The sequence below is a fragment of the Typopeltis vanoorti genome, chromosome 5, assembly GCF_054136105.1.
Source record: "Typopeltis vanoorti isolate ZY-2024b chromosome 5, IOZ_Tvanoo_1.0, whole genome shotgun sequence".
Lineage (NCBI taxonomy): Eukaryota > Metazoa > Arthropoda > Arachnida > Uropygi > Thelyphonidae > Typopeltis > Typopeltis vanoorti.
This window is the reverse complement of record NC_143553.1, coordinates 99,494,104-100,625,990: the sequence shown is the minus strand read 5'-3', so window position 1 is coordinate 100,625,990 and position 1,131,887 is coordinate 99,494,104. Positions and strand designations below refer to the sequence as shown.

The 1,131,887-nt window shown below is 35.9% G+C and overlaps 3 protein-coding genes across 7 annotated transcripts; 2 read left to right on the top strand and 1 right to left on the bottom strand.

The window, feature by feature from the left end:
- Positions 1-2,973: 2,973 nt before the first annotated feature.
- On the bottom strand, positions 2,974-145,587 carry mRpL22 (mitochondrial ribosomal protein L22). Of its 2 annotated transcripts, none has more exons than XM_090392644.1 (6): positions 145,450-145,587; positions 91,475-91,695; positions 74,079-74,144; positions 30,839-30,916; positions 20,300-20,369; positions 2,974-3,285 (listed from the first exon to the last, which is right to left on the bottom strand). In XM_090392644.1, the coding sequence occupies exons 1-6, from the start codon at positions 145,475-145,477 to the stop codon at positions 3,068-3,070; spliced, it is 681 nt and encodes a 226-aa protein (XP_090248770.1). In that variant the 5' UTR covers positions 145,478-145,587; the 3' UTR covers positions 2,974-3,067. The 2 variants fall into 2 exon arrangements, with proteins under 2 accessions (XP_090248770.1, XP_090248771.1); XM_090392645.1 differs by having other exon boundaries at positions 91,475-91,692.
- Positions 145,588-189,801: 44,214 nt separating this feature from the next.
- LOC150106689 (gem-associated protein 5-like) lies at positions 189,802-750,203 on the top strand. Its single transcript, XM_090392643.1, has 26 exons — positions 189,802-190,193; positions 216,197-216,378; positions 238,803-238,920; positions 259,499-259,698; positions 281,210-281,363; positions 304,416-304,512; positions 333,494-333,597; positions 361,959-362,044; positions 389,428-389,504; positions 420,487-420,694; positions 445,762-445,955; positions 449,093-449,238; positions 479,806-479,980; positions 512,718-512,860; positions 549,743-549,782; positions 574,692-574,847; positions 580,336-580,569; positions 590,821-590,958; positions 608,188-608,335; positions 618,817-618,936; positions 624,735-624,945; positions 658,263-658,335; positions 699,778-699,989; positions 726,362-726,521; positions 739,443-740,629; positions 749,763-750,203. Exons 1-26 carry the CDS (start codon positions 189,903-189,905, stop codon positions 749,991-749,993), a joined length of 5,085 nt encoding a protein of 1,694 aa, XP_090248769.1. The 5' UTR covers positions 189,802-189,902; the 3' UTR covers positions 749,994-750,203.
- A 33,721-nt stretch (positions 750,204-783,924) lies between these two features.
- On the top strand, positions 783,925-1,105,191 carry LOC150106688 (methylcrotonoyl-CoA carboxylase beta chain, mitochondrial-like). 4 transcript variants are annotated; one of them, XM_090392642.1, is made up of 13 exons: positions 783,925-784,120; positions 796,363-796,456; positions 813,193-813,469; positions 823,714-823,892; positions 862,412-862,492; positions 919,574-919,752; positions 948,935-949,133; positions 980,281-980,372; positions 1,019,376-1,019,533; positions 1,031,493-1,031,599; positions 1,085,385-1,085,465; positions 1,092,490-1,092,634; positions 1,104,909-1,105,191. In XM_090392642.1, the coding sequence occupies exons 2-13, from the start codon at positions 796,376-796,378 to the stop codon at positions 1,104,947-1,104,949; spliced, it is 1,620 nt and encodes a 539-aa protein (XP_090248768.1). In that variant the 5' UTR covers positions 783,925-784,120; positions 796,363-796,375; the 3' UTR covers positions 1,104,950-1,105,191. The 4 variants fall into 4 exon arrangements, with proteins under 4 accessions (XP_090248768.1, XP_090248764.1, XP_090248766.1 ...); XM_090392638.1 differs by having other exon boundaries at positions 783,926-784,120; positions 1,092,490-1,092,630; XM_090392640.1 differs by lacking the exon at positions 783,925-784,120 and adding an exon at positions 784,304-784,425 and having other exon boundaries at positions 1,092,490-1,092,630.
- Positions 1,105,192-1,131,887: the final 26,696 nt, after the last annotated feature.

Sequence of the window (1,131,887 nt, the reverse complement as noted above, 5' to 3'; positions counted from 1 at the left end):
TCTGTAATTCTCACATTCGGTTTTATTTCCCTTTTTATATATGGGTACTATGTGAGCTCTACTCCAGTCATCGGGAATTCGTCCCTCTGTCCAGGCTTTCTGAGGCATTTCTGGTTGAATATCATCTATTCCTGCTGCATTTCCACATTTCAAGCCATTGATGGCTTTTTCTACTTCAAGTATGGATATGTATTCCTGACCCTATGCCTGTTGAGTGATTTTTACCACTGTGCTATCACTGTTTGTTTCATTTAGCAATTTTTCAAAGTAATTACTCCATACTTCAAGGATATCTTTTTCTCCTGTTTTCATGTAATCTTTATCATCTCTAACTCCTTTTACAGCACTCTTTCCTCCATTTCTAAGCTTCTTCAACAACCTCTAGAATATCTTACCACCTTCTTGATATTCATTTTCTATGTTCTTGCCAAAGTTCTCCCATGACTTTTGTTTAGCTAGTTTTGCACAGTGTTTAGCTTTCTTACATTTGTCTGTGTATTCTCTAAGAGCAAAAGCTGACTTATTTGCCAGGAACTTTTGATATGATTCCTTCTTTTCCTTCACTGTCTCTTTAACTTCCTATCTCCACCATGGAATCCTGATTTTTCCATCTTTGCAGACAACCTCACCACTTGCCTCTCTGGCTGAATCAATCAGGGTTTTCTTCAAGGCTTGCCAGTGAATTTCGAAGGTTTGGTTCCTGTTCTCAAACTCTTTCATTTCTTCTTCAATAATCTTTGTGTATTTTAGTCTACAGTTCACATATGAGAGTTGCTCAACTTTTATTCGCTTTAAAACTTTCTTACATGTTATTCTTTTCAATATGAAATTCAATTTTATCCTGCTCAAGACTAAATAGTGATCGCTTCCAATTTCAAATCCTCTGTACACTCTGGTGTCCTGCACCAGGGAGAAAACATCACTATCAACAATAACATAGTCAATGAGACCTTTCTTATTCCTTGCCTCTTCTCTCCATGTGAATTTGTGCACAATTTTATGTTGGAACATGGTGTTAGTAATAACCAGTCCATGTCCTGAGCAGAAATCCAACAGATATTTGCCATTATTATTAGCTTTGCTCTTTTCTCCAAATTTTCCCAAAATATTTTTGTATGTCTGACAATCATTTCCTACTCTGCTATTCAGATCCCCAACAAGGACCAACTTTTCCTTTTTCATTGTGTCAGTTGCTTTTTCTAAAGCATCAAAAAATTCCTCCACTTCTACCTTAGTAGAACCTTCTGTGGGACCATAGGCACAAATAAGTCTCATTGTCCAGTTCCTCATTCTCATATTTGCCCACATCACTCTATTTGAGACAGCCTGCAATTCAAAAAGATTAGCTTCGTATTTTGTGTTGAATACTATGGCTACTCCTTCTTTTCCTTGATTGTCATTGCCTGAATATAACATTTTGTATTCATTGCGCAGAAAGATCTCACCAGTTTTTGTCTTTTTTGTTTCAGTCACTCCTATTATGTCGATCTGGTACTTATCTAATTCCTCAGCTAGCTCATTTCTTTGCCATTCAGGCTTCTTATGTTGATAGTACCAATCTTTAACTCTGGTGATGTTGAGTTGGGGGTGTGTTTTCAGATTTGTTCATCCTGGTTCCTTGGCGAAAACAACGGGGACCTTGTTTAATCGGGCGATGCCCCAGGCGGCATGACATTTTGTCATGTTGTACCATCATTTTTTATTTTGGTTTAACCAATAAGAATACAATTTGGTCAGCTAAATCCCAAATTGCCAGCCCATACTCGTTCATTCAGTATCCAGGTAGATACCCAACAGGGTGCACCACGAGAAGGTGAGGATTGGACATTAGGTCAGAAGCCTGGTTGGTTCTCTGCATTGTATAAATTAGGATTACTTTCTTGGAAATACAACCCTGTAACATAATATAGTATAAACTTTTGGTGTATTCTTTAAGATAGTGCTTATTATAGAATAGGAAAAGTGAAATCTGAGCATGTTCCATCAATTTTAGATTCCTGAGAATTTCCTGCTTCTGTTCTAATGTTACTTCTTTCTGTTTCTTTAAGAATTTTGTATTCTCAAATTCACTTTTCTTCTTTCTGTGCTGCACTGTAAATAATTTTAAACTAAACTGACAGTAAATGAAGAACAGGGCAAATTACTTTTAGCAGTAAGCTTCCCTTCCGAACTTGTGAAGCAATCTGGACACAGTGACAGGTTTTTTTTAAACTACAAATATGTATGCAATATTTTGTGACCTAAAAAAATAAATCATACTGATTCAGTTATTAGAAATCATTCATACTAATTAAAATGTTTTATTTTTGGGTGTACACTGTGATCTCACTTAGTCAGCTGTGGTAGAAGAATATGCATCCCAATTGTCCTGTTTCTATGGTTCAGTATTTCATGGTTATTAAAGAAAATTTTTAATCATCATAAAAGGGGAGGCGGTGTTGTAACACAAGTAGTCTAAAGGAAGGATCTACTTCTTCCTTTAGACTACTTGTTTTACTTCCTTTAGATTACTGCTTTCTGATACACAGTAGATCCTATCAGAAAGCAGTAAAGTGAAAGAATATTTAAGGCCTGGTTGGTCAAGTGTAACCAACAGACTGCAGGTTCAAATGCCACTATAGATATTTGTGATTGTCTCTAAGTAGGAGATGAATTTCATTGCCAAGTGCAAGACCAATACCCTGCTCATTGGAGGCCTGAAGTGGCTTGAAATAGTTCTAGGCATGGTCTCCAGGGCAAGTAGTTTCTGGATTATGCAAAAAATAATATAATAATATAAAAATATATAAAATTAATAAAAAACAAGTAAAAAAAAAAACTTAATCTATCATTGGTGCTAATGTACAAAAGGTTTACAACCTTTCATGGGTGGGATTCACACAAAATAATAAAAAATAACACTCAAAATTCATGGGCAGTACTACAAGGATTAACATTTCTATTAAGATTATGGATGATTAATACACACAAACAGCAAAATGATTATTTTAATATTATTGTAATATACATTTTATACATTTTTTTTTTGTGAAAATAATAAGAGAGGATTAATGAGCATGAAAACATACTACAAACTATTTACAATAGTTCGAGCTCTTAAATTATCTATATAATCCTTTAATTTTTCATAACCTGACATTTCTTGTGGGTAATAATGTTCAGGTGGTGGTCCTTCTACCAGACGAACAAAATAATGACAATGTTTGTAATGAACTTTTCCAAACCGCATGCGAGCATGCTTCCTGACTCCTTTTATATATATTCCTTTGCCAACAAATGATTCTCCTGGAAATGATGTGGTACTTTTAAAAACACATAATTAAACAAAACATTTACAAAATTATAATTCTTATATACTAACACCAATTTTATAATGTTTTGTGTGATAATCGCAGGTCTCAACAAATTGTGTAAAATACTACTTGCATGATAACAATGTACCCAAAATCCCCTCCCCCCATTTTTTTTTTTAGAATAATAATATCCCATTATGTCAAGAGAAGTGATTAATGGTTCAATATCATTATTTGGAGAACATTTCTGTTGTGTGAGAACTATTCCAAATCAATAAATAACAATAGGAAAGAACAGTAAAAAAAAAAAAAAAAATCTGATTTGTTACTAGAATGACCATTTATATCACACATTCTTCTGTGTTTTCTTAAAGTTAAAAATATGTTATTTAGAAAATTATTTTTTTTATTAAGTAAAAAAACTTTCTGTTCTGTTTAGTCTTCTGCTTCTCACCAGCCAGCAAAATCTACTTGCTACAGGTGAGTGCATTTGTTGGGTTCTGGATAACTGTATTCCTTATCTCCTCTCTCTCTCACCCCCCCGTTCAATATTCACCTACTAACAAGATAAACAAGATGTGAAACTAAGTAAACTACATTTATTAAAATAAAGAGCCAAAAGGCTTCACTTTGGCGATTCAAATTTATAAAAAGTAAGTGAATATTAAATCTAGCATTATTACAAAGCCGAATACAGAAACTATAAAAGTTTCGTATGAAATTTGACCAGAGAACTTACGGGAATACACTCGCTGATATTTATGAGTTGCCCTAGCCGGACCTTATATTCCCCTCCTATTGGTCCATTTTGAAAAGGTTTCACTGGCCTGACAGCTGTTTCAAACTGGTTGGTTATTGTCAGAGACCAAGTAGAAACCTTAAGAGAGCAAAAACTCTCAGTACTAAGGAACTTGAAACATCCGAGAGGTGTACTTTTCGTAAGTGAACTCTCGGTCGGCATATAAAAGTATTTACTAAAATAAAGAGCCTAAAAAGGGCTTACGAAAAATACACCTCTCCGATGTTTCCAGTTTCTTAGTACTGAGAGGTTTTGCTCTCTTAAGGTTTCTGCCTGGTCTCTGACGAGAACCAACCAGTTTGAAAACAGTTGTCAGGCTAGTGAAGTCTTTTCAAAATGGACCAATAGGAGGGGAATATATGGATGCTTGGGCACAGCGATCATCTCTCCTATAAGGTCTGGCTAGGGCAACTCGTAAATATCGGCGAGTGTATTCCTGTGAGCTCTCTGGTCAAATTTCATACGAAACTTTTATAGCTTCTATATTTGGCTTTGAAATAATGCGACCAAGTAGATAATGGATTTAATATCCACTTAATTTTTAAGTAAACTACAATTTACAGAAAATATATTAAAAGTTAGTTAAGGAAATAAATGCAAAATGTAAACATAAAACTATGAAATACCTTGTAGTCAGGTTTAGGTGTATATATATATATATATATATATATATATACCTAAAAAAAAAAAATATATATATATATATGTATATTTTTTTTTTTTTTTGCATGGTTGTAATACTATGAAAAAGAGATGAATGGCACTAGCATACTAAGATTTGTGACCTCATGCATAGAAGCGTACAGCATATATTATGATCAGTGAAATGCCAGTCATACCTTGATTTTTTTTTTAAATATGAGAGGTCACAAAACCCAATATGATAAGAGTGCCATGTATATGTGTAAAGGAATAAAAAGAAAGAAGCTGTTATATTTCCTGAAAACCCAGAGGTAGGGTTCCAGAAATTTAACTTAAATATGAATTGTAGTAAAAGGTCTGTGTGTGTGTGTATGCATTTTATTATTGTTGACAGAGATCTCCAAGGAGTCACGAACTCATCAAGGGAAGCCGCATATTACACATATCAGCTATCATATTTATTTTTGGATTCATTCACATTGCTTTCACTCACAACATTCAATGGCATTCCATTCCAATCATGTACCACCCTATGAGAGAAAAATCTAGCCCTCACCCTCTTCTTGGCGGCATTCATTCTCAGCTTTCAAGGATGCCCTCTTGTCCTTTCCCCACCCTCTATAAATTGAACTCCTGTATCACCCTTTCAGAAGTTTGTAAGTATCAATCATATCACTTCCCTTTATCCTGTTTGCTAGTCTGCAATCTACAAATTCTCAATCTGATTTCATAATCAGTATTCCACAATCGTGATATCATTTTTAACACTTGCCTTTGTACTCTCTCTAGTACATTAGAATCACATCGGAAACCAGGAGACCAGACCTGTGCACAACAGTCCAAGTGAGGTCTTATCAAGGCCTTGTAAAGAGGCAAAATAACATCCTTATCTTTTCATGTGAACATTCGTTTGAGCATTGCAATTATCTTTTGAGTTGTATTTGCAGTCTTTGCCACATGGCCCCTGAACTTCAACTTCCTATCTACTAACACTCCAAGATCCATAGCCTCATCAGGATGCTTCTAGCATAATCCCACTAATATAATACGATGTTGAATATCTAATCATGCCAAAGTGAACGACTTTACATTTACTGACATTGAACTGACATCCATTTTCCCATTCCCACTACTCCAGCCTATTCAAATCATTCTGCAAGTACTGCATATCTGCAGCATTCCTGATTACCCTACCTATCTTGGCATCATCAGCAAACAGCTGTATGTTGCTTGTCAAATCCTTCCCAATATCATTAATGTACAGATTGAATAAGAGTGGACCAAGCACTGATCCTTGTGGTACACCACTGGTTACCTTAAATCTTGCAGATTCACATCCCCCCACCCCCGTACACCACTTTTTGATATCTGTCAGTCAGCCATCCTCTTATCCACGCTAATATTCTATAATCAAAACCCATATTCTTAAATTTATGCAAATCTACCATGCTGTCTTCTGTCAAAAGCCTTAGCAAAATCAAAAAGTATCATGGTGTATCCATTCCCCTTGTCTAGTTCAATGGAAACATTGTTATAGAATGTGAGCAAGTTGCTAAAACATGACCTTCTCTTAGTAAACCCATGTTGTTCATTACAAAGTAGAGATTCACTGTCAACCTATTTCTGAATGTGAGCCCTAACCAATTTTTTTAAAATCTTCACCACCACTCCTGAAATACTAAGTGGTTGACAGTTGGATACATCGGTCTTTGCAATTTAATTATCATACATTCTTTCCATTCCTGTAGAATCTTCCCTATTCTCATATTAAAAAGACTGGTCAAAGAAATAGCCAGAAATAGTGTGCTAAAAGAATGTTCAGCTGAATGTTGCGTACACCAGGTTGATAGCTTTAACAAAATGGGCACTCATTAATTGTACTTCTTCTGCATCTGTTACCCTCACGCCATCAGCATTTGAAATAGTTATTCTTTCATATTCATTCTTTCTTTTACTTGCAGCATATCAATAAAATTCTTGCGGGTTGACTTTATCATGCAAAGCCAGTTTCTTTTCATACTCTGCTTTCTGTACAACAGTTGTGACTCTTCTAGCCTGCTGCTTATAAGTTTCATAACAGACATCATCCTTATACACATGGTATTACTTCCACATCATCCTTTTCTTACAAATCTCTTGCTTAATAACATTACACATCCATTTGACTCCTACTCTATTTATTCTTCGAACTCTCAGGACAAATTCTGATATCGCATCATTTAAGTATTGTTTAAATGCTTCCCATGCACTGAACTCAAAATACTCCTCAGCTGGTCATAATTTCCTGCTTTGTAATTCAGCATGTAACCTTTTCTGAATGGAACATTCAGAAAAGGTTACATGCTGAATTACAAACTACCAACCAATCCACTAGGTCAGTAACAACACCACTATGTAATTGATCTTGTTAGATTCCACCTCCACAAGATGGATTCAAACTGACTGTCACAAGAAATACTGTTAGTAGTAGTACTACAATCATAAGTCTCAACTCTAACTGGATTCAAGTCATCCGCAGAATGCCCTCTCCTCTTCTTTCCTCTATCCTTCCTAAAAATACTGTACCCTTTACACTCCATAATAGTAAGTGTGATTTTGATAGGCATGTCTCACTAATGCCTACAATCTGAGGTCCCAACATATTTAAAGGCAACGAACTCTACCCCTTTGTTTCTGATACTCCTAACATTCGTATTTTCTTTTCCACTATGCCTTATCCCATGTTAAACGGGGTCGGCGCACCGGTCTTTAACCTTCCTCTTCCAAGTTCTCCAGTCCAGGGCGTCCTTCGGACTCCATCCTTTCTCCCTAAGATCCTCTGTCACCTTATCCCTCCACCTGAGCTTGGGCCTGCCTCTTTTCCTCCTTCCCTCCAACTCCATATACTCCACTCGTTTACCAACATACTCCTCACCCTTCCTCTCTACATGTCCGAACCACCTCAGCCTACTTTCTTGTATCTTCTTGCCAACTGTTCCCACCTTAACCATCCCTCTGATGTAGTCATTCCTTATCCTGTCCTTTGTCACACCACTCATCCATCTCATAATCTGCATCTCCGCTACCTCCATCTTCCTCTCCTGTGCCTTTGTTATAGGCTACGTCTCCATGCCATGGAGCATCGCCGGCCTCACCACCATCTTATACAGCTTCCCTTTCCTTTTACAACTCACTCTCGTGTCGCACAGAACCCCGCTCATCTTCCTCCAATTCATCCGCATGTTATTCGGTGCTGTATTTCCTCATCCAAGTCACCATTCCTCTCGACAACCAACCCAAGGTACTTGAATTTCTTCCCTGAAATTAGCCTTTCACCCTAGAGTCATATGGCCATATATCCTTGTCACTCCCCGTTGACATATGTTCAGTCTTCACCCGGTTAATTCTCATGCCTCTCTCCACTCTTCCAGGGTATTTTCAAGCTTCTCTCAGGATGATTCGCATAGAACAATGTCGTCGGCAAACAGCATGCTCCATGGTGCCTCCTTTTTGACATCCTCCACTAGTACATCCATGACCAGGTCAAAGAGGGTAGCGGCTCAGGGTTGACCCTTGGTGGAGCCCTACGACAATGGGGAACCCTTCTGTCATGTCGACACTAGACCTGACCTGAGTTTCTGTTCCCTTATACATCTCCTTCACCAACCTCACATACTTCTCCGACACCCCCCTTCTTCCTCATACACCTCCATACCTCCTGCCTGGCCACTCTGTCATATGCCTTCTCCAGGTCTATAAACACCATGTGCAGATCCACTTGCATCTCTCTATATTTCTCCATCAATCGCCTTAGCGCAAATACCGCATCCGTTGTCCCTCTTCCTGGCATAAATCCAAACTGCTCCTCACCAATTTTCGTTTCCTGCCGTATCCTTCCTTCAATTACTCTTTCCCATATCTTCAATGTGTGTGACATCAGCTTGATTCCTCTATAGTTGCCACAGTCTTCAACATCTCCTCTTCCTTTGTAGATTGGGACGAGAATACTTTTCCTCCATTCCTCTGGTGTTGGGCTATTTTCCTCATCAGATCCCATAACATATCAACACTCTCACTGCCCAAACTTTTCCACACTTCCCCAGGTATCTGGTCTGCCCCCACAGCCTTTCCATTCTTCATTTTTCATAGTACCCAATCCACTTCCTCTCTGCTTATGTCTTGCACCGGTCTCTCATTTGCCTCTCCATCCTCACACCTCTCTCTCGGATTCTCTTCATTTAGTAGTTTACGGAAATACTCCTAACATTCGTATACAGACACAATAATCTACCTGCATGTTCTTTTGTATACTCTTGTCTGCATGACATAGTTGGGCAACTTGCAGATCTCTATTCTTCTCTAGTGCGTCATACATGTAGACATTTTTGCATGTGTTTGATGGGTCTGAACTGGACGAACACAAAATCAAAATTGTTCTCTCCTTGTCAACATTTCCATGATAAAGCCCATTCCCATCATTAACACAGTTATATAACATTGTCGCCCTTAACTCACATTCTCACCATTACTCCCTTTATAATTTAGTTTCCATGACTCTCTGTTAGGTCTCATACCAGCCTCTCATACTACTGATACCAAATGCATTCAGGTGTAGGCCGTCCCTTTTATACAAATCCAAGCTTCTCTCAAATCCCTCCACACATCCAAAAACTCTCATCCATTCCTTCCACACAGCCTACGCATCGAATCGTTTGCCATCATAGCCCTTCTTCTTAATTAATTTTTATCATATTGAGGTAATATACTGACGATTTTCACTTTCTCCCTCTTCACTCTTCTCGCCTCTTATCTGAACTTATCGCTAGTTAAGTCATTAGTAGTACTACAATCACAATCTCGTTTATTTTTCGTTTCTGTTTTTGAATTGCTTCCTTTATATTCTGAATTTTCGCTCTGGGAAAAGTAATAAGTCGCTCATCAATAGCATGTTTTATTATAGAGTCACCATACCAAATAACATCCATCTTTTTTTACAAACAACATTACTTACCTGATTTCCATTAATTTCTGTCTTTCCTGATTCTGTTACTTTCTGACTTACCTGTTTCTATGCTTTACTTTCTTATTTTGTGCTTAATTTTCTTTTTCTGTCTATGTTCATTTAAATGCCTCTCGATTTTTTGTAATTTCCTTGTCGTCTCTCTGATGATCTGCTTTAATTTTGCTATTTTGGAGGTTAATTCAATTTCAATAACCTCCTCAATATCTCCAATAACCTCATTAGCAGGACTAGCCTTCTTGTTCTCAACTGCGCTGCTCTTCTTAGCATTACGTTTCTTGTGTATTTTTGGTGCCATTTTAAACTTATAGATGTTATTGAAATATCTTAATATTTATGTTATAAAACACTAAAATCTATACTAATATACTATAAAACAATAGTATAGTAGTATATACTAATATACTATAAAACAATATACTATTGTTTTATAGTATATTAGTATATACTACTATACTATTGTTTTATAGTATATTAGTATATACTAATATACTATAAAACAATAAAATCTACATGAATATACTATAAAACACTAAAATCTACACTAATATACTATAATATATTATATAGATTTTTTTTGGAGGTTAATTCAGTTTCAATAACCTCCTCCATATCTCCAATAATAACAGGACTAGCCTTCTTATAAAATATGTTATAAAACACTAAAATCTATACTAACATACTATAAAACAATAAAATCTACACGAATATACTAAAAAACACTAAAATCTACACTAATATACTATCAAACATTAATTTTCTAAGAGAAAAACACCAAAAAGCACCAATTTTACATGAGTGTTAGATTTGCCAACCAACCACAATGTACCTTCGCAATGCACACGCACAAGAGAATAGATATATATTTACCACCATTTTAATTTTAGCAACAAAGAGAACATTCTTAATAATGAAATTTAAAACAGACAAATTCAAATTATGTGCAACAATTTGTAAGAACTAACTAGCATGTCTCTTTAATTCTGCCACTGGTCCATTGCTTCTTGCCCAGCATATTACATGCTACTTCTCTTCCACTGCCTGCTAACCAATTACTAGTCTTCCATGACCAGAAAACCAGTTAATTTCACTCTCTCATCTATCAAAGTACACTGTAGCTGAGTTTTGGAGAGAAATTATGTTAATAAATGCTTCTTCCATTTTTATGTATGCATCTAATGGGATGCTACAGTTTCTATATGCTAGAAGCATCAGGAATAAGAGGGAGGCATTTTTGGCACTGATTGGTTCAATCTCGCCAATAGTATAGCCATTAGTGAGACTTGGCTAACAGCAGATGATGCAGTTATAGGGATAGAATGCGATATATTTAGTATTTTCATTGAGATAGAGTAGACAGGATATAGGGTGGAGGTACTGTTAATAACAGCAGATGAATTGTAGCCAACAAGAATAGGAGTCAGTTGGGCAGATGTCAGTTGCTTTTGAGTCAATATGACGTGAGATTGAGGACAAAAAGACAAACTGTAAAACTGCTTGCTGCTGTAAGCCAGGAGTTGCAAGGAGTAATTATTATGGAAGACTTCAACTTTGCAGACATAGACTGGAAAGAGGAAAGATCACATGGCAGAAAGGAAATGGAATTTATACAGCTACTGAGAGATAATTACTTGAAGCAGAATGTAAAAGAGTGGATTCAGGGTATGAGATTGTTGGATCTTGTTATAGTATCAGAAGACTTGTCCATAACTAAGGTGGCTACATTGTCTCCAACTGGGGAAAGTAATCATGTGATCTTGATTGTGGAAATTCCAGTTAAGAAGGATTATATGTAGAACTAAAAGGCTTATCACTATGATATACTTAGGAGGCAACTTGAAGCAGTCACTGGTACGGATCTGCATGGGAAGGATATCCCTTCACTATTCACAGATCTCCCCTCGACTATCACAGTGAGGGACAGTTGAGGGGGATATCTGGAGGAAGCAATAATCACACTGTATACCAAAGGTCAGGAGGGTAAATTTGGTAGGAGATAAATGGATGAGTAATATCATTAGGAAAGAGTTGAAAACAAATAGAATTGTGGAGGGTACATAAGGAGAAAAGTGACTAGCTAACTCATTAACCATACCAGGAAACAGGCAAGAAAGGTGACCAGCAAGGTAAGAAACAAATTCTGATTACAAGAAGTAGTTAGTTCAGAAGGCAAAAGAAATTTTCATTATGTGGCAAGTAGGAGGAAGAATGGCTATGGAAGGATAACTTTAATGAGAGCAGATGGCAGAGATGTAACAGAAGCAGATGAAACTGTTGAGATATTGAGTGATCCTTTTATGAGGGTTTATCATCCAAGTGAAGATACTGTTACGATAGAGGAGACAGGAACTGATGTGAGAAAAGAGGTTGATGAATTGGAAATACTCAGGATATTGCAGAATCTGAATGTAAATACAGATGTGGGATTGGATGGGATATCGGCTTGCATTTTATGACAATGTGTAGAGCAGGGGTGGCCCACCTATGGCGCATGCGACAAAAGTGGCGCACTGAACCCCAGAGAAAAATTTTTAAAAATGTTGTATACGATTTATATATATATATATATATAAACACACAATTAACCTACTACTGAATTCTAGAGTGCACACTTATTATACTTGTTTGATCTTGAAGCAACAGGCACCAGCAAATGCTGACATGCGTCACTAGTTACTCAATCAGTTTACAGCTGACTCTCGTCATAATGTTCGATGAACTTCTGATTCGATGTGAGTGAACAATTCTGTGTTTTCGAACATATATGTTTTTATTAACAGTTCTTTAAGTTTAAGATAAGATTTCTGTTTTCATGAAGGCTTAATATAGTTCTGTAAATTTAAAAATAATTTTTTTTTCATTTTGAACGCGTATGTCAAGTTCTTGCCCGCTCCCCTAATTTGTTGATACTGAAACCTGCAATTATTCAGTGTATTTGTATGTGTGTGTGTTTTTATGTTTTTTTTATACAATATCTTTCCTTTTTATTTACGTATAGTAGATTTATTCCTAAAATTTAACTGATCATCAGCAAAGCTTTCGTAATGAGGATGTTTGGGTTGTGTGCGTGATTGCCAGCTGATCGACTGTTTTATGGAAGGAAGCGATCTCGTATTTCATTGGACATAATATATTACAAGAGAGAGAGACGAAAACACTCTATGAAAAAATATATATATAATATTTTTAAACTTATAGAACTGCATTAGGCCTTCATGAAAAGAGGAATCTTATCTTAAATTTGTAGAACTGTTTTTGAATGTTCATAATGTTTAAAACCATAAAATAATTTAAATAAATTATTTAATAATAAGCATTACTTTTTTGAAATAATTTTTTTTACAGTCAGTTACTGATTACTTTGCAAAAAAAAAAAAAATGAACAGAAGAAAAGCAGAAGGTGATAGCAAAACCAGTTTAATGAATTGTGGGAAAATTAGTTCTTATTTATTGCGGGTCCTTCAGGAAACCTGTTGTACATTGTTTGTGAAAGCACTCTCTCAGATAATAGAAGACATGATCTTAACAGACACTATAGAAAACATCAAGCTGAATTAGAAGAAAAACTGAAGTTAGTTCCTGGGTCTGAGTTGTGGAAAGAATAGGTGGTTAAGAAAAAGGAAGAAATAAAAAAGAGAGAAAATATATTTCTGAAATGAAGTTGTGAAAGTGTGGCAATGCTGAAGGCATCTTATGAAATTGCCTTTGTGTTGGCTAAAAAAACACAAGCCTTTCTTTGATGGAGAGGAAGTTGTTAAGCCCTGTCCCAAAAAATTTGCAAAATGTCTTGGTGATAAGAATGTTGTAAGAAAAGTAAACCAAATTGCCTCTGTCCAAGCAAACAATTACAAGATGCATCGAAGAATTTTCCCATGATGATGTTACTGAGCAATTAAAAGACCATGTTCATGCTTGTTCTTTTTCTTTAGCCTTGGACGAATCCGCTGACATATGTGATGTAGCCCAATTAAGCATTTTTATAAGAGGAATTGATGGTAATTTTAACATCTTTGAAGAACTTATCGGTCTTGAATCACTTCATGGAGGAAAAACCAGAGGGTCAGACATATTTGACAAAGTAAAGTCGTGTCTAGAAAATCAACAACTAGATTCTAGTAAGCTCATCAGTGTTTGTACTGATGGAGCACCGTCAATGATAGGTAGAGTTTCTGGGACTGTAACTTTACTTGAAAGGTTTTTAGGTCGTTCTCTACTAAAGTATCACTGTATTATATATGAAGAATCTCTGTGTGGAAAAACTCAAAATTTGAAGCATGTTATGATACCAGTTGTAAAGTGTGTGAATAAAATTAGAGCAAGAGGGTTAAACAGAAGAGAATTCAGAGAATATTGTGACCTGCTAGATATGGAATATAGTGATCTCATCCTTCACTGTGAGGTGCACTGGCTTTCTAAAGGAAGTTCTCAGTAGATTTTGGAAGCTGAAAGTAAGTGTTCGTAATTTTCTGGAAGAGAAGGACGAGTTGCATGAGGAAAAAGCCCTATTGTGTGATGAGAAATGGCTATTTGATTTAGCATTTTTAGTTAATGTTACCAGTCACCTCAATGATCTAAATTTGAAACTGCAGGGCAAGAACAAATTGCTTCCCAGCTTAGTAAATAACATCAGTGCATTCAAAATGAAATTAAAACTGTTCATCTCCCAAGACGCATCAAAGAACTTTCCCATGATGTTACTGAGCAATTAAAATACCATGTTCATGCTTGTTTTTTCTTTTCCGTTTGAATCCGTTGAAAATAGTGACAACTTTACAGAATATACTGAGAAACTCAGATTATTGCAAGAGTTCTTTAATATTCGTTTTAGTGACTTTGCCGAAGAAGAAGACTGCATACTTGCATTATAAATCCCTTTTCACTCTGAACTTGACGATGCCTAGTAACATACAAATGGAACTTATTGATCTCAGAACCAATTCTTTATTGAAAATGAAATTTAATGAACTTCTATCACTCCCAGATGCTTCTGATATAATTAATTTCTGGCGATCATTGCCCTATGAACATTTTCCAGAACTGAGAAAATTTGCTCAGAGTTATATCTGTCATTTTGGAACTACGGTCGCAACTGACTGATTCAAATTTGAAAATCTATTTGATGTTTTCTGTAACTGATTTAACTCCAAACATTACAAGCTTAGCAAAAGCAAAGCAATTTCATAAGTCAATAAAATAATTAATGTTTATCTTGTCTTTATATGAAATCCTTTTATTTAAAACTGCTGAAAGTGTCTATATTACCATATATATAATAAATCATTTTACATAATTGTTAAATATATCCATATTACATATTTTAAGAGTGCTGAAAAGTGGTATAAGTTTGTATGGCGCATCTTAACTAAAAAATGAAAAAATTGACGCATGAACTATGAAAGGTTGGCCACCCCTGGTGTAGAGGAACTAGCAATGCCTTTGACTAGGCTGTTTAAGTCTAGTCAAAGTCCCAAGGAAGTGGAAGGAGAGAAAGTAATTCCTTTGCATAAAGAAGGATCTAAGTCTGTGGCAGCAAATTATGGATTGATCAGTATCTCAGGATTGGTGGTAAAGTATGAAGAGTTGGTCAAAAAGAGAAGTCAGGAATGAGTGGATAAGAATATGTTACTCTCACATGATACAATTTAATGGGATAATTACAGCTTGTTTGCTTATACTTGGATAAAGGATTAAACCAAGAATATAATTTCTTGTCAACTTTAATTTATAGTATCCAAATGTATTTTTCGCAGTCCAAAATGACTTGTAACTATTTTTCACTCCCCCCCCCCTTACATAATATAATTTCTTGTCAGAGACTATTTAAACAATTCAACAAGTTTTCTCACATGACATACTGAAGAGGAAATATCATCCTGTACAGCATATTCCACATGATCAAAATCTAATTGGGTGTTTATTCATCATTGTATTCACAGAACAGTATTCATTGCAACTTTCACTACTATCACTGCAATTGCTGTTTTTCAATTTTTTTGACATAAAACATTTTATCACAGCAAGATGAAGTGCATGGTTGTAAGAAAAGTGCAAGACTAGCAATTACATATGTTTCAAAAGAAATCTTGAAAGATTCCAATCATACTTTGGCTAAAGAATAGGTCTCTGCTACAGAATAAGCAACATAATAATGATCAAATTCCAGACATATACCCTCAGGATATGCAGGTGTACAAGATCTTATGATAGTACTACATGAACAGTTACATCATTACTAACTTCCTATCAGCAATTTTCTTCCAGATTAGCCTGTTATCTGTCAACATTCCAATATTATAAGAGCTTATATTTCTGTCTTCTAAGGCACTTTTTACTGTATCAATCCACTTCCATCTTGGTCTTTTCCCTGCCAACCTGGCAAACAACACTTGTTTAGCTAATCTTTTTAATATAAAATAAAAATTATTTTTATTTTTCAACATAATCTCCCTTAAGAATAATACATTTATTCCAGTGATGCTCCAGCACCATTATCTCATCCCTGTAGTGTTCTCAGTAAGATCTGCAAAATATCCCTCTACAGCTGCAATCACCTCTTGATATGAAGAAACTTGCTGACCAGTGAAGAAGAGTTTTAGTTTTGGGAAGAGATAGAAGTCAGAGGGAGTCAAATCTGGGGAATAGAGTGGATGTTCCAACAATTCATAGTGTAGATCCCTTAATTTTCCCATTGCCAAAACACCTTTGTGGGCAGGTGCATTGTCCTGATGAAAGATGATTTTTTCTTCTGCAAACCGGGTCTTTTCTCACGAATTTTTTGACTAGTCTGGTTAAAAGATCAGAATAATATTCACCAGTTATTGTTTTACCCTTTTCAAGATAATTAATAAACAAAATGCCTTTAGCATCCCAAAATACTGATGCCATGACCTTTCCTGCTGATGGAGCCGACTTTGTCTTCTTTGGTGCTGAGCAACTAGTTCTGTCCACTGTTCTGACTGCTGTTTGGATTCTGACGTGTAATGGTGAATCCAAGTCTCATCCATAGTAATAAATCGATGCACAAAATCAGTTTTATTCTTGTTATAATAATGCTCCAATCACTGTACAGAGATTTTCATGTGAGTGTGTTTTTGATCTGCTGTGAGCAAGCACAGCACCCATTTTGAACAAAGCTTTTTCATATGCAATTCTTCATGCAAAATATATCCTACATGTTCTTTTGAAATGCCTATAGTCTCAGCAATTTCACACACTTGGACTCACCAGTCATCCAATACCATATCAATACCAAAGAAATCATTAATCACTTGATTAATGATTTCTGGTGTTGTTAAACTTTTTTGGATGTCCTTCACATGGATCACCTTCAAGGCTGGTACAGCCATGTTTAAACTCAGCAGCCCATTTCTTAATTGTCGAAAATGAAGGAGAAGAGTGCCCACAAACTTTTATAAACTTTGAATGAATTTCTTTTGGCGTTAAACCTTATTTTACAAAGAAGGTTTAACGCCAAAAGAAATCCACACGATACTCAATTTTATCCATTTCGAGGGATACAGAGAACGCTTTTGCTTCAGACAGCTGTATAAAACAAACTACTGGATAGAATGACTTGGAATTTCACATGGATGCTTATGACAGATGTACCAACATAGAAAAAAAATCTTGCCGATAGTGTTGCCATCTATGTCAAGGCCGGGGAACTTTCAGACCACCCTTGTATATTCTTGTGTCCTGAACCATCAATGATTCAGGAAAAACATCACCGTTTTTCAATGGCACTTTTCATATTCCTTGCCTCTTCTCTCCATGTGAATGCGTGCACATTTTTATGTTGGAACATGGAATTAGCAATAACTAGTCCATGTCCTGAGCAGAAATGTAGCAGGAACTTACCATTATTATTAGTTTTGCTCTTTTCTCCAAATTTTCCCAAAACATTCTTATATGTCTGGTAATCATTTCTTACTCTGCTGTTTAGATCTCCGTTAATGCCTCAAAAAATTCCTCCACTTCTTATTAGAACTTTTCTGTGGGACTATAAGCACAAATAAGCCTCATTCGCCAGTTCTGTTTCAATTCTGATATTAGCCCACGTCACTACTTAATACTGCCTGCCATCAAAATTTATCCTCATATTTAGTGTTTAATATTATAGCTACTCCTTTTCCCTGACTGTTATTTCCTGACTATAAGTTTTTGTATTTGTTGCTTAGAAAGATCTCATGTGTTTTTGTCTTTTTTTGTTTCAGTAACACCTATGTCCATCTGGTACTTATCCAATTCTTCTGCTAGTTACATTTCTTTTCCGTTGATGCTTCTATGTTGCATTCTTAATCTTGATCTCTGCTATATTGAGTTGGAGTTTGTTCCAGTAGCTGATTTTTCACAGTTTTGGCAGGTTCCCTGCCAAAAACAACACGTCCTTGTTTAACCAGGCAATGCCCCAGAAATTTCATCATGTTATACCATGATTTTGAGTTATGGTTTAAGTCAATAGGAATACAATTTGGTCAGCTAAATCTCAAATTACCAGCCCAATCCTTGTTCATTCAGCATCAAGATACCCAACAGGGTGCAACATGAGAAGGTGAGGATTAGACATCAGGTTAGAAGCCCTGGTTAGGTTAGAATCTTACCATCATCCTTGTTGGTAACTGTAGACCTCTCTAAGATAACCATTCTCTAATAAAATCACTCTTTGCAGTAGTATTGAGAAATTTCATCTAATTCTATCACGTGTTATGTGACAAATGGAAACTTTTTTTACTTCTTGTTTTGAGGTGGATAGTGTTTGACCATCATCATCATCACTGCTTCTCTTTTTTTTCATGCTACTGATATGTTCAAGATGGTGATGAAATCCACTTTTTTGATGACAAAGAGCTGTCTGATTTTTACCTTTTTTTTTTATTTTTAAATACTGTAAGCATTCCTTGTACTAATTATTAGGGGTAACTACAATAAAATAAGAGAAATTAATGTTTATTCAAAAATAATGAAATATTTATAATCATTTTACTAGCCTCGATTTCACACTGCACATGTGGAGGACACATGCATGGACTGGGATTGCAGTGTACTTGTGAAATATCACAATTATTTCTTACACAGAGAGAACAGAAAATTTCAGACTGGAAAATATGATTAAAAATCTTGAATTTTTCCCAGGAAATTCAGAAAGAAAAGTTATTTATTTTTAAGGAGTGAGAAGGGAATTCTTTTCTCTAAATTCCTCAGTATAGTGAACCACTTGATATAATAAACTATTTTCCTAGTCCTATGGATATGCTACTAGAGTGAATATCTACTATACCTTATGAAATTGTAGTAAAACAGTTTCACAGAAGTAAAAAAACCACATACATACGAAGGTTGTTTGAAAAGTTTGTAAATTTCCAATAGACGGCGACACAATTCGTTCATTCATACCAGTATAGGCACATATCATCTTTTTCATGACCTCTGCAAAATTTTAGCCACGTGCAACGCATAGTTCTCATTTGGCAAACATTTAAAATGACCATGTTCACATTTTTCATAAAAACGGAGGAAAAAGAGTTTCATGCAGTGATAAAACACTTTTATTTGAAAAAGTGGACAGCTTCGCAGATCAAAGCCAAGTTAGATGCAGTTCATGGGGGACTTTGCACCAGCATTAAAGACTATTTATTTTTGGATAAATGAGTTTAAACGTGGTCGTAAGTCCATAGAAGATGAAGCGCACTCTGAAAGCCCAACTGAGGTCACTACGAAGAAAATGACCTCAGTTGGGCATTCGGAGTGTGCTTATGATGTTGTTTAATTGTAATTTGCAGGATTTTCGCGTTGATTCATGACTGTAAACAAAACTTGGATCCACCACTACATAACTCAGTCCAAGCAGCAGTCAAAACAGTGGACGATGCATGGTGAAAGAGCAGCAAAATAAGCGAAGACCGTTTTGTCAGCTGGTAAGGTGATGGCCACTGTTTTTTGAGATTCCCAAGGAATTATCATGATAGGGTATTTGGAAAAGGGTAAGACAATAACAGGAGTCTATTATGTGTCATTGTTGGACCGTTTAAAAGAACTGAAGAAAAAATAGTCAAGATTGGCGCACAAAAAATTACTCTTTCATCAAGACAATGCACAGTCCCAAACATCGACCATTGTAATGGCAAAATTGCACAAATTGAGGTTCGAATTGGTTCCACATCCACCGGACTTGGCCCCATGCGACTTCTTCCTGTTCCCAAACTTAAAATGGCTCGGTGGGAAAAAATTTTCTTCAAATGAGGATGTTCAAGGCTGTCAATGACTATTTTGCACAATTTGAGAAATCCTACTTTTTAGATGGGATGAAAAAATTGGAAACTCGCTGGAGACCAAGTTGAGAAATAAAGGTGATTTTTTTCCAAAAATATGTGTTTAACTTACTTTTTTACCAAAATTTTTAAACAACCCTCATAGTGTACATTTAAACTCTGCAGGTACACACACACACACACACACACACACACACACACACACACACACACACACACACACACACACACACACACAAACTTTCACCATTTCTAAAATCAAATCTTATGATAAAGGTTAAGAATTATGCATACTTACCAACCCACAAATTTGACTTGAATTCAACATTATGTTCTCTGACAGCTAGTTCTTGTGCTTCTAATAAGATCTATTATTTTTAAAAAAATAATAATAAATAAAATAAAAAAATGTATAAACTAAACACTATTTATCATTATAAATGTGCCAGACACATCAAAACTATTTCAAAGAACAGGAGTGTTAAAAATGTTATGCTGTTTCAGTTTTACAACTTCATGTATTATTATCAGTCTTCTGCTAAGAGATATGTTCATCAAGCATAGTAATGGCATGAACTCCATAAAATACCAAATTCATATTTATACCAAGAGCTATATGAACAGTTGAGTAAACTTGATGTTAATAAATCTGTATAGTTTAATAATATATTACCACATGTTTAGATGGAATATTCCAGGGAGTTAACAGTTTTAACTTTTTATTTTATTATCATGAGTCATTGGGCCAAGTTCCAAAGGAGTGGAAAGAGTACAAAATTATTCTGCTTCATAAGGGAGGTGATAGGACTGAGGATTCAAATAATAGGCCAACCTGTTTGTCTGGAGTTGTGGTTAAAGTATTAGAGAGGTTAATGAGAACCAAGATTTTGAACTGGATTGAAAACAGTAGCATTTTCTTTGATGGGCACAGCATGAGCTTGCTAAAGGAAAATTGTAATTTAGCAATCTACTTCTTATAACAATGTAACAAATGCAATGAATAAGGGAGATGCATACAAAGTGTTGTATTTAGATTTTGCAAATGCCTTGAACAGACTGCCACATAACAAGCTGATAATTCGAACAGATGGGATTGGATAGTAGAATATAATGTGCTAGATTAGAGACTGGTTGTCTGACAGTTATCAACAAGTTCTGTATGGGGGGGGGGGTGATGACATCCCAGAAAAAGAGTAATTAAATGGTGCACTGCAAGGGTCTATTTTAGGAGCCATTTGCTGTTTAATTTGTATGTAAATGATATTGGGAAAGGCTTGAATGGTGATGTGTAGTTGTTTTCAGATGATGCAAAGTTGAGAAGAATGAGGAGTAGAACAGATGTTGTAGCTGTGCAAAAAAAAAAGATGAACAGACAGTATGAAATAGAAAGTTAATTGTTGCTGAGTGTGAGGGATGATGGTGATATCTTAGAGGAGCTGGGAATGATGATGGATAGGGATCTGAAATTTCAGGAAACATTGCGACAGAATTGTGGGCACAGCATAGCAGATTATGGCAATGCTGTAGAGATCACTGAATTTAAAAGTAGTGATGTTATGATTCCCTTGTATAAGGTTTTTATCAGCCAGCATATGGATTACTATGCACAGATTTGGTCATCTGGTTTTCTAAAGAATGAAGAGATATTGAAAAGGATCCAAAGGTTATTGACCAAGGTGATTTCTGGCTTCTGGAATAGTGAAGGAATGTAAATTGCAGAATTAAGGAATAGAGAGAGAGAGAGGGGGGGGGGATTAGAAGTTTATTAGTACAAAGACAGTGAAGGTCATACTGCACAAACCAGAGGTTACCGCTGTACTCAAGTAATAATAAGGAATAATAAACAGATAAAATAGTAAATAACAAATTTTAAAAACTCGAGTAAAGCAAAGCAGAATCTACATATAAATAGAATTTATAATCAAATGTGTTTGTATAAATCAATTATTTTTTAAAAAGCTAAAAACTTCATGCAATTTATCTGAGTCTGATAATATCTGCCAGAGTGTATATGGCTCAGCCAGTGTAGAAAAAAAATTCATTCGTTTCACGAGTGAAGTGCTGGCACTCCATCAGAATGTAAAAAATGGTGAGAGTTGCACTGTTAGGTGGGTCATCAGTCCTCAGTAAATAAGAATGTGCAAAATGACTGCGATCTATGTGGAGCCTAGCAAGAACAATTTCCTCTCTTCTGTTTCTACGTCGACTTGCCTGCCAGTGCTCAATTTCAGGCTTAATCTTCTGCAATTTATCTGTCAGTGATTCCTGCCATGATGACTGTCATTGGGTTATTAGTTTTGATATAATTATACACTACCAAAATTACACACCTTGGTGTACAATTTTTTAGTGGTTTTCTTTCATAGGCACAAGTACAAGCTGTGCAACTCTGCAATCGAGTGGGATCTGATCAGATATGATAAAGTCAAGAAATACAGCAGCCCAATTAACAGAGATTTTAAATAGTGAACAATCAGTATAGTTGGGGAGAAAATCAGCATTCTGCTCTGTGTACATTAAATAACTGCATGTAGATGAACGATGGTATCAGACTTCCTTAGTTGAAATAGTGAGAGGTTGTATGATGGAATGCAAACTTGCCATGGATGAATGCTGTTATATTCAGTGCAGGTAATGTCAAGATTCATGCTAATTGCTTGCACAATAACATGCACACCAAAAGGATGTATTGTAGTCTGATGTGCATGATAGCCTCCTAAAGTAGAGAAAAGATACTATTCCATGTATGATATTATGTAAAAGACTATTTTTAAGGCATAGTTAAGAGACAACTGTTTCCATCTAATTGACAGAACAGAACTTCATTCACCTCAACATAAGGACTGAATAGGTGATGTGTGGAAAGCACCAATGAGGACAGGATCCAATCGCCAGCTACTCTGTCTTGTAGATCTGTAGCTTTTAATGTAGGAGTGCACAATAAAGGTGAAGCAATTAAGATCAATCCACACTTCATTCAGTAGAAAACAGAGTGTGAAGGAGATTCAATGCTTTCTTGCACTTTACCCTAAGTTCATGAATGTGTGCAACAAATGTGAGTTTTCTGTTCTTAGGAGTTGTCAAGACAACTCCTAAGAACTTGGCTTCTGCTGGTACTGGAATGATACTTTGTCTGATTTTTAACTCAGGATCTGGGTGAAGAATGCATTTTCAGCAGAAGTGTACACAGACACTTTTCTGATAAAAACTTGAACCCATAAGGAGCCATCATCAATCAACTGATTGTTGAAATGTCTTTCAATTAACTCATGTTACAAGGGTGACAGTAAAGAGTGAAATCATCAAAATAAAGAGGACTGCCTGGAGTGGGAGGAAGCTATTCAGTGATTGAATCAACTCTGACAGTAAAGAGTGTCACACTTAAGAACATCGTCTTCTTGATGATATGGCCACGTGTACTACCCGCTTGGATTTGGAAGCTCAGCTAGACAAATTTTTTAATAAATATAGGAAGGTGACTTCTTAAAGACCTAGGTTATAGAGGTCTTTTAATATGCCACATCTCCAAGCTGTGTCATAAGCACTTTCCATGTCAAAGAACACGGGAAAACAGATATTCTTATTTCAGGACTGAAATAAGAGAATACATGTTTCTAAACAGACAAAATGGTTCAATGTCTATGAAAGCCACATTGTTTGTTGGAGAAAAGATCATTGCTTTCTAAATACCAGAGAAGTCTGGCATCAGCCATTTATTCCAATGTCTTACACAAACAGCTCGTCAAAGCAATAGGTTGGTAACTTTGCTTGTGTTGGATTCTTTCTTGGTTTTGGAATGGTAATGATAATTGACTTAGCACTGAAGATGATGGAAAATGTTTTATTTCATCGTGAATGTCATCAGGACCTACAGAACTGAGTGTAGAAGAGCTCTTTTTAATTCCTCCTTAATGAATGGCTGATTATACACCTCTAGTCTATTGGAAGAAAAGTTTACACACTGTTTCTCTCATTGCTCTTTCAATATTTAGGAGGAGGAGGATATGAAGCTGTTGTTGAGATTCCAGCAACAACACATCCATTATGTTCCAAGGCAGATGAATGGTGCATTCTATATCCACTTTCATTTTCTGATTTTATCCCATACAATTTTTGCACTGGTTGTTCGATTAATCAATAATGTAAACTGGATCCAAGATTGTTTTTGACTCCTGTCTCATAACATGTTTTATCCTGAGCACTTTTAAAAGCTATTAGATTTGATGTGGTAGAGTATTGACAAAATATAGCCCCATGTTCTGTCTTGATCTTTTTTTGGCTGCTTGGCAATCTAGCTTCCACCCAGGTTTTGGATAAAGGGGAAACTTTGATGTTTTTGGGAATTGGGACTTGCTGCCTGGACAACACAATCTGTTACATACTTCACAGCTTTGCTGACAGGCGTCTGACTGACTGCTTGGACATTGAATTTTTCAAGATGGGAAAAAGTAAGTACTCCAGTCAGCCTGATCCATTTCCCCTATGGACATCTATGCAGGGAAACATGGCTCTTGTGAAGACATAGTGCAAATATCAGGAAAACAATTGCTTCAATATCCCAAATGAGGAATGAAAAAATAGCTGGGGTGCAGACTGTAAGATCTATTGCAGAATATGAGTGAGTAGGATATATGGAAGAAGGTATCAACTCTATTATTAAGAATGGATGTTGGAAGTTTTTCCACTTGGTTATACTATAAATAAAAGATACCAACAAATTATATACTTCGTTTAATCCTTTATTCAAGTGTAAGCAAACAAGTTTGAACCCGAACTATTTTCAGGACTGGGGCAACTCGTATATAGATGCTAAGACTTCACATCACTTGCCTTAGTATCCCATAATGCAAAGCACATCTCCTTGCAGACATGTATGATGCTATGCATTATGGAAAGGGGTCTAGCTCCCACTGTATGAGACCTCATACAGTGGGAGCTAGATCAGAGGTGATACAAGATTTAAGTAATGCAAAAATCATATTTTCATATACAAGTAGCCAAAAGGTGTCACACCTTATTATAAAAATACTCTGGATTAGAGAAAGTTGTTGGAAGTTTTTCCACTTGGTTATACTATATATTAAGATACCAACAAATTATATACTTGGTTTAATCCTTGATCCACATGTTAAGCAAACAAGTTTGCATCTGAACTATTTTCAGGACTGGAGCAACTAGGGTAGTGACCCTTCCCATGATGCATAGCATTATACATGTCTGCAAGGAGATGTGCTTTGCATTATGGGATACTAAGGCAAGTGATATGAAGCCTTAGCTTCTATATACAAGTTGCCTATTTGCTGAACAACTGAAAATTGACACAAAAGGTTCTACAATTTTTAAGGTTGTTAAAGACTTTTTAATGCTAAAAACATTCCTCACGCAAATATTATTGCTTGTGCATCTGATGGAGCACCAGCTATGATTGGTCGTCACCATGGATTTATAGCACATTTAAAAGAAGCAGTTCCAAATATCTTTACAATTCACTGTATTTTTCATAGATAGCACTTAGCTGTAAAACATCTTAGCAGTAGACTACATGACTTTGGATGATGTTATTAAAGCAGTGAATAAAATAAAAGCCAAGTCAATCAATACCCGTATTTTTTGGGAACTATGCCATGAAAATGAAGAAGAATTTGAGTCTTTTGCTTCACACTTAAGTTAGATGGCTCTTAAATGGAAATTGTCTGTGACGCTTTAATGATCTCTACGATACTGTTTTGGAATTTAGTTCAAGTGATGAGAACATGTGTAATGGTCTAAAAAAAGGCTAACATCATATATCTTTCCGATATTTTCATCAAATTAAATGAGGTTAACATCAAATTGCAAGGAGCAACATGAATCTTATTAAAGCAAGTGGAATTATAAATGCTTTTATCAGCAAATTAACATTCTACAAGAAGAGCATTGCAAGATGAGATTTTCTGCAGTTCCCAAGTCTACAAATAATAGATGATAAATTAATATTAGATAAAGATTTGGATTGTTATTCTTCCCATCTTCTAACACTGAAAGAAAACTTGATGAGCTTAAAATACCCAATCAGGTCATAAATCCATTTCTTTCTGATGCCACTTCTGTTCATCCAAATTTGTGTGAAGAATTTATTGATTTAAAAAACGATTTTTGAAGCTCAAGTGCTGCAATTTCAACAGCATGGGTATGAAAGATTCTGGCCAAACATGCAATGCAAGTATACTCAACTTTGGCAAGAAATAAAATTACTGCTCATTGCTTTTCCCTTCTTCACTTAGTCGAGAAAGGATTCAGTGTTGTGTTGCAATTGTTAGCTAAGAAGCAAAATAGATTGCAAATAAGTGAAAGAGGAGACTTCGCTTGTCGAACATTGATCCTGATACTGAAAAATCAGCAGGATCTCATCAGGCTCAGGGTAGCCATTAATGATTGGCTCATTAAATATAGCAAGTTTACATTTTTTTTGAGCAAAAATTAATTTGTATCAAATTCATTAATTTTTAATTGACTATCAGTTCAAATATGTTGATGGTAATTTAGGTTTACTTAATAATGTATTATAATTATCTTACTGAGTCATTAACCTAGTGTAAAATTGAGCAAGGGGCACCAGGCCATACAAATGGGAAAAAAAAGGCTAAGAACCACTGATCTAGAGGAAACCATATTAAATTTTATACCTAAGGTAAGGGAGGGGTAATCAAGTAGGAGTTAGATGGATGAGTAATATAATTAAACATGAGCTTCAGAAAAAGAAAAAGCTGTGCATATGTGGAAGGGGGGTACATAATATGTATCTCCCCTTCCACAGAACCAGAAATAGAGAGGAAGTCAAGAAAATACAGTAGCAAGAGATAGAGATATGAAAGGAAGGCTGATAAGTGAGAGAATAAGGATGGAATGTATCAGAGAGAGAGAGAGAGAGAGAGAGAGAGAGAGAGATTTAGGGATGCAGGTGCGAGACTGAATGTTAGTGTTGTTGGGAGAAATGATAGGGTGTGACTTATGGCAATGAAGTGAGATGAGAATGTGGATGAGATGATAGTGATTGCTGGTACAAATAACTTCAAATGCAATGTGAATCGGGTGGCAAGTGATCTGAGGCTAATGTTAGAGATTATGTAGCAGAAAAGTGTGAGAGGAAACAGAGTGCACGTACTGTCCAGAAGAGGAAGAGCAGTGATATGAATGATATGATAGTGAGAATGTATTGAAAGAGAGTGCATCATGAAAATTATGGAAACAATAACCATGTTAGAGTAAAACTTTAGTTTAATATAAGCTAAAATAGACACTTGACGTTTCGACCTTCACATTAAGGTCATCATCTGGAGTATATACATATATACAAAGAAACAAGCTGCATAACAATCTACATGGTATGCTAATGTTACTGATCAACCATTAAAACTATTGGTCTGACCTCTGGTGTTAAAAAAAAATTACACCAAAGCTAGAGTCCTGTTATTATTATTATTAGTTTATAAAATTATACCAAGCTGGAGAGCAACATGTTCACACCAAAAAAATCGCTTATATAAGTATACATATAAATTACAACAAACCAGTATGGATATTGGCCAGTAAAAGCTGAAAATTGCTTAGAGTCCTAAAGTCAGACAACTAAGTTTGCTGGAAAACTAAGTGGACTGAATGTATGCCATCCCAATTTTGGGGATTTTCATGCCTCCATTTTGTTAAGATTGAGGTGGTTAATCAAATTTTCACATGCTTCTTTAAATTTCCGTTCATACCAGGTTTTTGTATAATATAAAGAACAAGTACTTTTCCAATAAATTTGGTGTATTTGGTGTAGGGTGTTAAGAGTATGATCTGAGAGGCCTGCTTCTCCAAAATTGTTAAATTTAATGTGCTGCTTGTGTTCTTTTTTATGGAGGGATTGTACATCCAGTTTCTCCAATATAAGGTAAGTTACAGGTGAAATAGATGCAATAAACTCCAGGGTGTGCCAAAGAGGAGAGAGGATCCATAGAGGAGTTGAACATGTTTTTTAATTAAAAAAAAAAAAAAATCTTGAGGGACTTAGAATAGCTTTGCAGAAGCAATGGTTGTTATTATCAACTAAGCTGCTGGACACCATTATAAACAGTATGAAACATCGTCATAAGCCGCTGGATTGCTGTGAGGGAGTGACTACATTCCTTACTGAGTCACTTTGACAATCTCATTTTTGACGTATGTCCATTTGTTTACTGAATTGAACCATTTATTTACAACTCCTGTGAGTGATTCTTAAAAAAAAAAAAATCAGCTAACGCCTTTTTATTCCCGTATACGGGGAGTAGGCGAGGCCATTTAGCCTTATCTAACTTTTGGAGACTGAGTGGGCAGTTCAATCTCCACTGGTACCAATCAGAGATAGATGGCCCAAGGCTATCACTAATTAAGCGGTACACAGTGAAGACAGACGGCTCAAATGTGCCGCCATCTCGTGGTCCCTAACACAATATATTTAATGTCTGAAATAATGTGGTTCTACGGTCGATTTTCTTGAGTTTACAGGACAAAAAAACCCGAGTTTCCAGGAGGAAAACCCGCTTGCCCGTGCCAGAGATCGACTAACTCGGGAACCAGTCGAAAAAAGGCTTAGAAAAATTTCCTCTAGTCGCCGACTAGACTCGAAACCAAGACTTCCTTCGTGCAGCCAAGCACCATGGTGTGCAAACGCCACATTTTTAATTTTAAAGGTGGTTTAAAAGTGCCATTAAGATTATAATAGTGTAGAATTCTATTAATTTTTTCTGGTAACCCTTTAATGTATGGAATAGCTACTGTAATCTATATTATTTTTTGATGAAGTTTTATGAAGAACTTTATTAATAGTGTTTTTGCTATAGCCATTATTTATAAATGTATTGCTAATAATTTTTAATTCTTGTTTAAGATCTTGTTCATTAGAGAAAATTGTTATAGCTCTGTTTTTGAGGGTGTTAATGACTCCAAGTTTTTGCAAAGGGTGGTGATATGAGTTGAAAGAGAGGTCAGGAATATGTGGCTGCTTGGAGTGCATTTAATGACAGGAAAGAGCAGTATGTGAGAGTGTAACTCCTGAATAGGACAAAATGGCAGCACCTGGAGAGATGGTAATTTTTTGTCACTTGGGAGATTTTATGCAGAATCGCAGGATGAAACGAAGTCTAGAGGAATAATAAGAGATATAGGAATACTGACAATGCATGTTTTTTTTTTCTTCTTTTTAATTTCAGGAGGAATATTAGGAATAAAGGCAACGAATTTGTGCACTGTTAGACAGGGGGGGGGGATAAACTAGGGTTGTAGAGCGTTGCTTATGTTAAATGATGAGTTGTGTCCTCTTGGAGTGGAGAATATGGAGAGAAATGGCACTAATGCCTTTGAGATTATATGGTACAAACTGAAGGCAGGCAGAACAGGATATTAAATGTGATGTTGCTATATGCTGAGGAACACAGAGGATGAGGTTTAGGGATTTTAGTTTAGCAAATGCAAAATGAGTGATCAACAAGAGAAATTTTGATTACAGCACTATAATGTGGGAAGAGAAAACAGTGTACAGTAAAAGAAAATGAGGTTCAAGAATTCAGGATTTGGCCCCAGCATCAGAGGATCTGATTGTAACTAATATGTCAGCCTTGTCCTTAGTTGATAAGAGTGAGAATTTATGTAGAATAATAAGGCAGGTGATTAATAATCTTAACAATCTACTTGTAATGTTTCCATGGATGGAAGAACTGGAAAGGAGGGATATCACCCTTGCATGGGAATTTGGATGGCTAACGAAATCAAACAAAAAACTGCAGATAAAAAAGTGGTTACGGATAAAACAGAGAGGTAGAGAACAGTTGTGTCAAGAATATAAAACTCGAGCCAGGAAAGTGAAAGTCAAGGAAAAGATTGGTTAGATGGAAATGGGGGTTGAATGACCAATGCAGATGACAGAGGAGTTGTTAAAATATCACTCTATCGGGGGGTATTTCATCCTAGAAAACCAGGTTTCATTACTAGAGGGATGGGGAAGGTTTAAAGTGTATGAGGAGAATGTGTTTGAAATAATAAGTACTTGGAAAGTCAATAAGGCAGTGGAGGATTTCACCATGTGTTTTAAAAGAATATGCTAGGAAAAATAACAGCTCCATAATGAAGTAGCCCATATTGCATAGCATTATACATGTCTGTAAGGATATGTGCTTTGCATTATGGGATACTAAGGCAATTAATGTGGAGTCATTAACCTCTATATACAAGAAGTCCAGTTGTGATGTTACATCACACGCAAATTTTTATTTGCTTACACTTGGATAAAGGAATAAACCAAGAATATAATTTCTTGGCATCTTTAATTTATAATATAACCAAGTGAAAAAAACTTTCAAACATCTTTTTCTAATTATGAATTTGCTGAAGTGAGAGTAACTGCACCATGCTCATTAATCATTACATTAAGTGCATGCTCATATAATGTACCTTATCTTTCCTTCTACATTCTTTTTCTCACCAGATACCTATCTTTTCTATATTTTATACCATCTTTTCTGAGTTATTACCAATCTTGCTGAAATTCAACTCTGATTTACACGCTTATGATTTAGAATAAACACTTTCAGTCTTATGATTTAATGAACAATTTCATACAACAGAAAATCCCCTTTTATGTTAAGTAATAAGTCAAACATATTCTTCTTGATTGAATGTACATACCTCTGAGCAAGATGCTCCTAATGTAAAGGTTTGAGGTTTGTTATGAGACAAATTTCTTTTATGAAATTTGCCTCATAACAATTAAAAGGTAGAAATATCAAAATTACATTATTTGAGAAAAAAAAAAAATCTAAATGAAAGAAAGATATCTTACCTCTTTCATTATTTGTGCTCCTTTTTTTGGAATAAAAGATAGCTGTTTAATGGCTTCATCAACTGACATACCTCGAATCTAAAAATAAAAAAAAATTAATGAAAAAATTATAAAAAAATACACTTTCTCTTCCAAAGGATGTTGAGATATATTCAAGCTCACAAATGCATTAATTTTTAAAGTAAAGTAAATTAAATTTAACAGTATACATATCCCATAGTAGGTGGTTGAGTGATAACTGGAACAGATGTCCTGAGATGAATCAAGGAGATCTTATGCCAACTTGCACTATAATAATATTAGAGGTAGAAGGAATATAGTTATTTATAATGGTCTTAGAATAAAAAAGGAGCATCATAAAGAGCACCCCCCCCCCCATGCAACTGACTTTCCAAAATCAATACCATTAGAAGAATAAGAATTCAGTTGAGCAAGTATGATTTTCTCCGCACTCCCTTTCCCCAAGAATTGTGCATTCAAGGTAGGCACCTTGAATGCACAGTAAGTCCGACTTTTAGCAAACACACTCAAACCTGCACTGGTGTTAGTACATGAAGTATTTTAAAATTTCAATATGTAAGGGCTAAACTAAAATCCTTTAATTAGATCAATTTGGAGAATGGATTTTAAAGTAAAATTAGATAAATTATTCTACCCCCACCCTCATACTTCATTTACAGTAATGTAATGTCATTTTTTTTAAATACCATGTTGTGAAATTTAATTTATCATTACAATTCACTTGTCCAACCGCCAAAAAGAAAATAAAAAAAATTGATAGTCATTTAATAAGATTTAAAGTTATTAAAACAGTTGGCAATTTAAGTTTATGTTATTAAGGATTGCTAAAGTACAGCGATGTTTCATAATGGCTACAAAGATTCCTAATGCATGGAGTTTGAGTTTAAATTTTAAGAACTATGCTTTTTTTTTTTTGTCAGCATATATCAAAAAATTGTTATATTTTACTTTAATACACTGAAACTATATAATATCAATAAAAGTGTCTTTTCTTACTTGAAAATTTATTCACATGTTTGTCTTATCTGTAGCAACAACTGTAAAGTTTTATTATTTATTTATTAATTATTATTATTAATTTTTTTGTGGAAACTGGAATGAATTATGGTTTTGAGAAAGTCAAGATTAACATTAAGGAGTGGACACAAAAATGAACAGATTTATCTGGAAAAGTTTCAGTTGGTGAACAGAAGATAGAAATATAAATAAGGCCTCTCAACTATTGTTTTTAAAGGATAGACTAAGGTACAGGTTGGAGAATGTTATTTCATTCAGCAATTGGACTACTACTACTGCCTAAGTTTCTTAGTACATATTTGAATAAAGATAAAACAATATAAACTGTTTTAAGGAGAAAATTTATAATCTTCTATATAGTTTTCTTAATATGATATCTGCACAATTTTAAGATTTTCTGAGTTAACTTTCATTGCCAGATGTGAGAACCGTTGCTCCATTAATATCTAAGGCCTAAAGAAGTTACATGCTTGGTCTTCTAGAGCAGGGTTTCTGGACTAGGTAAAAATTGATTAAAAATACGTCAAGTACAGTATAATGGAGACAAGGAAGAAACAGCAGGAGGCAAGTTTTTGTATTTAGCATTCATGAGGCTTGCCTTGAATAATCTGTTATGGTCTATAATGTGGGCTGAGTGAGAAGCTGAGGTTTTTACTTTAGCCACTGAATGCATGCTGAGTTTTATCATGGAATATTTTCATGCACCCGTCAAACTAGGGAGGAGGGATTTATGACCCTTATTCCAGCAAGGGTTATTTCAGATATTTGGTTAGGACAGGTGTTTGGATTGGAAAAGTAGAAAGTAATTAGGCCATGACCAGGGGGTGCAAGTTCTTCAGTAATAAGAGCGACATATAAAACATTTTGAATGTTCAAGAGCCACAGAAAATATTATTTTAAAATTGTATTTATAAATAATAAAAAATACAACTATATAGTAGTCCTACTCACCAAAGAAGAATATGTTTAATCTCTACTTGTTGAAGGCTTTGAACGATTCTTCATTTGTGCAGTTAATAGTTTAAAATCTGGCTGGTAGGATGTCAACGCTGTTCTAAGAAGCTCGGTGAGGTGGCTGTTAGTGAGGATAGCATGATGTTTTGACTTGACAAATTTCATTACAGAGAAGAGAGATTCACAGCAGTAAGCTGTCCCAAAAACAGAGAGCAGTCGGAAGCCAGTTTTCTGAAGATTGGGATACTTTGCTTCTGGAATTTGTTTCCAAAAGTCAGTTACAGATGAGCTTTTATGTACTAGCTTCAAACTCACATCTTCCCACAGCTCAATAACCTCTGTCTCTATTGAAGCAACATCTGTGGTAAAAGGTGCAACAACAAGACATCCATCATTGATGACATCAATCACAAAAGAATTCACAAGAAATTCAAAACATGGCTTTAACTTTTTTTAGTTTCTCAAACCATTATAAAAATCATTATCGTTATAAAGTGTTTCTAAGTTTCCTTTGCATTGTTTCAGTTAAAATCGTCCTCCCATTGTTGGTTAAACACTCTCATTTCTTGTTCGTATTTCTGTTTTATACTCTTCTGTTGCTCAGTCATTTTAAACAGGGGTTTTATAACTTTCACTAAAATTCACTAGTTATGTTCCACTATCACCACAAGCACTTAACTTGTGTGTACCGCATGAAGAGTGATGACGCAGAGTCCAGGCAACAGATGCAGTGGGTAATGCAGCGATCATAGTAATCACTTTTGGAACTAATTTTGGATGGAGCGACAGAGGCCATAAAATGTCGAAACACTTTTTTATCAACCAAATACAATAATAAAATCCACATTAACAACCCTTTTGGCTGGTACCATTTAAAAGCTAAAAATGTAGTTTCCAAATATGTTTTTTACTTATCTTTAAAGCATTTACGAAATAAAATATTCTGATATTGGTACATACTATACTATACTATACTATTATAGATTATTAATATAAAAGTTTAAAAAAAAATGGCAATGAAAACCAGTATTGTCTCGGAAGCTGCACAGAGTATCTTTGGAAGCTGTATGCGGCTTGTGAGCCGCAGTTTGCCCACCCCAGGTCTGTAATGGGGGCTGAGTGAGAAGCTGAGGTTTTTACTTTAGCCACTGAATGCATGCTGAGTTTTATCATGGAATGTTTTCTTGAGCTTGTCAAACTAGGGACTAGGGAGGAGGGGATTTATGGACCTCATTCCAGCAAGGGTTATTTCAGATATTTGGTTAGGACAGGTGTTTGGATTGGAAAAGTAGAACATAATTAGGCCATGAAAAAAGAGCACAAAAATATCAAGGTCATCCCTATTAACACCACTGTAGTTTCATAGAATTTGAGGCTGAGAGACAGTCAATCTCTAGCAAAGGAAATATGGACAAGGTTATAACTGGGGTTGCCATAAGAAGAGCTAACATCTATAGTGTATTTGTCCGGAGAACCATTTAAGAAAAGGTCCACAGCGTTGGGAAAATAATGAATATTATCTAGTATTCTGGTAGGCAGGTTAGGTGATTAAAAAAAGGTCCAGGATGTTTGGAAGACTAATGAGCATTATCTAGTATCATGGTAAACAATTTGTGTCTGATCATTATTGATAGCAAATAGTTTGACTTTCCTTCAGTTTGATCTCACTACTTGGGTAAATGACTAAGAAAGCAACCTCCAAAAATAAGTAATCCAAACAGTCAGCACGGTATTATGTTATCTTTCATGGTTGGTGTAATGCTGGAAACAAACAAAGCAGGGATTTAAAGGTCTTGTGGACAGTCCCACACAGGGAGTGTCCGGACTCTATTCCAAGCATGGCCTTGAGCATAGGATATCTGTTATTTAGCGATATCAGATTATCTTATATTATTATTTTTTTTTTTTAGCAGCAGCTGATTTTGAATTAATAAATAAAAAGGAAAGGAAACAACAGTTTTATATATAAACATTTCCCAAATGTATAACAAAAATGCATTACTTCTTGTAATCAGAAATTTCTTTATTAATTTTACATATAAGAAAAATCTTTGTATAGTTATTGCCTGGAGCAAATTGTTTAATCGTGGTCTTTATTTGTAAAAAGGACTGACCTCTAATTTAGTTTATTTCTACAACATAACCCTGAGAGAAGAATATATTGAACTTTCATTTGTTTTCACACCATTAAAGAACTGCAGTCTTGTTCACAACAAGTGACTTTCGTGTCACTGCCATGTTACTTGTCACACAAGGTAGTGGTGAGATTGCTGGAAGTTTGTACTTCCAAAAAAGGAAGTTGATATTAGTGAGAGAGAGAAGAACAGAACAGCTATTGCATGGATCAGAACATAGAAGATGTTCTGAAAAGTTGGAAGTTTAGGGGAGAAATATAGTTTAAAGGCATTCTTAAGCCAAAAAGGTGGAAAAGAATGAAAAAGAGCATGGGAAATGAGAGAAAGAAACAGTTATCCCAAAATTAACAGATGAATTTCTTTTAAATGAAGCTGAGTTGTGTCATAGAAGTGACACATAGTTTCTCCCAAAGCAAGGATAGTTTCTTTTGACACGTTATGAAGCAAACATATTCTAGTTAAGTACTGTAAACTGGAAAACGATAAATTCTTTTCGTGTTCAAGGATAAGGAGGAAGTTTTCACAAGGAAAAAGGGGAACTTTAAAATTATCTTTGTATTTCAAGGAAACAGAAAAGGAACTGATATTGTAAAGAAGATAAGAAAGAAGCAATATTCTTTCTCAAGAAAAGTTGCACACAAATTATCTTTTTGCTTTCAAATAAAACAGATATAAGCTAATTCAATTTCAATGGCTAATGTTTAGAGTGGAAGAAACTGTGCCTTATAAGTTTGTACATTCTCATCAATTGTGATCTTGAAGAGAAAACAAGAAATCTTGTGTGGTGTTTATGTTCTTTAACTCTGCTGTTAAGTTTGTGAACCTTTTCTCTTTAGGAGATAAGTTTTTTTTTATTTACAATGCAAATTTGTATATAGTGCTTGTAAAACAAACATTTTACATTAATATTAACTGTTTGTAAATAAAGATATTATTTTTGTATTTTCTTTGTCTCTCACTCAGTCTTTTAAGTATAACTTACAATAATAATATCCTGGGATCTGAATCTGTGATATTAACTAAAAAGTTAATGAACCACTCAGGCATACTCTCTGATATATAATGAAAACCAGATACAAGACATACAAATGACACAGTCAGCATATTATAATTTTGCATAAAAAACCGAGTGAGAAAAGTTAAGAAACCTTTTTTTTTATTTTTGTTGTTTATATATATATATATATATATTTAATATCAGGATCAGTCCTGTATACTACCTAACAGCCAGGGCTGTAGAACAAAATGGCTGTACCCTTGAATGGAGAAGGTGTTGGCTCTTTAGTTAATTATAGTATGTTGAGCATAGCTAACAAAATAATCACCTGCAGTACATGTGTGAAGAAAGAGAAAAAACCAGAGATTATACTCTGGAGATGAAGCATGGCAATAGCCATTTCATGCTTCCAGTAAGCACAGCAGCAGCAGCAGCAGTTTCACCAAGCGATTAAAATCATTTGGATCCACTCGTAAAACTTTAAGGTGTATGTTTTAATATATTGATGGTGATTGTCATCCAGTGATTGTGCAGGGAAGTCATGATCTTGAAGCATATTTTTAAGTAAAATAATGCAATAGGAATTTCAGGGGCAAGACAACACTTCCAGTTCAGGGTATGCTGAAGAATTATAGTACTCAAATTATAGAATTATAGTTCTGATGTGATATTTCTGACCAAGCAATCCTTCATTTTTAAATTTAGCAATAGTCTCTCTCTCTCATCCCCCCCTTCCCCACCTCGCATATGCGCACACTCTGTTTATTTGCAAAGGCATTCAAGACACGTTTTGCCTTGTATTCTGCTGTATATTCTTAAGCATTATTTGATAGTCTTTAGTATTCCTGTGCTATGTTGATAATGTCACTGGAGGATTATTCAAGAAAATGGGTGAACTGAGAGAAAAGATTTAATGTATGAGTGATTATGCATACTTGTTCAATTGTTTGGTTACTTATTTAGTAACTACAAGTAATTCTGAGTGCATATCATACTGAAGCACCAAAAGTTGAATGGGTTTTTGATTACTGGAATTTGATAACAAAACATTTTCGTGAATTCATCTATAAATAGTCTCTTCGAATAGGCCCATAGTTTAATTTATTTGAAATTTTGTCAATAAAAAACTTGAGTAAATTGTTTGATCTCCTAAATTCATCTCCTAAAAAATATGTTTGCCATTATTAAATAACATCAAAACAAAGTTACTTTTAAAAATTCCCTCTATCACCACATCTTAAGTATCAATCTTATTTTTCAACTCCCATATAGAAACAGAAAAGAAAATTTCATCCCACTGTACCATGAACTGTTCACAGCAAATCACTTCTGATCTATCTCCAGAAGAACATTAGAAAATTCCTCAACAGTCTTGATACTATTGTCCCTTGGGTTCAGATGGTATCCCTCTGATAGTGTTCAAAAATTGTACTCCAAAACTAACATCCTGTATTGCCCAACAAGCTGTCCACTCAAACATCCACCTAACAGCATGGAAATAATCTTTTAACCAACCTATTCCTAAAAAAGAAGAGATACAAAGTAAGCCATTACACTACAATCCCACTGCCTTCACAATACTTGCAAAAGTAATAGAGAAGGTCATTAATAATCAAATTTTTCACTATATGGACACCCACCAATTCACTGGTGATCACCAATATGGATTCTGCCATTTTCAATCAATGATAGATTCTATAGCTAACCTTTACCTACCTTTAGATACAAGCCCATAAAATGGTCAGAGAATTGCAGCAAACTTTTATTAAAAATTCCAAGGCATTTGAGCTCTCCTTACCAAACTACCATGTTATGGTTTTCTTCTACACTTTTTGATTGACTTGCCGGTTTTTTGCCTGATTATTCATATCATATTATAGTGGACTACTTACTCTTGTAAGATTTCTCTATAAATGCTAAAGTATTCCAGGCTATGTTTAGGCAATTCTTTTTTTGTCCTATATATAAATAACATTTTCTCGCTAAGCCTCAAATACTATCCATAGTTTTTTATGATGACAGTACACTTTTTTCTTCTTGTTCATTTGACAAACTTAGTAGTGCTCAAATAATTCAAGCTTCAGGGCCCTCTATAACCAAATGCCATAAAAACTGATTGCCTCAACATTGTTAAGTAAGATAAAGATAATCTATCATCATCATCAAATTCCAGATATATGTACCCTCAAGGGGTGTACAGGATATGATAATGCTACATGGAAAATTACATCATTGCTAATTTCTTATCTAAAATTTTCTTCCAAATCAGTCTGTTACCTGTCAAGATTCCAACATTATCAGATCTTATATTTCTATCTTCTAAGGCACTTTTTACCCATCAGTTTTCAGACATCAGTTTACTCAACTACATAATATTAATATAATAATATACATTCGTAAACATCAAGCTAATTCTTAGCTTCTCAATATAAGAAGTAAATCATATTTGCAAATTTCGTATCTAAGAAAGAAAGAATCTAGACAATTTTGTGAAATAAGGATCTAAAAGAAATACAAATAAAATAAAGCAAATCATAATTTCTCATAGACTCATCATCATCAAATTCCTGACAAGTACCCTCAAGGGGCGTACAGGATATGATAGTACTACATGAAAAATTTACACCATTACTAACTTCCTATCTACAATTTTCATCCAAATCAGTCTATTACTTGTCAAGACTCCAATATTATCATTATGATATTTCTATCGTCTAAGGCACATTGTACCGTATCAATCCACCTATATCTTGGTCTTCCTCTGGGTCATTTTCCTGCCAACCTGGCAGAGAACACTTGTTTTGCTAATCTTTCCTCGCCCATTCTGTTTAAGTGACCATACCACCTGAGATTAGCTCTGCTAATGCATTCCTAGATGTTGACAATGTCAAGTTCTTTACTAATATCCTCATTTTTAATATGATATTGCCATTGATGCCATCTGTTCGTGCCATTAATCTTTCTCAGGACTCTCATATCTTGATATCTGCGGTCTTTAGTCTTTGGTCAAGTGTTTTACTTCTGACCCAGTTCTCAGATCAATAAGATAAAATTGGCTTGAATACTGTCTTGTATACAGCTAATTTAGTGTTTTGGTTAATTTTTCTCTTATTCCATATAAATTTATTCAGTTAACTTCCTACCATACCAACTTTGTTGATTCTGTTATCTATTTCCATATTTATTTTACCATCTTCACTAAAAATCATGCCTAAGTAGCTGAAATGTTTTACTTGTTCCACAGGTTCTCCGTTCAAAACGCAGTTGACATTTTCAATGATTCTGCCTATTTTAATTTCTTTGTCTTTTTAATGCTGACCTTCATACCATATGTATTACAACAGTTATTCACTTTAGTCAGGGAATCTTGTAGCAGATTTATTTAGAAGTATAACATCATCCACATAAAGCAAACAGCTGAGATTAACACCTCCAATTTAGATACCAGGTTTAATACCACTTTCCTTCATAATATGATCCATATAGATAATGAATAACAGATGGGATAAAGTACATCCTTGTCTGACACGAGATTTAACATGAACCCACCTTCCTGTACTTCCTTCAATTCTAACTGCTGACTTACAACTCAAATAAAGACTTAAGTATTGTTTGATATAATGCCCCATTGACACCATATAACTGTAGCGTTTTGAATAGCTTCTCTCTTGGCACTTTGTCATATGCCTTTTCCAGATCTACAAAACTTAAATACTGATCTTTGTTATATTCTGATGATGTCTCAACTATCTGTCGTAAAGTGAAAATCTGATCCTGACAGCCTCTATTTGGCCTGAATCCAGCTTGTTCTTCACTAAGCTTCTCTTCCACAATCCTTCTCAACTGTTTCTCAATTATACTTACATATATCTTACCAGAAACACTCAGAAGATAATCTAGTGAATTTCAATTCCATTACAACACAGTTGTCATTTTTTGGAAAAAAGATCTTACTCCACTCTCTCTTACTTTTGCTAATATTCTGATCACAAATCAAAATCAGTTTTCTCTTCTTGAATTGATTTTCATATGTAGCCTTTCCTCTCATAAACATTTAACATCCATAAACTCTTCAGCCTCCAAAAAAATCAGTATTCTTTTTGTTAAAACCAACTACACTCCTGAACAACTAACACTTCAAAAATTCCAAATCTACCTAACCTTACTGTTCTCATATTTAGGATGGTGCACCCAAAACCCTCCTAAGAATGCTCAGTTATTTCCAGAATAGAGTAAGTAAGCTGCTAAATAGATGATTTTTGCTCTCTCTCACACAGTTTCTCTCTCAGTGCTTCCTTGTATGTTTCTGCATCATGTCTGTTTCATAGGAAATTTCATAGATGCCATTTCCACCAAACTAGCTGCCAGCATTCCTTCACTTTTTTCTGACTATGTAAGAACACAATCAGCTGCTGGCTGACATTCATCAGTTCAAATTAAACTTGCCAAGAAATTATTTTCTTTATCCAAGGGTAGGAAAACAAAGGTTGCAAGTGAAGTGTCTTCACATTAATTGCCTTAATATCCCATAATGAAAAGCACACATCCTTTCAGACATGTATAATGCTATGCATTATGGGGAGGGCCACTACCCAGACTGTTTTTGACCTTTAATGAAGGATTTTTAAGATATAGGGATACCTCTCTAAAAACTCTGTGTGATCTACATGATCACTATAAATCTCACTGAATGACCCTAAAGGATCACAACACCAAACTCTTCATTCCAGGACAGAAAACTCAGCAGTGTGTTTGCTCACTGACAGACAAAAACTCATTACCAAGCAGAGCTACTCTACTTTCCAGGAAGCAACTCCAAAGATGAACATTATTAAATGTCATCAGTGGAAGCCAGATGCAGAAGTGATGCCAAAGTTGAAGTAATGCAGAAGTCATATTTCCCATATATAAGTGAAAAGGTGTATCACTTATCATTAAAATACTTTAGATTAGAACTAGTGGTAGAATGATTTTTCATTTGGTTACAATTTAAATTAAACTTGTCAAGAAATTTTTTCAATAACAAAGGATTGATCAAGAATATAATTTCTTGGCAAGTTTAATTTAAATTGTAACCAAGGGAAAATACTTTCTATAATAATCTCTAATTCAGAGTGTTTTAATAATACAATGATACAACTTTTTTGCTATTCATATATGGGGAAATATATGACTTCTGCATTACTCCCACCCAGGAATCTCTTCTGGGTGTGGCTCCCACTGATGAGACTTCAATAACAGTTTGAATAACTGGTCTAGGTAGTGGCCCTTACTATAGTGCATAGCATTATACATGTCTGAAAGGATGGGTGCTTTATATTATGGGATACAAAGGCAATTAATGTGAAATCATTGGACTCTATATAGCAAGAGACCAGTTGTGAAGATACTTCAAATGCAAACTTTGTTTGCTTACCCTTGGATAAAGGATTAAACAAGAATATAATTTCTTGGCAAGATTAATTTAAATTGTAACTAAATAAAAAAGTTATCTACATCCATTAATTCAGCTCCAAACTTTTCAAATGAACTTCTTATCTCCTTCCTTCATTCCATCTGCCTGTTCTTTGGAACAGCCTTCCCATATTATTTATCCAATGAATACCACCCCAGCTCATTAACAAATTAACAGTTTCCTTCTTTCTTGTTAATCACACAACCACACATAACACTGTTATGTTATAGGTTTTTGGTTTGTGACTTCTTGTTTATGTGGTTGATAAATACAATGTACAATATTACGAAATGAATTGGTTACATAAAAAAAAATACTTTATAAATGAATATTAATAAAGTATTTTCATTAAAACAATATTATTGCTGATTTTAATGTATATATAGCACTTGATATATTTCCTGATATTTTGTTGGAATACTGTCACAATATTAAAGTAGTACCATAAAATGCCACCAAAATCTCATAAGAACAATAGAGAAACAACATAAAGCAAGAAGAATGATAGTAAAATGAACAGAATCATGCCATTTGGGCATCTAACAAGGATATCAAGTACGAATTAATTTTGGAAATATCTAGACTAAAGCAAATTAAGATACCAACTAATGGGGTGCCCTCCGCAATCCTTAAAAGGCAGCATGGAGGTCTCTTTCGAGCTTTGATTCTTAAGAATTAAGAATCAAATTTTTTCTTAAAACCCAATTAAGAAAAAATGTGGAAGGAAAGTGTGGAGAAGAACAAGCTGAGTTCAGACCAAATAGAGGTTACCAAGATCAGATTTTCACTTTAAAGCAAATATGGGGAAATCATAGAAATATAACAATGATCTGTATTTAAGTTTTGTAAATTGGAAAAGGCACAATGACAAGTTGCAAATAGAAAATCTATTTAAAACACTATATTTACAATGGCAAACAAATGAATCCAAACAAGCCAAATTTTCATCGTTTTTGGTTAGTTTCATTAACAATAATTTTGGTTTGCTATTTTTGGTTTTGGTTTTAGTTAACTGTTTTGATTGAATGCTGCATGTTTCAACTGTCTCTACAATGTTTATTCATAGTGTAAAGAAGTTGACATTCATACTTTTTTTATTTATTCTGTGTAGCTATAAAATGGACACATCTCAAAGAAATCATTCAAAATTATGTACTCTTCCTCAACAGACATCCATGATTCAAAGACAAATTGCCAATGATTGTAGTATTGGTTTGGGTTACTGTTAATGTGATTTTAAAGAGGTTTAGGGAGACAGGTACCTTTTCTCCTGACAGAAAAGGAAAATGTGAGCGAAAAAGGAAAATTACACTTACTCAAGATTGTTTACTAGTTAGGAAAAGCAAAATGAATAGAAAATTGTCAGCTGTAGACTTAAATTAAGACTTTGCAGCTAGTAGGATTAATGTTTCTGACATGCCAGTCCATCGAAGATTGCTGGAAGCAAGGAGGATTGCCCACGACCAAAAAATAAACAACTGTTGACTAAGGCTATGCAGAAAAAGAGGCTCCAGCGGGCAAAAGTATACAAAGATTGGCCTGTTGAGAAGTGGAAGGTCATATTCTCAAATGAGAGCCCTTTTACTTCTTCAAGGAGAGCAAGTATCCTATATTCACAAATCAGCAGCTGAGAAGACTTCTCCTGCTTACCTTCAACAAGCTCCTATACACCCAGCTAAAAAGATGTTCTGGGGTTGTTTTACACATGGTAGTCCACGATCACTCTTGTGCCCGTTGACAATATGGTGAAAAGTGACCAATATATAAAAATATTCGAGAACAGAGTGGTCCCACAGATCCAGAAAGACAAATAACTCATCTTCCAACAGAATCTCACTCCATGCCACACTTTAAAAAAGTGAAGAAGTTCTTCAAAAATCTCGGCATCCAATTGCTTTAGTGACAGGATAACTCTCCTGACATTAACCCAATAGAAAATTTGTGAGCCATAGTGAAAAAGAGACTTGGAAAATTAAATTGTGATACAAAGGATAACTTAATATAATCCATTATAAAAGTATGGTTTTCAGCTGCAGAAATAAGAAAAATGTGTTCTATGTTAGTAGAATCCATGCCTAAGCAAATTAATGAACTTATTAGGAACAAAGGAGCACATATAAATTATTAGGTAAAATTGGAGTTTCGTTTTTGTACTTATCATCTTGCAAATTAAAATTTTTCTTTAAAATGTTATGTTATATTGGGTAATACATAGTCATGTCAGAGTTGTGAGCAGTTAGAATTGCATGAGGTAGGATGGTCTCATGTAAAAGCAAGTGTGAGACAATGATGCACATTATCTCCACTGTTATTCATTATCTATATGAATTGCATTATAAAGGAAAGTGATAGTAAACCAGATATCAAAATTGGAGATGTAAATTCAGCTCTTTACTTCATACAGATAATGTTGTTATTCGTCTTCAACTCATCCATCCCTTAGGGCAGGTAGAGTCTCCTGATTAGGGGACACAAAGAATTAATTCAGCTGGCACATCACTCCTCTACTGCATCCCCTAAAGGCAAGTATTTATGCCTGTAGATCTGATAGTTCATGATACCGGTTAGCCTGTTTTGAGGGAGAAAAAACCCTTTATCTCCATATCAGACCAGCCAAATTACCATTTGATTGAAAAGACATGATAAAGGTTTTTGCATGTCAGAGACCATATTCAAATGCTGATCTTTCCTACCAAAGGGCTCATCTACACCAAATAATCTCCAGAGACTACAGATGAGGTTATACTCTTAAATAAATCCAGTATAAGACAGTACAATTAACTGAATAAATTTGGGATTAATTCAAAATGATCTTGATTGAGAGTGCCTTTTAAATTATTTTCAAGTTTCAGAAGCTGAGCATAAATTAATCATATTAAGTTTTTAATTATTAAGTGAATCTGCATAATAAACATGTGTTTCTTTAACGTTATCACACTGCTGATATTCCTAATTTTGTTATGATTAAAGAAACTATCCAGTCATGTTCTACATGGAAAATACAAGGGTGGACTGAAAAGTTCTCAGCCTAACAATGAAAAAATGAATTTATAATTTCAAAATTATTTTTATTTTACAACATAATCTCCCCTAGACTAATACATTTATTCCCGATGCTCCAGCACCATTATCCCGTCCCGGTAGTGGTTCTCAGTAAGATCTGCAAAATACCCCTGTACAGTTTCAATCACCTCTTGATCCAAAGAAAAATGCTGACCACCGAGGAAGAGTTTTAGTTTTGGGAAGAGACAGGCATCAGAGGGAGCCAAATCTAGGGAATAGTATGGATGTTCCAACAATTTCCAGCAAAATTGTCCTGGTGAGAGATGATTTTTTTCTTCTGCAAACCAGGTCTTTTCTCACAAACTTTTTCGTCTAGTCTGGTTAAAAGATCGGAATAATATTCCCCGGTTATTGTTTAACCTTTTCAAGTTAATTAATAAACAAAATGTCTTTAGCATCCCAAAACATGACCTTTCCTGCTGATTGAACCAACTTTGTTTTCTTTGGCACTGAACAACTGACTTCTGTCCACTTACCTGAAACACTTAGTAAAGAAATTCCTCTGTAATTCTCACATTCAACTTTATTCCCTTTTATGTAGATGGGAACTATGAGAGCTCTACTCCTATCATCTGGAATTCGACCTTCTGAAGAGGTACTCTGAATGAAGCAATGTAGCAACTGCAAAACTTTCATACTTTCATATTTGAGCATTTCTGGTCAAATATTATCTACTTCAACTGCCTTCCCACATTTGAAGTTTTTAATGGTTTTTTCTTCCTCAACTGAAGTATACTCCTGTTTGCATTTTTCTTGACAATTTTCTATTATGGTTCTGTCACTTCTTGTTTCATTTAACAGTCTTTCAAAGTAATTACTTCAAACATCGAGGATATCCTTATCTTCAGTTTTCAAGTCCCATTTATCATCTTAAATTCCCTTTACGGTATTCTATCCTCCATTTCTAAGTTTTTTCAATAGCATCCAGAATATTTTATCATCTTCCTGATATTTATCTTCTATATTCTTACCAAAGTCTTCTCATGACTTTTGATTAGCTACTTTCGCACATACCTTAGCTCTTAATTTTACTCTGTATTCTGTTTAGTACATCTGCCAACTTATTTGCCAGAACTTTCAGTATGCTTGCTTCTTTTCCAGGACTATTTCTTTCAGTTCTTGTGTTCACCATCGTGCTCTTATTTTTCTATCCTTGCACACAATTTCACCACATCTCTCTCTCTCTCTCTAGCTGAATCAGTTAATGTTTCTTTATTTTGTCACTGAGACTCCAAAATTTGGTTTTTGTTTGCAAACTGTTTCATTCTTTCTTCAATAATGTTTATAGTTGACTCTACAGTTTACCTGTAAAGGCTGCATAACTTTATAAATTAACAATGCCAAGAAATTATATTCTCGGTTTCATCCTTTATCCAAGCGTAAGCAAACAAAGTTTATGCCTGAAGTCAAGTAACCCAGTGTATGTCACGCCTGTAACATAGACTGGGTTACTTGTATATGGAGGCTAATAACTTCACATCAACTGCCTTAGTATCCCATAACGCAATGCAAATATCCTTACAGACATCTACAATGCCATGCATTATGGGAAGGGCCACTGCCCTTCCCATAATGCATATTTCCATATACACCCAATTCTCCATTTACACGGTAAATTGGTTCCAGAAAAAACCGTGTAAACGAAAACTGTGTAAAAAAAGAATGCAGTGCATATGATAAAATGGAAGAATGGTCCAGATGTGAAAACCTGATACAAATAATAAGTTATTTTCAAACAGAACATATGAAAATCATTGAATAAAACTAATTAATTTTATTGGAATATTTTTTAATTTAAATACTTATTTAAAGTATATACATATCTTTCTTAAAGAAAATAGTGTGCCACTAATAAAACAGAAATTCAAAAAGGCCCAAATACACCCACGCATATGGTTATTAGTTAAGTTTTATTCACTGTCATCACTTTCTGACAGCAGCCACATTCTTTTGTGTGAGGCTGAAATTAAATCACTTCCATCACTTGAAACACTTTGGCCATCCTGTTCATACTGCAATGGCAAAACATTTTCTTCAATAAAAGGAACTAAATTAGCACTAATTTTCAATACTTCTGAAGGCTGATTTTTTTTTTTTTTTTTTTTAACCACAAACTCTGTAATTAGTGAGATCCTGTTTTGACTAGATCTTTGTATAATTCTTCATATCGCAACATACATGACTTCAGTTCAAGTTTAAACTGTTCAACTCGTTCAACATTTGAATCGTGTAAGAAAATGACCTTTGCAATTTACTAGCCATTCGAAGCCCTTCCTTTAATAAATCATGCAGTGAGCAGAATCTCTTCATCATCATTATCATCACTTTTTCTTTTTTTTTCATCTAAATTCTCAAGGGCAGCTTCTATTATTTTGTCATCACTAACAGCCTTGTCAACCGTCAATTCTTCAATATCTGCAGAGGAAAAATCATCAAATCCTTCTCTGCCAACTGCATGTGCTAATCTGATGATATTGGGATATTCAGTTGTATCCAAAGGTACAGGGGTTTTCCTTTTTCACACATTCTGGCCAAGTAGCTTTCCAGCATGCATTTAAAGTTGATGGTTTCAATTCTGATACAATGACTACTTAACACCTAATTTTGTTCCATAAAGAACAAATTTTCTAACGGCCTCTGCATTTTTCTTATTCATTCTCATGGTAGCTTCATTCAATCCAAAATATTTCCCTAAGGATGTTGAATCTTCTCCAGCTGCTAAACAATCTAAAATTGGGATCTTAGTTTCTAAAGAAATAGCTTTACTTTTGTTCTACTGTCTATGTGAATTATCTGATATTGATTAATGGGGTGATGTTATAAAAATATCTGAAAATAATCCATAATTAATTTTACTAATTTGATATTATATGTGCAAAACTTCAAAATTTAATAGATACCTGTATAACTCTATTGCGAAATTTAAGTACATATACTATTCTGGGTACATACACTTAGGATAATTATAATGGAAATACTCTTTTTAACAGAACTGAATTCAAACAAATTTTAAAAACAAGTACCATTTGAACTGTATTAAATCAAAATAGAACTGCTTTTGTTTTCTAAGCTGTGTTATTTTGAAATCGAGTGAAAAAAAAACTTTCAACATCTCTAATCCAGAGTATTTTACTAAAAAGGTGTGACACCTTTTGGCTACTCGTATATGGAAATATGACTTCTGCATCTTGGCATCACTTCAGGATGATACCAAGATGAGGTCTCATCAGTGGGAGCCACTGATGAGACCTCAATAAAGTCGAAACTGGTCTGGGTAGTGGCCCTTCCCATAATGCATAGCATTATACATGTCTGTAAGGATATGTGCATTGCATTATGAGATACTAAGGCAATTGATGTGAAGTGACTTCACACACAAACTTTGTTTGCTTACACTTGGATAAAGGAGTGAACCAAGAATATAACTTTTTGGCATCTTTAATTTATAGTATAACCAAGTGAAAAAACTTTCTGTGTAACTTTCTTTTTAGAACTTTTTTACACACTGTTTTCTTTTCATTGTGATATTCAGTTTCAATCTACTTAAAGGAAAGCGATGGTCACTTACAATTTCAAATCCTCTATACACTCCTGTATCCTGAACCAGCATGAAGATATCACCATTAACAATAATATAGTTGACGAGGCTTTTATTTTTTTATGTTTTCTCTCGATGTGAAATTTGTGCATATTGGAACATGGTGTTAGTACTTACTAGTCCATATTCTCAGCAGAAATCCAGCAGATATTTACCATTATTATTAGATTTGCTCTTTTCTCCAAATTTTACCAAAATATTTCTATATGACTGGTCAGATTCAATGCCCACTATGCTGATTAGATCTTCAACAAGTACCACATTTTCTTTATGTCAGCTACTTGTTCTAGTGAATTGAAAAATTCCTCCACTTCTTCCTTAGAAGAATGTTCTGCTGGACCAGTGGCAAAAATAAGTTTCAACATCCATTTTCTCATTTTGAAGTCTGCTCACATAACTCAACCAGTTTCTGCTCAGGACATGAAACTGCCTTCCAATCAAGAAGTTAACCTTCATGTTTGGAGATGACATTGCTACTCCTTCCTTTTTTTGATCATTATTGCCTGAATATAACATCCTATACTTATTTAAGAAGAACTCACCTGTTTTAGCCTTGTTTATGTCATTGATGCCAATTATGTCCATGTGGTGCTTTTTCTGTTTTTCCGTAAGCTCGACTTCTTTTTCATTAATACTCCTTATAATGACAGTTGCTATCTAGAGTTCTGATTTTGGGTTAGTTCTTCTTCTACATGTTGAGCTTGAGTCTGTTCCAGTAGCTGATTATTCACTGCTCACCGTTTCCCTGTCGAAAACAGTGGAGGAGGGCTCCTGTTTAACGAGGCGACACCCCAGTTCAGCATTAAATCTGATGTTGCACATCATACTGTTTGTAGTTTAAGCCAATAGAGAGTACAGTTTGGAACTCTGTATTGGATTAGTCCCCAATTGCCATCTCAGTTGATAATCAGCTAAGTTCCCAATTGCCATCCCATTCTCATTCGTTTAGTATCCAGTGGATACCTAATAATGGGGTACACCTTTGCGGTGCACCACGAGAAGATGAGATTGCACATTAAGTCAGAAGTCCAGGTTAGTTCTCTGCATTCCTTAAAGGTAACGTGGAGGTCTCCTCCCATTTATTTTGCTTTAACTTTTACAAGGATCTGAGAACTATTCAGCTGTTTGCTGAATTGCAAAATTCGGTAGAGCAATAGTCATTAAAGATATTAAAATCTTCCAGGATGATTCAGATATACTGGCAGTATGGGCAAAGGAGAATGGATGTCAGTTGATGAAGGAGGGATTTGGAGGTGTTAGTGGATAAAGAATTAAAGTTCAGAAGGCATATTACAAAAGTGAGGGTTGCCTAAGGGTCAAAGAGGAGACCTCGACATAGCCTTTAAAGGAATGCGGAGAACTGACCAGGGCTTCTAACCTAATGTCCAATCCTCACCTTCTCGTGGTGCACTCTGTTAGGTATCTAGCTGCATACTGAACAAATGAGGATGGGCTAGCAATTGGGATTAAGCCAACCAAATTGTATTCATATTAGCTTAAACCACAAATAAAATGATGGCACAACATGAAAGAATTTCATGCTGGCTGGGGCATCGCCCAGTTAAACAAGCCAACATTGTTTTTGCCAGGGAACTAGAGAGATTGTGAAAAGTCAGTTACTAGAACAAATCCTGAAACACATCCTAACTCAACATCATCAGTTGTTCACGATTAGCATTATCAACATAAGAAGAATGAATGGAAAAGAAATGGAGCTAGCTGAGGAATTGGATAAGTACCAGATCAACATAATAGGGGTAACTGAAACAAAGAAGACAAAAACCGGTGAGAACTTTCTGAGCAATAAATACAAATTGATATATTCAGGCAATGAAAATCAAGGAAAAGAAGTAGCCATAGTATTCAACACTAAATACAAGGCTAATTTTCTTGAATGGCAGGCGGTTTCAAGTAGAGTAATGTGGGCAAATATTAGAATGGGGAACTGGACAATGGGACTTATTTGTGCCTATAGTCCCACAGAAGGTCCTACTCAGGTAGAAATGGAGGAATTTTTTTGAAGCTTTAGCGAAAGCAACTGACAATGAAAATGGAAAAGTTGGTCCATGTTGAGGATCTAAATAGCAGCACAGGAAATGATCGTCAGACAAACAGAAATATTTTGGGAATATCTGGAGAAAACAACAAAGCAAATAATAATGGCAAGTACCCCTATATATTTCTGCTCAGGACATGGACTGGGTATTATTAACATAATGTTCCAACATAAAAATATGCACAAATTCACATGGAAAGAGGCAAGGAATAGGAAAAGTCACATTCACAATGCTATTGTCGATAGAGATGTTTCTCCCTAGTGCAGGACGCTATAGTGTATAGAGAATTTGAAACTGGAAGTGAAGTGATCACTATTTGGTCCTGAACAGGATAAAATTGAATTTTATATTGAAAAGAAGAACACGTAAGAAAGTTTTAAAGCGAATAAAAGTTGACCAGCTCTCCGATGAGAACTATAGACTAAAATACACAAATATTATTCAAAATTAAAAAAAAAAAGAAGAAAAAAAAAAGAGTTTGAGAACAGGAACCAAACCTTAGAAATTCAGCGGCAGGCCCTGAAGAAAACATTGACTGATTCAGCCACAGAGGCGTGTGGTGAGGTTGTCTGCAAGGATAAAAAATGAAAACCCCATGGTGGACACAGGAAGTTAATGATGCAGTGAAGGAAAAGTATATAGAAAGTTCCTGCCAAATAAGTCAGCTTGTGCTCTCAGAGAATACAGAGAAAATAAAGTTCTGAGCTTTTTTCAATATTCTGGAGGCTAGTGAAAAAAGCTCAGAAATGGAGGAAAGTGCTGTAAAAGGAATTACAGATGATAAAGGTGATGTGAAAACTGGAGAAAAAGATATTTTTGAAGTATGGAGTAATTACTTTGAAAAATTGCTAAATGAAACAATCAGTGACAGCACAGAGGTAAAAAACACTCAACAGACATCCAATCAGGAATACCTAATTATACTTGAAGTAGAAAAATCCATCAAAAGCCTGAAATGTGGAAAGGCAGCAGGAGTAGATGATATATGACCAGAAATGCTCAAGTATGGAGGTATAAAATTATATAGAACTGCATAATTCAAAACTCCTGGACAGAGGGATGAATTCCAGATGATTGGAGAGCTTTCATAGTACCCATATATAAAAAAGGGAAATAAAACTGAATGTGAGAATTACAGAGGTATTTCCCTACTGAGCATTCCTGGTATCATTTATGCAAGTATCCTTCACTTCCACAGGCCTTAGAAGGCCTGTGGAAGGGAATTGTGGTGAAGAACATGCTGGATTTAGGACACAGAGTTTGTCAGGATCAAATTTTCACTTTACAACAAATAGCTGAGAAATCGTGCGAATATAACAAAGACCTGTAGACCTGCAAAAGGCATATGACAAGGTGCCAAGAGAAATGCCATTCAAAATGCTACAGTTATATGATACATTATATCAAGCAATACTTAAAATAACTTAACACAATAACCACATTAATTGACTTTAATGAAATAAAGGTACAAATATTTCGTACTGAAATTAACAATACATCATCAGTTATATCAGTATGAAAATTTGTACCTTTATGTCATTAAAGTCAATTACTGTGGTTATTGTGTTAAGTTATTTTACAGTTATGCCACGGGTACCTTTAAAGATTAAGCAATACTTAGTCTTTATTTGAGTTGTAAGTCTGCAGTTAGAATTGAAAGAAGTACAGGAAGATGGTTTGTTATTAAATCTGGTGTCAAACAAGAATGTACATTATCCCCTCTGTTATTCATTATCTATATGGATCACATTATAAAGGAAAGTGGTATTAAACCTGATATCAAAATTGGAGATGTTAATATCAGCTCTTTGCTTTATGCGGATGCTGTTATACTTCTAAATAAATCCACCGCAAGTCTGCAAGATTCCCTGACTAAATTGAATAACTGTTGTAATAGATATGGTATGAAGGTCAGCAATAACAAGACAAAGACAATGAAAATAGGCAGAAGCATTGAAAATGTCAACTGCATTGTGAATGGAGAACCTATAGAACAAGTGAAACATTTCACTTAGGCATGATTTTTAGTGAAGATGGTAAATTAAATATGGAAATAGACAACAGAATCAACAAAGCTGGTATGGTAGGGTAGGAAGTCAACTGAATAAATTTATGTGGAATAAGAGAGAAATTAGTCAAAACACTAAATTATTAAGAAAGAACTTGACATTGTTAGCATCTAGGAATGTGTTAGCTGAACTAATCTCTGGTGGTATGGTCATTTAAACAGAATGGGAGAGGAAGATTAGCAAAACAAGTATTCTCTGCCAGGTTGGTAGGAAAAGACCCAGAGTTAGACCATGATATAGGTAGATTGATAAGTAAAAAGTGCCTTAGAGCAGTGCTTCCCAAATTTATGGATGTAAAGGCGCTCCTTGGAAAAATTAAAATATATGACCCCCATAGAAAAAAATATCGTAATATATTATTATAATATTTATTGTATTTATATTCAATACAAAACATACACAGTGAATATTGTAAAAATCAAATGCAAATATTACATTTTTAGCATCTTACATACACGTTTGACATGGCACACACTTAGTCTTAAAACATTTTAAATTTGTTTTCATTATTTCACGGCACCCAAGGGGGCTGTGGCCCACAGTTTGGGAAGCGCCGCCTTAGAAGATAGAAAGATAAGATCTGATAATGTTGGAGTCTTGAAAGGTAACAAATTGATTTGGAAGGAAAATTGTAGATAGGAAGTTAGTAATGATGTAAATTTTTCATGTAGTAATATCACATCCTGCACACCCCTTGAGGGTACATGTCAGGAATTTGATGATGGTGAGGAACAATTCATCGCAAATGGAACTGATTGAAAAAACAATTCACCTCATCAAAATAATTTTTTGATGACTTCTTTCATAATTCATTGAAAAAGAAATTTTCTTGCTAATTATTGTATAAAAGTGTTCCGTAACAATACCAAATGTTACTCATGACGCATACAACATATGTAAGTAGTCATGTGTTGTATGCCTACTTACATATTATATCATTGAGATGCAATAATTATTTATGTTGTATTTTAGAACAAATTTTCTGTAAGTGTACATGCTGGTTCATTGTGTTCATAATGATTTATCTCTAGGCAACAAATTTCATTCTACCTAATTTTTTCACAAGAACGGTCAGATTGAAATGAACTGACAAATTTTAATATAGATCTTAATTATAAAATTTCCTTAAATTTCATCCGGCCAGGGCAGAATTATTAATGTAATTTCAAAATTTTTTTACAAAAATGTTATAATAAAAGTGATCCAGTTGGAACTAAAACTGAACTGTGTGGACAACTTCTTCAAATTCCACTAAGTCAGAAAGTTACTGTAATATATAATTTCAACTCCTTATCCGTAGCCTGAATATAGTTGAATGGCAAAATGGAACGGTTCAACAAATTTTTGTAAAAATTTCAAATACCAAATTTTTTGTGGAAGTGCAAAGTCACACACTAATACTACTACTAGTAATAATAATGAAGCCTCTGTAGTTCTGTCAGTATAAACATATCCCTTTAGTTCAACGTCCTCTTCAACTGAAGAGGACTTTGAACGAATGAGTTCTCTTCAACTGAAGGCGATGTTAGATCTTGAATGAGGACTCTTTCAACAAAAGAGTCATTCATTCAAGATTTAACAAGAAACACAATTCTGAGCTAGAAATACTTGTACTATTAGTTAAAAAAGCAAAATATAAAAGAAAACCTGTTGCAATTACCTTAGAAAGAAGTAAAGTTGAGGAGAAAATTGTATGTCTAAGTAGAATTATATTGTTAAAGTTATTGATGTCAAAATTATACTCTGTGTAAGAATATAAATCTAAGTGCAAACAAAGGTTCAAAAGGTTACTAGCTTGCTGCCTACGATGACGTAACGCCCACAACGGAAGCATTCATGGAAGGCAAGCTGAACTCGCATTCGGCAAAACGAGTGCTCTTCAAGGAGCAGGAGTGTGAGGCAATCGCGTAGGGGCGAATAGGAGAGCACAATGAGAGATCCTCCAATACGAAAAGAGGGCGCTACAAAGAAGAATAAAAAGCGAGTTCACTCGGGTTTGAGTCCCCTGTTTTTTTCTGTTCTTGTTTTCTCATGTGGTCAAGCAGTACTGACCGATCGACAGCGCTGAAAGTAATCTCCTTCCCGGCTGCTATCTGAAGGAGTCGGGCATGCTATACGTGAGCTGACGGCAGACAACAACTAGGGCCATCAGTAAAAGTTTACCGATGCGAGACAGCAGAAAAGTTCCCCGATGGCCGAGATGACAATATCGATCCGGTAGACGAGCGTTTGTGCGGCAAAGTGCAAGGAATGTCGATCAGCGTAACCTCCACGTGGACGCGACTTGATAAAGCAGAAAGACATCTGACTACAAAGGACGGGACGAAAGAAGCGCGATATCCTCACAATTAGTATTGGGGCAAAGAGAGAAGAACAGATTTCTAATTGAGAAGAAAGAGAACTTTTAAGTGACTTTTGTGTTCAGTAACATGTTAATCATATTGGACTAGTAGTCTGAAAGCCTGAGAGTATGCAATACTTAGTTGAATGTGAATTGATCTTTGTTAGCAAGTTTTACTTAGAATTTTGAACTAGTGTTTTATGATGAATGTGTACTTATTTAACCTGGAGATGTAAATAGAGTATTTGATAATTAGAATGTTCCCTATTGCTTTAGCTAGTGAATTAGAATTTTGATATGACATACCTTTGATGTGTGGAAGTTTATTGTATGTAATTTGATAATTAATAAACATGTTTTTTCTATGTAAGTCTGAGTTTGTCTGAGATGAGACTGATTTTACCACTCGCTAAAGTTCAAACCTGTGAATAAGGGGAAATTAAAGAAAGTTATAGGACATGACTGCAATGTTGAAGTTTCTATAGGCACATAATACTTTAACAAGATTAGTATTACTTGAACTCTGGGAAGGTTTCTTTGTACAAGAATTCTTCTGTACTAGGACTCTGGCTGGCGCAGCTATATCAAACAAATTATGTCAGAGTTCCGAAAGGAGAAGTGGCCCTAGAGAGATAGGTTAGAGATTTCAGGTTTAGTAGGTACGACAGGGATTTAGGATAGAGAAATAACAGAAAAGTGCCACCATAACAATGGCGCAGACAAAAATATATAACAGCGAGTTAGCAGGCCCCCATACACAGATGGCATGGTTTTTCTTCTGGAAACAGGCAAACAAGGGGCATGAACATACATATTTATAAACAGAAAACACTTATCAGACAAGAAAGACAATAGGAAACCATATTGTTCTATAATTATTCCCTAGTAATATAGCACTGCTATCTCACCAACCATTAGGTTGATGAGAGGATGATGAGGGGAATAATAATAATAATAACCATTATTAATATTACTACTACTAACTACTACTAATTTTAATACTTAAAAAAAATAATAAAAATAAAGTGATAAAATTCCTGCACAAACTCAAATGCTGGTTTTCATGCCAAGAATTATGCTCAACCGAATACCTAATGATAATCGGTGATATAAACATAAATATAGCAAATAAAAACCATAATAACACTGTACAATATCTAGATACACTATCCATATATAACCTAATATCAACCATATCATCATATACTAGAGAAGAAATAGTCAGAAATACTCACTGCTTACTGCCTAGATCATATAAACATTCGGACACCACCAAATAGTTACACTGAAGCAGTCATAAAGTGCAAAGTAGCAGACCAAATCTTGGAATTCACTTCGATGCAGATATGAACTGGAATAGCCATATAAACCATCTACAAAACAAACTCCGAATAATACCTGGCAAACTCTACAGGTTAAAAGACATAGTTCCCACACGCCAAAATATACTAAGATATGCTATAACAACGTATGCATTCTGTGCACACTACAAACCAAATAGATTAATATCATTATGGTACAAAATGATACAACATATCTTTCGGGAGCAAAAAGGCAATACTGGCTTTATATACACTGCAATGTCAGAACACAAAATACTAACAGCGAAACATTCATGTCACTATGCAGCCATGGTAAAATATTATTTCAATACCAACTATAGGACAGCCAGAAATACATACCATATAACAAGACCTCAGGCGACTAATATCACATATAAATAAAATAAATCACTATGGAAAGGCCACTCGAAGCTTCTACATCCCAGACATGTTAAATAAACTACCTTTTGAATACAGGAACCTTACAAACTATGATAGCCTGAAAAGAGTCTTAAGGATATACTATGAACAAGAAATATGCACCCTACACACCTTACAAACTTAATGAAACACAATATATTAGTTCAGGCTTTCCAGTTCATTAATGTGTCATGACATTCCAAAGTATTGGGTGTGTGTGTGTGTGTGTGTGTGTCCCTCCATATGTATGTGAATGAATTTCTCATCCTAAGGTAATAGCGAACATCAGACCTATCAAACATCAGTCTAAGTCCATCATAACAATCAAACCAATAAACAACAGGTGTCATCCTCAGATAAGCTTGCTAAAAAGCTTCGAAGATGCAAGCTGAGACATTACATCTCAATCGAAATCAACACAAAAAAAACAAAACATTTATTACATTTAAGTGCTGTAGTTATAGCGCTTAAATACATTAAAGCAAAAATTGTAAATATATATATATTATTATTATTGTATAAATACTGTAAAAATGTAATCTTATTCAACCGGAAAATTTGCATGAATTTCATTGCTAGAAAAAAAAACAGAACAATGTTTTGTAAACATATAATATATAATCATAAATTTAATATGTAATTGGAAAATGAACCATAACCTGCAGCTCTTAGTTGAGTACTTTGTAAAATAACATGCTGGAATGTCACGTAAGACGATTATTGCATATATGTAAATATTTTGAGATAAAAAAAAAAACAATACTGCACCTACTATTAATAGTAATAATTAGTAATAGTAGTAATAGATTCCTTCAATTAGGAACATAAGGATTTCATACAATAAAGTATCCTTGATGATATAGTTTTTTTTACATAAAATTTTCCAGATTCTGTAAAACATAAAATACACGAAACTCGTATATTGACTGAAATGAACATCTGTCCAAAAAATAAATAGAAAGAAACATTAATATACACATCTAATATATATAAAAGGAATATCATGCTGAACTTCAACGACATCACAAGTTAACTCAATAAAAACTATAGTTCTGTTTGTTAAATACACTTTACATCTTATAATTCATTTTTTGATGAACTATTTATTCAATGATATGTAGTTTCAATGAACTGTTGGTTTTTGACAAATTGCCTTTCAATAAATTGCATTTTCAATTAATTGCTGTTTGATGAATTGGTTTTTCGAGGAACTGAATTTCAATTAATTGCTTTTTTTGATGAACTATTGTTTCATGAACTGCCTTTCAATTTATAGTTTACTCGATTAATTGTTTTTTTCAATGAATTATATTTTGGTAAATTGTCATATGATAAATTTTCTGGCTACCTAATTTGTCAGAATCAAATGGAAAGTCATGTGTACCTCTATTAGTATTGATTAAAAAGCAAGCATGTGGCATTTGAGGACTGGCATAGTGTAAGGTCCTCTTGATTTTATGGTGTGATCTGTGAGGAACCAACCAAAAATGTTAACTACAGATTTTTAATGACACGTGCAAGAGGATTATATGGTTAACTTTTAAGCAGTCTCAAATTTTAGGATCATTTTCTTTTTTAAAAGTTGAAAAGTTATTTCAGATTTGTGATAGTTTATTGCTTGGCTCAAAATGAAGAGTATTCTTTCTATGTAATATAGAGTTTTGTTCACTGAGATCTTTTTTTCTACGTGACTACTACCTACAAAATATTATAAACCTGCAGTACATTAGAAATGTAGGTGACTAAGGATTTTTCTGTTTTTTAAGTAATTTTATATATATATATTTTTATTAATTTTTTAGATAACCTGGAAATCTTTTCCTACAAATCAAACATGGATTTACTATTATACTGATGAATCTCCTGGGCTACTTTAAATTTGTCTTTAATCTTGAAACAGACAGGAAAGTATCAACATCTGTACTCTTTAATGGTTTTCATACAGTTAATCTGGTGTAAAGGCAATCAAATGTGCTGAAAAATTAAGAACTGATTAACTGGAGAGAAGACATGAATAATATTAGTTTCTAACAACTTAAATATGCTAATGTTTCACTTATTGCCTTGACAAGCCTTACCAGAACAAACAGGATATAGTAGCTATTAAAGTCAATTAAAAAGAAATTAATTCATTTTAGAAATTATGACTTCACAACAGTGTTATAAATAACTATTTTAATTTCCCAATGTTTCGAACTTCATACTAAGGTCATCATCTGGAGTATATACAAATATACAAGAACAAGCTGAGTTACATTTCACATAGTAAGCTAAAGAAACAATAATTTGATCACAAGTTTTTTTTTTGTTTTTTTTTCACTAGAGGTCATGCCAGTAGAAATAACCTGTAGTGAAAAAAAAATAATAATAAATTTAAAATTAAAAAATTATTAATTATTTAGAAACTACATCAAAGCTAAATTCTATTTAAGATAACATGAGAGAAACATTCTTTCTTATAAATAGTTTTCTTACAGTAACAATGATATCTTATTTTTAACATTAAAATTGTAATATTATATTTAAGATTCTGGATTATCTATAGTCCTGTTTATAGTTAATTCTTGGGGAGAAAGGTTCCGTGGGTAGAATATGTGCCTTCCATATGCTTGGGATTTTTAGGCCATCATTATTGTTCAGATTGGGGTGGTTGATAAGAATCTCACAGGCTTCCTTAAATTTGCATTCATACCTCATACCATGTTTTGGTGTGATGTAAACAACTGGTGCTTTTCCAGTCATTTAGAATTGAGATTCTTATCAATCACCCCAATCTGAACAATAATGATGGCCTAAAAATCTCAAGCATATGGAAGGCACATATTCTACACATGGAACCTTTCTCCCCAAGAGTTAACTATAAACAGGACTGTATATAATCCAGAATCCTAAATCTAATATAACAATTGTAATGTTAAAAATAAGACATTGTTAATGTAAGAAAACTATATATAAGAAAGAATGTTTCTATCATGTTATCTTAAATAGAATTTAGCTTTGATGTAGTTCTAAATATGTATTTTTATTTATTTATTATTTCACTAGAGGTCATGCCAGTAGAATAACCGGTGATCAAATCATTGTTTCTTCAGCTTACTGTGTGAAATGTAACTCAGCTTGTCCTTGTATATACTCCAGATGATGATCTTAATATGAAGGTCAAAACATAGTGAAATTAAAATAGTTATTTATAACACAGTTGTAAAGTCCATAATTTCTAAAATGAATGCTGATCATCGTGCGACACTAAAAGAAAGGTTTCAAATTTTTGCATTAGGTGCTATAGTTCATCTTCAGTATTAGCTAATATTGCTCGATCATCTGCGAATCTAATATTTTGTATTGTTCTTCCTTCAATAGTTATTCCTCTTTTCTCTTCATCAGATGCTTCTTTTATCATTTCTTCTGCAAATGTATTGAACAGCGTCAGTGACAGGCAGCATCCCTATCTTACACCTCTGCCAATGACACATTTTTTTTTTTAGTTTTTTCTACTTTTGTCTTTATTATTAGCAGTCTGGTTCATATATAATTCAGCTATTAACCTTTGGTCTCTCCAATCTAAACCTATTTTGCATAACACTTCCATAAGATTTTCCCATTTCACCATGTCAAATGCTTTTTCAAGGTCAATGAAGCACATATAAACGTCTTTATTTATTACTATTATTACGGGCAACTCCAGGGAGTCATTGGACTCATCGAGGGAGGCCCCAAATCAAATTCATCACAACTATTTGACATTCATACAGTATCTATCATACCTCGCCTTAAACTCATTCACTGTCACAGCATCCACCACAGACTCAGGGAGCGCATTCCACTCATTCACTACTCTAAAAGTAAAGAACCCAGCTCTAACACCTTTACTAACCACACTTTTGCCCAGTTTCCATGGATGTCCCCTAGTCCTCCCACAACCAGCCCTGTACTCAAAAATATCTACTGAATTAATTTTATAGAAACCCTTCAGTAATTTGAATGTCTCAATCATATCTCCCCTCCTCCGCCTATCAACCAATTTTTGTAACCCACAAATCCTCAACCTGTTCTCATACGGTTCATTCCACAGACCTGCTATCATCTTGGTCACTTGCCTCTGGATCCTCTCCACCTCCTCCCCATCAAGAAGAAACCTAGGTGACCAAATCTGAGCACAGTAGTCTAGATGGGGTCTTATCAAGGCTCGATACAGAGGAACAATAACCTGCTTGTCTCTGCTTGTCATCGTATTCTTCAGCAACCAAGTGATTTGATGAGCTGTTTTGGTCACTTTTGCAATGTGTCCCCTAAATTTCAATTCCTTATCTACCAACACTCCTAAATCTCGTGCCTCATCAATTTCCTGGAGCACGGTTCCACCAATGCAGTAAACTGCCGCCAATCTTTTCACCCCAAAATGCATAACCTTACATTTTGCCACATTAAACTGACATCCATTCTCCTTAGCCCAGACCTCCAATCTATCCAAATCATCCTGCAAAATTTTGACGTCATCTGCATTCACTATTGCCCTACCCAACTTCGCATCATCCGCAAACAAATGAACTGTTCCTCTCAGATCATTTCCTATATCATTTATGAACAAATTAAACAGCAGTGGTCCAAGAACAGATCCTTGTGGCACACCACTAGTCACAGGCCGTCTTGTGGACTCTACTCCCGAGTAAACCACTCTCTGATATCTCTCCATCAACCACCTTCCTATCCATCTCACCAACCCTATGTCCATTCCCATATGCTGCAATTTACTGATTAGAATTCCATGTGGAATCCTGTCAAAGGCCTTGGCAAGGTCCAGTAGAATCACCGTAAACCCATTACCCTTATCCAGTTCAGCAGTCACTGTGTTATAATACGTGAGCAAGTTACTGAGGCATGACCTACCCTTCACAAAACCATGCTGTCCCCGATACAGTATCCCATTTTCTTCTATCCAATCTTGTATTTTCCTCTTGACTATTTTCTCTAAGACCTTGACAATGATTCCTGATATGCTAATCGGTCGGTAATTTACTACAGCAGTCTTGAAACCACCTTTATGCAGTGGAACTATTTTCCCCTCTTTCCACCCGCTCGGGACTAACCCAGACCCGAGACTCAAATTAAACAAAATGGTCAAGGGTACCGACAATTCTTTAGCTGCTTCTCGTACAACACGAGCTGGTATACCATCCAATCCCACAGATGTATTGACATTGAGGTTATGCAATAGACTACTCACCTCCACTTCATTAACCACAATTCCCGTATAATCTACTGGTTTATTCGTTTCTGCAATGTCACCACCTGGATGATATACTTTTGCAAAGTGCTCACTCAGTAACTCAACTATCTCAACTGATTCAGTTACCTCCCTACCATCGGCATTCTTTAAAATCAATCTGCCATGTACATTTTTCCTTTTACTTGCTACATATCTAAAAAACTGTTTAGGATTCTCTTTAGCCTGCATGGCCAATGTTCTTTCGTAATCCTTTTTTGCTTTTCTTACCACACTCGTCACCCTTCTGGCCTGTGCTTTATACCGTTCATGTGCCTGCCGGTCACCCTTCTCCTTAAATTCCCTCCATAGTTGTTTCTTTTTTTGCAACTCAAGCTTAATGGTGTTATTCATCCATTTAACCCCTACTTGATTTATTATTCGGACTCTAGGTATACAGTCAGCCATTGCTTCATGCAAGCACTTCTTAACTACCTCCCATGCACTATCAACTTCTAGTCCTTGCAGTTGTACATGCCATGGCACTGAACCAATCAAACTCCTAAGCTTGTCATACTTTCCAGCCCGATAATTCCACATGTACCCTGTCTTAATTGAAAATTCTACACCTTTAGCCACCTCCCAAGTTAAGACCCTATGATCACTCTCACCGATTGGTGGCAATGTGGTCATATTTGTTACAGCCAAATCCTCAGATGTAATTACTAGGTCAAGCACTCTCTGACCCCTAGTATTTTCCATTACATGCTGTCGCAGATAGTTATCCCTTAATAACCGCATAAAATCCAGTTCCTTCCTTCCGTGTGTCCTCTCCTCACTCCAATCAATGCGACCATAGTTGAAATCTCCCATAATAATCACCCTCCTTCCACCCATTTCTTCTATTTGCTTGTGCATACTGTCACCACCATCTTTTCCATCACCTGGTCTATAGCAGCACCCAATTGTATATTTAGTTCTGCTAGCCACAATCTCACACCAAATGGCCTCAAATGTGCTCTTTTCTCTATCCTGCAATTCAACTTCTATTCTCCTTGGCTGGAGCTCATCAGCTATCATCAACAATACTCCTCCCCCCATTTTATTCTCTCTGTCATTCCTGAACACACTATACCCATCACATTCAATCCCACTAGTTATATCATCTACAGTCAGCCATGTTTCACTAATACCTATAACCTGTGGTCTGGAAGTTTACTTCTATATTCCTTTCGCATAAGGTCCTCATTATTTCAATTGCATTTCTAGTTCCTCTGTCTTTTCTAAATCCAAACTGATCATCCCCCTAGAAAATACTCCACTCTATAATCCAATTGTCAATTTAATATTCTTAGCAACGAGAGTATGCTTATAGTTCTGTAGTCACTGCACTTAGTAGGACTGCATTTCTTTTCAATTGGTATAAGAATACTCTCTGTGAAATCTTTAGGCCATTCTCCTGTTTTGTTAATGAGGTTGCATAGTTTCCATGTTTCTGTTATAACTTTGTCCTCCAGTTGTTTTAGGATTTCACTAGGTATTCCATCCACTCCTTCATCTTTCCACTTTTTAATTCCTTAGTTGCTGTTTCTACTTCTCTTCAGGACCTCTTTTTTTCTGTTGAGATTTCATTGTGCTCTTCTAATTCAATTTTCGTTGGTCTTCATTGTTTGCATAAAGTTCTTCGATGCATTCCTTCTATCTTTCGCCTTGTATTTCAATATCATAAAGTAATTTTCTTGCTTATCTTCTAATGGCAGATTTCTTATGTTTTTAATATTTGTAAGTTCGTTTGCTTTTTTCAAACATTTTATCACATCGCCCCCTTTTATCCATTTCTTCAATTACTTTACATTCTGATTTTAACCATTCCTCTCTTGCTTTATCAGTTTCTCTTCTCAGTTCATTAATTAACACTTTGCATTTTCTTCTTCAGTGTTTACATTTTTCCATCTTCTTTCCTCCATTTTGATAAAGTATCCATTACAATAAGTGGTCACACAGATAGTATTACGATAGTAGTCACACAGAAGAAAAGATCTCATTTAGTGGACAAAACTCTGTATTACAAAGAAAGAATACTCTTTGTATTGAGCTAAGAAAATAAGCTGTTCGAACTCAGTCACAAACTATCAAAAATCTGTACAAAGAACTTTTTAACTTTCAAAAATGAGGCTACTTACAAGTTAACCAGAAGAGTATAATCCTCTTCCTTGTGTCATTAAAAATCTATAGTTAACATATCTAATCCTCACAGATCACAGCATAAAATCAAGAGGACTTTACACTATGCCACAATTCCAAAATGCCACATGTCCTTCCATTTGATTCTGACAAATTATGGCCTTGAAACTGAACATCATTTGTTCTTTTAAGTCTTGCCAAAAACAGGAACCCAGTAATCATAAGAGCAGACAAGGGATGAGCAACTATAATTATGAAATGCTTTTAATTAGAACAGAAAAAATGCTGTTACTTTTATGTTTAATAAATTGATATATAATCAACAGATTCTTTTTCAAGTTAATGAAAACAATTTTAATGGCTTAACAAAAAAAAACAGGTAAAAAATTATTAAATATTGTAATCCAATATTCTGCCTACAGTTTCATGGTTATGATAAGCCATTAAAATTGTTTTTACTGATATATATATATATATATATATATATATATATATATATATATAACCAAACAAGTTAAAATATTCATTTTTAATAAGTTGTCTGGTATTACCAAGAATATCATGAATTTCATTTTCGAGTTAATCAATTTTCCATTGGTATATCTAATAGTGGTAGATTATTTGTAATACTCAGTGTGAGACCACTACCCTTTTACCAGAGGACTGAAGTGACTAAAATTAGTCTTTTTTCCATGTCAGGTTTCCTGCATTATCTAACCTTTCATCAATCCATGGAGTGTATGGGGTATATGAAGAGTATCGATGCCAGCTGCTGATCTTGGGGGGGGGGGGGGTCAAGATATCAGGATCTGTTCTTGCAAAAGTTGGTAGTGCACACCAGAAGCCACATCCTGATAAACCTCTTGGCTGGTGGGCTAAACTAAGTGAGGGTATCAGCAATATAGAATGCTGTAAATAGAGAATGTCAACTTATGCACATAAAGTTGTGAGTTATAGAAGAACAGCAAGATGTGCAGCACATTGAGGGCACACTACTGACAGTTAAGGGACTTGTGGCCAGCAGTCATGGAAGTCTCACCATGTATTTATCCATAGTCAACCATGAAACACACCATGTTACAATATGAAGTTAGAGATGTGGTTGAGTACCCTGCAACCATCAGCTCTCATAGCTAAAAGGAAGAAGAGCTTGAAACTGGGAATTACAAGACAAGAACTACTAAGGTAGTGTATGAAGATGATATTCCAAACTTTCTGGGGAGGATATTCTCAGATGTCCCTTGTCTGAAAACCAGGAGCAATCTCTTGAAATTAGTGGCATGGAACGTCAGGAGACTCTATGAGGTGAGCAAATTAGACAACTTAATCTAGGCATTAGAAGTGACAAGGCAGATATTGCAGGTAACAGTGAAGGGAGGTGGACAGATACAGGCATAATAAGAAGAAAAAAATCATATTATATACTACTCTGGCAGTGATTTACACCTTAACGGAGTAGTACTTGTTCTAAGTCAGTGTTTCTCAAAGTGTGGTATGCGTAACCCTGGGGGTACATGGCAATTTTCGGCTATGCATCATCATTAATACATGGAATAATTATTAAGAAAAAATAATTATTATAATTATTTTAAAATAATTATTTTTAAAAAGTATATATTTCTCAATAAATTATATATTATGTATGAATTCTCCTACTCAAATTGCGAGTTACTATCACCATGATGTTCACATTCTGGAGATATTAACTCACTTCCTATGGTAAACAACATGCCCTCCCCAAAAGTATCACTATACTTGAAGACGCAAGAAAGACAAGTAGTTTTATGGTATCACTGAATAAGGTACAGAGACATTTACAGTCTGTGCAATATATTTCTCAACAAATAGTGCAATTAGAGACAACTGGGATAAAAACGGCACTAACTAATGAATCACATCGCTCCTCCAACAGAAACTGCTGTATAGACTCAAGCAAAACCATATGTTGCAGGTGCAAAATATGGTTTTGCTTGACACCACCCTGTCGTGAACATGTTAAAACTAAGAAATACATAGTGAATGTATTTCAGATATTATCGAATTCGGTTGAAGAGAATTAGCATTTCAACTCAACTAAAACCCACCAATCATATACACTTCTTTATAGCTGCTCTATCTCTACTGGTCTATCATTGCTGTCTGTTTCGCGCTCTGCTTTTACTTCTCATTAGTCATTTGTGGAAGACTGTTCATTAGGTGTCTCAAGTCTTATAAATGACTGGTAATTTTTGCTTGAAATAATGGGAAAGAAGATGAAGCTATTTGGGTAGATGACGATGCACATAACGAAACCGTTCTCAATGCCAAAAGTAGCAATAGTGAATAGGAGCTTCTTGCTAAATCACACCGTTTTCAGTTTTTTTCTGAAAACTTTAGTTTCTGAAAATCCCCGCATACATCTCGCACCATGATTTTTAAGCTTTAATTTTGGAAAAAAGTGCAAGTTATATTCGAGTAAATACGGTAATTTTTTTAGATTTCAAATTCTTAAGTATGGATCATTGGTTAAAGACTGGATGTATAAAACACACAAAAGAGAGCAATATAGCAAATATAAGTAGCTGTAAGCAACAAGAGAACGTTCATATTGTATCTGGATCAAATGAAATTGATAATGGTGTGTCATCAGACATCTCTAAAGAACCAACTAGGAAGAAGATGAAAAATCTTCATATGATACGAATTACTTGAAATGTGAATTTTCATGGACGGGAAATGAAGACAATGAAATATACATTATTTATTATTATTTCGATAATGGGGTACTTGGTAATAATGAAAATTTAAGAAGGGGTATGCAGATATCTGAAGTTAGAGAAACACTGTTCTAAGTAATAGAAATGCAAAATCTCTACATGGATATTGGTCTATAAATGACAGAATCATAACAGCCAAAATAGCTGCACAACTATTTAACTTGTATATTATCCAAGTGTATGCACCAACTGAAGATCACCCAGAAGAAGAGTTGGAACAGTTTTATGAAAAGATCCAAATTGCAATCTCTAGTGCTAAGTCAGTTGATATTATTATAACAATGGGCAACCTAAATGCAAAAGTGGGTTCAAAAAAATTCTCATTTTGCATGGGAAACCAAGGGCTTGGAATTAGAAATGAAAGAGTGATTCAATTCTATGAAACCAATGACCTAATAATTGCAAACACACTATTTAAACATTCTCCCAGAAGACTATATACATGGAAAAGCCCTGGGCTTTTCCATGTATCTATAGAAACAAAATTGACTATATAATAATAAGCAAAAGATTCCAAAATGCAATAATACAAACAAAACCTATCCTGGAGCAGACATAGGATCGGACCATAACCCACTGATTGCAAAAATCAAAGTAAAACTTAAGATACCAAGCCAACCATTCACAAGAGAAACTTATAAATTGGACTCACTTAACACAGAGAAGTTAAGGACTGCTTTATAAAAGAATTTACAAAATCCCTTAACAAGTCTGACACTGCAACTCACACAGAAAATAGAAAACCAATTGATGAAATTAACATGACTAGCAAACATTCAAAAATAGCATCAATGAAGCAGCCAAAAATACGCTCCCACAATTAAAAAGGAAAAGGAATAAATCTTGGATATATAAATAATATTAAAAATATTAATATAAATTTTTAATATTATTAAAAATTTCTATTAATATTTTTAATATTATTTAACGAATATAAAAGCATGACTAAAGAAATAAAAAAAGAATGCAGAAAAGCCAAAGAGGAATGGATTAGGAATAAATGCACAGATGCAGCCTTGATAGAAAGTACAGAAGCAGAGAAATACACGAAAAGATCAGAGAAATGACAAGCAGGACAAATACAATAAATCAAGTGTCATTAGAGACTCAAGAGATCATATTCTAATGGATAAAAAAGAAATCATGGAAAGATGGATTGAATACCCAAGGAAATTATACAAGCAACAAAGAAATAATATTCCCAAATAGACAGATTCAGAAGGATCATCCATTTTACTTGTAAAGTTGAAAACGGCACGTCAGAAAACTAAAACCATGTAAAGCTGCAGGAATAGATAATATCTCGGCAGAGTAGTTGAGGGCTCTAGATAAAGGAGAACTGAAATTCCTAACAAAATTATGCAATAAGATATACGAGACTGGATTTCTATCCAAAGAGATATTAATCACTCAATTTTCATTCCAATTCCCCCCCCCCCCCCCCAAAAAAAACAAAAAAACTACAAGATATGAAGAGTTCAGGACAATCAGCCTCATCAGTCAAGTATCAAAAGTTACTCTTATACATTATTCTTGAAAGAAATAAAAGAAAATATAAACATAGAAATAAATGATACACAAAGTGGCTCCAAGGAAAATTTAGGTACAATTTTTTCAACATCAGAACTATCACAGAAAGATCTAGAAAAACAAAAAGATGCGTTACCTCTGCTTCACAGATTACAAAATGGCATTTGATAATGTTCAACATGAGCAATTAATTTAAATCTTTTCAAAAATAGGCATGGACAGAAAAGACATTAAGCTAATAACGAATCTTTACCAGGAACAGACTGCATCTTTGAGAATAAATGGAGAGACCTCAGAAAAATTCCCAGTTCAGAAAGGTGTGAGACAAGGCTATATCTTGTCTCCAATTCTCTTTAACCTATACACAGAAGACATTTAATAAAAATAGAACCTCAAAGGAATCACTATAGGGGGCAGAAATATTAATAATCTAAGATAATGCAGATGATACGGTTCCTCTAGATGAAAACAAATATGACCTCAAGATTCTTATAGATGAAACCCTCAAGTGCAGCGAACAGTATGGCCTCAATTTCAACTTTAAAAAGACAAAAATCATGTTAATTTCAAGAGAAAAGGAAATACCAAAAATATACATCAATATAAAAGGAAATAAATTAGAACAAGTGCAAACGTACATATCACTCAGACACTTGATCGGCCGAGAATGAAATTAGGATTGAAATTGCAAGGTTCAACTTTCAATAATATGAAAAATCTACTGACATCTACAGAATTAAATCTGAAAACAAGACTAAGAATCTCTAAATGTTACATATGGTCCACATTATTATATGGAGTAGAGACATGGACACTCTCTAATCTGAGTGTGAAAAAACTGGAGGCCTTTGAAATGTGGATACTGCAAAGAATTATGAGGATCATGGAAAGACAAAAAGACAAACCAAGAGGTACTAAAGATGAAAGGCAAAAACAGAAGCCTGATAAAAGACATTAAAAAGGGAAAAGTCAGCTATTTTGAACATATTCTTAGACATAATTTTATTTAGATTGGTGTCGAGGCTAGCTGGTGAACGGACGTGCTATCGGAGAGCTCCTGAGAGATTTGTGATTTTTGTTGATTTATTGATGTTTTGGATTCAATGTAATGGACTTAAGTGTGTAATTTTGGTATATTATTGGAGCTTTATTAGCGTGGTTAGTGTACTAAAGTGTTTTATAACGTAATCTATGTCGGGAAGTCGCCGCTAGATGAATTCGTAATGTGTAGTGTTCGTGCAAGCTCCAGATAAGATAAGTATCATTTTCAGTTATCGATACAAATTACTTAATATTGTGTAGTTTTGTTTTGTTTGCCTTGCGTATTTTAGTGCATCTGTTTTTGGTGTCTTATAACGTATAATTTGACAAAACACGTTGCATATAAGTATGGCACCCGTGCGAAGGAAAATGGCGGCCAGTAATGAAGGTTCACCATCCTTATCAAAGAACGGTAGTATAAAAGAAATGAGTCAGTGTACTAGCTGTGAAATGTACGCTTTGCGGAGTGCGGTCGGAGTGTGGTTAGATGATAATAAAGGATTGAATGTGTGTAGAAAATGTAGGGAGAATGAGGAATTGAAGTGTATTTCGGATCATGAGTGTGATATTTTTGTCAACCTTCAGAATGAAGGAAATAGGGATATGACAAGAAACGGCAAGGTTGTACATGAAAATTGTGAGAGTGTGAATGTAGAAAGTGTGAATGATAGTATAAATGGTTTCTCAGAGAATAAAAATGATGAGATAGATGCATTGAGTGAGATCGCGTTGTTGAATAGTGCGATAGAAAGAGCAAAACAGCAGCTAGAGTGCATGAACAAAAGTAGACTGAATGAACCAACCAATAATAAAAGGTATGACAGGAAAAATAGACGTATGAATGTGAACATGCACAAAATGAAGGACAGAGTGCTGTATGGAGACTCGTTAGTACGAGGTGTGTTAGTAGAGGATTTGACAAAATCGTAATAACCTGGTGCGACCATAAAGGACGTAACTGAGTCTATTAGAGAGCAAAAGGAAAGGGTGAAAGAAATGATTGTTGTGGCAGGTACAAATGATTTGAAAGGAGATAAAATGGAAATGATAGAAGACCTGAATGAATTGTTTGAGGTAGCACAAGAAAAGAGTGAGAGAGTTAGAATGATTAGTCTTTTGCCACGGTATGACAGTGAAATGTTTAAAAGGAGGGCCATAATTGCGAATGACTTTATGCGTGGGTTATGTATGACGAGTGGTGTGGAATTTGTGGATGTGTGGAGTGAGTTTGATGGGCGAAAGGATCTATATAAGATGGATGGCTTGCATTTGAATGGTTACGGTGTAAGAAGACTTGAGAAAGTGTTACTGAATGTAGTGGATGTGCAAATTCAGGGAAACTAGATTTGTTAAGGGGGGGGGGGGAGTAGATATACAGTCCTTATGGAGGCAGTTGAATGCAAGAATGAATATAATATGCCAGAGCAAATAAGGACAACAAATCTGAGTGGGATAGTTAATATAAGGCATCAAGGTAGGGTTGGGGCTAATGGGGGTCTTAAATTCATGTACACTAATACTAGGAGTATTAGGAACAAGAAGGAAGAGTTTTTGGCCATGGTTGGCACTTCCAGACCACAGGTTATAGGTATTAGTGAAACATGGCTGACTGTAGATGATATAACTAGTGGGATTGAATGTGATGGGTATAGTGTGTTCAGGAATGACAGAGAGAATAAAATGGGGGGAGGAGTATTGTTGATGATAGCTGATGAGCTCCAGCCAAGGAGAATAGAAGTTGAATTGCAGGATAGAGAAAAGAGCACATTTGAGGCCATTTGGTGTGAGATTGTGGCTAGCAGAACTAAATATACAATTGGGTGCTGCTATAGACCAGGTGATGGAAAAGATGGTGGTGACAGTATGCACAAGCAAATAGAAGAAATGGGTGGAAGGAGAGTGATTATTATGGGAGATTTCAACTATGGTCGCATTGATTGGAGTGAGGAGAGGACACACGGAAGGAAGGAAGGAACTGGATTTTATGCGGTTATTAAGGGATAACTATCTGCGACAGCATGTAATGGAAAATACTAGGAGTCAGAGAGTGCTTGACCTAGTAATTACATCTGAGGATTTGGCTGTAACAAATATGACCACATTTCCACCAATCGGTGAGAGTGATCATAGGGTCTTAACTTGGGAGGTGGCTAAAGGTGTAGAATTTTCAATTAAGACAGGGTACATGTGGAATTATCGGGCTGGAAAGTATGACAAGCTTAGGAGTTTGATTGGTTCAGTGCCATGGCATGTACAACTGCAAGGACTAGAAGTTGATAGTGCATGGGAGGTAGTTAAGAAGTGCTTGCATGAAGCAATGGCTGACTGTATACCTAGAGTCCGAATAATAAATCAAGTAGGGGTTAAATGGATGAATAACACCATTAAGCTTGAGCTGCAAAAAAAGAAACAACTATGGAGAGAATTTAAGGAGAAGGGTGACCGACAGGCACATGAACGGTATAAAGCGCAGGCCAGAAGGGTGACGAGTGTGGTAAGAAAAGCAAAAAAGATTACGAAAGAACATTGGCCATGCAGGCTAAAGAGAATCCTAAACAGTTTTTTAGATATGTAGCAAGTAAAAGGAAAAATGTGCATGGCAGATTGATTTTAAAGAATGCCGATGGTAGGGAGGTAACTGAATCAGTTGAGATAGTTGAGTTACTGAGTGAGCACTTTGTAAGAGTATATCATCCAGGTGGTGACATTGCAGAAACGAATAAACCAGTAGATTATACGGGAATTGTGGTTAATGAAGTGGAGGTGAGTAGTCTATTGCATAACCTCAATGTCAATACATCTGTGGGATTGGATGGTATACCAGCTCGTGTTGTACGAGAAGCAGCTAAAGAATTGTCAGTACCCTTCACCATTTTGTTTAATTTGGGTCTCGGGTCTGGGTTAGTCCCGAGCGGGTGGAAAGAGGGGAAAATAGTTCCACTGCATAAAGGTGGTTCCAAGACTGCTGTTGTAAATTACCGACCGATTAGCACATCAGGAATCATTGTCAAGGTCTTAGAGAAATTAGTCAAGAAAAGAATACAGGATTGGATAGATGAAAATGGGATATTGTATGGGAGACAACATGGTTTTGTGAAGGGTAGATCATGCCTCAGTAACTTGCTCACGTTTTATAACACAGTGACGGCTGAACTGGATAGGGGTAATGGGTTTACAGTGATACTACTGGACCTTGCCAAGGCCTTTGATAGGATACCACATGGAACCCTAATCAGTAAACTGGAGCAGATGGGTATAGATATAGGGTTGGTGAGATGGATAGGAGGGTGGTTGAAGGAGAGATATCAAGTAGTGGTTTATTCAGGAGTGGAGTCTAAAAGACGTCTTGTGACTAGTGGAGTGCCATAGGGCTCTGTTCTTGGACCACTGCTTTTCAATTTGTTCATCAATGATATTGGAAAGGATCTGAGAGGAAGTGTTCACTTGTTTGCTGATGATGCAAAGTTGGGTAGAGCAATTGTCAGTGCACAGGATGTCAAAATTTTACAAGATGATTTGGATAGTTTGGAGGATTGGGCTAGGAAAAATGGATGTCAATTTAATGTGGCAAAATGTAAGGTTATGCACTTTGGGGTGAAAAGAATAGCAGCAGTATATCGCATTGGTGGAACCATACTCCAGGAGATTGATGAGGCCAGGGATTTGGGAGTGTTGGTGGATAGGGAGTTGAAGTTTAGGGGGCACATTGCAAAAGTAACTAAAACAGCTCACCAAATCACTTGGCTTCTGAAAAATACTTTAACATGCAGAGACGAACAAGTTGTTGTTCCTCTGTATCGAGCCTTGATAAGACCCCATCTGGACTTCTGTGCCCAGTTATGGGCACCAGGGTTTCTTCGTGATGGGGAGGAAGTGGAGAGGGTCCAGAGACGAGTGACCAAGATGATAGCAGGTCTGTGGAATGAACCTTATGAGAATAGGTTGAAGATTTGTGGGTTGCAGAAATTGGACAATAGACGAAGGAGGGGTGATATGATTGAGACATTCAAATTACTGAAGGGTTTTTATAAGATTGATCCAGAAGATATTTTTGAAAATATGACTGGTGGTGGGAGGACTAGGGGCCATGCATGGAAGCTGGGCAAGAGCGTGGTTGACAAGGGTGTTAGAGCTAGGTTCTTTACTTGGAGAGTGGTAAATGAGTGGAATAAGCTTCCAGAGTCTGTTGTGGGTGCTACGACCGTGAATGAGTTCAAGGCAAGGTATGATAGATACTGTGTGAATGTTGAATAGTTGTTCTTGACATGATGTTAGGGCCTCCCTCGATGAGTCTGTTGACTCCTTGGAGTTTCCCGGAACAATAATAATAATAACTTCCTACAAAGGACACTTCTCAAAGGAACTGTTGAGGGAAAGAGAAGGAGAGGAAGACAAAGACTAGAGTGAATGAAAAATATAGAAGCCTGGACCTATCTCTCATATGAGGAATGCAGCAGAGAGGCGCAGAACAGGACATGGTGGAAACACATGGTAGTCAATCTCCTGGAGGGAGAAGACACCTGACAGGATAGTGAATCCACAAAATTTTTTTTGGCTTTGCTTTGGAAAGCAGTCACATGGCATTAAATCTCAACTGATAGAACACTCTTGACAACCAATCCATCACTTAGTACAACAATTATCAAGCTAAGCATGAATAGATATACAAAAAACAAAAATCTAGTGTTAGCATCACTTCTACACAAAAATAATTCTTTACGATTTTTCCTGCAAGGCTTTCATGAGTGTGCCATGGAAATGCCTCATGAAACTTCTCTGGATGGTCTCCCAGAGAAGTTTCAAGTCTCTTGTCTCAGGTCAAGGAATGAATTCTGCTAGTGTGACACTTCACTTGGTACTTGATTTATATTACATTGCAATTTTTGGATATTCTACTATGCTTATGTTTATACTCCAGAAGAAAGGTAAAATATCTATTGAGTTTAGAAGCAACAACACTTTGAAAACAAGAATGACTTATCAGAAACTGTGCATGTGTACAGGTTATATAATTGCTGTATATATATATATACACTTATATCTACAAATAAAGATGAAGATTAGAAAATGTTCTTACCAAACATGCTATATACCACATTTTTTGTGGTGAGTATTTGATATTTGTTCTCATGTGGCAAATCCACTGGTTAAAAGAAAAAATAATAAATATTTATTTATTTAATAAATAATAATGATGATGATAATAATAATATAATAATAAGCATCCAAATATATTAAAACATTTTAAGTCATTTATTTCTTAATAAATAAGAAGTGAATGAACATTAAAAAAAAAAAAAAAAAGCTTTTAAATGCATTCTTTACTACATACTGCAGATTTTCATATATTTTGGATTTTATAGCTTATTTCATTCCAAGACAACATAAAATGGCAATTTTCACTCACATAACAGTGGGTATTCATATTGCTACATACCTTTTAGTTACACATAAATGATTTTTTTTTCTTTTTTTTTTCCAATGTCTAACTATGCAGGAGCCTTTCAAAGTTAATAATGAGTGAATGTTTTTAATTATGTGGCATAACTAAGCATTTATTTTATAATTATATATTGACAGTGTGCATGGCATAACAACAGAAGCCCCTCAGCAGAGAACTGACTGGGACTTCTGACTCAATGTTCAATCCTCACCTTCTCATGGTACATCATGTTAGGTATCTATCCAGATACTGAGTGAACAAGGATAGGCTGACAATTTGGAATTTAGCTGACCAAATTGTATTCTTATTGACTTAACTCACAATGTGAAATGATGGAACAACATGACAGAATTTCATGCTGGCTGGAGCATTGCCCAGTTAAACAAGACCCCCCCCCCCTTGTTGTTTTTGTCAAGGAACCAGGATGAACAACGAAAAGTCAGATATTGAAACAAGTCCCAGTTCGAGATTGGTACTATCAACATAAGAAGCATCGATGGAAAAGAAATGGAACTAGCAGAAGAATTGGATAAGTATCAGATCAACATAATAGGTGTGACTGAAACAAAGGACAGAAAAGCAGGTGAGATCTTTTTTAGCAACAAATACAAAATGTTATATTCAGGCAATAACAATCAGGAAAAAGAGGGAGTAGTTACAGTATTCAACCACTAAATATGAGGCTAATCTTCTTGAATGGCAGGCAATATTAAGTTGAGTGATGTGGGCAAATATCAGAATGGGGGGGGAAAACTGGATAATGAGACTTATTTGTCCATATAGTCCCACAGAAGGTTCTACCAAGAAAGAAATGGAGGAATTTTTTTGAGGCATTAGAGAAGGCTGCTGGCTCAATGATAAAGGAAAAGCTGATCCTTGTTGGAGATCTAAACACCAGAGCAGGAAATGATTACCAGACATATAGAAATGTTTGGAGAAAATTTAGAGAAAAGCACAAAGCTAATAGTAATGGCAAATGCCTGCTGGTTTTCTGTTCAGGACATGGAGAGATGGATGAAGATGCAAAAAATAAGAAAAGTCTCATTGACTATTCTACAGTTGACAGTGACATTTTCCCACTGGTTCAGGACTCAAGAATAAACAGAGGATTTGAAATAGGAAGTGATGATTGAGCAGCATAAAACTGAACTTCATATTGAAAAGAAGAGTGTGTAAGAAAGTTTTAAAATGAATCAAGGTTGAGCAGCTTTCAGAGGTGAACTGCAGGCTCAAATACGCAAACATCATTGAAGAAAAAATGAAAGAGTGTGAAAACAAGAACCAAACCTTGGGGATTCAATGACAAACCCTGAAGAAAACATTAATTCAGCCAGAGAGTCATGCAGCAAGGTTGTCTGTATGGATAGAAAAATCAGAACTCCATGGTAGACCTCAGGAAAAATGAAAGAGTTTGAGAACAGGAATCAAACCTTGGAGATTCAGTTGCAAACTGTGAAGAAAACATTGATTAATTCTGCCAGAGAGGCATGTGGTGAGGTTGTCTGCAAGGATAAAAAAAATCAGAACTCCCTGGTGGACACAGGAAGTTAAAGAGGCAGTGAAGGAAAAGAAGAAAGCACGTCAAAAGTTCCTGGGAAGTAAGTCAGCTTATGCTCTTACAGAATACAGAGAAAAATGTAAGAAAGCAAAACAATGTGTAAAACTAGCTAAACAAATGTCCTGAGAAGACTTTGGTAAGAACATAGGAAATAAACATAAGGAAGGTGGCAAAATATTCTGGAGGCAATTGAAAAAGCTTAGAAATGGAGGTAATATGAAACCTGATGATAATGATATTCTAGATGTCTGGAGTAATTAATTTGAAAGACTGCTAAATGAAACAAGCAGTGTCTGCATGATGGTAGAAAATTTTCAAGAGGAATGCAAACAGAAATACATATCAATACTTGAGGTAGAAAAAGCTGTCAAAAGCTTGAAATATGGAAAGGCATCTTATCTTGAATAGACGATATTTGATTAGAAATGCTTAAGTATGCAGGTATAAAAGTCTTGCAGTGGCTACACTGCTTAATTCATAGAGCCTGGTCAGACAGTCGAATTCCCAATGATTGGAGCAGAGTTCTCATAGTATCCATCTATAAAAAGGAAGATAAGACTGAATGCAAGAATTACAGAGGAATTTCCCTACTGAGTGTTCCTGATAGGAAGGGAAGTCTGGTGAAGAACAAGCGGAATTCAGATCAAATTTTCATTTTAAGACAAATAGTCGAGAAATCTTGGGAATATAACAAGGATTTATATTTAACTTCTGTTCTTTGTATTTAAATGCTCTTCATAATGCTACAGTTATATGGTATGTAAGTGGAACATCATATCAAGCAATGCATAGTCTGTAAGCTATTAGTCAGAAGTTAGAATTGAAGGAGGTACACGAAGATGGTTTGAGGTAAAGTCAGGTGTGCAACAATGGTGCATATTATCTCCACTATTATTTATTATCTATTCCCATTTATGTGTCGTCTCCTATCTAGAAGGTTGACTGCCAAGATGTGACTCATGGTTGACTATGGGTGTAATGACATGCTGTGAGGACCCTATCTCTTCCACACATTGTCATAAGTATTCATGGCTGTAAATAAATGTGTGTTCACAGGGCCAGTTCGCCTGTGCTGAAGGACAAAAAACCCAAATTTCTAGGTTAAAAAAAAATCTACCTCTGTATGAGATTGGCTAACTCACCTTTACTTGAAAGAGATCAGATAAAGGTTCCTCACATCATAGACGGGAATCAAACCCAGGTTTTTCCGAACAAAGGGCTTCGTCTATACCAACTGAGCTACAGAGTCCTATTCATTATCTACAGAGATCACATTATGATGGAAAGTAGAATTAAATCTGGTGTCAAAACGGATGTTAATCTTAGCTCTTTACTTTATAATATAATATTATAAATCCAGTACAAGTCTGCAAGGTTCCCTGACTCTGAATAACTGTTGTAATAAATTTGATATGAACATCAGCATTAAAAAGATAAAGACAATGAAAATAGGTAGACACATTGAAAACATCAACTGCATACTGAATGGAGAACCTATAGAACAAGTAAATATTTCAGCTATTTAGGCACAATATTTAATGAAGATGGCAAATTAAATTTTGAGACAGACAGCAGAATTAGCAAAGCTAGTATAGTAAGAAGTCATTTGAATTTATATGCAATAAGAGAGAGAATAGTCAAAACACTAAACTAGCTGTATACAAGTGTTTAAACCAATTTTAACTTTGTAATAATATAACAAAACACTTGAGCAAAGACTGAGAGTTCTGAGAAAGATAAGCGGAGTGAACAGATGGCATTAATGGCAGTATCACATTAAAAATGAGGATATTAAGAAACATCTCATCGTTAGCATTCGGGAATGTGTTAGTAGAGCTAATCTCAGGTGGTACGGTTACTTAAACAGAATGGAAGAGGAAAAATTAGCAAATTAGCAACCTGGTAAACAAAAGAGGTTTTGTTTACCAGGTTGATAGGAAAAAGACTCAGAGGAAGACAAGATGTAGATACTGATACAGTAAAAAGAGCCTTAAAACACAGAAATATAAGATCTGATAATATTGGAATCCTTTCTTTTAGGGTTACACGGTGATCAGCATTCATTTTAAAATTTTTTATGGAATTTACAACCGTGTTAAAAAAACTTTTTTTATTATCCCGACGTTTCAATCTTCACATCAAGATCATCATCTGGAGCGTACATAAGTACACAGAACAAGCTGAGTTACATCATTAACTGTAAGCTAGAGAAACAATGATTTGATCACATGTTATTCTACTGGCGTGACCTCTGGTGAAAAAAAATAATAATAAAATAAAATAAAATAAAATAAAAAATAAATTTTTACATCAAGCTAAATTCTATTTTTACAATGACAGGAATAAACATTCTTTTAGATGGTTTTCTTTCAGAAACAATTGGTGTCCGATTTTTAGTATTACAATTTTTATTTTTGATTTACAATACTGGATTTTCTATATTTGTTTATAGTTGTTCTTGGTGAGGAAGGTCGAATATATACCTTCCAAATGTTTGGGATTTTTAAACCATCATTGTTGTTCAGATTGGGGTGGTTGCTGATAATCTCACAGGCTTCCCTGAATTTCTGCTCATGCCATATTCTAGCATGACGTAGACAGCTGGTGGTTTTCCAGTCAATTCTGTGTAAGGTATTCAGGGCATGATCAGAAAGGCCAGCTTCACCATAATTATTATATTTAATGTGTCGTTTATGTTCTTTTTGTCTAATGGGAATAGTGCATCCTGTTTGACTGGCCTCCCACAAACAGGACGCACTATTCCTATAAATTTATCAGCAACTACCCCAATCTGAACAACAATGATGGTTTAAAAATCCCAAACATTTGGAAGGTATATATTCGACCTTCCTCACCAAGAACAACTATAAACAGGACTGTAAAAAATCCAGTATTGTAAATCAAAAATAAGAATTATAATACTAAAAATAGGACACCAATTGTTTCTGAAAGAAAACCATCTAAAAGAATGTTTATTCCTGTCATTGTAAAAATAGAATTTAGCTTGATGTAAAAATTTATTTTTTATTTTATTTTATTTTATTTTTATATATATATATATTTTTTATTTTATTTTATTATTATTATTTTTTCACCAGAGGTCACGGCAGTAGAATAACATTGTTTCTCTAGCTTACAGTTAATGATGTAACTCAGCTTGTTCTGTGTACTTATGTATGCTCCAGATGATGATCTTGATGTGAAGATCGAAACGTCGGGATAATAAAAAAGGTTTTTTAACACAATTGTAAATTCCATAAAAATTTTTAAAATGACTGATAATATTGGAGTCTTGACAGATAACAGATTAATTTTGAAGAAAATTATTGATTGAAAATTAGTAATGGTGTAACTTTTTCATATAGTACTATCATAATTATCCTGTACAATCCTTGATGGCACATATTCCATCAAGGATTATACAGGAAATTGATGATGATGAAATTTCATTTGATGTAGCATGTCTGGAATATATTATTTTTGCCAGCATTCTCAAGGAATGAACGGCTCATTGTGGGAGGCCAGTCAAACAATTATTTATACAATAACTATCATCATCAAATTTCTGCCATGTACCCTCAAGGGTTGTACAGGATATGATAGTACTACATGAAAATTTACATCATTACCAACTTCCTATCTACAATTTTCCTCCAAATCAGTCTGTTACTTGTCAAGACTCCAACATTATCAGATCTTATATTTCTATCGTCTAAGGCACTTAGTACTGTATCAATCCATCTATATCTTGGTCTTCCTCTGGGTCATTTTCCTCCAAACCTGGCGGAGAACACTTGTTTTGCTAATCTTTCCTCACCCACCTGAGAATAGCTCTGCTAATGCATTCCTGGATGCTGACAATGTCAAGTTCTTTCCTAATATCCTTGTTTTTAATACGATATTGCCAATGATGCCACCTGTTCATGCCTCTAATCTTTCTCAGGACTCTCATATCTGCAGTCTCTAGTCTTTGGTTAAATGCTTTACTTCTGACCCAGTTCTCAGACCCATAAGTTAAAACCGGTTTGAACACTGTCTTGTATACAGCTAATTTAGTGTTCTGACTAATTTCTCTCTTATTCCATATGAATTTATTCAATTGACTTCCTACCATACAGCTTTGTTGATTCTGTTGTCTATTTCCATAGTTAATTTACGATCGTCACTAAAAATCGTGCCTAAGTAGGTACAGGTTCTCCATTCACAATGATTCTGCATATTTTCATTGTCTTTGTCTTTTTATTGCTGACCTTCATACCATATCAATTACAACAGTTATTCAATTTGGTCAAGGAATCTTGCAGACAGCTTTATTTAGAAGTATAACATCATCTGCATAAAGCAAAAAGCTAACATTAACATCTCCAATTTTGATATCAGGTTTAATACCACTTTCCTTCATAATATGATCCATATAGATAATGAATAACAGAGGGGATAATGTACATCCTTGTCTCACACCAGATTTAACATTAAACCATCTTCCTGTACTTCCTTCAATTCTAACTGCTGACTTACAACTCAAATAAAACCTACAGTATTGCTTGATATAATGCCCAATTGACACCATATAACTGTAGCGTATTGAATAGCTTCTCTCTTGGCACCTTGTCATATGCCTTTTCCAAATCGACAAAACTTAAATACAGATCTTTGTTATATTCCCATACTTTCTCAACTATTTGTTGTAAAGTGAAGATCTGATCCTGACAGCCTCTATTTGGCCTGAATCCAGCTTGTTCTTCACCAAGCTTTTCTTCCACAATTCTTCTCAACCGTTTCTCAAGAATACTTGCATAGATCTTGCCAGGAACACTCAGTAGGGAAATACCTCTGTAATTCTCACATTCAGTTTTATTTCCCTTTTTATATATGGGTACTATGAGAGCTCTACTCCGATCATCGGGAATTCGTCCCTCTGTCCATGTCTTCTGAACTATGCAGTGCAGCGACTGTAAGCCTTTTATACCACCATACTTAAGCATTTCTGGTCGAATATCATCTACTCCTGCTGCCTTTCTACATTTCAACCCTTTATTACTATTATTATTATTGGCTACTCTATAGAGTCTTTAGCCTCATTATGGAAGGCCCTAAAATGCCAAGCACTATTCCACATTTTTGCAGTATCTATCATACTTTGCTCTGAACTTATTCACAGTCATTGAATCTACAATAGCCTCTGGCAATGTATTCCGCTCATTTACCACTCTCTGAGAAAAAAAAAAAAAAAAAAATATATATATATATATATATATATATACAGGGTGTTCGGGATAAATTTGACATATTTATAATTAATTATATTTTTCCGTAAGTTACATGTATTAACACACACTTCTCTTCATTTAAAAGTTTGGACCCTTCTTCATTCATATACAAGATGTCAGAAAGGATGGATAGCTGGAACCCACCTGAATCATGGAAGAGAATAACTTGTATCATGATGATTCGTGCCCGCCATCAAAATAAGGATATTACGACTGCTGCCCAATGCTCCCTGAATACAGTAAAAACAATCAGGCATGAACTAGAGACTTGCAATGGTGACTACGAGGATGTAGCAAGAAGAAAGATCCCTAGCAGACGATCTGATTGCGTTCGTACAGCAGAATTCCTCGCAAATCTGCAGGAACAGGTGTTGAAGAACCCTGGCATTGGAATTCGGGCTTTGTTCGTGGAGTTGCTAACTGTAGTCAAGCCCTGGATAACAAGGGTAGCCAATGGTAGGCCGTATGTATGGCAGCAGGATTCGGCCCCTTGCCACACCTCTGGGAAAAGTCAAAAATGGTTGTCTGAAAATTTCTACGACTTCACCAGTCCAAATGTTTGGCCTCCAAACTCCCCAGACCTTAACCCCATGGATTATTTTGTATGGGGCGCAGTTGAAAAAGACACCAATCGCACTTCCAGTAATACAAAAGCCCAGTTAATGGATAAAATTAAAACAGTTTTTGCGGCCCTTCCCAGGGAGACTGTAGCATCAGCTTGTTCGAGATTCCGAAGCAGAATTGAAGCTGTGATCGATGCTAATGGTGGTTATTTTGAGTAAATCTTGTTGATAGTATTGTAATTAACTCTGCCTGTAATGTTTTTTTGTCAATTCATTAAATTTAATAGATACAAGGAAGATTTTCTTTTTCCTTACGAAACTGTCAAATTTATCCCGAACACCCTGTATATATATAGTCCTGAAATCCCTGCTAACTACACTCTTGCTCAGTTTCCAAGAATGTCCCTTAGTTCTCCAACCACCAAACCTCTTCTGAAAAATTTCCTCTGTATTCATCTTGTAAAAACCCTTCAGCAATTTGTATATCTCAATCATTACTAACCCCAACCAATTTCTTTAACAAACAAATCTTCATCCTGGCCTCATAAGGACATACTTATACACACATACTTCTCCTTGTACTTCCCCTTGCTAACCACACTCTTTGTAACCCAGAGATTTTCATCTATCCTCACAGGGAGGATTCCACAGTCGCAATCTTGGACAATCATCTCTGGATCCTCTCCATCACCTGTTTCTCAAATATAGTATAGTAATTGATACAGTATTATACATGTCCATACACATGTGCTTTGCATTATGTGATACTAAGGCAAGTGATGCGAGGTCATTAGCTTCTTTATATGAGTTGCCCAGTCCTGAAAATAGTTCAGGTGCAAACTTTGCTTGCTTATACTTGGATAAAGGATTAAACCAAGAATATAATTTCTTGGCATCTTTAATTTATAATATAACCAAGTGGAAAAACTTACAACAATGAATACTTTCTAATTATGTAAACCCTATAACATTATGAGTGGTTTTGTCATTTTTGTGATATTTTATGCTAGCCTGGTTAGCTGAGTGGATATCACTCTCTCTCTAATAAGTCAAGGATGCTTCTGAATATCATTATGATGTGAGGCTTAAATGGCTGTTTTTTTTTGGGGGGGGAAGCATAAAGATTTCTGAAAAAATATGTCTATTCTCTAGAGCAGGGATCGGCAACCTATGACCTGAGGATCACTGAGTGACCTGCCAAAAGTTTGTATTTGAAAACTAATAATTAAATTTTTAAAAATAAAAAAGCAAATAAGTTAATTTCTTTTTGTGTTTTTATTTATATTTAATACAGATATATTTTGCCCTTGCAGCTTGAACTATGCTTATCTCACATGACAATTTATTTACTCTCCTTGTCGACACATGGGCATACTCCAGTAGACTGCGCTAAGGGCCTTTTTAAAGATTTTAAGAATCAAAGTGATATAACTTAAGAGAAATAAAGAAATACCTTTATCAGCTCATACTATTCAATGTACAGTCAAACGATATATCAAAAAAAAAAAAAATATATATATATATATATTATAGAGCAAATGAAAAATGATATATTGTCATGTGACATTTTTGGTATTGTGTGGAAAAACTTACAACGATGAATACTTTCTACTTATGTAAACCAGTTTCTTTTTCATCAATTGCTCTTGATGAAAGTACTTATATTAATAATACTGCTAGGTTGGCAATAGTAGCTCATTTTGGCCAAATTAAATCACAACAAATCAAAGAAGAATCATGCACATTAACATCAATGTTTGGTACAACTAAAGGATCAAACATTTTTAAAAATTTTACGGATTTTACAGATTTTGGTGAAGGAAGAAGATTAAACTTAAGAAAACTCTTGTTGGTAGTGACTGACAGTGCCCCAGTCATATGCAGCAACAATAATGGAATTTATAAAACTTTTAGAAAATGAAATTTGTTGTCAAATTTTATTATTTTATTGTATTATTCACGAAGAAAGCATGTGCTAAAGCATCTGCAAAACGATTAAATGAAGTTATAAATAAAACTTTGTTATATCAAATCCAGTAACAAAAAATATACAGTTTGTTGTTGATTGAGGTGGTGTATTGTGTGTGTATTCTTATAGAGAGTATTCTTACACCAATTGTAAAGAAAAGCAATCCTACTAAGTGCAGTGACTAAGAAATGTAAGCATACTCTAACATGCCTCTAAAGTACTACTAAGAATACTAAATCGATGATTGGATAATAGAGTGGAGTATTGTCTGGGAGATGATCAGTTCGGATTTAGATAAAAAAAAGAGGAATTAGTGATGCAATTGGAATATGAGGACCATATGCAAAAAGAAATATTAGAAGTTTATATATGTTTCATCGACCTTGAAAATATGTTTGACATGGTGAAATGGGAAAATCTGATGGAAGTGTTATGCAAAATAGGTTTAGATTGGAGAAACCAAAGGTTAATAGATGAATTATATATGAACCAGACTGTCATAATAAAGACAAAAGTAGGAAAAACTAAAAAATGTGTGATTGGCAGAGGTTTAAGACAGGGATGCTGCCTCTCACCAATGCTCTTCAATATATTTGTAGAAGAAATGATAAAAGAAGCATTTGATGAAGAGAAAAGAGGAATCACTATTGGAGGAAGAACAATGCAAAATATTAGATTTGCAGATGATCAAGCAATATTAGCTAATACTGAAGATGAACTACAGTACCTAATGCAAAAATTTGAAAGTATATGCAAGAAATAGATATGAAAATTAACACAAAGAAAACAAAAGTGATGAGAGTCTCCAGGAAACAGGAAGTGCCAAGGTGATGATGAATGGAGTAAGTGCAGAGCAAGTGAGACAATACAAATATCTTGGTAGTATAATATAAGAAAATGTGACATGGAAATAAAAGAAGGAATTAACAAAGGAAAATATGCATTTTATAGCAAGAAAAATTTTTTATTAATAAAATGAATAAAAATTTAAAGAAAGGCTTATTAAGTGTTATATTTTGAGTATGATATTATATGGGTCAGAAACATGGACAATTGAGAAGAAAGAAGCTAAAATGTTGGAGGCATTTGAAATGTGGTTATGGAGAAGAATGGAGAAAATAAAGTGGACTGAAAAAATTACCAATAAAGAAGTATTACAAAGAGTTGAAGAAGAAAAGAATTTACTAATGATCATAAGACAAAGAAAGCATAACTGGATAGGACATGTATTAAGAAGACACAGCCTACTGAAAACAATGATAGAAGGGGAAACTGAAGGAAAGCGACCAAGAGGAAGGAGACGACTAATGATGTCTGATGATATAATGAGCACAAGAGGATATCAAGAAATGAAGGAGGAAGCAAGAGACAGAGGAAATTTGAGGAAGAAAATTTGCTGAGATATACCATTGGACCTGTCAGGAGACAAAACACTAATGATGATGATTGTGAGTGTAGAATGAACTTAACGCTCCTGAAGGATAAGTAACTTTTTTTGGTATTTTGTTTGAAAATATTAGGTTAAGTTATTGTAGTTTTTGTTTTAAGTGAATGTGTGATTGAATGAGCTACTTAGTTTCTAAGTAAACCTAGTATTTTTTTGTTTAAATAAGATATTTGTATACACCAGTGCATAGTAGAGCAATGGTGGAAAAACAGCACGCTGTTCGGTGATTTCATTTTGTGGGATTTTGTGCAGTATGTGTGAAATGTCTTCATCAAGAAAATCGAAGAATATGTGAAAGGAAATTGAAACTGGAGAGAGAGAGAGAGAAGAGTGTATTAAATATTTTAAAAGTGAGTGCCTATTAGGTGACGAGAAGACAGCAAATGTTAGTAGAGGGGACAGTGCCAATGGTAGGATAGAAAATGATGTTATTAATGCCGAACATGCAGCCATGAAAATAGAGGAGAACAAAATAAACATTAATAATGAAATAGCACATTTGAATGTCATCCTACACAGAAGGATGAAACTGAAAAATTGTGGAAGTGGCAAGAGATTAGCATGGCTGAAAAGAGAAGGAAGCAAGTGGTCCGAAATAACAATAAAGACCAAGCAAACAAATAAGAAACACAAGTTAAGGAAAAAATTACATATGGTGACTCAATGATCAGGGGACCTAATCACCAGAGAAACATGACAAAATCATGTTTCTCTGGTGCAAAATTTCACAATATAAGTCACACTATCTGGATGCAAAAAGTAAGTCAAAGGAAATGATTGTCATGGCTGGCACAAATGATTTGAGAGGCTAGAAGTATCCTATGAGGGAGGATGTAAAGGAGTTATCATAAGAGGCAAAACTGAAAAGCATGAAGGTGAAGACGAAGTTTCCTGTGATACTATGATAGAGGAAAAAATGAAGAGGTGAGCACTGATAGCTAATGAATCAATACATAGATTGTGCAGAAGGAATGATGTAGGATTTGTGGATCTGTGGTCTTGTATGATAGAAAGAAAGATTTCTACAATGCTGATGGATTGCATATAAATGGTTTTGGTGTTAAGCGTCTGGAGAGAGAGCTTTGTTCACTGGGCATGCTGAAGAGCAAATTCAGGAAAACTTAACCAATTAGGGTGAAAGCAGGTGAATTTGTGTGAAGGCACCCATGAGGTTAGTGAGTGTGAGCATGACCAAGTACAGAATCTAGTTTCTCGAGTAAAAACATTGAACAGGGTGGTCAATTCATGAAGTAAAGGTGGGAGGGGATCTAAAGGGTTGCTGCAGTTTCTATATACTAATTCCAGAAGGATCATGAACAACAGAGAGGAGTTTTGGGCACAGGAAGAAGCTTAAATTTGTGCCACAGCATAAAACACTGCAGGGTAAGGATGTCAGTAGTGCATGGAAGATAGATAAGGGTAATCTAGAAGAGGCAATATTAAATTGTATACCTAAGGTATACAATTTAACATTGCATGGCAGTGTACTCCTTGTACTGTTCATGAGTTAGATGAATGATAATATCATTAAGAATGAACTGCAGAAGAAGAAAATGCTGTGGAGGGTATATAAAGAGAAAGGTGACCAGCAAACTCATGAACAATGAACAGTACACGGCTCAAGCAAGAAAGGTAACCAGCATGGCAAGGAAGTCAAAATCAGATTATGAGAAGAAACTAGCCAAGTAGGCCAAAGGAAATCCCAAAGAATTCTTTCATTATATAGCAAGTAAGAGGAAGAATGACTATGGAAGATTAACCTTAATGAGTGATGATGGTCACGAAGTGACAGAAGCAGACAAAATAGTCAAGTTAATGAGCGACCACTTTGCAAGGGTATATCATCCTAACAAATTGGAGGTCCATATGATGTTGAAAGTTTATATGATATTGCAGAATATCAATGTAAATACAGCTGTGGGATTAGATGGGATATCAGCTTGGGTTTTGAGAGAGAGAGAATGTGGGAACTTCTAGGCTTAGACTAAGTCTCAGCTTAGAGTTCCAATAGAGCAGAAAGAGGACAAAATAATTCCCTTGCATAATAAGGGAGGTTCTAAGACTGCAGTAGCAAATTAATCAAAAAGAGAATTCAAGAATAGGTGGTTACTGTATGAGGAGCAACATGGCTTTGTGAAGAGTCAGTCATGGCTTAGTAATTTGCTGTCTTTTCATAATAGAGTAACAGCAGAGTTGTGTAATATCTTCTGCTTGCTGCGCCATTGTAAATGTATATTATTTTTGACTATATGTAATATCTTTACAGCTTTATCCTAATGCGCTTTTTCTCTCTTAATTTTTCTCATTTACTCTACTGCGTTCTATGATTATCCACCTTCCGTATTTACTAGTTGAATGCCTATGAATACTGGAAATTTATTTGTCAGACTGCACCACCAATATATCATTTAATTGGCATAAGACTAAATAAAACTTCCGGTAGATTTCCCTCTCTCTCTCACGAGCGAAGTTTCTTTTATCAATGTTTACTTTAACAATCGTGGTTCATAAGTAACTGAACTGCGTTTTTATTGCCTTAAATTATTTCCCGCTCACAAGTACGATTTATTTAAGAACAGTGCAGTTGTAAAATAAAAGATCAGGCAGCACTCTTTTAACAAATAATTAAAACACATTTATTTACAAATTATACATGAATTAAACAATAGGGAGATTGCTTTCTCTATCCATTTATAAAATCTTTAGCATAAATTAGAACCCTTTTACTTTAACACTAATTAACTTCTTTAACTCACAATCTTATTTACTCTCCGCTTACAAATTCAACTTATTAAACTTCTAGTTTACTTGCAAAGAGGTTAGCTAACTCTCTGTCAAGTTATCTTTATAATTTTTATATCAACTTCCAATATGCCAATCGATTCTCTAAATGACACTTCTTATTACTATTGAACAATCTCTTAAAAGTCCATCTACAACCTACTATGAGAGGGAATATACAAAAGATTTGAACTTACAAAAGACTCTGCATCGCACATTCAGTCAAAAGTCTTTCACTACAGTCTTATGGCATTTCTTCGTCTCAGATCTTCAGCTTCCTCAGGAATGTCTGGCTTCAGTAATATCTCATCGGGAAAATAGTGGGCTGCGACTGGCAAAAGATTGTTCTCCGACGGTGAAAAGAAAAACTTCCGAGTGAGGCTGCCTCGGGTAATTTACATCGCCTTTTCTCCTCTGCTTTGGCTCATCAAAAATGCCTGGATGACTGCCGCCAACTCTCAACCAGGATCCCTCTCTCTGGCGTCTGAAAGCCTTTCCTTCTTCAGCAATGTCTGGAAGCCCTCTCTCTGGCCTGGAAGTCCTATCTCTCTGGCCTAGAAGCTCCTCTTTCTGGCGACAACTGGAACCGGGAAGCCTCTTATGCTCCATTCTGTCTCCTTTTATTTTGCGAACTTGTGACCTTGCACTAAGGTTAGTAAACCCCGAAGAATTCAGCACGACTCTTTCATTTTCTTTTAAGTTTGACCTGATCTTTGTTTTTCTCCATGCATTCTTTTGATCGTATTTTGCCGGGCAGCGAACACTTGTCTATAAAACTAGCGAACCTCTTTGATGCTTTGCTTGTCCTTTCGGGCCCGCGGAAACTTCACTAAACCTAGCAGCACTCTTGAAAACTAGCTTTAAAGGTGTTAGCAGAGAGCATGTAAGCCTTTCCTATACACAAAACTAATAAACAACCTTCTTGCATAATTATATAAAAACAAAGTTCCGATGGCAAAGCATTGCCTTTGTTTTCGACGTTAAAACAGTAAATACATTCACTTCCCATAGGGTTAACTACAACAATATTTTGCAAAATATACATAGAAACAAACAGGGTTATTTACAGTTCTCATAGGACTTGACCTATGAAAAGAAATCGATGTAATGTGCTTTGGAATTTTTTAAGCTACATCGAGATTTTACAGTTGGATAAAGGAAATGGCTACACAACGATTCTTCTGGATTTCGCAAAGACATTTGACAGAATATCACATGGAACTCTATTATGTAAATCGGAACAAATGGGGATGAATATGAAGCTGATTAAGTGGATAAGAGGGTGGCTGCTGGACAGATATGAAAAGTGGTATGTGGAGGGGCAGAATCGAGGCAAAAACAGGTGACTAGTGGTGTGCCACAAGGTTTGGTGCTGGGACCATTGCTGTTTAATTTGTACATAAATGATATAGGAAATAACCTGAAAGGAAATATCCAGTTGTGTGTGCTGATGACATAAAATTAGACAAAGTAATAGTTAATCAAAGCAATGTGAGAGTTTGCAGGATGATTTAAATAGACTGTCAGTATAATGTGGATAAATGTAAAGTTAAGCATTTTGGGATAAAAAAATTACAAGCTGTGAATCACTTTGATGGCAGTGTACTCCAGGAAACAAATGAAGGTAGAGTTTTAGGGGTGGTGGTAGACAGAAAGGTAAGCTTAGAGGACATATTGCCAAGGTAGCCTATCAGATTACTTGGCTAGTGAAGACCACATTAACAAGTAGAAATAAGGAAGTTGTAATTCCTCTTTATAAGGCCTTGATACTTCCACATCTCTATTACTGTGCTCAAGTGTAGTCTCCTGGGTTTCTTGGGGATGAGGAAGTGGTGGAGAAGATTCAGAGGCACGTGACCAAGATGGTGAGTGGTCTGTGGAATGTTCCCTATGAAAATGGATTGAGGGTGTGTGGATTGCAGAAGTTGGTTAATAGGAGAAAAAGAGGGGATATAATAGAAACATCTAGGTTGCTTAAAGTTTTATAGGACTGATGCAGGGGAAATATTTCCACACTTGGCTGGAGGGGCCAGAATGAGGGGTCATCCCTGGAAGTTAAATAAAGGTGTGGTTAGTAAGAGTGTGAGGACTAGATTTTTTGCTTGGAGAGTTGTGAATGAGTGAAATGGGTTGCCAGAGTCAGTTGTGAATGCTTTATCTGTTAATGGGTTCAAGGAGAGATTGTGTGGGTAGTTTGGGTCTCCCGTGATGAGTCTTCGAATTCCATGGATGTGTTCATACAATAATAATAATATTGTGGTAAAAATAATAAATTTAATCAAAGCATGTTCATTCCTAAGACCATCTACACTGCTCATGTACAACAGGTGAAACAAAAGTAATGCTTTTTGTTTTCTCTCAGAAAAGAATTTATTAACAATGGCTTTTACATGTATTAATTTTTCTTTTTTTTTTTTTGTATATCTGTCATTTTTCAACAGTCTCCACCATTTAAATACTTTTGCCATCACTGAGTGAGACACTACGCTGATCTCATAAATCTTTACACTAACATCAGGACTTTTTGATGAACAGTTTATTTAAGCTCCTTATCATCTGCAAAATGGCATCATCCTCAGAGTGCATTCTTTGGAGGATCAAACAGGTGGTAGTAAGAGGATACAAGATCCAGGTTATGGGGTCAGATGGGGAAGATCAATCCAACCAAATCGTCGAAGAAAATTTAAACTGAAATGGTGCGAAGTCAGGCATTATCATGGAGAAGAACCTCATTCGTCTTTTTATGGGGCCAAACTCTATGGATGCATCTAAGGGTATAAGATCTAAGTTATGGGATGGGGAAGATCAGTCCAACAAAATGTTGTAACTACATCCTTTGTAAATGAGATGGTGTGAGGTCAGGCATTATCATTGAGAAAGAGAACCCCATTCATATTTTCATCATTCATGATAGGACCAAGACTACTACTGTCCACTCAAGTGACATATAAAGTTTTTTGCCACACTCAGAGAGAAAGGGAGGGAAGAAAAACAGTCATTACTTTCATCCCATCCCCTCATACTACAGGTTTACAACTTCAATGGTTGGATTTACATAAATTTTTTATTACTATTTTTAATTTAGTTTATAAACACAATGTTTAAAAGGAACATTTGTTCTAAGCCATCGGAATCTTATAAGCTAAGAAGATAACTATGGAGCAACCTCTTCTTGGTTATTATAGATAACTAAAAAAAATTACCCCTCTTTAGTTGCAAGTTGTTGTTTTTTAGATAAAATCTCTTCACTAAATAAAGTCTCCTTTGAGTTACCCTGCTTTAACCTTTAAATGATGCAAGTTCTTAATTAACTTAGATCATTGTATTAAATTACAATCTTAAAACCAAAAGAGAAACTTTATAAGCTGCAAGTTACAGGAGCATGCAAATGTTTAGTAATTATTAAAAATTACAACAACTATGATAAAAGAAAATTACATACAGCAGGTCTTCTTGGTTCATGAGGTAACTGTGGAGGAAACACTTCTGTATTTTTGGCTGGCCATTTCTTGGGATAATTATGTCCTTCATAACAACTGTGAAATACACTAGTAATGATGCTTCTTGTTCCCAAAACATTTACTGAATTATTTAAAGAACTGCGGCACAAACTGATTTTGTGTGTTACTTGAGGTATAGAACCAAGAAATTTTGAAGAAACTGCTATTTAAAAAAAAAAAAGCTCTTGTAATATACCAACTAATCACATGACCTATACACATAATCATATATCTAATAATTAATATAAACATTCTTGCATGAAGTTACTTCACAACTTTTTTTTTTTTTTTGCATTGTGAGAGCAGCTGACATCATTCAAACTCCATATTCTATTCATTGTCCAAACTGATGTTTGGGCAATGGAATATGCTGGACTTCACTTAAGTCCAGCATACTAGAATTGGTCAGTAGCAACCAAATCCTCTCTGCCTTTGCATTAGTGGGCTTGTCATTAGTCCTAAATATACCCCCAAGCCAACAGGCATTCAACCAAGAGAGAATTAAAGTAGGCAGGTGGAGTGAGGTGCAGCATCCACATGTCTCAAAGGAAAGACTAAAGCCAATGTAGTATGAGACACCACTTATTATTATTATTATGTGACACCTCCAGGGGGTCCAAAGAATCATTGAGGGAGGGCACCTACTCTATAACTCTGTCTCCACCACTCACTACACCAATGCCATCTACCGTCCATCGCCACCACCACTACTATTTTCACAATCACAAATATCCATGCCTACAGCGTGATTCGAACCTGCAGCCTTTTGGCTGGAGAGCGGATAGGCTAACCAATCGGCCAGCCAGGCCGGCAGTTAAAGCACTTTCCAAAACTATTTATGAAATAAGACTTAATGGTAACTTCAATGGTGCACTAATACACCATTACAAGATACTTTTGAAATAATACATATTTCATACAGAAAAAGGAAGCAAGTCAAAAGAATAGCAATTCGATTCGATTAACTTAAAAAATATGAACCTTATTCAAGTATAAAGAGCTAATAAGCTTCATTTAAGCTAATTTAAGTAATGAATCTTATTCATTATAACTAAAATGCTTCCGCAATACAATTGGAAGAACAATGGCATATGTGCCCTTGAATGGAAAAGATCTGAGTTTGATTATCATCATGATGAGAGAAATCCTTATATCGGCTTTTTAAACTGAAGGTCAGTTAGCCATTCTCATACAGTGTTCTTTCCACAAAAGTTTTTTTCTTTTTTGTCCTGCATAACAAACAAATCAGCCAGAGGACACGTGATTAACAGACAGAAATAATATAACAAGTAGTAGATGGAATCATAAAGACAATGGATCATGCAGTGTAGATAGTGGTTCATGTAGCATGGATAGTGAATCTTGTGGTGGTGTAGTGTTAAGTGAACTTTTGCAATGAGGCCATGGAAGTGTCATGTAGTAGTAGTAATAATAATAATAATAAAATCCACTATTGCTTTTTATTCCAATATAGGGAGTAGGTGAGGTTGTTTTAGCCCTATCTATCTTTTGTAGACTCAGTTGCTGTTTGTAAATTTTCCCCCAAAATTCCTGTTTGTTATCATTTTGTTCATGTTACTGTTTAGAATTACAGTCAAAGCAGTATTCTGTCTGTTAACTGTATGTGTTCTTCTGGCCAGTTTGCGTGTTTTGTATAATGAAAAAACATGTTTTCAGGAGAGAAAACCCTGTTACCTGTTAATGACATTTTTCTATCTGGTCTACCTCAGAAAATAAACATCATATCTTCCTAAGTAGGATAAACAATATGTATTGTTGCATCAAACTTACTGTGGGGAAAACGAAAAAAAGACAACTCCTTACTTTTTCTGGACTGCCTCATACAGTTTTCTTAATAGATCATTCAGTTCTTCCATTTGCAGAAAGTATACTTTTACTGGAACACACAGACTCTCTTCCATCATCCATCCAATTGGAAATCTGGCATTATTAAAACCATTGTCTATCAAGTCCATGATGCTTGCTCAAATGAAGATCTCATAAATATGAATACTTCAGAAGTGATCTTTCTTCAAATGGCTACAATCTATACATCAGTGGTTCTTAACCGGTGTTCCCCGAAACACTGGTGTTCAGTGGAAGGTGAATAAGCGTTCCGCGAGAAGTTCTGGAATTTGTCATTTTTAAATTAATTTTTCAGCACAAATTAATTTAATGATGCTTTAATTTATGTTTAATTAATTATTAATCAATAATTAATTATCACTTATTGATTAATAATAAAAAATCAGCTAATTATCAATTAATTATTAATTTATACATTACAAAATAACCAAGGTGTTCCGTCAAAATTTCAGGATTTGTGAAGTGTTCTGTAGTTGAAAAAAGTTTGAGAAACACTGCTATACATCATTAACAAAATGCTAAATAACTACACACATTTCTGGGAATAGAATCATGTAGCTATTCCATATATCAACAGTTTTTGAAAGAATTGGTCATATTCTAAAAAATTTAATTTTTTCACTTCCTTCTCTCCTATTTTCAGAAACTAGCTTCCTTCTTTCCTTCCATACCCCCCCCCATCTCGTTCATAAATACCTAACCAATTACAAATCCTTATATCTAAAATATTACTTTAGGATTAGTAATAAATTGAATGTCACTTGGAAGAAGTATCAAGTTTCCCAATAATGATAGCAGAAATTTTCCTGCTAGTCATGTTATCATTATATCTGCAAGTTGAACAAGAGAAAATACTCCTCAAGAAGAGTGCAAATGCATCACAGAACAAAATTTCACTTCACCATTACCTTAATAAACTAAAGGAACAGAAAGTCACTACATCAATGAATGGATGTTTTAAAAGTATTTTTTAATTAATTTATTTACTTTTTATCAACCCCCCCCCCACACACACACACAAGAAGCCACAATAACACAAAAACATGTGTGCATATATGAGTGGTTAATAAGAAAAAAGAAACATGCTGATATGTTTCTTGGGAAAATGGTGTGAGGAAGGCTGTTCCAAGTAGCTCAGCTTCAAACTGAATTTACTTGTCCTCTTCTTTCAGTAGACAGAATGAAAGTGGAGGAGAACTTAAGTTTGATGCTGATTAGCGGTTACCAAAGCTTTTACTAGAGGAAAGTGGAATGTAATTTGGGTGTTAAGTAATCTAAACAGCCAGCTAAGTGTACTTAGTGATGTTGCTGCCTCTCCATAACATAAAAGAGTAAATGAAGGAACCCAAGACTCCTGGATGGGACAAGAGAAAAGGCTGGTCTTTCAGCTTTCAGACAACACAAGAAAGTTATTGGTCTACTCACTGATAAACCTTTTAATTGGAATGAAATCAAAATAAAAACCCTAAGAATTCTCTTGAGGATGAAAACTAGTTTACGAGTTTAAAGCAATAGCAATTAGAGAAAAATGTGGATTTAATATGTTTAATTCTTGTGTAAAAGAACTTTCATAGAAAAGAAGTGTGCTCAAGATAGTGGGGATTTTGAGGAGCTAAAGAGACTGTGCCTGACTTTGGAGAAGAATGATGACAGGATATAACACCAATGCACAGCTTCTCTTGTTGATCAACTGAAAAAAAAAAAAAAAAAAACACCTTCATTGAGAAGAATTTATAGAGATCAAAACACACATTGTTGGAGTATTACTTTTCTTCGAATTATGAAAATAACACTCGACATTTCGACCTCTGTATCGAGGTCATCATCAGGACAACATACATATATGAAGGACACAAGTTATATGATACTACACAAAAGCAAGATAAATTTGAATGCTTTGTTAATCATTTACCCTAGCCTGACCTCTGGTGAAAAAAATAAATAAATAAAATAAATTTAAAAAAAAATTATACATAAATATAAATTAACAAAATTAAATAATTTTTATGCATATAAATATAATGATATACAGATGATAAAAAAACTAAATAAATAAATAATAAAGTTTTATAGTGGAACTACATTAAACACATCTCTGCAGATGGATCCTCCAGATTCTTAGAATTACTAATCCATCATTCTTGTTTAGATTCGAATGATGGTTCAGCATCTCACAAGCTTCCTTAAATTTTCTTTAAAACAAATAAATACAATACCATAAATACAACATTAAAGCAACCTTCAATCCTACTGCAAAATTAAAAAGTATACTCAACTCACCCCCAAAAAATTAAAATTAAATTTATTTAAATAAATAAATGAGAAGCATTATATTTAAAAAAAAATTAATAATTAAAGTGGAGAGAACACACCATTGCTTGCCATTTACAAAGATGAGACCTTTCCAAATCTTGGCCATGGATAGACAATCGCTCTAATTTAAGTTTGAGCAGTTAAAAGTACTTCAGCACTCTTTTTAAATAACTGCTCGAACCTGAACACCTCCACCAATGTAAAAGGCGAGTGTTGGCCTATCGTGGTCAGTGTCCACTCCATACTGAGAAAGGCCAGATTATTCAGTTTTATTGTTGTTAATATAAACTTGGTGTTCTTATAGTACAATTTTACCATAAATACTGTTAACAACTTCTGCACACAGAATTGCAAGAGCTCAGTTCCGTTAGTGGCACTGTACACAGCCAACATTCACATGTTCATCAGTAGAGAGAGAGAGAGTTATTTAAATGTAATGAAGTAATGGTTAACATGCAGTGGGGAAATTATGAGAACTGTACAGCTGTAATAGCACTTCACAAGGTTGGAATGCAGCTATCTGTTATTTTCAACACACACACTTGGGATCAGTAGGATGTTCGTGTATCGGATTATTGACTGTTATAACAATAAAGAAGACGTATCTGACCCCCAAAGAACAGGTTGACCATGCTGCATTAGGACACAACAGCTTGTGAGGGCACACCTTCGAGGCAATCTTGTGAGAACACAGAAAGTGATGTCACAAGAGATGAATGTTTCGCAGAGGACAATGTCATGTGTACTAACTGATGACCTGGGATGAGAACCTATCGTTGTTTTATTGGACACGTCATAATACTGCAACTTATGTGGCAGAGCATGATAATATCAAAAGGCACTTCTCCAGCAGTGCACAAACAACACACAGAGATATCCTCTTCACAGATGAGAAGATTTTTATCCACTGAAGAGTTGTTTAACCACCAAAACGATCAGGTACATGTTCCAGTTGGTTGCACGGAGCATACCACAGCACTCCCGATTCAGAGAGAGATCATCACCTTGTGTCAGTGATGTTTTTTTTTTTTTTTTTTGGGGGGGGGGGGGGGGTTGATGATGTATTGGGAGCATCCAAGTTGCATTTCTGCAAGAAAAGGGTCAAAACCTCAAAGAGTATCAAAACACTATGCTGGCACCTGTGGCATTGACCCTGAACAATACTTTGTTTCTTGGTTGGCAAAAGACCTTTCAACAGAACTCAGCCTCTTCACACAAATTGAGGACCACACAACAGTGGTTGGAGGCAAATGTGCCCAACCATATATCACCATCTGATTGGCCTAACCTACACCCATGCATCAACTTCACTATGGAAAAAGAAAAGGATGGAAAATTACCCTTCCTGGGTGTCCTCCTTTCCCGTACACCTTCTGGAACACTTGTTACATCAGTTCACCGTAAACCATCTTCACATGCTGCTACACACAGCAAAATTCAGCACATCATCCATCTCAAAAAACAGGCATCTTCAAATCTTTACTCAACAGAGCATATGTTATCTGCTTCAATTCCCAATCTTTCCAACAAGAATTAAGCACCTTACAAAATGGTTTCACCTCAAGGAAGTTCAAATGCATCTTGGACTTTTACAGACCCACCAAAAACCCAAGACCTGTACAGTGAGTTATTATCTCATATATCGCAGGCATCTCTCTGACATGATTGCCAAGATCCTGAAAAGATACAATTTAGTCCCCACTTTTTTCTCTATGAACAAAATCTCCTCCTGGTTACCATCCACTAAACATCTTTCTCTCCCCCCTTTTATTTACCAAGTTCAGTGTGAGTGCCTCCATTCTTACTTTGAACAAACAGGACGTTCTGTTGAAAAACTACTACAAGAACACCAATCTTATATTAACAACAATAAACCTGAAAAATCTGGCCTTGCTCAGCATGGAGTGGGTACTGATCATGATATCCTATGGTCCAACACTCATTTTTAAATTGGTGCAGGTGCTTAGGTTTGAGCATTTATTTAAAAGAGTGCTGGAGCACTTTTATACTTCCCAAACTTAAATTGGAGTGTTTATTCCATTGCCAAGATTTGAGAAAGCCTCATCTTCATAAATGCAAGCAATAGTGTGTTCTCCCTGTTCTAATTATTATTTTTTTAAAAATATAATACTTGTTATTTCTTTATTTATTGAAATAAATTTAAATATTATTTTTCAGAAATTTTTTCATGTTTCTCCTCTAAATTGATACCAATACTTATAGCTTATTTTGCCTATTTTCTAAAGGAGCACCCCTTAAGGGGTGCTCCTTTAGAAAATGGGCAAAATAAGCTATAAGTATTGAAATAAATTTCATTTTAATTCAAATCACTTAATCTAAATTTGGCTGTAATTGTAATCTTATTCTATTGTAACCATCCATGTGCCAGATGCCAGTAGCATCCGGCATGTAGCTCAGCTCAGAAAATAGGATTAACATTCTTTGTCCTAGCTTCACCTCGTGATTATGCACTGACAATGCCTAGTTGATTTCTGTTTGAAATATTTGGAGTAATAACATTTTTATATATTCTTGTGAATAGGTGTGTTTGATAAACCATTTTTATTATGCCATAAGTGCCACTAAAATTTCATCTGGTTCAAGCTTTTTCAACAAGAAGTTTCTAAATCTACATTTTCTTTCCAAGCCTTATTCTCTTTAACCTTTCCAATTTTTATGTCCCAATTTTATCAAAAGAATTGTCCAGGCCTCTACATACTGTAAATCTACGCTTCCTTTCAGCTAAAAGCTAGAGATCTTTTACTTTGTCATATTCAGCAGTCTATCAAGTGATCTTTCCTATTACAGACAGATATTCTTACTGATCTTCCTATCAGCAAATATATACTTAGAACATTAAGCCTGTATAAGTATAATATAGTAGAAGCCAGATATATCTGGTTCTCGTGGAAAGGCTTAGACGTTGGTTATACATTCTTACTAAATAGCTTAAGGAAATTACAACGTACAATAGAATATACATTAAAATAAATTTTAATACACTTCCAATATTTCGGCAGCGTCACGTTGCTATTATCACAGGAACTTAAATACAAGACACATGCACGCAAACACAATACACAGTAAACGAGAAACAAAGCAGGAAGCTATTCTTTCTCCTAAAAGTCCTGATGGTAACCCCTAGCAGCCAATGTTGGTATTCTTGACCGATTGGGCTGAAGGTCTTCTGATGTAGGTTTCCCAAATTTCGGGCAGTCTAATGCAACCAAATTTGTCTAGGTTTGGATTGTTTCTTAGGGCTGAAGCTGATTCCATAAATAGCCTTTCGTATTTCAATTTACTACGGTGTATTATTATTATTATTGTTATTGTTCCGGGAAACTCCAACGAGTCGACAGACTCATCGAGGGAGGCCCTAACATCATGTCAAGAACAACTATTCAACATTCACACAGTATCTATCATACCTTGCCTTGAACTCATTCACGGTCGTAGCACCCACAACAGACTCTGGAAGCTTATTCCACTCATTTACCACTCTCCAAGTAAAGAACCTAGCTCTAACACCCTTGTCAACCACGCTCTTGCCCAGCTTCCATGCATGGCCCCTAGTCCTCCCACCACCAGTCATATTTTCAAAAATATCTTCTGGATCAATCTTATAAAAACCCTTCAGTAATTTGAATGTCTCAATCGTATCACCCCCTCCTTCGCCTATCGTCCAATCTCTGCAACCCACAAATCTTCAACCTATTCTCATAAGGTTCATTCCACAGACCTGCTATAATCTTGGTCACTCGTCTCTGGACCCTCTCCACTTCCTCCCCATCACGAAGAAACCCTGGTGCCCATAACTGGGCACAGAAGTCCAGATGGGGTCTTATCAAGACTCGATACAGAGGAACAACAACTTGTTCGTCTCTGCATGTTAAAGTATTTTTCATAAGCCAAGTGATTTGGTGAGCTGTTTTAGTTACTTTTGCAATGTGCCCCCTAAACTTCAACTCCCTATCCACCAACACTCCCAAATCCCTGGCCTCATCAATCTCCTGGAGTATGGTTCCACCAATGCAATATACTGCTGCTATTCTTTTCACCCCAAAGTGCATAACCTTACACTTTGCCACATTAAATTGACATCCATTTTTCCTAGCCCAGTCCTCCAAACTATCCAAATCATCCTGTAAAATTTTGACATCCTGTGCACTCACAATTGCTCTACCCAACTTTGCATCATCAGCAAACAAGTGAACACTTCCTCTCAGATCCTTTCCAATATCATTGATGAACAAATTGAAAAGCAGTGGTCCAAGAACAGAGCCCTGTGGCACTCCACTAGTCACAAGACGTCTTTTAGACTCCACTCCTGAATAAACCACTCTTTGATATCTCTCCTTCAACCACCCTCTTATCCATCTCACCAACCCTATATCTATACCCATCTGCTCCAGTTTACTGATTAGGGTTCCATGGGGTATCCTATCAAAGGCCTTTGCAAGGTCCAGTAGTATCACTGTAAACCCATTACCCCTATCCAGTTCAGCCGTCACTGTGTTATAAAACGTGAGCAAGTTACTAAGGCATGATCCACCCTTCACAAAACCATGTTGTCCCCCATACAATAACCCATTTTCATCTATCCAATCCTGTATTCTTTTCTTGACTAATTTCTCTAAGACCTTGACAATGATTCCTGATATGCTAATCAGTCGGTAATTTACAACAGCAGTCTTGGAACCACCTTTATGCAGTGGAACTATTTTCCCCTCTTTCCACCCGCTCGGGACTAACCCAGACCCGAGACTCAAATTAAACAAAATGGTCAAGGGTACTGACAATTCTTTAGCTGCTTCTCGTACAACACGAGATGGTATACCATCCAATCCCACAGATGTATTGACATTGAGGTGATGCAATAGACTACTCACCTCCACTTCATTAACCACAATTCCCGTAAAATCTACTGGTTTATTCGTTTCTGCAATGTCACCACCTGGATGATATACTTTTGCAAAGTGCTCACTCAGTAACTCAACTATCTCAACTGATTCAGTTACCTCCCTACCATCGGCATTCTTTAAAATCAATCTGCCATGTACATTTTTCCTTTTACTTGCTACATATCTAAAAAACTGTTTAGGATTCTCTTTAGCCTGCATGGCCAATGTTCTTTCGTAATCCTTTTTTGCTTTTCTTACCACACTCGTCACCCTTCTGGCCTGCGCTTTATACCGTTCCTGTGCCTGCCGGTCACCCTTCTCCTTAAATTCCCTCCATAGTTGTTTCTTTTTTTGCAACTCAAGCTTAATGGTGTTATTCATCCATTTAACCCCTACTTGATTTATTATTCGGACTCTAGGTATACAGTCAGCCATTGCTTCATGCAAGCACTTCTTAACTACCTCCCATGCACTATCAACTTCTAGTCCTTGCAGTTGTACATGCCATGGCACTGAACCAATCAAACTCCTAAGCTTGTCATACTTTCCAGCCCGATAATTCCACATGTACCCTGTCTTAATTGAAAATGCTACACCTTTAGCCACTTATCGTGGCTTTCTTCCACCGTATTCTATGGCGGGAATCCAGCGCATGGTCTGCAAGACCAGAGTGGCTGTATTGGTGAAACCAGATGTACTCCTTGTGTTCTGAAATTCTGATATTAGCTGTCCTGCCTGTTTGGCCAAAGCAGGACTGCAAAGGACTTGGTATACACCAGGTAGGTCTAGGGGGGGGGGGTTGTCTTTAGTGGGGCAGGTAAGGGATGCCAACTTTTTATAAGGTCTGTAAGAAGAAGTTAAGTCATATTTTTTTAGGATTTTTGTAATTTTTTCAAGGTGCCTCGGATATAGGGAATGGTGATGGATTTAGAGTAATCCTTGTTAGGAAGGGGGGGGGGGGGGTTGTGGTTCATTGGTTTCAATATGTTTTGGAATTTTTTGAAGGGATAGCCATTCACTTTCTTAGCCAATGGCTATCCCTTCAAAATGGGGGGGGGGGTGGGGGGGGGGGGGGGTGGGGGGGGGGGGGGGTGGGGGGGGGGGGGGGTGGGGGGGGGGGGGGGTGGGGGGGGGGGGGGGTGGGGGGGGGGGGGGGTGGGGGGGGGGGGGGGTGGGGGGGGGGGGGGGTGGGGGGGGGGGGGGGTGGGGGGGGGGGGGGGTGGGGGGGGGGGGGGGTGGGGGGGGGGGGGGGTGGGGGGGGGGGGGGGTGGGGGGGGGGGGGGGTGGGGGGGGGGGGGGGTGGGGGGGGGGGGGGGTGGGGGGGGGGGGGGGTGGGGGGGGGGGGGGGTGGGGGGGGGGGGGGGTGGGGGGGGGGGGGGGTGGGGGGGGGGGGGGGTGGGGGGGGGGGGGGGTGGGGGGGGGGGGGGGTGGGGGGGGGGGGGGGTGGGGGGGGGGGGGGGTGGGGGGGGGGGGGGGTGGGGGGGGGGGGGGGTGGGGGGGGGGGGGGGTGGGGGGGGGGGGGGGTGGGGGGGGGGGGGGGTGGGGGGGATCCTCCGATGAGATGACCAAATCCAAGACCCTTAATCCTCTTGTGCCCTCTGTTACATACTGTCTGAGGTAGTTATCCCTCAAAAACTCAAGAAACTCATTTTCTTTACTTCCAGTTGCTATCTCTTCATTCCAGTCTATATTGCCATAATTAAAATCATCCATAATGATCACCCTTCTCTTATTTGCTTGGCTTATTTGACTATACATTTCACTATCACCACCATCCACATTACCAGGTCTATAACAACATCCCACCAAGTATTTGATTCTATTCACCTCTATCTCACACCATACTGCCTCAAAACCACTGGCCCCATTTCCCTCTTGCATTTCTACCTTGTATGGACATAACTCTTTCTCTATCATCAATAGCACTCCCCCTCCCTTTTTACCCCTTCTATCCTCACGAAACACATCATACCTTTCCATCTCTATTCCTGTCAGGATGTCATCCTCATCTAACCATGTCTCACTTATTCCGACAATCTCTGGGTGCACAGACGCAATTAGTGCAACGATTTCATCCGCCTTGTTTCTTATAATGAAATACGCCAAGAATTATCAGAATCAAGGAATCACCAACAAGTGTAGATGTAAATTTTTACGATTGTATTTGGTCAGCAAATTTAGTGCTCCTGTAAAATTGGTGATTTTTGTCTGTTTTTATTGGGTTTTCCCTTAGAAAATTAGTGTTTTGTAGTATACTAATGTTGATTTTTTTTAGTGTATTTAGTATTTTATCACATATTTTTATTAAGATATTTCAATATTTAGTATATGTTTAAAATGGCACCAAAAAAGGGCAAGAAATTTAAAGCTAAAAAAAAAAAGTGGCACAGGCAAGAACAAGAATTAGCCTCATTAATGAGGTAATTAGTGATGTGGAAGAGGTTAATGAAAATAAATTAATCTCCAAAATAGCGAAGTTGAATCAGATCATCAGAGAGAGACGACGCGAGAATTGCAAAAAATTGAGTGGCGTTTAAATGAACAGAGGGAGAAAAAGAAAAATAAACAGGAAAATGAGAAACAAGTGAGTCAGGAGATAACGGAAATCAGGTAAGTGATGTTGTTAGTAAAAAAAAGAAGTTATTTGGAATGGTGACTCTACAAATAAAAAATGCTATAGATGAGCAAGTTATAACTCGAATTTTTGTGGAGCAAAAATTAAGAATATAAAAGAAGCAATTCTAAAACAGAAAAGAAAAGTGAATGAAATCGTAGCTGTAGTAGGTACTAACGACTTAATTGATGATAAGTTCGGTATGAGAGAGGACATGAAAGGGTTGATGGAAGAGGCGAGAGTGAGAAAGTGAAAATCGTCAGTATTTTACCTCGCTACGATAAAAATGAATTAAGAAGGGATATGATGGCAAATGATTCGATGCATAAGCTATGTAGAAGGAATGGATGCGAGTTTTTGGATGTGTGGAGTGAGTATGAGGAAAGATTGGATTTGTATAAGAGGGATGGCCTACAGCTGAATAAGTTTGGTATCAGGAGTCTAGAAAAACTAGTAACTGGTAGACACTTAACACAGACTCAGGGAAACTAAAATATAAAGAGAAGAATAGTGTGAATGTGAGTGTAAGAGCAACAATGTTATATAACTGTGTTAATGACAGGAATGGGCTTTGTCATGGAAATATTGATGAGGAGAGAATGATTTCGGGTTTGTGTTCATCCGGTTTGGGCCCATCAAATGCGTGCAAAGATGTCTACATGTGTAAGGCATTAGAGAAGAATAGAGATCTACAAGTTGTCCAACTATGTCAGGCAGACTGCAAACAAGACAATATAAAATAACAAACAGTAGATTATTATGTCTGTACACGAATGCTAGGAGTATCAGAAACAAAGGGATAGAGTTTGTTCTTTAGTCAATATGTTGCGACCTCAGATTGTAGGTATTAATGAGACCTGGCTGTCAGAATCAGACCTACTAAATGATATGAAGTGTCAAGGGTATAGTATTTTTAGGCAGGATAGAGAGGATAGGAGAGGAGGGGATGTGCTGCTAATGATATCAGATGACTTGAATCTAATTAGAGTTGAGACCTATGACTGTAGTAGTACTACTACTAACAATATTTCATGTGGCAATGAGTTTGAAGCCATCTGGTGTGAGGTGGAATCAAACAAGATCAATTACATAGTGGATGTTGTTACAGACTGGGTGAATCAGTTGCTAGTGATGAAGAAATGCATCACCAAAGAGAAAAGATGAGTGCACTATGGGAGACTTTAATTATCCTAATATTGATTGGGTAGCAGTAGAATCTTGTGAGAAGAATGAAAATGCATTTATTGAGCTGTTGCAGGACAACTTCCTCAAGCAGCATGTGACAGAAGGAACTTGAGGGAAAAAGAGTGTAAGATTTGATTAGTGTCAGAGAGCGTTTCAGTTAAAGACGTAACTATTCTGCCTCTGGTTGGTGACAGTGATCATGCAGTACTGACTTGGGAAGTGACTAAGTTTATGAATGTTGCATGTAGAAAAGGTTATATGCTGAACTACAAAGTAGGAAATTATGGCCAACTGAGGAGTATACTGAGATCAGTGGAATGGGATCCGTTGCTGAATGAAAAGAATATTGACAGTGCATGAGAAGCATTTAAACAATACTTAAATGATGCGATATCCAAATGTGTCCCTAGAGTTCGAAGAATAAATAGAGTAGGAGTCAAATGGATGAGTAATCTTCTTAAGAGATTCGGAAGAAAAGGACGATGTGGAAAGAATACCGTGTGCATAAGGGTGACGTCCATTATGAACGTTATAAGCAGCAGGCAAAAATAGTCCCAACTGTTGTGCGGAAAGCAAAGTCTGAGTATGAAAAGAAACTTGCTCTGCGAGCTAAAGACAACCCACAAGAATTCTATCGATATGCTGCAAGTAAAAGAAAGAATGAATATGAAAGAATGACTCTTCTAAATCCAGATGCAAAAGAGGTTTCAGTTAATGGAGTGCCGATTTTGTCAAAAGCTATCAACATTGAGTTCACTGTTATCTCTTCACTAGATGAAGAAATGCAGGTGTATGAGGATGATTTTTTTTTTTTTTTTTGGCTCCTTAGTACCTCTGTTTTCCGTTTACTGGTTATTTTGCACAAAAAAACTTGCAAATACGATAAAATTTGAGAGCACAAGTTTAACAAAACTTATTCACAGGCGCTGCCTCAAGGTGATACATTGGGGTATTTGAGCTGTTGCACAAATTGAATAAGAATTCAGCAATAGGGACTGATGGGATATCAGCACATTCGCTAAAAGAGTGTTCAGTTGAACATGTTAAACAGCCTGGTCAGGGTTTGACCAGGCTGTTTAACATAAGTCTAAGAACAGGAAAGATTCCAAAGGAATAGAAGGAATGTATAGTAATTCCATTGCACAAGGGTGGTGAAAAGACCGATGTATCCTAATATCAAAACAATTAGTATCTCAGGAGTGGTTGTGAAGATTTTGGAAAAACTGGTTAGGTTGACAGTGAATCTCTACTTTGTAATGAACAACATGGGTTCATTACAAAGGTTTTTGGATTTTACTAAGGGAAGGTCATGTTTTAGCAACTTGCTCACATTCTATAACAATGTTACCATTGAACTAGACAAGGGGAATGGATACACCATGATACTTTAGGATTCTGCTAAGGCTTTTGACAGAATACAGCATGGTAGACTGTTGCATCAATTGGAGAAAATGGGTTTGGTTTATAGAATAATTGCATGGATAAGAGGATGGCTCACTGACATATCAAAAAGTGGTATACAGGGAATGTGAGTCTGCAAGATTTAAGGCAACAAGTGGTGTACCACAAGGATCAGTCCTTGATCCACTGTTATTCAATCTGTACATTAACGATATTGGGAAGGATTTGACAAGCAACATACAGCTATTTGCTGATAATGCAAAGATAAGTGGAATAATCAGGAATGCTGCTGATATGCAGTACTTGCAGAATGATTTGAATAGGCTGGAATTGTGGGTATGGGAAAATTACTGTCAGTTCAATGTCAGTAAATGTAAAGTCATTCACTTCGGCATGATTAGATATCCAATGTCATATTATATTAATGGGATTAGACTAGAAGAAACTGATGAGGCTAGGAATCTTGGAGTGTTAGTAGATAGGAGTTGAAGTTCAGGGGTCATGTGGCAAAGATTGCAAATACAACTCAAAAGATAGTTGCAATGCTGAAACGAATGTTCACATGTAATATAAGGATGTTATTTTGCCTCTTTAACAAGACGTCGATAAGACTTCACTCGGACTATTGTGTGCAGGTCTGGTCTCCTGGTTTCCATTGTGATACTGATATTTTGGAGAGAGTACAAAGGAGAGTGTTAAAAATTATATCAGGACTGTGGAATGCTAATTATGAAGACAGACTGAGAATTTGTAGACTGTAGCTAGACACTAGCTAACAGGAGAAAGAGGGGTGATATGATTGAGACTTACAAACTTCTGAAAGGGTCATACAGGATTTCAATTGATGGAAGGTGGGGAAAGGATGAGAGGGAAATCCTTGGAAGCTGAGAATGAAGGCCGCTAAGAGGGGGGGGGTGAGGGCTAGATTTTTCTCTCAGAGGATAGTGCATGATTGGAATGGATTGCCATTGGATGTTGTGAGTGCAAGCAATGTAAATGAATTCAAGAATAAGTATGATAGCTGGTGTGTGTAGTATGTGGCCTCCCTCGATGAGTCTCTGACTCTCTGGCGGTGTCTCTTAATAATAATAATAAATGATTAAGCAAGTGTGTGTCATCTCTGGCACCCCATTAAAATAGTTGGGTGATCATGGGAATTCCAAGTGTGCTCTTGTAATTTTTTCTGAATTAAAGAGAAGTTGGACTATCTGTTGCCAGAAAATCAGTGGTGTACTTGTATTAATGAAGCTGTCGAGATGCAATTGATTGTTTTAGCTGACAATGATGACTTGAAAGGTGAAAAATGTTATCAGAATATGAAAGAACTACTTGAAGAGACAAAAAGAAGAGTAAGAGAGTGAAAGTTGCAAGTCTACTGCCACTTATGATAGAAGCAAAATGAAGAAGAGAGCAGCAATTGCAAATGTATCAATATGCAGATTGTGCACAACAAATGATGTGGTAGACTATAGAGTAAGTTTGATAAGTGGAAGGACTTGTATAATGCTGATAGACTGCACTTATTGATGTTCATTAATTCTTTGTTCCACAATTAATGAACATCAATATTATATCAAATAATACATGAAACCTCAAAAGTCTGGTCTGGCACAACGTAGTATTGACACTAAACACAGTATCCAGTGGGATGAAGCTTGTCTTCTTCCTAGAAGCAGGTTTAAACATGAATTCCTTTTCAAAGAAAGTTGCGAAGCCCTTTTACATCGGTCAAATCTGAATCAGAATGATTGTCTCTCTCTCTCTCTCTCAAAAGTTTGGGAGATTCTTATTTTATGTAACCATCAAAAATAGTTTTTAATAATATTATATATTAATATTAATTTCTAGCATGCGACAGCAGTTTTTAATTGGCAAACCACAGACTGCTGTATGTACCTTGTATTCATGTTTCTTTGATATGCTTGTTTCTATGCACTGATGACATACTATTATTTTCAGTACGAAATAGCTGTACTTTCATTTCATCAAACTTAATTACTGTGGTTATCGTGTAATTTATTGTTTATAGTCATGCCACAAGTACCTTTAAAGATTAAAAAAGAATTAGGAAAACAGAAATGTGGATGGTAGCTCATTTGAAGTAATCAATCTGGAGGAAGATGCCAATGGGAATAAAATATACACTGGTTACCAGAGGGTGCAAGGGATGACGTGGAAGACTTCCACCAACAAATTAGCAGAATTAGTGCACACCAAGTATAATTATTATGGAAGAATTCAACTACAGAGATATAGATTAGGAGGAGGAAAAATCACATCGCAGGAAGGAAATGGAATTTGTATACTATATTTATATACCGCAAGATCCTCTAGTCAGCACTGTTCAAAGAAGACAAATAAAATGCCTCGGCCACCAACTCAGACATCCACCCTCTGCACATTTTGATTCTCTGGTCCTCCGAACTCAAATACATCAGCAATATTCTCCCCATTTCCCACCAACTCTCCACATCAGAGATCCGTCAATAAGCATATGGCAGAGAAGTCTGGTTTTCCTTCGTCATAAGAACATCCAAGTCCTATCTTAGTGTATGCACACTACTTATTTGTTTTGATTGGTTTCCCCTATTCATAATTGTAAATGTATAAATTTTATAATTTTACAATTATAAATATTATTACAATTTTATAAATTAGGAATGTGTCCTATAAGCCAAATGCATCTTATAAACCGGTGCATCATTGCCTGTCATTAATACATGATTGTTTGAATAGTTGCATGATCGTTAATGGTCATGCATTTAAATTAGTAATCGAAACATTATTATATTTACATTTTTTATAACCCATGGATTCTACGAAACAAAGACATAACTTTTTGATTGTGTTTAAGCGTAGTATGATTGAGTAAGCAAAAAAAAAAACGGCAGTAGGGCATCAGAGCAGCACTTTTGGCCTCTGCTTACAGAAATATGGTACAAACTTGGAAGAAACAAGAGCAGCAATTAATAGAAATTCTAAAAAACATAATCTCCGAAGAAAAGTGGCAAATGGCCAGAAATTGAAAATGAATTAAAAACTTAGATAATGGATCAAAGATGTTTGGTTGCATCATCACCATCAAATTTCTGCCATGTACCCTCAAGGGGTGTACAGGATAGTACTACATGAAAAAAATTACATCATTACTAACGTCCTATCTACAATTTTCCTCCAAATCAGTCTGTTACTTATCAAGACTCCAACATTATTAGATCTTATATTTCTATAGTCTAAGGCACTTTGGACCGTATCAATCCACCTATATCTTGGCCTTCCTCTGGGTCGTTTTGCTAACAACCTGGCAGAGAACACTTGTTTTGCTAATCTTCTTAACCCATTCTGTTTAAGTGACCATACCACCTGAGATTAGCTCTGTTAACACATTCCTGGATGCTGACAATGTCAAGTTCTTTCCTAATATCCTCGTTTTTAATATGATATTGCCATTGATGCCATCTGTTCACACCTATAATCTTTCTCAGGACTCTCATATCTGCGGTCTCTAGTCTTTGGTCAAGTGTTTTACTTCTGACCCAGCTCTCAGATCCATAAGTTAAAACTGGTTTGAACACTGTCTTGTATACAGCTAATTTAGTGTTCCAACTAATTTCTCTCTTATTCCATATGAATTTATTCAATTGACTTCCTACCATAACAGCTTTGCTGATTCTGTTGTCTATTTCCATATTTAATTTACCATCTTCAGTAAAAATCGTGCCTAAGTAACTGAAATGTTTCACTTGTTCCACAGGTTCTCCATTCACAACACAGTTGACATTTTCAATGATTCTGCCTATTTTAATTGTTTTTGTCATTTTATTGCTGACCTTCATACCTTATCTATTACAACAGTTATTCAATTTAGTCAGAGAATCTTGCAGACGTGTAGCGGAAGTATAACATCGTCCGCATAAAGCAAAGAGCTGACATTAACATCTCCAATTCTGATATCATGTTTAATACCGCTTTCCTTCATAATGTGATCCATATAGATAATGAATAACAGAGGGGATAATGTACATCCTTGTCTCACACCAGATTTAACATTAAACCATCTTCCTGTACGTCCTTCAATTCTAACTGCTGACTTACAACTCAAATAAAACCTACAGTATTGCTTGATATAATGCCCAATTGACACCATATAACTATAGCGTATTGAATAGCTTCTCTCTTGGCACCTTGTCATATGCCTTTTCCAGATCGACAAAACTTAAATACAGATCTTTGTTATATTCCCATGATGTCTCAACTATTTGTCATAAAGTGAAAATCTGATCCTGACAGCCTCTATTTGGCCTGAATCCAGCTTGTTCTTCACCAAGCTTTTCTTCCACAATTCTTCTCAACCGTTTCTCAAGAATACTTGCATAGATCTTGCCAGGAACACTCAGTAGGGAAATACCTCTGTAATTCTCACATTCAGTTTTATTTTCCTTTTTATATATGGGTACTATGACCTCTATTCCAATCATCAGGAATTCGTCCCTCTGTCCAGGCTTTCTGAACTATGCAGTGCAGCCACTGTAAGACTCTTATACCACACTCCAGCATTTCTGGTCGAATATCATCTACTCCTGCTGCCTTTCCACATTTCAAGCCTTTGATGGCTTTTTCTACTTCAAGTATGGATATGTATTCCTGACTGCATGCCTGGTCAGTGTTTTTTTATCACTGTGCTGTCATCACTGCTTGTTTCATTTAGCAGTTTTTCAAAGTAATTACTCCATAGTTCAAGGATATCTTTTTCTCTCGTTTTCATGTCACCTTTATCATCTCTAACTCCTTTTACAGCACTCTTTCCTCCATTCCTAAGCTTCTTCAACAACCTCCAGAATAGTTTGCCACCTTCTTGATATTTATTTTCTATATTCTTGCCAAAGTCCTCCCATGACTTTTGTTTAGCTAGTTTTACACAGTGTTTAGCATTCTTGCATTTGTCTCTGTATTCTCTAAGAGAACAAGCTGACTTATTTGACAGAAACTTTTGATATGCTTTCTTCTTTTCCTTCACTGCCTCTTTAACTTCCTGTGTCCACCAGGGAGTTCTGATTTTTTTTATCCTTGCAGACAACCTCACCACATCTCTCTAGCAGAATCAATGTTTTCTTCAGAGTTTGCCACTGAATCTCCAAGGCTTGATTCCTGTTCTCAAACTCTTTCATTTTTTCTTCAATAATCTTTGTGTAATTCAGTCTACAGTTCACATCTGAGAGCTGCTCAACTTTTATTCGCTTTAAAACTTTCTTACATGTTATTCTTTTCAATATGAAATTCAATTTTATCCTGCTCAAGACTAAATAGTGATCACTTCCAATTTCAAATCCTCTGTACACTCTGGTGTCCTGCACCAGGGAGAAAACATCACTATCAACAATAACATAGTCAATGAGACTTTATTTATTTCTTGTCTCTTCTCTCCATGTGAATTTCTGCCCATTTTTATGTTTGGTTGCAATGAGCAAAATTATTGCCAACAGAAAGAAATATCATTGATTTTTACTGGATTGCCATCATGTTGCTTTAGATTTATGAAGAGAAATGATTTATCCATGCATGCAAAAACAAAAATATCACAAAAATGCCAAACGAATTTGAAAATAAAATTATTGAGTTTCACAGAAAGCTAGAAAACAAGACAATTTTGAACTTTCACAGATAGCTAATATGGATGAAGTGCCTGGCTTTTGATGTGCCCTTGAACAAGACTGTTGACTCCAAAGGTAAAAAAAAACATTATTTTTTAAATAATTTTTTTTACTTTTTTTCTAACAATAATAATATTATTGTTAGATTTTTAAATGATTTGATGATTTTTTTATCTAATAAATGGATAATACATATATTAAAATTTTAAATAAAATAATTAATATTTACATGAAAAATTTGATGCATAATTCATGCATCTTATACTGCGAAGAATATTTTTTCCCCAAAAAATTTGACGTGAAAAATATGATGTATCCAATACAACAGTGCATCTTATAAGGTGGAAAATAGAGTAATTACTTGAAACAACATGTGAAGGAGGGGATTCAGAGTATGCAAGTGCTGGATCTGGTCATAAGATCAGATCTGACTATAAACAAGGTGGCCACATTGCCTCCAACTGGAGAGTGTGATCATGTAGTCTTGAATTGGTAAGTCAAGAAGCATGGAATTTTCAGTGAAGGGATATATGTTGTAGAACTGCAAGACAGATAATTACAACAAGCTTAGAAGGCAGTTTGAAGCAGTGCCAACTGCATAAGTATCCAAGGGATGAATGTTAACAGCACATGGGAGATAGTCAAGGGGTATTGGTAAGAAGCAATATCAGATGGCATACTCAAAGTCAGGAGAATATCAGGCAGCAGTTAAATGGATGAATAGTATCATTAAGCAGGAGCTACAAAAATAAAAAAAATATATTGTGCAGTGTACATATGAGGAGAAAGGTCATTAGCACGCTGATGTAAGAAAGGTAATCGAAATGGTAAGGAAGGCAAAATCATGTCATGGGAAGAAATCAGCCAAACAGGCTAAAGGAAATCCCAAACAGCTCTTTCATTATAAGTAAGAGGAAGAATGACCACAGAAGGATAACTGACGAGTGCTGATGGTAGAAAGATGACAGAAGCAGATGAAATAGTTGAGCTACTGAGTGACCACTCTGCAGGGGGGGGGGGGGGCTATCATAAGTGAGGATATTGCTCTGAGATGTAACAGGAAAATTACGTCAGAATAGAGGTTGATGAACTGGAAGTACTTAAGATATTGCAGAATCTCATTGTAAATATGGCTGTAGGATTAGACAGGATATCAGTTTGTGCATTATGAGAATTTGCAAAGCAATTGGCAGTTCTTGACTAAGCTGTTTAATTTAAACTTCACCTTTGGTAAAGTCTAAAGTCCAAAGGAAGTGGAAGGAAGGCAAAAATAATTTCTTTGCATAAAGTAGGCTCCAAGACTGCTGTAGCAAATGATAGACTAATCAGTATTTCAGAAGTGGTGTTAAAAGAATTGGAAAAGTTGGTCAAAGACAAAAGAAATGAGTAGATCAAAATAAGATATTCTATGGGGGGGGGTGGGGGTGAACAGTCAGTCATTCCTTGGTAAATTTAAATTTAATAGCTTTTTATAATATAGAGACAGCTGAGTTGGATAAAGGAAATGGCTCCAATATTGATGGATTTTGGAAAAGTATTTGATTGGATACCAAACAGAACTCATCAATCAATCCCCTAATCCCTCAGTAGATTTACATTTACTAACTTTTTATAACAGAATGACAGCTGAGTTGGATAACAGGAATGAACTCATAATATTGCTGGATTTTGTCATAGTAGCCTGCACCCTCAAGAGGTGTGCAGGCTACTAAGACAGCACAACATGATAAAGTTTACATTATTATTAATCTAATATCAACAATTTCCTTCAAAATTAGTCTATTACTTATTAGCACTCCAGTATTATCGTATTTATCTTTTCAGTATTTTAATACAATTCTGACTGAATCAATTCTCCTAAATTGTGGTCTTCCTCTGGAGACCAGGCACTGTGGCTGCATGGGGGAACTGTCAAGACCATGTATGGAGGGGAGACTGAGTTCCCTATGTGTAGGCGGTATGTTTGCGAGTCTGTCACCTCTCAATGCATGCCCTACTTTCTCTTCATCTCTTCGTAATCAAATATAATGGACCACAATCCAAAGAAATGTGATATAACTGCAGATCACAAAAATTCTCCTACAAAAAATGGTTAAAAAAAAACCTAAAAAAAAATCCAATCTACCAAAAGAATCATAAAAATCAACAGAAATCCAATCAAACAACCCATCAATATTAATTCTTACCAAAAAAGTTTCCGCATCCACTTCACCAACATCCATGGCCTTAACAGCAATATAAACAATGTGTACCACCACCTACAGTCATCTAAACCAGAAGTACTATTCCTCTCAGAACCCCCCAACTAGCAACCTCAACAACCATTGTCCACCTCTCGCAATGTCATGCCAGACACTACAAACCTTTGAATCTCCAATGTTTGATTTATTTTGGCTCTACCAAACCCACCTATCCTTTTCGTATGCTCCCTCTATTGCTCTCTCCAAACTCTGTCAACCATTCAGACTTCTTCAACTATCTTCTAAAGCTGGACTTTTGTAGTTGAAATACCCAATAGTGAAGTCATCATTCTTGAGGACTTCAATGTCCACAACTCACATTGGCTCCCCTTCTCCAGTTTCACTGATCAAGCAGGCAGAGATGCTGAGTTGTTTGCTATTGGCAATGACCTTTCTCAGCTCATCAATCTTCCGACCAGAATACCTGACAGCCTCTTCAAATTGCAATGCACACTTGACCTTCCTAACAAGCTCTCCTTTCCAGGTATACTGTAGTTATCAGTTCTCCTCTCATTAACTTGGACCACAATCTCATTCTTTTGCCACAGAACCACCTTCATCCTACAAGGGCTGGGAGGATGACTTCTATTCTTCATTCCCATGGTCAGACTACTGCTTCATCTCTCCTGATCCAAACAACTGCTCAGACTGAATAACAGAAATCATCCTCACATAAATGAAGGCTCTCATCTCTCATTCCACTCCAAACTGTCAGCCATCATCCAAAGCCTTGGTTCTCAAAAAAAAAAAAAGTGTGCCAATGCTATAAAAGGGAAAAACCTTTGCTTACCATGAATGGCTCAATCCAAAACTCCAGCTTTCCACTCCGCCTACAGTGCAGCTCGCAACAGTTGTAAAAGAATCATCAACAAGTCCAAGTCAGACTTTGAAAGGGCCAAATGCCACAAACTTGCCTCTTACCAAAATGACAGTCGCTCCTTCTGGTCCCTTTCCAAGGCCAATGGATGTAACGTCTGTCCACTGAGGTTTCCAACATTCTCATATTCAGATGGTACTGTAGTTACCTCACCTAAAGATAAGGCCAACTTACTGGCATCACTTTTCTCTTCTAATTTTTGCATTGAAGATCTGGGCAAAGCCCCCCTCCACACTAGTGTTATATCTTCCTCTTTATCGTGTTCCTTGTTTGTTATTATCATTAACTTTATCTCGTCCTTGTGTTAATCGATTTACTTTAATTCTGACTTAGACCGACTACCTTCAAAATCCTATCTTAACACAAGCTATGGTGCTAGACTCAGAAGGCTATCTAACAACTTGGCAGAATACTTAGAGTAACCACGTGTATTGAACTGTCAGATAAAGGGCCTATCTCTTTGTTGGAGGGTCTATCCTTTGTATTAACTGTCTGGAGTTGTTTCCTGTCAGATACTGGCAAATTTATTTGTTCCGCTGCGCCAGCCAATATCCTTAGGTTAGGAGGAATCCTTAACCAGGGAACTTCTCTCAGAAATTACACAGAAGTGATTATCCTAACACTTATCCTTCAGCACCTAATTATCTAAACTAATGACACTCGATGATGCTTGCAATCGTGGCCTATATATTCAATTATACCCCGCATTAGGTTCCGAATTTTATGAGCCATGAGTTGAATTCAGGCACAAGCTATTTTTAGGTTAAAATATAAAGCACATTTTATTAAGATTATTATTATTATTATTACGGGCAACTCCAGAGAGTCCTTAGACTCATCGAGGGAGGCCCAAATCATGTTCATCACAACTATTCGACATTCACACAGTATCTATCATACCTTGCCTTAAACTCATTCACTGTCATAGCACTCACAACAGACTCTGGCAGCTTATTCCACTCATTCAGCACTCTAAAAGTAAAGAACCCAGCTCTAACACCCTTACTAACCACACTCTTGCCCAGCTTCCATGGATGTCCCCTAGTCCTCCCACCACTAGCCCTGTTCTCAAAAATATCTTCGGAATTAATCTTATAGAAACCCTTCAGTAATTTGAATGTCTCAATCCTATCTCCCCCTCCTCCACCTATCAACCAATTTCTGCAACCCACAAATCCTCAACCTGTTCTCATAAGGTTCATTCACAGACCTGCTATCATCTTGGTCACTCGCCTCTGGATCCTCTCAACCTCCGCCCCATCAAGAAGAAACCTAGGTGACCAAATCTGGGCACAGCAGTCGAGATGGGGTCTTATCAAGGCTATTGTTCCTCGATACAGAGGAACAATAGCATGCTTGTCTCTGTTCGTCAAAGTATTCTTCAGCAACCAAGTGATTTGATGAGCTGATTTGGCCACTTTTGCAATGTGCCCCCTAAACTTCAACTCCTTATCCACCAACACTTCTAAATCTCTCGCCTCATCAATTTCCTGGAGTACAGTTCCACCAATGTAGTAAACTGCTGCTAATCTTTGCACCCCAAAATGTATAACCTTACATTTTGTCACATTAAATTGACATCCATTCTCCTTAGCCCAGACCACCAATCTATCCAAATCATCCTGCAAAATTTTGACATCATCTGCATTCACTATTGCCCTACCCAACTTTGCATCATCTGCGAACAAATGAACTGTTCCTCTCAGATCCTTTCCTATATCATTAATGAACAAATTAAACAGCAGTGGTCCAAGAACAGATCCTTGTGGCACACCACTAGTCACAGGCCATCTTTTGGACTCTACTCCTGAATAAACCACTCTCTGATATCTCTCCGTCAACCACCCTCCTATATCATTCAGTCTTATGTCACAAGTATCCTTAAAACAGCAAATTCTTACCACCCTCCTATCCATCTCACCAATCCTATATCCATCCCCATATGCTGCATTTTACTGATTAGAATTCCATGTGGTATTCTGTCAAAGGCCTTAGTAAGGTCCAGTAGAATCACTGTAAACCCATTACCCTTATCCAGTTCAGCCGTCACTGTGTTATAATACGTGAGCAAGTTACTGAGGCATGACCTACCCTTCACAAAACCATGCTGTCCCCAATACAGTATCCCATTTTCATCTATCTAATCTTGTATTTTCCTCTTGACTATTTTCTCCAGGACCTTGATAACGATTCCTGTTATGCTGATTGGCCGGTTTTCAACAGCAGCCTTGGAACCACCTTTATGCAGCAGAACTATTTTCCCCACTTTCCACCCCCTTGGACTGACCCAGACCCGAGTCTCAAATTAAACAAAAAGGTCAAGGGCACTGACAATTCTTTAGCTGCTTCACGTATGATTCGAGCTGGTATACCATCCAATCCCACAGATGTATTGACATTGAGTGTAATAGACTATTTACCTCTACTTCATTCATCACAATTCCAGTATAAGCTGTTGGTTCTTCCATTCCTGCAATGTCACCACCTGGATGATATACTCTTGCAAAGTGCTCGCTCAGTAATTCCACTATATCGACTGATTCTGTTACCTCCCTGCCCTCAGCATTTTTTAAAATCATTCTGCCATGAACATTTTCCCTTTTACTTGCAACACATTGAAAAAACTGTTTGGGATTCTCTTTAGCCTGCATGGCCAATATTCTTTCATAATCTGCTTTTGCTTTTCTTACCACCCTTGTTAACTTTCTGGCCCGAGCTTTATACAAGATCACTGACTTGTACATAGTTGCATTCATTCTCACTATTAGATTAAAGTCATACTCAGGTGAGGAGCTATTATTGATATTTAGAACTTAATTGGAAATCTAACATAGGCAACTTCGCAATTTCACTCAACTGACTGTACACAATACATTTATCAAATTCTAATCTTCACAATTTATCCTATCAAGCTATGTCAAAAGTTACAAATCATGATTATCACACTCTACCTGATTCACAATCTGAGAGAAAGTTACCGATAGAGCTAAACCTTTGCAATTAACGCTAATCACCTAAAGTTCCTTACTAGAACATTCACAATTAATACTTAACTGCAATTCACACTTATTTCACAGCATGCTTCTCTATTAACATAAAGGAGAATAAAACAGTACTTTACCAAGATAGTCAACATTCTGCATTCAGTGCTAGGTTCTCCTTCCTTGAAAACGGGTCAGGAACATCGTAGAATTACCTTTACACGTGTGGTCATACATGCCATTCGTCTCGTCTGCCCCTTCAGTACGGCTGGTGATCTGTCCACACTGGTCTGGTTCCATTGCTGGTTGTTCTATTCCACGTCACTGTCTCAGTGGTCACATACACAGGAACTTCAGCTGCTGATATTGAACATCTACGGGCTATCCTGTATCCATCACAAGGCAAGATGGAACCGCTCGTCCGCGAAGAGCAGGTCAAAAGCCAAACGGTCAAGACACGAGCAAAGGCAAAAAATGACAATCAAAAAAGCCAAAAAATCCTCTGCAAGGGAAACAAACTCTTTTATTTCGCACCCACTTTTCTTTTACAAATCTTTGCCCGACACTCATCTTCCTTTCCCGCTAGTCCATCCGGGTCACCGTGTCTCCTTAGGTTTGACTCTTCTGCGAAATTGAGCGCGAGATGCTTTCCGATAATTTACACTGCTCCAAGCAACGCTTGCCCAAGCATCATGAACTGTAGATTACATATGTTTCACATAGAACATTATAACTTACTAAAACATAATTCTTTACACAGAAAAACTTGACATAATGGATTTACGTTTTGTATGTTTATATAAAATATTCGTTCTATATACTCTTTTCACAATCAGTATCTATACTAAAGCTCAAGTATCTCTTAATTGTTTTCTAATTCTTGTTGAATCCTGAATAAAAATCAAAAATTGATAGAATTTCCCATTGAAGATTCAACACTATCAAGAACAGCTTCCTTCGTGTCACCCATAGTCTTCCGACAAAAAGAAATCTGAAGAATCCTAAATAACCTGGGCACAAACAAGGCATTCGGTCTTGATGGTATCTCACTTATTGTGCTAAAAAATTGTGCCCAAGAACTAACACCTATCCTGTATTACCTCTTCATCCTATTCTATTCAACTGGCATCTACCCTACAACATGGAAACAGGTTCACATTCAATCCATCCCAAAGAAAAGTGATAAAAGTCAACCAACAAACTACTGTCCAATTGCTCTCACTTCTATTCTCTCTAAAGCTATGGAATAGGTTATCAACAACCAACTAATCAGTGACCAACCATATGGATTCCACCACTCACAATCTACAGCTGATCTTCTTGCTTTTGTTGTGTCCCATTCTTGTTTAAAATATTTTCCTTATATACTTTACTTTCCTTTATATATCTTATCCCTTTTCTCCACGTATCGTCACTTCCGTACTAGAAATCAAAGTTCTTGCTCCTCTTAGTATCCTAAAACATTTATTTTTTAAAGCTGCACCATTTAGGACATTTAGTTTATAAAGAAATTTAAAACAAGAAGCAATTCCTAAATAAGTCTAGAAGTGAAATAATCATGCAGTCGTAACCTTGATCTCATAACTTAACTTCTTTCCCCCCCCCCCCGCACCTAGGTTCGTACGTTATTACAAGCGATGCATTGAATAGCAATCTCAGACAACTGAATATTTGATAAGCAAAAGTTTATTAAATTCATAAATACAATACATTAAAATCTAAAAAACTACAATTCCTTACTAAGATGATACAATGTTAATAAAACTGGCAAAATACTAACATTGAAAATTTTACACTAACACGTGGGAAAAACTGTTATGCCTCCACAAAGGGCTCTACACACGCAAGATAAAATGGCTTTCCCATCAATAATTAAGTAGGCTTAAATCTTTCACTCTCTCTTAAGCACAATAATATGACACAATAATTCAAGTAGACACAATTGGATTACACACATTGATTTACAAGAGTTTTGTGGGCTTAGCAATTCCGTTGCTATAATGAATGCCGCATTCAATTCTCTTTGACCTTTCTCAGTTAAGGGTAAATTACATATACTAGTATCTATACACACTATCGCTCTTTCAGTAATACTGATAAACTAGTTCCCTCTTTCTCTATACTATTAAGTGAGCTACTAAAGTCCTAGTTCAACTCTCATTCAAGTCCTTCAATTGCTTAGTAATACGAACTACAATTACAGCCATATCAAATTAACGGAATTAACATAAAATCTTTCACAATACCGTTTGATGAAGCTCTTCTACTAGACGTTACTTGTCTGCGATTCCTGAAGAAATATTCCTTCTGTAGTGGGACATATTTGGGGTACTTCGAATCATGAGGGCCACCTCGGTTACACCATATCAGGCTTCTTCTAAGGAAACACGATCTATCTGCTGTTCTACAGTCATCAGATTCGTCATGAGGATATCCACAATTTCTATTGATAATCTCCTTCCTTTAGACCAGGGTTGGCTTAGTATACAGTAAATACCTTTCTTCCCGACCATGTGGCGTCCTTTGTTCTCAATGGTAGGAAAACGGGACCTAAATCCCACTTACTAATATTTCATGTCGTGGAGGACGGAGGGGGGGGGACTCCTGACCGTCACTCAGGAAACTGCATAAGGTAACCTCCAAACGAAAACTGGCCAAAGACCTCGTGTGTGTGTGTGGGGGGGGGGGGTCCTAACCCTTTTATATCTTGACCCTACCGGCACCTTCTGCAATTAATTTTCTTCCCCCGCGATATCATGATACATTTCTCGTAACCTGTTAGGGCGGCGTCCCCTGCTGAAACTTCTACCTTTGGTGGGTCGTGTGCACGCAACTGACTCGAGGAAGTGTCTAAATTGGGGACCATGACCTTGGGCTTTACTTTGGTTCTAGTTAATCCTATGAGTCAGCTTTATCAAACTCTCAGCTCACCCAATTTTTCTAAGAATTAGCATAACTTACAATCTCTTGTTTCAAGTGTATAACAAGCAAGCCTTTTACATGCAAAATTCTTATAACTAAATACTGTAAATTAATTATCTAATTTTTCTAATATTATACAATCAATGTTCTTATACTAGTTAATAATTATTCTTTTCAATATATTTATTTCATTTATACTTAGATGCAAGCACGATTTTCTTATTAAAGTTTCTACTTGTTAAATTGTGATCAAATAAATTCTCTTATGAAGTTTACAAGGATCACAAATTTAACACTTTCACCACCCACCTCTGAAATCAGGCCATGGAGAAATTTGGAGAAACTCATGTGGTCACCTTCGACATTTCAAAGGCATTTGATCAGGTTTGGCAAAGGGGCCTACTTAACAAACTGCCATCCTATGGCCTGCCTTCCTCACTCTGCAACTCGATCACCAACTTTCTCACTGATCACTCACTACATGTCACAGTGGATAGTTTACTCTCCTCCGATTTCCCCACCAAATGACCTGTTCTCTTTCAGAATTCCAATCCTATCCATAGTTTTGCTGATGACAGTACACTCCAGTCCTTTTTATCGACAAACCTTGTAGTGCTCGAATATTAGAATCCTCAAGATCTACCATGACAGCAACCTGAACTCAGATCACCTAGTTATATCTCAGTGGAGCAAGGACAGCCTTGTAAACTTCAATGCCACCAAAATGCAGTCCCGTCTCATCACTCACAAGAAAGAGCTCACAAGCCTCCCCCTTAACTTCAGTAATACTGAGATATCCAGGCATTATCAGATTTCTCTTCTTGGAAACTTGCACCTCAGATCTTTTCTGACACAACTACATTTCAACTATAGTTCTGCAGCTGCCAATAAACTTGGTGTACTTTAAAAAAATACCAAGAAATTATATACTTGGTTTTAATCCTTTACCCAAGGAAACAAAAAACAATGTTTTGCACGTCTAAGCTACTTGTATATAGAGGTTAATGGCTTCACATTAAAAACCAAGTATATAATTTCTTGGTGTCTTTAATGTATAATAGAACCAAGGTAAAAAAATTTCAACATTGGAGTACTTTTTTGCACAAGACACTACTTCACAGCTCTAACTCTATTATAAAGTTCAAAGCTGCCCAGCTATAGAGTATTGTTCCCATATTTGGAGTGGTGTACCAAAATCCTCTCAAAGGTTGCTCAATTCTGTCCAGAAGAGGACAGTCCAGCTAATTAATGACCCTGCTCTCACAGATGTTCAGTTTCTGCCTTGTGCCTTTTCTACAAATACTTTTGTGGACAGTGCTCTGCTGAACTGGCCATTATTATTTCTCCCCACTCTCCTCCAAAATCATTAAAACAAGAGCCACTGCTAACCAACACCTTTTACAGTCCATCTTGCAACTCACTGAACCAACTTCACTGCCTCCTCTTTCCCATTTATTTCTGTCCTTTGAAATAGTCTCTCCCTAATCTGCCTTCCCCAAAGATTACAACCCTCTGCTGTAGAACCAAAATGTGAACAGATTCCTCCTTTCTTCTATTCCTCTTGCCCCCCCCCCCCAGCATCATTGTTATGTGGCTTTTTGTGTCTGGACCAGATATATATTTAAAAAAAAGGATGTTTGCATAAATCTTAACTGAAACATGTAGGAGAGAAATTAAATTTCCTCTGTAATTCTCACAACATTCAATTTCCCTTTTAATAGACAGGGGACTACTCCAATCATCTGGAATTCAATCTTCTGATGAGGCAGAAGGTCATGAATGATGCAGTTCAGACACTGCAAAACTTTTTTGCATTGGCTGCACTGCATTTACGCATTTTTTTTTTTAAAGTAGATGGTTAATATCATCTACTCTAGCTGCCATTCCGTATTTCAAGTTTTTGATGTCTTTTCTCCTACATCAAGTATCCATACATGGTCCTGTTTGCATTCCTGTTTGAATAGTTTCTGCTACTGTTCTGTTACTGCTTGTTTTGCTCAAGTCTTTAAAAGAAGGTAAGTTACAGGTGCAATAGATGAATAAACTCCAGGGTGTGCCAATGGGGGAAGAGGATCCTTAGAAAAGTTGAATATGATTTTTAATTTTAAAGGCGGGTTAAAAGTGGCATTAATATTATAATGGTGTATGATTCTATTGATTTTTTTCTGATAACACTTTAATGTATGGGATAACTATGGTTTTACTGTAATCTATATTATTTTTTGATGAAGTTTTATAAAGAACTTTATTAATAGTATTTTTGCTATATCCGTTATTTATAAATGTATTGCTAATAATTTTTAATTCTTGTTTAAGAGCTTGTTCATTAGAGCAAATTGTTATAGCTCTGTTTTTGAGAGTGTAATAACTCCAAATTTTTGCGAGGGGTGGTGATGAGTTAGCATGCACTTATTGGCTGGTATGTGTAGGTTTATTATTATTATTATTATGTGACACCTCCAGGGAGTCCAAAGACTCATTGAGGGAGAATGTGCCAACACCATCGAACGATTGGTCCCCTTCTAACTACTAACCTGAGGGAAGACGTGTAAACAGTGTATCCAGGAAAGGGGGAGAGTTCTGATTTTCAATTATGTCATGACCTCATTACTTCTTCACTATTAAATGTACAAGGTGTACCAAAAGTTAGGTCCCATAGGCAAATCACAATATATTTTACTATTTTTCAGATTGTCGTACCATGGAACCTAAATTAATGAAAGAACAGGATAGCCCTTATGATCACTTATGAATTAAATTTCAAGCATCCTGAGAGGCCTATAATTGCTCACAGAACTATTGGTAAATTAGTTGTTCATTTCGTATTTCTTTCTCAACACTGTAATAGTGAATGATACCTGAAATTGGATAAGATCCCAATGGAAGAATGTGTAGCTATGCTGTTTCAGCAAGATGGAGCTCTACCACATTTTACTTAATATCCAGAATATTTTGCAACAGACATTTTCAAGGAAATGGATTGGATGATGTGGGCTCATTGAATGGCCACTGAGGTCTCCAGAGCTAATTCCTTAAGAATATTTCTTATGCAGCCACCTCAAATCAGTGGTTTTTGATTTGATCTTTGTCTATCCAATCTAAAGGAGACCATCATCAAATTCCTGATATATACCCTCAGTTGGTATACAGGATATTATGATAGTATTACATGAAAAAAGTTACATCATTACTAACTTCTTATTGACAACTTTCCTTCAAATTAATCTGTTATCGATCAAGACTCCAATATTATCATATCTTTCTGTCTTTCTAAGACAGAAAGTTTTTACTGTATTAATCCACCTTGATCTTTGTCTTCCTCTGGGGTCTCTTTCATCCCATCTTGGTGAACACCTGTTTTGATTATCTTTCCTCTCCAATTCTGTTTAAGTGGCCATGATACGAGATTAGCTCTGCTAATTTATTTCTAATAATGCTAACAATGTCAAGTTCCTTCCTAATGCCCTTGTTTTTAATATGAAACTTCCATTGATGTCATCTGTACATTCTCCTAACCTTCCTCAGAACTCTTATCTCTGTGGTCTCCAGTCTTTGATAAAGTGTTTCATTTATTATTATTTTCCTGACCTCCATGGAGTCACAAGACTCACCATGGGAGTTCAACACTAGTCAACACAACGTCCACCATACCAATCCTTAAATTCATCCACAGTTTGCAAGATCACCACCTTCTCAGGCAATACATTCCACGCTCCTACCACTCTCCATGGAAAAAACCTTTTTTTTTTTTTTTTTGCCCTTTTACTCACCACCTTCTTTTGCAACTTCCAAAGATGGCCCCTTGTTCTTGCTCCTTTCTCTTGAGCTACCATATGAAAAATCTCCTCAGTGGTAATATGATAATAACCCTTCAACAGTTTAAATGTCTGAATCATAAACCCCTTTGCCTTTTATCAGCCAAACTCCGCAACCTGCATGCCCTCAGTCAGTCCTATAATCAACGTCATATAGTCCTGATGTCATTTTTGTTATCTATCTCTGCATCTCCAAGGTTACTTCATCCACTTCACATCCCAGTGACCAGATCTGATCACAGAAATCCTGAAGCGGTCCAGCACACTTATCTCTCATGGTCAATGTTCTCCTCAACATTATTATTACAAGACACCTCCAGGGAGTTCAAAGACTCATCGAGGGAGGGCACCCACTCTATAACCCTGGCTCCACCATTCAATCCACCAACTACAACTAACTGCAACTACACCAATTCCATCTACCGCTCACCACCACCACCAGTATTTCCACAGACGATCACAAACATCCATGCCCATGGCAGGATTCAAACCCACAGTCTTTTGGCTGGAGAGCGGATACGCTAACCACTCAGCCAACCAGGCCAGTAGCTGCTCTCTGAGATATCTTTACAACCTGTGCAATATGTCCTCAGAACTTAAAATCTCTATCCACAATCACCCCAAGATCCCTTGCTTCCTCCACTCCCTCCAGTATAAATCCACCAATGGAGTATGAAACATCCCATCTGTGAATCCCAAATTTTAAACCCTTACACTTAGTTACATTAAACTGACATTTCCATTTGTTTGCCCACCTTTCCAGCCTATTCAAAACCTCTTGAAGAGCCAAAACATTGGTACCATTACTAATAACCCTCCCAAGCTTTGCATCATCTGCAAACAAACTGAACATCTCTCTCTCTCCTGTGCCAATACCATTGACATAAAGATTGAACAGTAATGGTCCCAGGACTGAACCCTGTTGAACTCTACTTGTAACCTTCCTACTCCCAGATACTTTTCTGCCATATACAACTCTGATATGTTAAATATATGTTATGTTCTGATATGTTAAATATGTTAAATGCATTGGGAAACACCAAAAAAATGACAGCATATGCCTTACCCTCATCACTGCTCTTGTTACTCTATTGTAAAAGGTAACCAGCTTACTTAAGCAAGAGCACCCATTAACAAATCCATGATGATCTGCATACTGCATAAATATAACCCTCATCTGCCCAATTCAGTATACGAGTTCTTACCAATTTCTCTAAAATCTTAACTACAAAAGAAGAAGAAATACAAACATCTATAGCTTGATATCTCCATTCTACCACCACCCTTATGTAATGGTACTATCATACCCTCCTTCCACTCTCCAGGAACCTGTCCCATTGCTAGACGTTCATTAAACAGCCAAATTAATGGCACAGTCAGGTCTATAGCACACTCCTTTAAATCACATGGTAAAATTCCATCTAGTTCCTCTGCCTTATTTACATTTAGTGTACTCAATATTTGGAAAACATCCTCTTCATTTACTTCTAACACCTCACAACTCATTGTACTTCTAGGAATAAAGCCTGTAGTACAAGGATGGAACACTAATAATGTAATCATTAAACAGCTCAACCGTGTCATCTGCTATGGTCACCTGATTCCCATCTCCATCCAGCAAGATAATCCCACTCTATCATTTATCCCCTTACTTGCCACATTGTGAAAATACTCTTTGGGATTCTCCTTGGATTGCAGTGCCAATCTCCTCTCATATTCTAATTTTTCTCACTTTACAATATTAGTCACTTTTCTAGCCTGAGTCTTACATTCCTCATGCAACTGTTTTCCACCTCTCTTTATACACCTTGAATAATCTCTTTTTCTTCAGTAATTCCCCTTTTATTTCTCTTGTCATCTATTTAACTCCAAATTCCTTTATTTTCTTAACTCAAGGTATGCAATGTATCATTGCTGTCAACAATTTTTTCTTAAGTATCTACCATGCACTTGTGACCCCCTCTTCCTTTAAATTCTTTCATCGATTGTACTGCTGCAAGCTGGTTTCTAAGTCTATGATAGTTGCCTTCCTTATAATTCCACATAAATTCTTTCTGTCTTGATACCTCCACATGCCTATTCATCCTCCAAGTCAGGACCACATGACCCACTTTGGTGATGGTCACCATCACTAAAGTGGGCAAGTATGTCATCTAAGTATGACCAAATTCAAAACTCTTGATCCTCATGTTCTCTCCACCATATGCTCCAAATCCAAAAATTCAGTGCCCTTATTACAGCATGCTGTCTACTCTGCCCAGTTTATATCACTATAGTTGAGGTCTCCGATGATGATCACTCAATTTGCATTTCCAAACTCATTTGCCTAAGCATTTCCTGCTCATCACCATCTATATTCCCTAGTCTATAAGCAATATCCCTAAATAACTTGTCTTATAAATATCTATCTCCCGCTTATAACTTATTTTAACTATTAACAACAAATAAACTGTTTCATAAAAAAAAGATGTTTATTAACTGGCTTATATTACGCTGGATTTCAAACTAACAGCTTCAGAGGAACGCAAAGCAGCATGTTATAATTCACACACTACGAGTAAGTGAAGCAATTCAAATTATAATAGACAAAAGATCTGAAGTCCTAATTAAGTGTGCCCTCTAATGTTGCAAAAAAAAAAAAAAGATAAATAAGTAGTAGTATTACAATTATGTAAGAGTTGATCTTAAGAAAAGTTCTTTCTTAAAGAAGTTCTGGTTACATTAATTTTGGCAAATTAATGTAACCAGACAGAAAATCCATCTCTGTCTGCTAAAAAAATAAATTCATGTATAAGACTAACATTCTTTCCACCCTCCAACACACTACTGGTATCCACAAACTGAAAAACCATCCATTTTTGAAGCACTATCTTCATCGCCACTAAATCCTGAGATTGAGACTCAAGTCTTCCAGAACCTCCCAATCTCTACATTTCATGCACAACCCATCTTGCACCTGCCACATTTTTAAACAACCATGTTGAATACAACTGATACATATAGAGACAATAGTGAGACAGTAAAATCCTAACTAAATAACATACAATCATACAAAAAAAAAAAAAAAAATCAACTTGAATAGTGCAGATTGAAAAACCAGTATCATCACAAAATAAATACAATAATATCTTTCCTTGCTACTAATATTTATCTTTTTTTTAATTGCTCACTTTATGAGTTACATCCATCTTCGTGCACTTTCTAACCCAGTTTTCAGATTCATTAGTTAAAATTAGTTTGAACACTGTCTTGTATATAGGTGGTTTAGTGACTTCCTACAGTTGACTTCCTGCCATACCAGCTCTGCAAATTCTGATGTCTATTTCCATATTTAATTTGCCATCTTCATTAAAAAAATTGTACCTAAATAACTGTAATGTTTTACTTGTTCTATAGGTTGTGGTTTTACTTGTTCTTTTTATTGCTGATTTTTATACCAAATTGATTACAGCTGTTATTCAGGTTAGTTAGAGAATCCTGGAGAATTGCACTGGATTTGTTTAGAATATAACATCACCTGCATAAAGCAAAGAGCTAAATTTGACATCTGATTTTAATATCAAGTTTACTATTACTTTCCTTCATGTGATCCATATTGATGACGAATAACAGTGGAGATAATATACACTCGTCTCACACCCGATTTAACCTCAAACAATCTTTCTGTCCTCCCTTCAATTCCAACTCAAATACAGACCAAGTATTGCTTGATATAATGTCCCATTTACACCACATAACTGGAGTGTTTGGGGCAGCTTTTCTCTTGGCACCTTGTCATATGCCTTTACAGATCTACAAAACTACATATCCCTGTTATGTTCCCATGATTTCTCAAGTGTTTATCTTAAAGTGAAAATCTGATAATGGCATCCCTCTATTTGGCCTGAATCCAGTTTGGTCCTCTCCAATAATTTTCTTTCTACAATTTTTCTCAACTTTTTTCAAGTATACTTGCATAAATCTTAGAAGGAATGCTCAGCAAGGAAATTCCTCTATAATTCTCACATTCAGTTTTATTTCACTTTTTTTTATACACGTAGATTGGTAGTATGAGAGCTCTACTCCAATCATCAGGAATTTGACTCTCTGACCAGGCATTCTGGATTATGCAGTGTAGCCAGTAAAACTTTTATACCACCATATTGGAGCATTTCTGGTTGAATATCATCTACTTCAGCTGCCTTCCCACATTTCAGATTCTTAATAGCTTGCTATTTCAAGTACTGATATATATTCCTGATTCATTCCTCCTGAATATTTTCTACCACCATTCTGTCAGTTCTTGTTTCATTTAGCAATCCTTCAAAATAATTACTCCAGGCATCTAGAATATCTTTATCTTCAGTTTTCGTGTTACCTTGATCATCTGATTTGTTTTATAGTACTCTTTCCTTGATTTCTAAGCTTTTGGCTCCAGATTTTACCATCTTCCTGATATTTATCTTCTATGTTCTTGCCAAAGTCTTACCATGACTTTTGTTTAGCTATTTTTTTTTAGTTTTACACAGATCTTTGTTTTCTTAGATTTTTTTTTAATTCTCCAAGGGCAAAAGCTGACTTACTTGTCAGAAAAGAAGAAAACATAATTTTCAATAGGTTTCTTCTTTTCCTTCACTGCCTCTAACTTCGTAAGTCCATTATGGCATCTGATTTTTCTATCTTTACAGGTTTCACCAGATGCCTCTCTAGATGGATCAATCAATGTCTTCTTCAGGGTCTGCCACCAAATGTTTGGTTGTGTTCAAGCTTTCATTTTTTCTTGAATAATGTTTGTATAATTGAGTCTCTACAGTCACTGAGACTTATTTCTTGCATCTTCTCTCCATGTGAAGTTGTGCACATTTTCATGTTGGAGCATTGTGTTAGTAATAATTAGTCCATGTCTTGAACAGAAATCTAGCATGTACTTGCCATTATTATTAGCTTTGCTCTTTTCTCCATATTTTGCCAAAATTTTTTTGTCTGGTAATCATTTTGCAATCTGTTGTTTAGAACTTCAACTTTTTTTTGTTGTTGTGTCAGCTGCCTTGTCTAATGTCTCGAAAATTCTTCCATTTCTTCATTAGTAGAACCTTCTGTGAAACCATAGTCACGAATAAGTCTCATTATCCGGTTCTCCATTCTACTTGATATTACTGACTACTAAAGGAGCTCTTTAGTAGTCATAGTAATGTCAATACCATCACATTAGAATTTGCAAATGTCAGAGAAAATATTACTGTACTTAGCAATATTCAAAAGTCATACATCAAACAAGTAAAGAAATGTTTAGAAGAAAATGGCAACAATCTGAACATTTAATATAATTCATATAATAAACGACGGTGCATTGCAACCTTCGATTGGAAAAGATTTAAGTTCAATTCTTGTCATGATGAGAGGAATCTTTATATAGTTTTTTTTCGATTAAAGTTGAATTAGCAAATCTCATATGGAGGTAGCAGGGTTTAGCCTTGAGAACACATGCAATTTACAGACAAAAAAGAAAAAAAAATGCTAACGCTAGCAGATGGCACGATGTGTTGGTAATGGCATTCCATGTAATTGGTGGATTAAATTGTAGAGACAGAGTTGTAGAGTAATATGGAAAGTCATTGGGTGTGTGTGGGGGGGGAAGCATTATCTCGAAAGTCACTAGCAGTGTGCCGCAAGGGTCAGTTTTGGGATGATTGTTATTTAATTTGTATGTTAATGAATAATGGGATAAATTTAAATGGTGACATACAACTATTTGCAGATGATGCAAACTGGAAAGAGTAATGAAGTATCGGGCACATATTGTGGCCTTACATGACTTGAATTGATTGTATGAGTGGACAACAATATGGAACTGCCAATTCAATGTTGCAAAGTGTAAAGTTCTGAAATTTGGCAGGCAACAATGGGATGCAAAGTATACGCTTCGCAGGGATATTTTGGAGACAGTTGAAGAAATAAGAGACCTTAGAGTAGCGGCAGACAAGGATTTGAAGATCAGAGATTATAGTGCACAAACTGTGAAGACATCACATCAGATTATAGCAATGATGCAGAGTACCTTAACATGTAGAAATAAAGTTCTGGTTCAATTCTATGAGGCGCTTTGGTCAGGCCTCGTGGATTATTGTGCACAGATTTGGTCCCCTGGTTTTCATGGAAATAGCCCAGAGAAGACTGTCATAACTGGTCTTTGGGATGTAGGATATGAGGACAGAATGCCATTTGCAAAGTCCTGTGATAGGAGGAAGAGAGGGGATATGACTGACACATTTAAGTTAATAAAGGGTTGTTACCAGGTTAATGTAGAAGAAATTTGTTGTAGAATGGAAGAAGGGAATAGAACAAGGGGACATACCTGGAAGCTGTATAAGGAGGGTGCAAGCAGCACCGAGTCAAAAGACTCAATGAGTCTTTTGATTCGATGGTGGTGTGGTGTTAATAATAATAATTATGATTATTATGAATGCTTATGGAGACTCTACCATATTAAAGAACTTACTTTCATTAAAATTAAAATATGATTTCAACTGATGTTTCAACCTTTATATCAAGGTCATCTCCAGGAATATAACACACACACACACACACACACACACACACACACACACACACACAAAAGATCATATGCTATGTTGGTGCAAACTACAGGGGGCTGAGGATAAGTGCTTGATCATCCACTGACCATAGCCTGCCCTCTGATGAAAATAAATAAAATTAAAATAAAAAATAATAATATAAACTATGATAAAATATAATTATCTTAGTAAAAATTACATCAGCATTTATTTCTTTCCTAAAGTTCTGTTACTTTTAATTTCTGTTAGCCACCTGAGAGTTGCTGTGTTGTTACCCAATTAACTTTCTTTTCTATTGGTCTTATACTGTTGGGTAATTCTTTGTTCAACTCATATGGGTTGCAAATGAGCCATCCTTGGGAGTTTCAGGGATCATCATTTTTGTTGATATTTAGTTAGATGATCAAAATTTCACAGACTTACTTGATCTTATGGTCATACCAGATTTTGGTATGATGCAAGGACTGGGTGCCTTAAGGATGGCACACAGTTCATTTTATTTATTTTTATCAACCAAGTATATAATTTCTTGGTATCTTTAATTTATAGTACAACCAACTGGAAAAACTTCCATCAACAACTATCTCTAATCCAGAGTATTTTAATAACAAGGTGTGACACCTTTTGGTGACTTGTATATGAAAATATAACCTCTGCATTACTTCAACCTTGATATCACCTCTGGGTCTGGCTCCCACTGATGAGATTCAATAAAGGTCAAAACCAGTCTAGGTAGTGACTCTTTTCATAATGCATAGCATTATACATACCCATAAGGATATGTGCTTTGCATTATGGGATACCAAGGCAAGTGATGTGAAGTCATATCACCTTTACCATGAGTTTCCCCAGTCCTGAAAATACTTCAGGTGCAAACTTTGTTTGCTTACACTTGGATAAAGGATTAAACCAAGTATATAATTTCTTGGTATCTTGAATTTAAGGTAAGTTCTTAAAAAAAGTAATGTCTCCATAATTATTCATAATGTTTGCCTTTTGAGGATATACTACTTGTTTTGGTCATCCTTAATTACATAGCTACTTATAGTGCATCCAAGGTTAAATGTACCTACTCTCCAACTAACAAGCACTGGGGTGAAATTCCACCTTGGCATGATGTCTGTAATTCTCTTTAAGTGAAAGATGAATTTCATCACCTGATACGAGACCACCACCCTGTTTACTGAAAATCTGAAGTAGCTTAAAAGTTCCATGTGTAGTCTCTAGAGCAGGATTTTCCAGAGTATGTAAAAAAAAAAAATCAGTAAAAAGTACAAAATAATAAAATAAAGATAAAAAATAAAAAAGACAGTACTGAGTCACTCTAGGTTTACAACCCTTTCATGGGTGGGAGACAAAAAATAATAAATAACTAAATGCCTATTTAAAAATTCAGCTCTTTCTGCCAGTAGTGCTAGGCAAAAAGAAAATCATCAGAACTAACCTATAAGGACACACTTTTAAATAATGTCAAATATAAACTTGTAATTTAAAATAAATGCAAAAAAAAAAAAAAAAATCCTGAACATGTACTTTAGAAAATGTGTTTGACAATCAAGAATCACCAGGGAGACTTCAAGCTGAGTACTACAGAAAATCAGTGACTGCTCATTACAAGCATCATTAGAGTCAGAATTGATGAGAACTCAAAAGGATACAACCTGCAAAAGGACAAGTCACTGTTCGGCTAATTTTGACCAAACCTGAAACACAATCGTTTCGTGAATTATTATTATTATATTACATAAAACCTCCAGGGAGTCCTAAGACTCATCGAGGGAAGGCACCTACAATTCTCTGTCTCCACCACCGCTACCTTCATCATCTACACCAATGCCATCTATCGCTGACCACCACCACTAGTATTTTCACGGATAATCACAAACATCCATGCCCACGGCAGGATTCGAACCCACAGCCTTTTGGCTGGAGAGCGGATATGCTTACCACTTGGCCAATCAGGCCGGCATGAACAACTTGAACAGTGTATGAACTTTAATCTATCAGTAAATCATTTATAGCTTTCAGTACATGCAAACCACATGTATAAAATGCATATAGCAGCACTCAATGTTTGAAATGTGCCTCTTTTGCCATCACACATGCCAAGAAGTCACATATTGATGGTGGCATGCACAATATCCAATGGAAATACTGCCACTGTTGGCTCCAAATCCAACTTCAGGCTAGCAATGCTGGGGTGTCGTTTCTTGCAGGCTACTCTCTCAAGCTCTGACCACAATTTCAAGACCAATGAATTCATATCAGGACTTCTAGGCAGCCAATCAGATGGCAATATGTGGTCGGGCACATTCGCCTCCAACCACTGTTGTGTAGTCTTCACTTTGTCTACAGGCACTGAGTCTTGCTGGAAGGTCCACTTCCTATCATGAAACGAGGTGTTGTTGAGATGTACAACATTTGAACCTGTGGCATGTTGTTTATACCACAAGTTCCAGCAGTGGCAGAAGTTTTGATCCCTTTCTAGCAGAAATGCAACTTGGTACTTTAATACCCCCCCCCCCCCCGACATAGGATCTCTCTCTCTGAATCCTGGGTGCTATGGCATGTGTTGTGTGACCATCCAGGGCATATACTTGATCATTTTGGCAATTAAATGACTCTTCAGTAGTGAAAATCTTCTCATCTGTGAAGAAGATATCTGTGTCTGTTGTTTGTGTACTGCCAGAGAAGTGTTTTTGATTTTATCACCCTCTGCCGTTGTGGTTAGGAAGTGTCCAGTAGAATGACACTCTCAATCCCAGGTCATCAGTTAGTACATATGATATCATTCTCTGCGAAATGTTCATCTCTTGTTATATCACTTTCTGCATTCTCACAGGATTATGGCAGAGGCATGACTTCACAGCTCTCACAAACTATTGTGTCCTAATGCAGTGTGGACCTTTCTTTTGCAGTCAGATACATCTTCTTTATCATTATAACAGTTAATAGTCTAATACATAAGCATCCTACTGATCTCAAATGTTTTTAGCATGTTGAAAATAACTGGTGGCTGCATTCCAACTTCTTACAGCTAGACAATTCTCTCTACTGATAAATATGCGAATATTGGCTGTGCACAGGCCACCAATGGAACTGGGCTCATGTAATTCTGTGGTCAGTGCAGTAGTGTGTAGAAGTTGTAAGAATATTTATGACAAGACTGTGTATAGTGCCCAAACAATTTTGATATAAAATGCTACATTCAGAAACAACCTCTTAGATGCTCACAATAAAACATCTTTAATCCAATATATTTTGGACTTGTTTAGACATCTCTAAAAATATCAGAAGCAGTCAGTGTGATCAATACACAGTATTATCAATATTTACACAAATAAAATTAGCAAAACAGACATAAAATGAATATGACAAGTATAATGTGTATAGTAATACAAACATTTAATATATAAACCATTTGAATGTACAAATTGATGTTCTTCATACTGCTTTTGGTTTCTGAATTGACATGTTCCTAATAAAGTTCTTGGAAAATCCATTGTTATTTCAAAATGAAAAATCATTAGATGAGAGTATGACACATGAATGACCAAGGAAATACTTCTCGACCATATTGAAATGAATGTGGTCTAGCTTATTTCTACTGAGGAACTGAAACAGCTCTGCTGCTAGCTGAAATGGCACTCCAAACACGAAAATGCTATAGTAGAAAAATTACTGTTGTTCAATGTCAGGTCATCACCAGCACAAAATACTTGAAATGCATGCTTCAATCTTTCAAATTTACTAAGATCTGTTCTTAAGAGATATAACCCAGCAAATAAAATCTTTAAATCTATTTTAGCTTTCTTCTCACCTGGTCAATAATGTCAAAGAATTCTCTTAGAGCATCACAACCTTGAATTTGGAGGAATTTGGCAAACTGATTATATGTACAGTACACAGCCTCTGAATTACATTTTTTTGTTAGAAATGGTAAGTGAACTTGCATATTTTCAAATGCTTGTTTATACTTGGACTGTTGCTCAAGCTTGGAAGTTGCTCAAGATCTCCCAAGAAATATGACTGAATAGGACTGGGGGAGAAGGGGGGGGGGTTTCTTCCATAACTACAAGTTGCATCGTACAGCCAATTTGAAATACAGCTGTCTCTTACATTGCTAAAGGATCTTCTGAGAAATTTAGTCAAATCAGACTAAAATTGCAGAATGTGTGCACTTGGGGAAAAGGAAGGAGGGATTTCATTCTTTGCACACAACTTTACAGGCTGCATTATTATGTCTACTCCATTTTCAAAAATGTAGTATATCTCGTTAAAAAAAGTGACCCAAGTACTGAATAAAATGGAGGGTGGACACATTTCAGAAATGGCTACTTGGATGACATTATTTTAATTGTTCAGAATGTAAATTTCTTCTCAATTTGAGCAATATCATAATAGTGCAATAACAATATAGATAATTATTAATAATAAATTTTAATATATGAGAAACAGACAAATGAGATTGAAAAAATAATAAAACGATAAATAGTATTAATATTATCAATAAATTAGTCATTTCTTAAGTGCAGTTAACCTGCTTCCTTCATATTTGATTCACATTTTTTACTTTTATCACTTTTTTTTTTTTTTTTTTGAAATATATAAAATAACATGGAGAACAGATGCATAAAGAATATAAGACTTAGGCCATGAGAGTGACTAGTATGGTGAGGAAGGCAAAACTGGAATAAGAGAAGAGATTGGCACTGAGATACAAAGAAAATCCTAGGGAATGTTTCAGCTATGTAGCCAGTAGGAGGAGAAATGATTGTGGAAGAATGACATTGTGGGATAAAAATGAGAATAGAGTGACTGATGCAGAGGACATAGTGGGGTTGTTCAATGAATACTTTATTGGAGTATTTCATCCTGGAGAAGTAAGTTTTAATACTAGAATGATAGGGCAGGTTTGAGGTTTAGAGGTGCAAGAGGAGAGTGTGTTCCAAATACTAGGTACTCTGGATGTCAGTAAAGCTGTGGGGCTGGATGGTATTTCACCACCGGTTTTGAGAGAATGTGCTAAAGAACTAACAGCTCTGTTGACATGGCTTTTCAATGAAAGTTTGGCTACAGAAAAGGTACCCAAGGAATGGAAGGAAGGTAAGATAGTGCTATTGTATAAGGACAGTAGAAGACTAGATGTGTCTAATTATAGGCCAGTTTATGTTTCATCAGTAGTTGTTAAGATCTTGAAGAAATTAGTGAGGAACTGTATACAGTGTTGGACAGATGAAGGTGATGTTATCTGTGAGAGTCAACATGGATTTGTTAAGGGGTGCTCTTGCTTTAGTAATATGACTGCCTTTTATAATAAAGTGACAAGAGCAGTTGATGAGGGAAACGCATATACCACCATTTTTTTGGATTTTGCAAAGGCATTTGGCAGGGTGCCACATGATAAGCTAATATTCAAGTTGCAGCACATGGGTTTAGCTGTCTGATAGGTATCAGAGAGTTGTGTATGGTGAGGTGATATCAAGGAGGCAGAAGGTTACAAGTGGGGTCCTGCAGGGTTCAGTACTGGGACCTGTATTGTTTAACCTTTATATCAATGACATTGTCAATGGATTGCAGGGAGATAATCACTTGTTTGCAGATGTGAAACTGGAAATGGTCGTTAGTAATAGTGCAGATGTGGCAGCCATGCAAGAGGATTTGAATAAACTAGACGGATGGGCAAATGAATGGGGGTATTGGTTTAATGCAGCAAAATGTAAAGTCTTGAAGTTTGGAATACATCGAGGGACTGGGGAGGCTGCATACTCGATTGGAGGAGCTGTACTGGAGGAAGTAGGGGAAACGAGATTTGTGGGTGATGAATGATAAAAAAACTGAAATTCAGGAAACATATTGCAAAGGTGTTCAGGTAACCCAGAGGACTGCTGCAATACTGAGAAGGACACTGACCTGCAGAGATAAAAGAGTTATCATTCTGTTGTATAAAACTCTGATCAGACCACACTTAGACTATTGTTCTCAAATTTGGTCCTCAGGATTTGAAGGGGATAAATTAACTGTGGAAAGGGTACAGAGGTGGATAACAAAGATGGTTTCAGGACTGTACAGTGTTAGTTATGAGGATCGGCTGAGGGAATGTGGAGTTTGGCAGAAAGAAGGAGAGGTGATATGATTGAGTCTTTTAAACTATTCAGAGGTAGTTACAGAGTTGACACTGGGGAGTTCTTTTGCTTAGTGGAACAGCAGGAAGGAGTGATGACAAGAGGCTATTCCCTAGAAGTTACGAAAGGAAGCTATGAGGTTGAGGTGGAGGAGTGGTTTCTTTGCACAGAGGGTGGTTGAACCGCAGAATGCATTGCCTGAATGCATTCTGCGAGAATGGTCAATAAACTTTGTGTTTCCTAGGAAGAACCTCCCACAATGAGACTTTTGACTCCATGGAGGCCTGAATAATAATAATAAAATTATGTGATCACGGACTAAAAGAAAAATGACAAGCTGGCTAGTATTTTCCCCTCACAGCTATAAATAAGTAATACTGGTAGTTTTGTAAGGAATAAAATGAAAAAGGAAATGTAAAATATATACTAATTAGAACAATTTACTTAATATTTCTGATATTTTGCAAAGTCAAATTGCCACCATCAGGGTACAACATAGAAACCGATATGTGCTTGCAGATATTACAATGGGTAAGTGACAGTGAAGCAGGGCAAGGCAACAACCAAGGTGTGTTTCAAAGTTGTAAACAATGTCATCTAGTGGACTGGATTGATTTAAAGTTGTAAGGATAAGTGCTTCCCAAATTTCAGGCAGTTTCATGCACTCAAACTAGATGAGGTTTGAATACTTTCTTAATGCTGCAGGAGATTCCGAGAAAAGTCTCTCACATTTGTTATGGTAGAGTACATGGCTTTTTTTCCAGTATAATCTGTAGTGGACAGAGCCATTTTTCCTGACGCAGGCAGGTCCAAAGGCGCTAGAGTGCTCCGGGGCACTCTCTCATTGTTTGGGGCCCTTAAATTGGTCCTAATTTTTTGGGAGCCCAGACAGGGCCTCGTGTGCCTGTGCACAAGTACGGCCCTAGTGGTGGTGGGTGTCCAAAGCGTGATCCACAAGTTGTGAGTGGCTGTAGGGATGGAACCAGATGTATTCCTTGGGCTCACCAATTCTAATGTTGGCTGTTTGGCCATAGTAGGACAGCTTACAGCTAAGTTACATGGTAAACAAATGGCAGGTCTGGGAGCTCAGGATGATCCTGGGAAAGCAGATAAAGGATGCTAATTCTTTCATATTAAAAAAAAATGCATGTGGCTTCCACTCATGAACTTTTTTTTTGTAAACTTATAGTACTTTCATACCATGGGTGAGGCTAAGTGCATATATTCACTCCGATATAACATGCCAGAGCATTCAATTTGGAATCTCCTAATTTTGACCTCCTTTGGCTTAAAATCACTCTACTTTGTTTTACCAAATTCCTCTACAGTTCTAATGCCAACAACTATACCATACTCTCAACTATTCACCTTGCCTATCCTTAAATCTTAATCTCTTAAATCTGACTCTCCAAACAACAAAGTTATTTTCCTAAGAGGCTTCACTGTTCACAACGCCAGCTGGTTGCTCTCTTTATACTACACAATCAAGCAAGAAGAGAGGTTGAGACATTTGCAATCACACAGTCTCAAAAGAATTGTCCACATGTTGGAAGTTTTTTTTCCATTTGGTTAAACTATAATAAATTTAGTTTAATCCTTTATCCAAGTGTAAGCAAAGAAAGTTCACGCCTGAAGTATCTTCAGGACTGAGGCAACTCATGGTAAAGGTGAACTAAGATCTCATCACTTGTCTTAGTATCTCACATAATGCAAAGCACATATCCTTGCAGACATGTATAATGCTATGCATTAAGGGAAGGGCCACTATCCAGACTGGTTTCGACCTTTATTGAGGTCTCATCAGTGGGAGCCAGACCCAGAGGTGGTGATACTAAGGTGAAAGTAATGGAGAAGTCATATTTACCTATACGAATTGCCAAAAGGTGTCTCACCGTATTATTAACCCTTTCTGCCCTAGTGATTCCAATTGGAATCACTAACTTTCTTGGCCTTCATAGCTCATATTACGTGGTGAATGATTCCAATCCTAAAATGATTCATTGAAAATGAAATTTCCATGAATCATTGAAGAAAATACATTTTCATTTTCTGAAAAATGAAAATGTATTTTTCAGAAGAATACTTGATACCCTTGCTTTTTTAGACCTAAAGACAAAATAAATAGAAAGAAAAATTTTTTTCACTTGGAAAAAAAAATTCAGGTCAGAAAGGGTTAAATTACTCTGAATTAGAGAAAGACCCAGACTTCGCTCCCACTGATGAGACCTCAATAAAGGTCAAAACCAGTCTGGATAGTGGCCCTTCCCTTAATGCATAGCATTATACATGTCTGCAAGGAGATGTGCTTTGCATTATGGGAGATACTAAGACAAGTGATGAGCGCTTAGTGCACCTTTACCAGGAGTTGCCTCAGTCCTGAAGATACTTCAGGTGCAAACTTTGTTTGCTTACACTTGGATAAAGGATTAAACTAAATTTATTAATTGTCCACATGCTCACCAGAATAGCAGACAACCCCAAACACCCTGGATCTCCTCCCCACTAGTGACCCATCTAAGTACACTATGAATGTTGTCTGCCCTCTAGGTGATTCAGACTACAATCTAGTGCTTATCTCTTCCCCATGGAGCAACACATACACAATCACTCACATCCACACACACTGTATGACATTAAAAGAAGACAAACTGGGATGATATTCACAAATTCTATACCTCACTTTCTTGATCAGATTACTGTTCCAGCTAACTGAGCCAAACCTATGCACAGAACAAATCACAAAATAATTTTCACTGGCATGGAAACAGTTATTCTTTGCTCCACACTAAATTCCCATCCCCTATCTAAGCCTTAGTTCTCCAAAGGATGTGTCAAGGCTGTACAAAACAAGAGTTAGGCATATCGCAACTGGATTGAATCCAAAACCACATCTTCCTATGTGCCTGCACCAAAGCCTGGAACAGCTATAAGAAAATTATCATCACACTGAAAACTGATTTTGAAAGAGCTAAAAGCAGGAAACTTGCATTCTGCCCAAAATGACAGCCATGCTTTCTGACTCTAGCCAAAACTATTGGCCTTAACTTCTGCCCAACACTACTCCCACCACTATTACACCCAGATGGTGCTATTGCATCATCAACCACACAAAATGCCAACCTCCTAGCATCCTACTTCTTCTCCATTGCACAGATTATCATGTCCTGCAACCATTCAACAACACTGCATTTAATCTTTTGCCAGAAAGAGATCAGAAAAATTCTGCTCAAATTGGATAACAAAAAGTCTGCTGCCCCTGATGGCAGGAATTCCTCCAATTTTTCTAATGGTCTGTGATTTAGAGTTGATTCCCACTTTATGCTGCCTATATGCACTTGCTTATTCCACTGGTATCTATCCTGCAGTCTGAAAATTAGCTCATATACAACCTCTTCCTAAAAAAAAAGGGGCAACAAATCCTTACCTTCAAATTACCATCCAATTGTACTCCCTCGATTTCTTTTAAGGTAATGGAAAGAACTATTAACACCCAACTCCAATGCTATCTTGAAAACTCATCTAATATGCATTCCATCCCTGCTGACTAACAGAAGATCTGCCATCCATCTCTGGAAAGGGTTGCTGAATCTCAAGTGGTTGCCCTTAATATCGCCAAGGCTTTTAACCAAGTTTGGCACAAAGGCCCATTAAGTAAACCCCCATCATCATCATTTCATCTACCCAGGTTTCTGCCACTGGGTAGCCAACTTTTTGAGTGGATGCTCACTTTTAGTGATGACGCCTTATATTTTAGGTGTATAGATAGAAGGCTCAGTTCTTTCACCCAACCTCTTTCTTCTATCTGCAAATGATCTAATTCAGCTGACTGCCAATCTGGTAAACAGTTTTGCTTATGACAGCACACTGCACTCCTTTTCATTTGCCAAATCTTGCAAAGCACAAATCACCAAAAGCTAAAGAACTCAAACACTGCCTTAAATTCCGATCTTCAAACCAATCGTCAATGGGATTTGGATAGCCCTGTTGCTAGCAAAACATAGCTCTGCATTATTTCCCCACAATAAAGAACCCTTTTCTTCCAGTCCTACTCTTGACAATACCCAAATCTCTATTCAAGATGATTTATCTTCTTGGGATAACTTCAAATCTCTCTTGGAATAAACATATTACATATTCTTCATCCAAAAAAATAGGCTCACGTCTGCTCAAAGATTTACTTTAACTCCTAAAATCCTACATAAATAACAAATCTGCCCAACCATGGAATACTACTCTGACATCTGATGTGGTATCCCTAAGAACGCCTTAAAAATATTGGACTCTATACAGAAAAAGAGCAGTTAAATTGATTGACAATCCCTCTCTCACTAATGCACTCCACCCACTTTTGCACAGGCATTCAGTCTCTGCAGCCAACATCTTCTATAAATACTTCTATGGCTGCTGTTCATCATAAATGGCATCAATATTACAAATCCATCCAAATATGCACAGCAGCCAACCAACATCTTCTCACAGTATAAGTCTAAACCGACAGAACAAATTTCTCATTCTCTTCATTCGTCCCTTCCACCACTATCCTCTGGAACAGTTTCTCACCACGTGTTTCTGAAGGAAAACAATCCACAGCTTCCCGAGTCAAATGTGAACAAGTTCCTTCTTCCCTATCCACAGTACTAGTGTACTATAAGTTGACCAATCTCTTGTCAATGGGTTCTTGATATTAAAAAATAAATAAACAGTTTTTCTCATTTTTGTATTAATTTACATATATAAACAACAATGTGTGTGTGTATTTGTATATAACTGGAAACCCTGTGCACAAACATGGAATTGTTTCAAGCCACTTCAGACTTAAGCAGGACAGCAGTCTCACATAAATTTCATGACAACCCAAAGCCAATCATAACGCCTGCTGGCTGAATGGTAGATATGGCAACCAGTTAGCCAGCCAGTCCATTAATATGATCTATTAGTACAAAGTTATATTTTGGATAGTTTTTTGGAATGTGCCCATATATATGATGGTGATAAACATGTTTCAGATGAGAAAGGAGGTGGACAGTTTTGCAATTTTAATATTTTTTAGATTTGTTGGGGATTGTAAGCATTGGCTAGGAAAGTGTTGTGAATGTGGTCAGATTCTGTGGTGGTAGCATTGTTATTAGAACAAATAATATTGCCCCGTTATACAAGGTTTTTATGATCCTGTACTGCTGGGGGGGGGGGGTCTGTAACCTGAGTCCAAGGATTTAATAGGTCAATGGGTATTTAGGCTTAGGTGCTGATTTACACTCATAATTACATTTAATGGAATGAATAAATACAACAGGAACATCCTCATTACTACATTCATTTGTTCCAACAAGTTTGGGGTGAATAAACTCAACCAACGAAATATTTTTATCTTTCTTATTTGTAAAAAAAAAAAAAAACTTCCACATTTGACATCCATAGACACCATATGGTCACTCCTGTACCTCACCAGGTTTTGGGAGTGAAGTCTTCTACTAGAATAAATGGTAGAGTTGCAGATTTCCTTTTCAGAGAGAGTTTGTAGGACAATCACAAACATCCATGCCCATGGCAGGATTCGAACCTGCAGCCTCTTGGCTGGAGAGTGACACACTAACCACTTGGCCAGCCTTATTTCTCATGCTCCTGGCATTTGCAAATAAAAAAAAAAGAAAAAAAAAAAGGGAATAGCTTTGTAAATAAACAAAGCTATACCCTTTTAGATCTACAGCCAGCCTACTCAGGCATGCTGGTGCTATAATTTCCCCACACTGGTCCATACCCAATATCTTTTATCACCACTTACCCACATATCTCTTCAGACTCAGTTATCCTCCCCTCACAGTGCAGACAGTGGTCTGCACTGTGAGGGGAGGATAACTGATCATCCCAATGCTGATCATCCCCATATACACATTCACTACTTTCAACGTCCACTATCCTTATGCTGTCTTCCCCCTATCCACAACAGCTCCCTCCTCCCATTTTTCTGTACCTCTGGCATTCCCATTCTGTCATCAGCTTTGATATTACTATTTCAATTAACAAGCACTTCAGTTTCATCCATTCCACTCTGATCTTTCATTTCACCTCTTACCACCTTTGATCTCTTGCTTGCATCTCACAAAGACTCCTCTCCAGATGACTCACACCAAGCCTTTTATTTTTTTATTAAGTTTATTTGTACCGACTTCTGTTTTTATTTTTTATGTGATTTTTAAAATCCATGTTGTGTGTGTGTTATTTTATGTGTGTTGGGGTGTGGGGAGGGGAAATGAAATGGTCTATGAGAGAACTTTTGGTAATGTCAACCAGATTGATGTTGGATGTTATGGTTTTTGAACTCTTTCACTTTTTTTTGAAGTGTGGCATGGAGTGAGATCCTGTTGGAAGATGAGTTCTTTGTCTCTCTCTGGATCTGTGGGACTGCTGTTTTCTCCAATATTTTTATGTACTATTCACTTTTCATCATACCATCAATAGGCACAAGTGATCCTGGACCATCCTGTGTAAAACAACCCCAGAACATCTTTTAACTGGGTTTAAGAGCTTGTTGAAGGTAAGCAGAAGAAGTCTTCTCAGCCATTGATTTGCAAACATATGATACTCGCTCTCCTTAGACAAGGAAATGGCTCTCATTTGAGAATATGACCTTCTTCCACTTCTCAACAATCCAATCTTTGTACGCTTTTGCCCACTGGAGCCTCTTTTTCTGCATAGCCTTCATCAATGTTGTTTCTTTTTTTTGGTCTGTGGGCAGTCCTCCCTGCTTCCAAAAATCTTTGATGGACTGTAATGTCATAAACATTAATCCTACTAGCTGCCAAGTTTCTATTTATGTCTACAGCAGAATCTTCGATTCATTTTGCTTTTCCTAACTAGTAAATGATCTTGAGCAAGTGTAATTTCCCTTTTTCACCCACATTTTCCTTTTCTGTCAGGAGAAGAGGTACTGTCTCCCTAAACCTTATTAAAATCACATTAACAGTACCCAAATCAACACCACACATTCAATAGCAATTTGTATTTGAGTCATGAATGTGTGCTGAGAAAAAGTGCACATTTTTTAACAATTTCTTGAAGATGTATCCACTTTATAGCTAAACAAAATGAATTAACTCCTATGAAGGTCAACTTGTTTACACTATTAAAAAACATCATAGAGACAGTTAAAACATGCAGTACTCAACCAAAATAGTAAACCAAAATTAAAACCAATAATCTGAGGAAAATTTGGCTCATGGCTCATTCAGATTAATCTGTTCACTACTGTATGTGATTTTGACATAACACATATAATGACAACACATTCAATAACATCAATAACATGATATTAAATCATATTTGACAAGAAATTATAACGTTTAATCTTTTAAGCAAACACAGTGCAATGTGAAGTGTCTTCATCACTAGGCTACTTGTATATAGAGGCAGTTAATCTCCCTCAGTTTCCTTAGTCTCCCATAATGCAAAAACATTATGGGAAGGCCAACCAGCCACATTGGTTTTGACCTTTATTAAAGTATATACAAGCAGCCTAATCATAAAGATTTCACATGCAACTTTTTTTGCATACATTTTGGGAGGATTAAACAAGAATATAATTTCTTGTCAAACATAAGAGTTATAAAGATTATATCTGGATTATGGGATTTTGATTATGAGGACAGATTGCAAGTATGTCGATTACAGACTGGTTAACAGGAGAAAGAGGGGTGATATGATACAGGTCTATAAACTTTTGAATGGATGTTATAGCATTTCAAATGAGGAAATTTTTCGTTATATGGAAGGTGGGGAGAGAACACGGGGGCATCCATGGAAGTTACGGTTCTTCTCAGTCAAGAAAGGGTTAAGGGCTAGGTTTTTCTCCCAGAGAGCAGTGAGTGAGTGGAATAATTTGCCATTAAGGGTAGTGAGTGCATCTAGTGTAAATGAATTTAAGTGAAGGTATGATAGCTGGGTTGGGTAATTTACAGCCTCCCTCGATAAGTTCTTGACTCCCTGGAGGTCTCAGATAATAAAATAATAATAATTTGCCTTGTAACCAAGTAAAAAAAAAATTTCTACAATCCGATTTGCCCTTAGCGAATTCGTACTTATCACCCCCCCCCCCTTTTATTTTTCAGTGTGATAATCTCGATAAATGGTAAAATATTCAATCATTGGCGCCCTTAGCAACCACTCCAATGACAGCATTCCTACTCTGTTGCTACAATTAATATGTAATAACGTTTGTTTGTTTTTCAATACTGGGTATTAAATACGTATATTAGGTTAAATAATATATTCATTTCAATAAGAGATGCAACTCAATAAATACTTTAAAAAAATAAAATTTTAATTTTTTAATTAAAAAAAAATCTCTGAACGGCAGGTTTCTTTTCACCGTGTGATGTTGATACACATATGAGCACGAGTAATGGAGCAGAGATAAAAATAAAACATTCGAGCTGCATAAAAAAACTAGTAAGAATACTACGGAAAAACACACACCTAAATTTCTTGTCACTGATGATATCATTTTCTATGTGAATATGTATGTATGGCTATAAATAAATATATATGTATATGCCTACAGAACAACCACGATGACAATAAAACAACTATTTCTGGCTCTCAAATATCACAAAAATCCTGAACTCCACCTCGTGTTTACGAATATCAAATACCATGCATATCAAGGATTTAGGCCTAGCGTGCCCTGTTCCGGTTCAACGATGATTTCCCTAAGAAGTCATCGTTGAATCGTTTACGAGGACGTCCTCGTTTTCTTTTTCCTAATGGCTTGTACTTTAAGACTTGTTTTAGTAATCTTTCTATTTTCATCTTTGAACGTGGTCCATCCATTTACGTTTGTATTTTTTAATTTTTTCTATTACTGCTTCTTGGTTTAATTCTTTCATAATTTCTTCGTTTTTTTTTTTTTTTGTGATCAAATAGAGTATAGCTTGCAGTTTTTCTCATAGAATCTCTTCATTTCTGCTGTTATTAATCTTTGTTTGTTTCGTTTTATTGTCCACACAGAACCCAGAACGTTGCTGATTTGTTGGGTGAAGCATAAATGCTTTTCATATTCCCCTTTGTCTGAGGGAGAGTTCTTTGAGTGGAGAGTTATTGAGCGTTAAGCCCGCCCAGGAAGGGCAGTGAGATTAGCTGTGGTCAGCTGAGCATAAAATTGACTTGGGTCTTTTGTATTTGTAGGATTCTGTTTCATTGTAGTCCAAAGCTTGCTTGATCAGCAGGTTTGTATGATTGTTTGTCTTGGTGAAGAACTTTGCTGCTAGATCATGAAGGAGGGATGCAGGGAATGTTGATTTCTCTGTGAATCTGGGAGTTTCTGATAAACCATGGGGCATCCAGAATCATTCTCAGGCATTTGTTCTGTAACCTCTGCAGTTTTTGAATATTTGTATTCGACGTGTGGCTCCATGCAGAGATACTTAAATGATGACTGGGCATGTTACCATCTTGTATATGAGTAGTTTGTTCTGGATATCCAGTTGACTTCTTTTGTTGATCATGGAGTAGAGCTGGGTGATCGCTTTGAATGTCTTCAAGCTTATGCGTTTTATATGTTGGTGAATTGGAGTTTTTTGTCAAGCATGACACCGAGGTATTTGACTTCATTCTGCCATGGGATCTTGACACCTAGCAGGTGTATATTTTCCTTGATCTTTCTTTTTAGTGAACAGAATGGCTGAACTCTTCAGTGGGTTTGTTTGGAACCTCCAGTCCATCAGCCATTTCTCCAATGTGTGAATACTGTTTTGGAGTCTTTTGATAGCTACTTTGGGACTGAGAGATCTTGCTAATAAAGCAGTATCATCCGCATATAATGCTGTGATTGTTGAACCTGGATTTTGTGTAATATCAGCTATGTAGATAGAAAATAGCAGGGATAGAAAACAACCAGAAGAGAACCCTGCGGCACACCTGCTGGGATCTTGCATCTGGTTGATATAGTTTCATTAATTTTTATTTGCATGAATCTGTCTTTAAGGTAACTATCTATGATTTTTATTAGATTAGTTGGCATGTTAAAATTGATGAGTTTGTAGAGAAGACCCTGGTGCCACATCTTGTCAAAAGCCTTCACAGCATCTATAAGGACTGCAGCAGTGTGGAGGTTCCAGTTGAAACCTGTGGTGATAAATTCAACCATTTGGTATATCTGATATGTGGTGCTGTGGTTTTTTCTGAATCCGCACTGCTCATTAGGGATAATACCTATTTATCTGTTGCTGATTGAAGCCTTGTAAGGATGACTTTTTTTGCAACCTTACCTAGGCTGGAGTAGGCTGATAGGTCTGTAGCTTTCAGGGAGTGAGGGTTTTTCCAATCTCTTTGATTGGTGTGATGTCAGCCGTTTTACATGCTAAGGGAAAATATTTGACTTTGACGATAGCATTGATAATATTGACTAGGTGCACAATGGCTTTTCTGGAGAGTAATTTGATTATTCTGTTTGTGATTCTGTTTGGAACTGCAGCCTTGTTGTTTTTCAAATGGGTTATAATATTTATAACTATAACTTCTTCTGGAGAGGTGTGTGTGATGGGTTCTGCCGCCTCCTTTTGTTCTATTATAACCTACCTGACTCTGCGGTGAATCTTGTAGATTAGATTGGTGTTTAAATTCTCATAAGAGGGGTTACACTGAGTTTCCAAATTATCAACCAAAGCTTCTGCTTTTTATTGGTCTGAACTGGGGGTATGAGTTGCCTTTTAGTGAGAAAGGTTCTCAAGAATTTCCAGATGAAGTTATCCTCAGGGTTCAGTTAGTAAAGTAAAGTTAGTGCTTTTTTTAATTTGGTAAGTGAGGTTATTGACATCTATATCTATCTCCTCTTTGTCATGGATAATGGGTGCTGGGCCAATGTGGTTTTGGCCCACATTGGCCCAGCAGTTTTGGAGAGCATTTCCCATTATATAAAGGAGTGTAGAGGAGAGAATTGTTCTTGTGTACCGAGCTTGAGCAGAATGGGGTTGTGATCACATGATAATTCGTTTAGCGTTTCCAGTTGGTATTGGTAGCTGATGTTTCTGAGGGCAATGTCCAGTATGTCTGAGCATCTATTTGGACTCTGATGAGTGGACTCCGTAGGTCCTGCTATAACAATACAATTTTGCGTTGAGTAATGGTTTAGGGTGCGGCCTTTGTCATTGATTGTAGGGCTATACCATGCTGTATGCTTGGCATTGAAATATCCAATCATGATGATGGAGTCTGTGGAGCCGAGAATGGAGTCCAAATCAGATACCAGTAATGGAATGGCTGTGCCTCCTCCACGGGCAGTGAGTCTGTCTGTTTTGTAGATTTCGTAGTTCCGTAATTTAGGTTTATTAGCTGGCCTGAGATGTGTTTCATTTACTAGAATTATATCAGGAGTGTATCTGTGAGCGAACTCTTGTAGTTCAAGCATTTTTTTGTTCAATCCATTTGCATTCCATGCAGTTATGGTAAGGGAGTTAGGCTTATATTTCCTATTGTTCATGATTGCGGGCTGTCAGAATGGAATGGGTACCTTGAAGAAATTTCTTCGTGGAGGATGGTGTAGGATTTGTTTTGCTGAATTCCTGAAGCATGGTAATTAGTGAGGCAGTTAGAACTGATGTAAGATTGGAGCTTGTAAATTCGTTGGAGAAAGTATTCTTGGATCGTGCAGCCTCGGCGTAAGTTTTGGTCCTGGTTTCAGGTTGATTTCGCAATGTGACCTGCTAAAAATTGATCAAACTGACTTATGAGCTCAAGCAGCCTTAAAAAGTTCCCATTTTGCAATGATCCAAATGTTTCTTCTGTTCCTCGAAAAGCCAAGCAACATTCAGCTAACGTGCGAATAATAGCTATGACACGCCTCAGGACATGTTCCCAGTAATCACACTTTTCCTGAGTTTGTTTTTCCAACTGTTGTCCCAAACTTACACCTTGTCTGCGAGTTAAGTATGTTAGCATATTGTCTCGGTGAGTGGTGCTTTTTCATGTTGATCAATTACAATAGTATTTCGCCAGTCCCTGAACCCTTCTTTTGTAACAAAATGTGAGAAATTTTTAGGAGCAAACAGTTTACAAACAAAACAATAAACTGATCCCGTTGATGAAGAATACAAGAACCACTCTCTCTCTCTCTCTCTCTCTCTCTTATATTCCTCATCACTGTCTTTTGTCCCAGGTTTCTACGAACAGTATCTTACTAGGTTGCCACTACGGAAATGTAGGTAAGACTTGTCAAATGGCCCATTGTGGTGTTATCGGGCACTGGGTCCACAAGCAGTCCAATAAGCCCATCAGCAGAGAAATCAAGTCACAATCCTGGATCTTTTGCTATATTTACTTCATTTTTTGCAGACTGAATCATTTCACAACCATCACCATGGCCAACTAAACTTTCATTTTCTGCAATTATTTCAATCTCAAAATGTTTTGTAAAGCAACTTGCATCAGCATTTGTAGTAGAGATATCAAGAGAATTTACAGACAAAGTCAGGTCAGTAGTGAAACGTGCTAGATGAACCTGCTTGTGGCACCTTGATGATTCCAACATCATCATATTTTGATTTTGAAGTGATCAGTGGTATTTGTGTCCACTTCTGATGATGGGGATTGGCTCTGATCAGCAATTGGTATATAATGTTGTGGAACTTGTGTAAAGAAATCAGTCAGCTTTGCAGTCTTGGAATCTAATTCCAAAGTCTACTCTTGTTTCTTTATTGATAGTTTTCGCTTTTCTGCACCACTTAACTGAACACGTTTCATCTTGGTTCTTGGGATCTGTTAAATACAGAAATAAAAAGATTATTTTGTTGAATATTAGGTGGCAATCAGTTACACATATCACAGGAAAATTCATACGAACAATTTAATTTTCGGCTTACAGCTGAATCTTGTGCTTTCTTGCTTTAATTAACTCTTATTTTACCGGAGTCGCACATCTGCGAAAGCTAGACCTTTTACCGGTGGCGCGTTTCTGAGACAACCACGTGATTTGTTTTATATTTGCTTCTGGAGCCTTTTATAAGACATAATTTATTAAAACAAGACCTAAAACAGACAGGAAAATAAAAAATAAAATGGTTACGTTAATTATAACAAATTACCTCATTTGACGCAATGGTAGTGCCAGAAAACGTCGTGAGCGATAATACGGTGTAAACGAACCGTCATGCACGTGGTTAGAGTTTTATTAGGCCTTCTACACGGCATTATTTATTGAAACAAAGTAAGTAACAGTAAGGAAAGATAAAAACAATGAAAAAATAATTAAAAGTTAATTTAAACTAAATTCGTCGCCTAACTAAAGCAGAAATTCTGTGGTGCCCCTTCCCTTTCCATGATGCCCTAAGCAGTGCTTATTTTGCTTAATGGTTAATTCAGCCCTGCCTGCGGCTCTTTGGGTGTGCTATGCATCCTTTATAGTTGGCGGGGTGAGGACCTCCGCAGTTTGCGCACTTAACTGGCATAGATCTTGGCTTGGTGCATATGATGGTTTGGTGGTCTTCCCCACATTTTAAGCACCTGTCGTTTGCCCGGCATAGCTTTTGGACGTGCCCAAACCGCTGACATCTGTGGCACTGTCCTGCTGACGCTATATTTCTTAAAGGTTCTGTAGTAATTCTGAGGCCGCATACAGAAGTCAGCTCATATATTTTCTTCTGGGTGTTATCGATCTCCACGAGTACTAAAGGCATTGGCCTTTTATTAGACCTGAGCATCCTGCTTACTTTGATTGGCCTCAGGCTCTGGTTGCTTAAATCAGATGAGATTTCTTCTGGAGTGATTCCTTCTGTGACTCCACGTATTACCCCTTAAGGTTCTTTTCACTCGGTAAAGTGAATGTATGGTAAGGGAGAATTTTGGTGTCCAGTAGCCTTGTCATCTGTCTGTAGTCAGTGATGGGTGGCTGGCTGGATTTTGACTCCCTCATCTGAGGTTTTTGCCCAGGAGTATGTGATGTTTTGCTCCCTGAGGGATGATGTTAGAGAAATCCATTTCTCCTTGTCCCGTAGACTAACTCGGGGAACTTCTCAGAGTTTTTCGTAGGGTTCTGTGTGGGTGAGTCATTATCCATAAGATCGTCTGCTGTTCTTCTTTGTTTGTTTGCATGCTCTTCTTGTGAGTTGTTATGACGGGAGGTTTTAGATGGTGGAACAGTTATGAATTCACCTTGGGATTCTCCATCCTCTACTTCTGGATCATTTGTTTGGGCATACAGGTTTAAATAACCCGGCCAGTCAGTCTCAAACTTTGCCATGATAAGCTTTAAAACTTCTAATGACTCCTCCTTGTTTAGAGTCTTAATCTGTTCCTTGATGTCTTCCATACCAATAGGGAGTCTCCTGGAGTTATGTAATTGCTACAAAAAACCCCTTCAACAGAAGTAGGGCAGTGAGCCTATGATTCAGTTGCTTTTAGTAATTAATCAACAATGAGATTCCAAAGGCGGTTAGGCCTATTGAATAGCCCAATTACAGTCCACTTACCTGTGTTGTTAACTTGCTGTTCTTGTATATAATTTAAAAACTCTAATCGCGTCTCTACTAGTTAATCTAGTAGCTACACTACAAAACCAGAGTTTTACATAGTTTATTAACACGTTACACAATCCTTAAAATTGATTGAAACACTTGATGCATCAGACCTAAAACTATAATTTTAACGCATTCCATCATCAGTTGTTTTATTGTCCAGATTTCACTTCCACACTATAAGACTCGTAGGGCTATTGTATTATATACTTTTAGTCTGGTTTATTTTTGAACTAGGTTTGGTTTTAATATAGAGTTAATTACACCTGTTTTTAAATATTTTGCAATTTTTACGTGTATATCTTTTTCATTTTCATATGTGATCATGCATCCTAGGTAGTTAAATCAATTCACCTGTTCTAAGATCTTGCTATTACTATCCTAGTGCATGCTAAATCTTGTCCTTTAAAGGCCATAGCTTTTGATTTTTCTGTTGATATTATCATACCATAATCTTTGGCTATCTCATTTAGATCTAAAATAGCTTTCTGTAGGTTATCTTCAGAATTTATAATTATTATTTGGTCGTCGGTCAAAAAGAAGAGTGTTTAAATTCACAGTAGGAGAAAGTTTAATACCTTGATGGAAATGTTTATTCCATTTTATTAAAATTTCGTTTAGGTAAATATTAAAAAGAGTTGCTGAGAGGGGACATCCCTGTCGGACCACTTAGATTATCTCTCTCGTATACGATAGCTCATGATTTAATCTTATTTGCATTTGATTATTTCATACTTATGATAACTTTTAGGATATTATTTGGTATTCGTATTTCTTTTAATAAGATAAATAAAATGCTTCTTTTAACTTTGTCAAATGCTTTTTCAAATTCAGTAAAAGCAACATGTGTTTCTAAATTGTATTCTCTTCTTTTCTCAATTATGAATTTTAGGCAAAAGGCCGGGTCTGTACATGATTGTCCTTTCCTTAATGGATTCTGTACTTATAAAAAAAAGTTTCCGGATTTCGGGATATTTTATTAGTTTGTTGTTATTTAAAATTCTGCTATATATTTTGTAACAGGAATTTCGTATACTTATACCTCTAAATATATACCTATAAATTAATTATTTACTTTTATTTACTAATAAAAGTTTCGTATCAATAGCAATGACAAGTGCAAACGAATATCGGCATTTGATTGCAGTGTATTTGTTTCGTGCAACAATAATTGAAAAAATATAATTCTTTTCATATTTTCAACAGTGATGCACGTCATAATTCAGCCTTTTCTTCTTCTTCTTCTTTTTGTACAGCTTCTCCCACTTAAGTGGGGTCACTGTTTCTTATGAGTCCCCTCCACACCTTCCTGTCTTGGGCTGTCACCACATCCAAGTTCTTCATCTTCAAGTCCTCTTCTACCAGCTCCCTCCATCTCTTCTTTGGCCGCCCACGCTTCCGCCTTCCTTGCACATCCATCTGCATGACCCTTCTTCCCACATATTCGTCTCCCTCCTCATCACATGACCAAACCATCTCAACCTTGCCTCCTGTATTTTCGCTCCTAAGTTCGTAACTTTCACTGTTCCCCCTGACATAGTCATTTCTCAGATGATCCTTTCTGGTCACACCGCACATCCACCTAAGCATTCTCATCTCTGCTACTTCCATCCTGCTGATGTTATTTTTCCTCAGGGCCACAGTTTCTATAGCATATGTCATATCTGGCCTCACTACTGTCCTATAAATTTTGCCTTTCAGATTGATCGGCACCTTCTTATCGCATAACACTCTAGCCATCTCCCTCCAGTTCCTCCAACCCGCTTGTATCCTGCAGCCCACTACCTTCTCAGCTCCTCCATCTTCTTCCACTGTTGAGACCTAAGTATCTAAAGTCTCTCACCTCACTGATGACATTTCCTTCCTGCTCCAGATCTGCCTCCTGGCCACCGCCCACTGTGCAACACATATACTCTGTCTTACTTCTGCTCAATCTCATACCTCTCTCTTCCAGTACTTTTCTCCATCTTTCCAGTTTAGTTTCCGCTTCTTCTCTTGAATCTACACACAGCAAGATGTCATCTGCATACAACATTGTCCAAGGTGCATCTTCTCTCACCTCCTCTGTTACCACCTCCATCACAATATTAAACAGAAACGGACTTAATGCTGACCATTGATGTAAGCCAACTGTTACTTGAAAACTTTCTGTCTGTCCCAAACAGGTCCGACCACTTGTCTTCACATTTCTGTACATTTCCCGCACCAACCTGACATATTTCTCCGGCAACTTCTTCTCCCTCAGACACCTCCAGACTTCTTGCCTTGGCACTCTATCGTATGCTTTCTCCAGATCAATAAATACCAGATGTAGCTCCCTTTGTTTCTCTCGATATTTTTCCATCATCTGTTGTAACCCAAAGATAGCATCTGTTGTTGATCTACCAGGCATGAAGCCAAATTGTTCCTTTGCAATCTCCACCTCCTCCCTCAATCTACCATCAAGAACCCTTTCTAGGATCTTCATTGTGTGGGACATCAACTTTATTCCTCTGTAATTTTTACAGTCTTGTGCATCCCCTTTACCCTTGTAGATGGGAACAAGAGTACTCTCCCTCCATTCCTCGGGTATATTTTCCTGTTGGCAAACTTTCATGAACAGGTCCCACATCAGGTCAATTCCCTCTTCCCCCAGTGCCTTCCATGCCTCCACTGGAATTCTGTCGGGGCCCACTGCTTTTCCATTCCTCATCCTCTTCATGGCCTCCGTCACTTCCATTCTACTGATGTTCTGCACCATCCCCTCAGAAGGCTGCCCATCTCCTCTGTGAGTCCTTGCATTTTCCTCATTCAAAAGTCCCTCAAAGTATATTTTCCATCTGTGTCTTATGTCCACATCCCTCCGTAATACTCTTCCTTCAGCATCTTTGATCTGCCTCACATGTAAGATGTCCTTAGCTGCTTTATTTCTACATTTCGGTAGTTGGTAAATTTTTCTCTGTCCTTCCTTTGTTTCTAATTGATCATACAGATCTTGATATGCCATGGCCTTTGCCTGTGCCACAACTCTCTTGGCTTCTTGCTTTTTCAGCCTTTTATCTATAATAAATAAATAATTATATGTTATGTTAACAAACTAAAATAAGATTTACAAAAAAATAGTTCACCAATAAAGTTTCATATCTCACAGAAATAACGAGCACAGGCATAAGATACACTGCCGCTTGGGCAGTGTATCTTATGCCTGCGGCAGTGTATTTTCAATAGTGACACTCGTCAAAATTCAGCCTTGTATCTATAATAAATAAAAATAATTATATGTTATTTTAACAAAATAAAATATGATTTACAAAAAATAGTTCACTAGGCACACGCACCTATAATAAAAATAATAAACGTTTCATATCTCACAGAAATAAGGCGCGTAAGCATACTAAAAATACACTGGTGTTTGAGCGGTTACAGTTGGGAATGACGTAACGTGCAGTGACAAGAGCAAACGAATATCGGCGTTAGATCGCAGTGCATTTATTTCGTAATCTAAAGCGTTAATCGAACAGTTACAATTATTAACTATTCAGTGAATGTCAAAACATAAGCTGTAACCTTTAACATGTTGTCTGCATTTATATAATGTTGTAATAATTGTTATTATTTATAAACACAAACAAAATTTATTTTTTTCATTTTTTCCTTAGGGGTGCTGCAGTGTCGCAGTGCTTATGTACAGGCCGCCACTGCTATTACTGGTATTTAAAGTTTCTAAACATATATTCTGAAAGTATTGACGAGTCGACTGGTGTAAGCTTTGTCAAATGATTAAGAAGGCATATCAAAGCAAACATGTGTACAAAAATTACCTGGTCTAAGACGAAAAAAAATCAAACACGGCTCAATATATACCCACATTAAATTTATTGTACTTGCTAATTATTTTCTTCATTTCAGCAGTCTACTGTTTCGTTTTCCACGATTTCTAACTCAGAGAAAAAAAATTATCTCAGTTTTCGAAAAATGTGAACTCGCTCTGACTAAGCATTTCAAAGCAAATATGTGTACAAAAATTACATACTTTGAGCTGAAAAAGAAAATGAAACTGGAGTGGATATACACTCACATTAAATTTCTTAAACTTGCTAGTTATTTTCTCCTTTTCAAAAAAATCTATTGTGAGGAAAATTCTCTGAAACAGTTCAATTGCATTGAATCCCCCCACACACACACGCACGCACGCACGCACGCACGCACGCACGCACGCACACACACACACACACACACACACACACACACACACACACACACACACACACACACACACACACACACACACACACACACACACACACACACACACACACACACACACACACACACACACACACACACACACACACACAAATGGATACAATAAAAATAACTATTTATCATATCTGATTCAAATCGTAAACTCTCTGACCTGAAATAAGAGAAATAAGGAAACTGAGACCCCCTAGCTAGCTTACCGCAAATGCTTTCAAGAGAACTGACCTATCTGAGAGCTCCCTAATGAACGTGGGAACTGGTTGTGACAGCCTGTTTTCATGTAAACAAGTAAAAAGAAGATCATTCTTACAAAAATATACCTCCCTTTCCAGACTATACACAAAACAAGCTTTTTAAGAGACCTAAAGAAAACTGATAATGGATCATGACCTCATCCTAAAAAAATGCTTTCAAGTTAATGAACGTTCATCCTCCTCTCCCTATTTTTATAAGTGAAATAACGGCACATGCCTCCTCGTAAAGTACGGTGAAATCTTTCTACTAATCTTTCTACTTTTTTCTACTTCAGAAAAAAATGTGTCCCTCGTTTTCTAAGTAAAGCATGCACATGTTTATTCCAAAAATCTTTTCCTCTGTATGTTAACCTTCTAAACCCCCATTGGTTTTGAGAGGGTGCATACAAACCATTGTTAAGTCTAGCAATAGCACTTAGTAGTAGTGTAGTCACTTCTGACTAGATCAAGATCAAGATAAGATAAGGAATTGTGACATGGATGTGTGATTTTTTCAGATGTAGATAAGTGACATCATTTGTTAGTTGTAAATAAGTGATGTTGTTTTGAATGGAAAAGGGTGATGACCAGATCAAGATCAAGATAAGACAAGCAATCGTGACGAGATTGGTTGTTCATTTGATGACGTCATTGTGTGTATGTGTGTGTGACGTCATGGGTTTGTAATGTTTGGAATTTCCCTGGGGACATGTGTGTCAAATGGCTTCACTTCTTGAGTTTTGGTTCGCGTATGGAATTATGGTGATAGTAGAGATAAGGATTCACGTTGTGATTAGTGGGGCACTTCTGACCAGATCGAGATCAACATAAGATAAGGAATCGTGACGTGGTTGTGTGTTGTTTTCAGATGTAGATAAGTCATGTCATTTGTTAGTTGTCATTAAGTGACGTAATTTGTTAGATGTAAATAAGTGACGTTGTTGTTTTGAATGGAAAAGGAAGATATATTAGTCGATAAGGAATCGTGTCGTGATTGGTGGGACACTTCTGACCAAATCAAGATCAAGATAAGATAAAGAATCGTGACTTGGATGTGTAGTTGTAGATAAGTAAATGATATGCGTATGGCATTATGGGTGATGGATGGTGATAGGATAAATTTTGGAATGTTTGGAATTTCGCTGGGCCCCTCTTCTGTCAGGGACATCATGTAGTGTGTTGGGTTCGCGTAATGTATTGTGGGTTTTATTTAGAGATAACCAATTGTGACGTTATGTTTTTGGAAATTTCTGGGGAACATATGTCTCTCTGTGATATCACAGGGTGTTTTGGTTTGCTTATGGAATTGTGGGCGATATTTTTGAGATAAGATATCTTGGAATTTTCCGAGGTTGACAAACATCTGTCATTATCGTCATGTTTTGTCTTTGGTTGTCTATAGATGAATGTATTAATTTTCCAATACAGTTTGGGGTATTTCTTTCCCTAAATGGGAATTCTTAGAATACAGTCGTGATGGCGGCAGTGATTAGGCTTTTCTGAATAATTTAATTATATGCTGGTGTCCCTCAAACACACACACTCACGCACACATTAGACATGAAAAGTCGCTAATGTATCCATGTTGATACTCTAATATGCACCCTATGATAATTCTTATGAAAAAAACTATTCAGTATTAGAATTATGCTTACCAATACATACGAGCAGTGATTATTGAAATTACAATTATCAGTTGTTATGTTTAAGTTAAAAATAAATAAATTATATATCTTTCCAGAATGGGAACATCTTGGTACTATCTAGGTTTTCTGAATATTCCAAATTGTTGATTTTTAACATATATTCACAGAACAGAACACAAACACAAATCTGAAAATGCAGTTTACTTTTTCATTATAGGTTACTGGGGCTAATATATACTCACAGCACAAAACATAGTAGTTGAAAGATATTTCTGTAAATAACCATAAAATATAGTTGATACATCGTTTAGATTACCACCCGTTTCGTTCTCTTAGTTTTCTTGGAGATAACTCATTAATTTACGGTCTCAGTTTTCAGTTCTCTTTTCAGACTATGGAACTATAGTTACTCATTCTGTATACAATTAATCACATCCTGTATTAGATGCGTTCAAAAAAGTATAATTTCCCACGTTTTTTTCCCGCGATTCAGGAGCTTCTCTGATTACCGACATCGTGGAAGAAAAGTAAACTCAGTGCTTGCCTTTCTGTTAATCTCATTTATTTCCGGTATAAGTCTGTAGTTTAGTCTGTTTGTATTAATCACAGCCTGTAATATATGTGTTGCGGTATTGTTCAAAAGGTATCATTTTCCCACGGTTGGATGTTTCTCAAACACTTACATATGACTAAGTGATTAGATTCACATGATTGTGATGACACATTCCTAAACTTCTTCATTCCTGATTAAGGATTTTATACACATCGTTTTCAAGTAGATGGCTTGTGTGTTTGTTTACATTTTGTGTAGCTAGAAAACTGGAATTTATTTCAAATGAATATTAGCTCTGCAATATATACTTTGTTAATTTCTATGTTACCGTTTATCTGACTGTAATATTATTAACAAATTGTATTTAATAAATCTAACATTTAGAAATTAAATAAAATGAAAAAGACAGTATTTTTTTCTTATTCTTCTGATTTAACATTTGCACTGATGTTCATAGTGTATGATTTCAAAGTGGTGCTTACATATAATTCACATGATTTTTTCCATGTGACATTTCAAAACATGTTGAACTATGGTATTTACATAGTTCAACTATGTATATATATATATATATATATATATATATATATATATATATATTAGGAGAATTCATTTTTACTCGGTAGGAATATTATAAAATAAGTTTAATGACTATTACCGAGAGAAATGATGGCAAGAAATATTTAACAAGATACTACTAGTTTACTAGTTTCGTTACAAGAACATTATCAGGTATCATACTCAAAGAAATATATAAAAAATTACAGATACTTAAAATTGTATTAACAGAACAAGTGAAAAACAGTAGCATGTTTGCAAAAATGCAAGTATGAGTTCCATACAAACGAATACTACGCGCTGACGCGAGTGCGCCAGTACTGAACAGAAGCAACGTGTGCGTCCGAGCGATTGTAACTCAGGCTGTTGTTGATATGAGAGGAATCTAGAGAAATTTCTCTTGATTCAACAATCTTTCTTTCGAGTTCATCGTAGCACACATGGATATTAGCAGTTTGAGTCCAGTTTACAATGTGCTGGCGGCCTTCGTCTGAGTTAGCAGAAAAGAGAACGTGGCTAGAGAGAGCGATAGCTCTAGTCCTGTTATAGGAGATATCTCTACGGTGTTCATCCAAACGTAGAAGGATGGATTTGGCAGTCTGTCCATAATAAGGCTTTCCACAATCACACAAAATCTTGTAGACTCCTGGAAACTGAGTAGGAAGATGTTTCTGTTTATGTTTGCAAAGTAATGAACGAAGTTTTGGAAGCGTAGTGTAGCACGTTTTGAAGTTAAATTTCTTGAGAATCTTTGCCAGTTTTGGTGAAAGAGAGATGATGTAAGGCAAGGAGATGAAGGCTCTTGGGGGAGGGGGATCTTCAGCAGTAGTTGAGTGCCTGGGGGAAAGAAATTTGTCAATCTTCTTTGGAGAGAAGCCATTAATAATAAACGTTTTTTTAAGAAAACTGAGTTCATTTATAATTTCAGTTTCTTCGGTAAGTAATGATTTGGCACGGTGGGCTAAAGTGGAAATCATACCACATTTTTGTGGAGGATAATGATATATTTCTCAACGAATTTGAAGGAAACGCTATTAACTCCTTTCACTTTAAACCAAAAGTTTGGAACCGATATATTGATGATATTTTCCAAATCTGGGAAGACGGCGTTAATAACCTCTATTTATTTTTAGACCACCTAAACAAGTGCCACGAAAAAATCTCTTTCACCCTCGAACTGGAATCGGATGACTGTCTTCCCTTTTTAGACCTCAAACTTACCAGATGTGCTGAGAACATTAAAATCTCAATTTTTAGAAAGCCTACTCATACTGACAGATACCTTCTTGCTTCCTCCCATCATTATCCTCCACAAAAATGTGGTATTATTTCCACTTTAGCCCACCGAGACAAATCTTTCAAGAAGGATAATGTAAAGGAGATGATTGAGTATACTATCTGCGAAATATACGCTTTACGGAGTGCAGTCAGAGTGTGGTTCGATGATAATAAAGGAGTGAATGTGTGTAGAAAATGTAGGGATAATGAGGAATTGAAGTGCATTTCAGATCGTGAGTGTGATATTTTTGTCAAACTTCAGAATGAAGAAAATAGGGATATGAGAAGACTCTGCGAGGTTGTACCAAAGAATTGTGAGAGTGTGAATGTAGAAAGTGTGAATGATAGTATTAATGGTTTTATAGAGAATAAAAAAAGATGAAATAGATGCAAGGAGTGAGATCGCGTTGTTGAATGGTGCGATACAAAGGGCAAAACAACAGCTAGAGCATATGAGCAAAAGTCGAATGTATGAACCAGCCAGTAATAAAAAGTATGACAGGAAAAATAGGCGTATGAGTGTGAACATGAACAAAATGAAGGATAGAGTGCTGTATGGAGACTCGTTAGTAGAGGATTTGACAAAATCGTACCAACCTGGTGCAACCATAAAGGATGTAACTGAGTCTATTAGAGAGCAAAAGGAAAGGGTGAAAGAAATGATTGTTGTGGCAGGTACGAATGAATTGAAAGGAGATAAAAGTGAAATGATAGAAGACCTGAATGAATTGTTTGAGGTAGCAAAGAAAATAGTGAGAGAGTTATAATGATTAGTCTTTTGCCACAGCATGACAGTGAAATGTTTAAAAGGAGGGCCATAATTGCGAATGACTTTATGCGTGGGTTATGTATGACGAGTGGTGTGGAATTTGTGGATGTGTGGAGTGAGTTTGATGGGAGAAAGGATCTATATAAGGTGGATGGCTTGCATTTGAATGGTTACGGTGTAACGAGACTTGAGAAAGGGTTGCTGAATGTAATGGATGTGAAAATTCAGGGAAAGTAGATTTATTAAGGGGGGGTAGATAAACAGTCCTTAGGGAGGCAGTTGAATGTATGAATGAATATAATATGCCCGAGCGAATAAGGACAACAAATCAGAGTGGGATAGTTAATATAAGGCATCAAGGTAGGGTTGGGGCTAATGGGGGTCTTAAATTCATGTACACTAATGCTAGGAGTATTAGGAACAAGAAGGAAGAGTTTTTGGCCATGGTTGGCACTTCCAGACCACAGGTTATAGGTATTAGTGAAACATGGCTGACTGTAGATGATATAACTAGTGGGATTGAATGTGATGGGTATAGTGTGTTCAGGAATGACAGAGAGAATAAAATGGGGGGAGGAGTATTGTTGATGATAGCTGATGAGCTCCAGCCAAGGAGAATAGAAGTTGAATTGCAGGATAGAGAAAAGATTTGAGGCCGTTTGGTGTGAGATTGTGGGTAGCAGAACAAAATATACAATTGAATGATGCTATAGACCAGGTGATGGAAAAGATGGTGGTGATCGTATGCACAAGCAAATAGAAGAAATGAGGGGAAGGAGGGTAATTATTATGGGAGATTTCGACTATGGTCGCATTGATTGGAGTGAGGAGAGGACACACAGGAGGTAGGAATTGGATTTTATGCGGTTATTAAGGGATAACTATCTGCGACAGCATGTAATGGAAAATACTAGGGGTCAGAGAGTGCTTGACCTAGTAATTGCATCTGAGGATTTGGCTGTAACAAATATGACCACATTGCCACCAATTGGTGAGAGTGATCATTGGGTCTTGACTTGGGAGGTGGCTAATGGTGTGAAATTTTCAATTAAGACAGGGTACATATGAAATTATCGGGCTGGTAAGTATGACAAGCTTAAGAGTTTGATTGGTTCAGTGCCATGGCATGTACAACTGCAAGGGCTAGAAGTTGATAGTGCATGGGAGGCAGTTAAAAAGTGTTTGCATGAAGCAATGGCTGACTGTATACCTAGAGTTCGAATAATAAATCAAGTAGGGGTTAAATGGATGAATAACACCACCAAACTTGAGCTGCAAAAAAAGAAACAACTATGGAGGGAATTTAAGGAGAAAGGTGACCGGCAGGCACATGAACGGTATAAAGCGCAGACCAGAAGGGTAACGAGGGTGGTAAGAAAAGCAAAAAAGGATTACGAAAGAACATTGGCCATGCAAGCTAAAGAGAATCCTAAACAGTTTTTTAGATATGTAGCAAGTCAAAGGAAAAATGTACATGGCAGAATGATTTTAAAGAATGTCGATGGTAGGGAGGTAACTGAGTCAGTTGATATAGTTGAGTTACTGAGTGAGCAGTTCGCAAGAATATATCATCCAGGTGGTGACATTGCAGAAATGAATGAACTCATAGCTTATATGGGAATTGTGGTGAATGGTAGGGAGGTAACTGAATCAGTTGATATGGTTGAGTTACTGAGTGAGCACTTCGAAAGAATATATCATCCAGGTGGTGACATTGCAGAAATGAATGAACCCATAGCTTATATGCGAATTTTGGTGAATGAAATGGAGGTGAGTAGTCTATTGCCTAACCTCAATGTCAATACACCTGTGGGATTGGATGGTATACCAGCGCATGTCGTACATGAAGCAGCTAAAGAATGGTCAGTGCCCTTGATCATTTTGTTTAATTTGAGTCTCGGGTCTGGGTTAGTCCCAAGGGTGGTGGAAAGAGGGGAAAATAGTTCCACTGCATAAAGGTGGTTCGTTCCAAGACTGCTGTTGTAAATTACCGACCGATTAGCATATCAGGAATCATTGTCAAGGTCTTAGAGAAATTAGTGAAGAAAAGACTACAGGATTGGATAGATGAAAATGGGATATTGTATTGGGGACAATATGGTTTTGTGAAGGGTAGATCATGCCTCAGTAACTTGCTCATGTTTAACAACACAGTGATGGCTGAACTGGAGAGGGGTAATGGGTTTACAGTGATACTACTGGACCTTTCGAAGGCCTTTGGCAGGATACCACAGTTCCATGTGGTATCCTGCCGAAGCCCTTGACAGGATACCACATGGAACTCTAATCAGTAAACTGGAGCAGATAGATATAGGGTTGGTGAGATGGATAGGAGGGTGGTTGAATGAGAGATACTAGAGAGGGGTTTATTCAGGAATGGAGTCTAAAAGACGGCTTGTGACTTGTGGTGTGCCACAGGGCTCTGTTCTTGGACCACTGCTTTTCAATTTGTTCATCAATGATATAGGAAAGGACTTGAGAGGAAGTGTTCACTTGTTTGCTGATGATGCAAAGTTGGGTAGAGCAATTGTGAGTGCACAGGATGACAAAATTTTACAGGATGATTTGGATAGTTTGGAAGACTGGGCTAGGAAAAATGGATGTCAATTTAATGTGGCAAAGTGTAAGGTTATTCACTTTGGGGTGAAAAGAATAGCAGCAGTATATTGCATTGGTGGAACCGTACTCCAGGAGATTGATGAGGCCAGGGATTTGGAAGTGTTGGTGGAGAGGGAATTGAAGTTTAGGGGGAACATTGCAAAAGTGACTAAATGAGCTCATCAAATAACTTGGCTTCTGAAAAATACTTTAACATGCAGAGACGAACAAGTTGTTGTTCCTCTGTATCGAGCCTTGATAAGACCCCATCTGGACTTCTGTGCCTAGTTATGGGCACCTGGGTTTTTTGTGATGGGGAGGAAGTGGAGAGGGTCCAGAGAAGAGTGACCAAGATGATAGAATGTCTGTGGAATGAATCTTATGAGAATAGGTTGAAGATTTGTGGGTTGCAGAGATTGGATGATAGGCGAAGGAGGGGTGATATGATTGACACATTCAAATTACTGAAGGGTTTCTATAAGATTGATACAGAAGATATTTTTGAAAATATGACTGGTGGTGGGAGGACTAGGGGCCATGCATGGAAGCTGGGCAAGAGCATGGTTGACAAGGGTGTTAGAGCTGGGTTTTTTACTTGGAGAGTGGTGAATGAGTGGAATAAGCTTCCAGAGTCTGTTGTGGGGGCTATGACCATGAATGAGTTTATGGCAAGGTATGATAGATACTGTGTCAATGTCAAATAGTTGTTCTTGACATGATTTTAGGGCCTCCCTTGATGAGTCTGTCGACTCCTTGGAGTTGCCCGGAACAATAATAATAATATATGCATGGTGATTTACTTGATTTTATTTGCACAATACAATGCCTTTTTTCTATAGCAATCGTTTTAAGAGTTTATTTTTAGTAACGTGTTGGTTTAAAATATATAAAGTCTCTCTGTAAAATAACCAAATTCTAACAGTATTGTGACTTTTCAGGTGAACCCTTCTGCACTAAAATTCTCGCTATTAATTTAATACCCAATTCCTTCTGCTTTCAAGAGTTGACAGTTTCTTGAAATATTTCAGGGGAAAAAATGTTATGGTCTTACTTAAATTTTTATAACATTAAGTTTGTGCATTTAAATTTAAAGATTTTATTTGAGTGAAATATTATTTACAAATTGTGTTTACTGAATCTAACATACAGAAAATAAATGAAGTGAAAAATACAATCTATTTTTTTGTTCCTTAATCTTCTTATTGTTAAATTTGCACTGTTGTTGAAAGGTTTTTCCCATGCTTGTGGAATTTCTATCATGTGGTTTTTGACAATGTGACTCTCATCTGAAAGTTAATTTTCATTTGGTGATCATTGGGACTTTATTACTATAGTAAAATTAAGGGTTGCATATTCATTTTTTGAAACCAATACATATATTTCTGAGCATTATTAAAAGCAAAGAATATTTCATTATGTTTCCAAAAGCATTTTAAAGTGCACATAATGTTTTCACGTTTTGGACATCCAATATCATTTAAATCAAGGACAGGCTTCCCTATTAATCTCGTTAATGTTTTTGATTTTTCTCTTCATATGGCGGGTAATATTTGGTATTTGCATGTTGATTCTATCATCTAATTTCTTAGTTTGTCCAGAGACAGTGAACTAATTTCCCACTTCAGCTGATGGTTATATTTTATTAACCAAGAATTCTGTATTTTAACTCTTTCAGGTAATTTTTTCCAACTGCAAGGTGATTTTATCAATGCATATCTTACAATAATTCCAGCAGAAATAAAATTTTTTTTAGGAAATAAATTTGAAGTCTTATTCAAAAGAAATTGTACATCAATTAACCAATGATAACAGAAAATTCGCATTTTTCACCCACTGTAGATTTTGCATATTCATTTTGCTTCATTCTTCTTCTTACATTACTTCATTTTGGCACCACAAATAAATAGTTATTTATTATAAGTATTATGATTATTTCACTGATTATTAGCCCTGATCTTATATTTTATGTTAACTTTCTGTTACAAAATTCTGAACAATTAGAACTTTTCACAAAGAAACTTTAAGAATTTTGTGGCTCACCCATTATTTTTACATTACCGAACACAAAACACCACAACACAATACAGCAGCTGCAGTGAATGAACGATTATCTCAAGTCCAAAGTCACTCGACCCTATGGTTTTTTCTTGTAGTACTGTTTACCCTTACTATGCCCTACTCTGACCATTCCTTCAAAAATGAACCTTTTGCACAAATGACTCAACGACATTTTTTTGCATGCTGTTGGATATACTCTTGGTGTGTTTTTATCTTACTTTGTGTGGGGAAAGGTAAAATTTGTATTTGTGTTATCTGCAGAGTACAAACATTTTTTTTCTATAACAAACTTTAAGAGTTTAAGTCATGTTTTTTGGGTTAAAATATTTGCAGTCTCTGAAAACAATCAAATTCTAACAGTTCAGATTTTCGATTATGTGAACGAATTGTTTTCAGATAACTCAAACAATGTCATAGGTAGCATTAGACAATTTCTAAAATAATCAATTACAGGGGTATCAGTTTTTTTTCTGTTCCTGGCATTAATTTCAGTAGTGATTTTTTTTCAATAATTAAACAGAATTGCATTAAGATATAAAGTTGTGGACTTAAATATCAATTTCTAATCAGAATAACTGAGTAAAAAATTCACTCTGGAAAAACACAACAAAAGCACACATCTCAACAAAATCAAATGCATATTTAATTTTGCTGAAATACTATTTACAAGTATATTCGCATTGATTTGAAAACATTGATTTGAAAAATTTGAAACATGTAATTACCTAAAAACATTTGACAATATTTAGTTTACACTCTTAACATTTTCCAAAGAGTTCAATGAATAAAATTTTTGTTACTCACTGTTTCTTTGTTACATTACATCAAAATAGCTGGTCACACAAAGAGTCTTTAAAACAGATACCATGGTAAGTACAGCTCCATACATTTGATGTTGTGTCAGTCTGGAAATGGCACCATGCCTCCCTAAACATTTTGTGTCTTCTTTTGTCACCAAATATACACAAACAGTTTTTTGTAAGATGTTCGTAAATGTCCCAAAATAAAGAATCTTTATCGAATTGGATGAAATCTTGAAAGTCTAATTTTACCATTCATGAATTGAAATGATTAGCGATAATTTTCCCCATGATACGAATAGCTGGTAATTCAGTTTCCAAAAATAGTAAATGATTATCAATGTCGTACATTTATGTTGAAAATCTCTCAGCTTCTTCACAACTAATAGAAAAAAATCAATGTTATACGCGAACCCAACACACCACATGATGTCTCTGACAAGAGGGGGCTCCCCCCAGAGAAATTCCAAACATTCCAAAATTTATCTTATCACTAATCATCACCCATAATGCCATATGCAAACCATTTACTTATCTACAACTCATAACAATATACATCCAAGACACTGATGTCGCTCCCCCCATTCACCCTACTGCTATTTTGTTCATAGTATCCCACTAATCACGACATGAATGCTTATCCACTAATATTTTCCTTTTTCATTCAAAACAATAATGTCACTTATTTACAGATAACAATTTACATCACCTATATTCATCTGATAACAACACATCCGCGTCACGATTGCTTATCTTATCTTGATCTTGATCTGGTCAGAAGTGTCCCACCAATCATGACATGATTCCTTATCTACTAATATATCTCCCTTTTCCATTCAAAACAACAACGTCACTTATTTACAACTAACAAATTATGTCACTTATTGAATACAAACAAATGACGTCACTTACCTACATTTGAAAACAACACACAACATGTCACAATTCCTTATCTTACCTTGATCTTGATCTGGTCAGAAGTATCCCACCAATCACAACACAAATCTTTATCTCTACCATCACCCATAATTCCATACACAAACTAAAACACAAGAACTGAAGCCGTTGACACATATGTTCCCAGGGAAATTCAAACATTCTAAACCCATGACGTCATCAAATGAACAACCAATCACGTAACGATTCCTTATCTTATCTTATCTTGATCTTGATCTGGTCAGAAGTGACTACACTGCTACTACTGCACTTAAATCCATCAAATCATATTTATGCTGGTGAGCAATTTTCCAGCTACCATTGTTTCACACAGAATCTCCTTTTAATTATCTTCTATCTTTCAAAATTCTACTGCAAAGCCTGACCATTTTTATTTGTTATTATTTCAACCATCAGGAGTTCCAAATCCATCAATAAAAAATAACTTACATTTAAAAAATTCAAAAAAACATCAGTGTTTAAATTTTTAAAAAAATGTTTTGCAGGTCTGTCACTTATCTAAAGAAATTTGAATAGAAAATCGGAATACCACTTTATTATTACAGAATGAAGAGGACCCTATGCAGATACAGGTTGACAGAGGAAAAGAATTTTGGAAGAAAACATGTGCACGCTTTACTTGAAAACTGTTGTTGAGATACTTTCTTTTATAAAAAAAAATTTTACTACCCCTGAATCAGATATGATGGAAATAGTTATTTTTTATTGATGGATTTGGATCTCCTGATGCATGAAATAATAACAAATGAAAATGCTCACTCTTTCCAGTAGAATTCTAAAAACAATGTATCCATACCTGTTTGATTTTATTTTTTGCATCTAAACTTGGCAATTTTTGTGTCATGTTTGTGCTGATATACCACATTTGAATCAGATATGATGGAAATAGTTATTTTTTATTGTATTCATTTTGTGTGTGTGTGTGTGTGTGTGTGTGCGTGCGTGCGTGCGTGTGTGTGTACAAATACACAGTACAAATAGGTACTGTCAAAAAAATTTACAGAATTGTTTTTACATTTGGAAATGTGGACTGCACACCCCGAATTAATAACTTGTACATGTTAACAGGATCGGTGATATTTTCTCCTTTTATGAATTCAATGAAATGAAGAATTTCATCTTTGAAATATTTAATGTCAATTATAAAGAATTTTAAATATTATTTATTACTTAGGATATTTTCTCACGATTGAAACGGAAATTTTATTGGCCAGTTATTAAGTAGTCAAAACTTTTGGTACACCGTTTGTCGTTAGACGAACGGCAAATTGTCTAGATGAAGATGGTATCTGTGCCTCAGGTTCGCAGAATGTATCTGTCCGGAGGCCCCAAGAGACGCTTCTTGCGCCTGTACGATGGTCCACACTGCACACAAGAATCAATTGTTTTAGATCTGATCATTTCATCAGAGGGCGTGATTGTAAGTGGTGTTGCGCCTTTCCTTCCCGTTGGTGAGAGCGATCATGAAGTAATCACATGGGTTATGTCTAGCCATATGAAGACTTCTGTGAGCAAAGAATACATGTAAAATTAAATGCTGGTGATTATCAAAAGCTTAAGAGACAGCTTGAAGTTACAGCATGGAATGAGGTGTTACGTGGGAGAAAGATAAATCTGTGTGGGAAAACAAAAAAAATTTAATAACATCGCTGCGCGAATGTGTTTCGATGATTAAAAAAATGAATAAAGTAGATGTCAAATGGATGTATAAAGGGATTAAGCATGACATTTGGAAGAAGAGGAAACTGTGGTCGCAGCAGAAAATGAAGGATGGTAGATCAAATACATGAACAGTATGAAGGGTAGGCCAGGAAGGTGACTCAGGCTGGTAAAAAGTACTGTATGAATAGAAATTAGCGAATCAGGTGAAGAAAAAATTTCGACAGTTTTTCAGATGTGTCAGGTAGAAGGAAGAATGATCACAGTAACATGAAGTTTATGGATGAAACTACTGCAGAAGTATTCAGTGAACAATTCATAATGGTGTTTCAACTCTTCAGAATGAACGTATGGACAACTGAAGTGTAGAGAATACAAGAGGGGATGTCTTAATTGTGAGTGAGCAGGAGTTATATGAGGAAATAAATTAATGTCAATAATGGGATAGGTTTTGATGACATATCACGACATGCCTTAAGGCATTGTTTCTCAACCGGTGGTCCGCGACGATGGGACAGGTGGTCCGCAAGCAGACTTAAATTAATTAAATAAATATATATTTTTTAATTATCCAAACAAAACAAATTAAAATTGAATAAGTAAGTAAAAATTATTGAAATCAAATGGAGTCTTCAAAAATCCAACAAATAGCGTCAGAATGTTCAAAGGGAAGCAATAAAATAAGAGTGTTAAAGTGGAAAACAATATAGTTTTATTGCTTCCGCCTTCCCTTGCTGTTTTGTCAGATTTGAAGTGAACATGTGTTATCAACATTTCAACCAATTGCTTGTTGTGTATAGATTTTTATTATTGAAGGTTTCCTTCAACCAAGGCTCAATATATCTTCAGAAGTGCTAAGTGATACTTGAACAAAGTGTGTTGTTGTGAGTTAATCCCAGTATTTATATATTTTTCGGAAACGTTTTTTAATAATGGAAAAGTGGCTTAGAACTAGGACTTTGAAAAGAAGAGCAAATGGAATAGGTAATGCTAACCCTAATTGTAATACACGTATTGTAACAGCCTGTAAATCTGATACTATTAAAGTAGAAGAAATAAGCAGTTCAAAGAAAAAATACAGTAGGAAAAAGTAGAAAAAATACAGTAGGAAATATAACAGTTCATATTTGGAATTCGGGTTTACTTGGTGTGGAGAAGATGAAAGTGAACAGAAACCTCAATGTGTTTTGTGTTATGAAGTGTTGTCGAACGCGTGCATGAAACCTGAGAAACTCCGACGACATTTAGAAACCAAACATTGTGATGTGAAAAATAAGCCAATTGAATTTTTTCAGCGACGCTTAGGGACATTAAAATCATGGGAAAGATATAGTTTCGGCCATGGGTTCCATTAATAGCAAAGCATTGGAAGCATCCTATCTCTTAAGTTTGCGGGCGGAGGGGGGAGAATCCCCCCTCCTCCTCCTCCCCCAGCTACGCCTCTATAACTTAGTGGTCCGCAGAATTGTTTTAGGCATTTTACTGGTCCTTCGCCTTAGAAAGTTTGAGAAACGCTGCCTTAAAGGAATGTTCAGGGAATTGGTCGTAGCATTAGCATGTCTGTTTAATAAGAGTCTAACAACAGTACAGGTTCCAAAGGAGGTGAAAGAAGGTAAAATTGTTCCACTGCATAAAGGAGGTGATATGGGTGCAGCTACAGATTGTAGGGAGATCTGTATATCTGGAGTTGTGGTGAAGGTACGAGAGAGGTGGATGAGAATTAGGATACAGAAATGGTATACAACGATATTCTCTGTGATAGTCAGAATGGACTTGTGAAAAGGAGACAGTGTTTCACTAACCTATGCATTAGAACAAAGTTCTTGGAGAAGAGGATGCATATACTTAGAGTTTGCAAAACCTTTTGATAGATTATCACACATCAAGCCGTTAAATAAATTGAACCGGATGCAATTATATAATAGACTAGTGCGTTTGATCGGTAACTAGCGTTCAGATATGAGTATTTTTCCTAATTAACATGTAGAAACGAATACACGCTCCGACTGCCAACCGCCCCAACTGCACTCCTTAACTTTTCGAAAGACGGCGGGAATAGACAGCGTGTGTTTGTGTCCTTGTTTTGGTGATTGAGAGAACTTCGTTATGTTTTTTTTTTTTTTATTTAATTTTTTTGAGTAAATTCCCTCTGAATTTATATATTCCTATATTTTCTATGTGACACCCTTTAAGCTGTCTGCAGTAAAGTGTCATTCGTTTCTCCTATCGAGTGGCAAGTATGTAGTTCCGGATGGCTTTTCCGTAGCGTTTATTATAATTATATGTTATGTTATGTAGTTTTTGACTGTTGTCTTGTTACCAGATAGGTTGTTCTCGTTATTCTGTAATTTGGAACGAAGTAGTGTTTTAGCATAACTGTGTAGTAGTATTAGTGTTTTACTGTAATATTTTGGGCTCTGTCATTGTAGGCCGTATGACAGCGCGATCTTATCTTTGTTCCCAAAATATAGGTTTTGCCATTTTATTATGCAACGACAGTTTTCCATTAAGTCTGCAGAATGCATATGACGTAATTGCATATCTTGAAATATTTTTACATATTTATTTTATTATGTGAAATATTTCACATATATTATGTGAAATATTTTACATATTTTTACATGTTTTATATATATATATATTATATATATATATATATTATATATATTATATATATATATATATTATATATATCATAGAAAAAAATCGTTATAACGATTAAAAGGCATGCATGTCATTAGAAATGTATTTTAATCGGCATAGTTTGCTTGCGATTACATGGAGTTTCTGTCGTAGATAATTTTTATGGCTGTTCTCAGCTATATCAGCATTGAAGTGAAGTTCGAGAAAACGTGTTGTTTTTGTCTGTATGATGGTTGTGTTTTTTTTTTAAATCAGTGCTCGAGTATAGAAGGATGGATGTCAAATAATGACCAGTGGCGTATTTAGGTATAGGCAGTGGTGAGCTATGGAAATTTTAACAAAGGGCTCGCATCGTCTAGAAAAAAAAAAAAAAAAAAAAAAAAACTGCATTTCACACAGAAACTTTTATTATTACAGCTTGTGTACAAATTTCAATCAAAAGTATGAGAGGACAATCAACCTCTAAAGGCTATCATTTTTAAACAATTTCATGATCTAAACCTGAAATATTTGCACACATTCAACTGTGTTAATTTATCTTACATAAAAAAAATTTTTTTTTAACTATCAAAATATAATAAGAATGAAATCTTTTATAATCTTTTATAAAACATTTCATTGGCTATTGGTTTTACCATACGATTTGCTACCAGAAGGGAAAAGGTTAAAGATAGCGCATGCGCTTATTTTATCAATCTTGGGCGCATTGGTTATAGAGGGGTCGAAACAATAATTCCAAATAATCTATACACTGCAGAATAGACTAATTTTTGTTAGGTTACCGTACGAGTTTGTCGCTTAATATGTTTCAAAAAAAAAAATTTTTTTTTGAAAAAATAAAAAAAGTAAACAAGAACAAGGGGCTCGCAAATTTGAGAAAAATTTAACAAAGGGCTCGCGCGAGCCCCTTATAGCTCATCACTGGGTATAGGCCGTATAGGTCCAGAGCCTATACGGCCCCTCAAATTTTGCCGCTCTAGACAAATTTTGAGGTGCAGCGGAAATTTCCAGGCTCTCATTTTTGTAATTATAACATGTTTCTTATATGCTGCATCTACTCACAAGTAGAGAAATATTTTCTTTTCCTCATTGTAAATTTATTCTGCAGGCATATTGGCAGGTAATCAGATTCTGCATAACCATACAGACCGAGACACATGCACGGAAAGCTACTGTACTGTTGTCGGTAACTTGACACAAAGGCAATAGGGATCGCGGTCGGGAGAGATTGATGCTAATTAATTTTGTGTCGGTATTATTCTTACTAACTGTAACAACTTTTCTTTCTTTATTATTTTGAATCGAATTAAGATTGTTAATTGTTACCCTTACGTCAACTCTTTAGTTCAGCATCCTGATATCTTTGTGGCAGTTAAGACGTGCCAAAACTGAAATTATTTTTTAGTTTTCAATGCTCTTGTCATATGTTGTCATCAGAGTGGAGATAATACTGTTTTATTGTTTTGCTTTTAAAAAGTTATAAATTGTGTAAATCATTCCGATACTTCCCGCGTGTTTTAAATTACTATTTAAATTTTAAAACATGAGTGACGGTAGAAAGTGATTTAGTGTTAGTGAATATAAGAAGAGGAGAAAAGAAAAGGAAGCGAAAATTAACAGTGTAGTATCAAAGACAAGAAAACTGTACAGTTTTTTTTCTTCGTCAGTATCTGCTAATAGTAATTGTGATTTGGAAAAAGAACAAGAAGTGGTTGAGGAGACAGAAACCGAATCTGTTTTAAATGCCGTGCCTACAACAAATCCCAACAATTTGGCAGCACAGGAGATAGTGAGTAATGACCCAGCTGAGTGCATTCTAAATGACGTAATAACACGCGAGTAAATCGTATTTAACGGGTTTTCCCAAAATTTAGACAGTGATCTTTCAAAATCACAAAGAGCTTATCCTGACAAAGTAAGGCATGTTTCTAAGAAACTCATTGAGATGAATCTGATTAATGGCAAAAAAATAATAAGAGATTTTCTTATTTACTCTCCTAGTACCAGAAAGATCTTCTGCGCGCCTTGTCGCCTTTTTTGGTGGAGAGAGAGCTGGCGATAGTCACTTTGTCAGTGGATTTCATGACTGGAAAAATGCAAAAGCACGAGTGAGTCATCACGAGAAAGCAACTAGTCATATGAACTGTCTGATAGCTCTGAAACAAAGAGCAAATCTTGCAGGGAGAATTGACTTACAAATAACTCAGCAACTGGAAGAAGAAATTAAGTACTGGAATGCGATGTTAAAACGAGTAGTTGCAGTTGTAAAAACATTGACCAGCAGAAGACTTGCTTTGAGGGGAAAGGATGACATTTTTGGTTGTGTGCATAATGGAAATGTAACGATGCCTCTAGAGTTAATTAATGAATTTGATCACTTTCTTACTGAGCACATTGCCAAAAATGGGAAAATAGGAAAAGGTTTCGTTTCCTATCTTTCCTTTGCCATGTATGAGGAATTTATTAAAATAATGGGCGAGAAAGTAGTCAAATTTATTGTGGAAGAACTTAAAATAGCTAAGTTCTATTCCATAAGTGTTGGCTCAACACCAGAACATGGAACTCCTGTGTTTCTTGCGTTTCATTCCTAACGTAAGTCACAAATCTGAAGAGTTACAAGAGGCGGTTTTGACTTCACTAAACAAGCTTGGAATTGATGTAGCAAATTGCAGAGGGCAGATATATGATAATGCTAGTAACATGTCAGTCAAGTACACAGGACTGCAAGCAAGAATTCTTGAAATAAATCCATTGGCAGAAATTCACACCGTGTGCTGGACATTCTCTGTCTCTAATTGCTACTTGCGCTGCCGAGTCCTGTCGGTGCTTTTTCGCATTTTTTGATGTCCTTCAGAAACTGTACGTATTTTTCACATCTTAAACACATCGGTGGAGTGTTCTAACAAAGCATCTGGAAACGTCTGCAAAAGTAATCAAACGTCCTTGCCCTAGTCAGTTCGCGATGATGCCTATCGGAATCTTCGTGAGGGATGGAAGGAAATAATTTCCACTTTGTCCTAAATTGAAAATGACACCACCCAGAAGAAAGTTACGCGATGTGAAGCAAGTGGGATTCTACGGCAACTTCACTCACTCGAGGTTGGGATCGTGACCTGCCTATGGGATGATATTGTCGCAAGAATGACTGCCTTAAGCAAGAAATTACAAAGTGTAAATATTGATATAGGAACTGTGTATGAACTGCACTACGGGTCCCTCGAAGAATATTTCAAAGAACTAGAGTTACTCTATAAATCCTATGAAGAACAGGGGAAGAAACTTAGTGGAGTTGACTTGTATGAGGAAGAGAAAAAGAGGAAGAAAAATACCACCACGATTTTTGATGACAGCACAGATGAAAGTAACAAAAATGAAGACGAGTATAATCCATCAGTCAGTTTCAAAACTGATACTTATGACACAGTTTTGCACAGTTTCTCATTTGAAATGAATCGAAGAAAAGTGTCTTTTGAAAATCTCTCAACAGAGTTCCAGTTTCTCACAACAATGCGTGTGATATGTGTAAAGTACGTCATAAAAGGGACAAAAAACTTCAAGATCACTCTTCAACTGATATTGAACCTGAATTTGTAAACAAATGTCTACACTTCAGAGCGCATCTGAGATCAAGCGGCCTAGAAATAAATACATTCCTAAAACTTTCACAGAAAACATCAAGCCCTATAGTCTATATCTCCCAATCTGGACACTGTTGTTACAATTTTTCTGTGTAAGATGGCAACAAATTGCTCAGCTGAACGATGTTTTCCGCCCTCAAAAGGTTGAAGGACTACCGTAGAACAACTACGACAGAAGAAAGGCTCAGCAACTTGGCAGTTCTAGAAATTGAGAGCGATATTACAAGGGCACTGGATTACGAGGACGTGATAAATATCTTCCGCCAAGCCAGCTGAAACCTGAAATGTGCAAATCAGATTTTTTTACTGTATAATGCTACTTGCTGTATATTTTCCTAATATTATTGGAGAAAATAGTTATGAAAGACCTCGATAGAGAATGGCAACTATTGAAGACTGTAGAAGCATTGGAAAAAGGTCAAGAATTCATGGTTTATTGGATTAATGTTTTTGAAATGAAAGATGCGGTAGAGGTAAAATGTTTCCAAATTTTTTAGGGGGACTGGTGTCCACGCTAGCTGGTGAAAGGATGTACTGTTGGAGAGCTCCTAAAAGATTTGTGATTTTTGTTGATTTATTAATATTTTGTTATATTTAATTGTGTAATTTTAGTATATTATTGTAGTTTTATTAGTATAGCTAGTGTATTAAAGTGTTTTATAACATAATCTATGTCGGGAAGTCGCCGCTAGAGGGATTCGTAGTTCGTGAAAGCTCCAGATAAGATAAGCGTTATTTTCAGTTATCGTTGATAAATTTATTTTAATATTGTGTAGTTTTGTTTGCCTTGCGTATCTTAGTGCGTCTGTTTGTGTGTTTTTGGTGTTTATAATTTATAATTTGATAAAATACGTTACTAGTAAGTATGGCTCCAGTACGAAGGAAAACGGCGGCGAGTAATGATGGTTCGCCATCTTCTTTCAAGAACGGTAATGTAAAGGAGATGATTCAGTGTACTATCTGCAAAATGTACACTTTGCGGAGTGCTGTCAGAGTGTGGTTAGATGATAATAAAGGAGTGAATGTGTGTAGAAAATGTAGGGAGAATGAGGAATTGAAGTGTAATTCGGATCGTGAGTGTGATATTTTTGTCAAACATCAGAATGAAGAAAATACGGATATGACAAGAAACGGCGAGGTTGTACCAGATAATTGTGAGAGTGGGAATGTAGAAAGTGTGAATGATTGTATTAATGGTTTCACAGATAATAAAAAAGCTGAGATAGATGCAATGAGTGAGATCGCGTTGTTGAATGGTACGATACAAAGGGCAAAACAGCAGCTTTTATGAGCAAAAGTCAACTGAATGAACCAACCAATAATAAAAAGTATGACAGGAAAAATAGGCGTATGAGTGTAAACATGAACAAAATGAAGGATAGAGCTGTATGGAGACTCGTTAGAACGAGGTGTGTTAGTAGAGGATTTGACAAAATCGTACCAACCTGGTGCGACCATAAAGGATATAACTGTGTCTATTAGAGAGCAAAAGGAAAGGGTGAAAGAAATGATTGTTGTGGCAGGTACGAATGATTTGAAAGGAGATAAAATGGAAATGATAGAAGACCTGAATGAATTGTTTGAGGTAGCAAAAGAAAAGATTGAGAGAGTTAGAATGATTAGTCTTTTGCCACGGTATGACAGTGAAATGTTTAAAAGGAGGGCCATAATTGCGAATGACTTTATGCGTGGGTTATGTATGACGAGTGGTGTGGAATTTTTGGATGTGTGGAGTGAGTTTGATAGGAGAAAAGATCTATATAAGATGGATGGCTTGCATTTGAATGGATTTTGTGTAAGGAGACTTGAGAAAGTGTTTCTGAATGTTATAGATGTGCAAATTCAGGGAAACTAGATTTATTAAAGGGGGGGGTAGATATAGTCCTTAGGGAGGCAGTTGAATGTATGAATGAGTATAATATGCCCGAGCGAATAAGGACAACAAATCAGAGTGGGATAGTTAATATAAGGCATCAAGGTAGGGTTGGGGCTAATGGTGGTCTTAAATTCATGTACACTAATGCTAGGAGTATTAGGAACAAGAAGGAAGAGTTTTTGGCCATGGTTGGCACTTCCAGACCACAGGTTATTGGGATTAGTGAATCATGGCTGACTGTAGATGATATATCTAGTGGGATTGAATGTGATGGGTATAGTGTGTTCAGGAATGACAGGGAGAATAAAATGGTGGGGAGGAGTATTGTTGATGATAGCTGATGAGCTACAGCCAAGTAGATTAGAAGTTGAATTGCAGGATAGAGAAAAGAGCACATTTGAGGCCATTTGGTGTGAGAGTTTGGCTAGCAGAGCTAAATATACAATTGGGTGCTGCTATAGACCAGGTGATGGAAAAGATGGTTGTGATAGTATGCACAAGCAAATAGAAGAAATGAGTGGAAGGAGAGTAATTATTATGGGAGATTCAACTATGGTCGCATTGATTGGAGTGAGGAGAGGAAGGAATTGGATTTTATGCGGCTATTAAGGGATAACTATCTGCGACAGCATGTAATGGAAAATACTTGGGTTCAGAGAGTGCTTGACCTAGTAATTACATCTGAGGATTTGGCTGTAACAAATATGACCACATTGCCACTAATTGGTGAGAGTGATCATAGGGTCTTGACTTGGGAGGTGGCTAAAGGTGTGGAATTTTCAATTAAGACAGGGTATATGTGGAATTATCGGGCTGGAAAGTATGACAAGCTTAGGAGTTTGATTGGTTCAGTGCCATGGCATGTACAACTGCAAGGACTAGAGGTTGATAGTGCATGGGCGGCAGTTAAGAAGTGTTTGCATGAAGCAATGGCTGACTGTATACCTAGAGTCCAAATAATAAATCAAGTAGGGGTTAAATGGATGAATAACACCATTAAGCTTGAGCTGCAAAAAAGAAACAACTATGGATGGAATTTAAGGAGAAAGGTGACCGTCAGGCACATGAGCGGTATGAAGCAGGCCAGAAGGGTAACGAGTGGGTAAGAAAAGTAAAAAAGGATTACGAAAGAACATTGGACATTCAGGCTATAGAGAATCCTAAACAGTTTTTTAGATATGTAGCAATTAAAAGAATAATGTACATGGCAGAATGATTTTAAAGAATGCCGATGGTAGGGAGGTAACTGAATCAGTTGATATAGTTGAGTTACTGAGTGAGCACTTTGCAAGTATATATCATCCAGTTGACATTGCAGAAACGAATTAACCAGTAGATTATAGGCTTCTGAAAAATACTTTAACATGAGAGATAAACAAGTTATTGTTCCTCTGTATCGAGCCTTGATAAGACCCCATCTGGACTACTGTGCCCAGTTATGGGCACCAGGGTTTCTTCGTGATGTGGAGGAAGTGGACAGGATCCAGAGACGAGTGACCAAGATGATAGAAGGTCTGTGGAATGAACCTTATGAGAATAGGTTGAAGATTTGTGGGTTGCAGAGATTGGACACGATAGGCGAAGGAGGGGTGATATGATTGAGACATTCAAATTACTGAAAGGTTTGTATAAGATTGATCCAGAAGATATTTTTGAAAATATGACTGGTGGTGGGAGGACTAGGGCCATGCATGGAAGCTGGGCAAGAGCGTGGTTGACAAGGGAGTTAGAGCTAGGTTTTTTACTTGGAGAGTTGTGAATGAGTGGAATAAGCTTCCAGAGTCTGTTGTGTGTGCTACGACTGTGAATGAGTTCAAGGCAAGGTGTGATAGATACTTTGTCAATGTCGAATAGTTGTTCTTGACATGATGTTAGGGCCTCCCTCGATGAGTCTCTCGACTCCTTGGATTTGCCGGAACAATCATAATAATAACAATTTAACAACATTAGTTAAAGCTGTACTGTGCCTCCCTCATTCATCAGCAGCAAATGAAAGAATATTTTCAGCAGTGAAAATAAATAAAAATAAAATCAGAAATCAACTACAAACTTCCTTGATGAATGGAATCCTTTTGACAAAAGAAAAATTGCGACATTCATCAGCTACAGTCTACTATTTCTCAAGAGTTAATTAATTTAGCAAAATCTGTTTAAAATAATGAATGAATGCTTCCAGTGTTTTTCTTGTGAGTTGTAATCCCTGTTTATATATGAACAGCATATTAAATAATAGAGAATTTAATGTTCACTGATTGTTAAGAGCCTGTGTACCTCAGTGGATGTGGCGTTTGCACACCATGCCCTTGACCGCACGAATGAAGACTTGGTGTTTCGAATCTAGTCGGCGACTAGAGGAAATTTTTCTAAGCCTCTTTTCGACCAGTTACTGAGTTAGTCGATCTCTGGCACCGTTGTTTTCTCTCGTAAACTCGGGTTTTTCGTCCCGGAAACTCAAGAAAATCGACTGTAGAAACCACACTATATTCAGACAATAAATATATTGTGTTAGAGTTAGGGATCACGAGATGGCGGCACTTGTTGAGTCTCCTCTTCACTGCATGCCACTTAATTAGTGACAGCCTTGGACCAGCTACCTCTGAATGTGGGTACCAATGGAGATTGAACTACCTACTCAGTCTCCAAAAGTTAGATAAGGCTAAACGGGCTCGCCTACTACCTATACTGGAATAAAAAGGCGTTAGCTGATTTTTGCAAATTTAATGTTACATCATTTACATAAAATTTTACATATAAAAATTTAGCACTTTTTTTTGTCAGATTTAGTACTTTTTCCTGTATAAGTTGGTATAAATATTTTTTGCTGGGTGGTCACCCTGAATATCAATCTCCTGCAGTACATGGTGGTATCAAGGAGGAAGCGAAAAGCTGCTGTGTTGTTGATTTGAATTTGGTGATTTTATGATTCTTCTGGGAAAGGTTAGTATAGTTTTATATACTGTTATACCTTGTAGATGAAGTGTGAATATTTAATTTGCTCATGTTTATTACTATATTCATAAAACGAACTTGAAAACAACCTGTCCTTATGTGAGGACAATATTTTTGTAAGGTAATCTATGTGACAAATAGTTTGAGGTTAGAAAGTTCTTGTACAATATTTTTATAATTTTATTTATTTTATTTTTGCAAACATAACTGAATAGCAAGTGTGTTAATTGGAATTATCATCTCTTTTACAGATGGATAACCAAAAGCCAGGTCCATCAGGCATAAAAAAAAGGCCTATTACTACAAGGGATTTACTGAAGAGGAGATGAAAAACTGTTGGAGATTATTTGGAGCTGAGTGATTCTGATGATGATCCTACAGAGAGCGACAGTTCAAATGAAGATAGTGATGTTTAGTGTCCTTCCCCTTTTGGTCAGACTCATAACGTTTCAAAGTCCAGCTAGTGTGCAAAATACAGTACCTTGGAATTGTACTTATCATGACATACAGAAAATACCCACGTGTAAGGCAGTATTGGTCTTTTGAACAGAAAGCTGAATCCTAACGCCATCGTCAGTATTTTTGGCCGAGATATACTGTATCTGAAGGTTTGACATGATGGATCTCAGTTGTGTCCATTTCCTTTTTTCACGTAGGACAATCGGAGGTACCCTCTCTTTGAGGGAGGCAGTGTGATCAAGGTTGTGGGTGATCTCTTCCATACCTAAATCCATGAGAGGTTCAGAGTCAGAGGTTTTACGTTTCTTACGAGCCCGAGTATTACGGAAAATCACTAAATTGAGTTTCGCCTCAGCCTGGGAACTATCTTCACACTCTTCAATTTCATTTGGCAAGGAGTAGAAATTAAGAGTGCTTGCCCAATCATTTTCAACTTTTTTTTAGTACCTTTTTGAGAATGTTAATTAAACGTCCTTTGGTGCTGAGTGAGTTAATATAAGCATCATCGTCCTCTTGCTCACACATTGCGAGATATTTAGAACGATAAATAAACAATGTGGGTTAGGCCTAGCGATTTGGCCTTTATATAAATGGGGAATCACTTACCTCTGAGTGATTATGGTAACCACAGGTACTTCCACAGCACACACACACAGACTTGCCTGGAAATTCTTACCAAATATCAGATGTTCACAGACATTATTCGTGCTATTATCACTGTTTTATGGATAAGCATAAGATCCGCGTAAGCTCACTATCAAAATCATTGAATCTAAAAACCAACAACAAAGAACTGGAAAAAATGAATAAATATCGAGATCTGGCAATCGAAGTTGGCCGACTGTAACTTAAATACACTAAAGTCATCCCAATAGTTATCGGTGCACTTGGTGCAACTTCAAAGAAGCTATCCAACTATTTACAGCAATTAAACATCAACGAAGTGACCCAATATGACCTACAAAAACAGCATTACTTGGAACAGTCCATATTTTACGACGCTACCTGACGGACTATTCTTAGATTCCTGGGTAGAATGTGAATTGTTGCGTATCACCAGTCAAATTTTTGTTTATGTGATATCTTGTTTTGAATGTGTATAAGTTATGTGAATAAAATAATAATAATAATAATAATAATAATAATAAATTAATATAAAAATTCATGCATGAGCAGGTTAACAATTACTTTTTTCTTAACATGCAATAGATAATGCTAAATACATTCATTTCACTTTTCTCAATAATAATTAAAATAAAAAAAATCGACAGCAACAATGAACCAATGAAACTTTATAATTTTACAACTTTAGAATTCCGTACTAACCATCTGTACAATTTGGTACATCATTTTACTTTCACTTATCATTACCCCCTCAGAGAATGACATATATTTTATGATATTTAGGTAACTGTGCTGTAATTTCATACGTTACACTTTTCACTCTTAAGATCTATCTATCTATCTATCTATCTATATATATATATATATATATATATATATATATATATATATATATAGCTAGATATATATATATATATATATATATATATATATATACATTTTTTATTTTTTTGTTTTGAAATGTGATAACATTTTATTTATCATCATACAGAGTATTTACATATATACTGTAAAGCTCTATTACATTTTCTGTGTAATACAAAATGAAGAGTAGTGCTTTTTTTAAATATAAATGTACATAATTTTTTTTCAATATCAGTATTCTAGCTTATTATTATATAGCCTATTTACATATACACAATTTTTTTATATCAATATCTGCATTATTATTATATACTGTACTGACTGTTTTGTTACATCATTTGCAATCTTTGATTATGAGGATTACGTGTAGATGAATGAGGCGGTTTAATCCCACCTACTTCGAAACTTGGGTTAGCTTTTATGAACAGAGTAATAGATGCCTGTGTAGCCCTGTGTAAGTGACGTTTACATCCATAGCTCTAGGTTTCACAAAGAAAGATCATTCTAAGTTTCATTCCAGTCGATGAATAGGAGAACTTTTACATAGCCATTGTTCGACCAGTTCTCGAGTAAGCTGATATCTATTATGTGAATGCCAGATCTATCGCCCAGAAACTCAGGTTTTTCCTATAACTTCATGAAATCTGACCATAGAACCCACACTATTTCGGGCAAATTATATTCGGTCAGGGGAAGAGACCAGAGATAGTAATAACTATCTTTCTTTACAGGATGCCATTTATAATTAGTGATATTATTGGGCTAGCTACAAATACCATTGGATTAGAAATCTTTTTGCAGTTGTCTTTAAACTTACGGAGCGTATAAAAATACTTATTCACGTGCATAACATTTCTTGGCTCTATTTAAGAATGCTATTAGGCAGTAATCATCAACAGTGATGATTACTTACCAATGGTGAACTTCAGGTTTTTTTCGGGGTTCGATAAAGGGCTTATTGTGCTACTCGTCTGGTTAGAGACATGATTTTGATAACAGCAGAGTTGACTGGTTTCTCAAAAGACGAGATATCGCGGTAGTTTAATCAGTAGAAAAATAGCCGCATTATTTGTCTGTGGTGTTAAGACAGTCTGTTATGAAAGCGGTCGACGTCTTCTATGAAGGCTTGTATTGACAGAATTTCCTGTGTGCAGCAATTGACAGAAGCATTTAATGAAGGCAGTTCGCGACTCATATCTCACTGAACTACGCACATAGAATAATTAAAGAAGATAAGTATTGACAGCCGGATGTCAATATGACTGTCAATACAGAAACCAGCATTTCGCTATAGTGACATATACGGAAATTCTGGTTTCTGCGAAAGCTGAAAAGATGTTTGGACACTGCAAGACTCTAAAAATTCATGTGGATCGAAGAGTCACGGAAAATACCTTATTCTGTATTGACCATAGGCCGATAGGTGTGGTGGGAGACAAATAAATCAATGAATCAAGCTTTCGTTGGAAACACAACTCAAGATTCCGGATGTGGTGTCATTGTGTGAGGAATATTCTGTTGATACAGAATGTGTGTCCTGATATTGCTGGAAGGTTGGGTGTCTTCCAAGAAATATATGCACATTGTTGCTGGACGACAATAGTTCAATAAGCATGAAAGCGACTTCCACTATATTTCCTGGCTACAACAAATACTGAATCTGAACCTCATTGAGAATGTATGCAACATGTTTGAAAAATTGATACGGGATCAAAGTCTTCTTCCGTCATATCTGAGTCAGTTACAAGATTGTCTGGTGAAGGTCTCGTATAATGAATGCAATTTAATACTTTGTGGAATCGATGCCAACCAAGCCACATATGGAATGCAATTCGAGCTAAAGGAGGTCCAACATGGTATTTAATAAACGTGTCGAATTCAGTGACTGGTGTGTGTGTCTCTTAGAATGGTGAAAGACCTAACATTCCAAGAGTTAGATAGGACTTCTTCGGATGGTACTTGAAATCATTGATAATTCCTTTGTCCAGCTGTCTGTGACTGCTAAGGAAATAGTTAAGTTATTCCGTAAATTTCCACAAGTGTAGGCTTTAGGTCCGTATCTATCCACTTTCCGAAATAAATGGAGTTATCTGATTTTTTTTAAAATTATAACATTTTTTGCTTGATTGTATTGAATTATTCACTTGTAAGAGCGAGCCGCTTGTTTATTTATGGTATTAAGAGCAACATAGGTTTGTTTTAATTACACCGTATACCATTGCAGGACACCGTTGCTTATTAAAATAAAATGCGATTTCGTTAAAGGTGATTTTGTTCCTTCTAGAGTGAATACATTTCACTTTTGAAGGAACAAAGGTATGAAATAGAAGCGAAAGATTGGATAATGCGCGTGCAGGAAAAAGCAGAGCGTGATATAGTAGAACAGGGGAATGACGATGGACATTTGGGAATTCGTGATATCATGATAATTTTATGATAACAAGAGGAATGTATGTTTTCCTAGGGCCAAGAATATGGGAGTTAGCGCAGATGCGAGATGATTATCTTGGTCAGTATTAACTTTAGTGGATAATTAACATAAGGTGTAATGGAGGTTGTTTAATGAAGGCGGTTTGCAGTTTATGTAAATAATTCTAATTATTTACATATTCTCGTAGACAAGCTTATACGTTGGTTATGCATTATTAAAACACTTAAGGAATTGAACAGCGTAGTTAAGGATATAAATTAAATTAAACGTTAATAAATATTTTCCGATATTTCGCAACGTCACGTTGCCATCTTCTAAAGGAACTTACAAAAAAAAGTTACGTGCACGTAGGCACTACAACACAGAAACTGGGAATGAAGAGATGAAGCTATTGTTCTCCTAATAGTCCTGATGGTGCCCTCTAGCGGGCTATGTAGGTGTTCTTGGCCGTTGGGCTGAAGGTCTGCTGATGTAGGCCTCCCAAATTTGGGGCAGTCGCATACAACCGAATTTGTTGAGGTTAGGAGAATTTCTTAGGGCTGAGGCTGATTCCATTAAGAGTCTTTCAAATTTGTATTTGCTACGGTGTATCACTGTAGCTTTCTTCCACCGTATTCTGTGGCGTGTTCGTTCAGCGATTCGTTCAGAGATTCGTTCAGCGAAAGGTAAGGTTTCGCTCTTAATTTTTAGTCTTAGTAATTGATCCCCCCCCCATCAAAACTTACTAGACATAATTATGACCGAAATAGACACCGGCGCCCTGATAGAAGCACTAGACAAAGGACTGGTGCTAAGCCTACTGAAAAATTACTAAAAATTTGAAGTTGAATGGCCAGGCTACTTGAAACAGTACTCCACAACGAGGGACGATGAGGAAAATGAAGATACTGCTAATACAGAGGAAAAACTGGATTTGGTGATCTCCAATTCCCCCCCCACACACACACACCAGAAACAAGGAGAGACCCACATGCAGAAAAACGCAAAACACAAACGAATAAACTACCAACGGATGACGGTATGGAGAAGCCGGACCCAACTCTGACCCCCCCTTCCTCCACTGAAGAGAAATTGCCCCCAATTTTCTTAAGAGAAAAGAACAGGTGGACGGAACTCAGGGCCACTATGACTAGTCTACAGATAGCATACACAACAGCAAAGAATTTAGACGATGGCATCAAATTCAATCTGCCACTATAATGGACTACCACAGACTTAACACTTAATGAAGGTGTACAATACCACACCTTCACCCTCGACTCCGAGAGGAGCCCGAAGGTGGTACTCCATGGAGTATCAGAGCACATACATACATATAGAAGATGTAGCCGCCGATCTCTGCTACCAAGACCTACCACCCATCAAGGTCGGCAGAATGACCAGAGCAGACAAAAGTCCGATGTAACTCGTCTTAGTAGAGATCTGTCAGGCATATAAAAACATATATGACCTAACATCAATTTGCAGGCTAAAAATCAGCCCAGAACCACTAAAAAAAAGGACCTCATCAGGACAGTACCACAGGTGCCAAAAGTATGGTCATGCCCAGAGATTATGTAAAGCTGAATACAAGTGCTTAAAATGTAGTGAGAGCCATCCCACAACACCAAGCCAAAATCTACCCCGGCTATATGTGCAAACTGATGGGGCCTGCATCCAGCAAACTACAAAGGATGTATATAACACCCAAAAAACAGACGATTGGAACCAGCACACTGGAGCAGTTTTCTTCGACAAAGCAAAAGCTTTTGATAAGATATGGCACTTCGGATTACTACACAACCTCATCTCAGCAGGCATACCTTCAAGAACCGTCCACCTAATTAAAACTTACCTCCAGGACAGACACATAAAAGTCAAAATAAACGGAACAGTTTCAAGTCAGCGACGGATCTCTGCGGGAGTTCCCCCCAAGGTTCCCTACTGGCAACGATTTCATTCTCGATATATATGGCAGACATCCCACACAACGCAATGTCATCCATCTTAGCACTCTATGCGGATGACACAGCAGTACTTGCCAGATCTCTACAACCACATCTCGTCACTAAAAAACTGCAAGAAAACCTACTAAAACTAAAACAATGGTTATCCAAATGGAGATTACAAGTGAATCCCCAAAAGAGTAATGCGATACTTTTCACCAGAATATTGGCAACTCCCAAGGGGCACCTTTATCTATTCAACACCAAAATCCCCTGGCAAACAAAAACAAAATAACTTGAGGTAATACTAGACAAAAGATTAACGTTCAACCCACACATCGAAGCATTATGCAAGAAAGCATCTAAAGCCATCGCACAACTTTACTCTCTAATAAACAGAAAAGGCAAGCTAAATACCAGAATCAAAGTACTCCTCTGCCTGCTGACGATCCGCCCCATAGTGACATATGCATCTCCAGCCTGGAGCCACACATCCAACACCAACATCCTCAGGCTACAGAGAGTGCATAACAAGTGTTTGCGCATGATCCTGGATGCACCGTGGTTTGTAAGAAACGTCCGACTGCATAGGGATACAAACCTCCCTTACATCCACTCCTTCCTACAAACTACAGCAGAAAAATTATTCTCGAAGATCTCTACACACCCCAACGATCTAGTGAAACAGGCAGCAAACTATTAGGAAACTGACCTCTTCAAATACAAGAGGCCAAAAGCCATTCTAAATACTAGCAACAACGATTAATCTCCGTGCCCCCCCCCCCTCCATCCTAGAGCGAGCTCACAGCTCATAAATCTTTCCTCTTCAATTCTGGCCAGTGATGTTATGTTATGTTATTAAAATGAATAACAAGCACGGATAAAAGTAGATATAATTAAAATGCGAGATTTTTGATGAAAAAGACTAAATTTGATACAGAATGATGCATAGTTTTTGTTGCATAGAAAAGAAATGCATAGAATTTGTGATGTTGACTTAAATTCAATGACAAAAGTAATGTTCATTAGAATTTATTTATTTAATTTTTTTTTTTTTTTTTAGAATGCGGAATTGACCTCGTGTGTTGTGTGGAAATCTAAATCAGATTTATATTATTTATTTTTTTGTTTGTTCTCAACATCCCTAAAATGGCATGCGGATCTGTTCCTAACGTCCGTTTGAACCATCAGACTAGTATCGCTAGAACATGAATTTTGCAGAACCCCCATTTCTTGAATCGCGGGTGAGGCGATTTCGGTGGCTGCAAGGATTTGGAGATCTTGCATAGCTAAGTAAAATAACTTTTATAGCAATTTTGTGTAGAAAATTACAGATCCATGGAAAGATGACAGCACTTTTGAAGTCATTTTTGTTTCTTTATGTTTTGAACGAGGTTCATAAAATTTCATTGACTGTCTTCTACCATAATTTCTATTAAGGGAAAGAGTTTGGGAGAAATAATTAAGTCCTTTATTTAATTTTATTTTTTAATGATGTTAAGGTACTATAGGATCTGTCCCTTATTGTTTTGATTATGCCTATCTTATCTGAAGGGTTTGTGGTACAAACTTTTCATCATGGAGGAATATACAGTCTTACGATCTTTGGTTTGTTTTCTGTACACTGAACAAGTGAGTCTTTTATCTTCAAAGACTGCACGAGAATATCCATTAAAGGTAATGTCTTACAATTTTGAGAAGTAAACTTTATATTGTGGCTTTGGTCCTTAAGATAGGTGTTGAAATCCTCTAGTTCTTTATTGGAAACCTTTTAGACGATCGAATAATCAACCATATCGTAGCTAAATAATCATCATCATTATTATTATTATTATTACGGCATCTTTCTGCTCAAAGGATTCTTAAAATAATTAGGCAGAATTACATATTGGGAACAACACATAGCAATGGACATGTCAAAGAATTTTTTTTATTCCTGTTCTTCTGAAAACTCGTTTTTCGTTTAAACCTAAGAAAATCGACCTGTGGAATCCACACTGTTTCAGACATTAATCTATTGAGTTTACGACAATATGAAGACATTCCCTCCATCTCTTCATCCGATGGTGCTTAAAATTAGTGATACTCTTTAGGTTGTTGTTGATATTATGTTACATCTAGTCGTTATGGACTCCTGGTGATTCTATGAACATACGCTCTCCATTCAGATCTATCGCTGGCTATATATTTCAGAATTTTCATGTGCATTCCAGTTTATTCTGTAACTCCAAACACCCATCCAATTCTTGGTCTTCCTCTTCTCCTACTTCCATCAACTTTAGCAAGCATCGTCATCATTTTCTCCAGACTGTCATTTGCTTGCATAATATGTCCAAAATATGACCTTTTTGCTTGACGATTACGGCTTCGAGGGAGCAATCTGGCTTTATTCTGTCTATCAGTGATTTATTGGTTTGCTTTCAAGTCCATGGAATTCTTAGTAAACGTCTCCAAACCCATAATTCAAATACATCTATCTTCTTTCTTTCACTCTTTCTCAGTGTGAAACTTTCACATCCATACAGTACCACAGGGAATACCATTGCTTTCAAGATTCTGATTTTTGTTGCGAGGCTAATATCTTTATCTTTAAAGATCTTGCTTAATTTGTCATTGCTTTCTTTCTGAGTAATAATCTTCTTCTAACTTCTTCAGTATACTACCCATCTTTATCAATTCGAGATCTTAGGAGCACAAAATTGTTAACTACTTCCATTTCCTCCCCATCTACTTCAAAATCATTAAGTTCACATGTTGCCATGACTTTTGTCTATATTGAGATTAAGTTTAACGCCATATTTAGCACGTTCTTCTTTAACTTTAATAATAAGTTAATCCAAATCTTTGCATTCTGCTAGCAAGGTGGTATCATCTTCATATCTCAAATTATTAATATTTCTTCCACCAATTTTTATTCCAACCGAAGACTCCTCCAGCCCTGCCATTCTTAAAATGTAATCGCCGTACAAGTTAAACATGTATGGAGATAAAATACATCCTTGTCGCACCCCTTTACCTATTGTAAATGTTCAGTTTCTCCAAGATCTGTTCAGACAGTAGCTTCTTGTTCATAATAAAGATTCCTCAGAAGGATAATGAAATGCTCTGGTACTTCCATTGTTCTTAACACATTCCGCAGTTTCCCATGATCTACAGAGTCAAAAGCCTCCCTATTGTCAAGTAAACAAAGGTAGACATTCTTTTGATATTCCTGTGCTCTTTCTATTATCCATCTCACATCGGCGATCTGATCTCTTGTTCCTTTGCTAATCGGCTGCCGGGGATTCAATTGCCTACTCTGTTTCCAATAGCTAGATAAGAACTCTCTTACTTCCTATAAGAGAATAAGACCTTAAAATATTTAATTTTTTACCTCATTCTTTTTCTCCTTATATATATATATATATATATATATATATATATATATATATATATATATATATATATATATATATATATATATATATATATATATATATGTTGTTTTTAAATTCACTATTGAAAAAGAGAGGGCGTATCAATAAGTTTAGCATGTTTGTTTTCGAAAGTACGGCGTGGTGAATCATGATAGCACGTGTGTTTGATCGTGATATATGTTATATATAGTTCGTTATCTGCTTTGCTTCATTGTTGCAATTAAATATAGGATACTTTAAAAGTAATCATGAGTTGCATTTGTTTAGGACCTTCCCCAAATAATTATCAAACCAGGGTTAGCCATTATAATAGCAACGGTGTGTTTTGTTATGGAGCTCGAAATGCTGTTGTATTAGTTGATGCTCTTTCCAGTCCTCCTGTTTATTTGGGCATTTTGGTTGCTCATAGAGAAAGAGTTTCAGGAGTTGCTTTTTGTATCCGTAATCCATATTTATTGGCCTCTGGCTCAGAAGATGGATGTGTTAAGGTGTGGAATATCATTTCAAAGATGTGTACACATGAGATTAATTTTCAGAAGGTAAGGAATTAAAGACACGTGTTAGACAAATACCAGTGAGATAATTAAATGTTTTGAATTTCTCGTAGAGCAGAAATGTTGCTTTGCACTATTAAAAAAAAGAAGAAGAAAAATGCGTTGTAACCAATATTATTTTCAAATTTTGAAAGCCTCTTTCAGTACATAAGTGCTGAAACCAGTTTTGACGTATGAATCTACATATTAGTATGAATTTACAACGTTAATCAAATCCTGGAGAAATATTAGTAAAGTTAGCACATCCGATCAATAGCAGGAACATTAAAAATGCTGGAACGGAATCTAGAAGAATGAGGGTGACTAGTGGATATTCTTTGGAATATCTTGTAGAGCAGAAATATTGCCTCAAACTAATAAAAAATGTTTGCATTGCAATCAGTATTTTTTTCAAATTTTGGAGGAGGAGATGGGTTTGTAGGCCTGTAGCAGTAAATAAGATGGTACTGAAACCAGCTTTAACATATGGATCTGAGAGTTTGGTTACAAATAGTTGATCAAATTCTGAAGAAATATTAGTAAATTCAGCACATCCTTTCAATAGCAGAATCATTAAGAATTGGTGACTAGTGGAGTGCCTCAGGATTCTGTACTAGGGCCACTACTATTTAATTTGTGTATAAATGATATAGGGAGAGATTTAAGGGGGGTAGTATTCAGTTGTTTACTGATGATGGAAAACTGGAAAGGGCAATACTTGATAAAGGTGATGCTGATGTCTTGCAGGAATATTTAAATAAATTGGCATGTGGACGAAGGATAATGATTGTCAATTTAATGTTGCAAAATATAAGATTATGCACTTCAGTTTGAAAAGGTTACATGCTGTGTAACACATTGATGTGGCTAGGAATTCGGGAGTAATGATGAACAGAGGTTGGAAGGTTAGAAGGCATATCACAAAAGCTGGTAGAATAGCTCCAAGGATTACTTGGATGTTGAAAAATACACTAACAATAAAGATAGGGAAGTTGTTATTCATTTTTATAATTATAGGCTTTGATTTGCCAGAATCTTTATAACTATGTCCAGATTTGGTCACTTGGGTTTCTTCAGGATCAGGAGTTGAAGAAGATTCACATACGAGTTACCAAGCTGGTACTGAGGATAGGCTGGCATCATGTGGGTTGAAAAGTGTAGTTGATAGGCAGAAAAGAGGGGATTATAACAGAAACTTATAAGTTATTAAAGGGGTTCTATAAGATTGACATAGGAAATTTTTCAATACATGATGAAGAGAGTGAGAACTAGAGGTCACCCCTGGAAATTGTATAAGAGTGTGGTTAGTAAGGGTGTGGAGACTATGATTTTTTGCTTGGAGAGTGGTGAGTGAGTTGATGGTTTGCCAGAATTAGTTGTGTGTGTGTGTGTGTGTCTTGACAGTGAAAGAGTTTAGAGTTGAAGTTTAGAGAGCATATCGCACAAGTTAGTAAAATAGCTCAAAGAATTACTTGAACGTTTAAAAAAACACACTAACAATAAACATAATATATAACACTAATATTTTTCACATATATATATATATATATATTGTATGTATAAAGGCTAGTGTGGGTTTCCAATGATGAGTACTGACTCCATAGAGATACCCATATAAAAATAATAATGACGATATTAGGAAGGAACTTGATGTTAGCATTCAAGAATGCTTCAGCAGAGCTACTTTTATGGTCACTTATACAGAATGTGACATGCAAAGTAGCAAGAATATGATTGGCATGTATGGCAGCAAGAAAGTAATTGAAGAAATGAATGTGATTGGCAAAGATGAGACAAGAGAGATTATATGAGGTATGAATTGAGGATAATTACAGATATGCATGGAAGTGTGAGGAAGAATGAGTTAAAAGATAGCCTTTGAAAGGAGATATTGTATGATTTGAGAGTAGCCCTGTATGGAGATTCAGTGAATAGAAGTGTAGTGAGTGAAAAGGTGCAAGGTTTGTTTTCTGGAAGATAGAATGAGTAGAGTGATTTAAGCATTGGATAAGTGGAGTGTGCGAGCAAAAAGAGTTGTAGTTAGCACAAATGACTTGACTGGTAACAAGGAGAATGCAAGGATGGATGTCTGCATATTGTTAAGGAGGAGATTGAAAGATAACAGTGTTGTAGGTAAGATGAGAAGGCAAGCAAAGCTCGCCTTCTCATCCCCCAGGTATGATAATGATGAGTTGAGAAGGCGAGCGAAGATTATGAATGGAATGTTAGCAGAGTTACGTGAGGAGAAACAAATTCATTTTTGTAATATAGTGGGCGATAGATAGCTTTGGTGAAAACAGAGAGTTGTAGAGTAGGTGAGTTATTATGTTACACCTCCAATGAGTCTTTGGACTCCCTGGAGGTGTAACATAATAATAATAACGTGTGGGATGAATTTGAGGAATAGATGGAGCTCCCATACACAATTTGCAGATACCTATCAGACAGCCAATCTCCAATCCATTGCACTAATCTACTATCAAACGCTATCTGTTCCAATTTAGCTACTAGTTTGTCATGTTGCAGTCTATTGAAAGCCTTTGTAAAATCTAAATATACTACTTTATATGCATCCCCCCCCTTGTCAAATGTATCTGTCACTTGTTAAGTAAGCAAGCAGATTGAAAAACAATCTTCCTTTAGCAAATCCATGCTGTCCATTAAAGGGAATTCTACTGTTGTCTACCTAGTTCTGAATCCTTGTCACCACTAGCTTCTCCAAAACCTTCACTACTTGCTTCACTCTAAGCAAGCAGATTATTTGCCCCCCCCCTCCCCTTTATGAAGTGGAACAATTTTGCCATTTTTCCATTCCTTTGGAACCTGGGCTAATTACAGGAGACTGGAATTATAAAAGTTTTATGCTGGCATATTCATACTATTTGCTTTACACATCAACTATTACAGCAGGAATTAAACATGAAACAATATATGAAAATCAATGGCTTCTCAGAAAGGACCAGCCAGCAGCTTTTTAATTCCTATAATCCTAGCTCAAATAACAAGAAAACTGTATGTTGACTTCCAATTCCATACATTTCTGGCATCTCAGAACCCATTTCTAGAATTCTTAAGAAATACAATTTAGTGACCACTTTTGTTAACATCAACAAATTATCAGCATGGATTCCATGTTCAAAACATAATTTGTCTTCTCCTGTAGCTCTCCCTGGTGTCTACCAAGTTCTTTGTGACTGGCATCATTATTGCTTTGGACAAACTGGATGCCATGTAGAAAACAGTATAAGAACACCAATCTTATATTAGCAAATTCTTACTTTGTCTAAGTCGGTATAAATTTGAACGCTTGTCTGAAGAAAGTGCTGAGGCCTTACTTCACCATCTGAACTTCTGCCTCTCTCTATCTAAGATATGGGAAAGTCTTATTTTAATCGTACATCAATAATTTTTTTATTTTATTTTAAATAGCTAATGAATAATTAATATTGTAATATTTCCTCAATTATATCTTTGTGTTGTTTTATGTATAACGTCTTGCGGCTCTTACTTTTTCAAATCAATCTATTGTTTGCATTCCTCTTTGTAACTAACATAACCACTGATTATGGCCTGTAGTATTCAGGCTGAAATATATGGCCTTAATAAATAGTATTACTTATTCCTTGTGTTTATAGTGTTAGTTTAAAGAAACTTCTCATGGCACAAGAATCTTAAACAACAAGTCCTTGATACAGCTTTGCCTAGAGCTATTGTGCAGATCTGGTCCCCTGGTTTTCAAGGTAATGCAGTTATAGTTGAGAGGACATGAAGGAGGGTAGTAAAGATGATATTAGGATTGTGTATATTAAGGTAGAGTAAGAATGTGTGAACTGTAGACACTAGGAGAAAGAGGGTGATATGATAGGGATCTACAAACTTCTGAAAGGGATATATAGCATACCAGTAGTTGGAAGTTTGCATTGTATAGAAGGTAGGGAGAGAACAAGATGGTATCCTTGGACATTGATGATGAGTGTGGTCAGGAAAGGGATGAGAGCTTAGATTTTTCTTTCATAGAGTAGTGTATGGTTGGAATGTCTTAGCTTTCAAGGTGGTGAGTGGAAGTAGTGTGAATGAATTCAAGAAAAGATATAACAGCTGGGTATATGGCTTCCCTTGATGAGTCCGTGACTCCCTGGAGGTCTCTACTAATAATAATGAACTTTTTTTATTATTAGATTTACGATTTCTTAGATTTAGATTTTATTACGTTTATTATAGTTCACTGTGTGCTTATTCTCAAGCCATCAAATGCAGGTATTGATTAAGAATAGTTTGAGGGACATGGGATTAAATCAGTATGTAACCCTATATATGTTAAAGTTTGCCAAGAAGTGTCTAAATGCCTTACTAGAATATTGGAAATATAAACTAGGAAAGATGGGGGAGGGTGAAAAGGAAGGGCAAATTTGGATTTGGGACAGTGTAAATAGAAATCAGAAATATGAAGGTGATACCCAGGTGTGTGTGTGGGGGGGGGGGAAGACTAACCAGAGGATTACTCCAGAACCAGTGCTTTCCCCTGCCAGCCACAGTCTTAGTATTTAGTACTGATGTAACCCAAACAATAAGGCAACTTGAATACATTATTGAATATATATATTATAGGCTGCAGGTTTGAATTCTGTCATAAGCATGGATGTTTGTGATTGTCTGTGAAAATACTAGCGGTGGTGATGGGCTGTAGATGGCATTGTAGTTGGTGGATTGAGACAGAGAATTGTAGAGTAGGTTCCCTCCCTCGATGAGTCTTTGGACTCCCTGGAGGTGTCACATAATAATAATATACCATCAAGTCCCATGGCCTTGTTGACATCAAGTGTACTCAATTCTTCATATACCTCCTGCTTACTCACCATCAGTGGTTCTTCTTCCATTCCCACTGCTCTCAAATTCTGCTTTATGTTGCAATCACAAGGATGGAATACGTCAATGAACTGCTCATTAAACACATTACTATATCCTCCTCGATGTTTATCATTCTCCCATTAAAACTGACTTAAATTATCTTCCCATAATCATTCTTCCTTCTACTGGCCACTTATCGGAAAAAATTCCCTAGGATTTCTTTTGGTGCTGTTTGTTAACTGTTGCTCATATGCATTTTTGCTATGCTTACCTGTGCTACCTCCACAATGCCTTTTATTTCTGGATTACATGCTTCACCTCTTAAGTCATCCATTTTACATCTACCTTATTTAATCTCCTGACCTTCGGAATACACTCACGCATTGCCTCTGCCAGATACTTTCCAAGTAAAGACCAAGCACATTGATTTCCTTCCCATGCAGTTCCTCATTCCATATCACTATAAACTGCCTCCTGAGTTTGCCATAATCACCTGTCTTAGTTCTGCATACATGTAGAACTAAGTTAGGTGATTATGGCTTATTTTGTGAGAATGGGTTATAACACATTCTCACAAAAGTCCTGATATGGCTGAACATCACCCAAGTGATCACTTCATGGTCACTTTTTCACCAACTGGAGGAAGATATAATACTTTATTTACAACAATATATCTTCTAATGAGATAATCAAATCCAAAACTTCTCGATCCATGTGTGGCCTCTGTTATGTGCTGCTTAAGGTAGTTATCCCTTGAAAACTCGAGAAATTCATTCTGTTTGGTTAACTGATTCCGTGTCTTCATTCCAGTCTATATTACTATAATAGAAATTGCCCATAATGATCAACCTTTTCTTATTACCCAGACCAGTTTGTCTAAACATTTCCTTCTCAATGTCTTCCACATTACCTAAACATTTCATCCTGTATTTCCTCCTTGCATCTGCACCATAGATGGATCCAACTACTCTGCCCTCATCAATAACACTCCTTTTGCTTTGTCTGTCTTCACAAAAAAGACTATATATTTATACCAACAATTTTTGGGCAAATGAACTCTATTTATGCTACAATTTCATTCTCCTTGTTTCGAATACTTCTAGCATTTATAAACATACGCATTAGCTCATTTCTGTTTCTATAACAAGTCCCACTAACCCCATCCTCGTACATGACTCCTCTACACTTTCCGTTGTTTATTCCTATCTGTCATCACTGATGTTACACCCCTCCCCAGATCTAAATGTCATCCCCACATCCTTGACTAACTTAATCTTTTCTTGCATACTCGTCCATCTACTTTTGAAACCATCACCTACCCTGTTCTCTTCCACAACATCTCTTGCTTTTTCAGGTGGAATACTTAAATTAGAGAGAGGAATGGCCTTAGTGGATATGAAGGAATCATTCGAGAAGTGGGGGGGGGGGGTCAGTGGGACTTATAGAACTAGAAATGAACTAGTGTGTATAATTAGAAATTCCAGAAGTATTCAAAATAAGGGAATTGAAATTGTAGTGTTGATAAAGTATGTGGATGAGGTTGACATTCTGACAAGAATAGAGATGGAGGGATATGTAGTGTTTCATGAAGACAGACAGGGTAGAATGGGAGGAGGAGTGTTGTAAATGATAGTAGAAGAGTTATGTCCATCTAAGGTGGAGATGTAAGGAGTAAATAGTGGCAGTAGTTTTGAAGCAGTATGGTGGATTTTGTGGAGGCAGACAGGACGAAATGTATGGTGGAGTGTTGCTATAGACCTGTTAATGTGGAGGGCAGTGAGAAGGAAATGTATAGGCAAATTGGGCTGGCTAATAAGAAAAGGGTGATCATTATGGGCAATTTCAATTATGTTAATATAGATTGGATCAGAGAGACAGCATCTGGAACCAAGAATGAATTTCTTGAGTTTTTGAGGGATAACTGTCTTAGACAGCATGTAACTGAGGGTATATGAAGGTCTTGTATTTAATTACTTCATCAGTGGATGTTATTGTAAATGAGTTGTCAAATGTTGATAGGTAAATTTGATGAGAAGAAACCATCCACCATGACACATGGATGGCCAGTGAGGAAGCTGGCAGTCGAATCACAGAGTGTAGAAGGGAGGCCATATGATGGCAATTTTGTTCAGGAGGGCTTGGTACCAGACATGATTAAATTCCTTAGAAATATGTAGAGTGATAAAATGAGTTTCTCCAAATTTTTCCATCCTTGAGTTCAAAGGTAGGTGATATTAGCTAGGAGGTTAGATGTAGAATGACGGAATCCATATTGGGGATTGCTGATTAACTGATGAGTCTCCAGGTAATGAAGAAGCTGGTTCCTGAAAACTTTCTCCATCACTTTTGAAAGTACTGAGGTGAGAGCAATGGGACAATAGATAGTTGACTTTTGTCTCCCCTTTTAGGATACAGGCTGGATGTGCGCTTGCTTCCATTCTGTTGGATAGATGACAGTAAAATATAAAAGTTTATATATAGATGATAGAGGATGGGGGTCAGATGATATTCTTCCAATTGTGCTCAACTGGAAGAATACCATCTGGACTAGGAACCTTATTGGAGTAGGAGGAAAAAACTGTTGCCAAGAGGTCTGCCACAGTGAGGTTACCACAGTGCCATCAGGATGCAAGAGAGGTGGCAATGTGGAAGGACAGAATTACGCCCAACAGCCTTAACAAGTGACCAGAAGGCTTGACTGCCAGTTGAGCAGGAGGCAAGTTTATTGCATATCATTCTTATGAAGTCTGTTTTGGAATTGTTGATAACTTTTTTACACGTGTTTCTAGCTGTTATGAAAGCTGAATGAAAAGCCACAGTTTTTAATTTAAGCTATTAAACATAGTTGCATTATCATGGATGGCAGAGGCACATTTTTTTGAGAACTAGGGCTCTGATACACGTCATGGGTTTGCAGTGGAGTAGGGAATGAAACTTCTCATTCCAGTGAGGATTATTTTGGTTAGCAGTTCAGTGCAGGTATTTGGATCTTGGAGCAAAAGCAGTAATCTGGCCAAGGAAAGGCAGCATAAAAATTCCAGAGGTCATCCAAGTTGGCACAATTATAATACCATTGGGTATGAGATCAAGATTGGCTGGGAGGAGGACAAACTGTAGAGAAGGAGACTTGAATAAGATTGTGGTTAGAGTTGCCAAGGAGAGAGCAGACATCGATGGTATATTTGGAGGGAGAGTTTTAAGAAAAGGTCAAGAACATTGGTAGAATGATGAGGATTGTCTGGTACTCTGGTTGGTAGATTGACTATTTGTGTTAGGTCATGACTGATGGCAAATGATTTAGCTTCCCTATCAGCTTGATCTCTGAAGTTGGAGTAGGGAGCCAGTTAGTGTTATGGATGTTAAAATTTGGGTAATTAGTTTGTAAGAAATTAAATTTTAGTGATAGGTAGTCAAAAAGGGCAGCAGAGTTGTCAAAGTTGAAATTCTAAGTTGAATGGCCTTTGACAGGGATATCAGATAGAAGCGCATTTTCTTCTCTGTTTTGGTGGAATGCATAGTGCAGGATGTAACTGGGATGGTTGAGGTGGACTGTGGTTGTGGAGGATGCCAACTGAGGTTCTGTTAGGAAAAACAGATCAGTTTTGATGTCTGTAAAGGTGATGTATACACTGATGTTTGTATTAATGCCTCGAATGTTGGTGAAATGAATATTATTATTATTATTATTATTTCGGGCAACTCCAAGGAGTCGACAGACTCATCGAGGGCGGCCCTAACATCATGTCAAGAACAACTATTCGACATCCACACAGTGTCTATCATACCTCGCCTTGAACTCATTCATGGTCATAGCACTTACAGCAAACTCTGGCAGCTTATTCCACTCATTTACCACTCTCCAAGTAAAAAACCTAGCTCTAACACCCTTGTTAACCACATTCTTGTCCAGTTTCCATGTATGGCCCTAGTCCTGCCACCACCAGTCCTATTCTCAAAAATATCTTCTGGATTAATCTTATAGAAACCCTTCAGTACTTTGAATGTCTCAATTATATTACCCCTTTTCCACCTATCAACCAATTTTTGCAACCCACAAATCTTCAATCTGTTCTCATAAAGTTCATTCCACAGACCTGCCACCATCTTGGTTACTCATCTCTGGATCCTCTCCACCTCCTCCCCATCAAGAAGAAACCCTGGTGCCCATATCTGGGCACATTAGTCTAGATGGGGTCTTATCACGGCTCGATATAGAGGAACAATAACTTGTTTGTCTGTGCTTGTCAAAGTATTTTTCAGTAACCAAGTGATTTGATGAGCTAATTTAGCCACTTTTGCAATGTGCCCCTTAAACTTCAACTCCCTATCCAGCAACACTCCCAAATCCCTGGCCTCATCAATCTCCTGGAGTACAGTTCCACCAATGTGATGTACTGCTGCTAATCTTTTCACTCCAAAATGCATAACCTTACACTTTGCCACATTAAATTGACATCCATTTTCCCTAGCCCAGTCCTCCAAACTATCCAAATCATCCTGTAGAATTTTGACATCCTGTGCACTCACAATTGCTCTACCCAACTTTGCATCATCAGCAAACAAGTGAACACTTCCTCTCAGATCCTTTCCTATATCGTTAATGAACAAATTGAAAAGTAGTGGTGTAAGAACAGAACCCTGCGGCACACCATTAGTCACAAGCTGTCTTTTGGACTCCACTCCTGAATAAACCACTCTCTGGTATATCTCCACAACCACCCTCCTATCCATCTCACCAACTCTATATCCATCCCCATTTGCTCCAGCCAGTTTACTGAGTAGAGTTCCATGTGGCATCCTGTCAGAGGCCTTGGCAAGGTCCAGTAGAATCACTGTAAACCCATTACCCTTATCCAGTTCAGCCGTCACTGTGTTATAAAACGTGAGCAAGTTATTGAGGCATGATCTACCCTTCACAAAACCATGTTGCCCCCCCCCCCCCCTACAGTATCCCATTTTTATCTATCCAATCCTGTATTCTTCTCTTGACTATGATTCCTGATATGCTTTTCGGTCGGTAATTTACAACAGCAGTCTTGGAACCTCCTTTATGCAGTGGAACTATTTTCCCCTCTTTCCACCCCCTTGGGACTAACACAGACCCGAGACTCAGATTAAACAAAATGGTCAAGGGTACTGACAATTCTTTAGCTGCTTCACATACGACACGAGCTGGTATACCATCCAATCCCACAGATGTATTGACATTGAGGTTTTGCAATAGACTACTCACCTCCACCTCATTCACCACAATTCCTTTATAATCTATTGGTTCATTCATTTCTGCAATGTCACCACCTGGATGATATACTCTTGCAAAGTGCTCGCTCAGTAATTCAACTATATCAACTGATTCGGTTACCTCCCTACCATCGGCATTGTTTACAATCATTCTGCCTTATACATTTTTTCATTTACTTGCAACATATCGAAAAAACTGTTTAGGATTCTCTTTAGCCTGCATGGCCAATGTTCTTTCATAATCCTTTTTTTTCTTTTCTTACCACACTCGTTACCCTTTTGGCCTGGGCTTTATACTGTTCATGTGCCTGCCGGTTATCTTTCTCCTTAAATTCCCGCCATAGTTGTTTCTTATGTTGAATTTTTTCTTGACAATTATTCATAAGACTATTACACTTTTTTATAAAATCTTTATCAAGTAGCTTTATTTTTATCCTCCTACATGTTTCGCCAATCTGTTTCTATTGGCATCCTTAGGGAATACAAATCAGTAAGCACAAAATGAAGGTTACAGACTAGGTTATAACCGATGGTTCTAAATCATACAAAAATTGGTATTGTGCGTGATAATGTGCGTGTCTCGTTAACGTGATTTATTCGTGATGACTCATGACGTAATTGTTATGAAAGTTCATTTCTTTGATATTTAATGATCTGATAAAAGTTTTCCAAATTTCTGGTAAAATTAGACCTTGATTCTTGTTTAGGTTTTCAGTTTTACGGACGACTGTAGCTGCTTCTTTAAAGGTTCTTGAATGGTAGTTATCTTCTATGTATGGCATAAGGCTCTTATCCCACTCAATGTGATGGTTAGTAGAGGCAAAGTGGCATGAAAGGCCTGAAATGTCTTGTCTGTTATTTCTGACATATCCTATGTGTTCTTTCTTTCTCGTTTCGAAGCTTCTAGATGTCTGACCTACGTAACTAATACCACATGAGCAAGGAATATTATATACTCCAGAGTATTTGTAGAATGGATGAGGATCTTTTGGTGATCTTAAAAATTTCCGAATAGTATTGATTGGTTTGAATGCCACTCTGATCTTGTATGGTTTTAAAAGGTTAGCTAATTTTTTGGAAAGGTTGTTGACAAAAGGAATTGTAATTGTACTGATGTATTGGACGTCATCACGTTGTCGATGTGGTATATCAGTAAATAGAATCTTTTTATGGAGTCTTTTAGGGTAACCATTTAAAGAAAGTTCTCTGGATATTGTGGTTAATTCCGTTAGTAGGTCATCCTTGTCTGTCGTATACTGTATAGCTCTTTTCTTGAGACTATGGATAATGCTAAGTTTCTCAGCTATGTGATGAGCTGAGTTGAAATGGAGGTAACGTCCAGTATTTGTAGGTTTTCTGTATACAGATAGGTTGATACTATTATTGGATTGTTTCTTTATTAAAATGTCAAGGAATGGCAGTTTTTTATCTTTTTCCATTTCTAATGTGAATTTGATGGTATTGTGGAAACTATTGATTTGGTTGAGGTAATTCATTAGTTCTTCTTTTGTATGATCCCAAATGATAAAGATGTCATCTACATATCTGTACCAAATTTTAGGTTTTGGAAAGATCTGGGTTAAGATTTTTTTCTCTAGATGAATAAGTCAGCACAAGGAGGTGAGAGGGGGCTACCCATAGCTAATCCAGTGAGTTGTTTGTAGATCGTTTCTTGCCAAATGAAATAGAAGTTAAACAGTGATTGAACAAAGTAGTGATGTTTCTTGGGAACAATTTGTCTAAGATGTTGATGACTTCAACCACTGGAATGTTAGTAAACAGAGATGTGATGTCCAGGCTTGCTAGTATATCCTCTTCAAAAATAGGGATGTTGTTTATTTTATCTATAAAATGTTTTGAGTTTTTAATATAAGTATCCGAGACGTGAATGTGTTGTTGTAAAATCTTCGCAAGATACTTGGATAGTTGGTAAGTGGGAGAATAGATTCCATCAACTATTGGACGTAATGGTATACCTTCTTTGTGAATTTTTGGAAGGCCATACAATCTAGGAGTAAGTGGGTGCATAGATTTTAATTTTTTTATAATTTCTATAGGCCAATTATTCATTCCACGTAATAATTCATTGGTGTCATTATGATTTTTAGTGGTAGGATCTCTACTGAGAACTTCATATACAGACCTGTCAGATAATAGATTTTTAATTTTTTCTTTATAATCTGAAGTATTTAATATAACTGTATTATTACCTTTGTCGGCTTTGAGTATGATGATATCTTTATTATTCCTTAATTTGAGAAGCGTTCTTCTTTCCATTTGGTTAGAGTTGGTGTTAGGAGATCTTGACTGAGCTGAAAGGATTATGCTGCTTTTTAATCGCAAGTCATTAGCTGTTGGAGCTGGTAGTAATAAGAAGGCTTTTTCTAAGTTGCAGATGAACTCTATTTTAGGAATGACAGTGGGTTTTAAAGCAAAGTTGAAACCTTTTTTGAGGATAGAGATCTCAGGTTTACTTAAAACGTGTTTAGATAGGTTAATTATCACTTGCTTATCTGGTAGAGAAGGTTTGCAGTTGTTATGATTATCATACAGTAAATTGAATTTATCAATTTGTGTCTTTTTGCTGTGATTAATTATTACAACTATTACACTTTTATAAAAAAGTGTAATAGTTGTTTCTTTTTTTGCAGCTCAAGCTTAATGGTGTTATTCATCCATTTAACTCCTACTTGATTTATTATTCGGACTCTAGGTATACAGTCAGTCATTGCTTCATGTAAACACTTTTTAACTGCCTCCCATGCACTGTCATCTTCTAGCCCTTGCAGTTATACATGCCATGGCACTGTACCAATCAATCTCCTAAGCTTGTTATACTTACCAGCCCGATAATTCCACATGTACCCTGTCTTAAATGTAAATTCCACACCTTTAGCCACCTCCCAAGTCAAGACCCAATGATTACTCTCACCAATTGGTGGCAACGTGGTCTTATTCGTTACAGCCAAATTCTCAGATGCAATTACCAGGTCAAGCACTCTCTGACCCCTAGTATTTTCCATTACATGCTGTAGCAGATAGTTATTCCTTAATAACTGCATAACATCCAATTCCTTCCTCCCATTTGTGCTCTCCTCCTTCCAATCAATGTTACCATATTTGAAATCTCCCATAATAATTACCCTCCTTCCACTGATTTCTTTTATTTGCTTATGCATACTATCTTCACCATCTATTCCATGACCTAGTCTATAGCAGCACCCAACTGTATATATATATTGTTCTGCTAGTTTCAATCTCATACCAAATAGCCTCAAATGTGCTCTTTTCTCTATCCTGCAGTTCCACTTCTATTCTCCTTGGCTGTAGCTCATCCACTATCATCAATAACACACCTTCCCTCCCCCCCATTTTATTCTCCCTGTCTCTCCTGAACACGCCACACCCCTCACATTCAATCACATTAGCTGTGTCATCTTCTGTCAGCCATTATACCACGTTTCACTAATGCCAATAACCTGTGGTCTGGAAGTGCCAACCAAGGCCAAACATTCTTCCCTCTTGTTCCTAATACTTCTGGCATTTGTATACATGAATTGCAGAAACCGATTTGTCTCATCCCTATTTTGATGCCTTATATTAACTATCCCATTCTGATTCGTGGTCTTTCCTACTCGCTTGGGCATATTACACACATTCACACACTCAACTGTCTCCCTAAAATCTGCGTATCTGCCCCCCCCCCAATAACTCTAGTTCCCTGGTTGTGTACATTCACTTCCACTACATTCGACAACACCTTTTCAAGTCTCTATACACCAAATCCATTCAAATGCAAACCATCCATTTTATGTAACTCCTTTCGCCCATCGAACTCATTCCACACATCCACAAATTCCACACCACTCATCAAACATAATTCACGCATAAAGTCATTGGCAATTATGGTCTTCCTATATTCTTCACTGTTATACCACGGCAACAGACTCACCATCCTAACTCTCTCACTCTTTTCTTTTGCCACCTCAAGCAATTCCTTCACATCCACACATATGGAAGTGTTTCTTATTGGAAAAAGTTTTGGTATTATTTTGGTTACTGATGATGATGTAAAGTTGGGTTAGGGAATAATTAATCAAGATGATGTAGTGAGCTTGCAAGATGATTTAAATAGACTTACAGTATGGGCAAAACATAATGGATGTCAATTTAATGTGGAAAAATGTAAAGTTATGCATTTTGGGATAAAGATTACAAGCTGTGTACCCCATTGTTGTGTCCCAATTTACGATTTCTACTCTAATCTTACAAATTCCTTTTATCTATATTCTTCTAACTTCTATGCCCAAGATTTTACCAAAACTTATACCAATATCTAAGTTATTGCTCCCCGTAGTACCCCTAATATTTGTATTTATACTGCGCCTTTTGGGATATTTAGTTTAGGATATTACATACATAAACAAAGAGAAAGAACTCAAATATATCTGAAAGTGTAACTATTGCAGTCGTGACACTTAACTCGATTCTCTACTTAAATTATCCGCGTGACTAAGTACAATATTTTCAAGTGGCTATCAACTGCACCATTTATGTTGTCATAAATGGGGAGAAAGTCAATCTCGAATATATCTCTTAGTATTTAAATATTATTGCAGTCGTGACTCTTAATCTCTTTCCTCAACATTAAATTTCCCGTGTGATTAGGTACGATGATTTTTAAGCGGTGCATTGGATTAGCAACATCAGACAACTCTTTTATCATTGAACAAAAGGTTTATTAAGTTTCTAAACATAGTACAATTCAAATACTAAACTAAAATACTTATAGACTAACATTAAATCATTACAAGCAATATGACTATTTGTGATTATGCTGCCATACACATTAATTCATAAATTCACCTGATGTGAACAAATTAGATCAATTCACACTATCTGATTATTCATACTGAAGTAGATTAACAAATCATTCACTGTTAACACATACTTGTGACATTTCAATTATTGTATACATTACATTAGGCATTCAATTCTTAGGATACATAATTACTTAATTCAGACTATTCCGTTATACCGTTATTTGCACTAACAAACAATTATGTCATTTAAATATCTTGTGCAATATAATAGACATGCAAAATATCTTAGGACTCTTAATCATTCACAAATCTTTAACACTAGTCAATCTACACATAACACATTCTATCATATACTAAAGTCCTACTATAACTTCAACAGTTCTGTATTGGAACCACGATACTTTTTACAGACAAATTTCTAGCTAACATAGGTTATGATTTACAGTACCTTTCTTGAGCTCTTCGTATGGGCCTTTATTCTTTTCCAAACGAACCTCTGGTATAACTTCTCGTAACTCTGGAATACTTTAACACACACATATTTGCTCTACTATCAGCAACGAGGACATCGATCTCTTTACAGTTTTCTGCTTAGCGTAGTTATCACAAGCGTCGAAACGAAGAAGATCCCTCCTTTTCTAGGACTCTATGGCAATTTTTCCTTTGCTTCCTACTCGGGAAAACGGGAATCGAAATCCCGCTCACTTTCGTTTCCGTATTGTGACGAGGAGATATCACCCCTGTCGCCACTCAGGAAAACCCCGTGAACTCCACCGGAACCAAAACCAAACTCCAAGGTCAAAAGCGACTATCCAAAAAGAGTCTTAAGGGTCTCTCTCCAGGGAGTTACCAACCCTTTTTATAGCTGCTTCCCTAACGGCACCCTTTCTTACTTCCTTTCTCCTCCTTCTACTTGTTTTTCTAATCATCGACCAATTAGGGTGGCATTTTCTCGCCAAACGTCATTTGATCGGCAAGCCCGTTCTCAATGTTTCAATCCGGGGATCGGTCCTAAGTGATAGCTTTGCTTTTCTTGTGCTAGCCTGACTTAATCCCCTTTCAAACTTTTTCTATGAATTCTACTTAATAACTTAATCTCTGACGTAACGTATTTCATGACTCACCCATTTCTACTTATTTACTTAACTCTCTCATTTTTAATCGTATTACAATATTAATCTATACTTTCCTTTGTTAGCTACTTATTTAGTTAGAATTCCTTATTTTAAGTCATATTACAATATTAATACATTCCTTCCTTTATCAGCTACTTTAACAACAACCATTACATTTTATACATATTACTGGATGCAAGAAATTTTCCATTAAATAATTCATTTTTTTATGCAGGGGTTTTAATTTATGATATTTATTCTTCATGTTACACCATGATAGCTGAGAATACTATATTCCCAAGATATCAGGTGTAACACCATTGAGGCAATTGTACTCCAGGAAATTTATGAAGCTAGGGATTTGGGGATAATATTAGAAAGTTAAAGTTTAGAGAGCATATTGCTAAGCTGGTGTACAGGATTACTTGGTTATTGAAGAACACAATAACAACCAGATGAGGGAGGTATCATTCCTCTTTATAAAGCTTTGTTACAACCACCATTTGGATTACTAGCCAAGTGCTCAAGTCTAGTCACTTGGGTTTCTTGTGGATGAGTACAGTAGAGAGGATTTAGAGGCAAGTGACCATGATGGTGAGTGGGCTGTGGAATGCTTCTTGTGAGGATAGATTTGTGGATTGCAAAAGTTGGTTGATATGCAAAATGGGGAAGGGGGATATGAGAGAAATCTTTAAATTACATAAAATATTTTATAAGATTAATACAAAGAAAAAACTTCAGTACTTGGCTAGAGGTGGGCAGGATAAGAGGCCATCCCTAGAAATTGGGTAAGAGTTTGGTTGGCAAGGGTGTGAAAACTAATTTTTTTTTGTTTGGAGAGTGGTGAATAAATGGAATGGGTTGCCAGAGTCAGTTGTGAGTGCTTTGTCTGTTAATGGTTTCAAGGAGAGGCATGATAGATATTTATGTGGATAGTTTGGGTCTTCCATGATGAATCTTAGGACTCCATGGAGATGCCCATGCAATACTAATAATAATAGCTAACATAGTAGAAAGTACAGTAATGGAGGAACCTCTTATAAATATGGATTTAAATATTTCACTAGAACTAATATCTGAAAATGAAATAATAAATGTATTCTAGGTGGTAAAGAGTGCAGAGTCATTTGGCAATGATAATATAGCAATACACATGTTTAAGGAACTCAAGAAATTGCTGTTGATAAATTGCAGGTGATCTTTAACCACCCAAATGACCACATGGATGAAATATATCAATTAATTTATACTTCGTGTCAATGTTATTTCAATAATATCCAAATGCTATTTCAATTTCCAAGGGCACATTGCATTCATGTAATTATTTGACATGTAAATGTATCAAGGGCATTGTGGGAGGCGGGGGGTGGTATTAATAATATGCTAGAGAATGAAAAAATATCCAGACAGTGGAAGGAAGCAGTGGCAACTATAATTCCAAAGAAAGGTGATCTCACTAAATGTGAAAGTTGGAGGAGAATGAGTCTACTGTCAGTACCTGCAATTTTTTTTTGTAAAATTTAATTGATTATATTAAAAGTGAAATAGAAAAGATATCAAGACATGAACAGGTTGATGTTAGAATAGGTGAAGTACTGTTGAAAGTTCTTCCACTTATACTATCATTTAAAGATGCCAAAAAATTATATTCTTGGTTTAATTTTTTATCCAAGTGTAAGCAAAGTTTGCACATGAAGTAACTTCACGACTGGGCAACTCGTATATATAAAGGCTAATGACTCACATCACTTGCCTTAGTATCTCATAATGCAAAGCACTTACCTTCACAGACATGTATAATACTATGCATTATGGAAAGGGTCACTATCTAGATTGGTTTTGACCTTTATTGAGGTCTCATCAGTTGGAGCCAGACTTTGTATCACTTCCCTTGAAGTAATTTAGAAGTAATATTTCCATACACAAGTAGCCAAAAGTTGTCATACCTTATTACTAAAATACTCTGGATTAGAGATAGATGTTGAAAGTTTTTCCTCTTGATTATATTATAAATTAAAGATTCCAAGAAATTATATTCTTGATTTAATCCTTTATCCAAGTGTAAGCAAACAAAGTTTGTGTGTGAAGTAGATTCATGACTGGGCAACTCTCTTGTATATAGAGACCAATGATATATCTCTTGTATATAGAGACCAATGACTTCACATCACTTGCTTTAGTATCCCATAATGCAAATCACATATCCTCACAGGCATTATGAGAAGGGTCACTATCCAGACTGGTTTTGACCTTTATTGAGATCTCATCAGTGGGAACCAGACCCAGAAGTAATACTAAGGTTGAGGTAATGCAGAACTGCATTACTTTAACAAGACTTCTGCATTATTTCCATGTGATATCATCCATGAGCTTTGCTGGATAGAGGATGAGCAAAGCGAAGAATTAAGGATCATGTGGAGCAGATCTGGGATGCTCTAGGTGCATATGTTGTTACTCCTACCCTCTCTCCCCCACCTCTCCTAAACCTTGAGAGACTATAAGAGTTTTGCAGGAGTTATGATTGTTGTTACCAGCTGAGCTCCTGGCAAACCATTACAAAGACTGAAACATTGTGTGTTTGTTGAAAGTTTATTTTTCACTTGGTTAGAGTATAATAAAATTAGTTTAATCCTTTATCCAAGTGTGAGCAAAAAAAGTTTGCGCCTGAAAGTATCTTCAGGACTGGGGTAAGGTGGTACAACAGCAGGCAACTCCTTGCAAAGGTGGAGCAAGCTACCAACATTCCTATCTCAATATCTCCTATAATGCAAAACACATCTCCTTGCGGATATGTCTGATGTTATGCATTAAGGGAAGGGCCACTACCCAGACTAGTTTCGACCTTTATTGAGGTCTCTTCAGTGGGAGCCGGGCCCAAGTAGAGATACCAGGCAGAAGCATTAGCAGGTCATCTCTACCTATAGGAGTTGCCAAATGGTGTGCCACCCTTTTTTATAATAAATTACTCTGGATTTAGAGAAAGATGTTGAAAGTTTATTTTTCACTTGGTTAGAGTATAATAAAATTAGTTTAATCCTTTATCCAAGGTCCCTTAATGCATAACATTAGACATATCCGCAAGGAGATGTGTTTTGCATTATAGGAGATACTGAGATAGGAGTGTTGGTATTTTGCTCCACCTTTGCAACGAGTTGCCCTGGTGTTGTACCACCTTAACCCAGTCCTGAAGATACTTTCAGGCACAAACTTTGTTTGCTCACACTTGGATAAAGGATTAAACTAATTTTATTATACTCTAACCAAGTGAAAAATAAATTTTCAACATCTTTCTCTAAATCCAGAGTTATTTATTAAAAAAAGGGTGGCACACCATTTGGCAACTCCTATAGGTAGAGATGACCTGCTAATGCTTCTGCCATGGTATCTCTACTTGGGCCTGGCTCCCACTGAAGAGACCTCAAGGCTAGGTTCAAGGTCAAGTATAGCAGAAGAGATGCTTTGTAGTTGCACTACCTGTAAGGATCACCGTGACAACAGCAGAAAGCAGCAGATTCCAGCTGGAGGCAAAAGTAGTATCATAGTAGCCGGAGATTGGAATTGTGTGGAAGACACGCGTTTAGACAAAGTGGGCGGGAATGCAAATACCGGAACTGGCGGCATTACCGCCTTAAAATGATGTTGTGTAAACTTTGATCTCGTCGATGTCTGGAGGCAGAATAATCCATCCAAAGTAGAGACAACGTGGTGCTGCGGCCAGATTTCGACGAGACTAGACAGGGTGTACGTATCTCAAAACTTGGAACAACATGTTCAGAGGATACGTCACACCGCAGTACACAACATGTCAACAGACCACAAAATGGTCATATTCAAAATCACACTCCCAGAGGTCCTTGGAGGCTCCCTCCTACCTTTCCCAGTCTTTTTAGCGACCAGCTACAGAACCTTTGTGACAGATGGACAAACACCAACTGGGACTGGGAAAACTGGCTGTGCTTCAAGTGGCAGACTAAGGAACTGTTTCAAAACTGTGGACGCGAAAAGGCCTACCAACAACGTAAACGGCTGAGGGAACTCTTCTGGTACCGGATAAACGAACGGAGCAGAGCGGAGTTCCCTGCGGAGATCTTATCAGACAAGTAGAAATAGAGCTGCGGCAGAGTAGAGTCGAGGACCTCGACTTTCGAACGAGACTCTATCTCAGAAATTTGGAAACGCCTTCTGCCGCATTCTACAATCAACAACGGGTAACGGCAAATGACGAGAGAATGATTTACCAGATCGAAGAGAGGGGCCAGACTCTAAACTCAACCCATGAAATACTCCGTCATTTTCATCAGCAGTATCTTGGCATCTTCTCTGACCAGCAGGGCACAGATGACTTCAGCGAGTGGGATGTCAAACGTTTTCCCGATCATCTTAGTGCCCTGCATGACAGGCCGATAACTGTGGCGGAAATAAAGGCAACGTGCAAAACAATGAAGGCAAAAAAGACCCCAGGGATAGACGGACTAGGGATAGAATTCTATAGATCTATCTGGGATTTTGCACTGCCAGCATTAGTAAACATCTTCAACGAATTCCTCACTTCGAGGAATTCGTTAAGAGCTATACAATCTTTATCCCCAAGAAAGACTGAGATCGGACTTTGTCAAATAACTGGTGTCCGATCTCCTTAACCAACTTAGACTACAAGATTTTCACAAAAATTATCTGCACGCGCATTAAGGGCGGAATAGAAAATATAATAACAAGCTCACAGGTCTACGGAATCCCAGGTAGATCTATGGAATTTAATCTCTTGTTAAGAGACCTAATCAGACTGGCCAAGAAAAAAAAATACCCCCTGGCACTTCTCTCCACAGACCTGGAAAAAGCGTTTGACAGCGTCAACCACATGTACTTGCAGGACACCCTCAAAAAAATAGGTGTGGGCCTGAGACTTCGGCGTACAATTAAAAATATGTACACGGAGGCCTCGACACAACTGTCTATTAATGGGTTTCTGACAGAACCGATCCGCATAAAGAGAGGGGTTAGGCAAGGCTGCTTGCTAAGCCCCCCTCCTCTTTTCTCTAGCATTAGAACCCTCATCAACAGAATTGAGAACACCCCTGCAATTAACGGTATTCCACTGCCCCACGTCTCCAGACAATGCAAAATAGTGGCATATGCAGATGATGTAGTGGCTACACTCAGAGATTTTGAGTCCATCTGCATCTATCTTGACATACTGCAAAACTTCAGCATAGTCAGTGGTCTCCGAGTTAATGCACAAATAACTAAAATCAAAAGTTTTGGAAATTTCCATAACACTGGACTTCCCTATGGTTTAACGCTGCATACGCAGCCCCTAACAATACTAGGTGTTCCGTTTTCTGAGACCCTAGCATTACCAACTCAAAAATTACAGGAAACAAGCACGGAAAGGATAAAGCTGTTCAAACCAACCTTTTTCTCCTTTTATGGCAGAGCCACAGTAATAAGAACAATCATTACCCCAATGCTGATGCACATAGTCAACATCACAGGCATCACACTGCTACAAGAAAATCAATTATCAAAAAAACTCATAGACTTCTTCTGGAATGAGAAAAAACACGAGGTAAAAAAAGAAGACCTACAACTAAAACATGAAGAAGGGGGGTACGCTCTGCCCGATCACAAAAGCCTGTTCCATGCAAACACATTCAAAACCGTACGGAAGGCCTTAAACTCAAACCATACTTCAGGCCTCCTCATTAGATATTTTATAGGATTTTTCCTCCCCCTCTTTGGGATCACGGACTATGCTGGACCCCGCGCAAGGGTTGTGCCCAAGTGGTACCGCACACTAGTGAAATCGCTCACAACACTCAGAGACAAAGGAACAGAAATCCTCGCACACAAACCCAAAGCAGTATACTGAGATTTCTTCCAACTCTTCAGGCATGATACACCACATCTCAGGACCAACAACGAAATTCTTTTTAGAAACATTAAAAATAGCTGGGGACAGCCTTTTCATCGGGATCTCGCCTGGTGAATAGCCTACGGGCGGCTCCTGGTGAAACAGGTTAAATCCATGTATGTACCCAGTCCGTGCGACCCCTTCTGTGATGTCTGCTGAGGCGTGGAAACGGTGGAGCATTTTTTTTATTTTTGCCCACCATCCCAACGCATCTGGCAAAGACTGAGCACAGCATTGGGAATCCCGATGCTGTCACTAGAAGAGGTCGTACGTCTACAATTCCCTCCACCGGTCAACAAGACCCAAAAGTTCACTATCTTCTTAATTAACGTCTTAAAGTATCACATCTGGAAGGTACGGAAAAAATCCCAGGTACAGGACGCAAATTTAATGTATGCAAGAATAAGGAAAGGTTTTTTTTTCTATCTACCTAAATTTCTTGCGCAAGAGAGACATTTACTAGGAGACTTTAAATTTGTGAACAAATACTGCAAACCACCGAAAATATGCTTTCTCATACAGGGACGCATCAAGCCCTGTATATATCTTTAGAATCTACAAAACCCCACCTAACTCTCCCTAGGAAAAGTAATAACTATTCTGTCCTTCCTCGCCACAAAGCTTTCGCTGGCACGGATTCTCTTACTCCAAATAAGGGAGGTAGATCTGAGAACCTGGGCTGCGAAAGCTTACAGCGAGGTGGTGCCGCTCCCTGTGAGCGGCATCTCCCGGGCCAGATTCTACCCCATTTTAAGGCCCAATGGTACCAGGTCTGCAAGTTCTTCAAAACATTCTTATTCATTTCAACTTACCGGACCTTAAGACTTATAAAAAAAAAAAAAATCTAGTTCGGACCCTTAAGTTCGGGGGGGGGGGGATCTAGTCCAGACCTTAAGTTCAAAAAAAAAAAAAATTATGGTAAATTTATATATCCAGTTTGGACCATAAGTCCTTAGATTTTCAACAACAGCAGTAAATTTTAATTACCCGGAATACAAATAAGGATATTATACTTAGTAGCAAAAATTACGAACAAACATTTAAACTATAAAATACTGTTCCAAAAAGGGTCAACGGATATCCTCCATAGACACCTGATTAAATCATTAAATTGGATAAATTTATATGCGAACTTTAGACAAAATTTTATGGTTAATCTTTTTTTTGAACAGATAAATTGAGATTGTGTTACAGACCAATTAGCCTAAAATGGCTAAACAGGTTGACTGAGGCTTTTACCTCCTACTATCCTACTCTGTCTTGCATTATCCTCCTCTCTTACTGTCTGCTGATCCTCAGCATGCTTTATTCTTCAAAGGCCAATGATGAGAGACATGAACTCCCATTCTACCTCAATAAAGGTCAAAACTAGTCTGGGTAGTGGCCCTTCCCTTAATGTATAACATTAGATATATCCGCAAGGAGATGTGTTTTGCATTATAGGAGATACTGAGATAGGAGTGTTGGTAGCTTGCTCCACCTTTGCAACGAGTTGCCCTGGTGTTGTACCACCTTAACCCAGTCCTGAAGATACTTTCAGGCGCAAACTTTGTTTGCTCACACTTGGATAAAGGATTAAACTACTTTCATTATATTGTGTGTGTGGGGGAGGACCACATTCCTTATTGAGGCATTTGACAATCTCATTTTGACCTCTTGTTTTGACCATTGTCTTTATGCAGTTGTTACTGAATGTAACGCTTTTTTTTTTTTTTGCAATTTTTGTGGGTGTTTCTTTTACATCTCACGTCATACTGACTTTCGATGAATTGCATAAAAAATCATCATATAGTTTTTGATTTATGTTTTTTTCTCTTTGTTCCTTAATTATGAAAACTAGTATATTTTGGTCATAATACAATGCAAAATCTGCTGCAAAAAAGTATCACTAGTCAAATAAAATGCAGATAGGAATTGATTGGACTTTTACTTAGAATAGATAGAATGGAAATTCCAAATGTTTGATATGGGTCCCAGAAGGTAAATCCTAAACTGTCTTGGCAGAGAACAACAGGAAAAGAAAGATTGCTGGTTGGGAACGTTGGAGAGAAGCAGAATTAGTTGCAAAAGTTTGCAGTAACTGGAATGAATCAGTCTCAGCTTTATATGACATGGCATGAAGATGATAAGTAGGTTGGTAGGGGTAGTGTTAAAACTACTAGATTATGTAAAGTAATTGCACTGAAATGCAGAACATTATCAGTATTGTTGAGTTCACATGTTAAACCTACCTCGACACTTCCGGAGCCAGCTAAACAGATTTAGAACTATGCGAGGCTGCTGTACGCACTTATTACATTTGTGAGGCATTTCATAGTCATCCTTTTGTATATGTGGTACTGTGCAAACTATGCATCGTATCACTGATGATAGCACCATATACTCCTCCTCTGGAGGCCTCAGGAAGTTGCATTTACTCCCAGATAGTGCCATCAATTTGTTAACCAAACCAACAGTCTATATTTAGTTTTGCTTGTTAATTTCTTGTATTTGTCCTCATATGCTAAATAAATAATATGTTAGAAAGTAAGAATCATTTCCACTAAGAAATTGGCTCATTTATACGTATCAGTTCCTTAATAGAAATATTAGTGCTTTGAATTAGTGTATGCATATACACTGCTCAGAAAGAAGTCAGCAGACACCATAGTGTGAGAGCAATCAGTCTTGGCACTCACCTTAATAATATGTAGGACCTCCTTTTGCTGTGATGACTGCAGAAATCCTACAGGGCACACTTTCCACAAGCATATGATTGTTATCAATGGGAATTTTGGACCATTCTTCCCTTAGGCATGTAATGAGGTCCTGGACTGTTGTGAGGTGGATGTTCGGTAGGGTTGAGATCAGGGCTATGTTAAAGCCAGTCAAGTGTGGTGACATTCATGTCCACAAAGCACACAGTTGCAGCAGCAGCCTTATGACACAGTGCATTGTCTTCTGAAAGAAACAATGGTCATTTCCATAGAAACACCACAAAGCAGAAAGCATTGCATTGTCCAGAATGTTCAGATATCTCTCAGAGTTCAGCATTCTATAGCAACACAAACTGAGATCTGAGGAGAAACCAGGAAAAACAGGACCATATCATCATACCTTCACCTCTGAATTTCATAGTTGGAGTTATGCACTCTGGTAAGAGACATTCACTGGGCATCTACGACACCCTTCCACCTTCTTGGTACTATGATTCGTTACTCAATAAGACAGCTTTTCAAGCTTCCATGTCCCATTCTACGCAATCTTTGCTCCACTGAAAACAATGCTGCATGTTCGGGTTATGTGGGACTTGCATATTGCAGTCCTACCTTGGAAGCCCATGTTGTGAGCCTCATTTCTGAGTGTTTTTGTGCAGATTCTTGATCCAGTCGATGCCCAGAATTTTGCATTCAACATATCAGCTGGTGAATGGCAGTTTTTTTTTTTACTTATTAGCCTTTGTAGCACCCTACACTCATGTTCAGTGAGTGTGGTGGGTTTCCACTGTAGATAGCACTTGTAGTTGACTTCCTGCACTTCATTCTCAGTATAGTATGACTGATTGTTGACTTGGATTGGCCCAATTTGTCAATAATTTGCTGAACAGATAAGCTTGCAACATGGCATTCTTTCACAACACCACTTTCAAACTCTATCAGTTTCTTTCTCACAGCCATTTCACCTGAACATAGTTGCACTGACTTGGAAGCATCATATTCCTCCAGTTTATACCAACTACAAACACGTGACTCTTACACGATACACCTTGCCTATGGGGATGACTTCTTTCCAAGCAGTGTATCTGGTTATGCCATGTCCCATTCTCTCACATATGGATGGAAAAAAATTAATTGGACAGGATATTGATTAATGTCTAGACTGTAGTTAAACAAAGACCGAGGAAAATTTTCTCTCTCATGTTGTTAATTTTAAAACCTTGTAATAATAAAAACAAAGGGACTTAAAAATTCAGTATTTAAAAAAAAAAAATTTAAAGAACAATAGTTTTCTACTTTAATTTTGAAATAATAGTGTATTTGGTATATTTCTAAATATGAATTTCTTTCTTTCTTTTTTTTTTTCTTTTAATAGAAAATTACGTGTCTTGATTGGCCAGTAGACTCAGACCAAATTATATTTGCTTCAGATGACCAAGGAGGTCTTTTTTGTTGGGAATTTGAGCAAAATTCAGTTTCACCTATAAAATGTGGAACCAGAAATCCAGTGCTTATTCTGTCATCTTGCACTGCCAAACCCTATCTTCTTGCCCTTGGGTATGTTTACTTTATTAAAGATTTCATTTTTATTATATGGCACTTCCAGGGAGTTCGAGTACTCAGTATGGCAGTTGACTTGACTACACATTGTTTAGTACAGGCATTCCCAACCCTATGCCTGCGGGCACAATGGTGCCCATCGACCAATTTGTGTGTGCCCGCCACTGTTCAACCGTGTGCGTATAGTTTGAAATAATCACATGCACATCATGTAACAATTCATGGCATGCTATATAACGTGTGCGTTAATGACACATGACTAGTATTAAACGCATACAATATAAAGTAGATGCACATTCGAAGTTGTTCATTACCTGTTGCTAATTATATGTGCATAATTTTAACGGTGTATTGTACTTAAATTTTTGAAATATTTTGATTTTTAATCCTAAAATGAGTGAATCAAGTAAAAGACAACGAACCTATAATTTTAACACTGACTGAGAGGAAACATATTGGTTTGTTAATTTTAAAGATAATTGTGTTTGTTGTGCAACAGTAGCATTGCAATTCTGAAAAAACATAATGTTGAATGTCACTTCCAGACAATGCATGCCACTTTTAATACGAATTATCCACTTAAATCTGAAATAAGAACGAAAAAAATAAATCAACTAAAATTGAACCTGTTCTGCCCAACAGTTGGAAATATGTAACTGGTTCTCTTTACAATGTGTGAGTCAACAGATGTATCAGACACAGCACAGTTAGCATGGTGATATGGTGAGAATGTTAAAAGAAGATCTACTGAAAATATTACCCATGAAAGGACGAACAGTGGGTGAATATATTTATAATACATTCAGAATATACGACAAGTCAATAGATATGCCTTTGCACTAGCAATGGTTGGCAATATCAATGGATTTATTGCACTCTGCAAGAAAGATCATTCATTTCCAAACTTTATGTCCCACCACTGTATTATCCACCAGGAAGCTTTGTGCAGTAAAATACTGCCCTTTGTACATGTTATGAAAGTTGTTACAAAAATAATCTGCTCCATTCGAGCAGCCCTTTTGCAGCACCGACTTTTCAAGGCTCTATTGCAAGACATTGAAGATAAAGAACCTGATCTCATCCTGCATACTGAAGTACGTTGGCTCAGTAAAGGTAAAGTCCTTACAAGATTTTTAAGCTTAATTGAAGAAATAAAAAAATATCTTCACGTCAGAAATGAAAACTTTGATGAACTAAATGACTTGTTGGATTTATGTTTTCTCACAGACATCATGGAAAAATTGAATTCTTTAAATTTGGAGTTGCAAGGAAAAGATAGACATGTTGCTAAAATGATAGGCTCTGTAAACTCATTTAAAGCAAAACTGGATTTGTGGATATCGCATCTGCAGATGGGAACTCCCATTCATTTCCTAAATATGAAAAAAATGGTAGGCAATAGTGAATTTAACTTGTCACCATTTGTTAAACATCTTCAAGTGCTTAAAGAACAGTTTGAAAAGAGATTTCAGGAATTTACTATCATCGAGCCAATGATCTCCTTTTTTATCAATCCTTTTACTTGCCAAGTAAATATAATGGAAATAGCTGCATGCATTGCGAAGCTTGTTCAAGTAAATGCTGAAGAACTAGAGCTAGAAATTTTGGATCTTCAGAATGACATTATGCTAAAATCCCATATGACAGATGAAAACTTCTGGAATCTAGTGGATAGAAAAAAAGTTTCCATTCTTTTATTCTTAAAAAGAGCAGCATACAAGATAAAATCGTTTTTCGGTTCCACATACCTTTGTGAATAATTGTTTTCAACCATGAATATCATAAAATCAAAATATAGATCACGACTCACTGATGAGCACCTTGATAATTGTTTAAGAACTGGAATATCATAATATTCTCCTAATTATGAAGCACTGGCCAATGAAATGCAAAGCCAAAGACCACACTAACTTACATATACAGGGTGTTCGGGATAAATTTGACATATTTATAATTAATTATATTTTTCCGTAAGTTACATGTATTAACACACACTTCTCTTCATTTAAAAGTTTGGACCCTTCTTCATTCATATACAAGATGTCAGAAAGGATGGATAGCTGGAACCCACCTGAATCATGGAAGATAATAACTTGTATCATGATGATTCCTGCCCACCATCAAAATAAGGATATTACGACTGCTGCCCAATGCTCCCTGAATACAGTAAAAACAATCAGGCATGAACTAGAGACTTGCAATGGTGACTACGAGGATGTAGCAAGAAGAAAGATCCCTAGCAGACGATCTGATTGCGTTCGTACAGCAGAATTCCTCGCAAATCTGCAGGAACAGGTGTTGAAGAACCCTGGCATTGGAATTCGGGCTTTGTTCGTGGAGTTGCTAACTGTAGTCAAGCCCTGGATAACAAGGGTAGCCAATGGTAGGCCGTATGTATGGCAGCAGGATTCGGTCCCTTGCCACACCTCTGGGAAAAGTCAAAAATGGTTGTCTGAAAATTTCTACGACTTCACCAGTCCAAATGTTTGGCCTCCAAACTCCCCAGACCTTAACCCCATGGATTATTTTGTATGGGGCGCAGTTGAAAAAGACACCAATCGCACTTCCAGTAATACAAAAGCCCAGTTAATGGATAAAATTAAAACAGTTTTTGCGGCCCTTCCCAGGGAGACTGTAGCATCAGCTTGTTCGAGGTTCCGAAGCAGAATTGAAGCTGTGATCGATGCTAATGGTGGTTATTTTGAGTAAATCTTGTTGATAGTATTGTAATTAACTCTGCCTGTAATGTTTTTTTGTCAATTCATTAAATTTAATAGATACAAAGAAGATTTTCTTTTTCCTTACGAAACTGTCAAATTTATCCCGAACACCCTGTATATATATATTTAAATTTTTATATAATGTAAACTTTTAAGTAATAAAACATTTGATTATAATGTAAACTTTGTATGTATTCATTTAACAAAAGAATTCAAAAAATTTGCTTGAAAAAATAGATGGTGCCTATCACCCTACCGGTATTTTAGAATGTGCTCTAGGAAACAAAAAGGTTTGATCCCTGGTTTAGTAGGTAATGCATTCAACACTCCTCCTCTCAAGTTGTTCCCCTCACCACTTGCCTAGAGAAAAATCTAACTACATTCCTACTCTATTTTCTGAGATGATGTCTTGTCACATATTGTATACTGAAAGATTTCACTTACCTTTATCCTATCAAGTTCTTCTACCAGCTGTGTGTGTGTTCTTCTTTTTCCTTTTTCCCTCTTTTACCTTGCAGTGTCGAGGATTTTCTATTCATTTAACTGCAACTGTACACAAGGATAAGGTGGTTAGCCTTATGCCTCCTGGTGTATTCTATGTCTGTAGAAACGTTGGGTTCTCAAGGCTGGTTTGCATGCTTGTAGGATGAACCCCCCCCTCCCCCCAGATAAACTGGGGAGAAAAACCCTGCAGTCCACACCCAAGACTGGCTAACTTGGCTATGTCTGAGAAAGATCTTAAGCTCCTCAATTCAGCAATAGGAATCAAACCCAAGACACTCCTTTCCCCAGACATATGGTTGCGAAGCACATGTCCACTCGGCTAACTGTGCAGAAACACACACATATATGCATAGGGTGGTCTGAAAAGTTCTTGGCCTGACAATGAAAAAACGAATCTATAATTTCAAAATTATTTTTATTTTTCAACATAATCTCTTAAGACCAATACATTTATTCCAGTGATGCTCCAGCGCCATTATCATAACCCTGTGGTGGTTCTCAGTAAGATCAGCAAAATACCCCTCTATTGCTGCAATCACCTCTTGATTCAAAGAAAAATGCTGACCAGCGAGGAAGAGTTTTAGTTTTGGGAAGAGACAGAACTCAGAGAAACCAAATCCAGGGAATAGGGTGGATGTTCCAACAATTCATAGTGCAGATTCCTTAATTTTCCCATTGCCAAGACATCTTTGTGGGCAGATGCATTGTTCTGATGAAATATGATTTTTTTTCTACTGCAAATCGGATCTTTTCTCACGAATTTTTTCATTTAGTCTGGTTAAAAGATCGAAATAATATTCCCCGGTTATTGTTTTACCCTTTTCAGGATAATTAATAAACAAAATGCCTTTAGCATCCCAAAACACCGATGCCATGACCTTTCCTTGCTGATGGTACCGACTTTGTCTTCTTTGGCACTGAACAACCGGCTTCTGTCTACTGTTTTGACTGCTGTTTGGATTCTGGTGAGTAATGGTGAATCCAAGTCTCATCCATAGTAATATAAACACTATCAGAACTTGTTAAAACGCTCCAATCACTGTTCAGAGATTTTCGTACAAGTGTTTTTGATCTGCTGTGAGCAAGTGCAGCACCCATCTTGCACAAAGCTTTTTCATTTTCAATTCTTCATGCAAAATATATCCTACATGTTCTTTTGAAATGCCTATAGTCTCAGCAGTTTCACGTACTTTGACTCTCTCATCATTCAATACCATATCGTGCACTCAATCAGTGATTTCTGGTCTTGTTACACTTTTTGGACGTCCTTCACATAGATCATCTTCAAGGCTGTTATGGCCACATTTAAACTTGGCAGCCCATTTCTTTATTGTCGAAAACGAAGGAGAAGAGTGACCATAAACCTTTATGAACTTCTAATGAATTTCTTTTGGCATTAGACCTTCTTTTACAAAGATTTTTATAACTGCGTGATACTCAATTTTATCCATTTTAAGGGATACAGACAACACTTTTGCCTCAGACAGCTGTATAAAACAAACTACTTGATAGAATGACTTGCAATTTCACATGGATGCTTATGATAGATGTACTAACTTAGAAAAGAAAATTCTTGCCGATAGTGTTGCCATCTATGGTCTAGGATGAGAACTTTTTAGGCCACCCTCGTAGATGTAGCACTTCCCTGCCTGTTTGCCAGTGTTTAAATTGCACTCATTTTGGATTTTGGTCTCTCATCTTTGTATTTTCTTTTCTACTTTTCTTTTTCCATTCCCTTAGAATCCCCATCCAGATCTGTTATAAGGGATATCTGGTTGTTATTGGAGACCTAAGCAGCAGTGCAGCATTAAATTCTGCTGCGTGAATCACAGAGATAAAATTTGAAGAAAAGGACAGGGATTATTATAATGGCAAGTACTTTTCTGGATTTCTGTTCAGGACTTTGACTGATCACTACTGGTTCCGAATTTCAGTATGGAAATGCTTATAAATTCACTTGTGCAGAACACAAAATAAAACAGAATATTATCAGGAAGCATACATTCACTGCCTCATACATACATAACATACATATGGTGAATTTTGTAAAAACAAAAACAAAAAAACTTTCCATGTTGGATACAGGAAATTAAAAGTTAAAAGAAGCAGTCCATGAAATGAAGAAATCATATGATATGGGAAGATTCCTGTCTAGTAGGTCAGCATGTGATTATGAAGAATATAAAGAAAAATGTAGGAAAGTATTACATTTCACATGTTACATGTGAAATTGATAAACAAGTAGTCAGAGGAAGATCCAGAACAGAATTCAGAAGCTATCGTAAAATGTGGCCACATATTTTGAAGACTGTTAGGAAAACTTAGAAATGTTGGAAAGAGTAGTTATAAACAGAATCAAAGATCATAAAGGTGATACCTGCAAAGGGGGGTGCATAATATCTAAGGGGGGAAGAAAGTGGAAATCAAAGGAAAAACTGTTTGAAAAACTACTTTTTTGAAACAAAAGCATTTAATGAAACTATTTATTTACACAAAAACAATATAAAAACAAAGACATAAAATACATCTGAAAATAAAATAATAAAATGTATAAAATCAGCTGTATTGAATAAACTAGTTATGCTTACGGGAACATATCAATATTGCAAAATATACCGAGCAGCTAATTAAAACTAAACAATAACATTGAATCTAAAAATTAATGGCTTCCTTTGGCCTGTGTTGTGGACCAAAACTTTTCATATGATGATAATATATTGGAAATTGACAATCTTAGTTCTCTTTCTATATTTTGTTTTTAAGGCAGCCACTACAGAAAACCCAATTTCACAAAGATAAGATGTTGGAAATGGCAAAAGTCCATGAAAAGCTCTTGACTTTAGTGCAGGAAAATTAATCATCAACACCATCACAAAATTCAAACAGTGATTTAGATGCAAATTGTCTTTTGATTTCTCAGTTTGATGTGAAGTCTATAAATTGTTCTTCTTCAATTGAGAAACCTTCAGGAGTAATTTCAAATTTTACATTGCCATTATGTTGTTATCAGTTATAAAATAGTTTCTAAAATTCTTCATTAACATTGTTAAATGATTTTCAATAGTTGCAAATAAAACTTTCATGTGTTGCTCTTCTGCCTTGTAGGTTTTGATAAATTCATCCACATTTACAAACATTTCTAATTTTTGTTGCTTTACCTTTTTCCATAACTCTAGTATTTTACAAAAAGCATTAACTTTGTCACTCATCTCTAAGATATGTGTATTTTTACCTTGGAGTTGCATGTTTAATGTATTTAGTTTCTTGAATATGTCCACTCTTCTTCTTCTTATTGTGCTATCTTCTATCGATGGTCAGAGACCATCTTGGCAAACAAACTGCGCTCTTGTGCTAATCTGAGCAGTTGTGCACTGCTCTTTCCTGTCCACGTCTTGATGTTGTCAAACCATGATATTCTTTTTCTTCCTCTAGTTCCTTTGCCACCAATTCTTCCTATCAAAATAGTTTGTAGAAGTTGGTATTTGCTGTTTCTCGTGATGTGGCCAAAATATGATGTTTTTCGTTTCTTGATTATTTGTACAAGATGTTTAGCTTTGCCAATGGATTTTAAGACATCTTCTTGGTAATTTTTTCTGTCCATGATATCTTTAGCAAGCCACATCTCAAAGGTTTCGATTTTCTTGATGGTTGTCGCCTTCAATGTCCATGTTTCAACTCCATAGAGCAGAATAGACCACACACGTAGCATTTCAGCATTCGGCATCTGACTTCCTTGTTTAGGTCTTTATTGCAGAATAGTGTTCTCATTTTCATGAAGGACTGCCGTGCAACTTCAATCCTTGTCTTTATATCTATTAAGCCAGCAACCAAGATATTTATATCTTGACACTTGATCAATATTTTTCCCATTGAGTGTCAGTTTCATTGATGAGGCTGGATGTTTGTTGATGATCATGTATTTTGTCTTGTTGATGTTTATATTTATTCCCATTCTTTGGCTTTCTATGTATACTTTCAATGAGTTTTTGGAGATCCATAATATTATCTGCAATTAGCACGGTGTCATCTGCATATCGAAGGTTGTTAACAATCTTTCCACTTATTGTGATTCCCTCTGAACATTCTTCCAATGCTTTTTTAAAGATTACCTCTGCATATATGTTGAACAGGAGTGGTGAGAGCACACATCCTTGTCTCACTCCTCTTTTGATGTTAATATCACTGGTGGTAATGTTGTCTAATTGAACGGTAGCTGACTGATTCCAATACAGATTTGTTATTAGTCATGTCTTGTTCGTCTAGCCTTATTTGTTGAAGGACTTGTTAGTGTGTCTAACTTTGTCGAATGCTTTTTCAAAATCTATGAAACACATAAAGACAGATTTCTGTTTTTCTATGCATTTTTGTATCAATATTTGGGTACAGAAAAGGGCCTCTCTAGTACCAAAACCATTCCGAAAGCCGAATTGTGTTTCACTTAGAGTTTCTTCACTTTTTCTATAAATACGATTCTGAATTACTTTCGAAAAATTTTTAATGTTTGGCTCATTAGACTAATAAGTCGGAAGTCACCACAGGAATTTGCTTTGGGTTTCTTTGGGACAGTGATAATTGTAGATTTGAGGCAATCTGATGGAAATTCATCACTTTCATATATTTTATTAAATAGTTTTTCAAGAAGTTTGATGTTATCTGGTTCTATTAATTTTAAAAATTCTGTTTGCACACCATCTGGTCCACTGGCTTTTCCTGTTTTACTTGTTCGTATAGCATTCTCTATTTCGCATTTCGTGATTGCTATTCCTTGAATGTTATCTTTTATATTTATAGGCTTCTGTCTAGTATCATTGAAAAGTTCTGTTACATATTTTATCCAAATCTGTGCTTTATTCTCTTCTTCTAGAACTAATTTTCCATTTTCGTCTCTTAGAGACACTATTTGCTTTTTCCTCAGTTTTCCAGAAATTTGTTTCGTTGATTTTCTTATACAGATTGAAATTATCATGTTTCTTCTGAAGCAGTTCAATTTCAGTACATAAATTTTTCATCCAATTTTCCTTGGCTTCTTTTATTTTTTTCTTGATGATGTTATGTGTTTCTGTATACCTGGCAAGGTCTTTGTTTTTGTACATTCTTCTTGTATCAATAAGAGAAAGAATCTCATCTGTCATCCATGTTGTTTTATATTATTCACATAACCTACTTCTTCAATACTTGTTGTTACGATGGCATTCTTTAAGCTATTCCAAAGAGAGATTCCACACTTTTATTTTCTTCTATGTTAATCTGTTGTAATCGCAGGTTAAGCTGTGTCTTGGCACTTTTATTTATGTTCGGGTCTTTCAGTTTTTCTACATCAATTTTCTTTTTCTTCTTTTGTGATTTTTTAGCTGATTTTAATCTAAGACGTCCTTCTGCAACTATGGGATTATGGTCTGATGAGATATCTGCTCCAGGATAAGTCTTTGCACTCTTTATACTACTGTGAAATCTTTTATTTATCAGTATATCAATTTGATTTCTGACAATGTTATGTTGGTTATCTTGAGGCGATTTCCAAGTGTACAGTCTTCTAGGTGGAAGTTTAAACCAGGTATTTGCTATTGTTAGATCTTCTTCCTGACAGAACTGGACTAGGCGATCTCCTCTGTCATTTCTGGTGCCTAAGCCATGTTCGCCAACAATTTCTCCATCACCCCTCTTCCCACTTTTGCATTGAAGTCACCCATCACTATGTTTATATCATGTTTCTTTGTTAGGTTTTTAATCTCTTTTAGGTGTTCATAAAACTCTTCAACATCATCTTCACTTTTGTCAGCTGTGGGTGCATAAGCTTGGATGATATTTATGTTAATGGGGTTTCCCTTAAGTTGTAACAACATTATCCTTTCAGAAAATGGAATCCAATTTATTACTGATTTATTGATTTCTTCATCTACTATTACAGCTACACCATGTCGATGTTTGTTCTCATCATTCCCAGAGTAATACATTGTCGTATTATCTTGTTGACACTTTCCAGATCCTGGCCATCTTGTCTCGCAAATTCCCAAAATCCGGATGCCCAGCCTCTTCATTTCTCTTGTGGCATTTCTTAATTTGCCAGCTTCATACAGAGTTCTGACATTCCAAGTTGCAATTTTAAAAGTGGACACCATTTTGAGCCCGGAGATTCTTCGCACCCCTGTCCCATTTAAGGGACGCCGGGAACTTGGGGCCAATTGTAAGTGTTTGCTTGCCATGGTGGTTGTTCTGGAGATAAGGTAGAGCAGTAGTTTCTCCGTTTGCTTTCTGCTCTGCAGTATTACAGACGTACACAATATAATCATATTGCCATCTGCAAATCTCTGATCACAAGCTTTTCCGTCATCATTTGGCTTCAACCTTGTGTCAGTACTGACAATGCTGCTTCCCAATGTCAGGGGCAGTGACCCCAGCAGGTGCTTATTTAATGGCGGCACTACTCGCCATGTCAACGAGTTGTCATTGGGCTTTGTAAGGTTTTAAGTGAAACAGAGTTGCCACTTCTGCTCCCCCACGCCCTGATAGCTCAGTCGCTGTTGGTCCACGGCTGCTTATTCGCCAGATTGCTCTGCTTATATCGCAGCTAGCCTCCATATCTGAAGGCTGTTCCCCGATCCGCCACCTGGGGACGCACCCGGTAGTAGTCAGCTCTGCCCCGGGAATATATCCACTAAGTAGCTCAATTTCATCACAAATAAGTGCTTTCCATGCTTCTCTGCTTTTTCATGATTTTCCTCTTCCAGGATGATTGCTATTTCTTCTCTTAATTCATAAACACATTGTAAACATTTTCCCTGTGATAACCATTTTGTCTCGTAGTAAAATAGTAGTACTGAATGTTCTGCTCCAGCCATGTCTTTACAAAGTTCAGAAAACAGTCTTGATTTTAAGGGTGTCATTTTTATATAATTCACCATGGTTATAATTGTTGTTAACACAATGTTTAGACCAGGACTCATTTCCTTTGCAGCAAGAGCTTCTCTATGAATCATGCAATGTGTCTAAATACTTTGTGGGGATTTTTCCCTCACAAGGGCACGTAAACTTCCAGACACAACTTGAGCACCATCAGTGCAAATTCCAACACAAATTTCCCACTATATCTTTGCCTTGTATATAAATCATCCAATATTTTGAACAATTCGGGTGCTGTGGCTCTTCTTTTTATTGGTTTACAAAACAACTATTCAACAGCTGATAATCCATCAAAATATCAAACATAAGCAATTAAATAACAATCCTTGTTGTTGTCTGTTTCCTCGTCAAGCTGAATTGAGAATAATTGGTCACAAAGCTTCAACAAAAGTTGTTACTGTATATCTTCACATATATCACCAATTCATCGAGCAGCAGTATCATTCGATAAAGGTATGCACTGTAGTTGTTTCAGTTTGGCAGCAAAGACCTCTCGAGGTTTGTTAACATATTCCTTATGAAGCATTTCCAAATGTCTTTTAAGTTTATTCGGTTTCATGCTATGCCAAAATTTTAGAACAAGTAACACACATGGGTCTTTCTTCATCATTTACTTCAGCCTTTGTAAAACCGAAATCTAAATATTCTGCTGCATACTTTCAGATGCCTGCTTATAAAAAAAATCACTGGTTTAGTGATGCCAGATCTATACAATTTTCGAAAGATTTGATGACGTATTTAAATTTGTATGAATATTTAAAAAAAAATTAATTCCTAGTTTTTTTTTTTTTTTTGCTAACTTTTATGGCTTTTGTCAGTGTCTCAACACAAGATTTGCAAGGGGGGAAGGTGGGGGTGGTGCCACAAAAACTAATATTCAAAAATGGGGCACACATTTTTTAATATTAGTTTTACACTGCCATACAGAAAATGGACGAAGCTGACTGGAACACTTCTAGTAAAATTTAATTCTTTATAGTCAATCAAATACTTATCATTGAAGAAATTACAAACTGCGTTGTCCAGGCAGCAACAATCTCCATTCCAAGCACATAATCTCAATTTCAACTCCATCCAAAGCCTTGGTGGAACCCAGAATGACAAGCAGCCAAAAAAAGATAGGACAGAGCATGGGGTATATTTTGTAAATATCCCATATCAAACTTAAAAGCTTTTAAGTATGCTCGGGCCAGAGCACATTATGTGAGATCCTAGAGTCAAAAACAATCTTGGATCCAATTTACCTCAGTAATTAATTAAGCAATCAGTGCAAAAATTTTATGGGATAAAAATCTAGAAATTGAGAGGTAGATATAGAACACACCATTTGTCTACTTTAGACACATAATGGACATGTTGTTGTTGTTGCTGATCCCAAAGTTATTGCAGACACTTTAGGAGAACATTTTGCTAGAATGGCAGCAACAGCTTCATATCCTCCTGAATTTTTAATATTGAAAGAGCAGTAAGAGAAACAGCAGTTAATTTTTTTACCAATGGGCTTTGCATAAGAGAAGCAGGAACATCTAGTTTCAGTTTTCTTTGACATGGAAAAGCTTGTGATGCAGCCTGGAGATGTGCATATTAAAAGAGCTCTATAACCATATAATCAGCCATTTGTTAAGGCTCCACTAGAAAGAGCTCTTTTACTGTCTCATCGTCATGCTTGTGGACATCCATTATGAAATGGTAAAACATTCATTGTCATCTTTTGTGGATCTCCTTCTCTTAATATACAACAGAATACTTGCAGAGGTAGAGTTTCCAGATTCTTGGCATAAATCAATTGCTATTGCCATCCCAAAACTAGGAAAGGATCCGTCACAAGGATATAATTATCGACCTGTTGCTCTGACCAGCTGTCTTTATAAGATATTAGAAAAAATGGTTAATGCCAGACTTCTCTGGTATTTAGAAACAGTGATCTTCTCTCCAGTACACAATTTGGCTTCCATGTACATTGTTCAACTTTAAACCATTTGGTCCTTTTAGAAACTTGTATAAGAGATGCATTCTGAAGCAGGAACATCTGGTTTCAGTTTTCTTTGACATGGAAAAAGCTTATGACATCCTGGAGATATGGCATATTAAAAAACCTCTATAACCAAGGTCTCAGGGACTCCTTCTTGTATTTATTAAAAACTTTCTGTCCAGATGAGTTTTCCAAGTTAGAGGTGGTAAGTGTGCTATCTCAGCCATATCATCAAGAACAGGATGTTCCCCAAGGCTCCGTTTTTGCTCTTAAAAATTAGCTCAATCACTGAACAGGTTCTTCCCACTGTAGACAATGCTCTATATTTTGATGACTTCGTATTTTACTGTCACTCTCATAACATGAGAGTAATTGAAAGACAACTTCAGCAAGCAAGCAATCGTGTTTCTGCATGCGCTGTTAGTAATCGGTTCAGGTTTTCAGCAGAAAACAGAGTCTGTGTACACTTCTTTCGAAAACACACTCTTTCACCTAGCTCCTCAGTTAAGCATGAGACACTGTTATTACAGTAGCACCAGAATCCAAGTTCATGGGACTCATCTTTGACAGAAAACTTACATTCTTGCACACATCTGTCAACTAAGAGAAAAGTGCAAGAGAGCATTGAATCTCCTTCGTACTCTATCCTCTACTGAATCAGGTGCTGATCGATCTTCATTGCTTTGTCTTTATTATGTGTTTATATGTTCAAAGCTGGATTATGAGTCTCTAGTATATGATTCTGCAAGGCAGAATAACTTGCGATGGTTGAATTCCATTCATTATCAAGGTATGCAGATAGCTACTAGTGCCTTTTGCACATCACCTCACTCAAAGTCTTTATGCTGAAGCAAATGAACACCGGCTCTATCATTTACACAGTTGTCTCTTAATTATGCCCTAAAGATAAAGTCTCTTCCAGATCATCTTACATGGACTAGTCTCTTTTCTCTGCATTGTGAAGCTCATATATCCTTTTCTGGACTGTTTTATAGCCAAATATAGAAAGAAACTTTAAAAATGTTTTGAAATTTACCAGAGAGCTTATGAGAATATAACCTTCGGCTTCAGATTGCCATAGTTTGCCCTACTTAAAAGACACAAACTTTGCCTTTTATTAGTACTTAGATTAGGTTTCAATGCACACAGTTCTTTCAGGCAGTTCCTTACACAGCTCTTTCAGGCATGTTAAAGAGACTATGAATGACTGGTGATTGTACGAACTGAGATTCCATCTTCAGCATTCAATTTTGATATAACCTCACTTAATTTTTTTGTTTTTACACAAGTTTAAAATTGACTAATACGAAATTGATCTTTGAGCTATTTGAAAGTTTTGTATTTTCCTCAGCCCTTGTTTTAAAATGTGATTCATGCATACGTTCTAAATGTCTTATCAGTCCTTATATATATTCGTTTTCTTATATATGAAATCTGTTTTGGACAATAACTGCACTGAACTGCTTCTTCATTTTTAGATTTCTTAGTGTTTCCAAACTTTGGATTCATTTATTTTCATTTCAAAGCTAAAGTAAAAGTTTTATAATTACGTAAGTATAGAGCCAAAAAAGCTTCAATTTGGAAGAAGTAAGATGTAAAAATGGAGGCTGTTATGGATTCATACGTAATTTATAGCCAAATATAGAAAGAAACTTTTAAAAATGTTTTGAAATTTACCAGAGAGCTTATGAGAATATAACCTTTGGCTTCAGGTTGCCTTAGTTTGCCCTACTTAAAAGACACAAACTTTGCCCAGGAACCCATTATGTTTGCCTTTTATTAGTAATTAGATTAGGTTTCAATACACACAGTTCTTTCAGACAGTTCCTTATACAGCTGTTTCAGGCGGTTAGTTCTCATCAGGACCAGAGAAAGAGAGAGAGAGAGAGAGAGCCCCCCGTCCCCTCTCAATAGCAATCCTGTCAGAAAGTTAAAGCCTTTGGACTCTATACTACAGTAACTATTTATGCACTTTTTATGAACTTACTGAGAGTTCATTTATGATGAACTTAACTTTTTGACACAGGACTGCTACAGTATTTAGAGGATTTTTGCTGTTTCTTTCTCTCTCTCTGCCTGGTCTCATGAGAGCCAACTGTTCAAAACAGCTGTCAGGCCAGCAAAACCTAATTGAAGCACTAATAAAAGGTGAACATATGGGTTCCTTGATCATTTCTTGTGTCTTTTGAGTAGTGCGAACCAAGAAAACTCCTATGCCACTGGTTCTATAAGATCTTGTAGAACCTTTGGTAAATTTCAAAACTTTTTTGAAGTTTCTTTCTATATCTGGCAATAAAATATGGTTGTATCTGTATCTTCCATTTTAGCATATTAAATGATAAAAATGACAAATATTAAAATTACAAAATAATAATTCTTATATTACCAATACATTAATCAAATGTGATCAAAATTTTAAATGAAAAATAATAACTTCTTGGTACATTACAGGATGAAAGTCTGTTGACTACAGGTAGTGATTTTTTTACCCCTCGTTTAACTAATGGACTACCTGATAAGAGGAATAATTCTGTGAATGAACTGACTTGGAGCAGCCAAGTGTAACAGATAAGTCTGTTATTACATGTAGCTGTTTCATTCATCCCCACACTCAGAAAGGAACAAGCACTATACCTGCAAGACCTACCAGGGAAAGGAAGCTTGAAAAATCAACTACTCTATCTACTAATTGAAATTAAATATCACATTTGGAAAATCAGGAATATTGTAACATATGAAAAACAAAAGAAAACAATAGAGGATATTAAAAGAAGTTCAAGAGCCTCAATCAAAAACTACCTGAGACTACAGTTAGCAGAACTGGGACCAAATCTTTTCAGGAAAAGATGGAGTTCCCCACATGCATTATGCTACCTATCTGAAGGCAACATCATTCTGAAACTCCCATGATCAATTCCAAAAAAGTAAACAAAATGGCCACAACAACCCTCTTTTTTTTATTTATTTGTTTATTTTTTTAATTTATTTTATTTTTATTTTATTTTATTTTTTTTATTCCCAAAAATTCTCACTTTTACAATTGATTATAATTTAATCCTAAATAGATCTTTATGTCCCCCCCCCCCCATGCTCAGGTTTAATCAACCTTTTAGGTTCTTTTATTTTATTTTTTTTATTCCCAAAAATTCTCACTTTTACAATTGATTATAATTTAATCCTAAATAGATCTTTATGTCCCCCCCCCCCATGCTCAGGTTTAATCAACCTTTTAGGTTCTTTATTTACTTAAAGCCTATGGTACTATACTCTTAAATAATGCTACCAGAGCATATGTTAACCAGGCTAATAAGCACACTAATATCTCTATCTCTTTCAGAGAAGTGTTCTCCCCAAGCCTCTGACATACACCTAGTTACCAATGTGAATGCAGAGGTATGGGAATGAAAATAACTATTCAAAATTCCCAAATAACCAAAACCTGAGCACCTCTTTGGATGCAGAGAAGAAAAGCTAGTTATCATTATCCCTTAACCAAAAAATAATAATTAAATAATTATTAAATGAATAATTAAATAAAAATAAAAAATAAAAATAAAAAATAAATATAAAAGAAAATAACTTAAAATAAAATTATATAACATAGGAAAAAACACTAACAGTAAAGAAAAACACCAAACAAATTATAAAAGACAATACTGTCTAGTCCATTGAGTTGCCAGAATCCACTTTTGGGAAACTGTCCCCCAAAACTGGAGAGAGTCCTTTAAAAGTAAAATTAAATAGGAAACTACTATATGATCTATAATTATTCAACCCCCCATCTCCTTCAGGACAGACCACTCACTTCATCTTTCCTGTCTTCTTCTCTCTTAAGGCCATAGCTTCATAAGAGATTGTCAACCCTGTCACAGGAGCAAAAGACCTGTTCCTGTAAGAGTTGATTACAACCTGAAAAATATGCAGACAATGTTAGTACTCAAGAAACAAGATGGCAAGCAACTAAGGTACCAGTGATAGACAGAGTGGTGGAAAGTTGCTGAAACCATTCTACTTATGACTTTGTAATGAATGCAACCTTCTCTGGTTTTGGTGGATGAAAATCCAATACCACTAACAAGAAGGCACTAATTATGTAATTAGTAAAACAGAGATCTGGTATTCAAACAAGCTGTTTCATTGCACTTGATTTATAGTCACATTAATCATATAATGGTATTATTGTATTATATATAATGAATAACATTATATTTATTCTGGTCATTGAATAGTTTCATTAATTTGTAATACACAAATATAGTGAGTGTACTGGAGAAAGTGTTGCGTGATGGAAGCACAGTGTGTGTGTGTGTGTGATGCATGAAAGAAATCAGAAGAAAGAGATGAAAGGAAAAATAAGGAGAGTGATATTGAAGAGACAGAAGAAGTGTTTGACAGTGGAAATAGTAGTAGTGTGAGATGAGAGATGAAGAGAAAATGGGAATGCAAAAGGAACAGGGAAATGGGGAGAGACCGGGTGGGCAGGGGGACATGGCATAGGAAGAGTGGATGTGGAAAGTGACGGTGAATGTGTGTGTGTATATGAAGATGGAGTATATTGCAATGTGGGTGGAGAAGTTGAGACTGAGCAGATGTATATGGTAATTGGTAATAAAGGTGATTGGGCAGGTGTGGTAGGTAAATCACAACCAACAAGTGGCTTGGATAGGATCGGTTATAGACATAAAAATGAATTATTGTGTTTACAAATTCCAGAAGTATCAGAAATAAGAGAGATAAAATGGTTTCACTGATTGAGTTTATTTGCCCCAAAATCATTGGAATAAGTGAAACATGGTTGAATGAAGATGATATTCTAACAGGAATAGAAATGGAAGGATACAGTATTTTTTGCAAGGATAGAAAGGACAAGAAGGGAGGGGAAGTGCTACTGATAGCAGGGGAATTATGTCCACATAAGGTAGACATGAAAGAGGGGAAATAGTGGCAATGGTTATGAGGCAGTGTGGTGTAATGTGGAGGTTGACAGGAAGATATATTTAGTTGGATTTTTTTATATTATTATTATTATTATATCACACCTCCAGGGAGTCCAAAGACTCATCGAGGGAGGGCATCAACTCTACAACTCTTCGTCTCACTACTTCACCAACCTTCATCATCTAACACCAATGGCATCTACCGCTGACTACCACCACTAGTGCTTTCGCAGACATCCATGCCCACGGCGGGATTCGAACCCACAGCCTTTTGGCTGGAGAGCGGGTACGCTAACCATTTGGCCAACCAGGCCATCAATGGAAAGTGCTATAGGCCTAGGAATATGGAGGGTGGTGATGAAGAAATGTATAAACAACTTGGATTAGTGAACAAAGGAAGGGTAATTATTATGGGTGATTTTAATTATGGCAGTATAGATTGGAATGAAGAGAGAGAGAGAGAGAGAGCATTTGATAATAAGAAAAATGAATTTCTTCAGAAATAACTATCTCAGGCAGCATGTGCAGAGGACATGCGAGGATCGAGAGTTCTAGATCTGATTATTTCATCAGAGGATGTAATTGTGATGCATTTCACACTTTCCTCCAGTTGGTGAGAGTGATCATGAAGTGATCACCTAGGTTGTGACTAGCCATATGCAGATTCTTATGAGGAAAGCATATATGTGGAATTATAATGTTGGTGATTATAACAAGCTTAGGTGCAGCTTGGCGCTATAACATGGAACAAGGAGTTGAGTAGTAAGGAAATAAATGCTGCATGGGAACTGACAAAGAAATACATAACAGCATCAATGTGTAAATGTATTCTGAAGGCCAAAAGCTGAATTAGGTAGAAATTGATGAATGTGGAGCTTAAGCATGAAATCTGGAAAAAGAGGGTACTTTGGAAGAAGTACAAGATGAATAATAGTAATAATCATTTACATGAAGAGTATAAAGAACAAGTCAGGAGAGTGACTCAGTTAGTAAGGAAAACAAAAGCAATATGAGCAGAAGTTGGCAAATCAGGAAAAACCCTACAGAGTTTTTTAGATATGTGTCAAGTAGAAGAAAGAATGATTATGGTAAGATGATGTTAATGGATGAAAGTGGTAGAATGGTAACTGCTCCAGAAGACATTGCTGAGGTATTTAGCGATCAATTTATAAGGGTTTCATCCTGGTCAAAGTGGAATCATGAGGAACTTAAGTGCAAAGGACATAGGAGAGGATGGCTTAATTGTGAGTGAGCAGGAGGTATTGGAGGAAATAAACTTGATGTCAATAAGGTAATAGCGTTTGATGACATATCACCATGCTACTTAAGGGAATGTTCCAGGTGCATTGGTATGCCTGTTTAATAAGAGTCTTGCAACAGCATAGGTTCCAAGGGAGTGGAAGGAGGGTAAAATTGTTTCACTGCATAAAGATGGTAATAAGGCTGTAGCTTAAAATTATAGGCCGGTCTGTATATCTGGAGTTGTGAAGGTACTGGAGAGATTGGTGAGAAGTAGGACACAGAAATGGGTTGATAACAGCAGTATTCTCTGTGGTTATCAGCATGAGTTTGCTAGTAGGAGATCATGTGTCACTAACTTATGTACTCTAACAAGGTGACAAATACATTGGACAGGGGAGATGCATATACAGTGGTGTACTTAGATTTTGCAAAGGCTTTGGACTTCTACACAACAAGCTCTTAAATAAATTGAAACAGATTTGATTTTATAACAGACTTCTTCTATTGGATCAGTGACTGGCTGTTGGATAGGTATCAGAAAGTTGTATATAGGGTGCTGTATCTCATAAGAGGAAGGCCACTAGTGGTGTACTGCAGGGGTCAGTTTTGGGGCAGTTGTTGTTCAATTTGTATATTAATGATATTGGGATGGGTTTAACTAGTGATATGCAGCTGTTTGTAGACGATGCAAAACTGTGGAGGACAATGCTGAGTCAAGTAGATGTTATGGCCTTACAAGAGGACTTGAATAGATTGCATGAATGGACAGGTAGGTGGAACTGTCAGTTCAATGTTGCAAAGTGTAAGTTTATGAGATTTGGTAAGCAATGATGGAATGGAAAGTATACACTTGGTGGGGAAACTTTAAAGGAAGTAAAGGAGTTGAGAGATCTAGGTGGACAAGGAACTGAAATTTTGTGGCCACATTGCACAAGTTTTGAAGACGTCACATCAGATAATGACAATGATGCAGAGGACCCTGACATGCAGAAATAGAGAGGTTATGATGGCATTTTATAAGGCCTTGATCAGGCTCATATGGATTATCGGGTTTTCATGGTGATGAGGATACGTTGGAAAGGGTCCAAGAAGATTCATAAAGGTGGTCAGTAGTCTTTGGATGTGGAGTGCGAGGACAGATTGAGAGAATGTAAGTTGCAAAGCCTCGTGAATAGGAGGAAGAGTGGGGATATGATGGAGACATATAAGCTAGTCAGGGGTTGTTATCAGGTTGACATGGAAGAGATTTTTCATAGAATGTGAGGAAGTGGGGGGGGGGTAGAAGAAGAAGAAGAGACCATCACTGGAAACTCTATAAAGAGGTTTTGAGAGAGGAGTGAGGAGCAGGTTCTTTGCATGGAGCATGGTTGGTGAGTGGAATGCATTGTCCGAGTGTGTTGTGAACAGACACATTGAATCAGTTTAACCCCCCCCCCCAACTGGCTAGAACGTCTATAGACGTCCAGCTAAATCTGGATATGATTCTGCAACACCTATTGAATAACATGGATAAGAAGTGCAATTTGGTCTCACTATTTCATCCACATCAGCTGGTAGAGGTTAAAGCACAGTTGGATGAGTATTGTGTGCAATAGTGCATACCTCCCATGGATGTCAAATGTTATTAATAATAATATGATAGGATACTCATTTTACTGAAATTAAAAATTAGATTAAATTAAACAACAAACTACATGAATAATTTGCCACTTGCTAATTTAACATGAAAGGGGATGTGATTATAAAGTATTTATTTATTGTTATAGAATGCTGTGCATATCTGCATTTGTATGATAACTTTATATGGGAATAATAATTTATGGCTCAGTTAATAATACAAAAAAGAAAATTTTAGCTGTTACTTAAAACAAAAAATTGCCTACAAATTTTTATTGATCTCATCCACTCGCAAAAGGCTATAGTACATTGGTGTAGTATTAATATAGTGCTGTTCGTGAGTTATAAAGGTTAGATAATCCGGAACCCTTCTCTAAAGCTAAACATGACTTTTTTTTTAAGCTAGTTCAGATGTTGGGTAAACATGGTGGTGATCCCACATGGACATAAAGTCTTTAGGTGAAATTATCACCTAAGGGCTTCAAAAAATTCATGCCCATGGTGGGATTATTTATTTATTTTTATTTTTTAAATTTTTATAACCTACAGTCTGTTTGAAGGGCAGATATGCTGATCACTTGGCCATCATATGCCTATTATGTCTAGTATGCTGTTCTTAAATTCTTCATGTTCATTAAAGTATTGTGTCAATTAATTGAAGGTTTGTTAGTCTTGCTGTATTTTTTTGCATTCATGTACATTATTGATTTTATGCTAGTATTGTTGTTATCTTATTTCACTATAAGAGTATTTTTAATGTGCCATCATATTTCAGTGAAAAGGCATTCTAATACAATATCAACAGTGACTTCTCACAAATATATATATATATATATTCATTTTTAATATTAACTGACTTAAAACCCGAGAATTATAACAAAATGAGATTTATTTGAAAACGCAACATGTTTCGTCGAGATTGACTTCATCAGGCATTAAGAACATAGAAAGATATTAAAAGACACTGAAAATAACATTGAGACACTCTAAAGCTATACAATTATAAAGTTATAATATTCGACTGTGAATTACAGTTATTATGAACTTGAGCTATAGTCCGTGTTAAAGTTCTATTGTTGTACACTTGTACGTGTGTGGAACCACGCGCTCTCCAGTATCTGATAGTAGAGCTGAAAGAGTCAGGCAAATTATAGCTGAGATTATTGTTCATATGAAGCGGGTCCAAGGTGATTTCTTTTGACTCCACAATGCTGCATTCCACCTCATCATGGCAAATGTGTAGGTTTGAAGTTGATGTCCAATTTATCTCATGTTGGTGGCTTTCGTTGTTCGTGTTTATTGAAAACAGGACATTGCCCGACAGAGCAGTTGCTCTGGTTCTCTTATAAGCAATGTCTCTCTGGTGCTCCTCGAGATGCAGTAGGATAGATTTCTCCGTTTGCCCATAGTAAGGCTTTCCGCACTCACATGTGACCTTGTATACACCTGGGAATTGTAGAAGGTTGTGAGATTGTTTATAGTTGTTGAAACGTGATCTTATTTTTGGCAGAGTCGAGAAGCACGTTTATGTTAAACTTCTTTAGGATTCTACTCAGCTTTTTGGATAGTGTGCTGATATATGGCAAGATGATATGACCTTCGGAGTCGTCCTGTGTCTCTACGTTGCTACGTTGACGGTGGGATAATTGGTTGTTAATACTTTTAAAAGAGTAGCCATTGTTTTTAAAAGTCCATTTAAGATGTTGTACTTCTTTTTTTAGTTCTTCATCTGACAGTACAGATCTTGCACGATTCGCAAGAGTTGATATAATACCCAACTTTTGCGCTGGATGGTGATGTGAGGACGCTGGCAAATATCTGTCCATGTGTGTTGACTTTCTAAATATAGAGACTTTTATTGATTCAGGCATCTTGGTGAGTTTAACATCTAGGAAACAGATGGAACTATTTTCTTCAATCTCCATGGTCAATTTTATATCCTGATGGAGGTTGTTTAAGTGGTTGAGAAACCTGTGAAGATTCTCAATACCATGCTCCCATATGAGGAAAATATCGTCCACATATCTAAGCCAAATTCTTGGTTTTAAACTAAAAGGGGAGATTGCCTTTTGTTCAAAATCCTCGAAAAAAATGTTAGCTAATACAGGAGAGAGGGGGCTTCGCATAGCTAATCCTTTGACCTGTTTATATAGTTTACCTTCGAATTAACTTGAACATGGACTATAGCTCAAGTTCATAATAACTGTAATTCACAGTCGAATATTATAACTTTATAATTGTATAGCTTTAGAGTGTCTCAATGTTATTTTCAGTGTCTTTTAATATCTTTCTATGTTCTTAACGCCTGATGAAGTCTATCTCGACGAAACATGTTGCGTTTTCAAATAAATCTCATTTTGTTATAATTCTCGGGTTTTAAGTCAGTTAATATTAAAAATGAACATATCCCAACCCCGAGTTAATGGTAGTAGTATCATATATATATATATATATATATATATATATATATATATATATATATATATATATATATGTATATTTAATATCTTTATGAATATTTTATTATAGCCATAAGGGTGGTCTGATTACTATACTAGATATTTTGAAGCATCGCATTGTTTGCAAGCTAAAGGGACATGAAGAAGATGTCATATCTTTATCATGGTGTCCTGATTCTGATGAACAGGTAATATATTTTGTTATTACAACTGGTTTATAAAAGTTCTTTTTAATACCTGATTTTCATTAGATAATATTCATTTAAACCTACAATTGTCTGCTCGGTTAGCCTAGTGGCTATGCTCTTCACAATCATATGCCTGGGGAAGGAGTGTCCTAGGTTCGATTCCTGTTAACGACGTGAAGAGTTGAAGGATCTTCCTCAGCCATAGCCAAGTTAGCCAGTCTTGGGTGTGGACACAGGGTTTTTTACACCAGTTTATCTGGTGTAAAAAAACTGGGGTTTTTCATCCTGCAAGCAGGCAAACCTTTCCTGTGAACACATAGGCTACAGTCATAGGATATAGTATGCAAGGAAGGCATCCGGAAACCACCTTGCTCATAATCATTTCATATGGCTGAGAGAATAGAATAATAATAAACCTACAATTAATTTTACATTAGAACCCCAAAAGGATGGTAAATTCCTATTCATAGTTGTCCTCCTCATAAAGAAACCTGATAGTGATGTTGCTCTGGAGGTATATTGTAAGCCTGTTTACATGGGACACTATCTTCATGCTTCATCCCTTCACCATTCTTCTCAAAAACTAAGTATTATCTACACCCTCAGGAATTGGGGTTGTTTGATTTTACTAAATGATCATCATCTTAAGACCGACCTTTCGGCCCTTTCCCATTTATTTGTTCTAAATGGTTATACTGTTGGATTCTGAATATATAGAGATTTAAGTAATTATTATTTGATTCAGAATCCAACATGATTTTCCATCACATAGGCTAGACTTGTAAATATTATTTAATGTAATTCGTTTATTTATAATTTAATATTCATATAACTACCTTTAATTTTATCTAATATTTAATTATTTAATCAAAGATATATGTATTAATAATGAAAAGACTGTATTAAATATTATTAAGCTATTTTAATTATTACTATGTTAATATTATAAGAACTTGTATTTGATAATTTAACTGCGCATTAATTGAAATGTAAATATTCTCTATTTATTCCTATTTGTAGAAGTTTAATGTTATGCAATAGCTCACTTTTATTATGTTTTGTTTTGTTGTCATGGAGACGTATGTAAGTGAGCGAGCACAAGTTTGGAACAGCATGTGAGGAGAATGTTGAAAATTATTGAAAAGAGTTTTAGCCAAGGAAATCACGAGAACAATTTAGGCAAGAAGAACGCATATATAAAGGAGGAATGCTGAAAATAAAGATAGAGAGGAAACAGAGAGAGAGAGAGAGGATTGGCATTGGGTTGGAATTGGAGCATTGGGCATTCGGGAATCAGAATGTAATAATAGCGAGTCGGCGAGTTACTCAAGCAGCTAATTTAAGTCTACTAGTCGAGAAGCAGTTAGCTAATAAGTTGTAGAATAACAATTATAGCTACGGAAAACACCTGAGAGACTATTAAATAGACTAGCGATACTTGAATTGAGATTTAATTTCAGCGCCGACCTTTCAAGGACATACGGAACCTTGAAGTATAGTACGGGGTTACTAGAGAATAAGTAGAGGCTGTGAAGTTGAGGCTTAACGATAGTTGTGTTTAGAATTGTGGTGCCTAAGGAATTAATTGAATGCCGGAGGAATGAACAACTGTGCATATAAAATCTCAAGTTAAAGAATTATTGTGTATTGCTTTAACTCATGAGTGATCAGTAGTACTTCAAGCAAGAACGTTTGTTTATGTGTATTGTAACTGTTGATTAATTCAGTTATTGCTTAGAAGATTTATTTTAATGAGTGCCGTATACTGCTCAAAGTGTTTACAGTTATAAAAAATGTTTGTGTGTAAGTTTATGAAGAAAGAAGATTATCGGTAAGATTATTCCAGCCATTAATATTCCTTTGCAGAGAAGCGTGTGAGTTTCATCCTAGAATTTCCTTATACTAACAGTAACTATTGCGGAAATTAGCTGAAGTGTAAATTTAAAAGTGTTTGTTTGTGAAGAGGTGTTACTGCAATTTTTGTTGTATTTGGAACTTAAGGAACTGTAAGAAGACTGTATTATAGAGATGACAGATTTACCATGGTCTGAGTTTGTATGATTGAATTTATCAGAGAAGTTAAAATGTTTGTGATATCTTAATAACTGATTTGAATTTAAGTGTAAAATTTGTGATTCTAAAATTAAATGTTCGTTTTTGTTAATCAAAAGATGTATTTTGCCTGAATCTCTTTTACTGCACCATTCATAAAATATTCGAACCAAAGCGGGTAAATTAAGTAAGTTAAATATTCTCGGCCAGTATATATAATAACAACATATAAGAGAAGGGTAGTTGAGAGTTGGTTTATCTTCAATTCTTGAACTAATTCAGATATAAAGTGGCGCAGTCTTTAAATATAAATTTTCTTTATATTTGAATTAGAAATCAACTTATCAATTAGTTAAGAACATCGTAATAGTAATCAAGTCGGATCCAAAGTATAGATTCAGACGAAATAGGATCCAACAATACCAAAAACCAGTTGACAAGATTTTATTTTCAAACTATCCCTCTCTCTCTATAATCAGAACATCCGGTACAGAGATTTCATCACCATTCCATATGTTGGCAATCTTTCGTAATATCAGAGTGACTTTCAAATTGATTCAAACCATTTGCAGCCTTCTCAGGTATCCTGAGTACAGTACTCCCTTTTACAAAGACCTGTGAATCTAGAATATCATGCTAATGTGGTATAGCCTACACAGGGCAGACAAGGCATGGATTTGAGGTGGGAAAGAAAGAGTATATTGGCAATGTTGAGCATAAAAGAAAAGATAGGTCTAGTCTGGCCCACCATACCTTATTTACTAACAATGCAGTAGATTGGGCTATTTCCACCATGCCATATTTAGAAGATTACTTTTATTCCAAACATTTAAGGGAATCTGTAACAGTTATCCATTTACATGAATCTCTCAAAAGATAAAATGTATGAAAGCAAAGCATGTATAAAAGTAGCTGAACAAAAGTCTTGAGAAGACTGGTAAAATTTAGAAGATAAATTGGCAGAATGTTCTGAAGGTCTTATATTAAATGATATCTGGAAATCTCTTTCATTAAATCTTATAACATTTCAGATTTTAATTTTGCTAACCATCATCTCCTGATGATAACTAACACGTGCCATGTAACTTTGCATTCTTGTTTAAAGATGAATTTATTTTCTTTAGTAATGATTTTTCAAACATTTAGACAACTCTGTTGTTATCTATTTTAATACTCTTTTTTGTGCTAATTATAAACCCTGATGAAGCCAATTTTTTATATTTTTATTTTATTTTATTTTGCATGTGTATGAAACTAGTTGGCACAAGTGTCAAATTAATGAGTAATAAATAATTCTTATTCAAATTCAGTGAAATACAACTTATGTGATCTACATTTGTGAAGCCCGAGTTGTTTTTCTATCTTGCAATAAACTCAATCATTCTTCAGCGATGAACTATACAGATTTCAGATATACAAATAACAATGCAGTAGATATGAGAGTTCAGAGAAAAGAATCAAACCTTGGAGAATCAGGGAAAAACTCTGAAGAAAGCATTTGATTGATTGAAAGAATCAGTGAAATCCTCATTGAAAGAATCAGTTGTCTGCAAAGCTAGAATAATTAGAATTCCATGAAGGTAAAGAGGCAGTCATGGAAAAGAAGAAAGCATATTAAAAGTTTCTAGCAATTAATTTATTAGTGCCCTGAGAGAATACCCCCCCCCTTCAAAAAAAATTGCACAAAAGCAACGCAGTGTATAGAAGTAGCTAAACAAAAGTTATAGGAATACTGGTAAGCATATAGAAGATAAATTGGCAAAATGTTCTGGAGGCTCTTGAGAGAAAAGAGTAATATGAAAGGAATCAGAGATGTTAAAAGTAACATGAACTGAAGATAAAGATAAATTAAAGATGCAAAGAACTTATATTCTTGGTTTAATCCTTTATCCAAGTATAAGCAAACAAAGTTTGCATGCTAAATACTTCACATCACTTTCTTCAGTATCTTATAATGCAAAGCACATATCCTTATAAACAAGTTACTTGTCTGTTACTTCTCCATGAGGATATATGTTATATATCCTCATTGACAAGTGAGGCAAGTGATGTGAAGTCATTAGCCTCTATATACATTCCAGTCATTCTGATAAGCACGAAAGGTGCATTCTTTTACAATATGTTCCATTTATAGAGAGTATCTCCACATAGGCCATGGTTTATCCGAATCTTGTTTAGTACTGTCCAGGTTTTGCGAGGTAGGTCTGATCCTGTAATGATTTGATCACCTTTAAAGATGTTATGCAAATGTTCTTTCATATTTTCCTTCCATGTTTCCTCCCACTTTGTTAAAGGATTAAAATTATTTAACACTAGTTCTTCTGCTGCTCATAGTGATGGATGGTGAGATTTCAATCTATTGACATTAAGAGTTGAGAGATCCTGACGAATAGGTAGGTTCGGATGCATTTTTTGAAATTCACGGACTAAAGAATTCAATCTACGTAGGAATAATGACTGCTAATAGAGGTAACCAATAAGTTGGAGTCGATCTAATAGAGCCTGTAATTAATCTTAAGGTATTATTCAATTGAGAATCGATAATCCTTGTGTGACAGTTGTTTAGCCACACAGGAACACAATATTCAGTGCTTGAGAATACCAAAGCAAGGGCTGTTTTCCGAAGAGTAGACTCTTGAACCCCAGGTAGTGCCACAGAGTCTCTGCAGGATATTATTACGTGTCCTTAGTTTGTATGCCAAGTTTGAAAGATGTTGCCTGAAAGTGAGAGAAGGGTCAAGTGTAACTCCCAAATACTTGGGGAATTTATTATATGGAAGTATAGTGTTGTTCAATTCAATTTTTAGTTTCACATTTCCCAGGTTATTATTTAGATGAAAACAAGATATTACTGTTTTGCTCCTATTTAAACAGTCTCCATCTTTTAAAATATTCATCCAGAATAGTTAAGTCAGCTTTTAGAATTTCTTTTAAAAGCTGACTTAATTTATGCTGTGTAGTTATTGCTATATCGTCGGCTTAACAAAATTTCCTTGATGTAGTGATGGGAAGATCTCTCTCTCTCTCTCTCTCTCTCACACACACACACACACACACACACACATTCAATAATAACAGAGATAAAACAGATCCCTGTGGCAATCCATTATTTAACTTCCTTTCGCTGCTAGTTTCATTACCTATAGCCACTATAAATCTTCTATCTCTTAGCATATTGTTAATAATATGGACTATTGTTTTACATGGGATAATTTTATATAATTTATATTAGAAGGCCTTGTCTCCAAACTGTGTCGAAGGCTGTTGACAAATCAGTAAATGCTGCTGATGTTTTTAAACCTTTTTGAAAACCAGCTTCTATGTGAGTTACTAAAGAGAGAACCTGATCACAACATCCACGATTTGGTTTGAAGCCAGCTTGTTCTATTGGGACATATTTAAAAATTGTGGAGCTTATTCTATTATAAATAAGTCTTTCAAAGAATTTATAACAACTGAGGAGAGTAATAAGTCGGTAACTTTCCAGTTTATGATTAGGCTTACTTTAAAATTGAAAGTATTTTTGCTTTTTTAAAAATAGTGCGAAAGTGTGATTTTCTTTACTTGACTACTTGTATAATAAACTATAACACTTTTTATGAATGTTAGTCAAGTGAGTTTTAATTTTTCGTCCTATTAGTTTCACCGATTTTTGCTATCGGCATCATCAGGGATACAATTGGTAAGTGATATGAAGGTAACAGACTAGGTTTTAACTGACAGTTCTAATTCATACAAAATTAGTATTGTGTGAGACAATGCGCGTGTCTCAGGAACATGATGTTAGAGACATAATGTAATTGGCATGAAAGTTCATTTCTTTGATGTTTAGTGATCTAATTAAAGTTTTCCAAATTTCCAGTAGGATTAGACCTTGATTCTTATTTAGGTTTCCTGTTGAACAGGTGACCATAGCAGCATCCCTGAAGGTTCTGGAATGGTAGTTCTCTTCTATATAGGGCATATGACTCTTATCCCACTCAATAAGATGGTTGGTAGAGGCAAAGTGGGAAGAAAGGCCTGAAATATCTTGCCTGTTGTTTCTAACAGCCTATGTGCTCCTGTCTCATTTCTTTACAAGTACTTTGGAGTGTATAATATACCTTGCTCCTGTGGTGTTAGTTACGTTGGTCAGAGTCTAGAAGCTTCGAAACGAGACAGAGTTATTATTTTAACTGACAGTTCTAAATTTTATATGAATTAGAACTGTCAGTTAAAACCTGGTCTGTTACCTTCATATCGCTTACCAATTGTATCCCTGAAGATGCCGATAGCAAAAATCGGTGAAACTAGTAGGACGAAAAATTAAAACTGACTTGACTAACATTCATAAAAAGTGTTATAGTTTATTATAGTGAGAAAGTATTTTTGCTTTTTTAAAAATATTGGGAAGTTTACCGGTTATAAGAATGTCAGTATAGAACTTAGTTAACCATAATCTTGCATTTCTTCCCAGATTAATCAAAAATTCTGGATGAATGTTATCAAAACCAGGAGCCTTACCAGGCTTTAATTTCTTTAAGACTGCTTCAGCTTCTTGCTGTGTAAAAGGGCATGCAAAATTTGAAGTTATAGGTGAAGACTTGCTAAATTCTTTTAATTTTCTCTTAATATATCTTGTATGCTTTTTTATTGATTGGGATACGTGATATATTAACAATATGTTTAGCTATCCAGATCTATAAAGCATATAAATAGTTTCTTATTGTATTCTATTGTTTTCTCTATCAATTGTCTGATAGAGAATATTGCATCTGTACATGATCTGCCTTCTCTGAAGCCTTGTTGTTCATCTGATAGATTAATTTCCTTTATTTTATTATTTAGGATTCTTGTTAGTACTTTTAATGATGTATTTAATAAATTTATTCCTCTATAATTTTTTATTTTTTTAAAATCTATTTTTTAAATATTGGTATTATTATACTTTTTTCCCATTCTACTGGAATCTTTTTTGTATTTATTATTTGGTTGTATAATATATATAAACTCTGAATTGATTATTTCTTTACCATTTTTTAGTAATTCATTATTGATATTATCTAGACTTGGTGATTTCCTATTTTTCAATTTTTTAATTGCATTTTCAGTTTCTGTTATTTTAATTTTTGTTTCTGTTGTATTTATTTCTTCTTCTTGATTTGTTTGTTTACCGTTCTACTTTTATTTCAATCTCATATTAATAGCGGTGATAACAGAGAACAGTATAAAAATGTTACTAAGATTATTAAAAAAGAAATCAAACATGCTAGAAACTTATGGATATGAGATAAATGCAAAAATATAGAAGAGGACTTAAATAAAAATAATTCTAAAAGTGCTTTTCAAATTATCAATAAGTTAACCAAACTACTGCAATTAATTGGAGCATAGAAGAGGAAGATGGAACTCCTATTACGGATAACCAGAAAATAGTTGATAGAGGAAATGTTACGCAATCAAGCTTTTTCAAAAAGACCTTCAACTAACTGATGATATTTTGGACGGAATTTTGCCAGGAGGTTCAGAGGAAGGAGATTACCCGATATTAAAAGAAGAAGCCATTGCAGCAGTTAGCTCCTCAAAAATAGGAAAATCACTGGGAATCAATGGTGTTACAATGGAACTGATATGCAAAGGAGTTGACATCATCATAGACACCTTGCTAAATTTATTCCAGGACATATATAATACAGAGACTTGACCGTCTGATTGGCAGACTTCTGTTCTTGTACCTATTCCTAAAAAGGGAAACAGCAATTAATGTAGCAACCATAGAACAATAATGTTCAATATGCAATGGAATTCCATGTGGAAACCTGTCAAATGCCTTTATAATATCCAGATGTATCACTGTGTAACCATTACCTTTATCTATCTCACTGTCACTTCATTATAAAAATTAAGTTACTGAGGCATAAACTGCTCTTTGCAAAACTATGCTATTTCCCTCCTTTGTATAGTATCCCTTCCTATCCACCCATTCCTGGATTTTACACTTAGGAATCACAGTTACCGCTCACAAAACTTTGAACTTCTCTCAAGGAATAATATTGGAGTGGAATCTTCTTGATGATCCTGATGAACAGATCTCCAAAATGAAAGAACAAGGAATGATAGTCACAAGGAGAATACTCATATGTATGGATGATCATCTGGCTTCCACCAGGAATATCATCCTTACTTCCAACACATCTATACCACCACCATCAGTGAAAGCAGGATATCTCAATTGTCCAGTTAAGCTCTATATCCCAAAATATTTTGTGCTGCTTTAAATGTCATAGGCATGGTCATTCTCCAACTGTGTTGTGGCTCTGCTATCTGTGACCAGTGTAACAGTAAAGGCTATGAGAACAAAAACTGTAAGAGCAAAACACTGAGATGACCTAATTATGAGGGAGATTACACACACTCCCAAATATACCAAAGGTGGAAGAATGAAAAGGAGATCCAAAAATTAAAAATTGAGTAGAGCATCTCATACTACACATACCAGCCACTGAATTAGAAACTTTTTTTAATACCATGTTGGGCCTCCTTTAGCAACTGCCAATACCGATCCTCTTCAATTTCTTGTGCATAGTTCATTGAAATATGAACTATGCACAGGAAATGGTTTGGTCAATTTCTACACACAGGAAGTTCTCTACAATCCCTACCACAATTACACCTCTTAGACAAGCAATGTGGATTATTTTCCCAGTGATTAAACATCTGAGATATCTCACCTTTTGAGAAAATAGTCAGCTCTGCTGTTTTCAGAATTGTGGGTTCCAGCAAGAGAAGCACCTACTGCCCTTTATTGAACTCTGAAAGATCATTTGTTTTTCTCATTGAGATCAACATTGTTGACAATTACTGACCAGCAGAATTCTTAAATAGTTGCCAAGAGCATGTGGTGAAGCATGTGACCAAGTATTTTGCATATACATTGCATAAGTGAAGTTTATGCACCTCTGCATAAAAGTTTCTAATTTAGTGACTGGTATGTGTAGGAGACAAAGAAGCAATGTACCACAAAAGTAGCAGCATCTTTTGGTAAACCCTCTTATAATAAGAAGGCAGTTGTAAAGAAAGTGTCAATAGGGATGTTAATGCATATGTCGATTCTGCCCTCTCATAACTACAGCATTCCTGAGAGTATATGATTTGCTTGCTATCTCTATACAGCACATCAGAGAGAAAAATCAATGTGTTCAATCCTTAGAATACCAGAAATAGCCCCACTACATGAAAATCCACTAGTGAAGAAAATAATAGAATGTGTGCTGCAGAAAATCAAGGAGACCAAGCTTCCAGACTCATTGATAGATGAGATGGATATTTCCATTCCCCACAAGAAGATAAAACAATTAATATACTTTGTTCCTTAGAGGAAGTCCAGTTTGACATTGCCTTGGATTTTTCTCACTCTTAGAGTAATTAGGCTGTATGTGATCAACTTGCAAAGATAGATAGTCAAATAGGTCACTGAAGTCATCAGAATTAGGAAAATGATAGATGTAGCAAATGAAGGCAACAAGTGAGGTTATGTGAAGAAATCTTGGAGCCCAAGCAGATCATATAAAGGGAATTCCAGGTGTGATAACCTTTGGCATGGATATCAGACCTGACAAATGCACAAATTTTATGAAAGACTTCATGGAAGATGTAACTGGCCTCAACTTTCCTCAACAGAAGAAAATTGAGGCCAGATGTTGTTTAGTGATGAATATAACCAGTTTGTAAATAGTGAGGTTGTAGTTTTAATATTAATAAGTGAAAGGTGTTGCATTTTGAAATGCAGACAAAGCCTGTGTACTATATCGGTGGAACTGTGCTTCAGGATGTGAATGCGACATGCAGTCATTGCAAGTATTGCATTGACTGCATGTTGCATTGCTTCTATGATAAGGAGTACACCCACATGTAGGGATAAGGAGATAGTCGTGCCACTGTATAAAGCACTAGTCAGACCAGATTTGGTCACCTAGTTTTCATTGTGGAAACATTGGAGAAAATCCAGAGTTGAGTAACTAAGGCATTATCAGGACTCAGGAATGTTAGTTATGAAGCAAAATTAAAGGAATGCAAATGACAGAGTTTGGTAAATAGGAGGAAAAGAAGTGATATGATAGAGATGTTTAAGTTAGTGAGTAGATTTTTATCAGATTAATACAGAAGGGATTATAAAAAGAGTAGAAGGTGAGAAGGGAAGAACAAAAGGTCATCCCTAGAAGTTGTGTGAGGCTGTGAGGAGTAGATTTTTTTATGTAAAGAATTATGGGTGAATGGAACACATTACCAGCTTGCATTGTGAATGCAGAGATTGTTAATAACTTTAAATTTCAGTATGATAAATATGTTGTTAGCTGAGTGAACCAGCTGCCCACAATGAGTCTGCTGCCTCCATGGAGGTTGTTTTGATAATATATGACCCCCATACATAAGAGGTTCCAAAGCCCAACAGATATCACTATTCAAGTGTTCGAAGGAAGGAAGGAACCTATGGATATTTTTTTTTTTTTTTTTTTTTTTTTTTTTGAATTGTTAGAAGGTGCAGTCTTGGCAAAGAAGACAATTCCAAAACATGGATATAGATGGAATGAAAGAGATGGGGGAGGATACGAAGTTGATTCAGTATGTTTGAATCTGGACATAAATGGATGTTAACCAGTAGTTGCATGTGTGTTTACAGGCTTTGAGAGAAAGAAAGTGACTGCAGTGAGTCTGAGAGAGAGAGAGGGGGGGGTGTTACTAGTTTACTGTATTACCCTTTCCAGGATAGCATCAACCATCTGTCATTTGAGCAGTAGGCAAATTTTTGCATTTGTTGATTATATTTTTTACAGTTTCTGTGGGATGTAGTATAGTCTGAATGAGAAGTTGAAGTTGCATGCCATATTGCATGTACACTGAATTATTATTATTATCATTATCATTGGTTGCCGCTAGAGGGATTCGTAGTCTGTATTGTTTGTTGAGCGCTCTTGATAAGATAAGTGTTATTTTAAGTTATCATTGACAAATTTACTTGAATATTACGTAGTTTTGTTTGCTTTGCTTATCTTAGTCTGTCTGTTTTCGTGTTTTTGGTGTTTCAATTATTAATTTGATAAAATACGATAGAAGTGAGTATGGCTCCCGTAAGAAGGAAAATGGCGGCTAGTAATAATGGTTCGCCATCTTTATTCAATAACTGTAATATAAAGGAGATTATCAGTATACTATCTGCGAAATGTACGTTTTGCAGAGTGCGGTTGGAGTATGGTTAGAGTATGGATAATAAAGGAGTGAATGTGTGTAGAAAATGTAAGGAAAATGAGGAATTAAAGTGTGTTTCAGGTCGTGAATGTCATATTTTTGTCAAACTTCAGAATGAAGAAAATAGTGATATGACAAGAAATGGCGAGGTTGTACCAGAGACCTGTGAGGGCATGAACATAGAAAGTGTGAATGAATGGTATTAATACAGAACAAATTAATGGTTTAACAGAAAATAAAAAAGATGAGATAGATGCAACAAGTGAGATCGCGTTGTTGAATAGTGCGATAGAAAGAGCAAAACAGCAGCTAGAGTGCATGAACAAAAGTAGACTGAATGAACCAACCAATAATAAAAGGTATGACAGGAAAAATAGACGTATGAATGTGAACATGCACAAAATGAAGGACAGAGTGCTGTATGGAGACTCGTTAGTACGAGGTGTGTTAGTAGAGGATTTGACAAAATCGTAATAACCTGGTGCGACCATAAAGGACGTAACTGAGTCTATTAGAGAGCAAAAGGAAAGGGTGAAAGAAATGATTGTTGTGGCAGGTACAAATGATTTGAAAGGAGATAAAATGGAAATGATAGAGGAAGGACCTGAATGAATTGTTTGAGTTAGCAAAAGAAAAGAGTGAGAGAGCTAGAATGATTAGTTCATATTGGAGGCTTAATGGATTTTTTTACAACACTCAAAACGAATTAAAATAGAATTTAATACTTCCCATATTTCGTCCTAGTCACTAGGACATCTACGGGGATTACAAAAACAATTAATGTAACATGCACACACAAACCTTACAATACTAAGCCCAACCACGTGGGTGACACTAAAGTCCTATCTAGGTGGAGCGCCCTCTAAGGGCGGTAGTAGGTGGCCTGGAATGTAAGGTGGGACCTCTGGTGATGAGGGTTTCCCAAATCTTCGGAAGCTTAATGCAACCGTATTTATTAAGATTTGGTTGGTTTCTGAGAGCTGCTACTGCTTCTAAGAAAAGTCTCTCTTTCTTGAATTTGCTGTGGTGGAGCATGGTGGTTTTCTTCCATGATACTCTGTGGGTGGTGTCCAAAACATGGTCAGCCAAGCCTGAATGGCCATAGTTATGTTTACATATGTAAGACTTGTGTTCCTCCAGGCAGATGTATGCTGATCTGCCTGTCTGTCCAAAGTATGCCAGCTTACAGGAACAGGGTACTTTGTAAACTCCAGGCAGCGAGAGAGGAGGGAGTTGATCTTTCGTAGAACTGATAAGGATAGCAAGTTTGCGGTAGGGCTTATATGCTGTGTGTAGGTTGTACTTTTTTAGAATCTTGGCTATTTGCCACGAATGTAGGGTATGGTGATGGCATTTTTAAAATCTTGTTGAGGAGAAGGATGGGGAATGGGGGAGGAACTGATTATTTTTTTGATACTGTGTTTGCTGTAGCCATTGGAGAGGAAAGTGTTGTGTATGTGGTTAAGCTTAGTAGTAAGGGCGGTTCCACTGGAACAAAGATTGTGGGCTCTCTTAGTAAGAGTTTTGATGATGCCATATTATCAAAAATCCACAAACCACATCCGTTCTACGAAAGATCAACTCCCTCCTCTCTCGCTGCCTGGAGTTTACAAAGTACCCTGTTCCTGTAAGCTGGCGTACTTTGGACAGACAGGCAGATCAGCATACATCCGCCTGGAGGAACACAAGTCTTACATATGTAAACATAACTATGGCCATTCAGGCTTGGCTGACCATGTTTTGGACACCACCCACAGAGTATCATGGAAGAAAACCACCATGCTCCACCACAGCAAATTCAAGAAAGAGAGACTTTTCTTAGAAGCAGTAGCAGCTCTCAGAAACCAACCAAATCTTAATAAATACGGTTGCATTAAGCTTCCGAAGATTTGGGAAACCCTCATCACCAGAGGTCCCACCTTACATTCCAGGCCACCTACTACCGCCCTTAGAGGGCGCTCCACCTAGATAGGACTTTAGTGTCACCCACGTGGTTGGGCTTAGTATTGTAAGATTTGTGTGTGCATGTTACATTAATTGTTTTTGTAATCCCCGTAGATGTCCTAGTGACTAGGATGAAATATGGGAAGTATTAAATTCTATTTTAATTCGTTTTGAGTGTTGTAAAAAAATCCATTAAGCCTCCAACATGATGTCCTCACAGCACTTAAGCTTCTACACAAGGATGATTATTCTTTTGCCACGGTATGACAGTGAAGTGTTTAAAAGGAGGGCCATAATTGCAAATGACTTTATGCTTGGGTTATGTATCACGAGTAGTGTGGAATTTGTGGACGTGTGGAGTTAGTTCGATGGGTGAAAGGATCTATATAAGATGGATGGCTTGCATTTGAATGGATTTTGTGTAAGGAGACTTGAAAAAGTGTTGTTGAATGAAGAGAATGTACAGAATCAGGGAAACTAGATTTATTAAGGAGAGGGGGGAGTAGATATGCAGACCTTAGGGAGGCAGTTGAGTGTATGAATGATTATAATATGCCCGAGCGAATAAGGACAACAAATCAGAATGGGATAGTTAGTATAAGGCATCAAGGTAGGGATTTAACTAATGGGAGGTCTTAAATTCATGTACACTAATGCTAGGAGTATTAGGAACAAGAAGGAAGAATTTTTGGCCATGGTTGGCACTTCCAGACCACAGGTTATTGGTATTAGTGAATCATGGCTGACTGTAGATGATATAGCTAGTGCGATTGAATGTGATGGGTATAGTGTGTTCAGGAATGACAGGGGGAATAAAATGGGGGGAGGAGTATTGTTGATGATAGCTGATGAGCTACAGCCAAGGAGAATAGAAGTTGAATTGCAGGATAGAGAAAAGAGCACATTTGAGGCCATTTGGTGTGAGAGTGCGGCTAGCAGAACTAAATATACAATTGGGTGCTGCTATAGACCAGGTGATGGAAAAGATGGTGGTGACAGTATGCACAAGCAAATAGAAGAAATGAGTGGAAGGAGGGTAATTATTATGGGAGATTTAGACTATGGTCGCATTGATTGGAGTGAGGAGAGGACACACAGGAGGTAGGAATTGGATTTTATGCGGTTATTAAGGGATAACTATCTGCGACAGCATGTAATGGAAAATACTAGGGGTCAGAGAGTGCTTGACCTAGTAATTCATCTGAGGATTTGGCTGTAACAAATATGACCACATTGCCACCAATTGGTGAGAGTGATCATTGGGTCTTGACTTGGGAGGTGGCTAAAGGTGTGGAATTTACAATTAAGACAGGGTACATATGAAATTATCGGGCTGGTAAGTATGACAAGCTTAAGAGTTTGATTGGTTCAGTGCCATGGCATGTACAACTGCAAGGGCTAGAAGTTGATAGTGCATGGGAGGCAGTTAAAAAGTGTTTGCATGAAGCAATGGCTGACTGTATACCTAGAGTCCAAATAATAAATCAAGTAGAGGTTAAATGGATGAATAACACCATTAAGCTTGAGCTGCAAAAAATGAAACAACTGTGGAGGGAATTTAAGGAGAAAGGTGACCGGCAGGCACATGAACGGTATAAAGCACAGGCCAGAAGGGTAACGAGTGGTAAGAAAAGAAAAAAAAAGGATTACGAAAGAACATTGGCCATGCAGGCTAAAGAGAATCTTAAACAGTTTTTTCAATATATTGCAAGTAAAAGAAAAAATGTATATGACAGAATGATTTTAAGGAATGCTGATGGTAGGGAGGTAACTGAATCAGTTGATATAGTTGAGTTACTTAGTGAGCACTTTGCAAGAATATATCATCCAGGTGGTGACATTGCAGAAATGAATGAACCAATAGATTATACGGGAATTGTGGTGAATGAAGTGGACGTGAGTAGTCTATTGCGTAACCTCAATGTCAATACATCTGTGGGATTGAATGGTATACCAGCTCGTGTTGTACATGAAGCGGCTAAAGAATTGTCAGTAACCTTGACCATTTTGTTTAATTTGAGTCTCGGGTCTGGGATAGTCCCAAGGGGGTGGAAAGATGGGGAAAATAGTTCCACTGCATAAAGGAGGTTCCAAGACTTCTGTTGTAAATTACCGACCAATTAGCATATCAGGAATCGTTGTCAAGGTCTTGGAGAAATTAGTCAAGAAAAGAATACAGGATTGGATACATGAAAATGGGATATTGTATGGGGGACAACATGGTTTTATGAAGGGTAGATCATGCTTTAGTAACTTGCTCACGTTTTATACATAGTGACGTACATGAACTGGATAAGGGTAATGGGTTTACAGTGATTCTACTGGACCTTGCCAAGGCCTTTGACGGGATACCACAGTTCCATGTGGTATCCTGCCAAAGCCCTTGACAGGATACCACATGGAACTCTAATCAGTAAACTGGAGCAGATGGGGATGGATATAGGGTTGGTGAGATGGATGGGAGGGTGGTTGATGGAGAGATACCAGAGAGTAGTTTATTCAGGAGTTGAATCCAAAAGACGGCTTGTGACTAGTGGTGTGCCACATGACTCTGTTCTTGGACCACTACTTTTCATTTTGTTCATCAATGATATAGGAAAGGATCTGAGAGGAAGTGTTCACTTGTTTGCTGATGATGCAAAGTTGGGTAGAGCAATTGTGAGTGCACAGGATGTCAAAATTCTACAGGATGATTTGGATAGTTTGGAGGACTGGGCTAGGGAAAATGGATGTCAATTTAATGTGGCGAAGTGTAAGGTTATGCATTTTGGGGTGAAAAGAATAGCAGCAGTATATCACATTGGTGGAACCGTACCCCAGGAGATTGATGAGGCCAGGGATTTGGGAGTGTTGGTGGATAGGGAATTGAAGTTTAAGGGGCATATTGCAAAAGTGGCTAAATCAGGTCATCAAATCACTTGGCTTCTGAACAATACTTTAACAATCAGAGGCAAACAATTTATTGTTCCTCTGTATCGAGCCTTGATAAGAACCCATCTAGACTACTGTGCCCAGATATGGGTGCCAGGGTTTCTTCTTGATGGGGAGGAGGTGGATAGGATCCAGAGATGAGTGACCAAGATGATAGCAGGTCTGTGGAATGAACCCTTATGAGAACAGGTTGAGATTTGTGGGTTGCAGAGATTGGACGATAGGCGAAGGAGGGGTGATATGATTGAGACATTCAAATTACTGAAGGGTTTCTAAGATTAATCCAGAAGATATTTTTGAGAATAGGACTGGTGGTGGGAGGACCAGGGGGCCATACATGGAAGCTGGGTAAGAATGTGGTTACATTCCCTTCCATTCCTGTGCTATTATTCCTGATCTGAAACTCAAGTTATACAAACATGTTGTACTGCCTTGGCACACTTGTCAAACCAAGTCATGGAAAAGGGTTGGATGCTTTGAGTGGAATGAGAAATTTAGGCCCTCATTTTAGCAAGGATTATTTCAGTTATTTTATCAGGTATTTGGATGGGAAGTGGAAATGGCAATCAGACCATGCAAAAGAGGCATAGAAATGGAGGTTATCCCATTTGGAATTGCTATTGTTGTGTCATTCATAACACACAGTTGAGATTGCTGAGGGATGGTTGATCTGTTAAAAAAGAAAATGTGAGCAAGGTTATATTGGAGTTGTGAAGAGGAGATCTGAGGTAGATGGAGGTAGAGCTAGTTAAGCAAAGGTCCAGGGTGTTGGGAGAATGATGAACAATATCCAGTATTCAGTTAGGTAAGTGAACATTTTTATCTCATTACTGACAACAATTAGTTTATCTTCTTTTCCTTAAACTTGTGAAGTTAAATGAAGAGAAGCCAGTTTAAAAATTACAAACATTAGACTATATGAATTCCACTTTCAGCAGTCAATATCAGAATTCAACATTTTCATCTTCATTTGGAAAGTGGTAAAGACAATAAATGAAGGCCACAAAGTGTGGCAAGGAACTCTTGAGCCAGAGTAGGTTATATAGAAGAGATTAAGTTTATTTAGTGACCTTTTGCGTGGTATATCAGATCTGACAAAAGCACATGTTCTGCATACTGAAGGGATGCACAATGTGTTTAATTAGGGTGGTTGAGGTGAATGTGCTGTAGTATAGAGGATGCCATTTAAGTGTTTGGAAAGAATACTGATTTTAATTTCTATAAATGCTAGTGCTCATCATTAATGTTTGTATTGAGGCCCTGGGTATTGGTTAAGTTGACATGGCAATGTTTTTCTGGTTGTTTTTTCTTTGGGGAAGGGTTTATTTTATTTATTTATTATTATTATTATTATTTTTTTGTTTTCGATATTTATGGTATTTATCAAATAAATATCAAAAACATCAACTCATTTGAATGGTTTTTGGAGACTAGTGAGGAGAACCTAACTTAACTCCTTTTCAGAAATGCTTTGGAAAGGAGTTAAGGTAGGTGATAGTGCAGGATACAGCCAAGAAGTATCTTGACTCGGTAAAAAGACCAAGAGACCCATGGATTTCAGATTCAACATGGGAACCAAACAAAAGATGTTGGTTGGAAAAACAGAGATTCACAGAGACTGAAGAATATAAAAGATTACACAGAGAATTCAGAAGAGCCATCAAGCAGGACAAGGAAAAGTTTTTATATTAATAAATGCAGAGAGAATTCCAGATCAGGAGGCACAGTTATAAAAGGATGTTTCATTTAGTTCGTGACCTAAAGCACAAGTTTAAGTCCAAATTGAATATCATCAAAGACAGGAATGGAGCACTACTAACAGAAGAATTTGAAATCAAAAACACATGGAAAGAATAATATCAGAGTGGATAAAGAAAATTTGGGTGAACCCTCTTTGGAGAAACTAGGAAAATTTCAATTTGGAACCTCTCCACTTATGCATGAAGTTGAAAGAGCAGTTAAACAGCTTAACAGCAATAAGCCCAAGTACAGATGGAATCCCAGCAGAGTTAATTAAGGCCACAGACGGATGGAGGGATGAGAGTGTTTTATAGATTGATCACGAGGATATGGGAGACAGGATCATGGCCTAGAGACTGGAAGAAGTCAGTTTTCATACCACTACTTAAGAAGGGAGATATGAAGGATTGCAAAAACTGTAGCACTATTAGTTTAATATCTCATTCAAGCAAGATCATTCTAAATAGGATTGAGGCCAAAGTTGAGGCAGAGATGTCTGAGAAACAAGCAGGTTTTAGGAAAGGTAAGGGTAGAGATCAGATCCTTTGCCTTAGACAGATCATGGAAAAGTATGAAGAATTTAGACTCCCTATGGTAATGTGTTTCTTAGACTACTCTAATGCTTTTGACTGTTCAGCATGTGAAACTATGGGAAGTAATGAAAATAATTGGTTTTCTTCAACACACTATCAGGCTGATAGCTAACTTGTACAGGGAGCAAGAAGCTATGGTTAGACCAGGTTGGATTGACTGATTGGTTTTAGGTTGGAAAGGGAGTTAGGCAAGGATGTCTATTTTCTCCTCACTTGTTTAGTATCTATGCTGAGGACATAATGCATGAAGCATTGGATTAGCTCAAGACAGGAATTAGGATAGGTGGTAGATTGATCAGTAATCTGAGGTATGCTGATGATACCATACTCCTGTGTAATGACAAGGAAGAACTAGGACAAATTCTTGACAAGTTAATGAGATCAGTAATGATAGAGGACTTCAGTTCAATCCTCACAAGACAAAGATTGTGATTCTCAAAGGAAATACAGACTTGGAAGCTCCTCATAAACAAGCGTACCTTAATGGAGGAAGAATTGAGGAAGTCAGCAAGTTCGAGTACCTGGGGATCCATTATTAATGTGAAGAATTGCTGTTCAGAAGAAAATTAGAAAGCTAAAACAACAGAGACTTGTCTAAAATCTGGAAGGATTGAACTATCTCCACGGGAACAAAGCTGAGGATTTTGGATGCAGTTTTCCAACAGTGACTTATGAATGTGAGACTTGGAAACTAAAGAAGTCAGATAAGAAAAGGTAGTTGCTTCTCAGATGTGGTGTTACAGAAGGCTGTTGAGGATTCATATACTGAAAGGCATACAAATGAATGGGTGTTAGAAATGATCAGTAGAACTTTAAAAAGATATTGACAGAACAAAGCTAAAATATTTTGGACACATTGAAAGCATGGAAAGAGGACTTCTCAGAACAATAATAGGAGGTAAAGTTACTGGAATAAAAGGAAGGGGTAGACTGTCAATGAGATGGATGGATGGATGGTGTGTGTGTGTGGAGTGACTGATCTTCAGAGAGTTGAAGCCTCCAGAAAAGCATACAACAGGACCATATGACGAGGACTGGTGTGACACATCACTGAGCATTAGAGTGACCATACAGCATCTGTGGATATTCAGTGAACAGAAGAAGAAGATATTTATTAATTTTGATAAGTTACTTCTGCAACCTATACAGTTTGTATATAAGAACACTATATTCTTATTATTAAAATATACTGGCTACCCTATCTTCATTGGAGAATTTTTCTTTCTTTCTTTTTTTTCTTCTTCCAAAAGTGTGTTTGAAATTATTCACTACAACAGTATATATTTGTGTTTCTAATGTTGGTACTATAATAATACCCAATATCATTCATTGCTGCAACCTACCAGATCTCTTTCCCTTGCTTGTGACTCCTGCAGATCAGTAGTCATAGGTAAGGAAGTGATTGAAGTATTATCAGGTATTATTATTGTAGCACCAGTCACACGTCTATGGAACAGCATGTGACTACTGTGTTGTTAAGAATAGAGATTAATATTGAAAGGCTGCCTTTGTAGATTTACTTTAAAGTGCACTACATCCTCAAAATTCCATTAAGCATATTAATAAGATTTTTTTTTCCTTGAATGCACCTTTTACTGGGATCCAGAGTGCTTTTTTTATCTTGTTTTTTTTCATTGTTTTTTGTGTGTTTAGATTACTAAAGTGTATTTCCACTTTTTACTATAGGTAACAATTCATTTAATAAAATGCTCATCCTGAGGATTGGCAAGCAATTCTCTTTTTTGTAGCACATTTTGACAGTGCCATTTTCCCTTTCCAAGCTGGTTAAGTGATATTTGTATGGTTCTCTTGAGACACTGAGTTTGGCTAATGGAAAACTACTGCAGGATGCCAGATCAGCTTTGATAGTTTGCCTCAGTATCCCAGAACAGTTGAAAGCAATGTCAGCAAGTTTAATTCAACTAAACCACCAAATATAGTGTATTTCTTTTTTAGAACATTCTGGTCTTTTGCTCTAAAATTTGAAATTTAAAAAAAAAAATTTCAAATTTCAAATTTTTCAAAAGACATATTCCAAATGAATATTGCTACTGGTTGTAATTTTTAATTTGTTTGTATTGTTCTGAAATTAGGATATGAAATTAGCATCTACAAGCCGTGATAGATATTTGCGAATATGGGATGTTCTAAATGAAAAAAGCATCTTCAGTCATCGTATGTCACAACCACCTAGGTTACGTGGTGGCAGAACAGATGAAAATAAAGTACGATCTTGGACAACAACATTTTGGCCTCCAGGATCACCCAGTTATTTGGTATCTAGTTCTTTTAGGTATGAATTATTTTTTATTTAAATTCATTTTTATTACAATTTATCAGTAGTTCTTATACTGATAAATTGTAATAAAATTGTTTATTTGCTTAAACACTTATATAAGCAGGACTTGAAAAATGTGCTTGTCTGTGACAAGTGAGAATTTTTAATTAATGAATTACAGAAAAAAAAATCAGAAAAAGAGTTTCTTTAATTATTACTTTAGTTTACACAATGCTGATTTTTTTAATGCAGTAAGTAGTTTATTTGTATGATTCTCTTATTAATGCATATATTGGAGAATGCTGATAATTTCAAATGACTGGTTTGTCAATTATCACTAATTTTTTCATAATGGAATAAGACCAGTGAGATGATAGAATACATACTTATCATTTTATCTTTATAGAATGCTCAGTCATACCATGGGATAACAAATTAATCATGACAAGGCAAGCTAAAATAGATATGCAGTAGTGGACAGCAGAAATTAGATTATTTTTTACTTCATGATGGAATATGCAGAATTTCACTGTTAATAGTGGATATTAAAACTTGGAAAGTTGAGAAAGAAGTATTTATTTTCCAAAAATATTTCTTTATATTGGTTATAATCTAAATATTTTAAATTGTTTTCTGAGTTGCTGTCGTGTCATATGGCATTGCTAGCCCTGTCAATCTGCTATTTTGAAGCTAATCATAATTCAGAAATGCACTAATGTAGTTTTATGTGTTGGCCTAAGGATTTTATTTTATTGAGAGTTTTTATTATGCTGAATGTTTTCAGTGTTTATTTACTCTGGCAGAAAGGAATTGTTTAATATTTTTCATAAAAGTGATTCACCACACATTATAGGTGTTTGAATCAGCAACATGGTGAAAAATTAAATAAATAAATGGTCTTGTCTTCTTCTTCTTCTTCTCCCTTCTACGTGTTAGGCCTACTGGCCTGTTACAGAGCTATCTTAAGCCCTTCTAAGTTGTACCCATCCTGAGGATAAGGTGACTAGCTCTATGCCTCCCGGTATATTCTATGGCTGCATGTGTTCATGGGCCAGTCTGCCTGCTTGCAGAAGGAAAAACCCCAGATAAACTGGTGAGAAAAACTCTGCTGTCCACTCCCAAGACCGGCTAACTTGGCTATGTCTCTGAGAAAGATCCTTAAGTTTCTCAGGTGGGCATTGGGAATCGAACCCCAGGACACTCCTTTCCCAGGCATGTGGTTGCAAAGTGCATAGCCACTAGGCTAACCACGTGGACTAAATGGTCTTGTATCACTTATAAAATGCATGATTTTTTCTTCATAGACTGTTAAACATACAATATCATCATCATCAAATTCCTGCCATGTACCCTCAAGGGGTGTACAGGATATGATAGTACTATATGAAAAAAATTACATCATTATTAATTTCCTATCTACAATTTTCCTCCAAATCAGTCTGTTACTTGTCAAGACTCCAACATTATCAGATCTTATATTTCTGTCGTCTAAAGCATTTTGTACCGTATCAATCCACCTATATCTTGGTCTTCCTCTGGGTCGTTTTGCTGCCAACCTGGCAGAGAACACTTGTTTTGCTAATCTTTCCTCGCCCATTCTGTTTAAGTGACCATACCACCTAAGATTAGCTCTGCTAACGCATTCCTGGATGCTGACAACGTCAAGTTCTTTCCTAATATCCTCGTTTTTAATATGATATTGCCATTGATGCCATCTGTTCATGCCTATAATCTTTCTCAGGACTCTCATATCTGGAGTCTGTAGTCTTTGATCAAGTGTTTTACTTCTGACTCAGCTCTCAGATCCATAAGTTAAAACTGGTTTGAACACTGTCTTGTACACAGCTAATTTAGTGTTTCGACTGATTTCTCTCTTATTCCATATGAATTTATTCAATTGACTTCCCACCATACCAGCTTTGCTGATTCTGTTGTCTATTTCTATATTTAATTTACCATCTTCAGTAAAAATCGTGCCTAAATAGCTGAAATGTTTTACTTGTTCCACAGGTTCTCCATTCACAGCACAGTTGACATTTTCAATGATTCTGCCTATTTTCATTGTCTTTGTCTTTTTATTGCTGACCTTCATACCATATCTATTACAACAGCTGAAATATAGAATATAGAAAAATATAGAATATAGAACATACAATATGTAAGTAGTAATTAACATATTTGCTTCAATGCTTGTAGTTATTATACAGGGTAAAAATTAATCACAGCATTAAGAAAAGCTTATAATTTGGCTAGATTTGGGATTAAATAGCTGACTGATATATTAGGCGACCATAGCTGAGTATACCCAGGCTGATATCTGATTGGTGAGATATTTGTCTGACTGGTGAGCACAAATTTTTCAAGCCCTATATATAAGTGATGCAGAAATAATGTAAAATTGCTTCCCAAATGTTTTGGGCGTGCATGCACACACACACACACACACACACACACAGAAAGGAAGATAATTTATATGTATATGATGATGATGATCATCATCATATACATATAAATTGTATATGATCTCATCCAAGTTTCATCTCTGGTGGAACATCATTCACCCATTCACAACTCTTGTACTCTGGCATTACAACAATACCAAGTGGGAAAGGATTACTTGACTTTTACTCCTTCTTTCCATGGTCAGCCTACTCTTTTTATTATTCAGATTGTGATTTTGTGAAATAATCCATATTGGAATGGAAGTGTTCATTCATCACTCTGTTCAAAATGATATTTGAAATGAAATACATTTGACTCTCAATACAGCAAACTTATAGGGACTGTGCAGATAGTCCCTTTAGAACAGCATTGTGGCTACTATTGTGGCCTGTGACTTTTTTTAGTTGTTTAATACAATAAATGAGTTTGTTCTGATGATGCTTGCTTTGTTTAGCTCACTGTAATTTTCTTCTAAAGACTTACGTGTGAATGCTTATAAGTACAGTGAAGTCATCTTTCTTGGTAATTTCAGTGTCCACTGTTCTAATTGGCTTCCTTTTTTGAATTTCATTAACCAAGTGGGAAGAGAGGCAGAAATTTTTGCTGTAAGTAATGACTGAAAACAGATCATTCATCTTCCTATCAGACCCAGCGACCCTTTCCACCCAACCAACACTCTTGGGTGAGTGGAAAGGGTTGGAGCTCTTCTTGACTAGTTCTCCTTTCAGGTACTCTGTTCAGGTGACTGTTCTGATTGTAATTCATCCAAGTTTCATCTCTGGTGGAACATCATTCACTGATTCACAACTTCTTGTACTCTGGCATTGCAACAATGCCAAGTGGGAAAGGATTACTTGACTTTTACTCCTTCTTTCCATGGTCAGCATACTCTGTTTATTATTCAGATCCAGATACTTGTTGTGATTTTGTGACAGAAATAATTGAAGCGTTCATTTATCACTGTTAAAAATTTCCACGCTGTATCTAAATCATGGTTCTCCAAGTGCCTATCACAAGCAGCTTGTGACTAAACACCAACTTCCTTCACAGATTACAGTTACCCACAGTACTTGTGAAACCATCGTTAAAAGGACTAAGTCTAATTTCAACTGTAGAAATGCAGTCAAACGTAGAAAACTCTGCCACAGCTGCCATCAGCAATCATACCTTCTGGTTCCTTGCCAAAGTTGTTGGTGCAACTTTTATCCTTCTCTGCTACTTCCTCTTTCTCACTCTAACTGCACCATTGTATCATCACCTAAAGACAAAACTGACATCCTAGCTTCATTTTTCTCTTCCAACTCCTCCTCCATAGATGACCATGGCAAATTACCTTTTCTTTGTCTAGAAAATTGCATCTAATGCCTGTGACCACCAGAAAGACATCAGAAGAAACTTGAAAAGCTTGGATACCACAAAGGCAGCCAATCCAGATGCACTCCTGAACAAACGGCTGTTCTTTATCATCTATACACTAAACTGTACTCAGCTGGCATCCACTTGACAGCATGGAAGCCCACACACAGCCCCCCCCCTCCCTAACACCAAAAGCAATAAATGTCTACCATCAAGCTAGCGACCTATTGTTCTCACCTCAGTTTTGTCCAAAGTAATGGAAAAGGTTATCAACAGTCAACTTCTTCAACACCTGGACTGGACAACTGCCATCTAATTAGTGACTACCAGTATGAATTTCTCCAATTTAGATCCACAGGAGATCTCTTGACCATGTCATGAATCTCTGGACTCACTCCATAAAAAGGTTTGGAGAAACCTATGCCATTGCATAGGTTTCTCCAAATCAAGCACTTCTCAATAAATTATCATTATATGGACTGCCTTTGCCCTTGTGTAATTGGATTGCCTGTGGTTTCTCTCAGATCAATCCCTGTAAATAATGGTGTTCTCTCTTCCAGTTTTCCTATTAATGTAGGTTTCCCTCAGGGCTCTGTCATTTCATCTACCCCTCCTTGATTTATATTAAATGATCTGCTCTCATTGACTGCAAATCTTATTCATAGTGTTGCTGATGATAGCGCACTCCACTCATGTGATGTCTTGCAACACTCAAACATCTCAAGCTTCGAGATCATCTGTAATAAGTGCTTTGAATTCTGATCTCCACAGTATCCTTGCTGTGGTGAAAACAACATAATCCTCAATGCTTCCAAAACAGTTTTGCTTGTTTTTTCATAAGAAAGACCTGAGATCATCTCTGCATACTTTAGATAATGCTCAGCTCAACAGTCAAAACCAAATCTCTCTCTCTCTCTTCTCCATCTGACTCTTACTCGAAACCTTTCATGGCATAATTATATCACTTTTGTAGCATCATCACTTCTGAATAACTTGCCACCCTTTTCTGCTCAAATGGTACTTCTCTTCTGATCAGTTATTTACTCTGTTTAAATCTCAAAAAATGGAATTGTGGATGCTGTTCAGAAAAGAACACTTTGGTTGATTAATGACACATCTCTTACAGAATCTCTTCAGCCAATTTTTTGTAGAGGATCAGCTTCTGCATTTTGTTCAGCTACAGATATTTCCATGGCCACTGTTCAGCAGAACTAGCATCCATAATCCCTCTCATTTCTGTGAGATCTATAGGAGCTTGAGCAACAGCTGCTCAACATCCAAAACAGAATTTGTACGGGCCGAAAGCAGGAAGCTTGCAGCCTGTCCAAATGGCAGTCGTGTTTTGTTCTCTTGCCAAGGCAATTGGCTGTAACTTTTGCCCTACACTATTCCCACTTCTATCATACCAAGATGGCTCAATAGCAACATTACCCATAGAAAGAGCTAATCTCCTGTCATCACACTTTGCCTCCAATGCACACATAACAGACAATGGCAAAATCCCCCCCCCCTCAGTCATTCCAACTGCCCAACACGCAATGCCTCCTGTATCCTTTTGCCAAAAAGACATCACAAACCTGTTGTCTAAATTAGACACAAAAAACGTCTCCTGGCCCTGACGGCATTCCCCCAGTTATCCCGAAGGTATGTGCATCGGAACTGACTCCTATCCTGTGTCACCTGTACACACTCTTACTCCACCGGTATATATATTCCAAAACCTGGAAACTGGCCTATATTCAACCCATTCCTAAAAAGGGTGACAAATCACTACCATCTAACTACTGCCCTATGTCACTCACTTCAGTCCTATCTAAAGTAATGGAGAAAATCATCAACTCTCAACTCCTGATCTACCTTGAAGGTACACGGCTATTAAGCGACCACCAATACGGATTCCGTCAAAACCGTTCAACAGGAAATCTACTCTCATACATCACCCATCACTGGACAAACGCCATGGAAAAATTCAGTGAATCCCAAGTAGTTGCACTCGATATCTCCAAAGTCTTTGACTGAGTCTGGTACAAAGGCTTACTAAGCAAACTCTCATCATTTGGACTGCCTCAGGACTTCTGCAGATGGATTGCCAGCTTCCTGTCTGGATGCACACACTGTGTGATGGTAGACAGCTCTCTATCCTCTCACCATCCAACAAATGCTGGGGTCCCACATGACTCAGTTCTCTCACCGACCCTCTTACTTCTATATATCAATGACCTATGTCAGTTGACCTCAAACCCAATACACAGCTTTGCAGATAACAGCACATTACATTCCTCCCTTTCATTTGACAAACCCTACTCTACACAACTCACCTCAACCAAGAGAACATCAACCACCACTGCTCTTAATTCTGACCTCCAAACAATCCGCCAGTGGGGCTCAGATAACCTCGTCAACTTCAATGCTAGTAAAACCCAGTTCTGTCTTATTTCTCACAAAAAAGAACATTTTCCCCCAGCATTGTTTTCAATAACACTCAAATTCTCAGACAACATGAAATTTCTCTTCTCAGAATTACCTTGACATCAAGCCTCTCCTGACATAAACACATCACAACCATTGCATCCTCAGCTTCCAAAAAACTAGGCTTCCTCTTTTGCTCAAGATTCTATTTCACCTCTAAACAGCTGTTAATACTATACAAGTCACAAATCCGCCCAGCTCCCGAATGCTGCTTTCACATCTGGAGTGGGGCTCCAAAAAACTCCCTCAAAATGCTCGACTCAATACAGGGGAGAGCAATTAGACTAATAAATGACCCATCTCTCACCAACTCACTCCCTCCACTTTCACATAGACGCCTGGTCTCCGCAATCTGTATATTCTATAAATATTTTCATGGGAAATGTTCATCTGAAACAGCATCAATAATTCCACCACCCACTAAGCCCATTGGAACACGTACAGCTGCTGCCCAACATCCCTTCACAGTACACCTCGTAACCCACAGAACAAATTTCTTTTCCTTCTCATTCATCCCTGCTACTGCAGTATTGTGGAACAGTCTTCCCCCAGACGTATTTCCCAAGAAATACAACATGCAGGCGTTCAAATATCTAATGTAAACAAATTTCTCCTTTCGCAACCCACCACCCATATATGGTTCTAACATACTACAGGTTTACCAGCCAACCTCCTGTATATGGGTCCAACATAAAAAAAAAAAAAAAAAAAGAAACATCCCTTTACAATCGAACTGCATACTCACTGAACCTGCTACTTCCAGTTATCTTTTATTCCAACCACCTCACTTTTTGCAGAACAGCCTTGTCCATGAAGATTTACAAAGGACTACAACCTCTAGCAGTTTAAGAAGATTCTCAACAGATTGCTCTGCTCCTGACCCCACACACACAGCATTTATTTGCTATAAGCTATTCTGCTTTTTGTATGTGGGAGTAATATATATATATATAAAGCTATAGTTTTATTAGCATAATATTTTTAATTCTTGTTTACTTTAGATTGAGTTTATTCTTTCTAATAAATAGAGATTGTTTAGCACAATTATGATAATAATTGTGCTAAACAACATTGTTTTTATGCTAATAAGCATTGGATGTTTCAACAATTAAGGAAGTAGGAATTTATACAAAGTTTTATCTTTGCTTGTTTCAGTAATATGCTGTTTCATTAGAAGAAAAAAAAAATGTAACCATTATGGATACAAAAAGAAAAAGTCATATAGTCCTGATAGTTTTAGGAAGTAGATCAGGTTGGAAGAAAATTGTTCATAGAACAATGGTAATGAAACAGCAATTTTGTTGAACTATCATGTCATCTGGTACACTTCTTATGGGATTATGCCAATAAATTATGACTTATCCTCTTCTCCAGTTGTGCATAATCTATGCTCTAGAACTAACCTTCTGTCTTGGTGGTGATTTATACTCCTTTTCTGTTGTTACTTTATAAATCAGGTTATATATGTCACATTCATTTTACATGATATCAGTGTCATTTCATTTGTTTGCAGTTTAGAAGCATCTGTTGTTATAGAAAAATTCCAAACAGCTAACTTCTTTATTATCTGAAAGCTCATCATTTTATTGACAATCACCAGTATTGATTCTGTCACAGATGAACCACTTGAATTGACTATGCCATGTACCCAGGGGCGTGCCAGCAATATGTGCAATGTGTGCAACACACACAGACTCCAGGATAGTAAAGGCGTCAAAGAGGAGGAAATACTTATAAAAAACGTTTTTTTAAAGTGATTTTTTTATTGGAGGGGGGGGGAGATAGGGGCGGTAACTAAAGTTTTGCACACAGGCACCGGACACTACTGGCGCCCCTGCATGTACCACAAAGAGGATCAAAGAAACCATGTTGATTTTTAGAAGTCACACTGGTATGGCATGCAGAGTTGCATATAATGTGTCCATCTGATGTTTGCAAGTATTATGTATGAAATTATATTCACATCAGTTGTAAAGTTTTTTTGTTTCATCTTTCAAGTAATTCCTTATGACAGTCATTATCAAATATTCCCAGTTATCAAAATTAGGTTCATATCTGGTTCTGGAAGTGCATAAGCAATAAAAAAAAAAAAATCAGCTAACGCCTTTTATTCCCTTATAGGGAGTAGGCGAGGCCTTTATACCCTATTTTGGAGACTGAGTGGGCAGTTCAATCTCCATCAGTAGCCAATCAGAAATAGCTGGCCCATGTCTATCACTAATTATAGCAGCCACCGATGAAGAGGCTGGCAAACAAGTGCTGCCATCTCTTAGTACTTAACCCTAACAAGATATGCTACTGTCTGAAATAATGTGGGTACTACGGTCGATTTTCTTGAGTTTACGGGATAAAAAACCCAAGTTTCCGGGAGGAAAAACCCGCTTGCCCATGCCAGAGATCGACTAACTCGGGAATCGGTCGAAGAAAGGCTTAGAAAAAGTTCCTCCAGTCAGTGACTAGACTTGAACTTAAGTCTGACTTCAAGCAACCAAGCGCAGAGGACGCAAGCGCCACTTCCACTGAGCTACACAGGCCTGGGAATCGAACCTAGGACACTCCTTCCGCAGGCATATGGTTGCGAAGCGCAAAGCCGCTAAGCTAACCGCGCGGACTGTGCATAAGCAATTTAACAAAAAATTAATAGTGTTCTGACTATTTGAATGAAGAAAAATATATAAATCTTTATTTGCAAAATAATGAATAATTATCAAATGATAAAATTTCCATCTATTGAGTCATTCTCTCACTTTCACTTTATTATAATTGAATAAATATTCCTAAAAAATGATGAATATAGTTTCATAAATTCAACTGTTAACAAGAGGTGACTACAGTTTTAAGATATTGAATCATACTTCTTCATATAAAGAAGTATGATTCAATCTGATACTGAAGTATGTATAATAATATTGCCTGCCTGGTTGGCCCAGTGGTTATCGTATCAGCTCTCCAGCCAAAAGGCTGTGGGTTCAAATCCCACTGTGGGCATGGATGTTTGTGAAAATGGTAGTGGTTGGCTGTAGATGCCGTTGGTGTAGTTGCAGTTCATTGTAGTTGGTAGAGACAGAGAGTTGTAGAGTGGGTGCCCTCCCTCGATGAGTCCTTGGACTCCCTGGGGGTGTCAGATAATAATAATAATAATTTTGTAGTGCATAATGCTGTCATATTTCTCCAATCCCTCCTAAGCATGCATATCTATGTTTGGAAAGAATATCGTGAGCATAAGAATGAAAAGTTATGAATTATATAAAGCTTACCAGAAAAGTTACTAGTACAGTACATAAAGTTAAGTTGGAGTATGAAATGAAATTGGCTGCACAGGCTGAAGGCAACCCAAAAGATTTTTATTATTATGCTGCAATTAAGGAGGTTCCAGTCCCTCCTAAGCATGCATATCTATGTTTGGAAAGAATGTGAGCATAAGAATGAGAAGAGTTATCAATTATATAAAGCTCACCAGAAAAGTTACTAGTACAGTACATAAAGTTAAGTTGGAGTATGAAATGAAATTGGCTGCACAGGCTAAAGACAACCCAAAAGAATTTTATTATTATGCTGCAAGTAAGAGAAAGAATGACTGTGGAAGAATAACTTTACTGAATGTGTACAGTACCCTTGTATCAGAAGCAGATGAGGTAGTTGAAATGAGTGCTCACTTCACCAAGATCTATCAGCCTAGTGTATGCAACATTGCGCACAGTGCTACCATTACATTGGATGAAGAGATAGAGGTGCATGAGAAGGAGGTTCTAGAGCTGTTGCATAACCTGAATAAGAATTTGGCAATTGGGACAGATGGGATATCAGCATGTATGCTGAAGGAATGTCAGCCAAACTGGCATGTTTGTATAATTTGAATCTTAGCTCAGGAAAGATCTCACAGGAATGGAAAGAATGTATGATAATCCCATTGCACAAGTGTGGTGAAAAAACTGATGTTTCTAACTATCAACCTATCAGTATCTCTTGAGTAATTGTAAAGATTTTAGAGAATTTGAAAGGACTTGTATAAAGAAATTGGTGGACAAATAAGCTATACTTTGCAAGGAACAGCATGGGTTTACCAAAGGGAGGTCATGTTTGAGCAATTTGCTCATATTTTATAATAATGGTTGATTTGGATAAAGGGAATGGATGCATGTGATACTGTTCGACTTTATTATTATTATTATTATTATTACATGACACCTCCATGGATTCCAAAGATTCATTGAGGGAGGGCGCTTACTCTACAACTCTCTGCCTCCACCAACCACAACTACCATCATCATCTACACCAACGGCATCTACTGCCTACAATCACCACTAAATTTTCTCAGACGATCAAAAACATTCATGCCCATGGCTGGATTCAAACCCGCAGCCCTTTGGCTGGAGAGCAGATATGCTACCCACTCGACCAACCAGGCCAGCTAAAGCATCTGAGAGGATACCACATGAAAGGCCGTTGCATAAACCAGAGAATTTTTTAATTGGAATATAAACTATTATCCTTGATAAGTGAGTGACTGATGGACAGTTACCAGAAAATTGTGTATGGGGGAATGTGAATTTGCCAGATTTAAGGTGACCAATGGTGTGCGCCCAGGGATCAGTCCTTGGACTATTGTTGTTTAATCTATACATTAATGATGGAAATGGACTGAGAGGAGATCTTCATTTGTTTGCTGATGATGCAAAAACGAGCAGGGCTCTCGGAGATGTTACCAATATACCACATTTACAGGGTGATTTGAATAGGCTTGAAATGATAATGGTTGTCATGATAATGATGGCAGAAAGGATAATGGTTGTCATTTCGGTGTTAGTAAATATAAAGTTATGCACTTTGGTATGATGCAACATCCAACAGTATGTTTTATTGGTCGGATTATGCTTGGAGTAACTGACTAGATCTTGGAGTTATGGTTGATAGAAAGTTGAAGTTCAAAGGTTACATAACAAAAATTGCAAGTACAACTTGGAGGATAATTGCAACGTTGAAGCAAATATTGACATGTAAGGATATGAAAATCATTTTGCTTCTTTACGAGGATTTGATGTGACCTCACCTGAATTACTGTGCGAGCCAGTTTGGGGTCCTGGGTTCCAACATGATAAAGAAGTTGTGGAAAGGCTGTAAAGAAAAATTACAAAGATGATATTGGGATTACGGAATATAGATTGTGAGGCTAGATTGAGAGCATGTGAACTGCAGCCACTGGTAGAGAGAAGAAAGAGGGATAATATGATAGAGGTCTATAAACTTGTGAGAGGTGATTATGAGATATCGGTTGGTAACATTTTTTTTTTTTTTTTGTTATATGGAAGGTGCAGTGAGGACTGGGGGCATCTGCAGAAGTTTTTAACTTTTCATATAGTTAAGAAAGGGGTGAGAGCTAGATTTTTCTCTCATAGAACTGTGAGTGAGTGGAACAGTTCGCCTGTTGAAGTAGGAAATGCATCTAATGTGAATGAGTTTAAGAGAAAGTATGACAGCTGGTGTGGGTGATGTATGGCCTACCTGGAAGGCTAATAATAATAATAAAAATATATATGAGAAGCCATGTGCTGATAAGTTTTCTTCAAAAACATTCCTTTGCAAATGAATTAAAAAAAAAAAAAGAAGCACAAAAGGTTTGACATACCATAATAGTAAAACAAATTTTTCTTAACATTTATTTGTTTTAATACATTTAAGTGTTAAAATACAAAATTCTTGTAAATATATCTGAATAAATGAAATAATTTTACAATGATGCACCCTGAAGAGGAAAAAAAAAAAAGTTATTTAATGTTTAATTTTATTAAAAATAAGGGCACTTTTATACAGGAAGTTTTTGGTATTGAGACCATGTTATGATGTAAATAAAGAGTTTAATAAAAATAAGCAATTAAGACCTGAAAAAGTTTGTAAATCATAAGACTTACATAATCAAGGGGGTACTAGTACAAAATGTTTTATGCAACAAAAGCTTATTTACAATTAATTACACATATTAGATGTTATGATAACTTCACAACTCTTACATATAATTGATATACCAGAATACAAATGGTAAATTCATTATTGTATGCATGTTGAAGCATTGCTAGTTTCTGTCGTGTTATGTGGTATCACACGTGTTATATCCTAGGTCTGTGGCAGTTAAATTTTTAATGAAAGCAGACCATACCTGGTGTAAGATTAATTAAGCCTTGATTTTTAATGAATTGTGTAGGGAACCTAAGCATTTGTGATGCTTCTTTAAATTTTATTGTACAGCAGTTACAATCAATATGTACAATTTTTGTTTGTTTCCTCAGTACTTGATTGCCTGCAGTAGTTGTGTGGAATGCTAGGCCTGATTTATGGTCTCTTCTTTTTTCGACGTATGTTATGTTTTCAGACATGTAGATCTCTCCCTACCTTCCTGTCTGGCCTATATACAAATGCCACAAGAGCAATGAATCCCATAAATGCCTTGTTTTTTCATGGAGTGATGTGGAGGTTTTGGTGGATGTAAGAATCTTGAGATTTTTCGTAAAGGTAAAGAAAGCCACTTTTTATTTATGTATTTATTTACATCATAATGTGGTGTCAGTACCGAAAACTTCCCACAGATCTGCTAAACCACAGAAACTTAAGTTTGCATGGAATTTTAGTTTTGTACAAGAGTGATAGTAAGTCCTATTCTATTTGGCTGAATGCAAAATATCAGTAATGATATTTTATTTTTCATACAGCATCCTTTTGAAAACTGAGAGGCATATCATCACTTTTCCTATTACTGTAAATAAGTTTAGAACCAATGTGATTACTATATAACAGTTCAGAGTGTTGTGCATCAACATATGTTGAAAGTTCAGTATACTATAAATTAAAGATGCTAAGAAATTATATTCTTGGTTTAATCCTTTATCCAAGTGTAAGCAAACAAAGTTGTCCAGTTGTGAAGTAACTTCCAACTGGGAAACTCGTATATAAAGGCTAATGATATAAAGCTATAAAGGCTAATAACTTCACTTGCCTTAATATCCCATAATGCAAAGCACATATCCTTACGGACATGTATAATGCTATGCACCCAGAGTATTTCAGGAATTTGGTGTGACACCTTTAGGGTACTCGTATATGGAAATATGACTTCTGCATTACTTCAACCTTGGTATCACTTCTGGGTCTGGCTCCATTGATGAGACCTCAATACAGGTCGAAACCGGTTTAGGTAGTGACCCTTCCCATAATGCATAGCATTATACATGTCCATAAGGACATGTATAATGTCCTTATGGACATGTATGGACACTTATGGACACATGTCCATATGTGCTTTGCATTATGGGATACTAAGGCAAGAGATGCGAAGTAATTAGCCTCTGTATACGAGCTGCCCAGTTGTGAAGTTACTTCACATGCAAACTTTGTTTGCTTACACTTGGATAAAGGATTAAACCAAGAATATAATTTTTTGGCATCTTTAATTTACATCAACATATGGTTCATTGAAAGAATGATCAGCATTAGTTATATTCCTACTCCTGCATTTAAAAGTTATACTTTTAGTTATTTTTAAGAGAAATATCTGAATCAGAATTGGACATTTCTTCAACATTGTTTTTATGCTAATTTTAGAATCTGTTTAAGGATTCTTAGAGTTTAGGAAAATAATTTAGACCTCTTATTAGATTTTGACTGTTCAATAACAAAAAAAAATAGAGTTAAGAGAAACAATTATTTTTAGAGGGAACCCACTATTTGGATCCCTTAGGCAAATAAGGGAGCATAGTTTTAATATTGGTTTATGGGAAGTATGTAACTGGTATTTACGAAGTGCTTTTTTATTTTTTTAAGATACTCCCTCCTTTCATATAAGGAACTACTACAGTTTTGGAATGATTTAATAGCTCTCTGTTGGTTTGTTTCATATTAAAAGTGGGGCTATTATTAATTACAATTTCTTTCATATTAAGATTGCAACTATTATTAATGAAATTATTGGAAATGTATTTTAATTCTAAAAATCTAGTCTTATATAGGAACATCAGTGCAAAAGGATAATGATTGCCAATAATTATATATTTATAAGTGTAAAAAGTAAGGGTCAAAGCCAAATAACTGGGAGGAGACCTCCACATCTCCTTTCAGGAATGCAAAGAACTGACTGGACTTTTGGAAAATTTGGAAAAAAGGACAAAGCTAACAATAACGATAAGTATTTATCGGACTTCTGCTTGGGACACAGAATATTCATTAGTAACACCATGTTTCAACATAAAGATGTGCAGAAGTTCCCATGGAGAGACACAAGAAATAAGAAAACCCTCATTGACTGTGTCATTGTTGATAGTGATATCTTCATGGTCATTCAGGATATGAGAGGTACAGAGGAGAAGACAACATCACCACATACCTGCCTAGCTGAATCAATCAATATCTTCTTCACAGTCTCAATGACAAACTGTGAAGAAGATATTGATTGATTCAGCTAGGCAGGTATGTGGTGAAGTTGTCTGCAAGGATAAAAAATAAGAACACCATGGTGGACACGAGAAGTTAAAGAAGCAGTCCTGGAAAAGAAGAAAGCACACCAAATGTTCATTGCAAATAAGCTGGCAGGAATACAGAGAAAAGAATACAGAGAAAAATGTAAGAGAGTTAGGCTGTGTGTAAAAGTAGCTAAACAAAAGTCATGGAAAGACTTTGGTAAGAGTATAGAAAATAAATATCAGGAATGTGGCAACATGTTCTGGATGCTATTGAAGAAGCTAAGAAATGGAGGAAAGAGTACTGTATAAGGAATCAAAGATGATAAATGTGACATGAAAACTGATGATAAGGATATTGTAGATGTCTGGAGTAATTACTTTGAAAGACTGTTAAACAAACCAAGCAGTGACAGAACCATACTAAAAAATTTTCAAGAAGAATGCAAACAGGAGTACACATCGATACTTCAGGTAGAAAAAACTGTCAAAAATAAACTTGAAATGTGGAAAGGCATCTTGAGTAGATGATATTTGACCAGAAATGCTTAAGTATACAGGTATACTTAAGCATTTCTGTAGTCTTGCAGTGACTACACTGCTTAATTCATAGAGCCTGGTCAGACAGTCGAATTCCCAATGATTGGAGTAGAATTCTCATAGTACCCATCTACAATAAAAGGAAATAAAACTGAATGTGAGGATTACAGAGGAATTTCTCTACTAAGTGTTCCAGGTAAGATTTATGCAAGCATACTTGAAAAGAGGTTGAGAAAGATTGTGGAAGAGAAACTTGGAGAAGAAGAAGCAGGGTTCAGGGAAAATAGAGGTTGCAAAGATCAGATTTTCACTTTACAACAAATTGTTGAAAAATCGTAGGAATATGACAAAGATCTGTACTTAAGTTTTGCAGATCTGGAAAAGGCATATGACAAGGTGCCCAGAAAAAAAAAGCTTTTCAAAAAACTACAATTATATTGGGTGAATGAAATATTATACACAGCAATATGTAGTATATATTTAAGTTGTCAGTCAGCAGTTAGAATTGAAGGAAATACGGGAAGATATTCTGATGTAAAATCAGGGGTAAGACAAGGAATCGCATCTCCACTCCTATTCACCATCTATATGGATCACATTATGAAAGAAAGTGGCATTAAGCCTGATGTTGATGTTGGAGATATAAAACCTAGCTCTTTGCTTTATGCCAGTGGAACCTTTTTAGTATCAAGGGCAAAAATTGCTAATTTATAAACTTCCACGGGTGACTGGAAAATTTTAACTCTTATATAGTGCATGTAGTGTGCAGTATATATCTCAATAAGTAAATGTGCAACATTTTCATCTGATATGGTATCTTTTAATTACAATTGTGTAGACATATAATTATAACAATCAAGCATATAATTATAACAATCTTAAACTTTTTAGTGAGAAGGCTGAAACTGCTTTTTTTTGTGCTTAGAAATATTAGCACACTTGATGAGACGGCTACTTGTAGTTCATTGCCGAGATTTCCGTCAGTGAGTTGTACGAAGGCAATTTTTTGTCAGACTTAATTTTGAAAAAAATTGCTCGCATTGATAAGCAGTAGAAAGCTGAGAAGCTATTTTCAAGGCGTTATTTTTTAAAGAAGGGAATTTCTCAGAATCAATAGATTTGTAAAAGCCCAATATAGGCAGATTACTATATTTTGATCTCAAAGTGTTATCACACTGCAAATTAATCAACTCTAATTGCAAGAAATTGGAAGCTTCCTCAGGGCGTATATCAAAAGGTGTTTCAAATATTTGTAATTCAATTCTTTGAATTTTTATATCTTCAAATCTCCTTTGAAATTGATTCAAAACTTTTGACACTCATCAACGTACTCACTTGTTGATTTTGGATTGTGTTCTCTTAATTTTGGAAAATGTGTAATAATAAATTTAAATTATTATCAAATTTTATTTACATGTACATACGAGTACATCGGCAAAGGGGCGAATTGAAATAGATGCCTGGGCGAAATTTCGCCCGCGGGCGAGGTGTTCCTCACCCTGCTTTATGCAGATGATGTAAACTCATCTAGTGCAAGTCTCCAGGATTCACTAACTGAATTGAATAACAGCTGTAATATATTTGGCATGAAAATCAGCAATAAAAAGACCAAAACTATGAAAATAGGCAGTAGCATAGCAGCTGCATTCTGAATGGCAATCCTATAGAACAAGTGAAAGATTTCAGTTATTTAGCACAGTTTTTAGTGAAGATGGCAGGTTAAATCTAGCTGAGTAAATTTATATGGAATAAGAGAGAAATTAGCCAAAACATCATACTAGCAGTGTACAAGACGGTTTTTAAACCAGTTTTAATTATGAATCTGTGAGTTGGGTTAGAAATGAAACAATTGATCAAAGACTAGAGACCACATATTTGATAGTTTTGAGAAAAATTAATAGAGTTAACCAGTGGCTGCAATGGTGGAATCATATTAAAAATGAAGATATTAGAAAGGAACTTGACATTATTAGCATTAAGAATGTGTCAGCAGAGCTAATCTAAGGTGGTATGGGCACTTAAATAGAATGGGTGACAAAAGTTTAGCAAAATAGGTGTTTGATGCCAAGATGGCTGGAATGAGATCCAGAGGAAGAGCAACGTCTGTGGATTGATTTGGTCAGAAGTGTCTTAGAAGCACTTAATGTTAGATATGAATATTGCAGCCCTCACAAGTAATAGACTGACTTAGAGGAAAATTGTTGATAGGAGATTATTAATGTAAACTTAATCATGTAGTGCTGTCAAGGGCATTCAGTAACCTGAATGTTCCTTGGGAATACATATCAAGAAATTGATGATGGTGATATGAGAGAGGACTTGAAAGAATTACCAGAGATAGCAAAAGAAAAGAGTGAGGGAGTTAAGATAGTGAGTCTGTTGCCGTGGTATTACAGAGTGGAGCTGAGGAGGGGGGGGGGGGGCTATAATTATGAGTGACTATACACTTTTGCCCGTCAAACTCACTCCATAGAGTAAGTTTGATGGGTGAAAGGACTTATACAAGAAGGATGGTTTGCATCTGAATGGATTTTGTGTTCAGAGACTGGAAAAATTTTTGCTGAATGAAGTGAAAGTGGATGTGCAGAATTAGGGAAACTAGAGCTTTTAGGGGAGTGTGTGTGTGGGGGGGGAAGCTGTTGAGTGGATATGCAGACATCAGTGAGGCAGTTAAGTGTAAGAATGTGTATAATATGCCTGAGTTAGTACGAAGGATCACAAACCAGAATGGGATAGTTAGTATAAGGTGTCTTGAATTGAATAACAGCTGTTATTCAATTCAAGACAAGATAAGGATGGGACTAGGTGACTTTTGCACTTTATGCATACTAATACTAGGAGTATTAAAAACAAGGAGGAATCTTTGGCCTTGGCTCTTCCTGGCCAGAGGTTATAGTTAGTGAGATAGAATGCAAAGAGTATAGTGTGTTCAGGAATGACAGAGAGAAAAGAATGTAGGGGGGGGAGTGTTATTGATGATAGCTGATGAACTGCAGGATAGTGAAAATAGTACATTTGGAGCTATGTGGTGTGTGAGATTGCGGCCAGCAGAACAAAATATACAGTTGGGTGATGGAGTAGATGATGGAGATAGTATGCACAGGCAAATAGACTCAATGAGTGGAGAAGAGGTAATTATTATGGGGGATTTCAACTATTATAACGTTAATTGGAAGGAGGAAAGGACACATGGGAGGAAGGAAATGGATTTTATGCAGTTACTAAAGGATAACTACCTGAGAAAGCATGTAATGGAATAAAAACTAGGGGTTCGAGAGTACTCGATCTAGTAATTACATCTGAGACTTTGACTATAACGAACATGACCATGTTGCCACAATTGGTGAGAGTGATCATAAGGTCTTGTGTATGAACAGATAAGACAGGGTGCATGTGGATTTACCAGGCTGGTAAGTATGACAAGCTTAGGAGATTGCTTGGATCAGTGCCATGCCATGTAAAACTGCAAGGGCTGGATGTTGATAGTGCATGGGAAGTGGTAAAGGAGCATTTGAAAGAGGCAGTGGCTAACTGCATATCTAGAGTCCGGAGAGTAAATCAGGTGGGAGTTAAATAGATGAATAACACCATTAAGCTTGAGCTGCAAAAAAAAAAAAAGAAACAATTGTGGAGGGAATTTAAGGAGAAAGGTGACCTGCAAGCACATGAACAGTACAAAGCACAGGCCAGAAGAGTAACTAGTGTAGTAAGAAAAGCAAAAGTAGATTATGAAAGGGAATTAGCCATGCAAGCTAAAGAGAATCCCAAACAGTTCTTTCGATATTATTATTATTATTACCCCCTCATGGAGTCAAAGACTCATCTGGGAGGTCCCTTTATCACACACACATCTCATCATACCGTGTCTTAAACACACTCAAACTCCTTGCAGACACCACACTCTCAGGTAAGGCATTCAAATCATTCACAACTCTGCATGAAATAACATGCCTCTCACTCCCCTAGTCACACTCTCTTTATACAGTTTCCAGGGATGACCTCTGGTTCTCTCCTGATTTCCCACTATTCTCTGTGGGACTTCTCCACCATTGATCTTATAACAACCCCTTACCAACTTGTAGGTCTCTATCATATCTCCCCTCTTCCTCCTCTCCACCAGACTCTGCAAATTACATCTCAATCTTTCCTCATACTCAACATTCCAGAGGTCAGAAACCACCTTAGTCAGCCTTTGGACTCTTTCCAACATCTCTTCATCCTGCAACTAAAAGAAAAATGTATAGGGCAGAATGATTTTAAGGAATTCCGATGTTCCTGGATGGTAGGAAGGTAACTGAATCAATCAGAATAGTAGAATTATTAAGTGAACACTTTGCAAGAGTACATAATCCAGGTGGTGATATTGCAGGAATGAGGTAACTAATGGCTTATACAGGAATTGAGGTGAATGAAATGGAGGTGAATAGTATATTACAGAACCTTAATGTAAATTCATCTTTGGGATTGGATGGTATACCAGCTCGAGTCTTACGTAAAGCGGCAAAGGAATTGGCAGTACCCTTGACCATATTGTTTAATTTAAGTCTCAGCTCTGGGTTAGTCCTGAGGGGGTGGAAAGAGGGGAAAATAGTTCCATTGCATAAAGTAGGCTCCAAGACTGCTGTTGCAATCCGATCGATCAGCATATTAGGAATCATCAAGGTTTTGGAGAAATTAGTCAAGAGCAAAATACAGGAATGGATAGATGGAAATGGGATACTGTATGGTGGTGGTGGGGGCAGCATGGTTTTGTGAAGGGTAGATCATGCCTCAGTAACTTGCTCACGTTTTATAATACAGTGACAGCTGAACTGGATAAGAGTAATGGGTTTACAGTGATACTGCTGGACTTTGCTAAGACCTTTGACAGGATACCACACGGAATTCTAATCAGTAAACTGCAGTACTTGGGTATGGATGTAGGGTTGGTGAGATGGATAATAGAGGGGTTGATGGAGAGTTATCAGAGAGTACTTTATGCAGGAGTAGAATCCAAAAGAAGGCTTGTGACTAGTGGTGTGCCACAGGGTTCTGTACTTGGACCACTGCTATTTAATTCATTCATTAATGATATAGGAAAGGATCTGAGAGGAACTGTTCATTTATTTGCCAATGATGCAAAGTTGAGTAGAGCAATAGTGAACACACACGATGTCAAAATTTTGCAGGATGGTTTGGATAGATTGACAGACTGGACTAAGGAGAATGGATGTCAGTTTAATGTGGCTAAGTATAAGGTTATGTATTTTTGGGTGAAAAGATTAACAGCAGTATACCACATTCGTGGAACCGTACTCCGGGAAATTGACGAAACCAGAGATTTGGGAGTGTTGGTGGATATGGAGTTGAAGTTTAAGGGGCGCATAGCAAAAGTGGCTAAATCAGTTTATCAGATCACTTGGTTAATGAAGAATACTTTGACTAGCAGAGATAAGCAGGTTATTGTTCCTCTCTTATCGAACCTTGATAAGACCCCGTCTTGACTACTGTGCTCAGATCTGGGTGCCAGGGTTTCTCCTTGATGGGGAGGAGGTAGAAAGGATCCAGAGGCTGGTGACCAAGATGATAGCTGGTCTATTGAATGAACCTTATGAGAACAGGTTGAAGATATGTTACAGAAATTGATTGATAGGCAGAAAAGGGGTGATATGATTGAGGCATTCAAATTACTGAGGAGTTTTTACAGGATTAACTCAGAGGAAATTTTTCAGAACAGGACTGGTGGTGGGAGAACTAGGCGCCATCCATGGAAATTGAGCAAGAGTGTAATTAGCAAGTATGTTAGAACTAGGTTTTTTACTTGTAGAGTGGTGAATGAGTGGAATAAGCCGCTAGAGTCTGTTGTGGGTGCCATGATTTTGAATGAGTTCAAAGCAAAGTATGAATGCTGAATAGTTCTTGACATAATGTTTAGGGCCCTCCCTTGATGAGTCTAAAGACTCCTTGGAGTTGCCCATAATAATGATGCTGATTATATGTACAAAAAAACAAAAACAAAACAAGGAATTGTATGGCATTGCTTTGCAAAGTTCTGAAATTAATTACTGTGGAATTGTTTTATGTGCTAGAAAGATCCCTCCCCCATTAATTGCTGATTTTACATTATTGGATCCACATACTTTGTATATGATAATTATCACATACAGAAACTAATAATTTTAATTTTTGGCTTATTTTAGTACTTCTCTGAAAAACTTGGGATTTTATGGGTTATTTTTTTTTCTGCTTTTAATTTGTATATTAGTTTTGATTATTATGTTTTTATTGTTTTAAGTGGAGACCTCATTTTATGGAACCTGAGTGGAGATACATTGCAGAAGGAAATGTTAGAAAGTAAAGATATGGGTGGTCACAACAGGTGCATTTTCAATATAACAAATCCTGGAAATGATGGGAAAATACTTTGCACAATCTCATTGGATCGCCAAGTAATATATTTTTGATTCTTTCTTTATTTGCTAAGAATTATTATCATTATTTTAAGTCAATTTCAGAAATGGTCCATGTACTCTGTTTTCACAGCAGAGATTATATAGATACAAATGTTTCTAATTAATATGTGAAGTACTTATTGCAGTTTTCCCTATACATGGTTACTCTAGACCAGGCTTGCACAAATTGATTGTCTTTGAGGGCCAAACCCAACTTGGACCACCTGACTAAGGGCCTGATCACTTCAGACCTAGAATCTTAGACCAGTCCACTGCAGCTAAACTCAAGTAAATTTGTTAGTAGGTCTACAGTAAATACTAATTAATATGCATATTTAAATTTTTTAGTTACAATTAAAACTATAATCAAAATTATTTACAAACAGATATAGCTGCAAAATTTCTTAATGAAAACCACTTAAACATAAACACAAAGTTTACTAATAATTTCACTGAGAATATCACACTTATTCTCAGTGAAATATCAGTGACTGAATGTCACAATGTGACACATTGCATTTCTTTGTTGCCACTATTTTATCAAAGTTTGGTGTCATGTTTGAAGTGACCGTTCTTGATATGGCCTCTAAATTGATATCACTTAAAGAGATGAACGTTGTTTGGTTTTGTTCACGTTCATGACTGAAAATATTTGTTCGCAAGTATTGTTACACCCTGATACCTTCACTATGTGGAATTTTCAGTTATCATGGTGTAACATGAAGAGAAAATAAAGTAAAACCCCTGTATAAGAGCTAATACATAAATTATTTAAAGAAAGAAATATATTCTTGCATCCAAGTAAAATATATAACAAAAAAGTGTTTGTTGAACTAAATAATAAAAGAAGAAATATATTACAGTTGTGATATGAAAAAAAATTAGCTAAGTAAGACAGAAAAGATTAGTCATAAGAAATTGTATGTGAGAGGCTAGTTTTAACACCTGAAATGAGAGATTAAAATATTAAGTAAATTCTTAGAGAAAATTTTGAAAGGGGGATTAATTTGAGGCTAGCAAAAAAAGCAAAGGACTATCGCTCAGGGTCAATTCCCAAATTGAGACGTCGTCACGTGTGAGTCGCGTGCTCGCCGACCGCAGGATGTTTGGCAGAAAAACGGCACCCTAATTGGTCAGTGAAGTCGAATCCAGTAAGGGGCGGAGAAAAGAAATTAAAGAAGGTGCCGGTAGGGGCCAAGGTATAAAAGGGTTAGAAACTCCCCCCACGAGGCTTTTTCCCGGATAGTTTCTTCATGAGCTTTTTCGTATAGGTTTTTCACGCGGTTTTCCTGAGTGGCGGGGTTGGAGTTAATCTCCGTCCGACACAACAAGGGAACAAAAGTGAGCAGGATTTCGATTCCATATTCCTATGGTAAGAAACGAGGAATGCCATTTAGCTAAAGGAAAGAAGGTATTGTCTCAATGTTTCATCTTTCTGTGACAACAACGAGAGATAGAAGTCTGTAAAGAAGTCAGTGCCCACGTGGTGAGTTTCACAGCCATTGTATAGATGATTCTAAGTGCATCCTTAATTCAAGTACAAAAAGTTAAGATCGCAAAAGCCCAGTTTAATGCCAAAAGAACTTAGGAGTGACAGATTATAGAGGAGTTCATCCCAGGATAGTACAATCGGAAAAACGGTAGAGGCCAATATAGAAAACCCAAGTCAAAAGATACTGTAAAAATCTCATGTTAATTGAAATCATAGGTAATTGCAATCATTGTTCTATTACTGAACAGTTGAAGAGACTAAGGAAAATTATACTAGGACTATAGTACATGAGATTGTAATGAGAGTATGCTTGTTAATATTAATTACATAACTATTCAAGTGTCCCGAGATTTATGCATGTGTATTGTAACTTATAGGAAAGTTTTAAAGGTCAAAGTTATGTGTTAGCACAGTGAAAGGATAGTTTAATCTACATAATTTTAGATAGTTAAATAGAGTGAGTTGATCACATATGTCCATGTGCTACAGCATATAGCATATTCAGACTAATATAGGGTTAACTAAAGTGTTAATTAGATCTGGGATTATACATATGATTGTATGTGTTGAATTTGTTATGGTGGCATGATCGCAATACCCATATAGGATTTTAGCCAAATACTTGTGATTAGCTAATGTTATTTTGTAAATATTTTCTTAGTATTGAATTGAGTTATATATATTAGGAATTGAATTGTACCATGCTAATGAGTTTAATAAACCTTTGTTCATTGATAATTCAGTTGTCTGAAATTGCTCTGCCCAATGCACCACTTGAAAATGTACGAACCTAATCATGCGGGAGGGGAGAATATTTAGATGAGTTACGAGATAAAGTGTCACGACTGCAATATTGTCTCACATTCAGACATGTTTTGGTAATTGCTCCTTGTTTTTGTATTTAATATCTCAAACTAAATGTCCTAAAAGGCGCAGTATAATAGAAATATTAGGAATACTAAGGGGAGAAATAGCTTAAATATTTGTATTTTGGGTAATATCTCGTACATAGATGAAAGTTGGATAACGATAAGTAGAATTTCACTTGTAAGGATAATTGTTAGAATAATAATCATAAATTGGGACACAACAGTATATGTGTTCCCAAACATACAAAATACCTGTTAGGCAGTATCCAACAAACCTTTAAATTTGTCCTGATCCAGAATAGAATAAAACTCTTGTAAAATACTCTTCCTTTGCTTGACCCGATAGTTTTCAGAACACTGGAGATCAATAACTTCCATCTGGAGTTCGACAGGTAGATTTCCTGCTTCGACAGAAAATGGATCCTCAGTTACTCTTATGCAGACTTCGTTTTCATTACTCAATGGCATTTTTTTCCTTAAACAACATAAAAAAATATTTGTTTGTCCACTCAGGATTAAATGCTCGATGTTCCAAATCTATTTCACGCTTTTTACTTAAGTTCATTGTGTCGAGATTGAACAACATTAATTACAAAAAACTAATGAAGAAAAACTCGCAATAATGCAGGTTATGACAACAGTTATGTAATGTATTGCTCCAGCTACCACCAACCACTACACTGCCAAAGCCAGTCAAGGCACGGGCAACTTTGTGTAATATGATTTGTTCTCGTTCGTAGACACTGTCATTATCACGGAGATGTTACGTTGAATTTCCCTGCAGCGACACTAGCACTAACAAAACCTCGAAGCGATTGTAATAATTTGTTATTAAATACGATAGTGGGAATAACTTCAAATGCAATTTATTGTCGAGTCGAAAGAAACATGATTGTGACATTAATCGCATTAACTTAAACATGCAGAGGCCTAGTAAAAATTTAATTCAAAGCTAGGAAAAAATTGGCTAATTTCATATTCCCCCATATGATTAAATAATTCAATCAGGCAGACGGGCCAAAATAAATAGCACTGTGGGCAGCCTGCGGGCCGTATGTTGTGCAGGCCTTCCCTAGACTTTTTACATTTCCAATTCCTCTCTGTAGCATGTTTATCACTGTCAGGGAACTCGCAACTAATTCTAGTAATCCATTCCACTCATTTATCTACTAGTCACCCTCATTTTCCTAGATTCCACTCCACCATATACTACTCTCTGGTATTGGTCTGTCTGTCTGTCAGTCATCCTCCCTATCCATGTTACTAGCTTCATATCCATTTGCTTCAACTTTTGTAATAGTTTTTCCATGTGGTATTCTTTCAAATGCCTTCCCAAGTGCAGTAGTGTATCATGGTGTAGCCATTTCCTTTATCCAATCCCATTGTCACTTTATTATAAAATGTGAATAAATTACTAAGACAAGACAAATAGGAAGATTTATAAGTAAATGCATCGCTGAACACCAAGACCACATCCGTCTGATCAAGCTGCACAAATCTGGCCTTGCTCAACATGCAGTTGAAAAACCCTAACCATAGGATCTAGTGAAAAAATATCAAGCTGCTACATAGATCCTTATATAAACATGAGTGTTTATATAAAGAAAGTGCTGAAGCCTTACATCACAGACCCAATCTTAAGCGTAATGACTGTCTCACTATCCCAAAGGTCTGGGAAATTATAATCCCCAACTGTATAAAATAAATTTATCAGATATATTTTATTTAATCTTAATTTACAGCCAAATATTTTAGTCCTCAAACATGCTACTGTATGTATAGAGGGATTCCAATGTAAGCATCTGCACTAACTGTTCCTTTGAATGTAATTCCTAGCATTGTTTGTAATAACTGTGTTGATGATGTCTTAAGATAAAGACGAAATATCTATATATTATTAAAATTTAATTACTGTGGTATACGTCTGAATTTTTAGTTATGAATACTCTGCAAGTTTCACCATATAATATAATTTGGCAGGACTTATCCTTGACAAAGCCATGCTGCCCACTATAGAATATCACATCCCTATCCATCCACTGTTGGATTTTACATCTTTTCAAACTTTTTAATAACCACTCCTGATATATTAATTGGTCTGTTAGTTTGCTACCTGTGTCTTAGAGACAACTTTATGCAATGGAATTATCTTGCTCTCTTTCCACTCCTCTAGAACTCTGCCTGAGCTGAGACTTAGACTGAACAACTTCATCATGTTTGTCTTTTTTGCTTAAAATTATTAGTCCTAATGCTTGTTTTTAATGTTGATAAAATTTAGAAGTTAAAAAAAAATATATATATACACCTAAACCTCTTTTTACGTGATAGATACGTTTCTAAAAATTACATGTAAATAGAATTCGCGTAAAAAGAACTACTGACTCCATAGAAAAAGTGAAGATTGGTTCCAAACCTGAAATATAAGCACAATAATGAAAAAAACAAACATTAAATTTGTTAGGATCATAAGATTTGTATTTACATTTCATGGAGAACACACATATATATAATGAATTTTAATAACTTAAAAAAAAAACATATTCATTTCAGTTGTTTGCTAAGGATTCTATAAAAAAAATTATGTTATTCGCTATCAGTTTCTGACAATAAACGCAAAAGCTTTCGTTTTCGTGAGACTGTAATAGTAATGGTATTATCGACATCGACTTCTGCCTCAACTTGTGGAATTATTCTTGTCATGTCGTGAACAAAAGTACCACTGGTTGTTTCAGTAGTTTTAGGCATGAACTCAGTTATTAATCACTGTATTGATGCTTTATATAAGTCGCGATATAATTCTCTCTATGAAGACATTAACAACTTAAGCTCACGTGAAAACTTTCGAGCACGTTCTTCATTTGGATCATGTCGGGCAAAATAATTGCCTAAATTACTGGCCAGTTTAAGACCTTTTGTAATTATATCAGCAGTAAAAGTAGGATTATCTTGATCATTATTATTAGCTTCTTCTCTTTCAGGAGTCTTAGAAACAATCTTCACTATTTCGTCTTCGCTAAGAGGTTTATCAATTAACAATTCTTCTATATCTGCCGACGTAAGATCATCGAATCCTTCTCTGCCAATTTCACATGCCAAACTTATTATATTGGGGAATTCTGCAGTATGATTGAGGGGAACAGGAGCATTCTCTTTAACACATGTGGGCCAAATAGCTTTCCAGCATGCATTCATAGTTTCTGATCTCAATTCAGATAACGATAATCGAATCACATCCATAACTGACAGTGTTTCATCATCATTTAGCTTGTTCAAAACGTACAAATGTTCGTCTGACATAATGTTTTAAAAGTCACAATTATACCCTGATCTAGAGGTTGTAGCAATGATGTGGTATTGGGCGGCAGAAAAAAAAAAATTGCACATTTGGGTGTTCTATGGCAGGATGACTGGGTGCATTATCAAGAATCAAAAGCAATTTAAATTCGAGACCCTTGTCATTCAAATAGTGTCTAACTTCTGGCACAAAATGTTTGTGGAACCATTCACTGAAAATATCAGTGGTCACCCAAGCTTTTTTGTTGGCCATCCAATGAACTAGCAATTTTTGAAAATCTGCACCTTTCATTGGCCGTGGTCTTAATGATCGATTTATGAGCAGTGGTTTTAACATCCGATCTCCTAAAGTGTTCGAACAAAATAGGAGTGTTATGCGATCCTTTGCTGTTTTGAACTCACCAACCGTTTTTTGCATTTTTACATAAGTTTGGCATTCTTTTCCAGAAAAGGCCGGTTTCATCCATATTCCAAACTTGTTGACGAGTGCAACCTCCATCTTCAATTATTTTAGCAAGTTTTTGTGGAAATGCTTTAGCAGCTGTTTCATCAGCAGAAGCCGTTTCACCTTTAATTTTTATATTATGAAGAGCATGTCTTTTAATAAACTTAGCCAGCCAACTATTGCTTGCATGAAATTCATATTTTTTCCTCGATTGAGATGAAGTATCTGGCTGCAGTTTTTTAATCTGTTCATAAAATCTCAATGCTGACTGATTGCTTGATTGAATTTCCATCAAGCAATCAACAACTGGCATTCTTTTTTGTACATTATCTTCTATCCACATCACTAAAGCTTTTTCAGCCTTTTCTAGAACAACATTTCTTGTGTATAATGATAATTTTGTACCAGAACATACCGCTTTTCTAATAGCCTCTTCATTTTTCTTTATAGATCTGACAGTTGATTCACGGACTCCAAAATGCTTACCCACAGCCGTCCCATCTTCCCCAATTTGAAGACGATCTAAAATTTGAATTTTTATATCCAAGGAAACGGCTTTCCTTTTTTTTTTTTTTTTTGGTTATCGGCAACATCGTGTGAGGGCTGGATTAAAATCTTCAGTTAATGAAATGAAAGTTTGAAAATTACATATAGCTTATCATTTATTATTTCTTGGCAAAATTATTAATTTTATAATGCAATTTTTATTTTGATTTTGCAAAAAATGTGGTAACTGTGTTGTCTACTCAAACACTAAATTCAAACTACTAAGAACTGCTTTATTATGCGCATTCAGTTATGTAATTCGGGGCATTCCCAATAAATGAAATTCGTAAGAATTTAGAATTTTCTTAATTGAAATAAGAATGCAATTCTACAAAATTCTCAGAATTTTCTTGAATTACGGATTTTTTCCTAACTTAGACTTTAGGTAAATCGCGTAAAAAAAAAAAAAAAAAAAAAAAAAAAAAAAAAAAAAAAAAAAATTTGATATCCCAATTCGCGTAACTCCGAACTCATGTAAAAAAAAATTTGCATTAAAAGAAGTTTAGGTGTATATATATTTTCTGAACATTCATTTTTGCTCGGTAGAAAATATTATAAATTATTTTAAATGACTGATACTGAGAGATAAAGAGATGACATGGTTTATTTAAAAAGATACTACTAGTTTCGTTGAATGGATCAACTTCTTCAGGTATCACAATCAAAGAAATATACAAAAAAACAACAGAGATTTAAAAATTGCATTAACAGTACTAGTCCAAAAAACAGTAGTACATTTTGAAAACAGTAATGCGAGCTTGAGTTCCAAATAAAAGTTGACTACGTGCTGTGTATATATATATATATATATATATATATATATATATATTCAGAAATATTTTCAGAAAAACGGATATCAGGTTATTATCTTTTACAAGTTAACTTGGAGATTATACGCATTATATTCAGAAACACAAATTCCTAACACATGGAGATATGCAGAAGATCAATTTTTAATGTGATCTAAATATTTATCATTTCAATTTAGTTTTTCTGCAAAATGCACACTACGCTGTGTATGCATTTTGGTTAAAAATTAATTTAATCATTGCACTAAAATAAAGGACATTTAAAGTTGGTTAAAGTATTGCAATTTTTTTACAACTATTTACAATTTAATTAGTAACTGCCTCATTGCTAATCTGATCAGACAAGTATTTCAAAAGCTCATCCTGAGACAAATTTTAATTGAATGATGTAGAACAGGTCCCATCAGCACGCTGTTTTACGGTAGCAAAGTCAGTCAGTAGTTGACAAACGTAATTAAATAAGTAACATCACTTTATCCATATTTATTGATTATTTTGATGACTTGCCTGTTTCTCTCTCTCTCTCTCTCTCTCTCCACCCCACACAGGTTTTAGCTTCTGTTAGGAAGTACAAGGTTACCCAGATTGGCAACAGAAATCACAACTCAACATGGACTCGCTAACATCACCGAGTTCCCCTTACCCACTCATCTAATGCAGAATCACCATTTTGTAATGGTTAACTAGAATGTCTTGAAACATGATGCAATATATTTATTCTCTATAACTCCTCTTGACTACATTATCAATTCATAACTCACACTTTTACCACACCTGTAACATTAAATTAAAAACTCACACAAGGCCACTCAGTTTTGTGATTTTTTAATACCATTTTCTGTCCTTTCATTTCCAGTGCCAAGCATTATGATATGTAAAAATACAAGTAAAAATACAAATGATATGTAAAAATCATTCTCAAAAGTAAGCTAAACCATGTAATTTAATTAAAATTTGGATTTTATTTTCATCACATTTCTGATACATACCCTTAAGGGGGTGTACAGTCACTATGTGATTAAGTTTATATTATTATTAGCTTCATATCACGTTTTCTTCCAAATTAATATGTTATTTGTCAAGACTCCAATATTGACTGTCTAAGGCATTTCTTACTTCATCAATCCACTTCAATATTGGTCATCACCTTAATTTTTATCCTGCCTCCTTAGCACTTGTTTCACTAGCTTTTTCTTTTCCATTCTGTTTAAGAGACCAATACTACCTTAGATTAGCCTGCTCACACATATTCTTGAATGCTAACAGTGTCAAGTTCCTTAATAATCTTCATTTTTAATATGATTCTGTCACTCATGCCTGTTTACTTCCCGTAATTTTTCTCAGAGCTCTTGTCTCTGTGGTCTGTAGACTTTATTGGTTTCCTTTCTAACCCATTGCTTAGTTCAAAAAATTAAGATTGGCTTGATCTTTGTCTTGTTGAGTGTTTTGGCCAGTTTTTCTCTTTTTCCACATAAAATTATTTTATTGGCTTCTTATCATACCAGCTTTGTTTATCCTATTTCCATATTAATTTATCATCTTTGCTAAAACTTGTATTTAAGTAAGGTTTCCCTTTGAAATGAAGTTGTTTTCCAGTGCTTTCCATGTTCCTAGTTTCATCTTCTCACGAAAGTTGCTTATGAGTCAAAGCCAATAACTGGGACTAGACCTCCATATCATCTTTAAGGAATATGGAGAACCGACTGGACTTCTGACCTAATATCTAATCCTCACCTTCACATGGTGAACTATATTAGCAGGTATCCACTGGGTACTGAATGAATGAGGATGGGCTGGCAATTTGAGACTTTTACTAAATTGTACTCTTTATTGGCTTAAAAAACAAATACCTATGACGGTACAAATACCTAGGACTGTATGACAGTACATGATGAGATTTTATGCTGCCTGCATAAACCAAGCCCCCCCCCTCCCCCCACTGTTTTCGACAGGGAAACAGGACAAGCAATAAAAAGTCAGCTACTGGAACATGAATACGCTAAAAAACAGAGCTCTGAAGATCTGCTCTAGTGAACAGACACTGAAAGACGAATTTAAAGTTATCAGCAATACTTTTCTAAAAAATGGTTATTACAGTCAAAACACTATTAACAAAATTCTGTACAAGACCTCAATAAAAAACAAAGATAAACCAGACTACAATAAAACTATATCCATTCCTTACATTAAAGGGACATCAGATAAAATAAACAGAATACTACAAAAATACAACCTCAAAGCCACCTTTAAACCTCCTGTAAAATTAAAAAGCTTACTCAACTCATCCAAAGACCCACTCCTTCCACTGGCCCACCCTGGAGTATATATATCATTGCATATTTATTGCACCTGTAACATACCATATATAGGAGAAACAGGATGCACAATTCCATTCCTATCAGACAAAAAAAACATAAGCGACACATAATAATTATGGTGAAGCTGGCCTTTCTGATCATGCTCTTGAACACCTTACATAGAATTGACTGGAAAAGCACTAGTTGTCTACATCAGTGCTTCCCAAACTTCTGGATGTCAGGGCCCCCTTTGCAAAAATTAAAATATTTCACGCCCCCCCCCCCCTCGAAAAAGAATCGTAATAGAGAGATATATTATTATTATATTTATTGTAATTATATTCAATACAAAACATACACAGCGAATATTGCAAAAATCAAATGCATATATTACATTTTTGCCTCTTACCGTTTGGTTCTGAAGACGATGCAGGCTGTTCTGGTAAAATATGAAATACTGTCCTTTTTTTGAGTCTGTTTCTGCTTCTTCTGATTGTTCGCGAGATTTTTTTTATATTTTTATCAGCCACTTATCCATCTCAGGGTTAAATTTTTTAACGTAGAATAGATCAAATAATATCACCACTTATCGATACTGGCACACCACAGAACTGATAACATGAAATTAGTGAATATTACCTGAATAAGGGAATCCCTGGACAAGGAACATTTTTCTCTTTTGTGACTTTTCTCCCTTTACGGTAATTAAGCCTAATGCGAAACAGACAGCAAAGGCAGGTTATTAAAACGTGCATGTGATTGGTGCGGTATTAACAAAAGATCACGCAACCGAAAGATAAAAGCATATCTGACAATCGAGTTGAAATGCTAACTCTCTTCAACCGAATTCCATATGTGAAACTGCCATAACATTCATTATATATATATATATATATTACTCAGTTTTAACACTTTTACGAATTTTAACACATTCCGTTGAATTTTATTGCTGCCTTGGGAAATCGAACTCACACATATCTAATTAATAACAATAGTTTTTAGTTAGATACTGTGTTTGCCCATGCAACATATGGTTTTGTTTCTGTATGAGAGGATGTGTGATTCATTAATTAGTGTGTTTTAATCCCAGTTGTCTCTAATTACACAATTTGTTGAGAAATATATTACATAGACTCCTCATACCTTATTCACTGGCATAATAAAAGTACTTGTTTTTATTGCCTCTGCAGTATAGTGGCTGTTAGGGAGGGCGTGTTGTTTACCACTGCAAGCAGTTACTATCTCCCCACATGAACTTTTTTAAGCTTTTTTTCATGTGTGAAGTATATGCGAAACTTTTATTGGTAACAGAAAACTAGCTCGGATGACAGTGATAATATAAAACGAGTTTTGATATGTATATAAAGTCAATATCAACAGTTCCTGATTAGGAATGCGGGATGAAAGGGACAGGAAGATTTGGAGCTTTCCTGGAGAGCATTCGAAGTAAATACAATTAACCACTACTTTGAAATGAAACATATGAATAAGCAATATTTACTAATATTCATTAAGCGCCGAAATATGCAGGAAGCAAAGTTTGTGAACCAACACCATTGTGTGAATTTTTCCATTAAAATATAAAAAATAACAAAAAAAAGAAATAATAAATAAAAGTTAAGTACGTTTCTTTTAAAATAAAAAAAATCTACTTAGTCTTAAAACATTTAAAATTTGTTTACATTATTTCATGCCCCCCCCCCCTCAACAAAACCTACGGTCCCCAAGGGGGCCATGGCCCACAGTTTGGGAAGCGCTGGTCTACATCACACCAAACACATGGTATGAACGCAAATTTAAGGAAGCCTGTGAGATTATTACTAACCACCCCAATCTGAACAATAATGATGGTTTAAAAATCCCAAACATATGTAAGGTACATATTCTACCCACAGAACCTTTCTCTCTAAGAGCAACTATGAACAGGACTGTAGAAAATCCAGGATCCTAAATCAAAAATAACAATTGTAATGCTAAAAATAGGACAGCATTGTTACTGAAAGAAAACTATCTGTAAGAAAGAATGCTTATTCATGTTATCATAAATAGAATTTAGCTTGATGTAGTTTATAAATAATTAATTTTTTTTCCTACTAGAATGCATGCCAGTAGAATAACTTGTGATCAATTCATTGTTTCTCTAGCTTACTATATGTAATGTAACTTAGCTTGTCCTATATATTTGTATGTGCCCCAGATGATGATCTTAATATGAAGATCGAAACGTCAGGATATTAAAAGAGTTATTTATAACACGGTTGTAAAGTCCATAATTTCTAAAATGAATTTTAAATAGCAGCCTTGTCATTAGATAGTATTCAAGTGTTTAATTATACTAAGTTAATTCATGTTATCAAATTATGAAAATAAGCTTAGGATAATACTGTATTAGAATTTTGCACCTAGATATACTAAGTATTTAATTAAATTGTGCCAGTTTTAACTTTTGTGTTTATAATTTCAGGTTTATTATATTAATTAAATTACACAGTGAGAAAAGCACATTTTTTTATAATTATTATTACATATTGCATTGAAGTTCAGGGGATATATCGCAGAAGTGGCTAAAACAGATTATAGTATTTTTGATTACCTGATTTATTAAGAACACCCTGACATGCAGAGGTAAGAAGGTTATTATTCCACTTTATAAGGCTTTGATAAGGCCTCATCTGGATTATTGTGCACAGATCTGGTCGTTTGGGTTTCTTGGAGATGTGGATGAGGTGAAGCTGATTCAGAGGAGAGTAGCTAAGATGGTGGCAGTACTGCATAATGCATATGAGGAGAGAGAGAGAGAGAGAGATTAAAGATTTGTTGGTTACAGAAGCTGGTTGTGCAGCAGATAAGGAGGGGGAGAGATATGATAGAGACACATAAATTGCTTAGGGGAGGTTTATAGGATTGATGCACAGGAAATATTTCACTACATGAATAATGTGAGGAAAACTAGTGGTCATCCATGGAAACTGAGTAAGGGAATGAGTTGTAGAGTTTTTTTGCTTGAAGAGTGGTGAATAAGTGGAATTGTTTGCCAGAGTCAGTTGTGTGTGCTTTGTCAGAATGATTTCAGGGCAAAATATGACAGATATTGTACAGGTATTATAATTGTTGATCAATATTTTTTTTAAGTTTATCTCCTGCGATGAGTCTCCAGACTGCATGGAGGTGCCTGTATAATAACAACAATAATTACATATGTCGTGCATACTGGATAAATAAATTAAATAAATTGAACTTAATTAATGCATTGATATGATTATAAAATTTATATATTATAAATGATAACTATAATTTAATTAAACTGAATTCATGATATGAAAAACATACTTGTTTTGCTTGAAGTGTGTGAGATTTACTGTTTTCAAGTAAGGTGCTTTAACGACATAGCATAATGGTGGCTTATTTTTACCTCTTCATGACTGAAATGAAAAACGGAAGTATGATGCATAAGGAGCATGCATGGAGAAGATGAGCTCTGTATGATACAGCTGGGAGAGAAATGAGGGGATTTTTGGAACTCAATAGTAGATATTATGAAGTCTTTCATATAGAAAGAAAAACTGTTTAAACGTTATCAATTGTTGTGTTACGACGATGATGACAGGACAGCTATTAGGGGAAGAAGTACAGGTTGAGATTTTAATGACTGTTCATTTTATTAATAAAATAAAGATGTTGTTTCCTAGTTGGAAATAAAACTTCTTTAATAAATTTGTTGGCAGCAGTCTGTGATCAAATAACTTGACACTGAATGACATGATGTTCTAAAATTTAAAAAAAAAAAAGTGTAAATTATGAGAAGAATAAAATATTTTTAATACATTTAGAATAATGCTGAAAATTCACTTGCTACTTGTCTCTGATTACTCGCCAGTGACGAGTGGATTTTTGGAGCCTATCATCATCAATATCCTAATATGTATCTTCTAGGGATGTTCAGGCTACTATGACAGTGCTACATGATTAAGTTTACATTATTATTAATCTCTTATCAACAATTCTCCTCCAAATTAGTGTGTTACTTGTAAGCACTCCAGTATTTCATATCTAGCATTTTGTGCTTCTAAGGCACTTCTGACTGAATCAATCAATCCAACTAGATTTTGGTATTCTTCTTTGATTAAAAATGACCCTCACTTTTGATGACAATCAACATCCCACACCCATGATGTGTGTGACTTGTGTTTATAAAAAGTCAACAATCACCAAATTACTATTTGAGAGTTAGTCCGTAAAACACAGATCTCAGTTGGATTCTGCCACTAAATCTGATTCCGACAGAAGATTTGGCAGTTAGGAGAATTGCTGCAAAGTTTGTGCCAAGACTAAGGACTAAATAGGATCTCAAAAATCATGTTGCTCAGGATCTAGATTTCATTGGGAGTATCATCACAGGTAATGAGACATGACTGCTATGACCCAGAGATGAAGGCTCAATTATCTCATTCTGTCAACTAATTCAGCTCCTTCAACTTGGCAAGTTTCTGGCTCAAAAGAACATCACAGTCATACTCCATCCACATTCACTAGATTTGGCTTCCTGCATCTTCTTTTATTCCCCTAAGCTAAAATATATTATTATTATTATTCAGGCCTCCATGGAGTCAAAAGACTCATCGTGGGAGGTCCTTCCTAAGAACATAAAGTCTGTCAAGACTCATCAAGGGGAGGTTCCCCCTAAGAAACACAAAATCTATCATACCACTCCTTAAACTCATTGACCATTCTCGCCCTCACCACTCCATCAGGCAATGCATTCCACGGCTCAACCACCCTCCATGCAAAGAAACCACTCCTCACCCTCTTGCTCTCAGTTTCCTTTCTTAACTTCCAGGGATGGCCTCTTGTCATCACTCCTTCCCGCTGTTCAACCAAGTGAAAGAACTCCCCAGTGTCAACCCTGTAACCACCTCTCAACAGTTTAAAAGTCTCAATCATATCACCTCTCCTTCTTCTATCCGCCAAACTCTGCAGTCCACATTCCCTCAGCCGATTCTCATAACTATCCTTGTACAGTCCTGAGACCATTTGTCATCCGTCTTTGTATCTTTTCCACAGTTAATTTATCCCCTTCAAATATACTTAAAGGATGAAGATTTCAAGACTTAAATGAAAGTAAACAATTCAACAGCAATTTAAAGCCTGCTTTCAAAAGTGGGAAAAATGTTGGGAACACTGTATTGAGACAGGAGGAGAATATTTTGAAATGGATATGTTCCTATAGCTCATATTCTTTTGTATATATTTTTTAATAAATTATATTCCAGAACTTATTTAAGCATATAAATGAGTTAATGTATTGTAACAGGGCACTGTTATTGGTTCCACTTTCCCATTTTGCCAAATTGTAAAAATGGTTGGTTCAGTTTGAAATGAACTGAGTGTAGTATAAGCATACAGAAATGAATCTTCTCTCATTAAAAGTCAGAGAGTGATTTTGTCATCTCTCTTAGATTTAGAATTTTTTTCAACTTCTGAGTAATAAAAAAAAAAGCAGATAATTTTCAATACTCCAATTTCCTAAAGGATCTGCTAGCACAGGTTGGTCGATTGGTAGAGCCTCTGCTACTAATGGCTCATGCAAAAAGTTAAGCAAGTTTGAGCTCGGTTAGTAGTTGGACAGGGTTCAATCGTTCGATGCTGTTGGCACACTCTCCCTCGATTAGTCTTTGGACTCCCTGGAGGTGTCACATAATAATAATAATAATAATAATAATAATCTATCCAATGAAATCCTCAAACATGTCGTGACCTTATGTAAAGGTCAAATAGATGAACTAGTGAATATCAGGACCCATCTCTACATGTGGAATATGTGTAAAGTCAAAGAGACTATTAAAGAGTACTTTTCTAGTTGGAGGAAATGGCAACTAGGTGTTAAGATTACCTTCATTGCCTGGACAAAACACTACTTCTTTACTTATTGAGGACCTGAAATGGTTGATGCTATGTTTGTTTTTTTAGAGCAAAATTCTGGCTTCTTTATCCCAACCACTCCTCAATCATGCAGTGCTATCAAAAGGTATTTTTCTGGTTGGAGAACGTGCCAACTAATCAGTAGATGACCTTCATTTCTTGGGGACCTTAAGTAGCTGATGTTGTGTTTGTCTTCTCCTGCTCTGAGAAGACAAAGCATGATGGCAGTATGTTTTATAGGCTTCTCAAATCATGCATAAACCCATTGCTACCTGCACTCCCAGATTGTGCCTGGATACCTTTCAAAGACCAAACATATTGTGGAGATCCAGAGTCTCCCTTATCTTTGAGGGTAACTGCAATAAAACTTCCACAAGGTGACTACCATATAGTGTATAGGAACAAACAGGATGGCAGTATGTTTTATAGGCTTCTCAAATCATGCATAAACCCATTGCTATCTGCACTCCCAGATTGTGCCTGGATGGGAGGATCCAGGTAGTGGTATGAAGGGACAATGCTGAAACCACATTATATCATGGTGACTGGATGATCTCTGTATGGATTACGTATGTATCTCCTCTCACTGCATGTCTTTCCTCCTCCCTCCCAATTCTTTTTCTCTTTACCTCTGAAACATTAGCATGATAATAAACTTAAATAGAGCAGGGATGGCCAACCTATGGTGCATTGGATGATTAGAAGTGGCTCATTGGGCCCCAGTGATAAAGATAAAAAAAGTATTAACCAAAAGCCAATTTGTAGAAAAAAAAGCTAAAACTTAGTAATTATTTTTAGCAATTTTATTGTTTTGTGCACATCTTTTGTACATTCACTTGTTTGATCCTGAGGTGCCAAGCATTAACAACATTGGTGTGTCACACGTTTTTGTTAGTCAGTTTACAATTGACACTTGTGCACTATGGAGTTGTGCTTTATTCATCCCATGTGAAAATTTGCAGTCTTGTACTTTTTTAAAAATTAAGCCTTGTTTTTATTTTCACATTCAGTTACTCTTCACAGTGCAAAAGTTAAACAGAAAGTGATAGTAAGTGTGAATTCAATGAACAGTGGGAAAATGAATTCTTATTTGTACAGGATCTTCTGGAAAACCATTATGCATTGTTTGTAAAAACTTTCTCATATAATAAAAGACATGATCTTAATAGACCTGAGATCTGAGAGCTGGGTTAGAAATAAAATAAAACTCTTGATCAAAGACTGAAGACCATAGATATGAGAGTCCTGAGAAAGATTAGGTACCGAACAGATGGAATCAATGGCAGTATCATATTAAAAACAAAGATATTAGAAAAGAATATGACATTGTTAACATTCAGGAATGCATTAGCTGAGCTAATCTCAGGTGGCATGGTCACTTAAACAGAATGGGAGAGGAAATGTTAGTTAAACAAGTGTTGTTTGTCAGAATGGCAGGAAAAAGACCCAGAAGAAGACCAAAATATCGATGGAATTGATTCAGTAAAAAGTGCCTTAGAAGATAGAAATATAAGATCTGATAATATTGGAATATTGAGAGATAAACTGGAGGATCTGGAGGAAAATTGTTGATAGGAAGTTAGTAATGATGCAACTTTTCATGTACTACTATCATAAAATCCTGTGCACTCCCCTGAGGATATATGTCAGGAATTTGTTATCTTTATTAAGTTTTCCATTCTTCTTTATCTTCATTGATTTTTGCTTCTTTTAAGTAATCTGTTAATCATGAATGATATAGCATTCTTCTTCTTCTTGTAATAGATCTTAATTGTCCAAACTATACTTTGCACCACAAAAATGATATGTGTACTTTTATGCAGTCTTCTATACTTGACAGAGAATGCCAAATCTTGAATCTTAAACCATGGTTTAAGATTTCCTTGATTCTATTATGTATCATTGATCTACCGTCTCTACTACTTCCCCATTTCTGAAAATCATTCTGACTTTGACTTCTTATCCTTGAAACTTGATTTTCTGCATTTGAACTATTCTAACAGTGAAGGCATCTTCATTAGTGACTTCAATGTTTACAATTCCGCCTGGTTCCTTTTTTTTTTTTTTTGCCAGTTCTGACAAAGCTGGAAGAACAATCAAAAATATTTGCTGTATGTGTAATGGCTTAAAGCAAATTGCTCATCTACCAACCAGAATACCCAGCCATTAACTCGCTAGATCTTTTCTTATCAATTCTCCTTTCATATACACTGTAAAGGTGACCTAACTAATTGGTAATTCACTTCTCATACAGGTTTCATCTCTAATTGGATGCCTTCCCTAAAGCTATTCACAATCTTGTATCTTTTGATACTACAGCAACAACAATAACACCAGATGGGAAGTTCTCCGAGTATAATGTTTTAAATAATGGCTTCACAAATGTACAAGAAAATTAAACAGAATTTATTATTCTTATATATTTCACTCAATATGTCATGAGTTTCATTCAATGAGAAAGTAGCATGGGTAACATCATTTAAATTCTAACTGCAAGAACAGTAGAACAATAGGAGGAAACACTGTTAGAGTTCAGGGACATGGGTGTATAATTAATTAATTTAAAAAAAAAGCAATTAACAGCAGAGAGATAGGCATGCACTCTGTCCGATTAAGATCAGGATGGTGGCATAGAGCTTCACATGATTCAAAAAATAGATGATCAAATTTGTACCTATTATAGTGTAGCATCTTGGTATGGTTCCACTGAACTCTATCTCTAGTGTCAATGGCATGAGAAGCAAGGTCTGAGCCATAAAATCTAATTTTGGGATACTGAAATTAAACTTAATTTCTGTTATGTTAATCATAAGAATGTAAATATCCGTATTTTGTGTTTTGTAAAGTCTGATTTGCCAGCTGCTCTGTATGACATAAGTTGATTGACCTTGCTGAGAAGCAGATCTACAAATGAAAAATGAGATAGAGAAAGCATGGATGTGTATGTTTGGTGATTTGAAGTAATTTTTATTCTTGGTAATGTAGAATATAAAATCAAGGTTCATTGTGGTATATGGATGATTAAATAACTTTGCATTAAAGCTATAAAGACAGACATATATTACAATGTGGTCTCGATATTGAGACCACATTGTAATATAAATAAGGAGCTTATTAAAAACCCGACAAGTTTTGTGCATCATAAGACTTGCATTATCAGGGGTAGTGGTATATAAAAGTTTTACACAACAAAAGCCTGCTAACAATTAATTACACTTATTAGATGTTTTTTGATAACTTCACAACTGTTAAATATAATTGATAAACCAGAATACAAATGATAAATTTGTCTGCATGTTGGAACATTGCTAGTTGTTGCTATCACATGTGTTATATCCTAGGTTTGTGGCAGTTAAATTTTTGATGAAAGCAGACCATACTTGATGTAAAATTAAGCCTTGATTTTTATTGCTTTGTGTAGGGATCCTAAGCATTTTTGAGACTTCTTTAAAATTTTCTTGCAAAACAGTTATCAATATATGACATTTTTGTTTATTGCCAGAATATTTGGTGGCCAGTGGTGGTTGTGTGGTAGTGTTTCAGGTAATGCAGTTCTTAATGCCTTTTCATTGACATGCTTGATATATTGTAAGATCTGTCTTGTAAAGTTTTAATTATGCCTATCTTTTGCAATGGATGGTGGTGTAAAGCGGCATTTAATAATCTTCCCAACACACAAAACAAAAAAACAGCACAAAAAAAATTACCTTTCCTTGATATACTTGTTGAAGTAAATGAAGAGGAAAAAAGATTATCCTTCTCTGTATACAGAAAACCTACAACAATGGGAAGATTTTTAAATGCCACTGCACACCACCACCATCCATTGCAAATGATAGGCATAATTAATGCTTTACGAGACAGAGCATACAATATATCAAGCACATCAATTAAAAGGAATGAAAGCAATGACACTACCTGAAACAGAGCCTCTCACTTAATGGTTTTGAACCCAAGACAATCAGAAAAATTCTTAATACATCTCCTGCAACTCCCTTACTTAAACAAGATTTCAAGAATGCAATCACGCTGCCTTACATCAAGAATGTCACAGATAAAGTGGCTGCATTGCTCCACGAGTATAACATAAAAGTTTTTTTTTTTTTTTTTTTGCCTTTACAAGAAATATCACGATTCCTATAATTCACCAAAACCTCCACATCACCCAATGAAAAAACCAGGCATCTATGAGATTCATTACGCTTGTGTCATTTGTTATGTAGCCAGACAGGAAGGTTGTGAGAGATCCACATGTCTGAACACATAAAAGACATCGAAAAAAAGAAGAGAGGATAAATCAGGCCTGGCATTCTACATAACCACTACTGTCCATCTGGCAATAAACAGAAATGCCATATATTGATAACTGTTTTGCAAGAAAATTGAAAGAAGCCTCACAAATGCTTAGGATCCCTACACAATGCAATACAAGGCATAATTTTACATCAAGTATAGTCTGCTTTCATCAAAAATTTAACTGCCATGGACCTAGGATATAACATGTGTGATACCACAGAACGTGATAGCAACAACTAGCTCAGCAGACAGTGATAAATTTATCATTTGTATTCTGTTTTATCAGTTATTTTAAACAGTTAAGTTATTAAAAACATCTAATGTGTGTAATTAATTGTTAATAGGCTTTTGTTGTGTAAAACTAATGTACCACTACCCCCTGATGATTGTAAGTCTTAAGAAACATGAAACTTGGGTTTTAATTGCTTATTTTTTAATAAACTCCTTATTTATATTACAGTGTGATCTCGAAAACTTCCCACAGAACTGCTTACCCACAGAAACCTACATGTACATCTTGCTTTATGTGTATTTAAAGAAAAGAGAAATAAAGGAATTGAGATTGAACTGTTTATTGTGAATTGAGATATGAATTTCTTTTTTCAAGTAGTTTACAGTTATCCAAATCCACCATACTTTATGAAAAGAATTCATCATAAATAATAAATAAGAAAGCCAGAAGATAAACTCATTCTTACTCTAAAAATGAGCTTATCTTTTGAAAGAAATAGTCTGTATGATAGACTGTGAATTACTTTTTAGTACATTATTAATACAGTATTTTTTTTTCTCTTCTTTTTTTGTGGATATATGTCTGTCAACAGTATCATTTGAGATACTGTGCTCTCTTGAGAAGAACAGCTTTCAGATACACATCATTGTTCATTGGTTGCATATCTGATAGCTAACAATTTCATATAGGAAATTGAGTAATTTTATCATGAGGAAATGTGATAAAGAAGATTGGTAATCATAAACTCTCTCTCCTTTTTTTTTTTTTTAAATAAAGGAAACCTATAATCTAAGCATTTATTGGAAGTTTAACACATATGCCAGAACTGCTCTGTCCAGACAGCAGTTTGAACTGTACAAGCTGTCATGTTCTGTTTATGTTGCCTGCAGCAGATGTTGTTCCAAGCTGTTTTTGCTTTCTTTACAAGTCACGTTTTTTTGTTATGCTTGAAATCAGAATGTTGCTGTAGGGTGTTAATTCTGAGAGAGAGAGAGAGAGAGAGAGATCATCAGCTTTTATTAGTTATTGTTTTTTCTGATAGTTGCCTTTTAATGATGAGATTCATAATACATACTTGGCTATAAAGAGGTGTTTTATTTTATTTATTTTTTGTAGAAGTTGTTATTAAATGCTTGCTTTACTCTTGCTGCTGATGTTTTTTAGCCCCCCCTTTGATAGTTTTCACAGAAATAGATTTGCGAAATTGAGGAATACGTCTTCTATCAAACTGTTTCTGAAGAAATTAATACAATTTTTTTGCATGGAAAAAGTTCAGTAACATTATTATTATGGGCAACTCCAAGGAGTCCTTAGACTCATCAAGGGAGGCCCTAAACATTATGTTAAGAACTATTCAGCATTTGCACAGTATCTATCATACTTTGCTTTAAACTCACTGACAGTCGTGGCACCCACAACAGACTCTGGCAACCTATTCCATTCATTCACCACTCTCCAAGCAAAAAAAAACTTGGGTCTAACATCCTTGCTAACTACACACTTACTCAGTTTCCAAGGGTGGCCTCTAGTTTTCCCACCACCACACCTGTTCTGAAAAATTTCCTCAGAATTAATCTTGTAAAAACCCTTCAGTAATTTGTATGTCTCAATATCACCCCTTTTCTGCCTATCAACCAGTTTCTATAACCCACAAATCTTTAACCTGTTCTCGTAAGGTTCATTCCATAGACCTGCTACCATCTTGGTGACTGACGTCTGGATCCTCTCCACCTCTTCCCCATCACCTTGGTGCCCAGATCTGCATGCAGTAGTTAGGCTTTATAAAGGCTCGATAAAGAAGAACAATAACCTGCTTATCTCTGCTAGTCAAAGTATTCTTCAGTAATCTAGTGATCTAATGAGCTGCTTTAGCCACTTTTGCTATGTACCCCCTAAACTTTAACTCCCTCTACACTAACACTCCCAAGTCTCTGGCTTCATCAATTTCCTAGAGTGCATTTCCACCAATGTTGTATACTGCTGATAATTTTTTCACCCCAAAATGCATAACCTTACACTTTGCCACATTAAAATGACATTCATTCTCCTTTGCCCAGGCTGCCAATCTATCCAAATCATCCTGCAAAATTTTGATATCATTTTGATGGAGGAGGAGGGGTGATATTATAGAGACCTACAAGTTATTAAGCGGTTGTTATAAGGTTAATGTTGGATAGGTTTTAAAGCAAACAGTGGAAGATCAGGGAGGAGAATCAGAGGACATCCTTGGAAGCTGTATAAGGTGGATGTAAGCAGGGGAGTGAGACTCGGGTTTTTTTGCATGCAGAGTTGCGAATGATTGGAATGCCTTGCCTGAGAGTATAGTGTCTTCAGAGAATTTGAGTGTGTTTAAGGCTTGGTATGATGATCTGTGTGTATAACAAAAGGACCTCCTAGATGAATCTTTGACTCCATGGAGTCTTGGGATAATAATAATAATAAAAGATATGTAAACATGGCTGAGTAGATATTTAGAAGATGCTTTAGGATTGTCACAAGAAAAACAAACTATGGACTCACTGTGAAAAATTGAACATATACTTATGAAATGGATATAAAAGAATTTGATAAGGATGGAAAAATGAGTAATGTTAGCATTTTGCATTTGTATTAGATTTTGCTAAGTAGCTTTTTTTATTGTAGTATCATGATATTATTTACTTTTGTAATAGAATTTGCTAAGTAGCTTTTAATAGTAGTGTCAAGATATTGCTTACTTTTGTATTAGATAAGCTAAATAATTTTTTTTAAAATTTAAGTTCATGATAGTGTTACTTTTAATATAATATCAAATAGTATTGCAGACAAATATAAAGAGTTGTATAAAGAAGTTTTTTCTTTCAAAATTAGATTATTCTCTGGAATCTTGACCTGAAAAAGTCCATTCATGTTCTCCCAACATTAGGTGGGTTTGTCTACTCACTGTCATTTTCTCCTCATGATATTGGTAAGTTTTTTTTGTGATAGAAAATTTTTTAAAATTATTTTTTATCCATTATCATTTCCTGGAATGAAAATGTTTTCAGAAGTGTACAGAATATAATGTTAGCCATCACAATAAAGACGTCATTTATGCTTTCCATATATTTAATTTTTCTCCCCCAAGACCTCAATATTGTTCCATGCATCTTCTCCTCTCCACTGTGTTATTTACACATAAGTAAATGGTTTGTAGTGCCAAACATAATTCTGAAAGGAATGGACATCCCTTTTCTTCTAAATGAGAAAAAGTTTCAATGATCTTGCCTCACTCTACTCAGAAATATTTTCTCCTTCAATTCATTTGACCATTTCTTATTGTTTAGAGTGAACAGATCTGCATTATTAGATTAAAATTTTATTGTTTACAGACTTGCTTATCATATGATTAAATGGCTTCTGTGATTTAATAAAGAAAGTTATAACTTATTATTAACATTCATATTTAGAGTGCTTTTTTGGGGGGGGGGGAAAGTATGCAATGGTACATCATACAGCCACCTTTATTATCAGTGGCATGTGACATATGGATGTAATATATTTAGAAATTTGTAATATTCATTAATTTTTTACACATCTACACACTTATATAAGCTTAATGAAAATAAGCTTAGATATTTAATGAAATTTACATTTCTCACTATATCTGTTGTTAAGACATTTGCTATATAAAACTTTTTTATACATGCTATATAAAATTTTTATTAAAATTATGATATACTTTTTACTTGTTTTTTGCATATTAGTAAATAAATTTATGATTAATGAACTGTGTGTTATATACTTAATTTGTTGTTCTTATTCCAAAAATATTATCAAAAATATTATAAAATATATAAAAAAAAACAGTATGAAATAAACATGTCAGTAAAATAATTTTGTTTTCTTTTCATCTGCTTTTAATATTTAATTTTTTCAGCTAACAAAGAATGAGTGTCAGCTCCTCATGCTGCTCAAAAAGCATATTATCGAATATTATTTCTGAATAAAATATATTTGTTAAAGCAAAAAAGGTTTACCCAAAAAATAGTGCATGTGATGTTTTGATGTTCAAAAATTAGATTCAGCTTGCACTTCCTATTCTCATTTTCTCCTTTTACTGTTGGTCATATATTGCATTTTTATAATTCTTAACTTTCCTAATTTTTTTTTTTTTTTTCCAAAATCTTTCATCTTTAATTCTGCTTCTGGTTAGATGACACCCATATATTTTTAGTTCAGTTTTGTCACTGATCATCAGCATAGTTTATTCATTGCCAATAGGTATAAATAGGGAAGAAGCCATATCCAAGGAATATCATTCTTTAAGAAAGCCAACTAACATAATTCAGAAAAAGTAAGCTCAGATGGTTGGAGAACCAACTTCGATATGCATCTTCACATGACATTACCGAATTGATTTTTTGCTTTGCTTATGAACATGGTTCCTGCCACATATATCCTAAAATTGATTGAAGACATATTGTCCAAAATTTGTTGTTGATATCAGTTGCATATTGAGTAGCAATGTTTCATATCTAAGAACCATATGTAATTATGGTCTGACTGCTAGTTTTATAAGAGAAATTTTGTTTACAGTGATGAGTGTGACCTTCCAGATCTTATTTAGGCTTTTGTGAAAATGATGAACTTTGTGCTTCCTGTTTACAATATCAGGGTCAAATTGTTATTAATGCCATCAGTTTAATTTAATAATTTTGAATTAATTTCCTCAGTTAGTAGTTTTAATCTTTATGTACGTTTTTTCACTTGGCTATGCTACTAATTATATATTTGGTTTAATCCTTTATCCAAGTGTAAGCAAATAAAGTTTCCGCCTGAAGTTTCCTCATCACTTGCCTTAGTATCCCATTACTTGCCTTAGTATCTCCTTGCAGACATGTATAATGCTATGCATTAAGAGAAGGGTCACTACCCAGACCGGTTTTGACCTTTATTGAGGTCTCATCAGTGGGACTTATCTCTAATCCAGAGAACTTTAATAATGGGGTGTGACACACTTTGGCAACTCATATAGGTAAATATGACTTCTCCATTAGTTCCACCTTAGTATCACCATCTCTGAGTCTGGCTCCCACTGATAAGAAGGCATACCAGTTTTGACCTCAATAAAGGTCAAAACTATTCTGGATAGTGGCCCTTCCCTTAATGCATAGCATTATAATGTATGCAAGGAGATGCACTTTGCATTATGGGATACTAAGGCAAGTGATGACAACTTATAACACCTTTACCATCAGTTGCCCCAGTTCTGAAAATACTTCAGGCAAAAACTTTGTTTGCTTACACTTGGATAAAGGATAAAACCAAATATATAATTAGTATCATAGCCAAGTGAAAAAAACTTCCATAAAGTTATTACATTTTGAAAAATTATGGAGACAACTACAGTGTTAAGAGTAAAACTTTAGTTTAATATAAACCAAAATCTGGTTTATATTATGGTACAACATGACAAAATTTCATGCCAGCTGGGGCGTCGCCCGGTTAAACAAGGCCCCCGTTGTTTTCACCAGGGATCCAGGGCGAACAGCAAAAAGTCAGCTACTGGAACAAATCTGAAAGCACACCCCAACTCAACATCACCAGAGTTAAAGATCGGTACTATCAACATAAGAAGCCTGAATGCCAAAGAAATGGAGTTAGCTGAAGAATTAGATAAGTACCAGATCGACATAATAGGGGTGACTGAAACAAAAAAAACAAAAACTGGTGAGATCTTTCTGAGCAATAAATACAAAATGTTATATTCAGGAAATGACAATCAAGGAAAAGAAGGAGTAGCCATAGTATTAAACACAAAATATGAGGCTAATTTTCTTGAATGGCAGGCAGTCTCAAGTAGAATGATGTGGGCAAATATGAGAATTGGGAATTGGACAATGAGACTTATTTATGCCTATGGTCCCACAGAAGGTTCTACTAAGGAAGAAGTGGAGGAATTTTTTGATGCTTTAGAAAAAGCAACTGACACAATGAAAAAGGAAAAGTTAGTCCTTTTCGGGGATCTAAATAGCAGAGTAGGAAATGATTGTGAGACATACAAAAATATTTTGGGAAAATTTGGAGAAAACAGCAAAGCTAATAATAATGGCAAATACCTGTTGGATTTCTGCTCAGGACATGAACTGGTTATTACTAACACCATGTTCCAACATAAAAATGTGCACAAATTCACATGGAGAGAAGAAGCAAGGAATAAGAGAGGTCTCATTGACTATGTTATTATAGATAGTGATGTTTTCTCACTGGTGCAGGACACCAGAATGTACAGAGGATTTGAAATTGGAAGTGATCACTATTTAGTATTGACCAGGATGAAATTGAATTTTATATTGAAAAGAATAACATGTAACAAAGTTTTAAAGCAAATAAAAGTTGAGCAGCTCTCAGATGTGAACTGTAGACTAAAATACACAAAGATTATTGAAGAAAAACTGAAAGAGTTTGAGAACAGGAACCAAACCTTGGAGATTCAGTGGCAAGCCTTGAAGAAAACCCTAATTGATTCAGCTAGAGAGGCATGTGGTGAGGTTGTCTGCAAGGATAGAAAAATCAGAACTCCATAGTGGACACAGGAAGTTAAAGAGGCAGTGAAGGAAAAGAAGAAAGCATATCAAAAGTTCCTGGCAAATAAGTCAGCTTTTGCTTTTAGAGAATAAAGAGACAAATGTAAGAAAGCGAAACACTGTGTAAAACTAGCTAAACAAAAGTCATGGGAGGACTTTGGCAAGAACATAGAAAATAAATATCAAGAAGGTGGTAAGATATTCTGGAGGTTGTTGAAGAAGATTAGGAATGGAGGAAAGAGTGCTATAAAAGGAGTTAGAGATGATAAAGGTGACATGAAAAACGGAGAAAAAGATATCCTTGAAGTATGGAGTAATTACTTTGAAAAACTGCTAAATGAAACAAGCAGTGATGACAGCACAGTGATAAAAAACAGTGACCAGGCATGCAGTCAGGAATACATATCCATACTTGGAGTAGAAAAAGCCATCAAAGGCTTGAAAAGTGGAAAGGAAGCAGGGGTAGATGATATTTAACCAGAAATGCTGAAGTATGGTGGTATAAAAGTCTTACAGTGGCTGCACTGCATAGTTCAGAAAAGCCTGGACAGAGGGACGAATTCCCGATGATTGGAGTAGAGCTTTAATAGTACCCATATATAAAAAGGAGAAATAAAACTGAATGTGAGAATTACAGAGGTATTTCCCTACTCGGTGTTCCTGACAAGATATATGCAAGTATACTTGACAAAAGGTTGAGAAGAATTGTGTAAGAAAGATTGGTGAAGAACAAGCTGGATTCAGGCCAAATAGAGGCTGTCTTCTCTTTGGCCTGAATCCAGCTTGTATTCTTCACTTTATGACAAATAGTGGAGAAATCACAAGAATATAACAAAGATCTATATTTAAGTTTTGTCGATCTGGAAAAGGCATATGACAAGGTGCCAAGAGAGAAGCTATTCAACACACTACAGTTATATAATGTCAATGGGGCATTATATCAAGCAATACTTAGTCTTTATTTGAGTTGTAATTCAGCAGTTAGAATTGAAGGAAGTACAGGAAGATGGTTTAATGTTAAATCTGGTGTGAGACAAGGATGTACATTATCCCCTCTGTTATTCATTATCTATATGGATCACGTTATGAAGGAAAGTGGTATTAAACCTGATATCAAAATTGAAGACGTTAATGTCAGCTCTCTGCTTTATGCAGACGATGTTATACTTCTAAATAAATCCGCTACAAGTCTGCAAGATTCCCTGACTAAATTGAATAACTGTTGTAATAAATATGGAATGAAGGTCAGCAATAAAAAGACAAAGACAATGAAAATAGGCAGAATCATTGAAAATGTCAACTGCATTGTGAATGAAGAACCTGTGGAATAAGTAAGACGTTTCAGCTACTTAGGCACGATTTTTAGTAAAGATGGCAAATTAAATATGGAAATAGACAAAAGAATCAACAAAGCTGGTATGGTAGGAAGTCAATTGAATAAATTCATATGGAATAAGAGAGAAATTAGTCAGAACACTAAATTAGCTGTATACAAGACGGTGTTCAAACCAGTTTTAACTTATGAATCTGAGAGCTGAGTCAGAAGTAAAACACTTGATCAAAGACTACAGACTCCAGATATGAGAGTCCTGAGAAAGATTAGAGGCTTGAACAGATGTCATCAATGGCAATATCATATTAAGAACTAGGATATTAGGAAAGAACTTGACGTTGTCAGCATGCAGGAATGCATTAGCAGAGCTAATGTCAGGTGGTATGGTCACTTAAACAGAACGGGAGAGGAAAGATTAGCAAAACAAGTGTTCTCTGCCTGGTTGGCAGGAAAACGACCCAGAGGAAGACCAAGATATAGGTGGATTGATACGGTACAAAGTGCCTTAGACGATAGAAATATAAGATCTAATAATGTTGGAGTCTTGACAAGTAACAGACTGATTTGGAGGAAAATTGTAGATAGGAAGTTAGTAATGATGTAAATTTTTCATGTAGTACTATCATATCCTGTACACCCCTTGAGGGTAAATGTTATGAATTTGATGATGATGATGATGATGATAAACCAAAATCAACACTCGAAGTTTCGACCTTCATATATCCAGCAGGGGTTGGTCGATTGGTAGAGCCTCAGCTACTAATGGCTCATGCAAAAAGTTAAGCAAGCTTGAGTGCGGTTAGTAGTTGGAAGGGAACAAATTATTCGATGCTGTTGCCACACTATCCCTCGATGAGTCTTTGGACTCCCTGGAGGTGTCAAATAATAATGATAATAATATCATCAAAACAAAATATATAGATAAATATATTTTGTTTTGTTTACTTGCTTGATTTCATATTTCTTGTATCAAATTTCTTATAGCTGTTATTTAATTTGGTCAAAGTCTTCAGTCTGTTACAATCTTGAAGTCTTTTTACCCAAACAGTCTCCATAATTGATTCATTTAACACACAGGGGTTCTCAACCTTTTCCAGTGGCTCACCACTGTATTTAATTCAGGATATTAGATGTACCAGTAAGCAAATTTATTCTGGAAAAGCATGATTTGTTGCTCCCAGGGGTAAAATAAGCATTTATCTACAATGCTAGTGATTTATTTATTATTTTATACAGATATTTATTGGGAAACAGATACTCTTTGAATCTATTCAATGGATTATTCTGTAAAATGTGCAATTTTTAAAAATTAAAATAATAATGAGTGAATACATAAACAAATTTTGACAAACACATATTCCTGATAATGGTAGTCCAGTTCTCAAATAAACTTACAATCAGTACAAGCTATAAATGTAACATATTTTTAATTGCAGAACTCACATTCTTGTTTCAGTGTGAAGTTTGTGCTTGTTTAGCTAGACAGCTTCTTAATGTCTGGTTTCAATTGACTTAATTTGAGTCTTAAATCGGGTTCAACTTATTCCTGTACTTGTTTTTGATATAAATGAAAGAAGAAAACCCACATTCACAATGGTAAGTAGTTGCATACAACAAAAGAAATTTTATAGCTTTTTCTGAGATCATTGGATATTCATTTCTTCTTGCCAACCAGAAGTCTGTTAAATCCATCCTCTTGATTGTTTGCCTGAGACTTCCGTCACAGGAGAGCTCAATCAGTTCATCTTTCTCAGAAGGAGTTAACATTTCTGGTAAGTGTCATCAATGGAAAATGGCTCTCTAATCCAAAATTCTGAAGCTAGGTTTTCAGGGAAGTATTCTTTGAAATCTGTGATTAGATTCCCAAGATGCTTCTTTATATTCACTGCCAGTTCACTATGAAGAAGAATTTCATTCTCAGTTAAGAAAGCATCTAACAATGGAAAGGAACATGTCTTTCCAGTATTGATTTATTTAATGACGAAGCCAAGTTTTTTCCTAAGAGCCCCAGTTTTATCCTGTACCAAGAATAAGGAAGTACCGCACACCCTGCAAGCTCATGTTCAGCTGGTTGAGGTGGCAAAATAAATCTGCCAGGTAAGCCAACTGGGCAAGCTACAGTTCATCGGTGAAATAATTCAAGTCTGAGGATTTGTCAGAGAGAAAAATCTGCACTTCTGAACGAAGTTCAAACAGGCGGCTCAATACATTTCCTCTCGACAGCCACCTAACTTCGGTGTGAAGTAAAAGAGAATCATGTTCAGCACCCATTTCATTACACAAAATGGAAAATAGTCGTGAATTCATAGCTCTGGACTTAATGAAGTTAACATTCTCACACTTTCATGCATATTTCTTCTGGCTAAAACCTCGCAATGAATGCTACAATGTACAAATTTTGCTTGGAGCTACTCCTTTAATTATTGCAATAATGCCACTGTGTTTCCCAACCATTGCATGTGCTCCATCAGAACAAACACCAATGCATTTATTCCATTCTATATCATTCATTTTCATAAATTGGTCTCATTTTGAAAATATTTCATTTGAGGTTGTTTGAGCAGGCAGTGGTTCACAAAACAAGAACTCTTCCTTCACTGTTTTTCCATCTATAAATCTTATATACGTAAGAAGATGGGTCATGCTGGTAATGTCAGTAGTTTCATCCAATTGTATGGGAAAATGTTTACTAGCCTGAAATTTTTCTGTTAACTGCTTCTTAACATTTGAAGAAAAATCTGAAATTCTTTGTGATATGGTGTCATTGGTGATAATGGAATCATTTCAAGTTGTTTTGCTGCCTTTTCCCCCAAAATTATTCAAACCATATCTGTAGCTGCTGGTAATATTAATGACTCTCTGATCGTGTGAGGTTTTCCTGCCTTAGCTATTCTTAAACTGACTTCATAAGATGCCTCCAGAGCTTTCATGTTAAATCCTGAAAATGAGGATATTTATTTTTTCCTTGCTGACAAATCAGACAGTTTTCTCTGGAAATATTACAAAGGTTTGTTTTTTAAATTGCCATGCTTGGTCTCAAAATGATGTTTAAGAAGGGAAGGCTTTAGTGAATGTTTTGATAGCGTTTCATAACAAATCACACACTGGGGAACAGGTGCAGTTTCTTCTGCAATATATGTGAAACCATATGATAAATAACTAAGATTATATTTACGTTGTACTGTATGGGGCTTTTTTGTTTCATTTTTGTACAATGATGTCCTCCATCAGTTGGTTAGGATTCGAAGTAGTGGCTTCTGGCAGAGAAGAATTGTTTCCCCTGCTTATACTCATTTCTCCCTTCAATCTTTTTTGAGGACCTGCTCGTTAACCACTATTTATTCATGTTCTGGTTTCTATCCTCTGGCACAAACTACACATGAATATAACAATTTCACAAATAAAATCTCACACTCAAAGATATTAATCTAATAATCTAACACCACTACTTTCTTAACTGTAACTGCAGCTCGCGGCTAAACAAAGACAACAGACAAACTGTTTCCCATTGTTGTCCGATGAAATATATATTCAAATTGCTTTCTGTCATTGTCATTTGATTGATTTGTTTATTCGTATGGAGTTTCCTCCCCTTCCCCCCCCGTCCCTATTGGGGCGAGTTGAGCCCCCCCTCATGGGGGGGTTAAGTATTTATGGCTGTAGATCCGTGTGTTCACGGGGCTAGTTTGCCTGCTTGCAGGATGAAAAATGCCAGATAAACTGGTGGGAAAAACTCTACTGCCTGTGCTGAAGACTGGCTAACTTGGCTATGGCTGAGGAAGATCCTCAAATTCCTCACGTCTTCTACGGGAATAGAACCTGGGACACTCCTTCCCCAGTCATATGGTTGCGAAGCGCACAGCCACTAGGCTAACCGTGCGGACGTCATTTGATTAGTACTTATTAAATTCAAATTAAACTTCCATATTATTTTTGTATATTATTATACAAAAGTTTTTAATGGTAATGTAAAATCTAATTGTTTTCATTTAGTTGCATGAACTATTTTAAGTAGAACTGTTAAATATTTGTGCATACGTTTTTAATTCTCAACTCATGTTGCAGGTAAAAAAATATGTTAATTTACCCTTTTATTTTACCCTCTGTTTTTGTACCACCCGGCAGTGCTGCACGTACCACCAGTGGTATGCGTACCATAGGTTGAGAATCACTGATTTAACAGATACCATCATTATTATAACACTATTATGATAACAATTCCCTCTGGTTACATATTCTTAAATGTTAATGATGCCAAGTTTCTTTCTAATATCTTCATTTCTAATATGATTCTTCTCATAATGCCATCTGTGGTCGCCAGTCTTTCATCCATTTTATTTCTAAACTAGCTCTCAGATCCCTAAGTTAAAATTGGCTTCAACCGTGCATTGTATATAGCTAGTTTAGTTTTTTGGCTAATATCTCTCTTATTCATTTTAGAAATTATGGACTTTACAACCGTGTTATAAATAACTATTTTAATTTCCTGACATTTCAACCTTCATATTAAGATCATCATCTGGAGTATATACAAATATACAAGGACAAGCTGAGTTATATTTCACACAGTAAGCTAAAGAAACAATGATTTGATCACCGGTTATTCTACTGACATGACCTCTAGCGAAAAAAAAAAAAAATACAGATAAAATTACAAATTAATTAATGATTTATAAACTACATCAATGCTAAATTCTATTTAAGATAACACGAGAGAAACATTCTTTCTTATAGGTAGTTTTCTTACAGTAACAATGATGTTCCTATTTTTAACATTCCAGTTGTTATATTAGATTTAGGATTCTGGATTATCTATAGTTATAGTTAATTCGTGGGGAGAAAGGTTCTGTGGGTAGAATATGTGCCCTCCATATGCTTGGGATTTTTAGACCATCATTATTGTTTAGATTTGGGTGGTTGATAAGAATCTCACAGGCTTCCTTAAATTTCCATTCATATGTTTTGGTGTGATGTAAACAACTGGTGCTTTTCCAGTCAGTTCTATGTAAAGTGTTTAGGGCATGTTCAGAAAGGCTAGATTCACCATAGTTATTATATTTAATGTGTCTTTTATATTCCTTTTGTCTGTAAGGAATTGTGCTTCCTATTTTCCCTATATATGGTAGATTACAGGTGCAATAAATACGGTATACTCCAGGGTGGGCCAGCGAAGGGAGTGGGTCATTGGATGAGTTGAGTAAGCTTTTTAATGTTGTAGGAGGTTTAAAGGTGGCTTTGAGGTTATATTTCTGTAGTATTCTGTTTATTTTATCTGATGTCCCTTTAATGTAAGGAATTGTTATAGTTTTATTGTAGTCTGGTTTATCTTTGTTTCTTATTGAGGTCTTGTAGAGAATTTTGTTAATAGTGTTTTGGCTGTAACCATTTTTTAGAAAAGTATTGCTGATAACTTTAAATTCGTCTTTCAGCGCTTGTTCATTGGAGCAGATCTTCAAAGCTCTATTTTTTAGAGTATTAATGACACCTAGTTTTTGTATTGGGTGGTGGTAGGAGTTTATGTGTATTTATTGACCAGTATGCGTCAGTTCCTGGTAAACAGTGAAGGAAAGACTGCCAGAAAGAAGATGTGTGACAGGTGTATCTAGAAACGGAAGCGTGTTTTGTTTTTCAATCTCAGTTGTGAACTATATGCATTTGTGTTGTTTGTTTAGGTGGCTAAGGAAAGTGTCTAGTATCTGGTGGCCATGGGGTGAGATCGTGAAAACATCATCAACGTATGTAAGCCAGACTTTGGATTTTAAAGGAGAGGAAAATCTAGAGCATGTTGCTCAAAATGTTCCATATAAAAGTTAGCAATGGGGGGTGGGGGATAATGGCAACCCCATGGCTGTGCCTTCTTTTTGTAGATAGAAAGCATTTTGCCATACAAATAACCAGAACGTAATACATGTGCAAAGAGCGTTGTGATATCTGGAGGGAATTTGTTCTGTAAAAGAAGGATTGTTATTGATTGGGACATCATAAAGAGGGCAGAGATGTCAGAATTGACTAATAAATCATCTTTTTCTAATGTAATGTCTGTGATTATGTTTATGAAGTGTTGTGTGTTTCTGATATAGGAGGGCGAATGACCTACCAACTCCTTGAGTGTTGCTGCTAATTTCTTGGCTAGGTGATAATTCAGGCTGTCTATACCTTCGACTATCAGCCGGAGTGGGGTGTTTTGTTTGTGTATCTTTGATAGACCATAAATTCTCGGGGGAATGAACGTAGTGCGTAAGTAATTTTTTTGACTGTATCTTCAGGCCATTTAGTAATTGATTTAAATAGTTTCTCTGTTTTCTTTCTTATTCTGTTGGTCAGGTCGTAGTTAACAAGTTGGTATGTACTATTGTCTGAGACAGAAGATTCATTTTTTCTAAATAAGTGGTTTGGTTTAGAATAACGGTGGAACTTCCTTTATCGGCTCTAGTTATTACGATCTTCAGATTTGATTTTAATGATTTCACCGCTGTTAATTCGTGTTTCGTTAGGTTGCTTGTTTTTGTTTTTTTATGATTTATATTTAAAATGTTAGCGGTTTCTAAACGTATTTTATCTGCTATGTTATTTGGGATGAATCTTATGCCTCTTTCAATATTACAAATAAAATCCAGTTTGTTCATCGATCTGGGTGCTACTGCAAAATTTAGATTTGCTGAGTACCTAGAGTTTATCTTTGTTTAAGGCGTGGTAGGATAGGTTAACTACATTACTATTACCTGCAGGCAATTGGTGGCTCTTCTTCTTTCTTGCTTCTGGTTGGTTGTTAACATTCACTGTGAAGAAATTCGAATATGTCTGTTGGTTTTGTCGATCTTTTAGTCTATGAAATTTGGATATGAGATTTTCTTTCTTAGTTTGAAGGACTCACCGTGTTGTCCATAATCTTTTTGAGGATAATCCAAATATCTGCGTTCAAGTAACTTGAAAGTTCAGATTTTACATTTTGTACCTGGTTTTGAGTAATGGCCAAGTTTTTTCTCATAGTTTGGATCTGTTCTCTGAGTAACGCTTTCTCCATGCAGTGGTATATTCATTGCACCTTTGTTGAGGTAAATTTTCTCTTTAGTTAGATGCAATTCGGAATGATATTGCTGTCCCTACAACCGAGTATACCGTATTTATTGCACCTGTAATCTAACATATATAAGGGAAACAGGATGCACAATTCCTATCAGACAAAAGGAACATAAACGACACATTAAATATAATAACTATGGTGAAGCTGGCCTTTCTGATCATGCTCTGAACACTTTACATAGAATTGACTGGAAAATCACCAGTTGTTTACATCACACCAAAACATGGCATGATTGCAAATTTAAATTTAAGGAAGCCTGTGAGATTCTTATCAACCACCTTAATCTGAACAATAATGATGGTCTAAAAATCCCAAGCATATGGAGGGCACATATTCTACAAAAAGAGAGCCTTTCTCCCTAATAGCTATAAACAGGACTGCAGGTAATCCAGAATCCTAAATCTAATATAACAATTGTAATGTTAAAAATACGACACCATTGTTACTGTAAGAAAACCATCTATTAGAAAGAATGTTTCTCTCATGTTATCTTAAATAGAATTTAGCTGTGATGTAGTTTCTAAATAATTAATTAATTTGTAATTTTATGTTTTGTTTTTTTTTAACTAGAGGTCATGCCAGTAGAATAACCGATGATCAAATCATTGTTTCTTTAGCTTACTGTGTGAAATTATTATTTAATACTTAAGGAATTGACATAACACACAGTAAATGAGGAATCTCGTTTCTCATTTGCTGTGTAGTGCCTGCGTGCACATGTCTTTATTTTAAGTTCCCATGAAGATGGCAATGTGACGTTGCCGAAATATTGGAAGTATATATTAAAGTTTGATTTAATTTATATTCTAGTATACTCTGTCAATTCCTTAAGTATTTAATAATCATGTTTAACCAGCTTATAAGCCTATCTACAAGAATTACTGTGAAATGTAACTCAGCTTGTCCTTGTATATTTGTATATACTCCAGATGATGACCTTCATATGAAGGTTGAAACGTTGGGAAATTAAAATAGTTATTTATAACCTGGTTGTAAAGTCCATAATTTCTAAAAGTATTGCTGATCACCGTACAACACTAAAAGAAAGGACCTCTCTTATTCACTTGACTTACTGCCATATCAGCTTTGCTTACTCTGTTTTCCATCTCCATACGTAATTGCTATTTATTGCTAATTGCTTTCAGCATGGATTGTTTTTTCTTGCTAATTTTCATACCAAATTTATTATAGATGCTATTCAGTTTAGCTAAAAATCCTGAGACTTTGATTAAATTTGTTTACAACATCAGTTTAACTTTGATATCTCCAATTCTGATATCAATGTTAATGCCACTTTATTTCATGTGATCCATATAGATCAGGGCTGTCCAAAGCACTCACCCCCCCCCCACCTCCCCAGGTCGCATGCAGCCCGCAGTGCGATTTTGTGCGGCCTGCCTGTGGGTTTTGATTTTCATGAGTGAAAAAAATAAAATAACAATTTCAATTGAATGCATATTAAATATTTTAATTCTATCACTAATCGATAATAGTGATGTTGGTAATTTTATTTGATGTTTTTACATCACTATATACCCACGTGTTTTTCAAATATTAGATGTGTCAAAGAAGTGGTCTTATACTGTTTTGTTCCAACACGCATTCTCTGGGTGCTCACGGGGAACGTGAGCATGCGATTATTGTTGTTCATTTGTTCAGCTATCGAGGTTGTGTTGCTGCTGCTCACCAAATTACTAGATATGCATTGTGATGCGGTCCTCGGATAAATCTTTTTTTTTTTAATGTGGCCCTTGGATTACCTAAGATTGGACAGCCCTGATATAGATGATGAATAAGAATAAAGAGAAAAAAATGAAACACTGAAAGAGTTTGAAGACAATAATCAAACCTTTTTATTATTTGAATCATCCAAGGATGTGGTGAATCTGCAAGGACAGAAAAATAATAACCTCTATGGTGGACTCACATTCAAGAGTTAAAGGGATAATCAAGAAAAAGAAGAGAACTTATTGATTCCTAGAAAGTAAGTCAGAATGTGCACTGAAACAGAACACATTCTCAATTTTTGGTAAGAATATAGAAACTAAATATCTGGAAGTGGCATATTACTCCAGAGGCTATTGATAAAATTAGAAATGGAGAAAAAAAAGTACTGTGAAATCATTCAAAGATGATGAAGGTGATAGGAAGATAAATATATTCTAGTTGTCTAGAGTAATTACTTAGAAAGATTGTTAAAAAGAAACAAGCAAAATTGAAGATGTTGATTATGCAGATGATATTGTTATACTCTTAAATAATTCTTTTTCAAGTCTTCAGGCCTTAATGACTGAGCATGCTATAAAATATTCAAGAGGAATTCAGTCAGATGCACTTAGTACGAGGTGAAAAAGCCATCAAAACCCGAACTGTGGAAAGATGTTGAAGTAGATGAGAAATGCTGAAATATGGACGTATAATTTGCAGTGGTTACACTGTGTAATTCAAAGTGCTTGCTCACAAAGTTGAATTCTAGATAATTGGAGATGAGTCATATTACCCATCTGTAAAAATAAAAGTGAATGTGAAACACAGTATTAATCTTACTGAGTGCTTCAGGTAATATTTATTCAAACGTACTTTAGAAGATGTTAAGAAAGTTGTGGAAGGGAAACGTGGAGAAGAACAAGCTTCTTCAAGGCTAAGTAGTGGTCGGAATGAGATGTTCACTATAGTACAGATATGTGAGAAATCTGAAGAATGTAACAAGCATCTGTATCTAAGTTTTGTAAATCTGAAAAGATACATGACAAGAGATAAGTGGTTCACAATGCTGTGTGGTATAAACACTATATTGAGCATTACCTAGTCTCTATTTTGAGTTGTTAGGAGTTAGAATTGAAGTACAGAAGGATGGTTTGATGTAATATAAGGTGTGAGACAAAGATACATGCAGGGCTGCATTTACCATTAGGCGCATGAGGCGCAAGCTGGGGGGGGCCTTGCTCTCTATGGGGGCCACATTTTAAAACCTTACTCCTCACAAAGAACAATAAAAAAACAGCATAGTTATAGTTGCAAAATAAAATAATTATTTTTAAATATTAAATTCATAATATAAAAACTAGAGGCCACTAAAAAATTTGTGACGTCTCCTGCTTCCATTTGAAATACATTGTTCATTCCTTAGAATATAAAACTAACAGGAACTCCTGTATTCCATAAAATTCATGTATGTAAGCATACCATTTCTTTCTCAGCATACCATTTTTATTCAGCAAACCTGGATAATGTTCTGTCCACCTGCTGAAAGAACATGGATAAGAAGTGCAGTTTGACCGTCATGTCCATTACATTAGAAGGGGCAATAATCCTTCATGCTGAAAATAACATTTAACTAGATTACCTGGTGTACGTAGTAGTTAGGTTCAGTTGCCTACAGCAAGAAACGCAGTTGCTTGCCATTTGCTTGATAAGCGGAATCTAAGTTATATAAGACTAAATACCTATGAGTTATCTTCATTTTTGCTGCTTGTTTTTATCGTATAATTATAGTTTTTAATGCCAGTATAAAATAAGAAATTCTTTCCTACTTTCTTCACTTCATATTGTATCACTTTGGAAGATCAATATCAGTATCAATTTTTTTGCTAATTATTTTAATCGCCAATACATGTTAAAATTCTCCCAGAACTTGATTGAAGATAATTATTTTTGTCAAACAATTATTTTATAAATTCACAAAAATCCGAATCTAAAAATGAATACAGCCTCCATCTGTTCCAAATTAAGTTGTCTTTTTTATTCATAATCTTAGTTCGAAGGTTAGTTCACAGATTGCACGAAGGTTTGCACTTTTAAATTTTGCTTTATAGAGAATCATATCATTTAATGCATAATTTTTATAACTTAATTTGTAGATTTTTGCATTTCAACTTTCTTGAAATTTTATTTCCAAAATTTTCATAACAGAATTAATTCGCCTTTAATGGCTAACTCCCCCTCTCCCAAAATTATCACCCCCTCCTCTCACACGCAAAATACTGCTAGATAACATATGTGCACTTTCTTTTTGTTTGAATTCGTTATTTTTCCTAAGTAATTGTACCAGAGAACTTTTAATATTCCGATACCAAAATTAAATTGTGATTATTATTAATTAGCAAATTTTGTATATTTTTCCATTTATATTATTTCCTGATAAGTATAAATCATTAAATTATGTAATATCGGAGAAATTAATGTTTAAAAAACAGTTTCATCCTACAATAGCAATATCAGAATAAAATGTTTTGAACATCTGTAAAGCAATCAGAAAGATGAGAAATATAATATTTTTATAAACAAAAAGTAATTTTTGTTTATAAAATTACTTTTTGTATTATAAAATTATTATAAATATTTTTGTTTATAAAATTACTTTTTATATATATAAACAAAAATTACTTTTATTTTAATATAAAAAGAAATATTATATAACAGATAATTTGGAGATATGCTCTTAACTATATAACAATTAGGATAAATGTAGATGTATTTTACATATTTATCTGTGTTGCTTTAGCCGCCACAAAATTTTTAATAACATCTTTAATGTCTAATGAATCCATAATATTATTTTCAATTGATATAATTGATAAATCCATTAGACGCTCTCCAGACATTGTTGCCCCCAAATAATTTTTTATTAGTTTCAGTTTTGAAAAACTTCTTTCTCCTGATGCTACGGATATTGGTAATGTTAAATAAATACGCATCCCATTCACAGTATTCTTAAACGTGTCGGTTAATTTATTTTCGTATATATAATTTAAAACATCCTGAGGAGCCGACTCTTTTTTTAATAAAGCATTGCAAAGTTTTTAATTCCTCAAATAAAGTCATACCATCAATATTGTGATTGTCGGAATCTTTATTGTCGCTCAGTTTTAAGAGCAAATCTTTACAATGTTTCATTAAATCTTCATCGTTCCAATATTTTAATTTGCTAATGTCTCTTATAACGTTAAAGTCCTCGCTATGTTGTTTTAAGAGTATGAATCTTTCCGTGACTGAAGTTATTGTCGTGTCTAAAATCGCAAAGAAAAAATTTATTTTAAAATTTTGTTTAGGATCATGCTTTGTCTCATCTGATGCTTCGTAAGCAAACATTTTTGTTTTTGTTCTTTTGCAGTTCTAATAATATTTTCAAAATATTGGTCTGTTCACGAGTATTTAATTCTTGTATAACATAATCAAGATTTTCTGTAATTTCTCCTATATCAAATGTCGGATTCTGCATTATTTTGCTTGCAACATTTACAAGACTTAAGATTTCGTACCAAACATGAACAGAGCAAATAAATTTAAATGAATGAATCTTTGAAATTAAGTTGTCTACTCTAGAATCGATATCTTTAGTTTCATCTTCCGTAATATCAAAAAGAGCCTGAAAATTTCCTTGATATTATTTTTAAGTGACTTTATTGCTTCTGCTCTACTTTCCCACCTCGTAGCAGAAAGTGGTTTGAAATTTAAAACACAAATATGTTTTTTTATTATAGCTCAACGCTTCACAGATATTGAAAAATAATTATATAATTCCTGTATTACCCCCAAAAAATTTAGTTTTGCAGGATATCTTAGCTGCATCATTAACTACCAAATTTAAAGAATGAGCAGACACAGAATAAAAAAAGCCCTTGAATTTATTTCAAGGATTTTTTTCTGCTGTCCATCATGTTTGCATCGCATATTTGAACCGTTATCATAAGGTTGGCCACGTAAATCCGAAATGTTAATATTCAATAATTTTAAATAATTTTTTATAAATTGAAATAGTCCTTGCCCAGTGGTATCTTTTACAGATTGAAAATCCAAAAAAGTTCATGAATTTCTGCTATATTTGTATCTTTCTTTTGATTAACAAATCTAATAACAATAGATAATTGTTCTGTGTGGCTTATATCTGGAGTAGTGTCAAGAATTAATGAATAATATTTCGCTGCTTTAACCATTTCTAAAATTTTTTGTTTTATACCTCCAGAAATTATATGGATGATTTCATTTTGTATTTTATCACCTAAATAATGAGCAGTGTTCCTTTTTTTGTGATGTTTGGATACGATGCTAGTGTTCTGCCATTATCGAATCAAATTTAGTGACAGTTTCTACTAACTTTAAAAAATTGCCGTTATCATTTTCAAAAAGTTTTTGTGAAGAACCTCTAAAAGCTATACACTGTCTTGATAAATATTGTATTATGTAGATTAATTGTTCTATAACAGATTGCCAATATTTTTCCTCAGTTTTGTATAATCTTTGTTGTGTGCAATCAATAATGCATTTCTTAATCAATGACATTTTAAGTTTGCTGTATTTTGAACAGTTTTTAATGTGCGTGGGACTTGTCTCATGTATTTTTAATATATGACTCAAATGTTGCCAATCGTTACAACCGTATTCGTTAGTAAGTTGGGAATTTTGACTACCAAATATTTTGCAATAATAACAGAAAACCAAATTTTGCGATTCTGAATTAACTAAATAACTTCGTAAAAGTTTTTCTCCATTTGCTAAAGTTCGATAATAGTATGAATCGGAAAACTTGCGGCCAGATATATCTTTGGGAGATTCTTTATTAACTACTTGATGCAGGCAATGCTCAGCTAAACAATCTCTAACTTTGGTAGTTATATGATTCGGCCAAGTACCTGGATCATTAACATTAAAATTTAAAGTAAAATTTGAAGTTTCATGTTTCGCTGAATTGGAATTCAATATTTCTTCTGCTGTAACTTCTGTAGACAGTCCAGTCAAGCCAGTTTCATTTTCGCATGTAACATTTGTTTCTTCATAGTTATCTTGTATCATCTATTTTTCTGTAGTAGAGCTACACGGAGTACTTGTTTCGTCAGAACTTTCTGTTCTTCATTTTTTATGTGGTCCTAAAGTTAAAAATTTATTCAACGATTCAGCCAATTTATATTCCAGTTGTACTCATTGCAATTGTCTTTTCCTGTTTTGTGCAACAGATAACTTCTTTGGCTTTTTTCTGACATCTAGGGATTAACACACTTGGTCAGACTTAAGTTGTCCACCAAAATATATAATAATTTCTGAAATTTTCCCTTAAACATTTATTTTTAACCCCTTAACCGACTATTATTTTTAAGGTGAATTGCCCAAGACTGACTTTTTTTTTTTATTATTTTTTTTTATTACAGAATTTGATTTTTCAGATGTTTTGAATAATAAATATGCTTACATTTTAGGTATTTCTTGAAAATTAACATGTAGAGATATTAGCCACTGATTGATTTCTCAGTGATATTTATTTAATAATTTTTGCATTCTGGTAATTGTTTAATAATTAAGAAATTTCTAGAATATTAAAATTATTTATTAAAGAAATTAGTAAAAGAACCCCAACCCCAATGTCTTCCAACCAGAACAAGAACAAATATATAAACAAATCTCTTATTGAAAATTATTATTTTCTAGATGTCTACCCAACATAACATAAAAATCTTTTGTTTTTAAAATAAGATAATTAACTAAAATGAAACAATTTAACTGATTTTCAAACTTAGCAAAAATATAATAGAAGCACTTTACATGAATAATAATCCAAATTCACAAAAAATTTACTAAACAACAATAAATATATTTTATAAAACAAAAGGCATCTGCACAGTAACACTGTTACTGTAACGCACAAAATGAAATGATGCAAAAATACACCAAAAAAGTATCAAGAAAGGGCCAATTGCAGTATATGTAAACAAACTTAGATCATCTAAAGAGTTTTGTCAAAAATTGTCCAAAGTCACTTGAACACAGAATGCACAATACACTCAATATGTTTCACATTCAAAATTGAAATGATGCTGAAAAAAAAATGTAAGAAGTGCATATTTGGATAGACGCTATTTCATATATCCAAATTCAAAGCAGAATTTAAAAAAACGAACATGTTTCAGACTAAATATTTTTGCATAGATCAGTATTTCTGAAACTTCAGATATCAGTGTACCCTCCTTAATTTTCATTATTACCAAGTACCTTTTCAAAATACCCTTATCAAAATAATAATAATAATAATAATAATAATAAATAAAAATATATTTCATTGTAAATGTCTGTTTTGAATTTAGATGTACATTTAAACAAAAAAAATGATTTATTTTTAATAGAACAAAATTTATAAAGATACTATACATTTTTACTTAATATATATAAATTTATCATCAACGAGAGGAGTGAAATTGCTTATTTCTATAACTGCTGTATAGCTCTCTTTTGTGCGTTTTATAAATCCAGTCTTTAACCAATGATCCATACTTAACAATTTGAAAGCTAAAAAAATTACCATATTTACTCGACTATAACTTGCACTTTTTTCCCAAAATTAAAGCTAAAAAATCGTGCTGTGAGATATATGCGGAGATTTTCGGAAACTAAAGTTTTCAGAAAAAAAAACTGAAAATGGGTATGACTTACCAAGAAGCTTCTATTCTCCATCACTTCTTCTGTCCTCGAGAGCGGTTTCCTTGTGTGCAATCAAAGTTATTTTACCAAATAGAGTCATCTTCTTTCCTATTATATCAAGCAAAAATTACCAGTAATTTAAGACTTGAGATACGTAATGAACAATTGTTGACAAATTACTAATGAGAAGTGAAAGATGTGTGTGATTGTAGGCCAGTAGAGAAAAAGCAACCATTGAGAAGTGCATATGATTGGTGCAATATTAACAAAAGATCGCGCAACCAAAACAAAGCAAGCTGACAATTGAATTGAAATGCTAATTCTCTTAAACCGATTTCCATTATATCTGAAATGCATTCACTATATATTTCTTAGTTTTAACACGTTCATGATGGCGGGGGGTAGTGTCAAGCAACACCATATGTTGCACCTGCAACATGTGGTTTGCTTGAGTGTATATAGCAGTTTCTGTTGGAGGGAAGATGTGATTTATTAGTTAGTGTTTATATTCCCAGTTGTCTGTGATTGCACTATTTGTTGAGAAATATATTACACAGTCTGCAAATGTCTGTGAACCTTATTCAGTGACATGATAAAACTAATTGGTTTTCGTGTTTCTGCAGTATAATGGTTGGGGATGGCGTATTGTTTACTGCAGAGAGCGAGTTATCGCTCCAATGTGAAATTTGGGGCAATATAGACTCGCAATTTGAGTAGGAGAATTCATGCATAATATAATTTAATATATATATATATATATGTTAAAGATAGCAAGCTATTTTAAACCTGGTTTTACTCCATATCCCAATTAAGCAAACAGACAAGTAAGTCAAGTTTGCGCCTGCAAGTATTGCAAGTCTGGGTGACCCCACACGTAGTGCAACTCATAAAGGTGGATAAGCTCTGATTACTATTCTTAATATTTACCCTTAATGCAAAGCACATCTCTTTGAGGAGATGTATGGTGCTATGTATTAAAGGCAAGGGGCCACTACCCAGACTGGTTTCGACCTTTACTGAGGTCTCATCAGTGGGAGCCAGGCTAGAAATACCAAGATTTTAGTAATACAGAGCTTATAAGTATTTTACCAGAACAAGTTACCATAAGGTGTTTTGACCTTATTAAATAAAAATCTCAGGATGAGAGATAGATGTAGAAAGTATTTTTACCTTGGGTGTAATAAATATATTATTATACCCAAGGTAAAAATACTTTCTACACACACATATATATATATATAGATATATAGATTATAAAAGTTTATGAAATTCACATCATATGATACTTTATGGATTGTTTTCTTAAGTATCTAATAAGTGGGTTCTAAAATGTTTAGTTTTAGTATGTATAATTATAATTTTTTTATTAATAAAATATAATAAGCACATATTTAACTGTCAATGGGAAATGGTGCCATTTTTGTTTGGTAAACTAAACGCTGTATTTTTGTAAAATATCTTGTTGCTGTAATACGGCTCAACAAGCGTCCTTATTAAGCAGTGCCGTGAGGCAGGCTGCCTCTATGCTACATCCTGTCGATGGACTGGGCAAAGTACAGCGTAAGATGAATTCACGGTCTGTCTTAAACTAACAATTCCACTAAAAATATAATAAACAATCGAGAATATTTATAAAATGTTCGCTGAGTTGATGCTTACTCTGTGAAATAAAATCTGTGGTAATATTGATAACGTTTCACTTCAAACAAATTATAATAAAACTGGTGATGTATTAAGTTAAAAATGTTGTTAGATTATTAAGAATTCATAATAATTTGACTGATTTAAAATTTCATTTTTATTGCATTAACTATAATTTGTAATTGTGTAATTTATATAGTAATATAATTCAAGAATAAGAAAATTTATATATATTTTTTATTATTTCCCGTGGTGAAATGGCGCCCTTGTGCGGCTCACAATCTGCACAACCACACGGCGCGGCCTTGGTGACCTGTCGTTATTATGCATTGAATCAGATGTAATAGACTCAATTAATTATGATATCATTTTAGATATATTTGCTAAAACCAAAGCCAGAAAAAAACTTTTAGTTATTATTTTTTCTTTTTTTAATTTAAATTTGAACTGATTTATATATATATTTAAAAAATAGATTTAATGACTTAAACCGAGATAACTTATAAAGTTTAATGAGAATAATACAACTAGTTTTGGCTTATAACAGCCTTCATCAGGCTGTTATAAGTTTGAATAGTAATAAATCACAGTTTATTACTATTCAAACAGAATAGTAATAAACATTGAAGTATCTGAAAAACTGGGAATTACAAGTAAAAATTGCAACACATAATTGAAACAAAAAAACGTATTTTTTAAGTTGTTCTAACTGGCGCACTATTGTTTATTGCATGTGTGCATGCAATCTCTTGTGAACGCCAATATTGAATAACTGCAGTATGGCTATCTGGGATGTTATAACTTAAATTGCTGTTTAAGTGTTCAGGATTTAGGATGATTTCCCTGGATTCTACAATTTTTCTTTCGAACTCATCACCACAGCGAAAAATATTTTCTGATTTATTCCAGCAAACAGAGTGACTTTTGAGATCATTAGGATTGTTTGAAAAAAGAACATGACTGGATTGTGCAGTTGCACGTGATCTTTTATAGGAGATATTTCTCTTATGCTCCTGGATCCGTTGTTCAATAGATTTGTTGGTTTGTCCAAAATAAGGGATATTGCAATCACACCATAATTTATATACGCCTGGATATTTTAGGTTGTGAAGAATAGGTTTTTGATGGCTGATAAGAGAAAGGATTTTTGGAAGTGCGATGAAGAACGTCCTGATGTTGTATTTTTTAAGGACCTTAGCGAATTTGTTAGAGACTGTGCTAATGTATGGGGTGGAGATGCTACCTTTAAAATTATTATTAGTTTCTGTGGTGCACTGCCTAGGAGGATCCAGAAGAAATTTCTTAATCGTTTTTTCGGAGTATCCATTTTGTTTAAAGATAAGAGAGAGGTGATTTTTGGAGTTCATCTGGTTCATTCAAAAGAGAGCGTGCTCTATGTCTTAAGGTAGATATAGTTCCAAGCTTCTGTTGTGGGAAATGATGAGAATGACTATGTCGATATCTATTGGTATGAGTAGGTTTCCTGTATATAGAGATTTTTAATCTTTCAGAACATTGAGTAATCATTACATCCAGGAATGGTAAGGAGTTATTTTGTTCTAGATCAGCAGTAAATTTTATATTAGGATGTTGGTTGTTAAGATGATGAAGAAAATCTATGAGAGATGTGCGTCTGTGACTCCATATAATGAAAATATCATCAACATATATATATATATACAGGGTGTTCGGGATAAATTTGACAGTTTCGTAAGGAAAAAGAAAATCTTCTTTGTATCTATTAAATTTAATGAATTGACAAAAAACATTACAGGCAGAGTTAATTACAATACTATCAACAAGATTTACTCAAAATAACCACCATTAGCATCGATCACAGCTTCAATCCTGCTTCGGAACCTCGAATAAGCTGATGCTACAGTCTCCCTGGGAAGGGCCGCAAAAACTGTTTTAATTTTATCCATTAACTGGGCTTTTGTATTACTGGAAGTGCGATTGGTGTCTTTTTCAACTGCGCCCCATACAAAATAATCCATGGGGTTAAGGTCTGGGGAGTTTGGAGGCCAAACATTTGGACTGGTGAAGTCGTAGAAATTTTCAGACAACCATTTTTGACTTTTCCCAGAAGTGTGGCAAGGGGCCGAATCCTGCTGCCATACATACGGCCTACCATTGGCTACCCTTGTTATCCAGGGCTTGACTACAGTGTTTAGCAACTCCACGTAGCCATCTGAAGTCAACCTGAGGCCCTCTTGGAAAAAATGCGGAGGCATCACATTGCCTTCAGAGGATACACATCCGAAAACCATCACAGTTTGGGGAAATTTAGTCTGCATTACACGAGGAATGTCCTTTGTACTGTATGCAAGCTATCTGTTATTCTGCGTGTTGTGTTTTTGATCCTGGCAAAAGTTTTTCTCATCGGAAAAGAACCAGATTGTTTGTGGTTCCGCAGGATGTTTCACTTTGCTTAGAAGTTTCTTCGCGTTTATCAAACGTTTTTCACGGGCCTTTTCTGTAAGCAGCTGACCTTTGCGGCGCTTGTATGAGTAGTAGCGGAGGTCTTCATTGAGTGCAAGCTTCATAGTAGAGGCTGCAACATTCATTTCACGTGACAAAGCCCGAATTCCAATGCCAGGGATCTTCAACACCTGTTCCTGCAGATTTGCGAGGAATTCTGCTGTACGAACGCAATCAGATCGTCTGCTAGGGATCTTTCTTCTTGCTACATCCTCGTAGTCACCATTGCAAGTCTCTAGTTCATGCCTGATTGTTTTTACTGTATTCAGGGAGCATTGGGCAGCAGTCGAAATATCCTTATTTTGATGGCCGGCACGAATCATCATGATACAAGTTATTCTCTTCCATGATTCAGGTGGGTTCCAGCTATCCATCCTTTCTGACATCTTGTATATGAATGAAGAAGGGTCCAACCTTTTAAATGAAGAGAAGTGTGTGTGTTAATACATGTAACTTACGGAAAAATATAATTAATTATAAATATGTCAAATTTATCCCGAACACCCTGTATATATATGTTAAAGATACCAAGTAATTTTATAACCTTGGTTTTAATCCTTTTTCTCAAGTTTTAATCCTTTTTCTCAAACAGACAAGTAAGTCAAGTTTGCGCCTGAACGTGGTTCAAGACTTATGGTGGTGGTACAACACCAAGGCAACTCTTGGTGGCGCAACACCAAGGCAACTCGTGGTAAAGATGGATTAAGTTCTGATCACTTTCCTTAGTATTTCCCATTAATGTAAAACACATCTCCTAGGAGATGTATGATGTTATATGTTATGAGTGGGGTCACTACCCAGACTGGTTTCAACCTTTATTGAGGTCTCATCAGTGAGTAGGCAGACCCTGAAATGCCAAGGTTTAAGTAATACAGAGCTTATCAGTTCTACCTATGCAAGTTGCCACAAAGTGCTTTGACCTTATTAATGTATATATATGATGAATAACAGTGCTATCTGCACTGTTATTCAATATCTCTGTGGATTGCATTATGATGGAAAGTGACATTAGGCCTGATATCAAAATTATAGATGACATTATACTTTTAAATAATTCTTTTTCAAGTCTTCAGGACTCCTTAATTAGATTAAATAGCAAAAGACCTTCTCTTTTCAATTTGTTTTATTTTGTATTAATTGTTTTGTGATATCAGGTGTTGGCCATTCGGTTTACATGTTCTATCCAATTTTGTTTAGTTTGGTTTATTTGTTTAGTTTTTCTTCCATTGATTTTTTTTTTTTTTTTATTTCTTTTAAGATATCTTCATTCCTTTTTTTGGTGTAATAATGTATATTTTGCAGTTCTTCTCATTTATATTATGGCTGTATAGATTGGAATGAAGAGATAGCATTTGAGAAGGAAAATTAATTTCTTTAGTTCTTGAGAGAAAGCTATCTTGGGCCATTTCATGAGAGAGAACCTCCATAGCTCAGTCAGTATAGACAAAACCCTTTGTTTGGAAAGACCTGGGTTTGATTCCCATCTGTGAAGTGAGGAACCTTTATCTGGTCTCTTTCGACTAAAGGTGAGTTAGCCTGTCTCATACAGAAGTAGAGGGTTTTTCATCCTGAAACTCTGTTTTTTTGCCCCTAAGAACAGGCAAACCAGCCCGTGAACACATAGAGATCTACAGTCATAAAATACATACTCAATCCCTGATTAGAAGTGCTCAACCAGTCCTAAGAGATGGTCAAGGAAATGATTGTGGGTGGGTTTTCGCACTTCCTTCCTGTTGGTGAGAGCAATTATGAAGTGATCACCTGGTTGTGATTAGCCATATGAAGATTTTTTTTAAAGAAAGGATACATGTGAAATGTATCCTTTCTTTAAAGGCTGGTGATTATGAAAAGCTTAGGAGACAGCTCGAACTATAGCATGAAATGAGGTGTTAAGTAGGAGGGAGATAAATGCTACCTGGAAACTGACCAAAAGATATTGTTGTTAAATATCTTTTGGTTCTTTCTCAAATGTATTCTAAAGGTCAAAAGACTGAATTCATTAAGTGTCAAATGGATGAATAAAGGGATTAAGCATGGAATTTGGAAGAAGAGGATACTGCAGAGGTAGCACAAGATGATAATTGTAGTGGTCAATTCCAATTACAGTATGAAATTGAAATTAGCAAATCAAGCCAAGAAAAACAGAGTTTTTCAGATATATGGCAAGTAGAAGGCAAAATGATGTTTATGGATGAAAATTTGGAGAATTGGTACTGCTTTTTTTTTTTTTTAGATATCTGATCCACACACTAAAGGCCACAAGACCTATAACACATTAGTGCTCCCTGTTTAGAAGAGAAACAGAAGAAAGGAGGAATCTGTTCACATTTTGCTTGTGAACAGCTTGAGAGTTGTAATTTTTGGGGGAGACTGTTCCAAAGGACAGCAGTAGATGGAATAAAAGAGAAGGTACTGAAGTTGGTTCATTGAGTTTCAAGATGGACTGTAAAAGGGTTGGTTAAAATGGTGACATGATTTTGGAGGAATAATAGTGGCCAATTCACCAGAGCACTGTCCATAAAAATATCTGTAGAAGAGACACAAGAAAGAAACTGAACATCTATAGAGGGATTGAAGTGGGTATGTGAGAGAGGGATAATTAGTCGGATTGCCCTCTTCTGGATAGGATCAAGTAATCTTAGAGAGAGGATTTTGGTGCTGCACCCCAAATATGGGAATAGTATTCCATGGCTGGGCAGATTTGGGTTTTGTATAGAGTTAGCAGCTATGAAGGTGTGAAGTGATGTCTTGTGCAAAAAAGTACAAGTTTTTTGGCAGCTGCAGAAACAATAGCTGAAATGTGGTTGCCAGGAAAGATCAGAAGTGCATGTCAGTCCAAGAAAAAAAAAAATCTGATTTTGTTTGGATATCTCAGTATTATTAAAAGTAAGGGGGAAGGATGCGAGCTTTTTCTTGCCAGAGATCGGACAGGACCGAGTTTTGGTGGTATTGAAGTTTACGAGGTTGTCCTTTTCCCACTGGGATATAGCTAGGAGATCTGAGTTCAGGTCACTGGTCATGGAAGATCTTGAGAATTCTAATACTTGAGCACTACAAGGTTTGTCGAATGAAAAGGAGTGGGGAAATCTAAGGAGAATAAACCATCCACCATGATATGTAGTGAGCAACCAGTGAGAAAGTTGGCGATCCATTTGCAGAGTGAGGAAGGCACACCATAGGATGGCAGTTTGTTAAGTAGGCCTCTGTGCCAAACTCGATCAAAATGCCTTTGAATTATTCAGGACAACCACGTGAGTTTCTCCAAATTTCTCCGTGACTTGAGTCTAGAGGTGAAAGCAGAAAGAACAGCTGTAGATTGTAAGTGGTGGAATTCATACTGCTGGTCACTGATTAGTTGGTATGACTTTACATGGTTCAAGAGTTGGTTGTTGATGATCTCCATAATTTTAGAGAGAACAGAAGTGAGAGCAATTGGATGATAGTTTATTGGTTGACTTTTATAACCTTTCTTTGGAATGTGCTGGATATAGACCTGTTTCCATGTTGTAGGGGTAGATGCCAAATGGATAGGATGGATTTAAGAGGCAACATAGGATAGGTGTTAGTTCTGGGGCACAATTTTTTTAACACAATAGGTGGGATACCATCAAGAGATGCCTTGTTTGTGTTCAGGTTATTTGAGGATTCTTCGGTTTTCTTTTTGTAGGAAAACTATGGGCGACATGAAGGGAGCTATTCTTGGTAGTGTGGAGGGAGCTTTGCCTGGGTCATCAGTGCAGGAATGTGAAAAGAAGACTGATGCCAGTAAGTTGGCCTTGTCTTTGGGAGAGGTAACTACAGTACCATTCAGATGTGAGAGTTGTGGAAACCTGGGTGGGCAGATGTACCCAATAGCCATGGCAAGGAACCAGAAGGAGCGACTGCCATTTGGGCAGTAGGCAAGTTTGCAGCATTTGGCCCTTTCAAAATCTGACTTGGACTTGGTAATGATTCTTCTACAATGGTTGCTGCTGTATTGTAGGCAGAGTGGGCAGTTGGAGTTTTGGTCTTGAGCTATTTGTGGTAAAAATAGGTTTTTTTTAATTTATTTTTTTATAGCATTGGCATATGAGAACGAAGGCTTGGATGGTGGTGGAGAATTTGGCATGGAATGAGAGATGAAAGGTAAATTACAGAAATCATCCTGTGAGGATGATATCTGTTATTTACTGAACTGGTGGGTGAAAGCTGTTTGGTGGCAAAAGAGACTTGTATGAGGATTGCCCTGAATTAATATTTCTAGTGAGTAATAATGATGTTTTACAGAGTTTTGCATAGTACAGAACTTTTTTGCCACTTATTAACCCTGATATGCAAGGTATTACTGTATTTAAAAAATTATATTTCTGTTATTTTTTCATTTGAATTTATTTATGAATTGTGTTATATATTTTGAAATTAGTATTGTTATTATTATTTGTGATGTTTTTAGGTAGACTTGCAATTGGAGTGGGTGACATGACTATACGTATATGGAATGTATCTACTACTTCTGTTGTTTCTTTGTGGCAGAATATTAAAGGAAAAGTAACAGCTGTAAGTCTTTTGTTTTTTCATAATAACATTATGACTTTAATTTTCTCATTAATAACCGTGTTTCAAATTAAGAAGTTAAAACCGCCACTTTTGAATGCAGTGCATTCTTGGGAATCAACTATTTTTTAGTTAGTTCCCAAAATTTCATACAGATATTTCAAGAAATTGAAGAGTGAAGTTATATCTTCCACAGGTTATTTTCAGTTTCACTTTTTTGATCATGAAAGACAAAGATATGTTTGCTACAAATGTAGACTTTGTTCAACGATTTTCATTATGTTTGTGTTGAAGACACCACTAATTTCTAATTCTCCTAGAGAAGGTACAGACACATCCCATAAGTATTATCCAAAACAATGTTGATATTTGTTACAATCATTTTTCTATTATAACTTTTTTCCTTCAGGAAGTGTTGACCATTTTTTCACCTTATTTTTATTCATTTTGTATCAGCTTTAATGCATATTCACTGCTTCTATAAATATCATTCTCCAGTTAGCTGGATGGTTTAACTATAATGTGATAGGTCGTTTTAAGATCTGTGTGTCTCTGAGACAGAAGTGTCAAATGCAGGTTTTGAGACTTATTATGAGGTGCTTTCCTTTAATGTTTACAAGGTGATCAGCATTCATTTCAGTAAATTATATATATTATATATAGATAGATAGATCTATCTATCTATCTATCTATCTATATATATATATAGATTTATATTTTAATTTTAAATATAATATATATATAGGTAGTCCTGCCATAAATGCTGTTACAAATTGAACTGTTCATAAACCTTTAATATATCAGTAAATCAATTACAGCTTTCAATACATATAAACCACATGTATCACATGCACATAGCAGCACTCACTGTTTGAAATGTCCCCTTTTGCCTTCATGCACACCAAAGTCTTTAAGTCCATATATTGACTGCATGCACAACATCCAATGGAAATGCTGCCACTGCTTGCTCCAAATCCACCTTCAAGCTGGTGATGCTAAGGTGTTGTTTCTTGCAGGCTACTCTCTCAAGCTCTGAACACAATTTGAAGTTCATCGGATTCAGATTAGAAGTTCCAGGTGGCCAATCAGATGCTGATATGTGGTCAGGCACATTCGCTTCCAAACACTGTTGCAGAGGTTGAGTTCTGTTGGAAGGTCTACTACCTACCATGAAACAAGGTATTGTTCAGGGACCATACCACGGGTTCCAGCACAGTGGCTTGATACACTTTGGGGAAGTTTTGATCCCTTTCTCACAGAAATGCAATTTAGATATTCCCACATCACTGATGCAGAGTGATGACCTCTCTGAATCTTAGGTACTGTGACATGTGCTGTGCAACCATCTGAGGCATATACATAATCATTTTGGTGGTTAAATGACTCTTCAATGAAAATCTTCTCATCTGTGAAGAAGATATCTCTGTGTCTGTTGTTTGTGTACTGCCGGAGAAGGGCCTTTCATTTTATCACACCCTCTGCCAAATAACTTGTGATGTTATGAAGTGTCCAATAGAACAATGATAGGTTCTCGTCCTCAGGTCACCTGTTAATACACATGATATCATTCTCTGCTAAGTGTTCATCTTTCGTGATATCACTTTCTGTGTTCTCACAGGATTATGGCAGAGGTGTGTCTTCACAGCCCTCACAAGCTGTTGCATCTTAACTCAGCATGGTCGTCCTGTTCTTTGGTGGTCACATATGTCTTCTGTTTTTTATAAATGTCAATAGTCTGATACAGAAAGATCCTACTGATCCCAAGTGTTTTTAGCATGTTGGAAATAACAGGTGACTGCATTCAAACCTTGTGATGTGTAATTACAGCTACACGATTCTCATAATCTCCCCCACTGCATGTTAACCAGTACAGCTAGACAGCTGTTTCTCTCTACTGATAAACATGTGAATGTTGGCTGTGCACAGCACCACTAACGAAACTGGACTTGCACAATTCTGTGACAGTGCAGGGAGGTGGTGGAAGTTGTAACAGTATTTATAGTAAGATTCTGTATATGTGTGTATACTCTAGACAACCTTAATATCAAGGTTGAAACATTGGGAAATTAATTATTCTTAACACAGTTGTAGGCTTTATAATTTACTGAAATCAAAGTATTATGAAGTGCATTAATATTATTATTATTTTTTTATTAGATAACTAAGTACTTAAGGTATTGCAGCGTACATTAGAAATATAAATTAAATCAACTTTAATATATACTTTCCAATATTTCAGCAATGTCACGTTGCCGTCTTCATGGGAACTTAAGATAAAGACATGTGCATGCAAGTACTACATAACAGCAAACGAAGCGAGGAAGCTATCGTTTTCCTAAAGTCCTGATGGTGCCCCCTGGCAGGCTGTATTAGATGTTCTTGGCCTTTGGGCTGAAGTTCTTCTGATATATGTTTCCCAAATTTGGGGCAGTCTCATGCATCCAAATTTGTTAAGGTTTGGCATGTTCCTAAGGCATGAGGCTGATTCCATGAATAGTCTTACATATTTGAACTTGCTGCAGTGTATTACTATGGCTTTCTTTCACCTTATTCTGTGATGAGTATCCAGAGCTTGGTCTGCAAGCCCAGAGTGGCTGTACTGGTGAAATCGGATGTAGTCCTTGTGTTCTGAGATTCTGATATTTGCTGTCCTGCCTGTTTGGCCACAGTAGGACAATTTACAGCTGCAAGGGACCTGGCATACACCAAGTAGGTGTAGGGGAAGTGGTTGGTCTTTAATGAAGCAGATAAGGGATGCCAATTTTCTATATGGTCTGTAACAAGAGGTCAAGTCATGTTTTTTTAGGATTTTGTTGATTTTTTTCTGAGGTGCCTCGGATGCAGGGAATGGTGATGAGTTTAGAATAATCTTTTTTTTTTGTGAGGGGGAGGGTGGGTTGTGGATAACTGGTTTTAGTATTTTTGGGGGGGGGCGTAGCCATTGGCTGAGAAAGTGTTAAGGATGTGATTTAGTTCAGTAGTTAGGGCTTGGTCATTTGAACAGATTAGTTTTGCCCAGTTGAATAGCGTCTTAATAACTTCGTATTATTATGAAGGGAGTGGTGGGATTGTTGGTGAATGTATCTGCCTGTATGGGTGGGTTTTCTATAAACTGAGAAAGCCAAGGTTTCATCAGGTTGGCAGGTGACTAGTGTGTCTAGGAAGGGGAGGCTATTGTTTTTCTCTTTTTCCAGGGTGAACTTGATTCTAGGGTGTTGGTTGTTTAAGTGTGTTAAGAAGGAGAGGAGGGTATCCGTGCCATGTGGCCAAATAGCGAACACATCATCAACGTAGCGAAGCCATATGGTAGGTTTTTGTGGGGCAGAGTTTAAGGCTTTCTCTTCAAAAATCTCCATAAAGAAGTTGGCCAAGGGTGGAGAAAGTGGTGAACCCATGGCTGTCCCCTCTATCTGTTTGTAGAATTTTTCCTGCCAAACGAAATAACCTGAGTTCATTGTGAACTGAAATAGGGCTGAGATATCGAGAGGAAATTTAGCTTGGATTAGCTCTAAGGTTTCTTTGAGGGGGACATTTGTGAATAAGGAGGAGACGTCAAAACTGACCATTATGTCATTATGTTGGAGTGTAAGGTTTTCTATACTGGCTTTGAAGTGGGCTGAGTTTTTTTGTGTGTGATGGTGTGTTGCCAGTATAGTGTGAGAGTGCTTTGGCTAAATATTTAGCTAGTTTGTAAGTGGGGGAATCAATGCCATTCACTATGGGACGTAATGGCACTGGGAGCCCATATATACGAGGGGGGGGGGGTTCTAGAGTTATATGGTTTTAGTCTGTTAGTAATTTCCACAGGCCAAGAAGTGACCTTCTTAAGGAGCCTATGGAGTTTTCTAATTTGTGAGTTGGTGGGATTGTATTGAATGGGGGAGATTAGTAGCTCGATCTAATAGTAAAGCCTTAAGCTTACCCGTGTAGTCATTATGATTGAGTACCACAGTGGCGTTCCCCTTATCCACTTTGGTAATAACTATTTCTTTGTTTTTCTTCAATTCCTGTAGAAACTTGTATTCACTAATGGATATGTTGGTTTTTGGTGGTTTTGCTTTTGTGATAACACAGGCTACATCCAATCTAATATCGTTGGCGATGTGGTTTGGAAGGTGGTGAATGCCACCTTCAATCTGGATCATTAATTCCTCAGCCGGTAATTTCCTAGGAGCAATGGCAAAGTTGTGATAACGTGACAGAGTGTTGAGTGCTTCAGGCTTCAAGATGACTGAAGAAAGGTTAACTACAGTGTTGGTTTGTAGTTTTGGTTTGGATGTCGAGTTCTTTAATTTATCAAACTTGTTGATATGTCGACTCTGTATTCGTTCAAATTCTTTGTTTGCCACAGTGCACGAGACGTCATGTAGAATTGACCAAAGTTCGTGATTTAGCGTATTTGAAAGCTCATTCTCCAATTGTCCTACTTTGGCCAAACAGGCAGGACAGCAAATATCAGAATCTCAGAACACAAGGACTACATCCGATTTCACCAGTACAGCCACTCTGGGCTTGCAGACCATGCTATACTCGCCACAGAATAAGGTGGAAGAAAGCCACAGTAATACACTGCAGCAAGTTCAAATATGAAAGACTATTCATGGAATCAGCCTCATCCCTTAGGAACATCATGCCAAACCTTAAGAAATTTGGATGCATGAGACTGCCCCAAATTTGGGAAACATATATCAGAAGAACTTCAGCCCAAAGGCCAAGAACACCTAATACATCCCACCAGGGGGGGGGGGGGGGCACCATCAGGACTTTAGGAAAACGGTAGCTTCCTCGCTTCGTTTCTCATTTGCTGTTATAGTACTTGCATGCACATGTCTTTATCTTAAGTTCCCATGAAGGTGACAACATGACGTTTCTAAAATATCGGAAAGTATATATTAAAGTTGATTTAATTTATATTTCTAGTGTACGCTGTCAATACCTTAAGTTGTGGATCATTAATTTAGTTATCATGTATAACCAGTGTGTAAGCCTTTCTACAAGAATTTTTTATTAGAATTAGACATTAAAAAAAAAATGTGCTTCTGCAGAATTTTAAGAAACAGTTCAGAGAATCATTTCTTGATACTGGTGAAAAAAATGAGTTTAATAATTTAAAACTCAGATATTTTAAGAACTATTGAATGAAGTTTTATGAAGAACAATTGAAGTCTGGTGAAAAAGGAGATCCATGAAAAACAGAAGTCTCCAAAATTTTATCCACAAAACTTGAAAGATTCATTATCCATCTTTGTGGAATGTGCAAAGAATCATTTGTACTAAAGAAACTGGCACTACAAAAAATAAAAATAAATAAAAAAAATAAAATAAAACCTTTGTGCTAAAACAACTTGCACTATGTGAAGCGCTGTTTTCCACAATTGATATTAAAGGAGCCCTGAGTGGCTATATTTTAGAGATAAGTTGATAATAACTTTTATCAACTTATTATTATTATTATTATTACTACCACCCCAAGACCTCATGGAGTTAAAGACTCATCTGGGAGGTCCTTTTATCACACACACAGCTCATCATACCGTGTTTTAAACACATTCAAACTCTTTGCAGGCAAGGCATTCCAATCATTCACAACTCTGCACGAAAAAACCTGCTTCTCACTCCCCTACTCACACCCTCTTTATACAGTTTTCAGGGATGACCTCTGGTTCTCCCCTGATCTCCCACTATTCTTTGTAAAACTTCTCCAGCATTGATCCTATAACAACCTCTTACCAACTTGTAAGTCTCTATCATATCCCCCCTCTTCCTTCTGTCCACCAGACTCTGCAATTTACATCTTCTCAATCTTTCCTCATATTCGACATTCCAGAGATCAGAAACAACCTTAGTCAGTCTCCTTTGGACCCTTTCCAACATCTCTCCATCCGTCTGAAAACCCGGTGACCAAATCTGGGCATAATAGTCCATGTGTGGCCTAATCAAAGCCTCATACAACAGAACGAGAATCTCCCTACTTCTACATGTCAGTGTCCTCCGCATCATTCCCAGAAGCCTTTGTGTTGTCTTCACAATTTTGGCGGTGCGTCGCCTAAATTTTAGATCCTTATCCATCCCCAGATCTCTTATTTCCTCTACTTATAACAATATATTTTCACCAAGCATAAATTGTGCATCCCATCTTTGTTTTCCAAATTTTAAAACCTTACATTTTGCAACATTGAATTCACATCCCCATTTCTGTGCCCAATCACTCAATCTATTCAAGTCTTCCTGTAAGGCCACAACATCTTCATTACACTTCATGGTTCGTCCCAACTTTGCATCATCTGCAAACAACTGAATATCTCCTTTCGATTCTTCACCTATATCATTAATATACAAGTTAAACAGTAATGGACCTAAAACAGACCCCTGAGGCACTCCACTAGTGACTTTCCTTTTCCTGGATATCGCTCCCCCATACACAACTTGTTGATACCTATCAGATAGCCAGTCTCCAATCCAATGCACCAATCTAATATCCAACCCCATCTGCTCTAGTTTGACTGTCAACCTATCATGAGGTACTCTATCAAAAGCCTTTGCAAAATCCAAGTATATTACTATGTATCCTTTTCCTCTGTCCAAGGAAGCAGTCACTTTATTGTAATAGGTAAGTAGATTACTAAAACATGACCTTCCTTTACCAAATCCATGCTGTCCATCAAAGATAATACCATTGTTATCAACCCAACTATGGATCCTAGTTCTCACAAGCTTCTCCAACAACTTAACCACAACACCTGACACAGAGATAGGCCTATAGTTCTATGCTTGAGTTCAATCACCTCCTTTATGAAGTGGCACAATCTTGCCCTCCTTTCACTCCTTAGGGACTTGACCGAGTGCAAGACTCATATTAAAAAAATATATCAAGGCAGGTGTCAACTCCCTGGCCCATTCTTTCAGAATACGTGGTGATATATTATCAAATCCCACAGCCTTATTAACATTTAGTTTACTCAACTCCCCATACACCTCTTGCTCACTTAAAGTCAGTCTCTCCTCCCCATCATCAACTGCTCTCAATCTCTCCATGAAGTTACATTCACAAGATTGAAAGATCTTTATGAACTGTTCATTAAGCTCCACCACACCTTCTGCAACAGCTGTCTTTATACCATTTTCTCCAATCAGTGTCATCCTTCCATAATTATTCTTTCTTTTGCTGGCTACATATCGAAAGAATTCCTTAGGATTCTTTTTTACCCCTTCTGTCCTCACGAAACACATCATACCCTTCCATCTCTATTCCTGTCAGGATGTCATCCTCTTCCAACCATGTCTCACTTATTCCAACAATTTTTGGGTGAACAGACACAATTAGTGCAACCACTTCATTAGCCAACTGCTGTTCATACCTCTCTTTAGCTACCCTCACCAACCAAGTCACCCTCCTTGCTTGGTCTTTGTAGACCTCATGGAATTGGTTATTTCCACTTCTCTTATGCTGCCTCCACAATGCCCTTTTTCTCTGTATCGCATGCTTAATCTCTTTATTCATCCATCTCACACTTACCTTATTTAACCTTCTCACCCTTGGAATACATTTAGACATTGCATCTACGAAAAGTTTTTGAAAATCCCCCAAGCTGCATTGATCTCTTTTCCAGCTAACTCCTCATTCCACGCTACACCTGCAAGCCGTCTCCTGAGCTCTTCATAATCATCCCCCTTGTAGTTTCACATATACTCTTTTCTCACAGAGGTCCTCACACTGCTGGCAACCACCCAGGTAATCACCTTATGGTCACTCTCACCAATTGGTGGATGATTTGACACCTCATTTATAATTACATCCTCTGATGAGATGACGAAATCCAAGACCCTCAATGCTCGTGCCCTCTGTTACATACTGTCCGAGGTAATTATCCCTCAAGAAACTCATTTTCTTTACTTCCAGTTGCTATCGCATCATTCCAGCCTATATTGCCATAATTTAAATCACCCATAATGATTACCCTTTTCTTATTTACTTGGCTAATTTGATTGTACATTTCATTATCACCACCATCCACATTACCTGGTCTATAACAATATCCCACCAAGTATTTGATTCCATTAACCTCTATCTCACACCATACTGCCTCAAAACCACTGGCACTATTTCCCTCTTGCATCTCTACTTTATATGGACATAACTCTTTCTCTATCATCAATAGCACTCTCCCTCCCTTTTTACCCCTTCTGTCCTCACGAAACACATCATACCCTTCCATCTCTATTCCTGTCAGGATGTCATCCTCTTCCAACCATGTCTCACTTATTCCGACAATTTTTGGGTGAACAGACGCAATTAGTGCAACCATTTCATCTGCCTTGTTTCTTATACTTCTAGCATTTGTATATAAACACAACAGCTCATTTCTGGATCTACAGCTAGTTCCACTGATACCACTCACTCGATGTGATCTCTCCATACTCAACTGGAGCCATTTCCCTTTCTGCTTTTTCAATTCCAACTGTTTCCTCTTGATCCCTGGTCATCCCATTTCTTTCCTGCCTACACATACTCACCTCCTCTTGGAGCATCCACCTTTCTCATGCTGTGTGCCCCTGTCCACCCTGAGTCTCCCCTTTTCCCTGCTCCTCTTGCACACTCATTCTCTCATTTTCTATATTCATACCACTCACTTCCCCATTCATAACCACCTCTTCAGTCTCTCCTGTCTTACTCTCCTGCTCTTCCACATCACTTTTCACTCGATCGGATTCATTCTCTCTCTTCACTTCTCTACTCTCCAAGCAACTCACACCATAACCACTCAAATGCAGTCCATCACTCCCATATAGCCCACTTCGTCCCTCAAACTCATTCCACACATTAACAAACTGTACTCCTGTCTCCTCACACATTTCAGCCAGCATATCATTTATAATCCTTGCTCTCTGCCTCATTTCACCACAGTCATACCTAGGCAACATGCTTAACTACCCTTCCTGTTACACTATTCTCTTTAACCTTCTAATCAGGAATACTCTATAAAATTTCTTATTTAGTGAAATTTCAAGAGTAATAACAAATAGAGCTGCATATAGTTTACTTATCACAGAAATGAATGTAAAAAAGTAAATAAAAATACAAAAAATATATATAAAATTAATTAAAATAAAAAAAAAATCCTTAAACCACTCACAATACTAATGTACTGTAAGTCTACAGCATTTCCTGGATCACATTAAATTAAAAAAAAAAAAAATAGTGCTAGTGCTTTCAATTTAAATAAAATCTGTAAGTGTTTACTTTATGTCCCCCAGGTTTGAAATAGGGTCAACCAATGTGGAAGCTGTACACCAAATTTGGTTAATTTTGCTCTTCGCTAGTAGTGCAACAAATTTGGTTGACCTATCTCTTTTTGTTTAGATACAATTTTAGCAAAAGTTTTGTTTTATCCCTTCCTCATTAAGGAGAATAAGAGAAACAAAATCTTTATATGCTTTAAGAATGCTTTAAGAATCTGTATATCAAATTTGGAGAGGAATTTTTTTTTTTTTACTTTTTTTTTTTATGTGCCTCCCACCCATGAAAGGTTTATTCATAAATATACATGACATTCATACCATGGGCAGGGTTCTAGAGCACTCTAGAGCAGGGTTCAAAAACCCTGCTCTAGAGACAAAACATGGAACTTTTTTATTTCAGGCTTTCTATAAGCAGGGCAGTGGTCTCTCACCTGGAAATGAAAGTCAGCTCCCACCTAAAGGCAATCGCAAACCAAATCAAATCAACAATCAAAATCCATCTGACATCAACAGCCTTGTATATAAGTATACCAGTTGCGAAGATACTTCATTCGAAAACTTTGTTTGCTTATGCTTAGGTAAAGGATTAAAACAGATACAATTTCTTGTTTGTTATAATTTACTTTTTACCGTGAGGACGTTATTAGACCTTGTGTATTTGAATACAAATCTCAGTTAATCTGTCATTGTTTCCTCAACTATGGTCAGTCAAAAAATAAAAACATGTAAAAAAGTTTTAAAAAGAATCATAGTTAAGCAGCTTTCAGAGGTAAACTGTATACTTAAATATACAAATGTTATACAAGAAAAAATGAATGAGGTTGAAAACAAAAACCACATCTTGGCATCAGCAGCATTATCTGAAAAGAGAGAAAGAGATTCGTGCAAAGTGGTATTTGTGCATTTCAAGCTTTGGCAGAGATAGGAAAATCATAACTTCATAGTTGATTCAAGAATTAGAGACAATCCAGGAAAATAAATCATATCTGACGTACCTAGCAAGTGGGTCAGCAGGTGGCTTAAAAGAAAGATGTAAGAAAGTACTTCCTTCCCCCCCTCTCTATTATCATCTCTTTATCACAGATGATGAAGGTGACATATAAATTGCAGATATAAACGTGATAAATGTCTGAAATAATTTAAGATTTTTAAATGGGATGCTCAGTGGCAGAACAGAATGCAGAATATTCAAGAGAAATGCAATCTGGAGATAATAAGCATCAGTTGAGATAGATAGTTATCAGGAACCTATATTGTGGAAAGGCAACTGGAGTCGATGATATATGCAACAAGAAATGCTCAAAGGTTTAGAAATTTTATGGTTATTACATTACATAATCAAGAGGCTCTGGTCAGATTAAATTCTGTATGGTTAGAATAGATTAGGATTAAAAAAATTTAATGAGAATCACCAACAAATTTTCCTACTATTTTTATTTTATTTTATTTTTTTTAATTTTTGCAGGCATACTTTAGGAGAGATTAGAAAATTTGGATGTGAAATTCTTTGATGTAGAGATAACTGTGAATTCCTAATAGAAACATAAAATATGTGTACACAGTGGAATGATATTTAATTAATTGTAATTAATTATACAAACATTTTTGTTTGTTTCTTAATGCATTCATGCCAAGTACTATACAAATTGTATTGTTTGGTACACAATAAATCTTGTATTTCCGGTTTGCCATCTGTTGGGAACATGTGATTTCTAGAGAAACCTAGAGAAAATTCCATGAAAAAAAAATTTTAATTTTTGTATCGTGCATATATATTATTATTATTTCATGACACCTCCAGGGAGTCCAAGGACTCATCAAGGGAGGGCACCTACTCTACAACTCTGTCTCCAATGATGCCAATGCCCTCTACCACCTATTACCACCACTGCTATTTTCATAATCACAAACATCCATGCCCACAGCGGGATTCAAACCCACATCTGTTTGGCTGGAGAGCAAATACGCTAACCACTCAGCCAGCCAGGCTAGCAAGGTTTCCAGGTTTCCCAAATCTGGGTAATATATATATAAATATATCTATATTTTTTTAATTTTTTTGATACATGTAAAAATGTGCCTGTGTCCAAATCAGAAGGAATATGCTACAGGAAGCTACTACCAGATGCACAACACATGTGAAACATAGCACTATAGGAATGTATTAAACATTACCATTGATCAGAATTGGAAATTCAACAACAGTGTAGTCACATGTAGAATGATTAGTGTGCAGTTATGAGAAAGTCAGGCATATATAATACTAGTTACAATCTGAAATAGGTGTGTGTGTGTGCGTGCGCAACCATTTTAAAACACTAAGAAATGCAATTACTGGTAAAGTTACCCAGATTTGGGAAACTTTAAAATAAAAAATAATAAGAACAGTGGATAATATTTTCAGTTATCATTCACAAGTCAGTGGCTTTGTTGACCTAACATAATGCTTTTGTTTCCATAATGGTTTGCTTCCAGAAGAATGTCCATTATATGTTAGAGTCTAGTCACTGATTATAGGAATATTTTTTTTTTTTTTCCCCAGATAGTGTCCAGTTAATTGATCTCTCTTATCTATGTAGTTAGCTTGGTTGGCTGAGTAGTAAGTTTAACTACGCCAGAAATCACTGCTCTCCAATAAACAGGCTGCTGCTGTTTCAGATCTTGATACGGGCATGATGTTTCTGATTCTCTTTATGTAGGAAATGCATTTTGTAATTGGTTGTGAAAATCAGCCTCATTTATTGGAAGTCTGAAGTGGCTTGAAACATTCTATGTTTGATCTGGAATTGGGTTTTCAGTCTATGAAAAAAATCAAAAAAAAAAAAAAAAATCAGCTAACGCCTTTTTTTTTATTCCCGTATACGGGAGTAGGCGAGGCCATTTAGCCCTATCTAACTTTTGGAGACTGAGTGGGCAGTTCAATCTCCACTGGTACCCAATCAGAGACAGATGGCCCAAGGCTATCACTAATTAAGCGGTACACAGTGAAGAGAGACGGCTCAAATGTGCCGCCATCTCGTGGTCCCTAATCCTACCACAATATATTTAATGTCTGAAATAATGTGGGTTCTACGGTCGATTTTCTTGAGTTTACAGGACGAAAAACCCGAGTTTCCGGGAGGAAAAACCTGCTTGCCCGTGCCAGAGATCGACTAACTCGGGAACCGGTCGAAAAAAGGCTTAGAAAAATTTTCTCTAGTCGCCGACTAGACTCGAAACCAAGCCTTCCTTCGTGCGGCCAAGCGCGGTGGTGTACAAACGCCACATCCATTGAGCTACACAGGCTCCTAAAAAATATGAAAAAAATAAGTAAAATATATTAAAAAAATAAAAATTCCCAACATGGCCACTCTACTATAGTTTCCCCACTATAGCAAATACTATTATAACAAACTTACATTACACCTGAACAAAGCCTTGTGAGTACAATGCCATGCTGAGGAAAATTCAGTTTAGCAGACATTTTATTTGAAGTTCATAAAAGTTTATGGGCACTCTTCTCCTTTGTTTTCGAGAATTAAGAAATGGGTTGCTGAGTTTAAACATGGCCGTACCAGCCTTGAAGGTGATCCACATGAAGGATGTTCAAAGAGTGTAACTACACCAGAAATCATTGATCAAGTGCACGATATGATATTGGATGACCGGTGAGTGAAAGTGCATGAAATTGCTGAGACTATAGGCATTTTTTGCATGAAGAATTGAAAATGAAAAAGCTTTGTGCAAGATGGGTGACACTCTTGCTCATGGCAGATCAAAAACGCACTCGCATGAAACTCTCTGAACGGTGCTTGGAGCATTCTAATAAGAATAAAACTGATTTTGTGCAACTTTAATTGAAACAGTTATTATTACACCTTTTAGTTTATTATCATTATTATTATTATTATATGTAGCAGCAAGGAAGGCAATGAGGAAACTACCTTGCATCACTATCTCCCTACTAATCAGCTGCAACTCTCTCAAAGAGAGGAAGCCACAGGATCAGATCAGATTATATGTAGGCACCTTCAGGGAGTTAGGAACTCATTGAGGGTAGGTCCTGGAAGATGTAATTTCTTGGTACCGCTCCTTAAAAACATTCATTGAAAATTAAGTGTCTACTGGCAGCTTATTTCATTCACGTGCTACATTATCTGAAAAGAATCTGGACCTCACATTTTTCCTTGATGATACTCTCATTTACCTTACAGGGATGATCCTAAGTTCTCCCTCACCTGCCATGAGCTGCAAAATTTCCTCTATCTATACTTTGAAAACACCATACTAGCTTGTATGTTTCTATCATGTCTCTTCTTTCCCTTCTATTTCTCAAACTCTGAAAGCCACACTCCTTCACTCTATCTTCATAGGCAAATACATTGCTTGGAAAGAAGTCAATGGCTGTTTGTATTCACGAATGTATGAGGAACAAACAGCCACCATAATAAGATGTGGGACATCCTTTCACTATGATGACTTCAGAAATCCTACAGGGCATACTTTCAACAAGCGTGTGATAGCGATCAGTGGGAATTTTGAATTATTGCATGTAATGAGGTCTTGGACTGTTGTGGAGGGCAGATGTTTCTTAACCTCACCCGATTCTCCAGTTCATTCTGCAAATGTTCAAATAAGGTCAAGAACACGGCTCTGTGGAGTCCAGGCAAGTGTGGTGACATTCATGTCCACGATCCACATAGTTATAACAGAAGCCTTATGTCATGGTACATTGTCTTGCTGAAAGAAATAATGGTCAGTTTCATAGAAACACCACAAAGTAGGAAGCATTGCATTTTCCAGAATGTTCAGATACCTCTCATATGAGTTCAGTGTTTATGGCACCACAAAGAGAGATTCAAGGCCAAACCAGGAAAAACCGGACCATATCATCACACTACCACCTCCGAATTTCATAGTTGGGGTTGCACATGCTGGTAAGAGACATTCACTGGGCATCCGCCACACCTCCATCTGCTGTTTAGAGGGTGTAGCATGATTCGTGGCTCCACAACACATCTTTCCAATCTTCCACATACCACTGAAGACGACACTGCATGTTGGATTGGGTAATGTGGACTTGCATATTGTGGTCCTACCATGGAAACTCATGTTGTAAGCCTAGGATCTGAATGTTTTCGTGCAGATTCATGTTCCAGTTGATGCTCAGAACATCATGTCAGCCAACGAATAGTGGTTTTTACATGTTTGGTGGATCCACTGTGGTTAGCGCTTGCAGTTGACTCCCTGTGCTTTCATCTCAGTATGGTATCATTGATTATTGACCTGGGATGGCCCAATTCATCAACAGTTTGCCGAACAGATACGCTTGCAACATGATATCCTATCACAATACCTCTTTCAAGCTCTGTCAGTTCCCTTTTCACTGCCGTTTCATCCTGACACAGTTACACTGACTTGAGATCATCAATCTCATAGACAAGCTTAGGTGTTGAACATTATTCATAACTTACTTTAATTGTGTTAACAACACCAAACAGACTTTTATATTAAAAAAATATGTGTATTAATTGGCTTATATTTCACTGGATTTCAAACCAGCAGCTTCAGAGCACAAACCAGCATGTTATAGTTTACACTTGACAACGAGTAAGTGAAACTATTCGAATTGTGCTCTGAAAAAATTCACAGTAGATTGAAAGGTCTAATTTGGAGCCCTGTAATGCTGTAAAAAAAGAAGTTTTACATCTGTGTATCTTAAGATAACAGTCTCCTACATTTTTGGCAAATTAATGTAACCATACTTATTCAGGTTAGGAGAATTCTTTAAAGCCATGGCTGACTTTAAAAATAATCTTTCTGATCTGTAATGACTTATAAATAGCAAACTGGTTTTCTTCCATCTAATCCTGTATGAAGGGGCGTCCAAAGTGTGCTCTGCCAGTCCTAACTAACTGATAAATGTAGAACCGGTCATCTACAATCGTCCACCTTCAATGGCTAATAATGTGCATTTAGACATAGCAAGCATCCTAAATAAGGCTAAACCATCAATAAGTAATATACCCCAGAATGAAATAGCTATCTTAAAACATCGTTAAGAATAAAAATATTGTTATTACTAAAGCTGATAAGGGTAATTGCAACAGTTACCATGAATCAAGAGCAGTGGTGCATTCAGGGTTTAATCTTAGAGGGGGCCGAGCACTCAAGATTTAATCTTGGGGGGGGGGGGGCGAGTTGAGTAGACAATTGGAAAATACACATTGCATATGAGCTATGACTGAGCATCTGCAGTGATCGCCAATACATGATACTCGTGATCTCCTCTGGCCCAGCTCGAGCAAACGAAGTAGCGCCCGAGCACTATTTCATTTGCTTTGCATTCACAGTGGTCAGGATTCCCAAGTACTATAGGGTATTCCCACCTTATGTGATCGTTAATTCATAAGTAGCATAGAAATAGAAGACAACATAAATTTTAAAAAATAATAATTTTAATTAGGAAAATATTTTTGGAAATTTTTCTAGTGTTTTTTTTTTTCCCTTTTTCTTTTGGGGGGACCAGGGGCCCCTTGCCCCCCCCTCTCCCTGGGTGCGCCAATGATCAAGAGGATTACAACAACAACAAAAAAAAATTTCAAGATCTTCTACTTGACTGTTCTACTTACCAAATTGTAGATTGAGACCAAGTGACTTCTTGGTCCAAAGAAATCATCAACTTAATAAAACTGGCTCATGTTAAATTGCCCTGTATGAATGTAGTACCTAAAATCCACAAATCTAATATTCCCCTACACCCTATAGTTGATGGCATAGATAGTCCTACTTATATAAACTTGCCCAAGAGTTAGCCATCTCTTACACTACTTAATGACAACTCCTTTACTTTTGTAAAAAAATTCAGTCCATTTCAAATCATTAGTTAAAAATCGTATCCTTAAAAATTCAGACATGATGGTTATTTTTGATGTCACTTCCTTATTTACTAACTGTACCACTAATTGACATTCTTAATTTAATAAAGTCTAAATTTCCCTCTTTACTTTTGTAAAAAAATTCAGTCCATTTCAAATCATTAGTTAAAAATCGTATCCTTAAAAATTCAGACATGATGGTTATTTTTGATGTCACTTCCTTATTTACTAATTGTACCACTAATTGACATTCTTAATTTAACAAAGTCTAAATTCCCCCCTGATATCTTTGAATTATTCAAATTTACGACATATGCTGGTTACGTTACATCATCATCAAATTCCTGACAATACTCTCAAGGGGTGTACAGATTATTATTTTAGTACTGCATGAAACACATCATTACTAACTTCCTATCAACAATTTTCCTCCAAATCAATCTGTTATCTGTCAAGACTTCAACATTATCTTATATTTCTGTCTTCTAAGGCACTTTTTACTTCATCAATCCACCTATATCTTGGTCTTCCTCCATGTCATGTCTTTTTTCTTTTTCTTTTTTTGATAATCTGGCAGAGAACACTTGTTTTGCTCATCTTTCTCTCCCATTCTGTTTAAGTGACCATACCACCTGCTGACACATTCCTGGATGTTAACAATGTCAAGTTCTTTCCTAATATCATCATTTTAAATATGATATTGCCATTGATGCCATCTGTTCAGTACCCAAAACCTTTTGAGGACTCTCATATCTGTGGACTCCAGTCTTTGATCAAGAGTTTTATTTTATTTCTAATCCAGCTATCAGATCCATAAGTTAAAAATTGGTTTTTATACAGCTAGTTTAGTGTTTTGAATAATCTCTTTCTTATTTCATATAAATTTATTCATTTGACTTCCTACCATACCAGCTTTGTTGATTTTGTTGTCTATTTTCATATTTAATTTACCATCTTCACTAAAAATCATACCTAAGTAGCTGAAATGTTTTACTTGTTCTATAGGTTCTCCATTCATGACAGTTGACATTTTCAATGTGTCTGCCTATTTTCGTTGTCTTTGTCTTGCTGTTGTTGACCTTCATACCAAATTTATTACAACAGTTATTCAATTTAGTTAGAAATCTTACAGATTTGTTGTATTGGATTTATTTAAAAAAAAAGGATAACATCATCTGCATAAAGTAAAGAGCTGAGATTAACATCTCCAATTTTGATATCAGGTTTAATACTGCCTTTCTTCATATTGTGATCCATATAGATAATGAATAACAGAGAGGATAATGTATATCCTTGTCTTCATACTGGATTTAACACCAAACCATCTTCCTGTACTTCAATTCTAATTGCTCACAACTCAAATAAAGACTAAGTATTGCTTGATATAACACCCCATTGACACAATATGACTGTAGTGTTTTGAATAGCTTTTCTCTTGGCACCTTGCCATATGCCTTTTGCAGGTCTACAAAACTTAAATACAGATCTTTGTTCTATTCCCACGATTTCTTAACTATTTGTCATAAAGTGAAATTCTGATCCTGACACCTCTATTTGCCCTGAATCCAGCTTATTCTTCACCAAGCTTCCCCTGCCACAATCCTTCTTAATCGTTCTCAAGTATACTTGCATAAACCTTAACAGGAACACTCAGTAGATATGGTATCACTCTGTAATTCTTATATTAGTTTTATTTCTCTATTTGTATATGGGTACTATGAGAGCTCTACTCCAATCATCTGGAATTCATCCCTCTGTTTAGGCCTTCTGAACTATGCTGTGCAGCCACTGCAAGACTTTTATGTTCTATGTTTCTTACCAAAGTCTTCCCATGACTTTTGTTTAGCTAGTTTTACACAGTATTTAGCTTTCTTACATTTGTCTCTGAATTCTCTAAGAGCATAAGCTGCCAGGAACTTTTGATATGCTTTCTTCTTTTCTTTCACTGCCTCTTTAACTTCCTGTGTCCACCAAGGAGTTCTGATTTTTCTATCCTTGCAGACAACCTCACCACATGTCTCTCTGGCTGAATCAATCAGGGTTTTCTTCAAGGCTTGCCACTGAATCTCCAAGGTTTGGTTCCTGTTCTCAAACTCTTTCATTATTTCTAGAATAATGTTTGTGTATTTTTGTCTACAGTTCATATCTGAGACTTGCTCAAGTTTTATTAGCCTTAAGACTTTCTTACGTGTGCTTCTTTTCAGTTTTATTCAGCTTAAGACTAAATGGTGATCACTTCCAATTTCAAATTCTCTGTACACTCTAGTGTCCTGCACCAGTGAGAAATCATCACTATCAACAATAACATAGTCAATGAAAATTTTATTATTCCTTGCTTGTTCTCTCCATGTGAATTGTGCACATTTTTATGTGGGAACATTGTGTTAGTAATAACCAGTTTATGTCCTGAGCAGAAATCCAACAGGTATTTGCCATTATTATTAGCTTTGCTCTTTACTCCAAATTTTCCCAGAATATTTTTGTATGTCTGACAATAATTTCCATCTCATGAGACAATAATTTCCTACTCTGCTATTTAGATCCCCAACAAGGACCAACTTTTCCTTTTTCATTGCGTCAGTTGCTTTCTCTAAAGCCTCAAAAAATTCCTCCACTTCTACCTTAGTAGAACCTTCTGTAGGACCATAGGCACAAATAAGTCTCATTGTCGAGTTCACCATTCTGATATCTGCCCACATCACTCTACTTGAGACTGCCAGCCATTGAAGAATATTAGCCTTGTATTTAGTGTTGAATACTATGGCTACTCCTTCTTTTCCTTGATTGTCATTGCCTGAATATAGCATTTTGTATATGTTCACCTCCAGACTTTGCCCACTTTCAATAACGACACTGGGGAAAGTCTGGTGAGTACTGGGTATTACCCTTCATGGCACTCTACTGCAGGTAGAACTTGCTATTGACTCCCTTTGATTCACTGTCAAGTATGGAATCACTCACTATTGACCTAAGATGGCCCAATTTGTCAACAGTTTGCCAAACAGATAGGCCTGCAACTTGCCATCCTAATGCTCTGGATAGTGCTGGGTACTACAGAACCCTATACTACCCCACTACCTCATTCTCTTAGATTCAGCTCATCTATATATTACTCTTTGATATCCTATCAGGTAACTATGCTCCAGTATATGCCACAAGCCTATTTTGCATGCCTATTCCTTTGATTTTTTTCTCCAGACTATACCTGTTGTTATTAATATTCAAGTTCTGTCCATGGAGTGGGCCATGGACAAAACCATGTAATACTCACCACCTCATTCTCTTAGATTCAGCTCTTCCATACATTACTCTTTGATACTTATCAGGTAACCACACTCCATTGCATGCCACAACAAGCCTATTTTGCATACCCATTCCTTTGATTTTATATAATAACCTCATGTAGAATTTTGTCCTGGGAAAATCTATTCACCTTATTCATCTCCTTTGTCACTTTATTGGGAAATGTGAGTTGATTGGTAAATTAAAACCTGCCATTAACAAAGCCATGCTGTCCTATACAAATGATCAAAGTGTTATCTGCTCACCTGTGGATATAATTTCAAATACATTAATGATAGAGATAATAGTAGCCCCAACTTTTTATAGTGGAATCATCTTGCCCTCCTTTCACTCATTAGGAATCATGTTTGTTGAGATCACTGTCGGTGCCAGGTTATTTTGTGCCCTAGGCAAAGTTTACAAGTGCATCCCTTATTTCATAAACTAAAATGTTTCTAATTGACATTAAGCAAAATAAAATTGTCTTTCAGGTTAAATTAATAGATAAATTAATAGGGCTTTTTTTATTTTATTTTTTTAATTAATTTGAAAATTCTCTGTTATAATTCATTTAAAAAAAAGTTATAAAATACCGAAATTTAATATTTTAAAATGTTAACATTTTAAACTTTATTTTAATTGAATTTTAAATAGCGGTAAGTTCAAATCATTTAGGTAAGGAACAAAAAAGAACCAGGAGTTAAATAGTAAAATTGTGTGATGTGTGTGGGATAAGGAAAAAGAATCGATACCTAAATCATATATCATTATTTAATTTTGATATTTTAGTAAAGTATGAATGAAGCATAGCTTGAAGTTTTGCACCCCTTCATGACTTGCTCCCTAGGCAGTTGCCTAGTCTGCCTAAATGATAGCGCTGGCCCTGGTTGAGATGCAGGTTAAACATCTAAGTTAGGGGGCATAGATAATTCTCTAGCACATTCTTTTTTAACACACATGCTGATATCTTATCCAAACTATAGGCCTGTTTGTATTTCTTCTATAGTTAAGATTTTAGAGAAATTGGTAAGAACTCATATACTGAATTGGGCAAGATAATGGTAATATTTATGAAGGCCAGAATGGATTTCTTAAAGGGTGCTCGTTTTAGTAAGCTGATTGCCTTTTACAATAGAATAACAAGAGCAGTGGATGAGGGTAAGGCATAATGCTGTCTTTTTGAGTTTTCCACTGCATTTGATACTATATGACAAGTTGAATTTTAAGTTGCATTATATGGATTGGTGATTGGCTCTTTGAGAGATATCAGAGTTTTATGTGTGTGTGTGGGGGGGGGGCAGTAACAGGGAGTAGGAAGGTTACAAGTGAAGTTCAGCAGGGTTTAGTCCTCCTGGGACCATTACTGCCTCCCATCATTGACACAAAGCTTGATCAGTAATGATCAAGCTTTGTGTCAATGATGTTGGCACAGAACTACAGGGGGATGTTCAGTTGTTTGCAAATAATGTGAAGCATGGGAGGGTTATTAGCAAAACATCAGTGCTAATAACTAAAACACTTTTTTTGAATGTTAGTCAAGTGGGTTTTAATTTATTGTCCTACATGTTTTGCCACTTTTTGCTATCGGCATCTTCAGGGAATACAATTGGTAAAATATATGAAGGTAACAGACTAGGTTTTAACTGACAGTTCTAATTCATACAAAATTAGTATTGTGCGAGACAATGGGCGTGTCTCGGGAACATGATTTATTTGTTATGAGATAATGTAATTTGGCATGAAAGTTCATTTCTTTGATGTTTAGTGATCTGATTAAAGCTTTCCAAATTTCCGGTAGGATTAGACCTTGATTCTTATTTAAGTTTCCTGTTGAACGGGCGACCGTAGCAGCCTTCTTGTAGGTTCTGGAATGATAGTTCTCTTCTATATAGGGCATATGACTTATCCCACTCAGTGAGATGGTTGGTAGAGGCAAAGTGGCAAGAAAGGCCTGAAATATCTTGTCTGTTGTTTCTGACATATCCTATGTGTTCTTTCTGTCTCATTTCGAAGCTTCTAGAGGTCTGACCAATGTAACTAACACCACAGGCGCAAGGTATGTTATATACTCCAGAGTACTTATAGAATGGATGAGGGTCTTTCGGTGATCTTAAAAATTTCCGAATAGTATTGACTGGCTTGAATGCTACTCTAATATGTGGTTTTAAAAGGATAGCCAATTTTTTGGAAATACTGCTGACGAATGGAATAGTTATAGTACTGATGTATAGGGTGTCATCATGTTGTGTTTGTGGTATATCCGAAAAGAGGATATTGTTGCAAAGTCTTTTAGGATAACCATTTAAGGATAGCTCTCTGGATATTGTAGTTAATTCTTTTTGTAAGTCATCTTGGTCTGTTGTGTAATGTATAGCTCTTTTCTTAAGCATATGGATAATGCTAAGTTTCCGGGATATATGATGACACGAGTTGAAATGGAGGTAATGTCCAGTATTCATAGGTTTTCTATACACAGACAGGTTGATACTGTTATTGGTTTGTTTTTTTATTAGGATGTCTAGAAATGGAAGTTTTTTCATCTTTTTCAATTTCTAATGTGAATTTGATGGTATGGTGGAAACTATTGATTTGGCTGAGATAATCCATTAGTTCTTCTTTTGTATGATTCCAAATGATAAAGATGTCATCAACATATCTGTACCAAGTTTTCGGTTTTGGAGTAATTTGGGATAAGATTTTATCCTCTAGGTCTTCCATGAATAAGTCAGCAGAAGAAGAAGGAGAGAGGGGCTACCTATGGCTAATCCAGTGAGTTGTTTGTAGACTGTTTTTTGCCAAATGAAATAGTTCGAAGTTAAACAATGATTGAACAAAGTAGTGATGTTTCTTTCATATTTCATATTAGATATTTCAGGCCTTTCTTGCCACTTTGCCTTTACCAACCATCTCATTGAGTGAGATAAGAGTCATATGCCCTATATAGAAGAGAACTACCATTCCAGAACCTTCAAGGAGGCTGCTACAGTCGCCCGTTCAACAGGAAACCTAAATAAGAATCAAGGTCTAATCCTACTGGAAATTTGGAAAGCTTTAATCAGATCACTAAACATCAAAGAAATGAACTTTCACGCCAATTACATTATGTCTCGTAACAAATAAATCATGTTCCCGAGACGCGCATTGTCTTGCACAATACTAATTTTGTATGAATTAGAACTGTCAGTTAAAACCTAGTCTGTTACCTTCATATAGCGTACCAATTGTATTAGCAACTAAATGTATGGTTTTAAAATTTGGGATCCACAGATGGAATTTTTCATACTCAATTGGTGGGGTTATAGTGGAGGGAGCAAGGGATCTTGGGATGATTGTGGATAGAGATTTGAAGTTCTGAGGGCATATTGCAAAAGTTGTGAAGGCACCTTAGAAAGTTGCGGCAATGTTAAGGAGAACATCAACCATGAGAGATAAAAGTGTGCTGGTCCCATTGTATAAAGCTTTGATCAGACCACATACGGATTTCTGTGCCCAGATCTAGTCACAGAGATTTGAACAGGGATGAACTAACCATGGAAAGGGTGCAGGGAGAGATAACAAAAATAATATCAGGACAATTATGAGGATAGACTGAGGGTAGTATGCAGACTTCAGAGTTTTGTGGATAGAAGGCAAAGAGGAATATGATCATTTAAGCTGTTGAAGGGTTATTATCTTATTGACACTGAGATTTTTCATATGATAGAACCAAGAACAAAGACAAGATGCCATCCCTGGAACTGCAAAAGGAGGTGGTGAGTAAAGGATAATTTTTTAAAATTTTTTATTTGATTTTTTATGGTGCAAAGACATCAAGGGTCATACTGTGCCAGGACACAAGTCACAGCAGTACATATGGTAATTGGTTAGTAGGACAATTACAAACATCCATGCCCTTGATGGGATTCGAACCTGCAGCCTCTTGGCTGGAAAGTGGATGCACTAACCATTTGACCAGTCAGGTCAGCAAAAGGGGTAAGAAGTCATTTTTGCATGGAGAATGATACGAGCATGGAATGCATTGCTTGAGAGGATGGTGAATGGACAGTGGATGATTTTAAGGAGCAGTATGATAGACTTTGTGTTCACTAGTGTTGGCCTCCCATGATGAGTTGTGATTCCATTGGAAGGGGGGGGGGGTCAGGAAAATAATAATAATATTGCTGCATACATCAAGCTCTTACAATGTTTTAACACTTCTGCTCTTCCACCACTATCCTTTCATCCATATCCATTGTTGCAGAGGTTCTTTATTATTATTTTATTATTACTAGTGTTGCAAATATCAATTCTATCGTCATGTATGTCTCTATGTTGAATAGACTTGTGTTGTTGTTATGCGTTCCACATTAGTAATAACAAACTAAGCCTTATATCGTGTTTTCTTTTATGATTTTCTTACTTAGCTTAACCTTTAGGGCCACCAGAAAATTACCCATTCCTGAATCCTATATATTATCCTTATTACTCAAACAAATTTATTTTTTACTGCGCCAGCTTGAGCATTAAAGTTAGGGATAGACTCTAGCTTTAGGTTAACTATAGAATTTCAGGTGTTACTAGCAATATAATTAAATTCCTAGAAACTTGGAATCTCTGGCATAATCTTATTCTTGTTTGCAGTCGTGCCCTTACTTTCACTTGGAGTATTCCCCCCGCACACTCACACATACTCAGGTTCGAATTTTATGAAGGGTCAGAGTCAGTCAACATGATCCGATACACATACATTTAAAGAATCAAACATTAATTAAATCCAATTGATGATACTACACAAATTAAATTGATTATCAAATTCTAAAGAAAAATCATTACCTCTCATTCAATCTCTCTGTCATTAATCAATTTCAGTATTCTACCTTAAAGTATCAGCAATTCTATGTCTCAATATCTCAGTACATAATACACTTACGATTACAATTCGTTATTAGCACTAAGTTCAGAATATAAGCAAAATTTCAATATCTCAATGACTCAGAACATGTCACACTTAAAGTTTACAATTTACTTTATACATTAAATTCAGATTATCAGCAAAACTCAATACCTCATTAACTCAGTGTACGTTACAATTAAAATTACAATTCATTTTTCTCATTAAGGCACTTCAACAAACAGTCTTCGAATTCTCTCAGAACAATCAATACAGAATCTTTATCGGGTTGAAAGTTGCAAAAGTTCGTCTCAAGAAAACGTAATCATTTATATTCAGATCTAAACTTTTCACTTTTTCCTGTAATACAATCTTAAATCCCACTCTCTTAAATATAAGTCAATCTCAAAAAAGGCTAGAATAAGTGAGAGTACTTATCTAATTTTGTCTTCGGTTTTCTTGCCATCCTTCGTCCTTTGTTTTCGAATCTGGATTTCTCAATATCAATGCCATGTGGTTCACACGTGCTCGTTGTGCTGGACGCTAGTCTTCTGCCTAGATTTTACGTAGTTGGACTTCTACTATGGTCTGCAATTTTATCTTGCCGACTCTACTACGGTGACACACTGAACTCTGTCGTAAGTCAGCCCTCAAATATGAGAGCTGAGCCGCGAAGATTTCTCGAAGCACTCGGAGAGAAATTGTGCTTTCTAAGATATAGTGCCCTCAAGTATTTTTCTGACCTTACTGCATTTAGGGTGATCTTTGCCCTATGTCATCGAATAGTTCGCATTCTTTCTTTGCATTATTTTATTAATAATTCTCTCTTATTCTGCCCTTTTCTCTGACCTATATTTATTCTAGACACTCAGGTATAAGTTTCAAAATTCACAAAATTATTATACAGAAAGTAGTTACAAGCAAAAAACACATTTTTTCTGCTAAAGGATAAGTATACAAATTTTGATTTTATGTAAATTGTTAGATTCTGAAATGGTGACGTCAGAAAATTCTGAAGGTGCCGATTTCAGATCTAACACCATCTTAGTTTCTGGAGAACTAATGGGTGAGTCATTGCATACCTTACCAAAATTATTATTTAATATCTCAACTATTTCCAGTGTATTTGCTGACTACTTCCCATTCACTACTGATTCTTTACCATGCTGATTCTTATACAACAACAACACAGCTGCAAGTGCTTTTGCAGTATCTTAATCACCTTCTTGATAGTTCCACATAAATCCCTTCTTAGTGAATGCTTTTGCATGTATTGTCACTTTCCTAAACAAAACTGTGATTTGCTTTCACCATTTGGAGGCAAACTAGGCACCTTGTTTATGGTCAGATTCTCAAAGGTTATTACCAGATCTAATATTCTTATACCATGAGTCCTTTCCATAATAATTTCCTAAAGAAGTTGTCCCTCAATAATTCTACATATTCTCTTTTCCTCCTCTTGCATGCTTTCTCATCCCTCCTCTATATTTGCATAGTTAAAATTGCTCATAGTAATAGCCCTTCCTGTAACCACAAAACTTATGCTATCTTAATCATTTCCAGCTCTCATTGGTTGCAGTTCATCTATAACCATTAGGATTAATCCTCTTCTTCTTATTCTGCCTGTCTTCCTTGAATATGTTGTAGCTGTTGAAATCTGTTCCTGCATGCATGTCCTCTTCTGTCAACCAAGTCTCATTAATGCCAATTCTGGTAGATAGGCTTATGCATTGGTTACTCATAACTATTATTTTTCAGGAAATGATAACATATACTAAAATATTAATTATAAAAACTTTAATTAATACTGTCCTATATTTTAGCAGTGTTACATTGCCATTCTGCCATGGACATGGATATTTTGATTGTCTGTGGAAATACAAGTGGTGGTCAGGGGTAGATGGTATTGGTGTAATTGCGGTCAATTGGTGATTGAATGGTGAAGACAGAGTTGTAGAGCAGATGCCTTCCCTCGACGAGTACTTGGACTCCCTGTAAGTGTCAAATAATAATAAAATCATCAGGGATCACAAAAACAATGATATGTGCACGCAGACACTAACACTGATTGAGGCTGAAGAAAGGCAACTAAAGTTGGGCCTAGAGTCCTGAACAGTATCCCTAGTGGGCTGAAGTATGTATGATGTATGCTTCCCAAATTTGGGGCAGTCTCATGCACTCAAATTTATTGAGGTTTGGAAAGTTTTTCTGGGCTGAGGTAGATTTGAGGAATAGCCTTTCATATTTCATATTTGCTGCGATGTAATCGAGTGGCCTTCTCCCATCATATCCTGTGGTAGGTGTCCAAATGGTCAGCAAGTCCTGAATGGCTGTATTGGTGGAACTGGGTGTAGTCCCTGTGTTGAGAAATTCTGATATTGGCTGTCCTGCCTGTTTGGCTGTAGTATGACAGTTTGCAACTGCCCTACCAAGTGTTTGCCAGGGACCTGGTAAACACTTGGTAGGTCTAGGAAATGTGGCTGGTTCCTTGGCGGAGTGGATAAGAGATGCCAATTTCTTGTGTGGTCTGTAAGTGGTTGTAAGGTTATATTTTCTTAGGATTTTTTGTCAGTTTTTCAGATCTGCCCCAGATATATGGAACGATGATAGATCTTGAGTAATCTCTACTCTGAAGGGGGAGAGGGGTTGTGATTAGTGTTTTAATATTTTAAATATGGTCAACTTCAGAAGTTAGGGCACTGTTATCAGAAATTATTAATTTTTCCCTGTTATATAGGGTTTTTATAATCCCATATAAGGTTCCAGAGCCTTGCTGGATGGGTGGGAGGGGGGGGGGGTTGACTACTGGTGAATGTACCAGTCAATGAAATTCATTTCTTACCTAAAGGCCATCACAAACATTAATGGCCATTATAGGATTTGGATCTGCTGCCTGTTGGAGAGCAGATAGCTAACCACTCATCCAACCAGGCTGGAATACGCATATTAGAAATATGCTGTGCTGCTCTGTTTGTTATTACTACATATAGTGAAATCTATAAAACAGGTACACCACTGTACCTGTTTTATCGATTCCATCAACCTTGGTTCCAGAGCCTTGCTGGATTAGTAATTTTACTGGGTTAACGGAAGTCGCATAATGATTCATCATTACACTCTGATCCACTAAATTCACCTCTCCCCTGTCTTCTAAAGCACCACTGACCACTGGAAATTGAAATATTATATGTAAATTAAGTAATTAAATGAAATACATTAGCATAGATAATACAGGTATCATTATATATATAAGTGGATTAGTGCAAGTGAATATGGACTTGAGCTTATGCTCGAGACCACCACCACTGTGAAATTGATCTTGCTTAGAAGCCCTAGCTAGGGTTAATGACAAAATAAGCTAAGAATTACTCAGAATCAAGGGATCCAATGCACATAGATGTAAATAATTAAATAAAGGCATTACGTGTGGTCCACAATTAATACCATCTCTCGTGCCTCAGTGAATATATGCTGGTTGGTTTGGGAATTTCAAGTGCACCCTCATAATTTGTTCAGATTATAGCTGCCAAACCATTTGTTGCTGGAAAATTGGTGATGTACCTATACTATGTTGTCATCGATTACAATAATAAATATGAGATATTAAAATTTGACTTACTTGTATTAGAGGGCTAACATATTTCTTCATAAGTATAAAAATCTGAAAATTTCTTAAAAGCTTGGGTTGTTCAAGACAGAGGAAGAGTTAAATAAAGGTTCCTTTTTAAGACTAGGTAATTAACTAGGGGAGATGCCAGAAATAACCTGTAAAATAGGAAAGGAATAATCTGCATTCATGAAGAACATTAAGGAATGGGAAATAAAAAATAAATAATAGTAATAGATGAAAACAACTAAGGAATAAAAATCATTCAGGAATAAAAGCCAATAAGAATCCATTTATCCATTTGCCCATGTAGTGGCAATGGAACACTGAATTTTAAATTGATGTATTATATCCTTTTTATCTTTCATGCATCATGATAAATTAAAATTATTATGCTACTTGAGATAACAGATCTTTTCAATATAATCATTGTGGTAGAATTTTGTTATTTGAAGGGTAAAGCTTTATAATTCTTTACTTAAATACTTAATTCCATTATTTATTTTAGCTGGCTTGGCATCCAGAAAAAGAAAACTTATTAGCCTTTGGGACTGATGAAGGAAAAGTTGGAATTTTTGATGTTTTATCTAACAAGTAAATAATTCATCTTTTATTATTATTATTTTATTTATTATAAACCAGTAAAATAATTATTTATAACCTGAAGATATCACAAATTAAATTTAATGAATAAAGCAATGAACTGATAGCAGATACATGTAGTTTTAGGAACTGGGAACTTTAAGGAAAAAAGTTACACATTTCTATGGTAACCTACATATCTATCTTTGTGGTGTATAAGCCCAAGATCCATCTTTTCCAGTTAGCCCTTTCTTTGGTAACTAATTCTCTCTCCAGCTTTTCTGTCTAGCCATCTTTCTTTCTTTTACTCTCATTTTTTGCCTTCTTAGCTTAGGCTTTCCTCTTTATCTTTTCAGAATTCATATCAAAACTACCCTTGAAATTTCTCCTTTGTCTATTCTTACATGGGCAATACACTTCTATCTAACCATTTTATTTCATAGCTATACTTTTTTCTTTCCTTGGTCTTTTTTTACATTTTTACAAAAATATTTTTAATATTCTACACAAATACTCTGTTGAAAACCGTTATTTGGCTTTCTATTTCATTGTCAATTTCCATGTCTCTCCATATATTATAAATTAAAGATATCAAGAAATTATATACTTTGTTCATTCCTTTATTCAAGTGTTAAGCAAACAAGTTTGCACCTGAACTGTTTTCAGGTGCTGTATTTCAGGTATATGGGTAAACTCTTATGTAGAAGCTTATGACTTCACATCACTTGCCTTAGTATCCCATAATGCAAAGCACATATCCTTACAGGGTATGTATAATGCTATGTTATGGGAAGAGTCACTACCCAGACCAGTTTCTACCTTTATTGTGGTCTCATCAGTGGGAGCCAGACCCAGAGGTGAAACCAATGTTGAAGTAATGCAGAAGTCTCTCCATATGATAACCTTGTTTTCACATCGCTCTTGAAGATTTTGGTTTTATTATGTTATAAGGTTGATTTCCATTATTCACTTTTCTGAAAGCAGTATTTTCTTTTGTCAATCTGTGATTAATATCAATTAGCTTTGAATTATGTAAAATTATTAACTTCTTTTGTTGTCCTTTTTGTCAGTTGTAATTTCTTTCTGTAATTTGATATTCAGTTTTAAGAAATTTTGTGTTGTTCATAATTAAATCCAGTTGTCTCAGCTGTCTTATACAGTACTTTTGATGAAGTTAAAACTATGTTACCTGCATAGTCTAGATCTTCCAAATGTGTTGTGAGATTCTATTTTATTCCTCTCCTTATACTTGTAACCCTCATAATCTAATCAGTGACTATATCAAAATTCAGTCTAGACATTATTCAACACTGTTTCACATGTACTTATTTCAGACCATTCCAGTGTTGTTTTTTATGCAGTAACAGCTTTTCCTTTATACATTTCTTTTATTATTCTCACATATAACTAATTTCATAGCTTTAATAATTATCTATAATATAACTCCTTCAAAAGCTCTGGCAAAATCTACATAATTTAAAGGATGTTCTAAACTCCATACTGTTCAGCTATATTTTTAAAATAGAAATATGATGTATAGTAGTTCCACTCTGTTTCATCAAAATTTTGATAAATGGTATCGCTAGTAGGTAGTTCCTCTTCAATTTCCACATTTTGTGAAATCTCATTCCTTTATAATTATGGTTATCAATGCTTCTTTTCATTCTCCACCACTTGATTAAAGATCACCTCAAGTTTATCAGAATCAGTTTTTTTAGTGTCCAATGACAGTATAACAATAGATATACTGTCATTGTTGCATGCCATTGTTCTTCATCTTCTTGGTTGATTCTTGCTGTAGTAAACTCATAAGATATTATGAATAGTTTGCTATAGTGATTTTTTTATTATTTTTTATTTAAATAATTGCAATGTGTCTGTAGGTGTTTGAGACTTTTTGGTATTTGTTGTAGTGAATGAACTTGTAATGGTGTGTGCTATAGTGAGAGTTGATTGTACATTATTTCATTTTATGATATTGGTTCTAATATAATATTTAACTCCATAACTTATAGTGTATCCTTTCATTATTGTATGTATTGTATCAAGTATATTATTTACTGCATTTGGAATCTTATTAAAGTAAATTTCTTAAATATTTTTGAGACTTAGTATTTTCAAACACTGTTTTAATTTTACCCAGAGAGTCTCTTGCAAGCTCATTGTATAAATTTTCCTGTTTCCTTTTTTATCTTGTCTTCCTGGTTTCCTTCTTTTCTGCTCTTTAGTTTTCTCATTCTCCAAAATTTGAAATCATTCTTTTATCATAACAGAAAATTTTTTCTTCATTTCTTTCATTTTCATCTTAGACATGTCATATCTTATTCCTCCTGGGTCTGGGTTGTGGCCCTTCCCCTAATGCATAACATTAGACATATCCGCAAGGAGATGTTTTGCATTATGGGAGATACTGAGATAGGAGTGTTGGTAGCTTGCTCCACCTTTGCAAGGAGTGCCCTGGTGTTGTACCACCTTACCCCAGTTCTGAAGATACTTTCAGGTGCAAACTTTGTTTGCTCACACTTGGATAAAGGATTAAACTAAATTTATTATACTCTAACCAAGTGAAAAATAAACTTTCAACTTATTCCTCTTGTTTTAATTTTTAGTTTTCTTATCTTTAATTTTTTTAGAAAATTGTTTATCCAACACATCTTAGTTTATGTTTAGCTTTCACTAAGCACTCAGATCCTACTTCAGTCACCTTGACTCATCTTGACATGTAAAGGTGAAACTACTCTTGCTATGTTATGATGTGATCAATCTAGCTTTTGATATCTATAATATGTTCTGTTTATCCGAGGGAATGCTGTTTTCAGGCATCTTCGAAAGGCACACTCCAATAAATGGTGACAAGTATCTTATACAGGTATCCTTACACAGGCCATATGTACAGCTACTCTGATAATCAAAGATTTTGTTACTAGTTTCCTCTCAGTAGTTTTCTTTCAAATTGGCCTTTTATATGTTACCCCCCCCCCACTCCCCCTTCTGTAATTACGTTTGGCTGTTAAATTTCTCTTTTATGGCACTCTAGATTATCACTTCATTTGCATCGTGGTATTCTTTAGTCTTTTCCTGAGAATTTTGCTTTAAAACGTTCTACTAATTTTTATAATATATTCTGTTTAAATGACCAAGACCAATATAGGTTAATTCTGGTTGCTCATTCATGAATAATAATAATGTCAAACTTTCTTTCTAATATATATATATATATATTTAAAGAAGAGTGAAGAGATTTCTTCTTCCATTAAAGAAATCTCTGTTTTATTTTAAAAGAAGTCTCTTATGTATTTATCTCCAGTTGTTGATGAACACTTAGTTTCTAATTTGGGTCTTTCAAATCTGTATATTAAAGTTGATTTTGTCATTATTTTATATACTTTTAAGTTTGTTTTTTTTTGGAAGGGGGGGGGGGTTGATTTTTCTATTATTGCATATGTATTTATTCACATAGCACTGTGTATTATCAGTCTTGATTATTCTTTCTTTCTATATTTGATTATGCCAAAGTAGCTAAAATGTTTAACTTGTTATGTAAATGTGAATTTTGCTATTGAAAAAATATAATTTAAATGAAAGTTAGTTTCTGCCTATTTGCATAGCTTTGGTTGTTTATTTCTGATTTTTATACCATCTTTTTTAGTAATTTTATTAAAAACACTATTCCAGCTATATTGTACTGGGTGGTCATAAAGTCAAAATTTAAAACCTGCACTGGTTTTAAATTTTTAATAACTAAAGATACAGTACAAGCAATGGAACTATTTAGTAAAAATTATATGAAAGTTCAAGTTTTAAAGTTTTATTCTTAATGCAGTTTTTAATCATCACACTTCAACATGGCCATCATCGTTGTTGATACATCTTTCAAGCTAATTGAAACTCCATGAATACATTGCCTAACTGATGCATCGATAAACTTGCATTGCATTTGTTATTCTGACTTTCAGTTCATCCAAAGAATGAAGTTAGATCAGGCAAACACGGTGGCCAAGCAATTGAGCTGCCTCTACCAATCCTTTTGTTCAGGAAGGCATTATGTAAAAACTGTTGCACATGACAATGCATATGCATAATGACAAGGTGTTCGATCTGGCTGGAATTTGTGGATGAAAAAATTCTGCAAAATGGCAAGATAACTTTCTCCATTAACCACTGATTCTTCAAATAAGAAAAGGCCTATAATGTGAAACTGTAATATGAGAAATTCATAAAATAGAAAACATAAATACAAAAAAGAAAAATCAGAGTTACATGGATGAAATTATTACATTAAATTTTTTTTTATTTTTTTTATTAAAAAACTTATCCTTAAGAACTCTAGTAAAGTCACATAGGTGACTTATGAACTAGAGTTCATAAGGACAAGTTGATAGCTTATTTAAGAGGAGATGGGGAAATGATGTACATTTTTACCTCCCTATGGTGCACCCTGGGGTGTTGGGAATCCTATCCATTATTGGACCTGGACCCAACACCACTAACAGAGCTCTGGCGAACACTTCAGAACCCTGGTCAGGAGATATATATATGCGACCACAGCAAAGATGCCACTACAATAACAGAAACGGCCCCTGAGTCCTGCACGGCCCACACTCACCTTTCTACAGCAGCGGTAAGGCACCGAGTGACACCGGGGATGCTAAGAATCTCGCAGATGAAAACAAGCCGCCTCTTAAATCTATGAAAATGGCAATCGGTATCCTCAATACTCGAACTTTGCCAAGAGACTACAGATTAGATTTATTAATCAAAGAACTAACCAATATCGAATTGGATATCCTGCTAGTGAATGAAACCAAAAGATTGAAAGAACTGACAGCAAGATGGTACAGTGTACCATCTTGCTGTCAGTTCAGTACAGAGCATCCTCAAACAATGGCAAACAAGGCGGAGTGGGCTTCCTTGTTAAATCTAAACTCATCAAGTCAGTCCTTTCTTGTAACATCGTATCTGAAAGAATAGGTGTACTTGTAATTGGAATAGAGAACAATATAACAAAATTAATATCCTGCTATGCTCCAACATCTGTAGCTGATAATCAAGAAATAGAAAATTTTTACATGAATCTTGAACAGGCATTAATTTACAAGTCAAAATACACATTCATTGGTGGTGACTTTAATGCCAAAATAGGATGTGGAAAAGAAAACGAAAAGTTTATAGGACCATATGGCCTGGGAGAAAGAAATAGAAGAGGAGAGAGAGATTAGCTGAATTTGCTGCAGCTGAACAACTCTTTATCATGAACACTTTTTTTCAACAAACACCCAGGAAGAAGATAGACTTGGCAATCACCGAACGAAAACACAAAAAATGAAATTGACTACATTTTAACAGACTGTAAAAGGCTGGTACAAAATGTTGGTACAATAGGCAAACACATACTTCAACATAGATTCTGACCACAGACTCTTCAGAGCCATTATAAGAATAGACCACAAAAAAGAACAACATATCAGGGCAACATCAAACCACAAAAGACAACCCAAACAAATAGACTACCACAAGTTCGGGAAGTACATGGAAGAGACCGAATGGACTATTATGAACTGTTACATAAATGATGACTATATTGACTTTATTAATAAATTCAACGAGTGCAAGAAAAAATCAGAAATTCCTCTGGAACAGTAGAAAAAAGAACAACTCTGACCTCAAACCATAGAATTATGAAAAAGAGAAAAGAACTGAAGAAAATTTTCTAGAATACAAAATTATCTTTAAGTTACTAAGGAAAAGAATTCCAGAAGACTACAAAGCTTTCAGGGTACAAAAACCAAGAGAAGCAGTGCAGGAAAAAACCAGCATGAAAAAAAAAATAGAGAAAGACTTAAATTTTAACCAGTCAATTCCATCTGCTTTACAGGATCAAAATGGAGAAAAACATACTAATAGAAAAAAAGATAGAAGAAATTGTGCAGAATTTTTATAATGATCTCTATGCAATTAGATGCCAAGTTTCAGAACCTATCATTCCAAAACCAAGCAGTATACCAGATGTACTTCCAGAAGAAATAGAACATGCACTTAAGAAAATGAGTAAAAGTAAAGCCTCAAGACTTGATCATGTTAAGGCTGAAGAAATCCAACAAGTGGACCAATTGTTTTCAAAGTGTTGGCTGCCAGATTCACGTGGTACTTCAAAGAAAGAAAGAAAGATTCCAGAGGAATGAAAGACCTCAAAAACCATACTTCTATTCAAAAAAGGGAACAAGAAAGACAAAAAAACTATCATCCAATCTGTCTACTCTCTCACATATATAAAATCATGAATAGAGTAATACTGAACAGAATCCAAAAACTCTCGAAGACAACTCCAGTAGAGCGCAGGCAGGATTCAGAAGAGACTTTTCCACAATAGATCATATCTAGCTCATTTCACAACTAACAGAAAAATGTAGCAAATACCGAATCCCTCTATGTTTCCTCTTTATTGATTTTAAAAAAACCTTTTGATACCATAACACAATGCAGTCATCAGTGCCTTACTGGAAATAAATGTGGACCCTACTTACATCCACATGATAAACGAAATTAACAAAAATCAGACCACACAAATAACCCTATTTGATCAACCTATAAATATAGATATAAAGAGAGGGGTCTGCCAAGGTGATGTGATCTCCCCAAATCTATTTACCAGCACTTTAGAAATCATTCTGAAAAAAATAGACCTAAATGGAGGAATAAGCATAGATGGTGAGAAACTACAAATCCTTATGTTTGCTGATGATTTAGTACTGATATCCCACAACCTAAAAGACCTAGTAGAAATAGGTGAAAAAATATACACAAACAGCAGTAAGATAGGCTTAGAAATGAATCTAGAAAAAACAAAATGGATCAAAAACATCTACAAAAGTGACAGTCACCTATGTATTGATAACATCCCTATAGAACAAGTTGACTCTTACAATTACTTAGGACAAACAATAAAAATGAATAACGATTTATCTGAAGAACTAGCAAAAAGAAAGAAAGCTGCATGGCTATCATTCAACAGACTAAAAGAAACACTTACTGATCCAAATCTTGTCATCTCTGTGAAGGCAAAACTATTTAATAGACATTCTTCCATCACTCACATAATGGATCAGAAACATGGAACACAACAAGAAAAGAAGAGGAGACTCTCAGAATAACTCGCCGTGCAATAGAATGCAGGATTTGTAACATCAGCAAAATGGGACATGTTAGAAACACAGAACTAAGAAAGAGATCAGGCATAAAAGATGTGGTAACTGCAGTATATGAAAGCAAGATGAGATGGGCAGGCCACATAGCCAGAATCAGGGATAACAGATGGACATATAGAATACTCAACTAGCAACCAAGAATAAAGAGAAAACCAGGAAGACCACCTACAAAATGGGAAGATCCACTAGTGAAATCTATGGGTATAACATGGAAGAGAGAGACTCAAGATCGAGATCGATGAAGGCATCTTTGTGACCTGCACTCATGGAGAAATCCTGAGTGAAACACAGGTCCATCAAGGTAATCTACTGTCTTCCATCTTATATATAAATTACACATTGTTCTGTGTTAGTTCTGTTTATGCTGCATAGGTTTAGCATTATGAATGTTATTTCTCCATCCTTATCATAAATCTTCTTCTTCTGCAGCTTCTCCCACTTAAGTGGGGTCACTGTTTGTTATGAGTCTCATCCACACCTTCCTGTCTTGGGCTGTCACCACGTCCAAGTTCTTCATATTCAAGTCCTCTTCTACCAGCTCCCTCCATCTCTTCTTTGGCCGCCCACGCTTCCGCTTTCCTTGCACATCCATCTGCATGACCCTTCTTCCCACATATTCGTCCTCCCTCCTCATCACATGACCAAACCATCTCAACCTTGCCTCCTGTATTTTCGCTCCGAAGTTCGTAACTTTCACTGTTCCCCTGACATAGTCATTTCTCAGATGATCCTTTCTGGTCACACCGCACATCCACCTAAGCATTCTCATCTCTGCTACTTCCATCCTGCTAATGTTATTTTTCCTCAGGGCCACAGTTTCTATAGCATATGTCATAGCTGGCCTCACTACTGTCCTATAAATTTTGCCTTTCAGATTGATCGGCACCCTCTTATCGCATAACACTCCAGCCATCTCCCTCCAGTTCCTCCAACCTGCTTGTATCCTGCATCCCACTTCCTTCTCAGCTTCTCCATCTTCTTCCACTGTTGAACCTAAGTATCTAAAGTCTCTCACCTTCCTGATGACATTTCCTTCCAGCTCCAGATCTGTCTCCTGGCCACCGCCCACCCTGCAACACATATACTCTGTCTTACTTCTGCTCAGTCTCATACCTCTCTCTTCCAGTACTTTTCTCCATCTTTCCAGTTTAGTTTCCGCTTCTTCTCTTGAATCTACACACAGCAAGATGTCATCTGCATACAACATTGTCCAAGGTGCATCTTCTCTCACCTCCTCTGTTACCACCTCCATCACAATATTAAACAGAAACGGACTTAATGCTGACCCTTGATGCAAGCCAACTGTTACTTGAAAACTTTCTGTCTGTCCCAAACAGGTCCGACCACTTGTCTTCACATTTCTGTACATTTCCCGCACCAACCTGACATATTTCTCCGGCACCTTCTTCTCCCTCAGACACCTCCAGACTTCTTGCCTTGGCACTCTATCGTATGCTTTCTCCAGATCAATAAATACCAGATGTAGCTTCCTTTGTTTCTCTCGATATTTTTCCATCATCTGTCGTAATCCAAAGATAGCATCTGTTGTTGATCTACCAGGCATGAAGCCAAATTGTTCCTTTGCAATCTCCACCTCCTCCCTCAATCTACCATCAAGAACACTTTCTAGGATCTTCATTGTGTGGGACATCAACTTTATTCCTCTGTAATTTTTACAGTCTTGTGCATCCCCTTTACCCTTGTAGATGGGAACAAGAGTACTCTCCCTCCATTCCTCGGGTATATTTTCCTGTTGGCAAACTTTCATGAACAGGTTCCACAGTCAATTCCCTCTTCCCCCAGTGCCTTCCATGCCTCCACTGGAATTCTATCGGGGCCCACCGATTTTCCATTCTTCATCCTCTTCATGGCCTCCGTCACTTCCATTCTACTGATGTTCTGCACCATCCCCTCAGAAGGCTGCCCATCTCCTCTGTGAGTCCTTGCATTTTCCTCATTCAAAAGTCCCTCAAAGTATATTTTCCATCTGTTTCTTATGTCCACATCCCTCCATAATACTCTTCCTTCAGCATCTTTGATCTGCCTCACATGTAAGATGTCCTTAGCTGCTTTATTTCTACATTTCGCTAGTTGGTAAATTTTTCTCTGTCCTTCCTTTGTTTCTAATTGATCATACAGATCTTGATATGCCATGGCCTTCGCCTGTGCCACAACTCTCTTGGCTTCTTGCTTTCTCTCTTTGTACACCTCTCTGTCCTCTTCCACTCTTGACTCATCCCACTTCTGCTTTGCCTTCCTCTTAGCTGTCACTGCCACTTGTACATCATTATTCCACCACCAACCCTTCTTCTGCTCTCTAATCTTTCCAGATGTCTCACCAAGCACCTCGATTGCACAGCTCAGGATTACTTTTGAATTATGTTTCCACCAATCTTGTACACTTTCCAGTCCATCCGAAATCCTCTCTAACACTCTCCTCTTTTAAGCGAAACCACTTAATTTTCTTCATCCCATGGCAACCAGAAGTTCTTATCTTCAATCTTATTTAAAATATGCGCACAGCAGTCGGTGTTGTTGTGCTACTTGATCTGTTGGAATTACTTTACAATTTGTCACAACCTTAAGATGTTTTCTTCTAGTCAAAATGTAGTCAATTTGTGAGCTGTTGTTACCACTTCTAAATGTTATCAAATGTTCTTCCCTCTTGAAGAAAAACGAGTTCACAATTGCCGGATCAAATGCTACTGCAAAGTTCACAACCCTCTCTCCTTCCTGGTTCATCATTCCCACTCCGTGGCCACCATGCACCCTTTCAAAGTCTCTATTCTGTCTTCCTATGTGCCCATTCAAGTCTCCTCCGACAATCACCATCTCATTTTCTTCCAATTCCCTCATTTCTTCATCTAACACGTTCCAGAACTCAACTTTTTCCTCTGCTGTACAACCAACTTGCAGGGCATATACACATAATACGACCACCCGCTCTCTCCAAGACCCAATTCCATTCGCATGATCCCGTCGTTCCTTCTACCCACGTCCAGTATTTCACCCTTCATTCTGCCATACACTACAATTCCTACGCCATTTCTTCCCTCGTTATTCGCTCCAGAGTAGAACAATTTATATCCATCTCCCAGTTCCTTTGCCTTTCCCCCTTTCCACCTTGTCTCCTACACACATAAAATGTCCAACTTCCTCTTCCTCATCATGTCTGCCACCTCTCTTCCCCTTCCAGTCATGCTTCCAACATTCAGTGTTCCCACTCGCAACATCCTCTTTACCTGCTGGGCTCGCTTCTTTAACTGCACCCGCCCTTGATGCGGTAGCCCTCGTCCACTTCTCACAGCTCTAGGGCGATGTGGCTGCCCGTCGCTTAAGGGGTATGCCCTAGCCCTTATATCATTTGCTCTTCGACTCATAATCATAGTTTGAGTTGGCACTGAAGTTTTCTGACCGGACGCCCTCCCTGACATCAACCCTCGCATTTATCCGGGCTTGGGACCGGCACCTATTGAGGCTAGCTTGCCTCCTTCGGTGGCTGCATAAAACGAAATGACTTAGCAAGATAGGAAAGACTCACCCCTAGCCCTCGAATACTCTAATAGCATCAGGGGGAAGGAGCAAGGAGAGGAGAAAGAAGCAAAGAAAGAAGAAGAGGGACCAGTCTACAGAATAATATAACAGATATATATTACATGAAGTAAGGCATGGTCCAGCATCAGGTACCTCGGGTTTGCCATGCCCATACTCACTAAAGTGAGCCCTTGAGTGTTTTCAGATTCAGTGTTTTTTTTTTTTTTTTTTTACCCTTAGCATTTTTCAAACATTTTCATAGTAAGTAGAAACACTATTCAGGTATCTACAACTATGTCAATCTCTCACTTTTCCATCAAATAACTGGAACCTCACTTAACTGACTTTTGAATTGACAAGCACACTTGACATCTAGAACACTGAATCTAACCATATATTCCTATTCTAAACCAGGTATTTTAATTTTCTAATTTGGGTATCGATCTAAGGAACCATAACTGATTTAATGAGCCATTTGCGGTTTCACCTTGCTTAGGCATGTACTTAGACATGCATGGCTTAATCTTTGAGACAAGCATATTGCTGGGAGTGGGTAATTTGCGCGCTTGCTGCCATCCTTGGATGTGGTAGCCGTTTCTCAGGCTCCCTCTCCGGAATCAAACCCTGATTCCCCGTTACGACCATGGTAGGCGCATAACCTACCATCGACAGTTGATAAGGCAGACACTTGAAAGATGCGTCGCCGGTACGAGACCGTGCGTTCTGCTCAAAGTTATGCAGAGTCACCATTAGTTTCGGACCGAAGCCCGATTGGTCTTGGTCTAATAAAAGCGCTCATCCCTGAAGGTTGGGGCTCTGCTGCATGTATTAGCAGAATTTGGGTATCTGTGCATATACTGAACTGTTCAAATTCTGAAACCAGTTTCTCAATGCTACAGATAGTTGAATGATTGCTACACTTAAAAAAAGCAAGTGAGACATGAATAAGTTGAATAACTGTTAATTTAATATATAACACACTAAAATATTGCTTGGAATTTCATAGTTAATATTTTAAGGGTTCTTGTCCACTAGAAATGCAGTAGTACAGTCACTGCTACCACTTCTTCTTATAATGATAATATCAGTTATTGAACACATAAATTCATGTTGTGCTGTGTTGATTGTCTTCCTTATTTGTAGCAACCTTGGTTGTTAACACAGAGTGCTTTTAATATATCTGTATTTTCCTGTTGCTCTCCATATGATTAAGTTGGTGTGCATTCCATTGCTGGGGAAAAAAAAAACACACTTTCAATTTGAAAGTTTTACCTCTTTAGTAGTTTCATGCTTTAACATTTGATTGAATGAACCTCTGTTATTGCATTTGATGGAAGGGTGGACTTTAATAAAGGATTACAGAGCTGTGTGTGGTCTGACCTTTTTTATTTTCATTGTTGTAAATGTATTGAGATATTTCCATTTGATTCTGTATACTTGAAAGGAATTTCAAGTATACAGAATTAAAAACTTCCAACCAAATCCCTTAGCAGTGCTATCTGAAAGAAAATTGATGAAAGAACAATTGATCAGAAAATTTAGATTCCAACAAAATATAAATAAAGTGAAAAAGCAAATTAAAGAAATACAAGAAAATAAATTTAAGGTTGCATTATTACAAGAAGTCAGTATGAGAATACTCTACCAAAATAGACTAAAAGAGCAATTCCAAAAAATGTTATCAATAATGAAGATGTAGGTTCTCATTGGAAAAATTCAAAATGAACAATAAACTAGTAGTATATGGAGCACCGGGACAGAAAAAATGAGAAAATATAAAACAAGATGGACTGCCTGGTATATTGAAGAAATAAAAGCACTATCTTCTTCTTATTATTGTGCTATCTTCTATCGAAGGTCAGCGACCATCTTGGCAAACAAACTGCGCTCTTGTGCTAATCTGAGCAGTTGTACACTGCTCTTTCCTGTCCACGTCTTGATGTTGTCAAACCATGATATTCTTTTTCTTCCTCTAGTTCCTTTGCCACCAATTCTTCCTATCAAAATAGTTTGTAGAAGTTGGTATTTGCTGTTTCTCATGATGTGGCCAAGATATGATGTTTTTCGTTTCTTGATTATTTGTACAAGATGTTTAGCTTTGCCAATGGATTTTGAGACATCTTCTTGGTAATTTTTTCTGTCCATGATATCTTTAGCATTCTCCTGTATAGCCACATCTCAAAGGCTTTGATTTTCTTGATGGTTGTCGCCTTTAATGTCCATGCTTCAACTCCATAGAGCAGAATAGACCACACGTAGCATTTCAGCATTCGGCATCTGACTTCCATGTTTAGGTCTTTATTGCAGAATAGTGTTCTCATTTTCATGAAGGACTGCCATGCAACTTCAATCCTTGTCTTTATATCTATTTCTGGATCCCACCGTTCATTAAGCCAGCAACCAAGATATTTATATCTTGACACTTGATCAATATTTTTCCCATTGAGTGTCAGTTTCATTGATGAGGCTGGATGTTTGCTGATGATCGTGTATTTTGTCTTGTTGATGTTTATATTTATTCCCATTCTTTGGCTTTCTATGTATACTCTGTCAATGAGTTTTTGGAGATCCATAACATTATCTGCAATTAGCACAGTGTCATCTGCATATCGAAGGTTGTTAACAATCTTTCCATTTATTGTGATTCCCTCTGAACATTCTTACAATGCTTTTTTAAAGATTACCTCTGCATATATGTTGAACAGGAGTGGTGAGAGCACACATCCTTGTCTCACTCCTCTTTTGATGTTAATATCACTGGTGGTAATGTTGTCTAATTGAACGGTAGCTGACTGATTCCAATACAGATTTGTTATTAGTCTTATGTCTTGTTCGTCTAGCCTTATTTGTTGAAGGATTCTATTAAGTTAGTGTGTCTGATTTTGTCGAATGCTTTTTCAAAATCTGTGAAACACATAAAGACAGATTTCTGTTTTTCTATGCATTTTTGTATCAATATCTGGGTACAGAAAAGGGCCTCTCTAGTACCAAAACCATTCTGAAAGCCGATTTGTGTTTCACTTAGAGTTTCTTCACTTTTTCTATAAATACGATTCTGAATTACTTTCAAAAATATTTTTAATGTTTGGCTCATTAGACTAATAAGTCGGAAGTCACCACAGGAATTTGCTTTGGGTTTCTTTGGGACAGTGATAAATGTAGATTTCAGCCAATCTGATGGAAATTCATCACTTTCATATATTTTATTAAATAGTTTTTCAAGAAGTTTGACGTTATCTGGTTCTATTAATTTTAAAAATTCTGTTTGCACACCATCTGGTCCACTGGCTTTTCCTGTTTTACTTGTTCGTATAGCATTCTCTATTTCGCATTTCATGATTGCTGGTCCTTGAATGTTATCTTTTATATTTATAGGCTTCTGTCTAGTATCATTGAAAAGTTCTGTTACATATTTTATCCAAATCTGTGCTTTATTCTCTTCTTCTAGAACTATTTTTCCATTTTCGTCTCTTAGAGACACTATTTGCTTTTTCCTCAGTTTTTCAGAAATTTCGTTGATTTTCTTATATAGATTGAAATTATCATGTTTCTTCTGAAGCAGTTCAATTTCAGTACATAAATTTTTCATCCAATTTTCCTTGGCTTCTTTTATTTTTTTCTTGATGATGTTATGTGTTTCTGTATACCTGGCAAGGTCTTTGTTTTTGTACATTCTTCTTGTATCAATAAGAGAAAGAATCTCATCTGTCATCCATTCCTGTTGTTTTATATTATTCACATAACCTACTTCTTCAATACTTGTTGTTACGATGGCATTCTTTAAGCTATTCCAAAAAGATTCCACACTTTTATTTTCTTCTATGTTAATCTGTTGTAATCGCAGGTTAAGCTGTGTCTTGGCACTTTTATTTGTGTTCGGGTCTTTCAGTTTTTCTACATCAATTTTCTTTTTCTTCTTTTGTGATTTTTAGCTGATTTTAATCTAAGACGTACTTCTGCAACTATGGGATTGTGGTCTGATGAGATATCTGCTCCAGGATAAGTCTTTGCACTCTTTATACTACTGTGAAATCTTTTATTTATCAGTATATAATCAATTTGATTTCTGACAATGTTATGTTGGTTATGTTGAGGCGATTTCCAAGTGTACAGTCTTCTAGGTGGAAGTTTAAACCAGGTATTTGCTATTGTTAGATCTTCTTCCTGACAGAACTGGACTAGGCGATCTCCTCTGTCGTTTCTGGTGCCTAAGCCATGTTCGCCAACAATTCTCCATCACCCCCTCTTCCCACTTTTGCATTGAAGTCACCCATCACTATGTTTATATCATGTTTCTTTGTTAGGTTTTTAATCTCTTTTAGGTGTTCATAAAACTCTTCAACATCATCTTCACTTTTGTCAGCTGTGGGTGCATAAGCTTGGATGATATTTATGTTAATGGGGTTTCCCTTAAGTTGTAACAACATTATCCTTTCAGAAAATGGAATCCAATTTATTACTGATTTATTGATTTCTTCATCTACTATCACAACTACACCATGTCGATGTTTGTTCTCATCATTCCCAGAGTACTACATTGTCGTATTATCTTGTTGACACTTTCCAGATCCTGGCCATCTTGTCTCACAGATTCCCAAAATCCGGATGCCCAGCCTCTTCATTTCTCTTGTGGCATTTCTTAATTTGCCAGCTTCATACAGAGTTCTGACATTCCAAGTTGCAATTTTAAAAGTGGACACCATTTTGAGCACTATCAGAAACCAAAAAAACTACATTTAATAAACATTTACATTATAAAACTAGTATAGCCAAATATGAAAAATATTAAAAAAAAAGAAATGAAATAAATAACAAATCAGAACAGATTTCAGGATGTCCTGATAGATGTCCTGATTTCAGATGTCAGGATGTCCTGACAGATTGTAAACAACTGGAATATGATTTTTATGGAACACAAAAACAAGCATGGCCAAATGATCTAAAATCAAAGAAAAGCAGTCGTGAATACATAAATATACCAATCATAGAAAGAGAACAATGGGAAAACTACTTTACCAACTTATATGAAGGTGAAGAAGAAATAATGTCATAAATACCACAGTCAGAAAATAGAGATGAAATTGAAATAAATGATAATTCAATAGAATCGGTCATCTCAAAATTGCAAAATAGGAAATTATAAATAACATCAGTTCCATATAATGAAATGATAAAATATGGGCATGAAGAAATAATGAAAAATTTAATTCAACATATCTTCAAGGAAAGACAGATTCCCAATCAATGGAGAATGCATATTACAATACCATTTAAAAAGGGAACAAAATCTGATTCCCAAAACTATTAAGCAGTAAATTTACAGTGCACCATTCTAAAAATATGTACAAGAATTATCAAAGAAGAATAAGAATCAAGATTAAATTATGATGATGATTAACAAGAATTCCATAAGGAAAGATCATCATGTACTATATTTGCTATAAAGAAAATAACAGAAAAAGCACTAGAATTTAACATACCAATATTTATCTGCTTCATTGACTTAGAGGAGGATTTTGACAGAATCAGATTACAGGATGTCCTGACAGAATCAGATTACAGGAGTTCCTGAAAGTACTAGCATTAAGAAAGATTCCACTGCAAATTATTGAAAAGATCAGACACACACACACACCAAAATGGATGTGTAATTAGATATCAGAACACAAATACAAAAAAAATCCCTATAAGGAAAGGGATCAGTCAAGGTGATTCTTTTAAATCCATGTTTATTTAACATAATCATGAATGAAATAATAACAGAATTTAAGAAGCAGAAATTAAATGGAATAAAAATTAAAAAATAAACTTTAAATTTGGTTGGATATGCAGGTGATATAGTATTACTTACAAAAATGAAGATCTCCAAAAGCAGTTATTTAAATTCCAAAAGAGAAATTAGAAACAATGGTAATTGCAAAACAACTAATCAGATGTAAATTAGAATTAAAGAAAAATACTGGAACAAGTAATGAAATTTAAATACCTAGGAATAACTGTGAACAGTGAAAGAAGTAAAAGAAGAATTGCTGAAGGTTAATAAAATATCAAGATGTCTAAACCCAACTATATGGAAATATAAAGATGTGACAAAATTAAGAATATATAAATCAGTAGTCCAACAAATATTGATGTATGCATGTGAAACATTGAATAGAACTGAGAGAAGACCACCACATAGCCTTTAAAGGAATGCGGAAAACCGGCCAGGGCTTCTGACCTAATGTCCAGTCCTCACCTTCTCGTGGTGCACCCTGTTAGGTATCTACCTGGATACTGAACAAACAAGGATGGGCTGGCAATTTGGGATTTAGCCGACCAAATTGTATACTTATTGGCTTAAACCAAAATTTCAAATGATGGTACAACATGACAGAATTTCATGCCGGCTGGGAAGTTGCCTGGGTAAACAAGGCCCCCGTTGTTTTCCCCAGGGAACCAGGGCAAACAGCGAAAAGTCAGCTACTGGAACAAATCTGAAAACACACCCCAACTCAATATCACCAGATGTTGTTTATTGTTTTAACTGTATAATAGAACACAGAAACTAAGTAAATAATTAATTTATTAACTTGATGCTGATATTTCGCTGGTGAAGATGCTGGTTATAACACCAGCGAAATATCAGCATCAAGTTAATAAATTAATTATTTACTTAGTTTCTGTGTTCTATTATACCGTTAAAACAATAAACAACATATTCGACGAACACATAAGTCTGTCTACACGTTCAATATCACCAGAGTTAAAGATTGGTACTATCAACATAAGAAGCCCCAATGGCAAAGAAATGGAGCTAGCTGAGGAATTAGATAAGTACCAGATCAACATAATAGGGGTGACTGAAACAAAAAAGACAAAAATTGGTGAGATCTTTCTGAGCAATAAACACAACGTTATATTCAGGCAATGTCACTCAAGGAAAAGGAGTAGCCATAGTATTCAACACTAAATACAAGGCTAATCTTCAATGGCTGGCAGTCTCAAGTAGAGTGATGTGGACAGATATCAGAATGGTGAACTTGACAATGGGACTTTTTTGTGTCTATGGTCCCACAGAAGGTTCTACTAAGGTAGAAGTGGAGGAATTTTTTGAGGATTTAGAGAAAGCAACTGACACAATGAAAAAGGAAAAGTTGGTCCTTGTTGGGGATCTAAATAGCAGAGTAGGAAATGATTGTGGGACATACAAAAATATTTTGGAAAAATTTGGAGAAAACAGCAAAGCAAATAATAATGGCAAATACCTGTTGGATTTCTGCTCAGGACATGAACTGGTTATTACTAACACCATGTTCCAACATAAAAATGTGCACAAATTCACATGGAGAAAAGAAGCAAGGAATAAGAGAGGTCTCATTGACTATGTTATTATTGATAGTGATGTTTTCTCACTGGTGCAGGACACCAGAATGTACAGAGGATTTAAAATTGGAAGTGATCACTATTTAGTCTTGAGTAGGATAAAATTGAATTTTATATTGAAAAGAATAACATGTAAGAAAGTTTTAAAGTGAATAAAAGTTGACCAGCTCTCAGATGTGAACTGTAGACTAAAATACACAAATATTATTCAAGAAAAAAGAAAGAGTGAGAGTAGGAACCAAACTTGGAGATTCAGTGGCACACCCTAAAGAAAACACTGATTGATTCAGCCAGTGAGGCATGGGGTGAGGTTGTTTGCAAGGATAGAAAAATCAGAACTCCATGGTGGACACAGAAAGTTAAAGAGGCAGTGAAGGAAAAGAAGAAAGCATATCAAAAGTTTCTGGCAAATAAGTCCACTTGTGCTCTTGGAGAATATAGAGACAAATGTAAAAAAGCTAAACACTGTTTAAAACTGACTAAACAAAAGTCATGGGAGGACTTTGGCAAGAACATAGAAAATAAATATCAAGAAGGTGGTGGCAAAATATTCTGGAGGTTGTTGTTGAAGAAGCTTAGAAATGGAGGAAAGAGTGCTGTAAAAGGACTTAGATATGATAAAGATGACATGAAAACGGGAGAAAAAGATATCCTTGAAGTATGGAGTAATTACTTCGAAAAATTGCTAAATGAAACAAGCAGTGATAAAAAAAAAAAAGCACTCAACAGGCATACAGTCAGGAATACATATCCATACTTGAAGTAGAAAAAGCTATCAAAGGCTTGAAATGTGGAAAGGCAGCAGAAGTAGATGATATTCAACCAGAAATGCTGAAGTATGGTGGTATATAAGTCTTACAGTGGCTGCACTGCATAGTTCAGAAGTCTTGGACAGAGGGATGAATTCCCGATGATTGGATTAGAGCTCCTCATAGTACCCATATATAAAAAGGGAAATAAAACTGATGTGAGAATTACAGAGGTATTTCCCTACTGAGTGTGCCTGGTAAGGTTTATGCAAGTATGCTGGAGAAACGGTTGAGAGGAATTGTGGAAAAAAAGCTTGGTGAAGAACAAGCTGGATTCAGGCCAGATAGAGGCTGTCAGGATCAAATCTTCACTTTATGACAAATAGTTGAAAAATCATGAGAATATAACAAAAAAATCTGTATTTAAGTTTTGTCGATTTAGAAAAGGCATATGATATGGTTCCAAGGGAGAAGCTATTCAATACGCTACGGTTAAATGGTGTCAATGGAGCATTATATCAAGCAATACTTAATCTTTATTTAAGTTGTAAGTCATCAGTTAGAATTGAAGGAAGTTAAATCTGGTGTGAGACAAGGATGTGCATTATCCCCTTTGTTATTCATTATCTATATGGATCACATTATGACGGAAAGTGGTATTTAACCTGATATCAAAATTGGAGATGTTAATGTCAGCTCTTTGCTTTATGGGTGATGTTATACTGCTAAATAAATCCACCACAAGTCTGCAAGATTCCCTGACTAAATTGAATAACTGTTGTAATAGATATGGTATGAAGGTCAGCATTAAAAAGACAAAGACAATGAAAATAGGCAGAATCATTGAAAATGTCAGCTTTGTTGTGAATGGAGACCCTGTGGAACAAGTGAAACATTTCAGCTACTTAGGCACGATTTTTACTGAAGATGGTAAATTAAATATAGAAATAGACAACAGAATCAACAAAGCTGGTATGGTAGGAAGTCAATTGAATAAATTCATATGGAATAAGAGAGAAATTAGTCGGAACACTAAATTAACTGTTATACAAGACGGTGTTCAAACCAGTTTTAACTTATGGAGCTGAGAGCTGGGTCAGAAGTAAAAAAACACTTGACCATAGACTAGAGACCGCATATGTGACAGTCCTGAGAAAGATTAGAGGCGTGAACAGGTGGCATCAATGGCAATATTATATTAAAAATGTGGATATTAGGAAAGAACTTGACATTGTCAGAGTCCAGGGATGTGTTAGCAGAGCTAATATCAGGTGGTATGGTCACTGTTAAATCTTGAATGAAAGGTTTAAATTGTCATAAAACATTTCATTCAGGATTTTACTAGGATACAAATGAGTTTTCCTTAAGAAGTTCTTGTATATAAGTATAAATGAAATTGTAAATAACGTATTAGTACTTTGATTTGTAAATTCCTCTCTTTTGCTATATTGTTAACTGTCCTATGTATAACCGTAAGGAATCGGATATTTGTGAGAATTATATTAGAACAGGAAAGGCTAGATCGAAGTTTACATTAAAATAATTGGTAAAGGACACAACCTGAAGCAGTCGCAATGCCCAAGGTGCACGCGAGACATCTATGTGGAGAAGATAGTACCGAGTGCAAGGGACTTAAGTGTCAAGCAGAATCAGTGACATAGGGAGAGCACAGAAACTTGGAGGTATAAGAAGCTTGGCGGGGTGGACTCGAGGCTCTTTTTTTCTCTTCATCTCCCTTTGGCTTTTGGGTACCGATAGAATTGGCACGAGTGGTCGGGAAGGACGATGGTCAGCGGTGGTTATGCGACAAGCAGCGGTCCAGTCCAGGCATATCTACAGTACAGCTAGACAGTCAGCGAGAATCGAAGGTTCATGTCGAATCATGAGGACCTGTCCAGGCAGAGCAGTCTTGCCCACATCGGAAAGAGGATGATTCGTGAACGTAGTCACTAGAGGGTCATATCCGAAGACAACAGGTCGTAGAATGAGGTAACAAGCTACGTATTCACAAAGGACTGATCGGAAGAAGATACCAGCACGAACCACATGGTTGGAAATGTAAAATCTTTCTAGTTCCATTGTATTCTGAACTAAGCTGAAGTGCAGAAAAGTGCTGATATATTATGTGATGGGACTTGATAATTAGCAACAGGACTCTAGTATACTTAACCTATCGATAAATTACTGTAACTCTAAAAGTGCATAGCAGTAGAGTTTGACATTGAATTGTTGAGGTATGCCATTGTCTGTTAGCCTTAGATGAATGAGATAATCGCTAGCTTAATTGTGTTGTAAGCAGAAGTAGGGCAACTTAATTTTGATATTGTCTCATAATGTGATGTATTGATTGTAGTTCTATTTTGTCTAGTTATTCATTGTTACGTGCAAGTGCAATTCAGTTTAGTTAAGAAAACTTTTGATATATGTATATCGATCTAAAGAATGAATAAACATTCATGTTTTCTTTACCTTATAAAGCTGCCTGATCTCTAAAATCAATGCACCACTCACTAAAATCAGAACTTGTACAAATTCAAGCACGGGAGATTGGCTATGACTGCATGTAGAATAAGTTTGTTAAGGATTTGTAATTGGAATTGCTGTTTGCTAGATTCTAGAATCATAAAACAATCTGTGTGTTAACTCCATGACAAGGAGATCTCTCTTGTATAGGAAATAAGATGGCATAGCATTATCAAACAAATTTTTCTTAATTCTGAAAGGGAGTTAATTCCAGATTTTGCATTCAAAGAGACTTGACTGTGGCCCGAGACAGACTCTTTGTATGCTGAGATTTGCACTCATAACCAATCGAAGGAGCAGCCACCGAAGGGATAGGATTTAGCTAAAGCAGATTATAGTAGCAAAGGGATCAAGGATAGATAAATTACTATATTTGCAGGTACATCTAACAATTTTCTTATGGAGTTGAGTAAGGATAAGAGAGGAATTCTAGCATACCATGAAACACTAAAATGTAGGAAAACAATCAATAATAGCAGAAAACTAACAGTCACTTAAACAGAATGGGCGAGGAAAGATTAGCAAAACAAGTGTTCTCTGCCAGGTTGGCAGGAAAACAACCCAGAAGAAGACCAAGATATAGGTGGATTGATACAGTACAAAGTGCCTTAGACGATAGAAATATAAGATCTGATAATGTTGGAATCTTGACAAGTAACAGGCTGATTTGGAGGAAAATTGTAGATAGAAAGTTAGTAATGATGTAAATTTTTCATATAGTACTATCATATCCTGTACGCCCCTTGAGGGTACATGGCAGGAATTTGATGATGATAATGATAATGATGAATAGTCACACAAATATAGTAAGTTAATTGAATGTGTAAAAGTTTTTACAAGAGTTTTTGTGGGCCTGGTTTGGCCAAGTGGTTATTGTATCCACTCTCTGGCCAGCAGGCTACAGATTTGAATTCCACCCTGGGTATGGATGTTTGTGATTATCTTTAAGTAAGTTAGAGATACGTTATAGTGCCCAGTGAAAGGCAATAATAATAGAAGAAATGAAGGAATAGCAATAGCATTCAATACCAAACTTGAAGATAAATCTCTTAATTGGAAGGCAGTTTCAAGTAGAATTATGTGGGCAGACTTCAAAATGGAGAAATGGACAGTGAAACGTATTTGTGCCTATGGTCTCACAGGAGTTCTCATAAGGAAGAGTGGAGCAATTTTATGAGACGTTAGAGCAGCTGACATAAAGAAAATGGATAAAGTGGTTCTTGTTGGAGATCTAAACAGCAGAGTATGAAGTGTATCTCACTTGTCATATAGAAACATTTTGAGAAAAGGGGAAGGTTAATAATAATAAGTATCTGCTAAATTTTCGCTCAGTATGTGGACTAGTCATTACAAAAAACATGATTCAACATAAAGCTGTGCACAAGGTCATATAGAGAGAAAACACAAAAAATAAGAAAAGCCTCATTTAGTATGTTATTATTGATAGTGATATTGTCACACTAGTTCAGGATACAAGGGCATACAGAGGACTTGAAATTGGAAGTGACTATTGCTTGGTGCTAAGCAGGATAAAAATGAATATTACATTGAAAAGAACAGTATGTAAGAAAGTTTTAAAAAGAATTAAAGTCAGCAGCTTTTTCAGGTAAACTGTAGATAGACTCAACTATACAAACAACATTGAAGAAAGAATGAAACAGCTTGAAAACAAGAACCAATCCTTGGAGTCTCAGTGGCAAACTCTGAAGAAAACATTGATTGACTCAGCTAGGGAGGCATGTGGCAAAGTTGTCTGTACAGATAAAAAAATTAAGAACACCATGGTGGACACAAGAAGTTAAAGAAGCAGTCCAAAAAAAGAAGAAAGCATACCAAAAGTTCTTAGCAAATAAGTTGGCAGATGCCTAAAAATAATGCAGAGAAAAATGTAAGAGAGCTAAGCTGTGTGTGAAAGTAGCTGCACAAAAATCATGGGCGTTAGTAAGAGTATGAAAAATAAATATCAGGAAGCTGGCAAAATGTTCTGGATGTTACTGAAAAAGTTTAGAAACAGAAGAAAGAGTACTGTAGGAGGAATCAAAGATGATAAAGGTCACAGTCTCTTATTGCTCTTATATTTCTGATCTTGAGTTTTTTAAAATGTTTCAAGACTTTTTCCAACTCCCTTGTCGATTATCTAATAAAAGCGGAAAAGTACATATATGAAATTATCTTTGTTTGATCATTAATATTGGTGTTGGGATGTTTTTTTTTTCAGAAAGGCAAAGGTTGTTATCTGTATCTACCTTTGCTTTTGATGCTGCTTTATTTCTCTGATTGATATCATTTTTGAGGACTCTCATAAATTAGCAGTATATCTATAAAAAATTAATAAATACAGGTAACCCTCGTATAATGCGGTTTCAATATAATGCGGTCTGCAAATTGTAGTAACCCTTGTTTAACGCTTTTCTTATACAACACGGTCTACAAATTGTAGTAACCCTTTATATTTTCATATATTTTTCACCGTGCGACTTAAAAATCAAATTTTAACTTCGTTAAATTTTTGTCTGCCCGTATTGCGCATGTAGTTATAAGTAGTGAATCTATATTAGGGAATTTATATTTGTTTTAAGTGTTTTTTACCCGATATAGAAAGTTACACAAAGAAAAAGAATATCGATTTCAAAATTCTACTAATTTTAGATAATGCACCAGGCCACCTAACAAATTTAAGCCATCCGAATATTAAAATAAGTTTTTTGCCACCTAGTACTACTTCACATATTCAACCACTCGACCAAGGAATAATATCAACATTCCAGTTAGGTTTGGAAAAAATGGAATCTAATCCAAACATAGCACTGCTTCAAGCTGGAAAAAGTTTTCAATATTAAATTGTGTGAAAATTATTTCTTTGCCATTAAGGAATTACAACCCTCTACACTGAATGCCTGCTGGAAAAAAATATGGTCTGAAGTCTTTCTGGAACAAAATTTCGTACCTCTAGCAGATGAAGAGCTAAGTCGCATAATAAATGTCACACACATTTTTGGTGGAGAAGACTTTTGAAAACGAAATTAGTGAATTAATCGATAGGGAAACAGATTTAGATGAGTGGGAATTGGTACAATTAATAGATGACGTCGAACCAAATGGTGTGGGAAGTTCTGCCGAAGATTCCGATTGTGATGAATCAGTAAAGAATTCGGTTCAAAAGAAATTAGCGGAAGGATTGGACTTGGCAAGAAAGTTAGAAAGTTATTTTATGGATAATGATCCCTCAGTGGAGCGCTCTGAAAAATTCACGAGACAATTGGATATTTATTTAGCTCCATATTATGAACTTAATAAAAAAATTGCAGCATAGTGGTAAGCAAGGTCCTATTATTGACTTCTTGATAACTAAACCAGCCAAAGTATGCAATGAGAATTATACAAATGATGTCCAGGAGATTTCAAGTGACGATGACGTCTGGCCACTCGTAAATAAAGAATATCTACGAAATGTTAGTTTTGAAGACAGTGATAACAATTAAAATATGCACTTTATTTTATTTTGCCTAAAACATTTATTTCATTATGTGCAATGAAGTTTACGTACAATTTGTCATTTTTATAATTTTATACTATGTATTTGTTTCATAGTTTATATGTTTTCTTAATTTACATGAATTACCTGAATTAAATAAAAATATTTTTTTGTTGGTCATGTCATTGTTGTTTATATAATTAAAAAAAAAAACAATTTTGGAACATAAGCCTACTTTTTCTATGTGATCTGAGTCTCGCATAATGCGATTTATATAACGCAGCATTTCTATGGAACCTAATATCTGTGTTATATGAGGGGATGTACACTAAATACAATAATCCAGTAAAAGCCACAATAACGTACTAAAAGTATACTAATTAATTTAATAAAACACCCAATAAATAAAAAATCACCTATCTTACTGGAGCTTGAAATAAATCTTCCTCCTATAGTTTTTTGACAAAAGGTCATCAGTAAATTACTAAATAACTTTGATGCTAAAAGGTCTTCGGGTCCTGATGGCATCTCCCCCAATTGTTCCCATACATTGTGCTCCAGAGCTAACACCTGTCCTGCATTGTATCTATAATTTATTATACATATCTGGTACTTTAATCCAATGCATGGAAGCAATCTCATATACATCCTATTCCAAAAAAGTGATAGAAGTCTACTGTAAAACTACCAACCAGTTTCCATCACCTCTGTCCTCTCCAGAATAATGCAGAAAGTCATCAGTAGCCAACTCCTCCACTACATAGAGGCTCACATTTCTACTTGTTGAAGGTCAGCCAGATTGTGGTTGGTCTTCAACTGACATGTCCCCATTTTGGAAATGGGAAAACCACTTGTAGACCTGCATTTTACCTAAAGCATCCTTCTAAAGGATGCTTTAGGTAAAATGATGAAAGACCCTGCTCAAACATAACAATAGTTTCAGCTGCAGTTTTACACACAAGAAAACAAAATTTCACTTGCATACTCTGTTCCTCGTTCCTTGTAGTCAGCCTTCACAAAATTGCCTAACTTGCTTGTAAGCATTAACAAAAAAGCAGCCAGAATAATGTACCAGTTCACAGAGGATGACAAGACTGGTGCGGAAATCTGCACACTCACGATGCCTAGTGGCATCATTCGTAACTAGAAAATGCTCGTGCACCAAGTTCTGGTTGTTTTTGGGTACCCCCCCCCCCCCCCGTACTAGATAAGAAATTATAGTCTTGTTTTCATCCTTATTATACCCAAACATGAGTGAAACAAAAATTTGCATTAGAAGCAATTAACTTTACATCAGATTTGCTCTGTTATCCCAGAAAGTACAGTACAAGGGTGGTCTGAAACGTTTTCTGCCTAACAATGAAAGAACGAAATTATAATTTCAAATTTTTTTTTTTTTTTTTTTCAACATAATCTCCCTTAAGACTAATATATTTATTCCTGCAATGCTCCAGTGCCGTTATCCCATCCCAGTAGTGGTTCAGTGAGATCTGCAAAATACCCCTCTACAGCTGCAATCACCTCTTGATTCGAAGAAAAACGCTGACCAGCGAGGAAGAATTTTAGTTTTGGGAAGAGATAGAAGTCAGAGGGAGCCAAATCTGGGGAATACTGTGGATGTTCCAACAATTCATAGTGCAGATCTCTTAATTTTCCCATTGCCAAAACACTTTTGTGGGCAGGTCATTTTTCATCATTGTCCTGATGAAAGATGATTTTGTTCTTCTGCAAACCGGGTCTCTTCCCACGAATTTTTTCATCTAGTCTGGTTAAAAGATTGGAATAATATTTTTTGGTTATTGTTTTGCCTTTTGCAAGATAATTAATAAACAAAATGCCTTTAGCATACCAAAACACTGATACCATGACCTTTCTTGCTGATGGGACCGACTTTGTCTTCTTTGGCGCTGAACAACCGGCTTTTGTCAACTATTTTGACTGCTGTTTGGATTCTGGTGTGTAATGGTGAATCCAGGTCTCATCCATTGTAATAAATCGATGCACAAAATCAGTTTTATTCTTGTTAAAACAGCTCCAGCCGCTGTTCAGAGATTTTCATGCGAGTGCGTTTTTGATTTACTGTGAGTAAGCGCAGTGTAGTTGCAGCTCGTTGTAGTTGGTGGATTGAGTAGCGGAGAATACTACTAGTGTTAGAGGCATTAGATGGCATTGGTGTAGATGATGATGATGGTAGTCGCAATTCATTGTAATTGATGGATTTGAGTGGTGGAAACAGAGTTGTAGAGTAGGTGGCCTCCCTCGATGAGTCTTTGAACTCCTTGGAGGTGTCAAGTCATAATAATAATAATATCAGTTGCTTTATTATTATTTCTGTTCTAGATGTTTATCAGAACTTTCCAGCCCCTCCCCCCCCTCCTCATATATTGAATATTAGTCTTATGTTATTCCTACCCATTCTTCTTTTTATTAATGTTTCTATTAATTTTTTATGGTAAACATTATCGTATATGTATATATATAAAACTGCATCTTTTGGTGCAGATCAAACTGAAATTGTATTTATGTATATTTTTCATATTTTAGAGCACCTTCTATTTCTGGTACTTATCATAAACAAACTGTGTATACGGTGACGTGGGGTCCTGTTCCATCATGTAGTGGTGAGTAAAGTAAAGTAAATTCAGTTAACTGTAAATTGAGACTGAATTTGTGAAAAATTCATGTAATCTGAGTTTGTTCATCTTAAAAATATGTTTTTTACATAAATGCATATTGGCATTTGTCTATTCATGTACCAGCACTTCTTTGATGATAGAAGCACCATAATACTGTTTGGGATGTTACTTAAAAATTCTACTGTTTATTTTGTATAAATTGTAGGGGGGTGGGGGAGAATGAAAAGAAAAATTGCCCAGAATTATGTCTAGTGAAGAGAAAGGTGTTGTTAATGGGAAAACTGCACTGGCATTGTTGATGTTGATACAAAAACATATGTATGTCTTTGTAGTTGTCTAATATTTAAAAGTATGAGGGCCAAAACCCTCTTAAGCGTAACAGTCATCTCATGTTGGAAAGTTATATTTTTCATAAGTGAACTCTCAGCAGGTGTGTAATAAATTACTAGTGAAGCACTGACACCTAATAGTTTTCCTGGGGTCAAAGTTACATTATTCAGTGAGCTTGGAAATGTGGTCATTTGATATCGCATCTGTTTCTGAATGTAAATTCAAGATGGTAGCATTATACTTTTTTTATTTTATGCCTCAGTCATATCTTGAATGACAAGGCAATGAGTTGCAAAGCTTGCTGGCGTTAGATATGTTATCATTGAGGCAGTGATCAAGTAATCAATTTGAATTTTCTTTCTGTGATGTTTGATTTTCTGGGAGAAAATTTTGTCAAGCATGATAAGGTGTTGTTCCAGGCTGACCCATGAATTTTTGAGGTTCAGAGAGGAAGCACATAAGAGAGAATGACTGAAGATCCTCAGAAGTTTGAGCTGATTTGTCATTTCTGGCACAGTTGGCATAAGTCCACTGGCAACAAAAATCACATAACATACTCTTTTTTGTGTAGTAATGTCCAGCTTACAGCATCAGCAGTTCAGAGCTTTGAGTAGTTTGTCTGCAGTAGTGAGACTTGAGGCATTTGCCATCTTTTGTTTAACTCAGCTTTGTGGCCACCATTTTTGCTTCATACTGCAAGCATGGCTATACTCTCTGCACTTGGCCTTGCTACAACCGATATTAGAATAGAGGAAATGTTTTTTGAAATGCTCAGGGTACTTTCAGTTGATATATCATTCTTCAGTTCCTTGAAAACTATTGTGGCACTTTCTGGAATAGAAGGTTGGGTGAAATTAATTTTAAAAAGCATGAAATAAGAGAGCACCAACTTAAATGAGTAAAAGAATATTTTTTGGGAAGGGGAAAAATTTGTATAAGAATTCTTTTACTTATTATTTTCTGCTTGACTGAAAAGAATACAATACTTTCTCATGGAAAGGCTTAGACGTCGGTTATGCATTTTTTACTAAGTAATTTAAGAAAATTACAACGTCAACTAGGATATACATTAAAATAAATTTTAATATACTTCAATATTTTGGCAACGTCACGTTGACATTTTCAAGAAACTTAAGAACAAGACACGTGCATGCAGGCACAACAAACAGTAAATGAAGAAGAAGCAGGAAACTATTATTTCTCCTAAAGTCCTGATGGTACCCCTTAGCTGGCAATGTTGATATTCTTGGGCTATTGGGCTGAAGGTCTTCTGATGTATGTTTCCCAAATTTGAAGCAGTCTCATGCAGCCAAATTTGTTGAGGTTTGGATTGTTTCTTAGGGCTGAAGCTGATTCAATGAAAAGCCTTTCATATTTGTATTTACTACGGTGTACTATCGTGGCTTTCTTCCACCGTATTCTATGGCAGGTATCCAACGCAAGGTCAACAAGACCAGAGTAGCTGTATTGGTGAAACCAGATGTAGTCCTTGTGTTCTGAAATTCTGATATTGGCTGTCCTGCCTGTTTAGCCAAAGTAGGACAGTTATGGCTTCAAGGGACCTGGTATACAACAGGTAGGTCTGGGGGGGGGGGGTTGGTCTTTAGTAGTAGACAGCTAATTGATGCCAATTTTTTATGTGGTCTGTAACAAGAAGTTAAGTCATGTTTTTTTAGGATTTTTGTAATTTTTTCTGAGGTGCCTCGGATATAGGGTATGGTGATGGATTTAGAGTAATCCTTGTTGTGTGTGTGTGTGTGGGGGGGGGGGGGTTACTGGTTTCAATATTTTTTTTTGGGGGGGGGGAGTAGCCATTGGTTGAGAAAGTGTTGAGAATGTGGTTTAGTTCTGTGGTTAGGGCATTGTCATTTGAACAGATTTAGCCCTGTTGTGTAGTGTCTTAATGACTTCATATTGTTGCGAGGAGGAGTGGTGGGATTGTTGGTGAATGTATCTGCCTGTATGGATGGGTTTTCTATAGACTGAGAAAACCAAGGTTCCATCAGGCTGGCGGGTGACTAGTATGTCTAAGAAAGGAAGGCAGTTGTTTTTTTCCTCTTCCAGGGTGAATTTGATTCTGGGGTGTTGGTTGTTTATGTGTGTTAGAAAAGAGAGGAGTGCATCGGAGCCATGTGGCCAAATAGCGAACACATCATCAACATAGCAAAGCCAAATGGTTGGTTTTTGTGGGGCAGAGTTTAAGGCTTTCTCTTCAAAAGTCTCCATATAAAAGTTGGCCAAGGGTGGAGAGAGAGTGGAGAACCCAATGGCTGGTCCTTCTATTTGTTTGTAGAATTTTCCTTGCCAAACAAAATAGCCTGAGTTCATTGAGAACAAAAAGGGCTATGATATCGTGTGAGGAAATTTAGCTTGGATTATCTCTAAGGATTCTTTGAGTGGGACATTTGTGAATAAGGAGGAGACATCAAAACTGACCATTATGTCAGTGTGTTTGAGTGTAAGGCTATGCTGGCTTTGAAGTGGGCTGAGTTTTTTATGTGTGAAGGTGTGTTGCCAGTATAGTGTGAGAGAGCTTTGGCCAAACATTTAGCTAGTTTGTATGTGGGGGAATCAATGCCATCCACTATGGGACGTAATGGCACATTTTCCTTATGTATTTTTGGGAGTCCATAAATATGGGGGGTATGGAGTTAAATGGTTTTAATTTGTTAGTGATTTCCACATGCCAAGAAGTGACCTTCTTAAGGAGCCTGTGGATTTTTCTAATTTGTGAGTTGGTGGGATTGTACTCGATAGGGAGGTAAGTAGCCCGATCTAACAATAAAGCTTTCAGCTTATCTGTGTAATCCTTTTGGTTAAGCAATACTGTGGCGTTCCCTTTATCAGCTTTGGTGATTATTATTTTCTTGTTTTTCTTTAATTCCAGTAGAGAATTAATTTCCTTACTGGGCATGTTGGCTTTTGGTGGTTTAGCTTTGGTCAGAACACAAGCTATATCCAGTCTAATATCGTTGGTGATGTGGTTTGGAAGGTGTCGTATCCCACATTCAATTCTTATCATAATATCTTCAGCAGGTATTCTTCTGGGGGCGCGATGGTGAAGTTGTGGCCACGTGCGAGGGCTTCAAGTGCTTCAGGTTTTACACTAAATGCGAAAGATTTGGTAGGAAGTTGTGGTTTCGAGATCGAGTTCTTTTTTAAATTTTCAAATTTTTTGATGTGTTGATCTTGTACTTTTTTAAATTCTTTCTCCGCTGCAGTGCACGAGATGTCATATAAAATAGACCAAATTTTTGATAAGAATTGAACGCGGGATCCGACACCTTCCAAACCACGTCACCAACGATATTAGACTGGATGTAGCTTGTGTTCTGACCAAAGCTAAACCACCAAAAGCCACCGTTCCCAGTAAGGAAATTGAATCTCTACTGGAATTAAAGAAAAACAAGAATTTCATCTCTAGCTGACTCGAGTGTGTCAGGCTGCTTTGATATCTGGGCGAGCACCAAAGCAATGGCAGATAGACATAATAATACCAGTCTTCAAGAAGGGAGACCAGAAGGATTGCAGTAACTATCGTGACATCTCTCTGCTCAGCCTGCCTGGGAAAATGTATGCTAGGTTCTTGGAACGATGGTGCAGGAGCATAGTTGAGTCAAAGTTCCAGGAAGAACAATATGGCTTTCGTGCTGGTAGAAGCACAAATGATTAAATCTTCACTTTAAGGCAAGTCTTTGAGAAATCTTGGGAATATGCCAAGAATGTCTTGGCATATTCCCAAGTCTCATTCCCAAGTCTTGGCATATTCCCAAGTGTTTTGTGGACTTGGAGAAGGCATATGACCGGGTTCCTCGGGATAAGCTTTGGCAAGTAGTACAGGAGTATGGAGTGGATGGTCAACTATTAGCTGCCATCAAGTCCCTGTATGAATGCCCAGAGTTTTGTGTCAGGGTAAACAGCACAAAGTCTGAACCTTTCACAGTCTCCGTTGGCCTCTGCCAAGGATGTGTTCTGTCACCCCTCCTTTTCATAATATTTATGGACTGGATTGATAGGCACAGCCGAGACAGTGAGTGTGTCAGAATTGGAAGATGTAGCATTGGACGTCTGCTATTTGCAGATGACCTACTTCTGCTTAGCTCTTCCATAGATAAACTCCAGCGGACCCTGGATAGGTTTGTAGCTGTTTGTGGAGATGCCGGAATGAAGGTCAGTGTGGCTAAAACTGAAACATTTGTGGTCTCAAGACAACCATCCCAGTGTACTCTACATGTAAGTGGAGTCCCAATGAGGCAGGTGGCGAAGTTTAACCCCTTAACATACAAAGACGTCTGTGATACATCTTTTGTTTATTGCACCAAAATTGATTTTGAATTTTGGTTTCACATATAAATACAACCAAATATAGATGCTAGACAACCTTGTGCCTAATTCCTTTCAGCTGAGAAAAGTTGCCAATGGCATGTATCGGCTATTTCATTTGCGTTTGCACAAATTCATCATTATTTTTCAAATAACGATGAATTTGTTATTTGATCCAGAAAATCCAGAAAATCACCCTCACCCAAAAAATTGTCAAAAACAGACCACTTTCTGATTTTTAATTTGTACGTTAAGGGGTTAAATACCTTGGGTCCATATTCATGAATGATGGAAAATGGGACGTAGAGCTAGATATTCGAATTGGCTTAGCAAGCTCAATATTGTGGGAGCTTGGCCGTTCGGTAGTATTGAAGCGGGAGTTAAGCCAGAAGGCAAAGCTGTCTGTCTTCAATACAGTCTATGTCTCCATCCTCACCTATGGTCATGAGAGTTGGGTAATGACTGAAAGAATGCAGACACGAATCCAAGCGACTGAAATAAGGTTCCTTTGAGGGGTTGCAGGGCTGACAAGACTCGAAAGAGTCAGAAGCTCTGCAATTTGGGAACCCCTCAATACTCAACCGCTACTTCTCCTTGTTGAGAGATCACAGTTACGTTGGTACAGGCACCTGGTCAGAATGTCACAAGAGAGGCTCTCTCAGCAGGTCCTCTTTGCCAAGCCAGAAGGTGAGAGGCCAAGGACTCGCTGGATAGATTATATCCAAAACCTTGGGTGGACACATTTGGGAATCCCACCAGAAGCTTGGTGGCAGAAGATCATGACCATTGGAAGTTCCTCTTGCAGCTTTACTACCATGCTATCATTTCTTGTTCCATATAACAATCTTTCAAAGTAATTACCTCCAGACAATCTAGAATATCTTTTTCTTCAGTTTTCATGTCACCTTCATTATCTCTGATTCCTTTTATTGTACTTTTCCACTATTTTAAAAATTATTCAATAGCCTCCAGAATATTTTGCCACATTCCTAATATTTATATTCTGTATTCTTATGAAAGTGTCAAAGTCATCCCATGACTTGTTTAGCTACTATTGCACATGCTTTGCTTTCTTACAATTTTTAAGTCTTCTTTCAGAGCAGAAAGCTAACTTACTTTCGAGAAACTTTCAATATGCTTTTTTCTTTTCTCATCTTTGCTGATACACACGTGCCTCTCTGGCTAAATCAGTCGATGTTTTCTTCAGGGTGTGGTACTGCATCTCGAAAGTTTGGTTCTAGTTTTCACTTTTTTTTTTTAAATAGTATTTATGTATCTGAGTCTACAGTTCACTCCTGAAAGCTCCTCAAATTTGATTTATTTCAAAACTTTCATGCACATTTTTCTTTTCAATGTAATATTCAATTTTATACTGCACAGTACTAAATGGTGATCACTTCTTATTTCCTATACTCTGCATACTCTTGTATCCTGAACCATGTGAGGATATCATTATCAACAATAACATAGTCTGTGAGACTTATTTATTGGATCTTCTCTCATGTGATTTTGTGCAAATCCTGGGGTTAGCAATAACCAGTTGATGTCTTGGAACAGAAATCCAGTAGGTACAGGGTGATTAAAATTAAAGTATCCCTGTTTAAGGAGTAGTGGAGGTCCATCCATTGGTATAAATGCTGCGAAACTTTGCAGAAACACATTGTGAATCATGTGCAAGTGATATCTGAGAGAAAGAGAAAGAAAGGCAGTTCCAAAATTCACCACCAGGGGTGTTGTAAACACCAAATGCATGGAATTTGCGTAACACACACCTCCGCACATGCCAGAAGGATTTCAAAAAATGGATGTGGGATTTTTCTCTTCATTCTGGTTGTTAATACTGCTTACACTAACCTTACCCCACTGTATTTTGCCCACAAAGCTGTACTACCTAAACAATTGCAATACTGTTTCTTCAATCCACGAATTTCATCTCCTGAACAAATGTCAACGAGGTCCACTATCTCCACATGCTCTGTGACGAATAAGTAGTTGTTTTGAAGAAGTGGGACCGTTGGAAGTTAGACCTGTCAGAGGTTGCAAACCAATCAGTTCACAACAATTGAATGAAGTTGCTACTGCTGTTGTGGAGCAGGCAGTACCATCGACAGGGTGTAGCATAGAGGCAGCATGCCTCAGTGCAGCTTAATAAGGGCACTCATTCAACCATATTGTGGTAGGCAGCGTCAATACGCTAACAGGAATTGTTAACGTAGCAAGTGTGGAAAGAAGTTTTTCAAGATTCGCGAACAGCAATGGCCCAAGAAAGATTGGTCGGTCTAACAACTATATTGATAGAGGCAGACATAGCTTATAATTTAAAACACAACAGTTTTATTGTGCGATATCCCTGTAAAGCAAGCATTTAATTAAAATTATTATGTAATCGTTTTGCATTAACGTTTCTCTTGTAATAAAAACAAAATAGCAATTGGAGATTTTCTTATATTTTTGTCTTATAATCCATCAGGGGCGATATTTAATTGTTTGCTTCAGGGTGTGATCTAATCTGGTGGCAGCCTTGGGAGCAGGCCACGAATAACAACATTGGTTCCTGCAGTGCACATACTGTATCAAGACACATGGTCTTGATACAGTTTTGTGTAGCCCAAGGCACACATGGATGTGCCTTGGGCTACACAAAACACACATGCAATCCAACAAATTCTTTTGCATTCACCCAAAGTTTTTCTGGTGCAGATTTACAGCTCCTTTATTATTGATTTCATTTTATCATTTCCCACTGCATGGCCACATCATTGACCTGATCTGACCTACTGTGACTTCTTGCTCTGGTTTCTAAGACAGGGTTCATAGTGATCATTCTGATAACTTGCCAGTGGTGTTGAAAGGCAACATAATGCAGCATGTGTGCAACATCAGCCCCTACTTTCTGCTATTGAACACACTGTGTAAGGGATGCAGCATGAAGCATGCTGGGAAGGGCAGCACATTGAACAGTACAGCCTATGAATGCATAATGGTGTAAAATCTCTCACGATAAATTAATTTAATTAATTTTTTCAAGTTCGATTTTACATAGGTTTCCAAACATATAAAATGGAATTTATGTTATAATAAAATAAATGTTATAATTTTGCTGTAAAAATGCATAATTTAATGCCTATTAAGCTGTATGTAAAACAAAAAGAGTGGATTAACCCAGATTAGAATGATGACTAAGCAAAAACAAAAGTTTGCAAGGTCTTGCGAGCATAAAAATATGCCCCCACGAATGGAAGGAGCCAAAATGACATCATCATGCTGGCGGGTAATCCTGGAAACTACATCGTAGTAACAAAAGATTACAGAAAATATAAAAGAGGACCGAGAAGGACCAGCAAGGTTCTCGAATTTTAGATTCCAAGTTTTGCCCTTTCCCAGAGAATGGAGGTTCCAGGTGTGGAGGTGAGGCCGTTATTCGATAGAACTCCTGCTAGGATGCATGGACGGTTAGGGAAGTTAGACTATCCACAGACACAACGGAAATTTCAGCAGATCCTTTCCAATTTCCGATGGGAGATCAAAATTACAGTACAGATGGAAGAATTACCCTGACCTTACCAACAAACTCCAGAGCGAGAACTGCTACTCATCCAGGAAGTGATCGTAACATATGGGGAAAATGTACTGAGGTATTGTGAAATTGACTGAAATGTGTATGTAAAAGGCTATCGTAAGTAAGTACAAATTTTGTTAACGCTTTATAAAGGTGAAATTGGAATTATTGTATGTATTGAGGGTACTTACATTTGTTAGTAAGATGTTAAATAATGAGTTATGGTTACAAAATGGTAGATTGATTGTAAAGTTGTACTTATAATGGAAGAAAATAAGCTAATTGTGTAACTTAGGAAATAGCTACATGCTTAATTTAGATTAATTATCAGTGTGAAGGGATTAAGTAAGTTGCATGTAATATAGTCAGTTATATGTTGCACCTATTGTATTTAGATAGGCTGAGAGAAAGAGAGATCATTTCCTCTTTGATGTGTATATTGTACATTATTTCTAGGTTTAAATAAAATGTTTTGTTTGTTTAACAAGGTGGTGAAGTGCAATACGTTACCTCTTCCACTGAAATGTCAACCTCACATTCTTATGGCCATCCTGTTCTAAAAGTACAAATGAGGCACTGGCAACCGAGTATGGGCAGTATAACTCTAACAGAGTAAATGCTATAATAAATTTAGTTTAATCCTTTATCCAAGTGTAGGCAAACAAAGTTTGCTCCTGAAGTAGTTCAGGACTGAGGCAACACGTAGTAAAGGGGGACCACGCTCTCATCACTCCTTGTCTCAGTATCTACCCTAATGCAAAGCACATCCTGCAGACAAATATAAAGCTATGCATTAAGAGAAGAGCCGCTACCCAGACCGGTTTCAACCTTTATTGAAGTCTCGTCAGTGGGAGGCTGACCTAGAAGTGGTGATACTAAGGCAGAAGCAATGGAGAGGTCATATTTACTTGTACGAGTTGCCAAAAGGTCATCATCATCAAATTCCTGCCATGTACCCTCAAGGGGATGTATACAGGATATGGATAGTACATGAAAAATTTACATAATTACTAACTTCCTATCTACAATTTTCCTCCAAATCAGTCTGTTACTTGTCAAGACGCCAACATTATCAGATCTTATATTTCTATCATCTAAGGCACATTGTACCGTATCAATCCACCTATATCTTGGTCTTCCTCTGGGTCGTTTTCCTGCCAACCTGGCAGAGAACACATGTCTTGCTAATCTTTCCTTTCCCATTCTGTTTAAGTGACCATACCACCTAAGATTAGCTCTGCTAACACATTCCTAGATGCTGACAATATCAAGTTTTTTCCTAATATCCTCGTTTTTAATATGATATTGCTATTGATGCCATCTGTTCATGCCTCTAATCTTTCTCAGGACTCTCATATCTGCAGTCTCTAGTCTTTAGTCAAGTGTTATACACTTCTGACCCAGCTCTCAGATCAAAAGTTAAAATTGGCTTGAATACTGTCTTGTATAGCTAATTTAGTGTTCCGACTAATTTCTCTCTTATTCCATAAGAATTTATTCAGTTGACTTCCCACCATACCAGCTTTGTTGATTCTGTTGTCTATTTCCATATTTAATTTACCATCTTCACTAAAAATCGTGCCTGATAGCTGAAATGTTTTACTTGTTCCACAGGTTCTCCGTTCACAATGCAGTTGACATTTTTAACGATTCTGCCTATTTTCATTGTCTTTATCTTTTTATTGCTGACCTCCATACCATATCTATTACAACAGTTATTCAATTTAGTCGGGGAATCTTGTAGCGGATTTATTTAGAAGTATAACAATGTCCACATGAAGCAAAGAGCTAACATTAACATCTCCAATTTTGATATCATGTTTAATACCACTTTCCTTCATAATGTGATCCATATAGATAATGAATAACAGAGGGGATAACGTACATCCTTGTCTCACTCCAGATTTAGCATTAAACCATCTTCCTTTACTTCCTTCAATTCTAACTGCTGACTTACAACTCAAATATTGACTAAATATTGCTTGATATAATGCCCCATTGAGAGCATATAACTTTAGCATATTCAATAGCTTCTCTCTTGGCACCTTATCATATGCTTTTTCCAGATCGACAAAACTTAAATACAGATCTTTGTTATATTCCCATGATTTCTTCACTATTTGTCGTAAAGTGAAGATCTGATCCTGACAGCCTCTATTTGGCCTGAATCCAGCTTGTTCGTCACCAAGCTTTTTTTCCACAATTCTTCTCAACCGTTTCTCAAGTATACTGGCATAAATTTTACCAGCAACACTCAGTAGGGAAATACCTCTGTAATTCTCACATTCAATTTTCTTTTCTTTTTTATATATGGGTACTATGAGAGCTCTAATCCAATCGTCAGGAATTTGCCCCTCTGTCCAGGCATTCTGAACTATGCAGTGCAGTCACTGTAAGACTTTTATACCACCATACTTCAACATTTCTGGTCGAATAGCAGGAGTAGATGATGCTGCCTTTCCACATTTCAAGCCTTTGATGGCTTTTTCTACTTCAAGTATGGATATCTTTTCTGACTGTATGCCTGTTGAGTGTTTTTTACCACTTTACTATCACTGCTTGTTTCATTTAACAATTTTTTGAAGTAATTACTCCATACTTCAAGGATATCTTTTTCTTTGTTTTTCATGTCACCTTTATCATCTCAGCACTCTTTCCTCCATTTCTAAGCTTCTTGAACAACCTCCAGAATATTTTGCACCCTTCTTGATATTTATTTTCTATGTTCTTGCCAAAGTCCTCCCATGACTTTTGTTTAGCTAGTTTTACAAAGTATTTAACTTTCTTACATTTGTCTCTGTATTCTCTAAGAGCACAAGCTGATTTATTTGCCAGGAACTTTTGATATGCTTTCTTCTTTTGCTTCATCACCTCTTTAACTTCCTGTGTCCACCATGGAGTTCTGATTTTTCTTTCCTTGCAGACAACCTCACCACATGCCTCTCTAGCTGAATCAATCATGGTTGTCTTCAAGGCTTGCCATTGTATCTCAAAGGTTTTGTTACTGTTCTCAAACTCTTTCATTTTTTCGTCAATAATCTTTGTGTATTTTAGTCTACAGTTCACATCTGAGAGCTGCTCAACTTTTATTCACTTTAAAACTTTCTTACATGTCATTCTTTTCATTATGAAATTCTATTTTATCCTACTCAAGACTAAATAGTGATCACTTCCAATTTCAAATCCTGTGTACACTCTGCTGTCCTGCACCAGGGGGAAACATCACTATCGACAATAACATAGTCAATGAGACTTTTCTTATTCCTTGCCTCTTCTCTCCAAGTGAATTTGTGCAAATTTTTATGTTGGAACATGGTGTTAGTAATAACCAGTTCATGTCCTGAGCAGAAATCCAACAGGTATTTGCCATTATTATTAGCTTTGCTGTTTTCTCCAAATTTTCCCAAAATATTTTTGTATGACTCACAATCATTTCCTACTCTGCTATTTAGATCCCCCCCCCACAAGTTCCAACTTTTCCTTTTTCATTGTGTCAGTTGCATTCTCTAAATCCTCAAAAAATTCCTCCCCTTCTACCCTAGTAGAACCTTCTGGGACCATAGGCACAAATAAGTCTCATTGTTCAGTTCCCCATTCTGATATTTGCCCACATCACTCTACTTGAGACTGCCTGCCATTCAAGAAGATTAGCTCATATTTTGTGTTGAATACTATCGCTACTCCTTCTTTTCCTTCATTGTCATTGCCTGAATAACATTTTGTATTTATTCCTCAGAAACATCTCACCAGATTTTGTCTTTTTTGTTTCAGTCACCCCTATTATGTCGATCTGGTACTTATCTAATTCCTCAGCTAGCTCAATTTCTTTTCTATTCGGGCTTTTTATGTTGATAGTATCGATCTTTAACTCTGGTGATGTTGAGTTGGGGTGTTTTTTGAGATTTGTTCCAGTAGCTGACTTTTCGCTATTCACCCTGGTTCCCTGGCGACAACAACGGGGGTCTTGTTTAACCGGGTGACGCCCCAGCTGGCATGAAATTCTGTCATGTTGTACCATCATTTTGTAATTTGGTTTAAGCCAATAAGAATTACAATTTGGTTGGTTAAATCCCAAATTGCCAGCCCATCCTCGTTCGTTCAGTATCCAAGTAGATACCCAACAGGGTGCACCATGAGAGGGGTAAGGATTGGACATTAGGTTAGAAGCTCTGGGCGGTTCTCTGCATTCATTTAAGGGCTATGTGGAGGTCTCCTCTCAGTTATACAGCTTTGACCCTTTGACCCTGAACAAGTACCCCATTGTCAAAAGGTGTACCACCTTATTATTAATTTACTCTGGATTTAGAGAAAGATGTTGGAAGTTTATTTTCCACTTGGTTAGATTATAATAAATTTAGTTTAATCCTTTACGCAGGTGTTGGCAAACAAAGTTTTCACCTTAAGTAGTTCAGGAAAGGTATTGGCCCTTACCTTAATGCATAGCTTTCAGGGGGCGATTGCTGGTCTTGAAATTCACACTTGCTCTTGTTATCATTCAGGGAGTGAGAGGTGTGTTTGAAATCTGATTATCGGAATAATGAATTACAGGTAACCCTCGTATAATGCAGATGTTAGGTTCCATAGAAATGCTGCGTTATATAAATCCCGTTATGCGAGCCTCGGATCACATACAAAAAGTAGGGTTATGTTCCGAAATCGTTTTTTTTTTTTTTTAATTATATAAACAGCAATGACATATCCAACAAAAATATGTTTTTATTTAATTCAGTTAATTCATGTAAGTTAAGGAAACATATAAACTATGACACAAATACATAGCATAAAATTATAAAAATTACAAATTGTAATTAAGCTTCATTGCATGTAATGCATAAATGTTTTAGGCAAAATAAAAATAAGTGCATATTTTTATCTTTCATAGCACAAGGGTTTGAGGATCGGTTAATAAACATTAGTTTATTAACCGATCCTCAATGTGATCTGAGTCTCGCATAACGTGGTTTATATAACGCGGAATTTCTATGGAACCTAACATCCGCATTATACGAAGGTTACCTGTAATTCATTATTCCGATAATCAGATTTCAATCACACCTCTCACTCCCTGAAGATAACAAATGATGATAACAATTAGTTTATTAACCTGTTAATATAAAACAGTAGAGTAATTCTGTCTTTCGAAACTTTGAATTCAGGAGCTGATCTTTCATTTTTCAAAATATAGGTGCGTTTTGACATTTTTTTCCAATATAACCCGGATTCATCAGCATTGAATACCTGGTCTGCATTATAAACGTTTATAAACTTTGAGAGTTTTTTGTTTAATAAGATTTCCATCCAAAGGAATTTTCTTTTGAGTGCATCTTCTTTCCAAATCATTAGACATTTCTTCATTTTTCTCTTAGAAAATTGCGTACACGAGCAACGAGCTTTGCACTTACCGTTGACCTAGCAATAAATACCTTCTCGGATTTTATGTTCATTGTATTTGATTGTTTGAACTGTTGATTCATTTAAATTCAAAGTCCTTACAACAACTGTTTTTTCTCCATTTATCAACCGATTTATGATTTTAATTTTTTTTCTTCGAGATGAATTTTCTTTTTAATATTAATTTTTTCCCTTTCAATGCACTTTGTGGCCATTACTATAAAAATAATTTTTTTTACATAAAAAAGCATTACATATTAATTATGTATGTAACTCACCAGAAAATAAAGTGCTCAGCTTGAGATAACACACTTATGATTTTTAATGCGCTTTCCTGGCAGAAAACGAAGACAATTTTCAACAATAAAAACTTTATACGGTATAAAATTGATGTACATGCGTGCTAAAGGGTGTTTCCCCTAATATAAATTCGCTACTTATAACTACCTGTGCGATACGGGCAGACACAAATTTAACGAAGATAAAATTTGATTTTTAAGTCACGCGGTGAACAATTTCTAGACTCTTTTTTTGTCAAAACCACGTTGAACAAGGGTTACTACAATTTGTAGACCGCGTTGTATAAGTACCGCATTATACGAGGATTACCTGTGCCGACCATTTAAAACTATATATTTAGAAATTTATGTACATTTAATCATACAAATACAACATTTATTTTACAAATGATATTCTATATTTTTCAATTTAGCTACTTGAATACAAATTCTACCCTACGTTCTTCTTTATGAACTGGTCAATAACATCGTCATAAAAAGTTGGTTGTAACTTAATTTTTCCAAGCAACGCGGACACTTGTAAAGGCTGCTGAAGCTCACTGGCTAGAGCTGCCTTGACTGCGTATGGCCTGTGGTTTAAGCAACAGAGTGAGACGACGTGAAATGGCTATGCACACACATGAAATCACAGTGCTGCTGTGAGGACCTGTAAACTCCTACAACAGAGCAAGCCAAGGTAGCTTTGACTAGACGAGCAAGCATCAGCCTTCGATACACAACACAAAGCTCAATTATTGCCACACAAGCTTAAGACGGCATCTCTCTACAAAAATAAAAGCCTAAATGGAATGCTTATAAATGCATGCGTTTATTAACAAATAAATAGTACTTCTTTCTCAATTAATGAGCTTGTAGCAAGCATTGAGAATTCGCCACTGATAGCTTTATACATGTCTGCAAGGAAATGTGCTTTGCATTATGGGAGATACTGAGACAAGGGGTGATGAGAACTTGGTCCACCTTTACTACGAGTTGCCTCAGTCCTGAACTACTTCAGGCACAAACTTTTTTTGCCTACACTTAGGTAAAGGATTAAACTAAATTTATCATATTGAAAGTTTATTTTTCACTTGGTTAGAATATAATAAATTTAGTTTAATCCTTTATCCAAGTGTGAGCAAACAAAGTTTGCACCTGAAAGTATCTCCAGGACTGGGGTAAGGTGGTACAACACTAGGGCGACTCCTTGCAAAGGTGGAGCAAGCTACGGAGATAGGAGTGTTGGTAGCTTGCTCCACCTTTGCAAGGAGTCGCCCTGGTGTTGTACCACCTTACCCCAGTCCTGGAGATACTTTCAGGCACAAACTTTGTTTGCTCACACTTGGATAAAGGATTAAACTAAATTTATTATAGTCTAACCAAATGGAAAATAAACTTCCAATAGAATAAATGCTGGTTGATCTGTCTGTCCAGAGGTGTTAGGTAGCAGCCCCACCACTGAACTTACCCAGCAACAGGTTAGTAAGCTGCCCTGGGGAAATTCAAAATACTTTCACGTCTCATTCAAAGAAATGCCAGACGGACTATCAGGGAAAAGACCACAATTCAGGAAATGGTAAACAAAATTGGAAAAAGGAACACATAATGAAGATTGAACATGGAATGTGAGAAGCATTGCACACAAAAAAAAACTTGATAAACAATTAAACCAAGCTAACATAAAGATATGTATAGTAACTGAAACAAAGAAAAAACAAAAAGGTACGAAAGAAACAAACAACTATATACAAATCTACAGTGGGGTAAAAAAAGAGGAAAGAGCAAAAGCAGGTATAATCAATGCTTTTTTCTGGAAAAAAAGGTGCCGGTACTCACCATGAAGATGCTATTACAGCAACTTCCACATTTTTAACATATCCTCCGATATACCCTCATCATCTCTAGATCACTTCTTGCTTTTGGTATCAACTGCAGAATGAAGACCTCGGAGCAGCCATGAGTTCACATATTGCTAGGGTTGAACTGAGTGAGAGGAGGTCCTACTATCCTGATGAACATCAGTACAGAAGTTGTCCGTACAAGCAGAGATGACCTAGATGAAGTTAGTATAAAATTCATCTGGAGAAACCCCCTTCACATTCACTGGAAGATATTGCAATTGTGCCCAAAGTGTGCTTTAGAGGAAGTAGTATGTCTGGGACTTTATTTTCTTGAAGATATTCACAGAAACCACAAACTACTTCTCTTTCATTTAAGCGAAATTTGCATGCTAACTTTTTAATTTCAACTTCACTAAATGTCAGATGCTTCCTAGGATTTTCTGGCCAATACTTGGAATCTAAAATATTAGCACATTCAGGCAAATCAGTATCATCTCCTTCAAGCAGATGCTTTCTTTCAGACTTTTATAGAAAGCAGATGAACTTATTGCAGGACTACGTCTTTCATTTTTGTGGAGCTCAATCCCTTTGAACTTCATGTTCTTCTGACTTTGAAGAGAAATACTGTAGTATGAACCAGGATTTTCAATTGTTTCTTCAAAAAGTTGAATTGCATTCTTTATTCTATCTGCTTTGTACAAGTCAATATTTCTCTCTCTCTTGTAATTCTAGACTTAGTTCCCTAAGTTCTTGGAGAGCATCACACATAAGGCCCAAATCAAGAACAAACTCGCATAACGTTATTTTTCTTAAAATGCCCTCATAAAGAAAACGATCTGTTTTGCTTCTTCTGCTGTCTTCTTTTGCCTCCAGAAAGTGATGGACGAGGGCCTCAAAGTCTTGCCACACTGCAGAAACACTGCGTAAGCTAGCTGCACATTCCTGTAGTTCCCTAGCATTCTTATGTGAAGCATGATAAGTCACATAAAGTTTGTCCATGAAACTCTTAAAGCGATTCACTCCTGCCAGATTGTTCACTGTGTCACTAGCAGACAATTCAAGGTGATGGCTAGTGCAATGCCAGAAAATAACACTAGGAAACTTCTCTTACATTAGCCTCCTTCCACCATTACGCACACCAAACAACACGACTGCACATCACAAGTTACAGACAATAAATTCTCCTTTAAGCAATCTTCAGATAATCCTAAACACTCAAGATGACTAATTAAAGAGTTTAGAATTCCTCTAGCCGTTACATCTGATAATTCGATCAAATGTAGGAAAAGACTGACAGGAGCAGAAAGTTCAGGAAGAACTATACGAACAATAACAATAGACGTTGTTGTGTTACTCACAGCTGTTGATTCATCAATAAGTAACAATATTGATAAATATAGTGAACTCCAAGAATTTTGTTCTTGGAGCTCACTATATTGTCTATTAATGTGTTTCTCATTTCATTTACGATATGGCTCACAATGTTAATGCAAGCATTTGCAGAATAACGAATATATCCCATGTCTAGGCCATTAGGTTCTTGTAAATTTATTTCGTCTTCAAAGTTGTTAAATGATTGATTTCTCCTCACAACTTTGTAAACGGTTCAAAACACGTTTTCCTGTTATGTCTTTATTATGAGACAAAGCATTAACTGTTGTTTGTGAGATTCTCCAAAATGACTGATTTTTCCATTTGCCCACTCCGCTGAAAATTTCATTCCCATGTGTTTATTGATGGCAAGATTTCCGACATCACAACACACTTTACAGCCCAAAATTTTATTCGTGACATACAGCCACTCGTTTCTCTCGCAGAAGTCATTTTTCTGCAAAAGTGTCCAACATTCAGGCCAATCATTATCAGAATCTGCTTCCTTTCGACCATGTGGATCTTTAGTCTTGGTTTCATGATCCTCTTCAAGTGTATTTTCAGTCTGTTTTACTGGATCACAAGTAGATTCAACAATTTTTGCTTCTTCAGTTTTCCTATTTTTACTCATTGGCATAAAGTAACTACATAATAAATTTAGTTTAATCCTTTATCCAAGTGTGAGCAAACAAGTTTGCGCCTGAAAGTATCTTCAGGACTGGGGTAAGGTGGCGCAACACTCCTTGCAAAGGTGGAGCAAGAGACTATCACTTCTATCTCAGTATCTCCCACAATGCAAAACACATCTCCTTGCGAATATGTCTAATGTTATGCATTAACCAACTCTATCCATCTTTATCCAAGTGTGAGCAAACTTTGTTTGCTCACACTTGGATAAAGGATGAAACTAAATTTATATTCTAACCAAGTGAAAAATAAACTTTCAACATAAAGTAACTAATTATTTTACTCATTTTGAACAATGATTGCACTGATCTAACTTAGATTAATTCAAAACTCACGCGAACACCTGCCTGTTGCAGAGTGAATCTAGAACTGATAAACTGATATCGTAAGCAATCGGAAGTGAACACAACTTCCTGTTTCCGGTTGCGTATGAAGCAGGAAAGCAGGGTACTAACTTATGAGTAATCAAAACTGAAAATTCAATTTGTGAACACAGTACTATCTACCGGAATATTTATAATACATTTTGCTGTCAATAAATCACAAATTTTTAAAAAATTAAGAAGAAAGGTGCCGTTACTGCATACCGTTGCTTACCACCAGAAAAAAAGCACTGGGTATAATGATTATGGTACATAAATCCCTAAAGAACAATATTGTATATTACACTATTTGAATGAAAGACTAGTAGAAATTAGACTCAAGACATTAAGAGAGCCAAGTAACAATAATTGGTGCATATGCACCAGAAGAGGAAAAAGAAGACAGTAATATATTTTATAAAGAATTACACGGAGTTTATTTTAGATTTAAGAGCATAGAGGTTTTGAAGTAAACTTTGATAATTATATGGTATCAGCAAAAATTCGATTTAAACCAAATTGGCTAAAAACACATAAAATTGGAAATTCTTTCCACCCAAGCTACAAAATTTCTTTATTGCAGGATCCCCTCAGTTAGACAACAATATCAAAAATGCACAAACTTAAAAATAGAAACCACACATGAATCAAGTGACATAGAAGATGAATGGGAAAATTTGAACCAAATTCTCACAAAAGCAGCAACAGAAAGCTTAGGAATAAAGCACAACTGGATTAAAAAGAGGACTGTGATACTGGAACAAAGAAATAGAAAATATAATAAAAACAATAAAGGACAGTTACCAGAAATGGCTAAATTCCAAAACAATAGAAGCATAAATTAGAGTATAAAAGAAACAGTGCAATTGCAAAACAAGAAGTAAGGGAAAAAACACAGAGAGAGAGATGGAACAATTTTGTAACAGAACTAGAAAGGGATTTATTTAAGCCACAACCCAAAACCTATAAAATAATAAAATACATGAATAAAGGAGATGAAAAATTGGAAAACACCAGGAGAAGACAATATAAATATAGAACTATACAAAAATGCAGGCAAAAAATCTAATGAAAGACTTCTGAAAATTTTTAATGTGATTTGGATGTCTGGAAAAACTAGCTCTTGGAAAACAGCACTGGTTATCCCAATCTATAGAAAAGGAAATAAAGAAGATTGCAATAATTATAGGGGGAATTAGACTGCTGAATATAGGATATAAAATATATGCAGGAATATTAAAAAAGAAGCTAAGCAGTATTGTAGAGGAGAAACTACTAGAAGAACAAAATGGTTTCCGAAAAGGCCAATCCTGCATAGATCCAATTTTTACTCTAAAATTATTAATAGAAAAGAGAAGAGAATTTCAAAAAGAAACACATGGCCTTTATTGATTATGAAAAAGCCTTTGAAATTCATAGACAAAAATTGTTTAAAATACTAACCAATTTAAACATACCAAACCAACTTTTACAATCCATTTAAGAAATATATAAGAAATAAAATAGCAGTTAAATTAGAACACATCTCAGAATGGAAGATATATCAAGAGGAGTACAACAAGGATGTACCCTCTCACCTCTGCTTTTCAATATATATATATAAATAAAATTATAACAATCTAGAAACAGTATAACCCATTTGGTATACAAATAACCCCACAAATGAAGATAGATGCACTGCTATTTGCAGAAGATCAAATCATCTGATGATCATTTTCTGATGAGTTACATCAGAAGATGATTTACAAAGATCATTAAAATCATTAAACGATATCTCAAAACAATATAATATGACAATATTTAAGAAAAAACAAAAATAATGACATTCAAAGGAGATAACCTAATAAGAAGTAAAATAGTGATAGATAATAAAATATTAGAACAAGTAAATACTTTCAGATATTTGGGATTTGATTTATCATATGAAGAAGAAAAAGACATAGACATCAAAATATCAAACTTAGTAAATGGCATAATAAGTAATATATTTAAGCCATCCCTAGTACAAAAACACACTAGAATCAAACTATATAATATCTTGGCAAAACCAACTCTACTATACGGAAGCGATACATAGACCATAAAAAGGAAAGATGAAAAACGAATTCAAACAGCAGAAATGAAGTTTCTCAGAAAAACAGCTGGATATACCAAGTGGGACCATAAAACAAATGAAGAAATTCTACAATCCCTGAAAATAAAACCAATTAATTACTACATAAGACAGCATAAACAAAAGTGGATAGAACATTTAAATCGAATGGACAACAGCAGACTGCCAAAAATATTATACAGATACAAAATAAGTTGGAAAAGAAGAGTCGGAAGACCAAGAAAGAGATGGCATGAAACAGGAACAGGCCACTTGGCCTAAAATCTATGTCAGGAAGAAGAAGTTTAACTATCTTGCCTGATCAATTGCCAATGCACTATCTCTAAAAAACTAGCAAACATTCATGCTCTATTTATTAAGAATTGCCACGACTTGCTATAGAAAAATATGTGTGTTAACTAAGATCTTGCCTGTATTCCTTATCTTAATTCTCAAACTATCATCATCATCAAATTCCTGCCATGTACCCACAAGGGGTGTACAGGATATGATAGTACTACATGAAAAAATTATATCATTACTAACTTCCTATCTACAATTTTCCTCCAAATCAGTCTGTTACTTGTCAAGACTCCAACATTATCAGATCTTATATTTCTATCGTCTAAGGCACTTTATACCATATCAATCCGCCTATATCTTGGTCTTCTCTCGGTCGTTTTGCTGCCAACCTGGCAGAGAACATTTGTTTTGCTAATCTTTCCTCACCCATTCTGTTTAGGTGACCATACCACCTGAGATTAGCTCTGCTAACACACTCCTGGATGCTGACAATGTCAAGTTCTTTCCTAATATCCTCGTTTTTAATATGATATTGCCATTGATGCCATCTGTTCACGCCTATAATCTTTCTCAGAACTCTCATATCTGCGGTCTCTAGTCTTTGGTCAAGTGTTTTACTTCTGACCTAGCTCTCAGATCCATAAGTTAAAACTGGTTTGAACACTGTCTTGTATACAGCTAATTTAGTGTTTCGACTAATTTCTCTCTTATTCCATATGAATTTATTCAATTGACTTCCCACCATACCAGCTTTGCTGATTCTGTTGTCTATTTCTATATTTAATTTACCACCTTAACTAAAAATCGTGCCTAAGTAGCTGAAATGTTTTACTTGTTCCACAGGTTCTCCATTCACAACACAGTTGACATTTTCAATGATTCTGCCTATTTTCATTGTCTTTGTCTTTTTATTGCTGATCTTCATACCATATCTATTATAACAGCTATTCAATTTAGTTAGAGAATCTTGCAGACTTGTAGCGGATTTATTTAGAAGTATAACATCATCCGCATAAAGCAAAGAGCTGACATTAACATCTCCAATTTTGATATCATGTTTAATACCACTTTCCTTCATAATGTGATCCATATAGATAATGAATAACAGAGGGGATAATGTACATCCATGTCTCACTCCAGATTTAGCATTAAACCATCTTCCTGTACTTCCTTCAATTCTAACTGCTGACTTACAACTCAAATAAAGACTGAGTATTGCTTTATATAATGCCCCATTGACACCATATAACTGCAGCGTATTGAATAGCTTCTCTCTTGGCACCTTATCATATGCCTTTTCCAAATCGACAAAACTTAAATACAGATCTTTGTTATATTCCCATGCGTTCTCGACTATTTGTCGTAAAGTGAAGATCTGTTTGGCCTGAATTCAGCTTGTTCTTCACCAAGCTTTTCTTCCACAATTCTTCTCAACCGTTTCTCAAGTATACTTGCATAGATCTTGCCAGGAACACTCAGTAGGGAAATACCTCTGTAATTCTCACATTCAGTTTTATTTTCCTTTTTATATATGGGTACTATGAGAGCTCTACTCCAATCATCGGGAATTCGTCCCTCTGTCCAGGCTTTCTGAACTATGCAGTGCAGCCACTATAAGACTCTTATACCACCATACTTCAGCATTTCTGGTCGAATATCATCTACTCCAGCTGCCTTTCCACATTTCAAGCCTTCGATGGCTTTTTCTACTTCAAGTATGGATATGTATTCCTGCCTGCATGCCTGGTCAGTGTTTTTTACCACTGTGCTGTCATCACTGCTTGTTTCATTTAGCAGTTTTTCAAAGTAATTACTCCATACTTCAAGGATATCTTTTTCTCCAGTTTTCATGTCACCTTTATCATCTCTAACTCCTTTTACAGCACTCTTTCCTCCATTCCTAAGCTTCTTCAACAACCTCCAGAATATTTTGCCACCTTCTTGATATTTATTTTCTATATTCTTGCCAAAGTCCTTCCATGACTTTTGTTTAGCTAGTTTTACACAGTGTTTAGCATTCTTGCATTTGTCTCTATATTCTCTAAGAGCACAAGTGGACTTATTTGCCAGAAACTTTTGATATGCTTTCTTCTTTTCCTTCACTGCCTCTTTAACTTTCTGTGTCCACCATGGAGTTCTGATTTTTCTATCCTTGCAAACAACCTCACCCCATGCCTCACTGGCTGAATCAATCAGTGTTTTCTTCAGGGTGTGCCACTGAATCTCCAAGTTTGGTTCCTACTCTCACTCTTTCTTTTTTCTTGAATAATATTTGTGTATTTTAGTCTACAGTTCATATCTGAGAGCTGCTCAACTTTTATTCGCTTTAAAACTTTTTTACATGTTATTCTTTTCAATATGAAATTCAATTTTATCCTGCTCAAGACTAAATAGTGATCACTTCCAATTTCAAATCCTCTATACACTCTGGTGTCCTGCACCAGGGAGAAAACATCACTATCAACAATAACATAGTCAATGAGAATTTTCTTATTCCTAGCCTCTTCTCTCCATGTGAATTTGTGCACATTTTTATGTTGGAACATGGTGTTAGTAATAACCAGTCCATGTCCTGAGCAGAAATCCAACAGATATTTGCCATTATTATTAGCTTTGCTCTTTTCTCCAAATTTTCCCAAAATATTTCTGTATGTCTCACAATCATTTCCTACTCTGCTATTTAGATCCCCAACAAGGACCAACTTTTCCTTTTTCATTGTGTCAGTTGCTTTTTCTAAAGCCTCAAAAAATTCCTCCACTTCTACCTTAGTAGAACCTTCTGTGGGAGCATAGGCACAAATAAGTCTCATTGTCCAGTTCCCCATTCTCATATTTGCCCACATTACTCTACTTGAGACTGACTGCCATTCAAGAAGATTAGCCTCGTATTTTGTGTTGAATACTATGGGTACTCCTTCTTTTCCTTGATTGTCATTGCCTGAATATATTCTCAAACTACATTAGTTCAATTAGAACGGTGCAGTTGTTAAAAAAAATAAATTTTCCTGATTGATTAGCTGAAGTAAACTTTACATAAAGTAAAGAGCTGCAATTAATATCTTCAATTTTGATATCAGGTTTAATGACACTGTCCTTCATAACGTGACCCTTAGAGGATGAATAGCAGTGGAGATAATGTGCACCTTGTCTCACATGATCCTGATAGACTGTGTATATTGCTTGGTACAGTGACTCGTTTACATCATATAATTATAGTGATTTGAACAGCTTTTCGCTTGGATCCTTGGATTCCGGTCTACAAAACTTAAATACAGGTCCTTGTTATATTCTCATGATTTCTCATATGTCTGTTTTAAATTGAAAATTGGATCCCAATAACCAATTTTTGAATTGAATCCAGTTTGTTCTTCAGTTTTCTCTGACAATTACAGTGAAATTCCTCTGTAATTCTCACATTCAGTTTTATTCCTCGTTTTATAGATGGGTACTATGAGAGCTCTACTCCAATAATGTAGCATTTGATCCTTTAACGAATCATTCTGATTTACGCAACTGTAGCCAAGTAAAACTTTTAGACTTCCATATTCGAGCATTTCATACAACATCTGTTACACCTGCCTTTCTGTGTTTTAGGTTTTTGCTGGCCTTTCTTACCTGTAGTATTAATGTGTACTCCTTATTGCATTCCTCTTGAATACTTTCTACCACTGTTCTCTAACTGCATGTTTCATTAACAGTCTTTCAAATTAATTATTCCAGATATCTACAATATCTTTACTTTCAGTTTTCATGTCCCTTTTATTATCTCTGATTCTCTTTACACTACTCTTTAATCCATTTCTAAGCTTTCTCAATAGCCTCCAGAACATTTTTCACCCTTAAGATGTTTATCTTCTATCTTCTTACCAAAGCCTTTTCAAAATTTATCTTCTTTTACACACTACCTTACTTTCTAATATTTTTCTCTGTATTCGTTCAGAGCATATGCTGACTTGCTTGGAAGGAATTTTTTATAGTCTTTTTTCTTTTTTTATGATTGCATCTTTAACTTCCTGAGTTCACCATGGAGTTCTTATTTTCTGTCCTTGCAGATTACTATACCACATGCCTCTCTGATGAATCTGTCCTTGTTTTCTGCAGTCTACTGCGTGTGTCTACAAGATTTGGTTATTGTTTTCAAACACCTTCATTTTTCTTCCTGTAATATTTGTACAGTATTTGTATTTTTATTTGATTTGTAATATTTGTATCAAATACAGTAGGTCAGTGGAAGTGGCATTTGCTTCATAGTGCTAGGCTGACAGAAGAAAGACCTAATGTTCGATTCTTGTGATTGTCTGTGAAAATACTGGTGGGTAGTAGATGGTGTTGGTGTAGATGATGTAGCTCGCTGGTATAGTTGGTGGATTTGAGTGTTGAAGACCAGGGAACTGTAAGGAAGGTGCCCTCCCTCGATGAGTCTTTGAACTCCTTGGAGGTGTCATGTAATAATAATAATAATAATTTGTATTGTTATACTCTGATAAGTTAAGAATGTTAAAATTCCACTTATCTTTCTTTTAGTTGTACTGAACCCAATGGTTAGCATTTTGCATTATCGGTTTCTAGTGACCTGCATTGACTGTGCTGGGTGCAAAAAGAGTGATGTGTGCAAAAGAGAGCTTTATCTGGAATCTTGGGACTAACAAAGGATTTTCATACCAGATCCTAAAGTGTTCAAAACCCTGTAAAATAATTATTGTAAACATGCTTGTTTCTAAGTAGGTATCATTGCGAACTTTAGAAAATATTGAATACATTGATTTAAGAAGAAAGAAATAATTAATTAGCTCAAGGAGAATTTTATCATGTTTAAAAAAAAAAAAAAAAAAAAAAAAAAAAAAAAAAAAAAAAAAAAGGAATTTAGATAAATATATATAAAGGAAAGTTGCCTGAGCCAAAATGTAAATTAAGAGAGTTATGGTTTTGTGTTGATATTAAATTCGATGTAAGATTAACTTGTAAAAGAAACACCAGAATGTATTCTGTGTGAAAGATAGTCCAAGGACACGCTGACGATTGCCCCCCGGCGGTCATGTGCTTGGTAAGTGAGTGAACAAGCACGGAGAAAATTGATGTCGTGAAGTCATGTGGCATAGGAAATCGAGGTGCCAGATGAACAGTGCAGTGTTGTTTTTTTTACCGATAGGGTGAACGTATAAAAGGGTTAGGACCTCCCCTCGTTCTCTTGGTCTTTCGTCGTGTGGAGTTCTCACATTTCCTCGAGTAGTGAAGGGTTAGTCTGGTGCTGGTTCAGGGATGGCTGAACAATACCTCTAGACTAGGACGATGTTACAGCAGGTAACCCTGTCCTAGATTCCCAGAAAGTAGCAGCAGACCATGCTGTTGAAAGGTCAGCAGATGCACGCGCCCTGAAGTCTAAGCTGGTAATTACTATGAGGTCTTGACCCAAGGTAGATTGAAGGAAACAAAGAAATGTCCTAATGAAACAGAGGATAGACTAAAGCAGAAGCAGACGAATAGAGGTACCATCGAGTGGAGATAAGTAAAGTTTGTTATTTATATGAATGTAATCTGAATATGTATTAATATGTGAAGCTTTATTAGTGAAGGACTCAGATACAAGTATAGGTCAGGACTGTATCGCTTGTGTTTTATAGAAAGTCATGAGTAAATGGTTATTAACTGAAACTGAATCTATGTATGTTGAAGAATGGTTAATGTTACCAGTAGTTAGTATAGAAATTTAATGCTGGAATCTAGTAGTAATCTAGATGATATAGAATTACTTACTTTTGTGTGAATTACTTGAGAAAAAAATGTGTTCAGAGATCATATCTGATGAAGTCAAGCTAATTAATTGATTTAGATTAGAATGTGTTTTATTTAGAGTGATGATTGTTCTTGTATGTTAAACTATAATCTTAGAAACAAATAAACCTTGCTTGATTTTAACTAAATATATGAATCTGTGTATAGAATTCGATGCACCACTTGTAAAATTCATTATGGATCTGAGCGGGAGTTTAATTGAATAAAGTTCAGGACATGATTGCAACCCTAGGTCACATGAGTATATCTTCTAACTTACTTCTTGATTGAGTTATATCTTTAATCTAATAATTCTAAGTGGCGCAGTCTAAAATATAAATTTCCCTGGATTTTAAGAGAAGTAAGGTTTGAGGACTCTGCCACATTGAATTATGGCTCTACCCTGAGGCTATTTCTTTATGTGATAGGGATACCCTGTGACCCATGTAGAAAAGACTTCACTTTTAGCAGCTTGATATAGAGATACAAGGAATAATGTTGAAAGTGGACACAACAGTATACATTCATGTGAAAGCTGCTCAACATTGATTCTTTTTAAAATTTTCTTATGTATTTTTCTTTTCAATGATATTCAATATTATACTACTCTAAACTAAATGCTGATCACTTCCTATTTCAAATGACCTGTATATTCTAGTTTCTGAAGATATTGTTATGCACAGTAATATATAGTCAATGAGACCTGCTTATTCCATGTACACTATCTACCAATAATTGTCCAGACACCACATCCCTGTTATTTGAAGTTTTGGAACATTCCAGGTTTGTTAATAACATAAAAACTGGTGTACAAATAGTAGGAAGCAGTATTTCATCACAGCAGCTGAATATAGGGGATATGGCAACACAACGTGAACTCAGTGATTTTGAGAGAGGTGTCATTGTGGGCTGTCATATTGGTGGCACGTCCATATGTTTTATTGCTGCTCAACTGGAGCAGCAATGGTTGGCGATGTGATCAAGAAATGGAGACATTCTGGCATCACTAGTGCATATTATAATAACAGAAATAAATATCAGCTCTGCACCATATCTAAACCATGTGTCAAATTGGCAACTCTCATCCATTCACCTAACGGTCTTCTTTATCACATCCAGGAGTTTATAAAGTGCCATGTTCTTCTTGTGACCTGGCTTACTATGGACAGAGAGGAAGGACTGTTGACATCCGTCTTGGAGGGTCATAAAAAATGCATTCATCACTAGCATTATGGCAAGTTATGCCTCACACACCATCCCTTGGATACCCTTTCACACAGGATCAAATGGAAGAAAAGAAAAGTGCCACACAGAAATCATATGTCAGAGAAATTGTTTTTGGAATCAACAGCAGGCTTTAAAGCACACTCCAAACCTCAATAAGTAAGGCTCTATAAATTTACCAAAATCAAGCACTAATGGTCCTAATTATTGTACTGTCTCTTAAATTTTTTTTTTAAAAGTAGTCCCACTGTTATACAAAATTGTTGTTTCTTGTATATGTATATAACTGCTCTTGTGCTCTGAAAATGCTGGATATAATACCATTGAAATATTGACTAATAAGTTAATAAATATTATTATTTTCTTATCATTCTGTGTTGTAATCAATAATACAGTGAAAATAAATTAACATGTACTGCCAACACATAAGCCTTTCCACTTGTTTGAGAAGACTCACAAAATCTGAAAATTAACAATGAAACTTATTTGTGCCTATGGTTCCACAGGAGGTTCTACTAAGGTAGAAGTCGAAGAATTTTTGGACATCATTAGAACAAGTAGCTGACATAAAGAAAATGGAAAAAGTGGTCTTGTTGGAGATCTAAACAGCATATAGGAATTTGGGGGAAAATTTGAAGAAAAGGACAAAACTAATAATAATGGTAAGTATTTGCTGGATTTCTGCTCAGGACATGGACCATTCATTCAATCTGTAAGGATGGAAAAATGAGAACTACCATCGTGGACACAAAGAAGTTAAAGAAACACTCCTGAAAAAGAAGAAAGCATACTGAAACAACATGTTCCAACATAAAGGTGTGCATGAGTTCACATAGAGAGAAGACACAAGAAATAAAAAGAGCCTCATCGATAACTATTATTGATAATGATATTGTCATACTAGTTCAGGATACAGGAGTGTACAGAGGATTTGAAATTGGAAGTGGCATTACTTAGTGCTAAGCAGGATAAAACTAAATATTACATTGAAAAGAACAGTATGTAAGAAAGTTTTATAAAGAATTAAAGTCGGCAGCTTTTTCAGATAAACTGTTTTCAGGGAAAAGCTTTTCAAAACACTACAATTATATTAGGTAAATGGAACATTAAATACAGCAATACATAGTCTATTTTTAAGTTGTCAGTCAGCAGCTCATCATCTATATGGATCATTATGAAAGAAAGTGGCATCAAACCTAATGTTAGATTGGGAGACGTCAAACTTAGCTCTTTGCATTATGAAAATGACGTACTTCTAAACACATCTAGTGCAGGGCTCCAAGATTATTTTAACTAAATTGAATAACAGCTGTGACAAATTTGGCATGAAAATTAGCAAAAAAAAAAGTTGAAACTATGAATATAGATAGGAACATAGAAAACTTCAGCTGCATTTTTAGTGGAGATCCTATAGAACAAGTAAAATATTTCAGCCATTTAGTCACAGTTTTTAGTGAAGATGGCAAGTTAAATCTGGAAATAGACAACAGAATAAGCAAAACTGGTATAGTCAGGAGCCAGTTGAATAAATTTATATGGAATAAGAGAGAAATTAGCTGAAACTCTAAATTACCAGAATACCAAACAGTGTTGAAATGAGATTTAAGTTATCAATCTGAGTGTTGGGTTAGAAATAAAGCATATTAAACATTAGAGACCACAGATATGAGAGTACGTAGAAAAATTAAAGGCCTGAAGAGATGGCATCGTTGGCAGAATCATATATTAGGAATGAGGACATTAGGAAGGAGAATGACATTGCATTGAATCATGTGAGCAGGATTAATCTAAGGTGATGTGGTCACTTAAATGGAATGGAAGAGGTAAGGTTAGCAAAACAGGTGTTTGAAGCCAAGATGGCAGGAAAAAAACTCAGAGGAAGATCAAGGTATAGGATTTCCTCAGTGAGAAGTGTCTGGAAGAATGAAATGTTAGATATGACAATACCAGAGTGCTGACAAGTAATAGACTAATTTGGTGGAAAAAATTATTGATAGGAAATTAATAATAAAGTAGACTTAATCATGTATTGCTTTTATAAAAAGCACTACATGATTAGATACACATCACGAAATTGATGATGATGATGATTTATTATCAAAAAAAATTAAAAGAATAGAAAAACTTCAGCCTCAATTTTAAGATGTAATTGCAATAGAAAAGGCTTTTAATAATTAATTGAGTAGTTTATATATAAATGTTATTCTCACTCTCATTGATGAGTAATGTTTTTGACAATGATGAGCTTATGAACTATGAAGACTAATAATAAAAATAGTTTATTCATCCAGTGTCCTACACTCTATTGCATACTTCATCATCATTATGTTTTTGGAATTGGTTTGTTAATACAAGTTTTTTTCAAATGCTTATTTTATCCTGATGATGTATGTCACAGGGCATAGGAAATTAGTTGAAATTAGTCTTTTCTCTTTGTGGTTCATACTAGATATATGAGCCTGGAAACTTATTGTCACTTACTGTTAAATGACGTTTCTCTTAAGTTTGTTGATTTCACCTATATTCTTCTGGAAGTAGTGGAATTTTTATTCATGATCCTTCTGATATGGAAGCAGATGTTCAGCAATTTGATGATTTAATCAGTCTTCAGAGTGAAAGAAATAATCAGAAACCTCCAGAAAGTTTTTTGTCATTTCATAGCAGGTTTGTCACTAAGTGAGATTTAAGTTACTAAAATATGTGATCCCCAGTCCTAAAATGTAATTGTACTTTGTCAGTTATGGATCAACAGTACACCATTGATTACACACATTCTAACATATAAGTGATGACCATCTGAAAACTACTATTCATTACTGAGATGTGTCACCACAGATAAATTAACTTCATGTAGTGGGTCACAACCTGATTATCTTTAGTGCTCTTCTGTTAACTTTTTTGCAGTATTACCTTATTATATTATAATAAATACAGTATTATAATAAATTATTATAATTTATTAAATTCTGTAATAAATTATAATAATCATCAGCTTCATAAGTTATATTTATTTTGTCATTACATAATGTAAGTTTATAATGTAAAAACTCATATCAATAATAGCCAATACAAGTGGATAAAGAGCTATTGTTACATATTATTCCTTATGGGAAATAAAGTGTTGTCCATGTATTATGCAAACCTTAAATGGTATGGGAACAAAAAGTTCAGTCTGTTCTTCTTCTTGGATATTTTAACATAATTTTTTTGCACCATATTATAATAAAATATCAAAGAAAACAAATATTTTTTCTGATATGGTTTGATGCCAATTAATTTGCAGAATTATTTAATTTGTGTTACTTCCTGATTTTCTGAATTTTAAATAAAAGAATAAAAATTATGTGTTTGCAGCTTGCCATGGAAAACTACATTAGTATTTATTGCTTGAGTTTGTATTTTTTAAAGTTTTATTTTTTTTCTTTTCACTGCAGCATCAGAAGGAAAAATATCTTTTCACCTATATTCTTCTGGAAGTAGTGAAATTTTTATTCATGATCCTTCTGATATGGAAGCAGATGTTCAGCGATTTGATGATTTAATCAGTCTTCAGAGTGAAAGAAATAATCAGAAACCTCCAGAAAGAACAGAGATAGTATGGAAACCTGATTTTTCAATACTTGCTATTGGAAATGATGATGGGTAAGAGTAACAGCTCACACAATTGATGACTATTGATATTTGATTAATATAATGTGTATGCTACATCTAACACTTAGGTGTTAGTGTAGCATACGCATTGTCAAGTTTTAAATGTTGGCAGCTTACAGTTACAGATACATGTATTTTAAGCTTTGAATAGGCTAAATAATTAAGTTAGATAGTTTGCCCTATTTATTTCATATTTAATTTAATAATTAGTTCATTTCACATATAATTTTACACTTAGTATAATTTTAGTAAAAAAAAAAATAAAAAAATATATAAATATTCATATAACTGATATTTGTGTTGAACTATTTGGTCAACAGAAATATAAATGTAATTTATATTGTGAATCAGTTTTAAGACATGTAGGGATCTGTCATAATTTTCATAATTATAACAACAACAGAGAAAAATGAGGTATAAGTAATGCATGATATATGAGTATGCTCACTAGCTCATAGAATTCAGTGCAATGAAATTATTTCACAGTACACACTAGTGCTTAAAGAAAAGAGCTAAAGAAAAAGGGTAATAAATGAATGACTAATTGATATTTTATAGCAAAGGAGACAGAGTCCAAGACAATTGCCTCCTACTTGTGAGTGAATATTAAAAGAGTGTAAAAAATTGGGGTATGGTGAAACTGTATGCCAAGAATGTAAACAAAGATAGAAAGCCATATATTGAGAAAAAAAAGAGAGAGAAAAAAATGGCAAAATTGTACATAAACATCAGCATAAAAAGAACATAAAGTGTAAAATGTAAAAATGAATAAATTCAAATAGTAATTGAAGAAGGAGAAGAAATTAGAGAACTGTACCAGTATGAGATTATAAACATCAAAGATTCAAGAGAGAATTAACATTTAATCGAATCATTCCAGTTTTGTGACCACATTTTTATTAAAAAAAGACTGTTTTTTTAAAACTAAATAAGTACTTAAAAACAAACCTGACAAGTTTCGTTAGTCGTCAGACTAACATCTTCAGGGGTAAAGAATAACTAACAGTTTAAAGCACAAACTATAAGAAATTACGAAAAAACAAGTTCATGTATTGGTATTATGAACATCAAAAAAAAAGTTCGTTAAAAAACCGAATAACAGATCTATTTAACATTTAATCTATCTAATTAACATTTAAGTTTTAAAATGTCTTGACAGTTTAAATTAATATTGCTTTACCTGAAATCATAAAGTTCACAATTGAAGTTCATTTTAAACTGAAAAGAATGTTTCTTTTTTTTTTTTTCCAACCTATCTAGTTGGAAAAAACAAAGTCGACTTGAAATTATATTCCACCTTATAAGATATCAGTGTAGAAGAAAATAAACCAATAGAAAATCCTATCCTATAAAGCCACCCGATGATTTACACAGTAAGTAATTGGTAGTCTTGATCATGCTTGAGTAGAGTACAAGTGATGCACAGCTGGCATGCATAGCATTGGCTGTCATACAGTAGAGGGACACATGTGATAAGCAGATTGGTGGCCTTGATCATGCAGAGGAGAATGCAGGTGATGGCAACTATCTGGAATAGCGGATAATCTTAAATAGCCCCAGACAAACAGGTTGGGGGAAACAAAATAGTAGACCAACATTATTCCTTTATATGATCCATCATAAACATGTTCCCAACCATATTGCATCAACAAGGAATAAAAATGGTTTCTCTGTGATAAACAAGATCTAGGTCTTTTTCACCCACCTAACTTCCCCATTTTATCTTTAATAATAAGGAGATATAATGTTTGACATTTTTGTGGATAGCCTTAGAAATGAGCCAGCTCTTTTTTGTGTTTGACTAGTTAAGCTGTGCATTTGAGGCATTTATTCATGCAAAATGTACATATATATTGTATTATTAAATAGTGATAACATAAAAAGTGACCAAAAATTAAATTAAAATATTTAAAGTAATGTACGAGACTGATGTTTGTGCTTACTATTTCTAACATTGTTCACAGAGTGATTCCAAAACTGAAAATAAATTCCATTATTGCATGAAGGATTTCAGATGCAAGGTTCAGGAAAATATTCAAAAAACTTTTAAAAATGATAATGTTTTAGTTACAATATAAGAAATTGTTTATCTCTAGCAAAGGAATATGTTGACAGTGATGTTAGCATGTTGTGGAGCAAGAACTGTCACTATTCAGATGTTAGTCAACATAGTTAACTAGTAATAAGAACTAATAACAGCTGGTAGAGGTCAGAGAGAAAAGGGAAATTTTCAAACATATTGACATTTTCCATAAAATTAGTTAAAGAATAAAATGGAACTTTTGTTAAGACATTCATTGACATGCAATATGTTAAAGACAGTATAGCATGCTGCTATTTTCACAGTATTTCTCAAAGGATCTTTTTTTTCAACAGTTACTTTGCTTTTTTAAGAAAATGGTAAACATTAACATGTTTACCATTCTTAATGATTGGAACAGAAGAAACTATTGTAATATGCATTTGGTATCAGGAATCTTGAAAAACTAATAACTAGTATGAGACCTAACATAGAGAGTCAGGGAAACTAAATTATAATGAGTGGAATGGTAAGAACATGAGTGTAAGAGCGACAATGTTATATAATTATGCTAATGACAGGAATGGACATTATCATGGAAATGATTATGAGGAGAGAACAGTTTCGATTTTGTATTTGTCTGGTTCTGACCCCCATCAAACGTGCAAAGATGTCTACTTGTATAAGTCACTAGAGAAGAATAGAGATCTTGTTGTCCAACTCTGTCATGCAGACCGCAGCCAAGAGTATACCAAAGAACATTTACATAGTTTATTATGTCTATATATGAATTCTAGAAATATTCGAAACAAAGGCATAGAGTTTGTTGCCTTGGTCAATATGTTGGAACCTCAGATTGTAAGTTTTAGTGAGACTTGGCTATCAGAATCAGATGTACTAACTTGTATCGAGTGTAAAACAGAATAGTATTTTTAGGAAGGATAGACAGGAGAGGGTGTGCTGCTAATGATGTCGGATGACTTGAATCCAGTTAGCGCAGTGTTGAGAACTATGATTATAATATTAGTAACAGTATTTCAGGTGGCAGTGAATTTGAAGTCATCTGGTGTGAGGTGGAATCTAACGAGATTAATTACATAGTGGGGTGTTGTTACAAAACCTGATGGATCGGTTGGTGGTATTGAAGATATGCATCACCAAATACAAAAAATGGGTACGAAAAAGTAATCAATGGGAGACTTTAATTATCCAAATATTGATTGGGTAGCAGTAAAATCTCATGAAAAGAATGAAACGGAATTTATTGAGCTGTTATGGTACAACTTCCTCAAGCAGCATGTGACAGAAGAAACTCGATATCAGAAAGTCAGAGGGTGTTTCAGTTAATGTTACAGATGTAATTATTCTGCCTCCAGTTGATGACAGTGATCATGCAGTACTCACTTGGGAAGTGACAAAGTTTTTGAATGTTCCATTCAGCAGGAATTATGACCAACTGAGGAGTATACTGAGTTTAATGGAATGGTATTGGTTGCTGAATGGGAAGAATATTGACAGTGCATGGGAAGCATTTAAAAAATAGCAATATCAGAATGTGTCCGAGAGTTCAAAGAATAAATAGGGTAGGAGTAAAAAGGACAATGTGGAAGGAATACCATCTGCATAAGGATGATGTCTGTTATGAAAATTATAAGCAGTAAGCCAGAAGAGTCGCAACTGTTGTATGGAACGCTATGTCTGAGTATGAAAAGAAACTGGTTCTACAATCTAAAGACAACCCACGAGAATTCTATCAATATGCTGCAAATAAAAGAAAGAATGAATATGAAAGAAAAACTCTTCTGAATGTAGATGGTGTGAGGGTGTTTAACAAATGAGTGCCCATTTTGCTAAAAGCTATCAACCTGATGTGTGCGACATCGAGTTTACTGCTACTTCTTCACTGAATGTAGAAACCCAGGTGAATGAAGAGGAGGTATTAGAGCTGTTGCACAAACTGAATGAGAATTCAGCAATAGAGACTGATGGGATATCAGCACAGATGCTAAAAGAGTGTTCAGCTGAACTGGCTATTCCTTTCACCAGGCTATATAATTTGAGTCTCAGAACAGGGAAGATTCTGCAGGAATGGAAAGAATGTATGGTAATTCCATTGCACAAGGGTGGTGCAAAGGACGATGTATCCAACTATTGACCAATCAGTATCTCAGGAGTGCTGGTAAAGATTTTGGAAATATTGGTAAGGGCTCGCATGCCAAAATGCTTTAACAGTGAATCACTACTTTGCACTAAACAACACAGATTTACTAAGGGAAGATCGTGTTTTAGCAATTTGCTCACATTCTATAATGTTACCATTGAACTAGACAAGGGGAATGGATACACCATGATACTTTTGGATTTTGATAAGGCTTTTGACAGAATACAGCATCGATTCGTCCACGACTTCACTCATCGACTACAGACAAGTTAAATTGGTGCAAAAACCAAGTGATACCACTAGCAGCCATCATGGAGACCAGTATGCAGGCACTGCATAGGAAATGTGCAAGACCTTTGCAGTGAAACATATGACTCACAAAACCTTACATATCCACTTCACCAACATCCGTGGCCTAAACTCCAACCTTAATAGTGTCTCCACTACCATAGCTTCAGTCTACCAAACCTACCTACTCTTTTTGGCCTAAATTCAAATCTCACCTCTCCCCAGCACTATTTATCTCATCTCAACTTTCCAAACTACTCACTCTTTAACAACTTTTGCACATCATCAGAGTGGATGTATGCGCAGACATCTACTCTGACATATGTTACCAGAGAGCACTCAACCTAGAATCACCCAACTTTAACCTTTGGTTGAAAATATCACTTTCCCACTCAGTCAAATTCATTTACTTTCTCTATTGTTCTCCCAATTCAACCAACCACTCTGAGCTCTTTAATTTCCTCTCCTTAAAAATTGATTTTCTCCAATCCCACTTTCCCAACAGCGAAATTATCCTCCTAAGAGATTTTAATGTCCATAACACCAGCTGGCTTTCCTCTTCCAGTTGTATAGATCTTGCAGGCAGAGATGCTGAAACATTTGCCATCACTAACAACCTTACACAACTTGTTCAGATGCCAACCAGAATACCACATAACCCAAACCACTCCCCAAACACTCCTAGATCTCTTCCTCACCAATACCCCCCCCCCCAATACACAGTGAAAGTAGTGAGCCCCTAGGTAATTCTGACCACAATCTAGTGCTCATCTCCTCCCCATACAAGAGTAGTTTGGCATTATAACTGTGCCAAGTGGGACAGCCTCTGTAACTTCTATGCCACATTCCCTTGGACTATTGCTTCCGGCCTTCCAACCCAAACATATGCACCGAACTTATTACCAAAGTAATCCTCACTGGTATGGAAACATACATTCCACACACACTACTCTGAACTGCCATTCCCTAACTAAACCCAGGTTCTCCAAAAGATGTGCCAAGGTTGGACAGATGAAACACCAGACATAACATAACTGACTGAAATCAAGAACCTCATCCTCCTTTAGAGCTTATACCGAAGCCTGAAGTAGATGCAAAAAGAAACAATCAATGCTTCCAAAACAGAGTTTGAAAGAGCAAAAAAGCAGGAAACTAGCAGCCTGTCCAAACCGTAGCAGCCTTTTGGTCTCTCGCCAAAGATTGCCCGTAACATCTGCCTAACACTATTCCTTCCCTTAAACCTAGATGGCTCCATTGGATCATCACCCACAGAAAAAACCAATCTTCCAGCTTCACACTTTGCTTCCAATGCATGCATAACTGACAATAGCAAATGTCCCCCAACGATTCCAGACACCCAACACACAATGCCCCTATATCCTTTTGCCAGGATGAGATCAGAAAAATACTGTCCAGATTAGACACACAAAAAAAAGTCTCCTGGACCTGATGGCATTCCCCCAAATTGTCCTGAAAGTTTGCACGCCTGAACTGACTCCTATCCTATGTTGCCTATATATACTCTCTTACTCCACTGGAATCTATCCTACAAAATGGAAATCGGCCTATATTCAACCCATTCCCAAGAAGGGTGACAAGTCACTGCCATCCAACTACTGCCCAATCTTACTTACCTTAGTCCTGTCTAAAGTAATGGAAAAAATCATCCATTCCCAACTCCTACACTACCTTGAAGACCCCACCTAATAAACGACCACCAGTATGGATTCCGTCGCTGCCAATCAACAGGAGATCTGCTCACATATATCACGCATCTCTGGACAAATGCCATGGAGAAATTTGGCGAATCTCAAGTGGTTGCACTTGATATCTGCAAAGCCGTTGACCTGGTCTAGCACAAAGGCTTACTAAGCAAACTACCATCATTTGGTCTGACCCAGGACTTCTGTAGTAGGATTGCCAGCTTTCTCTCTGGATGCACACTGTGTATGATGGTGGATGGCTCCTCCCTATTCTCTCACTATTCAATTAATGCTGGGGTTCCACAAGGTTTTGTCCTCTCACCAACCCTCTTCCTGCTATATATCAACAACCTACTTCAGTTGACCTCCAACCCAATACACAGTTTTGCAGACGACAGCACATTACACTCTTTGCTTTCTTTTGATTAACCTTACTCTACACAACTCACCTCAACCCATAGAACATCACCCACCACCACTCTCAATTCTGATCTCAAAGCCATCCTATAATAGGGTTCTGATAACCTCATCAATTTCAATGCTAATAAAACCAATTCTGTCCTGTTTCCCATAAAAAAAAAACATTTTCATCAAGTATCCTTTTTGATGATGCCGAAATTTCCAGACAGTTTGAGCTCTCTCTTCTTGGAATTACCCTCACATCACAACCATTGCATCCTTAGCTTCAAAAAAACTAAGATTTTTCTTTCACTCAAGATGTTACTTTACCCCTTAACAGCTGTTAACATTATACAAATCACAAATCCACCCAGTATTGAATGCTCATCTGAAATAACATCAATAATTCCTCCACTTAGTACTTAGCTCATTGGAACACTTGCAGCTGCTGCTCAGTATCCTTTCACGGTATACCTAGAAACAAACAGAACAAGTTTCTTTTCCTCCTCCCTACTGTTCTATTCCTTTCCCAAGGAATACAATTTACAGTCATTTAAATCAAATGTAAACATGTTCCTCCTTTCCCAACCCATACATGGTACTAATGTACTATAGGTTCATCAACCAACCTCTTGTGTATGGGCACAACATAAAAAAAAAAAAAGCATGGAAGGCTGTTGCATAAATTGGACAATATGGGTTTGGATTATAAACTATTGGCATGAATAAGAGGATGGCTAACTGACAGATATCAAAAAAGTGGTATACAGTGATGCAAGTCTGCAAGATTTAAGATAACTAGTGGTGTATTACAAGGAGCAGTTCTTTGTCCACTGTTATTCTTTCTGTATATTAGCCACCCAACCAGCCATGATGTGTATATACATCAAGGTTACCATGGATGCGAAATGCATATTAAAATTGGAATACCATTGATATTAAATTGAAATATATGATGGACACGAAGTGCATGAGGAGTGACGTATTTTATCCATGTTGATGGCAATGTGGTTAATGATATTGGGAAGGATTTGATAGGCAACATACAGGTCATGATGCAAAGATAGGTAGGGTAATCAGGAATGCTACTGATATGCAGTACTTGCAGAATGATTTGAATAGGCTGGAATTGTGGTCATGGGAAAATGGATGTCAGTTCAATGTTAGTAAATGCAAAGTCATTCACTTTGGCATGATTAGATATCCAATGTCGTATCATATTGGTGGGAGCTTAGAGTGTTAGTAGATAGCAAGTTGAAGTTCAGGTGCTATGTAGCAAAGATTTCAAATGCAACTCAAAAGATAATTGCAATGCTGAAACGAATGTTCACATGTAAAAATAAGGATGTCGTTTTGCCTCTTTAAAAGGCTTTGATAAGGCCTCACTTGGACTATTGTGTGTGGGTCTGGTCTCCTGGTTTCCATTGTGATTCTGCAGTATACAGTGGAGAGATTGCCAAAGAGAGAGTGTTAAAAATTATATCGGGATTGCGGAATACTAATTATGAAGACAGATTGACAATTTGTATACTGCAGACTCTAGTAAACAGGAGAAAGAGGGGACATATTGAGACATACTAACTTCTGAAAGGGTCATATAGGAGGTTCATATTATGGAGGGTGGAGAAAGGACAAGAGGGCTTCCTTGAAAGCTGAGAATGAATTCCACTAAAAAGGGGTGAGGGCTAAATTTTTCTCTTATAGGATGGTGTGTGATTGGAATGGATTGCCATTGGATGTTGTGTGTACAATCAGTGTGAATGAATTCAAGAACACATATGATAGTGGTTGCATATAGTATGTGGCCTCCCTCGTTGAATCTCTGACTCCCTGGAGGTCTCTCTAATAATAATAATATATGACTTGTTTGACTTTGAAAAGTATGGCTGATGTTTTGATGCAAATTAAATCTGAGGCATTGTTTCCTAATTTCCTTAGTCCATCTGTATGTTCATACACAACGTTACCTCAGATTTAATTTGCATCAAAACATCAGCCATACTTTTCAAAGCCAAACAGCCATGCAGATATATCATAAAAAGAATGGTAGGCACTTCAGAAAATACCACATGACAAGAACATTGTAGGATTACATTTATTGGCAAAATGAACTTACTCAATGACACTAACACCTACGACCAACTGAATAACGACTCCCACCTGTCATGCCCACAACATAATCAGTAATTTCCTTAAAGATGTTGTAAACTAGCTTGTAGAAACCAAGAAATCTTGCTTCTTGATATTTGTTTGTTCCCAGAATTTACAGAGCTCCAAAGATACGTAAGTAGAATATACTACTACAGCAGCCCATAGTGGATGTCAGGTGTTCACCCACCTCTCTTCTCTTTAAATATCTCGCACAGCTAGTAGCCCCCCTATATGCAAGAAAGAGATACCTATATATATAATTAAAAAAAAAAACAAGGAACACACGCAAGCTGTCTTTATATCTACAATGCATTTTTCCAGTTCTAAGACAAAGCAGAAAGAATGCCAAGTATTGGACTCATCAGTATCTCAATTTAGTATAGCCAACCTGTTTATGGAATCATTTGGGGGAAAAAAAAAAAAAAAAGGAAAAAAAAAACATGGAGACTTACAAATTATAACCTAAACTTTAGATGTAAATGTGTATTCATCATTTGGACTGACTTGGCCAAATGATTACAAGACACTTTGTGAGTCATCCTAACATCATTCATCCCAGCATCAAGTTCACTATAAAATTAGAAAAGAATGGATTATAAAGACATTTTCTCGTGTAGGTCTTCAAACAGAATAAACTTAGCTATTCAGTCTGCAGAAATAACCAATACACACACACAGAAAGATGACACCATTTGTCACAAAGAATCGATATTATAAAAAATCTACAAGACAGGGCATGTAACATTTCCAGCAGTATAGAGAACAGAAGATAACTTGCACTTCATCAAAGTAGACATATTTTCCTACAAATTAATTTGTTAACTGTCAATAATCCAACATTATCAGATCTTATATTTCTGTCTACTAAGGCACTTTTCGGTCTCTAAAGTGCATCAGTTCACCTAAATCTTGGTATTCCTCTGGGTGTTTCCTCTAGATGACCATAGCACCTGAGATTAGCTTTGCTAACAATGCCAAGTTCTTTCCTAATATTCTCATTTTTAATATGATGCTGCCATTGATGTCGTCTGTTCATTCCCCCTAATCTATCTCAGTGCTCGCTTAGCTATGGTCTGTGATCAAGTCTTTTATTTGTTATCCATCTCTTAGATCCATAAGTTAAAAAAAGGTTTGAACACTGTCTTGTATCCAGCTAGTTGAGTGTTTTCAGTTATTTCTGTTGATCCCATATAAATTTGTTCAGCCGACTTCTTACATACCAGGTTTGTTAATTTTGTTCTCTATTTCCATATTCAGTTGCCATCCTTATTAAAAATTGTACTTAAATTGTTAACTGTTTTACTCATTCTATAGATGTTCTATTCAGAGTGCCTCTCATGTTTTCTATGTTCCTGCCTATTTTCATAGGCAGGAAGATAGAAAATGTCTTTGTCATTATTCTTGAATGATTTTCATATCAAATTTGTGCAGTAGTTAATCCTCCAAACTTCTGCTGGATTTATTTAAAAGTATAACATTATCTGCAAAATGTAGAAAGCTGAGATTAACATCCTTGAATTTGATATCAGACTTAATACCATTTTATTTCATAATGTGATAAGTGGAGATAATGTGCACCCTTGTATCACACCTGATTTAACATCAAACCATCTACCTGTATCTCTTTCAATTCTAACTGTTGATTTACAAATGAAATGTAGACTATGAATTGCTTTGATATAATGGCCCGTTTACACTGCATAATTAGCATTTTGAACAGGTTTTCTGTTGGCACCCTTGTTTGCCTTTTGTAGACTTACAAAACTTAAATATGGATCCTTGTTATATTCCCACGATTTCTCAACTATTTGTATTAAAATAAAAATTTGATCCTGACAGCCTCTGTTTGGTCAGAACAAAGCTTATTCTTCTCTAAGCTTCCCTTTCCTAATTTTTCTTAGCCATTTCTCAAAGCATTCTTGCATAAATCTTAACTGAGAAATTTCTCTATAATTGTCACACTGTTTTATTTCCATTATACAGATGGATATAGTTCGCCCACCATTTCAAGATCCCTTCTTGGCTTGGTGCCAAGAATAGTCGATTCATGCTGAAGGGGAGAAAGAAATGAAGGATGTACGAATTGGTCGCCAACATGCGAAATCACGTGCTTTCTTGTCTGTCGCTGTACTAGTACTAGCTTGAATTTTGTTGTCGCTTTTTTGCATTATTTTTTATTATTAATTTGTATGATGGATCCAGTACAGCCAACAAGTTCTATTGTTATATGTTTCAGTAGCTCTTGCAAAAGAATATTGAATAATGTGCTGACATTCTGCGAAAAAGAATCGTCAGAAGGCCGTCTTCTTGTTCCCCTTTCTCAAGTCATAAAATGTGCAAGTGCAATTGCGGGCATATCGGGGTCGACTGTTAAAAGAATTCGTAGGGAATCAAAAGGTGAAGGTAAGCCAAAATTTAAATCTCCTAAAAAAAAGCGCCAGAGAAAGAAAACCATCGAAACCGTAGCTTTGAGTGATTTTGATGTAGACGTTATAAGAAGAGCTATTCAAGATTTTTACGTGGTCGAGAAAAGAGTGCCAACTGTTCCGAAATTGATTCCTGTGCTTAAAGAAAAAATTAATTTTCCTTGGAAAAGAGAAACTTTAAGGAAAATACTTCATGAAATTGGATTTTGTTTAAAAAAGTCCCAGAATAAAAGGAAACTTATCATGGAGCGAAGTGACATTGTTTTATGTAGAACGCAGTATTTGCACGTATTAACACTCTACGTAGATTTTTCCAACTGTTATACAAGCAAAATAGTTACACTTTAAAAACAGCAATGTTCGTAAAAGAAAAGCTAAATTTTCCGAACTGTAATAATAAACAAACTCAGTTTGTTTATTATTACATCCCAGAAGACAGACTGATTACCCTATTATCGGAATGGATTCTCCTTTTTCTGACATGCGCAGAAGTGTCGAGGGACCTCAAATCGGTGGGCGAACTATACTATGAGAACTCTATTCCAATCATCTGGAATTCAACCATCTAACCAGGCCTTTTGAATTATGCATTGTAAAGACTAAAACTATTATGCCTCCATATTGTGCACTAAAAGCTGTGTAGAGGTTGTACTTTTTTCTGGTCAGATATCATCTATTCCAATTGTCTTTTCACATTTCAGGTTTTTGAAGGCTTTTTCTATTCCAGGCATTGATATGTATTCCTGATTGCATTCCTGTTGAATGTGTTCTGTCGCTGTGCTGTTGCTGCTTATTTCATTTAGCAACCTTTCAAAGTAATTACTCTTGACATCTAGAATATCTTTATCATCGATTTTTATTTCACCTTTATCATCTCTGATTCACTTTACAGTACTCTTTCCTCCCATCGTAATATTTAATTTGTAATTTGTAATATGTAATTTGTAATTAATTTATAATATGTAATTCATCACTGTAATAACAGTTTTTTATTTCACTCTCCTGAAGAGACACCCATAACATACACAAAATTTTGGCAAATATTGTAAACATTAACTTTTAACATGAAGTCCCACAGAGTCCCCATAACACTGCAATGCCTTTCTTGGTCTTATTATATCCTAATGCATATCCATATATTAGAATATATCCATGCATTGAGATTTATCCTTGCATTAGGATGCTTCAGGCAATGTCTAATGCATTGGTATATACAAATGAGTATGTGCCAATGTTATTAGAACTTCACAGTTGTGCCAGTTGTGAAGTTCTAATAACATCTACTATGTGTAATTAATTGTTTCTGTTTTTTTTGGGGGGGGGTTAACTTTTGCTACTAAACCTGATGATGTAATTCCAATGGCTTATGAAACTTGAAAGGTTACATTTGTTTATTTTATTAAACTCAATCTGTCTAAAAGCTGGTCTCAATAACAGAAATTTTCATATGCTTTTTTTTAATCTTGGAATTTTAACTGCTGATTTATACCTTAAGTTTTGCTCTATGTAATGCTACATTTATACCATATTTAATATTCTGAACAGGCTTTTCCCTTATGTGAAAAACTTAGTCCTTATTCTGTTTCCATTTATCAATTGTTTGTTGTAAAGTAAAACTCTAGTTATCATAATCCACTTTATATTAATCCAAGTTTCATGAAAGTTCATCAGATAAACAGTTCATTGTAAAACAGTTATCAAAAAAAAGCAACAATTCCACCAATACTTTCTTGCTGAATGTTGTTTTAACGAGTTCAACATTACTTAAGAGGTGGATAATATAAGTAGACTATATCAATCATTGTTTTGTTGTATTTTAGAACATTGTTTTATAATATTTACATACTACTTCATAGCTTAGTGATGCATTTGTGTGAAACACTGCCTTGTTTTTGGTTATACACTTTACACATAAAGATTTGTTGTTGTTTTTTAAATTTTTCCTGAATAGATGATCTTATCAAAAGCCAATTTTTTTATTTTTATTTATTTTTTTTAAACAAAGGTCAGCTATAATTCATTACGTCTGGACAGAGTTATTTCAATGCATATTTTTAACATATCCTGTTGCAGAAAATAGATTGAAAATCGGAATGCATCAACAATTTTTTATAACATTTCAAATACAATATCTGATTAGGATCAAAGCCAAATTATTGAAAAGATACTTGTGCATTGCCATTAAAGAATGTGGATAACTGACTGGGGATTCTGACATAATGTCCAATGTTCACCTTCATGTCTCAGTAGTAGGTATCCACTAGATATATAATGACTGAGGATAGGCTGGCAATTTGGACTTAGACAACCAAACTCTTTATTGGCTCAAACCACAAATAATAGCTGCAGCATGATGGGATTTCATGCCGGCTAGGACATCACCCAGGTAAACAAGACCCTAATGATTTTGTCAGCATTTTTTGGGAAGTTTTATGCATCTGTATTTGTTTACATTAGGTTGATTTCTGAGTGCCACTGCAGATGTCTTTCCTTTTTAAATTTACTATGGTGGAGCATGGTGGTTTTCTTCCAGAGGATCCTGTGAGTTGTGTCCAATACATCGCTTGCAAGGCCAGATTGACCATAGTCGCGATTGCAGATGTAAGATTTGTGTTCATCTAAATGGATAGTTTTTTTTTATATTTTTTTAAATTTATTTTTATTTTTTTATATAACGAAACGTGGTGAATTTATCACTAAAAACACACGTAATAACCACAGTAATGACTATTTGATTCATAAATATTTCATCCCAAGTATCTTGGGACATCATCAGTACAGTAGTTTAAAGAATACTAGGAATAACATACAGTTAGGGTGCATAATTACAATGGAATCTCAATATACGTGTAGTAATGTGTTATAGAAGTAAATTAAATTTAACTGGGAAAAAAAAAAAAAAAAAAAATATATATATATATATAAAGATTATTTTACACAATTTTGTATGCCAATTTCACATACTTTAGGAATAGTAAGAACATCGTTGCGGTTTAAATTTGGTCTGTGTAGTAGGGCCTCAGCACTTTCTTTATACAAACGTTCATATTTAAATAAAGATCTGTGTAAAAGTTTCAACTTCTCCCAATGGATCTATGGTTTGGATTTTCAACTCCGTGTTGGGAAAGACCAAATTTCTGCGGTTTGAAAAGACGAATGTGGTCTTGATGTTCCGAGATGCGTTTCTGAACAGACCTACCTGTCTGACCAAAGTAAGACAATTTGCAGGAGCATGGGATCTCATAAATGCCAGGTAACATCAGAGGAGAGAGTTTGTCCTTAGGAGACGGTAACAAGTTATAGATTTGGTTGATAGGTTTGTAAGTAGTGGCAAAAAGTAATCTACGATGTCAAACCTTCGGACTTAAATATCCCACCATCAGAATTGAAAGCTCTTACATCCTTAAAATGGAAAAAAAATAACAGAAAAATGGGTAGTCAATTTATCTAACTGTCCACTAACAACAGACGAATTAAATGTTCTAGCAAGAGGTCATAAATTTGCAATTTCACCCAGTGTTTCCCATATCTAGATTTCATACATAACATAGAGAGAAACATCTGCCATCTTTCCAGTATTGAAGCCAACAGACTTCATTTCGCAGTAGCAAAAGTAATCTACAATGCCAAACCTTCAGACTTAAATATCCCACCATCAGAATTGAAAGCGCTTACATCCTTAAAACGGAATAAAAATATAATCATTACCAAAGCTGACAAAGGGAATACCACTTCATATGACCAAAAAATGAATTTATTACTCCGAGATCATAATACTTACGCCAAACTGGATTATGATCCTACCAAACATCAACTCAGAAAATTAAACAAGTTGCTTGATGTAACCCCCTGCTTAGATGAAGAAACAATTAAAAAACTGAAGACATACCATGCAAGACCTCCCAGAATTTATGGCTTACCTAAGCTTCATAAAATTAATGTTCCTCTCAGACCAGTCGTAGATTCTATTAGCAGTCCAACTTACAAGTTATCAAGATTCTTATCTAATCTTCTCCGTCCTCATATAGGCCACTCAGCCTCTTCAGTAAAAAATTCCACCAAGTTTCATGCAAAAATAAAAGACATTCAATTGTTAAAAACTGATTTGTTAATTAGCTTCGACATTGTCTCCCTCTTCACGAACATTCCCCACAAAGAAACAGTAGAATTGTTAATTCAAAAATTTCCTTCTGATATAGTTGAATTATTCAAATTTGTTATTACATCTGGTTACTTCATCTGGAAAGGTCAAACTTACAAACAAGAAGAAGGAACAGCAATGGGATCTCCTTTATCACCAAACTTAGCAAACCTGCTTCTAGAACACCTTGAAGAAAAAATATTCACTTTTGAACCCAAACCAAAAATTTGGTTATGATGTGTCGACGACATATTTACAGTCTGGGATCATCCCGAACAGGAATTACAACTGTTTCTAGATAAAATAAACCTTCTTCATCCTCGCATTAACTTTACACTAGAAAAAGAATCTCCACAGGGTATCTCTTTTCTGGATTTACACATTCAAAGAAAAGAAGACGGTTCCATCGCCACGTCTGTCTATCACAAGCCTACATTTTCAGGTCGCTACATTCACAATTCTTCCACTCATCGTCCATCTCAGAAATTTGGCATCATTAAATCACTAGTTTCCTGAGCACACAAATTCTGCTCCTCTAAGATTCTCTAAACCAAGAACTAGAAATAATCAAAAATACAGCTATACTAAATGGATATAATCTTAAAACAACTCAAAAAATCATCAGTCACCTTCCCACACATCAAACCAGACATAAGGTATGGGAATCCTATAGACAGGAAGAAGTCTATAGGATTCCCATACCTTATGTCAAAGGCATCTCCGAACGTCTTTCAAAAATTATGAAGAAATACAATTTTGCCACTACTTACAAAAACCTATCAGCCAAATCTATAACTTGTTACCTTCTCCTAAGGGCAAACTCTCACCTCTGATGTTACCTGGTGTTTATGAGATCCCATGCTCCTGCAAATTGTCTTACTTTGGTCAGACAGGTAGGTCTGTTCAGAAACGCATCTCGGAACATCAAGACCACATACGTCTTTTCAAACCGCAGAAATCTGGTCTCTCCCAACGCAGAGTTGAAAATCCAAACCATAGGATCCATTGGGAGAAGTTGAAGCTTTTACACAGATCTTTATTTAAATATGGCCATTTATATAAAGAAAGTGCTGAAGCCCTACTACACAGACCAAATTTAAACCGCAACGATGTTCTTACTATTCCTAAAGTATGGGAAATTGTCATACAAAATTGTGTAAAATAATCTTTATATATATATATTTTTTTCTATCCCCCCCCCAGTTATATTTAATTTACTTCTATAACACGTTACTGCACTCATATTGAGATTCCATTGTAATCATGTGCCCTAACTGTATGTTATTCCAGTATTGCTTAAACTACTGTACTGATGATGTCCCAAGATACTTGGGATGAAATATTAACGAATTAAATAGTCATTACTGTGGTTATTACATGTGTTTTTAGTGATAAATGGATAGTGACCGATCTACCGTCTGTCCAAAGTAAGCTAACTTTCAGGAACAGGGTACTTTATATACTCCAGGCAATGAGAGAAAAAGGAGCTGATCTTTGGTAGAACAGATAAGGGTAGCAAGTTTCTGGTGGGACTTAAAGGCTGTATAGTGGTTGTACTTTTTTAAAGACCTGACTATTTTTTCTAGTGTGCCACAGATGTGGGGAATGGTGATGGCATTTCTGAAATCCTTCTGAAGATATGGCTGAGGAATGGGGGAAGAACTCATAATTTTTTAAAATTCTAATCACTGTAGCCATTGGATAGGAAGGTGTTGTCTATATGGTTGAGGTCAGTTGAAAGAGAGGTTCCACTTTACTAAAGATTATAGGCTCTGTTTGAGTTTTAATGATGCCATTTTGTTGAGAGAGGTGGTGGTAGGAAAGTTTGTGAATGTGTTTTCTATATACAATGAAGGAGAGGTTACCATTAGGAAGTCATGTTACTAAGTTGTCTTGGAAGGGTGAACAATTGTTATTTTCCTTTTCCATCATAATGTAGATTCTTGGATGTAGACTATTCAGGTCACTGAGGAAGGAGTCGAATGTGTCTGGACCGTGAGGCCAAACATCATCCACATATCTTAGCCAGATAAAAGCTTTGAAAGGGCTGAGTCTGTGACTTGTTTTTCAAAATTTTCCATGTAAAATTTGGCAGGTGGGGGGGGGGGGTTAAGAGGGGAGAATTCATTGGGATTCCCTCTGTCTGTCTGTAAATTTTGTTCTTCCAAGAAAAATAACCAGAATTGATTACAAAGGAAAAGAGATCTAAGATATCAGAGGGAAAAACGTTTTTTAAGAGTGTTGGGGTGTCATATAAGGGAATATTGGTAATCAGTGAGGTGATGTCGAAGCCAGCCAGTATATCTGTTGTTGTTTAGATTAACTCAAATCTTATATCTGCAATCACAACTGTGGTCAATCTGGCCTTGCAGACTATGCATTGAATACAAACCACAGGATCGTCTGGAAGAAACCACCAAGGTATCTGCTAAATGCTGCTGTATTATTTTAAAATTTCTTTCTTCCACTTGTTTCTGCCTTTCCACATCTATCTTTATGTTGATGTTTCTAATAATATTATTGCATTCTATACCATTGTGTTGGTTTGCTATGAAACCTCTCTCTTTATACAGGTCTTTTAAATTTTATTCTATTTTACTGCTTGTTTGAATTTTAACCACATTTCTCAGTTCCAGATAACATTATTCCAGTTTGAACAGAGAGAGAGAGAGAGAGAGAGAGGGTTTGATGTTTGGTTGAAAAGATCAGTGGGAAATTTGGTGGAAGTCTCCATGGTTTGGAACTGATCTCTTGTTCCATGCAGTGGAATTTAAGTGCAACTGGATTATGAGCTGATGTTGATGTCAAGATGTTTTATCTGAATTACCCTATTTACAAGGGAAGAAGAAATATAAATTTGACTAAGGCAGGTACCAATACCTTGATTCATGTACATGTAAGCATGGAGATTAGAATTGTGAATCTTCATATGTCTTCTAGTTGAGCATTGTCAAGACATATTTTTAACTATGCATATCCCACTTTTCTACTTCTGGGACTTGATGAGAGATGAAAAGCAGCCAGCACCTTTTGCTGCAATTTTAATGTGGTTCAACTGCCATAATAGTTGCTATGCATCCCACAATTTCAACATGACTGGCAAGGATGCAAATCACATTGCCACTGAAGAATTTCATGAATTTCTCTTCAAAGCAGAGATATAGAACATAGGTTCCTAAACTTTTTCAGGCCACCGCCCACTTTGCAAGACATAAATTTTGTAACACCCCCATTATAACAGTTTTCCGCATTTTGCCATTTGATATTTTTGACGTAAATAGCAACTAATGATACATTACTGCTTGTGCCTTTAAATTTTTAAAAAGAAGTGGCCAATATGTGCTTCATCTTGAACACAGTTATTGCTATACCGATTTTGGTGAAACGTAGCTCATATGTAAAGATTGTAAAATGTACGCTCGAATAACATTATGCACAGTTTCATACAATGGCTTAAATATGAAAATGTGGAATACAATTAAGAGATTCCATTGCATTAGTAAGAATCTTATTGTAATAATTAAAACACCATTAAATATATTACAAAATTGTTTATTTCTAACTTATAAAGTAAAAATACAAAGCAAAAATAACAAATTAATGTGAAGTTTCATACAATGGTTTAAATATGAAAATTCGGAATACATATTAAGAAATTGCAATTGCATTACATTAGTAAGAATCTTATTGTAATGATTAAAACAGCATCAAATGTATTAGATGGTTTATTTCAAACTTACAAAGTAAAAATACAAAGAAAAAATAACAAATTAATGTGAAGGATGAGCCTGGTGCATTTTTAAAAATTTGTTAATGTCGGGTTCAACTTTCGTTAAAAACAGTCGTAAATCGCCATGCTCAGTTATATGCAATCGGTTCCTTTTCTTAGATAGTAAATTCACTACAGCACTAAACCCACGCTCAGCCAAATAAGAAGATGGAAATGCAATTAAAAATTTCTGCCCTATTTCCCATAATCCAGGGTACAGTGTCAATATTGATTTTTGAAGCCAGAACTCTTGGTATCCAGTTTTGAATTTTATTTTTAGTTCTTCATTTGTTGTGAGTTCTATGAGTTCCACTTCTAAATTTGATGATCCTGCTGTGCTTACATGTGAGAAAGGATCTAGAACCCAATTTGGTATATTCATAACTAAGATGAAAAGCCAAACGTATAGTGAATTCGTATAGTGACGGTATGTAAGTTCTTTTCACTAAGCTTTGATATCTTCCAGGTCTACCTACTCACTGATGAGACCTCAAAAAAGGTTGAAACCGGTCTGGGTAGTGACCTCTCCTCATAATGTAATGACAGTATTACATCTCCTAGGAGCTGTGTTTTACATTGCTCCTAAGAGATGATATCTCCTAGGAGCAATGAGAGAATATCAAGAATAGTGAGGGATCTTGCTCCACCTTTGCTTCGAATTACCTTCGATAGTTTTTCGGCATTGAAACTCATAGATCGTAGTTCTTGATCTTGAGTTTCACTTACTGGCTATATAACAACATAGGATTTTTATCCCTTTTATATTTATTGGTATATTCATGTTTAGAATATCCTTGAATCGCTCATTGAAAGCAGCATGGAGACCCTCCAAGTGTTGGCAGTATGTAAATAAATCTTCCTTTTTGAGAGACACTGCTGATAAATTTGAAAAGTGGCTATATTCCCCTTGGCCCATATTCTGCTTGAACAGAAGAAGTTTCCCTACAAAAGCGGCAATAACGTTTTTTGTTTTAATTCAACTCAATTCATCACCTTGTAGTTGTAGATTGACTTCATTAAATATTTTATAGAGTGTCAAATAAGCGATGTCATTTTTGGATATAATCCGGTTTGCCCGCAATCCGTCGTCTCTGTTTTCTAGGAACTCTAGTACTGAATCAAACAAATTGTATAATTGATTCAGACAAATACCTTTTGAAAGCCAGCGAACTTCTGTGTGAAGCAGCAAACGATTGAAATCTTCATCCTTTGCACTACAAAGTTGGCTAAACAATCTGTCACTTAATGAATTGCTTCTAATCTCGTTGACTACTTGAATAACGTAATGGAGCGATGTGTGCAGGCGTTCACTTAAATTTTTCGTAACCAAATGTTGACGATGAAGAACACAATGTATAGGAGTACATTTAGTACTGCTTGTTTCAAATGCACTATGAAACAAATGCAGCAATGACAGGGTGCCCTTGTGGCACCCTGTCATTGCTGGAGCACTATCAGTAGCAGCAGACAAAATATTACGAATAGGAATGTTCTCTCTTGAAAAAACTTATTCATGATATTAAACATAGATTCTCCTTTTGTATCCACTTCCAAGTTTCTTAGCAAATAATAATTCTTGACAAACTTCTTCTTTTATGAATCATACGTATGATAAGAGTAGTGGTTCATTATTTGGGAGAGTTGATTCATCGAGTTGAATGGAAAATTGGCATGTCTTCAAATAATCGCACAATGCTTTTTCAACGTCTTCAGCCATTTCATCGATTCTTCTTTGCACTGAATTATTGCTCAAAGGAATTTTCCTGATGATATCTGATGCTGGCTTATGAAGCAAAGTGTTTATTACTTCTTTTACTGCCGGCAAGATTAATTCCTCACCAATTGTGTGTGGTTTTCCCGCTTTTGCGATTAATAATGAAATATTATAAGAGGCTTGTAATCCGTCATTATTCTTGTTTAGTGGACGACGTAAAAAGTTTTGATATAGTTAGATGCTTAAAATATTTTTCTTCTAGTACTTGAAAATAGGACAAATCTTTATCCTTTTTGTCAGCATGCATTTTAGTCAAATGCTCTTGTAGCCTAGAAGGCTTCATTTGAAAACACATTTTGGCAAATCAAGCACATGGGTAATAATTGGTTCGTAGGAGACTGAATAAAACCATATTTCAAATACTCAATACTGTACTGTCGACATTTCTTCTTATATTCAGACATAATGAAGTAATAAAATTTGTAAAAATATTCACAAAATAAAAGATTTAATTTACACTTTGTATGACTCCACTTATCTATCACACTTTCGACTGATGATTGTGGCAAAGCACACAAGAAATAATGAAACTTATTCCTAAACCACTGATATTTATAGATTTGAAATCTAGCCCGAATCGACTTGCATGCATTGACTTGTTTGCGATACCATCGTACTCGTGCTTTGAACAAACGTGTGGACAGACTTATGTGTTCGTCGAACATGTTTTTTATTATTTTAACGGTATATATTAGAACACAGAAACTAAGTAAATAATTAATTTATTATAGCAGCAATAATATCAGCAATAAGTTAATAAATTAATTATTTACTTAGTTTCTGTGTTCTAATATATACCATTAAAATAATAAACAACATGCTTTGAACAAGTCACTGCAAGCACCCATATTCTTGTCAAAACATGCTGAATTGAGTGAATTACCTACGTAATAGTTGACCGACATACTACTAGTTAAGACTCGTTTGCTACATGGATAGACTAAAGCTTGTATGGCACGATCAATTTTTACAATAGCAAAAAATGAATAAATTTTTAAGTATATAAAAAATAGAAGTTAAAATATCCTGTATGACACGTTCAATTTTTTATTTTGCACGCAAGCGCATTTTGTTCGTCCGACCACGACATTGTCCGAATAATTATAAATAATAATTAATAAATAAAATAATTACATAAGATATAAACAACAAACCTACAAAACATAACCATAGAAAACAGTATAATAAGTTTCGAATAATATTTGCTTTGTTTTTTCCCTCTAGTTAGCAATATAAGTTAGTACTAACTAGGCTAACTAAAATTTATGATTTTATTTCTTTCTTGCCATTATTATTTTTACTCGTAATATTAAATTATATAAAATTGGGTTTATTTTTGTACAAATCAATTAGAAAAGTGGTTTTATATATTTTATATATATTTTGAAATGAAATATAACGAATATATTTGCTATTGTAAACATAATCTATTATACACACATATATACATGCTCTATTTTCTCATTGACATAAAAAATTGATATCTATTTCTATTTAACATGGTAAATTTTCAAATGATTAAATAATTGAAATAGAAAATTGATAAAAAAAATTGATCACGTAAGATGGGCATAAGATGAATTAAAATGCAATATTTAAATTTTAAATGATTATCTAATCACAAAATCACGAAAATAATTAATTTTTAAATATATATTATTAATTTCTTCTATAAAGAGCCACCAACCCCTAGACCGCCTGAACGCCCCCCCCCGAATGCTTCTGATCCCACTATAGCCCCCCCCCCCCCAGAAGGCTTCAGCGCCCACGGGGGGGGGGGGGTACCACCCACTTTGGGAACCTATGATATAGAAGGAGGAGGTTATACATTGAGAAGTTGCAATACGAAGTTGAAAATTACAAGTCAGGTTTCCATTGAAGGATTATTGAAAAAACAGCCTTCATTCTCCTATGAGTCTTCAACTTTCAACATGCCAGCCAAAGATGTGGTTACGATGTATTAATCGTGAAAATAAAGAACTACTTTAATAATTTTTTGTTTTATGCATACTAGATATTTTATTTACTACATTTATGTTTTACTATGTATGACAAATAGGCGCATTTTCTATTAAACTCATTTTCAAAGAATGGAATCTCACTCGTTTGGAATCACAACCCCTATTATCCCATGTTATAAGTCTCCCATTTTATGTAATTTCAACATACGTGATGATTCTCAAGAATGCAACCCCTGCAGCTAAGGAGAGTTACCTGTACAACAGAAAATTCACACTTTAAACCAAGACTTTAAAATCAAAAGAGAGAGAGAGGGGTACAGATTACTTCAAACCGAAAGATCAAATTGGATGTTGGAATGTGAGGACTATGTATGAAACATCAAAAGCAGCCAGTATAGCCAAAGAAATGAAAGACTACAAAATTTAAATATTAGGAATAAGTGAGACAAGATGGAATGGACAAGGATTGATCCAGTTGAGTTCAGGAGAAGCAAAGTGAACATGTGAAAGGAATGGCAGTAATGATGCCCAGTAAAGCAAGAGCAGCAATAATGGAATGAGAACAGTTGTAATTGCAGAAAGATGCATAAGAGCAAGATTTAACTCAAGATTCTATAAAGTGACAATTATAAATGCATTTGCATCAACTAATAATGTATATGAAAAAGAAAAATATGAATTTTGTGATATATTACGAAAAACGATATATGACACAAATCCTAGAGATTTAATTATAGTAGGGATCTAAATAAGAGATAATCATACAGTTAGAGAAATGTTAATGGGAAAGAGGGTTAAAGAAATATATATAATAGGATATAACATATAATTATATATATATTATAATATATATACGTGGGCTATTCAATAAGTAATAAGACTAATTTTACTGTGGCGAAACCACTCATCACAATATTAATTTCTGTGGAATAAAGAAATGTTGCTGTCTGTATTAACAAAAGAGGTTGATAGATGGCGTACACGGGCTGATGTGCCAGAGTGTCACGTGACTAAATGCAAGCTTGTTTCATGTGCCTATGAGGCGCGACCAGCCTTCGAAATTGAAGCATCCTTGGAACAGCATTATGCGATTAAATTTTGTGTGCGTTTGCAAAAATCGCCATCGGACACTTTTAACATGATACGCGAAGCTCTCCACGATGAAGCAATGTCAACGGCAAGTGTTTTTCGCTGACATAAAACTTTTAAGGAAGGATGGCAAAATGTGGAAGATCTTGAACGTGAGGGAAGACCTTCAACGTCCATCACAGAGACAATGATCAACACAACAGCGATCATCATCAAGCACGTCAAAAGGAAGCATCCACAGCTGAAGAATGGCTTCTTATTGCACCACGATAATGCAAGGCCACATATTGCTGGTTGTGTAGTGGACGTTTTGCAGAAGAACAACACAGATATCCTACCACACCCTCCATACAGTCCTGATCTCACACCGTGTGATTTCTGGCTGTTTCCTCAGCTCAAGAAACCACTAAGAGGCTGCCATTTCGAAAGCAACAAAGCATGTGTAAAAGCTACGGAGGTGGTTTTGAAAGAACTCTCAAAAGACGGACTTTCACATGTGTTTAAGAAGTGGATGCAACGTTGGGACAAATGCATCGCGTCTCACAGTAGTTACTTCGAAAATGACCATGTAAATGATGACGATTAAAGGTAATCTGTTTTCTGCATAAATATAGTCTTATTACTTATTGAACAGCCTACGTATATAGGAGATGTTACTGGATTTCTGCATGGCAAACGAATTAGTAAAAGGAGGATCCATCTTGAAGGCTGGTGTAAGACTACTTCCTTACTTATGGGAGTTGTAATGTGACTTGAAAAAGGTATATGTTGTTCTGTAGAACTGGTTTTTGAATTATGTAAAAAATTAAAAAATAAATAAAAATGCAAAAAAAAAAAAAAAAAACTCAGCCCACTCACAGTACTTATGCACTTTTGCCCTTTCATTGGTCATGAAAGCAATCAGGGTATTATACATAAACATCTTGAATGTTATTGATTTTTTTTTATTTAATTTGTCATTCTTCATTATTTTTTAAATAAAATTACACTTATATAATGTGGAAAATATTTGTTTACTGTGTTATTAGAAAATTTAATAAATTTTCAAGTAAAATAAGTTTGTTAAGTCATGTGAAAAAATAAAGAACAAAGATTCTAATTGTATAAATAATGCTACTGAGTTATATATATATATATATATATATATATTTTTTTTTTTTTTTTAATTTTCTCTAGATCTGTTGAAATTTATAATGGAAACACCTTTACTCTACTAGCAAAATTGCAGGCTCAAGCAAAAATAGTTTTATGCCTTCGTTGGCATCCTCTGTATACATCCGTTTCTTCTGCAAGATCTTCATTGCATACTTGGCTGGCTTGTTCATCCAGTGAAGCATCTATTCATGTTTTTGATTTGAAAGATGTGATAGGTAGTATTTGTCTCTTATATATTGTTTATAAATTCAACCCTTTTATCTGAACTTATAGTCACCATTAAATCAAGTGTCATTGCAGATTTGCATTTTTTTTTAAAAAAATTCAACAATTAAGTTTCATTAACAATTTAAAATATTTTGGATCTCCATGGAGTCATAAGACTTATTCCAAGGATGGTCCCATGTTCTTGTTCCTTCTCATTCTACCATATGAAAAATTTCCCCAGTATCAGTCTGGTAAATACCTCTCAACAACTTAAATATTTCACTCATAAATCCCCCCCCCCCAAAAAAAAAACTGCTATTCAAAACTGTATTTGCATCCCCTCAGACTGTTCTCATAACCAACATGCTATAATCCTGATATCATTTTAGTTCCTAAAAATTGTGCATTTTTGTCAAGTTGCTTTATTATGCTGTTTTTTCACAACAGCAGTCAAGATGAGGCTCATTTTGTAATGTTACAATCAATGCCACTGTTACAAGTATATTATATTCGATAAGAAACTATATATTCCGTTATTTTACCAGGCATATGGAAACTGGCATTTGTGTATGAAATATGTATGTTTATAATTAGTCTACTTTGAACCTAAAAGCTGGCTGAAAGTGTTCTTCTAAAACTAAGGTTAAAACCTCAGAAGTGTAAAACACTGATGGAACCGATAGTCTCTTTTGTCAGACCTTGGTATAGGTTACCACAATGAGGAGTTAGCCAAACTACAGCTTTATCAACCAGATTCCTGCCCGTATCTTTACGTTGATGGATCTATTAGTAGCCGTGTGTGTGTATGTGTGCGTGCGCTTCCTCATCCATCAAGTATTAAACTGTCACACTGCAATTAACTGTCTCAGACTAGAATTGAGGTATGGTATCCAGATCCCTCATGAAAACCTCCGTAGTACTAGGTATCACTAGTTGGTAAATGAGTTTCGTTGCTCAGTGTGATATTACCACTGAGCATATTAGAAACTTGAAGCAACAAGAAACCATGTTTGGATTCCGTAGCAAAGATCCAGTTTACCTCCCTGTGGGACACCTATTCTTAGTGGAAGGGATCTCTTGGTAATGGTACTGGTCCTTTTCATTATTCTTCTTTTCTTTGCTTTTCTTCCCGTATTCTTCACTCTGCTTCTCTTGAGTCTTTTTTTACTATCCTGTTTACCAGACCACCATCACTGGGATCCAACACCCTGCCACTGTGCTTGCCATGCAGTGCAACCCATGGACATCTGAAAGTGGGCAGTACTGGTAGTCTTGCATTACTTTGTTTCCTGCCCCTGGAGGGCCTGGCCAGGATCATTTGGCTAGTGGGCTTGCCTACAAGAGATGAGGCTTTTGCTGCTATAGTGTTTGGGGTAATTTTGGCATTCCACTCCTGAGCACAGTCATTGCTTGCCAGTCAGTGGGTGTCCATGCGTGGTGAGTGAGTAGCTCTGGCACTGAACAAAAAATGTCTTGAGCATGAATCCTTCATCCTCAAATATTTCTTTCAATAATGAAATACTATGAGTTGGCATATTGGAAAGAATTATAAAACTGGAAGAAAACTCACGTAAAAAACTTTATTAGTATAGAATTTTCTCGTAAGTATCTATAACTATATAAGGTCAATAATGTCCTAACTTATTTAAAAAAGAATTATATATATTTAGACAAAATATAGTTAGGAAAGATTAGTTGATTAAATATGATAAATAGTTATCTTACATTAGCTACTTAGGTGGTGACTTTTAGAATTGTTTGTTAATGGTTAATTGCATTCTGTGATCTTGTATTGATGATGCTTAGGTGAAAATTCTATGCTAATAAAGTTTTTTTTTGTGAGTTTTCCTCCAGTTTTATAATTCTCAAATATTTCAGGGTCTCTAACATGGTCCCAACCAAGTACTAATACTGTAGATACATCGTTTGATAATAGAAATAAGAAACAAAAGGTGTGATACTAGTATAAATCATCCGTGCAATAGGTGAAAAGCCAATAGGGAAAATGTCACCCTTCTTTATTCGAATTGCCTGGCAGGCTCTCCCAAAATAGTCAAAAAACTTCCCTTGGGTGATATCCTTGTGGAAACATATAGTCAGAAACACTCAGAAAAATTACTAAAGGCTACAACAGTGGATGGAATGCCAATTACAGTGACACCTCATAAAGCACTAAACTCTTCTACAGGAGTGATATCAGAATGGGATCTACTTGATGTTCCACATGAGGAGATATGTTCAGACCTTAAAAATCACGGAGTGACAGATATGAGGCGCATCCTGATACATAGGGATAGTCACTTGGTTTTGACCAGAAATATCATCCGTACTTTTGATACGCCTAATAATTGTGATACGTTATGTACATAATGTTTATTTTCGACTGTAGATGAGGGAAATAAAAACAAAACTACTGCTCAATTTAGTATTAGTATTCAGCACCAGCATATAAAATTACAAGTCCACTGAATCAATTGATGGTTTAGAACCTTTTTTCTCTTGTTACTTTTGTAGATGATGCAGTTTTCCCTAAATCATGAAATCCGTATTTTGCTTGCTATATGTATGTTGTTTACTAAGCACACAGAATTCAACCTGTTTTTGTAATATATAATATTTTAAAACATGAATCCTCAGTTTTTATTTATTTATTTTAAACCACAAAATAGCATTACTTTTTTGATTTTCTGTGCCATCAAAAAGTTCCCAGGTTCAAGTTTTACACAAAAATTCTACTGAAAAAATTATAACTGCATTCATTGAATTCACTGAATGTCTAAAAATGTGTCTGCATGATGAAAGAAGTAATTTAATTCTGTCATTGAGTTCCCATCTGATGGACAGTATGTCTATCAAATGGGAGACATATGCCCTAGTATGAATGCATTAATTATTTAGATACTGCAAATCATTTTATATAGCCACTATATCTATCTGGAAAATTGGTTATTACCTATATGACCAGTCACATTGATAATAGGTCAGAAACTGATGTGGCATTGAATAAAATGTGACTTACTGTATAATGTTTCTTTTCTATCTTATTTTCAACCTTTTCACTTTTTTTTTTCTCTTTATGAATAATTATTTTATTATATGATTGAATACTGACATCAGAATTAAAATTTGGCATTTTTTCATTCAGATAATGCAGATGATAATTGTCCAGTTACCATCATTACACAGTCAATGAGGCATTTGGTTGGTCACCATTATCGAGTAGTTTCCCTTGTTTGGTGTCCCCATCTAGAGGGCAGGCTGGCATCTGCTTCTTATGATAATTCAGTGCAGGTATGCATTCTGATAAGCATTACTTGTATTTCAATATTCGTTCATAATAAGCAAAGCGAAAAAATGTGGCTACTTATATGTAAATATTTCTTTTTATTTGAATATTCTTTCATAATGAGCAAATGAGAAAAATTTTATTATAGAATGGTAAATATTTATACTGTGCAGATAACTGAATATGCAAACAGCACAAAGCTGGTCTGGTTTCAACATCTTTATTTCTTTCCAAATATTTTTTTTTTTTTTTTTTGCAAATTAATTTTAAAATTGGCAAGCTGTTCTTTTGAATTCTGAATTCCTTTTAACTTCAGTGGATAAGTTATCTTTGGCAAATTTTGACAAGCTTAGCATGAGCATTGTCAATCTGTTCATGAATTAATGCTGAGCTTGCCCATATATAGATATTTTTGACTTTAGTAGAATGAAACTTCTGTTTGAATTTTAGACAGTTGATGTGGTATTTATGTCATGGCATCGGCATTGGGTTTACCAAAACCAAAACTGCTATCACTTTGTTACAAGAAGAACTATCTAAAATACTAAATCCAGAACTGTGGATGATCCTGTACACCATCTTTGAAATTGTATCGGCAAATATTAGTGTCATCAATAATCAATACTAAGATATTGACTTTTGACAAAAACAGTCAAAAACCAAAGTCCTCCAATAGTGTCGCACATACCAGCCAAAATAATGAGATGAATTTGTCATTACCACCACTTATAGCTCACTCATACCTTCATTTGGGATCATAATTTTCATCACTCCTAAATGGGTAGCTGTTTCAGAAATCATGACCATCACTGCACAAAATACATGCCATCTACCATCTGTTTCCTGCAGTGACTAACAATATATGTTTGGGGGGGACTGCATTTGAATAAAATCCAGACTTCCAAGAGCAACATACCCTAAAGAAATCTTAGATGAAAAAAAAACAAAAATCATTAAAATCAAACTGGAGCAGGTTAGGGTAATGCAACTGCCATTATGGGTGTATAGAACATCTGTATTAAAATTCTGAAATCCCACAAGATTTAAAAAAAAAAAAAAAAAAATGAATTGAATTTAAAATTAAGTTAATTATGTGGTATTATTTTATAAAGTTGTTAATTAAAGTTGTGTTTCCTTTTGTATGTCTTGAGCATGATATTTTCAGATGTAATTTTTATCTTTAAGCAATGTCTTGCTTAACTATAAAATAAATTTATTTAGATCAGGAAATAATTATGATAATTGTATTAATATAATTCATTATTGAAATTGTAATACTGTATGCCATTATGAGAAGCAACAAATTGTCATCATGTTCACATTACGGAAATGATTAACTGAACTTACCTCTGCATTTAATAATATGAAAGGAAGAATTGTTATAATTTCTCTTATTTTTATTTCAAAATTATAAATAAATAGCTTCTCTGCACTGTGAAATGGAACTATATTACCATTTCAAGCCAAACACTGAAATCAATGGCAGTGCACAATGGTAAACTGAAGCAGAAGTTGAATTTCTGTATTTCCAAGCCTGTGTGGAAATGAAAAGAATATTTAACAGATATCATTCAGCATTAGCTGTTTCAAGGAGAAGAAAAGACCACAAAAGATGGAGAAATGTGAAAAATGGACAATTTAAAGGAAATCCTTGAAAAAAGGGTGTGTGAAGTTTACTGTAGTCATTAATCTATGTAGGCTTTAATCAGCTAAAACACTGAAACAAACATTTCTTTTCTCTTCATATAGAAATGGGCAAGTAAAATTCATTTCTGAATCATAACGTCCTGTTTTATTTAAGAAACTCCATCAGCAAAGTGATTTGAAATTTTGGTGTGGTTTTAGTTATTTCTTCAATGAAGGTTTCCTGAAACATTCATATAGAAATTAAATTCACTCTAAAATGATTAAACTTGATATGATTTAGTAATTTATTATTATTATCCCAAGACCCCATGGAGTCATAGACTCATCTAGGAGGTCCTTTTGTCATACAGACAGCTCATCATAATGCACCTTAAACACACTCAAATTCTCTGTAGATACTACTGTCTTGAGGCAAAGCATTCCAATCATTCACAGCTATGCATGCAAAAAATCTACTTCTCTTATAAAACCTCTCCAAATTGATCTTATAACAACTGCTTACTAACTTGTAGAGCTCTATCATATCACCCCTCTTCCTCCTATCCACTAGACTGTAAATTGCATCTTCTCAACATTTCCTCATATTCAGCATTCCAGAGATCAGAAACTACCTTAGTCAGTCACCTGTGGACCCTTTCCAACATCTCTTCATCCTTTTGAAAACCAGGTGATCAAATTTGGGCACAGTAGTTCATGTATGGCCTAATCAAAGGCTTATACAATGGAACAACAATCTCCTTACTTCTTCGAGTCAGTGTCCTCTACATCATTCCCAGAATTCTTTGTGTTGTCCTCAAAATTTTGGCAAAGTGTCCCCCTAAATTTCAGATCCTTATCCATTATCACCCCAAGATCCCTTATTTCATCACCTCCAACAATATATCCCAACAAGCATAAATACTACATCCCATCTTTGTTTCCCAAATTTTAAAACCTTAATTTTGCAACATTGAACTTGCATTCCCATTTCTGTGTTCATTCACTCAATTTATTCAAATCTTCTTGTAAGGCAATGACACCTTTACTCGTCATGGTTTGTCTCAACTTTGTATCATCTGCAAACTGAATATCCCCATCCATATCTTTGCGAATATCATTAACAAATAAGTTAACCAGCAATGGCCCTAAAACAGATCCCTGAGGCACACCACTAGTGACTTTTCTCTTCCTGGATATTGCTTCCCCATACACAACTTGTTGATACCTATCAGATAGCCAGTCTCCAATCCAATGCACTAGTCTAATATCCAACCCTATCTGCTCTAGTTTGACTGTCAACTTATCATGAGGTACTCTATCAAAAGCCTTTGCGAAATCCAAGTATATTACTGTGTATCCTTCTCTTCTGTCCAAGGAAGCAGTCACTTTATTGTAATAAGTAAGTAGATTACTAAAACATGACCTCCCTTTACCAAATACATGCTGTCCATCAAAGATAATACCATTGTTGTCAACCCAACTCTGGATCCTAGTTCTCACAAGCTTCTCCAACAACTTAACCACAACACCTGACACACAGATAGGCCTATATTTTGATGCTCCTTTATGAAATGGCACAATCTTGCCCTCCTTTCACTCCTTAGGAACTTGGCCGAGTGCAAGACTCGTATTAAAAAAAATATGTCAAGGAAGGTGTCAACTCCCTGGCACATTCTTTCAGAATACGTGGTGATATATTATCAAGTTCCACAGCTTTATTAACATCTAATTTACTCAACTCCCCATACACCTCTTGCTCACTTAAAGTCAGTCTCTCCTCCCCATCATCAACTGCTCTCAATCTCTCCATGAAGTCACATTCACAAGATTGAAAAACCTTTATGAACTGCTCATTAAAGTATCTCCACCCCACATTCCTCAACAGCTGTCTTTATACCATTTTCTGATTGTCCCTCAAAAACTCAAGGAACTCATTTTCTTTACTTCTAGTTGCTATCTTATCCATAGTTTAACCATAGTTAAAATCACCCATAATAATCACCTTTTTCCCATTTGCTTGGCTAATTTGATTATACATTTCATAGTCACTACCATCCACATTACCAGATCTATAACACCATCCAACTAAGTATTTCATTCTATTCACCTCTATCTCACACCATACTGCCTCAAAACCACTGGCACTGTTTCCCTCTTGCATCTCTACTTTGTATGGACATAACTCTTTCTCTATCGCCAATAGCACTCCTCGTCCCCTTTTTACCTTTTCTATCCTCACGAAACCCATCATACCCTTCCATCTCTATTCCTGTCAGGATATCATCCTCTTCCAACCATGTCTCACTTATTCCAACAATTTTTTGGTGAACAGACTCAATTAATGCAACCATTTCCCTTGACTTGTTTCTTACACTTCTAGCATTTGTATATAAACACAGCAGCTTATTCCTGGATCTATAGCTTATTCCACTGACACCACTTATTTGATGTGGCTTCTCGGTGCTTACTCGAGCATTTTGTTTTTTCCGTATTCATCTTCAAACCTTCTTCCAATCCAACTGTTTTCCCTTGATCCCAGGTCATCCACTTCCCTTTTTGTCTACACATGCATTCACATCCTCTTGGAGCATCTATCTTTCTCACGCTGTGTTCCTCTGTCCATCCTGAGCCTTCCTGTTTCCCTGTCTGTCTTGCACACCTGTTCTCCCATTCTCTATACTCATGCCACTCACTTCATACATAACCACCTCTTCAGTCTCTCCTGTCTTACTCTCCCATTCTTCCACATCGCTTACCACCACTTGATTAGATTCATTCTCTGCACTCGCTTCTCTACCTTCCAGCAGCACTCTCCAAGCGGCTCACACCAAAACCACTCAAATGAAGTCCATCACTCCTATACAGTTCACTTCGTCCTTTAAACTCATTCCACACATTAACAAACTGCACTTCTTTCTCCTCACACATTTCTGCTAACATATCATTCATAATCCTTTCTCTTTGCTCATCTCACCGTCATACCTGGGCAACATGCTTACTACCTTTCCCATCACACTATTCTCTCCCACTATTCTCTTTTATCCATCTCAACAACCTCCTGATATCCAATGTGATGATTTCTTTGTTTGCAGTCAAGTCATTTGTACTTATCACAACTACCAACTCTTTTGCTTGCTTACTTCTCATATCTAATGCCTTAATCACTCTACTCATTCTAACTCCAGTAAAACATAATTTATGCATCCTCTCATCTAGCACACCTTTACTAATTGAATTATCATACAATGTCACTCACGAGTATTTCGTTAACTCTTTTATGTCAACATTATTTGTTTTCATAATTTTCACTCTTCCATACATATCTCGAATTCTCTTAACTTCATTCCACATCCATTTCATGTCTTGCCTCATCTTACCCAACTCAACTTTTGAATCTTGCATCACATTTTCATTGCACTTTCACTGTCATGCATTCGTTTGAATTTTTGAACTTTCAAACCATGAGTCCTTCACCAGTCTTTATTCAGTGAAGCTTGTTGTTACTTTCATATTAAACGTAGTTCTAAAATGTAAACTGCTAATATGTTTTTAGTGATTTATTCAGTAGGCTTGCTATGACTTTTATATGGAAATTGAATCATGTTGTTGAAATTTCAGATAAACATAAGATATAATGTGTTCAGTATTTGGGGATTTATGATGCAAAAAAATTTAACTGACTTATTTGCTTGCTGTTATACAAGTAGGAGCAGTTTCCCTAGTAATATCTTCCTTCTCTATGAATCCAAGAGAATTAAAGTTCTGCTAGAACAGCAGACTAAAATTCCAGAAGTTAGTCCATTAAAAAAAAAAAAAAACCTCTTATCGCAGAGGAACTGGTTTTTCATGTAGCTGACATTATGATTTGAAGTATATGTTGGTGCTTGCATAATGTTCTATATATTTGTCTATATTTGTAATATATAAATATATTTTTCTTTTTGGTATAAAGGTGTTAGATTAAATCTCTTAATTAGTTAAATAGTTTACTCATTAATAGATTTAATCTTTAATTAGGTTTTAGGTTAATTTAGAACACAAGTAGTAAGTTAATTTTGTGGTTTAGTTTCATGTGTCCAAACGAAGAAGGCAAACAAATTTTGCACACGAGTATTTTCATGACTGATTGACTGACTTGTATATACAAGCTAATGACTTCACATCAATTGCCTTAGTGTCCCATAATGCAAAGCACAATTCCTTTTGAAAGTGTGCTTCAAAAGGAATGGATATTCATCACAGTCCTAGAATAATTAGCATAGGGGTGCAAGAGAGCCTGATAGGTATCAAGTGAAAGAAAAGACAGATAATATAAGAGATAGAAAAAACTCCTCAGCTATTTTATATCATCATGTTGCCAAAGGCTATCGTGTTTTCTTTTCACCAGTCTCTAATGCAGCTGAACAACAAAAACCATTTGAAATTAAAATCCAGAGGTAACTGGTACTTGGTTATCTAAATTAACCCAGGTAGCTTGCTTATCTAAATTAACCGCCCTTGAGCTGGCTTTCTCTGTCTGAGATTGCTCTCCAGTCATCTCTGCAGTTGATCATATGACCACAGTGAACTAACAGGATGGAACCTATTAAAAAACCTCTCATGATTAAAATTGATGGAATTTTATCTTCTGTGAATATTGCATAATGTGGGTACCTAGCCAAAAATTTGGTATCTTCTAGAATGCTTCTGTCTGAACACAAAAATCGTGTGCTTCTGACTGAACAATTAAATTTCCAAAATCCAACGAAGTCCATCACTCCTATACAATTCACTTCGTCCTTCAAACTCATTCCATACATTAACAAACTGCACTCCTTTCTCCTGCTAACATATCATTTATATGTCATATTCCTGGTTTTAAAATCCATGTCATTTTTCCTAATTTCCATAAATTATATTTTAACTCAATCATTATATGAGCCTGTGTAGTTCAGCGGATGTGGAGTTTGCACACCATGGAGCTTGACTGCACGAAGGAAGACTTGATTTCGAGTGTAGTCGGCGACTAGAGGAAATTGTTGTAAGGCTTTTTTTGACTGGTTCCTGAGTTAGTTGATCTCTGGCACAGGTAAGCGGGTTTTTTTTTCTCATGGAAACTCGGGTTTTTTTTTCTCATGGAAACTCGGGTTTTTTTGTCCCGGAAAACTCAAGAAAATCGACTGTAGAACCCACATTATTTCAGACATTAAATACGAGTGTTAGGGACCACGAGATGGCAGCACTTGTTGAACTGTCACTCTTCACTTCACTGCACAAAGTTAAATAGGGCTAAAAAAAATGGCCTCACCTACTTCCTATATGTACAGTAATAAAAAGGCGTTAGCTGATTTTTTTAGCTAGCCTAATCATTATATAAATCAAATTTCTTTTCCCATTTGCTGACAGGTGGAGAGTATTTGCAAAAAAAAAAAAAAAAAACTGTTGTAACTAATGAATGCCCAACACATTACATAATCTGTTCCAAATATGCAGGGCAAAAGAGCAACTGTAGATTCGTGTTCTACTGTTTCCAGTCTGTAATGGATCTCTGTTTCATAGCATTTATTGTAAGTGACCATATGCAATTCTTCAAACGAGATTCCTCCTGTTAGGGAATCAATGAATATCAGTGAGTTATTAAACAAAGTGTTATTGTTAATACCCAAATGTGGAAGTTTGTGGAGGAAGAGGTTAAAGATTTCCTTATAGAAAGTTTGGCTATTAATGAAGATAATATCAATTCTGGAATGTTATAAGATGCTTAAGACAGTTAAGTGTAGAATGTATTATGCAATCTCACCTCTTGAACCACTATAATTTTTTATTCCAAATAGGTGGTAAATGAAAACCCGTGAATTACCGGAGAAGGTCTGCGCACCTGTGATTGGTCTGCAATTATTTACGGATTTTAGAGCTCATTATCATCATAACGCTAATTATGGGTGTAGACAGTGTTGGTCTGTTCTGGTCTCATTATCCATCTAATAACCTTTTATGAGATCTATCCAGCCTTCTTTTTCTAGTTGGTTTATATTTTATTATTTATTTAGGAAATTAAAAGTTTTTTTAGAAAAAAAAAATTTATTTAGGACATAAAATTAAAAGTTTTTAATTTTATGTCTTTTTCTCCTTCATATGATATTTCACATTCAAGATAACTGAAAGTATTTATCTGTTCTATTATTTTATTATTAATAACTATTTTACTTCTAACTGGAGTTTGTTCACAAAATGCCATTATTTTAGTTTTATCTATGGATATTTTCATTCCAAACTGTTCTACTCTCTCTCTCTCTCTCTCTCTCTTTTCAGTCCACTGATGGGTGATGGCCTCCTCCATTTCTTTCTATTTTTCTCTATTCCTGGCAATGGATGACCACTCATTTTCCACAAATTTTGACAGTTCGTCACTCCATCTTTTTTTAGGACATTCTCGGCCTCATTTTCCTCCCTTTGGAATCCACTTCGTTAGTATGGTGGTCCATCGCTCATCTTCTCTTCTGGATAGATGTCCTGTCCATTTTTATTTTAATTGTTAGTGGTAAAGAATAATGTCTGTGATACCGGGTCTGACCTCTTATCCAGGTGTTCCATTTCTTATCTTTTAATGTAATGCCTAGCATCAGTCTCTCAATTTTTCGGAGATGTTACTAGTTTATTACTATTCTACTATAATGTTTAAATTATATGTTGCTCTTTGTAAATTGTCTTCCTTATCTGATATTATTACGTGATGACCTGCAAATAATATTATTTATTTTGTTCCGGGAAATTTCTATACCTGATCGTTTAAGTGTTCCACTGTATTAATACAGATATTTTCTTTTCACACAGCTTATTTTTACATGATTTTGAAATAACACTGTTTAGAAAACAAAAGCAATTCTGTTTTTACACTGTATATTTTGATTTAACATGGCTCAAATGATGCTTATTTTTAAAATTTCTGTTCGAATTCAGTTCTGTTAAAAAGGGTATTTCCATTATAATTATCATTTCCTAGAACAGTACATATGTACTTAAACATGAATTTTGGGGAACCCCCCTCGGTATTTTAAATGTCTGTGATTACTCTACGCTACAGAATGTATACAATTGTGGCGACATAAAAAAAAATCAATTTTTGTAATTACGATTCATCAAAATTAAGCTGACAGATGATCCATTATATTCACTTGCCATTGATTCCTGGAAGCAGAAGAGTGTTATGCTGATTCCTCGAAGTTAAGTTGGTCCGTCATGGGAGGCCCACCTATATAAAATTGCCTAGAAGAAGTTAAGCTGTTTGCTAAACAATAATTTCTTATTTACAATTTGAAATGTATACACGTCTTGTGTTTGGTTCATGAAAGTTTTGTTCATGCAATAGAGTTATACAGGTATGTACAATGGTGGTCTGAAAAGTTATCGGCCTAACAATAAAAAAAGGAATTTATAATTTCAAAATTATTTTTCACCATAATCTCCCTTATGACTAATACATTTATTCCAGCAATGCCCAAGCACCATTATCCTGTCCCTGGTGGTTCTCAGTAAGATCTGCAAAATACTACTCTACAGCTGCAATCACCTTGTTATGTCGTTGGTTTTCTGTAAATTTGCTACTATTATCTTTCCTGTGCCTACTAAGAATAAATTTCTAAACTATCTCTCTGGGACCCATTTCCATTTTCAAGCTCTGGTGATATTTGTTTGTTTTAGCTGTACCAGTCAGAGCTTTAAGACAGAAAATTCTTCTCCAAAGAAACCTTCCCAGAGGTCAAACGTTACCTAACCTTATTAAAAGAATTAAATACCTTAAAGTAATCTTAGCATACAGTCATGGCCCAAATTGCTCTTAATTTCCTTTATATTCCCCTTATGCATAGGTCAGTGGTTTTATGAGTGGTAAAATCAGTCTCATGCTCAGATTAAACTCAGGTTCATAGAAAAACATGTTTATTAAGTGGTCAAAGAGATTATAATTAAGTTAACATGTCAAAGGCTAATCACATTTTTATCATTACTAAATCACTAGTTAAGCAAGTAAGAAATGTTCAAACTGACAAGTATGCTATTCACATTCCATGGGTAAATTAAATTCACACATAGCACAAAACATAAGTCAACTTCTAAACTAAATTTTCTATCATTTCCCCCTTCACATTAGATTAGGAACCACACAATCTTAATTCTCAGACTACCAGTCCAATACAGTCAATAAATCATTGCACATGGTTACTATAAAGTTCTCTTTCCTCCTGGTTAAAGTTCTTGTTCCTTCTTTCATCTATAACTAATTATTACATGGGTAAAAGAAAAGGTTCAGTACTTTAGATATCATGATTCTTTTGTCCGTCCTTTGTGTGGGGATATCTTTCTGCTACGGTAGGTTGCCACCATGCGGAAGTGTCACGTGCTAGTCACAAATGGGGTATTTTTCTTTGCTGGACACACGCTCATCTCATGATTTGCTATCATTAGCTCGACCATCATCAAAGGGGGGATCCTTTGCTATCTCACATTGGTAAAACATTTACCGATGGCCGGAATTGGAAAACTGCCATCATCTCGTGTATATCCTTGTCCGACTCGCATCAGTCAGCAACGGGGAAAGGTTGCAGCTCGTCATTGTCAAGCTTCCTTTTGATCATCAGCATCGCTAGCATGTCTAAACATAAACATATATTTATGTTTAGACATGCAATTTTTCTAATTTTCATTTTCTGGAGAAAATGTGACATGTTCTCTCATATAATATGCTTACTTTACCAACAGTACAAGTATTTTCTTACTTAGTATTGTGTTTTAGTTAAATCTTGAATGAATGATTCTTTTCTTGAAAGAGTCCTCATTCAAGATCTAACAACCTCTTGATTCGAAGAAAAATGCTGACCAGCTGGGAAGAGATAGAAGTCAGAGGGAGCCAAATCTGGGCAATAGGGTGGATGTTCGAACAATTCGTAGTGCAGATCCTTTAATTTTCTCATTGCCAAAACACTTTTGTTTGCAGGTTCATTTTCCTGTATTGTTTCTTTTCTTCTTCAAACCGGGTCTTTTGTCATGTTTTTCATCTAGTCTGGTTAAAAGATCAGAATAATATTCCCTGGTTATTGTTTTACCCTTTTCAAAATAATTAATAAACAAAATGCCTTTAGCATTCCAAAACGCTGATGGAACCGACTTTGTCTTTGGCACTGAACAACTAGCTACTGTTCACTGTTTTAACTGCTGTTTAGATTCTGGTTTGTAATGGTGAATCCAATTCTCATCCATAGTAATAAATCGATGCACAAAATCAGTTTTATTCTTGTTAAAACACTCCAAGCACTGTTCAGAGATTTTCAGAGATTGCATTTTTGATCTGCTGTGAGCAAGCTCTTGTGCAAAGCTTTTTCATATGTAATTCTTAATGCAAAATATATCCTACAAGTTCCTTTGAAATGCCTATAGTTTCAGCAATTTCACGCACTTTGACTCGCTGGTCATCCAGTACCATGTTGTGCTCTTGATCAACGATTTCTGGTGTTGTTACATTTTTTTTGGACGTCCTTCACGTGGATCATCTTTAAGGCTGGTATTGCCGTGTTTAAGCCCGGCAGCCCCTTTCTTGTCGTAAACGAAGGAGAAGAGTGTCCATAAACTTTTATGAACTTCAAATGAATTTCTTTTGCTGTTAAATCTTCTTTTACAAAGAATTTTATAACCGCATGATACTCAATTTTATCCATTTCAAGTGATACAGACAACACTTTTTCTTCTGACAGCTGTATAGAACAAACTACTTGATAGAATGACTTGCAGTTTCACATGGATGCTTATGACAGATGTACCAACTTAGAAAAAAAAATCTTGCCAATAGTGTTGCAATCTATGGTCGAAGATTGAAGTTTTATACGTGTAATATCAAATTAGTGAAATTAATTATTGATTATTTTCAGATATTTTCGACATTACCCCATTAATCACAGTGTCAGATAATTCAGTTAGACAGAAGACGAGAAGAAAAGCTATTTCTTTAGAAACTAAGATCCAAATTTTAAATCGTTTAGCAGCTGGAGAAGGTTCAACATCCTTAGGGAAATATTTTGGATTGAACAAATCTACCATGAGAACGATTAAGAAAATTGAAGAGACCATTAGAAAATCTGCTCTTTATGGAACAAAATCAGGTACCAAGTCATCATTGTATGTGTGAGATTTTATAAAAGTGAAGATGGAAAATGCCCTAGTGGTGTGGATAGAAGATTGCATACAAAAAGGAATGCCTTTAGATGGAAATGTCATCAAACAGAAAAACATTTCGGTTTTACAGATAGATTCAGGAAAAGAATCCAACAAAATCAAACAACAATTGTGATTTTTCTGCAAGCACAGGTTGGCTTACAAAATTTTATAAAAGATACATACTTTATAATGTAAAAATAAAAGGAGGAGCCATATCTGCAGATGAGACGGCAGGTAGGGAATTTCTTTCAAAACTGTCCAAAATTATTGAAAATGGTGGCCACACTCCTGATCAAGTTTTGAGCGCAGATGAGACCGGCCGTTTTTGGGGAAAAATGCCAAATAGAACTTATATAGCCAAATCACAAAAAAGTGTTGGTTGGTGGCATTAAAGCAGCTAAGGATCATGTGAATCTATTATTTTGCAGCAATGCTTCAGGAGATCGTATGTTAAAACCATCATCATCATCATCATCAAATTCCTGCCATGTACCCTGAACGGGTGTACAGGATATGATAGTACTACATGAAAAATTTACATCATTATTAACTTCCTATCTACAATTTTCCTCCAGATCAGTCTGTTACTTGTCAAGACTCCAATATTATCAAATTTTATATTTCTATCGTATATTTTTGTACCGCATCAATCCACCTATATCTTGGTCTTCCTCTGGGTTGTTTTGCTAATCTTTCCTTTCCCATTCTGTTAGTGACCATACCACCTGAGATTAGCTCTGCTAACACATTCCTGGATGCTGACAATATCAAGTTCTTTCCTAATATCTTCGTTTTTAATATGATATTGCCATTGATGCCATCTGTTTATGCCTCTAATTTTTCTCAGGACTCTCATATCTGCAGTCTCTAGTCTTTAGTCAAGTGTTATACTTCTGACCCATCTCTCAGATCCATAAGTTAAAATGGCTTGAATACTGTCTTGTATAGCTAATTTAGTGTTCCGACTAATTTCTCTCATATTCCATATGAATTTATTCAATTGAATTCCTACCATACCAGCTTTGTTGATTCTGTTGTCTATTTCTATATTTAATTTACCATCTTCACCAAAAATCATGCCTAAGTAGCTGAAATGTTTTACTTGTTCCACAGGTTCTCCGTTCACAATGCAGTTGACATTTTTAACGATTCTGCCTATTTTCATTGTCTTTGTCTTTTTATTACTAACCTCCATACCATATATATTACAACAGTTATTCAATTTAGTCAGGGAATCTTGCAGACTCTTAGTGGATTTATTGATAAGTATAACATCATCAGCAATAAAGCAAAGAGCTGACATTAACATCTCCAATTTTGACACTATGTTTAATACCACTTTCCTTCATAATGTGATCCATATAGATAATGAATAACAGCGGGGATAATGTACATCCTTGTCTCACACCAGATTTAACATTAAACCATCTTCCTATACTTCCATCAATTCTAACTGCTGACTTACAACTCAAATAAAGACTATGTATTGCTTTGTATAATGCCCAATTGACACCATATAACTGCAACGTATTGAATAGCTTCTCTCTTGGCACCTTATCATATGCCTTTTCCAGATCTACAAAACTCAAATACAGATCTTTTGTTATATTCCTATGATTTCTCCACTATTTGTTGTAAAGTGAAGATCTGATCCTGACAACCTTTATTTGGCCTGAATCCAGCTTGTCCTTCACCAAGCTTTTCTTCTGCAATTCTTCTCAACCGTTTCTCAATTATACTTGCATATATATTACCAGGAACACTCAGTAGGGAAATTCCCAGTGGTGAGCTATAAGTGGCTCGCGCAAGCCCTTTGTTAAAATTTTCTCAAATTTGCAAACCCCTTGTTCTTCTTGTTTACTTTTTTATTTTTTCAAAAAAAAAAAAATTTTTTTTTTGAAACATATCAAGCGACAAACTCAAACAGTAACCTAACAAAAATTATTCTATTCGGCAGTGTTTAGATTATTTGGAATTATTGTTTCAACTCCTCTATAATGAATACGCTCAAGTTTGAAAATAAAATGAGCGCATCTGCTATCTTTACCCTTCTGGTAGCCAATCGTATGGTAAAACCAGTTGCCAATCAAATGTTTTATAAAAGGTTATAAAAGATTTCATTCTTATTATATTTTGATAGTTAAAAAATGTTTTTCTTATGTAAGATAAATTAGCACAGTTGATTGTGTGCAAACATTTCATGTTTAGATCATGAAATATTGGTTTAAAAATGATAGCCTTTAGAGGTTGATTGTCCCCTCACACTTTTTAATTGGAATTTGTACACAAGCTGTATTAATAAAAGTTTTTGTGTGAAATACGGCTTTTTTTTCCCTCGACGATGCGAGCCTTTTGTTCAAATTTCCATAGCTTACCACTGGAAATACCTCTGTAATTCTCACATTCAGTTTTATTTCTCTTTTTATATATGGGTACTATGAGAGCTCTACTCCAATCATCGGGAATTTGTCCCTCTGTCCAGGCCTTCTGAACTATGCAGTGCAGCCACTGTAAGACTTTTATACCACCATAAATTCAGCATTTCTGGTCGAATATCATCTGCTCCTGCTGCCTTTCCTCATTTCAAGCCTATGATGGCTTTTTCTACTTCAAGTATGGATATGTATTCCTGACTACATGCCTGGTCAGTGTTTTTTACTACTGTGCTGTCCTCACTGCTTCATTTAGCAGTTTTTCAAAGTAATTACTCCATACTTCAAGGGTATCTTTTTCTCCAGTTTTCATGTCACCTTTATCATCTCTAACTCCTTTAACAGCACTCTTTCCTCCATTCCTAAGCTTCTTCAACAACCTCCAGAATATTTTTCCACCTTCTTGATATTTATTTTCTATGTTCTTGCCGAAGTCCTCCCATGACTTTTGTTTAGCTAGTTTTACACAGTGTTTAGCTTTCTTACATTTGTCTCTGTATTCTCTAAGAGCACAAGCTGACTTATTTGACAGGAACTTTTGATATGCTTTCTTCTTTTCCTTCACTGCCTCTTTAACTTCCTGTGTCCACCAGGGAGTTTTGATTTTTCTATCCTTGCAGACAACCTCACCACATGCCTCTCTGGCTGAATCAGTCAAGGTTTTCTTCAAGGCTTGCCACTGAATCTCTAAAGTTTGGTTCCTGTTCTCAAACTCTTTCATTTTATCTTCAATAATCTTTGTGTATTTTAGTCTACAGTTCACATCTGAGAGCTGCTCAACTTTAATTCGCTTTGAAACTTTCTTACATGTTATTCTTTTCAATATGAAATTCAATTTTATCCTGCTCAAGACTAAATAGTGATCACTTCCAATTTCAAATCCTGTATACACTCTGGTGTCCTGCACAAGAGAAGAAAACATCACTATCAACAATAACATAATCAATGAGACTTTTCTTATTTCTTGCCTCTTCTCTCCATGTGAATTTGTGCACATTTTTATGTTGGAACATGGTGTTAGTAATAACTAGTCCATGTCCTGAGCAGAAATCCAACAAATATTTGCCATTATTATTAGCTTTGCTCTTTTCTCCAAATTTTCCCAAAATATTTTTGTATGTCTGACAATCATTCCCTACTCTGCTATTCAGATCCCCAACAAAGACCAACTTTTCCTTTTTCATTGTGTTAGTTGCTTTTTCTAAAGCATGAAAAAATTCCTCCCCTTCTACCTTAGTAGAACCTTCTGTGGGACGATAGGCACAAATAAGTCTCAATGTCCAGTTCCCCATTCTGATATTTGCCCACATTACTCTACTTGAGACTGCCTGCCATTCAAGAAGATTAGCCTCGTATTTAGTCTTGAATACTATGGCTACTCCTTCTTTTCCTTCATTGTCATTGCCTGAATATAACATTTTGTATTTATTGCTCAGAAAGATCTTACCAGTTTTTGTCTTTTTTGTTTCAGTCACCCCTGTTATGTCGATCTGGTACTTATCTAATTCCTCAGCTAGCTCAATTTCTTTTCCATTTGGACTTTTTATGTTGATAGTACCGATCTTTAACTCTGGTGATGTTGAGTTGGGGTGTTTTTTCAGATTTGTTCCAGTAGCTGACTTTTCGCTGTTCACCCTGGTTCCCTGGCAAAAACAACGGGGGCCTTGTTTAAACGGGCGATGCCCCAGCTGGCATAAAATTTTGTCATGTTGTACCATCATTTTATAATTTGGTTTAAGCCAATAAGAATTACAATTTGGTTGGTTAAATCCCAAATTGCCAGCCCATCCTCGTTCATTCAGTATCCACGTAGATACCCAACAAGGTGCACCACGAGAAGGTGAGGATTGGACAATAGGTCAGAAGCCCTGGTCGGTTCTCTACATTCCTTTAAAGGCTATATGGATATCTCCTCTCAGTTATACAATGTTGGCCCTTTGACCCTAATATTAAAACCTTGACTCATTAATTAATCCCTATGACTGCAGGTAATGAAAGATGTGGATTTTAACATGTTACCAGTGCACTGGAAGGCAAACAAAAAAGGTTTGATTACAAAAGAAATTTTTAATGAATGTTTCCATTGATGTTTTGTTCCAGAAATTAAATGCTATTTGATGAAAAAAAATCTAAGCTTTAAAGTGTTATTGATTATAGACAATGCACTTGGCCATCCTGTTTTAGAACACCCAAATGTGGAATTTTATTTTGTTTCACCTAATACATCTTTAATACAACCACTAGACCAGGGTGTGATCACTACCTTCAAAACTTGCTACATAAGAAGAAAATTCCAATACATTTTGGATAAACTAAATAAGGATAATTTACTGACAGTTATTGATATATGGAAGAAATTTGCTATTTTGGATTCTGGTTTGCAATTCTGATAACACCAACTTGCTAAGTTGGTGTTATCAGAATTGAAACCATCAACTTTGGTTGATGATTTGGTTGATTGAAACCATCAACTATTAAAGTTTTGTAAAAAATAATTTGACTAGAGAGTTTACGGGAATACACTTACCAGCATTCACAAGATGCCTTAGCACAGAGACTACTAAGAAAACGTAAACGCTGCCCAAGTGTTTCTATGTCCGCTTTCTATTAGTCCATTTTGATAAGGTTTCACTGGCCTGACAGCTCGTGAATGCCAGCAAGTGTATTCCTGAAAGCTCTCTGGTCAACTTATTTTTATTAAAATAAATTATATATTTAGCTTAATCCTTTATCCAAGTGCAAGCAAACAAAGTTTGGACCTGAAGTATCTTCAGGATTGGGGCAACTCATGGCAAATGGACTGACTTCACATTATTTGCCTTAGTAAATTATTTTTACGAAACTTTCATAGTTTCTACATTCAGCGTTGAAATAATTTGGATCTAATATCCACTTTACTTGTATAATTTTGCATCGCTGAGCTTAAGCCTTTTGGCTCTTTATTTTAATAAATACTTTTACGCGCCAACTGAGAGTTACCTTACAAAAAATACACCTCTCCAACATTTTAAGTTCCTTAGTACTGAATGAGAATTTTTACTCTCTTAAGTTTTCTTCCAAGCCTGGTTCCTGCTGAGCAGGGGGGGGGGGGGGGTTCTTAAGATTTCAGGGTGTGTGTTTGCCTTGAGAAAGCAATTTGAGTCTTTGGGGATTGGCATTTTCTGGCAGGGTTCTATCAGGACCGTGTGGATGGGTGCTTTTCCCTGGAATATGGGCCCTTCTACTCAGTGCTAGGGTCAGTGAGTGGAACCAATGCTGAGTTGGACGATCTTTTGGTCACTTGTAATGAGTGATCTGGGGGATCGCCTAATTTTAAGAGAGGTGCTTTACAATGCCTGATCTTCTCTGAGGAGAACCAACCAGTTTGAAAAAGCTGGCAGGCCAGTGAAACTTTATCAAAGTAGACTAATAGAAAACAAATATATAGATGCTGGGCAGCATTTATGTTTTCTAGGTAGTTCGCGCTAAGGCAACTCATGAATACTGGCGAGTGTATTCTTGTAAGCTCTCTGGTCAACTTAATTTTACGAAACTTTCATAGTTTCTGTATTCGGCTTTGAAATAATGTTGGATCTAATATCCACTTTACTTATATAATATTCATATTTATTTACAGGTATAAGGATTCATGCATTGATTATACAAAAAAGCAGCAATATAATTACTTTATGGTAGACTAGTGTAATCAATATAATTGCTTTGCGATAGCCTAGCCTATATACTAATGAATGAATTGTTATAAAAATTTTATTTTATGCTAATTAATTCATTTAACTAATTAATAACATAATTTTATGCGGTTATGATTTAACACTGCATCTTTATGTTTGTTTACATTTCTCTTAACTGCAAATGGCCGTGTATGGTCTGTAAGCGTTTGTGAATAAGTTTTGATAAATTTTAACTTCACTGTGAATATTGACCACCATGTAACCTTAAAAGAAAGAACTATTAACTAGTATTAACTGTCATCCATCATTAAAGGAGCTTATTGGCATAAGCTCCTTTAATGATGGATGACAATCTTTTGCCAACACCAATTTCCTGGAGGATGTGGAGCACAATCTAGATCCCCTGAGAGTACTGCCATTGGCTGTTTTTTTCACATTAATTAGAAGGAGTAGATTGCATAGCAAAAACAAATTAAATTCTACTGCTTGGCCTAGAACTCCATACACTTAATGTAGTATTAATTATGTATGTTATTCCTACTTTGAGCCTGTTATTAGTCATGTGGAAAAATATCTTGTAGTCAGTATTAGATAGAGAAATAGGCCTCTGGCTGTTGATTAAGGTATTATCTTTATTAGGTTTTGGAATGAGGATGGTACAGTTTGCTACAAGTTCACTTAGTATGTGTCCTGTAGAGAAAAAATAATTAAACAGTGTAATTAGAATGGGAAGAATAAAATCAGGCCTTGTGGTAAAGTTCTCTCCCTAGGCCATCAGGTCCCATGCTTGTCTGGCATTCTTTTAGGCTGTCGTAACTTCAGCTTCTGTAATGGGTCTGTCAAGCCCATCTTGGATATGAACAGGAAAAGCAAACTAGACTATAAAAATCTGTATTCAAACAGATTTTTATAATATTTTTAAATGGATTCAAGATATCTTGTGTGGTAGACTTGCCTTCACCATCCATGCAGATTTGGATGATAGTCCTTTCTTTGTAGAATTTGATGAACTGTCTACTGAAGAATGCAGCTTAAGGACTATGTGCTAAGTGCTTATTCTTATTTTAAAATTTCTTTCTTCCACTTCTTTCTCCCTTTCCAGTTCTATCTCTGTGTCGTTGTTTCTAATGATGTTGCTGCATTCTGTACCATTGTAATGGTTTGCTGTGAACTAGCTTTCTCTCTTTATGCAAGTCTTTGACTTTTTTTTTTTTTCTTTTGAGGAAAGCCTGTTCCTTTTGAAATTCCATCATATTCTGTTTCACTGCTTATTTGAATTTTAGCCATGAATTTGAATTTCAACATTTCGGAGGGGGTTGATTCTCCTCAGCTAAACCAGTCTAAAACAGCTGTCAAGCCAGTGAAACCTTAATTAAAATGCACTAATAAAAGACAACTATAGAGACACTGGGGCAGCACTCAACACATGGCCCGCAGAGTTCTTTTCCGTGGTCCTCCGGCCATTTTGAAAAAATAACTACTTAACATTAAAATGCAATTAAATAAAAAATAATTTCAATGAAGCCTGCGGGCCACTAAGCTATACTGCAGTATTTAGAACTGTAAAAATGCTTTCCAGATTCACAAGGAACACTGTGCATTTGATACTTTACATTAAATCCTATAAAAATAAATATTCAATTTACATGCCTCTTCAGCCATCTACCAGTGCCAAGCGGTATTTAAGTACTAGTACTAATGTCGCAGGTAGATGGCTGAAGCAGTAGTTCTTTCGAGTGCGATGTCTGGTGCCTTCCAGATACATCTCGAAGGTTCTCGATACTTTGTTATTTTCATATAAATACAAAAGGATCTCATCCACAGTCAGTCAGTTATTCGTGTATAAGCACACACAAATTCGTTGTGTCAGCCATAACTTGTTGTGGTTTTATATTGCCAGACTTTTTTCATTAGTGTGAGACATATTCAGTGGATAATGGATCATGTTTTAGGTTCACCTTCCATCACTATGGCATCTATGAGTAAAAAGTGTAAATCAAGTGAGTCTTGTCAGGTTTTTAATGAAACGTGGACCAATTTGTACTTTTTTGTACCGATCGATGATAAGCCAGAGTGTTTAATTTGTCGTGAGTCAGTGTCAGTATCAAAAGAATATAATATAAAACAACACTATGAGGCAAAGCATGCATCCAATTTCGATCATCTTCAAGGGCGGCTTTATGTGCATAAAGTAAACCGTCTCCAAATTGATTTAAAATGCCAGCACGGTACGTTTAAAAGGCAGAGCGAAACGTGCGGCAAAGTAAATTATGTAATAGGCGAAAAAATTGCTAAAAAATCCAAAGCCGTCTTGGACGGCGAGTTTGTGAAAGAGTGTCTCATCGCTGCTGGGGATATCCTGTGCCCAAATAATAAGGAAGTGTTTAAAACACTGAGTTTGTCTGAGATAACTGTAGCACAACATGTTGAAGAGCTTGCCAATGACATTGAAGGAACTTTTTAAAAAAAACGGTCGACTGAATTTATGTCATATTCACTTGCTTTAGATGAGAGTACAGATGTGAAGGATATGGTACAACTGGCTATCTTTGTCCGTGGCATTGATCAACAATTCAGTGTGACAGAAGAACTGCTTGCACTTGTATCTGTGAAGGGAACAACAAAAGGCACTAATATTCTTGAAGCTGCCAAGAAAACACTCCAGCGTTTCGACCTCAGCTTAACCAACCTCGAGGATGTGGTAACTGATGGTGCCCCTGCTATGGTAGGAAAGAACGTAGGGTTTGTTGCGCTGCTACGGAAAGAACCGGAACTAGAAGGAAAAGATTTCGTCCATTACCACTGTTTAATCCACCAGGAGAATTTGTGTGCGAAAACTATTGGATTTGAGAATGTCATGAAAGTTATTGTGACTGTCGTCAACATTATTAGGGCAGGAGGATTGAATTATCGTCAATTCCAAGAGTTTTTGACCCAAGAGTGCGAAACGGATCATGGTGATGTGGTTTATTATAGTGATGTGTGTTGATTGAGCAGAGGGAAGATTCTTAAAGGAGTCTTTGACTTAAGGAGCGAAATACAATAGTTCATGCAAACCAAGGGGAATCCGATTGCGGAATTTAATGATCTGAAGTGGATGACAGACTTTGCCTTTATGACCGACATCTCGTTGCATATGAATGATTTGAATATGCGGCTACAATCCAAAGATTAAACAGAATGTGCATCAACTGGTGCACACTCGGTTTAATCACATCAAAGCTTTTTGTGGCCAAGCTCAAACTTTGGGAGGTACAACTCGCAAAAAAAAAGACTTAACTCATTTTCAGCTTCTCGCTGAGTCCAACTGTTTGTTTTGTCTCTTGATGAATACGCTACAAAATTAGCCGTGTTGCGAAGTGAGTTTGAAGAGAGATTTAGTGATTTTCATAACCAACAGTCTTCTTTAGATTTATTTTCCATGCCATTCAGTGTCAATGCTGCCAAAATGCCCAGCTCAGTACAAATGGAGCTGCTTGAACTCCACAACAACTCTTCTTTGAGAGAAAAATTATTCAATGTGACTGCTTACATTTTACAAAGACACTTCTGAGGATGCATTCCCTAATCTTCGCCGGCATGCTTTGAAGATGTGCGCATTTTGTTAGGAAGCACATACTTATGTGAGCAGTTCTTCTCCAGAATGCAGCATGTGAAGTCCAAGACAACAACTCAGATTACGGACCAACATCTCAAGAATACTCTGTGCATAGTGACTTCCAACATTGATGCCAACATCGACAAGCTGGTCAAGGAAAACATTGCCAAGTTGCACATTGATATCGTAAAAAATGAATGTTTTCTTCATTAAATTATCTTTTTTCAAGTATTGATTGTATTTACTTATCAGGAACCCAACTCCTACCTATGCTCTTAAAGCTGAGTTTGTTTATTTTTATAGGATTTTATGTAAAGTATCAAATGCACAGTGTTCCTTGTGAATCTAGAAAGCATCTTACAATTCTATTGTAAATACCGCAGTATAGCTTAGTGGCCTGCGGGCTTCATTGAAATTTTTAATGTGACCCCCCCACTGTCTGAAAAGTTGAAGACCCATGAAGTAAAGCAAGTTAAAGCACTCCTATGCCGAGAATTATATTCTCGTAAACTCTCTAGTTAAAATTTAAAAACTTCTGAAGTTTCTACTTATATTTGTCTTCAAAATAATATTGGATGTTTAATATCCAGTATTTCTATATAAATATTAAATATTGTTACAATCCATGAATGTTGCAATTAGTTTTGACATTCGATTATTATTTGTAAATGTTTGCTCCTGAAATTTTAATGATCTTTAATTTGTTTGTCACGTACCCTGAATACTTTAGTTGGAAAAGCCAAAATCCAGATATACAGACATTGGAAATCCCCTCTTGCCTACCATGGCTAGTTATTATTTAGATATGTGATTCTCAAACTTTCTACTAGCAATCTACTTTTCACATATTCCTCATCCCAGGAGGATAATCATAATAAAGACAAAATTCTGTTTAATGTAAATGAAACATAGTTTATATTTAATTCAAATGAAATGTATGCAGCATAATTGCATACAGATATTATGTAATAAACACAAAGTGAAAAATGTAAATATATCATTTGCATTTGAAACAAAAGTTTTTAATCATTTTTCCAAATTCAGATTTAGTCTTCTTCTAATGTAGCTCTTGAAATTCAGAGAATCACTAGGAGGTTAAAGGAACCTGCAAAATCATTTTTTGGGAGGGGGGGGGTTAAGTGAATTTGGAATTGTGGCCGTTAAGGTTGCCTATGAAGGTAACCTTGCTATTTGGATAGCCTGATTGCAAGTGGTTGGTCTTCATGCAGAGGAAGTGAAGAGGTCAGAGTAGTTTTCAGAGTTTGAAGACTAGTAAAATGCATGAGATGAATGTTAGTAACTGGAGCAAAGAAACCTTTTGCCAGCATTGGTCAGAAGAAGGGAATCTAAATTAGTCATTCTCTGACAGCAATATCAGATCTCACATCAGCACTTATAACACATTTGCTTATTTTCTAAAGGGACACTCCTAGTATTAAACCATTGGATTTTTACTGTGGTTAAAATTAAGACATGAATAATATACGTTTAAACATATATTGAAAAAGAAATTATATGAAAAAAGTAATTTTTGACATACCTTTGGAAGATCCTTGTGTTTACTTTAAAATTCTTGATGAAACAAGATTGAGAAATATAAAATCAGTAAAAATATTAACCAAACTTGGAAACCCATCATGTGCTATAAAAAGAGTTAAAGACCATCAATTAGATTAAAAATGTGTTCCCTTCTGGAACTTTTTCAGAAGGGAACAGAGTTAAAATAAAAAATATGGAAATTAAAACAGGAATACACACAGTGGTGAAATGGTGGGCTCACATGAAGGATGAATGACTAAAAATTAAAAGCAAAGATAAAAATAAAAACGTGCCTTTTATGGTGTGTGTGTGTGTGTGTGTGTGTGTGTGAGAGAGAGAGAGAGCCATTTCGACAGGTGCATCATCTTCAGAGCTCAAGGGAATAAAAGTAAGGTCTATACCATGTTGGCTATTTTATGGTTGCATCAGATTTTCTGGGTTATTGCTTATTCGTGAAATCTCAGATTAATTTGCTTGTGGTGGAGCTTCCAAATTTCTGAACTCACTTTGGGACAGTGAACATTTATGGAATTCCTTTTACACTTTATATAAAGCTATGGTTTCTGAAATTCTTAACATTGCCTTGTTGTTTTGTATGTCAATTATGATAGCTTTTTTCAATCTCTGGAGTGTGATTCTGTTCAAATGCATGGATCACAAATTTAGTTTTTCTATCATTTGATTTCTTATTCTTGTTTTATTTAGATCTCACAAATTCACAGGTGCTATGATTGTGTCAAAAAGAATCATGAAGTATGTAATTCAGACATTGAAGGTGGAATCGTTGTGGACGTGCCTGCAATTTGGATTTTGTAAAATTAAAATGGTCTGGATGACTATGGTGAACTATGGTAAGCAGTGGTGAACATCATTTATGTTGGTGTTTATGCAATGGATTTTAATAAAGTAGATGCGAAAGTGAATTTGTGTAATACACTATTTGTTGGGATTAGGTTTTTTGGGGGGGGGGATTTGTTTTTGCCATAGTGTCACTCTCAGTGTGATTTATAATGTGAATCACACCACTTCTCAGACATAGCCTGGCAGAGTATTTTCTATTTGACCGGGGAAGCCTCCTCGCTCATTACTGACAGGTTCAGGCCCATTCACTATCTGTTGGCTAGTTAGCAGTATCATTGTTTTTACTGATGTATCCTCAAAAATGGATGAGCTTTTGAGTCTCTAAGTATGTTTGATTTATCACTCACACTTCATGGAGAAGAGAGAGGTGGACAGAAACTAGAACCCCCCCCCCATGTTGTGGAGACCAAATGTGGCATTCACTAGTTCGTACCTTCAGTAAGCTGGATGGTGGTATTTCACTGGGAAGTGAAGCTCCACTTAGTGTGTTTAGTTGGTATTTTCTCCAACTAGGAAGGTATCCTTTTGTAGTGGACACACTTGACCGAGAACAGTCAGAAAGATAGCAAAATAATTGTGAATCCCTCAAAAAATAATGGAAAGGTCATCCACTTCATCATCTAGATGCCTACTGATTAATCACTGACTACAATATGGATTCCACCATCCTCTCTTTTTCTCCCTCTCCATCTATAACAGATTTTCTTGTCCTCACTCACATTTGAACAGAAGCTACAGAACAATTGAGAGAATCTCCTGTGATTGCTCTTTGACATTTCAGGGACCTTTCATAAGGTCTGGCACAAGCATTCTTACCAGAATATCACTACTCATTTTTAAGTGAAGTGGCATATACTTTCTCATCATTCACTGTATAGCATGGCAGATATCTTTCTTCCATGTTATCTGTCACTGATGAAGTACCCCAGGTTCTTCACCTTCATCCACTCTCTCTCTCTCTCTCTCTCTCTCTCATATTCATAAATGACCTTTACACCAACCTTAAATCCAATCCATAGTTTTGCTGATGGCAGTACCCTCCATGCCTCCTATTGGATTCGCCTTGCAGTGCTAAACTTTCCAAGCTACAAGATCCTCCATAAGCAATACATTATACACTTATCTCCTTGATATGTTTTAGTAGGTTTAAGTCAACCTCGTCTTCATCTGCCATTGCCTTTGATAACACCTTGATCTTCAGACAAGGGAGAGAGAAAAAGAGAGAGAGACAGCTTTTTTTCTTTTTTCTTTTTTTTTTTTTTTCTTTTTTTTTTTTTTTTTTTTTTTGGACTTCATTACATCTCTGACCTTTATCGGCATACGCATCCTTTTCCATTAAAGACTGCTTTTCACCTGTTCATTTTATAACACTATATGAATACTAAATCTTCTTTCCTTAAGAAGTTACTGGGCTACTTAGAAGTCACTGAAGCCATCACATACCATTCCAGTAAGGATATCCTCTTTTGTTAGCCTGGTCTCACAGTTGGAAGTAGTTTTTAGTTTTGCCACACCTGCCTGTGCTAAGAACTTTTTGCCTTTATTCCTGTTGCTTCTGGCATTACTATACAAACATCATATCCATGTTTTAAGATGCTGGAAGAACATCATATTGGAGGTTTAATGGATGGAGTATTGACAGCACTAGGAAAGGATTAAAAATTAATTTTAATACTTCCAATATTGCGTTTCAGTACCTGAGACATCTTCAGGAAGTTCAACTGACACTTGCAACACACACACACACAAAGACAACAAAATACTTATTGAAACATATGTGGTGACTCTAAAGTCCTATCTAGTTTGCAGCCTAGGATCTAAACTGGGACCTCTGATGATTATTGTTTCCCAAATTTTGGGAAGTTTTGTACAACTGTATTTGTTTAAATTACGTTGATTTCTGAGTGTCTACAGATTCCAAAAACAATCTTTCCTTTTTAAATTTACTATGGTGGAGATGGTAATTTTCTTCCAGAATATCCTGTGAGTTGTGTCCAATACATGGTCTGCAAGGCCAGATTGACCATAGTTGTGATTTAAGATGTAAGATTTGTGTACATCTAAACGGATAGTAGATGATCTACCTATCTGCCCAAAGTAAGCAGACTTGCAGGAACAGGGTACTTTATATACTCCAGGCACTGAAAGAGAAGGGAGCTGATATCTGGTAGAGTGAATAAAGATAGCAAGTTTCCAGTGGGGGCTTACAAACAGTGTAGAGGTTGTACTTTTTTAAAGACCTGACTATTTTTTCCATTGTGTCACAGATGTAGGGGATGGTGATGGCATTTCTGAAATTCTTTTGAAGAGATGGCCAAGGAACTGATAATTTTTTTTAAATTCTGTGATCACCATAGCCATTAGATAGGAAGATGTTGTGTAATATGGTGAGTTCAGTTGAAAGACACATTCCACTGCAACAAAATTATAGGCTCTATTAACTAGAGTTTTAATGATGTCATATTGTTGAGAGAGGTGGTGGTGGGAAAGTTTGTAAATGTATCTGCCTGTGTGAATGGGTTTTCTATATAAAATGAAGAAGATGTTGCCACTAGGAAGTCGTATTACTAAGTTGTCTAGGAAGGGTAAACTATTGTTATTTCCTTTTCCATCATAAACTAAATTCATTGATGTAGACTATTGAGGTGACTGAGGAAGGATTCGAATGTGTCTTGGCTATGAGGCCAAATAAAGAACACATCATCTAACGTATCTTTGCCAGATAAAAGGTTTCAGAGGGCTGAGTCTATGGATTGTTTTTCAACATTTTCCATGTAAAATTTGGCAATTGGAGTGAGAGGAGAGAATTCGTAACAGTTCACTCTATCTCTTTGTAAATTTGTTCTTCCAAGAAAAATAACCAGAATTGATGGCAAAATTAAAAAGAGCTCTAAGATATCAGAAGGAAAAACGTTTTTTGAGTGTAAGGTTTCATTTAAGGGAATGTTGATGTCCACAAAAAAAAAAAAAGAAAAAAAAAGTGAGGTGATGTCAAAGTTTAGCAATATATTTGTATTATTTAAAGTTAGATTTTCCAACAAGGTTTTAAAATGGGTAGAGTTTTTTTTATATAGGATGTAAGTCCAGTGAAGGGGGGGGGGGTAAGAGAGTTTGCCAGCTCTTCTGACAACTTGTAGCATGGAACATCTACTATAGGTCTTAGGGAAGAATTAGGTTTGTGGATTTTAGGTAAACCATATATATGTGGGAGGACAAAAACGGAAAGTGTTGAGTTTTTTTGTAATGTCCAGTGGCAAGAAGATACTTTTTTAAGTAAGTTTTTTAATTTTTTAACTTGCTTTTTTGCGAGATAATGATATAGTGGGATGTGGGTAGCACGATCTTTGAGAATAATATCCATTTTTTTTTATTATATTCAGTGGCATTACCCTTATCCACTCAGGTGATGACATACTTTTATCTTTCCATAACTTACTGAGAGCAGCGAGTTGACCAAAGATAGATTACTTTTATCAGGCAACAGCTGGAAGAAGATATTGGCAATGCCAAATCTGTTGTTGTTGACTATTTCCAGAGCTAAGTAACAGATTCCACGTTCTATGTTGAACATTAGTCTATGTCTGTGGCACGATCTTTGAAATCAGTGTCTGTGGTGCATCAGAAAAAATAGCCAGGTGTTTAATAAAGTACAACCTCTACACAGCCTTTAAGCTCCACCAGAAACTTGCTACTTTTATCCATTCTACGAAAGATCAGCTCCCTTCTCTTTCAGTGCCTGGATTATATAAAGTACCCTGTTCCTGAAAGTTGGCTTACTTTGGGCAGACAGGTAGATCAGCAACTATCCATTTAGATGAACACAAATCTTGCATCTGCAATCATGACTGTGGTCAATCTGGCTGTGTGGACCATGTATTGGATACAACTCACAGGATCTTCTGGAAAAAAAAATGCCATTCTCCACCATAGTAAATTTAAAAAAGTAAGACTATATTTGGAATTTGCAGCAGCACTCAGAAATCAATCTAATTTAAACAAATATGAATGCATAAAACTTTCCAAAATTTGGGAAACAATAATTGTCAGAGGTCCCATTCTACATCCTAGGTATCTAGAAATGCTAATAGAAGGCACACTACCTAGATAGGACTTTATAGTCACCTACATGTTTCATTAAGTATTTTGTTGTCTTTGTGTGTTACAAGTATTATTTCTACTCCCTGAAAATGTCTCAGTGACTGAGACAAAATATTGGAAGCATTAAAAATTAGTTTTTAATCCTTTCCTAGTGCTGTCAATACTCCATTAGACCTCCAACATGATAGTTGTCCCCTTAGCTGATGAATGTTCAGGTAACTCTTAAAGTATGACCTGTTAGATAGGAAGCTGACATTGATTCCTTAGCCTAACCAAACTCCACCATATTTCCACAGCTTTCACTTTTCTTTCTTGACAAAACTGGTCTCACCAATTTTGGAAAATCATCCCTTACAATCATTTTCTCTCTCTCTCTCTCTCCTCCCCTTCCCATTTTCTTTATCATCATACTCACAATTTTGACCACTTATCTTATGAGATGATTTCACACAACCTCCCAGATACATTTTCCTGAACAGCAATTTCTTCAAGCACTTAATACCATAAGTCATTCATGTGCACTCTACTCTGAAAGTGATGACCAGGACTCAAATCCTTGCAACTGTCAAAATCATCCTGCACATCAATATATATATATATATACTTTCGTTATTTCTCCTACACAGTCTACTCACTAAATAGACTTAGTGAGTGTAGGCTATGCTCCGGATACTCCTTCATATAAGATCAGATGAAGGAAAACGTCTTTATTACATAGATGTGGTTATAGATCTGAGAGACTATTTTTTAGAATCAGCATCAACTATGAAACACTCTTCCAACCTCAACAAGTATGGTTGCATTTTATCAAAGATCTGGGAGGCTATTCTTTTAAGACCCAGTAGCCTGACTTCTCTAAATTAACTTTATGGTTATCTGACCCATAGAAGGTTCCATGCAAGGACATTAGTTTTGTTGTCAGTTACAATTTAAATTGTTTTTCTCAATTAGGTAGTTTAGTTCAATGTGCCTGTTTCAGTTATAATTGTGCTCTGATGATGCCTGTTAGAAAATCAGCAGAATATTAGTGAGTTTAATAAATATATTTTTACCCTCACTTGGTATTGTTTATACTGTTAAATATTATTATGAGTCATCAATGACACCTAAGCCTTTCTATGTATGTGTAGGAGAAATCAGTAATTAGAAATTACTCTTTTTTTCCCTTGCTTATTGGATCTTTCATAGCTTCTCTCACATGACATTTATCTTTGAAATCATTTGTTTTGAACAACACAGTCATATGTTCTACTCATTCAACTTGTTTATATATAGCCTCAGTTATGTCATGAATCTTAACTGAGGCTATATATAACTGGGGTGTGCTGGATGATCGAGAAAGGAAAGTAAACACACTTTCCTTTCTCGATCATCCAGCACACCCCAAATTGTGGCATCAGCATTCACTACCATATCTTTTTTTTCCCTTTTATTTGTGTTCTTGTATCATCCTTTACTTCATTAGGAAACAACTTGACATTGTTAGCCTTCGGGAAGGTGTTAGCAGCTAATCTCAGGTGGTATGGTCACTTAAACAGATTGGGAGAGGGAAGTTTAGCAAAACAAGTATTCTTTGCCTTGATGACATGAAAAAGTCCCAGGGGAAGACCAGAATCCAGGTTGATTGATACAGTAAGAAGTGCCTTAAGACAGAAATATAAGATCCAATAATATTTGAGTCTTGGCAAATAACAGATTAATTTGGAGGAGAATTGTTGATAGGAAGTTAGTAATAATGTAACTTTTTCATGTTAGCACTAACATAAAATCCTGTACACTCCCAAATCAGTCATTTGATACTGTTGATGACTATCATTTAGATCTAACAAAATTTATCTGATAAAGAAGTTTCAAGCAGATGAGAAACCTCCTTTAGAACATGCTTGCACTGGGAATATCATGGATAGATAAAAACAATGCATACACCCTTTTGCCTTCTCAGTGTACTACCAGAAAATGAACCACATTGCTGTGTTTCATTTTCTGGTAGTACACTGACTTACTCATTAAACTAGAGGAAATTAAAATTGCATTTTGTTAATATCTAACAATTCAAAAATTACCATGATTTGGTCTGAATTTGGATTTCATGATATTCTTCTGAAGCCACGGTAAGGTTGTGTCTCAAATGCTGCACAATTATTGCATCATTTTGATATCACAAGAACACTCCTTTGAATATGATGGAGGCTTACCACATTATTCCATTCCTATGAAAGTTTTCTGTTTGAGCAGGTTTTATCCCACTAATTTCTTTTTGTTGTAGTGCTTATAAGGTATTTTTACCAAATATGGATAAAAAAATGATGTGGCTGCACTGTATATGGTGTTATCACTAAAATTTAGTGAGATTTTTCATGTGTGACTGAAAAACTGTGTAATTCTAATTCTGTTGGTATATGAAATATATCATTTTGTTACTGGGCATTCTGCTATATATATATATATATGTTATCTATATCTAATAGTGACGAAAATATATGTGTGATCTCATTGTATGCAGAGAAATAAATGATAAATAGTTACAACCATATACTTACTTTGATGAATGTAATCTTTCAGATATGGGATGTGATATCTGGAACTGCACTGGTTAACTATCAGGGTCATCATTCACGGCTTTTTGCTGTGGAATGGAGCCTATTAGATCCAGATGTTCTTTTCAGTGGAGGTGAAGATAGTACTCTTCAAAGATGGAGAGTGTCTGAGCAAGCAAATACAGTACCACCCTGTAAAAGTAAGTGCACTCCATAATTACTGATTACATTTATTTTTAATTTCAAATTAAATTTCTGAAAAGCTTGCAGTTATAGAAATACTAATGGACATTAATTACCAGTACTAAAGAAATGGAATTCATCAGTCAGTTCATTATTAGTTTATGAATACACGCACACCACACCACACACAGAGAGAGAGGGAGTATATCCAAATACATGTAGAATACTTGAGGTTCTTAGTTTTGAATGTTCATGTAAGGAAGAAATGTGTGTGTGTGTGAGAAGTAAAGAATAATATTGAAAATTATTAAGCCCCCCAAAGAAAAAGAATAGTTCCTGCGGCACAACAGAAATGCTGCTGAGAAACACAAACATCATATTTACCACAAAGGTACAGAATTAATACTTAATGAAACTCACATTTGTAAATGGTTGTGATGCTAAATACACACTTTCTGAAATATGGTATTAGATATATACTGAAGTTATATTGGATGTCAAAAAAATTTGCTTGTAATCAGAAATTTGAACATGTATATTGCAAAATAGACATATTTACTTCAGTTAAAAAATTCATTTGAAGGTGAGTTACTCAGTTCTCATGGGAGTGGCAGGGTTTTCCTCCCAAAAAACGTGGGATTTTCATCCTTCGATTTTTATTCACCAATCCGCCAGTCAGAAAATTATCAATAGATATCATTCCTCAACCATACTACAATCTGATGTAAAAGGGGTTATGGAAACTCTTTTTTGTGCTCTTTATGCTATTTGTTCTGAAAGGAATTTCGGAACAAATAGCACTGGTTTTTCATAAGCATAATCTATGCACTACCTTCAGACCAGCTGAAAAGCTGCTTTATTTTCTGCCATCCACCAAGGATGAATCACCATCCTTTTCCTGGTGTTTATCAAGAACTATGTTCATGCCATCTTTGTTGTTTTGCTTAGATGCAACATTCTGCTAAGATTATTATTCAGGAACATGAGGACTACATCAAATTCCTGGAATCATAAGTTTTTACATTGACTTCCGATGCCATTTAATACTAGACGCAGAATTCTTTGGAATTAAACCAGGATTCTGTGCTACAGTTTGATTAAATCTGTTCCTTGAAATCATCCAGCATCACTCTAATCTTAACATTTCTGATTGTATGCCTGTCTCCAAGTTTTGGAAAGTAATCACAATTAACTGTTCTTAATTTTTATCTTTTTTCATTAAGTATCTTATTGAGTAAGTATATAACCTTGTATTTGATTTACAAAAGCATACCATTCTTTCCATTTGAACTCTAATATTCTCCTGTTTACCCAGCTGTGGCCAAGACATAAGCAAGTAAACATGTGCTTCATGACTCATGCCTTATGTTTCGAATGTTGTCAACTGGTCTTCTTCCATGATGATGTCCGTGTAACAGGGATAAAATATATAGGAATTAATGAATTCTATTTTGTTACACATGTTCATTTAAAATATCTAGCACAATTTTCAGATTTATTGTTTAGAGAAACTTTTCCATTATTACTACTTGATCTTGTGTGTTTTTGACATCAACAATGCATAAATATAGATTTGTTATGGCAACTTCTGTTTGCTTCTAAATCTGGCTGCTTCAAGTTTCATTTCAGCAATTTTTAGTGTTTTCCCAGGTATTCTTGAATTAATGTTTCCTGGATATCCACAAAGAATATCCTTTCACATTACATTTACATCATTTTTTTTATGAATTGGTATGATGAGAACTTTACTTCATTTATCTTGTATTCAACCTTGTGACTTCTGGATCATCCACTGTAACCATGGCAAAACTTTTATACCATCACATTTCAGTATTATTTTTGGTAGAATATCATCTACTTCTGCTGCTTTTTTTTTTTTTTTTTTTTTTTTTTTTTTTGCATGTTGGGTTTTCGATGAGCTTCTTCTAAATGCATTTAGGTGCATAGCTTAGCTTTCTTAGTAGTTTTGAAAACATTTTCCATTCTTTCATGATATATTTATTTCATTTTTTTTATGCCCAAAAAGTTTCTCTTGTCTTTTATTTAGTAACTTTTACATATTAGTTTTCCTGCATTTCTCTCTGTATTTTCTGTTAGCACTTGCTAACTTAACTATCCAAGATCTTTTCATGTAATTTCTTCTTTTCATGGACTACATTTTTAATTTATTATGTCCTCCATGGAGTTGTTATTTTCCTATCTGTGCTCACAACTTCACCATTTTCTTCCCTAGCTGAGTCATTCAACATTTTTTTCAGATTTTGCCACTCATTCTCTAAGGTTTGATTCACCCAAAGTACTATTGTGCTATAGGTTTACAACTTTTTTTTTTTTGTGAGTGGGATTTGCATTAAAAAAAGTCTTGTATTACTAGTCTTAATTTTCTCTAAATTTTCCCAAAATATTTCTGTTATGGCTGTGATTAGTTTCCTACTGTGCTGTTTAATATCCAACATGAATCAGCTTTTTCTTTGTATCAGTTGCTTTCTCTGATTATTTTCTGATTATAGGAAATGTAAATCTCCTTAACCAGTTTCTTTTTGAAATTAGAACGATTTACATTTAAGAAATTTATCTTCATGTATAATAGTGAATAATATAGATATTCCCTTCTTTTCTGATCTCTGGTGGCTACATAAATCAATCAATTATTATTTCAAGGTATCTTGCCTGTTTTTGTCTTGTGAGGCTGGGTAATATCAATTACATTTACACGACCAAAAAGTAGTGCTTACTCCACTTCTTTTTCATTATACTTTTTACATTGATGTGCCAATTTTAAGTCTTGCCATGGTGGACATCGTTCATGAAGCTGTGTTTCATTGTTTGCATTGATGAAGCTGGATATGATAGGTCACAGAGAAGGAGCATTGCATAACCTGTCATTGATCTCTGTTACTGTGATTTAGTTGTACATTCCACTTGCATAAGATTGAGCCAGAAGTCTCAGTTGGTTTTCCAGATTCCTTATTGCCAAATTTGACCTATAAGTAATCCCCCCCTCCCTTACAGAAAGGTATATTGATTTGAATTTACAGTACTTGTTCCTTGTAGTTAGGGCTTTTCGATTGTGAACTGGAGAGCATGCATTTACTTCTAGTTTAAACATGAAGGCATATCTTTTTGAAAATAAAAAAGAAAAGGAATCTTTGGACTATATTACTTTTGTGACTTGAGGTGTGCATTATTTTTATTTGCTGGCTGAGTGAATTACGATCTTTGCTACATATGATGAATAGAAAAAGGAATTTTTGAACTGTCTCCGTTTAGTCTTTCTGTTCATTATGAGTGCAGCATTCCAATTTTCTTCCTTCCTATTAATATAAAATGGATCTGATCTTGTAGAACAGATAATTATATATACATGATATCAGTCATTCCATGTGAAATCAACAAATTAAAAATTAACTTGAAGCAGTATAATTTTGGATTTTCATGGAAGTGAATGATTTGGTTACACCCTATTCTTTTAGAATCAAGATTTTTTTTTTTTTTTTTTTGAAATTATTTTACATCTTATTACTTATGGCAGTTAATTTACGGAATTAACAACGCATATGAAGTATTTAATTAAAGATAACTTTAATGAATCACTTCTATATTTCGGCAATGTCACATTGCCATCTTCAGGAACATAAAGATATGGTATGCGCACTAAGGAACTAACAAAGCAAATGAGGAAGAAAGTAAGAAACTAATTTTGTTCCTAAAGTCCTAATGGTGCCCTCTTGCGGGCTAATGGACAATAAAGACTACACCAAGTCTATCACTATCCCCTACATCCAGGGCACCTCTGAAAAAATAACTAATATCCTCAAAAAATATGACCTTACTTCCTGTTACAGACCATATAAAAAGTTGGCATCCCTTATCCGCTCCACCAAAGACCAACCACTTCCCCTAGACCTACCTGGTGTATACCAGGTAGGTCTAGGGGAAGTGGTTGGTCTTTGGTGGAGCTGCAGCTGCAAATTGTCCTACTTTGGCCAAACAGGCAGAACAACAAATATCAGGATTTCAGAACACCAAGACTACATCCGGTTTCACCAGTACAGCCGCTCTGGGTTGGCAGACCATGCCTTAGATACCCACCATAAAATTCGTTGGAAGAAAACAAAAATAATCCATCGCAGCAAGTTTAAATACGAAAGATTATTCAAAGAATCTTCAGCAGTTCTAAAAAACGTTCCTAACCTCAACAAATTTGGGTGCATGAAACTGCCCCAAATTTGGGAGACTTTCATTATGAGAACTTCAGCCCAACTGCCAAGACTACCAAATTAGCCCGCAAGAGGGCACCATTAGGACTTTAGGAACAAAATTAGTTTCTTACTTTCTTCCTCATTTGCTTTGTTAGTTCCTTAGTGCGCATACCATATCTTTATGTTCCTGAAGATGGCAATGTGACATTGCCGAAATATAGAAGTGATTCATTAAAGTTATCTTTAATTAAATACTTCATATGCGTTGTTAATTCCGTAAATTAATTACCAGTTATTACTTATGGCAGTAATTTTTATTTGGCAGATCCAGAAAATTTTTCCAACTTTAGAGGGTTTTAAAATTAATTACTGCTTATTTTCATTTTATCCAGTTTCTGATCTTTTATATATATATATATATATATATATATATATATATATTATTGTTCATCTTTCCTTGGTAGAAAATATTATAAAAAATTAGTTAGTTTGAATGACTATATACCGAGAATGAAAAAACAACAAGGTTTAATATTGAGATACCACTAGTTTCGTTGAATAATTCAACTTCTTCAGGTAAGCAAATTTATTAGTGAGATTTATTATAGAGAATATTATCATAATATTAATCCTACCAGCTGCGCCATTGTTAATAGTTATGGGATTATTAATTATTTTATCTCTTTATTTCTAGAGATGATCTCTGTTTCTAGCAATTATTTTTTTTTATTTCTGAGTGCCTTTATTTATTTATTGCACAAGGGTTCACTCCGATTGGTGCAATGACTTTAACTCTTTTTTACTATTGCTTTCAGAATCCAAATAAATCACTGACTCAAGACCGAAATACAAAATAAACACATTTAATAAAAGAAAACAATATATATACACTTCAAACAAATTTATAAAACTATAACTAACTACAGAATTAATTGGATCCAAGGCCTTTTAAAAAAAACTTACACTTAAGACTAGACTAAACACTTTGTTTGCACAATGACAAAATGATCATAACCAGTTTCGTTCTCTGTCAATGCCCTTTTCTGAAGATATATGACTTTATTCTTCATTTTCACAGGATCCTTTTTCTTCACTCATGTAGCACACATTAATTCTTCCAGACTCAATTCTGTCTTCTCTTCAGTAGAAATAATAGTTAGATCCGGTGTCCTTAAGACAGATGAAACTTCCTAATTAGAGTTTTCTCAAACATTCCTTTAGAATGTAAATAGCAATTTCTTCTTTTATTCACTAATGCTTATTGACAGTCTTAACTCTTCCACTTTAAAAAACTTACAGTTCCACGATTCCCTTTTCGGAATCTACTATAAATCTTCCAATTTGCGTTTCCTCCAATATTCCTTTTAAAACGTCTATAGCAATATTTCCCTTTTAATTACCAATACTTATTCCACTTTAAACTTCATAGTTCCACGATTCCTTTTTAGGAATATACTATTAATTTTCTTCTGACTGTCACATAAAAAAAACTCAGTTTCCTCCAAATCTAAATGTCTGCCAGCCTGTGTTCTAATTTCTTCCCGAACGCTATCTTGTTTACTCTCCGTTACCACAATACTGAACTCAACTCTTTCTGTCAGCTGTGAATCACACATCAAGCTTCTCGACGAGCATGCACACTCCATTAAACTGACAAGCCAGAAGTTAAGTATAATGGCTGATACGTTACCTGAAGAAGTTGAATCATTCAACGAAACTAGTTGTATCTTAATGAGAAATTAAATTCACTTACCTGAAGAAGTTGAATCATTCAACGAAACTAGTTGTATCTTAATGAGGAATTAAATTCACTTACCTGAAGAAGTTGAATCATTCAACGAAACTAGTTGTATCTTAATATTAAATCTTGTTGTTTTTTCATTCTTGGTATATAGTCATTCAAACTATATACCAATATAGTTTGAATTTGAAGTTACAATATTTCAAACAATAAGTCCCTGAATACAAGTTACAAAATAATATATATATTGTAACTTGTATACAGGGTGTCCCTGAATTCATGGCCCAAACGTGAGGGGATGGTAGTACACGCCAAAACCACCAATATTCATCATAGAATATGCGGCCGCAAATGCAGCCTGGTGCTGGTGGGGGGGGCACAGACGAGGCGACACGGCTTAAAAGCGCTGGATCGACCATTCTCAGCATCGATGGACATGCGATGAAGCAGTTTACGAACGCAGAGAAAGCCGATATGCACCTGATGTACGGCGTAGCCGAGTGCAATGGTAGAGAGGCGCAAAGACTGTACTGTGAGCGATATCCTATGCGCCGTGCTCCCGATCATAAAATGTTTGCACGACTGCACTGTCAGCTGTGTGGGGCAGGTACCTTCCACGTCAGTCGACATGATGTCGGACAAGCACGGACAGTCAGAACAGCAGCTATGAGTGAGGACATCTTGTGTATGGTGATAGATAACTCAGGTACAAGCATGCAATCTGCCATCCGGAGCCTGGATGTGCATCAGAACAGTGTCTGGCAAGTACTGCATGAAGAAGGGCTATACCCCTATCACTTGCAGCGAGTGCAGGCATTGACAGCTGTTGATTATCCCCTGTGCATGGATTTCGCCCAGTGGTTCCTGCAGCAAAGTGTCATAGAGCCCGATTTCCCCGCTCATGTGCTCTTTACGGATGAATCAACTTTCTCACATGAAGGAGTAGTCAATGTCCATAATGCACATTTGTGGGTGGCCCAGAACCCCATGGTACAAGTCCACAGTTGAACCAGCAACGGTTCGCCATCAATGTCTGGGCTGGGATCGTGCATGACTACTTAATCGGACCCTACTTACTGCCGGACCGCCTCAATGGGCGAACATACTATATTTTTCTGCAACAGGTTTTGCCGGAATTGCTTCAGGATGTTCAAGTCGCCACCTGCTCCTGTATGTGGTTCCAGCATGATGGGGCACCCACCCATTTCAGCATGGATGTGCGTCAGCATCTTAATGCCACATTTGGGAACCGATGGATTGGGCGCGGTTGTCCCATCCCGTGGTCCTCCATATCGCCCGATCTTTCTTGTCTTGATTTCTTTCTGTGGAGACATTTGAAGAGTGTTGTGTACGAGACGCCCGTGCAGTCCATGGAGGATCTGGTAGCCAGACTGTCCGTCGCAGCTGGCGATGTGCTCAACAAGCCCAGTGTTTAGGACCGGGTACGTCAATCACTACTCCACCGTTGTGCCGTGTATATCAACGTTGGTGAGCGAACTTTTGAGCATTTGTTGTAATGATCTCCAATAAATGTCACTCTGGAAACCTGCGTCTCTCCTTCATTTCTGACTCCTCACTGCATTTGCGGTCGCATATTCTGTGACGAATATTGGTGGTTTCGGTGTGTACCATTACCGTCCCCTCACATTTGGGCCATGAATTCAGGGACACTCTGTGTGTGTGTATATATATATATATATATATGTATGTGTGTATACACACACACACACACACACACACACACACACTGCCATTGAATGTGCTCAAAATATTATGTGTTCTATTGTTTGCATTTTCAGACAAACAAATTTTTTCAAGATGTGGCCACTGCTTTAGGTATTATGAGTACTCTTTTTCCCTATTTACTCTATTCTGCAAGCACTAAATTGAATTCACAAGTGTGATTTTTTTTTTTTTGTGGGTGTGTTCCAATTACACATTTAATGGCATAGATAAATCCAAAATCAATTTGATTCAAGCTTTCTTCTATGAAAACATTGCTGCAATCTTTGCAAAAAATTAACAAATGCTAACTTTAAAGCATAAAAAAGTTCCGAGGGTGGTCTGAAAAGTTCTTCACCTCGACCATAGATGGCAACGCTATCGGCAAGATATTTTTTTTCTAAGTTGGCACATCTGTCATAAGCATCTATGTGAAATTGCAAGTCATTCTATCAAATAGCTTGTTTTACACAGCTGTCTGAATCAAAAGCGTTGTCTGTATCCCTTGAAATGGATAAAATTGAGTATCGTGCGGTCATATAATTCTTTGTAAAAGAAGGTTTAATGGCAAAAGAAATTCATTTGAAGTTCATAAAAGTTTATGGGCACTTTTCTCCTTCGTTTACGACAAGTAAGAAAGGGAGCTGCCGAGCTTAAACGTGGCAGTACCAGCCTTAAAAAAGATGATCCACGTGAAGGATGTCCAAAAAAGTGTAACAACACCAGAAATCATTGATCAAGAGCACAACATGGTACTGGATGACCAGCGAGTCAAAGTGCGTGAAATTGCTGAAACTATAGGCATTTCAAAGGAACTTGTAGGATATATTTTGCATTAAGAATTACATATGAAAAAGCTTTGCACAATATGGGTGCCACGCTTACTCACAGCAGATCAAAAACGCACTCGCATGAAAATCTCTGAACAGTGCTTGGAGCGTTTTAACAAGAATAAAACTGATTTTGTGCATTGATTTATTACTATTGATGAGACTTGGATTCACAGAAGCTGGTTGTTTAGTGCCAAACAAGCCAAAGTCGGTTCCATCAGCAAGAAAGGTCATGGCATCGGTGTTTTGGCATGCTAAAGGCATTTTTGTTATTAATTATCTTGAAAAGGGTAAAACAATAACCGGGGAATATTTTTCCGATCTTTTAACCAGACTAGATGAAAAAATTCATGAGAAAAAACCCGGTTTGCAGAAGAAAAAATCATCTTTAATCAGGACAGTGCACCTGTCCACAAAAGTGTTTTGGCAATGGGAAAATTAAAGGATCTGCACTATGAATTGTTCGAACATCCACCTTATTTCCGAGATTTGGCTCCCTCTAACTTCTATCTCTTCCCAGAGAAAAGAGCTCTTGGAACACCTAAAGCAGATGACTTCCATCTTTAAAAAAATTAGTTTGTCTGTAAATTCAACTAAGAAATAAAAAGCACTCACCTTGAGCAGTAAAGCAGCAGCAGTAAAAGAATTTAAAATATTCAAGAATCTGGAAAATAAGCAGCGATTAATTTTAAAATCTTTCAAAATTGTGAAAATTTTGTAGTGCACCAAATAAAAATGATTGCCATAATTAACATTTTCTAATAATTAAATATTTTCTTCCATCTATCATAATTCACTTTCCTCAAAATCAAAAATTATGTAGCTTCATCTCTCTGATAAATTTCACTTGGAATCCACACAAGAGATGGCAAAACCCGCAGTGCATTTGTGCTGTGTGTGTAGGTGGTGACAAATATTATTAAAAAAGGAACATGTTGAAATTTTCTTGAAAAGCTGGAGATTGTAGTTGTTATGGAATGCTTTGTCAGAAAGTCTCTTCCAGAAAACAGAGGGAAGTTGTATGAATAAGTCTGAAGAGAGAGAGCACAGTTGGACTGTAAAATAGATGTTGATTATCTACTGCTTGTATTTTAATGACATAATGGAAAGTGGAAGAATGACAGATACCAGTGCTGTGGAGCAGCATCCATGGAGGTACCTTACAAAAACATGGGCTTTCAAAGGTTTTTGAGATCTTAGAGGACTATGGTTGTGAGATGTTTGTGCTGCATGTGAATGTGGGATGGAAATGTATATATTTTTACTTACTTCCCTTACTTACACATTCCAAATGGCTAAAACTCTTAAATTCAAAATAAAAAGAAAACACTGAAACTAAACTCTTAAATCTAGCTTGCACATAGATTTATATGCAAGATTTATATATATATTTAGATATGAATATATCTATTTATGAGAAATTTATATAAATTATTTATTTATATATATTTACATAGATGGTTAGTGGTTATATATATATTTACAAGTGGTTAGTGTATCTGCTCTCTAACCATAAGGCTGCGGGTTCGAATCCCGCCGTGGCATGGATGTTTGTCTGTGAAAATACTAGTGGTGGTGGTTGGCAGTAGATGGCATTAGTGTAGATAATGAAGGTAGTTGCAGTTGGTGGAGATGGAGAGTTGTAGAGTAGGTCCCCTCCCTCTAAGAGTCTTTGGACTCCCTGGAGGTGTCACATAATAATAATATCCCAGGATGTGTGATTTGTAACTTAAGCTCTTAAATTCCTATTTAACTCACTAAATCCATTAAGAGATTGAGTCTTCAAACACTTTTGTAACCAAAATAAAAATCTTTAATTTACAAATAACATAAATATATACAGCATCAAATCAACTACTTAACTACTACTATGCAAATACCAGTGTATTTTCTTCAAATCACAAGAAAAATGTTACAACTACACAACTTCTTTATGATCACATAAACCAAACCGATATTGTTCTATATGGACAAATCTCCTGTAAAGTTAGTCTCTTGCCACCTACAGAACTTTTATTCACACGGGAGAAAGGTTAACACAAAACAAAGCTGCTCTCTGTATGGCTGCAACACATGACAAGCAAATTCTTCTGGCATTCTAAATCACAGAGTACTGAAGAAAACATGTCTTCATCCAAAACACTTCTGTAACTTCACTTTCTGTATGAAAGTAACAGCAAGCTCCATTGAAACTACTATTAAAACCATGGTATCACTATAAAAATCAAGTGGATATTAGATCCATCATTATTTCAAACTGAATGTAGAAACTATGAAAGTTTCATAAAAATAAGTTACCAGAGAGCTTACAGGAATACATCCGCCGGCATTTACGAGTTGCCCTAGCATGGACCATTTAGAAAACATGAGCGCTGCCCAGGCATCCATATATTCACTTTTTAATTAGTCCATATTTGATAAGATTTCACTGGCCTGACATTTGTTTCAAACTGGTTGATTCTCCTCAGGGAGACCAGGCAGAAACCTTAAGAGAGCAAAAACTGTCTTTCAATACTAAGGAACTGGAAACGTTGGAAAGGTGTATTTTTTTGTAAGCGAACTCTCAGTCGGTGCATAAAGGTATTTACTAAAATAAAGAGCCAAAAGGCTTAATTTCAGCAATGCAAAATTATAAAAATCAAGTGAATATTAGTGTATTTGATTAGTGGGATGGAAGTATGTCAGGTTAAGTAAAGTTTCATAAAAATAAGTTGATAGCCCGTAATCTCTCTGGTCAACTTATTTTTACGAAACTTTCATAGATCCTACATTCGGCTTTGAAATAATACAGGATCTAATATCCACTTGATTTTTATAATTTTGCATTGCCAAAATGACGCCTTTTGGTTCTTTATTTTTGCAAATACCATAGCATCACATTAGAATGAATTAACCTTCTACATGAAAGTCTCAACATGCTTCTTAAAAGTTTATCTACAGTTTTAACACTTCATAACAACTCTGCCTTCTCTATGAAAGCTTCTGAAGAAATAACTAAAATCATATCCACAGTTAGAAATCACTTAACAGATTGAGAATCCTAAATTAAATCAATAAAGTTCCTTTCAATTTCATCTGAAATAAATCCTGTGTGAATTAATGACTACAAAAACTTCACACTTATCTCGTTATAACAAGAATCCTCTCTCAGTCTTCTATTTCTAACTTTTCTTCTTATTCCTGTTCGATCTTCATATATTGAAGACGCAGAAAGCACCACGGTTTTTTCTTTCTGTGTTCCTTTTCTACTCCCTGGGCAGCTGAACACTTAGCAGCATTCTATAATGTCCTTTTCACTTCTGCGCATGCTCAGGAATGCAACTCAGAAACTTCCGCTCAAGTCCACCATTGCATGGCACCATTACTGCTTTCCATATTGAAAGTTCTTTGTTCACAGTGCAGAAAGCAGAAAAGTTTATTTAATTACAATTTCATAATGAAATACTGGAAATTACTGACAGTTCTTCACTTTACAATCTTCTCACACTGAGGTTACCTTGATGGACCTGTGGTTTCAGTCCGGATTTCTCCATGACTGCAGGTCGTTAAGAGTTCAGCTATTCCTGTCTTGGGCCTTTCTTCTCCATTTTCTTCAAACTTTCTTAATCATTGGATCTTCCCACCTTAAGGCTGGTCTTCCAGGTTTCCTTTTGGTATCTCTCGGATAACCAGTTTGTAACTCTGACTGTCCATCTGTTGTCTCTCATTCTAGCGAGATGTCCTGCCCATCTTCCTTTGCTGTTGTAGATTGTTTTTATTATATCTGTGAGTCCAGACTTCTTCCAGATTTCTGTGTCTCTTACATGGTCTATTTTGTTTATATTGCATATTCTTCTTTCTATTGCACGTTGAGTTGTTATTTAATTATTGAGGTAAGCTCATTTAATTATTTTCATGATGTGAATTACAGCAGTGACTTTCACTTCCCTCTTCATCGACAACATTTCAAAAACAACTTTTGTTTACATACAAATCATTACAAAACCCTTCACAGTTCATACAAAATCATGATTAAGCTCTAATAACTAATTTTTTTAATAATTTTTTTTCACATCTAAGCAAGACCAGTAGCCAAAGATAAAAAAATAACATCTCAGAACATCTTGCTCACGACATACAATAACAAAAAAATAGTACCACATTACTACTTTCTTAACTTAGATTCTTTTTATATACAGTCATACCCCGACTTACGCGAATCCGGAGTTACGTGGTTTCATATATGTACGTATTCCCGTCCCGCTTCACGCCTCATCACTAGTCGTATCTTTCCGCCGCCGGCCGCATTCGCCAGTGTCGCACATGCTGTGAACAAGCACTGACATGTTTCGCACAGTCTCCATTCATACACGATTTTTATAGTCTACAAACCTTGTGATTGTTTAATGTTATGTTCTTGATAAAAATTTTATCACAAAAAATAATGTCGTCCAAAGGAAGCCAGTCTGATTCTTCTACAGCTAGCAAGAAAAGAAAAACATTGACTTTGGAAACAAAACTCAACATTATTAAGGAGTTTGAAGGCAGAATGAAAATTTGTGAGCTAGCAAAGAAGTTCGATCTACAGGAATCCACAGTAAGAACAATCATAAAAGAAAGGTTTATAGATTTTGGAGGACATAGATTCTAATGAGGAACAAATTGTAGCCACAAAATAAGGAATAAAAAAAATCATTGAAAAGCTTGCTATGAAGAAATTTTGCATGACAAGAAAAAGACATTATGCAGTCAAACAAATCTATTAGATTTTATGAAACCATTGACATCGAAATAACTTTTTTTTTTATGTACGAAAAACTACAATTATGATTATATTTCTTAAAAAATATAGGTGTTTTTGTAAACCTTTGGTCCCAATTAACTAATATTTTGTATGTTTGTATGCAAAATTATACCCCGAGTTACGCGAATTTGACTTACGTGCTTTTTGTTGGTCCCACCTACCACGTAACTTTGGGGTATGACTGTATTTTAAACTTATGGATATCTGAATTTAATACAGATATCCTACTTGCCAGGAAGTAAAAAAGATCTGGCTTCCTGGCACAATGAAGGGAAGTGAAACTTTTCCTATGAGAAATAAGATAGTACTGAGTTTTGATATTGTTGAAATATTCACTAAATTCTTTACCCCTCTAAAGAACGATAAGGAGATTACTCCTTATCGTTCTAATAATTTGAAGTTTGAATCATTTGAACACTACCAGATTTCTCAAAAAAAAAAAAAAAATGGAGTATGCTGTCAGCGGCAAAACTAGAAAGGTTTTGGAAAGGAGGACCCTCATGAGGTTCATGAGTCTTCCTACCCTGACTGGTAAATTGGGATAACTATGGAATGAAATTCCATATCCAACAAACCTCATATAATGTTCTTCATTTATAATTAGTCTGTCAGCAATACTTCTGTCATAATATTTAACAAATTAACATCATAACATAAGGAAATGAGTGATTATATATTTAATAGCCAAATATTTTAACCTAAAAATTACTAATCACCATTAGTGATATTAGGCAGTTGAATATAAATTATAAGACAAGAACATAACGGACAGCACAAATAATGCATTAATAGTAAGTGCCATGTGATGTTATACATAGAACAAAGCAAATGAATAACAGAGGAAATATTGTATTATTATTATTAAAAAAAAAAAATTTAATGGTGTTTGATTAGAATAAGAATTGTCGCTGTGAGATGCAGTCATTCCAGTACAGTTTTGCACAGTGGAGCAAGGCTTTGGCTCTTTCTTTAAACAAACATTTGAACTTATTGCTGCAATGATAGAGTAAATCTGTTTCAGACCATAGGATACTGTGGCCAATATCAATTCCATGTTGTTCTAGGCCAGATTTCTCAGATTTTTTATTGGTGACATAAGATGGGTGTTCTTGCTCTCTTTTCTCCACTGAACATAAAATTTGTCCAAGATAAGAAAGGTGACAATCACACAGAGAAATTAATAAATGCCAAGAAGAGTCAGAGAGAATAATTTATCTTTAGAAGATAGGAACTGATGATAGTTTGTTGAAAGGAATTAATGTAGCCATTAGACTATAGATTTTAGAGATTGGTTCCGAGATACCATAAATGTATGGGATAGGAATCAGAAATATGTTCTGTAGTCTATTCTGAGAAGCCATTGAGATGCATATAACATTTGATGTCCAGAATATTAATTATTATTCTTGCTCTAGTCTTAATTATTATTTGCTCTAGCTGTTAAGGTTTAGAGCATATAATATGAGCATGATGTAACAGAGTTTTTATAATTCCAGTCTTTTGATAAGGATGTTGAATATAGCATCTAGTAAAGGTTGGTTTTCATTAAATAGAAGTATTAGTTTACCTGATAAGGAGTGAGAGAGTAAGATGTCTAGGAAAGCTAGTTTGTTTTCTTTTTCTATTTCCATTATTAAATTAATTTATGAACGTAGATTGTTTATTTTTGCTAGAAAGCAGGTAATGTATGTTCATTGAGACCAGATGACAAAGATAAGATGTCATCTGGTCAGTTTTCAAATCTGTGTAATGTTCTCAAAATGAAGGCTGAGGTTTTATAAATGAGAAAGGGATTTCTTCTAGATGTTCTAGATAAAAGTTGGTAAGAGTGTGTGTGTGTGTGTGTGTGTGTGTGTTGGGGGGGGGATTCCCTATAGCAGTTCTTTCAACATGTCTATAAATTCTTTTCTAACAAATAAAATAACCTGAATGGATGACAAATTGAATAATTTGTATTTGTTTTGTCTCGGGTGGAAAGGCTTTGATCACAGATGAAGGGAATCTTTTAGAGGCACATTAGTGAATAGGGATTCAATGTCGAAGGTGACCATTAAGTCATTAAGTTGAAGGGAAGGCTTTATCAAAGAGATCAGAAGGATTTTTTATGAAAGGAGTTGCCAATTTGAAACTTTAATAAATGAGCTAAAAACTTAGCTATGTGATATGTAGGAGAATCTATACAAACCGCAATAGGACAAAGAGCAACAGCTTCCTTGTGGATCTTGGACAAACCATAGAAGTGCAGGGCTCTCGCAAATAAGTTTTAAACTTCATAGTATCTCCATCAAAACTGGTGACTTTGTCAAGTTGTGAGTTTAGTTTTCTGAATTGGCTGTTGATGGGATTGTGGTCAAGTTCCTGGTAAGTGGATCTGGCCCATAGCAAGAGAGATGTTTTCCTTTTGTGTTTTGCGGAGGCTATAACAAGAGTGGCTTTCCCTTTGTCTGCTTTTGTAATATTGAGATGATTGTTGTGGCCTAGCAATTGTAGAGCTTTAATTTCTGATAAAGAAGTATTTGAAGGAGGAAGGTTGACTTTCAATAATATAGAAGAGACTTCCAGATGGAATTTATTGGCATCCTTGCTGGAGAGGGTAGATACATTATATGCAGTGTTATGGAAGAAACCAAATTTTAGTATATTCTTCAGAACTATAGCAAATTCATATCCCTTGAGAGAATAAGAATTTCATTTTCAGTTAAAGAGCATCCATCCTGAGATGTTTACCATCCATTTATCTGGTACAGTTTGAGGATGATTTTGCTTAGCAACAAGAATGTTCAATTTGTCTGGCAATCTTGGTATTTTTAAAGGCTAGGGGGAGATTTAGAAATGTGTGTAGTTAGTATCTGTATAAATAAAAAACAGAATCTTAGCAGAAAAGGGACATAAGGTTTTTTGGAGGCTAAGGAAGAGGTGGATGTCATATTTGTTCCATTGATTTAAAAAAAAAAAAAAAAAAGAAGAAGTAAATGACATTTATTTCTAGCTTTTGGGGGGAGAGGGGGAACTAACAGTCCAAAAAAGAAGTTGCCAGTCTGACAGTCAAATAAGTGAGGAAATGAAGTGAGGTCTTTCTTCCAAGAAATAATACAGATTGTGCTTTGGTAGCATTGATTAATATTGGCAAGGAGTTGATTCTTGAAGCTTGAATTGTTTGAACACTGCAAAGTTTATGAATGTAGAAATGAGACATTTTATCAGCAAAACTAAGGATAGGAAAAAGAGCACGGATAATAAAAGTTAAAAAAGGCAAAAAAATTAAGCCTTGGGATGGTGTATCATTTGTGGAGAAATTCTAACTTTGGAAACCCTTTCACCATCACACACAGCAAGCATTAGGAATCTGCCTATCTAAGTAAAGGGATATATGCCATGAAAAATTTGCAATTTTTTCAAATTTTTCATGGCATATATCCAGAGTCAGAAGATATAATATAATAATATAATATAATTCCTCAACAATATTCACTCCCAACTGTTGAAGAGGATCTGGCCTACTGGGGATACTTTAGTTATTGGCCCCTTCACCTGTTTGGGCTATCAGAAACCCACCCACCCATACACAGAGAGAGAGAGAGAGAGATACATGCCTCTTCACATCACCATCGTCTTCAAAAAATTGGAATATTCGAAAAATTGGAAACTTCTACCCCCCCCCCCCCCCCCCAACAACTTGATTATATATACACCATATCCTTACCTTATATACAAGAGATCAGAATCGCTCCTGAAACAGTATAAAATCAGAACAGTTTTCCAATCTTTGGACAAAGTCTGCAATTTCTTCAGACAAATTAAGGACCACCAGGATCCTCTCTCTCTTCAGGTGTATACAGTCTCCCCTGTCAATATGGGATTGAATATTTTGGACAAACAGGATGAACCACCATTAACAGAAGAAAAATACATACAAAATATATTCAGTATGGACAAAAAAATATTCATTTTCCCCTTTCCATTTATTAATGTTATTGCAATCTGACAGAAAATCAAATGTTTACTTTTTACTTTCATGCTCTAGAACATGAGTGTTGGAGCCCTGAGGAAATGGTGTTTGCTCCATAGTGCTAGAAAGAAAGTTCTAGTCTGCAAAGAAAGATCATAAATTTTATTCTATGGCAGGCCAGAGAACCTTTTTTTTAGGCCTTTTTGAGCCAGTTTCCAGGTTAGTCAATCCTTGGCAAGTAAAAAGTGCACTTTTTTTATCCACCAGAAATTTACGTTCAAAAGTCCACAATTCAAAAATCAACCATACAATTCACACTGTGGCAAACAATATTACTAGTCTTAGAATTTAGGGCTAAGAGAAGGTAGCGGTTGTCTGTCTTACTTTCTTTTCTGAAACCCTTTGTTCATTGACAGCTTGAACTCACTAACAGTGAAGACTGAAGGAGACTGCTACATACCTTCCTTCAAAAAGTTAATATAAAAAGTGTTAGAGGATTTTGTTTTTAGGGGCTCCAGAACATGTAAACCTAGATAAACAGTTAGATCTGATAATTTTTCAAATTTTTGACAATACAGTCAGCAACTCTGTAGCAAATATTGTTATTACAGACCCACTGACTGGCAAGCATTGTAATAGCAAAGATTATTATACCTTACTCATTGGCTATAGCAAACCACATTATAACAGATTCACTCATTTCAATACAACAGACTATCAAAAAGTTATAGTTTATTTCTCTGATTTCTTATTGCATAAACAATAATGGCAAACAATAGCAAATCAAATAAGGAAAGTTCATTTGATGTTTTTGGTATGCACCAAAACATGATTTTTTCCTTTATATATATATATACTCAATGAACAAAACATTAGAGATAAGGGTGATGGGAAGTTGACACTGGCATCCACCTACACAGTGAAATGTACTCAAGCTGAATGCAGATGGTAAATAGGCAGACATCGGAGCTTCCCAAGAGAGTATTGCAATTAACAAATATGGGTAAATGTGGTGATCTTAGTGACTTTGATCATGGATGTATTATTGGTGCAAAACAAATGGCCATTCTATCGCCAAAGTGGTAAGAACTCTAGGGTTCTCGAGGGCAACCAAATCAAGGGGTCTACCACGAGAATACCATCAAAAGATGTAACAGCATTCAGCAAGCAAGTGGTAGCTGACCACATGTCATTGATGACCAGGGTCAACATAGGCCTGTCCAGGCTCTTACAGACCAACCATAGGGCAGCAGTTGCACAAATCACATCCAGTTGCATGTCAATGATTGAAGAGTATGGCATGCCTTAATTGTGTACCACTGTTGACAGCTCCTCATCAGGCATTGCACCTTCCTTGGTGTTGGGACTATCAAAACTGGACCTCTGCAGAGTGGAATAGAGTTGTGCATTCTGATAAATCCTGTTATCAGTTGTACTGAGCTGATGGGAGGGTATGGTTGTGGCATTAACAGCATGAGGCCATAGCCCTGTCGTACCAGGTTGGCTCTGTGATGGTTTGGGAACCCTTCTCATGTGACAAATTAGGTCCCTTAGTGTGTCTGGAGAGGTCCTTAAACTCTGCAAGCTACCAGAATATACTGGCTTATCACCTACATACTTTCATGGCCTTCTTGCAGCCGATGGTCTGTTTCAGCAGGACAGTGTGCTACCCCCCACCAGGTCGCAACCATCCAGGCATGGCCTGAGGAACACTCATCTGAGTTTGGGGCCATCCAGTGGCCCCATGGTCCCCCAGATTTAAATATAATCAAATCAATCCGGAATGCCATAGAGCGAGACATCAGATCCATATATCTGGGACTGATATTTAAGGCACAGTTGTGGACAATGCTGCAACAGGCATCTGGTGGAGTCAGTACCTCGGAGTGTACAGGCTATGGTTCACACTAGAGGAGGATTGACACTATTAGGTAGGTATCTCTAATGCTTTGTCCATTGTGTGTGTGTGTGTGTGTGTGTCTGTCTGTCTGTCTTATTTTTGACAGAAGAAGGATTTAAAATGATGGACATGGAATCATTCCCTTCATACTGGTTGTTAATATTGTTAATGTTAGTGCCACAGTGATAGCACACTAACCTTGCCCCAGCATGGTTTGCTCATGAAGCTGTACTCCCTAAACAATTGCAATGCTCTTTGCTGCACTACTGCATACTTTGTCTCCTGCAAATTGTCAATGAGCTCCATGTACTCTGCAATGAATGATTAGTCATTTTGAAGAAATGGGATTGTTAGGAATCAGACCTGGCAGAGGGAGGTTGCAAACCAATTCACAATAAGCGAAGTTGCTACTGCTGTTGTGGAGTAGGCCATGAATAATAGCATTGGTATGCTTTACCAAGACATATAGATGTATACCTTACACAACTGACTGAAAAATTCTACAATGAATGAATTGTGAATGAAGTTGCTACTGCTGTTGTGGAGCAGGCCCATGAATAATAGCGTTGGTGTGCTGTATCAAGACACATAGATGTGCTTTACACAACTGTCTGAAAAATTCTATGGAAGATTCTGCATTTCTACCCATTCAAGATAACCATAACAGGAGTTGCACCTGCAGGACTTTGAACATCAACTAACATTGCTTTAATATGCCTTGCTCCAGTGGAGTTGGATGCTGCATAGCCATGGATAATTTTGTGGGAGAGGTGAGGCTCACTTTTACTTAAATAGAGTGTGAATACTCACAATTGCCAAGTATTTGCTGATCAAAACCTGCATGCAATCCAACAAATTCCTTTGCATTTAACATTACTTTCTGGAGCAAGTTTACAGCTTGTTTATTATTGGACCATTCTTCTTTGAAGACATTCACCAGTTGGATCCTGTGACCAGCTCGGTTATTGCCGAGAGGTATCGTGATATGATAACAATTTTATTGTGCCAATCTATACAGGAGGTTCTTTGAGAACATTTTTGATTCATGTTTCAATGTAGTTAACAGTCTGTCTCCCTGATGATGTTCATGTAATGTTGGACAAAATATATTGGAATTGTTGAATAAAATTTATATATATTTTGTTACATGTATAAGTGGTGACGTTTTTTAAATATGTCTAGTAAATATGTTTCATTAAAGCTAGTTATTTAGGCATAACTTTTTTATTAATCTGTTCTCCATTCATAACCACCATCTAATTTTTACAAGTATATAAATTTACTGCTTCTATAATCAATTACTTTAAGTTCATTAAAAATGAACATGATGAGAAGGAGGAGAGGACACAAGGGATGAAAGAAATGGAATTTATGCAGTTACTAAGGAATAATTACCTGAGACAGCATATGATGGAATATACTAGGGGTTCAAGAATGCTTGATCTAGTAATTGCATCTAAGAATTTGTTTATAACCAATATGACCATGATGACACCAATTAAAGAGAAACTGGGTAGGTCACAGGATCCAACTCTTGACCAGGTAGGTGGCTAAATGTGTGAAATTTTCAGTTAAGAGGGGTATATGTGGAATTATAGGGCTCGTAAGTGTGACAAGCTTAGGAGATTGCTTGGATCAGTGCCATGGCATGTGAAACTGCAGGGGCTGGATGTTGCTAGTGCATGGGAAGGTAAAGGAGTGTTTGATGGAAGTAATGGCAGATTGCATACCTAGAGTCAAGAGAGTAAATCAAATGGGAGTTAAATGGATGAATATCACCATGAAGCTGGAGCTGCAAAAAAAAAGAAAAAAATTGTGGAGGCAATTCAAGGAGCAAGGTGACCAGCAGGCACATGAGCATTACAAAGAACAGGCTAGAAGGGTAACCAGTGTTGGTAAGAAAAGCAAAAACAGAGTATAATAGGAAATTAGCAGTGCAGGCCAAAGATAATCCCAAACATTTCTTTTGATATGCTGCAAGTAAAAGAAAGAATGTTTATGCTAGAATAATTTTAATAAATGCTGATGGTAGAGAGGTAACTGAATCGTTCAAAATAGTAGAATTACTAAGTGAACACTTTTGCAAGAGTATATCATCCAAATGGAGATATTGCAGTAACGAGAGATGCAAAGGTTTATGTAGGAACCGAGAAGTGCATAGCTTCCTACAGACCTTGATGTGAATACAGCTATGGGATTTGATGATATACCAGCTCAAGTTTTATATGAAGGTACTAGGGAATTGTCGGTGCTCTTGACCACATTGTGTAATCTAAATCTCAGCTCTGGGTTAGTCCCAATGAGGTGGAAGGAGAAGAAAATAGTTCCATTGCATAAAGGGGCCTCCAAGACTAATGTAATAAATTACTGACTGTCTGCTTATCAGGTGTTGTCGTTGGGGGGGAGGGGGTACTGGAGAAGTTGGTCAAGAGCAAAATTCAAGAACAGATAGATGGAAATGGGATACTGTATGGAGGGAAACATGGTTTAGTGGAGTGTAGGTCATGCCTCAATAACTTGTTCACATTTCATAATACAGTGTCAGCTGAGATGGATAAAGGTAATTGATTTAGAGGTGATGCTGCTAGACTTTGCAAAAACCTTTGACAGGATACCACTTGGAATTCTGATCAGTAAACTGCAGCACATGGGGATGGATATAGCAGTGGTGAAGTGGGTTTTTGATTTTTTTTTATGGTGTAAAGATATCAAGGGCCATACTGTGCCAGGACACAGGTCACAGCATTACATATGGTAATTGGTTAGTTGGGCAATTGCAAACATCCATGCCCTTGGTGGAATTTGAACTTTCAGCCTCTTTGCTGGAGAATGGATACACTAACTGCTTAGCCAACCAGGCTGGCAGGTGAAGTGGATAAGAGGGTGGTTGATGGAGAGATATCAGAGAATAATTTATTCAGGAGTAGAATCCAGGAAAAGCCTATAACTAATGGCATGCCACAGGCATCTGTTCTTAGACTGCTACTATTTAATTTGTACATTAATGATATAGGAAAGGATCTGAGAAGGAACTGTTCAGTTGTTTGTCAGTGATGCATAGTTGGGTAGAACAATAGTTAATTATAGACGATGTTAAAATTTTGCAGGATAATTTGGATAGACTGGCAGACTAGACAAAGGAGAATTGATGTCAGTTTAATGTGGCAAAGTGTAAGGTTATGCATTTTGGAGTGAAAAGATTGCCAGCTGTATAAGACATCAGTGGAATTGTACTCCAGAAAATTGATGATGCCAGAGATTTGGGAGTGTTAGTGGATAGGGAGTTAAAGTTTAGAGGGCACATAGCAAAAATAGCTAAAGCACTCATCAGATTATTTGGTTACTAAAGAATACTTTGATGAGAAGAGACAAGCAGGTTATCATATCTCTTTATTGAGCCTTGACGAGGTCCCAATTTGAGTACTGCGCACAGATCTGGTCACCAAGATTTCTCCGTGATGAGGAAGAGGGTGAGAAAATCCAGAGGCAAGTGACAAAGCTTTTAGCTGGCCTATTTATTGAACCTTATGAGAACAGGTTGAAGATTTGTGGGTTACAGAAACTGGTTGACAGGTGGAAATGGAGCGATATGATTGAGACATTCAAATTACTGAAGGGTTTTTACAAAAAAAAAAAAAAAAAAAAGGAAAGAGAATGATGCCATTAAATGAAGTTCTTTTCTCCCTTTCATTTATAGTAATTTAATACCGTTTTTTTTTAACTTCTCTTGTAATATTTAATTTATTATTATGACTAATTCAGATGAAATTTTTCAGAACAGGTGTGGTGGTGGGAGAACTAGCATGATCTTTGGAAACTGAGTAAGAGCATAGTTAGCAAGGGTGTTAGAACTAGGTTTTTTGCTTGGAAAGTGGTGAATGAATGGAATTGGTTACCAGAGTCTGTTGTAGGTGATATGACTATGAATGAGTTCAAAGCAAAGTGTGATAAATTCTATGCAAATGTTGGATAGTGCTTGACATGATGTTTAGGGCCTCTCTCTCGATGAGTCTGAGGACTCCATGGAGTAGACTGTGCTAATAATAATATTTTCAACCAAAACAGTGCAAAGTGCAAACTTTATATATTTTTTGTAATGCTTTTGTGTCTGATGACTTTCATTCAGATACACCACATTTTATGTTTAATAAATTTTGCTGACTTATGTTTCAAGTAATGCTACCTTAAAAAAAAAAAAAAAAAAAAAAAAAAAAAAAAAAAGGGAAAATGATTGAGGCCATTAAATGAAGTTCTTTTCGCCCTTCCATTTATAGTACTGTGATACGTTTGTTTTTTGAATTTTCTCTTGTAATATTTAATTTATTATGATTAAATTCATTTGTCTTCATCTCCACAAAGACAATAAAACATTTGTTAATAAATCATTTTATAAAATTTTGAACAGTTTATAACTTTACATTACAAAATATTACTAAACTTTGGCAATATTTCATAATGGTAATGGAGATAATGCTTGGAAGAGTTGACAGTTTTCAAGTTCAGGAACTGTACTTAATTTCAGCCAACATATATCAAGAAATTATCATTCTAATGCTTAAATAGATTAAAACTGTTTTTCTCACCTCAAAGTTTATTTTACACATTGTTCTGTCCTATCCATACAAGGAGACTGCTATTGAGTTTAACTGGCAGTTTGTGTGAGTGTACATGTGCAGAAATTAAGGAAACAGCACAACTAGTTGGCGATAGCTGTTGGGTTGTTATGGAGATTGTCATGAGAATGTGGTTCTTTTTAAAAAGAGTAAAACATTAAAGAATGGATCAGATACCTATAGATTTATCTGAAAGTGTTTTTCTTTCATATGGTGAACAACCACTAGAAAATAAAAATCTAGAAGAAAGCCTCTAATATTGTGTTCGTCTTTTGTTTTATTGTACCCTGTATTTGTTCCAGTAATTAGAGAAATTTGAAGATACAACATTTATTTGTCAAGACAGAAAGTTGAATTTTCTTCCAATACTGCAAACAAGAATAAAACTATTCAGACAGTAAAAAGAACTGATATGAGTTGAAAGAATTGTTTAGATAACTATCATGGCAGCTGTTTATTCAAAGTGTTTACTCTTTATAGGTAATTTTCTGAAACAGGGTAAATTTTTCTGATAAGATGTTTATGCTGAAGTCTACTGGGCTCAAATAAGAGTGTTTCTTTCTTTCACTTTAAGGAAAGATAATTGTTTGAGAAGAAATTTATTGTTTGTTTTGAGTTCAGAGCAAGACATTTTGGATGTGATGGTATTAAATGTATTAGAAAGCCAAACTTGTTATTTCTTGAAAGAATTAAAAAATGAATTTTTCCTTCTTGTTAGAAAACTTTTTATTTCTGAAATTAAATTTGGATGTGTGTGAGAGAGAAAAAGTGTATTTCTTATGAAATCCTTTTAAATAAATTTTATGTAAATAATTATATTTGTGTATGTTTTACGTTAATTAAACTTATTTTTTTCATTACATTTCTCTGATTGATGAGACTTGACAATTGACAATGTTTGCATCCAAATTATCTTCACAACTAGGCTGCTTGTTGTGACACTTGAATAAAGGATTAACCAAGAATATAATGTCTTGGCAAGTTTAATTTACTTTCTAACCAAGTGAAAAAAAAAAAAAAAAAAAACTTTCCAGAACTTTTTTTAGATATAGAAAAACACATAAGAGCTACTATAGAGCCTAGTTCATCTGGATGGAGCAAACTTCTACTGTCTTATGTATATCCTGAACCACAATTAAATCTTTTCTATATGTTAAATTCATCAGATTACAACTAACCGATTCATATAACTACCATGATAATCCTTTCACACACGTAGTGAATATTTTGTGAATACTTTCTGTTCTATTGACATTCACAGTTTACGTATATACTATTATATACGTAGACTGTTTACATTATTCAAAAATTGATTCTCATTCCTTTCAAGGAATGGAATTCAAGTTACTATCCACTATTTTGTTTGCCTTTTTTAAAAATCAGTAACAGTTGCTTGAATAAAGTTAAATAATCTATGAGAAAATCGATTCTTATGGCAAATGACCAAGTCTCTCTTTAGAAGCATTTTGATGTTGTTGTAACATCAAAAAGCTAGATATACAAAAATGCTTTGGAAAATTTGGAGAAAAGAACAAAGTTAATAATTAATAATGGTAGAGCCCATTGGATATCTCTTCAGTGTGTGAACTTCTCATTATCAGTACCATATTCCCACATAAAGATGCACACAAATCCATATTGAGAGAAGGCACAAGAATAAGAAACTCATTCACTATGTTGATAATGAAATTTTCATGCTGATTCAGGACACAAGTGGATACAGGGGATTTGATATAGGAAGTAATTACCATTTAGTTTTGAGCAGGATAAAAGTGACATCATGTTGGGGGGGGGGGGGGAGTGTTCAAGAAAGTTCTAAAGAGAATTGGAGATGAGCTGCTTTCAAGGTGAACTGTAGACAAGCATACAAATATTATTCAAAAAAAATGAAAGGGTTTGACATCGAGAATCAAACCGTGTAAGCTCATTTTAAAATGCTGAAGAAAACATTAATTCATCCAGAGAAGCATATTGTCAAGTTGTCTGCAAGGATAGAAAAATCAGAACTCCATGGTGGACTCAGGAAGTTTGAAGAAGGCATATCAGAAGTTCCTAGAAAGTAAATCAGCATGGACTCTGAGAGAAGACAGAAAAAGTTTAAGAAATCAAAGCAATGTTTAAAAGCAGCTAAACAAAAGTCACGAAAAGAATTTAATAAGATATAGAAGTATCAGAAAGATAGAATAATGTTTTCAAGGTTATTGAAAAAGCTTAGAAATAGAGGAAAGAATGCTTTACAAGGAGTCAGAGATGGTGAAACTGACATGAAACCAAAGGAAAATGTTTTCATACGGAGGTAGCAGGGTTTTTTTCTCCTGCAAACTCGGGTTTTTCATCCCACATACAGACAAATCAGCCCTTCAGAACACACACAATTTACAGACAAAAAATACTAGCTGTGGTGGTGGTGGTGGCAGTAGGCAGTAGATGGCGTTGATGTAGATGATTGGTAGTAGTGGATCGGTGTAGTGGTGGAGACGGAGAGTTGTACAATAGGTGTCCTCCCGCGATGAGTCTTCGGACTCCTTGGAGGTGTCACGAATAATAATAATAAAAGATATTCTTTCTTTCTTTTTTTTTTTTTTTTTTTTTTTTTTTTTATTAATCACTCCTATGCACCATGGGCTGCAAGGCCTATATCAAATAATTGCTGTCTGGGCTGAGGTCAAGAGCAAAGTGATCTGTTGATATTCTTCTTAAAAAGCTGGAGGTTATAGTTCTTGGAGAAGGCTCTTCCACAGAACTTAGGTAGAAATGCAACTGAGAGTAGCAGGTTTGGTGAATCTGCATTTCAGTTGTAAAACTACTGTTGAAACAGCTGTTTCACACATTCTTCTATTTAGTAGAAATTGGGGAGCATAATGGATGGTAGTTCTACTGAACCATGTCCATGGAAATATCTGTAGAAAAGACACAATGTGGAAACTGACTATATATGAGATAGTGGCTGAATAGAATCTTTGAGAGAGTGGTCCTCAGTCAACCAAACCACTTGCTACAGAATTGTGTCAAGATTTTTAGAGAATCTTACATGTGCTACCCAAAATGTGAGAATCAACTGGTCAGAAGAGAATTAACATTTTGAACAAAAAATGATGTCAAGTATCCTGGAAGCTAAAGATGCCATAAAAGCAATATGATTATGCCAAGCTAGACTAGAGGTAAGAGCCAGTCCATGAAGAGAGATCTGGACTTGACTGTTAAGTTAAGCATTAGCAAAAGTAAGTGGAGAAGAACTAAAATCTGGTTTGTGAGAAAACAGGCAAAACTGTGGTTTGTAAGCACTGATAGTGACAAAGTTGTTGTTCCATTGTAGGATGGCATGGAGTTAGTGTTTATTGAACTTATTGTAGATGATCATGAAGCTTGAGATGTTTGAGCACTTCAAGATTTGTCATATGAGTATGATGAGTAGAGAGTGCTGTCATTAGCAGAACTGTGAATAGCATTTGTGGTCAAGTATATAAGAACAGCATGGGTTTAAATTAAAGAGCGCTGATAAATACTTGCATTACATAGGAAAATCTGAAGTGAAAATTCCACCATTATATGCATCGAATGACCTTAGAGAAAACTGGCAACTTAGTTACAAAGCACAGAAGACAGACAACATGATGACTTGCTGAGAAGCTCTATGCTAGACTCTACAAAATGCCTTAGAAATGTCAAGTATAATAGGCAGGTTTCTTTGAATTTTTCCATGTCATGTCCAGGTGTGAATGATGTATGTCAGAAGATCTGCTGTGGATCTTAATTGGCTAAGGCCATATTGATGGTCATTGTTTAGTTGGCACCTCTCCAGATGTCAAAGAAGTTAACCGTTGATGACCTTCTCCATGATGAAAGAAACCACTCCTCACCCTCTTTCTCACAGTTTTCTTTCGTAACTTCCAGGGATGGTCCCTTGTCATGAGTCCTTCTCGCTGTTCAACCAAGCTAAAGAACTCCCTAGTGTCAACCCTGTAACCACCTCTCAACAGTTTAAAAGTCTCAATCATATCATTTCCTTCTTTTATCCACCAAACTCTGCAGTCCACACTCCCTCAGCCGACCCTCATAACTAACATTGTACAGTTCTGACACCATCTTTGTTATACTAAGTTAATTTATCCCCTTCAAATCCTGGGGACCAGATCTGAGAACAATAGTCTAAGTGTGGTCCGATCAGAGTCTTATACAACGGAATGATAACCATTTTATCTCTGCAGGTCAGTGTCCTTCTCATTAGTGCAGCAATCTGCTGTGTTACCTTCACTACCTTTGCAATATGTCGCCTAAATTTCAGGTTTCTATCAATCATCAATCCCAGATCTCTTGTCTTCCCTACTTCCTCCAGTTTAACTCCTCCCATAGAGTATGCAGCGTCCCAAACCTCAAGACCTTACATTTTGCTGCATTAAACTGACACCCCATTCATTTGCCCATCTATCTAGCTTATTCAAATCCTCTTCACTATTACTAATAACCCTTCCCACCTTCGCATCATCCACAAACAACTGAATATCCCCTTGCAATCCACTGACAATGTCATTGATATAAAGGTTAAACAATGTAGGTCCCAGTACTGAGCCCTGTGGAACCCCACTTGTAACCTTCTGCCTCTTTGATATTGCTCCACCATACACAACTCTCTGATACCTATCGAATAGCCAATCCTGAATCCAGTTGACCAATCTGACATCCAGACCCATGTGCTGCAACTTGAATATCAGCTTATCATGTGGCACCGTGTCAATTGCTTTTGCTAATTATTTTAGTTAAGGGATATTACATCCCATATTGTTTCATAACCGAATATAGAAACTATATAAAGTTTGGCGAGTCCAAGCATAAACAAATACCTGGATAGTGCAACACATAGTCCATCTGGTAGTGCAACACTGAGGTAACTCATAGTAAGGGTGGAGCAAGCTCCAATCACTGTTCTTGGTATTTACCCATAATGTGAAACCGAGCTCCTAGGAGCTGTATTACTGTTCTGCATTATGAGAGAAGGTCACTACCCAGACTGGTTTCAACCTTTATTGAGGTCTCATCAGCGAGTAGGTAGACCTAGATAATACCAAGTCTGTAGCGAACAGAACTTACATACCCTACTATAAGAATTGCCAAGAAGGTGTCCTAATAAATTACTAATTATATGAAGAGCCAAAGGCTTCAATTCGGCAAAGTGAAATTATTTAAGTTAAGGGATATCACATCCCATATTGTTTCATCGCTGAATAAGAAACTCAAAGAGTTTCTTATTCGGTTTCAAACAGTTTCTTATTCCTAAATAATTTCATGTCACTGAATTGAAGCCTTGGGCTCTTCATATAATTAGTGCTTTTGCTAAGTCTAGGAAAATGGCAGTATATGCCTTTCCCTCATCTGATGCTCTTGTAATTGTATCATAAAAGGCTAGCATATTGCTAAAACAAGAGCACCCCTTCACAAATCCATGTTGACTCTCACAGATAACATTACCCTCATCTACCCAATGTTGTATATGATCCACACACTCCAAGATCTTACTAACTACTGATGACATACAAACTGGCCTATAATTAGACTTCCAGTCTGCTACCGCCCTTATGCAATGGCACTGTCGTACCTTCCTTCCATTCCATGGGCACCTATCCCGCAGCTAAACTTTCATTGAAAAGCCGGGTCAAAGGCACTGTCAGTTCCTTAACACATTCTCTCAAAACTCGTGGTGAAATACCGTCCAGTCCCACAGCTTTACTAACATCCAGAGTACTCAGTATGTGGAACACACACTCCTCCTGCACCTCTAAACCTCAAACCTGCCCTATCCCTCTAGTATTCAAATTGACTTCTCCAGGATGAAATATTCCAATAAAGTGTTCATTGAACAATTCCACTATGTCCTCTGCATCAGTCACTGTATTCCCATTTTTATCCCACAATGTAATTCTTCCACAGTCATTTCTCCTCCTATTGGCCACATAGCTAAAAAATTCCCTAGGATTTTCCTTGGATCTAAGGGCCAATCTTTTCTCACATTCCAGTTTTGCCTTCCTTACCATACTAGTCACTCTCTTGGCCTGTGTCTTATATTCTTCATGCATCTTCTCCACTTGTCTCCATAGCCTCTTTTTTGCATGCAGTTCCTGTTTAATATTGTTTGTTTGTCATCCACTTGACTCAAAATTGTGTCCTCTTCTTCACTCATGGAATACAGCTTACCATTGCTGCTAACAACTATTCCTTCACAATTTCCCAAGTACTAATGATATCCAGGCCTTCCAATTCCTCCCTCCACGAAACTTCCCCAAGTTGACGTCTAAGACTACTATAATCACCTGCTTTATAATTCCACATACGTTTCCGTCTCTTTGATACTCCTGCATGTCTATTCATTTTCCAAGTCAAAACCATATGGTCACTCTCTCCAACTGGTGGGAGAGATGTCATCTCAGTTATTATCAACTCTTCTGATGGTATAACCAAATCCAAAACTCTTGAACCTCTTGTTCCCTCTGTTACATGTTACCTAAGACATTTGTTCCTCAAGAATTCTAGAAATTCTGTACCCTTATTGTTACATGCATGTTCCTCTCTCTAATTTATACTGCAGTAGTTAAAATCTCCCATGACAATCATTCTTCTTGCACTTGCCACGCTCAACTGTCTCAACATCTCCTGGTCCCCACCCTCTGTGCTCCTTGGGCTGTAGCAACACCCCACTAAATATCCTGTCTTGCCCACCTCCACCTCACAGCATATGCTTTCAAAATCATTAGTGTCACAGCCTTCCAATGCCTCCACTCTTAGAGGACATAACATAGGTCATCACTTATCATAAGCAGTACTCCACCACCACACTTTCCCTTCCTATCCTGCTGAAAAATGCTGTACCCAGCAACTTCTATTCCTGTTATTATATCCTCTTCTGTCAACCACCTCTCAGTGATCCCAATAATCTTTGGCCAGGCTGATGCTATCAGGGCCACCAATTCCTCTCCCTTATTCCAAATACCTCCTGGCATTAGTATAAAGCATAAAAAATTGTTTCTATACTCAGCATTATCCCTTCTAGACTCCACTAGGCTTAGTGTTACTTGATGTCATCCCCCTTTCTCCCAAGTATCCATTCCCACAAGAGGCTACTTCTGCTACCATCTACACTGGGACACACTGACTCGTTCAGAACAACAATCTCTCCAGATGCCTACGTCCTTCCTCATTCAAATGCAAGCAGTCTCTCGCATACAATTCCTCTCTGCTCTCAAATGCACTCCAAGCATCCACATATTCCAATCCTCTGTTCTGACACATTCTCGCTATTATGTCATTCAATATCAGTAGTGACGAGCTGAGCTTTTCTGCTCGCTCATCACTATCATCCCTAGGCAAAACACACTATCTTTCCTCTATGTGTCTTCTTTTGTACGACCTCAAGCATGAATCTCATATCTCTCGCTGCCTGATTTACACCACCACTCAAGTCATTTGTTCCCACCATCACAATCATCTCATCCACCCTTTCACCTCTCTTAACTGCCATAGCCACACTTTCTATCGTTCCTCTTGGCAAACACTCCTCACGCATCCTGTCTTGAACACCACGGATCATTGAGTCCCCATACATTACACCTCTTACCACCCTATTCCTTGATTGCTCACATGCATCCCTCACTCTCTTTCTCTCTCTCTCCTGTAACAGTTTCTCTCTGTGCTCCCTATTTACCTGCCTTCCTGACATCACTCTATCCCTAGTCCCTGTGCTCCCTTGCATTCCTATCATTCCCTCTCTCTCTCTCTCTTCCACTTATCCTATTCTCACCTCTTTTATCATTTATACAACTCTCTCTCATTCCCCTTTCTTCTACTGTTCCCATTCTCTCCTCTATCACTCCCATGACTTTCTCTCATTCTCTCTCTTATACTGTTCCTATTCTCTCTTTTTCTACCATTCCCATAACTCTCTCATTCCCTCTCCTTCTGCTATTGTTCCTATTCTCTCCTCTTCTCTCATTCCCATAACTCTCTCTCACTCCTCTGATTCACCTTGCATTCGTCTCTTCCATTCTCCTAATCTCATCTTTCACACTTCTCATCTCATTCCCCAGACATTCCACCTGCTCTTTCAGCTCATCTCTCTCTCTCTCTCTCTCTGTAAATCAGCCACTCTTGTTTGCCATTCATCCTCCCAATTGAGACTATCTCCTAAAACTTCAGAATCATTCAACCTTTCCATACTCCCCACTCTTATTATTTTATTCATACTTCTCTCACCCTCTATCATACCAGTCATCTCTCTATGTGGAGAATCTCCCGTCTCTGACTCAACGAGGTCAGTTATGGTCATTTCTAAATCACCAAGTTCCTCCCATTGCCTGCATTTTGCACACATATGTTTTCTCTCCTTCTCTCTCCTACCACATATACAATAGTCAGTACGCATACATTCCGCAAGTCTCGCATGCTACAAAATCCTGTATTATATCGCGCAAAATGGAGTCCTTAAATGGGGGGGACTTGGCGATACGCCATTTGCAATTTTAACTGCCGCTGTTGCCATTATTCAAAATAGTGTCACTAATTAGTGTCAAAAAATAAACTCTAATAAGTATTAGGAAGTATAACTATAAGAAAAAGTACAAACAGTTACAAACAGAACATTTAAGTACACTAGATATAAATAAATAAAATGAAATAACTAAATAATGAAAACTTATCCTTCGTCTTGTCTTCCACCGGTATGCATTCGATTCTGACCCAGTCTTCTCGGTAACCATAATGCATGATATCGCGACAACAACTAACTTCAAAAAATAACCACTGAAGGACACTCGTATTCCAGAAACAACTTAGCACTACAAAAATGTAGAAAAACCAAATAGCAAACTTTAATCCTATTCTTAAAATTTAATCTTTGAATCTCTTAATTGATATCTCACCAGTGATGTTTATTAAATATATTATCTTATTTTTACTCTGTTTCTATTTAAAACAGTTGTTCAGTAATACTATTTTTATTTCTTATTCTAATTCATGCTTATTTATAGGGGAAAGAACTAAAAGAAGGAAAAAGCTTGCCATCCAGAGAGAATGTTTTGAAGATAATAATCAAACAGTTAATCTGTTAAGAAATGGGGACCATGTTGAGGAAGAGAAAAAACTTGGAATTTTGAAATCACAAAACAGTCAGGTGAGATGTTGAATACAACCAGATTTAGCTTGGTTTCTGTAAGGTCTGCATTTCAGTGTATGTTTTTTCTTGCAACTAAATTTTGGTATGGTGGTACTTTTGGTCTGGTGGCAGTTCACCCTCTTGATGAATGAACACCAGAGCAAAACTCACAAAAACTTTAGTTAAATTCATTTTATGATTAACCAGTACGGGTCTTACGTGAAGCGGCTAAAGAATTATCAGTGCCCTTGACTATGTTGTTTAAACTGAGTCTCGGGTCTGGTTTAGTCCCGAAGGTGTGGAAAGAGAGGAAAATAGTTCCACTGCATAAAGGAGGATCCAAGACTACTATTGCAAATTACCAACCAATCAGCATAATCAGGAGTCATTGTCAAGGTCTTGGAGAAAGTAGTCAAGGTAAAAATACAGGAATGGATTGATGAAAATGAGATACTGTATGGGGGACAGCATGGCTTTGTGAAGGGTAGATCATGCCCCAGTGACTTGCTCAAGTTTTATAACACAGTGACTGCTGAACTGGATAAGAGTAATGGGTTTACAGTGATACTGCTGGACCTGGCTAAGGCCTTTGACAGGATACCACATGAAATTCTAATCCATAAACTGCAACATATGGGAATGGATAAAGGGTTGGTTAGGTGGATAGGAGGGTGGTTGATGGAGAGATATCAGAGAGTAGTTTATTCAGGAGTAGAGTCCAAAAGACGGCCTGTGACTAGTGGTGTGCCGCAGGGTTCTGTTCTTGGACCACTGCTTAATTTTTTCATCAGCAATATAGGGAAGGATCTAAGAGGAACGGGTCTTTTGTTCGCTGATGATGCAAAGTTGGGTAGGACAATAGTGAATGCAGAAGATGTCAGAATCTTGCAGGATGATTTGGATAGATTGGAAGTCTGGGCTAAGGAGAATGGATGTCAGTTTAATGTGACAAAATGTAAGGTTATACATTTTGGGGTGAAAAGATTAGCAGCAGTATACCACATTGGTGGAACTGTACTCCAGGAGATTGATGAGGCCAGGGACTTGGGACTGTTGGTGGATAGGGAGATGAAGTTTAGGGGCACATTGCAAGAGTGGCTAAATCAGCTCATCAAATCACTTGGTTGCTGAAGAATACTTTGACGAGCAGAGATAAGCAAGTTATTGTTCCTCTATACTGAGCCTTGATAAGAACTCATCTCGACTACTGCCCAGATTTGGTTACCTAGGTTTCTTCTTAATGGGGAGGAGGTTGAGAGGATCCAGAGGCGAGTGACCAAGATGATAGCAGGTCTATGGAATGAACCTTATGAGAACAGGTTGAAGATTTGTGGGTTGCAGAAATTGGTTGATAAGCAGAAAAGAGAAGATATGATTGAGACATTGAAATTGCTGAAGGGTTTCTATAGGATTAATTCAGAGGGTATTTTTGAGATCAGGACTGGTGGTGGGAGGACTAGGAGACACCTATGGAAGCTGGGCAAGAGTGTGGTTTGTAAGGATGTTAGAGCTTGGTTCTTTACTTTTAGAGTGGTAAATGAGTGGAATAAGCTGCCAGAGTCTGTTGTGGGTGCTATGACAGTGAATGAGTTCAAGGCTAGGTATGATAGATACTTTGAGAATGTCGAATAGTTGTATGGACATGATAGGGCCTCCCTCGAGGAGTCTAAGGACTCCTTGGTGTCGCCCATAGTAATAATAATAATAATAATGATTAAGCTAAAAAAAGAAATTAATTTAACATGGTACAACCATTTTAAAGGTGCTATAATTTTTTTTAAGAATCTACCCTTTTTCTTTTCAACACTAAAGTTGAAGAGAGAGTGTGAGAATGTTTAAAATAGCAAAACAATGTAAAAAAAAATATTTGAATGGCATCAATTTCAAATAAAATATTTTTGTTACTTTGTTTTTGTATTTACTGTATTATATAGGTTAAATTAATATTGTGTCTGTGATGTAATTTGAAGGAAAATTGTTGATAGGAAGTTTATATTATTAACTTTTCATGTTGGAATATCATCGCATCCTGTATGGAAGCTATGATATCCATGGAAACACCTAATATGCACCTCTTGAGAGGTGCATATTAGGTGATTTAATGATGGTGATAAATAATGGCAACATATGGTATTTTTAACACTAGTATGTCATATTAAAAGGTGGGGGGGGGGTATTGAAACTAAAAATGTTGAGACCCCACTGGTCTACATAAAAATACAACAAAAATTCCATTTAGAACAACTTCACATATCCAATTTTGTTGGCTTTAAGTATTTTCTGAAAATGTTGTTTTGTTACAAGAAATGAGTGGTTAAATATCACCACCACTCCTGACTCATCTATCTTGCAGCACATATTATATGATAATAAGCTGCTAATATGACTTACATTAGGTAAGTTGAAGATTATTAAGAGCACTAAAGTTTGGATATAGTCACTGTGGTCTCTAACTCTCTGATTGCTACTGAAAATCTGATTTGCCTGAATGTACATGTAAGTCAGTATATTATTATTATTGTTTTTTTTTTTTTTTAACCTTGACTATTGACAGAAGATTACATATATGCATTGATGCATTTAACATCAGCATGACTACACTCACACCTCCATACAGTATAGAAGGAATGCTGGATACAAAATATGTTAATAATAATAATAATTCATTATAATAGAGTGGTGGAACAGCTAATATTTTTAATAAACTTTTAATATGGTCATCATCTCGACTATATAGCTTGTTTATTTTTTTATGGAGAGCCCATCCATAAGAGGCTGTTCAACCTATAGTATGTTAATACCGTGGATGGGCAATGACAAATTTATTCATATTTCATATGAAAACCTGTAGATTGTATTCCTTGGGAAACACATGTAGTGGAAGAGTATTCCAAAAGGCAGTAGTGGAAGGGTTAATTGAAGACGAGAGGGAATTTGTTCTGTGGATTTGCAGTTGAACTGGGAGAGGATGCTGGTTAGCTGCTGCACACATTTGGATGGATTTCCAAGAGGATGGGGAATTATTGATGCCAATTCTGATGAACAGTGGCCATAGAAATATTTATAGAAGATGCAGGCTGAGGAGACTGAATGCCTGTGTGAAAGTAAGTGGAGTTTTTTAATGTGAGAGAGAGAGGGGGTCGTTAATCAATTTAACTACTCTTTTCTGTATAGAATCCAGTATTTTCATGAAGCCCTTAGGAGCACCACCCCAGATATGAGAGCAGTATTCAATGGTCAGGCAGATTTGTGATTTGTATAGGATTATAAGCTGTTTTGAGTTAAAGTAAGGAACACCTCGAGTGAAAGAGAGAGCCTAATTTTTTGGATGCGGAGGAGGCAATAGTTGTAATATGCTTGTGCCAAGAGAGATTAAAGTTATTCTGAGAAGGTGAATCTCATCTTAAATAGAGATTTGAGTATTGTCAAGAGTAAGATTGGAAGAAAAGGGTTCTTTTTTGTGAGAAATAATGCCGAGCTGTGTTTTGCTGGCATTGAAGTTGATAATGTTATCCAAATCCCATTGATGAATGCTTTCAAGATTGAATTTTAAGGTAGCAGAGGTTAAGTTTCTAGAGGTTGTGGTGATTTATGCTTTGCAGGGGTTGTCAAAAGAAAAGGAGTGTAATGTGCTGTCATCTGCAAAACTGTGTACTGGATTGGCAGCCAGCTAGAGTAGATTATTTATGTTTAGAAGGAAGAGAGCCTTGTGGTTCTCCAACATTAGTTATATAGATAGATAGAAGATAAGAAGCCATCCACTATCACTTGAAGTTAGCATCCAGATAGAAAGTTGGCTAGCCAATTGCAGAAGTCAGGGGGCAGACCAAATAATGGGAGTTTTCCTAATAGACCTTTGTACTAAGCTCAGTAAGAAGCCTTAGTGATATCAAGAGCAACCATTTGATTTGTCAAATCTTTCCAAGGTGTTTGTCCAGAGATGGGTGTGTAGGTTAGTAGATCCCTTGTTGAGCGACAGTGACAGAATCCATGTCAGTCATTTATTAGATGAGAGGCTTCAAGGTAGTGTAGGAGTTGGCCATTGATAGTTCTTTCCATTACTTTAGAAAGAATTGAAGTTAGAAAAATTGGTTGGTAATTTTAAGGTGAGGATTTGTCGCAGTTCTTAGGGATAGGTTTTATATGGGCTAGTTTCAAGACTGCAGGATAGATACCGGTGGAATAAGAAAGTGTAAATAGGAGAGTCAACTCTGGGGCAGAACTTTAGGACAACTTTAGGGATGCCATCAGATTTTTTGGTATCCAGTTTGAAACAAAAATTTTTCTGATCTCTTTCTGGCAAATGCGTGCTGTGTGTTTGGAATGGTTAGGGGACATTTACCATTCCAAACATACCAGTCTCCACCTGCTTGATCTGTGCAGTTGGAAGCAGATATCCAGCTAATGTTGTGGACACTGAAGTACCCAAAAAGATGACTTCACTGTTTAGAGAATTGGATCAGAGAAAATCTGCATTTAAGGAAAGGTGACTGAAGAGTTCAGGGTTGTTGTTGGCATTAGGAGAGTGGTTTTGAAAGCATATGAATTTGGTAGAATGGGAAATTGTGATTTTTAGCCGGAGGAGGTCAAAATTTGGAGATTCCAGCATATGGATCTGGAATGTTCTGTGCAGCTTGTTTTTGACTGCATGGGTCCCATACATTTCCTATGCAGTGTTTGGGATCAGGTTTTCACACTGGTTGTTTACAGAGAGTGATTTTCCTCATTACTATTCCTTCTTTGTAGATTGGCCATGTTTCTTCTCCACTTTGACATTCCTTCCAGTTCTTTTCTTAATAGGCACTTTTTTTTGTGTGTTGTACATAAGTCAGATCTGGCTGGGCTCATACACATGATGCAGGACTGGTATCTTCTGACTTGCTGTTCATGGCCAATATGAATGCCAGTAGCTTTGTCACAGTATCACAAGTCTTATTAAGTGCAGGAAGTTTGTTCCCTCTCTTTGTGTGATCATTGAACCAAATGGTGACACCTGACAATTTTCATGGGATCAAAACTGCATTGTTCAGCGAGCTTGCAAATGTCCTCATTTAGCGTTGGTTTCAGAATGGAAATTCAGCATGATGGTATTATAATTTTTGTTTTCCCATGTCTTGAACTGATGAGGAAATGAGATCATGAAGCTTGCTGGTGTTGTCTGTAGTAGGCATGTTGGCAGCATCATCTCCCAAAGAAAAATCAGACCTCTTGGCATCATTTTTTCTCCTCCAACTGTCGCATAGATGACCAAGGCAGAATTCCTCCAAGGTTTTCCATACTATCCACAGTGCGCCTCCTTTGAAATTTGACCAGAAAAACGTGAATGAATTGCCAGCTTCCTCTCTGGCCATTTGCTGTGTTATGGTAATGGCTTCCTTTCATCAGATTTCTTGATTAAAGCTGATGTACCCTATGGCTCACGCCCTTCCTTTTATGCATTAATGATTTTCTCTCCTTGACATCCAATCCTATTCATAGCTTTATAGATGATAGTTCTCTCCATTCTTCTTTTTCATTTTCAAGATCTTTTAGTACTCGTGATGGCATAATTTTTGTTTTCCCATGTCTCGAACTGATGAGGAAATGAGATCATGAAGCTTGCTGGTGTTGGCAGCAGCATCTCCCAAAGAAAAAGCAGACCTTTTTCAACATGTAATTCGCACTTCACAATCTTCTTTAAGCAATCTCCTAAACACTGATCTCCTTCCATTCTTAAGTTGAATTTGAATAACCTGTTGAATTTTAATGCCAGCAAAATGCAGTCCTGTCTCATTTCTGACACTTCTGACAGTATTCCTCTTGCCAACCAGAACCAGTTTTATTCCCTTGGAACTCTCACATCCAGTCTATCCTGGCATGAATACATCATTTCCTAAGCTTCTTCAGTCTCTAAAAAGCATGGTATTCTTTTACTTTCCAAAAGCCCAAATCTGTCCACACCTAGAATACTGTTTCCACATTTGGGGTGGTGCACCTAAAACTTTCATCTGAATATATGATTATATACAGAAACTAGAAATTCACTTGATTGCTGACCTCTCTCTCTCTCTCTCTCTAGTCACTTTCCTATAGATGTTTGTTCTGTTGTTGCATTATGTTTCTTGTATTGGTATTTTCATGGACACTGCTCCTCTGAACTGGCCACTAGTATCCTCCACTTTCCTGTACTCATATACACACATAAACTGCTTCCAGTCAAAACCCATTTACAGTCCAACTTTAAACTCATTGAACCAACTTCTTATCCTCTGCCTTTGTTTCCTACCCCTCTACCATTTGGAAGAGTTTTCCCCATTCTGTCTTCCCCAATGACTACAACCTTCAGGTTTTCAAACAACACATGAAGAAATTCCTCTCTTCCACCCACAAATGGCTCTGTCATGTTATAGGTCTTGGGACCAAGACCTATAACAGCTAATAAAATAAAAAAGATTTTTGTTATATTATCATGATCTCTCAGTCATCTTAAACTGAAAATCTGGTCTTGGCAGTTTCTATTTTCAGGCAAGTTCAGCTTGTTGAAGGTTTTTCCTTCTGCAATTTTTCTAATTCTCAAGTATGCTTGCAATAAAGCTTCTCTGGAATATCCACTAGAAAAATTCATCTATATTCTTCATTATTATTCTTATAATAAATTTTTCCTTATAATTCTTATAAAATTTCTTAAAACGTTTCTTAAAAAATTCTTATAATAAAAATTTCCTTTTTTTATAGATGAGTGCTATTAAGTTCCCTTTTTATACATAGCACCTTATATATATATATATATATATATATATATATATATATATCCAAAAGTATGTTTGCATTGTATTATGAGATACTAAGGCAATTATTGTGAAGTCATTAGCTCATGTATGCAAATTGCCTAGTCATGAAGGTAATTTTTATGCAAATATTGTTTGCTTACAAGAATATAATTTCTTGGTATCTTTATTTTAATTGATAACCAGTGAAAAACTTTCATCAGCATGAATAGCATTTAACATTAGGGAAAGCCATTGATCAAAAAAGAAAGAGCATAGGTGAGAGTATAGAACCGTGGGGATGCCGTAGCATTGATAAAGAAATCTAATTATAGGAAGCCATCCACCATAACACTCACTAACCAAAGCAGCTGGTAATCCAGTCACAAAGATCAAGAGAGAGAGAGAGACCCTTGAGTGATAGCTTGTTGAGAAGGCCTTGAAGCCAGACATGACCAAATGCCTTAGAAATATCAAGAGTGATTACATTCTTCAAATCTTTCCATGGCCTGTGTTGAAAATTGCTTAAGGTTAGCAACAATGCCTGCAGTAAAACCAGAATGGCAGAGTTGTGCTTAAACTTGTACTCCTGAACTAACACCAATCCTTTATTTGTTCATAATCTTTATATTCATCCAGTTTCCCCTCTTCAGTAGGGAAACTGGCTTGTATCCAACCAGTCTCTAAGAAAAGTGATAAAAGCTAGCATCCAAGTATCATCCCATTGCACTCACCTCCATTCCATACAAAATAATCATGAAAATCATCAACTATCAACTCCTTCACCCTAGAAGCCCATTGTTCATCAGTAACCAGTGATTACTGGATTCTGATATGGATTCTGCCACTCTCGTTCCATGACAGATCTCCTTGTCATTGTCACATGGATCCAGGTTGTGGAAATGCTAAGTGAAACCCTTCTGGTCACTTTTAATATTTTCAAGACTTTTGATTGCGTCTGGTACAAAGACCTGTTAATTAAATTACCATTGTATGGTCTAGTCTACCATCCTCCATTTGTAACTGGATTGCCAGCTTCCTCTATAATTGTTTATTGTATTTTCACCCATGCTTTTTCTCCTATTCATTAATGATCTTCTTTCACTAATCTCAAATCCTGTTGATTAAATTTAACGGTAAAGATGAGAACACAGACTGATAAGAAAATAACTATTTATTAACTTATTGTTGACATTTTGCTGGTATTTTCCAGCATCTTCAGAGAACAAAGACAGTTTGTCACAGTACGCATGACAACAACAATGCAGTATAACAATGGGACTGGTTTGAACATTTGTAATGTACAGGCGCCATCTACGTTGAGAGAAATAAGCAGAGAGAAAAAGCAGGTATTAATTAGGTCTTAAGATGACTGTCTCCTAAATCTTTGGCAAATTTATACAGCCATACTTCTTGAGGTTTGGAGTATGTTACAAGGCTTCTGTTATCCAAGAACAATATCTCTCTCTGACTCATAAAAGCTTCTGTGCAGCACTTTTTTTTCAATTAATCCTGTGTGCAGGCGTATCCAAAGCATGGTCTGCTAGACCTGACTTGCCATAGCGATAGTGCCTGATGTATTTTTTATGTTCACTTAGCTTCCTGTCCGTCCATAATAAGCTTGATCACACGAACAGGGCACTTCATAGACTCCTGAATGTGATAAAGAAGAGATTCTGCCCTGGATGAATGGATGAGAGTTGTCAATTTGACATATGGTTTAAATACAGTGCATAGTTGATGTTGATTAAATACTCTAGATATCTTTTCAAATGTATCCTCAATGTTTTAATGTGGAAAGGCTTGAGTTTGTTAACTGTTTCTTTAGGCCAGGAAGTGACTTTTTTAAAAATTTGAAAATTATTGAAAAAGGTCACTTATTCTTTTCTGAGTTGGTGGGATCCTGATCTATAATTTGGTATGTTGACTGATCTTGTAGAAGTCTGTGAATTTTGTTTCATATTCTGTTGAATCCATCACCACAGTTGCATTCCCTTTGTCTGCTTTGGTTATGATAATGTGGTTATTATTGTGTAACTCTTTTTAGAGCAATGATTTCCTTATGCGGGATATTATTTTTGGGAGGCTTAGAATGGATTAGGATGTTGGCCACATCTAAACGAATGTTATTGGCTGTTGCTGGAGGCAGGTCATATATTCCCTGTTCAACAGAATATGAAAGCAAAATGCATACACACTTCTACAAGATCACTCAACATACTAAATTATAGATCGGGATCCCACCAACTCGCAAAAGAATAAGGTGTGCAAATTATTGAAAAAAGTCACTTCCTGACCTAAAGAAAGAGTTAACCAACTCAAGCCCTTCCATGTTAAAACATCTAGGATATGGAGCACCAAAAATTCACAAACAAGGTACATCCTTACACCCTATTGTGGTTAGTATAAACAGTCCCATATACAAACTTGCTAGACATTTAGCTAAGCTAGTAGCAACTCTCACAAACAATTCTCCCTCCTTTTTAAAAATTCTGCCCACCTAAAAAGCATTTTCAAAAACCATACCTTAAATACTTCAGACATAATGTTGAGTTTTGATATCATTGCACTATTCACAAATGTACATTAATTGAAATCCTTAATTTATTAAAGTCACACTTTCCCCTTGATATATTTGAACTATTTAAATTCATAGTACATGCAGATTATTTTACATGGAAAGGGAAAATATATAAACAATTAGATGAGACAGCAGTGGGCTCCCCCCCCCTTAGCCAACTTCTGTATAGAACACTTGGAAAATCTAGCTATCAATACAGCCACTCTCAGACCAAGGATTTGGTTGCACTAGGATGATGTGCTTGCTATTTGGCCACACAGCCCAGACACATTGGATACATTCTTAGCATATTTAAATAGCCAACACCCAAAAAATCCACTTTACAATGGAACTGGAAGCTAACGACTGTCTGTCCTTCCTGGATATCCTACTTGCACGTCTTATGGATGGTTCCTAATCATTCTCAGTTTATAGAAAACCCACACATACAGGAAGATGTTTACACAAACAATCACACCATCGCCCATCTCACCAGTATGGTATCCTAAAAACACTAACCCACAGAGCTAGAGCGATTTGTTCCACTGACAATGCTCTCACTGCTGAACTCACTCACTTACGTCACACCTTATAATCCTCCATAGGATAGAAAAAATACTAAATGCTCCTTAGAAATCTCCCCCCCCCCCCCACTGCCTGTCACGCAAGACTACAGAAAACTGTTAGCCATCCCATACATTCAAGGTACATCTGAAAAGATCTAGAATGCTTAATAAATATCAGCTACACACCATATTTAAACCTTATGTCAAATTGGAAACTTATCTGTTCACCCATGGACAGAATCTCTTCTTTATCACATCCAGGAATCTTTGAAGTACCCTGTTCATGTGATTGAGCTTACTATGGACATCTGGCGCAGTGAACATAAAAAATACATCCAACATGGCAAGTCAGATCTAGCAAACCATGCTTTGGATACCCTGGCACACAGGATCAATTGAAAAAAAAAAGCAAAAGTGCTGCACAGAAGTCAGAGAGATTGTTCTTGGAATCAACAGAAGCCTTGAAGCATACTTCAAACTTCAAGAAGTATGGCTGTATAAATTTGCCAAATATTTGGTAGACAGTCATCTTAAGACCTAATTAATACCTGCTTTTTCTCTGTGTTTTTTTTTTATCCCTCAATGTACATGCCGCTTAATTAGGACTTTAGTCTGTTTTGTACGTTGCAGTTGTTCAAAGTAGTCCTGTTGTTATACCAGATTGTTCTCTCATATACTGTGACAAACTGCTTTTGTGCTCTGGACAAAATAGAGGAACAACAGCAATGGTGCCCACCTTAATGAGATGTAAACCTTCCTTTCAGTGCAATGACTGTTGCAATCATACAGGACACTTTCCACAAGTATACAGTAGTGATCAATGGGAATTTTTGACCATTCTTTCTGTAGGCATGTAATGAGGTCCTGGACTGTTGTGGGGGTGGCCACCACTTAACCTCACCCAATGCTCCAGTTCACCCCCATAGATGCCCAGTAGGATTGAGATTAGGGCTCAGTGGAGGCCAGTCAAGTGGGGTGACGTTCATGGCCACAAACCATGCAGTTACAGCAGCCCTATGATATGACTCATTGTTTTGCTGAAAGAGACAGTGGTCACTTCTGTAGAATGCCACAAATTAAGAAGCATGGCATTGTCCAGAATGTTCACATACCTCTCGGAGTTCAACGTTCATGTCACCACAACAGAGGTCCAAAGACAAACCAGGAAAAACAGGACCCTGCCATCTCCGAATTTGATAGTTGGGGTTACACACTCTGATAAGAGATGTCCCCAAGCATCTGCCACATCCACACTTATCCATCTGCTCAATAGAGGGTGTTGCATGATTTATCATTCCATAACACAGCTTTCCAAACTTCCACTTCCCACTATACACTTTCTCTTTGCATCACTGAAGATGGCATTCCATGTTGGTTCAAGTAATGTGGGACTTGTATATTATGGTCCTACCATGGAAACCTATGTTATGAGCCTTGGTTCTGAATGGTTTTGTGCAGATTCGTGTTCCAGTCAGTGCCCAGAACTCCACGTTCAACGTGTCAGCCGACGAACTGCAGTTTTAACATATTATCCTTCATAAGCACCCTACGTCACGTTTTTTGAGTATGGTGGGTCTTATTGGAAGATGTGTTAATGGGGATTTGTAGTTGAATGCAGATGCTGCAAAGTTTTGGGTGAACTATGAGGGGTCGAGCAGATGTTGTGGCTTTGCAGAAGGAATTGGATAAGCTATGTGAGAGGACAAGTATGTTTCCCATTGCAAGTGTAAGATTTAAAAATTTGTTAAGCAAATATGAGATACAGGAGTATATAATTGGTGGGTAAATTTTGAAGGAGTTAGTGATTAAAGAGTGTCTTGGGGTTGATAGTTAGTAGGTCCTAAAATTTTTCACAGGACATGTGTTAAACTGTGAGGAGCTCACAGTGCATTATTTCACTGTAATGCAGAGGATGTTGGCACATAAAAGTAAAGAGATTATTGTTCCCTTGTATAAGGCCTTGATCAGGCCATGCAGGATTATTGCATGCAGTTTGGTCATCTGGTATTCAAGGTAATGAGGATTTCAAAGGGACCCAGATAAAATTGACCAAGGTGGTTTCCAATCTCAGGATATGAAGAAAGATAGAAGGAAATGTAATTTACAGAGCCTCACAGATAGGAGAAAATGATTTAAGCACATAACTTTGTAAGGAGTTGTTACTGAATTAATGTGAAAGAAATTTTTCACAGACTTATGATGTCCTGGAAACAGTATAAACAGGACATGAGCAGAGGAATGAGCACAAGCTTTTTGTTCAGTAAATTGCCTGAGTGCAGAGTGTGCAAAAACTGTCAGTGATAGTCACACGTCTCATAATGTGTCTTTTGATTCTGGAGGTTTGATGATGATGGTAATAATAGTAATAATGTAAAGATTTCAGTTGTTGAAATGGGTACATAACTTGTCTATGAACAGGTTTTATCATTCATTAACTATTCATTTGGAATAGGAAGAACTCTGTATAAAGATCATTATGCTTATTACAGTTTTGAACTGTCGTGTCAGAATGATATTTGATTTATTGTTGTAAGCAAAAACACCAGTACTTTTCATTTCTTTATCAGCAGAAAACTTAGAAGGTCATCAATCATAACCATGCCTTAAAGTGGTGAGTGCTTAGTTTGCAGATTTCAAGGAAAATCAGCAAAGTGTACCCTTATTGCATCATTAGAATTCAAAATACTTCTACATATTTTCTGAAATGATATTAAAATCATTAAGTTAATTAGAAGCATCATTCTGAATGTGTCAGTTAAGCATACATTTTCTGCCATGAATGCACTATTCGTGTCAGAGGATGTGTACTTCATTGCGTTGTCATATGGCATAGTCTGAATATTAGGTGATAGCACAAAGAGAGAGAATCATGTTTAGATATGAAAAGAATAGCTGATGAACAAGACTCCGTAGCTCAGTCGGTATAGACAGAGCCCGTTGGTCAGAAATAACTGGGTTTGATTCCCATCATGATGTGAGGAATCTTTATCTGGTCTCTTTCAACGAAAGGTGAGTTAGCCAGCATCATACTGGGGGTTAGGGTTTTTTTTTTCCTGAACAGGCAAACCAGCCCCGTGAATGCACGCACACACACAGATTACAGTCAGGAGTACTTAAGACCCAGCCATAGGCCTGATTCATCAACTATGCTGGTCCTGAGCCTGAATAATTTGGGGGGGGGGGGGGGAATTGAGATGATGACCTGTCTGGCTGAACTGTATCTTTCCATAAAAGGGACTCACAGCAGTTGTATCATCATACGAAATAAATAAAAAATTTTATTACTGCAAATTTTTCAACCAGAAACAAACTGATCGTCAACAGTGCATCAGAATAATCATAAGGTGAATCTAGAACAGAGAATGTTAATCATATTTACAGAGCTGAGCCACGTGACAGATATCACCGAGTGGATGACTGTTACAATAGAATAACAATTAAGCCCAAATTTAAAATTAAGTGATTTGAAATAAAATTTAAATAGATAATGAAATGACACAGCATTATATTAACTTTTAAAAAAATTAATATATTAGAGGGGAGAATTCTTGACGTTTATTACATACACCGAATATACTTTCATATGGGATATATTTTAAAGGTTTCCTGTCTGGCTGAACTGATAATAAAATATTATTGATGAAACTATGTTATAAGGTGGTTTTTTAAGCTGACCCAGGAATTTATTTTAGTATGGATATTTTGCTTCCTTGTATAACCTTCCGTAAGTACACATGCAGCTACTTCTTTCTTTTCTTCTACGGGAATTATAATAAATTAGGTTGCTTAAGATGATTACAGAGAATGGAAATATATGTATATTTCCAATGGTTGGAAAGAAGTCAATGGACACTATACTGTGAGGAATAAACAACTACGGTGCCCACTGTAATAAGATATAGGACCTCCTTTCGCTGCAATAACTGCAGCAATCCTATGGGGCCTAATTTGCACAAGTATATGATAGCAATCAATGGGGATTTTTGACCCTTCTTCCTGAAAGCATGCAATGAGGTCCTGGACTATTGTGGGGCAGACATCACTTGACCTTACCCAACACTCCAGTTCATCAAACAGATGTTCAGTAGGATTGAGATCAGGGCTCCATGGAGGCCAGTCAAGTGTGGTGATGCTCGTGTTCACGAACCACACAGTTACAGCAGCATTATGATACAGCGCATTGTTTTGCTGAAAGACACAGTAGTCAGTTCTGTAGAAACATCACAAAGGAGAAAGTATTGCATTGTCCAGAATGTTCAGATACCTCTCGGAGTTCAACGTTCATGTCACTGCAAACAGATGTATGAAGACAAACTAGGAAAAACAGGACCATACCATCACACTGCCACCTCTGAATTTAATAGGTGGGATTACACACTCTGGTAAGAGACGTTCACTGGGTATCTGCCACATCCACACCTGTCCATCTACTTGGTAGAAGGTGTAGCATGATTCATTGCTGCATAACACAGCTTTTCAAGCTTCCACATCCCACTCTACCTGCTTTTTGCACCACTGAAGAAGACACTGCATTTTGGTTCAGGTAATATAGGGCTTGTACATTGTGGTCTTACCAATGCAACCTAAAACCAATGAATGGCAGTTTTTACACATTATCCATTTTAGCACCCTGCGGTCATGTTGAGTGAGTGTGATGGGTCATCCACTGTAAGTAGCACTTGCAGTTGACTTGAGATGGTTCAATTTGCTGAACAAATAGGCTTGTAGTATGGCCTATCAGAATGCCTTTTTCAAATTCCATCAGTTCCCTTCTCACAGCCATTTCACAGTTGCACTGACTTGCGAGCATCATATTCTTCCAATTTATGCTAGTACAAGTACAAATACGTGACTCATTACATGGCACAATGCACATTGCCCATGCGGGTCTGTTGACTTCTTTCCCAGCAGTATATTTGCTTATGAATTAATGGTGGTTCTTTTTATTTTCATATTTTCAAATGTTTACATGGCTAGGTGAAGTATTATTGCACATTTTTAATCCTTCTTCATTCTGCAATTTGGCCAAAGCATGCTGAATTAAATTTTATAAAAAAAAGTATACATTTTTATGTCTAAATTGTAAAAATTGATAAAGATGTTCATCTTGTATACGTTTTTATCAGTTTTTAATGAGTGTTTATTTTGTTTTGTTTTTTCCAAAACATTTGCTTATAATATTTAATTCAGCATGCTTCAGTCAAATATTTGGTTATTTTTCCAAATCATGGTTCAGTGCATTCCTACTCATAATCCCTTCTTAGCAGGGCGGCTCGTGCATAGACACTGCAGAACTGCAGCACCCCCAATTTTTCTTGATATATAAATATATTTATTAATTTATTTGTATTTGCTTGTAACATTTACTTTTATCATCAACAATCCTATACAATTCTCTTATTTTGTAAAAAAAATAATAATAAAAATCCATCTTGTAGCACTTAGGAGGGCGAAGGACGCTAGCAGCACTGTGTTTACCACAGTGTCATATTGCTACGTGCACAAACATGTGCATATCATAATGAGATGCGAGCTATTAGCGTAATGCAGCACTGTCTATTGTGCAGTTTCACTGTTGTTTATATGCAGTTTGCACCAGTAGTAGGGTGATCGTAGTGCTTATCGTGTTTACTCCATCTCTTTAAATATTTGGACATTACAATTAAATCCTTTAATTGTGATGTCCAAAAATTGTAAATCCATTCCTTTAATTGTAATTAAAGGAATGGATTTTATTTTTAAGTAATTTTGAATTATACCAAACTGTATAATTTTATCGATAATAAACAATATTTTTTCATGTTTAATTTTTTTTTTTTAATTTTTACCATATATTTGATATTTTATCCAAACACATATACACTGTACTTACAGTGCATATGTGTTTGTATGTATATTTCGAAAGTTGCAGCACCCCCACAATTTCAAGCCATGAGCCGCCACTGCTTTTTAGTATACTGCAGATTTAATTTTCCTCCTCTAGACAGAGATTATCAAACTAGATGGAGGGCAACAGATAGCATTATCAGAAATTAAATGGACGATATTAATAAGATGTCAGATTACTGAGCGCTTAATTCAGTTAATTCTCCACATGTGTATTCCTATTGTTATTATTTTTTATGTTGTGTGTTCTAATTGTTAATAATCAAATAAAATTATATCATGCTAAATTTGTGAATTCTGCTATGCAGAATTGGAGAATTCATAGTAGAATGCAGAAATAACTTGTTGATAATTGGTGAACAATTTATATCTGGGTGTTCATTATTAAGTTCAATGGGATTAATACAGTACAGAGAAACAGGTCTAATGAATCCTGTATTTCATCTCAGTTACAGGGACATCATCAGGGATGCAATCTTAAAATTGTGAAATTACACACGCACAAATTAAAAAATATTAGACTAAATACCTAAATATGTAAAGGATGCACTTCATAGAAGTGCATCCTTTATGGGTGCTGTTGGCTAGCTTTGGTTGTTGGGCGTGTGGCCAAAGAATTAAATTTTCCCAAATCTTGGGAGGAAGTTTGATATAGCCATATTTATTAAGATTAAGTTGGTTTTTCAAATTTGCTGCTGATTTTAAAAAAAAAAAAGTTTTCAAGTTTATACTTGTGGTGAAGCATAATTTTCTGTGCAAGGTATACAAAGGCATATTCAGAAGACTTTCTGACCATAGTTATGTTGGCAGATCTCTTAATTTGACCATAATATGATAATTTGCAAGAACAAGAAACATTGTAAACATAAGGAACAGAGAGAAAAAGGAGTAGATCCTTGGAAGAGTAGCGAGTTTCAGATAGGGTTTGAAACCACTGGAAAGATTATATTTCTATATAGTTCTGGCTATTTTTTCTGAGTTGTCACTAACTATTGGACATGAAGGTCAGGAAAATAAAAAAGAGTTCATTTGTGAGAAAAACCTAGTTGAAACAGAGGTTGGAGGCTCTGCTGATAAGGGTTTTGATAACACTGTATTGTTAAGAAGGCGGGGGGAGACAATGGGAAAGTTTATGCATGTTTCTGTAACGTGGGAAAGAAAAAGAGGCTTTGGAAAGATGTTATTAGAGTATCTTGAAATGGCAAGCTATTATTATTATTTTCTTTTTTTATAGTAAAATATCTGTTCTTGGGCCCCTGCTGTTTAACTTGTTTGTAAATGATATATCATGTGGACTGACTGGGGATCTTCAATTATTTGCTGATGATGCAAAGTTGGGAAGAATTATAAGTAGCACTGCTGATGTTAATTCCCTTCAGGAAGATTTGAATAGACTTTTTACTTAAACAAGAGTGGGGTTGTAGTTTTAATATCAATAAGTGCAAGGTGTTTCATTTTGGAGTGCAGAAATATAAGACTGTGTACTATATCGACGGTGCTGTACTGCAGGAAGTGGATGAGATTAGAGATTTGGGAGCGATGGTTGACAGTAGTCTGAAGTTATTGCTAGTGTTACAAAGGTTGCACATCATAGTGCTGCTATGATAAGAAGTACTATAACATGCAAGGATAAGGAAGTGGTTGTACCACTGAATAAGGCACTGGTCAGACCACACTTGGACTATTGTGCTCAGATCTGATCACCTGGTTTTCAATGGGATGTGGAGACATTGGAGAGGGTCCAGAGATGAGTGACTAAGACATTATCAGGAGTTTGGAATGCTGGCTGTGGAGAGGGGTTGAAGAGATGTGGATTGCAGAGTTTGGTAGATAGGAGGAAGAGAGGTGATATTTTAGTTAGTGAGAAGATTTTATCACGTTAATCCAGAGGGGATTATAAAAAAGAGTAGAAGGTGAGAGGGGAAGAACCAGAGGTCATTCTTGGAAGTTATGTAAAAGTGTGGTGAAGAAGAGTGTGAGGAGTTGATTTTTTACATGAAGAATTGTCAGTGAATGGAATGCATTGCCAGAATGTGTTGTTAATGCAAGGAGTGTTAAGGACTTGAAGATTTTATATGATAAATATGTTGTCAGTTGAATGAACCTTTCATGAAGAGGCTGTCAACTCCATGGAGGATGTAATAATAATAGTAAACTGGGTTCTGGGATGCTAGACATTTAGGTACAGGAGGATGGAGTCTGGTGTGGCTAAGCCATTTGATAAATAGAGAACATGTCATCAATATATTTTGTAAAGCATGTAATGGCAGCATCCATGACATGCTTTTTAAAATGTTCTATAGAAAAATTGGCTGGAGAAGAAAAGAAGTGTGAGCCCATCTCGGTTTTGATGTCTTTGAAGTAGCCCGTATGGATGGCAAAACTGAAAAGATCAACGTTATTGTGGGAAAAACATTTTCAGTAAATGCTAAATGTCAGAAAGGGGGATATTATAAATAAAAAGGGTAACATCAAAGCTCACTATAATATCATTATTTGAAACTAAATTTTGGATTAAAGATTTGAAATTATTGGAATTTTTCATATAAGATGAAGTATGACTAATGAGTAGGATTAAAGATTTAACTGCTAACTTAAAAAGAGAAGAAGTCAGGAGCATTCGCTATCGGAGAAAGGGTTGTTAATATTATGAATTTTAGGCAATCTTATATCTGTAGTGAGGGTACTAGACAGTTTAATTTTTTTCTTAACTATGAGGCCATGATGTGATATCTTTTAGAAGCTTTTTCATGTTTTCTTCTGTGTGAAATCGTAATCTAGCAGTTTATAAAAATTAAGGTTTCTGAGCAAGACATTCATTTTCCTTATAATCACTAACATCAATGACCACAGTAGCTTTATCCTTATCGTCTCTAATAAATGTTACATCTTGGCTTCCTGAAACCTAACAACCCTCTCCATCCCACTGCGGATGCTACTGACTCTCCCTCTTTTAAGTTAGCCAAACAGTTTGCTAAATCTTTATGCCACTTACTGTTCTTACTTCATCTTATATTAAAATTCCACTAATTTTGAGTTTTTGATCCAAAATTTAGTTTTTAATAATAGTAATATCACAGCGAGCTTTGATGTCACCTCTGTATTTATCGATATCTGTCTTTCTGACTCAAATGAGGATGGCAGGGTTTTCCTCCTATAAACTTGGGTTTTTCATCCCCAAAAACTGTCAGACTGGCCTCATAGCCTAAGTTGTTGTTTTGACTGTAAATACAAATCAATCAACAAATGCTTTCTGACCCTTAAGCTTTACTAAAAAATATTTTTCCCCCTGATATCATTGATCTTTTCAATTTTTACTGGCTACTTCACTTGGAAGGATACTACATATAAACATACAGAGGGGGGGAACACTCATAGGTTCTCCTCTCTTCATTCCACCTCTCAAAGATATGGTGCCATCAAGACCCTTGTCAACGGAGCCTCCAACCTCTGTTCCGACCAGATTTCCCTTAGAGCTGAACTCTCCTTTCTTTTAGTGTTACTAGTGATCAGCATTCATTTTAGTAAAATTATGGAGAGCACAACCATGTTAGGAATAATTCCTTTAATTTCCCAAACTTTGCGCGCGCACACGCACACACACGCACGCGCACACACACACACACACACACACACACACACACACACACACACACACACACACACACACACACACACACACACACACACACAGGCAGACAGAAAAAAAGAAAGACAAGCTACCATACATTTCTAACAGTAAGCCAGAGTGACAATGATTTGATCAATTGTTACTCTACTGGCCTGACCTCTAGTGAAAAAAAAACATCAAATCTATATTCTACTTATATCATCATCAGAGAACAAATTCATATAGATAGTTTTAATACAGCAAAGTGGTGGCTTAATCCATAATTTAACAAGAGTGTTATATTAGAGTTATGATCCTGGATTGCTTACAATCCTAATTATAATCAATTCTTAGACCTAAAGGCTAAGTGGGTAGAATATATGCCATCCACATTCTTGGGATTTTCAGACTACCATTATTTGTTAAGATTAGGATGGCTGATAAGAATTTCACAACCAACAAAAATTAAGTGCCGCCAACTGCCTTCCATGAACAGTCATGTGATTAACCTTTCTAGCCACGTCCTGAACAATAATGAACTTTTGCTACCAAGTAAAGGCTTAAACTTTTTTGTGGCACCCAGGACAGTTAACAAATTGGGTTTTATATATCGTATTGAAAGAAGAATAAGAGATCTCCCAACCACCATAGCTGATAAAATACAATTAGAAACCTCTAGCATTTTAACTAGCAACCTAATTAAATCTGAATTGGCAGCTGTGAAATCTTTAAAAGCAAATCAGAACATCTTAATCACTAGAGCTGATAAAGGCAGTGACAGTGTTATTTTAAACTGAACTTACCTAGAAAAAATGAATTATTTAGTCTCAGACAACAGCACCTGTACTATAACCCAACTAATCCGATTAAAAGTATAACAGAAAAATTACTTAAATCAGTCACATCCTGGCCTGCAGACACAGTTAAAAAAAAAAAAAAAAAAAAAAAAAAAAAAAGCTGCTTCTGCAGTATGCTTGTTCCCTGAGAATTTATGATTCATAAACAGAACATACCGCTTTGGCCAATAGTTGAAGGTAGAGATAGCTCCGATTATCACCTAGCCAAGAAACTAGCGTCAACGCTCAAGGAGTTGGTAGGTCATTCCCCCTCCTTTATTAAAAACACACACAACATTTTGTAAACAAAATTAAAGACATCAAACTAGAAAAAGTAATTATTAGTCAGTTTTGACGTCTCTGCCATTTTCACGAATGTCCCAATCGGTGATATGTCTTCTTTTACAGGACAAATTCCTTTCCGATATCATGGACGCTCTTTGCCCATGTGCTACATTCTGGCTATTTTGTGTGGCAAAATACTTTTTTTTACCTACAAAAGGAGGCACAGCCACGGGCTCACCGCAATCCCCCCCCCCCCCACACACACCAATTGCTAACTTTTATATGGAAGCTTTTGTGCAATGTACTCTAGATTCCTCTACTTTAAAACCCAAAGTGTGGCTTAGATACTTTGACAAAATTTTCGTTATCTGATCCCATGGCTGCCAGACATTACACTTTCCTCAGCCACCTAAACAAAGAACACAAATGCATACAATTCACAGCTGAAATTGAAACTCAGAACACACTCCCTTTCTAGATAAACTTGTCACAGTTCTTCCTTCTGACAACCTTTCTTCACTGTTTGACTGTAAGTTTACATATACTGGCCAATATATACAAATAAACTCCTACCACCACCCAACACAAAAACTAGGTGTCATTAACACACACTAAAAAATGGGGCTTTGAAGATTTGCTCCAGTGAACAAGCACTTAAACATGAATTAAAAGTTACCAACAATACTTTATTGAAAAAAGCTACAGCCAAAATACTATCAACAGAATTCTTCACAAGACTACTTAAAAACAAAAATTAACTAGGTTACAATAAAACTGTAGCCATTCCATACGTTAACGGTTTATCAGATAAAATAAACAGAATACTAGACAAATACAACCTTAACGCTACCTTTAAACCTCCTGCAAAATTAAAAAACGTATTCAACTCATCCAAGGTTTCACTTCCTCCATTGACCTACCCTGGAGTATACTGTATTCATTGCACCTGTAATTGGCCCTATATAAGTAAAATGAATATGGTATATGGTGCACAATTCCTTTCAGAAAAAAAGAACATAAATGGCATATTAAATTTAATATGGTAAATCTAGCCTTTCTGATCATGCCCTGAATACTCTACATAGAATTTATTGGAACAGGCACCACCTGTTGTTTACATCACACCAAAACATGGTATGAGCGTAAATTTAAGGAAACTTCTGAAATTCTTATCAACCACCCTAACAAAAATACTGGTCTAAAAATCCCAAGAATCAGAATGGCACATATTCTACCCAGAGGAAGTTTTTGAACTTGATTATACTATAAATTAGTAAACATAAGCATGCTTACACTTGGATAAAGGATTAAACCAAGAATATAATTTCTTGCCATCTTTAACTCTTGCTAAATTATAGATTAGGTCACCACTTTACTGTATTAAAACTATCTATATGAATTTTTTCTCTGATGATGTTATAAACAGAATATTGCTTTGATGTTTTTTTTTTTATCATTAGAGGTCAGGCCAGTAGAACAATTGATCAAGTCATTGTCTCTTTGGCTTACTGTTACAAATGAAATATAGCTTGTCTTTGTGTATGTGTGTGTGTGTGTGTGTGTGTGTGTGTGTGTGTGTGTGTGTGTGTGTGTGTGTGTGTGTGTGTGTGTGTACTCCAGATGATGACCTTAATGTGAAGGTCAGAATATCAGGAAATTAAAGTAATTTCATGACATGGTTGTAGTTTCCATAGTTTTACTAAAATGAACTCTCCTTTATTTGACAGTAACAACCCTTCCTGTCCAATGGTTACAATGGCAAAAAGGTCAACAAATTAATTGTTTCTTCCTCTCTCAGCATATATACTACTGTAATGTATTACTATTAATATCATTACTAATATAATCTGTGCACTACTTTCAAACCTCATCTAAAGCTGGCTTCCCTTATCTGCTTTCCCAAGGATTCACTCCTTTCACTCCCTGTTCCTGGTTTTTTTTACAAGGTTCTTTGTTTTTAAGTTATCATATTGTGTATTATAGTCAAACTGGGAATCTACCAACATTTGACAACATAACTATTTGTCAGCCAGGTCTAGCTGACCTTGCATTTGGATACCTTGCACAGAATCAAACTGGAAAAAAATAAATTGTGTTTCACCACAACAGGTATAAACTTCTGGAAATTTTTTTAGAATTAGCAGCAGAATTGAAAAATCAACCTAATCTTAATAAATATGATTGTGTTAAACTTCCCAATATTTTGAAACTAATTCTTTGGCTTCCTGCTTAACAGCTAAGGCTAGCCAACTGCACCCATAGTGTGTGTGTGTGTGGGGGGGGGGGGGGTTTGTCCTTCATAGGATTTTAGGCTTTTAGTCTAATTTTCTGCTTATTGGTTTTGTGTATGTGCTTTTACAATTTTAAGATTGTATCCTTTATGATGTCTCTGTGACAGATGAAATATAGGATCCATTAAACATGATTATTTGATCCTATATTTAGCGAAATCAGGTGTATTGCCATATTTTTAAAGTATTTTGCCATCTTTTTCATGGTTTCCCTTTTGTTTAAAGGAGGCTCCTGGACTGAATGTAGCAAATTACCAACTGCTCAGCATATCAGAAGTTGTCAAGGTACTGGCAAAGTCAGTCAAAGAACAAAATACAGGAATGGATAAATGGAAATGGGATACTGTATGGGGGGAGGGGCAACATGGATTTGTGTCGAGTAGGTCATGCCACAGCAACTTGCTGATGTTTTATAACATTAACAGTGATACTGTTGGACTTTGCAAAAGTTTCTGACAGGATACCACCTGGTATTCTAATCTTGGAAACTGAGTAAGAGTGTAGTTAGCATGGGTGTTAGAACTAGGTTTTTTACTTGGAGACTGGTGAATGAGTGGAATAGGTTGCCAGAGTCTGTTGTGGGTGCCATGACCGTGAATGAGTTCAAAGCAAAGTGTGATAGATACTGCGCAAATGTTGGATAGTGCTTGACATGATGTTTGGGGCCTCCTTCAATGAGGCTAAGAATTTCATGGAGTAGCCTATAATGATAATAATAATATTGTGCCTAATGTTTAATTTTTTTTCTCTTTGCTGTCTTCATACCATTAAACCAATAATGAGTTTAAACCAGTACATCAGCTTAAAAAACTCATCTATAGCTGGATGGATGCTTCATTAAAAATGTATCAGTTAATGAAAAGTATTCATAAAGGGCCACTGAAATTTTTTTTCTTCCACTTCTTGCAGTTGAAGTGAATCATATATCTAGTGATGAAGCAGAAGATTATGGTAATTCATCTTTTGAATTTATTCAGGTTATTTAGAATAGGCTGTCATTTGGACAATATATATATATATATACCAAGAAGTGCTCTGCATCATGAGAATGGTCACCACCAGACCAGTTTCAATCTTTACTGAGATCTCCTCAATGAGAGTCTAGACTTAGGAAAGTACTGAGGTTAAATTAATTCAGTCACATATTTCTGATATACAAGTGGCAAAATCAGGTACAGGTATCCCTTGATTAATGCGGTTAATTACTCATCTTGATGAGTAATTAACCGCATTAATCACATTATACACATCCATGATGTTACCACTTATATCAAAATTGCATTAATCAAATCTAATAATCAATGGTAAAAATTACAATTCATTCATGATCGATTACTGTATTAATAATTCGTTTTATATGGTACTCTTTTAGGAAAGATAAAAAAATAAATGCAAAGTAAATGCTTAATAAATACTTGTACCTACATTATTTACTGCAATTTTTTTTATCAAAAGAAGTTATCAAGAATTGTTTGAACAGTTTTAGTTTTTTTTTCCTATTGGCATAAATTCTACGATAACAAGCAAAATGGCTCTCCAGACCTCGGCAAACAAGCAATAAAACATAAAGAAAAGACACTGCAAATATAATATATGATGGTACACATTAAGTGGATATTGAATCCAACATTATTTCATAGCTGAATATAGAAACTACAAGAGTTTCGTGCCGAATATATAGAAACCAAAAGTTTTGGCGGATGCAAGCATAAGCCACCTTATGGGTAACTTGTAGTAAGCTCCAGATCACTTTCCTTAGTATTTTCCATAATGTAAAGCACATCTCCTATAGGACACGTATGATAAATAACCCTTTGGCTCTCTATTTCAGTAATACATGATGGTTTATTTATTTTCAGTTACAATCTAGAAATTATTGATATAAAAATTATTAATATTAAAAAACAACAACTAAACCATACTATACTGACATCAGAAGTCGCGGAATCTCTCAGATACAATTTACTGTCAAATATCACAAACCTTTACATAACATGTGTTAAACCAAACCGACAGCAAAAAACAGTTTGGAATATCACTCTTAACTTATGAATGCACAGCTACTCTTGACGTCCAAGCTATACACTGAATTGTGTAAGAATATTTATATTAAATATTTTGCATGTATCTGTCAGATCAGCTGCGAGCTCTGCTGAGTTAAATGCACGTTAATCAAAACTCTCGCTGAGTTAAATGCACGTTAATCAAAACTCTCGCCGCATATATTAAGGGATTGCTACAATTAATTTTGCTGGTTTAAGCAAAACCACGTTAAGCAAGGGATACTTGAATATTACCATATTTTAAAAATATTTTGCCATCTTTTCTATGGTTTCCCTTTTGGCCATTGCTCTCATTCTATATTTCAATACATTTTTCTTAGGATTCTTTATACACATCCATACAGGAATTCAAACAACTTGACAACGGAGTTTTTCAACACTTTTTTAGTCCTAATACATTCCTTATGTCCATATTTCTTATTTTGTCTTCCCTCATTTTTGCCAGTATTATTCTTAAAGCTTTCATTTCCATTGCCTCAGTATTCTACTTAAATTTCTATTTGTCTAGTTCTTTGCTATCCTAAAATAGACTACTATGCTTTGGGCCAAATCATAATGGTAGGCTATAATTTCATTAGGCCAAAGAAACTTGGACTCAATGAAATTTCCTTGATATCTCCTGATCTAAAGTAACTCATAGGTAACTTTTCCATATTTCTGTTCCAGAGTTTATTCTGTTGCTCTCCTTCTCAATCCTCCAAAATCACCATCCGAAGTCATCTTTTTCTTTTTTCTTCTTTCTGGTTATTAACATTATCTAGGATATTGTTCATTACTACAATAAACAGCAACGTAGATGAGTTTAGCAGTTCTGTAGATACCTTCTGGTATTGAGACCACATGTGGATGAGGTCTGCAGAGTTTCATGGAAGATGGCATATTCCCTTTTCAATGTTCTCTATAATGTCCACTTCTGGAATGTTCTGTGGGGATAAAAGTGGATATTATTGTGCACATTAAAAAGGTAATATGCCATCTTCCAAGAGACTCTGCAGACTTCATCTGCATTCAAACTTCAGTTTTATTATTCAAAACTAAATTACCACCTAGAAACATACTGAAATTGAAATTAACAGCTCTTTAAGAATTATGACACAATAAAAACAAAATGGTTATGAACACAGGTGAATATGCAAGAAAAATTAACATCCTATTTGAAGATTCTAACACTTACTTATCCTTAGACAGGGATCCTACATATTATTCACATGTAGGTAACTTTTTGAATTGAACAAAAAGTTACCTAACTGGCCAGAAGAATTCAAAAAATCTTTATTATCAAAACATCCATTAGTCCCAAGAATTTATGGAGTACCAAAAATACGCCAAAAAGATATTCTGTTATGGCCAATTGTAGATGGGAGAGATTTCCCGACCTCAAAGTTGGTAAGGTGTCTGTTGAGACTGGTAGCCCCATTTTGTAGGAAAGACAGAATCATATGTGGAGAATAGCCTTACATTTTATTGAAAAGGTAAAGGACTTAAATATAGAGCCTTCTGACATCCTAGCAAGTTTAGATGTTGTCAGTCTTTTCTCCAGTGTACCTAGAAGATGATACAGTGGATCTGCTTGTAAACTTTTCCCACCAGACATGGTAAGACTATTTAAACACTGTATGAACAACACTTTTTTCATATTTCAGGACAAATATTGGCAACAGAAAGGACTTGCCATGCCCGAATCTCAAATCTTGGCCAACCTCCTTATGGAAAACTAAAATGAGTGCTATTAAAAACCAATACAAGAAACCAAAAGCTCGGTTATATTACATTGATGATATTTTCGTTATTTGGTCAGGAACTTCTTATTTGAATGCCATCTCCTATCGGAGGTTGGCAACCACCTTGGCAAATTTTGAGCGACTTCGAAATTTGCCAAAGCACTCTGAACAGTTCCTCAGAGCTCATGCCAGTTCACTGTCTGATGTCTGCCAGCCAAGATTTTCTTCATCTTCCTTTTATCTTCCCTTTTATAATCAATTGAAGTATCTTATATTTTTCATTACAAAGTAGATGACCAAGATATGCAGTTTTCCTTCTTTTTAGGTATGTAAAAGTTCATGTGATTTCCCCATTTCTTCCAGTACTTCTTGATTAGACGTTTTTGCTGTCCATGGAATTTTTAACATATGTCTGTATAACCACATCTCAAAGGCTTCAAGATATTTTATTGATGTTGTCTTTTACGCATGTTTATATATGTACTCTGAGCTCTAAATTTAAATTGCAGTTGCATGGTGTTGATTTCATCAGGAGAAAATTTTTTCTTGCCATTACAATTCTAACTTTTATTTCCATTTCTGGATTGCAATCTTCATTTAACCAACATCTGAGATATTTAAACTTTGTCACTCTTTCTATTGGTTTCCTGTTAAAGAAAGTGCTGAATTAAGAATTGGTTTCTTGCTTATGACCATGAATTTAGTTATTCTTAATCCCATTTTTTCTCTCTCATCATTCACTAGTTCCAGAAGATTTTGAAGATCCTGAATATTGTCAGCCAGGAGAGCTATGTCATCAGCATGTTGGATGTTACTGATGACTTCACTATTTACATTAATCCTTTCCTCTCTTCCTTTTGAAGATTTTTTGAAATATGGCTTCTGAGTATATGTTAAAAAGAAAAGATGACAGCACACATTCTTTCCTTACTCCTCATTTGATGTTAATGGAGTCTGTAATAATGTCATCAACTTGAACAGGTCCGTTTGGTTCCAGTAAAGTTGATGAAGCAAATGAATACTTTCTTGTTTTGGTCACTACATTTTTGGAATAAGATTTGAGAACAGAAAAGAGCCTCTGTCATTTCTAAAACTATTTCTAAAACCGAATTTGGTATCACTGATGGTGTCTTCATATTTTCTGTATATTCTGTTTTGAATTATTTTCAGAAACATTTTGAGAACACGACTCATTAGACTGATCATTTTTTGTCATTACAAGTTTTTGCATTTTGCTTTTTTAGGAGTGTGATGAAAGTCAACTGTAACCAGTCTTGAGGGATTATGCCTGTATCGTAGATCTTATCAAATAGCTTTACTAATATAGTAATGTTGTCGCCTTCTAATAACTTTACTATTTCTGTTGGTATTCTATCAGGGCCTAAGGCTTTATCATTTTTAGCTGAGTTCAGCACACATTCTACCTCTGATCTTAGAATACATGGACCTTCCATCTATTCATAAGTATATTTTGGGTTTTGTCTGTTATCAGTAAAGAGTTATACATATTTCACTCATTCTTGTATTTGGTCATCCTTTTCAGATATTATTTCTCCCTTTTTGTTTCGAAGGATACATAGTTGTTTTTTCTTAAATATACCTGAGGTTTCTTTCAGCCCTTTGTGTAAATTAAAGCTATCATGCTTTTCCTGTGGAATTTCTATTTCTTTACATTTTTCATTCATCCAGAATTTTTTGCTTCTTTGAGCTTGTCTTTAATAATTTTCTGAACCTCTTTATATTTTGTTGGACTATGATTTTTATGTGTCTGTGCAGTTAGCCTAGTGGCTTTGCGCTTTGCTTCACAACCATATGACTGGGAAAGGAGCGTCCTAGGTTCGATTCTTATCATGATGTGAGGAGCTGAAGGATCTTCCTCAGCCATAGTCAAGTTAGCCGGTCTTGGGCGTGGACAGCAGGGTTTTTTCTGATGTTTTTCATCCTGCAAGCAGGCAAACTGTCCACCATGAGCTCACAGGGATACAGTGAGGAATACTTCGAGGCATAGGGATGACCATTCTATCCTCGTATTTTGGTTACGAAATCCAAGCATGCTTGGAGGGTTGTGGGCCTTAAAGGCCTGTTAAAGCCATTGAGATAGAGATGATTTTTATATGATCTGCGTTGATCCATGAGAGAAAGAATTTTATCAGTTATCCAATCTTTCTGTTTTACTGCTCTATCAGAACACAAGATGTTGGTACATTTCTCTATGAAGACAGATTTTAATTTGTCCCATGATTCATCAGCCCTCATGATATCATCATTCTTGATAAGTGCTATCTCTTGATTCGGACTCTTTTTTTTAACTTTCCTAGATCAAACCTTTTTGTTTATGTTTCCAACTCTGTTGCCAGTAGATTATGATCAGAAGCAATATCCACTTTAGGATAGGTTTTTGTACTCTTTATGTAACTTCGAAATAGTTGATTATTTAGCAATCAATCAATTTAGTTTCTGACTATATTTGCATTATTATCCTGTGATGATCACCTAGTATATATGTACATAATAAACTGTATTGCCACCTTCTATTTTCTAATCACAAGCTTTACCATCATCATTTAGAAAGCCTTCAGGATGGGAGCTTAAACCATGTGTTTGTGATTATCTCATTTCTTGTTCCCATTCCATGTTCACCAACTATATCTCCACTTCTGCCTTTCCCAACTTTAGCATTGAAATCACCCATGACGATGTTAATATCATTTCTTTGTGTTTTTCATTAGGTCTTTTAATTGATCATAAAATTCTTCGATCTCGGTATCATTCTTGTCAGCAGTAAGGGCATAGGCCTGTATAAGATTAATATGTAGTAGTTGACCTTTCAGTTTTAATAACATTATTCTATCTGAGTAGGGGGGATGAAGCTCAACAGTGACTTATTGGCATCTTTGTTTAATGTTATTCCAACTCCGTTTTGATGATTATTTTTACTACTTCCAGAGTGGTACATTGTCAAGTCATTAACTTGAGTTTTGCCTGATCCTGGCCACCTAACTCACTCATTCCTAAAATTCCAATTCCAAGTCTCTTCGTTTCCTGGATAGCCTTTCTTAGCTTACCTGCTTCATACAGGTTCCTAGTTTTAGTGGACACACCATTTTGAGTCTGGAGATTCTTTGCACCCCTGTTCCATTTAAGGAAGAACACCAAGAACTTGGGTCCATTTGTGTAGATTTGCTTGCTATGGCGTTTATTCTGGAGAGAGAGAGAGAATAGAGCAGTGGTTTCTCCATTTGCTTTCTGCTCTGTAATGTTACAGACGTACATAATAAACTGTATTGCCATCTGCAATTTTCTAATCACAAGCTTTACCGTCGACGATCAACCTGGAAGTCAGGAGCTCAGCTTGCACCCCAATATAAAATTCACTCTTGAACTGGAAGATCACAAAAAAAGTACTGTTCCTTGATATCTTTGTTGAAATAAATGGAAAAAGAAAAAAAAAACATGTTATCCTTTTCAGTATACAGACCTACCACAACTGGAATATTTTTACATGCCGCTTCACACCATCATCCATTACCAAAGATATGACATTATGAGATGGAGCATGCAAGATATCCAATATGTTAATTAATGGGAACGTAGAACTACGCTACCTGTATCATAACCTCGCACCCTCAATGGTTACGAACCCAACGTGATCAACAAAATTCTTAATACATCTCCTACAACTCTTAAACGAGATTTTAAGAATGCACTCAAGCTACCTTAAATCAAGAATGTTACAGATGAAGCATCAAAGTTGCTCCATGAGTACAATATTAAAGTGACTTTTTTATTATTGCATAAAATGTCCAGATTCGTACATCCACCAAAATCTCCACATCATCCCATGAAAAAATCAGGTATTTATGAGAGTCATTTCTATGTTGGCCAAATGGAAGGTCTCGGGAGATCCATATGTCTGAACATGTAACAGACATTGAAAAAAGAAGAAAGCATAAATCAGGTTTAGCATTCCATTCAACTACCACAAGCATTAAGTAGCTTGGCAAAAAAAAAATGCTTTATATTGATCATAACTGTTTTACAAGAAAGTTCAAGAAAGCATCTTAAATGCTGCAATCCCTACACAGTGTAACAAATATCAAGGCTTAATCCTAAAGCAAGCTTAGTCTGCTTTCATTAAACATCTAACTGCTGCAGATCTTGGATACTGTAAAAATAATCACAATTTAAAATTATGAATATTTTTACAAATTGTTTATGTTAGTATATTATTAGTTTTGGTTTCATAACACGTACATTGGCACTTACGATGTGCCCGTTATTGATATTATTATTCTCAAAATGAAATGTAAAGTATTTGAAATCTTAATGTACTTACCAGATTTTGATAGCTATGTTACTGTCAATCTTTTTTATTGTAATTTAAAATGATTAAGTGTTGTGTTTTGAAAAGACATTCTTGTTATGCCAACGGAGACGAGTAAGCCATGATACGTATTTTCTTGCTTGCCACTTACTTGGAGTGCGCATGCTTGCCGAGGAGTTTGATGTGTGATTGACAGCTGACAGAGAGAGCGTTTGGTATCGAAGTAACGAGAAAAACAAGGGAGAGCTAATGGAAGTTTAAGAATGCAAACCAGAGAATTTTGTTCTTAGAAGTTATTTTTGGTTTTATGTTACAGTCGGTAGAATATTAATACAAGATTCTGAAAAGAAATTGTAGAACTGTGAGTCTTTAAACTGGAGGAGTTGAGACTGTTGTCAGTAAGTAGTTAGTGAATAAAAGAAGATATTGCAGTTAATGTTCTAATTGAATGTTCGAGGAAAAAATGCTGAATGGAAATTTCATCTGTCTTAAAGACGCCGGATCTATCTGTTATTTCTACTGGAAAAGACGACGGAATTATCTCAACTTACATATGTTGTTTATGAAGTAGTAGAAGAAACTTTTTTTTTTTTTTCTGGTACAGTAAATTGTGCGTCAAATAGAACCTCAAGCGGTAAGAAGTATTTATACTTGTGAGTCAGTGAGGAATAATATTATATACTACATAAAGGTCATAAGAAAGGATCCTATGGAAAGGAAGAGGAAAATGTTTATATTTTCGGAAGATGCCCTAACAAAGAAACTGACTATGAACATTGTTTATATGTTAAACAATCCAGTAATAGAATGGATCAGAGAATGGGTGATTTTAATATTTTTGGATAAGAAAATCTCTAAAGTGTAGATTTATTTTAGAAGGCCTTGGATCCAGTTAATTTTGTAGTTATTTATGTAATTTTGTTTAAAGTGTATATATATATTGTTTTCATTTTATTAAATGTGTGTATTTTTGTATTTGGTCTTGAGTCAGTAATTTTCCGGATTCTAAAAGAAACAGGTAAAAGTCATTGCACCAATCGGAATTGAACCATTGTGTAATAATAATCACTTGGAGTATAAAAAATCTTTATAGAGATAATCTCTAATCTCATTACATGTGCGATGCTACAGAATGTGACATCTAGCATTGTTCTAACACATATGCAGTAATCAATTTAATGTTTTTATTCTGGTTATTTATATATGTGTATGAATTATGAATTTCTGATATGTGTACTTTTTGTTTTTCATCTGTTTCTGTACAACTTTTGCTAATATCCCTAATGATGTACATCTGACTACTTCTGACTACTTACAAATATAGGGTTATATTTTATTAAACTCTATCTTAAAACATGTGGTCTCAATACCAGAAGCTATCTATGAGGTCTGAAAAGTTCACAGCCTCGACCATAGATGGCAACACACTATTGGCAAGTGATTTTTTTTGTCTAAGTTGATACATCTTTCATAAGCATCCATGTGAAATTGCAAGTCATTCTATCAAGTAATTTGTTTTATACAGCTGTCTGAAGCAAAAGTGTTGTCTATATCCCTTGAAATGGATAAAATTGAGTATTGTGCAGTTATAAAATTCTTTGTAAAAGAAGGTTTAACCCCAAAAGAAATTCATTCGAAGTTCATAAAATTTTATGGACACCCTTCTCCTTCATTTTCGACAATTAAGAAATGGGCTGCCGAGTTTAAAGGTGGCTGTACCAGCCTTGAAAATGATCCATGTGGAGGACGTCCAAAAAGTGCAACAACACCAGAAATTATTGATCAAGTGCATGATATTGGTATTGGATGACCGGCAAGTCAAAGTGCATGAAATTGCTGAGACTATATGCATTTCAAATGAATGTGTACGATATATTTTGCATGAAGAATTGCATATGAAAAAAGCTTTATGCAAGATGGGTGCCATGCTTGCTCACAGCAGATCAAAAACGCACTCGCATGAAAATCTCTGAACAGTGCTTGAAGCATTTCAACAAGAATAAAACTAATTTTGTGCATCGATTTATTACTATGGATGAGACTTGGATTCACCATTACACACCAGAATCCAAACAGTAGTCAAAACAGTGGAAGTTTAAGAATGCATACTGGAGAATTTTGTTCTTAGAAGTTATTTTTCGTTTTATGTTACAGTCGGAAGAATATTAAAACAAGATTCCAAAAAGAAATTGTTGAGCTGTGAGTCTTTAAACTTGAGAAAAGATCATGGCATCGGTGTTTTGGGATACTAAAGGCATTTTGTTTATTGATTATCTTGGAAAGGGTAAAACGATAACTGGGGAATATTGTTCTGATCTTTTAACCAGACTAAAAGAAAAAATTCATGAGAAAAGACCCGGTTTGCAGAAGAAAAATCATCTTTCATCAGGACAATTCACCTGCTACAAAAGTGTTTGTTCAATGGGAAAATTAAGGGATCTGCACTATGAATTGTTGGAACATCTACCCTATTCCCCAGATTTGGCTCTCCCTCTGACTTCTATCTCTTCACCCCATTATCTTTACAACAGTTTTTTTATTTTTTATTTTTTTTTTTTATTTATTGTTGTTGCTGCTCTTTTTGTTTTTAGCTCATATTTTTAAATTTCATAATTTAAATTAATTTTTTTAGAAATTTTGTTTATTACAATTTGCCCCTAAATATCCCCATCATCTGATCTTTATATATATTATCAGATATGTCTGCTTTATTACTCTTTCTAATTCAAAAACTGTGAATAATTAATAATGCATTAATCTTAAGCCTGGTAATAAAAAGGGATACCATTACCATAAAGCTTAGTTTTTTTTTGTTTGTTATCTTACTCAGGAACTGTGTGAAACCTGTTTGACAATTTCCTTATAGCAAGAATCAAATATGCATTTGCTCTCTCTTTCTTAACCAAATTGCTCTTCTCTTTGACCCTCCACCTAATACCTTATTTTTGTCATTATCCGTTCATAAATATTTGCCCGTTGGCACATTTATTACGATTAATAACGATACAGGAATAATGTTATTCCTGTATCGTTATTACACTAATTTCTTCAGCCTCTTTTTTGTATTGAGACCATAATTAATATCTCCAATCATCAGATTAGTCTAAAAATATCATCTAACCATTTCATTTCTGAACAGCCAGAAGCTCTGATCAATTCAACAGGCAAATGTCTCTTGGGGGATTTTCCAGAGACCTGTTTCCATAATACCCATAGTCATCTATATTCATTCTGGTTTGTTTTGCACTTGTTTTCATCTTAGTTTAACATAAATATATTTGCTAATAACTTTTATTCACTATAGGGACTAGGCAAAGCCATTTTGGCTTAACTTTTTTTTATGAAGACTGAAGCACAGTCTTCAAAATAGGCTGTCAGTGATTTTATTATGTATCTGTGCAGGAGAGTGCAGCAAATAGATGCCATCTCATGGTCCCTAAACCTGATACTCAAGTGGAAATTGGTCCTCTTTGCCCACATACTCCGCTCTGGGTATTTTGTGTGGCAAAACAATTTTTACCTTCAAAAAGAAGGTATGACCTTGGGTTCACCCCCCCCCCCCCTTCTCAGTAGCTAACTTTTACATGGAAGACTTTGAGCAACGAGCTCTAGATTCGGCCAGCCTAAAGCCCAAAGTCTGACTCAGATATGTCAATATTTTTGCCACTTGGCTCCATGGCCGCGAAACATTAAATACATTCCTTAGCCACCTGAACAAATAACACAACTGTATCCAATCCACCATTGAAATCAAAAACAACAACTCTCTTCCTTTTCTAGACACACTCGTCACAAGTCTTCCCTCAAGCAGTCTCTTCTTCTCGGTGTACTGCAAACCTATACACACACGGACCAGTACATACACAAAAAATTCATACCACCACCCAACACAGAAACTAGGAGTCATACACACTCTCAAACACAGCACTAACTATTTGCTCAAATGAACACGCTCTAAACCAAGAATTCGAAATCATTAACCAGACATTTGTAAAAAATGGCTATAATAAAAAAACAGTTCACAAGATCCTTCATGAAAATACCACTAAAAACAAAAAAGATTATAAGAATGCCATAGTCATATCATATGTTAGAGGCATTTCAGAAAAAATAGACAGAACACTACATAAATACAACATCAGAACTACCTTCAAACCCCCAACAAAATTAAGAAATTTACTCGGTTCTTCCAAAGATCTTCCACACCTGACCCACCCAGGGGTTTACAAAATCCAATGTACATGTACCCTACATAGGGGAATCAGGACGCGCTATCCTAATCAGAAAAGACTAACACAAACGACACGTTAAATACCTCCATTATGGAAAAACAGACCTATCAGACCACACACTCCAAACATACCACAGAATTGACTGGAAAGGAACCAAGTCCCTACACCACACCAAAATCTGGTTTGAGAGAAAATTTAAAGAAGTCTATGAAATGCTAAAACACAATCCAAACCTGAACAAAAATGATGGACTAATCATTCCAAGAATGTGGAGGACCCATCTGCAACCCTTCTAGCAGCCGGAACAAGCCCAGAAGGAAATCTCAATGCGAGAGGACTTTGGAAATGTTTAATGTAGTTTTTTTTTTTTTAACTTTATTATATTTTATTTATTATTATTTTTTTTTCTTTTCCCACTAGAGGTCAGGCTAGGTAAAAGATTAATAAGCAGCTTGGATTCATTTTATCTTTTTATAAAGTGCAGGAGCATGTAGCTTGTTTCTTATGCATGTGTATTTTTCTGATGATAACCTTAATACAAAGGTTGAAACGTCAAGTGTTACTTTCCTAATATTAAGTAAAGTAATTATTTAACATGTGTTGTGTCTCCCTAAATTCTTAACGTGAATGCTGACCACCATGTAACCTTAAAAGAAAGAATTCTTCTCTTTAAGTAATTATATTCAGTGTCTGTGCCTTACATTTCAATATTTCTTCCATTTATTCCCTTTGTCACTTTTATTTAATTAATAAATTCAGCCTTCCAATATTTGAACAAGGAATCACATATTTTTAAAACCAAAATACATAATATGTAGCATAATTTCACAAGCACCAAATAAATTTATATGACATGTGACTCTGTGAAGACTAGACACAACAGAATATTTACATTTATTAAACTGAATCATCATCATCACCACACACACACACACACACACACACAGAGAGAGTTCTTCTCTGGTATCATATTCACTAACAATTATATAAGTTGATCTTAATCAATATTTATGCATGATGTTGGTTATTAAAAATGAAATTACATTATAAATATTTTAATGTATTGTTATACATAATACGGACAAAAAAAAAAACATGTTTCAGTTAAAATCTTATAAAATAACATCAAATACAATAAGAAAACAGTCAATAGTTAGTATCAAAAAAGAAAATGTTAACTTCCTGTTAAATGCCTAAAATGTTTTTCATTCTCCCACAATTATAAAATGGTGGCAATATATATATAGTTGTACATGCACTGACATACTGGAATTTGCACAACCACTTTATTCATCTCTTTCAGTTACTATAAGAAGTTTGATTCTTAAACTTATTTCTAGGATTTTCTCGATAAACTGTTGATATTTCCATATGCATTGATCATCTAAGCATAACATACATGGCAACTTGTAATGATCTAAATCAGGCTCACTAATTAATTTGACATAATTTATTTTACAGGTTCTTTTCTCCCTTCCCCCCATTCCAAGTGATATTAAAGTACTTTAAGTCAATATTTTGAAACAGTTGTTAAAATACTGTATTATTCTGTTTAAAATTTTATTATTCTGAAGTGCATTTTACTTTCATGTGCTCAGGTAATGATACTGAAAATATTGTGTATATTAAGTCAGTTAAAAATATAATAATTACAGTAATCAAGTTAGAAAATAAGAAGCCATTTCTGTGTGAATATATTGTGTGTTTAATCTTAATTTTTTGTGTTGCTTATAATGTAAAAGTTAATTCAGCATTCTTTATGTACTTTAAATTCTTACAGCTATTAAATGAGGAAAACCAAGCAGTTTCATTCATTTTAGGTTAGTACAGCATGCTTTTAATATAAGTATTATTTGTTAGTAATAAGATTAAGGTATATCTTGATATTGTGCTGCTTCTAATTTGTTGTGTCTCTGCATGAAAATTTCTTCATTGGTCCTAACATCAGTTTTGCAGATTGCATGTCATAGTAGAATAACTTGCCCCTTTCCTTTTTAGTTTGGATCAATACCACACTAAACAAGTGTAGAATGTTGTTTACAGTGTTCAAAACTTGGTTACAAACATACATGTAAATGATTTTGTAAACAAATCTCTAGTGCTGTGTGGAGTATTGTCCCATTGTAAGCACACCTTGGTGTGAGAAAACCAGCTAGATCTCTTGATGGAGATAACTTTCATTGCCTAGTGAAACTCCATCCTGCGTAATGGAAACCTGAAATGGCCATTGCCATGTTTTGTTTCTGGAGTAGGGTCTCTAGTTTCCTCTCTCTCTTTCATACAATGCTTGATACCCTTTATGGTATACCTCAATACTGTAATTAACTAAGGAGCCAATACTTCTTCCTCTATACACTGATACAACAATAATAATGCAGTTCTGCAGACCAGTTGCTAAATAGTAAACAGGAGTAAACCTGATAGTGATGCAACACACTATTTTTCCTACAAACTGGGATAATCCTACTGTTATTCTTACTACTATTTATTCTTCAAGACTGTCTGAAAGGACTTCAAGTATAGAAGGATTCAGCAAACACTGTTGAGGCCACACCTGGACTTGACCACAGTACCATATATTCCTAAGTTCTCTGTCATAACTAACCATGAAAAATATACCACAAAATCAACAAATACACACACACAGAAAATTTCGTGCAGAAAAAAAAAAAAATCATTATCACTGTTATTGTATGGGCACCTCCATGGAGGCCAAAGTCTCGTCACCGGAGACCCAAACTATCTACACAATACCTATCATTCCTCTCCTGAACCCCGTTAACAGATCGAGCACTCACGGCTGACTCTAGCATTCCATTCCATTCATTCACCACTCTCCAAACAAAAAATCGAGTCCTCACACCCCCTACTAACCACACTCTTATTCAAATTCCAGGGATGACCTCTGGTTCTGTCTCCCTCTAGCCAAGGGCTGAAACGTTTCCCCCTATATCAATCCTATAAAACCCTTTAAGTAACTTAAATGTTTCTGTCATATCCCCTCCTTTTTGACTGTCAATAAACTTCTACAACCCCAAATCTTCAATCTGTCCTCATAGGGAGCATTTCATAGAATTTTCGCCATTTGGCCACTCACTTCTGAATCCTCTCCACCACTTCCCCAAGAAACCTGTGTGTCCAACCCTGAGCAGTAATCCAGATATCGCTGTATCAAGGCTTTATAAAGAGGAATGATAACTCCCTTATCTTTGCTTGTTAGTGTGTTATTCAATAACCAAGTAATCCCATGAGCTAGCCTGATACTTTAGCAATATTCCCGCTCAACATCAACTCTCTATCTACTACTACCCCTAAATCCCTGGCTTCATAAATTTCCTGCATATTTCCCTCATTCTGGTACACAGTTTATAAACTTTGTATCCCGAAAGGCATAAGTTTACATATTATAATTAAATTGAAATATATATTGATCTTTAATTGACCATGATTTATAAACATCTAATGCCAGCAAGTTTCGCTGATGGGGCTGTCCGGCTTCTTCAGGGCTTATAACGATAAGAGAGAAAAAAACATATGGAGTGTGTAATGTTACGCTTTAAACTAAATGGCTTAACTACGGGCAGTCCCCTTTCGCTGCCCTGTGCAGATCTGTTCATGGCAAAGCTAGAAACAGACATCCTCTCAAAATTAGACCCAAAACCTTTAGTGTTGTGGAGATATGTAGATGATGCCTTCATAATTTGGAGGGACACAAAAACAGCTCTTTTGGACTTTTTAACCAAAACGAATTCTTTTCATCAAAAAATACAATTCACTTTGGAACTGGAAAAAGATAATCATTTTTGGACATCCTAAGACTAGCAGATGGACATATCAAAATAACAGTCTACCGCAAACCAACACGCACTTGACACTACCTTCATTTCAAGTCAACTCATCATATTTCCCAGAAGCTCAGCATAATACACATGCTCAAAAATAGAGCTACGAACATCATCTCAGAAGAAAAATAACTCTATGATGAAATTACTCGTATATCAGAGACATTAATAAAAAATGGCTATCCAAAGAATCTAATCAACAAGATTCTTCATAGAAACCCCCACAACAGCAACCTACCATCACTCAGTACAGTTCATCCTTAGTTATTCCTTATGCAGGTACAGTGTCCGAGAAGATCGGAAAACCTTTTAAACCTTTCAACATCAGAGTTGTGTTCAAACCGGTCATGACTGTCCATCATGTTTTAAGATCGCCAAAAGACATTAATCCTTTTTTCAAACACACTGGGGTGTTGGAGTGTACAACATCCCATGTGCTTGTGGTCTAAACTATATAGGACAGATGTCAAGAAGCCTCGAAATCCGTAAAAAAGAACACATAGGAGATGTTAATAACAACAGAACAGACAACTCAGGTCTAGCCCATCATTTTGCGAGTACTAACCATACCATTGATTGGGATATCAGCTCCATGCCTTACCTAGAAGAAGATTTTCGTTGTAGACATTTCAAAGAGCCCATTGTAGTCCTCCGTTCTGGAGAAAATCTTAACAGAAACCAGGAAATGATAATAGCTGACATATGGAAAACCTTAATGAAATCACTTAGTCTGCCAGAGTTTAAATTCGCTCAAAACTATAGAACGTGCTCTCATAACAGTGACTAACACAACATGCTCCATGCGTGTAATGTTATGCATTCTGTTTTAATGTTTAATTTATACAATAGTGTTACTCCATTTTCTCTGTACTAGCCACTTTGAGTTTTTTCTCTTACCTTTATACGCCCTGAAGAAGCCGGACAGCCACGTCTGCGAAACTTGTTGGTATTATATGTTTATAAATCATGGTCAATTAAAGATCAATACATATTTCAATTTAATTATATGTTTGAATGACCATACTCTCGGCCTATTGAACTCATCCGTATGCTCTCCATGTTGTCTTGATTAACTGTTACTCTATCCAGTTTTGCATCATCAGCAAACAACAGAATATTTCCCTTCAGATTATTTCCTATGCCACATATCTACAAACTAAACAGCAGCAATCCAACTAGAGCTCTGCAGAACACCACTAGTCACCTGCTTTCTTCTGAATTATGTTTCTCCATTTACCACGTTTGGTATCTGTCCATTAGCTACCCTCATAATCACATAACAGTGTCATAGCCATCCCATTTGTTCTAATTTGCATAACAGCGTTCCTTGTAGTATTCTGTCAAGTGCCTTGCAAAATCTAGCAGAATCATCGTGTAGCCATTTCCTTTATCCAACCCAGCTGTCACCTTATTACAAAAAGTTAGTAAATTACTAAGGCAGACGAACCCTTCACAGCGCCATGTTGCCTCTCATAGAATATCATATTCTTATGCACCCATTCTTGAATCCACTTTTCCAGTACTTTTGCAGCCACCCCTTAGATATTGATTGGTCTATAATTTTCTGCTGCAGTCCACAGCATTCTCTGTTACATGCAGAGAAATTCTTTTGCCCTCTTTCCACTGCCTTGGAACTCTGCCAGATCTCAGACTTATATTAAAGAGTAGTCAGAGGCATTGCCATTTCCCTTGTACTTTCTCAAATAATGTGAACTGATATGCCATCTAATCCTACAGCCATATTTGCACTGAGATTCTGCACTATCCTTGGAACCTCCAGTCAGTATCCATCTCTGTTCCCACATCATTCTCTGTTACATGTCACAGCAATAACCTCACTTGGATAATATACCCTTGAAAAGTGGTCACTCAGTAACTTAACTATTTTATCTGCTTTTGTCACCTCATCACCATCAACACTCATTAAGGTTATCCCTCTATAGTTATTCTTCTTACTTGTCACATAATGAAAGAACTTTGGCCTTCTTGGCTAGCTTTTTCTTGTAATCTAATCTGATTTTGCCTTCCTGATGATGCTGGTCACCTTTCTTGCCTGATCCTTGTACTGTTCGTGAGTTCTTGTCACCTTTCTCCTTATATATATATATATATATATATATATATATATATATACCCTCCACAACATTTATTTATTTATTTATTTATTTTTCAGAATAATGCTTAAGGATTCTACTCATCCATCCAACTCCTACCTGATGAACTCTCCTGACTTTGGGTATACAATTTTATTTTGCTTCCTCCAGGTGCTCCTTAACCTTTTCGTATGCACTGCCAGCATCCTTCCCTTCCAGGATTTTATGCCATGGCACAGCTTCAAGTTTCCTCTTAAACTTGTCATAATTACTTGCCTTGTAGTTCCACAGCTATCCCTTCTTGACAGGATATTCCTTCTGTCTTACAATCTCTCAGGTCAAGACTGCATGGTTGCTCTCCCCAGTGGATAGCTCTCCTGATCTTATCACCAGGTCCAGTACTCGCATGCTGAGTCCCCTCCATCATGTGCTGCCTGAAGTAATTATCTCTCAGCTCAGCAGGTATAAAAATCCCATTTTGTTCCTACTGTGTTATCTTTCAAGTAATTATTATGAGGAACTTCATTCTATATCATCATAGTTGAAGTCCCTTGTAATGATTACTCAACCTACACTCATTGTATTAATTTGCTGATGCATGTCTTCCAAATCATCCCTGAGACCCCCTTGGTCTAAAGCAGCAACCAATCGATTTTTTGTCTTATTAGCCTTGATTTCACACCAGACTGCTTTAAATGAACATCAACCCTTCTGCCTGTCTCCTGTTCTGTTTGGCTGCAATTCATCTGTGATCATCAGCAGCACATCTCTATCCCTATCTTTCTTGAAAATACTAAACACTTCACATTCTATCCCTGTAGCTACATCATCCACTGTTACCCAAGTCTCACTAATGCTTATAACATTTGGCATGCTTGCACTAACCAATGCCAAAAAATTCCTCCCTCTTGTTCCTGATAATTCTGGTATTAGTAAATAGAAACTGTAGCATCCCTTTATGGTACCTAACCACCTTTACTTCCTCGGTTGATTACTTTACTCACTATTCTTACATTCTCACACTCACTCCCCTTGTGGGTGATTCACACACACTCACCAGTATCCACCCTAAATTCAAGTTTTCTTGAATCTCTTTAGATGCCTAAATCAAAACCGTTTAATGATGCAGTCTGTCCTCAATGTAAAAATCCTTCTTTCTGTCAAACTCAAACCATAGGTCCACAAACCCTACATCATTCCTTCTGCGCAATCTGTATTTATTTGTTTGCTGTCATCGCCCTCCTCCTCTCTTCACATGTATCATAGCTTGGCAGAGACTTACAATCTTCACTTTCTTGCTTTTCTGTTTCACTTCATCCAACAACAACTTCACATCCTCCCTCATAGAGTACTTCTCACTTCTTAGATCATTAGTGACAACCAGGACAACTATCTCTTTCACCTTATCTTTCTGCATCTGGATTGCATCACAAATTTTGCACCAGGGAAACAAGGTCTTGTTATACTTTCATGAAGTACTTCTCTGATCATAGTCTCCGTACAAAAATTTCTCCTTATCTTGTTTCTTCTTTCTTTCTTTCTTTCTTAATCTTTTCCTCTTTTATCTTTTCAGTGTTGAGGGTTTCTATTCCTTATAACCCCAATCATTATACGAGGATAAGGTGGTTGGCCCTATGCCTCCTGGTGTATCCTATGTCTGTAGAAGCATTATGTTCTCAAGGCTGGTTTGGCTGCTTGCAAGAGGAAAAAACCCCCATATAAACTGGAGAGAAAAACCCTACAGCCCACGCCTAAGACCATCTAACTTGGCTATGTCTGAGAAAGATCCTAAGCTCCTCATGACGGGAATCGAACCCAAGACACCACTTTCCCAGACATATGGTTGTGAAGTGCATAGCCACTCAGCTAACCGTGTGGACTCCTTATCTTGTTTCTCTTGTTTATTCATATGATCTCAATTCTTACCTTGGGCCTCCTGCTTCTTTCTCTTCTCAGCCATGCTAATCTCTTGTTTCTGTAGTTTTTTACTTTCACACTTTGTCCTGTGAAAAATAACATTGAAGCATGCTATTTCCTTATTAAAGTCTACTTTTTCTTCTCATCTTCTACCACTGCATGTTCAACATTAATTCTGACGTTAACATTTTCCAGTGTACTATTGATTCTGTCTACTCTGTTAACACTTTCTTCATTCTCACCATCCAACTGGTACTCACTCTCAAACCACTTACTACACACTTTCTTGCCAGTTTAGCTCTCCTTCAATAAATCCTTTAATTTTTGCAATAAATACACTTTGCATACACACTGCATTGTACAAAAATCATTCGTTGACATCTTTGTCATCATTGCTTTTCCATGCATTGCCACCATACAGACAATATTGAATTCAAACAAAAATAAAAAGTTTGCTTAAAAACTAAATATACTCACTCTCTCACATACCTGTATAAATCAAAAACTACAATGAAAACCTTTTCATTGTTTTCAATGAACTCCCTTTTCAATATTAAATGACTATACAAAATATTTACTCTGTTACTTCTCTGCTTAAGAAAACAAAATTGCCGAGACTAATTTAGTCATAAAGAGATTAACTAGCTATGGCAAGTTATCTTACAATTTATATTCCAGTTAACAACAAATCAGAGGACTCGCTTAGAGATATTTCTTATCAGTCCATCTATGACATATCTCCTAGATTACAAAAAGAATGTACATTAAAGGGTTGGAACACACTTACGGAGTCTCTTTGTCACGACACCTTCCAAAGGTCTTACATCAAAGTCTCTATGGTTCTTCTTCCATCTTAGACCTTGCTTCAGGGGGCTTTTTGTTGGAGTATTAGCGGTCTTGGACTGCAATCTTTCTGGTGCTCAAAAGCTCAGGCAAGAAGTTTCAGCATACAGGCTTGAGGATCATTCTGCAGCTTTTGGCTTCGGTTGACTTCCCAATTTTTTCCTCTGGCGTGGGTTCGCCGTAAAGTCTGTTTCTCTGGGTCAGTATGCTTCTGGTTCTCCGCCGAATGCCTCTGTCTCTCTTCGGTATCAGTGCTTCGCCTCTCTTGCTTCGGTAACTGGACCTCGCGTCCTCTCAACTGCCTCTGGTTCTCTGCCGGAAACTGCCCACTGATGTTTGGCTCAGTCATCTTTTATTTTCGCCTTCTCCAGACCTTGCATCAAGGGTTGTAAACCCCAAAGAAATCGGCAGTTCTCCTTGATCCCTTTGTTAAGGCCAGCCCGTTCTTTTTTCTTTGTCTTGTCGGGCAGCGGATATCTTTGATACTAGCTTTGAAGGTGTTCATGCGCAGAGCTTACAAACAACTTTCTCCCACAATCAATCGTAAACAATTTTCTTGTGCTCTTATACATAGTTATTATACATTATACAAAGTTCCGATGGCAATGCATTGCCTTTGTTTTTGACATTCTAGAAACTTTAGTTAAAACAGTAAATACAATCAATTCCCAAAGGGTTATTTACATTAATATTTAACATAAAATACATAAAGACAAACAAGGTTATTTTTGTAACAATTCTCAAGAGACTTGACCTTAGTAAAAATTGACGTAAAGCACTTTGTTATTTCTAAGCTACATTGAGTTTTACAATGCTTATTCCACCGGTATCCACTCCACAACTTGGAAATTTGCCTCTATTCATCCCATTCCCAAGAAGAGTGACAAATCCTTAGAATTAGCCTATCACCAACCTCTGTCTCATGTCAGTTCTCTCCAACATAATGGAGAGAATTATCAACCTTCTATGCTACTTTGAAGGCACCTAATTAATAAATGACTGCCGATATGTGTGTGCCACTGTTGATCAGTAGATCTTACTTACACATCACTGTCTTGCGACAGATACCATGGAAAAGTTTGGTGAATCACTTAAAGGTTGCACTTAATGCTTCCAAGGTTTTCAACCAGGTGTGTCACAGTCTTATTGAGTATTCTCTCATCATTTGGTCTGTCTCCTGATATCTGCAACTCGGTTGCCAGCTTTCTGATTGGATCCACACTACTTGTGATGGGGATGGTTCCTCTAACTATGCAACTAATGCTGGGATTCCACAAGGTTCTCTTCTCTCACCTGTTATCTTCCGTCTGTATATCAACAGCGTACTCCAGTTGGCCATCAAACCCAGCGTGCTGTTTCACTGATAATAGCAGAGTGCATTTTTTTTCATTTGACGAGACCTTGCACTACACAAATCACAACTTATAAATCTTGACTACCCTCAGTTCTGATCTTCAAGCCATTCGTTAGTGAATTTCAGATAACCGTGTCAATTTCAGTGGTAGCAAAACAGAGTTTTGCCTTATACCTCACAAAAAAGAACTGTTTTCTTCCAGTATTACCTTTGACCAAATCTCTAGACAAGATGAGATTTCTTTTTAGAATTACCATGACATCAAGCCTCTCGTACCATGGACACATTACGACTATTTCCTCCTCGTCGATGAGCAGCTATTAACCTATTAGAAATCATAAATCTGCCAGACTGTTTAATGTTGCTCTCACATTTGTGGTGCTCCCTAAAAATACCTGACTTATTCTCAAAAGGGCTGTTGTATTGATTAATGATATATCTCTTACCATTTCACTCCATGCATTTTCACATAGATGTTTAGTTTCTTCAGCATGCATCCTCTATAAATCTATTAAAATGCATGTAGCTGCCACCCAACATCCTGTACAGTTCAAGTCCAAACTCACAAAAGAAGTTTCTTTCATTCCTTCTACTGCTGTATTCTTTCCCCTCATATGTGTATCCCAAGGAATACAAAGGATACAGTACACAGGTCTTCAAATCAAATGAGTAGAAATTGAAAAACAATCACTACATATAATTTCTAGATATTTTGATTACTGTGCTCCCAGGCAGCTTTCTTACTTATGTTATCTGCAGAAAATCTACTTCTACTAATGGATACATAAATATTTACATCATACACAGAAATATGGGGGGGGGGGGGGTAACACAAATCTTCAGTCATTTGCTCCAGTGGCATCATAGCAAAATGAATTAGAATGCATCTTAAATAATTTTACTAGTAATGGATAAAATCGTACAATATTATGTTTACAAAAAAAAATTGAAATTAAGCATTCAGGGTAAGTGTAAACTGGTGTGTGTGGGGGGGGGGAATTCTCTTAAAATTTTTAAACATATCATGTCAAACCACTTGTAAATTAGTATTCAAGCTATCCACATATGCTCTCATAAAGATAAAATCCACCCTTTATCAGTACTGAAATTGTAGAAAGTTTTTTCACTTGGTTATAATTTAAATTAAACTTGGCAAGAAATTAGATTATTTTTTAATCCCTTATCCTAATGTAAGCAAATAAAGCTTATGTGTAAAGTATCTTCATGGCTAGATTACTTGTATATAGAGGCTAATGATTTCATATCAGTTGTCTTAGAATCCCATAATGTAAAACACATACCCTTTCAGACAATGTATAATTCTATGCAATGCATTATGGAAAGATCCATATCCAGACCAGTTTCAAACTTTATTGTGGTCTCTCATCAGTGGGAACCAGACCTAAAAGAGAAACTAAGGTTGAATTAATGCAGAAGTCATATATTTCCCTTATCAGAAGTGGTGAAAAGATGTATCACCTTATTATTAACATGTTCACATTGGGGCGATTGTAACTCTCTCACTCAAACCTAACCATCTGGTGAAGTAAGCGGAATTACTAGCAATTTCATTCCTGCGTGTAGTCGGACACAGCACTTTTCATGATGGTCTCTTTTATTGTAACTAATCCCACATAGCAGATGATGGGGTTAGGTGAAAGGGAATTTTCTTTTCAGAATATATTAAAAAGCAATGATTAAAGAGAATAATATATTTGATTATTAGTTATACTTGATTTACTAAAAGATGTAAAGAATAGCAAATATAAGGAAGAGCAAGAATAGGCGTGAATAAAAAATACTTTAAGTACTGTAAAATTGATTATGAATAATTTACATCTGTGATATTATATGGATACTTGTATTATAAGTATCTGGGGGGGGAGTGAAGAACGCATGATCCTATAAACTTTAGGCTTTCATATTTCATTTATGATGGGCATCTTCTTCTTCTTCTTCTGCAGCTTCTCCCACTTAAGTGGGGTCACTGTTGATAATGAGTCTCCTCCACACCTTCCTTCTTGGGCTGTCACCACATCCAAGTTCTTCATCCTTAAGTCCTCTTCTACCAACTCCCTCCATCTCTTCTTTGGCCGCCCATGCTTCCGCCTTCCTTGCACATCCATCTACATGACCCTTCTTCCCACATATTCGTCCTCCCTCCTCAACACATGACCAAACCATCTCAACCTTGCCTCCTGTATTTTCGCTCCTAAGTTTGTAACTTTCACTGTTCCCCTGACATAGTCATTTCTCAAACGATCCTTTCTGGTCACACTGCACATCCACCTAAGCATTCTCATCTCTGCTACTTCCATCCTGCTGATGTTATTTCTCCTCAGGGCCACAGTTTCTATAGCATATGTCATAGCTGGCCTCATATGTCATAGATTTTGCCTTTCAGATTGATCGGCACCCTCTTATCGCATAACACTCCAGCCATCTCCCTCCAGTTCCTCCAACCTGCTTGTATCCTGCATCCCACTTCCTTCTCAGCTCCTCCATCTTCTTCTTCCACTGTTGAACCTAAGTATCTAAAGTCTCTCACCTTCCTGATGACATTCCTTCCAGCTCCAGATCTGTCTCCTGTCCACCTCCCACTGTGCAACACATATACTCTGTCTTACTTCTGCTCAGTCTCATACCTCTCTCTCTCTTCCAGTACTTTTTTCCATCTTTCCAGTTTAGTTCCTGCTTCTTCTTGAATCTGCACACAGCAAGATGTCATCTGCATACAGCATTTTCCAAGGCGCATCTTCTCTCACCTCCTCTGTTACCACCTCCATCACAATATTAAACAGAAACTGACTTAATGCTGACCCTTGATGCAAGCCAACTGTTACTTGAAAACTTTCTGTCTGTCCGAGACAGGTCCGAACACTTGCCTTCACATTTCTGTACATTTCCCGCACCAACTTGACATATTTCTCCAGAACCTTCTTCTCCCTCAGACACCTTCAGTCTTCTTGCCTTGGCACTCTATCGTATGCTTTCTCCAGATCAATAAATGCCAGATGTAGCTCCCTTTGTTTCTCTCGATACTTTTCCATCATCTGCCGTAACCCAAAGATAGCATCTGTTGTTGATCTACCAGGCATGAAGCCAAATTGTTCCTTTGCAATCTCCACCTCCTTCCTCAATCTACCATCAAGAACCCTTTCTAGGATTTTCATTGTGTGGGACATCAACTTTATTCCTCTGTAATTTTTACAGTCTTGTGCATCTCCTTTACCCTTGTAGATGGGGACAAGAGTATTCTCCCTCCATTCCTCGGGTATATTTTCCTGTTGGCAAACTTTCATGAACAGGTCCCACAGCAGGTCAATTCTCTCTTCCCCCAAGTGCCTTCCATGCCTCCACTGGAATTCTGTCGGGCCCACTGATTTTCCATTCCTCATCCTCTTCATGGCCTCCGTCACTTCCACTCTACTGATGTTCTGCACCATCCCCTCAGAAGGCTGCCCATCATCTCTGTGAGGCCTTGCATTTTCCTCATTCAAAAGTCCTTCAAAGTATATTTTCCATCTGTTTCTTATGTCCACATCCCTCCATAATATTCTTCCTTCAGTGTCTTTGATCTGCCTCACATATAAAATGTCCTTTGCTGCTTTATTTCTACATTTTGCTAGTTGATAAATTTTTCTCTGTCCTTCCTTTGTTTCTAATTGATCATACAGATCTTGATATGCCATGGCTTTCGCCTGTGCCACAATGACTCATCCCACTTCTGCTTTGACTTCCTCTTAGCTGTCACTGCCACTTATACATTATTATTCCACCACCAACCCTTCTTCTGCTCTCTAATCTTTCCAGATGTCTCACCAAGCACCTCGATTGCACAGCTCAGGATTACTTTTGAATTATGTTTCCACCAATCTTGTACACTTTCCAGTCCATCTGGAATCCTCTCTAACACCCTCTCCCTAAAACGATTCCTCACACTCTCTTCTTTTAAGCGAAACCACTTAATTGTCTTCATCCCATGGCTTCCAGAGATTCTTATCTTTGATCTTATTTTAAAGTCTGTGCACAGCAGTCGGTGTTGCTGTGCTACCTGATCTTTTGGAATTACTTTACAATTTGTCACAACCTTAAGATGTTTTCTTCTAGTCAAAATGTAGTCAATTTGTGAACTGTTGTTACCATTCCTAAATGTTATCAAATATTCTTCCCTCTTGTAGAAAAATTAGTTCACAATTGCCAGATCAAAACGCTACTGCAAAGTCCACAACCCTCTCTCCTTCCTGGTTCATCATTCCCACTCCGTGGCCACCATGTACCCTTTCACAATCTCTATTCTGTCTCCCTATGTGTCTGTTCAGGTCTCCTCCAACAATCACCGTCTCATTTTCTTCTAGTTCCCTCATTTCTTCATCTAACACGTTCCAGAACTCATCTTTCTCCTCTGCTGTACAACCAACTTGCGGGGCATGTACACATAATACTACCACCCGCTCTTCTCCAAGACCCAATTTCATTTGCATGATCCTGTCGTTCCTTCTACCCACTTCCAGTTCTTCACCCTTCATTCTGCCACACACACAATTCCTACACCATTTCTTCCCTCGTTATTCACTCCAGAGTAGAACAATTTATATTCTTCCACCTTATCTACTGCACACATAAAATGTCCAACTTCCTCTTCCTCATCATGTCTGCCACCTCTCTTCCCCTTCCAGTCATGCTTCCAACATTCAGTGTTCCCACTTGTAACATCCTCTCCACCTGCTGGGCTCACTTCTTTAACTGCACCCGCCCTTGATGCGGTTGCCCTCGTCCACGTCTTGCAGCTGTCGGGTGATGTGGCTGCGCATCGCTTAAGGGGTACGCCCTAGCCCTTATATCATTTTCTCTTTGACTCATATCATAGTTTGAGCTGGCATTGAAGTTTTACGACCGGATGCCCTTCCTGACATCAACCCTCGCCATTTATCTGGGCTTGGGACTGGCACCTATTGAGGCTAGCTTGCCTCCTTCGGTGGCTGCATAAAACGAAATGACTTAGCAAGATAGGAAAGACTCACCCCTAGCCCTCGAATACTCTAATAGCATTAGGGGGAAGGAGCAAGGAGAGGAGAATGAAGCAAAGAAAGAAGAGGAGGGACCAGTCTACAGAATAATATAACAGATGTATATTACATGAAGTAAGGCATGGTCCAGCATCTGGTACCTCAGGTTTGCCATGCCCGTACTCACTAAAGTGGGCCCTTGAATGAACCCCTTCGTTTATGATGGGCATAATTAATAAATAAATAAATATAAACTTACGAAGAGGGATTTGCTTGCAACATATAAATCATTAACCAATAAGAAACAGAAACTGTATACATTGCTAGCTCAGTAAATAACTATAGGGATGGGCTTATCCTATGATGTAATAATGCTGATCAGGTGATTCTTGTGGCATTTCTTGGAATTCACTTGTCCCTGGAGTTTCACAATTTTGAGTTGTAGATATGACAGATATCTACATGACATATATACTTAAGTATATATGAAAGAAAAAAAAATCAGCTAACTCCTATTTGTTCCCATATAGGGAGTAGGCAGGGCTGTTTACCCTATCTAACTTTTGGAGACTGAGTGGGCAGATCAATCTCCACTTATAACCAATCAGAGAGATAGCTGGCCCAAGGCTATCACTGATTCATCAGTATGCAGTCCATTAGGTCATCATTAGTTAGAAACGTAGATTTATTTATTTAGCGTCTGGCTCACACATGAAAAGTTAATTACAATAATCTTTAATATATATAAACATTTAGTGTAAAATAGACAAAATGCTGAAACATCATATAAAATAGTCATAAAAGAGACACTCAAGAAAAAACTACACAACTGTATGTCTAAGCAGATTATCCAATCAACTGCACTTGTAGCATGGATAAAATATGACAGGTTTCCATTTTATGCACATTGGGCACATTCTACTACCCTGCAAGACAGTCATGATATGACTAATTGTCTGGCAGGGGTAATCAGCAGTCTCACCTGGGTGAGGCAGTCATGTTCTTTGTAAAGGTGGTCTGCACATCTGCCATGATTGGTATGGATTCTGTTAAGGGTAGTCCAAGTTTTCTGAGGTAGGTCAAAACCTAAAGGCATCTCTGTTGGGTCCACTAATGTAATGAAGTAGACCATCATTTCTTTGCTAACCTGGTTATTATTCAGGTGAAAGCATGAAACGTCTGTTTTGCTGGGATTTGGACATAATCTCTATTTGCAGAAGTACGTATCTAGGACTGCAAGGTCATTTGTTAGTATATCTTCCATTGTAGTAAAGTTAGTGTATCTGGTGGCTAGAACAATGTCATCAGCATAACAAAACTTCTTGGAGGCTGTCGTATGCCATTCTGCTATTTATAAATTAAAAAGGAGGGGAGCCAGAAGTGACCCTTGTGGTAATCCATTATCCAGTGTTTTTTGTTTACTTTTGTTCTCGTCCATAACCACTTGGAACAGGCAGTTGCTTAGCATGTTTTCAATTATAATAAATTTAGTTTAATCCTTTATCCAAGTGTGAGCAAACAAAGTTTTCACCTGAAAGTATCTTCAGGACTGGGATAAGGTGGTACAACACCAGGACGACTCCTTGCAAAGGTGGAGCAAGCCACCAACACTCTTATCTCAGTATCTCTCATAATGCAAAACACATCTCCTTGCGGATATGGCTAATATTATGCATTAAGAGAAGGGCCACTACCCAGACTAGTTTCGACCTTTATTGAGGTCTCTTCAGTGGGAGCCAGGCCCAAGTGGAGATACCAGGCAGAAGCATTAGCAGGTCATCTCTACCGATAGGAGTTGCCAATTGGTGTGCCACCTTTTTGATAAATTACTCTGGATTTAGAGAAAGATGTTGAAAGTTTATTTTTCACTTGGTTAGAATATAATAAATTTAGTTTAATCCTTTATCCAAGTGTGAGCAAGCAAAGTTTGCGCCTGAAAGTATCTTCAGGACTGGGGTAAGGTGGTACAACACCAGGACAACTCCTTGCAAAGGTGGAGCAAGCTACCAACACTCCTATCTCAGTATCTCTCATAATGCAAAACACATCTCCTTGCGGATATGGCTGATGTTATGCATTAAGGGAAGGGCCACTACTCAGACTAGTTTCGACCTTTATTGAGGTCTCTTCAGTGGGAGCCTTTTGCATTATGAGAGATACTGAGATAGGAGTGTTGGTAGCTTGCTCCACCTTTGCAAGGAGTCGTCCTGGTGTTGTACCACCTTACCCCAGTCCTGAAGATACTTTCAGGTGCAAACTTTGTTTGCTCACACTTGGATAAAGGATTAAACTAAATTTATTATATTCTATCCAAGTGAAAAATTATTAATTAATTTTATTAAAAATTATGTTGAAAAATAAACTTTCAACATCTTTCTCTAAATCCAGAGTAATTTATCAAAAAGGTGGCACACCAATTGGCAACTCCTATCGGTAGAGATGACCTGCTAATGCTTCTGGCTGGTATCTCCACTTGGGCCTGGCTCCCACTGAAGAGACCTCAATAAAGGTCGAAACTAGTCTGGGTAGTGGCCCTTCCCTTAATGCATAACATTAGCCATATCCGCAAGGAGATGTGTTTTGCATTATGAGAGATACTGAGATAGGAGTGTTGGTGGCTTGCTCCACCTTTGCAAGGAGTCGTCCTGGTGTTGTACCACTTTACCCCAGTCCTGAAGATACTTTCAGGCGCAAACTTTGTTTGCTCACACTTGGATAAAGTATTAAACTAAATTTATTATATTCTAACCAAGTGAAAAATAAACTTTCAACGTGTTTTCAATTAGTTTGACTACTGTTCTGCATGGGGCCGCATGGACGACTAACTTGCAGATTGCTCCTTGCCTCCAGACTGTATCGTAAGCTGCAGCAAGGTCTACAAAAGCTAGTTCTGCCTCTGTATGTGTGGTAAGTGATTCTCTCTCTGGTGAGTTATTGCTTGTTGGAGGACATATTTTCAAGATAGGCAACAAATGTGTCCCAATCGACTTTCTGGAAGTTCCAGTGGGGATGTTGGATGGATCTGACAGGAGTGTTAAATCGATGTTTCTCTATACTTATGATCTATTTTATGCTTAATTATTCGTTTACTTAAATCTATCCTTTCTTACCTAAAACCTTATTCAAGCAAAATCCTACCGGCTGCTCTATTGTTATATATTTACCTTTTGTGATTTATTCACTTACTTTAATCTTATTCTTATATCTAGGATTGTTTCCTCTTCGGATACTGGCAAATTTATATTTTGCTGCACTAGCCAGTATCCTATAGTAGAAAAGAACCTTACTCAGGGAGACAATACTAGATTCTTAGCTTTCTTACACAATATCTTACTTAAACTGCCGTATATATTTAGATTATTGCAGTCGTGAATGAAATCTATTATTATATTCACTCTCTAAATCCTTCCCGCCAAAATAAGCTCTATTTTTATAAGTGGTAAGTTGGAATCGTAATCAGGCATGACTCAGGTTCAGGTAAATATGACATGTTTTTTAGAAGTAACTGCATATTGGGATAGATAGCAAATGATATGAAGTTAAGCTAAATACCTTTCAGTAGTATTACTCGCAAGAGAAAACTAACAAACATTCTAATGTTACTGAGATACTAAATTCTACTATTCTTATCACATCAAGTTAATCCTATCACATACAAAATTACAAAAGATCTCTTCCAAAACAATTCTTCTTACTCTCAAAGGAGGTTAACTTTCTAAATAGAGACTGTCCACAGAGTTCTTTAGAATTCAGTCCTTAATTTCATATTCGTAAACAATCTCTCTTCTAATGAACTTTCACACAAAATTAGAGTAATTGCACCTTACCGAGCTTTTTCCGTGTCATTCTGCACCATGTGTATGTCTGGATACTTCTCATCTATTGGCTGTCCATATGCCAACGTAGGGGTTACGCTATCTTCATTCCTTCTGCCGAAAACGAACTCAAATCTTTGCGTTTCAGGAACAACTCGATGGGACTTTTCAGCGACGGCTTGATTCTGCCAGGACTGGAATTTTTACCTTCAGCTTTGCATAGAATCCTACTTCATTTTAAGAACACTTGCAGTCCGACATCTTATCACACACTTTACCCCCTCCCCCCCCCCTACGCAAAACTGCCTGCTAACTTCTGAACCACCAAAACAAGAAAACGTTACGACCAGAGAGAGTCTGTCGATACGGGCTCAACCCCTTATAACCTTCTATAGAGTGCCCTCTTTTCTCACTCCCCTTTTTGTACACGGCCCTATCTTTTTCACCCCTTTGGGTTCATCCTTCGCTTTTACGATGCTGTTATACTTGGATTCACAGAATACATGTCATCATAATTTTATGAGTGAGCTATAGCCGCTAGCATTACGCTGTACACGTGTAGCTTTATGCCTTCCAGGAATTATTACTTAGCAACTTTTTAGATGACTCACAGTAAATTTTACATAGCTTAAGTGAGGCTTAAATTTAAATCAGATTATCTCTCTTTTTAGACATACTTAAAAATGAAATCTTAATATAATCACATCAGCTTAAATATAAGACTCTTGAAATAAAGAATACAAATTTTACATAAAGTGAAGAAGTTTTACTTTTAATTACAGCTGATATGCAGGTATTTCTCTTTGTCAGCAAGTTTTATATGTTAGATTCCAAATGAATGATTTCTTTCCAAGATTTCTTCATTTAGGATCTAACAGGGGTACCTGCAGGCCTACCTCTAATATAATTGGACTATGTTGGCTTCGCAGAAAGTTGGAGAGAACTCTTCTTGATGTAGGTAATAGTCTCTCATTGTTGTCTTGAGTGACAAAGCAGAGATTGGGATTATATTTCCTTTTCCAAGCTGCTAACCTGAAGAAATATCTGTCTTTTGCGTCGAAAATTAGGTACATGTTGTCAATTTTTGTCCATTCAGTCAAAGTGTCTCCACATTCATTGTTGGAAGCATATTTCCATGGTGCGTGTGTGTGGTGTTGAAGTCTCCTATAAGCATTTCAGGGTGGTTGTCTACTGGTAAAACTTGCAGAAGCCACAAGAGGACTAGGAGTTTTTATGAGGGTATATGTAGAGCAAAACCTTAATTTAGAAAATCTGGACAACAGGTCCAATATTTCTAGTCATCTTGCCCTTAAGAGAGCTAATTCATGTGTTTGAGTTCATGTGTGCAGTAACCAGGAAATTGAGAAGATGGTTTGGTTGCTCTTTATTGTTATCCAGGGTGTACCACGAGGAAGCAAGCTAGAATTGCATCCTAGAAACGTAGAATATACTGCAGATGGATTTTCTGCATCAAGTGTCAAAAGTATCTCATCTTCTCTTCTGTTCTCTTGAACCAGTACTGCCACGTTACATACCAGATTCCATGTGTTCGAAACTGAAAATTCAGACACTTTATGAAATATCTTCCTCGTCAGATGAGAAACTGCTCTGTAAATACAATACCCAATTGAAATCATCATCTGAATTATTCACTATATCTTCAGAAATTCAAACTTCATCAGATATGTTTTTTTTTTTCTTTTTGACAGCAGCTCAGGAAACTCATCACTAGAACATGTGGATTTCCCAATATGTTTCTGGTTTGTTGGCTTTCATTGGATGCATTCTTTTTCTTCTTCTTATAGAAGGATTCATTTTCAGTTAGGAATAGATAAATTTTTACTCCCTGCATGTATACTGTCTAAAGACTGGAAGCAGCTGTCATTATATAGTGAACATGTCCCCAACAGCCACTATACTGCAAATGCAAGAAAAACAAATAGTTTATTTGTATCACTGAATTAGGTACAGAGACATTTGTAGCCTGTGTAATATATTTGTCAATGAATAGTACAATTGGAGACAACTGGGATAAAAGCGGCAGTACCTAATGAAACACACATCCCCTCCCACAGAAACCATGTTGCATAGACTCAAGCAAAACCATTTGTTGTACTGCCAAATGCAGTATCTAACTAAAAACAATTGTCCTAATATTTGTTCAAATTTTCAATTATATGAAATAAGTGTTTGTTTGATTGCATTTGAAATTTTCAATGTCATTAAGACAGATCACAAATGCTAACTTCAAATAAATTTCTTCCAAAAGAGTTGCAACTAACATGCCGAGAAGATAGTCTGGAACACCAAAGTTCTGCATATCACTATTCGGTTGATAAAGTTTGTGTCAATAATCCTGCCCACCCGATGTGTAAGCAGCACACAAATGGTAATGAGAAGTCCTGTGGCTACAATAAATGTGCAAAACACTTCCCAACATGAATGTGTTAAAATACTCTTTATCAAGGATTATGGGATACTAATGCAGTTTATGTGAAGTCATTAGCTTCTATATAAAAGTAGCCTAATCAATAGCCTAAAAGTAGTCTGAACCAGAGCAGAGGCGGCAGAGAACGAGGACATGCAAGACCCCAGTTACTAAAGAGGAGAGCCGAGAGAGCAAAAGGCAAAGTACTGTTACCAAAGAGAATCAGATCAGTCATTGGCGATCAGTAGCAGAAGTGGCAGCAATTAGAAGCAAAAGTTCCCGAAGTAAGGATCCAGAGGAGAATTTGCCCGTATGCTGAAACCTCTTGTATATGTGCTATTCGAGTACCGCAGATTGCAGTAAAAATGCCTGCTAATATCCCGAAGTGATACCGCTGTAGCAAGATACTCCTAAAGGAAGCCTAAAACTCGAGATGAAAGAAAAGCCATAAAGACTTTAGTAAAAGACTTGACTGAATGTACGATACAGAGCCTCTGTAAGTTACTTCCCTTTGTATATGTATATTTTCTCTTATAATCTAGGAGATATGTTGTACACTAGTGACCAAAATTGTGGAAACCTTTTGGAAAAAGTGTATTTCTGAGGTTCGATGGCTCATAACACCACTTTTTTTCCCCTTTTGTATATGTATATTTTCTCTTATAATCTAGGAGATATGTTGTACACTAGTGGCCAAAATTGTGGAAACCTTTTGGAAAAAGTGTATTTCTGAGGTTTAATGGCTCGTAACACCACTTTTTTTTTAAGTAATACCATAAAATTATATATCAATGGAAAGATAATTTAATCAAGAATGTAATGCAATAACTTTTATGAAGGATTTTTTATTAGAACAGCAGTTATAAAGAAGAAAAGTGAAACATAGAAAAAATGAGATACAAAAATTCTCCCAATGTGAGTTAATACTTATTTGGGTAACCTTATATTACAGCCTTGCAACACCTTCCCATGGAGTGAACCAAGTTTTTTAGTTCTGCAGCTGTTATAATGTGAAACCAAGATTGAATTATTGCTTCTATTAATTGGGTTTTATTGCTGGGTTGCTTCTGACTAGCAAGTTTCTTTAGTCGGCTCCATAGATTTTCGATTGGGTTAAGGTCTGGGCTATTCCCAGGCCATTCCAGCAGTGGAATATGATTATCTTGAAACCACTTTTTTGCACACAGCAGCAACATGACATGGAGCTGAATCCTGTTGAAATATAAATGCTTCATTATCTTGGAAAATATCACGTGCGGAAGGCTTCAGTTTGGGTTTAAGTATTTCATTTATGTATTTTTGGGCATTTATATTCCCATTAATCACACAAATTCTGCCCACACCTTTTGATTTCATACAACCCCAGATCATAACACTAAGTGGGTGTTTCACGGTAGGTGAAATGCAATCAGGATGCAAATCTTCTCCGATTCTTCTCCTTACGTATTTTATGCCATCACTACCAAACAGGGATATTTTGGTCTCATCACTCCAAATAACACTGTCCCATTGTTCCGCTATTCAGTTAACATGGGTTTTAACCCCATTTAATCTTTTCAACCTTTGTTTGAGAGATAAAAATGGCTTTTTTCGTTGAATTCTAGCATTTAGACCAAATTCTTGTGGTCTGCGCCGAACAGCCCTTGCACTCAACTTCACATTGTATTGCGCCATTTCATCTTGTATACACCCAGATGATTTTCTTCTGTCATGTAGGCACAATCTCTCAATTCTTTTATCATCACTTGCTGTTGTGCACCTTTTCCTGCCTTTACCAGTCTGGTTTTGTAGTGACTGAGTCTCCTTATACCTCTTCAAAAATTTAGAAATGCCACCTATGGTTAAGTTTCCACCAATTTTTCTTCTAATTTCTTCATAACTGTAGCCTTGCTCACTTAATAGTACTATTTTACATCGCTTTCTAGGTGACCAGTCAACTCTTTGCACCATTTCTTTAATTTTATTACGTTTTACAAGCTTCTCACTTAAAAAAAAAAAAAAAAAAAAACTTGATAGCAATCACATAACACACTGACAAATGTCCTCCTCTCAGCTCCAATACATGACATCAATAGCTGAATCCTACTGTGACCTTATTGGCTCATTGCCAAAACAAGATAACACCTGATTGGCTCTCTAAACACTCATGCTCATTGGCTACATTCAAATGAAGGAAAGCTACTTCATATCAACCTAAGCAATTTATGCTTCTTTTTTTGGTTATTTGGCTATAACTTTTCATAGAATACAGATAATTGAACAAACATTGTTGCATTACATTCTTGATTGCATTATCTTTCCATTAATATATAATTTTATGGTATTACACCAAAAAAATGTGGTGTTATGAGCCATCAAACCTCAAAAATACATTCCCTATTATTTTTTCCAAAATGCTTCTGCAATTTTGGTCACCAGTGTATATGGACTGTTAAGAATTAACTTAATAGTAATAAGAAGTGTCCATAAGAGAGTCATTTGGCATGTTAGAAGTTGATATCTAATTTGTAAAAATAACCTTTTTGCGAGTAAACTAGAAGTTTAATAAGTTGAATTTGTAAGCAGAGGGTTAATAAGTGTTTAAGTTAAATTGAATATTTAGTCTTGAAGTAAAAGGGTTCTAATTTTATGCTAAAGAATTTTTTAGATGGGTAGAGAATGCAATCTCACTGTCATTTGATTCATGTATATTTCATATTAATGTAAATAAATGTGTTTTATTTATTTGTTGAAAGAGTGCTGCCTGATTCTTTATTTTTACAACTGCACTGTTCCTAAATAAAATCGGACTTGTGAGCAGGAAACAACTAAGACATTAAGAGCACAGTTTAGTTACGAACCACGACTGTTTATGTAAACTTTGTTGAAGGGATTTACGCTAGTAAGAGAGAGAGAGAGATCTACCCGATGTTTTATTGAGTCTTATGCCGAATATTGATATATTGGATGATGCAGTCTAACAAATTAATTTTCCAGTGTTCATTGACATACAACTAATAAATACAGATGGTGGATAAACATAATAAGCAGTAGAGTAAGTGAGAAAGGTTGCGAGAGAGAAAGCGTGCACTGCTAATTAGAATAATGGTATATAAAGTATAGAGTAAAAGACCGTATATAAATAGAAACAAAACACCATAATATTACAATACACCTTTTCACAACTTGTTTATGGAAAATATATGACTTCTGCATTAATTCAACATTAATATATCTCTTAGTCTGATTCCTACTGATGGTAGCTTGCTTCTAGGGGACTAGAGAGGTTCTTTTCAATGGCTAATTTTTGCCTGTTACTGATTGGAACCACTTCTGAGTTTCCTGTCCTGGATTGATTCAGATCAGGAGTGATAAGTGCAGGGATACCTCTCCTGTACTCTAAAATACCTTAGTAAAGGTTGAAATCATTCTGGGTAGTGGCTTCCCTATAATGCATAGCATTATACATGTCCAAAAGACTGTGTGCTTTGCATTATGGAATACTAGGGCAATTGATCTGAAGTCATTATCCTCTATATACAAGTAGCATAGTCGTGAAGATACTTCATGCACAAACTTTGTTTGCTTACGCTTGGACAAAGGATTAAACAACAATATGAGTTCTTTGCAAGTTTCATTTAAACAGTACCAGAAGTGTATAGGTTTCACTGCCAGTGTAAACTCCTGTTGTTACTGGTAGATGCTGCAGCTAAAAGAAGAGTAATATCTAATAGAACATTGATGAAGAGGGGAAACAGTACCAATGTTCTGCGTATCACTATTCAATTGGTCTACTATACTTTTCCTAGTACTTTTCAAGGTAATCTGTGCAAGCAGGTAGGAAGTTGTGCCATGGGTCCTCTCCCAGTCATAATTTTTATCAAATTATTTTATAGAATACTTGAAAGAATGTCCCTTTACTACTATCACTCCTTATCCCTCCACTTGGATTCATTATGTTGATGATTTGTTCCCAATTGACCATGCACAAATGGAGAATTAGACAGTTTCTTAAGTAAAATTAACAACCTTTTCCATAGAATAAAATTTATTAGAAAAAGAAAATAATGGAATCCTTCCTTTCTTGGATTTACTGGGAAAGAGAGAGAAGTGGATGACACTCTCTCTCGGTTTTTCCATTCATAAGACTGTGACATTTGCCAAAAAGATACATTCTTCATGACTGTGTGCCACCACCCTTCATCCAAACTTGTAATTGCGAAGAGTCGTGGCAATTCCGAGAGATTGAAATTCTGATACCAAGAGAATTTCCATTCTTTACATAAAAAGCATTTATGAATGCATCTCAAAAGTTTTTGAAAAATTGAATTCCTGACAATCTTCAAGCCACTTAAGATTTCCACAATCCTGTCTTCTGCTAAAGACAAACTTCCTCACATGGCTCACCCTGATGTGTACCAGATTCCATGTTTCAGCAGTCTTTCCCATTTTGTCCAGACTAGTCATCCTGTAGACATTTGATGATCACAACATATGGATTACATTTGCTTTCTGCAATCTGAGAAATGTGGTCTTGTAGAATATGGCATTTCTCCTAGCCACAGGATCCTATGGAACACAAAAATTTTTCACGCACGTCCTTTCAAATTTAATAGCTTCTTCAAAGAATGTTATGAATCTCATCACAATCAATCCATTCTTAATGGAAATGATTGGCTAAAAATTTCTAAATTTTGGAAAATAGTGACTTTTAACTTTCACCAATAATCCAGTGTTCAGCTGTAATATGTACTGGCACTGCTTTACACAAATACGTTTTTATTTATTTATTATTTTATTTTATTTTATTTTTATTTTTAGTATGTGTGTGTTTACATATATAGCCTTATTTATAATCTTAATTTTTGTCAATTTATTCATGTGTATGTAGTTATATATATATATATATATATATATATATATATATATATACACATACTTTTTTTTGTATTTATACTTTATCATTATGCACACATTCTCGAGTTCACTTGTTTGACATGTATACATACACTTTCTATTCACTGTACACTAATAATTATTTTGTATATGTGTCTATATGCAAATCCCATAGTTTAATTTTAGTTTCACTTTTAATTTAGTAAATTTTGTTATTAAACTTGCTATGGTATAATTGTGTTAATGACTGTATTCTCAGTTCCCATGGGTACCTAATAGTAGCACATGATTGGCCAGAGATCAGCAGAACAGAAGCACTCTGTAACTGTTGTTCATTTCTTTCTTGCTTGATATAGCAGCTGTTCTCTTTGTGTGTATTTGCTCTGATGATGTTATGAGATACTCCATACAAAGTACTATTGGTTTATATTAAATTCCCTATTTTCCTTACATGTTACATAAATAGAAATGTATATTTCAAATAGCAAACCTAATAAATTTTTTATTATGTTTTAATGCAGATAACTAATCTCTTTTACATTTATTTATACAGATAATCCTTGCCCTGAAACAAACAATATTAAAGATGAAAATGAAGATGCTGCTAGTTGCAAATCACAAGACTCTGAAGAAAGTTCATATCCACAAGGAATAATTTCAAAAGTTAAAGCAACACAGTTTATTCCTATACAGAAAGGAGAGAAATTAGGTATGTGTGTATATATATATATATATATATATATATATATATTCATGCATACATACAGAGAGAGAGGAGAAGAAGCCTGTGATTTCAAAAAAATAAAAAAATAAGTGATTTTTAGTGAATTTTCAAAAATATCTGCCAAAATTGCTGTATTTAACTGAGAATGTGTTTAAATCCTTTTTTTAAAAAGAAATTCTGTTTTTAGTTTGCATAAAATGTGCATAGAGGATGGTGCAAAAATATCACCAAAAATTAAATTAAGATAATTAACTATTGTAATCATGTGATGAACTTTGTACCACTCTAGCATGCAGGAAAATTATTTATATCATAATATAGACATTACTTTTAACATGTAGCAGCTGATCAATGAAAGCAGTTTGAAACGCAAAGTATACAAATAACTTGTTTGGCAGTATGCTGAAACTATTAGCTTTGTGGATAGTATCTCTTCTCCATGTCTGTGTGAGATTCAAACACACAACAAGTTTCATGTTTGAATCATACAATTACATGGATGCATGTTAATGTTGATTCCTAGAAAACTCAGATAAACATAAAGAAACAGATTTCAACATCAGGGGGAAAAAAAAATGTACAGGCACCCAGAAGTAGATAGAAAAGATGAAAAATACACTGAAAAACAGAGATAAGTTATCTCTCTTTATGAAGCTTTGATATGACTACATCTGGACTATTTTTTGTCCACAGATTTGGATGTGGAATTGTGGAGAGGATTCAGAGATAAATGGGCAAAATGGTGACTGTCTTTGTAGTGCTGTCCTAATGAAAATAAGCTGAAGATATAGCCAAAGGTTTATGAAGTTTGGCTGACAGGCAAAGAAATGGAATATGATAGAAACAAGTTACTATAACAGTTTTATAGGGCTGATGAAATTTTGTGGAACATGATGAGACAGAAGGATACACTCAATGACCCCTGGAGGTTGTATGAAAGGAGGAGTACAGTAGTCATTATGGTTAGTGTTGAAGTTCAACAATGAGTATTTGGAACTTAGCAGCTATATCTGCGTAATAATCATATTTTTATTGTAAAAAAATAAATAAACTTCTGGAACAAACAGCTGATTTTGAGTGTTTGGTCATTAGGGTAATAAAACAACTTTTTTTTTACAAGGAAAGATAGAAATAGTATAAGATGTTGGAATTTAAGTAAGAGCATCTATATCTCTGAAAGGAATATATCAGAGAAAACATTTTGACCATACCTATTTTGAGTAAAGATTGGATTTGTAATGAATTAAAGTTGTTGATTCTCTATGAAAATAAATCCTTGATTTTGTATTTAGTGGTTTTCTTCAAGTAAAAAGGTAAGAAAACTTTAAGTCTGTAGAAAGATATACTTTTATTTATTAAGTCATTGGCTCATTTTCTGGTTCTAAACACCATTTCAAGAACTGTCCAACATTTGCACAGTATCCATCATACTTTGCTTTGAACTCATTCACAGTCATGGTATCCACAACAGACTCTGGCAACATATTCCACTCATTTACTATCCTCCAAGCAAAAACCTAGTTCTGACACCCTTGCTAACTACACTCTTACTCAGTTTCCATGGATGGCCCCTAGTTCTCCCACCACCAGACCTGTTCTGAAAAATTTCCTCTGAATTAATCTTGTAGAAACCCTTCAGTAATTTGTATGTCTCAATCATATCACCCCTTCTGCCTATCGACCAGTTTCTGTAACTGTTCATAAGTTTCAATCAGTAAATCTGCTACCTTGGTCACTTACCTCTGGATCTTCTCCACCTCCTCATCACCAAGAATCCCTGGTGCCCTGATCTGTGTGCAGTAGTCGAGATGGGGTCTTATCAAGGCTCGATAAAGAGGAAAATAAGCTGCTTGTCTCTGCTCATCAAAGTATTCTTCAGTAACCAAGTGATCTGCTTTAGCCACTTTTGCTATTTGCCCCCTTAACTTCAACTCCCCATTCACTAACACTCCCTGGCTTTGTCAATTTCCTGGAGTATAGTTCCACCAATGTGGTATATAGCTGGTGATCTTTTCACCCCAAAATCCATAACCTTACACTTTGCAACATTAAACTGACATCCATTCTCCTCTGCCCAATCCACCAATCTATCCAAATTATCTTGCACAATTTTGACATCATCTGTATTAATTATTTCTCTACCCAACTTTGCTATTATTGGCAAATAACTGAACTGTTCCTCTCAGATCCTTTTCTATATTATTAATGAAAAATTAAACAGTAGCAGTCCAAGAACAAAACTCTAAATATGCTGTATCCTTCACATTTTATCCCACTAACTATATCATCTTCTTTTAGGTTATTTTGGTCTTATTGGCATTGACTAAAGCCAATAACCTTTGACTAGGGTGACCAATGCCAAAAATTCCTCCTGCTTGTTCTGAATACTCCTGGCATTAGTGTACATGATGTGCAAAAGCCCCTTAGGCCTACCGCTAACCTAACGCTTTATATGCTAACTATCCCATTCTGGTTTGTTACCAATGGTACTAACTCAGGCATTTTATACACATTCTTACACTCAACTGCCTCACTGATATCTGCATATCCATTCCACAGCCCCCCCCCCCCCCTCCAAAAAAAAAGGCCCTAGTTTCTCTGATTCTGCATATCCACTTTCACTTCATTCAGCAATACTTTTTTGCAGTCTCTGAACACTAAATCCATTCAGATGCAAACCATCCTTCTTGTATAAGTCCATTTACCTGTCAAACTCACTTTACAGATCAACAAACTCTACACCACTCCTCCTGCATAACGTACACATTGAGCCATTTGCTATTATGGCCCTCCTCCTCAGCTCTACTCTGTCATACCACAGCAACTGACTGACTCACTATCTTAACTCTCTCACTCTTTTCTTTTGCAAAAATTTTCTTTTTTTCTCCTAAGGATTCACAAAGATTTTTTTTTTAAATGCTTTCAGGAGACATTAGTGTCTCCATTTAAAAGAAAAAAAAAGCAGGGGTAGAGAAATTCAGAAACATCTTTGCAAATGTAAGGAGTACAAATGTAAGAGTAAAAAGATAGGTTCTAATTTGGTTATTAATTAGGATTATTGTGTAATGTATGTTAGATTTTATTTATAACAGTTTTAATTCATTGTGCAGAGTTTGTTTTAGTTGTGCATGTTTTTGCTAGCTTTATGAAGTACAGTACTATATAATGTTATATAGTATTATATGGCAGGCAGTTGGTGCCAAAGTGCTGCAGGTCAAGATGTTAATAATTTTGGCTGGAACAAAAGTTAAAGCTTTGAACTTTAAACTTGAAGAGAATGTAATGCAAGAAGATATGAGAAAGTAACTGAAAGAAATGAAAAATAAGTGTGAGAGAGAGAGAGAGAGAGAAGTTTGTAAGTCTGTTTCCAAGGGACTGAATTGAGAACAACCACGTTTACAGATTAGTCCATTTATAGATTGTGTAGGAGGAATGTTGTGTATTTTTTAGGTGTTTAGAGTGAATTTGATCCCTGGAAGAGCTTGTACTTGACTAGACTTGGAGGTGTATCTGGACCAATTGCTATTCTCTAAGAGACTGAAAGTATAAAATCAGAAACCATTATGAGGGATATATGTGGACAAAGGCATCCCTGAGGTGAATGAGTGTGAAAATGAGGTAAATCAAAGAATGCTGCATGCAGTTTCTCAGGTTTCTAAACTGAATGAGATACTTTCTTAAAAGCTGCAATGGTACATGTAAGCCCAAATGGATATGACACTGCATATATACTAATGTATACTCTTCAACTTTGTTTCTGATGTCAGATGCATCAGCAACAAGGTTGAGGAGTTTTTGGTATTAGTCAGATTCGTTTGCCCAAAAGTTACAGACATTAATTAGACTTGGTTGAAAGAGGAAGATACTGTCACTGGAAAAGAGAGTAAGTGGTCTTATATTTTTAGGAGGATAGAGAGCACAGGATGGGTAATATTGCTAATAGGATAATGCACTTGAAGCTATTTGGTGTGAGATGTAAGCCAATGTGGCAAAATATATGGGTTCTGTAAGCCTGGGACAAAGGAAATCTAAATGATATGCATCAGCAAATTAGATCAATGAGCACAGGGAAAGTAATCATTATAGGGACATAGATTAGAAGGAGGAAACTTCTTGACATCATATGAAGAGAACAAAATGGAATTTATGCAACTGTTAGGAAATAATTATCTAAAATAACATATGATAGTAGGGGGGGTTCCAGGTTTGAGAGTAGATCTGGTGATAGTATCAGAAAATTTGCTGATAAAATTAACACCATTTTCCCTCTAATTTGGCAAAGTGATCTGAATCGTTCATCCATTTTTGAACAATGCAATAATGTTTCTCAACTTCCTGCAAAAAACCTGCCCTTACATATGTAGCAAACTTCATGTGTGGAGTGACAGTATTCTCCACAAGCCACAGATCATTCCGATTTTCATAGTAATTCATGTATTTCTTATATTCCTGGCAGCAGATAGCTATTGATTCCTGGATTGACCAGAATATGACAAAACATGGGTTCATGTTAATTTTATAAACATGAGGAAATACCAATGGTAGATATCAGATCGCCATTGATCTGAAAACATTCAGATCTCTCGGACATTGAGGATAGCTATAGAGATAATCACTTATTTCTCTGTATTTTTTAAGATGGAGTAGACCTGTGTTTATGGCATTATTACATCATTCAAATCTAAACAGATCTGATAGACTACTTTTATCCCCTTAGTAGGAAATAATATTTAACATACTTCATTAAGGGTATTTTTTTCTGCATATGTGCATGTGTATCTTTTTTTTTTTTTTTTGCAAGGACTGTGATTAAAATTAGACAGAGCTGCTCTGTCTAAACAAATGGGACATATCTATATTGGTAATCCTTCTGTCATTACTTGTGCCCTTGTTCTATCTTTTAAATTGATCAGTCTAAAAACATTCACATATATTGAACAGACATTCTATGCATAAAGAAAATATTTTTTAAATAATACATGTTTAATTTGTATTATAGTGTCATCTGACATCTTAATTACGAGATTATGGTTTTTATTTTAAAATATATTTAATTTTGTGTGAATTCCTTATAAGTTAAGGAATGGTTTGAGATATTAACCCTTTAACTGCTGATTTTATATTCTACTGACATTGTCCCATGTGCTGAATTAATTTTGGAAAAAAATTATAAATAAAATCAATTAAAATTCTTACAAGTAAGAAGTCCAGACAGCATCATACATTCTTGATATACACTTGTTCACTCACAAAATTGGCAATAATAGTGTTTTATAAAATTTGCATAATCTGCAAGGGGTGTCCACTTGAGGGAACCATTTTTTTCCACGCTCAAGTTAACTCGACTGTAGCAGTTAAAGGGTTAAAGAAATCGCTCGTTATCCTGTAAACTACTTATTTTATTATTATTATTTTATTTTTTTTGCAAACATCATAAATAAGCAAAGTTTGTTATTTCTATTATGTATTTTAGCTAACATCTCCAAAAGAAGAAAAAGTAAAAAATCTCTCTTCCCTCTTTTGGGAACTTGTGACTCTCGGGGGAAAATTTTTACTCAGGAGGACTGTAGATACCTTGCAGATCAACTGTCTTTAAAAAGTGATGTGCCAGGGTATAATAATTCTACTAGAGAGGAAGAGAATAAATGGCAGCATTTAGGCTTATTCGTTGGGCAAGAAGCTACATTAAAACTTTTAGATTTCGAAGGTAATTTATAAATTAATAGCAGAACAGTTTTCAGAATGAATGTGATTTATGTTTTCCTATGCTTCTCTTGGAATTTGTTGAATGAATACAGCTCAAGAATTTTATTTTCTTGAAGCTTAACTGAAAATGTGCTACTTAAAAATTTCACATAAATATGGTTCACTATAATAAGCAGACAAAGTTTGCTCGTGAAGTCACTTCACAACTGGTTTGCTTACACTTCGATAAAGGATGAAACCAAGAATATAATTTTTGGCATCTTTAATTTATAGTATATCCAAGTGAAAAAACTTTCAACATATATCTGTAATCCAGAATATTTAAGTAATAAGGTGTGACATCTTTTGACTACTTGTATATGGAAATATGACTTCTACATTACTTCAAGCTTGGTATAACTTCTGGGTCTGGCTCCCACTAACGAGCCTCAATAAAGGTTGAAACTGGTTTAGGTCGTGGTCCTTCCCATAATTCATAGCGTTATACATATCAAAAAGAATATGTGCATTGCATTATGGAATACTGAGATAATTGATGTGAAGTAATTAGCCTCTATATACAAGTAGCTCAGTCGTGAAGTGACTTCATGCCAAACTTTGTTTGCTTACACTTGGATAAAGGATGAAATCAAGAATATAATTTCCTGGCATCTTTCATGTTAGAAATTATGGACTTTACAACCGTGTTATAAATAACTCTTTTAATTTCCCAATCTATTTCAATTTAATTTCGATCTTCATATTAAGATCATCATCTGGAGTATATACAAATATACAAGGACAAGCTGAGCTACATTGCACACAATAAGCTAGAGAAATGATGATTTGATCACCAGTTATTCTACTAGCATGACCTCTAGTGAAAAAAAAAAATTACAAATTAATTAATTATTTAGAAACTACATCAAAGCTAAATTCTATTTAAAGTAACATGAGAAAAACCATTCTTTCTTATAGATAGTCTTCTTTCAGTAACAACGATGTTCCTATTTTTAACATTACAATTGTTATATTAGATTTAGGATTCTGGATTATCTACAGTCCTGTTTATAGTTAACTCTTAGAGAGAAAGGTTGAATATGTGCCTTCCATATGTATGGGATTTTTTAGACTATCATGGTCGTTTAGATTGGGGATGGTTCATAAGAATCTCACAGGCTTCCTTAAATTTGCATTCATACCATGATTTGGTGTGATGTAAACAACTGGTGCTTCTTTTCCTGTCAATTCTATGTGGAGTGTTCAAGGCATGATCCGAAAGGCCAGCTTCACCATAGTTATTATATTTAACATGTCTTTTATGTTCCTTTTGTCTGATAGGAATTGTGCATCCTGTTTCCCCTATATACGGTATATTACAGGTGCAATAAATACGGTATACTCCATGGTGGGCCAGCAGAGAGAGTGGGTATTTGGATGAGTTGAGTAAGCTTTTTAATGTTTTAGGAGGTTTAAGGTGGCTTTGAGGTTGTATTTCTGTAGTAGTCTGTTTATTTTATCTGATGTCCCTTTAATGTAAGGAATGGTTATAGTTTTATTGTAGTCTGATTTATCTTTGTTTTTTTTATTGAAGTCTTGTAGAGAATTTTTTCAATAGTGTTTTAGTTGTAACATTTTTTTTAGAAAAGTATTGCTGATAACTTTAAATTCGTCTTTCAGAGTCTTTCACTGGAGCAGATCTTCAAAGACCTGTTTTTTAGAGTATTAATGACACCTAGTTTTTGTGTTGGGTGGTGGTAAGAGTTTATGTGTTGGCTTCCAGTACACAGTGAAGGAAAGACTGCCAGAAGGAGGGCATGTGACAAGTGTATCTAGAAACGGAAGTATGTTCTGTTTTTCAATCTCAGTTGAGAACTATATGCCTTTGTGTTGTTTGTTTAGGTGGCTAAGGAAAGTGTCTAATGTCTGACGGCCATGGGACCAGATCGCGAAAACATCGTCAACATATCTAAGCCAGACTTTGGGTTTTAAAGGAGACGAATCTAGAGCATGATAACTAATAATTAAGGAATTGACAGCGTACACTAGAAATATAAATTAAATAAACTTTAATATATACTTTCCAATACTTCAGCAAACATCACGTTGCCATCTTCTTAGGAACTTAATACAAAGACACGTGCACACAAGTACTACATAACAGCAAATGAGAACTGAAGCTAGGAGGCTAACGTTTTCCTGAAGTGGTTGGTCTTTAGTGGAGCGGATAAGGGATGCCAATTTTCTCTGTGGTCTGTAACAACATGACTTGACCACTTATTACAGACCACACAGAAAATTGGCATCCCTTATCCGCTCCACTAAAGACCAACCCCTTCCCCTAGACCTACCTGGTGTATACCAGGTCCCTTGCAGCTGTAAATTGTCCTACTTTGGCCAAACAGGCAGGACAGCAAACATCAGAATCTCAGAACACAAGGATTACATCCGATTTCACCAGTACAGCCACTCTGGGCTTGCAGACTATGCTCTGGATACTCGCCACAGAATAAGATGGAAGAAAGCCACAATAATACACCGCAGCAAGTTCAAATATGAAAGACTATTCATGGAATCAGCCTCAGCCCTTAGGAACATGCCACACCTCAACAAATTTGGATGCATGAGACTGCCCCAAATTTGGGAAACATTTATCAGAAGAACTTCGGCCCAAAGGCCAAGAACATCTAATACAGCCCGCCAGGGGGCACCATCAGGACTTTAGGAAAACGTTAGCTTCCTAGCTTCGGTTCTCATTTGCTGTTACATGGTATTTGTGTGCACGTGTCTTTTGTATTAAGTTCCCAAGAAGATGGCAACGTGACGTTTGCCGAAATATCGGAAAGTATATATTAAAGTTTATTTAATTTATATTTCTAGTGTACGCTGTCAATTCCTTAATTATTAGTTATCATGTTTAACCAGCGTATAAGCCTTGCTACAAGAATCTAGAGCATGTTGCTTAAAATGTTCCATATAAAAGTTAGCAATAGTGGGGGATAATGGCGAGCCCATAGCTGTGCCTTCTTTTTGTAGGTAGAAAGCGTTTTGCCAAACAAAATAACCAGAACATAATACATGTGCAAAGAGCGCCGTGATATCTGGAGGGAATTTGTTCTGTAAAAGAAGTATTGGTCATTGATTGGGACATTCGTAAAGAGGGCAGAGACGTCAAAACTGACTAATAAATCATCTTTTTCTAAATGTGTGTCTTTGATTATGTTTATGAAGTGTTGTGTGTTTCATCATTTATAACACGTTGTAAAGTCCATAATTTCTAAAATGAATGCTGATCACCTTGCAACACTAAAAGAAAGGATTTTGGCATCTTTAATTTATACTGATAATTATAGTTGAAATTCGATAAATTGAAGGTCTCAAGTTACTGATGGTTTCATCACAAATCCAGGGGAAAAAACCTGTAATTTTACACCAAATAGCTTTAGCATGCTACTTTAACTTTAATACTTGACATACACTAAAAGTATTTAAATGAAACTAAGATGATTAGTTAAGGCATTTCAGTTACTTGGAGGACACTTGGTAGAGCAAAATGAATGAGAAAAATGTTTAGATCAGTCGAAAATAATTTGTTACTTAATTACCCTCCCTTCAAATCTGATTGCCTGAATAGATATTTTCTCTGCAGTCCATCTCTAACATAGACATGAATAATGTCTGGTCAATGAGAACATTACTACTGAGTATTTCTTAATGATACCTGAAGTGGCTTGAAAAATGTGCTGTGTTTAATCTCTTGAACAGTGTTCTCAAATTATCTAATCCCTATCCCCCCCCCCCACTGTGCTACTTAAGTAGTATTATACGTTTACAATCTCTGGTGGGTGGAATGCCATTTAAAAAAAAAGGAGCAGTGTAGAATTAGTCACTAGTATATGTCTTTGATGAAATGCGATTCAAAAATTTTTATAAATGATTTTCCCAAGGAATATTTATATTTCAGTGAAAATACTGAAAATAATCTTCCACCATGATTCATGTATAGTTAAATAACTGAGAAGAGACCTCTGCATATCATTTTGGAGAAATATGGTCTTAATAATCGCATGTTTAGGCTCTAAGTTTAATTGCTGAGTAGAATCCATGATATAAGATTAATGGAGAATACTACTGGAAAAGTATTAAACCCCTTTTTAACCTCTCAACTAGCCGAAGTGGATGCAAGGATGAAATACTCTGACCTTGACCACCGTAGGATTTTTCATGGATAATAACATGTTCGGCAATTCTACCTTTTATCATGTAATTACTCTCTGCTGTTAATCTGTTAATGGCATATTTAATCCGGAGTATTTTAGTAATAAGGTTCACCTTTTGGCTACTTATGTGTGAAATATGCATTACTTCAACCTTGGTACCACTTCTGGGTCTGGCTCCACTGATGAGACCTCAATAAAGGTCGAAACCAATCTGGGTAGTAGCCCTTCCATAAAGCAGAGCATTATACATGTCTTTAAGGATATGTGTATTGCATTATGGGATAATGAGGCAATTGATGTGAAGTCATTAGTTTCTATATAAAAGTAGCCCAGTCATGATGTGACTTCACGTGCAAACTTTGTTTGCTTACACTTGGATAAAGAATGAAACCAAGAATATAATTTCTTGGCATCTCTAATTTATAATTGTAGAGCCATTAGTGGATTAACTCTAATTTAGCGACTTTTGTGTCACTCAACTTTAAGTGTACTGCTTTATTTGGAAGTTCATTCATTGCCCTTTGATATTTTTTGTTCTTCAATTTTTGCTCCTCAATTTTTTTATTGTCTGCTCCCAAAGATAAAAATGAATTTCAGATGTGTGAAAATAAATAATTTATTCTGAAATGTAACAAGAGATCACCTTAGCAATGGATTTATTTAGTAATAGTAAATTTGCCATCTTTTATTCTTTAAATATATTAGAGCAAGACAGTTTGTGTTTTTTCATTTTAATTTTAATTTACGGATTTAGACCGTATTGGTCTATATCCATAAATTATCTAATGTTCTGGTCTCATTATCCATTTAATATCCTCTTGCCTCCTCATTTTTGTCCTCTTGCACTTTTGTCCTTTTTTTTCATTCCTATTCTGGCATTAAGATCTTTGGCTATAATTTTATTGTCTGTTTTATTTAATGTTTAATGTATTCCTTGCAACTGTTTGTAAAAGTAATCATTTGTTCTTCTTTTCCTTCTTCAGGGGCATAATTCCAACAACTATTAAATTTGCTTTAATTGATTTATGGGTCCAAATCATTACACCAGCTTTTGCACATATTTGTTTGTCCACTCCGCTATATGTAATATGATTAGTTGTTTATTTTATTCCTTTAAGTTTTTTTTTTGTTTCTGTAAAACTGCAATTTCCATATTTTTTCTTCATTTAAAATTTTATCTAATTCTTCTTTATGTACTATACTTCTGATATTCCATGTAGCATATTTCACCACATTTTTCTTTTTCCGAAGTGTCTTAACCTTTTTCAATTTGCAGTCTTTTCCCATGTTTTCTGTCTGTTTGGATTTTGTTGGGGGCTTGAAAGTAATATGTGTTTCCCTATGTCAAGTTACTAGCTTGATGATAAGTATCCTAGTGGTGGGCTGCCACCTTAAGGCAACTAATCTTGCCTTTTTTTTTAGTAGATAGTGGAAACTACAGTTTAGGATAAAAGAGTCACCCCCTCACCTTGAATTGCTCTAATAGCACTTGGGGGGGTAAGAAGAAAGAGGAGAGGAAAGAAGAGTATTAGACCAGTCTATAGATATACCAAGTGTATATCGTTGGAAGGAAGATCAGATCTATTTCGGGTTTGCCATACCTGTACTCAGCAATATTTGTACTCATATATTGCTGAGTACAAAATACCTGTACTCAGCAAAGGTTAAATATTTCTAAATAACAGTGTTTTTAAATAGCATTTGTTGAAATAAATATAAACTTTTGTTTTCTTTCCTTGCAAAATACCATTATATGGATTGTTACGGTTCAATTTTAAAAACAAGTTTTTCTGTTTTAATGAACAACAAATGACGTTAAATTGCGTTACTTGCTTTCTGATTGTGAGACTTTTTTTTTAGTATCAGAATTTATATCTAGTGATATTTCAGTAGAAAGTCAGTTGCCATTCCCTTTTGCTTAAAATTGCAACAAATGATTTTTATTATTTTTGATGTGTTTTTTGGATGCACATTCCTGTACGATATGGTGAAAACATATGAAATATATCCTGTACAGACAGATTCAAAATTTATGCTAATTTTGAAAAGTTCTAATTGTACCTCCCCCCCCTCCCCCCTCCCCCCCCCATCCCTCTTCATTCCCAGAACTGAAATAAATAACTAATCTGTCTAATTTTTTACTGGTTCAAAAGGTTTTCACAGAAAGTATTCAAAATTTATTACTTCATTTTATTATTTTGACAAAAGAAATAAGGCAGTAATATTGTGCTGAAGCAGGTACTTCTAATACTAGACTATTTCATTGCAATTTCCAATAATTTGTTCAGCTATTTGCTGAAATCATTCTAATTTTTTTTTTTTTTTTTTTTAATTCCAAATATTACTACTTTTATTACTGCTGGTTATAAAAGTAATAAAATAAACTGTCTTAGAAATACTAGATAATAATCCTCTCAGCTCAAGAAAAAGGGTAAGGGTTAGATTATTCTCATTGCTATTAAGAAAGAACACTTTCCCAGAAGTCACACAAGCAGTAGCAGAGTATTCATTAGCAATGTCTTGTTTCATTTTCCATTGTTTGATTGATTAACTGACATCCTAAATAGAAATGCGAATATTTTTTACATAATGATACAGTATTTATATCAAAATAGTTTCTTAATTTATGATAATCAGAGTTTCAGTTTTGTTTATTGAAAAATTATAAATTATGTGATGTAATTATCTTGGAAAGAAAGGATTTGTATAAAATAAAATGTGCATATGTGTTACATAGGCATTCATCCTTTTTTTTTTTTTTTTTTTTTTTTTTTTTTTTTTTTTTTTTGGTGGTGGGGAGTTTACCCACCTATTCAACCTACAGATATTTCAAATTATAATTTATTTTCATGCTATTCACACAAGACAATTGAAAATGTAAATCACTTAGGAAGTCGACATACCCTCAGTCTGTCCTTGTGATCTGTTTTCTATAATCTGTGTCATCTTCATTATGCTTCTTTTTTTTTTCCATCCCTTCCACAGCTTCTTTATCTAAACCAAATCTGTGCACCACAGATGCCTAGTCATATCAAGGTCTTGTAAACAGGCAAATGACTTCCTCATCATTACATGTCATTGTTCATTTCAACATTGCAATGATCTTTCGAGTGATATGACTTTTGAATTTCAAATTCCTATTCACCATAACTCCAAGATACTTAGCTGCATCAATTTCTCTTAGCATAATAATATGCTATTGAATATCTCATCTTGCTAGAGTGCATAACTTTACACTTACTCATATTGAATTGATGGCCATTATCATTTACTCATCTTACAGCCTATTCGTATAATTTTGAGTGCTGTATATTAGTAGCATTCCTAACTGTTCCTGCCTATTTTAGCATCATCTGTAAACAATTGAACATCTCCTGTGAGGTCCTTCCCACTAACATTAATGTATAGACTGAACAGCAATGGTCCAAGAGCTGATACCTGGGATGGGAGGGGGTACTTCTCAGGCACCTTAAATCTGGCAGATTTGCATGCGCGCGCACACACACATACACACACTCACTTCCCCCCCGTATGCCACATTCTAATACCTGTCCATCAGCCATAGTTGTTTATATTCCAAACCCATATTCTCCAGTATATGCAACAGACTTTCATGTGGTATCTTATCATATGCCTTGGCAAAGTCCAACAGTATTATCATAGTGTATCCATTCCTTTTCCAACTTATCCATAACATTAGTATAAAATATGAACAAATTTCTCAGACCTTCCTTTATTAAACCCTTTTTTTTTCTTTTTTTAGCAAAGTATAACCTAATTCTGTGTGCAAGTTCTTATCAACTTCTCTGAAACTTCACCAGCATTCTAAACATACTGTTTACTAGGTCAGTAGTTAGACATATTGATTTTTCCGCTATCTTTGGACAATGGAACTACTATATATTCTTTCCATTCCTTTGGGATCCTTCCTGAGCTGAGACTCAAGTTATGCAAACAAGGGACTAGCCATTTCAGCTTATTCCTTTTGTGTACATGCTGATATCCTATCTGTCCATCAAGAATCTAATCCAGATCATACAACAGCTCTTGAACCTCTTCCTTCCTCATGATTGGGAGCCCCTATTGACCATGTTGCATACACCAGGTTAATATATCTTAGAAAAATAAGTATTCATTATTTGAAGTCTTATTTGCTTTTGACATCAGGGTACCATTGCATTCTTCCAGATTCAAGTTTTCTTTTACTTTTAGCACAACAATAAAATTCTTTGGGTTGCCTTTAGCCTGCACAGTGAATTTCTTTTCATACTCTGATTTAGCTTTCTGTACAATACTCATATCTTTTCTAGCCTGCACTTTATATACTTCATAACTCCTCTCACTCCTATTCTCATGATATTCCTTCTGCATAATCTTAGTAAAACCAAGAGATTCATAAGATGATGGTAATAAGGTTTTACATCCATTCCATCTTTTTATAGCTTGAACTCTATGAATTCAGTTACAGCCTCATTTAAGCACCTTTCCAAAGCTGTCCATGCATTGCTGATATCCTTTTCATTCAGTAACTGATACCATGTGACTAAATATAGTATTCTCCTGAGTTTGTCATAATTTCTAGCTTTATAGTTCAGCATGTAACCTGACCTAATTGCCAGCTTGTGACAGTTAGGTCATCCCCCCCCCCCCCTTCTGATGCTATGATCAAATGTAACACCCTTTGACTTCAAGTTCTTCCTGAAAAAATTCCTGCTTGAAAAAAAAAAAAGTTGTCTCACAACAGCCCAGTAAGTTTTCCTTCATTCTTATCATGAGATTTCTCTGTTGCCCAGTCAACGTTCTGATGATGTAAGCTATCTGTAATGATTTTGCATTAGAAATTGAATTTAACAATATTTCTCTAGCATTCTTATTCTAAGAGGCAACATAGATATCAACTTCATTTCTCAGTATATGTAGAAAGAAGACCTACATCTATATGCCAGTTTTGATAATTGTCATTCTGATTTTTTAACTAGAATGATGATTATGAAAAAGAAATTGATTATGAAAAGTCACGTACTATTAACACCTTGATCAACTGAACTTATGGTTGTGTTCCATGGATATCTTGTTGCAAAGGTATTCATAGAACACACAGCTTTTATCACATCCATCTTCAACTCATTGAGAAGATGGTTTTAGATTTACTGTTGTTATATTTATTATATTCAAGGCACTTTAGAAAAATTTGCCATTCTTCTGCATTTGATAGATGTTTCAATCACATTTCATTCACATTCTGTGAATATAAGCTAGTTGACTTTCTTATGAATGATTTTCATACATTGCTGGATGCAGAAGTTTACAAAGTGCTGTATCCATGTAGTCTTTATTAATTGGCCAACAGGAAATCAGCATGGGTTCACTAATAACTTTAAGGATATCAATAATATTGTCAATTCAAGGTATCTGATGTTGTCTTGTTGAACAGGTAATCCCTTCCAGTCACAGAATCCATTGAAATAATTCAACAGTTCTTTTTTATGAAGGACCGTTGAATTATTTCAATGATTATTGTTAGGAAAATACATATTTCTAACAAAAAATATGTATTTTTTTGTTAGAGCGACTATATGAAGAAAGCTGTGGTGTTCTTAGCCATAGACTAAATTATAACAGTAATGACAATCTCAAAATATGCCAGTTTTGTGAAGTAATTTTATTAAATGTACTACGTTACTTTTTTTGTCATCCTCCCCATAATATAATTATCATTTCCTAGCTCCAGTCACAAACTCAGTGACAGTTCATGCAAACCTTGCAGTTTAACTCATTACATTGTATTAAGTTGACTTATGATTCTGTTCTCTTTGTCTGTTAACCTTACTTACCTAGATATTATTGCCTGGGCCACCAAAGAAGGGCATGAAACTGGGCTGAAAATTATGCTTTGAATATAAATTGTGTATATTTAATCCATAATATAGTTATTGATTAGTTTATATTATTTATTATATTCTCTTACATATTTATTTTCTAGACATTTTGATTTCATGATATACTTTGATAACATTACACAAATTTTAAAATCAATTTGTTACTTTTAATAGCAAAACATCATGAAGAAACTGGAAACTTTGATTATGCACAGCAATTAGAGGTGTGGAAAGGCAATATAGGTGGTGCTCTGAGGGAGGCTAGTAATAAGGAAACTCTAACTGAGTGGCTTGTATCACTCGCACCATTAGGTAAGGGTTTTTCCAGATTTATGTTAAGAGAAAATCCATAATGTTAGGAAAACATAAGTTTTATAATTGAATCAAAATGTATATTTCATTAGTCTCTGATATAAACAAAAATTTAGTAAGAAATTAAAATAATTACTTGTCTCTTTGTTTTTTAGCTATAATGACAACTCCTAATTCATATGCTCTCTTCATTATAGTTGTCATGCTTTCATTCCTTTTTTTTTTTTTTTTTTAATCTTGGAGAATAAAAAAGATATCTCTCTCTCTTGGATCTCCTCATGTCTGAGGACTCGTGACCTTCCTGATGATGCATTGCCATTTCTTTCTCTCCTGCTTCTCTTATATTCAGTTCTTCTAGGATACTTTTATTTGTTTGCTTTTCTGTCCAAGACACTCAACAATCTTCTCCAGCACCAGAGCTTGAACACCTCAAGTCTTCTTTTTTTTTTCCCATAGTCCAAGACTCAGAGAAAGCATAGAGAAAGATCGAAAAAACTAAGGTTTTTAGTTTTTTTATTTTAGAATTTTAATTAAAGTTTTTTTTTTAGTTTTAGAATAAAATATATATATATATATATATATATTTTTTATTGTTTATTTTTTATGTAAATACATTTGATTTTGAAACAAGCATAATTTTAAAAGTGTGGTACAACCTAGATGCTGGAACTTGAAATATTTCTGTAATTTATTTCCCCCATTGAAATATAGATTTCCTAAAGTGTTTATGCAGATATGCTTAGAACTTATTGTGTGTGTACGTGCAAATGCACACACACAGTATACATATCATAATATTGTCCTGGTGTGTGAAGTGAAGCACTTTGGTTTTTGTAGCATTTAGTGCTACAAAAGTCTGTACTGTGCTGTTTCTATTACTGTAACAATATCTTTTCTGTTAAGCCATATCTGTCCTGAGTTTCTTACAATATAATCTACTAGCATTTTCGACAATTACAATGGAACTGATATATATATATACACACACCTTATTTTTATTCCTGTTTCATCCCTTCTATTTTGCATCAACAGCTTGATTTCATACAAAGTAATATCATTTGCTTGATAGTTTTTTAATTAAATATGCATGATTACATTATAAACAACTAAAATAGACAAAATGTTAACATTAAACTTTATTGACACTTGAAATTCAGGTGATGATTGTGCATGTTTAACTCATCATCATCAAATTCCTGACATGTATCCTCAAGGGCTGTACAGGATATGATAGTACGACATGAAAAATTTACATCATTACTAACTTCCTATCTACAATTTTCCTCCAAATCAATCTGTTACCTGTCGAGACTCCAACATTATCAGATCTTATATTTCTGTCTTCTAAGGCACTTTTTATTACATCAAATCCATCTATATATTAGTCTTCCTCTGGGTCTTTTTTTTTTTCCTACCAACCTGGCAGGGAACACTTGTTTTGCTAATCTTTCCTCACCCATTCTGTTTAAGTGATCATACCACCTGAGATTAGCTCTGATAACACATTCTTGAATGCTAACAATGTCAAGTTCTTTCTTAATATCTTCATCTTTAATATGACACTGCCACTGATGCCATCTGTTCACCCCTCTAATCTTTCTCAGGACTCTCGTATCTGCGATCTCTAGTCTTTGGTCAAGTGTTTTACTTCTTACCCAGCTCTCAGATCCATAAATTGAACACTGTGCTGTATACAGCTAATTTAGTGTTTTGACTAATTTCTCATTCCATATAAATTTATTCAGTTGACTTCCTACCATACCAGCTTTGTTGATTGTGTTGTCTCTTTCCATATTTAACTTACCATCTTCACTAAAGATCATGCCTAAGTAGCTGAAATGTTTTACTTGTTCTATAAGTTCTCCATTCACAATGCAGTTGATATTTTCAATGTTTCTGCCTATTTTCATTGTCTTTGTCTTTTTAATGCTGACTTTCATAATATATCTATTACAACAGTTATTCAATTTAGTCAGAGAATCTTGCAGGCTTGTTACAGATTTATTTAGAAGTATAACATCGACCGCATAAAGCAAAGAGCTGACATTAACATCTCCAATTTTGATATCATGTTTAATACCACTTTCCTTCATAATGTGATCCATATAAATAATGAATAACAGAGGGGATAATATACATCTTCTCACACCGAATTTAACATTAAACCATCTTCCTGTACTTCAATTCTAACCACTGACTTACAACTCAAATAAAGACTCAGTATCACTTGATATCATTGATCACCATATAACTGTAGCATTTTGAATAGCTTCTCTCTCTCTCTCTTTTGCACCTTGTTTTGTTCCTTTTCCAGATCTCATCATCATCATCATCATCAAATTCCTGCCGTGTACCCTCAAGGGGTGTACAGGATATGACAGTACTACATGAAAAAATTACATCATTACTAACTTCCTATCTACAATTTTCCTCCAAATCAGTCTGTTACTTGTCAAGACTCCAACATTATCAGATCTTATATTTCTATCGTCTAAGGCACTTTGTACCGTATCAATCCACCTATATCTTGGTCTTCCTCTGGGTCGTTTTCCTGCCAAACTGGCAGAGAACACTTGTTTTGCTAATCTTTCCTCTCCCATTCTATTTAAGTGACCATACCATCTGAGATTAGCTCTGCTAACGCATTCCTGGATGCTGACAATGTCAAGTTCTTTCCTAATATCCTCATTTTTAATATGATATTGCCATTGATGCCATCTGTTCACGCCTCTAATCTTTCTCAGGACTCTCATATCTGCGGTCTCTAGTCTTTGGTCAAGTGTTTTACTTCTGACCCAACTCTCAGATCCATAAGTTAAAATTGGTTTGAACACAGTTTTGTATACAGCTAATTTAGTGTTCCGACTAATTTCTTTCTTATTCCATACGAATTTATTCAATTGACTTCCCACGATACCAGCTTTGCTGATTCTGTTGTCTATTTCTATATTTAGTTTACCATCTTCAGTAAAAATTGTGCCCAAGTAGCTAAAATGTTTTACTTGTTCCACAGGTTCTCCATTCACAACACAGTTGACATTTTCAATGATTCTGCCTATTTTCATTGTCTTTGTCTTTTTATTGCTAACCTTCATACCATATCTATTACAACAGCTATTCAATTTAGTCAGAGAATCTTGCAGACTTGTAGCGGATTTATTTAGAAGTATAACATCATCCGCATAAAGCAAAGAGCTGACATTAACATCTCCAATTTTGATATCAGGTTTAATACCACATTCCTTCATAATGTGATCCATATAGATAATGAATAACAGAGGGGATAATGTACATCCTTGTCTCACACCAGATTTAACATTAAACCATCTTCCTGTACTTCCTTCAATTCTAACTGCTGACTCACAACTCAAATACAGACTAAGTATTGCTTGATATAATGCCCCATTGACACCATATAACTGCAGCGTATTGAATAGCTTCTCTCTTGGCACCTTGTCATATGCCTTTTCCAAATCAACAAAACTTAAATACAGATCTTTGTTATATTCCCATGCTTTCTCGACTATTTGTCGTAAAGTGAAGATCTGATCCTGACAGCCTCTATATGGCCTGAATCCAGCTTGTTCTTCACCAAGCTTTTCTTCCACAATTCTTTTCAACCGTTTCTCAAGTATACTTGCATAGATCTTGCCAGGAACACTCAGTAGGGAAATACCTCTGTAATTCTCACATTCAGTTTTATTTCTCTTTTTATATATGGGTACTATGAGAGCTCTACTCCAATCATCAGGAATTCGTCCCTCTGTCCAGGCTTTCTGAACTATGCAGTGCAGCCACTGTAAGACTCTTATACCACCATACTTCAGCATTTCTGGTCGAATATCATCTACTCCTGCTGCCTTTCCACATTTCAAGCCTTTGATGGCTTTTTCTACTTCAAGTATGGATATGTATTCCTGACTGCATGCCTGGTCAGTGTTTTTTATCACTGTGCTGTCATCACTGCTTGTTTCATTTAGCAGTTTTTCAAAGTAATTACTCCATACTTCAAGGATATCTTTTTCTCCTGTTTTCATTTCACCTTTATCATCTCTAATTCCTTTTACAGCACTCTTTCCTCCATTCCTAAGCTTCTTCAACAACCTCCAGAATATTTTGCCACCTTCTTGATATTTATTTTCTATATTCTTGCCAAAGTCCTCCCATGACTTTTGTTTAGCTAGTTTTACACACTGTTTAGCTTTCTTACATTTGTCTCTGTATTCTGTAAGAGTAAAAGCTGACTTATTTGCCAGGAACTTTTGATATGCTTTCTTCTTTTCCTTCACTGCCTCTTTAACTTCCTGTGTCCACCAGGGAGTTCTGATTTTTTTATCTTTGCACACAACCTCACCACATGCCTCTCTGGCAGAATCAATCAATGTTTCCTTCAGAGTTTGCCACTGAATCTCCAAGGTTTGATTCCTGTTCTCAAACTCTTTCATTTTCTTTTCAATAATATTTCTGTATTTTAGTCTACAGTTTACATCTGAGAGCTGCTCAACTTTTATTCGCTTTAAAACTTTCTTACATGTTATTCTTTTCAATATGAAATTCAATTTTATCCTGCTCAAGACTAAATAGTGATCACTTCCAATTTCAAATCCTCTGTACACTCTGGTGTCCTGCACCAGGGAGAAAACATCACTATCAACAATAACATAGTCAATGAGACTTTTCTTATTCCTAGCCTCTTCTCTACATGTGAATTTGTGCACATTTTTATGTTGGAACATGGTGTTAGTAATAACCAGTCCATGTCCTGAGCAGAAATCCAACAGATATTTGCCATTATTATTAGCTTTGCTCTTTTCTCCAAATTTTCCCAAAATATTTTTGTATGTCTCACAATCATTTCCTACTCTACTATTTAGATCCCCAACAAGGACCAACTTTTCCTTTTTCATTGTGTCAGTTGCTTTTTCTAAAGCCTCAAAAAATTCCTCCACGTCTACCTTAGTAGAGCCTTCTGTGGGACCATAGGCACAAATAAGTCTCATTGTCCAGTTCCCCATTCGGATATTTGCCCACATTACTCTACTTGAGACTGACTGCCATTCAAGAAGATTAGCCTCGTATTTTGTGTTGAATACTATGGCTACTCCTTCTTTTCCTTGATTGTTATTGCCTGAATATAACATTTTGTATTTATTGCTCAGAAAGATCTCACCAGTTTTGGTCTTTTTTGTTTCAATCACCCCTATTATGTCGATCTGGTACTTATCTAATTCCTCAGCTAACTCCATTTCTTTGCCATTCAGGCTTCTTACATTGATAGTACCGATCTTTAACTCTGGTGATGTTGAGTTGGGGTTTGTTTTCAGATTTGTTCCAGTAGCTGACTTTTCGCTGTTCGCCCTGGTTCCCTGGCAAAAACAACAGGGGCCTTGTTTAACCGGGCGACGCCCCAGCCGGCATGAAATTTTGTCATGTTGTACCATCATTTTTTATTTTGGTTTAACCAATAAGAATACAATTTGGTCGGCTAAATCCCAAATTGCCAGCCCATCCTCGTTCGTTCAGTATCAAAGTAGATACCCAACAGGGTGCACCACGAGAAGGTGAGGATTGGACATTAGGTCAGAAGCCCTGGTCGGTTCTCCGCATTCCTTTAAAGGCGATGTGGAGGTCTCCTCTCAGTTATACAGCTTTGACCCTTAAGCACCCCCTTTTTTTCCAGATCTACAAAACTTAAATACAAATCTTTGTTATATTCCCATGCTTTCTCAACTATTTGTCGTAAAGTGAAAATCTGATCCTGACAGCCTCTATTTGGCCTAAATCCAGCTTGTTCTTCACCAAGCTTCCACAATCCTCCTCAACCGTTTCTCAAGTATACTTGCATAATTCTTACCAGGAACACTTAGTAGAGAAATACCTCTGTACGAAGGTTGTTTGGAAAGTTTGGTAAATTTCCAATAGATGGCGAAACAGTTTGTACATTCATACCAGTGTCAGTGTGTATCATCTTTTTCATGACTTCTGGCAAAATTTTAGCCACATGTGACGCACACTTCTCGTTTGGCAAACATTTAAAATGGCCGTGTTCGCATTGGCAATGGCCGAGTGAAAGTGCTGGAGATTGTGCAGATTGTAGGAATCTCAAGTGAACAGGTATATCCTGCAGAAAAATTGCACATGAAAAAGCTGTATGCATTATGGGTGCCGCGATTGTTGACTGTCGATCAAAAACGCATGTGAAAAGACATTTCAACACAGTGTTTGGCGATGTTTAATCACAATTCGCAGGATTTTTTGCATCAATTCATGACTGTAGATGAAACCTGGATTCACCGCTACGCACCTGAGTCCAAGCAGCAGTCAAAACTGTGGACAATGCATGGTGAAAGAGCACCAAAAAAAGCAAAGACTTTTGTCAGCTGGGAAGGAGATGGCCACTATTTTTTGGGATTCCCAAGGAATTATCATGATAGACTATTTGGAAAAGGGTAAGACAATAACATGAGTCTGTTATGTGTCATTGTTGGACCCTTTAAAAGAAGAACTGAAGAAAAAACGTCCATGATTGGCTCACAAAAAAGTGCTCTTTCATCAAGACAGTGTACCGTCCCACACATCGGCCACCGCAATGGCAAAATTACACAAATTGAGGTTCTAAGTGAGGTTCCACGTCCACCGTATTCTCTGGACTTGGACTTGTGTGACTTCTTCTTGTTTCCAAACTTAAAAATTTGGCTCGGTAGGAAAAAATTTTCTTTGAACAAGGATGTCATCAAGGCTATCAATGACTATTTTGCACAATTGGATAAATCCTACCTTTTAGATGAGATGAAAAAATTGGAAACTCGCTGGACGAAATGTGTAGACCTCGATGGAGACTATGTTAAGAAATAAAGGTGATTTTTTCCAAAAAAAAAAAAAAAATGTGTTTAACTTATTTTTTTACCAAACTTTTCAAACAAGCCTCTTACTTATGATTCTTCCCAATTTTGCATCATCAGCAAACAACTGGAAATCCCCAATCAGTTTTGCATGATATATCATTTACAAACAACTTAACACGTCCACTGTCACGCTCCTTGGGCATAGTTTGTTCCCGCATGCCAAGCGCTTTCGCATCTTCAAGGTCGCTACGAGTAATCTCGTGGCCAGCTTATCAGATAGAATTTGTTTCATACACCAACTACGAGTAATCTCGTATCATCCCCACCTGTATATTACATGCACTGACGAATGTGTTTATTGTGTCTAGTCTCTAAAAACCTTCAGTTTTGCCATGACCAGTAAAAGAAAACTTACTGATAAAGAATTAGAAGTTTGCACTAATATGAGTGATGATGAATTTAATGAATTCATCATCGCAAATGGAAGGATAAGAGGGAAGTTCTTTCCATTTCAAATATGCACAAATTTTAAATGGTTGAAGCAAAAAATCGGAATGGTAAAATTCAATTAGAACCAAATATCATTAGGAACTATAATTTGGGTATGTCAGGCATCGATCTTTCTGATCAAATGCTTTCTTACTATTCCCCCTTACGAAAGACAATTAGATGGCCAAACAAATTGGCAATACGCATTTTACATATATACATTCAAAATGCACATAAATTTTATAATATAATTACCGGAAATGCAATGACTGCGTTAAAATTTAGAGATCAATTTATCTCAGTTTTTGTTGGAATGGATGAACTTACAGCATCACAGATTATCAGCAGGATTCGGGATCTTCATTATTTGGAAATTTTACCACCTACAGAAAAAAATATTCGCCGACAAAGCCATGCTGAGTATGTACATGAAACAAACAATGACGCGAAACACGTTATTATTGTTCTGTTTGCCAGGAAAAACCATCATTGTGTGGGGAAAATTGTTTTAAAGTGTATCATTTGTAATTTTAATAAATTGGTTTTTATTTTATTGATTTCATTTTATTATTTTTATTGATTTTTATCAGTTTTAAATTAATTTACAAATTACATGTTATACTACGGATTAGCTCGCGCTTGGCATAGGAGGTTGATAATCGACATACGAGTATATTTGTAGTTGGCTTCTGAGGCACATACATAATATACTATATTTTAGTTGAAATTATTTCCCTTCTATCAAGCCCCCAGACATGCTCTCCATTTTATTCAGGATCCAAGGGTTCAAATTAAGGTAATTATACTAAGGGTTAACTCATGTTTGGCATAGGAGGTCGGTAAATCAACATATGAGTATATTCGTAGTTGGCTTGTGAAGCTCATATACGAACTACGAGTATACTCGTAGTTGGCAGCGAACGTGTGCAGGTGGCCCAAGAACAGAATCCTAGGACACGTTACTGGTTACCCTCCTGTTTTGAGACACTGTTCCATCATACACAACTTGCTGATATCGTTCAGAGAGACAGTCTCCAATCTGTCTAACCAATATACTATCTATTCCCGTCATCTGCAGCTTCTTCACCAACTTATCCTGTGGCAGTCTATTAAACTCCTTTGCAAAGTAAAAGAATATCACTGTATACGGCTCCCCTTTATCCAGCACACTCGTCATCTTGTCATAAAATGCAAGTAAATGGTGAAAACAAGACCTTCCCTTTTACAGATCCATGCTGAGCATCATAAAAGAATACTATGTTCATTAACCCAATCTCTCCAACACCTTGACTACAACTGCAGTTATACAGACTGGTCTATAATTGGAAACCTCTATCCTAGAACCATGAAAGAAGACAAAATAGTACCACTATTTTGTCTTCTTTCCACTGCCGAGGAACTTTGCTAGCGGTTTTCACATGTCAGACACTGCCTGGTGATATATCATGCAGATTCTGTGTCGAGCCATCACAAAGCTTATACCATATTAGTTCCAACTTTTTTGGTAGAATTTTATTTGTAAAATTAGAATTTGTGAAGTGTGTGTGCAGACTGTACCATTAGAATCAAAAATTTAGATCTAGTGATTACCCACACAAACTTCATAATTTTTAATTAAAGTTTGAATTGAAGAAATGCTATTTATTGTGCCATATTTTTTAAGTTCTAAGAAAAAACATTATTCATTTATTGTCACCTATCCATCATTTTGTCTATGGACAGTTAAGAAGCTGACTTGTTCTTACCAGCTGTGCCAATGCTTCTGTCCCCTTCTCTTAAACTGACTAATGTTCTTCACTTGTGTTCCCTTTTTTGTAATTGGAGGTGACTAATAATAAAGTTTACTAGCTGTTGATATTTTCAGGTTATTTTTTAATTTTATTGTTATGTACTGCACACATTTAGTTTATTATGAAGATTATTTAGATTATTATTATTATTATGTGATCCCTCCAGGGAGAGCGTGCCAACAGTATCGAACGATTGATCCATTTCCAACTACTAACTGCGCTCAAACTTGCTTAACTTTTTGCGTGAGCCATTAGTAGCAGAGGCTCTACCAATCGACCAACCTTTGCTGGCAGATAAGATTTCAGATAGGTGATATTAATTTAATCATGGCATAATATTTTGTCATCAGTTTATGATTTCCCATAATTTCCTTTCTTATTTCGATAGGTTTCATTTATTGTTTCCCATTTATTTCCTTTGATTCATGGGCGTAGCATGAGGCACATCAGTCTTTTTACTTCTAATTCAGTATAGCAAACTTTGCACTATAACTATTTCTCTAGTCCCTAGGGGTTTGCTACAGCAGTCGACCTCAAATGGTCTTTGTGAAATACTGAACAAGTCAATAAAGTAGATCCTCTCAAACTTATCTCATGAAAGAATAAAAGATAGGGATGTGTATCTTCCACAGACTTTATTTGCTTACCACATTGCTGTTCATTCCAGTATCAAACAAACTATTATTTTTATGGCTATATAGCCTACTTTCATTTAGGAGTGCCCGTTTTTTACAATGTCATTGGCTCTTTACTCAAATCTTCGGGCATTACTGATGTGTTATAAAAACCAATATATGAAGAATAATTATGAATAATTGAAGAATATGAAGAAAGACAAAATGATGGATAGGTGACAATAAATGAATAATGTTTTTTCTTAGAACTTAAAAAATATGGCACAATAAATAGCATTTCTTCAATTCAAACTTTAATTAAAAATTATGAAGTTTGTGTGGGTAATCACTAGATCTAAATTTTTGATTCTAATGGTACAGTCTGCACACACACTTCACAAATTCTAATTTTACAAATAAAATTCTACCAAAAAAGTTGGAACTAATATGGTATAATTTGTAGTTACTTGGAGGAAAATTTGGACATACCTTTTTTGGATGTTGTTGACTGTCTCCTTATCCTGGCGAGATGCATTCATCTGCTGTTAAAGGAAGGAGGTTTGGGAAAAGTGGGGGTAAATCAATGTGGGGAAATTATTTGAACAAACCTGGTTTTTTATATGTATATTATTATTATTATTGGTTTCGAATCTAGGTCGGCAACTAGAGGAAATTTTTCTAAGCCTTTTATCGACTGGTTCCCGAGTTAGTCGAAATCTGGCACAGGCAAGCAGGTTTTTCTCCCAGAAACTCGGGTTTTTCGTCCCATAAACTCAAGAAAATCGACTGTAGAACCCACACTATTTCACACATTAAATATATTGTGTTGGGGACCACAATATGGTGGCATTTGTTGAGCCGTCTCTTCACTGCATGCTGCTTAATTAGTGATAGCCTTGGATAGCAGTGGAGATTGAACTGCCCACTCAGTCTCCAAAAAGTTAAGACTAAAATGGCCTCGCCTACTCCCTGTACAAGAATAAAAGGCATTAGCTGATTTTTTTATATATATATATTATTATTATTGTATGGATACAGAGCACTTTGGGGGGGGGATGAGAGAAGGATCTGAAAATAGAAACTATTTTTTGGGGAAGAGGAATAATTTATGGGAAAATTTTGGGGTAGCAGTAACGGAGTCTGAGCTGTTTTGACAGTGCGTCATCTTCAGAATTCGTGGGGGGAAGTGGAGGCTATGTCAAGTCGGCTTGGTGTTTCTGTCTTTGGTGTGCTTGTGTTATCTCCTATTGGTCGGAGTCATGACCTAATTTTTATGTTATGGAGCTTCCAACTCTCAGAGATTATGTATGGTCAGTGGACGTTTATTGAGTTTTCGTCACATTTTATGGCTGTTGTTTCCGATATTCTAAGCATTGTTTCATTATCTTGTATGGCTAATATTATGACCTTGTTGATTTGCGGGGTATGTTTCTGTTCAATGGCGTGGGCTGCTATTTCTATTTTCCCTGTACTTTGTATTCTGTTTTTCTTTTGTTGTTGTGTTTTTTATTGTTGAAATGTTCTAGAATAGGGATTACAGTCACAGAAGTGTTTTTGTAGTCTTGCCCATGAAGAAAAGACCTGATAGTAGAACCTGTGTAGGTGACATCACAGTCTTTTTGGCAAGGAAATTTGTAAACTATGTTATGGTGTTCTAATATTTCTTTATGCATGTGAGATTTTGTAGGTTTTAGAAGTGTTGCCAATTTTTTTTTCGTGGTGAACACCAGCTTACAGTCAGTGTGCTTGAAAATGTATTTGTAGGCTTTGTATGTGTTCTGGATGTATGGCAGTCTGATAATTTTTTGTGTTGGGAAGTTTGTTTTGGTTGTTGGGTTGTTTTGCCTTGCTTCTGCTGATTTTTTGGCATAATTTATTAGTTAAGTAATTCCAATTTTGAAAAATTTGTGTTAACTTTTTTATTTCTGTGTTGAGATAATTACTTTAGTTGAAAACTTGTATGCATTTATGAATTGTGTTAGGATGACTGATTTTTTTAATCAAATAATGATGGTATGATTTAAAATGGAGGTGTTTCTGATATGTGTGCGTTTGTGGAATATTTTTGTGGCTATTTGTAGTTTGTTCTGACTAATGTCCGATTTAGGAAATTGATGGATTTGTCCTGTTCGGTTTCTATGATGAATTTTAGTCTGTTGCTGTACTTGTTAAGGGACATTTGTAAGGAGCCCAGAAATATCTGAGCTCCACCTAAGGATGGAACCAAGACATCCAAAAATAGGAAAGATTGCAGGGAGGAACAAGACATTTGATATAATCCAGAATGTACTAAGAGAGAAAATGTAGGAAGGGATGATAAAAGAAATTTTTTGTGTGTCTTGTAAGTTATCTGGACTTTAGTTTTTTTTTGGATCCTTAGATATCCATTCCAAGATAAATTATGGATTAGATATGTTCTTGATATCAGATGAAGTGCTTTATAATGCATAATTATCAAGAATAATACTGGGTATCACATTATCCTTAATATTTATCTGTTGTCTTTACTGCTCTTTCCAACTCCTGATCAACAACCACTTACTGACCACATAGAAAAATTGGCATCCCTTTTTTTGCTTCACCAAAGACCAGCCACATTCCCCAAGCCTATCAGGTGTCTACCAGGTCTCTTACAGTTGCAAACTGTCCAACTACAGCCAAGCAGCAAGAACAGCCAATATCAGAATTTCTGAACACAAGGACTTACTGACCATATGGGACTCTAGGCCTGACTTTGGCTGCCTTTTTTCAGCCTCAGTTTACACAGTGCCTGCATGCACATCTTATTTTTTTTTTGTGATCCCTGAGAATGGCAATGTAACGTGGCCAAAATATAGGAAAATATTAATTAAAGTTTTTATAATTAATATTTTAGTATACTTTGTGTTATTTCATAAAAAAATAATAGTTACGAGTAACCAACATTTATGACTATCTGCCAGAAGTATAGGCTCTATTGGTTAGTGTTTTCATGATACCAGATTGTTAAGTGGGGGCAGGAGAGTGATGAGAAAGTTTGTGAAAGCGTCTGTCTGTGTGAGTGTTTCCATTAGAAAGGCTAGCCTATTATTAGTTTCCTTCTCCATAGTAAATTTGATTCTAGAGTGAAGACTATTGAGGTGAAAAAGAAAAGAGTAATATGTCTGGTCCATAAGGCCAAATAGAGAACACATTATCCACATATCTTAACCAGATAGGTTTGAGAGGGCTCATTCAAGAGCCTGGTTTTCAAAATATTCCATAAAAAAATTGGCAAGGGGAGTGAGAGGAGAAAATCCATATAGCTACCCCTGTTTTTTAATTTTATTTTTCCAAGAGAAATATTGATAATAGATTAAGCAAAGGAAAATAGATCTGTGATGTCAGGAGGAAAAACTTTTTTATAAGTGATAAAGTGATGTCATTTAAAGGAGTTCCCTCTTTCTACAAGTTGTCCTAGTATGGACAGACAAGAAGATCACCACCATCACCTAGAAAAACAAAAAATACATCTGCAGTCATAGCTGTAGTCAATCGGACATTGCAGACTGTGTTTTGGATATGGCTCATATATCAATTGGAAAAAGATCACTATGCACCATTGCCGTAAATTTAAAAGAGGAAGGCTGTTTTTAGAATCTGTAGCTGCTCTCAAAAATCAGCCCAATTTGAATAAATATATATGCATGAAACTACCCAAAATATGGGTAGTTTCATGCATATGAAACTACCCATATTTTGGGTAGTTTCATATGCACTAATACTTTGAGATCCCAGTTTACATCCTAGGCAGCCAGCAGGGGGGCCCACAGAAGGGTGCTCCACGTAGTTAGGATTCTAATCTTTCATCCATGTGTTTCGATTAGTTTTCTGTTACTTTTGTGTGTTACAAGTCTCATTTTGTACTCCCTGACAATGTCTCAGTGACTGAGATGAAATATTGGAAGAAATAAATATTATTTTTAATCCTTTCTCAGTGCTGTTTCACTTCATTAAGCCTCTAACATGGATTGATATAGGTTGGATTCTCTACAGTATGGGTTTCTGCAGGGCAGATCTTGCAAAAGCAAGATCTGCCCTGCAGAAACCCATACTGTCTACTTGTATTCTATGATAGTACATCAGTCTACTTGTATTTTATGATAGGCAAATGTGTTGGGTAAGTGAGACTAATCTACGTGATATTCTGTCTTTCCAAAGGCATTTCATAGGTTGCCATATGACAAGGTGGAGATGGATCTTAGATTGTTCACAAGTAGAGGATATCAGCTCTTTGAATGATACCAGCAAGTTGGTTATCATGGGGTAGTTTCAGGAAATAACAGTGATCAGCAATGTATGCAGGTTTTTTTTTTTGGGGGGGGGGGGGGCTCTCAGTTTATTTTTTACTTTATTTATTTACTTTGATGGACCTGTGATGTCAGTCAGGATTTCTCCATGACTGCAGGTCGTAAAGAGTCCAGCTGTTCCTGTCTTGGGTCTTTCTTCTCCATTTTCTTCTAACTTTATTTATTCTATTATTATTATTTTTATTTTTATTTTTTTTGCTAATTATTTTTCTTGCATTGATGGAGAATATTCAGTTTGTTGATAATGCAAAGTAGAAAGAGACGGTGTTATGCTGATATAATTTTTCCTCCTGGAAGATTTAAATCTACTTTAAGCTTGTATAAATGAGTGAGGTTGCAGTTGTAATGTTTATAAGTGCAAAGGCTGTCTATCGTTTTGGTGGAACTGTGCTTCAAATGGTGGATGAGATTCAGAATCTGGGGAGGGTGATGGTTGATAGTGACCAAACGTTCAGAGGCCACACTGCAAGTATTACAAAAGCTATGCAACACATTGTTGCATTAATAATGAACATGTTAATGACAATGATAAGGAGAGTAGCTATGTAATGTCTTGGTCAAATTACATGTGGATTGTTATGCTCAGATTTGGTCACCTGCTTTCCATTGTGATATGGTTGAGGTAGTGCAGAAATGAGTAACTAAGTAACTGCTTTGTGGACTCTGGAATATGGGTTTGATCGAGGAAATGTAAATGAGAGTTTGGTGGCTTTTGGGGTGGGGGGGGAGGTGATATGATAGAGATGTTTAAGTTAGTTAGGGAATTTTACTGGTTTAAGTTGTGCAATCGACCATATTTTTACAATATACATACTAGGTGAAAAATACATAGAACATAACAAAATAATCTGTCACAACTTTTTAGACTTTCAAAAAGCTTTTGACTCAATAGGGCATGAGGCATTATGGAAAATTTTAGAACATTATGGTATTTACAACAAAATCATTAGGATTATTAAATCTCTTTATTCCTCATCTGATATGAGAATTGAAATTAAGAATTACAGCAGTGAACCGTTCCAGGCAGAACAGGGGAGTAAGACAGAGATGCATGTTGTCCTCTCTTCTTTTTAATTGTTTTCGGGAATATGTCATAGATGAAGCTCTTCATGATTATGACACTGGAATAGTAGTTGGCAGACTAAGAATAAATAACTTACGTTTTGCAGACGATATTGATCTTCTGGCAGAAAGTGAAGAAGAATTACAAGAGATAACCAGCCGAGTTTTCAGAACATTAAAAAAATATGGATTATACATAAACATACAAAAAACAAAAACAATGATAACTTCAAAATCAGACATTGAATACTTAAAGATACAAATTGACAATAAACAAATCGAGAATGTAAACAAGTTCACTTATCTAGGAAGCACGTTGAGTCAAGATGGTCGTTCAAAAACCGACATTAAATACCGAATTGCTAAGGCAGCCGTGGCCCTACACGGCTGCCTTAGCAATTCGGTATTTAATGTCGGTTAAATATCTCCCCACAACAGTTAAAACCATTGTGGGGATAGCAATCACAACCAGACTAAGACTAATTGACACCTTGGTGAATTCTGTCCTCTTGTATGGTTGTGAGGCCTGGACTTTATTGAGGGAAGATGAGAGGAGACTCCTGTCTTTTGAAATAAAAACTTACAGAAGACTTTTGAGAATTCCCTATACCACTCACAAAACCAATGAAAATGTCCAAAAACTGATTGATTCAATAGACGGGAGAAGAAGGGAAAACATTCTGACAGTCATCAGAAGAAGACATGAAATGGTTCGGACATGTGGAGAGGGCTAATGGCATTCCAAAGCAAGCACTAGAAGGAATTGTTCTGGGACCAAGGGTTAGGACCCGACCTCGATTAAAATGGACTGATAACATCAAAAAATGGACAAATTTCTCCCTTTCTCAACTGACATCAAGAACAAGAGGCCGAGATGATTAAAGGAGGCTAACAAAGAATATCACCTACCAGCAATGAATGACCGAACAGTCTATTTAGGACTACGGGAGAGAAGAAGTTGTGCAAAGGTGTATTAAAGAAGGGAGATTTTTGCTTAGAAAATGGTTAGTCATACATGTCAGAATGTATTATGAAGGCTACAGGTATGAAAGACTTTCAGATAAATACAATAGATACATTGCTTTCTGCATGGGACCTCCTATGATGAGTCTATTAATTCCATAGAAGGTGTTATAGTAATAATAATAACATTTATTTTCATTTTCATCCTTGCTTCATGTAAGTCAATTTACATGACGCAAGTTATGTATCTAATCGATGTATGTTCTCTGATCATAATGTGAGGATATACATTATCATAAACTTTTGTCTGTATCAAAGAGTATATATTTTTCTTACATTGTGGAGAGGGCTAATGGAGAGACATGTGGAGAGGGCTAATGGCATTCCAAAGCAAGCACTAGAAGGAATTGTTCTGGGACCAAGGGTTAGGACCCGACCTCGATTAAAATGGACTGATAACATCAAAAAATGGACAAATTTCTCCCTTTCTCAACTGACATCAAGAACAAGAGGCCGAGATGATTAAAGGAGGCTAACAAAGAATATCACCTACCAGCAATGAATGACCGAACAGTCTATTTAGGACTACGGGAGAGAAGAAGTTGTGCAAAGGTGTATTAAAGAAGGGAGATTTTTGCTTAGAAAATGGTTAGTCATACATGTCAGAATGTATTATGAAGGCTACAGGTATGAAAGACTTTCAGATAAATACAATAGATACATTGCTTTCTGCATGGGACCTCCTATGATGAGTCTATTAATTCCATAGAAGGTGTTATAGTAATAATAATAACATTTATTTTCATTTTCATCCTTGCTTCATGTAAGTCAATTTACATGACGCAAGTTATGTATCTAATCGATGTATGTTCTCTGATCATAATGTGAGGATATACATTATCATCAACGTTTGTCTGTATCAAAGAGTATATATTTTTCTTACATGTATGAATTAGTTTGCATTTACTGAAATTGAAATATATGTTTTTCTCTTGAATTATTATTTTTTTAAATTAATATTTCAGTGATAAAGAATTTAATATCTTGATGTAAAAATTTATGTAAAGATGAGGTTATAAATATTTTTTGCATAATTTTTATTTGCCTGGTTTTATATTAAAAAAGATTTGTCTTTCAGCATCACAAAGTTTATGGTTAGAAATGTGTGAAAAATTTGCTAATCAGCTTGTAAAAGAAGGCCACTACCACAAAGCTGTACTCTACTTTCTAGTATGTCACAAAGTATACGAAGCTATAGATGTTCTTAAGGAAAATGTGTCATACAGGTAGAAATTTCGCAAAGAAAATTGAAAGTTTATATTTATCTTGAAATTTGTTAGAATGTTATCAAAAAATATGTACAATTGTTTAATAAGTTTATTTTTAAGTTTAATTAATATGAGATTATATCAGAATCTCTCTAGTACCCCAACTAAAATGTATCGAGGTATAGTTCAGAATATACTAAGAAAATAATTTCAAACATAGGTGTTATATATTGCTCCTTTATGCATTGATACTGTATAACACTAGTATCAATGCATAAAGGAGCAATGTCTGCAAAGATAACACTGTTGAGAAAATTTGACTTAAGTGAATTTGTAAGCTGTATTCATTACTTAGAGTGAAAGATTTGTTGAAAAGAAAGAATGGAGAGAAAGAGAGAGATATAGTGTGTGTCTTTCAGAAGTGTTTTGAAAGTGAAACCAAAACTGTGGGAAATGTTATTAATGAAAAGAGCAAAAGTGAATGAAACAATGATAACATGAAACAAGTGGTGAAAAATCCGGAGATTGGTCAACAAAAGAGAAATTCTGCATTTAATCCTCCAGTTGCTGAGAGTGATCACCTGAGTTGTGGCTAGCCATATGCAGACTTTTGTGAGGATAGAATATATGTGGAATTATGAGGCTGGTGATTATGACAAGCATAGGAGACAGCTTGGAGCTATAGCATGGAACAAAGAGTTGAGCAGTAAGGAAATAAATCCTGCTTGGGAACTGACAAAGAAATACATAACAGCATCAATGTGCGAATGTATTCTGAAGGCCAAAAGGCTGAATAAGATAGGTGTAAAATGTGAATGAAGATCTTAAGCATGAAATCTGGAAGAAGAAGGTACTTTGGAAGAAGTACAAGATGAATAATGGTAATAATCAGTTACATGAAGAGTACAAAGAACAAGCCAGGAGAGTGACTCAGTAATGAAAACAAAAGTTCAGTATGAGGAGAAATTGACAAATCAGGGTGATAATAAACCCTAGAGAGTTTTTAGATATGTGGCAAGTAAAAGGAAGAATGATCTTTGTAAGATTATGTTAATTGATTATAGTGATTGAGTGGTAACTGCTGCAGAAGACATTGTTGAAGTATTCAGTGATCAATCAATAAAGGTGTTTTATCCTCATCATGGTGGAATCATGACGAACTTAAGTGTTGAGGACATAGGAGAGGGTGGCTTAATTGTGAGTGAGCAGGTGGTATTGGAGGAAATAAATAACCTTGATGTCAATAAGGTGATAGGATTTGATGGTATATCACCGCACATCTTAAGGGAATGTTCCAGGGAATTGGCAGTAGCATTGGTATGCCTGTTTAATAAGAGTCTTACAACAGTACAGGTTTCAATGGAGTGGAAGGAGTGTAAAATTGTTCCACTGCATAAAGATGATGATAAGGCTGTAGTTTCAAATTATAGGCCAATCTGGAGTTGTGATGAGGTACTGGAGAGATTGGTGAGAAGTAGGATACAGAAATGGGTTGATAACAGCAGTATTCTCTGTTGTTATCAGCATGGGTTTGTGGAAGGGAGATCATGTTTTATTAACTTACTTATGTACTATAACAAGGTGACAAATACCATGGACAGAGGAGATGCATATAGTACTGTATTTGAATTTTGCAAAAGCTTTTCATAGACTGTCGCACCACAAACTGTTAAATAAATTAAAACAGATGGGATTGAATCACAGACTTCTGAGTTGCATGAATGACTGGCTGTCAAATAGGTATCCGAAAGTTGTACATGGGGGTGCAGTATCCCAAAAGAAGAAGGCCACTAGTCGTATACCACAGGCAGTACCATAACAAGGGCGTGGCAAAAGAGGCGCAAAATGTAAAAAATAAAAATAAATAAATTGATATAGAATTCTGCTATTTTATATTGTTTTAAATTTTAGCAATAGGCCGCTTTAGACACAAATTCTGCAAGACACTGCAACTCATTTTGATGGGGTTAATAGTAAGTATTTAACATCTTGCATTTAGTAAAATTTAACTTGTTACATTTAAATATTTCAAAAGTTTTATCATTTTTGGGTTAGGGGGCGCAAGTTAGAAACTTGCCACAGGCGCTTCATGCTCTCGTTACTGTACCGACCACAGGGGTGAGTTTTAGGACCATTGTTATTCAATTTGTATGTTAATGATATTGGAATGGGTTTAACTAGTGATATGCAGCTGTTTGCAGATGTTATGACTTTACAGGAGGACTTGAATAGATTGCATGAATGGGCAGCTAAGTGGAGCTTTCAGTTCACTGTTGCAAAGTGTAAGGTTTGAGATTTGGTAAGCAATAATGGGATGCAAAGTATACAGTTGGTGGGGGAAACTTTAAAGGAAGTGGAGGAATGAGAGATCTAGTAGTGATGGTGGAAAAGTACCTGAAATTCAGGGTCATCACATTTCACAAGTTGTGAAGACATCACATCTGATAATGGCAATGATGCAGAGGACCCTGACATACAGAAATAAAGAGGTTATGATGCCATTGTGTAAGGCCTTGAACAGGCCTCATATTGATTATTGTGCACAAATTTGGTCACTGTGTTCATGGTGACAAGGATATGGTGGTAAGAATTCAGAGAAGATTCACAAAGATGGGCAGTGGTCTTTGGAATGTGGAATACGAGGACTGAATGAGAGAATGTTAGCTGCAAAGCCTCATGAATAGAAGGGAGGGGGGGGGGAGTATGATTGAGACATATAAGCTAGTCAGGGGATGTCATTAATTGGACATGGAAGAGAGGTGCTTAAGGGTCAAAGCTGTATAACTGAGTGGAGACCTCCAAATAGCCTTTAAAGCAATGCAGAGAACCGACCAGGACTTCTGACCTAATGTACAGTCCTCACCTTCTCGTGGAGCACCCTGTTAGGTATTTACCTGGATACTGAACGAACAACGATGGGCTGACAATTTGTGATTTAGTCGAACAAATTGTATTCTTATTGGCTTAGACCAAAATACAAAATGATGGTACAACATGACAGAATTCCATGCCGGCTGGGGTGTCACCCGGTTAAACAAAGCCCGTGTTGTTTTTGACGGGGAATCAGGGCAAATAGCGAAAAGTCAACTGCTGGAACAAATCTGAAAACACACCCCCAACTCAACATCACCAAAGTTCAAAATCGGTACTATCAACATAAGAAGCCTGAATGGCAGAGAAATGTTGCTAGCTGAGGAATTTGGTAAGTACCAGATCAACATAATAGGGGTGACCGAAACAAAAAAGACAAAAACTGGTGAGATCTTTCTGAGCAATAAATACAAAATGTTATATTCAGGCAATGACACTCAAGGAAAAGGAGTAGCCTTAGTATTCAACACTAAATACAAGGCTAATCTTCTTCAACTGCTGGCAGTCTCAAGTAGAGTGATGTGGGTAGATATCAGAAGGGTGAACTTGACAATGAGACTTATTTGTGTCTATGGTCCGACAGAGGGTTCTACTCAGGTGGAAGTGGAGGAATTTTTTGAGGCTTTAGAGTAAGCAACAGACACAATGAAAAAGGAAAAGTTGGTCCTTGTTGGGGATCTAAATAGCAGAGTTGGAAATGATTGTCAGACATACTAAAATATTTTCCGAAAATTTGGAGAAAAGAGCAAAGCAAATAATAATGGCAAAAACCTGTTGGATTTCTGCTCAGGACATGGACTGGTTATTACTAATGTTCCAACATAAAAATGTGCACAAATTCACATGGTGAGAAGAGGCAAGGAATGAGAAATGTCTCATTGACTATGTTATTGTTGGTAGTGATATTTTCTCCCTGGTGCAGGACACCAGAGTGTACAGAGGATTTGAAATTGGAAGTGATCACTATTTAGTCTTGAGGAGGATGAAATTGAATTTCATTTTGAAAAGCAGAACATTTAAGAAAGTATTAAAGTAAATGAAAGTTGAGCAGCTCTCAGATGTGAACTGTAGACTAAAATACAAAGATTATAGAAGAAAAAATGAAAGTGTTTCAGAATAGGAACCAAACCTTGGAGATTTAGTGGCAAGCATTGAAGAAAACATTGATTGATTCAGACAGAGAGGCATGTGGTGAGGTTGTCTGCAAGGATAGAGTAATCAGAACTCCATGGTGGACACAGGAAGTTAAAGAGGCAGTGAAGGAAAAGAAGAACGCATATATATATCAAAAGTTCCTGGCAAATAAGTCTAGCTTGTGCTCTTAGAGAATACAGAGACAAATGTAAGAAAGCTAAACACAATGTAAAATTAGCTAAATAAAAGTCATGGGAAGATATTCTGGAGGTTGTTGAAGAAGAAGAAGCTCAGAAATGAAGGAAAGAATGTTGTAAAAGGAATTAGAGATGATGAAGGTGACATGAAAACTGGAGAAAAAGATATCCTCGAAGTATGGAGTAATTACTTCGAAAAATTGCTAAATGAAACAAGCAGTGATAGCACTGTGGTAAAAAACACTCAACAGGCATACAGTCAGGAATACATATCCATACTTCAAGTAAAAAAGCCATCAAATGCTTGAAATATGGAAAGGTAGCAGGAATAGATGATATTAGTCCAGAAATGCTGAAGTATGGAGGTAAAAAAGTCTTACAGTGGCTGCACTGCTTAGTTCAGAAGGCCTGGACAGAGGGATGAATTCCTAATGATAGGAGTAGAGCTCTCATACTACCCATATATAAAAAGGGAAATAAAACTGAATGTGAGAATTACAGAGGTATTTCCTTACTAAGCGTTCTGGGTAAGATTTATGCAAGTATACTTGAGAAACGGTTGAGAAGAATTGTGGAAGAAAAGCTTGGTGAAGAACAAACTGGAGTCAGGTCAAATAGAGGCTGTCATAATCAGATCTTCACTTTACGACAAATAGTTAAGAAATCATGGGAATATAACAAAGATCTGTATTTAAGTTTTGTCGATCTGGAAAAGGCATATGACAAGGTGCCAAGAGAGAAGCTATTCAATACGCTACAGTTATATGGTGTCAATGGGGCATTATATCAAGCAATATTTAGTCTTTATTTGGGTTGAAAGTCAGCAGTTAGAATTGAACCAAGTACAGGAAGCTGGTTTAATGTTATATCTGGTGTGAGACAAGGATGTTCATTATCCCCTCTGTTATTCATTATTTTCTATATGGATCACATTATGAAGGAAAGTGGTATTAAACCTGATATCAAAATTGGAGATGCTAATGTCATCTCTTTGCTTTATGCAGAACGATGTTATACTTCTAAGTAAATCCATTATAAGTATCCCTGACTAAATTGAATAACTGTTTTAATAGATATGGTATGAAGGTTAGCAATAACAAGACAAAGATAATGAAAATAAGCAGAAGCATTGAAAATGTCAACTGCATTGTGAATGGAGAACCTGTGGAACAAGTAAAACATTTCAGCTATTTAGGCATAATTTTTAGTGAAGGTGGTAAATTAAATATGGAAATGGACAACAGAATCAACAAAGCTTTATCCTCTTAAAGAGGATTTAAGCAGATATAAGTAAAAAGCTAAAGTATTTTAGTACTTTAGTTTTTTAAGAAATATCAATGAGAATGGAGAATGGATTAGATGAAAATTTGAAGAACATGTGACAAGGGTGTTTAATTTGAAGTCTCGACATTGGCAGAATTTTAGTAGAGGAGAAAGAAGACAAAATAGTTCTGTCCTCTTTCCTGTCCATCAGGACATAAAGGAAGCTTCCAGAACAGACAAATGATATGCCGATCACTTTTTGCAGGAGTGGTGGGTAAGATACTGTTGAAGTTGGTTAAGGGGCAGAATTAAGGAATGGGTGGATAAGAATATATTCTATGGGGACAGCATGGCCTTGTGAAGGATCAGCCTTGCTTGAGACCTATTGCTCACAAACTCATGCTGTTCCCATATATTTAAGTATTATATTGCTTATCGCCTTTCTTCAATAAAGTGACAGCTGTGTTGTGAATTTGACAATATATTATGTGGAACTCTATTACATGAAGTTGAGCAAACGGGGAAGGATGTGATAGCTGTGTCTTGCATTACTGGAATTGGTTTTTTAGATTTGGGAATGGGGGGGGGTAAACAGGCAGTTGAATTTCAGAGAATATAATGCAGAAAGTGCAAAAGAGCTCAAAGAATTGGTTGGATGTTGAAGAACTCTCTGACAAGTAAAGATAGATGTTCTTGTACTTCATAAGACTTTGATACAGCCATATCTGGACCATGGAATCAAATCTGCTAACAGATTTAGTTGTCTGGATTTCTTGGAAATGAAAAGGTTGTGGAGATGATCCATAAATGAGTAACCAAAATGATTATTAGTCTGTGAAATGTTCTCAATGAGGAAAGATTGTTTCGTATGTTAAAGAATTTAATTTGGTGAGCAGAAAAGAGGGGATATGGTAGAAACATATGAGTTACTACATGGTTTTATAAAGTAGATCCATAAAAAATCTTTCAGTGCATGGCAGTATGTAAGTAACAAGGAGGAAATTATTGTTGCAAGTGAAGTTTAAACCCCCCCCCCTCATGTTGCTTACATCTTGTCAAGAAAGTAAGGACTAGATTTTTTTTTTCTTTGTGAGTGGGAAATAAATGTAATGGATTAGAGATGGTTGTGAGTGATTTGTCAATTATTGAAAGTATTACAGTAGGTACTGTGTGAATAATGGTTTGTATGAGCATCCCCCCCCCCCGATAGATCTTTTGAATCTGTGGGATGGGGGGGGAGGATATTTTAATAATAATAATAATAATGATTGAAGGCAAACTTTGCAAAAAGAAGCTGAGATTGAAGACTAGATTTTTGCATTAAGACAGATGGAAATTTAACAGTGAGTCCTATTTAAAATTAGTTGATCTTGAGAATTTAGTCTACTTCCTTTTCAGAAGCTTCTAATAAGGAAGAAGTAGAGGAATTTTTGAGTCATTCGAACAAGCAGCTAACATAAAGAAAAAGCTTGTCCTAGTTAAAGATTTTAACTGCAGAGAAGGAAATGAATACCAGATGTACAGAAAGAAATATTTTAGGGAAAATTTGGAGCAAGAGCAGTGCTAAAACAAAGGCAATTAAAATGTTATTAAATTGTTTAAACAGGTATAACTTAAAGGAGCTACCTACCTTCCTTTGGAAATAAAAAGCATTATAGGACTTATTTTATTTAAGATAATTTAAAATTTTAGTATTCTTATTATCTACAGATTCATGATGAAGGATTCCAAAAATGTGGAAAAAGCTATGTGAATGAATTTTTTGGTTTACAGATTTGCACTTCAAAATACGGTGACTCTTCTGTTTATGCAATATAAGTTCATGCCATCATGTAAATCAAAATTAAGTAAATAGAACTTGATTTCCATACTGAAATACATGTAAAGCAGCAGGAATGTTTTCCACCACTATGGAAAAATCTGTAAATGATACTTAACATATTAATAATATAATAAAAATTTTATTAATATTAATAAAATAATAATATTATTTAATATTATTAATATAAATTATTAATATATATTAATATTAATATAAAATATTAATAAAATATTTTTTTAATATTTTAATTATATTACAATGTTTTGTAAACATTTTTAATCTGTATGCTTTCACAGCAGTGTATCATCACATTTAGCTTTTGTTCCAATGTTTCTGGAATTTCTACACTCCTATAGCCAGGGCTCCAGAAATACAACTTAAATCTACTGGTTGCAAAAAAATTTGACTCATCCATAGTATGAATTGTGGTAAAAGATGTGTGTGTGTGTTTTACTGTTTCAATTTTAGCAACAAAGCAAACATCTTTAATAAGGGAATTTAAAGCAGCTAAATTCAAATTATGTGCCAAACCAACTCAACACCTTTACTGAACACCTCATCCTTCTCAGAAAAAAGGCCATTATATGCTTTTCAGTAGTATACTGAACACACTCCTAGAATCACTCAGAATGGCTTAAGCCCAAAGAAATCCAGTGCATGATAGATACTTATGAACCTGTACAGAGAGTGCCTGTCCCTTATTTCAGTGAAATTTCTCATCTGCTTGCAAGGATAAAAACACGGTGTTTACTTCCTTTCCTGTCACTAAATTCTCTTCCATGTTGGCTTCCATTAAGGATAAGTGGCCTACTCTCAGTTGTTTACTAGAATATTGCAGTTTTCTCTCATATTTTGGACAAACAGAATATTCTGTTCAAAAGAGACTACAGAAACATCAGTCCTGCATCCTCTATGAAAAAAGCCTATAAGTCTGATCTAGAGCAGCACAGAGTCAACACTGACCACAGAATCTTGTAGTCATTATTATTATTATGTGAGTCCGAGGACTTATCGAGGGAGGGCACCTACTCTACAACTCTGTCTCCACCACTGAATCCACCAACTACATCAATGCCATCTACCACCCACCACCGTTAGTATTTTCGCAGACAGTCACAAACATCCAGACCCACAGCCTTTTGGCTGGAGAGTGGATATGCTAACCACTTGGCCAACCAGGCCATCTTGTGGTCATGGTTATTTACCTTCCAAAAAATTGGGAAAGCCTTCTCCTTTGTAAATGATGCATGTGAAAAAAGACTGAAAATAAGGAGACACATTGAAAACTTCAGTTGCATCCTGTATGAGGAACCTGTAGAACAAGTAAAACATTTCAGGTGTTTAGGCACTATTTTTAGTGGAGATGGTAAACTAAATATGGAAATAGACAACATAATACGCAAAGCTGGTATGGTAGGAAGTCAACTGAATAAATTTATATGGAATAAGAGAGAAATTAGTCAAAACACTGTCTTGTTTGAACAAGACGGTGTTCAAACAAACCAATTTAAATTATGGATCTGAGAGCTGGATTAGAAATAAAACACCTGACCAGAGACCACAGATATGAAAGTTTTATGAAAAATTAGGGGAGTGAACTGTTGACACTAATAGGAACTTGATGTTGTTAGCATTCCAGAATGTGTGAGCAATAATTTTAGGTTGTGAATGGAAAAGGAGAAGTTAGCAAAACAGATGTTTGAAGCCAGTATGGGAGGAAAATAACTCAGTGAAACCAAGATCTAGATGAATTGATGCACTTAGGAGTAGCTTAGAAAACTGAAATATAAAATTTGACAATATTGAAGTCTTGACAGATAACAGACTAATTTGGAGGAAAATTGTCAATTGGAAGTTTGTAGTAATGTGAACTTTTGGTGTTGCAATGTCTTAGTATCTTTACATTCCTTGAAGTTACATATCAAGAATTTGATGGTGTGATGACTTTTGTAAAATTCAAAAAGGGAAAAAAATCATCTGACACTTTTTATTCATTTATGGGGAGTAGGTGAAGCCCATTCATCCCTATCTTTTGGAGATGTGGGGGGGGTTCAAACTTCACCAGTAATACCATACCCATATATGGTACTAAAGGTTGATCAGTCAACCTCTTGTATATGGGGCCCAACATAAAAAAAAAAAAAAAACCGGACACAGCTTGTCCAAAACTATCACCAATTATAAGCAGCATCCAATGAAAAGACAACTGACAAGAGTCTTTTCATTGTGCTAGGGATCCCTGGCACAGTATGTTGTTGTCTGCAATAACATGAGTTCTGTGGTCAAGTGTTGAATTTACAAGGCAAAAAAACCCAAGTTTCTGGGAGAAAAAATCCACTTGTTTATGCCAGAGATTGACTAACTCGGGGGACTAGTCGAAGAAAGGCTTAGAAAAAGTTCCTGTAGTCAGCAACTAGAACTCATTTGTTTGGGTGGCCAAGTGCAGAGGATGCAAATGTCACTTCCACTGGGCTACACAGGTGCTAACTCAAAAAAGAAAAGAAAAATTCGTATACTTTAGCTCTATAAATTAGAGCTGTTGAAATTTTTTCTTTGTTCTTCACCAGATGCTATCTCGCAGGATTTCAGTAGCATGGCACCATGTTGGTAAATGTGGTCTGTCAGCCAGCCAGTCATTTGAGCATCATGCATATGCACTTGTGTATGTGTTTTTTTGCTATTTATGAAATTTTAGTTTTCTTTTCTTGCCCAAAACATAACACAAGTATTGATAGAAAATGTCATCTTTGTGTAACATTTTATATATATACTAGTCCTGCCTACCTTATACTAGTCCTGCCAAGTAAAATAATGTGTTTTATTAATGGCAGACTCTTGAAAAAAATAATAAATCTACACTGGTCATTTGGGCAGTGAGGGAAAGAATATAGACTTAAGTCTGCCACTTTGATTATTGGAAGCAATTATAGAGTTTTGTTTTTTTTAATAGAAATTTAATTTTCATTAAGTATTAGGTGTTATCATATCATAGAAGTCTTACATATGATGTTTTTGAGTTATTTATATTAGAGTTTATTAGAATGAGAAACATTAATATAGATTATTTATGTAATCTGAATTTAGTTTATAGTCTGATAAATAGTAATTTTATTAGTTTCTTTTGTGTATTTTATTTTATTATTTAAGTAATTAATTAATTTTATTTATTTATTTTTTTTATTTTTTATTATTTTTTTTTATTTTTTGGACAGAGATGCACTTATTCTGGCTAGAACTCGCCTTCCACCTTCAGATCCAAAATTACAGAAATTGCTAAGTGAATGGGCTTCAAAAGCAGATAAAGATGCTAGTTATGAAATTGCTGCAAAATGGTAAAAATCAGGCTTTGCTGAAATTGACTTTTTTGTTGTGTAAACTATTGTGCTTGATGTTATGTATCAATGTCTTTATGGTATTTTGCTTGATTAAAAAGAACAAGTGGGTGTTTTACTTGATTAGGCTTGGTTAATAAAAGTGAATTATACTTGACAAGAAATTATATTCTTCTTTCTTTTCTGTATCCTCTTATGAGCAAACAAAATTTTCCAAAGATATTTTGCTCACAAACTTTTGTTTTCTCACTTTGGTTACCATGTAATTTCTTATCAAGTATAATTTATTTTGTTCAGATGATGAAAAACACTTGGTCATCCTAGTAAATGAATCTAGTATGGGCACATATAATCAGAAGTGCATTTTATTCTACTAGTTTCATATGCTTTATGACATTCTTCCTCAGGAATATGAAGTTTTTAACAAATTGAATACATATATAAAGAGAGTACATCTTGAAATATAATCCAGTGTTAATGGAATTGCATTTAAAAATGATATTTGATATCTGGCTGACATGTATATATCATTTATTGGCATAACATTTATTACAACTTAGTTCTGCAAATTTCGAGTCTTTTTTATCAAAGCTGGTTTAGGTACAGCAGTTTTGTTAGTTCCCAGATCATGTGTTGTTGTTCATTTGTAATGATATATGCCAAGCCTGATTTGTATGGTCTCTCTTTCTCCTCATCCTTGACATGCTCTTTCTTATACATACTTTTCCCAAACAGCTTGCCAATCCAACAGAATGTGTGCCTTATCTAGTGATAACAGCAGAAAAGAATGGGAAATGTCTTACCTAACACAGATTCATACAAAAATGGATGCAGTCTTGAAACCGTCAGTAGCAAAAAGCATCTGATTCTTGAGATGGCCAGGGCAATAAAAACTGCAAAGGTACAGCCACTTTACCATACATCAAAAATATCACTGTTTCAAAGTAGCTTTAATTCCTATGGAAAAATTCCTCAGTGCTCCTGCTGCAACCTCATCTGCCTACTAAGAAGCCGTGGATATATAAAATTTTCTGCTCATGTGGCACATATTGTCAGGCAAGCTATTCAAGAGAGATATATATACATGAAGGATAATGAATGATTGTACAAATGAGGTATTGCCTATCATGCCGCAAATAAGAAACATCATGTGATCTGAGAATTGCCAGAAATGTAGTATATTAAGTTTAAATGTTATATTTATTCATTGTTTTAAAGAAACTTCAGAGAAAACATTGTCCATCTTAGTGCAACAAAAATTACAGAACTTCATCAGAAAACAGGTTTAGTCCACTTCCATAAAAGATCTGAAATTCATAGGACTGGGTTTTGCTGGGCATAACCTATTTTACAGGTTTTCGGTTTGTTAAAGTTTATTAAAAAAAAGCTTGATCATATGTGAGTCATACCAGATTTATTTAATTGGATGAACTTGCAACCATAGAAGCATATTGTCTTCAAAACTTTGGCATATTCATGTTTAGTTATTTGTATTAATAATGTGTAAATAGTATTACATAAATAATAATATTCTAGTAAGAGAACAAGAAGAATTAAACTGTTTTAACAGTAAAACTGTAATATTGTTTTGTATTAACTTTATTTCAAGATGAAAGCCAATGAATAATACATTACAATTTTCTAATGTTATTCTTAATTTTATAGACATGTGACTGAGGCATAACCTGATTTGAACACAATAAAAAAAAAAGATTAATACTAATTATAAAACAATTAAAATATTTTGAAGTGTTTTTTTTTTATCTCATCAACATAAATGAGAACGTGTTGAAATCAAAAGAAATGTATCCATAACAATAATTCGCCAGTTCCATAGCAATCGGCCTAGCTTGCCAAGTGGTTAACATGTTGTCCACTCTCCAACCAACAGGCTGCAGGTTTGAATCCTGCTGTGGACATCAATGTTTATGATTGGAAAACCATGATTGTCTTCAGGTGTGAGATGAATTTCTTCATCCTGGTGTGAGACCACCACCCTATTTATTACAGGCTTAAAATGGCTTGAATAAGTTCTTTGATCTCTAGAGCAGGATTTCCTGACCATGTAAAAATAAATTTAAAAAAAAAAAAAAAAAAATCCATATCCCATCCACAGTACAAATGTGCTGTAGGTGTTCATAAAAAAATAAAATAAAAAACTTCATTCTGGAGTGAAATTTATAATTATTAGAATTTTATAAAAATTATTTTGCATCAGATTAGGATAATAATTTTCCAGACTTGGAAAATGCTTTCAACATCATGGCAACTAAGGTTAGGCCAACATAAGAACAATTTGGAATTTTATTTCTGCAACATTTCATATTTGTAAATGCTTTTATGTAACAGTTTTTTGCTTTTCTAAAAGATTCTGTGATTAGTGTTCACCCCATACTGTGCTAGCCTAAATTGGAATGTCTGGATTTTATAACATCCTTCTGGCATTCTTTGATCTGTAATTAAAAGCGTATTGTTATATATATAATTCTTCTGTTTACTTTTAAATTTAACCGCTTAATTTAATTTTCACTGATAATGTTATAAGGTTCTTCTAGGAATATTTAAGGTTATTTATTATATTTTTTTTTCCTCTGAATCCTAACCCTGAAAGGCTCCAATGGACAGGAGAATGGTTAGAAAATGTGGAAACTCTGCTCTAGAGACCAAACACTAAACTTTTTCCAAGCCAAATCTCTCTCAGGCCTTCAATAAACATGATGGTCTTGCACTGGGCAATGAAATCCATTTGCCACCTAAAGACATTCACATCCATTTATGCCAATAGAATTTAAACCTATTACTAGTTGAAGAGTGAAAGTGTTATCCATTCTCCCAACTAAGCTAGCAAATAATTATATTACACTATTTTTTTTATTTCATACTGTGCACACTTAATATTACCAAGTTGGTAATATCATTATCATATTAAAAATATAAATTAACAAATTATAAACAAAATTCTCTTATTTAGTTTTTGACCTTTGCACAGCTTTTAATTCTTTGTTTTCTTTAATTCATTTGATTAAATTTTTGCTTTTCAGTTCTGTTAAATAACAGGTATAATTATTTCATGAATGGTTCTGATTTCCATATCTTTTGTTAAGTTGATCATTACACTGGCTGTCACATAATCAAAAAAAGGCTGAATTTCTACAAAAGTCAGCAGTGCTGGTTCTAATGCAGTGCTGGTTCTAATGCACTGCTCTTGGGTCTTTATGCATCTACCCAACCTTCTCTTTCCAGTCGGTTTATACTTATTAATTGTTTAGGATATCATGTGTTGACTATGAAGTTTACATGTTCTGTCCATTGTATTTGTTTAGTTTTTCTTCTATTGATTTTATTTTTAGTTATTTTAAAATATCTTTGTTCCTCTTTTTTTTTTTTTTTGTCTAATGTGTATTTTTCAGTTCCTCTCATTCTATTCTTTCTTGTATTTATTTTATCTTCTGTTTTCTTTGTGTCTTCTTTAATATTTTTTTCTGCTTGTTTAATGTGTATTTTTCAGTTCTCATTTTATCATCTGTTTTCTTTGTATGCTCTTTAATATTTTTTCTGATTGTTTTATTTATTCCTATAGGTTCTACTGTATTTCTTTTTCCTTCACTGATTACTTTTCTTCTTATCTCCAATAGGTTTTTGTTTCATATGAGAGGTTTTTATTTTTGACCTTTTTATCTTTTGCAGTCTTATGTGTGCTTTCTGTAATAATTAAAGATTTTCTTGTATATTATCCATTTGTAGATTTCTGTTTTTATTCATTTTATTTCTTTGATTGTATAATTTTTTTGCAATTTCTGTTTGATATAATTTTTTGTTGGCTAGTAATGTCCATAATTTATCTTTGTATATTTGTTTGATTCTGTTTCATCCTATAATTTTTACTTTTATTCTTATTTTCCTTCTAAATAATCTTTGTTCACATCCTATGCCTATATGATTGATAACTAAAACATCTTTAAATATTCTTACATGAAAGTAAAATATAATCTATTTCACTTTTTATTTGTCCATTTGGACTAATCCATGTCGATTTTCAGTTTGGTCTTTGGTCTTGTAAAATGTATTCATAGCATTCAACTGATCCCTCATTATAAAGTTTAATTTTGTTCTCTTATGCCATTTTTTCTCAGTCGTGTATTAGTCTTCCAACACTATTGTACAGAAAATAATTATAAAAATGGAGGAAAACTCGCATAAAAAACTTTATTAGCATAGAATTTTTGACCTTCATCATTGGTGTTCGCAGAAAACAATACATTGTTTTGTTTTCAAAACATCTCCAGCATCAAATACACTGGGATTTAACAACCAATGTTTGCAGATGTTATGGTGAACTAGAGAGACAAATTCTGGAATCAAAAGAAATAGTTCTTGACTCCTCCTAGATGAATAGCAACCTAAGTTACAGTTTGTCAGACTCTCACAGTTCTGCCATTCAATATTGGTGCACATGTGATTTCACACGCACACATGTGAGTGACTCTTCAAATAGAACTCGGTCTACCATTTAAACTTTATTTTCAGTTAATTGTCATGTTCCGTTGTATTAGAAATGCAGTGTTTATGGTCTTTCTGTTTTTATTGTCACAACTAGTTTTGTCAGCTTTCCGACGAAACTAGTTGTGTGATCTATTAAAGTTTTGATTTTAAATCCTCTCCGTTCAGTCATTAAATATTTAACAATATGATAACAAACCGAGTAAATATATATATATATATATTATATATATAATTAAAATGAAATATATATTGATCTTTAATTGACCATGATTTATAAACATCTAATACCAACAAGTTTCGATTAAAGATTAATATATATTTCATTTTAATTATATGCTTGAATGACCAAATATAATCTAAACAATGAACAGTTTAGATTTCTTCTGTACCCTGAAGATGCCAACAGCTTAAATTGGTGAAACTAGTTGGTATTAAAATAATTTTTTTTTCTCAGATCTGGCAATGCTTTGGAGGAAATCTCCCTGTTACACAGAAACATGCAATTCTGAAAGATTTTTCCCAGAATTATCCACTAGACTACAGCACTTTTAAATTAAAATAAATATAGCTAGCCTACCTTACTCAAATTCTAGAAGATCATCATCTTGAAACCAGCAGAACGAAATATCCCATTATATTTCATTATTGCACCCGTAGTGAGTGCTGGTTAGGACTTCAAGATCTTGCTTTTTCCCACTCAGTCTTACCAGCATGCACAGGTACAGTGTATATCTTTGTTCATGTTCCTTGGTGACTATGATAAAACATTGATCTAATTAATAAAAGTTATCACTAGATACGTGTTTTTTCCCTCTGTACACTAACATTGCAGATTAGCAATTATGCTGATCATTTGATGAACAATTGTTTTAAAGCAATACTATGAAATTGTTAAAGGATTCCAAAAGAAATGTTGGAATCCTTCAACATTTTCTTGATAGCCTCTATATCCCTAAAGGGCCCCTCCTTCCTCTTTATTCACGCTTCGTGTTAATGGAAGAGATGGGGGGGGGGGGTTCCTAAGGAATTCTGTCATAATTTATCACAAAGCAAATAATTTTATTGAACTAAGCAATTCAGTGAATTAGGTGTAATGAAATAGTTTTAGCTGTAGAAAAATAGCTTTTTTTTTTTGAACCCATACTAATTCATTCCTTATTTCTTACTACATTTATTATTTCAAGTTGACTTAAGTTATTACTTTTAAAATCTTTGATTTTTATGTCGCTTTAATGATATTAGTGAAAAATAAGCTTTGAAAATTTGACTTTTTTTCTTTTCTTGTTTTTAAACAGCTACTTAGCCCTTAATCAGTCACAAAGTGCAGCAAAAGTTCTCTCTAAACAGTCACAGCCCACTTCATTAAGAACAGCTGCTTACATTTGTGCAAGGATTCAACAGAAAGAAGAAACTGAAGGTTATATTGTTGGATGCCTGAAAGAATCTCTTTATCAAAATGAATGGACATTGGCAAGAAATGCAATTGCTGAACATCCAAACATGGAGGTATAATTTAATTGATCATTGTATTGCATTTATGAAAAGATATTCATTAAATAAACTGCTTAACAAATATATATAAATTGTGTATTAGTTATGAAGTGATCTATATTTCCTTATCATTTTTTAGTATTATTATAATGGGAAGAGCTTCCGTAGCTCATTCGATATAGCCAAAGCCTTTGGTTGGAAAGACCTGGGTTCGGTTCCCATCCATTACGTGAAAAACCTTTATCTGGTCTCTTTTGTCGAAAGGTGAGTTAGCCGGTCTCATACAGAGGTAGAGGGTTTTCCCACCCAGAAACTCAGGTGTTTCATCCCCAGAACAGGCAAACCGGCCCCGTGAACACACACGGATCTACAGTCATAAATATACTTAACTCGCCCCAATAGGGACGGGGAAGAAAAAGGGAGGAAACTCTATACAAATAGATAAATAAATTATAATGAGCATCGCCATGGAGTCCAAAGTCCCATTTTCAGAAGGCTCAAACTAACTATTATTCACCCAATACATACATACACACACTATGTTGAAAGTATATATGGACACCTTAGGTGCCATGTAAATTTTGGATCCTACCATATGCAACTATTTAATAAGCGCCTGCATGTTTTGTACCATACTCGATGTCAAGATGCCACATTCAGTTGAATTGACAGACTTCCAACATGGGATGGTAGTTGGGTGTCACATCAATTGTTTTTCTCTCTATGGCATTGCTGCCCATTTCAGTATATCGAAATATCTATCGATGTGTATGTCATTCGTAGATGGAAAGTTGATCATGCTACCACACCAGGAAAATGCCATGGGAGGCCACCGACACTCACTGACCAAGATCAACAAGCTCCGTCTCAGAATCTGATCATCCCACACATCATCAGCTGCAGATGTCGCAGTCAACTTGGAAAATGCTACATGGACATTTGTCAGCAATAGAACTGTCTGCAGAAAGTTACATGCCTTAAGTTGCCATGGCAAAGCTGCTGCCACAAGCCAATGACATTTGGATTGGCGTCTTTCACACTGTTCCTTTATCATAGATGATTGGAAAAGGGTTCAGTGCAGTGACGAATTATGCCTTCAAATATTTCACTCTATTAGTCATGTTTGTATCCAGAGATTATTACCTGGATAATGGTTCCAGCAGGACTGCATCATTCCATCCGTCAAGTTTGGTGGAGGCTCAGTAATGGTATGGGGCACAGCTCATTTGGGTTGTTGAAAGTTTATTTTTCACTTGGTTAGAGTATAATAAATTTAGTTTAATCCTTTATCCAAGTGTGAGCAAACAAAGTTTGCGCCTGAAAGTATCTTCAGGACTGGGTAGCTAGCTCCACCTTTGAAACGAGTTGCCCTGGTGTTGTACCACCTTAACCCAGTCCTGAAGATACTTCCAGGCGCAAACTTTGTTTGCTCACACTTGGATAAAGGATTAAACTAAATTTATTATATCATTTGGGTTGGGCTTGGTCCATTGGTGGATGTACTCAAAATCATGACTTTTGATGGCTAACTGGATATCCTGGACAACTTCATGCTTCCCGTGCTGTGGAAGTACTTTGACTGTGATCCATTGCATGTTTCAGCACGAAAATGCTCCATGACATACTGCACTGTGTATCTGAGACTGCTTTCCACAAAACATTTAAGTGTTGGACTGCTCAGCTAAGGGTCTAGACCTCAACCTCCTTGAATATCTTTGGGATGAAACAGACTGCCGAATTCTGATTCCATCATCAGCAATGGGGGGATAGCTTTGCATGAGGAATGGAAGAATATTCCTGTTACAATATATAAAAATTGGTTGAATACATGCCTCGAAGGGTAGTTACTGTCATTCAGGCCAAAGGTGATTTCTCTCGCTACTAGAAATGTAATTAAAACACTTTTTTTTTTACCCCAACTAGGTATCCAAATACTTTTGTCAGCATAGTGTATACCTTTATTTAAACTCATTCATTGACAAAGCACTTATCCCTCCATTCCACTTTTCAAGCAAAAGCTCTAATCCTCAAGTTCTTGCTAATCACACTCTTGCATAGTTGTCAGGAATGAACCCTTGTTTTCTTCCCCTTAGTCATCACTGATGGTTGAGTTCATGGCCTGCCAGTGACCTTGAAGATTTCATTGAGAGTATGGCAGGCATCTGCCACCATCATAGTATCCTAAACTATGAGCAGTATTATTGTGTTAAAATAGTGTGTGTTTTGCTGTTGAACCGCAATGTTAAAAACCTGAATTTCTGGGAGAAAATTGCTACAAATCAGTTAACTTGTAAACAGTTGGGGGGGGGGGGATAGAAAAGTTCCTCTGGTTGTGGAATTAAACCCTATAACTTCTTTCTCGTAGTCTAGCACTATGAAACAAGAGATGTTGCTACAATGCTATACAGGCAACATCAGCCAAATTTTCTCACTCACAAACCTTCAATCTATTCTCATAGGAAGCATTAAAGGTTTACATTTTATAATTTTTGAGTATAGTTAGAATTAGGAACATGATTATTATCAGAACAGAAGATGCTGCTGTCTAAGCTGTTCAAGATTCATCTGATGATTAAAGATACGTTTCTGGTGAAATACTAGTGGTGGAATGCAGTGTACCATTTTTTGTATAGATGTACGAGTACATGAATTTCCTGAGCCAATGATAGTGAACCTTTTCTAGCTAATATGCCAAAATCATAAAAATAAGAGAATTTTTTTCATGTTGTGCACCAAGCAAAAGATACGTGTAAAATATCTTTCAAATAGAGAGAACCTCCAGATAGCCTGTAAGGAACAAAGAGAACTGACCAGGTCATCTGGCTCCATCCCTCAGCTTCTCATGGTGCACTCTGTCATTACTTCTCTCATTCTTCAGTAGCTAGGTCTTCACCTAGCTACTGAAGAAAGAAGAATAAGCTGGCATTTTGGACTGATCATTTTCTATTCTGCATAATATGATGGGAATATTGTGTTGACTGCAGCATACCCATTTTAGTGCTGCTCACAATGTTGTTGTTGTCAGGGAAACTGGGCAAACATTGGAAAGGTAGTTACTAGAGCAACCTCAGACTCAACAGGATGAAAGATTGGCACCATCAGCATAGTGAAAAATGCTGATGAATCTTACTAAAACGGACAATAAAACAGATGCAATCGTCCTGAATAATAGAATGATTTAGCCAGGAGCTGGAGATCAGGGAAAGAATAGAGTAATTATACCATTCAACACAAAGAACTTCTTGAATGGCAGACTTTTTCAAGTGTTATGATGTAGGCATACTTCAAAGTGTGTAATTGGACAAAAATACCTGTGGTTCCCACAGAAGATTCTAGTAAAGAAGAATTAGGTGGATTTTTATAATCATTACCGATGGCTAATGCAGGCAGTGAAAAGCTGTCTCTTGGAGACCTTATACAGCAAGGAAGAAAATGAATTCCAAACATGTAAATATGTTTTGGAAAATTGGTTACTGTTTACTATTTGACTGATCATCTGATATTTAAGATGTGCATAAACCCACATTGAGAGCACATAGAAGAAATAAGAAATGCATTATTGTGTTATCATTGATATTTTCAAACAGAAGATTTGAAATAGGAAGTGATCACTGTTTAGTTTTGAGCAGGATAAAATGAATATCACATTTCAAGAAAAATATTTATAAGTTTTAATAAAGAAACAAAGTCAGGATGCATTCAGATGGAACTGTAGCCTAAATATACAAATATTACTGGATAAAAAGTGAAGGAATTTGAAGCAAAAACCAATCCTTAGAAACTAAGTGTGATGTCTGAAGACATTTTGATTCAGTGAGAGAAGCATGTGGGGAAATTATCTGCAAAGATAAAAAAGTCAGACCGTCGTGGTAAACTCAAGTTAAAAAAGTATTTCTAGAAATAAGAAGTCATGGAAAATAAATTAGTATAAGTTTTTTGGGAATACAAAGAAAAATGTGAGCAAATTACATTTGACCTTGAGCAACTTGGGGGTTAGGGATGCCTAACCTAACCAACAGTAGGCTATTAACTACTAATAGCCTACTGTTGAACAGAAAGCCTTACCGATAACATAAACAGTCGATTAACACATTTTGTATGTTATTATGTATTAGATACTGTATTCTTATAATAAGTAAATCAGAGAAAAGAAAATGTTATTAATGCATTTTTGGAAATTATGGAGGCAACTACCGTGTTTGAATAAAAACTTTAGTTTACTATTACTAAAATTTTACAATTCCATTGTAAAATTTTAGTTACAATTACAATGAAACAAGAACTAAAAATCATTAGTGACACATTCATAAACAATGGCTATAACAAAAATACTGTCAATAAAATACTCTATAAAACCACAACAAAAATGAATCTAGACTACAGTAAAACCATAGCCATCCCATACATTAAAGGGTTATCAGAAAAAATCAACAGAATCCTACAACACTATAACCTTAATGCCACCTTTAAACCACCCACTAAACTTAAAACCATATTCAGCTCCTCTAAGGACCCTCTCCTCCCATTAGCACATCCTGGAGTCTATTGCATCCGCTGCACCTGTAACTTACCGTACATTGGTGAAACAGGACGGACAATCCCTATACGCAAAAAAGAACACATTAGACACATTAAATATAACCATTATGGTGAAGCAGGCCTCTCAGACCACGCACTCAACACCTTACACCAAATCAACTGGAAAAGCACCTGCTCCTTACACCGCACAAAAACATGGTACGAAAGAAAATTTAAAGAATCCTGCGAAATCCTGATAAACCACCCAAATATCAACAATAAAGATGGTATGAAAATTCCAAGGATCTGGATGGCACACATTCAGCCAACCTAATTTGAAAGATTCAACACAAGTCAGGACTCTAGCCAATCTGCTATTATTAGAAACCATTCCACTCCAACAGGCTGGAATGATGTTAATATAATGTTAATATATGTATATAGTAGACATCACAAATAATAGGACTTTAGCGTTGATGTATAATTTTTTTTTTTTTTTTTTTTTTTTTTTTTTTTTTTTCCACCAGAGGTCAGGCCAACAATTGTGGTAGCGGTTAGTCAGTGTCTTTAACGAACCAGTATGATTGTAGTATAGCTTGTTTCCTGTGTATATTTGTACGCTCCAGAAGATGACCTTGACATAAAGGTCGAAACGTCGAATTGTAAAATTTTAGTAATAGTAAACTAAAGTTTTTATTCAAACACGGTAGTTGCCTCCATAATTTCCAAAAATGCATTCGGATCACCGTGCAAGCCTAAAAGAAAGGAAAAAAATGTTATTAAGAAAATAATAAGGAAGAGAAAATACATTTACAGTACTGTACTGTATTTATCGATACCATAAGTTTACATCGTCTGTATACGAGATGAATTGTCTGTCAGTACCTACATCAGTACTGTCTTATATGATAAAAAACCCTGTACATGTTATAAAATCTAACACTAGACATCAAAAATGAAAAGATAACGTGAAAAAGAAATTCATATTTATTTACAGGTATAATGATTCATTCATTGATAATGAAGCAGCAATATGATGGCTTTATGGCAGCCTAGCCTATATACTAATGACCGAATCATTATCATCATCATCAAATTCCTGACATGCACCCTCAAGGGGTGTACGGGATATGATAGTACTATATGAAAAACTTACATCATTACTAACTTCCTATCTACAATTTTCCTCCAAATCAATCTGTTACCTGTCAAGACTCCAACATTATCAGATCTTATATTTCTATCTTCTAAGGCACTTTTTACTATCAGTCCACCTATATCTTGGTCTTCCTGTGGGTTGTTTTGCTGCCAACCTGGCAGGGAACACTTATTTTGCTAATCACCATACCACCTGAGATTAGCTCAGCTAACACATTCCTGAATGCTAATAGTGTCAAGATCTTTCCTAATATTCTTCTTTTAAATTTGATATTGCCATTAATGCCATCTGTTCACCCCCCCCCCCCTAATCTTTCTCAGGACTTTCATGTCCTCAGTCTCTGGTCTTTGGTCATGTCTTTTATTTCTAACCCAGCTCTCAGATCCATAAGTTAAAATTGGTTTCAACACTGTCTTGTGTACAGCTAATATAGTGTTTTGACTAATTTCTCTCTTATTCCATATAAATTTATTCATTTGACTTCCTACCATACCAGCTTTGTTGATTCTTTTTCCATATTTAATTTACCATCTTCATTAAAAATCGTGCCTAAGTAGCTGAAATGTTTTACTTGTTCTATAGGTTCTCCATTCAAAATGCAGTTGATATTTTCAAATTCTTCTGCTTATTTTCATTGTCTCTTTGTCTTGTTATTGCTGACCTTCATACCAAATCTGTTACAAGAGTTATTTAAATTAGTCAGGGAATCTTGCAGACTTGTAGCAGATTTATTTAGAACTATAACATCATCTGCATAGAGTAAAGAGCTGACATTAACATATCCAATTTTGATATCCGGTTTAATACCACGTTCCTTCATAATGTGATCCATATAGATAATGAATAAGAGAGGGGGATAATGTACATCCTTCTGACACCAGATTTAACATAAAACCATCTTCCTCTACTTCCTTCAATTCTAACTGCTGACTTACAACTCAAATAAAGACTAATTATTGCTTGATATAATGTCCCATTGACGCCATATAACTATAGCATTTTGAATAGCTTGTCTCTTGGCACCTTATCATATGCCTTTTCCAGATCTACAAAACTTAAATACGGATCTTTGTTGTATTCCTATTCCCGCGATTTCTCAACAATTTATCATTAAGTGAAAATCTGATCCTGACAGTTATTTGGTCTGAATCCAGCTTGTTCTTCACCAAGCTTCCCTTCCACAGTCCTCAACTGTTTCTCAAGTATACTTGCATATATCTTACCAGGAAGACTCAGTGGGGAAATACCTCTGTAATTCTTACAGTCGGTTTTATTTCCCTTTTTATATATGGGTACTATGAGAGCTCTACTCCGATCATCGGGAATTCGTCCCGCTGTCCATGCCTTCTGAACTATGCAGTGCAGCCACTGTAAGAGTTTTATACCTCCATACTTTAGCATTTCTGGTCGAATATCATCTACTCCTGCTGCCTTTCCACATTTCAGGCTTATGATGGAATTTTCTGCTTCAAGTATGGGTATGTATTCCTAATTGCATGCCTGGTCAGTGTTTCTTACCACTGTGCTGTCACTGATTGTTTCATTTAGCAATTTTTCAAAGTAATTACTCCATACATCAAGGATATCCTTTTGACTAGTTTTTCATATCACCCTTATCATCTCTAATTTCTTTTACAGTACTCTTTCCTCCATTTCTCAGCTTCTGCAAGAATCTTTAGAATATCTTGCCACCTTCCTGGTATTTATTTTCTATTTTCTTACCAAAGCCTTCCCTTGACTTTTTTTTAGCTACTCTTACACAGTGTTTAACTTTCTTACATTTGTCTGTATTGTCTAAGAGTAGCAGCTGACTTACATGGCAGGAATGTTCGATATGCTTTCTTCTTTTCTTTCACTGCCTCATTAACTTCCTGTCCACCACGGAGTTCTGATTTTTCTATCCTTGCAGACAAGCTTATCACATGCCTCTCTGGCTGTATCAGTCAATGTTTTCTTCAGGGCTTGCCACCGAATCTCCAAAGTTGGGTTTCTGTTCTCAAACTCTTTTCATTTTTTTCTTGAATAATGTTTGTGTATTTTAGTCTACAATTCACATCTGAGAGCTGCTCAACTTTTATTTGCTTTAAAACTTCCTTACATGTTCTTCATTTCATTATGAAATTCAATTTTATCCTGCCCAAGACTAAATGATGATCACTTCTAATTTCAAATCCTCTGTACACTTCAGTGTCCTGCACAGGAAGAAAACATCACTATCAACAATAAATAGTCAATGAGACTTTCCTTATTCCTTACCTCTTCTCTCCATGTGAATTTGTGCACATTTTTATGTTAGAACATTGTGTTAGTAATAAGCAGACCTTTTCCTGAGCAGACATCCAACAGGTATTTGCCATTATTATTATTAGCTTTGCTCTTTTCTCCAAATTTTCCTAAAATATTTTTGTATGCCTGACAATCATTTCCTACTCTGCTATTTAGATCCCCAACAAGGACCAACTTCTCATTTTTCATTGTGTCTGCTGCTTTCTCTAAAGCCTCAAAAAATTCGTCCACTTCTACCTTAGTAGAACTTTTTGTGGGCCATAGGCACAAATAAGTCTCATTGTTCAGTTCCTCATTCTGATATTGCCTGCCATTCAAGAAGATTAGCCTCGTATTTTGTGTTGAATACTATGGCTACTCCTTCTTTTCCTTCATTATCATTGCCTGAATATAACATTTTGTAGTTTATTGCTTAGAAAGATCTCACCAGTTTTTGTCTTTTTTGTTTCAGTCACCCCTGTTTTGTCGATCTAGTACTTATCCAATTCCTCAGCCAGTTCCATTTCTTTGCCATTCATTCTTCTGAATGCCAATCTTGAACAACTCTGATGATGTTAAGTTAGGATGTGTTCCAGGATTTCTTCCAGTAGTTGAGGTTTTGCTGTTCGCCCTAGTTCCATGGCAAAAACAACATTGGCCTTGTTTAACTGGCGACTCCCCAACCGGCATAAATTCTGTCATGTTGTACCATCATTTTATATTGTGATTTAAGCTAATAAGAATACAATTTGTTCAGCTAAATCTCAAATTGCCAGCCCATCCTTGTTTGTTCAGTATCCAGATAGATACCTAACAAGGTGCACCACGAGAAGGTGAGGATTGGACATTAGGTCAGAAGCCTGGTCGGTTCTCTGCATTCCTTTAAAGGATATGTGGAGGTCTCCTCTCATTTATACAGCTTTGATCCTTAAGCACTCCTGAATCGTTATAAAATGTTAATTTTATTCTGATTAATTAATAACAGTTAATTTTATACAGTTGTGATTCGATACTCCATCTTTATGTTTACATTTCTCTCGACTGAATGGTGCCATGAACAGTCTGTAAGTGTTTGTGTGCATAACTTTTGGTAAATCTTAACTCTATATAATAGATCTGTGTATATTTTATGCATTCATGACATACCTACTTTTTTCAATATTTTAAGCTATGCGAGTCTTGTCTGTGATTTTTTTTTCAAATTGTTTCAAATCTCAAAAAAATCTTCTAATATATTTATTGGAATGGTCCACTTATACATGGAATAAAAAAATCCATGTATGAGTGGACCTGTGCAGTTCAAATCCATATTGTTCAAGGGTCAACTGTAATTAATCTTTAAGAAGTAGCTCAACAGAAATCATAAGAAGGATATAGAAGATAAATATCTTGTGAATGGGACAGAATATTATGTATGATATTGAAAAACTCAAAAATTGAGGAAAAATTAGTATAAAATCAATCAGAGAAGTAAAAGGCGACATAAAACTGATAAGAATTTGTTGAATGTGTAAAGTAATTATTGAAAAAAATATTATATAGAGTATCAACCACTAGAAAAATGGAAGAAATATCCAAAAAGAATGCAGTCTCATGGGTTTATTTTGATATTATTGGTAGAGAAGTCTGTCAACATCTCCAGGGAGTCCAAAGACTCATCAAGGGAGAGTGTGCCAACAGCATCGAACGATTGACCACCATCCAACTACTAACAGTGCTCAAACTTGCGTAACTTTTTGCAAGCCATTAGTAGCAGAGGCTTTACCAATTGACCAACCTTTGCTGGATATTTGTGCAGAAGGCCTGTTGAGAAGGTCAAGTTCCAAATCATTTTAGTAGACTTTGCATATAGTACCTATCTGTAAAAAGTGACTTAAAACTGAATGTGAGAATTTCAGGAGAATTTCCCTACTTGAGTGTATCAGATTTATGCATACCCGGAAGGAAGAAGCCAAAATAATAAAATAATATAAAACAAAATAAATAATACGAGGAGAAACTTGGCAAAGAGCAAGTTCATTCCAAATAAAGGATGGTTGGGGTCATATTTTTACATTAACTCAAATAATCCAGAATACATGGAAACACAACAGGGATCTGCATTTTAATTTTCAAGATCTGTAAAAGGCAAATAATAATACAATAAATAATAATACAATAAATAAATAAATAAATAAATAAACTGCTAAATGAAAGGTGATGACAGCACAGTGATAAAAAACACTGACCAGGCATGCAGTCAGGAATACATATCCATACTTGAAGTAGAAAAAGCCATCAAAGGCTTGAAATGTGGAAAGGCAGCAGGAGTAGATGATATTCGACCAGAAATGCTGAAGTATGGTGGTATAAAAGTCTTACAGTGGCTGCACTGCATAGTTCAGAAAGCCTGGACTGAGGGACGAATTCCCAATGATTGGAGTAGAGCTCTCATAGTACCCATATATAAAAAGGGAAATAAAACTGAATGTGAGAATTACAGAGGTATTTCCCTACTGAGTGTTCCTGGCAAGATCTATGCAAGTATACTTGAGAAACGGTTGAGAAGAATTGTGGAAGAAAAGCTTGGTGAAGAACAAGCTTCATTCGGGTCAAATAGAGGCTGTCAGGATCAGATCTTCACTTTATGACAAATAGTCGAGAAAGCATGGGAATATAACAAAGATCTGTATTTAAGTTTTGTCGATTTGGAAAAGGCATATGACAAGGTGCCAAGAGAGAAGCTATTCAATACGCTGCAGTTATATAGTGTCAATGGGGCATTATATCAAGCAATACTTAGTCTTTATTTGATATGTAAGTCAGCAGTTAGAATTGAAGGAAGTACAGGAAGATGGTTTAATGTTAAATCTGTTGTGAGACAAGGATGTACATTATCCCCTCTGTTATTCATTATCTACATGGATCACATTATGAAGGAAAGTGGTATTAAACCTGATATCAAAATTGGAGATGTTAATGTCAGCTCTTTGCTTTATGCAGATGATGTTATACTTCTAAATAAATCCACTACAAGTCTGCAAGATTCTCTGACTAAATTGAATAGCTGTTGTAATAGATATGGTATGAAGGTCAGCAATAAAAAGACAAAGACAATGAAAATAAGCAGAATCATTGAAAATGTCAACTGTGTTGTGAATGGAGAACCTGTGGAACAAGTAAAACATTTCAGTTACTTAGGCACAATTTTTACTGAAGATGGTAAATTAAATATAGAAATAGACAACAGAATCAGCAAAGCTGGTATGGTGGGAAGTCAATTGAATAAATTCATATGGAATAAGAGAGAAATTAGTCAGAACACTAAATTAGCTGTATACAAGACAGTGTTCAAACCAGTTTTAACTTATGGATCTGAGAGCTGGGTCAGAAGTAAAACATTTGACCAAAGACTAGAGACCGCAGATATGAGAGTCCTGAGAAAGATTAGAGGCATGAACAGATGGCATCAATGGCAATATCATATTAAAAATGAGGATATTAGGAAAGAACTTGACATTGTCAGCATCCAGGAATGCGTCAGCAGAGCTAATCTCAGGTATGGTCACTTAAATAGAATGGGAGAGGAAAGATTATCAAAATAAGTGTTCTCTGCCAGGCTGGCAGGAAAACGACCCAGAGGAAGACCAAGATATAGGTGGATTGATACGGTACAAAGTGCCTTAGACCAGCGCTTCCCAAACTGTGGGCCGCGGCCCCCTTGGGGGCCGTAGGTTTTGTTGAGGGGGCCGTGAAATAATGAAAACAAATTTAAAATGTTTTAAGACTAAGTAGATTTTTTTTATTTTAAAAGAAACGTATTTAACTTTTATTATTTCTTTTTTGTTTTTTTTTTATATTTTAATGGAAAAATTCACACATTGGTGTTGATTCACAAACTTTGCTTCCTGCGTATTTCGGCGCTTAATGAATATTAGTAAATATTGCTTATTCATATGTTTCATTTCAAAGCAGTGAATTCAAAACAGTTAATTGTATTTACTTCGAATGCTCTCCAGGGAAGCTCCAAATCTTCCTGTCCCTTTCATCACGCGTTCGTAATCAGGGACTGTTGATATTGACTATATACATATCAAAACTCGTTTTATATTATCACTGTCATCCGAGCTAGTTTTCGGTTACCAATAAAAGTTTCGCATATACTTCACACATGAAAAAAGGCTTAAACAAGTTCGTGTGGGGAGATAGTAACTCACTTGCAGTGGTAAACAACACCCCTCCCTAACAGCCACTATATTGCAGAGGCAATCAAAACAAGTACTTTTATTAAGCCAGTGAATAAGGTATGAGGAGTCTGTGATATATTTCTCAACAAATAGTGCAATTAGAGACAACTGGGATTAAAACACACTAATTAATGAATCACATGTCCCCTCATACAGAAACAAAACCATATGTTGCATGGGCAAACACAGTATCTAACCAAAAAACTATTGTTATTAATTAGATGTGTGTGAGTTCGATTTCCCAAGGCAGCAATAAAATTCAACCGAATGTGTTAAAATTCGTAAAAGTGTTAAAACTAAGTAATATATATATATATATATATATATATATATATATATAATGAATGTTATGGCAGTTTCACATATGGAATTTGGTTGAAGAGAGTTAGCATTTCAACTCAATTGTCAGTTATGCTTTTATATTTCGGTTGTGCGACTTTTGTTAATACTGCACCAATCATATGCACGTTTTAATAACCTGCCTTTGCTGTCTATTTCGCGTTAGGCTTAATTACCTTAAAGGGAGAAAAGTCATGAAAGAGAAAAATTTTCCTGGTCTGGGGATTCCCTTATTCAGGTAATATTCACTAATTTCATGTTACCAATCTGTGGTGTGCCAGTATCGGTAAGTGGTGATATTATTTGATCTATTTTACGTTAAAAAATTTAACCCTGAGATGGATAAGTGGCTGATAAAAAAATTTTTTAAAAAAATCCCGCGAACAATCAGAAACAGACTAAAAAAAAAAAAGGACAGTATTTCATATTTTACCAGAACAGCCCGCATCGTCTTCAGAACCAAACGGTAAGAGGCAAAAAATGTAATATATGCATTTGATTTTTGCAATATTCGCTGTGTATGTTTTGTATTGAATATAATAATATATCTCTCTATTACGATTTTTTTTCAAGGGGGGGGGGGATGCGTGAAATATTTTAATTTTTGCAAAGGGGGCCCCTGACATCCAGAAGTTTGGGAAGCACTGCCTTAGACGATAGATAAGATCTGATAATGTTGGCGTCTTGACAAGTAACAGACTGATTTGGAGGAAAATTGTAGATAGGAAGTTAGTAATGATGTAAATTTTTCATGTAGTACTATCATATCCTGTACATCCCTTGAGGGTACATGGCAGGAATTTGATGATGATGATGATAAATAAGTGGTGAAAGTATGCAAGCAAGTGGTTGTAGATTAGCATTTTTTTTTTTTTTCTATTATTCTGAATTGTTAACTGTTATTGTTCTAACTGTTCAGCAGGGCTAAGTTTTACAGTAACATAGAAGTGTCAGTAGCAAATAAAATTACTTAGATGTAAATAGAAATTTTGTTCTTGAAGTTTATTAAATGATGATGATGATGATAAATAAGTGGTGAAAGTATGCAAGCAAGTGGTTGTAGATTAGCATTTTTTTTTTTTTCTATTATTCCGAATTGTTAACTGTTATTGTTCTAACTGTTCAGCAGGGCTAAGTTTTACAGTAACATAGAAGTGTCAGTAGCAAATAAAATTACTTAGATGTAAATAGAAATTTTGTTCTTGAAGTTTATTAAATATGGGTAGAAACAAGTCAATTAGATCTAAAGATTGTGAAGAAGGGAAATCATTAGTAGAAGGAACTGGTGAGCCTGATCTTAAAAGAAACATTCATGAGAAGACAGAATTTTGCAAGACTCCTTAGTTTGAAGAAGAAAATTCTGCTAATAATTCTGACTTTATAATAGCTGGATTTTTAATATTGAAACTGGGGTGAAACACAATAGCTTAATAGAATCATTTTCTAATGATGCATATTTTAGTGTTTATGTTAATAGCATTAACAGAATCCAAAACACTCTAGAAGACAACTCCACCAGAGAGCAGGCAGGATTCAGAAGAGGCTTTTCCACAATAGATCATATCCAGGTCATTTCACAACTAACAGAAAAATGCAGAGAATACCAAATTCCTCTATGTTTTTCCTCTTTATTGATTTTAAAAAAGCACTTGATACCATAGAACACAATGCAGTCATCAGCACCTTACTGGAAATAAATGTGGACCCTACTTATATCCACATGATAAACAAAATTAACAAAAATCAGACCACACAAATAACCCTATTTGATCAACCTATAAATATAGATATAAAGAGAGGGGTCTGCCAAGGCGATGTGATCTCCCCAAATCTATTTACCAGCACTTTAGAATACATTCTGAAAAAAATAGACCTAAACGGTGGAATAAGCATAGATGGTGAAAAGCTACAAATTCTTATGTTTGCCGATGATCTAGTACTGATATCCCACAACCCAAAAGACCTAGAAGAAATGGGTGAAAAAGTATACACAAACAGCAGTAAGATAGGCTTAGAAATGAATCTAGGGAAAAAAAAAAATGGATCAAAAACATCTACACAAGTAACAGTCACCTGTGTATTGATAACATCCCTATAGAATAAGTTGATTCATACAAGTACTTAGGACAAACAATAAAAATGAATAACGATTTATCTGAAGAACTAGCAAAAAGAAAGAAAGCTGCATGGCTATCATTCAACAGACTAAAAGAAACACTTACTGATCCAAATCTTGATATCTCTCCGAAGGCAAAATTATTTAATAGTGATATTCTACCATCACTTACATGTGGATCAGGGAACATGGAACACGACAAGAAAAGAAGAAGAGACTCTCAGAATAACTCGGCGTGCAATAGAACGCAGGATTTGTAACATCAGCAGAATGGAACATGTTAGAAACACGGAACTAAGAAAGAGATCAGGCATAAAAGATGTGGTAACTGCAGTATATGAAAGCAAGATGAGATGGGCAGGTCACATAGCCAGACTCAGGGATAACAGATGGACATATAGAATACTCAACTAGCAACCAAGAATAAAGAGAAAACTAGGAAGATCATCTACAAGATGGGAAGATCCACTAGTGAAATCTATGGGTATAACATGGAAGAGAGAGGATCGACATCGTTGGAGGCATCTTTGTGACCTGCACTCATGGAGAAATCCTGAGTGAAACACGGGTCCATCAAGGTAATGTTAATAGCATGATAAATATCACAGCAGTCAGAACCATTGCAGTTATAGTTATTCCATGGTATGGAGAACTGGAAATATGTTAAGCAGAAATGATAAGAAGAGATTTGCTTGTGTACTTGGCCTGAAAGTCTGAAGAATGCTATCAATAAGGATAATGAAAGAAAATCTAAAGTATTCATATTAGTTAGAGCAGTTGACTTAAAATTGGATTATTTAGAAAAACTGGCAAATTTTTAAAGTTCATTATAGCTAAAAAATCTAGAGTTAATGAAGTCACTTTAAGTGTTATGCTTTTATTTGATAATGACAAATGTGCAGTCATTGCAATTACAGCAGATTGATTATTGAGTAGATTGGGTATATACCAGGCATGATTGTAAATTCCTTAATGTGTGACATCATTATAGAATAGGAGCTGGTTTTTGTAAGATGGCATACATCTGAGTGTTGATGATTTCACTGATGTGGCCTCGTGAGGTCACAAATGTGAAATACATGAGAAATCATCTAGAAGAGAAATCTAAGGAAGTTGCATAACTGACTAGAAAGGTGTGAAAGCTATAAAATAAGACTTTAAATTATTAACTAATGATACTTAACTACACATCAAGTAATAGTTACTGGAAATTGGCTTAATGATGAAGAATTACATGTTGGAAATTCTAATGTTGTGTGAAGAGACCAAGTAGTAAAAAAAAAAAGAGAGAGAGAGGTGAGTTTTTACTTATAAGGACAAATTTTGATATTGACAACTCATTAAAAATAGTAAGACAAATAGAATGGAAGTTAATGTAATTACTGCTTTGGTAAGATTTTGAAAGACCTTGCTGAGGTTGCAGAGGAGTTTAATGAGTATTTTTTGATTATTTCATGAGTATTTATGTAGAAAGCAGATTGAAGAATAGATGATACTAATTGAGAAGGTAAATGTATCCATAGATGTAATATAATACAGAATAAAGAACTTGCTGATATTTTAATATCTGGTAAATTATAAGGCTGGAATAGAAATGACTTGCCACTCTTAGTAGTAAATAAATATATCTTAGAGATAAATAATCTGCTTATGATTATTTTCCATGACTAATCTTAAGAATTCTATCTGATTGATTGGAAATTTGCTAGGATAATGCCATTTCATAAGAGGGAGATTCATTGTATAAAGTTGGAAACTACAGGCCAGTTAGTCTCATAGGAGTATTGACAGAAAAATGGAATGAACTTTATCAGTTTCATCCTTGAGAGAGATCACTCATTGAGTGGCACACATCATAGTTTCATAAAGTGTTTGTCAATCTTGGCAATCTCTTAACTTTTTATGAAGAAGTTACAAAGAAGCTAGATAGTGGCTGTAATGTGATTTATTTGGATTTCAGCAAAGCTTTTGATAGTGTACCATATATGCACCTCTCGTAAAGATGTGTCAGTTAGTATTGTCGATTATTTAGTTAGGTACATAAATAATTGATTAATAGCTAAGTTGAAACGGTAAGCTTCCAAGAGTCGTGTTGTTAGGAATAGAGGCTTTGGGACTTACATTTCAATATTTATAAGTGATTTTCTCCTTCTTCATCCCATAGAGTTGATGTTAGGAAATGTTCCTACAGAAATCTTCCACTCATTCCTTCATTGACACTTTGCTTTCGGCTAGTAAAATTTCTCTCTTTTTCTGATGATGTAAAATTAGGTAGAGAAATAAATTATCCAGATCACCTCTGTAAGTGAAGTACCAGTTCAACTTTTTGTATTGTCTATCCAGTTTATTCTAGGTCTGCCTCTTTTTCAAGATTCTGGAATAAGTCCTTCAAAAACTTGCATAGACCATTTGATTTACTGATATCGATGATTTAGGTTCATGTATTAATAGTAAAATTTCTTTCCTTTACTGGTGTTATAAAATTTTTGATCACTTAAAAAGTGGATATAGTGATTTTTGAGTCTAATGGAAAGTTACCTGTTGCCTTAATGTTCCTGATGATTATCAGCTGACTTTTTAACTGACAGTACTTCATTTCTGCTACAGATTCCAAATTGTGAACCATTGTCAAATGGAGGAAAGAATACTGTGAAAGTAATCAAAGGTGATGAACATGACATGAAAACTGAAGATAAGGATAAATTAGTTGTCTGCAGTAATTTGAAAGACTGTTAAATAAAACAATCAGTGACAGAACAGTAGTAGAAAATATTATTATTATTATTTATCACTTCCAGGTGAGTCCAAAGACTCATCGAGGGAGGGAGGGCATCTACTCTACAGCTAAGTCTCCAGACTCGCAATCCTCCAACTGACCGCCACTACATCCACGCCATCTATCGCCAACTCACTACCACTAGTATTTCCACAGACAATCACCAACATCCATGCCCACAGCGGGATTCGAACCCACAGCCTTTTGGCTGGGGAGTAGATAAGCTAACCACTCGGCCAGCCTGGCTGGCCAAGTGGTTAGCATATATATATAACAGGAATGCAAAGAGAAGTATATATGAAAAACTTGAGATAAAAAAAAAAAGAAATTTATTAAAATGCAATGTGGAATTACAGCTACATGGAGTAGATGATATTTGAAGAGAATGCTCAGATATGGAGGTTTAAGATTTTGCATTGGCTGCAGTACATAATTCAGAGAGCATAGTCAGAAAGTCAAATTCCAGATGATTGGAGTAGAGCTCTCATAGTTCCCATCTATAAAAAAGTGCAATAAATCTGAATGTGAGAATTATTGAGGAATTTCTCTATTAGTGTGCCAGATATGATTTATTCAAGAATACTTGAGAAGAGAGAAAAATTGTGGAAGAACAAGCTGAGTTCATGCCAAACAAAAGTTGTGAAGATCTGATTTTCACTTTACAACAAATCTGAGAAATCACAGGAATATAACAAGGATTTGTACTTAAGTTTTGTAGATCTGGAAAAGGCATATGACAAAGTTCCCAGAAAGAAAGCTTTTCAAAATGCTACAGATTTATATGGGATAAATGGAACATGATATAGAGTAATGTGTAGTCTGTCCTTAAATTGTATTCACCAGTTAAGTATGGTTTGCTGTAAAATCAAGTGTAAGACAAGGGTGCACACTATTTCTACTATTATTCATCATCTATATGGATATCATCATGAAAGAAAGTGACATTAAACCTGATATTAGAATTAGAGATATTAAACTTAGGTCTTGCTTTATACAGGCGAGTTGAATTCCTAAACACATCCAGTGCAAGTCTCCAGGACTAAATTGAAAAACAGCTATAACAAATTTGGTATAAAAATTAGCAATAAAAAAAAACTATGAAAATAGGCAGAATATAAAAATACTTCAGTGCATTCTCAATAGAAAACCTATAGAACTAATAAAATATTTCTGCTGTTTATGTACAGCAGAGGCATGTGGTGAGGTTGTGTGCAAAGATAAAAAAATCAGAACTCCCTGGTGGACACAGGAAGTTAAAGAGGCAGTGAAGGAAAAGAAGAAAGCATATCAAAAGTTCCTGGCAAATAAGTCAGCTTTTACTCTTACAGAATACAGAGACAAATGTAAGAAAGCTAAACAGTGTGTAAAACTAGCTAAACAAAAGTCATGGGAGGACTTTGGCAAGAATATAGAAAATAAATATCAAGGTGGCAAAATATTCTGGAGGTTGTTGAAGAAGCTTAGGAATGGAGGAAAGAGTGCTGTAAAAGGAATTAGAGATGATAAAGGTGAAATGAAAACAGGAGAAAAAGATATCCTTGAAGTATGGAGTAATTACTTTGAAAAACTGCTAAATGAAACAAGCAGTGATGACAGCACAGTGATAAAAAACACTGACCAGGCATGCAGTCAGGAATACATATCCATACTTGAAGTAGAAAAAGCCATCAAAGGCTTGAAATGTGGAAAGGCAGCAGGAGTAGATGATATTCGACCAGAAATGCTGAAGTATGGTGGTATAAGAGTCTTACAGTGGCTGCACTGCATAGTTCAGAAAGCCTGGACAGAGGGACGAATTCCTGATGATTGGAGTAGAGCTCTCATAGTACCCATATATAAAAAGAGAAATAAAACTGAATGTGAGAATTACAGAGGTATTTCCCTACTGAGTGTTCCTGGCAAGATCTATGCAAGTATACTTGAGAAACGGTTGAGAAGAATTGTGGAAGAAAAGCTTGGTGAAGAACAAGCTGGATTCAGGCCAAATAGAGGCTGTCAGGATCAGATCTTCACTTTACGACAAATAGTCGAGAAAGCATGGGAATATAACAAAGATCTGTATTTAAGTTTTGTCGATTTGGAAAAGGCATATGACAAGGTGCCAAGAGAGAAGCTATTCAATACGCTGCAGTTATATGGTGTCAATGGGGCATTATATCAAGCAATACTTAGTCTTTATTTGAGTTGTGAGTCTGCAGTTAGAATTGAAGGAAGTACAGGAAGATGGTTTAATGTTAAATCTGGTGTGAGACAAGGATGTACGTTATCCCCTCTGTTATTCATTATCTATATGGATCACATTATGAAGGAATGTGGTATTAAACCTGATATCAAAATTGGAGATGTTAATGTCAGCTCTTTGCTTTATGCGGATGATGTTATACTTCTAAATAAATCCGCTACAAGTCTGCAAGATTCTCTGACTAAATTGAATAGCTGTTGTAATAGATATGGTATGAAGGTCAGCAATAAAAAGACAAAGACAATGAAAATAGGCAGAATCATTGAAAATGTCAACTGTGTTGTGAATGGAAAACCTGTGGAACAAGTAAAACATTTCAGCTACTTAGGCACAATTTTTACTGAAGATGGTAAACTAAATATAGAAATAGACAACAGAATCAGCAAAGCTGGTATCGTGGGAAGTCAATTGAATAAATTCATATGGAATAAGAAAGAAATTAGTCGGAACACTAAATTAGCTGTATACAAGACTGTGTTCAAACCAATTTTAACTTATGGATCTGAGAGCTTGGTCAGAAGTAAAACACTTGACCAAAGACTAGAGACCGCAGATATGAGAGTCCTGAGAAAGATTAGAGGCGTGAACAGATGGCATCAATGGCAATATCATATTAAAAATGAGGATATTAGGAAAGAACTTGACATTGTCAGCATCCAGGAATGCGTTAGCAGAGCTAATCTCAGATGGTATGGTCACTTAAATAGAATGGGAGAGGAAAGATTAGCAAAACAAGTGTTCTCTGCCAGGTTGGCAGGAAAACGACCCAGAGGAAGACCAAGATATAGGTGGATTGATACGGTAAAAAGTGCCTTAGACGATAGAAATATAAGATCTGATAATGTTGGAGTCTTGACAAGTAACAGACTGATTTGGAGGAAAATTGTAGATAGGAAGTTAGTAATGATGTAATTTTTTCATGTAGTACTGTCATATCCTGTACACCCCTTGAGGGTACATGGCAGGAATTTGACGATGATGATGATGTACAGCTTTTAGTGAATATAGCAAATTAAATTTGGAAATAAACAGCAGAATAAGCAAAGCTGTTATGGTAGGGAGCCAGTTGAATAAATTTATATGAAATAAGAGAGAAATTAGATAAAACACCAAACTAGCAGTATACATGACATGCGTTCAAGTCAGTTCTAAATTATGGAGCTGAGAATTGAACTAATGCACTTCAACAATTAGAGACCACAGTATGGAAGTTCTGAGAAAAAATTAAGAGCTGAACAGATTGCATCAATGGCAAAATCATATTAAAAATGAAGATATCAGGAAGGAACTTGACATTATCAGAATATAAAAATGGGGAGCAGTGCTAAAAAGTTTAAGAATTTGCTTTAAACTTAAATATAATGAGAGAAGAGATGTTAGGCAAAAGAGGTATTTGATTCCAAGATGGCAGGGAAAAGACCCAAATGCAGACCAAGTTCTAGATGGATTGATTCAGTCAGAAATGTTAGATACAAGAATATTGGAGTTTTCTGACATGTAGTAGATTAATTTTTTTGAAGAAAATTGTTGATAAAACATTAATCATAGTTTACACTTAATCATGGAGTGCTAGCATTGTAACCTGGACACTCCATGAAGATACATATCAGGAAATTGATTATGATGATGCTATGTTCTACTCAACAAGCGAATCTCTGTTCATGATTGCTAATTAATTTTTTTGTTACTTTGTCTGTAATTCTCCACTGTATGAGATAAACTACTCATATGAGGAATAACCTTTGCATTTCAGTAAGAAGATAATATTCTTTATCTCAAGAACGAATTGCCAAGAGCAAGAATAGTACCATACATGTATTGATTAATTCTGACACACCTGTTTACCACCAAAGTAGATTATGCATATTTCACATCTTATCAATTGCCATGTGATTTAAAATTTCACAGTGGCCTCCTCCTGTATTAGATCATTAGATATATCTTGTCATTTAAGCAGTATGTCTTCTGAATATTGTTCATATATTGTAAAATTTAACACTTAAATTCTTCTGCAGCTCCAGCTAGATCATTCACAATCATTCCCAAGGAGCTGCTTATGCTTAACTTGATTCTTTAATCTTTTTATATATCTATTAAATGCTAACTATAATTCAAATTTTGCTTTACAATTTTTAATTAATAATTTAAATTATAATTGACAGGAAATTGTATTCTTGTTTTACTCCTAACCAAAGAACCTTTGTGCACGAAGTATCTTCATGGATAGACTGCTGACTTTGCATCATTTGTCTCAGTAGCCCCTAATTCAAAACTATTATGTGAAGGATCATTATCCAGACCAGATTTGACTTTTATTGAGGTCTCGTCAGTGGAAGCCAGATCCAGAAAGATATTAACATTATATCAATGCAGAAGTCACGTATTTTCTATATACAAGTACTAAAATGGCATGTCACCATTTTATTAAATACTATGGATCAGGAATCTCAATAAAAGTTGAAAACAGTCTGGGTAGTGACTCTTTCCACAATGGTTTTTGCATTATAGGATACTGAGGCAATTGATGTGAAGTCAACATCCTCTATATGAAAGTAGACTAGTTGTGAAATACTTCACACTCTGGTAAAGGATTAAAGCAAGAATATAATTTTTTGTCGAGTATAATATACTGTATAACCCAGCAATGAAACATTCTGCAGGTATCTCTGATCTGGCATATTTCATAATATGGTGATACTATTTTACTAATTGTGTGTAGAAAATATATTATTATTATTATTATTGTACAAGCACCTCCATGGAGTTTAAAGACTCATTGCAGGAGATCCAATTTATCTACACAATCTATCCCATGCATCAATCCTATAAAACCCTTTAAGTAACTTAAATGTTTTTATCATCTCTCCCTCTTTTTTGCCTATCAATCAACCAACTTCTGCAGTCCACACCCCAGTGGAGTTGCTAGAGCTTTTGCCATCCCTCTCAATACACACCAAAAATGCTACAAAAAGTCAAAACGGCGTGTAGGGTAAGGTTAACAGTGCTGCCTGGAGTGGACCCCCCCCCTTCCCAAGCTACGCCACTGCCACACCCTCGATCGATTCTCATTGAGAACGTTCCACAGACAACTCGCATGCTTGCTCACCTCTGAGTCCTTTCCAGCACTTCCTCATCCCCAAGAGATCAGACCTGAGCATAGTAATCCAGATTTGGGTGTATCAAGGCCTTATAAAGAGGAATTAATCTCCTTATCTCTACTTGTTAATGTGTGTTCTTCAATAGCCAAGTAATCTTATAGGCTACCTTAGCAATATGTCCTCTAAACTTCAACTCGCTGTCTTTCACCATCCCTGAATCTCTCGCTTCATCTATTTCCTGGAGTACAGTTCTATGTGTGTGGTATGCAGCTTAATCTATTTTACCCCAAATGCATAACTTTTACATTTCTCTACATTAAACTGACACCTGGAGTGGACCCCCCCCCCATACTGACATGTATGGGGGGGGGGGTCCACTGACAGCCTATTTAAATCATCCTGCAATCTCTCTACATCCACTTGATTCACTATTATCAGCAAACAACTAAATATTTCCTTTCAGGTTATTTCCTATATCATTTATGTACAAATTAAACAGTAGTGGTCCTAGCACTGGACCTTGCAGCACACTACTAATCACCAACTTTTGCCTGGATTCTGTATACCACTTTCTGATAGCTGGTCAGCAACCACTCTCTTATATCCACATAACCAATGTCATATCCATCTCCATTTGTTCTGATTTGCGTAACAGAGTTCCATGTGATATTTGGTAGTCAAATGTCTTTGCAAAATCCAGCAATGCTACCATTTCCCTTATCCAACTCAGCTGTCACTCCATTATGGAAAGTAAATTACTAAGGCATGGCCAACCCTTCACAAAGTCATGTTGCCCCTCATAAAGTTTCATATCCTGTCCACCCATTGGAAATTCTGCATTGATTATCTTTTGTATCTTCCAGGGTCTGGTGCATAGTGATGGGACTTCAATAAAGGTCAAAACCTGCCTGGGTAGTGGCCCTTCCTAGGATGTTTTTTCATTATAAGATATGAGGTGATTGATGTAAATTCAGTAGCCTCTATGCAAGTAGACTAGTTGTGGAGATACTTCACATTCAAACTTAGTTTGCTTATGCTTGTGTAAAGGATTAAAACAGAAATTTAATTTCTTGCCATATAATATACATTGTAACCCAGCAATAAAACTAGCAACAGTTTAGTTAATGGCTGATTTATCAGATCAGCACTCTTGTCATAGTTTTTTCTTGTGTGATATTTTTGTAAAGAACTTGAGTATTCATCCCGTTCACTTCGAGTTTATTACAAAATTTACTTATAGCTTAAAAGTAAATCATTAAATTATTAAATGTCCCTTAATATACCATCATCATAACACTAATTACGGGTATAGATATTGGTCTGTTCCGGGTCTCATTATTATCCATCCTTTTTTTGAGGTCTACCCTGCCTTCTCTTTCCAATTGGCTTATATTTTAGTATTTGTTTACGATATCGGGTGTTGGCTATTCGGTTTACATGTTCTATCCATTTTTGTTTTTAGTTCTTTTAAAATGTCTTTGTTCCTTTTTTGGTCTAATATCATGTATTTTGCAGTTCTCATAAATCTCATTTCACTTGTTTTTATTCTTTGTTTATTTATTGCCCAAATTTCACTGCCATATAATAATGTGGGCACTGCTAAAGTATTGTATATTTTCAAGCGTGTTTCTTTTTGTACTATATTTGGATTGAGTGTTCTATTTATCAGGCCTATAATCTAAAAATTTCGAAGTTTTTAATTTTATGTCTTTTTCCCCTTCATATGATATTTCACATCCAAGATAACTGAAAGTATTTATCTGTTCTATTATTTTATTATTAATAACTATTTTGCTTCTAACTGGAGTTTGTCCACAAAATGCCATTGTTTTAGTTTTATCTATGGAAATTTTCATTCCAAACTGTTCTACTATAATGTTTAAATTATATATTGCTCTTTGTAAATTGTCTTCCTTATCTCATATTATTACCTGATCATCTGCAAATAATAGCGTATTATTTATTTTGCTATTCCAGGAAATTTCTATACCCTGATTGTTTAAGGTGTTCCACTATATTCATATTTCATTAATGTAATTATTGAAAAGTGTTGGAGACAGAGGACATCCCTGTCTTACTCCTTGGTTTATAGATTGTTTTTCAGACAGCTTTTCATTTATTTTTATTTCATTATCTTTGTATATATTCAATATTGCATGTAGTGAAATATTAGGTATATTTATTCTTTGTAATATATCAAACAGTATATATCTTCTTACTTTGTCAAAATGCTTTTTTGTAATCTATAAACAAAAGATGAGTTTCCAAATTAAATTCACTTCTTTTTTCTATAAGTAGTTTTAAACAGAAAGCTGCATCCATTGTAGAGTGTCCTTTTCTAAATCCATTTTGACATTCTAATAATATTTGCTCACTGTATATTTTTAGTTTTTCATTAAGTATTCTGCTATATATTTTATAGCATGTATTCAATTAACTAATACCTCTAGTTAGCAGGGTTTTTTAATCCCCTTTTAAATATGGGTATTTCTATGCTTGTATTCCATTCTATTGGTATTTGTTCATTTGTCATCATCATCATCAAATTCCTGACATGTACCCTCAAGGGGTGTACAGGATATGAATAGTACTACATGAAAAATTTACATAATTACTAACTTCCTATCTACAATTTTCCTCCAAATCAGTCTATTACTTGTCAAGACTCCAATATTATCATTATCAGATCTTATATTTCTATCGTCTAAGGCAGCGCTTCCCAAACTGTGGGCTGCGGCTCCCCTTGGGGGCTGTAGGTTTTGTTGAGGGGGTCCTTGAAATAATGAAAACAAATTTAAAATGTTTTAAGACTAAGTAGATTTTTATCTTAAAAGAAACATATTTAATTTTTTTTATTATTTCATTTTTTATATTTTAATGGGAAAAAATCACAAATTTTGCTTCCTGCCTATTTTGGCGCTTAATGAATATTAGTAAATGAATATGAATATGCTAAATGAATATGCTTATTCATATAAGTTTCATTTCAAAGCAGAAATCTAAGAATTGCAGTTTCAAATATTTCACCTACATTGACTTTTTTTGTATAGCAGTATTGAAACACATCCATCACATTAAATTGTTATTAAACTTCTTTTATGTTTTTAATTCTTTCTTTATTACTAATCGCTTTACATTTCATGTGCTTGTACTGAAAATGTACAATAACAAGATATCTATCTAGATAAAAAGATGAGATAATGTGCCCTGTCAGATGTGTATGTAAGATGCTAAAAATGTAATATTCGCATTTGATTTTCACAATATTCGCTGTGTATGTTTTGTATTGAATATAAATACAATAAATATTATAATACTATATGTCTATAATACGATTTTTTTTCGAGGGGGGGGAGCCATGAAATATTTTAATTTTTCCAAAGGGGGCCGTGGTATCCACAAGTTTGGGAAGCACTGGTCTTAGGCACATTGTACCGTATCAATCCACCTATATCTTGGTCTTCCTCTTGGTCGTTTTCCTGCCAACCTGGCAGAGAACACTTGTTTTGCTAATCTTTCCTCGCCCATTCTGTTTAAGTGATCATACCACCTGAGATTAGCTCTGCTAATGCATTCCTGGATGCTGACAATGTCAAGTTCTTTCCTAATATCCTCGTTTTTAATACCATACCAGCTTTGTTGATTCTGTTGTCTATTTCCATATTTAATTTACCATCTTCACTAAAAATCGTGCCTAAGTAGCTGAAATGTTTTACTATTTCCACAGGTTCCCCGTTCACAACACAGTTGACATTTTCAACAGTTCTGCCTATTTTCATTGTCTTTGTCTTTTTAATGCTGACCTTCATACCATATCTATACAACAGTTATTCAATTTAGTCAGGGAATCTTACAAACTTGTAGCAGATTTATTCAGAAGTATAACATCGTCCGCATAAAGCAAAGAGCTGACATTAACATCTCCAATTCTTTTAAAAGAGGTAAACCATGAATAGACATAACTATACATAATAAATAACGGAAAAACTCACGTAGAAATATTATTTAATAGTATAATTTTCGCCTGTGTGTCACAGGCATCTTCAGTACAATTAAGCTCAAAATTAAACACTAACTGACAATTCCAAAAAGCGCCACCTAAGTAGCTGGTGTAAGATAACTAAAAAGGTCAATAACTTTCCTTAAAAAAAAAAAAAAAAAAAAAAAAAAAAAATTAATACAATAAAAAGTTAGGAAAGATTAGCTGATTTGTAAAGTACTATCTCCCATAAAGGGGATAGACGTTAGACGTAAGCCGTCGGATCTGTTTAAGTTAGGAGAATGAAGTAGAGTTTCACATGCTTCTTTATAAAGGCATTCCATGAGAAACTGACTTTTGTGAAGAACTCTTGTCTTTCTCCAATGAACTCTGTGTCTAGTGAAGATGGCATGTTCTGCAAGTCCAGACTTTTCAGGTTTAAAGTATTCAATATAAGATTGGTGTTCTTCTAGCCGAATAGAGGCAGATCTTCCCGCTTGTCCGAAATAGCATAATCCACAAGAGCACGGAATCTGGTAGACACCTGGATGATTAAGATGTGGAAGCTTGTCCTTTGGAGAAGCGAGAAAGGTGGAGATTTTTCTAAACGGTCGAAAGGCAACAAAAATATTCAGTGGTTTTAAAATTTTTGCTATACGTTCACTGATGCCTTGTACATAAGGGATAGTAATGCGCGTTATTTCCTCTGTGTTTGAAGAGGGAGACATATTAAATCTACTCAAAGTTCTTTTAATGAAGCAATTCTTATAGCCATTAGATAGAAAGGAAGAAGTTATATATCGTATTTCTTTCTGTAAAAGATCGTCTGTAGAACAAAAGGAGTGGGCCCGATGAACCAGTGTTTTAATAGTTCCTGCCTTTTGACTTGGATGGTGATGAGATTCCGCATGGATATAATGGCCTGTATGAGTCTTCTTTCTATAAACTGAGAAATGTAGGTTACCATCTGGTTGGCGAAGAATTAGAAGATCTAAAAAGGCTAACTGCTTATTTGATTCTACTTCTAGGGTAAACTTGATCCTAGGATGAAATGCGTTTAACTTATTGAGAAATTGTTGAAGTTCATCAGAAGAGCCATTCCATACAGCAAAAATGTCATCGACATATCTGAACCAATGAGTAGGTCTGGGAGAAATGTTGTCAAAGATACGTTGTTCAAAATGTTCCGTAAAGAAATTGGAGATAGCAGGAGAGAGAGGATTACCCATTGCTGTTCCTTCAATTTGTTGATACAACTTATTTTTAAAAGAAAAATAACCAGAATTTATTACAAAATCAAATAAGTTTACAATGTCTGAAGGAAATTCCTGTTGTAGTAATTCAATACTTTCCGAAAGAGGCACATTTGTAAATAAAGAAACAACATCTAAACTGATCATGATATCAGAAACGTCCAAATGAAGATCTGAAATTTTATTTTTGAAATCCAAAGTATTTTTTTATATAAGTATCAGTTCTTCTAGTTGAAGAGGAGAGTAAATTAGATAAAAATTTTGAGATTTTGTAAGTGGGGCAACCTATACAATCTACGACTGGTCTTAACGGAATGCCTGGTTTATGAACTTTTGAAAGACCATACAATCTAGGTGGACGACCGAAGAAGGTTTTAAGTTTTTTCTTTTGATCTTCATTCCATGTAGATACATTATATATAAGAGAATTAAGTCTCTTCAATTGACTCCGGGTAGGATCCGATGTAAGAGGCCTATAAGTTGAATAGTCGCGAAGTAAAAGAGACATTTTTCTCTCATATTCCTTCCTATCTTGAATCACTACAGCCTTCCCCTTATCAGCTTTCGTAATTATTAAATTATTGTTATTCTTCAGTGATTTCAATGCTTTAAATTCAGAGTAAGAAAGATTAGGACGAGGAGGCTTGGCATGAAAAAGAATTTGTGCACATTCAAAACGTAATCTGTTGGCTGTTTTTTGGGATAAGGATCGAATACCCCTGTCTATGTTATGAAAAAAATCCATAATTGGCACCTTATTCGGCGTAACAGCGAAATCATATCCTTTTGATAAAACAAAACGTTCACAGTCTGTTAGTGGACGTCCGGAAACATTTATGACTACTTCATCTATATCAATAGTATTATTACTGGTATTAATTATATTATTTTGATATAGATAAAGTAGTCATAAATGATTCCGGACGTCCACTAACAGACTGTGAACGTTTTGTTTTATCAAAAGGATATGATTTCGCTGTTACGCCGAATAAGGTGCCAATTATGGATTTTTTTCATAACATAGACAGGGGTATTCGATCCTTATCCCAAAAAACAGCCAACAGATTACGTTTTGAATGTGCACAAATTCTTTTTCATGCCAAGCCTCCTCGTCCTAATCTTTCTTACTCTGAATTTAAAGCATTGAAATCACTGAAGAATAACAATAATTTAATAATTACGAAAGCTGATAAGGGGAAGGCTGTAGTGATTCAAGATAGGAAGGAATATGAGAGAAAAATGTCTCTTTTACTTCGCGACTATTCAACTTATAGGCCTCTTACATCGGATCCTACCCGGAGTCAATTGAAGAGACTTAATTCTCTTATAGATAATGTATCTACATGGAATGAAGATCAAAAGAAAAAACTTGAAACCTTCTTCGGTCGTCCACCTAGATTGTATGGTCTTTCAAAAGTTCATAAACCAGGCATTCCGTTAAGACCAGTCGTAGATTGTATAGGTTGCCCCACTTACAAAATCTCAAAATTTTTATCTAATTTACTCTCCTCTTCAACTAGAAGAACTGATACTTATATAAAAAAATACTTTGAATTTCAAAAATAAAATTTCAGATCTTCATTTGGACGTTTCTGATATCATGATCAGTTTAGATGTTGTTTCTTTATTTACAAATGTGCCTCTTTCGGAAAGTATTGAATTACTACAACAGGAATTTCCTTCAGACATTGTAAACTTATTTGATTTTGTAATAAATTCTGGTTATTTTTCTTTTAAAAATAAGTTGTATCAACAAATTGAAGGAACAGCAATGGGTAATCCTCTCTCTCCTGCTATCTCCAATTTCTTTACGGAACATTTTGAACAACGTATCTTTGACAACATTTCTCCCAGACCTACTCATTGGTTCAGATATGTCGATGACATTTTTGCTGTATGGAATGGCTCTTCTGATGAACTTCAACAATTTCTCAATAAGTTAAATGCATTTCATCCTAGGATCAAGTTTACCCTAGAAGTAGAATCAAATAAGCAGTTAGCCTTTTTAGATCTTCTAATTCTTCGCCAACCAGATGGTAACCTACATTTCTCAGTTTATAGAAAGAAGACTCATACAGGCCATTATATCCATGCGGAATCTCATCACCATCCAAGTCAAAAGGCAGGAACTATTAAAACACTGGTTCATCGGGCCCACTCCTTTTGTTCTACAGACGATCTTTTACAGAAAGAAATACGATATATAACTTCTTCCTTTCTATCTAATGGCTATAAGAATTGCTTCATTAAAAGAACTTTGAGTAGATTTAATATGTCTCCCTCTTCAAACACAGAGGAAATAACGCGCATTACTATCCCTTATGTACAAGGCATCAGTGAACGTATAGCAAAAATTTTAAAACCACTGAATATTTTTGTTGCCTTTCGACCGTTTAGAAAAATCTCCACCTTTCTCGCTTCTCCAAAGGACAAGCTTCCACATCTTAATCATCCAGGTGTCTACCAGATTCCGTGCTCTTGTGGATTATGCTATTTCGGACAAACGGGAAGATCTGCCTCCATTCGGCTAGAAGAACACCAATCTTATATTGAATACTTTAAACCTGAAAAGTCTGGACTTGCAGAACATGCCATCTTCACTAGACACAGAGTTCATTGGAGAAAGACAAGAGTTCTTCACAAAAGTCAGTTTCTCATGGAACGCCTTTATAAAGAAGCATGTGAAACTCTACTTCATTCTCCTAACTTAAACAGATCCGACGGCTTACGTCTATCCCCTTTATGGGAGATAGTACTTTACAAATCAGCTAATCTTTCCTAACTTTTTATTGTATTAATTTTTTTTTTTTTTTTTTTTTTTTTTTTTTTTTTTTTTAGGAAAGTTATTGACCTTTTTAGTTATCTTACACCAGCTACTTAGGTGGCGCTTTTTGGAATTGTCAGTTAGTGTTTAATTTTGAGCTTAATTGTACTGAAGATGCCTGTGACACACAGGCGAAAATTATACTATTAAATAATATTTCTACGTGAGTTTTTCCGTTATTTATTATGTATAGTTATCTCCAATTCTGATATCATGTTTAATGATATCAGAATTGGAGAAAATAAAAAATGATGGTACAACATGACAGATTGTCCATTTGTATATATTTTATTTAAAAATTTTAGTAATTTTTGATGAAATTTTTTCCAGCAAATTTATACAGTTCAGAGTTTATCCCATCTTCTCATGTTGATTTGTCATTTTTTTATTTTATTTAGGTTGTCCTTTAATTCTTTCATTGTTATCATATCATTTAAGGTATTTTGTAAGTTTCTGGTGTAATTATTTTTGATGCTTGTATTATCCGTCCAAAGATCTGTAAAGTAATCCAAGAATTCTTTTACATCTATTTCACAGTTTATATTTGCATTTCTTTTATATCTGCATTCATGTGTTTTAGTATTTTGTACGCACTGGATCTTATTTTGTATATGTCATTTTCATATGATACAAATTTTTCCCAGAAAGAGACACAGATTTCTCTGTTTCTTTTATATCATAAAAATAAAAAATGTAATTTTTTATTTTTATGATATTTTGTGTGTTCCTAGACACATGTGTTGTTGATGTGATAATTTCTTTTATATTATTCCATTCTTTCTCAATGTCTTCATTTTCTTGTATTTTTCTAAGTAGTTATTAATCCTCTGTTGGTATAAATTTCTTATACTTGAATCATTTAATAGTCTTACTTTGTAATTAGATTTTGTTTCTCTAGTTTGTTTATTTTTTTTTTTGTATTTTTTGTAGCCAGTTTGTTGGAAATCTTAGTTTTGCCTGTACTAAATTGTGATCTGTGTCAATTTCTAGCCCTCTTCTATTATTGATTTTTGTCTTCTTGCACACCATGTATATTTATATACATGGTGTGCAAGAAGTATATTTATATATATTTTTATGTTTGTAAAATGTATTCATTATTTTTAAATTATTATATAGTATATAATCAGTGAGTCACTTTCCATTTTGTTTACTGCATTTTACTGTATACGAAATTTTTGTATATTATTGTTAATTTTTTTCATTCTTATTCTGGCAGTAAGATCTCAGCTACAATTATATGGTCTGTTTTGTTTAGTTTTTCATATATATTACTTGTAAGTTTTTGTAAAAGTAATAATTTTAATCGCACTTTGAATATTCTTTCATTCCGGTATGTATAATGAGTTATTTTTGCTTTAATTGATTTATGGATCCAAATCATTACACCAGCTTTTGCATGTATTTGTTTGTCCACCCCACTATATATGATATTGTAATTAGCTGTTTCTTTTTTGTTTCTGTAAGAACTGCAATTTCTATATTTTTGTCATTTAAAATTTTATCTAATTCTTCTTCTTTATCTGCTATGCTTCTAATGTTCCATGTAGCATATTTCACCATGTTTTCCTTTTTTTCCAGAGTTTCTTAACCTTTTCCTGAATTGCATTCTTTTTCCATGTTTTCTGTCCACTTTGGATTTTGTTGAGACTTGAAAGTAACATGTGTTTCCCTGTGTCAAGTGACTAGCATGACAATAGGTATCCTAGTGGTGGTGGTGGGGCTCCACCTAAGACAACTAGGCTTACCTCTTTTTAGTAGATAGTGGAAACTACAGTTTGAGAGGAAAGAGTCGTCCCTCACCCGTGTATTGCTCTGATAGAACTAGTGGGGGGGGGGGGGTAAGAAGTAAGAGAGAGTAGATGAAAGAAGTGTAGAGGACCCAGTCTACAGATATGATATACCAAGTGTATATTGTGGGAAGTAAGATCAGATCTAGCTTGGGTATCTTGGGTTTGCCATGCCCGTACTCACCAATGTGAGCCCCCTGAGTCTATGAATTACCTTGGTGACCTATGCAGTATGCCTCCCTCTGAACTTAATGTCTCTTAATATACCAACACCCCATATCCCTAACTTCATTGATTTCCTGAAGTACACATCTTTTGACAGTTACACAGTTTGTAATATTTTCATCCCAAAATGCATAACTTTATGCTTTTCCACATTAACCTGGCACCTGTTTTTTTTACACACACACCCCCTTTAAATCATCCTGCAATCTTTCTACATCACCTTGATTAACTATTATACTTCCCAATTTTGCAATATTCTCTTCAGTTCATTCCCAATATCATTTTTGTAAATGAAACAGTAGTAGTAATCTAAGCACATAACTTAATCTTGTGGCTAGTCAGCTTTCTCTGGATTCTGCTTCTCCACATTCTACTTTTTTGGTATCTGCCAATCAGCTACCCTATATCCATATCACCAGAATTTAATTATCACTGATTGATCATCAGAATTCATAATGAATACTTTTCATTAATATTAACTTATTCTTAGTAATTAATATGCTGAAATTCTTATAATTTTAGGCACTAAAATTTATCATCACTGTACATGAAGCTTTAGTTTCAGAAGATCGGAAGTTGTCAGATGGACATCATGGTAAGAAATTTTGGTAAAATTAAATACTCTGTTATGTATTATTCAAATCATACTTTTCAAATTTCTGGATGCCATCATTTTTTATTTTTATTTTTTTTTTAAGGAGATAAAGTGAAAAAAAAAAAACTTTTGAAAGTATTACACTGTGGTAATATTTGAAATATCAAAATATAAAAAATATTTATTAAATAATTTTTATGGAAGGCTTATAATTGTTCCATTATCTGTAATTCTTCAGTTACTAGGAATCAAACCCAGGTCTTTCCAACCAAAGGCTTCGTCTATACTGACTGAGCTATGGAGGCTCCTTTAAAATATTCTATCCATCCTGAATTCTCTCAGGACAAAATGAGCAGATGAAGTTGCACCTGACAGAAGACTGACCTGTATCAACCTCCCTGACACTTCGGAAAAGGACTCTATTAAATAGAGTCCTTCGCAAAGGCGACAATCTTATTGCTTGAGATCGTCCAGTTCATTAATTTCTTAAATATGATGAAAGACTGTATCTTAGTATGGAATATTAAGATAAAGTCTTACATATAATTACCTAGTACATATAATTAAATTATTAATTATATGTACTAGGTACATATGATTAATAATTAATTTTCATGTTCTGTTAAAATATCCACTATGGCTAGTTTATTATGTACACCTAGCTTGGCAAATGATTTAAATAGGCCGACAAGCTGGGAAAAAAATAACGGGCACAAATTTAATGTAGAAAATTTTAAAGTTATGCATTTTACAATGAAAAGATTACAAACTGTGTAATCTTTTCATTGTTTTGTTTGAAACAAGAGTACTTCAGGAAATCAGTGAAGTTGCACCATTTTATGAAAGCTAGGGATTTGGGGTGTTGGCAAGTGCTTTGGTATGAAAAGATTATAAGCTATGTATTGCATTGAAGTTATGGAAGTTATTTCATGTGATTGTTTAGTTAATGAAGAACTCACTAAAAATCAGATATAGAAGTTATTATCTCTCTTAATAAGAGTTTGATGTACCCACATGTGAATTACTGTGTGCATATTTCATCACCAGAGTTTCTTGGGATGAAGGTGCAGAAAAAAGGGAATGTAATAGAAATAAGTTACTAAAAGTGTTTTATTGGATTGATGCAAAGGAAATTGTTTAAGTGTTTGACTAGGATGAATAAGGATCATTCCTAGGAAATTATCAAGAAAAATGGGTTGCTAGAGTCTGTTGTGAGTGTTTTGTAAGTGGTGGAAGAGCCCTACTCCCAGACCAAATATGACATACTTTTTTATTTTAGTCTAAAATAAATTTTAGGAAGTCTAAAATACAAACTATTTTAGACTTCCAGAAAACAGGATAATGATCTCTCACCAGCAACACAAATTGCCTGAAGTCTAAAGACTTTCACAAAAACTATGCCACCGTGAGATTTTAGCAGATCGCGGACTAACATCATCCTCCTATAATCATTCTTCCTTCTACTGGCTTCATTTCGAAGAAACTCCCTAAGATTTCTGTTAGCCTCATTTGCTAACTGTTGCTCATTCTGCAGTTTTGTTATCATTACCAAGCGAGTCATTTTCCTTGCTTGCTTTTTTGTACTCCTCATGCAACTGATTATCTCCACTCATCTTTTGTTGCCTCTTGTCTTCCAGATTACATGCCTCACCTTTCAGTCATCCATTTTACACCTACCTTATTTAATTTTCTGACCTTTGGAATACACTCAGTTATTGTTTCTGCCAGATATTTCCTGAGTAGAGACCAATCAGCATTGATTTCTTTCCCATGCATTTCCTTATTTCATAATACTGCTGCAAGCCATCTCCTAAATTTGCCATAATCACCTGCCTTATAGTTCCACATATAACCTTTTCTCACAAAAGTCGTGAGATGGAAAACATTCTTACCAACGGAACACTCCAAGTTATTATGGAAAATTCTACCAGCAAGCAAAAAAAGATAAACGATGGCCCACCATAAGGCTCAGTGCTAGGTCTGCTATTATTCTCCTTATATGTGGTCAGTATGCCCAATACATCATCATCATCAAATTACTGCCATGTACCCTCAAGGGGTGTACAGAATATGATAGTACTACATGAAAAATTTACATCATTACTAACTTCCTATCTACAATTTTCCTCCAAATCAGTCTGTTACTCGTCAAGACTTAAACATTATCAGATCTTACATTTCTATTGTTTAAGGCACTTTGTACCGTATCAATCCACCTATATCTTGGTCTTTCTCTGGGTCGTTTTCCTGCCAACCTGGCAGAGAACACTTGTTTTGCTAATCTTTCCTCGCCCATTCTGTTTAAGTGACCATACCACCTGAGATTAGTTCTGCTAACACATTCCTGGATGCTGACAATATCAAGTTGAAAGTTTATTTTTCACTTGGTTAGACTATAATAAATTTAGTTTAATCCTTTATCCAAGTGTGAGCAAACAAAGTTTGCACCTAAAAGTATCTTTAGGTGGTACAACGCCGGGCAACTCGTTACAAAGATGGAGCAAGCTAACATCACTCCTATCTCAGTATCTCTCATAATGCAAAACACATCTCCTTGCGGATATGTATAATGTTATGCATTAAGGGAAGGGCCACTACCCAGACTAGTTTCGACCTTTATTGAGGTCCCTTCAGTGGGAGCCAGGCCCAAGTGGAGATACCAGGCCGAAGCATTAGCAAGGTCATCTCTACCTATAGGAGTTGCCAAACGGTGTGCCACCTTTTTATTAATTACTCTGGATTTAGAGAAAGATGTTGAAAGTTTATGGGAGATAGGAGTGATTTTAGCTTGCTCCACCTTTGCAATGAGTTGCTCGGTGTTGTACCACCTTACCCCAGTCCTGAAGATACTGAAGACATGAAGTGAAAAATAAACTTTCAATATCTTTCTCTAAATCCAGAGTAATTTAATAAAAAGGTGGCACACTGTTTGGCAACTGCTATAGGTAGAGATGACCTTGCTAATGCTTCTGCCTGGTATCTCCACTTGGCCCCTGGCTCCCACTGAAGAGATCTCAATAAAGGTCGAAACTAGTCTGGGTAGTGGCCCTTCCCTTAATGCATAACATTATACATATCCGCAAGGAAATGTGTTTTGCATTATGGAAGATACTGAGATAGGAGTGATGTTAGCTTGCTCCACCTTTGCAACGAGTTGCCCGGTGTTGTACCACCTTACCCCAGTCCTGAAGATACTTTCAGGTACAAACTTTGTTTGCTCACACTTGGATAAAGGATTAAACTAAATTTATTACAATATCAAGTTCTTTCCTAATATCCTCATTTTTAATATGATATTGTCATTGATGCCATCTGATCACACCTATAATCTTTCTCAGTACTCTCATATCTGCGGTCTCTAGTCTTTGGTCAAGTGTTTTACTTCTGACCCAGCTCTCGGATCCATAAGTTAAAACTGGCTTGAACATTGTCTTGTATACAAGACAATGTTCAAGTTCAAATTCAATGCTAATTTAGTGTTTCAACTAATTTCTCTCTTATTCCATATGAATTTATTCAATAGACTTCTACCATACCAGCTTTGTTGATTCTGGTGTCTATTTCTATATTTAATTTACCATCTTCACTACAAATCGTGCCTGTAAAAGTAGTTGAAATGTTTTACTTGTTCCACAGGTTCTCCATTCATAACACAGTTGACATTTTCAATGATTCTGCCTATATTCATTGTCTTTGTCTTTTTATTGCTGACCTTCATATAGTATCTATTACAACAGTTATTCAATTTAGTCAGTAAATCTTGCAGACCAGTAGCGGATTTATTTAGAAGTATAACATCATCCGCATAAAGCAAAGAGCTGACATTAAGATCTCCAATTTTGATATCATGTTTAATACCACTTTCCTTCATAATGTGATCCATATAGATAATAAATAACAGAGGGGATAATGTACATCCATGTCTCACACCAGATTTAACATTCAGCCATCTTACTGTACATCCTTCAATACTAACTGCCGACTTACAACTCAAATACAGACTAAATATTGCTTGATATAATGCCCCATTGACACCAAAGAACTGTAGCGTATTGAATAGCTTCTCTCTTGGCACCATGTCATATGCCTTTTCCAAATCGACAAAACTTAAATACAGATCTTTGTTATATTCCCATGATTTTTCCACTATTTGTCGTAAACTGGAAATCTGATCCTGACACCTCTATTTGACCTGAATCCAGCTTGTTCTTCACCAAGCTTTTCTCCCACAATTCTTCTTAGTCATTTCTCAAGTATACTTGCATATATCTTACCAGGAACACTCAATAGGGAAATACCTCTGTAATTCTCACATTCAGTTTTATTTTCCTTTTTATATGTGGGTACTCTGAGAGCTCTACTCCAATCATCGGAAATTCGTTCCTCTGTCCAGGCCTTCTGAACTATGCAGTGCAGCCACTGTAAGACTTTTATACCACCATACTTCAGCATTTCTGGTCGAATATCATCTGCTCCTGCTGCCTTTCCTCATTTCAAGCCTATGATGGCTTTTTCTACTTCAAGTATGGATATGTATTCCTGACTTCATGCCTGGTCAGTGTTTTTTACTACTGTGCATTCCTCACTGCTTACTTCATTTAGCAGTTTTTCAAAGTAATTACTCCATACTTCAAGGGTATCTTTTTCTCCAGTTTTCATGTCACCTTTATCATCTCTAACTCCTTTAACAGCACTCTTTCCTCCATTCCTAAGCTTCTTCAACAACCTCCAGAATATTTTTCCACCTTCTTGATATTTATTTTCTATGTTCTTGCCGAAGTCCTCCTATGACTTTTGTTTAGCAAGTTTTCCTAAGCTTCTTCAACAACCTCCAAAATATTTTTTCACCTTCTTGATATTTATTTTCTATGTTCTTGCCGAAGTCCTCCTATGACTTTTGTTTAGCTAGTTTTACACAGTGTTTAGCTTTCTTACATTTGTCTCTGTATTTTCTAAGAGCACAAGCTGACTTATTTGCCAGGAACTTTTGATATGCTTTCTTCTTTTTCTTCACTGCCTCTTTAACTTTCTGTGTCCACCATGGTGTTCTAATTTTTCTATCCTTGTACACAACCTCACCACATGCTTCTCTGGTGAATCAGTCAGTGTTTTCTTCAGGGCTTGCCACTGAATCTCCAAGGTTTGGTTCCTGCTCTCAAACTCTTTCATTTTTTCTTCAATAATCTTTGTGTATTTTAGTCTACAGTTCACATCTGAAAGTTGCTCAACTTTTATTCGCTTTAAAACTTTCTTACATGTTATTCTTTCCAATATGAAATTCAATTTTATCCTGCTCAAGACTAAATAGTGATCGCTTCCAATTTCAAATCCTCTGTACAGTCTGGTGTCCTGCACCAGGGAGAACATATCCCCATCAACAATAACATAGTTAATGAGACTTTTCTTATTCCTTGCCTCTTCTCTCCATGTGAATACGTGCACATTTTTATTTTGGAACATGGTGTTAGTAATAACCAGTCCATGTCCTGAGCAGAAATCCAACAGATATTTGCCATTATTATTAGCTTTGCTCTTTTCTCCAAATTTTCCGAAAATATTTTTGTATGTCTCACAATCATTTCCTACTCTGCTATTTAGATCCCCAACAAGGACCAACTTTTCCTTTTTCATTGTGTCAGTTGCTTTTTCTGAAGCCTCAAAAAATTCCTCCACTTATACCTTAGTAGAACCTTCTGTAGGACCATAGGCATAAATAAGTCTCATTGTCCAGTTCCCCATTCTCATATTTGCCCACATTACTCTACTTGAGACTGACTGCCATTCAAGAAGATTAGCCTCGTATTTTGTGTTGAATACTATGGCTACTCCTTTTCATTGTCATTGCCTGAATATAACATTTTGTATTTATTGCTCAGAATGATCTCACCAGTTTTTGTCTTTTTTTGTTTCAGTCACCCCTATTATGTTGATCTGGTACTTATCTAATTCCTCAGCTAGCTCCATTTCTTTAGCATTCAAGCTTCTTATGTTGATAGTACCGATCTTTAACTCTGGTGATGTGGAGATGTGATCTGGTGATGTGGGTTTGTTTTCAGATTTGTTCCAGTAGCTGACTTTTCGCTGTTCGCCCTGGTTCCCTGACGAAAACAACGGGGACCTTGTTTAACTAGGCGATGTACCAGCCGGAATGAAATTTTTTAATGTTGTACCATCATTTTGTATTTTGGTTTAACCAGTAAGAATGCAATTTGGTCAATTAAATCCCAGATTGCCAGCCCATCCTCGTTCGTTCAGTATTCAGGTAAATACCCAACAGGGTGCACCAGGAGAAGGTGAGGATTGGACATTAGGTCAGAAGCCCTGATCGGTTCTCCGCATTCCTTTGAAGACTATGTGGAGGTCTCCTCTCAGTTATACAACTTTGATCCTTAAGCAACCTATGCCCAATACATGCTCCAAAAAGTCCAGGTATGCTGATGGCTGAGCTATAGTAGCTAGACATAAATCTATCGAAATGATGGAAGAAATCCTAACTACTGACGTGAACTCCCTTGGAAAATATTTTTGCAAATGGAGACCCATACCTAGTGTAACCAAAACAGGAACCTCATGCAACAACACCTTAATAACAAATTGGCAAATAGACCTTTAGAAGTATCTTGAAGATAACCTTCTTCCATACAAGCAACACCCTAAATACCTTGGAGTCATCCTTGACAGGATGTTATCATTCAAACTCACTTGTCTAAAACAGCTGAAAAACTGAAAATCAGAAATAATATAATACAAAAACTCTGCAGCACCTCTTGGGATGCTGCAGTTAACACATTGAGGTACTCAGCCCTATACCTTGTCTACTCTGCCACAGAACTGTGCTCCAGTTTGGATGAATACTGCCCATGTGTAACTTGTAGATGCACAGCTGAATAACACCATGTGCCTGATCTCAGGTACCATTAAATCAACTCCTATTTATTGGCTGCCAGTTCTGAGCCATATTGCACCACCAAACCTATGCAGATCAAATGCACTTGTTAGAATATCAACAGACTTCATTCTAGAAAATCTCCACTAAGAACCGCAGATGTGCTTCTGGCAAACAACTTCTGCATGAATGATGCCTGGTCAGCAAGGTGGTTTGAAAAATCGCCAACAGAATGCCACACTATGCCATGTATCATGGAGAACCCTTCTGGAAAAAATGGTTCTCCTTGATATTAATTTGAATTACTGTTTAGAATCTGGTCATCCCGCAACAGAATCAGAACACAACATGGTAGATGTTGATGCTTTTCACCAATGGGACAGTGCAGTTCCCCAAACTGCAATTGTGGTGCTGAGAAGCAATCGGTGTGACATCTTATACAAAGGAAATTTGAGTGGCTTCCTGTTTGCAACCAAAGAATCAATTGATTTTATTTGTAATCTAGATGTTATCTTGTAAATTTTTATTGTTTGTGATAAATTTTATACTTTGCAATGTGTAATATGTCATATGCTTAATAAATCCTTCTCTCTTACTCTCTTCACTCATACCACGTACCTCTCCATTCACAAACTTGCCTTCCTTACTCTCCTGCTTTTCCACAACATCACTTGCTTCATCAGGTTCTTATTTCAGTCATTCTCTCTTGCAGCAACAGTTTTCCAGCTGTCTCACACCAAATTCATTAAAATGTAGCCCACCTCTTTTATTCAGCCCTATCTTCCCCTTGAACTCATCTCACACATTCACAAAATGTACAGCTGCTTTCTCCTAACACAACTCTGGTTAGCATACCATTCATAATCTTCACTCGCCTTCTCTACTCATCATTATCATATCTGGCAAAACGCTGACTACCCTACTTATTACACTGTTATCTTTCTCTCTCTCCTTAACAGCCTCATGACATTCCTCCTTACATTCTTCTTGTTACCAGTCAGATCATTCATGCCAATTGCTGCTATCAACTATTTTGCTCATGTACTCCTCTTACCCAATGCTTCAACCACCCTGCTCATTCTTCCTCCCAGAAAACAGACCTTTTGCACGTTTATATATATATATATATATATATAATGTAATCTTCAAAATTCTCATTGATCTTATGAAATGAGTTCATCTGAATAATGTCATTGAAGATCGTAAGCCTCCTACCATGCTATGATAAGAGGCAAACTGAAGAGGGCGTTTTGAGAGCCAGTGAGTCTATATGTAGATTGTTCAAAAGGAATGATATAGAATTTGTGGATCTGTGATCTCTGCTTGATGAAAAGAAGGATTTGTACAGTGCAGATGAACTGCATCTGAATGGTTTTGGTATTAAGGGTCTGGATAGAGCTTTGTTCACTGAGCATGATGATGTGTAAATTCATGGAAACTTAAGCAATTAGGGTGGAAGCAAGTGAGTGTGAAAATGACTATCTGAAGAATCTAGTCTCTCAAACTAAAATATTGAATAGGTTAGTCGATTCAGAAAGTAAAGGTGGGTGGAGGAATAAAAAGATGTTGCCATTTCTATATACTAATGCAAGAAGTATTAGGAACAAGAGAGAGGAATTTTTGGCATTGATTAGTGCAACCTCTCAAAAGGTTATAGGCATTAGTGAGGCTTAGCTAACAGCAGATTATGTAGTTACAGGGATTGAATGTGAAGGGTTTAGTATTTTCAGGGAAAATAGAGAAGATGGGATGGGGGGGGGGAGTACTGCTGATGATAGCAGATGAATTGCAACCAAAAAGATTAAGAGACAGGTAGGAGGGTGGCTCTTCATTTGAAGCAATCTGGTGTGAGATTAAGAACCAGTGAGACAAAATATACATCATCCTAATAATATACAAAATATTATTGCTATATGCCAGGGAGTTCCACAGACGATCTGGAAGACAAGCATTGCCAAATTAGTACAATGAGCACAGGTCAAGTGATTATTATAGGGGACTTCAAACTATGGAGATATAGACTGGAAGGAAGAAAAATAACATGGCAGAAAGGAAATGGAATTTATACACCTGTTGAGAGATAATTACTTAGGGCAGCTTGTAACAGAGGAGACTAGGGGTGGGAGAGTATTGGACCTGGTCATAGGATCTGAAGAGCTATCCATAACCAACTTGACAACATTGCCTCCAATTGGTGAATGTGACCGTGCAGTCTTTACTTAGGAAATTGTAAAACATGAGGAATATTCTATCAAAAAGAGATATTTGTGGAACTAAAGGCAGGTGATTATGACATGCTTAGGAAGAAGCTTAAATCTGTACCATGGCATAAAACACTGTAGGGTAAGGATGCTAGTAGTGCATGTGATATAGTTAAGGGTCATCTAGAGGAAACAGTATTAAATTTTATACCTAGGGTAAGGAGGGTTAATTGGCTAGGAGTTAGATGGATGAGTAATATCATTAAGCACAAGCTGCAGAGGATGAAAATGCTGTGGGAGGTATAAAGAGAAAGGTAACCAGCAAACTCATGAACAGTACAAGGCTCAGGCAAGAAAGGTGACCAGCATGGCAAGGAAGGCAAAATCAGATTATGATAAGAATTTAACTGAACAGACCAAACGAAATCCCAAAGAGTTCTTTCATTATGTGGCAAGTAAGAGGAAGAATGACTATGGAAGATTAACCTTAATGAGTGATAACGGTCATGAGGAGACAGAAGCAGATAAAATAGTTGAGTTACTGAGTGACCACTTCGCAAGCATATATCTTCCTAGTGAGGTTATTGCTTTAACCTATGTGACAGACACTAATGCAGGAATAGAGGTAGATGAATTGGAGGTTCTTATGATATTGCAGAATCTCAATGTAAATACAGCTGTGGGATTAGATGGGATATCATCTAGGATTTTGTGAGAATATGCAAGAGAACTGGCAATGTCTTTGACTAAGCTGTTTAATTTAAGTCTCAGTCAATTTAAGTAGAGTTGTTCCAAGGGAGTGGAAACAGGGCAAAATTATTCCTTTGCATAAGGGAGGTTCTAAGACTGCATAAGCAAATAATAGACCAATCACTATTTCAGGAGTGGTGGTACTTTTGGAAAAATTGGTGAAAAAGAGAATTCAAGAATGGATAGATAAAAATATGGTACTGTATAAGGGTCAACATGGCTTGGTGAAAGGTCAGTCATGCCTTAGTAATTGACTAACTTTTTATAATAGAGCTGAGTTGGATAAGGAAATAGCTACACAATGCATTTGCAGGATTTTGCAAAGGCATTTGACAGAATATCACATGGAGCAGTGTTACTCAAATTTGAACAAATGAGGATGGATATGAAACTAGTTAAGTGGATAAGAGGAAGGCTGTTGGACAGATATCAAAATGTGGTATATAGAGATACAGAATCAATGCAAAAACAGGTGATTAGAGGTATGCCACAAGGTTCAGTGCTGGGACCATTGCTGTTTAATTTGTACATGAAAGGAAATATTCAGCTGATAATGCAAAATTAGGTAACAAGTAATAGTTAATCAAGGTGATGTGGAGAGCTTGCAGGACAGCTTAAATAGGCTGTCAATATGGGCAGAAGTTAATGGATGTCAGTTTAATGTTGAGAAATGTAAAGTTATGCACTTTAGGATAAATAGATTACAAGCAGTTTGTCACATTGATGGCACTGTACTCCAGGAAACAGATGAAACTAGAGATTTAGGGATGGTGGCAGACAGAGTTAAAGTTTAGAGGACATATTGCTAAGGTAGCACATAAGATTACTTGGCTAGTGAAGAACACATTAACAAGTAGAGATAAGGAAATTGTAATTCCTCTTTATAAGGCCTTGATACACCCATATCTGGATTACTATGCTCAAGTCTGGTCCCCTGGGTTTCTTAGGGATGAGGAAGTGGTGGGGAGGATTCAGAGGTGAGTGGCCTGTGGAATGTGCTCTGTGAGGATAGATTGAAGGTGTGTGGATTGCAAAAGTTGGTTGATCGGAGAAAAAGAGGGGATATGATAGAAACATTTATGTTGCTTAAAGGGTTTTATAGGATAGATGCAGGGGAAATCCTTCAGCACTTGGCTAGAGGGACCAGAACAAGGGATCATCCCTGGAAGTTGAATAAAGGTGTAGTCAGTAGGGGTGTGAGGACTAGATCTTTTACTTGGAGAGTGGTGAATGAGTGGAATGGGTAGCCACAATCAGTTGTGAGTGTGTTTTTCTGTTAATGGGTTCAAGGAGAGGTATGATAGATTGTGTGGACAGATTTGATCTCCTGTCATGGAGTCTTCAGACTCCATGGAGGTGCCCGTATAATAATAATAATAAAGATGCAGTTTGACATTATCTTGATTTTTGATGTTGGAATTCTAGCTTTTTGAGTTTTGGAGATACTTATTCGCTGAACATTTTTTCAGTATCATTGGCATAACACCATGTTTATTCCAAGTTCTGTCAGCATATAAGATATCTGAAGTTAAAAAAAAATTACTGAGACATGTTTTACTCTAGTTATAAAATCTGAAATTTGAATTTGTGGAAAACATTGGCAAGTGATCATCTAGCTCCCACAGTAAGGTACAGCATTATGCAAGGTGCATCTACTGAGTTCTAATAAGCTTTTGCTTTTATATTATGTTAATTAGCATGTTAATATACTGATGTATTGGTATATTAATACAATTTATATGTGAATATTTGTATTCACCTAGGTAAAGCATTCAGTTTTTTTATTCAAGTCCTAATGAAACCTTACTGGCATTGATCACATGCACTGCAGTGTACATTCAAGTGCATTGTAGGGTCACTATTAAACATATAAGGAATTCAAAGGAAGCAACGTATACACATGAAAAAACAACCTCATCATCATCAAATTCCTGATATATACTCTCAATAGGTGAACAGGATATGATAGTACTACATGAAAAATTTGCAAGTCCGCGCGGTTAGCCTAGTGGCTATGCGCTTCGCAACCATATGCCTGGGGAAGGAGTGTCCTAGGTTCGATTCCCATCGGAGACGTGAGGAGCTGAAGGATCTTCCTCAGCCACAGCCAAGTTAGCCAGTCTTGGGCGTGGACAGCAGGGTTTTTCATCCCGCAAAGCAGGCAAACTGGCCTTGAGAACTTAACACTATAGGCCATAGGATATACCAGGGCATAAGGCTGACCACCTTATCCTGTAAACGGATTGAGGTCCGATGATCAATGGATCCTCGACACCGCAAGGTAAAAGAGGGTATAAAGAAGAAGAAGAAAAATTTGCATCTTTACTAACTTCCTATCTACAATTTTCCTCCAAATCAGTCTGTTAAATGTCAAGACTCCAATATTATCAGGTCTTATATTTCTATCTTCTAAGGCACTTTTTACTGTATCAATCCACCTATATCTTGGTCTTCCTCTGAGTCTTTTCCCTGCCAAACTGGTCGAGAACACTTGTTTTGCTAATCTTTCCTCTCTCATTCTGCTTAAGCGACCATACCACCTGTGATTAGCTCTGCTAATGCATAACTAGATGCTGACAATATCAAATTCTTTCCTAATATTCTCATTTTTAATATGATATTGCCATTGATGCCATCTGATCATGACCCCTAATCTTTCTCAGGACTTTCATATCTGCGGTCTCTAGTCTTTGGTCAAATGTTTTACTTCTAATCCAGCTCTCAGATCCATAAGTTAAAATTGGTTTAAACACTGTCTTGTATACAGCTAATTTAGTGTTTTGGCTAATTTCTCTCTTATTCCATATAAATTTATTCAGTTGACTTCTTACCATACAAGCTTTGTTGATTCTGTTGTCTATTTCCATATTTAACTTACCATCTTCACTAAAGATCATGCCTAAGTAGCTGAAATGTTTTACTTGTTCCACAAGTTCTCCATTCACAATGCAGTTGATATTTTCAATGTTTCTGTCTATTTTTGTTATCTTTGTCTTTTTAATACTGACCTTCATACCATATCTATTACAACAGTTATTCAATTTAGTCAGAGAATCTTGCAGACATGTAGCGGATTTATTTAGAAGTATAACATTATTTGCATAAAGCAAAGAGCTGAGATTAACACCTTTAATTATGATATCAGGTTTAATACCACTTTCATTCATAATGTGATCCATGTAGATAATGAATAAGAGAGGAGATAATGTACATCCTTGTCTCACACCAGATCTAACATTAAACCATCTTCCTGTACTTCCTCCAATTCTAACTGCTGACTTACAACTCATTGCTTGATATAATGTCCCATCGACGCCATATAACTGTAGCGTTTTGAATAGCTTCTCTTTTGGCACCTTGTCATATGCCTTTTCCAGATCGACAAAACTTAAATATAGATCTTTGTTATATTCCCATGATTTCTCCACTATTTGTCGTAAAGTGAAGATCTGATTGTGACAGCTTCTATTTGGCCTGAATCCAGCTTGTTCTTCACCAAGCTTTTCTTCCACAATTCTTCTCAACCGTTTCTCAAGTACACTTGCATAAATCTTATCAGGAACACTCAGTAGGGAAATACCACTGTAATTCTCACATTCAGTTTCATTTCCCTTTTTATATATATGGGTACTATGAGAGCTCTACTCCAATCATCGGGAATTTGTCCCTCTGTCCAGGCCTTCTGAATTATGCAAGTGCAGCCACTATAAGACTTTTATACCTCCATACGTCAGCATTTCTGGTCTAATATCATCTATTCCTGCTGCCTTTCCACATTTCCAGCCTTTGATGACTTTTTCTACTTCAAGTGTGGATATGTGTTCCTGACTGTATGCCTGTTGAGTGTTTTTTACCACTGTGCCATCACTGCTTGTTTTGTTTAGCAATTTTTCGAAGTAATTACTCCATACTTCAACGATATCTTTTTCTCCAGTTTTCATGTCACCTTTATCATCTCTAATTCCTTTTACAACAGTCTTTCCTGCATTTCTCAGTTTCTTCAGCATCCTCCAGAATATCTTGCCACCTTCTTGATATTTATTTTCTATGTTCTTGCCAAAGTTCTCCCATGACTTTTGTTTAGCTAGTTTTACACAGTGTTTAGCTTTCTTACATTTGTCTCTGTATTCTCTAAGAGCACAAGCTGACTTATTTGCCAAGAACATTTGACATGCTTTCTTCTTTTCTTTCATTGCCTCTTTAACTTCCTGTGTCCACCATGGAGTTCTGATTTTTCTATCCTTGCACACAGCCTCACCACATGCTTCTCTGGTGAATCAGTCAGTGTTTTCTTCAGGGCTTGCCACTGAATCTCCAAGGTTTGGTTCCTGCTCTCAAACTCTTTCATTTTTTTCTTGAATAATATTTGTGTATTTTAGTCTACAGTTCACATTTGAGAGCTGCTCAACTTTTGTTTGCTTTAAAACTTTCTTACATGTTATTCTTTTCAATATGAAATTCAGTTTTATCCTGTTCAAGACTAAATAGTGATCACGTCCAATTTCAAATCTTTTGTACACTATGTCCTGCACCATGGACCAGGACATCACTATCAACAACAATAACATAGTCAAGGAGACTTTACTTATTCCTTGCCTCTTCTCTCACATTTTTTATGTTGGAACATTGTGTTAGTAATAACCAGTCCATATCCTGAGCAGAAATCCCACAGGTATTTGCCATTATTATTAGCTTTGCTCTTTTCTCCAGATTTTCCCAAAATATTTTTGTATACCTGACAATTATTTCCTACTCTGCTATTTAGATCCCCAACAAAGACCAACTTTTCCTTTTTCACTGTATCAGTTGCTTTCTCTAAAGCCTCAAAAAAATTCCTGCACTTCAACCTTAGTAGAACTTTCTGTGGGACCATAAACACAAATAAGTCTCATTGTCGAGTTCACCATTCTGATATCTGCCCGCATCACTCTACTTGAGACTGCCAGCCATTGAAGAAGATTAGCCTTGTATTTAGTGTTGAATACTATGGCTACTCCTTCTTTTCCTTGATTGTCATAATAATCAAGGAAAAGAAGGAGTGAGCTGAATATAACATTTTGCATTTATTGCTCAGAAAGATCTCAAGTTTTTGTCTTTTTTTTGTTTCAGTCACCCCTATTATGTCGATCTTGTACTTATCCAGTTCCTCAGCTAGCTCCATTTCTTTGCCATTCAGGCTTTTTATGTTGATAGTACCGATCTTGAACTCTGATGATGTTGAGTTGGGGTAAGTTTTAGGATTTGTTAGAGTAGCTGTCTTTTCACTGGTTCCCTGGCGAAAATAACGGCGGCCTTGTTTAGCCAGGCAACTTCCCAGCTGGCATGAAATTCTGTCATGTTGTACCATCATTTGAAATTTTGGTTTAAGCCAATGAGTATACAATTTGATCAGCTAAATCCCAAAATGCCAGCCCATCCTTGTTTGTTCAGTATCCAGGTAGATACCTAACAGGGTGCACCACGAGAAGGTGAGGATTGGACATTAGTTCAGAAGCCCTGGTCAATTCTCCGCATTCCTTTGAAGTCTGTGTGGAGGTCTCCTCCCAGTTATATAACTTTGACCCTTAAGCACCCTCTCCCTTTAAGAACATAAACATAAAAAATAATGTTACCAATCCTGTCATAGGTGAAAACATCATTCATACATTACAGTAAAGAAAATACCTGAGAAGATTGCTCTGCTTACATTTTATGAAAGTAACAGTGTGTATAAGAAGCAGTTGTCTGTAAGTGTAAAATTTGTGGATTCTTACGTGATGAGCATAACGCAAAATAAATAGTTTTGAAAAGAAATTTGGAGAGTTGTCTTATATGCCCAGTTGCCTTTTATGCTGGTATGGAGTCACTTAACGATCAGAGCTAGATAAATAACAGGAAACATCCACATAGTCTTTTAAGGAATGTGAAGAACCGAGGACCTCTGACCTAATGTCCAATCCTCATCTTTTCATGTACACCCTGTTAGCAAGTATCTATCTGTATACTTAATAAATTAGGATGGGATGACAATTTCAGATTAGGTCAACTAAATTGTATTCTTACTGGAATAAACCAAAATACAAAATGATGGCACAACGTGGAATTTCATGACGACATCTGGATCATCACCCAGTTTATACAAGCTCCACTGTTTTTGTCAGGGTAAACAGTAAATTGTCAGCTACTGCAACAAATCCCACTGACTCCAAATCCCCATCAGCAGAATTCAAGATTAGCACCATCAACATAAAAGGCATCAGTAGAAAAGAAGTGTAACCAGCAGAAGATAGAACTACCATGTCAGTATAACTGGTGTTACCAAAATGGGTGGGAGGTGTAAAAAAAAAGGTTTTGGGGAAATTTGAAGAAAATAGCAAAGCTAATAGTAATTTTTTTTTTTCCCCATTTTGGTAACACCAGTTATACTGATGTGGTAGTTTCTATTTTCTATATTTGGAGAATAATGGTTATAGTAAGGAAGAAGTAGCTATAGTATTCAACATTATACATAAGGATATACTTCTTGAATGGCGGACAGTATTAATCAGAGTGATGTGGGTAAACATCAAAATTTAGAATATGATAATGAGACTTATTTGCAGCAGTGATCACAGAGAAAATTCAACTAAGGAGTAGATACCTAACAGGTATGACTGCTAAGTGGAGGAATTCCTCAAGTCGTTGGAGATGGCAACTCACACAAACAAAAAGTTCTTCCTTGTTGGAGATCTTAACAGCAGAGTAAGAAATGAATTCTAAAAAAAAAAAAAAAATGTTTTGAGAAAATCTGAAGAAAAGAGCAAAGCTAATAATAGTAAGTACTTGCTGGATTTCTCTTCAGGTCTTCCAGCATAAAAATGTGCAGAAATTTACATGGAGAGAAGACACAAGAAATAAGAAAAGTCTCATTAACTAGATTATTATTGATGATAATATCTTCACACTGATTTGGGACACAAGAATATACAGAAAATTTGAAATAGGAAGTGATCACTATTTAGCTTTGAGCAGGATAATGAATATCATATTTTAAAAAAAAAGTAAGGTGATGATTATGTAGATTTTTCGACGAAAAAAACAAATGTGACAAATGATAACTGAGGAAATGATCTTCTGTTTAAGGAGGATAAAAAGAAGAGAGAAGGATTGAGTGCTACTTACAATAACATTTTTCTAGCCTCCAGTGGGATGCCCTCTATCTCCTCCATGTGATGACTTATTCATGGAAACTTTGAAACAAATTTTCTGCTATCTACAAATCCAAAACTCTCACTTTAGTGGAAATACATAGATGAAATGTTTATAATCTGGAAACTGTGGCTGAGTCATACGATTTTTATTTCATCTATTAACTCCTTTCATCATAAAATTAAATTCACTTTCGAACTTGAAAATGAAAGAAAATTACCTTTCCTAGATGTTTTAATTATGAAAAAAGCAGGAGGAGGCTTCTTTCTTAGCATATACCATAAGCCTACTCATACAGGTCGTTACCTGCATTTCTCTTCATTCCACCATATATCACAAAAATTAGCTATTATATGTACGCTGAAAAGAAAGCAATCTTTATTACAGGAAATGAAGAAATAGTAAAAAAATAATTAATTCTCTTCTCCAATTATTGGCGAACAATGGATATTCTAAGAAAATTGTACAAAGAATTCTATTCTCTTCTCCGGCTGCACAACAAATTCTTGTCATTCGTTACAGATCTTTGGTTTGCATCCCATGTATTGGTAGACTTTCTCTCAAATTCACCAATATCCTGAAGTCTCGTGATGTAAGGGTTTTCAAACCCATTGTGACTATATGAACTCAGTTACATTCACCTAAGAACCACAACCCTTTAACTAAACATCCTGGAGTTAACATTCCATGTCCTTGTAGCCTTGCTTACATAGGGCAAACCTCTATAAGTTTGAAAATTAGACAAAAAGAACATTTTGGAGACATTAATAACAACAGAGAAGACACAATCAGGCTTAGCTTTCCACTTCCTCCACACTCACCACAATATTGAACGAAAAGTTTCATACCTTACGTAGAAGACAGCTTCGGTGCCGCAATGTCAAAGAGTCTTCAATGATTATCCAATCACAAGGCACACTCAGTAGAGACCAGAGAACGATTTGATGTGATATTTGGAACTCAAGAACGCTAGTCTCATTATACCTAAGTGCACAAATTTGCACTTACTGATATTGACCAAATAGGCATTGTCATTTGTCCAAATTTCCATCCTATTCAAATCATTCTGTAAGTGCTGGATATCAGTAGCATCCCTAAATCCCCTACCTGGCTTTGTTTGATGCAAACATCTCCTGTTAGATCTTTCCTAATATCATTAATGCATAAATTTAACAACAGTGGCCCAAGGACTGAACCCTATGCTACACCACTAGTCTCCTTCAATCTGACCGATTCACACTTACCATATACCATGTTTATATTCAGGAAATAACAATCAGGGAAAAGAAGAAGTAGCTATTCGACATGAAATGCAAGGTTAATCTTCTTGAATGCAGGCAGTATCAAGTAGAGTGATTTGGGCATATACCAGAATGGAAAATGAGACTGATTTGTTCCTGTGATTGATCCCACAGAAGGTTCCACTAATGTAGAAGTGGAGGAATTTTTTGAGTCATTAGAGAAAGAAAGCAACTCACACAATGAAAAAGGAAAAAGTTGGTCCTTGTTGGAGATCTAAATAGTAGAGTAAGTAATGATTGTGAGACATACAAAAATATTTTGGGAAAATTTGGAGAAAAGAGCAAAGCTAATAATAATGGCAAATTCTGTTGGATTTCTGCTCAGGACATGGACTCGTTATTTCTAACACAATGTTTCAAAATAAAATGTGCACAAATTCACATGGAGAGAAGATGCAAGGAATAAGAAAAGTCTTATTGTCTATGTTATTGTTGATAGTGATGTTTTCTCACTGGTGCATGACAGTAGAGCGTACAGAGGATTTGAAATTGAAGTGATCACCATTTAGTCTTGAACTGTATAAAATTGAATTTCATGTTGAAAAGAAGAACATGTAGGAAAGCAAATAAAAGTTGAGCAGCTCTCAGCCATGAACTGTAGACTAAAATACACAAATTATCTATTTGGTTGAATCCTTTATCCCAGTGTAAAAAAACAATGTTTGCACCTGAAGTATTTTCAGGACTGGGGCAACTCGTGGCAAAGGTAGTATAACTTCTCATCACTTGCCTTAGTATCCAGCTCTACAAAACTATAATGCAAAGATAATCTTTATCTTTGCATTATAGTTGCAAAGCACATCTCCTTGGGGACATGGATAATATTATGCATTAAGGGTATATGGAAATATGACTTCTTCTTACACTTGAATAAAGGATTAAACTAAATATATAATTGGTGGCATAGTCAAGTGAAAAAACTTCCATCAACTTAAAAAAAACAAACGTTATTCAAGAAAAAATGAAAGAGTTTGACAACAAGAACCCAACTGGGGAGACTCAGTGAGAAGTCCTGAAGAAAACATTGATTCAGCTAGAGAGGCTTATGGTCAGGTTGTCTGCAAGTATAAAAAAATCAGAACTCCATGGTAGACACAGGAAATTAAAGAGGCAGTGAAGGAAAAGAAGAAAGCATATTGAAAGTTCCTGGCAAATAAGTCCATGTTTTCTTCAGAACTTGCCACCGAGTCTCCAAGGTTGGGTTCTTGTTTCTAACAGAATATAGAGACAAATGTAAGAAAGCTAAACACTGTAACTACTTTTGTATAGCTAAAACTAGCTATACAAAAGCTATGGGAAGACTTTGGTAAGGACACAGGAAGATGGCAAAATATTCTGGAGGCTGTTGAAAAGCTCAGGAATGGAGGAAAGAATGCTGTCAAAGAAATTATAGATGATAAAGGTGAAATGAAAACTGGAGAAAAAGATATCCTTTATGTATGGAGTAATTACTTCAAAATATTGCTAAATAAAATAATCAGTGATAACAAAGCGGTTAAAAACGCTCAACAGGCATGCAATCAAGAATATATATCCATACTTCTTCTTCTGCCTATCATGGAATATAGGCCATGTGGCCTGTTCCGGTCTCATGCCATCTCTTTCTTGGTCTTCCGATTCTTCTTTTCCCACTTATTTTGTATCTGTATACTATTTTTGGTAGTCTGCTGTTGTCCATTCGATTTAAATGTTCTAGCCATTTTTGTTTATACTGTCTTATGTAGTAATTAATTGGTTTGATTTTTAGGGATTGTAAGATTTCTTCATTTGTTTTGTGGTCCCACTTGGTATATCCAGCTGTTTTCTGAGGAACTTCATTTCTGCTGTTTGAATTCGTTTTTCATCTTTCCTTTTCATGGTCTATGTTTCGCTTCCGTATAGTAGAGTTGGTTTTGACAAGACATTATATAGTCTGATTCTAGTGTGTTTTTGTACCAGGGATGGCTTAAATATATTATTTATTATCCCATTTACTTTGACAAAGTTTGATATTTTAGTGTCTACGTCTTTTTCTTCTTCGTATGATAGATCACATCCCAAGTATCTGAAAGTGTTTACTTGTTCTAGTATTTTATTATCTATCACTATTTTACTTCTTATTGGGTTTTCTCCTTTGAATGCCATTATTTTTGTTTTTTCTTTGGATATTGTCATATTATATTGCTTTCAGATATCATTTAATGATTTTAATGATCTTTGTAAGTCATCTTCTGATGTAGCTAATACTATTTGATCATCTGCAAATAGTAGTGTATCTATCTTCATTTGCGGGGTCATTTGTATACCAAATGGGTTATGCTGTTTCCAGATTGTTAATATTTCATTTATATATATATTGAAAAGCAGAGGTGAGAGGGTACATCCTTGTCGTACTCCTCTTGATATATCCTTCCATTTTGAGGTGTGTTCTAATTTAACTGCTATTTTATTTCCTGTATATATTTCTTGAATAGATTGTAAAAGTTGGTTTGGTATGTTTAAATTGGTTAATATTTTAAACAATTTTTGTCGACTAATTTTGTCAAACGCTTTTTCATAATCAATAAATGCCACATGTGTTTCTTTTTGAAATTCTCTTCTCTTTTCTATTAATAATTTTAAAGTAAAAATTGGATCTATGCAGGATCGGCCTTTTCGGAAACCGTTTTGTTCTTCTAGTAATTTGTTTTCTACAATGCTGCTTAGTTTCTCTTTTAATATTCCTGCATATATTTTATATCCTGTATTCAGCAGGCTAATTCCCCTATAATTATTGCAATTGTCTTTATTTCCTTTTTTATAGATTGGGATGACCAGTGCTTTTTTCCAAGAGTTAGGGGTTTTTCCAGACATCCAAACCATATTAAAAAATTTCAAAAGTCTTTCATTAAATTTTTCACCTGCATTTTTGTATAGTTCTATATTTATATTGTCTTCTCCTGGCGTTTTCCTATTTTTGATCTTCTTTATTATATTTTTCAGTTCTAACATTGTGATATTTTCTATTAGGTCATTCTTTGTCTTATAGAATTTTAATTCATTGTTCTCATCTGTCCAGAGATTTTGGAAATAGATCACCCATGTTTCTAAATCTATTGTTTGTATTTTCATCTTTTCTTTTATTTCTTTATTCATGTATTTTATTACTTTATAGGTTTTGGGTTGTGGCTTAAATAAATCCTTTTCTAGTTCTGTTACGAAAATGTTCCATCTTTCTCTATGTTTTTTCCTTACTTCTCGTTTTGCAATTGCACTATTTCTTTTATACTCTATTTCTGCTTCTATTGTTTTGGAATTTAGCCATTTCTGGTAACTGTCCTTTTTGGTTTTTATTATATTTTCTATTTCTTTGTTCCAGTCTCGTAGTCCTCTTTTCTAATCCATTTGTGCTTTATTCCTAAGGTTTCTGTTGCTGCTTTTGTGAGAATTTGTTTCAAATTTTCCCATTCATCTTCTATGTCACTTGATTCATGTGTGGTTTCTGTTTTTAAGTTTGTGCATTTTTGATATTGTAGTCTAACTTGAGGATCCTGTAATGAAGAAATTTTGTAGCTCGGCTGGTAAGAATTTTCAATTCTATGTGTTTTTAGCCACTTTGGTTTAAAACGAATTTTTGCTGATACCATATAATGATCAGAGTTTAATTCAAAGCCTCAATATGCTCTTACTTCTAAAATTAACTCTGCTAATTTAAAATTTGTGATAACGTAGTCAATTACTGATTTGTATCCTCTGGCTGACCAAGTATATTTATGTATTTCCTTGTGTTTAAACATTGAATTCATTATTCTCATATTATTATAAATGACAAAATCGCGTAATATGCGACCATTTTGATTACATGTATCTTCGCCAAATTTACCTATGTTTGTTTTGTATTTTTTGTTTCCTATTCTGGCATTTAAATCTCCTGCTAGCAGTAAATAGTCAGTTTTGTTTGTTTTATCTATGGCTTTCTGTAATTCTTTATAAAATATATTACTGTCTTCTTCTTTTCCCTCTTCTGGTGCATATGCACCAATTATTGTTATGTGGCCTCTTAATGTCTTGAGTCGAATTTCTATTAGTCTTTCATTCAAATAGTTGTAATATACAATATTGTTCTTTAGGGATTTATGTACCATAATCATTATACCTGCTTTTTCTCTTTCTTCTTTTTTTACCTCACTGTAGATTTGTATATAGTTGTTTGTTTCTTTTGTACCTTTTTGTTTTTTCTTTGTTTCTGTTACTATACATATCTTTATGTTAGCTTGGTTTAGTTGTTTATCAAGTTCTTCTTCTTTGTGTGCAATGCTTCTCACATTCCATGTTGCAATCTTCATTATGTGTTCCTTTTTCCAATTTCGTTTACCGTTTCCTGGGTTGTGGTCTTTTCCCTGACAGTCCGTCCGGCTTTTCTTTGCATGAAACTTGAAAGTATTTTGAATTTCCCCAGGACAGGTTACTAACCTGTCGCTGGGTAAGTCCAGTGGTAGGGCTGCTACCTAACGCCTCTGGACAGGCAGATCTAACAGCATTTACTCTGTTAGGGTGTTAAGGTTATACCGCCCATACTCGGTCGCCAGTGCCTCGTTTGTACTTTTAGAACAGGATTGACCACGGGAAGGTGAGGTTGACATTTGAGTGGGAGAGGCTATGTATTGCGCTTCACCACCCCTTCCATCCCTATATCCATACTTAAAGTAGAAAAAGCCATCAAAAGCCTGAAATATGGAAGAGCAGCAGGAGTAGATGATATTTGGCTAGAAATGTTCAATTATGGGGGTATAAAAGTCTTGCAGTGGCTGTACTGCACACTTCAGAAGGCCTGGATAGTGGGATGGATTCCAAATGATTGGAGTAGATCAATCATAGTATCCATATATAACAAGGGAAATAAAACTGAATGTGAGAATTGCATAAGCATTTCCCTACTGAGTGTTCCTGGTAAAATTTATGCAAGTATACTTGAGAAACAGTTGAGAAGGATTGTGGAAAGGAATCTTGGTGAAGAACAATCTGGATTCAGGCCAAGTAGAGGCTTCAGGCTTCATTTTCACTTTAAACAAATAGTTGAGAAATTGTGGGAATATAACAGAGATCTGTATTGAGTTTTGTAGATCTGGAAAAGGCATATGACAAGGTGCCAAGAGAAAAGCTATTCAAAATGCTACAGGTGTATGGTGTCAATGGAGCATTATATGAAGCAACACTAAGACTTTAGTTCAGTTGAATGTCAGCATTTAGAATTGAAGGAAGTACAGTAAGATGGTTTGATGTGAAATTCAGTGTCAGACAAGTATGTACATTATCCCTTTAGTATAGATTGTATTATGAAGGAAAGCAGTATTAAACCTGGTATGAAAATTGGAGATGCTAATCTTTGTTTTATGCAGATTATGTTATACTTTTAAATAAGTCCAGTGCAAGTCTGTTGGATTCTCTGACTAAATTGAATAACTATTGTAATAAGTTTGGTATCAAAATAGGTAGAAACCTTGAAAATATCAGTTACATCATAAATGAGAACCTGTTGAACAATTAAAACCTTTCAGCTACTTAGCACAATTTTTAGTGAAGATGTTAAATTAAATATGGAAATAGGCAACAGAATCAACAAAGCCAGTATGGTAGGAAGTCAACTGAATAAATTTATATGGATAAGAGAGAAATTTGTCAAAACACTAAATTAACTGTATACTAGACAATGTTCAAATCAGTTTTAACTTATGGATCTGAGAGCTGGGTTAGAAATAAAATGCTTGACGAAAGACTATAGGCCACATATATGAGAGTCCTGGGAAAAATTAAAGGCATTAACAGATGGCATCAATGTCAATATCATATTAAAAACAAAGATATTAGGAAAAAACTTGACATTGTTAGCATCCAGGAATGTGTTAACAAAGCTAATCTCAGGTGGTATGGTCACTTAAAGAGAATTGAGAGGAAAGATTATTATTATTACTTGATACTCCCAGGGAGTCCAAAGACTCGTCGAGGGAGGGGCACCCACTCCACAACTGTCCATCTCCACCACTCAATCCACCAACTATATAGTGAACAACTACCATCAATGTCTACTGCCCACTACCACCACTAGTATTTTCACAGCCAATCACAAACATCCATTCCCATGGTGGAATTCGAACCTGCAGCCTTTTGCCTGGAAAGTGGATATGCTAACCACTCGGCCAACAAAGCCAGCAATTTTCCATTAGCAAAACAAGTGTTCTCTGCCAGGTTGGCATGAAAAAGACCCAGAGGAAGACCAAGGTATAGGTGGATTGATACATTAAAAAGTGCCTTAGAAGACAGAAATATTAGATCTGATGATAATATTAGAGATGATGGTAATGTAAGGTTTTCATGCAGCACTGCCATACTATCCTGTATACCCCTTGAGGGTGCATTTCAAGAATTTGATGATGGTGATGATGATGTATACCACTTTTTTTTTATATCTGTCAACTCCATTTATCGAGGTCAGAAGTTTATATTCAAATCCCATAGTCTCCAGTTTATGCAACAGCCTTTCATGTGGCACATCAGTTTTTTTCACGACCTTGTGCAATAGAACTATTATACATTCTGTCCACTCCTGTAGAAACTTTCTGGAACCTAGACTCGAGTTATACCAAAATATTGAAGATTGTAGCCTTTTCACCTGAACGTTTTTTTATCATATGTGCTGATATAACAATTAGCCTAACCAATTTACTAATACTAACGTACTATAAAGTTGTTGGTTGTAATCAATATGCAAGTTGTGAGTACTAAGCAACTGCTTGCTACCTTACATCATGAGAAACTACTTACTATACTGAAAACCAAGACCTGGCACATTCACTCTAGGAAGAATTCTACAGAACATTTAGAGTGTATGTTGTCAGTAAAGTTATATGGACTTATTAAATGTAGGACTCTCACGAGCTGAGTTCAAGATACCGTCTTTGCTTGCCTTGCAGCAAACACTGGCGGCATGGAGGACTTACCAGAGAATGACTTCTCAGATATCTCCAGATCTGCATTTGGGTAGCTCAGGATATTGTTGAAGACTTAAGCCTCTTCTGGCCCTGCATGTGAAATCGTAGTAACACTGTTTTAGTGTGAAGTTAAGAAGATACAAATTTTAAATCTTAGAGTGGGATGCACATTGCAGTGGGGGGGGGGGGGGGACCCACACAGTATAGAAATTGGTACACTTTATTAATTGCATAAAATTTAGGCAATGGTACTACCTTTTGTTATAAGTAGTTCAGGATGGATTATAATTAATATCATTGTGATTAGTTGTACATTTCACAATTACATTTATTTTTATTTTTTTGTTGTTCTTCCTAATATACTATAGGGAATGTATACTTTCATTTTTAGAGTAACATTTTAATGTTTAATAATAATTCCTTTTTAATGATTGCAAAATATGTTTATTTCATTCCTACAGTTGTAAGCCATATCTATAGTAATAATTCCACATATACCCTTTTCTCTGTAAGAAAAAGGTATATGTGGAACTACAATGGTGGGGGGGTGATTATGAAGAGCTCAGGAGACAGCTTGTAGGTGTAGCATGGAATGAGGAGTTAGCTGGAAAAGAGATCAATGCAGCTTAGGGGAATTTCAAAAACTATCTAGTAGATGCAATGTCTAAATGTATTCCAAGGGTGAGAAGGTTAAATAAGGTAGGTGTGAGATGGATGAATAAAGAGATTAAGCATGCGATACAGAGAAAAAGGGCATTGTGGAGGCAGCATAAGAGAAGTGGAAATAACCAATTCCATGAGGTCTACAAAGACCAGGCAAGGAGGGTGACTTGGTTCGTGAGGGTAGCTAAAGGGAGGTATGAACAGCAGTTAGCAAATGATGCCAAAAAGAATCCTAAGGAGTTCTTTCGATACGTAGCCAGCAAAAGAAAGAATGATTATGGAAGGATGACATTGATTGGAGAAAATGGTATAAAGACAGCTGTTGCGGAATGTGGGGTGGAGATACTTTAATGAGCAGTTCATAAAGGTTTTTCAATCTTGTGAATGTGACTTCATGGAGAGATTGAGAGCAGTTGATGATGGGGAGGAGAGACTGACTTTAAGTGAGCAAGAGGTGTATGGGGAGTTGAGTAAATTAGATGTTAATAAAGCTGTGGAACTTGATAATATATCACCACGTATTCTGAAGGAATGTGCCAGGGAGTTGACACCTTTCTTGACATATTTTTTTTAATATGAGTCTTGCACTCGGCCAAGTTCCAAAGGAGGGCAAGATTGTGCCATTTCATAAAGGAGGTGATTCATAAAGGAGTATCAAAATATAGGCCTATCTGTGTGTCAGGTGTTGTGGTTAAATTGTTGGAGAAGCTTGTGAGAACTAGGATCCAGAGTTGGGTTGACAACAATGGTATTATCGTTGATGGACAGCATGGATTTGGTAAAGGGAGGTCATGTTTTAGTGATCTACTTACTTATTACAATAAAGTGACTGCTTCCTTGGACAGAGGAGAAGGATACACAGTAATATACTTGGATTTCGCAAAGGCTTTTGATAGAGTAACTCATGATAAGTTGACAGTCAAACTAGAGCAGATAGGGTTGGATATTAGACTAGTGCATTGGATTGGAGACTGGCTATCTGATAGGTATCAACAAGTTGTGTATGGGGGAGCTATATCCAGGAAAAGAAAAGTCACCAGTGGAGTGCCTCAGGGGTCTGTTTTAGGGCCATTACTGTTTAACTTGTATATTAATGATACTGGTGAAGATTTGGATGGAGATATTCAGTTGTTTGCAGATGATGCAAAGTTGAGACGAACCATAAAGAGTAGTGAAGATGTTGTGGCCTTACAAGAAGACTTGAATAAATTGAGTGATTGGGCACGGAAATGGTGATGCGAGTTCAATGTTGCAAGATGTAAGGTATTAAAATTTGGAAAACAAAGATGGGATGCAGAATTTATGCTTGGTGAGGATGTTGGAGATGGAGGAAATAAGAAATCTGGGGGTGATAGTGGATAAGGATCTGAAATTTAGGGGACATATAACCAAAATTGTGAAGACAACACAAAGACTTCTGTGAATGATGAAGAGGACACTGACGTGTAGAAGTAGGGAGATTCTTGTTCCGTTGTATAAGGCTTTGATTAGGCCACACAGAGAGAGAGGACTATTGTGCCCAGATTTGGTCACCTGGTTTTCAGAAGGATGAAGAGATGTTGGAAAGGGTCCAAAGGGGACTGACTAAGGTAGTTTCTGATCTCTGGAATGTTGAGTATGAGGAAAGATTGAGAAGATGTAATTTGCAGAGTCTGGTGGACAGGAGGAAGAGGGGAGATATGATAGAGACCTACAAGTTGGTAAGGAGTTGTTATAGGATAAATGCTGGAGAAGTTCTACATAAAGTAGGGGGAGAACCAGAGGTCATACCTGGAAACTGTATAAAGAGGGTGTGAGTAGGGGGAGTGAAGGCAGATTTTTTTCATGCAGAGTTGTGAATGATTGGAATGCCTTGCCTTGCCTGAGAGTGTGGTGTCTGCAAGGAGTTTGAGTGCGTTTAAGACACGGTGTGACGGTGTGTGTGTGTGTGTGTGTGTGTGTGTGTGTGTGTGTGTGTGTGTGTGTGTGTGAGAGAGAGAGAAAGAGAGAGAGAGAGAGATAAAAGGACCTCCCAGATTAGTCTTGGGGTAGTAATAATAATAATAATAAAAATGTAGCTCATAAAAGATAAGAAGAGGGCGTTGCGCATGCTCGCGTGTGTGTGTGTGTGTGTGTGTGTGTGTGTGTGAGAAAAAGAAAATCATAATTAAGAAGAGAACCAAAAGGTTAAAAGAAAGTATGCATGAAATAAAAGAGACAATAGAGACATGAAATGAAGTAACTGAATTAGTAATAAATAATAGCAAATTTAAAATAGACAAGATCAGATTTTCGCTTTACGACAGATAGTTGAGAAATCATGGGAATATAACAAAGATATGTATTTAAGTTTTGTAGATATGGAAAAGGCATATGACAAGGTGCCAAGTGAGAAGCTATTCAAAACGATACAGTTATATGGTATCAATGCGGCATTATATCAAGTAATACTTAGTCTTTATTTGAGTTGTAAGTCAGCAGTTAGAATTGCAGGAAGTACATTAAGATGGTTTAATGTTAAATCTGGTGTGAGACAAGGATGTACATTATCCCCTCTGTTATTCATTATCTATATGGATCACATTATGAAGGAAAGTGGTATTAAACATGATATCAAAATTGGAGATGTTAATGTCAGCTCTTTGCTTTATGCGGATGATGTTAATAAATCCGCTACAAGTCTGCAAGATTCCCTGACTAAATTGAATAACTGTTGTAATAGATATGTTATGAAGGTCAGCAATAAAAAGACAAAGACAATGAAAATAGGCAGAATCGTTGAAAATATTGTTCCACAGGTTCTCCGGTGAACAGAGAACCTGTGGAACAAGTTAAACATTTCCGCTATTAGGCACAATTTTTAGTGAAGATAGTAAATTAAATATGGAAATAGACAACAGAACAACAAAGCTGGTATGGTAGGAAGTCAATTGAAAAAATGACTATGAACTGGATACGAATCGGAACATTAAACATGATGCATCAATCACAAGATCGAGGAAATACAAAAAACTTTAATAGAAATGAAAATAGAAATAGCAGTAATTTCAGAAACAAAGAAAAATTCAAAGGTTCTACAGAATTTCAGGACTACAGTTTAATATGCAGCGGAGCACCCAGTAAAAAAGGAGCAGCTGCAGGTATAGCCATCATGATCAGCAATAAATGGAAAGACAAAATTGAATCATAAAAATTGGATCTCTGAAAGAATAATAACGACTAGACTTAAATTAAATAAGAAATTGATTACAATCATGGAATATATGCACTTGAAGTAGGAAAAAAATCTGAAACAGAGAAATTCTATAAAAACCTCTAAAACGTAATTCAGAACACAAATAAACAAGATTGCTTAATCATTGGAGGCGATTTCATTGCTAGAATTGGATCAGTACATTTAAAGATTTAATAGGTAAGGAGAAAATGCCATAAGTAGCAATGGAAGATACCTCAGAGAATTTGTGGCCTATAATAGTTTGAAAATTGCCAACAGCTTCTTTAAACATAAAGATATACATAAATATACATGGGAAGTCAGAGGATATAAGAGGACTATATAATAGTGGGTGAAAAACCAAAGAAGTTGGGAAGAAACTACAGAGGATGCAATATTGACTCAGAAAAATTTATTTATTAATCAGTACTATTAAGATCCCAAACCAGAGAAATAGAAACAATACAAGAACACAAAAACAAAAGCAGGAGCAATTTAAGATATAACTGTTACAGCAAGATAGTATCAGAGAACTATATCAAAGAAGACTTACAAATCATACAAAGAAAATAAATGAAAATACAGGTATAGAAAATGAATGGCAAAACATTAAATAAATAGTAAAAAAATAAGCAGCATATGAAGCCATAGGAACAAAACTGCATAGAAAAAGGAAAGGACTAAGAATCTGGAACCCAGAAATAGAATCTTTAATAAGAAAGAAAGAAAAAAGAAATCTATCTGAAATGGTTTAGCAACAGAACCATAGGAAATGAAATAGAATATAAAAGAATCATAGCAATAACAAGAAGAGAAATCAGAAGACAAGCTGGGAAAAATTTGTATCAAGATTAGAGCATGACATGAATGGACATCAACTAAAGAGCTATAAAATCATATAAAAAATGAATCAAGAAACCAAGGATAATCTACAATTAGAAGGTCCCACCACAAAAAAAATGGACTAATCACTACACCCAGCTTCTAAACAATAATAATCAAATTGAAATAAAACAAGTAATAAGTCAAGAATCAAATGAAGAACCAATACAGTTAAACGATCTAAAAAAAATTGGAAAAACTAAAAAATAGAAAATCTATAGGAGAAGATGAAATAAATTCAGAACTATACAAATACAGCTCTAAACCATTTCAATTATGATTAATTAAATTTCTAAACAGAATATGTGAAAAAAGGAAACATTCCACAAGAATGGAAGACAGTAGTCATAAACATATTCAAAAAAGGAAACAGAAAGGTTTTGGAAACTACAGAGGAATATCCTTATTAAATACATGCTATAAAATATATCTAGAGATAATTAAAAGTAAATTAACATCATGGGCCAAGGAAATTATTGGAGAAGAACAATGCGGCTTTAGGAAAGGAAGATCCCACATTATTATTATTATGTGACACTTCCAGGGAGTCCAAAGACTCATCAAGAGGAGAGTGTGCAAATGGCATCGAATGATTGATCAATTCCCTTCCAACTACTAGCCGCGCTCGAAACTTGCTTAACTTTTTGCATGAGCCATTAGTAGCAGAGGCTCTACCAATCGACCATTACACTAAAACAAATTATAGAAAAAAGAATAGAATTTGATTTGCCAACATATATGGCCTTCCGAGATTAGGAGAAAGCATATGATCAAATCAACAGAACAAAATTAATCAATACACTGTATGAATTGAAAGCTCCACCTCAAACCACAAAAGCAATAGCAAATATAATGGAAGAAAGCTATATTGAAATTAAAATTAATAATGAAACAACCGAAAAAATTAAAACCAATACAGGTCTCTTTCAAGGAAGTGGATTATCACCAATACTCATCATCAAATTCCTGCCATGTACCCTCAAGGGGATTTCATGTAGTACTATCATACAGGATATGATAGTACTACATGAAAAAATTTACATCATTACTAACTTCCGATCTACAATTTTCCTCCAAATCAGTCTGTTACTTGTCAAGACTCCAACATTATCAGATCTTATATTTTTATCGTCTAAGGCACATTGTACTGTATTAATCCACCTATATCTTGGATATCCTCTGGGCCGTTTTCCTGCCAACCTAGCAGAGAACACTTGTTTTGCTAATTTCTCCTCGCCCATTCTGTTTAAGTGACCATACCACCTGAGACCACCTCCTGCTAGCACGTTCCTGGATGCTTACAATGTCAAGTTCTTTCCTAATATTCTCATTTTTAATATAATATTGCCATTGATGCCATCTGTTCACGCCTCTAATCTTTCTCAGGACCCTCATATCTGCGGTCTCTAGTCTTTGGTCAAGTGTTTTACTTCTCACCCAGCTCTCAGAACCATAAGTTAAAATTGGTTTGAACACTGTCTTGTATACAGATAATTTAGTGTTCTGACTACTTTCTCCCTTATTCCATATGAATTTATTCAATTGACTTCTGACCATACCAGCTTTGTTGATTCTGTTGTCTATTTTCATATTTAATTTACCATCTTCACTAAAAATCGTGCCTAAGTAGGTGAAATGTTTTACTTGTTCCACAGGTTCTCCATTCACAATGCAGACGACATTTTCAACGATTCTGCCTATTTTCATTGTCTTTGTCTTTTTATTGCTGACCTTCATACCATATCTCTTACAACAGTTATTCAATTTAGTCAGGGAATCTTGCACACTTGTAGTGGATTTATTTAGAAGTATAACATCATCCGCATAAAGCAAAGAGCTGACATTAACATCTCCAATTTTGATATATATTTAATAACACTTTCCTTCATAATGTAATCCATATAGATAATGAATAACAGAGGGGATAATGTACATCCTTGTCTCACACCAGATTTAACGTTAAACCTTCTTCCTGTACTTCAATTCTAACTGTTGACTTAAAAACTCAAATAAAGACTAAGTATTGCTTGATATAATGCCCCATTGACACCATATAACTGTAGCGTATTGAATAGCTTCTCTCTTGGCACCTTGTCATATGCCTTTACCAGATCGACAAAACTTAAATACAGATCTCTGTTATATTCCCATGCTTTCTCCACTATTTGTCGTAAAGTGAAGATCTGATCCTGACAGCGTTTATTTGGCCTGAATCCAGCTTGTTCTTCACCAAGCTTTTTGTCCACAATTCTTCTCAACCGTTTTTCTCAAGTATACTGGCATAAATCTTACCAGGAACACTCAGTTGGGAAATACCTCTGTAATTCTCACATTCAGTTTTGTTTCCCTTTTTATATATTGGTACTATGAGAGCTCTACTCCAATCGTCTGGAATTTATCCATGTGTCCAGGCCTGCTGAACTATACAGTGCAGCCACTGGAAGACTTTTATGCCACCATACTTCAGCATTTCTGGTCAAATATCATCTACTTCTGCTGCCTTTCCACATTTCAAGCCTTTGATTGCTTTTTCTACTTCAAGTATGGATATGTATTCCTGACTGTATGCCTGTTGAGTGTTTTTTACCACTGTGCTATCACTGCTTGTTTCATTTAGTAAGCATCCTTTCCTGCATTTCTAAGCTTTTTCAACAACCTCCAGAGTATTTTGCCACCTTCTTGATATTTATTTTCTATGTTCTTGCCAAAGTCCTTCCATGACTTTTGTTTAGCTAGTTTTACAAAGGTTTTAGCTTTCTTAAATTTGTCTCTGTATTCTCTAAGAGCACAAGCTGATTTATTTGCGAGGAACTTTTGATATGCTTTCTTCTTTTCTTTCACTGCCTCTTTAACTTCCTGTGTTCACCATGGAGTTCTGATTTTTCTATCCTTGCAGACCCTCACCATCTCTAGCTGAAACAATCAGGGTTTTCTTCAAGGCTTGCCACTGAATCTCCAAGGTTTGGTTCCTGTTCTCAAACTCTTTCATTTTTTCTTCAATAATCTTTGTGTATTTTAGTCTACAGCTCGCATCTGAGAGCTGCTGAATTTTTATTCGCTTCATAGGAATTAAAATTGGAAATAAAGAATTAACCTGCCTTTTATATGCTGACAATCAAGTTATTTTTGCTAAAAACGAAGAACAATTACAGAAAAATATGCATGTATTGAAAAAAACAATAGAACAGTATGACATGAAAATCTGAATAAATAAAATGAAATCAGTAGCATTTCAAAGTAAAGAAATTGAAAGATGCAAACTAGTCATCTACAACAAAGTAATAGAATAAGTGAGCAAATTTAAATATCTAGGAAATTACATAAGTCCCCAATGGAGAAATCAACATTGCACATAAAAAGCAAAAGTTCCTAGCAGTCATACTTTGAATAGACACTTCAGTAAACAGATGTCTAGAACAGTGATTTTCAACCACTGTGCCGCGGCACTTTGGTGTGCCGCAAGATTTTTTTTAAGTGTGTTGCCACTGCGAATACCCATACATAAGCGGCGTCAGACAAGTGGTTCAATCAGTTCTACCTTCCTAGCGGGGACTGGCTGAACCAATGTGCATGGCTATTATAGTTCTGGCTACTGGCTAACAAAGCTACATATTAGTTTAGTCTACTAGTCGCCCGCTTGATGTGTGCATATGGTTAATTACAACTTATATATTCGTTTTTGTACGTGCAATACCACAATATTGTGTAGTCAAACTTAATTAAAATAGATTCAAAGGCAATATACAATATGTCGTTTTTAATAATTTTTTGACAAAATTATTTTTATTTTCAATGAACCCCCTAAAATGGATAAATGGATAAAAAAAAAAGAAAGCTTAATGACGATAATGATGATTCTAATGAGCCAAAAAATGTAATGTTCAAAAGTATAATGATGATTTCTTAAAATTTGGATTTACATCTACAATGGAAAATGATAAAACTGTTCCCGAGTGTGTGGTATGTGATTGTAAATTATCCAACAGTGCTATGGTTTCGAGCAAGCTCCAACGTCATCTGCTTGCTAATCATCCTTCGCTAGCATCAAAAGACAAAGCTTACTTTCAAAATTTATTATCTGCAAGATCCAAACAATTAAAGATTTTTAAAAAGCAAATTAGTGTGTCTGAAAAAGCTCAGATAGCTTCTTATGAAGTGGCTGAATTAATTGCTCTCAAATTAAAATCTCATAATTTGGCTGAAGAAATTATATTACCTGCTTTTCGTAAAATTATAAAAAGAATGATCAGCGAATCAGCAGAAATTGATGTTTGTAAAATACCACTTTCAAATGACACAATTCATCGCAGAATTATAGACCTGTCCCGAAATATTGAAGAAAATACTGCTAAAACTCTTGCAAATTCAAATTTTGCTTTACAAATTGACAGAACAACTGATATTACGGGAAAAGCACACTTAATTACATTCGTTCGATTCATTCATGAAAATGATATAATTAATCAATTTTTATGTTGTCATGAATTATCTGATTTCACAACAGGAAAACATATTTTCGATGAAATTGATTCTTATTTACAAATAATTAAAATTTCGTGGGATTTGTGCATTGGCATTTGTACAGATGGTGCTCCGGCTATGACAGGATCTATAAAAGGATTTGTAGTACATGTAAGAGAACATAATGCAGATATATTAGTTACCCATTGTTTTTTGCATCGGGAAACACTCATTACAAATCATTTACCATCAGAATTGAAAGTTGTGCTGGAACAATGTGTTAAAATGATTAATTATATAAAATCAAGACCATTAAAATGTCGTCATTGTTACTACACACGGAAGGCAGGTGGTTATCCAGAGGGAAAGTTTTGTCTCGTGTGCTTGAATTAAAAAATGAGATAAAGATATTTTTTGAACAAGATAATGATTTTGTTAGTTTGTTGGATGACAAAATATGGTGTGCTGAGCTGGCTTACTTATCTGATATTTTTTGTTATTTTTAATAACATAAATATGAGTTTGCAAGGACCGAAAGAAAATATTTTAAACTCAACCGATAAATTGTTCAGATTTCAAAAAAAAATTACTTTAATTTTTTTTTAAAATCCCAGAAATCCAAAATTTTTTGGAACTGTAATTTAAAAATTACAGTTCCAAAAGATTGTTATAAAATAATTCATAAAATAGTTATTGATCATTTGATAATACTAGAGCAAAAAATTGTTCATTACTTTCTAAATTTAGAAATAAAAAAAATTGATTGGATTAGGAATCCATTTGTGATAAACGACACATCGGTGTATGAACTAACTTTGAAAGAAGAAGAAGAACTGATTTCTGTGTGTAATAACCGAGATTTAATTTCAAAACATTCAGAAGAATCAATTAATTCGTTCTGGATTAATTTTAGATACAATTATCCAACAATATCACAAAAAGTTTTAAGTGTGTTATTACAATTTTCCACATCTTATTTGTGCAAATTCGGATTTTCGGCTTTGACCAATATAAAAACGAAAAAAAAAGATCCAGACTTTTAAATCTGGATCACGAAGTGAGAGTAGCATTATCATTTATATGCCCAAATATAAATGAAGTTATCAAAAAAAAAAAAATATGCTCAAATTTCGCATTAAATGTAATTTATCATTAAATAAACATTTTGTTTACTTTGTAATGCAATTTCATTTTATATTTTATTGCAAATTATTACTGTATGCTATTTTTACAAAATATATTATAGGTACATGAATTAATTAACCAAGTAAAATTCTTTTAAATTTATCTTATTGTTAGTGTGCCGCCAAATTTCAAAATTATTAAAAGTGTACTGTGACGAAAAAAAGGTTGAGAATCACTGGTCTAGAACAACCCAAATAAAACTATATAAAATAATAGCCAAACCAATTCTGAAATATGGCAGTAAAACATGGACTTGGAGAGAATGAGATAAAAGACAAGTGGAAGCTGCAGAAATGAAGTTCCTAAGGCCACTCTCAGGCTTTAAAAGAATAGACAAAATAAGAAATGAAGATGTAAGAAAACAGTTATCCATAATTAGCATAATAACAGAAGACATCACAAACTATAGGCAGAACTGGAAAAACCACACAGAAAACATGAATGATGAAAGATGGCCAAATATTGCTTGGAAATATAAACCAAAGGGATACTGATCAAGAGGAAGACCCAGGAGGAGATGGGCAGAAGACTTTCTAAACTCTTGAAAACAGTTGCCTAATACAGGGAGCCAAGAAGAAGAAGAAGAAGCATTTTGCTTTATGCAGATGATGTTATACTTCTAAATAACTCCAGTACAAGGTCTGCAAGATTCCCTGACTAAATTGAATAACTGTTGTAACAGATATGGTATGCATGTCAGCAATAACAAGACAAAGACAATGAAAATAGGCAGAAGCATTGAAAATATCAGCTGCATTTTGAATGGAGAACCTATAGAACAAGTAAAACATTTCAGCTTCTTAGACATGATTTTTAGTGAAGATGGTAAGTTAAATATGGAAATACACAACAGAATCAACAAAGCTGGTGTGTGTGGGGGGTCAACTGAATAAATTTATATGGAATAAGAGAGAATTAGTCAAAACACTGAATTAGCTGTATACAATACAGTGTTCAAACCAATTTTAACCTATAGATCTGAGAGCTGTAAAACACTTGACCAAAGACTAGAGGCCGCTGATATGAGAATCCTGAGAAAAATTAGGCACATGAACAGATGGCATCAATCGCAATATCATATTAAAAATGAGGATATTAGGAAAGAACTTGACATTGTCAGCATCCAGGAATGAGTTAGCAGGGCTAATCTCAGGTGGTATGGTCACTTAAACAGAATGGTTAGGAAAGATTAGCAAAACAAGTGTTCTCTGCCAGGTTGGCAGGAAAAAGACCCAGAGGAAGACCAAGATATAGGTGGATTGATAGGGTAAAAAAAATGCCTTAGAAGATAGAAATATAAGATCTGATAATGTTGGAGTCTTGACAGGTAACAGACCGATTTTGAGGAAATTTGTAATGATGTAAATTTTTCATTTAGTACTATCATAATATCCTCAACACCTCTTGAGGGTATATGTCAGGAATTTGATGATGATGAAGTACACTAAGACAAGTAAGACAAAATGATGACATAATATACACAAAGAGAGTGTTGTATTATATATAACCAGGAATGAATTTGTTATGGTAATAAGTAAAACCATAGTTATTATTAACACCACACCTCCATGGAAGCAAAAGACTCATCACATTAGGTATATGCTGTTACACACATAGATCATCAAACCATGCTTTAAACTCATTCAGTGTATATGCATTTATGTACATTGTCAGGCAATGATTCCACTCATAGCTGCCCTCCTTATACTCCTGCTCACACCCTCTTTATAGTTTCCAGGGTTAACCATTTTCTCTCTGAAAATTTCCTTCCACATTAACTTAATAACCCCTTAACAACTTTAATCTATCATATCTCCCTTTTCTACTCTTATTCATGAGGCTTTTGCAAATTCCATTTCCCTTAGTCTCTCTTCATATTCCTCACTCCAAAGACCAGTTATCACCTTATCCTGGCTTTTCAGGATCCTTTCCAGCATATCCTCATCACCATGAAAACCAGGGGACCAAATCTGTGCTCAGTAATCCATGTAAGGCTTGATCTAGGCTTTATATAAAGATCTGAACATGATGATGGACATGGATCTGAAGTTCAGATCCATGTGCATCAACCACTTTAAGGCCTCTTATTTCCTCATTCCTCTGTAAAGTCTCCCCACAAAGTGTATACTTTGATACCCATTGTTACCTACCAAATTTGACATCCTTACACTTTGACATTGAACTTACAGTTTCCATACACTTGCCCACTCATACAATCTACTGGATTCCTCATAATTCTCCCCAGTTTTGCATTATCTGCAAACAGTTGTATATCTCCAGTTATGGCAATCTCAATATCATTAATATGCAAGTTAAATAACAATGGCCCCCAAAACAGACAGACATCTGTATCTCATCATTAGTGATCTGGAATACTGCATCCCTATAAACAACTTTCTGATACCTATTTGAGAGCAATTTGCCTAGCAAACTCACCAAGCTATTATCCAATCCCATCTGCTCCAATTTAGTTGCCAGTTTGTGTGGCAATCTATCAAAAGCCTTTGCAAAATCTAAGTATACCACTGTATATGCCTCTCTCTCTCTTGTCCAATACATTCTTTACCTTGTCAATCTTTCCAATACTTTAACTTCAGTTCCAGATAGGCAAATTATAGGCAGATCAGCCTATAATTTGTACCCTGGCTTATTACCACCTTTGTAAAATAGTTTTACTTTCTTCCACTCCTTCAGGTGTGCTGTTGCGAGACTTGTTTAACAGATTCCATTCCATTCATGTGTCGTCTCCTATCTATGAGGTTGACTACCATGATGTGAATCATGGTTAACTATGGGCATAACAGCATGTGGTGAGAACCCTATCTCTTCCACATGTTGGCCGAGGCTAATGCTAATTTCTTGGAATAATCCCTTGAGACGTGGGGAGTTTTATTGCCTTATTTTCCTCTTCCATTTCATTCTCTACACTTGAGCTTCTGATTTCACACTGAGGATGAAACATCCTAATGAATTGTTCACTGAATACCTCTATTCTCTACATCAGTTACCAATCTACTGCCACTTTCATCCATTAACATCATCTTGCCATAAACAGTTTTCTTTATTCTTGCCACCTACTGAAAAAACTCCCTCTGGTTTTTCTTTGCACTTTTGCTATCCTTGCCAACTGAGTCACCTTCCTGGCCATCCCTTTATGCATTTCAAACAACTGATTAATGCCATCGTTCATCTTGTACTGCCTCAAAAGGGCCTTTTTCTTCAAGGGCAATAAAGCATGAAATTTTACGATTTGATGTTGGAATTTTTTTTTTTTCCCCTACTTGGTTAGACTATAACAAATTTGGTTTAATCCGTTATCCAAGTGTAAGCAAACAAAGTTTGTGCCTGAAGTCTCTTCAGGACTGAGGCAACTCATGGTAAAGGTGGACTGAGTTCACATCGCCATATACCAGTTGCCAAAAGATGTCAACACCTTAGTATCACCACCTCTGTGTCTGGCTCCCACTGATGAGACCTCAATAAAGGTCGAAAGCGGTCTGGGTAGTGGCCCTTCCCTTAATGCATAGCATTATACATGTACAAAAGGAGATGTGCTTTGCATTATGGGAGATACTAAGGCAAGTGATCAGAACTTATTCCACCTTTACCACAAGTTGCCCCAGTCCTGAAAATACTTCAGGTGCAAACTTTGTTTGTTTGCTTGCCTACACTTGGATAAAGGATTAAACCAAATAGGTAGAACAAGCTGGTTAAAAAAAAATATCAAGGTGTTGGGAAGGTGGAGACTATTTGTTCAGTGGACAGTTTATATTAGAACAATTTGTTAGATCCTGAATGGAGAGCTTTACAAGTAAATTCTTTATTCAGGATTTAACATGATAACTACTACTAATTAAGGAGATATCTGCATATCAGCTAATAATTATGAAGTATTGTTTTATGTTTTGTAATAACGTGTAGTCCATGTGTGCCATATAGTGAGAGTTATTGTTAAGTTATTTGTAATTCCCAAGTAAGCTGTCTAGTACATTGCGAAATTCTGAGAAAAATTATAAGTAGTAATCCGGAATAATCGCGTATAATCTGTACAGGTCGAGCGTAGCGATGAAGGCTATACCTACGTGAGAAAATGACGTCAGAGCGGCTACCTGGAATAATGTAACCTGACAGGTTAGGGAGAGTGTAGGATCACCCAAGGGGCATGAACGATGGGGTTCGTGGGTGAAAGCCACATCGAATAGGGGCGCCCAAATAGGGTGAATAAAAGACGAAGCACGCCGTTTTAGGGGGCTTTTTGACCTTTTGATCTTCGGTTGCTGGATTCAAGTTTTAGGGGGAGTTGGTCGGAGGATTCATGAAAGAGCGGTGGGCCAACTACGGTAATCACGGACGGCAGGTTCTTTTCTTGAGAATGTTTGAAGATTTTCAAGCAGAGCTGATCGTGATACGATGGCCTATGTGGAATTGAGCCTCAGCAGAATGGCCCATTGGAGAAAGTTTCCTGTGGAGCGGTAGACAGCACGCAATAGTCAGAAACGATTAGAAGAAAAAGTGTAGTACATCACCAGGCGCAAAGATGGCCGAAGAATAGGCAGTAAGGTAATCCAGACCTACATGAGATGGCGGCATGAAATCTGAAAAGATCCAGTAATGTAAGAGTTTTCGTTCTATGTTAAAATTTGTTTAGAAGAACAAGAAATTGTAACTGAAGGACACTAGTAGAGAACTTTTAGTGAGAATTTGACTGAATTAATTAAGCCCTTGTGCAACAAAGAAGAGTTGTTAATAGGCAGTAATTTGTGAATGGCTAGGCTTGCTTAAATGAAATTTAGAATTAAGATAATTATTGATAGAATATTAATGAAAGTGTTCAATGCGTATTCCGTGAATAACTTGTGAAAGGAATTATATAGTAGTAGTATTATGCTTAAACCTAATCTTATCCTTTCATAATTGAAGGATTTAACTTGCTCTGATTCATTGTGATTTAGTGTAACCCTTAACTTAGAGTGAATTTTGATCCATTGAGTATTTTAACTTGCATAGCTGTAAATGTTTTGTTTTTCCAATAAACATGTTTTGTACCTAATACCTGAGTTTATGCCTGATTACGAATTCAAACCACCACTTATGAAATAGAACCTTTTGGTGGGAAGGAATTTAGATATAATTGCTTAAGTGAGAATCGGTCTACGACTGCTAACTGAATCTGCACAGTGCTAGCGTGAGATAAAAGGAACTGTGTGTATCCCTTTAGAATTTAGAAATATTTCCCTGAACAAGAGTCTCTTCTGTTATAGGATATTGGCTGGCACAGCAAAATATAAATTTTGCCAATATCCGAAGAGGAGATAGATCTGAATTAATATCTTAAGGGCACGACAGTAGATTAGAAGGAGGGTTATTATAGAGGTAGAACAAGATATAATATAGAGAAAGCAGCGACATAACAATAGAGTAGCCGGTAGGATTTTGATTGTATAAGGTTTTAAGTAAGCAAAAGGATAGATTCAAGGAAGGAACAGTAAATTAATGTATAATAAGAATAAACTGACGATATAACAAAAGATATTACAATTTAACAAATTAAATTTTATGTATCTCAGGTTTTTTTGTTTGTTTTGTGTATGTGTCATAAGTGCTACTAAAGGTGCAGGCTCATCAGTAATCATCCATAATGATGTTGTGTTGCTTTGCTGAAAACCTGGCATATGTGTATCTGAAAGTTTATTGACCCCTAATGCTAGAAATTCAAAGAGAGAGAGAGAGAGTGAGTGAGTGTGTGCCTGCATGATGATATTATTTATTTTTATTTATTTTATTTTATTATTTTTTGTAAATTTAGGTCTTGCAATGGCCATTGTCCCAGATGATTCTGTATGTGATCAGCTGCTCTTCTGGAAAGGGCATCTCATTAATAACCAATTTTTTTTGTCTCATGTGATTCATCTTCTTCAGTGTGAAGGACTTCCAGCTGACAAAGATGAGCTTGAAAAAACTCTCCCTCTAATCAGTTCACTGATGGAAAGTTACCACTCGCCAAAAGGTGCAAAAGAAGTAAGAAATGCTATATTTTAAATCACATGTAATCTACTTTTGTTATTAGCAACAGAAAGTGTGTAAAGCAATACTTGTTTATTTTTTTTAGCTTTTAAAAAAAAAGAAAAAAAGTTTAAAAAAATTATCACTGATTTCTTTAGAAAGAAAGAAAAAATAATAATCTATGAGGTTTTTGAACGAAAAAATTTTATTCTTTTGCTTCCCTTGGAATGATAAAAATTGTTATTGTTGAAATAGCAGAAACAAAATAAATTTGTATTTCACTTAGTAAACAGACCCAGCACCTCTGTGTGTGTCAGTCAGAAGAATTAACTATGCATTTGGTTTAGTTGGAAAGCCTGATTTTAAATCTTGTCCAAAGTGCAAGAAACATTTATGAGAATTCATAATAGCTCTTCATGGCATAAACAACAATAAGAGAGGAACAACAAAATTTATTGAACTTATTAATATTTCACTGCTTTTCTACCCAACATCTTTGGAGCATAAATTATAAGTGACGTGCTCAAGCACTCGATTAAATCATTACAGACAATTCCAATTGTAAATGAAACAGAACAGATGTCCTATCATGGCACTCTCTATGGGCCAGATAACCGTAAAGTTAATCTGGAGTAGTCAGGCTGTCCTCTACAGAATAACTGTCTCCCAGATCCTTGGCAAATTAATGCAACCATGCCTGTTGAGATTGGAGGAGTGCTAAATAGCCAATGCGCATTCTAAAAATAGTCTCTCAAACCTATAGACTTCTATGTAACATCAATGTCTTCTTCCATTTAATCTTATGTGAAGAGTATGGTCTGCCAACTTGCCATGCAAACATCATTTTTGTGTTCTTCAAGACAGATTTTAACAGATCTACCAGTCTCTCCAAAGTAGGCTAAGCTGCTGCAGGCTCAAGAAACTTTATACACCTCAAAATATGTAAGAGGATGAAGCTGTTTTAGGAGAATGGATGAAAATAGCTAGCTGCTAACTCAATAAGGTGTTTGAAAATGGCAGAGAGATCAATATTAAGAGGAAATAGTTTTGCTGTGAATCCTGTGTTCGTTAGAGGAGGAATGAGTGGATGTATGCAGTATTTTATCTATTTTATACAGGTTATAGCCATTGGTTAAAAAGGTGTGGCAAAGATTTCTCAGCTTAGTTTTAAGGGTTGTGTCATTTGAACAAATAGCCCTGGCTCAGTTAGTGTTTTGAAGATGCCATACTGTTGGAATGGATGGTGGTTGTGTGATTACTTATGTAAGTACCTTCTTATATGTGTTTTTTGTAATGGAAAAGGATTATGAGCCATTAAGAAGTTATGCCACTAGTTTATCTATAAAAAGGGGAGACAATTTCTATCATGAAGATTTTATTTTAGGATGTTGACTGTTAAGATGCACTCAAAATGTATCTAATTTGTCTGGATCTCGAGGCCAAATAGCAGACACATCATCAACATAGTGCAGCGAGACAATTGGTTTAAGTGTAGATGTTTTATTTCAAGTGCTTAGTTTTTAAGATGTTCCTTGTAGAAGTTGACTAATGCAGTGAGGTGGGGGAAAGAGAGAAACCCATTGTAGTCCCATCCAGCTAATTGTATATTTTTCCTTTCCATATGCAACAGATGTCTTCTTCTAAATGGAAGAAGACATAGGTGTTGAAAATCACTATAAGTATGCGAGACTATTTTTAGAATTAGCATCGGCTATGAAGCACCCAACCTCAACAAGTATGCATTAATTTGCCAAAAACCTGAAACATAGTCATTCTGAGGCTATATAACCTGACTTCTCCAAATTAACTTTATAGTTATATGGCTCATAGAGGGTGTCATATTAGGACACTAGTTCTGCTTCATTTATAATTTGAATTGTTTCTGATGGCTTAGTTGAGTGCCTGTTCTTGTCACAATTATAATTTGTTCTCTGAAGCTCCTGTGTAGAAAACTAACAAAATATTAGTAAATTCATTAAGTTCATTTATTTTTTCCATTTTTTTAGTATTGTTTTTACCATGAAGCGCTATTATGAATAATCAACAACAACTAAGCTTTTCTATGCATTTATGGGTATATTTTACTTATAGAAGGCAGGAAAACAGTTGGAATATACATGTATTTAACAGACATTATATAGCTTGTAGTATTAGTTGTCTTAAACATGATTATGGTAGGATAACTTTAATGAATCTTGATGACAGGGCAGTGATAGAAACAGAAGAAATATTTGAGTTGTTGAGTGTTCACTTGTGACTGTGTATTATCCAGGTGAAGATAGTAATTGATGCAACAGATGAAGGTGAGAATAGAGATAAATGAATTGGGGATGTTTAGTAAATTGCAGAATCTCAATGTGAATATAGCCATAGGATCAGCCTGTGTGTTATTGGAATATGGCAGTTACCCTGACTAGATAGTATAAGGTGGAAAGAGGACAAAATAGTTTCCTTATATAAAGGAAGCCTTAAGACTGAGTAAGCAATTATAGACCAATTAGTAACTCATTAGTGAAGGTTAAGGTACGGGAAAAGTTTGTTAAGGACAGAATTAGGGAATGTGCAGATATGAAATACTATGGGAAACAGCTTAGCTTTGTGAAGAGAAGGTTCTGTCTTAGTAATTTACAGTAAAGTGATAGTTAACTTGGATATGGGAAATAGCTACACCAAGATTTTACAAAGGCATCTGACAGGATACTACATGGAAACTTCTATAAATTGCATTAGGGATGAGCATAAAGCTGATGACATGAGTAAGAGGTTGGCTAATGGACAGACATTGTAGGACGTCATAGGACATTGCACTTGGGCTGCTGTTAAGTTTCTATATTGATATTGGGAATGATATAGGGCGGGTGATATTCAATTGTTTGCTGATATGATACAAGTGAGGGGACAGTAATGAAGTGGATCAGGGGCATGCCAACCATATGTGCAATGTGTGTGACACGCACAGGTGCCAGGATAGTAGTAAAGGCGCCAAAGAGAAGGAAATACTTTTTTAAAAAAAACGTTTTTTAAAGCGTTTTTTTTTATTGGAGGGGGGGGGGGATAGGGATGCCAACTAAAGCTTTGCACACAACCGCCGGACTCTATTGGCATGCCCCTGAAGTGGATATCGTGACCCTGCAGATGATTAAAATAGACTGGTAGTTTGAGCAAAGGATAACGTCTGCCAGACATTATCCTTTAATGTGGCATTGTTGCTGATGTGTATTATATTGATGGGATTGCACCACAGGAAATTGATGAGAGTAGGAATTGATGGGTGATGGTGGATATGTAGTTGAGGTTCAGAATATGTTGTAAAAGCTCCTTTTGAAATGTATCCTCTACTTCAGCAAGGATCATGTTGGTGTTAAGAAATACATTAACAAGCGGAGATAAGGAGATTTTTGTCCCTCTTTATAAGGCTTTGATATTAAAATGCCAGACAATGGCATTTTAATATCAAAGGGTCAAATTTAAGGGTCAAAGCTGTATAACTGAGAGGAGACCTCCACATAGCCTTTAAAGCAATGCAGAGAACTGACTGGTACTTCTGACCTAATGTCCAATCCTCACCTCATGGTGCACCCTGATAGGTATCTACCTGGATACTGAATGAATGAGGATGGGGTGGCAATTTGGGATTTAGCTGACCAAATTGTATTCTTATTGGATTAAACCAAAATATAAAATGATGGTACGACATAAGAGAATTGCATGCTGGCTGCAGTGTTGCCCAGTTAAACAAGGCCCCCTTTGTTTTCCCTGGCGAACGGTTTCACTGTTTGCCAGGGAACCAGGGCAAACAGTGAAAGTCAGCTACTGGTACAAATCCTGATACACACCCTAATTCAATATCAATATAAGAAGATTGAATGGCAAAGAAATGGAGCTAGCTGAGGAATTGGATGAGCACCAGATCGACATAATAAGGCTGACAGAAACAAAAAAGACAAAAACTGGTGAGATTTTTCTGAGCAATAAATACAAAATGTTATATTCAGGCAATGACAATCGAGGAAAAGAAGGTGTAGCTATAGTATTGAACACAAAATATAAGACTAATCTTCTTCAATAGCAAGCAATATCTAGTAGAGTGATGTGGGCAAATAGCAGAATGGAGAACTGGACAATGAAACCTATGTGTGCATATGGTCCTACAGAAGGTTCTACTAAGAAGAGGAGGAATTTTTTGAGGCTTTAGAGAAAGCAACTGACACAATGAAATAGGAAAAGTTGGTCCTTGTTGGGGATCTAAATAGCAGATAAGAAATGATTGTCAGACTTACAAAAATATTTTGGGAAAATTTGGAGAAAAGAGCAAATCTCATAATAATGGCAAATACCTATTCGATTTCTGCTCAGGACATGGACTAACACAAAAAACATTATAGGAATAGTCACTACTCAGACTGCTTTCGACCTTTATTGAGGTCTCTTCAGTGGGAGAAGGGTAGTGACATTTCCCATAATGCATAGCATTATACATGTCTGCAAGGAGATGTGCTTTGCATTATGGGATACTAAGGCAAGTGATGTGATGCTTTGTCCACCTTTGCTAAGAGTTGCCCCAGTCCTGAAGATACTTCAAGTGCAAACTTTGTTTGCTTACAGTTGGATAAAGGATTAAGCTAAACATATAATTTATAGTTTAACCAAGTGGGGAAAAGACTTCCAACATCTTTCTCTAATCCAGAGTAATTTAATAATAAGGTGTGACACCTTTTGGCAACTCGTATAGGTAAATATGACTTCTGCATTGCTTCAACCTTGGTATCACCTCTGGGTCTGGCTCCCACTGAATAGACCTCAATAAAGGTCGAAACCAGTCTGGATAGTGACCCTTCCCATAATACATAGCATTATACATGTCTGCAAGGAGAAGTGCTTTGCATTATAGGATACTAAAGAAAGTGATGAGAACTTAGTCCACCTTTGCCACAAGTTGCCCCAGTCCTGAAGATACTTCAGGCGCAAACTTTGGTTGCTTACACTTGGATAAAGGATTAAACTAAATATATAATTTAGATTATTAATAATAGTATAATACTATTATTAATAAAAATAATATGGAATTATTATTATTATTACAGCAACTCCAAGGAGTTCTTAGACTCATCAAGGGAGGCCCTAAACATCATGTCAAGAACTATTAAACATTCGCACAGTATCTATCGTACTTTGCCTTGAACTCATTCATGGTCACAACCCCCAACAGATTCTGGCAGCTTATTCCACTCATTCATCACTCTCCAAGCAAAAAAAACTAGTTCTAACACTCTTGCTAACTACACTCTTGCTCAGTTTCCATGGATTGCCCCTAGTTCTCCCATCACCAGACCTGTTCTGAAAAATTTCCTTTGAATTAATCTTGTAAAAATCCCATCCCTCAGTAATTTGAATGTTTCAATCATATCACTCCTTTTCCACCTATCAACCAATTTCTGTAACCCACAAATCTTCAACCTGCTGTCGTAATGGTTCATTCCATAGACCAGCTATCTTGGTCACTCGCCTCTGGATCCTCTCTGCCTCCTTCCCATCACCAAGAAACCCTGGCACCCAGATCTGTGCACAGTAGTCAAGTTGGGGTCTTATCAAGGCTCGATAAAGAGGAACAATGACCTGCTTGTCTCTGTGCTCATCAAAGTATTTTTCAGTAACCAAGTGATTTCATGAGCTGATTTAGCCACTTTTGCTATGTGTCCCCCAAACTTCAACTCCTTATTCACGAACACTCCCAAGTCTCTGGCTTCATCAGTTTCCTGGAGTATGGTTCCACCCATGTGGTATACTGCTGATATTCTTTTCACCCCAAAATGCATAACCCTACAGTTTGCCACATTAACTGACATCCATTCTCCTTAACCCAGTCTACCAATCTATCCAAATCATCCTGCAAAATTTTTATATCATGTATATTCACTATTACTCTACCCAACTTTGCATCATAATTGCAAATAAATGAATAGTTCCCTGCATCACACTACTAGTCACACCTTCTTTTGGACTCTACTCCTGAATAAACTACTCTCTGATATCCCTCCATCAACCCCCCCCCCATCCATCTCACCAACCCTTTATTCCATCCTCATGTGCTGCGGTTTACTGATTACGAGTGTGGTCTGAAAAGTTCTCGGCCTAGATGGCAGGGATTACTCTACACTACAGAATGTATACAATTGTGGCGACAACAAAAAAAAATCAATTTTTGTAATTACGATTCGTCAAAGCTAAGCTGACAGATAATCCATTATATTCACTTGCCATTGGTTCCTGGAAGCAGAAGAGTGCTATGCTGATTCCTCGAAGTTAAGTTGGTCTGTTATGTAAGGGCCGCCTATATACAGCTGCATAGAAGGAGTTAAGCTGTTTGCTAAACAATTATTTCTTGTTTACAATTCGAAATGTTTACACATCTTGTGTTTTGTTAATGAAAGTTTTGTTCGTGCAATAGAGTTATACAGGTATGTACAAGGGTAGTCTGAAAAGTTCTCGGCCTAACAATGAAAAAAAATTATAATTTCAAATTTATTTTTATTTTACAACATAATCTCCCTTAAGACTAATACATTTATTCCAGCAATGCCCCAGCACCATTATCCTGTCCCTGTAGTGGTTCTCAGTAAGATCTGCAAAATTCCCCTCTACAGCTGCAATCGCATCTTGATTTGAAGAAAAATGCTGACCAGCAGGGAAGAGTTTTGGGAAGAGATAGAGGTCAGAGGGAGCCAAATCTGGGGAATAGGGTGGATGTTCCAACAATTCATAGCGCAGATCCCTTAATTTTCCCATTGCCAAAACACTTTTGTGAGCAGGTACATTGTCCTGGTGAAAGATGATTTTTTTTCTTCTGCAAACCAGGTCTTTTCTCACAAATTTTTTCATCTAGTCTGGTTAAAAGATCAGAATAATATTCCCCAGTTATTGTTTTACCCTCTTCAAGATAATTAATAAACAAAATGCCTTTAGCATCCTAAAACATCGATGCCATGACCTTTCCTGCTGATGGTACCGACTTTGTCTTCTATGGTGCTGAACAACCGGCTTCTGTCCATTGTTTTGACTGTTGATTGGATTCTGGTATGTAATGGTGAATCCAAGTCTCATTCATAGTAATAAATTGACTCGCAAAATCAGTTTTATTCTTGTAAAAATGCTCCAAGCACTGTTCAGAGATTTTCATGTGAGTATGTTTTTGATCTACTGTGAGCAAGCACAGCATCCATCTTGTGCAAAGCTTTTTCACATGCAATTCTTCGTGCAAAATATATCCTACACTTTCTTTTGAAATGCCTATAGTCTCAGCAATTTCATGAGCTCCACTGAACTGGCAACCATCATTCTTCCACTTTCTGTTGCAGTTGTTAATACAAGAGCAACAGCTGCCTAGCTCTCCCATTACTGCAAACACACCAAACCTGCTTTTCTTCTTCCTCTTTTATTCCATCTGCCTCCATTCTGTAGAACCCTACCCAATAAGTATTTCTAAACAGCTACAACTAAACCTACAACTGTTCAAAAAATCATCAATAAACTCCTATCCTGACTGTTCACCTACACCCTAGACACAAGCACTGGTGTGCTCGTAGGTCCTTTGACCTATTGCACATGGAATCAGTATAAAAATAATAATAATCCTTGCAGTCCCTTAACCTATCATAGCAACTAACTGTATATTTTGTATTATTGGCCTCAGTCTGGACAGTCTCAAAAGAACTGCTTTTTGGCTGCAGTTTATCTGCTATGATCAACAGTACTCATCCCTTCATCCTGTCTTCTCTATCTTCCCTGAAAGTATTAAACCCTTCACATTTATCTTTCTAATTACATCATCTGCTGTTATCCAAGTCTCACTAATGCATATAACTTTTGATGAGGTGGTACTAACAATGCCTAAAACTCCTCCCTCTTGTTCCTGATACTTCTGACAATAGTATGTAGAAACTTTAGCATCCCTTTGTACTCCCAACCACCTATACTTCCTGAATTGACTACCCTCTTCAATATTGTTGTTTGAGAGACTAGATTCTGCATTTATTCATTTTCACACTCATTCACTTCATCGGTGCATTCACACATACTTACCTGCATCCAGCCCTATTGCTTTTCCTGACTTTGCACTTCTGCACTCTCAGTGAATAAAACTCTCACTAGACAACTAAGACTGAAGTCACTTAAGTGCAGTTGGTCAGCATTATACAAATCTTTCTGCACACCTGCACATTGATTTATTTGCTGTCAGTGCCCTCATCCTTAGTTTGCCTCTATCATAGCATGGTAGGAGATTTACAGTCTTCACCTTCTCACTCTCCCCCCCCCCCCTTCCCACTTCATCAAACAGTTTCTTAACATTTTTCTTCATAAAATGCTTCTCACCTTCCAGGTCAGTAGTGTCAACCAAAACAATTAATTCTTTCACCTTACCATCCTGATAGCATCATTGATATTATTCATTTTTGAACCAGGTAAACTGTTACGTTTTCCTTAAGTACTCCTCTGATCATAGAATATCCATACAAAATTGTTTCTCTCATTTATTCATATAATCATGATTTTTGCCTGAAACCTCCTAATCTGTTGACATTTCTACAGATTAGGAGATTGAGGTCCACTTTGTTCACCTGAACTTCTGCAACCACACATTCAACATTAATTCTGACACTAACATTTTCTAGTCTACTGTCAATATCTTCTACTCTACTAACACATGCTTTGTTCTCTATGTCCAATTGGCACTTACTCCACACTGGCTCACCAGTTTCACTGTCCTTCCATAAATCCTTCAGCTTGTACAATGAATATATCTCCTACACACACACACACACACACACACACTGTGCTGAACAAAATCATGCAAATTCAATTATCCAACAAGGCCATCCTGCCTGCCATTGTTCTAACAATCATCAGCACCATACCAACAGCATTGAATTTAAACAAAAATGCAAGGTTTACTTAAAACTAAATAACTCGTTAAACTAAATTTTTACATAAAAACTAAATAACCCATTCCCATACAAAACAAAAACCTACAATGAATTAACTTATTATTATTAACCAAATTATGAAAAAATGACTTATGTTTCATCATTGCTGATCAACAACTTATCAATTTAATATGGCATTGCTTTATTTTTTAAAAAATATTTTGTACATAACACGTTATTTACTAATTTATCTGCTTTTGTTATTTTTTTTTAACCTTTGGAATGGCATAGTATGATGTTTATTGTCCTTTTTCCAATAAACCACAAATTTACCAATCATTCATTTAATGGAAAACCCTAGTACTTTCTTTTCAAAGATATATCATTAAAACTCTTATTCTGTAGACCATCTACTAGATAGTACTTACTGAAGTGAAATACTCTGCCATATTATTTTGCCAGATCTACTCAGATGTGGTATGAGTGGTGATATGAGGCATCATTTAGGCCACCCACATGTGAAATAATTATGTGTATGTCAAGTAATCTATTAATACATATTCCTTAACACACACACACACACACACACACACACACACACACACACTTTCACTTTGCCTTAAACAATCATGAAGAGGTAAGCAAAATAAATAATTACCTGCAGAAATAAGCAAACCTCCTAAAACTATTCAGATTTGTTTCACAAATGTATGTCTTATTTTCACTCTCACCAATATTCTTTTCCATGAGATGGAAAAGAATATTGGTGAGAATGGATGTGTATTCTGTAATCATGATTCCACCTGTAGTTTCAACTGCTTTAAAGCAACAATCATGAAAACTGAAGTAAAGATAAATAGATTGTGCATAGAAACTGGCATACCTCCTAAAACTATATCCACTTCACAAATATCCTCATCATCATCATAGGGTCAACTACTCAACATCAGGACCTAAACTACTGTTTAGGTCCTGATATTCTTTAGAAACTTTTGGCAGTCTTCCTTGTTATTATTGTTAAAATATTATTACATTTCAACAAACACTAATCAACATTTGCACAGTTCCTGTCATACTTTGCTTTAAGATTGTTCACTGACAAGGCACTCACATCACACTCTGGCAACCTAATCTACTCCTCATTCACTGCTCTCCAAGCAGAAAGCATAGTTTGTTCTCACATTTGCTAACCACACTTTTGTGCTAAATTTCCAGAAATCACTCCTAGTTCTTCCTCCACCAGCCATCTACTGAAAAATTTTCTGTGTATCAATCCTATAAAAACCTTTAAGTAACCTATATTCAGGGCTTGAAAAATTTTGGACCTAATACGGAAAATTAGGGGAACTAGATCATGACGAGAGGAATTGTGAGAATCTATGCTTAAGAGGAGCCAATGTATGCAACTCTGTTAATGATACGAGTGTACATTATCATAGAAGTGATTATGAGGAAAGGATGATTGTGTGCTCATCTGGTTCGGACATATTGAGTGCATGCAAAAATACCTATATAAGTGAAGCATTAAATGTGAACTGGGATCTGAAAGTTGTCCAACTGGGTTATTCATGTACAAAAGCATGAAGGTAACTTATTATGTCTATACATGAATGCCAGTACTATCATGAACGAAGGAATACATTTGGCCTCAGATTGTAGGCATTAATGACACTTGGCTCTCAGAGAAAGATTACCAACTGGTATTGAGTGTAAAGGGTAAGTATTTTTTGGAACGATAGACAAGATAGGAGAAGTATGCTGTTAATGATATTGGATGATATGAGTCTCATTAGGGTAGAACACTATTATGACTGCAGTACTAGTAATGATTTTCAATGTAGTTGGGAGTTTTGAAGCTATCTGGTGTGAAGTGGATTCTAGCAAGATCAAATACATAGTGAGATGTTATAACAGACCTAGTAGATTGGTTGCTGGTGACAGCAAAATGCATCACTAAATCAACCTAATGGGTGCTACCCAATCAATGTTTGAATAATTAGTCACCCACGATGCATTTCATGGGTTGCATTATAAATGACTAATTATCCAAACATTGACTAGGTTGTGAAATCCCATCAGAAGAATTAAACCAAATTTATTGAACTGTTGTGAGACAACTTCTTCAAGCAGCATATGACAGAAGAAACTCGAGGGTAGAGAGTGTGATATCTCATTATAGTGTCGGAAGAGATGTTTCCGTTAAAAATGATACTGTTCTACCTTTGTTTGATAACAGTGGTCATGCTATACTGACCTGAAAAGTGATTATGTTGATGTAGGACTTGAAAGTATTGTTAAAGGTAGCGAAAGAAAAGAGTGACAGAGTTAAAATGGTGAGCCTGTTGCCGCAGTATGACAGAGAGGAGTTTAGAAGGAGGGCCATAATCGCAAATGGCATTATGTGCAGATTATGACGGTGTGGTGTGGAATTCGTGCACGTGTGGAATGAGTTTGATGGGCGAAAGGACTTATACAAGATGGATGGCCTGCATTTGAATGGACTTGGCGTGCGGAGACTGGAAAAAGTGTTGCTGAATGAAGTGAAAATGGATGTGCAGAACCAGGGAAACTAGAACTACCAAGGAGGGGGGGGGGGGAGTGGATATGCAAACTTCAGTGAGACAGTTGAGTGTAAAAATGTATATAATGTACCCGAGCCAGCACTAAGGACAAAAAATGGGAATGGGACATTTAGAATAACGCATCAAGATAGGGGTAGGACAAAGGGATCACTGCATTTCATGTATACTAATGCCAGGAGTATTAGGAACAAGAAGGAAGGATTTTTGGCCTTGATTGGCTCTTCTTGGCCACAGGTTATTGGCATTAGTGAAACATGGCTGATGGAAGATGATATAGTTAGTGGGATAGAGTGTGTAGGTTATAGTGTGTTTAGGAGGGACAGAGAGAATAAAATGGGGGGGGGGGGGTATTGATGATAGCTGATGAACTGCAGCCAAGGAGAATTGAAGTTGTATTGCAAGATAGTGAAAGGAGCTCATTTGAGGCTATTTGGTGTGAGATTGAGACTGGCAGAATAAAATATACAGTTGGGGTGCTGCTATAGACCAAGTGATGGAATAGATGGTGGAGATAGTATGCATAAACAAATTGATGAAATGAGTGGAAGGAGGGTAATTATTATGGGGGATTTCAACTATGGTAACATTGATTGGAAGGAGGAGAGGACACATGTGAGGAAAGAAATGGATTTTATTCACTTATTAAGGGATAACTATCTGAGACAGCATGTAATTGAAAATACTAGGGGTGTGAGAGTGCTTGACCTGGTAATAGCATCTCACAATTTGACTGTAATGAATATGACTATGTTGCCACCTATTGGTGAGCGTGATCATAAGGTCTTGACCTGGGAGGTGGCTAAATGTGTGGAATTTTTGATTAAGACAGGGTATATGTGGAATTACCGTGCTGGCAAGTTTGACAAGCTTAGGAGATTACTTGGATCAGTGCCATGGCATGTACAACTGCAAGGGCTGGACGTCGATAGAGCATGGGAAGTGGTCAAGGAGCATTTACAGGAGGTTATGGCTGATTGTATACCTAGGGTCCGAATAGTAAAACAAGTAGGGGTTAAATGGATGAATAACGCCATTAAGCTTGAGCTGCAAAAAAAGAAACAACTGTGGAGGGAATTTAAAGAAAGGGGTGACCTGCAGGCACACGAACAGTATAAAGTGCAGGCCAGAAGGATAACGAGTGGTAAAAACAGCAAAAGCCGATTATAAAAGGAAACTAGCTATGCAAGCAAAAGAGAATCCCAAACAGTGTTCTTTCAATATGCTGCAAGCAAGAAAAAAACTGTACGTGGCAAAATGATTTTAGGGAATGATGATGGTAAGGAGGTCGCTGAACCAGTCGATATAGTGGAGTTACTGAGCACGCACTTTGCAAAAGTATATCATCCAGGTGGTGACATTGAAAAAATGAAGGAACCATTAGTTTATACGAGAATTGTGATGAATGAAGTGGAGGTGAATAGTCTATTACAGAACCTTAATGTGAATACATCTGTGGGATTGGATGATATACCGGCACGGGTCTTGCGTGAAGCAGCTAAGGAATTATCAGTGCCCTTGACCATGTTGTTTAATCTGAGTCTCGGGTCTGGTTTAGTCCCGAAGGCGTGGAAAGAGGAGAAAATAGTTTCACTGCATAAAGGAGGATCCAAGACTATGGTGGCAAATTACCCACCGATCAGCATATCAGGAGTCGTTGTCAAGGTCTTGGAGAAAGTAGTCAAGGGAAAAATACAGGAATGGATTGATGAAAATGAGATACTGTACAGGGAACAGCATGGCTTTGTGAAGGGTAGATCATGCCTCAGTAACTTGCTCAAGTTTTATAACAAGGTGACGGCAGAACTGGATAAGGGAAATGTGTTTACAGTGATACTGCTGGACTTGGCAAAAGCGTTTGACAGGATACCACATGGAATTCTAATCCGTAAACTACAACATATGGGAATGGATATAGGGTTGGTGAGATAGATAGGTGGGTGGTTGATGGAGAGATATCAAAGAGTAGTTTATTCAGGAGTAGAGTCCAAAAGACGGCCTGTGACTAGTGGTGTGCTGCAGGGTTCTGTTCTTGGACCACTGCTGTTTAATCTGTTCATTAATGATATAGGGAAGGATCTAAGTGGAACAGTTCATTTGTTCGCTGATGATGCAAAGTTGGGTAGGGCGATAGTGAATGCAGAAGATGTCAAAGTCTTGCAGGACGACTTAGATAGATTGGAGTTCTGGGCTAAGGAGAATGGATGTCAATTTAATGTGACAAAATGTAAGGTTATGCATTTTGGGGTGAAAAGATGAGCAGCAGTATACCACATTGGTGGAACTGTACTCCAAGAGATTGATGAGGCCAGGGACTTGGGAGTGTTGGTGGATAGGGAGATGAAGTTTAGGGGGCATTGCAAAAGTAGCTAAATCAGCTCATCAACTCACTTGGTTGTTGAAAAATACCTTGACGAGCAGAGACAAGCAAGTTATTGTACCTCTGTACCAAGCCCTGATAAGACCTCATCTTGACTATTGTGCCCAGATTTAGTAACCTCGGTTCCTTCTTGATGGGGAGGAGGTGGAGAGGATCCAGAGGCGAGTGACTAAGATGATAGCAGGTCTATGGAATGAACCATATGAGAACAGGTTGAAGATTTGTGGGTTGCAGAAACAGGTTGATAGGCAGAAAAGGGGAGATATGATTGAGACATTCAAATTGCTAAAAGGATTCTATAGGATTAATTCAGAGGATATTTTTGAGACCAGGACTGGTGGTGGTAGAACTAGGGGGACACCTATGGAAGCTGGGCAAGAGTGTGGTTAGCAGGGGTGTTAGAGCTGGGTTCTTTACTTTTAGAGTGGTAAATGAGTGGAATAAGCTGCCAGAGTCTGTTGTGGGTGCTATGACAGTGAGCGAGTTCAAGGCAAGGTATGATAGATACTGTGAGAATGTCGAATAGTTGTGTGGACATGATGTTTAGGGCCTCCCTCGATGAGTGTAAGGACTCCCTGGAGTAGCCCGAAATAATAATAATAATAATAGTTTCATTCAGAAAAGGTTATATAAATTAAAGATGCCAAAATATTATATTCTTGGTTTAATCCTTTATCCAGGTATAAGCAAACAAAGTTTGCATGTGAAGTAACTTCGTAACTGGGCATCTTGTATATAGAGGTTAATGACTTCACATCACTTGCCTTAGTATCCCATAATGCAAAGCACATATCCTTATGAACATGTATAATGCTGTACATTATGGATACGGTCACTACCCAAACCAATTTTGACCTTTATTGAGGTCTCATCAGTGGGTACCAGATCAAAAGTGATACCAAGTAATGCAAAAGTCATATTTCCATATGTAGCCAAAAAATGTCACCTTATTTTATTAAAGTACTCTGGATTAGAGATAGATGTTGAAAGTTGAAAAGTCTCGGTAGTGACCCTTCCCTTTATGCATAGTATTATACATGTCCATAAGGATATGTGCTTTGCATTATGGGATACTAAAACAAGTGATGGGAAGTCATTAGCCTCTATATATATATATGAGTTGCCCAGTCAGGAAGTTACTTCATGCGCAAACTTTGTTTGCTTACACTTGGATAAAGGATTAAACCAATAATATAATTTTTTGGCATCTTTAATTTATGGTATAACCAAGTGGAAAAACTTTCAACAGCAGAAAAGGTTATACTGAACTACAAAGCAGGAAATTATGACCAGCTGAGGAGAATAATAAGTTCTGTCCCATGGTATCAATTGCTAGATGGGAAAGATATCAGCGGTGCATGGGATGCATTTAAAAAATATTTAAATGATCCAGTTTCAGAAAATGGGGTGAGGGGCATCCACAGGAAGTTGGTCAATCTATAGTACACGTGGATAGGCAAGAAGAAACGTGTTCATATTTATCATGAAGAGCTGTGGATTGTATTCCTGGGAACCACAAGACAATAGACTATTCCAGGGGGCAGCACTGGAAGGGATGAATAAAGAGGAGAAGAAATTTGTTCTGCAAATTTGAAGATGCACTGAGAGAGAGATGGTGTGTTGATTAGTTGCTGAACGAATTGACTAATCTAATTAATCAAAAATTAATCTACATGTTGAACTGATTTGACCGAAAGTAGGGATATTATTGATGCTAATTCTGATGAACTGTGGCCATACAAGTATTTGTTGCAGGTGCAAGCAACAGAAACTGACTGCCTGTGTGAAAGTGATTGAAGTGTATTAGTGAGCAAGCGATCATTGGTGAGTCTGACTTTTCTGTGCAGAGCCTGGTATCTTTTGGGAGCTTTTTAATAAATTTCTCTAAATCCAGAGTAATTTATTAAAAGGGTTGCACACCGTTTGGCAACTCCTATAGGTAGAGATGACCTTGCTAATGCTTCTGCCTGGTATCTCCACTTGGGCCTGGCTCCCACTGAATAGACCTCAATAAAGGTCAAACTAGTCTGGGTAGTAGCCCTTCCCTTAATGCATAACATTAGACATATCTGCAAGGAGATGTGTTTTGTATTATGGGAGATACTGAGATAGGAGTGATGTTAGCTTGCTCCACCTTTGTAATGAGTTGCCTGGTGTTGTACCACCTTACTCCAGTCCTGAAGATACTTTCAGGTGCAAACTTTGTTTGCTCACACTTGGATAAAGGATTAAATTAAATTTATTATATCTAGTAGAAGCAATGTCTAAATGTGTTTCAAAGGTCAGAAGGTTAAATAAGGTAGTTGTGAAATGGATGAATGAAAAGATTAAACATGCAACACAGAAAAAAGGTATTATGGGGGCAACATACGAGGAGTGGTAATAATCCACTCACTGTGAGTGAGTAGTTGGTAAGAATATCAAAAGTTCAGTATGAGCAGCAGTTAACCAATAAAGCCAAAAAAAAAAAAAAATCCTAGAGAGTTCTTTCAATATTTAGGTAGCAAAAATAAGAACAATTATGGTAGGATGACATTGATTGAAGGTAATGGTACAAAGACAACTGCTACGGAGGATATAGTTGAGATATTTAATGAGCAGTTCATAAAGGTCTTTCATCCTTGTAAATGGGACATCATGGAGAGTGTGAGAGCAGTGGATGATGAGGAGGAGAGACTGACTGTGAGTGAGGAAGTGGTATATGGGGAATTAAACAACTTGATATTAATAAGACTGTTGGACTCGATGACATATCACTGCATATTTTAAAGGAATGTGCAAAGGAGTTGACATCTGCCTTGACATATTTGTTTAATATGAATCTTACATTGGGTCAAGTTGCAAAGGAGTGGAAGGAAGGAAGGCAAGATTGTACTGCTTCATAAAGGGGATGACATAATTCAAGCATCAAATTATAGGCCAATCTATATGTCAGGTGTTGTGGTTAAAGTGTTGAAAAGATTGGTAATAACAGTCATGTTGGTCATGTTTTAGTAATCTGCTTACATTACAATAAGATGATGGCTTCATTGGACAAAGGAGATGGATACACAATAGTATACTTAGATTTTGCAAAGGCTTTTGATAGAATACTGCATGATAAGTTGATAGTGATAAGTTTATGTGGATGGGGTTAGATATTAGACTAGTGCATTGGATTGGAGATTGGCTGTCTGATAGGCATTTACAAGTTGTGTACGGAAGAGCAATATCCCAGAAGAGGAAAGTCACTAATGGTGTGCCTCAGGAGTCTGTTTTAGGGCCATTGCTGTTTAACCTGTATGTTAGTGATATTGAGGAGGATTTGAATGGTGATATTCAGTTGCTTGTAAATTATGCAAAGTTGGGATGAACTATTGTTGGATTCTGATTATGTAGAGATTAGAGTAATTATTATTTGCTTCAGAATCCAACATGATCTTCCATCACATAGGCTAGACTTGTAAATATTATTTAATATAATTCACTTGTTTATAATTTAATATTCATATAACTACCTTTAACCTTATTTAATATTTAATTATTTAATCGAGGATATATGTATTAATAATGAAAAGACTGTATTAAATATTATTAAGCTATTTTATTTATTACTATGTTAATATTATAAGAATTTGTATTTGATAATTTAATCGCATTAATTGAAATGTAAATATTCTCTATTTATTCTTGTTGGTAGAAGTTTAACATTATGCAATAGCTCAGTTTTATTATGTTTTGTTTTGTTGTCATGGAGACTTATGTAAGTGAGTGAGCACGCTTTGGAACACCATGTGAGGAGAAGGTTTATTGAAAAGGGTTTTAGAAAGAAAACACGAGAATAATTTAGGCATGAAGAACAGATATATAAGCGATGAATGCTGGAAATTATTATTATTAGGAGATTAGATTATTAAGAGAGAGAGAGAAAGGAGAGGATTGGCATTAGGTTGGAATCGGAGCATTCGGCATTCGGGAAGCACAGTGCGATAATAGCGAGTCGGCAAGTCACTCAAGCAGCTAAATAAAGTCTACTAGTCGAGAGGCGGTTAGCTAATAAGTTGTAGAATAACAATTATAGCTATGGAAGACAGCTGTGAGACTATTAATTAGACTAGCGATACTTGAATTGAGATATAATTTCAGGGCCGACCTGTCAGGGACACACAGAATCTTGAAATAAAGCATCGAGTTATTAGAGAAAAGTAGAGGCTGTAAAATTGAAGTTTACTGATAGCTGTGTTTGGAATTGTAGTGTCTAAAGAATTAATTAAATGCCGGAAGAGTGAACAACTGTGCATATAAAACCTCAAGTTAAGGAATTATTGTGTGTTGCCTTATTTCATGAGTGATCAGTAGTACTTTATGCAACAACGTTTGTTTGTGTGTATTGTGACCGATGATTAATTCAGTTATTGCTTAGAAGAATTATTTTAATGAGTGCCGTATACTGTTTAAGTGTTTACAGTTATAAAAAGTGTTTACGTATTAGTAGATGAAGAAAAAAGATTATCGGTGAGATTATTCCAACCATTAATATTCCTATACAGAAAAGTGTGAGAGTTTCATCCTAGAATTTCCTTATATTAACAGTAACTATTGGTGAGAATTAACTGAAGTGTAAAATTAAGTGTTTGTTTGTGAAGAGGTGTGTTACTGAAAATTTTATTGTATTTGAAACTTAAGGAACTGTGAGAAAACTGTAATAAAGATAGCAGAATTACCATTGTCTGAGTTTGTATGACTGTATTGTCAGGAAGGCTGAAGTGTTTCTAATAACTTAATTAGTGATTTGAAGTTAAGTGTAAAATTTGTGATTTTAAAATTAAATGTTTGTTTTTATTAATCAAAAGTTATTTTGCCTGAATCTCTTTTACTGCACCATTCATAAAATATTCGAACCAAAGCGGGAGTGATAAATAAGTTAAATATGCTCGGCCAGTATAAATATTAAGGAGAAATAGTTGAGGGTTGATTTATCTTCAGTTCTTGAACTAATTTAGATATAGAGTGGTGCAGTCTATAAATATAAATTTTCTCTATATTTGTATTAGAAATCAACTAGCAACTATTTTTTAGGTTAAGAACATCGTAATAACTAAATGTCGGATCCAAAGTATAGATTGACAAGAAGTAGGATCCAACACTATGAATAGTACTTACAAGAAGACTTGAATAGACTGAGTGAATGGGTATGGGAGTGGGGATTCCAGTTCAGTGTTGCAAAATGTAAGGTTTTAAAATTTGGAAAACAAAAATGGGATGTAGAATTTACTCTTGGTGGGGATTTATTGTTGGAGGTGGAGGAAATAAGTGACTTTGGCATGATGGTGGATAAGGATCTAAAATTTAGAGGACATATTACCAAAATTGTGAAGACAAAAATGAATTCTGGCAATGATGCAAAAGACACTGATTTGTAGAAGTAAGGAGATTCTGGTTCCATTGCATATGACTCTGATTAGGCCACATATGGACTACTGTGCACAGATTTGGTACCATGGCTTTCAAAAGGATGAAAAGAAGTTGGAGAGGATCCAGAGGCGAATGACCAAAATAGTTTCTGATCACTGGAATGTTGAATATGAAGAAAGGTTGAGAAAGTGCAATTTGCGAAGTCTGGTGGATAGGAGGATGAGAGATGATATGATGGAGACATACAATATAAAGTTGTTAGGGGTTGTTATAAGATTAACGTTGAAGAGATTTTTCATAAAATGGTGGGAGAACCAGAGGTCATTCCTGAATAAGGAGGATGTGAGAAGCAGATTTATTGCATGGAGAGTTGTGAATGAATGGAATTTATTGCCTGAGAGCTTGGTGTCTGCAGATAGTTTGAATGTGTTTATGGCACAGTATGATGAGCTGTGTGTGTATGATAAAAGGAACCTCCTAGATGAGTCTGTAACTCCATGGGGTCTTGGGATAATAATAATAAGAAAAAGAAATTCACTAGGGACTGATGGGATAGCAGCTTGTACTAGAATTACAAGTATTGTAAAAGTATGTTCAGCTGAACTGGCTATGCCTTTGACTAGGCTGTATAATTTTTCTCAAAACAGAGAAGATCCCACAGGAGTGGAAAAATGTATGATAATTCCATTGCTCAAGGGTATTACAAAGACTGATTTGTTGAACTGGCAAGCTATCACTATCTCTGGAGTGGTGCTTACGAGGTGAAAATTTTGGAAAAGTTGATAAGAATTCACATACAAAAATAGGGCAACATTTAATCTATATTTTGCAAAAGACATTCCACTTATCTAACCATTGAGTTAGACAAATGGAATGGATACACCATGATACTTTTGACCTTTGCTAAAGCTTTTGACAGGATTCAGCATGAAAGGCTGTTGCCTAAGTTGGAGGATATGAGATTGGATTATAAATTATAAATTTGGATAAGAGAATGGCTTACTGAGAGATATCAAAAAGTTCTGTATGAAGGATGTGAGTTCAAGATTTAAAGTGATCAGTGGTGTACCCCAGGGATCAGTTCTTGATCCATTGGGAAGGATTTAACAGGAGACATACAGCTATTGCAGATGATATAGAGATAGGCAAAGTAATCAGGAATGCAACTGAACCTGCAGAATGATTTAGATGAGCTGGAATTGTCTGCATGCAAAAATGGCAGTCATTTCACTGTTATTTAATGTAAAATTATGCACTTTTGGTGAAATGAGAAATCCAGTGCCATATTATACACAGTCTTGCCATAAATACTGTCACAACTTCTGCACACTCCCATGCTGCCCAGAGAATTGTGCAAGCCTTCTGTTAGTGGTACTGTGTGCACCCAACATACCCAAGTTTATCAGTAGGAAGAGACTTCTCTAGCCGTACTGTTTAACATGCAGTGTAGAAATTATAAGAACCATGTAGCTGTAATAGCACTTCACAAGGTTGGAATGCAGCCACCTGCTGTTTACAACACACTAAAAACACTCGGGAGTGTAGGATGTTTGTGTATCGGACTCTTACCATTATAACATGACAGAAGACATATCTGACTGCCAAAGAACAGGGATCTCGATCTCCTTGATGTTCCAGATGTGGAGATAGTTCAAAGCTTTTTATGTAGAAACTATGAAAGTTTCATAATTTTGACCATAGTGCTTATGAGAATACATTCCTCAACATTGGAGTTGCCTTAGCTTGCTCTACTTAAAAGAACATGAAAGCTGGCCAGTTCATACATTCACCTTTTATTAGTGCGTTTGATAAAGGTTTTACTGGCTTAACAACTGTTTCGAACTGGTTGGTACTCTTCAAGGACCATTCAATACTAAAGCTATTCAGTGTTTCTCTGACACTGAATGGCTTTATTTGATAGTGGAAGTGATTGTTTGCACTATATACGTGCACAAATAGTGCTCTGCTATATGAACTCCTACACAGAAAATTGACCAGGCTGACTGGAATACATTTTCCTATCTTGCAAAATTGTAATATCTAGGTGATAACTGCAATTCCAAAATGATCATCTTCAATTTCATAATATCCATTGTTTCCTGCATAAGCAGGCACTTGAATATATTGCAGCAAGGCATAACTGATGGAACAGGTAATGACTATTATTTGTTATGGACTGTTTGTTGTGATTTGTGCAAAAACATTGCTGCTGTTTTCTGTCTCTCTCTCTCTCTCTTGGGAAACCTCTAGAAATAGTTAAGAGTGGTATCCTTCATAAATGTTTCAATTTGTGGGCTAATAGAAATGCATCCTGTCTTTTTTTTGTCAAGGTTACATGGTGATCAGCATTCATTGTGTGGAATTTATGGAGACAAATAACACTCGACGTTTTAACCTCTATATATTCAGATCATCATCAGAAAAACGTGTGTATGTACAGGACACAAGCTACATGACACTACACATAAGCAATGTAAATCTAAATGCTTTTGTTAATCATTTACACTAGTTATTTATACATCTGACCTCTGGTGAAAAAAAAATTTAAATATATATAAAAAAACAAATAAATAAAAAATTAATTAACATAAAATAATTTTAATATACATAATACCATCATCATTGCCTATATCTGTTTCACCATTTTTTCATATCATCTACTTACTCTCACCTTGGCTGTTCTCTTCTATTTATGCCATCCATTGTACCAAGCATCAAAGTTTTGATATTTCTACTGTTATCCATTCTTCAGATATGTCCAAAAATTTATTTTCCTTCAAATTATTTTCTGCATTGGATTTTCTTTGCAGCTTACTTTGTGATACAGTTCTTCATTTGTTACCTTTTATATTCATGCAGTTCAAAGAATCTTTCTTTAACATGTTCTTTTAAAAGCAAATATTTGTCTAACAGAGTCTTTGACCCATGACTCACAGTCATAGAGAGCACTTGTAATTATGCATGTTTCCAGCAATCTCAGCTTTATGGAAAGGCTCACTGATTTACTTTTCCATATCTTGTCCATTGCCTGTAGATTTACTTTAGCTTTTGTCAACTGGGATCTTATTTCTTTCTTATAGTCTGAATCTTGCGTTATTTTGCTCCATAGATATTGTACCAAGCATCAAAGTTTTGATATTTCTACTGTTATCCATTCTTCAGATATGTCCAAAAATTTATTTTCCTTCAAATTATTTTCTGCATTGGATTTTCTTTGCAGCTTACTTTGTGATACAGTTCTTCATTTGTTACCTTTTATATTCATGCAGTTCAAAGAATCTTTCTTTAACATGTTCTTTTAAAAGCAAATATTTGTCTAACAGAGTCTTTGACCCATGACTCACAGTCATAGAGAGCACTTGTAATTATGCATGTTTCCAGCAATCTCAGCTTTATGGAAAGGCTCACTGATTTACTTTTCCATATCTTGTCCATTGCCTGTAGATTTACTTTAGCTTTTGTCAACTGGGATCTTATTTCTTTCTTATAGTCTGAATCTTGCGTTATTTTGCTCCATAGATATGTTTTGTCCATTGACCTTTAATTGCTTTTTTCATCCTCTTCTCTCCAAATATCATTGTTTTTGTTTTATCAGTGTTCATTATCAGCCCATATCTTTTTTCCCTCTTCACTTAACTTCATCACTGTTCTTTCTAGTTCCTCTCTTCATCTTCTTCAATAATGACTGTCATCTGCAAATCACAAGTTGTTTATCTTAGTACCTTGAATTGAAATTCCCTTTATATTATCCTTTATGACATCAATTGTTCTTTCTAAAAGCAGGATAAAGATGCTTGATGAGATCTTTACAATTAATCTCAACTACCTTACCGGCCATTATGGATCAAATACGCATCCTCATACGCTTCGTATCCATCATATATTTCAATGTAATTCAATGGTATTAAAATTTTAATATGCACTTCGCATCCATGATAACCTTGACGTCTATAAACGTCTTGGCCGGTAGCGAGGTTAACATTAGTATTTGGCACACAGTACTGTTTCTTCTAAATCCTGCTTGCTCATCTTCCAATTTTTTTTTCTCTTAGTTTCCTTGTTCTTTCTGTTAATATCACATGATTTGTTAGAGCTACCTGTTCTGTAATTTTTGCAGTCCATTTTACTTTCTTTTTTTTTTTTTCTATGAATAGGTATTTGGATTGATCTTGTCCATTCTTTTGGTGTTTTGCCTTCCTCCTATGCCATGTTACATAACTGGTGCAGCACAGTATGTCTATTATAACCTTGCCACTATGTTTCAACATCTCTCTCTTTCCAGTAATCTCTTCATTCTAAGGGCTTTTATAATATTTTACTGTCTTTACAACCTCATTCCTCAGTATATCTGTTTCTCCATCTGTCCCTGGTGATGATATTTCCCTCAATTCATCAATTAACTTTTATCTCAGGATCTCCCTGTGTCTTATATTACTCTGAGCAGTATCTTGTCCATCTCTCCTTATATCTTCTGTATTCATCAAGATTTGACCATTTTCATTATTTATGGCTCTCTGCTTTTGACTCTATTTCTTGTTGATATTTCTGATCATTTTATATACTTGTTCTGTATTCACCAAAGTATTTATTGATATCCTCACACTGTTCCTTTAGCAATTTTAATTTGTCTCTCCTAACCACCTTCTTCACTTCATTGCATTTTGCTCTACACTGTTCTTCCATTTCTACAGAGATCACTCTCCTAATCTTTAATGCTCTTTTTTTTTTTTCTTGAATTATCTTTAATTTCTTCTGTGAGTTCCACCTTTTCTTTGGCTTTTTCTGTCTCTGGGACTGTTTGTTCCACTGTTTTCTTGATTTCAGATACCACTTTGTTGTTTCTATCCTCCAGTTCCTTTTCCATAGTGGATTTCAGTTCTTTCTCGAGCACTTTCCTATACTCTTTCCCTATAAATTCCTCACTTGAGATTAGAATGTTGTTTCTGCATCTCACAAGCTTCCTTGAATTTTCTTTCAAACTAGGTTTTGGTACAATGTAGGGACTTTGTGCATTTCCAGTTGATTCTGTGACATGTTTGAAATGCATAGTCTGACAGGTTTGTTTTACCATAGTGAAGGAATTTAATATGGCATTTTTGTTCATCATTGTTTAGTGTCATGTAGCTTGTGTCCTGTGCATGTGTATGTTTTTTCCTGATGATCACCTCAATATAGAAGTCAAAACATTGAATGCTATTTGCTTCTCTGTAAGTAAAGTAATTACTCCAACATGAGTATTTTTATCTCCATGAATTCTACATAATGAATTCTGTCTTACTTAATAATTTTCATCAAGCTCAATTGAAGCGGTTGCAAGAAATTTTTGTTTTTGGATTTACTAGAAGTTCTTTCAGAACATGCTTCTATCTTGAAACAAATTCTGCTAGTTATTTAATCTTCACAAATATAATGACTGTCTGCATTAAAAATGTTTCATATAATATGAATAATTTTCATAATTAATTAAGAATACCGGCAGAATGGAAAACTTTTAGTCAATATAGAAATCTGTTTTGATGTCCAAACTGTTTAATAAGAAAGAAAGATTTACCATAACTGTATATTCTCAACAATGACATATAGGAAACTGGAGAGCCTTACTAAAATAACAATTGGAGAGATGAAAACTGAGAACATGAAAAGAGCCCTTCTAGGAATAAATGGTTATTCCCAGAATTAGTAAGCAAAATTTGTAAATTCTTGTCAAGAATTCAACACTTAGTATTTGCTCTGTACATAGTTTTGTTGACTTTATTAAGGGACTATTTTTACTGGTTGCCTGGTTTTATCTACCACTTAGTGATTTAAGACAAAGAAATAACACTTTGAATCAGTGGCATAGCTAGGGGGGTGCAGAGGAGGCAGTCTGCCCCAGGCGACACTTTGAACCTTTTTGAACTTTTGCAGTTAATTCTAAAATACAATCTCGAGAACTCGGTTTCAAATATTGTAATACTACTGCGAATTTTTCTCACAATTGCTGTAAGTGTTGCTAGTTGTGAGAGGAGTTTTTTAAAATAAAATTTGATTAAGAATTACCTACATTTAGACTTCGCCAATGTCATTGACGATTTTGCTAACAGAAAAGCAAGAAAAATAACATTTTAGAATGTTGAAATTAAAGTTTTACTTCAAAAATAAACATAGTGTTTTAATTTATTTCCCTATATGTCGTTTTGACTTTTTGTAGTATTTTTGGTGTGTATTGAGAGGGGCAGCAACTGCTCTAGCTACGCCACTGCTCTGAATTCAACATGATATGCATTTAGAATGTCTTACAAGAATCTGCCTAATTCATCTCATCTTAATCTGCTGTTATTTTTCCTGCCTCATTAGGAAACATACTGATGGTTTTGAAATTAGCAAGTATTCTTGCTAAACCAATCAATAAATATGCTCCCCACTTGCCTGTGGCAAGTAGCTGCAGAGTAGAAAAATATGCTTTTATTTAATAAACAATTTTCTAAACAAAATATTTTTAACTTGAAGAAAACACAGATGAGTATGCTTAATATAAAGGGCTATTTTAGTAATGAAGATTAATATAACAGATTAATGTCGTCTCTACTGTTCTTCCTATTCTTTATTGACTTCTCCTTCTTGGAATTGTTCTCCAAACAACAAAACAGCTCCACTAATCACTTTATGCAACTCCTATTGAGTTATTGGAATTAAAAAATGGGGAGGGGTCCTTGGGGAAGTACTTTTTGTGGTGAGTAGGGTTTTGCATAATTTGTTGGGCCCTTTGCATAGTAATAATAAAACTTCAAATATTAATAGTAATTTTTGAAGGTGGCAAATTGAAAAATTGAACATGAAGGGGGAAAAATAGCAGTTAAAAGCACGACAAAAATATGTCGTGCAAAAATTGCACAACATATTTTTCCTTAATCAGCCAATGGTTTCTGTTAAATTCTTCTGGTTTATGCAAAATTAATAACTCTTTTAATAATCAGGAGAGCATGTTTTGAAAGAAAAAGGGAAAAAGGCAGTTATTCATTGTCATTTTATGTTACTACTATCATTTTTATTACCTCAGCAATTATATTATTATTTATCATGTATATTATGCTATTATAAATTTATTAACCCAGCTGAGCTCCTCTTTTCCAGGTAATGTTTAGTGCTGCACTTCATCTTACCCTGCTGTTATTTTCCTGCCTCATTGGGAAACATGCTGATGGTTTGAATTTAGCAAGTATTCTTTCTCTTTGTTACTATAGTAACTGTTTTTCTGTTCTGAATACAGTTCTGATATTGTATGGCCCAAAAGGTATGTATTACAAATAATACTCTAAATATTTTAATGTTTATTAATTTATTATTAATAGGAATTTTTGAGGGTGATAGATTGAAATGACCATCATAACAGATGTATATTAATAAAGTACAAATGCTATTCATTTTGTTTTATTTTTTGAAGGGTTAAAAAATAGCATTGAAAAGTAATTCAGACTTGCATGTTGATATCTTTTCTTATTCACCATTCATTCTTCTAAATTATTTTGGTTTATGAATAGTTAATATACAACTCTTTTTTTAATTATCCTATTAATGTTTTAAGTAAAAACTCTTAATAATCAGCATGGTTTAGAAGACTAGTAAGAAAGGCAGTTATTGTCATTTTATGCCACTGCTGTTATTATTTTATTATCTCAGCTTCCATGCCATTCTTGGAAGATGTTTTTGCTAGGATGTTTAAGCAGTTCTTCTGAAGTGATTCATTCATACACACACCTTAAACAGAAACCAGCCTTCTACTTTATGACATCTGAAAGTTTTTATTAATTCGTGTAACATATGAGACCTCTGCTGTGACAATAACCACCTACAGACTTTACACAACAATACACATTAACTGCATATGATGTATCTAAAGACACACTTGACTAGCTATTATGATATCAGTGGCTTTCATTTATAATTTAAAATTCATTTAATTTATTTTAAAGTTGTTCAAGTATTCAGATCTTATTTTATGTCTGTACTGCTTTTCCTGATAATGCTGTCAGCTAATTGATAACAAAACATGTTGAAGTTTGTCTGATTGTTTTCAATAAATCTATGAGCCTTATCCCACATTATTTAATATTTGTCTTGTATTTATCACATCAAGATAAAAACTTAATAGGAGTGAAGACCAAAACTGGTGAGATCTTTCTGAGCAATAAATACAAAATGTTATATTCAGGCAATGACAATCAAGGAAAAGAAGGAGTAGCCATAGTATTCAACACAAAATACGAGGCTAATCTTCTTGAATGGCAGTCAATCTCAAGTAGAGTAATGTGGGCAAATATGAGAATGGGGAACTGGACAATGAGACTTATTTGTGCCTATGGTCCCACAGAAGGTTCTACTAAGGTAGAAGTGGAGGAATTTTTTGACGCTTTAGAAAAGCAACTGACACAATGAAAAAGGAAAAGTTGGTCCTTGTTGGGGATTTAAATAGCAGAGTAGGAAATGATTGTGAGACATACAAAAATATTTTGGGAAAATTTGGAGAAAAGAGCAAAGCTAATAATAATGGCAAATATCTGTTGGATTTTGCTCAGGATATGGACTGGTTATTACTAACACCATGTTCCAACTTAAAAATGTGCACAAATTCACATGGAGAGAAGAGGCTAGGAATAAGAAAAGTCTCATTGACTATGTTATTGTTGATAGTGATGTTTTCTCCCTGGTGCAGGACACCAGAGTGTACAGAGGATTTGAAATTGGAAGTGATCACTATTTAGTCTTGAGCAGAATAAAATTGAATTTCATATTGAAAAGAATAACATTCAAGAAAGTTTTAAAGCGAATAAAAGTTGAGCAGCTCTCAGATGTGAACTGTAGACTAAAATACAGAAAGATTATTGAAAAGAAAATGAAAGAGTTTGAGAACAGGAATCAAACCTTGGAGATTCATTGGCAAACTCTGAAGAAAACATTGATTGATTCTGCCAGAGAGGCATGTGGTGAGGTTGTGTGCAAGGATAAAAAAATCAGAACTCCCTGGTGGACACAGGAAGTTAAAGAGGCAGTGAAGGAAAAGAAGAAAGCATATCAAAAGTTCCTGGCAAATAAGTCAGCTTTTACTCTTACAGAATACAGAGACAAATGTAAGAAAGCTAAACAGTGTGTAAAACTAGCTAAACAAAAGTCATGGGAGGACTTTGGCAAGAATATAGAAAATAAATATCAAGAAGGTGGCAAAATATTCTGGAGGTTGTTGAAGAAGCTTAGGAATGGAGGAAAGAGTGCTGTAAAAGGAGTTAGAGATGATAAAGGTAACATGAAAACAGGAGAAAAAGATACCCTTGAAGTATGGAGTAATTACTTTGAAAAACTGCTAAATGAAACAAGCAGTGATGACAGCACAGTGATAAAAAACACTGACCAGGCATGCAGTCAGGAATACATATCCATACTTGAAGTAGAAAAAGCCATCGAAGGCTTGAAATGTGGAAAGGCAGCAGGAGTAGATGATATTCGACCAGAAATGCTGAAGTATGGTGGTATAAAAGTCTTACAGTGGCTGCACTGCATAGTTCAGAAAGCCTGGACAGAGGGACGAATTCCCAATGATTGGAGTAGAGCTCTTATAGTACCCATATATAAAAAGGGAAATAAAACTGAATGTGAGAATTACAGAGGTATTTCCCTACTGAGTGTTCCTGGCAAGATCTATGCAAGTATACTTGAGAAACAGTCGAGAAGAATTGTGGAAGAAAAGCTTGGTGAAGAACAAGCTGGATTCAGGCCAAATAGAGGATCAGATCTTCACTTTACGACAAATAGTCGAGAAAGCATGGGAATATAACAAAGATCTGTATTTAAGTTTTGTCGATTTGGAAAAGGCATATGACAAGGTGCCAAGAGAGAAGCTATTCAATACGCTGCAGTTATATTGGTGTCAATGGGGCATTATATCAAGCAATACTTAATCTTTATTTGAGTTGTAAGTCAGCAGTTAGAATTGAAGGAAGTACAGGAAGATCGTTTAATGTTAAATCTGGTGTGAGACAAGGATGTACCTTATCCCCTCTGTTATTCATTATCTATATGGATCACATTATGAAGGAATGTGGTATGAAACCTGATATCAAAATTGGAGATGTTAATGTCAGCTCTTTGCTTTATGCGGATGATGTTATACTTCTAAATAAATCCGCTACAAGTCTGCAGGATTCTCTGACTAAATTGAATAGCTGTTGTAATAGACATGGTATGAAGGTCAGCAATAAAAAGACAAAGACAATGAAAATAGGTAGAATCATTGAAAATGTCAACTGTGTTGTGAATGGAGAACCTGTGGAACAAGTGAAACATTTCAGCTACTTAGGCACGATTTTTACTGAAGATGGTAAATTAAATATAGAAATAGACAACAGAATCAGCAAAGCTGGTATGGTGGGAAGTCAATTGAATAAATTCATATGGAATAAGAGAGAAATTAGTCAGAACACTAAATTAGCTGTATACAAGAATACAAGACAGTGTTCAAACCAGTTTTAACTTATGGATCTGAGAGCTGGGTCAGAAGTAAAACACTTGACCAAAGACTAGAGACTGCAGATATGAGAGTCCTGAGAAAGATTAGAGGCGTGAACAGATGGCATCAATGGCAATATCATATTAAAAATGAGGATATTAGGAAATAACTTGACATTGTCAGCATCCAGGAATGCATTAGCAGAGCTAATCTCAGGTGGTATGGTCACTTAAATAGAATGGGAGAGGAAAGATTAGCAAAACAAGTGTTCTCTGCCAAGTTGGCAGGAAAACGACCCAGAGGAAGACCAAGATATAGGTGGATTGATACGGTACAAAGTGCCTTAGACGATAGAAATATAAGATCTGATAATGTTGGAGTCTTGACAAGTAATAGACTGATTTGGAGGAATATCGTAGATAGGAAGTTAGTAATGATGTAAATTTTTCATGTATTACTGTCATATCCTGTACACCCCTTGAGGGTACATGGCAGGAATTTGATGATGATGATGATGAGATAAAAACTATGAAAATAGGGCTGTCAATAGAAAACATTAACTGTTTATTCTTAGTGGAAAATGCAGAATAATTCAGTAATTTAGGTCATAAATTTTAGGGATGATAGCAAATTAAATTTGGAAATAGATAATAGAATAAACAAGCAATCTGATATGGTAACAACTACCTGGTCATCAAGCATTGACATTATGATCCTCTTCAGGAATGGCTTCACAAAGAAATAACATTCATACAACATGTGAGCTCTATTTGCTGTAGCAGTTTAACTATTTTAAATGCTAGTGAATTATTATCTGAAGAATGAGACACAGTAGCTCCCCATATTGACCTGAGTGACATTATTGATGACATCCCACTTGAAATTCACAGCAGAATATATATGCAAATCTCACTGTGGCATGAATATTTGAAAATCTTATTTCTTGCTTATTCAATTTATTTAAGTTAGATATGTTAATATAGTGTTTGATTGTGAATTAGGTGTCACATCTGCCTTTAGCTAGCAAGAGTAACCATGAGGTAATCACCTCATGGTTACTCTTATGGAACTACAAGGCCAGTGGTTATGAAAAGTTTAGAAACAGCCTAAAATTATAATATGGAATGAGAATTTAAGCAGAAATACAGAATTGAGCTTAGTACATCTGCAGTGGAAGAAAGTCCATTTAAAAATGGAATTAAAGAAAAAATATCTTGTGTCTTCAGCATGTGATAACCAAGTAAAACCACTTATTCTTTCAGGAACTGACTCTAAAGCAGATACTCACAAATCAAAGGAATATATGAACAAATCAGTTAAATCCTGAAAGCTAAGTTGTTTGTTTTAAAAAAATTAGCAATATTAGTTTGAAATTGAATTAGAAGTATATTTATTTATCGTATGGCTTGTACACATGGTTAAAAGACAATAAGATATAATACACATAAGTATAGATAAGATACACATATAAAAAAAAAAGTCTTCATTCAGGCAAATACAAATATGAAATTTATGACAAGCATCAGACAGAAGATTAGTCATATTTTAACATTTAGGTTTTTGATCCAGTTGATCACCTCTGGAGATCGGTCAAAAATATCCTTAAAGTCACCTGGATATGCTGTCAGCTCGCATTCCTGTACTATATGGTAAATGGTTTGGGTCTCAGCTCCACAGGGATAGTGGGGATTTGGTATCTTACCCCACTTTGAAAGTAAGTCTCCACATACACCATGGCCTGTACAAATCCTGTGTAGAAGTATAATAACTATATCATCATCATCATTTCTGATATACACCCCCGTGGGGGGGGGGGTTCAGGTTACTATGGCAGCACTACATGATAATAATAACGTTTACGTTATTATTAATCTCCTATCCACAATTTTCCTCCAAATTAGTCTATTACTTGTAAACACTCCAAGATTGTCATATCTAACATTTTGTTCTTCTATGGTGGTACTGACTGAATCGATCCACTTAGACCTTGGGCTTCCTCTGGGTCTCTTTCCTGCCATCTTGGCATCAAACAACCTGTTTGCTAACTAACCCTTCCTCACCATTCTATTTAAGTGATCATATCACTTTAGATTAGCTCTTCTGACACAATTCTTGAATGACTTCCTGAATGCTAATAATGTCAAGTTCTTTCTAATGTCTTTATTTTTAATATGATTCTGCCATTGATGCCATCAATTCACTCTCCTGAACATTTTAGTCTTTTATCCAGCACTTTATTTCTAACCCATCTCTCAGATCCATAATTTAAAACTGGTTTGAACACAGTCTTGTATACTGCTAGTTTTGTGTTTTGGCTAATTTCTCTCTTATTCCATATAAATTTATTCAGAATAAGCTTTGCTTATTCTGTTGTCTATTTCCAGATTTAACCTGCGATCTTCACTAAAAAACTGTGCCTAAATAGCTGAAATATTTTACTTGTTCTGTAGGATCTCCATTCAGAATGCAGCTGAAGTTTTCTGTGTTCCTGTCTAATTTCTTAGTTTTGGTCTTTCTATTGCTGATCTTCATCCAAATTTGTTACAGCTGTTATTAATATAGTTAGTGAATACTGGAACTTCCAATAGGTGTGTTTAGGAGTGCAACATCATTTGTACTCAAACATAGCTCATTTGCATAAAGCAAAGAGCTATGTTTGACATCTCCAATCCTAATATCAAGTTTAATGCCACTTTCTTTCATATTGTGATCCATGTAGATGATGAATTGTAGTGGAGATAATGTGCATCCTTGTCTTACATCAAACCATTTTCCTGTATTTCCTTCAATTCTAACTGCTGAATGACAACTTAAATATAGACTATGGCTTGCTCTGTATAATGTTCCATTCACCCCATATAATTGTTGTGTATTGAAAAACTTTTCTCTGGGCACCTTGTCATATTCCCACAGTTTCTCAACTATTTGTCTTAAAGTGAAAATCTGATCTTGACAACCTCTATTTGCCCTGAACACTGCTTGTTCTTCTCCAGATTTCTCTTCCATAATCTTTCTCAACATCTTTTCAAGTATGCTTGCATAAATATTACCTGGAACATTTAGTAAAGAAATTCCTCCGAAATTCTCACATTCACTTTTATTCCCTTTTTTATAGATAGGTACAATGAGAGCTGTACTCCAATTATCAGGAATTTCACCCTCTGACCAGGCCCTCTGAATTATGCAGTGTAGCCGTTCTGTATAAAAGTTCAGCTGTGTAGCCACAGCAGCACTTTTATACCTCCATACTTAAGCATTTCTGGCTGACTATCATCTACTCCAGCTGCCTTTCCACATTTCAAGTTGTTAACGGCTTTTTCTACCTTAAGTATTGCTAGGTACTCCTCTTTGCATTCCTCTTGAAATTTTTTAGTATGGTTCTGTCACTTCTTGGTTCATTTAACAATCTTTCAAAATAATTACTCCAGACATCTAGGATTTTCTTATCTCCAGTTTTCATGTCACTTTTTATCATCTTTGATTCCTTTTACAGTACTCTTTCCTCCATTTCTAAGCTTCTTCAATAGTCTCCAGAACATTTTGCCACCTTCCTGATTTTATTTTCCATATTCTTACCAGTCTTCCCATGACTATGTTTAGCTACTTTTACACATAGCTTAGCTCGCTTATGTTTCTCTGTATTCTTTTAGGGCATCTGCTGACTTATTTGCTAGAAACTTTTGATATGCTTTCTTTTTTTTCCAGACTGCTTCTTTAACTTCTTGTGTCCACCATGATGTTCTTATTTTTCTATCCTTGCAGACAACTTCACCGCATGCCTTTCTAGCTGAATCAATCAATGTCTTCTTCAGAATTTTCCACTGAGACTCCAAAGTTTGGTTCTTGTTTCCAGACTGCTACAATTTTTTTTCAATAATGTTTGCATAGTTGAGTCTACAATTTACCTGTGAAAACTGCTCAACTTTAATTCTTTTTAAAACTTTTTTACATACTGTTCTTTTCAATGTTTTATCCATTTTTATACTGCTTAGTACAGTAATGATCACTTCCAGTTTTGAATCCTCTGTACACTCTCTTATCCTGTATCTTGTAATGACTATATTTTGCTTTTAATTACACACTCTTGCCATACATACTGTTGCAACTTCCACAGACCTCTGTGCTGCCCCACAGAATTGCATGAGCCCAGTTCCTTTAGTGGTGCTGTGTGCACTCAACATACCCAAGTTTATCAGTAGAGAGAGAGAGTTGTCTAGCTGTATGGGTTGACATGCAGTGGGGAGATTATGAAAAACATATTGCTGTAATAGCACTTCACAAGGTTGGAATACAGCCATGTGTTATTTTCAACATGCTAAAAACATTCCAGATTAGTAAGATGTTTCTGTATCAGACTATTAACCATTATAATGATACAGAAGACTTACCTGACCACCAAAGAACAGATGACCATGCTGCATCAGGATGCAACATCAGGACTACACAACAGTGGTTCGGAGGCAAATGTGCCTGGCCACATATTACCATCTGATTGGCCATCTGGAAGTCCAGATCTGAATCCATTGGAATTGATATTGTCGTCAGAGGTTCAGAAAGTGGCCTGCAAGAAATAACACCCTAGCATCACCACCCTGAAGGTTGATATGGAGTGAGCAGTGGCATCATTTCCATTGGATGTTGTTTTGTGTGTGTGTGTGCTGCCATCAATATGTGGCCTCACAGACTTCGGGCATGTGTTGGGGGGGGGGGGGGCATTTCGAACATTGAGTGCTTTATATGCACATTATACATGTAGTTTGTATCTGCTTAAAGCTGTAAATGATCTACTGATAAAGGTTTATGCACTGTTCAAGTTGTAACAGTGCATAAACCTTTATCAGTAGATCATTTACAGTTAGGTTAATTTAATTGTCTTTAAATATAAGTTATTTTGTATGGTTCAGCATGTTACATAGTGTGGTGCATGGGCACCAATGCAAAGTAGAATAATAATGTCCAAAGTGCATCCTTTTTCAAGGAATATGACCAACAGGATTTTGTGCAGTCCTCTGTCTGGCTGACAAATTTCCATGAGGGAAATCATGCAGTACAATATCTGCGAAGTGTTTGCGCTCTTTACTGAAAGTGAATTGGACTTTGTTTTCAAAGCAAGAGCATGCTGAAAACTATGAAAGTGAGCATCAGAAGTGCAGGTTTGGTCAAGAGATTGAAGCAGTAGGCATAACATGGAATATTCATGAAAATGTGTGCAGTAGAGTAGCAAAAGATAGGATTTGGGGTGGGGGAGCATAAAGTGACTTTCAAAAGATAGCAAATAAATGTGAATAATAAAGAGTTGGTCATGGTGAGGGAGATTGGTGCTTGTTGTAGGCTCCTTCACTGGATGAAGTGTTAGCTTCAGTGAATGCAGAAACATCTGGCAAGTAGTACAGCTGAGAGAGCAGAAAGAAAGAAGAGATGCAAGAAAAGAGGCTCAACTAAGTGAAAAAGGAAAAGTAAGAGAGGAGAGAAAGGGAATATTGTATGGTGATTCCATGATAAGAGGTGTGCTTGACAAGAGAATGACAAAATCATTCTTCCCAGATGCAAAGATTAATGATGTTAGTGAGGTTGTTAGAATGCAGAAGGGCAATATGAAAGAGTTGATTGTTGTGGCAGGAAAAACAAGTATGGTATGAGGAGGACGTGAAAGAGCTGCTGAACATAGCAAAAGCAAAGAGTGAGAGAGCTAACGTAGTGAGTCTGTTGCCATGATATGACATGCTGAGTTAAGGAGGGCCATGATAACGAATGAGTCAAATGCATAGGCTATGCAAGAGGAATGATGTGGAGTGAGTTTGATGGACTAGATCAGTGCTTCCTAAACTTATGGATGTCAAGGCCCCCTTTGGAAAAATTAAAATATTTCATGGCCCCCATCGAGGAAAAAAAAAAAAATCATAATATAGACATATTATTATTATAATTTATATTCAAGATTTTGCGTTTGTAATCTTTTTTGTGTTTCTTATCGATACCTTTGAAATGAAACTTATATGAATAAGCATGTATTTATTAATATTCATTAATCGCCGAAATACGCAAGAAACAAAATTTATGAACCAACACCAATGTGTGGTTTTTTCCATTAAAATATAAAAAAGAAATAATAAAAATTAAATACATTTCTTTTAAGATTAAAAAAAAAATCTACCTAGTCTTAGAACATTTAAATTTGTTTTCATTATTTCACGGCCCCCCATTACAAAACGTATGGCCCCCAAGGGGGCTGTGGCCCACAGTTTGGGAAGCGCTGGACTAGATTACTTATACAAAGTGGATAGTTTTCAACTTGAATGGATTTGGTGTTCAGAGTTTGGAAAAAGTGTTGTTGAATAAAGTGAGATTGGTGGTGCAAAATCAGGAATTGGGAGGTGTTGAGTGAGTCCACAGATACCCTAGGGGACTATTGCACTTTATGTATGCTAATGGCAGGAGCATTTGGAGCAGAGGGTGGTGAGCTTTTGACATTGGTTAGGTCCTCTTGGTCAAAAGTTATTGGTATTAGTGAGGCATGCCTGACAGCAGATGATATACTTCAGTGATGGCGAACCTTTTTACCCAGGTGTGTCAAACTTTTTTTTTTTTTAAATATTGACGTTGTTGATGTGCCACTTGCATACATGCATTATAAATGTAACTACATAATCATAGATGGTGACTTATACATATCATATTATACAATTAATTTAATAAACTGAAATTACAAACTTACATTACATTTAATGACTTTTCTGTTGCTGACTACTGGTAGAAAGTTCTTTCAATGAACAAACCTACCTTCGCCTTAACTGAGAGTGATCTTACACGATTTATTGCACTTTTTTCATCAGAATACCAATATTTTTCAACATCCAAGGTGTGTCACCTGAAACCCTTAAGTGTGTCAGTGCTGACATGCGTGTCATAGGTTCGCCATCACTGATATAGTTAGTGAGACAGAATGTGAAATATTTTCAGGGAGGATAGAGAAAAAAAAAAAAATGAGGGATGGCTATTGTTGATAACAGCTGATGAACTACAGCCAAAAAGAGTAGGAATTCAGCTGGAGATCAGTGCAGATAGGGCATTCGAGGCCAAGAGGACAAAACATACAATTGCTTGCTGCTATGGACTAGGGAATGGAAAGATGATCTGGATTATAAAGAATGCTAGATCCAGTAATTTTATTTTATTTATATTTTTTTGTGGCTCCCACTGACGAAACGTTATATTAAGCCTTTTTTCATCCGGTTCCCGAGTTAGTCAATCTCTGGCAAGAGCAGGCGGGTTTTTTCTCCCGGAAACTCAGGTTTTTCGTCCCGTAAACTCAAGAAAATCGATCATAGAACCCACACTATTTTCAGACATTAAATATATTGTGTTAGGGTTAGTATGGACCACGATATGGCGGCACTTGTTGAGCCGTCTCTCTTCACTGAATGCTGCTTATTTAGTGATAGTCTTGGGCCAGCTGTCTCTGATTGGATACCAGTGGAGATTGAACTGCCCTCTCAGTCTCCAAAAGTTAGATAGGGCTAAAATGGCCTTGCCTACTCATTATATGGTGGGAATAAAGGGTGTTAGCTAGTGTTTTGTTTTGTTTTTTTATGTGGCCCAGAAACCCTGCTCAAAAAAGTTTGAGACGTGAAACTTTTTCAAGCTTCAGGCCTCCAATAAGCAGGATGGTGGTCTCACAACAAGCAATGAAATTCATCTCCCACCTAAAGACAATCATAAACATCCATGCCCACAGCAGATTCAAACCTGCAGCCTGTTGGTTAGAGAGCAGATACATTAACTACTTGGCCAACCAGGCCAGCAACAGATGATTTCTGTAACCAGTATGATCACCTTACCACCAGTTGGTGAGAATGATTATGCGATCTTGATCTGGGAAGTGGCTAAATGTGTGGAGTTTTCAGTGAGGAGATATATGTGGAATTTTAGGGTTGGTGAGTATGACAAATCAGGAGATTGCTTGGTGTAATGCCATGGCATGAGAAACTGCAAGGGTTGAATGGGAAATGATAAAGAGTGTTTGAGGGAAGTAAGCAGCTGCTTACGTAGAGTCAGGAGGATAAATCAAGTGGGAGCTAAATGAATGAATGAATAGCATCACTAAACAGGAGCTAAAAAATAATAATTATTATTTTTTTTTTATATAATTGAGGTATTCAGTGAGTACTTCAGGATGTTTCTTCCTTGTAACATCATGGAAAGGATGTTTAACAGATGTACTTGTTTAACAAAAGGTTTGTAACAGAATGAGTCTCAAAAGAGTAGAAAGAGGTTAAAATTGTTAGACTGAGGCTAACAAATTATAAGACAATCTGTGTGTCTGCATTTGTGATTAAGGTGTTGGTGAAGTTGGCAAGAGTTGAATAGCTCTCACCAAGTTGTGTATTGGGAAACAATGTCCCTAAAGAGGAAAGTCATTAGTATCATGTTGCAGGGTGTTTTGAGGCCATTACTGTTTAACTCATATATTAATTAAATTGGGACATGTTTAACTGTAGATATACAGCTCTTTGCTGATAATGCAATCTTGGATGAAAACACTGAGTAATCAAGCAGATTGTAGCCTTACAGGAGAATCTGGATAGACTATATAAGCGGACAAGTGAGTTGCCTACCAAATTTCTGAATGGTAGGCAATAATGGGATGTAAAGTATACAGCTAGTTAGGAAAAATTTTGAAGGAGGTGAAAGGGATTAAAAATCTTGGAGTAGTTGTGGACAGGGACCTGAAGCTTAAGGATGACATTGTCCAATTTGTGAGGTCATCACATCAGATTATGCCAGTGATAAGAAGGCCCTTAACATGAAGAAGTGAAGAGGTTTTATATCGATTATTGTTTGTAGATTTGGTTTTCATTGGATGACAGTATGTTAGAAAGGGTCCAACAATAATTAACTAATGTAGTTTCTAATCTGTGGAATGTGGAGTATGAAGAAGTTCAAGGAGATGCCATTTGCAGGAGGAAGAGAGGATATGATTTAGACATACAGATTGGTAAGGTGGTTGTCATCAGTTAATGTGGAAGAAATTTTTCATAGAATCTCTTCCACATTAATCTGGAAGAAGGATATGAGCAAGAGTTGATGAGCAGATTCTATGCATTGAGAATGGTTGGTGAGTGCAAAAATGTTAATTGGGTAAATTTTAAGGCACAGTTCAATAATAATCATAATTTTACCACCGACTCACTCTGTTACTAATGTGTTATAGGTTTCTGCCATCTGGCAGCTAAAAAATAAATAATTGTACCATCTTCCTTTTGCCCTCTTTCATAAGAAATCTTTTTGAGTATTGAATTTCTGCTCCTTTAAACTCTAAAATCTGATTCCAGTTTATTTGTTAATAATGATTTAGCTACATAATCCAGATCATAAAAAACAGTTTTGTTCCTCCCCTTTCAAAAAAATGAAAACTGCACTTAAATACAAAATTTTAATCCTCCTACCCTGGTAGAATAGTAAAAAAAAAAGAGAGAGATTAGTAGAAGCCCAAAGAAATTTAAGCTGTGGACTATCCTTCTCCTCCTGATATAAATAAATAAATAAATAAACTAAAACTAATGCCTAGACACAGCCAAAAACTTACAATTGAAAATTCTCCTCTTTCCTTTTTCTTTGCTTTCATAGGTGAATAATGCTAAAATGTTATTAAAAAGGTGCATTAAATATGAATTTATTTTTAAACTTTTAATAGGCTGTATTGAACTTTTGCAGATATCATGTGGAATGCATCCGGCGAGGTGTATGTTAGCATACCAGAAATGCCACAGAATATCAGTGTTGGTACTGTTCTCTCTTTTGCACTTGATCAAGGTTTTAACCAGATGCTAGGTGAGAACTTTAATAAGTTATTGTGGAATATGGAAAGAACCAGTGCAATTATTTCAGGAGATTCTTTTGTTAGTTGTCTTCCTCGGGTGTTTAAGTATATTGAAGAAGTTCCAGTTGTTGATGATGTGCATTTCTTAATTTTAATGGCATACTTTTCTGTAAATCTCCTTGAATCTCTTTGCAGCCAAAATGATGGTTTGAAAACTAAACTGATTTGTGCAGCTTCAATTGCCAATCAAAAAAATGACAAGCCAATTGTTGATATTACTGCTAATGAAGAATCCAAAATGGTCTGTGAAGAACTTCATTCCCCAATATGTGGAAGTATTGATTTTTCATCTGAGTCAGAAATAAATTCAACAGAGACAAATTTGAATATTAACAGATGCCTTAAAATATCCTCAGAAGTTAGTGATGATTCTCTATTCAAGATCACAGAAAATGTTAAAGAAAAATTAGCTGAAAGCAGTTGCCATACAGCTGAATTGTGTTCTGAAACAATGCTAAATCAAGATTCCAATCTCAAAGAAAACTCTGAAAATTATCTTAATAATGCTATGTCATTTACTACTTATACAAACACTGCCATAATAAATCGTGGACAAAAAAACGAATGTCAGTTTTTGAACTACTCTTCTATAAAAGACCAAGCATCCAATGTGCATTCATGTGGTATTAACCAAAACAGTATTCCTCTGGTTCCTGAAGTTAATCATAATGAATGTTTGCAGAGATGCAGATTTTTATTTTATTTGCTGAATAAATTATCAAATATTCTTCTATGTGACCTATATGCTGTTTATTTTTCTTTGAAGCACAGACTTATTTGTGTTGAAAATGCTTTAGCTCTTCAGATTGCTATACAGAAGAGTAAGGAAACCCTTCCAGAAAATAAAGTTGTAGATTCCAGTATCACTAATAACGGTGATGAAATAACCATTATTGGTGCTGATTATGAAAAACAGAATGAAGATCTCTGCTTAAAAAGTGATTCTGATGCCCTCTCTGTCTTACGAGATGAACAAAAGTGTCTTTTTGAGTATTTGAAGAGGATAGAAGAAAAAACAAAGGTAAATATTATTTTTTTTTCAAGAATTACATTTAAATCATAAAAGCACAAACTATTTACAAAACAATTGCTTTCTGAGTTAAGCTATTGTGTTATAAACAAATTTGTGCTTCTGTTAGCTTTTCATAGGCCCATACTATGAGAAGAACACAGTCTTTTACTAAGCAAACAAAGCTTGCATGCCAGCAGTAAAACTTTCTATAGCTCTCTCTGATTCAGAGTATTTAATAATATGGTGATACACCATTTTACAACTTGTATATAGAAATTATATGACTTTTGGATGATTTAACTTTAGTATCTTCCTTGGTAGTGGCCCAGATTATGGCCCTTCCCCTAATCTTTTTTTTTGTATTATGGGATACTGAGACAATTGATGTGAAGTCACAACCTCTGCTTGTTGACTTCTCCTTGTATAAAATTTAGTCACTAAAATACTTCACTTCTAGACTTTATTTGCTAACACTTGAGTAAAAGATTAATCACTTAACAAATTTAAGTCACAAGATGTTAAAACAATTTCCCCAAGTTTGCTTGTGTGTCTTGTATTTTTTCATCATTTTAAAAATATACATGAAAATACTGATATGGCTGCTTCCCATTTGTTTATTTTATATTTTGGGTGCGGCTGAAGGTTGAATTTAGATTCTTATTGATGGGATGATTATGGATGAACATGGGTGTGAAGCTATTCAATATTTGTCTCTTGACATATAGACAGAGAGACAGTTTGTAATTATAGTTACATATAGTTTTCCTTGTGATTTGAAATGAAATGGAAAGATAAACACAGTGTGACCTCTACTTTCAGCAGTTCATTCATTTCAGATGAAGGAATGTCAATGTAAGAACAAAACTGTTGTCATCCTCCACATTGTAGCTGATTATAATAACAAGAAATAATAATAATAAATGTTACAAGAAACTATATTTTTCCATTTTTGGGAAATTCGTAGATTCTATATGGAAAATATAGAATCTACTGTGTGGAATTCATAGATTCTATATGGAAAAGCAGGCCAATCAAAGAAATCCATTAATTTCAGAATGGACCTTCTTTGTTGGAAAATACAAATCATTTGTGAATACTTGTGGTCATCCTGGAGCCAGTCCAACTCCTTTTAGGAGGATCAGCATCTCAAAAATGGATGCTTACTGCCTGTCATTTTTCAGGTACTGCTCCTTCTAAAGAAAAATGATGCAAAGAGGAAAAGAAAAGTTTTTCTTAACCTTTCTTGAAGGAATTGTCACTTCTAAAATGAAAAATAAATTGGACTGCATTTCATTTTTGCACTTTCTTAAGCAATTTATTATAGAAGTATTCATTTATAAATACATTAAAAAAATTACTAATAGAAGTTTGATTTTCTAAGCAAGCATTGTTAAAGCAGAATAGAAAGCAAATAAATAAATAAAATTAGGCATTTGTATAGTCAACTTCATCTCAGAAAATTAATTAAGAAGTTAAAACAAGAATGTAATTTCTTGTCTATATATATAGAAAGTTTTATACCTTGGGTATACTATACATTAAAGATACCAAGCAATTTTATAAAGTTGGTTTTAATCCTTTTTCCCAAGTAAGCAAACAAGCAGGTAAATCAAGTTTGCGCCTGAAGTATTTTCAGGTCTGAGGCAACTCGTGGTAAAGGTGGAGTAAGCTGTGATCACTTTAGTATCTCCCATAATGCAAAGCACATCTCCTTGCAGACATGTAAGGAGATGTGCTTTGCTCGTGGTAAAGGTGGAGTAAGCTGTGATCACTTTAGTATCTCCCATAATGCAAAGCACATTTCCTTGCAGACATGTAAGGAGAATGCATTAAGGGAAGGGCCACTACCCAGACTGGTTTTGACCTTTATTGCAGTCTCGTCAGTGGGAGCCAGACCCCTGCATACTAAGTTATACTTCTTTATCCTTCTGAAGAAACTTGACAAAAAAATTGTATTCTCTCTAGAATTACAAATAGCAATTAATAAATCTATTACTATGTATAAATCTACCATTTAAATTCTTACTCATTACAAACATAGTTATATGACCATAATAACAGTACAAGCTCAAAGAAGGGCAGGAGAAGGAAATCTCTCATTCTTTGTCATAGTTAATTTCATCTGTGAGAGTTGATATCAAACAGTAGCACATACAGTTGCTATCATAATCATTGTCCTCTTTCTTTTTCTGCCCAGTTCATTCATTTAGTCATTCTTACCTTTCAGATCATTCCTTAGATCTTTCTTGCTTGCCCTCCAGCTATCTTTCTTTCTCTGCAAATCACTTTATCATTTTAAGCTGCTTCTTTTCCTTTTACCTTACAGATCCATCACAAAGCTGTCCTTGGAATTTCTTTCTTGTTCATTCATGCTCAGCAGACGAATGAACTTTTAACTTAATTTTTTTTTTTCACTGGCAATATTTGATTGCTTTTTCTATCTATATATCTCATCATTTGTTATATGTTGTGGCCAGAGTATTTTTACTATTTTATGTAAACACTTTGTTTGAAAAACCATTCAATATGGCCTTTGGTTTTCCAATTTCATAGTTTAGTCTTTGTATTATTGCTGATTTTCATACCAGATGTGTTACTTTTAACCTCTGCCATTATTTCATCAGTTGTCATTATTTAATACATTTGCTAGGCTGTTTGGCCAAGGTGGGCAGCATCTTCACTCCTTAGCTGACAGGATATAGGTTTAAATCCCACTGTGGCTTGGATGTTTGTAAAGGCTTTATATGGCAAATAATTTTCATCAATCAATTAAAGTGAAACTATCAACCTCTAATCAGAGAAACTTAAAAAAAATTCCATATTTAGTCTCTCAAGCAAGAGAAGAAACCAGATTATCTAACCACCAATACAAAATGTATGATTAGTTTACAGCCTTTCATGGGTGAGATTCACCTTAAAAAGGGGAGAAAAAACCTACATTCACAACATTAATTGCAAAATATGAGTCACATAGCATACTTACTAGCTCTTGTCCCAGTCACATCTGAGTTGACACAAAAATGCATTATTATTTAAAGCAACAGGTTGGATAGTTTCTATGACTAAACATTAAATAACCTAAACTATATTTTAAAAAATATATATATCAGTTTCCTGATATATATCCTCAAGGGATGCTCAGGTTACTCTGACAGCACAACATGATTAAGTTTACATTATTATTAATGTTTTCTCCTGGAAACTCAAGTTTTTAATTCCATGTACAGGCAAATCAGCCTTAAGAACACGTGCAAGTTACATACAAAAGATATTAGTGGTGAGCAGTAGATGCCAATTATTATTATTAATCTTCTATCAACAATTTTCCTCCAGATTATTCTATTACTTGTCAGCACTCCAATTGTTGTGTCTAACATTTCGTTCCTCTAAAGCACTTCTAACTAAATCAAGTCACCTAGACCTTGGCCTTCCTCTGGTCATGCATCTTGTCATCAAACATTTGTTTTGCTAACCTTCCCCCCCCCCCTCCCATTCTATTTAAGTATCCATACCAACTTAAATTAGCCTGGCTTACACATTCTTGAATGCAAACAATGTCAAGGTTCCTTCCTAATTTCTTTATTTTTAATATGATTCTGCCATTAATGTCATCTATTCAGGCTAATTTTTCTCAGTCATTTATTTCATTATATATTTTGTGTACTGATAATTTGCTAGTTTGGCTTATTTCTCTCTTACTCCATATAAATTTATTTAACTAGCACCCCACCATGCCAACTTTACTTATTCTGTTGTCTATTTTCAAATTTAATTTGTCATCTTCATTCATTTTTGCCTAAATAGCTGAAATATTTTATTTATTCTAGAGGTTCTCCACTGAGAATGCAGCTAAGTTTTTTTTCTGTTTCTGCCTATTTAATAGTTTTGGTCTTTTCATTGCTGATTTTCATGCTAAATTTGTTACAGCTGTAATTCAATTTAGTTAGAGAATCCTGGAGATTTACACTAGATGTTTTCAGGAGTGCATTATCATCTGCATAATGCAGAGAGCTAAGGTTTATATCTTCTGATTCTCATATCAGGTTTAATGCCACTTTCTTTCATAATATAATCTATATGGATGATGAATAAGAGCGAAGATAGTATGCAGCCTTACCCTACCTCTGATTTTACATCAAACCATCTTCCTGTATTTTCTTCAATTCTAACTGCTGACTTACAACTTAAATGTAGACTATAACTAAAAATTCACATGTATGCCACGGTAATTAACTTTTTAATAGTATATAAATATTTCATCTTAAGTATCATAAGACATCATCAGTACAGTTATTAAACAACAATGAGAAATACTGAAATAAGAGAGCCAAAAGGCTTCACTTCGGTGATGCACAATTATTCAAATTAAGTGGATATTGAATCCAACATTATTTCAAAGCCGAACAGAGAAACTACAAGAGTCTCGTGCCAAATATAGAAACTATGAAATAAAAGTTTTAGCGGATCCAAGCATAAGCCAACCTTTTATGGCAGGGGCAACTCGTAGTAAAAGTGGAGCAATCTCCGATCACTATCCTTAGTATTTCCCATAATGTATAATGTTATACATTATGGGTGTGTGGGGGGGGGGGGTCACTACCCAGACCAGTTTCGACCTTTTTTGAGTCTCGTCAGTAGGAGCCAGACCCAGATGTAAATACTCAGATTGTAGTGATGCAGAACTTATATACTTTACCATATGAGTTGCCAAAAGGGTATTACATCACAAAAGTCACCAAGAATTACAGAAATAAGAGAGCCAAAAGGCTTCACTACCCCTGTCATACTGTGGATCCAAGCATAAACCAACCTTTCGTGACCAGAGCTTGCCCCACCTTTACTATGAGTTGCCCCTGTCATGAAAGGTTGGCTTATGCTTGGATCCACCGAAACTTTTATTTTATAGTTTCTATATTTGGCATGAGACTCTTGTAGTTTCTCTATTCGGCTTTGAAATAATGTTGGATTCAATATCCACTTAATTTGAATAATTGTGCATCGCGAAGTGAAGCCTTTTGTGATGTGACACATTTTTGGCAACTCATATGGTAAAGTATGTAAGTTCTGCATCACTACAACCTGAGTATTTACATTTACATCTAGGTCTGGCTCCCACTGACGAGACCTCAAAAAAGGTCAAAACTGGTCTGGGGTAGTGACCCCCCCCCCCCCAATGTAATTCCTGTTGCTGTTTAATAACTGTACTGATGATGTCTTATGATACTTAAGATGACATATTTACATATGATTAAAAAGTCAATTACTGTGGCATACGTGTGAATTTTTAGTTATGAATACTCCACAGGATTCACTATATAGGATAGACTATTTATTGCTCTGTATAATGTCCATTTTCCCCCATATAACTGTACGGTTTTGAAAAGCTTTTCCCTGGGCAACTTATCATATGCTTTTTTTTCAGATCTACAAAACTAAAGTACAGATCCATGATTTTTTAACTGTTTGTTGTGAAATGAAAATCTGATCTTGACAACCTTCACTTGGCTTGTTTTTCTCCAAGTTTCACATCAATTTTCTTAGCCTCTTCTCAAGTATTCCTGCTCACAACATTTAGTAGAGAAATTCCCGTTTTATTCCCTTTTTTTTAATAGTTGGCAACTGTGAGAGCTCCACTCCAATCATATGGAATTTGACCTTCTGTATTATGCAGTGTAGCCAATGCAAAACTTTTAGACATCCATATTGGAGCATTTCTGGTCATATATCATCTCCTCCAGCTGCCTTCCACATTTCAAGTTTTTGCTAGCTTTTTCTACCTCAAGTATTGATATATATATATATATCCACATTTGCATTCATTTTGAATTTTTTCTACTACTGTTCTGTCACTTCTTGTTTCATTTAACAGTCTTTCAAAGTATTAAATCAGACATGTAGGATATTCTTATCTTCAATTTTCATGTCACATTATGCAGTGCAGCCAATGCAAAACTTTTAGACATCCATATTGGAGTGTTTCTGGTCATATATCATCTCCTCCAACTGCCTTTCACATTTCAAGTTTTTGCTGGCTTTTTTGATTCCTTTTATGGTACTCTTTCCTCCATTTCTAAGCTTTTTCGATAGCCTCCAGAACATTTTGCCACCTTTCTGATATTTATTTTCCATACTCTTACCAGTCTTCCCATGACTTTTGTTTAGCCTTTTACATATAGCTTAGCTCTCTTACATTTTTTTCTATATTTATTTAGGGCATCTGCTAACATATTGTATTTGCTAGAAACTTTCAGTATGCTTTCTTCTTTTCCAGGACTGCTTCTTTAACTTCTTGTGTCCACCATGGTGTTCTTATTTTTCCATCCTTGCAGACAACTTCACCACATTCCTCACTAGCCGAATCCATTAGTGTTTATTCGGAGCAAATTTTTTCTTTAATAATGCTTGTATAGTTGAGTCTCCAGCTTATCTGTAAAAGCTGATCATCTTCAATTCTTTTTCAAACTTACATACTGTTCTATTCAATATGTTATATTGATTTTTACCCTACTTAAAAATAAGTGATGGTCACTTCCAGTTTGAAATCCTCTGTAAACTATTGTGTCCTAACCAGCATGAAGATATCACTGTCAGCAATAACATAATCAATGAGGCTTTTCTTATTTCTTGTATATTCTCTCCATGTGAACATCTTTATATTGAAATATGGTGTTAGTAATGGCTAGTCTGTATCCTGAGCAGAAATCGAGCAGATTCTTACCATTATTCATTTCATAGATTCATGTTCTGCTCTACTGTTTAAATCTCCAACAAGGACCACTTCTTCCTTCAATAATGACTCAAAAAAACTGTTTCACTTCTTCCTTAGGAGAACCTTCTATGGCATCATAGGCACAAATAAGTTTCTTTTTCAAAAAAAATATAAATGAACACTTAATGACACTGACTGCTCAGAAATCTGAAATACAATCAGAGCAGTTAAAGTTCAGATGATATTATAAGTTTTTGCATGTTTTAAGGAACAAACGATCAAATTTGAATCTGCTGGAGTGAAGAATTTTAGTCTGGTTCCAAAGAAGCCTGGATTAGTGGCATGGGAAGCAAGGTCAGAATTACTCACATTCTCTAAATGCAATCTGTTCCTGATATTTTTCGATTCTTATCTTAGTAGAATGGCCAGTCTGTCAAAAGTAGCCAACATGAATGGGGCACTTGACAGACATCTGACAAGGGGAGAGAGATAATAATAGCTTCTAAGCTAGTTTGAAGGAGATGTATAGTTGTATACTTGTGAAGAAAACATGCTATTTTGTAGACATTCCTTTAAGGTAGAGGATTGAAATTCTTTTTGCATCGGATTGTAGTCTGACTGAGGGATGATTATTGTCGCTAATTTTCTTGATGGTAGTTCCATTATAACCATTAGTCACCAGAGTGATTTTTTGTTTTATTTAAATTGCCTAACAGAAAGGAATCAGAAAAGTAGATTCCAAGAATTCTTTGTGCAAGACCTGATAATATCTGTCTTCCGTGATGTATGATGGTACAAGATGAATGAATGAATGGAGTGTCTGCCACTAAAGGAAGATTCAATACTAAGGTTACAGATTATTAAGGTATCCTAAAAGCACAGATGTTGTTGGAGTCATAGTGAATTTGATATAGTACAAGGAGTTATTTTTATCTAGAAATTGTAGTAATTCTGTCACTAGGTGAAACTAGACTGCAAAGATATCATCTACTAATCAGCTATACCCTACCTTAAAAGAAATGCCTGTACAAATATAGGTGAATTCTAAGAAACGGTATAGTTGTAGTTTGTAAGCTGTCATCTTTTCTGCCATCCATCAAGGATAAATTACCATCTCTTTCCTTATTAGGTACCTTATCAAGTGTCTTATTCATGTTGACTTTTCTACTTTGTATAGACTAGATGTTCTACAAAGATTAGAATCCAAAAATATCAAAACTACATTGCATTTTGAGAATCTGACAAGTCTGGCCTTGCTTTCCATGTCATTGACACAGACATCTTGAACCACACCAAGATCTTCATTCCAGCAGATTCAAATTTGATCTTCTGTTCCTTGAAACATGAAACCTTATGGCATCATCTGAACAACTGCTCTGATTGTGTGCAAATTTCAGATTTCTGAGAAGTGAGTGCCATTACCTCTTCATATGTATTTTTTTTAAGGTATTGATTAGGTTATTTAATTTTTAGTTACAGAAAGTATTCAACCTGTTCCTTTGAATAGCGGTGCATGTGAATGAGACATGACCTAGTAAGCACATGCTATGTGTCTCATATCTTGCGATTCATGTTTTGAATGCAGTTAACTGGTCTGCTCTTCTCTCCCTGATGATACACATTGGATAAAATATATTAGAGTTCTTAATAAGGTCTATATTTTTCTACACATGTGTTAGCCATCTAAAAGTTTAACAATATGTCTAGTACACATGTTACTTTAAAACTTCTATTTATTTATTTTAGTATTATGCCACTCACCATCTAATGCTCTTATTGTCATACATTCAACCTGTTGTGCTTACTTGGTACTCTGGATACTTTTGATGTAAATTACATCTCTAATAAACATCAGTCAGTATTTAATTGTTTGACACAGTCACTCATTTAACAAATGTTACTAAGTTTGTCTTATCAACAGAGGGCAATTTTCATCTCTTTAGATTTTTATTTTTATTTTTATTTTTTTATTTTTGCATCATTAGCAAGCAACTGAATATAACATCCCCTTTAAATATACCGTATATCGCTAATATAAAAATTAAAGAATAACGGCCCTGGTGCAGAGCCTCTAGCAGTCTATTAATCATTCTCCTATATTCCACTCTGCCATATACTATTCTGTGGTGTTTTTCCTAAATTAAGATTATTATGTTAGCTATTCTTATTCATTGTTGTAGATAGGATAGTAGTAGTAAGATTTGCAGTTAACTTACTGCTGATCTTACTACTATCAAATAAAATTTAAGTGATAATATTCTGGAATTAGTGATTCACACAGGGTATTTATTCTGCACTAGTTATTCTCTTTGATATATTATGTTAATATTTTATTTTATGATTTACTTAATATAATTTTGAATTAATATATATTTATTAAAAATCATTTTGAAGTATGTTGTAGTATCAAGCTTGGTATTTTCTTTTCTTTAGGATATTTCATTTCCTAATCCTATTAAGGCAGCAGTTAAAATCGCTACATTTTGCCAGGATCTTCTAAAAGAATGTAACTGTAATGAAGTAGCAGACAAACTACAAAATCATGCAACAAATGTAGCACAGTGGGCACTGAAGTTTATAATGTCAAATGATGATGAAGTTGCACTAAGATCTTGTATTTTTCAGCAGCTAGGAGCTATTGGTGATAGTACTTTTTGTTTGTAGTAATTTCATAAATTCCTGTAAAATTTAATATCAAACTAAACAAGAAAAATGTTTTTTTCCGGCATAATGGCAAAAAAATTATTCAAAATTAATCATTCTTTATTGCAGGCATTTATTTGTATTTTTATTACATATTAAAATTGCTGTATGTAAGTTAGTTTTATTTATAATTTTTTTTAATCTAGAAGTCAGATATTTATTTTATTATTATCTTTGACCAATGTTAATATTTTTAATTTTTTTTTTTTTTGAAAAAAAAAAAAAAATGAAACCTTAATTGCATTTTTAGTCATTTTTTGCTTTACTCAACATCCTCATGTGTGCACCCACCCATGCATACACGCACGCACACAGACTGTATTGCCCCAGTATACCATCTCGTTATGATAAAATCACAATGTTCTTAGCATTACTTCCTATGGAATTATTTTTATTTTATTTTTTATATGTTTCTTAAAATTTTAACTTATATTTCATTATATTGTCCTCACGTTATTCTAAGATAAATTTTTTGCATATGAAATATCCTATCATGGTCAGGAAGCTACAACTCCAAGAGTTAAAATAACCTTAAGTTTAGAAGATTTTAATGATTTTAAAATGAAGTATATGGTTCCATTTTGATAACCAGGCACTTTTTTCCATAAAATAAAATAAATCTGTGTTCAAATGCATGAACTAATTACAAATCACTACTTGGGTATGTGAATGAGCAGGATTATTACCATCTTGCTGCAGTCACACATCTCCTATCTTATGTTCTCAGTATTAAGCTAGAGAACAAATTACTTGCTTAACATGTTAGATATATGTGTGCTGATTTACTAGGCACAAAGAAAAAATGTCTTAACAATACTACCAAGATATAGTGCCAGGAATGCTTCAGTGTACACAGTTAACTAATGCATAACAAAGATATTCAGGATCCATCATCTTTTTTATAGCCAAATAAAATGAAACTTAAACATTTTGAATTTTACCAGAGAGCTTATGAGAATATAATCTTTGGCATAAGATTTGCCTTGGCTTACACTATTTAAAAGATTTGGACTCTGCCCAGAAGCACATTTATTCACTTTTATTAGTGCATTGATTAGGTTTCACTGGTCTGACTTAAATTGTCGATTCTCCTTGGAGGCCAGGTAAAAACCTAGCAGGACAAAATTGTCTATTCCTTACTATAGAAGTCCATATCATAGAGTTATATTCTTCATACGTGTACTCTCAGTTGCACAAATCATCTCGCCACATTCTGTATTCAGTCTCCTCAACATAATGTGGATTATCTTTGGTCTAGAACATAGGTGACCAACAGCAGGGCTGCATGCGACCCGTAACATGATTTTGTGCGGCCCACGGCAGGATAAAAACTATATTAAATTATATGTATTATCAATTTAGCTATTAGTTTTGACTGCAGATTTTCTGATTGATATACCAGTTATATTCATTATTTCTGATAACTGAAACAATTTATATTCTCAACACGGAATCAAAATTGCTTTAAAATGATTACTCAATTTAAAATCTACTGCCTCTCTGTAGAGTGGTAGATTTCTATGCGCTCCAAAGTAACGCATCATTGAAAGTCACTTGCTCTGCTCTGCTTACAGTGATCAGTTTCATAGACTCAGTTCCAAGTATTTTATATTGTTCTCTCAAGAAGTAGTAAAATGATTTAACAAATATAGTAATTCAATACATATAACTATTGCCTTGAAAAAATGCAGTTTATTTTTATTTAAGTTCTGTCTAAAAAGTGTGCGGCCCGTGACACTACCACTCATCATATATTGGCCCTCGTATAGAATGAAGTTCGCCACTCCTGGTATAGAAGATTGCATTTCATAGAAAGAGTTGCTGCAGTTTATTACACCCTCATTACTGAATTACCAGTACTTTTAATGACCAGATGGTACATTGGGGACTTGTTAAGCATTTTCTTTCTGCATCTTCTTCTGACATCTCTTTGCTTTGCAAGTTCTTTGATTTTTGCATAATCGTCTTATCAATTTGATAAAACTTGTGACAAAACTCCCATAATTAGCACATGGAAGTTTATATTGCTGAAGCTACAGGTATTTTAGGTGAGCAGGTATTGATTCTTTAACATTACAGTGAACACCATGTTGTCTGTTCCTCTTCTGCAACATGGTGTGCTGCAGATGAACAGCTTTTCCACTCCATCTCAGCATTGTTGCTTTTGTTTGTGGCTTACTCCCTACAATTTCTGAAGTTATTCCATATTGTTAAAGCTTGTTTCTCAGCTACAAATTCGCTGGAATGACTCATTCTAGTGAATATTCTACCATATCTTGTGGTGAAAGAGATTCTTGCAATCTTATGTCAAGATTATAGGACTTCTGACATACCATTTACATTCTGATTCCTCACGAGACAACATTTTTGTATAAATTGATGTCTGCACTTAGTATCCCACTTGCCCCTGCCATAGTTATGTTTCTGAAATCATTATTCTTCTCACTTCTGCTGCAAAACTGTACCATCTTGTGCAGTTTGTTTAGCAAGAGGAAACATCTCTACTGGTCATTCATATGCTTATAACTTGGTGATTATTGGCCACTTGCTCGTGATAGAGTTTATCATAACTTTTTTATCCAAGGAATATTATTATGTATATATCTTACTTTTACTCTTACAGAATACAGAGACAAATGTAAGAAAGCTAAACAGTGTGTAAAACTAGCTAAACAAAAGTCATGGGAGGACTTTGGCAAGAATATAGAAAATAAATATCAAGAAGGTGGCAAAATATTCTGGAGGTTGTTGAAGAAGCTTAGGAATGGAGGAAAGAGTGCTGTAAAAGGAATTAGAGATGATAAAGGTGAAATGAAAACAGGAGAAAAAGATATCCTTGAAGTATGGAGTAATTACTTTGAAAAACTGCTAAATGAAACGAGCAGTGATGACAGCACAGTGATAAAAAACACTGACCAGACATGCAGTCAGGAATACATATCCATACTTGAAGTAGAAAAAGCCATCAAAGGCTTGAAATGTGGAAAGGCAGCAGGAGTAGATGATATTCGACCAGAAATGCTGAAGTATGGTGGTATAAGAGAGTCTTACAGTGGCTGCACTGCATAGTTCAGAAAGCCTGGACAGAGGGACGAATTCCCGATGATTGGAGTAGAGCTCTCATAGTACCCATATATAAAAAGGGAAATAAAACTGAATGTGAGAATTACAGAGGTATTTCCCTACTGAGTGTTCCTGGCAAGATCTATGCAAGTATACTTGAGAAACGGTTGAGAAGAATTGTGGAAGAAAAGCTTGGTGAAGAACAAGCTGGATTCAGGCCAAATAGAGGCTGTCAGGATCAGATCTTCACATTACGACAAATAGTCGAGAAAGCATGGGAATATAACAAAGATCTGTATTTAAGTTTTGTCGATTTGGAAAAGGCATATGACAAGAGAGAAGCTATTCAATACGCTGCAGTTATATGGTGTCAATGGGGCATTATATAAAGCAATACTTAGTCTTTATTTGAGTTGTGAGTCAGCAGTTAGAATTGAAGGAAGTACAGGAAGATGGTTTAATGTTAAATCTGGTGTGAGACAAGGATGTACATTATCCCCTCTGTTATTCATTATCTATATGGATCACATTATGAAGGAATGTGGTATTAAACCTGATATCAAAATTGGAGATGTTAATGTCAGCTCTTTGCTTTATGCGGATGATGTTATACTTCTAAATAAATCCGCTACTAGTCTGCAAGATTCTCTGACTAAATTGAATAGCTGTTGTAATAGATATGGTATGAAGGTCAGCAATAAAAAGACAAAGACAATGAAAATAGGCAGAATCATTGAAAATGTCAATTGTGTTGTGAATGGAGAACCTGTGGAACAAGTAAAACATTTCAGCTACTTAGGCACAATTTTTACTGAAGATGGTAAACTAAATATAGAAATAGACAACAGAATCAGCAAAGCTGGTATCGTGGGAAGTCAATTGAATAAATTCATATGGAATAAGAAAGAAATTAGTCGGAACACTAAATTAGCTGTATACAAGACTGTGTTCAAACCAATTTTGACTTATGGATCTGAGAGCTGGGTCAGAAGTAAAACACTTGACCAAAGACTAGAGACCGCAGATATGAGAGTCCTGAGAAAGATTAGAGGCGTGAACAGATGGCATCAATGGCAATATTATATTAAAAATGAGGATATTAGGAAAGAACTTGACATTGTCAGCATCCAGGAATGCATTAGCAGAGCTAATCTCAGATGGTATGGTCACTTAAATAGAATGAGAGAGGAAAGATTAGCAAAACAAGTGTTCTCTGCCAGTTTGGCAGGAAAACGACCCAGAGGAAGACCAAGATATAGGTGGATTGATACGGTACAAAGTGCCTTAGACGATAGAAATGTAAGATCTGATAATGTTGGAGTCTTGACAAGTAACAGACTGATTTGGAGGAAAATTGTAGATAGGAAGTTAGTAATGATGTAATTTTTTCATGTAGTACTGTCATATCCTGTACACCCCTTGAGGGTACATGGCAGGAATCTGATGATGATGATGATATATGTGCCAGAAGCAGAGAATTAAGAATATGGCAGGTAGGCTACCCATTGAAAACTACAAGACACTCTATAACAGTAACATAACATAATAATTATACAACCAATTCCTTCTCATTTGAAATCTCTGCTCTTTTCAGCTTTTGCATAGTCATAGCCTTTTTCATTCTTATTAGTAATGGTTATCTTTTCTTTCCTAATTTTCTTTTCCCTCATCATTATCATTCAATTTTACTTCCTTATTCTCATAACATCCCCTTTTGGGATCCTGCCATTTTGTTGAATATAGCATGCAACAGTTTATCTATAAAGAGGAATCTTGGTGCCATGTTTACACTGTGTAATCACATTCTTTTGCAACATGCACAGCTCATGGACTACTAATATATAGTGTCAAGGATTTGCCTTTGACACTGAGATTTGTAGCAGTCAGTTTTGTTTCTCCTTGTCAGGGGAAAGGGTAACATATTCTGTAGATGTGGTATGATGTTCAAGATAGCGACATTCCACTTTTGGGGGATGTAAGTTACTTGCTAATCCTGACAGTGAGAATCTGTGGTGAATCTGAAGTTTTGCACTTCAGATCAGACTTAAGTTCAAGTCTAGTCACCAACTAGAGGAACTTTTTCCAACCATTTCTTTGGCTGGTTTCCTGAGTAAGTCAGTCTTTGGCAGTGGTATGTGGGTTTTCTTTCTCCGGTAAACTCGGGTTTTTCCTCACACAATAACATATCCTGTTAGGATTAGGAACTATGAAATGACAGCACTTGTTTGCGCTTTTAATTAGTGATAGTCTTGGTCCAGTTATTTCTGATTGGTTACCACTGCAGATTGAACTGCCCACTCAGTCTCCAAAGGTTAGACTAGACTAATCCCTGTAAGGAAATAAAAGGCATTAGCTAATTTACACACACACACACACACTAACATTTCTAAATGAGGTCTTCGTGAAATGTCGAAGTCAAACAACAGCAGGACCAGATGGAGTGGAGAAGTGATGGTGCATAGTGCATCTTGAATATTCATTTTGCACATTCTAATGATATTCAGTATTTTTCTCTGAAGAATTATCATACCATTTAAAGAAAATCTATGGCAGAGTCTACCATTTTCTCTTCCCCAGATATAAAATACAATTACTCATAGTCTTGGGCCCGATATCATAAATGGCTAAAGGTGGAGTATCTGTTCGGCAAACTGTTGACAAATTGGACATTCCCAGGTTGATAATCAGTGATACCATACTGATAATAATAATAAATTTAGTTTAATCCTTTATCCAAGTGTGAGCAAACAAAGTTTGCACCTGAAAGTATCTTCAGGACTGGGGTAAGGTAGTACAACAATGGGCCCGATATCATAAATGGCTAAAGGTGGAGTATCTGTTCGGCAAACTGTTGACAAATTGGACATTCCCAGGTTGATAATCAGTGATACCATACTGATAATAATAATAAATTTAGTTTAATCCTTTATCCAAGTGTGAGCAAACAAAGTTTGCACCTGAAAGTATCTTCAGGACTGGGGTAAGGTAGTACAACACCGGGAAACTCGTTGCAAAGGTGGAGCAAGTTAACATCACTCCTATCTCAGTATCTCCCATAATGCAAAACACATCTCTTTGCAGATATGTATAATGTTATGCATTAAGGGAAGGGCCACTACCCTGACTAGTTTCGACCTTTATTGAGGTCTCCTCAGTGGCAGCCAGGCCCAAGTGGAGATACCAGAAGCATTAGCAAGGTCACCTCTACCTATAGGAGTTGCCAAACGGTGTGCCACCTTTTTATGAAATTACTCTGGATTTAGAGAAAGATGTTGAAAGTTTATTTTTCATTTGATTAGACTATAATAAATTTAGTTTAATCCTTTATGTATAATGTTATGCATTAAGGTAAGGGCCAGATAGGAGTGATGTTAGCTTGCTCCACCTTTGTAACGAGTTGCCTGGTGTTGTACTACCTTACCCCAGTCCTGAAGATAGTTTCAGGTGCAAGCTTTGTTTGCTCACACTTGGATAAAGGATTAAACTAAATTTATTATAGTCTAACCAAGTGAAAAATAAACTTTCGATACCATACTGAGATGGAAGCACAGGGAGTCCACTGCAAGTGCTACACGCAATCGACGACCACCACACTCACTCAACATAGGGTGCTACAAAGGATAATATGTAAAAACTGCCATTCATCAGCTGATACATTGAATGCAAAGTTTCGGGAATTGACTGAAACACAAATCTGCACAAAAACATTTAGAACCGAGGTTCAGAACATGGGTTTCCATAGTAGGATAGCAATATGTAAACTCCACATTTACCAAAACATGTAGTGTCATCCTCAGTGGTGCAAAGAGCAGTGTGATGTGGGAGCTTGAAAAGCTGTGTTTATGGAGCGACGAATTGCACTACACCCTTCATAGAGCGGATGGATGAGTGTGGTGAATTCCTAGTGAACATGACAGTGTGATGGTATGGTCTTGTTTTTCCTGGTTTGGTCTCGAACCTCTGTGGTGCCACGAACGTTGAGCTCCAGGAGGTATCTTAACATTCTGAACAATACAATACTTCCTACTTTGGGATGTTTCTACACAAATGACCATCATTTCTTTCAGCAAGATAATGCACTCTGTCAATAAGACTGCTGCTGTAACTGCATGGTGTGTGGACATAAACATCACCATACTTGTCTGGCTTCCACAGAGCCCTGATCTTAACCATATTGAACATCTTTAGGATGAACAGGAGCATCGCATGATGTCAAGAGACATCTGCCCAACAACAATCCAGGACCTCGTTACATACCTACAGGAAGAATGGTCCAAAATTCCAATTGCGTACAATAGTGAGCAATGGAGTCCTCCTACATCTTACTAATATTAGTGCCATTGCTGTTTATTCCTCACCCTATGGTGTCCATTGACATTTTTCCAAGCAGTATATATAACAAAAGGTACTAGCACTGACATCGTATTCGGGAATCTGGAAAAATCATTAATATATCCAGCATAATGGGCTTAGATTTGAGAATGGCATATGGCTCCCAGTCGGTGTGACAAAATGGAGATGATTCCACATAGGAGATTGAGTCTGTGTCATCTGTCAGAACATGCCTTTTAAAGCTATCCTCTTGCAAGGAAAATCTGGACTAGACTAGAAATTTATGAAAATTGTCCCCATTAATACCAGATCAAGTACTCTTCTTGCATACTCTCTACCACTAAGTCAACAAAAAGTAGAATGCATATAATTAAAATATTTCAAATATATATGGAAAGTTAGAAAAATATATACTATGACAATCCTGATCTAGACATTACAACACAGCTGTACAACATAGTTGTAAAATTCTATTGCTCAATAAGGTGATTTATCACGAAATATTAGGACATACTAATTTTCATCAGAAATAATGCCAGCCTCCAGTCTTGTATGCTGTTCTGAAAAGAGATCAGATTTTCTCTTCTTGATTAAAAATTTTTCCCTCTGCTTTAGAAAGTTATCTCAATGACTGATAGGATATTTGGGAGAACAAAACACAGGCTGCTACTCAACACGACATGTTTTCAGAACGGACCGATTACCTGTGCCATGAATCCTTGAGTTTCAGAACAAACGCATTTCTGAGAATTGCTGCTTAAGAAGCAGGGAAAGAAAGCAGTGGGAGGAAGGTGACAGTGAAAATATTTTTTGCATATGAGATGAATAAAATCTACTGTATGTATGTATTCTCATACTACAGTGTTCTCTTGCTCCTGTCTATATAAGTTACTTTAGGCCTGTGAGGATCATCTCACCTCACTTTCTGTCCCATGGCCTCATAGACTTAGTTGCTCGGTCTCGGCCAAAATTTCACAAGCCAACCGGAAGTATCATCTTTAAGTTTAATATCAGCAAATTTCCAACCACAGGTATTCTGAACTGTGCATTAAGATTATACTCCAAAGTATTTCAAGTGTCAAAACTATGGCCATTCTCAATTGCTGTGTTATGCTGTTTGTATAAAATATTGTGATAAAGTCCTCTGGAACAAACACTATGGAAATAAAGAAACATTCTATCTTTAGAAGAAACCATTCAGCATACTCCAAGCTTGCAAGCAGTGGAATAAATAAAGAAAAGTTATTAAAAGTATCACAGTAGACTGCCGTATATCATAACAGCATAAAAAGGGGAAGCTTTGCACAGATTATTCTAGAAGTAAGTCCCCTTATACCGAGAGGAGAGGGATAAAGAAAGCATCAAGGAATACTCGCGTATCGGTTTTGAAAAATCTGGCAGCCCTATACATCAGCCTATGACTACATTGTTTAGAATTCTTCAAAAGCGATCCTTCTGAAATCATTGGTGACATTATGCAAACAAAAAAAAAGGGAGACAGATATTCCTTACTTTCCTAGATCAAGTGAAAAACAGAAGATCGACAAATGTAAGCTCTTAAAATCACTATTTTTCGGTATAGTGTTGCTTTGGCATCACATACAACAGATAGAAGACATTTATTGGATGGCAACGAATTGAAATGCCTTTCATTGGTTACCACTTTTACTCAAGAGCATTCGAAATAGCTGAAATGATGAAATATTCTCTACAGTGTAATAAAAAATGAGTGATGATTTTAGATCAAACCTGGTTCTTAATCCATCACAATACACTTGTATCTACTAGCAGCATACTGCAACCCACGAGCCAGCATAACAGGGAATGCATGCTAACCATTGTTTAAACGTTTTCAAATCAAATATTCTAAATGAGAAATGTCAACTGTTATTACTTTCCTTTCAGTTTTTTAATTTATTCGTGCTATTTCCTATGAAGTGAAATGACGTTTTTTCACAAATGAGTTGAATTAAAACATAATTTCTTTTTGACTTCTTTGTGAGTGGTTTAATACCGGAAAATAGTGATTCTAATGTCCTTTCTCCCACAGACATCAATACAGTGTAAACACATAAATTCTTAGGGATCATATAAATCTGAAGCGAGAACCACAGCAATATTCTTATGAAGAAGCTGTAATGAGGCTGCCAAAAATTGATAAAATCAAAGACCTTCTGTAAAATACTTGTTTAATTTTTTTATAGGGAATATATCTGAAACCTATTGACACTCCACCTTGTGACATTTACTGTCTGACCACAGATGCTTGCCTCCTAGCTGGCAATGTGCCAAGAGGAGTCAATTCATGTTGAAGGGAGAATGGAATAAAGCGATATACGAATTCGTTACCAACACGCGAAATCACATGTTTTATACTTAAATTTTCCAATGTATAATAAACATTCATCCCACAAAATGCATTGATTACCCTATTATCAGAATGGATTCGCTTTCTGTCATGTGCAGATGTGTCGAGGGGTATTGCATCTGTGATCGCACATAATTTTATTTTCTCACAATTACAAGAACTTATGGCAAAACTGCCTATGGAGATGATTGGGAGGTTTTAGAGATTACAGTATAGTTAATCTTATATCTGAAATTTCTTATTGTAATGTGTTCCATAGACTTGCTACCAACTTCTGAATTCATTCAGAGAGATTCATAATATTGCAGTATAACTGCCTTGCCATCTCCATACTTATGAGAGAATTTAATGGATATAATTATCTGTAGTGTAACATGACACCAAAATAAAAGCATTGAACAAATAGATCCACCAGCAAAGCCTGGTCGATTGGTGGAGCCTCTGCTACTAATGGCTCTCAAGAAGTTAAGCAAATTTGAGTGCAGTTAATAGTTGGAAGGAGATCAATCGTTTGATGCTGTTGGCACACTCTCCCTCGATGAGTCTTTGGACTCCTTGGAGGTGTCACATAATAATAACAAATAACCTCTATTTTCTTAAATAATGGAAATCTATCTCCCTTGCATATTCAGTAACAGATCTTTCAGTTGTTCAGTGGCATTTTTTGACTTTATGAAGGAAGTGAAAGAGTATAAGGAAGCAACAATTTTCGTATGCTGTTTACATTTTCCTCTGTATATCAGAATGTCCCCATAGTGTAGATGAGAGGACAGCACAACATTTGTCCTTTAGCCAGATAGACTTCAAAAAGAGGCAAGTAAGCAAATAATTCTCACCACCATCCCCCAAAACGTTGCTTTGGCCGTTATTAAAACGAAAGCATCCAGAGATTGGGGATGAATATATTTTCAAATCTTTCAGGATTTAGTTCTAGTGCGGTCAGCTAAACACTTATCTATGAATCAAGGAGAACCATATATAGTAGACTATTATCCAGGTGAACAGCTCAGCTAATGCCTTTTTATTCCCGTATATAGGGAGTAGGCAAGGCCATTTCAACCCTAAGTTTTTGGAGCTACTACCTGGGACTATCACTAATATGGCATCCGGTGAAGAGATGTGACTGACAAGTGCTGCCATCTTGTGGTTCCTAACACTATGTTTACTGTCTGAAAATAGTGTGTGGTTTTACAGTCGGTTTTCTTGAGTTTACGGAGAAAAAAACCACTTCCCTGTGCCAGAGATCGGCTAACTTGGGAATCGGTCGAAAAAAGGCTTAGTAAAAGTTCCTCTAGTCGGCGACTAGATTGAACTTACGCGGCTCTGTTTTCGGATGATTTAACGCCGTGGTCATCCAGGTGGTTTCAAATGTAATTCTGAAAACAAAAAAAATATTAGTAACTATTGACATGAAATAATGTTTTCTGGATAACATGAGATTGTAGATTGAGAATTGGAAAATACTTTATATGTTACTTAGATATGAAAACACGGAATTAAGAAAGCTTATTATAGCAATATTCGATGAGAAGGCTGTGTAGAAAGAATGGTTGTCAGTTTTTAGATGTGTGCAGCGAGTTTGAAGAAAGAGTGGATTTATATCAGAGCAACGGCCTGCGTTTGAATGTGTTTGGTATCAGAGTCTCTAGAAATTATTTATTGGTATGAAACCTAATACAGAGAAAGTAGATTATGAGGAATTTGTGAGTGTGTGAAAGCGACCAAAATATTCACCTATATTTGAAAGTTGTCCAACTGGATACAGATCATGCCGACTATAGAGAGTATATATAAAAAGCATGGTGGTAACTTATTATTTCTCTGCACAAATGTCAAGAGTATGAGAACAAAGGGATAAAGTTTCTTGCATTCTTGAACACTGAACTCATATCAGTGGTGCACCCAAGGAGGGGGGGGTACCTCCCCCCAATATAAAGGAAATAAACTAGAAAATTTTCCAAACATTTTTTCCTAATTAAAATTCATTTTTTTATGTTATGTCTTCTATTTCTATACTACTTATCATGTATTAGCGATCACTGCAGATGCTCAGTCATAGGTCGTATGCAATGCGTAGTGTGTATTTGTAAATCATCTACTCAACTCAGTCCTACCCCCAAGCACCATTGGCTCATTGTCATTAGTGAAATGTTGCTCTTAAAGACATACTCTAAATGGTATTGAGAGTATAGATTACGATATTTCGTAAAAATATTGTACCATTTACATTCAATATAGGCAAAGTAGGAGATGAGGTAGAGTGATATTACTGATATCAGATTATTTGAGTCCAGTTAACCCCTGCCCTAGTGATTCCAATTGGAATCACTGACTTTCTTGGCTTTCATAGCCCATATTACATGGCAAATGATTCCAATTCTGAAATGATTTCAGAATCCCTAACCTGAAATATATTTTTCAGAAAAATACTTGATACTCTTGCTTTTTTAGACCTAAAGACAAAATAAATAGAAAGAAAAATTTTCTTCACTTGGAAAAAAAAATTCAGGTCAGAAAGAGTTTTAAGGAAGATAGCTCTGACTGCAATATTAATAACACCTTTCAAGGTAGCAGTGAGTTTGAAGCTATTTGGTATGAACTGGTGTCTAACAATATATGGAGTGCTGTTGCTATAGGCTTAGTTGATCAGCTGCTTGTGATGATGAAATGTATTGACAAGTAAAACTAATGGATATTAATTATTAATAATTACGAACATTGATTGGGTAGCAGTGTAATGAAAAGAGAAGCAGAATTTATTGAGCTGTTGCATGATATTTCTTAAGCATCATATAGAAGTCTAGTTCAAAGAATATTAGAACGGGTTATATATATTTTTAGAGGAAGTTGCAGTAAAAGGCAGTAGTGTTTTAGCTCTGGTTGGTGAGAGTGATCATGTTGAACCGAAGTGGGGAATGATCAAGTATATGTGTGTTCCAATTATTATTACGTGACATCTCCAGGGAGTCCAAACACTCATCGAGGGGGGGGGGAACCTCTATCTCTCCACCACAAAATTCGCCAACTACACCAACGCCATCACTACCACCACTATGAATTCAATCACTAACTTCTATGCCCATGGCAGGATTTTCAAACCTGCAGCCTTTTGGCTGGAGAGCGGATACACTAACCACTCAGCCAATAAGACCAGCTAAAAATTTAGAAAATGCTTACCTTCAAAGGAGGAAATGGAAGGTAGGCATTTTCTAAATTTTTAGCTGACAATGACAATGTTTGCTCTCATATCGGCTGCCAGATGGAAAGGTATTACCAATGCATGGGAAGTTTTCAAAATATATATTGTAATGCATCTCGCGAGAATAGGTCGAGCGGGAGTGAAATGGAAATGTATTATTAATGAAGAGATTCTTAAGAAAAATTATGTAGGAAGAATACCATATACATATGGATGATGTCAGTCATGAAAATTATAAGGCTCAGGCCAAAACAGTTACAACTATGGTATAGAGTACTGAGTATGATTAAGATAAGAAACTAGTTCTGCAAGCTAAAGAATCACCCAAAAAATTCCATTGTTATGTTGCAAGTAAATGAGAGAATTGATATGAAAGAACTCAATGAAGATGGCATACAGTAATCAGATGCAGAAGATATTGTTCAACTAATGGTGGTTTATTTTGCTAAGAGAGATGTTAACATATGGGAGTGTCCAGGATATCAGTATTGTGTATGATGGATTTACTAATAAAGGTTCCTAACGTAGTCAGCTATCGAGCATATAGCTTCCCCAATCGACTGAGCTACAGAGACTCTAGCTAAAATCTAACTGGATACCAGTTCTATACTGGAGTAAGAAGGTCAAGTGTAAGAGGAGGACCTACTGGAGTTATGTAACAAATATGAATTTACTGGCTGATTATCCCATTACACAAGAGTGGTGCAAAGACTAATATAGCTAATCATTGAGCTTGGATTCATGAGTATGCCCAAACAGTTGAAGATTTTGGAAAAATTTTGTAAGAGATTGCATATAGAAATGGGTCCACAGGGTATCTATAATTTGCAAGTAACAGTGTGGGTTTACCTAGTCAAGGTCATGTTAGTGTAACTTTTTCATATTTTATAATAAGGTCACAGTTAATTAAACTAGGAGAATGAACCTACCATGATGCCTTTGCACTTTACTTACAGCTTTTTGACAGGATTTAGCATGGAAGGCTGTTGCATAATTTGAAGGATTCTGGCACGAGCAAGCGGGTTTTTCCTCCCAGAAACTTGGGTTTTTGTCTCTTAAATTCAAGAAAAATGAGCGTAGTACCCACGTTATTTCAGACAATAACATATCCTGTTAGGGTTAGGCACCAAGAGATGGCAGCACTTGTTTGCTAGTTGCCTCATCAGTAACCGCCTATAATTTGTGATAGACATGGGCCAGCTATCTCTGATTGGCTACTGAGGGAGATTGAACTGTCCACTCTGTCTCCAAAAGCTAATAGGGTATAAAGGTCTCACCTTCTCCCTATTAGGGAATACGTGGCATTGGCTGATTTTTTTATTTTATGGGGCTGGATCATAAATTAATAGTTTTGATAAAAGGATGAATGTGACAGATAACAAAATAGTTTAATGGGGATGTGAGGCTTCAAGAAATAAGATCACCTGTGGTATACTCCAGAGATCAGTCCTTGATTCACTTATTCAACCTTTACGTTAATGACCGGATAATAATTCAATGATCAATGGGATTCTTATTCATTTAATTATTGCGTTTTATTGATTTAAATGGCAGTCATTTTAAAATCAAAAATAATCATAAATTTTAATTACTGATGATGCAAGCAGCCTAGTGCATAGGATTCTCTGGCATGGGCAAGCGATTTTATCTCCTGGAAACTAAGAAAATCGAACGTATAACCCACATTCTTTTAGCCAATAATATATTCTGTTAGGTTTAGGAACCAAGAGATTGCAGCACTTGTTTTCCCTTCTCTTCATCGGTGCTGCCTGAAAATAGTGATTGACATGGGTTACTTATCTGATTGGCTACCAGTATAGATTGAACTGCCCACTCAGTGTCCAAAAGCTAGATAGTGTTTAAATGTCAAGCCCAATCCCTATAAGGGAATAAAAGGCAGCTGATTTTTTTTTACAAATATAGACAAGGTATTTAGGAATCTAATTGACATGCACTACTTGCAGATTGATTTGAATATGTTGGAACTGTGGGCATATAACAATGGCTGTCCCTTCAACGTTAGTAAAGTTATTCACTTTGGCGTATTATATTATATTGATAGGATTATGCAAAACAAACTGACAATGCCAGGAATCCTGGAGCTTAGTAGATAGAAATTTGAACCTCAGGGGTAATATAGTAAAAAGTACGAATACAACTCAAGGAATAATCGTAATGCTGAAATAAAGATTCGTATGTATGAAAAAGGAAGTCAATTTATCCTTTTACATTGTTTTGCTGCGATCTCATTTGGACTATCATGCGCAGATCAGATCTGGTTTCTGACTTGATGAACATACAGTGGAGATGGTGCGAAGAGGAATGTTAAAGTTTATTTATATCAGTATTGTGGAATGTAGATTTTGAGAAGAGACTGAGAATTTGTGGAGTGCAGACGCTACCAGACATGAGAAAGAGGTGAGATATGATAAAAACACAGCATTTTGAAAGTAGCGAATACTGACAGTGGTTTTAAAGCAGTATGGTGTGAAATGGAACTGGACACATGAAATGTTTAGTAGGATCAAATGTTGACTTTGTAATGTGGCAGTCAGTCAGAAGGAAATGTTTAGGCAAATTGGTCTGGCTAATAAAAAAAATAAAAATTATGATAATGATCATTTTTTTTGGGGGGGGGAGAAACATCAGACACTTAAGAGAATGAATTTCATGCAGTTTTAAGTGGCAATTACCTTAAGTAGTACCACAGAGGACAGATCTAAGATCAGGTATTTGATTATCTATGATACACCTTCCAGTTGGTGAAAGTGACCATGAAGTGATCACTCGGGTGAGACTATTCTGAGAAAGGTTGATTATGGCAAAGTCAGAAATTCAGAATGTGTTATAGCTGCAGAATTTTCTTTTATGGACAGCATGGATTTGCTAAAGGGCGATCGTGTTTTAGCAATCTGCTTAATTATTGTAAGGTGATGAATGCATTTGACAAGGAGGATCTATATACAGTAATATATATTTATTTAGACTTTGCAAAGGCTTTCGATAGATTACCAGATGACAATCCAGTAGCTACATTCGAACAGATGGGGGTGGGGTTGTATAGTAGATTAGTGTGTTGGATTGGAGATTGGCTGTCTGATAATTATCAGACAGCAAAAGAGGAAAGTGTCAGCAGTGTGCTCGAGGGGAATGTTTTGGGGCATTGTTTAATTGTATGTAAATGGCTTAAATGGTAATATACAGTTATTTACAGATGACATAACGTTCATGAGAGTTATGAGAAGTAGAGGAGATGTAGCTTTGCAAGAATCCCTAAATAGACTATTTGAATGGGAGAATGTATGGGGATGTCAGTTTAATAGAGCAATGTGTAAGGTATTAAAATTTGGGATGCAGAGTATAGAAATGGCAGGGATAGTTTAAGGCAAGGAATAGGAGCTGAAAACTATGGGTGATGAGGGATAGAGATTTGAAATTTCGTGTATATATATATATATATATTGGTAAAATTATGTGAACACAGCACATTATGGGAATGGTGTGGAGAATACTGTAGAAATAAGGATATTTTTAAATTAATTTAATAATTCCATTATACAATGCTTTGACCAGGTCGCATATAGATTACTGTGCACAGATTTGATTGCCTAGTTTTGAAAAAGATGATTGACTGAGTTGGTTTCTGGTTTCTCGAATGTGGAACATGACATATTTAGAGAATGCAAATACAAAGTCTAAATGATAGAAGGAAAGGGGAGACATGATAAGTCGGTAACGGATATTACCAGATTAAAGTGGATGAGTTTTTAATAAAATACTGAGAGAATAGGGTGGGAACAAGCGGTCATACGTTGTAGACAGATATATAAAGAGGGCGTGAGCAATGTGATAAGAAGGTTTTTTGCATCGAGATTTTTGGGTGATTGGAATACATTGCCTGCGATTGTAGTGAGTGCAGGGACAGTGAATGCATTGAAGTCAAGTTATGATGAGCTGTGCATGTAAGAATGGGACCTTTGCCATTGAGTCTCTTGATTCCACCTAGGCGTGTTAATAATAATAATAATAATATTATTATTACTACATAATATACCCACACATCGGATTTTAATATTTTGGAGGGCTGGAAGTTGAGAATTAATACACTCAAGAGAAGGGTGAGAGGGAGATTTTTCTCTCAAAAGCATGCTTGATTGCAAATGGCTTGCCTTTGGAGTTTTGGGGTGCAAATATAATGAATGAATTGAATATAGAGCATATGAAATGCAGTGTGATCAGTACCACAGCTGACAAATAAGGGGCTTTATGCAAAGAGTTTTTTTGGTGCCTCCTGAATATATTTTTCCGCCCCTTGATAAAAATGCACAAATGGTTTTTAAACAAATATATGTTAAAATAAATTTATTATTATTATTTGGAAAGTCCTGTTAGGATTAGATACGAAGAGATGGCAGCATTTGTTTGCCAGTCTCTTCATCGCTGGCTGCATACAGTGATAGACATGGACCAGTTATCTCTGATTGACTACCGGTGGAGGTTGATCTGCCCACTTAGTTTCCATAAGCTAGATAGGGTTTAGAAGCCTCACCTACTCATTATAATGGAATAAAAGGCATTTATTGACTTCCAGGGATTCACGGACTCAACGAAGGAGGCCACATACTACACACACCCACTATTATGCGTGTTCTTGAATTCATTCACACTGGACACACAACAGCCAATGGCAATCCATTCCAATGACGCACCACTCTATGAGAGAAAAATCTAGATATCACCTTCTTAGTGGTATTCATTCTCACATTTCCCCACTCTCCATGATATGAAATACAGTAAAACCCCGAAGTTAAGCGGGACTAGCAAAAAGCGCGTAAATCGAATTTGCGTAACTCGGTATAATTTTGCATGTAATTTATATATACAAACATACAATTGGGACCAAAGGTTTACAAAAACACCTATATTTTTTAAGAAATATAATCATAATTGTAGTTTTTCGTACAAAAAAAAAAATAAAGTTATTTCGATGTTGATGGTTTCATAAAATCTAATAGATTCGTCTGATGGCATAATGTCTTTTTCTTGTCATGCAAAATTTCTTCATAGCAAGCTAATGATTTTTTTATTCCTTGCCTTGTGGCTACAATTTGTTCCTCATTAGAATCTATGTACTCCATAATCTGTAAACCTTTCTTTTATGATTGTTATTACTGTGGATTCCTGTAGATCGAACTAGCTCACAAATTTTCATTCTGCCTTCAAACTCCTTAATAATGTTGAGTTTTGTTTCCAAAGTCAATGTTTTTCTTTTCTTGCTAGCTGTGGAAGAATCAGACTTGCTTCTTTTGGATGACATTATTATTTTTTATGTGATAAAATTTTATCAAGAACATAACATAACATTAAACAATCGCAAGGTTTGTAGACTATGAAAATCGTGTATGAATGGAGACCGCGCAAAACACGTCAATGCTTGTTCACAGTATGTGCGACACTGGCGAACGCGGCCGGCATCTGAAAGATACGACTAGTGAAGCAGAACGGGAATGCGTACATACAGGGTGTTCGGGATAAATTTGACAGTTTCGTAAGGAAAAAGAAAATCTTCTTTGTATCTATTAAATTTAATGAATTGACAAAAAAACATTACAGGCAGAGTTAATTACAATACTATCAACAAGATTTACTCAAAATAACCACCATTAGCATCGATCACAGCTTCAATTCTGCTTCGGAACCTCGAACAAGCTGATGCTACAGTCTCCCTGGGAAGGGCCGCAAAAACTGTTTTAATTTTATCCATTAACTGGGCTTTTGTATTACTGGAAGTGCGATTGGTGTCTTTTTCAACTGCGCCCCATACAAAATAATCCATGGGGTTAAGGTCTGGGGAGTTTGGAGGCCAAACATTTGGACTGGTGAAGTCGTAGAAATTTTCAGACAACCATTTTTGATTTTTCCCAGAGGTGTGGCAAGGGGCCGAATCCTGCTGCCATACATACGGCCTACCATTGGCTACCCTTGTTATCCAGGGCTTGACTACAGTTAGCAACTCCACGAACAAAGCCCGAATTCCAATGCCAGGGTTCTTCAACACCTGTTCCTGCAGATTTGCGAGGAATTCTGCTGTACGAACGCAATCAGATCGTCTGCTAGGGATCTTTCTTCTTGCTACATCCTCGTAGTCACCATTGCAAGTCTCTAGTTCATGCCTGATCGTTTTTACTGTATTCAGGGAGCATTGGGCAGCAGTCGTAATATCCTTATTTTGATGGCGGGCACGAATCATCATGATACAAGTTATTCTCTTCCATGATTCAGGTGGGTTCCAGCTATCCATCCTTTCTGACATCTTGTATATGAATGAAGAAGGGTCCAAACTTTTAAATGAAGAGAAGTGTGTGTTAATACATGTAACTTACGGAAAAATATAATTAATTATAAATATGTCAAATTTATCCCGAACACCCTGTATAAGAAACCGCGTAACTTCGGATTCGCGTAAGTCGGGATATCACTGTATTTCAACTGAAATTCTGTATGATTCTTTCATAAGTCTTCAAGTCTCAATCATATCCTTCTTTCTCCAGTTTGTTAGTATCTACAGTCTAAAATTCTCAATCTGTCTTCATAATCAATATTCCATAACCCTGATATCATTTTTATTTAAGGATTATACTCTTCTTTCCACTCTATTAAAATCACAACAGAAACCAGGAGAGTAGCCTTGTTTACAATAGTTACATGTCCAGGATCGTTTGAGCATTGCAATTATCTTTTGAGTTGTATTTGTAATATTTGCTACATGAGCCCTGATCTTTAACTTCCTATCTAATAACACTGCAGGATCCCCTAGCCTGATCAATTTCTTCTAGCATAATCCCACTAATATAATACGACGTTCAATATCTAATCATGCCAAATTGCAGGACTTTACATTTTCTGACAATGCACTGCCATGCATTTTCCCATGCCAACAATTCAAGTCGTTTTTGGTTTTGCGAGTATAAGCCACATTCCTGATTACCATAACTAACTTTATGTCATTAGAAAATAGCTGTATGTTGCCTGCAAAATCCTTATGGATGTTATTAATGTACAAATTGAATAATTGGACAAAGGACTGATCTTTGTAGCATACTACTGGTTACCTTAAATCTTGCAGTCTGTCACATCTCCGTATATAACACTTTTTGATGCCTGTCAGTTAGACATCCTCTTATCCACGCTGATATTTTATAATCCAATTTCATATTCTCCAAACAAAAACCTTAGCAAAATCCAAAAGTATCCTTTTGTATCTATTCTCTTTGTCTTGCTCAAAGGTATCATTTTTATAGAATGTATATGCAAATTGCTGAATCATGACTATCCCTTGGTAAAGCCATACTGTTCATTGCAATGTAGAGATTCTCTGTCAACCCATTTCTGAATGAGAGCCGTAATCAACTTTTCCAAAATCTTCACCACTACTCTGGATACTGATTGGTCGATGGTTGAATACGTCGATCTTTGCACTACCTTGTGCAATGGGATTACCATACATTCTTTCTACTCCTACGAAATCTTCCCTGTTTTGAGACTCAAATTATACAGAATCTTTAAATGGTATTGCTACTTCAGCTTAATACTCTTTTAGCATTTGTGCTGATATCTCGTCAGCCCCTCTTATGCTGAATTCTTTTTCAGTTGGTGCAACACATGTAGTACCTCCTCCTCATATATCGGTGTTTCTTGATCGATTGAAGAGGTAGCATTGAGCATACATGTTCATAATCCAGATTCATAGCATTTACCAAAATGGGTACTCGTTAGTTGATCAAACTCTTCTGCATCTGTCACTATCACGCCATCTACATTCAAAAGAGTTATTATTTTATTTAGGGCATATCGATACAATTCTTTGGGGTTGTCTTAACTTACTGAGTCAGTTTCTTTTCATACTTAGACCTAGCTTTCATTACAACAGATGTGACTTTTCCTGGACTGCTGCTTCTAATTTTCTTAATGGACATCTTCCTTATGCACATGGTATTCCTTCTGCATCATCATGCTTTTCTTACGAATCTCTTTCTTGATAAGATTATACATCCATTTGTCTCCTACGCTGTTTATTCTTTGAATTCTCAGGACACATTCTGATATTGCATCACTCAATTATTTTTGAAATGATTTCCATGCACTTTCGATATTCTCACCATCCAGCAAATGATACCACGATTGCGCTGAGACCAGTATACTCATTAGTTCGTCATAATTGACTTCTTTGTAGTTCAGCATGTAACCTCTTCTGAATGGAACATTCATAAACTTAGCTACTTCCCAAGTAATTACTGCATAATCACGATTGCCTGCTACCACCAACCGGAGGCAAGGAGCAGTCATTTCATTTCTTTCATATGTGTTCTCTTTTACTCCCTTCAAAAGAAGTCGAACTGTGTCGCGGAAACAAATTATGAGATCTGTTGCTGAATATGTAAGGGTGCAGATATCCCACTACTTGAAACTCATGCTCTTTAAACTTGCTCCAAGAAAAGTACTGCACTTTAGAGTTCACAGCAAAAATGAATTATGAATATTGTTTATATCAGTGGCACACTCTCTGAGTGAGCCACATTTTTCTTTTTTTTCCTTTTAGAGGGAAACTCCCCCCCCCCTAAGGAAAAAAAACGCTAGAAACGTTTTCAGAAATCTTTTCCTAATTAATAAAATTTATTTTTTTAAAATGTAATGTGTATCTTGTCTTCTATTTCTATACTCCTTATGAATTAGCGATCATTGCATATACTCAGTCATAGGTCATATGCAATGCGTAGTGTGTATTGTCAACTCAACTCGGGCACCCTCTAACCGGAATGTCCAGCCAAATGATATAAACAAGTAGCGCAATCAGGGTTTAGAGTAGGGTATCTGCCTTACTCGTGAGATCAAATTTCACGATAGATGGATGACTAAGTAGCTGATGGTTTTCCTTTTCTGGTATGGGGACTATCACCCAACTTATTGGAGGTTTGAAGTCTGAAGCAGAATGTAAAAGTACTGCTTCTGACCACAAACCTCCAATAAATTGGAGAATTAGGGTCTAGCTTTCTAGCTTAAAAGTATGGTTTCGGAATTATCTATATCTCAATTGACCATTAGGTTTATAGCCATTCGTAGGCGGGTCACATACCATGTTAAAAAAAAAAAAAAATCAGCTAATGCCTTTATATTCCCGTATACGGGAGTAGGCGAGACCATTTAGCCCTATCTAACTTTTGGAGACTGAGTGGGCAGTTCAATCTCCACTGGTACCAATCAGAGATAGATGGCCCAAGGCTATCACTAATTAAGCGGTACACAGTGAAGAGAGACGGCTGAAATGTGCTGCCATCTCGTGGTCCCTAACACAACATATTTAATGCCTGAAATAATGTGGGTTCTAAGGAAAAACCCGCTTGCCTGTGCCAGAGATCGACTAACTCGGAAGCCGGTCGAAAAAATGCTTAGAAAAATTTCCTCTAGTCGCCGACTAGACTCGACACCAAGTCGTCATTCGTCTTCCCACGGCGGCCAAGCGCCGTGGTATGCAAACGCCACATCCACTGAGTATATTTTTATTAACACTAAAGCATCTATGTACAATCAAAATAAATATATATACAACTATTTACAATATATACATTTGTACATAGAATGCTTATTCTAATTGACATTTTGATTTACATTTCTTGAGGCTACTTCTATTGAGGTTATTTGTGTCAACAAAAGCAGCTGTGTACATTTAAAAATAAATATATATATACAGCTATTTACAATTTTTACATAGGCTGCTAATTCTATTAGGCATTTTCATTTACTCGTTACAATATACTTATGACACCTGTTTTACAATGACTGTTTAAATAAGATACAACATCACATGCTCAATTTCTATTTTCCTTATTGTCCTATTGAATTGCTTGAGCTGTTATTTTTGTTGGTATATGTTACATAGTGATTTCAGTCTATAAGTTCCATTATCAGATCAGTCTATTCTCGTTTATATATATATATACATACATACACACATACATACATATATACATACATATACACCCACACACATATGCATACATATATATGTTAGCATTGACATTTTCCATATGTACAATTCGTTTTACATATATCTTCATTTTATATCTTTGTTCACATATTTTGGAAGACTATTTTATTAACTTAATTTAAATGCACATCTTATTCTTAAAATACATACATTGCTTATGTTTTTATTTACATTTATATATGCATATATTTTGGTAGTATCTCTGTATCTCATGCAGATTTTATTTTTTTGTAGGCACTCTTATTTTTACAAAAAGAATTCCATCTTGCTTTAACATTATACAGTATTGTTTGCTTAACTTAAGAGGTAAATCTGTAGTTTCTTATATACAAAGTTTTCTGAATTGCAGAATTAGTTACAGGTCTATAAATGGATAATATATCCTATTAACATTTTGGGTTATTATCATGTTATGAACTTATGTTATCTGCATTTCTTACAATTGACATTTCTACCGTGCTTGTGTCTGTATATACAAGAACATATACATATGTCTGGTAGTATATCTTAATCTACATATTTATTACTAGAGTAGTACTCACTTATCTTAAGGAGTAATTTGCATACAAATCGGCCCTTTAGAACACACGCAATTTACAGACAAAAATTACTAGTTGTGGTGGTGTTGGAGGTGGGCGGCAGATGGCGTTGATAGAGATGATTCGTAGTAGAGGTTAGGTGCAGAGACAGTTGTAGATGTCCTCCCACGATGAGTCTTCGGACTCCTTGGAGGTATCAGGAATAATAATAATAATAATAATATATATATACATATATATATATATATATATATATATAACATTCTTATCCCTTATATATAGGCGTACCTATATATTATTATTAATATTTTTATTATTTTTTTAAACTTTTACTTATTTATTTATTTTAATTATTTTATATACATATATACTTTTTTTTAAATATTTTTATTTAATTTTTTTTATTAGATTTGATATCTTGTTGTCATTATTCCTCTCGTTGTGGCGAATGAGCCTACGTTAACAGCACCTTTGTCTGGGATTATGCTTTTTGTTCAGATAGTGGGTTATCATTATTGTCTACCACTAACTATGGGGGTTCCATTATCGACATAAGTTTTATTTTCCCTTCTTCTTCTCCTTCTTCAATTAGGCCGAGTTTCCTCCATTGCTGTGTTGTTATGCTTTTGGTTTGTGTAGTGTTTATGATAATTTCCTTTAAATAATTGTTAATTTTTGCTAGTATGTCTGGTCTGGTGTCTCTTCCGTGTATTTTGTCACATCTGTGGGACCATATTGCATACATTGTTATTATTATGATTATTAGTTCTGTTTTTTTCATTTTTTGGTCTTCCAACCAAAATAATGTGTTTTCAAAGAATGGTTGTGTCTTATGTAGGAATTTCTGTATGGTGTTCCATACTGTGGACGTTTTGCTACAGAACATCATAATATGATATATTGTTATCCACTGAGCTACACAGGCTCTTCACATACCATGTTTACTCGAATATGACTAGCTCTCGCGCATATCTCGCACCCCTGATTTTCTTTTCGAAAAAATAAATGTAAACTTGTTTAAGTTAAGGGATATTACATCCCATATAGTTTCTTAGCCGAATAAGAAACTCAAAGAGTTTCATGCTCTCATGAAACTCTCATAATTTGAACAAAAACACAGTTCCTAGGAGCTAAGTTCACATTATGGGCAAATATCAAGAATAGTGATCGGAGCTCGCTCCACTTCTACCACGAGTTGTCCCAGCCTGCACTACCCTTTGGGATCAGTGCTGCAGTATCCAGGTATTTGCTTACGCTTGGAATCGCCGAACTTTATATAGTTTCTACTATATTCGGCATGAAACTCTTTGAGTTTCTTATTCGGCTAAGAAACTATATGGGATGTAATATCCCTTAACTTAAACAAGTTATATGTCGCCGAATTGAAGCCTTTGGCTCTTCACATATCTAATAAATGTAAACGTTTCGCAGATAGTTGGCACACGAAAAAAAGTTTAAAACTAAGAAAGTGATAATGAATGCTGTTATGGTGCTTTCAGATTTTTTGGAATTCGGTTGAAGAGAATCAGCATTTCAACTCAACATTCGTCGGCTTGACTTTGTCGTTGATTCGTGCGATCTTTTGTTATTACCACACCAATGATATGCATAGAGATGGAAGAAACAATTAGATGAAATATGGGAGTGAGCGCATTAACGTTTTTCTTGATCTTGAATTGTGTGGGTTGAGAGACCATCATTAGAACTGCTGTGCAACTGGATTTTGAAAGCTTGGGACATGATTTCGGCAGAAATAAATAATTTAATTACAGAAGCATTATCGCTGAAAGATTCAAATATCATGAAGGTGAGAGGCTGATCTCATAAATAACGTTGATAACTAACATTTAATGCATACATTTTATAAATAATGTGGGCAATTATAAATTATAATGAATACAGGATTTAATTATAAACGCCAATTTAGTGTTTTGCTGTAAAAATGTCAGCTCAGCTAAAAAAAAAAAAAAAATCAGCTAACGCGTCTTTTTTTTATTCCCCTATATACATGGAGTAGGCGATGCATGACGTTTTTAGTCCTATCAAATTTTTGGAGACAGAGCAGGAAGTCAGTCACCACTGGTACCCAATCAGAGATAGCTAGCCCAAGGCTATCACTAATTAAGCAGCATGCAGTGAAGAGAGAGAGACGGCTGTGCAAATGCCGCCATCTCGTGGTCCCTAACCCTCGACTCATATTTAATATCTGAAATACGTGCATTCTACGGTCGATTTTCTTGAGTTTACGAGACGAAAAACACGTGTTTCCGGGAGAAAAACCCACTTACCCGTGCCAGAGATAGACTAACTCGGGAACCGGTCGAAAAAAAAAAGGCTTAGAAAAATTTCCTCAAATAGTCGCCTGTTACTTTGTTGTTTTCTTTATATTATACCTCTAAATAGCCCTCTTTCTAATCTACTGTTTTGCCTTGAAAATATTAATTCAGATCTATTTCCTCTTCGGATATTGGCAAAATTTTTATTATACTGCGCCAGCCAATATCCTATAACAGAAAAGACTCTTGTTCAGGGAACCAATTCTAAATTCAAAAGGGATACACACAATAATTAATCTTACGCTAGCGCTGTTCAGATACAGTTAGCAGTCGTGATCTGAATCTCACTTAAGCAATAATATCTAGTTCCTTCCCGCCAAAAGGTTTTATTTCATAAGTGGTGGTTTGAATTCGTAATCAGGCATAAACTCGGTATAAGGTACAAAACATTTACAGTTACGAAAATTCAAATACTCAATGGAACAAAACTCATTCTAAGTTAAGGTTCACACTAAATCACAACAATGAATTTGAGTAAGCTAAATCCTTCAATTACAAAAAGGATAAGATTAAGTGCAAGCATAACACTACTAGGATATAATCCATTTCACAAGTTATTCACAGTACACGCACTGAACACTTTCATTAATACTCTATCAATAACTATCTTAATTCTGAATTTCATTAGTCTGTGTAGCTCAGTGGATGTGGCGTTTGCACACCACGGCGCTTGGCCGCACGAAGGAAGACTTGGTTTCGAGTCTAGTCGCGACTAGAGGAAATTTTTCTAAGTCTTTTTTCGACCGGTTCCCTAGTTAGTCGATCTCTGGCACGGGCAAGAAGGTTTTCCTCCCGGAAACTAAGGTTTTTCGTCCTGTAAACTCAAGAAAATCGACCGTAGAACCCAGATTATTTCAGACATTAAATATATTGTGTTAGGGTTGGGACCACGAGATGGCGGCACATTTGAGCCGTCTCTCTTCACTGTGTACCGATTAATTAGTGATAGCCTTGGCCCATCTATCTCTGATTGGTACCAGTGGAGATCGAACTGCCCACTCAGTCTCCAAAAGTTAGATAGGGCTAAATGGCCTCGCCTACTTCACGTATATGGAAATAAAAAGGCATTAGCTGATTTTTTTTTTTTTTTGAAGTCTAGCCATTCTCAATCAAAATACTGCCTATCACCAATTCTTTGTTCCACGTGGTCTTAACTAATCCAATCAAATTCTCACTTAAAAGTTCTCTATTAGTGTCCTCCTTTAGTTAACAGTATACACAATTTTCTTATTCTTCTAAGCGATATTTAACATAGAATGAAAATCTTTACATTACCGTAAATCTTTACTTTACATAGAATGAAAATGTTTACATTACCGTATTCTTTCAGATTTCCTGCCGCCATCTCATGTAGATATGGATTACCTTACTGTATATTTATCGGCCGTCTTTGCGCCTGGCGATGCACAACGCATTTCTTTGAATCTCTTCCGGACTGTGGCGTGCTGCCTACCACTCCGCAGAAAATTTTCTCCGTTCTCTCCGATGGGACATTCTACTAAGGCTCGATTCTGCATTAGGCCGTCATATCGCGATCAGCTCCGCTTGGATATCTTCAAGCATTCTCAAGAAAAGAACCCGTCGTCCGTCATCGCTGTAGTCGACCCACCGTTCTCTCACGAATATACCGACAATCCTTCTAAAACTGGAATCCAGCTACCGAAGAAGAATAAGCCCGTAATATCGCGCGCATCGTCTTTTATTCACCCTATCGGGCGCCCTCTATTCGATGTGTTTTTTTACCCACGAACCCCCATCGTTCATGCCCCTTGGGTAATCCTATACTCTCCATAATCTGTTAGGTTAGCCTATTCCAGGTAGTCGTTCTGGCGTCACTTTCCGCTTAGGTACAGCTTCCATTGCTACGCTCGATTTGTACAGATTATACTCGATTATTCCGGATTACTACTTATTATCTTTCTGGAAATTTCTTAATGTACCAGACAGCTTAATAGGATTTACAAATAACTTAACAATTCCCTTACATAATTCTTACTTTTCTAACACAAAATTCTCTGCTTCTTATTTCAGTTATACAGGAATAAATTTCAATATATGGCATATATGGACTACACATTATCACATAGCATAAAGAAATTTTTCATAATTATTAGCTGATGTGCAGATTTCTCCTTAATTAGTAATATTTATCATGTTAAATCCTGAATAAGGAGGTAGCAGGGTTTTTTCTCCCAGAAACTCGGGTTTTTCATTCCGCATACAGACAAATTGGCCCTCCAGAACACACGCAATTTACAGACAAAAAATACTAGTTGTTGTGGTGGTGGAGGTGTGTGGTAGATGGTGTTGATGGAGATGATTTGTAGTAGAGGTTCGGTGTAGTGGTTGAGACAGTTGTAGGTGTCCTTCCGCGATGAGTGTTCAGACTCCTTCGAGGTATTATCAGGAATAATAATGATAATAATAAAAAATTTCCTTGTAAAGTTCTCCATTCAGGATATAATACGCCGATTAGACTCGAAACCAAATCTTCCTTCATGCGGTCAAGCGCCGTAGTGTGGAAACGCCATATCCACTGAGCTACACAGTCTTCCTGAAAAAATTTTGATTCCGAAAATCCCTTGATATATCTCGCACCACAATTTTTAACTTTCATTCTAGGGGAAAAAAGTACGAGTTATATTCGAGGAAATACGATATTTGCATGATCGTTAACTCCAACCATCACTCGATGGTGATTTGACATAAAATGCGGAAAATATAAAGCGATATGAAATTACTATTTTTTATTTGAAACATAGAGCCTGTGTAGCTCAGTGGATGTAGTGTTTGCACAACACGGCGCTTGACTACACGAAGGAAGGCTTCTTGGTTTCGAATCTAGTCGAAATTTTTCTAAGCCCTTTTTCGAACGGTTCCCGAGTCAGTCGATCTCTCGCATGGGCAAGTGGGTTTTTGCTCCCGTAAACTCAAGAAAACCGACCATAGAACCTACACTATTTCAGACATTAAAAATATACTGTGTTACGATTAGGGACCACGAGATGGCGGAATTTGTTGAGCGGTTTCTCTTCACTGCGTGCCACTTAATTAGTGATAGCCTTGAACCAGCTATCTCTGATTGGGTACCAGTGGAGATTGAACTGCCCACTCAGTCTCCAAAAGTTAGATAGAGCTAAAAAATGGCCTCTCCTACTCCTTATAAGGGAATAAAAGGTGTTAGCTGATTTTTTTAATTTTTTTTATTGGAAACATATGTATGGATGTGAAATAGAAATATTGGGAATTTCTGATTTTAAAGTAATACAAGAGAAACATATGGCACTTCCATGGATTTCAAGGATTCATCTCAAGATGCCATTCCATGCTGAATGCAATCTACACAGCCACATTTCATTATTTAAATGTATTTTCCCGTTAAATAAATGTGTTTACCATGTCATTTACCTATTTTGTGAGAGGAGAAACCCCAAATTTCCTGATGGGAAATGCATTACCTTGTATTTGATGGGCTAACTCAGATTCAGCAGAAAACATTTTTATAAATATTCCTCTCGTCATGAGAGAGAAATTTATTGCTTCCACTTGCATAAGAGTGCTACAGTAAGTTGTTATGAACAAAAATGAGAGACGAGAGAAGACATCTGACCATCTACTTTGCATCTCAGTGTAAGCTAGGTAGTGTTTACCAACAAAAGTTAGCTTTTGTGTAATGTCGTCAAACACTGTTTAATTAATGTGAATAGGTGTTGGTGAGGAATTAATAACGTTTAAAATATACAGGTAATGGACAAAAACATTGAAGCAGTGACACGTTTAGATTAATATGGCGTTAGACCGCTGTGGGTATCTATTACTGCCTGAATTCTTCGATCAATTTGCCTTTGTTCTTTTGGAGGTGGGAAACGTTGCTTGAGAGGTTCCTCCATAAATGTCTTTAAATGTTCAATAGCAGCGTTTCTCAAACCTTCTAAGCCCAAGGACCAGTAAAATGCCTAAAACAATTCTGCGGACCACTAGGTTACAGAGGAGTAGCTGAATGGGGGCGGGGGTGGTACGTCCGGGGCGGCACGTTTTTGGCGTTTATGAAATCTTGCTTTACTATCTATAAAATATAAAGTTCTATAATAAAGTAACAGTGGAGTTGGATAAAGGAAATCCTTACTTAGTAATACTGTTTGACTTTGCAAAGGCTTTTGACAGGCTTCCACATGGAACTCTGTTACATAAATTAGAGCAAATGGGTTTGGATCCGAAGATGGTGATTTGGATTAAAGGATGGCTGGCGGACAGATATCAAAGAGTGGTTTACGGAGGAGCTGAGTCCAGGAAAAGGCAAGTGACTAGTGGTGTACCTCAGGGCTCAGTTCTTGGTCCTCTATTGTTTAATTTGTACATCAACGATATTGGAAATACCTTGAATGGAAATATCCACTTGTTTGCCTATGATGCAAAATTGGGAAGAGCGATAATCAATTCAAATGATGTGGATATTTTACAGGATGACTTAAATAGGCTGATGCTATGGACTGAGGTAATTGGCTGTCAGTTCAACGTTGCTAAGTGTAAGGTGATGCACTTCGGGAGGATGACATCGCATGCTGTTTACTATATTAACGGAACTGAACTACAGGAAGTTGATGAGACAAGAGACTTGGGAGTTATTGTGGACAGAGAACTTAAGTTTAAAGGGCATATTACTAAGATTGCCAAAACATCACATCAAATTACATGGTTGTTGAGGAACACACTAACAAGCAGGGATAGGGAAGTTATTATTCCACTCTATAAGGCATTAATAAGGCTGCATTTGGACTATTGTGCACAGATCTGGTCGCCAGGATTTCTTGGTGATGCGGAAGTGGTAGAGAGGATTCAGAGGTGGGTTACAAAGATTGTTGCAGGTTTGTGGAATGTTCCCTATGAGGATAGATTGATGATCTGTGGGCTCCAAAAACTAGCTGATAGACGTAGGAGAGGAGATATGATAGAGGTATTTAAACTGTTAAAGGGATTTTACAGGACTGATACTGATGATATTCTTAAGACCAATGCAGGATGTGAGAGAACGAGGGGCCATCCCTGGAGATTGTGTAAGAGTGTAGTTAACAAGGGTGTTAGGACTAGATTTTTTACTTGGAGGGTTGTGAATGGGTGGAATGCTTTGCCAGAACTGGTTGTGAATGCTTCAGCTGTGAATGAATTTAAGGAGAGGTATGACAGGTATTGCGTAAATAATGGTTAGTGTGTCAATGTCGGGTCTCCCGCGATGAGTCTTTTGACTCCATGGAGACACCGTTAAAATAATAATAATAATAATAATAATAATAATAATAATAATAATAATAATAATAAAACAGCAACTGAGTGATGAAATAAACTTTGACAATGTGACCGACAATTTTGCCAACAGAAAAGCAAGAAAAAATTTTAAAATGTTGGAATTAAAGTTTTACTTCAAAAATAAACATACTATTTTTTTTAAATTTTTTTTCCTTATATGTGGTTTTGATTTTTTGTATTTTATTTAAAGACCTATGTAGGAATTACCAACATTTCGGAAAAACTGTGCCATTTATAACATAATAAATCTAAAAGCATGTTTTGAAAGATATGGCAACATAATTAAATTGGAAGTAAATGATTAGAAATGTATCATCATTGAACAAAGTTTTAATTTTTATTAAACAAATAAATAAGATGATATAATTATGTTACCACTTACTTTTAATAAGATGTTTGGGCTTCAAATCAACATCTTTCTGTAACTTGCTGCCAAACATTGTTTTTACCACAACTTTTATAGCTGGAAGTAGTAAATTTTCCCCGATAGAATGAGGTTTCCCTGTTTACTTAAGAGATAGGATGCTTCCAGTGCTTTGCTATCAATGGAACCCATGGCTGAAACTATATTTTTCCCTTGATTTAATGTCCCTAAGCATCGCTGAAAAAATTCAATTGGCTTATTTTTCACATCGCAATGTTTAGTTTCTAAATGTCATCGGAGTTTCGCAGGTTTCATGCACTCGTTCGACAACACTTCATAACACAAAACACATTGAAGTTTCTGTTCACTTTCATCTCCACACCAAGTAAACCCGAATTCCAAATATGAACTGTTATATTTCCTACTGTATTTTTTCTTTGAACTGCTTATTTCTTCTACTTTAATAATATCAGATTTACTGGCGGTTACAACACGTGTATTACAATTAGGGTTAACATTACCTGTTCCATTTGCTTTTCTTTTCAAAGTCCTAGTTCTAAGCCACTTTTGCATTATTAAAAAAAACGTTTCCGAAAAATATATAAATATTGTTTTTAACTCACGTCACACTTTGTTCAAGTATCACTTAGCACTTCTGAAGATATATTTATTGAGCCTTGGTTGAAGGAAACCTTCAATAATAAAAATCTACACACAACAAGCAATTGGTTGAAATGTTGATGACACATGTTCACTTCAAATCTGACAAAACAGCACGGGAAGGCGGAAGCAATAAAACTATATTGTTTTTCACTTTACCTCTCTTTTATTATTCATCATTCTGCAACTACAATTTAGCGGCAGAATGACGAATAATAAAAGAAGGGTGAAGTGAAAAACAATAGTTTTATTGCTTCTGCCTTTGAATATTCTGACGCTATTTGTTGGATTTTTGAAGGTTCCATTTGATATCAATAATTTTTACTTACTTATTCAATTTTAATTTGTTTGGTTTGGATAATTAAAAAAATATATATATTTATATAATTAAATATATATTTTTAAGGCAGACTTAAATATAATTTAAGTCTGCCTGCAGACCGCTGGTTGAGAAACACTGTTCTATAGGATTTAAGTCTGGAGATTGGGATGGTATGGTAGACAGGTCACCTCACCGTCATGTTCCGCAAACCACTGGGTGACCACATTTGCTCGATGAATGGGAGTATTATCCTGTCGAAAGTGACTGGCTGCAGAGGAGAAAAGTGTGTGAACATGGAATAAAGATGATCACTTATGATTGAAAAATGACTTACAGAATCCACTTGCCTTCCTATATAATAAGTGGACCCAAACCATGTCATGAGAATGTGCACCAGACTGTAATAGTAAAACGTTTCACAATTGGAAACAAGCTCTCTGGCTGGTAAGTTTCCTTCGGCTGACACACACACTTATTCGTCTGTTTGCAACATAAAGTATGAACGTGGATTCATCGGACTATATGACATCCCTCCACTGTTGTGTCGTCCACTGCCTGTGATCTTTGCACCATTGGACGCGTTGATGGGAGTGATCAAAGACTTGTGTAAGGCAACCCGACCATGATATCCAACTCTGTAGAGTCCTGGCCAGAGTTTTTGTTGAAATGGGGTTCTCACCACCTGTTTGAATCTTTCACACAATTGTTCACCGGTAGCCTGTAATTTTTCGTGGTATAGCCCGCTAATGCTAGAACGTCCCTCTCTTGCAGTAAGCCCTTTCGTTCACTATCTCATTTCACTGATGATGTTTGTCCCGTCGACTGCCATACTTATATAACCTCGGAGGCTGTTCCTTGACTAACACGTGCAATTTCAACTGTTTTGGTCAGGCACAGATCCACCTGCCAGCCTGGCTCCAACGATCACGCTCCTTTCACAGACACTGAGGTCCTCTCTGAATTCCATTCTAACATGCAATAAATGGAGGCAGGACTCCGTTTGCCTTTAGCACCCGTCCCTAGGAATGTCGGGAGGACATTTGCATATCGACTGCATTTGTGTTTGGTATGTCTTAGACACTGCATTGTAACTACCGATAACGCAACCCCGATAGCTCAGTGTTTCCATTTTTCTGTCCATTACCTGTATTCTGTCAGGAAGAAATCGTTTTCCCCAGTTTTGCTATTGCGTAGTAGTCTATTATTTCCTGTTGACCTGTTAAGGTCAACAGTTAGGGAAAAAATTAAACCTTGCTTCCCTCTTTTTGGGGTTCAGAAATATTGCTTTCAAATAAGAGGAGGGGGAATTCATGACAATTTGGCTCTCTGGTTAGAGGATTTGCAATGCTAGAGACAAGAGCGATAAGCTAAGTTCAGAGTTCAGCTTAGTAATTTCCAAGATCCACGATACTAATCCCGGGAGGGCACTATTAAATTGTTCACATTTTACTTTAATCTTAATCACGCGGAATGATCGAAGAACTTCGGGTTTCTTAGCGAAGAGACTTCAGGAAAATGAAACAGACTTTTGATTTTCTAATTTCGCCATACTCATGGTATAGCTTATAAATGATATAACGTGGTATTATATATTATATAAAGTATATAGACCTTTTATTATATTTGGAACATCTTATAGGGGGATAGTTTATATAAGTTTTATCTAAATAGTGGTAACAGTGCATGCGTTAACTCATGTTTCATTTTTTTTTTTTTTGCTTTAATCTTAATAATAACTTTGTAACAGACGGTTTTGTGTAAATATCATAGATTATCAGGCTGTCGTCATCTTCTGAGAGAACAAAAAGCATACTAATCATAATAATAATATCCGATGACCATGCAATCACCATTCATTCAGGTTAGGTTAATTGAACGAGGCTACTATTAAAGAGAGTATTATTATTATTATATGATCTTCATGGAGACCAAGGATGAGGATTTTGCAGGAGGCCACTTCGTAGTACATGATAATGCACGATCCATGGTGTGCTAGATAGAGCATTTTTGATTTCCTTTCTTCTCAAGAAGGTCCCTTATCCTTGGTTTATAAGTGTATACAGGTGACAAATTTTGAAAGAAATTATACCATTACACAAAGTGTAAATTTTAATACTTTTGATCATAGATGTGAATGGAATGGAATGAAAAGGAAAGAAGTGCAAGAGACAAGAAAGTGAGAAGAGGAATGCACAGTTGGATAGTGAAGGAATGGAGGTCAGGTTGGACAGGGAGACAGTGTGAATTGGAACCAATAATGAATGCATATATAGGATGTTCAGTATAGAAATAGGTTGGTTTAGAATGCATAAGAAGTTGAGTCTGGGGAGATATATGGGGTAAAGGATTATGAAGGATGGGATGGGAGCAGTTGTGGAGAAATGACAGCTGAGTTGTGACATGGGTGAGAGTGTTTATATATCAATACAAAATGTATTGCTATGCTTATTTATGAATGCCAAGAGTATCAGAACTAAAGGAAATGAAATTGTTGGATTAATTGAGTTTATTTGCCAAAAAATAAAGAAACATGGCTGAATGTTATCCTGATGGGAATAGAAATTGAAGAGTTACATGTTTTTTGTGACTGAGCAGGAGGCATTTGAGGAATTAAGTAAACTTGATGTTAATAGGCAGTAGAACTTCATACCACATCACCGCATATCTTTAAGGAATGATCGAGGGGAATTAACAGCACCCATGGCATTGCTGTTAAATATGAGTCTTGCAACAGGACAAGGCCCTGAGCAGTGGAAAGAGTGTAATTCTCAGGCTACAAATTAATGCCCACGTGTGTGTGTGTGTGTGTGTGTGTGTCTGGGGGGTTGTGGTTCAGGTTTTGGAAAAGTTGGTGAGAGTTACAGATTTAGAATTAGATTGATAATAGCAGTATTCTTTGTTATGATCAGCATGTGTTTTATAGATCTGCTTATGTGCCACAACAAGTTGACAAATTCACTGGATAAGGGATATACATATATAGTGGCATGCTTGGATTTTAAAGGCATTTGAAAGATTGCCATATGGCAAGCTTGTATCTAAATTGGAACAGATGTGATTGGATGATAGGCTGGTGAGTTGGACAGATAATAGTCATCAGATAAATAGCAGGTTGGATATGGGATGAGTGTTATCCCAAAAGAGGAAGGTCACTAACAGTTTGTCATGGGGATCTGTTTTGAAACCATTATTTCTACACCATTCATGTGGAGAAATTTTTTGTTGAGTAGACTGAGACAAGGGTGAAACAACAGGCTGCCCCGAAAGAAGCTGTAAATGAAGGGTGTGAGCAAGGGAGTGAGGAGCAGGTTCTTTGCATGGAGAATGGTTAGTGATGGAGTGCTTTTCTCAAGAGTGTAGTGAGTGCAGGAACTATGAAATAGATTTAAGGGTTGGTCAGATAATTGTTTTGTGTGGACCTCCCGAGATGAGTTTTGACTACATGGTGGTCTGATGATGATGATGATAATAATAATAGTAATTCATATATAATTATAAAATATCTCTAAGGGCAGAATTTTTTTATTGATTAGTATGCATAGGACCAAATAAAGAATTGCTTCAAAATATCCATTATAAAAAAAGAAATATTGCTTGTGGCATTTTAAGAATATTTTCAAAACATTTCCTGAAAATGAGGAATTAGGTAATCTTGATTAAGGTAGACGGATGACTTGACAACATATCATTGCGTCTTGGTATAATGATCCAGGGAGGGTTTGTCAGAACCCATGGCATAACTGTTACCATATTTTATCTGAAATAAGAAATTCCAAGAATATGACAGTAACAGAAGGATTATGAAATTAATTTACTTGGTTTTAAATAAAATATTAACATTTGTTTGTATTTGAAGATGAATTACCTTATAATACTTTTTTTATATTTTATACTATTGTGCACTCGTGTGTTATTCTTTTTCCTGGTTCAAAGTATTTTTTTATTATTATTAGTTATTATGATTGTCATCATCATCTTGAAATCTATATACTCAAAAGACATGGAAAAGCCTATATTTGCTTCATTTGTCACACTCTTAGGCAATGCATTCTACTGTTGAATTACTCTCCAAGAAAAAAACTGCTCCTTACTCTTCTCACATCCTCCTTATACAACTTCTAGGTATAGCTTCTTATTCTGACCTAGTCTTCCTCCATTCTAAAATTTCTTCTTCCATCATGTGACGTAATGAAGGATCTGTTTTTTTTTTGGGGGGGGGAGGGTTTTTTTTGTTTAAGTTATATGATATTAGGAAAATTTATTATCATTGTCATCAGACTGAGCAATTAGAGCATTGTGGGAGGTTCTCATTTTCATACACCATACTCATCAGACCATGTCTTAAACTCAGTCGTTATTTCTGCATCACCTCACTCACAGGCAGTGCATTCTGCTTACCATGCTCTTTGGCACATTCCACATACCAGTTACACTCCGTTTTTTGAAATTTCACCATATTTCAGATTTACATACAGATATGTACTTGTTTGGAAAAGATACAAAGTTAGGTAGAGCTATGAGAAGTGAAGCATCTGTTATGATAAATTTAGTTTAATCCTTTATCCAAGTGTAAGCAAATGGAGTTTGCGCCTGAAAATATCTTCAGACTGAGGTAAGATGGTGCAACACCAGGCAACTCTGAGCAAAAGGTGAACCAAGCTCTCATCACTCCTTGTCTCAGTATCTCCCATAATGCAAAGCACATCTCCTTTCAGACATGTATACTGCTATGCATTAAGGGAAGAGCCACTACCCAGACCAGTTTCGACCTTTATTGAAGTCTCGTCAGTGGGAGGCAGACCCAAACGTGGAGATATTGAATTACTCTGGATTTAGAGAAAGATGTTGGAAGTTTATTTTGCACTTGGTTAGACTATAATAAATTTAGTTTAATCCTTTATCCAAGTGTAAGCAAACAAAGTTTGCACCTGAAAATATCTTCAGGACTGAGGTAAGGTAGATATTTTCAGGCACAAACTTTGTTTGCTTACACTTGGATAAAGGATTAAACTAAATTTATTATAGTCTAACCAAGTGTAAAATAAACTTCCAACATCAGTTATGACTCTGCATGAGTGTTTGAATAAACTGGCTGTGTGAGCATGAGTAGCACCACCAGTTTACCAGCAAGCATAAGATGCAGTGAATGCAATTGGAATGAATATCGTAAAGGAGGCAGAGATTATAAATGACTTTAAGCTGCTGGTAGAAGGATTTGAAATTTAGGGGCAGTGAGAAATAATATATGTCAGTGATTAGGGAAAACACACAGCATATTTTCCTACAAGGCTCAATTAATCCAAATATGGATTATGCTATGCATATTTGTTCACTTAGTTTTCAAGGGGATGAAGACATTTTGAAAAACGTCCAGGGAAGAATAAGTAAAAGTTATGTTGGGTCTCTGGAATGTTGAATATGAAAAGTTGAGTGAGTCCCATTTGTAGAGCATGAGGGATAGGAGGAAGAAGGGATTATATAATGATGTGACTTTAAATTTTTCAGGAAATGACAACGTATACTAAAATATCATTTGCTCGTTGTTAGTGCCTGCATGCACATATCATAGTTTTATGTTCCCAGAAGATGGCAGCGTAACATTGCAGAAATATAGGAAGGTATTAATTAAAGTTTTTTGATTAATATTTTAGTATATGTTGTCATTTCCTCAAAAATTTAAAGTCGCATGTAATCAACGTATAATTTATCTACAAGAATAATGATGTGATTGAGTCATATAAGTTGATAAAAGGGGGGGGGATCTTATCTAAGAATTTTTCATAGAGTACAGGGAAATCGATAGAACAAGAAGTCATATGAGCGAAGAGTAGATTTTACATATAATAACTTCAGTGGTGAGCTATGGAAATTTTAACAAAGGGCTCACATCGTTGAGCAAAAAGAGCCGTATTTCACACAAAAATGTTTATTAATACAGCTTGTGTACAAATGTCAATCAAAAAGTATGATGGGACAATCAACAAAAGTGAACAAATAAAATTTGTTCACTGATGGTGAACAAATTTTGACAGCACTGTAAAAGGCTATCATTTTTAAACAAATCTTTCATGATCTAAACATGAAATATTTGCACACAATCATCTGTGTTACATAAGATCTTACATAAGAAAAACATTTTTTAACTATCAAAATATAATAAGAATAAATCTTTTATAATCGCACATATGAAATAGTCCACATTTTGTATAAAGAAAATAAATTTCTTTTGTTTGCGATAGAAGTTTTTATGACAAACAATCTATAAATAATAAATAAATATTATCTAAACACAATAATATTGAAATACGTTATATTTCTCTTTTGTTTTTATACTTCAAGTGATAATCAACTGTACCAATCACGGGGCATTATTTTATAGTCCTATTTATTTATATGCGATTACCAAAAGTGAATTCTTATTTGTAAAATGGTAGTAACAGTGACTATAATATTTTATTTAATAAAATCACTTTGCTAGGTTACCGTATGAGTTTTTCGCTTAATATATTTCAAAAAATAATGTTTTTTTCTTCTTCTTTTTTTTTTTTTTGAAAAAATAAAAAAGTAAACAAGAACAAGGGGCTCGCAAATTTGAGAAAAAATTAACAAAGGGCTTGGACAAGCCCCCACGAGCCCCTTATAACTCACCACTGAATAATTTCTTAACTTCATTCACACTAGATGCACTCACTACCCCCTAAAGGCAAACTGTTCCACTCACTCGCTGCTCTCTGGGAGAAAAACCTAGCTTTTACCCCTTTCTTGACTGTGAACAAACTTAACTTCCATGGATGCCCCTGTGTTCTCTCCCCACCTTCCATATAACGAAAAATTTCATCAGATGATATCCTATAACACCCATTCAACAGTTAATAAACCTCTATCATATCACCCTTCTTTCTCCTGTTAGCCAGAGTCTGCAATCCACTCAACTCACAATCTGTCCTCATAATCTGAGAGGATCATAATCTGGATATGATCTGTGTAACTCTTCTTTGCACCCTTTCCACAGTTTCTTTATCCCCTTGGAACCCAGGAAACCAAATCTGTGTACAATAATCCATGTGTGGTCTTATCAAAGTCTTATAAAGAGGCAAAATGACATCCTTATCTTTACATGTCGAGGTTCGCTTCAACATTGCAATTATCCTCTGAGTTTTATTTGCAAATTTTGCTATGTGACCTTTGAACTTCAAATTCCTATCCACCAATATTCCAAGATCCCTTGCCCCCCTTCAGTTTCTTGTAGCATAACCCCGCTAATATAATATGCCTCTGGAAATCTCATCACACCAAAGTGCATAACTTTATGCTTACTAACATTAAACTGACAGCCATTTTTTTTACTCAAATTTCCAGCCTATTCAAATAATTTTGTAAGTGCTGAATATTCAGTAGCATCCCTGATTGCCCTACCTTTCTTTGCATCATTGGCAAACAATTGCACATCTGATGTTAGACCAACCCTGCCTTATGTCACTAATGTATAAATTGAACAATAATAGCCCAAGGACTGAACTCTGAGGTACCCCACTGGGCACATTAAATCTGGCAGATTCACACCCACTGTATACCACTTTTTGATATCTGTCTGTCTACCATCCCCTGATCCAAGTCAAGAGTTTATGTTCCAAACCCATATTCTCCAGTTTATGTAACAGTCTTTCGTGTGATATCCTATCAAATGCTTTAAAAAAATCTAATATTATCATAGTGTGTCCATTTGTTATAAAATGTGATCAAATTGCTCAGACACGACCTCCCTTTAGTTAACCCATGCTGCTTTTTGCAAAGTGTAGTATGTTTGTCTACCCATTTCTGTATGCAAATTCTTACCAACTTTTATAAAATCTTCATTACCACACCAGAAATACTGATAGGTTGGTAGTTAGACACATCAGTTTTTGCACGACTCTTGTACAATGGAACTATCATACATTCCTTCCATTCCTGGGATATCATTCCTGAGCTTAGACTCAAGTTATACAAACATGTGAAAGCCCTAGCCAATTCAGCTGAACATTCCTGTAAGCAAATAGGCTGATATTCATCTGTTCCTAAATTCTTATCCAGGTTATGCAACAGGATTTTCAACTTCTAAATTGGTGATGCATTTTTTTGGTCCTGCAACTGAGCTGCCAGGTCTATAGGAACACCCCCCCCCCCATATATTTCATTCTGTTAACCTCCACTTCACACCAGATAGATTCAAACTCACCACTACATGGGATGTTGTTACCATCATTGTTTTCTTCTGTTTCTACCCTAACTGGACTTAAATCAGCTGATATCGTTAGTACTACTCTTCCTCTTCTCCTATCTCTTCTGTCATTCCTAAAAATAGTATACCCATTACACTTGATCCCACTTACCATATCTGATTCCGATAGCCAGGTTTCACTAATGCTAACAATCTTAGGCCACATTGTATTCAATAAAGCAACGAACTCAACCCCCTTTGTTTCTGATTCTCCTGGCATTTGTGTATAGACAAATTACCACCTAACCTAGTCTTATAATTAGATGTGCAATCTATTTGGTCTTGTTCTAGAATTTTCTCCCTCCTTCCCCTGCAAGATATACTTAAAAGGTCTGAACCCAAAGCATATTTTTCCACCCCTTCACCACATACATAACCATGTTCGAAGACATTCATATTTTTATCACGTCTGCATACCATAGCTGAACTTTCACACACATTTTCACATTCCTCCCCTCATGATCTAGTTTCCCAGATCTCATACGAAGAAGTAATTTCTCCAGGCTCCTGATGCCAAATGAATTTAAGTATAATAATAATTGTTAATGTGGCAAACCCCTCAGTATATTTATCTGCATCATACGATACCTCATGTAGTTATCTATATCAGTGACGTGACACATGATATTTCTCCAATATGTTCTCATACCCAGCATTTCGGAACACTCATTACCTTAACTGTTCTTGTCTGGACCTTTTGCCAAGATTTCTTAATATTCTTGAAAAATCAAAAGACCAAATCTGTGTAGTCCAAATGCAGCCTGATCAAGGACTTACATAGTGAAGCATAACAGATATGATATGCTGGTCTCAGTTATTCCAACTGTAATTCCCAAGAACATATAAAGAAAAACAAATTTTCTGTGCTTGGAAGATTTTTTCACTTGGTTAGACTATAAATTATATATTTAGTTTATTCCTTTATCCAAGTGTAAGCAAACAAAGTTTGCACCTGAAGTATCTTCAGGACTAGGGCAACTCCTGGCAAAGGTGGACTGAGTTCACATCACTTTCCTTAGTATCCCATAATGCAAAGCACATCTCCTTGTGGACATGTATAATGCTATGCATTATAGGAAGGGGTCACTACCCATACCGGTTTGGACCATTATTGAAGTCTCTTCAGTAGGAGCCAGACCCAGAGGTGATACCAAGGTTGAAGCAATGCAGAAGTCATATTTCCTGGCATATTTCCATATGCCAGTTGCCAAAAGGTCTCACACCTTATTAAATTACTCTGGATTAGAGAAAGATGTTGGAAGTTTTATTCACTTGGTTAGACTATAAATTATATATTTAGTTTAATCCTTGGAAATATGACTTATGCATTGCTTCAACCTTGGTATCACCTCTGGGTCTGGCTCCCACTGAAGATACCTCAATTAAGGTTCAAACCGATCTGGGTAGTGACCCTTCCCATAATGCATAGCATTATACATGTCTGCAAGATGTGCTTTGCATTATGGGATACTAAGGAAAGTGATGTGAACTCAGTCCACCTCTGCCACCAGTTGTCCCAGTCCTGAAGATACTAAAGGTGCAAACTTTGTTTGCTTAAACTTGGATAAAGGATTAAACTAAATATATCATCATCATCATCATCATCAAATTCCTATCAAATTACTAACTTCCTATCTACAATTTTCCTCCAAATCAGTCTGTTACTTGTCAAGACTCCAACATTATCAGATCTTATATTTCTATCGTCTAAGGCACTTTGCACCGTATCAATCCACCTATATCTTGGTCTTGCTCTGGGTCGTTTTGCTGCCAACCTGGCAGAGAACACTTGTTTTGCTAATGTTTCCTTGCCCATTCTGTTTAGGTGACCATACCACCTGAGATTAGCTCTGCTAATGCATTCCTGGATGCTGACAATGTCAAGTTCTTTCCTAATATCCTCGTTTTTAATATGATATTGCCATTGATGCCATCTGTTCACGCCTCTAATCTTTCTCAGGACTCTCATATCTGCGGTCTCTAGTCTTTGGTCAAGTGTTTTACTTCTGACCCAGCTCTCAGATCCATAAGTCAAAACTGGTTTGAACACTGTCTTGTATACAGCTAATTTAGTGTTCCAACTAATTTCTCTCTTATTCCATATGAATTTATTCAATTGACTTCCCACCATACCAGCATTGCTGATTCTGTTGTCTATTTCTATATTTAATTTACCATCTTCAATAAAAATCATGCTTAAGTAACTGAAATGTTTTACTTGTTCCACAGGTTCTGTATTCACAACACAGTTGACATTTTCAATTATTCTGCCTATTTTCATTGTCTTTGTCTTTTTATTGCTGACCTTCATACCATATCTATTACAACAGCTATTCAATTTAGTCAGAGAATCTAGCAGACTTGTAGCGGATTTATTTAGAAGTATAACATCATCCGCATAAAGCAAAGAGCTGAGATTAACATTTCCAATTTTGATATCATGTTTAATACCACTTTCCTTCATAATGTGATCCATATAGATAATGAATAACACAGGGGATAATGTACATCCTTGTCTCACACCAGATTTAACATTAAACCATCTTCCTGTACTTTGTTCAATTCTAACCGCTGACTTACAACTGAAATAAAGACTAAGTATTGCTTGATATAATGCCCCATTGACACCATATAACTGCATCGTATTGAATAGCTTCTCTCTTGGCACCTTATCATATGCCTTTTCCAAATCGACAAAACTTAAATACAGATCTTTGTTATATTCCCACGCTTTCTCGACTATATGTCGTAAAGTGAAGATCTGATCCTGACAGCCTCTGTTTGGCCTAAATCCAGCTTGTTCTTCACCAAGCTTTACTTCCACAATTCTTCTCAACCGTTTCTCAAGCATACTTGCATAGATCTTGCCAGGAACACTCAGTAGGGAAATACCTCTGTAATTCTCACGTTCAGTTTTATTTCCCTTTTTATATATGGGTACTATGAGGGCTCTACTCCAATCATTGGGAATTCGTCCCTCTGTTCAGGCTCTTTGAACTATGCAGTGCAGCCACTGTAAGACTCTTATACCACCATACTTCAGCATTTCTAGTCGAATATCATCTACTCCTGCTGCCTTTCCACATTTCAAGCCTTTGATGGCTTTTTCTACTTCCAGTATGGATATGTATTCTTGCCTGCATGCCTGGTCAGTGTTTTTTACCACTGTGCTGTCATCACTGCTTGTTTCATTTAGCAATTTTTTAAAGTAATTACTCCATACTTCAAGGATATCTTTTTCTCCAGTTTTCATGTCACTTTTATCATCTCTAACTAAATATATATATAATTTAAAATCTTCTGTGCATTCTCTCTCTCCCCCAACAGTAATCACTATAGATGTTGAATACCAAATTCATAAATTGCATACTTTTTTTGCCCCCCCCCCACACCCAGCCATGATGCCATTCATCATTTCTGATCATTTTTCCTCAGTGTTGTCTATACCTGTACATCAACATCAACCCTGCCAACACCTATGTTAATCTGCCACAACAACTTTCCAACTCTCTTTCAACATCCCTTTTATCATCCTTCAAATCAACTCTGCCCACAGTAACCACAGTTAACTCATATTCCCAGTCATCCCTTTCACAAATAGTCTCCGTTATTCATCTCTTAATATCACCTTGAAAACATATTTTATGAAATCACAGCTCTAATTATTGATTCTCCATACAAGGTCACCTAATTTTTTGATACACTTCATTTTCCATACCATTTCCCTCTCTCTCTCTCTCTCTCTCTCTCTCTATTTCATTTACCATAGAAAATTGCATTTTCAGACACAGTATCATTTTCATATTCTTCATTTCACTTATTACCTCTTGCCTAAGTTCTTCAAAGCATTATTTACCACCACCATTTTCACTTCTTTTTTGTTCACTCTTGGCAACATTGTTTTCATTTTTCTTACATGTAATCATCTCTCTCTCTCTCACACACACATGCACACTCCTTGCTTAATAATCCCCTCTTAATAATATAATTCATAACATAAACTGAAAGCCTTATTTACCACCACCATTTTCACTTCTTTTTTGTTCACTCTTGGCAACATTGTTTTCATTTTTCTTACATGTAATCATCTCTCTCTCTCTCACACACACATGCACACTCCTTGCTTAATAATCCCCTCTTAATAATATAATTCATAACATAAACTGAAAGCCAAACGGCTATTTTTCTGGCATCCTTAATAATAATTAAGGGGATACAAATCCTTTGTTGTTCAACTACCAGTAAGCAAAACTCTAAGATCGAGAACTACGAATCTATGAGTTTCATACTTACTGAAAAACTATCTTCAAGGCAACTCGAATCAAAGGTGGAGCAAGCTCCCTCACTATCCTTGATATTTTCTCATAATGTAAAAACACAGCCCCTAGGGGATGTAATACTGTAATTACATTATGAGGAGAGGTCACTACCCAGACTGGTTTCAACCTTTTTTGAGGTCTCATCAGTGAGTAGGTAGACCTGGAAGATAACAAGGTTTAAGTGAAAAGAACTTACATATCTTTACTATACGAATGCCATAAATTGAATGCCAAACGGCTTTTTTCTGGCATCCTTAATAATAATTAAGGGGATACAAATCCCTTGTTGTTCGGTATATATGAAAGTCATAGATTCGTAGTTCTCGATCTTAGAGTTTTGCTTACTGGCAGTTGAACAACAAGAGATTTGTATCCCCTTAATTATTATTAAGGATGTTTACTTAATAATAATAATTAAGTATACACATGGTGGGTATACACGAATTATACACCACTCCCAGATCTCTCATCTCCTCTACTTCTGGGAGTGGTGGTGAACAAGGACCTGAAATTCAGGGACCACATTGCACAAGTTGTGAAGACATCACATTGGATAATGACAATGATGCAGAGAACCCTGACATGCAGAAAAAAGAGGTTATGATACCATTGTATAAGGCCTTGATCAGCCTCATATGCATTATTGTTCACAGATTTGGTTGCCTGATTTTTCATGGTGACGAGGATATGTTGGAAAAGGGTCCAGAGAAGATTCACAAAGTTGGTCAGTGGAGTACGAGGACAGATTGAGAGAATGTAAGTTGCAAAGCCTTATGAATAGGAGGAAAGGGGGGGGAGGATATGATTGAGACATATAAGCTGGAAGAGATGTTTCATAGAATGGGAGAGGAAAGTAAAACAAGAGGCTTTTACTGGAAACTGTATAAAGAAGATGTGAGCAGAGGAGTGAGGCAAAGGTTCTTTGCATGGAGAGTGGTTAGTGAATCAGTTTAAGGCATGGTTGGATGAGCATTGTGTGCAATAGTGTGTACCTCCCACGATGAGTCTCTGACTCTATGGAGGTTAAATGTTAATGATAATATTTAGAGATAATCAAAATTTTACTTATTCTTTTGAAATACACCCGTTGGTTTAATTTCAGTATTGCATATTATAATTAGGTTCATTGAAAAACTGTAAAATAAACTTCTTCTGACGTCACTTTATCATTAATTCTAGAAACAGAAAATACTTCTCTTTTTTTCTCCCTCTCTTTTAGACCAACTGCAAAAATGCTTACAGCAAGAATTATTTGGATTCAAAGTAAGAAGAATTTGATGAGATGGTTCAGCTCAAAAATAAACAATTGGAAAGTAAGTTTTGAGCATTGGAGTTAACTGCACTGAGCAATAAATTGAAAAGTTTTGTTTTGCCTTGGGGTTTCAGTATGCTGAAATTTCATGATCTTAAAATTGTGCTTTCGCTCACAAGTTTCTCATTATTCAAAATTATGTCACAGCATACTGATTGCATTTCATATGAATATGTTGTATACATATATATGAGAATATACTTAACAACATTAATTGTTAAGTAAATTAGCAATGTTAATTTATGTTAACAAAATTATATGCTCGTGATTCTTCACATTCAAAAGATCGTATAAATATCTCTCATCGACAACAAGCAAATTGCTGGAACATGCAAAATAGATTTGCTAATAATTCTGGGTGATTTTAATGCCAAAATTGGATAATATTCGGATGACATGCTTGATGTAATGAGTAAATTTGGAATAGATAAAAGAAATGAGAAAGGAGAGTGTCTCTTTGATTTCTGTAGAGAAAATGATCTAATAGTTGCAAACATCATGTTTTACCATAGACTTACCTTCAAATACACCTAGACTTCACCAGATTCAAATACTAAAAACTGCATCGATTACTTCCTAATTCTCACAACTATGAAAGCCTTTGTTTTGAATGTCAAAATTCATAGTACTGAAATTGACAATCATGAACTTCTCCTGGCCAAGGTTCAATTAAAATTTCACGAAAAAAGAAATTTCAAAAAAATATAACCAGCTCAGCTGACAGATTTTTAAAAAAACAGTAAAACCGGATAATCCCTGAGTTAATGACATTATGGAAGCTAAAAAGATAGGCTAAAGAATATCTGAATAAACTATATGACTGAAACAGAGTATATTACAGAAGCCTACAAAGCCAGCTAGACAGTATGTGCAGAAATGAAAACTGTATTGGCTGAATGATAAAGCAGACAAATGTACAGAAGCCTATTTATGTCACATCACTCGAAATTTCTTTACTCTTTAGTCAAAGAGATTACCAAAGACTACAGTCCTTTATCACTCACTAAAACATTCTCTAAACAAGGTAACTGGAAATATTAGAGAAATAGAACACATCTGATATAATTACTTTAATATTTTTAAAGAAAAAAAGCTTTCACCTACCAGTGAGAAAGCTATAGTTCTAATCCTAGAGGAAGAAGTAATCTTTCACTTAATCATGAAATAATTAAAATTGCACATGGAATTGATGAAATATGCACCGATTTCTACAACAATGCTGGACCTAATCTAATTAAACAACTAACAAAACTTTTATAATATTCTTTTCACCAGGACTATCCTAAATGACTGGAAAATAGGAAAAATCTTGCCTATACATAAAAAAAAAAAAAAAAATGGTGATGTTCAAAAATGTAATAATTATAGACGATTCTGTAAAAATAGTAAAGAATTATCCAATAACATTTATGAACAGCTAATAGAAGAAGAAGAAGAACAAGATCACTTTATCAAAAACAGCCATATTAATTGGCTGTGTCTTCCTAGTGTGGCTCAAATCACAATGGGACAAAGGGAGAGACCCTATTTCTGTTTTGTGTATTTTAAGTAAGCATTTCATTCTGTCAGTAGAGAAAATTTATTAATAGATATTAACAAAGAGAAACAGAATTTGAAATACTAAGATTCATTTCGAATACAAATGAATCTTATCAAATGAATCAGAATAGAAGCAATAGTTCAATTTAAAAATATTGTAACTAAAAAATTTGAAATCAAACCAGGAGTTATGCAAATATATCCACTTTCCCCGTGCCTTTTTAACAGTTTTATCCAAGAACTTATTAAAGCTGCATTGTCCCCAACAAAAGAAATAAAACTCAATGATAGACCAATCACACACATATGTACATGTAGATGATGTAGTAATTATAACAAATAACATAACATTTGATTAATTTGTTATAATTACTACATCATCTGCATATGCATATGTGTGTGATTGGTCTACCATTGAGTTTTACTTCTTTTGTTGGGGACAATGCTTCTTTAATAAGTTCTTGGATAAAACTTTAAAAGGCATGGGAAGAGTGAACATATTTGCGTAACTCCTGGTTTGATTTCAAATTTTTTAGTTATGACATTTTTAAGTAAGAAATAAAAAACAAGGCTGTGGCTTATCCCCAATTCTATTCACCATTTATATAAACAGAATCCTAAAAGTATGGAAAACAACTGTCAAAGATGGGATTAAACTAACAAATAATATACAGCTAAATATAATACTTTATGCAGATAACCAAGTACTAATTTCAAATTCAGAAGATAAATTCCAAATGGCAACTAACCATCTAAATGAAATAGCAAAAAAAATTTTAAATGAAAATCTCTGAAACAGCCTTTGTGGTTAGCCTAGTGGTCATGTGCTTTGCAACTATATGCCTGGGAAAGGAGTGTCCTGGGTTTGATTCCCATCGCCGACGGGAGGAGCTTAAGGATCTTTCTCAGACATAGACAAGTTAGCTGGTTTTGGGCGTGGACAGCAGGATTTTCCTCCCCAGTTTATCTGGGTTTTTTTCCTCCTGTCAGCAGGCAAACTGGCCCTGTGAACATGCAGCTACAGCCATAGAATATACTGGGAGGCATAGGGCTAGTCACCTTATCCTCAGGACAGATACAACTTGGAATGGCTTAAGATAGCACTGTAACAGGCCAGTAGGCCTAACACGTAGAAGAGAGAAGAAGATCGCTGAAACAAAAACAAAGCTATGGCAATGTGTGGAAACACCATTCAAAAAAGTCCAAATTATGCTTAACAATAAAATAATAGAACAAGTTACAGAAATCAGTTACCTAGGAAATATGATCTCGCAATACAATACTGATTCCCAATTGGAAGTAAGACTACAAATTTACAATAGAATGAATGGCATAATTAGAAGAAATTTTGGAAAACACATGACTAAAGAAACTCAATTAAGATTACATAATATGACCTCTTAAACATCTCTCAAATTTGGAAATGAAACTTGGATTCTAAAACAAAGAAACAAACAAAGACTGGAAGCAGCATAGATGAAGTTTCTAAGACTTCTCCTGGGACTCACTAGATTAGATAAAAAGAAAAACACAGAAATAAGAGAATGATTAGATACAAAAAACATCATACAAAAAATAGAAGAATACCGGTAAAATTGGCTACACCACTGAATAACAATAGGATTCCTAAACTAGCACTAGAATATAAACCCACAGGAAGAAGAGACCGTGGACATCCAAGATTAAGATGGAAAGATCAGCCTCATCTGCAGAGCAGGAACAGGACATAAAAAGCCTATACCTAAACTTGTTCAGATGATGACGATGAACAAATCAAATCTCCAATACCAGCTTGCAAGACTCGCACAATGAGTCTGCCAACTCCATGGAGAGTGCAATAATAATAAAAATTACAAGAAACCTGTTGAAATTGTAATATGTATATTCAAATAAAACAAAAATAATGAAAATTGGAAGACAGAAGATATACAGATAATTCTTAATCATCAAATCATAGAACAAGTCAATGGTTTTAATTACCTTAATAACAATCCTTACTTGACTTCAAATTTAAATGACATAGCAACAATAAAACATAGACTCTCCATAGCACAGTCAATGATGAATAAACTTAAAATTTGGGAAAAAACAGCAAAATTTCTACAACTCTAATTATACAGTTATAAAAAAAAAAAGTATAATACTACCAACAGCTCTCTACAGGGCAGAAACCTAGACCTTGAAAAAAAAAAAAAAAAAGCAGAGATGAAACCATTGGCTTTTGAAATTAAATGCTTCAGGAAAAATAAATAAAACTCATTGAGTAGAGCATAAGACTAATGCACAAGCATTGCAAGATTTAAATATTCCTAATTAACAATTCTTAAAACAGTTAAAAAGCATAAACTCTGCTAGTCTGGTTACATTGTGCAAATGAAACCAGAAAGACTTCCTTGCCTTGTGTTCGAGGGAACTCAACCCAGGAGGAAGCCTGGAATTGACAGAAATCCTTTAGAACTGCATTGGGCTTTCATAGCTGTTGCATATGAATGTCTATTATCCATGAGGAATTCAACCCATCTTGAGGATGGAGGAGAAGAGCATTTCATTGCTTTTTATGCCACTAGATGTATTCTATAAGATGTTTGTAATAGACCAACAACAACAAAAACAAACAAACAAACAAAAAAAATATATATATATATATATATATACAGTCATACCCCGACTTAGGCGAATCCGGAGTTACGTGGTTTCTTATATTTACGTATTCCCGTCCCACTTCACGCCTCGCCACTAGTCGTATCTTTCAGGCACTGACTGCATTCGCCAGTGTCGCACATACTGTGAACAAGCACTGACATGTTTCGCACGGTCTCCATTCATACACGATTTTTATAGTCTACAAACCTTGTGATTGTTTAATGTTACGTTCTTGATAAAAATTTTATTACATAAAAAATAATAATGCCATCCAAAAGAAGCAAGTCCAATTCTTCTACAGCTAGCAAGAAAAGAAAAACATTGACTTTGGAAACAAAACTCAACATTATTAAGGATTTTGAAGGCAGAATGAAAATTTGTGAGCTGGCAAAGAAGTTCGATCTACAGGAATCCACAGTAAGAACAATCATAAAAGAAAGGTTTACTGATTATGGAGGACAGATTCTAACGAGGAACGAATTGTAGCCACAGGGCAAGGAATAAAAAATTCATTAGCTTGCTATGAAGAAATTTTCGTGACAAGAAAAAGACATTATGCCATCAGACGAATCTATTAGATTTTATGAAACCATCAACATCGAAATAACTTTATTTTTTTTTGTACGAAAAACTACAATTATGATTATATTTCTTAAAAAATATAGGTGTTTTTTAAACCTTTGGTCCCAATTGTATGTTTGTATATATAAATTACATGCAAAATTATACTCCGAGTTACGCGAATTCGACTTACGTGCTTTTTGTTAGTCCCACCTACCGCGTAACTTCAGGGTTTTACTTTGAAAGCATTCTATGATTCTTCCCCACATCCCTACGATTTAAATATCAGCCTTAATAATTGTATACATTTGTGAACAAATATAAATTCTTATCCTTTGAATGCTGAGAACTGTCGCCACTCTCATTTAAAGTCTAAATGAAATTTTTCATAAAATCGAGCTTGCTGTTGTGGGCTGACAAGAGAACTTTTTTAGGCTTGATAATTATGAGAAGGATATGAAACACTTTTCTTCCCTGTTCTAAATTCTCTCATACTGGTGACTTTTTTTAACCTCATAATAATGATTTTCTGTTCCACTTGCATGAAAAAGCAACAATCTCTCATGAAGCTTAATGCCATGTTCGTTGAAAGTGCTATCGCATGCAGTTCTCAACTTATCTGAGAATTATGTTCTGCAACTTTATGTAACATAAATTTTATGCAAGTTGGATTTAGCCTCTACTACCCATTAATCACATCCTATTGTAGGCCACTAGAGGGCTACATGGTGTGTAGTGTTTATAGAGAGTTCCTGAAAAGATAAGTGTTATTTTGAGTAAAAATTTGCAATATTGCTTGAATCAAAAAAATGAAGAGTTAGTTTCAATGAGTGAGATCGCATGGTCCATGCGGTTAGCCGAGTAGCTTTGCGCTTCGCAACCATATGCCTGGGGAAGGGGTGTCCTAGGTTCACAGACACACAAGTTACCAAAATTACTTTTGGTAACTTGTGTGTCTGTGTGATTTTTGTGTGTTTTCAGCATTATTTAATTAGTATTTTGATAAGATACGATAGATGGCGTGCACATGGCAGGATGGGACTAAGCGACTTTTGCACTTTATGCACACTAATGCCAGGAGTATTAAAAACGAGGAGGAATTTTTGGCCTTGGTTGGCTCTTCCTTGCCACAGGTTATAGTTAGTGAGATAGAATGCAAAGAGTATAGTGTGTTCAGGAATGACAGAAAGAAAAGAATGTTGGGGGGGGGGAGTGTTATTGATGATAGCTGATGAACTGCAGCCAAAGAAAATAGAAGTTGAACTGCAGGATAGTGAAAATAGCACATTTGAAGCTATCTGGTGTGAGATTGTGGCCAGTAGAATAAAATATGCAGTTGGGTGATGGAGTAGATGATGGAGATAGTATGCACAGGCAAATAGACTCAATGAGTGGAGAACAGGTAATTATTGTGGGGGATTTCAACTATGATAACATTGATTGGAAGGAGGAGAGGACACATGGGAGGAAGGAAATGGATTTTATACAGATACTAAGGGATAACTACCTGAGAAAGCATGTAATGGAATAAAAACTAGGGGTTCGAGAGTGCTCGATCTAGTAATTACATCTGAGAATTTGACTTCAACGAACATGACCATGTTGCCACAATTGGTGAGAGTGATCATAAGGTCTTGACCTGGGAGGTGGCTAAGTGTATGAAATTTTCAAATAAGACAGGGTATATATGGATTTACCAGGCTGGTAAGTATGACAAGCTTAGGAGATTGCTTGGATCAGTGCCATGGCATGTATAACTGCAAGGGCTGGATGTTGATAGTGCATGGGAGGTGGTTAAGGAGTGTTTGCAGGAGGCAATGGCTGACTGAGCTGTGGAGGGAATTTAAGGAGAAAGGTGACTGCAGGCACATGAACGGTATAAAGTGCAGGCCAAAAGGGTAACGAGCGTGGTAAGAAAAACAAAAGCGGATTATGAAAGAAAATTAGCCATGCGGGCTAAAGAGAATCCCAAACAGTTTTTTTGATATGTTGCAAGTAAAAGTATGATAGATACTGTGTGAATGTTGAATAGTTGTTCTTGACATGATGTTAGGGCCTCCCTTGATGAGTCTAAGAACTCCTTGGAGTTGCCTAATAATAATATTTCTTACATGTTTATAATGCATGTATACAGTAGTACATTAACATACTTTAAAGGTCATTTCTCTTAGTTTCATTCACAGGATGCATGCACAAATTAGATTTAAATATAATGTTGTTAGCATATAGTAGTATTCAGGATACTAGTAATGGCATTTGTATCTGAGAGAATGAAAAAAAATGGTTGGGGTGGGGGAAGAGTTTAATTTGGCTGTTTGACCTTCCTTATGAAATTATCAAGAGATGATTGAACAGGGAACCAACCATTACCTTTATTTCATAAAGGATTGAGAACCATCTGGATATTTTGATTTTGTCTTCGAAAAGGCTATTTATACTTGCCTTTATTTGAATCATCATTAAGCTTATGGGAACATAATTTTGGATGTAATCTTCACTCCATACATAGTTAACAATTTTTCAGTCGTAAATAGCACCAGAATGCTTTCATTTTTTTAAAAGTCATTATTGTTGATTTTAAAGAGGTAGATCCTTTCAAATGTTTCTTTATATGGGCAGCATTCTTTTCAGTCGATGATGGTTTTATTGCTGATGGTGAAAGACAAACACATCCTATGGTTGCTTCCCTGGTACAAAAATTAATGATATTAGTCATGCCATCTGGATGTAAAAAGGTGAGGCAAAATAACTGTCTTGGTTGGCACTAATGATTTGAGAGGTGAGAAGTATTTTATGAGGGAGGATGTGGAGGAATTGTTGAACAAAGCAGAAGTGAAGATCGAGAAGGTGAAGATTGTAAATCTCCTGCCATTCTATGATGAATTTAAGAAGATGATGGTGATAGCAAACAAATCAATATGCAGATTGTGCAGAAGGAATGATGTAGAGTTTGTGGACCTGTGACCCCTGTTTGATGAAAGATAGAGTTGTATAATGCTGATGGACATCTAAATAGTTTTGGTGTTAGGTACCTAGAGAGCTTTGTTCACCGAGTATGCTGAAGTGCAAATTCAGGAAAATTTACGCAATTAAAGTGAATGTATGTGAAGGCACTTGTGAGTGTCAGAATGACCAACAAGTGTGGAATTTAGTTTCTTAAACAAAAACATTAAGGTAGTCATTTCAGAAACAAAGGTGGTTGGAGGCTTAAAGGGATGCTGCAATTTCTATATATTAATGCCAGAAGTATTAGGAACAAGAGTGAGGAGTTTTTGGCATTGGTTATTGCAACCTTGCCAAAAGTTATAGCTATTAGTGAGACTTGGCTAACAGCAGATGATGTAGTTACAGGGATAGAATGAGAAGGGTTCAGTATTTTCTGGGAAGATAGGATGAGGGAGAGGTACCTGCTGATGATAACAGATGAATTGCAGCCAAAAAAAGAATAGGAGATAGGCAGGAGAGTGGCTGTTCATTTGAAGCAGTCTGATGTGAAATCAAGGTCAATAAGACAAAGTATATGGTTGGTTGCTGCTATAGGCCAGGTGGTTCCAGGGATGATCTGAAAGACATGCATCAGCAAATTAGTACAACGAATGCAGATCAAGTGATTATTATGGGGGAACTTCAACTATGGAGGTATAGAATTAGAAGGGAGAGAGAGATCACGCAAGAATGAAATTGAATTTATACACCTACTGAGAGAGAATTATTTCAGGCAGCAAGTGATGGAGGGGATTCTAGGTTTGAACCTGGTCATAGGATCTGAAAAGCTGTCTGTAACTAAGGTGGCTATGTTGCCTCCAAGTGGGGAAAGTGACTATGCAGGCTTGACTTTGAAGACTGTAAAACATGAGGAATATTCTACCAAGAAGGGTATATGTGGAACTACAAGGCAGTTGATTATGACAAGCTTAGGAGGAAGCTCGAAGCTATGCCATGGCATAAAACATGCAAGGACCTAAGGATGTTAATAGTGCATGGGAGATAGTCAGTGGTCATCTGAAGGAAGCTATCTTAAATTGTATACTTAAAGTAAGAAGGAATAATCAGGTAGGAGTTAGATGGATAACTAGTATCATTAATCACAAGTTGCAGAAGAAGAAAATGCTGTGGAGGGTATATAAAGAGAAAGGTGACCAGCAAACTCATGGAGATTACAAAGGTCAGGCAAGAAAAGTGACTAGTATGACTAGCCGAGCAGTCTAAAGGAGATACCAAAGAGTTCTTTTGTTATGTGGCAAGTAAGAGGAAGAATGACTATGGAAGAATAACCTTAATGAGTGCTGATATTCAGGATGTGACAGAAGCAGATAAAATAGTTGAGTTACGAGTAACCACTTTGCAAAGGTATATCATACAAGTTATTAATGCCATGACATATATGACAGAGACTTATGTAGTAACAGAGGCAGATGAATTGGAGGTTCTTATCATATTGCAGAATCTCACTGTAAATACAGCTGTGGGATTAGATGGGATATCAGCTCCCGTTTTGCGGGAACGTGAAAGGGAACTGGCAATGCCTCTGACTAGCCTCTTTAATTTAAGTCTTAGCTCTGGTCCAAGGGAGTGAAAAGCGGACAAAATAATTCCCTTGCATAAGGAAGGTTCTAACACTTCAGTAGCAAATTACAGACTAATCAGTATCTCAGGAGTGGTGGCAAAAGTACTAGAAAAATTGGTAAAAAAGAGAATTCAAGAATGGGCGGATAAGAATGATACTCTATTAGGGACATGATTTTGTGAAAGGGCAGTCATGCCTTAGTAGTTTACTGACTTTTTATAATAGAGTGGCAGCTGAGTTTGATAAAGGAAATGGCTACACAATGATTCTGCCTGATTTTGCAAATGTATTTGACCAAATACCACATGGAACTCTGTTATGCAAATTAGAACAAATGTTAAGGGGGGGGGGGACTGCTGGACAGACATCAGAAAGTTGTATACAAAGGAGTAGAATCCAGGTGAACGCTGGTGACTAGTGGTGTGCCAGAAGGTTTAGTGCTAGGATCAAGTGCACCTATATGTTATTATATGCACAAGGGTTCACTCCAATTGGTGCAATGATCTTAACTCTTTCTTTCAGAATCCAAATAATCACTGACTCAAGACCAAAATACAAAATAAACACATTTAATATAACAAAAACAATATATATATATACACTTCAAACAAATATTACATAACTAACTACAAATTAATTGGATCCAAGGCCTTTTAAAAATAAACTTACACTTAAGACTAGACTAAACACTTTGTTTGCACAATCACAAAATGTTCATAGCCAGTTTCTTTCTCTGTCAAGGCCCTTTTCAATAGATATATGACTCTATTCTCCATTTTTACAGGATCCTTTCTCATCACTTATGTAACACACATTAATTCTTCCTGACTTAATTCTTTCTCTTTTCTTCAGTAGAAATAATAGTCAGATCTGGCGTCCTTAATACAGATGACACTTCCTAATCAGAGTTTTCTCGAACATTCCTTTAGAACGTAAATAGAAAATTCTTATTTTATTCACTAAATGCTTATTGACAGTCTTAACTCTTCCAATAAAAAAAACTTGCAGTTCTACGATTCCCTTTTCGGAATCTACTATTAATCTTTCAATTAGTGTTTTCTCCAAATATTCCGTTTAAAATGCATATAGCAATATTTCCCTTTTATTCATCAATACTTATTCCACTTTGAAGCTTAATAGTTCCATGATTCTTTTTTCGGAATATACTGTTAATTTTCTTCCGACTGCCACTTAAAAAACTTAAGTTCCTTCCAAACCTAAATATCTGCCGGCCTGTGTTCTAAAATCCTTCCGAACGCTCTCTTGTTTACAGGCGTTACTCAGATACCAAATGCTTTCTTGTCAACTATCAATCACTCTTCAAACTTCTCGGCGAGCATGCGCACTCCACGAAAGTGGCAAGCGAGAAAGTTAGATATAAATAATGGCTGACATGTTGTCTCCGTTAGCGACAAGAGAATGTCTTCATAAAACACAACCTTTGATAATTTTAAATTACAATAAAAATTATTTTAAGTAATACAAATATCAAATCTGGAAAGTACATTAAATTTTTAACTGCTTTACATATCACTTTTAACAAAACAATTTCCATAACGGGCGCATCGCAAGTGCCGACAATGCATGTTATGAAAACAAAACTAATAAACATACTAACATAAACAATACGTAAAAATATTCAGAATTTTAATTATGATTATTTTTACATGGTTATGTGATGGAGAGATTGGTAAGGGCTAGCATGCAGAATTGGATAAAACAGTATTCTCTGTGATTGCACAAATGCATTGGATGTTCACATTTTGAAAGGCTGCAAATGAGTAACTACTCAGCAGAACAATTTATTATTTAACATGATAATGTATGTGGCAATTGAATTTTCATTTGCACAATGTTAATTCTAAAAGTTGTCACTAGGGTGATGCATGGCACTGCAATATATGTAAATTATATTGCAGTGCCATGATACTCCTGGTATGCAGTGAAATGCTGTGACCGTACCATTTATGCAAATTCAAATGTCCCCAATGATGTATGCTTCAAAAGAATGTTCTATGAAAGCAGGTAGTTGTGGAATGCATCAGTCCATTGCCTGTGAGCAGACAACATGTCAAAGCACAATGTCACTATTATCGAAGGATTGCACGCTTCTCGCGAAGTTGTTTTACCAAAATTACAGCTGTGCTTTCACAGCATTGCAAAAGTTCAGAACATTAAAGGGATTAAAAACAGGTTCTATGACTGCAAATGGTTTACACAAAATGATCCAGAAATTTGAAGAGACAGGTTCCTTAGGTGTCAAACCTGGCAGAGGATGGAAGCCCATCAAATGGCAGACAGTGAAGAAAGTCTTTAGACAAACCCATAAGCAAGCATAGTTCACAAGGTCGTAAGGCAAATTCTGTGCTTTATCCTTACAAGATTTCCCACATTCAGCAATTGCTTAATCATGACTGGGGTGCACGAGAAACATTTTCTGGACTGACAAAGCTCACTTCCATCTGGACAGTGCTGTGAATATGCACAACTGCCAAATTTAGACAACTGCAAACCCACATGTTGCGCAACAGATTCCGCTTCGTTCTCTGAAGGTCACCATTTGGTGCAGTTTTACAACAGAATTCATTATCGGAATTTTCTTTTGCAGGGAGCTCGATCTTACTGGTCTCATTATCTGCATTGTTAATGGCAGTGATATGCATCTCTCTTAGCTAATCAGGTGATTTCAACACTTCAACCATCAGTGCCTGGATTTAACAGTTTTTATGCAGAATGGTGCTTCTCCTCACATCGCCACCCCTGTCAAGCGGTTGCTTCAGATACATTTTACCAAGGACAGAATCATCAACCACTATTTTCGTACAATGTGGCCAGCACACTTGCTAGATCTGAACTGCAACTTTTGGCTGTGGGAACATCTCAAAGACATTGTCATGGACAAAGTGGATCTCAAGACCAGCATTATATGCCATATCCATAATATTTCGAGTGAAATTCTACATTCTGTGGTTGAGCATGCAATTTTGCGATTTCAGCACATTGCCAACAACAGAGGATAGCATAACGAACATGTTGTTGTTGTTGTTGTGCAACCACACAACACACTGTAAAAATAATCATATTAAAAATTCTGAATATTTTTACGTATTAATTATGCTTGTTAGTTTTGTTTTCACACACGCAGTGTCTGCACTTGTGATGTGCTCGTTATGAAAATGTTATATTAGAAGTAACATGTAAAGAAGTAAAAATATTGAAGTACTTACTAAACTGATTATTTGTGTTACTTATAAGAAAGTTTGTTGTATTTTAAAATGTTGAATTTTGTGTTTGTGAAAGACTTTCTTTTAGCGCTGATGGATACAGCGAGTCAGCCATTTTATTGCAGTGCGTAGTTTTTGACTTTTGTGAAGTGCGCATGCTCCCGGAGAGAACTTGATGTGTGATTGACAGCTGACAAGGAAAGCGTTGCGTATCCAAGTTACAGTTGTAAACAAGAGAGCGTTCGAAAAGTTTTTAGAACACTGGCCGAGATATATTCAAGTTGGGAGGAACTTGATTTTTTTGTGCGGCAGTCAGAAGGAAATTTCATAATGTATTCCGAAAAGGGAATAGTGAAAATAATAGGTTTCAAGCAGGAATAAGTAAAGAATAAAAAGGAAATCTTGAAACTGTAAGTTTTTATAAATTGGCCGGTAAATATTCAAGTTAGAAGGAACTTGATATTTTTTTGTGTGTGGCAGTCGGAAGATATTTTATAGTGTATTCCAAAAAGGGAATAGTGGAAATATTAGGTTTCAAGGAGAAATAAGTAATGAATAAAAGGAAATCTTGAAACTGTAAGTTTTTAAGGTGGAATAAGTTAAGACTGTCAATTCAGTATTGTGAATGAAAGGAGAACTTGTTGCTTACATTCTAAAGTGAATGTTTTTCTTAGAGAAAATATTGATAAGGAAGTTTTATAAGTATTAAGAATGCCTGAAAGTGAAAGTTTAGAAAATATATTGAATTAAGAAGATTTTTAGGTATTAAAGGTGCCTGATCTGATGAGTATTACTACTAAAAGGAAAACAGGATATAGTCAAGAAGACTTTATGTGTGTTATATTGATTGATGAAAAGGATCCTGATAATGAAGTACAGAACCTTGTAACTTCTGGAAAAGAGCCTTAACAGAAAGAGAAAAAGACTATGAACATTTTTTTTGTGATTGTGAAAGAAAAAGTGTTTAGTCTTAAGAGTAAGTTTATGTTTTTTAATAAGGCCTTGGATCCATATAATCTGTAGTTATAGTTATGTATTATTACTAGAAATGTATATATATTGTTTTAGTTTTATTAAATGTGTTTATTTTGTACTTGGTATTGAGTCAATGATTAGTTGGATTCTGAAAGAGTGAGTTAAAGTCATTGCACCAATTGGAGTGAACTCTTTGTGCAAATATAATAACATATAGGGACACTCGGAGTCAAAATAAAAATAATTGTTAGTAAAAGAGATTTATATAATAAATCACCTCATAAGTATATAGAGAGAATAATAATATACATAAAGAAGGAAATATATATAAAATATAAAATTAGAAATAACAACACCATGTGTACCCTACGTTTTGTGACGTTTTGAATTATCCAATAGGATATTACAGCTTTATGTATCACCCTAGTGATACATAAAGCTGTAATAGAACTAACTTTTAGAACTAACATTGGTTTTTGCACAAAATAAAATTCCATTGATGCACACATCATCATGTTAAATATTAAATCGTTCTGCTAAGTAGCTACCTGGTTACAGCCTTTGAAATGTGAACTTTAATTACATTCATCCTGTATATATATTTTTATAAGAGTTTATGAGCCCAGAAAAATGGAATAAGATGGTAACAGTTATTTTAATTAAAAACACATTGCTTCATCCTAATTTACAGAGGATTTCTTCAGGTCGAAACACACAAACTGGTAAACAAACTGTAACGCTTAACAAAGATAATGACAACTACTATGTAGTTACAGAACTATATAGTGGTTGTCACCTTTGTTAGTCTTTATTGTTGTTTATAAGATATGTATGTAAATATGAAAATATTTGCATTTGAACTTCTCTCAGTTTTCGGTTTGACATATTTCTGCAAGCAAATATTTTCAACCATGAGCTATATTAAAAATAAATCAAGAAACCATCCAAAGAAGGTGATTCTCTCAGCATTTTTAAAAATGAAATTTAAACATCTTCATCTTCCTCAACATCAAGTATACTCATTTGATGTTGCTCGAGAAGTTTAGCAGAAAAAAGTCGCATTAATTTGAAGTTCGAAGACTCATCGCAGGTGTCCTCCCGCAATGAGTCTTCGAACTCCTTGAGGGTGTCACGAATAATAATAATAATAATAATTTGTACCTAACTGAGTGTTTGTTATGTTTTTTTAGTATTAATAAATAATATTTCAAAAAAATATATTCATTCATATTCAAAAAACACCTTCCCATTCTATTCCATTTTTAAAAATCCTCCCCTTCCCTCCCAGCTTAATCTGATGTACAACTCTTCTGATTTTTTTTTTTTAATTAGATTAAAAATGGCTCTCAAAAAAAGGTTGCCAAACCCCTTGTTATAGAGATTCTTACTGTTTCAACCCCCATTCTTACCAATCTTTCTAACACCTTAACCACAACTCAGGATAAATTGAATTGGTACCTCAGTCTTGATACATCCTCTTAGTAGTGGAACAGATTTTTACCTTCTAGCAATATAGTTTTGTTAGACAATGTCAAAGGCATTGATATGGTTGTTTAACAGAATGTCAAATCCCAAAATCTTTCATGTCAAATCTGACTTGGGAAATTTCTTTGTAGTTCTGAAATTTAGTTTTATTTCATTTTTTTTTAATAGATGGGTACTATGGAAGCTTTACTTCAATCAGCTGGAACTCGATTCTTTGACAGGCCTTCTGAATTATGCAGTGTAGGTGCTTGTAAAACTTATACAACTTCCATATGTGAGCATTTCTGGCAAAATATTATCTTCTCCAGATCCCTTTTCACATTTTAGTTTTTGATGGTTTTTCAAAGTATTGATATATACTGGGTATTGCATTTTTCTTGATAGTTTCTACCACTTCTATGTTACTGGAAGTGCCATTTAACTCTCTTTCAGAGTAATTATCCTACGCATCCAGGATATCTTTGTCCTCAGTATTTTGTCACCTTTTTCATCAGTGATGAAAAGGTGACATCATTTTCATCAATAACTATCTGAAACATTTTACTACCTTCTTGGTATTTATCTTCTATATTCTTACTGAAGTGACAGTAGGTGGTTAGATTTCTTATGTTTTTTCTCTGTAGTCTCTCAGGAAATCTGCTGATTTACTTGCTAGGAACTTTTGATATATGCTTTCTTCTTCTTGAGTCAATCATGCAGTTTGGATTTTTCTATCCTTTGAAACAGCTCTGCCACATATCTTTCTGGCTGAATCATTCAATGCCTTCAACTATACCACTTTTAATTTTTAAGCTGTCATTTTTTCTTGAATAATAATTGTATATTGAGTGTACTGTTAACCTCAGGAAGTTGCTCAACTTTGATTCCTTTTAAAATTTTAACATAGTTTTCTTTTTTCAATATTGCATTCAGTTTCATTCTGCTTAAAACTAAATAGTAATTACTTCCTGTATTATTTCTTTTATACCTTGTATCCTGAACAAGTATGAAAACATCTCTGTCAACTGTAATGCATTTGTAAGGATTTTCTTATTTCTTGTTTTTTTTCTCAATGTGAATTTTGCACACACTTTATGTTAAAACATTGTATTAGTAATGACCATATCCTGAATAGAAATCCAGCATGCACTTAACATTTATTATTAGCTTTACTCTTTTCTCCAGATTTTCCTAAACATTTTTTGTGTTTCTGGTATTTATTTTCTATTCTGGTGTTTATATTTCCAAGACCAGTTTTCATTTTTTTCTTTCTCTCTCTCTCTAGTTCGATAGATGTTTGTCTACATCATCTATTTAAAATTGCTTGCAATTCAAGAAGGCTGTAATAATATCAGTGACTATAACATAATAAATATTTTATTATCTATTTATAGCATTTTGGTTAATATGTTGTTCTCTTCATAGATACATTACTGGTATTTTTTTATATTTTTTATTCACTTATTCATTCTGTTCGTTTGCTTATTTACATCATTATAGGATATCTATCCAAAAATTATTTATTTTTATAAATATAAAAAAAAAATAATTCAAAGTTTAAGTGCTTGCTTATGTTTTATTCAACAATAACATGATCTGAAATAACAACCGTGATTATACTAGCTTTGAAAAATTATCGAAAAATTATTGCATATGGAAAGACTGTAATTGTATCATGAAGATTATTTTTTGTGTGTAGGGGAGATGTGTGTAAAAAGTGAGAGCAAAGGAAAATAAGTGATATTTATCTTTTATTTTATTTAGGTCCTGGATGGTAATATCGATACTCATTTTTCTGACTTTCAAGCAAGTGTGAAAAAATCAAAAACAGTGGAAGCTGCATTGAATGCTATGTTAGATATCATTAAAGCAGGTGGTGGAGAAAAGGCTGTTCATAGGCACACAGTCATAAGAAAAAAATTGCTTGCAAGAGAAAGATTAAAGCTGCTGTTTGACAAAGGTTCTCCTATATTAGAAATTGGTCCACTTGCTGGCTTTACTTCAGATTATGGGACCATTCCTGCAGCTGGTGGGGTTATAGGTAAGAAATATATCTATGAGTTGGTGATATTTTTATTTTGTCATTTTAATTTATTCACTGCAACTTAATTGTGTATATATAATTTTGAATATCTGCAACAACGTAGGTTCTCTCCCCCCCCTAAATAAATACTTCCTGAAATATGGTCTTTGATGGACCACATATAGCTTTTCCCAGCCAAGCTATTCCTGCCCTTCCCATATTGTGGCATGTTCATGAATGGAGTTCTGAAGAATATTCCTTTCCCTATTTAGAAGAAATGCCAACTAGACTACTAGTTGGAATTTCATAAATTTCATCACCCAGTGAAACACTTCCACTTTGCTTTTTATAGACCTGAAGAGTGGTGGTTGCTATGTTTAGTTCTCAGAGTAAGGATTCTGGTATCTTTCCCCCCCCTTCTTACATGTGGTGTGGATAACAGCTTCACTGGCATTCTGAGTGTACTGTAGGGACTCTGTAGGCTAGCTGCTACACTGGACTGACTCCAATGCTAAATGCAGCAGGAGCCTTTCAACTAGTAAATAATCCTATTGCCAGTTACTCTGTTAGGTCATGCATGGAGGGAGTTCAACTCCATATAGTCAGAGAAACTGACTATAGAAGAAGCCATCCTTGTTTATCCAGAGGTATTAGTGATGTAGCTAGAACTGTAACAACAATGCAACCCACCCAAGTCAGTGTTGAAAGACTGAAAATAGTCAAATCAGATTTAAGGGCTTCCATGAGGGAGGATCTGACAGAAAAAATTCTGTTTCTAAGAACAATATGTTAGTAAATTTTGGATTTTAGTTTTGATTTAACCCTATTCTGCAGCTAGATACTAAGTTTCTTTAAAAATTTTGTAGGAATCAATTTTTCAATCTTCTATAATATAATTTTTATTTCATTTAATATAATGTTTCATGTCCATTCAATTAAATTTTATATCCGAACAATACTTTAATCTCGACAAGGAAGGGGACGGATAGAGAAAGATGTTCCTTATTTTCTGTTATAGTTTCTTTGTTTTATATCCTATATTCCTATTACTTTATTATTTATAGCCTTTTGATAAAAATATAATCTCAGTTGACCAATGTTTCAATTTTCTAAGTTTTGTTGTTGCTTTAAAATTTAAGGTTACTGAATGTTTGTAATTTCTTTTATAAATAGAAAAAAAAAAGCCATAATGGCATAGCTATAGCCTTTAGGCCCAAACTTTAATAGGTTAGAGTTCTAAAAGTAGCCTGATGATTCACATTGGCAGTGATGAAATACCTTGTATGTTGAGTACCTTCAATCGATATAGGATATAAATAATTAGTATATTTATTATTTATTTCCTACATTGATATATAAATAAAGGGGTCGCAGTGGAACGTACTATAAATTAAGGAATTAGAATCAGAGTTGAAGGTTTTATGTATCGACTCCACAGCCCATCATTATACAGTACATTACATAAATGTACGTTTATAGAAATTGGCTAATGATGGTGATGTGGGAAGAACCCATATCAGTAAATAACTGATACATGTTTTTTCCCAATTCAAAAACGTTAGAATCTAAGTGGGACTTTATCATCATCATCAAATTCCTGACACGGGGGTGTACAGTATATGATAATACTATACAAAAAACTTACATCAGCACTAACTTCCTATCTACAATTTTCCTCCAAATCAATCTGTTACCTGTCATGACTCCAACATTATCAGATCTTATATTTCTCTTCTAAGGTACTTTTTATCGTATCAATCCACCTATATTTTGGTCTTCCTCTGGGTCTTTTTCCTACCAAGCTGGCAGAGAACACATGTTCTAATCTTTCCTCTCCATTCTGTTTAAGTGACCATAGCAGATTGGCACTGTTAATACATTCCTGGATGCTAACAATCAAGTTCTTTCCTAATATCTTCATTTTTAATATGATATTGCCATTGATGCCATCTGTTCATGCCCCTAATCTTTCTCAGGACCCTCATATCTGTAGTCTCTAGTCTTTGGTCAAGTATTTTATTTCTAACCCACCTGTCAGATCCATAAGTTAAAATTGGCTTGAACTATATTGTATACAGCTAATTTAGTGTTTTTGCCAATTTCTCTCTAATTCCATATAAATTTATTCAGTTGACTTAGAACTGAAAAATATAATAAAGAAGATGAAAAATAGGAAAACTCCAGGAGAAGACAATATAAATATAGAACTATACAAAAATGCAGGTGAAAAATTTAATGAAAGACTTCCAAACCATATTAAAAAATTTCAGATGTCTGGAAAAACCCCTAACTCTTGGAAAAAAGCACTGATTATCCCAATGTATAAAAAAGGAAATAAAGACAATTGCAATAATTATAGGGGAATTAGCCTGCTCAATAAAAGATATAAAATATATGCAGGAATATTAAAAGAGAAACTAAGCAGCATTGTAGACAACAAATTACTAGAAGAACAAAACGGTTTCCGAAAAGGCCGATCCTGCATAGATCCAATTTTTACTTTAAAATTATTAATAGAAAAGAGAAGAGAATTTCAAAAAGAAACACATGTGGCGTTTATTGATTATGAAAAAGCCTTTGACAAAATTAGCAGACAAAAATTGTTTAAAATATTAACCGATTTAAACATACCAAACCAACTTTTACAATCTATTCAAGAAATATATACAGGAAATAAAATAGCAGTTAAATTAGAACACACCTCAAAATGGAAAGATATATCAAGAGGGGTACGACAAGGATGTACCCTCTCACCTCTGCTTTTCAATATATATATAAATGAAATAATAACAATCTGGAAACAGCATAACCCATTTGGTATACAAATGACCCCGCAAATGAAGATAGATACACTACTATTTGCAGATGATCAAATAGTATTAACTACATCAGAAGATGACTTACAAAGATCATTAAAATCACTAAATGATATCTCAAAGCAATATAATATGACAATATCCAAAGAAAAAACAAAAATAATGGCATTCAAAGGAGAAAACCCAATAAGAAGTAAAATAGTGATAGATAATAAAATACTAGAACAAGTAAACACTTTCAGATACTTGGGATGTGATCTATCATATGAAGAAGAAAAAGACATAGACACTAAAATATCAAACTTTGTCAAAGTAAATGGCATAATAAATAGTATATTTAAGCCATCCCTGGCACAAAAACACACTAGAATCAGACTATATAATGTCTTGTCAAAACCAACTCTACTATACGGAAGCAAAACATGGACCATGAAAAGGAAAGATGAAAAACGAATTCAAACAGCAGAAATGAAGTTCCTCAGAAAAACAGCTGGATATACCAAGTAGGACCACAAAACAAATGAAGAAATCTTACAATCTCTGAAAATAAAACCAATTAATCACTACATAAGACAGTGTAAACAAAAATGGCTAGAACATTTAAATCGAATGGACAACAGCAGACTACCAAAAATATTATACAGATACAAAATAAGTGGAAAAAGAAGAATCGGAAGACCAAGAAAGAGATGGCATGAGACCGGAACAGGCCACATGGCCTAAATTCCATGTTAGGAAGAAGAAGAAGAAGACTTCCAACCATACCAGCTTTGTTGATTCTGTTTCTATTTTTATATTTAATTTACCATCTTCACTAAAAATCGTGCCTAAGTAGCTGAAATGTTTTACTTGTGCTATAGATTCTCCATTCACACCACAGTCAGTATTTTCAATGTTTCTGCCAATTTTCATTTTCTTTGTCTTGTTATTGCTGATTTTCATACCAAGTGGGACTTTATTATTGTTATTATTATTATCATACCAAGACCCCATGGAATCAAAGACTCATCTAGAAGGTCCTTTTGTTCATACACACACAGTTCATTATACTGTGCCTTAAACACTCAAATTCTCTGTAGACACCACTCTCAGGCAAGGCATCCCAATCATTCACAACTCTGCATGTAAAAAACCTGATTCTCACTCCCCTGCTCACACCCTCCTTATACAATTTCCAGGAATCACCTCTGGTTGTTCTCCCCAGATCTTCCACTGTTTTCTGTAGAACCTCTCCAACATTGATCCCATAACAACCTCTTATTAACTTGTAGGTTTCTATCATATCACCCCTCATCCTCCTATCCACTAGACTCTGTAAATTGCATCTTCACAACCTTCCTTCATATTCGACATTTCAGAGATCAGAAACTCCTTACTCAACCCTCTGAACCCTTTTCAACATCAAATCAACAAAAAAAGAGTAATTGTTTTCCATCAGATTTTTTTTTTTTTTTTTTTGCATTGCCATTTTAAGCTGAAGGTTTTAGCAAATTTAATAAAATTATAATATAATATAAATTATATTATAATTTAATAAAAATATAGTTAAAGGAAGGGTCATCTAGAGGAAGCAGTATTAAATTATATGCTTAGGGTAAGGAGAGTTAATTGAGTAGGAGTTAGATGGATGAGTAATATCATGAAGCATGAGCTGGAGAGGAAGAACATGTTGTGTAGGGTATATAAAGAGAAAGGTGACCAGCAAACTCATGAACAGTACAAGGCTCAAGAAAGTTAACCATCATGGCAAGGAAAGCAAAATCAGATTATGAGAAGAATCTAGCCGAAATCCCAAAGAGTTCTTTCATTATGTGGCAAGTAAGAAGAAGAATGACTATGGAAGATTAACCTTAATGAGTGATAATGGTCACAAAGAGACAGAAGCAGATAAAATAGTTGAGTTATGGAGTGACAACTTGGAAGGATATATCATCCTAGTGAGGTTACTGTTTTAACCTATGTGACTGACACTAATGTGAGAACAGAGGTGGATGAATTAGAAGTTCTTAAGATATTGCAGAATCTCAGTGTAAATACAGCTGTGGGATTATATGGGATATCAGCTAGGGTTTTGCAAGAATGGCAAGGGAACTGGCAATGCCTTTGACTAGGCTCTTTAATTTAAGTTCTCAGCTCTGGTAGTTCCAAGGGAGTAGAAAGAGAGCAAAATAATTCCCTTGCACAAGGGAGACTCTAAGACTTCTTCTTCTGCAGCTTCTCCCACTTAAGTGGGGTTACTGTTGATGATGAGTCTCCTCCACATCCTCCTGTCTTGGACTGTCACCACATCCAAGTTCTTCATCCTCAAGTCTTCTACCAGCTCCCTCCATCTCTTCTTTGGCCGCCCACGCTTCCTCCTTCCTTGCACATCCATCTGCATGACCCTTCTTCCCACATATTCGTCCTCCCTCCTCGTCATCACATGACCAAACCATCTCAACCTTGCCTCCTGTATCTTCGCTCCTAAGTTCATAACTTTCACCGTTCCCCCTTACATAGTCATTTCTCAGATGATCCTTTCTGGTCACACTGCACATCCACCTAAGCATTCTCATCTCTGCTACTTCCATCCTGCTGATGTTATTTTTCCTCAGGGCCACAGTTTCTATAGCATACATCATAGCTGGCCTCACTACTGTCCTATAGATTTTGCCTTTCAGATTGATTGGCACCCTCTTATCACATAACACTCCAGCCATCTTCCTCCAGTTCCTCCAACCCGCTTGTATCCTGCATCCCACTTCCTTCTCAGCTCCTCCATCTTCTTTCACTGTTGAACCTAAGTATCTAAAGTCCCTCACCTTCCTGATGACATTTCCTTCCAGCTCCGTCTCCTGGCTGCCACCCACTGTGCAACACATATACTCTGTCTTCTGCTTAGTCTCATACCTCTCTCTCTTCAGTACTTTTCTCCATCTTTCCAGTTTAGTTTCTGCTTCTTCTCTTGAATCTGCATACAACATTGTCCAAGGCGCATCTTCTCTCACCTCCTCCGTCACCACCTCCATCACAATGTTAAACAGAAACGGACTTAATGCTGACTCTTGATGCAAGCCAACTGTTACTTGAAAACTTTCTGTCTGTCCCAGACAGGTCTGAACACTTGTCTTCACATTTCTGTACATCTCCCGCACCAACCTGACATATTTTTCTGGAACCTTCTTCTCCCTCAGACACCTCCAGACTTCTTGCCTTGGCACTGTATCGTATGCTTACTCCAGATCAATAAATGCCAGATGTAGCTCCCTTTGTTTCTCTTGGAACTTTTCCCAAAGATAGCATCTGTTGTTGATCTACCATGAAGCCAGATTGTTCCTTTGCAATCTCCACCTCCTTCCTGAATCTTCCATCAAGAACCCTTTCTAGGATTTTCATTGTGTGGGACATCAACTTAATCCTCTGTAATTTTTACAGTCTTGTGCATCCCCTTTACCCTGGTAGATGGGGACAAGAGTACTCTCCCCCCATTCCTCGGGTATATTTTCCTGTTGGCAAACTTTCATGAACAGGTCCCACAACAGGTCAATTTCCTCCCCCCCCCAGTGTCTTCCATGCCTCCACTGGAATCCTGTCGATGCCCACCGATTTTCCATTCCTCATCCTCTTCATGGCCTCTGTCACTTCCACTCTACTGATGTTCTGCACCATCCCCCCAGAAGGCTGCCCGTCTTCTCTGTGAGTCCTTGCATTTTCCTCATTGAAAAGTCCCTCAAAGTATATTTTCCATCTGTTTCTTATGTCCACATCCCTCCATAATACTCTTCCTTCAGCGTCTTTGATCTGACTCGCATGTAAGATGTCCTTTGCTGCTTTATTTCTACATTTCGCTAGTTAGTAAATTTTTCCCTGTCCTTCCTTTGTTTCTAATCGATCATACAGATCTTGATATGCCATGGCCTTCACCTGTACCACAACTCTCTTGGCTTCTTGCTTTCTCTCTCTGTACACTCTCTGTCCTCTTCCACTCTTGACTCATCCCACTTCTGCTTTCCCTTCCTCTTAGCTGTCACTGCCACTTGTACATTATTATTCCACCACCAACCCTCCTCTTGCTCTCTAATCTTTCCAGATGTCTCACCAAGCACCTCGATTGCACAGCTCAGGATTACTTTTGAATTATGTTTCCACCAATCTTGTACACTTTCCAGTCCATCCGAAATCCTTTCTAACACCCTCTCCCTAAAACAATTCCTCACACTCTCTTCTTTTAAGCGAAACCATTTAATTGTCTTCATCCCATGGCTTCCAGAGATTCTTATCTTTGATCTTATTTTAAAGTCTGCGCACAGCAGTCGGTGTTGCTGTGCCACTTGATCTGTTGGAATTACTTTACAATTTGTCACAACCTTAAGATGTTTTCTTCTAGTTGTCAAAATGTAGCCAATTTGTGAACTGTTGTTACCACTCCTATAAATGTTATCAAATGTTCTTCCCTCTTGTAGAAAAACGAGTTCACAGTTGACAGATCAAACGCTACTGCAAAGTCCACAACCCTCTCTCCTTCCTGGTTCATCATTCCCACTCCGTGGCCACTATGCAACCTTTCACAGTCTCTATTCTGTCTCCCTATGTGTCTGTTCAAATCTCTTCCGACAATCACCATCTCGTTTTCTTCTAGTTCCCTCATTTCTTCATCTAACACGTTCCAGAACTCATCTTTCTCCTCTGCTGTACAGCCAACTTGCGGGGCATATACACATAATACGACCACCTGCTCTTCTCCAAGACCCAATTTCATTCGCATGATCCTGTCGTTCCTTCTACCCACTTCCAGTTCTTCGCCCTTCATTCTGCCACATGCCACAATTCCTACACCATTTCTTCCCTCGTTATTCACTCCAGAGTAGAACAATTTATATCCATCTCCCAGTTCCTTTGCCTCCCCCCCCTCCACCTTGTCTCCTGCACACATAAAATGTCCAACTTCCTCTTCCTCATCATGCCTGCTACCTCTCTATCCCTTTCAGTCATGTTTCCAACATTCAGTGTTCCCACTCGCAACATCCTCTCCACCTGCTGGGCTCGCTTCTCTAACCACACCCGCCCTTAATGCAGTAGCCTTCGTCCACTTCTCGCAGCTATAGGGCAATGTGGCTGCATGCTGCTTAAGGGGTACCTTAAGAACCCCAGCCCTTATATCATTTTCTGTTTGACTCATATCATAGCTAGAGCTGGCAGTGAAGTTTTATGACCGGATTCCCTTCCTGACATGAACCCTCGTCATTTATCTGGGCTTGGGACTGGCACCTCAATAGGTGCCAGTCCCGAGGTGTACAGGTGTGTACAGAGAGGTGGAGAGGATGTTGCGAGTGGGAACACTGAATGTTGGAAGCATGACTGGAAGGGGAAGAGAGGTGGCAGACATGATGAGGAAGAGGAAGTTGGACGTTTTATGTGTGCAGGAAACAAGGTGGAAGGGGGGGAAAGACAATATTACATGAATTCCAGTAATTACTCTTTATAAAACTTTATGTGCTCACATCTGGATTACTGTGCTCAAGTCTGGTCCCATGGATTTCTTGGGGATGAGAAGGAAGTGGAGAGGATTCAGAGGTGAGTGACTAATATGGTGAGTAGCCTGTGGAATGTTTCCTATGAGGAGAGATTGAAGGTGTGTGGATTGCAGAAATTTGTTGATAGGAAAAAAAAAAAGAGGGAGTATGTTAGAAACATTTAAGTTGCTTAAAGGGTTTTATAGGATAGATGCAGGGGAAATGTTTCAGCACTTGACTAGAGGGACCAGAACAAGGGATCATCCCTGGAAGTTGAATAAAGTAGAGGTGAATCAAGTGCTTTTAGTAGGGGTATGAGGACTAGCCTTTTTGCTTGGAGAGTTAAACAATAGGCCCCCCCCCCCCCATTTAACCAGGTGACTCTCCAGCCAGAATGAAATTCTGTTATGTTGCACCATCATTTTACATTATGGGTTAAGCCAGCAAGAATACAATTTGGTCAGCTAAATTCCAAATTGCCAGCCCATTTCATTTGTTCAGTATCCAGGTAGATACCCAACAGGATGTACCATGAGAAGGTAAGAACTGGACATTAGGTCAAAAGCCCTGGTTGTTTTTCTGCACGGAGGGTCTCCCTTTATACAGCTTTGACCCTTAAGCACTCCATAATTTTAATCTTAACATGTAATTCAACAGATTTATTATTATTATTACACCCTCTGTGGAGTTGACAGACTCATCGTTATGCATCTTCTTCTTTTCAGTGGAAGCAAAGCATTCTTACTTGGAATTTTGTCTGCCATTATTAGCAACAATAAAATGAAATAATAGTTTTAAACAATTTATTATTCACAATTATTATTATTATTATTGCATTGGCACCTTCATGGAATCCTAAGACTCATCTTGGGACTCCCAAATGATCAACACAGTATCTATCATATTATAATTTCAGCACTTAAGCCTAAACACATGCAAAGCTGCTTAATTATAAACTTGACTTGGTCCTTATAGTTTATTTCATTCCTGCCAAGAAACTAATTATAGATTGTTACTGTGATGACAATAGGTTTTTTTTTTATCACATCATTTTTATTGAAATTTGTTGAGTCTTTGATTTGGCATATTTGACATAAATCACTCTATCTTTAGTGGCAAAAAGTTATTGCTATCATGTGATAGCTTCAAGCACTCATTGCAGGAGGATAATCCACTCTGTACTACTTTAAACCTCCATCTACACAGTGTCACTATCACTATGCCTCAATCCATCGACTATACAATGCTATTGCCACTAATGGTGTTTTTTTTTGTATATAAATTGCTTGTGTACTAGTTGATTTGCCTTGGTTTCTGGTAGAAAAATCCTACTTCCATATGAGATGGTTAACTCACCTTTCAGTTGAAAAAGCCCATATAAAGATTCCTCTCATCATGTTGAGAATTGAACTCGTCTTTTCCATCTGAATGGTGCAGTGTTCCATTGTTCTTCCAGTGCACCATGAAAGTGTCTATGTTGAACAATTTGAAATCGAAAAATTATAAATAAAAAATAATATAAAAATGGAAAAAATTGCAGATGTAAATATACTGTCTAAATTTTAAGCAAACAGTACATTTCAGGATCATTTTTGAACATTATTAACACTCACATGAAAAGAGTTGTAGTGGGCTTTGAGGTTATTGTCTTCATATTCCAGTGTACCTAGTTATACTTTACTTCTACAGTATGAAGTATTATCCAGTTCAGTTAACATTGATGCTTATGTGTTTTCTACATAAGCCAAAAATAGCCTCTAACTTCAGTTTATTGTAATGAATAATGTTCAAGATGCTATTGCAAAATGCACCCTTTACTGACTGTCTCAAATCATTTCCATACTTCTGTTGCCAAGAAATAAATTTTTACATAATGAAATATAAAAATAGAGAATGCTGTTTTATTTAATACAGTTTAATGCATAAAAGTGTACTTATTCACTCATCTTTATAGAAATTGGAAAAATTCATGGACATTATTGCATTATATCTTCCAATGATGCAACTGTTAAAGGAGGCACAGTATTTCCCATTGGTGTAACCAAACAGTTGAGGGCACAGCAGTTGGCATTTCTGAACAAACTTCCATGTATCTATTTAGTAGACAGTGGAGGAGCTTTTCTGCCTTTACAGGTTTGTATTTATTGGCTACAAGTTTAATTTCTTATTTTATGAATTGTATTTTTTCCTGTTACTCTATATATTGTAGAACCGTCATCACATTCACTATAATGAATAATAATAAATTGCAAAATATTCATCTAAGTATGCTGTAGTCTGTGTTTTCAGATATTTACAGCTACAAGTTTGGAGTCATGTTTTAGGTTAATTTAATAGAGCTAAGAATTAGTCTCTTCATTTGCTGTGTGTGTTAGTATCCAGCTGAAAGATTTCTTGTGATATTTATAAGACAAATATGAATGTAGAATGGTTGAATAGAGATCGGAATGGTTCAAATATATATGCTGTCCATATATATTTTTGATATTTTTAAGTATTTTAGTCAGAGTAACCATTGATAAATAGTGGCTTAGCTCCTTTTTCGTATGTATCATTTCTTTTCTAAAGCACAAATAAATGTTTGTTATTATCGAAAGTTGTGTATTCAGTCTTTTACAGGTGTGGTAGAGAGAGAGAGAGAAGAAGAATTTTTTTTTTTTTTTTTTTTTGAAGGAGGAGGGGTGGGGCGTAGATAAACCCACAATAACAATAATTATCAATTAAGTAATTGGTATATATCAGTGATATTCGTGAGATTCTTAGTTAATTATATTTCTATTTGAAATTAAATTTTACAACTACAAGTTTAGATAAAATATCTCGGTTTAATGTTTGTTAGTATTATGTACAAGCTTATTATTCACTGACTAATTTCATGCACAACAACCAGTGGTTTCTTCAGGGTGGTAGATTAAGAAAGGACTACAAATTATATTATCAACAAAATTCAGAAAAATCATTAGAATAGCAACAATTAAAATACAAAAATGATGTGTGGCATACTTCAGCTGTCTCTCTCTCTTATTTGATTGATGGGAAAAGTTGACTATCTGCATGTTGATAGATCTGATTAATGATTTCCAGACATCATTTAAGATGAGACCCCAGTTTCTATTGAGGGAGCCATTAGTGAATTAACATAATGAATTCCTTGATTTGACAGTAAAGGAATTTATCCTCTAGATAGGGCATGGTAGTTGTATCTCAATTAATGGTATGATTTGTGGTAGATAAGTGATGTGCTAGCTAATATGCTATGTATTTCTTCACTTTTGTATTCCATCTCACTGAAATATCCCTTTATTTTCTTTCTTCTTTTTTTTTTTTTTTCTTATATCACTCCTACACACAAGAGGCTATGAGGCCTATAGCAGCAAATAAGTGCCATGTGTGGGCTGGGGTCAAGAGCAAAGTGATCTGTTGATATTCTGCTTAAAGAGTTGGATGGATGATTTGTGCAAGGAAAGCAAAGATCACACACACACGCACTCTGCCACAAAAAAGGCTACAGCAGTAGCCATTTTTGTGGCAGAGTGTGTGTGTTTATTTTATTACCTTAAGTAAAGGTAATAAAATAAACTGTAATAAAGAGATAAATAAGTAAATATGTTTTTCAGCTAATGCCTTTTATTTCCCAATAGGGAGTAGGCACTTTAGCCCTATCTATCTTTTGGAGACTGAGGAGACAGTCTCCACTGGTAGCCAATCATAGATAGCTGGCCCAAGACTATCAATAATTGTACATGGCATCTGGTGAAGAGGGGTGGCTAACAAGTGCCACCATCTCATGGTTCCTTAATCCTAACACTATGTTTACTGTCTGAAAATAGCGTGAGTTTTATGGTTGATTTTCTTGAGTTTCTAGAAGGGAAAAAACCCACTTTCCCATGCCAGAGATCGACCAACTTGGGAACTGGTTGAAAAAAAGCTTATTAAAAGTTCCTGTAGTTGGCAACTGGAATTGAACTATGACACTCTTTCTTTGTGTGATCTAGCAATATGGATGGCACACACCACTTCACTGAGCTACACAGGTGAAGTAAGTATGTTATGTAGAAAAAGCAAATTTTAAAATTTAAGAAAGCCAGTATCTAATAGTATTTATAATCAAATGTGTAAATTAATTTTCTTTTTAAAAAAAAAAAACCTTCATGCCATTTGTCAAAGTCTAATAAGATCAGCCTGAATGTATGTGGCTTAGCTAGATCAGTAAAAAAATATAATTTCTTTCTCAAGTGAATTGCTGTCATTCCACCAAAATACGATGAAAGGTGAGTTGCATTGTTCACACATAGGTGAATTATCAGCTGTCAGTAAACATGATGCATAATATTACTGTAACCTGCATGGAGCCTACAAGAACAACTTCCTCTCTTCTGTTTCTATGCTGGCTTGTATGTACAATGGTACATACTTAGCATCTCATGCAAGTTATTTGTCAGTGCTTCCTGCCATTGTTTTATTAGCTTTTATCTTGTAAACTGTTTGTAGTCTGTATATGGAAAACTTATCAATTGATCTAGCAGCTGCATGTACAGTCTCATTTTCCTTAATTCATTGTAGCTAGGAATCCAGTGCAGCAGAACATCAAAATTAAGATCCTCAACTTGTACAGCAATTGTAGAATCTCACAAAGTACTGGATGTGGAGTATACACAGGAGATGAGATGACCTGTAAAGAACTTGATGAGTCTGTATAAATTTGTACACTTTTGGTAGAAGTTTTTCAAGTGCAAGCTGAATTGCATACACCTCTGCTGAATAATTGCTGCAGTTAAGTAGGATCTGATTGGATATGATGAAGCCAGGAAATACATCAATACAGATGGAAAGGATATCATTGTTCTGCATTATGTGCATTAAATAACTGCAGACAGATGGACAATGGTGAAGTGTCAAATTTCCTTAGTTGGCACAGTGAGAGGTTGCAGGATGAAGTCCAAACCTGCCATGGAGGAACGCTGTTATGTTTGGTGCAGATGATATAATGGCATTCTTCCATGGCAGGTATATTATATACAGGTAGTTGTCGATTTACGACCATGTTAGGTTCCGACCGACCGGTCGTAAAGCGATCTGGACGTAAGTCAGACCAGTTTAGGTAAATCAGACACTGTGTACGACACAATTGGTTTACTATTTACAAAAATAAAAAATATTATGAAAAAGATATCAAATACTCTATAAAACCTAAAAAATATTTTATCTTAAAGAACTAAACAAAACATATGTAGAAAATAGATAAGAAATATTTTACTGACCACTCGTGCTTGGCTGCAGGTCATCAATGCTGCCACTTGATGTAGTGGGAGTTGTTTTTCTCATAAACATGTTCATTTTTGTCTGAATTGTTTGTTTCCTTTTCTGCTCGTAAATTTCACGGTATGGCCGAAAAGCATCTCATACCATTCGTTCAATCCCTGGAAATCGTTCGATGTTTGGGTCCATTTCCTCAAAATGTGTAAGAAGTTTATTTAGTAGAGAAACCTTTAGATAACACTCTAGTGGTGAATTTTCTTTCTGGTTCTTCCTCATCTTCATTTTTCTCTTCTTCCATCCTTTCTTCTTCAGCCATTCTTTCTTCTTCCAAAGCGATAAGTTCTTCATTCATAAATTCTCCAGATTCTTGTTCTAGCAGCTCCTCAATATCTTCTATTTCAATGTCTAAAGAAAGTCCATTTGCCAGTGTTACAATATTTTCCGTAACCATTTCAAGTTCATGTTCACTATCAAATTCATCATTAACAAAATGCTGGACACAGTTTTTCCAGATTCCATTCATGCATTTCTTTGTCATAGCCTCCCACACTGCCGCAATATTTTTGATGCATTTATAAATATCGTACTGTTTCCAAAACTCTCGCAAACACAGTTCTGGGTTGGCGTCTGTTGCGGCTATAGGTTGGGCGAAAGTAGTTCGAAGATAGTGTGCCTTAAATGTGGCAATTGGTCCATAGGCTGAATGAGTGGAGTTGTATTTGGCGGCAAATAAAAAACGTTTACGTCTGGATGGAGGAGGTCTATGTGAGGTGGATGGCCAGGTGCATTATCTAAGATTAATACAATTTTGAAAGGAATTTCTTTCTCGAAGCAATATTCACGAACTTGAGGTACAAAACAATTTAGAAACCAGTCTTCAAACAATGTTTGAGTCATCCAGGCTTTTCGGTTTGAACGGAAGTATACAGGCAGATTGTGCTTGTTTACATTCTTGAATGCACGAAGATTTTCAGAATGATAAATTAAAAAAGGCTTCAGTTTAAAACTTGATGTTCCCGCCAAGGAACAAAGTCAGCCTATCTTTAAGTGTCTTAAAACCAGGCATGCTTTTGGCTTCTTAGTGAATGTAAGTGCGTTCTGGCATCCTTTTCTACAATAATCCAGTGTCATCCATGTTGAAAAGCTGCTCTGGTTGATACCCTCCTTCTGTAATTATTTCATCCAGACTTTTAACAAACTCTTGAGCTCCTTCCACATCCGCACTTTTTGATTCTCTAGTGACTCGAACCCTAAGACGGATGAATCTTCTTTTGAATCTTTTGAACCATCCTGTACTTGTTATAAATGTCTGAGTGTAATCTTTTCCAGCGTGTTCCTTCAGTGTCTGAAAGAGACTTCTAGCCTTCGACTGCACTGTAAGAAGGCTTAAGGGTTGTTTATTATTTTAACGGTATAATAGAACACAGAAACTAAGTAAATAATTAATTTATTAACTTGATGCTGATATTTCGCTGGTGTTATAACCAGCATCTTCAGAGCACAAAAACACTGTTTGTCACAATACGCGAGACTAAAACAACATGGTGTACTTAAACAAAATTGTAGCAGCAACACAAAGACTAGAGTCCTGATTTTGGTGCCCTCTATCTGAAAAAAAAAAAAAAAAAAAAAGCTATCATATATTACTAGAGTCCTAGAAAAGTGCTAGTTTTTTCTTAATATGACTGTCTCCCAGATCTTCGGCAAGTTAATACAGCCATATTTGTTGAGATTTGGAGTGTGTTTTAGGGCTTCTGTCGCCTCTAAGAACAATCTCTCTGATTTATACGGGTTTCTGTGTAGTACTTTTGTGTTTTTCCAGTTGCTCCTGTGTGCAGGGGTATCCAGAGCATGGTTTGCTAGGCCCGACTTCCCATAATGATAATTCCAGACGTATCTTTTATGTTCGCTGATGCAGATGTTCACAGTTCTTCCTGTTTCACCGTAGTAGGCTTGATTGCATGAGCAGGGTACTTGGTAGACTCCTGGATGTGATAAAGGAGGAATGCTGTCCTTGGGTGAGCGGATGAGGGTGGCTAATTTGCTACATGGTCTGAATGTAGTGCATATGCTGTCCTTGGGTGAACGGATGAGGGTGGCTAATTTGCTACATGGTCTGAATGTAGTGCGTAGAAGGCTTAAGGGTGTTCGCTTCTTTATCTGATCTTCCATCCAAAGGAACAATAATTTTTCCATTTCATGGATGAGTCCTGTACGTTGTTTCATTATCACTATTGCTCGCATGGGTGCTGAACCTTTAACAACTTCACGAATCCTTTCTTTGTCTTTCAAAATCATCGACACTGTAGAATGAGATAACTTAAAATCACGTGCGATCGTGTTCACCTTCTTTCCTTCTTCATGCTGCTTGATCACTTTCAATTTTGTGTCTAAATCAATGGCCTTTCTTGCTTTCTGGACAGGTCTAGGAGTAGAGAAAGTCACTTTCCTCTTGGTTGACATGTTTAGGGGTTTTTAAAAAATGCTAATTGTAACACAAATTATAACTGAACCAAAAATAGTGAATGTAATATGTATGCAAACAGAGATCAAGATGCATGAATCATGCCAAACACACGTTACAAAACATATGTAGTGGGGCAGTGGGCTGATGCTACGCACAACCTTTCCCATTAGGTTACGGGGACCACACGGATAGGGCGTATGAGTGTAGTAGAAAAATCTGAGATGCAGTAGCAGTTGTAAGTCAATCAGTTGTAAAGAGCATAGGTCGTAAGTCGACGACTACCTGTATATAATATACCTGCCATGATTATACAATAGCTTGTATAATCTCTTTTACATGGATACCAAAGAGACAAATGGCAGTCTGACATGTGTGATATTGAGTGTCCTAACATAGAGAAAAGATACTAGTTCGTATAAGATGCTCTGGAAGAGACTTTATTTTTACGGCAGAGTTAAGGGACAATGTCATTACAATTTACAGGTCTAGGAGTAGAGAAAGTCACTTTCCTCTTGGTTGACATGTTTAGGGTTTTTAAAAAATGCTAATTGTAACACAAATTATAACTGAACCAAAAATAGTGAATGTAATATGTATGCAAACAGAGATCAAGATGCATGAATCATGCCAAACACACGTTACAAAACATATGTAGTGGGGCAGTGGACTGATGCTACGCACAACCGTTCCCATTAGGTTACGGGGACCACACGGATAGGGCGTATGAGTGTAGTAGAAAAATCTGAGATGCAGTAGCAGTTGTAAGTCAATCAGTTGTAAAGAGCATAGGTCGTAAGTCGACGACTACCTGTATATAATATACCTGCCATGATTATACAATAGCTTGTATAATCTCTTTTACATGGATACCAAAGAGACAAATGGCAGTCTGACATGTGTGATATTGAGTGTCCCAACATAGAGAAAAGATACTAGTTCGTATAAGATGCTCTGGAAGAGACTTTATTTTTAGGGCAGAGTTAAGGGACAACTGGTTCCATCTAAGTGATAGAGCAGGTTTATTTGCTACAACATAAAGGCTTTGAATGGATAGTATGTAAAATGCACCAGTAGCTATTCGTATTCCCAGACTCATAATCAAGCTTTGACCATACAAATGTACAAAGGCAGAGCAATAAACATTGACCCCCCCCCCCCAAAAAAAAATTCTGCAGAGGATAGAGTGTGAAGGATATTTAATGTTTTTTTTTTTTCCCTTCCTAAGTTGATGAATGTGTGTAAGGAACATAAGCTTTGCCAAAGGTGAGTCCCAAGAACATCCTCCGGTGCTACTGAAATAATAGTTTGTCCCATTCTTAAATCAGGATCTGGGTGAAGAATATGCTTTCACTTTTTTTCTGCAGAAAACCTGAAACCATATTACTAAGAGCACATGAAAAGACATGATCAATTGTTGAAGTTATCCCTTCATATTGCAGGCGTGACAGTAAATTGGATGTTATCAGCATAGAGAGAGCATTGCCCGTTGTGGGAGGAAGCAGTGAAATGATTGAATTAACTTTGGTAGCAAGGATTGTCACACTTAAGCAGAGCCTTCGAGGAACAGTCTCTTCTTGATGATATGATGCAGAGATAATGTACTTGCCAGAAGAACTTGGAAGACTTGGCTGGACAGAAAGTTTTTAATAAAAACAGTAAGGTGTCCCCCTCAGAACAAGCGATCTTTTTCTATGGCATACATCCAGGCTATGTCATAAGCCTTTTCCATGTTGAAGAAAGCTGAAAATAGATGGTCTCGTTTCGGGAAAGCATCTTTTATACATGTTTCTAAATGGACCAAATGGCCACTGTTGAATGGTGTCTATGAAAGCCATATTAGTTGTTAAGTTGATTTCTTTGTAAGTACTAGACAGCCTTGCATTGATCATTTTCTCCAATATCTTACAAAGACAATTGGTCAGAGCAATAGGTCGATAATTTTGCTTGTGTTGGATCCTTTCCTAGCTTTGGGATAGCAGTAGCAATTGACTTATGCCAAGAATATGGGAACTCTTCCTCTCTAAATAGTAGAAAAAGGAGATCCATTGAAAGTGATAGAAATGGATCTCATCAGACCCCACTCTACTGCACTGTGATGAACAGTTACTACAAACCAGTTAGTGCAAAAATCAAGTGGAGCCACCATAGAGACCAGTATTATCAGGCACTGCATAGGAAATGTACAAGTCCCTTGCAGTCAAATATATGCCTCGCAGAATATTGCATATCCACTTCACCAACATCTGTGACCTAAACTCCAACCTTAATAGTGTCCACTACCACCTTCAGTCTACCAAGCCCCACCTACTCTTTCTGGCAGAAACTCATCTCACCTTCCCCCAGCACTATTCATCTCATCCTTCCAAACTACACACTCTTTAACTCCTTTAGACCGAAGGGTGGCAACTGCACATATATATCCACTCTGCCATACCTTGCCAAAGAGCACCCAACCTAGAATCACCCAATGTTGACCTTCTTAGGTTGAAAATATCCCTTCCCCCACTCAGTCAAATTCATTTGCTGTCTCTATCACTTCCCTAATGCAACCAACCACTCTGAGCTCTTTAATTGCCTCTCCTTAAAAAATGATTTTCTCCAGTCCGCTTTCCCCACAGCGAAATCTTCTTCCTAGGAGATTTTAATGTCCACAACACCAACTGGCTTTCTTCCTCTAGTTGCAGGCAGAGATGTGGAAACATTTGCCATCATGAACAACCTTACACAACTTGTTCAGATTCCAACCAGAATACCAGATAACTTGGACCACTCCATAAACACCCTAGATCTCTTCCTCACCAATGACCCCTTCCAAATACACAGTGAATGTAGTGGGGCCCCTAGGTAATTCTGACCACAATCTAGTGCTCATCTCCTCCCCCATGCAACAAGAGTAGTTTGGCATTATAACAGTCCCAAGTAGGATAGCCTCCACGACTTCTGTGCCTCATTCCCTTGGTTGGATTCCGGTCTTCCAATCCAAACATATGCACCGAATGTATCACCAAAGTAATCCTCACTTGCATGGAAACATACATTTCCTCACATTTCTCTGAACTGCCATTCCCTAACTAAACCCTAGTTCTCTAAAAGATGTGCCAAGGCTGTACAAATGAAAAACCAAACATACTATAACTGGCTCAAATCAAGAACTCCATCCTCCTTTAGAGCTTATACTGAAGCCCAAAATAGATGCAAAAAAACAATCACTGCTTCCAAAACAGAGTTTGAAAGAGCAAAAAGCAGGAAACTAGCAGCCTGTCCAAACGGCAGCCAAGCCTTTTGATCTATTGCCAAAGCAATTGGCCGTAATTCTGCTCACCACTATTCTCACCCCTATCATATGATGCAATAGAGCCATCTCACCCCAGATGGCTCTATTGCATCATCACCCACAGAAAATGCCAATCTTCTGGCTTCATATTTTGCTTCCAATGCATGCATAACTGACAATAGTAAATGTCCCCCAACCATTCCAGATGCCCAACATACAGTGTCCCCTATATCCTTTTGCCAGAAAGAAATCAGAAAAATACTGTCCAAATTAGATACACAAAAATAGTCTCCTGGCCCTGATGGAATTCCTCCAATTTTCCTGAAAGTTTGAACACCAGAACTGGAGAAATGGGGAAAAAAGCAAATAAAAAGAGATAGAATGAAAAGAACCAGTATAATCACTGGGAGGACTGACTTACAAAGACAACTGGTCAGAGCAATAGGTCGATAATTTTGCTTGTGTTGGATCCTTTCCTGGCTTTGGGATAGCAGTAGCAATTGACTTATGCCAAGAATATGGGAACTCTTCCTCTGTAAGTATTCTATTGTATAGTATACTTTCAGAGTCAGTAAGTATACTATACATAAGGAGTAAGAGTCAGTCCAAGAGGATGTGGTCTTGACTACTCAGTTGAGCATTATCGAAAGTAAGTGGCAAAGAACTAAGTTCTTTTTTTTTTTTTTTTGTGAGAAAACAGGAAAAACTGTTTTGGAAGTGTGAAGATCAGTATTTAGCATACTAATCTTAAAAAGATCTTGAAGCTTGAGATGTTTGAGCACTGCAAGGTTTATCATATGAGTAGGATAAGTGGAGAGTACTGTCCTCAGTAAAACTGCGAAGAGGGTTTGAGGTCATTGAGAGTAGATCATTTATATATATATAAGTAAGATGGTTAGTGAAATAACAGAGCTCTGAAAACTACCTGCATTAACAGGAAAATCTGAAGAGAGAGAGAGAGAGTACACTTCCACCATTACACATAGTGAACTACCATAGAGAAAACTGGTAATCCAGTTACAAAGGTAGGAATGCAGACCATAAGATGGCAATTTGCTGAGAAGCCCTCAATGCCAGACCATATAAAATGCCTTGGAAATGTCAAATGCAATAGCACAGGTGTCTCCAAACTTTTCCATGGCATATGTCTAGAAGTGGGTGATGTAGCTTAGCAGATCTCTGCTGTTGATCTTGATTTATTTACCATTGGGTAACTCACAGCTATCTCTGGCAATCTATTGCCAATCATTCATTCATCACTTCCAAGCAAAGAACTTAGTATCCACCATCACCTTCAGATCCCTAGCCTCATCAATTTTGTGTATTCCAGTACCATCAGTATGAATGCAAAATATGTGATATTTTCGTCCCGAAATACATTAGCTTACATTTTGCAACATTAAATTAACAACCATTGTACTTTGTTCACACTGCCAATTTATTTAAATTATAATGGCAGGATCTAAGTCAACTTCATCAACTATTACCTTCCCAGTTTTGCATCATCAGCAAACAACTGGATATCTCCCTCCTTAAACTTCCACTATATCATTAATATATAAATTAAAGAGTAGTGGCCCTGGGTCACTGCACTAGTAACCCTCATATGCCTTGATTCCACTGCACTATATACCACCCTCTGATGTTTGTCAACCCCCATTCCCACTCCACCCCATCCATGTCACCTGCTTCATATCCATTCCCATTTGCTCCAACTTATGTAATAGTCTTTCATGCGGTATTATGGTGTAGCCATTTTCTTTATCCAATTCCACTGTCACTTTATTTTAAAATATGAATAAATTACTAAGACAGGACCCACTTTTTACAAAACCATGCTATCCTCTATAGATTATTATATTCCTATCCACCTATTCCTGAATTTTACCTTTCCAATACTTGAAATAAAAGTATTTCAAGATTTGCTACTTCTGTCTTGGATCCACCTTTTTGTAATGGAACCCTCTCATCCTCTTTGCACTCCCATGGAATCCTGCCAAAGCTGAGACCTTAGATTAAACAATTTTGTCAGAGGTACTGCTAGTTCTCTTGCACATTTTCATAGCACACATCATCCAGTTGCCATACCAGACATACCATCCAGTTGCACTGCTATATTCATATTGATATTTTTCAATATATTGAGTAATTCCAGTTCATCTACCTCATTTCTTATCTCATATCATTCTCTCTCACTTAAGAGTCTCCACGTGGATGATACACCCTTGCATAATGATCACTTAGTAACTCAACTATTTCTTCTGCTTCTATCACTTTCCTAATCATCACTGAGTAAAGTTATCCATCCATAATCATTCTTTATCTTTCTTGCTACATAACAAAAACTTCTTTTTGAGTGAAGGGATATTAGGTATTTCTATCCAGGTATTTGCTTACACTTGGAATTGCCGAACTTTATATAGTCTCTATATTCGGCATGAAACTCTTTGAGTTTCTTATTCGGCTAAGAAACAATATGGGATATAATATCCCTTAACTTAAATAAGTTATCTCGCCGAATTGAAGCCTTTGGCTCTTCATTATAATTACTAATTTAATAGGAAACCTCTTGGCAATTCTCATAGAAGAGATGTAAGTTCTATTCGCTACAAACTTGGTATTAACTTGGTCTACCTACTCACTGATGAGACCTCAAAAAAGGTCGAAACCGGTCTGGGTAGTGACCATCTCTCATAATGTTGAACAATAATACAGCTCCTAGGAGTTAAGTTCACATTATGGGTAAATATCAAGAATAGTGATCGGAGCCTGCTCCACCCTTTCTATGAGTTGCCTCAGCTTTCACTACCTTCAAGGGTCAGTTGCTGCTCTATCCAGGTATTTACTTATGCTTGGAATCGCTGAACTTTACATATACTCTCTATATGTGGCATGAAACTCTTTGAGTTTCTTATTCGGCTAAGAAACAATATGGGATATAATATCCCTTAACTTAAATAAGTTATGTCGCCGAATTGAAGCCTTTGGCTCTTCATTAATTACTTCTTTTTGATTTACTTTGGCCTGCTTAAAAAGCAAATATTAATCCAGGAGCACATCTAGTGAGATTCCATTAAGACTGAAAGCTTTTTTTATATCCCACTTCATGATTCTTCTGATGTCTTTTTGATGGAAGGCCACAGGAGGTATGCAGTGCAGTGTTCCAGATGGAGGTGATTTGCCTTCATCATTTGTGTAGGAATTGGATAAGAAGAATGATGTCAGAAGATTAGCCTTAGGTGATGTTGCAGTTCGTTTGTTTGGATGAAGAAGAGGTGAAAGCATAGATGGGCAGAAGTTATGCTCAACAGCTGTTTCGAGGGATCAGAAGGTACAACTGTCATTGGCACAGGTGGTGAGTCGTCTACATTTAGACCTATCAGATTTAGACTTAGTCCTTTTAATGATAATTTTGAAAGTATTGGGAGCTTCAGTATAGGCTGTGAATGAATATAGAATTTTCAAAAATCTCAAGCCACTCCTGATATTCTTTTCTTGGATCACTCTAGCACACATTTTGAAAAACCATGACTTGGATATAACGTCTGAATTTTGAGCAGCATGAGAATGAAAGCCTCTGCAAAACTACATGAGGTTATGACTGGCCGATAGGAGGATGTTCCACAAAAGATGAAACTTAGATAAGTTTATGATCTGAATTACCAAGAGGAGCAGTCACCTCAGTAGTGTATCTAGAAGAACTGGTTAACAAAAGATCCAGTGTTGTGTTGTATGGGGAAGATTGTCAGGGATTCTGATTGGAAGATTAGTGATTTGTTTTTAAATCACTGCTTACAGCAAATCTCTGTTTCTCTTCCATCTTGGTCAGTGCAATTAAAAAAAAAGGGGGGGGGACAATTAGAATGATCGACATTAAAGTCATGAAGAAAAATGACTTCATTGTTAATGAATTTGTTTATGAAATCAAGCTTCATAGATAAGAACTTAAAGAGGTCAAAATGATTTTCAGAAGGCAAAGGTAGAGATAGCAGATGAATGAGACATAGTGAGGTGGGGAAATCTTAAGCCACAGAAGGTCAAAAAAGGGGAGATTTAAGATTAGCATCCTCTGGCAAGGAATGTTGAATCTCACAAAAGCACAAGTACCACCCTTGTGGTAAAAGAAATCATATAGGACGCATAGGTTGGACAATTAAAATGGCTTGTGATCGTCGTGGGATCAAAAATAGGAGACCAGGTTTTGGGTGTGTGCAGGTGATGCACATCATTTAGTATGGTGTTTATACTACAAATGTAGGTGAAATGAATTTTTTAAAAACATTTTTTGTGAGATTTTTCTTTTTAAAATTTTTTTTTTTTTGGGGGGGGTGATTTAATTTAAATGCAGTACTGCTGCAATTAGGCCATCTGAAGATAGACTTCAGTTCAAGTCTAGTTGCTGACTGGAGGAACTTTCTCTCAGGCTTTCTTTGACTAGTTCCCAAGTTAGTTGATCTCTATCACATGCAAGCAAGTTTTTTCTCCCGAAAATTCAGATTTTTCATCCCATAAACTCAAAAAAATCGACCATAGAACCCACACTATATCAGACAAGGTACCAAGAGATGACAGCACTTGTTTGTCAGTCTCTTCATCAGTTGCCACTTATAATTAGTGATAGTCTTGGGCTAGCTATCTCTGATTGGCTAATAGTGGAGATTGAACTGCCCAATCAGTCTCCAAAAGATAGATAGGGTTAAAAGGCCTTACTTACACCGTATAAGGAAATAACAGGCATTAGCTGATTTATTTTATTTTTTATTTTTTACTTTCATGGTAATATGACAAGGTGAACAGAAGAAGAACAGGAGAATATAAAGAAGAGATAGACTCATCACATGTCACCCATACGTAGAGTATCCAATCTCTATGCTATAACATGGCCTCAACAGCACGTCGCCCCTCCCACATACCATTAGACAGCCTTCATCCAGACACAACCAGGCATTGTAGATGGCTAGGAGATTATGCCTAGCGCTGTCAGAAAGGCTTCAGAAACCATTACTGAGAACTTCCATGTTCTTCTATATGGCAGGCCTGTATGTTATCTGCTCTGCTGAACTGCTGTACTCTCACAGATGGGGAGGGCACGGATCTCTACAATAATTTTTATCATGCCCTTGAAGGATATATCTTACATTGCATGTTGAAGGACTGGTGGGAGATAGAAACAGAAACTTCTTAGTGGGCTTAGTTGGCATTTTTTCCAACTAGGAAGGTATCCTTAAAGCAGGAATACTTGCTGATGCCAGAGCCCTTTTGGTGAAAGCAGGCCACATCTCGAAAAGGGATTGACTTGACCAAGAGAGGCTGTATATTGCACATCACCAGTCCATAGTGTCCCAGAATCTTTTCTTGTGTAGCCTATGCAAGGTAGATCATAAGAACATGGAAGTTCTTGTGGTCAACTTGGTCTGTTATGCTGAAGATTTCTGGTTTATATAAAACAATCTGTCTTGTATATTTCTAGTTTAATTCTTTTGTAAGAATTTTGGAAATAATAAGTCAGGTCGTGAATGATAAGGTGTGTATGCATCAAATATGTTGTATTTCTTCATGTTATTATCTTGAGTAATTAATGTTCCAAGATATTTGAAGGAAACAACGCTCTGTTTCTAGTTATCAGTAGCAAACTAGTCATTATTTGTTATATCTACTTATTTTTGTATATTCAGTTTATTTATTTTATTTATTTAGCATATGGCAAAAAATAAATCCTAAATCTCTTCAGCTGGCTCAAATAGGTGTTGAGGTAAATTGAATCCTGGAAGTTTGATAGTTGGATTTGTTATCAGTTATTTGTTTGTAGTTTGTGGTTCATTCCAGAGTGTTCTCCACTAGTCCTGGGGACCATCATCTGGTACTTCCCCTAGACATATGGGAGATCTGGAGGTAAGACAGTGAGCTGTGGGTAAAGAGATATCTTGATGTATAGGATTGTTATTTCTGGTTTTCTTTATTTCTTTGATGGTAGCTTCTTCCCCTTCTGAAGCATCGAGGAGTGATGTGAGAAAGAACTGATAACCATGGGAAAGGAGTAGATCTTAAGGTACCAAAGAGGGTTCTTGTTATGTTAAGCTGTATGTCCACGAGGGTCGTGTGGTGATCTGCTCTAGACTGCTGAACAATACTTCACAACAGGGAAGACCAGAACAAGGGCTGCTGTTCTAAGAGTCAAGGCATTATAACCTTACGTTATTCTGATATTTTCAGCATTGTCACTGATTGGGTAAAGATCATCTACATATCCTAATATTAATAATAATGCTGGTGTAACATATTATTTCACCTTTCCATCAGGAGGCTTAAAGTCTTGTTGGGTGTCAGCATTAATCTAAAAATTGTCCAGTATTATGCATTGTGAGTGTTCTGCACAAAATGTAAATTTTAATTTTTGAGGTTAAAATCCATGCACCCAGGAAAAAAAAAAAAAAATTAAGACTTCTTTCAATACCAATTATTAACTTAGTATTTATCAAAATGCAATAATCAAAACATAAAAAAGTGAATTAACTTATACTTCTACCCTTTTGAGCTCTAATAGCTTAGCTAACACCATTAATTTTTGCACCAGGAAGCACAACAATCATGCCTCTTATGACAGAATTGCCATACAGGACACCACACAAGACTCTCTTCTTAATTTTTCCTTCTCTCTTAGCCAAACATTCCTGTCTTTTTTCCTCTCACTTCTTTCTTTCTTTCTGTTATCAGCTGAACCATTTGCCAGATGTACAGCAATCCCTCGATTAGTGCGCCTAATGCGTTCTTTAAAACAGGCACATTAATCGAAAACACACCAATCTAATATAGTAACCTGTGGGAAAATGTATAATTCATTCCTCAGATTTCTTTTTTGACCCCTAATTTTTTTATAAAAGAATTAGGGTATGTCTCAGGATCTCGTTAAAGGAAAACCATGAAGCTGAAAGACAATAAAATATATTCAGAAAAAATTTTTTTTATTCTACTTCTTAACAAAGAATCGAGCTAACATAGTTTGGCGAGCATTTTGTTTCTTTTTTTCATACAACCGACGGTATGGCCCTATTGCCCCATCTACTCTTCTGCAAATTTTACTGCTTCTCTCTTCATCAGGGTCAGCCTCTAAGCATTGCTGCTTAAAAACTTCGATTGTACGAAAAATATTTTCAAATTGTTTCTGTGAAATCTCTTTTGGCTGACTATCAGTGGTTAAATTTTCTTCATATTCTTAGGGATCTTCCCACTGTGCATCTAAATTTAGCAGGTCGGAATCACTCAATTCTTCAGAATGAAATTTAATTAACTCTTGGACGTCTTTCTCCCCTTCAATGATAACGTCCAAGAGTTAATTAAATTTCATTTGAAGGACGTACAAATTGGTCGTCAACACGTGAAATCACGTGCTTTATAGATAAAATTTCCCAACTGTTATACAAGCAAAATAGTTACCACTTTAAAAACTACAATGATCATAAAAGAGAAGTTAATTTTCTGATGTATAATAATAAACAACTCATCCGGAATGGATTTTCCTTTTTTGTGACATACGCAGAAGTGCTGAAGGGATCTCGAATCTATAGGCATTCTATAGCAGACAACATAAATTTTGGCGGTAAAAATTTGGAACATAGAATACATAGCGTACATGGATGTAGTGTAGTATGCCATTAAAAATAACTTTGTAAAATGTTTTAAATCAGTAACTAAATTATTTCATTCTGATGAGTGATTTTTTAAAATAGTTAGCCATAAAAATGTACAGATAGAAAATTTTTAAAATCTGTAACATTTATTTTTAAGAAGTGTATAGGCGCACTAATCGAATTTGGGTATTGAAAAAAAAATGATACACTAATCGAAAACGCCCTACTCAGGGGCGCATTAATCGAGAGATTATTGTATCTGCATTTGCTTCAATATACAGCAAAATCTGCTACTCCAAATCATCTTTCATTCCTGCCACCTCAATTTTATGGAACAGTCTCCCTCAAGAAGTATTTCCAAAGTACTATATTCTCCAACAGTTCAAGAAAAATATCAACAGAATATCAACTCTATTCTTTACCCTATCCGCGCACACGTATTCGTTTGTGATAGGCTCTACTGCTTTTGATGTGTGTGAGAAATATGTGTACACACACACAAAACCATTTTAAATAGATCACTAGAAGATGGGAGAATACTGTTCAAATTAAACATATTTGGTCATTTGAAAGTTAAACATAAAAAACTTATTGTTTAATACTGACCATATACAAATATTTTAACATTCTTTGCTTACCAGTTTCGCTAGCAAACTGTCTAGGTTTTTCAAGGCATTGATGGAAAAGTATAAAAAATACTAGTAAATGTAAATTGTAAGCAACGTAAAAACGTTGTAAACACTCTAGTAGCTAAGGTTGCACGTTCGCGTGACAGTGATCGAGAGACTGAGTGGACTTATTGTTCTTAATCATTATCACGTATGCATGTTTGTTGTAAATGCATAATGTAATTACTAGCTAACTGTAGTTCAGATGGATTTAGAGAGAGGATGAGGTTTTTCCATGAACTGTTAAGAATAGTACCCTGCTTTCTGTTGAGGTTTCCACCAGTTTTTAACACTACTGCGGCTTCCTTGAATAAACTATGTCTATAATTGTTGTCTAAATATCGCATGGAGCTATTTTGCCACTCTATCGTGTGGTTAGATGTACAGAAATGATGTGCTAAGCCAGAAGAAATACTTCTGTTGTGGTTTACATCACCAACATGCTCTCTCTGTCTGATCTCCAAACTCCATGAAGTTTGTCAGATGTAAGCGAGACCACAGGAGCAAGGACAGTAATATACTCCTGGATATTTGTAGAATGGCACCTTGTCTTTTGGTGATCCTAAAAAATGTTTGATGCTGGTGGTTGGTTTGAAGATCACTCTGATGTTGTGGGCCTTTAGTATTCTGGCTATTTGAAAAGAAATTGACTTGATGAAGGGAATCACTACAGTAGAAATGTGCTGGGAGTTTGGTTCTTCTTGTCTGGGGTTCTCACCGTATAGATATTTTTTGATGATGTTAGAGGGTATCCATTTTGTGATAATGTTTTGGCTATTATTGAGATTTCAGTCTGTGTATCCTCCTCTTCTGATATAAACTTACGTGCTCTATTTTTCAACATATGGATAATAATGCTTAGTTTGTGTGTCTTGACACTATTTGATTGTCTTTTTATCAAGATGTCTAGAAAATGTAGATGGTTGTTGTTTTCAACTTCCAGAGTGAATTTTATCTTGTTATGTAAGGAATTGATTTTATTTACAAATGATTTTAGGTTTTCTAAGCTATCTTGCCATATAATGAAAATATCATCAACATATCTCCACCATATAGATGGTCTAGGGGAGATTGTTGAGAGAAGTCTGCTATCACCATCTTGTGCAGAACTTTTCATGAAAAAACTTGAAGAAAAAGAAATTCTCTCAACAATCTCCCCTAGACCATCTATATGGTGGAGATATTATTATTATTATTATTTCGGGCAACTCCAAGGAGTCCTTGGACTCATCGAGGGAGCCCCTAATCATCATATCCATCACAACTATTCGACATTCACACAGTATCTATCATACTTTGCCTTGAACTCATTCACTGTCATAGCACCTACAACAGACTCTGGCAGCTTATTCCACTCATTCATCACTCTAAAAGTAAAAAACCCAGCTCTAACACCCTTACTAACTACACTCTTGCCCAGCTTCCATGGATGTCGTCTAGTCCTCCCACCACCAGTCCTGTTCTCAAAAATATCTTCTGGATTGATCTTATAGAAACCCTTCAGTAATTTGAATCTCTCAATCATATCACCCCTTTTCCGCCTATCAACCATTTTTTGCAACCCACAAATCTTCAATCTGTTCTCATAAGGTTCATTCCACAGACCTGTCACCATCTTGGTCACTCGTCTCTGGATCCTCTCCACCTCCTCCCCATCAAGAAGAAACCCTGTCACCCATATCTGGGCACAGTAGTCCAGATGAGGTCTTATCAGGGCTCGATATAGAGGAACAATAACTTGTTTGTCTCTGCTTGTTAAAGTATTTTTCAGTAATCAAGTGATTTGATGAGCTGATTTAGCCACTTTTGCAATGTGCCCTCTAAACTTCAACTCCCTATCCACCAACACTCCCAAGTCCCTGGCCTCATCAATCTCCAGGAGTACAGTTCCACCAATGTGATATACTGCTGCTAATCTGTTCACCCCAAAATGCATAACCATACATTTTGCCCATTAAATTGACATCCATTCTCCTTAGCCCATACCTCCAATCTATCCAAATCATCCTGCAAAATTTTGACATCTTCTGCATTCACTATTGCCCTACCTAACTTAGCATCATTAGTGAACAAATGAACTGTTCCTCTCAGATCCTTTCCTAAATATGAAAATATACTTTTGCTGCTGATGAGATCTAAGTTTCTCCATGGGACTAGCTCCCAATCATATAATTCCTCTGAAGAGCTTCTTCTAGCATCATGTTTTGCAATGTACAGTTCAGACCTCTTGGTGATTGCTCATTACACTCTTTGCAATATTTTCCTGCCTTGTGGATCTCTGGTTATAGCCAATATACATTATTATTATTATTATTGCACAGGTACCTCCATGGATTCCTAAGACTCATCTTGGAAAAACCAAACTACTAACACAATATCTATCATACCTCTCCTTGAAACCATTAACACACAAAGCACTCACAACTGACTCAGGCAACCCATTCCATTCATTCTCTACTCTCCAAGATCTAGTCTTCACAACCTTGTTAACCACACTTCTACCCAACTTCCAGAGATGACCGCATGTTCTTCCCCTTCCAACCAAGAGCTGAAGCATTTCCCCTACATAAATCCTATAAAATTCTTTATCCAAGTGTAAGCAAACAAAGTTTGTGTCTTAAGTATCTTCAGGACTGAGGCAACCGGTGGTAAAGGTGGACCAAGCTCTCATCACTCCTTGTCTTAATATCTCCCCATAATGCAAAGCACATCTCCTTGTGGACAAGCATAATGCTATGCATTAAGGGAAGGGCCACTACCCAGACCAGTTTTGACCTTTATTAAGGTCTCGTCAGTGGAAGCCAGACCCAGAGGTGGTGGTGGTGACAAGGCAGAAGCAAGGATTAAACTAAATTTATTATACTCTAACCAAGTGGAAAAAATACTTCCAACATCTTTCTCTAAATCCAGAGTGATTTAATAAGAAGTTGGTGTGCCTTTTGGCAACTCGTATAGGTAAATATGACTTCTTCATTGCTTCCACCTTAGTATCACAACTTCTAGGTCTGGCTCCCACTGACAAGACCTCAATAAAGGTCGAAACCTGTCTGGGTAGTGGCCCTTCCCTTAATGCATAGCATTATGCATGTCCGCAAGATGTGCTTTGCATTATGGGAGATTTTAAGACAAGTAGCGATGAGAGCTTGATCCACCTTTACCACGAGTTGCCTCAGTTCTGAAGATACTTCAGATGCAAACTTTGTTTGCTTACACTTGGATAAAGGATTAAACTAAATTTATTATAGTCTAACCAAGTGGGAAAAAACTTCCAACATCTTTCTCTAAATCCAGAGTAATTTAATAATAAGGTGGTACACCTTTTGGCAACTTGTGTAGGTAAATATGACTTCTCCATTGCTTCTGCCTTATTATCACCACTTCTGGCTCTGGCTCCCACTGACGAGACCTCAATAAAAGTCAAACCGTTCTAGGTAGTGGCCCCTTCCCTTAATGCAAAGCATTATGTATGTCCACAGGGAGAGCATGGTCCACCTTTACCACGATGCCCTACCTAACTTAGCATGATGCTAAGTTAGGTAGGGCAATAGTGAATGCAGAAGATGTCAAAATTTTGCAGGATGATTTGGATAGATTGGAGGTATGGGCTAAGGAGAATGGATGTCAATTTAATGGGCAAAATGTATGGTTATGCATTTTGGGGTGAACAGATTAGCAGCAGTATATCACATTGGTGGAACTGTACTCCTGGAGATTGATGAGGCCAGGGACTTGGGAGTGTTGGTGGATAGGGAGTTGAAGTTTAGAGGGCACATTGCAAAAGTGGCTAAATCAGCTCATCAAATCACTTGATTACTGAAAAATACTTTAACAAGCAGAGACAAACAAGTTATTGTTCCTCTATATCGAGCCCTGATAAGACCTCATCTGGACTACTGTGCCCAGATATGGGTGACAGGGTTTCTTCTTGATGGGGAGGAGGTGGAGAGGATCCAGAGACGAGTGACCAAGATGGTGACAGGTCTGTGGAATGAACCTTATGAGAACAGATTGAAGATTTGTGGGTTGCAAAAAATGGTTGATAGGTGGAAAAGGGGTGATATGATTGAGAGATTCAAATTACTGAAGGGTTTCTATAAGATCAATCCAGAAGATATTTTTGAGAACAGGACTGGTGGTGGGAGGACTAGGGGACATCCATGGAAGCTGGGCAAGAGTGTAGTTAGTAAGGGTGTTAGAGCTGGGTTTTTTACTTTTAGAGTGATGAATGAGTGGAATAAGCTGCCAGAGTCTGTTGTGGGTGCTATGACAGTGAATGAGTTCAAGGCAAAGTATGATAGATACTGTGTGAATGTCGAATAGTTGTGATGGATATGATGTTTAGGGGCTCCCTCGATGAGTCCAAGGACTCCTTGGAGTTGCCCGTAATAATAATAATAATAAACAAGAAGCAAAATGGTGTAACATCAATGGTCCTTCTCCATGTAACTGCATGTAAGGTATCCAGCATGAAGTCTGGATACCTTACATGCATATCGCTTCATAACTTTTAACTGTGGTGTTGTTCCCCCCTTTTTTCTGCAGATCTACCACACTGTCCATATTATGGGAGTTTACATGAAATTCTCTATTATTGTGTATATTCTATGTACTTCAGGTACTGAAAACAGGTTAACTTTATCTTCTAGAATAAGATAAGCTGGTTTTAATATTTGTTTTTAGGAAGTATACAATTGATATTTAATGGGTGTATTTTTTAATCTTTTTTGGGTACTTCCTCTTTTAATGTACAGAATTACTGCAATTTTGGAGTGATCTAATGGCTCTCTTTTAGTTTATCTCCAATTAGGTGCTTACTTTTACTTAATTAGTATGTAAAAGTAATATTAGGTGTTGGGTATAACAACTGTTTATTTGTTTTGTGATTGCATAACCATTATTAATAAAATTATTATTATCAGAGACCTCCAGGAAGTCAAAGACTCATTGAGGGAGGCTATAAATCACCCACACCAGCTATCATACCTTCCCTTAAATTCCTTCACACTAGATGCACCTACTACCCCTAAGGGCAAATTATTCCACTCACTCACTCACTGCTCTCTCTAGGAGAAAAACCTAGCTCTTACCCCTTTCTTGACTGCAAATAAATTTACCTTCCATGGAAGCCCTATGTTCTCTCCTAGCCTTCAATATAACGAAAAATTTCATCAGGTGATATCCTATAATACCAATTCAAAAGTTTATAGACCTCTGTCATATCACCCTCTCTTTCTTCTGTTAATCAGTGTCTGCAATCCAAATACTCGCAGTCTGTCCTCATAATAGTTCCACTGCATAAAGGAGGTTCCAAGACTGCTGTTGAAAATTACCGGCCGATCAGCATATCAGGAAATTGTTGTCAAGGTCATGGAGAAAATAGTCAAGAGGAAAATACAAGACTGGATAGATGAAAATGGGATACTGTATGGTGGAACAGCATGGTTTTGTGAAGGGTAGATCATGCCTCAGTAACTTGCTCACGTTCTATAACACAGTGACAGCTGAACTGGATAAAGGTAACGGGTTTACAGTGATTCTACTGGACCTTGCTAAAGCCTTTGATAGGATACCACATGGAATTCTAATCAGTAAACTGCATCATATGAGAATGGATATAGGGTTGGTGAGATGGATAGGAGGGTGGTTGATGAAGAGATACCAGAGAGTGGTTTATTCGGGAGTGGAGTCCAAAAGACGGTTCTTGGACCACTACTTTTCAATTTGTTCATTAACGATATAGAAAAGGATCTGAGAGGAAGTGTTCACTTGTTTGTTGATGATGCAAATTTGGGTAGAGCAATTGTGAGTGCACAGGATGTCAAAATTTTGCAGGATGATTTGGATAGTTTGGAGGACTGGGCTAGGGAAAATGGATGTCAATTTAATGTGGCAAAGTGTAAGGTTATGCATTTTGGAGTGAAAAGATTAGCAGCAGTATATCACATTGGTGGAATCGTACTCCAAGAGATTGATGAAGCCAGGGATTTGGGAGTGTTGGTGGATAGAGAGTTGAAGTTTAGTAGGCACATTGCAAAAGTGGCTAAATCAGCCTCATCAAATCACTTGGTTACTGAAAAATACTTTAACAAGCACAGACAAACAAGTTGTTCCCCTATATCGAGCCCTGATAAGACCTCATCTGGACTACTGTGCCCAGATATGGGCGCCAGGGTTTCTTCTTGATGGGGAGGAGGTGGAGAGGATCCAGAGACAAGTGACCAGGATGGTGGCAGGTCTGTGGAATGAACCTTATGAGAACAGATTGAAGATTTGTGGGTTGCAAAAATTGGTTGATAGGCGTCAAAGGGGTGATATGATTGAGAGATTCAAATTACTGAAGGGTTTCTATAAGATCAATCCAGAAGATATTTTTGAGAATAGGACTGGTGGTTGGAGGACTAGGGACCATACATGGAAGCTGGACAAGAATGTGGTTAACAAGGGTGTTAGAGTTAGGTTTTTTACTTGGAGAGTGGTAAATGAGTGGAATAAGCTGCCATTGTCTGTTGTGGGTGCTATGACCGTGAATGAGTTCAAGGCGAGGTATGATAGATACTGTGTGAATGTTGAATAGTTGTTCTTGACATGATGTTAGGGCCTCCCTCGATGAATCTGTCGACTCCTTGGAGTTTCCCAAAATAATAATAATAATAATAATCTAAATCCCATAATCCAGATATAATCTCTGTAACTCTTCTTTGCACCCTTTTCACAGCTTCTTTATCCCCTTGAAACCCGGGAGACCAAATCTGCACACAATAATCCAGGTGTGGTCTTATCAAAGCCTTATAAAGAGGCAAAATGACTTCCTTATCCTTACATGTTAATGTTCGCTTCCACATTGCAATTTTCCTTTGTCTTTATCAATTGCTGGCTTGGTTGGCCGAGTGGTTAGTCCCCTTGGAACCTGGGAGACCAAATCTGCACACAATAATCCAGGTGTGGTCTTATCAAAGCCTTATAAAGAGGCAAAATGACTTCCTTATCCTTACATGTCAATGTTCACTTTAATATAGCAATTATCCTTTGTCTTTATCGATTGCCAGCCTGGTTGGCCGAGTGATTAATGTATCTGCTTTCCAGCCAAAAGTCTGTGGGTTCGAATCCCGCTGTGGGCATGGATGTTTGTGATTGTCTGTGGAAATACTAGTGGTGGTAGATGGCATTGGTGTAGTTGTGGTTAGTTTAGTTGGTGGTGAAGACAGAGAGCTGTGAAGTAGGTGCCCTTCCTTGATGAGTCTGTGGACTCCCTGGAGGTGTCACATAATAATAATCCTCTGAGTTGTATTGCAACTTTTGCTATGTAACCTTTGCATTTCAAATTCCTATCCACCAATATGCCAAGATCCCTTGCCTCTTCAGGTTCTTGTAGCATAACCCTGCTGGAACTCTAATCATGCCAAAGTGCATAACTTTACACTTGGTAACATTAAATTGGCAGCTATTTTCGTTTTCCCAAAATTTTAGTCTATTCAAATCATTTTGTAATTGCTGAATATCAGTAGCATCCCTGATTGCCCTGCCTATCTTCACATCATTGGCAAACAATTGCACATCTGATGTTAGACCTTGCATGATAGACCCTGTTTGATGTTATTAATGTATAGATTGAACAATAATGGCTCAAGGACTGAACCCTGAGGTACACCACTGGTCACCTTAAATCTGGCAGATTCACACCCACTGTATACCACTTTTTGATGGCTGTCTGTCAACCATCCCCTGATCCAAGTCAAAAGTGTATAATCCAATCCCATGTTCTCCAGTTTATGCATCAGCCTTTCGTGTGGTATCCTATCTAAAATATGAGCCTTAGAAAAATCCAACATTATCACAGTGTATCCATTCCCCTTATTCAACGTGGCAGTAACATTGTTATAAAATATGAGCAAATTGCTAAAACATGACCTTCCTTTAGTAAACCTATGCTATTCCTTGCAGAGTATAGCATGTTTGTATACCCATTTCTCTATGCAAGTTCCTACCGACTTCTCTAAAATCTTCACTACCACACCATACTGATGGGTCGGTAGTTAGACAGATCAGTTTTTGCACCACCCTTGTACAATGAAACTATCATACATTCCTTCCATTCCTGTGGTATCATTCCTGAGCTGAGATTCAAGTTATACAAACATGTGAAAGGTGTAGCCAATTCAGCTGAACATTCCTTTAGCAAACGAGCTGATATTCGATCTGTCCCTATAGACAAATTCTTATCCAGATTATGGAACAGCTCTTCAACCTCATTTTCATGAATCTCAAACTCTTCATTCAATGTAGCAAGCACAGTGCACCATGTTACATACACCTGGTTGATATATCTTAGCAAAGTGAGCACTCATTAACTGAACAATTTAATTAGCTTCCAACACTCAAGTACCATCTGCATTCAATAAAGTTATTCTTCCACATTCATTCTTTCTTTTACTTGTGGCATAATGATAAAATTCTTTTGGATTTCTTTCAGCTTGCATGACAGTTTCTTTTCATACTCCGATTTAGCTTTCCTCACAATATTCATTACTTTTCTGGCCTGAGCTTTATATATTTCATACCTCCTCTCACTCTTATTCTCACGATATTCTTTCCACATCATGTTCTTCTTGTGGATTTCTTGCTTAATAAGGTTGGACATCCATTTCACTACCAACCTATTTATTCTTCTACCTCTAGGGATACATTCAGATACCACCTCGTTTAAGCACTTTTTCAAAGATTCCCATGCATTACTGATATTTTTCCCATTCAGTAACTGATACCATGGGACCAAAGGTAGTATTCTTTTAAGTTGGTCATGATTCCTGCTTTGTAGTTCAGCATGATCACTGTCACCAGTGTGGTAAAATAGCCATATTCTTGACAGAGCAAATCCAATACTCTTTGACCTCGAGTTCCTTCTTTCACATGCTGCTTGAGAAAGAAATTAAAGTCACCCATAATGATCATTCGTTTGGTACCCATAAGGCTAAATTGATGATGCATTTCTTCGTCCCTTGCAATTGAGCCACCAGGTCTGTAGCAACACCCCACCATATATTTCATTCTGTTAACCACCACTTCCCACCAGATAGACTCAAACTCACTGCTACACAGGACATTGTTTTCTTGTGTTTCTACCCTAACTGGACTTAAGTCATCTGATATCATTAGTAGCACTCCTCCTTCTCTCCTATCTCTTCTGTCATACCTAAAAATAGTATGCCCATTACACTTGATCCCATATCTGATAGCCAGGTTTCACTAATGTCAACAATCTTAGGCCACATCGTATTCAATAAAGCAACGAACTCAACTTCTTTGTTTTTAATGCTCCTGGCATTTGTGTATAAACATAATAATAAATTACCAGCCTATTCTTATGATTAGATATGCAATCTATTTGGTCTTGTTCTGGAATTTTCTCTTTTCCCTCCCCAGACATTATCATTATTATTATGTGACACCTCCAGGGAGTCCAAAGACTCATCGGGGAGAGCATGCCAACAGCATCGAATGATTGAACTCTTTCTGCCTACTAACCATGCTCAAACTTGCTTAACTTCTTTCGTGAGCCATTAGTAGCAGAGACTCTACCAATCAACCAACCTTTGCTGGCATACTTAAAAGGTCTGAACCCAAAGCATATTTTTCCACCCCTTCACCACATGCATAACCATGTTCGAAGACATTCATATATTTATCATATTTGCATTCCATAACTGAACTTTCACACACATTTTTCCCATTCTTTCCTTGGTGATCTAGTTTTCCTGACTCTCTGCATTAGATCTCATATCAAGAAGTAATTTTTCCAGGCTTTTGATGCCAAATGAATTCAAGTGCAGGCAATCCTTCTTATACAAGTCTTTTCTTCCAATCAAACACACTCCCACACATATAAAAACTTGCATCTATATCTTCTATACAACCTGCGATTTGAAATGTATTCTAATTCTTTTATGGAATAAAATGTCATTGGAGCAAATAGCTCTAGTTCTTTGTACTGATTTTTTTTATTATGCTATGAGTTTTTGCAGGATGGTTGTGTGAATTAATGTTGAGATATCTATTAATATGTGTGGTTTTTTTTTTTTGTAGACAGTGATAACTATTGGTTATCTCTTTTAACCAAAAAATGGCAAACAACAGTTGTTTTTAAAGTTGTTTTTGGTTATTACACTAAAAATGTATCTGAAGAGTTGCAGCCATGTGGCCAGATTCCAGGACATTTTAGTGTCCTGGAATCTATGTTAAAATCAAGGTAAATTCCATTCAGCAAAAGCTTTAAGAATATATAGAACTAGTCAAGTTTTACTTCGGGAACAAATAAGAGCCACAGCACTAAAACTGAATACAATCATCAGTTTCCTGATATGTACCCTCAAGGATTGTTTAGGCTACCCTGACAGCACTACATTATTAAGTTTACTTTATTATGTGGAAGGTAGTGAGAAGGAAATGTTCAGACAAATTGGTCTGGCTAATAAGAAAAGGGTGATCATTATGGACCATTTCAATCATGGCAATATAGACTGAAATGAAGAGACAGCATCAGGAACCCAAGAGAATGAATTTCTGGAATTTTTATGGGATAACTACCTTAAGCAGTGTATAACAGAGACCACTTGTGTATCGAAGGTCTTGGATTTAATTATCTAATCAAAAGATATTATTGTAAATGAAGTGTCACTTCTTCCTCCAGTTGGTGAAAGTGATCACTTGGGCGGTGACCATTTTGTGAGAAAGGATTTTATGTGGAACTATAAGGCGGGTGATTATGGCAAACTGAGGAGGTGGCTTGCTGTGATATCATGGAATGAGGAATTACATGGGAAATTTATGTTTTTCAAAATTTAAAATAACTATTGTTTACTAAAATAAAGAGCTAAAAGGCTTCAGTTTGGTGATGCAAAAATTAAAATTAAGTGGATATTAAATCCAACATTATTTCAAAGCCGAATACAGAAACAATAAAAGTTTCTTATGAAATTTGACCTAAGGCAACTCATAGGAGTTTGAATGTGTTTAAGACACGGTATGATGAGATGTGTGTGAGATAAAAGGACCTCCTAGATGAGTCTTTGACTCCATGAGGTCTTATTTAATAATAATAATAAATGCCAGCAATTGTATTCCCGTAAGCTCTCTGGTGAAATTTCATATGAAACTTTTTTAGTTTCTGTATTCGGCTTGAAATAATGCTGGATTTAATATCCACTTGATTTTTATAACTATTGTTTACCATTTTATGACATGTTAGTTACCAGACTTCGTTATGGTTACCTCTGTTATTCTACCTACAGATATCTTGGTATCCTGCACATACCAAGATATCTTAACATTAATTCATAACCATCCTACACAAATTTATGCCATAATAAAAACATTAGTGGAAATACAACTATTTTCTCAAATGACATTTTACTTCAAAAAGAATTAGAATACATTTTCAATAATTTCATTAATAATGGTGACAATCTTCAAAAAATAAGCAGGTTGTTATATCCTGCATCTAATGAGACAAACTAATAAAGATTAGCCATTTGATGACTAAAATTATATTAACTCTCTACAGTAAAGAAGTATCTCATAAGATTTTAAAAGTACTTGAATTTACTCAGCAGTTAGGAGTTTAGGAAGTACAAAAAGGTAGTTTGATGTAAAATCAAGTGAGAGACAAGAGCGCACACTGTCCTCACTATATTATTCATCATCTATATAGGTCTCATTATGAAGGTTAATTAGGCCTCACATTAATTTCTGCTGTTAAGTATATGCCAGTGTTTCATTACTTGTATGTAAGGAAATCCAGTACAAGCATCAGGATTCCTTAATTAAACTGAATAACTGCTGTAACCAATCTGATAGAAAAGCAGCATAAAAAGACAGAGACTATGAAAATACACAGGAACATCGTAAGTATTAACTGCAACCTGAATGGGAAAGAAACCTGTAAAACAGATAAAATATATCAGCTATTTGGATAGAGTTTTTAGTGGAGATGCAAATTAAATATGGAAATAGACAACAGAATTAGCAAAGCTGTGTGGTACAGCATCGACAAAATAAATGTTTATGGAATAAGAGAGAAATTAGTCAATCCCTAAACCCAGTAGCGTAGCTAGGAGGGGGTGGTCCGCCCTGGGCAGCACTTTTTTTTTTTGGGGGGGGGGTTCACGTGAGACAATTTTATTTGTCGATGATTCTTTTATTTATGTTAAATTAGTAATTTTTATTATTTGATTAACAATTAGTTTTTAACAACTATACTTACAACTAAAATAAACAAAATATAAATATAACAAAACTGTTACATTTCCCTATCATTCTATAATTCAAATTCTTAAAAATAAAACAATAAAACGCACGGTAAGGCGATTGCTTTATTGGTTAATTGCTTATAGCTGCAGCAGGCGCTGCACAGTCAATACACATTTGTGAAAACGTTTTTTTTTTTTTTTTTTTTTTTTACCCTTCTAATTTTGTGTATAACTAAGGTTTTAGGCTCCCGGTAATAATATTTCTGTGGTTCCCTATTATATTAGGTTTTTTGCTTAACACTTTTAATGCGTGTATAAAAATTAACAAGCATGATTCCAAAATGCTAAAATGCCCGATTCATCATTAGTTTTTTATTTTTAATCTGTTACACATCTATATCATTTGGTCGTTATTGAAACCGTTGAAAACATAATTATTGTATTCTTTATCTGTGGTTAGTCTAGAGCAGGGGGTGGGCAACCCTTGGCACGTGTGCCAAACGTGGCACACCAACGACTTTTTTCAGGCACGCAACTCCTGGCTCACCTTGACAATTAAATAAATAAATACATTTCAAACATCTTTGCTGACTTGTATATTTTAACTTAATATAATACAATTTTATTAAGTACAGCTATACCAAATAAAAATGCAATAAAGAAGCGAACCCTGACAACTGTTTTAGTAATAATAAGTAATAAGAAACAAAGATCCTATTTACAAGCCTATGTACAAGTTTTGTCCAGTTCAGTTGTTGCATCATTCGCCAGGCAGCCAGACGTAGCGTGACTCCTTTACCATCATTTGATATATATTTTCGTGTTTCGTAAAGAACATATCCATTTTCTAAAGTACGGGGATTTGGATTTTATTAAATTGTAAGTCATTAAAATATGGATTGGAAGTATTTATTGTCAATTAATATGTTTAACTTATTAGATATAAAAGCAAATTTCCTTTACATTGCCATAAACATACCGTATTTACTTGAATATAACTCGCACTTTTTTCCCCCAAAATTAAAGCTAAAAATCGTGGTGCGAGATATATGTGGGAATTTTCGGAAACTAAAGTTTTCAGTTTTTTTCGTAAAATCCCGGCATATATCTCGTACCACGATTGCTTTTTCCTGCCTATAGAACAGTTTCCTTGTGTGCATTCTATTCAAATAGTGCAATCTTCTTACCCATTATTTCAAGCAAAAATTACCAGTAATTTACAAGACTTGAGATATTTAATGAACAATCGTTCACGAATGACTAATGAATAGACACTACGGTACTAGGCCAGTAAAGATAGAGCAGCATTTTAATTAGTTAGAGCTGGCTTGGTTGGCGAGTGGTTGGCGTATCCGCTCTCCAGCCAAAAGGCTGTGGGTTTGAATCCTGCTGGGAATGGATGTTTGTGATTGTCTGTGAAAATACTAGTGGTGGTGGTGGTCGGCAGTAGATGGCCTTGGTGTAGATCAGTGGTGACAAACCATTTTATGTGCATGTGCCAAAAGTTTACACATTGAGTTGCTGACATGCCGGGCAGTTTTTAGTAGGTGGAAAATTAATATAAAATTAATTAATTTATAATATAATATTTTATAAATAATTATTTATAATTTTATAAATATTTTATTTTATTTATAATATTTATTTATATATAAATTTATAATATTCAGTGTAAAATTTATTATTGTATTATCAAATTGATTTTAATGATGTTGGTTTGAAAGAAAAAAAAAACTGTAGTGAGAAAAATATTTCTGCATTGTAACTCACCATAGAAGACAGCTGAGCAGGGGAAGCAGCATAAGGATGTCAACTTGTCGGCGAAATGCTTACTGTATTTACTTGAATATAACTTGCACCCCTGATTTTACTTGACGAAAAAAGACATCAAAAAGTTTTTCATATTACCTCGCACATGAAAAATGTTTAACCGTGTTCATTTAACATGTTGTTACCGCTTGGAGCGGTAACAACATGCCCCCAACAGACATTATACTGCAGATGCAAGAAAAAACAAGTGTAGTTTTATTGTATCCCTGAATAAGGTACGGAGGCTTTTGTAGTCTGTAATATATAACAAATACTCAATAAATAGTGTAATTCATTAGTTAGCACTGTTTTTATTCCAGCTGTCTCTAATTGCACTATTATTCCCTCCCACAGAAACTATGCTATATAGACTCATGGAAAACCATATGTTGCACTGAAAACAGTATCAAACTAAAAACTATTGTCAATTTTTCAATTACATAAAACAAGTGTTTGTTTTATTGCATTTGAAATTTTCAATGTCATTATGACAGATCACAAAGGCTAACTTCAAATAAAATTCTACCACGAATTGAAACATGCCATTTAATTACGACAGCCGCATGTCCTTTATTTAATAGGACTCACTGCGCTGTCCTTTAGTTTTTTTTTTTTTTTTTCTAAAATGGCCATTTTGTCCTTTATTTTGTGAATTGAAATAGTAAATTGAATATTGATGCCAATATATTTAAAGGATGCAATTCATAAATTTTACCAAACCTGCATTGATTATTTAAATAACTGGGACAGCTGTTTCGTGGAAATGAACATATTTGAATGGGTCCTACTACGAGAAATCCCTCTGCAGGTGAAGATCGAGGAAGGTGTTTGGTTCACTTCCAGTCACTAGAACTTAAACATAAATGACGGCGAACTATTTGATGAAGTTTCGTGTATTAAAAGTTATGTCACCAGTGAAAATATTGAAGAATGGCGACAAAATGACGAGTCCTGCCGATGTAGATGGGTTGAAATTTTTAAATATTTCGCAGATAAACACGTGTCTTTTAAAAACATTTTAAAAATCGTTGACTTTTGCTTATGTTTCCATGGATCTAATGCCTCCACTGAACGAGTATTTTCATTAGTGAACAATATGTGGACCAGTGGGAAAAAACAATTAAAAATCGAAACATTGAAAGCATGAATTTATACCAAATGGAACTTTGACATGAATTGTATATAGTTTTATGAATTTTTAAAACACAAACCTGATTCTTAAAAAAAGTTCATTCTTGTGAAAAGTATCAAAATTAAATTTTTTTTAAAGTAATAATATGATTGTTTAAAATGTTATATATATGCTTATATTTTACAATAAACGTTATAAAGCTTTTTAGTTTTTTTTAGTGAAACAAATAAACGCAAACTGCTTTTTTTATGAAACAATTTCTGATTTGTCCTTTATTTTCTCCAAAAAAATATGATCACTACATATAATGCGTGTGTGAGTTCGCCTGCCAGCTCATCCCAAACAAGCAGGAATAAAATTAAACCAATGGTTGAAACTTTGTGCGAGTTGAGCCTGCCGGTAATGAGAAGGTTCCGTCAGAATGATAAATGACACCCCTTCGTGAATGTATTAAAACTAAGAAATATATTGTGAATGTTGTTATGACAGTTTCAGATGTTATAGAATTCTGTTGAAGAGCATTTCAACTCAACAAATGTCGGTTGCCTATGTTTTTGGGTCGAGTGATCTTTTGTTAATACCGCACCAATTATATGCACGTCTTCATAGCTGCTCTCATTTAAAACAAAATTTAAATTGTACGTATTGTAACAATTAAAAAAAAAGGTTGAATAATTTATAAGCATATATATATATAAAAGGATATCACCTGTAAATCGTTGGCGTGCCAGCAAAATTCTAGGATGTGCCACGTCTGACATGCATGCCATAGGGTTGCCAATTAATGCGCCCCTATGGCATGCATGTCAGACGTAGATGATCAAGGTAGTTGCGGTTGGTGAAGACGGAGAGCTGCAGAGTAGGTACCCTACCTCGATGAGTCTTTGGACTCCCTGGAGGTGTTATGTAGTGATAATAATAATGTGTAGTAATAATAATTGGTGTAGTATTAACAAAAGATCTCGCGAGTCAAGCATAAAAGCAAGCCTCCAATCTTTGAATTGAAATGCTATTTCTCTTCAACCAAATTCAATATCTGAAACTGCCATAAAAATAGTCACTCTATATTTCTTAGTTTTAACATGTTTACGAATTTTAACACTTTCCGTTTATATTTATTGCTGCTTGGTTTGAGCTGGGGGGACAGACTCCCGCACATCTAGTTTTTAGTTAGAACCGTGTTTGCCAGTGCAACATATGGTTTTGCTTAAGTCTAAATAGCATAGTTTCTGTGGGAAGGGAACATGTGATTCATTAGTTAGTGCCGTGTTTATCCCAGTTGTCTCTAATTGTACTATTTGTTGAGAAATATATTACACAGACTGTAAATGTCTCTGTACCTTATTCAGTGATAGAATAAAATGACCTGTTTTTACTTCTGTCTGCAGTCACTATTGGCTACTGGGGAGGGCATGTGGTTTACCACGGGAAGTGAGTTACTATCGCAGAGAAACGTGTTTAAACTTTTTTTTTTTTATGTGCGAGGTATATGTGAAACTTTTCAATTTCTTTTTTTGTAAAGTGAAATTAGCAGTGCGAGTTATATTTGAGTAAATACGGTAAGTTATTTTTAAACCTATGTGAAATGTATTATCAATATTCAGGATTATGAAGTGTTATCTGCACGTGATTAGATTACATGCATACCCTTCTCTTTCATTTGCATGTGTGTAGGTCGGCTTATAATTGTACTAATTTTTGATTTGCTTAAACTTGGTTGGTATATGTAGAGAGTGATTATGATGAGATTTTCCGAATCCAAATTATAATTTTTGTCAGTGTCTATATGTCTCTGTCCACATTTTTACACCCCATAATCTGATTTTCATTAAAGTTAAAAATTGTATGAAGAAAGCAATTATTTAATAATTATATATATATATATATATTTATTTGCTACCTACTCTTTACAGATTGAGCAGAATGTTACAACTGCACCAGCAAAGAAACAGACATTCAAACGAAAATGATATTAGACAATTTAAAGAATACTGGACTGAAAAATTTTGCATGATTAAGAAAGATAATTAAGCATTATGCATTTTATGTTCCGAATCAGTTGTTTGTAAGGCTTTTTCTGTAAAGAGACATCTTGATGCTGTTCATAAGAAATTAAGTAATAAAAGTGAGCAAGAACAGAGAGAATTAATTTCTCGTGAACTGAGCAAGACAAAAAAAAAACAGTCCGATGCGTTGATGAAATTTATTTCAGGTAGACCTAGTTTCAACTTTGTTGCTGCTAGTTTTGAGGTTTCAAAAGTTGTTTCAAAACCACTCAGTGATAGGGAGTATATTAAAGAAGCATGGCTAGAATGTGCTCCTTTCCTTTTTGACAATCTTTCAGAAAAGGTAAAAATTATTCATCTCATTAAAGAATTGTCTGTGAGTAGAAAAACAATTAAGGATAGGATACTCGAGTTGGAAAGGAATACAGCAGAACAAACAAAAGTTTGGCTTCATGTAAGTTCTTTTCTATTTGTGTTGATGAGAGCACAGACATTACATCAGCTAGGCTGGCAATCTTTGCTCGATTTTGTAGAGATGACAAAGTATGCGAAGAGAGGATTAGCCTTGTAGCACTACCTGAGCGTATCATTGGGGTTGAAATATGTAAAGCAGTTATGAACGAATTATCTATTCGGAAAACTGATATTTCAAAAGTGGCATCCGTCACAACAGATGGTGCACCCAGCATGATAGGTAAGAAAGCAGGATTTGTAAATCTGTTTGCAAATTATGGTGGTCATCCACTGATAGATTTTCATTGCATCCTACATGAGGAGAATTTATGCACAAATGCTGGCCTGAAGGAACTTCAAGAAGTGATGCAAACAATAACCAAGGTTGTTAAGAGGTTGTTAAGGATAGGTACGAAAACAGGATTTGTAAATCTGTGCAAATTATGGTGGTCATCCACTGATAGATTTTCATTGCATCCTACATGAGGAGAATTTATGTGCAAACACTGGCCTGAAGGAACTTCAAGAAGTGATGCAAACAATTACCAAGGTTGTTAATTACTTTTCTGCACCTGCTCTGAATAAAAGACAATTTCAGAATCTATTGAATGAGGTGGATTCGGTTGACAAAGGACTAATAATGTACAACAATGTTCATTGGCTTAGTTGAGGTCTTGTTCAGAAACGATTTGTTGAATGCCTGGATGAGATAAATCTCTTTTTGACTAATCAACAAATGTATTATAAAGAAATGTATCACGTCGTGTGGGTTTGTAAACTAATGTTTTTTGCAGATTTTTGCAAACATTTAAATAACTTGAACCTCAAACTACAGGACATGAACATATCTTCAAATACACTTGTAGATGTTTTCGTGGATAAATATGGATGATTTTGAAATGCAGTTGATTGATTTTCAAAGTAATTCAATTTTAATGTAGAAATTTGTTGATCTCAGAGTTGACTTGGAAAATATTGAAAAGGAGCGATTAGAGGAGTAACAGAGAGAAGTGTGGAAAAAGGGGGTATTAAGAACTTGGAATGCTATTCCCAAATCTTTTGTATGTTTAAAAACCCTTGCAACAGCATTATTATCCATGTTTCCATCTTCTTGTGAATCATTGTTTTCAGTGATGAACTTTGTTAAGTTTCATAACAGGAGTAGCCTTACAGATGAAATTAGTAGCACATGCATATCTCTACAGGTTACAAAATATAAACCTGATATAAATTATCTTTCATTAGTGATGTAGTAACAGCAGAAGTCTCATTGATGCTAAATAAATAAAATGTCGACTATTTTTCTTTCTCTAGTTTTGATTTGATGTTTTCTGCTAAAAATGGTAAAGATTAATTTCTTTTAATATATTATATGATATAATATAATATATATTCATAATATATCATAATTCATTTAATATAATATATAATAATATATTCACCAATACAGCCACTCTGGTCTTGCAGACCATGCGCTGGATACCCACCATAGAATAAGGTGGAAGAAAGCTACGATAATACACCATAGCAAATTAAAATATGAAAGGCTATTCATGGAATCAGCCTCAGCACTAAGAAACAATCCAAACCTCAACAAATTTGGTTGCATGAGACTACCCCAAATTTGGGAAACCTACATCAGAAGACCTTCAGCCCAATCGGTCAAGAATACTAACATTGCCCGCTAGGGGGCACCATCAGGACTTTTAGGAGAAAGAATAGCTTCCTGCTTTGTTCCTCATTTACTGTGTGTTATGCTTGCATGCACATGTCTTGTATTTAAGTTCCTGTGATAATGGCAACGCGACGTTGCCGAAATATTGGAAGTGTATTAAAATTTATTTTAATGTATATTCTATTGTATGTTGTAATTTCCTTAAGCTATTTAGTAAGAATGTATAACCAACGTCTAAGCCTTTCGACGAGAATTCCACGAGAATTTTAATATATTATGTAGGTAAAATAACAATTTATCTGTAATTTTTATGTATTACTCGTAAAGATTAAGAAGTAATAAAATTATATCTTTAATTTTATTTTCTTTTATTGTGCTTCAGTCAAGTAAAATGATTATGAGATTGTGCACTGCAATATATTGGAAAAACTTGTCTGACTTGTCTGACTGATCTTTATAGAAAGAAAAAAAAAAAGAGAATTATTGTTTACTCTTGCTGATGTTAAAATTGCATCTTTAAATTGTGTGGCTTTATATGGCAGGTAGAATTACACTTAAATGCAAATAAAAAAATATTCATACTATCAACAGGGTAGAAGGACTTAAGTAAAAATTCTGTCACTAATTTTACATTCATTCAATCTTACATGACTTACAATAATCGCTCTTACAATATTCTTTGATTTTTCCATTCTAGTGTGATTATTTGAAAAGGTCTTCCCAATACTTAAAAGAATAAATAATAATATGTTCCCCAAAATTTCGGTTGGCACGTGAGAAAATTTTGCATCAAAGATTTGGTGATTTTGGCATGCCCACTAAAATAAGTTGCCCACACCTGGTCTAGAGTCCAGATTTAAACAAATCTATCATACTGCTGCGCATTCGGGAGTTTACGGCGATCAAGGAGCCACGGCGAAAACGCCTGCTGGTCTGACCAGTGGTGACAGTGACTAAGATTGCCAGAAATGCTATATGTCTTTTTGACTTTTTTGTAGTATTTTTGGTGTGTATTGAGAAGGGCGGCAAAAGCTCTAGCTATGCCACTGCCTAAACCAGTGATGTACAAGATGATATTCAAACCTATTTTAACTTATGGACCTGAGAGCTGGATTAGAAATAAAACAAATGATCAAAGACTAGAAACCACAAGCACAAGAGTTCTGAAAAAAATTAGGGGAGTGAATTAGTGGCAGAATTATATTAAAGGTGAGGCTCTCAGGAAGGAACTTAACATTGTTATCATTCAATCATGAGCAGAACTAATCTGAGGGGGTATAGTCACTTAAACAGAATCGAAGAGGAAAGGTTAACAAAAATGGATGTTAATTGCCAGGATAGGGAAAGAGACTTGATGTAGTTAGATTGATGCAGATATAAGTTCCTTAAATGGCCAAAGTGTATGATCTGACAGTACTGAAGTCCTAATAGATAACAGACTAATTTGGAAGAAAATTGATAATGAGATGTTCGTGGCTGGCCTGGTTGGCCGAGGGATTAGTGTATCTGCTCTCCAGCCAAAAAGGCTGTGGATTCGAATCCCTCCATGGGCATGGATGTTTGTGACTGTCTGTAATGGTGTGGTGGTGTTGGACAGTAGATGGTGTAGATGATGCAGTTCGCTGTTGTTGGTAGATTTGAGTGGTGGAAACAGAGAGCTGTAGAGTAGGTGCCCTCCCTCGATGAGTCTTTGGACTCCTTAGAGGTGTCATGTAATAATAATAATATTCATACTATCACAGTATCCTTTACATCCTTTATGTAAAGGTACATATTAGGTACATATTAGGAATTTGATGATGATAAACTAACAGATACGTCACCCATACTGTATACAAAACATCAAACATCTGTCGGTTTGGTTCTAGGGAGGCTGGGTATCTAAATTACTTAGCCTCTCCCCTCCCCCCCACTCAGAATCATATCTTAAAAAACTGGTTAATATTGAAGGAATTTTATGTTTCTTTTGATATACATTATGAAGGAAGTAAATTTGCTAAAATGATATTGATTTCTAAAAATGATTCATATTTCTCTAGGCTGATATATTTCCCGATAGAGATCATGGTGGTCGAATATTCCGCAATGAAGCTGTACTCTCATCATGCGGTATTCCTCAGGTATAGTAATGTTCTGTAATTTTCCAAGCATAATTCAGTCATGCATCTATATAATACTTGGTAATATGAAACCAATCTCTAGAAGAAAAAAAAAACAGTATAAAATCTGTTTATTGAATGTTATTGAATATTCACGTCATCTCTTGGAATGTAAATAAACTCACGAGCTGTCTCGACAAATATGCTCACCCAGCTGCCACACAACTGAAGACTGAACAAAACAGAATATTTTGTATTTAATTTTAAAAAAAAAAACTTTCTAAGCGATTTCTTTTTTTTTTTTTTTAACTTTAAGAAAACACAGAAGAATATGCATAATATAAATGGCCAGTCCAGTAACAAAAATTAATGTAAAATTATATTTTCTAAAAAATCAATGTTATTCTTTATGTTTCTTCTGTTCTTATTATTTATTGATTTTTCCTTGGAATGGTTCTTACATAATGGAAATGTTCTCCAAATAAGTACAGCACTGCTAATCACACTTTATGGAACTCCTATTGACTTATTGGAACATATCATTAAAAAATGGGAAATCTTAGGTGAGTACATTTTTTTCATGGTGAATAGGATTTTATACTGTTTTGTCAAGCCCTGTTCATGAGGTTTATAGGATGCTGTGATAATTCAAAACAATTAAGATTTCATTATTAGTTTTTCAGTAATTTTAATCCATATTATTGTTATTATTATTAGTATTTCCAATATATATCATCGATGGTTTACTAAGATATTATGATCTATCACAGGATTTCATTGCTAGTTTTCCTATGAAATTTGAATAATTGTTGAGAGTTTTCCTATCAACGGTTTTTAAATTTCATCTGTGGTTTGTTAAGTCTCTAATTTAATTATCTCTTACTTTGCTGTCTTCGAATGAATTTGTAATTGCATCTATTCATCTAGATCTTTTTGATCTTTATCCATTTTTGCTTCAAATAGCTACTTTATTAATTTTTTTTATCTTTTGTTCTAAGTAATCATGCTACCTTAGATATTCTTGAAATATTAATACTGTCCGACTACAGATCCAAGACTCTCGGTTTGCAATGTGCAGAAGAGTCAATTCATATTGAAGGGAAGAAAGGAATAAGGCAAGGTACGAAATCATTACCAATAACAAAATAATGTGCTTTATACATAAATTTTCCAACTGTTGTGCAAACAAAATAGTTACCACTTAGAAACTAGAATTTTCAAAAAAAGAAAACCTAATTTTCTGATGTATAATAATCAACACTCATCCCACGAAATGCATTGATTACCCTATTATCAGAATGGATTCGCCGTCTTCTGATGTGCGTAGAAGTGTCGAGGGTTCTCACATCTGTGGTCGCACAGTAATGCTGTCTTTCTAATATGATTATTACTACCCAAGACTCCATGGAGTCAAAAACTCATCTAGGAGGTCCTTTTATCATACACACAGCTGCCACATACCATGGTATGATTCCAATCATTCACAACTCTGCATGCTAAAAACCTTTTTCTGCTCTCACCCTCTTTATACAGTTTCCAGGGATGACCTCTGGTTCTCCCCTGATTTCCTACTGTTTTCTGTAGAACCTCTCCAACATTGATTCCGTAACATCCCATTACTAACTTGTAGACCTCTATCATATCTCCTCTCTTCCTCTTATCCACTAGACTCCGTAAATTGCGTCTTCTCAATCTTTCCTCATATTTGACATTCCAGAGGTCAGAAACTACCTTAGTTAGTCGTCTCTAGACCCTTTTCAACATCTCTTCATCCTTTTGAAAACCAGGTGACCAAATCTGGTCACAATAGTTCCATGCGCTGCCTAATCAAAGCCTTATTACAATTGAACAAGAATCTCCCTACTTCTGCAAGTCAGTGTCCTCCACATCATTCCCAGAAGTCTTTGTGTTGTCTTCACAATTTTTTTTTTTTGGCAATGATGTATCCCCTAAATTTCAAATCCTTATCCATTATTACTCCAAGATCTCTCCACCTCCAACAATACATCCCCACCAAGCATAAATTCTACATCCCATCTTTATTTCCCAAATTTTGGAACCTTACATTTTGCAACATTTAACTGACATCCCCATTCTTGTGCCCAATCACTCAATTTATTCAAGTTGTAAGGCCACATCTTCCCTATTCTTCATAGTTTTCCCAACTTTGCATCATCTGCAAACAACTGACTACCTCCATCCAAATCTTCGCCAGTATCATTAATATATAAGGTTAAACAGTAGTGGCCCTAAAGCAGATCCCCTGAGGCACACCGCTAGTGACTTTCCTTTCCTGGATATTGCCCCCCCCCCTGCTGATACCTATCAGATAGCCAGTCTCTAATCCAATGTACTAATCTGATATCCAACCCCATCCACTCTACTTTGACTATCAACTTATCATGCGGTAATCTATCAAAAGCCTTTGCGAAATCTAAGTATACTACTGTGTATCTCTCTCCTCTTTCCAAGGAAACAGTCCCTTATTGTAATAAGTAAGTAGATTACTAAAGCATCACCTTCCTTTAGCAAATCCATGCTGTCCATCAAAGATAATACCATTATTGTCAACTCAATTCTGGATCCTAGTTCTCACAAGCTTCTCTAACAACTTAACCACAACACCTGACACACAGGTAGGCCTATAATTTGATGCTTGAGTTCTATCACCTCCCTTATGAAGTGGCACAATCTTTCCCTCCTTCCACTCCTTAGGAATTTGACCCACTGCAAGACTCATGTTAAAAAAAATATCAAGGCAGGTGTCACCTCCCTGGCACATTTCTTCAGAATACGTGGTGATATATTATCATGTTCTACAGCCTTATTAAGCAAAGTTGAGCAAACTAGGTTTGCTCAACTCCCCATACACCTCTTTCTCACTTAGAGTCAGTCTCTCCTCTCCATCATCAACTGCTTTCAATCTCTCCATGAAGTCACATTCACAAGATTAAAAGACCTTTATGAACTGCTCATTAAGTATCTCCACTATATCCTCTGCAACAGCTGCCTTTATACCATTTTCCGCAATCAATGTCATCCTTCCATAATCATTATTTTTTTTGCTGGCTACAATTCAAAAGAACTCCTTAGGATTCTTTTTGGCTTCATTAGCTAACTGCTGCTCATACGTCACTTTTGCTACCCTTATCAACCAAATCACCCACCTTGCCTGGTCTTTGTAATCTTCATGGAATTGGTTATTACCACTTCTCTTATGCTGCCTCCATAATGCCTTTTTCTCTGTATCACATGCTTAATCTCTTAATATCTTCAGTTTTAATATGGTTCTGTCATTGATGTCATCTCTTAAATCTCCTAACTTTTCTCAAAATTTCAAATTATTGGTCTCCATTCACATATTAGCTTTTTCATTTCTTATGAAATTATCAGATTCACATTGTTAAAATCAGCGCTATTTTTATAAAACAATAGGTGCCAGTACGCATTCTTTGCTAGCAGGAAAAGTTAAAAAATAAATCAGTACTGAATTCGTATGTCTGGTATTTATGGTACCACCCAGTTTCATACCATCCCAAAAAAAGCACTGGTTAAAATTGACTTGGACACTGTCTTGTATATTATTTATTTTGTCTTTTGTCTGTTTTATTCTTATTCAACATAAAAGTAATCAGTTATCCACTATATTCTTGCTTATTCTGTTATCTGTGTCCATATTTAATTTGTCATCTTTACTATAAATTTTGATTAAGTATTTAAAATGTTTTCTTTTCTATAGGTTAACCATTCAGAATACAGTCTTTGCTTTCTGTTTTTCTGCTTACATTTTTTAAAAATTCTTTTTATTGCTGACTTTCATACCAGGCTTGTTTGTCACAAAAATTTAGTTAGGTTAAAGTGCCTTGAAGACTTAACAGGTTTATTGAAAAGAATGACATCTGCATAGAATAAAGAATTTAACATTCCTTATTTTGATATCCAGTTTATTATCACTTTCTTTTCTGATGTGAGCCATATACATTAAAAATAATAGCAACACTAGCATATAGCCTTATACTTGATTTTATGTCAAACATCTTTCTTTATATTCAGATTTTAACTGTTTACTTACTGCTTTCAACTATGTACACTAATTTCCATAAATTAAGGAACAGAGAGAAAAAATCACAATAACTGACAAACTATGTAATGAATTTTTATGCAATTTGATGAAAAGCAGTATATGATATGGGAAGTGAAAGAAACACCCACAAAAATATAAATAAATAGTTTAATTCAGTAACAAATGGAAGACATTGGTCAAAAACAAGAAGTCAAATTGCGATTGGTCAAGTACTTCAATAAGGAGTGTGGTCACCCCTCACAGCAACACAATGCTCACAACAATACTTTATAATGGTGTCCAAGAGCTCATTTGATAATAACAACCATTGCTCCTGAAAAGTCCTTCAAGGTTTAGGGGAGGTAGTTGAGAGTGGCAGCATGGCTACTTGGAGCATCCCAGACATGCTCAATTCATGAGACCTAGCTGGCCAGTCCATACATACATACAATAATCTCTTCTTGAAGAGATATTGGTCCACAAACTTTGCTCAACAAAGATGAGTATTATTATCTTGTAGGATAAATGTATCCCTATCACGCACATATACAGACAAATATAGGGATCCAGAACCTCATCTCTATTAGTTGCAGCATTCATGGTTCTCCTAGGAAACACATACAGGTTGGTGCATCCACTTAATGAGATGCCTCCCCAAACCATCACACTAACTCCACCATAAGTGTCCATTTCATGGATATTAGAGAGATAATAACATATCCTTGGTTTTCTCCAGATTAGAGCACACCTGATTTCACTTTGTAGAGCAAATTGGGACTTGTCTGTAAACAGTACTATAAACTGTGCCTCCATAGTGCAATTATAAGAATGACAGTATTTTGTGCCCTTCAATTGGAAAAGGCTTCAGTTCAATTCTATTTGTGATGAGAGGGATCTTTATATCGGCTTTTTTTTTTTCAGCTGAAGGTGAGTTAGCCAATCACATAGCAGGAGGTAGCAGGGTTTTTTCTGGAAACTCAAGTTTTGCATCCTGCATACAGGCACATTGGTCATGAAAACACGTCATTTTTGCAGACAAAAAAAATACTGTTGATGATTTCGTAGAAATTGTGTATAGTGGTAGAATTAAGTAGTAGGGGTGATGGGAGATGTGTTTGTACAGAGTGAAGTAGAGTGCCCTCCCACAATGTGTCCTTGGATTTCTTGGAGGTGTTAGATAATAATACCATTCCCCCATTGGTTTTGGATCATCCAGTTACATGAAACCTGGTCCATTTCAAATGTTCTCTCCTGCGATGTGGGGGATAAGGACATGCAGACCACCTTCCTGAAGCCTTCTGCACACAGTAGTAGGAGATAATAATGTTCCTGTAGCTAACATGAGGTCAGATCATAGCAGATTCAGGGTAGCACTCCTGTTTCAGCGAGCATATAACCAAAGATATCAGTTACCCACTGAAGTTGTCCATAGTCACTCTTCACTCTATCTCCAGGATGCTGTTTGTGACTGTTGTAATCGTTGAAAGTTTTTCCACTTGGTTATGTTATAAATTAAAGATGCAGTAAATTATATTCTTAGTTTCATACTTTATCCAAGTGTAAGCAAACAATGTTTGCACATGAAGTAATTTCACGACAGGGTAACTCATATAGAGACTAATGACTTCACATCAATTGCTGTAGTATCCCAAAATGCAAAGCACATATCCTTACAGACATGTATAATGCATCATTCATGTATAATGCTCGGCATTATACATGTCTACCCAGACTAGTTTCGACCTTTATTGAGGTCTCATCAGTGCATAGCATAATGCATAACATTATATCTAATCTATTTCTATCTCTAATCCAGAGTATTTTAAAAACAAGGTGTGACTTCTTTTGGCTGCTTGTATATGGAAATATGACTTCTATATTCAACCTTGGTATCACTTCTGGATCTGGCTCCCACTGATGAGATCTCAATAAAGGTCCTTTCCTTTCTGTTTCTGTCTATAAGAAACATATTTAAGACTGAATGAGGACACTTCCTTAAGGAATTTCACTGTTGTACACAAGGACAGAACTGGAGTTAGTCCTGATCGAGGAGCAGCTATCCTAGTGGGCAGTCATACTCCTTTCTATCATGTCCAGTTTAATACTGCTCTGGAAGCACTAGCGATTCACCTATCTGTGGGATTTCTTATTACAGTATGTTTGATTTATTTATCACCAAGTGCTGAGTTCTTGAAACTGCCTGAACTCATACTTCTTATGGGTGACTTTAATGGTCACAATATTCTGTGGAGTAGTGCCAACACAAATAGATTAGGTCAAATTATTAAAAGAATCCTTGACAATAATGACCTCTCCCTTTTGAATAATAGACTCAATACTTTCTTCCATATGCCTACTCACTCATATTCTACAGTCAATCTTACAATCTGCTCCCTTTCCATTCTTCCACTGCTCATGTGGGACATCGAGGAGAACATATATGGAAAGCAGTCACTGTCATGTTCTTTGCACAATGTTTTCACTGGAACCATGTTCTCCTACATGGATGCCCATATGGAAAATGGACCATGCTGACCGGAACACTTTTTTTCCTATCTTGAAAAATTTAATGTTGATACAGTCAGTCAAACACCTATCAGTGAAGCAGTAAAGTATGTAACAGACTGCATTGTCCAGTCAGCAATAGCCTCCATTCCAAGATCATCTCTATTTCCACCCTGTCCAAAGCCTTGGTGAAAGCCAGAGTGCCAGACAGCCAAAAAAGATCGACACAGAACATGGGATATGTTTCATAGATACCCCACCACATCAGACTTAATAGCTTTTAGTCATGCTCAAGGCAAAGCACATTATGTGAGACATCACAGTCAAAAACAATCTTGAATCCAGTTTACCTCATCAATTAATCAAATAAAAAAAGGGTATATGTGGAACTACAAGGGGGGGTGATTATGAAGAGCTCAGGAGACAGCTTGCAGGTGTAGCATGGAATGAGGAGTTAGCTGGAAAAGAGATCAATGCAGCTTGGGGGATTTTCAAAAAATATTTAGTGGATGCAATGTCTAAATGTATACCACGGGTGAGAAGGTTAAATAAGTTAGGTGTGAGATGGATGAATAAAGAGATTAAGCATGCAATACAGAGAAAAAGGGCATTGTGGAGGCAGCATAAGAGAAGTGGAAGTAACCAATTTCATGAGTTCTACAAAGACCAGGCAAGGAGAGTGACTTGGTTGGTGAGAGTAGCTAAAGAGAGGTATGAACAGCAGTTAGCTAATGAAGCTAAAAAGAATCCTAGGGAGTTCTTTCGATATGTAGCCAGCAAAAGAAAGAATGATTATGGAAGGATGACATTGATTGGAGGAAATGGTATAAAGACAGCTGTTGCAGAATGTGTGGTGGAGATACTTAATGAGCAGTTCATAAAGATCTTTCAATCTTGTGAATGTGACTTCATGGAGAGATTAAGAGCAGTTGATGATGGGGAGGAGAGACTGACTATAAGTGAGCAAGAGGTGTTTGGGGAGTTGAGGAAACTAGATGTAAATAAGGCTGTGGGACTTGATAATATATCACCGCGTATTCTGAAGGAATGTGCCAGGGAGTTGACACCTGCCTTGACATATTTTTTTAATACGAGTCTTGCACTTGGTCAAGTCCCTAAAGAGTGGAAGGAGGGCAAGATTGTGCCACTTCATAAAGGAGGTGATCGAACTCAAGCATCAAACTATAGGCCTATCTGTGTGTCAGGTGTTGTGGTTAAGTTGTTGGAGAAGCTTGTGAGAACTAGGATCCAGAGTTGGGTTGACAACAATGGTATAATCTTTGATGGACAGCATGGATTTGCTGAAGGGAGGTCGTGTTTTAGTAATCTACTTACTTATTACAATAAAGTGACTGCTTCCTTGGACAGAGGAGAAGGATACACAGTAATATACTTGGATTTTGCAAAAGCTTTTGATAGAGTACCTCATGATAAGTTGACAGTCAAACTAGAGCAGATGGGGTTGGATATTAGATTAGTGCATTGGATTGGAGACTGGCTATCTGATAGGTATCAACAAGTTGTGTATGGGGGTGCAATATCCAGGAAAAGGAAAGTCACTAGTGGAGTGCCTCAGGGATCTGTTTTAGGGCCATTACTATTTTAATATTAACTTGTATATTAATGATATTGGTGAAGATTTGGATGGAGATATTCAGTTGTTTGCAGATGATGCAAAGTTGGGACGAACCATAAAGAGTAGTGAAGATGTTGTGGCCTTGCAAGAAGACTTGAATAAATTGAGTGATTGGGCAAGCAAATGGGGATGTGAGTTCAATGTTGCAAAATGTAAGGTTTTAAAATTTGGAAAACAAAGATGGGATGCAGAATTTATGCTTGGTGAGAATATATTGTTGGAAGTAGAGGAAATAAGAGATCTGGGAGTGATAGTGGATAAGGATCTAAAATTTAGGGGACACATCGCCAAAATTGTGAAGACAACACAAAGACTTCTGAGAATGATGAGGAGGACACTGACGTGTAGAAGTAGGGAGATTCTTGTTCCATTGTATAAGGCTTTGATTAGGCCACACATGGACTATTGTGCCCAGATTTGGTCACCTGGTTTTCAGAAGGATGAAGAGATGTTGGAAAGGGTCCAAAGGCGACTGACTAAGGTAGTTTCTGACCTCTGGAATGTCAAGTATGAGGAAAGATTGAAAAGATGTAATTTGCAGAGTCTAGTGGAGAGAAGGAAGAGGGGAGATATGATAGAGACCTAGAAGTTGGTAAGGGGTTGTTATAGGATCAATGGTGGAGAAGTTCTACAGAGGATAGTGGGAGATCAGGGGAGAACCAGAGGTCATACCTGGAAACTGTATAAAGAGGGTGTGAGTAGGGGAGTGAGAGGCAGGTTTTTTTCGTGCAGAGTTGTGAATGATTGGAATGCCTTGCCTGAGAGTGTGGTGTCTGCAAGGAGTTTGAATGTGTTTAAGACCCAGTATGATGAGATGTGTGTGAGATTAAAGGACCTCCTAGATGAGTCTTTGACTCCATGAGGTCTTGTTTAATAATAATAGCCAGTGCAAAAATTGTATTGGATAAAATCTGGAAAATGAAAGGCGGATATAGAACACATCATTTGTCTACCTTAGACCATAATGAAAGTGTTATTGCTGATCCCAAATCTGTTGCTTCATATCCTCCTGATTTTTAATATTGAAAGAGCAGCAAAAGAAACAATGGCTAAATTTTTCTACCAATGGATTTCAGGCATACAATCAGCCATTGATTAAGGAGGAACTAAAAAGAGCTCTTTTACTGACCTTAGTGCAGTAGAGCCTGATGACATCCATTTTGAAATGATAAATCATCTAACATCATCTTCTGTGGATCTCCTCTTCATGTACAATATAGAATACTTGCAGAGGAAGAATTTCCAGATTCTTAGCATAAGTCAGTTGTTGTTGCTATCCCAAAACAGGAAAGAATCCAACACAAGCAAATAATTAATGACCTATTGCTCTGACCAGTTGTCTTTCTAAGATATTAGAAAGATAACTGGTCAGTTGTCTTTCTAATATCTTCGAAAGTAATGATCTTTTCTCCGATACACAATGTGGCTTTCATAGGCATTGTTCAACTTTGACCATTTGGTTGGTTTAGAAATTTGCATAAGAGATGCATTCCTGAAGCAGGAACATCTGGTTTCTTTGACATGGAAAAAGCTTACTACACAGCCCGGAAGTATCTCATATTAAAAGACCTCTATAACTTAGGTGTCAGAGGACATCTTCCTCTATTTATTAAAAACTGTCCAAGTCAGAGTGGTAAGTACCCTATCTCAGTGATATCATCAAGAACCTGGTGTTCCTCTAGGCTCTGTCTTAAGTATGACACTTTTTGCTATCCAAGTTACCTCAATCACTGAACATCTTCCTCCCACTGTAGACAATGCTCTGTATGTTAATGACTTCACAATTTACTGTCACTCTCGTAACATGAGGATAATTGAAAGACAACTTCAGCAAGCAATTGATCATGTTTTGCTATGGGCTCTTAGTAATGGGTTCAGGATTTCAACAGAAAAAAGTGTCTGTTTACACTCCTGTCATACACTTAACCCAGATCCTGAATCGAGAATAGGCCAAACTGTTATTCCAGTAGCAACAGAAGATAAGTTCTTGGACTCATCTTTGACAGAAAACTTACATTCCTTGCACACATTCATCAACTAAGAGAAAAGTGCAAGAGAGTATTGAATCTCCTTCGCACTCTGTCTTCTACTGCATAAGGTGTAGATTGATCTTCATTGTTCCATCTTTATCATTTGCTTATATGTTCCAAGCTGGATTATGAATCTCAAGTCTATGATTCTGCAAGGCAATTTAACCTGTGATGGTTGTATTCCATCCATCATCAGGATATACAGATGAACTGGTGCCTTTTGCACATCACCCACTCAAAGTCTTTATGTTGAAGCAAATGAACTGGCTCTATCACTTAGGTGGAAACAGTTGTCTCTTAATTATGCGCTAAAGATAAAGTCTCTTCCATATCATCCTACAAGAACTAGTCTCTTTTCTCTGCATTTGGAAACTCAATATCACACATGGCAGACTGCAATATGTCCTTTTGGTACGTGTGTTAAAGAGACTATTCAAACTTTTGGCATGAATGTTGACAACATTGCCTACACCAAACCTAACAACATCCCTCCATGGTAGGTTTGTACTTCATCTTGCAACCTCTCACTTTGTTACATAAGTTTCACTCCATCTGTCTACCTACAATTGTTTAATGCACATAGAGCACCTGACTGATTTTGTTCTCATCTATACTGGTAGCTCAAGAACTGTGTTGACTGTGCTGTTGTGTTTCCTGATATTACTATCTCCAACCAGATCCCACATGATTGCAGTAATTATAAAGCAGAGTTGCATGCCATTCAGCTTACACTTGTACATATAAAAGAAAACCGCTACCAAAAGTAATTTATACAGACTCATTGAGCTCGTTACAGGCTATCTCCTCTCCTATGTACAATCTACAACCAGTGCTGTATGAGGTGCTACACCTATTATACAAAGTAAAAACCTTTAATTTTGATGTTTGGTTGTTCTTGATTTCCAGCCACATTGGAATTAAGAGAAATGAGACTGCTAGATAAACTCGTACTTTCTCCACGTACTGTTTGACAGTTCTGTATACAGACAGTTTAGAAGATCAAAGCTAATTGCTCACTGATGGTCATCATGGCAGGAAGCATTGACAAACAAATTATATGGCATTAAGCATTGACATTCTAGTCAATGTAGAAAGAGAAGAGAGGAAGTTGTTCTTTCTAGGTTCTGCATACATCAGTCATCTTACACATTCTTATTTACTGAGGACTGATGACCCTCCTGTGTGTGAAAAATGTAATATGCATCTTACTATTTGTCATATTCTGGTGAATGGTGAGCACTTTACACAAGAGAGGAATGAAATTTTTACCTTAGCCAAGCCTTATACACTCAGACAGATTTCATGATGTTTTAAACCTAATACAAAGAATTCATTTGTACACAAACACATTTGACTGTAATTTTGTTTACATATAGATACTGCATCGTTTAACTCAATGTTTGTACATCCATATTATTTATTAGTTTATCTTTGACTATTTATGTACTGCTGTAGGCTTTGACTTTGTGTAATTGCTATGACCTTTGCTGTAATTTTGTTCATACAGTATGAAGATGCTGCATTACTAAACTTAATTTTTGTGCATGCATATTATTTACTAATTTGTCTTTGCTGTTTATATACTGCTGTAATTTTATTTATATGTAGATACTGCATTGCTCAGCTTAGTTTTTGTACATGCATAGTGTTTACTAGTTTGTCTTTGACAATTTACGTACTCAAATGTGTGGAAAGGCTTATGTGTTGGCGGTACAGGTTAATTTATTTTCACAATATTGATTACAACAGAGAATGATAAGAAAATAATTCAAAAGATATATTTCGGTGATTACACCACATTTTTTTATTATTCAGTTATATAAAACACTGAAATAATAGTTCCCGACAAGTTTCGTAAATCATAGGATTTACATCTTCAGGGGGTAAATAGTATAACTTAAAGTTTAAACAAGAGAATTAATAAATACAAATCATAACCATCTGGCTATTCATAAAACTCAAATAACAGAATGCAGATATATAACGTTATTGACGTTGAACAATACTGGACGATGCCACGTGTTCTTGTTTTCGTTCATACAGTCCGAGCTCGAGATTGAGGTAGATTTTTTATTAGAGCTGACCACACTTGATGGAGAATTAAATCTTGATTTTTATTGCATTGGGTTGGGTTTTTTTAGCATACTAGCAGCTTCTTTAAATTTTCTTATATAACTGTTGTTTTCTATGTATGACATCATCATTTTATGCCAGAGTACATCGTGTCCAGTGGAAGTCGTATGGAAAGCAAGACCCGTTTTTTTGTTCTCTTTTGTATTGTATGTCTTTTTGGTGTTCATGCGTATTTCTCCAGATCTTCCTGTCTGTCCTATGTAGCAAATCCCGCAAGAGCAATGGATTTTGTAGACTCCTGGTTTTTTAAGAGGATGATGAGGTGGTTTTGGTGGACATAGGAATCTTGAGATTTTTTCCATAGGAAAGCTACTTTTATGTTGTGTGTGTTCATTAATTTGGCTAGCTTATCTGTAACATTTTTGATATAAGGAAGCGAGATTGCATTTTTGTAATCCTGTTTTATTGTGTTGTTAGCTGGAGGCATTTTAAGGATTCTCTTGATGGTTTTTGTTTCATATCCATTCTGTTGGAGGATTTGTGTTAAGTATTTTGGTTCTTCATTACATCTTTCTTGTGTGCTGGAGTTATTGTATGCTCTGTCTCGAAGAGTTTTAATTAAGCTTATTTTTTGTGAAGGATGGTGGTGTGAGGTTGCATTCAGAAATCTTCCAGTGTTTGTCGGCTTCCTATATACTGAGAAGGAGAGTTTACTTTCTTCATTAACTTCTAATAGAATATCCAGAAAAGTTAGTTTTTTATTTTTTTCTTGTTCTAAAGTGAATTTTATGGTGTTGTACAAATTGTTGAAATAATCTTTGAAATTGATAAGTTCATCTGTTGTTCCACTGAATATGATGAAAATATTGTCCACGTAGCATAGCTATATTTTTGATTTTTTATGGTAATTCTTAAGAGCATCATCATCAAATTCCTGCCATGTACCCTGAAGGGGTGTACAGGATATGATAGTACTACATGAAAAAAATTACATCATTATTAATTTCCTATCTACAATTTTCCTCCAAATCAGTCTGTAACTTGTCAACACTCCAACATTATCAGATCTTATATTTCTATCGTCTAAAGCACTTTGCCGTATCAATCCACCTATATCTTGGTCTTCCTCTGGGTCGTTTTGCTGCCAACCTGGCAGAGAACACTTGTTTTGCTAATCTTTCTTCACCCATTCTGTTTAAGTGACCATACCACCTGAGATTAGCTCTGCTAACGCATTCCTGGATGCTGACAATGTCAAGTTCTTTCCTAATATCCTCGTTTTTAATATGATACTGCCATTGATGCCATCTGTTCACGCCTATAATCTTTCTCAGGACTCTCATATCTGTGGTCTCTAGTCTTTGGTCAAGTGTTTTACTTCTGACCCAGCTTCCATATCCATAAGTTAAAACTGGTTTGAACACTGTCTTGTATACAGCTATTTTAGTGTTCCGACTAATTTCTCTCTTATTCCATATGAATTTATTCAATTGACTTCCCACCATACCAGCTTTGCTGATTCTGTTGTCTATTTCTATATTTAATTTACCATCTTCAGTAAAATTGTGCCTAAATAGCTGAAATGTTTTACTTGTTCCACAGGTTCTCCATTCAAAACACAGTTGACATTTTCAATGATTCTGCCTATTTTCATTATCTTTGTCTTTTTATTGCTGACCTGCATACCATATCTATTACAACAGCTATTCAATTTAGTCAGAGAATCTTGCAGACTTGTAGCAGATTTATTTAGAAGTATAACATCGTCCGCATAAAGCAAAGAGCTGACATTAACATCTCCAATTTTTGATATCATGTTTAATACCACTTTCCTTCATAATGTGATCCATATAGATAATGAATAACAGAGGGGGATAATGTACATTCTTGTCTCACACACCAGATTTAACATTAAACCATCTTCCTGTACTTCCTTCAATTCTAACTGCTGACTTACAACTCAAATAAAGACTAAGTATTGCTTGATGTAATGCCCCATTGACACCATATACTGCAGCGTATTGAATAGCTTCTCTCTAGGCACCTTGTCATATGCTTTTCCAGATCGACAAAACTTAAATACAGATCTTTGTTATATTCCCATGCTTTGTCGACTATTTGTCGTAAAGTGAAGATCTGATCCGATCCTGACAGCCTCTATTTGGCCTGAATCCAGCTTGTTCTTCACCAAGCTTTTCTTCCACAATTCTTCTCAACCGTTTCTCAAGTATATTTGCATAGATCTTGCCAGGAACACTCAGTAGGGAAATACCTCTGTAATTCTCACATGCAGTTTTATTTCCCTTTTTATATATGGGTACTATGAGAGCTCTACTCCAATCATCGGAAATTCGTCGCTCTGTCCAGGCTTTCTGAACTATGCAGTGCAGCCACTGTAAGACTCTTATACCACCATACTTCAGCATTTCTGGTCGAATATCATCTACTCCTGCTGCCTTTCCACATTTCAAGCCTTTGATGGCTTTTTCTACTTCAAGTATGGATATGTATTCCTGACTGCATGCCTGGTCAGTGTTTTTTACCACTGTGCTGTCATCACTGCTTGTTTCATTTAGCAAATTTTCAAAGTAATTACCCCATACTTCAAGGATATCTTTTTCTGCCGTTTTCATGTCACCTTTTTCATCTCTAACTCCTTTTACAGCACTCTTTCCTCCATTCCTAAGCTTCTTCAACAGCCTCCAGAATAATTTGCCACCTTCTTGATATTTATTTTCTATATTCTTGCCAAAGTCCTCCCACGACTTTTGTTTAGCTAGTTTTACACAGTGTTTAGCATTCTTGCATTTGTCTTTGTATTCTCTAAGAGCACAAGCTGACTTATTTGCCAGGAACTTTTGATATGCTTTCTTCATTTCCTTCACTGCCTCTTTAACTGCCTGTGTCCACCATGGAGGACACAGGAAGTTAAAGAGGCAGTGAAGATTTTTCTCTCCTTGCAGACAATCTCACCACATGCCTCTCTGGCTGAATCAGTCAGGGTTTTCTTCAAGGACTGCCACTGAATCTCCTAGGTTTGGTTCCTGTTCTTAAACTCTTTCATTTTTTCATCAATAATCTTTGTGTATTTTAGTCTACAGTTCACATCTGAGAGCTGCTCAACTTTTATTCACATTAAAACTTTCTTACATGTTCTTCTTTTCAATATGAAATTCAATTTTATCCTGCTGAAGACTAAATAATGATCACTTTCAATTTCAAATCCTCTGTACAGTCTGGTGTCCTGCACTAGGGAGAAAACATCACTATCAACAATAACATAGTCAATGAGACTTTTCTTATTCCTAGCCTCTTCTCTCCATGTGAATTTGTGCACATTTTTATGTTGAAACATAGTATTAGTAATAACCAGTCTATGTCCTGAGCAGAAATCCAACAAGTATTTACCATTATTATTAGCTTTGCTTTTTTCTCCAAATTTTCCCAAAATATTTTTGTATGTCTGACAATCATTTCCTACCCTGCTATTTGGATCCACAACAAGGACCAACTTTTCCTTTATTATTGTGTCATTTGCTTTATCTAAAGCCTCAAAAAATTCCTCCACTTCTGTCTTAGTAGAACCTTCTGTGGGAGCAAAGGCACAAATAAGTCTCATTGTCTAGTTCCCCATTCTGATATTTGCCCCCATTACTCTACTTGAGACTGCCTGCCATTCAAGAAAATTATCCTCGTATTTTGTGTTGCATGCTATGGCTACTCCTTGTTTGTCATTTACTGAATATAACATTTTGTATTTATTGCTCAGAAAGATCTCACCAGTTTTTGTCTTTTCTGTTTCAGTCACCCCTATTATGTCGATCTGGTACTTATCTAATTCAGCTAGCTCCATTTCTTTACCATTCAGTCTTCTTATGTTGATAGTACCAATCTTTACCTCTGGTGATGTTAAGTTGGGGTGTGTTTTCAGATTTGTTCCAGTAGCTGAATTTTTGCTGTTTGCTCTGGTTCCCTGGCAAAAACAACGGGGGCCTTGTTTGACCAGCGACGCCCCAGCCGGCATGAAATTTTGTCATGTTATACTATCATTTTCTGTATTTGTTTAAGCTAATAAGAATACAATTTGGTGGGCTAAATCCCAAATTGCCGCCCAAACAGCGACGCCCCAGCCGGCATGAAATTTTGTCATGTTATACTATCATTTTCTGTATTTGTTTAAGCTAATAAGAATACAATTCGGTGGGCTAAATCCCAAATTGCCAGCCCATCCTCGTCCGTTCAGTATCTAGGTAGATACCTAACAGGGTGCACCACGAGACGGTGAGGATTGGACATTAGGTCAGAAGCCCTGGTCGGTTCTCCGCATTCCTTTACAGGTTATGTGGAGGTCCCCTCTCAGTTATACAGCTTTGACCCTTTCCCACCCCCTTAGCAAGTTGGGTCTGCTAGATCCAACTTGCCTTAACGACAGTGCTGGATGTATTTTTTATGTTTACCAAGGCGGATGTCAGCAGTTCTTCCTGTCTTCCCATAGTAAGCCAAATCACTTCATAAACTCCTGGAAGTGATAAAGAAGAGAGTTTGTCCTTAGGTGAATGGATGAGAGTTTCCAATTTGACATATAGTTTAAATATTGTGCATAGCTGATATTTATTAAGCCTGCTAGACATCTGAAAATAAGAGCCAACAGGCTTCATTTCGGCAAAGTAAAATTATTCAAAATGAATTATGTATTGAATACCACATTATTTCTTAGCTGAATAAGAAACTCAAAGATAGGAAATCTAATCAAAAAGTTTCATGCCGAATTCTGAAAACTAGTCCAAGCATAAGCTAACACCTGGTATTGCGATGCTAAGGCAACTCATAGTAAAGGTGGAGCAAGCTCCGATCACTGTTCTTAGTATTTTCCCATAATGTAAAACACAGCTCCTAGGAGATGTATTATTGTTCTACATTATTAGAGAATGTCACTACCCAGACCAGTTTCGACCTATGTATAGGTGAAGCGCGCTCTAAAAATTAGGCGATCCCGAAAGCTTGCCCAACTCAGCATTGTTCCACTCAGTGACAGGCCAACCTTGTCACCAAGAAGAACTTCTCCACATTGGCTCTACCCAGTGGCAGGCTCACCCCCACTACCAGGCAGATCCATAATCTCGACGGGGGGGGGACTCGGAGACAGTCAAAAACCTATCCCCAAGCAGAGCCTCTTATATCCCAACCGGTTTCGACCTTTTTGAGGTCTCATCAGTGAGTAGGTAGACCTAGATGTAATACTAAGGTTTCAATAGTCAGAGCTTATTTCTTTACTGTACGAGTTGCCAAAAGGTGCACAAAAACAATTACTGAAAATAAGAGCCAACAGGCTTCGCTTCGGCGAAGTAAAATTATTCAAAATTAAGTGGATATTGAATACCACATTATTTCTTGGCCGAATAAGAAATTCAAAGATAGGAAAGCTAATCTATGAGTTTCATGCCGAATACAGAAAACTATATAAGGTTCAGCAAGTCCAAGCATAAGCCAACACCTGGTAGTGCAATGCTAGGACAACTCGTAGTAATGGTGGAGCAAACTCTAATCACTGTTCTTAGTATTTTCCCATAATGTAAAACACAGCTCTTAGGAGATGTATTACCGTTCTACATTATGAGAGAAGGTCACTACCCAGACCAGTTTCGACCTTTTTTGAAGAAATAATGTGGAATTCAATATTCACTTAATTTTGAATAATTTTACTTTGCCGAAGGGAAGCCTGTTGGCTCTTATTTTCAGTACTGTATTTTTCGACAGATAACTTGCATGTTATCTATTCAAAAAAAGTCTAAATTCGTTAAAAATGAACATGTGCAGCATACATTTGAAAGTATGAGAGGTAAATCAAATGTAATAACGAAACTAAAGTTGAAGTGTTACTTAATATTTATTTGAACATCACACTATTCAAATCCAAAAAATTCTTTGTCAGACTCAATATTGAAAGACTCAATTGCGTTAAAAATTTCGTTTAGTATTTCTTCAGCTTCATAATCATTGTCACTGGACACCACTGAATTCCCTTGTGCTTTAATGAAACCATTTCTAACACAGTTTTCACTTACAGCAGCCCAACTTTCTACAATCCACATAACTATATCTTTATATGATGTTCTTTTCATCTGCCCTGTTTTGTTATATTCATGGATGCCATTCATCATCTAGTCTTCCCGTTTTGTGCAATTCTTTTTGATTCCTGCAACACACGGACAGTAGATATTCTCATATCTTTTAGCTCTTTCACTAACAACCCATTCAGTTTATTTGCTATGGTTTGCCACAAGCACCTTCTAAACCTCATAGCAAGTTTCCTCATATGTAAACATTTCATGACTGTTTCAGTCTTTCACCATTCACGAACACTGCTTTCTCCAACACTGAACAATCTACCAGCTTCACGATTCCCTTTTCCTTTGCTACTTCTATCACTTCAAGCTTGAACCGCACTGTGTAGGATTTTCTCTGAGAAGTACTTCTGTCTTCTATGGGTAATTCAGATCTAATAACAAAATATAAACAAATAATGATTTACTTTATGAAATATTTTAAAACAGGATGTATGGAATAATCAACCACTGCTACTAGCAACGCACATGCTTTTAAAGAATTCCTCTGTCTGTACTTCCTAACTCTACCGCTAGTTAGCGCATGTGCGTTATCTATACATCAAAAGGAGTGATGAAAATGTTGAGGGTGCGCGTTATACATTAGGTGCACGTTATTATTATTATTATTTGACACCTCCAGGGAGTCCAAAGACTCATCGAGGGGGAGTGTGCTAACAGCAACGAACAATTGGTCCCCTTCCAACTACTAACCGCGTTCAAACTTACTTAACTGGGTCATTAGTAGCAGAGGATCTACCAATTGACCAACTTTTGCCGGCTCTATCAAAAAATATGGTGATTGTTTTTGTGCACCTTTTGGCAGCTTGTACAGCAAAGAAATAAGCTCTGACTGTTGAAACCTTAGTAGTACATCTAGGTCTACCTACTCACTGATGAGACCTCAAAAAAGGTCGAAACCAGTCTGGTTTACCTTCTCTCTTAATGTAGAACAGTAATACATCTCCTAGGCGCTGTGTTTTACATTATGGGAAAATTCTAAAAACAGTGATCGGAGCTTGCTCCACCTTTACTACGAGTCGCCCTAGCATTGCACTACCAGGTGTTGGCTTATGCTTGGACTCGCCGAACTTTATATACTTTTCTGTATTCGGCATGAAACTCTTAGATTAGATTTCCTATCTTTGAGTTTCTTATTTGGCTAAGAAATAAATGGTATTCAATATTCACTTAATTTTGAATATCTTCTAGATATCTTTTCAGATGTGCCCTGAATGTATGGGATAGTAACAGTTTTACTGTAGTCTTATGTGCTAGGCAGTGGAAGGTATTTCTGGGGAACATTTAGTATTTTTTCTAATTGACACTTATTTTCTCTCTTTTTCCAATATAGATGATGCCTAATTAGGACTTTAGTTCTTCCATTACAATTTTTTTTAAACTAGTCCCACTGTTATACCATATTGTTGTTATTTTGTGTACTGATTATGCTGGATATAATACCACAGAATATCAGCTAATATGTTAATAAATATTATTTCCGTATCATTCTGTGTTGTAATCAATACTGCGAAAATAAATTAATGTATTTATGTGCTGCTGTAATTGCATTTATATGTAGATACTGCATAGCTTAACTTTGTAAATTAACCTCCCAACCGGCTGGTGTGGATGATATAGTCAGCTCTCCCTAGCTTTTTTCATGGATCAAAACTTTGTCGGCATTCTACCTTTTATCATGCCATTACCTTCCTCCGCCGTTAATCTCGTTACGGCTATTATATAGCCATTAGTGGATTAACTGTTGCTGAGTGACCTTTGTGTCCCCCACTCTTTACATCTATTGTGTTGCTTAGAATTTCATTTACTGTCCTAAGTTATTTGACCTTTCTTGCCTCTAAAATGATTTATCGTGTCTCTTCCCAAAATTTGAAATGAATTTCACATATGCGAAAAAAATCAATCCTGAAATGACCACTGATCAGCTTTTGCAATGAATCTATTTAGTGATAGTAAATTTGGTGTATTTTATTCTACAAATCAGTGCACCGGAAGAGTTGCACCGATTGTTCTTTCACTTTACGTATAATAACTGAATAATTTTTTTTCGAATTTAAGAATTTTCAAATGTTTGCTTTGAAAATATTATGTCAAATATTTATATTTTTAAATAATATTTATTGAAATAAATATGTCCTTTTACTTTCGTTTCTAGCCAAATAGCATTATATGGATCATCACATTTCAGTTTTAGAAATGATTTTTTGTTATTCATAAAGACAAAATAAAAAAAAAAATGTTAAAATGCTAAATTGCATTACTCAGTTTCCGATTGTGTCTTTTTGGTATCAAAAATTTATATCCAATGATATTTTAGCAGTGATTCTTCGCCTTCGTCTTTTATTTATTTATTTATTTGTATTATGCATATTATGATAATATCTAATGCATATCCTCATAGATATGTTGAAAATATGTGAAAAATATCATATACGGAATGATTCAAAATTTTTGCTCATTTTGAAGATTTTCTAATGCTTCCCCCCACCTCCTTATCCTCTCCTGGAACTCAATTGCATAACTACTCTAAATTTCTATACAGGTTTGAAAGCTTTTCTAGACAGCATTCAAAATCAATTACTTCATTTTACCATTTTGACAAAAGATATACGGCAATCAGATTGTATCGTGAAGCTTCTAATTCTGTTCTATTTATTTGCAATCTAAAACCAGCTGTTCTACTGTCCGCTGAAATTATGTGAAATTTTAGAAATAATATGCTATATTTTCACCATGCAAAATTGTTTATATGAATACCACACAAAAGAAAGTTCAGTAGTATTATTTTTGTTTGTTTTTCTTTAAAAAATCTAAATATTACTTCTGCTGCTGCTGGAAGCTATTTCTGAAATAATCTATCTTATAAACACTTGGTAATTCTACAAATCAGTGCACCGGAAGAGTTGCACTGATTGTTCTTTCACTTTACTTATAATAATTGAATAATTTTTTTTCGAATTTAAGAATTTTCAAATGTTTGGTTTGAAAATTTTATGTCAAATATTTATATTTATAAATAATATTTATTGAAATCAATATGTCCTTTTGCTTTCGTTTCTAACCAAATAGCATTATATGGATCATCACATTTCAGTTTTAGAAACGATTTTTTGTTATTCATAAAGACAAAATTTAAAAAAATTTTAAAATGCTAAATTGCATTACTCTATATAATCTTTTATACTTACTCAGAGCCTGTGTAGCTCAGTGGATGTGGCGTTTGCACACCATCGCGCTAGGCCGCACGAAGGAAGTCTTGGTTTCGAGTCTAGTCGGCGACTAGAGGAAATTTTTCTAAGCCTTTTTTCGACCGGTTCCCGAGTTAGTCGATCTCTGGCACGGGCAAGCAGGTTTTTCCTCCCGGAAACTCGGGTTTTTCGTCCTGTAAACTCAAGAAAATCGACCGTAGAACCCACATTATTTTCAGACATTAAATATATTGTGTTAGGGTTCGAGACCACGAGATGGCGGCACATTTGAGCCGTCTCTCTTCACTGCGTACCGCTTAATTAGTGATAGCCTTGGGCCATCTGTCTCTGATTGGGTACCAGTGGAGATTGAACTGCCCACTCAGTCTCTAAAAGTTAGATAGGGCTAAATGGCCTCGCCTACTCCCGTATATACGGGAATAAAAAGGCGTTAGCTGATTTTTTTAGCTGAATTGCATTACTCGGTTTCCGATTGTGTGTTTTTTTGGTATCAAAAATTTATATCCAACGATATTTTAGCAGTGATTCTTAGCCTTCGTCATTTATATATTTATTTATTTATTTGTATTATGCATATTACGATAATATCTAGTGCATATCCTCGTAGATATGTTGGAAATATAATGTGAAAAATATCATATATACGGAATGATTCGAAATTTTTGCTCATTTTGAAGATTTTCTAATGCTTCCCCCCCCCCCACCTCCTTATCCTCTTCTGGAACTCAATTGCATAACTACTCTAAATTTCTATACAGGTTTGAAAGCTTTTCTAGACAGCATTCAAAATCAATTACTTCATTTTACCATTTTGACAAAAGATATACGGCAATCAGATTGTATCGTGAAGCTTCTAATTCTGTTCTATTTATTTGCAATCTAAAACCAGCTGTTCTACTGTCCGCTGAAATTATGTGAAATTTTAGAAATAATATGCTATATTTTCACCATGCAAAATTGTTTATATGCATACCACACAAAAGAAAGTTCAGTAGTATTATTTTTGTTTGTTTTTCTTTAAAAAAATCTAAATATTACTTCTGCTGCTGGAAGCTATTTCTGAAATAATCTACGTCTTATAAATACTTGGTAATATCCTCTTAGCTGGAGGAAAAGTTGAAGGCTTATTACTCTCAGTGCTATTGAGAAGAAAAGGGAGAACACTCAAGTTTCACTAAAGTGCCTCAGGCTGTAGTGCAGAATATGTCAAGAATGTCTTGTTTCCTTTTCGATTGTTGATTACCTATATCCAAACGGAAATACTGACATATCGTTTACATGCTTATACATTATTTATGCCAAAATAATTGCTTAATTTATAATGATCACTTTCACTTTTATTATCAAAAATTAGAAATTAAATCATACAATTATCTTGATAAAGAGGATTTGAATTATTTTCAAAGAAAAGGTGCATATGCATTTCATAATCTTCTTTTTTTGGGGGGGGGGGGTATAGACCTAATCAATCTGTGGATATTTCAGATAATTTATTTCATAAATCATTCGCAAGACAGCTGTTACAAACGTAAATCACTTGGGGAACATACCCATTCATTTTAGTGTAAAATAGTAGCAATGGTTCAGTTACTTTAGATATGTAATCTAGAAGAAAATGTTATGTCTGCTGAGATTAGAATCTTACGTGAATAATTTTTCTGACATGATTTCTCTATTCGTTATAATATAACCAATTTCCAGATTTTTCCCATCATGCAGACTCCATGTTATATGCAGTGATTTCTTCTTTGTACTACAAGAAAAAAAAAATCAGATAACAGAAGAAAAATATGTAGTATTTTCTTTTCCACTGGCTGAATTTACAATGTTCTTTCTTTGTGTTTTGAAGAGAAAGTGCAAATGACTTTTTTCTTATTATTTTTGCCATTATAACATCTCATATAATTATAAGAATGACACACGAGAAACAGAAATAAGGTAGTAATAATATTGTTGATTATGTCAAACTTCATTGTAGCAGAAATTTTTATTACAAAACTTTGTAATATATATATATATCTCCGAAACAAAAAATTTGGAACCCATATCACATCGCTGTTGAGTGTTGGCAAGGTGAAAATGTTCCTGTTATTATTTATATATTTCATTTATTAACTAACTACAGGGGAGGGGTGACTATCTCCCCCCCCCCCGTGTTCCGGTCTGGTAGGCCAGTTCTCCTTCAATTGTGATAACTCGAAACGGAGTTCCGCCCCTGAATTCTGATGACTCGAATTTTGAAGACTCGACAAAAACGTTTCGAAAAACATGACATAAAAAGGCTTATCATTTTATATATATATAGGGTAGATTTTATTTCATTATTTTTTATTGTTTTGGTGAAATACTTTACCTGGAATACTCTTTCCAGTTCCAGAGGAACTGGAAAGAGTATTCCAGAGTCTCTTATATTTTATTCCTTCGAAAATATCATTCTGTGTCATAAAAAGAACTTAAAAATTCGCCTTCAAGATGAAAAGGAAACAGTTCATTCAGGTATCCCTCTATCAATATTTGTAGTCCTGAAAAGGACTGTTTTGATGGCCTTGAAAACAAACATTTTTTATTTCATACTGTTCAGAATTTAAAATTCTTGAACAGTGTGGAACACCTTGAAGCAAGGGTAAACACACAAAGCAGTTTTACACTCAGGGCACCAGATTTTTGTTTCCTTTCTGATATTTTTTTATTACATACATAACATTTGCATGCAAGTTTTTTTTATTAGCGTTGGTGGTAGATTTTCGGGAAAATGGTTGGAGTAGCGGCGTTCAACCTCAGATGTCTGGCAGGATTTCCTGTTTTTCTGCTTGCTGAAGAAGGCGCATGTGCATGCAGCAATGCTTTCGCAATTTCTATTCTGTATTCTAGATATGTTATGGTAGACAAACATTTTTTCTTGTGCAGGAGGAAACTGTTCCAAATAACAAAATCTAATACATGTCCAAACACTTTTTTGTAATATATTTTATGCTGTTTCCTCATTACAGAGTAGAATGATAGCTGCTGATCACACCTGTCGACTCCACCCATAGTGTCGTTGTATGCACACACAGCAATGGGTTTTTCTTTCTTCAAACCATGCTTCTCCACGGATTCCGTTGATGGATTGTGCAGGGAAGACAGCAGAAAAACATCTTTTTTTTTTGTCTTTCCAACGTAGTGCAAAGACTTTCCCTCGCTGATAAGCTCGGATTTTCCCCTTCGATAGGTTTCCTGAAGCCAGATCTGGAGGCATATCTCGCCTTTTTGCATTTGCAGTACCATAACTATCTGTAAAATGCTGTAAAAGCAAATCAGCGAGTTCAGGACACATATAGTAATTATCCATTGTAATTCAGTAACCTTTCCCCAGTAAAGGGTCTCTCATTATCAGACAATATACATAAATAATATGTATATTGTCTGATTTATAATTTGCTAATTTATAATAATCACCACATAGTTTCAGTATCGAAAAATTAAAGTTATGTGGAACAATTACTAGAGAAAAATAACGAATTAAATAAAAACTGTACCTATCTGTTTCATAACAGTTTTCGGGTGTGTGATAGTAATGCAATGGGGGGGGGGTTAAACTATCAGAGGTGAAATAAAGTTCAATTCTATTGTGAAAGGAAATGAAATTTTGATATACATATTTTGAATGATAAAAATAAGCAAATGTATCGCTTACTTTAAAAATTGGAGAATAAAATATCTGAATTATGCAGAAAATATAAATTTAAATCATAACTGTTAATTTCATTTTGTAATGACCAATTATACAAGGAAACCAAGAAAGTGAAAGTAAAAAGAACAGTAGATTACTATACAGCATGAAGAAAAAATTTAATAATATGATTAAAGAATTTCATGTTATTCTCTATAAAGCAAAGTTGCTCAAGCGTGTCCTAAAGGAAATCTGTGAAGTATTATTCGATTTCGAAGGTTTTGTACAAAAATAAAAATAATATAAACTGGAACGTCAGCAGCTGGTTTTCTTTTCTTTTTTTAAAAGAATATTTCAAATAATTATCGTGAATTAATTTCTTCGAGAAGAAAGAAAAATCTTTTGTCTAGTAAACGATTAGAAAAAAATTAGCGCAAAAAAAATAAAAAATTAAATTAGTTCTCCAAGGTAAGGCTTTGTTCACTTAAATATTTTTAAGTGAACAAATTATACAAGATCTTTATTTTGTCCAGACATTAAAATTGTATTGTACAATAAAAATAGAAAACAAAAATATAAATAATTTCTCGATTTTTAGTCTTTCCTATATAACTAAAATCCAGTTGACCAGCATGGAACAAGGAAGTGCATTTCTTGTTATAGGCAACTGAGAGGCAGCTATGAACATGAGATAATCCGATTAACCGTTCTCTTCAGCGTGAGGGTTTATCACACTTTCTAATGGACATGACAGTCAAATTGCACTTCTTATCCAGGTTCTTTAAACAGGTGGGCTGAAACATATCCAGATTTAGCTGGATGCTATAGACGTCCTAGCCGTTTGGAAGGTTAAAGATACCAGGAAGTTATATTCTTGGTTTAATCCTTTATTCAAAACAAAGTTTGCCTAGTAATTTCATAACCGGGTATCTCATATATATATATGTAATAATGGGCTCCGTATTACTAAAACCTTAGTATTTAGGGTCTAGCTACTGACTGAGGAGACCTCAAAAAAGGTTGAAACCGGTCTGGGTAGTGACCCCACTCATAATGCAGTGCAGTATACATCTTCTAGTGAGATGTGCCTTACATTATGGGAAAATACTAAGAATAGTGATCAGAGCTTTATCCACCTTTACAATGAGTTGCCCATCTTTAGACTTGAACTTTGTTTCAGGCGCAAACTTAATTGTTTGCATACTTGGGATTAGGAGTTAAAATAACTTATTATAAAATTACTTGGTTATCCTAACATATATATATATATATATATAGGCTAATGACTTCACATCACTTGTCTTAGTATCTCATAATGCAAAGCACATATCCTTACAGACATGTATGATGCTGTGCATTATGGGAAGGGTCACTACCCATTCCAGTTTCTACCTTTATTGAGGTCTCATCAGTGGGAGCTAGAACCAGAAGTGAAAACAAAGTTGAAGTAATGCAGAAGTCATATTTCCATATATGAGTAGCCAAAAGGTGTCACAACTTATTAAAATACTCTGGATTAGAGATAGATGTTGGAAGTTTTTCCGCTCGGTTATACTATAAATTAAAGATGCCAACAAATTATATTCTTGGTTTAATCTTTTATCCAAGTGTAAGCAAAAAAAGTTTGCACCTGAAGTAATTTCAGGACCGAGGAACTTGTATATAGAGGCTAATGACTTCACATCACTTGCCTTAGTATCCCATAAACTGTTGGAAAAACTATATCCATCTCTAATCCAGAGTATTTTAATAGTAAGGTGTGACACCTTTTGGCTACTCGTATATGGAAATATGACTTCTGCATTACTTCAACCTTGTTTTGACTTCTGGTTCTGGCTCCTACTGATGAGACCTCAATAAAGGTCAAAACCAGTATGGATAGTGACCCTTCCCATGATGCATAGCATCATACATGTCCATAAGGATATGTGCCTTGCATTATTTGTTACTAAGGCAAGTGATGTGAAATCCTTAGCCTCTATATACAAGTTGCCCTGTCCTGAAATTACTTCAGGTGCCAACTTTGTTTGCTTACACCTGGATAAAGGATTAAACCAAAAACGTAATTTCTTGGCATCTTTAATTTATAGTATAACGAAGTGGAAAAACTTCCAACATAGCTTAACTTAATTTTTCTAATGAAATCTGTCTTTGACTATTTATGTACTGCTGTAACCTTTGCTGTTCTTGTGCCAATAAACCATTAACCAACCAACCACCATTTTGGATGCTGTGCATGTCACCATCAGTATGTGGCCTCACAGGCTTCAGACGTGTGTGAAGGCAAAAGAAGGGACACTTTGAACATTGAGTTCTGCTAAATACATGTGGTTTTTATGTGCAGAAAACTGTAAATGATTTACTGATAGATTAAAGTTTTATGTGCTGTTCAAGTTGTAACAGTATTTATGGCTAGACTAGGTATAAGTAGTAAAATAAGGCTTTGACATATTAAATGCCTTTGATCAGAGATAGTTGTAGAATGTTTTACCACTGGGTTTGAAAGTATGTTATTCTTGATTGCATAACTAAACAAAGCTTGATTTAATATTAGTATCTTTCTGGGTTAGGCATTACTGATGAGACCTCAATAAAAGGTAGAAATTGGTTTGCATATCAGCCTTTTATGTAATGTTTTTTCTCCATAAGGGATACTGAGACAATTCATGCGAAGTCAACTAGCCACCTTATACCGGTAGCCTAGTGGTGAAGATACTTCACATGAAAACTTTGTTTGCTTACACTTGGTTGAAGGATAAAAAGAAGAATATAATTTCTAATAAAGAATAAAGTATAGTAAACTATGGCTATGGTGTGACAGCTTATATTAGTACTTTCCAGTTTGTGTATGTTTCCTATAAATAAAAGAATTACGACGAATGTCTTCTCTCAACTGCCTTAAAACATTGCAGTAGAATCCTGCATTGACTGTCTGAAAAGGTGGGACAAATTCTTGGTACGCAATCCCCATGATGCCGAAAAAAGACAATCAATATGCTTTGGTTGCATTCCTGACTTGCCTTGCCTTCTTCGGTCTTGGGGAATTCGGACAATACAACGGTGATGATTGCTGTTTTGTCTCCGGATTGTAGTCATAAACCCAAGTCTCATCCCCTGTGATAATCATTAAGATGAAGGTTAGGTAATCAATGGCCTTTTGACGAGGATCTTGACAGACATTCACATGTTGCTCCTTCTGGTCAGAATTCAAGAGATGGCGACGAACTTGGCAGTGGTGCACTGTATATTCAAATCTCTCATGATAATCACTTGAACTGCTCCATATAAAATCCAACTCTGTCAGCAACTTCTTGGATGGTGATGCATCAATCTATATGGATGATCTGCCAAAATTTTTCGACATTTTCGTGGGTTGTGCTGGTGTACAATCGTCCCAGCTTCTCATCATCCTCCAAGATAGTTCTGCCCTTCTTAAAACACGAGTGCCACTTAAAACACTGAATTCGGCTCTCGTGACTTCATTTTAATATAACTTACGAAGTAATTCAAAGGTCTCTGTGGCAGATTTCCCCAGTTTTATGCAAATCTTACATTTGCCCTTTGTTTTAATTTCAAGTTCATGGTGAAATCGCAGGACGGCATGAACACATGATAAGAATAATGTGCATTATATGAGTTTCAGTGCACACAGCTCAATGCCACATGGCAGGCTGACTCAACAGTATGTATACCACTGACACGTGGTAGCATGAAACTAACTCGATCTGTTGCCAAATATCTAGCAAACAGTCTGGTTTTTTTTTATAGCACCTTGTATACATGTCAAGGCCAGTTGGGTGGTTAAATGCACTATAAATGTATCTAGTGTGTGTGTCCTCAAGCCTAATAGCAAACACATCATGTGCATAGTCACTGTCATAAGCATCCATGTGAAATTGCAAGTGATTCTATCAAGTAGTTTGCTTTACACAGCTGTCTGAAGCAAAAGTATTGTCCATATCCCTTGAAATGGATAAAATTGAGTATCGTGCAATTATAAAATTCTTTGTAAAAGAAGGTTTAAAGCCAAAAGAAATTCATTCAAAGTTCATAAAAGTTTAGGAGCAGTCATCTCCTTCGTTTTCAGCAATTAAGAAATGGACTGCCAAGTTTAAACGTGGCATACCAGCCTTGAAGATGATCCACGTGAAGGACTTCCAAAAAGTGTAACAAAACCAGAAATCATTGATCAAGTGCACACTATGGTATTGGATGACTGGCGAGTCAAAGTGCGTGAAATTGCTGAGACTATAGGCATTTCAAAAGAACGTTTAGGATATATTTTGCATGAAGAATTGCATATGAGAAAGCTTTGCGCAAGATGAGTGCTGCGCTTGCTCACAGCAGATTAAAAATGCACTCGCATGAAAATCTCTGAACAGTGCATGGAGCATTTTAACAAGAATAAAACTGATTTTGTGCATCAGTTTATTACTGTGGATGGGACTTAGATTCACCATTACACACCAGAATCCAAATAGCAATGAAAACAGTGGACAGAAGCCGGTTGTTCAGTACTAAAGACAGTCGGTTCCATCAGCAAGAAAGGTCGTGGCATCGGTGTTTTGGGATGCTAAAGGCATTTTGTTTATTAATTATCTTGAAAAGGGTAAAACAGTAACCGGGGAATATTATTCCAATCTTTTAACCAGGCTAGACGAAAAAATCCGTGAGAAAAGACCCTGTTTGCAGTAGGAAAAAATCATCTTCATCAGGACAATGCACCTTCCCCCAAAAGTGCTTTGGCAATGGGAAAATTAAGGGATCTGCACTATGAATTGTTGGAACATCCACCTTATTCCCCAGATTTGGCTCCCTCTGACTTCTATCTCTTCCCAAAACTAAAACTCTTCCTCGCTGGTCACAGTTTTTCTTCGAATCAAGAGGTGATTGCAGCTGTAGAGGGGTATTTTGCAGATCTTACTGAAAACCACTACAGGGACGGGATAATGGCGCTGGAGCATTGCTGGAATAAATGTATTAGTCTTAAGGGAGATTATGTTGAGGAATAAAAATAATTTTGAAATTATAAATTCCTTTTTTCATTGTTAGGCCGAGAACTTTTCAGACCACCCTCATAAGCATTAATTACTTGGTTTAGTAGAAATTTCTAGAAACCCCAAGTGATTTCCTATTTTTCTTATTGGGAGCAGAATAGGAAACATGTAGAAAGTATGTTGTTGGAGTCAGAAATTCCCCTGCGACATATTACATAAATTTAAGAGGATGTATATGCTGAGTTGCAATGTAATAATAATAATAGAGTTCTTACTAAATAGCTTAAGGAAATTACAACGTACAGTAGAATATACATTAAAATAAATTTTAATACACTTCCAATATTTCGGCAACGTCATGTTGCCATTATCACAGGAACATAAATACAAGACATGTGCACGCTAGCACAACACAAGTAAATGAGGAACACGAGTAAATAGCACAACCACAAGTAAATGAGGAACGAAGCAGGAAGCTATTCTTTCTCCTAAAAGTCCTGATGGTGCCCCCTAGCAGGCAATGTTGGTATTCTTGGCCGATTGGGCTGGTCTTCTGATGTAGGTTTCCCAAATTTGGGGCAGTCTCATGCACCCAAATTTGTTTAAGTTTGGATTGTTTGTTAGGGCCTGAGGCTGATTCCGTGAATAGCCTTTCATATTTGAATTTACTATGGTGTATTATCGTGGCTGTCCTCCACCGTATTCTATGGCGGGTATCCAGCGCATTGTCTGCAAGACCAGAGTGGCTGTATTGGTGAAACCAGATGTAGTCCTTGTATTCTGAAATTCTGATATTAGCTGTCCTGCCTGTTTGGCCAAAGTAGGACAGCTTACAGCTGCAAGGGACTTGGTATACACCAGGTAGGTCTGGGGGGGGGGGGAGTTGGCCTTTAGTGGAGCGGATAAGGGATGCCAATTTTTTTATAAGGTCTGTAACAAGAAGGTAAGTCATGTTTTTTTAGGATTTTTGTAATTTTTTCCGAGGTGCCTCAGATATAGGGTATGGTGATGGATTTAGAGTAATCCTTGTTGCGAAGGGGGGAGGGGAGGGGTTTTGTAGTTTATTGGTTTCGATATTTTTTGGATTTTTTTTGGGGGTAGCCATTGGCTAAGAAAGTGAGAATGTGGTTAGGGCATTGTCATTTGAACAGATAAGTTTAGCCCTGTTGTGTAGTATCTTAATGACTCCATATTGTTGTGAGGGGGGGGGGATTGTTGCTGAATGTATCTGCCTGTATGGGTGAGTTTTCTATAAACTCACCCATACAGAAAACCAAGGTTCCATCAGGCCGGCGGGTGACTGGTGTGTCTAAGAAAGGAAGGCAGTTGTTTTTTTCTTCCTCCAGGGTGAACTTGATTCTGGGGTGCTGGTTATTTAAGTGTGTTAGGAAGGAGAGGAATGCATCGGAGCCATGTGGCCAAATAGCGAACACATCATCAACATAGCAAAGCCATATGGTTGGTTTTTGTGGGTCAGAGTTTAAGGCTCTCTCTTCAAAAGTCTCCATATAAAAGTTGGCCAAGGGTGGGGAGAGTGGAGAACCCATGGCTGTCCCCTCTATTTGTTTGTAGAATTTTCCTTGCCAAACAAAATAGCCTGAGTTCATTGTGAACTGAAATAGGGCTGTGATATTGGGAGGAAATTTAGCTTGGATTAGCTCTAAGGATTCTTTGAGTGGGACATTTGAATAGGGAGGAGACATCAAAACTGACCATTATGTCAGTGCGTTTGAGTGTAAGGTTTTCTATGCTGGCTTTGAAGTGGGCTGAGTTTTTTTTGTGTGAAGGTGTGTTGCCAGTATAGTGTGTGAGGGCTTTGGCCAAATGTTTAGCTAGTTTGTATGTGGGGGGAATCAATGCCATTCACTATGGAAAGTAATGGCACATTTTCTTTATGTATTTTTGGGAATCCATATATACAGGAGGTATAGAGTTAAATGGTTTTAATTTGTTAGTGACTTCTACAGGCCAAGAAGTGACCTTCTTAAGGAGCCTGTGGAGTTTTCTAATTTGTGAGTTGGTGGGATTGTACGCGATAGGGAGGTAAGCAGCCCGATCTAACAATAGAGCATTCAGCTTACCTGTGTAATCCTTTTGGTTTAGCAATACTGTGGCATTCCCTTTATCCACTTTGGTGATTATTATTTCCTTGTTTTTCTTTAATTCTTGCAGAGATTTAATTTCCTTATTGGGCATGTTGGTTTTTGGTGGATAGAGTTGTTACACATCCTGTATATATATTCATGATTAACCTGATTTTACTATACCATAAAAGTTCTTTTATATGACTGCCCTGTACCTGATGAAAGACTTTATTACCAAACAAAATCTCTGTTAAAAGTTATTGGAATGCTAATTTGAGGATGTCAAAGAGCAGTATCAAGGTACATTCTTTACATCTCCCCTGACCTTGGATACCTCAGTTCAGTTTTCTATTTATTATTTTGCAACAAACCTTCATGGGGTCCACAGACATGTCGGCAACATGTTAGAGTGATACTCTGATTAAATCAATGAAAATGCAAAATCAGAGTGAAATGTTGAATTAAAGCACCCCAAAATTCATTCTTTCAGTATATTGCATTTTATTTTCCTTTGTTTTATGATATTAACATGCTGTAACATATAAAAAAATTAAGCTTTCCAATTTCTGATCCCCTCTATGAAACAGTTAAATTACTCATGTAGATATTGTTGCATGGAAAGAATTAAATTATTATTGTCGTTATTATTATTATTATTTGACACCTCCAGGGAGTCCTATGACTCATCAAGGGATGGCACCTACTCTACAACTCTCTGTTTCCACCACTCAACCTCATTCACAAACCCCCTCATCTACACCAATGCCATCTACTGTCCATCATCACCACTATTATTTTCACAGACAATCACAAACATCCATGCCCATGTTGGGATTCGAACCTGTAGCCTTTTGGCTGGAGAGCGGATATGCTAACCACTCGGCCAACCAGGCCAGTGAAATATTTTTTGAGGGGTTGGTTTTTCGAAATGGAAAAGGCAATCTTTAGTTAGCAAGCAATTACATGCTTTAAAAATGAAGTGAAGAAGCTATGGCATTGCAAATTAAGGTCTATCACTAGTTCTATTTCTGTGAGAAAGGGAAATAAATTAGTATTGCAAGTGCACACAGCAGGCATAAGTATGTCCAACATAAATGTTGGAAATTGGGCTAAGGACTAAGTTTTGAGGAAGTTCTTGAGAGAGAGAGAGAAATGTTATTAAAAAAAACTCAGAATAACATTTTTCTTTCGTATGAGCTATTTCAGTCATAAAATACCTTTTTTCATCTTAATCCTTTCCACAAATGGGTCTATAAGTTTATTATACACTAGTTCAAGAGGAGGGCTAAGGGTTAGAAAACCTGGCTACTATATTTTAGAGACCAAACTTGGAACTTTTTTCAAGCCACTTCAGCCCTCCAATAGACATGTGGTCTCACACTGAGCATTGAAATTTATCTACCTAAAAAGTCTGAAAACTCCCCAAATCTACCCTTGTGCTAGCTTTGCTCTTTTAGAAGGGCAGATCAATGGCACTTGCACCATGCTGGCCAACATAAACAGCAATTTTCAAGTGCTACAGGACAAACTGTCCAAAATTCTGAACACCAACATTTGGTTATTTCTCTCAAATGTTTCAGATACTTCAGCACAAAAAAAAAGAATTTTTAAAAATGAAGACATGCAATATTTGAAAATTGAATAATGTAGTAAGGAAGATATAAAAATCCTCCTTTGCTTCCAGAACAAATTGCAATTAACTTTCATCCTTGGGGCTCAAGTAGCTGTAAAAAATAAAAATAAAATACAAGTCCCCAAATCATGGCAAAAACAAAATGAGGCATCTAAACAACATCTGGCTAGAGCTAGTGAATATTTTAAAATCTGCAAAACCTCTTAAATGGAATTTATCCTATACAGAACTGACACAATGAAAAAGATATGCCAAAACCAGAATATTGTCATCACTAAAGTAGATAATAAATGCTATGATAGTACTTGATCACTCAGAATATGATTAAAAAATATCAATCTTACTCAGGAATCGATGTACATTCCACTTAATTAACAACTGACCCTGCCCAAAGGCATAAAAAAAAGCACTGCAAAATTATTAGACAAGTTGTATCCTGGCTTCCTAAAAGAATCCAGAAACCACATAATCCTAGGCCTCCCTGGATTTATGAATTACCAAAAATAGAACACACCTTCAAGACCCATAATGGATTGCTTATAAAATGGCAGACCTATGCCACTTATTGCAAGTGGCACTGATCATCAAAGCTTATAAAATGACCAGATACTCTGCCAAAGAGATCACTCATTACAAGGCCACTCTTCTTCCAACACTAAAAACTCTCTGCACTTTAAATCTTATTTATCAGGCTTGATTCTTAAAGATATATTGATGCTCTTGATGTTAATGCTGCTTATTAATGGAAATAATGGTAGTGTGAGAGATGAAGAGAGAATGAGAATGCAAGAGGGACAGGAAAAAATGGGGGGGGGGGGAGTCAGAGGTGGACAGGGAGACATGGCATAGGGAGAGTGGATGTTGGAAGTAGTAGTACTTACTTATCCTCTTCACTCCCTGCGGAGCATAGGGCCTCGATCGATGCGTTCGATCGGGCTCTGTTTGCTGCCTCTCTCTCTTAAGTTCACTCCAGTATCTCCCCCATCTGCTTCATCTCCATCTCACTCTGTCTCCTCCAGGTCATCTTGGGACAACCCCTTTTCCTTTTTCTTTGGGAGTTCCATTCCGTGACTGTTTTAGCTATGTCTTTATCTGGATTTCTGATAGTATGTCCAATCCATTTCCATTTCCTCTTTTTTTTATTTCTGTTGTGATACTGGTTTGGTTTGTTCTTTCCCATAATGCTATATTTGAAATTTTATCTGGCCAGTATATTTCCAATATTTTTCTTAGACATTTATTTATATATACCTGTAGTTTGTTTATTTTCCTTAGTTAATTTCTACTATATGGATCAGAAGATACTTTTGATCCATATAGTAGAACAGTTTTAACATTAGTGTTGAAAAGCCTTTTTTTTAGTTTAATTCTTTACTTCTCCATATGTTTTTCATTCTATTGAAGATACTTTGAGCTTTTTGTATTCTGTTTTTTATATCTTCTTCTGTTCTTCCTGTGGTACCTACCGCTGATCCCAGGTAGACCAAAGTGTCCATCTGTTCCAGTGATTCTTCTATTATTTTAAAAGTTAGATTTTGTTTAGGGTTTATCTTCATTATTTTTGTCTTTTTCCTGTTTATTTTTAAGCACATTTAGAGGCTTCCTGGTCTAAGTTATCTATTATTTTTTTCATGTGTTGGTGCTTTTGAGCTATCAGACATATGTCATCAGCAAAATCTAAATAATTTAATTTGGTTGTCCACCCCTATTGTATATTTATATTATCAACTGTTGTGTTTCTCATCATCCAATCTATTACAATCAAAAATATTGTGGGAGAGAGAGTATACATCCTTGTCTTACACTGCTAGTGGTATTAATTTCTTCGGTTAATTTTCCATTGCATAGTATTTTAATTTTGTAGTTATCATGCATTTTCTTCACCAAACTTATTATTTTTATTGGTATGCCATATTGTTTCATTAGATTCCATATTTTTTCTCTATTTATACTGTCAAAAAAAAGGCCTTTTCAAAATTGATAAAGCCTAAATATAGGCTGTTTTGCCAATTGATTGTTCTATTATTATTATTCTTAGGGTTATTATTTGGTCTGAAGACTGCCTGTTCTTCTCTCAACCGCTCTTCAATTTTGTATTTCATTCTTTCCAGGATTATTCTTGTAAAGATCTAACTAACCTGTGCTCAGCAGCAAAATTCCTCTCCAATTTTTAAATTCTGTAATATCAGCTTTTTTTTTTTTGTTGTTGCTTTGACCAGTATTCTTATATACCAGTCCTTTGGCCATTTTTCTTTTTCTTATATCTCATTTATCAGTGGATGTAATATCTCTGTTGAAAATTTAATGTCTGTTTTAATTAATTCTGCTGGAATGTTATCTATCCCTGCTGCCTTTCCATTTTTTAGCTTCTTTATTGCTCTTGTTATCTCTCCTACATTTATATCTAGTGTCTCCATTTCGCTGTTCTCTGGCAGTATTTCTTCCTATGTTGTAGATTTCTTGCACAATACTTCCTTAAAATATTCTATCCATCCTTTTTTCTGTCTTTTTCCTTAGTCAGTAAATTCCCATAATTTATCTTTTTTTTTTTTTTTTTCCAGTTATTTACTTGTTATCTCATATAGTTTCTTAGAGTCATAGTTCCTTACACCCTGTTCTACCTCTTCACATAATTTTTCAATATATTTCCTTTTATAATTTCTTGCACTCTTTTTAACTTGTTTATTTTTTTTTATATATATATTTTGTTCCTCTCACTTTTTTCTTCTACACTTTGACCTTGCAGTACTTTTTTCCTCATTTTTCTTCTTTCCTCACTTAACTGTATTGTTTCATCTGTTATCCATTGTTTCTTTGATCTCCCAAGTATTTCTTCAGCTGTTTCGTTATTTTTTTTTTCTCTCCCCACTTGTCCTCTATATCTGCATGTTCCATTTTGTTCATTATTTTTGTTTCATATTTATTTTTAATTGTATATGCAAAGTTTTCTGCATAATACTTATTTTTAATTTACTTAAATTATATAATTTTCTCTGATTGCTAGTTTTATTTTTATCTTTGCTATTATTAATATATGATCTGTGTATGCATCTGTTCCTCTTTTGTTCTTACATCCTGTAAAGAGGACCTATATGGTTTATTTATTATTATATGGTCTATTTGATTTTTACTATTACCATCTAGTGATATCCAGATATATTTATGTATGTCTTTATGTTTAAACAGAGTGACTCCTGTTATTTATCAGATTATTGAAGAATAGGCTGGAATTGTGGGAAAGAAATATTTCCCACAATTTAATATTGTTCTATTTTCATTTTCAGTTCCTAGTCCTTACTTTCCCATAATTGTTTCATATCCACTATTATCTTTATTCACCTTTGCATTCGCATCTCCCAGAAGCAAAATTATGTCTCTTCTACTAGTCATAATCTATCTATTTCTGTAGTAGCTCATAGAAATCTTCTTTTTCTCTTAAATTAGCATTGATTGGGTGCATATTTATTATTGTAAAATTTTTATATCTTGTTTTAAATATAGCTCTTATCATTCTTTCTGATATTGGTTTCCATTCTAACAATGCCTGTCTTGCCTCCTCTGACATCATTATAGCAACACCTTTACTATGTTCTTCATCTTCTGGGGTTGCCAGAGTATATGATGTGTTTGTTGAAGACAGTTTGACTTCACCAATTCCATTCCATATGGTTTTGCTAAGTCCTGGGATTTGTATGTGATATCTGTCCATTTCTCTTACCATTTGGTGTACTTGACCAGTTTCATACATTGTTCTGATATTCCAGCATCCAATTTTTATCACATGTTTGGGTGTGAAGATATCCCTTCCAGAATTCCACTGTTGACTTTTCTAAATGAGCTTTCACCAGCATGAATCATCTCCTCTGGAAGTTCTTCAGCAACATAAGTCCAATTTCTTTCATTTCTTAAGGTTTCTGTAGCAATTTGTTTGTGCGTATTGTGGTTGCTAGTCACAAGTGTAACCTTCCTCCTTTGCCATCCAGGTTTGGGACTGACAATGGCAGTGTTGGAAGTAGTAAAGTGAATTTGTGTATGAGGATGATCAGCATAGAAATCCATGGTAAGGATGGTGTTTGAGGATGGTGATGTATGAAGAGATCAAGTGGGAAATCTGGGCATATGGAGGAGGAAGCATCAGATAAATAATGGTAATAATCAGTTGTAAAGAGTAGGCTAGGAAGGTAATTCAGTTGATAATAGTAATAATTATTATTATTAAGAGAGACCTCCAGGGAGTCAGAGACTCATCGAAGGAGGCCATATACTACACGCACCCACTATCATACTTATTCTTGAATTCATTCACATTGCTTGCACTCACAACATCCAATGGCAATCCATTCCAATCATGCACCACCCTTCAAGAGAAAAATCTAGCCCTCACCCCCTTCTTAGCGGCCTTCATTCTCAGCTTCCAAGGATGCCTATCATCCTTTCCCCACCCTCCATCAATTGAAATCCTGTATTACCCTTTCAGAAGTTTGTAAGTCTCAATCATATCTCCCCTCTTTCTCCTGTTTGCTAGTGTCTGCAGTCTACAAATTCTCAATCTGTCTTCATAACCAGTATTCCACAATCTTGATATCATTTTTAGCGCTCTCCTTTGTACTCTCTCTCTCTCTCCAATATATCAAAATCACAATGGAAATCAGGAGACCAGACCTGCACACAGTAGTCTAAGTGAGGTCTTATCAAGGCCTTGAAAAGAGGCAAAATAACATCCTTATCTTTACATGTGAACATTCATTTCAGCATTGCAATTATCTTTTGAGTTGTATTTGCAGTCTTTGTCACATGGCCCCATGAACTTCAATTTCTTATCTGTTAACACTCCAAGATCCCTAGCCTCATCAGTTTCTTCTAGCCTAATCCCACCAATATAATACAACATTGGATATCTAATCATGACAAAGTGAATGATTTTACATTGAACTGACACCTATTTTCCCATTCCCACAATTCCAGCTTATTCAAATCATTCTGCAAGTACTGCATATCAGCATCATTCCTGATTACCCTACCTATCTCTGCATCATCAGCAAATAGCTGTATGTCACTTGTCAAATCCTTCAAAATATCATTAATGTACAGATTGAATAACAGTGGACCAAGCACTGATCCTTGATAAGGACAGCAAAAGTGCATTATGAGCAGAAATTAGCAAATCATGCAAAGAAAAATCCTATGGAGTTTTTTCGATGTGTGGTAAGTAGAGAGAGAAGAATGATTATGACAAGTTAATGAATGAAACTGGCAGATTGGTAACTGCTGCAGAGGATATAGCTGAGATATTCAGTGATTATTTCACCAGGGTGTTTTATCTTTGCTGTGAATCAGGAGAAGCTCAAGTGCAGGTGAAATGGGAAAAGACTTAATGGTGAGCAAGTGAGCAGTATATATAGAATTAACTAAACAATATCAGTAAAGCAATAGAATTTGATGGCACATCATCATGTCTTGAGGGAATGTGTAACAACTTACTTATAGTGAATAAGTAAGTTGTATTGGACAAGGGAGATGTATATATATAGTGGTATATGTATAGTTTGCAAAGGCTTTGGATAGATAGCCGCACCACAAGTTGGTGTAGCAATCTATCAAATGTGCACGCAAATGTGTAAACACGCACAATGTACTGAATAATGCAACATACAATTAGAAATATTTTTAAAATAACATCTGTCTCTTCTTTATTGTTTCTTCTATCACTTTGTTTGCCTACACCTGAAGAAATCCTGTGCAATCAGCATGAAATGTGTTGTTCATTAAAATAAATGGCATCATCTTATTCCAGTGTTTTGCCTTATAAATTCTTACCTACTCATGAACTCACGTCTACAAGCTTCTATATATATACACACATACATATATGTCATCATCATTATCAGCCATTATCGATCCACTGCTGGAGAAGGCCTTTCCAAGATTACTCCAAAACTGTCTGTCCATGGATATATATATATATATATACAGCTTGTAACAGCCTTCATCCGGTGACATTATAAAAGAAAGAAAAAACACTAAAACACTGAAGCTTAAATAAACTATGAACATCACAGAGAGTTTCTATACATAATTGACATTAAATTGTTGTGGTTGTATTTAAAGCTGTTCTTTCGTTAGTTGTATTGTTGGGAAAGTACTTGCTAGTAGCATGTCGTGAACGCCAGTACATGATTACAGCTGAATGCCAGTCTGGGAGGTTGTATCTCAAGTTATTATTTAGATGAACAGGATTGAAGATGATTTCTCTAGATTCCACGATTTTTCTCTCTAGTTCATCATTGCAACGGAAGATGTTAGTAGATTTTTCCCAGCAAACTTTGTGACTTTGGTTTTCATCATTAGGATTAGCCGAGAAAAGGATATGACTTGATAATTCACTGGCTCGCTGTCTCTTGTAAGTAATGTCCCTCATGTGTTCTTCCATGTGCAGTTCGACAGATTTGTCTGTCTGCCCAAAATAAGGAATATCACAATCACACAATATTTTATATACACCAGGGTATTTGAGTTGATGATGACAAGGTTTTGGGTGGCTTATTAAGAAACGGATCTTTGCAAGGGGAGTGAACAAGGTTCTGATATAGTATTTTCTTAGAACTTTTGCTAATTTATGTGAAACTGTACTTATGTAATGAATAGATATATTGCCTTTGAATCTATTTGTTTCTTCTGAGTGATGTCTAGGAGGATTAAGAAGGAATCTTTCAACGATTCTCTTGGAATATCCATTAATTTCGAAAGAAGGTTTGAGATGATTTATTTCTGTAAGACGTTCATTTGGGTCATCCAGAAGAGAACGAGCTTTATGTCCCAAGGAGGAAATTATTCCAAGCTTATGAGGAGAGAAGTGATGGGACTGGAAGTGATTGGTATGTGTGGACTTTCTATATATCGATATTTTGAGTTTACCAGAAGAGCGAATCAGTTTGACATCAAGAAAAGGCAAGGAATTATCCTTTTCAAGCTGGGCAGTAAACTTAATACTTTGATGTCGGCTATTGAAATGTTCGAGGAAAACCAAAAATGAACTTGGAAAAACCAAAAATCACGGCTGAACTGGATAGGGGTAATGGGTTTACAGTGATACTACTGGACCTTGCCAAGGCCTTTGACAGGATACCGCATGGAACCCTAATCAGTAAACTAGAGCCGATGGGGATAGATATAGGGTTGGTGAGATGGAGAGAAGGGTGGTTGAAGGAGAGATACCAGAGAGTGGTTTATTCAGGAGTGGAGTCTAAAAGATGGCTTGTGACTAGTGGTGTGCTGCAGGGCTCTGTTCTTGGACCACTGCTTTTCAATTTGTTCATCAATGATATAGGAAAGGATTTGAGAGGAAGTGTTCACTTGTTTGCTGATGATGCAAAGTTGGGTAGAGCAATTGTGAGTGCACAGATGTCAAAATTTTACAGGATGATTTGGATAGTTTGGAGGACTGGGCTAGGAAAAATGGATGTCAATTTAATGTGGCAAAGTGTAAGGTTTTTGCACTTTGGGGTGAAAAGAATAGCAACAGTATATCGCATTGGTGGAACCATACTCCAGGAGATTGATGAGGCCAGGGATTTGGGAGTGTTGGTGGATAGGGAATTGAAGTTTAGGGGGTACATTGCAAAAGTGACTAAATTAGCTCATCAAATCACTTGGCTTCTGAAAAACACTTTAACGTACAGAGACAAACAAGTTGTTGTTCCTCTGTATCGAGCCTTGATAAGACCCCATCTGGACTACTGTGCCCAGTTATAGGCACCAGGGTTTCTTCGTGATGGAGAGGAAGCGGAGAGGATCCAGAGACGAGTGACCAAGATGATAGCAGGTCTGTGGAAAGAACCTTATGAGAATAGGTTGAAGATCTGTGGGTTGCAGAGATTGGACGATAGGCAAAGGAGGGGTGATATGATTGAGACATTCAAATCACTGAAGGGTTTCTATAAGATCAATCCAGAAGATATTTTTGAAAATATGACTGGTGGTGGGAAGACTAGGGGCCAAGCATGGAAGCTGGGCAAGAGGGTGTTTGATAAGGGTGTTAGAGCTAGGATTTTTACTTGGAGAGTGGTGAATGAGTGGAATAAGCTGCCAGAATCTGTTGTGGGTGCTACGACGGCGAATGAGTTCAAGGCAAGGTATGATAGATACTGTGTCAATGTCGAATAGTTGTTCGTGACATGATGTTAGGGCCTCCCTCAATGAGTCTGTCGACTCTTTGGAGTTGCCCGGAACAATAATAATAATAATAAGAAGAAGAACTTCTTACAGAAATAAACCATCTCAAAACTTCTTTCGAAGTTAATGGATATTCCAAGAGAATCGTTGAAAGATTCCTTCTTAATCCTCCTAGACATCACTCAGAAGAAACAAATAGATTCAAAGTTAATATATATGTTCCTTACATAAGTACAGTTTCACATAAATTAGCAAAAGTTCTAAGAAAATACAATATCGGAACCTTGTTCACTCCACTTGCAAAGATCCATTTCTTAATAAGCCACCCAAAATCCTTGTCATCATCAACTCAAATACCCTGGTGTATATAAAATATTGTGGGTTTGTGATATTCCTTATTTTGGGCAGACAGACAAATCTGTCGAATTGCGTACAAGAGACAGCGAGCCAGTGCATTATCAAGTCATATTCTTTTCTCGGCTAATCCTAATGATGAAAACCAAAGTCACAAAGTCTGCTGTGAAAAATCTACTAACATCTTCCATTGCAATGATGAACTAGAGAGAAAAATCGTGGAATCTAGAGAAATCATCTTCAATCCTGTTCATCTAAATAATAACTTGAGCTACAACCTCCCAGGTTGTCATTCAGCTGTAATCATGTACTGGCATTCACGAGATGCTACTAGCACGTACTTTCCCAACAATACAACTAACGAAAGAACAGCTTTAAATACAACCACAACGATTTAATGTCAGTTATGTATAGAGACTCTCTATGATGTTCATTTAAGCTTCAGTGTTTTAGTGTTTTTTCTTTTTTCTTTCTTTTATAATGTCACCTGATGAAGGCTGTTACAAGCCGAAACTAGTCATGTTTTTATATTAAAACCTTTTTACTTAAATCTTGGTTCTAGTCATTCAGTTCTTTATAAAAATATGTATATTAACCGAGATAATGATCATTCTTTCATATATGTGTGTGTGTGTTTGTATATATATATATATATATATATATATATATATATATCTCGTGGTGCACCCTGTTGGGTATCTACTTTGATACTGAACGAATGAGGATGGGCTGGCAATTTGGGAAATTGCCAGAAATTGCCTAATTAGCTGAAATGTTTTTCTTATTCTATAGGTTCTCCATTCAAAATGCAGTTGATATTTTCAGTGCTTCTGTCTATTTTCATTGTCTTTGTCTTGTTATTGCTGACCTTCATACCAAATCTATTACAAGAGTTATTCAATTTAGTCAGGGAATCTTGCAGACATTTAGCAGATTTATTTAGAAATATAACATCATCTGCATAGAGTAAAGAGCTGAGATTAACATCTCCAATTTTGATATCAGGTTTAATACCACTTTCCTTCATAATGTGATTCATATAGATAGGAATAACAGAGGGGATAATGTACATCCTTGTCTCACAACAGATTTAACATTAAACCATCTTCCTGTACTTCCTTCAATTCTAACTGCTGACTTACAACTCAAATAAAGACTAAGTATTGCTTGATATAATGCCCCATTGACGCCATATAACTGTAGCATTTTGAATGGCTTTTCTCTTGACATGTGGTCATAATGCCTTTTCCAGATTTACAAAACCTAAATACTGATCTTTGTTATATTCCCACGATTTCTCTAACTATTTGTCGTAACATGAAAATTTGATCCTGACAGCCTCTATTTGGCTTGAATCCAGATTGTTCTTCACCAAGCTTCCCTTCCACAATCGCTCTCAATCGTTTCTCAAGTATACTTGAATAAATCTTATCAGAAACATTCAGTAGGGAAATATAATTCTCACATTCAGTTTTATTTCCATAATAAATTTAGTTTCATCCTTTATCCAAATGTAAGCAAATGGAGTTTGTGCCTGAAAATATCTTCAGGAATGTGGTACATTCCTTAACAACTCGCAGCAAAGGTGGACCAAGCTCTCATTAGTCTTTGTCTCAGTATCTCCCATAATGCAAAGCACATCTCCTTGTGGACATATATATACTGCTATGCATTAAGGGAAGGGCCACTACCCAGACCGGTTTCGACCTTTATTGAGGTCTCATCAGTGGGAGGCAGACCCAGAGTGGTGATACTAAGGCTGAAGCAATGCAGAGGTTATATTTATTTATAAGAGTTGCCTACCGGAGTACCACCTTATTATTAAATTACTCTGGATTTAAAGAAGGATGTTGGAAGTTTATTTAGGATAAGATGAGGAGAGCTTGGTCCACCTTTGCTGCAAGTTGTCAAGGGATGTACCACCTTACCTCAGTCCTGAAGATATTTTCAGGCACAAACTTTGTTTACTTACACTTGGATAAAGGATTAAACTAAATTCATTATAGTCTAACCAAGTGCGAAATAAACTTCCAACATCTTTCTCTAAATTGAGAGTAATTTAATAATAAGGAGGTGGTGCACCGGTTGTCAACTCATATAAGTAATTATGACCTATGCATTGCTTCTGGCTTAGTATAGCCACTCTAGGTCTGCCTCCCACTGACGAGACCTCAATAAAGGTCGAAACCGATCTGGGTAGTGGCCCTTCCCTTAATGCATAGCAGTATACATGTCTGCAAGGAGATATGCTTTGCATTATGGAGATACTGAGACAAGGAGTGGTGAGAGCTTGGTCCACCTTTGCTGCAAGTTGCCAATGGATGTACCACCTTACCTCAGTCCTGGAGATATTTTCAGGCGCAAACTTTGTTTGCTTACACTTGGATAAAGGATTAAACTAAATTTATTATAGTCTAACCAAGTGCAAAATCAACTTCCAACTGTTTTATTTCCCTTTTTATATATGGCTACTATGAAAACTCTACTCCAATCATCTGGAATTCGTCCCTCTGTCCAGGCCATTTCTGATCGAATATCATCTAGTCCAGATGCCTTTTCCACATTTTAATGGCTTTTTTACTTCAAGTTTCAAGTATGGATATGTATTCCTGATTGCATGTCTGTTGATTACTACTGTGCTGTCATCACTGCTTGTTTTATTTAGCATTTTTTCGAAGTAATTACTCCATATATCAAGGATATCTTTTTCACCAGTTTTAATATCACCTTTATCATCTCTAACCCCTTTTACAGCACTCTTTCCTCCATTTCTGAGCTTTTTCAACAGCCTCCAGAATATTTTGCCACCTTCTTGATAATTATTTTCCATGTTCTTACCAAAGTCTTCCTATGGCTTTTGTTTAGCTAGTTTTACACGGTTTCTTACATTTCTCTTTGTATTCTCTAAGAGCACAAGCTGACTTATTTGCCAGGAACTTTTGATATGCTTTTTTATTTTCCTTCACTGCCTCTTTAACTTCCTGTATCCACCATGGAGTTCTGATTTTTCTATCCTTGTAGACAACCTCACCACATGCCTCTCTGGCTGAATCAATCAATGTTTTCTTCAGGATTTGCCACTGACTCTCTGAGGTTTGGTTCCTATTCACAAACTCTTTCATTTTTTCTTGAATAATGTTTGTGTATTTTAGTCTGCAGGTTACATCTGATAGCCGCTCAACTTTTATTCGCTTTAAAACTTTCTTACATGTTCAGGATGGATCAGGATATGATACTCTATAGAGGCCAACATGGTTTTGTTAAAGGTAGATCCTGCCTTAGCAATCTATTAACTATCCATAATAGAATAACATCAGAGTTGGACAAAGGAACTGGCTACACAGTGGTACTTCTGGATTTTGCTAAGGCTTTTGACAGGATACCCCATAGAACACTGTTACGCAAATTGGAGCAGATGGGAATGGATATTAAATTGGTGATATGGATAGGAGAATGGCTCAGGGAGAGATACCATAAGGTGGTGTATGGAGGAGCCGAGTCCAGAATGAGGCAGGTGACCAGTGGTGTGCCTCAGGGCTCTGTGCTTGGGCCAATGTTGTTTAATTTGTATATAAATGATATAGGAAACGGCTTAAAGGGAGATATTCAGTTGTTTGCTGATGATGCAAAGTTGTGTAGTGCAATAAAAAATCAAGCTGATGTTGAAAGTTTGCAGGAGGATTTAAATAAGCTGGTAAAATGGGCAAAAGAAAATGGATGTCAGTTCAATGTGGAAAAGTGTAAAGTCTTGCATTTTGGGATTAAAAGATTACCAGCTGTGTACTACATCGATGGAAAGGTACTCCAAGAGATTGATGAGGCTAGGGACTTAGGGGTATTGGTAGATAAGGAGATGAAGTTCAGAGGACACATTGCTAAGGTGTCCAAGATTGCACATAGGATTACTTGGTTGTTGAGGAACACACTGACATCCAGAGATAAAGAGGTTATTATTCCCCTTTATAAAGCATTGATACTTCCACATTTGGATTACTGTGCTCAGGTCTGGTCACCTGGATTCCTTGGAGATGAGGAGGCTGTGGAGAGGGTTCAGAGAAGAGTGACCAAGTTGGTGAGTGATATAAAAAATGCTCCCTACATTGATAGATTGAGAGCTTGTGGATTGCAGAGATTGGCTGATAGGCGAAGAAGAGGGGATATGATAGAAACATTCAAATTACTAAAAGGTTTTTATAGGATTGATGCAGGGGAAATGTTTCAGCTGTGTGATAGTGATGGAAGAACAAGAGGTCATCTCTGGAAATTAAAGAAGAGTGTGGTTAACAAAGGTGTCAGAACAAGGTTTTTTGCCTGGAGGGTGGTGACTGAGTGGAATTCATTGCCTGACTTTGTTGTGAGCTCTTCATCTGTAAATGAATTCAAGAAGAGATATGACAGATATTGTTTTGCTAGTTTGGGTCTCCCGCGATGAGTCTACTGACTCCATGGAGATACCCGTAATAATAATAATAATAATAATAATAATAATAATAATAATAATAATAATCTTGTTTTCAGTATGAAATTCAATTTTATCCTGCTCAAGACTAAATAGTGATCACATCCAATTTCAAATCGTCTGTATACTCCAGTGTCCTGCACCAGGGAGAAAACATCACTATCAACAATAACATAGTCAATGAGACTTTTCTTATTCCTTGCCTCTTCTCTCCATGTGAATTTGTGCACATTTTTATGTTGGAACATGGTGTTAGTAATAACTAGTCCATGTCCTGAGCAGAAATCCAACAGGTATTTGCCATTATTATTAGGTTTGCTCTTTTCTCCAAATTTTCCCAAAACATTTTTGTATGTCTGACGATCATTTTGTGTTCTGCTATTTAGATCCCCAACAAGGACCAACTTTTCCTTTTTCTTTGTGTCAGTTGCTTTCTGTAAAGTCTCAAAAAATTCCTCCACTTCTGCCTTAGCAGAACCTTCTGTGGGACCATAGGCACAAATACGTCTCATGTCTCATTGTCCATTTCCCCATTTTGATATTTGCCCACATCACTCTGCTTGATATTGCTTGCCATTCAAGAAAATTAGGCTCATAATTATTGTTCAATGCTATAGCTATACCTTCTTTTCCCTGATTGTCATTGCCTGAATATAACATTTTGTATTTATTACTCAGAAAAGTCTCACCAGATTTTGTCTTTTTTGTTTCAATCACCCGTATTATGTCGTTCTGGTACCTTATCCAATTCCTCAGCTAGCTCAATTTCTTTGCCATTCAGGCTTCTTATGTTGATAGTACCGATCTTTAACTTTGGTGATGTTGAGTTGGGGTGTGTTTTCAGATTTGTTCCAGTAGCTGACTTTTCATTGTTTGCCCTGGTTCCCTGGTGAGAACAACGGGGACTTTGTTTAACACTTCAGCCGGTATGAAATTCTGTCATGTTGTACCATCATTTTTATATTTTGGTTTAAGCCAATAAGAATAAAATTTGGTCAGCTAAATCCAAAATTGCAGCCCATCTTCGTTTTTTCAGTATCAAGGTAGATTCCTATCAAGGTGCACCACGAGGTGAGGATTGGACATGTGGTCAGAAGTCCCAGTCGGTTTTCTGCATTCCTTTAAAGGCTATGTGGAGGTCTCCTCTCAGTTATACAGCTTTGACCCTCAAGCATGCAGTGGTAATATCAAAGCTTTATAAACAGGGATAATAATCTCATTATCTCTACTTGTTAATGTATTTCTTAACATCAATATGATCCTTGCTGAAGTAGAGGCTACATTGCAAAAGGGGCTTTTATAACATATTCTGAACCTCAATTACATATCCACTACCTATATTTGTTCAGTATCCAGGTAGATACCTAACAGGGTGCACAATGAGTAGGTGAGGATTGGATATTACGTCAGAAGCCCTGGTCAGTTCTCTGCATTCCTTTAAGGGTAATGTGGAGGTCTCCTCTCAGATATACAGCTTTGACCCTTAAGCACCTCATATATATATATATATATATATTGTCCCTTTTTTTATTAAAATGCTTAGAATTATTCAGATGTTGAAAGCTGAACTGTTTTTAAAATGATTTGATGTAGAATAAATGGAATAGTAATAATGATATCCTAGGATACAAAACAGTGTGCATTTTATGAGTTAACAAGGTGAAATATTTTAAATTGAGATCTTGAATTTTTTTTGTTAGACCACTCAATATTATGAAAAAAAATTATGCTGAATTGCATCTGTTATTCAATGGCATAATCGACAGAAATATTATACAAATATATGGAGTGCCAAGTCTAAGAGAAGGAGGGTAACAATTGGGGTACCACACACTCTGAACTTGGGCCATTGCTGTTTAACTTATATATTAATGGTATTGAGGTTAGTCAGGATGGTAACATATAGTTATTTGCCAATATTGCAAAGGTAAGGAAGGGTAATAAGAGACACTTCTAATACAGAAGAATTCTTGCAGACTGATATGGAACGGGTTATGTAGGCAAATCACGGTAATAACAGTTCAATCTTGCTAAGTGTATTTTGGACTGCATGAATGGTAATTTGCTAAAAGTGGTCAGTGAAACTAGAGATATGGGACTAGTGGTAGACAAGGAGATAAAATTTACTGTGCATGTTCCTAAGGTTGTTACGTCATCAGGTAATTGCAATATTGAAGAGAACATCTTATTCTAGAAGGCATTAATAAAACTTGATTACTTAGATATGGTCATTTGGTTCAGTGAATAAAGGTGAGTTAGTTGATCTCACATGGAGGTAGCGGGGTTTTTTTCTCCCGGAAACTTGGGTTTTTTATCCCGCATACAGACAAATCGGCCTTCAGAACACACACGATTTACAGACAAAATATACTGTTGTTGGTGATGACAGGCGGTAGATGGCATTGATGGTAGTAGTGTCATAATAGGAGAAATAAGTAGTGGAGAGGTTGTGAGGTATTTAGCGAAGTAGAGTAGAGTGCCCTCCCACGATGAGTCCAAGGACTTCTTGGAGGTGTCACGTAATAATAATAATAATATGAAGAGATGGTTGAAAAGATCTAGTGGTTGGTGATAATGATAATATCAGGTCTGTGGACGTGCACATTTGATAATAAACTGTGGGAATGTTTAGATTGGTTTTCGTCAGCCTTTGAGTAATAGACAAAAGAAAAGAAGAAAGAAACATGTTTGTAACATGCTCATACTGAATAAACACAAGTGAGATTTTTAAATCTCATGGGAGGTGGTGAGGTAAAATTCAGAGTCATTCCTGGAAACTGAGTAAAGGTATGGCTAGGAAGCATGTGTATAGTTCACCATGTGTGGTGAGTATGTGATGTAAATCTTTTTAAAGAAAGATATGTTAGGTAGTTGGGCATTGTGTTATCTGGAAGGAGGCCTTTCTGCAATGAGTCCTGTTTTAATAATTCCTTCTCCAACCACTCACATAATGATAGACTGTTTTTATTTTGTGATTTCCTCGATTTACAATACTAGTCTTTTCACATATTCCAACTTCTCCTTGCTTACTTAAGGTGTTACCTTTATAGCTTGAATCGTATATTAATGTAACTGCTTTTTTCCTTTTTTTTTAACAACTATTGATTTACAAGTTCTGTTTGATCACCCCTCCATCCCCCCCCCAAAAAAGCTAGTTATCCTCACTCTAAATAAACCTTATCTTTCTCATGCCAGTTTTCTCGTTTGATGACCAGTTTTAAATATACCTTAAGTTTCATGAACTACTGACATCTCTTTTCCTTTGAGTTCTTCCATCCAGGCTATAGCTGTAAGCTAGCTCCTGAATCTATCATGAACACCTGATGTGTAATTCCACATTAATTATTTTTTCCTTGAGACTTTCACAAGGTTTCTCATCCCTTCCCTATTAGGTCAAGGGTAGCTACTCGGCTCTCTCTTCAACTGAGGATAGAAATTACATTTCTTCAAAGTGTTATCTTGTGAGGTTATGATCAAATCCAGCATTCTTGATTCTCATATTCTCTCCTCAATAAGCATCTTAAGATAATCAAAAATTCCAGAGATTAAGTTCCTTATTGCAAGATGGAGCCTCCATAGCTCAGTTGGTATAGACAAGCCCTTTGGTTGAAAAGACTCAAGTTTGAATCCTGTCTATGACATGAGGAATTTTTAAGGGTATTTTGAATCAAATGGTAAGTTAGCTGCTCTCATATGGAGGTAGAGGGTTTTTTCCTCCCAGAATTTCAGGTTTTTTGTCCTTCAGAACAAGCAAATGACCCTATGAACACAGTTCTAGAGACATAAATATACTTACTCCTAAAGAGGGATGTAGCAGAGGAATGGCAAGCCAGCTGCGTTAAATTGCCTAAAGCCCCTAATCAGGGGATGGATCGTGTCTTGGATGGATGAGAAATTAAAGGATGAGGATCACAAGAGGCCAATTTCTCTTTGTAGTTAATATTACCATAATTGAATTCTCTCATAATGATTATCTGCTTTTCACTTACTAACTTAATTTGTTCAAACATTTCATGTTTGCCATCCTATATGTTCTTCAGCCTATAATGCTAAATAGGCTGTGCTGTCCACCTCCGCTTCACATAATATACTGTCAAAGCCAGAAGCATCATTTCCCCTCCTGTTTGTCCACTTTGATTTGTTTTCATAATTAATACTCCTCTACTTTATTCCTCTCTCCCTTCCACTATATTCCAGGAAGATGGAGGTTCTTTGACTACTTTTTTATTAGGATATTATCTTTTATCAACCATGTTTCCCAAACACCTGCGGTCTTTTTGCATACTAAAATATCAAGACCATTGACTTATCCTTTTATTTCTAATTCTCTTATTCATATACAGACAAAGCAGTGTATTGTTGTTATTCCTATTAGCTCTTACCCATCATTGTTTATCTCAGTCTTTCCTCTATTTTTTGACATGTTGCACAATCTCTCCTATTATGTAAGTTGCAGCCCTCAATCTAGGCCACTGCTATCTTTCAATTCGATTATTGTAGATTCAGTAGACTCTCTTGTTCATAGAACAGCAATCTTTCACAATACCTGTATCCATGCTTGTTCATATGATTTTTTTCCTGGTATCATACATACAGGCATGCAGAATATTCCAAATCTGTTTTTCCTATCATTTTCAGTATGTCATTTACTCCCACATCTTTTGCAACCAGATTCACCTTATTCTTACGCCAACCAATACTAACATCTCATCCAATTTCTGACTTCTCTTCATTGTCAGAGTTATACTTTCTGTCATTTCCTTATACAAAACTTGTTTAAAGTTCTGCCTTATATACCTTGAATAATTAAGTCTCCATACATTACACTCCTCATTCATTCCTCTTTCACCTTCCATTCCAGGACTTCCATTGTTGCTATTCTTCTTCCCTGTCTCCTCCCACTCTTTTCCTTTTTTTTTTTTCTCTACTTTCTTGTCTTTCTCATATTTCCCTCCTTAGCTGATATGTCACTGAACATGTAACTCCCCCCAATTTCACCTCCTTGAGGTCTTAAAGTGTCGAGTTTCCTTTTTTTTTCTTTTTCTTTTTTTTCAACTCTTCCATTTCCCTCTCCAAGCCATTGATTATCATCTGTTCATTGGACATCCACAGATGCTGTATGGTCACTCCAGTGCTTGGTGATGTGTTATGTGGTCCTGGTGTATGCTTTTCTCTCTCTCACACACATACCCCCCCCCACACACACACCCATTGACGACGGTCTTCCTCTTTTTCTGGGAACTTTACTTTCTATTACTGTTCTGAGAAGTCCTTCTTCCATCCTTTCAATGTATCCAAAGTATTTTAACTTTCTTATGTTAATATCCTTAAGGAGCTTCAAAGTTCTACTGATCTTTTCTAATACCCATTATTTTGTATTTATATTGCCTTTCAGTATATGATGTCCTCAACAGCCTTCTGTAACACCATATTTCAAAAGCAGCTATCCTTTTCTTATCTGACTTCTTTATTCTAAGTCTCACATCCATAAGTCACTGTTGAAAAAACAACTGCTTCCAAAATCATCAACTTTGTTACCATGGAGATAGATCCATTCTTCCAGATTTTAGACAAGTCTTTGAATGTTGTTTTAGCCATTCCTAAACTTCTTCTGATGTGTTCTGAACAGCAATTCTTCACATTAATAATGGATTCCAGGTACTCGAACTTGCTGACTTCCTCAATTCTTTCTCCATTAAGGTACACTTGTTTCTCAGGAGCTTCCTTGTCTGTATTTCATTTGAGAACCATAATATGTCTTGCTAGGATTGAGATGAAATTCTGTGTTATTACTGTTCTCTTTAACTTTGTCAAGAATTTGTCCTAGTTCTTCCTTGTCATTATAGAGGAGTATGGTATCAGCAGTATACCTCAGATTACTTATCAATCTAATACCTATTCTAATTCCTGTCTTGAGCTCATCCAATGCTTCATGTGAGATGGTCCTCAGCATAGATACTAAACAAGTGAGGAGAAAGTAAACATCCTTGCCTAACTCCTTCTCCACCCCACCCCCCCCAAAGCTAATCAGTTAATCCAATTCAACACTTGTTCTTACAGTGGCTTTTTGCTCCCTGTACAAGTTAGCTATCAATCTGATAGTGTGTTGAGGAAAACACACCATTCGTTCACACAGTAAAATACATCTTTTGTCACTATTACCTTTGCTGAATTCTGACATTATACATTGTCAAATTCATACTCCTCACTGTGTTTTTTTTTTTACCTTTGGTTACAGTACTCAAGTCTTTCAACTATACCAATTTACCTCTTTACTCTCAACCAAACCATTCATGTAATCATATTCTCCACTTTTACTTATTTCCCATAAAGGCTGACATTCATATCTCCTAGCACTTCCCCATTTCCTACATTTTAGGTAAACATATACATCCTGTGCCTTTTTGTCACATTTTTCATAAGTAGAAAATGCATTTGTCATAAGTCAAGTGTACTGTAAAATGTTTTACTGTGGTCTCTGAAATGGGTGGACTTGGAAACATTGATTCAGAGAATGAAAAAAAAAAAAAAAAAGAGAACAGCTGCCATTTTTACAGTTTTTGATATGACTGCAAAAAGGAAACCTACCACACAATCATAAAAGCTATCACAGTTCCCTGAAATACAGTATGATTACAATAAAAAAATACTACTACTATATACACAGAAACAAAAATAGTAAAAAAAAAAATATTACTATTGTAGTATATTTTAGTAATATTACTTTATAAACATTATTATAAAGATATAATGTTTATATCTTTATAGTAATATAAAGCTATATTGGATAATTGTTATAGTACATATCCAGCCTAGATTTTTATTATTGTACAAGTGCCTCCTTGGAGTCCTCATGAAGGTGCTTATCACAGGAGACCCAAACTATCCACACAATCTATCATACCTCTCCTTGAACCCATTAACAGACAAAGCACTCGCAACTGACTCTGACAACCTATACCACTCATACACAACTCTCCAAGCAAAAAATCTAGTCCACACTCCCCTACTAACCATACCTTTATTCAACTTGCAGGAATGACCCCTTGTTCTGGCACCCCTAGCCAAGTATTGAAACATTTCTCCTGAATCAATCCTATAAAGCTCTTTAAGTAGCTTAAATGTTTCTGTCATGTTCCCTCTTTTTCTTTTATCAACCAACTTCTGCAATCCATACACTCTCATCTATCCTCATAAGGACCATTCCACAGACTACTCACCTCTTAATCTTCTTTACTGTTTCTTCATCCCCAAGAAACCCAGGAGACCAGACCTGAGCACAGTAATCCAGATGTGGGCATATCAAGGCCTTATAAAGAGGAATAACAACTTCATTTAGGTTCTAAGTCTCACATTCATAAGTCGCTGTTGGAAAAACAACTGCATCCAAAATCATCAGCTTTGTTACCATGGAGATAGATCCATTCTTCCAGATTTTAGACAAGTCTTTGAATGTTGTTTTAGCCATTCCTAAACTTATTATCATCTCAACAATCTGAGGAAATTATAATTTACAGTGATTCAAGATCAGCTATGGAGGCAATCAAAAATGGCAATACCAAGCTCACACAAGACATCCATAAACTCTTAAATCAACTAATGTGTTTAGGAAAAAGTTGCATTTTACAATGGATTCCTGCTCATGTAGGCATTGATTACAATGAAGTAGCTGATAAATTAGCAAAAGAGGCCAGAGAACTCAACCAAGAAACTCACATGATAACTCTTGCTGATGCTAACACACAAAAGCTAAACTAATTCCACTGAAATCAATGATACAACATCAAATTCCTGAAATCAATGCTGACAGAAAGACCTCCACCACAATATCAAGACTACGAACAGGACATTATAGAGGAATGAAGATCTATCAGAAGGTTGATAATAATAGTAACAATATTAAGCATTTTCATAAAAAAAAAATTTGTCTTTCAGTGATCCGTAATGTAAGTATTATGTTCTCTTGTAACCAATCTTCTACATGAGATCTTTTTTCACATCTCATGTAGAAGTGTGGCTGCAAAAATCTCAAATAAAAAAAATGAATAAATAACCTACTATGTTATAGTAGAATGGAAGTCAATTGATCATTTTCTCCATTTAGGTGTCTTGGCACTAATAAGCTCTAAAGCAGCTTCTACATTCAGTTTCAAATTGTCAAGACACTGGCTACAATACAGTGTAGTTTAAAAAAAAAAAAAGGTTAATTATAAAAGTCTTGGAATAAAGTGTCTCTGTGATGGTTTACCAGCATAAGAAGTCTCATGATGTTAAGGCTTCACATTAAACTGAACTAATAAAAAAGGCTTTTCATTAAATGGATTGTGATAACAAGATGCAAATAGAAAGTCTTTGCAATAAAATGGAATGTAATACAATAGCCCTGTGATATATTGATCATGTCAGTCTGTCTGTAATGGTGGTACTCACAATTTTATTAATCCAGTTATACTGGTATCTCAAGTATCTGCAATGCTCGAGAAGTCAGAATTGTTTCTACTTTTATTTAAAGTTCATAGAATATCTGTACAGTTGACCTTTGAATAATGTGGAGGTTAGGGGTGCTGACCCCCTCGCATTGTTCAAAAATCCATGTATAACTTTTGACTCCCCAAAAACTTAACTACTAATAGCCTGCTGTTGACCAGAAGCCTTACCGATAACGTAAACAGTTGATTAGCATATATTTTGTATGTTATATGTATTATATACTGTATTCATACAATAAAGTAAGCTAGAGAAAATAAAATCTTATTAAGGAAATCATAAGGAAGGAAAAATAAATTTACAGTACCTATATCAATAATGTCTTATATGATACAAAACACTGTAGATGTTACACATATTACTAATATAGACATCAAAAATGAAAAGATAATGTGAAAAAGAAATTCATATTTATTTACAGGTATAACAATTCATGCATGCATTGATAACGTAATATGATTCCTTTATGATAGCCTAGTACAATCGATACAATTGCTTCATGGTAGCCTAACCTATACACTAATGAATGAATTGTTATAAAATTTTTATTTTCTGCTAATTAATTAAATAAATTTAATATTTATTAATAACAGTTAATTTAATGTAGTGATGATTTAATACTACATCTTTATGTTTGTTTACAACTGTGTACTCGACTGCGAATGGTGCCATGAACACTCTGTAAGTGTTTGTGTGCGTGTTTGATAAATCTTAACTTTTTGTAATAGATCTGTGTATATTTTATGGTAGTAGATGATAAAATAGACTAGTATCTACATATATTTTATGAATTCATGACATGCTTAAATCTTTCTTAATTTTTTTCAATATTTCTAGGCTACACATTTCTTCTGAGTTTTTTCAAATTGTTGCAAATCTCCAAAAAAAAAAAAGTTCCAATATATTTATTAAAAAAAATCTGCGTATAAGTGGATCCACGCAGTTCGAACCTGCATTGTTCAAGGGTCAACTGTATCTTTTTTTTTTTTCAGTTACAAAATGTACTTGATGTGCAGATATCTTATACATTGTCACATCTTAGAACATAGTTTCTGTTAATTGCTAACTGTATTATTCCTGTTAGTACAAATGCTTCATGCTGAATATGTTTAGCTTTTTGCAACTTTTTTCTGCACACATTCACTCAAGCTTGCGAGTGGCTAATATCATAGGTTCTGGCCTCCCTCGGAAGAAAAACTACTGAGTTGAAATAGCATTGTCTAGTAGTAGTAGAAACCATAAAAATAGCTAATAAGAAGTTAATTTTTGGGTACTTGGATGGCTGTGTTCTCTATAGTTTGGTATTAACTGCATTCTAAAAATTGTCAGCATGATCATAGACCACTGGCTTGCAGAGATAAGATCATAATCTTTATGCTTTTGTGTTTAAAGTAAAAGCTGGTTATTGATAAAAGATTATAGGATTTCAAATGGAATGTTAAATGAAATTTTACAAAATGGAATGTAGCAGAAGATGCTGCATTCTCTTTTGAATTATTATATGTAACTGGTATTGATAATAAAAAAGTAACTCAAAAAGGGTTCAGTGTTTGCAGTAATTTATGACTATTAATAAATAAATAGTTATAAAGTTAAATCATGTGCATTTTTTTTACCCTACAGATAGCTGTAGTATGTGGCAGTTGTACAGCAGGAGGTGCCTATATGCCTACTATGGCAGAGGAAGCTGTTATGGTGAAGGATATAGGAACTATTTTTCTTGGTGGGCCCCCTCTTGTTAAAGCAGCTACTGGAGAAATTACATCTGAACAAGAATTGGGTGGTGCTGCTCTGCATTGTCAGTAAGTAATATGGAAGAGTTCATGCCCTAATTATTCTAATGCTCCAGGAAATGAATGAAGACATTATCTTATTTTTTTTCATTTATTTTATTTATTTATTTTTTCATCCCAGCTAACTTACATAGAGTAATTAGTTGCAGAGCATTCCAGATGTAATGGGACCTCTAGTAGACTGTCTAATTCATTGACAGGATATTGGATGAGTAAATAGCCATAAAGTTAAATCATGTGCATTTTTTTTTACCCTACAGATAGCTGTAGTATGTGGCAGTTGTACAGCAGGAGGTGGCTACAGTGGTGCACCTACAGATGGGGGAAAGGCCACCCCCCCAAAGAAAGAGGGAAAAAAACACTAGAAAATTTTCCAAAAATCTTTTCCTAATTGAAATTCTTTTTTTTTAATTTTGTTATGTCGTGTCTTCTATTTCTATACTACTTATGAATTAGAAATCATTGCAGATGCTCAAGCATAGGTCATATGCGATGCATAGTGTGTATTCTCAAATCGTCTACTCAACCCCCCCCCCCCCCCCAAGATTAAATCTTGAGTTCGCTACTGGGTGCTTATATGCCTGCTATGGTGGCAGAGGAAGCTGTTATGGTGAAGGATATATGAACTATTTTTCTTATACTCTTGATGAAATAAATTTAAAGGAATTTATTTAAAGGAATGCGGAGAACCGACCAGGGCTTCTAACCTAATGTCAAATCCTCACCTTCTCGTGGTGCACCCTATTAGGTATCTACTTGGATACTGAACAAACGAGGATGGGCTGGCAATTTGGGATTTAGCCGACCAAATTGTATTCTTATTGGTTAAACCAAAATAAAAAATGATGGTACAACATGACAAAATTTCATGCCGGATGGGGCGTTGCCCAGTTAAAAAGGCCACTGTTGTTTTTGCCAGGGAACCAGGGTGAACAGCGAAAAGTCAGCTACTGGAACAAATCTGAAAAAACACCCCAACTCAACATCACCAGAGTTAAAGATCGGTACTATTAACATAAGAAGCTTGAATGCTAAAGAAATGGAGCTAGCTGAGGAATTAGATAAGTACCAGATCAACATAATAGGGGTGACTGAAACAAAAAAAGACAAAAACTGGTGAGATCATTCTGAGCAATAAATACAAAATGTTATATTCAGGCAATGACAATCAAGGAAAAGGAGTAGCCATAGTATTCAACACAAAATACGAGGCTAATCTTCTTGAATGGCAGTCAGTCTCAAGTAGAGTAATGTGGGCAAATATGAGAATGGGGGAACTAGACAATGAGACTTATTTGTACCTATAGTCCCACAGAAGGTTGAAGTGGTAGAAGTGGACAGTGTGCTAAGGTAGAAGTGGAGGAATTTTTTGAGGCTTTAGAAAAAGCAACGGACACAATGAAAAAGGAAAAGTTGGTCCTTGTTGGGGATCTAAATAGCAGAGTAGAAAATGATTGTCAGACATACAAAAATATTTTGGGAAAATTTGGAGAAAAGAGCAAAGCTAATAATAATGGCAAATATCTGTTGGATTTCTGCTCAGGACATGGACTGGTTATTACTAACACCATGTTCCAACATAAAAATGTGCACAAATTCACATGGAGAGAACAGGCAAGGAATAAGAAAAGTCTCATTGACTATGTTATTGTTGATAGTGATGTTTTCTCCCTGGTGCAGGACACCAGAGTGTACAGAGGATTTGAAATTGGAAGTGATCACTATTTAGTCTTGAGCAGGATAAAATTGAATTTCATATTGAAAAGAATAACATGTAAGAAAGTTTTAAAACGAACAAAAGTTGAGCAACTCTCAGATGTGAACTGTAGACTAAAATACGCAAAGATTATTGAAGAAAAAACGAAAGCGTTTGAGAACAGGAATCAAACCTTGGAGATTCAGTGGCAAGCCTTGAAGAAAGGCCTGATTGATTCAGCTACAGAGGCATGTGGTGAAGTTGTCCGCAAGGACAGAAAAATTAGAACTCCATGGTGGACACAGGAAGTTAAAGAAGCAGTGAAGGAACAGAAGAAAGCATATCAAAAGTTCCTGGCAAATAAGTCAGCTTGTGCTCTTAGAGAATAAAGAGACAAATGCAAGAATGCTAAACACTGTGTAAAACTAGCTAAACAAAAGTCATGGGAGGACTTTGGCAAGAATATAGGAAATAAATATGAAGAAGGTGGCAAATTATTCTGGAGGCTGTTGAAGAAGCTTAGGAATGGAGGAAAGAGTGCTGTAAAAGGAGTTAGAGATGATAAAGGTGACATGAAAACAGGAGAAAAAGATATCCTTGAATTATGGAGTAATTACTTTGAAAATTTGCTAAATGAAACAAGCAGTGATGACAGCACAGTGGTAAAAAACACTGTCCAGGAATGCAGTCAGGAATACATATCCATACTTTAAGTAGAAAAAGCCATTAAAGGCTTGAAATGTGGAAAGGCAGCAGGAGTAGATGATATTTGACCAGAAATGCTGAAGTATGGTGATATAAAAGTCTTACAATGGTTGCACTGCATAGTTCAGAAAGCCTGGACAGAGGGACGTATTCCCGATGATTGGAGTAGAGCTCTCATAGTACCCATATATAAAAAGGGAAATAAAACTGAATGTGAGAATTACAGAGGTATTTCCCTACTGAGTGTTCCTGGCAAGATCTATGCAAGTATACTTGAGAAACGGTTGAGAAGAATTGTGGAAGAAAAGCTTGGTGAAGAACAAGCTGGATTCAGGCCAAATAGAGGCTGTCAGGATCAGATCTTCACTTTACGACAAATAGTCGAGAAAGCATGGGAATATAACAAAGATCTGTATTTAAGTTTTGTCGATTTGGAAAAGGCATTTGACAAGGTGTCAAGAGAGAAGCTATTCAATACGCTACAGATATATGGTTTCAATGGGGGCATTATTTCTAGAAATACTTAGTCTTTATTTGAGTTGTAAGTCAGCAGTTAGAATTGAAGGAAGTACAGGAAGATGGTTTAATGTTAAATCTGGTGTGAGACAAGGATGTACATTATCCCCTCTGTTATTCATTATCTATATGGATCACATTATGAAGGAAAGTGGTATTAAACATGAAATCAAAATTGGAGATGTTAATGTCAACTCTTTGCTTTATGCAGATGATGTTATACTTCTAAATAAATCTGCTACAAGTCTGCAAGATTCTCTGACTAAATTGAATAATTGTTGTAATAGATATGGTATGATGGTCACCAATAAAAAGACAAAGATAATGAAAATAGGCAGAATCATTGAAAATGTCAACTGTGTTTTGAATGGAGAACCTGTGGAACAAGTAAAACATTTCAGCTATTTAGGCACAATTTTACTGAAGATGGTAAATTAAATATAGAAATAGACAACAGAATCAGCAAAGCTGGTATGGTGGGAAGTCAATTGAATAAATTCATATGGAATAAGAGAGAAATTAGTCGGAACACTAAAATAGCTGTATACAAGACAGTGTTCAAACCAGTTTTAACTTATGGATATGGGAGCTGGGTCAGAAGTAAAACACTTGACCAAAGACTAGAGACCACAGATATGAGAGTCCTGAGAAAGATTATAGGCGTGAACAGATGGCATCAATGGCAGTATCATATTAAAAACGAGGATATTAGGAAAGAACTTGACATTGTCAGCATCCAGGAATGCGTTAGCAGAGCTAATCTCAGGTGGTATGGTCACTTAAACAGAATGGGTGAAGAAAGATTAGCAAAACAAGTGTTCTCTGCCAGGTTGGCAGCAAAACGACCCAGAGGAAGACCAAGATATAGGTGGATTGATACGGCAAAGTGCTTTAGACGATAGAAATATAAGATCTGATAATGTTGGAGTCTTGACAAGTAACAGACTGATTTGGAGGAAAATTTTAGATAGGAAGTTAGTAATGATGTAATTTTTTTCATGTAATACTATCATATCCTGTACACCCCTTGAGGGTACATTGCAGGAATTTGATGATGATGATAATTAATAAATAAATAAAATAAAATAAAATACCCATTAATGTTGGTTGTAATTTCATTATTGATAACTGCATGTGTGTGTGTGTGTGTGTGTGTGTGTGTGTGTGTGTGTGTGTGTGTGTGTGTGTGTAAACACACATAAGATTTACACAGCGATGAAATTTTCATTTTTGTGATGTTTTTTCTCAAAACAGGAATGATAGGATGCAATGCATCTGTAAATGCAACATATACTGATGGATCTGTTTTAAGAAGTTTTATGTTAGGTGTGCTATCCTTCAGCTGCTCAGGAAAAGAACATTGTTTCTGGACCCTGGTCAGGTTACCAGCTAAGAAATGTTTTTGACAGAGGCCATCTCTATTGATTGCTACCGTTATTAAACTTCACAGACTTTAATAGAGGAGAATGACTATAAATTATGTGTTTTGCTATACTATGATTTCTTTAAAGTAAGATAAAAGGGACATAATGAAGTGGAAAGGACTGTTTTTTATATGCAGTCTCAGCAGAAAATGTATAAAACTCAGTTGCTCCTCTTTTGGTTCTAATCTAAGATAAGACTGCATGTTCTTAGATTAGGTAGATCGCATGATTCTAGTGTCCAGGATAAAAACCTTATAAGTCCAGAACACTGATGGTTGGTGCATCACAATATGAAGACCATTCCATCAGTGATTTGGCAGTTCAGTCAGTCTGCAGTAATTACTGTGGTACTAGACACCACTGGGTAATAGATGAATTTTTTTTTTTTTTTTTTTTTATCCAGTATAATACCACAGACTTTTTTTACTTAATCAAAGCTTGAAGTGTGCCAAAAAAGAAATGGATTTCATTTCACAGCAAAGACCTTACTTTTCTCCATTTCTTCTAGCATGCAATATGAGTGATGATTTCAGAGGTGTGTGAAACATCATGGAGAGACCAGACATTTTGGACATTTCTTCTTTTCCAGGGTACAGCTTTAAAATGGTAATTCTGCAGAATGGCTGCTAAATAGACCCTCTGTCCAAAAAAGAAACCAAACTTTTCGAAAATAGAAGAAACTAGTGGCGCCACCTGTTGTATCTTTTTGTTGTCGAAAGTGGCAACCTTCATTATTGTTGTGTCACTATTTATGACATTTGTTTCATTAGAAGTTGAGTTATAGTGCCAAGAGTGACAGTGTGTTTTGACGAACGGTTGGAAAATGAGTTTCAAACAGAGATCTGCAATTGACTTTTGTGTTAAACTTGGTAAACGTTTACCGAAACGCATCAAATGCTTCAAGAAGCATACGGTTATGAATGCTTATCCCGTACTCAAGTTTACGACCGATTTCAAAGTGGTCGTGAGACGCTTGAGGATAACAAAAAGCCAGGCCGTCCAAACACTGGAAAGAGTGAAATTAACACCCAAAAGGTGCATGATTTCATCGAAGAAAACCCAAAATTGTCCTTGAGATTGATTGAAGATGAATTGGGGATTCCAAAATCAACTGCCCACAACATTTTGACCGAGAATTTGGGCTTTCGTAAATTGAATTTGTGATTTGTTCTCCAAGTTGACCGAAGACCAAAAAATGTATCGAATTGAACACTGCAAGGACCTCATTAAAATCACTCGTAAGGATGCAAACTTCCTTGAAACGATTGTTACTGGTGACGAAACGTGGTGTTTTGAGTATGAACCTGAAACAAAGTGCCAGAGTGCTGAGTGGAGACCACCAGAAGAGGGGCATCCGAAAAAAAAGTCACTTGGAGAAGTCAAAAGTAAAGGTAATGCTGATATGTTTCTACGATTCCAAGGACATTATCCACAAATAATTCGTTCCACCTGGCCAAACGGTCACAGGTGAGTTTTATCTCGAAGTTTTGAAGCGATTGATAGCGATAATTCATCGTGTACGGCATGAATATCATGAAGACCGACTGTTTGCCAAAACACACTGTCACTCTTGGCACTATAACTCGGCTTCTAATGAAACACAGGTCATAAACAGTTGACACAATACAAATGAAGGTCAACAAAAAAGATACAACAGGTGGTGCCACTAGTTCTATTTTCGAAAAGTTTGGTTTCTTTTTGGACAGAGGATGTAGCATCATGAACTGTATCTATTGGTAAGATTTTTTGAGGCTTCCAGGTCAGAGGTCAGTTAACAAATACTTTTCTGCCAGATGTGCTTGAAGGGAATTCAGTTAGTGACTTATGTGGGGGGGGGGGGGGGGACTGTCAGCACTGCACTTTGAAAGGAGTAAAGCATCCATTATTAATGTATGTTTCAGATCTCTCCCAATTTCAACTTATGTTAAATAGGAAATCCAAATAGTCAAGCAAAGATAAAGTTTGTATGCATAAAAAGACAAACTTCAACCTTCCAGCTTCAATTCACAAATATCATGTTCTTAGTTTCAGAAGTATTGATTCATCTCCATTCTGCAAAACTATACTAACTTTTTCTAACAGAATTTCAACTTTCAACTGCTATTCATCTTAGTCATGCACATTCTGTAAATTTTCATCTCAAAAGTGACATTTGTGTATATGTTTTCTGTGATACACATGGTCATAGTTTCCAACTTTTGAATCTTCTCTTTAATATTATTATTATTATTATTATTATTATTATTACGGGTATCTCCATGGAGTCAGTAGACTCATCGTGGGAGACCCAAACTAGCAAAACAATATCTATCATATCTCTTCTTGAATTCATTTACAGATGAAGAACTCGTAACTGAGTCTGGCAATGAATTCCACTCATTCACCACCCTCCAGGTGAAAAACCTCGTTCTCATACCCTTGTTAACCACACTTTTCTTTAATTTCCAGGGATGACCTCTTGTTCTTCCATCACTATCACACAGCTGAAACATTTCCCCCTGCATCAATCTTATAAAAACCTTTTAGTAATTTTATTAATCTTGTTTGACATAAAATCTCTCTATCTCATTCTGTCAAGTTCATTTACTGTTTCTGTTGCTTTCCTAATATCACCCTCCTGAACTTTTTTTGATTTCCTATATTTAAAATATTGATTTTCTCTGGTCCAACTCTGTTAATTTCCTTCGCATAAATTTCAGTGTTCATAATTCCAATTGGCTTTTGTTTTTCAGTCACACGGATTGAGCAGGTAGAAATACCAAGACATTTGCTATCACTATTTTCACACAAATTGTTCACATATCGATGTTAGTTTGAGTTGGTCAAGTGACTAGTATATCTACTATTCATCCAACAAGATGCATACTGCTAGTTGCGTATCTGTTTATGATTATCTTTAGATGAAAAATGAATTTCATTTTTCATCTAAAGTGTGTGAGATAGCCCAGTGTATGACTATCTCTCTGCTTATTGGAGGCCTTATGTGCCCTAAAAAGATTTCGTGTTTGGCAGGTCCTCCAGATTAGTAATTAATAAATAAAAATAAAATAAAATAAAGATGGGAAAGAAATCATTATCCCATCTATGGTACAAATGTACTGTAGATTGACAACCTTTCATGGGTAGGAATTATTACAAAAAACTACTGAAATGTCAGGCAACCCCTTCCAGATTTCTATCTTGCTTGATTTCTATCTTGCTATCATAAGTGATTCTCCTGAGTTTATTGAGGATGTCGTTTGTTCTATGGACAGTTCAGACAAAGATCTAAAAAAAAAAAAAAATTCCTCTTTCTTCCAGGAAGGCACCATATTCCTTGGTTGGATTATTATTATTACCCCAAGAACTCATAGAATCAAAGACTCATCTGGGAGGTCCTTTTATCACACACACACACACAGCTCATCATGCTGTGCCTTGAATATTTTCAAACTCCTTGCAGACACCACACTCTCAGGCAAAGCATTCCAATCATTTACAACTCTGCATGAAAAAAACCTGCCCCTCACTCCCCTACTCACACCTTATTTATGCAGTTTCCAGGGATGACCTCTGGTTCTCCCCCAATCTCCCACTATTTTCTGTAGAACTTCTCCAGCATTGATCCTATAACAACCCCCTACCAACTTCTAGGTCTCTATCATATCTCCCCTCTTCCTCCTGTCCACCAGACTCTGCAAATTACATCTTCTCAATCTTTCCTCATACTTGACATTCCAGAGGTCAGAAATTACCTTAGTCAGTCGCCTTTGGACCCTTTCCAACATCTCTTCATCCTTCTGAAAACCAGGTGACTAAATCTGGGCACTATAGTCCATGTGTGGCCTAATCAAAGCCTTATACAACAGAACAAGAATCTCCCTACTTCTACACGTCAGTGTCCTCTTCATCATTCCCAGAAGCCTTTGTGTTATCTTCACAATTTTGGTGATGTGTCCCCTAAATTTCAGATCCTTATCCACTATCATCCCCAGATCTCTTATTTCTTCCACCTCCAACAATATATCCTCACCTAGCATAAATTCTACATCCCATCTTTATTTTCCAAATTTTAAAACCTTACATTTTGCAACATTGAACTTGCATCTCCATTTCCATGCCCAATCACTCAATTTATTCAAGTCTTCTTGTAAGGCCACAACATCTTCACTACTCTTCATGGTTTGTCCCAACTTTGAATCATCTGCAAACGACTGAATATCTCCATCCAAATCTTCACATATATCGTTAATATACAAGTTAAACAATATAGTCCCAAAACAGACCCCCCCCTCCCGAGGCACTCCTGTTGTGTCCTATTTTCTTAATTTCTTATCAATATATATGTATTCTACAATAAGTCTTTCCTAGAGTGTCACATGGTACTGCTGAAACACAAAGGAATTGCCTCAGGGTCGAACCAAATCCAAGGTGTCAAAGGTTCTGAAATCTTGCCTCTCTTAAAGCTCTAGGAAAATTTATATTTTAACACTGCGCCATCTAGAACCATTAGATTAAGAAAAGGAAATCTTAATCAAGAAGTGAATTTTCAGATGTACACTAATGACCATTGGTTTGCAATCGTGACCTAAACTACAACCTATTTCCTCCCGCTTAGACTCGTACTTTTTGTGAGTGGTGCATCGGATTCTAAACTCAGTCAATTGGATTTAAAGATAGCAAAAAGTTTATTAAACATATTAATTATCATACAATACAAAGAACATTCGATCAGGATCAATTCAATGCTAAACAAACTAATTCTCATGCATCCCCAGTAAATAAGATTATCAAAGAAACATTCCCTTTATAAGATTAAGAACCTAGTAATCTTAGACAACAATATTAACATGAATTTTCAAGAGTTAACTCAATACTCAATACACCTTAATCTTCAATTAAAACATAAATATTAACTTATCACATTCAAGAGGTATCTCACTTTCTTCTAACTAATATCAGCGTGCTACAGTCCTGTCTTATCTTAATCAAAGTCCTTGATTCTCAGTTTACAGTTAATTTCTTATCCTTATACATAATACTAGACAAAGAACTTTCAACTTAACGTACACATGGTCTTCTTATACTTGTTCCTTTGGCTCTTGGCTCTTGTTCCTCATACGATTTCTTTTTAGTCGGTGTCTTGGCATGGATTTCTCCAGTCATTGGTAGGTCCACATGTTTCTAGCATATCAAGCCTATTCCAGGGACTTCGTTGGTGTCTGGCGATTCTGATTCCTTGAGGGTCCTTACCGAGACACTGAGCGTTTTCATTTGCCTGTCTTCAGTATAGATATATTTTCTTCTATCATAAGGTTTGGGGCATGTGACATTTCCAACTGATACGCAGCATTTCCAACTGTTACCTGTGGTAGTCCAAGCAGAGCTCCCCGCTGACCCTTCATCTAGACTTTCCGGAAGAGAGACGCTCACTACTGCAAAAACCAAAAAAAAAAAAACCTAAGAGAGCATGGGGGGGGGGGTCCTAATCCTTTTATACCATCTCCCTACCAGCACTCTCTGTAACCTTCGTTGTTCACCCTCACGTACAATTCTCCCCACGTGGATCTCACTTTGTAGCATTTAATTTCGTTTTGACTGCTTACCCCTCCACGTGCCATGTGCAACTGATACCGCCTGGGGCAACCTTTTATTCCGTTGACGTATCCTCATACTTTGACCTTTTGTTCATATTATCTTACATGTAAGTCATACAGCAATTCATTGTATTATATATTTTTAAAATTATATATACAGTATTTACAAAGTATCACTGACATTAGACGATCTAGTAAGAATCCTTTCATTTAATTATTCACAATTTCCGTTCTTTGTAATAATGTGTTCTATATTTGTCCAGATACACATATAACACATACTTGGACAAGTATATTCTTTTTAGGGTTTTGCTTGTTAAATTTCTTAAGAGTTTCAATTAATCAAAATTTAACACTCCACTAGTGACTTTCCTTTTCCTGGATATTGCTCCCCCATACACAACTTGTTGATACCTATCAGATAGCCAGTCTCCAATCCAATGCACTAATCTAATATCCAACCTCATCTGCTCTAGTTTGACTATCAATTTATCATGAGGTACTCTATCAAAAGCCTTTGCGAAATCTAAGTACATTACAGTGTATCCTTCTTCTGTCCAAGGAAGCAGTCACCTTATTGTAATAAGTAGATTACTAAAACATGATCTCCCTTTAGCAAATCCATGCTGTCCATCAAAGATAATACCATCATTGTCAACCAAATTGTGGATCCTAGTTCTCACAAGCATCTCCAACAACTTAACCGCACCTGATACATAGATAGACCTGTAGTTTGATGCTTGAGTTCTATCACCTCCTTTATGAACTGGCACAATCTTACCCTCCTTCCACTCCTTAGGAACTTCACCTGGTGCAAGACTCGTATTAAAAAAATATGTCAAGGCTGCCATCAACTCCCTGGCATATTCCTTCAGAATACGTGGCGATATATTATCAAGTCCCACAGCTTTATTAACATCTAGTTTACTCAACTCCCCCATACACCTCTTGCTCACTTACAGTCAGTCTCTCCTCCCCATCATCTACTGCTCTCAATCTCTCCATGAAGTCACATTCACAAGATTGAAAGACCTTTATGAATTGCTCATTAAGTATCTCCACCACATTCTGCAACAGTTTTCTTTATACCATTTTCTCCCATCAATATCATCCTTCCATAATCATTCTTTCTTTTGCTGGCTACATATCAAAAGAACTCCTTAGGATTCTTTTTGGCATCATTAGCTAACTGCTGTTCATACCTCTCTTTAGCTACCCTCACCAACCAAGTCACCCTCCTTGCCTGATCTTTGTAGACCTCATGGAATTGGTTATTTCCCCTTCTTTTATGCTGCCTCCACAATGCCTCTTTCTCTGTATTGCATGCTTAATCTCTTTATTCATCCATCTCACACCTACCTTATTTAACCTTCTCACCCTTGGAATACACTTAGACATTGCATCTACTAGATAGTTTTTGAAAATCCCCCAAGCTGCATTGATCTCTTTTCCAGCTAACTCCTCATTCAATGCTACACCTACAAGCTGTCTCCTGAGCTCTTCATAATAACCCCCCCCCCTTGTAGCTCCACATATACCCTTTTCTCACAGAGGTCCTCACATTGCTGGCAACCACCCAGGTAATCACCTCATGGTCAATCTCACCAATTGGTGGATGATTTGACACCTCATTCATAATTACATCCTCTGATGAGATGACTAAATCCAAGACCCTCAATCCTCGCGTGCCCTCTGTTACATACTTTCTGAGTAGTTATCCCTCAAAAACTCCAGAAACTAATTTTATTTATTTCCAGTTGCTATCTCATCATTCTAGTCTATATTGCCATAATTAAAATCGCCCATAATGATCACCCTTTTCTTATTTAACTGGTAATTAACTTAAGGAATTTACAACGCATAAAATGGATATTAATTAAAGGAAACTTTAATGAATACCTTCAATATTTCGGCAATGTCACGTTGCCATCTTCAGGAACATACAAACATGGTATGTACAAGCAGGCACTAACAAAAGAAAATGAGGAAGAAGGCAAGAAACTAATATTGTTCCTAAATTCTTAATGGTGCCCTCTAGCAGGCTAATTGGGTTTTCTTGGCTGTTGGGCTGAAGTTGATGTAAGTCTCCCAAATTTGGGGCAGTCTCATGCACCCAAATTTGTTGAGGTTTGGAACGTTTTTTAGAGCTGCTGATGATTCCATGAATAATCTTTCATACTTGAACTTGCTGCGGTGTATTATTTTAGTTTTCTTCCAACGAATTCTATGGCAGGCATCTATGGCATGGTCTGCAAGCCGAGAGTGGCTGTATTGGTGAAATCGGGTGTAGTCTTTGTATTCTGAAATCCTGATATTCGCTGTCCTGCCTGTTTGGCCAAAGTAGGACAATTTGCTGCTGCCAGGGACCTGGTATACACCAGGTAGGTCTAGAGGAAGTGGTTGGTTTTTGATAGAGCAGATAAGGGATGCCAACTTTTTATGTGGTCTATAACAAGAAGTTAGGTCATTTTTGAGGATATTGGTTATTTTCTCAGAGGTGCCCCGGATGTAGGGGATGGTGATAGATTTAGTGTAATCTTTATTGTGAAGGGGGGGGGGGTTGTGGTTTACTGGTTTTAGCATTTTTATTGGATTTTTTGGGGGGTTGTAGCCATTGGCTAATATAGTGTTGAGGACTTGACTAATTTGATTATACATTTCATTATCACCACCATCCACATTACCTGGTCTATAACAACATCCAACCAAATATTTGATTCAATTCACCTCTATCTCGCACCATACTGCCTGAAAACCACTGGCACTATTTCCCTCTTGCATCTCTACTTTGTGTGGACATAACTCTTTCTCTATCATCAATAGCACTCCTCCTCCCTTTTTACTCCTTGTATCCTCACGAAACACATCATACCCTTCCATCTCTATTCCTGTCAGGATGTCGTCCTCTTCCAACCATGTCTCACTTATTCTGACAATCTTTGGGTGAACAGACGCAATTAATGCAACCATTTCATCTGCCTTGTTTCTTATACTTCTAGCATTTGTATACAAACACAACAGCTCATTTCTGGACCTACAGCTAGTTCCACTGATACCACTCACTCGATGTGATCTCTTCATGCTTGACTGGGGCCATTTCCCTTTCTGCTTATTCATTTTAAAACCCTTTTCAATTCCAACTGTTTCCTCTTGATCCCAGGTCATCCCATTTCTTTCCTGTCTACACATGCTCTCACCTCCTCTCGGAGCATCCACCTGTCTCATGCTGTGCACCCCCTGTCCACCCTGAGCCTTCCCGTTTCCCTGCACTTCTTGCACACCCATTCTCTCATTTTCTATACTCATACCACTCACTTCCTCATTCATAACCACCTCTTCAATCTCTCCTGTCTTACTCTCCTGCTCTTCCACATCACTTCCTGCTTGATCTGATTCATTCTCTCTCGCTCTACTCACTTCTCTACCTTCCAGCAGCAGTCGCTCCAAGCAACTCACACCATAACTATCCAAATGCAGTCCATCGCTCTCATAAAGTTCACTTCTTCCTTCAAACTCATTCTACACATTAACAAATTGTACTCCCATCTCCTCACACATTTCAGCCAGCATATCATTCATAATCCTTGCTCTCCATCTCATCTCACCACAGTCATACCTAGGCAGCACGCTGACTATCCTTCCTGACAATTAAAACCATCAACTCCTTTGCTCGCTCCCTCCTCATATCCAATGCCTCAGTCACTCTACTCATTTTACCACCTGGAAAACATACCTTGTGCATCCTATCATCCAGCATACCTTTAATAATGGAGTCGCCACATAACGCCACTCACTCATCTTTTGTTATCTCTTTTGTGCCATCATGATTAGTTTTAATAGTTTTTACCTGAATTTTTTAATTTCATTCTGCATCCATTTCATCTCTTTCCTCATCCAATCTAATTCAACTTATATCGGAGCATCCACCTTTCTCACGCTGTGTACCCCTGTCCACCCTGAGCCTCTCCGTTTCCCTGCTTCTCTTGCACACCCATTCTCTCATTTTCTTTCACCCATTGCACACCCATTCTCTTATTATTTTTAGCCAAACATTTGCACTGACTGAACAGAGTAATAAAACAATTTTTGTTGGTATGGAAATAATCATCTCCCATTCCACTTTAAATTGTTTTCCCTAATCTAAGCCTTGGTTTCCCAAGTAATGGCAAGTGTGTACCAACCTGGTTTCCACCTCTTTTGCAATTGGATTATTCTGTTGCATTATCATCAAGAAGCAAGCATATGGTAGTTGTTTGTCATTGAACTCATATTCTCAATATAGTTACAAGCAAGTTACGAACATATCCATAACCATAAATTATAAATGACAAGAAATTATATTCTTGCTTTAATCCTTTAAACCAAGGTTTACACATGAAGTATCTTTGTGACTAAGTTTACTTGTACATAAAAGACTATGACTGTTCAAACAAATTATCAGCATGTTCATAACTATAAATTATAAATGAAAATAAATTACATTCTTGTTTTAATAATAATAAAAAAAATTCTTGTTTTAATCCTTTACACAAGTTTCTATAAACCAAGGTTTGTGCATAAAGTAGCGTCACAATTAGTCTGCCTGAATGCTGTTGACTTCAGTATCTCAAACCCAGACTGGTTTGACATTTATTGAGGTCCCATCAGTGGGAGCCCGACCCAGAAAGATACCAAGGTTATATTTCCTTGTATTTCCTTGTATATTTCCTATATACAAGTAGAAAAATGGTGTATCACTGTATTATTATTGAATACTTCAGATCAGAGATAGTTGCAGAAAGTTTTACTGCTGGATTACAAGAAATTGTATTATGAATTATTACACATAAACATAAAGTAAAGGTAATATATTTCAGCCTGAAAATTACAGACCATATTCAGTGGCATAAAACAGTTAATAACAAGGTAGAATGCAAACAGTGGATTTATTTGAAATAGAGTGAGCCACATGATGTTATATTTCCAGTAATATTATGTTCTAACTGAGGAAAAGGAACTGAGAGAAAGGAACAGTATTAAAAATAAATAAATAAAATAAAATTAATGATGCATTATTATAATCAGACTTTCCATATTTTTGATAATGATAGGCAGTATTCTGATTCAAGTTCAGGCAGTGAAGCAAGGCTTCAGCACTCTCCCTTAAATAAATGTTCAAATTTGTATTGACAGCGATCTAGTAGGCATGTTTCAGACCAAAGAATGTTGTGTCTACTCCATGTTGAATCAATCCAGATTTATTGGATTTCCTGTGGAAAATATATGATTAATGTTGTTGTAATCTCTTTTCTATTGAACATCCAGTTTGTCCGAAGTAGTATAGACAGCATTCTGGAAATATTATGGCCTTATAATAAATTATTACCTTTACCTTGTGTTTACGTGTAAATAATTCACAAAACTATGGCACAAGTTTCTCTAAAAGAAAGACAGAAATTGTATTCTTGTTTTTATTCTTTACCCAACCTACAAAGCTGGCAGTTATGAAAAACTTAGGTGGCAAATTGGAGCACTGCTATTGCATAAGAAACTACATGGAATGTATATTAGTGCATGGGAAGTGGTCAGGGATTGTTTGAGAGAGGTAGTGTCAGACTGCATATCCAGGATCAGCAGGATAAACCAATAAGGAATTTAGTAGCTGTACACCCCTTGAGGGTACATGGCAGGAATTTGATGATGATGAGGAATTTAGTAGATGAGGAGGGAATATAAAGCAGAAACTGCTCTATTAATTAGAGATTTAAGAATGCCAAATTTTTGAGATGTGTGGGGAGCAGAACTTTACCATTCTTGGACATCCTCCTTATTCGAACTTCTTCTGGTACCTTATCTACAAGTGTCTTTCGAAAGCCCACATTTACTGGCAGATACATTCATAAAAAGTCTGCTCACCAAGCATCTCAAAAATTTGGCATTCTTAAATCTCTAATTAATAGAGCACATAAAGTTTGCTCTTCTCCAGTAATCTTACAACAAGAACTTTCCATCATTAAAAAGTTAATGGAATCGAATAATTACAAGCCCCATCAAATCCAACAGATAATTGAATCTTATGTTCCAATACTTAAGATTTCTTCAACAGTCTGCAGAGTTCCAATCCCTTACATTCCAGGAATCTCAGAACCTATCAGTAGAATTTTGAAAAAAGTACCAATTGATTCCCATGCATGTTCCTATCAACAAAATTTCCTTTTTATTGCCTTCTACAAAGGATTAACTGTCATCTCTATCTTTGGCTGGCATTTACCAAATACCATGTGAATGTGATGTTTCTTATTTTGGACAAACTGGCCGTTCTGTGGAAAAAAGAATTAAGGAACATCAATATTATATTGAATACAACAAACCTCAGAAGTCTGGTCTAGCACAACACAGTATTAACACTACTTATAATATCCAGTGGGATAAAGTTATTCTCCTCCATAGATGCAGGTTCAAATATGAACGCCTTTTTAAAGAAAGTTGTGAAGCTATTTTACACCGACCGAATTTAAATATTCAAAATGATTGTCTCTCTCTCTCTCTCAAAGATCTGGGAAACTTTTATTTTATGTAATTAATAAAAAACCAATTATCTTAAATAATTATTATTTTCTATCATTTCCTAGCAAGCGGCAATAATTGTATTTTAATAGGCGATCCACCGAATGTTCGTTACTTATATTCCATTCCTATAACTGTTTGTGGGACACTGAAGATGTACTGTTAGTTTTAGTATGAAATATCTGTACCTTTATTAATTAAAAGTTATTACTGTGGTCTTACGTGCTCTTTTAATAATTATACTATGCCACAGGTACCTCTAAAAATAAGAATGAACAGATTTGGAAAATTAAAAAATCTCAAACAAGAAATGGACAAAGGAAAAATTGATATCATAGTGAAGTCAGATGGGAAGGAATAGGTGATTTTTATAGTGATGAAGTAAGAGTAATTTACTCAGGTGGAGATAAAAAGGAAAAAGGAGTTGCACTTGTTTTTAATAAAAGAACAGCAAAGAGCATCATTAGCATAAACTGTCTGAATGACAGGATTATGGTGGTAAAATTGAAGGCTGAACCGGTGGATATAACAATAATGCAGGTATATATGCCAACAAGTCACCATTCAGATGTGGAAATAGAGGAAATGTACGAATAATTACAAGAACTAATTAAGGAGGAAAAAAGAAAAGACTATATGATTGTAATGGGAGATTGGAATGGAATTGTAGGCGAAGAAGAGGATGTGAGTGTAGTAGGAAGATACGGACTAGGTAATAGAAATGAGAGAGGGGAAAGGTTAGTGGAATTCTGTAAAGAAAATAAGCTAATAATTATGAATACTTGGTTTTAAAAATCTAAGAGAAGACTATACACATGGAAAAAACCAGGAGATACGGAAAGGTATCAAATTGATTACATTATAGTAAAGCAAAGATACAAGAATAGTGTAAAAAAGGATGCACATATCCTGGAGCTGATATTTACTCTGACCACAACCTACTATTCATAGAAATAAATGTGAAACTAAAGAAAATAAAAGAAGCTATGATGAGGAAAAAATGGAACTTAGAGAAATTAAAAAAATACCAAGGAATTTGGAAATAGATTGGAGAAAGAATTAGAGGAAACAAGTTTTGTCAAAACTGAAGATCCAGAAAATAAATGGGAACAAGTTAAAGAGAAAATAAAGAAGATTGCAGAAGAAGAAATTGGATATGTAAAGAGCTAAAAGAATAAAAAAAAAAAACTTTGGATAACTAATGAGATGATTTCTCTAATGGAAGAAAGAAGAAAATGGAAAAATAAAGACACCCCAGAAGGGAAAATACAATATAGAACCCTGAATGAAGAATTGAGAAGGGAAGCAAAAAGAAATAGAGAAGATTGGCTTAAAAAACAATGTGAAGTAATGGAAAATTATGAGAAAGTGGGAAGGTATGATCTTTTATATGAAAAAGCAAGAAGCATGAATCACAAGAGAAATGGAATTCGAACTAGAGGCATAGAAAATAAGAATGGAGAAATCATAACTGAAGAAGATAAAAATCCTAATGAGATGGAAGGAATACATTGAAGATCTATATGACAAGGAAAATAGACCAAATGAGTTGCCATTAGAAGATATAAAGAAGGTAAATGAAGATGATCTAGGCCCAGAGATTTTGAAGACAGAAGTAGAAATGGCCATTAAAAAACTAAAATGTGGAAAGGCAGAAGGAATAGATGAAATACCTGCAGAATTCCCGAAACAACTACAGAAGAAAGGAACTGAAAAAAATAACCAAAATAATAAATTTAATTTATAACAAAGGAGAACTACCAAAAGATTTTATGACCTTAATATTTATACCTATACCAAAGAAAAGAACTGCAAGGATTTTAGAACGATAAGCCTCATTTCCCATACATCAAAAATACTTATGAGAATCTTAACACGAAAAATTGCATCTAAAGTAGAAGAATTTCTTGGAGAAGATCAGTTTGGTTTGAGGAAGGGTAGGGAAACAAGAGATGCGATTGGACTGTTAAGAATAGTAAGTGAAAGAAGTCTGGAAGTGAATAAAGAAGTTAATATCAGTTATATAGATTTTGAAAAAGCTTTTGACTTTGTAAAATAGGATAAAATGGTGGAAGTAATGGAAAAGATTGGAAAGACAGAAGGCTAATTATTTCACTATATATGGGGCAAACTGCCATGGTCCCATATATAGTGAAATATATGGTACAACAGAACCAGGTATCATTGGACGAGGAGTAAGACAAGGCTATTCTCTGTCACCAATTTTGTTTAACATGTATTCTGAAACAATGTTTTAAGAAGCACTGAAGAATTCAGAAGAAGGAATGAAGATTGGAGGTAGACAGATATTTGCAATAAGATATGCAGATGACAAGGCATTATTATCAAATACTGAAACAGGATTACAACATCTATTGAACAGATTACTGGAATCCTGTATCAATTATGGAATGAAAATTGACATCAGAAAAACAAAGGTAATGAAAATAGCAAGGAAAGAGTGAAATATGGATATCAGAATAAATGAAGAAAAATTGAATCAAGTAAAGACATTTAAATATCTAGGAAGTGTTATTAGCAGTGATGGAAGATGTAAAAGTGACATAAAAGCAAGAATAGCAATGGGAAGAGATGCCTTTAATAGAAAATGGAATTTATTCAGAAGTAAAATGGATATAAACCTAAAGAAAAGACTAATAAAATGTTATATGTGGAGTGTTGCCCTCTATGCAGCTGAAACTTGGACATTGAAGAAAGCAGAAATTAAGATTTTGGAAAGCTTTGAGACATGGATTTGGAGAAGGATTGAAAAAATCAAATGGACAAATAAAATAACTAATGAAGAGGTCTTAACAAGAGTAGAAGAAGATAGAAGTCTGTTAAGGAGGATAAAAAGAAGCAAGAGAAACTGGATCAGACATATTCTGAGAGGAAATGGAAGCATCAGAGATGCCATCAAAGGAAAAATAGACAGAAAAAGACCCAGAGTAAGAGTAAGGAAAACAATGCTAGATGGCATGCTGAATGGAGACAGGTACACAACCTTGAAGAGGGAAAGAGAGAAAGAAAGAGAAGGCTCAGAACAGAAGAGAGTGGAAGGAAAGTATCTGCTACTAAAAGAAGAACCTGCTCAATTGCAGAATACTCAAGAAGAAGAGAGAAATTGAAGAAACTGTCACGAAAAGCAGAACATTTGATGACGCATAGAAATTAAATTTGCAGTAATTTCACTCGCTTTGTTGGAAGTTAGTGGCAAGCGAGCTACTATTGCCCCAATGTAAACGTGTTAATGATATAGCAGAAAATTTGAAGGGGAAATTCCATTGTTTGCTGTTGATGCAAAACTTGGGAGGGCAATAGTTGATAATGGTGATATAGATATCTTACAAGATGAGTTAGATTGACTATAAGAGTGACACAGAAGAAATATGTCAATGCATGGTGAGTAGGGTGAAAACAAGAGTGATATCTAAGAGTGTGGTTAGTAAGGGTGTGAGGACTAGATTCTCTTCTTGGAGAGTGGTGAATGAGTGGAATGAGTTGCCAGAGGTGGTTGTGAGCACCCCAACAGTGAATAAGTTTAAGGAGATGTACGATAGGTATTATGTTAATGAATAGAGTGGGCCTCCTGCAATGAGAGTTTTGACTCTATGGAGTGCCCATATAAATAATAATAATTATAATCATGAAGGATTAAGTATTCTCATATCTTTTATTAGTTGCATGAAATTATGTTTTCATCATAATATTAAAATTTTTTGATAAAAATCCCCAAAGTAAGGTATGATGTCTTAATTTTGTGTCATATGTTCACTTATTCATTTCATTTCATTTATTGTATAAATGATTACTACCAAGTTTCATCTATTGAACCAAGAAGGCCAGGAGAACACATATAGCTGAAAAATATATATTTCAGCATAAGACTTGACTACCTATTGTAATATTATGGTTACAAAAACCAGCCTACAAGCATTCCTCCTCTGACATTTTGCAAAAGGACATCAGAAAGATCTTGAATAGCCTTCTTACCAGAGAAGCAAACGTGTTGTCTTTTTCCACTAAACCACTCATCTATGCAACTGCTAATCTTATACAAATCTCATATCCACCCAACTATTAATCAATAAGCAGAAATCATAACAGCGAGTACTATGGAGCCGATTACTTCGACATAACCTGTAAGTACTTATAGTGTATCAAGTCAGTTATCTTTTCAAATTAAAATCAAGCCACATGTAAACGTTAACTGCCTACCATGTAAGGCAAAGATGGTGGCAACAAAGGCCAACGACGGAAGAACACCTTTGTCTCATCAGTGCAGCACTGTCAATCACCAACAAACCCAGTGATAATATAAAATGCTGCAGCTGTAAAATTGATGTTACCAATAAGAAAAAGAGTATATTGTATGATTTTTGTTGCCACAGGCTACATGTTTCCTGCACAAAAATAGATGAATCGGCACACAAACTATTTATCGACCTCAGCCAGCCCTTCTTATGTGTGCTGTGCCTCCCATCTGTAAAACAGCTTCAACTTAGGTAAATGAGGTACAACATTGAACAGCACCTTAACACTGAACAAAACTTTCTCCTTCAAAATCCAAATGCTGGAAGTTACTTGAACTACTTGATGATCAGTACACGACTCGATCAATGCTGAAAAGAAGAAATTCAATGCTGTTATTTTGAACCGTCCAATGGAAAGTGGTGAATCACTAAAAGATGACATTACCATATTAGCAGGAGAATGCAACTTTGATTCTAAGAATATCGTCAGTTGCCATCATTTCAGACCATTAAATAAAAGAAAGGATGGAACAAAATTTCCACGCCTTGTGAAAGTGACTTGTGACACACCAACCTGACCTAACTTTCACCTGGAGGGAACAAAGACGTCAACTTTGAAAATCACTTGAAGAAAAATGCTAAAATGGAGACAACAGTTATTGTCTCCATTTTAGTGTACAGAAATCAAGTGATGCCACTAGTAGCCACCATGGAGACTAGTATCCAGGCACTGCAGAGGAAACATGCAAGACCCTTGCATTCAAATATATGCCCCACAGAGCCTTGCATATCCACTTCACTAACATCCATGGCCTCAACTCTAATCTTAATAGTGTTCACTATCATCCCCAAACTCCACCTACTCTTTTTGGCAGAAACTCAAATTTCACCTCCCCCTCTCCAGCACTATTCATCTCAACTTTCCAAACTACATGCTTTTTAACTTTTTTCGACCCAAGGGTGGTATATATGCACGTATCTGCTCTGACTTTCTTTGGTTGAAAATCTCCCTTCCTGACTCAGTCAAATTCATTTGCTGTCTCCTAATACCACCAACCACTCTGAGCTCTTTAATTTCCTCTACTTAAAAACATGGTTGATTTTCTCCAGTCCTACTTCCCTAGCAGTGAAATCATCCACCTAGGAGATTTTATTGTCCACAACACCAACTCGCTTTCCTCCTCCAGTTATATAAATCTAGCAGGTAGAGATGCTGAAACATTTGCCATCACCAACGACCTACACAAATTGTTCACATTCCAACCAGAATACCAGATAACCCATATACCCTAGATCTCTTCCTCACCAGTGACCCATCCAAATACACAGTGAATGTAGCATGCCCCTAGGTAATTCCAACCACAATTTAGTTTTCATCTCCTCTCCCCACGCAACAACGCTTACACAGCCTCTACCATACAAGAGTAGTTGGGCATTATAACAATGCCAAGTGGGACAGCCTCTTTGATTTCTATGCCTCATTCCCATGGTTGAACTATTGTTCAACTCATTCAACTCATTCCCATAGTTGGACTATTTGGATTGGCATGCAATCCAAACATACATTCCCTATACTACTCTGAACTGCCATCCCCTAACTAAAACCTGATTCTCCATTCGCCAAAAGATGTGCGAAGGCTGTACAAATAAAAATCAAGCATACTACACATGGCTTGCATCAAGAACTCCATCTGACTTTAGTGCTTATACTCAAGCTCATAATAGCTGCAAGAAAATTATCAATGCTTTGAAAACCGAGTTTGAAAGAGCAAAAAGCAGGAAACTTGCGGCCTGTCCAAATGGCAGCTTACCCTTTTAGTCTCTTGCCAAAGAAGTTGGTCATAACTTTTGTGTAACACTATTCTCACCCCCCCCCATCATACCCAGATGGCTCTATTGCATCATCACCCACAGGAAAAGCCAATCCTCCTGGCTTCTCACTTTACCTCCAATGCACACAACTGGCAGTGATAAATGCCCCCGCCCCCAAACCCATTCCATATGCCCAATATACAGTGCTCCCTATATCTTCTTGCCAGAAAGAGATCATAAAAATATTGTCCAAATTAGACAAAAAAGTCTCCTGGCCCTGATAACATTCTTCCAATTGTCCTGAAGATTTGTTCACCAGGACTGACTCTATCCTGTGTCACTTGTATATACTCTCTTACTCCAGTTGTATCTATCCCATGGCCTGGAAATTAGCCTATATTCAACCCATTCTCAAGAATAGCAACAATCACTGCCGTCAAACTACCCATCTCGCTCACCTCAGTCCTATCTAAAGTAATGGAGAGAACCATCAATTTCCAACTCCTACACTACCTCGAAAGGCACCCAATAAATGACCACCAGTATGGATTTCGTCACTGCTGATCAATAGGAGATCTACTCACATGTATCAGCCATCTCTGTACATGGAGAAGTGCCATGAAGAAATGCTATGGAGAGGTTTGGTGAATCTCAAGTGGTTGCACTTGGTATCTCCAAAGCTTTTGACTGGGTCTTTCACTAAGGCTTACTAAGCAAACTACCATCGTTTGGTCAGTCTCAGGACTTCTGTAGTTGAATTGCCAGCTTTCTGTCTGGACACACTATGTGTGATGGTGGATGGTTCCTTATCCTCTCACCCTTCAACTAATGTCAGGGCTCCACAAGGTTCTGTTCTCTTACCAACCCGCTTCCTTCTATATATCAATGACCTATTTCAGTTGATCTCCAACCCAATACATAGTTTTGCATATGACAGTACATTGCACTCCTCCCATTCATTTGATAAACCTTATACATATTCACCTCAACCTATATGACATCAACCGTCACTGCCCTCAATTCTGATCTCCAAGCCATCTTCCAATGGGGTTCATATAATATTGTCAATTTCAATGCTAGTAAAACCCAGCTCTGTATTATTTCTCAGAAAAAATAATCATTTTCTCCCAGTATTATTTTTGACAGCACTCATATTTCCAGACAAGATGACATTTCTCTTCTTGGAATCATTCTGACATCAAGCCTCTCCTGGAATAAACACATCACAACCATTGCAACATTAGCTTCTAAAAAAGTAGAATTTCTCTTTCACTCAAGACGTTACTTCATCTCTGAACAGCTGTTAACCTTATACAAATCACAAATCTACCCAGTTATTGAATACTGCTCTCATATTTGGAGTGGGGGGGGGGAGAGCCCCAAGAGCTTCCTCAAAATGCTTGACTCATGATTAATAACCTATCTCTTACACACTCAATCCTCCCACTTTTGCACAGGCGTTTGGTTTCTGCAATATGTGTATTCTATAAATATTTCCATGGTAAATGTTCATCTGAAAATAGCATCAATAATTCCCCTACTCAGTATTGGAATGCATGCAGCTGCCTATTTAAAAGCCTATTGGAACACATGCAGCTGCCACCAACATAGAACAAGTTTCTTTTCCTCCTCTTTCATCCCTGCTGCTGCAGCATCATGGAACAGTCTTCCCCCATCATGTGTTTCCCAAAGAATATAATATACAGGCTTTTAAATCAAATGTGAACAAGTTTTTCCTTTCCCAACTCACTACCCATACATAGTACTAAAGTACTATAGGTTAATTAACCGACCTCTCGTGTATGGGCTCAACATATATATATCATAAAAAAAAAATGTAAATACTGTTTTCATATTTGGGAGTCAACCATAAACTTCCCTAAAAATTGAATCTAACTTCAGTCCTATTGAAATAACTTGTCTTCATCCTATTTCATTTCTTATACATTGTCCTCTGAAAGAATCTTTCTTATGGTGTACTTTCCAAGAACTGTATTCTCCAAAATGTTTAAGAAAAATAAAATAGGTTGGTTCCTTCTTTCATATTAAGCTTTTACCTGCTCACATGCAGCATCATTGTGACATGGTTTTGTAGCCTTTCTTCTGTAGAATTAATATAAAAATAAGTTAATGCCCAAATTAACGACTCGATTATTCCATCTTCATCAACTGTCAAGGCATATTCCACATCTCAAATTTAATGAAAAAGGTCCCAATAAACATGTAGCCAGAAACCTCATATTTTCAAGATTCAGCCCATTAAATATGCAGCTTGAGCACTGACAACACACAAGATAGATAGGTGCAACTCCATGAATCCTGTGATTGTAGGCAGCCAGAATTACATGCAGGACATGCCTGGAGTTAAGTTCAGTTCTAAGAGGTCTACCCTTAGAGTGGCAATTTCTATTTGCTTCAGTGTTTCTAAGTCATTCATCAGTGTTTTGCAATGGAGAATGAATTCATGTTTACTGAATTGGCTGATATTCACTTTTTATTATACACATGCCAATAGAAATGCACCGAAATTATTAAGGTGCATTCCCTGGTCATCGAATTACATAGCTCGAGTGTTCACTAGTCTTAAACCTTTCCTTTGTGAGTAGGTACACTGCGAAATGTTGGAGGGAACACAATTAGAATTGTGTTCTTTAGAATTCTGAGGGTACAGAAATTGAGGAAAACATGTTGCATCTGGTAGAACAGAATCTACTCAGTAGCACAAGATTGCAGTGGGAGAGGGTTGTCTTCCACATTATATCAATATATAGTCCTGCAAAACTTGATTTATCCTTAACATTTCCAACAAATTTAAGCACTTTTATCAGCCAAAGTAATGCTTATTTGAGATGGTATTTTCAGTTATCTCTGCATTCACATGCAGCTAATCAAAATTGACACGCAATTCCATCTGGAAATTAGCAGCAATTTTTCACCATATATCTTTGAAGACAAATCAGTAGGATTGTATGTTTTGCCAAATATCACATTTATTGGATTTTCTTGATGATGAGGAAGTGGTGGTGAAGATTTTGAGGTGAGCAACCAAGATACTAAATGGTTTGTGGAATGTTCCCTATGAGGATCCTAGAAATTGAATAAAGGTGTGATGACTAGATTTTTTGCTTGGAGAGTTGTGAATGAGTGGAATGGGTTTCCAGAGTCAGTTGTGAATGCTTTGTCTGTTAATGGGTTCAAGGAGAAGTATGATAGATTGTGTGGATAGTTTGAGTCTCACACGATGGGTGTTCAGACTCCATGGAGATGCCCATACAATAATAATAATAATAATAAATGACCCTTTTGGTGTGACTTCTTGCAAAACCCGGTAGAAAACATTTTCCATGATGCACTTAAAGATGATGTTACGTCATTACTTTCTGTTATTTTATCTATTATTATCACTCTAGTGCCTTCTAAGATTATCTATGAACTAGTTCTCTGGGGGCCGTTCCCCTTTTCGGACTCTGACAAAATTTGTTTGATTTGCTGCACCAGCTAGAGCCTAAGGACAGAAATTTCTTGTCCTAGGGAAGTTTCCCAGAAATTAAGTGTCACCAAAATTTGTAAAGCAAATTAGGAAGCTATAGATATCTTAACTTTGCAGTCATGGCCTATTAACTCTAAAACTGTTTGTATATTCCTTACGCTTAGGTTCGAAGTTTAATGATTGGTGAAGTCAGTCTCATGCTTAGATCACACACAGGCTTACATACATAGGAAAACATTTTTATTATATGGCTTAAGGATTACAATAAACTAGATACTATATGAGGTTAGCATTCTACCTCTGATAAAGCAATACTAAAAGGAATGATCTAAATCACACGCACAACATTCACACTTTAGGCATACAATTCACTATTATACACAATTCATCTACTAAATAATAAGCATATTATTCACATACAATTTGGTACGCATATGGTACACGACATTATTCTAATTCTGAACTTATGAATTATTAACTAACAATCCCTTTACAATAATTTTGGAACCATGCAATATTTGGGTTCTCAGACTACTAGTCTAATAAGTAGTACAACATCAGGCAACTCATAGCAAAGGTGGAGCAAGCTACCAACACTCCTATTCCAGTATCTCCCATAATGCAAAACACATCTCCTTGGGATTGGCTACTACCCAGAGTTTCGACCTTTATTGAGGTCTCTTCAGTGGGAGCCAGGCCCAGAGTTGGAGATACCAGGCAGAAGCAGTAGCAAGGTCATCTTTACCTATAGGAGTTGCCAAAAGGTTTGCCACCCTTTTTTATTAAATTACTCTGGATTTAGAGAAAGATGTTGAAAGTTTATTTTTCACTAGGTTAGACTATGATAAATTTAGTTTAATCCTTTATCCCAGTGAGAGCAAACAAAGTTTGCACCTGAAAATATCTTCAGGACTGAGTACTACTTACCAAGGTAAGATAGTACAACACTATATTCAGTCTTGAAGATATTTTCAGGTGCAAACTTTGTTTGCTCTCACTGGGATAAAGGATTAAACTAAATTTATTATATTCTAACCTAGTGAAAAATAAACTTTCAACATCTTTCTCTAAATCCAGAGTAATTTAATAAAAAAAAAGGTGGCAAACCTTTTGGCAACTCCTATAGGTAAAGATGACTTTGCTGCTGCTTCTGCCTGGTATCTCCAACTCTGGGCCTGGCTCCCACAGAAGAGACCTCAATAAAGGTCAAAACTAGTCTGGGTAGCGGCCAATCCCTTAATGCATAACAGTATACATATCCACAAGGAGATGTGTTTTGCATTATGGGAGATACTGGGATAGGAGTGTAGGTAGCTTGCTCTACCTTTGCTATGAGTTGCCTGGTGTTGTACTACTTACCAAGGTAAGATAGTACAACACTATATTCAGTCCTGAAGATATTTTCAGGTGCAAACTTTGTTTGCTCTCATTGGGATAAAGGATTAAAACTAAATTTATCATATTCTAACCTAGTGAAAAATAAACTTTCAATAGTCTAATAAGGTTAGAGAGTCCCTGAACATGTATTATCATTAAAGTTCTCCTTCTCTCAGCCAGGTTCTTATTTCTTTCCTTTCACAAAATCTTATCATTATAAAGCAAGAAAAGTCACAGTACTTTACCACTCTGTAGTGTTAATGTTGAGACCCTTTCGTCCATCCTTTGTTGTGGGATATCACTGCTGCTGTAAACTGTTACCACGTAGAGGTCACGTACTTGTTTTGAAATGGCCGCTCTTTCTTGCTGGACATCTGCTTATCACGTAGGTCGCTATCACTTAGCTCGACCTTCTTCAAAGGGGATCCTTTGCTGTCTTTCATCGGCACAGTTTCACCGATGGCCCACATTGGGATCTGCTGTCATCTTGTGCATAGCCTTGCCGGACTTGCGTTAGTCAGCCACAGGAGAGTTGATACTAGTTATTGCCGTCCGCATCGCTGGTCAGCATGAAGGAAAACCAGAACAGGAAAACTAAAAAACGGGGCTTACCTGACCTGCATAACCGTATTTATCCCCCTTTTTAGCACCCTCTTTCCATGCTGGAATCTTATTCACCAGAGCCTCCCTATTCATCCTGATGAGGTGATGTCACTCCACCACCTTACGGTGTTTGCTCCTTTCGGGGAACGTGTACCCCGTTCGGCTTCTATGAATACTCTAGCTTCGGGCGTTACGTCATCGATGGTGGTTAGCCCACAATCTTTGGACTTTTGTTGACAGTACATTTACTTTCTTGCATAGGACATAGTTTTAATACTAATGTTTAAAATATTATACACAATCCAAACATTTCACTTTAATAACATCGTTCAGATAACAGATTCAAATCTCAGACTTATTATCTCGTTTTCTATGTTACCCTTTCTATGTTAAACATGACATGTTTTCTGATAAAATGAGTTTGATTGCTAGGAGCACAAGTATGTTCTTATTCAGTGTTGTGCTTCCTGTTAAATCTTGTTATGAGTGACTCTTTTGTTGAAAGAGTCCCCCATTCATGATCTAACAATGAGCTCCTTCATGCATGATGGAGCTCGACTACAGTTTTGTTATAAGGGCAGCTTGATGAAAGGTTTCCTGAAATATGAATTGGTTGAGGTGGACCAGTCATGTGGCCTCCTCAATCACCTGACCTAAACCCTGTGAATTTATTTGTAGTGCTATTTGAAACCATTGGTGTAATCTATCCTATTGGGGGAATGTTAATGAACTGCCAGAAACTTATTGAACATGCATGCCTTGTTATCAGACCTCAATCAAGAAATTTTGAACATGTGATGCTGTCAGTGGGGGAAACATCTCAACATCTGCATGAATTGCAATGAAGGTAATTTTAAATTCCTGCTGTGAGGTATGTTCTTTCTATATTGTTTCTTTTGCCAGTTACCAAGGGATTTATGATTATATTTTTTGCATTTTGCTTTCTGTTTGCAGTATAGATTATAGCTGAATGCTGTAACTACAAAAGGCTGTATCTGAAATGGTGTGAGATAGATACAGCTTTTTGTTTCCAGATCCCATGTTTATTAGACCTTTCATTAGTTTTTCTGAGGCATAGAAGTTTTAAAGTTTTAACCTTTAAAGTTTTATTACAGGGGTAATATGTAATCACCCCAATATATATACATGTGCTTGTGTACTCATTTTAATCTGAAATCGCTTTTATTTTTTAGAATAAGTGGATGTGCAGATCATTTTGCTGAAAATGAGAAAGATGCTTTAATGATGTGTCGTGAGACTATTTTAACACTGAATCTAAGTGATTATAAAGGAAGAATGGAAGAAATGAATACCCTTGATCCTCTCTATCCAGAGTCTGATTTGCCTGGGATTGGTGCACAAAACGTTATTACTAAAAGTGACATGTATAAGGTTTGTTTCTTTAAAAAAAAAAAAAAAAAACATGAAATTTTACATGAATACACTCATTTAAATTATCTCATTCTTAATTTAAAAATTTAGATTTAAAAATATAAACAACTTTTTTTTTGCATTTTTAAGTAAGAATTTCAATATTAACTGTGATGAGTCTCCAGACTCCATGGAGATGCCATAAATAATAATAATAAACTTCTAATGCATTCAGAAGTAGTACCAACCAAAATGGATGAGAGAATCCAATGCTGTGATTAATCTAAAGAAATATTTAGTAAATGCAACATGGTTTCTTTCAATGGTATGTATGTTAGTAAAGAAAGAGAAAGAGAGCAGTGCTATATTAAATTTCTAATGATATCTATGTTATTTTTTATGGTGGCTTACTGACTTAATTTTTGAAATCTCTGACAATTTTGAGGTAGTTAACATTCTTTCATAGTAGGTTTTCCAGTAAAACAGTTGGAAATTGCTTTACCATAAATTTTAATGGATTTTAAGGAATCAGTCCTATTAACAGTGAGACATTAAAAAAAAATACTTTTTAGATTTCTTTAATATTTAAGAGAAAGAAATAGCCAAAGTTCTCACAAGTCCATTTCAAACTACAAGACACAGCATTTGTAGTCAGCAATGATTACAACTTCTTTTGACAGAATATACATCTTATAGAAAAGTTTTCCACCTAGTTACTATGGCTTATATTAAAGATAACTTAAAACATATAGCTGGACATCTTGTGAAATGCAAACTGCAGTTCTGAAGTCAGAATGAACCAGTAAAAAAAAAAAAAACACCTGAGTTCTTCTTGCAGTACAACAGGAACTCAGGTATTTTTTAACAAAAGAGCAGTAATCCTTCAAGGAGCAGATGTAGTTTATATGTCCTTGGAAGTCCATGCCATTAATAAGCCTTTTTTGTAGGATTCAGTGGAAGGAGAAGACAAAATTTGTCTTTAGAAGTTATTTCCAGTTTGATCGGAACAACTTATGCCACAGCATTTTTTTCTGAACAACTATTTCAAAGAATGCAATGAAGTCCTCTCTACTTATTCTAACTGAATAGAAAGGAATTAATTCTTATATATATATTTAAGTTTTGAGAAACAGTTTTCCTTAATGTTCATATAATGTTCTCAATTAGTGCTACATGCTGTGGGCCCTCGTGTAGTGCGAAGTCCTAAGCCCCAATTATATCCTGTGCTTTCCAACTCTGCATCTGGGGAATTTAGATCATTCCATGGTAATTTTATCATACTGCTAGTACTGGGTGTTCGGGATAAATTTGACAGTTTCGTAAGGAAAAAGAAAATCTTCTTTGTATCTATTAAATTTAATGAATTGACAAAAAAACATTACAGGCAGAGTTAATTACAATACTATCAACAAGATTTACTCAAAATAACCACCATTAGCATCGATCACAGCTTCAATTCTGCTTCGGAACCTCGAACAAGCTGATGCTACAGTCTCCCTGGGAAGGGCCGCAAAAACTGTTTTAATTTTATCCATTAACTGGGCTTTTGTATTACTGGAAGTGCGATTGGTGTCTTTTTCAACTGCGCCCCATACAAAATAATCCATGGGGTTAAGGTCTGGGGAGTTTGGAGGCCAAACATTTGGACTGGTGAAGTCGTAGAAATTTTCAGACAACCATTTTTGACTTTTCCCAGAGGTGTGGCAAGGGGCCGAATCCTGCTGCCATACATACGGCCTACCATTGGCTACCCTTGTTATCCAGGGCTTGACTACAGTTAGCAACTCCACGAACAAAGCCCGAATTCCAATGCCAGGGTTCTTCAACACCTGTTCCTGCAGATTTGCGAGGAATTCTGCTGTACGAACGCAATCAGATCGTCTGCTAGGGATCTTTCTTCTTGCTACATCCTCGTAGTCACCATTGCAAGTCTCTAGTTCATGCCTGATTGTTTTTACTGTATTCAGGGAGCATTGGGCAGCAGTCGTAATATCCTTATTTTGATGGCGGGCACGAATCATCATGATACAAGTTATTCTCTTCCATGATTCAGGTGGGTTCCAGCTATCCATCCTTTCTGACATCTTGTATATGAATGAAGAAGGGTCCAAACTTTTAAATGAAGAGAAGTGTGTGTTAATACATGTAACTTACGGAAAAATATAATTAATTATAAATATGTCAAATTTATCCCGAACACCCTGTATATTCTTCAAGGTATACAAAGAAAGTATCTTGAAATAGTAAGTCAATATAGCTTTGCTGACACTATATACCTTTAAAGGATACATTTCCAGAAGTAAAATTTAGTATGATGTAGCGCTCTTAAAGTATACTTACCAAGTCTCGGTTTTCAGCATAGTAGCCAGTTTTATCACTTTGGAATATACAGTGAGTGGCTGCCCAACACCTGCAGTCTGCACATTGATAATGACTAATTTACTAATTTATCAAGATCAAACTTCTTTGCTCCATTGTTATTCTAATATTTTGCATCTGCCACTGTTATTCATTCTCTGATTTTCCACCTATCTTTGTAATCCATGTTACTGCATTATGTCTTCTGACATATACTTCATGTATGCAATTGCAGTACATGAACCAAGGTTTCCCTGAGCGCTTACACTGTACTTCTAGTTATCACCTCTTCTTCGAGTTGTATGAGCTTGAATCGGTAGGATGTCAATTCTTGTTTTGATTAAATTTATATATTCAAATTCAAAAAGAAATTTTGGTTGGTCTCTTCCTTGATCCTTGATGTCAGGGGTTGAGGGGGGGGGGAATTCATATAGATTCTTGTAGCGTAACTCTGTCATCAGTTAAATGATGCAACATTAAAGCCCTGTTTTCTTTATTCAGCTCAGGCAGTTGTAATCAGTGTCCTTTTTTCGAACATCCATCCAGAGAGTTGTCAGTGATCATCCTTAACTGCTATCCAGCTGTGTCAGATGAAATATATCAACTATCTTAAACTTCTTATCCATGTTATTTCAATGGGATTTTTCTGTCATGCAAATCATGGATGTAAAGTGGTAAACTTTACATCCATCTGACAACAGGTGAATTCTGTAAACTTCATGGTTGCAGTATCATAGAGAGAGACCCTTAACTATGGCTAACTTACAAGTCAAGAAAGAAAAAAGTACTTCAGAATGAACAGCCATTGTGGAGATTTAAGTTGGGCCTTTTGAAAAGAAGAGTGATAAGGTAATAGAGTAAACAGGAAAGAGAACATCGAGGTATTTTCACTCCTCCATAACCATGATAGAATGCAAAGATATGCCATTTAAGGAAAACTTGTAATTGTCATTCTTTAATTTCTCGTCTGTTGTCCTCAGAGAGACAAGTGAAGGAGCACTTTATTGATATTTAGGTCTTGAACTTGGGAAAAGTTGGCTGTTTTGTTGAGGAGTTCCCTCAAGCCCTCTTGCTTATAATTCTAAGATCATTGTTAAATGTCATGGCATTAACATTAGTGTCAAGTGAATAGCCACTATGACTTGAAAGAAAGCAAAGAAAACCATTAGTGACACAATTGAAGAAACTGGAAACATTAGAACAGGAGCAACTGTAACTGGAGGATGCATCCTCCTCCTTTGGAATGAACACTATCCTAGACTGCTGAAGATATAATGGTATACATTTGGCAAACAGAAGTAAATCAATTAGACCTTGCAAGATAGGCAAAGGAACCTGCTGAAACTCTGCAACAGTAAAGGCATTGACATCACAACTGATGAATTGGCTAGAATAGAAGACTTTATTTCATTAGAAGTAGATATCACTTGTCTCTCTGAGGACAACAGAATGATGTTCTATTATTCAGGAAGGAGGATACTGCTTGGCAGACTCTGTTTCCAGATGACCCAACTTAACTGTAGTAGATACCTCATTTTTGCTGATCCTGAGATATTGTAAGACATTTTGAAAGAAGGGATTGAGTTATACTGTCCCTTCTCCTTTCCTGAAAGATGGTAACTGGGAAGATGATAGCCTATGACAGTATGGAGAGATGCTCTAACATAGATGTGTCTTTATGCCCATCACTGGTTCACTGTAGGATGGTAATTTACAGTGCAGTATGATTACTATTGTTGTTTGCCTAGGCAGAACTCTACCAGAACTTCATTAATGTGAGCTGCATCCTCCAAAGTGTAATTGAGACTCACTGTGCCTTTGTACAATCAGTACACATTTCAGCATTAATGCCATTAGGTTATGTTGCATTGCAAAGAACACCAAGGCCAATAGAGGTGTTAGAAAGAGGTTCAGATTATCAGCAGAGTGATTTTCTCACCAGTTTATACCTATATGTTGGCATAGTAAAGTCGTTATTGCACTTGGGATAAATATACTTTCTTTGTGATGAAAGTAGAGTAGTCATTGAGTCCAGTTCATTCCAGAATTCATTGTTGATCTAGTGGTTGGTCTTTGCGTGGATGTGATGGCGTTACTTCTCAGGGACAGGTGACAGGGTTGTTATCAAGTCAAGAGAAAGGTCAGTCACAGGAGTCATGTCCAATCCTAAGCAAAAGATGATTCTCATTCTTTTTAGTTAACATGCTCATTTCAGGCACGCTACAGGTTGTAACCATTGATACTCGCCCATAGGGACAGGACAGAACTTGATAAATTGTCTTGTACTTCTGGTTTGCCATCTGTTGGGCATGTGACAAATCAATTCATGCTCTTTCTAGATAAACCAAAGTTATGTTAGAATGGAAAAGAATTTTTGCTATATAATTCACTGATAATTAAGGTAAATTCTATAATTGTTTGTATTTTTAAACTTCTAAAGGCGTAAGTAATTATATTTCAGTCCTCTGCTAATCAGATATGAACCCTTTGCATATGACTATGTCTAAGGGAAAGAATAGCTATGAATGTAAATAGACTTGTTACAGTCAAATAAATATCCAATAATTACATTCAGTCTGCACTCTGTCAGATTATTGGATATTTATTGCACTGTCCATAATAGAGTACAACCACAGTTGTGCTGTTATGAGTGTTGCAATAAATTACTCTGGGTGGGAGTGAATTATGTCATCCTGCTTATACAAGTGCAAATTTATGAAGGTATTTTGTTTTGAAAAGAAAAAAAAAGTGGAGGAGTTTGTTTTGTGAAAAATAATTAACCAATAATAAGTAGTTTTTGTATATATCATTAGCTAATTAAAGACTACATGGATAAGCAGATCCATTGTATTATAAAGTATGATCACATAATTAGCATAGTGTCAGTTACATACATGTTGATTGAACTCTTAGTGAGCAAATTAATATATAGAATTTTGTTAGATTGCTAGATGCAGTCCTTTTTTTAAAAAACATAGAAGGATTCGTTTTAATACATTAAGATGAATTTTTATTTTGAATGCAATGAAACTGTCTATCCCCCACACTCACAACCACCACTGCTCTCCGGTGCAAAAGTAAATGCACTATTTAACAGGAAATAAAGTAAAACACCGTAAAAACTTATTTTAAAAAGTAGCAAAGGGAAATTAGTTCTAAGCATTTTTGATGATTTCGCATCTGTTCCTTCTATTCTTTAATCCCAAGAAAGAAAAGACTAGTTTTTGGAGTTTGTTTCTATGAAATCCAAGAACAGCCTGGCTAATACTAAAAGATTAGCAAAGCTGTTTTTGGAAATCACATGAGGAATAAAGAATAGTGAAGCTTTATGCAAAACCTGTGTTTCCCAGAATGACATAATCACGTAACCACAAGAAAGATATTTATTTAACCAAATATTTCGGTCTGGAAATAGCAGACCATCTTCAGTGGTACCAAACGCTCAACTTTATCTCTTCCTGGAGTTTATCAAATTCCGTGCAACTGTGATCTCTCTTATTTTGGACAGACTGGACGTTCTCTTGAAAAAATAATCCAAGAACATTAATCATCGATTTTTCACAACAAATCTGAAAAGTCAGGATTGGCTCAACACAGGATTGAAACTGACCACAGCATCTTTTGGTCCAGGACTCGCCTCTTACATAGATCCCGTTATAGGTTCGAATGTTTGTTCAAGGAAAGTGTGGAGGCCTTCCTCCATCGTCCCAACCTAAATCGTAATGACTGTATATCTATATCAAAAATCTGGGAAAGTCTAATCAAGATTACTCATTAATTAATTAATTAATTTTTTTTTTTTTTTTTTTTTTAAATAGCAAATTCAATCATGTTTCTACTTCAAAATATTCCGTTTCATACTTAGTGATATAACATCACGTGCCGTGTTCTAATTTTAACGATCTATTGTTAGTATTCTAGCTTGTATTTTTTAAACTATTCTTGTAATAATAAATATCTTTCTTGTGGTTACGTGATTATATCATTCAGTCTTATGTCACAAGTATCCTTGAAGCAACAAATTCTGTGTTTCCCAATTTGATTTGATTAAGTACTATAGACTTTACTTGAGACTGAAACATCATCTTGTACATTTTTTTTTTTTTTTTTACAAAATGATATAAAAAAGAGAATATCTAATTATTTTATGAAAGGTGCAACTCTGTATTTCTTCAGATAAAAGGGGGGGGGGGAATACTAATTGCAATGATTGCTTTTGCTTTCTTTTGCTGTTTTTTTTTAGATAACATGCAGTAGCATAACCATAAAATAGAAATATCACTAGATATTTATATATACTTCACTTGGCACAAAAACCAACCCATTTATTATTATTTTTAGACCTCCAGGAAGTCAACAACTCATTGAAAGGCAGGGGGGGGGGGTAGGCTATATGGCATCCACACCAATTCTCATACTGTCTGTTAAACTCATTCACACACTACATGCGCTCACTACATCAACAGGAAAACTGTTCCACTCACTCATGGCTCTGCAAGAGAAAAATTTAGATCTCATCCCTTTCTTAAGCACTCAAACTTAACTTCCACGGATGCCCTCTTGTCCTCTTCCTACCTTCCATATAATAAAAAATTTCAACTGATATCCTATAACTCTCTCAGAAGTTTATAAGTTTTTATCATGTCACCTCTATGTTTCCTGTCTGTCAGTGTATGTGGTCCACATGATCTCAGTTTATTGTCATAATCGACATTCTGTAATCCTGATATCATCTTTGCACCTCTCTTTGTATCCTTTCCACAACTTGTTTATTCCCTCTGAACTTAGGAGACCAAACCTTCACACAGTGGTCTATTTGTAGTCATATCAAGGCCTTGTAAAGAGGCAAAATGATTTCCATATTCCTGCATGTTAATATTCGTTTCAACATCATATTTGCAATTTTTACTATGTGACCTTTGAACTTCAACTTTCTTTCCACCATAACTACAAGGTCTCTAGCCTTGTCAGTTACTCCAAGCATAATCCTACCAATATAATATGCCATTGGATATTTTATTATGCTAAAGTGCATAACTTTACACTCACTAACATTGAATTGATAGCCATTATCATTTGCCCAATCTTCCAGCCTATTCAAATCACCCTGTAAATGCTGTATATGTAACATCTCTCATTTTCCTGCCTATCTTTGCATCATCAGTAAACAATTAGAGATCTCTTGTCAGATCCTTACCAATATCATTAATATATAGATTAAACAGCAAAGATCCAAGGACTGATCCTTGGAGCATACCGTTGGTCACCTGAAATCTGGCAGATTCATATTTCCATATACCACTTTCTAATACTTCTCTGTAAGCCCTCCTTCCTACCTCCCTACTTATATTTAGCCATTATAGCCAATACTTTATATCCCAATCCCATTCCCATATTCTCCAGTTTATGTAATGGATTTTCACGTGGTTTCCTATCAAATGCCTTAGCAAAGTCTAAATTCAGCCTTAACATTATTATAAATTAAGAGCAAATTGCTCAGACATGATCTCCCTTTAGTAAATTCATGCTGTTTCTTGTAAAGTATAGCTTGTTTTTCAACCTATTTCTGTATATGAGTCCCAACCGACCTCTCTAAAATTTTCACAGTCACTCCAGAGATACTGATAGGTCAATAGTTTGACACATCTGTCTTTGCACTACCCCTGTGTAAAGCCATTTTGGCTGAACATTCCTTTGGCATACATACATACTGATATCCCATCTGTCTCTATTGCCAAATTCTTATCCAGGTTATGCAATAGCTCTGGAATCTCTTTCTCGTGCATCTCTATTTCTTCATCTAATTCAGTGATAGCGCTGTGCGCTATATTGCATACACCAAGTTGATAGATCTTAGGAAAGCAAGCACTCATTATTTTAACTAATACTTCTGCTTCTAACACATGGGTGCCATCTTTAGTAAAGTTATTCTTCCTCATTCAGTTTTCTTTTATTTGCAATATAATGATAAAATTCTTTTGAATTGCCTTTCGCTCATGCATCTAATTTATTTTCGTAGTCCCACTAGCTTTCCATAAAATACTCACAACCTTTCTGTCATGTGTTTTGTATATTCAGGACCTCCTCTAGCTCTTATCACAATATCTTCTTCTTATGGAACTCTTGCTTAATAAGATTGCACATCCATTTCACTCCTCTCCTGTTTATTTTTAGAACTCTAGGGACATATTCAGATACTGCATTATTTAAGCATCTTTTCAAAGTATGCCATGCACTTCTGCATTCAGTAACTGATACCCTGGGACCAAAGATAATATTCTCCTCAGTTTGTCATAATTTACAGCTCTGTAGTTCAGCATTCCACCTCTCCTGATTGGAACATTCATATAGTTTGGCTTCCCAGGTCAGTACAATATGATCACTGTCACCAGCTGGTGGCAATGCAGTCACATCCTTATCTGAGACTCCTTCTGATGCTATGAATAAATCTAACACTCTTTGTCTTCAAGCGTCTTTCGTGTGCTGCTTGAAAAGTTCCCAACAGCTCAACAAATTCTTCTTCATTTCTATCATGAGTTTTCTCTGCTACCTAATCATTCAGATAATTCAGATAATTTAAATCAGCCATAGTAATTACTCATTTAGTATCCATTAGACTAATTGGGTGATGTTTTTCTTTGCCCCCAGCAACTGAACTGCCAGGTCTGTAGCAGTACCCTATCATGTGCTTCTTCCTGTTAGTGTCCACTTATTACATCCAATTCTGTAAGCCAGGTTGCACTGAAGTCAACAATGTTAGGCCACAATGTATTTACAGAAGCAATAAAGTTGACTACTTGGTTCCTAATGCTTCTGTTCCATATGCTTACATCTGCAGTCTGCTTGCCTCATTTAGGCAACTATCTCTTTTCCATTCCCCGACACACTTAAAATGCTCAAACTCATAATCATTCCCTTCAGCAGATTCATAATCATGCTTACTGACATTTACATCACTATTATATTTGCACACCCTGGCTGAACTGACATATGCATTCCCAGTATTCCTCCCAAGATGATCTAATTTTCCTGACTCTGCATTAGGTTCTCATTCTAATAAGTAATTTCTCTAGGCACCTGATGAAATCCTTTCATGATAAGCTATCCATCCCTCTTATACAAGCTTTTCTGCTATCAAACTTACTCCACATGTTCCCCCCCCCCCATAATCTGTTATTGAATCACTTGCTACCATAGCCCTTTTTAACCCATTACTGTCTTAACTCAGTAATAGACTATTTTGAATTTTTCACTTTTCTTTCTGTCTTCAGGCTGAGGATGAATTTCAATAGATTACAGTATGGTGGCTTCTCTTCTAAGAATGATACCCAGACCAGTACTTCATCTGTTGATGATTTGGTGCATGCACGCTACACCTGAATGGTGTATCATAGGAAACAACTGCTGCATATAATCTCAATGGCTGGCTTAATGCAGCCATTATAGTGTCCTCATTACCAGAGCAATTGCACCATAACAGTACAGAAGTACTCTGACTAGTGCTGCTTTTCACCATAGGAGGCACAAACAGTATCGTTGCAGTGGTTAGATCAGCTTCTAACTTATATGTGTTGAGTCATTATTCCACATTAAGAACCTAAAGGCATTCAGTCCCCAGTACAAGTGAAGCATGAAATTAAAGGTGTTCAGTTCATGCATCTAACGACTCCAGTACAGTCTCAGAGTAATCAGTCATATGCTTTGCAGTGATGGAGTCCAGCATTCACTAACACTTGGTCAGGGCTGCTGCAGATTCAGCCAGTCAAATACTCACCTTGATCGGATATTAATTTGGCTAAGCACATGAATCTCTGCTCTAACACATATAGCTAACCTTACTAACTTAACTACAACCTGCCCTAACCTAACACCTGTTGAACATACTCTAGACCAGGGGTTCTCAACCTTTTCCAGTGGCATACCACTATATTTAATTCAAGATATTAGATGTACCAGTAAGCAAATCTGTTTTCGTACCACCTGACAGTGGCTCACGTACCACCAGTGGTATGCGTAGACCACTAATCCAATCCAACGAGTCTAACATTGTTAGAGAGTCAGACAAGAAGAGTTCTCAACAGTTGCTATTGTGGGACAGAATGTAGTTTTTATGGAATATGTCGCCTCCTTGTGGCTCTAATGATGTTATTGCTAAAGAATCGTTTCCCTACGTCTTGTGCACAGGTTTGCCATGTAGGGTAGCAAGTTCCTGCATTTCTAGAAGGAACCACTTGGGCATACCCTACAAGATCATCCAAGAGAATGTGTTCTCTGTCTGCCCTTCAGACAGGAATTTTTATGAATTGGCTAGCTTATTTGACCTGTGATAATGGTATGACATCTGGGAAGCCCTGATGTTCCACTTCTGAGCATAGTCGTTGCTTGCTGGAGAATGGGCGTCCGTGTGTGGCTCCATGATGGGTGTGGAGCTCTGGTGCTGAACAAAATTCCTTTAGCATGAATTCTTCATACTCAAATTTTTAAGTGGCCCTTCCAAGGTCCCAACCAAGTATTCATACCATAGATACATTTGATAACAGAAGTAAGAAACAAAAGACATGTGACACCAATATAAATGTACCAGTGTTTTTTGTCATCTATGCAGCAGGTGAAAAACCAGTTTGATTCTTAAAATGTCACCCTTTTTTATTCAGAAAGGTTTAGAAGATCTGGCAGGTTCTCTGAAAAGAGTTAAGAAACTATGTTCTGGTGATATCCTTCTGGAAAAATACTATCAGCAACACTCTGAAAAACTGCTGAGAAAAATGAGCAGAATGCCAATCACAGTAGCACATAAGACACTCAACTTTTCTAGACAAGTGAATTTCAGAATGGGATCTCTTTGATGTTCCAAATGAGAAAATACTTTCAGAGCTGAAAGATCAACAAATAACAGGTATGAGGTGCATTCTGATACATAGTGATAGTCACCTAATTCTGACCAGGAACAACATCCTTATTTAGGTATACTGTTATATTATGTGTTACATACCTTGCTTCGTCTTTTTTTTTCTTTAACCATCGACTACTGATGGTTAAAGAAATGTTTATTTATTTATTTCTGCTAGATCTTATATTCTCATGCTGTATAGTCTAACACATTTATTTGTTTTACGATTGTGCCAGTTAGATTGAGATGTATTGATTGAGAGATTATAAGATTTTTAAACTAAAGATAAAGCAGATATTGTTAGCATTCCCTGCTTACATTAATCTTTATCTTTAATCAGTCGTGGCTTGATTATTGATCACTTAAACTTTATCTTATGCAGGTTTGAAATTTTCAGGAGAGTGCATTGACAGAATCAGTCCAATGTGTTGTTCTCAAACCATTTAATTATATCAAAAAGGAATATTTACACAGTTGGATCCACATTAACATATATTTATACAATTGCATTACAAGTCTATTTAAATTATACATGTCTTTGGTCGTAAAACGTTACAAAATATAAGACTTATTGTTAAACTGACCATATATTTTTAATTTGTACGTATGTTCGTACAATATTGCCTACCGGTTTCGCTAGTAACTGACTAGCTTTTTCAAGGCTTGCACAGTACAAAAAAATGATAAATGCAAAAAAGGTTTAAGAATACAAAAAAACATTAGTACCTGTTAGGTAGCTAAGGTAACACGTTCGCGTGACATTTCTACTCAGTATCATGAACACGCGTTACATGCAAACGCATAATATGATTATTCGGTACTGTAGTTCTGTTGAACTGAGGGAATTAATTCGATTTTTCCAAGTATCGTACAGACATCTCGTAATATGATTATTTGCGTACTGTAGTTCTGTTGGACTGAGGGAATTAATTAGATTTTTCCAAGTATCGTATTTACAGACATCGATTATTATTTAAAGAAGCAGCAGTAGTGCTACGTACAGGCAGCAAATTAAACAGAAATCAAGGGGCCATACTGAACGATACTTGGAAAAATCTAATTAATTCCCTTCAACAGAAAAATCAGTTCAACAGAACTACAGTATGCGAATAATCATATTACGCATTTGCATGTAACGTGTGTTCATGATACTGAGTAGAAATGTCATGCGAACGTGTTACCTTAGCTACCTAACAGATACTAACGTTTTTTTGTATTCTTAAACCTTTTTTGCATTTATCATTTTTTTGTACTGTGCAAGCCTTGAAAAAGCTAGTCAGTTACAGCGAAACAGGCAGGCAATATTGTACGAACATACGTACAAATTAAAAATCTATAGTCAGTTTAACAATGTCTTATATTTTGCATTACAAGTCTTTGTCAATTTCAATTCTTCCTGATTTAGACTTAGTTCTATGTATCTTCCCTTAAAGTTAATCACAATCAATATTAATTTACATTATCTAGTACAGTACTCTTCTTGCTCTTACAATAATTAATTATACACAGTTGAGATTAAGACACAGCTTGAGTGAGCTTATTTCAACTGTTAACTTACACAGTCCTATTGTACCCATAAGCAGACACACTTGATGTACATTCATGCTCAGAAATATCACATATATAAGTATTACGGTTCTCGTTCAGCACTGCCTTTTACACGAATCTTTTGTTCGAAAGTGCTCCTTTTTGTCTTTCTTTATTTCTGCTAGCTCATTCTTGATCTCCCACCAAATTTCTTCTTTGTGTTTGTTGTTCGTTATTCTATGCCCTTTAAGACCCTTAACATGGTGGCAATGTGCAGCTCTTTCCTAGCGAGACACCCCAACGATCGACACAATACTTCTCATGGCAGTTGACCCAGGTAGGAGACGATTGAGAACCCTCAGACCTACGACGCTTCTCTTTCGATTACCGATATCTGACCTCATGGTGGTGGCAGACCCAGGCAAGAGAAGATTGAGAAACCTAAGACAAAATCCTTCTTGATGATTCGACTTATAAGGGCTGAACTTTTGCTGTAAGCATGCAAGTCTCTTGAAACTTCCATATATGGGCATGTTTTGACATCTGAACATGATGATGTCATATTTCACACGTCTTTTGAAACTGCCATATATGGATATGGGTTAACAGCGTTACATAATGACATCATGTGCCACATTATTTTAACAAAGGTGTTATGATTAAGTTATTACAAAATACAAAATTATTACAGACAAAATTGACATTTCTTTATGTGCAATTCTCCTAGAAAAACTAAAACCGAACATGATAAGTTACTTTTCATGAGAGATTTTACGATACCAAAATCTCCAACATCTGGAAAGGCAGGTTATCTCAGCTGTTCTGTTAGGCTGTGATGCTTTAAATGTCAGAATATGGGCACACCCAAACCCTGTTGTGACTCCTCCTCTTCCTGTGCCCAATGTAGCAGTAAAAAACATGATAATAAATTAGGGATGTGCTGAAGTGGGATTTGGCTAAGGCATTGAATATTCAGCTGAAGCATATGGAATTACAGCCATGAAAACACACAGATTTAAAGCCACGAATACTTACAACAATACGTGGAAAAGATAGGGTCCTCATCAGAAGTTGTTACGCCCGTAGTTAACCATGAGTCACATCATGATAGTCAACCTCCTAGATAGGAGACAGTACATGAATGGGATGGGAGTGTGTCCACATGAAATTAAATAAATGAATATCTTGTGTGTGTCTGTGTAAATAAAAACTTAAAGTTTCGAAAACTGACTGGAGTGCTTATATGAAGGCAGTCTTCAACATTGTAGTTGCCTTAGCTTGCACTACCAAAGAGACTCACTGCCGAGGCATCTGTATATTCACCTTTTATTAGTTCTTTTGATTAAGGTTTGTTTCACTGGCCTGACACTGTTTTGAACTACTGGTTTTCATAAAATAAATTAAAGATGCCAAGAAATTATATTCTTGGTTTAATCCTTTATCCAAGTGTAAGCAAAGTTTGCACATGACGTGACTTCATGGTTGGGTTTCTTGTATATGGAGACTAATGACTTCACATCACTTGCCTTAGTATCCCATAATGCAAAGCACATATCCTTGCAGACATGTATAATGCTATGCATTATGTGAAGGGTCACTGCTCAGACTGGTTTTGACCTTTATTTGAGGTCTCATTAGTGGTAGCCAGACCCTGAAGTGATACCAAGGCTGAAGTAATGCAGAAGTCATATTTCCATATACAAGTTGCTAAAAGGTGTCACACCTTATTACTAAAATACTCTGGATTAGAAATAGAAGATGAAAGTTTTTCCACTTGGTTATACTATAATACACTAGTTTTGGTTATACTAGTTTTCATCAGAGATCAGGCAGAAACCTTAAAATAACAAGAATCCTCATTCAATACCAAAGCAATTCTGTTTCAGAGAATTGTATTTTTCATAAAAGAACAATAGTTGGTTCTTAAGAATAATTATCAAAGAGCCTACATATATTCATTTCAGCATTGTAAATCAACAGATCAATTCATATTTCTTGTGCTATTTTAAGAAACTTGGAAATTTTTAAAATAGTGCGAGCTAAGGCAATTCTGATGATGCAGATTGCATTCTTATGAGCTTTCTTTATTGGAAACTCTCCAAGTTTCTTTATACAGGCAGTCCTCAATTTATGCCGATTCACAATAGTGCCGGTTGCCTGTGCGTGCTTTCTTACTGTAGTGTGGTTGACTGAGAAATAACGCTAGCAGGCACTCTAGTGTTTGAGTGTTTACCGAGCTACTACAACGTATATGTATCAAACCTAGTTTTAATGTTGAATCTACCTAATTCTATTTAATTTTTTTTACATACATACGTATTTAAATTGATAAAGTATATAATTACCATGTCTGATAATAGAAGTACAGAAAAATTAGCAGAACTTGGTGTTAAGAAGGTGCGGAAATCAATCACACTTGAAAAGAAGATGGAGGTGATTCGAAGAATGGAAGATGGGCAGATACGTGCTAATGTCTGTAGAAGTATGAACTTACCTCCATCGATTATTACTACAATTATGAAAAATGCAGATAGAATAAAACAGTCTGCACAACAATCTACAGTAGCACTAAATGCAAAACATGTATGTTATAGCAGGGGATAAACATCATTAAAAAATGGAAAAATTATTATCATTATGGAGATGACTTGAATCAGAAAAACATTCCTCTGACACAGGCTGTTATAACTGAGAAAGCAAAAACAATTTTTGAGGATCTTAAAAAGACAGATAGAGGTGAAGAAACATTTTTAGGAAGCAATGGTTGGTTCATGAGATTTAAATCTCGAAGTAAGTGCCACAATGTCAAATTATGTGGTGAGGTGGCAAGTGCAGATGTTGTGGCAGTGGCTGCTTTTCCTAAAAAATTTCAAGACTGTGTAGAACAGTGTTTCTCAAAGTGTGGTGTGCCTACCCTTGGGGATACGCGAAAGGTCATTAGGGGGTACGTGGCAATTTTCGGCTATGCATAATTAAAGGAGTCATTATATTTTTCAACAAACAGTGCAATTAGAGACAACCAGGATAAATGGCACTAACTCATGAATCACATCCACTCTCCAACAGAAACAGCTGTATAGACCAAGCAAAACCGTATGTTGCCTGTGGAACATATGGTTTTGCTTGACACCGCCCCATCATTAATGTGTTAAAACTAAGAAATATATAGTGAATGTGTTTCAAATATTATGGAATTCAGTTGAAGGGAATTAGCATTTCAACTCAACTGTTGAAATGCTAATTTGTCTTTGGTTCGCGCAATCTTTTGTTAATACCGCACCAATCATATGCAGTTCTTCGCTGCTCTATGCATCTCAAGTCTTGTAAATTACTGGTAATTTTTGCTTGAAACAATGGGAAAGAAGATGACGCTATTTGGGTAGATGACTTTGACGATGCACACAAAGAAACCGTTCTCGAGTAGGAGCGAGTAGGAGCTTCTTGGTAAGTCGCACCATTTCAGTTTTTTTCTGAAAAGTTTAGTTTCCGAAAATTCCCGCACGTATCTCGCAACACGATTTTTTAGCTTCAATTTTGGGAAAAAAGTTAGAGTTATATTTGAGTAAATACAGTATTTTTTTTAGCTTTCAAATTCTTATGTATGGATCATTGGTTAAAGGTTGGATTTCTAAAACCCCCAAAAGAGAGCAATATAACAAATACAAGTAGCTGTAAGCAACATGAAACCGTTGATATTGCACCTGGATCAAATGAAATTGATGAGTGTGTCGTCTGACATCTCTAGATAACCAAAATTTAAAAATAAATCATATTTTTTGTTTACATGAACATATAAATTAAAATAAAATAGATATTTAATTTTAATTAATATTTTAAAGTAATTTATTAATTTTGATTAATTAATTTTTAATTAATGAATGAATTTTTTAATTAATTAGGGGGTACTTGGTAATAATGAAAATTTAAGAAGGGGTACGCGGATATCTGAAGTTTGAGAAACACTGGTGTAGAACAAGGAAGTTATCCTCCTGATCTCATTTTTAATGTTGATGAGACTGGGCTCTACTGGAAAAAATTGCCATCATTCACCTTCATTTCCTGTGAAGACCGTTCCACTCCAGGTTTAAAAGCTGCAAAAGATGGACTTACGCTTTTGTTGGGTGCAAATGTCTCTGGAACTTTGAAGCTTAAACCAATGTTGGTGTACGATTCACAGACACCATGTGCCTTCAAAGGTCTAAAAGCCATGCTGCCAGTCTACTGGAAATGGAACAAGAAAGCTTGGGTTACACAAGACTTTTTTATAGATTGGTACACAAATTATTTTTGTCCTACTGTGCTTCACTTCTGTAAAGAAAATTATTTGCCAGCCAAGGCATTGCTTCTCTTGGATAATGCCTCTGGACATCCTCAAAACCTTGCTGAAGTAAGAACACCATTGGATGTCAAGGTTGTTTACATGCCCCCAAACACAACATTGCTTTTGCAACCGATGGATCAGGGGATTATATCAATCTTCAAAGCCTATTACCCTCCGTATAGCATTTATGGAAATGGTAAGAGTCTTGGACACTTCAGGAAAAACTATTAAAGACTATTGGCAGTCATTCGATATTTTGAAGGGCATTAAGAACATCGAGGCAGCTTGGAATGACGTGTCAGCAAAGTGTTTAAAAGGATTATGGTAAAAACTTCTTCCATCATTTATGCACGACTTCGAGGAATTAGAGCAAGAGGAGAATGTCATTGAAGATGTTACCAAGCTTGCGCGAGAAGTGGAATTGTACGATATTACAGCTGAAGATGTGACAGAAGGCGAGAGCCCTGATAAACCGCTTTCCAATGAAGACTTAAAAGAATTAGCCAAACAATTAAGTCAACATCCAAAGGAGGAGAAAGAAAACGAAGAAGGTCCTCTAGAGATATGAAAACTGCCGATTTACAGCATATCCTTGCAAGCATAGAGATATTGACTGATGAACTCTGCGAAATGCACCATGATTGGAAACAGAGTGTGAAAGTAAAAAGGAGTGCAATCGCATCTATTCGACCTTACACTGAACTCCTTAAAGAAAGAAAAAGAAAATCTAGGCAGTTAACACTGAATATGTTTTTAAAAAAAATGCAGGTGATCCGAAACCTGGAACTTCAACATAGAAATATGTAATATCTTTTCGAAGTTTCATATTTTTTGTATATAATTTTGTTTTGTTTTTGTTATTAATAATTTTATTTTAACAAATATATATGTATGTATTATCAAAGCTTTAAATATAATAATGTTACATATACTTCATGTGCATATTTTTTGACTGTGCGAACATAACTTCATACCTCCCATTAAAATTGGGTTTGTTTTTTACGTTGATTCAGTTTATGGCCGTATTTTCAGGAACAGAATTGAGGCATAAACCGAGGGCTGCCTGTATTTGTTTATTTTACATTGCTAAAATGAAGACTTTTAGGATCATCTTTGCAAAAAAGGAAGATAAATTTCTTCTTTCCCTAAATATAATAACTGTCAAATTATTTTTAAGTATATTACTGACATGCTTCGATATGAAATAAATCAGATATTATAATGGAGGATATTGTGGATCCATCCATATTTTATAACCAAATGTAGAAAAAAACCCTTTAAACTTTTGAGAATTTACCAGAGAGGTTGTAAGAACATAACCTTCTCGTAAGCTTTATAATAATTTTTCAAAAGTAAGAAAATTTTTCTACATTTCTTTCTTTCCCTTTTATAAAATATAGATGAATCTCTAATATTGTCCATTACATTATTTATGTAACACAAATGTAAACTTATTCTCTATAGTTGAATATTTTATTAAACTAAGCAAGGTTCTAAGACTACAGTGGCAAATTATAGACCAATCAGTATTTCAGGCATGGTGATAAATGTATGAAAAATTGGCAGAAAAGAGAATTTAAGAATGGGTAGATAAAAATATGATACTGTATGGGGGTCAACATGGCTTTGTGAAAGGTCAGTCGTGCCTTAGTAATTTGCTAACCTTTTATAATAGAGTAACGACTGAGTTGGATAAAGGAAATGTCTACCCAATGATTTTGCTGGATTTTGCAAAGGCGTTTGACAAAATACCACATGGAACTCTATTATGCAGATTAGAACAATTGGGGATGGATATGACACTGGTTAAGTGGATAAGAGGGTGGCTGCTGGACAGATATCAAAAAGTGGTATATGGAGTGGCAGAATCCAGGTGATTAGTGGTGTGCCGCAAGGTTTAGTGCTGGGACCGTTGCTTAATTTGTACATAAATGATATAGGAAATAACCTGAAAGGAAATATCCAGTTGTTTACTGATGATGCAAAATTAGGTAGAGTAATAGTTAGTCAAGGCAGTGGAGAGCTTGCAGTACGCAAACTCTCCACTGCCAATTAAATAGGCTGTCAGTGTGTGTAAAAGTTAATGGGTGTCAGTTTAATGTCAAGAAATATAAAGTTACACATTTTGGGATAAATAGATTATAAGCCATGTATCACATTGATGGCATTGTACTCCAGGAAATAGATGAAGCTAGAGATTTAGTGGTGGTGGTACACAGAGAGTTAGAGTTTAGAGGACATGTTGCTAAGGTAGCCCATAAGATTACTTGGCTGTTGAAGAACAGATTAACAAGTAGAGATAAGGAAGTTTTATTCCTCTTTTTAAGATCTTGATAATGCCCACATCTAGACTACTGTGCTCAAGTCTGGTCCCCTGGGTTTCTTGGGGATGAGGAAACGGTGGAGAGGATTCAGAGGTGAGTGATCAAGATGGTGAGTAGCCTGTGGAATGTTCTCTATGAGGATGGATTGAAGGTGTAGGGATTGTAGAAGTTAGTTGGTAGGAGAAAAAGGATAGAAACAAGTTGCTTAAAGGATTTTATAGGATAGATTCAGGAGAAATGTTTCAACACTTGGCTAGAGGGAACAGAATAAAGAGTCATCCCTGGAAGTTGAATAAAATTATGGTTAATAGGGGTGTGAGTACTAGATTTTTTGCTTGGAGAATTGTGAATAAGTAGAATGAGTTGCTAGAGTCAGTTCTGAGTGCTGTCTGTTAGTGTGTTCAAGGAGAGGTATGATAGATTGTGTGGATAGATTGGGTATCTCCTGATGAGTCTTTGAACTACATGGAGGTACTTGTTATGATAATAATTACGTACCCACCTAGAGATCACTTATGATGAATTTAACTTTTTTACATAGCTTAATTACAGCTTTGAATATTGAATAAGCGATAAATTGAATATAAGAATATGAATATTGAAATTGAATATTCTTTTCTTCCGCTTGTAATTTTTTTTTGAATTTGGTCAATTTGAAGCTTGGTATTTCTGACTGTTGAAACTTTGATGCATTAATAAAAACTGAATATATGGCTTGTGGGTTAAAGTTCGTGTTGTTTGAATAGTGCAGCCAAGGCAACTCTGATTCCAGTCTTTAATAAATTTAGTTTAATCCTTTATCCAAGTGTGAGCAAACAAAGTTTGCGCCTGAAAATATCTTCAGGACTAGGGTAAGGTAGTACAACACTGAGCAACTCGTAGCAAAGGTGGAGCAAGATACCATCACTCCTATCCCAGTATCTCCCATAATGCAAAATACATCTCCTTGCGGATATGTATAATGTTATGCATTAAGGGAAGGGCCACTACCCAGACTAGTTTCGACCTTTATTGAGGTCTCTTCAGTGGGAGCCAGTCCCAGAGGTCATCTTTACCTATAGGAGTTGCCAAAAGGTATGCCACCTTTTTATTAAATTACTCTGGATTTAGAGAAAGATGTTGAAAGTTTATTTTTCACTTGGTTAGACTATAATAAATTTAGTTTAATCCTTTAAAAATAATTCCAGTCTTGTTCTCATAAGCTCTCTTGTAAATTTTTAAAACTTTGCTTTCTTTCTACATTTGGCTATAAAATATACATGGATCCAAAATATCCCCCATTTCGATTTAAAGACTATCATTTAATTTCATAGAGAACATTGTTTTTAAAAAACAATACAAAATAAAAATCAGAACAGAATATTGCAATTATTTCTTAAACTAATATAAATATTAAAGGAACTTATTTTAAACTGTGAATGGAGGAGTAATCATGTATTTAATACTCAAAATGAATTTTAAATAAATTATGATCTAGGAAAATGAAATTTTCAACATTTTATGGAATAGCATATGATTTCTTCATAAATATTTCCAACTTCTGAAAAAAAAAAATTCTTTTGAAGAATAAGCTAGTGGCTATAGCTGAAAGAAACTCTCTGAGAATGTATGAATCATGTAAGATAAGGGAAGGCTTTTCCTGATTGGTTGTATTTGTTATAATACATGTAAGAAGAATTTTTCTGCTTCGGCCATCCAAATATTGAATGTTGCTACTAATTCGGCCAAACTGAATATTCAGTGCTTCCCTATAATAAATCTTGCTGTGCCAAGAGAGGTAAATTTGTGAACTGTCTGAGAGATCACCCAGCCTGCTCATATGCATATGGTGGAAGGATGAAAAAGAAATTCAAATGATATATCATATGATATATAAAAAAAAAAAAAAAAATCAGCTAACGCCTTTTTATTCCCGTATATGGGAGTGGGCGAGGCCATTTAGCCCTATCTAACTTTTGTAGACTGAGTGGGCAGTTCAATCTCCACTGGTACCAATCAGAGATAGATGGCCCAAGGCTATCACTAATTAAGTGGTACACAGTGAAGAGAGACGGCTGAAATGTGCCGCCATCTCGTGGTCCCTAACACAATATATTTAATGTCTGAAATAATGTGGGTTCTACGATCGATTTTCTTGAGTTTACGGGACGAAAAACCCGAGTTTGCGGGAGGAAAAACCCGCTTGCCCATACCAGAGATCGACCAACTCGGGAACTGGTCGAAAAAAGGCTTAGAAAAATTTCCTCTAGTCGCCAACTAGACTTGAAACCAAGTCTTCCTTTGTGCGGCCAAGTGCCGTGGTGTGCAAATGCCACATCCACTGAGCTACACAGGCTATATTCATATGATATATTCAATATCATATTAGGATGCAAAGAGGAAACTAGCCACCACCATGCCTGTCTTGAAATCCTCTTATGCTGAGAAGGTTGCAGTTAAGAAAACATCAACATCACCTCAAACATGCTTGTCTATTCAACCATCTGATAATTTCACCATACCTGAACTTTATGATTAGGTGTGCTTCTCTGTGGAGCACATCAATTTTTAGATCTGTTGTCTCACTCCTGAAACAACTCCAAAAATGATCCCTTTAGATGAAAACCCACTTGTGAATTCAATATTCACTGAAAGTAAATTAAACTTAAAAATGATTCTGACTTCAGAGAGTGTTGAACATTTTTCCAGAGGAAGAGATGGACATTGACCATCCATACTAATGTTTATGTATACTAATACTCGAAGTATTAGGAATAAGTGAGAATTTTTGTCATTACTTAGTACAACATCGCCAAAAATTATAGGAATTAGTGAAACTTGGTTAATTAAGAATGATATAGTTATTGGGATTGAATGTAAGGGGTACAGTATTTTCAGGCAGGACAGAGATGATAGAATGGGGGGGAGGGTTTTTATTAATGATAGACGAAGCATTAAAGCCAAAAAAGATAGAAGTACCTCACTGTGACAGGTGTGTGCTGTTTGGTGTGAGATAGAGATTAACAAGGCGAAATATGTAATTGGTTGTTGCTATAATCCAAGGGGAATAAGGGAGAATGTAGACAGCATGTATTGGCAAATTAGCACGATGAGTGAAGGTCAAGTAATTATTATGGGGGATTTTAATTTTGGGAACATAGATTGGGGGAAGGAATGGTCACAAGGAACAAAGGAAATGGAGTTTATACAGTTGTTAAGAGATAATTACCTGAGACACCATGTGATGGAAGGGACAACAGATTCTAGAGTGTTAGATCTGGTCATAACATCGGAGAACATATCAGTAAGTAATTTAGTTACGATGTCTCCACTTGGTGAAAGCGATCATGTGGTCTTGACCTGGGAGATTGTAAAATGTGCTGAATATTCTATTAAGAATGGGTATATGTGGAATTACAAGGCTGGTGATTATGACAAGCTGAGAAGTCAGATTTCAGCTGGACTATGGCATGAGAATTTCAAGGGGAGAGATGTTGATGGTGCGTGGGAGATTCTCAAGGAGTATTTGAAGAAAGCTGTATCAGACTGTATTCCCAGAGTCAGAAGGAGAAATCAAGTAGGAGTAAAATGGATGAATAATACTATTAAACAGGAGTTGCAGATAAAGAAAAGGTTGTGGAGGACGTATAAAGAAAAAGATGATGAGCATTCCAATGAGCAATACAAGGTACAGGCAAAGAGAGTAACCTATATGGTAAGGAAAGCCAAAGCTAATTATGAGATGAAGCTAGCTGATGAATCCAAAAGAAACCCTAAAGAGTTCTTTCGCCATGTGGCTAGTAAAAGGTAGAATATCCATGGCTAAGATTACTTTAAAAAAGTGTTTATGATAGGGAAATTACAGAAGCTAGTCAAATAGTTGAGTTGCTTAGTGATCATTTCGCAAAAGTGTACCATCTTGGTAGTGATAGTGCAGTGTCAAATGTGCCATTGACTGATGAGAGTCTAGAGATAGACGAAATTGAGGTGCTTAATATATTAAAGAACCTTAACACTAACACTGCCATTGGGTTAGATAGCATATCGGCCCATGTGTTACGAGAATGTGCAAGAGAATTAGCAACTCCTCTAACCAGGATGTTTAATTTAAGCCTCAGTTCTGGTAAAGTGCCAATAGAGTAGAAAGAGGGGAAAATAGTTCCATTGCACAAGGGAGGCTCTAAGACTGAGGTTGCAAATTATAGGCCAATCAATATATCTGGAGTGGTGGTTAAGATTTTGGAGAAATTGGTAAAAATTAGAATTCAGGACTGGGTGGACAGCAGTATGATACTTTATAAGGGGCAACATGGTTTTGTGAAGGGTAGGTCTTGCCTAAGTAATTTGCTTACTTTCTATAATAAAGTAACAGTGAAGTTGGATAAAGGAAATCCTTACTCAGTGATACTGCTTGACTTTGCAAAGGCTTTTGACAGGATTCCACATGGAACTTTGTTACATAAATTAGAGCAAATGGGTATGGATCCAAAGATGGTGATTTTGATTAAAGGATAGCTGGTGGACAGATATCAAGGTGTGGTTTATGGCAGAGCTGAGTCCAGGAAAAGTCAAGTGACTAGTGGTGTACCTCAGGGCTCAGTGTTTGGTCCTCTATTGTTTAATTTGTACATCAACGATATTGGAAATACCTTGAATGGAAATATCCACTTGTTTGCTGATGATGCAAAATTGGGAAGAGCGATAATCAATTCAAATGATGTAAATATCTTACAGGATGACTTAAATAGGCTGATGGTATGGACTGAGGTAAATGGCTGTCAGTTCAACGTGGCTAAGTGTAAGGTGATGCACTTTGGGAAGATGACATCACATGCTGTTTACTATATTAACAGAACTGAACTGCAAGAAGTTGATGAGACAAGAGACTTGGGAGTTATTGTGGACAGAGAACTTAAGTTTAAAGGGCATATTGCAAAGATTGCCAAAACATCACATCACATCAAATTACATGGTTGTTGAGGAACACACTAACAAGCATGGATAGGGAGGTTATTGTTCCACTCTATAAGGCAGGGGTTCCCAACCTTTTTGTTTCCCAGAGCACATTCTAAAATACCGATAAGGCGACAGGCACCATCTATTTTTTCAAGCAAATTTTTTGAATTCGTTTGTTAAATGAATACATACAAAGTTTACATTATAATCAAATGTTTTATTACTTAAAAGTTTACATTATATAAAAATTTAAATATATATATGTAAGTTAGTGTGATCTTTGGCATTGCATTTCATTGGCCAGTGCTTCATAATTAGGAGAATATGATGATATTCCAGTTCTTAAACTGGAATGAACAACTTCGAATGCGCATCTACTTTACATTGTATGCGTTTAATACTCGTCATGTGTCATTAACGCATGCATCATATAGCATGCCATGAATTGTTGTGGGATTATTTCAAACTATACGGCACACACAAATTGGTCAACGGGTGCCATGGTGCCTGCTGGCATAGGGTTGGGAACCCCTGCTATAAAGCATTAATAAGGCCGCGTTTGGGCTATTGTGCACAGATCTGGTCGCCAGGATTTCTTGGTGATGCAGAAGTGGTAGAGAGGATTCAGAGGTGGGTTACAAAGATTGTTGCAGGTCTGTGGGATGTTCCCTATGAGGATAGATTGATGATCTGTGGGCTCCAAAAACTAGCTGATAGACGTAGGAGAGGAAATATGATAGAGTTATTTAAATTGTGAAAGGGATTTTACAGGATTGATACTGATGATATTTTTAAGACTAGTGCAGGAAGTGAGAGAATGAGGGGCCATCTCTGGAGATTGTTTAAGAGTGTGGTTAACAAGGGTGTTAGGACTAGATTTTTTACTTGGAGGGTTGTGAATTTGCCAGAGTGAATGCTTCAACTGTGAATGAATTAAGGAGAGGTATGACAGGTATTGTGTAAATAATGGTTAGTGTATCAATGTTGGGTCTCCTGCAATGAGTGTTTTGACTCCATGGAGACACCGTTAAAATAATAATAATAATAGTAATACATAAATCAGCAGATAAATATAAGCCTGATAAAGGTAAATCCCCAACTTCTCAGAAATTGGACAATTCTACAAAGCCAGGAGAATAGATAAATTTTTATATTGGAACTGGATTCTGCCAGAATATAGATGATGTCAAGGTTCTGCAGCAGAAACACAAACTATCCTGTTTCTGTCTGCAAGAAACATATTTAAAACCAGTGAGGACCCCATCTTAAGACTGTTGTTCATAAGGACCAAACTGGAGATGGTCCTGTTCATGACATGATCACTATCTTAGTGGACAATCATAACTCCTTTTCAACTTGTTCAATTTAATACTGCTCTGGAAGTGGTAGCCATTTGGCTGTCCATGGGTTTTCCTTAATACAGTATGTTCCGTTTATTTACTACTGTGTTCTGAGATAAGCGAGATTTGCCTTCTACAAAGCCAAGAGAATATGTAAATTTTTATATTGGAACTGGATTTTGCCAAAATGCAAACGATCCTGTTTCTGTTTGCAGGAAACATAGGACCCCACCTTAGGACACTGGTTCATAAGGATAGAACTGGAGAGACTCCTATTCATGGTGGGATCGCTATCTTAGTGGGCAATCATACTCCTTTTCAACATGTTCAGCTTAATACTGTTCTGGAAGCGGTAGCCATTTGGCTGTCCATGGGTTTTCTTAATACAGTATGTTCCATTTATTTACTACCAGATTCTGGAAATGAGATTAGCTTTTAGCATCTGCCTCAGCCCATACCTCTTATGGGTGACTTTAATCAGCACACTTTGTGGGATAGTGCCAACACAAATGGATGAGGCCATATCACTGAGCATATGCCTTGACAATAATGATTTCTGCCTTTTTAATAATACGTTCTTCTTCCACATGCCTACCCACTCATATTCTACAATACATCTTACAGTATGCGCTCCTCATTCTTCCACTACTTATGTGGGGGTGTTAATTAGAACATATTATTAATATTATATTATTATCTGAGACCTCCAGGAAGTCAAGGACTCATTGGGGATGGCTATAATTAGGCAGGATAGATGCACTAACCACTTCAAGAAGCAAACTATTCCACTTACTCACTGCTCTGTGAAAGAAAAATATACCTCTTACCCCTTTTCTTACCTCTTACCATGAACAAACATAGCTTCCTTGCATGCCTCCATGTTTTCTCCCTGCCTTCCATATAATGAAAATTTTCAGCAGACGATATCCTATAACACTCGTTCAGAAATTTTAAACCTTTATTTCATCACCCCTCTTTCTCCTGCTAACCAGAATTTTTTTTAATCTTATCCACACACGAAAGGCCACAAAATCTATAGCAGATTACCCATGTGTTGGCAAGAGAAACAGCTGAGGGCTGTAATCTTTGAGTAATGCAGAGTGGGGGAGACTATTCTGAAGGACAGAAGTAGATGGAATAAAAGAGAAGACAGTGAAGTTGGTTTGGTGAGTTTCAAGATGGAGTGTAAAAGGGTGTTGGTTAGCAGTGGCTCTTGTTTTAATGATTTTGGAGGAGAGTGAAGGAATAGTAGTGGCCAATTCAGCCAAGCACTGTCCATCAAAGTATCTGTAGAAGAAGCACCTAGCAGAAACTGAACATCTGTGAGAGTGGGATCATTAAGTCACTGGATTTCCCTCTTCTGGATAGAATTGAGCAATCTTAGAGAGGATTTTTGTGCATCACTCCAAATATGGGAGCAATATTCTATGGCTGAACAGATTTGGGCTTTGAATAGAGTTAGCAGCTGTGAAGATGTGAAGTAGTGTCTTGTCTGAAAAAGTACACCAAGTTTTTTAGCAGCTACGGAAGCTATAGTTGAAATGTGGTAGCAGCTCCTTGAAATTGGGTGCACCTCTGATCTTTCCTGGCATAGGAAAGATCAGAGGTGCAGGTCAGTACAAGAAGAGAAATCTGATTGTGTTTGGATATCTTGGTATTACTGAAGGTTACAGGGAAGGGAAGCGAGCCCTTTCTTGCGAGAGATCAGATAAGACTAAGTTTTGGTGGCATTGAAGTTTACTTCAATGCGCCAAAACAAGGTGGGCAAGGGCAAACAAGTTTGCCCTTGCCGAACTGGAATATAGCTAGGAGAGCTGAGTTCACGTCACTGGTTCTGGTAAATCTTGAGAATTCTAATAATTGAGCACTACATGGTTTGTCAAATGAAAAGGAGGAATGGAGTGTATTGTAATCGACAGAGCTAAGGATAGGATTGGAAGTCTGTGAGAGAGCAAGTCATTTATATACAAGAGGAAGAGAGTGAATGAAAGAAGAACCCTGGGGTACTCCTGCATTGGTGGGGAAATCTGAGGAGAAGAAACCATCTGTCATCACACGTAGTAAGTGACTCCAGTTGTAGTATGGAAGGCAGACCATAGGATGGCATTTTATTAAGTAGGTTTCTTTGCCAAACCCAGTCAAATATCTTTGAAATGTCGAAGGCAACTACATGAGTTTCTCCAACTTTTTTCATGGCTTGAGTGCAGCCGTTGGTAGTGAAAGCAAGATCATCTGTAGATTGTGAATAGCAGAATCCATACTGCTGGTCTCTGATTAGTTGGTATGTCTCTAGCTGGTTCAAAAGTTGGTTGTTGATGACCTTCTTCATAATTTTAGAAAGAACAGAAATGAGAGCAATTGGACAGTAGTTTGTTGATTACTCTAGAATAGGGAACGGTCAAAGCCTCCTACAGTGAGATTGGTATGAGGGTCAATGAGGGTATCACTCTCACTGCATGTGGGAAGAGTGTGTGTGTGGGGGGGGGGGGATAGGAACCCTTGCTCTAGTGACGAAATATGGCTGCAGCCTCTTCAGGTCTCTAATAAGCAAGGTGGTGGTATATTTCACTAGTGATAAAAGACATCTACCACTTGAGCTCTAGGTGGCATTTCCTCCAATTTACTTTTGTGGTGGCAATGCTCACCAGGTTCGCCAGAGCGCATCAACAGTCCTTTAGTAGCCCTAGTTATACTCTCATCTCATTACTCTCACCACATCAAACATACTCTCAGTCTGTCCTCATAATCAAATTCCATAATATTGGTATAATCTTTGTAATATTTTCTTTGCCCTTTCCAAAGCTTCTTATCCCCTTAATCCAGGAAAATAAATCTACACACAGTAATCAAGCTGCAGTCTTATCAAGGCCTTGTAATGAGGCAAAATGACTTCCTTCCTTTCCATATCAAGGTTTGTTTCAATATCGCAGTTATCCCGAGTTGTATTTGCAGTTTTTGCTATTTGGCGTTTGAACTTTAAATTCCTGTTCACCACAATGCCAATATCTCTAGCCTCATCAGTCTCTTGTAGCATAACGTCACTAATATAATATGCCATTGAAAATCCCACCTCATTAAAGTGCATAATGTTACAATTGCTAACATTGAACTGATAAACCACTGGCAGATTGACACTCGCCATATACCACTTTTTTGATATATGTCTGTCAACCATCCATATATTAAAGGCAAGAGTGTTTATATTCCACACCCATATTCTCCAGTTTATGCTACAGCCTTCCATGTGGTATTGTATCAAATGTCTTAGCAAAATCCAACAGTATCATCATTATTATTATTATGTGACCCGTCCAAGGACTAATCATGGGAGAGAACTCTTTATTTCTGCATGTAACAGTCCTCCACATCATTGCCATTATCCGATGTGACATCTTCACAACTTCTGCAATATGGCCCCTGAATTTCAGGTCCTTGTCCACCATCACTCTCATATCTCTCATCTCCTCTACCTCATTTAAAGTTTCCCCACCAAGTGTATACTTTTTATCCCATCATTGCTTACCCAATTTCAGCACTTTATGCTTTGCAACACTGAACTGATAGTTCAACTTATCTGCCCATTCATGTAATCTATTCAAGTCCTCCTGTAAGGCCATAACATCTGCTTGACTCTGCATTGCTCTTCCCAATTTTGCATGATCTGCAAACAGATGCATATCACCAGTTAAACCCATCCCAATATCATTAATATACAAATTGAACAACAATGGTCAAAAAACTTCCTCCTCTTTTGGGATACTTCACTCCCATAATTCTGATACTTATCTGACAGTCAGTCAGTCACTCCAACTTAGACGTCATTTTCCAATCCCATGTGTTTCAGTTTATTTAACAGCTTGCCATGTGGCAGCCTATCAAAAGCTTTTGCAAAATCTAAGTATACCATATATGCATCTGCCTTGTCCAAGACATTTGTCACCCTGTTATAGTATCACAGAGAATTATGCTGTTATGAACCCGTTACTGTATCCTACTTCTCACCAATCTCTCTAGTACCTTTACCACAACTCCAGATAAGCAGATTTCCCTATAATTTGAAGCTACAGCCTTAGATGAAACACCCTTATAAGTTGATCACTGAATAGCTCAGCAATGTCTTCTGCACCAGTTACCATTCTACCATTTTCATCCATTAACATCATCTTACCATAATCATTCTTCCTCTTACTTGTCATATATCTAAAAAAACTCTCTAGGGTTTTTCTTTGCCTAATTTGCTAATTTCTGCTCATACTGCATTTTTGTTGTCCATACAAAAAAACTCCCTGAAACTCTGGTTTTTCATCCCACATACAGACAAATCGGCCCTTCAGAATACACGCAATTTATAGACAAAAAATATTAGTTGTGGTGGTGGGCAGTAGATAGCGTCGATGGAGATGATTAGTAGTAGAGGTTCGGTGTAGTTGTGGAGATGGAGAGTTTTACAGTAGGTGTCCTCCCGCGATGAGTCTTCAGACTCCTTGGAGGTGTCACAAATAATAATAATAATAATAACTGAGCCATTCTTGTTGAACACATGTTGCAGTGCTTCTCTTTCTGGTAATTTCTTTTTTCTCACAATATCCTTTGTGTTATTTCTCATAATTTCATTTATTTTGTTTTCTGCTAGATCCTTTGTTTTATGGGAATGGAGTGGAGAATCATTATTTTTCTCTTAAGTTCATGACAATAAACTTACACTATAAACATACCACAACTCTAGTCGGATTTGCTATAGCAAGTATCTACTGTACAGAGAGCCTGTTCTTATTTTTATTTTTTATCTTCAAAGTTTTTCGCAAAAAATTTAAAAAAAGTTGACAAGATTAAAAGTCATACACCGGTGGCTGCAACCAACCGGTGTATGAGTTACATAAAATAGTCCAACTTTACAATCATTTGATTTGATTGTAAAGTTGGACTATTTTATGTAACTCAATTATGGAGCATTAATTGATTACAAAGAAAATTTAAAACATACTAAAACATTTTATGAGATTGATTGTAAAGTTGGACTATTTTATGTAATAACTCAATTATGGAGCAATAATTCAATACAAAGAAAATTTAAAACTCGTACCCTATTTTATGAAACTGGATAATTAATTATAAAAATGTTTGAGTAAATGGCTCTCTATATTTAGATTATATTAAGGATGTTAGAGGGCAATGGATGGATGGAATGAGTTGCCAGAAGTGGTTGTGAATGCTTTATCTGTTCAGTGAGGTATGATAGATATTCACACAATACCTATCATACAAAGAAGTATGATAGGTATTGTGTGAATAATGAGTCTTCCCACAGTGAGTCTTCTGACTACATGATGATATCCATATAATAATAATAATGCTATCTTGTGAATAGTTTCAGAAATATAAATTTTTGTTTAATATGACAACTTAGAATGTGGGTCTATAAATTTGAAGTGTTTATTTATAAAAAATATGTTTTGTGCAAAATATTTTCTAGATATTATCTCGAATACTGGATGGAAGCCGATTTAAAGAGTTTAAGGAAAAGTTTGGTTCTAATCTTATAACTGGCTTTGGCTTCATACAACAGTAAGTATATGAATTTTTTTTAAATGTTATTTTTTACTGTTTAAAGTTTTCACAGAAAAGGCATGAAAAATTAATAAAAGATTAAGAAAAATTTAATTTTTGTTATATTGTTAGATTGCAAATTTTGATAGATTAGAAGGAGAGATGATATGATTAAGACATTTAAACTGTTGAGAGGAAGTTATAGTGTTGACACTGGAGAGGTCTTACGTTTGGTGGAACAAGGGGAGTTGTACGGATGAGAGGCCATCCCTACAAGCTGTGAAAGGAAGTTGTGAACCAGAGAATGAGGAGTGGTTTCTCTGCATGAAGAGTGGTTGAACCATGGAATGTACTGCCTAATAGAATTGTGAGAGCACGAATGGTGAATGAGTTTAAGGAATGTCATGATCGACTTTGCGTTTTCTAGGGCAGGCCTCCCACAATGAGTCCTGTGACTCTATGGAGTCCCGAATCATAATAATTATAATTATATTTTTTGCATATAGACTCTCTTTAAATTTATTTAATTAATAGTTAGTTGTTACATGCTCCCTCCCTGCAAATTAATATACAGATTTTTTTTGTAACACTGGTAGCCATTCAATTTCTTCTGCACTGTTAAGTTTAGTTACTTGTTGAGCCAATGTTTTCAAGACCATCCTGCCATCTTTTCCCTGGTCTTCCATTGCTGCTTTTTTCTTTGGTATTCAGTCCTTTACTTTCTTTGCCCTTTTGGTTATCCTGCATTCTTTCCATTTTTGGATCTAATCACTGATTAGTGGTATTTCACAATTTTCTCTGATTTGTGAGTTTCTGATTTTGTTTAATATTGTTACACCTTCAATTTTTTTCTTAATGTTTTATCTCAGTGGTTTCGTTAATTTGTCTAATTTTGTAGTTGCTTCATGGGTCTGTGTTGTATATGCTACTACCAGTCTGACTATCCTTTTGTAGATTCTTAATTTTGCTTCTTTATATTCTTATTCTTCCAGATGATGCCATTGAAACAACCAGAAATTCTACTTGCTTTTCTTGCTTGTTCTTGTTAGTAATATAAATACAAATTAGTAATATAAAATATAAATATTTTATATTTTTATATTAATTTGTTCAGTTATTTTCCCTTTGGTTTCTAATTTAAATCTTATTCTTTCTATAGTAATTGTCATCGTTTTCTTTTTGATAAAAATAATAATGATGGAAAACTAGCATAAAAAAAAATCTTGATATTTAATTGTAAAATTTTCCCCTTTATTTCTCAGGCATTTTCAGTACAGAAATGGAATAGCAAATTATACAAATAACAGAAACATTTTAAAATGTGTCACCATAGTAGCTACAGTAAGGTAACAAAAATAGTCAATATTTTTTAACTAAAAAAAATTTATACAGGTGTACCACTGATTTTGGATCCAATCATTTATTGGCTGTATTTTGCAATTTTCTCTGATTTGTGAGTTGCTGATTTTGTGTAATATTGTTACACCCTCAGTTTTTCTTAATGTTTTCATCTCAGTGGTTTCATTGATTTGTCTAATTTTTGTAGTTGTGATTTCAATTATGGTAATATAGACTGGGATGAAGAGACAGCATCAGGAACCAAAGAAAATGAATTTCTTGAGTTTTTGATGGACAACTATCTTAAGCATTACATAACAGAGTCCACACGCAGATTGAGTGGCTTGAATTTGGTTATCTCGTTAGAAGATGGTATTGTAAATGGTGTCACATCTTCCTCCAGTTGGCAAAAGCGATCACTTGGGTGGTGGTGGTGGTCAGCCATATCATGATTTTTGTGAGAAAGGGTTATATGTAGAACTATAAGGTGGTGATTATAGCGAACTCAGGAGGTGGCTTGCAGCGATATCATGGAATGAGGAATTGGATGGGAAGGGAATCAGTTTGCTTGGTCTCTATATGGGAGGTATCTGGCAAAGGGAATGACTTAGTGAATTCCAAAGGTCAGGAGATTAAATAAGGTAGATATGAAATAGATAACCGAAGAGGTGAAGCATGTAGTCTGGAATAAAATGGCATTATGGAGGTGGCACAAGATGAGTGGCAATAATCAGTTACATGACAAGTACAAAGAGCAAGCAAGGAAAGTGGCTCACTTGGTATGAACAACAGTTAGCAAATGGCATTAAAGAAATCCTAGAGAGTTTTTTCGATATGTGGCCAGTAGAAGAAATAACAATTATGGGAGAATGTTGTTGGTCAGTGATAATGAGGAATGATAAACACTGAGGAGTAAATAGTAGAGGTGTTTAATGAGCAAGTATTTCATCCTTGTGATTGTAACGTAATGCAGAACTTGAGAACATTGGGAATGGAGGGGTGGGGATGAACCAATGATAGTGAGTGAGAAGGAAGTATATGAGGAATTGAGTAAACTTGATGTAAACAAGGCCATGGGACTTGATAGTATATCACCATGTGTCTTGAGGAAATGTTCCAGGGCATTGAAATCAGCTTTAACATACATCTACATAAGTCTTAGATTAGCCCAAGTTTCAAACAAATCGAAACATGGCAAAATTGTTTCGCTTCATAAAGGGGGTGACAAAACTAAGGCTTCAAATTATAAGCCATTCAGCTTGTCTGGAGTCATAGTCAAGGGGGTTGGTCAAGCAAGTGAGGACAAAGATTCAGAACTGTGTTGACAGCAGCAGAATTCTCTTTAATGGACAGCATGGGTTTGATAAAGGAAGATCATGTTTTAGCAGTCTACTTACTTATTATAATTGGGTGATGAATACATTGGACAAGGGGATGCATTATAGTAGTATATTTAGATTTTGCAAATGCTTTCGATAGATTGCTACATGACGAACTAGTAGTTAAAATGAAACAGATGGGGTTGGATAGTAGATTAGTGTGTTGGATTAGAGATGGGTTTTCTGATAGGTATCAGCAAGTTGTGTATGGGGGAGTGATATCACAGAGGAAAAAGGGTCACCAATGGTGTGCCCCAGGGGTCTGTTTTATGGATGATTATTGTTTTAATTTGTATGTAAATGACACTGAAAAGGGCTAAAATGGTGTAATAATATCTTCTCTTTACTTTATTATTATTTGTTATATTCTGATATTATTATTTATCTAATCATTTATTTTTAAAACCTTCGAACTGTGCCTTTATGTTATTTTCCTTAACAGTCGTAACACCGAGTTTGTAGTCATTGCTTGAGCTAGTTCAGTCACTCTTAATCCTCTCAGGTTATAATTTGATTCCCCCCCCCTCAAGGTCGTAAGTATGCTATATTTTCACGTGTACGTAGTCTAGATTTAGGAAGTGCTTCCGGCTGGAACCAATTCCCTTGTTTCTCTTTCACTGATCTTTAAAAATTTATTTGTTTTTTGAACTACAGTATTAAAGATTGCATAGAGGAATTGTATGTCTTTCCCATACATGCAAGAGAAATGTCCAGCTCAACACAGAAATATCTCTAAAATTTAATTCTAATTCAAGCAACGCTTTCAACTTAATATCAGTCAGTCATGGCTATTCTATCTTCAGGACACACAGGTTTTATGAGACAGTGCATTGGTAAGGAAGAATCAGGCAAGCTATTAACAAACAAAACTGTTTATTCATTCTAAGTCAAGATAATTACAAAGATTAAAACTGCACATATCAAAATATCTGTCTCTGATTAACTCAGCTAAATAACAATGGAGACAAAGTAAAGCATGTGTCTGATTCTCCACTCGATTAGATTTGCAATTCTCGCTTAAACTCTATAACAAAGAATACATATATGCTCATGGCAGTCAAACACGTGGGTAGACATACACACACTCTAACGTAACTTAACTCAGGCTAAAGACAGAATTAGGCATAACTAAACTTCACAATCAGTTTCCCTTTCATCACGTGACATTAGCAAATTTCTCTGAACTCTATGTACAATTAGTTCACAATTAATTAGAGGTGCGGCTTTCCGACTTCACAAAAAATGTTCTTTATGCTAACTAACTATGAGATCAGCATTCTTAGCCTTAATTTTCACAATCTAGGAAAGTTCTACAAAATTCTTACTTGCAACCTTGCCAGCTAGTTCAGTACACTAGATCCTAGAGATCATGATCACGTGATCTCTAGGATCTAGTGTACTGAATTTTTTTTTACTGTGTTTTTTATCGGAAGGTAAAAACTACATTTGGACACTAGTTCATGGCAATGATGATACAGCATGCTCGGAGATTGTCAAGAAACTTCACGGTGGGACTTCTGGAAGAGACCGTCACCTGCTGTTACGAACCTCCTATCATCATTGGACTTCTGCTGGCGGGTCGGGACATGACTCCCTGTCCTTGGAATGGCTGGACACAGGAGCCTCTTCGAAGCGAGACTGGGAACAGAGATGTTTTTGGTCCCTCGATTTCTTCCTTTTATCCTATTCCCTTGCCCTTCGAACTTCCTCAGATTAAACCGTCCGGATATACTTGGAGGGTTTTTCTGCCACCCCCACTGTCACTGAGTTCTGGCAGGAAAAACCCTGTATCCTGTTGACCTTCGCAATTTTTGCTAGTCTCAGGTCAAGATGTCTAATCCTGTCTGAGCTATTTCTTTGTTTGTACAATTTCAGTGGTTCTTAAATATTTTAACAACTTACTCTAATATTTTAACAGATTTAATACAGCAAAAAAATTTGAGGTAAACGTTAATTCAATTACAAGTATTTTGTATAATTTGTTATTTCCAAGTAAAATCGGTATAGAAAAATTTTGTACTAATTTTTCTTCCTACAAGATTTTACAATGGTAATATATAATTGTTTGCAGAGTTGGGGAAAGTTATGAGAAGTAGCACAAATGTCGTAGTTTTGTAAAGAGGACCTAAATAGACTATTTAAATGGAAGAGTGTAAGAATGTGTGTGTGTGTGTGTGTGTGTGACACACACATTCTTACACTCATTCAAACGGTCTGTTTAGGTCCTCTTGCAAAACTACAACATCTGTGCCTACTTTTCAGCAATATTAGCAAAGTATAAGATTTTAAAATTTGGGAAGCAAAATTGGAATGCAGAGCATAGGATTGGTGGGAGATATTTTAGAGGAAGTGGAAGAGATGAAAGATCTGGGTGTGATGGTGCATGTGGACTTGAAATTTTGTGGACATTTTGTGAGGACAACACACTGGATTATGGGAATGAGCAGAGAACACTGATGCATAGAAGTAAGGATGTTTTGATCCCATTGCACAAGAGTTTGATCATGCCACATATGGTGATGATTAAGTTGGTTTCTGGTCTCTGAAATGTGGAATATGAGGACAGATTGAGTGAATGCAAATTACAGAACTTAGTGGATAGAAAGAAGAGGGGGGGGGGCATATTCAAGACATATAAGTTGGTTAAGGATAATTACTGGATTAATGTGGGTGAAATTTTTCATAGAATATCTGTAGGTGTGTGTGTGGGGGGGGGGGGGGGGGAACAAGAGGCCATCCCTGAAAGATGTATAAGATGGATGTGGATCTGAGCAAGGGGATGAGGAACAGATTTTTTGAATGCACAGTGGTGGTGGTGGTGATTGTGATGCATTGCCTGAGAGTGTGGTGAGTGCAGGGACAATGAATGCATTTAAGTCGAGGTACGATGAGCTGTGCATGTGAGAGTGGGATCTCCAGTGATGAGTCTTGATTCCATGGAATCAAGAGACTCATCACTGTTGATAATAATAATAATTTTCCAGCACCCTTGGTCCAGAGCCTTTCCAGACCAACAGAGGTTATGTAATAATAATTCATCAGTACAATTCTAACTCTTGTCTCTCTAAAGCTCCATGGTTTTCTAGAAACAACATATATATCCATTGTAAATTATATGTGTATTAAGTGATTAAATAAAATGCTATAATAATTTCCAGCGCCCTTGGTCCAGAGCCTTTCCAGACCAACAGAGGTTATGTAATAATAATTCAGTACAATTCTAACTCTTGTGTCTCTAAAGCTCCATGTTTTCATCAGTATAAATGATACAATGCAAGTGACTATGGACTTGTGCTTATGCTCAACACCACCACCATTGTGAAATGTCCCTTACTTAAATATCCTAATTAATGTTAAATGTATGCAAATTAAACTATGAAATGTTCAAAATCACCAGATGACCATCAAGTGCAGATGAAAATAATTAAGTGAGAGTATGCATGCATAAAGCTATCTACCACATCCAATTTTTTTTAAGTGTGCTGTCAGAATTTTTGCCTGGACTAAAGGAGGTGCTGGCCATCTATTGCTGAAAAATCGGTAATTTGTTGTGTGTGTATATATATATATATCTACTCTATATATATAAAAAGATAAGCTGAAATTTGGAACGTCTTTATGTCACGTTTTTTGTCTTACCGGCTTACCAGCCTGGAACTCGGGGATGTTGGGTGCCATAGCTGCTGGGGGGGGGCCTCCTAGTGTGTATATATATACAGGGTGTTCGGGATAAATTTGACATATTTATAATTAATTATATTTTTCCGTAAGTTACATGTATTAACACACACTTCTCTTCATTTAAAAGTTTGGACCCTTCTTCATTCATATACAAGATGTCAGAAAGGATGGATAGCTGGAACCCACCTGAATCATGGAAGAGAATAACTTGTATCATGATGATTCGTGCCCGCCATCAAAATAAGGATATTACGACTGCTGCCCAATGCTCCCTGAATACAGTAAAAACAATCAGGCATGAACTAGAGACTTGCAATGGTGACTACGAGGATGTAGCAAGAAGAAAGATCCCTAGCAGACAATCTGATTGCGTTCGTACAGCAGAATTCCTCGCAAATCTGCAGGAACAGGTGTTGAAGAACCCTGGCATTGGAATTCGGGCTTTGTTCGTGGAGTTGCTAACTGTAGTCAAGCCCTGGATAACAAGGGTAGCCAATGGTAGGCCGTATGTATGGCAGCAGGATTCGGCCCCTTGCCACACCTCTGGGAAAAGTCAAAAATGGTTGTCTGAAAATTTCTACGACTTCACCAGTCCAAATGTTTGGCCTCCAAACTCCCCAGACCTTAACCCCATGGATTATTTTGTATGGGGCGCAGTTGAAAAAGACACCAATCGCACTTCCAGTAATACAAAAGCCCAGTTAATGGATAAAATTAAAACAGTTTTTGCGGCCCTTCCCAGGGAGACTGTAGCATCAGCTTGTTCGAGGTTCCGAAGCAGAATTGAAGCTGTGATCGATGCTAATGGTGGTTATTTTGAGTAAATCTTGTTGATAGTATTGTAATTAACTCTGCCTGTAATGTTTTTTTGTCAATTCATTAAATTTAATAGATACAAAGAAGATTTTCTTTTTCCTTACGAAACTGTCAAATTTATCCCGAACACCCTGTATATATATATATATTTTTTAATTATATATATATATATATATATATATAATTAAAATAATTTGGCTGTAACCAATAGGTTGGACTGGAAAGCTAGTATTCATAACAGCCTCAAACTGCTGATAGGCAGTTGGGATGATAATGATCATCATAAATTAAAAATTATGAAAGATTGAAAAAGTACTATCTCCCATAAAGGAGATAAACATAAACCATCAGATCTATTTATATTTGTGCTATAGAGTAACATTTTACAAGTTTCTCATAAAATTTCACAAGAAACCTGCTCTTATGAAAGAGTTTTGTATTATTTCAGAGAATGTTGTGTTTGGTAGAGATGGCATGTTCAGCAAAACCCTAGTGTTTGGGCTTGTTGTACTTGAAATAAAGTTATGTTCTTCATGACAGATAAAAGCAGATCTTCCAGATTACTCATAAGATAAGCCACTACAGGAGTAAAGAATCTGGTAAACATCCAAAAAACCAAATGGAGGAAGCTTGTTCTTGGGAGATGAAAGTTGAGAATTTTCTGACAGGACAAAAGGCCCCAAATATCTTAAGAGGATTTTCAAATTTTTGCAATATATTCAGCAATTCCTTTCATATAAGGGGAAATATGAGTGATTTTCTCTTGAGCAGAATAGGCAGTAATTCTGTAGTTGCTGAAAGCTTTATTGATGAAGACCTCAGTGAAACCATTTGACAAGAAAATTGATCTAATATGTCGTGATTCTTTCTGTACCAGTTTATATGAAGAACATAAAGAATAGATATGATATATTAAGGTGTTAATAATCCCAACATTATTCAATTTGTTGGGATTATCAACACCTTAATACATCGTATCCATTCTTTATGTTCTTCATATAAATTGCTACAGAAAGAATCACGACACATTAGATCAATTTTTTCTTGTCAAATGGTTTCAGTGAGGTCTTCATCTATAAAGCTCTCAGCAACTACAGAATTCCTGCCTATTCTGCTCAAGAGGAAATCACTCATATTGCATTGCATTGTGAATGGAGAACCTATAGAACAAGCAAAACATTTCAACTACTTAGGCACGATTTTTAGTGAAGATGGTAAATTAAATATGGAAATAGACAACAGAATCAACAAAGCTGGTATGGTAGGAAGTCAACTGAATAAATTCATATGGAATAAGAGAGAAATTAGTCAAAACACTAAATTAGGCTGTATACAAGACAGTTTTCAAACCAATTTTAACTTATGGATCTGAGAGCTGGGTCAGAAGTAAAACACTTGGCTAAAGACTAGAGGCCGCTGATATGAGAATCCTGAGAAAAATTAGGTGTATGAACAGATGGCATCAATTGCAATAGCATATTAAAAACAAGGATATTAGGAAAGAACTTGACATTGTCAGCATCCAGGAATGTGTTAGCAGGGCTAATCTCAGGTGGTATGGTCACTTAAACAGAATGGATGAGGAAAGATTAGCAAAACAAGTGTTCTCTGCCAGGTTGGCAGGAAAAACACCCAGAGGAAGACCAAGATATAGGGATTGATAGGGTAAAAAGTGCCTTAGAAGATAGAAATATAAGATCTGATAATGTTGGAGTCTTGACAGGTAACAGACTGATTTGGAGGAAAATTGTAGATAGGAAGTTAGTAATGATGTAAATTTTTCATGTAGTACTATCATAACCTGTACACACCTTGAGGGTACATGGCAGAAATTTGATGATGATAATCCCAACTTTTTTCACAAAAATGACAGTGTAATTCTCCATGAATACAGCGACCTGTATAAGTTTTCTTCTTCCAAAACATTGAGAATTGTAGGCTGCCATCAGACTGACAAAGAATTAGTATATCCAAAATATGGTATTTGGTTATTTTCTTCATTTTCTAAAGTGAGCTGAATTCTGGGATAAATTAAATTTATTTTGGATACAAAATGACATTAATCCGAAGAGGAACCATTGCAAATTGCAAAAACATCAACACACACCAGTACCAGTTTGTATGTCTTGGAGAAATATTGTTGAGGATATGACTTTCAAAGTGTTTTATCAAATAGTTACAATGATACAGTATTCAAACTGTAATCATAACATCTGAAGGAATTAGATGAAGATCACACATTTTGTTTTGTGATCTTCATCTAATTCCCAGATTATATGGTTTACTTAAGTCCAAAATATTGAATATAAGTTGATATATTAAACTTATATTAAAAATATAACTTTAATATAATAAAATATTTGTCTAATTTACTGGCTACTCCCATCAGAATAGTCAGTAAATTAGATAAACAGTTTGATAACTTGGAAGATCCTTCTTCACCACACTCATACATAACTTTCAGGGAAGACCACTGGTTTCCCCCCCTCTTGCCTTCTCCTCTTTTTATAATCTCATCTGGATTAATCTGATAAAATCCTCTCACTAACTTAAATGTCTCTATCATATCACCTCTTTTCCTCCTATCCACCAATCTCTGCAATCCACATTTTTTCAACCTCTCTCCATAGCCAACATTCCAGAGTCCTGATATTGTCTTAGTCACTCATCTCTGGACCCTCTCCAATGTTTCCATATCACATTGAAAACCACATGACCAAATCTGAGCACAATACAGGAAAACCTCACTTAACGTGATTAATTAATCCATCAATTAATGCATGCTAAGCAAATGTAATAAACAATAGGAATAATTATAATTCATCCATTAGTTGGCATAAATTTGGGGGGTGGGGAATTACAGTATAAGCTATATTAGAGGATAAAGTCATCAAAGTTAATAAAAATCAATTGCTTAAATTTTTGTTTAATGTCTAAACATTTGATTGAGCTACTTTTTTACAAAAAAAAAATTAAGTAAAGATGTTTGAATCATGCTCGACTTTGCCATACTCAATCTGATTGAAATCTAACTCAAGTTCTTTTGCAGTTAGCTTCTTAGTAGTAATATTCTCTTGTTGTTTGCACTCCTTATCTTCTTCATATGTTCTAGTTGAAGATCATTCTTGCTTAACTATTCTGAATGGGAATCGAGCAAGTTTCTCACATTTTCATTATCCAGTTCATTAAATCCCAGTTCTTTTCCAATTGTGCTGACTTTCTTCAATAATGTTAGATCTTGGATTTTGCACATGATAAACTAACATAGGCTTGAGTTTAAAGTCACCTTCTGCATTCCCTCCTAATAAAACATTAAATGATCTTTAGATACTTTGTATCCTGATTGAGATACTTCAGTTTTAGCTAGGAAAGTTTTTGTTGGCATGCGTTTCTAAAAGAGACCAATTTTGTCGATGGTGAATATTTGCCGATCTTCATAATCACCCTCCTGAATTATGCTTTGCAATTCTTCAAGAAGCTTGGCTGCAGAATCTTTATCAGCACTAGCAGATTCCCCAGTTATTCTTACATTATACAGTCCAGCTCAACTTTTAAATGGTCAAACCATCCCAAACTCGCAATCAAGCTTTCACATTCTTCTTGAAATTTGTCTCTTTCAATGAGGTAAAAATATAGAGCTTTTGCCTGATTATTCCCTGTACTAAGGGGTATTCTTTTTTGGTTATAATCCTCAATCCAGTGATAGAAGACGTTCCATCTCGATCATTAAATGGCCTTTATTTCGGGTGATCTGCATGCTTAAAGAAGCACTAGCAACTTTTCCTTCTTCTTTGTATTCTTTGCTCTTATTTAATATAGTCCATCTCGATCATTAAATGGCTTCTATTTCAGGTGATCTGCTTTCTTAAAGGAGCATTAGTAACTTTTCCTTGTACTTTGTATTTTTTGTTTGTATTTAATATAGTTCAAACTGTAGATGCTGTATCCCAGGTCCTTTCACAATCATTGTATTACTAGCTCTATTTTCATGTCTCTTAATGACTTCCAGCTTTTCCGCTCACTGCAGATTGGTGACAAAAAATTTCTCATAACATAAAAAAATTGCGTTAACTGATTAATCACTTGCTTAAAGTGGGAAATAGTATTGTTTCACTCAGTTGCGCTAACTATTATCATGCATATCGAATTTGCATTAAGCGAGGTTTTCCTGTAGTTCAAGTGTGGTCTGACCAGTGCTTTATACAGTGGCACAGTCACTTATCCCTACATGTTAGAGTACTTCTTACCATAGCTGCACTATAAAGTGCATCCTTGGCAACATTAGCAATATGTCCTCAAAACTTCAGTCTGTACTTCTGTACTACAGCACCATTGATGTAGTACACAGCCTTATATTTTTGCACTAAAAATGCAACACCTTACATTTATTGATATTAAAACTACAACTGCACTCCTTTGTCCAAGTAAAAGGTCTATTCAAATCTCCCCGAAGGGATTTGACATCAGCAGTGCTACTTATAATTCTTCCCAACTTTGCATCATCATCTGCAAACAACTGAAGATTCCCACTTAGTTCACGTGATATATCATTTACAAACAAGTTAAATGGCAGGAGGTTCAAGAACAGAACCCTGGGGCATGCCACTAGTTATTACCCTCTTTTTTTTGAGACACTGCTCCATCATACACAACCTGCTGGTATCATTCAGAGAGCTAATCTCCAATCCATCTAACCAATACTATCTATTCCCATCCTATGTAGCTTGTACACCCACTTGTCATGTGTAATCTATAAAGCGCTTTTGCAAAGTCCAAGAATATGACTGTATATCAGCGTTTACCAAACTTTTCCGACCACGGAACACTTCACAAATCTGAAATTTTCACGGAACACCTTAGTTATTTAGTAATGTATTAATTAATAATTAATTGTTAATTTAGCTGATTTTTATTATTAATTAATAATTGATCATTAATTAAACATAAACATCATTAAATTAATTTGTGCTGATTTTCATTGACATACCCCATTCTGATCACCAAAAATTTATAATATTATAAGTACTTACGAGTGAATGCAGACTTTTTCTCCTGTGTGCTGCTAGTTTTCCCTTCCTTTTGTACATCCTGGAGATCGCTTTGCAGGCTGGTGGTGGATGACTCACTATCTGTTGCGTCACAAACACCTTCAATAAGAGATTTCTTAATACCAAAATTAAGCAAAGTCTCTTGTCTCTTATTCATATTAAAATTTAAATCTGCAGGCCTATTACTTTTAAAAAATCATGGCACTACGATTTCGAAACTTTCACCCTACAATATGAACTTGGGAAGAAAGTATTCAGTATTACTAGATTTGAGAACCGGATACAGACTACCTTGAGCTTCAATTTTAGTGGAAAAATTTTCTTTATACTTCCTTGCTGATTGGTCACTAACATTTGCAACACAGATGTTATTTCTTTCAGTTTTGATAATCTGCTTGCAGGCAATTTTTATGACCGGTCATAAACAGCGGTATTCCCTTTCCCAAATTTTGAAAGGTTTCGATGTGTGAAAATTAAAGATAATTCACGAATACTTCTATGTTTAAAAATACATGGCTTGGCCACTAATGTTTGCTACACAGATGTTATTAGGCATTCTGGGTCTGAGCTTTTCGACATATTCACGAATATTATTCTCCTCAGAATATTTCCACTATAAAATATTTAAATGAGAAATGCTTAGAAAACTAAAATGACAAATTCCAGGAGAACTTTTCGCAGAACACTTATTCACTTGCTGGAGTGTGCATGGTTTATTGGCATAGACCTTTCCCTTTAACATGCCCCACAAAAAGAAGTCTGGGTGACTGAGATCTAGAGACTTTGATAGCCATATTCCTTTGAGGATTATGTGATCTTCAAAGAAGCTGGTTTCAATTGACATAGACCTGACAGCCCCATCTTGCCCATCTTGGAAGTAGTCATGTTGTAACTCAGTGTCGTCCAACTGATTAACAAATGTGTTGATAATTTTGCAGTACACATCTGAGTTTATCATTATTCCAAAGAATATGGGACCTATGATGCATGTGCATGACATGGCACACCACACTCCAATCTTAAGGTCATGCAGCTGATGTTCATGAATCGCATGGAGATTCGCTTCGGTGCGTATTCTGCAAGTTGATGTACCCAGTCAGGTGGAACCATGCTTCATCTGAGAAAAATGTTATGACAAGGATGTCATTGATTTCATCCATGAAGGTCTGAAGCAAGTTGCAGTATGACATCCTTTTTGTAAAATTGGGCCCCTGCAGTTCCTGCACTACGGACACTCGACACAGTGAATGCTCCCTTTTTTGCTGCTGTGTGGCAAGTCAAAGGCAACATGCCAATTTCTTGGGACAGTCGCCACAAGGACATAACAGGTTGCTTAACTTGGTGAGGTAAGCCACCTGTTATGCAAGTCCTGCACTGTTTCCTAGATCATTGCAAGACAGCCACTCCCATGGACATTCACCAACATGCCTGTTGTCTACAGTTTTTTTTACCATCTTCTGTATCACACTTTTTGATGGTGCTAAACATTAAACCATTTTCTGAAATTCGAGCATGTAACCTTGAATGAATCCATAGTCCAATATGATTTGACCAAGGACACTTAGAGGAGGCCTCGAGTTATAATATAACTCAGGGCCTCCTCCAAGTTGTAAGACATAATATACAAGATGGACAAATGCAATTGTGGTAGTACACACCACAAGACAACAAAACTAGAGACAGCATGTCTGTTGTCTCCAGTTTTTTCACCATCTTCTGTATCACACTTTTTTGATGGTGCTGCAACATTAAACCATTTTCTGAAATTCAAGCACATAACCTTGAATGAAGCTGTAGTCCAATATGATTTGACAAAGAACACTTTCTGCTCAATTGTTTACATATTTACTGCACTGAGACTGGCCAGGAACTAAGCTAATCAGGGTGTGGGGAACTCAGCGTTGGAAGTTGGCAGCCAGAATGCAGTGCCATGCAGGTGAGACATGCCGGAGCCATGTTGCATTTAAGCATGTCTTTATCCATGTCAATACTCCCATAATTTCATCCATCTTGTTTGTATATTATATCTGTAATAAACAATAACTCGGGGGGCCCTCCTACGAGTGAAACATCCTGTATTTCTGCCTGTTGTTATTGCTTTGCCATTTTATTGCTGATTTTCATATTAAATTTATTACACCTGTTATTCAGTTTAGTCAGGACGCCTACAGACTTGTACTGGATTTGTTTAGCAATATAACATCATCTACATAAAATAGAGCTGAGATTAACTCCAGTTTTGATATTAGGTGTAATACGAATTTCCTTCATAATTTGATCCATGTGGATGATAATATGTAAACTTATCTCACATCTGATTTAACATCAAATCATCTTCTTGTGCCTCTTCTAGTTCTGACTGGTGATTTATATAACTCAATTGTAGGCTATGTATTACTTGACATAATGTCCCATTTACACTTATACTTGTAACTGTGGCATTTTAAACAACTTTTTTTCTTGTCACCTGGTCATGTGCCTTTTCCAGATCTACGAAATTTAAATACAGATTTTTATAATCCCATAATTTTTCAAATTTATGCTTAAAGTGAAAATCTGATCATCACATACTATGTTTAACCTGAACCCGAACCCAGCATATTCTTAAACAAGCTTCCTTTCCAAATTTTCTTAGCCTTTTCTCAAGTATACTTTCATAAATCTTACCAGGAACACTAAGTAGGGGAAATTCCTCTGTAATTCTCACATTAAGTTTTATTTCCCTTTCTATGGATGGGTACTATGAGAACTCTACTTCAACACTGGAATTTTACCTTCTCAATTATGTAGTGTTAAAAGACTTAAAAAAAAAAAACTTTAATTAGTGTTAAACTTTTTTACCTCCATATTTCAGCATTTCTGGTTGAATATCATCTTCTCCAGTTGCCTTTCTACTTCAGGTTTTTTGATGGCTTTTTTCTACCTCACTTATTGATATGTACTCTTGATCTTCCTCTTCAAGGTTTTCTATCAGAATGTTGTCACTTCTTGTTTTATTTAGCAAACTTTCAAAGTAATTACAGGCAGTCCCTGGGTTATGGATGGGATACATTCCTGAGAACGTCTTTAAGTAGGATTTTTATGTAACTCGAATCCATGATGAACAGCGCATATACAGTAGTAATAATAATAATAATAGTACTATAATGGCTCATATGCAGCAATAATAATAATACCATGTAATACTGTAATAATTATAATAATACCCCTGTACTGTAATAAGTTATTATTACAGTACAGTTATTATTACAACTGTTGTGCTCTTTCTTTTAATTCAAACAAACAGAACATAAAAATAAATTCATACAAAAAGTTTATGTAGGAGAAATTTCAAAAAAAGAATATTACAGGTTAACAGTCACATAATGTTGCATCAATGTCTTGCTTACTGGAAGGGGCATTTGTCAGGTGAAAAAGGTATGCTAACATTAATTTGAAGATGTTGGAGAGGATGGAGTGGGTGCTGGAGAATCAGGATAAGATTCTGGTGGTAGAGAATCAGGATTTGAATTAGGATAAGATTCCAGTACTAGAGAGGATTGACATGGTACTGGAGAATCAGGATTTGATTCTTGCTGGAGGAGTGAAGCTTACCACTGAAGTCAGTTTCTTGAAAAAGGTATCTAGGGTTGTTTGCAGAGCCTTTTTCTTTTTTTCATCATAAATGGCCATGTAGCAGTTTATGTTCTCACTAACTGCATGTAAACCTTTGTAAACTGCCCAAGGTTAGGATCTTGCTCCTCAAGCTTAGCAAATCCTGCTTGAATGAGGTGAAGACTTTAGTTAATTCGTTTGTCGTAAACTTTCTTGACTCTGGACCTTCTGATTTTTCGTGTTCCTATCAGCTTCTTCTCTATCTCCATAAGGTTTTCATTGGTTAATTTTTGTGAATAGGACTCTAGTACGTCAATGACATCATCTTCATTGATGTCCAGTTGCAATTGCCACTATCTTCCACAGCTTTTCTGGCTTCGGTGATGTCTTCTGTGAAGCCATGAAAATCATGACAGAATTGAGGGTGCAGTTTGTTCCACACCTCTTTAATTGTTGATTATTCACTTCCTCCCAAGAATCAGCAATGTTTTTGATGACATCATGGATGTTATAAAGCTTCCAGAACTCTCTCAAGATCATCACATCATCTTCTGTAGCCCTGACTGCTTGTGGGAATGTACACCATAAGTGATAAGCCTTAAATGCAGAAATGACTCCCTGATCCATGGGCTATAGTAACGATGTAGTGTTGGGTATTAAAATTACGACCTTTACATTAGGGTGAAGGTCATCTAAAGATGTTGGATGTCCAGGAAAATTGTCTAGCATAAACTGAATTTTAAAGGGAATTTTTTTTTCCACACAATAACATTCCACAGCAGGAATAAAACAATTCAAGAACCAATCTTCAAACATGGCAAGTTTGACCCAGGCCCTTAAATTTGACTTCCAAATAACAGGAAGAGAGCTGCTTTAATAATGTGGCGAAGTGCAGGTTTGTTTATATGCATGAAAAAAAATTGTTCCCTAATTATTAATTTAATTATTAATTATCATTATGGCCTTGGAAGCCCATTCATAAGTACAGGCAGTCTCCATCACCTAGAGACTGCCTGTACTTTGGACATCTAGAATATCTTCAATTTTCATGTCATATTTATCATCTCTGATTTCCTTTATAGTACTCTTTCCTCCATTTCTAAGTTTCTTCAATTACCAGAATATTTCACAAAATTTGACCATTTTCCTGATATTTATTTTTTATTTTCAAGCCAAAGTCTCTCTGTGAAGTTTAGTTAGTTTTACGCAGTGCTTAGCTTTCTTGCATTTTTCTCTATATTCTCTTGAAGCACAGGCTGACTTTCTTTGCTAGGAACTTCCAGTATGCTTTCTTTTTTTCCTTGATTGCATCGTTAATTTTCTGACTCCACTATAGAGTTCTGATTTTACTGTCCTTACAGACAATCTCACCATATGCTTCTCTGGCTGGATCAAACATTTTGTTCAGGGTTGCTATAAATCACCAAGATTTCATTCTTGTTTTTTAATTTTTTTTTTCTTGAATAATGTTGGCATATTCAAGTCTACAGTTCATCTCTGAAAGCTCTTCAACTTTGATTCATTTTAAAACACTCTTATACACTTTTATTTTCAATGTTATATTCAGTTTTATCTTGCTTAAAACTAAATGATGATCACTTCTGATTTCAAATCCAGTGACACAATGACAGAAATCCAGAAGGTACTTACCATTATTATTAGCTTTGCTCTTTTCCAAATTTTCCCAAAATATTAAATTTCTACATGTCTGGTAATCATTTCCTACTCTGCTGTTTAGATCTTCAACAAGGACCAACTTTTCTGTTTTCTTGTGATAGATGCCTTCTCTAATGCCACAAAAAAATTCCTCAGCTTCTTCCTTAGTAGAACCGCCTGCATGTTCATAGGCACAAATAAGTGTCATTGTCCAGTTCTCTATTTTGATATTTACACATATCACTCTACTTGATATTGCTTGCCATTCAAGAAGACTTTCCTTGTATTTAGTGTTGAATACTAATGGCTACTCCTGCCTGATCATTATTGCTGGAATATAACATCTTGCATTTGTTGCTTAGAAAGATCTCAATGTTTTTGTCTTCTTTGTTTCAGTAACATCTATTATGACAATCTGATATTGTTATAACATAACTTTTGAGTATGGCTCACTGCCATTGTTATGTATTGCCGTGTGTGCCATTTTAATGTCATTGCTTTTTTCCTAAAATATTTTACTTCCCTCATTCTTTTAACCTCCCTACTTTAACTACATGACTTACAAACTTTCCTTGACTCTAATATCTGTATCTTACGTGTTCATTCTATAAGGAAAGCAAATTCTATATCTCTGGCTGATTCCTAAATTTACTCACATGCATACCCTAACTGTTAAAGGTTATTCCTTGCTATAAGAAACGAATCCTCTAATTTCTGTCTGGGGCTGTCTCTTCTTCAGATATTGACAAATTTATTTTTTAATGCTGCACCAGCCAATATCTTAGAATAGAAGGGACTCTTATTCAGGGAGATTTTTCCAGACCTTTGGTACACATAGGAGAATAAATTTAGAGCTTATACTCATAAATCAAATGCTCTACTAAGGCTAAGTAAATTCTGGTTTGCAGTTGCAACCTCTATAACAACATGTTATACCTTTCTTTCAATTCCTTCCCCTCCCTCTATGGTTCGAATTAATGAGTGGTAGTTTTGGTTCATATCACAGGCAAAACTAAGGTATAAAAGAAAAGCATATTTATTGGAATCTAAAGACATAATATACACTAGATCAATCTTACTTTCAATTAGTTTAATGACATGATAAATCAAACTATATCAAACTTATTTATATTCAAATGCATGAACAATAAACCCTTCTTTAAGTTAGAGAATTAACACACATAATATACACATTTATCTTTCCTAATCAATATTCTACCTACTGTGTTAATCTACCATATTAGACTAGACACAGTCATCTATAATCATTCCTAACAATTTGTCTTATGGACATTAGCCACTGCTAAATAATCACTTAAAGTCCTTAATGTCCATACTCGATTAATACACTACAAACACACATATTATACACATTATACTCTTCTAATCAATATTCCACCTACTGTGTTAGATTTGCATTAGTCACAATCATCTATAATCATTCCTAACATTTTGTCTTATGGACATTAGCCACTGCTAAATAATCACTTAAAGTTCTTAAATACTGTCCATACTCAATTATTACACTACAATCATCTTTCCCTTTTACCGACTGGGTAATTATACAACAAAATCTCTACCATTTCTTGGGGCAGGGTCTCCCGGTCCGTCCAAACTGTCCTTCTTTGTTTTGTATACCTTTCGAATCTTCCATAAGCCTGCGTCCACGTGGTGGGTCACTATGGTTATCAGTTTCCCTCTTTTATTCTCGATCTGTTTCGGGCCATTGTCAACTCTAGCTGTCGGTTATAATGTACGTCCACGATAGTATTCCGTCGGTGCTTTCAGCAAAGGCCATATCTACCAACATTTCACACTTTGGTACTGGCAGAAGTTCAGACATCGAAGGGAAAGGCGCATCCTCCGATATCGAACTGCCGCCAAGAACACCAACAGGAACCACCGGTCCACGAGAAGTCAAATCATCATCCAGGGAAACAGGCGAAAAAAGCCCTGAGAAGGGGGTACAAACCCTTTTTATTCTTCCTTCACTCCCCCCCCCCCCTTTTCAGCACCCTGTTCTTACCACAATAGCGCCCTCTTACTCTTTTTTCTGCAATCTTTCCCCGCCCGCTACTTTCATCGACAACGGCAACTTAGGTACATCGCGAGATCATAGCAGCGTCTTCCAGGAACCAAATGTGTGTCACTTTCCAAGATTTAAAATTGCCTCAGGCCTGCCCGTGACCTTTAGACTATTGCTTACATCTAATTTACGCATTCATATAATACTACTTTATACATGAAGTTCTTTACATGGTCTTACAATTCTGCTAAAATAAAGTAATTCTATTTCCATTTACAGTTAGTACTTTAATTCTTCTGCTTGAGTACAAGTTTTTCTCTCAGCTGATTTCTCTGACTTGTTAATCCTGAATGACTTAATTCTTTAATAAAGTTCTTCATTCAGGATGTAACAATATTTACCATATTTACTCGAATATAACTCGCCCTCACGTATATCTTGCACCCCTATTTTTACTTTAGGAAAAAAGAAAATACGTTGCACACGAAAAAAGTTTAAAACTTTAAGAAATAGATAGTGAATGTTGTTATGGCAGAGTCAGATATTTTTGAATTCAGTGGAAGTGAATCAGCATTTTAACTCAACAATCATCGGCTTGCCTTTGTTGTTCAGTTGCGCAATCTTTTGTCAATATTGCACAAATCATATGAAAGACTGAAAGTAGTGATACGGAATAGTAGATTCTTTGTAAGTTATATCCATTTTCAGTTTTTTTTTTTTTTAAGGATCAAGGTTTTTTTTAAGGACTTCTTAAGGGTCAAAGCTGTATAACTGAGAGGAGACCTCCACATAGCCTTTAAAGGAATGCAGAGAACCAACCAGGGCTTCTGACCTAATGTCCAATCCTCACCTTCTCGTGGTGCACCCTGTTGGGTATCTACCTGGATACTGAACAAACAAGGATGGGCTGGCAATTTGGAATTTAGCCGACCAAATTTATTCTTATTGGCTTAAACCAAAATACAAAATGATGGTACAACATGACAAAATTTCATGCTGGCTGGGGCGTCACCTGGTTAAACAAGGCCCCGTTGTTTTTGCCAGGGAACCAGGGTGAACAGCAAAAAGTCAGCTACTGGAACAAATCTGAAAAAACACCCCAGCTCAACATCACCACAGTTAATGATCGGTAATATCAACATAAGAAGGCAAAGAAATGGAGCTAACTGAGGAATTATATAAGTACCAGATCAACATAATAGGGGTGACTGAAACAAAAAAGACTAAAAATGGTGAGATCTTTCTGAGCAATAAATACAAAATGTTATATTCAGGCAATGACAATCAAGCAAAAGAAGGAGTAGCCATAGTATTCAACACAAAATACGAGGCTAATCTTCTTGAATGGCAGGCAGTCTAAAGTAGAGTGATGTGGTCAAATATCAGAATGGGGAACTGGACAATGAGACTTATTTGTGCCTATGGTCCCACAGAAGGTTCTACTAAGGTAGAAGTGTAGTCTTTAGAGAAAGCAATTGACACAATGAAAAAGGAAAAATTGGTCCTTGTTGGGGATATCAATAGCAGAGTAGGAAATGATTGTGAGACATACAAAAATATTTTCAGAAAATTTGGAGAAAAGAGCAAAGTTAATAATAATGGCAAACACCTGTTGGATTTCTGCTCTGGACATGTGCACTGGTTATTACTAATACCATGTTCCAACATAAAAATGTGCACAAATTCACTTGGAGAGAAGAGGCAAGGAATAAGAAAAGTGTCATTGACTATGTTATTGTTGATAGTGATGTTTTTCCCCTGGTGCAGGACACCAGAGTGTACAGAGGATTTGATATTGGCAGCGATCACTATTTAGTCTTGAGCAGGATAAAATTGAATTTCATATTGAAAAGATTAACATGTAAGAAAGTTTTAAAGCGAATCAAAGTTGAGCAGCTCTCGGATGTGAACTGTTGACTAAAATGCACAAAGATTATTGAAGAAAAATTGAAAGAGTTTGAGAACAGGAACCAAACCTTGGAGATTCAGTGGCAGGCCTTGACAACAACCCTGATTGATTCAGCTAGAGAGGCATGTAGTGAGGTTGTCTGCAAGGATAGAAAAATCAGAACTCCATGGTGGACACAGGAAGTTAAAGAGGCAGTGAAGGAAAAGAAGAAAGTATATCAAAAGTTCCTGGCAAATAAATCAGCTTGTGCTCTTAGAGAATACAGATACAAATGTAAGAAAGTTAAACACTTTGTAAAACTAGCTAAACTAAATTCATGGGAGGACTTTGGCAAGAACATAGAAAATAAAAATCAAGAAGTGGTAAGATGTTTTGGAGGTTGTTGAAGAAGCTTATAAATGGAGGAAAGAGTGCTGTAAAAGGAGTTAGAGATGATAAAGGGAGAAAAAGATATCATTGAAGTATGGAGTAATTACTTCGAAAAATTGCTAAATGAAACAAGCAATGATAGTACAGTGGTAAAAAACACTCAACAGGCATACAGTCAGGAATACATATCCATACTTCAAGTAGAAAAAGCCATCAACGGCTTGAAATGTGGAAAAGCAGCAGGAGTAGATGATATCGACCAGAAATGCTGAAGTATGGTGGTATAAAAGTCTTACAGTGGCTGCACTGCATAGTTCAGACTGCCTGGACAGAGGGGCAAATTCCTGACGATTGGAGTAGAGCTCTCATAGTACCCATATATAAAAAAGGAAATAAAATTGAATGTGAGAATTACAGAGGTATTTTCCAACTGAGTGTTTCCGGGAAGATTTATGCCAGTATACTTGAGAAACGGTTGAGCAGAATTGTGGAAGAAAAGCTTGGTGAAGAATAAGCTGGATTTAGGCCAAATAGAGACTGTCAGGATCAAATCTTCACTTTATGACAAATAGTTGAAAAATCATGGAAATATAACAAAGATCTGCATTTAAGTTTTGTCGATCTGGAAAAGGCATATGACAAGGTGACAAGAGAGAAGCTATTTAATACGCTACAGTTATATGGTGTCAATGGGGCACCCTTTGTTTATATCAAGCAATACTTAGTCTGTATTTGAGTTGTAAGTCGGCAGTTAGAATTGAAGGATGTACAGAAAGATGGTTTAATGTTAAATCTGGTGTGAGATAAAGATGTACATTATCCCCTCTGTTATTCATTATCTATATGGATCACATTATGAAGGAAAGTGGTATTAAACATGATATCAAAATTGGAGATGTTAATGTCAGCTCTTTGCTTTATGCAGATGATGTTATACTTCTAAATAAATCCACTACAAGTCAGCAATAAAAAGGCAAAGACAATGAAAATAGGCAGAATCGTTGAAAATATCAACTGCATTGTGAACGGAGAACTTGTGGAACAAGTAAAACATTTCAGCTACTTAGGCACGATTTTTAGTGAAGATGGTAAATTAAATATGGAAATAGACAACAGAATCAACAAAGCAGGTATGTTAGGAAGTCAATTGAATAAATTCATATGGAATAAGAGAGAAATTAGTCAGAACACTAAATTAGCTGTATACAAGCCAATTTTAACTTATGGATCTCAGAGCTGTCTTTTAGAAGTAAAACACTTGACCAAAGACTAGAGACTGCAGATATGAGAGTCCTGAGAAACATTAGAGGCATGAACAGATGGCATCAATGGCAATATCATATTAAAAATGAGGATATTAGGAAAGAACTTGACATTGTCAGCATCCAAGAATGTGTTAGCAGAGCTAATCTCAGGTGGTGTGGTCACTTAAACAGAATGGGAAAGGAAAGATTAGCAAAACAAGTGTTCTCTGCCAGGTTGGCAGGAAAACGACCCAGAGTAAGACCAAGATATAGGTGGATTGATACGGTACAATGTGCCTTAGACAATAGAAATATAAGATCTGATAATATTGGAGTCTCGACAAGTAACAGACTGATTTGGAGGAAAATTGTACATAGGAAGTTAGTAATGATGTAAATTTTTCATGTACTACTATCATATCCTGTACATCCCTTCAGGGTACATGGCAGGAATTTGATGATGGTGGTCATGATGTTTTTTTTTTTTTTTAAATCATGGTGATCTTATGATTCCGAAATGATAAAAGGACAAGCAATAATGAAACTGTTTGTTTTAATTTAATTACAGAAGCATTGTCACTGAAGATTCAAATATATCGCGTGATGAAGGTGAGCATCCGATCATGTAAATAACGTTTATAATTAAAATTTAAATGCATTCATTTTATAAATAATGTGAGCAATTATAATGAATACTGAGAATTTAATTACAAACATCAGTTTAATTTTTATGTGAAAAACTTTAGTTTCTGAAAATCTCCTGCATAATATCTCGCACCATAATTTTTTAACCTTAATTTTGGGAGAGAAAAAAAAGTGCGAGTTATATTCAGATTTATGCAATATCCATTTCTTCTGTTACCATATTTACTCGAATATAACTTGCCCTTGTGTATATCTCGCACCCATGATTTTACTTTACGAAAAAAGAAATTAAATAATATTGCATATACCTCACATGCGAAAAAAGTTTACAATTTTTAAGAAATAGATGAATGTTGTTACTGTCCGATCTGAGATATGAGAACCTCAGTTGGTTTGGTGCCAAGAAGAGTCAATTCATGTTGAAGGGGAGAAAGAAGTAAGGTGGTGTATGAATTGGTCACCAACACACGAAATCACATGCTTTATATGTAAACTTTTCCAACTGTTATACAAGCAAAATAGTTACCACTTTATAAACTACAATATTCATAATAGAGACGTAAATTTTCAGATGTGTAATAATAAACAACTCATCCCACAATATGGATTGATTACCCTATTATCAGAATGGATTCTCATTCTTCTGACATGCACAGAAGTGTCGAATGGTTTCTCATCTGTGAGCGTACAGTATGGCAGTTTCAGATATTTTTGGAATTCGGTTGACGAGAATCAGCATTTCAACTCAGCAAGCTTAGGCTTGCCTTCATTGTCGAGTCGCGTGACCAAACAACAATAACAGAAAATGGTGAAAAAAGTTTAACAATGCTCACAACTGGAAGTGAAAAACAGTGATGCACAATCTTCCTTGCAATTATGGCAGATGGAATAGAGTTGCATCCTTACATAATATTCAAGAGGAAAAGAATGTCGAAGGGGAAATTTCCCCTGGAATTCATGTAACAGTTCAAGAAAAAGGGTGGATGTACGCTACAGTGGTTCAAGATTGGATTAGAACAGTTCGGGATGAAAGGCTAGGGATTTTATTTTGATACACGGCTCTCCTCATGTGGGATACTTTCCACAGACACTTAGGATCTGAAATAGTAAAACAACATTCGGATGTGAAGACAGATGTGGCCATTATTCCTGGTGGTCTTACACCTTGTCTACAGTCCTTAGATGTATTGATGAACAATTCATACTATGTACGAAAATTTTACACGAAGTGGATGGCGGCCGGTGGCTGCGACCTGACTTTGACAGGAAAGATTAAGAGACCAGGGGTGCTTTGACCCTTAAGGGGTGCTTAAGGGTCAAAGCTGTATAACTGAGAGGAGACCTCCACAAAGCCTTTAAAGGAATGCGGAGAACCGACCAGGGCTTTTGACCTAATGTCCAATCCTCACCTTCTCGTGGTGCATCCTGTTGGGTATCTACTTTGATACTGAACGAACGAGGATGGGCTGGCAATTTGGGATTTAGCCTACCAAATTGTATTCTTATTGGTTAAACCAAAATAAAAAATGATGGTACAACATGACAAAATTTCATGCCGGCTGGGGTGTCGCCCAGTTAAACAAGGCCCCCGTTGTTTTCGCCAGGGAACCAGGGCGAAAAGCAAAAAGTCAGCTACTGGAACAAATCTGAAACACACCCCAACTCAACATCACCGGAGTTAAAGATCGGTACTATCAATGTAAGAAGCCTGAATGGCAAAGAAATGGAGCTAGCTGAGGAATTAGATAAGTACCAGATCGACATAATAGGAGTGACTGAAACAAAAAAGACCAAAACTGGTGAGATCTTTCTCAGCAATAAATACAAAATGTTATATTCAGGCAATGACAATCAAGGAAAAGAAGGAGTAGCCATAGTATTCAACACAAAATACGAGGCTAATCTTCTTGAATGGCAGTCAGTCTCAAGTAGAGTTATGTGGGCAAATATGAGAATGGGGAACTGGACAATGAGACTTATTTGTGCCTATGATCCCACAGAAGGTTCTACTAAGGTAGAAGTGTAGGAATTTTTTAACGCTTTAGAAAAAGCAACTGACACAATGAAAAAGGAAAAGTTGGTCCTTGTTGGGGATCTAAATAGCAGAGTAGGAAATGATTGTGAGACATACAAAAATATTTTGGGAAAATTTGGTGAAAAGGGCAAAGCTAATAATAATGGCAAATATCTGTTGGATTTCTGCTCAGGACATCGACTGGTTATTACTAACACCATGTTCCACCATAAAAATGTGCACAAATTCACATGGAGAGAAGAGGCTAGGAATAAGAAAAGTCTCATTGACTATGTTATTGTTGATAGTGATGTTTTCTCCCTGGTGCAGGACACCAGAGTGTACAGAGGATTTGAAATTGGAAGTGATCACTATTTAGTCTTGAGCAGGATAAAATTGAATTTCATATTGGAAAGATTAACATGTAAGAAAGTTTTAAAGCGAATAAAAGTTGAGCAGCTCTCAGATGTGAACTGTAGACTAAAATACAAAAAGATTATTGAAAAGAAAATGAAAGAGTTTGAGAACAGGAATCAAGCCTAGGAGATTCACTGGCAAACTCTGAAGAAAACATTGATTGATTCTGCCAGAGAGGCATGTGGTGAGGTTATGTACAAGGATAAAAAAATCAGAACTCCCTGGTGGACACAGGAAGTTAAAGAGGCAGTGAAGGAAAAGAAGAAAGCATATCAAAAGTTCCTGGCAAATAAGTCAGCTTTTACTCTTACAGAATACAGAGACAAATGTAAGAAAGCTAAACAAAAGTCATGGGAGGATTTTGGCAAGAATATAGAAAATAAATATCAAGAAGGTGGCAAAATATTCTGGAGGTTGTTGAAGAAGCTTAAGAATGGAGGAAAGAGTGCTGTAAAAGGAGTTAGAGATGATAAAGGTGACATGAAAACAGGAGAAAAAGATATCCTTGAAGTATGGAGTAATTACTTTGAAAAACTGCTAAATGAAACAAGCAGTGATGACAGCACAGTGATAAAAAAACACTGACCAGGCATGCAGTCAGGAATACATATCCATACTTGAAGTAGAAAAAGCCATCAAAGGCTTGAAATGTGGAAAGGCAGCAGGAGTAGATGATATTCGACCAGAAATGCTGAAGTATGGTGGTATAAAAGTCTTACAGTGGCTGCACTGCATAGTTCAGAAAGCCTGGACAGAGGGACGAATTTCCGATGATTGGAGTAGAGCTCTCATAGTACCCATATATAAAAAGGGAAATAAAACTGAATGTGAGAATTACAGAGGTATTTCTCTACTGAGTGTTCCTGGCAAGATCTATGCAAGTATACTTGAGAAACGGTTGAGAAGAATTGTGGAAGAAAAGCTTGGTGAAGAACAAGCTGGATTCAGGCCAAATAGAGGCTGTCAGGATCAGATCTTCACTTTACGACAAATAGTCGAGAAAGCATAGGAATATAACAAATATCTGTATTTAAGTTTTATCGATTTGGAAAAGGCATATGACAAGGTGCCAAGAGAGAAGCTATTCAATACGCTGCAGTTATATGGTGTCAATGGGGCATTATATCAAGCAATACTTAGTCTTTATTTGAATTGTAAGTCAGCAGTTAGAATTGAAGGAAGTACAGGAAGATGGTTTAATGTTAAATCTGGTGTGAGACAAGGATGTACATTATCCCCTCTGTTATTCATTATCTATATGGATCACATTATGAAGGAAAGTGGTATTAAACATGATATCAAAATTGGAGATGTTAATGTCAGCTCTTTGCTTTATGCAGATGATGTTATACTTCTAAATAAATCCGCTACAAGTCTGCAAGATTCTCTGACTAAATTGTATTGCTGTTGTAATAGATATGGTATGAAGGTCAGCAATAAAAAGACAAAGACAATGAAAATAGGCAGAATCATTGAAAATGTCAACTGTGTTGTGAATGGAGAACCTGTGGAACAAGTAAAACATTTCAGCTACTTAGGCACGATTTTTTCTGAAGATGGTAAATTAAATATAGAAATAGACAACAGAATCAACAAAGCTGGTATGGTGGGAAGTCAATTGAATAAATTCATATGGAGTAAGAGAGAAATTAGTCGGAACACTAAATTAGCCGTATACAAGACAGTGTTCAAACCAGTTTTAACTTATGGATCTGAGAGCTGGGTCAGAAGTAAAACACTTGACCAAAGACTAGAGACCGCAGATATGAAAGTCCTGAGAAAGATTATAGGCGTGAACAGATGGCATCAATGGCAATATCATATTAAAAATGAGGATATTAGGAAAGAACTTGACATTGTCAGCATCCAGGAATGCATTAGCCGAGCTAATCTCAGGTGGTATGGTCATTTAAATAGAATGGGAGAGGAAAGATTAGCAAAAGAAGTGTTCTCTGCCAGGTTGGCAGGAAAACGACCCAGAGGAAGACCAATATATAGGTGGATTGATACGGTACAAAGTGCCTTAGACGATAGAAATATAAGATCTGATAATGTTGGAGTCTTGACAAGTAACAGACTGATTTGGAGGAAAATTGTAGATAGGAAGTTAGTAATGATGTAATTTTTTCATGTAGTACTGTCATATCCTGTACACCCCTTGAGGGTACATGGCAGCAATTTGATGATGATGAATGATGATGAAGAGACCATTATTAGAACTATTGTGATTTTGAGAGCTTGGGAAATGATTTTTGCCAGAAATAATTGCCAAGAGTTTTTTTTTAAAAAAACTGCATCTCTAATGCCCTGGATGGGAGCCAAGATGACACTATTTGGGTAGATGACCTTGACAGTGCACACGATGAAACCGTTCTTGAGACTGGAAGTAAAGTAACGATAGCGAATAGGAGATTCTTGGTAAGTCACCCATTTTTGTTTTTTTGTTTTTTTTTAATCATAGTGAATTTATGATTCTGAAATGATAAAAGGACAAGCAATAATGAAACTGTTTGTTTTAGTTTAATTACAGAAGCATTGTCGCTAAAGATTCAAATATATTGTGAGACGAAGGCGAGCAACTGATTGTGTAAATAATGTTGACAATTAAAATTTAAATGCATTCATTTTATAAATAACGTGAGCAATTATAATGAATATTGAGGATTTAATTATAAAAATCAATTTAATTTTTCCTGAAAATCTTTAGTTTCCGAAAATCCCTGCATATATCTCACACTATGATTTTTTAACTTTAATTTTGGGAAAAAAGTGAGAGAGATTCAAGTAAATACGGTAGTTCCATTTCTTATCTATTTATGCTTCTTATGTTGATGGTGCTAATCTTGAACTCTGCCTATGTTGAGTTGAGATTTGTTCCAGTAACTGACTTCTTACTGTTTGCTCTGGTTCCCTGAGAAGAGCAATGGGAGGGGCCTGGTTTATCCAGTGATGCCCATGCAAAATTCTATTATGTTGTATCATATTATTTTGGCTTAAGCCAATAAGAATACAAAGTTTTTAGCTAAATCCCAGTGTCCAGGTTGAACATACCACAAGAAGGTGAGGATTGGACATTAGGTCAGAAAACCCCTGGTCCTCACTTTCCTTAAAAGGCTATAGAAGGTCTTTACCTTTGACTCTTAAGCACTCCTTGGTTCATTAGGTTATAAACACTAATAAAATAATTAACACTGGGTTTATTGGTCATAAAGATTTAATACTACTAGTCACCTATTAGTTTCATCACGTAAACTAGTGGCTTCATCTGGGTTTGGATGAGCATACAGATATAAATAAACAACAAGCTTTGATTATGAATCAATACATTACTAAAAAAATATCGAATGCCTAGGAACCGTTACACAAGTACAATAGAAACACGTGGACCTTAGATGCTGGCACATGGTCAGTCATTGTTCAGCAGGTGCGTCCAATAGTTAGCAGGAAAATTAAACTCTGAAGTGGTTAGAGATCTGATGAGTGACTTCCAAATGTCACACAAAATCATCCCTTGATTTCTGTTTACGGTATTCTGTGAGTTGTGTTGCAGAAGCTGTAGTCTTCTATGTATGGCATGGAGCTCTTATCCTGTTCAGTGTTATGGCGACTGTTGGAGAAATGGAATGCCAACCCTGAACTGACCTCTCTGTTGTTGTTGACGTCTCCAGTATGCTCCTTTTGTCTTATTTCTAAACTTCTCTAAGTTTGTCCTATGTAATTAAAACCACAAGAACATGGGATGTTGTAAACTCCAGGATCTATATTTAAAGAGTTGTGGTCCTTGAGTGAGCATAACAGATTTTGTACTGTCATAATTGGTTTGATGGTTGCTCTAATGTCATGAGATTTCAGGAGATTAGCAATTTTTTGCAAAAGTTTGCCAACAAAAGGGATGGAAATTGAAGTTCTGTGATGAATGTCGTGGATTTGTTGTGGAGGATTAGAGTAGTATTCTTTTTGCTATTTGATTAGAATATCCATTGCTGATCACTAGTTGGAGAATGGAATGGAATTCTTCTGTTAAATGTTCTTTCATCTCTCATAATAGAGATCGCCCTCTTTTTAAGCTTATGTACAATGTCCAATTTTTGTGAAATATGGTGCAACGAAGAGAAATGTAGATAACAACCTGTGTGGGCTGGCTTATGGTACACACTAAGAAAAATGCCTCCATCTGCTTATTTAGTAATTAAAATGTCTAGAAAAGGTAATTTTCTTTCATTCTCAAGTTCTATGGTGAATTTAATTTTACAGTGGAAGACATTAATAGATGCCAGAAAATCATAACTCAGCTACACTGTGTTTCCATATTATGAATATGTTGTTTATATATCTCCACCAAATTGACGGTTTAGGATCTGTAGATAACAAGACGTCATTTTCAAACTTTTCCATGAATAAGTCCACACAAGAAGGAGATAGAGGGCTTCCCATTGCAAGGCCCAAAAATTATTTGTAGATTTTTCCATTCCATAAGAAAAAATTTGAGTTGAGACAGTATAGAGTTGAGAGGTCTTGGGGGAACAGATTATCTATAAGTACCATAACTTCGTTCACAGGAACATTTGTAAATAACGATACAACATCCAGACTAGCTAGAATGTGCGATAGAAATTTCTCCTAGTTTTTCTACAAATTGTTGCGTATTTTCAATATAAGCATCTGTATGTCTAATGTGCTGCTTTAGAAGATCAGCAAGATGTTTTGAAAACAAATAAGTTGGCAAGCTAATACCATCTAGCAGTCAGTTGAAGAGGAATATTGGTTTTGTGTACTTTCAGTGATCCATATAAATGTGGTGTTAACGGATGCATAGATTTAAATTTTTTCTTAAGATCTGTGGGCCATGTAGTCATGTTGCGTAAAAAGGTTGTTGGTTTCTACATGGTTTTTCCAAGTAGGGTCAGAGACTAATTGAGAGTAAGTAGAGGTATCAGAAAATAAAATTGAAATTTATTTCATATAATCCATCATATTCAAGATCACAGTTTGAATTGCTTTTTTCAGCCTTAAGTACTATCTTTATTCTTTTTTAAAATTAGATAGTGCTCTTTTTTCTAATTAGCTGATATTATTTTTAGAAAGACGAGAGAAGAATCGCACTCTTTAATCTCATGTCATTTGCAACAGGTTCAAGAAGAAAGTAATGAGCGTTTTTGCTAGTTTGAAGAAAAGGATAAATATGTAAAACTTTTCATCATCTGGCAAGTCTGCAAATGCCACTCATAATATAGCCAATGAATTTCCTTGAACATTATCAAAAATTATTAAAGGAAGGCTCACGACAGCATGTACTGTTCTTGTCAAATTCTTAATGTTGATTAGACCAGCCTTTTCTGCAAAGAGATGCCACGAAGGACATTCATTATGTTCAGAAGACAAAAGTTCAAGGATTCAAAATTTCAAAGAAAGTGTAATTTTCTCAGTAAACTTGTCTCAAGATAGCAGAAAATAACTCTAGATTTATTGGATTTCATAATCCCAGTTTTGCACAGTTAGTACTTAAAGTATGTGTATATTATTATGTGACACCTCCAGGGAGTCCAAAGACTCATCGAGGGAGAGTGTGCCAACAGCATCCAACTACTAACCACGCTCAAACGTGCTTAACTTTTTTCGTGAGCCATTAGTAGCAGAAGCTCTACCAATTGACCAACCTTTGTATGTATGCATTAAAAATACTGTACTCTTTTAGAAAAAATTTAACTATTTACAACTTATCTATTTTTACAATAAACTTTTTTAGAATAAACTAATTATTTTCAAATATAGCATTTTTGCTTTTACCATCTTTGTATAAAGTTAGTTTCTTTCAGAAATGCATTAACAAATTTAACGGAATTACGGGCTCTTCGAGAGGCTACATATCACCCACACTAGCTGTAATACAATTTCTTCAGTTCATTCACACCAGCTACACTCACCACCACCATAGGTAAGCCATTCCAATTAGGCACCACTCTATGAGAGAAAAACCTAATTCTCACCCCTCTTAACTGCATTAATTCTCATCTTTGGTAGTGTAATTTTAAATTGCCAAAATGAAGCTGTATGACTCTTTCTTTAATAATTTTTTTATTCACCAACCTAGAGTTCACTTAAAAAATGCATTTCTCTGACATTTGATTTCCTTAATACTGAATGATAGTTTTTTGCTTTCTTAAGGTTTCTGCCTAGTCTCTGAAGAGAACCTACCAGTTTGATTCAGCTGTCAGGCCAGTGAAACTTTAAAAAAGTGCATTAATAAAAGGCAAATATGTGGAGGCTTGGATTGCACTAGTGTCTTTTAAGTAGTGCAAGCTAAGGCAACTCCAGTGCCAAGGATTTATATTCTAGTATTGGAAGTTTTTTTTCCACTTGTTAGACTATAATAAATTTAGTTTAATCCTTTATCCAAGTGTAAGCAAACAAAGTTTGTGCCTGAAGATACTTCAGGCAACTCTGAAGCAACTTGTAGTAAAGGTGGACTAAGCCCTCATCACTTGTCTTAGTATCTCCCATAATGCCAAGCACATCTCCTTGCAGACATGTATACTGCTATGCATTAAGGGAAGGGCCACTAACCCAGACCGTTTTCGACCTTTATTGAGGTTTCGTCAGTGGGAGCCAGACCCAGAGGTGGTGATACTAAGGTGGAAGTAATGGAAAAGTCATATTTACCTATATGAGTTGCCAAAAGGTGTCTCACCTTATTATTAAATTACTCTGGATGAGAGAAAGATGTTGGAAGGGTTTTTTTTTTTTTTTCCCCACTTGGTTAGACCTTTACCATGAGTTGCCTCAGTCCTGAAGATACTTCAGGTGCAAACTTTGGTTGCTTACACTTTGATAAAGGATTAAACTAAATTTATTATATTCTATCCAAGTGAAAAAAACTTCCAACATCTTTCTCTAATCCAGAGTAATTTAATAATAAGGTGAGACAACTTTTGGCAACTCGTATAGGTAAATATGATTTCTCCATTACTTCCACTTTAGTATTACCACCTCTGGGTCTGGCTCCCACTGACGAGACCGCAATAAAGATAGAAAACGGTCTGGGTGGTGGCCCTTCCCTTAATGCATAGCATTATACGTACATGTCCGCAAGGAGATGTGCTTTGCATTATGGGAGATACTAAGACAAGTGATAAGAGCTAAGTCCACCTTTACTACGAGTTGCCTCAGTCCTGAAGATACTTCAGGTGCAAACTTTGTTTGCTTCCACTTGGATAAAGGATTAAACTAAATTTATTATATTCTAGTAAGCTCTCAGGTCAGTTTTACGAAACTTTCATTGTTTCTACAAACATTCGGCTTTGAAATAATGTTGGATCTAATACCACTTTGTCTGTGTAAGGAATACAGTTAGTAATTTTTGTTGATGCTGTTAACATGTAGATAATGAAATGGTTATTGACAGTATTAATAATCTCTTATAGAACTGGATGTTACACTTTTATATTTTTGAGTTATGGTTTATTGTTATACTTACAAAAAAAATTAAATACGCCATTGAAATCACCACAAAAGAAGATGTAAATTTAGTGAATCATTGAAGGCAGAAATTACTTTTTTGAAATATAGTCACAAAAATAATGACATTGAAATTGTTCGGTGCACCATGTGCAGGGTGTCCCAGAATTAGCGATCTATTTCAGTGAAATAGGACGAATTTTTTAAAAACTCTTGTTTATTGATGTTTATCATGTTTAATGTGTTATAAATGTAAAAATTTCTAAATTATTTCATAATTTAATTTTCATTTCAAAACCCTAACCCTAATAACATATCCAAGACAACAGTTCATAGAATCTTGCATTCGATACTGATTAAAAAGGCTTATCGCATTCAGGTACTGCATGTCCTAAATGAAGAGGATTATCCAAATTGAGCAGCAAGGTGTGCAGAATTTCTGGATCAGATCAAAAATGATGGTTAATTGGATAATAATCACTGAATTTTATCTTATTCAGTGATGAGGCAACTTTCTGCACGTGTAGTAAAGTCAATCAACAGAATTGTCGTATTTGGTCCAATGAAAAACCATCTGAGGTCATAGCATGGCAAAGAGACTCTCCCAAAGTTAACATGTTGCTTGGAATGAAACCACAGCTTCTCGATGATGGCATTCTTGATAATGTTGTGTTTCAACAAGATGGAGCACCATGTCATTATGTACTAATTGTCCGAGAATGCCTCAACATACACTTGTAAAATTCGATGTAGCTTAGAATTGTACAAGTGCTTTACATCAATTTTTACAGAGGTCTCATCTCAAATGCTTGTGTTGTAAAAATAAACTTTGTATAAAGAATGTATATAGTCCGATGGGAAATTAACCTGCTTAAATGTAGTGAACAAAGAATGTCTAAAATTAGTCACAACAAGAGAAAATGCTGTGTCACTGGAAACTGTATTTTATTGTTTTAACTAATGCTTTGGAAACCTTTGTTTAAAGCTCTGTGTATGCCAACCTTCAAGGTCATTCTTAAAAGGGTCGGTGCAGATCAGGCAAGGTTCCGCTGTCCGACAAATCGGATTTTGAAGTGCGCTTGAGATAACAAAGAAATGGTTGGCTTTAATATCAGATCAAGGAGTCGTGCCGAATTCTTCGAGGGTCTCAACCCTTCGTGCAAGGTCCCAGAGATGGAGAAATAAAAAGGCATTGAGGAGAACATCGAGAATTGGCCAAGTCGAAAACAGAGGATGCGACTATACGGCCAGGGCACGCCAGAAGTCGGAAGGAGGCAGAGAAGAAAAGGACACCGATCCACCTGAGACTGTCTAGATCCAGTACTTGGCTGTGGGAAATTACCGGAAGCTAATAACCGAAGAGCACACTTCAGCGACCGGAGAAGAATGCATTGTCATCTGAATGAGACTGCATAAGCTACGCATGGTGGACCCCTTCTTCCAAGCACACAAGTGCTGGAGATCAGCAATCCAAAACCCTGCCAACAATCCCTGATGAGATGCAGGTGAAGCAAGACACTGTAGAAAGAAATCTAAGGCCTGAGACAGAAGAAAAGTCTGAGAACTCTGGAGCAGAACCTTGAATGAGTGCACAACCCAGATTATTCCATTTTATGTTCTACATTTCTTTTGTGTAATCTAGGAGAAATAATTTAGATGGACTGATAAGATATAAGGTACTAGGAATAAGCAGTGTCTATAAGAAAGCCCTTTGGTTTGTTAGTAATTGGAATACAATTGTGAGATATCTTGGTATAACAAATCAATTTCTTTATGAATAGATTAGAGTTGTTTTTTCAATAAGCAGAGAAGTAAAGAGAATAGTTTATGCTGTATAGTTTGTTTAGAATTACAGAGGGAAGTTTTTAATGCTGAATTTTAACGGATAGGTAGAGAGAGAGAGAGAGAGAGAGAGTAACATCCCTGACATTTAATTGATGTACTTTATTAATGTAAATAAATGTGTTTTAATTATATGTCAACGGAGTGCCGCCTGATCTTTTGATTTACAATGCACTGTTTCTAAATAAATCGGACCCGAGAGCGGGAAACAACTAAAATATTAGAAGCATAATTTAAGTGCATGTGGAACACGACTGTTTATGCTATTTATGCTAGAGAGAGAGATCTACTGGCCATATTACTGAGTCTTATACCGAGAAAGGAATACTGGTGGCGCAGTCTGAACAAACAAATTTTCCAGTACTCTTGGGCATATGACAAGTAGTGTGAAAGGTGGATAAATTTTGTGCAAAAGGTAAGTCACTAAGGAGACACAAGATAGAGTAAGAAGTTAGCAAAGGTAGAGAATAATAATTAAGATAACATAATAAAGTAGAAATAATGGAAAGAGGCAAATATATAGATTAATGTTTACAATAGGCAAAAAAGAGCAACCCTTTACAATTCAAATATAGGCCAACGTTTACACACTTTCTGAATCAGTGGATGGGACGTGGAGGACCTCGACCTTGGCATTCACATTCTTTGGAGTTAACAGCCCTGGATTTCTTTACATGGGGTTTCAGAAAAACAAAGGTTTATCGCCAAAAGATCAATAGCTGAACTTAAAGAACGCATTCAGTTGGTAGTGCAGGACACAACTCCTGAAATGCATCAAAATGTGTTTTGCAACACTAAGGATAGGTTTGAAATTTGCAAGGATACAGATGAAGCCCATGTTGAAAGTTCTCAATAAAGATTTGACTTATAATTTATAAATTATCTATTTTTGTATCATAATTAGATAATCTGATCTGATCCTGTGGCTTCTTCTCTGAGAGGGTTGCAGCTGATTACTAGGGAAGTAGTGATGCAAGGTGGTTTCCCGTTGCCTTCCTTGCTGAATTAGGTAATAAACATGAAATGATGTCAGTTTTTAATAGGTTTGTCCGATTTCATAGAAATAGATAGCTAATTTTGGGACACTCTGTATATTGTTAAGTTTTCTTACAAGCTACAACAAACAGCAGCTCAAGTGAAAACTTAATTATGTCAGTGAACAGGATAATGGGAATCAATACAGAAATAGTTGCTCCATTAGTTGCTACTAATGAAGCTGCATTTGCTAGTCAGACACCAAAACATAATTAATGCTTCTGAATACCAAAACATAATGAATGCTTAGGAACAAGAAAATTAAAAAATTTTCTCGTTCCTAATTGTTAGTTGATAGCTTGTTCCTAATTGCTAGTTGATAGCTCCAAGTACAAATTTCAGTTTGTTACTTTTACCAGCAAAAAGTTCAAATAAAGGAGTCTACTAATTTACCTGGAGAAATATTTGATCTGATCACCAATTACATTTTAAATCTTTTGGATAAATTCAAGGTACTGGAAAAATTTATTGGCTTCTAGTGGAATGGATAACACACTTCTGTTCCAAATGAAAAGGAAAGAATCTCAAAGACAAATATCATTAGAATGGGATTTGCAGCTATTATTATATTTTACAGTGCCATGCAAAATGCCATAGACAGATTGTTTTCTAGTCAGTTTCCAAGTACAGATATACTCTTGCAAAAATTTATTAACATTTTCATATTTATACTCTAATGACTGAACAACTAAAATCGTTTTGTGACTTTGTTGATAAAGAATATAAAACTGTTAGGACACAGCAAAACACATTGGTTATCTTTATTGTCTGTTTTTTAAAAGAATAATAGACTGTAATAGTATTTCAAGAAAAAAACTAAAATTTTTTTTCATACAAAAAATTAACCCCTTTAACATACAAAGATGTCTGTGACACGTCTTTTGTTTATTGCACCAAAATTGATTTTGAATTTTGGTTTCACATATAAATACAACCGAATATAGATGCTAGACAATCTTGTGCCTATTTCCTTTCAACTGAGAAAAGTTCCCAATGGTGTGTATCGGCTATTTCATTTGCGTTTGCACATATTCATCGTTATTTTTCAAATAACGAATTTGATCCAGCAAATAACCCTCGCCCAAAAAATTGGCAGAAAAACGACCACTTTCTGATTTTTAATTGGTACGTTAAGGGGTTAATAAATCTTCAACAGCATTAATATCTTTGCTTTAATCTGATTTTGCTTATGTTAATACATTTCTTATGCAGTCAAACTCTTTTTATCTAGAGTTTAGAGAACTGAAAGACAAAATGCATCAGCACTTGAAGTAACAGTTAAGATTGAAATCTTTATTTTTTTTTAGGAAATCTGAAACTATTCCCCCCCCCCCAAATGGACATCCTAGGCAAGGAGAAAAATCAATTGCATACTGACACAGTAAAATCAGTTATATGATTATATAAACCTATTTCAAAGGAATGGTGCAATTTTCACAGGTTTATGCATTATGGGAAAAAAACATAAAAATCTATAAACAACGAGCAATGCAGTAGCATCGGCCGCTACAGCAAAATTCCAAGAAACACACTGCTGGAACTTCAGGTGCAAAAAAACAGGTAAATTTTGAGGTACTTGTTAATGCATCTTATTTTGTTTTTCACTTATTATTAAAAACTTAATGTCAATTTATTTTTTTAGTTCGTTTTTGTTTATTATTTACCAATTTATTCCTTGCTTTTTATTTAATTAGTTGCTACAAATGCAATTAAATTTTAATTTAATTTAAAATATTTAAATAACATATCTAATTTTGTTCCAGTTTGCTTTAATAATTTTTGAATAGTGAATTTTAGGTTGAAAATATGAAAATAAGTTTGTAATGAGGTAATTTGCCCAACAGTTTATGTCCAGTTTTTTTTAGCATCCTGTAATGCATAGCACTATGCACTCTGAAAGGAAATGGCTTTACATTATGAGATACTAAGGCCAATGATATGAAGTCATCAGCCTCTACACACACACACACACACACACACACACAAAGTAGTCTAGTCATGAAGATACTTATGCACAAACTTTTGTTTGCTTACACATGTGTTTAATCCTTGATCCAAGATAAAGTAGTAAAAAGCAAGAATATAATTTCTTGTAAAGCATAATTTACTTTTGTAACCAAGTGAAAAAACTTTCTACAAATTAAAGAACACGTAGATTCATAAGTTTGAGTTCACTTGTAATGAGTTTAAGAAGAAGCATGCACTGTTAAATAATACTATGCATGAGCAGTACCAGATTTACGTATAAGCTAAAAAAGCTACAGCTTAGGGCCTCGCAATCTGCCGGGGCCTCAAATAAAAAAACAAAAAGACCAGCTGATGCAATTTAAAACAGTAGGGGACCTCTGGGTTTTGTATAGCTTAGGGCCTCGGCAAGTCTAAATCTGGCCCTGTGCATGAGTGATGATTCTGCAAACTGTATCATAGAAGTATGAAGACTTTATTATTATCCAGGATATGCCCAGATGATGATGATGATGATAATAATAATAATAAATTTTATTATGAGTTTTTTATTTTCATCATTATTATTATTATTTTATTTTTTTGTAGGCAGATAACAGGAATTTTGGCAAATTGTGGGCCAATTACCTGCTGTGATGCCCAGAAAGGGACACATTTTATACTCCTTTGCCAGAAGCGAAACATACCTTTGATATTTCTACAGAATTCCAGCAAGTGTACTGAAGAGAATTCCATTTGGCAAGAAGGTATAATTTAAAATTTAATTGAAGAGATTAAAATAATTGAGTGCCTTAGTGAGTTTCATATTATCTTGACCACTATGAAGAATAAAATGGATTCTGTATACATTGGCCTAGGCATAGAACCCTTTTGTTTTCCTTAATTTAAAATGTGGATTTAAATTTATTATCACCATCATCATTTTAATGATATGTACCCTCAAGGGGTGTTCATTTACATGATTAAGTTGACATTATCCAATAATTTTCCTCCAAATTAGTCTATTACTTGTCAGTACTCCAATATTGTCCTATGTAACATTTCATTCTTCTAAGACACTTCTGACTGAATCAATCTGCCTAGACCTTGGTCTTCCTTTGGACTTTTTCCCATCATTATCAGATCTTATATTTTTATCTTCTAAGGCACTTTTTACTGTATCAATCCACCTATACCTTGATCTTCATCTGGATCTTTTTCCTGCCAACCTGGCAGCGAACACTTGTTTTGCTAATCGTTCGGTCTTTTTCCTCCAATCAAACAACTGTTTTGCTAACCTTTCCTCTCCCATTCTTGTCACACATTCTTGCATTCTAACAGTGTCTGGATCTTTTCTTGATATCTTCATTTTTAATATGATTCCACCACTACTGCCATCTGTTCACTCTCCTAATTTTCTCAAAACTCTCATTATCTGTGGTCTTTGATCAAGTGCTTTATTTCTCTCTTATTCCATATAAATGAATTCATCTGGCTCTCCATCATACCAGTTTTGCTTATTCTGTTATCTATTTTCAAATTTAATTGCCTCTATACTAAAAACTGTGCCTCTACCCATCTATTCATGGGACATTATCAGATGCCATATGGTTGCTGGTTTCTCAGTGATGTCAGTCCTCGCCAGGTAGTCCTGTTGTATAACCTTCTGGAGCTTCAACTCTCTGAAGATCAGACACTTCAAACACACCATCCATCCATCTCATCAAGGGGGGGGGGTCTACTGCTTCCTCCAAAAACTACACCTAAATAGCTGAAATATTTTACTTGTTTGATAGGTTCTCCATTGAGAATGTACCTGAAGTTTTCTATGTTCCTGCCTATTAAACTTCTGTTTGTGCACATACTGTTCATCTGTTCAAATTCTAGGCCTTTCCTCATAGCCATTCATGATAATTTTCCTCAATTTTCATTAAAATTAACATTCATGATAAATTTTGCCATTTATTATAATTTTATTTTAGAAATTGAAATAGTAACCTCCTATGTTTACCTAGGACAGAAGATCACAGTAGAGGGTGACTGTAAAGAAGAAATTATAGTACATTCAGTTTGGTGGATAGCCTTTGGAAAACACCATGAAGCTCTCAAAGGAAACATCCTAATTTGCCTTAAAACAAAAATATTTGACAGTTGTGACAAATGATAACTAACATTGGGTTTAATACGTCATGATAATATAGATAGTTAAACCGATTCGTTTTGTCACACATGCCAGTGGCTTCTTTTGGGTTAGGAAGAACAAAAAAATACAATAAGTGGTAAAAATGAACCATTACATAACTAAGACTGAACATGTAGGAACTATTACACAAAAGTAAAAAACAGAAACATGTGGAAGCTGGCATGGATCAGTAGGTATGCATGATAGTTGGCAGAAAAGTTAAAGTCTGAAGTGTGGAAAGATCTAATAAGTGACTTCCAAATATCACATAAAATCATTCCTTGGTTTCTGTTGAGTGTGTCTTGTGAGTGGATAACCATTGTAGCCTCTTTTGATGTTGTGGGCACTGAAGTTGTCTTCTATGTAAGGCACGTAGTTCTTGTTCCATTGAATATTGTGGTGAGTGTGGGAGAAGTCAAAAATTAGGCCTCAGTTATCTTCTCTGTTGTTATTAATGTCTCCAATATGCCCTTTTTTGTCTAATTTCAAAACTTCTAGATATTTGCCCTATGTAAGCAAAGCCACAAGAACATGGAATATTGTAAACTCCAGGATGTTTGTTGTTTTGTTCTTCCTAACCCAAGTCCTTAAGTCCCTTCTGTTTTTTTATTTTATTTTATTTTGTGTAACAGATCCTACATGTTCGGTTACCACTTATTGTATTTTTTTGTTCTTCCTAACCCAGAAGATTATTATGACTATATTATCAAGACCTATTACTCTCAGTGTTGTTATCATTTGTCACAACTGTCAAATATTTTTCATTTAAGGCAAATTGGGATGTTTCCTTTGAGTGTTTCATGGTATTTTCCAAAGGCTATCCAAACAAATTGAATTCTATGTATAATTTCTTCTTTACAGTCACCCATACTGTGATCTTTTGGCCAAAGTAAACATAGAAGGTTACTAAGATGAAAAGCCAAACGGCTATTTTTCTGGCGACCTTAATTAAAATTAAGGGGATAAAAATCCCTTGTTGTTTTACAGCCAGTAAGCGAAACTCATAGATCGTAGTTCTCGATCTTAGAGTTTCGCTTACTGGCTGTAAAACAACAAGGGATTTTTATCCCCTTAATTTTAATAGAAGGTTACTGTTTCAATTTTCTGGTGATTCATTTGTACTGGCTTTTTGGTAATATATTTATTATACATTATTTTTGTTCCTTGTTTATATTTAATCCTTTCTTTTTACTTTCCGCATTGAATTGAATGATCATTTGTTGAAGTTCTTCTGCAGAGCTTTCTAAAAGAACAATGTAATCAGCAAATTGTAGGTGATTTAATTCTTTCCCATTTACCATAATTCCTCTATTTTTCCAATCCAGGTTTTTAAAAATTTCTTCTAGGGCTGCTGTAAATAATTTAGGTGCAATAGCATTCTCTGTCTAACTCCCCTTTTTTATAGGAAATTTCACATCTATTCCTGATTTTAATGATGCAGTTGTGTTTTTATATAAATGACTAAGTACAGGGTGTCCAGGCTAGAGGTATACAAAAATACCCACATACATCTCAGTTTCTACAAAGTTTGTTATAATAATTTTTTTGTTATTATACAGAGTTACTCACCAAGTTTTTAAGAAAGTTAGTAAAGTTCAATGTGAGCACTCTTTGTAGCTTGACAGATGTCAAAACGATACTCGAGCTCTTGCCAAGTGTTTTCCAGCAACTGAGGTGTTATTATGCAGAGTGACTCACCACGTTTTTAAGAAGGTTAGCAAAGTTCAATGTGAGCGCCCTTTGTAGCTCGACAGATGTCAAAACGATACTCCAAAAATGTTTTCCAGGCAACTGAGGTGTTATTAGAGCAACTGCTGCAATGATATGCTGATTCAAATCATCCAAATTTCAAACTTTTCAAACAAATTTCAATTTGTTTATTTTTAAGAGTTTCTAAAATAGCTAATGTTGAGATTGAATCAAATGTCTTTTCAAAATCAATAAATGCTAGACCTAAGGGATTTTGATATTCATTTGTTTCTTCAATTATTTGTTTTATTACATATATCTGGTACACACAGTCTTTAATAAAGCCCCATGCAAAAAAGTCTAATGGAGTCATATCCGGAGAGTTAGGTGGCTAGGCAGTTGGGCCACCTCTTCTGATCCATCATCCAGGAAATGTCTCTTTCAAAAATGTAGTAACATTTTAATGGAAGTGTGATGGAGCACCATCTTGCTAAAATGTGAAACCTGGGGGGAATTTGTGGAACAGCAGAGATTTGCAGCATGTCAAGGTGTCTCATCAATGTGGACTCTATAAAAAAAAAAAAAAAAAAAAGTGAACTTATGATGCCATTTTCAGGGAATTTGAGATAATAGCTGTTCTTATGCATGTTTTTTGTGCATACACACTAGTGAAATGTGACAAAACAAATCTCGAAGAGATTTCCTATCGATTGAGCTTTAGTTTGAGAAAATATAATGAGTCATTCTTGCATTATAAGCCATTATTTTCTGATACCTCTAGCCCAGACACCATGCATATCAATTAAGTTTTTTTTTAATTTGTTGATTTTTAAGAATTTCTAAAATAGCTAATGTTGAGATTGAATCAAATGTCTTTTCAAAATCAATAAATGCTAGACCTAAAGGATTTTGATATTCATTTGTTTCTTCAATTATTTGTTTTATTACATATATATGATCATGCTGCTGTACTTTTATCTGAATCCTGCTTGCTCTGAAGGTTGGCAAAAATCTACACTGTTTTGTATTCTGTTGTTAATGATTATTGTAAAATATTTTTTATATTGTTGAAAGGAGACTGATAGGGCAGAATTTTTAATATCTTGTCTGTCTCCCTTTTTAAAAACTATAATAAGGATGGCATCGTTCCAACTCTTTGGTATTCTCTTCTGTTTTAGGCATGATGTACCAGCCGTTACTAAACTTTAGTAACGACTGGTACACTACCTGCTTTCAGAACTTTTATTGGTAAATTTTATTGAAAAATTGAAATATTTAATTTGCCTAAATTTTATAAAACTCCTTTAAATGTCATAAATTTCTATCATGTCCCCCTCTTTTCTGTCAATCAAGTAAACTTCGTCATCCACTCACCTTCAGTCTATCCCATTCCATGGACTTGTCACCAGTTTAGTCACTCATCTCTGAATCCTCCTTACCAACTCCTCTTTCTGATCCTCAAGAAACCCAGATGACCAAATCTGTGCACAGTAATCAAGATGTGGTTGAATCATAGCCTTATAAAGAGGGATAACAACTTCCCTATCTTTACTTGTTAGTGTGTTTTTCAACATCCAAGTAATTCTTTGAGCTATTTTGCCAACTTTTGTAATATGCCCTCTGAACTTCAACTCTCTGTCCACAATCATCCCCGAGTCCTTAGCCCTCATCAATTTCCTGCAGTTGTTTGCAGTCCAGTACATCAACCTTTGTCCTTATAACCTTACTTAAAGGTTATATATATATATAACCTTTGTTCTTTTGCCCACAATGCTAATTTATTTAAATCATCCCATAGGATAACATCATCTTTATCGACTACTGCTCTCCCTAGTTTTGCATCATCAGTAAACAACTGAATATCCTCCTGTCCTTAAATCTTTCCCTATATCATTGGTATAGGAAAATTAAAGAGTGGTGGCCCTAATATAGAACCCTGAGGTACTCCACTAGCCATTCTCCTAGATTCCACTCCACCATATACTACTCTCTGGTGTCTGTCTATCACACACTCTCCTGTCCATGCTACTAGCTTCATATGCATTCCCATTTGCTCCAACTTTTGTAATAGTGTGTTCCATGTGGTATTCTGTCAGATGCCTTTGCAAAGTCCAGTAGTATCATGGTGTAGTATCATTTCCTTTATCAAATTCTGCTGTCACTTTATTATAAAATGTGGATAAATTACTAACATAACACTTACCCTTTACAAAGTCATACTGCTCACTATAGAGTATCACATCCCTATCCACCCACTGGTGAATTTTACCTTTAACCAACTTTTTCAGTACTTTAACAACTACTCCTGATATATTAACTAGTCTATAGTTTGCTACCTCTGTCTCGAAGATAGCTTTATGCAGTGAAACTATATTATTCTATTTCCACTCTCCTGGAATCCTGCCAGAGCTGAGACTCAGACTGAACAACTTCATCAGAAGCAATGCCAGTACTCTTGCACATTCATGTACTATACGGTTTGACATGCCATTCAGTCTCTGCTGTATTCACATTGCTTTTTTTTTAATATGCTGAACACCTCCTGTTCACATACCTCAATTTTGATATGCATTTCTATCACGCCAACTGCAACATCTCCACCTGGATGATACACCTTTGCAAAATGATCACTCAGCAGCAATTCAACTACTTTTTTTTGCTCTGTCAACTTCCTGCCATAGTCATTTTTCCTTTTATTTGCTACATAACAGAAAAGACCTTTTGGATTTACTTTGTCTTGCTTAGCTAATTTTCTTTCATAATCTGATATGGCCTTTCTTATCACACTAGTCACCCTTCTGCTCATCAGTATGTTTCTTTATATTTTCTCCACAGTGTTTTCTTTTTTTTGCAGCTCTTGCTTTACATCTCTGCTCATCCACTTAATCCCCACTTGGTTTATCCTCTCTAACTGGGGTATACAATTTGATACTGCTTCTCTCAAACAATCTCTGACCACTTCCCATGCATTACTGACATTCTTTCCTTGTAGCTACTCAAGCCATGGCACTGCTCCAAGTTGCCTCCTGATTTTATCATAATTACCAGCTTTATAGTTCAACATAAATCCTTTCTTGATAGTGAATTCCACATATTTGGCAACTTCCCAGAACAAGACTGCATGGTTACTCCCCAATTAGAACAGAGTGTTTACCTTGGTTATGGATATATCTTCTTATCTTATTACCAGATCCAACACTCAAACTCTTTATACACCATATATAACATGTATTTCAGGTAATTATCCCTTAACCTGTATAAATTCCACTTCCATCTTGCTATGCCCCTTTCTTCCCTCCAATGGGAGTTGAAATCTCCCATTATAATTGCTCAGCTTGCACTCATTGTGCTAATCTGCTGATGCATGGTATCTACATCTTCCTGTGGATCCCTCTCTGTCTACAATATATTTTGTCATATTGGCCTCTCTCTCACACCAGACAGCCTCAAATGAACTATCATCTCCGGTCCTAAAATCCTCTCTAACTTCTGATTTTTTTGGTTGCAGTTCTTCAACTATCATCAGCTATACCCCATCTCATGTTCTAGTCTCTCTATCCGTCCTTAAAATGAAATAATCTTTGCATTCTATCCCTGTAATTTTATAATTTTCTCTCAACCAGGTCTTACTGATGCTTATAATTTTTGGCTAAGATGAGCTGACCAATGCCAAAAACTCCTCTCCCTTAGTCATGATACTTCTGGCATTTATGTACATGCATTTCAACATCCCTTTATACCCACAATTACTCTTGTGTAATAATGTCATTACCTATGTATTCAAATCAGAAACCTGTGAAATCACATACAGCATTCGATAATCATTTCTGTACACTTGCTCATTTATCTCAGGGGTGGCCAGACTCGTGCTTGCTTGCACCCCCTCCCCCCACTAATATCTCTAGTTCCCTGGTTTTGTGCTTCCAAACTCCCATTAAATAACCCTTTCTCCAAACAAATAACTCCAAAACTATTTAAATGTAGCTTGTCAGGCATATATAAGTCTTTTCATCCATGAAATTTATTCCATATATCTAAAAACTGCACACCATTCCTCCTGTACAATCTTCTCATTGACTCATTAGCAGTCATGGCCCTTTTTTTTAACTCTGTCCAATCATACCAACTCAGTAAACTCATAATCTTTACTTCTTTACATTTCATTTTTATTTCTTTTGACAATTCTTTCATATCTTCTCTCATTGCATATCTCTACCCTTTCAAATCATTTGTTCCTATAAATTAAAGATATCAAGAAATCATATACTTGGTTTAATCCTTTATCCAAGTTTAAGCAAACAAGGTTTGCATCTGAAGTATTTTCAGGACTGGAGCAACTCGTATATAGAAGCTAATAACTTCACATCACTTGCCTTAGAATCCCATAATGCAAAGCATATATCTTTTTTGAAAATTATGGAGACAACTACTGTGTTTGAATAAAAACTTTAGTTTAATATAATTACAATCTACATTCGATGTTTCGACCTTTATGTCAAGGTCATCTTCTGGTGCATAACCACTATACACAGAAAACAGGCTACACTATAATCAAACTGGTTTGTTGAAGTTACTGACCAGCCGCTACAACAATTGTTGGCCTGACCTCTGGTAAAAAAAAAAAAAAAAAAAATTATACATCAGCACTAGAGTCCTATTATTAGTGTTATCTGTTGGTTGTAGAAATACATTGGGTGCAACAACAAGTCTATGTATCTATCTATATACATATATTAACATCATGATTATACATGTACATTCCAGCCAGTTGGTATGGAATGGTTTTTAATACTAGCTGAAGATTGGCTAGAGTCCTGACTTATGCTGGATCTTATATATTAGGTAGGCTGAATGTGTGCCATCAAGATCCTTAGAATTTTCATGCCATCTTTGTTGTTGATATTTGGATGGTTTATCAGGATTTCGCAGGCTTCCTTAAATTTCTTTTCATTGAAAATTATGAAGACAACTACCGTGTTTGAATGAAAATACATTTATTTAAATTTATTTATCCAAATACATTTTCAAAAATGTATTCGGATCACCGTGTAAGCTTAAAAGAAGAAACAAAGCATATATCCTTGCAAACATGTATAATGCTATGCATTATGGGAAGGGGCACTACCCAGGTCATATTTTCACTAAGGCAAGTGATGTGAAGTCATTAGCTTCTATGTATGAGTGTCCCAGTCCTGAAAATATTTAAGGTGCAAACCTTGTTTGCTTAAACTTGGATAAAGGATTAAACCAAGTATATAATTTCTTGATATCTTTAATTTATAGGAACAAATAATTTGAAAGGGTAAAGATATGCAATGAGAGAATAGCAAAACAAGTGTTCTCTGCCAGGTTAGCAGGAAAAAGACCCAGAGGAAGACCAAGATATAGGTGGATTGATACGGTAAAAAGTGCCTTAGAAGATAGAAATATAAGATCTGATAATGTTGGAGTGTCAAGATCTGATAATCTTGACAGGCAACAGACTAATTGGAAGGAAAATTGGAGATAGGAAGTTAGTAATGATGTAAATTTTTCATGTAGTACTATCATATCCTGTACACCCTTTAGGGTGCATGGCAGGAATTTGATGATGATTATGTTGTCACTATCCAGACTGGTTTCAACCTTTATTGAAGCCTTATCAGTGGGAGCCAGACAAGACAGTAATATCTTGTCTGGCTCCTCCATTTTCACCTCATTAGCTTCTGCATTACTTCAACCTTGGTGTCACCTCTGGGTCTGGCTCCCACTGATGAGACCCCAATAAAGGTCGAATCTGTCTGGGTAGTGACCCTTCCCATAATGCATAGCATTATACATGTCCACAAGGATATGTGCTTTGCATTATGGGATACTAAGGCAAGTGATGTGAAGTCATTAGCCTCTGTGTTAGAGTTGCTCCAGTCCTGAAAATACTTCAGGTGCAAACTTTGTTTTCTTACACTTGGATGAAGGATTAAACCAAGTATATAATTTCTTGGTATAGTATGCCCACAGTTTGTAGAGCTCCGCTTGGCTTTCTGCCAAGAATAGTCGATTCATGCTGAAGGGGCAAAAGAAATGAAGGATGTACGAATCGGTCGCCAACATGTGAAATCACGTACTTCCTTATCTGTCGCTGTACTAATTTAAAAACTACAATGTTTGTAAAAGAAAAGCTAAATTTTCTGACCTGTAATAATAAACAAACTCATCCCAGAAGATGGATTGATTATCCTATTATTGGAATGGATTCTCCTTTCTGTGACATGCGCAGAAGTGTCAAAGGGTCTTGAATCTGTGGGCGTACTATATCCTTAATTTATAGTATAACCAATTGGAAAAACTTCGAACAACTTTGTTGCTGTTTATTTTCACTTATTATTATAATATTTGTTTTTATTTTTATTTATTTTTCCTTTCACTTCTTATTATAAGTAAAATGGGTGTTTAACACCACAGATTCATATTATAAATTAAGAGACTGAGTGAGAGACAAAGAAAATTCAAAAATAATATATTTATTTACAAGTAATATTAATGTAGATTTATGGTATTGCCTTAATGATGCGTGTAAATTGTTTATGTTTCACAAGTGCTATATACAAATATGCATTTTTAAATGAACTTATTTCCTAAAGAGAAAAAGGGCCCACAAACTCAATACATTTAAAAAAAAAAAAAAAACAGAAACGTTACGTAAGATTTCTTTTCTTCAAAATCACAGGATTTGATGAGAATACACAAACTTTAAACTCATAAAATACAGTTTCTTCAGTTCTCCGTAATGGCCATAAAAATATAAATTTCTTAACTCATACCTGTTTTTCTTCTAAAACAAGAAAATAATTTTTTTCACAACAACCTTTCTTAAAAAATAAAAACATATTACTTTCATATCTTCTCTGTAGTATCAGTTCCTCTTTCCTTAAAATCTGAAGATAACTTTAAAGTTCATCGCTTTTGTGTTAACACCACTTATCTGGAATAAGTTTGCTGCATACCGTATCAAAGGAACTGTTGGCTGCTTCAGCAGAAACTATATAATAATTTTTTCTATCTCACAACTTTGCTTCATATAAGAGAATTTCTTCCATTAATTTTAGGATAACTATTTGTTTTCCTCATAATGCTGTTTTTTCACCTTTTTGGCTTAGTAAAATCCTTAAAACTCTCTTTCTCTCCTAAATTTCCAACTCTTTTTGAACATCATTTTTTTCTCTCTCTCTCTCTCATGTGACAGTTGGTCTATTATTCTCTCTTGCTCACTAATTCAACTTCCTCTTTGGAAGTACAGTGTTCGCGCAACCACGCTATTGCCTAACATGGTAAGCAACATGGCGGTGAGATGAAGGTCGACTGTAAACAAGCCTGCAATTCTTATTATAAGTAAAATCTATTTCACTTCTTATTATAAATAAATCAGTTTATAAGTAAAAACACCCATTTTACTTATAATAAGAAGTGAAAGGGAAAAAAAATAAAAACAAATATTATAATAATAAGTGAAAAACTTGAGAGAAGAAATTCTTCTCTCAAGTTTATTATTGAAATAAACTACATTAGATTTGAGTCCTTTTTAGATAAATATTACAATCGAATAGCTGTAACAAGCTCTAAGTATACAAAGCTTTCTTATATAAGCATTTGTACTTACAAGAAATAATTCATTTGTTTTTATATACATTTTTGAAATGTTTAACTACATGATAAATACCAAAAGTTATCCTTTCCTTTTTATTTAACTAAATCAGCTGCTACTAAAAATAATAATAATAATAATGCAAGATAACCTGATATCGGTATATAGCACATATCCTACTTTCCTGTCTTAATAATCATCTATTTCACTTTTCCCCTTGTGCAAACTAACAGCTTCACAAACATTCTTGATCTTTGCACCTGGGAAACATGCTTTTTTCACTTTCTCATTAAGTATGCCTCCTACTTATTTCCAGTATCTTGCACTTTCAATACTTTTCCACTATTCACTTTTTCTTTCATCTTCTGCCTGCTGTATCACATGACAATCTTTTCTTTAGTTGCTCTGGCTCCTGTTTTGTCCTGTAAAGGACACCATAAGTGCTCTTTTTCACTGCTTACTATCACTTCATCATCCACTTCTTTCATGCTCTCATTCACTACTTCCACATTCTCCAGAACACCTTTGCTGTCTTTCCTTGTATTGTTAATATTTGTCACTTTATTTTCCCACTTTCTACGACTTGCATTTCCTGCACTCACACACGAAACATTTATGCTTAACCTTCTCTCCATTCTCACTTTTGTACCATAATCCATTCACTCTTAGCATTTAATACATAGAGCATACACTACATCATACAAAATCCCTCTTGCTAAACTCTATGAACAAGGAAGCCTTGGCCACTATTTTTATTGTATGCATTGGTGTCATGAAAATTACTTAGCTGTTTTTCACTCCTATTTGAACACAGGATCTCAGTAAGAAATTTCTTCCAGTTTTGAGATTCTGCATTTTGAGTGTAGCAAATGGACAAGTTAACATTCTTGTCCTGCATGTATTTTGGAAAATGGGAAACATGTTAAAGAGGCTTGGATGGAAGTGGCTGACAATTTTTCAGAATAAAACAAAAGAGAAAGGGAGTGGAGGAATAGAGAACAATGTGGACATTCCTGTAAATTGAGTAAAAGTGTGGAACACAGCTGAGTATATTTTTATCTGACAAGTGAAATATAATCCTAGCTGAAATATTAAGTAGGTACTGATGTTGAATTAACTGCATGAGTCTTGGGCTTACGAATTTATATAATAATAATAATGATAAAGATTATTTGATTAACAAAGATCACATTTACCCTTTTTATATTATATATATATATATATATATATGCAGGAAATATTAAAGAGAGGGCCAAAATGACAGCTGCTCATTCTTGCACTTTGGTTCCAAAAATTGTCGTTAATATTGGTGGTTGCTATGGAGATGAAAACTTTACTATGGTATGTTAAGTGCAGAAAGTTTAATAACTATTTAGCATGTAATATACTAAATAGTACATGTTAAAAATAAAATCTTGTTTACATGGGTTAGTAACTTAATTAGTAACAACTTTACCTATTAGATAGAAAGGTCTGAGTTTAAATTTTACTGATAAAAATAATTATATTTTTTAATACATTTTTATATTCTACTAGCCAGGTTGGCCATGTGAATAATGCCACAGCTTTCAAAACCAGTAGGCTTTAGGTTCGAGTCCCATTGTGTCATGGATGTTTGGGAATCCCTTTGGGTGGTACAAACAATTTTCATTGCTCAATATTAGATTACCCTGTTTATTAGAAGCATGAAATGGCTTGAAAAAAACATACATTGGACATCTAGAGCAGTAGAACAGATTATGTAATCTCAGTTTGCTTATGGTACAATGCAAATTAAATTTACAGTGTTTCGTGAATAGTGAGAATGATAATGAATATACAATAAATGATGATGAGTAAAACATGTATTTATAAAAATGATAAATGGAAAGGCACCTGGATTGATGGAATACTAACAGAAATGTTGAAAAGTAGAGTGGATTTTTGCATGAAAAACTGGCAGAATTGTGTAGAGTGTTTTAAAAAAGGAAGAACTCCTCCTCCTCCCTCCCCACACACACACACACAAAAAAAAGTTGGAACACTGGAAAATCATCCTTTTTATAAGAAAGGCAATAAAACTAACATAAAAAATTATAGACATTTAATCTTTTCTCAATCGTTTATTATTATTATGTTTGGATTATAGATACCACAATAAACATTGTAGAGAGGCTTATACGCTGGTTAAACATGATAACTAATAATTAAGGAATTGACAGCATACACTAGGAATATAAATTAAATAAACTTTAATATATACTTTCCAATATTTCGGCAAACATCACATTGCCATCTTCTTGGGAACTTAATACAAAGACACGTGCACACAAGTACTACATAACAGCAAATGAGAACTGAAGCTGGGAAGCTAACGTTTTCCTAAAGTCCTGATGGTGCCCCCATGGCGGGCTATATTGGTAGTTCTTGGCCTTTGGGCTGAAGTTCTTCTGATAAATGTTTCCAAATTTGGGGCAGTCTCATGCATCCAAATTTGTTGAGGTTTGGCATGTTCCTAAGGGCTGAGGCTGATTCCATGAATGGCCTTTCATAATTGAACTTGCTGCAGTGTATTGCTGTGGCTTTTTTCCATCTTATTCTGTGGTGAGTATCCAGAGTGTAGTCAGCAAGCCCAGAGTGGCTGTACTGGTGAAATCGGGTGTAATCCTTGTGTTCTGAGATTCTGATATTTGCTGTCCTGCCTGTTTGGCCAAAGTAGGACAATTTAGAGCTTCAAGGGACCTAGTATACACCAGGTAGGTTTAGGGGAAGTGGTTGGTCTTTAGTGGAGCGGATAAGGGATGCCAATTTTCTGTGTGGTCTGTAACAAGTGGTCAAGTCATGACTTGCCCACTTGTATAACATCATCCGCATAAAGCAAAGAGCTGACATTAACATCTCCAATTTTGATATCATGTTTAATACCACTTTCCTTCATGTGATCCATATAGATAATGAATAACAGAGGGGATAATGTACACCCTTGTCTCACACCAGATTTAACATTAACCATCTTCCTGTACTTCCTTCAATTCTAACTGCTGACTTACAACTCAAATAAAGACTAAGTATTGCATGATATAATGCCCCATTAACACCATATAACTGTAGCGTATTGATTAGTTTCTCTCTTGGGACCTTATCATATGCCTTTTCCAAATAGAAAAAAAAATAAATACAGATCTTTATTATATTCCCATGCTTTCTCGACTATTTGTCGTAAAGTGAAGATCTGATCCTGACAGCCTCTATTTGGCCTGAATCCAGCTTGTTCTTCACCCAACTTTTCTTCCACAATTCTTCTCAACCGTTTCTCAAGTTTACTTGCATAGATCCTGCCAGGAACACTCAGTAGGGAAATACCTCTGTAATTCTCACATTCAGTTTTATTTCCCTTTTTATATATGGGCACTATTAGAGCTCTACTCCAATCATCGGGAATTTGTCCCTCTGTCCAGGCTTTCTGAACTATGCAGTGCAGCCACTGTAAGACTTTTATACCACCATACATCAGCATTTCTGGTCGAATATCATCTGCTCCTGCCTGCCTTGTCACATTTCAAGCCTTTGATGACTTTTTCTTCTTCAAGTATGGATATGTATTCCTGATTGTATGCCTGTTGAGTGTTTTTTTACCACTGTGCTATCACTGCTTGTTTCATTTAGCAATTTTTCGAAGTAATTACTCCATACTTCAAGGATATCTTTTTCTCCTGTTTTCATGTCACCTTTATCATCTCTAACTCCTTTTACAGCACTCTTTCCTCCATTTCTAAGCTTCTTCAATAACCTCCAGAATATCTTACCACCTTCTTGATATTTATTTTCTATGTTCTTGCCAAACTTCTCCCATGACTTTTGTTTAGCTAGTTTTACACAGTGTTTAGCTTTCTTACATTTGTCTCTGTATTCTCTAAGAGCCAAAGCTGACTTATTTGCCAGGAACTTTTGATATGATTTCTTCTTTTCCTTTCACTGCCTCTTTAACTTCCTGTGTCCACCATGAAGTTCTGATTTTTCTATCCTTGCAGACAACCTTACCACATGCCTCTCTGGCTGAATCAATCAGGGTTTTCTTCAAAGCTTTCCACTGAATCTCCAAGGTTTGGTTCCTGTTCTTAAACTCTTTCATTTTTTCTTCAATAATCTTTGTATATGTTAGTCTACAGTTCACATCTGAGAGCTGCTCAACTTTTATTCGCTTTAAAACTTTCTTACATGTTAATCTTTTCAATATGAAATTCAATTTTATCCTGCTCAAGACTAAATAGTGATCACATCCAATTTCAAATCGTCTGTATACTCCAGTGTCCTGCACCAGGGAGAAAACATCACTATCAACAATAACATAGTCAATGAGACTTTTCTTATTCCTTGCCCCTTCTCTCCATGTGAATTTGTGCACATTTTTATGTTGGAACATGGTGTTAGTAATAACTAGTCCATGTCCTGAGCAGAAATCCAACAGGTATTTGCCATTATTATTAGGTTTGCTCTTTTCTCCAAATTTTCCCAAAACATTTTTGTATGTCTGACGATCATTTTGTGTTCTGCTATTTATATCCCCAGCAAGAACCAACTTTTCCTTTTTCATTGTGTCAGTTGCTTTTTCTAAAGCATGAAAAAATTCCTCCACTTCTACCTTAGTAGAACCTTCTGTGAGACCATAGGCACAAATAAGTCTCATTGTCTAGTTCCCCATTCTCATATTTGCCCACATTACTCTACTTGAGACTGCCTGCCATTCAAGAAGATTAGCCTCGTATTTTGTGTTGAATACTATGGCTACTCCTTCTTTTCCTTGATTGTCATTGCCTGAATATAACATTTTGTATTTATTGCTCAGAAAGATCTCACCAGTTGTGGTCTTTTTTGTTTCAGTCACCCCTATTATGTCGATCTGGTACTTATCTAATTCCTCAGCTAGCTCCATTTCTTTGCTATTCAGGCTTCTTATGTTGATAGTACCAATCTTTAATTCTGGTGATGTTGAGTTGGGGTGTGTTTTCAGATTTGTTCCAGTAGCTGACTTTTCGCTGTTCGCTCTGGTTCCCTGGCGAAAACAACGGGGTCTTGTTTAACTGGACGATCCCCCAGCTGGCATGAAATTTTGCTATGTTGTACCATCATTCTTTATTTTGGTTTAACCAATAAGAATACAATTTGGTCGACTAAATCCCAAATTGCCAGCTCATCCTCGTTCGTTCAGTATCCAGGTAGATACCCAACAGCGTGCACCATGAGAAGGTGAGGATTGGACATTAGGTCAGAATCCCTGGTCGGTTCTCCGCATTCCTTTAAAGGCTATGTGAGATCTCCTCTCAGTTAAACAGCTTTGACCCTTAAGCACCCCGATAAAAAATGTAAATAATAATAATAATAAGTGGGTAAGGAAACAAACAAAGGTAATGGATAATGCTGTTGTAATGAAAAGTATTGTCTTTTTATTACAATTGCTATTGTAATAAAAAGACAGTAAATGGTGCTGGGCAGGGCATGTGACGAGAGTATCTAACAAGAGAATAGACACTAAGAAGTGGTCATCAAAGACTAGGCAGACCAACAGCAAGATGGAATAGTGAAATTATTATTTTCCTGACCTCCATGGAATCACAAGACTCATCATGCGAGGTTAGCATAAAGTGTATCATACTGCTCCTTAAAATCATCCACAGTCTGCATGTTCACCACCCTCTCAGGCAATGTATTCCATGCTCCTACCACTCTCCACACATAAAACGTACTGCTTACACTTTTACTGACCATCTTCTTTTGCAACTTTCAGGGATAACCCCTTGTCCTTGCTCCTTTTACTTGTTCTACCATATGAAAAATCTCCTCAGTGTTAATACGATAATAACATGTCTCAATCATAATCAACTTTGTACAGTCCTGATATCGTTATCCGTCTTTTCACTTTCTCTCCAAGGTTACTTCATCCCTTTCAGATCCCAGCGACCAGATCTGAGCACAGAAATCCAGCTGTGGTTTGATCAAAGCTGTATAGAAATGGGATCCCAGCACACTTTTATTTCTCTTGGTCAGTGTTCTCCACAACATTGCTGCAGCTCTCTGAGATGTCTTCACAACCTTTGCAATATGGTCTTGGAACTTCAAATCTCTATTCACAATCACCTCAAGATCCCTTGGTTCCTCCACTAAATGAGTACAAAGTATCCCATTTGTAGATACCAAATTTTAAATCCTTACATTTAGTTGCATTAAACTGACATCCTCCATTCATTTGCCTACCTTTCTAACTTATTCAAATCCTCTTGAAGAGGCAAAATATCAGCACTATTACTAATAACCATCCCAAGCTTCACATCATCTGTCTGCAAACAACTGACCATCTCCCTGTAGTCCTGTGACATTATCATTGACATAAAGATTGAACAGCAATGATCCTAGGACTGAAGCCTGTGGAACTCCACTGGTAACCTTCCTATCTCTGATACTGCTCCCCCCATATACAACTCTCTGATATCTATCAGAGAGCCATTTACTAATCTAATCCACTAACCTGATATCCAAACCTATATGATACAACTTAAAAATCAATTTGTCATGTTGATTTTTAAAATGTCTTGGAAAAATCCAAAAAGATGACAGTGTATGCCTTACCTTCATGCAATACTCTTGTTATGCTATTGTAAAAGGTAACCAGATTATTGAAACAAGAGTGTCCTTTAACAAATCCTATGCTGGCCTGCATAAATATATTACCCTCATCTGCCCAATTCTGTATACACATTTTTACCAATTTCTCCAAAATCTTAACAACTACAGAAGAAATACAAACAGCCCTGTAGTTTGATATCTCCATTCTACAACTATCCTTATGCAATGGTACTATCTTACCCTCCCTCCACTGTCTAGGAATCTGCCCGAGTTAAACCGAATGTGCTATAGAACAGTCATTTCACAATGGAATTTCACAATGTGCTTTCCACCTGGTCCCCCTGCCTTATTGACATTTAGCATACTCAGTATTTGGAATATATCCTCTTCATTCACTTCTAACACTTCACCACTAATTATCCTTCTAGGAATAAAACCTGTAGTACTAGGATGTAACACTGATAAAGTGATCAGTGTGTTACATCCTGTGGTATACATATGTGTCATTGCTGTCAACAATTTTTTCTTATGTACTAATGACCCCCCCCCCCCTTCCTTCAAATTCTTTCATCCATTGTACTGCTGCAAGCTAGTTTTTAAGTCTCTGATAGTTGCTTGCCTTATAATTCCATGTAACTACCTTCTGTTCTGATACCTTCACATGCCTATTCATCCTCTAAGTCAGGACTAAATGGTCACTCTCACGAATTGGGGGGAGGGGGGAGTATGCCATCTCGGTCACAATCAGTCAGATCCTCTGATGCCATGACCAAATCCCAAACTCTTCTTCCTTGTGTTCTCTCCACTACATGCTCCCTAAGACAGTTTTCCCTCAAGAAATCCAAAAATTCAGTTCCCTTATTACTGCATGCTCTCTCCTCTGCCCAGTTCATATCACTATAGTTGAAGTCCTCCTTAATGATTGCTTACTTTGCACTTGCCAAACTAATTTACCTAAACATTTCCTGCTCACCACAATCTATATTCCCCAGTCTGTAACAACATCCCACTAAATATCTTGTCTTATAAACACCTATCTCACTCCATATACTTTCAAAGCCATTAGTGTTATTTCCACTGAGATTCTTTACCCCGAGAGTGCACAATTCATCTCTTATCATAAGTAACACTCCACCACCTTCCCTATCCCACCAACATATACTATACCCTTCGATTTCTATCCCTGTTAAAACAACCTCCTCAGTTAACCAAGTTTCACTGATACTAACAACAGTTGGAGAAACTGCATCAATCAATACCACAAGCTCATTTCCTTCATTCCTCATATTCCTAGCATTTGTATACAATAATACCAGTGTATTGCCAGTATTCCTATAGCCATTATCACTCTCCTCATATGCCACCTGACTCTGTGATATAGTGTATGCTCCCTCATTTCTCAAGTCACTATTCCCACGAGGCCATCCCCACAACATTCTGCTTGTGCAATCCTAGTTTCCCTGTTGCAACACACTCACTTGTCCAGAAAGCAACAGTTTGTCCAAATTCCTGTGCCCTTCTGCATTCAAATGCAATCCATCCCTTGCATACAGCTCTCTTCTTCCCTCACTGTACTTCATGCATCCACACATTCCAGACTGCTTTTCCTACACATTCTTGCTATCATCTCATTCGTCATCACCTCTTCTTCTTCTTCTCCATTCTGCATTATCATACCTGGGCAACACACTCACTATCTTTCCTCAGACACATATCTGCTGCATTATATCTGACATCAACCTCAAATCTCAGGTCATTTGTCCCAATCATTACTATCATCTCCTCCACACTTTCACTGCCATTGCCACACACTCTATTGTTCCGCCAGGCAAGGACTCTTCTGGCACTCTACACTGCACGTCCTGAATAATTGAATCTCCATACTTGACATTCCAAACAGATTCATTCATCCTTCTCTCACTGACATTCCTGCCACTTATGGCTTCCATTCTCTCTCTCTCTTGCTCTTTTCTTTCACCTTTTTATCCTTTACTTCCACACTCTCTCATCCTTCTGCAGTTTCCTCTTTTCCCCTGTCTCTCACCCCTGCTCTCTATTGCTGTTCTCTTACACCTACTCATTCCTCTCACAGTATCCAACCTTTGTCCTCCTAAGATCTTCATTCACCTTACTCAACTCAGTCTTCATTATTTCCATTTCCTTTCTCCGGAGTTCTATTTCTCTCTCTGCACATTCTGCTTTCAGTTGACATTCACAAACACAGTCATGTCCATCAGACAAATAATCTTCGTCCACTAAACTGCCCAAGGCTAAATATATATAGGTCTTTATATATATATTCTATTTCTCTCCATTCTCCAACACACACACACACACACACACACACACACACATTACTGTCATCCACAAACTGAAAATCACCCATTTCCAAAGCCCCATCGCTGCTGCTACTAAATTCCAATATCAAGACACTGATGTCTCCCAATGCCTCCCACCTCCTACATTCTTTCTTATCCCATATAAATTTATTCAGCTGACTTCCTACCATACCAGCTTTACTAATTCTGTTGTCTATTTCCATATTTAATTTACCATCTTCACTAAATATTGTGCCTAAATAGCTGAAACATTTTACATGTTCTATAGATTCACCATTCAGGATACACTTGATGTTTTCAATGTTTATGCCTATTTCCATAATAGGCCAAGTCACAAGGAACTTCATACACTCCTGGGTGTTCTAAAGGGTGAAGTTTATCCTTAGGCGAGCAGATCAGAGTTGCCAGCTTGACATAAGGTTTGAAAGTGGTGCAAGACCATGTTTCATCAATACTTTGGCTATCTTTTCTGATGTACCTCTGGGAATAGAAATGGTCATGTTGTATTCTTGTGTATTATTTTTTCTTGTTATTTCTGACCTTCATACCAAATCTATTACAACAGTTATTCAATCTAGTCAGGGAATCTTGCAGACTTGTACTGGATTCATTTAGAAGTATAACATCCTCCATATAAAATAAAGAGCTGAGATTAACTTCTCCAATTTTGATATCAGGTTTAATACCACTTTCTTTCATAATGTGATCCATATAGATAATGTAGATAATGAATAACAGTGGAGATAATGTGCACCCCTGATTTTACTTCAAACCATTTTCCTGTACCTCCTTCAATTCTCAGAAACTGCTGACTTACTTCTTAAATAGCGACTTTGTATTACTTGATATAATGTCTGATTTAAACCATATAACTATAGTATTTTGAAGAACTTTCCTCTTGGCACCTTATCATATGCCTTTTCCAGATCAATAAAACTTAAATTACAAATCCTTGTTATATTCCCAAGATTTATTAACTATTTGTCTTAAAGTGAAAATATGATTCTGACAACCTCTATTTGACCCGATCTAGCTCTTTCTTCACCAAGCTTCCCTTCCACAATTTTTTTTAGCCTTTTCTCAAGTATACTTGCATAAATATTACAAGAAACACTCAGTAGAGAAATACCACTGTAATTCTCACATTCAGTTTTATTTTCCTTTTTATAGATGAGTACTATGAGAGCTCTGCTCCAATCATCTGAAATTCAACCCTCTGACCAGGCCTTCTGAATTATGCAATGCAGCCACTGTAAAACTTTTATACCTTCATATTTGAGCATTTCTGGCAAAATTTCATCTACTCCAACTATCTTTCTGCATTTCAGCTTTTTGGATGACTTTTTTCTACTTCAGGTATGGATATGTATTCCTGACTACATTCCTGTTTGGAGTTTTCTACCATTATACTGACACTGCTTGTCTCATTTATCCATCTTTCAAAGTAATTACTCCAGACATTATCTTCAGTTTTGTTTTCATGTCACCTTTGTCATCTTTAATTCTTTTTATAGTACTCTTTCCTCCATTTCTAGCCTTTTCAATAGTCTCCAAAATATTTTGCCACCTTCCTGATATTTATTTTCTGTTTTTAGCAGTCTTCCCATTTTTGTTTAGCTAGCTTTAAACAGTGCTTTGCTTTCTTACATTTTTCTGTATTATCTAAGAGTACCAGCAGAATTCCTTGCCAGGAACTTTTGATATGTTTACTTCTCTTCCTTGACTGTCTCTTTAACTTCCTGAGTCCACCATAGAGTTCTAATTTTTCTATCCTTAAAGAAAACATTGAATCAAGCAATGTTTTCTTTAGGATTTGCCAATGATTCTTCAAGGTTTGGTTTTTATTTTCATACTCTTTCATTTTTTCTTTAATCATGTTTGTGTATTTGAGTCTACAGTTCATCTCTGAAAGCTGCTCAACTCTGATTCATTTTAAAACTTTCTTACACACTCTTCTTTTCAATATGAAATTCAATTTTATCTTACTCAAAACTAAATAGGGATCATTTATTATTCAAATCCTCTGTATATACTCTTGTGTTCTGAACTAATGGGAAAACTTTGCTTTCAACTATAACATAGTCAATGAGACTTTTCTCGAAGCTTCTCTACATGTGAATTTGTGCACATTTTTATGTTGGAACATAGTGTTCATAATAACTAATTCATGTCCTGAACAGAAATCCAGCAGTCATTTACCATTACTATTAGCTTTGCTCTTTTCTCCAAATTTTCCTTAAACATTCTATCTATCCTTTCCCTTCTGCCATACGGCCAGCGGAGGGTAGCTATATATGCTACCATACTAGGGAGATGATTATGAGCAAGGTGGTTTCCCGTTGCCTTCCTTGCCGTAAGTATTTTTTATGACTGTAACCTGTGTGTTCACGGGGCCAGTTTGCCTGCTTGCGGGATGAAAAACCCCAGATAAACTGGCGGAAAAAAACCTACTGTCCACGCCCAAGACCGGCTAACTTGGCTATGGCTGAGGAAGATCCTTGAGCTCCTCACGTCTCCGACGGGAATCGAACCTAGGACACTCCTTCCCCAGGCATATGGTTGCGAAGCGCTAAGCCACTAGGCTAACTGTGCGGACTCCTTAAACATTACTATATCTAATCATTTCCTACTCTGCTGTTTGGATCTCCAACAAGGACCAATTTTTCCTTTTTCATTGGGCCAGCTGCCATCCCTAATGCCTCAAATATTCCTCCATTTCTTCCTTGGTAGAACCTTTTGTGGCATCATAAGCATAAATAAGTCTCAATGTCCAGTTCCCATTCTGATATTTGCCTGCATCACTCTACTTGATATTGCCTGCCATTCAAGAAGATTATCCTCATATTTAGTGTTGAATACTATAGCTATTACCTCTTTTCCCTGATTGTCATTGCCTGAATATAACATTTTGTATTTGTCGTTTAGAAATATCTCACCTGTTTTGGTCTGCTTTGTGCCTATTATGTCAATCTGGTACTGTTCCATTTCCTTTCCATTCATGCTTCTTTTGTTGATAGTACCAATCTTGAACTCTGTTAATGTTGAGTTGTGATGTGTTCCTGGATTTAATTATTTAATTAATTTAATTATTAATTATAATTATTAGATAGGCACAACTATAGAATCAAGGACTCATTGAGGAATGGCCTCTTCCAGGTCATGCAGTGTCTAAATACTTGTTTATAACTTTCTTTCAAAGCATGCATCAAAGATACACTTGCAGGATCTGGTGGTAGCCCATTCCACACTTCCCACATGTCCCAAGATGATGAAACACCTTATTACTAAAATACTCTGGATATACCCATGGTATTTTAGTAATAAGGTGTGACACCTTTTGGCTACTTGTATATGGAAATATGACTTCTGCATTATTTCCACCATGGTATCACTTCTTGTTGTGGTTGCCACTGATGAGACTTCAATAAAGGTTGAAACTGTGACCCTTCCCATAATGCATAATATTATATGTGTCCATAACGATATGGGCTTTGCATTGTGAGATACTAAGTCAAGTGATGTGAAGTCATTAGCATCTAGGTACGAGTTGCCCAGTCATGAAGTTACTTCACGTGCAAACATTGTTATTCATGACTTATTTTTCACGGTATTAACAACACCACATAATTTTATCAAAGAGATTTTTTTTAAATTTATATTTCGCTGATTTTCAACTCAGCATCATCAGAGCACAACACACTTGTACACGCGACAGTGAGTGAGTGAAACAGTATAATTGCAAAGGACAAAAGATCTAGTCCTATTTTTGCATTCCCTCTAACGGAAAAAAAAAAAAAAAACAGCTATGCAGGAGTTTCTCTTAGGATAACAGTCTCCCAAATTTTTGCAAATTAATGCAACCATATTTGTTAAGTTTGGGAGAATTCTTCAAAGCCATTGTTGACTCAAAAAATAATCTTTCAGATCTACAACGACTTCTAAATAGCACATTTAGAAAAAAAAAAGCTTCAAAGAAAAGTTATAATCAGCAAAGGCACATTGTATTTATCGACGGACAAGTTTAGTGCTTCTCCGTGAACAAATTGCCGCTACTCGCATAGAGCTTAAACAACTCTACAACAAGAACTAATCAACGTGTTAAATCCTGAAATGTTGACTGTCCTACATCACATCTCTGAAGTTGCAGCAAAAAAAAAAAAGAATTAACAAAAGTAAAAGCAGACACCTAAAGAAATATGAACTCCTACAACAGTGCCAACATACGAAGTCTTGACCGCAACTTCGACAAGACCACGTGGTCGTAAACCTATCTTCGGAAACACACTGAAGAAGCCAAGAATGCTCTCAGTCTAGGGCATAACTTTGCCGTCACACCCAAACAAATTCCTAAATTAGAAATTATGATGAAAGTAGAATGGGGTGGGTATCCACGATCTTCTGCTGGTAATGGCCAATAACGTGCAACTAGATATAGCAAGTATTCTAAACAAGGCTAAGCCTCCAAAAAGCAATATGCCACGTAATCAAATAACTGCCCTAAAAAAGTTATATAATAATAAAAATATTATTATTACAAAAGCCGATAAAGGGAATGCAACAGTTATCATGAATCAAGAAGAGTGTAACAAAAAAATGCAAGATCTCCTATGTGACAGTTCCACGTATCAAATTATTCGTTGAGACCCTACAATGTCTCAAAAGAAAAAAAAGGCCGAAAATTACTGAAAAAAGTGGCATCCCAAAGAAATCATCAAGAAAATAAAACCAATTCATGTTAAACCACCCCGTATTTATGGATTACCAAAAATCCACAAAACCAATATCCCCCTATGCCCCGTAGTCGATAGCATAGATAGTCCCACATATAAACTGGCCCGCATTTAGCGAAGTTGCTTTCCCCCCTTACTGGCAACTCCTCTACTTTTGTAAAAAAATTCAGTCCATTTCAAAACACTGGTTAAAAATCTTATCCTAAAAAATAAGACATAATGGTTAGTTTTGATGTCACCTTATTTACCAATGTGCCACTTTATAGACACTCTTGATTTAATCAAGTCTAAATTTCCCCCTGATATTTTTGAATTATTTAAATTTACCATGAATGCAGATTACTTTACATGGGGAGGAAAATTCTACAAACAGATTAATGGTATTGCTATGGTTCCCCCCCCCCAGCAAATTTTTACATGGAACACTTTGAAAACAAAGTACTTACCACAGCTACATACAAGTCACAAGTGTGGTTACGCTATGTAGATGATGTGTTTGCCATCTGGTCCCATGGACAAGATACTTTGGATGCATTTGTCACCTACCTAAACAGTCAACACCCCAAAATCCACTTCACAGTAGAAAAAGAATCGTATAATGGTTTACCATTTCTTGACAACATTACTCACCTGCCTTTTAGATGGTGGATTCCTATCTTTTTCTATTTACAGAAAGCTACACACACAGGACGTTATCTACATAAACAATCACATCATCATCCAGTCCAACAGTATGGCATTTTAAAAACACTTACACACAGAGCCAGAGCCATTTGTTCTAACGATACAGCTCTGACCACAGAACTCTAATGTCTGTGCCATACACTCTTAGCCAACGGCTATAATCTCTACAAAATAGATAAAATACTACATAGGCCCATTACTCTGCCCTCTCCTAATACACAAGAATACAACATGACCATTTCTATTCCCTATGTCAGAGGTTTATCAGAAAAGATAGCCAAAGTATTGATGAAACATGGCCTTCACACCACTTTCAAACCTCATGTCAAGCTGGCAACTCTGATCCGCTTGCCTAAGGATAAACTTCACCCTTTAGCACACCCAGGAGTGTATGAAGTTCCTTGTAACTTGGCCTATCATGGGCAAACATGAAGATCAGTTAACATCTGCCTGGAAGAACATGAAAGATACATTTGCTACTATTACTATGGCATCGGGACTGGCAGACCATGCTTTGGACACTCCTTCAAACAGGATTAGATAGAGGGAAAACGAATGTGCTATTTAGAAGTCGTTATAGATCTGAAAGATTATTTTTTGAGTCAGCAATGGCTTTGAAGAATTCTCCCAACCTTAACAAATATGGTTGCATTGATTTGCCAAAAATTTGGGAGACTTTTAACCTAAGAGAAACTCCTGCATAGTGGTTTTTTTTTTTTTTTTTTTACCCCTTAGAGGATGCCAAAAATAGGACTTTAGATCTTTTATCCTTTGCAATTATACTGTTTCACTCACTCACTGTCACGTGTACAAGTGTGTTGTGCTCTGATGATGCTGAGTTGAAAATCAGCGAAATATAAGTTAATAAACATCTCTTTAAATTAAGGGAATAAAAATCCCTTATTATTTTACAGCCAGTATGCGAAACTCTGTGATCGAAAACTACGGTCTAAGAGTTTCATGCCGAAGAACTATCGGCGAATCCAAGCGTAAGTGAACCACTTGGCAGTACAACATCAAGGCAACTCGAAGCAAAGGTGGAGCAAGCTCCCTCGCTATCCTTGATATTTTCTCATAATGTAAAACACACTCCTAGGAGATGTAATATTGCCTTACATTATGAGGAGAGGTCATTACCCAGACCGGTTTCAACTTTTTTTTTTTTTTTTTTTTTTTTTTTTTTTTTTTTTTTTTGAGGTTTCATCAGTGAGTAGGTAGATCTGGATGATATCAAAGTTTATGTGAAAAGAACTTACATTCCTTCACTATACGAATGGCAGAAAGGTGTGCCCATATATTATAACTAAGATAAAAAGCCAAACGGCTATTTTTTCTGGCGAAGTTAATTAAATTAAGGGGATAAAAATCCCTTATTATTTTACAGCCAGTATGCGAAACTCTGAGATCGAAAACTACGATCTAAGAGTTTCGTGCCAAAGAACTATCGGCGAATCCAAGCGTAAGTGAACACCTGGTAGTACAGCACCAAGGCAACTCGAAGCAAAGGTCGAGCAAGTTTCCTCACTTTCCTTGATATTTTCTCATAATGTAAAACACACTCTTAGGAGATGTAATACTGCCTTACATTATGAGGAGAGGTCACTACCAGTTTCAACCTTTTTTGAGTTCTCATTGGTGAGTAGGTAGACCTGGATGATATCAAAGGTTTAGTGAAAAGAACTTACATGCCTTCACTATACAAATGCCAGAAAGGTGTGACCATATATTATAACTAAGACAAAAAAGCCAAACGGCTATTTTTTTCTGGCGAAGTTAATTAAATTAAGGGGATAAAAATCCCTTATTATTGCTCACTTACGCTTGGATTCGCCGATAGTTCTTCGGCATGAAACCCTTAGATTGTAGTTTTCGATCTCAGAGTTTCGCATACTGGTTAATTAAATTAATTAACCAATATGCGTTAATTAACTTCACCAGAAAAAATAGCCGTTTGGCTTTTTATCTTAGTTATAATATATGGGCACACCTTTCTGGCATTCGTATAGTGAAGGTATGTAAGTTCTTTTCACTTAAACTTTGATATCATCCAGGTCTACCTACTCACTGATGAGACCTCAAAAAAGGTTGAAACCAGTCTGGGTAGCGACCCCTCCTCATAATGTAAGGCAGTATTACATCTCCTAGGAGTGTGTTTTACATTATGAGAAAATATCAAGGAAAGTGAGGAAACTTGCTCGACCTTTGCTTTGAGTTGCCTTGGTGCTGTACTACCAGGTGTTCACTTACGCTTGGATCGCTGATAGTTCTTCGGCATGAAACTCTTAGATCGTAGTTTTTGATCTCAGAGTTTCGCATACTGGCTGTAAAATAATAAGGGATTTTTATCTCCTTAATTTAATTAACTTCACCAGAAAAAATAGCCATTTGGCTTTTTATCTAAAACATCTCTTTGATAAAATTGTGTGGTGTTATTAATACTGTGAAAAATAAGTCATGAAGGATATAGTTGTAACAAAGTTGACAAAGATAATACTACAGTCATCTTAAATAGATCCTTTCCTTCATCAAACGAATCAATTAGTCTGATAGCAGCATTTATCAACTTGTGAACTATAATCCAACTAACAAGATTAAGAAAAAACTGTTGGATTACATAAGTCTTATTACATCTTGGCCATTGGACAATGTTAAAAAATTATTATCACATTATACTCGCTCTCAGAGAATTTATAGGGTTCTCCAAGTTCACAAACATAATGTTCTGCTTTGGCCAATATTTGAAGGTTATAAATATAGTTATAATCATTACCTAACCAAGAAATTGGCTAGGTAATAATTCAACACTTCAGGAGGTCATAGGTCATTTCCCCTCCTATATAAAGAACACACAACACTTCATAATTAAAATTAAAAATATAGCGCTTGGCAAATACGATTTATTAATCAGTTTTGAAGTTTCTACCTTTTTCACAAATTTCCCAATCTGTGACACAATTCTTCTGTTACAAAACAAATTTCCACCAAATATTACAACTCTTTGGTGAAGATCTTAATACTAGTGAGAATAATTTTTGTAACTCATTTGCAGTAGGTATTAAAGTCAGAATGAGTAGAAACAATAGTCAAAGCCCAAGGAAAGGAGTAGAAATTCCAGATTGCATTCAGTTGTCTCTTTTGTGTTACCAGAGGATGTGAGGTTGGAGTGGTTGGAATGTAGTAACATCACTGAAATAGAACGAGCAGCCATCAAGCCATTAAAAGCTGATAAGGATATAGTTGTAACAAAGTCTGACAAAGATAATACTACAGTCATCTTAAATAGATCCTTTCCTTCATCAAACGAATCAGTTAGTCTGATAGCAGCATTTATCAATTTGTGAACTATAATCCAACTAACAGGATTAAGAAAAAACTTTTAAATTACATAAGTCTATTACATCTTGGCCATTGGACAATGTTAAAAAATTGTTATCACATTATACTCGCTCTCGGAGAATTTATAGGGTTCCCAAAGTTCACAAACATAATGTTCCACTTTGGCCAATATTTGAAAGTATAGATAGTTATAATCATTACCTAACCAAGAAATTAGCTAGGTAATAATTCAACACTTGAGGAAGTCATAGGTCATCCCACCTCCTATATAAAGAACACACAACACTTCATAATTAAAATTAAAAATACAGCGCTTGGCAAATACGATTTATTAATCAGTTTTGAAGTTTCTATCTTTTTCACAAATTTCCAAATCTGTGACACAATTCTTCTGTTACAAAACAAATTTCCACCAAATATTACAACTCTTTTGCCCACATACTACATTCCAGTTACTTTGTGTGGCAAAATAATTTTTACCTACAAAAAGAAGGTACAACCATGGGCACACTACTCTCTCTCCCAATTGCTGACTTTTATATGAAAACTATTCAGCAATGTGCTCTAGATTCCTTTACTTTAAAATCTGCATTTTGGCTTAGATATGTTGACATTGTTTTCATTATCTGGTGACACAGCCACTAAACTTTAACACCTTCCTCAGGCACCTGAACAAACAACATAAATGCATACAATTTACCATTGAAATTGAAAATTAAAACTCATTTCCTTTCCTAGATACACTGGTTTCAGGCGGTTTATCCTTCACTGTCTACTGCAAGCCTACACACACCTGCCAATATATACATGCTAACTCTTACTACCACCCTTCACAAAAACTTGAAGTCATTAATACTTTCAAAAACATAGCTGACAGTGTGCTCTAATGAACAATCTCTAAAACAAGAATTACAAATTATTAGCAGTAGATTTATAAATAGCAAAAATATATCAATAAAATTCTTCATAAGACTTCATCGAAAATAAATAATATTACAGTAAAACCATAGCTGTCCCATACATTAAAGGGTTATCAGATAAGATAAATAGAATTCTGCACCATTATATTCTTAATGCTACCTTTAAACCACCTATAAAATTAAAAAACATAATCTACTCCTCCAAGGATCAATCCATCGTCCCCCTTGACCGACCCACCCTGGGACATATTGAATTCGTTCCACCTGTAATTTACCTTATATTGGTGAAACTGGATTGCCAATTCCAGACTAAAAAAAAAAAAACACTGTAGATTTAGCAGCTTTGGTAAAAACAAGCCTCTTAGATCATGTTCTTAACACCTTACACCAAATTGATTAGAATGGTACCTGTTCCTTATATCATACTAAAACCTGGTATGCAAATATAAGGAAACCTGTGAAATTTTGATCAAACATCCTATCTAAATAATAATGGTGACATAAAAATCCACAGAATAATTTTTTTAAGTTCTCTAGCAAATCCTTACTTTAGGACTCTCGCAATAGTTTCAGCCCTTATTGGCTACCATCTATGCTGTTTTGGGTTTAATTTATCTATAAGTAATTATGTGAGTGCACATTGCTCTCTAACTTAATATATCTCTTAATGATTTGTAACGAAACAGATAACAGGTCTCTAGCTTTGATGCAGTAAGGTTTCCCCTCCCTCCCATCACAGATGAGGCCAATAATGTGAACAGCTGACCAAATTAGTGTGACTTCTGCATACTATGTACATTGTAACATAGCTTGTTTCTTTGTATGTGTGTGTGTGTGTGTGTGTGTGTGTGCATACTCCAGATGTTGGCCTTGATATGAAGGTCGAAACATCAGGTGATTATTTTGATTTATAGTAAATTGAAGTTTTACTATAACACAATAGTTGTTTCAGTAATAGGCCAGATATCAAATTGGTGACTTGGCATCAGATCTTTGCAGTTGTCTTCCGATCTATGAAACCAGATAACCGTATCTGAGTACAGTGGTCAGTAGGTATTCTTATTGAAACCCTGTACAGTGCAAGAATAATTTCTTTATTTCTATAAGTTAGTGTATTTTTTCTTCAACATTGCAGTTATCTCCTGGGATGACTTAACCAGCATAGCAATATAACTATTCAGCTTCAACTCTGCCTACCATCATTTTGTGTCTTTAGTTCAAAATGCATAGCTTTGCACTTAGCCATATTGGCCTGACATTTATTGTCATTTGCCTACAGAGACAGTTTTTTTTTTTTGTATCGGCCTACCTGGATTATGCATCAGAAATGTTCCACTTATCACCCTTCACTACTTTGAATCATTGTCAAATGATTGTATATTACTATCCAGATCAACCCCAATACCATTAATATGTAATTTAAACAAGTAGCCCAAGCATAAAACTCAGTGATACACCACTGGTCATCCTTCTTCTCTTAAACTTGACCTCTATATGTTACTCTTGATACCCGTTAGTCAGCCATTCTCCTATCCATGTCACAGTCAATGTGTCCTCTAAGCTTTGTGCATGTGTACACTGATCAAAAAGGGAGCACCTGTCTAGTAACTGCATGCACAAAATTTTTGCTTTCAGAATTTCTGATTCACAGTCAAAATTTTTGAACACACTATAAAAACAAATTATATGATAAAATCATACTTATTACTTATTTTTTTTAATTTCACCACTGTCTCCACTCCAGTATTACTCTCACCCATTCCAACTTAACACGCTATGAGGGTGGTCTGAAAAGTTCTTGGCCTAACATTGAAAAAACGAATTTAAATTTCAAAATTATTTTAATTTTTCAACATAATCTCCCTTAAGACTAATACATTTATTACAGAGATGCTCCAGTGCCATTATCCCTTCCTAGTGGTTCTCAGTAAGATCTGCAAACTACCCCTCTACATTCTTCTTGTTGAGAGGCTTATACGCTGGTTAAACATGATAACTAATATTTAAGGAATTGACAGCGTATACTAGAAATATAGATTAAATAAACTTTAATATATACTTTCCGATATTTCGGCGAACGTCACGTTGCCATCTTCTTGGGAACTTACTACAAAGACACGTGCACACAAGTACTAATAACAGCAAATGAGACTGAAGCTAAGAAGCTAGCGTTTCCTAAAGTCCTGATGGTGCCCTCTGGCGGGCTATATTGGTAGTTCTTGGCCTTTGGGCTGAAGTTCTTCTGATAAAAGTTTCCCAAATTTGGGGCAGTTTTATGCATCCAAATTTGTTGAGGTTTGGCATGTTCCTAAGGGCCGAGGCTGATTCCATGAATAGTCTTTCATACTTGAACTTGCTGCGGTGTATTACTGTGGCTTTCTTCCATCTTATTCTGTGGCGAGTATCCAGAGCGTGGTCTGCAAGCCCAGAGTGGCTGTACTGGTGAAATCGGATGTAATCCTTGTGTTCTGAGATTCTGATATTTGCTGTCCTGCCTGTTTGGCCAAAGTAGGACAGTTTACAGCTGCAAGGGACCTGGTATACACCAGGTAGGTCTAGGGGAAGTGGTTGGTCTTTGGTGGAGCGGATAAGGGATGCCAGTTTTCTATGTGGTCTGTAACAAGTGGTCAAGTCATGTTTTTTTAGGATTTTATTGATTTTTTCCGAGGTGCCTCTGATGTAGGGAATAGTGATAGATTTAGAGTAATCTTTTTTGTGAAGGGGAGGGGGTGGTGGGTTGTGGATAACTGGGTTAAGTATTTTTTGGATTTTTTGGAGGGGGTAGCCGTTGGCTGAGAAAGTGTCACGGATGTGATTTAGTTCAGTGGTTAGGGCTTGATCATTAGAACAGATTATTTTTGCCCTGTTGAATAATGTTTTAATAACTCCATATTGTTGTGAGGTGGGGGGGATAGTTGGTGAATGTATCTGCCTGTATGGGTGGGTTTTCTATAAACTGAGAAAACCAAGGTTCCATCAGGTTGGCGGGTGACTAGTGTGTCTAGGAAGGGGAGGTTATTGTTTTCCTCTTTTTCCAGGGTGAATTTGATTCTAGGGTGTTGGTTGTTCAAGTGTGTTAGGAAGGAGAGGAGTGAATCCGGGCCATGTGGCCAAATAGCGAAAACATCATCAACATAGCGAAGCCATATGGTAGGTTTTTGTGGGGCTGAGTTTAAGGCTTTCTCTTCAAACATCTCCATGAAGAAGTTGGCCAAGGGTGGGGAAAGTGGTGAACCCATGGCTGTCCCCTCTATCTGTTTGTAGAATTTTTCCTGCCAAACGAAATAGCCTGAGTTCATTGTAAACTGAAATAGGGCTGAGATATCGGGAGGAAATTTAGCTTGGATTAGCTCTAAGGTTTCTTTGAGGGGGACATTCGTGAATAGGGAGGAGACATCAAAACTGACCATTATGTCATTATGTTGGAGTGTAAGGTTTTCTATACTGGCTTTGAAGTGGGCTGAGTTTTTTATGTGTGATGGTGTATTGCCAGTATAGTGTGAGAGCGCTTTGGCTAAATGCTTGGCTAGTTTGTAAGTGGGGGAATCAATGCCATCCACTATGGGACGTAATGGCACATTTTCTTTGTGTATTTTTGGGAGCCCATATATGCGGGGGGGGTCTAGAGTTATAGGGTTTTAGTCTGTTGGTAATCTCCACAGGCCAAGAAGTGACCTTCTTAAGGAGCCTATGGAGTTTTCTAATTTGTGAGTTGGTGGGATTGTAATCAATGGGGAGGTAAGTGGAACGATCTAATAATAAAGCCTTGAGCTTACCTGTATAATCTTTAAGATTAAGTACCACAGTGGCGTTTCCCTTATCCGCTTTGGTGATCACTATCACTGGTGATAGTGATCACTAAAAAAAAATAAAAAATAAAAAAATAAAAAAAAAATAGTGATCACCAAAGCGGAGACCAAAGCATTTATTTCTACCATATCTTATGTTATCGTGCATTATAGTCTAGCAAATTTATTTGTTTTATGACTGCACCAGTTAGACTATGTATTGAGTGCTAGATTATAAGATTTTTAACTCAAGACAAAGCAGATATTGTTAGCATTCCCTTCTTATTTTAATCATTACCTTTAATTAATCATGACTTGATTATTGATAACTTAAACTTTATTTTATGCAGGTTCGAAATTTTCAGGATAGTGCATTGACAGAATCAGTCCAATGTGTGTTGCCCAGAAACCAATTAAATATTAAATCAAAAAGGAATATTTTACATTCCTTTCCACATTAACATATATATACAATTCCATTACAAGTCTTTGTCAATTTCAATTATTCCTGATTCAGACTTAGTTCTATATTTCTTCCCTTTAAGTTAATCACAATCTAGAATATCTTGCTAGTCAAACATACACAAGCTGACAATAAAGCATACCTTGAGTAAGCTTAATTCAATATCAGTCTACATTATCTTATTGTACCCATAAACAGACACACTTGATGTACATTCTTGTTTGGAATTATCACATAATTATAAGTAATTACAATTACTACTTACAATTCTTGTTCAGCACTGCCTTTTACATGAATCTTTTGTTCACACGAAAGTGCTTCTTTTTGCCCTTTTTTTTTCCTTCTGCTGGTTCATTCGATTTCCTGCCAAATTTCTTCTGTGTCCGAGTTGTAGATTATTCTCTGCCCTTTAGGAACCTAACATGGTGGCAACGTGCAGCTCTTTCTTAGTGAAATGTCCCAACAATTTACACTATATTTTCCATGGCAGCAGATCCCGGTAGGAGAAGATTGAGAACCATAAAACCTGTGATGCTTCTCTTTCGATTACCGATAACAAACTTCACATGTCACGGACCCAGGTAGAAGACTCAGAAACCTAACACAAAGTCCTTCTTGACATTTTACCTTATAAAGGCCTGGACTTCTGTTGTACGCATGTGCACATCTTTTGAAACTTTTATGTATGAACATTTGAATATGATGACGTCATACTTCACATGTCTTTTGAAATTGCCATATATGGACATGAGTTAACAGCATTACATAATGACATCATGTACCACATTACTTTAACAAAGGCTCATGGTTCACTTATTACAAATACAAGATTTTTACCGACAAAATTTGACATTTCTTTAAGTGCCAATCTCCTTAGAAAAACATAAAAGCAAATATGATGAGAGATTTTATACACATACACACACATAGCTCATTATACAATAATTTGAATGCATTCGCTGTCTTCACACTTCCAGGCAATGCATTCCAATCACCTACAACTTTTCTTGTTCTTCTTCTGTTTCCGCCTATTCTATGAAAAAGCTGATCCACATTAATCCAATAATAACATCTTACTAAATTATGTGTGTTGATCATGTCCCTTCGTCCTTCTATCCACTAGACTGCAATTTGCATTCCCTCAATCTGCCTTCATACTGTACATTCCAGAGACTAGAAACTGCCTTAGTCAATTGTCTTAGAACTCGTTTCAGCATCTCTTCATCCTTTTGAAAACTTAGTTACCAAATCTGCACATCCATAAGCGGTCTGATCAAACCCTTATACAAAGGAATCATAACATCCTTACTCCTGCATGCCAGTGTTCTCTGCATCATTCCCATAATGTGCTGTGCTGTCCTCACAATTTTAGCAAAATGTCTGTGAAATTTCTGGTCCTTATCCATCAACATACCCAGACCCCTCATCTCCTCCACCTCCTCTAAGATATCCATACCAATTATATACTCTGCATCCCATTTGCTTTCCAAACTTTAAAACCTTATATTTTGATAATTGAACTAGTATCCCCTCCCCATATGAAAGTTATTCATATCCCCCTTGCAAGACTACAACATCCATTGTATACTCCTCATAGTTCTTCCATCATCTGCAAACAACTGTATATCACCATTCACGCCCTTCCCAATATCATTTACAAATAAATTAAACAGTAATGGACCCAAAACAGGCCCCTGGGGCACACCACTGATAATCTTCCTCCTCTGGGATATCACTCCCCCATCAGACAGCCAATCTAAAGTCTAATGCACTAATCTACTATCCTACCCAATCTTCCAGTGTAATTACCAGCTTGTCATGTGGCAGTCTAATAAAGGCTTTAGAAAAATCTAAATATACCATCATGTATGTGTTTTCCCTTCATCCAGTGCACCTTTCTCCTTGTTATAGTAAGTAGATTGCTAAAACATGACCTTTCTTTAGCAAACCTGTGCTGCCCATCAAAGAGAATGTTGTCATCAACCCAATTCTGAATCCTGATTGTCACTAGTCTCTAATGAATTTACCACAATTTCAGAAACAGATTGGTCTGTAATTTGAAGCCTAAGTCCTATCATCCCCTTTTACTGTTTTGGAACTTGGGAAACTAAATTCCAAAACAGTTGTTAAGTGTTTTGGAACTTTAAGTCTTAGTTAAAGAGGTAAGTTAAAGCTGTTGTTAACTCCCTGGAACATTTCCTCAAGACACGCAGTGATATACCATCAAGTCATATGGCTTTATCAACAACCAGTTTACTCAATTTCTCATATACAGTAACCCTCATATAACGCGGTAGTTATACAACACGGTTTCGATATAATGCAGTTTACAAATTGTAGTAACCCTTGTTTAACGTGGTACTTATACAATGCGGTTTCAATATAAATGGTCTACAAATTGTAGTAATCTTTTATCTTTTCATATAAAATTTTCACTGCGCAACTTAAAAATCAAATTTTATCTTCGTTAAATTTGCGTCTGCCCATATCGCACATGTAGTTATAAGTAGTGAATTTATATTAGGGGAAATTCCCTTTAGCACACATTTATGTCAATTGTTTACCGTATAAAGTGTTTATCATTAAAAATTGTATTCGTTTTTGACATGAAAGCGTATTAAAAATCATAAGTGTGTTAATCTCAAGCTGAGCACTTTATTTTCTGGTGAATTACATACAATATGTAATGTTTTTTTATGTAAAAAAAAATAATTTTATACTAATGGTCACTAAAACTGCAATGAAAGAGAAAAGAATTCATTACCTGAAGAAAAAATTAAAATCTTAGATCGGTTGAAAAATGGAGGAAAACCAGCAGTTGCTGCAAGGCCTTTGAATTTAAATTAATCAACAATTTAAACTATCAAACAAAATGAACATAAAATCCGAGAAAGTGTTATTGCAGGGTTAACAGTAAGTGCAAAGCTCATTGCTGGTGTATGTGATATTTTAATGGAAAGAAAAAAAATGGAGAAATCTCTAATGATTTGGATAGAAGATTTCAAAATCTTCTATCCAAATTCAAAGCGGTTTTCTTTGCATAATCTTAAAATCCAGGGAGAATCAGCATCAGCAGACGTAGAAGCTTCCTGGACATACCCAGGAAAACTTTTAAAAATTTTAAAAGTCACTGAAGAATGTGGTTATAGTGCAGACCAGGTGTTCAATGCAAATGGATCTGAGTTATGTAATTAGAATAAAAAGCCAAAAGGCTAGTTTTCTGGCAATTGAATAGATATTAAATGGATAAGAATCCTATATTTTTATATAGCCAGTAAGTGAAACTCAAGATCGATAACTACGATCTATGAGTTTCAATGCCGAAAAACTATCGGCGAAGGCAATTCGAAGCAAAGGTGGAGCAAGCTCCCTTACTATTCTTGATATTCTCTCATAATGTAAGACACAGCTCCTAGGAGATGTAATACTGTCATTACATTATGAGGGGAGGTCACTACCCAGACCGGTTTCAACCCTTATTGAGGTCTCATCAGTGAGTAGGTAGACCTAGAAAATATCAAAACTTAGTGAAAAGAACTTACATACCTTCACTATACGAATGCCATAAAGGTGTGCTTGTATTATGTAATTAGAATAAAAAGCCAAAAGGCTAGTTTTCTGGCAATTGAATAGATATTAAATGGATAAGAATCCTATATTTTTATATAGCCAGTAAGTGAAACTCAAGATCGATAACTACGATCTATGAGTTTCAATGCCGAAAAACTATCGGCGAAGGCAATTCGAAGCAAAGGTGGAGCAAGCTCCCTTACTATTCTTGATATTCTCTCATAATGTAAGACACAGCTCCTAGGAGATGTAATACTGTCATTACATTATGAGGGGAGGTCACTACCCAGACTGGTTTCAACCCTTATTGAGGTCTCATCAGTGAGTAGGTAGACCTAGAAAATATCAAAACTTAGTGAAAAGAACTTACATACCTTCACTATACGAATGCCATAAAGGTGTGCTTGTATTATGTAATTAGAATAAAAAGCCAAAAGGCTAGTTTTCTGGCAATTGAATAGATATTAAATGGATAAGAATCCTATATTTTTATATAGCCAGTAAGTGAAACTCAAGATCGATAATTACGATCTATGAGTTTCAATGCCGAAAAACTATCGGCGAAGGCAATTCGAAGCAAAGGTGGAGCAAGCTCCCTCACTATTCTTGATATTCTCTCATAATGTAAGACACAGCTCCTAGGAGATGTAATACTGTCATTACATTATGAGGGGAGGTCACTACCCAGACCGGTTTCAACCCTTATTGAGGTCTCATCAGTGAGTAGGTAGACCTAGAAAATATCAAAACTTAGTGAAAAGAACTTACATACCTTCACTATACGAATGCCATAAAGGTGTGCTTGTATTATGTAATTAGAATAAAAAGCCAAAAGGCTAGTTTTCTGGCAATTGAATAGATATTAAATGGATAAGAATCCTATATTTTTATATAGCCAGTAAGTGAAACTCAAGATCGATAACTACGATCTATGAGTTTCAATGCCGAAAAACTATCGGCGAAGGCAATTCGAAGCAAAGGTGGAGCAAGCTCCCTCACTATTCTTGATATTCTCTCATAATGTAAGACACAGCTCCTAGGAGATGTAATACTGTCATTACATTATGAGGGGAGGTCACTACCCAGACCGGTTTCAACCCTTTTTGAGGTCTCATCAGTGAGTAGGTAGACCTAGAAAATATCAAAACTTAGTGAAAAGAACTTACATACCTTCACTATACGAATGCCATAAAGGTGTGCTTGTATTATGTAATTAGAATAAAAAGCCAAAAGGCTAGTTTTCTGGCAATTGAATAGATATTAAATGGATAAGAATCCTATATTTTTATATAGCCAGTAAGTGAAACTCATAGATCGTAGTTATCGATCTTGAGTTTCACTTACTGGCTATATAAAAATATAGGATTCTTATCCATTTAATATCTATTCAATTGCCAGAAAACTAGCCTTTTGGCTTTTTATTCTAATTACATAATACAAGCACACCTTTATGGCATTCGTATAGTGAAGGTATGTAAGTTCTTTTCACTAAGTTTTGATATTTTCTAGGTCTACCTACTCACTGATGAGACCTCAAAAAGGGTTGAAACCGGTCTGGGTAGTGACCTCCCCTCATAATGTAATGACAGTATTACATCTCCTAGGAGCTGTGTCTTACATTATGAGAGAATATCAAGAATAGTGAGGGAGCTTGCTCCACCTTTGCTTCGAATTGCCTTCGCCGATAGTTTTTCGGCATTGAAACTCATAGATCGTAGTTATCGATCTTGAGTTTCACTTACTGGCTATATAAAAATATAGGATTCTTATCCATTTAAGGATCTGAGTTATATTAAAAATAAATGCCAAAATGCAACTATATTTTGAAAAATGAAAGATCCGTTAAAGAATTCATGTAAAGAATTTTTTTAAAAGACTACATTCATTTAAAGAAATTAACAGAAAAATTGAACTTGGAAAGAAAGTTAGGAAATCATTTTACAGGTAATGATCTCTCAATGGACTGAGACAATTCACAGAACAATTGAATATTTGTTTATCTCCATATTATAATTGCAGCATAGTGGTAAGCAAGGTCTTATTACTCACTTGATAACTAAACCAGCCGAAGTATGCAATGAGAATCATACAAATGATGTCCAAGAGATTTCAAGTAATGACGACTTCAGGCCACTCGTAAATAAGGAACAGCTACGAAATGTTAGTTTTGAAGACAGTGATTAAAATATCCTCTTTATTTTATTTTGCCTAAAACATTTATGCATTATATGCAATTTGTAATTTTTATTAATTTATACTATGTATTTGTTTCATAGTTTATGTTTCCTTAATTTACATGAATTACCTGAATTAAATAAAAATATTTTTTGTTGGATATGTCATTGTTGTTTATACATTTTCAAAAAAAAAACGATTTCAGAACATAACCCTACTTTTTCTATGTGATGTGAGTCTCACATAACGTGATTTCTATAACGCGCAATTTCTATGGAACCTAACATCCGCGTTATACTTGCTCTTTGTATTCCTCATGCAGCTGACACCACCACCACCACCACTTCTGCTCACTCACCATCAGTGACTCCTCTGCTCTCTTTCCCCTACTCTCGAGTTCTGCATGATATTACTTTCACAAGGATGAAATACCTTACTGCTCATTTAACATCTCTGCTATATCCTTCTCAGTGTTGTTATTCTCAGTATTATTTTTTCATAATCATTCTTTCTTCTACTGGCCATGTATTGAAAAAAAAAAAACTGCCTAGGATTTCTTTTGGCCTCATTAACTAACTGCTGTCTCTGTTCATACTGCACTTTTGCAACCCTTACCACGTGAGTTACTTCTCTTTGACAGACTCCAAATTGCATGCTTCACCTGTTCACTCATCAATTTCACACCAACCTTATTTGATCTCTTGACCTCTGGAGTGCATTCCGACATTGCCTCTGCCAGACAGGTCCCAAGCAACACTGATCTCCTTTTGTTCCAATTCTTTATCAATGATGATATAGCTGAAAGCTCTCTCATAATCACCAGCCTTATAGTTCTACATATATCCCTTCTTCACAGAAGTCCTCATATGAATTGCGCTGAGTAATCACCTCATGGTCACTCTCACCACTGGGGTGAGATTCAGTACCTCATTTACAATAACATCCTCTGATGAGCTAATGAAATCCAAGACCTTTCATCTGCATGTACCCTCTGTTATGTACTGCCTAAAGAGTTGTCCCTCAAAAAATCAAGAAATTCACTCTCCTTCCAGATGCAGGCTCTTCATTCCAGTCTATTATTGACATAATAAATCACCCATAATAATCACATTTTCTTAGTAGCTAGACTGATTTGACTATATATTTCATTCTCACTGCTCACCATGTTACAGGTCTATAGCAACCCCCAACTCATCATCATCAAATTCCTGCCATGTATCCTCAAGGGATGTACAGGATTTGATAGTACTACATGAAAAATTTACATCATTACTAACTTCCTATCTACAATTTTCCTCCAAATCAGTCTTTTACTTGTCAAGACTTATATTTCCATCTTCTAATTTTTACCATATCAATCCACCTATATCTTGGTCTTCCTCTGGGTCGTTTTCCTGCCAACCTGGCAGAAAACACTTGTTTTGCTAATCTTTCCTCGCCCATTCTGTTTAAGTGACCATACCACCTGAGATTAGCTCTGCTAATGTATTCCTGGATGCTGACAAGGTCAAGTTCTTTCCTAATATCCTCGTTTTTAATATGATATTGCCATTGATGCCATCTGTTCGTGCCCCTAATCTTTCTCAGGACTCTCATATCTGCGATCTCTAGTCTTTGGTCAAGTGTTTTACTTCTGCTCCAGCTCTCAGATCCATAAGTTAAAATTGGTTTGAACACTGTATTGTATACAGCTAATTTAGTGTTTTTGCTAATTTCTCTCTTATTCTATATAAATTTATTTAGTTGACTTCCTCATCATCATCAACAGCCATGGGTCCAGTGCCTGTAGGTGCCTGCTGCCATCTTGATATGATTCTTCCATTGCATTCTATTTTGTGTAAGGTGACTCAGTTTGTGTATAGAGGTTCCGCACCATTTGACGATGTCATCGCTCCATTCTCTGTTTGGTCTTCCTCTTTTGTTCTTTCCTTCAATCATTCCAAACAGCAACGTTTTTAATTTTCTCTCATCATTCATTCCACATATATATGGTCAAATAGACGTAGTTTCCTTTCAATTATTTTCTGGATCAGGTTTTCTTTTGGTTGTATTCGTCTGTAGATTTCCTCATTGTTCACTTTCTGTATCCAGCTTATTCTCAAGATCTTTCTATAGCACTTCCTCTCAAATGCCAATATTCTCCTTTCAGATTCTCTCAGGAGTACCCAGGCCTCACATCCATAGAGCATGCTGCTGAAGATACAGGTTTCTACAATGCGCAGTTTAGGTTGCATCTTTATAGCTCTGCTCTTCCATATTTTGTCCGTGGCTTTTAAAATAGTTGTTGCTCTGGCTATTCTAATTTTTATCTCTTTTTTGGGGTCCAAGTCATGCGTCATGTGGCATCCATGATATGTGAAGTGTTCCACATTTTCCAGTTGAAATCTGTCTATTGTAACTCTATTCAGTAACTCCTGGTGTCCAAATATCATTGTTCTAGTTTTTTCAAAGTTGACATTTAGTCCATATCTTTTTCCTTCTGTGTATAGTGTTTGCAATGTCTGTTCCAGCCTTGCTACGTCTTCTTCAATCAGGACGATGTCATCTGCAAAGCAGAGGTAGTTTATTCTCATGCCATTTATTGAAATTCCTCCACCTTCTTCTTTAATCTTATCTAGTGTTCTTCCCAGATGTGTGATGAAGATGATTGGTGATATGGGGTCCCCTTGTCTTGTGCCGTGACTTGTGGCAAACCAATCTCTAGTCTCACCTGCTATTCTGATTTTTGCTTGTGCTTGGCTGTTTATATCTTTCAGCAGGTGGATCAATTATCCACACCATAGGATTCCAAGACAGCCCATGTTATATTTTGGTCAATATTATCAAATGCATTTTGGAAGTCCTTGAAACAGCAATATAGCCTTTTGTTCTTTCTTCTGGCTTTCTCTGCTATTAGTCTTAGTGCGAGTATTTGTTGCACTGTACTTCGATCTTGTCGAAATCTGACTTGCTCATCCGGAAGATGTGCCTCCATATGCCCCTTCAGGCGTTCTGTTAGTATTTTCATCAGCACTTTGCCAAGATGACTCATTAATGCAATAGTTCTGTAATTGGTGCATTCTAAAGCACTGCCTTTCTTATGAAGTACCAAGACCTCTTACCTCAAGACTCTTACCAAGACCGATTTTTTTCCACTCTTCGGGGGCATACCCTGATCTCCATATTTCATTACACAGCTTATGCATTTCTTTACAACTGATTCTCCCCCATATTTTAGCAGCTTGCCTATTATGTTGTCATCTCCAGGACTCTTGTTGTTCTTGAGATGTTTTATATTATGCCTTATTCACCTCCTCTTCCAAGATGTCATTTTCAAAGATCTCTGCTGGTGGAGAGATTGCTTTTAGTTCTTTAATATACTTAATTTAATTTAATTTAATTTACAATCTTCACTAAAAATTGTGCCTAAGTAGCTGAAATGTTTTGCTTGTTCTATAGGTTCTCCATTCACAATGCAGATGATATTTTCAATGATTCTGCATATTTTCATTGTCTTTGTCTTGTTATTGCTGACCTTCATACCATATCTATTACAACAGTTATTCCATTTAGTCAGCGAATCTTGCAGACTTGTAGTGGATTTATGTAGAAGTATAACATCATTACATAAAGTAAAGAGCTGAGATTAACATTTCCAATTGTGATATCAGATTTAATACTGCTTTCCTTCATAATGCGATCCATATTGATAACGAATAACAGAGGGGATAATGTACATCCTTGTCTGACACCAGATTTAACATCAAACCATCTTCCTGTACTTCCTTGAATTCTAACTGCTGACTTACAACTCAAATAAAGACATCATATCAAGTATTGCTTGATATAATGCACCATTGACACCATATAACTGTAGCATTTTGAATAGCTTCTCTCTTGGCACCTTGTCATATGCAATCCCCCAACTAGATACTTCATTCTGTTCACCTCCACCTCACATCATCATACTGTTTCAAAACCACTGCTACTGTTTGTTCCTTTCATTTGCACCTTAGTTAGAGATAATTCCTCTGCTACCATTGACAGCACTCCTAATCCCTCCCCTCCCCATCTTGTTTATCCTCATGAAAAACATCTCTGTTCCTTCATCTAACCATGTCTCACTTATTCCCACAATTTTTTGCACTAATATACTCTATTAATGCTACAATTTTATTCCCTTTATTTCTAATACTTCTGGCATTTGTAAATATACATACTTATTTCTGGTTCTGTAATAAGCCTCCCAACCCCACTCCTCAGATGTGACCCCTCCATACCTCTCCTTGGCCTCTCATGTCTGTCATCATTGATCTTACACCTCTCCTTGGACATTATTAGTTTCCCCCCACATCCCTGGTCATCCCAATCCTGTGTTGTACATATATACCTCTGCACCTGCATTCATCATTCACAAGCCCTCCTACTCTACTTACCTGCTGTTCCACATCACCTCTCAAGTCCCCAGATCTTCCATTTACTTCAATCATCGCTCTCGCAGCAACAGTTTCTCCAGCTGACTCACACCAAATCCATTCAAGTGCAACCCATCTCTTTTATATAGCTCCATTTGTCTTGTGTTTCTGGATTGTGACTTTTGCTATTGTGAGCACAGGCTACTGTACACATTGTGTCTGAGACTGGAAACTTGTATACAAAATGTTTTTCAAGTATGCATGGGTAGGAAAAAATTGGAGGGAATATTACTCGGAAGCCTTATTTTTTCAAACTTAACCTTTTGAATTTGTATAATAGCCTCCATTGTGGAATTCTATCAAATAACTTGACAAAACTAAAAGTGTTGTGATATGTCCATTTCCCTTTTCTCAGCAAGACCTACCTTTAACAAAGCCATGCTGTTCCCTACAGAGTATTTAGATGCTATCTATCCACCTCTGGATGCAGATCCTAATTAGCGTATCCAACACATCTTAATGACCATTCCAGAAATACTAATTGGTCTATAGTTAATAATTACCTTGTATAATTCCATTATACAAGGTAATTATCTGACTTGATTATTCAGTTTAAGTCGAGCACAGTCCAGTCATTGCTAGTTCTCTTGTACATTCCTTTCCCAGTGGTGTATTCAGTTATTATTATTATTCATTGGGCACCTCCATGGAGTCAACAACTCATCATGGGAGACCAAAACTATCAAAAAATATCTATCATACCTCTCCTTGAAACCATTAACAGACTGAGCACTCACAACTGACTCAGGCAATCCATTCCATTTGTTCACCACCCTCCAAGCGAAAAATCTAGTCTCATGTCCTTGCTTACCACACTCTTACCCAACTTCCAGAGATGACTTCTTGTTCTGTGTCTCTAGCCAAGTGCTGAAACATTTTCCTTGCATAAATCCTATGAAACCCTTTAAGCAACATAAATGTTTTTATCATATCTAACCTTTTTGCCTATCAACCAACTTTTGCAATCTGCAAACCCTCAATCTATCCTCATAGGGAACATTTCATGAAAAACTCAATTTCTTGGTCACTCACCTCCTGATACTCTTCACCACTATCTCGTGCCCAAGAAACCCAGGTGACCAGACTTGAGCACAGTAATCTAGATATGGTTGTATCAATACTTTATAAAGAGGATTGATAATGCTCTGCTTGATAGTGTGTTCGTTAATAGCCAAATAATCCTATGAACTACCCTGGCTAATTTAGCAGTATGCCCTCTCAACTTCAACTCTCTATAATACCACTATCCCCAAATCCTTAGCTTCATTAATTTCTTAGAGTTCAGTTCCTTCAATGTGGTGCACAGCTTGTAATCTTTGTATCATTCCAAAATGCATAACTTTACACTTTTCCACATTATATTGTTCATTATGTTTAGCCCATACTATCAGCCTATTTAAATTGTACAAGCACTTTACATCATCTTGATTAACTATTATCCTACCCAACTTTGCATCATCAGCAAACAACTGAATATCTCCCTTCAAATTATTTCCTATATCCTTTATGTACAAAATAAACAGGTTGTCCAAGCACAGAGCCCTGCAGCACACCACTAGTCACCTGCCTTCAATTGGATTCTGCTCCTCTGTATCTACTTTTGGGTACCTATCCATCAGCTACCCTTTTATCCATGTCACCAGTTTCCTACCCATCCCCATTTGTTGCAGTATGCGTAACAGAGTTCCATGTGGTATTCGGTCAAATGGCTTTGCAAAATCCAGCAGTATCATCATGTAGCCATTCCCTTTATCTGTCTCAGCTGTCACTCTATTATAAAAAGTTAGTAGACCACTAATGCATGACCATCCCTTCACAAAGCTATGCTGTCCTTCAAAGAGTATCATATTCTTATCCACTCATTCCTGAATTCTCTTTTTGGCAAACTTTTATCACTGTTCCTGAGATACTGATTGGTCTATAATTTGCTACTGCAAACTATGCAAAGGAATTATTTTGCCCTCCTTCCACTCTCTTGGGACTTTGCCAGCACTGTGACTTAAATAGCCTAGTCAAAGGCATTGCCAGTTCCCCTGCACATTCTTGTAAAGTGCAAGCTGATATCCCATCCAATCTCACAGCTGTATTTGCATTCAGATTCTGCAATATCCTAAGTATCTCCAATTCATCACCCTCTGTTCTCACATCATTCCCTGTCATCTGTACCACAACAATATCTTTACTTGGATAATACACCCTTGCAAAATGGTAACTCAGCAGCTCAACAATTCCGTCTGCCTCTGTTACCTCTCTACCATTTGCACTCATTAAAGTTATCCTTCCAAAGTCATTCTTCTTCTTTTGCCACATTAAAAAGGACTCTTTGGGATTTCCTTTTGCCTACTCAGCTAACTTCTCATAATCTGATTTTGCCTTCCTTGGTATGCTGATCACCTTTCTTTAATGTTCCTTATGCTGTTCATGAATTAGCTGATCACCTTTCTTATTATAGACTCTCCACAACATTTCATTTTTTTTGCAGCTCATGCTTAATGATACTACTCACCTGTCTAAGTTCTACCTGATTTATCATGCACATCTTTATGCCATGGTAGTGCTTCAAGCTGCCTCCTAAGTGTATCATAATGACCAGCCTTGTAGTTCCACCATATGTCTCTTCTTAACTGGAATTTGTACATGTTTTTCTACCTCCCAAGACCACATGATCGTTTCCCAATCAGAAGCAATGTAATCACCTTAGTTATGGACAGGTCTTCTGATCCTGTAACTAGATCCAATACTCTTGTACCCTGAGGCCTCTCCTTCACATTCTGCTTCAAGTAATTATCTCTCAGTAGGTGTATAAATTCCATTTCCTTCTTGCCATGTGATCTTTTCTTCTTACAATCTATGTCTCTGAAGTTGAAGTCTCCCATAATAATTACTTGACTTGCATTCATTATACTAATCTGCTGATGCATGTCTTCAACATCATTCCTGGCTTATAGCAGCAATCAATTTTATATTTTGTCCTAATGGCCTCAATCTCACACCATATTGACTCAAAAGAACTGCCATATGTCCGACTAACTTCTACTCTTGTTGGTTGCAATTCATCTGCTATCATCAGCAGTACCCCCACTCCCAGTTCTGTCTTCTCTATCCTCCCTGAAAATACCAAATACATCACATTCTATCTATTTAACTACATCTGCTGTTAGACAAGTCTCATTAACTTATAACGTTTGGAAAATTTGCACTAACCACCAAAAACTCCTCTCTCTTCCTGATGCTTCTAGCATTAGTATATAGAAATTGTAGTATTCACTTGCCCCCCCCCCAACCATCTTTACATGAATTGACTTCTCCATTCGATATTGTTGTCTGACTAGATTCCACAGTTTTTGTGCATTCACACAAGGGTGCGTGCGCGCACACACACACACACACTTGTCTGTATCCACCCTGATCCTGATTTCTTTGGTTTTCCAGACTTTTTGTTTCCACATTCACAGTGAACAGAGCTATCTCTAGATATCTGACTGAAAATCCATTTAAATGCTGTCCATCAGCATTGTACAAATCTTTCCATCCATCAAACTCAGGCCATAGGTCAACAAACTCCATCATTCCTTCTTCATAACCTGCATATTGCCCTCCTTATCATGTCGCCTATATCATGGTGTGACAGCTGACTCACAGACTTCACCTTCTCACTCTTTTTTTCACTTCTTCCAATAATTCTTTTATATCCTCCCTCATACAATACATGTCAGTTCTCAGGGCATTGGTTCCAGCCAAAATAATCAATTATTTCACCTTCCTTTTCTGCATTCTAACAGCATTACCAATATTATTAATTTTCACATCAGAGAAACCAGTTTTTTGTAGTGCTTTTGTGAATTACTCCCCTTATCATAGAATCGCCATAAAAATTATCTGCTTAACACTGTTTCTTTCATTTTTTTTACCTTCACTTTGGACTTCTTACTTTTTTTTTCTGTTTTCAGTTTTGACTGATTTCTTGCTGTATCTGCAGCCTTTCGCACTTTGTCCATTAAAACTACATATAAGCACACTATTTCTTTATTCTGGTCTTCTTCATTTTCTTGAACTCCCACCACTGCACTTTCAGTATTATCAGCAATATTTAATTTTTCAATCTACTAGCAGTACTTTCTGCTCTACTATCACATAATTTCTTCTCTCCACATTCACTCTCAAAACATTTATTACATACTCGCCAACCAATTTTCTCTCCTCCCACAAATCTTTGAACTTTTGTGACAAGCACATGTCACATGTTTTATACTGGACAAAATCACACAAATTTAGCTCATCCAACAAAGACATTTGGATACCATTGTACTGCTATGCATTGGCCATACCAACAATATATAGTTTAAGAAAATATTCATGTTTTACTTAAAGCTAAATAACTCAGTCTATCTTACACACTTAGAAAACAAATAAATACAATAGATTAACTCATTATTAGCAAAAATTTGAAAAAAATACTTATCTTTCTGCAGCATTACAATTGATGACTTTCACTAAATATATTTGAACTCAAATTAAAGATACCAAGAAATTATGTACTTGGTTTAATCCTTTATCCAAGTGTAAGCAAACAAAGTTTGCACCTGAATTATTTTCAAGATTGTTACAACTCGTATAAGGAAGCTAAGACTTCACATCACTTGCCTTAGTATCCCATAATGCAAAACAAATCTCCTTGCAGACATGTATAATGCTGTGCATTATGGGAAGGAACTATCCGTACTGGTTTTGACCTTTATCGAAGTCTCTTCAGTGGGAGCCAGACCCAAAAGTGATATTTGCATCTGGGGCAACTTGTATAAGGAAGCTAAGACTTCACATCCCTTGTCTTAGTTTTCCATAATGTAAAGCACATTATGGGAAGAGTCACTACCCAGAACCAGTTTTGGCCTTTATTTATTTCGACCCTTCCCATAATGCATAGCATTATGTAATGAGGGGGTTTTATCCTCTTTTTTATATATATATATATATATCTCTATTTTTTTCTTTATATATTAATTCGCTTTCCTTATCACTCTTTAATCTCGTATATATCTCCTTACGCTCAACTGCCTTCCGCATTTGCCTTCTTATTCTTCGAACACCAGAAAATTTATTTGTTTAAAAGCTGCACCACTGATGTTCGTTTTCTATTAACAAGAAGTGTAACATGCACCCTGTAGTTTTCTATTTACCCTCAGAATATCTCTAATTTAACTAGTATCTGCAGTCTTGGTCTATTATCTACCCTTTATTATCCTTTCTTCTGGGTTCCCGCAAATAGGCTCTAATATTTTTTCAGAACAGTGCATCAAATAATTAAGAATCAGGCGACACTTATTTAATACTTAAACAACAAAAATTTAATTCACATAAGACAAATTTACACTGTATTTGCAATAAAAAAAATGACATCTCAATTCAAATCTGCATAAATAAATTAGTTAAGTTCCTGCATTTTACTCACACCAAATCATATCACATATTTAACTAATTTTCTTAATATAACATAAATCATTTATACTGAGCAATGGTGCTTAATACTTAATTGTTAACTCTTATTCATCAAACATACAGACAATATCTTTTACACACAATTGCTCCTTCCTTTCTATGCTGGGAATACTCTATAGGCAAGTTTCAACAATTCAGCAAACAGTCACACTATGACTTATTTCAACTATAAATTCCTGACAATTAATTACTTTATAATCTTCAACTGTTAAATATGCCTATTTAGATCAGCCTCTGCTTTACAGTCCACTAATAAAAGTTCTCTTAAAAGCTCAAGAAAATTTAACAAATGGGTCAACTCACTTTATAGCTGCTACCCAGTGTGCACTTGGCTTCGAACTGGACTTCTGTTTTTTTTTTCTTCCGTGTGAGGTTTTTCTTTCCCTCTTTACGCCAGTGGTATATTTTTTTGACGCTTCTGGGATGCTGTACTCGCCACACTTCGGACGAAGATTATCGGCTTGTGGAATGCTTGCATGCGTGTTGGACTAATGGAGCAATTTCTTCCCTCTGGTTAACAGCTCTCGGCGAAGACTCGTCAATTCGTCATCATCTGCTTTGCCTGGCGGATCGGCTCCTCATCATCTTTCTTTTAGATCACTGGCATGATTTCTCTTGAAGTTGCATTCCCGATGACGTACATCTGTCGGATAACTGCCGACGACTTCTTGACAACTGACCAACGACCTCTGGATCACTGATGAAAATTTCTGGAACTGATGATGCGATCTTTTCGCACATGCCTTTTATTCGGTCACTTGCGAATCCTTGTACGGAGATATGTGACCCCCAAACATTTCGGTGAAATTCCTTGATCCTTTTCTCAGACTGACCTCTTCCTTAGTTTTTCTCCAACACTCCCTAAATCCTATTCATTCTGGCAGCGGACATTCGTTTGAAGCTTTTGACGGTCCACCTAGTACTGACCTTGAGCGTTTCCATGTAGAACACACATAAAATTTGACATCTTTACGAAGAGCTAAAAATATACTGCTTACTAGTGGCAGGTATTGCCTTAATACTATACCTTCTAGAATATTCCCTTATTTGGCAGAGAGCATATACAATTCCCATTGGGATTATTTACATTTAAACAAACATCTATGTACAAGTTACAATTCTTACTGGGTTTGACCTTGGTAAAATTTATGTAAAAATATTTAGACTTTTTGGAGCTGCATAAATATTTTTACAATTATACATGTCTTCAAGGAGATGTGATTTGCATTATGGGATACTAAGGCAAGTGATGTGAAGTCTTAGCTTCCTTATATAAGTTGCCCCAGTCCCTAAAATACTTCATGCACAAACTTTGTTTGCTTACACTTGGATAAAGGATTAAACCAAGTATATAATTTCTTGGTATCTTTAATTTATAATATAACCAAGTGAAAAAAAACTTCCGACATCTTTGAACTCAAAGTTTGATGGGTAAGGAAACAAACAGAGGTAATGGATATTACAACAGTAATAAAATTATAATAAATGGTGCTGGACAGGACATATGATGAGGATGTCTGACAACAGGTGCACAGAGGGAGAACAACAGAATGTCAAACTTTTGCAAACCACTAACCACTCGACTTGGTTGGCCGAGTGGTTAGCATATCTGCTCTCCAACCAAAAGGCTGCAGGTTCAAATCCCGCCATGGACATTAATGTTTGTGATTGTCTGTGAAAATACTAGTGTTGGTAGGTGGTGGGCAGTAGATGGCATTGGTGTAGTTGCAATCAGTTGGTGATTGAATGGTGGAAACAGAGTTGTAGAGCAGGTGTCCTCCCTCGATGAGTCCTTCGACTCCTAGAGGTGTCAAATAATAATAATATCTCCTATCTATGAACCACTACCTCTCATCTACTTCCACTAAAGCATCCAGATAACTAATGGATCTACACATGAAGTATATATCTTACTAAATCAATCGATTTAACAACTTGGCTGTTTCTAAAGCATGCAACATACCTTCAACAATCACTTTTTCTTCCATGGACATTTTTTTCCCTATTACTTGTCATATAAATTCTCTTGGATTTCCCTTTGCCTGTAAGGCTAATTGCATTTCTTAATCCAATGTTGATTTTCTTCCAATGGTTGTCACTCTCATAGCCTAGTTTTTATACTCATCCTGGGCCAGTCATCACTTTTTTTTGCAGTATCGATCTCCCAACATTTACTGTTTTTATGCAGCTTTTGCTTCTGAGTCTTATTCATTCACTTCATTTCTATGTAATTTATTCTCCTAACTCTAGGAATGCAGTCAGGTATAATTTTCTTCAGATATCCTGTGATCATTTCCCATATTTCTTGCTTCCTCTGCCATGCAGTTTTTCAAGTTAAGGCACTTCTATAGTCAACTTAATTATTATTTGGCAGGTGATTATGATAAACTGAGAAGACAGCACATGCTGTGCTGTCTGCTTAATGTAGTTATCCCTCATTAACAATAAATTCTCCTTCCCTTATTACTCATTATATCAAAATTACTCATGATGATTGATTGTCCTACTTATCCATAAGGGGTTATCTATTTATCACCTCAGTCCTGGTCCTCTTCAGAAGAGTAGCCAGCATTCTCTTAACATCTTCACACTAAACGACCTCAGATCCTTTGCCTGTATATTACTTATAACATCCCCATCCCCCAGGATCTTTGGGATTTAATCCCTCTTCAATCATTAGTAACTTCTCTACCCTTTCTATGTTGCCTAGTCTTTCTGAATATGCCTACCCATCACATTCTGTTCCTGTAAGTACGAGGTCTCTCTAAGTCAATAATTTTTGGTTCCATGTCATTTACTAATTCCAGAAATTCATCACCTTTATTACCAATGTATCTTGTGTTAGTGAACATGCATGATAACCAACTACTATGCTGCATATTCAAGTAAGTCTTAAAACCCACCGGTTCAAATAAACAGCCTGAGTGGATTAATCAGCAGAGTTCTTCCTTATTCTACTACTGATCATTGCTTTGCTTTTTTTTTTTTTTTTTTTTTGACAAAACTAGTCCCACATTCTCAGGGTTCTCCTTCATACTATCATTCTTTCACTCATACTCTTCATAACAATCTAGATCTCTCACCTTAGGGTACTATATGTCCAAAGTGCTTGGGCAGCCATCCTGCCATACGTAGTTTCCCTGACTACCTATATTCACTCTTTCACTTTACAGCTTTTCCAAGATCCTAACACCAAATCCATTTAAGTGCCATTCATCCTGCATGTACAAATCCCTTTTAACATCAGAAATTCTCCTTTTTATAAATATATTTTACACCATTTTTCATGCAGTCTGCACATTTGAGCAATCACAGCTTAGTCTCAGTTCACTCATGTTTTACTTTTGCAACAGGCTCCCATTGTCTTTTTCTTCCTCTCCTCCTCAGCTATAGATCTCATTATTAGTGAAAACTACAACCAAATTTGTAACATAGTCTATCATAAATTTTTCTTAAGCAATGTATGATAGACCACGAACTAAAATAAAAAGGAGGAGTGTGTGTGTGGGGGGGGGAGGCCTCCTCCACAAATACCTTTGCAGTTTGCATCATTCTGTCATTTTGTACTCAAATTTGCAGTATATTTATTTTTTACAAAATTCTCAGGGAAACCAAAACAACAAACAACTGTAATCCAAATTTCATTACAAACAGTTGAATACTATGAATTGAATAGATGTATGTGGAGAAAGATGAAAGCAATTCCCTACAACTTCCTCTTTATTTTAGTCCATTCAGACTGAATTTTTAAAAGAAGTCATGGGAGGGAGTAGCTTTAGACATTGGCACAGTTTGTCATTCAACTGCTTTTGACCAAATTTAGCATCTAATTATTTCTTACATTGTTTCAAGTCTCCATGTGTCAAGACTTGAGTGCTGGGAGAAACTTATGTTAGAGGCTTAATGGAATGAAACAGCACTAGGAAAGGATAAATTATTATTATTATTATTTAATTCTTCCTCTAACTAGGTGGGATGCCTTCTTTGGACCTGTTGGTGGCCTAGGATGTAAACTGGGATCTCGAAGTGTTTCATTCCATTCACGTACCATCTCCTATCTAGGAGGATGACTACCATGGTTAACTATGGGCGCAACGACATGTGGTGAGGACTCTATCTCTTCCACATATTGCAGTAAATATTCATGACTGTAGCTGTGTGTGTTCACGGGGCCGGTTTGCCTGTTCTGAGGGACGAAAAACCCCAGTTTCCAGGTGAAAAATATTCTCTATCTCTGTATGAGACCAGCTAACTCACCTTTAGTCGAAAGAGACCAGATAAAGGTTCCTCACGTCATCGACAGGAATCGAACCCCAGGTCTTTCCGACCAAAGGGCTTCATCTATACTGACTGAGCTATGGAGGCTCTCTCGAGTGTTAATGTTTCCCCTATTTTGGGAAGTTTAATGCAGCCATATTTCGCTTAGTGGGGGTAACTTGAAAGGATGAGGTAGAGGATATGAGAGATCCAGGAGTGGTTGTGGACAGGGACCTGAAATTCAGGGGCCACATTGCACAAGGCCTCACATGGATTATTGTGTACAGATTTGGTCGCCAGGTTTTTATGGTGATGAGGGTATGTTGGAAAGAGTCCAGAGAAGGTTCACAAAGGTGGTCTTCAGAATGTGGAGTACAAGGACAGATTGAGAAAATGTAAGTTGCAAAGTCTCGTGAAATAGGAGGAAGGGGGGGGGGGGATGATTGAGACATATAACCTAGTCAGGGGTTGTTATCAGGTTGAAATGGAAGACATTTTTCATAGAATGGGAGAGAGAGAAAAGGAAAACAAGAAGCCATTGTTGGAAACTGTATAAGGAGGGTGGAAGCATAGGAGTAAGGAGCAGCTTCTTTGCATGGAGAATGGTCGGTGATTTAAATGCACTGTCTGAGTGTGTTGTGAATGTAGACACATTGAATCAGTTTAAGACACAGTTGGATGAGCATTGTGTGCAATAGTGTATACCTCCTGCGATGAGTCTCTGACTCCATGGAGGTCAGATGTTGATAATAATAACATAACAGTATAACATATGAAAAATGTTTGCAAAGTAGCTGCTAAATTGCAGCCAAACTCTTGTTTTCTCACTCTTTTTTGTACACATGAGATGTTTTGTGTGAGATAAGGAAGATGCTGATATGCAGAGGCATTAGTTGCTCCAATTGAGAGTGAAGCTCATTGAACACTTTATTGAAAATTAGTAAACAATCTTTTGTATTGAAATTAATGATACATCATCAGTGCGGAACAAACATTTCAGAGATAGAGAGAGATAAAATACAGGGCAAAGAGAACAGATGGTTAACCTATAACAGCAAGTACTGCATGATAAAAGGATCATATCAGATAGATAATTAATCATTTTTTATATTATATATGATGAGAATCCCATACTTTTGGAGAGAGGAAGTCATTCCAATTTAAATTCAAACGGTGTAACAGGATGTCTGAACTTTCTTTGGATACTTTGTTTGGTCTCAATACCATGCGTTGAAGACTAGACTTTTGGGGTTTAAGATACTTAATCTACTGATATTCATTGATCCTTTTTTCCACAAAATAGTCTCTGTCCTGTATATGTTGGATTACCCTCATAAAATTCTAATAAATGCCAGCTAGAGAGATAGAGGCTAAGAGATAAGCAATTTTGTTGATTGAAAAATATGCTGGTACTAGCAAAACTTTCCAGATCTACCAATAGATTCAGAAATGTTGAAAGTGTATGGGATCGAAAGTTTGGGTTCTGTTGTAGTATCCTTAGGTTTACAAGTGTAAGTGTCTAATATCCATTGAATGTGATTAGGGTTGTAGTAATTTGATTCCATTAACATGTTTATGCCAAGCACTATACAAATTGTATTGGTTAGTAGTTGCCTATGGATTAGGATGCAACAAATCATCTAGTACTTCCAGTTTGCCATTTGTCACATACATGATGATGATATTATTATTATTAAGAGAAACCTCCAGGGATTCAGAGGCTCATCAAAGGAGACAAACACTACACACACAAGCTATCATATTTATTCTTCAATTCATTCACATTGCTTGCACTCACAACATCCAATAGCAAGCCATTCCAATCATGCACCTCCCTATGAGAGAAAAAACTAGCTCTCACCCCCCCCCCCCCTTCTCAGTGGCATTCATTCTCAGCTTCTAAGGATGCCCTCTTGTTCTTTCCCCACCCCTCCACAAATTGAAAAATTCTATCAACTGAAATCCTCCTGTATGACCCTTTCAGAAGTTTGTAAGTCTCAAATCATATCACTCCTCTTTCTCCTCTTTGCTAGTGTTTGCAGCCTACAAATTCTCAATCTGTCTTCATAATCAGTATTCCACAATTCTGATATCATTTTTAACACTGTGCACTCTCTCCACTATAAGAATCACAATGGAAACCAGGAGAGCAGACTTGCACACAATAGCCCAAGTGCAGTTTTATCAAATTGTATTATAAAGCGCAAATTAACATCCTTATCTTTACATGTGAACATCCCCCCCCCCCCTCTCCCCACAACAAAATAATATATATATATATTTATATATATATTATTAATAGTAACCCGGGTTCCCAAACTTATTTCCCGTGTCCCAAGTACATCCCCATGTTCTTTCCCTCTCTTCCCCCCCCCTTCCACAAGAACTTGGATTTAGAAGGCATCTTTAAACCAAAATCAAGGTATGTACATAATTTTTCAACATTTTTTATTCTGCCATAATTGCCTTCTACACTCGCCCGTAATGTCCTAAATTAAATATATATACCCCTTTTGAGTTATGTTAGCCAATGTATTAAATATAAGGGACACTCCTAAACAAAAACAGGCTAAAATAGCCTTTAATTATATTAATAGTGTTTTAGAGGAGTAGCATGGGAATTTCCCAGAAGTTATACTTAATTTTTATTGTGTTTGTAACCATAAAACCCTTCAACCATTGGCTCTCTACTCATACCACCCTCTTCTCCCCCCCGTGATACAAAATACACTTTAATTATAAGATCGTTTTAGCACTCGCTCCAAACACTAGGCTATGTCATGAGCTCACGTCATACTTTTAACGATTGTATAACCTTCACAAAAGCAAACTACCAAAAAACCATCCTCACATACACCGCGCAAAAAATGCACATATCATTCCTCAAGCACTGCCTACATCACAACGTCACGCCAAACTTTGCCACTGTACGTGGTAACCGCTCCATTCCCGGGAACAAAAAAATTTGCTATCGAGCTTCACGAGCACTCATCAAGCAGGCTATACATGACAGATTCAGAAAGAAAAATCAAGCTTATTCTTACATTCACAATACTAAACGTAGACTGAAAACCTTAATGTCCCCTAAAGAGTGGGCAGGCTTCTCTGAAATCACCCAAACACACATCAACGACTACGCGATGTTAACTGAAGCTCGACACACAAAAAAATGGTATGCCTTAACAGGCACAAAATACATTATAGTTCGCCCACCACTTCTAGGTCCCTTCTTGGCTTTGTGCCAAGAATAGTCGATTCATGCTGAAGGGGAGAAAGAAATGAAGGATGTACGAATTGGTCGCCAACATGCGAAATCACGTGCTTTCTTGTCTGTCGCTGTACTAGTACTGGCTTGATTTTTGTTGTTCTCTTTTTGCATTATTTTTTTATTATTATTAATTTGTATGATGGATCCAGTACAGTCAACAAGTTCTATTGTTACACGTTTCAGTAGCTCTTGCAAAAGAATATTGAATAATGTGCTGACATTCTGCGAAAAAGAATCGTCAGAAGGCCGTCTTCTTGTTCCCCTTTCTCAAGTCATAAAACGTGCAAGTGCAATTGCGGGCGTATCGGGGTCGACTGTTAAAAGAATTCGTAGGGAATCAAAAGGTGAAGGTAAGCCAAAATTTAAATCTCCTAAAAAAAAAATAAAAAAAAAAAGCGCCAGAGTAAAACCATCGAAACCGTAGCTTTGAATGATTTTGATGTAGACGTTATAAGAAGAGCTATTCACGAATTTTACGTATTCGACAAAAGAGTGCCAACTGTTCCGAAATTGATTCCTGTGCTTAAAGAAAAAAATTAATTTTCCTTGGAAAAGAGAAACTTTAAAGAAAATACTTCATGAAATCGGATTTTGTTTTAAAAAGTCCCATGAAAAGGAAACTTATCATGGAGCGAAGTGACATTGTTTTATGTAGAACGCAGTATTTGCACGTATTAACACTCTACGTATATTTTTCCAACTGTTATACAAGCAAAATAGTTACACTTTAAAAACAACAATGTTCGTAAAAGAAAAGCTAAATTTTCCGACCTGTAATAATAAACAAACTCAGTTTGTTTATTATTACCTCCCAGAAGACAGACTGATTACCCTATTATCGGAATGGATTCTCCTTTTTCTGACATGCGCAGTAGTTTCGAGGGACCTCAAATCGGTGGGCGAACTATACACATACTGTTCCCTATCTTTCTGACACCTCCACCTCACGACCCACACTTGACAACTCCATCAAAAACCTATCACACCATGTTCTCACACCGGACGAGATCATCATCCTAAACAATGGTCTAAACTTCGCGATATCCCCTAAATTCGTACCGAAAAAAGACATCATCATCGAAATCCAAGCGAAACTTGAAAATGACCCAAACAGAGACACTATATTCCAAAAGATAAACAACATTATAAATAGCAAAATAATAGTAAAACCCAACATCACTCCCAACTTACAAAGTGCCCTTTTATCTTTAAAAAATAACCCCAATATCATGATCACAAAAGCTGACAAAGGTGACACCGTTGTCATCATCAATAAAACGGATTACCACAACAAAATAATGGGCGTCTTAAACGACCAACACACCTACCAAATAATCCACAATGATCCTACCCCCGACCTCATAAAACAGATAAACAGCACCTTACACACCTTAAAAAGTCAAAACAAAATAGATAAAACCACAATGAGACACACAACCCCCCGCATTACTCGCACCCCCTATATGTTCGGAAACATCAAAACCCACAAAGACGGTTATCCGATACGACCCATAGTCTCCTACAAGAACACCACCACAGCTCCTTTATCCAAATTTGTTGCCAAACTCATCAAACCACTACTAACTACGTCTATCTGTATGATCAAAAATCCAGATGACCTATTCTGGAAATTAAGCAACACTACTCCATCCCAGGATGACATCCTCTCCTCACTAGATGCAACTTCATTATACACCAACGTGGATGTTCCCAAAACTTTAGACATCGTACACACACTACTCTCCGAGGACCACACCCTACACACACGCACAAAATTAACACTAATTGACATCATTAGTTTCATTAAACTCACAATATCTGCCAACTTCTTTAAATTCAACAACTCCTTATATGTTCAAATTTTCGTCTCCCAATGGGCCAAAACATCAGTGGACAATTATCGGAGTTATTCCTGGCACACATTGAATCACTTCTACTCCCCCCTTCCCTCCCCCCCTGGCATCACCTTCTATGGCAGATACGTAGACGATATTCTATGCATTGGCAAACCCTCACACATCTCCGCCTTACAAACATCCTTCAAAGATTTTAGCAACAGACTACAATTCACCATGGAAACAGAACAGAACAAATCCATCAATTTCTTAAATCTTACATTAATCAGAAGCCATAACAGAATTGCCACGAAGATATTTCACAAGCCCACACATGTCGGAAACTACCTCCATTTCAATTCATACCACCCATATTCTGTTAAAAAATCTGTCATCCTATCACAATTTATCAATGCTTACAAATTCTCCACCAACAGCAATTTTCTTAACACTGAACTCAAGTATTTAACACAGGTTTTCAAAAATCGAAACTACCCCACGCATCTAATAAATTACACGAACTTTATGGCAAAATGCCGTCTTAACAATAATACAACAAAAACAGACTTCCCGACACGCATGGCCATCAAATTGCCATACATCCAAAACACATACAAGGCTTACAAATACATTTTCAAAAACACGAACTATAAGCTAATATTCACCACAAACCATAAATTAGGAACTCTCCTAAAACCTACTAAATCTCTCACTCATAAAGAATTATTCAAACGCCACAACGTAGTCTACAAATTTCCTTGTCAAAAAGACTGTGACGTCACCTACACGGGCTCTACAATTAGGTCGTTATGGACTAGACTACAAGAGCACTTCAGGGATTGCAATATTCCCATTCCTGAATATCTGAACACGAAAAAACATCGCAACATCAAAAAGAAAAACAAACCACAGAATACAGGGAAGACTGAAATTGCAGCTCACGCCCTTGAACTAAAACACATTCCCCAAATTGACAAAGCCATAATCATTGACAAACAAGAAAACGAAACGATGCTTAGAATATCCGAAACTATTGCTATAAAATGTGATGGTAATTCTATCAACGTCCACCGCCCCTACCTAATTTCCGAATGTTGGACGTTCCAAAACTTACAAATTAAGCCACGCCTCCGGCCATTTAGCGACAACAAATGCCCAAATTTGGCAGATACATCTTGCAGCCTTGACATAGCCCTACAGTCATTCCCACAAAGTTCCGACGATGGTCAGACGATGACCGAAACGGTCCACACCCCGTATACCCTTCCCCTTCCTTTCCCCCCCCTCTCCCCACAACAAAATAATATATATATATATTTATATATATATTATTAATAGTAACCCGGGTTCCCAAACTTATTTCCCGTGTCCCAAGTACATCCCCATGTTCTTTCCCCCCCCCCCTTCCACAAGAACTTGGATTTAGAAGGCATCTTTAAACCAAAATCAAGGTATGTACATAATTTTTCAACATTTTTTATTCTGCCATAATTGCCTTCTACACTCGCCCGTAATGTCCTAAATTAAATATATATACCCCTTTTGAGTTATGTTAGCCAATGTATTAAATATAAGGGACACTCCTAAACAAAAACAGGCTAAAATAGCCGTTAATTATATTAATGTGAACATTCGTTTCAGCATTGCAATTATCTTTTGAGTTGTATTTGTAATCATTGCTACATGGCCCCCCGAACTTCAACTTCCTATTTAATAACAATACAAGATTGCTTTCCTCATCAGTTTCTTCTAGCATAATCCCACCAATATAATACAACATTTAATATCTAATCACACTAAAGTGAATTACTTTACATTTACTGACATTGAACTGACAACCATTTTCGCCTACCCACAATTTCATCATATTCAAATCATTCTCCAATCGCTTGTCAAATCCCTCCCAATATCATTAATGTACAGATTGAATAACAGTGGACCAAGCATCATTAGCACCCCACCTCTCTTTTTATCCTTTCTATCTTCATGAAATACATCATACCCTTCCATCTCTATTCTTGTCAGAATGGCATCCTCATCCAATCATATCTCATTATTCGAATGATTTTTGATTGGATGAAATCAATCGATGCAGTTATTTAATTTCATTTGTTTGTAATACTTCTAGCATTCTTCTAATACTTCTAACAACATCCAATGAAGTGTTTTATTCTATTCAATTTATTTAATTCATTAATTTAATTATTTAATTCATGTTGTTTAATTATTAATTATTTATTTATTATTATTTGACCTCCATGAAATCAAGGATTCATCAAGGAAGGAATTCCTATAAATAACCCAAACCAGCTGTCATACCTTCCCTTAAATTCATTCACACTAGATGCACTCACTACCCCTACCTAAAGGCAAACTATACCAATCACTCACTGCTCTATGGGAGAAAAACCTAGCTCTTACTCCTTTCTTGACTGCAAATAAATTTAACTTCCAACTTCCATGGATGCCCCCGTGTTCTCTTCCATATAATAAAAAATTTCATCAGATGATATCCTATAATACCCATTCAAAAGTTTATAGACCTCTATCATATCACCCCCCCCCCCTCTTTCTTTTGTTAACTAGTGTCTGCAATCCACTTACTCACAATCTGTCCTCATAATCTAGATATAATCTTTGTAACTCTTCTTTGCACCTTTTCCACAACTTCTTTATTCCCTTGTAACCAAGAAGACCAAATCTGTGCACAATAATCCAGGTGTGGTCTTAACAAAGCCTTATAAAGAGGCTGGAACTGTAATCATGACAAAGTGCATAACTTTATACTTACTAACATTAAACTGACACCCATTTTCATTTGTCCAAATTTCCAGCCTATTCAAATCATTTTGTAAGTGCTGACTATCAGTAGCATCCCTGATTGCCCTGCCTATCTTCGCATCATTAGCAAACAATTGCACATCTGATGTTAGACCTTGCCTGATGCCATTAATGTACAGATTGAACAATCATTTTTATATATTAAAACCTGTGGTGAATTCATCACTAAAACACACGTAATAACCACAGTAATGACTATTTAATTCATAAATATTTCATCCCAAGTATCTTGGGACATCATCAGTACAGTAGTTTAAACAATACTAGGAATAACATACAGTTAGGGCACATGATTACAATGGAATCTCAATATACGTGCAGTAACGTGTTATAGAAGTAAATTAAATAAAACTGAAAAAAAAAAAAATAATAATAATAAATAAATAAATAAAATAAAATAAAAATATATATATATATATAAAGATTATTTTACACAATTTTGTATGACAATTTCCCATACTTTATGAATAGTAAGAACATCGTTGCAGTTTAAATTTGGTCTGTGTAGTAGGGCTTCAGCACTTTCTTTATATAAAGAATAGTTAATTTAAACCGCAACGATGTTCTTACTATGCCTAAAGTATGGGAAATTGTCATACAAAATTGTGTAAAATATCTTTATATATATATATATATATATATATTTATTTTATTTTTTATTTTTATTATTTTTTTTTCAGTTATATTTAATTTACTTCTATGACACGTTACTGCATGCATATTGAGATTCCATTGTAATCATGCACCCTAACTGTATGTTATTCCTAGTATTGTTTAAACTACTGTACTGATGATGTTCCAAGATACTTGGGATGAAATATTTATGAATTAAATAGTCATTACTGTGGTTATTATGTGTGTTTTAGTGATGAACAATAATGGCCCAAGGACTGAACCCTGAGGTACACCACTGGTCACCTTAAATCTGGCACATCCACACCCACTGTATACCAAATTTTGATATCTATCTGTCAACTGTCCCCTGATCCAAGTTAAGATTCTATAATCTAATCCCATATTCTCCAGTTTATGCACCAGCCTTTCGTGTGGTATCCTATCAAATACCTTAGAAAAATTCAACATTATCATAGTGTATCCATTCCGTTTATCCAACTCGGCCGTAACATTGTTATAAAATATAAGCAAATTGCTAAAGCATGATCTTCCTTTAGTAAACCTATGCTGTTCCCTGCAAAGTATAGAATGTTTGTCTACCCATTTCTGTATGCGAGTTCTTACCAACTTCTCTAAAATCTTCACTACCATACCAGAGAAACCGATGGATTGTAGTTAGACACATACATCAACTTTTGCACCACCCTTGTACAATGGAACTATCATGTATTCCTTCCATTCATGTGATGTCATTCCTGAGCTGAGACTTAAGTTATACAAACATGTAAAAGGCCTAGCAATTTGGCTGAACATTCCTTTAGCAAACGGATGATATTCCATCTGTCTCTATAGACAAATTCTTATTCAGGTTATCAACAGCTCTTCAACCTCATTTTCATGAACCTCAAACTCTTCATCCAATGTAGCAGTAGCACTGTGCACCATGTTACATACACCTGGTTGATATATCTTAGCAAAGTGAGCACTCATTAACTGAACAATCTCATTAGCTTTTGACACTCAAGTACCATCTGCATTCAAGAAAGTTATTCTTTCACATGCATCCTTTCTTTTGCTTGCAGCATAACAACAAAATTCTTTTGGATTGCCTTTAGCTTGCATGGCCAATTTCTTTTCACACTCCGATTTAGCTTTCTGCACAATACTCATTACTTCTCTGGCTTGAGCTTTATATATTTTATAACTCCTCTCACTGATATTCCTTCCACATCATTCTCTTTTTGTGGATCTCTTGTTTAATAAGGTTGGACATCCATTTCACCCCAACCTATTTATTCTTCGAACATTAGGGATACATTGAGATATATAGGGATACACAGAAGGATACATTGTCTTGTAACAATTCAATAAATTTCTCTTCTACCCAATCGATGTTTGGAAAATTAAAGTCACCCATAATGATCATCATCATCATGCTATTTGGTATCCATAAGGCTAAATCGGCAATGCATTTCTTCATCTCCTGCAACCGAGCCACTAGGTCTATAGCAACACCCTACCATATATTTCATTTTGTTACACTCCAGTTCCAAACTCACCGCTACGTGGGACATTGTTACCATCATTGTTTTCTTGTGTTTCTACCCTAACCAGACTTAAGTCATCTGATATCATTAGTAGTACTACTTTTCCTCTCCTATCTCTTCTGTCATTCCTAAAAATAGTATACTCATTACACTCGATCTTACTTACCATATCTGATTTTGATAGCCAGGTTTCACTAATGCCAACAATCTAAGGCCACATCGTATTCAGTAAAGCAACAAACTCAATCCCTTTGTTTCTAATGCTCCTAGCATTTGTGTATAGACATAATAAATTATCACCTAGCTTATTCTTATAATTAGATATGCAATCTATTTGGTCTTGTTCTAGAATTTTCTCTTTTCCCTCCCCAGACATACTTAAAAGGTCCAACCCCAAATCATATTTTTCCACCCCTTCGCCACATATATAACCATGCTCGAAGACATTCATATCTTTATTATGTTTGCATACCATAACTGAACTTTCACATACATTTTTCCCATTCCTCCCTTGATGATCTAGTTTCCCTGACTCTATGAATTAGGTCTCATACCAAGAAGTAATTTCTCCAGGCTCCTATGCCAAATGAATTCAAGTGCAGGCCATTGTCCTTATACAAGTCTTTTCTGCCATCAAACTCACTCCACGCATCTAAAAACTTGCATCCATTTCTTCCATGCAACCTGCGCATAAAATCATTTGTTATCATCGCCCTCCTTCTTAATTCAGTACTGTCATATCTGGGTAGCAAACCTTCAATTTTTATTCTCTCACTTCTTCCAACAGACCTTTTATATCTTCTTTCATACTATATTTGTCACTACTTAAATTATTAGTATCTACCAGAACCAATTACACTTGTCATATTTTTAATTTTCACCCTGGGAAACTAGAAGTGGTAACTCAAATAAATCAAGCTCAAATATTAAGATTGAGTCACCATACCATATCATCTCTTTTTTCTTAGATTTTAACTGACTTACCTTGTTGTTATTAATATTATGATTACCAACTTCAGTACTTTCCTTCCTGTTCTTGTTCTGATCCTTTATTGTATCTAAGTTTAGTTAAATATTTTTCCACCTTTTCTAATTCTCTGGTTGATTTTCTAATAATTTCTTTTAATTGAGATATTTCTAATGTCATCTTGTCCTCAGATAAATGATCATCATCACTATAGCAGTACTTTTGTTCATCAGGACAAACGCTCTCCTTGGTAATAAGAACTAGAACTTTAATCACTGCCTTGTTACAATGAGTTTTTGGCACCATTTTTAAGAGTAGTAAAAGCTAATCATATTTCTTCTGTTATGTTATAAAATGCTGTAGTATAATAATTACACTTAAAAACTACAATAATATACTAAAAATACAGAATTAATCCAAGAAAACACTTGATAAATAACAAAATTATAATTATTGTTATTAAATAAATAAATTTAATTTAATTATTTAATTTCTAACAACATCCAATGAAGTATTTTATTCTATTCAATTTATTTAATTCATTAATTTAATTATTTAATTCCCACTATTTCTGTCAGAATGACATCCTCATCCAACCATGTCTCACTTATTCTAACAGATTTTGATTGGATGAACTCAATCGATGCAGTTATTTAATTTCACTTGTATCTAATACTTCTAGCATTCATATACAAACAGAAAAGCTCATTCCTGGATCTATAACAAGTTTCACTGGTACCACTTATCAGATGTTCTCCATACCTTCCTCATGTCATTTTTATCCTTACTCATCCCAGAACCCTCTTCAAATTGAGCTATTTTTCCGATATCCCAGGCCATCCCATTCCCCTGTCTACACACACCAGTTCAATTCATCTTTCAAACTCATTCCACACTTTAACAAACTGCATGCCTTTCTCTTCAGATATTTCTGCTAACAAGATATAATGTTAAATCATATAAAATGTCAGTACCAACGTAACAAATATTTATTTAGACTTTCTGCAGTTGATAAGTTAAGATTTTTCAAAAGCAGTACTGCAATTTTCTTGCAAAGGAGTCTTAAATGCTAGTTATAATTGTTATAAGTTCTCTTCCTTTTCTGCTGTCTATCTAAGATGTTTCTGACTGTAAATCCTTTTTTTTAAGCTCAATGACACTTATTCATTTCTTGTGAAAATAAATTTTGTACTATATTTATGCTGTAACAAAAATTAATTAATATTTTTTGTTTGTTTCAGTGTGGGTGGTCATTTTCGCCAAACTTTCTTTTTTCTTGGCCATTAGCAAAGACAAGTATGTCTTATAGTCCATCCTCTCAGGTAAATTATAAAAAAAGGAATTACAAAAATAAAGTTGGGAAGTTATTTTTATAACTTCCCAACCAAATTATTTAATCTAAATAATTTATATAATAATTGGAAATTAAAATACTTCAATGAAGTAACAGTTAGTCAACAAATTAAAACTTTTTTAATGAAAATTAACTGAAGTGATTATGATGTATTTTGAAGTACTGGATCCAATCCTAAAATCTAAAAAAATTCCATTCCATTACACGAAGATTTTTGTAATTATGATTTGCAGTGTAAACCTCCCAGGTCAAACACTGTAAGATCACTCTTCCCACTCAGAGGCAAAGTGGCTAGCTTTGTTATGAACAAATCCTCTGAGCTGTCGCTAATCCAGCACTCTTAAATCATGGATAGTCTCCATCACTTGCTGTTTTAGGTAATTATCTTTCACTAACTCCATAAATTCTATTAACTTCCCCTGAGTATATTATTTCTTCCTTCCTGTCTTTATGTAGAAAGTATTTTTACCTTGGGTATAATTATGTTAAAGATACCAAGCAATTTTAAACCTGGTTTTACTCCATTTTTCCCAAGTAAGCAAACAGACAAAAATGTCAAGTTTGCGCCTGCAAGTGATGCAAGACTAGCTGCCTTCCTGTCTTTGTTCCCATAGTTGATATCCAGGGGCAGCTCGTGCATAGGCACTGCGGAACTGCAGCACCCCCCAATTTTTCTCGATATATAAATATATTTATTAATTTATTTATATTTGCTTGTAATATTTAATTTTATCATCAACAATCCTATACAGTTCTCTTATTTTGTATAAAAAAATAATAAAAATCCATCTTGTAGCACTTAGGAGGGTGAAGGACTCTTGCAGCACTATGTTTACCACAGTGTCATGTGGTAAACATAGTGTCATGTTGCTATGCGGTCAAGCATATGCACGTCATAGTGAGATGCGAGCTATTAGCGTAATGCGGCACTGTCCGTCACGCAGTTCCACTGTTGTTTATATGCAGTTTGTGCCAGTAGTAGAATGTTTTTCGTAGTGCTTATTGTGTTTACTCCATCTCTTTAAATATTTAAAAGTTTTTAAGAGACGTTTTAATTGTAATTAAAGGAATTCCATTCCTTTAATTACAATTAAAAGAATATTTTTTATTTTTAAGTAATTTTGAATTATACCAAACTGTATAATTTTATTGATAATAAACAATATTTTTTTCATGAAACAAAATAAGAAGAATATGTTTTATTTTTATGTAATTTTGAATTATACCAAACTGTATAATTTTATCGATAATAAACAATATTTTTTTCATGTTTAATTTTTTTTTTAAATTTTTACCATAATTTTGATATTTTATCTAAACACATATACACTGTACTTACAGTGTGTATGTATATTTTGAAAGTTGCAGCACCCCCACGATTTCAAGCATTATGAGAGGAAAATTAACATTACATAACTCCATGAAGACAGAAATTAAAATGGCCTCAATAACGAGGACAGTCACATCCATGGAGGGCAATAGTAGCACTCTTTGTGATGATTCCTGTTGTTAATGCAGAAACGTAAATAGGGTAGTGCACCAAAATCTGTTTAAATATATGCCATACCATCTGGTTCTGTGAAACATGTGCTGCTTCCAGGAATAGTTTCTCCAATTTGAAACAGCATTTGTGAAGTAGCCTGGCTTTCTTCCATCTTATGAAGTGGTCTGTTTCCATGTTGAGATAATCTGATTTTTGGTTCTCCATTTTGGACGTATTTTTTGTGTTCTTTTTTTCCTTACTAAACTAGTTTGTCCTCTCTGTCCAAAATATTGAGTTCCACATTGGCAAGGAATGCTGTAGACACCAGTGAAGGAGTGAGACTAGGCAATCCTTAATTTGTCCTAGGCAAATAAAAATCTTGTTTAGTGGTTTGTAGACAGTTCTGATTCTGTGTTATTTCAGGAGAGAACCCAGTTAATCTGTTGTGCCTTTGACATAGGGCAATGATATAGTGCATGTAGGATTAGTCTATGTTTAAGGGATGGGGATTTTTTGTTCTTTTTAAGGAGTTTGGCAGGAGTTTTCTTTTTTTTTTTTTGTATCCATTTTGTTTCAATATGGGAGTAGAGAATGTTATTCCAGGTGCAGTGTTTATCTTGATGACAAAATTTACTCTGCCATGGAGGCTAAGGTTTGATAATTCCACACTTCTGGGCAGGATGGTGATGTGAAGTGGCCTGTAGGTGTCTTTCTTCCTTCCTATGTGTGTGTGCATGCATGCGTGAACTTATGGTAACCGAAGATATGAAGGATTCATCTGCTTGCCTTGTAAGTAACATATCTAAGAAGGCAAGAGCTCCTTCTGTTTCTTCTTAAAGAGTGGAACTGATTTCATCATCAAATTCCTGATATGTACCCTCAAGGGGTGTATAGGATACTATGATTATGATATTATAGTTAGTATATTATGATATTATAATATACTAACTATAACAGGATATGGTTAGAATGAACTTACATCATTACTAACTTCTTATCAACAATTTTCCTCCAATTCAATTTGTTATTTGTCAAGATTTCAACATTATCAGATCTTATATTTCTACCTTCTAAGGCACTTTTTATTGTAACAATCCACCTATATCTTGATCTTCTTCCTCTGTGTCTTTTTTCCTGCCGACCTGGTGGAGAACACTTGTTTTGCTAATCTTTCATCTCCCATTCTGTTTAAGAGACCATACCACCTGAGATAAGCTCTGCTAACACATTCCTGGATGCTAACAATGTTAAGTTCTTTCCTAATATAATCATTTTTAATATGATATTGCCACTGATGACAGCTGTTTACACCACTAATCTTTCTCAGGCCTCTCATATCTATGGTCTCTAGTCTGTGGTCAAGTGTTTTATTTCTAACCCAGCTCTCAGATCCATAAGTTAAAACTCGTTTCGAATACTGTCTTGTATACAGCTAATTTAGTGTTTTGACTCATTTATCTCTTACTCCATATAAATTTATTCAGTTGATTTCCTACCATACAGGCTTTGTTGATTCTGTTATCTATTTCCATATTTAATTTACTGTCTTCATTAAAAATTGTGCCTAAATGGCTGAAATGTTTTACTTGTTCTATAGGTTCTCCATTCACAATGGATTTGATAACTTCACTGTTTCTGCCTATTTTCATCGTCTTTGTCTTGTTATAGCTGATTTTCATACCTTATTATTACAACAGTTATTCAGTTTAGTGAGGGAATCTTACAGACTTTTACTGGATTTATTCAAAAGTATAACATCATCTGCATAAAGTTAAGAGCTGAGATTAACATTTTCAATTGTGATATCAGGTTTAATACTGCTTTCCTTCATAATGTGATCCATATAGATAACGAATAACAGAGGGGATAATGTACATCCTTCTCTGCCACCAGATTTAACATCAAACCATCTTCCTGTATCTCCTTGAATTCTAACTGCTGACTTATAACGCAAATAAAGACTAAGTATTGCTTGGTATAATGCCCCACTTAAACCATGGAACAGTACCGTTTTGAATAGCTTTTCTCTTGACACCTCATCATATGCCTTTTGCAGGTCTACAGAAGTTAAATATAGATCTTTGTTACATTCCCACGATTTCCCAACTATTTGCCGTAAAGTGAAAAATCTGATCCTGACAGCCTCTATTTGGCCTGAATCCAGCTTGTTCTTCACCAAGCTTCCTTTCCACAATAACTGTTTCTCAACTATATTTGATAAATCTTACCAGGAACACTCAGTAGGGAAATACCCCTATAAGTTTCACATTCAGTTTTATTTCCCTTTTTGTATATGGGTACTATGAGAGCTCTACTCCAATCATCTGGAATTCGTCCCTCTATCCAGGCCTTCTGAAATATGCATTGCAGCCACTGCAAGGCCTTTCTACATCCATACTTGAGCATTTCTGGTCTCCAGCTGCCTTTCCACATTTCAGACTTTTGATGGCTTTTTCTACTTTAAATATGGATATGTATTCCTGATTACATGCCTATTGGGTATTGTTTACGACTATGCTGTCACTGATTGTTTCATTTAGCAATTTTTTGAAGTAACTACTCCATACTTCAAGGATATCTTTTTCTCCCATTTTCATGTCACCTTTATCATTTCTAATTTCTTTTACACACTCTTATCTCCATTTCTGAGATTTTTCAACAGCCTCCAGAATATTTTGCCACTTTCATTATATTTATTTTCTGTGTTCTTGCCCAAGTCTTGTCATGACTGTTGTTTAGCTAGTTTAACAACCATGGAGTTCTGATTTTTCTTTCCTTAGAGTAAACCGATGACTTAACCTCGCCGAATTGATCAATGTTTTCTTCAGGTCTTGCCACTGAAGAAAACATTGAGAACAGGAACCAAACGCCAACATTTAGTTCCTGTTCTCAAACTCTTTCATTTTTTCTTGAATAATGTTTGTGTATTTTAGCCTACAGTTCAAATCTGAGAGCTGCTCAACTTTTATGTGCTTTAAAACTTTCTTACATGTTCTTCTTTTTGAAATTCAATTTTATCCTGCTCAAGACTAAATGGTGATCACTTCCGATTTCAAATCCTCTGTACACTCTAGTGTCCTGCACCAGTGAGAAAAACATTACTATCGACAGTAACATAGTTAATGAGACATTTCTTACTCTTTGCCTCTTCTCTCCTTGTGAATTGGTACACATTTTTATGTTTTAACTTTGTGTTAGTAATAACCAGTCCATGTCCTGAGCAGAAATCGAACAGGTATTTACCATTATTATTAGCTTTGCTCTTTTCTCCAAATTTTCCCAAAATATTTCTGTTTGACAATCATTTCCTACTCTGCTAATTAGGTCCACAACAAGGACCAGCTTTTCTTTTTTTTCATTGTGTTAGTTGCTTTCTCAAAAAATTCCTTCACTTCTACCTTAGTAGAACCTTCTGTGGGACCATAGGCACAAATAACTCTCATTGTCCAGTTCTCCATTCCGATATTTGTCTACCTCAGTCTACTTGATATTGAAACTAATTTAGGGATGGATATTATTGAGGAAATGTACAGTTAGAAAGAGCCTGTGGACCATGCAGCCAAATGGCAAAGACATTGTCTATATATACAGGGTGTTCGGGATAAATTTGACATATTTATAATTAATTATATTTTTCCGTAAGTTACATGTATTAACACACACTTCTCTTCATTTAAAAGTTTGGACCCTTCTTCATTCATATACAAGATGTCAGAAAGGATGGATAGCTGGAACCCACCTGAATCATGGAAGAGAATAACTTGTATCATGATGATTCGTGCCCGCCATCAAAATAAGGATATTACGACTGCTGCCCAATGCTCCCTGAATACAGTAAAAACAATCAGGCATGAACTAGAGACTTGCAATGGTGACTACGAGGATGTAGCAAGAAGAAAGATCCCTAGCAGACGATCTGATTGCGTTCGTACAGCAGAATTCCTCGCAAATCTGCAGGAACAGGTGTTAAAGAACCCTGGCATTGGAATTCGGGCTTTGTTCGTGGAGTTGCTAACTGTAGTCAAGCCCTGGATAACAAGGGTAGCCAATGGTAGGCCGTATGTATGGCAGCAGGATTCGGCCCCTTGCCACACCTCTGGGAAAAGTCAAAAATGGTTGTCTGAAAATTTCTACGACTTCACCAGTCCAAATGTTTGGCCTCCAAACTCCCCAGACCTTAACCCCATGGATTATTTTGTATGGGGCGCAGTTGAAAAAGACACCAATCGCACTTCCAGTAATACAAAAGCCCAGTTAATGGATAAAATTAAAACAGTTTTTGCGGCCCTTCCCAGGGAGACTGTAGCATCAGCTTGTTTGAGGTTCCGAAGCAGAATTGAAGCTGTGATCGATGCTAATGGTGGTTATTTTGAGTAAATCTTGTTGATAGTATTGTAATTAACTCTGCCTGTAATGTTTTTTTGTCAATTCATTAAATTTAATAGATACAAAGAAGATTTTCTTTTTCCTTACGAAACTGTCAAATTTATCCCGAACACCCTGTATATATATATATCTTAATCATATCTTAGGCTTGAATTAAGTGCTAAAGATTCATATGATTCCATGTATAAGTTTGCAGTGGGGGGGGGGAATTACTACTATACCTTCAATTTGTTTAAAGAACTGGTTGTTCCAGCTAAAATACCTTGATTTAAGTTCGTGCTTAAAAAGATCTTGCAAACGTCAGGAGGATAAATTTTGGACAGGAGGACTATTGTGTTCTCTACTGGAACATTTGTAAAAAGGGATGACACATCAATGCTTACTAAGCAATCTTTTTCCTCTAATTGAAGATTTTTTATAATTCTTTTGAAATGTATGTAAACTGTGGAAAGGGTACAAAGATGGATGACAAAGATGGTTTCAGGACTGTACAATTTTGGTTATGAGGATCGGCCGAGAGAATGTGGACTGCAGAGTTTGGTGGATAGAAGAAGGAGAGGTGATATGATTGAGACTTTTAAACTGTTGAGAGGTGGTTATAGGGTTGACACTGGGGAGTTCTTTCGCTTGGTTGAACAGCGGGAAGGAGTGATGACAAGAGGCCATCCCTGGAAGTTATGAAAGGAAACTGTGAGCAAGAGGGTGAGGAGTGGTTTCTTTGCATGGAGGATGGTTGAACCGTGGAATGCATTGCCTGATGGAGTGGTGAGAGCAAGAACGGTCAATGAGTTTAAGGAGTGGTATGATAGACTTTGTGTTTCTTAGGGGAGACCTCCCCTCGATGAGTCTTGACAGACTTTATGTTCTTAGGAAGGACCTCCCACGATGAGTCTTTTCACTCCATGGAGGCCTGAGTAGTAATAATAATAATAATAATAGTCTTAGTTCGTTTAGGCACATAAAAACAACAACAATATATATACACATGCTATTTAGTTTGTTTTTTGCATTTGTTTTACTTTTGATCATATTTGAGTAATGAAATGTTTAATATTCTTCATCCCTTCATCATCATTTATAACAGTAATTTGCTATGTTACATGAGTGTAAATTATTCCTTTAGGAATATCCAGTACCACTGGTAACTGATAGTAAAATAGACTTCAGACAGTTAGGCACTTACTTTCAAGATACTACTGGTGCCTTTTTCAGATCCTCACAGCTATTCCAAGATGGTATTATTATGCCTGCAGATACAAGGAGGGTTTGTATGTTATAGTCTATTTATTTATAAATCGAAATATGCAGACAGTTCATATTAACAGTAAACTCTTTAATAGTAATTAAAGCATCATTTTAGAACACACAGTGCCAGGACATATATAGGACAGTTAAAGAAACGTTGACAAGAAATAAATGCTATCTAGTGTGTTCAAGGAAACTGCTTCTTATCAAGTTATTGTACAACTTGATAATTCTAATTTTAAAATGGCAATTCTCTGTTCTCTTTTGACCATAACCTATTATCAGCTACAAAATAATAAAAAATAATTATGTTATCTAATCACTTGAATAGGTAACTTAAAATTACTCTTTCATAATAATTTCTACATTTTAATAACTTTCTTTTGGGTTATGTGAGCAATTAACTAATATCTGAAAAGAGTAAAGAACTATTGTAAAAGGAAACAAAATATGATTATTAAGGCTATCCTTTTGCATACACACTTCATAGGTTATCAACCAAAATAAAAAGAATGATGATTGTATTGTCAATGTCAAAAATTTTAAACCTACAGTTTAAAAGTTTTTTTGAGATTTGGACAAAATACTTGCTATTTAAATGCACATCCAGTCTATGCAGAACTTTTTCTATCTTAGAAAGAGTTTATCCTTCTTCTGTTCCATTAAGTACAGCTTAACACCATCATACATACATACATACATACATACCACAATCGCAAGCCTCTTTCATTACCTAGTTTAGAAAATGGCACCTTTTTGCAACTTCTTTCCAAATTGTCTATTTATTTTATCAATCATTCTTGAAAATTTTAATTTTAAATGGTGATCCTGTTCTCTTTTGACCACAACCTATTATCAGCAGCAATTTTTTATTTTTTTATTTTTTATTTTTTGAGATTTGGATAACAATACTTACTATTCAATCAGATATACTGTCAAATTCTATTATGTTGTTCTTTAATTTTTTGTTAATCATTAATCCAACTCCACTGATTCTTTCCTTATCTTGGCTTCTATAATACAGTATGTCTCCATTTTTTAATTGAAGAATTTCTTCACAATAGTCCAAGAATGTCCCATTTTAGTCGCTTTAGCTCTTCAGTTAAGTTTTGCCACACTTCACTGCCATACTGCTCAGAGACCTACAGTTTAAAGTTCCAAAGTCTAGTTTCCAACTGCAGTGAGATCTGGTTACCTAGGATTCTTTTCACCCTCTTATCTTCATGTTTAACCTACTGCCATAGGTGGTAACAATCTGTCCTCCAAGGAATGAGGGCCATTTTATTCCTGCCTGATCCATCTTGGAAAAACTTATACGAGGGTGGTCTGAAAAGTTCTTGGCCTTGGCCATAGAATGGCAACACTATTGGCAATTTTTTTTTTTTTTTCTAAGTTAGTACATCTGTCATAAGCATCCATGTAAAATGGCAAGTCATTCTATCAAGTACCGTATATTTCAATAGATAACACACGCGTTATCTATACAAAAAAAGTCTAAATTCGTTAAAAATGAACATGCGTAGTATACATTTGAAAGGTATGAGAGGTAAATCAAATGTAATAACAAAACTAAAGTAGAAGTATTACTTAATATTTATTTAACATTACACTATTCAAATCCAAATCCAAAATTTCAATATTGAAAGAATCAATGCCATTAAAAATTTCGTTTGGTATTTCTTCAGCTTCATAATCAATGACGGCCAATTTGGAATACTTACAATTGTTTTAACTTCTGCTGTAGTGTGTACTCTACACGAATCCACACTAACAGAGATTTTGGGTTGAAAACTGCCATTTGTCTCTTTCGCCACACGTTCTCCAACCAAAATTTCATAACCTCGGAATTTATCCAACCTTTATCATTAGCAGTAACAATAATATCTTTGGAATGACAACCTTTTGTTCCAAAAGGTTGTGATTCCAAATGTGGAAATTGTAAAATTTTGAATTAAAAAAATCGACCACCGCTACTAACAACGCATGTGCTTTTAAAGAATTCCACAGTCCTCTGTCTGTACTTCCTAACTCTACCACTAGGTGGCGCATGTGCATTATCTATACAGCAAAAGGAGTGATGAAAATGTTGGGGGTGCTCATTATCAATCAAAAAATACGGTAGTTTGTTTTATACAGCTGTCTGAAGCAAAAGTGTTGTCTGTGTCCATTGAAATGGATAAAATCAAGTATCATGGGGTTATTAAAATTTTAATATAAAAGGTCATCATCATCAACAAATTCCTGCCATGTACCCTCAAGGGGGTGTATAGGATATGATAGTACTACATGAAAAATTTACATCGTTACTAACTTCCTATCTACAATTTTCCTCCAAATCAGTCTGCTACTTATCAAGACTCCAACATTATCAGATCTTATATATTTCTGTCGTCTAACGTGCTTTGTACCATATCAATCCAGCTATATCTTGGTCTATCTCTGGGTCGTTTTCCTGCCAATCTGGCAGAGAACACTTGTTTTGCTAATCTTTCCTCTCCCATTCTGTTTAAGTGACCATACCACCTGAGATTAGCTCTGCTAACGCATTCCTGAATGCTGACAATGTCAAGTTTTTTCCTAACATCCTCGTTTTTAATATGATATTGCCATTGATACCATTTGTTCACGCCTCTAATCTTTGATCAAGTGTTTTACTTCTGATCCAGCTTTCAGATCCATAAATTAAAACTGGTTTGAACACTATACAGCTAATTTAGTGTTCTGACTAATTTCTCTCTTATTCCATATGAATTTATTCAGTTGACTTCCTACCATACCAGCTTTGTTGATTCTGCTGTCTATTTCCGTATTTAATTTACCATCTTCACTAAAAATCGTGTCGAAGTAGCTGAAATGTTTTACATGTTCCACAGGTTCTCCATTTACAACAAAGTTGACATTTTCAACGATTCTGCCTATATTCATTGTCTTTATCTTTTTATTGCTAATCTTCATACCATATCTATTACAACAGTTGTTCAGTTTAGTCAGGAAATCTTGTAGTGGATTTATTTAGAAGTATAACATCATTCGCACAAAGCAAAGAGCCGACATTAACATCTCCAATTTTGATATCATATTTAATACCACTTTCCTTCATAATATGATCCATATAGATAATGAATAACAGGCAGTGGTGAATTCTCCATGCTTACTATGCAAGCTCATTAATTGAGAGAGAAGTAATATTTATTTGTTAATAAATGCATACATTTATAAGCATTCCATTTAGGCTTTTATTTTTGTAGACAGAAGACGTCTTAAGCTTGCACGGCAATAATTGAGCTTTGCGTTGTGTATCGAAGCTGATGCTTGCTCGTTTAGTCAAAGCTACCTTGGCTTGCTCAGTTGTAGGAGCTTACTGGTCCTCACAGCGCCACTGTGATTTCATGCGCATGCATAGCCATTTCACGTGTCTCACTCTGTTGCTTAAACTACAGGCCATACGCAGTCAACGTAGTTCTAGCCAGTGAGCTTCAGCAGCCTTTACAAGTGTGCGTGTTGCTTTGGAAAATTAAGTTACTACCAACTTTTTATGATGATGTTATTGATCAGTTCATAAAGAAGAATGTAGGGTAGAATTTTTTTTTTAACAAGTAAAATTTATTTGTAAGCTTCCTATAATAGTACAAAATGTTGAACAATCATATGTGTAACCTAAGAGCAACAGCTCATCCAGGTTACAATATGCATACAGTTAGAAAAATTTATGCAATTCATTTTCATTATATATATATATATATGTACATTCATATAATATAATATAATTACATAATAAAATTGCAGGAGACATGCTAATATGTACAGAGAAAGTTGCATAACAAATAATTAGGAACAAAATAAAGCAGTTAAATAGCATTAAAATTTTTATGATCTTTGAATACAAATATGCTAAAAAGCAATAATTTATACAATTATTTTGAACAGAGATTCCTCATTTCTATAGGAAAATAAATACTCTTTGATTAGAGTTTTGTATTTGTTTGGGTTAGTTTCATTTCTTATTGTTAAAGGTAGCGTGTTGAATACTTTTGGCGCTAAATAAGTATAATGTTTGTATATTGCTTCTTTATTTGCTTTTGGAACTATATATTTTAGGCCCTTATGTCTACTAAGGAAAGCATCTTGTTTGATATTTACGTATTCGTTGTCATGTTTTATGAATAATAGTACTCTATAGACGTATAAATATCTAAGGGAGAGTATGTTTAGTGTGGTTTATTCATTACACATTGCAGTATCCTTATATTTGTTTCTAGTTAAGATTTTAATTACTTTATGCTGAGTCGAGACTAAAGGATTCAGCATAGTGCGATAGATTCCTCCCCAACTTAATATACCATATTGTAGTGTGCATTGAATCCAGGCAGAATATAATATTTTTAGCATACTTAAATTTAAGAATCTGTTTAGGTAGTAAAGTATGTTTAACATAATCCTTACTTTATTTACGACATCGGTAATATGTGGTTTCCAGCTTAAACTACCACCAATTTTTAATCCCAAGTAAGTTATTACACTGACTTTTTCTATTTTCTTGCAGTTGCAATTTGAATTTGTCCTGCAATTCTAATCATGCAGTGAAGTTCATTTTGCAAGTTAAAATTTACATATTTAGTTTTTGAGACATTCAGACTGAGTTTGTTTAACTGGAACCAGTTTGTTACTTTCAAAATATCAGCATTCACGGTGGTTTTCATTTGTTTGGCTGTGTCTGTAGAGAAAATTAGTACTGTATCATCTGCAAAAGTATTTATTTTACTGTTTAGTTTAAGATTGCAGAAGTCATTGATATAAATATTAAATAAAATTGGTCCCAAGACAGATCCTTGTAGTACACCACAGTCTAGTGTTTTGGAGCTGCTATAGCTGTTGCTTATTTTTACAATTTGTGATCTGGCATTTAAGTAATTTTTGAACCAGTTTAGGGCAGTACCTTGTATTCCTATGACTTCTAATTTTTTTATTAAAATTTCATGTGATACAGAGTCAAAAGCTTTGTGTATATGTAGAAATAGTAAATTTGTATTCAAGTAGCTAAATTGAAAAATATAGAATATCATTTGTAAAATAAATGTATTTGTATGATTAAATGTACATAAATTTCTAAATATATAGTTTTAAATGGTCAGTACAGGTAACCCTCGTATAACGCGGTACTTATACAACGTGGTTTTGACAAAAGCACAGACTAGAAATTGTAGTAACCCTTTATCTTTTCATATATTTTTCACCACGCAACTTAAAAATCTAATTTTATCTTCGTTAAATTTGTGTCTGCCCGTATCGCACAGGTAGTTATAAGTAGCGAATTTATATTAGGGGAAACACCCTTTATCACGCATGTACATCAATTGTATACCTATAAAGTGTTTATTGTTGAAAATTGTCTTCGTTTTCTGCCAGGAAAACGCATTAAAAATCATAAGTGTGTTATCTCAAGCTGAGCACTTTATTTTCTGGTGAGTTGTAAAAAAAATTATTTTTATAGTAATGGCCACAAATTGCATTGAAAGGGAAAAAAATGAATATCGAAAAGAAAATTCGTCTAGAAAAAAAAAATTAAAGTCATGGATCAGTTGAAAAATGGAGAAAAACCAGTTGTTGTAAGGACATTGAATATAAATGAATCAACAATTCAAACAATCAAAAACAATGAACATAAAATCTGAAAAAGTGTTTATTGCTGGGCTGACAGTAAGTGCAAAGCTCATTGTTTGTGTATGCAATTTTCTAAGAGAAAAATGAAGAAATCTCTAATGATTTGAAAAGAAGATGCACTCAAAAGAAAATTCCTTTGAATGGAAATCTTATTAAACAAAAAACTCTCAATGTTTATAAACATTTATAATACAGACCAGGTGTTCAATACTGATGAATCTGGGTTATATTGGAAAAAGATGCTGAAACGCACCTATATTTCGAAAAATGAAAGATCAGCTCCTGGATTCAAAGTTTCCAAAGACAGAATTACTTCTGTTTTGTAGTAATGCATCAGGTGATTACATGACAAAACTAATGTTTATTAACCAATCCTCAAATCTTTGTGCAATGAAAGATTAAAATATGCACTTATTTTTATTTTGCCTAAAACATTTATGCATTGCGTGCAATGAAGCTTAATTACAATTTGTAATTTTTATAATTTTATACTATGTATTTGTGTCATAGTTTATGTTTTCTTAACTTGCATGAATTACCTGAATTAAATAAAAAAATATTTTTGTTGGATATGTCATTGTTGTTTATATATACAGGGTGTTCAGGATAAATTTGACATATTTATAATTAATTATATTTTTCCGTAAGTTACATGTATTAACACACACTTCTCTTCATTTAAAAGTTTGGACCCTTCTTCATTCATATACAAGATGTCAGAAAGGATGGATAGCTGGAACCCACCTGAATCATGGAAGAGAATAACTTGTATCATGATGATTCGTGCCCGCCATCAAAATAAGGATATTACGACTGCTGCCCAATGCTCCCTGAATACAGTAAAAACAATCAGGCATGAACTAGAGACTTGCAATGGTGACTACGAGGATGTAGCAAGAAGAAAGATCCCTAGCAGACGATCTGATTGCGTTCGTACAGCAGAATTCCTCGCAAATCTGCAGGAACAGGTGTTGAAGAACCCTGGCATTGGAATTCGGGCTTTGTTTGTGGAGTTGCTAACTGTAGTCAAGCCCTGGATAACAAGGGTAGCCAATGGTAGGCCGTATGTATGGCAGCAGGATTCGACCCCTTGCCACACCTCTGGGAAAAGTCAAAAATGGTTGTCTGAAAATTTCTACGACTTCACCAGTCCAAATGTTTGGCCTCCAAACTCCCCAGACCTTAACCCCATGGATTATTTTGTATGGGGCGCAGTTGAAAAAGACACCAATCGCACTTCCAGTAATACAAAAGCCCAGTTAATGGATAAAATTAAAACAGTTTTTGCGGCCCTTCCCAGGGAGACTGTAGCATCAGCTTGTTCGAGGTTCCGAAGCAGAATTGAAGCTGTGATCGATGCTAATGGTGGTTATTTTGAGTAAATCTTGTTGATAGTATTGTAATTAACTCTGCCTGTAATGTTTTTTTGTCAATTCATTAAATTTAATAGATACAAAGAAGATTTTCTTTTTCCTTACGAAACTGTCAAATTTATCCCGAACACCCTGTATATATATATATATATTTTTTTTTAAAAAAACCGATTTCAGAACCTAATCCTGCTTTTTGTATGTGATCTGAGTCTCGCATAACGTGATTTATATAATGTGACATTTCTGTGGAACCTGACATCTGCGTTATACGAGGGTTACCTGTAATTCATTATTCCGATAATCAGATTTCAATCACACCTCTCACTCCCTGAATGATAACAAGAGCAAGTGTGAATTTCAAGACTAGCATTCGTCCCTGATAACAGGGGATAATGTACATCTTTGTCTCACTGCTGACTTACAACTCAAATAAAGACTAAGTATTGCTTGATATAATGCCCCATTGACACCATATAACTGTAGTGTATTGAATAGTTTCTCTCTTGTTGACACCATGTAACTGTAGTATATTGAATATCTTCTCTCTTGGCACCTTGTCATATGCCTTTTCCAGATCGACAAACCTTAAATACAGCTCTTTGTTATATTCCCATGATTTCTCAACTATTTGTCGTAAAGTGAAGATCTGATCCTTACAGGCTCTATTTGGCCTGAATCCAGCTTGTTCTTCACCAAGCTTTTCTTCCACAATTTTTCTCAACCGTTTCTCAAGTATACTTGCATAAATCTTACCAGAAACACTCAGTAGGGAAATACCTCTGTAATTCTCACATTCAATTTTATTTCCCTTTTTATATATGGGTACTATGAGAGCTCTACTCCAATCATCGGGAATTCGTCCCCCTGTCCAGGCCTTCTGAGCTATGATGTGCAGCCACTGTAAGACTTTTATACCACCATACTTCAGCATTTCTGGTCGAATACAGGGCCAGTCCGAGAATATCTAATGCCCCAAGGCAAAGAAAATTTGGGTGCCCCTATACATTGTCTCTCTATATATATTTTGTCATACTCACACAAGCACACGTACTCCTACCCAAGTGGATATTTATAAAAATGATATCATTCCCTGCTCATCTTGGGACAGATGCCAGAAGGAGAAAAAATCCCTGCACTTGAGGTTAAGTATACAAAGAGCAGGAGAGTGGAAGAAATAGAGAAAGGCGAAAATAATGTAGGATCATCAGCGAGCACCAGGACGGCTTGACTTTTTTCAGTTTTTTATTATTAATGAAGGTTTTATTAATTTTTTTCGAAGGTTGTAAAATTTCTCTGAACTAGTAGCAAAATCTGGTGCCCCAAAGTCTTAGTGCCCCTAGGCGATTGCCTAGGTTCGCCTAATGATAAAACTGGTCCTGGTCGAATATCATCTACTCCTGCTGCCTTTCCACATTTGAAGCCTTTGATGGCTTTTTCTACTTCAAGTATGGATATATATTCCTGACTATATGTTTGTCGAGTGTTTTTTATCACTGTGCTACCACTGCTTGTTTCATTTAGCAATTTTTTGAAGTAATTACTCCATACTTCAAGGATATCTTTTTCTCCAGTTTTCGTTTCACCTTTATCATCTCTAACCCCTTTTACAGCACTCTTTCCTCCATTTCTAAGCTTCTTCAACAACCTCCAGAATATCTTACCACCTTCTTGATATTTATTTTCTATGTTCTTGCCAAGGTCCTCCCATGACTTTTGTTTAGCTAGTTTTACTCAGTGTTTAGCTTTCTTACATTTGTCTCTGTATTCTCTAAGAGCACAAGCTGACTTATTTGCCAGGAACTTTTGATATACTTTCTTCTTTAACTTCCTGTGTCCACAATGGAGTTCTGATTTTTCTATCCTTGCAGACAACCTCACCACATGCCTCTCTGGCTGAATCAATTAGGGTTTTCTTCCAGGCTTGCCACTGAATCTCCAAAGTTCGATTCCTGTTCTCAAACCTTTCATTTTTTCTTCAATAATCTTTGTGTATAAAAGGTTTAACACCAAAAAAAATTCATTCAAAGTTAATAAAAGTTTATGTGCATGCTCTTCTACTTCGTTTTCAACAATTAAGAAATGGACTGCCGAGTTTAAACGTGGTTGTACCAGCCACTACAGATACACGTGAAAGACGTCTAAAAAGTGTAACAACACCAGAAATCATTGATCAAATGTACTATATGGTATTGGATGACCGGAGAGTCAAAGTGCGTGAAATTGCTGAGACTATAGGCATTTCAAAAGAACTTGTAGGATATATTTTGCATGAAGAATTGCATATGGAAAAGCTTTTCGCAAGATGGGTGCTGCTCTTGCTCACAGCAGATTAAAAACACACTTGCATGAAAATCTTTGAACAGTGCTTGGAGCATTTTAACAAGAATAAAACTGATTTTGTGCATCAATTTATTACTATTGATGGGACTTAGATTCACCATTACACACCAGAATCGAAACAGTGGACAGAAGCCAGTTGTTCAGCACCAAAGAAGACAAAATCGGTTCCATCAGCAGGAAAGGTCATGGCATCGGTGTTTTGGGATGCTAAAGGTATTTTGTTTATTAATTATCTTGAATAGGGTAAAACAATAACCGGGGAATATTATTCTGATCTTTCAACCAGACTAGATGAAAAAATTCGTGAGAAAAGACCCGGTTTGCAGAAGAAAAAAATCATCTTTCATCAGGACAATGCACCTGCCCACAATGGGCAGGTGCATTGTTGGAACATCCACTCTATTCCCCAGATTTTCCTCCCTCTGACTTCTTTCACTTCCCAAAACTAAAACTCTTCCTCGCTGGTCAGCGTTTTTCTTCTGATCAAGAGGTGATTGCAGCTGTAGAGGGGTATTTTGCAGATCTTATTGAGAACCACTACAGGGACGTGATAATGGCGCTAGAGCATCGCTGAAATAAATTATTAATCTTCAGGGAGATTATGTTGAAAAATAAAAATAATTTTGAAATTATAAATTCCTTTTTTCATTGTTAGGCTGAGAACTTTTCAGACCACCCTAATATATTACTGACTAGTTCAGAAATCCCAATGAATTCCTTATATGGGAAGATATGCAGTGAAACCCACTGATGCTACTGTTTAAAATGGCAATTGTCATTTCCTTTGATTATCAACAAAAACTCTTGCTGATAACCAAAGAAATTGCTTTTTATCAATTTACAGTGCAATCATTCTTAAAAATTCTAATTTTAAAATGGTGATTCCATGTTGTCTTTTGACGACATCCTATGATCAGCTACAAAATCTTAAGAAATGACCATCCAAGTGTATGCACCAAACAATAAGTCATACTGCTCAAATTAGATTAAAATTAGCACTGGAGACCAAAGATAATCCTGAACAGTTCTTTCAGTATGTCATGAAAATGAAATGGAGGTGCATAGCATATTGCAGAATATTGATGCGAATACAACTATGAGATTAGATGGTATACTGAAGAGACCTCAATAAAGGTCGAAACTAGTCTGGATAGTGGCCCTTCCCTTAATGCATAATATTATACATATCCGCAAGGAGATGTGTGTTTTGCATTATGGGAGATACTGAGATAGGAGTGATGTTAGCTTGCTCCATCTTTGCTGCAAGTTGCCCGGGGAAGTGTTGTACTAGCTTACCCCCAGTCCTTAAGATATTTTCAGGCACAAACTTTGTTTTCCCACACTTGGATAAAGGATTAAACCAAATTATTAATTATATGAAGAGCCAAAGGCTTCAATTCGGCGACATGAACTTATTTAAGTTAAGGGATATTACATCCCATATTGTTTCATAGCTGAATATAGAAACTACATAAAGTTCGGCAAGTCCAAGCGTAAGCAAAATAGTGCAACATCTGACCCATTTGGTAGTGCTACACTGAGACAACTCATAGTAAGGGTGGAGCAAGCTCCGATCACTATTCTTGGTATTTACTCCATAATGTGAAACTCAGCTCATAGTCTAACCAAGTTAGACTATGAGCTGGGTTTATTATTCCTCCTTATTGAGCCTTCATAAGACCCATCTTGACTACTGTATGCAGATCCGATCACCTGGGTTTCTTGGTGATGAGGAAGAGGTGGAGAGGATCCAGTGAGTGACAAAGATGGGAGCAGGTCTATGGAATGAACCTTATGAGAACAGGTTGAAGACTTGTGGGTGACAGAAAAGGGGTTATGTGATTGAGACATGCAAATTACTGAAGAGTTTTTTCAAGATTAATACAGAGGGAATTTTTCAGAATAGGTCTAGTGGTGGGAGAACTAGGGGGGGGGGGGCATCCGTGGAAACTGAGCAAGTTAGTAAGGATGTTGGAACTAGATTTTTTTGCTTGTAGAATGGTGAATGAGTGGAATAGGTGGCCAGTGTCTGTTGTCAATGCTGACTGTGTATGCATTTAAAAGCAAAGTATGATTGATACTGTGCTAATATTGGACAGTGCTTGGCATGATGTTTTGAGCCTCCCTCGATGAGCAAAACTCCATGGAGTAGCCTATAGTAGTAATAATAATAATACTGATAAAGAAATTAAAAACTTTTATCGTGATGTATCCCAAATTTAAAACAAAGAAAAACATAATTTCAAAATTTTGAGAGAATTTAATGCCAGAATTGGTATACAACAATCAGATGAAAGCTCATCTATGGCAACGTTCTGCTCATTCAACATTCTCCATGCAAAAAAATTCTACTTTTTGCTTCCTCACTCATGCGACCCTTATACGTTCTCCAGGTGTGACCTTTCTTTCTTACATGTATATTACCTATGCAATACTTTTTCTATCTGATCTCAGGTTTATATTATGCCTCCAGAAACATTTCTGGAGGCATAATTAGACTTAGAGACAAACTACCTAAGACTTTAGGATGTCTGTAAACATGAACAAATTGTGATGCAGTCTATCTGCCATAATGGGCAACAAGTAGGTATGAAGAAGCAATAATGCCACTGTATAAGGAACTGAACAGACCTCATCTGAATTTCTGTGCATGATTCTGGTCACCTGGATATCTGGGTGATAAGAAAAGAGAGATATTAAGACTCTCGGGACTTTGGAATGTCAAGTATGAAGACAGACTGAGGAAATATGCTCTAATAGACAGAAATGCGATATGTTTTCAGTTATTAAAAAATAATAGTATGCGAGCAGTTTTTATATAAATATTTTAATTAATTTAAAGTTATTATTTAATAAAACACCAAAATTTTAATCATATGCATCTGGCCTTAATAATGCTGATTATTTATTTCATTCTTTTCAGATTATCAGTCTCTGCTTAGATATTGCTATGGAAAATTTTAAACACATACCTGCTAAGGAAAATAGATTAGCAACTTTTCGCATGTGAAGAACCTCCATAATACGTAAAATTGCAATAATGTTTCATAAAGATATATTTCAGATTTGTACTTTTATGTATTTTTCAGGTAAACAAATGTTTAAATGTTCATAAATTAAAGAATTGTTGTATTTAATTGCACTTTGAGTACAATAAAAAACTATTTTTGATAGCTTGTAACTTAATAAATTTTCTTAGATTTATACAGATCTAATCATGTTAATTTAGAAACTTTATAAAAAATCAGTTATACATAGAACAAATCTCTTATATGAAAAACAAATGCTTTTCAGATAAAAGAGATGTCTTTTAACTCTATAACTATTTTAACTAAAATAGATGCAGATGCAAATTATTACTATTAGAAAATAAGGGGAAAAACATCCTTTGTTGTTTTATAGCCAGTAAGCAAAACTAAAGATCGATAACTACGATCTATAAGTTTCATGCCGAAAAATTATCGGCGAAGGCAATTCGAAGTAAAGGTGGAGCAAGCTCCCTCACTATTCTTGATATTTTCTCATAATGTAAAACACAGCTCCTAGGAGATGTAATAATGTCATTACATTATGAGGAGAGGTCACTACCCAGACCGGTTTCAACCTTTTTTTGAGGTCTCATCAGTGAGTAGGTAGACCTGGAAGATATCAAAGCTTAGTGAAAAGAACTTACATACCTTCACTATACGAATGCCACAAAGGTAATTATATTTTAGTTAAGATAAAAAGCCAAATGGCTAGTTTTTCTGGCACCTTAATATAGAAAATAAGGGGAAAAACATCCTTTGTTGTTTTATAGCCAGTAAGCGAAACTAAAGATCGATAACTGTGTAAGTGACAGTCGCGTTGTGTGGGTTATGCAACCTGTGCTACAAATTTTACGTCAATTTCACCATATGCATGGGTGTCCGCAGAAAATTTTCCAGGGGGGGGGGGGGAAGCTTGGAGAGAAATAATTACAGCAATAAGCGTCTTTTAGCATTTTTTGATGTAATTATTTGTCAATGTAAACTATAAATACATTATTTTCATTTTACATTGATTTTAATGATCTTTAATTCTTGAAAAAAAAAAGGTATTCGGAAATAATATAGTTTTTAGCACAATTTCACATATAAAAAAAATTGACCAGCATAGTTTATTAATCCCAAAATCCTAAATTAAATTATTTCAGTTTAAAAGAAAAAAAATAAAACAAACAAGTAAAATAATATTAAATTACATATTTACCTTTTAAAAATGTATTTTTCTATTTAAATATGTTTCACTATAAATTTGTAATTCGTGATTCACTAGACACAGAGGGCAAATGAACACTGGGTGCTGTTCACAACAGTAATGAACATTTTTTCCACAAATCAGAAAAAGATGAACCAAAAACAGGAACACATTGTATTGCTGCAATTTATTTATTTATTCTTATGGAGTTTCCTCCCTTTTGCTCCTCTCCCCATTGGGGCAAGTTGAGCCCCCTCATGAGGAGGGGTTAAGTATTTATGGCTGTAGCTCCGTGTGTGTTCACGGGCCGGTTTGCCTGCTTGCGGGATGAAAAACGCCAGATAAACTGGCAGAAAAAACCCTACTGCCCACACCCAAGACCGGCGAACTTGGCTATGGCTGAGGAAGATCTTCAAATTCCTCACGTCTTCGACGGGAATTGAACCTGAGACACACCTTCCCCAGTCGTATGGTTGCGAAGCGCACAACCACTAAGCTAATCGTGTGGATATTGCTGCAATAAAACAAGTGGTCTATGGCTACCCTGCCATGGGCCGACACAGGCCAACCCATAATAAAATTTTAAGACAGAAAAAGCATCCCATGGTCGAGGGTGTAAGGTTACGTATCTCAATTACTTTTATGATTATAAATGTGGAATTATAATTTTTACTCGATCCCAGAGGGAGTTCCCTGTTGTTCCCCCCCCCTCACCTCTGCAGATGCACATGACTGTACGATTGCATTTTTATCAATGTATGAAAGTTTTGAGTGTAAAGCGTATCAGCGCTCATCTTAATTGATCCAAAGCAATTAATTGCAGGATAACTTTGAATACTTCTGCAGTGGGGGAACTATTGGCTTGTTTTAGGATTTATTAGAAAATAACAATGAACGAGAATGCTATATTTGGTTGGTATATTTGAAATGCTCAAAGATGAAAATATGTGAACCGTCATTTATAAGATGTGAGAATAGGAAATGAAAGAATGAGTGTGAGTAGAAATACTTTCATGAATGCTAAATGAATTATTAATAATTAATATTTGTAATCAATTAGTTACTGGGTAGAGCGAATAGCACAAGCCTATAAAGTCTAGACATGAATAAGTGAATTTATGATGGCATAATTTAAAAAAAAATCTTACAAGGAGACAGAGAGTATAACAGGAATAAATATAGTTTGATGGAGCAGCCAATCTGATCTGATCTTCCCTTTCAGTCGTTTCCGACCATAGGTGACTTTGTAGGCATTGCTCACAAAGTATTCCTGGTGAGATTTTTACAGGGTAGTTTACCATTGCTTTCCCCCCCCCCCCCCATTTTATTGGGGCTCAGGACCGGCATATGGCTGGGACATATTCATGACTGTAATCCATGTGAGTTCACGAGGCTGGTTTGCCCCTGTTCTGGGGGACAAAAAAGCCGAGTTTCTGGGTGACCCCCCCCCCATTACCCTTATCCAGTTCAACCGTCACTGTGTTATAAAACGTGAGCAAGTTACTGAGGCATGATCTACCCTTCACAAAACGATGTTGTCCCCCATACAGTATCCCATTTTCATCTATCCAATCCTGTATTCTTCTCTTGACTAATTTCTCCAAGACCTTGACAACGATTCCTGATATGTTAATTGGTCAGTAATTTACAACAGCAGTCTTGGAACCTCCTTTATGCAGTGGAACTATTTTCCCCTCTTTCCACTCCCTCAGGACTAACCCAGACCCGAGACTCAAATTAAACAAAATGGTCAAGGGTACTGACAATTCTTTAGCTGCTTCACGTACGACATGAGCTGGTATACCATCCAATCCCACAGATGTATTGACATTGAGGTTTGGCAATAGACTACTCACCTCCACTTCATTCACCACAATTCCCGTATAATCTATTGGTTCATTCATTTCTGCAATGTCACCACCTGGAAGATATATTCTTGCAAAGTGCTCGCTCAGTAATTCAACTATATCAACTGATTCGGTTACTTCCCTACCATCGGCATTCTTTAAAATCATTCTGCCATATACATTTTTTCTTTTACTTGCAACATATCGAAAAAACTGTTTAGGATTGTCTTTAGCCTGCATGGCAAATGTTCTTTCGTAATCCTTTTTTGCTTTTCTTACGACACTCGTTACCCTTCTGGCCTGCCCTTTATACCGTTCATGTGCCTGTCGGTCACCTTTCTCCTTAAACTCCCTCCATAGTTGTTTCTTTTTTTTTGCAGCTCAAGCTTAATGGTGTTATTCATCCATTTAACCCCTAGTTGATTTATTATTCGGACTCTAGGTATACAGTCAGCCATTGCCATGCAACCACTTCTTAACCGCCTCCTATGTACTCTCAACTTCTAACCCATGTAGTTGTACATGCCATGGCACTAAACCAATCAATCTCCTAAGCTTGTCATACTTACCAGCCCGATAATTCCACATGTACCCTGTCTTAATTGTAAATTCCACACCTTTAGCCACCTCCCAAGTCAAGACCCTATGATCACTCTCACCAATTGGTGGCAACATGGTCATATTCTTTACAGCCAAATTCTCAGATGCAATTACCAGGTCAAGCACTCTCTGACCCCCTAGTATTTTCCATTACATGCTGTCGCAGATAGTTATCCCTTAATAACCGCATAAAATCCAATTCCTTCCTCCCATGTGTCCTCTCCTCCTTCCAATCAATGTTACCATAGTTGAAATCTCCCGTAATAATTACCCTCCTTCCACTCATTTCTTCTATTTGCTTATGCATACTATTTCCACCATCTATTCCATGACCTGGTCTATAGCAGCACCCAACTGTATATTTAGTTCTGCTAGTTTCAATCTCACACCAAATAGCCTCAAATGTGCTCTTTTCTCTATCCTGCAGTTCCACTTCTGTTTTTCTTGGCTGTAGCTCATCAGCTATCATCAATAACACTCCTCCCCCCATTTTATTCTCCCTGTCACTCCTGAACACACCATACCCGTCACATTCAATCCCACTAGCTGTGTCATCTTCTGTCAGCCATGTTTCACTAATGCCAATAACCTGTGGTCTGGAAGTACCAACCAAGGCCAAAAATTCTTCCTTCTTGTTCCTAATACTTGTTGCATTTGTATATGTGAATTGCAGATGCCAATTTGTCCCATCCCTATTTTGATGCCTTATACTAACTATCCCATTCTGATTCCTGGTCTTTCCTACTCGCTTGGGCATATTACACACATTCACATACTCAATTGTCTCCCTGAAATCTGCATATCTACTCCCCCCTCGCCCTTAATAACTCTAGTTTCCCTGATTCTGCACGGTCACTTCCACTACATTCGATAACATCTTTTCAAGTCTCCGTACACCAAATCCATTCAAATGTAAACCATTCATTTTATATAAATCCTTTCACCCATCCAACTCATTCCACACCACTCATCAAACATAATTCACGCATAAAGTCATTGCCAATTATGGCCCTCCTTCTATACTCTTCACTGTCATACCGCAGCAGCAGACTCACCAACCTAACTCTCTCACTCTTCTCTTTTGCTACCTCAAGCAATTCCTTCACATCCTCACTCATAGCCTTTTTGTTTCCTTTCAAATCATTTGTACTTGCCACCACTATCAATTCTTTCACCCGCTGCTTTTGCATTCTAATTGATTCACTTACATTCTTAACGTTCGCACCGGGTTGGTACGATTTTGTTAAACTCTCAACTAACACACCTCTTACTACGGAATCTCCATACAACACACGCTCTTTCATTTTGTTTACACTCTCTATCATACTTTTGCCAATGCTCCAGCTGCTGATTTGCCCTATGTATCGCTCTGCGTAATAAAGCAATCTCACTCATTGCGTCAGTGTCATCATTTTTATTCTCCAATGATTCATTCAGTCATTTAATTTGTATGTTTACCTTCATTCTCACTTTCAACACCACACTCAACTATCAGGTACTACCTCGCAAATATCACCGTTCATACCTCGAATATCACTGTTATCTAAATTCTCACTTTCATCAACGATATCACTCACACGACCTGAAGCACTCTTTAAATCCTCACATTCTTTGCACTTTTTGCACATATTCACTCCAATGTTATGTAAATGTTACGGATTAATTATGTAAAAGACAGACAATTTGCACCTTTTCCAACATCGGAATGTTGGAAAAGGTGGAAAATTATAATTTTGTTGATTCTGAGTTTCTGGAAAGGGTTTGTGACCACCTCAAAAATCTGAAATGGAATTTTGAAACATATTTTCTGAATAACTTTTATAATAAATTTCTGTGGGTTCACGATCCATTCAGGGTTGCAGTCACCAGAACGACCTTTCATTATCGAAAATAGAATTAATTGAGCTTTCAAGTGACAGTGGACTTAAAATGCAATTCCGTGATCTTGGTTTGGCTCGATTTTGGATCTGGCCTTAAGTGAGAAGTGAATTTCTAGAATTATCTGAAGAAGCATTGAAAATAGTCATTCAGTTTTCTACAACCTATCTTTGCGAGAAAGGATTTTCATCGCTCCTTCAAATAAAAACGAAATACAGACTTCGTCTTAGTGTGTGTGTGTGCCAATCTTCGACTGAAGTTGATTAATATTGAGCCAGATATCCAGCAACTCTGCAAGGGCCGAGAAGCTCAACCATCTCATTAAAAGTAAGTAGTAACATAATTATATTATTTGATACACTATTAATCGTTTACTTCCAATTTAATTATGTTTCCATATATATTCAAAACATGTTTGATTTATTATGTTATAATAAATCTAAAATGGCACAGTTTTTCCGAAATGCTGGTAATTCCTATTAATTTTTAAAAAAATTACAAAACGTCAAAATGACGCATAGGGAAATAAATTAAAAACACTATGTTTATTTTTGAAGTAAAACTTAAATTCCAACATTCTAAAATGTTATTTTTCTTGCTTTTCTGTTCGTAAAATCGTCGATGACATTGTCTTAGTCTATTTCATCACTCGGTTGCTGTTTTATAGACAGTATGGCAAGATTTCTTAAATGCCAAAAAAAAAGTGCTGCCTGGGACATATCGCTCCCCCCAGCTACGCCTCTGTAACTTAGTGGTCTGTAGAATTGTTTTAGGCATTGTACTGGTCCTTGGGCTTAGAAAGGTTGAGAAATGCTGATCTAGATATTTGTAACATCTTCAGTTTTCATTTTGCCTTTATTATCTGATTCCATTTACAGTACTATGTCCTTTATTTTGAAGTGTTTTCAATCATTACATATAAATATAAGAAAGGATATAGAATGTTTAAATCTAGTGTCTTCTGATTACTTTTGTTAAGCTATTTTTACACATTACTTGTCTTGGTGCTAACTCAATTACTGACTACATACTTTCTCCAGTTTGCAGTGAGTCCCTAAGGTTTGATTCTTGTTTTCAAACATCTGTATATTTGAGTCTATAGTTTACCTCTGAAAGCTGCTCAACTTTGATTATTTTTGAAACTTTTGTAAATATTTTTCTTTCCAACATGAAATTCATTTTTATCCTGCTCAAAACTAAATGGTCACTATTAACCTACTTCCTATTTCAAATCCCCTGTATATACTCTTGTGTTATGAACCAGTGTGAAGATATCACTCTTACTAACAACACAGTCAATATGAATTTGTGCACATCTTTATGTTGAAACATGGTATTAGAAAAAAACTAATCGATGTCTTGAACAGAAATCCAGTAGGCACTTGCTATTATTATCAGTTCTGCCATTTCAACCAAATTCCCAAAACATTTCTGTGTCTGGTATTCATTTCCTACTTCTTTTTAGATCTCTAAAGAAGAACCAACTTTTCCATTTCATTTACATCAGCTGCTTTCTCAAATGACTGAAAAAAAAAAAAATCAGGAGAAATTTAAAAGCAAGTTTCAGTAATCTATCTAATAGTCTATAGCATAAGATGAATAAGTGCTGCAATAACACAAACTCCCCTTCCTCAGGAGTGTGTATAGTTATTATTATTAGTGGATTAATTACATTCCATTAGACCTTAATTTGTAAGACATAAGAACCCAAGAGTATTATCATTATAACTAGCATCTCCACAGAGTCCATAAACTCATTGCAGGAGGTCTACACTAACTACTATTCATATGATGCCTGTATTATCTCACCTTAAACTGGCATCACATTGACAAAGTATTCATGACAGCATTTGGCAACCCATTCCATATATTCAACATTTTTCAAGCAAAAAAAATTCAGCCTTGATAACCGACAATCGTAAACAACTTCAAGAGGCGACTCTTGTTCTCCTCTTTTGTTTTCTACCTGACAACAAAACTTTGCAACTTACATGTCTTCAGCCTATCCTCATTAGAGTGCACACCATCTTTGTCCTTTGCTTCTAGATTCTCTTGGATAATAAAAAGTCTTCTGGTCCTGATGACATCTCTCCAACTGTTCATAAACTTTGTGCTGCACTGCAGAACTAACATCTGTCCTGTATTGTCTCTACAGGCTATTACATATAACTGGTATTTATCCCAGTGCATAGAAGCAATCACATGTTGAGCCTATTCCAAAAAACAGAGATAGAAGTCTACCATTAAACTACCGACTAATCACTGTCACCTCAGTCTTCTCCAAAATAATGGGGAAAGTCATCCAATAGCCAACCTCTCCACTACCTAGAGACCCACCAATACAATTCTAATTCTACCATTCAAGATCCACAGCTGACTTCCTAGCTTACATCACCCACCACTGGAAAGGTTTGGAGAAACTTGGCTGTCAGCTAAACATTTCCAGAATTTTTAACCACATCTGACATCAATGCCTGCTAAATAAATTGCCATCCTTTGGTCTACCCACCACCTACCTCTGTAATTGGGTTGAAAGCTTAATCTCTGGTTGTTCACTGAGTGTCATGGTGAATGGAGTACCTTAGGGCTTAACATGAGGAATACCTCATGTCCTAACACCTACTCTTTTTCCTGTACATACATGACCTACTCTCAATCACCACTAATCCTATTCATAGCTTTGTGGATGATAGCACTCTCTCCATTTATCCTACTCATTCAACAAACTATGCAGTGCACAGACATCCCAAGCATCAAGATCTACGACATGCACCTTAAACATTGATCTATGTACTATTCTTCAATTGGATGACAATCTGGTCACCTTCAATGATACCAAAACACAGTCTTGCCTCTTCTCTTGCAAATGGAATTTCAGCTCACTTACCCTTACCCTCAGTAATGCACAAATCTCCAGACATGATATCAGATCTGTCTCTGCTTGGACTTACACTTTTTTCACTCTCTCCTGGTATAAACACATCACATCAATAGCTTCTTCATCATCCAAAAAAACCAGACACCCTCTTTAGTTCCAGATGCTATTTTACACCTAACCAGCTCTTAACTTTATACAAATCCACAATCCTTAGAATATTGCTCACATTTGGAATCGTATACCTAAAACTTCTTGATGCTGTCCAGAGGAGAGCAATTCAGCTCACAGATGATCCATTTCTTACTGATTCATTTTAACTCCTTATCCTTCAGACTTAGTGTTTTAGCAGTGTTTGCATTCTCCAGGTGCTTCACTGAACTGGCAACATCATTCCTCCACTTTCTGTTGCACCTGTTAATACAAGAGCAGCTGCTGCCCAACATCCCTTCACTGTGCAACTGCCAACACACCGAACCTCCTTCTCCTATTCCACTTTCATTCAATCTACCTCCATCCTCTGGAACAGCTTTCGGCAAGGTTTCCCAAACTACGGCCTGTAATTCTTCAAAAAAACATCAAACTTCTTTTTCAGTGCTCACATAGCACTAATGCACTTAGAGGTGGCTATAAAAACACATTTATATCATACGCGATCTCACCCATATGGCACTTACATAACATTATTCTCCTTTTCTTTCTAAAAGCTCACAACTAGTTTTCTGGTTTTACTCTTCATAATATCCATTGCACGATCTTTAATGCTCTGGCAGCACATGCATAGTATAGTAAAATTTTTGGAGTTTCTTGTTGTTTTAGTTTTGAATTTTGTTATTTCTTTCTGCCATATTATATTGCTTTTTCACATTTCCATATGTTTTATGGTTGTACATATCCCATTTTCTAAAACTTTATACTATCTTGGGCTAAAGACATTTTAATATCTCTGATATATAAAAATGCTTGCATTAGATATATCATCTCTCTGCTAAAGAATTTCAGATATATTTTTGTCAATATTTTTTTTTAATAACAAAATTTAATTAGTTAATCTAACATATCTAGAATCATCAAGTAAACTTGATTTCTGCTGGGGAGAGAACAACAATTACAGGTTGTTGCTGACTTTACAATTTAATTACCATATTTTTCGATAGATAACGCACACCCCCAACATTTTCATCATTCCTTTTGATGTATAGATAACGCGCATGTGCCAACTAGCGGTAGAGTTAGGAAGTACAGACAGAGAAATTCTTTAAAAGCACGTGCGTTGCTAGTAGCAGTGGTCGATTATTCCATACATCATGTTTTAAAATATTTCATAAAGTAAATCATTATTTGTTTATATTTTGTTATTAGATCTGAATTACCCATGGAAGACAATAGTACTTCTCAGAGAAAATCCTACACAGCACAGTTCAAGCTTGAAGTGGTAGAAATAGCAAAGAAAAAAAGGGAATCGTGAAGCTGGTAGATTGTTCAGTGTTGGAGAAAGTAGTGTTCATGAATGGCGAAAGGCTGAAACAGTCCTGAGATGTTTACATACGAGGAAACGTGCTATGAGGTTTAGAAGGTGCTTGTGGCCAACCATAGAAAAAAAACTGTTTCATTGGGTTGTTAGTGAAAGAGCTAAAGTAATGAGAATATCTACTGTCCGTGTGTTGCAGGAATTGAAAAGAATTGCACAAAATGATAATATAAAGGATTTCAAGGCCTACCTGTCGTGGGTTTTTGGATTTATGAAGAGAAACAATTTAAGTGTGCACTCCTCCACTAGTGTTGGACAAAATTTGCCGTGCGACTGGGAAGCGAAAGTAGCTAAATTTCATTTGTTTCTGAGAGAAAACTTGTGTGGGGGTTGATGCTTGTCACTCTGGGAATATGGATGAGGTTCCTAAGTTTTGACATGCCTAGTTCTAGGACTGTGAATCTGAAGGGAGCAATTTAATAAAATGGTTTCATTAAAGCACAAGGCAATATAGTGGTGTGTGGTGACAATGATTATGAAGCTGAAGAAATACCAAACAAAATTTTTAACTCAATTAATTCTTTCAATATTGAGTCATGAAGAATTTTTTGGTTTGAATAGTGTAATGCTCAATAAATATTAATACTTCTACCTTAGTTTTGTTATTAAATTTGATTTACCTCTTATACCTTTCACATGTACAGGGTGTTCGGGATAAATTTGACATATTTATAATTAATTATATTTTTCCGTAAGTTACATGTATTAACACACACTTCTCTTCATTTAAAAGTTTGGACCCTTCTTCATTCATATACAAGATGTCAGAAAGGATGGATAGCTGGAACCCACCTGAATCATGGAAGAGAATAACTTGTATCATGATGATTCGTGCCCGCCATCAAAATAAGGATATTACGACTGCTGCCCAATGCTCCCTGAATACAGTAAAAACAATCAGGCATGAACTAGAGACTTGCAATGGTGACTACGAGGATGTAGCAAGAAGAAAGATCCCTAGCAGACGATCTGATTGCGTTCGTACAGCAGAATTCCTCGCAAATCTGCAGGAACAGGTGTTGAAGAACCCTGGCATTGGAATTCGGGCTTTGTTCGTGGAGTTGCTAACTGTAGTCAAGCCCTGGATAACAAGGGTAGCCAATGGTAGGCCGTATGTATGGCAGCAGGATTCGGCCCCTTGCCACACCTCTGGGAAAAGTCAAAAATGGTTGTCTGAAAATTTCTACGACTTCACCAGTCCAAATGTTTGGCCTCCAAACTCCCCAGACCTTAACCCCATGGATTATTTTGTATGGGGCGCAGTTGAAAAAGACACCAATTGCACTTCCAGTAATACAAAAGCCCAGTTAATGGATAAAATTAAAACAGTTTTTGCGGCCCTTCCCAGGGAGACTGTAGCATCAGCTTGTTCGAGGTTCCGAAGCAGAATTGAAGCTGTGATCGATGCTAATGGTGGTTATTTTGAGTAAATCTTGTTGATAGTATTGTAATTAACTCTGCCTGTAATGTTTTTTTGTCAATTCATTAAATTTAATAGATACAAAGAAGATTTTCTTTTTCCTTACGAAACTGTCAAATTTATCCCGAACACCCTGTATACCATGCATGTTCATTTTTAACGAATTTAGACTTTTTTTGTATAGATAACGTGTGCGTTATCTATTGAAAAATACGTAGTTCTGAATGCACCCTCTTAAAGCAAGAATTTATTTCCCCATAGATGTTATGTTAAAAAGAGCTTTTATGCTTAAACAATGATTTATCCAAAGAAACTAAAATAATTTTTTCCCCAGAAAATTCCGAAATATGAATTGACAAAGCCTTTAAAATCTAGTAAATTATGAGTTGTTAGTTTCCAAGATAGTATTCATAAGTATTTTTAAATCTCAAGCAACATTTCTAGTGCACTAAAAATTTTAATCTCTTGACATGAAAATCTCAACTGAGATTTTCTGTGTGTTGAAAAGCTTCATCAAGCCCCTTGAAAGTGAATAAACGAACAGGAGATTCAGCTGTTAAATCTTCTGAGCTTCACGTTTTGTCATTTCAAGGTGGCCTTCATTTCTCCACTGTATGCTTGAAGCAGATCAGTGACATCAGTTGCAGAAACTTAGTTGCAACTGGTTAGAAATATTAATAAGTGCTTCTGTTTCATTTTATATAATCTCTGCTGGTTTTTGAAATCCTTCAAAATTATCAATAAAGCGAGCACTGTATTGTACACATGGTTTGAAATGCTGTTTTTATGAATGTTTAGTATTGATACAGAGGCCAGGCAATGTCTGTGAATAAGCTACTCTAAACCTGTGCTCTCGCATTTTATCATTATTCATTCAAATTAATCATTAAACAGAAATCGTAACAGTGGGTACTAAGGAGCCGATTACTTCTGCACAACCTGTAAGTACTTATAGTGCATTAAATCAGTTATCTTTCCAGTTATAAATCAGCCACATGTAAGTACCTGCTATGCCTACTGTTTGAAACAAAGATGGTGGCAACAAAAGCCAATGACGAACAAGCACCTCGTGTCTCACCAGTGCAGCGCCGTTGATCACCAACAAACCCACAATGTGCTGCAGCTGTAAACTTAATGTGACCGATAAAAAAAAAAAAATAATAATAAAGGGTGTATATTGTGTGAGGTCCGTTGCCACTGACTACATGCTTCTTGCACAAAAATAGATGAATCGACACACAAGCTATTCATTAACCTCAACCAGCCCTTTTTCTGTTTGCTGTGCCTCCCTTCTGAAAAACAGCTCGACGTGAAGAAGCACCTCTAAATTAATAACCATGATCAACAAGTTCAAAGACACTTGCCCCAATCGTGCATACGTGCTCGACCAGATCTAACATTTGCCCAGAGGGAACAAAATCATCAGCTCCAAAAACAACTAGTAGAAAAACGCCAAAATGGTGAAAAAAATTGTATCATAGAACAAACAAGCTAAATTAGGGCAAAATTCAAGTGACACTACTATTAGCCACCATGGAGACCAGTATGCAGGCACTGCATAGGAAATGTACAAGTCCCTTACAGTCAAATATATGCCTCACAGAATCTTGCATATCCACTTCACCAACATCTGTGGCCTAAACTCCAACCTTAATAGTGTCCACTACCACCTTCAGTCTACCAAACCCCACCTACTCTTTCTGGCAGAAACTCAAATCTTCCCCCTTCCCCAGCACTATTCATCTCAACCCTCCAAGCTACACACTCATTAACTCCTTTTGACCTGAGGGTGGCATCTGCACATATATCTGCTCTGACATACCTTGCCAGAGAGCACCCAACCTAGAATCATCCAATGTTGACCTTCTTTGGTTGAAAATATACATTCCCTAATCAGTCAAATTCATTTGCTGTCTCTATTCGATCCCCTAATGCACTATCCACTCTGAGCTCTTTAATTTCCTCTCCTTAAAAATTGATTTTCTCCAGTACCACTTTCCCAGCAGTGAAATCATCCTCCTAGGAGATTTTTATATCCACAACACCAACTGGCTTCCTTCCTCCAGTTGCACAGATCTTGCAGTCAGAGATATGGAAACATTTGCCATCACGAATGACCTCACACAACTTGTTCAGATGCCAACAAGAATACCAGATAACCTGAACCACTCCATAAACACCCTAGATCTCTTCCTCACCAACGAGCCTTCCAAATACACAGTGAATGTAGTGGGGCACCCTCGTTAATTCTGACCACAATCTAGTGCTCATCCCTCCCCCCCCCACACACACACACCATGCAAAAAATGCTTACACAGCCACTCCCATACAAGAGTAGTTTGGCATTATAACAGTGCCAAGTGGGACAGCCTCTGCGACTTCTGTGTCTCATTCCCTCCAGCCTTCCAACCCAAATATATATACGCCAAACTTATCACGAAAGTAATCCTCATCAGCATGGAAACATACATTTCCCACTCTGAACTGCAATTCCCTAACTAAACCCTGGTTATCCAAAAGATGTGCTAAAGGTGTACAAATGAAAAACTTTAGAGCTTATACTCAAGCCCAAAATAGATGGGGAAAAAAACAATTAATGCTTCCAAAACAGAGTTCGATAGAGCAAAAAGCAGGAAACCAGCAGCCGAGCCTTTTGGTCTCTTGCCAAAGCAATTGGTTGTAACTTCTGCCCAACACCATTCCCACCCCTATCATACCCAGATGGCTCTATTGCATCATCATCACCCACAGAAAAAGTCAATCTCTTGGCTTCACACTTTGCTTCCAATGCATGCTTAACTGACAATGGTAAATGTTCCCCAACCATTCCAGATACCCAACAAACAATATTCCCTATATCCTTTTGCCAGAAAGAGATCAGAAAAATACTATCCAATTTAGACACAAAAAAAGTCTCCTGGCCTTGATGGCATTCCTCCAATTGTCCTGAAAGTTTGTGCACCAGAACTGACTCCTATCTTATGTCGCCTGTACATACTTTCTCTTACTCTATCCCACAGCCTGAAAATTGGACTATATTTAACCCATTCCCAAGAAGGGTGACAAATCACTGTTGTCCAACTACCACCCTATCTCACTCACCTCAGTCCTGTCTAAAGTAATGGAAAATATAATCAATTCCCAACTCCTACACTACCATGAAGGCACCCACTATATAACCAACAGCCAGTATGGATTCTATCACTACCGATCAACAGGAGATCTGCTCACATGTTCCCCCATTTCTGGAAATGCCATGAGATGTTTGGCAAATCTCAAGTGGTTGCATTCGATATCCCCAAAGCTGTTGATCAGGTCTGGCACAAAGGCTTACTAAGCAAACTACCATCATTTGGTCTGTCTCAGGATTTCTGTAGTTGGATTGCCAGCTTTCTGTCTGGACACACACACACACACACACTGTGTGGTGGTGGTGGATGGTTCCCTATCTTCTCACCATTCAACTAATGCTGGAGTGCCACAAGGTTCTGTCATCTCACCATCTTCCTGCTATATATATCAGTGACCTACTCCAGTTGACTTCCAACACAGTGCAGTTTTGCAGATGACAGCACACTGCACTCCTCCCTTTCGTTTGATAAACCAAGCCATCCTTCGATGGGATTCAGATAACCTTGTCAATTTCAATGCTAATAAAACCCAGTTCTGTCTTATTTCTCATAAAAAAGAACCATTTTCTTCTAGTATTATTTTTGACAACCCAAATTTCCAGAAAATTTAAGATTTCTCTTCTTCGAATTACTCTGACATCAAGCCTCTCTGGGCATAAACACATCACAACCATTGCAACCTCAGCTTCTAAAAAACTAGGATTTCTTTCACTCAAGACATTACTTCACCCCTGAACAGCTGTTAACATTATAGAAATCTGCCCAGCTATTGAATACTGCTTCCATGTATGGAATGGGGAGGGGCCTAAAAGCTGCCTCAATACAGAGGAGAGCAATTAGACTTATTAATGACCCATCTCTTACCAACTCACTCCTCCCAATTTCACACACACACACACAGACATTCGGTTTCCATAATATGTGTATTCTACAAATATTTCCATGGGAAATGTTCATCTGAAATAGAATCAATAATTCCCCCACGTACTACTAAACTCATTGAAACACGTGCAACTGCTGCTGCTCATCATCCCTTCACAGTACACCTTTGAAACCCACGCAAGTGTCTTTTCCTCCTGCTACTGCTGTATTGTGGAACAGTCGTTTCCAACCTCTCATGTATGGGATAAACATAAAAAAATCTATTCACTGCAATATTAATGTTTGCATTTTCAATTGTGATGATAATGGGGGGACTCAAACCTAGGAACTTGTAAAGCAAGAACTGCATGTATTTTAATTTTTAAAATAAAAATCAGCCTTTTAAGATTTCTTTTTGCATTAAACTTGCCATTCTTTTTTAAGTGTATTTTCCATCTGATGAGATGGAAAGAAGAAGGGATCTGACAAGTAAGGTACCTTAGAATGTATCACATCAAGAAATCAAGTTATTTCCTTAAAAAAATTTGCTTAGGATTAGAAAAACTTAAAAAGCTTTGACTTCATTAAAAACAGATGTGCTATTTTGAATTAAAAAGAAAAGGATTTAAAGAAATTGCTGAATATAAACTGAATTCAGTTACTTGTTTATATTAAAATAGTGAAGTTACAAAAACAGTAATAAATATTTAAGGAATTTTTAATAGTAGACTTTTGTTTCATTTTTTTTTTTTTTTTTTTTTTTTAATTTGTGGTGTGATATGGTAAAATGTGGAATTGGAAGGATAACATTTTTAACTGTACCATTTGACTCGTAATAAAATTTAATGGAACTAATACAGCACAAAGAAAAATAATTAAATAGCAAATTTACGAAAATCATTTCAATATTTTGTATGTTGTAGAAACATCATCAGGAATAAAATATTAGAACTGTAATAACACACAACAATAAGTGGAAGAAAATAGACTACTTAAAGCCCTATTGAGGAGTGTCCTCTACTGGTGCTGCTAACAATTAGTTTCCCAAATCTTGGGAAGTTTCACAGCATCCATAGAGAGCACTCCTCATAGGACTTTAGGCTTTTTCTTCTAGTTACCGTTGTGTTATTACAATTTTAATATTGCATTCCTGAACATGTCTCTGTAACAGATGATTAAACTTGTTTTATTATTTCTCTTTGTACTGTATTATTATTACATAACACCTCCAGGGAGTCCAAAGACTCATCGAGGGAGGGCACCTACTCTACAACTCTCCGTATCCACTAACCGCAACTACCTTCACCATCTACACCAACGGCATCTACCGCCGACCACCACCACTAGTATTTTCACAGACAATTACAAACTCCATGCCCACAGCCTTTTGGCTGGAGAGCAGATACGCTAACCACTCGGCCAACCAGGCCCGCAATTAGTTCCATTAAATTTTATTATGAGTGTAAACCAGCACCAAAGCCTAAATACACATGTAGCATTTGGCTGCAATTAAATACACTAAACTGAACAACAAGAAACTATTCTATTACTATTTTGACAGTGGTTAATTCTGTCTGATATATCTAGACTTCCTGTAAGTGTAATATTAAAAGCAAACAAGCATGTATGTCAATATGCATATAATTATCAAATATATAAGAAAAAAATGTTTAATTTTAATATAATCCAGTTTTAAAAATATCTCATTGGCTTACATCATTTACAAACAATGGCCTCCCTCAAGGTAAACTGAACACCAATAATGGAAACCATAGAAAAACACAGCACCAAATGTTTCAAAACGATCTATAATGAATGCCATATGATAGAAATGCATACTTTAGGCTTAGGTGCTGGTTTACATTCATACTAAAATCTAATGCAATGAATACAGCACAAAGAGAAATAATTAAAGAGCAGGTTTAATAGTTCCAATATTTCGTCTGTCAGAGAGGCATCTTCAGGACACATTAAAATTGTATCCACAAAACAATAAGTGGAAGAAATTATACTATTTGGAACCAAAAGTCATATGAGCAACATCCTCTATGGGAATTGAATAATATTAATTACAATAAATTTCTCATTGCAACAAAAGAGGTGAATAAAATAAATATAGCCTTTGCTTGATTGTTATAATTATATGTCTACATTATAATTTATTTATATACATTGTAATTAAAAGATACCATATCACATGAGAATGTTGCACATTTACTTATTGAGATATATATTGCACACTACTAACCTCTTATCCTGCAGCTAAGGTATTAAAGTTTAATACTTTAGCTGGGAAGTTTAACACAACCTTGCAACTTATCATATTATGGTCAGACTAGAAGAACTGCTAACATCCACCTAGATCAGGGGTGGGGAACCCCCTCGCCCGCGAGTCTATTTCAATTCGCCCCTTTGCTGATGTACTTGTATGTACATGTAAATAAAATTTTATAATAATTTAAATTTAAATAAATAAATATACAAAATCAAAAATAACTATATTACATAAAATATGACCGTCATACATCTGGCAATCATCAAATTGAGGCCAGCCATTAAAATAAAAAGAAATCAGGAACATTTCTCCTGGGCAAGTTCAGACTTTCTCTGATTGGTTGCTTCCCAATTACCGCATGTCAGAACATTGACTTTTGACTTTGTTTTTCTCATGCAGTATTGCGAGTGCCTTGTAATTTTATTAACCAGTTGTTAACCAGTTGACAACTTTATTCAATTTATTTTTTTAAATGATAAGTTGCAGTGAAAAGCGTAAAAGTGATGAATGTGCTCTGTTTTGTGAAATTACTTTCCTTTAAACACATAGGAATTGAATAATATTAATTACAATAAATTTCTCATTGCAACAAGAGAAGAGGTGAATAAAATAAATATAGCCTTTGCTTGATTGTTATAATTTATTTATATACATTGTAATTAAAAGATACCATATCAGATGAGAATGTTGTACATTTACTTGTTGAGATATATATTGCACACTACATACACTATATATAAGAGTTAAAATTTGCCAGTCACCTGCGGAAGTTTTTAAATTAGCAATTTTCGCCCTTAATAATACTAAAAGGGTTCCCCACCCTCCTGACCTAGATGAACAAAAAATACATCTGCCACCATATCTATGGTCAGTCAGGTCTAGTTGACCATGCTTTAGATACCTTGCACAGAATCAGATGGAATAAAACGATTATGATTCATCACAGCAAATACAAATTTGAAAGACCTTTTTTAGAATCAGCAGCAGTTTTTAAAAACCAGAGTAATCTTAATATAGTTGCGTTAAATTTTCCAAGATTTGGGAAAGTAATTCTTAGGCTTCCCATCCTACAGCTAAAGCTAGCCAATATAGAGGATACCTCCTTTAGGCTTTAAATAGTCTAATTTTTTCCACTTACTGCTTTATGTATATTATTACAATTTTAATATTGCATTCTTTAAGATGTGACAGATGAAATAGTGGAACAATTAAACCTGTTTATTTCTCTTTGTGCTGTATTCATTCCATTAAATTTTAATACAAATATGGGTATATGATAGAATACCCAAGAAGATGAGCTACAGATCAAAAAAGTCAAAACAACAGAGGCAGACCAATGAAATGCTGGGCCGAGACCAAAACATGCAACCTTAGCCTAGATCCATGAAGGAAGAAGAAAGCCTTCCTTCCTATATTTATTCCCTATATTTCAACAGAATGCCTAATTACTTTCCTTAAACACACAGGAATTGAATAATATTAATTACAGTAAATTTCTCATTTCAACAAGAGAAGAGGTGAACAAAATACATAAACTTACATAGTTAAACTGCATTTTCTTCTTCTTTCTCTTAAAATTTTTTTTAATATATTTTTAAAATGACCAACACATGAAAGGTTGCAAGACTTATACACAACAGTGCCATAGATGCTAGCCTGTCAGTGCTGAGTGGTTAATGTACTAGTCGTCCAAATAAACAGGCTGGAAGTGCAAATCTCACTGCTGGCATGAATGTTTATAATTGTCTTTGGGAGATGAATTTCATCTCCTAATGTAACACCTGCTTAAACCTATCTACAAGCCTTCCCCCCCCCCCCCCCCACAAGATGTACAAGAATCTATGGCACATCAGTGCCATGCGTGAAGTGCAGATAAGGATTATGAAGTGTTGGGAAACAAATTATGAGGAAGGTTATTCCAGAGGACACGTAGATAAAACCTGCTTACATTCTAACAATAGAATATACCATGGTACCTTTGGATTTTGTTAAAGCTTTTGACAGAATACAGCATGGTAGACTGTTGCATCAATAAATATGGAAAATATGGGTTTCGATTATGGCTGACAGACAGATATCAGATATAGGGGAGATGCGAGTCTGCAAGATTTAAGGTAACCAGTGGTGCACCACAAGGATCAGTGCTTGGTCCACTGTTATTTAATCTGTACATTAATGATATTGGGAAGGATTTTACAAGCGACATACAGCTATTTGCTGATGATGCAAAGATAGGTAGGATAATCAGGAATGCTGCTGATATGCAGTACTTGCAGAATGATTTGAATAGGCTGGAATTGCTGGCATGGGAAAATGGATGTCAGTAAATGCAAAGTCATTCACTTTGGTGTAATTAGATATCCAATGTTGTATTATATTGGTGGAATTATGCTAGAAGAAACTGATCAGGCTAGTGATTTTAGAGTGTTAGTAGATCAGGAAGTTGAAGTTCATGTAGGGCCATGTAGCAAAGATTGCAAATACAACTCAAAAGAAAATTGCAGTGCTGAAATGAACATTCACATGTAAAGATAAGGATGTCGTTTTACCCCTTTACAAGGCCTTGATGAGACTTCACTTGGACTATTGTGTGCAAGTGTGGTCTCCTGGTTTCTGTTGTATTCTGATATAGTGGAGAGAGTGAGATCACACGATATCAGGATTGTGGAATACTGATTATGAAGACAGATTGAGAATTTGTAGACTGCAGATACTAGCAAGCAGAAGAAAGACAGATGATATGATTGAGACTTACAAACTTCTGAAATGGTCATACAGGATTTCAGTTGATAAAATTTTTCAATTTATAGAGGGTAGGGAAAAGACAGGAGAGCATCCATGGAAGCTGAGAATGAATGCCTCCAAGAAGGATGTGAGGACTAGATTTTCTCTCGTAGAGTGACGTGATTGGAATGGATTACCATTGGATGTTGTGAGTGCAAGCAGTGTGAATGAATTCAAGAATTAGTGTGATAGCTGGTGCATGCAGTATGTTCCTCCCTCGATGAGTCCCCGACTTCTTGGAGGTCTCTCAATAATAATCTCAGAGCCAGTGCTACCCAGCATCACTTATATCCTTTTATTAATGGCAGGACAAAGTAATAAAAATTTCCATTTTAAAACCTATGTTTTATCTGAGGAGGAGAAGAGGAAAAAACACAATATGTATGAAAAATTGTTACTATCAATTATTGCATGTAATCTTGTATCGCTGGCCGAGTAGTTAGCATATCTACTCTCCATCCAAAAGGCTGCAGGTTCGAATCCTGCCTAGGCATGGATTCGAACCATGTTTGTGATTGTCTTCCACCTTCATACATACAAGTGAATAAACACTCGCCCAAGATGGAGTGGGTGACCATGAGAGAGGCCTTTACTCCAGTAGTGGGGTAAAGTTACAGCCTGGGAGGGGGAGAAAAATTGTATCAACCTAGAAAAAGAAATGCCAGAATCTTTTTTTTTTTTTTTGGCAATAAATTATGGTTAGAATGACCTCTTTAGTTTTTTTTTGTTCTCAAAAATCGTTATCAAAGATAATTTTGCTTTCATGAAACTTATTTTATAAAATAATCGCAAAAGGTATTTATTAAAACTTTTGGTTTCTTCTAAATTAAAAAGTCAAAGCATTTATAGTAATATACATTACCTATAGTATTTCTGTTTCTTCTAAATTAGGTCTTATAATTCTATAAATCACTTCACAGAATGCTTACAGCTTCTGCGCTTTTATGGTTTTGATTTACAGAAAGAAAAGTTCAAGGCATTTATTGTAATGTACATTACCTATAGTATTTGCAGCTAAGGTTGTCCCCCCCCCCCTTCAAGATTCATGCATAACAAATTGAAACAAATTATGTATTTGCTAAACTCTGTAACATGCAACTCAGCATCATCATCATCATCATCAAATTCCTGCCATGTACCCTCAAGGGGTGTACAGGATATGACAGTACTACATGAAAAAATTACATCATTACTAACTTCCTATCTACAATTTTCCTCCAAATCAGTCTGTTACTTGTCAAGACTCCAACATTATCAGATATTATATTTCTATCGTCTAAGACACTTTGTACCGTATCAATCCACCTATATCTTGGTCTTCCTCTGGGTCGTTTTCCTGCCAACCTGGCAGAGAACACTTGTTTTGCTAATCTTTCCTCTCCCATTCTATTTAAGTGACCATACCATCTGAGATTGGCTCTGCTAACGCATTCCTGGATGCTGACAATGTCAAGTTCTTTCCTAATATCCTCATTTTTAATATGATATTGCCATTGATGCCATCTGTTCACGCCTCTAATCTTTCTCAGGACTCTCATATCTGCGGTCTCTAGTCTTTGGTCAAGTGTTTCACTTCTGACCCAGCTCTCAGATCCATAAGTTAAAATTGGTTTGAACACAGTCTTGTATACAGCTAATTTAGTGTTCCGACTAATTTCTTTCTTATTCCATATGAATTTATTCAATTGACTTCCCACGATACCAGCTTTGCTGATTCTGTTGTCTATTTCTATATTTAGTTTACCATCTTCAGTAAAAATTGTGCCTAAGTAGCCGAAATGTTTTACTTGTTCCACAGGTTCTCCATTCACAACACAGTTGACATTTTCAATGATTCTGCCTATTTTCATTGTCTTTGTCTTTTTATTGCTGACCTTCATACCATATCTATTACAACAGCTATTCAATTTAGTCAGAGAATCTTGCAGACTTGTAGCGGATTTATTTAGAAGTATAACATCATCCGCATAAAGCAAAGAGCTGACATTAACATCTCCAATACCACATTCCTTCATAATGTGATCCATATAGATAATGAATAACAGAGGGGATAATGTACATCCTTGTCTCACACCAGATTTAACATTAAACCATCTTCCTGTACTTCCTTCAATTCTAACTGCTGACTCACAACTCAAATAAAGACTAAGTATTGCTTGATATAATGCCCCATTGACACCATATAACTGCAGCGTATTGAATAGCTTCTCTCTTGGCACCTTGTCATATGCCTTTTCCAAATCGACAAAACTTAAATACAGATCTTTGTTATATTCCCATGCTTTCTCGACTATTTGTCGTAAAGTGAAGATCTGATCCTGACAGCCTCTATTTGGCCTGAATCCAGCTTGTTCTTCACCAAGCTTTTCTTCCACAATTCTTCTCAACCTTTTCTCAAGTATACTTGCATAGATCTTGCCAGGAACACTCAGTAGGGAAATACCTCTGTAATTCTCACATTCAGTTTTATTTCCCTTTTTATATATGGGTACTATGAGAGCTCTACTCCAATCATCGGGAATTCGTCCCTCTGTCCAGGCTTTCTGAACTATGCAGTGCAGCCACTGTAAGACTCTTATACCACCATACTTCAGCATTTCTGGTCGAATATCATCTACTCCTGCTGCCTTTCCACATTTCAAGCCTTTGATGGCTTTTTCTACTTCAAGTATGGATATGTATTCCTGACTGCATGCCTGGTCAGTGTTTTTTATCACTGTGCTGTCATCACTGCTTGTTTCATTTAGCAGTTTTTCAAAGTAATTACTCCATACTTCAAGGATATCTTTTTCTCCTGTTTTCATTTTACCTTTATCATCTCTAATTCCTTTTACAGCACTCTTTCCTCCATTCCTAAGCTTCTTCAACAACCTCCAGAATATTTTGCCACCTTCTTGATATTTATTTTCTATATTCTTGCCAAAGTCCTCCCATGACTTTTGTTTAGCTAGTTTTACACACTGTTTAGCTTTCTTACATTTGTCTCTGTATTCTGTAAGAGTAAAAGCTGACTTATTTGCCAGGAACTTTTGATATGCTTTCTTCTTTTCCTTCACTGCCTCTTTAACTTCCTGTGTCCACCAGGGAGTTCTGATTTTTTTATCCTTGCACACAACCTCACCACATGCCTCTCTGGCAGAGTCAATCAATGTTTCCTTCAGAGTTTGCCACTGAATCTCCAAGGTTTGATTCCTGTTCTCAAACTCTTTCATTTTCTTTTCAATAATATTTCTGTATTTTAGCCTACAGTTCACATCTGAGAGCTGCTCAACTTTTATTCGTTTTAAAACTTTCTTACATGTTATTCTTTTCAATATGAAATTCAATTTTATCCTGCTCAAGACTAAATAGTGATCACTTCCAATTTCAAATCCTCTGTACACTCTGGTGTCCTGCACCAGGGAGAAAAACATCACTATCAACAATAACATAGTCAATGAGACTTTTCTTATTCCTAGCCTCTTCTCTCCATGTGAATTTGTGCACATTTTTATGTTGGAACATGGTGTTAGTAATAACCAGTCCATGTCCTGAGCAGAAATCCAACAGATATTTGCCATTATTATTAGCTTTGCTCTTTTCTCCAAATTTTCCCAAAATATTTTTGTATATCTCACAATCATTTCCTACTCTACTATTTAGATCCCCAACAAGGACCAACTTTTCCTTTTTCATTGTGTCAGTTGCTTTTTCTAAAGCCTCAAAAAATTCCTCCACTTCTACCTTAGTAGAACCTTCTGTGGGACCATAGGCACAAATAAGTCTCATTGTCCAGTTCCCCATTCTCATATTTGCCCACATTACTCTACTTGAGACTGACTGCCATTCAAGAAGATTAGCCTCGTATTTTGTGTTGAATACTATGGCTACTCCTTCTTTTCCTTGATTGTCATTGCCTGAATATAACATTTTGTATTTATTGCTCAGAAAGATCTCACCAGTTTTGGTCTTTTTTGTTTCAGTCACCCCTATTATGTCGATCTGGTACTTATCTAATTCCTCAGCTAGCTCCATTTCTTTGCCATTCAGGCTTCTTACGTTGATAGTACCGATCTTTAACTCTGGTGATGTTGAGTTGGGGTTTGTTTTCAGATTTGTTCCAGTAGCTGACTTTTCGCTGTTCGCCCTGGTTCCCTGGCGAAAACAACGGGGGCCTTATTTAACCGGGCGACGCCCCAGCCGGCATGAAATTTTGTCATGTTGTACCATCATTTTTTATTTTGGTTTAACCAATAAGAATACAATTTGGTCGGCTAAATCCCAAATTGCCAGCCCATCCTCGTTCGTTCAGTATCAAAGTAGATACCCAACAGGGTGCACCACGAGAAGGTGAGGATTGGACATTAGGTCAGAAGCCCTGGTCGGTTCTCCGCATTCCTTTAAAGGCTAATATCAATTATTAATCAATCTTATAATTATTTCCGATGAGTTGACAAAAATAGTAAGAAAATAATTGTATGCACTTCCTTTTGAAAAAACAAAGAAAGAAATTACATTGAAAATAACATTTCATTCTGAAACAATCACTTTATGAAAAAGAAAATACATGTTTTTCTTATTATTATTTAGTATTTTCTTTCAGTACAAGGAAACACTGCACATTTGAAAAAGCTGTATTTTACTACTATTTTACACTAGAAATGTACGAGCTTATTTTTTTACTACTATTTTACACTAGAAATGTACGAGCATTCTCCCCGTGTGATTTACATTTTCAATTGTCTTGAGAATGGTTTTAAAAATAAATTATATGAAATATCTGCAGGTTGAATAAGTGGGAATAAGTTTTCTATGTCTTTGGGAATAAATTCACAAAGACAGAAAAAGTTGAATGCCTATGTAACACATGCACTTTTTTTTTTTTTAATTCATATCCTTTCTTTCCAAGATAACTTATCAATTTATAATTTTTTGATAATAAAACAAACTGATTATAAATTAAGAAAATATTTTGATATACTGTATCAATCTGTAATAGAAATATCAATATTTCTTTTCGTCCGCTAATCAAATTGAAAACGAAACAAGACACTATTCTGCACTACTGCTTGAAGCTCTTTAGCGTGACTTCTGGGGAAGTGTTCTTTTCTTTCTGAATAGCAGTGCAAATAATGAAGCTTTTAGCCTTTTCCTCAAGCTGAGAAAATTACTATCTGGTGTTTCTAACACATAGCTTATTTTAGAAATGGTAACTGGCAACAGTAAAAGCAGTTTTTTTTTCCGGCATAAATAAACTTTTTATATGGTGAAAATTAACATGAAATGTATTTATAAAACATAGAATAATTGCATCGAACAGCTGAACAACTAATTGTAGAGAAATAGTCTGGCATTAGAATCAACAGATACAACAATATTATTGCCTTATTTCTTTTCTCAAAATGGTAAAATGAAGTAATAGATTTTGAATACTGTCAAGCTTTCAAACCAGTAATTATTTATAATTCAGTTCCAGGAGCAGAGAGGAAGGATGAATGCATGATTTGATTAAAAATTTATTGGAAACGGTAACTACAATTTAATTTAAATGCATATATGATAGAAAACCTTAAATTTACTCTTAATAATAACAATAGATTTAATTTACATATCTTTTTTATTAGTATAAAATTTTCACCCCAGTATGACTTTCAAATTAAGCAAGAATAGAAAATGGTATATTCAAGAATGACACAAAGGTACATGACAGAGTGTCACGGTCTAATTATATTAAGGTTCTAGTAAAAATAACTAATCAGATTTAATAATAAATAAATAAAAATATGAAATTTAAGTTACTGCTGGAATTTGTGAAGAACTACATAAGAGGGATAATTTAAGTCCATTTCTATTTAGAATTGGTTGGTGTAGCAAGGTCTCAATTCTTTGTATAAATATTCCAGAAGAAGCTTAATTTTCTTCCAAAGAACTGTGTCTGATGGTGATAGCATGTTCCACAAGTCCTGATTGCTCTGGCTCATGTTGCATAGCTGCAGGTCTATCTTTTTGGCCAATATATCATAATCCACACTGGCAAGGAATTTGATGCACTTCAGGATGGGCCAAAGGTGGAAATTTATCTTTAGCTGAGCCTAGAAAAGTAGATATCTTGTTGATAAGGCAGAAGAACACTTGTAGGCCAACAGATCTAATAGTTTGGCTATACCTTCCGAGACACCTTTAACACATTAAGCATTATATGCTTCTAAATATCTTCTCAGAACAGAGTACACAACACATTTTTGATTCCTTATTTGATTTTTGATTCCCACCTTAAACAATAATGAAGAACAAATTATCACAGATTATCCTCATCTTCTACAGATAAACTATCTCCTCTGTCTCTTCCTGGCATCTATCAAGTTCACCTTTCTTGCTTCAAACAAACTGGACATTCAATGAAAAAGATTGCAAGAACACCTATCCTACATCATCAATAAGAAGTCTGGCCTAGCACAACATGGAATTCATACTGAAAACAATAACCTATGGTCTGAAACATG

Bases quoted from the DNA above. Each gene is read 5' to 3' on its own strand.
- LOC150106689 (XM_090392643.1), top strand. From the start codon at position 189,903: ATGAGTTGCATTTGTTTAGGACCTTCCCCAAATAATTATCAAACCAGG. The intron at 281,364-304,415 runs GTAATATATTTT...TTTCAAAATTAG, and splicing joins CAATCTCATTGGATCGCCAA to ATTATTCTCTGGAATCTTGA. The intron at 574,848-580,335 runs GTATGTGTGTAT...TATGTATTTTAG, and splicing joins ACAGAAAGGAGAGAAATTAG to CTAACATCTCCAAAAGAAGA.
- LOC150106688 (XM_090392638.1), top strand. From the start codon at position 796,376: ATGCTTACAGCAAGAATTATTTGGATTCAAAGTAAGAAGAATTTGATG. The intron at 919,753-948,934 runs GTAAGTAATATG...TTTATTTTTTAG, and splicing joins GGTGCTGCTCTGCATTGTCA to AATAAGTGGATGTGCAGATC. The intron at 980,373-1,019,375 runs GTAAGTATATGA...ATTTTTTTGTAG, and splicing joins GGCTTTGGCTTCATACAACA to GCAGATAACAGGAATTTTGG.
- mRpL22 (XM_090392644.1), bottom strand. From the start codon at position 145,477: ATGATATCATCAGTGACAAGAAATTTAG. The intron at 74,145-91,474 runs GTATGTAATTTT...TCTTTTAACCAG, and splicing joins ATGAACCAAGAAGACCTGCT to TGGATTTGCCACATGAGAAC. The intron at 3,286-20,299 runs GTAAGTATGCAT...CATCATTTCCAG, and splicing joins CAAGTCAAATTTGTGGGTTG to GAGAATCATTTGTTGGCAAA.